Genomic DNA, 1,059,084 nt, shown 5'->3' on the forward strand with positions numbered 1-1,059,084 from the left:
CATCAGCAGGAATTTCATTACCTGGCATATAGGACACCATTACGAGTCCCTTCTGAACACATTCCCTAGCATGTTGCAGTTTCAATTGCAAGTGCTTCGTGCTTTGCTTACAACCTTCAGAATTCAGCAAAGCCAAACATGCTTTGTTGTCCTGGAAAACTTGGATTGGACATTTGTCTTTGCACAATTGTAACAACCATTCACAATCCTTAAGTGAATAAGACAGTGCATTCAGTTCAGCTTCACAAGAACTTAAGCTTACTGTAGTTTGCTTCTTGCATGACCAATCAAATAGACCCTGTTTGTACATATAGCAAACTCCAGACGTACTTTTCCTGTCCTTAACAGTAGGATTGTTGACTTGTCTGCTAGCAAATTACAGCTAACAGCAATGTCAGGTCTTGAACATCTGGCAATGAAGTTTAGTTTGCCTAGCACACTTCTGTACAGTGTAGTGTCAGAAAATGCTTCTTCAGTGTCATCTACCTGATAACCTGTTGTCATCGGTGTGTCTACAGGGTTAGCATCCATCAGGTTTAGTTTGGTTAACACATCAGCAATTTTCCGCGACTGGTGTAGTAGAATATTACCATCTTGAGCTCTCTCTATTTCCAGAGATAGGTAGTTGGTTACCTCACCAAGATCTTTCATGTCAAAGTGCTCTTTCAGTTGAGCTAGGGCGTTATTGTACATTGTGACATCTTTCCAAAAGAACAGAATATCATCAACATAAAACAAGCAATACAGCTTCTTTTGCCCTTCCTCTTTGACAAATACACAAGGATCAGCTTTCCCTTGTTGAAAACCTAGAGAAAACAATACTTCAGTGAGTTTAGTGTGCCAGCACCGTGCACTTTCTTTGAGACCATAAAGGGACTTCTTCAGAGAACAAACAAATCCCTGTTTTACCTGTACGCCATCAGGTGGAAGCATATAAAGTGATTCACCTAGAGATCCGTACAAAAATGCTGTATTCACGTCATGGTGTGAAACGTGAAGATTCTCCTCTGCAGCAAGCTTGAGCATAAGCCTAATGCTCTCATACCTCACTGTGGGTGAGTAGGTCTCGTGATAGTCTTCACCTGGTACCTGAGAAAAACCTCTGGCTACCAATCTGGCTTTGTGTCTGACTACCTTGCCATTTTGATCTGTCTTCGCTTTGAAGACCCATTTGCTTCCAAGCAGTTTCATTCCTGGAACTACTGGAACTAGCTCCCATGTTTTGTTCCTCTCTAAGGAATCAAGCTCAGCCTTTATGGCATTTAACCATGGCTCAGCCTTCTTTGAATCCATATCCTGGATTTCTTGGAAACTTGAAGGTTCAAATACCTTCTTGGAGCTTTTAACAGCTGCTACTACTGTTTTAGCAAACTCATCAGCAAATCTCTTTGGAGGTCTGCCTTTAGTGGCTCTTTGTGACCTGCGAATTATCCGTAGGTCTTCAATACTTTCCTCTTCTTTCTTAGGAGAAAAGTGGCTTATAGTAAACAATGGTTCCTCCAATTCTTGATCAGAGCCTTCAGAGGGTCGCATAGAGGCTTTTGCACTCTTGAAATCCTCTGAATCATCTGATTCAGTCTCAGACTCAGGATCAGGACCTTCATCAGTGGGTGTGGGTTGTTGCGGCAGCTGTGGCTGTTGCTGCTGCTGTTGCTGTTGCCTATCCTCAATCTCATCACTGTCATCAGGATAACATTGGAAAATTCCCACATTCTCCCCCCACTTGGCATTGTACTCAACACTTCTTGTGAACCTAATTGTCTTAGAGTCAGTCATCATTATTCTGTAAGAACCTTTCTGGTAACCTAGAAAGATACCATGCAATCCACGCTTGCCTAACTTGGAGCTTTGTGGTGTGTGAACCCACATGTCAGAACCAAAAATTCTCATGTGTTTGATGTATGGTTTCTTGCCAAACATCTTTTCATAGGGGGTACAACCAATCGATGGTGATAATCTGTGATTATAACTGTAAACAAAACAGGCGAGAGATTCGGCACAATAACTCTCTGGAAGATTGGCATCATGCAGCAAGGTTTTCAGACCTTGAAGCAATGTCTGATTTGCTCTCTCAAAAAGTCCGTTCTGCCATGGCGAACAAGGACTTGACAAATCGTGTTGAATTCCTTTCTCAGTCAGAAAAGCTTCGAACTGCTGACAAGTGAATTCCCTCCGGCGATCAGTGAAAAGAGTTTATATCTTCTTACCATGCACATGTTCCAACCAAGCACAGAATTCCTTGAACCTTTGAAATGCCTCTGATTTCTGCTTGAGATTGTACACATAAATATACATGGAAAATGCATCAATGAGGACCATGAAGTACCTGGCTCCACCCAAAGAGGGTGTTAGTGGACCAATGAGATCAGCATGAACAATCTGGTATGGTTCTGTAGCTTGTCTACTAGACACCTTACCTTTCGCAGCCATTTTCACCTTGTTTGCTGCACATGCCTTACACTTCATGTGTTACCTGCAGGGTTTAATAGCCATACCTTCAACCAAGGCAGGCATTTTTGATACTGCCTCAAAATGTAAATGACCAAATTTCCTGTGAAAATCATGAATACATCCTGCATGCAAACTTTTGTTAGAACCTGCAATGCAACAAGTTTCATCTTGCACATCATCATAATACAAAACAAACAAACGATCAACATATTCAGCATACAATACATAATCGTTTTTCTTTGTGATGGTGCACTTCTTGTTCTTGAAGGAAACGATAATGTTTCGTTCATTCAGCTGCGCAACGCTGAGTAGATTGTGTGCAGCATCTGGAACATAGAGAACATCTTGTATCGACAAGTCCAAACTGTGAAGAACAACAGTTCCGTAGCCTTGACTGGAGATTGTGTGGTCATCCGCCTGGTGAATCACACCTTCCTGCGGTGTAAAAGACACAAACAGTCGCTTGTCGTTGCATATGTGGCGCGTGGCTCCTGAATCAATTATGAAGAACGATCTAGACGTCTTCTGGACCTTTGCAACCTTTGGAGTGAAGCGTGAGACCATTGCCTTGTGCTGCATTGTCCTGGACATCGGACCTTTGCCTTTGCTTTTGCCTTTTCCACGCATTGAGCTTTTGCTGCGCTGCTCTGTCTTGGCCCTGGGACATTTGCATTCCCTCTTCATATGGCCTAGACGTCCACACGAGCAGCATTTCACTGCCTTCAAAGCTTTGGCGCCATCTGGTGGTTCCACTGCATTCTGGGATGACGTCTGTGAAGACTCCCCCTTACCGATGCAGCTAGCACCTCGGCGGTCAGCTTCATTCTGAATCACAGCAGTAACATGGGCTACCGTGAGCTGAGCAGTTGGCAGAACAGCAATCTGAGTGGCAACGGACTCCCAACTTGAACCCAAAGAATGTAGTATCATGAAGGAATACACAGCCTCTGGAAAGGTGAGTCCTCTCTAATGCAGCTCATGTCTCAGATTCTGCATCTCCATCAGATGCGTACGCACATCTGCACCTTCAGCAAGTGCCATATCATGCAGCTTGGCATAGTAGAACAAAGAAGCACCAGCTTCTGTCCTCAAATGTGCATCTCTCAAAGTGCCCCAAATCTCTCTGGCTGAGGTCTTATCACGCAATAGGCATAACTCTTCTGGGGATACTATCAACGTAAGAGTTCCCCTTGCTTTGGTATCCTCAGCTGCCCATTCATCTGTCATGGGAGCTGGGGGGGTGTCTGTAATAACATTAAACAGACCCTCTTTTCACAGAAGAGCCTCTGCGTACAACACCCATTCTGCGTAATTCTTTTTATCGAGCTTTGGAATCCCAAAAGCATCCCGAAGAGCCGCCATGACTCTGGCATTAGCCTTCTGCGTCATTAATCAAGCTGCGTCTGTGTTTACAGCAGCTTCATTCCAAAAGCACTTTCTTTTCTCAAGCCTCTGCCGAGCCTCTGCCGGAGCAGGCTTTAAAAGTCCAAAGTCCAGCCTTAAAGCCATTAATTAGGAACTGGCAGGCTGCCCATTGCAAGAGCACATGCCTCTCCTCAATCTTCCTGACACGCAGAGCAGATAACACCGATCCGTCCCTCTGTTCCTCTGCCAGCATTCTGATTCCGATCCTCTGGGCCCATAGCCAAAAATGTGAGATTTTGATCAGCTTCTGCCTATCTGGAGCTGATACAGGCTCGTCTTATCTTGAGCCCAAGCAGAGCGTAGTCACACAACGAAAGGATAAGCAGTATGTGCTACATGCTAAAGTTTATTTACAAGCTATGCTGAGAGCATACAAACATGCATCCTGCCTCTGTGAGAGCAGAGACGCAACTCCTCTCTACACAAAGAGAACTGAGAGAACAGTGAAAAACAGGAAACCAGTGTATGTCACATCCAGTCTCCCATTCCCGTGGGAACCCAACAGTAACACTGACTGTGGAATGTAAACAATTGTCTTGTGACAAGCATTTTGCTGCTCAGTGAGGGAAATAGAAACCAACACGGGCTGCATTTGGCCTATAGGCCTGAGGTTCCTCACCTCTGTTCTACACTGACTAGCAGTAGCTGCCTGGAAATGCTGGGGATTGAATTTGCATGCAGGGCAGATGGTCTGCCACTAACTACTACTATATGCCTCTGAAGCTGTCTCTCTTGACGGAAAAGGCATGCATGGCTTCATGTGACAAAAACCACGCATGCTTGCATCTTTTTGCAACATCCCAGGGAGCTTCTAGCCTATGATAGGGACAGACAGCTGCAACAGAGATGTCCTTCCTCTTTGTTTCTGCTTGATTCACCTGCCCTACTTTCTGAACTATAAGAACTGAAGAAAGCCCACTATCATTTCTCCATTGCATGAAATTTGATTAGCAGCATCTTTCCACTCAAATAAAGATTTAGAGCCAGTATTCACACCTGGACCTCAGTATATGTCCCACACCCTATATTTGGGGAAGGAATGTAGTTCAGTGGCAGATAACCTACTTTCCATGTAGAAGGTCCAAGATCTCCAGGTAGGGCTGTGAATGTCTTCTGTTTGAAATTCTGGAGAGCCACTGCCAGTTAGTGTAGTATTACTGCACTCAATGGACGTGTAGGTGTGTGTGTGTGTGTGTGTGTGTGTGTGTGAGAGAGAGAGAGAGAGAGAGAGAGAGAGAGAGAGAGAGAGAGTCAGAGTCAGAGTCAGAGTCAGAGTCAGAGTCAGAGTCAGAATATGACAGGTTCCCACATTCTTATGAAATGCTCTTAAAGTAGCTTAATGGAAGAGCACTTACTTTGATGCAGAAGTTCCCAGGTTCAATCTCTAGAATCTCCAGTTAGGACTGCGGGGGACCTCTGCCTGAAACCCTCAAGAGCCATTGCCAGTCAGTGTAGATAGTGGACACACACTGAAATAGCAAAAATCAGCTTATGATTTTCATAAATCAGGCCCATCATGCCTCCTTCCTTTTTTACTGAACACCACTGCTCCATTAGTTTTTTCCTTTGGATTAGGGTAGCTGCCTTAGGCTCTTATGAAAATGAGCATAGAGATATCCATGAGTACTGTTTTGAGGCTTTTGGGTTCTCTTAATATTGCTGTTTTCTATTTGATGCTGCCTCTTTGCCAACCTCCTCTCCTTGCATCACCTAACAGCTGCCATTTTTTGAAGGGTCTAGTCTCTCCTTCTGCCCAGCTGCATGTCTGTGGATTGGAAGTTAGCCCTCATCATGTCCCACCAACTACAGCACAGCCAAGAAGGGCAGGCTGAATAATTGAGGCCTCTTACACTCTGGGTTAAACCACTGAGCCTAGGGCTTGCCGATCCGAAGGTCGGTGGTTTGAATCCCCACGACGGGGTGAGCTCCCATTGTTTGGTCCCAGCTCCTGCCAACCTAGCAGTTCGAAAGCACGTCAAAGTGCAAGTAGATAAATAGGTACAGCTCCAGCGGGAAGGTAAACGGCGTTTCCGTGCACTGCTCTGGTTCGCCAGAAGCGGCTTAGTCATGCTGGCCACATGACCCGGAAGCTGTCAGAAGAATAACCAAGTGTACAGGAACATACCAGGGGCCAGGAAGACCCTTTTGCTTAAGCTATGCTTACCTGGAAGAAGAAGTCCTCTTCTACTTTTTCATGTCTATGAGAATCCAGTTGCCAGCCTGTGGGGTGAAGTTAATTCAGGGCACTGAAGGTCCAGTATTTCACCACAAAGAGGAGCTTACAATTCCAGCAGCCCATGACACCTCTTCATGTATGGTCATTATATAGTTCAGTCACTAGGTGGCACTGGATTAAAGTGTATAGTCATACCTTGTTGTCAAACGCCTTGGTACTCAGACATTTTGGCTCCCAAACGCCACAAACTGAGAAGTGAGTGTTCTGGTTTGCAAACATTTTTCAGAAGCTGAACGTCTGAGGCAACTTCCAATTGAGTGCAGGAAGCTCCTGCAGCCAATCAGAAGCTGCGGCTTGGTTTTTGAACTGTTTCGGGAGTTGAACGAACTCCTGGAATTGATTAAGTTCAACAACCAAGGTACGACTGTATCTGGGTGGAGTCAGGAGTTCGCAGCCATTGTGATGTCCTTGTTTAAGTGAGCTAATAATGGTCTTGTCTAGCTTCATGATAGCATACCCCTCAATTGTCCTGATTTAATTGGGACATCCCGTTTTGGGGGTCTGTGATCCCGCTTGAGATCGTGGCCCCAAAAGATGCACGTTTTGTTGGTGTTTTGCAACTTTGACCTGTTGCAGGACCTTAGCAGAGCATACACAGAGTTCATGAAATCAGTCAGCTGCAGGCAGGATGGACGAAGCAGGAACCAGTAACTTGTTACTTATAGGTGTATTTATTATTTAAAACAGAACTGACTTCAAGTTACTATTTACAGGAACAGAGCAGACACACGGATCTTAACTAACTCTCTCTCACCACACGACTCTTAGACTCCACAGTGACCAACAAACACATTCCAATCAGTAGGTCATAAATCATTATGCCTGTATGAGATCTTGACCAATGGTAGAGCTGTTTCCAGGCTCCTATATCTCCAGGCAGAAATTCTCCTTTCTGCTCAGTCATCGTTGGCTGTCTGCCAACTCTTAATTGACTCTGTGTGAAGCTGCACAGAATTGCACGTAGTCAAATTCCCAACACCCCCTCACAGCTCACACAGTGCAATTAACTTCTGAGCACATACAAAGTATTTCAACCAACTTTGTTCTGCAAACCCAAGCATTGACACATTTGCCTGTTTTTTTACAAAGGACAACGGTTTAGTCAATATGTCAGCAACATTTTGAGCACTCTGAACATATTCCCATGCAATGACATTTCTCTGCACATTACACAAAACATTTTGGTATTTTACTGGAACATGGTCAGATCACTTCCTGGTGCAACTGGACTTCTCCGCGACCCTTCCCCTCTGCAGGGAGGTGGGACCAATTCGGATGGTCCACCCCCGCCACTTAATGGATCCAAATGGTTTCCAGAGAGTGGCAGGGGATGCTTTATCCCATGTTGATGGCCTTTCAGCTGATTCCCTGGTGGCCCACTGGAATGCGGAGTTAACCAGGGTTATCGACTGTCTGGCTCCGAAGCGCCCTCTCCGACTGCATGGAGCCCGGACAGCCCCATGGTTTTCTTTGGACCTGAGGGCGATGAAACAATCGTTGAGACAGCTAGAGCGTTGGTGGCAGAAAACTCACTCCGAATCTGACCGCTGGAATGCGGAGTTAACCAGGGCTATTAACTGTCTGGCTCCGAAGCGCCCTCTCTGATTGCATGGAGCCCGGACAGCCCCGTGGTTTTCCCTGGAGCTGAGGGTGATAAAACAATCATTGAGACGGCTAGAGCGCTGGTGGCGGAAAACTCATTCTGAATCAGGCCGGACATGGGCTAGAGCTCAACGTCGAGCCTACCAAGTCGCGATAGCGACGAAGAAAAAGACTTTCTAAACCGCCTCTATTGCATCTGCAGAAAATAGTAGCAGGAGACTCATTCAGGTGGTCCGCAATTTAACGGAACCACCTTTACCACTGGGGCCTTGTAAAGACCCCAAGATCTCCTGCAACGATTTTGCAAAGTTTTTTGAAGATAAAATCACTCATATTCAGAAGGAGCTAGAAACCACCGTGGGAGCAGGGCTGGGGCGGGAGAGTGCTAGAGCCCTGTCTGGTCAAGTTGCATGGAATCAGTTTCAATCCGTTACCCCCGAGGATGTGGACAGGCTGCTTGGACAAGTGAAACCAACCACCCGTCTCCTTGATCCTTGCCCATCCTGGCAAGCCGGGAAGGGCTGGGCGATGGGCTCTGCGGGGTGGTGAATGCTTTCCTCTGTGAGGGAACATTCCCAGATCCGCTGAAAGAGGCGGTCATTAAACCGCTTCTTAAAAAACCATCTTTAGACCCGGCCAGTATGGCCAACTATCGCCCAGTCTCAAATCTTCCATTCTTGGGCAAGGTGATTGAGCGCGTGGTTGCTGATCAACCCCAGGCACGCCTGGAAGATGCGGACCATTAGGATCCCTTCCAATCGGGATTCAGGCCTCATCATGGGACTGAAACTGCCTTGGTCGCACTGGTTGATGATCTCCGGCGAGCTAGGGACAAAGGTGAGAGTTGTTTCCTAGTTCTGCTGGATCTCTCAGCGGCCTTTGATACAATCGACCATAACATCCTTCTGGACCGTCTAGAGGGGCTGGGAGCTGGGGGCACTGTTATACAGTGGTTTCACTCCTTTCTCCTGGGCCGTGTTCAGAAAGTGGTGGTGGGGGATGAGTGTTCAGACCCCTGGGCCCTCACTTGTAGGGTGCCTCAGGGTTCCATCCTCTCCCCCATGCTTTTTAACATCTATATGAAGCCGCTGGGAGAGATCATCAGGGGGTTTGGACTGGGTGTCCATCAATATGCAGATGATACCCAGCTCTACCTCTCTTTCAAATCAGAACCAGTGAAGGCGGTGAAGGTCCTGTGTGAGTGCCTGGAGGCGGTTGGAGGATGGATGGCGGCTAATGGATTGAAGCTAAATCCTGACAAGACAGAAGTACTGTTTTTGGGGGAAAGGGGGCGGGCTGGTGTGGAGGACTCCCTGGTCCTGAATAGGGTAACTGTGCCCCTGAAGGACCAGGTGCGCAGCCTGGGAGTCATTTTGGACTCACAGCTGTCCATGGAGGCGCAGGTCAATTCTGTGTCCAGGGCAGCTGTCTACCAACTCCACCTGGTACGCAGGCTGAGACCCTACCTGCCCGTGGACTGTCTTGCCAGAGTGGTGCATGCTCTAGTTATCTCCCGCTTGGACTACTGCAATGCGCTCTATGTGGGGCTACCTTTGAAGGTGACCCGGAAACTGCAATTAATCCAGAATGCAGCAGCTAGACTGGTGACGACTGCCGAGACCACATAACACCGGTCTTGAAAGACCTACATTGGCTCCCAGTATGTTTCAGATCATCAACCAGTGCGACCAAGGCATTTTTAGTCCCATGGTGAGGCCTGAATCCTGATTAGAAGGGATCCAAATGGTCCGCTTCTTCCAGGCGTGCTTGGAGTTGTTCGGCAACCACCCGCTCAATCACCTTGCCCAAGAATGGTAGATTTGAGACTGGGCGATAGTTGGCCAAATTGGCCGGGTCTAAAGATGTTTTTTAAAGAAGCGGTTTAATGGACGCCTCTTTCAGTGGGTCTGGGAACGCTCCCTCACAGAGCCCATCGCCCAGCCCTTCCCAGCTTGCTTTTATCAGCCAGGATGGGCAAGGATCAAGGCGACAGGTGGTCGGTTTCACTTGTCCAAGCAGCCTGTCCACATCCTCAGAGGTAACAGTTTGGAATTGATCCCATCCCACCTTCTGATTGGCAAGACCTACACCCCACTATTTTAGCTCCTTTCGGTGGTGGTGGGGGTGTAAACACTTCATGCTCAACCAGAGAATCCATTTCCTCCTGCATGGCACTTTTCCAGAGCAAAATTTGGTCCTCTGGTAACACCAGCACCTCCTTGTAGCTTTGAGGTTCAACAGCTACATGAAAAACATTAGCAGTACCAGGTTTAAAATGATCTGGGGGTACACCTTTATTCTCCCTCTGAGACCTTTTGGGAGTAAAACTGTCTTCGCTTTTACTGTCACCCCCCTCAGATTCTCGCCCCCCTTGAGGAGAGTGGAATTCCTCCTGTGGTGAAAACTGACTGCCATTCTCATTTGCCTCAACAGAAGAATCCTCTTCTGTGTCTGTGTCTGGTTTTCTTTTAGCACTCAAAGATTCCCGCTTTGATATCTGAAACCAAACCTCAGAATTGGCATGCAGCTTCTCCCAGCCGCTATGCTCACAGAACGTGGCATTCCACCAGCCCATTTTTACCAACAGCAAACCTGTAACCTTTGCCCAAATCTTGGTAACCTACAAAAATAAGCTGTTGTGCTTTGGGATCACCTTTTTTATGCTGTGCTCAAGGCACATGAACCCATGCCTTTACACCAAAAGTACGTACATGATCAACTTTGGGCTTCTTGTTGAACAATTTGAAATAAGGTGTTGTTCCAATTGATTTATGATATAGGCAATTCTGCAAATAACAAGCCAAAAGATAAGCTTCAGTCCAAAAAGCTTTTGATAGACCAGCACTGAGTACATCATCTCTTGAAGAGATCTGTTTTTCCTCTCTGCCAACCCGTTTTCTTCCGGAGAATAGGGGTTCGTTTTTCTATGACCTATGCCCTTTGTCTGTAACCAATAGTGAAAAGGTCCAGACAAAAATTTGCCTCCGCGATCAGACTGCAGCTTTTTTACTTTGAAAGAAAACTGCCTTTCAACATAAGTCACCCAGCCTTTGAACTTGGTAAACACCTTAGTGCTTCATAGGGTAGACCCAACGATCTATGATCGTTAGCACAAAACAGGAATTACCCCTGCTGAGTGCGAAAGGACCCACCACATCAGCATGCACAAGTTGAAATGTTTTTTTTTTTCCCCTCACCCTCTCACTTCTGGAATAAGACCCTTCGTGGCTCTTGACTTTTTTACAAATATTACAGTCAAGATACTTGTCACAACGCTGTAACTCACACCCGTCACTTAATTCTGGCATTTTGGTTACACTGTGCCAGTGGGCATGACCTAATCTTCTGTTCCATAGAATCATAGAGTTGGAAGAGACCACAAGGGCCATCGAGTCCAACCCCCTGCCAAGCAGGAAACACCATCAGAGCACTCCTGACATATGGTTGTCAAGCCTCTGCTTAAAGACCTCCAAAGTAGGAGACTCCACCACACTCCTTGGCAGCAAATTCCACTGTCGAACAGCTCTTACTGTCAGGAAGTTCTTCCTAATGTTTAGGTGGAATCTTCTTTCTTGTAGTTTGGATCCATTGCTCCGTGTCCGCTTCTCTGGAGCAGCAGAAAACAACCTTTCTCCCTCCTCTATACGACATCCTTTTATATATTTGAGCATGGCTATCATATCACCCCTTAACCTCCTCTTCTCCAGGCTAAACATGCCCAGCTCCCTTAGCCGTTCCTCATAAGGCATCGTTTCCAGGCCTTTGACCATTTTGGTTGCCCTCCTCTGGACACGTTCCAGTTTGTCAGTGTCCTTCTTGAACTGTGGTGCCCAGAACTGGACACAGTACTCCAGGTGAGGTCTGACCAGAGCAGAATACAGTGGCACTATTACTTCCCTTGATCTAGATGCTATACTCCTATTGATGCAGCCCAGAATTGCATTGGCTTTTTTAGCTGCCGCGTCACACTGTTGGCTCATGTCAAGTTTGTGGTCAACCAAGACTCCTAGATCCTTTTCACATGTACTGCTCTCAAGCCAGGTGTCACCCAGCTTGTATTTGTGCCTCTCATTTTTTTTGCCCAAGTGCAATACTTTACATTTCTCCCTGTTAAAGTTCATCTTGTTTGTTTTGGCCCAGTTCTCTAATCTGTCAAGGTCGTTTTGAAGTGTGATCCTGTCCTCTGGGGTGTTAGCCACCCCTCCCAGTTTGGTGTTATAATGGGTATGGGGTTGCTCGTGCTGAAGTTGCCGCCTCTCCTGGTTATGTTGCCTTGTTAAACCTTTCTGTCTGGACAGCCCTTCAATTTGTGGCTGCCTCAGTCGCTAGCAGAATCCGTCAGTGGGCGTTTCTTAAATCTTTTCCAACATAAAAGTTGTTTGACACCCAGTCTCCTCCTACTCTCTCTGCGTGGAAGTCTTCTACGCAGGGTGGGCGTGGTTAGCGGAGGACCCGTGCTCTCTCCGCTGGTGTCCGGTGAAGAGTCCTGGAGCCCTCTCGCCGATTCCCCCATCAGCCCCTCTATATCCCTGGTGTTGCGCTGATTTGCTTCCCCATCTGCGGAGCTGCCTCACTCCCTGCTGGGCCCTTCTCCAGCATCATTTGAGAGCCTTCCCTCCGCCTCTAGCTCCGATGTCAGTTCCCTGACAGGTGTCATCTGCAAATTTGATCAGGATGCCCTTGAGTCCATCATCCAAGTCGTTGATAAAGATGTTGAATAAGACCGGGCCCAAGACAGAACCCTGTGGCACCCCACTAGCCACTCTTCTCCAGGATGAAGAGGAACCCTTTGGGTTCGGTCAGTCAGCCAGTTACAAATCCACTGAGTGGTAGCATAGTCAAGACCGGATTTTACCAGCTTCTTTAAAAGAATATCATGGGGCACCTTGTCAAATGCCTTGCTGAAATCAAGGTAGGCTACATCCACTGCGTTCCCTTCATCTACCAGGCTTGTAATTCTGTCAAAAAACGAGATCAGGTTAGTCTGACATGACTTATTTTTCAGAAATCCATGCTGACTATTGGTGATCACAGCATTCCTTTCTAGGTGCTCACAGACTGTTTGCTTAATGATCTGCTCCAGAATCTTCCCTGGTATTGATGTCAGACTGACTGGGCGATAATTATTTGGGTCCTCTCTTTCCCCGTTTTTGAAAATAGGGACAACATTTGCCCTCCTCCAGTCTGCCGGGACTTCGCCTGTTCTCCAGGAATTCTCAAAGATGACTGCCAGTGGTTCTGAGATCACATCTGCCAGTTCTTTTAATACTCTTGGATGCAGTTCATCTGGCCCTGGAGACTTGAATACATCTAAACTAGCCAAGTATTATTCTTCAGGTCGAGCATTCTTTTCTTTATCGGAGAAGACTGAGGCAAAGGAGGCATTGAGGAGTTCAGCCCTTTCTGTGTCCCCTGTTTGCATTTCACCATCCTCTCCTCTGAGTGACCCCACTGTTTCTTTGTTCTTCCTTTTGCTACGGACATACCCATAAAAGCCTTTTTTGTTGCTTTTAACCTCTCTAGCAAGCCCGAGTTCATTCTGTGCTTTAGCTTTTCTGACTTTGTGTCTACATGTGCTGGCTATTTGTTTGAATTCCTCTTTGGTGGTTTCCCCCCTTTTCCATTTTTTGTACACATCCTTTTTTAATCTTAACTCAGTTAAAAGTTCTTTAGATAGCCACCCTGGCTTCTTTAGGCACCTTCCATGTTTCCGTCTCATTGGTATTGCCTGAAGTTGTGCTTTTACTATCGCCCTCTTAACAAACTCCCAGCCATCATGAACTCCCTTTCCTTTTAGTATTACTGTCCATGGGATCTCACCCAGCACTTCCCTAAGTTTTATGAAGTCGGCTTTCTTAAAGTCAAGAAACTGAGTCCTAGTATGCTTGGCTGCTCCTTTCCGCTGTATAGTAAACTTCAGAAGAGCATGATCACTCGCGCCTAATGATCCTTCCACTTCTACCCCACTAACCAGGTCATCAACATTGGTTAGGACCAGATCTAAAATGGCTGTTCCTCTTGTTGCTTCTCCCACTTTCTGGACAATGAAGTTGTCTGCAAGACCAGTGAGGAATCTGTTTGATCTTATGCTCTTGGCTGAGTTTGACATCCAACAAATATCCGGGTAATTGAAGTCCCCCATTACTACTATCTCCCTTCCTTTTGCATGCTTGGCCATCTGTTCCAGGAAGGCATCATCTATGTCCTCCGTTTGGCTTGGGGATCTATAGTAAACTCCCACAATGAGGTCTCTGTTATTCTTCTCTCCCTTAATTTTGACCCAAATGCTCTCACTTTGGCTTTGAGGTTCTAAATCTTGGATCTCTTCACAGGTATACACATCCCTGACATATAACGCCACTCCTCCTCCTTCTCTGAAATAGATTGTATCCCTCCATTATTACATTCCAATCGTGGGACTTATCCCACCAGGTTTCAGTGATGCCTATTATGTCATATTTAGTTTGCTGTACCAAGAGCTCAAGCTCATCTTGTTTATTTCCCATGCTTTGCGCATTAGTGTACAGACATTGAAGTCCATTAACCATTCCCCCATGTCTCTTATTTAAGGATTTTTTCCTTCCACCACTAGGTCTGCGTGCTGTTTGCTCCATTTGGTCTATGACATTTGGATGATCATCTTCATCAATTGATAGACTCCTACCTTCAGGAGCACTGTCTCCCTCCCCCACATTAGTCAGTTTAAAGCCCTCCTGATGAGGTTTCTGAGATTTTTGGCAAAAACATTCCTCCCAACCGTTGTGAGGTGCAGCCCATCGCTTGCCAGAAGTCCATCTTCAAGAAACTGCAGTCCGTGATCTAAGAATCCAAACCGTTCCTGTTTACACCATTTGTGAAGCCAGCTGTTCACTTCCACTATTTTTCCTTCTCTCCCTGGGCCACGTCGTTCAACTGGGAGGACAGATGAGATGACAATTTGTGCATTTAATTGCTTCAATTTCCTGCCGAGAGCCTCGTAGTCTCTTTTGATCTTCTGGAGGCTATTGCTTGCAGTGTCATTGGTTCCCACATGAACCAAGAGGAAGGGGTATTTGTCAGTGGGTTTTATGATTCCTTGCAGTCGTTCAGTTACATCTTGGATCTTAGCCCCGGGGAGACAGCACACCGCCCGAGACATCTTGTCAGGCCCACAGATCACTACTTCTGTTCCCCTCAGTAGGGAATCCCCTATCACCACTACACGCCTCCTCTTAGGTTTGGTCGGGGTTCATCCGTGAGCTGTCCATTCCAAGGTCGCCTGCACATTCCCTGAGGACTGACTTTGCTGCTCATCTTCATATACCTGATCGACTGTAATGAGGGAGAGATCCTCAAATGGAGTCTGTTCTTCGTCTTCCATGCTAGGGGAGAGGACTTCAAAGCGATTGTGTATTTCTAAACAGTCAGAGCGAACCCTGGGCCTCCTACTTCTTTGAGTCACGTTTCTCCATATATCTGGCTCCTGTGTTGGTGAACTAGCCCCCTTCTCAGGGGTGTCCCCTGTCTCCTCCTTGGTGGAGACGGTGTTCCCTGTTGCTTCCAAGAAGATCTCCAGCTCTCTAATTCTTTGGAGCGTAGCTACATGTTCCTCCAGTTGCTGGACTTTGTCTTCTAAGGGGGCAATCAACATACAATTGCTGCAGGTAAAGCTGCCTGCAACCTTTGGCAAGATGGCAAACATTGCGCAGGAACCGCAGGCGACTGCAGCTGTTCCCTCACCCTCCATCTTGAAAACGTGTCCTTGGGGGTGGCTACAGTGGCCCTCCATCTTAAAAAGCACGAAGAAGGGACAAATAACCCCCCCAAAAAAACCTAGGTCTCCCCCAACAAACGTTTGAGACTAGCTCCCCTAAATCTAAAAGATGCATCAAACTGCGCGCGCCGCCACAAACACAAGGAAACTCTTTTGCTCCTTCTTCAGCTGCTGCCCTGCAAGCTCTGATAAGCTCCTCCCACAGCTAATCACCTGACTCAACAGAAACCCTGCCCCCTCTGACCTTTGCACAGGGAGAGCAGCTAATCAGCCACAAAGAAACACACACACAAGAAAACCCTTTTGCTCCTCCTTCAGCTGCTGCCCTGCAAGCTCTGATGCAGACATTTTTAATGAAAAGCTTCATTTTTACATACAGGTTGTGTATCATTGCTAGGTAGTACAGACTCTTGAACACAGTCTTTTAGCACAAAGAAACTATTTTCTGCCAGAGCCCTCCCCAATGTCTCTCCGCCTTTCTGGATCTCATAGTAACTGTCCTGGAAAAGCACTACCAACCCAGCTTTCAGCAGATAGGAGACGGACATCAGATTGCTCCTCAGTGAAGGAACACACAGAACTTTGTCCAGATGCATGCGTAGACAGGAGACAAAAACAGAACCACCCAACTCCACGTCAGATTTCCTCCCGTCAGCCAACGCCACCTGGCTCCGTGGTATAGAAACCTCCTTGGCAAAAAACGCCTCTGAAACAACAATGTGCTGGGAATTCCCTGAATCAATAATCCAGGTGTTTCGCCGACCACGGCCGTCACAAGTTGCGCTGTCGGCTTCTTCTTTGCAAACTTCTTCTGCTGTTTCCGCTGCTTTTGACCCTCAGATACGGCCTCCTCCGGATACTGCTTCCTCAGATGCCGAGTAGAACCGCACCAGTAACAACAACGAACAGCAAACACAGATGTTTCACCAGCCATAGCTCAGGTACGCTGTTTTGGCTGCTCCTCCTCAGAAATGCTGCCTGCATTCCTCACAAGCCAATCGCTTGTTGAAGCACTCGAAGCCGACAACTGCTTGCTGTCATGCCTCTCCCATTCCTCCAGCAGCCGGCCAGTAACATAATCCAAGGTCAAATCTTGTTCATGCATAGCTTCCAGTGTGAGAACAAGATTGTCCCAGCTATCAGGCAGAGAACTTAGGATAATGCAGACCTTTTCCTCCTCAGGAAAGCCACTTCCACGATAAAGAGGAGGTGGGGTTGCGGGCTTCACGCCCTTTCCCCACACTCGCGGGGGCTGGCTCCCACACTCGCGGGGGGGAGTCCTCGCCGCATCATACCCCGGGCCAGCCAATCGGCTGGCTCCGGGGATGGGGCCTCGGCTATTTAGATCTGCTGCAGCCGAGGCTCCTCCTCTTTCCCTCGCTGCAGCTGACCCGGTTTGTATGTGCTTGGTATTTTTGATTCTGTAGCTTGGTTCCTTGGTCTTTGCTTGGTTTCTTTTCCTTCCTTTTTTAGGTTTACCCTTTCTGCAGCGTGTTCGAAGAGCAGGAACAGAGGTTTCTCGTGGCGTGTCCTTTGCTCTACAGCCTGCCTCTGCATGCGAATCAGGCCGCCAATCAGCTGTTCCCCAGACCGCCGATCAGCTGTTTCCTCGGCAGCGGCTTTCTTGCGGCCCAGCAGGGATCAATCTTCTGGTTTTTTGAAGCCCTCATTCAAAGGCTCACAGGGTTTTTGAGCCCTCACCCGGAGGCTCCCAGCGCGACGCAGGGCGACCGTTGGTCCGCCTCGGTTACCGTTCCGGTTCGCGGGCGCCAAGCAGCATAACCCTACTTGTGGATTATACAGTGTCTTCGGTAACGCGGGTTGCTGCAGCCACCGTGTGAGGTTGGTGACTGGGGTTTAAACATTAACTGGGTCGTTTATTTAAAATTTCCTTGCATGAGTGAAAGGGGAGGCAGCTTGTAAAAGGGGGCCAGGGTTTAAAAGTGTAGGCAGCTCGTTTAGTGCACGCGCGACCGAGGGGCCGCTCTAGCCCTGCTTTCTAAAAGAATTGTTTGCTGGTTGCCGTGGTCACCGCTGCTATACGGCGCCATTTTAGCCCGACCACGTGGCAAGGAGGCGGCCGCCATCTTAGGAGAGGCAATTGCCCTCCGCTGCTTAGGTCTACTTAAATAGAACTGCCTTATTCAAGTTTTTACCCGGACCTCTCTGTACCGGTTGCTGTAACTTTGTTTTCAGCAGCACGGCTGACTGTTGCAAATCGCCTGCACAATAAACCGGCACTATAGCTTGTGTTAGTACATCGGGGCTTTGCAAGGGGAATCACTACTGTTGCAAACTGCTGGCAGCAAGTTCCTAGGGTGTGTGATTTTTTTCAGGGAAAATACATCTGTAGTTGGTAAAGTGCTGTGTGCTGTTTCTAAAGTGCTGTCAGCTTGCAAAATTAATTGGTGCAATTAGTAAATAGCAAAATAATTAGCAAACGCTGCAGCTTGTATGTTATGTAGCGCTGCTCTTAAAACCTAAACTCATAAAGGCAATTAAGACTTTCCTGCACTGGGAGTTGCATCTGGTAATTTAAGGACTGCCTCATTAAGCCTTTATTCATAAAAGCAATTAAAGGGCTTATTATTAAAACTGTCTTGGAGCATAGTCTTCTCAGATAATACAATTCATCCTATTTAACGGGATTCACTGCTCAAATTATCACATTTAATAAATAAATTAAACAAATAATTAAATAAAAGATTAAATAAGATAAGATAAAATAAAATATAAAATAAAATAGATAAATAGTTATATATACATACATATATGTGTGTGTGTGTGTGTGTGTATTATAATAATAATAAAACATAAATAAATAAATAAAGAGAATAGAATAAATTAAGATAAAATAAAACAGAATTTGGGTTAGCTGGGACACGGCTGCGTAGTACTTGCCAGATCGGATTTCTTAAATAGGTGCTGGTACGCCTTTTCCGGCATGGCTCCCGGGAGGAACCAACAAGCACCTTCCCGCAAAGGGAAGTCAACCAAAACGATTCGCTTATGCCTGTTATGCCGTGCAACCCGCAAGCATTTGTTAAGTTTTTCGCGGCATTTGAAACCTTTTATAGGCAGTGTTGCCCAGGAGCCATAGCACTCCCAGCGCCACCGCCAGCCTCCCATGATTACATTCCTGACACACTACCCAGTAACCAGGAGTGCCTGAGTACCTCTGCCTCTGGTCCGGGCATAGCCCCACCGGGACCCACCGCTGTGTCACCCCCTATAACTCGCTCTCAGTCCGCTTGCTCCCACGGGTCTAACTCAGGTTCCTTCGGTGGCAGGACGCCTCCCGGGAGATCCAACAATACTCTCATCAGGACATAGGTGTACCCAGTTTCTTTCAGGAACCATCACAGCAGCTCACGACCGCGGAAGGGGATTCCGGATCAGGAAAAAGCACCAAGGCAAAAGCCAGCTCCAGATAGCTGGAATGCAAAACAGGATGCTGTGGTTTCTCACTGTACTGTTGGAGAAAAGGTGGAGCCTATTCTCTGTACTGAGCACCGGATGTTAGCTCAGTGTGTCATCTGACCTGTGCTGGAAGTACAGGGGTGGAGTGTGACTCTTCTGATGGAGTCTGAAGGGAACAGGTGCATTTCTGTGTGCTGTTGAGTGACAGGAATAAAACATGTAAAAAGGACTCCTGTCTGTCTCATTTCTCCTCCCTGGGAGAATGCAGGGAGGGAGAGAGAAGCAGAGTAGCGGAGGGTGTGTTCTTCACGTCTGATTGATGAGGAGAATCGCCGGAGTTATGACCTAGCCTGCCGGGAGACGCAGCGGAGAGGTCATCAAGTATCCAGCTTAATTGCCTCGGGGGAGGCCAGGTACCTCTGACTGAAGCTGAGATACTAACATATGGTAGCTTTCGGATGGTTTCGATCCATCGACCTCTGCATGAGAAGCTGGTGGAATGTCCTCCTCTGCTCCAAGGGAGAAGGCAAGCGTCTGACAGAAGCCAGAGGCTGAACAGACCCAGAGGAAGGTGTTTTCCAAGCAACGGAGATCAAGGTATGCTGCTGCATTTTTGGGCGAAAAGTGTGAACGCAGGTTGATTAATTCCCTGGTTCACGGGGGAGCTGCGTTGGAAAAATACAGCTCCGGGAGACAGGCCTGCAGCTTGGAAGCTGAAGCCTGCATTCCACAGATTCTTGTGGTTTTAAGATAAGAGGTCCTGAATGCACTCTTGAGTGGAAAGTTACTGGCTACGCAGCTGCATTGTGAGGCTGGGAAAGCGAAACTAAGCCATGGAGTGTTTTGGCTACAAGCTTTACGTGCTCTTGGAAAGGGACTTTCCGTAGCAGCCAGCGTTTTGCTGCCAGGTGCAAAGAGCATAAACAACTTGCAGTTTGCCTACAAAGAGAAAGAAAAAAACAACTGTTGGATTTTACAGCTTGTTTGAGTGTGAGCAAGAGGCTTGGCTTCAAGATGGATGCCAAGAAAGCAGGAGGTTTGCCTTGCCCACCTCCCTTAGACAATGACAATTATTCATCTTGGTCTGTAAAGATGAAGGCCCTGCTGCAGAATCAGAGGCTTTTTGATGTAATTGAAAACCCCATCCCTGCAGCACCAACCAGAGGTTGGGAGTCACAGAACGTGAGGGCCAGGACTGCTATAATTCTGTGTGTCTCAGATCAGCAGCTTGTGCATATTCAGCATTTAGAAAATGCGAAAGAGGTTTGGGACACGCTGCGAACAACGCATCAGAGAGATGCTGGTTCTTCAGCGTTGCTGTATTTTGAGAAGTTGACCAATCTGAGACTTGCGCCTGATGGAGATGTTCAAGCGCACCTGACAGAAATGAAGTTTCTGCGTCAACAGATGGTGGAGCGCAATTTCCGTCTTCAGGAGGAAGTGTTTTGCTTCATGATGATAAACAGCCTTAATCGCACCTACAAGGTTGTTGCCAGTCAGCTTGGTTCCCTACCTGCCGCGCAGCTAACCGCGGAAAGGGTGTGTGCCGTCGTCCTGAACGAACACGACAGACTTGCTGCACTGGAAGTGAAGGACAGGGGAGGGTAGAACAGAGTTCGAATCTTCCCACTGGTGGTGCTACTGGAGAGCATGGAGTAGCATTGAGTGCTGTCCGATGCCACAATTGTGGTCAGACTGGGCATCTACAGCGAAACTGTAAAAAGCCACGACAGTCAAAAGGAGCAAAGAGCAGCTCTACGAAGCCTGAGGCGTCAGGCAAAAGCCGTACCAAGTGCCAGGTGAAACCTGCAAAGGCTATGATGGCGAAAGGAACCACGCCAGATGTTGGGAACGCCTTTATAATCGACACGGGATGTACAAAACACTTATGCCCGCACAGAGAACTATTTTCGACGTTGAAGAAGCAAAGCTTCACTGTGAAACAAGCCAACGGTCAAGAGTTGGAAGCAACCGGAATTGGGACTGTGTATCTTGAAAGTCTGAACTTGACTATAAGCGATGTTTACCTGGTTCCAGAACTGAAATTTAATCTGCTGAGCGTGTCGCAGATTGCAAAGAAAGGACTGAAACTGTCCTATGATGCTAAAAGCTGCAAGATCTACAAAGATGGAGAACTGTTTCTTACTGCCAAAGAGAAAGATGGACTGTATTTGTTGACTTTTGATCAAAGTGATTACATGAAATGTAATTCTTCTGATTCTAACGAAATCTCTTTTGCAGGTGTGACCAAGAGCGCCCGGAAGGTGCCGAAGGTCGACAGAGCATTTCAGCGGGTGTATGCTGATGTGATTGGTCCTCTAGAACCATCTAGGGGCAATGCAAAATATTACCTATTGTGTGTGGATTGTTTCACTAATTATTCTTGGGTTTTTATGATGGAGAAACCGCAAGAAACTTTAGAAAAGTTTCAGGAGTTTTGTGACAAGGTTAAAAATATGCATGATGCTAACATTGATTGTCTTTTCACAGATGACAAACAAGTTTTTCTGTTGCAGAAGTTTCAGAAGTTCCTGGATGGAAAAGGGATAGACCACAAAGTTGCTCTCTCGCCAGAAGCGTGGAACAGGGGGGTCTGTGTTAGGGTGAACAAAGAATTGCAAAAAGGGATGAATGCGCAATTGCTGAGTTCACATTTGTCACAAGAATATTGGGCCGAATCGCTAGCGTCCTATCTTCATGTGTGGCTGAGAAAAGTCTCAACAGAGTTGGGATGTTCTCCTTTTGAGAAGCTGTTCAATAGAAAACCTTCTGTTGCCTATTTTAAGGTTTTCGGGTCTCATGTGAGAACAGAAGCTCCAGATGGAGTAAAGAATGCCAGAGGCATTTTTGTGGGTTATGAAAAGGGTCTCTACAGAGTAATTTTGTCTGAATCTGGTCAGGTGATTCTCACAAAGTTCCTAGAGAGTGCTCCAGAGCAAGAACGGGTAGTAGAACAAACATTTCCCACAGGAAACGATTCAGATGATGATGATTTTTCTGATGTCACAGATTACAGTGGTGATGATGACACTGATAGCTCAGAGAGTTCAGTTGTAACAGTCATTGAGAGGAGATCTCACACAATGGATAGACCTTCACAGGTGAAGGAAGAACCACTGATTGCTACTGGTTCTCAACAGAGTCCAGAGGTTGAGCCAGTGGGCACAGAGGATCAGAACCTCATACGCAGGTCTGAGAGAGTCACAAAGGGTGTACCACCAAAGAGGTACTCAAAAGAGTTTGCTAACTTAGCTGTTGCATGTGTTGCTATTGTTAACAACTCAAAGCAGGTTAAAGCAGTGTCTAAGTCAGAGACAAAGACACAACAGAGAGTAGCTAGCCAAGGTAATGCAGAAGCACTCATTCCTTGGAAGCCAGACAACCAGAGAGGTACACTGGTGAAACCAGTGGTGGGGAGTTCCAAGGGTGGAACTGAAACAACAGGGGACTGTTATGTGTATAACAACTGTTTGTTCTCTTCTCTGGATCATGTTTTGCCAATTGATGCTTTTGGGGGAGGTTGTCAGGAAAAAGCACCAAGGCAAAAGCCAGCTCCAGATAGCTGGAATGCAAAACAGGATGCTGTGGTTTCTCACAGTACTGTTGGAGAAAAGGTGGAGCCTATTCTCTGTACTGAGCACCGGATGTTAGCTCAGTGTGTCATCTGACCTGTGCTGGAAGTACAGGGGTGGAGTGTGACTCTTCTGATGGAGTCTGAAGGGAACAGACGCATTTCTGTGTGCTGTTGAGTGACAGGAATAAAACATGTAAAAAGGACTCCTGTCTGTCTCATTTCTCCTCCCTGGGAGAATGCAGGGAGGGAGAGAGAAGCAGAGTAGCGGAGGGTGTGTTCTTCACGTCTGATTGATGAGGAGAATCACCGGAGTTATGACCTAGCCTGCCGGGAGACGCAGCGGAGAGGTCATCAAGTATCCAGCTTAATTGCCTCGGGGGAGGCCAGGTACCTCTGACTGAAGCTGAGATACTAACAAGTACCTCTGCCTCTGGTCCGGGCATAGCCCCACCGGGACCCACCGCTGTGTCACCCCCTATAACTCGCTCTCAGTCCGCTTGCTCCCACGGGTCTAACTCAGGTTCCTTCGGTGGCAGGGCGCCTCCCGGGAGATCCAACAATACTCTCATCAGGACATAGGTGTACCCAGTTTCTTTCAGGAACCATCACAGCAGCTCACGACCGCGGAAGGGGATTCCGGATCATCTTACAAGGAGGCGCAACAGGGAAGCCTAGACACCCCAGCGGCTGCCCAGACTGCGGCTGACGCTGAGCAACAGGGTGGAAAAAGGAAATCCAAGAGGAAGCACACCGTGAAAAAAGGCAAGAGGAGCAGGAAGTCGGGCGGACTTCCGGGGTGGCGCCATCAGTAATGGCGGACTCCCTCTGATCCGGAGGGACCAGCTCTACGGGAATCAGGTCTGTTCCGCTGCGGCGAAGCAGGGACCCTTGAAAAAATCACAGGCGGGTGAAGCCTGTGACCGTGGGACTTGGCGGGCACCTTCTGCGCCCCCCCCAATTTGCAAAGGAGCCAGGTTACGGGTTCTGGAGTGGAGCGGGGAAGCGGCGCGGTGCTGTGAGTCAACTGCTTCTTCCATGGAGCGAAGCCGCACAGCCGTTACCGGAGAGCGCTGCCTTTTTCCTGTGACAATTTGGCTACAAAACAACTATCCGTGAGTAGGCTAATTTGGGAAACAAAGGAGAATAAAGAAGTAATTTGATACCGAAGCGGAGAGGCATAAACAGGAAGTCTGCCTTCCGTTCTTTGTAAATAGAGTAAAGCAATGAACTTGTAAGCTAAAACCTTGAAAGACGTTTGAAAAGGACTATAATTCTAACATCAAACAAGAGATTTCCCCCCTTGTTTGCAGGAGAGGAGGGGGGAAAGGTCCGAACTGTATTTCCCTGCAAAAAGAGAGAAAAGGAAGCTAAAATCCACCGCTTAAAACCTGGGATCGGGTTACCAGTGAACAATAAGAATGCTGTACTGTGAATGCGCTGTTGGTGAGAATACTTTTTGACAGCTAACTCTGTAAGTGAGATACAAGTGAGATACAATATTTCTGGCTTGCTTCTCCTGGTTCTAAAGTAACTGGAAAATAACTGAAATTGAAACTGTCGTCTTTTTACTGGGGGATTAAAAGGAAAAAGGTTAATTATTTTAAGGCAACAACTTCTGACTGCTACTGTGTCCCCCTAGAGGAAGTTTGAAATTGTTACAATAACAGCTGGGCCAGGGGAATTTTCCACTTCAAAACAAATTCCGGTCGTGGGATTGACCTTGGGTCTTATCTAGAGTGTTATGGCAGATGGAAAAGAGAAAATAGATTCGCTTCAGGAAAAAACAACGAGGTCTGGTAGATCATTTCGCCCAGACGTTGGGCTGCAGTGAAGAGCATCAACATCTGGTCCTGCTGGTTTATCAACAGGGGCTGCATTGGTACAATCCAAACCCAAAGGAATGGCATCCGAAGATGTTTTGGCTCAGGCACTAGGCAAAATTAATGAATCTTTGGAAAAAAAATAAGTAAACAAGTAGCTGAAGCATCAGTTAAAATTGATCAAAATACTACAAGTATTAACAATTTGGGACAGAAGGTAAATACTAACACAGAAACTACTGAGAAATTGCTACAGGAATCTACTTCGACCCGAAAGACAGCTGAAGAAGCAAAGGAAATAGCAGTTGCTCTAGAAGAGAAGATACCACCGATACACAAGCAACTTGAAGACCACAGGTCAATATTGTCTATGATTGAATTGAAGGAGAAGCAAACGAATTTGAGGATCAGGGCTGTACCTGAACTTGAGAAAGACAACCTGACTGACTTTCTTACGCAGGAACTTGTAGACTTTTGGAACCCAGATTTGGAGAAGGAAAACTTTAAGATAGTGAGTGCTTTTAGGCTTGGAAGAGGAGGGAAGAAGAACAGGGTGAGAGACCCTCCGAACAAAAGAGGAGAGAGATAAAATCTTGAGTCTGCACTTCCAGAAGACTTTGGAAATACACCAGTCAAAAGTGGAGATATTTAAGGACATTCCGAAATATCTTTTGGACCTTAGGTCCAATTATAAAGATTTGGTCGCCCTGTTGAGAAGCAACGGAATCATCTTTAGGTGGGAATTCCCCCAAGGCCTGTCCTTCAGCTACAAAGGGAGAAAGATAAAAATAAGATCAGTGGACGACAAAGAAAGGTTTTTGAGGGACCACGGAGAAGACCTGCAGAAAGAAGCTGGAGAAGAGTTAAGAGCACTAGAAAGAGGAATTTTAGACATACCAAGAATGCCTTTTGAATTAAAAGACCGCCTGGAGAAGGTGATACCACCGACAGAGCAGGAACAGGCACTATGGGGCCAAGATGGCGTCCGGCACTCTTCTTAGCTGCGCCACTGTGCTGTCTGTGCCGGTCGAAACGTCCTCCAGCCTCTTTGGCCCTTTAGCAGAGTGTACACAGCGGTAAAAGCTGCTGCACTGTGTGGGTAATAAATCAAACTGCACGCAGGCTTCCTTGCTTATCTCCAATAGCCTTTAATCTTGTAGAGCAACATCGTAAATTCAGCTTCAAACACCCGGCGACAACGCGCACATCTCTCGTCTCTCGATCAGAACAGAAAGAGAACTCACATACCTAGTAAGATTCCCGTATGTGAAACATAGCCACGCCTCATGATGTGAGACGTCACTCAGAACTGTTAACCCTGTAAGTTCTGATTCTCTTCACAGGCACTTGGTGCAGTTGGAGGAGAAGTAAAGTAACTACATCATGGCTCTGCAACTATTAAGTTGGAATTGTAATGGTCTCAACTCCCCTCAGAAAAGGAAAATTGTGTTTCATGTATTAAAAAAGGAACAATTGGACTTGATTTGTTTACAGGAAACACATGTTACAAGGCTACACAGCAAAGTATTGATTAATAAAAGATTGGGCCAGGAGTTTATTTCTTCGGATAAAGTTAAAAAAGAGGAGTTGTGATTTATGCAAAGGAGAGACTATTACCGAAATTTATCTTCAAAGATGAATAAGGAAGGTTTGTGGCAATTGAAATTCAAATACAAGGAGAGAAATTCTTAATAGTAGGAGTTTATGCACCAAATGAGGGGAAATCTGAATTCTTTAAAAAGTTGCATGAGACCTTGATGGACTATTTGGACTATAATGTGATTTTGATGGGAGACATGAACGGAGTGGTATCTACACATATGGACAAGGCACAAAGACAGGTAGTCACTAAGGACGGCAGACTACCGAAAACCTTTTTTGAGATGACAGACAACTTGGACTTAGTTGATATTTGGAGAACAAAGAATCCCTTGGCTAGAGAGGGAACCTTCTTTTCTGAAGCCAAACTGACATGGACAAGAATTGACCAAATATGGGTAACTAGAGGAATGGCACCAAAGACAAGAAAAGTGGAAATTTGCCCAAAAACCTGCTCCGACCACAATGCTGTGAAGATGTAGATGAAACTAACACCAACTGCTTCCTTCAGAGGAAGGATGAATGACACCTTATTTAGAGACGAAGAAGTGATTAAGAAGGCCCAAAAAACCTTGAGAGACTATTTTGAGATAAACATGAACACCAATGTTGAAAAAAGAGTAATCTGGGACGCAAGCAAAGCCGTTATGAGAGGGTTCTTGATACAACAGAATGCATTAAAGAAGAGAATCCAAAATGAGAAGAAGGATAAAATACTGGAGAAAATAAAAGAAAATGAAAAGAAATTGAGAGCAAAACCAAAGTCGCAAGAGATTTTGAGAGAAATAAAGTTACATCAAGTGCAATATATGAAAATGATGAATCAGGAGATAGAATGGAAAATCAAACAAATGAGACAAAAGACATTTGAGTCGGCTAATAAATGTGGGAAATTGTTGGCTTGGCAAATGAAAAAAAGACAAAAACTAAATACGGTTATAAATTTAGAAGTGGAAGGAAGGAATATACAGAACCCAGCTGAGATTAGAAATTGTTTCCAGAGGTACTTTAAACAACTATATACACAAGGGCCAGAGAAAGAAATTGATGTAGACCGATTTTTGAAAACAAATGGATTACAAAAAATCTCTCAAGAAAATAAATTAATGCTGAACTATAAAATAACTGAACAGGAGGTAGAAGGTGCCATTCAGAACATGCAACTAGGTAAATCTCCAGGACCGGATGGACTGACTTCTAGATACTACAGATCCTTAAAAGAATGGTTAGTACAACCTTTAAAGGAAGTCTGTAACAAAATAATGGGTGGGAAAAGGGCACCAGAGTCGTGGAAAGAAGCGTATATTACACTTGTACTGAAAACAGAGACTGAAAAGACGCAGCTTAAGAACTACCGCCCCATATCCTTGCTTAATGTGGATTATAATTTTTTTGCAGACATTTTGGCTAAGCTAAAAGACTAAAAAAAGTGTTAATGGAAGAGATTCATAAAGACCAAGCGGGCTTTCTCCCGGGTAGACATTTGTCTGATAATGTGAGAAACATAATCAATATTTTGGAAAAATTACAAGTGAACATAAATACTAAGGCAGTTTTGATATTTGTGGACGCGGAGAAAGCTTTTGACAACATTTCTTGGAGTTTTATGAAGAAGAACCTACAGGGGATGGGGGTAGGCCAAGGCTTTGAAAACAGTATAAGTGCAATTTATTCAGAACAAAAGGCTAAATTAATTGTAAATAACGTGGTGATGGAGGAATTTAAGATAGAAAAAGGGACACGACAAGGTTGCCCAATCTCCCCATTGCTTTTTATATCGGTCCTGGAGGTTCTGCTGAATATGATTAGAAGGGACCAATTGGTTAAAGGTGTACAAGTCGGAGCTAAACAGTACAAATTGAGAGCATTTGCAGATGACTTAGTATTGACATTACAGGAGCCAGAATTTGGTCAGGTTGCAGGATTTAAACTGAATAAGTTAAAAACAAAGGTCTTAGAGAAAGTCTATTCAAAGACAATTATGAAAAATGCTGGGCTGAAGTGAAAAAAGATTTAGAAATTTGGTCAAATTTGAAGCTTTCACTGCTAGGCCGTATTGCTGCGATAAAAATGAATGTATTGCCTAGAATGTTGTTTCTGTTTCAAACATTGCAAATTTTGGACAAAATGGATTGCTTCAAGAAGTGGCAGAGAGATATCTCTAGATTTGTCTGGCAGGGCAAGAAGCCTAGAATAAAATTTAAAATACTAACAGATGCAAAGGAAAGAGGTGGATTTGCCCTGCCAGACCTTAAACTTTATTATGAATCAGCAGCTTTTTGCTGGTTGAAAGAATGGCTGCTTCTTGAAAACACAGACATTTTGGATTTAGAGGGTTTTAATAATGTATTTGGATGGCATGCATACTTGTGGTATGATAAGGTCAAAGCACATAAAGCATTTAAAAACCATATTGTCAGGAAAGCATTGTTTAATGTTTGGATAAGATATAAGGACCTACTGGAAAACAAAACCCCAAGTTGGCTGTCACCGATGGAAGCGAAAGCTCAGAAAAAGCTCAATATGGAGGTCAAATGGCCGAAATTTTGGGAAATTTTGGAACAAGAGGGAGATAAACTGAAACTACAGAGTTTTGAGAAACTAAAAAATAAAGTGCGAGACTGGCTTCATTATTATCAGATAATGGAGGCATACAATTTGGACAAGAAAATTGGCTTCCAGGTGGAAAAATCAAAATTAGAAACAGAACTGCTAGAACCCAAAACTAAGAATTTGTCAAAGATGTATAACTTGCTGTTGAAATGGAATACTCAGGATGAAACGGTGAAATCTGTTATGATTAAATGGGCACAAGATGTTGGACATAACATAATGATGGCTGACTGGGAACAGTTATGGACCACAGGTATGAAATTTACGGCATGTAATGCCTTAAGAGAGAATATTATGAAAATGATATACAGGTGGTACATGACTCATGGAACTTTGAAGTGTCAGGCATAGCTCTAATGGCTTTAGCCCAAACGTAGCAGAGTTTTCCTGCACAGCGAAGAAGCTAGTCGAGGTGGAAATGACTAGTCAGCTAGACTCAGAATAACTATTTACAGGATTTATTAAAAGGAAAAATAAAACCAGCAGAGTTTCTGCATACAAAACAAAGCAAAATAAATCCTTTCTTTCTCTCTCTCTCTCTCAACCATACACAGCACTTCTACTCCTTCAACACACCTAACACCAAACTGTGCTAGCATTTCTAGATAACAGAGTTGAGTGCTGGTCGTTAACCAATCAGAGTAAGTAGTTTCTAGGTCAAGCAGACCTTGGCTTTCTGCCAAGAGTAAATTGACACTGCCTTGAGTTAATTGTGTGAAGCCAGAATCTGTAAGTTCCCATGAGAATCAATTAACAGAAACTGAACAATGACACCAGTCAAGCTTGCAAAAATCTATCATTTGCCCGATAATAAATGTTGGAAATGTAAAGAAACTGAAGGTACATTCTTTCACCTTTGGTGGACATGCCCAAAGATTAAGGCTTTCTGGGAGATGATGTATAATGAAATGAAAAAGGTATATAAATATACCTTCCCGAAGAAACCAGAGGCCTTTCTCCTGGGCATGGTCGGCCAACTGGTGCCAAAGAAGGACAGAACTTTTTTTATGTATGCCACAACAGCAGCAAGAATACTTTTTGCAAAGTATTGGAAGACACAAGATTTACCCACTCTGGAAGAATGGCAGATGAAGGTGATGGACTATATGGAATTGGCGGAAATGACTGGCAGAATCCGAGACCAGGGAGAAGAGTCGGTGGAAGAAGATTGGAAGAAATTTAAAGACTATTTACAGAAATATTGCAAAATTAATGAATGTTAGAATGATGTCTGAATGAAGTTAAGTGGTTTTAGCAGCAATGTTATTAAGGTGTATGTAAAAATGGATTGTTAACAGATGAAAATTCAAAGTTATAATTTATTAAGTTAAAGGATTAAGATAAAAACAAAGAGGGAAAGGAATTGCTGAATTAATTAATAGAACTGGAATACAAAAAAGGGAGGTGTGAGGAGGTCAGGGAAGTAAGGAAATGAAATGTAAGGTACGGAAAGATTGATGTGTTTTTTAAAAAAATGTTTATTATCTTTTTTCTGTATTTTGTATTTTTATTTTTATTTTTTATTTTTCTCTTATTTTTATTTTTCTCTTTTTCTCTTTTTATTTATGTAATCTTTTCTTTGAAACTTTAATAAATATCATATCAAAAAATAAATAAATATTTTTGTTTTTGCGTTGCCACAAAAAAAAAAAAAAAGGAAGTCGGACTCCAAGGACGAGTCAGGTACCTCTTTTTCCAATTCGGATAGCGATGTCCCCATGGAGGATTATTGGGGCCTGGGCGAGGATATTTCCGGGCTTCCTTTTTGGATACATGAAAGGAGGGCTAATTCCCACCGTAAGTCCTTCAATGGGTCCCTGGAATGGAAAGGGGGGTCATTGGTGGAAGACGTAAAAACATCCACCAATGTGTCCACTGATTTCATATTGGGAAATCACTTATCACAAAAGAAGAGGACCAAAATACTCAATGGGGATTACATTGATATATTTACTTTCCTTCCCCCAACTAAAATGACAGGTAAAGGGGAGAAAAAATGGGCTTATGGGAAGCAGAGATACAGGACCCCCCGGGTGGAACGCACTTTTGAAAATTGGTTAGATGGCTACCAGGTCTTTTTGGGGCAGCAGGGGGTACTCACACCAAGGCCCTAGGGGTACCTCCGGACACCCACAGGGGACTACAGGAACCGCCAGCAATGTGGCCCTCAGGCTAGCTCTCACACCTATCAAATTACACCCGTTAAAAGCCCTACTAGATCTATAGCCCAATAAAACACCGGCGAGATACCTCTAGGAAGAGTTTTCCTCAGGCTTTATAATCCCGGTGTCCTTCCCACCCAACCCGGTTGATCCTCCCAACCAAAAATCAGTGAGGGGAATGCCAGAGATAGCCAGAAAGAAAATTCAAAAGGAAATTGCAGCTGGGAGGGTGGCCGGTCCCTTCAGCCAACCCCCTATTGAAGGGTTACACATTTTCCCCCTAGGCATAGTTCCCAAAAAAGCCCCTGGGGAGTTCCATATGATCCATAATCTCTCATACCCAAGGGGTGGTTCCGTCAATGATGCCATACCTCAGGAGCTTTGCTCAGTGAAATATGCGTCATTTGACCAAGCAGTTAAACTGATTCGTAAATTTGGAAAGGGGGCGCTGCTAGCAAAATGTGATATAGAATCAGCCTTTTGCCTCCTCCCAGTGCACCCTGAGGATTTTTGTTAGTTAGGCTTTAGATTTGAAGGGTCTTACTTTGTCGACAAAGCTATGCCTATGGGCTGTTCAGTGGCTTGTGCAGCCTTCGAAGCTTTTAGTACATTCCTGGATTGGGCGCTTCAATTTAAAACAGGTTCCATTGTGGTCTCGCATTGCCTCGATGACTTTATTCTTGTTGCAAATGCAGAACCCCAGTGCACCAATTTGCTGACGGCATTTTTCTCTTTAGCTGAGGAACTCGGAGTCCCGTTGACGGCGGACAAAACTGAGGGCCCTGCCACCAGAATGGTGTACCTAGGCATTAAATTGGACACAATTGTGCAGTCTTCTAGGTTGCCAAAAGAAAACTTAGTCGCCCTTAGGGAATTGATTCAACAGCTTCTTCCATTGAAAAAGGTTACCCTCAGACAAATCCAGTCTCTATTAGGTCACCTAAATTTCGCCTGCTGGGTGGTATCTCCGGGGCGCCCCTTTTGTGCCCGCCTAGCTAGATTGTCAGCGGGCCTGCACGCTCCTCAACACAAGGCAGTTAAATCCGACTTGGAAGTATGGCTTCATTTTCTGGACAATTACAATGGTATATCTCTGTGGCAAGACACCATGCTGCTTCACGCTGATTTTCAGGTGCAGTCCGATGCGGCAGGTTCGCTAGGATTCGGGGTTTACTTCAAGGGTCAGTGGTGCGCTCAACTCTGGCCCCCCGATTGGCAGGGAAAACCCATCACGAGGGACCTTACTTTCTTAGAATTCTTTCCCATCGTAGTAGCAGTTCATTTATGGGGGGAGGTATTTAGTAACCACAGGGTGTGGTTTTGGACAATCAGACGGTAGTAATCCTCACGCTCCCCAAGGGTGGGAAGCCTCCTACGTTCCTTTGTCCTGCTATGTCTTCAGCATAACATCTATTTTTCTGCCAAGTTCATGCCGGGCGTTAATAATAATAATAATAATAATAATAATAATAATAATAATAAATTTTATATATATCCCACCCTCCCCAGCCGAAGCCGGGCTCAGGGCGGCTAACAACAATCAAATAATCAAACAATCAAATAGTCACACAATCTAAAAATATTTCATTATAAAAATTAATTAAATCAAATTGATGGCAACCAATTAAGCAAAATTCTGTACAGGTTGCCAGAGGAGGGAGTCAGGCTGCGCCCTGACCAAAGCCCTGGCGGAACAATTCTGTCTTGCAGGCCCTGCGGAAAGATGTCAGGTCCCGCAGGGCCCTAGTCTCTTGTGACAGAGCATTCCACCAGATTGGAGCCGCAGCCGAGAAGGCCCTGGCTCTAGTTGAGGCCAGCCTAACCTCTCTGAGGCCTGGGACCTTGTGGATGTTATTATTTGCAGACCATAGGTTTCTCTGTGGGGCATACCAGGAGAGGCGGTCCCGTAGGTACGAGGGTCCTAGGCCGTATAGGGCTTTAAAGGTTAAAACCAGCACCTTAAACCTGATCCTGTACTCCACCGGGAGCCAGTGCAGCTGGTATAGTACCGGATGAATGTGATCTCGCAGCGAAGACCCCATAAGGAGTCTCGCTGCGGCATTCTGCACCCGCTGGAGTTTCTGGGTCAGTCTCAAGGGCAGCCCCACGTAGAGCGAGTTACAATAATCCAGTCTGGAGGTGACCGTCGCATGGATCACAGTGGCTAGGTCAGGGCGAGAGAGATAAGGGGCCAACTGCTTAGCTTGGAGGAGATGAAAAAATGCCGCCTTTGTTATAGCTGTAATCTGCGCCTCCATAGAGAGGGAGGTATCGAAGATTACACCCAAACTCTTAACAGACGGTGCTGGCACTAATTGCACCCCCGCAAGAGATGGGAGTTGCCCCCTCGATCCCATATCGTCCCGCCCCAGCCAGAGGACCTCTGTCTTCGAAGGATTTAACTTCAACCAGCTCCCATGTAACCATCCAGCCACAGCTTCCAGACATCTGGTCAGTGTGTCTGGGGCCGAGTCAGGATGGCCATCCATCAACAGATAGAGTTGGGTGTCATCCGCATACTGATGGCAACCCAGCCCAAAACTCCGGACAAGCTGGGCGAGGGGGCGCATAAAGATGTTAAAAAGCATCGGGGAGAGAATCGCACCCTGAGGCACTCCACACACCAAGGAGTGGCGCGATGACAATTCCCCCCCAAGCGCCACCCTCTGTCCCCGACCAGAGAGAAACGAGCGCAGCCATTGAAGGACTGTGCCCTGGATCCCCACGTCGGCAAGGCGGTGGTCCAGGAGTTCGTGATCGACCATGTCAAAGGCTGCTGACAGATCTAGAAGAATCAGCAGCCCCGACCCGCCTCAATCCAGCTGCCTGCGGAGATCATCTGTTAGGGCGACCAGAGCCGTCTCAGTCCCATGACCAGTGCGGAAGCCGGACTGGAATGGATCCCAAGCAGATGTTTCATCCAGAAACCTACCAAGCTGTTCAGCAACTGCTCTCTCAATCACCTTACCCAGGAATGGAAGATTCGAGACCGGATGACATCGCGGATGCTCTGTCTCATTTCCAGATGGATTGCTTCCGCTCGTTAGCGCCAGAGGCGCAACAATTGCCGCAGCCTTTCCCGGAGCACCTTTGGAGCCTTGGGAACACGAAATTATGAAGGGAGTATTGGCCGCATTGGCGCCATCCACTCTGAGATCATACACAAAGGCGTGGGCGGACTTCCTAAAGTTCCGTAACAGAGCAGGCAACTCGAACACCGCATCCCACCCCCTCAAAAGTTGAAGTCCTAAAATACTTATTACACCTAAAACCTTAGGCAGAGCATCAAAGACCTTAAATATTCAGTCGGCTGCTATATCCTTCTTTTCTAAAGCGGCTTACTCCACGGACCCCTGCGCAGACTTCGTAGTGCGCAAAGCACTTGAAGGTTGGCGCAGGCTACAGCCCCCCAGCAAGGACAAAAGAAAACCCATTACTTTCGATATCCTTAGCCAAATTCATAGAAAATTAAGAACCATATGTTGGTCAAAATTCGAAGCCCGGCTATTCTCAGCAGCCTATTCCATTGCATTTTTTGCAGCGCTCCGGATAGGGGAGGTGGTATGTGAAGGAGGCCAGGATAATGCTCAACGGGATATATTGTTGAATGACCTGACCCTTTCGCGCTCAGACTTGATTTTACAAGTGTGCAGTTCTAAGACCGACCAGCAAGGAAAAGGGGCCCTCATTAGATTACTACCAACTAGGAAGGAGGGGCCTTGCCCGGTGAAAGATACCAGACGTTTCCTATACTTGAGACCTAAGTTGCCCGGCCCCCTATTAATTCATATTGATGGTGCTCCCCTGACTAGGCACCAATTTACACGGGTGATGTGGATGGCGATCACGGCTTGCGGCCTCAATCCAGCAGAGTTTGCAGCTCATTCCTTTAGGATCAGGTTACTACTGCTGTACATCTGGGCCTCTCAGTAGAAAGAATTAAGGACATGGGGCGCTGGAAATCTGAGGCTTACAAGACCTATGTTAGAAAGACCCAATGACCACTGCTGCACTCCTGATCTGTCCTTGTCATTTCATTCCCCTTCTAGAAGACACAAGAATTCGGATATGGATCGTGGGCCACAGTATTGTGCATTGGGCTGCAAAGCGGGCTGCCATGGTGAGCCTGGGGCCAAGACTGGGTTTACCGCCCAACACAGATGTGATATGGATGGCTAGGAGAGGGATGCGATGGGCCGAGTTCATGCCGATCGTCAGGAACAGAGCTGCGATCGAGGGCCCTCCTGACGCCTTAGTGATGCAGCTTGGTGAAAATGATCTAGCTTACCGTAACGCCATTTATTTGCAATGGAATATTTTCGGAGACTTTGAGGAGCTACTCACCTCTTACCCCAGCATTAGCATTCTGTGGTCATCCTTGCTAGAAAGGCGCATGTGGAGAGATTGTCGCTCCCCTGCTGCAGTGAATAGAGCCCAAAAGATCTTGCAACGCACTGTGGCACGTAGAGTGGCAGCTCTGGGGGGACGAGTCATTGACCATCCTGAGATCCAGTATGCCAAGGTGGCCCTCTACAGAGATGATGCCGTACATCTTTCTGATGCGGGGAATGATGTTTGGTTGAGTGATATTATATCAGGGATTAGGGATTGGTTACAGGTTTGAGGGTATTGGCGGCGAGCCTGGGATCGAGTGGCGGTTAGGCATTGGTGGGGGTACCGTTCTATTGTTGTGCAAATGAAGGGGGGAAGGAGCGCCACCACCTTCCCCCAAACAAGGGATAGTCCGGTAAAGGATTCCAGGGGGCGTGACCTTGTCCTAAACCTAATGTCAGCAGCTTTGAGTTGTGAGCGCTCAGTGGAGATAAAGGTCCAGGAACTCAGCCATATTTTACAAGCTTTATTTTATTTTATTTCATTTCATTTTTTAACAATTTTTTAAGTTTTCCATCATAATAACACAAACCACAAAGCAAAATGATACACAAAAACAAAAACAAAAAGGGGGGAGGAAAAAAAAGAAAAGGGGGGAACAATAAACAAACATTCAATAAAAACAAACTTAATTCTTCCCAAATCCAACTTTTAAAACATCTTAATTGACTTCCTCAAGTCCCTCCCTTCTGAGTTTCCTTGTAATTTAAAAGTAACAGCTTTCCAATATCCTTATTAAACTAAAACAATTTCCAATTATAGTCATCTTATTCACTTTTCTTAACATTCTAAATCCCATTTATTTAATTATAACTTAACTTATCCTAGGCCTATTTGTTTCTTTCAAGTAATTTCTAATTTTTTATATTACAATATTTGTTCAAATAGTCCTTAAATTTCCTCCAATCCTCTTGAAACTCCTTTTCTTTCTGGTCACGGATTCTTCCAGTCAGGTCAGCTAGCTCCGAAAAGTCCATCATCTTCATCTGCCAATCTTCCACTGTTGGCAGTTCTTGTGTTTTCCAATTTTTAGCAAGTAATATTCGGGCGGCCGTTGTGGCATACAAAAATAATTTAACATCTTTCTTGGGCAATTCTAAACCTGTTATTCCAAGGAGAAAGGCCTCTGGTTTCTTAATAAATGTATATGTCAACATTTTTTTCAGTTCATTATAAATCTTCTCCCAGAAGTCTTTCACCTTGAGACAAGTCCACCACATATGGAAAAAAGTACCTTCTTTTTCTTTACATTTCCAACAAAGGTTATCACTTTTGTGATAAATCTTTGCTAGTTTTACAGGGGTCAAGTATCATCTATACATCATCTTCATAATGTTTTCCTTTAACATCGTACATGCAGTGAACTTAACCCCTTTCCTCCATAGCCTCTCCCAATCCTCCATCATTATGTTATGTCTCACATCCCTTGCCCAATCAATCATAACCGATTTAACTTGTTCATCCTTTGTGTGCCACTCCAAGAATAAACTGCACATTTTAGACATATTCTTATCATTAGTATCTAACAACTCCATTTCCAATCTGTTTTTTTCTGTTGCAAAACCATTTCTCTTATCCATCTTATATAATTCGTTAAAGTGAATTGGTTGCAATATTATCAAATTATCTTTAATTTGTTCAAATGGTTTTAATTTAAAACCTTCCTGATTCTCTAACAACAAATCTGAATACCTCAACCATTTGTGTCAGGGGTTCAGGAGCTGAGGCACAGGAAAGGGAGGAAACAGAGAGCGAGGGGGAGGAATACGAAGGAAGCATGAGCGATGACGGCGGCCCGAGATCTCCGAGTCTTTCCAGTGAGTTGGAAGATTCACAGAAAGGAGCGCCAGTGGTCAGAGCAAGGGGGGGCTTAGGGAGACACCCCAGGAAGAAGGGACCAGAGGGGGCTCAGAGAGCAGCAGTTGGAAATCGGGGCCAGCTTCCCCAACAGGGCGCAGTAGGGAGGAAGGGGGCCAGATATCGGGATCCGGCGACTCGCCACAGGCGGGAGGGCTTGAGTCAGGATTGGCCACACCTCCGTCGGGGAGTGAGGAAACGGTCAAGAGGAAGGTGAAAAGTTGGGCGCGCGCGCCAAGTTCAAATGCGCAGGAAGGCGGCACAGTAAGCAGCCCGGAAAGGGAGCCAGGTCCTAAAGCCCACCGCAAAGAGGGAGAAGGGTCCGGGGGGTCGGCGTCGGAAGAGTCCAGGAAGGAAGAGACCACGGGGGGCAGAGGGACCCAGGGAAGGAAGGAAAGGCGGAAGAGGTGGAGTAAGGCTAGAGTATTAAGTTGGTGTACAGGAGGCGGGGACTCAGACGGAGCTTCGCCGGTCTAGCTTCTAAGACGTAGAGCTGCACGCTGCGGCTTGGAAATGGAAACTGTAACTCAATAAAGTCTTTTATAAAGTGAAAGCTGGCTAGCGTGATCCTCTGTGAGCTGGGATCTGGAAGCAGCTCTGATAGTAAGCTCCGTCATCAGTTTTGGCACCAAAAGCCTCGCAGCGTGAGCAGGCGCAGCGAGGGGTGAAGATTGGTGTCTCTTCGCGAGCTCACAAAAGTCAGAAGAGATGACTACCGAACAGCAGATTACAGCCCTGCAAAATGCAGTGACACAACTAAACGCAGAGATACTCGCATCCAGGAAGAGGGAGGAGGACGCAGCTGCCGCCTACAAGGATCTCCAGATCAGGTTGGAAGTGCTTACAAAGCAGGGGCAACCGGGACCCAAATCGGAGGGAATTGGGCTGGGGAGAAGAGGAGGCAGTCTTGTATCTCATTTCGATGGGAATTTACAGCAGTACCCCAACTTCCGAGCAGATGTGCAGTGTGCGCTACAACTGCTGGACAGAGACTTTAGAGATGAGCAAGAGAAAGTGGGGTTTATCTTATCCCATTTGCATGGAGACGCCAAAGCATGGCTGCGTAATCTGTGGAGAGATAAGGATCCGGCGCTCCAAAACGCGGATGCCTTCATTAAAGCGATGGATGCGTGCTTTTTATCAAGTATAGACGTTGATATCGCCAGAAAAGAGATACATGGGCTGAAGCAGGGGAGGGCCACTGTACGGCAGTATCATTCCCGCTTTTTTGCACTGGTCAGTGCCCTGGAATGGGACAGAGATTCAGCTCCAGTCAGAGACCTTTTCTGGGAAGGATTGAATGGGGCGGTGAAAGACGAAATTGCGAGGGGGGAGAGGCCCCGGAGCACTCAGGAGATCGTTCAGAGGGCGCTGTCGATTGGGGTGCGTCTAGAAGAACGTCCATGGAGCAAGGACGAAGGGCGTGGAGGACGGGAGTGTGGGAGTCGGAACTTAAGAGGTTAAGTTGTTCCCATGATGCCTCAACATTCTGACGTCAGCTTTGGAAGCTGGGAGGAGTTTTCTGTCTGTTCCTCTCGGTCTTTGAGAGAGAAAGACGCAGTTTGTCATGGCTGCGAGAAGTCCTGGAGTTTTCTGAGAAATGATGCAATAAAGAGCTGTAAATGGACAATCTGGTGCTCTGTGTATTTGTCGGAAGCAACGTGACAGCTTTGCCGCTGTGTTTTACTCTGCTAGGCGTGACGGAACGGAGCAGATTGCGCAGCTGAGTGAGAAGCGTGCCGGACCGCTGTAAATAGCTAAGTTGGATCGTAAACCAATTAGCAGGTCACGCCCTAATAAATCTACAGGTTATGGAGCCGTAATTACCGCTTGTAAAGCTGTCGCTGGAGGCTGCCGGAATGCTTTGAAGTCTGCGTTCGGAGGCAGTGGAGCTGACCGGAAGCGGAGGCCTGTCTCTGAGGCAAGCAGCTAGCTGAAAGACGCAAAAGTTTGCCTGTGCTGAATGCAGCAGTGCCGAGAGCAGCAAGAAATCGTTTCTCCACGGACAGGAGCCGGAAGAGCTGGTGATCTGTGAGTACAGCTTGGGGCGCCTGGGGAGAACGGAAGACCATGCACAGAAAGCCAGCTTGGAGTCCTGCCTGAAGTTTGTGAGAGGCAGACGATCTCAGCTGGAGGAGCCGATCTGCTAGATGTGAGTACGCTGGGCCCCGGGGGAAAGATGGCAGATGACCTAGAGGTGCTTGAAGTTCCGCTTGAGAAGCTTGAAGAGCTCACCACCCAGTCGTGGGAAACCTGGGTCAGGAGGGTGAGAGCCTGGTTTTGGGCAACTGGCCTGTGGGAAGTAAGCAAGAAACAGCCGTCCCCAGGCGAACCGGCTGCTGCTGAAATTGCGGGGCTGGTGGTCAGAGATGCAGGAAAGCTGCAGTCTGCTTTTCTGGAGGAGAAGATGCAGAGAGAGAAAGCTGAGAGAGCTGAGATCTGCATGTTGAGAGCAAGCGTACACGCTAAGCTGTTGCCGTATTTGGAAGGCATTGAGTCGGCCTGTGAAGCCTGGAATGTGCTGGGGGGTTTGTGTCAAAGCTCAGCAGGAGGCCAGGGGCAGGATAACGCCGAGTGCTCAGCCAGAAGCCCTGATTGTACAGCCTCACGGAGTGCTGTTGGAAGTGTCGGGGGGGCAGAGAAGCCCAAAAGCCAGTATGGAAAAGTTTCCACTGTGTATGCCGAGGGGAAGTGCCGTTTCAGAGGGGGCGGAGCTGGTGTCCCGGAAGCTTTGCTAGCTGAGAACTCACCCCAGTGTTTTTCCATTCGTCGGTGCTATGTTTGCAACTCTACGGAACATCTGCGTCGAAATTGCCCCCACCGGAGCAAGGAGGCAAGGCAGGATGTTGTCAAGGTCAACTCCCATGGGAACCAGTCGGGTTTCCATGGCAACCAGCCTGGGAGAGCAGCCAGGCATGGGACTGAGTCAGGTGGACGTGACAAACACCAGGAGGAGACTTATCAAATAACAGCCAGTCTGGCATTGTTTGAGAACAGCTGTGAGAAAGGCTCAGAGTTTTGTTTTGTGATAGACTCTGCAGCTAATCGCAACTTGATTCCAGAGACCCCTGCTGTCGAGATGTGGAATTGCACAGCAGTTCCGGCCGGAAAAACTGTACTTTTCGCAAATGGACAGAAACGAAATGTGACTAACGTTGCAACTGTTTTTGTTTCTATTTTGCAGGAGCAGTTGGAGTGCTGTATTGTCCCAGGGATACACCACTGTCTTTTGTCTGTGCCTTATTTGTTAAAAAAGGGGTTTAAGGTTTGTTTCGAAGATGATGTCTGCACAATCTCCAAAGGAGGGAGGATACTTGCCAAGGTTAAAAAGGGGCAGAATGATGTCTTCATTCTTAAAACGCCTCTGGAGGGTGAGGGGAAGGGCAAGAAAGCACAAGCCCTGTGTGCTACAGTTACCGCTCATGTGTCATGTGCCCATGTTTGGCATGCTAGGACAGCTCATGGTTCTTTAGAAGAACTACAGACGCTGCCTGAGGTCGCCAAAGGTTGTCACATTGTAGAATGTGGATGTGTGATAAAATGTGAAGCATGCAGACAGGCAAAAGTAAAAGGGTGCAGTTACCCAAAGGTGGAGAGGGTAACCACAAAACCCTTTGAACTGGTTCACATAGATCTGTTGGGTCCCGTAAAGGAACCAAGTCTGAGAGGGTCAAGGTTTCTGCTGACGATGCAGGATAGCTTTACGCAGAACACCTGGACTCTTGGGCTCAAATCCAAGGAAGATGCAGCTCAGCTGATCAAAGGTTGGATTGAGGAGGTGGAAATAAGGTTCTCCACCAAAGTGCTAGCAGTCACCAGTGACAGAGGTGCTGAGTTTACAGGATCTGCTTTGCAGAAGTTCTTTCGCAAGAAAAGGATACGTCACACAGTGACTTCACCCAATCAGAGGGGGGTGGCAGAGCTCCGATGTGAGGCTCTGGTCGAGGCTGCAAAGGTGTTGCTGACAGATTCTGGGTTGCCACCAAAGTTTTGGCTGGAGGCAATCAGGTATGTGGGCTTCACCTGGAATCGTACCTACAATTCAATGATAGGTGACACACCCTTTGGTTTGTTGCATGGCAGGAAACTGTAGAAATGAAAAATCACGGGAGACGAGAGAGGCAGGTGTAGCTAGGCGTCTGTCAGGGCGGACCCTGAGAGCCTATTTTATTGAATATTGCAAGCATTGCCACAGGTGGGCCTGTGGCTGATTGGTTGATACATACACACAGAAACTTGTAATTGGTTAACATAAGTACTAAGGCGGGAATTACATCTGAAAGGTGGGGATTACATGTTGTCAGAGTTGCTCCCCGATCCTAGCTCACAGAGGATCACGCTAGCCAGCGATCATTTAGTAAAAGTCTTTATTGAGTTACAGTTCCCATTCTCAAGCTGCTGCGTGCAACTCTACGTCTTATGGTTAGATCGGCGAAGCTCTGTCTGGGTCCCCGCCTCCTGTACACCAACTTAATATCCTAGCCTTACTCCACCTTTTCCGCCTGACTGTTCTTCTCTGGGTCCCTCTGCCCCCCGGGGTCTCTTCCTTCCGGGACTCTTCTGACGCTGACCCCCCGGACCCTTCTGTCTCCTTGCGCCGGGCTTTAGGACCTGGCTCCCTTTCCGGGCTGCTTACTGCGCCACCTTCCTGTGCATTTGAACTTGGCGCGCGCGCCCAACCTTCCACTTTCCGTCTGACCGTTTCTTCGCTCCCTGATGGAGGTGTGGCCACTCCTGACTCGTGCCCTCCCTCCTGTTGTGAGCTGCCAGCGCTTGATACCTGACTCCCTTCCTCTCCCCTGCTCTCTGTTGGTGACGCTGGTCCCGATTTCCAACTGCTCCCCTCTGAGCTCCCTCTGGCCCTTTCCTCCTGGGGTGTCCCCCTAGGCTCCCCCCTTGCCCTGGCCACTGGTGCTCCTTTCTGTGAATCTTCCGATTCACTGGAAAGACTCGGAGATCTCGGGTCGTCGTCATCACTCATCCTTTCTTCTGCCTCCTCCCCCTCGCTCTCTGTTTCCTCCCTTGCCCTTGCCTCTGCTCCTGAACCCCTGACATCCATCCCCCCTCGAAGCCCCCTCTTCCCCCCTCCCCTCCTTCCGGTGCGGGAGCTGGGTGCTGCCGTGTCATGGGGACGAATGTCGGATACAGTTCGCTTCCCGTGGCGGGCCTGCAGCTGAAGTCTTCCGGTTCTTCCTCCCTGCTCTCGTCGACGACGGTCACTTCCGCTTCCATCTCTGTGCCGCCGTGCTCGAAACCCGGGTCGTCCCCGAATACGTCCATGTCCGTCTCTCCCTCGCTTCCTCCTGGGGGCGTTGCTCGGCCTGGACCCTCCAGCCACTTCCTGCGCCACTGCTCCTCTGGTCTATCGTCCCACCAATACGAAGGTTCTGAGGCAGATCCCGAGGGTGACCCCTCCGGGGAACGTGCGTCGCGTGTCGGTTCCTCGTCCGAGTTGAACCCCCGGAACGCGCTGGCTGAAAGCGTGGGCGTGAAAAGCCAGTCGTCGAAAAAGTCTGCTGGCATGGGCCTGTGTGGGAAGAGGGCATGAAACTCTTCTTTGAGCAGAGGTTCGTCTAGAGCGTAGCCTGGCACCCAGCTGTTGGCACTGGCCGGGGTGCCCTCCTTGGCGAGAAAGTATTCTACCCCCTCTTCCCCCCATCTAGAGTCCAAAATCTCTGTGACTTCGTTGATGCGCTCCTCCTGTGCCACTCCCCCTTGCTCGGTTCTCTCTCGGAGTGGACTTGGTGCCGTGCCTGGTTCCTGAAATCTGTGAGGTGCCTTGTAGGGAGTGAGCACCGATCTGTGGAACACCGGATGCATCCTGGAACCCTCCGGAAGCGCCAGCCTGAAAGCCACCGGGTTGACCTGCTCTTCGACTTGGTAGGGCCCCAGTTGCTTATGCCCTAGTTTCTTCTTCGCCAACGACCTGGCCGGCACTGCGTGGGCTGCTAACCAGACCCAGTCTCCCACATGGATCTCTTCGCCAACCCTTCTGTGTTTGTCCGCTTGTACCTTGTATGCGTGTTTGGCCAGCTCCAGGTGCCGCCGCAGCTGATCGTGGACCTCCTGCAACTCTGACGCGAACGCATCTGCTGTCTGCGGCTCCCCCTCCCCCATTCTTTCCAGTCCCGGGAAGGTTCTGGGGTGCCTCCCGTTGTTGGCGAAGAACGGCGTGACCCCCGTGGACACGTGCTTCGTGTTGTTGTAGGCGAACTCGGCGAGAGGCAGGTAATCCACCCACGTCGCAGGCTGTTGATTCGCATAACATCTCAGGTACTGCTGCATGATGGCATTGACCCGCTCCGCTTGCCCGTTGGTCTGCGGGTGTCTAGCCGACGCCAGGTTGATCTTGACGTTCAGGAAGCCCATCAGCTTCTGCCAGAAATTCGAGATAATAATAATAATAATAATAATAATAAATTTTTATTTATATCCCGCCCTCCCCAGCCGAAGCCGGGCTCAGGGCGGCTAACAACACTAAAAAGTGCAACAATATAAAAACATCATAAGAATTAATTAAAATCAAAATTAATGGCAACCATAAACTAAAGTATTGTAAAGATTGCTGAAGGAGGGAGTCAGGCTGTGCCCTAACCAAAGGCCTGGTGGAACAGCTCTGTCTTGCAGGCCCTGCGGAAAGATGTCAAGTCCTGCAGGGCCCTTGTCTCTTGTGACAGAGCGTTCCACCAGGTTGGAGCCGCAGCCGAAAAAGCCCTGGCTCTAGTTGAGGCCAGCCTAACCTCTCTGTGGCCTGGGACCTTCAAGATGTTTTTATTAGAGGACCGTAAGTTCCTCTGTGGGGCATACCAGGAGAGGCGGTCCCGTAGATACGAGGGTCCTAGGCCGTATCTACGTATCTGCCCTCGGTCGGACAGAATAGACCGCGGCAGACCGTGAACCTTGAACACGTGGTCTATGAACAGTTTGGCGGTTTGTTCCGCCGTGGCCACCTTAGCACACGGAATGAAATGTGCCATCTTGGAGAACAAGTCCACCACCACCAGCACGGCCGTCTTGCCCCTCGAGCTGGGCAGATCCGTGACAAAGTCCAGGGCCACTCTCCCCCATGGTTCGAACGGAGTTTGCAGCGGTTCCAACAGTCCGGCCGGCGGTCTGTGCACTGGTTTGGCCCTCTGGCAGGTGTCACACCTCGCCACATAGTCCGCGACTTCCCCTCTCATTCCGGGCCACCAGAAGTCCCTGGCGACTAATTCCATCGTCTTCTCCTTGCCAAAGTGCCCGGCAGTGGGCGCGTCGTGCAGCTGCTGCAGTACCTTGGCGCGAAGTTCGTCTCCCGGCACGTAGATGGCCCCTTTACGGATGAGCAATCCATCTCGCAGCTGGAACTCGTCGGTCGCTGCCGTGCCCCTGTGCACCTCTGCCATCTTTGCTTGCGCGAAGGAGTCATCCTGCAACGCTCGTCGCACCGCCTCCAGGTCAACTGTTGCCGCAGCGCACGCCCACACTGTTGGTGCGAAGATGTGCATGGCGGCCGCTGGCGTTGCCTCCTCCAGATACTGCGGCTTACGGGAGAGAGCATCCGCCATGATGTTGGTGTCCCCTGGGACATACTCTATTCGGAAGTCGAAGTTCGCAAAGAACTCAGCCCAACGTATCTGCCTCTGGTTCAGGAACTGTGCCGTGCGCCAGTGCTCCAGATTCTTGTGGTCCGTGCAGACCTGCACCGTGTGCTTGGCGCCGATCAGGAAGTGCCTCCACGCTTTGAACGCTGCATGAATGGCCAGCAACTCCCTGTCCCAGATGGTGTAGTTCTGTTCGGACTTGCTGAGCTTCCTGGAGTAAAACGCTCCCGGCCTCCAAGCCCCCTGCGGGTCTTTCTGCAGCAGGACTGCTCCCACGGCTCTGTCCGAGGCGTCTGTCTCCACCCTCATCGGCCTGCTGGGGTTGACATGAAGCAGCTGCTCTTCCGACGCGAAGAGCCGCTTGAGTGCCTGAAAGGACTGCTCCGCCTGCTCTGTCCAGATGAACTTCTTTTTCTTGGAGCTGAGCGTGTCCGTGATGGCCGCCGTCTGCATAGCAAAGCCTTTGATAAACTTGCGATAGAAGTTCGCGAAGCCGACAAACCGTTGGACCTCCTTCCGGTTGCGTGGGCTTTTCCAATCCAACACTGCTCGAACCTTGGCGCTGTCCATGGCGAGCCCCTTGTCAGACAACTTGTAGCCCAGGAAATCCACCTCCGTCACGTCGAACTGGCACTTCTCCAGCTTGGCGTAAAGCCTATGCTGCTGTAGCCTGCTCAGCACTTCCTTGACGTGTCTGTCATGCTCCTGCTGCGATTCCGAAAAGATCAGGATGTCATCCAAGAAACAGACGTACGTCTTGTAGAGGAGCCCCGCCAACACGTGATGCATGAACGCTTGAAACACGTGGGAGCCATTTTGCAATCCAAAAGGCATAACTCTATATTCGTAGGTACCCAGGGGCGTGAACATGGCTGTCTTCCACTCATCTCCTTCCCGCATGCGAATGAGGTTGTACGCCCCTCGCAGGTCCAACTTGGTGAACACGCTGCCCTTCCGTACCTTTGCGAGGAGGTCGTCGATTCGGGGCATGGGGAAGTCCGATGGCTTGGTCACACTGTTTAAGATGCGATAGTCCACGACCAGCCTTTTTTGGGGCGTGTCCCGCTTCTTAACGAAGAATACAGGACTGCCCCCCGCTGCCTTGGACTCTCGGATGAAACCGCGCTCCAAATTATGATCTATGAACTCTTTGAGTTCCTGCAGTTCGTCCTCAGACATGGAATACAGCTTCCCTTTGGGCAGCGCCGCCCCCGGCAGCAGGTCAATTGTGCAGTCATATGGTCTGTGGGGGGGTAGCCTGTCTGCCTCCTTCTCGCAGAAAACCTCCAAAAATTCTGCGTACTTGTGGGGAACCGCTTGCAGCGTGCCTAGCTGCAGCTGTGACTCCTCTTCCTCTCCTTCCTGCCGGGGCACGATGCAGTGTTCAGCACAAAAGGAAGAGCCGAAGGTCAGCTGCCTCTGGTACCAAGCCAGCGTCGGGCTGTGCTTGTCCAGCCAACTCATGCCCAATACAATGGGCGTGTCCGATAGTTGAGTGACGTTGAAGCTGATGATTTCCCTGTGATTCCCAAGTCGCATCACCATTGGTGGCGTCTGCTTCACCACTTGCCCCCCTAGCAGCTCCCTGCCATCCACCGTGACAACCTGCAGGGGCAGCGTGGCAGGCAGCAACTGTATGGCGTGCCGGTCGACAAAGTCCTGCCCTATAAAGTCCGCATTGCTTCCTGAGTCGATGGTAATTGGCACGTCCATGGTGATTCCATTGGGCAGCTGGAGCGATGCGGTGAGCCTCACTACTGGCTTGGGCGGGAGGGGGTCCATGGGCTGTAAAATCTCTGGGGACTGCTTCACTGACACGTCTGGCTGGGCCCCAGTGCCTCTTCCTCCAGCCAGACTGCGTCGTTTCCCTGCTGTGGTTCTCCTTGGTGCGTTGCTGCAGTTACCATTGCTGAGGCTGCAGTGTGCTTGTGGAGCCTCCGGGGACACTCTTTCGCCATATGCTGTGGATCATCGCAGATATAACACTTCCTGTTCCCTCTAGGAGGCTTCGCTTTCACTGCTCCCGGTGCTAGGGCTCTGGCTGCTGACTGAGCCCTTGCACCTCCAACCTCCATAGGTTCCGCTCCTCCTCCTGGCGGAGGCGTGGATTGCGCACGCGCTGCTTCTCTGGGAAGGAAGGAGGAGCCCCTGGCTGGTTCGCGCCCTCCACGCCCTTCGTCCCTGCTCCACGGACGTTCTTCCAGCCGCACCCCCACCGCCAGCGCCCTCTGAACGATCTCCTGCGTGGTCCGGGGTCTCTCCCCCCTCGCAATTTCATCTTTAACCGAGTTGTGCAAGCCCTCCCAAAAAAGGTCTCTGACAGGAGCCGAATCTCTGTCCCATTCCAGGGCACTGACCAAAGCGAAAAAGCGGGCATGGTACTGCCTTACGCTGGCCCTCCCTTGCTTCAGTCCATGTATCTGCTGCCGAGCAAGATCCACGTCAATGCTTAATAAAAAGCACCCATCCATCGCTTTAAAAAAGGCATCCGCATTTTGGAGCGCCGGATCCTTATCCCTCCACAAATTGCGCAGCCATGCTTTAGCATCTCCATGCAAATGGGACATGATGAACCCCACTTTCTCTTGCTCATCTCTAAAGTCTTTGTTCAGCAGTTGCAGTGCACACATTACATCTGCTCTAAAGTTGGGGTACTGTTACAGATTCCCATCGAAGTGAGAGACCAGACCGCCTGTTCTTCTTCCCAATCCAATCCCCTCCCGTCTGGGTGTCAGTTCCCCTTGCTTCTTAAGCACTTCCAACCTGACCTGGAGATCCCTGTAGGCGGCAGCTGCGTCCTCCTCTCTCTTCCTGGATGCAAGTGCCTCGGCATTCAGTCGTGTCACTGCTTCTCTGAGTTCCGCTATCTGCTGTTCAGCCGTCATGTTGTCTGCCGTTCGTGAGCTCGCTAGTAGGCACCCGCTTTCTCTCCTCTCCGTGAGGCCGTAGATGCCCACAATTTAAGAGACAGAGCTTACTGTCAGAGTTGCTCCCCGATCCTAGCTCACAGAGGATCATGCTAGCCAGCGATCATTTAGTAAAAGTCTTTATTGAGTTACAGTTCCCATTCTCAAGCTGCTGCGTGCAACTCTACGTCTTATGGTTAGATCGGCGAAGCTCTGTCTGGGTCCCTGCCTCCTGTACACCAACTTAATATCCTAGCCTTACTCCACCTTTTCCGCCTGACTGTTCTTCTCTGGGTCCCGCTGCCCCCCGGGGTCTCTTCCTTCCGGGACTCTTCTGACGCTGACCCCCCGGACCCTTCTGTCTCCTTGCGCCGGGCTTTAGGACCTGGCTCCCTTTCCGGGCTGCTTACTGCGCCACCTTCCTGTGCATTTGAACTTGGCGCGCGCGCCCAACCTTCCACTTTCCGTCTGACCGTTTCTTCGCTCCCTGATGGAGGTGTGGCCACTCCTGACTCGTGCCCTCCCTCCTGTTGTGAGCTGCCAGCGCTTGATCCCTGGCGCTCTTCCTCTTTCCTACTCTCTGGCGGTGACGCTGGTCCCGATTTCCAACTGCTCCCCTCTGAGCTCCCTCTGGCCCTTTCCTCCTGGGGTGTCCCCCTAGGCTCCCCCCTTGCCCTGGCCACTGGTGCTCCTTTCTGTGAATCTTCCGATTCACTGGAAAGACTCGGAGATCTCGGGTCGTCGTCATCACTCATCCTTTCTTCTGCCTCCTCCCCCTCGCTCTCTGTTTCCTCCCTTGCCCTTGCCTCTGCTCCTGAACCCCTGACACATGTGATCATTTATCATTGATGGAGAGAAGGCTGAGAATCGGAGCTAGAACTAGACAGGCATGAAGCCTCCTAATTGAATTGTAACTAGGGATTAATTGGCACAAACAATATAACAATCGGGTTCTGTATATGCGGTCAGCTAGGCATGGAGAGCAGGTACAGTTTGTTTTCCATGAGCTTGGGATGTCTGTTACTTAATGATTGATCATAGCATGAGACAATGTAATAATCAAGTTCTGTGAATGTGGTCAGCTAGGCGTGAAGAGCAGGTTCGTAGAGTGTGTGCAAAAGCAGGGAAAAACCTATGAGCAAGACTTCTTTAGCAAGCAAGAGAAAAGAGGAGCAAAACTTCCCCAAAATGGAGCAGTTTTGTGCAGAAAGAGACTAACAGTTATGTGTAGAAAGAAGTCTTCCCTTTATCTCCCCCTTTCTTTTCTTGTTTGCGAGGCATTCTGGGTAGATAAGGCAAAAATATTTCAGGATTAGTGGTGTGCCAACAAATGCCCAAAATAAGTTCGCCAGGGTCGATGGGACAAAAAATATTTCGGGATACGTGGTTTGCCAACGCATGCCCAAAATAAATCCGTCCAGGATCGATGGGACAAGAATACTTCGGGATACGTGGTTTGCCAACGCATGCCCAAAGTAAATCCGTCCACATCTCACCTTAGGTTTACTGTTGGTGTTGCCATTTCGCAAAGTAGGCAGCAAGGAGTTTATTAGGTGGTTGAGGGGGAGAGAGAAGCCGAGAGAAAAGACTTATGAGGCCAGGAACGCATTGAAGGAAGCAACATAACAAAATTAAGATGCATATAATGACAAGGGCATATTGAAAGAGATTACGAAGCCAAGTAAGATTAGGTAGTAAGCCACTGGGTGAAAGAATCCCAGAGGCCAGAAAATGTGTAATGTGGTGTGTAAGATTTTGCAATCCATAATGATTCACATCCATAATGATGAAGCATCAGCAAATAGTGATAGCAGAACGATTTTGTAAAAGTCCATAGTGAAATTCACTCTGTTCTTTATTCAAAAGGTGAGAAGCTTGTGAAGTAAAATTCAGGGCCTTTTCTGCAGAATAAGCTGAAGAATTAATGTTCACATGATTCCGTACAGCCAATCCAGGGACTCCTAAGGGAGAAACAACTAAAGAGATATATTCAGACCTACTGAAAAAGGAGACAAAAGCATCACAATCGTTAGTCAATTTCACAGAGCGGCGATATCAAGAGTGGGATAAAGGATCCAGAATACCAGGAATAACCTGGATTCCTTCTTTGGTCGCAGAAAATTTGGGTAAAATTAAGCCTGCGACTTTAGGAGGTAATTGGGTGGTCATAAGCACAATTTCACCAGGTAAAACAGTGTCTTTGGTTTTTTGATTAATTAAGTCGATGGTAAAATCAGAGCGTGTATCCTTTGAGATGGTTTTAATAGTGGAGACTAACGGCGGAGGGGGGGGGCTCCCTATTTGTCCTGGCCCGGGAGTGGGGCCCCTAAGGAGTTTCCCAAACTCCTGCACTGATTTGCCCAATGATAGCCTTTACCGCACTTTGGGCATTTCTTGGAAGGTTTAGCCTTATTGGCATCACCATTCCTGTGCGCCCCACCGCCAGGTGCTCTGCATTCTTTTGCAAAATGACCTGGGCGATTGCAGTTGAAGCAGTTGCTATTCCATCCAGCATTCCTGTCACATAAGTGGATTTGAGACCAGAATCAACAATGGCCCTTCTTAATTCTCGCATTGCAGAATAGGGAAGGGTTTCGTACAACACCTGTTGCTGCGCAGTGCCTGGGTTTGTGTAGGAAATGGGGAAAGCTGATGGGGTTGAGCTGGAGACAGGGAAAACTGATGGGGTTAAGCTGGAGACAGGGAAAACTGATGGGGTTAAGCTGGAGACAGGGAAAGCTGATGGCATTTCACCAGCCCACTCAGATTCTTCCTCTAAGGAAAGGAGACCTTTCTGCCTTGCCTGGGAAAGTGCAACACAGACAGCTCCCGTGAAACAGGCAGGAGCTGAGGCAGGCAAGGGAGGGGTGGAAGGAGGGAGGGAAGAAAGTGGGGGGGAAGAAAGAGGGGGGAAGTGGATATTGGCTGAGACACAGCTTCTGAAGAAGCGGATGCAGGCAAAGGAAACACAGGAGGGAGGGAAGGGGGGATGGGGGTGGGCTGAGGCATAGCTCCTGTATGAGCAGATGCAGGAGGGGGGGAAGGGGGAATGGGTGTGGGCTGAGGCATAGGTCCTGTATGAGCAGATGCAGGAGGGGGGGAAGGGGGGGTGGATGGGTTGGAAGCAGGCAAAGGAGGGAGGGATTGGCAGGATTGTGCAGGAGGCAAAAGCTTAGGATAAGGAGGGGGGTTGTCTCTAACAGACAGAGATGCAGGGGCCGAGGGAGACGCCTGGGACGCCTGAGGTCCAAATTTTGCCACGGCATCTGCACACCTCTGCCAAGTTAGCAGACACTGGATAGGAGCCCTGGGTTCTTCAAAAAAGGTTTTTCCAATCTTTTGCCAGGCCTCTACCCCCAAGGAACCTGCCTCAGGGTACCAGGGGCATTGGAATGCAATCTCACATAGCAAACGTTCGATTTCCTTTAAAGAAACATGAGCACCTGCACCTCTCTGTCTGACTAAATGAAGCAGTTCAGTAGCATGCACTTTCTGGGACCCCCCATACTCACGGTGTAGCCGGCTAAGACTTCTCCAGTCGAGTGAAGTATGAGGCTGGCTGACTGCTTCGGCTGCGCAAGGGATCTGGCACGTCGGGGTCACCAGATGTAGAAATGAAAAATCACGGGAGACGAGAGAGGCAGGTGTAGCTAGGCGTCTGTCAGGGCGGACCCTGAGAGCCTATTTTATTGAATATTGCAAGCATTGCCACAGGTGGGCCTGTGGCTGATTGGTTGATACATACACACAGAAACTTGTAATTGGTTAACATAAGTACTAAGGCGGGAATTACATCTGAAAGGTGGGGATTACATGTGATCATTTATCATTGATGGAGAGAAGGCTGAGAATCGGAGCTAGAACTAGACAGGCATGAAGCCTCCTAATTGAATTGTAACTAGGGATTAATTGGCACAAACAATATAACAATCGGGTTCTGTATATGCGGTCAGCTAGGCATGGAGAGCAGGTACAGTTTGTTTTCCATGAGCTTGGGATGTCTGTTACTTAATGATTGATCATAGCATGAGACAATGTAATAATCAAGTTCTGTGAATGTGGTCAGCTAGGCGTGAAGAGCAGGTTCGTAGAGTGTGTGCAAAAGCAGGGAAAAACCTATGAGCAAGACTTCTTTAGCAAGCAAGAGAAAAGAGGAGCAAAATTTCCCCAAAATGGAGCAGTTTTGTGCAGAAAGAGACTAACAGTTATGTGTAGAAAGAAGACTTCCCTTTAGGAAACCCCAGATTCATTTTCTGCGCAAGTTTGGTTCGGATGCATCTGTGCCAGTGCCTAAAGCTTTGCAGGGGCCAGATGGATCCAAGTTCCGGAAAATGATCTTCTGTGGGTATGAGCCAGCAGCGCGTGCATGGAGATTTGCGTTCCCATCAGGTGATCAGAGTAAAGTGCTGATCAGCAAACACGCTGAGTTCTACGAACAGGATGAAAGGTCTAAGACTCCTGTCAAGCGTGATGTTCTATCAGAATGTCTTTCTGATTCAGAGCAGGAAGGTTCTGAGGAGGAGGAAGGAGAGACTGAGTCTGCTGATGACGATCAGGTCACTGACCAAGGTCTGGAGCAGGGTGGGGCATCTCCACAAGTTGTTAAAAGAGAGGCCAAGAGTGAGCCTAGTTCTCCAGTGAGTGTGATGGAGAGGATTCGAAGACGTGTTAAGTCAGAGGGGGAATCCCGTGATGCTGAGGACACACCTGCTGGTGATGGTGTGTCAGGGGAAGCATCTGAATTTGTGCCCAGACGGTCAAGTCGCACAACGAAGGGTATTCCACCTGAAAGGTATCAGGCCACAGGTGCGTGGGTAAGTTTCGCACTGTGTGAATCTGAGAGTTATGTGGATGTTCCACAGGTCTTGTCAGAAGTTGCGGCAAGAGGGGGTGTGGGAGTCGGAACTTAAGAGGTTAAGTTGTTCCCATGATGCCTCAACATTCTGACGTCAGCTTTGGAAGCTGGGAGGAGTTTTCTGTCTGTTCCTCTCGGTCTTTGAGAGAGAAAGACGCAGTTTGTCATGGCTGCGAGAAGTCCTGGAGTTTTCTGAGAAATGATGCAATAAAGAGCTGTAAATGGACAATCTGGTGCTCTGTGTATTTGTCGGAAGCAACGTGACAGCTTTGCCGCTGTGTTTTACTCTGCTAGGCGTGACGGAACGGAGCAGATTGCGCAGCTGAGTGAGAAGCGTGCCGGACCGCTGTAAATAGCTAAGTTGGATCGTAAACCAATTAGCAGGTCACGCCCTAATAAATCTACAGGGAGTTGGCGAGAGGGTTCCCCTTCTTTCCCAAAGATGCTGCGTGTGCGCAATCCATGCCTCCGCCAGGAGGGGGAGCGGAACCTATGGAGGTTGGAGGTGTCAGGGCTCAGTCAGCAAACAGAGCCCTAGCGCCGGGAGCAGTCAAACCGAAGCCTCCTAGAGGGAACCGGAAGTGCTACCTCTGTGACAGTCCTCAGCACATGGCGAAAGAGTGTCCCCAGAGGCTCCACAAGCACACTGCAGCCTCCGCAACGGTGACAGAAGCAGCTCAGCACAGGGAACCACAGCAGGGAAACGACGGAGTCTGGCTGGAGACAGAGGCACTGGGGCCCAGCCAGACGAGTCAGTGAAACAGTCCCCAGAGATTTTGCAGCCCACAGACCCCCTCCCGCCCAAACCAGTAGTGCAGCTTACCGCATCGCTCCAACTACCCAATGGACTCGCGATAGACGTGCCAATTACGATTGACTCAGGAAGCAACGCGGACTTTATAGGGCAGGAGTTTATCGAGCGGCACGATATAAAAGTACTGCCTGCCACGCTGCCCCTGCAGGTCGTCACGGTGAATGGCAGAGAACTACTAGGGGGGAAAGTGGTGAAGCAAACGCCACCGATGGTGATGCGAATTGCAAATCACAGGGAAGTCATCAGTTTTAATGTCACACAACTGTCGGACACGCCTATTGTATTGGGCATGAGTTGGCTGGACAGGCACAGCCCGACGCTGGCTTGGTACCAGCGACAGCTGATCTTCGGCTCCTCTTATTGTGCAGAACACTGCATCCTGCCCAGACAGGAGGGGGAGGAAGAGGAGTCACAGCTGCAAGTGAGCACGCTGCAAACGGTCCCCCACAAATACGCAGAATTTTTGGAGGTTTTCTGCGAGAATGAGGCGGACAAGCTACCCCCCCCCCCACAGACCATATGACTGCAAGATTGACCTCCTGCCAGGGGCGACGCTGCCGAAAGGGAAGCTCTATTCCATGTCTGAAGACGAAGTACAGGAACTCAAAGAGTTCATAGATCATAATTTGGAGCGCGGTTTCATCCGAGAGTCCAAGGCAGTGGGGGGCAGTCCTGTATTCTTTGTAAAGAAGAAAGACACGCCCCAAAAAAGACTTGTAGTGGACTATCGCACCTTAAACGCGATGACCAAGCCCTCGGATTTCCCCATGCCCAGGATCGACGATCTCCTCACGACAGTGCGCAAAGGACGCGTGTTCACCAAGTTGGACCTGCGAGGGGCGTACAACCTTATTCGCATGCGGGAAGGCGATGAGTGGAAGACAGCCATGTTCACGCCCCTGGGCACCTACGAATACAGAGTTATGCCGTTTGGACTGCAAAATGGCTCCCACTGTTTTCAAGCTTTCATGCATCACGTGTTAGCGGGGCTCCTCTACAAGAAGTGTGTCTGCTTCCTGGATGACATCCTGATATTTTCTGAATCGCAGCAGGTCCACGACAGGGACGTCAAGGAAGTGCTGAGAAGACTACAGGAGCATAGACTGTACGCCAAGCTGGAAAAGTGCCAGTTCGACATGTCGGAGGTGGATTTCCTGGGATACAAATTGTCGGACAAGGGGCTCGCCATGGACAGCACCAAGGTTCGCGCGGTGTTGGACTGGAAAAGCCCGCGCAACCGGAAGGAGGTCCAGCGGTTTGTCGGCTTTGCGAACTTCTATCGCAAGTTTATCAAGGGGTTCGCGATGCAGACGGCGGCCATTACAGACACGCTCAGCTCCAAGAAGAAGAAGTTCATCTGGACGGAGCAGGCGGAGCAGTCCTTTCAGACACTCAAGCGTCTCTTCGCGTCGGAAGAGCAGCTTCTGCATATCAACCCCAGCAGACCGATGCGGGTTGAAACGGACGCTTCAGACAGAGCCGTGGGAGCAGTCCTGTTGCAGCAAGACCCGCAGGGGGCTTGGAGGCCGGGAGCTTTCTACTCCAGGAAGCTCAGCAAGTCGGAGCAGAACTACACCATCTGGGACAGGGAGTTGCTTGCCATTCATGCAGCATTCAAGGCGTGGAGGCACTTCCTGATCGGAGCCAAGCACACAGTGCAGGTCCGCACGGACCATAAGAATCTGGAGTACTGGCGCACGGCGAGGTTCCTCAACCAGAGGCACATACGTTGGGCAGAGTTCTTTGCGGACTTCGACTTCCGGATAGAGTACGTCCCAGGCGACACCAACGTCATGGCGGATGCGCTGTCCCGAAAACCGCAATACCTCGAGGAGGCGACGCCAGCGGCGGCCAAGCACATCTTCGCACCGACAGCGTGGGCGTGCGCTTCGGCGACTGTTGACCTGGATGCTGTACGGCACGCGTTGCAGGACGACTCCTTCGCGCAAGCAAAGATGGCAGAGGTGCACAGGGGCACGGCGAAGAGCGACGAGTTCCAAGTGCGCGACGGCTTGCTCATCCGCAAAGGGGCCATCTACGTGCCGGGAGACGAACTTCGCGCTAAGGTACTGCAGCAGTTGCATGACGCACCCACAGCCGGGCACTTTGGCACGGAGAAGACGGTGGAATTAATCGCTAGAGACTTCTGGTGGCCCAGAATGCGAGGGGAAGTCGCGGATTACGTGGCGAGGTGCGACACCTGCCAGAGGGCTAAGCCGGTGCACAAACCGCCGGCGGGACTGCTGGAACCGCTGCAAACCCCGTTCGAACCATGGGAGAGGGTGGCCCTGGACTTTGTCACGGATCTACCCAGCTCGAGGGGCAAGACAGCAGTGCTAGTGGTAGTGGACTTGTTCACCAAGATGGCACATTTCATTCCGTGTGCGAAGGTGGCCACGGCGGAACAGACCGCCAAACTGTTCATAGATCACGTGTTCAAAGTGCACGTTCTGCCGCGGTCCATACTGTCCGACCGGGGGCGGCATTTCATCTCGAACTTCTGGCAGAAGCTGATGGGTTTCCTGAACGTCAAGATCAACCTAGCGTCGGCGAGACACCCGCAGACCAACGGACAAGCAGAGCGGGTCAATGCCATCATGCAGCAGTACCTGAGATGTTACGCAAATCAACAGCCTGCAACGTGGGTGGATTACCTGCCACTCGCCGAGTTCGCCTACAACAACACGAAGCACGTTTCCACGCGGGTGACACCGTTCTTCGCCAACAATGGAAGGCACCCCAGAACCTTCCCGGGACTGGAAAGAATGGGGGAAGGGGAGCCGCAGGCCGCGGACGCTTTCGCGTCAGAGTTGCAGGAGGTCCACGACCAGCTTCGGAGGCAACTGGAGCTAGCTAAGCACGCATACAAGGTGCAAGCTGACAGACACAGGAGGGTTGGCGAAAGAATACAAGTGGGAGACTGGGTCTGGTTGGCAGCCCACGCAGTGCCGGCCAGATCGTTAGCTAAGAAGAAGCTAGGGCATAAGCAGCTAGGGCCCTACCTAGTCGAGGCACAGGTCAATCCGGTGGCTTTCCGGCTGACACTTCCGGAAGGATCCAGAATGCATCCGGTGTTCCACAGATCGGTGCTCACTCCCTACAAGGCACCTCACAGATTTCAGGAGCCAGGAACGGCACCGAGTCCACTCCGGGAAAGGACTGCACAAAGGGGGTTGCCGCAGGAGGAGCCTATCAACGAGGTCACAGAGATTTTAGACTCTAGATGGGGGGAAGAGGGGGTAGAATACCTTCTCGCCAGAGAGGGCACCCCGGCCAGTGCCAACTGCTGGGTGCACGGCTACGCTTTGGAGGACCCTCTGCTCAAAGACAAATTTCATGCCCTCTTCCCGCACAGGCCCATGCCAGCCGACTTTTTCGACGACTGGCTGTTCACACCCACGCTTTCATCCAGCACGTTCCAGGGGTTTGACTCGGACGGGGAACCCTCACTGGGCACACGCTCCCCGGAAGAATCACCCTCGGGATCGGCCTCGGAACCCTCGTATTGGTGGGACGATCGACCAGAGGAACAGTGGCGCAGGAAGTGGCTGAAGGGTCCAGGGCGAGCGACGGACCCAGGAGAGACCGAGGCAGAGACGGACTTGGACGCGTTCGGGGAGGATTTTGGGTTCGAGCACGGCGGCACAGAGATGGAAGCAGAGGTGATCGACGTCGACGAGCGCAAGGAGGAAGAGCCAGACTTATCCAGTTGGATGCACGCCACGGGAGACGAACTGTATCCGGCATTCACCCCCATGACGATGGAGCACCCAGCACCCACACCTGAAGGAGGGGAGGGGGGAAGGGGGGGCTTCGAGGGGGGATGGATGTCAGGGGTTCAGGAGCTGAGGCACAGGAAAGGGAGGAAACAGAGAGCGAGGGGGAGGAATACGAAGGAAGCATGAGCGATGACGGTGGCCCGAGATCTCCGAGTCTTTCCAGTGAGTCGGAAGATTCACAGAAAGGAGCGCCAGTGGTCAGAGCAAGGGGGGGCTTAGGGAGACACCCCAGGAAGAAGGGACCAGAGGGGGCTCAGAGAGCAGCAGTTGGAAATCGGGGCCAGCTTCCCCAACAGGGCGCAGTAGGGAGGAAGGGGGCCAGATATCGGGATCCGGCGACTCGCCACAGGCGGGAGGGCTTGAGTCAGGATTGGCCACACCTCCGTCGGGGAGTGAGGAAATGGTCAAGAGGAAGGTGAAAAGTTGGGCACGCGCGCCAAGTTCAAATGCGCAGGAATGTAAGCAGCCCGGAAAGGGAGCCAGGTCCTAAAGCCCGCCGCAAAGAGGGAGAAGGGTCCGGGGGGTCGGCGTCGGAAGAGTCCAGGAAGGAAGAGACCACGGGGGGCAGAGGGACCCAGGGAAGGAAGGAAAGGCGGAAGAGGTGGAGTAAGGCTAGAGTATTAAGTTGGTGTACAGGAGGCGGGGACTCAGACGGAGCTTCGCCGGTCTAGCTTCTAAGACGTAGAGCTGCACGCTGCGGCTTGGAAATGGAAACTGTAACTCAATAAAGTCTTTTATAAAGTGAAAGCTGGCTAGCGTGATCCTCTGTGAGCTGGGATCTGGAAGCAGCTCTGACAATTTGTTTTCCATATTTAACTTTTTTGGGGCCTGTGCTTCCATTGGTGAAATCCATTTTGGTGTTTTTCCTACTAAGAGATCTTTGTATCTAATCCATACATTGTATAATGCCTTTTGTCACGGGAATTGGGGTTGCTTGTGTGTAAACCTCTAGCTGTTCCAAACTGCTTAGGGGCGGTTGTGTCTTTCCCTGACTGAGCAGCCTGGGTGCTGCTGCTGCTCTGTCGCTCGGCGAATCCGTGAGTGGGCGTCTCCTAAATTTCCTCCAGCATAAGAGCTCTGTGATGGCCTGGGATTCCGATTCGGAGGATGAAACAGAGGAATCCCAGCCTGCACAGGAGTCCCCGCCTCCAGGGCCGGCTGAACTGGGGCAAGGCCTAGATGCTGAGGAGCCTGCACCTGTGGCAGTGCATCAGGAGCTGGCCCCAGGTGAAGCCCTTCTGGCCCCAGAGGGGCTTGATGACTCAGTGGCCACAGGTGAGCCTCCTCCAGGGCCCAGTAACCCTTCGGCCTCTCCTGATCTGCAGAGGCTTAGGGCAGAGAGGCGAAGGGAACTGGTTGCCCCCAGGAGGAGTGCTCGCCTTAAGGCCAGAGGAGGCGGGGCTCCTGGGGGTCGGGACCGCCCCTGACCTTAGAAGAGGATAAAAGCCCAGTCAGGCCGGCCCCAGGTTGCGGCAGCAACGTCGTTGTTGGCTACGGACCTTCCTGTGTTCTTGATCCCTGCTCGGCCTCCTGTTCCTGACTATCCGGTACGCCTGTCCCCTGCTCGGCTTCCTGTTCCTGACTATCCAGTACTCCTGTTCCCTGCTCGGTCTCCTGTTCCCGACCATCCGGCGTTCCTGTTACCTGCTCAGCCTTCTGTTCCAGCGTTCCTGTTCCCCGCCCGGCTCTCTGCATCGGACCTCGCCCCTCTTCGTGTGGACTCTGCTACACTCACGGTACCTTACCCCCGGGACCAGCACAAGCTCCTTGACGGACAACCCTCGCCTCTCTGCGTGTAACCCTTCTGCGCAGAGTGGGCGTGCCTAGTGGTGCCCCTCCACCCTCCTCACTAATTTCACTGCCAGTGTCTCGGAGCCTTTCCTCCGAGATGCTTTCTCCCTCTCCCTTCTTCCTGGTGTCACCTGGACATTCTTCCCCAGATGACATTCTCTCTCTACCCTTACTTGTTCCCTCTTCTGCAGAGTCAGGAAGCACCGCCTTCCCCCTCTGCTCCGATGTCAGTTCCCTGACATCCACCTCCCTCCCAGGGCCCTCCCCTCCCCCCATCCTTCCCTCTGACGGTGACGCAGGAAACCCTTGGAAAGAACTCTCCTCTCCATCTGACGATTCAAACACCCCTCTCCATTTGCTGCTGTCTCTCCCCTCTTCCCAATCTTCCCAGTCGGGTTCTTCTTCAGGCCAACCCCCTCCCTCCTCTTCGGAGGCGGGAAAACCCGCAAACGCTTCCTCCTCATCGGTGGTGCGAAATTGCTCCCTCCAGAATCTCTCTGGTGGTTTGGGCTTTCTCGGGTACCTGCTATGAAACTCCTCCTGCAGGTACTCATCCCTCATTTCTTCTGCTGGGACCCATGCGTTTTCCTCAGCTGGCTCCCCCTCCCATGCCACCAAATACTCCACCCTTCCCCCTTTCCACCTGGAATCGAGAATTTCAGCTGCATGGCCACTGAGTTCCCTTTCCTCCATCTGTGGATGCAAGGGTGTTTCATTTTGCTGACCCAGAAATTTCCTCCCTTCCCTGAACGGTGAGAGTAAGGACCTGTGAAACATGGGGTGCAGTTTCATGTGAGATGGCAATTTGAGCCTAAAGGCCACCGGATTAACTTGCTGTGCTACTTCGAAAGGTCCCAGCCTCTTTGGCCGTAGCTTCTTGCACCTTCCTTTGAACGGTAACCCTTTGGTGGACAACCACACCTGGTCCCCCACTCTTATGTTTTCTCCCTCCCTGCGGTGCCGGTCTGCCTGCCTCTTGTACACTTCTTTGGCTCTCTCCAGGTTTAACTTAAGCTGTTGGTGTAAAGCCTCCATCTCTTCCACAAACTTTTCCGCTGCGGGAACACTCCAACTTCCCTCCCCTTCCCCTGGGAAAGCCCTGGGGTGACACCCGTAATTTGCCATAAACGGGCTCATCCCTGTGGACACATGTTCTGCGTTATTGTATGCAAACTCAGCCAGCGCTAATTTGTCCACCCAATCCTTCTCCCTCTCATTGATGTAGCAGCGTAGATATTGTTGCAGCACGCTGTTCGCCCTCTCTGCCTGTCCGTTGGTCTCTGGATGCCTGGCCGTTGAGAAAACCACCTCCATGTCCAGCAGACTCATAAGCTTCCTCCAGAATCGGGACGTGAATTGCCGGCCTCTGTCGGATAAAATCTTCAAGGGGGCGCCATGCAACCTGAAAACATGCTCTACAAACAATTTGGCCGTTTCTTCTGCAGTCACCGCATGCGAGCACGCAATAAAATGGCAATTTTCGTCATCAAATCAACTACCACCATGACTGCCGTTTTCCCCCTGGCTTTGGGTAAATCCGTCATAAAGTCAATTGATACCATTGATACCAATTGATTTCCCATCAGATACAATGTTTGTAATAGTAGTTTGCTTCTGTCTCTTTTTTAATTGCCAAGCCAACAATTTCCCACATTTATTCGCAGATTCAAAATTTCTCTGTTTCATCATTTTAATTTTCCAATCTATTTCCTGGTTAATAATTTGAGAAAATTGAATCTGCAATGCTTTAATTTCTTTTGGAATCTGTTGACTCTTTGGCATTAATCTTAAACTCTTCTCTTTGTCTTTTATTTGAGACACAATTTTCTCTTTTTTCTCATTCTGTATCTTTTTTCTTATCGAGTTCTGTTGTATGAGGAAACCTCTCATTACTGCCTTACTTGCATCCCAAATGACTCTTGTTTCAACCTCTGTGTTCATATTTAGTTCAAAATAATCTTTTAGAGTCTTTTGGGCCTTACTAATCATCTGTTCATTCCTCAACAACTCATCATTCATCCTCCATCTAAAGGAACCCTGCAGGTATAATTTCATCTCCAAAAACACTGCATTATGATCTGAGCAAGTCTTAGGGCAAATTTCTGTTTTAGTAACCTTAGGAACCAAATCTCTGGATATCCATAAATAGTCGATTCTCGAGAAAGATTGATTTGAATTTGAGAAAAAAGTGAAATCTCTCTCCATTGGATTTTGTAGCCTCCATATGTCCGACAAATCATATTTATCAGTCATATCAAAGAAAATCTTTGGTAGTCTGCCGGAACTTGGATTTTTCTGACCCTGTCTTTTATCCATTAATGTTGATGCTACTCCATTCAGGTTTCCCATTAAAATCAATTTGTAATCCATATAATCCATGAGTTTTAAGTCCAGATTCTTAAAAAATTCCACTTTGTCATCATTTGGTGCATGAATTCCCAGCAAAAGAAATTTATCGCCTTGTGACGTAATTTCAACTGCAATGTACCTCCCTTCCTCATCTTTAAACAACAATTTGGGGTTCCATTTTTCTTTAACATAAAAAACCACACCTCTTTTTTCACTTTGTCGGATGAAATAAATTCCTGCTCAAGTTTCTTATTTTGGAGAATTTTCCTATGAAGTCTTGTAACGTGTTTCTTGTAGACAAATTATGCCCAAATTCTGTCTTGCCAATACGTGATAAACTTGATTCCTCTTAAATCGCGAATTTAGACCATTCACATTCCAGGAGTAGATTTTCAAAGACATCCTGATTTGTTAGGGGCCCACTGCTCCTGCCCCTAATGAAGGAGAACTTTCCAGTCCAAGCTCTTTTGCGTTTTTCTCCAAACATCTTTCTTTCTCTCTGACAGTTGTTATTCTTTGTTTCCTTCATTGAAATTTAAAAGATAATCCTTCTGGGAACTCCCACCTGAAGAAAATGTTCTTTCTTCTTAGGGCACTGGCCAAATCCATATAATTATTTCTCAGGGCCAAAAAGTATGTCGAAATGTCTTTAAACAGAATTATTCCCTTCTCATCTATCTTTAAACTTTTTTTGTAATGGTGACCTAAAATAATATCTCTCTGCTCTCTGGTTTTAAAAATCACCATACAGTCATGTGTGATCTTAGTATCTTTTTTAGGTCAAATCTATAGGCCTTATCAATCCAGGAATTTAATTCTTCTTTTGAGAGGCCCCAATACGCTGCAAATCCTTCAATTAACCAATCCTTCAAATTATCCTGCTCTTTCTGGGGTACGCCCCTCAATCTCAGATTACATTTCCTCTGTTTTAGCTGGAGAGACGCAATTGAAATTTGAGATTGTCGCTGAATTGCCTCTAAATCAGCAATTCTCAGTTTCCAAATGCGCCAGTCTTGGCTCATGTGCTGATACATCTGAATTAACTTGTGTCAAATCTTGTCTTAATTGAGCAAAGTCACTTTTTAATTCCTGTATAGACTTTTGATTTCCTCTTACTTCTGTTTTAATTTCCTGAAGCAATTGCAACACAGACTCCTCAAAAGTTGGTGACTTAGAGTCCCTTCTTGGTTTAGTTTTTGCTTTCTCTGTCCTCTCTCCTTTCTCTCCCCCATCCATAACTTGCAATTCTTTTGTTCAAGGTCAGTCTCAAACAAAGGGAAGATAAGGAGACAGACAGTTTCTCTTCTCAAGCCTCTCCACCAGTCTTAATATAAAAGTCAACAGTCTCTCTAACTTGTAATCCTTTCTTAATTCCCCAGAAGTTAATAACACAGTCCCAATTTACAATTTAAATTTGGGGGTAGGGGTACTGTTTAAAAGAGAAAGGGAAAAGAAAAACCTTTGAGTTCGGGCAGCTGCAGTTACTTTTTTTCCCCCAAGTAGGAAAACGAAAGTTGAAAGTGTCCTTTTCTTTACAACGTCACAATGGAGTCTAGTCTTCCCGACCGAGTAGTCCGCTTCCACAAAGAAAGTACCTTGTAAATCCAAACTGTCTGCAAGGATTAAAAGAGTCTGAAAAGTAACTTCCCCCCTCTCCCTGCTAGTAGCAGGGATACAGAGATTAACTTGAAAGTCTTTAGAAAGTCATAAATTTTAGATTGTGGCTTCGGCTAATGTAGCTGTTTTGTCTCTTAATCAGAGGAAGGGACTGACCTCCGTTGTTGTTTTTTAAGCCCCTGTCCTTTCCAAATAAATGTCCAAATTTTTAATTTATTACTCACTCTTTTCCAATCAAAGTTGCTTGGAGAAATTGGCCGCTCACGATCGCCGGACTCGGAGCTTCATGCGATGAAGGAAGCGAGTCTATTCCCAAGTGCCTCAGTCTCCAACCCCACCCGCTCTCGGAGCCCTTATCAAGAGCTTACCGGGGTGTGAGGGAGTCGCTCCAGGCACCCGCAGGAACACCAAGTCCTCGGAATGCTCAATCAGAGGTTTTTAAGGGGTACCGCTCTAGCGGTTTCCCCAACCTTCAAAGTGAAAGAGCTCACCCTTCCAGCAGAACGGGCAGCCAACACGAAATTGTGTCCCCCTGTCCGAAATGACCCTTGAAGGGACCCCATGCAACCTAAACACGTGTTCTACAAACAACTTGGCTGTCTCCTCTGCCGTCACTGCATGTGAACACGCCACAAAATGGCACATCTTGGTTAGGAGATCCACCACCACCACCAGCACTGCTGTTTCCCCCTTGGATCTGGGCAGGTCAGTGATGAAATCCACCGATACCACCTCCCATGGCCTCCCTGGTGTAGGCAAAGGTTCCAATAACCCTGCCGGAGCTGCCCTCTGTTGGGAAATTCAAGCCTTATCAGGAGAAACTGGCCACTCTCCAGGCACCCGGCTTGAATCCCGGTTGACCTCCCTGTCTGCATTCCCGAGCAGGATTCAGGCTAGGTCACGATCGGCGATCCTCCTCAAGCGTGAGAAGGACACACCACTCTTCCCTGCTCCCTGCTCCCCCCAGGGAGGGGAAAGAGATAGACAGAAATGTATTTACATGCCTTTATTTCTGTCTTAGCAGCATTACAGAGAAACGTGTCTGCTCTCTTCAAACTCCAACAGCAGAGAGAGAAACTCCACCTCCTGTACTTCCTGTACAGGTCAAATTACACTCTGAGCTAAATCCGGTGCTCAGCACTGTGAATAGACTGTCCCTTTGTTCCCACGGTACAGTCCCCACCATTCCCATCATGTTTTGCTTTCCAGCCAGCTGCAGCTCGCTGCCGCATTGCTCCTTTTCCGTAACACCCTCTCCCCTTTGGCCCTCTGACATGTCTCACACCCTTGCACGTATTCCCTTACATCTTCCCGCACCTTGGGCCACCAAAATTCCCTAGTCACCAACAACATGGGTTTGTGTTGCCCAAAATGTCCTGCTGTGGAGCTGTCATGAAGTTGCTGGAGGATTCTGGCTCTTAGAGTTTCACCTGGTACATACAAAGCCCCCCCATAAAACAGAAGCCCCCCTTTTTCCTCGAAACCTCCCTCAGCCCCACTCCTTTGTCCAAGCTCATCTAGCTTCCATCTAGCGAAAGCATCGTCCCGTATCAATCGTCTTAGTTCATTGTCCTTCACCAATGTTGCCCCACAAGTCCACCTCTGCTCGGGGAACATGAACCTGGCTACCGGAGGCCCTGTACTCTGGTTTGCGTGATAGCGCGTCCGCTCTCACATTCTGCTCCCCTGGCACGTACAGAATCCTAAAGTTGAAGTTGGCAAAGAACTCAGCCCAGCGTATCTGCCTTTGGCACAGCACCCGTGCCGTACGCTAGTACTCCAGGTTCTTGTGATCCGTGCACACCTGTATCTGATGCTTCACACCAATCAGAAAATAGCGCCATTGTTTGAACGCCGCCACAATCGCAAGCAATTCTTTGTCATAGATACTATAGTTCACCTCCAATTTATTCAGCTTCCGGGAGAAAAAGGCACACGGCCGCCACTCCCCCTCTCCATCCTGCTGCATGAGGACCGCCCCATGGCTCAATCCAACGCATCTGTCTCCACCCGCAGGGGTAGTTCAGGGTTGACATGCAGTAGCTGCTCCTCGGATGCAAAGACCCTTTTCAGGCTCTCAAATGCCCTCTGCGCTGCTTCCGTCCATGCAAATTTCTTCTTTCCACTGAGGCAATCCGTTATGGGCATCGCCAACTGCGCAAAGTTCTTGATGAACTTCCTGTAGAAGTTGCTGAAGACCAGGAACCATTGGACATCCTTCCTGGTCTTGGGGCTTTTCCATTCCACCACAGCTTTGACCTTCTCCGGGTCCATTGACAGACCCTTATCCAAAAACCTGTAGCCCAGGAACTCGACCACCTTCGTGTGGAACTGACACTTCTCCAGTTTCACCAACAGGCGATGCTCCTTGAGCCTACTCAGAACTTCCCGCACGTCCTTCACATGCTGTTCCTTGTCGGGAGAGAAGATAAGAATATCATCTAAAAAGGCCGCACAGTTTCGATACAGCAGCGGCCCCAACACGTGGTGCATGAAGGCTTGGAAGCCCGGGCTACCACACTGCAAACTGAAAGGCATCACGAGATATTAAAACGCTCCTAACGGTGTGAACATGGTGGTCTTCCACTCATCACCCTCTCGCACCCTGATGAGATTGTCCGCCCCTCGCAGGTCCAGCTTCGTAAAAATCTTCCCCTTTCTCACTCGTGCCAAAACGCCATCGATTCTGGGCATGGGGAAGGCCATGGGGACCGTCTGGGCGTTGATCCGCCTGAAATCAACTACGAGCCTCTTCTCACTCATCGATTTCTTGTCCACAAAGAACACCCGGCTCCCGCCCACCGCTCTGGACTCCCGGATGAAGCCTCTCTTTAAGTTCTTGTCAATAAAGTCTCTCAACTCCTGCATTTCTTGATCAGACATGGAGTACAGCTTTCCTGCCGGTAACTTGGCCCCCGGGACCAAATTAATCTGGCAATCGTACGGCCGGTGCGGCGGTAGCGTGTCAGCCTCTCTTTTGCTGAACACTTCCTCCAAGTCACGGTACTCTGGAGGGATGCCGCCCTTCTCTCCCGTGCGCGTTGCTTCCACCCTGCCACCCCCGACTTGCGGCTCCCTTGCTCCCAAGCAGTTCTCCAAGCAATGAGCCGATCCAAATGTCAGGTTACGCTGGTGCCAGGAAACCACCGGATTATGCAAGGCCAACCAACTCATGCCCAGAATGATGGGCAAACCTGCCAGTGTGGCCACATGGAAAGCAATAGTCTCAGAATGTGTAGAAATCCTCATCCTCATGGGAGGAGTCTGATGGGTCACATCCCCTCCCAAGAGTTCCCGTCCATCAATGGTGGTCACTTGCAGAGGAAAGTCCAAAGGCCGTAAATGCAACTGGTGCTGTGCAGCGAAGTCTCTGCTGAAGAAGTTCGCACTCACACCTGAGTCCAACAGGGCGTGGACCTCCATCGCATGGCCATTGGGGAGATCCAGCAACACCCTCACAACTATGCCTGGTTGGGGGTGTCCTGGTCGGGGCTCTTGGTTGCTGGCGCTACTGCCTGGCTGCTGCCCCGTTCCATTCCCAGCCAGGCCCGGGCGTTTCCCTGCATCCCCTGTTCCCTGGGGAGAAGCCCCCACCATTCCCTGCCAGTTGCGACGTTCTGGACACACTCTGGCAAAGTGCCCTGGCTTCTGGCATAAAAAACATCTCTTGGCAGCCTGCCCGTCCTTTGCCGCCTTCTGGCTCAGCCGTTGGGCTTTTGAACTTTCCCCCGCGCGGGCAGAGTCAATTTCCATCGACTCCAGCCGAGACTGACCTTGATCATCTTCCCTCGGCATCTCAAGAATGCGATCAGCATGGAAACGCCGGCCCTTGCTCTCTGCTTTCTCCAGCTGCCGCAGCTCCTGCCTGCTGCCAATCGCTAGAGCAGCCTTAACTAGCGAATCCATATCTTTGGGATGTGGTCCCCTGGCAAGCTCATCTTTCACATCAGAATTAAGTCCAGCTTTAAATAAGGCTTGCACTGGCTCTGAGCTCAAACTCCAACTCAGCTTGTGGACTAGCATTGCAAACTGGGACCAGTAACCACGCACAGTCAAGTTCCCTTGCTTAAGATCCAAGAGCTGCTGCTGGGTGACTTCCTCCTCACTTTAATGGGAAAACATTACATCCATAGCCTCCCAAAATTGCTTCACGTCCCGGAGTGCATCATTATTAGCTGCAATCAGTGGATGAACCCAATCTCTAGCCGGTCCAGATAAGTGACTAATGAGATAGCCAACCCGCTCAGCATCGCCAGCAAAGGCAGTCCCTTGCAGCTCCAAAGCATACTGCATCTCAGTTTTAAATCCAAGATGTTGCTGAGGATCCCCATTAAATTTGCTTACCAGCACCGGCAAAGTCCTTGTCAGGGGACCTCCTGTCGCTCCTGCTGACCTTGCTCTGCTTTCCTCCAAACAAATTCTCAATTCCTCGGTTTTGGCCAGTAATTCGGCTTTATCTTTTTCCAATTGCTGCACCCGCTGCTCCATTTTTTCCTTCCTTTTCAATTTCCCCTCCCTAGCACTCATCAACTGTGGAGACCGGACAAACTGTCAGCAGCTTTGAGTTGTGAACGCTCAGTGGAGATAAAGGTCCGGGAACTCAGCCATATTTTACAAGTTTTAATTGCTTCTTGGCATATTTACAAGCAGTTCAAAAAAACCGATCCGATCATTTTGGGAAGTTGTACTCTCTGGCTTCCTTCCGGTGTGGGGGCCAGCATAGCCACCGCCTCTGCCCTACCCCCTCCTTCCTCTGTGACGAGAGCTACTTGCCCTCCCATATCCAATTTCACCCCTCCCATATCCAAGAATCTCCTGAGGAGTCTGCTGATTCTCCAGAGAGGAGGAGGCGTGTTCTGCTCTCTACTTATTCTGCGCCAGCACCACATCAAAGAGTCAGTCAGTCAGTGTCAGAGAGAGAGAGAGACTGAGTATTAGAGATCGTGTGTAGAGATAAGGTTGCTGCTAAGAGCAGCTGCAGGCACTCAGTGCGGTTCAGCATTCATTTATGCTTAGACCTATTAAGCTCTGTATATAGATGTGTATTATAGTTGTAGATAGAATAAAAGTAGTTATTCTACAGAGCTGCTCTCCGAGTTGTTTATATACTCTGCTAGACTCTGCTGTACTCTGCTGTGCGACAACTGTCTTCTTGTGGGAGTGAATCCGGTGCTCACAACTCTAAGCTGTGAGTCCACAGCACTTTGACCTGTTCCTGTGCAGAAGGTGGTCTCTGGAAGTGCTACCCAGCTCACCTATCCCAGTCGGGGCTGAAGTGGATGAGTCCAGTTAGTGGCACTGGCTCAAGGGTGATGCTGACATCGGTTATGGGCCCAGTCGTCTGACCAGTCGTTGTTCCCGTCGTCCCAGTCGTCCCAGTCGTCCCAGTCGTCCCAGTCACCAGAGGTTTCTGTTGCTGATTGCCGGACGGCAGAACAGACGCTGCATGCTGGATTGATTTGTGGTGCCCAGAAGCAGAGCTGTTTTGGAGCAGAGTGTTCAAGCTGCCGCTGTTGCTGTTGCTGTTGCTTGATTTATGGAGGTATGTTGCTGACTGCCAAAGAAAGAAGATAGCATCCCTGTTTGCCTGTTAATTGCGCTCTGAGTGGGAGAGAGAGTGGCTGAAGGAGTCCAAGGCTTTATCTGTGTTGCACGAGGGAAGTGTCTTGCTTTAAGTGATAGCAGACATGGCCTGTGCACATTCTGGCCAGATGGCTCTGTCCTTTCCTCTCCTCACGCCTGAGACCTATGCAGTTTGGCAGGTCAAGATGAAAGCGCTTTTACAGAGGGAAAAGCTGTTTCACACGATAGAAGATGACCCTCCCGATAAGGATGATGATGAATGGCCTGAGTGGCATGCTGCAGACATGAGAGCCTGGGGGACAATTGTTTTGAGTGTTTCAGACCACTTGTTGGTGAACTTAGAGGGTCAAGAGACTGCAAGAGCTGTTTGGCATAAGCTAAGAGATATGCATTTGTGATTTTCTTCAAGAAGCTGTGCAGGTTGCAGATGGAGAAAGGTGGTGATTTGCCTAGCCATCTATCTCAATTAAAGTGTCTCAGACAGAACCTTGTTCAGCGAGACCTGGCTATTTCAGAGGCTGTGTTTGCAATGCTGATGATAAATAGCCTAGGCGATTCTTACGATGGAGTAGCTGCCCAGATTTCTACCCTGCCTTCTGACCGGCTAACGGAAGATTGTGTGTCTAGCATGCTCCTGAATGAGTGGGATCGCAGACAGGCTGTTAGAGAAAGCTGGGAAAATGGTGCTGTTAAAAATGTGCTTGAAAATGTGCCTAAGTCTCCAGCAGGGGAAAGTGAAAGTGAAACTGCTGCTGTTAAAGCACTAAAGTTGAAGCGGTGCTTTTCGTGTGGAACACAAGGCCATTTGAGTTTTCAGTGCAGCAAGAAAACTTCAAAGAAGAAGGGAAACTTCAGAGGCAGAGGGGGAGGAGGACGAAATCCCCAAGCACCTGCTACTTCAAAGGCTTTGATCTCTCGCTGCTCCAATCAACGTGGGCGGAGTTTCTTTGTGATCGACTCTGGCTGTTCAAACCACGTGGCCAAAGATAAGGATCTCTTTGTTCAGCTTGAGAAACAAGAAAAAGCAATTCATCAAGCAGATGGGACTGTTCTCACGAGTTTGGCTCGGGGAACTGTGTTTTTAAAGAGCCTGAATGTAACAATTAAGAATGTCCTGTATGCGCCTGATATTCAGGACAATTTGTTGAGTGTTTCCCAGCTTGATCATCAGGGGTTTAAGGTGGTGTTCGCTAAATCTCGCTGTGAAATTCGTCGAGATGGGAAGCTCATTTTATATGCAAAATGTGTTAATGGTTTGTACCAATTGCCTTTTGTTTCAGGTACAGGTACTGCAGAAGCAACTGAGAAAGAGTGTTGCAATTTGTCTGTTGATAAGAATGAGAAGTTGCATGACCAATGTATTCATTATTACCACAGTGTTTATGGTCATTTGAATTTCCAGGCTGTGGTAAAAATGCCTGATATGGTTCAGGGTATGAAGTTGAAAGAATGTCCCTACCACATGAAACGTGTTTCTTGTGCTGACAGTAAGGCAAGGCAAGCTCCCAAAGGTACAGAGTCTGCGAGAGAGGCCAAGAAACCATACAAATTCATTCATGCAGACTTAGTGGGGCCTCTAGCGCTCTCTAGAGGCAATTCAAGGTTTTTCATGGTTTTGATAGACTCCTATTCAAGATATGTATGGGTCTATATGTTGCAGAAAAAGTCTGAAGCCTTTACCAAGTTTCGCCAGTTTTGTAAATGGCTCAAGAATGTACATAATGAGAATGTACGTTGTCTTTTCACTGACAGGGGAGGTGAGTTTTGTTCAGAGGAGTTTGAGAGTTTTCTTTCTGAACAGGGCATTGAGCATAGGACTGCCACGCCCAGATCACCCTGGCAGAATGGTTTATGTGAGAGAATAAACCAGACCCTGCAGCAAGGAATCAGAACACTGTTACATGATTCGGGGCTGCCCAATCCCTATTGGGCCGAAGCTCTTTCGTTTTTTTGTCACGTGTATAACAGGAGGTACCAGTCTGCTGTAAATTGCACCCCATATGAGATGCTTCATGGAAGGAAGCCATGTGTAAAGCATTTTAAAATTTTTGGGTCGGAGGTTTGGGTGCACACCTCGCAGGGTGACTGAGCAAGCGTGGAGAACATGGTGTTTTCCTAGGATATGAGAAAGGGTCTTATCGTGTCCTGATCACAGACACGAAAACCGTCAGGCTGACCAGGAGTATTGAGAACAATCCAAAATGGGACAGGATTGGTGTTTTTCAGTATTATCCCATTTGTGATGGTGGTGCAAAAGGGGCAAAGACAGTTAAGAGGGAGGCAAGTTCTGATGTGATTGATAATCCTGATGCCGATGTAGATTCGGATGGTGGCACAGATTATCAGAGCGCAAAAGCCTCAGGAGAGTCTGACGCAGAATCAGACTTAGCAGCTTCATATACTTTAGCTCCCCATTCTCCGGGGTGGCGCCACTTCCGGGGTGGCACCATCGAAAATGGCTGCTTCCCTCTGATTCGGAGGGAACCAGCTCCACGGAAAATGGGTCTATACCGCTACGGCGCAGCGGGGACCCCTCAAAAATCACAGGCGGGTGAAGCCTGTGAACCTGGGACTCAGCGGGCACCTTTTGCGCCCCCCCCCATTGCAAAAGGAGCTCAGTAACGGGCTCCGGAGCGGTGCGGGGGTGGTGTGGGGCTGTGAGTCAATTGCTTCTTCCGTGGAGCGAAGCCACAAAGCTGTTACCGGAGAGCGCTGCCTTTTTCCTGGGACAATTGGGCTTTGAAAACAACTACCCGTGAGTAGGATTGAACTGGACTAAAAAAAAAGACGTTTAATTTGGCACTGAGCGGGAAGGTACAACCAGGAAGTCTGCTTTCCCTGCGTTGTAAATAGATCAAAGCAAAGAGACTCTAAAGCGGAAATATAGAAAGTTGCCTGGAAAAAAAAGAGCTAATCCTAACATCTGAAAGTGGTTCCCCCTCCGGATTGCAGGAGAGGAGGGGGGAAAAGACTGAGCTGAATTTACCTGCAAAAAAGAGGGGAAAAGGAAGCAATAATTCATTGTTTAAAACCTGGAACGGACTGCCTTGAGATAAGGGTCGTATAGCAGAAAGGTTATTTTGACAGCTAACTCTGCAAAAAGGGATACAGTGTTTCTGGACTTCTCCTGGCTTGAAAGTAACTGTTTAAGTGTACTGAGACTGTTGTCTTTAAAGTGAATTGGGAGCTTATAAAGATTATTTTTGTTCTTAAAAGTTGCAAGTTCCGGCTGTTACTGTGTCCCCCTAGAGGAAGTTGGACATTGTTACAATAACAACTGGCTTAGAGGAAAATTCCATTCTACACCAAAACAACTGCTGTACTGTGGGAGTGACCTTGAATTTCTATGAGACTGTTATGGCAGATGGGAAAGGGAAGATAGAGTTGTCGCAGGAAAAACCCAGTACTAGGTCTGGCAGATATTATCGGGCAGATACTGCGCAGCAGCGAAGGGGTTCAACATCTGGTGCATCTGGAACATCAGGGGCCACACTCCCACAGGTTAAACCAAAAGTTATGTCGCCAGAAGAAGTTTTGGCACAGGCACTTGCAAAAATCAATGAATCTTTGGAAAGTTTAAATAAACAGGTAGCTGAGACAAACAGACAAGTAGCTGAGACAAATAAACAAGTTGTGGAAGCATCAAGTAAAATTGATATAAATACTGCAAGCATTAATAACTTGGGGCAGAAGGTGAATACAAATACAGAGACCATCAAAAAATTACTACAGGAATCTGCATCAATTCGAAAGACAGCTGAGGAGGCAAAAGATATTGCAACTGCTACCCAAGAGAAGATTCCACCAGTATATAAGAAACTGGAGGATCACGATGTGACATTTTCTATGACTGAATTGAAAGACAGACAAAGAAATTTAAGAATTAGAGCCGTACCAGAACGGGAGCAAGATAAACTGGCTGAATTTCTCACATAGGAATTCACAGACTTTGGGCAACTGGATCCGGGGAAGGAAGAATTTAAGATAGTGAATGCATTTAGACTTGGAAGAAGACAAAGCAAGAATAAGGTGAGAGACTGTTTGATTACCTTTCGAACAAAAGAAGAGAGAGATAAAATTCTGAATTTGCATTATCAAAAGACTTTGGAAATTGACGAATCAAGTGTGGTGATATTCAAGGACATTCCAAAACATCTGTTGGACTTAAGGTCCAAATACGGAGATCTAGTGGACCTGCTGAAAAGAAATAGAATTCTTTTCAGGTGGGAATTCCCTCAAGGCCTGTCCTTTAGATATAAAGGAAGAAAGATAAAAATAAAATCAGTTGATGAAAAAGACAGGTTCTTGAAAGACCACGAGGAAGATCTACAGAAAGAAGTGGAAGCTGAAGAAGAGCCAAAAGGCATACTAGACATATCAAATCTATCTTTTGGATTGCACGGCCCAGAAAAAGCGACACTACCCACAGAACAAGAACAGACACTCGGAGCAGTTGGAGGTAAAGTTAAGTAGCCCCATCATGGCTCAGCAACTACTAAGTTGGAATTGTAACGGTTTGAACTCCCCTCGAAGGAGAAAAAGTGTGTTTCATTTACTAAAAAAAGAACAATTGGACTTGATTTGTTTACAAGAAACACATATAACAAGGGCACACAGGAAGTTACTGATTAACAAAAGATTGGGACAGGAGTTTGTTTCATCTGATAAAGTTAAAAAAAGAGGAGTTGTGATATATGCAAAGGAGAAACTATTACCGAAATTCATTTTTAAAGACGACCAAGGAAGATTTTTGGCAATTGAAATTCAAGTACAAGGAGAGAAATTTCTGATTGTAGGAATTTATGCACCGAATGAGGGGAAATTGGAATTTTATAAAAAGTTGCATGAGACATTATTGGACTACTTGGATTACAATTTGATCTTGTTGGGGGACATGAATGGTGTAGTATCTACAAATATGGACAAGGCACAAAGACAGGTAGTTACCAAGGATGGTAGATTACCGAAAACATTCTTTGAGATGACAGACAATATGGACTTAGTGGACATCTGGAGAGTAAAGAACCCCCTGGGAAGAGAGGGAACCTTCTTTTCTGAAGCCAAGATGACATGGACTAGAATTGACCAAATATGGATAACTAGAGGAATGGCACCAAAGATAAAGAAAACAGAAATTTGCCCAAAAACCTGCTCCGACCATAACGCTGTAAGGATGGAGATGAAACAAATAACAACCGGATCCTTCAGATGGAGGATGAATGACACCTTATTTAGAGATGAAGAAGTGTACAAAAAGGCCCAAAAAACCTTGAGAGACTATTTCGAAATAAATATGAACACCAAAGTAGAAAAAAGAGTAATCTGGGACGCAAGCAAAGCTGTTATGAGAGGGTTCCTGATACAACAGAATGCTATAAAGAAGAGAAGTCAAAATGAGAAGAAGGATAAAATTTTGGAGAAAATAAAAGATAGTGAGAAGAAATTGAGAGGAAAACCAAAGTCCCAGGAGATTTTGAGAGAAATAAAATTATATCAAGTACAATATATGGAAATAATGAATCAAGAAATAGAATGGAAATGTGATGGGATGATGAGCTGCTTGTGCGTAAAATCGTAGTCCCTCAGAGTTTGCTCAAGTCCACAAACCTCTGTCTGTGACGGAGCCCCTCAGACATGGCTCCTCTAGTCACTGGCAGTTTCCGACAGTGGCTGCTTTCGGAATCGCTTCCAACATAAAAGCTCCTTAACGGAAACACGTCTTCTGGACTCACGGCGTGACAGTTTCCGGCGAGGAGTGGGTCTCCCTATGGGAGGTCCAGAAACCTCCCCACTGTTCTCGCTGGAAGTGTCCCTGAGCCTTCCCTCCTGCTCGCTTTCCCTCAGAGACCCACCTCTCCCCCTGCTGGTTCCTGCTTCAGCTGCTGGGTCTCTCCCAACCTCCGTGAGCCCTTCCACCACCTGTCCCTCCGATGGCAGTTCCCTGACATCCACCTCCCCTCCAGGGCCCCCGTCACCCCCTCCCGTTCCCTCTCCTCTGGGCGGTGAGGAGGTAAAACCCCGAAAAGAATCCTCTTCATCTTCAGACGTCTCGAACATTTCCCTCCATCGGTTGCAGTTCCGGGTCTCTGAATCCTCCTCCTCCCCGGAGTCTGTGAACCCCTCCAACGCCTCTTCGTCGTCTGTGGTTGCAAAGTATTCCCTCCGGAACCTCGCTACAAGCTGAGGTTTCCGTGGGAACCTCTGATGAAAAGTTTCTATTAAGACCTCGTCATTGACATCCTCTGCCATGACCCAGGTGTTTTCCGACTCCGGTTCCCCTTCCCACATTACCAAATACTCCACTTGATCTCCCTTCCACCTGGAATCAAGGATCTCCGCCAAATGGCTGCTGTGTTCCCTTTCCTCCATTTCTGGTCCCTGGGTGAACCTCCCTTCTCTGTCCCCTTTATACGGTGACAGTAATGACCTGTGGAAAACTGGGTGCAGCTTCATGTGGTTCGGTAACCGGAGTCTGAAAGCCACTGGGTTGACCTGTTGCGTGACTTCAAATGGGCCCAATCTTTTGGGTCTTAACTTCTTACAACCCCCTTTGAATGGTAACCCTTGGGTTGACAGCCACACATGGTCCCCCACCCTAATGGTTTCACCTTCCCTTCGGTTTCTGTCTGCCTGCCTCTTATACTCCTCCTTGGCCCTGTCTAAGTTGAGTTGGAGCTGACGATGGATCGCTTCCATTTCTTCTACGAACTGTTCGGCAGCCGGGACGCTCCATCTCTCCCCTTCCCCCCCTGGGAAAGCCCGGGGATGGCACCCGTAATTAGCCAAAAAGGGGCTCATCCCTGTGGACACGTTCTCCGCATTGTTGTAGGCAAATTCCGCCAACGCCAGCTTCTCCACCCAATCATTCTCTCTGTCATTGACATAACACCTCAGATATTGCTGGAGGACGCCATTGGCTCTTTCCGCCTGCCCGTTGGTTTCAGGATGCCGGGCAGTCGAAAAATTGACCTCTACATGCAGTAAGCTCATGAGCTTCCTCCAGAACCTGGAAGTAAATTGTTTCCCTCGGTCTGAAACCACCCTCAAAGGGGCGCCATGCAACCTAAAAACATTTTCTACAAACAATTTCACTGTTTCTTCTGCCGTGACTGCATGTGAGCAGGCTATAAAGTGACCCATTTTGGTTAACAGGTCTACCACAACCATGATGGCTGTTTTCCCTCTGGGCTTCGGCAGATCAGTCATAAAATCTATTGACACTGCTTCCCATGGTCTTTCAGGTGTGGGTAGCGGTTCTAATAACCTCGCCGGCGCCCACCTCTCCCCTTTGGCTCACTGGCATTGGTCACAACCTCTCACATACTCCCGTACATCTTCCCTGACCTTGGGCCACCAAAATTCCCTGGTAACCAACCACATGGTTTTGTGTTGCCCAAAATGCCCCGCTGTGGGGCTATCGTGCAGCTGCTTGAGTACCTTCCCCCTCAACTCTCCTTCAGGTATATACAGTGCTCCCTTGTAGTACAATGTCCCGTTTCTCTCCTCAAAACCTCCGGGTTTGTCTCCCTCCCTCCTGAGACCCCTGAGTTTGTCCTGGGCGTATTCATCATTCTCCATTCCCTCCACCAGTTCTCTTTGCCCCACCAATGCCGCCCCACACACCCAACGGTCCTCTGGAATGACATGTCTCTCTTCGGGTGCCCCCTCCCCTTCCAAATATTCGGGTTTGCGTGAGAGAGCATCCGCCCTAATGTTCTCCGGGCCTGGCACGTAACAAATCTCAAAGTTAAATTTGGAGAACTCCTGGGCCCATCTCACTTGCCGTTGGTTGAGTACTCGTGCCGTTCTCCAATACTCTAGGTTCTTGTGGTCAGTGCACACTTGCACCTTATGTTGTGCGCCAATTAGCAGGTGCCTCCATCTCCGGAACGCTTCATGAATAGCGAGTAGTTCTCGGTCATACACCGTGTAGTTCCTCTCGGATTTGTTCAGCTTTCGCGAAAAAAAGGCACACGGTCTCCACTCTGAATCCTCCTTCCCTGGCTGCAGAAGCACCGCCCCGATCGCTCTGTCTGATGCGTCCGTTTCCACTCTCATCGGTTTTTGTAAATCCACATGCAGGAGATGTTCTTCAGAGGCGAAGGCCCTTTTTAGTTCCTCAAATGCTCGCTCCGCCTCCTCAGTCCAAACTAATTTCTTCTTACTGCTGAGACAGTCCGTAATGGGCGCCGTCAGGTGGGCAAAGTTTCGGATGAACTTACGATAGAAGTTCCCAAACCCTAGGAACCTCTGCACATCCTTCTTTGTTTTGGGTGTTTTCCATTCCAGCACCGCCTGGACCTTGCCGGGATCCATGGCCAATCCCTTGTCTGACAGGCGATACCCCAGGAATTCCACCTCCTTGGTATGAAACTGACACTTCTCCAGTTTCACCCACAGCTGGTTCGCTTGCAGCCTGCTCAACACTTCTCTGACGTCTCTCACATGCTGCTCCTCATTCTCTGAATACACCAACACGTCGTCTAAGAAGGCTACGCAATTCTTGTAAAGCAAAGGCCCCAGGACGTGGTTCATGAACGCTTGAAAACATGCTGAGCCTGCTTGTAGCCCGAAGGGCATAATGAGATATTCAAATGCTCCCAATGGGGTGAACATGGTGGTTTTCCATTCATCCCCCTTCCTTATACGTATCAGGTTGCACGCCCCCCTTAGGTCCAGCTTTGTAAAAATCTTTCCCTTCCGCACCCTTGTCAAAATGTCGTCAATCCTGGGCATAGGGAAGGCCACTGGTTCTGACACGGCGTTCAAGGCCCTGAAGTCACACACAAGCCTCGGCTTGTCCGTGTTTTTTTTATCCACAAAAAACACTGGGCTGCCTCCCACCGCTCTGGACTCTCTGATGAAACCTCTCTTCAGATTTTTGTCAATGAATTCCCTTAGTTCCAACATCTCCCTGTCTGACATGGCATACAGCTTGCCTACTGGGAGCTGTGCCCCAGGGAGTAAATTGATTTGACAGTCAAAGGGTCTATGCGGGGGTAGTTGGTCAGCTTCCCTTTCGCTGAAGACGTCGCGGAGATCTGCGTATTGTCGTGGTACCTTCTCTTTCTCCGTTACGTCAGTCCCTGCTAGGGTGGCTCGGGCCCCTGCCGAACCATTTCCCTCTTTGCAGTGTTCTAGGCAATGTGCTGACCCAAAGGAAACCACTCTCTGATGCCAGCCCACCAGCGGATCATGTAACGCTAGCCAGCTCATCCCCAAAATAATGGGAGCTCCTCCCAAGGTGGCCACATTAAACGCTATCAGCTCGGTGTGTCTTGCCACCTTCATTATCATTGGCACGGTCTGCAAGCTGACTTCTCCTCCCAACAGCTCCCTGCCATCGATCGTGGTCACCTGCAGGGGGTTGCTTAAAGGGATCGTCTGTATCTGGTGTTCAGCTGCAAACTCTTTGCTCATGAAATTGCAGGAGCTGCCTGAGTCCAACAGCGCCTTTATCTTTAGAGGGTGTCCATTTGGCAGCTCTAGCGACACTTCTATCACTAGGGCGGGTTTAGGAGGTTCCGGCGTGGGCACTTTCACTGCTCTTTGGCCTGGCTGCTGTGCCCCGACAGTGGCAGCCAGGCGTTGGCTTTTACTTGCTCCGGTACTTCTTCCTCTCTCCCCTCAACAGCTCCCGCCATCCCTTGCCATTCCTTCCTCTGGGGGCAGACTCTGGCAAAGTGACCTGGCTGTTGGCAGAGATAGCATTTCCGGGCGCCTTTTCCCTCCTCCTTTCCCCCCTCACTGGGCTTTGAAACTGCGTGCGCGCGCGCTGTTCCGATTTCCATCGGCTCTGCCGGCGGGAAAGTTGGCTCTGGAATGTCTGGAATGCGGAACTCCTTCCAACGTTCCCCCTTCCCTTCCCGCCTCTCCAAGGCTCTCGCCTCCTGGCACGCTCCTATGGTCAGCGCAGATTTGGTCAGCTGGTCCATAGAATCCGCCCTGGGGCCCCGGGAAAGTTCGTCTTTCACAGCCGAAGCAAGCCCTTCTTCAAACAGCATTTGAATGGGTTCCGCCGATAAGTGCCACCCCAATCTGTGGACCAACATGGTGAACTCAGTCCAGTACTCACAGACAGATCGGCTCCCCTGTTTGCAAGCCATTAACTGTCTGCGCACCACTCCCTGCTCAATATCGCTGGAAAACATCAGATCCATGGCACGAAAGAACTTCATTGTGTCCTTTAGGACGTCATGCCCAATCACAAAAGCCACTCGCGATTCCTCGTCAGGGAATTCATCAAACTGCACATTGAGGGCATATTGCATCTCTGTCCGAAAGGCATGATAGTCCTTGGGCTCCCCCCCAAACTTCTGCACCAATCCTGGTACCTTTCTGGCGAGCTGGGTGGCTTTCCCCTTTTTGTCTGCATCCTGAGCCCTCCTCTCCTCGAGCCTCGCCGTCTGCAGCGCTAGCTGGACCTCCAACACCCGGTACCTTTCTTCCAGGCTTGGACTCGCTCCCGCTCCTGCTTCTCCGGTTCCGGCTGGGTTGCTCATGATGCCTTCTCCTGCACAAGCTGCTTTCAAAGACTGTCGGAATGCTGTGATGGGATGATGAGCTGCTTGTGCGTAAAATCGTAGTCCCTCAGAGTTTGCTCAAGTCCACAAACCTCTGTCTGTGACGGAGCCCCTCAGACATGGCTCCTCTAGTCACTGGCAGTTTCCGACAGTGGCTGCTTTCGGAATCGCTTCCAACATAAAAGCTCCTTAACGGAAACACGTCTTCTGGACTCACAGCGTGACAGTTTCCGGCGAGGAGTGGGTCTCCCTATGGGAGGTCCAGAAACCTCCCCACTGTTCTCGCTGGAAGTGTCCCTGAGCCTTCCCTCCTGCTCGCTTTCCCTCAGAGACCCACCTCTCCCCCTGCTGGTTCCTGCTTCAGCTGCTGGGTCTCTCCCAACCTCCGTGAGCCCTTCCACCACCTGTCCCTCCGATGGCAGTTCCCTGACAGGAAAATTAAACAAATGAGACAAAAAACATTTGAATCAGCTAATAAATGTGGGAAACTGTTGGCCTGGCAAATGAAAAAAAGACAAAAACTAAATACTATTACAAATTTAGAAGTGGAAGGAAAGAATATACATAACCCAATTGAGATCAAAAATTGTTTTCAGAAGTACTTTAAACAATTATATACGCAAGGGCCACAGAAAGAAATGGACATAGACCAATTTCTGAGGACAAATGGATTACAAAAAATCTCTCAAGAAAGCAAGTTAATGCTGAACTATAAAATATCTGAACAGGAGGTAGAAGGTGCCATTCGAAACATGCAATGGGCAAATCTCCAGGACCGGGTGGGCTGACTTCTAGATATTATAGATCTTTGAAAGAGTGGTTATTGCAACCATTGAAAGAACTCTGCACTGAAATACTAGAAGGGAAAAGGGCACCAGAGTCATGGAAAGAGGCGTACATTACACTTATACCGAAAACAGAGACTGAAAAGACTCAGCTTAAGAACTACCGCCCTATATCGTTACTTAATGTGGATTACAAAATTTTTGCAGACATTTTGGCCAAGAGATTGAAAAAAGTATTGATGGAAGAGATCCATAAAGACCAAGCGGGCTTTCTCCCAGGAAGACACTTGTCCGATAATTTGAGGAATATAATAGCTATTTTGGAAAAAACTAGAAGTGAATATAAACACTAAAGCAGTTTTGATATTTGTGGATGCGGAGGAAGCTTTTGACAACATCTCTTGGAGTTTTATGAAGAAGAACCTACATGGGATGGGGGTAGGCCAAGGCTTTGAAAATGGTATAGGTGCAATATACTCTGAACAAAAGGCTAAACTAATTGTAAATAATGTGGTTACAGAAGAATTTAAAATAGAAGAAGGGACACGACAGGGGTGCCCAATCTCCCCACTGCTTTTTATATCGGTCCTGGAGGTTCCGCTAAACATGATTAGAAGGGACCGGTTGGTTAAAGGTATACAGGTCGGAGCTAAACAGTACAAATTGAGAGCATTTGCAGATGACTTAGTATTGACGTTACAGGAGCCAGAATCTAGTACTAAAAGGGTTTTAGAATTAATTCAAGAATTTGGTCAAGTGGCAGGCTTTAAACTGAATAAGCTAAAAACTAAGGTTTTAGAGAAAAAATTAACACCAATTGAAAGAGATAGGTTTCAGAATGAGACAGGATTGACTGTGGCAAAGAAAGTGAAATACCTGGGGATTAATATGACAGCCAAAAATGGGAACTTATTTAAAGATAATTATGAAAAATGTTGGACGGAAGTGAAAAAAGATTTAGAAATTTGGTCAAATTTGAAGCTTTCACTGTTGGGCCGAATTGCTGTGATAAAAATGTATGTATTGCCGAGAATGTTGTTTTTATTAGAGGCACTGCAAATCGTGGACAAGATGGACTGTTTTAAGAAGTGGCAGAGAGATATTTCTAGATTTGTCTGGCAGGGCAAGAAGCCCAGAATAAAATTTAAGATACTAACAGATGCAAAGGAAAGGGGTGGATTTGCCCTGCCAGACCTTAAACTTTACTATGAATCAGCAGCCTTTTGCTGGTTGAAAGAATGGCTACTTCTTGAAAACACAGACATTCTGGATTTAGAAGGTTTTAATAATGTATTTGGATGGCATGCATACTTATGGTATGATAAGGTCAAAGCTCATAAAGCATTTAAAAATCATATTGTTAGGAAAGCATTGTTTAATGTCTGGATAAGATATAAAGACTTGTTGGAAAATAAAACCCCAAGGTGGCTGTCACCAATGGAAGCAAAAGCTTTGAAAAGGCTCAATATGGAGGCCAAATGGCCGACATACAGTGAAATTTTGGAACAAGAAGGAGACAAACTGAAATTGCAGAGTTTTGAAAAATTAAAAAACAAAGTGAGAGATTGGCTTCATTATTATCAGATAATGGAGACATATAATTTGGATAAGAAAATTGGCTTCCAGGTGGAAAAGTCAAAATTAGAAACGGAACTGTTAGAACCCAAAACTAAGAACTTGTCCAGAATGTGTAATTTGCTGTTGAAATGGAATACTCAGGATGAAACGTTGAAATCTGTTATGATTAAATGGGCACAGGATGTTGGTGTTGAAATTGCAGAGTCCTTTGCACAACGGAATGATGAACAGTACGTGCCACATGCTTAATGTTGCTTTATTTTCAGTTCAAAGTGGAGAAATTACAAACATGCATCTTGCCTCTGCGGGAGCAGAGAAGCAACCGTCCTCCTCGGAAACGAAGAACTCAGAGAGAACAGTGAAAAACAGGAAGCCAGTGTACGTCACATCCAGCCTCCCATTCCCGTGGGAAAACCCAACAGTACTCTGACTGTGGAATGTAAACATTGTCTTGTGACAAGCACTTCGCTGCACAGTGAAGGAAGCAGAAACCAACATCCTCCCCCTTTCTGTGAACATCACTGGGCAGCGTGTTCGTACAATATCAGTACAAACCCAACTTCTGTACATAGGTACAGTGTTGATCCCTTGATACAATCTTGGACAATACATCAGCAGGAATTTCATTACCTGGCATATAGGACACCGTTACGAGTCCCTTCTGAATATGTTCCCTAGCATGTTGCAACTTCAATTGCAAGTGCTTCGTGCTTTGCTTACAACCTTCCGAATTCAGCAAAGCCAAACATGCTTTGTTGTCCTGGTAAACCTGGATTGGACATTTGACAGGAATTTTCATGTCTTTGCACGATTGTAACAACCATTCACAATCCTTAAGTGAATAAGACAGTGCATTCAGTTCAGCTTCACAAGTACTTAAGCTAATTGTTGTTTGCTTCTTGCATGACCAATCAAATAGACCCTGATTGTACACGTAGCAAACTCCAGACGTACTTTTCCTGTCTGTAGTGTCACTTCCAAAACTTGCATCTGCAAAAATCTCAAGACCACCAGACTTTTGATTGTTAAATCTCAGTCTGTAATGCATAGTGCCTTTCAAATAGCGTGCTATGCGTTTCAGAGCTTTCCAATCCTTAACAGTAGGATTGTTGACTTGTCTGCTTAGCAAATTACAGCTAACAGCAATGTCAGGTCTTGAACATCTGGCAATGAAGTTTAGCTTACCTAGCACACTTCTGTACAGTGTAGTGTCAGAAAATGCTTCTTCAGTGTCTTCTACCTGATAACCTGTTGTCATCGGTGTGTCTACAGGGTTAGCATCCATCAGGTTTAGTTTGTTTAACACATCAGCAATTTTCCGTGACTGGTGTACTAGAATGTTACCACTTTGATCTTTCTCTATTTCCAGAGATAGGTAGTTGTTTACCTCACCAAGATCTTTCATGTCAAAGTGCTCTTTCAGTTGAGCTAGGGCGTTATTGTACATCGTGACATCTTTCCAAAAGAATAAAATATCATCAACATAAAACAAACAATACAGCTTCTTTTGCCCCTCCTCTTTGACAAACACACATGGATCAGCTTTCCCTTGCTGAAAACCTAGAGAAAACAATGCTTCAGTGAGTTTTGTGTGCCAGCACCGTGCACTTTGTTTGAGACCATAAAGGGACTTCTTTAGAGCACAAACAAATCCCTGTTTTACCTGTACGCCATCAGGTGGAAGCATATAAAGTGATTCACCTAGAGATCCGTACAAAAACGCTGTATTCACATCATGGTGACTAATGTGTAGATTCTCCTCTGCAGCTAGCTTGAGCATGAGCCTAATGCTCTCATATCTCACAGTGGGTGAGTAGGTCTCGTGATAGTCTTCACCTGGTACCTGTGCAAAACCTCTGGCTACCAATCTGGCTTTGTGTCTGACTATCTTGCCATTTTGATCAGTCTTCGCTTTGAAGACCCATTTGCTTCCAAGCAGTTTCATTCCTGGAACTACTGGAACTAGCTCCCAAGTTTTGTTCTTTTCTAAGGAATCAAGCTCAGCCTTCATGGCATTTAACCATGGCTCAGCTTCCTTAGAATCCAAACCCTGGATTTCTTGGAAACTTGAAGGTTCAAATACCTTCTTGGAGCTTTTAACAACTGCTACTGCTGTCTTAGCAAATTCATCAGCAAATCTCTTTGGAGGTCTGCCTTTTGTGGCTCTTTGTGACCTACGAATTAGCCTTTGGTCTTCAACACTCTCCTCTTCCTTCTTAGGAGAAAAGTGGCCTATTGTGAACAATGGTTCTTCCAATTCTTGATCAGAGCTTTCAGAGGGTCGCATAGAGGCTTTCGCACTCTTGAAATCCTCTGAATTATCCGATTCAGTTTCAGACTCAGAATCAGAACCTTCACCAGTGGGTGTGGGTTGTTGTTGCTTATCCTTAGTCTCATCACTGTCATCAGGATAACATTGAAAAATTCCCACATTCTCCCCCCACTTGGCATTGTACTCAGCACTTCTTGTGAGCTTAATTGTCTTAGAGTCAGTCATCATTATTCTGTAAGAACCTTTCTGATAACCTAGAAAGATACCATGCAATCCACGTTTGCCTAACTTGGAGCTTTGTGGTGAGTGAATCCACATGTCAGAACCAAAAATTTTCATGTGTTTGATGTATGGTTTCTTGCCAAACATCTTTTCATACGGGGTACAACCAATCGCTGAAGATAACCTGCGATTGTAACTGTAAATAAAACATGAGAGAGCTTCGGCCCAATAACTCTCTGGAAGATTTGCATCATGCAGCAAGGTTTTTAACCCTTGAAGCAATGTCTGATTTGCCCTTTCGCAAAGCCCATTCTGCCATGGCGAGCGAGGACTGGACAAATCGTGCTGAATTCCTTTCTCAGTCAGAAAAGCTTCAAACTGCTGAGAAGTGAATTCTCCCCCGCGATCAGTGAAAAGAATCTTTATCTTCTTACCATGCACATTTTCCAACCAAGCACAGAATTCCTTGAACCTTGGAAAAGCCTCTGATTTCTGCTTGAGATTGTACACGTAAATATACCTGGAAAATGCATCAATGAGAACCATGAAGAACCTATTACCACCCAAAGAGGGCGATAGTGGACCAACCAAATCAGCATGAACAATCTGGTATGGTTCTGTAGCTTGCCTACTAGACACCTTACCTTTCGCAGCCATTTTCACCTTGTTTGCTGCGCATGCTTTGCACTTCATGTGGTACCTGCAGGGTTTAATAGTCATACCTTCAACCAAGGCAGGCATTTTAGATACTGCCTCAAAATGCAAATGACCAAATTTCCTGTGAAAATCATGAATGTATCCTGCATGCAAACCTTTGTTAGAACCTGCAATGCAACAAGTATCATTCTGCACAACATCATCATAATACAAAACAAACAAACGATCAACACATTCAGCATGCAATACATAATCGTCTTTCTTTGTGATGGTGCATTTCTTGTTCTTGAAGGAAACGTCAATGTTGCGTTCATTCAGCTGCACCACACTTAGAAGATTGTGTGTGGCATCTGGAACATAAAGTACATCCTGTATCTCTAAGTCCAAACTGTGAAGAACAACAGTTCCGTAGCCTTGACTGGGGATCGTGTGGTCATCCGCCTGGTGAATCGCACCTTCCTGCGGTGTAAAAGACACGAACAGTCTCTTATCGTTGCACATGTGGTGGGTAGCTGCTGAATCAACAACGAAGAAAGATCTAGACGTCTTCTGGACCTTTGCAACCTTTGGAGTGAAGCGTGAGACCATTGCCTTGTGCTGCGTTGTCCTGGACACCGGACCTTTGCCTTTGCTTTGGCCTTTTCCACGCGATGAACTTCCGCTGCGCTGCTCTGTCTTGGCCCTGGGATATCTGCATTCCCTCTTCATATGGCCTAGACGTCCACACGAGTAGCATTTCACTGCCTTCAAAGCTTTGGCACCCTCTGGTGGTTCCACTGCACTCTGGGATGACGTCTGTGAAGACTCCCCCTTACCCATGCAGCTAGCACCCCGGCGATCTGCTTCATTCTGGATCACGGCAGTAACATAGGCTACTGTGAGCTGAGCAGTTGGTTGAACAGCAATCTGAGTGGCAACGGACTCCCAACTTGGTCCCAAAGAATGTAGTATCATAAAGGAATACACAGTCTCTGGAAAGTTGAGTCCTCTCTGTTGCAGCTCATGTCTCAGATTCTGCATCTCCATCAGGTGTTTACGCACATCTCCACCTTCAGCAAGAGCCATGCCATGCAGCTTGGCATAATAGTACATTGAGGAACCAGCTTCTGTCCTCAAGTGAGCCTCTCTTAAAGTGTCCCAAATTTCTCTGGCTGTGGTCTTTCCACGCAACAGACAGAGCTCTTCTGGGGATACTATCAACGTAAGCGTTCCCCTTGCTTTGGAATCCTTAGCAGTCCATTCAGCTGTAATTGGAGCTGGGGGGTTGTCTGTAATAACATTAAACAGACCTTGTTTCCGCAGAACAGCCTCTGCATAAAGTACCCACTCCGTGTAATTTTTCTTATTGAGCCTAGGAATCCCAAAAGCTTCAACCAGCTTTTCATTAGCCATCTCTGCTGCTTTAATCAAGCTGCGTCACTGTATAGCAGCTTCCAAAAGCACTTGTGAGAAGTACTTTCGCTTTCACAGCCATCCAAGCCTGTGAGCTTGTGCCTTAGCCTGTATCGCGGCAAAACGGCTTTAAAAGTACAAAGTCCAGCCATAAAGCCATAAATTATAAGCTGGCAGGCTGCCCGGAGCATGAGCACATACCTTCATCAATCAAACTTGACACGCAGAGCAGATAATGCGATCCGTTTCTCTGTACCTCTGCCGGCATTCCGACTCGACTGCTGGAGTCTTTAATCCTCAGTTTGATTTACGTCTTTCTGGGCCCGGAACCAAAATGTTGTGATTGTAGAGTCCTTTGCACAACGGAATGATGAACAGTACGTGCCACATGCTTAATGTTGCTTTATTTTCAGTTCAAAGTGGAGAAATTACAAACATGCATCTTGCCTCTGCGGGAGCAGAGAAGCAACCGTCCTTCTCCTCGGAAACGAAGAACTCAGAGAGAACAGTGAAAAACAGGAAACCAGTGTACGTCACATCCAGCCTCCCATTCCCGTGGGAAAACCCAACAGTACTCTGACTGTGGAATGTAAACATTGTCTTGTGACAAGCACTTCGCTGCACAGTGAAGGAAGCAGAAACCAACAGTTGGACATAATATTATGTTTGCTGACTGGGAACAGTTATGGACCACAGGTATGAAGTTTATGGCATGTAATGCCTTAAGAGAGAATATTATGAAAATGATATACAGGTGGTACATGACCCCAGTCAAGCTTGCAAAAATCTATCATTTGCCCGATAATAAATGTTGGAAATGTAATGAAACTGAAGGTACATTCTTTCACCTTTGGTGGACGTGCCCAAAGATTAAGGCCTTCTGGGAAATGATATATAATGAATTGAAAAAGGTATTTAAATATACCTTCCTGAAGAAACCAGAGGCCTTTCTCCTGGGCATTGTCGGCCAATTGGTGCCAAAGAAGGACAGAACTTTCTTTATGTATGCAACAACAGCAGCAAGAATACTCATTGCAAAGTACTGGAAGACACAAGAACTACCCACCCTGGAAGAATGGCAGATGAAGGTGATTGACTACATGGAATTGGCAGAAATGACTGGCAGAATCCGAGATCAGGGAGAAAAGTCGGTGAAAGAAGACTGGAAGAAATTTAAAGGCTATTTACAGAAATATTGTAAAATTAATGAATGTTAGAAGGATGTTGGAAAGAAACTAAGCGGTTTCCAGCTGTAATGCTTTAAGAGTTATGAAAAAAAGGGTTCTACAAATGGGTAAAAGTTTAATGGTAAGTGTCAGGGGTTCAGGAGCAGAGGCAAGGGCAAGGGAGGAAACAGAGAGCGAGGAGGAGGAGGCAGAAGAAAAGATGAGTGATGACGACGACCCGAGATCTCCGAGTCTTTCCAGTGAATCAGAAGATTCACAGAAAGGAGCACCAGTGGCCAGGGCAAGGGGGGAGCCTAGGGGGACACCCCAGGAAGATAGAACCAGAGGGGACTCAGAGGGGAGCAGTTGGAGATCGGGACCAGCGTCACCGCCAGAGAGCAGGGAAGAGGAAGGGCGCCAGGGATCAAGCGCTGGCAGCTCACAACAGGAGGGAGGGCACGAGTCAGGAGTGGCCACACCTCCATCAGGGAGCGAAGAAACGGTCAGACGGAAAGTGGAAGGTTGGGCGCGCGCGCCAAGTTCAAATGCACAGGGAAGTGACGCAGTAGGCAGCCCGGAGAGGGAGCCAGGTCCTAAAGCCCGGCGCAAGGAGACAGAAGGGTCCGGGGGGTCGGCGTCGGAGGAGTCCCGGAGGGAGGAGACCCCGGGGGGCAGAGGGACCCAGAGGAGAACAGTCAGGCGGAAAAGGTGGAGCAGGGCTAGGATATTAAGTTGGTGTACAGGAGGCGGGGACCCAGACAGAGCTTCGCCGATCTAACCATAAGACGTAGAGTTGCACGCAGCAGCTTGAGAATGGGAACTGTAACTCAATAAAGACTTTTACTTAATGATCGCTGGCTAGCGTGATCCTTTGTGAGCTAGGATCGGGGAGCAACTCTGACAGTAAGGATTTGCTGAACTGACTGCTTGAACTGGAATACAAAGAAGGGAGGTAAGAGGAGGTCTGGGAAAATAAGTGTAAGGAAGTTATGTTATGGAAAATTAATGTGTTTTTAACTATTTTTATTTTGTATGGGTTTTTTTTTCTTTTCACTTTTTTGTTATACCTTAAAAACTCTTAATAAATATCTTCTTTAAATATATATATATGTTGCAGAAAAAGTCTGAAGCCTTTACCAAGTTTCGCCAGTTTTGTAAATGGCTCAAGAATGTACATAATGAGAATGTACGTTGTCTTTTCACTGACAGGGGAGGTGAGTTTTGTTCAGAGGAGTTTGAGAGTTTTCTTTCTGAGCATAGGACTGCCACGCCCAGATCACCCTGGCAGAATGGTTTATGTGAGAGAATAAACCAGACCCTGCAGCAAGGAATCAGAACACTGTTACATGATTCGGGGCTGCCCAATCCCTATTGTGCCGAAGCTCTTTCGTTTTTTTTGTCACGTGTATAACAGGAGGTACCAGTCTGCTGTAAATTGCACCCCATATGAGATGCTTCATGGAAGGAAGCCATGTGTAAAGCATTTTAAAATTTTTGGGTCGGAGGTTTGGGTGCACACCTCGCAGGGTGACTGAGCAAGCGTGGAGAACATGGTGTTTTCCTAGGATATGAGAAAGGGTCTTATCGTGTCCTGATCACAGACACGAAAACCATCAGGCTGACCAGGAGTATTGAGGACAATCCAAAATGGGACAGGATTGGTGTTTTTCAGTATCATCCCATTTGTGATGGTGGTGCAAAAGGGGCAAAGACAGTTAAGAGGGAGGCAAGTTCTGATGTGATTGATAATCCTGATGCCGATGTAGATTCGGATGGTGGCACAGATTATCAAAGCCCAAAAGCCTCAGGAGAGTCTGACGCAGATTCAGTCTTAGCAGCTTCATATACTTTAGCTCCCCATTCTCCCAAAGAGGAGGAAGCACCAAAACAAGAGGATCAGAGAGTTTTGCACAGATCCGAGAGAACAACCAAGGGTGTACCACCAAAAAGGTTTTCTGAAGAGTTCGCCAAGACTGCGGTCACATGCAACTCTGGTGCGGTTTTTAAACCAGGTATGAAGTGTGCTGAGTGTAATAGTACAAAACGCTTTATTTATTTCCTTACCTGACCTAAAGTGGTTCATGTATAATATGTTTAAAGGATCAGGATTGAAGGAGCAAGTGTGTTTGAGTACAAAAAGTGTTTTGTTTAAATCTGCCTAAATGAGCAATGTTAATTTGCATGTGAGAAAGAGAAATGTGTATGAAGATTTTTCTAGAAGCTGCTTATTCATTTGAGTATTCACAATGTGTATTTTGTGTGAACTACAGATTGAGGTTTATGTTTTAATTCTTTCCTAATAGACACAGAGTGATTGTAGTAACTGTTTAATGATGTGTTAAAGTGTCTTAGATAAAGGGGGAGAGTAAAAGGTAAAGGTAAAGGTACCCCTGCCCGAACGGGCCAGTCTTGACAGACTCTGGGGTTTGTGCGCCCATCTCACATCTATTGGCCGGGGGCCAGCGCTGTCCGGAGACACTTCCGGGTCACGTGGCCAGCGTGACAAAGCTGCATCTGGCGAGCCAGAGCCGCACACGGAACGCCGTTTACCTTCCCGCTGGTAAGCGGTACCTATTTATCTACTTGCACCCGGTGGTGCTTTCGAACTGCTAGGTGGGCAGGCGCTGGGACCGAGCAGCGGGAGCGCACCCCGCCGCGGGGATTCGAACTGCCGACCTTACGATCGGCAAGCCCTAGGCGCTGAGGCTTTAGCCCACAGCGCCACCCGCGTCCCTAAAGGGGGAGAGAGGTACCTGCAAATGTATTAACCAAAGTTGTAAGCAGAGAACAACTTTTGGAGTGTATGTGTAAATTGCAGTTATGTTAACGATTCTTAAAATAGTCGGATGAAATGGGGGAGGATGAGGAGATTTCACCCCTCCAATATCCAAGAATCTCCTGAGGAGTCTGCTGATTCTCCAGAGAGGAGGAGGCATGTTCTGCTCTCTACTTATTCTGCGCCAGCACCACATCAAAAAGTCAGTCAGTCAGTGTCAGAGAGAGAGAGAGAGACTGAGTATTAGAGATCGTGCGTAGAGATAAGGTTGCTGCTAAGAGCAGCTGCAGGCACTCAGTGCGGTTGAGCATTCATTTATGCTTAGACCTATTAAGCTCTGTATATAGTTGTGTATTATAGTTGTAGATAGAATAAAAGTAGTTATTCTACAGAGCTGCTCTCTGAGTTGTTTATATACTCTGCTAGACTCTGCTGTACTCTGCTGTGCGACGACTGTCTTCTTGTGGGAGTGAATCCGGTGCTCACAACTCTAAGCTGTGAGTCCACAGCACTTTGACCTGTTCCTGTGCAGAAGGTGGTCTCTGGAAGTGCTACCCAGCTCGCCTATCCCAGTCGGGGCTGAAGTGGATGAGTCCAGTTAGTGGCACTGGCTCAAGGGTGATGCTGACAGGAAGTACCTCCTCCCTCTCAGATCCACTCCCCTCTGATCCCCCTTCGTCTTCTCCTTCCTCTGAAGATGAATAGCTGCTGATCAAAGGGGCTGTCTCCCGGTAACTTCTCCTTTCCTCCTCCCTCACTGTCTCCAGTTCCCTGACACCTAAGGAAGTGTGGGCCCACGGCACGCCCCCATGCAGTGACACTGTGGGGAGGCCCTAGTTGATGTGCCTCAGCAGGACTCCTCCCACTGGTGATTAACCCTTCTGGCCTTCAAGCCAGTTAGTAGTTAGGACCAATGCCTAAGCCAATACCGCTCACTTCCTGTAATCAATAAAGTTGTGGCCTAATTTGACCCATTAACCTGAATTCTTGTGTCCTGTGTCTTTATTTCCTTGGGGGGAGGCGGGAACTCTCCACGCAAGATTATAGCCTCTCTCCTGAAGTGCCACAAACCTCAGCTGCGAATCGTGGAAATGGTCTTGCATTGTAACTCCTGGTTTTAGCTCAGACTTGTACAGAGCCTTCTGGATAGGCAGCTTCGAACTAGACATCTCCCAAATGTGGAGATTTCTCAGCGCCAACCACACTTCTCGTGCAGAATCGAGCCCACACACATGCGGCAGCTGCAAATCATCCAGTCCCAGGATTAATGTGGCTTTTGCCCTTTGCCCGTTGTCTCTGTCTTCAGCATCAGGCTTCAAAGGCGGTCTGTTCACTGACTCACAGAGAAAGTCTCTCTGCAACGTAGCCTGCATGCGCTGAAACCATAGCAAATAGTTGTGGTTGTTGAGCCATTCAAATGGCAACGCAAACAAATAAGCCAGTGTTCCACTACAAACAGGAACCAGCTACTCACAGCTTACAACTCCAGAGAGCGATCAGCAACATCCAGCTTCCAAACACTCCAGCTAGTATCTGTCTTTAGCAGCTCCAGACTGTTGAATGGTCACTTTAAAATGTGAAGGTTCATTATTGCTTCACAAGTTGTGTATGTCTTTAAGAGCCAGAGCAAGTAACGAGACCCAGTCTTACAGCTGTGAAACATAGCAGGTGCTGCTGAGTTGTGTTAATCAAGCTGTGTCAGCAATTGGGCATAGTATATAAAGAGCAGCACCTAGCTCTCCCATTTCCCTGGGGGATGGGTTGGTGGTTGGGTCTGGTTTGTTGTTGATGTATTTAGTGTATAAGGAGGGGTTTTTTGTTATTAAAACCTTGTAAAAGTATTTTTGAGTCCCTTCTTAATGCATGGTCTCCCCAGCAAGCTCTCTGCAGTGCTACTAAACTGCAAATAGCCAACATCTTTGGTTATGGGTCCAGCTGCTGAGTGGATGACTGCATATTTTTGGACTCTGAGAAAGATTTCAAAACTCCTTTTCCTGTTGGTGTAGTTCTGTGTGTCTGGAAGAGTTCCAGAATGGTTGACCGGGTTCCAGAAGCTGAGAAGTCTCTGGTCTTCCCACAGCTGACAGATGAAAACTATAGTTTATGGCCTTTTCGGGTGGAGGTAACTGATGACCCTCCTGACCCTGTAACTAATGCTTGGTCAAAAGGAGATGCAAAAGGCAGGGCGATAATTAATTTGGCAGTCAGCGACCAGTTGCAGCCTGGTGGTGATTTGGCAGCACACTTGAGACGTCTGGAGTCGATACAAGGCGAATTAATTTGAAGGGACATGGAGATACCTGATATTCAGTATGTCTTTATCATTCTATGTTCCCTTAATGAGGACTTTGATGGTGTAGCTAGCCAGATATCTGCCGTTCCGCCAGCACAATTAACTGTGGAAGGGGTAACGGCAAGATTATTGGGCGAGTTGGATAGAAGGGAGGCTTGTGTGATAAGCACTCCTGTTTCCAGAAATAATGAGGAACACCATATGCAAGCTTGTGGTGATACGACTACATTTAAAGCTGCCAAGCATTGTTGGTTCTGCAATAAGCAAGGACATTTTGCAAAGGACTGCAGATCCAAAAGAAAGCAAAGTACTCCCAAGTCTGTTTCTGTTCGTCAATCACAGTCGTCAGCCCAGCAGCCGACAACATATTGTATGCTTTTCACGCTCGGACAACAGATTGTAAAAGAATTAAAGGTGCCAAGTGGAATTCTTTTATTGTGGACTCTGGAGCATCCCAGCACATTTGCAACAATCAAAGCTTGTTTATTTCTTTCGAAGAGGAAATTAGTAATATACATTTAGCCAATTCACAAGTCTTGCAGTCGCTTGGCAGGGGTACTGTTAAACTTGACTCTTTAAACATTACGATAGCGAACTGCATTTACTGCCCGTCAGTGGACAATTTATTGTCAGTAAAGTGCTTTGCTCATCAAGGCATAACTGTACGTTTCTTAAAGTCAATGTGTGAGTTTTTTGATGGGACCAAACATCTATTGTATGCCCAGGACTCTGATGGTTTATACAGACTGTATGTTCGCACCTACTCACAATCACCTATAAATTGCAGAGCAGCACAGTCAAGCCGGGGGTTGAGGAATGTAAGACCACATTCCGGGTGTGTCCATGAGGCACACCGACTTCTAGGACATCTGAATTTTGCTGACGTAATTAAGACAAAGAATATTGTTAATGACCTCAACTTAAAATCATGTAAATTCTTTATGCGATGTCTATCCTGTTGCAAGAATAAGATTAAGGTTGCACGCAAGGGTAGGTGCTCAGATAGGAAAGTAACTGAGCCATTTGAGCGTGTACACTGTGATTTAGTTGGGCCACTCCCATCATCATTAGCAGGTTCTAAGTACTGGCTTACCCTGATAGACCAGTATAGTAGATATTGTTGGACTTATGCAATAGCTGAGAAGTCCCAAGCATTTGAGAAGTACAAAGTTTTTTGCAACTGGGTAAAAACGCATTTTAACAAACTTATTATGAACCTGTTTTCTGACCGGGGCAGGGAATTTGTTTCTGAGGATTTTGAGAAATTCCTGGAAGCGCAGGGGACTACTCATGAGTTATCCTGCCCCCGAAGTCCCTGGCAAAATGGGCTTGTTGAAGTTGTGCAGCGTGACCTACAGGCAGGGGTTAAAACATATCTGCACGATGCTAATTTGCCCAAAGATTTTTGGGCTGAAACTTTCAATGCTTTTTGCTTTGTTAAAAATTGCAGTTATCATTCTGGTTTAGATGTCACTCCCTATGAGAAGCTGTTTAAAAAAACACCCTAATCTGAAATACCTACGTATTTGGGGTTCAGATGTAATTATGCATTATCCCGCTAAGCAGAAATTGGGTGAGCGTAGTGTTCAGGGAAAACTAATGGGCTACCAGCAGGGGGTGTACAGAATTTACATACCAGCAACTGGCAAATTTCATATTACCAGAAGCATGATACAAACTGTAAATTGGAATGGACTTGCTGTTTTCCAAGATACTGATGGTATAAATGATACTGAGGAAGAAGAGGAAGAAGCAGCAGCAGCAGGGAATGGTGCTTCTGAATTAATGGAAAAAGACGAAAAGCCTGTTGAACCTGATAATTTGCTTGATGATTTAAAGTCACAGGCACCCGAGGGGAGGTTAGATTCTCTTGAGTTTTCTGACCGTGAGCTTAGCCCACAGGCATCTCTTCGGCCTGACAATGATGATTTACAACATGAAACTAGTAATTTACCTAGTCCCATTAAGTCTGAGGAGTCTGACTCTCCTTCTGGACTGAGACGTTCAGATAGAAAGAGACAGAAGCCACAACGTTTTGCAGATGAACATTTTAATACTGTGTATGACAATAAGGCGGTTTTTGAGCCAAAAAGCTACAATGATGTTCAGAATTTACCTAAGCACCAAGCTGTAAATTGGTATAAAGCTATGAACTCTGAGATAGCTTCTTTAAAAGAGCATAACACTTGGTCTCTTGTACCACAAACCCCAGATATGAGACTTATTGATTCAAAATGGGTTTATAGAGTTAAAATGAATGACAAAAATGAAGTTGTAAGGTACAAGGCTAGATTAGTTGCTAGCGGTTTTCAACAAATTCCAGGCGAAGATTATGATTTCTGTTATTCACCAAGTGTAAAATATGAAACAGTTAAGCTTCTGTTAAAAGATGCACCACAACGAGGACATTCTGTTTATCACCTAGATATAAAAACTGCATATTTGTTTGCAGATTTAAAAGAACAAATTTTTATGCATGTTCCTGAAGGCATAGACGCCGCTGAAGGTTTGGTATGCAAATTAAATAATTCCCTTTATGGTCTGCACCAAAGTGGAAGGAATTGGCACCAAACTTCAGCAAAAGAATTGCTGGATATTGGTTTTTCACAAGTAAAGGCAGACAATTGTGTGTTCATAAAAGGGCAAACTCTGTAACGAAAATACGTGTGTATGTAAATGACGTGTTAATTTCTACCAAAACTAAACAGGAATATGAACAGGTAGTACCACAGTTACAGAAGAAATTTGATGTGGTGGAATTAGGCATAGCTAAAAATTAGTTATCCATGCAAATTGAGAAAGGCAAAAATGGATCTTTTCTGGTTCATCAAACTGCAAAAATTGATGATCTTGTTGAAATGCTATGTTTAGAAAATGCAAATGGGAAGGAAACGCCTATGGTGTGTGGTTTCACCTTTACAGGTGAAGATAAGCCATTTCCTAACAAAACTTTGTATCATTAATAATAATAATAATAATTTATTATTTATACCCCGCCCATCTGGCTGGGTTTCCCCAGCCACTCTGGGCGGCTTCCAAAATAATATTAAAATACTATGATACATCGAACATTAAAAGCTTCCCTAAACAGGGCTGCCTTCAGATGTCTTCTAAAAGTCTGGTAGTTGTTGTTCTCTTTGACATCTGGTGGGAGGGCGTTCCACAGGGAGGGCGCCACTACCGAGAAGGCCCTCTGCCTGGTTCCCTGTAACTTGGCTTCTCGCAGTGAGGGAACCGCCAGAAGGCCCTCGGTGCTGGACCTCAGTGTCCGGGTAGAACGATGGAGGTGGAGACGCTCCTTCAGGTATACTGGACCGAGGCCGTTTAGGGCTTTAAAGGTCAGCACCAACACTTTGAATTGTGCTCGGAAACGTACTGGGAGCCAATGTAGGTCTTTCAAGACCGGTGTTATATGGTCTCGGCGGCCGTTCCCAGTCACCAGTCTGGCTGCTGTATTCTGGATTAGTTGTAGTTTCCGGGTCACCTTCAAAGGTAGCCCCACGTAGAGCGCATTGCAGTAGTCCAAGTGGGAGATAACCAGATCATGCACCACTCTGGCGAGGCAGTCCGCGGGCAGATAGGGTCTCAGCCTACGTACCAGATGGAGCTGGTACACAGCTGCCCTGGACACGGATTTAACCTGTGCCTCCATGGACAGCTGTGAGTCCAAAAGGACTCCCAGGCTGCGCACCTGGTCCTTCAGGGGCACGGTTACCCCATTCAGGACCAGGGAATCCCCCACACCTGCCCGCCTCCTGTCCCCCAGAAACAGTACTTCTGTCTTGTCAGGATTCAATCTCAATCTGTTTGCCGCCATCCATCCTCCAACCGCCTCCAGACACTCACACAGGACTGTCACCGCCTTCACTGGTTCTGATTTGAAAGAAAGGTAGAGCTGGGTATCATCTGCATACTGATGAACACCCAGCCCAAATCCCCTGATGATCTCTCCCAGCGGCTTCATGTAGATGTTGAAAAGCATGGGGGAGAGGACAGAACCCTGAGGCACCCCACAAGTGAGAGCCCAGGGGTCTGAACACTCACCCCCCACCACCACTTTCTGGACACGGCCCAGGAGGAAGGAGCGGAACCACTGTATGACAGTGCCCCCAGCTCCCAGCCCCTCAAGACGGTCCAGAAGGATGTTATGGTCGATGGTATCAAACGCCACTGAGAGATCCAGCAGAACTAGGAAACAGCTCTCACCTTTGTCCCTAGCCCGCCGGAGATCATCAACCAGTGCGACCAAGGCAGTTTCAGTCCCATGATGAGGCCTGAATCCCAATTGGAAGGGATCCAAATGGTCCGCTTCTTCCAGGCGTGCCTGGAGTTGTTCAGCAACCACTCGCTCAATCACCTTGCCCAAGAATGGAAGATTTGAGACTGGGCGATAGTTGGCCATTGTGGCCGCATCTAAAGATGGTTTTTTAAGAAGCGGTTTAATAACCGCCTCTTTCAGCGGGTCTGGGAAGGCTCCCTCACGGAGGGAAGCATTCACCACCCCACGAAGCCCATCGCCCAGCCCTTCCCGGCTAGCTTTTATAAGCCAGGATGGGCAAGGATCAAGGAGACAGGTGGTTGGTTTCACTCGTCCAAGCAGCCTGTCCACATCCTCGGAGGTAACAGATTGGAATTGATCCCACACAATTTGACTAGACAGGACTCTAGCACTCTCCCGCCCCGGCCCTGCTCCCATGGTGGCGTCTACCTCTTCCCGAATCTGAGCGACTTTATCTGCAAAAAACTTTGCAAAATCATTGCAGGAGATCATGTGGCCCGTACTGGGCCCCGATGTAGCAGGTGGTTCCGCTAAATTGCGGACCACCTGAAAAAGTCTCCTGCTGCTGTTTTCTGCTATAGGCAAGCTAAATTTCATTCAAAGAATCTCAAGACCAGATATAACTTATGCTTTTCACTTTCTGGCAAAATTTGTGGAAAAGCCCACTGCGCAATGTTTCTCTGCTCTTAAGAGAGTGGTAATGTACCTTAAACATACCAAACATTATAGGTTGCAGTTTACATCAAGTATTGACAAAGGTTTTGAAATTTTCTGCGATGCATCTCATGCAGTGGAACAAAATAATTGCAGGGGTGTGTTGGGTTGAAATAAACGACAGACGAATGACTAGTGTCATATGGGAGGCATCTCTTGAGCATGTGTCAGGGAGTCCCTTTTATTGAATATCACAGCATTGCCACATATGTGCTTGTTGCTGATTGGTTAACACAAATACAATGCAAGGGTTGCATATAGGCATTAATCATCAATAGATTAAAGGTTGGGAAAGGGAACACAAAGTTGGACAGGTGTGAAAGCTTCCTTATTAAACAATTACTAATGATTGATATAGCAAGACTTAAAAGAACATAACTATCACATTCCATAGATGTGGTCAACCATGCATTAAGAACAGGTCAGGTTACAATGTTCCATGAACTCAATGTGAACTAAACATTCTAGGAAGGAATGTTTCAGCTTAGAGTGGTTTGCCAGACTCATGTGCAGAAGGAAAACTTCCCATCAGGGGTGTGTCTGGTATGGTGTTTTGTTATAACAGTTGTCCATTTGAATGGAAGTCCCAGACACAAACCATTATTTGTCTCTCCACAACAGAGAGTGAATTATGTGCATGCGTTCAGGCCACCCGTGATGTAGAATGGTATCTGCAAGTATTTGCAGACCTACAGATGCAAGTAACACTACCAGTAAAAGTTTACCTTGATTCCCAGAGTGGACTCGCTATCCTATGTTCAGAAACCAATACGCAGCGCACTAGAGTCTTAAGATTACGTTTACAGTTTGTAAAGAAACTAATTGCTGACGAAATGATTGTATTTCAATATGTTCCAGGTGACAATCAAATTGCAGACATTTTTACTAAAGCTCTTCCAAAGGTTACACATGAAAGACATGTACAAAATATGCTATGTTTTTGTTCCACAATAATGAACCGCAGGGGAAATGTTGAATGGTCACTTTATTATTATTATTATTATTTATAAGATATTTATTAAGATTTTCAAGAAATTACAAAAAGAAAAATACAAAATACAAAATAAAAATAGTTAAAAAACAATTCAGTCTTTCCATCACATATTTTTCATTTGCTTATTTCCTGGACCTCCTCACGCCTTCCTTTTCTGTATTCCAGTTCAAATTGTTAATTCAGCAAATCCCTCCCCTCTTCATTCATCTTAATCTTCAATTTTTAAATATTATAACATTGAATTTTTACCTGTTAATAACCATTTTCTCATATTCCCTTATAGCATTACAGCAAAAGACCACTTAGTTGAATGGTCACTTTAAAATGTGAAGGTTCATTATTGCTTCACAAGTTGTGTATGCCTTTAAGGGCCAGGGCAAGTAACGAGACCCAGTCTTACAGCTGTGAAACATAGCAGGTGCTGCTGAGTTGCGTTAATCAAGCTGTGTCAGCAATTGGGCATAGTATATGTTGCCTTCAGGTAGAAGCCTTCCTGAAGTAGTATATGTTGCCTTCTAAAAGCAAGTGAATTGCTTCTAGAATAGTAAGAAGCTGCCTGGACTTGATTTATGACTCCCTTTTCTCACACGGACTAAGCTGCGTACCTGCTAATTGCTTTACTCCCGGGGATATGCTTAACAGAGCTGGCAGACGGAGCGTAACTGGACGGAGACAGCAATAAATCAATTCTTCTTTTTTATGATATTTATTGAATTTTTTTTAGAATTACAAAAGAAAACAAGGTAGAAAAAGAGAAAGGGGGGGGGGGAAACCAAGAAAAAACAAACCACATCAAACAATACAGATTAATAAAAATAAAAATCAAAAAATAACACAACACAATCAAAAGACAAAAATATACCACAAACATTTAAAAACAAATCCAATATTCTCAAAACCTTAACTGTCATTACCTTCTTTCTTTGAACTCCTCCTCCTCCCTTTTTTTGTATCCTAGTTGTTAATTGTTGCAGCAAATCCTTTCCATATTTCATAATATTCTGTCATTACATTACCTTAATCTATTTTAATCTTATCTTACTATAAAAAACCTTAAAGCTTAAAACTTAAGTCTTTTACCAATTTCTCATAACCATAATATTCTTACATAATTCTTTAAATATTTTTACTAAAGCCAAATAATTTTGTTCCTACATTTTTCTAACATTCATCAATTTTGTAAAACAATCCTAATAGAAAAAAAGAAAAAAAAACCAATCTTCATCCAGCGTCTCTTCCTCCTGGTACCGGGTTTTGTCAGTCCTTTCTATCCCATCAGTCTAGCGCATTAACCTGGTAATCTTATATCCGAGGCCCTTAAGTCCCTTCCATGTCTCTTCCGCGGCTCTTCTTCATATTTATAGCTATATTTTCCTTTGTCTCCTGCTCCTTTCGCTCGTGGGAACTCCAGCTTAACAATGTTTTTGACCCTTCTCGACAAATCAGCCCCTTTTCCATAGTCCACACTGAACTCCATGTGGTATTTAAGAACCTGTTTCAAAGTCCCTCCAAAATTAAGAGCCCCCACAACCCCAAACATCTCACGGCCCATTACCAGACTTGAAAAGTCCAAACATCCCTGCATAGGGGGGGGGGTCTATCCAACCCCCAATTTCCAAGCCAAACCAAACTTTATCTTTCCAAATCTGGCTTTTTCCAAGCTCATTTGTCAAATCCAAAAACTCATGTTCCTGCTGGGCCGCAGCTCCCTCCATCTCTGGCGCCCAAGATTCAGCAACATCCTCTTCCCTCATCTGTTCTGTCAGGGCACACTCCTGATTTGATTCCTGGGTGGGCTCCATATAATTTCCCCCTGCCTGTTCAAAATTTCTGATCGCATCAGTCATCAAGTCCGTCTTCTCATGTAGCTGTTCCAATAGGGCACTTGTTTTACAGAGAGCACACAACAGAGCTTCTGAATACATTGTCCTGCAAGGTCAGAAGTCTATTCCCACGATCGTAATCTGTAGCAGCTGCAAGCTCCCCGATTCAGAATTGTTTACAGTTTCACAGGCTCCCTCTAGGGGAAAAACTTCTATTTGTTCTTTTCTTTTAAATGCAGATCTAACAACAAAGTTTCCTTTTTCAGTTATTTTGTCAATATTTGTTCCTTTAAAATGTGAAAGGGAACAATGGAATCACTATGTTTCTCTTCTTTTAGCTATCTGTCAAAAACGTTTGTCTCTGGTCAATGAGCTTCAAAAAACGTCAGTCCTGACACCCCGCTCCAGGATCAAGATGGTGGAAAGTTACTTTGCTTTACACTCACTTCTGCAGGTTTAAACAGTCCAGAAAAAATCCCCCCACTTCTCCTGCTTCTGAAGGGGGTTCAACAATCTTAAATGGTGAAAGTTAATCCTTTGCAAGCGATTTTCTGAACTCTAGTTTGCCATGTCTTTGCTTTAATCTATCTACAAAGAAACGGAAGGCTGACTTCCTGTTTAGACCTTCCTGTTTCAGTGCCAAATTAAAATAAACTTTTAAGTCCAATTTTCCTTTCTACTCGCAAGTCCTTATTTAGAGTCCAATTGTTCAAAATTTAAATATTCACGGTGATTGTTTTAAAAGCCAAATTGTCCCAGGAAAAAGGCAGTGCTCTCCGGCAACGGCTGTGCGGCTTCGCTCCACGGAAGAAGCAGTTGACTCTCAGCACCGCGCCACTTCCCCCTCTTCGCTCCGGAGCCCGTTAGTGGGTTCCTTTGCGGGTTCCATGGTCTGAGGTCTGACTTTTAAAATATTTCCCTTCTCTTTTTTGCAGATAAATTGTGACCTCCCTAAAAGAGGGCACGTGTTGCGGTGAGACCTGGAGACTGACCTCCTGGTTGTGGGTGGGTCTATTGGATAGCCACAACACTCGATTGGTAGGCCCCTCGTTGCTGGGTGCAATCTGGCCAATGGGGTGCAGTCTAAACAGATCAAGGGACCTATATAAACCCATGCACGTGTCTCAGAGCTTCCTCTTTCGGCTCGTGCATCGGAACACCTGCCCACCTCTCCCTAATTTTAGGGAATTTTGTGACTGACCTTGCTATGCCGTCGTGTGTCATCTGTCGTTGGAACAGGGGCACGGCAGGAATTTTCCCCACTTGGCTGATTGGCTGTAGCCATTTGGGTTTTGCCCGCCGCGTAGCAAATTGTCACAACTTGTAAGGTTGCAGATAGGCTCTGGTTCAGGTGATGGGGATGGGAGAATGCTCTCACCATCCCTATGTGAAGGGTATTCCGTTAAAGGAATTAAGGAACTCAACATGGTTTGGTCAACCCCCAAGAGAGGGTGTGCCCGTGCCTGAGTCCAGGGGAGCATCTGAGTAGTGAACAGAGTCTGTTCCTGGGCTTTTCACCTACCTCAGGTGTTCACCCTTGGCTGACCTATGCTGGTGCCCTGGGTCAGCGCTACCTGCAAGGGTGCAGGGAGCTAGTCGAGCCAGAGCCTACAGGTGAAACTCGGAAAATTAGAATATCGTGGAAAAGTTCATTTATTTCAGTAATTGAACTTAAAAGGTGAAACTAATATATGAGATAGACTCATGACATGCAAAGCGAGATATGTCAAGCTTTTATTTGTTATAATTGTGATGATTATGGCGTACAGCTGATGAAAACTCCAAATTAACAATCTCAGAAAATTAGAATATTAAATGAAATCAGCAAAACAAGGATTGCAAATAGAGCAATATTGGTCTTCTGAGAAGTAGAAGCATGCATATGTACTCAGTACTTGGTTTGGGCCCCTTCTGCATCAATTACTGCCTCAATGCGGCGTGGCATGGATGCTATCAGCCTGTGGTACTGCTGAGGTGTTATGGAAGACCAGGATGCTTCAGTAGCACCCTTCAGCTCTTCTGCATTGCTCGGTCTCATGTCTCTCATCTTTCTCTTGGCAATGCCCCATAGATTCTCTGTGGGGTTCAGGTCAGGCGAGTTTGCTGGCCAATCAAGCACAGTAATCCCATGGGCACTGAACCAGGTTTTGGTACTTTTGGCAGTGTGGGCAGGTGCCAAAGTCCTGCTGGAAAATGAAGTCAGCATCCCCATAAAGCTTGTCTGCAGAAGGAAGCATGAAGTGCTCCAAAATCTCCTGGTAGACAGCTGCGTTGACCCTGGACTTAATGAAGCACAGTGGACGAACACCAGCTGATGACATGGCTCCCCAAATCTCTTTTCTGATGAGAGCAGCTTTTGCATCTCATTTGGAAACCAAGGACCCAGAGTCTGGTGGAAGAATGGGGAGGCACACAATGCCAGATGCTTGAAGTCCAGTGTGAAGTTTCCACAGTCTGTGTTGATTCGGGGAGCCATGTCATCAGCTGGTATTGGTCCACTGTGCCTGTGGACTTTCCAATCCGAGATCCTTGACATTTTTTTCCAAAAACCTTGTTTTTTCTTTGACGGTCCTAATTCTTTGTATCCTTCCTTGAAATTTGAAGGAGAGGCCCTCTGGAAACTCCCACCTGAAAAAGATGTTATTCCTTCTCAGAGCTCCAACCAAATCTGCGTAATTATTCCTTAAGTTCAGAAAATGTTTTGGAATCTCCTTGAACAAAACAATTGGCTTTTCTTTAATCTTCAGGCTTTTTTTATAATGTAGACCCAAAATATTGTCCCTCTGTTCCTTTGTCTTGAAAACCGCTATACAGTCATGTACAATTTTTTCTTAGTACAAGTCTTTCTTAGGCCCAAACCTGTAGGCCCTCTCAATCCAAGAATTTAGCTCATCTTTTTCCAGATCCCAACACGCTGCAAACTCCTCAATTAGCCAGTCCTTAAGATTATCTTGTTCCAATTGGGGCACGCCTCTCACTCTCAGTTGATTTTCCCGTTCCTTCATCTGTAAGAAAGCAGTTGCGTTAAGGGCATCCTGTTGGGTCCTCTCCACATCAGGCACTCTCACTGTTTCCAATTCTGTCAATCTTGTTACGTGACTGGCAACCTCTTCCTTGACCTCTTGAATGCCTTTTTTTCAAATCTACAAATTCTTGTTTAAAGAATTTGTAGATTTGAAAAAAGAATGATTTTTAAAAAAGAATTTGTAGATTTGAAAAAAGAATGATTTTAAATCGGATGAGGAACGGGTGGCATTCATAATTGTGCATTTAGAAGGAAGCGCAAAAGAATGGGTTGTGCCGCTGATAGCGGCTAACCACACAGCCTTATCGAATGTGCAGCAATTTATAGACATGATGGACACGGTGTTCTTCAGTTCACTGCACACTAAAGTTACTTCGCAACAGCTGCTGCGTTTGAAGCAGGGGAACAGATTGGTGAGAGCTTCCTGGACAGAATTTGCCATGCTAGTCCACAAGCTCCAGTGGAGAATGGACTCCAAGCCGGTGGAAGCCATTTTCTGGCAAGGGTTGTCTGGGGAGGTGCAGGACGAGCTCACACGAATGCCAGAGCCGGCCTCCTTCGACGAATTGGTCAGGATCTGCCTGCAAATCGGGTTATGTCAGGAGAATCGAATGGCAGAGAGGAGGGACGTAACCTGGCGGCGCTGGTGGGAAGCTCGCATTCCAGACATTCCAGAACGTAAGACTGGCAGCGGGCCCAGACAGGAGGAGGAGGAAGAGATGGAGATCGGTGTGGTGCATGCCAAATCTGCCTTTTCAAATGTTGCTTCCACTGGAGGCGGGGCAGAGAAGTCATGGAAGAAAACCAGGAAATGTTTTGTGTACAACAGGCCAGGGCATCTGGCCAGGCAGTGTCTGCACTGCAAGGCCTGGGAGTCACCGTCTGGCACAGAGGTGGGGGCCAGCCACATGGCGAAGGAGCAAGAGCAGCAAAACAAGAGCGCCTGGCAGAAATCGGGGGTCGACAGCCAGGGAGCAGTAGAAGGGCCCCAAGCTGACGCACCGGTTCCGAGAATCACCATGACGGTGAAACTACAACTCCCAAACGGGCGGCGACTGGAAGTTAAAGCTCTGGTGGACTCAGGAGCATCAGCAGATTTCTTTGACATAGATTTGGCGCAGGAGTACCAGCTAGCCTTATGCCCCTTGGATTTCCCTCTGAGAGTCAAAACAATCGATGGGCAGCCACTGACGGTGGGAGATGTGGCATACGAGACCCCGTCCATGAGGATGGAGGTGTCATGCCATGCAGAGACGATGTCCTTCCATGTGACTAAGCTGGCGGGACACCCAGTGGTGCTGGGAATGAGTTGGCTGGCCAAACATGACCCAGTGATAGTTTGGCATCAACGGTCACTCACCTTTGCCTCTTCGCATTGTATCCAGTATTGTTTGGGAGGTGGGGGGTGCAGGCAAGTGGAGGCAAATCAAGCTGAAGTAGAAGGGGGAGGGGGAACAGGGATGGATTTGACCATCCCCCCCCCCACTACGCGGCCTACAGTGATGTTTTCAGCAAAGAGGAAGCTGACAAGCTGCCCCCCCCCCCAGGCCATACGATTGTAAGATAGATCTAATCCTGGAGGCCCAACTACCGCCTGGGAAACTATATTCTATGTCTGAAGCAGAAACACAAGCTCTGAAAGAGTTGATTGAGAATTTTTTTTAAAGGGGGGTTATCAGGGAATCCCATGCAGCAGGCAGTTCCCCAGGTTTTTTTGTAAACAAGGGACATACCAACAAAAAAAGCCTCGTTTGTGACTTTAGGGCCGTGAACAGCCAAACACACCCCAAGAGGTACCCCTTGCCATGTACATGGGATTTGCTGGAGAGGGTGAATACCAGAAAAATCTTCACCAAGTTAAATCTAAGGGAGGCTTACAACCTGATAAGAATACGCGAAGGGGATGAGCGGAAAACCACCTTTTACTCCATTTTTGGTTCATTTGAGTTCTTGGTTATGCCTTTTGGGCTACAATCAGGCACAGCGACCTTCCAGGCATTCATTCAGCATGTGCTGGAGCTGGTACTTTTAAAAAACTGTGTCTGTTATTTGGATGACCTTCTTATTTTCTCAAACACGGAGGAGGAGCATGTGCAGCATGTCACAGAGGTCCTGAAGAGGTTGAGGGAGCACAAGTTGTACGCCAAGTTAGAGAAGTGCCAGTTCCACATTAAGCAGGTAGAGTTCTTGGGCTACTGCGTCTCTGCACAGGGAATTCACATGGACAAGAAAAAGGTGCAGGCCATTCTGGAGTGGCAGCAGCCCAAGACAAAGAAGGATTTGCAGAGATTTCTGGGATTTAGCAATTATTAGTGTAAATTTGTGCCGAATTACTCACAAATCACTGCACCCATTACAGATCGCTTACGAGGCAAGAAATGTTTCATTTGGACCTCAGAGGTGCAAGCGGCCTTTGAAAGGTTGAAAAAGGTTTTTCCCTCAGAAGAGTACCTGATATATGTGGAACCGCAAAAGACCATGCGAATAGAAACCGATGTACCAGATTGGGCCATAGGGGCGGTGTTACTGCAGGAGGATAGGCAAGGAAACTAGAGGCCATGTGCCTTTCACGCTAGGAAGTTAAACTGCTCTGAACAGAATTACACGATTTGGGACCACAAACTCTTAGCAATATTGGAAGCGTTCAAATCTTAGAAGCATTTTTTGGCAGGCGCACAATAGCAGATAAAGGTTCACACAGACCATAAGAACATGGAATACTGGAAGACAGCTCAGCAGTTAAACCAAAGGCAGATCAGGTGGGCAGAAATCTTTGCTGGGTTCAATTTTAAGATATAGTATGTGCCAGGGGAGCAAAATGCTCAAGCAGACACTCTGTTGAGAAAGCCGGAGTATTTGGAGGAGCAGTCGCCTCCGACAGTAAGGCACCTGTTCGATTCGGAGCAGTGGCAGTGTGCAGCAACGGTAGTGAATGATAGGGAGCTACAGATGTTAACTGCTGATGATAGTATGCAAGTGACAGTGAGAATTCGGAGGAGGAAGTGACAGAAGAGGCGGAGCAGGGGCTCGGGGATGCTGTGGAGCCCTTCCACCGCCCAGGGACAGAGGAAGCGGAAGAGTGGGCAGAGATTAGCCACGAGAAGGAAGGGCTCAGGGATGTTGCAGAGCCCTTCCACCGCCCAGAGGCCCGGGAAGGGAGCTCAGACTCTGGAAGGGAGGGGGCTTTCAAATCAGCACAGACCAGGAGGGAAATGAAACGTAAGGGTCAAAGACGTCTCGCGCAATTTCCCTGCCTCCTTTGTTGGCGGGGGAATCGAAGGAAGTCACTCCCCAAATCTGACTCAACAGGTTCAGACACATAATCCTGAACTGTAGCTGTTTCTTGTACATATGTAATAAAAACTGTAAATATCAAGCCAACTGTGCCAGGGTGTTAATGTGAAGGGGAGACACCACTTTTACAGCAAGGAAGAAGTTAGCTGAATTGAGCCAAGGGAGAAGTAGGGATGGAGGTTTTGAAGAGAGAGGAGGCTTGCTGTATTACAAGGGGGCGCTGTACATACTGGGAGATGAGCTACGGGCCAAAGTCCTCAGGCAGCATCACGATAGCCCCACTGCTGGGCATTTTGGTCACAGTATGACCATATATCTAGTCACTAGGGAATTCTGGTGGCCCAAGATTAAGGAGGACACCACAGAATATGTGAGGGGGTGCGAAGTCTGTCAGAGAGCCAAAGGGCAAAGGAAAGCCCCAGCCGGGCTGTTACAACCGTTACCCACCCCAAGTAAACCATAGAAAGTGGTACCCATGGATTTTATCACCAACCTGCCAGTGTCACAAAACCCCCCGGTTATTTGGCTGGTGGTAGATGTGCTGACAAAGATGGCACATTTTGTACCTTTCTCTAAGATACCTTCCGCACAAGGAGACAGCAGGGTTGTTCTTGGATCACGTGTTTAAGTTGCACGGTATGCCATCAAGGCTAATCACGGATCGCAGAAGTCAGTTTACTTCGCATTTCTGGAGGAAGTTGATGCAGTTGTTAGGGGTGGAGGTTAGCTTAACTTCAGCTAGGAACCCACAGACAAACGGAGAGTCAGAGAGGACTGATACCACCTTGCAAAATACTGGAGGTTCTATACATGCTACCAAGACAACTGGGTAGAGAAGTTGAGCCTGACTGAGTTTGCGTACAATAATGCAGTGCATACATCCACAGGCATGGCACCTTTCGTGGCAAACTATGGTGTGCATCCCAGGGACTTTCTGGGTAGGGAAGAGGTGCTGGCAGAACCAGCAGCTGAGGAGTTTGTGGAAGAAATGGAGTACTTGCATGAGATATTGAATGAAAACCTGGAAGCCAATCTCTCTGGTGTAAAATACCACCTATGGTGAATTTTCAGGTAGTTTTTTCTTATTAAATAACATGCTGTAAAATTAATATTTTTTGTCCACAGTTTTTTCCACTCTTTATATTCAATTACATAACATAAGTCCTGCTCCCATCTTATTTTGACCTTTTCCTTTTTCTATTTGAGCATTCTGTAACAGCTTGTACATTTTTTAAAAAAATAATTTTTATTAAACACTTTCAACACACCAAATGATCAATCCAAATAATCAATTACATTATTCCCCCCCTTTCCCTGCCCCATCCCTCCCTCTCCCCCCCACCAAGGACTTCGCTCAGCACCCCTCTCTGATTTCTTCATACATATTGTTCTCTGCATGTTATTAATTGTTCATATCATTGCCTTATCTATCATATGTTCTACTAATAAATTTGTGGATGTTTATTCAAAACCTGCCAAGGAGTCCAAGTCATTTTGTTGTCTTTTTAAATAATTTGTAAAAAGTTTCCATTCTTCCTTGAAGTCACAATTGTCCTTGTCACGCAGCTTATATGTCAATTTAGCCAGTTCTGCATAGCTCATCAGTTTTTCTTGCCACTGTTCTTTTGTTGGGGTTTCCTCATTCTTCCATCCTTGTGCTAACAAGACTCTTGCCGCTGTTGGAGCATACAAAAATAAGTTCTTTATTTTTCTTGGCAGGTCTTGTCCTACAATCCCTAATAAAAATGCTTCTGATTTTTTTACAAATGTAATTTTACACATTTTTTTTCAATTCATTATATATCATTTCCCAAATTTTTTTAACTTCTCTACATTCCCACCACATATGATAAAAAGTACCTTCTTTTTCTTTACATTTCCAGCATATATTTGACCCAGTTTTATACATTTTTGCTATTTGTACTGCTGTGATTATACCATCTGTACATCATTTTCTGTACATCGTTTTCTTTTAAAAGAGAACAATCTGTAAATTTCAAATCTACTTTCCACAATTTTTCCCAGTCCTCAAATTGTATATTATGTCCTATATCTTGTGCCCATTTGATCATGACTGATTTGACCTCTTCATCTTTTGTTTCCCATTCTAGCAGCTTCACTTCTTCTTCTATATCTTCCTTTTGAAATCTGGAAGTTGTGTAGCTAAACCCTTTCTTATTATCTTCCTTATACATCTCATATAATTGTCTGTAGTGTAACCAACCCTGAAAATGGTCTTTAATTTCCTCATAAACTTTTAATTTCCATTTCCCTTCTTGATCTCTCAATTAATCTCTATATGTAGGCTGCTTCCCCTTTTTGCCAAGCGGTTTGAGTAAAGAAGCTTCAATTGGTGGTAACCACCAGGGTGTTTTTGTTCTATTAAATCTTTACACTGCTCCCACACCCTCATTAGTGATCTCCTAATTATATGATTGTAGAATCCTTTATGCACTTTCCCTTTCCAATACCATAAGCATGCATGCCATCCAAATCTATTATCATGACCTTCCAAATCTAATGCTTCTTCCTTTTCCAGTTTTATCCAGTCCCTAATCCACACCAAACATGCAGCCTCATAGTACAATTTAAGGTCTGGGAGAGCAAAGCCACCTCTTTCTTTTGTATCTGTAAGTATCTTATGTTTAATCCTTGGCCTCCCCCCCCCCCCCCCGACAAACTTGGAAATATCCTTTTGCCATCTTTTGAGGCAATCGTCTTTAACCATTACTGGGACTGTCTGAAAAAGGAAGAGCATTTTTGGCAATACATTCATTTTTAAAGCTGCTATTTTTCATAACAGAGAGAGGTTCATTCTACTCCATATTTCTAAATTCCTTTTTATCTCAGACCACACTTTTTCATTATTGTCTTTGTACACATTTATATTTTTTGTTGTTAACCATATCCCTAAATATATTTTTAATGAATTTCTATCTCAATACTTTGCATCAACTCTTTTTTCTCTTCTTCCTTCAGATTTTGAACTAATAACTTAGTTTTATTTCTCTTTAATTTAAATCCTGCCACTTCCCCAAATTCTTGAATCTTTTCTATAACTCTAGGGAGAGAGTTTTTTGGATCCTCCACCGTAATCACTAAATCATCAGCATAAGCTTTCAATTTAAATTCATTTTTTCCAGTTTTTATCCCTGTCATCTCTTTATCTGCTCCTATATTTCTTGCAAGTACTTCCAGGACCAGAATAAACAACAGCGGTGATAGCGGGCATCTTTGTCTGGTTCCTTTTTGTATCTTACATTCATTCGTTATCACCTGGTTTACAATTATCTTAGATCTTTGTTCTGAATATATTGCTTGTATTCCTTTTTAAATTTAAATCCACAATTAATTTATTCAAGCAATTTTTTTCATAAAATCCCAAGAAACGTTGTCAAAGGCTTTTTCAGCATCTATAAACATCATTGCTGTTTTCCCCCCTTCATTTTTTACCTCCAGATATTCTATTACATTCAGAATATTTCTTATATTCTCTTTCATTTCTCTACCTGGGAGGAATCCTACCTGATCTTGATTCACCGTATTTTTCGCCCTATAGGACGCACTTTCCCCCCTCCAAAAATGAAGGGGAAATCTGTGTGCGTCCTATGGGGCGAATACAGGCTTTCGCTGAAGCTTGGAGAGCAAGAGGGGTCGGTGTGCACTGACCCCTCTCGCTCTCCAGGCTTCAGGAAGCTATCAGCAAGCCTGGGGAGCCCGCGGGAGCCTGCCGCCCGGCGCACGGGGAGCCCTGAAGCACCACCGGGCAGACATCCGCAGCCTGGGGAGCCCTGCGGGAGTTCCCGAGGCTGTGGATAGCAGCTGTCGCCCGGTGCGCGAGGCGCCCTGAAGCACAGCGCCCCGCGTGCCGGGCAGACACCCACAGCCTGGGGAGCCCTGCGGGAGTTCCGGAGGGCTCCCGAGGCTGCGGATAGCAGCCTGCCGCCCAGCGCGTGCAGCAGACATCCACAGCCTGGGGATAGCAGCCTGCTGTCCGGCGCTCAGGCACCCCGAAGCAGAGCGCCCCGCTCGCCGGGCAGACATCCGCAGCCTGGGGAGCCCTGCAGGAGTTCCCGCAGGGCTCCCTAGGCTGCAGATAGCAGCCTGTTGCATGGAGCGCGGGGCACGCTGAAGCAGAGCGCCCCGCGCTTCGGGCAGACATCGGCCAGCCCCACAAGCTCGGGGGACAGCGGGGAGGCGGAGCGCCACCATACCGCTGTTCCCCGACCTGGTTTGGTTTCCCTGACCTGGTTTCCCCCCCAAAAAAACTAGGTGCGTCCTATGGGACTGAGCGTCCTATGGGATGAAAAATACGGTATATACTCACCTAATATTTTTTTTCAATCTGATAGCTAATATATTTGCAAATAATTTGTAATCATTATTTAATAAAGAAATAGGCCTACAATTTTTTATTTGCAATAAATCTGAATCTTGTTTTGGAATTACTGTAATATAGGCTTCTTTCCATGTTTTTGGGATTTCACCTGTTTTTAAAATCTCATTCATCACATCTTTCAATGGGTTTACCAATTGTTCACTTAACTTTTTATAATATTTTGCCGTTAATCCATCTGGTCCTGGAGACTTGCCGCTAATACTTCTTGAGCTGTTATCTAAGTGTTTAAAATCAGCTTTTGTTCCTCTTTTATTTTTGGCAGATTACTATTTTTTATATATTCCTCTATTTTATAGATTTTTTTCCTTTCCTTTCTTATACAGTTCTGAGAAATATTTTACAAATGCTGCTCTTATTTCCTTCGTCTTATCCGCAATCTTCCATTTATATTAATTTTATTTATGGAATTTCTTTGTACATTTTGGAGAGAGACTTTTGGTTGTTCTGTAAAACCTCCTTCTCTAAAATTGATGCTTTATTATCAAACCCTTTTAACATCATCATCATCATCATCATAGACAGCGAGTTTTAATACAACAAATACATTATGTGCAGAGTTTTAATACAACAAATACATTATGCACAATGTATTTTTTTAATCAATAAAAAAGGCTTTATTCACCTGTTTTTGCTTCTTTTTCTGCTTTAAAACCTCTACTAAAGAGAGAACCCACTAACCTGAATTAGAACTAGGACATGAAATTAAAGCTGAATAAACATGAATTCTGTTTGAACACTTTTTGGATGTTGTTATAAATTATTTTAATTAATTTGATACAAATCATCTGAAATCCTTAAAAAGCTAAGTAGAAAGGGGAGAATTATTTTAAAGAATTATATAAAATCCCTGACTCTACCTAATTACTATTAACAGCTTCCACTGTATTCAGGAGGTAAGGAGTGTTTTATGTATTGTCAGATACAAAAGATTACAGGGCACCTGTATCTTTAATACTTGTGTACAAGAGGGAGAAGCTACACCCTTAATCCCTGACCTCCTTTGCATCTGGCCATCCATCATCATCAATCATTTTGTTCGACCGTCAGTCAGTAAATTTTTTTTTAAAAAAAAATACATTTGTCAGTACACAGTTAAAAACTCCAGGAAGATTTTAGAACTTAGTCAACACTAAAATGGGCTAAACAGATAGCCCCATATCAATACAGTCAATTTTAGTCTTGCGACGCTTAAAACCTAAAAAAAGAAACTTGGCCACCAAGGAAGGTATAGCTCTAGTGACGTTATTCAGCAAGTGTAAAACCTGGTTTTCTCCGGGTAGGAAGCTAGATTGACATAGGAGTGGGTCTATAAAATTATGTCTAAGCTCTGCATAAGAAGGGCAAGTCAAGAGAATGTGTTCAGTGGACTCAACCACACCCATGGCGCAATGACAGGTTCTCTGGGCGTATGGTACTCCTCTGTACCTTCCCCACAATATTGCAGAGTCAAGGACATTTAATCTAGCCGCTGTAAGAAGTCTACGGTATTCCACATAGTGAATTTCTGCAAAGTAGGGGGCTGGTATGGTCCGATAAATCTGGTCCCCTAGGAACATCCCTGGTTTTACCTGGGCTATGTCCTCTTGTCTGGCTATGTCTCTCAGTCTCCGGGAGATCACAGCTCTAGCTTGATTGTACGTCATAGACTCAAGGTAAAGGTGAGACAATCCGCAGGATTGAACCTCGTTAGTGACCTCCCTTTCCCACGATGATTGGAAGTCGTCCCTCAGTATCAAGGGGGCAATACCCACTGGTTTAAAACAAAGCTTGAGCCATAGCCAAAGCTTCGTCTTCAAGGCCACAAACCGTAGAGCTTGCCAGCTGACCTCTAGTCTCATAACCACACCCGCTACCGAAGGGGGAATCCTAAGGATGGCTCTAAGGAATCGCGTTTGGATAGAATCCAGTTTCAAAAAATCCCTACGGGAGCCTAAAGAAATGCCCACCAAAAGAAGGGGGAGGATTTTCATTTGAAAGAGTCTCAAGTCTATCTTCACTGATTGAGCCTGATTCTTAGCATATAGGGATCTAATCTGGATGGCTGCTTTAGATGCGTTGGTTGTTATATAGTCTCTATGAGCCAGAAAAGACCTATTTGCCCGTATTACTTGTCCCAGATATTTAAAGCAGTTAACCTGCTCTAAGGGGATCCCGTTCATCGACCATCGATGGAGTCTCAGTCGGGCAGAGAAGACCATGATCTTGGTCTTAGCATAGTTGGGTTGGAGCTCATGCTGATCACAGTATTCATGTAGAGCTTGCAACATTCTCCTCAGTCCAATAGGGGATCTGGCAAGAAGTGCGGCATCGTCCGCATACAGAAGAACATTCAGAGATCGGCCTGCTAATTTGGGGGGGTGGAAAGCATCATTGGCCATGTGGGTCACCAGTGAGTTAATGTACAAATTAAACAATGCTGGGGCCAATAGACAACCCTGTCTTACCCCTCTAGTGGTGGTAACAGGGTTTTAACATCTTATCTTTTTCAAAGGCCGCCCTAAGCTGGTAATATTCTAGTCAATTTACCCCTAGTTTGAGTTCTTCAAACCTTTTCAGTTTGGGACAATAATTTATCTCATCCACCAAGTCTCTGTAAGTTGGCCAGTTATTGTTCATGTTATTATTATGAATGGCAGTTGACTCTGTAGGTGATATCCACCAAGGGTTTTTTGTTATAACTTTGGATTTATTCCTCTCCCTTCCTCATCAGGTGGTTTGTGAAGCCTTTATGTGCTTTTATTTTATTGTGGTATAAGTAGCCATGCCACCCGAAAACCTTGTCCCAGCCCTCTAAATCCAAGACTTCGGTATTCCTAAGCAACATCCGGTTGAAAAAATGCAGCCTCAAAGTACATTCTGAGGTCTGGGACTGCGAACCCTCCTCTTTCTCTGGGTTCCGTCAACAATTTAAATTTCATTATTGCTTTTTTGCCCTGTCAAATAAAATTGGCCAGGTCCCTCTGCCAATCTTTAAAACATTTTTTCCCAATAATTATTGGAATTTTCTGAAAGGGAAAGAGGATTTTGGGAAGTACTGTCATTTTAATCATTGATATTCTGCCCCATAATGACAGCTTCAATTTACTCCAATTTTTAAAATTTCCTTTAATTTCCTTCCATTTTATATATAATTTAGATATAATTGTCTCTAAATAAATTAGTATTCTTATTTGTTTTTTTTAAAAAAATAATTTTTATTGATTTTTCCATGTACAGATGAAGCTCATAAAATTAGAATATCATGGAAAAGTTCATTTATTTCAGTAATTCAACTTAAAAGATGAAACTAATATATGAGATAGACTCATGACATGCAAAGCGAGATATGTCAAGCCTTTATTTGTTATAATTGTGATATTATGGTACACAGCTGATGAAAACCCCAAATTAACAATCTCAGAAAATTAGAATATTAAATCAAATCAGCAAAACAAGGACTGCAAATAGAGCAATATTGGACCTATGAGAAGTAGAAGCATGCATATGTACTCAGTACTTGGTTTGGGCCCCTTTTGCATCAATTACTGCCTCAATGCGGCGTGGCATGGATGCGATCAGCCTGTGGCACAGCTGAGGTGTTATGGAAGACCAGGATGCTTCAAAAGCAGCCTTCAGCTCTTCTGCATTGCTCGGTTTCATGTCTCTCATCTTTCTCTTGGCAATGCCCCATAGATTCTCTATGGGGTTCAGGTCAGGTGAGTTTGCTGGCCAATCAAGCACAGTAATCCCATGGGCACTGAACCAGGTTTTGGTACTTTTGGCAGTGTGGGCAGGTGCCAATTCCTGCTGGAAAATGAAGTCAGCATCCCCATAAAGCTCGTCTGCAGAAGGAAGCATGAAGTTCTTCAAAATCCCCTGGTAGACGGCTGCGTTGACCTTGGACTTAATGAAGCACAGTGGACCAACACCAGCTGATGGCATGGATCCCCAAATCTTCACTTCACACTGGACTTCAAGCATCTGGCATTGTGTGCCTCCCCATTCTTCCTCCAGACTCTGGGTCCTTGGTTTCCAAATGAGATGCAAAAGTTGCTCTCATCAGGAAAGAGGACTTGGGACCACAGAGCAACAGCCCAGTTCTTTTTTCTTTTTTTCTTTAGCCCAGGCAAGATGCTTCTGATGTCGTTTCTTGTTCAGGAGCAGCTTGACAAGAGGAATACGACATTTGAAGGCCATCTCCAGGATCCGTCTGTGTGTGGTAGCTCTTGATGCACTAACTCCAGCCTCAGTCCACTCCTTGTGAAAGTCCCCAACATGTTTGAATGGTCTTTTCCTGACAATCCTCTCCAGGCTGTGGTCACCCCTGCTGCTTGTGCACCTTTTTCTTCCACACTTTCCCCTTCTGCATAACTTTCCATTAATGTGCTTTGATACAGCACTTTGGGAACATCCAACTTCTTCTGCAATTACCGTTTGAGGCTTTCCCTCCTTATGGAGGGTCTCAATGATGGCTTTCTGCACAACTGTCAGGTCAGCAGCCTTCCCCATGATTGTGCTTCCTACTGAACCCATTGCAGGTGTTATGGATTGAATAGCTACCGCACCTTTTCACAATATTCTAATTTTCTGAGATTGTTAATTTGGGGTTTGGTTTTTATCAGCTGTACCCCATAATCGTCCCAATTATAACAAATAAAGGCTTGACATATCTCGCTTTGTATGTCATGAGTCTATCTCATATATTAGTTTCACCTTTTAAGTTGAATTACTGAAATAAATGAACTTTTCCACGATATTCTAATTTTTCGAGTTTCACCTGTATACTTCTTCTAACAATATAGCTTTAACAATTTTTCATATTTCGACCCTCCTCCCCTGGACGTCCCCCATACTCCCTGTCAGGGAACTGCCATCGGCTCAGGGGGGGGGGAGAGGGGAAAAGCCAGATGGATTACAGAGAGCCCCCAAAGGTCGTGGAAAGCAGCTCCTCCTCGGCGGGGGGAGAGTAACCACACCTCCAGTGGAGAGGAGCTGTAGGGCTTGGAGGAAGCGAGGAGGTGCCAGGACACCTTGCCTGGGCAAAGCGGGGAGGGGAGAGGTCCACCGCTACCCACGCCCTACTTGCGCAGTAAGGTTCCACACAGAGGGGAGGCGCAGACTGGGCGGGGGGGGGGAGGCAGGTCCCCCTTTGCCAATGCCCTCCCTGCGCAGTCGGTTTACGCGCAGGGAGAGGAGGAGAAGGATTGGGGTCAAAAGACTGTTATGCTGGGGAAAGTTTAAGGACCGCCCACTCCCAGATTCTGTTAGCGACTGAGCAGACATGGACTTGAGACGCTCTGCACTGTAAATGTTTTTGTACAGATAATAAAGCCTGGAAAAGACCGGTTGGAGTCTTGCCTCTTCGCTCTCGAGCAACCACGCCGGCACCTAACACATATAGTCTTATTTTTTTGTTGTATACAGTTGTGATTGTTTACTCAAACCCTGCCAATGAGCCCATTTCATTATGTCGTCTCTTCATATATGTTGTAAATAGTTCCCATTCTCTTTTAAACTCTTTGTTGTCCTTTTCATGTATTTTTTCTGTTAGTTTTGCCAGTTCTGCATATTCCATAAGTTTCCCTTGCAATTGATCTTTTGTTGATATTTCTTCTGTCTTCCAAGTTTGTGCTTATATAATTCTTGCTGCTGTTGTTGCATACATAAATAATTTCCAAATTTCTCTTTTTACATCTTGATTTAAAATTCCTAGAAGGAATGCTTCTGGCATGTGTGACAGAGACCTGGTTGGATGAAGCAGATGGGCCTGTCCTTGCTGCTGCTTGCCCACCAGGTTTCTCTTATGCACAGCAACCCAGGTCATGTGGGCGGGGAGGGGGGGTTGCAGTGATTTTTAGGAAGTCATTAGTCTGCACCAGGCGTCCTGTTGGGAAGACCCAGTTTTCTGAGTGCATGTTCTGGAAGTTGGGCAATAGGGGCAGTACAGGATTCCTACTGGTGTAACGACCTCCCCGCTGCACCAAGGATTCCCTGCCCGAGCTGCTTCAGGTCGTGGCAGATATGCTCCTGGAGACACCTAGCTTGGTTGTCCTGGGGGATTTTAACATCCATGCCGACACGACCTTACAAGGGGCCGCTCGGGACTTCGTGGAAAGCATGGCCTCCATGGGACTGTCCCTGAATAAGTTTGGCCCAACTCATAGCCGTGGACATGCCTTAGACTTGGTGTTCACCTCTATGGATGTTGGTGATCTGACACTAACTAAAAGCGAAACAAAAGAAGTGCCATGGTCAGATCACTTCCTGGTGCAACTCAACTTCTCCGCAACCCTTCCCCTCTGCAGGGAGGTGGGACCGATTCGGATGGTCCGCCCCCGCCACTTAATGGATCCAATTGGCTTCCAGAGAGTGGTAGGGGATGCTTTATCCCAAGTTGATGGCCTTTCAGCTGATTCCCTGGTGGCACACTGGAATGCGGAGTTAACCAGGGCTATTGACTGTCTGGCTCCGAAGCGCCCTCTCCGATTGCATGGAACCCGGACAGCCCCGTGGTTTTCCCCGGAGCTGAGGGTGAAGAAACAATCGTTGAGACGGCTAGAGCGCCGGTGGCGGAAAACTCATTCTGAATCAGACCGGGCACGGGCTAGAGCTCAACATCAAGCCTACCAAGTGGCAATGGCGACGGCGAAGAGGGCCTTCTTCGCCGCCTCCATTGCATTTGCAGAAAACAGCAGCAGGAGACTTTTTCAGGTGGTTTGCAATCTATCGGAACCACCTGTACCACCGGGGCCTGGTAGGGACCCCAAGATCTCCTGCAATGCTTTTGCAAAGTTTTTTGCAGATAAAATCACTCAGATTCAGAAGGAGGTAGACTCCACTGTGGGAGCAGGGCCAGGGCGGGAGAGTGCTAGAGTTCTGTCTGGTCCTGTTACATGGGATCAATTCCAATCTGTTACCTCCGAGGATGTGGACAGGCTGCTTGGACAAGTGAAACCGACCACCTGTCTCCTTGATCCTTGTCCATCCTGGCTGATAAAAGCGAGCCGGGAAGGGCTGGGCGATGGGTTCTGCGGGGTGGTGAATGCTTCCCTCTGTGAGAGAGCCTTCCCAGACCTGCTGAAAGAGGCGGTCATTAAACCGCTTCTTAAAAAAACATCTTTAGACCTGGCCAATTTGGCCAACTATCGCCCAGTCTCAAATCTGCCATTCTTGGGCAAGGTGATTGAGCGGGTGGTTGCTGAACAACTCCAAGCACGCCTGGAGGAAACGGACCATTTGGATCACTTCCAATCGGGATTCAGGCCTCACCATGGGACTGAAACTGCCTTGGTCGTGCTGGTTGATGATCTCCGGTGGGCTAGGGACAAAGGTGAGAGCTGTTTCCTAGTTCTGCTGGATCTCTCTGCGGCCTTTGACACCATAACATCCTTCTGGACCGTCTAGAGGGGCTGGGAGCTGGGGGCACTGTCATACAGTGGTTCCGCTCCTTCCTCCTGGGCCGTGTCCAGAAAGTGGTGGTGGGGGATGAGTGTTCAGACCCCTGGGCTCTCACTTGTGGGGTGCCTCAGGGTTCTGTCCTCTCCCCCATGCTTTTTAATATCTATATGAAGCCGCTGGGAGAGATCATCAGGGGGTTTGGACTGGGTGTTCATCAGTATGCAGATGACACCCAGCTCTATCTCTCCTTTAAATCAGAACCAGTGAAGGTGGTGAAGGTCCTGTGTGAGTGCCTGGAGGCGGTTGGAGGATGGATGGCGGCTAACAGATTGAGGCTGAATCCTGACAAGACAGAAGTACTGTTTTTGGGGGACAGGGAGCGGGTTGGTGTGGGGGATTCCCTGGTCTTGAATGGGGTAACTGTGCCCCTGAAGGACCAAGTGCGCAGCCTGGGAGTCATTTTGGACTCACAGCTGTCCATGGAGGCACAGGTTAACTCTGTGTCCAGGGCAGGTGTCTACCAGCTCCACCTGGTACGCAGGCTAAGTCCCTACTTGCCCGCGAACTGTCTTGCCAGAGTGGTGCATGCTCTAGTTATCTCACGCTTGGACTACTGCAACGCGCGCTACGTGGGGCTACCTTTGAAGGTGACCCGGAAACTGCAATTAATCCAGAATGCGGCAGCTAGACTGGTGACTGGGAGTGGCCGCCGGGACCACATAACACCAGTTCTGAGAGATCTGCATTGGCTCCCAGTACGTTTCCGAGCACGATTCAAAGTGTTGGTGCTGACCTTTAAAGCCCTAAACGGCCTCGGTCCTGTATACCTGAAGGAGCGTCTCCACCCCTATCGTTCAGCCCGGACACTGAGATCCAGCGCCGAGGGCCTTCTGGTGGTTCCCTCATTGCGAGAAGTGAGGCTACAGGGAACCAGACAGAGGGCCTTCTCGGTAGTGGCACCCGCCCTGTGGAACGCCCTCCCATCAGATGTCAAAGAGATAAATAATTACCTGACATTCAGAAGACATCTTAAGGCAGCCCTGTTCAGGGAAGTTTTTAATATGTAACACTGTACTGTTTTTAACACTGATTGGGAGCCGCCCAGAGTGGCTGGGGAAACTCAGCCAGATGGGCGGGGTATAAATAAATAACAACAACAACAACAACAACAATAATAATTCTTAACAAAGGTATTTTTAAACATTTTTTTCCAATTCATTATATATCATTTCCCAATAATTTTTAATCTTTTTGCATTCCTGCCACATATGATAGAATGCCCCATCTTTTTCTTTACATTTCCAAAAAGTTTTTGATCCCTTTTTATACATTTTGACCATTTTCTCTGGTGTTATAAATCATCTATACATCATTTTCATATAATTCTCTTCAAATAAGATAGAATCTGTAAATTTTAGGTTCACCTTCCACATCTTTCCCCAATCTTCAAGTTGTATATTATGACCTAAATCCTGAGCCCACTTTATTTGTGCTGACTTTACAATTTCATCTAACGTTTCCCCATAAAGTAGGAGATTGTATGTTTTTTAAAGTAATTTCGTGTCACTCTCAACTATCTCTATTTGAAAGTTTGAAACTGTATAACTAAAACCTTTCTAATTGTCTTCCTTAAACTGTTCATTTAATTGTCTATGATGTAACCAACTTTGTAAAAAGGCCTTCAGTTCCTCATATCCTTTCAGCCTTAACCCTTTCCCCGCCTCTATTAATAATTCTCTATATGTCAGCCAATTTCCTCCCTTACTAAGTGGTTTTAATGCTAATGCTTCCACCGGTGAGAGCCACCATGGGGTTTTGGGTTCTAGAAAATCTTTCTATTTATTCCAAACTTTTATAAGTGTTTTTCTTCTTATATGATTATGAAAGCCTTTATGTTTTTTATCTTTCCCGTACCATAAATAGGAATGCCAACCAAATCTATTATCATGTCCTTCCAAGTCCAGTATTTCATCTCTTTCTAATTTTATCCAATCCTGAATCCACGTGATGCAAGCTGCTTCATAGTATAATTTCAAGTCTGGAAGGGAGAAGCCTACTCTATCTTTTGTATCTATAAGTATTTTATATATTATTCTAGGTTTTTCCCCATTCCAGACAAACTTAGAAATATCTTTTTGCCAGTTCCTGAAGCAGAAAAGATTGCTTATTATCAGTATTGACTGGAATAAAAATAACATCTTTGGTAGTGCATTCATCTTTAATGCTGCTATCCTTCCCATCAAGGAGAGATTCCAAATTTCCAAATTTCCAAATCTTTCTTAATCTCATTCCAAACTTTCCTCATAATTGTCTTTATATAAATATAAATTTAAATTTTTATTAGTAAGCCAAATTCCTAAATATTTGACGTTTTAATGAATTTCTATTTTTGTAGTCTCCTGCAATTCCTTTTTCTCCAATTCTGTCATATTTTTGTTAATATTTTTGTCTTTCCTTTATTTAATTTAAATCCTGCCACTCGCACAAACTCTTGTATTTTTTCTAAAGCCTTAGGGAGACATAGTTTTGGTTCCTCGATTGTAATTACCAAGTCATCTGCAAATGCTTTCAACTTAAATTCATTTCCCCCTGTTTTTATTTCCACAATCTGCTTGTCTGCTCTTAATGTTTCTTTTCAAAACCTCAAGGACCAGAATGAATAATAAAGGTGATAACAGACATCCTTGTCTCATTTCTTTTTCTGTTTTAAATTGGTTTGTTATCACCTGATTAATAATTAATTTTGCACTCTGTTCTGTATATACAGCTTGTATCCCTTTTATAATTTTTTCTCCATATTCCATTTCATCCATCACTTTCTTTATAAAATTCCAAGATATATTATCAAATGCTTTTTCCGCATCTATAAACATCATTGCTGCTTTTTTCTCCTTTCTTACTTCTAAATACTCTATTACGTTTAAGATATTTCTTATATTATCTTTCATCTGCCTACCTGGAAGAAATTCCGCTTGGTCTGGATATATATAAACATTTAAGGCCTTTTTCAATCTATTAGCTAAAATATTAGCAAATATCTTATAATCATTGTTCAATAATGAAATAGGTCTATAGTTTTTGACCAAGGTCAAATATGTATCTTGTTTTGGAATCAAAGTAATATAAGCTTCCTTCCATGTTTCTGGAATTTCCCCTTCTGTTATTATATCTCCATTCATTCCCCTTCATTCATTATATCTTTCATTGGATTTACAAGCTGTTCTTTAATTTTTTTATAGTACTTTGCTGACAATCCATCTGGTCCTGGTGATTTGCCCACCTTGATTTGACTTATTGCAACGGAGATTTCTTGATCTGTTATTTGTGTATTTAAGAATACCATCTCTTCTTGTTTTATTTTTGGCAGATGACTCTTTTTTATATATTCCTGTATGTTGATTGCCTTTTCATTTCCTCTTTTGTATAAATTCTGAAAATATTTTTAAAAGACTTCCCTTATTTCTTTTGCTTTATGTAAAACTTTCCCATTGGAGTTAATTTTACCTATATGATTCATCTGTTAATTTCTCCTTAATTGCCATGCTAACAATTTTCCAGGTTTGTTTGCATGTTCAAAGAATTTCTGTTTCATTTTTTAACTTTCCATGCTATTTCTTCATTGATTATCATTGAATACTATGATTATAATTTTATTGTCTGTTTTATTGATTGTTTATTTGGTTTTTCCCCTAATTCATTTTCTTTCTTTGATATAGCATCCAAAATTTCTTTTTTCCTTGCTTCCCTGGCTCTCCCCCCCCCCCTCCAGCATTTTTTTTTGTATAAAAAGACCTCTCATGACTGCTTTACCAGTATCCCATACAGTTTGGATTTTTGTTTCCTTGTTTTAGTTCAGTTTAAAATATTCTTCTATTATTTTTTTTAATATTGTCTACTAATTGTTGATCATCCAATAAATCATTATTAAGGCTCCATCTAAAAGTTGACGAAAACCCCAAAGTAACAATCTCAGAAAATTATAATATTAAATGAAATCAGCAAAACAAGTACTGCAAATAGAGCAATAGTGAACCTCTGAGAAGTAGAAGCACGCAGTACTTGGTTTGGGCCCCTTTTGCATCAATCACTGCCTCAATGCGGTGTTGCATGGATGCTATCAGCCAGTGGCACTGCTGAGGTCTCTTTTCTGATGAGAGCAGCTTTTGCATCTCATTTGGAAACCAAGGACCCAGAGTCTGGAGGAATAATGGGGAGGCACACAATGCCAGATGCTTGAAGTCCAGTGTGAGGTTTCCACAGTCTGTGTTGATTTGGGGAGCCATGTCATCAGCTGGTGTTGGTCCACTGTGCTTCATTAAGTTCAGGGTCAACGCAGCTGTCTACCAGGAGATTTTGGAGCACTTCATGCTTCCTTCTGCAGACGAGCTTTATGGGGATGCTGACTTCATTTTCCAGCAGGACTTTGGCACCTGCCCACACTGCCAAAACTACCAAAACCTGGTTCAGTGCCCATGGGATTACTGTGCTTGATTGGCCAGCAAACTCGCCTGACCTGAACCCCATAGAGAATCTATGGGGCATTACCAAGAGAAAAATGAAAGACATGAGACCAAGCAATGCAGAAGAGCTGAAGGGTGCTTTTGAAGCATCCTGGTCTTTCATAACACCTCAGCAGTGCCACAGGCTGATAGCATTCAGGCAACGCCGCATTGAGGCAGTAACTGAGGCAGTCCATACCTAATTTTTTGTTAATTAAAACCCTTTTGAGTTTTTTTGCAATATGTGTCTCTTGAAAACAAATTATATCTAATTTCTGTTTTGCTATTACATGCTCAATCTTGTGGCATTTGGCTTTACCATTTAAACCATTCACATTCCACCTCAGTATTTTAAGATTGCCCATTATCAGAGTCGGTTACATTATCTGTTTTTTTCTGCTGTTGCTCCTTCCAGTGATAGCCGCTCCAAGGCAGCTCTTTGTTCTGCTACTGGGTTCCCCCTGTCATGTCTTGGATCTAGTTCTCTCCTGTGTTTTTCAAAGAATTCTCTCGCCTGATGTTCTGATGTCAATCTATATCTCTTTCTCATGAATATAAAGGATATACCCTCTGGGTATTTGTTAAGTGGTCCGACAGACTTCCCTGCAGTACTATTTGCTTCTGGACTCAGCAGAGTGTGTACAACGCGGCTGTTGCAGAAGAGAGAGTCCACACGCTGTTGTTCTAAACTACCGTAGTTTTCGCTCCATAACACACATTTTTTTCTTCCTAGAAAGTAAGGGAAAATGTCTGTGCATGTTACGGAGCGAATGCTTCCCTCCTCTGTGGCTCGCTTTGAAACAGCAAAGCGGGAGAAGAGCCGCTGAGTGGGGAGGAGAGAGGGACAGAGAGCCTGCTTCTTTAAAGGAGCAAAGGAGAGGAGAGGACCTGCTTACACGAGTGTAAGCGGCTCCTGTCTGGTTGGCTCCTTTAAAGCAAGCAGGCTCTCTGTCCCTCCCTCCTCCCCACTCAGCTCGCTAAATAGCAGGAAAGATTTTCAGCTTGCTAAGCCTGGGGGGGGGAGGGAGAGAAGCAGAGCCTGCTTGCTTTAAAGGAGCAAAGCGGGAGAGGAGAGGAGCCGCTTACACGAGTGTAAGCGGCTCCTGTCCGGTTGGCTCCTTTAAAGCAAGCAGGCTCTCTGTCCCTCCTCCCCACTCAGCTCGCTAAATAGCAGCAAAGTTTTTCAGCTCGCTAAGCTGGGGGGGTGAGCCGGGGAGGAGGGAGAGAAGCAGAGCCTGCTTGCTTTAAAGGAGCAAAGCGGGAGAGGAGAGGAGCCTTCTCCCCTTATACCCCTCCTCTGCATTATTAGCAGCATCCTTCTCCACCCACCCCACGCGTGCTCCTTGTCCCTTGAGTGCTTTTCCTTCCCTCCCCACTTAAAACGTGGTTACAAAGCACAGATCCACATGGATCCTCAGGATTTTTGCACTGGGTCACCCCAAATTCACCATCAGATCACATAGCATGTCCATGGCTACAGTTTGCACCAAAAAAATCACGCACCCACTGTTGCCTGGGGCCGCAGTGGTGCAAAAACGTGGTTACAAACATGGATCCACATGGATCCTCAGGATTTTTGCATTGGGCTACCCCAAACTCACCGTCAGATCACATGTCTGTGGCCACAGCATGAACCACAAAAATCATACATCCACTGTTTCGTTGTTTTCCTCCTCTAAAAACTATGTGTGTGTTATGGTCGGGTGCGTGTTATAGAGCGAAAATACGGTAACAGCTTTATTTACAGCAGAACAGTAAAATAACAAACAGACCATCCGAGACAGCAGGCATGGTGTCTCGGCTTCTCGGCAGAAAACGAAAGTAACTCACAGACAAAGAAACAGCTTTCCCGGATATAGGATCTCTCCACCCCTCAGAGGCAGGACGAATGGAATTGAGCTGTTTAACCCTGTAAGCTCGTCCTGCACTGCTGGAGGCATGTAAGTTTCACCACTTACCCCAAACACAGACCTTCACAGAACTCCCCATGACGCTGGAAGCTCAAAGGTTTAGTGAACCCATCTGCCAACTTCTTATGACTGGGACAGTACTGCAGTCGCACTAATCCCAACTGAATACTCTGACACACATTCTGCAAACAGATGTCTAGATGTTTGGTTCTGGCCTTAAACTGCCCAGACTCAGCCAACGTCAGAGGATTGATTGTCCTCCCACACCGTGACAGGCAAGCAACACTCTCCACAGATCTCTTGAACCAAACAAACATAGAACTCCAATTCCCAAAAAATTTCAGACCGCGCACTGAACTCATCCTCAGTAGAGGAGAGCACTATGAGACTTGGCTTTCGGGACTTCCACCAAAGAGTCCCCAAACTTCACTACCATACCAGAGACGGACTTCCTGTCCTCCAGATTCACCCAATCACTGTCAGATTCGCCCAGCACATCAGTTTTACGTCGCCCTTGGCTGACAGCTTGAGATGGAAGTCTTTCGTATCTTGCAGGTAACGCAGTACCTGCTTAATATCATTTCAGGCCTGTACACTTGTGTTTGTAGCTTCCTGGCTAAGCAGATTGTTAGCAAACGCTATGTCAGGTCTGCTCCACTGGGACAGATACAACAGACTACCCAGAGCTGACTGAAAGAGCTCAGCATTTTCAAACTCAGCGGGTTCTACTTGCGGACTGTCTTTCACGTAGCTTGTCTCCATAGGTGTCCTGACCCCTGCACATTCAGACATTCTGAACTTCTCAAGCAACTGCTCAATCTTGCCTTTCTGACTGAGCAAGAAGCTACCGTCTTCAGACCTCTCTATCTGCACCCCTAGGTAAACTTTCACGGAACCTAAGTTCTTGAGTTCGAAACGCTTTCCAAGCTCTTTGATAAACTTCTGCACCTGTTTGTCTGACTGTGAAACATGAATTATGTCGTCAACAAAGACAAAGATTTCTTGTGACTCTTCTGACCCTTTCAGGTACAGGCAGCTGTCAGCAAGACTCCTCATGAAACCTAACTTCTCTAAGGCTTCATTCAGGCACAAGTTCCAATTCCTGGCTGGTTGTTTCAGCCCGTAAATGGATTTGTGCAGTTTCCACACAGCATTTGACCCATTGCCCTCAAACCCTGGAGGAGGAAGCATGTTCAGATCCTCCTGGAGGTCTGAGTTCAAGTAGGCTACATCCACATCAAAATGATGCACCAGAAAACCTCTTTGTGCAATGGCTAAGAGCATGTGCAGGGTTTCACTTCAGGAAGTAGGAGCATACATCTCGGTGTACTGCAACCCCTTTCGCTGCGTGAACCCTCTGGCTAGGGACCCCAAGATGCTTTTGCAATTTTTTTTGCAGATAAAGCTGCTCAGATTCGGAAGGAGGTAGATGTGAGGAGAACCTGAGCTTACAGGGTTAAACAGCTCAGTGTACGCCCTGCCTATTGTTGGGAGGGGGGAGGTTCGTCATTTCCGAGAGCCGAGAGCCTTTGTTTTTTCTCTACTTCCGCTTTTGAGGAGAGAGGACGTGTTTTCACGAGGCTGTTCGCTGTGATAGATAATGGATAGTCTGCTGTAAATAAAACTGCATTTAGATGCTAAGATCCTGAGTGGACTTTATTTAAGCACACTGAAGCATGCACTGGAGTTTTGCAGCAGCTTTCTCTTACCGCTGTTGATCTCTGCTTTTGCTCAGAGCATCGGAATGTGGAGTTTGGAATGCAGAGGCCTGGCCGGTAGCTGCGCAGCGAAAGCGGGCCGGACGCCAGGCTTATCTGAGCAATAAATCTGTCCTTCAGAGGTTATGGACGACAGTTACTGCAATTAGAGGAAGCTGCTTTGAAGCCTGAAGTGCTGTGTGCTTAAAAAGGCTGAGAAAATTGACAAAGCCACTTCCGGCTTGCCCAGGAGGTGGGGTTGCGGGCTTCACGCCCACCCCACGTGAACGGGGGCTGGTTGCAGCCCCCACGAGAGCAGGGGAATCCCGGCCGGGCCTTCCCCCCTCAGCCAGCCAACCAGCTGGCTGGGGGGGGGGCGAGGCCTGTCCTATTTAGGGTCGGTGCTGAGGGGGCTCGCCCTCTTTTCGCCGGCTAGCCCTCACGTTTTGCCCTCCTGTTTGTTTCCCGCATATCAGCTGTTTCTGTTTGTCGGAGATCTTATCTGCGTTGCCTGGAGCGTTCCTGCCTTGCTTCTTTGTTGCCTTTTGTTCTTGAGCTGCAGGGCACCTCGTGGAATATGCTGTAGCTTCACAGAAATAGCTCCCTTTTACAGAGAATTTCCAGCATTCGCTGCTGGTGTTGCTTTATTTCTAAATTGCTTGATGTTCAGTTGTTATCTTTAGTTTTGGAGCTGAAACCAGTTTGGGGCTTTTCTCCTTCTGGGGGTTTAAATCACTGTGTGTGTGTTTGTGTGCTTTCCTTCCAGCATCTCTTTCACGTCTACAGTTTTACAGGGAGCTCTGTGTGTTTCGGTGCAAGTTCCCTGCCCTCAGGAGCTTGCCGTGCCTGCTGCTGCATGCCCCCTTCAGAGGAATTTATTCAGCTTTGTGGAGCTTTTTCTGCTGATCCGTTGCTTGCCCTCGGCTGCTGACTGCCCGTTCTGCAAGGAGCTCAAGGAAGAACGTTTGGCTCCTCGGACGCAGCGCACCCATCCAATCAGGTTTTGCTGTTGGGGCTTCAGGTTTTAGCTGGGGGTTTGTGCAGGGGAGCGTGGTGTAATTAGGCGGAACGGCAGCTGCGGGAGGAGAGCGGGCTGCGTTTTGTGCCGGTTGTGTTTCATTTTCTTGCCGGGGTGAGGGGCAGAATTTCTTGTTAAATAATCATTTCAGCAGCATTCTTGAGGGGTTGAGTGGGTTCCACAGAGCATCGCTTCCTCTACAGGCTGTTTTATTTTCGCGCGGAAGTTTAGACTTGGAAAACCTCGGAAGCAGCTGCGCCGTTGCTGGGCAACCAGCGCGCCCCGGCCGCCATTTCATCCGCCCACTGCCCTTCCGGGCGGCCGCCATTTTACTATAGGCATCCCACGTGGGAAGTAATTTTACAAACCCTCCCTTTTAAGCTTAACCGGCGAGAAAACCAGGGGAATAATTATCGTTCATAAGGGGTACGTGGGGAATGCCTGCAGGTTTTGCTCTTGAGGCTGCAGAATTTTTCAGTATTAAAGGGCTAGCGTTAAGTGTTTTCGCACGTGTTCATTGTCGCTAGGCAACGGGAACGCATTACGGCTGCCATTTTGATTGCCCACATGGCCTTGCGGCGGCAGCCATTTTAGGAGAGGCAAAACTACGTGGGAGCTATCTCCTTTTCGAGTGCCCCTCACTTTCTCGTTGGTTTTAAATTCAAAAGCAATATAAACAAAGGAAATAAACATAAGCAATATAAACAAAGGATGATAGCACAATTATTAAAAGATCCTAGCTTAAATAAGAGCACACAAGGGGCTGCAGGGAGCCCCTCCTCTTGGTGCATAAGCATGTATAGAGCTGGCTACAGCGTCTCTGGCTAGGCCGATCTTAGAATTGATATCCTCTAATTAATTTGACTGCTTTTGTTTATACTTACACTTGAGAATTTCATTCTGGGAATTAACGAAACGCATTTAAATTAAACTGAAGCATTAGTGCACAGTATATTGGAATTCAAATTATTTCATTCAGCTTGTGGTGCTCTGAGGAGCTGTATCATTTACTCTCTGCCTAGGCATTAAGTTTTATAATTTGGTATAGACAATTGATAGTTATAAGGAAAATATCATTTGATTTATTAAAGGGCTCCTTCGCCTGCAAAATAATCTTTGCATACAGGTTTATAGGGAATCTAAAGTAAATAGCTCATGCCTCTTCTGCATTCATCTCTTTCTGGTATTTCATCTGTTAGTCTATAAGTATATATTTAATCTGGCAATTTAATTCATTTGGTTGATTTTGATAATAGTGCTTAAGGGCTCTTGGGAGCTTTGCTTTGCTTTTAGGTTTGTTGCATAAGTCAATTTATCATTTTTTCACTGCTGTATTGCTGGGTTACAATTTATAATTCTACCTCTAGCTTGCTGCATAGCTGCTTGCATTATCAAAGGTTCTCTTCTGTTTATTATAAATTCAGTATTCCTCTAAATACATTGCTTTGAGGTGTGGGCTGGTATTTTGGACTGTTATCCAGTGCAGATAATACCGAGCTACGGTGATACTGTTTGCAGCTAATTACAATTTGTTGGAGATTAGTTAGGCATCTTTGGGTACTTTAAACTTACCTGTGCAGACAATACTGAACTACCGTGATATTGCTCGCAGCTCACGCATATAATCCAAGCTAGTTGGCGTTGAATTTACAGAACCAGGCTAATTAAGGGTATCAAACTATGTCTGCTCAAGAGAACCAGCAAAATGCCGCTATATCTGGGGTGGCACAAGGGAACCAGGAGGGGTCCCAGGCCTTCATAGTGCCTAGTAACCCACAGGCTTTGGCACAGTTGTTCAATGCTTTTTAGACATTTTATAGGCAATATAGGCCTGCAGACGTGGTGCCAGCGGTACCTCTGGTGCTCACCCAAGAATGCATCCCAGATACGCCACCTAACGTTGTGGACCGCCCCGGCACCTCCGCGGCCACCGCGGCAGTGCTGAGAGCAGCCAATGATTCAACAGTGGGTCCTGTGTCCAAGATGGGTCAGGGTAGCCTCCTGTGCCCTGCAACCCACAGGCCTAGTCAGTGTTTCCTCTGATTTTGAAATCTTTTACCAACAATTCAGGCCCATGGTCACTGCGGCCTCTTCCCAAGTAGTGAGTACTTCCGTCCAGCAATGAGTTGCTCCTTATTTAGGGTTCCACATTCGGGTAGCAATCCATTTATGCATCCTCACACATAATTTACAATCTAAGGGTCCCGAGTTTCCAATGACAGATCCTCGGGAGGTAGGGCTCATGCTTACAATTATAACCTTTCTGCCTCTCAGTATACCCCAGACTTTCCCAGTATTCTACAGCATTCACAACCTCAGTCTTTACCGCGGAAGGGGGATCCGAAACATCATCGGAGGAAGAGACGCAGGGGCAACAGGAAGTGGCAGCGGCTGCAGAATAGCACCAGTCTCCAATGATGGCAAGGGATAAAAGTCTAAGTAAGAAAATCATTAGGCCAAGAGGAGCAAAAGTAAGCCTTCTGATGCCAAGGACGATTCAGAAAAGCTTCCTGCTGCCCACCACCTGCTGGGTTCCGAGCACCCAGAATTACTGGATGGAGCATATGGGTCCCTATGTGGAAAAAGGAAAGTTGGAAAATTTGAAGCTAAGCGAGTCCCTCACCATGAGGTTTGCTGGGAGTACAACACGGGTGTGTGCCAGGGGCCAAATTGTAAGTATGCGCATGAATTTGAGAAGTGCCTAGGTAACCACCCAGTGTCTCCATGTTTTAAAGGTAAACAGCCTTTCCGGGCAGCAGGGGGCATTTCCACCAGGGGTCTCAAAAAGCTCACAGACCTGCCAAAAAGAACAGCCACAAAGTGGTATGAATTTGGCCCTTGACTGTGATGTTCTCTTCTGTTAAGCTCTCACCTCTTAGAACCCTTCTTGATAAATACCCTAAAATAGAGGCAGCAAAGTACCCTGGGAAAGAGTTTCTCTTATGGCTTCAAGATCCTCGTTTCATTACCCCCTAACTCAGGGAACCCCCCCCCCCAAACCAAAGAATCAGTTTGGGAAATGCCAGCTATTGCAAAAAAGAAATTAAAGAAATTTCTGGCCGGGAGGGTGGCCGGCCCCTTCAGGGAGCCACCTATAGCGGGGTTTACTCGTTGCACCTTTAGGCATTGTCCCCCCATAGACTCCAGGAGAGTATCCTATGATCCACAACCTACCCTGCCCTAGAGGTGGCTCAGTCAATGATGCAATACCACAGAAGCCTTGTTCTGTGAAGTATGCCTCTTTGATCAGGCTATAAAGCGTATGCGCAGGTTCAGCAGGGGCGCGCTCTTTGCTAAGTGCGACATTGAGTCGACTTTCCGTCTCCTGCCAATTCACCCTGAGGAATTTCTATGGCTAGGTTTTAGATTTGAGGGGGCTTATTCCATAGACAAATCTATGCCGATAGGGTGCTCAGTAGCTTGTGCAGCCTTTGAGTCATTTAGTGCAATTTTGGACTGGGCTCTTCGCTTTAGAACTGGTTCTGAAGGGGTGACCCATTACCTCGATAACTCTTCCCCGCCCCCATCATTAGTAATAGCCCTGATTGCGCTTCTCCTTTAGAGGCTTTCACCTCCCTGGCTGAGGAGCTTGGGGTACCTTTGGTGGCAGACAAAACATAGGGTCCAGTTTTGACCATAACCTATTTTGGGTATTGAATTGGACACAATTGCACAGACATCCCGTCTACCAAGGGAGAGGCTAGCATTATTTCTGCAACTTTTTCCCCTCAAGAAGATCACCCTTGGCCAGAGTCAATTCACGCTTCGGTGACCTCAACTTTGCGTGCTGGGTAGTGTCCCCTGGCCGCCCCTTTCATGGGCGATTGGCTAAGCTGTCAGTGGGACTGCGTGCTCCGCAACACTGGGCGCGCCTCTCTAAAGTGGTCAAGTCAGACTTGAAGGTTGGGTTGAAGTTCCTGGAAAAGTACAATGGCATTTGCGTGCTGACGAGTCCAGGAATAGCCAGGTATGCGTTGGACCGACAATCAAACGGTTGTCAGTGTCCTGTCAAAGCAATTATCGCACTCTCCTAGATCTGCCCCGGACCTTTGCCCTTTTGTGCTTAGAATTAAACATCTATTTCTCTACCAAATTTACCCCTAGGGTTGACAATGACATCACAGATGCTAAGGCGCAGCAAATTGCCACAGCCATTCCGGGAGCACCTTTGGAGCCTTGGGAACGTGATGTCCTGAAGGGAGTATTAGCTTCAGTAGCCCCGTCCACGCTTAGATCTTATAAAAAGGCTTGTTTGGACTTTACTAAGTTCCAAGGCAAATTTATAAATAAAGAAAGAAAGAAAGAAACAATAATCATAAATAAATGAATAATATATAATAAATGAATGAATGCTAGGCTTGACACACCTCAAGGCAAATTAGAAAATCCTAGGCTTGACACACCTACCAAGGCTGAAGCTCTGCAATACTTTGCACATTGGAGGGTGCTGGGTCGTGCAGCAAAGACTCTTAAACATCCAGTAGGCCGCAATCTCCCTTTTTCTGTAAGGTTGTTTAATCCATAGACCCTGGTGTGGACTTCTTAGCGTGAAGGGCACTGCAGGGCTGCTGTTCAGGGAAGTTTTTTAATGTGTGATATTTTAGTGTATTTTTGGTTTCTATGGAAGCCGCCCAGAGTGGCTGGGGAAACACAGCCGGATGGGCGGGGTACGAATAATAAATTGTTGTTGTTGTTGTTGTTGTTGTTGTTGTTGTAGGGCTGGCGCAGGCTGCAGCCTCCTAAAAGTGATGGTAGAAGACCCTTATGACATTTTATGCCAATTCCAAAATAAATAATTAAATAAAATTAAAATAATAATAATAAAATAAGAAGTATCTGTTGGTCCGAGGACAAGGCCCGGTTATTTTCAGCTGCATACTCCATTGCCTTTGGCGCTATGCGCATGGGCAAAGTGGTTTGTAAGGGCCAACCAGAATGCGCATGGGTGAAGTGGTTTGTAAGGGCCAACCAGAATCCGCTGCCCGGGGTTAGTTTGAGAGACCTGACCTTGTTCAGATCCAATTTAGTCCTGCATGTCCAATGTTCCAGAATCGATCAGCAGTAAAGGACACTAAACATTTCATGTACGTGAGACCAACCGTCTCAAGTCCATCCCTTATACACTTGGATGGCTCCTGCCTTGCACGGCATCAGTCCACGCGCATTATGCGAAGGGAGATTGCTGCCTGCAGTTTATCCTCAGCTGAATTCGCAGCTAACTCCTTTAGGATTGGGGCCGCCACCACAGCACTGCATTTGGGACTCTCAGCTGAAAGGATGAAGGACTTGGGGGCAGTGAAAGTCTGATGCATTTAAGGGATATATTCGTAAGACCTTGTGATTGTTCACAGTATACTTGACCTGGCTTCGTTACCTTCTTTTGCTTTCAGGTGACGTTGTGGTGCACATTTGGATTATAGGCCCTGCACTGTCCACTGGGATAGAAACCATGCCGTTAACGGGGACCCTAGGGTGCAGGAGCTATGAGGGCGTGCATCTGGATAATCGGGCACAGCATTGTGCATTGGGCCAGGGTCCGCACCATCAATCCCGGTCTCGGGCTGCACCTTAACTACATCAATATGTCTTGGATCTCTCCGAGGGGAATGCGCTGGGCCGGAATGTTGCCCGCAATTAGGGCCAGAGCGGCAGCGGTGGGCCCCCCAGATGCTTTAGTTATCCAATTTGGCGAAAAGGATTTAGCTTACAGAAAGGCAGTCGACTTGATGTGGCATCTCTTTAGTGACTTTGAGGAACTTAAGGCCTCTTATCCAAACATCACCATTCTTTGGGCCTTGTTGATGGAAAGCCGGGTTTGGAGAGAGAGCAGGTGCCCAATAGCCACAAATAGGGCTAGGAAAGCCTTGGATCGGGCGGTGGTGCGTAGAGCGGCAGCCCTGGGTGGGTGGGTCATTGACCACCCGAGCAACGGTGAGGCCCTCTACCAGCTTGATGGCGTGCATCTTGCGGATGCGGGAAATATTTGGCTTGATGGCGTGCATCTTTCAGATGCGGGAAATGACATGTGGCTGACTGATATAGCAAAGGGGGTAAAGGGTTGGTTTCAGGCATGAGAGTATTGGCGGCGAACAATTGCTTGTGTGGCGGTAGGCATTGGTAAGAAGGGGTTAAGAGGATGTGTGTGGGGGGGAGGAACGCCATCACCTCCCCCCAGTGAGCGAAGGGTGGTCCGTTAAAGGACTCCGGGGGGCGTGGCCCTGTCCGAAGCCTATGGAGGTGAGGGCCAAAGGCACGCCCCAGAGCGGTGACCTGGGGGAGCTCCTAGTCGACGTGCCTCGGCGGGAGACTCCCCCAATATAGTGTTAACCCTTCCCCGTGTCTCCAGCAAATGGGCTGGAGCCGGATAGTCGTTAGGACCAATGCCTAAGCCAATGCCTCTCATTCCTGAATTCAATAAAGTTGTGGCCTAATTCGCCCAATTAACCTTATATTATGGTGTCTCGTGTCTTTATTTATCCTGGTGGGGGGCAGGAACTCGCCACGCAAGCTGCTGTTTTTGCTGCCGGAAGAAAAGGTCCTGCTTTGAGGCTTTGCTTGGGAGAAAGCAGGGAGACTGGCTGAAATGCTGTGTGCTGCAAAGAGCCACTGGAGGCCTCTTCTTTGAAGTCTGGTACGCGTGAGTACTTCAAAGCCCCAATGGGAGCACCTGGGGAGCAGATGGCTGAGCTCCAGGACTTTTATGATGTCCCGTTTGAAAAGCTCACAACCCAGTCCTGGGATATCTGGGTTAGAAGAGTAAGGGGGTGGTTTTTGGCCACAGGGCTCTGGAGTATAGTCCAGAAGGAGCCGGCCCCACCCATGCCAGTTGCTGCTGAAGATGGCGGAGCAGACCTGGAGGCTGTTTTGCTGGAAGATAGAGAGCAGAGTATGCAAAGAGAGCTCTGCATGTTGAGAGCAAGCGTGGACGCTATACTGTTGCCCCACCTGGAGGAAGTTGAGTCGGCTCAGGCCGCCTGGCAGGTGCTGAAGAGTCTGTGTGAAAGCTCAGCAGGAGCCCAGGGCCGGGAGAAAGCCGAGAGCAGGGAGGAAGCTGAGAGCCCAGAGGGGGCTGATTCGTGTGCTCACCTCTGGCACCGACGCATGGCACACGTGTCCTGGGGGTCAGTGAAAAAGATCCCAGAGTGTACGTAAGGTTGTAAAATGAAATCATGTGCTAGGTTTCTAGATTGCAGAGCGTGCAAGTCCGCAAAGGTGAAAACGTGCACATACCCAAGGTCTGAGAGGGTGACCACTAGGGCTTTTCAATTAATTCATGCAGATTTGTGTGGTCCGATGTCTGTGACCAGTATGGGCGGAGCCAAATTTGTGCTGGTTCTGATTGATGACCATACACGCAACTCCTGGACCTTCACGATCCAACACAAAAATGAAGCTGCGCCACTAATCAAAGACTGGATTGCGGCTGTGGAACTGCAGTTTTCCACACGGGTGCAAAGCTTTCAGAGCGATCGTGGTGGGGAGTTCACCGGGTCTGCACTGCAAAGTTTCTTCCGCAAAAAGGGGGTTCAACACAGGTTGACTTCTCCACACAGTCCCCAACAGAATGGGATCGCGGAACGCAGAAACAGGACTCTAGGGGAGATGTCCGCAGCGCTTTTGTTTGATGCCGGGCTCCCACAGCGCTTTTGGGGGGAGGCTTGGCGAACGGCCAACTTTATTCTGAACAGGTCGTTCAATTAAGTGGTAGGTGACACACCGTACTTTTTGCTGCATGGAAAGAAACCGAAAGTACACTACTTTCGTATATTCGGATGTGAGGCGTGGGTTTTCATACCAAAAGCCAAACGCAAGAAAGGTGAACCCAAGTCCCAAAAGATGATTTTTTGTGGGTATGAGCCAGGGACCAAGGGGTGGAGGTTTGCATATCCGTCAGGGAATCAGTCCAGGATTCTGTTCAGCAACAGTGCTGAATTCTGTGAGCAGAGTGGCTGGGCAAGGATACATGGGAACCCTGACATCCTGTCAGAGAGTCTGCTTGACTCTGCTGATGAAGGAGAGGAAGAGGTTGAACCTGCTACTGAGGCTCAGAGTCCAGACCCAGTGCAGGCAGAGGGGAGAACTTCTCCCAAGGCTATGAAGATTGAGCAACGCAGTGCTCCATCTTCCCCCACAGGTTCGGCTGAGAAGTCCAGAAGGCGCAGTAAGTCAGAGGGGGAGCTCTCTGATGCCAAGGACGTTCTGGCTGGCCCTAGTGGGTCAGAGGGGGTTCCTGAAGTAGTGCTGCGTCGATCAGCTTGGACGACTAAGGGGAACCCTCCTGAAAGGTTTGCCGTCACTAGCGTGTGGGTCGGAATGGCACAGTGTGAACCCGAGAGTTTTGAGGATGTTCAGAAACTGCCTCAGGAAGCCAGAAAATGGCATGAGGCGATGCAGAAGGAGATGAACTCAATGGAGTCGCTAGGTGTGTTCTCCCTCACGAAGTTGCCAGTGGGCGAACAGGCCGTGGGTAGCCGCTGGGTTTACCGTCTTAAGCCCACAGCGACAGGAGAACCGCAGTATAAGGCCAGATTAGTGGCGAGAGGATTCACGCAGTGCAGGGGGTTGCATTATACGGAGGTTTATACTCCCACCTCTAGGAGTGAATCTCTACGCTTGGTCTTGGCCGTTGCTGCACAAAGAGGTTTGCTGGTGCATCATTTTGATGTGGATGTTGCTTACTTGAGCTCAGACCTTCAGGAGGATTTGTACATGCTTCCTCCTCCAGGGTTTGAGGGCAATGAGCAAGGTACTGTGTGGAAGCTTCACAAGTCAATTTACGGCCTTAAGCAATCGGCCAGGAATTGGAACTTGTGCCTGAGTGAAGCTTTGGAGAATCTAGGGTTCAGGAAGAGTCTGTCGCGTATTCCACGCGGCGTTTTCAGCAAAACACTAAGAGTTCCAGGTTTTTCAGTGCAGTCCTTCTTAATGTGAGCTATTTACAGGCATTTACAAAAGAAACAGTCCATACAGAGTACTTACAAACGAATACTCAGCACCACCACACTACAGCACAACCACCACACCCCCGTTAAACAGGCTTTCCTTTTTAAAACAGGTGATAGCCAATTACACTAATCACATTCCTGCTGAGTCACTCTGACCCAGCAGAGTATTGCATCATCCTGTTGAAGCCTGTAGACTTATCCAGTATCCTGTGAATCCCAACAGAGTCTTGCTGACAGTTGCCTGTTCCTTAGAGGATCAGGAGACTCACAGGAACTGGTGTTATTTTACGTTGATGACATCATCCATGTTGGAAAGGCAGACAAACAGGTGCAGAAGTTTGCCAAAGAGCTTGGGAAACGGTTTCAGCTCAAGAACCTGGGTGCAGTAAAGATCTACCTAGGTGTCCAGATAGCGAGAACTGAGGATGGTAACTTCTTGCTCAGTCAGAAAGGCAAGATTGAGCAGTTGCTTGAGAAGTTCAGAATGTCCGATTGTGCAGGAGTTCGGACACCCATGGAGACGAACTTCGTGAAAGAGAGCCAGCAAGCAGAAAGTGCAGAGTTCGAGAATGCTGATCTCTTTCAGTCAGCTCTAGGTAGTCTGTTGTATCTATCCCAATGGAGCAGACCAGACATTGCCTTTGCTACCAACCTGCTAAGTAGGGAAGCGTCAAAGCCCAGTGTGAGTGCTTGGCACGGTATCAAGCGGGTACTGCACTACCTGCAGCATACCAAAGACTTCTGTCTTAAGCTGCCAGCTGAAGGTGAGGCGAAGCTCACATGCTATGCGGACAGTGACTGGGCGAATTTGCAGGACCGCAAGTCTGTGTCTGGGTTGGTGGTAAAGTTTGGGAAGTCACTAGTTGGGTGGAAGTCCCGGAAGTCCAAAAGGTGTGTCAGAGTGTTCAGTCAGGTTTGATACGGCTGAAGTACTGTGCCAGTCACAGTAACTTGGCCGATGGATTTACCAAACCTTTAAGCTTCCAGCGTCATGGGGAGTTTTGTGGTGGTTTGGAGTTGGGGGTAAGTTCTGTACATACTTTCCCCACAGTAGCGTAGGGCGAGAGGGGGTGTGAGGAGAACCTGAGCTTACAGGGTTAAACAGCTCAGAGTGTACGCCCTGCCTACTGTTGGGAGGGGGGAGGTTCGTCATTTCTGAGAGCCGAGAGCCTTTGTTTTTTCTCTACTTTCGCTTTTGAGGAGAGAGGACGTGTTTTCACGATGCTGTTTGCTGTGATAGATAATGGATAGTCTGCTGTAAATAAAACTGCTTTTAGCTGCTAAGATCCTGAGTGGACTTTATTTGAGCACACTGAAGCAAGCACTGGAGTTTTGCAGCAGCTTTCTCTTACCGCTGTTTGATCCCTGCTTTTGCTCAGAGCATCGGAATGTGGAGTTTGGAATGCAGAGGCCTGGCCGGTAGCTGTGCAGCGAAAGCGGGCCGGACGCCAGGCTTATCTGAGCAACAAATCTGTCCTTCAGAGTAGATTCCACCGGGGGAGCAGGGCCAGGGCGGGAGAGTGCTAGAGTTCTGTCTAGTCATGTTGCGTGGCAAGTCCCCTCCCCCATGTGAAATAAAGACACTGGACACAGTATTTAAGGTTAATGGGCATAAAAAGGCCACAACTTTATTGATTACAGAATTGGAAGGTATTGGCCTTAGGCATTGGCTCCTATCGACTACCCGGCATGGGGACCGGGAAGGGTTGTCCACAAGCCGTGGGAGTCCTGTTGAAGTACTCTAACTAGGATCCCACGGGTGTCACCGCTCTGGGGCGTGCCGGAGGCCCTTACCTCCCTAGGTTTCGAACAAGGCCACGCCCCCGGAGTCCTCTACCGGACTACCCTTTCTTTTGGGGAAGGTGATGGCGCTTACTTCCCCCTTCATTTGCATAACAATGGACCCCTGCCAATGCCTAACCGCCACTCGAGCAAAGCTCGCCGCCAATACCTTCAAGCCTGTAACCAATTCCTAATCCCTGCTATGATGTCCCCCAACCAAATATCGTTCCCATCGTCTGACAGATGCACGCCATCCCATCTGTAGAGGGCCTCGTTGCTGTACTGGATGCTTGGGTGGCCGATGACGCCCCCGCCCAGAGCTGCCACTCTACGCTCCACGACCCGGTGCAAGACCTTTCTTGCTTTATTGATTCCAGCCAGGCTCACACAATCCCTCCATGTCCTCCTCTCAAGCAACGAGGACCACAGGATAGTAATGTTTGGGTAAACCGCCATCAGGCCAGCAAAATCGTCAAAGATGTTCCACCTCAAATCAATAGCTTTGCGGTACGCTAGGTCATTTTCCCCCAACTGGATGATCAAGGCATCCGGTGGGCCCTCAGAGGTGGCTCTCGCCATCACAGTTGGCTTAAATTCGCACCAGCGCATCCCTCTTCAAGCTATTAGCGGGTAAGTTCAAGTTTTGCCCCAGCCCGGTACTCATGGCACGATTCCTGGCCCAGTGCACAATGCTGTGGCCCACCAACCAAATGCGAACCTTACGGAATTCTGAAAAGCAAATAGACAAAGAAACCGAGGTCAGAGACGTGCCCACTAGTCATAGGTTCTTTCTTACATAAGCTCTGTATGCATTAGATTTCCACCGGCCCAGATCCTTTATCCTCTCCGTGGAAAGCCCGAGGTGCACGGCAGTGGTTGCAGCACCGATCCGAAAGGAGTGAGCTGCAAATTCGGCCGCGGGCTGCCCACATGTGGCCAAGGCCCTGCGCATCACCCGTGTAAACTGGTGCCTAGCGAAAGGCGATCCATCAGCATGAATTAACAAGGGGCCTGGGCTACTGGGTCTTAGGTAGAGGAAACGCCTTGTATCCCTAACCGGGCAGGGGCCACTACCTTCTAAAGTCTTACGCACTATAAATTTAGCACACGGGTCGGTGGCGAAAAAGGATTTACAAAAATATGAAATCCCTGCGGAATGAATATTGAGGGTCTTAGGTGCCCTGCCCAGCTCCTTCAGGTGGGCTAAACAGTGGAGGACCTCCCTCGTTGAGGGAACAGATTTCCGTTTCATGCTGGGAAATTTATTGCGGAACTTTAGGAAGTCGGCCCACGCTTTCTTGTAAGATCTCATTGTGGAAGGGGCGACTGCACCGAATACTCCCTTCATCACTTCTTCCTCCCAAGACTACAGAGATGCTCCGGGAAAGGCATCGATGATTGTTCCGCATCCGGCGCTAATGAGCGGAATCGCTCCATCTGAAAGCGAGACAGAGCATCCGCGATGTCGTTATTGATACCAGGAACGAATTTAGCTGAGAAATATATATTGTTCTCGAGACACAGGAGGACGAAGGACCGCAACAAGTCTCCCACCATAGGGGTGCGCGCGGACTGTCTGGAAAGAACTGCTACCACTGCCTGGTTATCCGTGTTGAAACAGACCCTGTGATTGCGAAACTGCTCCGCCCAGAGATGTACTGCCACTAAAATAGGGAAAAAGTCAAAAAATGTAAGGTCCCGAGAAATGGGCTGGCCCTCCCAATCTTCCGGCCATTTTTTTTGCACACCACTGACCCCTGAAATAAACTCCGAAACCCAAGGACCCTGCTGCATCTGACTGAACTTGGAAGTCAGCACTGAGTGACATGGAGTCCTGCCACAGGGATATGCCATTGTATTTATCAAGGAATTGTAGCCAGACTTCCAAATCTGCCTTGACTTCCTTAGAAAGGCGGACCCTATGACAGCCTGGCCAGACGGCCACAAAAAGGTCGGCCCGGTGCCACTACCCTACAAGCGAAATTTAAGTGACCTAGCAGGGATTGAATTTGCCTTAGAGTAACCTTCTTTAGAGGCAGTAGCTGTTGTATCAATTCCCTAAGGGCTGTCAGTTTTTCCCGAGGCAGTCTGGACGTTTGGGCCACGGTGTCTAACTCGATGCCTAAATAGACCAATGAAGTAGTCTATTCTCCGCGGCCAGTGGCACCCCCAGCTCACCTGCCAGGGCCATGAAAGCCTCCAGAAGGGAGGAGCATCGTTGTCTGTTATCTGCTACCAAAATAAAATCATTGAGGTAATTCAATACGCCCGACGATCCTGTCCTGAGGCCTAGGGCCCAGTCCAAAAAGGTACTAAAGGACTCAAAAGCCGAGCAAGCCACGGAGCAGCCCATAGGCATTGCTTTGTCAATGAAATACGCCCCCTCAAATCTAAAGCCCAGCCAACGGAAGTCTGCTGGGTGGACGAAACGCTGACTCGATGTCACACTTGGCACCCAAATTTGTGGATCATTTTTACTGCTTGGTCAAAAGAGGCATATTTCACCGTACAAAGCTCCTGAGGGATCGCGTCATTGACTGAGCCTCCCCTTGGGTAAGAGAGGTTGTGGATCATGCGGAATTCCCCTGGGGTCTTTTTTGGTACAATACCTAACGGGGATAGATGAAGTCCTTCTACTGGGGGCTCGGCAAAGGGACCTGCTACCCTACCTGCTCTGATTTCCTTCTCTATCTTTTTTCTGACTATCTCTGGCCTTTCTCTGACTGATTTTTGGTTTTGTGGGTCCCCAGTATTAGGGGGAAAAGACACCGGGATTCTGAAACCCGTGGAGAAGCCCTCCCAAAGGTACTGTGCGGCTTTCCGATCGGGGTATTGATCCAGCAGGGTTCTGAGGGGCTGGAGACGGATGGGGGAGAAGGCCAAGCCAAGATGCAAGTTACTGGCGGCTACCGGGCCCTTGGTGGGAGGATCCGGGGGCGCCCCTGTTATTGTTGTGGAAGAACCCCCTGCCCCCACGAAAGGGCTGCTGTTTGTTCTTGAAGCATGCCGAGGCAGGATGGTTGCCCCAGCACCGCTCACATTCATGAAGGTACTTACAGGAGGGTCGCGAGCATACACCCCTGTTGTACTCTCAGCAGTGTCGGCGCCGTTTCACCTTGGTCTTACCCTCCTTGGCTGAATCCTGGTTTTTCTTTTCGATGTAAGGATTGACGTCCTCGCCCCAGTAATTAGGATCCGTTAGATCCCATCGGGTAGAAGGCAGGAGAGAAGCGTTTCTACGGAAATTCTCGTCATAAGTTAAGGCGGCATTTTCTCCAGCTAGCGTGTGTGCCCTCCTCACGTGAGCCATATAGGCGACCAGATCCATGGAGCGCCGCGGATAATCCGCGCAAACGACTCCCATGAAAACCTGGAACCCATCCAGTCAATTCTCAAAGGTGCGCTCCACTCTAGGGGTCCTATACCTCCGCTTCCCGAAGGAGCACCTCTTCTCACCCTTACCTGTTAGCTTAGTCAGGGGGAGGAGGCTGAACATGTCCACGTAGTCCCCATTGAGGATTTTATTCCTCTTCTTCTGGGACAAATGGTTCCCCAATATAAAGTCGGTGGACTGTTTGGTGGCAACTTTTACATCCTCCACTAAAGCCCCATCTTTCCAGTCCAGCACACCGTTAAAGGTCTTACGATGGGAATTGGCCCTCCTTTCGTGCGCCCAAAGTGGGATCCCATGATTCGCTTCACCCAGACCCCAGTAGCTATCCATGGGGCCCTCGCTATCCGAATCCGAGGATAACGTACCTGAGTCGTCCTCCGTCTCGGACTGCTTACTTCTTTTCTTCTTTGAAGAGGTGTGTTTTTTCTTGGACTTTCTTTTCCCTCCTTGCGCCTTGACGTTGGTTGGGTTCACACTGGCGGCTGCCTGGGCAACTTGAGGTTGCACGTGGTCCTCCTCCAAGGCGGAGCCCGCACTGTCATCGGTAGAGCTGTGCTGGGGCTGCTGCTGAAACACACTAGGAATATCTACAACGTGTGAAACAGCGCTGCCACTGGCACACGTGGCCGTAGCCCTCCCCTTCCCGGTACCTTTTGCAGGCGCCTTTCCTTTACCACTGCTTTGGTTGGTTTTCCTAGCGATGGCTGCCTGGGCACGGGTATTAGGGCGGCTTACGATTGCCGCTTCCGACTGGTTGCTAACCCCTGCCACGACTGGGATGCCCTGCTGACCCTGACCGCAAGGCGGAGTATCGGGTATCACGTCTTGTGATGGTTCCAGGGCTGGAAGGGCAAACCCCCCCCCCCCTAGGCCTACACTGTCTGTAAAAGGTTTCGAAAGCCATAAAAAATTGAGCGAAGGCTTGGGGGTCGCATGGCATGGCTGGCATCTGAGCGCCCCCACTGCCTGTAGGCGGTGCCATCTGATTACTAGAAGTGGATGGCTGCTGGTCCCCACCTGACACCATTACTTCGCAAAACCGACAGAAATTATTTGCCTAACTATAAGGAGTCGCCTACCAAGATGGTCTGTGTACTCCCCACTAGCACAATACAACCTAAGCTAGCTTAGATGCCACTACCAGCCACTGCCAGCGATCAGAAACACAGCCTAAAGCTGCACCTAGCTCAGTATTGTCTACACCGGCTTGGCACAACGTTGACTCTGGGAGGGCTGGTTGCCCTAGCTCAGTATTATCAACCCTGACCAGCTGTGGAACTGGCAACCCAGTTCAGTATTATCCAGACTGGCTAAGGTTCCACTTAGAATTATAAATGCTAGCTGCGACAAACTTCAATAACCTCAACCCTGCCTTGACTTAGCTGTGACTTAACTCTTTAGAAGTTAGCAGCACCTATTCAAATATCACCTATGCCAGTGCAGCTGTAGCTCCAAACAAAATAAAAGCTAGTTAGAACCACTAGCCCAATAAAGTAAAAGAATTAATTTTTTTACCTAAATATATGAATATGCTATTATTAGGCTTCTAACTATATAACTAATTGTTTTTTCTATCCAATAAGCTCAAATAAAAATTTCCCTAAAACAATCGGTTCAAGCCAAAACCAAATCCCAGTGAAAGAGGACGCTTTATTTGTTGAGGGCTGTTAAATCAACTTCTAAACTGAAGGAGAGGGTTTAAGTAACCACTGCAAAATAGTCTCCACTATACCAGGCACAGTGCCCCCACAGCAAAATCAACTTAAAATTATGTACCGCACTCGCCTTAAAGGAAAATATTATGAAAATGATTTATAGGTGGTACACGACTCCAGTCAAGCTTGCAAAAATTTACCACTTGTCTGATAATAAATGTTGGAAATGTAAAGAAACTGAAGGTACTTTTTTTACCTTTGGTGGACATGCCCAAAGATTAAGGCTTTCTGGGAAATGATATATAATGAAATGAAAAAGGTATTTAAATATACCTTCCTTAAGAAACCAGAGGCCTTTCTCCTGGGCATTGTCGGCCAATTGGTGCCAAAGAAAGACAGAACATTCTTTATGTATGCTACAACAGCAGCAAGAATACTCATCGCAAAGTATTGGAAGACACAAGATCTACCCACCTTGGAAGAATGGCAGATGAAGGTGATAGACTATATGGGATTGGCAGAAATGACTGGCAGAATCCGAGACCACAGAAAAGAGACGGCGGAAGAAGATTGGAAAAAAATTAAGAACTATCTTAAGAAACATTGTAAAATTAATGAGTGTTAAAATGATGCGGCTTTAGAAAGTAAGTGTAAAGATTAAGTTAAAAGAAAAGAAAGGTTAACAATTAGATAAAATTAAGGGTGAGGATTTGCTGAACTAAATATTTGAAATTGGAACGCAGAAAGGGGAGGTATGAGGAGGTCGGTGAAGTAAGTTTTAAGAAAATAAGGATTTGAAATTATACTTGTTTTTTCTTGTTTGTGTTTGTTTGTATTGTGTTTGATTATATAATTTGTGAAACTTTAATAAATATCTTATTAAAAAAATGTACCGCACTCAGCGCTGTAGGCCCAAATAATCTCCAATAAACCAGGCACTGAGCCCCAACGGAAAAGATTCAACTTAAAATATCACCAGCACTCAGCACTTTAGCCCCCCCCCCCAGACGAATAAAACCAATAAATCCAAACGATTAACACCAAGAGCCACCTGACTCGCTGCCCAAATCGAAGCGCAATTAATACCCTCAAAGGGAAGTTATTAATCGGCAAATATAAAAACCATGAAGGCAAGGTCTGCCTGAGCTGCGCAAAAACCTTGCTTGCCTGATCGCAGCTTGCTTGCGCTGTTACCCTCGCTTTCAAAGAATACTATGCTAGGGCTCGCAATATCTTCCTACCGGCGCGCGCCACAACTAAGATGGCCGCCCGGGCCTCTACCAGTGCCCCTTCCCAAGATGGCGACCGTGGTCTTCCCCCCACCTCAACAAAGATGGCCACCGACACTACAACCACGTGCGCCCACAAAGATGGCGCCGGTACTCCGCCCTTAACAAAGCCCTAAACAGAAATGGAAGCCGCAACTTCAAAACCCCCGCTTAGGATGCGAGCGGTTACTGTAGCAACGAGGCAAACCCAATCCGGCACGAAAATGTAAACAAAGTTGGAGAGGAAACACGGGGACAAAATGCGCTGCAAACCAGGAGGCTGAATAACACCGGGGGGGGGGATTTAGAATAGGGAAGAACCGACACCCTATCTACAAGCCTGGCGCTGCGGGGGATACAAGCCGGGGGACAGCAAAGCGAAGCAACTCGCCGGAAACCTGAGGACGTGAAAACTGAAGGGGGAAAAGCCAGGAAACCCGTGAGGAAAGCAGGGGAGACAATAAAACACAACCGCCGGCAAGCAAACCTACTACCCGAGCAAGAAGGGAGGGAGCGGAAGGTGGCAGCGGACCGGGGCGCTCCGCTCCGCGTACTTTACCCAACCTGCTCTCCGATTTCAACTGCGACACTCCCTGCGTTGCCTGTATTCAGTCCCGATCCTCCGACGGCTCTCAAACTGACTAGGTAAGCTCCGAACGCAATCCAATCCAATGGAAAGTTCCCACGGAGCCGCCCGTGCCTCCCAACCTTCTTTCTGCCGGCAAGCACCCCAGCAACAGTGATTTCAGCTCAGGAGGAGCCCGTGGTCTCCCTAGTGAATTATCTCAGTAGGGTGAGGGCAAGCCGGAGGCAGAAGGTGAGGCTCACAACGACCCCTGAAACAGCGACAACCGCTCCACAACAGCGAACAAACCGCTCAGCTGGAAAGGGGCAAAGAGGGCGGTCCCCAGGCGTGCCTAGTCTTAAATAGGCTAGGCCACGCCTCCCCAGCCCGCTGATTGGCGGGCCGGGTCGTCGACACGCCCGGGAATTCCCTGATCACGCGGGGGCAAGAACCAGCCCCCGCGTGTGAGATGTGGGAGGGATTTCTGCCCGCAACCCCCTCTCCTCCCAGGTCGGAAATGGCTTTGTATGGGATCAATTTCAATCTGTTACCTCTGAGGATGTGGACAGGCTGCTTGGACAAGTGAAACCAACTTCCTGTCTTCTTGATCCTTGCCCATACTGGCTCATAAAAGCAAGCTGGGAAGGGCTGGGTGATGGGCTCCGTGAGGTGGTGAATGCTTCCCTCTGTGAGGGAGCCTTCCCAGACCCGCTGAAAGAGGCGGTCATTAATCCGCTTCTTAAAAAAACATCCTTAGACCCGGCCATTATGGCCAACTATTGCCCAGTCTCAAATCTTCCATTCTTGGGCAAGGTGACTGAGCGGGTGGTTGCTGAACAACTCCAAGCACGCCTGGAGGATGCGGACCATTTGGATCCCTTCCAATCAGGATTCAGGCCTCATCATGGGACTGAAACTGCCTTGGTCGCGCTGATCAGTGATCTCCAGCGGGCTAGGGACAAAGGTAAGAGCTGTTTCCTAGTTCTGCTGGATCTCTCTGGGCCTTTGACACCATCGACCATAACATCCTTCTGGACCGTCTAAAGGGGCTGGGAGCTGGGGGCACTGTTATACAGTGGTTCTGCTCCTTTCTCCTGAGCCATGTCCAGAAAGTGGTGTTGGGGGATGAGTGTTCAGACCCCTGGGCTCTCACTTGTGGGGTGCCTCAGGGTTCCGTCCTCTCCCCCATGCTTTTTAATATCTATATGAAGCCGCTGGGAGAGATCATCAGGGGGTTTGGGCTGGGTGTTCATCAGTATGCAGATGATACCCAGCTCTACCTCTCTTTTAAATCAGAACCAGTGAAGGCGGTGACGGTCCTGTGTGAGTGCATGGAGGCGGTTGGAGGATGGATGGCGGCTAACAGATTGAGGTTGAATCCTGACAAGACTGAAGTACTGTTTTTGGGGGACAGGGGGCGGGCGGGTGTGGGGGACTCCCTGGTCCTGAATGGGGTAACTGTGCCCCTGAAGGACCAGGTGCAGAGCCTGGGAGTCATTTTGGACTCACAGCTGTCCATGGAGGCGCAGGTTAATTCTGTGTCCAGGGCAGCTGTCTACCAGCTCCATCTGGTATGCAGGCTGAGACCCTACCTGCCTGCAGACTGTCTTGCCAGAGTGGTGCATGCTCTAGTTATCTCCCGCTTGGACTACTGCAACGCGCTCTACGTGGGGCTACCTTTGAAGGTGAACCGGAAACTGCAATTAATCCAGAATGCGGCAGCTAGACTGGTGACTGGGTGTGGCCGCCGGGACCACATAACACTGGTCCTGAGAGATCTGCATTGGCTCCCAGTACGTTTCCGAGCACAATTCAAAGTGTTGGTGCTGACCTTTAAAGCCCTAAACGGCCTCGGTCCTGTATACCTGGAGGAGCGTCTCCACCCCCATCATTCAGCCCGGACACTGATATCCAGCACCAAGGGCCTTCTGGCGGTTCCCTCATTGCGAGAAGTGAGGCTACAGGGAACCAGACACAGGGCCTTCTTGGTAGTGGCGCCCGCCCTGTGGAACACCCTCCCTTCAGATGTGAAGGAAATAAGCAGCTATCTTCTTTTTAAAAGACATCTGAAGGCAGCCCTGTTTAGGGAAGTTTTTAATATTTAATGCTGTACTGTTTTTAACACTTGATTGGAAGCCGCCCAGAGTGGCTGGGGAAACTCAGCCAGATGGGCGGGGTATAAATAATAAACTATTATTATTATTATTACATGAGACCGAGCAAAGTAGAAGAGCTGAAGGCTGCTATTGAAGCATCCTGGTCTTCCATAACACCTCAGCAGTGCCACAGGCTGATAGCATCCATGCCACATTGAGGCAGTAATTGATGCAAAAGGGGCCCAAACCAAGAACTGAGTACATATGCATGCTTCTACGTCTCAGAGGTCCAATATTGCTCTATTTGCAATCCTCGTTTTGCTGATTTCATTTACTATTCTAATTTTCTGAGATTGTTCATTTGGGGTTTTCATCAGCTGTACGCCATAATCATCACAATTATAACAAATAAAGGCTTGACATATCTCGCTTTGCATGTCATGAGTCTATCTCATATACAGTGGTACCTCGGGTTACATACGCTTCAGGTTACATACGCTTCAGGTTACATACGCTTCAGGTTACACACTCCGCTAACCCAGAAATAGTGCTTCAGGTTAAGAACTTTGCTTCAGGATAAGAACAAAAATCGGGCTCCGGCGGCGCGGCAGCAGCAGGAGGCCCCATTAGCTAAAGTGGTGCTGCAGGTTAAGAACAGTTTCAGGTTAAGAACGGACCTCCGGAACGAATTAAGTACTTAACCCGAGTTACCACTGTATTAGTTTCACCTTTTAAGTTGAATTACTGAAATAAATGAACTTTTCCACGATATTCTAATTTTCTGAGTTTCACCTGTATCTGGGGGGAAATAAAGTGGTATGCTGAGAGACATTGTTACGGTGGAGAGCAAATCTGTTTTCAACACTCCTAACATCCAGAGAGAAACCAGATGGCAGCTTTTTTTTACTGTGTCCACAGAACTCAATGAAAGCCAACCAATTTTTTTGGGTCAGGTTAAGTGGAAGCATGTTGAAATCTGCAGATGGCACAAAGTTCAGCGGCAGTAAATCAGAAAGAGGAGCAGTCCTTAAACAGCTGAAGAGAATGGGATAAACTTCAACTGAGCATCCAAGTATTAACATCCTTACAGTAAGGACCTTACCCAACCCTAGTCACATGTAAACACCATTTTAAAGTATAGCTTGATGAGCTAAAAGATGAATAGGAGTACACATTCAAAAACACATCATATTGGAAACAATGCAGTTCAGTACTAACACTCAGATATGCACCAGCTTTATTCCCAATTCGTGATCCAGCAGGAGACAAACATACTGGAGCTGATTTACATGTATTTTTCTTCTTTTCTGGATTGGGGCATAAGCACTGAGCTCTATCTTTGTTCTTACCTTTATTCAAACGGTTCAAGGCTTCTTCAATGGAATGTCTGTCATCTTCTGTCTCTTCTGGTTTGTTTACTACCAGTAGCCAGCAAAGCTTGTTCTGGCACCTTAGAATTCTTGTGTCTCTTCATTTTTTTCTTATTCCAGGAAAGAAACACAAGACAAGGTCAGCTTTTGTTTTTTTTTTTTAATAATTTTTTTTTTATTGCTTTTTTTTCCAAGGTCAGAATACATCGTCAATAACACAACAAAAGCGATTTTACAGAAAAAAAGAAGAAATTATAGAAGAAAATTCACTTTTTCAAATCTATTTTCATAATCAACTGGACTTCCCCACGTCCTCCATCCCCTGCTTTCTTTACAATAAAAATAAACAGCAAATTGATACCTTATTTTATATGTTTTTGTGTTTTCATTTAGTTATATAATCTGTAATTTATACTTTTCAAAATCATAACTTAATTTCCATCATTTACCAATCTCAATACTGAAGCATGTTTTTCCCAAAAGCTTAGCAAATTCTCAACATTCATATAACTTATAGTGTTTTTGTAGATAGTCCTTAAATTTTTTCCAGTCCTCTTCCACTGCCTCTTCTCCCAGATCTCGGATTCTGCCGGTCATTTCGGCTAATTCCATGTAGTCCATCAGCTGTGAATGCCATTCTTCCAGCGTGGGTAACTCCTGTGCCTTCCAATATTTGGCTATAAGAATTCTTGCTGCTGTAGTTGCATATAAAAAGAAAGTTCTATCTTTTTTTGACACTCTCTAGCCTACAATGCCCAGGAGGAAGGCCTCTGGTTTCTTATGAAAGGTGTACTTAAACACCTTTTTCAACTCATTGTAAATCATTTCCCAAAAAGCCTTCACCCTCGGGCATGTCCACCAGAGGTGAAAGAATGTTCCTTCAGCCTCCTTACATTTCCAACATTTATTGTCAGACAAATGGTATATCTTTGCAAGTTTGACTGGGGTCATGTACCACCTGTATACCATTTTCATAATGTTTTCTTTTAAGGCACTACATGCCGTGAATTTCATACCGGTGGTCCATAACCTTTCCCAGTCTTCAGACATAATGTTGTACCCAATGTCTTGTGCCCATTTTATCATAGCTGATTTAACTGTCTCATCTTGAGTATTCCATTTAAGCAACAAGTTATACATTCTTGAAAGCACTTTCGTCTTAGGTTCAAGTAATTCTGTCTCTAGTTTTGATTTTTCCACCTGGAAACCAATTTTTTTGTCCTTTTTAAAGATCTCTAAAATTTGGGCATAATGAAACCAGTCTCGCACCTTTCCTTTCAATTTTTCAAAACTCTGCAACCTCCAGGTATCACCATCTCTTTCTATTATCTCACAGTATTTTACCCAGCCACTCTCCATATTACGTAGTTTTATGGCCTTAGCCTCCGTCGGTGATAACCACCTCGGGGTCTTACTTTCGAGTAAGTCCTTATATTTAGTCCAGACAATGAATAGAGCTTTCCTGACAATATGGTTTTTAAACAATTTATGAAACTTTGTCTTGTCGTACCACAGGTATGCATGCCACCCAAAAGCATTGTTAAACCCTTCCAGATCTAGGACATCAGTGCTTTCTAGCAAAAACCAATCCTTCATCCAGCAGAAGGATGCAGCTTCATAATACAATCTTAAGTCCGGCAGGGCAAACCCCCCTCTTTCCTTTGCATCTGTTAGTATCTTAAATTTTATTCGGGGCTTTTTGCCCTGCCAGACAAACTTCGTGATGTCCCTCTGCCACTTTCCAAAACATTCCACTCTGTCCACGATCTGAAGGGTTTGAAACAGAAACAACATTCTTGGCAATACATTCATCTTAACTGCTGCAATTCTTCCCAACAAGGAAAGTTTCAATCTTGACCAAGTTTCTAAGTCCTTTTTAATTTCCGACCAGCATTTTTCATAATTATCCTTGAATAAATTCAAATTTCTCCCAGTCAAATTAACCCCCAGGTATTTCACTTTTGTAACCACATTTAATTCTGTTTCCTTCTGAAACCCATCTATTTCTGAAGGTGTCAAGTTTTTTGCCAAAACCTTAGTTTTTTGTTTGTTCAACTTGAATCCCGCCACCCGACCAAACTCAGAAATTAGTTCTAAAGCTCTTTTTGTGCTGGTTTCTGGCTCCTGTAATGTCAAAACCAAATCATCTGCAAAGGCCTTCAGTTTATATTGTTTTTCTCCGACCTGTATTCCTTCCACCAGCTGGTCCTTCCTAATCAAGTTCAGCAACACCTCCAGGACAGAAATAAATAGCAGGGGTGATAGGGGGCACCCCTGTCGTGTCCCTTTTTCAATTTTAAACTCCTCTGTCACCACACTGTTTACTATCAATTTAGCCTTTTGTTCTGAATAAATTGCTTCGATACCATTTTGAAACGCCCTTCCCACTCCCATCCCTTCCAAATTTTTCTTCATAAATTTCCAAGATATATTGTCAAAGGCCTTCTCCGCGTCTATGAAAATCAAGGCTGCTTTCGTTTTCATATTTGTCTGTAGTAACTCCAAAACATCAATAATATTCCTAGTGTTATCAGACAAATGCCTACCAGGGAGAAAGCCTGCTTGGTCCTTATGAATTACTTCATTCAAAACTTTTTTCAGTCTGTTTGCTAAGATATCAGCAAAAATTTTGTAATCCACATTTAGGAGTGAGATGGGACGATAATTCTTAAGTTGAGTCTTTTCAGATTCCAATTTTGGTATCAAAGTAATGAATGCCTCTTTCCACGATTCTGGTGCCCCCTTCCCTTCCATAATCTGATTGCATACCTCCATTAATGGCTGTGTCAGGTATTCCTTCAATGTCTTATAATATTTGGAGGTAAGTCCGTCTGGGCCTGGGGATTTGCCTGTTTGCATGTTCTGAATGGCACTTTCAATTTCCTGTTGTGTTATTTTATAATTCAGGGCTGTTTGTTTATCTTGTGTTAACTTTTGCAGGCCATAACTTTTTAAGAAGCTGTTTATTTCAATCTCTGCTTGGGGTCCTTGGGTATACAATTTTTTAAAATATCTCTGGAAACACTTTCTAATTTCTTCTGGTTTCTGAATACATTCTCCTTCGACCTCCAGATTGGTAACAAAGTTCAATTTTTGTCTCTTTTTCAGCTGCCATGCCAGCAGCTTCCCACATTTATTTGCCGATTCAAATGATCTTTGTTTCATCTGTTTAATTTTCCATTCAATTTCTTGGTTTATCAATTTCGTATATTGTGCTTGATAGAATTTTATTTCTCTTAAAACTTCTTTTGATTTTGGGTTTAGTCTCAGCTTTTTCTCTCCATCTCTTATTTTGTCCAAAATCTTGTCCTTTTTACCATTCCAGAGTTTCTTCTTAATAGTGTTCTGTTGTATCAGAAACCCTCTCATAACAGCTTTGCTCGCGTCCCAGATTATTTTCTTTTCCACCGAAGTATTCAAATTTATTTCAAAATAGTCTTTCAACGTTTTTTGGGCCTTCTTCACGATCTCCTGATCTCTAAACAAGTAGTCATTCATTCTCCATCTGAAGGATCCAGCTGGTGTAAGTCTCAAGTCTATTTTCAAGGCGTTATGGTCGGAGCAAGTTTTAGGGCAGATCTCTATTTTTTTTGTCTTAGGTGCCAGTCCTCTAGATGTCCAGATTTGGTCGATTCTTGTCCAAGATAGGTGGGCCTCAGAAAAGAATGTTCCCTCCTTACCTAGAGGGTTCTTTGTCCTCCAGATATCAATCAGATCCATATTGTCTGTAAGTTCAAAAAAAGTCTTTGGAAGTCTGCCGTCCTTGTTCAAATTTTGATTTTGTGACTTATCCATGTAGGTGGAGACTACCCCATTCATATCTCCCATCAGAATGATGTTGGTATAGTCAATATGGTCCAGCATTATCTCATGCAGCCTCTTATAGAATTCCGATTTCCCATCGTTTGGTGCATATACAATGGTGCCTCGCAAGACGAAATTAATTGGTTCCGCAAGTTTTTTCTTCTTGCGAGTTTTTCGTCTTGCGAAGCACGGTTTCCCATAGGAATGCATTAAAAATCAATTAATGCGTTCCTAGGGAAACCGCTTGCCAGGCTGGCGGTGCGGAGAAGGGCTTTTCTCCGCACCGCAAGCCTTCAGGACAGGTACGGGAACAGAGGGGAAGGCGCGCAGCGCTTTCCCTCTGTTCCCGGGGCTTGCGTGGGAGGAGGGTTTTTCCTCCCCACCACCAACATTCAGAACAGCATTCTGAATGTTGGCGGTGGGAAGGAAAACCCTCCTCCCACCCCAAGTCTTCAGGAAAGCCATCCGATGCCGGGTGGCGGGAGAAGGTGTCCCCCCCGGCATCGGAGCTTTGTTCCGATGCCGGGTGGCGGGAGAAGGTGTCCCCCCCCGGCATCGGAGCTTTGTTCCGATGCCGCGCGGCGGGAGGAGGCGTTCCCCCCCCCCGCCGCCCGGCATCGGAGCTTCGTTCCGGTGCCGCGCGGCGGGAGGAGGCGTTCCCCCTCCCCCGCCCGGCATCGGTGCTTCGTTCCGGTGCCGCGCGGCTGGAGGAGGCGTTTCCCCCCCCCGCCGCCCGGCATCGGAGCTTCGTTCCGGTGCCGCGCGGCGGGAGGAGGCGTTCCCCCTCCCCCGCCCGGCATCGGTGCTTCATTCCGGTGCCGCGCGGCTGGAGGAGGCGTTCCCCCCCCCCGCCGCCTGGCATCGGAGCTTCGTTCCGAAGCCGGCAGCGGGAGGAGGTCCGAGGACAGTGGGGAAGACGCGCTGCGCTTCCCCGCTGTCCCTGAGATTTCCCTATGGGCTGTCGTCTTGCGAAGCAAGCCCATAGGGAAATTCGTTTTGCGAAGCGCCTCCGAAACGGAAAACCCTTTCGTCTAGCGGGTTTTCCGTCTTGCGAGGCGTTCGTCTTGCGGGGTACCACTGTATTCCAACTATCAAAAATTTTTCTCCTTGTGATTGTATTTCAATCGCCAAAATTCTTCCTTGTTCATCTTTAAACACCAATTTTGGTGCTAGGCTCTCCTTTGCATAGATCACTACTCCTCTTTTTTTTACCTTGTCTGATGAAATAAATTCTTGGCCTAGTCTCTTGTTAATTAACACTCTCCTGTGGAGCCTAGTCACATGTGTTTCTTGAAGGCAAATGACGTCCAATTGTTCTTTTCTCAATATATGAAAAATCTTTTTCCTTTTTTCGGGAGAATTTGCACCATGGATGTTCCAACTAAGAAGCTGCAGAGACATCCTGGATCAATTTATTTGTCAGTGGGGGTGTCTCCTTTGTCTTCTTTATCTGGAGGTGGAACCGGGTTGAGGCCAAACGAAGAAGGTGGCCAGGCTCCTGCTACTCCTTTCCGAAGGTCCTCCCCGTGGTCGTTTAGGAACTTTTCTTCCTCCTCTGCTGTTCTGATTCTTAGATTCTTAGAACTTGGATATTTCTGTTGTCAAAAAGCCAATCAAGTCCTCATTTTCTGATTCTGGGATGTTTCTAAGCCTGAGATTGCTTTCCCTGTTTTTCAGTTCTGCCAGGGACAGGTACGCTTGCTGTTCAGTAACCTGTCTACTCAGTGGTCTTACCTCCCCTCTTAATTCCTCTATCCTCTTTTTATTTTCGTCTGCTTTTGTGTTTACTTCCTCGACTAGTTTTCGATTTTCTGTTGTAGTCTTTTCGATATTACCTATTGCCTGTGTATTTTTAGTGACTTGGTCTGTCAATTTATTAATTGAAGCTGTCACCTGGTCAAATTTAGCAGATTGTTCATCAAATCTAGCTGCTTGTTCATCAGCTTTCTTATTCAGTGCTGCCAGCTGGTCCAATATTTCTTTAGAGACAGGATCTAACCCTCCAGCAGCCATCTCCCCAAGAGCTGGCTGTATGGATTGTCCTTCTTGCAGACCTGTCACAATTGGAACAGACGATCTGCGTAGCTGCACAGGCAAAGTTGATTGCAAGAGTTCAGTTTGTTTTGCTTTCTTTCCAGCCCTTGTTTTTGCTGCACCACTCATTCCACAGCTGTCCATGAGTCAAGGTCAAATTGTAAATCCCATGGGAAACAATCCAAAAGAAAGTAAACATCCAGACATAAAAAATTCCAAATCAACCAGCAGTTCTCAGAGACTAATAATTCTACAATCCAGCAGGGGGAGCTCCCAAAAAATTAGGGAGAAGGATGGAAAATTTCCACCATTAAGTTCCCACAAAAAAAGTTAAATAAAGTCCAGAACAGGGGGGAGCCCTCCACATTCAGTTTTAACTGCAGAGAATAAAGGTTCTTTACAAAGGTGCATGCAACAGTTCCTTTTTTAAAAAAAACTACAAAGTAGCCCAATGTGACTTTATATTTTTATATACAGTTACCGCAGTCCGATGTTACTTGTATCCAGGCAGACCGAGAGCAGGGTTTCATAACTTTGTAATCCACGGGAAACTAGAAAGAGGGACCACAGTCTTTGTCCACTTATAAAACTGTTATAACTTTTCTTTAGCTTTTAGACAGTCAAAACCGAATTTGCAAAGTAGATTCCAACTTCTTTTAAACTCCTTTCAATGCTTCCGCTTTAAAGAGTCTTTGCTCGATACTTTAAACAGAGCCGGAAGACTGACTTCCTTTTTAGCGTCTCCCGCTTTCAGCCAAAATTCGCCAAATTAGGTTCAAATAAAGCCTCAGGTTTCTTACTCACGAGTAAGTTGTTTCAATTCAGTTGTTCAAGGAAGAAAGGTCAACGCTGATCAGCAGCAGCCGCGCGGCTTCGCTTCCGCGGAAAGAGCGATGGATTCACAGCACCGCTACCCCCTCCACGTTCCGATACCCCTTACGGGGTCTCTTCTGCGTTTCCGAGGTCGCTTCTGGTGCCCGCCGAACCCCACGGCCACGGGCTCACTCTACCCGTGGTTTCTCTAAGTGGGTCGTCGCTGTGCCGCAGCGCACGACCCTTTTCCGCGGAGCCCCTCTTCAGCAACTGAAGAGGACCGCCATTGCTGAACGCGCCGCCTCCGGAAGTCTCGGATAGTAAATTGTTTTTATATGCAACAACGGCAGCAAGAGTATTATTGGCACAGAAATGGAAACAAGAAGAACTACTGACAAAAGAAGAATGGCAGATGAAATTAATGGACTGTGCAGAATTAGATGACAGGAAGGATTTGAAACCTGCAGGACCAGAGATTCTCAGAGGACTGGAGTAAATATTTGAACTATTTGAAAAGCAATTGTAATAAACAGATTACGCTAGTAGGACTGCAAGAAGTTTTGTAAGGAGGACTATGCAAAATATTGCAGACAAGATTATGAAGAGAATTGTTAGTTAAGGATTATTAAAAGTAATAAGGAAATTAATGAAATGTAGATTAAGTGGTAAAGATTGAAAAACCTTCAGATGCGGTTGATGGACATCCAAAACATTGTATAAGATAAGAAAATATGTTATATGATTTTTGGGAATGATACGTAAAAAATCAATAATAATAATAATAATAATAATAATAATAATAATAATAATAATAAATTCCGCATCTCGCCCAGTGGCTTGAAGTTTGGATAGGCAGGCCTCAAATTGTGTTGAATGGTCTCTTTAAATTTGAAGGTTCATTATTGAAGGTGAGCCAGTGTGGTGTAGTGGTTAAGAGCAGTAGTCACGTAATCTGGGAAACCGGGTTCGTGTCTCCGCTCCTCCACATGCAGCTGCTGGGTGACCTTGGGCCAGTCACACTTCTGTGAAGTCTCTCAGCCCCACTCACCTCACAGAGTGTTTGTTGTGGGGGAGGAAGGGAAAGGAGAATGTTAGCCGCTTTGAGACTCCTGAAGGGGAGTGAAAGGCGGGATATCAAATCCGAACTCTTCTTCTTCTTCTTCTTCTTGTTCCACAAGATGTGTATGTCTTTAAGGGCCAGAGAAAATAACGAGACCCAGTTTTACAGCTGTGAAACAGTATAGGAGGTGCTGCTAAGTTGTGTTAATTAAGCTGTGTCAGCAATTGGGTATAGTATATAAAGAGCAGCACCTAGCTCTCTTAGTACCCTGGGGAATGGGTCATGCTTGTTGATATATTTAGTGTAAAAGAAGTTTTTGTTATTAAAACCTTGATAAAGTTTTTTTTGAGTTCCTTGTAATGCGTGGTCTCCACAGCAAGCTTTCTGCAGTGCAACTAAACTGCAAATAGCCAACAAATTGTTGTACCTTCTCTTCCAGCTGTACCTTCTATTCCAGACAGGCAACCAGCTCGCACTTGTTGCAGGTATAGTTTTTCACATTCTCAGGCAGGAAGACTCAGGTATTGCAGGTGACTGCAGCAGCTCCCTCACCCTCTGTGTCTCTTGGTCCTACATGCATCGTGAGAGAGCACTCTAGACCATGGGTAGTCAAACTAAGGCCCGGGGGCCGGATCCAGTCCAATCGCCTTCTAAATCCAGCCCATGGACGGTCCAGGAATCAGCATGTTTTTACAGTTGGGATATGAGTACTCACCAGCTGCGTGCTAGCAGCACATTGTTTACATCATGTGATATTTCTGATGTTACTGAGCGTGAGACAGGATGTCCTACGCTGTTCTCAGGGTTGTGTTCTCAGTGTAACTTGAGACCTTCCTGTTGTTGCTGCAAAGGAAGCAGTGTGTTGTACGGAGGCTGCTGAGAGAGCAGACATGTTTGTACTAGCTCCGTGTACAGTGTACAGTCTGTGAATAAAGTAGAATGCTAGGCTACTTTCAGACTGTTTCTTCTGCTGAGATGCAAGGGGAAAGTGAGTGTGCATCTCTCAAAAGGGAGGTGTCACTTATCACCGGTCTCTCTGGACTGAGCAAAGACCAGCCAGAGGCAGACCACCGGAGAGAGGCCCCTTTGCCTGGGAAGAGGAGTCAGCCTTTCCCGAGGGGGCAGATCGCCAATGAGTAGAATGTGTGCTTTTATTTTAAATGCATCTCTGGGTTATTTGTGGGGCATCGGAATTCGTTCATCTCCCCCCCCCCCAAAAAAAAATAGTCTGGCCCCCCAAAGGGTCTGAGGGATAGTGGGCTGTCCCCCTGCTGAAAAAGTTTGCTGACCCCTGCTCTAGACCTCCTACTCAAACTCTACCACTAAATGCCCTTGCAAAACCCCCTGTTTATGAGCTCCTCGTAGGGAGCTCCCAGAAGCTGCAATCAGCTAAGTATTACTGCTGCTGGCTGCTAACTTCTCCTTCAACTCACTTCCTCATTCAGCCTGGCTTCCTCTCAGCAGTATCCCCTCCCCCGCAGACCATGTCCTCTAGCAGAACACACAACCACACAGTGTTTTGGAGTATGCTGTTAGCAATATGCTGATGATACGCAGCTCTACTTCTTTACATTTGCAGGTGAGGCAGTGAAAGTGCTGAACCGGTGTCTTGCCTCGTAATGGACTGAATGAGAGCCAACAAACTGAAGCTCAATCCAGAAAAGACTGAGTCAATGTTAGTGGGTTGTCAGGGAACTGGGGGCTGAGAAGGGGGAAAGAATGGGGACATAGAGATAAGCCTCCGATCTTAGTAGTTGCACTTCCTCGGAGGAGGAGGGTGACGAAGGGTTGTCAGGAAGCAATGAATCAGAGGGGGGGAGCAGTTTCCGGGGCTTAGCTCTTCACGTAACAGAGGAAGTAAAAGGGGAGGGCTCCGGAAGTGGCTATGCTGGAGGAAAAGAAAGGAACAGGTAGTCTCTGCAACTGATACCGAATGATGCAGATGTGCTCTGAGAGCTCTGTGTAAATAGGAGAATGGAACTAATAAATACTGTAAATCTGGCCGGTTTCCCGGACTCTTATCTCTTCTAGCACCCACCAATCATCCCCTGACATGGGTGGTTCCCTAGATCGGATGGATGGGAGGTTACCTGCTCTTGATGGAGTGGGTACGTAGCTTAGGGGTAGTTCTGTGTCATTTGTTGTCACTTGAGGCTCAGGTGGCCTCAGTGGTGTGGAGTGCCTTCCATCAACTTCAACTGGTGGTCCAGCTGCACCACAATCTGGACAGGGATAGCCTAACTATCATATATGCTCTGGTAACTCCTAGGTTAGATTACTGCAATATGTTATACGTAAGTCTACCTCTGAAGACAGTTTGGAAACTTCAGCTACTGCAGAATTTGGTGCACAGGTTGCTCACTGGGGCAAGACAGTTTGAGCATATTACACTGATTCTGGTCCAGCTGCACCGGCTGCCAATTAGTTTTCAGTCCCTATTAAAACTACAGTGGCACCTCAGGTTACAAATGCTTTGGGTTACAAACACTTTGGGTTACAAACTCCTCTAACCCAGAAGTAGTACCTTGGGTTGAGAACTTTGCCCCAGGATCAGAATGGAAATTGTGCGCCGGTGGTGCGGTGGCAGCGGTAGGCCCCATTAGTGAAAGCGCACCTCAGGTTAAGAACAGACCTCCGGAACGAATTAAGTTTGTAATCCGAGGTACCACTGTACTGGTTTTGACCCATAAAGCCCAAAGCGGCTTGTGACTGCAGTACTTCAAGGACTGCTTTTCCCCCATATAAACTGTCCCAGACCCTGCAATCACCACCAGTGGCCCTTCTTTGTGTGCTTCCTCCACAAGAGTTCTAGGGGGTGGCAACATGAGAATGGGCCTTTTCTGCTGTGTCTCCCCGTTTGTGGGATGCTCTCCCTAGGGAAGCTCGCCTGGCACCTTCATTGCATATATTTAGGTGCCAGGCAAAAATGTTTCTCTTTGGCTAATTAGCAGTCTATGACTTTTAAAATGTGTTTCTGGGAGTGGGTTTACGGTTTTGTTTTGTTATGTTATGTATTTTGTAATGTTATTTTGTGTTTCTCTGTTGTGAACCACCCTGAGATCTTCAGATGAAGTATACAAATTATTAATGTTAATTGATGATGATGATGATACCAGTTGCTGAAAATTGCAGGAGGGGAGAGTGCCCTTGTGCTCAAATCCTGCTTGCCGGTTTTTGCACAGGCATTTGGTTGGCTACTGTGAGAGCAGGATGCTGGACTCAATGAACCATTGGCCAGATCAAGCAGGCTGGACTTATGTTCTTATGCATCAATAAGGAGGAGGGCAGCCAAGACGAAGCCTACAGGTACTACAGAAGAGGCTTATACACAGGATGGTTTCTCCCTCCCCTTCATAGCTGTCAACTTTTCCCTTTTCTTGTGAGGAATCCTATTCGGAATAAGGGAATTCCCCTTTAAAAAAAGGGAAACGTTGACAGCTATGCTCCCCATTGGTATCGTCCAGAATCTTTCGGTGTACGTCACTGCCCACTCTTAAGTGTGATCACTTTCAGCTTCTCTCTAGTGGTATTGCCCTGATTTGGCTCAATCTAGCGCAGCCTCTTGTACATTACCAAAGACCCCTCCCTCGCAACGGCAGTGGTGCGGTCTGGAACTGCCCAGCAGCCTCCGCCATTGTTAAGACGCGTTGTTTGATCGCCCTGCCGTCAGCCCCGCGCCTTTGTTGAAGTGTTAGAAGGTGTTACAGCTCAGGGAGCCTCTCGGAACCTGCCACTGCCTTTTGTGCCTCGCGCCCCACCTTCCCTGGGGGCTGGTGTGTATGAGTGTTTTAACATCGCGAGCTCGCGATGTCCACGCCCGCCCGGAGGCGCCTCATGCGGGACTTCAAAAGGTAAGCGCTGAATCGGGACCCCCCTTCCCAGAGGCTAACGAGGAAAGCAAGTAAGGAAGAGGTGAGGTGATCCAACATGGCGCTAATAAAGGTAGCGTAGTGACAGAGTTGTGTTACTTGCACAAGGCAGGCAGTGGCGCCCATGGATGGAGAGTTACGTCGTTTGCCCTGATTGGGTGGACGGTGCCACTGAATTGGGTGTCTCTTTTTTCCCGTCCCTCCCTCCCAAAACAGGCTTCAGGAGGACCCTCCAGCCGGAGTCAGTGGGGCTCCCTCGGAGAACAACATAATGGTGTGGAACGCGGTCATATTTGGGTGAGTAGGCAGGCCTGGATCGCCTGTTCTTCCTTTTCCAAATAAATCCGAAAAAAAGAGGTTTAAAACTCTGTAATCTCATTGTCCAGATCTCCGTTTCTCTCAGAATAATAATCAGCAATCCTTATCGCGCATCTTGAGGGGGGGGGGTGTCTGCCAGTGTGTGCTCTTCTTACTATTATTATTATTTCACGTATATCATGCTGTTCCTTCTAGGAGCACAAAATGAAAATGCCTGTTCCCATTCAGTGTTTTTCATAAAGTTATGTATATATGTATTTTTCTATGCTTTCCAGGAGTGCAGAATGATATGTCTTCGATACATGTATTTATTATAGTAATATTATAACAGTAGAAAACTGCTTGTATTTTGGGAAGAAAAAGAAAGACACAAGTGTAATAATTATAATTGTAGCTGCATCTTGCTCCTCTCCTGTTTCTAAGATGTTCATAGTAGGGTCTATGTGCTATTAAAATTATTGCTTTAATGATTATAATTAGTTTTGCTCATCCTCTGAGGTCATGTAGTTTTGCAGGGATGACTGTTTGTAACAGCTATTGTTCTTAATTGTATTTTCCTCTTTGTCCAGTGATGGCGGAAGGTCTTTTTTTTAAATAAAAGAAAAATCTCAACAGTGTTATAAAGTCATATATCCAGGCAGAGAGGGTTGTGTTTCTGTGTGAGTTTACAAAAACTAGAGCTGGTGCTGGACAAAATTTATTTTAATTCCAATAAGCAGCCTCTGGTGTGTTGTACATTTTTAAAAAAATCTCTTGCTGTAAGGCAGGAATCGCCAACCTTTTTGGGCCTATGGACACATGTGCAAACAGGTGAAACTGCTGTGGGCACCACACACCCATCATGACCTATTCTGTTGAGTACAACAGAATGCTTTTTTCCAAGTCTAATTTTAGCTGCAAAGAGAGGACCATGTGGGCTCCAGGAAAGGCTTCTGCAGGCATATACTGTATTTTTCGCACCATAGGACGCACCTTGTTTTAGAGGGGGGAGAACAAGAAAAAAAAATTCTCCCCCTCTTTGCCCAGCGCCCCTTCAGCGAAGCGGCAGGAGGCGCTGCGCAGAGAGGGGGAGAATTTCCCCCCTCTTGTTTCCCCCCTCTAAAACAAGCTGCCGTTTAAGGTGTGCTCAGTCGCCTTCAGACGGCTACCTTGGAAGCCTGGAGAGTGAGAGGGGTCGGTGCGCACCGACCCCTCTCGCTCTCCAGGCTTCAGGTTCCTTTCGACCTGCTCTTTGGGGCTGGCGGGGGGAAGCCCACCACCAGCCCCAAAGAGCAGGTCGGGGAGCAGCGGAAAGGCGCGCAGCGGAGAGGCTGCTGCCATAGTCGCGTGTCACCTCTCCTGCCAGGAGAGGGTTGTGGGGCTATGGCTTCTTTAGCCCCGCGCGCACTCTCCCGGCTGGAGAGGTGCCGCGCGTCACCTCTCCAGCCGGGAGAGGGTCGCGGGGCTATGGGGGAAAAGTGTGTCCTATAGAGCGAAAAATACGGTATGTGTGCTTGTTGTGGGCACCATGTTGCAACCCCTGGTGTAAGGAGTTTGAGAAGGTACATATGGCAGTCATTCCACTTCTCCCCCAATTATCCTTGCAACAGACATGTAAGTAGATTAGCCAGTGAAGGTGTGCAAACATTGTTACTGGTGGTGACCAGGATTTTTAATTTTGTTGACCAGTAAAAAAAACCATCCAGTATACTCCATTAGGAGTAACAGACTTCTTTAAAAAAGCTGATAGCAATGCAGGGGCACATTACTCCAGGCTTCATCTTTACATTGGAACATTGGTTTTCAACCAGTGTGCCGTGACACCCTGGGGTGACTTGAGGAACATCCTTTCATTAACTTGCAGCCCATATCTTCCTGCATTATCTCTCTCTCTCTCTCTGTCTCTGAGGAACATTCAAGGGAGCCGGCAGCTTTAAGTTGCAGCACGTTATCTTCCCGAAATAAAACAACAGCAAAAAAGTGAGGAAGCACTTCTTAAAATCTTCCTTCCCACAAAAAAAAATCCTCCCCAGCTTCAGTAACTAACAATGCCTTAGTTTTACACAGAGGGCATGAGAAATGCAAGAGACTAGCAAAATAGCTTGCTGGTGTGTGTGCCTGGATGTATGTGTGCTCTATAAGGAGGGGTATAAAAACAACCCTGAAAATGAGTGTATTCTGTGTTTCTCTCTCCTCCTACCCCCAGCATCCCTTTCCCCTCTTCTGCTCTACCTTGTTCCCCAGGCAACCTCCCTCCTCCTTATCAGTCACCCAGCTTTATGGGGTGACTGATCTTTTGCTGCAGTGGTGGCTGTCAGACCAACAGACTGCAGTCAGTCAGGGGTAGATGCTAGGCACAAATGGTGCCCCTGGACATCTCCATCCACTTGCAAAAGTGGATGCTTGGCAGTCACATTTCGCGACTAGCTCAAGGATAATTTTGAACCCTGATCAAGCATTAGCTTCAGAGTGGTCTGCAAATGTGGCAAAAAACCAGAATCCACTGAATATTACGTCCTGTTAGACAGGGGAGGAAGTTTATTTATGTATATATCAATTTTTATTTGATTTTCCAAAATAGAGGAAAGAAGAAGAAAAAGAGAAAGAAAGAAAAGGAATAGGAATAAGCTTACATCAAAAGATCATACAAATTCCACATATCAAGATTACTCTGAATCTCCTGACTTCCCCCCATCCCATCCATGGGTCCTCTTAATTCTATTTTCAACTGCATATCAATACTTCTTGTCTTGTCTTCTTGGTTTCTTAGCCTTGTTTCTTGTCTTCTTGGTTTCTTAGCTTCCCAGTTACCGTATTTTTCGCCCCATAGGACGCACCGGCCCATAGGACGCACCTAGTTTTTTGGGGGGGGGGAAATAAAGGGAAAAAATTTATTTCCCCTCCAGGTGCGCTGTGCTAATACCGAAGCTTGGGGCGTGCGGAGCTCAGCGCGCCCCAAGCTTCTGGGTGCCGGCAAGGTCTCCGCTAGCCGTGGCAGAGCCGCGCGGCTCTCCCACGGCTAGCGGACCGCTGCGCTAATCCTGTAGCTTGGGGCGTGCGGAGCTCAGCGCGCCCCAAGCTTCTGGGTGCAGGCAAGCTCTCCGCTAGCCCTGGGAGAGCTGGGTCTCCCACGGCTAGCGGATAGCTTCCTGAACCCTGGAGAGCGAGAGGGGTCGGTGCGCACCGACCCCCCTCGCTCTCCAGGCTTCAGCGAAAGCCTGCATTCGCCCCATAGGACGCGCACACATTTCCCCTTCATTTTTGGAGGGGAAAAAGTGCGTCTTATAGGGCGAAAAATACGGTAATTTTGCCATTTCGGCATAGTTCATCAACTTGATTTGCCATTCTTCTTTGGTCAGGGTTGTCTCTTCCTTCCATCTCTGGGCTAGCAAGATCTGAGCTAGCAAGATCTAGCAAGATGTTGTAGCATACATGAACAGTTTCCTCTGATCTTTGGGGATCTCGGTACCTATAATTCCTAGTAAAAAAGCTTCTGGCTTTTTAGGGAAAGTTATTTTAAACATTTTTTCATTTCATTATATATCATTTCCCAGAATTTTTTGATTACATTACAGTTCCACCACATATGATAAAAGTTACCTTCTATTTCTTTACATTTCCAGCATATATTGGTACTTGTTCTATACATTTTTGCTAATTTTACTGGGGTTAAGTACCACCAATACATCATTTTCATATAGTTTTTTTTCAGTGAGGAACACGCCATAAATTCAGATGTGTTTTCCACAGCCTCTCCCAATCTGTCATTTTTATATTATGTCCCACATCCTTCGCCCATTGTATCATCACAGATTTGACCTGTTCATCCTTTGTGTTCCCTTCCAGGAGCAAATTATACATTTTTGACAATAATTTAAAGTTATTTTCTAAGATCTCTCTTTGAAATCTTGATCATTCATAACTAAAACCATTCTTTTTATCCATTAAAAAAACATTTAATTGTTGGTATTGTAACCAGTCTATTACCAGTTCTCTCACCTCATCAAAATCTTTTAATTTTACCTGGTAGGTTTTCTACCTCTGTTAACAGCTCTCTATATGTTGGCTAGTTAGTCCTCATACTCATTTTCTTCACAGATATTGCTTCTAACGGGGAAAGCCACCACAGTGTTTTTTGTTCTAATAGATCTTTATACTACTTTATACTTTTATACTTTAAAAATTTATTTTCTTAGTATATGATTCTGAAATCTTTTATGTACTTTTACTTTATCATACCATAAATATGCATGCCATCCAAATCTATTATGTCCTTCTAGATCTAACACATATCTGTTTTTCAATATTATCCATTCCCGGATCCAGCAGATGCAAGGTGCCTCCTAGTATAATCTCAAATCCGGCAGGGCAAAACCACCTCTCTCTCTCTCATATCTGATAATAATTTATATTTTATTCTTGGTTTCTTCCCTTGCCAGATGAATCTAGAAATATATATTTGCCATTCTTTGAAGCATCCAGTACTGCTTATCACCGGGATTGATTGAAATAACATTCTTGACAATACATTCATTTTAATCATTGAAATTCTCCCCCATAACGGTAAATTCATTCTCCCCAAATTCTAAATTCCTTTTTATTTCTTTCCATTTTTTCATAATTATATTTTAATATATAAATATTTTTAGCTGTCAACCATACCCCCAGATATTTTACTTTTTAATGTATATTTAAATCCATTATTTGTTGTAACTCCTTTTTGTATTGCTCCATCACATTTTTCAATAAAACCTTAGTCTTATTTTATTCAGTTTGAAACCTGACACCTGTCCAAAGTCCTGAATTTTTTCCAATACCTTTGGTAATGAGTTTTTTGGGTCCTCTACCGTAATCACAAAGTCATCAGCAAATGCTTTTAATTCATATGCTTTATTTCCAACAGTTATTACTCTAATTGTTTCATCTGTGCTTATCTTCCTCACCAGGACCTCTAGCACTAAAATAAATAATAATGGTGACAGGGAACAGCCTTGTCTTGTCCCCTTTAATATCTTACATTTTTCTGTTGTAGCATTATTCACAATTAACATTGCTTGTTGATCGGAGTATATTGCATCAATACCTCTCCCAAAGGTCTCATCAAAATTCATCTTTTATATTACCATCTCATTTCTAACTTCCAGGTGTGCTCTATAAAATCAATTATATTCCTTATATTATCCTTCATCTGGTGTCCTGGTAGGAAACCAGCTTGATCATGATGGATTATTTCTGTCAAGACTCCTTTCAATCTATTGGCCAAGATGTTTGCAAATAATTTATAATCGTCGTTTAATAGAGAGATCAGTCTATAGCTTTTAACCCAAAGTAAGTCTGCGTCTTAGGACGCGGGTGGCGCTGTGGGTAAAACCTCAGTGCCTAGGACTTGCCGATCGTATGTATGGTTGGCAGTTCGAATCCCCGCGGCGGGGTGAGCTCCCGTCTTTCGGTCCGAGCTCCTGCCCACCTAGCAGTTCGAAAGCACCCCTAAGTGCAAGTAGATAAATAGGTACCGCTTTATAGTGGGAAGGTAAACGGCGTTTCCATGTGCTGCGCTGGTGCTGGCTCGCCAGAGCAGCTTCGTCACGCTGGCCACGTGACCCGGAAGTGTCTCCAGACAGCGCTGGCCCCCGGCCTCTTAAGTGAGATGGGCGCACAACCCTAGAGTCGGACACGACTGGCCCATACGGGCAGGGGTACCTACCTTTAAGTCTGTGTCTTGCTTTGGGATTAAGGTAATGAATGCCTCTTCCCAGGCCTCTGGTACTTTACCGTTCTTTAAAAATTCATTCATAACATCTGTCAGGGGTTCAGGAGCAGAGGCAAGGGGAGCAGAGAGCGAGGGGGAGGAGGCAGAAGAAAGGATGAGTGATGACGACGACCCGAGATCTCCGAGTCTTTCCAGTGAATCGGAAGATTCACAGAAAGGAGCACCAGTGGCCAGGGCAAGGGGGGAGCCTAGGGGGACACCCCAGGAGGAAAGGGCCAGAGGGAGCTCAGAGGGGAGCAGTTGGAAATCGGGACCAGCGTCACCAACAGAGAGCAGGGGAGAGGAAGGGAGTCAGGTATCAAGCGCTGGCAGCTCACAACAGGAGGGAGGGCACGAGTCAGGAGTGGCCACACCTCCATCAGGGAGCGAAGAAACGGTCAGACGGAAAGTGGAAGGTTGGGCGCGCGCGCCAAGTTCAAATGCACAGGAAGGTGGCGCAGTAAGCAGCCTGGAAAGGGAGCCAGGTCCTAAAGCCCGGCGCAAGGAGACAGAAGGGTCCGGGGGGTCAGCGTCAGAAGAGTCCCGGAAGGAAGAGACCCCGGGGGGCAGAGGGACCCAGAGAAGAACAGTCAGGCGGAAAAGGTGGAGTAAGGCTAGGATATTAAGTTGATGTACAGGAGGCGGGGACCCAGACAGAGCTTCGCCGATCTAACCATAAGAAGTAGAGTTGCACGCAGCAGCTTGAGAATGGGAACTGTAACTCAATAAAGACTTTTACTTAATGATCGCTGGCTAGCGTGATCCTCTGTAAGCTAGGATCGGGGAGCAACTCTGACAACATCTTTCAATGGCTGCACCAGAGAGTTCTGGAGTTGTTTTTTTAATATTTAGCTGTCAGGCCATTGGGTCCTGGTGCTTCAGGGGAGGAAGTTTCTTAGTTGAGTATATGTCCAGTCACCTGTGAACGATGATGGCTGTCTTCAAATATCTGAAGGGGTGTCACATTGAAGAGGGAGCAAGCTCGTTTTCTGCCGCTCCAGAGGCTAGGACCCAAACCAATGCATTAAAATGCAAAGAAATGAGATTCTGACTAAACGTCACGAAGAACTTTCTGGTGGTAAGAGCTGTTCGACAGTGAAACGGTCTCCCTCAGAAGGTGGTGAACTCTCCTTCACTAGAAATTTTAAAGCAATTTTAAAGCAAAGGTTGGATAGCCGTATGTCAGGAATGCTTTAGTTGAGATTCCTGTGTTGCCGGGGGTTGGATTAAATGACCCTTGGGGGGGTACCTTTCTGTGTGACAAATTGGTTGCCATCAGACCAGAGCCATGCAGCACCATCATGCTGCTGCCCTTATTTTTAAAATAGCAGCAAAACTGGGGCGGTGAGCAGTGTGCAGTTTCCTTAGCACTGCTGTTTTAATTACACAATGCTATGGAGTATTTGGGGGTGGTATCCCCACCATTTGACCCAGATGGCATCTGGGTTGAGAGCAGGATTAGAGGTGGCAGCAGCACAGGAGCAGGTGACTGCTTGGTAGAAGTTATTTACATAAGTAAAACTACCCACATGTAGAAATTGTGAAATTGCTAAAACTTTTGGTTTTTTTCTCCCGAAACTCTTTAAGCTTGCTCACTCTGACCCCCATTTCTGTGCTGGGCATGGGTCAAAATTCAACTATACAGTGGAACCTTGCCTGTCAAATGCTTTGGAAGTAAAATGTTTCGGCTTTCGAATGCCGACAACCCGGAAATGAATGCTTCCATTTTCGAACGTGCCTCGGAAATCGAACAGCTTCTGAGGCACGTTTCTCCATTTTTTCCCCATGGATTTTACCGACCACCCATTGCGCCTCGATCGTTGAACGTTTTGGAAGTAGAACGGTCTTTCAGAATGGATTACGTTCGGCAACTGAGGTACCACTGTATGTCATTCTGTAAAGGCTGACTGCCAGTTCAACAGTAAACTAACTGGCAAACAACATGTGAGGTGCTGATATGCTTTCTCCTCTTTCAGGCCTGAGGGAACCCCATTTGAAGATGGTAAGTATTAAAACAAAACTAAAAAATGTTTTCAGTGAACAGAAGGTGGATGTAATCCATATATTAACGACTCCCAGGATTCCATGGATCAGCTGTCCTTGCTCTCTCTTGGCTAAAACACAGCCAGCTGCGGTTAAGCATTTTGCCTTGTAAGTGGTGACTAGGCTTACTGTGTAAATAGTGCCCTTTATTTAAGAACTTATTTGAATTTCTTCTTATAAACGAAGTCTGCTTAAGGTAACAGTGTATCATACGTGTTCAGAGGCAATATACCTTTGATCACCGGTTATCAAGGATGGCTATCTCCATAAATAGTGTTTCAAATACATGGTCCCTTTTCTCTTTCCTCTGGATAAAAACACTGGTTCATTCCCTCCCATTTTGACAATTGTAGTCTTCTCCTCAATCCCCTTTCTAGCACTTTGCTGTCAACTTCATTCACCTCCCTGGTTGTTCTGATCATGTCTGTCTATACATTGTTCAAAACCAGTTTGAAGCCCACATCGCAATAACAGTTTCATTATATTTGACCCAGCAATATATTGTGAACAGCCTTCAAAACTCCAGGTAGCAGTACAATTGCAAGCAATTTGAGAAGTCCTGTCCCTGTGTATGGTGATTACTGGTTGCTGCTTTCCAAATACTGTTTTGCCTCCCCCAAGTGAGATGGGCTGGCTGCTTCCTTCCAAGCAGCAGGAAGGTCAGGTGTAGGACTGGGTGATAACTAGTTTTCAGTATTGTGGTATATCACTGGCAACTGCTACTACTTAAGGTTCTGAAACGGATAAATGATGATATTATCAATCACCCTAATGGTCACTTTCAGCAGCAGGCAAGCCAAAATGCATCCAAATGAGACACTTGGGTTTGGGCTTCACTACCAAATGGTGGGACGCGGGTGGCGCTGTGGGTAAAAGCCTCAGCGCCTAGGGCTTGCCGATCGAAAGGTTGGCGGTTCGAATCCCCGCGGCGGGGTGCGCTCCCGTTGTTCGGTCCCAGCGCCTGCCAACCTAGCAGTTCGAAAGCACCCTCGGGTGCAAGTAGATAAATAGGGACCGCTTACTAGCGGGAAGGTAAACGGCGTTTCCGTGTGCGGCTCTGGCTCGCCAGAGCAGCGATGTCACGCTGGCCACGTGACCCGGAAGTGTCTCCGGACAGCGCTGGCCCCCAGCCTCTTGAGTGAGATGGGCGCACAACCCCAGAGTCTGTCAAGACTGGCCCGTACGGGCAGGGGTACCTTTACCTTTACCTTACCAAATGGTGGTATTCAGGACAATCCAAAGTACGGTGATGAGTCATAGTGAATACAAATAATCTGGGACTGCCAGCAGGCCTGCTAGGCAGCAGAAGCGACAGCCGCCTGGCAGCAGTGGCACAATAATCAGCAGCCTATGAAGCCTTGCCACGGCAGTGGGCGGTGGTAGCAGAAGCCTGCGAGGCCTTGTGGTGGCCTGCAAGGCCTTGCGGCAGTGGCAAAAGCTACGGCGGCCTGCAAGGCCTTGTAATTGTGGTGGCAGTGGCAGCGGCCTGTGAGCTTCCTAGAGGCATCTGGCTGGCCCACTGTTGTCAGTGGAATAGCAGGCTACGTAATAATTGAATCTCCTATACCTAGGTAATTCCGTGAAACTGCTGGAGCATCTGCACAACAGGTACAGGGGAAGTTTCAATCTGTGAACAAGATAATTAGGCCTTGCCTTTCAATTGCAGGAACTTTCAAGCTTACCATAGAATTCACAGAAGAATATCCAAACAAGCCACCTACTGTTAGATTTGTTTCTAAGATGTTTCATCCAAATGGTATGTACCATCTAAAATGGAGTGGTTTGTGTCTTTAACTACAGCAATAGTCATGGAAATGGACTGGATACTGATGATTTAAGGGAATTGCAGTCATATAAATATATGCTAAATGTTGCTGAGAATCCATTCTACATGGCCTTTTAAATTTCTAGCAGAATAGGGTGATTTCCTCAGTGACTCCCCTGATCACTGAGGTGTAGAATCCTTTAATTTTAAAGGCAAGAGGAAAACTTCTAAATGAAACCAAATCTACTTAGTGGCAGTACTAGTTCGTTGTTTGGGTTCTTATAATCCTAGATCTTGTCTGCTTCTGATATTTTGGTTGTATGACTTCTGATGGAACCCTATAGTAAACAAACTTTTCTTGTCACTTGCCAAGTGTAACCAATTAGATTTCTAGCACTCCTATAGATGCTAATGCTTTTGTATATGAGTTTTTAATAGTTTTATTTTCAGTGGATTTTCTCATCCTACATTTATATCCTCTCCTCTCCCCACTTTATGAAGAATTCTAAAGCCTATATTGCAAAGTTCACATTAGACTTGCATTAGACTTGCATAGATCTTAGAAAGGAAATGTGTTCCTGGTGCTTAATCCTTGCTTGAAATACCATGCTGTGAACATCTTCATAAACATAGTTATGAGGTCAGAAAGGAGGATGTGTTGGTGGAGCAAGGTGCAGTTTACAGATTCAGTTCACCAGGGGCCTGTTTCATAACTTGTGGAAATCAGATGAGGAACAAGCTTCAGACACTTACTCTGTGCGTGACTTTAGTTAGTTATTCAATAAATGCTGACAATGAGCTGTGAGTGAGAACCTGGCAAGAGAAACTTGCAGGGCACTGGCTCTTGTTATGAAACCCATTAATTTCCTTTTGTAGTCTATGCAGATGGTAGTATATGTCTGGATATTCTTCAGAACCGTTGGAGTCCTACCTATGATGTATCATCCATCTTAACATCCATACAGGTAACATCAGGGATTTAGTTTCTGTAATAACCATGAAAGCAGAAACACAACTATCTGGTGAACTATCTGCCATGTGATTCCATCATCATTATTTAAGACCCATCCTTTTATTTCTGTTAATTATAAAATGCAATAGTATAACTACAGGGGGTTGGACTAGATGATCCTCATGGTCCCTTCCAACTCTACAATTCTATGATTATGATTCTATAAATGTACATACAATGTGGGTAAAATACAAAATAACTGAAACACTACTGACTAAACAACTGGGAAGGGCCTAAAGTGTTAAAAGCACTTCAAAGAAGACTCCCCCCCCCAATTGAATTAGTGATACATTGCATCCCCACTCTGTGACTTGCCCAAAAAGATTAACAAAATGGCTTCACAAACTGAAGCAGCTATACATTTCAGAAGCACTGCATCACTACATTTTTCTAGTGGTGATGATTACCTTTTGCGTATTTGGTGTAGCAGAAGCATATTCTTACAGTCTTGGGAGTGTGCTTTCTCCTCCCCTTCCTTTTTGCACTTTTGAAAATGTTCAGAAGTCATCCACCTTCAAACTGTCGCTTGAAGCCCATGCAAGATGTCTGCTGGTAGGGTGTTCACAAGGCCAAAAGCCTTGGACGGTTCTCTAATGGACTGTTCTCCCATCAGAACTGATTCTGAGCATAGTTATGTAGGCTTAAAGGAGTGGCTCATTGCACACATTAAGCTTTGCTGTTGGAACAAAGATAATTGTTAATTGTGTAACTTGTACATGTGGAGAGTGCATGTCATTGTGTTAAAAACAATGGGATAGGTGCAGGCTAAGCAGGGGACCTGAAATATCCAAGAAACGTTCCTAATATACATGGTACATCTGTCAAGTTTTGATATGTTGAATTAGCCATTTTGCTTGCTTTGTTTGAAACCTCATTATGAAGCCTGATCCATCTTTTTCTTCTCAAAACAGTCTTTACTGGATGAGCCTAATCCAAACAGTCCTGCAAACAGCCAGGCAGCTCAGCTATACCAAGAGAATAAGCGGGAATATGAAAAACGTGTTTCTGCAATAGTAGAGCAGAGTTGGCGTGACTGTTGACCCTGGATGATGCGTATGTATGAAGTGTCTGAGTTGTTTTCCTAGCATCACTGCATTTACTTTAAAAAGCAAATAGCTGTTGTGCTGTTGCCACTCAACCTTACTGAAGCTTCTTTCTCCTTGGACAACAGAAAGCAACCCCTCCCCCATGAGGTCAAATGTACTGTACTTGGGTTACTTGTAAAAGACTTAATAAGGCTGAATTCCACTTTCTGTGATCTACCACCTCATATTAGGGCAGTATTGTGCATTTCTCTAGTACAGGGACATCCAACTCCCAATAGACTGCAATCTGCTCACATTATAAAAAATCTGTCAGTGATCTACTCATTGTCGTAAAAAGACTAGCAGTTATCTACCCATAATTGTTGAACTTTTTTCAGGAAGCCAAAGTTGTGGTTGTTGGTTTTTTTGCTTTTTTTGCTTCTTTTTAAGGAGATCGCTGAGGGGCCAGAGATCTGCCAGGAACACCCCACCATCTACCTGTTGGACATGCCTGCTCTATTCTACACTAATATTTAATTGTAATTGTGTTATACACAATGTAGCTAGATTTTTTAAAAAGAATGTTTATCTACAATATACATTTTTAACTGTGACTCAAGTGCTGATCTGTCTAGGCTGGTCATTTAACTGCTTGTATCAACTTCAATGCATCTGTAAGTACTGTGTGAAGAACTAACTTTTCTCATTCTTCCTTTTTTCTGTTCAGCAATGTGATGAAAGCATTTCAAATTGCAAAATGGGCTATTTTAAGCTCATCAGAGGTGAGGGAAGGAGGTTACAGTTTGCTCTGTGGGTCATGTGCAAAGTGATTTATCATTGTAGTGTGGTAACATATCTAAGGAAGTGCTAGGTATCCTTTCTTTTAAGAATATCCAAACTGCTTAGTAGTTTTCAAGGCTTTTTGAAGATTGCTATGGGACAGGGGTTGACAATAACTTTGTGGCGCGCAAAGAATGAGAGAAAAATCAAAGTGCTTGTTTCCCTTTCTACAGGTGAAACTCGGAAAATATAATATCAGTAATCCAACTTAAAAGGTGAAACTAATACAGTGGTACCTCGGGTTACATACGCTTCAGGTTACAGACTCTGCTAACCCTGAAATAGTACCTCAGGTTAAGAACTTTGCTTCAGGATGAGAACAGAAATCGTGCGACGGCAGCATGGCAGCAGTGGGAGGCCCCATTAGCTAAAGTGATGCTTCAGGTTAAGAACAGTTTCAGTTTAAGAACAGACCTCCGGAATGAATTAAGTATGTAACCAGTATGTAACCAGAGGTACCACAGAGAAAGATGAGAGACATGAGACCTAGCAATGCAGAAGAGCTGAAGGCTGCTATTGAAGCATCCTGGTCTTCCATAACACCTCAGCAGTGCCACAGGCTGATAGCATCCATGCCACGCCGCATTGAGGCAGTAATTGATGCAAAAGGGGCCCAAACCAAGTATTGAGTACATATGCATGCTTCTACTTCTCAGACGTCCAATATTGCTCTATTTGCAATCCTTGTTTTGCTGATTTCATTTAATAATCTAATTTTCTGAGATGGTTAATTTGAGGTTTTCATCAGCTGTACGCCATAATGTCACAATTATAACAAATAAAGGCTTGACATATCTCACTTTGCATGTCATGAGTCTATCTCATATATTAGTTTCACCTTTTAAGTTGAATTACTGAAATAAAAGAACTTTTCCACGATATTATAATTTTCCGAGTTTCACCTGTATAACTAATCCTTCTGTCTCTTACTAGAGAAAATAAGATGCTACTGCTTTGCTTTCTGTTTTAAAAAAAACACAGTAAGGAGGTCACAAGTGCTATTACTGCATTTTTCAATCTCTCACCTCCCTTATCAAGTTGTACAACCTTTGGAAAAGCAGTTTTGTAAGCTCAGTTTCTACATTTTAGATACTTTAAGCAGCGGTGTCGGAGGAGACTGATCAATGTGTTTGTCTGCTCTTCCAGTGTCTTCTGTGTATATATTAATTCAACTTCACACAATTAACCCACGTACAAAACATTTTACAATTACTTGTAAATAAATGTATAATCTTAAAGTGCTTATTGTTGAAGGCGGCAAAATACCTATCACTATTTTTATTCTGGTAAATGTTCTGGAAATAATAATGCTGCTGCTAGTTGCCCTTCTTCAAGCTGGCTTCACCTGCTTGGGGAGCTTATATTATAGAAACAGTCTGAAGCAGCTTACCTTCCATATGCAATTGAAATTATTCAACCCCCATTGCAAATCAGGTTTATTTGCAAACAGCTGAAAGTCTGTAAATTTTGATATGAGCAAATCAAACAAAAGCAATTGAAGTAGCTCAACACAACGGATGCTTCAAGTGGTTTCCTCAAATTCAGCTGAAATTGCAACTTATATGGCAGGCATAGGCAAACTCGGCCCTCCAGATGTTTTGGGACTACAACTCCCATCATCCCTAGCTAACAGGACCAGTGGTCAGGGATGATGAGAATTGTAGTCCCAAAACATCTGGAGGGCTGAATTTGCCTATGCCTGTTATATGGGCTTCTCCAGCCTCACTATTATTGAATCCCCTAAATAGAATCCCTCACAACAGCACGAATACAACAGGTGTTGTCTCAAGCACACCTGATGCAACTAATTAAGGGCTTTATTAGTTGCACCAGGTGTGCTTGAGCTGCAACACATGAAATACCAGAGCTGGCTAGGGGGTTGTGGAGTGTCAAATTTGGCTGCAAGTTAGAAATATGGCCATAGCTGTCAACTTTTCCCTTTTCTTGTGAGGAATTCTATTCGGAATAAGGGAATTTCCCTTTAAAAAAGGGAAACATTGCCAGCTATGAATATGGTTAAGTCAAGAGAATGGTCCAAGAAGGTCAGAGAAGAGATCATTGACCTTCACAAACAAAGAGCAGGATACAAAACGATAGTGAAGGTGCTGAATGTTCCTAGAGACACTGTTGGAAGCATAGTTTGGAGGTTCAAATTTAAAGGAACAGTGGTCACACTACTTGGATGGGGCAGAAAAAGGAAGCTATCTGCGACAGCAACCAGATTTCTGAGATGGTAGGCTGGAAAAAAGCCTCAGTGACTGCAAAAGAGCTGCAGCAAGACTTGGTGGCAGCAGGCACTGAGGTTTCAGTGAGCACAGTAAAGCTCATAGTAAATGCAGGACTCCCAAGATGTACACAATACTGACCAAAAAGCACAAGAAAGGTTGGCTCCAATATGTTCAAAATCATATACATAAGCCACTAAAGTTTTAGGATTCTATTCTGTGGAGCAACGAAACAAAATTGGAACTTTTTGTCCCCATGGATCAGCACTATGTCTGGAGGAAGAGGAATGAAGCATACGCTGAAAAGAACACTCTGCCTACAGTGAAGCATGGTGGTGACTCGATGATGCTCTGGGGCTGCTTTCCATCCTCTGGCACTGGAAACTTGCAGCGTGTGGAAGACAGGATGGATTCACTGAAGTATCGGAATAGCCTAGGAGGAAACGGGTGTGTGTGTGATCCATTGGAGCAGTCAAATACAACATTCCTTGTTTCCCTAGAGTGGACACAGACAGGGGGTGTTTTTCCAGCCAAGGTAGAATTTCTTGTTACACCTGGTCTGGAATATCCTTCCACCTGCATGTGACCAGGTAGGTGGATGTGACCCTTGCAGACTCTACAAAGGGGCCAGTCATGCAGCCATCCATCCTCTCTTTTGCCACTCTCTTCCATTTTGGCCACTGCTCCTGATGCTGTCTGCTGGCTCTGTGCCAGCAGCACATCGGCCCATCCTTACAAGGATGTAAGCCACACTGTATCTGTAACTACAAGCTAAAGGCTGCCTTCAGGGATCATACTGTGAACTGAACGTGAGTAAACTTCATTACTCATAAGGAAAAGATTTGTGTCTTTTATTTCTTTTTAAGAGGGAACAAAGGGGTCTTACCAGGAATATACTCCAATCTGGGCATGCCAAATTGGATTGCTTAACTAGATTCAAATGAATCTGCAAACTAGCTTTCTGCCGTGTGAAGGCGAATGAGCTCTGAGATATCTATCTATCTATCTCTATCTCACTCACTAGCATGATTGAGGAAGGATAATATTTAATCAATATATCCTCTCCTACTGTCCACAACATTCCCACAGAAACGTCATGCCATCTGTGAGTAAGCTGAAGTTTAGGCGTCTTTGGATTTTCCAACAAGACAGTGTTCCCAAGCATACCTCAAATTTCACCAAGGGTGGGTTGCAGAAGTAGTCCTGGAAGGTTCTATAGTGGCCATCACAGTCACCTGACTTGAACCCCATAGAAAAAATCTGGTGGGATCTGAAGAAGGTGGTTGCAGCACACAAACCCAAGAATAGAGATCCAACAGGATCTCTGCCTTACATGGTATCTTACGAGCGAAATTCATGACACTCCTCTCACAAGTGGTGCCCTGCATGCTACTGAGCAAACAAAAGTGAAAAATCCAATGAGCTCTATAAGGCTTTAGTAAGTGTCTCTTGCTTCTTAACCAGATACAAGGTTAAGTAGGGTGGTTGTCCCCTGTTGCAGTTCATTAATGGTCACTGGAGTACTCCTTCCATGCACCTGGTTCTTAATTGCTGAACGCATTCTATGCCACCTTCAGCAGTTCCTTAGGGCTGTACATTTCCCAGCTTCCTCTGTAAATGCTGCAGTAACTTTTTACATTGGCAACTGACAAGCAAAACTGTGTATGCATGTGTGCAGTGGGAACTAGATTTTGGACTAGATGACCCAGGGGGTCCCTTCGAACTCTACAATTCTATGTTTGAAATGGTTCTTCTGACTAAATTGGGCAGTAGATTTAATCTCTTGGTACAAATATCAGAAAAGGCGTTCCACTTTCCCTCAACTATCATTGGGGGTGGGATGGATGCCTCTTCTTGGATAGCACCTGCAGTGATCTTTGTGCATAAGCTAAAATTATTTTTATGCATATACAAAAGTTATGCGGGCTTATTAGTAAACCAGCTTATTGTTCCTGGCTATGGAAGTTAGTAGGACCAGTAGTCTGGGATGACAGGAATTGTAGTCCAAAAGCAGCTGGAGACCCAAGTTTGGGAAACCCTGGGATAGAGGGTTGGAAGAGGTAGTAGTTTCTTAGATCCTTAACAAGCCTACATGTTCCTTAAGGGCTTGTGCTGCTGGAAGGGAAGGGCCTTTTCCACAAAGCCTAGTTTTGGAGTGAGAAAAAAGGGAAATTAAAATTTCTCACACGCACATACACACCACATGCTGCTGTAGCAAGGAAGAACCTTTTACTTGTTGCTCTCCACATGATATACAAGCACATGTACACAAAAGATGCAGAAGAAGAAAATGAGTATTGGGAGGCTACATATAAGAAACAAGAGAATCAGCCCCCAGAGGTGTTTTTTTTTTAGTACTTCACTGATCAATAGCAGTAGAAGAAAACCACTCCTCTGGATTTCATGTTAGTGTCAAAAGGTGATGGAAAATGCCTTAATTTATTCAATGACTTCATCAGTTTTGGAAAGCAGAAACCTAACCACTTCAAGGTAAAACCCAAAATCCTGCAAGTTCTGCAACACACACACACACACAAATAAATTCCATGCCAAAGAATTACAGATCCTAGATCTTATGACGGTAGAGAACCTGTGGCTTTGCATCTGATGTTGCAGGTCTACAACTCTCATCACCTGTTAAACATGCTGGCTAGAACTCATGGGAACTGAAGTTCAACAACATCTGGAGGACACTGGGCTTCCTGTCCTCTAGAATATGAAATACAAAAATTAAAACAAGCTTGTCTATCTTTGCATAATCCTGATAATACAGAGGTGTGACATACTCCCTCAACCCCCTCCCACAAAAATGTGGCATCAGAGCTATCTTTATAGACTTGTAGGTTAAAAATCACAGCTGTTGTGGCACAGTTGAACATATTTAAGGCCCACTGATTTCAGTGGGCGCATTATGTCAGTGCTATAGCTCTTTTAAAATTAATAGGACTCTGGCACACTCCTCCACTCCTGCCCAAGTGGAGAATTTTGGATTATGCCTTTGAATATTTTTTTTTAAAGAAAAATCTGACTCTGGCTTTGCTGATTTCACCTCCCATTCCAGCTTCTTCAGGGCTTATATCAGGGATGGAGAACCTGTGGGCCTCCAAATGATGATGGATTCCCAATTCCCATCAGCCCAATATGACCAATGGCCAGGGGACTACATCTGGAGGATCACAGCTTCCTCATCTCTGGTTTTTAGGGCACAAATGCAGAACACACAACCTTGGGTAAACCAATCACCAAACACTAGTTACTTTGACAATGATCTGAAAAGGTCCCCCACCCTGTTCTTTCCACAATATAACCCAACATTTTAAATACAAAACATGTCATTCTGTACATGCCCACAAATAAATAAATGTATTATGAATAGCAACTTTACATATAGGTTTCTTCATACTGCCACCTTTCAGTTTTTCAACTTTATTTTTTTTAAGGCAAAATAAAGAGGGGAATCATGCTTTTGTTTTTTTGTTTTTTATTCACTTTAACACACCTACAAAAAGACAAATATCCATATGCATCAACACAAAGCAAAAAGATATATATATATATATATATGCAGGTTTTGGTGTCTTCGGGTGTCTTCCCGTGTAAGAGTCGGGGTGTCTGTGCGACGTTTCGACGAGGTCTCACTCGTCATCTTCAGGCTGGTGCTTTCGGCTTCTTGTTACTGGAACAGAGCAGAGTCTGCTGTTTGAGTTCCTATAAATACTGTTGAGGGGTGTGGTGTATAGCCTCCAACGTTCTGGGCAGAGAGGAAGTTCCTAGATTAGTGTGCCTTTTCTTCTTTTGTTCCTTAATTACTTGAGGGATATCTTGGGTGATTTCATGAGTGATATTCTGAATACCACTGGGTGGGTCACTTAATGACCCACCCAGTGGTATTCAGAATATCACTCATGAAATCACCCAAGATATCCCTCAAGTAATTAAGGAACAAAAGAAGAAAAGGCACACTAATCTAGGAACTTCCTCTCTGCCCAGAACGTTGGAGGCTATACACCACACCCCTCAACAGTATTTATAGGAACTCAAACACCAGACTCTGCTCTGTTCCAGTAACAAGAAGCCGAAAGCACCAGCCTGAAGATGACGAGTGAGACCTCGTCGAAACGTCGCACAGACACCCCGACTCTTACACGGGAAGACACCCGAAGACACCAAAACCTGCATTCCTGTACCCGTGAAAATCTACGAAAGCATATATATATATATATATATATATATATATATATATATATATATATATCAAATAATAGTCTCAAAACAGTAAAATAAAAATGGTCTTTTTCTACAGTCCACTCCTTACTTCAGTTACTCACCATTGGCTTGCTGCCGAAACAGAACAAGATATTATTAAAATTTATTAAATTTTAATCTATCTTAGGTCATACATCATACTTGAAACTGCTACTGATATTATTCAAATGCTGTGACAGAGTTTAAACTACAATAATTATTTTTCAAATAGATTTTAAAGACTTCCTATTTTGAAACAAATACCTTGTTTGGTTTGGTTTGTATTTTATCAAACAAGCTATCTAATTCCACAAATTCAGCCAGTTTCTAAATCCATTCAAACCTTGAAGGAAATTTATCACTCTTCCAGTTTGCCGCAATAAGAACTCTTGCTGTGACCGTGGCATATAGAAAAGCCCTCTTACCTTTTTGGGAATGTCCAAATCTGTAATTCCCAAAAGGCTGGCTTCTGGTTTTTTATTAAAGGATATTTTAAACATTTTTTTCCAATTCTAAATGGATATCCTCCCAAAACACCTTAATTTCCTTGCACTGCCACCACATATGAAACAAGAGTACCTGACTTTTCTTTACACCTCCAGCAGTTGCTTGGGACACTTTTATACATCTTGGAATGTTTCCAAGGGGTTAAATACCATCGGTGTTTCATTTTTAGGAAATTCTCTCTCAAAGAGTAGTAAGCTGTGAATTTCCAATTTGTTTTTCACAAATTTTCCCATTGGGTCATGATTATTGTGTACCCAAAGTCTTGCGATAACCATAGCCACTGTGACCTCCTCCTCAACTTCCCAGTCAAGGAGGAGTTGGTATACTTTCAAAAGTGTTTTAATTTTGGAATTCACCAAATCAGATTCAAATCTGGAAATCTCTGTGGCAAAACCCTTCAGTTTACCGGTTTTAAATGTCTCAAATAATTGGTGGTATTGAAACCAATCAGATATGTATTCCCTTATTTCCTCGAAATGTTTTAGCTTCAATTGGTTATCTTCTTCCTTTATGAGTACTTTATATGTTGGCCAAGCTCCCTGGGTATTTTTTCTCTTCACTGCACACACCTCTATTAGTGAGATCCACCAGGGGACTTTGGGCTCTAACAAGTTCTTATATTTCTCCCAGACAGTAAATAACGATTTCCTGTCAATATGATTCGATTTTTAAAAAAATGAACTTTAGCTTTCCCATACGCCAAGTATGCCATCCCCATCAATTATCAAAACCCTCCAGGTCTAAGAGGTCCAGGTCTTGCAACGTACACCACTCCTTTAACCAGGTAAAGCAGGCTGCTACATAATATAATTTCAGGTCGAGCAGGGAGAAGCCTCCTCTGTCTTTTATATCAATTAGAATTAAATGTTTAATTCTGGGTCTTTTCCCTTGCCATAAAAATTTAGAAATCTGTTTTTGCCAATTCTTGAGACAGTCTGCTCCACCCAGTATCAGAATCATTTGGAATAAAAATATTAGTTTGGGGTGCACATTCATCTTTATAACGGAAATCCTACCCAGAAATGAAAGTTTCAACCTGCTCCAAATCTCAAGATTCCTTTTGATCTCTGACCAAGTTTTCATATAATTGTCCTGGAATAAATTTATATTTTTGGGGGCAATCCAAATACCTAAATACTTTGCTTTATTGCATATCTTCAGGCCCAATGTTTTTTCTAAGTCTTCTTTTTCCTGTGTTTGTACATTTTTAACCAACAGTTTTGTTTTAATGGTATTCAATTTAAATCCTGCCACTTGTCTGAAATTCTTAATCAGTTCTAACACTCTTGTCAAGCTTTCTTTAGGATTTTCAGTCATAATAAGTAGGTTGTCAGCAAAAGCCTTTAGTTTGTATGCTTTATTCCCCAGTGTAATACCTTTAACAAGCTGCTCTTCTCGTATCGGAATATTCAGAACCTCCATCACTAGGATAAATATCAGTGGTGACAATGGACATCCTTGCAGAGTTCCCTTACTTATTTTACACTCGTCCGTGATTTTACCATTGATCATTATTTTAGCCAATGGTTCCAAATAAATTACATTTATAAATGACATTTATTCCTTTGCTGCCAAGTTCGATTTCTTGTATTAAATTTTTCATAAACTTCCAAGAAACATAGTCAAATGCCTTTTTGGCATCGACCAGCATAATAGCAGCAGGTTTATCAATTTTATAAACAAGGTACTGTATTCTAAAGCATTGATCACACATCTGAGATTGGTTTGCATATAACGTCCTGGAAGGAACCCAGTTTGATCTTTGTGTATTATTTCTTTCAGAACTGTTTTTAGCCTGTTTGCAATGATGTCAGCAAAAATCTTATAATCATTATTTAACAAGGCATTAGGTCTATAATTTGAGGGATCAGTTCCTTGTTTGTGGATGAGGATGATAAAACTTTCTTTCCACGAGTTCGGTAGCATTCCGTTTATGAAAATATCATTCATTATGTCTTTCATAGGTAAGAATAGTGATTCCTCTAATTTTTTTAATAATAGATAGTTGATCTTTGGATTGCTTGCTGCACCTCCAGAGCAGTTATTGGGGAATTCAATGTAGAGATTTTCTTCTTGGGGATTATGGGTAATTTGCTTTTATTCAAATAATAGGTCATTTTTTCAATTTTCTCTGGTCCTTTATATAACTTTTTTTATAAAAATTGGCAAAGTGCCTACTAATTTCCTTCGGGTCTTGGATCCACATCTCATCAATTTTAATTTTATTAATAATTCTTTCGTCCTGTTTCTTTTTTAATTGCCAGGCCAAAAGTCTGCCTGGATTATTCGCAAATTCAAAATTTCTTTTTTCCTTCTAATCATTTTTATTAAGTTTCCATTTTATATAAATATAACATACTCAAACCTGTCAGGGAACTGCCGTCTGTGCCGGAGGGAGAGAGAGAGCGCCAGAGGGATCCCAGAGAGCGTCTCGGGATTGGGAGAGGCAGCCCATCTTCTGGAGAAGGGAATCAGCTCAGATCCAGTGGAGAAGAGGGGCAGATGGGGGAATCTGAGAGGGAGTCACATGACTCCTTGCCGGGGACCAGCGGGGGGAGGAAGGGTCCTCCGCTGCCTACGCCTTCCTTGCGCAGAAGGCTTCCGCGCAGGGAGAGTAGGAGGAGACTGGGCGTGAAAGAACTTCTTTGCTGGAAGAAGTTTAAGAAACGCCCACTGACGGATTCTGCCAGCGATTGAGACAGCCACGGGTGAGTGGCTGTCCGGACAGAAAAGGTTCACTTAGGCAACCCAGCCAGGTGTTGGCACCGGCTTACGCACGAGCAACCCCTTGAACCATTACAGCAATCCGTCAGTCCTTGACGTTGCTTGTTCGCAGTACCAGAGAGGCAGCACGATGAGCCAAACAGAGCCGGCTGGAGGAACAGAGCAAGAAGCCTTGATGCGAGGTCTGGTAGAGAGGAACCGAGACCTGGAGGCGCATGTTGCTACCCTGACGGCACGGCTGCTCAGGATGCACAGGTCAGAGCCACCCCAATAGGGAGGAAGGTTCAGGGGCTGGTACACAAATTTGGTGGAAAGCCCCAGGACTACAGTGCATTCCGAACGGAAATCCAGTACGCTTTGGAACTGCAGAAAGGTGACTTTGCCAATGACGGGGAGAGGGTGGCTTACATTGTGGGATATCTGCAGGATGGGGCGCATGAATGAATCAGGCTGCTAATGGCGACGCAGAATGATGCATTGAAAGATCTCAAGAAATTCTATCAGGCGATGGACGCGATGTACTCCAGCGAGGTTGAGCAAAGCGTGACACGCCGGGAGCTGATGGGGTGCAAGCAGGGGAGCCTGTCCGTCAGAAACTACTGGTCGCGATTCGCGATGTTAGTCCACAAGCTCGGGTGGGATCTCGGCTCTGAACCTATGCAAATGTTGTTCGAGGGGGGGTTGTCCCCTGAAGTGAAGGATGAATTGTCCTGAGCGCCCCGCCTGCGGTCGATGGATGAACTCACAAAGACTGTGCTTGCGATCGAGGTACGCCAGGAAGCGCGGGCTCAGGAGAAGCGGGAGATAAGGACAGAACGTTTCCATGACAACCGCATTCCTGAAATGCCGAGGGAGCCTTCCCAGGCGGCAGAGCCGATGGAAATTGATGCAGCGCGCGCGCGCGCGAAGTTTCAAACGCCGGTGAAGGGCGGAAAAGGGAGGGGAAGGAGTGGAAAACTACCAAGAAGTGTTTCCTCTGTCAGCGACCGGGACATTTTGCAAAGGTCTGCCCTCAACAAAAGGCCTGGCAAGGCATGATGGGGGCTGCAGGCCACGACGAGAAGGGGGAGGAGGGGCAGTCGCAGGGAAACGCCAACGCCTGGCTGCCAAGCAGCGGGGCCAGCAGCCAGGTCAGCAACCAATAGAAGTGCCCCAGCCTGACCCCCCCCCAAGGCAGCGGTAGCCATAGAGGTGGTGCTAGAACTCCCAAACGGGCACCGTGGAGTCAAGGTGGAGGGACTAGATTCTGGCAGCTCGTGTAATTTCTTCAGCAGAGACTTCGCTCTGGAGCACCAACTCCACCTGTTGCCACTAGATTTTCCCTTGCAGGTGACCACCATCGATGGCAGGGAGCTCCTGGGAGGGGAAGTGACACACCAGACACCGCCAATGCGAATGAGGGTTGCTAGGCACACGGAAACCATTGCCTTTCACGTGGCCACGCTGGCAGGACCCCCAATAATACTGGGAATGAGCTGGCTGGCACTACATGACCCGGTGGTGTCGTGGCATCAGCGGTCGGTCACTTGTGGGTCAGCTTACTGCTCAGAACACTGTCTGGGAGGGAAGGAACAAAGGATGACTGTAGCCAGGGTGGCGGGGTTGGCCCTGGAGCAAAAAGGGCAGGTGCCACCACAATATGCTGATTTGAAGGAGGTCTTCAGTGAAAGGGAGGCAGACAAACTACCCCCCCACAGGCCCTTTGACTGCCAAATCAACCTGCTTCCAGGGGCTCAGTTACCAGTGGGTAAGCTGTATGCCATGTCCGACCGGGAGATGCAGGAGCTGCGGCAGTTTATTGACAAGAACCTGAAGAGAGGTTTCATAAGGGAATCTAAGGCAGTGGGGGCAGTCCAGTGTTCTTTGTGGACAAGAAAGAGACTAATCAGCCCAGATTAGTCGTGGATTACAGGGCCCTGAATCTGGTATCAGAACCCGTGACTTTCCCAATGCCCAGGATTGACGATATTTTGACACGTGTGAGGCAGGGAAAGATTTTTACCAAGCTGGACTTCAGGGGGGCATACAATCTGATCAGGATAAGGGAGGGGGACGAATGGAAAACGACCATGTTCACCCCCCTGGGGACTTTTGAGTACTTAGTGATGCCATTTGGATTACAATCGGGCTCGGCCTGCTTTCAAGCCTTCATGCACCATGTGTTGGGGCCCCTGCTGTACAAGAATTGCGTAGCCTTTTTGGATGACGTCTTAATCTATTCGGATGATGAAAGGCAACACGTCAGAGACGTCAGGGAGCTGCTACAGAGATTGAAGAAGCATCAGTTGTGGGTCAAGCTGGAAAAATGCCAATTCCACGCCAGGGAGGTCGAGTTCCTGGGATACAGGCTGTCAGACAAGGGGCTAGACATGGATCCGGGCAAGGTAAAGGCAGTGCTGGAATGGAAGGCCCCCCAAAACAGAAAGGATGTGCAAAGGTTCCTAGGCTTCAGCAACTTCTATAGGAAGTTCATAAGGAACTTCGCTCACTTGACAGCGCCCATAACAGATTGTCTTAGTAGCAAAAAGAAGTTTGCGTGGACAGAGGGAGCGCAGCAATCCTTTGAAAAACTGAAGAGGGCGTTTGCCTCGGAAGAACAGCTCCTGCACGTGGATCCGGAGAAGCCCATGAGGCTGGAGACAGACGTGTCCGACCGCGCCATTGGAGCGGTTCTTTTGCAGCCCGGGGACAAGCAGAACTGGATGCCGTGTGCCTTTTTCTCAAGGAAGCTGAGCAAGTCAAAACAAAACTACACAGTGTATGACTGCGAACTGCTTGCCATCTATGCGGCATTTCGGCAATGGAGACATCTGTTGATAGGGGCGCGGCACAAGATCCAGGTCAGAACTGACCACAAGAACTTGGAATACTGGCGGACCGTGCGAGTGCTCAACCAGAGACAGATCAGATGGTCCCAGGAGTTCACCAAGTTTTTCTTCGAGATCCGATATGTGTCAGGAGAGGAAAACGTAAGGGCAGATGCTCTCTCCCGGAAACCGGAGTACATGGAAGGAGAGGGCCCCTCAGAGACCAGGCACGTGTTCCCCGAGGATCGGTGGGTGTGTGGGGGAGCGTTGTTTGGGAAGCGGGAACTGGCAGGGCTCACCAGGCACGATGAGTTTGCTCAGGCGAAAATCAGGGAACTCAGGGACGGAAGGGAAGTCAATGGAGGTGTCCGAGGGAGAAGAATCAGACTGGGAAGTTCAACCACTGGGAAGAGATCCCAGCGGATGGGAGGCTGGTTTTGAATCCTCAGAAGAGGATGATAGCTCTTTCAGGGGGTTCCCTGCATCGTTGGCCAAGGAGAGAGAGGAGGTTGTGTCGGAAAATGGTGCCGGGGGTGGGAGGGGTCCTGAGGAGGAGGTGGATGTCAGGGAACTGCCATCTTTGCCGGAGGGAGAGAGAGAGCTCCAGAGGGATCCCAGAGAGCGTCCCGGGATTGGGAGAGGCAGCCCATCTTCTGGAGAAGGGAATCAGCTCAGCTCCAGTGGAGAAGGGGGGCAGATGGGGGAATCAGAGAGGCAGTCACATGACTCCTTGCCGGGGACCAGCGGGGGGAGGAAGGGTCCTCCGCTGCCTACGCCTTCCTTGCGCAGAAGGCTTCCGCGCAGGGAAAGTAGGAGGAGACTGGGCGTGAAAGAACTTCTTTGCTGGAAGAAGCTTAAGAAACGCCCACTGACGGATTCTGCCAGCGATTGAGACAGCCACGGGTGAGTGGCTGTCCGGACAGGAAAGGTTCACTCAGGCAACCCAGCCAGGTGTGGGCACCGGCTTATGCACGAGCAACCCCTTGAACCATTAAAAAACCTAACCATTCTGAAGGAAATCAGCCCTGAGTGCTCACTGGAAGGACAGATCATGAAGCTGAGGCTCCAATACTTTGGCCACCTCATGAGAAGAGAGGACTCCCTGGAAAAGACCCTGATGTTGGGAAAGATGGAGGGCACAAGGAGAAGGGGACGACAGAGGACAAGATGGTTGGACACTGTTCTCGAAGCTACCAGCATGAGTTTGACCAAACTGCAGGAGGCAGCGAAAGACAGGAGTGCCTGGCGTGCTCTGGTCCAGGGGGTCATGAAGAGTCGGACATGACTAAACAACGACGATGAACATACTCAAATTTTTCACATTATATTCCGCTCTCACTAACACACGACTCCCCTCCCTCCCAGTCCATGATTACCTTAAATTATCTTTTTACATTGCTGTAGTGGAAAAGCGGAAAACAATTGTATTTTGAGGAGTTAGGTGGCATGTCCCTTTCCCTTTAACACATGCAGTCCGAACTAGATACCCTGCTGCAATGGACTGGGAGGAACAGATGCCCCCATGACAAACAATTGATGAAGCAGTAGAGCAGTTGCAAGGGATGGTTATGCAGACTGGACTTTACTTGCAAGGGTTTGCAGGGCCGGATGTTCAGCATTTTACCGCAGGAATGAGAGCACGTGTAATGAAGGGTGCCCCTCCCCACATGCGAGGTCCCGTTAGCACTGCTTGGACCGGCACAGGGGGTAGCAGTGGGGGAGGTAGTTGTGTTGTTAAGTCAACTAGGAGAGATCCACAGGGAAAGTGTCACCAAGCCCCAGGCACATGCGGCAAGAGAGGGGGAGAAGTTTCAACAAGTCAAGAGTAGGCAAGCCAAGAAGCCGGCTAGTAAGATAACATGGGGGCAAATGTTCATGGAGCTTCTCAAGGCAGGGGTGCCTAAAGTAGACATTGATGGTATTGCAACAACGAAGATATATAAGATGTGGAAGCAGAGGTATGCTGATGGTCACAGGGAGATAGACAGCAATCCTCAAGTAAGGGGAGCCGCCCCACCAGAGGAGGCATTTTATCCCTCTTGGAAGGAGGCCCAGGGGTGGGAGATACCACAGCCCATGGATTAGGGGGGTGGCAAAACTCCGCAGGTAAGGATAATAAAGACAGCTATCCCTGGAGATCAGCGCCCTCATATACCTCTGACCATATATTGGTCTTGAACAAATGTGCAGCATGTAATGGCCCTCATGGATACTGGGGCCGAGGTAACCCTGATACATGGCTGGCAACCCCGATAAGCATCAGGGGGCCACAGTTTATATCAATGCTTATGGGGATGGGGAAGAGCGTACCACTCAGGTGGCCGTATGTCTAGCTTTGGGAAAGTCTAGACCCTTTTGGGCAAATGTGTTAGTCTCTCATGTACCTGAATATATCATTGGAATAGATTTATTGAAAGGGAGAGAATTTCAAACCCCATGGGGTCAGTTCTCTTTTGGGATTCGGGCCATAATGCTGGGAAGGGCAAAGTGGACCCCATTAAAAGTACCACCACCTTGCAAAGTGGTATATGTAAAGCAATATCGACTGTCGGGGGGGGGGGGCATAGAGATATCGCAAACCATTCAGGGATTGCTGCAAGTGGGAGTTCTAAGACCAGTGGTCTCACCTTTTAATTCTCCAGTACGGCCACTGAAGAAGCCAGATGGCACGTGGAGAATGACAGTTGATTATCGGCAATTGAATAAGCATGCCCCGCCACTGGCTGTAGCTGTGCCAGACATAGTGACCTTATTGGAACAAATAGAGAAAAATGCTGGTGCTTTGAGCCAGGGGGCCACCAGGTGGCGCATTGGAAGATGGCCGACAATAACATCTCTCCGACCCACACGAGGTAATTAAGAGGCTGCTATGGGAAGTATGCAGTCTTCCCAACCCCCCAAGGAGATGGGGGGACTGCCTTGCCATAATGCACCCCTGGAATCGAAAGAAGGGGGTGCCGGACACTTGGCACGAGCCCTCGGTGAAGTCGGCTCTTCCTGACACTGTCTCCAATTAGCGTGTGCTGGTTCGCTTTAGCTCGGAAATATAATTGGAAACATATAATTGGAAAGAAGCTAAAGCACATACATCAAGCAAAGTTCGGGAGATAAGACTGCTGATTAATGGATCTCTGTGATCGGAGCGACGGACGGGACAAATAAATCAAGTGATGAACCACCATTAAGAGATTGGTATGTTTGGAGTGAAACGGAGGGGGGTGGAGGAAAAAACTTTATTTTCTTTGCCTTATGTGAGTATTAATAACCCTCCACCCCAGAAAGAAGATTGTTGCATGTTATTAATCACAAGCAGGAATTTAAGAACTGTGTGGAGTGAATTGTTGATTAAAAGAGAGGATCGGTAAACATCGGAGTACGGAGAAAATTTTTATGACGCAGCTCTAAATGGCGTCTCGCTAAAACAGGCTTGTCTAAGAAAGATGGGGGGAGGAGGACCAGGATCATCGGAATGCGAATGATGATTGGAATGTGATCTAACCTGGCAGAGCCCTCTCTGATATATTTAGCAAGCCTGGGAAAATTAAAGGACAGACCGAGGATAAATTCTTTACGGAAGTGTGGAATGGCGTCTGTCCCTATGTGATATGATTTTTGGAAGTGTAAAGCCCACACAGAGGATGTTTGTTTCCAACCTGCTTGTGAAGATTATCAGAGATTGCAAAGAAAGGAATATATGATAACAACAAGAAGATGAAGAAAGTAATAAAGAGACTATCTGGACAGAACTGGATAGAACTGTCTAATTAAAGCAGCAATATAAGAGATGCTTGGACCCGTTCGGAGCTTGAAGTATGGGTACCCCCAACAAAATTTTAAAATCTGGCTGTATAATTTGGAATTAATGTGATTTGGAAATAATGTGATTTGATTGACCTGTTAATAAAAATTATTAAAGATAGAAAAATGCTGGCACCTGGCATGCCGTAATTGATCTGGCTAATGCATTCTTCTCAATAGCAATTGCCCCTGAGTCCCAGGATCAATTTGCATTCACCTGGGAAGGCAGGCAGTACACCTTCCAGGTTTTACCACAAGGGTACGTACACAGTCCCACGCTATGCCATGGGGTGGTGGCTAGAGACTTAAAGGAAGTTATACTGAACTCTACCTTAGAATCATAGAATCATAGAGTTGGAAGAGACCACAAGGGCCATCGAGTCCAACCCCCTGCCAAGCAGGAAACACCATCAGAGCACTCCTGACATATGGTTGTCAAGCCTCTGCTTAAAGACCTCCAAATAAGGAGACTCCACCACACTCCTTGGCAGCAAATTCCACTGTCGAACAGCTCTTACTGTCAGGAAGTTCTTCCTAATGTTTAGGTGGAATCTTCTTTCTTGTAGTTTGGATCCATTGCTCCGTGTCCGCTTCTCCGGAGCAGCAGAAAACAACCTTTCTCCCTCCTCTATGTGACATCCTTTTATATATTTGAACATGGCTATCATATCACCCCTTAACCTCCTCTTCTCCAGGCTAAACATGCCCAGCTCCCTTAGCCGTTCCTCATAAGGCATCGTTTCCAGGCCTTTGACCATTTTGGTTGCCCTCCTCTGGACACGTTCCAGTTTGTCAGTGTCCTTCTTGAATTGTGGTGCCCAGAACTGGACACAGTACTCCAGGTGTGGTCTGACCAGAGCAGAATACAGTGGCACTATTACTTCCCTTGATCTAGATGCTATACTCCTATTGATGCATCCCAGAATTGCATTGGCTTTTTTAGCTGCCGCGTCACACTGTTGGCTCATGTCAAGTTTGTGGTCAACCAAGACTCCTAGATCCTTTTCACATGTACTGCTCTCAAGCCAGGTGTCACCCATCTTGTATTTGTGCCTCTCATTTTTTTGCCCAAATGCAATACTTTACATTTCTCCCTGTTAAAATTCATCTTGTTTGTTTTGGCCCAGTTCTCTAATCTGTCAAGGTCGTTTTGAAGTGTGATCCTGTCCTCTGGGGTGTTAGCCACCCCTCCCAGTTTGGTGTCATCTGCAAATTTGATCAGGATGCCCTTGAGTCCATCATCCAAGTCGTTGATAAAGATGTTGAATAAGACCGGGCCCAAGACAGAACCCTGTGGCACCCCACTAGTCACTCTTCTCCAGGATGAAGAGGAACCATTGATGAGCACCCTTTGGGTTCGGTCAGTCAGCCAGTTACAAATCCACTGAGTGGTAGCTTGTTTATGGCCCATTACATTGATGATATTATGCTATCAGGACCTACAGAAGAGGAGGTTCAGCAGGGCCTAGCCATTTTAAGTGACCACATGAAAGCCCGAGGGTGGGAAATTAATCCCAGAAAGATCCAGGGACCAGCACGACAGGTGCAGTTCATAGGAGTGATCTGGGCAGGACCTATGCGTCATATTCCTGAGAAAACCCTCAATGTAATTGCCACTTTGCAGGCTCCACGCTCCAAAGAGGAGGCTCAATGGCTGGTGGGGTTTTTGGAGGCAGCATATTCCCCATTTGGCACAGATATTGGGGCCAATTTACAATATGACAAGGAAAAAGGCCCAATTTGAATGGGGGGAGCTGCAAGGGAAAGCCTTAGCTGAAGCCAAAGCCGCAGTAGCGACTGCCATGCCATTCGGACCCTATGAAAAAGGGCAACCTTTTGAATTGCAAGTGTCAGCAGATAAGGAAATTGCTGTCTGGAGTTTATGGCAAAGGGGCCAGAAAGGGAAGTGGATTCCTCTATGGTTCTGGTCAAGGAAATTGCCCACTGCATCATACACTCCATTTGAAAAACAGCTTCTTGCCTGTTACTGGGCCTTGGTAGACACTGAGCGCTTAACTGGGCAAGACCCAGTAATGTTAAGACCTGCCATTCCAATCATGGCATGGGTTCAGGATGAATCTGTTAGTCCGAGAGTAGGACGGGCTCAGCAGTCCTCAATTGTTAAGTGAAAGTGGTACATTGCCGACAGAGCAAGGGTAGGGCCTCAGGGAGTCAGTGCACTGCAGGAGCAGGTGCTAGCACTGATACCTACAGGGGAGGAGGTGCAAGAGAATTCTGTGGTCAAACTGGATAAAGTCCATTTCACAGATGGGTCGGCTGGATACCAAGGAAATGAGAGAGTGTGGTGCGCTGCAGCCATCAATCCTAAGAGAATCCCCAGCGATGGAGGCGCCCCCATAAAAATTAAGCAGCTAACACCTACCCACACGTTAAAGGCGTGGGGGAAGGTATTTGAGCAAGCTGAATTTGAACAGTCGTCCTCTGTGTGCTGGACTTTGCAGCGAATGAGCTCACAAGGAGTATTCTTACCAGTAACCCACCTCAAGGTATGGAAGGTTCAGCCATACGGTAAGCTACCCCTCCGGGCAATGCCTGATAGTGCAGGAGCAGATCTCATCACGCCTGAGGAAGTAGTGGTACCAGCTGGAGGGCAGGTAACAGTATCCTTAGGCATAGGGATTGCAGTGCCTCCTGGTACGTATGGGCGAATTGCACCGCGGTTGGAGCTGGCCCTCAAGGGCATCCAGATACTAGGAGGGGTGGTGGATACTGGTTACCAAGATGAAATAAAAGTACTACTGCATAATATTGGTGTGCAAGATGTGATTCTCCCCACAGGACAGCGAATAGCTCAACTTATCTGTGAAAAATAAGGATACCAACTATCCAGGGAGTAGCCGGTCCAAACCAGCCTACAAACAAAGGTAGCAAAGAGTCTGAATCAACAGATTCAGATTTCATGGCAGGACAAAAAGTATGGGTGGTGTATCCCAACCGGTCCGACCAACCAGGGGAAATAATTGGTAGGGGCCCGAGGGCCACCTATTGGGTGCTGCTATCCCAAGCCAGTGCTCCAATTTTTTTGGATTATGCTAAACTGAAGCAAAGAGAATGATAAAACTCATTTTCAGAGTTACCTTAAATGTTTATTAGTTGGTATTAATTTTGTTTCTTTCATTTAGGATCTCTTAAGTATCCCACAAGAACATGCACAAGCCTGCCTTTAATGATGAACAACCGATCTTCTCCCAAAGACAATGGCTCCCAGGCACCCAGGACAAGCGCATGAACAGAACTGGGCAAGGGATAAGAACGATGTCCAGAAGAAGTGGAACACTGTCACCCAAATGAAACCAAGGATGTAAAGGAAATGGAACATGCCACGGGGTGGAATGTAGTGGAAATGCGGAAGACAACTGTATTTTTAGGGGTTAGGTGGCATGTCCCTTTCCCTTTAAAACCCCAGTTGGATTCTTGTGTTTCACACACCTGTCAGGAGTTTATTGGGTTCTTCTGTGTTGCAAGTGCTGGCTGGATGCCGGCTGCAAGTAGTAGGAGACTCTCAGCCGCTCTGTATTAATCATGAGTAATGCCAGGTGCACTTGATTACATCAAGGCAGACTATAAAAGCCATACGTGGTGGTGGGGGGGGGTGAGCTTCTGCCCAGATCAAAGGACCTGATGCTGGGAGACCGACAGTTGGGGTCTTTCTCCTGCTGCTCTACCTGGGGGCTCCGGGCAGCTGAAGAGGAAATTGGGTGGCCCCTGTCGGGTATGTTTTATGTTATGCTTTGTATGTTTGTTTGTTTGTTAATAAAACTGTGTTGGTTCCCCTTCCACCTCCTCATTCCTTTTGTCCTGATATTCTTTGAAGGAACTGCCGCATTTGGCAGCACAATTGCTTTTCATATTTCCCCTCTTTACTCTCTATTCAATTCTGATAATCACAAAATGTTTATTGTAAATCGGTGCTTTCTATAAACTATAGTCCTATCAGTGTTGTTAGATGTTCACAATTATCTTTCAAATGCTCTACGAACTTACTGCAGTCTTTGTGAAACGTTTTGTCCCACTGGTTTCAGATTTTCCCAGTCAATTTCGCCAACTCAGCATATTCCAACATCTTTGTCTACCAGTCCTGGATCGTTGGTAAGTCCTGTTGTTTCCATCTCTGCGCTATTAAAACGCTTGCTGCAACAGTTGCATACCTAAACAGTTTTTGGTCTTTCTTGGGTATTTCCTCACCTATTATTCCTAATAAAAATGCTTCTGGTTTCCTTACAAATGTAACCTTTAACATTTTCTTCAGTTCATTATATATCATATCCCAAAAGATTTTGACTTTATTACAAGTCCACCACATGTGGAAAAAGTTGCCTTCCTTGACTTTGCATTTCCAGCATTCCTTATTTTTACATTTTTGCATTTTAGATAACTTAGTTGGTGTTATATACCATCTATACATCATTTTCATCACATTTTCTTTCAATGCAGTACAGTGGTGCCTCGCAAGACGAAATTAATCCATTCCGTGAGTCTCTTCGTCTTGCGGTTTTTTCGTCTTGCGAAGCACGTTTATTAACGGCTTAGCGGCTATTAACGGCTTAGCGGCTTTAAGAAAAAGGAAACAAACTCGCAAGAACTCGCAAGACGTTTCGTCTTGCGAAGCAAGCCCGTAGGGAAATTCGTCTTGCGGAACTCAAAAAACGGAAAACTCTTTCGTCTAGCGAGTTTTTCGTCTTGCGAGGCATTTGTCTTGCGGGGCACCACTGTACATGCTGTAAAGCTAAGTCCCTCTTTCCATAAATTTTCCCAGTCTTCTAGATGAATATTATAGCCAAAATATTTTGCCCATTTAATCATAACCACTTTAACTTCATCATCTTTGGTGTGCCATTCTAATAGTAATTTATACATTTTTGATAATTTCTTCTTATCATCCAGCAATTCTGTCTCTAGCTTTGATCTCATCTTTTCAAAGCCATTACCTATCTTGTCCTCACTGAATACTTTATTTACCTGGTGGTGTTGCAACCAGTCTATCATCAGATCTTTAACCTCCTCATAAGGTCTTAGCTTTGATTTATTATCTACTTCCATCAATAGATCTCTGTATGTTGCCCAGTCTCCTTTCATATTTACTTAAGTGCTATCGCTTCTAATGGTGAAAGCCACCATGGTGTTTTTCTTTCCAGCAAACTCTTATATCTGTTCCATACCTCATAGATAAGACTTTCTTATTACGTGGTTTAAAAAACCTCTATCAACTTTGACTTTATCATACCACAAATATGTGTGCCAACCAAATCTATTGTTGTGACCTTCTAAATCTAGAAGATCTGTATTTTTTAACAAAATCCAATCCCGTAACCAGCAAAGGCATGCTGCTTCATAATATATTTTTAAATCTGGCAGTGAAAATCCACCTCTCTCCTTAAGATCTGTAAGTAATTTATATTTAATTCTAGGCTTTTTCCCTTGCCAGATAAACTTTGAAAGCACTTTCTGTCAATCTTTAAATTGTCTCAGTCCGCTGGTCACTGGGATTGTTTGAAACAAAAATAGCATCTTGGGTACAACATTCATCTTGATTGCGGATATTCTGCCCCAAAGGGACAGTTTCATCCTTGCCCACACCTCTAAGTCTCTCTTCATCTCATTCCATGTTGGTATGTAATTATCCTTATATAAATTAACAGCTTCTGCTGACATCCAAATTCCTAAATACTTCACCTTCTTTACAATTGTTATTCCTGTCTTACTTTGCAGTTCTACAGTCTTTATCCAAATTCTTAACTATCATTTTCGTTTTGGCTTTATTCAATTTGAAGCCTGCTAACTGTCCAAATTCATCAATCATTTCTAAAACTTCTAGTGGTTCCTCTACTGTCAGTACCAAGTCATCTGCAAAGGCTTTAAGTTTGTATTCCTTAGTTCCAACTCTTATACCTGTTATTTTTCCACACATTTTTATCCTCTTTGTTAGGATCTCTAGGACTGTAGTAAACAATAAAGGTGACAACGGACACCCCTGCCTAGTTCCATTGGTTGTGTAAATATTATCTGTCAAGACATTATTCACTATTAGTCTTGCTCTTTGCTCAGTGTAAATAGCTTGTATGCCTTTAAGGAAGGAGTCGCCCATATTCATCGATTCCAAATTTTTTATAATAAATATCCAAGAAATATTATCAAATGCTTTTTTCTGCATCGATAAATACTAACCCAGCTTGTTCATCATTCCTGGCCTCAAGATATTCCAGAATATCTATTATATTTCTTACATTGTCCTTCATCTGCCGGCAAGGTTACTAGTAAAAAGTATGTAATCATTGTTTAATAAGGATATTGGTCTGTAATTTTTGACTTCTCAATGATCTGTGTCTTGTTTTGGAATCAGTATGATATATGCCTCCTTCCAGGATTCAGGAACTTTACCATTTATCAATATATTATTCATTACTTCCTTTAAAGGGGTTGTCAGTTCTGTTAAAGCTTTATAATATTTTGCTGTAAATCTGTCAGGTCCCAGAGCTTTTCCAATTTTCAGTTGCTTTATAGCCATCTGTACTTCTGCATTGGTTACCAAGCAATTCAACTGTTCTTTCTTTTCTTTCAGAATCTTCTGCAGTCCATTTCTCCCAAGGTACTCTATTTTCTCTTTACTAAATTTCTCTGCTTTATATAAATTTTTATATTTTTTTGGAAATTCTTCCTGATCTCTCTGATTTTCTATTAATTTCTCCTCAATTTAGTTATTGTATTTTGCTTTGCTCTTTTTTTAATTGCCACGCTAGTAGTTTACCAGGTTTATTGGCAAATTCAAAATTCCTTTGTTTTAGAAATTTTATCTTCCATTCAACTTCTTGATTTATCATTATTGAAAATTGGGCTTGCAACATTTTTATATTCTGCTTAACTTTATTCCCAGTTCTTTTTTGCTAACTACTTTCCACTTTCCATAATTTGTTTTAAAATCTCCTTTCTTCTCTCTTATATACCTTTTAAAAACATTTTGTTCGTATTAGGAAGCTTCTCATAGCCGCTTTACACAGTATTCAAGTCCGTGCCGTTACTTAAATTTATCTCAAAGTAATCTGCAAGTGCTTTCAGGGCCTTCTTTGTAACCTCCTGATCATCTAGGAAGCCGTCATTCATTCTGCACCTGAAGGAAGTTTCCTCAATAGCTTTCAACTCCCAAATTATTGAATTATGAGCTGAGAGAGTTCTTGGAAGAACTTCAACTTTCATAACTCTTGGTGTCAAGTCCTTGGAAGTCCACATATAATTAATTCTTCCTGAACTTTAATTTGGTTCTGTAAAGTGAGTGAATTGCTTTTCTAATGGGTGCTTTAACCTCCATATATCAATCAAATCATAATTTTCTGCTAACATAAAGAATGAGTTGGGTAATCTCCCTTGATTTGTATCCCTTTTCATTTCCGTCCTGTCCATTTCCATTGAGACCACCCCGTTAAAATCACCCATCAATATAATTTTTTGGTCCATATGTTCAAATAAATTCTCCTCTAATGATTTATAAAATTATGATTTCCCTTCATTAGGTGCATAGATTCCTACTACAATCAACTTCTCATCTTGCAATGTGACCTGTACTGCAATTATCCTCCCGTCCTCATTCTTGAAGATTTGCTGCGGATCATAATTCTCCCTTATATACAAAACTACACCTCTACTTTTATTAACATCTGATGAAATAAATTCTTTACCCAATCTCTTATTTGTCAGAATTCTTCTATGTTTCCTTGTTCAGTTTTATTTCTTTTCACTTTATTTAGTCCATTCACATTCCATGTTAAAATTTTCAGCCCCATTGTGATGTTGCTTAAATTTAAAATAATAATTTTTAATTTTTATGATTCTTCTTTTTCTTCATCCAAATCTTTTTCTTCTTCCTCTCCCAGTGCCAGTGTTTCGTTCTGCTTTTCCCCAAGCTCCTTTGCATACTTCCTCCAAAATTTTGCAATGTCCTGTGGGTTTTTCATTTTGAATTTCTTGTCTTTATAAAAGGAGATCCCCTCCGGGAACTCCCACTTATGCATAATTTTGTTCTTCCTTAGAACATCAACCAAGTCCTTGTAAGCTTGGTGTTTATTCCTAAATCTTTGGGGGACTTCTTTATAAATTATGATAATCTTTTCATCTATGCAGAGTTTTTTCTCTTGATTTGTCCTTAGAATTAAATCTTCCATTTCTCTAGAATTGGAAAAAAAAAATAGACAGTCTCCTGAGATTCCCCCCCCTTTAGTCGATTTCATTTTAATTCTAAATATTTTATCAATTGTAAATGCCACATTTTCGTTTTTTACCATTTTGCAATTTCAATTATTAATCTGCTTTTACTATCTTCCCCCTCCTGTTCTGGCATGCCTCTGAATCTCAAATTCAATTCCTTTTGCTTCATTTCAAGCATAGCAAGTGTGTCCAAGGTCTTTTCATGAAGTTTTGTCAACTCTGCTACTTCTTGTTTGGTTTTGTCCCTATCCTTGTCTCCTTGATTTCTTTCTGAACTTTTAAAACTGAGTCATCCAAAGACTGTGTCTTGGTCCTCACTTCATTTACTTGTCCTTTTAATTCTGCAATAAAAAGGTAAAGGGACCCCTGACCATTAGGTCCAGTCGTGACCGACTCTGGGGTTTCGGCGCTCATCTTGCTTTATTGGCCGAGGAAGCCGGCGTACAGCTTCCGGGTCATGTGGCCAGCATGACTAAGCCGCTTCTGGCGAACCAGAGCAGCGCACAGAAATGCCGTTTACCTTCCCGCTGGAGGTAATTTATCTACTTGCACTTTGACATGCTTTCAAACTGCTAATACGACTGGACCTAATGGTCAGGGCTACCTTTACCTTTAAGCACTTTGTTGGATAACAAAACCTCTTAAGACCGCTTTACTCACATCCCTAACTGTTTTTATATCCGTTCCTTGATTTAAATTAAATTTAAAATATTCTTCTAAAGTTTGCTTGGCCTTCTGTACTATCTTTTCATTGTTCAGCATGCTCTCATTAAGTTACTACCTTTTAGTTCTTTCCTCCTCTTCTTTAAACTTAGCCCATACTGGGTTGTGATCTGAGATTGTTCTTGGCTGGATTTCAACTTTTATAATATTACACAATAATTCTTTAGAAGCCCAGATTGCGTTTATTCTTCTATCTACTCATTACTCGGATTCCCAGAAATCAAACTCTTTCTCTATTGGATGTTTAAACCTCCAGGTATCATTCAAATTCAGGAGGTCTATTAAATGAAAGGAGGAGGCTCAGAGTTTATCTTGTCTCAATGGTTTTTTTCCTTTGCTGTTCTGTCCATGCCCAGATTGACTACTCCATTGAAGTCACCTAGTAAAATGATTTTGTCCCCAAGGTATTCTACTGCTTTTTCTTCCAGAGAGTGATCAAATTCCGCTTTCCTTTCGTTTGGTGCATATATTCCAATAACAGTTATTTTTTCAGTTTTGATCTTTACCTCAACAATCACTATTCTACCTTCTTCATCGTTATAAAGCAGTTTAGGTTCCAACTGCGGTCTTACATAGATCACCACCCCTCTCTTCCTTATTTGATAAAATATCTTTTATTGATTAATACTCTTTTATGTTTTTTTGCAACATGAGTCTCTTGGAGGCAAATAAAATCATATGTTTGCTTTACCAAAATATGTTCTACCTTATTTTTGTTTGATTTTTCATTTAGGACATTCACGTTCCAAGTAATAATTTTAAGATCCATACTTTATTTCCAACCAATAATACAGCAATTTAAAAAGAAAATATCAACGCAACCCCCCCCCCCCCGAGTTGTCGCTTTCCTCCAAGCTCTCTCTTCTAGTGCTGACAGGCACTTTCTTCGTTTACCTTTGAAGAAAAAGGAGATGCCTTCGGGGTACTACCATCTATAGTCCACTGCCTTTGCTTTCAAGGCCTCAGCTAGAGGTTTATAATTGTCTCTTTTTATCAATCAATTTGGGATAATTTTGTGAATAATGTTGTTTCCTTCAATATTTAGTTTCATCTTGTTACTAGTTTGAAGAACTTTATTTCTAAAGTCCATAGAATTAAAGGAAACTAAATAATCTGCCGGCCAGTTGTTCGCTTTGGCTACACTTGACGCTAAAGGCTTTTTCTATTTTTGGTATTACTTCTGATTCCTCCAGTTCTAACCATGCTGCTAGTTCTTTAGGAAATTTTTGTTCAATTATTTCCTCTGCATTCTCCGGTAAGCCTCTAAATCTCAGTGTATTCTCTCTCCTCTGCATCTGCAGCATTGTTATGGAATCCAAAGTTGTTTCCTGGATTGCCCTCAAGTCTGCTGGTTCTTTATTTTATCACATTCCCTTTTTATCTCAGTTTTCATTCTGTATTTTTTTTGTGTGTGTGAGCTTCATCTAAATTTTGTGTTTTTCCCTTAAGGTCCTGCACTGTTTTGGTTAATTCAGAGGTTTTTTGAATCAAATTTTTCACCTGGGTTGATAGTTTTGTGATTTTCATCAATTTTGACCCCCCATCGAGACAAGGTTTCTTCTGTCATTTTTGCATTCTCATTTACATTGTTTTTTAAATCTTGGCTTCAATATTACCAGATCAATGAACTATTTAAGTTGGACAAGAAAAATTGTTTTGCAAAGGAAAAAAACAAACTGGAAACGCAGTTGTTAGATACTAATGTTAAAAATCTGTCTAAAATGTATAATTTATTGTTGGAGTGGCATACAAAGGATGAACAAGTGAAATCTGTGATGATAGATTGGGCAAGGGTTCTTGGCCATAATATAATGATGGAAGATTAGGAAAAGTTGTGGAAGAAAGGGGTCAAGTTCACTGCATGTACCGTGTTCAAGGAAAATATTATGATGTATAGATGGTACTTAACCCCAGGAAAATTAGCAAAGATTTATCAAATGAGTGATAATCTATGTTGGAAATGTAAAGAAAAAGAAGGTACCTTTTACCATATGTGGTGGACGTGCCCAAAGGTGAAAAACTTCTGGGGAAAGATATATAATGAATTGAAAAAAATGTTGAAATATACATTTAATTAAGAAACCCAGAAGCCTTTCTACTTGGGATAATAGGAATGGAATTGCCAAAAAAAGATGTTAGATTGTTTTTCTATGCCACAACTGCAGCGAGAATTTTAGTAGCCAAAAACTGGAAATCACAAGAAATAACTACGGTGGAAGATTGGCAGATGAAAATGTTGGACTTTCTGGAGCTGGCAGACCTTACTGGAAGAATCCGCGATCAGAGGGAGGAGAAATATCAAGAAGATTGGAAGAAATTTAAGGATTATTTAGCTAAATATAATATTTTATAAGTAGACATATTTGCAAGTATTAAATTGGTTTAGGATTAAGAGATATGGAATTGTATAATATTATGGTTTGAGTGTATGGAAGTGAGAGCTGGACCATAAAGTAGGCTGATCACCGAAGAATTGATGCTTTTGAATTATGGTGCTGGAGGAGACTCTTGAGAGTCCCATGGACTGCAAGAAGATCAAACCTCTCCATTCTGAAGGAATTTAGCCCTGAGTGCTCACTGGAAGGACAGATCGTGAAGCTGAGGCTCCAATACTTTGGCCACCTCATGAGAAGAGAAGACTCCCTGGAAAAGACCCTGATGTTGGGAAAGATTGAGGGCACAAGGAGAAGGGGACGACAGAGGTCGAGATGGTTGGATAGTGTCTTCGAAGCTACAAACATGAGTCTGACCAAACTGCAGGAGGCAGTGGAAGACAGAAGTACCTGGCGTGCTCTGGTCCATGGGGTCAAGAAGAGTCGGACACGACTAAACGACTAAACAACAACATGGTTTGAGAACATGATGAAAAGTAAGGAAGTTAGTAATCTGAACTAGTTAATTATATTAGAAAATGTATATTGGAAAATTGCTAAAATGAGTCTTAATGAAAATCAGTCAGGAAGGCTCTGAGGAAGTCACCTAACAATGGATATTAGGTTAGATTTGGACTGGAAGACATTTTCTATGTTTGTTTGTTTTCTATATGTTTTGCCCTTTTGTGTTATGTTGTATTTGTCAAAAATTTGGAAAATTAAAAAAATTGAAAAAAACACCATTGTTTTTTAAATCTTGAATATCTTAAGCCTAAAATTAATACTAATATCTAGCATCAAGTCCAGATCATTGGCAGAACGTCTCCTAATTTGAGATGCTGAAACTACTGAAGGGCCAGGATGTGAAGGCTTTTTATTCATTACTATTAATTTTCCCTAATGATTCAAAATAGATTACCCCAATTGACTAATTAACCTTAAAAATTGATTACACCCTGGGTTTCAATTGATTTCCACCATTTTTCAAAAAAAAAACCACCATCAACCCTCTCTAATAATTCAAATTAATACCAATCTTACAATCACTGATTCTGTCTTAATTTAAACATTAGTATCAATTCTAGGCTTCGATTAAATACATTTTAGTAACTCCATAAGATGACTTTCATTCAAATATATAGAATAACACGCACTCATTAGGGAACACACACCCTCTCTCTCTCTCTCACACACACACACACACACACACACACACACACACACACGAATAGAAGGAAGAAGAAAAAGAAAGAAAGAAAGAAAGAAAGAAGAGAAGGAGGGGAAAGGGGGGATTATAATAAATAGAATAAGCTGAGAAAGAGGTAATGGAGGCAAGTGGGGAATGTGGTTGAGAGTGAGGAGTATGTAAGGGGTAATAGAGAGACAGCAGAGGAGCACGTTCAGTTTGAAAAAGCACAGTGTAGTACTCTTGAGCAGCCACTGGGTGTCACTCTTCCAATAAGCTCAGTCTTAGATGTCGGTGAGGTGCAGATTTTTGTTCGATAGATGTCGCCCTTGGAAAATCACTCACTTGTCTACGTTTTCAATTTAAGCTTTCAGTGTCTTTTGATCCAGTTCATTTCCGTTTTGCGATGCAAAAAAGATGTCGGACTGCATGAGTCAGCAAATACACAATCAGTCCAGCCTAAACTTCACACCAACAAGAGGAAACTGGGAATAGGGACTTGCCTTGCACAGTAACTCTTGAGAGGGTGGATAGATGTTTGGCAAATTCCGGCTTTATAAGCCGCTCCACCACTCAGCCGTCAGTGTATCTTTGTGCAACCACCACAGGCTGCAAACAGCTTCTTATTTTTTGTTGCCTGGTGGATGGAATCCTGACCTTACTACCTCCTCTTAGTTTCTTTGTCCCCTTTTTTTCCTAGTCAGCTACCGAGGATATATAAAAATGAAACGAAATTATATATGTTCTGTGGAGTCTCTCTGCTTCTTGCTGGTCTCTTTTTTCCCCTTGTTGGGAATGTCTCTTTCTTTATCTCTTTTTGTCTCAGTTTGTTCCTCTCTGCATCTCTGTCGCACCGCTAATATTTATATAAATTCATAAAGTGTTCATAGCATCAGTATAAGGCACAAATAATTTGGGTTTTTTTAATGGAGTAGACGTCCTTCATCTCAAATCATTCCGTTGTAGCTCATTGTCAAATAAAAAAAAAATTCCGGAAAGCCTTAATTTCTTCTAAGCACATTGTACTGCATAAATTCATTTATTAATCACTAGGTGGCAAATTCATTGATTGTGTAGGCTAATCAGTTAGGTGTGCTTCAGTCTGCCGGAAGTAAAGCCTCTTACATACCCGTGTACTTGGGCTTCTCGGCAGCAGAGGATCACTGGATCTAGTGCCCGAGAAGTTCTCCCTTTCCCTGCCGTTCAAGGGTCCTCTTCTCTGCACCACAGCAATTCCATTTCATCTCGGGATCCCCTCCCAAGACTTTGGGGTTCCCGTAGCCTTGGTTCCCCCCTTCTTAGCTCCGCTACCAAACGTGTTCTCCCCCAGTGCGGGAGAGTGGAGGAGATGCATCTGTTCATGAGTAGCGATCAACTGGAAGTCCTCATGCTTTTGTTTTTAAATGGTGTATGAACTTTTCTTCTGACTTGATTTTCTGCCATTACCACAAGCCATTTCCAATAAATTGCATAAAACAGGTAAACTGTACTAAAGTTATCCAGATTGCACTACATATATTTGGAAAGAACGATGATTTTAAAAGTTAAAGTGTTTAAAATAAAGCTTAAAAACTAAATGAGCAAGTAAAATAGTTTATAATCATTTTTCACATAATATGCAGCCTTTGCTGTGTTTAATCGAGAATTCAGCCTCAGTTTGGACATCCTCAGAAGAAACGGATGGCCCTCAGGGCTTATTTCTCCTGTGGCATAATGAGTTCATAATGTCCGACTTGGCCATCTTGCTTTAGCTGGTCTAGCAATTCTTCTTTGCGCCTCTTTCGGCTAACCACCAGGTATCTATCACGACCCTGGCCATGGGATTTGCTCTTAAGACCATATTTTTGGGCTATCTGATGTATCTGTTTGCGTTCATCATTGGTCAATTCTGTCGAGAAAGTCAGATCAATTTTACTGTCTGAGAAGGCATAATTCTGGATGATCTGTTCAATATCTTTCTTTGTGATTTTCAACTCCCTTTCAATGTCCAGCCCAAGCCCTTCCCTTTTGAACTGTTCCTTCACAGCAATTGGCTCCCGGATCCCTTCTCCACTTTTGCCCAAGCCGCCACCCGTCCAGCCCATTTTCCTTAAAATCTGATTCCCAATGTTATCTTCCTTGATCTGCTGCTTCAACGCTTCTTCTGCTGATCGCCCACAGATCTCATTCCTTGAGATTACATCTTCAATAGTGCCTTTTTTCAGGTTGTTGACAACTGTTGGCTGGGTTTTCTTCAGGATTTTGACAGCCTCTTCAGCTGCAACATGCTTGACAGTCTTCTTGACTCCAATTGATTCAGCTATTAATTCATTTTCCAGCAATACCTTGCACTTCCACCGCATCCCTGTCATCCTTTCAAAGACGTACTCCACAGTCATCTTGTTGAACTGAGCTGTGTCATTCAGCGTGCACACAGGGTTCATGGAGTTCTCATATACAACAAGGTCCTTCAGATCCTTCTTCTTGGCAGAATCTCGGGCAGCCTCACCAACTTTCTGAACATGGACTGCTTTGGTGACCCCAGCATTGGACTGGGTCTTCTGGAGAATTTTCAGTGCCTCGTCTGCCGCAGCATGCTTGCTGGTTTTCTTTGTGCCATACCCTTCAGCTAAAAAGTGGTCCTGTAGATAGACACTGCAGTGCCACAAGCGGTTTGGCATCAGGACATATTTGTATTCAATGGTCATTTTGTTAAAGGAAGCTGAATTGTTCAGAATCCCAATGGCATCACTGGCGTTTTCTGTGAGAACAAAGTTAGTCCAATGTTTGGATGAACTGGGACCCTGCTGTGTGTTGGTGGTTGGCTGCCCAGGTGTGCATTCTTTCATGGCAGCAATAAAGTCATCTAGCTGCTTGAGAGCTGGCGGGAATTCAAGGGGAGATGTGCCACTCTCACACAGCACTAAATCCTCTTGGGTGGTGTTCTTGAACTTCCGCTGGGCAACTTTAACCTCCACGGGCTTTTGCAGCAGCATCACTGCTAGTTCCGTTGCTCGGTCCCTAGATCCGTTTTTGCTGCCGGCATACCCTGTGGTCAAATACACATTCTGGCACCTCACCTCACAAGCAAAGCCATCTTTTAGGAGCTTCTTGTTTTTGGGGAAATCCCCAGGGGAAAGATCTTTCAAGGGAGAATAAGTATACTCAGGGTTTGTCTTGCAAGCCTGTATGGACCGTGTCAAGAGGTAAGTGTAGTTAATTTTGTCTGTCCCACTGCTAACATCAAAGCTAGCAAGACTCTTGTGGACTGCCATTACAAGTTTGTTAATGAAACACTGCTTGGCTGTTAGAACTGACTTGGGAAACATTTCAGAGGTGGCCTGGAGAAGAGAAGCCCCCACCGAAACCGCTGCAACACCACTACCAGAAGAGTCTTTGCTTTTAGAAACTACTTTGGCTTGTGTCTGGCTAGCCTGGCTACTTCCATAACCTAAACTCATTGAACTGGAACAATGAGTGCCCCCATCCAGCATGTTGAAGCTGCTGAAAACCCGATCGGCATAGTTTTGTATTTGCTGGGTTGTGATGTTCTCACTGGCCACCTGCACTTGGTTCTCTGAAGGTAGCTCCATTCCTCCATCTTGAGTGTTGCTAGCTACAAAGTGTATGGGTTCAAAACGAGGCCTGACCCAGAATTTCGGAGGCTGCTTTCTCAGAGGTTCAACACCTATGCAATGCAAGAAGTTAAAAGATAATTTTTAATAGAAAAAAATTAAAAACATTGGTGAAATATAGCTTTTCTCTGCAGGCATGAGGACTTGTAACTTTGTTCCCCCCCCCCAATGTTCGTTTCCCCCTTAATAATACTTCTACAATTTAAAGTTGACAGAAGCACATCTTGTTTGTTACTCAAAAGAAAGTGAAGTCAGACACACCATTTATTGATGAGAGGTGGAATAATGTCACCAACGTGACTGGCATCCAAACATCCCACCACTTTCAACCCTACGATGAAAATCATATATTGGTTAGCAAAACAGCAAATGCTGAAGTGCCACAAGTTAGCATCACACTTAACGAGACATCTAGGACTAATGAACATATGTACAGTGACCCTTCTGAAGATGGTAGTTCATCAAATGATGATCCAAGGCCACCAGAACTGCTTCCATTCACACTAAGTTTAAAATAAATGTAATATGTTTAAGATAAATGATTTTGAAATAATAAATTTCCTCACTCGTTAGCTTACATCAGACAATATTTTATGGTTCATATTTTTGTCAGTGTTTAATGCAACTTTTACTCAGTTTTTGTTTAATGATAACTTATCTCTTGTTTTACAATGAATATTGATTGCTTGAGTAATAATAAAAGCTGCAAACTGGTATATTGTTTGTCATATCCGCTACGTAACAGTGCCACATCCGTTATAGAAAACACAAGCATTTTTTTAATTATTAGAAATCATTTCCTTTGCAAACAGTTCACATTGAAAATTTTATCAATCCTGCTGTATGAAAAAAATTACACTTACCTGTACTTACCTGAGATTTTTAATAAAGCATCAACTAAACACCTAAGTGCAAATCATGTCACATCCATTACAAGCATGACTGCAGATAGAAAACTTGTTCATAAAATTGAACAAAAATTTGCAGAAGTGTAAATGAGATACTAAACTCATTTACAGTAAACAGCCTTGGCCCAGTATACCTGAAGGAGTGCCTCCACCCCCATTGTTCAGCCTGGACACTGAGGTCCTCCTCAAAGGGTCTTCTGCTGGTTCCCTCACTGCAAGAAGCAAAGTAACAGGGAACAGGGAACCAGGCAGAGGGCCTTCTCGATAGTGGCACCATCCCTGTGGAACCCTCCTCTTCAGATGTCAAATAAATAAAGAACTACATTAACTTTTAGAAGACCTCTGAAGGCAGCCCTGTATTTGGAAGTTTTTAATGTTTGATGTTTTAGTATGTTTTTATATATGCTGTAATGTATATGTATGTTCCCACCCATTGTGGAGAAGGCACACGAAGAAAAGCCTCAGATTGAAGGGTCCGGGTAGGTTCATATAGGGAGAGGCAGTCCTTGAGATATTGGCGTCCTGAGCCTTTTAAGACTTTATAAGTCAAAACCAGCACTTTAAATGGGTTTGACTGCAGTGTAATGCTTGGTTACACACTGGCTAGGCAGCCAGGCAGCCATTCTGTTTGCTCAGGGCTGCTTGCTGCCTGCCCATAACACTTACTCAGAAGTAAGATCCATTAATGTGAATAGGACTTACTCCAAATTAAGTGGGCTTAGGACAGCAGCAAACAATTGCTGCCTATATTGAGTTCTGAATGTAGTAAAACGTTTTCAGATTTATTTTCTGTACATTTGATTTCTTTTTTTAAATTTTTTTTATTGTTAAAATATTTCATCATTAATACACATATATTACAGATCTACAAGCATACAAACATACATTTCATACAATCCTTAAAAGTGTTAAAACATACTTACACTCAATCCCACCAATAATTCCTTTTCCCACCACCATCCCTTACCCCTCACCCCACCTTTGTGTTAGACTTCCAATCTACTCAATTGCAATTTCTTTCCACTTCTATTACTTTCTTTCACACACCTTTAGCCTAATTTCATACTTCTTTTTCTATTACACATTGTTATCCATCTTATTCAGTATTTCTAACAGAACTTGTTTGTTCTAATAGGAGTTCTGATTTTTCGATATGGTTTTGCAAGTATCTTTTAAACACCTTCCAGTCCCTATCTATCTTCTCTTTTGAGATCCTTCCAATTTCTCCCACTGTTTTGGATATATTGTAGTACTCCAATAATTTGGCAAGCCACTCTATTTTTGTCGGTACAATACCACTTTTCCAGTTTTTCGCAATCAATAGCCTTGCGGGTACTGTTGCGTATAAATATAAGGTCTTGTCTTCTTCCTTTAGGCTTCCTGGTACTATTCCCAATATCATAGTACCTTTTCCAGTGTTGCATCGCCAGCAGACATCGCTACAATTTTTATTCATTTTTGTTATTCTTTCAGGTGTTAAATACCATCTATGTTGTATTTTGAGGTAATTTTCTTTCAGTATATAACATATAGTGAATTTCATATCTTCTTTCCACAATGTTTCCCATTGTTCAAACATAATATTTTTCCCAATATCTTGCGCCCATTTAATCATTGATGCTTTAACCAATTCATCCTTTGTTTCCCACTCTAAGATCAGATTATACAATTTAGATATATATTTTTATTTTTCTTGTATTAAATATTTATCGAATTTTGATATTTCTTTTTCAAATCCTAACTTTTTGTCTTTCGCTAATCTATACTTAATTTGAATATATTGGAACCAATCACTAATATGAGCTTTAATTTCTGTATAATCCTTTAATTCCAATTCTCCGTTTTCTTCCTTTAATACAGTTTTATAGGTAACCCAATTTTCTTTCATATTTATTTTTTTCACTGCGACAATTTCTGCTGGCGATGCCCACCAGGGAGTTTTCGGTTCTAGGAGTCTTTTATGTTTCTCCCATATTTTATATATAGACTTTCTGACTATATGCCCTAGGAAGCCTTTATGTACTTTGACTTTTTCATCTATTAGATAGGCATTGCATCCAAATCTCGTCTCTACTCCCTCTAAATCCAATACATCCGAGTCATCTAATTTGATCCATTCTTTTAGCCAGGTCAGACCCACCGCATCATGATATAACTACATGTCTGGGAGACCAAATCCTCCTCTCTCCTTCTTATCTATCATTATTTTGTGTTTTATTCTTGGCTTTTTCCCTGACCATACGAATTTAGCCAAATCTCTTTTCCAGTTATTAAAACATTTATCTCCTCCTAGTATTGGGATACTTTGAAATAAAAACATCATCCTTGGTAATATGTTCATCTTTATTAACGATATTTTCCCTAGTAAGGAAAGATTTAATTTCCCCCATACTTGCAAGTCATTTTTTATTTCATTCCATGTTTTCCCATAGTTCTCATTACTTAAATCTATAGTGTTTGTTAAATTTATTCCAAGATACCTTATTTTCTTTTTAATTTCCAATCCTGTAATTTCTTGTAATATCACTTTATCTTTTTCTTCCATATTTTTCACTAGTATTTTGGTTTTCCCATAGTTTAATTTGAATCCTGCTAATCTGCCATATTCGTTTATGCATTCCAATATTCTAGGTGTACATTGTAGGGGATTTTCTGTTGTGATCATAACATCATCTGCAAAGGCTCTTGTATCTTTTTTCACCAACTGCTATTCCTCTTATTTGGTTGCCCTGCCTTATTTTCTTTATAATAGTATTAGAGGTTCTATTAAACAACATTGGGGATAGGGGGCATCCTTGTCTTGTACCTTTAAAGATGTTGATTTCTTCTCCAAACTCTCCATTAATTATAATTTTTGCTTTCTGTTGGTCATATATTGCATTTATACCTTTTTGGAATTTTTCACCTAGACACAATTCTTTTAATAGTTTTTTCATAAATTCCCATGAGATTTTATCGAAAGCCTTCTCCGCATGGATTGAAATCAGGGCTGCTTGTTTATCTCTTCTTACTTGTAGATATTCCATTATGTCTATTATATTTCTAATATTATCCTTTATCTGTCTACCTTCCACAAATCCAGCCTGATTTTTATGTACTATTTTTCCTATAATTTTTTTCAACCTGTTAGCCAATAATCCTGCGTAAATTTTATAATCCGAATTTAACAATGAAATGGGTCTATAATTTGAGACAGATTCCAAATCCGTACCTTGTTTTGGCAGGAGCGTTATATACGCTTGAGTCAGAGTCTGGAATATTCCCCTTCTCTACTGCTTCCTCTATTACTTCTTTTAGTGGGTCGATTTAATTCATTTAACATTTCTTTGTAGTATTCTGCTGGTATGCCAACTGGACCTGGGGATTTCCCTATTTTTAATTTTTGAATTGATTCCTTAATTTCTACGGTTGATATTGGTTCATTTAATAATTTGTGGTCTTCTTCTGCTACCTCTATTAATTTATTTTTCTTTATATATTCCTCTTTCTTCTATTGGCACTTCATCTTTTTGATATAATTTTTTGTAATATTTTTCAATTTCTTTTTTAATTTCTGTCATATCCCTTACTGTCCTCTCTTCTACTTTTATTTTATTTATTAATTTTTCATTTCTTTGTTTCTTTAATTGCCAGACAAGGATCTTGCCTGGTTTATTTGCCCATTCAAAATTTTTATATTTCCAAAATTTGATTTGTTGTTCTACCTCCTGTTCTATAATATTATTATATTCTACTCTCAGTAATTTAATTTCTTGATTTAATCTCTCTTTATTTTTGCTTGCATAGGCCAATTTTTCCTTCCTTTTAATTTCTTCTAAAAGCTCCCTTTTCTTTTTTTCTTTATTCTTATATGCTATTGAGTTTTGTTGTATGAAATATCCCCTAACAACTGCCTTCCCAGCATCCCACACTGTTTTAACATCTGTCCCTTTCCTCCAATTGTTTTCAAAATATTCCTTCATCAACTTTCTGGCTCCTTGTATTACTTTTTCATTTTTTAATAAGAAAACATTCATTCTCCACCTTTTTCCCCTTTCTCCTCTTTTCCTTTAAGAGTTAATGATACTGGATTGTGATCTGTAAGTGTTTTTGGTAATATTTTGGCATTCTCTGCTTCAATTGTCATATCCTTAGTAATCCATATACTGTCGATTCGACTATACAAATTTTTTGGTTCTGAGAAATATGTGAACTCCTTTTCGACAGGATAGTTATATCTCCATATATCCACTAAATCAAAAATCTTTACCATTTCCATAAAGCTTTTTGGCAACTTCCCTTCATTTCTCCCTCTCTTCTTCTGTGATCTACCCAATTCTGGTTCCATTACTCCATTTAAATCCCCTAACACAATAATTCTCATATCTATATATTCCATTAATAATGATCTTACTTTAACATAGAATTCTGATTTTCTTTTATTTGATCCATAGATTCCCGCTACCACAATTGGTTCCCCCTCTAGTGATATTTTGACTATTACAATCCTCCCCTCTTTATCTTCATATAACAATTCTGGTTCATATTTGCTTTTAACATACATTCCAACCCCCCCTCTTTTTTCTTACATCAGATTTGATGAATTCTTCCCCTAACTTTGGTTTAACCAATAGACTTTTATGCTTAGTATTGATGTGGGTTTCTTGTAAACAAACAAGGTCCCACTTCTGCCTCTTCCTCCTATTATTTAAACTATTTACGTTCCAAGATAACAATTTAAATTTCATTCTATATTAGTTAAAAAATTATATAGTGGAAAGAGTTTAAATTATCTGCAGTGGTAAAGGAGAAGGGTTTTGTAATAGTTATTGGTCTGATTCTTTACCACTGGCGTAGTTCTTTATCCTTCCACCCTTTGCTGAGCTCTTTCTTCTTCTTCCGCCTCATCCGATAGCTCTCCCTTTCTTCCTTCCTCATTTCTTCCTTCGCTTTTCCCACCTCCTAATTCTCCTCTATACTTCCTCCAAAACATATCTGCTTCCTCAAATGTCTCAAATCGTCTTCTTTTTCCTTTGAAGTTGAAGGAAATCCCCACTGGGTATTCCCATCTGAAGGATATTGATTTGGCCCTTAGTGCTTTTGTTAGAAATTGGAATTGCTGTCTCTTTTTTAACAGCCTAGGTGGGACTTCTCGTAAAATTATTATTTCCTTTCCATCTATGGTTAATTTGTTCTTACTCTTTACTTGGAGGATCTTATCTTTCATCCAATTCGATGTGAATACAATGATGCAGTCTGCCGGCCATTTGTTCATTTTTGCTCTTCTTGAGTTCACTCTGAAGATTTTCTCTGTCTGTTCTATTATGCCTTTTTCCTGTAGATGTAGCCACTTTGCTAAAGTTTCAGTCATCTTCTTCAAAATATCCTCCTTCTCCTCTTCTGGAACATTTCTGAATCTCAAGGTCTTCTCTTTAATCTGCATCCGTATCATTGCTAGCACATCACCAGTAGCTTCCTGGACTGTTTTTTGTTCCTCCGTCTCCTTTTTCAATTTGTCCATTTCTTTTCTTTGTTCCCTTTGTTCTTTGCTAATTTTCTTCACCATCTCATCCATTTGTTGATTCTTATTCTTAATTTCTTGTACTTTCTTATCTGTCTCCTTCATTCCTTCTAAGACTTATGTTAATTTTTCCTTTATTTCCTCATTTTCTTTTTCATTTTTTTCATTGTGTTTTCTAATTTTTCTAATTTCCCATCAATTGTATTGATTTTTTCTTCCAGCTCTTTTCTCAATCCTCCCACGTCCAATTTCAAACTAATAATAAGCTCCCTCAAATCCATTTCTTCAAGGCCTGAGTTTCTTCTTAATTGTTGCTGTTGACTTCCAGTTCCAGTCTGTTTTTTAATTGCATGAGACATTTTGCGTTCTCATTTTCAACCACCAGATGTCCTTCTATTCCTCCAATTTTCCTTTATTACTGCTTTTCCTACTTTGTCCACTGGGTGTCACTGGGTTCTTATTTACTCAACTTGCCAGCTTCTGCCCTCCTTTAATCCTCTCTTTCACTATTTTGTCTTCGTCACTTCCTCCTTCTTCCTCCTTCTTGATTACTCAGCGTCTTCAGACCTTTGACGCCATCTTATCTTATCTGTGAAATTCCCCTCCTTTCCCCCACAGCGTTCCTTATTCCTTTGTCCTTATCGTTCCTTCAAGGACATTCAGTTTCAAAGCAGCTGCTCTACTCCACCCAGCTCCAACAGGCAGCCTGCACCGCTTTGCACTTTGTAGTAAGTCCGTTTCAGATAGTGTGCTTTTCAAATAGTTTAATTGCAATCTGAGTGATTTCTTTACACTCTCTCCATATTTTTTTCCGTTCTTCTGTCTTCCCTTTACTTTTGTGGTAGCATTACTTCTCCTCCGCTATTTTTACTCTTGATCTTGTTTTGGGTTTACTCACTCCGTGAGGGATTTCCCCCCCTGAGTTCCCTTTTCCCCCTTGTCTTATTTCCTTTTAGGTTTTGTTACTGCTGCTACCACTTTACGTTTATTTTTATATAGAAATAGATATTTTACCATCTTGTCGCTGCTTCAGTGATGTGAGGCTTTTCACCGGTCTGTTTGACGTTCTTCTCTGTGCCTGGATTCCCCCCCCACCTCAGCCGTTTTTTCTTCAGCGAGGGGTGCCGGGACTCCAAAGAGACACTGCCGAAGTTCCTTTGACTTGAGCTTCCTTCCAAGCCTTTTCAGGGGTCGTTTAGCCAAACGTTGCCCCTCACAGTACCGGTGTATGCTCCGACCTGCTTACTACAGTCAGAGCTCACACTGTTGCAGCTGTGGTAAAAGCGGAAGTCCCCTCCTGTACATTTGATTCCAAGTAAGTTAACACAATGAGAGGGCAGGAAAAGGAAAACAACTAAGAAAGGGAGAGTAGACTTAGATTCCCAGCGATGGAGACCCTTAGTTAATCTCAATTAAATGAATACTCAGATCCTATGGATGACTACTCAGAAAGTCCATTTATTTTAATGGGACTTGCACACACAGGACTGCAACTTTAACATTTCTGTGTTGATTTGGAATGAAAATCGGTTTTATCAGAGCCAGTGTGGTGTAGTGGTTAAGAGCGGTAGTCTCGTAATCTGGGGAACCGGGTTCGCATCTCCACTCCTCCACATGCAGCTGCTGGGTGACCTTGGGCCAGTCACACTTCTTTGAAGTCTCTCAGCCCCACTCATCTCACAGAGTGTTTGTTGTGGGGGAGGAAGGGAAAGGAGATTGTTAGCTGCTTTGAGACTCCTGAAGGGGAGTGAAAGGCAGGATATCAAATCCAAACTCTTCTTCTTATTATTATTTAGTTTCTTTTTTAAAAGATTTGTAACGTGGCAAGACTTTGAAAACGAAAATAAAAAAATAGCACTTTTTGTTTTGGAACTACAACTACTGCATATTGCAAACCACCCTGTGAATCTCTGATGAAGGGCAGTATAGAAATTTAATTAACAACAACTACTACAACAACTGCAAGACAGGTGATGGAGGACAAAAAGTGCAAGAAGGTAGACATAGAAAAAGGCATCAGCAAGTGACAGAGAAAGGAAGGATGTGGTAAAAATTATGGAAAACAAGAAAGTGGCAAAGTCTTTTTTGGTAACAAAGTACAAACATAATTGGTGATGAAGACTTGCTGTCTTGGTCAGTATCAACCACAGGCTTCACTGAAGAGAGAAAAGCCAGAAATCAGAGAGAGGATATAAGGTTCAAAAGTTTGACCAATGTGTATTAAAAAGAATAGCATGCCTACACCTCAGTGTGCGTTGCGTGGTGAGATGCTAGCATGATTAAGTATAAATCAAAGTGAAAATCTGAGAGTGGGTCCCAGGTTCCTGGTTGGGAGTCAGAGGTGGGTCTTGGGTCTGGACTGGTTGAAGATCACTGTGCTAGTGCAACTGTTGCATTGGATTCCTATGTTGCATAGCATTAAAACTCACCTGTCTGCTAGCACAAGAGGATGCAGAACATTAGATACAACCCTTTATATTTTCATACACGACATTGCCTATTACTGTGACATACAATAATCATCATTAAAGTACCAACTCTGCTGCAAATGAGGGGAAATGGAAGTACTCACTGCAAGATGGAGAGTTGTCCAGCAGGGAATATGGCCTTTTGGTAGCCTTGGCATCAGGCACTAATTCAAATGATGGCATCTTGCCAATGTCAATCCCTTCGGCCATGTGGAGAATTTTCTCCATAACTTTGGGGCCATACCTGCATTTAAGTGAAGGAAGGTTCGAGTAATAAATCATCATTACAAAACTCTCCTTACTGCTCTACTCCGACCTCTGGCTACTTAAGTGGGTGCCCTGTCATACCAAGCGTTGTGTGGGTACAACACCTTCCCACACCTTTTCCCAGTTGGAATGAAATATAATGTGAAATCCAAAAACACAGGAAGCTGCCTTATTCAGAGTCAGCCCACAGGTCCACCTAGCTCAGTACTGTCCATACTTGGGATAGTCAATGTGGTGCCCTCCAGATGCTGTTGGACTCCAGCTGGCTGGGACTCCTGGGAATTGTAGTCCAGCAACATCTGAAGGTTGACCGGCTGGGAAAGTCTGCCCTTGGCAAAAGAAGGGGAGCCATTACACTAAGAAGGGGAACCTTACACTATGATATAAAACTGGCACCTGCTTCCAGTTAAAATGCAAACAACATCCAGAATATCCAGATATGCTGGCATAGGTCCTGCCTTTGGCGCACATGTGTGCCGAAGAAACATGTGTCTGCACTGTCATTAATGCGTTACAGAACAATCCAAACTACAGGAAGCCAACCAGAGTAAATTATGCTGGTGCAAATTTTGGTGTAAATCCAAACTCCATACAGAAGCAGGGCTACTGCCAGCTGAGCTCACTCAAGTCTGGCAGCGGGCAAATGACCCTTTAAAATAATTTGATTGAAGGGGAAAACTTGCTCAGAGTTCCCTAGGACCCAAATCTCCCTGTCACGAGGAAGGGTCAGTCTGGAGAGAGTGGGGTGGCCCCTTTCCTAGGGAGGATCTGTGATTTGGACCTTCCTTGACCAGCCAGTGGGAGGGACAATCCAAGTCTAAGTGACTGCCCTCCAGGATCCCCAGGGAAGTTTGATTCAACACTACCCTTTTTGCCTAGTGTAAGTACCACTGGGTTGTGAGGTCACATAACTGAGCTGAATGGGATTTGGAATAGGGGCAAGTCTCCTGAACCATCCTGCCCCCACCACACCCCCAGAATGCTTCTTTTTGGGGACCTACCTGGGTCATTCCACATCAAGTGATTCAACTTTTATACCTCATGTAATTCAATTTTCTTAATATCGTTCATATGCTAGTTTAACACCTGGACAGCAGGTGGGGATGTGGCAGCATTTGTTTGTTTGTTTTATTGAATTTATATCCCACCCTTCCTCCCAAAACAGCTCAGGACGGCAAACAAGAAGAAACAAAACAATAAAAACAAAAATCTTAAAAACAATCCCAATACAGATGCAAGCTGTGAAAGATCTCAATTTAAAAGGCTTGCTGGAAGTGATAGGTCTTCTGTAGGTACCAAAAAGATAACAGAGAGAGCATCTGTCTAAGATTTAAAAGTTCAAAAGTCCTAATTCTTGTATTGTATGAAACTGACCAGCTCTTTAAGATGGTATCTGCAGGAGGCCCTCACCTTCAAACCACCGTAATTGATGGGGGTGAGACAATCTTTCAGGTGTCCTGGTCCTAAGCTGTGTTGGTGGTAGAGTATGTTGAACCAAAGTTGAACTGTTTCAGAAGCTTTGCTAACGCCATCTTGGTAGTCAAGATCAGAGTTAGAAACTGAGTTATGAAAGCTAGGAGCTAAATGGCACCTAAAACCTAGGTTATGGGCACAACAGAATGTCTAGGCATGCTTTTTTATAACAAGAATACAAAGCTGAAAATGAATGAACTAAAATATCATGCTCATTTTTCATATGGTCTAGTCCTTCCCCTGCCCACTGCCCTAATAGTCTAAAGAGGGTCTCTTCTCCAGTCTTCAGAGAGTAGCTGGAAGTGGGGAGACAGAAAAAGTCCTCCTTTCCTTTGACTCTGCAGGGTTTTTTGTTTGTTTTTTAAAGAAATATTTATAATTTTCATTTATAACAAATAAACATTTCAACTATAATTATCACATTTCAAACCTCGACTTCCCTCCCTCTCTTTATATGGTTCCTTAAATTTATTTACATATTTCCTTGCATATCCCAGTTATCTCTACTTATTCCTTTATTCATCTGTTTTCATATATGTCACAGAATAACAACAACAGCAACAACAACAACAACAACAACAACAACTTATTATTTATACCCCGCCCATCTGGCTAGGTTTCCCAGAAGCTGCAAGTTTTTAACCTCTGCAGTTTTTATCTGAAATCTTAGGCACAGTATTGCGCCCAGAGCTCAGAAACTGCTCACCCTAATGAAATTCCCTGTCAGAAAATGCACCTAGAACAATGGGAGTTTTGAACACTGGTCAAGATAATCCCACAATTAATTGGTAGTTGTTGAAGCAATGAGCTCACATATGCATTATTATTATTATTATTATTATTATTATTATTATTATTATTATACAAAAACACAAGAGTACAAAGAAAGAAAATACAACAAAATGGAAACATATATAAACCAGAACTTAACATTACATACATAACACCCTTCACCCACCCATGACTCCCCTCCACCCCATCCCGATTTCTACTGTATATAATCACTCATTTTACATATCTTCTTTGGAAGGGATTGTTTCACTTTTCCATTTGCTAGCTAATACTGTTCTAGCTGCTGCCGTGGCATATAAAAAAATTACTTTCTTGTCTTGGGGGATATCTTTCCCCAGTAGACCTAGTAGATAGGCCTCAGGTTTCTTTTCTATAAGTGTTCTAAGTATCTTTTTTATTTCCTCATGTATAATGTCCCAAAAGCTTTTTACCTTTTTGCAGCTCCACCAAATGTGAAACATTGTCCCTTCCATTTTTTCACACTTCCAACATAAGTTGGATTTGAGTTTATAAATTTTGGGCAGTTTAGACGGTGTCAAGTATCATCTAAAGAGCATTTTCATCAAGTTCTCTCTAATTGTGTAACAGGCGGTGAACTTTATGTCCACATGCCAGAGTCTTTCCCACTGTTCCAAGTATATTGTATGCCCGATATCCTGGGCCCATCTGACCATGGTTTCCTTCACTTGTTCATCTTTCAAATCCCATTCTAATAGTACATCATAAATTTTGGATAATAGCTTCCTTTTGTTATTTAATAACACCCTTTGTAATTGTGATTCTTCTTCACCAAATCCTTTTTTTAGATCCTGATTAAAGACACTCTTTAACTGGTGGTATTGTAGCCAGCCGGATAGATATTGTTTCATCCCTTCGTATGGTTTTAGCCTCAGTTGTCCTTGATCGCCCCGTAGCAGTTGTTTATAAGTTGTCCAGTTATTATCCATATTTAGTTTTTTCACAGTCATAGAAACTGAGGCCAGAGACTATGGCTGATGTTTAAGACAAATGGAATTCTTGGGCTAGGGATAGGCAACTGAGACCCCAATCTGATCTCCATAGGCTTCCTATGTAAGCTTCAGCATAGCTCTTGATCACAAGGATACCCCTCTTCTTTATCACTGATTTTTCAGAGGTCTGGTGTGTCCATTGCTTTTATCACCTAGAGACCCTCTGAAAAGAGCCTCCTTGCTGAGATGACTCACACACTCCAACTGCAGTGTGTAGCTCAAGTGTGTGTGTGTGTGTGTGTGTGTGTGTGTGTGTGTCGGGGGAGAACTTTGATCCTACAGATGTTACTGAACTACAACTCCCATCAGCCCCAGGAAGCATGGTCAATGGGCTGGCAGAAGCTATTTTTCAGTGACATCTGGAAGGCCAAAGGCTCCCCACGCTAGGGCTGGGTAGTATCTGGTTTTCAACATCATGATGTATCAGCAGCTAAATACCGCAATATGCTGATATATCATGATGTCTGGAATGTATCTCGGCTGCTGCTTCTTCCTCCCCACCTTAGGGGAGGAAGAAGCAGCTGAGATACATTTGAAGTGTAGGTGGGTTCCCACGAGGCAAGACACCATGATAACAGCAAGAATCTTCAATGAACTAACAGAACTGGACAACAGGAGCAAAGCAACTACTTATATACATTTCTGAAGGCCTGGGCCACTCCCACTCCCAACATGATTGGCTGTCTAAACTTCCAAGATGCAAATCATAACACAGAGTTTAAGGTCCAATGACAGAGGCCCAAATCCTGAAATGTTCTGTGATTGGATATCAAGTATTGAATCAGAACACAAGAGCTCAGAATCCTTAGTCCAGACTCAAGCTCAGGCAAACACAGACCACTGAATACATTGTTGCAAATTTTAGGCAGTGGTACCCCCTTCATGGATCACTGCCTTGCCGTGGCGAAGGGGCTTGAAGAACTCAGAGAAGCTATGAACTACGCCGAGCAGGGCACACAAGATGAACAGGTCATAGTGGAGAGTTTTGACCAAACGTGATCCACCTGGAGTAGGAATCGGCAAGCCACTCCAGTATCCCTGCCAAGAAAACTCCATGGACAAAGACAACAGGCATATAAAAGTTATGACACTGGAAGATGAGCCCCTCAGGTCGGAAGGTGTCCAACATGCTACTGGGGAAGAGCGGAGGACAAGTACAAGTAGATCCAGAGCTGATGAAGCGGCTGGGCCAAAGCCGAAAGGACGCTCAGTTGTGGATATGCATGGAAGCGAAAGGAAAGTCCAATGCTGTAAAGAAAAATATTGCATAGGAACCTGGAATGTAAGAACCATGAACCTGGGTAAGTTGGATGTGGTCAAAAATGAGATGGCAAGAATAAATATTGACATCCTGGGCATCAGTGAGCTAAAATGGACGGGAATGGGCGAATTCAGTTCGGATGACTACCATATCTACTACTGTGGGCAAGAAACCCGTAAGAGAAATGGAGTGGCCCTCATAGTCAACAAAAGAGTGGCGAAAGCTGTACTGGGATGCAGTCTCAAAAATGATAGAATGATCTCGATACGAATCCAAGGCAGACCTTTTAACATCACAGTAATCCAAGTTTATGCACCAACTACTGGTGCTGAAGAAACTGAAATTGACCAGTTCTATGAAGACTTACAAAACCTTATCGAAGTGACACCAAAGAAGGATGTTCTGCTCATTATAGGGGATTGGAATGCTAAAGTAGGGAATCAAGAGATAAAAGGAACAACTGGCAAGTTTGGCCTTGGAGATCAAAACGAAGCAGGGCAAAGGCTAATAGAGTTCTGTCAAGAGAACAAGCTGGTCATCACAAACACGCTTTTCCAACAACACAAGAGACGACTCTACACATGGACATCCCCAGATGGGCAACATCGAAATCAGATTGATTATATTCTCTGCAGCCAAAGATGGAGAAGCTCTATACAGTCAGCAAAAACAAGACCTGGAGCTGACTGTGGCTCAGATCATCAGCTCCTTATAGCAAAATTCAAGCTTAAACTGAAGAAAGTAGGAAAAACCACTGGACAGGTAAGATACAATCTAAACCAAATCCCTTATGAATACACAGTGGAAGTGAGGAACAGGTTTAAGGATTTAGATTTGCTGGACAGAGTGCCTGAAGAACTATGGATGGAGGCTCGCAACATTATACAGGAGGCAGCAACTAAAACCATCCCAATGAAAAAGAAATGCAAGAAAGCAAAGTGGCTGTCCAACGAGGCCTTACAAATAGCGGAGGAGAGAAGGCAAGCAAAATGCGAGGGAGATAGTGAAAGATACAGGAAATTGAATGCAGATTTCCAAAGAACAGCAAGGAGAGACAAGAAGGCCTTCTTAAACGAGCAATGCAAAGAAATAGAGGAAAGCAACAGAATGGGAAGAACCAGAGATCTGTTCAAGAAAATCGGAAATATGAAAGGAACATTTCGTACAAAGATTACCATAATAAAGGACAAAAGTGGTAAAGATCTAACTGAAGCAGAAGACATCAAGAAGAGGTGGCAAGAATACACAGAGGAATTATACCAGAAAGATATGGATGTCTCGTACACCCCAGGTAGTGTGGTTGCTGACCTTGAGCCAGACATCCTGGAGAGTGAAGTCAAATGGGCCTTAGAAAGCACTGCAAATAACAAGGCCAGTGGAAGTGATGGTATTCCAGCTGAACTGTTTAAAATTTTAAAAGATGATGCTATTAAGGTGCTACACTCAATATGCCAGCAAGTTTGGAAAACTCAGCAGTGGCCAGAGGATTGGAGAAGATCAGTCTACATTCCAATCCCAAAGAAAGGCAGTGCCAAAGAATGCTCCAACTACCGCACAATTTCACTCATTTCACATGCTAGCAAGGTTATGCTTAAAATTCTACAAGGAAGGCTCAAGCAGTATGTGGACCGAGAACTCCCAGAAGTGCAAGCTGGATTTAGAAGAGGCAGAGGAACCAGAGACCAAATTGCAAACATGCGCTGGATTATGGAGAAAGCCAGAGAGTTCCAGAAAGACATCTACTTCTGCTTCATTGACTATGCAAAAGCCTTTGACTGTGTTGACCACAGCAAACTATGGCAAGTTCTTAAAGAAATGGGAGTGCCTGATCACCTCATCTGTCTCCTGCGAAATCTCTATGTGGGACAAGAAGCTACAGTTAGAACTGGATATGGAACAACTGATTGGTTCCAAATTGGGAAAGGAGTACGGCAAGGCTGTATATTGTCTCCCTGCTTATTTAACTTATATGCAGAATTCATCATGCGAAAGGCTGGGCTGGATGAATCCCAAGCCGGAATTAAGATTGCCGGAAGAAATATCAACAACCTCAGATATGCAGATGACACAACCTTGATGGCAGAAAGTGAAGAGGAATTAAAGAACCTTTTAATGAGGGTGAAAGAGGAGAGCGCAAAATATGGTCTGAAGCTCAACATCAAAAAAACGAAGATCATGGCCACTGGGCCCATCAACTCCTGGCAAATAGATGGGGAAGAAATGGAGGCAGTGAGAGATTTTACTTTCTTGGGCTCCATGATCAGTGCAGATGGTGACAGCAGTCACGAAATTAAAAGACGCCTGCTCCTTGGGAGAAAGGCGATGGCAAACCTAGACAACATCTTAAAAAGCAGAGACATCACCTTGCCAACAAAGGTCCGTATAGTAAAAGCCATGGTTTTCCCAGTAGTGATGTATGGAAGTGAGAGCTGGACCATAAAGAAGGCTGATCGCCGAAGAATTGATGCTTTTGAATTATGGTGCTGGAGGAGACTCTTGAGAGTCCCATGGACTGCAAGAAGATCAAACCTCTCCATTCTGAAGGAAATCAGCCCTGAGTGCTCACTGGAAGGACAGATCGTGAAGCTGAGGCTCCAATACTTTGGCCACCTCATGAGAAGAGAGGACTCCCTGGAAAAGACCCTGATGTTGGGAAAGATGGAGGGCACAAGGAGAAGGGGACGACAGAGAATGAGATGGTTGGATGGTGTTCTTGAAGCTACTAGCATGAGTTTGATCAAACTGCGGGAGGCAGTGGAGGACAGAAGTGCCTGGCGTGCTCTGGTCCATGGGGTCACGAAGAGTCGGACACGACTAAACGACTAAACAACAACAACACCCACTTATGTGGAGACAAAGGATTGACAGACACAGCAATTTGGAGAAAAGAAAGGTGAAGTTTATTGCTGAGCAATAATGGACCCAGTTGGAATCCTTTCCAGAAGACTGGGACCCCAAAGCATTCAAGTTCTGAGGTTAAATACCTGAGTGCAGCATCACAGATCATGAGACAATCATGAGACAATCATGAACGCCAGCAAAACTTAACCAATAAACGCATTCTGTCGGCTCCTGAGCGTGCGCAGAGTACAACTCCCAACTTCTGCTTTGTCTGTACAGTCAAAGTACAGTCTGACCTTTTCCCTAGTTGATGGAACAGGGAATTGAAACTTCAGCTAGGAGGGGATCTCCTGACGATAACTCCCCCGTGCATCTGTTCATGTAGGGGTATTGTGGTTAGCCCTCCCTGTTTCGTGTCCAGAATTTGTCTGGACCAGAGGGGGGAGAGATGTACTAGCATCTTCTGATTTACAGCTTCCCCTTTCTCTAGGGTGCAAGAAAGCACTGGGGGAAAGGTCAAGCCGCTTGCTGTCAGACTAGGCAGAAAGCTTTTTTATGATTCAAATGGATTATAAAAATCACTGTAAAGCCCTGGTTATGTCTGAGCATATGTGAATATATTGATAACTGATAACTGATTATATGAATAACTGATTATATGAAAAGCCTAAGGATAATAATCCTCTAGGGTCCTGTTTCAACATAACACTATCACCTAGCCCTAATGAGCAAGCCCCCATACCACTCTGGCAAATGAAAGCTGGAGGGGCATGGGGGCTTCCTTAAACTGCTTTGTTGGGGGGAGGGAAGCCTCCCCCCCACCCCTCAGCTGAGCCAGCCCTCATACTGCACCAGCTGGTGTGAGCTGAAGAAGCGGGGACAGGGTCTTCCTCAAAGGCTCAGGCAGGCAGGCAGACGGAACCTTCTCAGGCTCCGTCTGCCTGCCTGTGCCTCTGCCATCTGCAGGCAATTTGAGCTGGGAATACATTGAGGTTCCCCAGCCATCATGATGTATTGCCAGCTCAAAATGTCTAAAATCAGTGTTAGAAACTCAAATATATAAGCTGGATGCCAAATTGCCCCTTAAACCAAGGTTATAGTTGCCAAAGTGGAATACCTAGTTGCCATTTTTTTGTAAGACAGATCTAAAGTTTTATTTTTCAAATGATGGTTTGACTGTGATTGATTCTCTGTTAGTTCAGATGACAACCTTGAGCTAGGTTAAGAGATTTGAGAATTTAAAGAGGAGAATGTTCCAAGCTTCCAAGGAAAACAACTGCTTTGCATACAAAATGGCCTCAGTGCAATCTCTGGTGTCTTCAGCAGCAGCAGGTAATGAGAAAATACCCTTTTCTGCCTGAATCCTTGTGAGTCAAAGTAGACAACATTGAGTTAGATGGCCAAATTTGCAAGGCATAAGACTATTTCCTAAATTCCTAAGCCTGGACAACTTCTGACCCAGCAAAGTGAATGGAGCCAGACAAGCAATGGTTATGACCAGCTTTATTCTTAGCAAATGCAACCTCTTCCCTTTCAGCACTCTTTTTTTTTTTTTTAGTGGGGGGGGGGCACAGTTTATGGCTGGTAGCAAAACCAGGGACATTTACACTTAATATTTGAAGGGCTGTGTTCAATGGGTTGTACAGTTGCAATCAAAATTATTCAACCCCCATTGCAAATCAGGTTTATTATCAAAATTTACAAACTTTCAGCTGTTTGCTATCAGCAAATCAAACAAAAGCAATTGAAATAGCTCAGCAGGAAATATTCAAATAAAACAAAATACTAAGATGCTGCAAACACAGTTTTCAATGATTATAAATCAGGAAGTGGAATGGAAAATAAAAATGTTAAGGCAAAGGAATTTTGAATTTGCTAATAAATCTGGGAAACTTTTAGCCTGGCAATTGAAAAAGAAACAGGGTCAAAATACCATAAATAAAATAAGAGTGGAGGACAAGATGATAGAGAACCCGAAGGAAATTTAAAAAAGCTTTCATAAATGTTATAGAGAATTATATAAAGTGGAGAAGGAGAACAAAGGAAGAATAGAGAGCTACTTGGAGAATCACAAATTACAGAAGATTCCAATGGAAAAACAAAATTAACTGAGCTCGTTAATAACGATAACTGAAATACAAACTGCAATAAAACAGTTGAAGTCAGGCAAGGCACCAGGACCTGATGGACTTACAGCTAAATACTATAAGATACTGAGTGAGCAACTGACATACCAGTTAAAAAATGTTATGAATAATATTTTGACAAATGGTTTGATCCCAAAGACATGGAGAGAGGCCTATATCACTTTGATTCCTAAACAAGATACAGATTTATTGAACATACAGACCTATCTCTTTATTAAGTAATGACTATAAACTTTTTGTCTTTGTCCATGGAGTTTTCTTGGCAGGGATACTGGAGTGGCTTGCCGGTTCCTGCTCCAGGTGGATCACGTTTGGTCAAAACTCTCCACTATGAGAGTTATGGTGAATTATGGTGCTGGAGGAGACTCTTGAGAGTCCCATGGACTGCAAGAAGATCAAACCTCTCCATTCTTAAGGAAATCAGCCCTGAGTGCTCACTGGAAGGACAGATCCTGAAGCTGAGGCGCCAATACTTTGGCCCCCTCATGAGAAGAGACGACTCCCTGGAAAAGACCCTGATGTTGGGAAAGATGGAGGGCACAAGGAGAAGGGGATGACAGAGGACGAGATAGTTGGATAGTGTTCTCGAAGCTACCAGCATGAGTTTGACCAAACTGCGGGAGGCAGTGGAAGACAGTGCCTGGCATGCTCTGGTCCATGGGGTCACGAAGAGTCAGACACGACTAAACAACAACATAAGCTTTTTGCTAATATATTAGCAAACAGATTGAAGGAAACCTTGAAGGAACAAATCCATCAAGACCAAGCTGGCTTTCTTCCTGGTCGACAACTGAAAGACAATGTGAGAAATATAATTGACATAATAGAATATTTGGAGACTAGGAACAATAAGCAAGCAGCTTTGATGTTTATTGATGCTGAAAAAGCTTTTGATAATATATCTTGCTATTTTATGAGGAAAAAATTGGAACTGATGGGTGTAGGGGATCTATTCCTCAAAGGTATAGAAGCTGTATATTCAGAACAAAAGGCAAGATTGATAGTTAATAATGTGTTGACTGAAAATTTTGAAATTTCAAAAGGGACGAGACAGGGATGTCCCTTATCACAGTTATTGTTTATAACGGTCCTAGAGGTCCTGACAAGATTGCTAAGATGTCAGACTAACCTGATCTCGTTTTTTGACAGAATTACAAGCCTGGTAGATGAAGGGAACGCAGTGGATGTAGCCTACCTTGATTTCAGCAAGGCATTTGACAAGGTGCCCCATGATATTCTTGTAAAGAAGCTGGTAAAATGCGGTCTTGACTCTGCTACCACTCAGTGGATTTGTAACTGGCTGACTGACCGAACCCAAAGGGTGCTCATCAATGGTTCCTCTTCATCCTGGAGAAGGATGACTAGTGGGGTGCCACAGGGTTCTGTCTTGGGCCCGGTCTTATTCAACATCTTTATCAACGACTTGGATGATGGACTCAAGGGCATCTTGATCAAATTTGCAGATGACACCAAACTGGGAGGGGTGGCTAACACCCAGAGGACAGGATCACACTTCAAAATGACCTTGACAAATTAGAGAACTGGGCCAAAACAAACAAGATGAATTTTAACAGGGAGAAATGTAAAGTATTGCACTTGGGCAAAAAAAATGAGAGGCACAAATACAAGATGGGGGACACCTGGCTTGAGAGCAGTACATGTGAAAAGGATCTAGGAGTCTTGGTTGACCACAAACTTGACATGAGCCAACAGTGTGACGCGGCAGCTAAAAAAGCCAATGCAATTCTGGGATGCATCAATAGGAGTATAGCATCTAGATCAAGGGAAGTAATAGTGCCACTGTATTCTGCTCTGGTCAGACCTCACCTGGAGTACTGTGTCCAGTTCTGGGCACCACAATTCAAGAAGGACACTAACAAACTGGAACGTGTCCAGAGGAGGGCAACCAAAATGGTCAAAGGCCTGGAAACGATGCCTTATGAGGAACGGCTAAGGGAGCTGGGCATGTTTAGCCTGGAGAAGAGGAGGTTAAGGGGTGATATGATAGCCATGTTCAAATATATAAAAGGATGTCACATAGAGGAGGGAGAAAGGTTGTTTTCTGCTGCTCCAGAGAAGTGGACACGGAGCAATGGATCCAAACTACAAGAAAGAAGATTCCACCTAAACATTAGGAAGAACTTCCTGACAGTAAGAGCTGTTCGACAGTGGAATTTGCTGCCAAGGAGTGTGGTAGAGTCTCCTTCTTTGGAGGTCTTTAAGCAGAGGCTTGACAACCATATGTCAGGAGTGCTCTGATGGTGTTTCCTGCTTGGCAGGGAGTTGGACTCGATGGCCCTTGTGGTCTCTTCCAACTCTATGATTCTATGATTCTATGAGAAACACAAACTGTGAAAGGTATAAAGATTGGTGTAAAGGAATATAAATTAAAAGCCTTTGCTGATGACTTGGTTTTACCTTTAGAAGAACCACTGTCCAATCTAAGTGAAGCACTGGGAAAAACTGAAGAATTTGGGAAACTAGCAGGATTTTAGCTTAATAAGGCTTATACAAAAATGATGGTTAAAAATATGACAGAAAGAAATTGACGAAATGCAATTTAAAACAGGAATTATGGTGGTTAAAAAAGTTAAATATTTAGGAATATGGTTAACATAAAAAATATATAAATTTATTTAAAGACATTTTTTTACCTGTATGGAAAGATATTAAAAAAGATTTAGAAGTGTGGGGAATATTGAAACTGTATTTTGTGGGAAGAATTTCAGCTGTGAAGATGAATGTGATACCTAAAATGTTATTTTTATTTCAGACGATCCCTGTGATCAGAGGGGTGGGACAATTCAAAGAGTGAAAGAAAGTTTTATCAAGATTTATCTGGCAAGGGAAAAAACCTAGGATAAAGTATAAACTTCTTACTGATAAAAAAGAGGGGGGGGGGATTTTCCCTGCCAGGTTTGAAATTATACTATGAAGTGTCCTGGCTCTGCTGGTTGAGAGAGTGGATGATGTTGGAGAATACGGATCTATTAGATCTAGAGGTTTATGGCAATAGATTTGGGTGGCACGCATATTTATGGTATGATAAAGTCAAAGTACACAGAGGATTTTTGAACCACACGATAAGGAAATCCATATATGAAGTTAGGGTAAGATATAAAGATTTATTAGAACGAAAAACAACTTGGTGGCTATCTCCAATGGAAGCAATTTCAGTTAAAAGATTAAATATGAAAGGAAAATGGGTCACCTATTGTCACGGGGCTGCCAGCGAATGCCCTGGAGCTGAGGGAGGGGGAAGAACAGGAGCCTTTAGAAAAGACAGGAGAGGGAGAGGAGGACAAGCAAGCGGAAGGAACTCAAGCGGCGAGGACGCTCCCGGATGCTGGAGAGCAGCAACACCACTCGAACAGTTCAGGGACAGGGGGAGATTTGATGCCTGTTCCTTCAGCACAGGACAGGAGGGGGTTAAAACGTAGGGAACAAAGAAGGCATTTGGGGCTTCCCAAGCTCCTCTGCTGGAGGAGGAGGTGAAAGCTCCCACTTCCTGGATCTGCTACCAAGGATTCGGACGCGTGAAGCTATGTTCTGTACCTTGTATATATGTATGTAAATAAAGACTGTAAATATATCTCTGAGTGAGCAGAGGTATTTCTTGCGAAAGGCTTCCAGACCCATCACACCTATAGGGAGATTTTGAAACCATTTGATGAAGTATGTGATGCCTTAACAGGCTGGTTACAATATCATCAAGTACTGTATTTTTTGCTCTATAAGACTCTCTTTTTCCCTCCTAAAAAGTAAAGGGAAATGTGTGTGCGTCTTATGGAGCGAATGCACACTGCGCAGATATCCCAGAAGCTAGAACAGCAAGAGGGATTGCTGCTTTCACTGCGCAGCGATTCCTCTTGCTGTTCTGGCTTCTGGGATTCAGAATATTTTTTTTCTTGTTTTCCTCCTCCAAAAACTAGGTGTGTCTTATGGCCTGGTGCGTCTTATAGAGAGAAAAATACGGTAGATGACATACAGGGGTATTCAACAAAGAAAAAAGGAAAAATGGCTTTGATATTACAAGATCAAAGCTGGAAACCGAATTGTTGGGAGGTAAAAGTAAAATATTATCAAAAATGTACAATTTATTACTAGAATGGCACACAAAAGACGAAGAGGTAAAAGAGGTAATGATAAAATGGGCAAAGGATTTTGGGTATAATATACAATTTGAATCCTGGTCAAAATTATGGAATGAAGGAAATAACTTTACTGCATGTACGGCATTGAAAGAAAATATAATGAAAATGATGTATAGATGGTATCTAACCCCGACTAAATTAGCTAAAATGTATAGAATGAGAAATAAGAATTGCTGGGAATGTAATGTTAAAGTCAAATTATTTTGGGGAAACATCTATAATGAGTTTTAAAAAATGTTTTAGTATACTTTTCCAAAAAAAACCCAGAAGCGTTCTTGTTGGGTATAATAGGAGGGGAAATACCAAAAATAGACCAGAGGCTATTTATGTATGACATTACGGCAGCCAGAACTTTATTACCCCAAAAGTGGAAACAGCAAGAACTACCAGCAGTAGAGGAATGGCAGACAAAGATGATGGACTATGCAGAATTAGCAAAGCTGAAGGGGAAAATCCGAAACCAGAGCGACTAAACGTTCCAGAGAGAATGAAGTAAATTCATTCAATACATAAAAACACTAGCAGGACTGCAATAAATCTTGCAATGTTTATTAGAAGAATTTTTTTTACATTTGATTAAAGTTTAAAAATATATTGGAATAAATGTAGAATTGTGACGATATAAATGTGCAGAAATACGATGTAAGCATGTGAAAACCAGATGACGAGCTGGAGGGAAGTCAAGTGGCTCTGCAGAGCCAAAAATTTTGTAAAAGGGAATAAGATGTTATGTGAATGTTAAAAATGGAAAATCAATAAAATATATATTTAAAAAAAGAAAAGAAAAAGAATTTCTGCAAAGCAAAGGAGGGTGGGAAAGCAATTGAAATAGATCGACACATTTTATTGCAAAACACTCACATCTTAGATCTGGAAGGTCATGATTTTAAATTTGGCTGGCATGCATGTCTTTAGTACGGGAAACCTAAAATATATGAGTTTTTTGAATCATGTTATCAGGAAGAATTTGTATAGAGTCTGGAAGAAACTGTCAGTACGCCTTTCAATCGATGTCAGCGATTGGGCTCAATAACTGGTTCTGTCCCAACTGGGCTAGGCGACTGGAGCACTTTCAGAGACCTTCCAATCCTGGAAAACAGGTCCCAGTGCACTGGACCCACAACTGTGCATTGTGAGCACCAGACTCAGCAGAGTATAAATAATGCAGAAGCTAGCTGTGAAGCATAGCTCCTTAGCTCCTTTTATTTCTAACAGCTACTGCAAACTAAAGAACTACTGGCTTGCATGAGTGTTACTTCTCCCACTCAGCCATCTGGTCACTACATAGATAAGACTCTCTCCACACACAGAGTCAGGCAGGCAGTCAGGAGCGGAAGACGAGAAGAGCAGTTTCCGCCCCCTCCTTTCTCAAAACATCAGATCAGGATATTCTTGCAATGGGTGGGGGTGAAAATATAAACAATCTCTCCCTTTTTATACCAACCACTGCAGAATCTAACACATTTGCAATTTATGTACATATACAGCGAGTTGTTCCCTGTTAACAACTTTGGTTAGTGCATCGGCAGGTATTTCTTTCCCTGGCATATAGAACACTTTCACAATTCCTTTCTGGATGCATTCTCTAGCTCGTTGAAGCTTAATTTGTAGATACTTTGTTCTCCGTTTGCATCCTTCAGAGTGGAGCAAAGCTAAACAAGCTTTATTGTCCTGATAGACCTGAATAGGACAAGTAACTTTCACTTTTACATCCTCATACAGTTGTAATAACTACTCTGTGTCCATGAGGGAAAGAGTTAAAGCATTAAGTTCTGCTTCCCAAGAACTCATGCTTACTGTCGCCTGCTTCCTACAAGATCAATCAAAAAGGCATTGATTATACAAGTAGCACACACCTGAAGTGCTTTTGCCATCAATTGCATCACTGCCAAAACTGGCGTCGGCATAAATTTCAAGACCTCCAGATTTTTGGCTAGTAAGCTTCAACCTGTAATGCACAACGCCTTTTAAGTATCTCGCTATGCGTTTCAGCGCCTTCCAGTCTTAAACTGTGGGTTGGTTTGCATGTCTGCTGAGCAGATTTACACTTACAGCAATATCTGGTCTTGTGCACCTTGCTATAAAACTGAGTGAAAATATCAACAGAAATATAAGAACCTGCTGGAAAGGAAAACACCCCTATGGTTATTGCCAATGGAAGCTATTGCAATCAAGAGAATCAACATGGACAGACAGCGGACAACCTATACAGACTTACTGGACCTCTCAGGGAGGGAATCCAGATTGAAACCAAAGGAAGGAATAAGGAGCCAAGTAACAGACTATTTACAGTACCATCAATTGTATGATATGTTTAAACTAGGTAAGAAAAATGGATTTCTGGACCAAAGCTCACAAGAGATTTATTAGAAAATAATGAAAAACTATTGTCTAAATGTATAAGCTACTATTGGAGTGGGAAACAAAAGATGAGCTGGAAAAAGCTTCAATGACTCACTGGGCAACTGATATAGGGCATAATATAGAACTTGACCTCTGGGATAAATTGTGGAAGAAAGATTTGAAATATGCCACAAGGTACACTTTGAAGGGAAATTATATGAAAATGATTCATAGATAATATTTAACACAGAGTAGATTACGTAGTTAAGATGTATAAATCTGAATCTGATTTTTGTTGGAAATGTAAGGAAACAGAATGAACTTTTTTCATATGTGGTGGGCATGCAAAAAAGTTAAAGAATATTAGGAAATGATATGATGAAATGGAAAAAAAATGTTTTAAAACAACATTCCCAAAAAAGCCAGAGGCATTCCTGTTAGGAATGGTTCTGAAGGAGGTACCCAGGTGCCAGTAAAAAATATGTATGCGACAACAGCAACTTGGATCTTGTTAGCACCAAAAGGGATGGTTCCTAGTTAGGAGAATTGGCAACTTAAGATGATAGAATATGCAGAAGTAGCAGGTCTTACAAGTAGAATAAGAGAAGAACAGGCATTTAAAGAGGAGAGGAAAATTTTTGTTGAGTATGTGGGAAATAATTGTACACAGTTGCAAAAGCAGGCAGTACTAAGGTAAATTCAACCGTATAACATATTTAAAAGGGATGTAAAATGGGGAAAACTGAAATAGATGAGTATACAAGAATATGCAGGAATTATGGGTAAATTAAAAGTACCTTGGAAGGGGAAGGAGGGAAGTTGCTGAATGTATGGGTATAGTGAAAGATGTTAATGTGGTAATGTAAAATCTGAAAACTTTAATAAAAATTATTATTTTAAAAAAATATGAAATAACTAACCACAACGGATGCTTCAAATGGTTTCCCCAAATTCATCTGAAATTGCAACTTATACAGGCTTTTCCAGTCTCACTATTATTCAACCCCCTGAATAGAATCCCTCACAACAGCACAAATACAACAGGTGTTGTCTCAAGCACACCTGGTGCACCAGCTGTAACACATGAAATACCTGAGCTGACTAGGGGGTCACGGAGTGTCAAATTTGGCTGTATGTTAGAAATATGGCTAACTCAAGAGAATGGTCCAAGAAGGTAAGAGATTGTTGGCCTTCACAAACAAGGAGCAGGATACAAAAAGATAGTGAAGGCACTGAATGTTCCTAGAGACACTATTGGAAGCATAGTTTGCAAGTTCAAAGTTAAAGGAACAGTGGTCACACTACTTGGATGGGGCAGAAAAAGGAAGCTATCTGCGGCAGCAACCAGATTTCTGAGAAGGCAGGCTGGGAAAAACCCTTGAGTGCTTGAGTGACTGCAAAAGAGCTGCAGCAAGACTTGGTGGCAGCAGGCACTGAGGTTTCAGTGAGCAAAGTAAAGCACGTAGTAAATGCAGGTGGTTTCCATGCCAGAACTCCAAGACGTACACCACTACTGACCCAAAAACACAAGAAAAGTTGGCTCCAATATGCTCAAAATCATATACATAAGCCACAAAAGTTTTAGGATTCCTGTTTCCAGCGGTGAGAAATGGCTGACTCCCATATGATTGGATCCCAGCCGTGCCGGTAATTCAGAAGAAGAGGAGGAGTTTGGATTTGATATCCCGCCTTTCACTCCCTTTAAGGAGTCTCAAAGCGGCTAACATTCTCCTTTCCCTTCTTCCCCCACAACAAACACTCTGTGAAGTGAGTGGGGCTGAGAGACTTCAAAGAAGTGTGACTGGCCCAAGGTCACCCAGCAGTTGCATGTGGAGGAGCGGAGACTCGAACCCGGTTCCCCAGATTACGAGACTCTTAACCACTACACCACACTGGCTCTCAGGGCTGATATGGGGGTAATTAGCCCTGGCAGACTCCCCAGGGTGGGGGAGGACTGTCTCGTAGACCCGCAGATTGTCTGAGATTGTCAGCTTGCATCAAGGTGCAAGCGGCAGGACACTGGGTCCCAGAGCATGACACGGCTGGCACTCTCCGATGCCATTCTCATAGCCAGAAATATTTGCTTGATAAAATGATTGGATTTGGAGAATAAACAGACATAGTCTGGACTGAAGAAGACTAAGAAAAAACCTGCAGAACTGTACAGTCCCTGGTGTTTAAGCTTGGATTTCAAAGAGATTCTCATCATGGCGTTTGGATTACGGAGGTGTTTGGTATGTCCTTTTTTTCTTCTTAATATCTACAATTGGTTTTCTATGCCAAACCTCATCAAGAAACTTTTTTTAAAAAAATAGAGTACAGATGGACATCTATTTATAATTAAGTATTCAACTGTGCAGCTTTACTCAGACTTGATAAAGATAAAAGAAGAAACAAGATGGCGCTTGTTAATATGACGCAGCACGGAAAAATGAGAATTCCTCCCTTTTTCGAGGGAAGCAGGACATATTTGCTAGCTGACTTTGTAATGACTTGAGATAACAATTTTGGACAACATATAATGCAGCTGTTTGCAGAAGTTTTTCATTATGAGCGAGAGAGAAGGCTGAATGGATGTCTAGCAGCCCCCCTTGTAGGGCCCAAAGGGTGGGATTGTGTGGTCTCCGAGAGGCTGATCGATCGCCAAATGACTTATATCTGTGGAATACAGTTCATTTACACTGCAATATTGCAAACAGTATGCTCAACAATTTACAGTAACAACTTAACAACGTGGAAGCTACTATGTTATTAAATCTCAAACGAAAAGTTTGGACAACAGCCCGGATTGGAATGATTTAACAATTTGGGAGTTGCTGCGTCATTAAACTTCAGACAATAGACTTGGACAACAGCCCGGATTGGAAGATTGGAATGGAGTCAGGGAAAGCTGCGCTGGCAAATAGACAGTTGAAAAAATATATATACACAAATAAAGCTGTATTCGATGGACGAAAGGATATATGATTTTTCACATGACTGAGAATCGCAGAGCCAGGGACGGAGAACTTTAAAGGGTTAAGATCGGCACTTCCGGAGGCGGCGCGAAACAGCAATGGCGGTCCTCTTCGCGCTGTGAAGAGGAGCTCCGCAGAAAAGGGTCGTCCGCTGCGGCAAAGCGGAGACCCATCAAGAAAAACCACAGGCAGAGCGAGCCTGTGGCCGTGGGACTCGGCGGGCGCCAGAAGCCCCCCCAGAAACGAAGAAGGAACCCCGTAAGGGGCTCCAGAACGTGGAAGGGGGAGCGGTGCTGTGAGTTCATCGCTCTTTCTGCGGAAGCGAAGCCGCGCGGCTGCTGCTGATGAGCGCTGACCTTTCTTCTTGGAACATCAGACTCTAAATTACAAACCCGTGAGTAGGGATTTTAAAATTTTCGGGTCTAAAGGGATTAAATCCGGCTGAAAACAGGAGACGCAACCAGGAAGTCCGTCTCCCGACCGTGTTTAAGATCAAAGCAAAGATTTTGACAAGCGGGAAGCACTTTAAAAAGGACTGTAAAAAGTTTGGATTATCGTGTAATAACTGAACTTGTTTCTAAGAAACTAAAAGAGACAATTTTGTTTTATTTCTATTGGACTTTGATTGGACTTTCCCTCTCCCTGGTGGATTTATAAATGATTAAGAAACCCAAAGCCTCGGACTGCCAGGCTAAAAAAGAACTGTCAAATTGCTGAAACTGTATTCGACATTGAAAGTGCTACATGCGAGCGTTACAGTTTGGATACAAACAGGGAAACTGTTTCTTGCACCTCTTTTGAGACTTTGCTTTAACTTGGGGGAAAGCTCTACATGCCAAAAGGAATTTGAAGGTTCTCTTTGAATTTGGTTTTAACTGCTGGGACTTTAATGGCAGAACAACTCTTTCTTTCTTCTGAAGTACAGTTACACTCCCCCTAGAGGACTTTGGATTTACAATTGTCTGGGAACTGCATTTTGTTTTGACTCTTTGTTGCCTTGTTGTTTACTCTCTGGAATTGTCTTTCCCATGGGATTGCACATAGTCTGACCTTGGCACGTAGTCAGGATTGGAATGAGTGGCACAGGGAAAGCAAGATTGGCTAAAACGAAAGCTAAACAATTGGTACAAACAACTTTGACTTCGCAGCCACGCAGATCATCTGTCCCAGCTGTTCTAGGGACACAAGAAGGGGAAGCTGAGCAGACATTACCAGAGGATATGGCTGCAGGAGGTTCTGAAACAGTCTTAAACCAAATTTTGGAACAACTGGCAATTTTAAACAAAAAGGCGGATGAGCATTCATCCAAAATTGACCAAGCCACAGCCACTATTAGCAAACTGACTGATCAAGTTGCTCAACATACACAAGCAATTGGGAATCTTCAGGAAGCAACTGTAGAAAATCGTAAACTGGCTGAGGAAGCCAATCAAAAAGCAGTGGAAGCCAATCAGAAGGCCGAGACAATAAAGGTGGAGGTAAAGCCGTTGTACAAACAGATTAGTGAACAGCAGGCCTACCTGTCTATGGTTGAACTGAGAAATAGGGAAAACAACCTTAGATTGAGAGCTATCCCAGAACTTGAACAGGGAGATTTGATTGGATTTTTGACATCAGAATTTTCAAAGTTCTGGGGTATAGAAGAAGATAAGGACTTTAAAATTGTAAGTGCTTTTAGATTGGGAAGAGTGGTGAGGAAGGACAGATCCAGAGACTGTTTGATCATCTTGAGATCCAAGCAAGAGAGAGATAAAATATTAGGCCTTCACTTCGGAAAATCAATTGATATCCAAGGCAACAGAGTAGAAATTTACAGGGACATTCCGAAACAACTCTTGGATCTTAGAGCTACGTATACAGAATTATCAAGACTATTGAGAGGCAACACAATTCCTTTTAGGTGGGAGTTTCCTCAAGGACTATCCTTCAACTTCAAAGGAAAGAAAGTTAAAATCAAAACAGCAGAAGATCAACAAAAATTCTTGAACGACCACGGAGAGGACCTTCAGAAAGGAGTAGCAGGATCTTGGCCACCACCTCCGCCTGTATCTGTACCGACACCTGCACCCTCAGGACCAGAGGATCAAAAGAAAGAGACGCCACCACAAGACTAACAGATTGATCCAGGATGTCTCTGCAGCTTCTTAGTTGGAACATTAATGGCGGGAATTCCCCGGAAAAAAGAAGAAGAATTTTTCATATATTGAAAAAAGAACAATTGGACATTATTTGCTTGCAGGAAACACATGTGACTAGGCTCCATAGGAAAGTGTTAATTAATAAAAGATTAGGCCAAGAATTTATCTCATCGGACAAAGTCAAAAAAAGAGGAGTGGTGATTTATGCAAAGGAGAGCCTGTCACCAAAATTTCTATTTAAAGATGAGCAAGGAAGAATTTTGGCAATTGAAATACAGGCTCAAGGAGAAAAGTTTTTGATATTAGGAATCTATGCACTGAATGAGGGGAAATCAGAATTTTATAGGAAGCTGCATGAGACAATGCTGGATTACCTGGACTATACTAACATCATCATGATGGGAGATATGAATGGGGTGGTCTCTATAAATATGGACAAGTCACAAAATCAAAATTTAACAAAAGACGGCAGACTACCTAAAACTTTTTTTGAACTAACTGACAATATGGACTTGATTGATATATGGAGGACAAAGAACCCCTTAGGTAAAGAAGGAACTTTCTTTTCTGAAGCCCATCTGTCATGCACAAGAATCGACCAAATATGGATAACTAGAGGGCTGGCACCTAAGACTAGAAAAGTGGAAATCTGCCCAAAAATTTGCTCCGACCATAACGCTATGAAAGTGGAAATGAGACTTACTTCAATCGGTTCCTTCAGATGGAAAATGAATGACACCCTACTAAGAGATCAGGAGATTGTGAAGAAGGCCCAAAAAACTTTAAAAGATTACTTCGAAATAAATTTGAACACTACGGTTGAAAAAAGAACAATCTGGGACGCAAGCAAAGCAGTTATGAGAGGGTTTTTGATACAACAGAACACGATAAAGAAAAGATTTTGGAATGAAAAAAAGGATAAGATCCTAGAGAAGATAAGAGATGGTGAGAAAAAACTGAGATCAAAACCAAAATCACGGGAGGTTCTGAGAGAAATTAAATTTTATCAAGTACAATATGCTAAATTGATAAATCAAGAAGTTGAGTGGAAAATTAAACAGATGAAACAAAGATCATTTGAATCAGCGAACAAGTGTGGGAAACTGCTAGCATGGCAGTTGAAAAAGAGACAAAAATTGAATACGGTTACTAACCTAGAAATTGAAGGGAGAAATATCCAGAAACCCGAGGAAATTAGAAAGTGTTTCCAGAGATATTTCAAAAAAATCTATACGCAAGGGCCGCAGGAAGAGACTGAGATAGATCAATTCTTAAAAATTAATGGACTACCAAAACTATCCCAGGAAAAGAGAACATTCCTGAATTATAAAATAACACAACAAGAAATTGAGGGTGCCATTCAGAATATGCAACTAGGCAAATCTCCAGGACCAGATGGACTTACCTCCAAGTATTATAAGACATTGAAAGAATTTTTGATACAACCATTATTGGAGGTTTGTAATCAGATTATGGAGGGGAAGAAGGCGCCGGAATTGTGGAAAGAAGCTTTCATCACATTGATACCCAAATTGGAATCTGAAAAGACTCAACTTAAGAACTACCGTCCCATCTCACTCCTAAATGTGGATTACAAATTTTTTGCAGATATTTTGGCAAGTAGACTTAAAAAAGTGCTAAATGAAGTAATTCATAAAGACCAGGCAGGCTTTCTCCCAGGTAGACACTTGTTTGATAACACTAGGAATATTATTGACATTTTGGAACTCTTGCAAACTAATATCAATACAAAAGCAGTGTTAATCTTTATAGATGCAGAGAAGGCCTTTGACAATATTTCTTGGAAGTTTATGAAGAAAAATTTGGAAGGGATGGGAGTGGGACGGGGGTTTGAAAATGGTATAGAGGCAATTTATTCAGAGCAAAAAGCTAAATTGATAGTTAACAATGTGGTGACAGAAGAGTTTAAAATTGAAAAAGGAACACGACAAGGGTGCCCCCTATCCCCTCTTTTATTTATTTCAGTCCTGGAGGTGCTCTTGAACATGATTAGGGAGGACCGGTTGGTGCAAGGAATACAGGTCGGAGTGAAACAATATAAACTGAAAGCCTTTGCAGATGACTTGGTTTTAACATTACAGGAGCCAGAATCTAGTACGAAAAGAGTTTTAGAATTGATTTATGAGTTTGGTCGGGTGGCGGGATTTAAGCTGAACAAGCAAAAAACTAAGGTTTTGGGGGAAAATTTGACACCTTTAGAAGCAGAAGGGTTTCAGAAAGAGACAGAGTTAAATGTGGTTAAAAAAGTGAAATACCTAGGGGTTAATTTGTCTGCTAAAAATTTGAACTTATTTAAAGACAATTATGAAAAATGTTGGTTAGAAATCAAAAAAGATCTAGAAACTTGGTCAAGATTGAAACTTTCCTTGTTGGGTCGAATTGCAGCCATAAAAATGAATGTATTGCCAAAGATGTTGTTTTTGTTTCAAACCCTACAGATTGTGGACAGAGTGGAATGTTTTGGAAAGTGGCAGAAAGATATCTCTAAGTTTGTCTGGCAGGGCAAAAAGCCCAGGATAAAATTTAAAATTCTAACTGATGCAAAGGAAAGAGGGGGATTTGCCCTGCCGGACTTAAGGTTATATTATGAAGCTGCAGCTTTCTGCTGGATGAAGGATTGGCTACTCTTAGAGAACACTGACGTCCTAGATCTGGAAGGGTTTAACAATGCTTTTGGATGGCATGCATATCTGTGGTACGACAAGGCAAAGGTTCACAAAATGTTCAAAAACCATATTGTCAGAAAAGCAATATTTACTGTCTGGATAAAATACAAAGACTTATTAGAAAATAAGACCCCGAGATGGTTATCACCAATGGAGGCTAAGGCCCGGAAAAGACTCAATATCGAGGCCGGCTGGCCGAAATATTGGGAGATAATAGAAAAAACTGGAGATAATTGGAGGTTGCAGAGCTTAGAAAAATTAAAGAATAAGGTGCGAGACTGGTTGCATTACGCTCAAATTCAAGAGGTCTTTAAACTGGATAAAAAAATAGGATTCCAGGTGGAAAAATCGAAACTAGAGACAGAATTGCTTGAACCAAAGACTAAGGTACTTTCGAGAATGTATAACTTGCTGCTTAAATGGAACACTCAGGATGAGACAGTCAAATCAGCCATGATAAAATGGGCTCAGGATATTGGGTATAACATCATGTTTGAGGACTGGGAAAGGTTATGGACCACCGGAATGAAATTCACGGCATGTAATGCCCTGAAGGAAAATATTATGAAAATGATATATAGGTGGTACATGACCCCAGTCAAGCTGGCAAAAATATATCACCTGTCTGATAATAAATGTTGGAAATGTAAGGAGGCTGAAGGGACATTCTTTCACCTCTGGTGGACATGTCCAAGAGTGAAGACCTTCTGGGAAATGATTTATAACGAGTTAAAAAAGGTATTTAAATATACCTTTGTTAAGAAACCAGAGGCCTTCCTCTTGGGCATTGTCGGCCAGAAAGTGTTAAAGAAGGACAGAACCTTTTTTATGTATGCTACTACAGCAGCAAGAATACTCATCGCAAAATACTGGAAGACACAAGATTTGCCCACACTGGAAGAGTGGCAGACGCAATTGATGGACTACATGGAACTGGCTGAAATGACTGGCAGAATCCGAGATTTGGGAGAAGAAACAATGGAAGAGGACTGGAAAAAATTTAAGGACTATTTACAAAAACAATATAAGTTGTATGAATGTTGAGAATTTGCACGATTCGGAAACTTTAGCTCCAGCAATTAGATTTTGTGAAACAGGAAATCAAGCTATAAGCAAGAAAAGGTCGAAATTTAAAGTAATATTATGTTTAATTTAAGGTATAAGTATTTGATAAAACAAAGTACTTTAAATCCAGAAGTACAACATCTGAAAAGTATAAAATAAGGTATGAAACAAGGTAATAACTTGCTGATATTTTTATTATAAAGAATGCAGGGTTAGGGAGATGTGAGGAAGTCCATTTAGTTATACAAAAAACGTTTTGAATGGTTGGGTTTTTTTTTCTTTTTTTCTTTCTTTTATCTCTTTTTTATACTTCTTTTCTCTGTGTATACTTCTAACTTGGTATTTGAAAACTTAATAAAATATTTTAAAATAAATAAATAAAGGGTTAAGATAGGGATGTGGAAAACATGAAAACAACAAGAGGCAGGATCGAAGATATTGGAGATACACTTCAAAGGCCCAGACTATGGGGAGCCCCCCCCCCAAAAAAAAATATTATTAATAATTCGGATGGTAATTTGGTCGTTTTTTATGTTAGTTTGTTGTTTTTAATTGGCTTATGATATGAATATGTTAATTGGCTGTTTTTATTGGAAAATCAATAAAAATGATTTGAAAATAATAATAATACAACATTCCTTGTTTCCCTAGAGTGGACACAGACGGGGGGGGGGGTTATTCCAGCCGCCATCCATCCTCTCTTTTGCCACTCTCTTCCATTTTGGCCACTGCTCCTGATGCTGTCTGCTGGCTCTGTGCCAGCAGCACATCGGCCCATCCTTACAAGGATGTAAGCCACACTGTATCTGTAACTACAAGCTAAAGGCTGCCTTCAGGGATCATACTGTGAACTGAATGTGAGTAAACTTCATTACTTATAAGGAAAAAAGAAATAAAAGACACAAGTCTTTAAGGGATCTTACCAGGAATATACTCCAATCTGGGCATGCCAGATTGGATTGCTTAACTAAAGAGATTCAAATTAATCTGCAAACTAGCTTTCTGCTGTGTGAAGGGGAATGAGCTCTGAGATCTATATCTATATCACTCACTAGCATGAGTGAGGAAGGATAATATTTAATCAATATATCCTCTCCTACTGTCCACAACATTCCCACAGAAACGTCATGCCATCTGTGAGTAAGCTGAAGCTTGGGCATCTTTGGATTTTCCAACAAGACAGTGATCCCAAGCATACCTCAAATTTCACCAAGGGTGGGTTGCAGAAGTAGCCCTGGAAGGTTCTATAGCGGCCATCACAGTCACCTAACTTGAACCCCATAGAAAATCTCTAGTGGGATCTGAAGAAGGCGGTTGCAGCACACAAACCCAAGAATATTACTGAACTAGAGGCCATGAGGAATGGGCTGAGATTCCTCGGGAACGCTGCTGGAAGCTGCTGTCTGGCTATGTATCTCATTTGCAGCACATCATAGCAGCAAAAGGCTGCTCTACTAAGTACTAAAGATTTTTGTCATGAAGGGGTTGAATAATAGTGAGACTGGGGAAGCCCGTATAAGTTGCAATTTCAGCTGAATTTGGGAAAACCACTTGAAGCATCCGTTGTGTTGAGCTATTTCAATCGCTTTTGTTTGATTTGCTTATTGCAAACAGCTGAAAGTCTGTAATTTTGACAATAAACCTGATTCGCAATGAGGGTTGAATAATTTTGATTGCAACTGTATGCTATGCTGACTATGTCCAAATCCAGAATATATATTTAAAGCACTATGATACCCCTATTCCCCTCACAGAGCTGCTATTCTCAAAGTGGTTAAATAATCACAGGGAACTCTGGGAATTGTAGCTCTGAGAGTTAAACAGGATTGAAGCAATGACTTTTTAAAGTGGTATAACAATGATTTAAATGTTTGCTGCAGATGTGGCCCCAGTAGCCGATAAAAACCAGGGGCTCCATTCTAAATAGCTCAGTCAGTAGATCATGAGCCCATTTGGGCAAAAGGATTCCTGCATTGCAGGGGGTTGGACTAGATGGCCCTTGTGGTCCCTTCTAACCCTACAATTCTATGATTCTAAGACAACTTACTCATCCTGCCCTCTGACCTGGAAGCACTGGCTTCTAGCTTCCTTGTTTGTGGGTCGGGGAGTGAATAATGGAGGATGAATTATTCTGGAGAGAAGAAATTGGGCCCCAAATGATGCAAAGTTAAGGAAACGTGGGCTGCCTGCAGGTGCAAACCAAAGGCCCATCCATGCCACAACAGTGGACATGGCAGACTATTAAAGAGGTCCACAAGATTTATTGAACCACACAAATATTCAATACCTTAACATAGTCGGGAAAATATTACTTGTGAAGTAGAAGATGATCCAAGGATTGGTTTTGACCAATGACAGTGATACCAAGCCAATAAGCAAATATTCCCCTGAAGAAGACCTGTAGGGTCTTAAAGGTGTTGGGAACTTGGAATCGCTTTGTGGTTCAATGAAGATGGTAAACAGAACATTTAATATTCTGCCTTTCACTGCAGAATATCAGGCTTTGTCGCTGCTCTATAATGGCAATCAGACAGGTGCTAATGGGGTGCTCACAAGAATACAAACTGTGGAATATTCTTCCTGCAGAGATTTGCCCAGCTTCCTCTTTGTTGCCTTTTGAACCCAAAGCAAAAGTGTTTTTATTCAAGCAGTCTTTTCACGGTTAGTTCTGCTACTGTTTTTCCAAAAGGTTTTTCTTTACTATGCTCTTGATGTTTTTAAATGACTGCTTGCTTCAAGTGGATGGTTTTATCACAGGGTACTCTTGTTTATTGCATTGTTACTGGTTTTCTGTCTGTAACCTATTCTTAGTATTTATTGCTACAGCATGATATAAATATTAAATACTAACACTGAAAATCACTGAATGGAAAGGAAAATGAGTTGTGAACAAAGAATAATGAGAAGAGGAGGAAAAGGGAGCTAAGGTCAGTAGCAGAGCATCTGCTTTGTACGGAGGGCCCAGGTTCAATCCTTGGCACCTCCAGGTAAGGCTGGGAGAGAGCCCTGTCAGAAATCCTTGAGAACTACAGGGATGGGAAACCTGTAGCCCTTCAGACCTAATTGGACTCCAACAACTCCTGTCATACCTGACCAATAACAATAATACTGGCCAAGACGAGTGGGGCTGGTGGAATTTGGCCTCCAACAACATTGGAGGGACACAGGTTCCCTGCCACTGTTGCAGACAATACTGAGCTAGAAAGAACAATGGCTGACTCAGGAAAAGGCAGCATTCTATGTCAAAATTATTGAACAGAAAGGGATATAGCTCAGTGATAAAGCATCTGCCTTGTTTACATGAGACCCCAGGTTCAATCTTTGACTCTTTTCCCCAGCCCTCCCAGGAGATGCCTTAGAAATCCAAAGTTGGAAGGGAGCCTGAGGGTCATCTAGTCCAACCCCATGTGATGCAGGAATCACATCTAAAGAATCACTAACAGAGGGCCAGCCAACCTCTGTTCAAAAACCTCCAGTGCAGAAGAGTCCACCACCTCCAGTGGTAGTCTGTTCCACTGTCAAACAGCTCCTACCATCCTAAAATTCTTCTTAATGTTCAGTTGGAATCTTCTTTCTTGTAACTCCAGAGCAGGAGAAAACAAGCTTGCTCCATTTTCCATGTGGCAACCCTTCAGATATTTGAAGATGGCTATCACATCACCTCTCAGTCTTCTCTTCTCAAGGCTAAATATACCCAACTCGCTCAATCATCCATCATAAGGTCTGGTTTCCAGACCCTGTCAAAAATCCTGGCGAGCCCCTACCCCTCAGTACAGACAATATTGAACTACAGTGGTGCCTCGCAAGACGAAATTAATTCGTTCCGCAAGTTTTTTCTTCTTGCGAGTTTTTCGTCTTGCGATGCACGGTTTCCCATAGGAATGCATTGAAAATCAATTAATGCGTTCCTAGGGAAACCGCCTTCAGACCAGGTCCGGGGACAGTCTGTCCCCCGACCTCTTCTGAAGGCTGGGGGGGGGGGGGGACGACAAGGGCTTTTCTTCCCACCGCCAGCCTTCAGAAGGCTGTTCTGAAGGCTGGGGGTGGGAAGAAAAGCCCTTCTCCCCACCTCCCGCCCCGCAAGCTCCGGGGACAGGAGGGCTTTGCTGCCGCCCGCCAGCATTTTAAAAGCCCCCGCTGTCCCGGGGCGATTTTAAAATGCTGGTGGGTGGCAGCGAAAGCTTCGCTGCCGCCCGCCAGCATTTTAAGATCGCCCGGGACAGCAGAGAAGTCTCCGCTGCCCCGGGGGCTTTTAAAATGCTGGGGGTCGGCAGCGAAGGCTTCGCTGCCGCCCGCCAGCATTTTAAGATCGCCCGGGACAGCAGAGAAGTCTCCGCTGGCCCGGGAAGGCAGGCAGGGGGGAGCAAAGACTTTCGCCCCCCGCCAGCCTTCAGAAGAGGTCCAGGACCTCTTCTGAAGGCCGGCGGGGGGCGAAAGTCTTTGCTCCCCCCGCCTGCCTTCAAAAGCCGTCCGCGATAGCGGGAAGCGCTTCCCTGCTATGCCGGACTGCTTTTAAAATGCTGGCGGTGGGGAGCAAAGCCTTTCGGCCCCCGCCGGCCTTCCTGGACCTCTTCTGAAGGCCGGAGGGGGGGAAAGGCTTTGCTCCCCACCACCAGCATTTAAAAGAGGTCCCCGGAGATTTCCCTATGGGCTTTCGTCTTGCGAAGCAAGCCCATAGGGAAATTCGTCTTTCGAAGCGCCTCCAAAACAGAAAACCCTTTCGTCTTGCGGGTTTTCCGTCTTGCGAGGCATTCGTCTTGCGGGGTACCACTGTACACGGACCTGTATAAGACAGCTTCCTGTGTTCCTAAACAAACAAGAGGAAATGCACTGAATGGATGGATGAAGGATATGCATGTGTGTGTGTGTGTGTGTGTGTGTGTGTGCGCGTGTGTTTCCCCCCACCCCACCTCCCTATTAACAATCCGAGCCTCTTCTTTGTTAACAAGGGTCTTTGGCTATATATCACAGTTATTACTTGCGCGACTGAGGACTTCATGTGTGCAGAGATGGGATGGGGAAGTGCATAATAAACGGAAAACGTTCCTCATCTCACCTGCATCCCATGAAGACGTGGTTGGTCCAAGCATGAGACAGTGCCAGAAGCTTCTGGAAGGCGGCAGCGTCCGAGTAGCCCCGCAGGTTGCGGAGGAGGAACTGCCTGCGCAGAACCCAGTACCTGTCGTTCTCCTGCTTCTCGCGCCACTGCTCTAGATCGTGCTCCACAGCGGCGGCTGCAGCATCGGCAGTAGGCTGAGGCGGCGGTGGCTGCTTCGTTTGGGAAGGAGGAGGCGGCGGCTGCGAGGATGGGAAATCCTCACCGGGTCGCGTCCACCCTCCGCTGGCCATGGGCTGGCCTTTTCGGGAGTAATGCCAAACGGACCCGGCTTGTGTGAGTACCGAAGCTTAACGGAGGGTCGTGGTAGGTAGGTAGAGGCAGGAAGGAGCTGCCTGGCAGCCAGATCCGGATTTCCCTTGATCCGGATCCAGAAAGGAGGAAGAGCGGCAGCAGCTACACAAGGGCACAAATTTATCTGTTCACACGTGCAAGCGACTGCTTCCTTTTCTCCCTCAAGCCCCCCCCCCTCGTTTCTTTCTCGTGTATGCGCGCACCTAGTGCTCTTCTTTCATTGCTACAATGTAACTCCCGTCGCACACTCCCCCCTCGCTTGTTACACTCGGCTCACGTGGGTGGAATAAAACGTCCAAGGCCCGCGAGATCTCCGGAGAGACAAAAAAAAAACGCGCGAGAGGGTCAACTGGGCGGCCCAATAAGTAGTAAAGCAGTTCAGCGGCTTAAAAGGGATGCTTCGCTCCTCACAGCGACACCTCGAGACGTGGAGGGCCCCAGGAGCGGAGCTCTCGGATTATGTGAAGGTGGGAAGAGTGCAGATAGTGAGTGGCAGCCATAAGAGTTAAGACTCTAGGGCACCGGTCCAGAGACTCACTGAGCAGAATGAGCCCGAGGGCCCCCCAATCCAGCACAGCTGGCTTGCCACATTTTGAAGTAAAGTTGGCACCTAAAAGGGTTGGAGGAAAGACCATGAAGTCCAAAAACTAAAATTGCTTATTACATTTCTATCCCACCTTTCAAGGTGGCATACATGGGTCTCTCCCCTCTCCGTTTTACCTTCACATTGGTATAAGAAAAAATGGGCTTGACTTTTAAAGTCCAACTTCCCATCAAGGGACCCAGTATCTCAGATCCTCCAAGTGTCCCTATTTCCTAGGGACAGTTCCAGTTTTACAGAAGCCATCCTGGTTTCTGATTTGATCCCGGAATGTCAGGCTTTTCCTTAGGATGCCCCTGTTTTCCTTGGAGAAATGTTAGAGGGTATAGAGTTATGCAACCCCCAAGCATAGGCAACCCTATATGGCAGTCACCCCCAAACTTGGCCCTCCAGCTATTTTGGGACTACAACTCCCATCATCCCTTGCTAACAGGAGCAGTGGTTAGGGATGATGGGAATTGTAGTCCCAAAACAACTGGAGGACCGAGTTTGGGGAAGCCAGCTATATGGGGAAGTTTTTTAATGTTTAATGTTTTATTATATTTTTATATATGTTGGAAGCCGTCCAGCATGGCTGGGGCAACCCAGTCAGATATGTTACCAGAAAATGGGGGGTGCCTTTTAACATCCCCTAAGTTCATTATTTGTCAGAGAATAATGAGCTGAGGCAGGATCCAGCAAAAGCAAGGTACAGTATTGCACTGGCCCGAATATAAACCACACTCCCCCCCCCCATTTCCAATTGTGAAAAGTTAAAGTGCGGCTTATATTCGTGACCTTACGGTATCACTGCTGAAACAGCTGCCCGCGAGGGCCTTCAGGGTGTGTGAGACAACTGCACCCATCCTGACTGCGTCTCCCAAGCTACCGTAAGGAAGGGGGAGAGGCCTCTGGCAAAGCGATGCGGCTCCCCTCCCCCACCAGAAGCAGCCGGGGAGTGTGGGGCAACGGTGCGCAGCCCACCCGCCCGGTGCTCCCCAGCCTCCCCCGGTGTCGGCTTGGGGAGGGAGTACTGGGAGACAGTAGTGCCAGGAGGCGGGCACACAGCACACTTGAAACAAGTGCTGGCTTGGGGAACGGGGCGCCGAGTGCCAGCCACCCCCTGCCCCCTGTTCAGGGCAGTAGTGTCGAGAGGCGGGCCGCACCCACAAATAAACCTTGAATTTTAAAGGTGCAGCTTATTTGCGGGTGCATCTTCTATTCGGGCTAATAAGTATATCTTTATTTCCTGTTGCAACAGAAACCCCCCCCCCTTCCCATTTGCAAGGAGGTCAGGAACCCAGGACAAAGGAGTGCAGACCCTTTTAAAAACTTTTGGCTTTGCCCAACCACTTAGCCAAAGACTACCCAAAAAGCATCATACGCATGTGAAATATACTCAGAGTCGCAAAGTGATTTCATGCTCTTTATTCAGCTCATAGTGGTGAGGAGGAATGAATGAAAGTCCCCTCAAAGTATCTGCTTTATATACATTATTTACACAATGGGCTGCACATGATTGGTTGATTCTGGAATTCTACTGTAAGCCAATCAGGTTGTGGATTCACTTATATCTGGAGCATGATTGGGTGGTTCCTGCCAACCAATCATACTGCTGCATTGTTCTTGGACCAATCAGACTGCTGCATTCTGAATCCTATTGTTCTAGGACCAATCAGACTGCTGCAATTTGGATCCTATTGTTCTAGGACCAATCAGACTGCTGCAGTTTGGATCCTATTCAACTCAGTACATAACACCCCTCCCCTCTAAGTTCCAGTCCTGCCCAGGAGGTCGCATTCATAGTCCTCAAGGTATGCCGGCGGCCTACGTGTGCGTTGCGGCCTGTGGTGTTCCCTGGTCCGGGGTTCAGGTTCTGGCTCGTGTTCCAAGGATGCTGGCTGTGATGGGCCTGTTTGGTCTGGTGCAACCGGCTCGCTCAGTCGTGGTTCTGGTTCCGGTGTCCTTTCGGCCTCGCGGGTCCTCTCTGTATTTACTGATTCTGCCTCTCCTGCTGGCCCCTCCTGGTCTATGGGCCTCACTGCCCCTCTGTTCCCTTGGGACTCCTCTGACCTTTCCTCCTCCTGGTTTTCTCCTGGGAATCGTCGCCGTATCTGGTCGCAGTGACGGCGCCAGCATTGCCCCCCATCCGTTAGCACCTCGTACGACACGGGGCCAGTGACCCTGGTGACTGTGGCGGGTACCCATGCTGGGCCTGCCCCCAAATTCTTTGCGTACACTGGGTCCTGGGCCTCGAAGGTCCGGGGGTTCCTGCCTTCCCCCACCACTACCTCATCCTGAGCTCTATCGGGGTGAAGGCGGTCCAATCTGATTGCAAGGCGCCGACCCAGTAGTAGTTCAGCAGGGCTCCGGCCAGTCGTTGAGCTGGGGGTGCTGTGCTGTGCTAGGAGGAATGTGGCAAGGCGGTACTCCCAATCCCCTTGCGTCATGCGGTGAAGGGTGTCCTTGGTGGTCCGCACCATGCGTTCTGCTTGGCCATTGGTGGCAGGGTGGAATGGCGCCGAACGGATGTGGCGGATGGCGTTCTGCGCTGTGAAGGTTTGGAATTCTCCTGACGTAAATGCAGTCCCGTTGTCTGAGACGAGTGTGTCAGGGAGCCCGTGGGTTGCAAACAGCCTGCGTAGTACCCGGATGGCTGCGGACGTGGAAGTGGACGGTACCCATTCTTGTGCCTGAATGGGGCGGTCGGGAAGCAGTTCCAGGCTCATAACCTCTTGTGCGGGTGCTGGGTCGGGGCCTGTTTCCGGTAGTGGTAGCCTGCTGAGGGCGTCTGCATGGCCCATTGCCTTCCCCAGGCGGTGAATCAGTGCATACTGGTAGCTGGCAAGGAAAATTGACCACCTGAGGACGCGAGGAGACAGCACTTGGGGGGCTGCTTTTCGGGGGCAAACAAGCCAAGCAACGGCTTGTGGTCAGTCACCACGGTGAAGGGCCGCCCGTACAAGAAATCATGGAATTTTTTTACTCCCTTCACGATTGCCAGACCCTCCTTGTCTATTTGCGAGTAGTTCCGCTCGGTTGCGTTGAGTGTCTGGGAAAAGTATGCCACCGGTACCTCTCTTCCATCCGGGAGTTGGTGTCCCAGGACAGCGCCAATGCCATAGGGCGAGGCGTCGCATGCTAGCACCACCGGCAGCCTCTCGTCGAAGTGTGCCAAGACCGAGTTTGAGACAAGCAAGTCCTTGACTGCCAGGAATGCAGCCTCCTGGCGCTGGCCCCACACCCAAGGGGCCCGCTTGTCCAGGAGTCTGTGTAGGGGCTCTGCTACCGCCGCCTTGTGGGGAAGGAAGGAATGGTAAAAGTTCAATAGTCCCAAGAAGGCCTGAAGTTCAGTCTTGCTCTTGGGTGCTGGGGCATCACAGATGGCCCGTACCTTGTCCCCAGTCGGGTGGACCCCTTCTGCGTCCACCATAAATCCCAGAAAGTCCACCTGAGGCACTCCTAGTAGACATTTTTCCCGCTTCACCTTGAGACCCGCCGTCTGGAAACGGTGCAGAACGGTGCGGAGGCGGTCCTCAAACTCCTCTGGTGTGGGCCCGGCAATCAACACATCATCGAAGAAGGGGGTGACGCCAGGAATCCCTTTAAGGAGCGAGTCCATTAGATTCTGGAATATGCCTGGTGCCACACTGACACCGAATTGCAGCCGCTTTACCCTAAACGCTCCTCTGTGCGTCACAATCGTCTGTGCCTCTGCTGTGGCCTCATCTACTGGCAGCTGTTGATATGCTTGGGCCAAGTCCAGCTTGCCAAAAATTTTCGACCCAGCCAGGGTGGCAAGGACATGGCTGACCACTGGCACTGGGTATGCATGGGCCGTGAGGGCCTTGTTTATGGTACATTTGTAGTCTGCGCAGATGCGGACCGAACCATTAGGCTTGACGGGTGTGACGATTGGGGTTTCCCAGGGGGCATTAGGCACCGGCTCCAGCACTCCTTGCTCCACGAGCCGGTCCAATTCCTCGTCTATACGGGGTTTCAGGGCGAACGGGACCCAGCGGGCCTTGAGCCTGACCGGTCGTACTGCGGGGTCAAGCTGTAGAGCAATGGGGGGGCCCGTATACTGTCCCAATTTCCCATCGAAAACCCCTGGAAATTCCTTGCATATGGCGTCCACGTCCACTTGTAAGGTAGTGTGGTTCACCCCGGTGATGGCTAGCCCCAGTGGTCCAAACCATGCCAATCCCAGTAAGCTAATGTAGGGGCCCTTGACCACGAGCAAGTCCAGTTGCCGCGTCCGCCCTCGGTATTGCACCCTGAAGGTCCCCACCCCCATTGTGGGGGCCTTACGTTTCTGGAAGTCCCGGAGGGTGAATGGGGCCGGCCTGAGTTTGGGACCCCCAGTAGGACACAGTTTCCTTAAGGTCCTTGCCGAGATTATGGATAGAGTTGAACCCGTGTCAAGCTCCATGCGGCATGGGGCCCCCTCTATCTGTACCTCTACATAAATTTTCTCTACGTTGGGGTGGGGCAACTGGTATACCTGGAAGTCCGTGAGCTCCGTAGAGTTGCCTTGGTGCGTTGGGCCCCGGGACCTGGGGCTCTTGGATTGGTCATCTGATGCCTGGCGTCGGGTGGGCCGAGCTCGACACACCCGGGCGATGTGTCCCAATTTTCTGCACTGCCTGCACTCTGCGTTGCGGAAACGGCAGGTCCTCCTCTCGTGACTTTCCCTGCAGCTTGCGCAGTTCCCTCCTTCTCGTTGAGGCAGCTGTGGTATGTGGGCTGCTTGAGTGCGCTGCTGTACTCGGTGCACCTCCTCCCTGTCAGATTCTGAGTCGTCGGTGAGGTCTTCATGGTGGACCCTCGGTTGGGGTGGCAGGCTCGGCCGTGCCTCTTGCGCCGACCTCTTGGCAGCTTCCGTTGCCAGGGCCTCCTCCACAGCGACCTGGAACGTTAGGTCCTTCTTGGCGTAGAGGCGTTGTTGCAGCTTCTCATCCTTCAGGCCACCGACGAGGCGGTCACGAAGCATGTTCTCCAGCTCTGAGAAGTTGCAGAACCGGGCAGCTTGGCGGAGAGAGGTCACAAACCCAGTTATGGTTTCCCCAGGGGCTTGTCGCTTTGCGTAGAAGGCATTTCGACGAGCCACCACTGAGGGCTGCGGCGAAAAGTGCCCCTTCAGCTGTTCCATTATTGTTTTGTATGGAACAGTAGCGACGTCTTCAGGTGCAAGGAGAGCCCGGGCGATTTCAAATGTCTCCTCTCCGCAGATGCTGAAGAATATCGCCCTCTTCTTGGCGTCTTCTTCATCGGTGACCCCTTTGGCTTCTAGAAGGAAGGTGAAACGGGAGGCGTATGCTTCCCAGTCTCCAGATGCTGGGTTGAACGGCGAGAAGCTGCTGTCGGTTGCCATTCTGAGTTCCTTGTGTCCCGGAGCTGAAGCCTGGATACACGGTGCGAGGCAGCGGTGCGGCAGGTGGTGGTGCTGCGGTGCTGTGTGTGGCAGTCAGCTCAGCGGGATCCCACCTTCGTCGCCAGTGAAATATACCCAGAGTCGCAAAGTGATTTCATGCTCTTTATTCAGCTCATAGTGGTGAGGAGGAATGAATGAAAGTCCCCTCAAAGTATCTGCTTTATATACATTATTTACACAATGGGCTGCACATGATTGGTTGATTCTGGAATTCTACTGTAAGCCAATCAGGTTGTGGATTCACTTATATCTGGAGCATGATTGGGTGGTTCCTGCCAACCAATCATACTGCTGCATTGTTCTTGGACCAATCAGACTGCTGCATTCTGAATCCTATTGTTCTAGGACCAATCAGACTGCTGCAATTTGGATCCTATTGTTCTAGGACCAATCAGACTGCTGCAGTTTGGATCCTATTCAACTCAGTACATAACAGTATGTCACAGAAGGAGGCAATTTCCCACAAAAATATGAGTCTGTGGCACCATCCATCCTCCAACAGCCTTCAGATACTCGCACAGAACATTCACTGGCTTCACTGGTTCCGATTTAAAGGAGAGGTAGAGCTGGGTATCATATGCATACTGGTGAACACACAGCCCAAACCCCCTGATGACCTCTACCAGTGGCTTCATGTAAAAGAACATGGGGGAGAGGATGGAGCCCTGAGGCACCCACAAGAAAGAGCCCAGGGGTGTGAACACTCATCCCCCAACACCAGAAGGAAGAAGCGGAACTACTGCAAACAGTATCTCCAGCTCCCAACTCCTCTAGACAGACCAGAAGGATACCATGGTCAATGGTATCAAAAGCAGCTGAGAGATCCAGCAGAACCAGGAAACAGCTTTGACCTTTGTCCCTAGCCCTCCGGAGATCATCAACCAGCGCAACCAAGGCAGTTTCAGTCCCATAATGGGGTCTGAATTGATTGGAAGGGATCCAAATGGTCCACATGGGGGTGGGGGGCTGAGGTAAGCGCGCTATTCCTGTCAGCCCTGGAGAGCGTGTGTGCATGTGTGGATGAAGGGAAAAGCCGTTGGCCACACTGTCAGGCGGGCGCCGCTCAAGCAAAAACGTTCTTTTCCCCGCGTGAGGGAAGACGAGGTGGCAATGGCTATTTACCTTTCCATGGCTCGCACTGTGTAGCTAACGAGCGGCCTCCCCAGCAGAGCACAGAACTGCTTCAGAGTGCAGCCACCCAGGCACTCCTCGCTTCCTCTGGAGGGGAGCACTGCCAATACAGACACGGGCGGGCGTCGCTCCCGAGGCGCCTCCAAGCCCCTGCCGCTGCAACTGCCCTTCCTGAGGTCAGTCACCGGCAGCTTCATGATGGAAATCCAAACTGTGGCTCCTTTTCCCTCTTCCCCACCCCGGAAGAAAATATTGCTGCACGTGCAACAGACAGAGAAGGGGCTTGTCTCAAGCAGCCACCCACCTCACTTTTGACCCCCAAGCCTGGCTGAGTCACAAAAACCATCGCGCATGCACACTATGCTGGCTGCCTGGATTCTCGGACCATCCGCAGGCCAGATCTAGAAGGCAATTGGGCCTGATCTGGCCCATGGGCCTTAGTTAGCTGACGCATTCTCTGAGGTAACAGATTGGAATTGAGCCCATACAACTGGACTAAACAAAACTCTAGCACTCTCCTGCCCCATCCCTACTACCTTAGTAAAAGGTACCCCCTCCTATACTTCCTCCTAATAAGAGAAACATTTGAGGTCATTGGGGGAGAGTCAAAATGGCTTCAGGATTGCTCACCTATACCATTTCAGAATGTGGTTTGTGCCTGTGTACCCATCCTGTTCATTTTGAACATTTATCCTATGATCTGACACCTTAGAATTTGGGGGGAGGGGAGCACACACAATGGCCATTCCCCTGGTAACAATTCTCCTTTGGGAGCATGGTTCTTCACAGGATAACCAGTGCCCCCACCACTAATAAACTTTTAGATGTCCCATTCGGTGACATCATACTCCCCTAAGTGCTGTAACTTTATGCCTGTGGGTGCTGATGTCCTGGTGTGTGCATGTGAGCACGAAGAGGGCCTCAAACTGCAGGCTTCTGAGACTATTTGTTGTTGCACATGAGAGATGCCTTCACCTGGGCCTTTCTATGCAATTTTATTTGTATTTGTATTATCTTGGCTCTGGTCTTACACTTAAGGGTGGGTTGTTAGCTCGCTCTCCAAAAAGAATGCAAAAGGCTAAGTTGCACCTTGGGAACATTGTCCAATTTACAGGGGAGATCTAATTGAAATTTTATGTGACCCCATGGGTTTCAAAGTGTTGAAACACCATACTATGGGCCACTGTCCAAATTAGTTATTTTTACTATATAGGGCAAATACAGACTTACATATGTGCATGCATAATTCCCTGCTCAATCACAGCATACATACCTGTTGATCTGTTTTGCAGTGTTCCTGAAGCTTATTCTGGGTAAAAGAGAACATACACACTAGAATGACAAGTGTAGTGACAGGCGAAAACAAATAAATAATAAAATTACTAAGGAACCTTTTTAAACCTTTGGAAGGGATGAAGAGGATGTGGAACTCAATCCCACCCTCATATGTATGCAAGAATAATTGGGTACAAGTCAGTGTCCCCTTAAGTTTCAAGGTTAACTGGATGCTCTCAGGCAGAAACCAAAGATACACATATGGGTGTTCACCATACAACAAACATACAGACAATATATACTAATATATACACAAATAATTAAACAAAAATGAAGAGACATTTGATCACCTCTTTTTGTGGGACTCTCGAACACATTTTAGGAACCTAGTCTATATTTCTAATCGTCCTAATGTGTTTCCCATACTAATAATTTGGGATCCAGTTATTTTGAAGCCATCTGTTGGAGCACTTTGTACTCCTGGTTTGTAGTTCATAGCTTCTGAGTCCTTATTGTCTCAGGTGGTGTCAAAAAGAGGGGGAAATGTCCTTACAATTTGCCCCCTCCCTTTCCCCACCCCTCCGGTTCTTGATGGCAAGAAATTGTTGCAGTTTTTGGTGTCTCCTGGATGACAACAGCATTGCAGGACATGTGGGTTGTGTGTCAAGTGATGTGATTGGGGTGGGCTGTAGATCTTCTCCATCCTTTATGGCCTGCGGAAGGAAAACTGCTTTGGGGTCTAGAACAGTGTTTCCCAACCGGTGTTCCGCGGCACACTAGTGGCGGATTGCAGGAGAAGGGACTGTGAGACTGGCAAGTCTGCACACTACCATCAAAGGTGTACTTTATGTTCCAGGCGCTGCAGACAACTTGCTCAGTGTCCCACAGCTTACTGGGTGTGGTTTTGAGATTTCCTTCAAGAGGAGCGTTTGTGTCATCAGAAAAGGCAAAGAGGACATTTTGCATGCAAAGTTTATGGATGGTTTGTTCTGTATAACTTATGACAACAGTGCTGTTGTGTCTAATGTTGATTCTTGTTGTGTTGCACAAACTAACAAAGTTCTTCATGCAGGATGCATTCACGATGCACACAGAAGGTTTTGTCACCTCTCTTGGAAGGCACTGGCCAAGATGCCAGAGATGGTTGAGGGTTTGACCATCAAACCCTGTAAGTTTCACATGAAATGTGTATCTTGTGCAGAGAACAAGGTGAAGGTTGCTCCAAAAGGCAAGGTGTCTAGCAGGCAGGCTTCCAAACCCTACCAGCTAGTGCACGCAGACCTGGTAGGTCCACTTGCGCCCTCTCTGGGAGGAGCAAGGTACTTCATGGTTCTAATTGATTCTTTTTCCAGGTACATTCATGTGTTTATGCTCGAGCAGAAATCGCAAGCGTTTCCTAAGTTCAAGGCATTCTGTGCTTGGTTGGAGAATGTTCACGGTAAACGCATTGGCTGTCTCTTTACTGATCGGGGCGGGGAGTTCACTTCTCAGCAGTTTGAAGCTTTCCTGACTGAGAAGGGAATCCAGCATAATTTGTCAACGCCAAGATCGCCATGGATGAATGGACTTGCGGAGCGAGCAAATCAAACGTTGCTGCAAGGACTGAAAACCTTGTTGCATGATGCCAATCTCCCTGATAAGTTTTGGGGGGAGGCTCTGTCGAATTTTGTTTACACTTTTAATCGCAGATTGTCATCACCTATTGGTTGTACCCCCTATGAGAAGATGTTTGGTAAGAAACCCAACATCAAGCACATGAGAATCTTTGGTTCTGACATGTGGGTACACACCCCACAAAGCAACAAGCTTGGGTAGCGTGGGGCACATGGTTTGTTCATGGGGTACGAAAAAGGAGCATACAGGGTGTGGGTGACTGACTCTAAGTCCATTAAGTTCACAAGGAGTGTTGAGTACAATCCTAAGTGGGGGGAAAATGTGGGAATTTTCCAGAGTTACCCAGAGGAGGATGAAGGTGATGTGAAGAAAGCAGATAATGTTGAGGAAGCTGAGGAAGCTGAGGATGATGATGATGATGATCAGAGTTCGGATTCTAGTTCAGTGGGCGGCGCTGCTGCTGGTGTCAGTGACAGTGATGACACAGCAGACTACAATAGCGCAAAGGCCTCAGTCAGACCATCTGATGCATCTGACAATGAACTGGAAGAACCACTGTTCACCATTGGTCATTTTTCTCCTAAGAAAGAGGAGATGAGTCAAGAAGACTTGCGTCTGGTATGCAGATCTGAGAGGGCCACAAAGGGCAGACCTCCAAAGAGATTTGCTGATGAGTTTGCTAAGACAGCAACTGCTGTTCTTAGCAGCTCAGAGAAGGTGTGGGAACCTTCAAGCTTCAAAGAGGTTCAGGAGTTAACCTCTAAAGATGCTGAGCCTTGGCTTAATGCCATGAAGGCTGAAGTTGATTCCTTGAACAGGAACCAAACTTGGGAACTGGTACCGGTAGTCCCAGGAATGAGACTGGTTGGCAGCAAATGGGTCTTCAAGGCCAAGACAGACCAGAATGGCAAGGTAGTCAGACACAAAGCCAGATTGGTTGCCAGAGGTTTTTCACAGATACCAGGACAGGATTACCACGAGACCTACTCACCCACCGTCAAATATGAGAGCATTCGGCTGATGCTCAAGATCGCTGCGGAGGAGAAACTGCATGTTTCCCACCATGACATTAATACAGCTTTTTTGTACGGGATTTTGGGGGAGGAGCTGTTTATGCTTCCACCTGACGGGATGCAGATACAGAAGGGAATGGTCTGTAAACTTCGGAAATCCTTATATGGTCTCAAGCAGAGTGCCAGGTGTTGGAACACAAAACTCACTGAGACATTGCTTTCTCTAGGTTTTCACCAGGGCAAAGCTGATCCATGTGTGTTTGTCAAGGAGGAGGGGCAAAACAAACTGTATTGTTTATGTTTTGTTGATGATCTTCTGATGTTTTGGAAGAATCAGGCTTTTTATCAAAGCACCCTAGCTCAGCTGAAGGAGCACTTTGACATGAAGGATCTTGGTGAGGTATCCAACTATCTTTCTCTGCAGGTGGAGAGGGACCAAGCAGGTAATTTTCTGGTACACCAAACACAGAAAATTGCTGATGTATTAACCAGGTTGAATTTGGTTGATGCAAACCCAGCAGACACACCGATGGTGACAGGTTACCAGGTAGACAGTACTGCTGAAGCGTTTTCTGACACAATGCTGTACAGATGCATTCTAGGCAAGTTGAATTTCATTGCTAGATGCTCAAGACCTGACATAGCTGTAAGCTGCAACCTGCTTAGCAGACATGCGAATAATCCTACTGTTCAGGATTGGAAAGCTCTGAAGCGCATATTTGAAAGGGACTATGCACTACAGGCTGAAGTTCACCAGTCAGAAGACTGGAGGTCTTGAAATCTTTGCAGATGCAAGTTTTGGAAGTGACACCACGGATGGTACGAGCACTTCTGGAGTATGCTACATGTACAACCACTGCCTGTTTGACTGGTTGTGCAGGAAGCAGACGACAGTGAGCCTAAGTTCCTGTGAAGCAGAACTCAATGCTTTGTCATTTTCACTCATGGATTGTGAATGGTTGATGCAACTGTTTAAGGACATCAGAGTGTCTGTGAAATGTCCTGTACAAGTGTATCAAGACAAAAGATCGTGTTTGGCTTTGCTGAACTCAGAGAGTTGCAAGCAAAGAACCAAGTACTTGCAGATTAAGCTACATCGTGCAAGAGAGTGTATTCAGAAAGGACTCATTCAGGTGTCCTACATGCCAGGAAATGTAATTCCTGCTGATCTGTTGTCTAAGGTTGTTAACAGAGAACAACTTAAGGTTTATGTACAGAAGTTGCAATTGGGTTGAACCATAGGTACTACAGGTTACACGGAAAGGGGGAGGATGTTAGGATATTTCTGTTCCACCTTAAAAGGGAGCAGGATGTTTGTGTCACAGCCTGCGTATTTCCTGTTCACAGGATGTTTATGTTTGCTATTGCTTTCATTTTCTCTCTCTGTCTGAGACACTGTCGCAGGCAGTCATGTCTTTCTCTGTTCTGTTTGTTGGCAGTATCCCAACAAACAGAATAGGAATTGGAGGTTTTGGAAAAATAAGGAAATTATAGTAACAGAAATGAGAAAGGAAATAGGTGGGGCATGATAGAAATTAGTATGAAATATTAAAAAACCAATTACTCTCAGGGAATAACCAATCGAAGGAAAATTCTAGATAATACAATAAAGACAAAAACAAGGTATAAAAATAAGTTCTTGGAAAGCTTGAACATATGTGGCAAAGATAAAAAGAATCAATAAGGAACTCAAAATGACTACAAAAAAAAAAAAAAATTACAAGCCACAATAGGACTGACATCTGCCTCTGGAACACAAGTTAGAAGAAAATCAATAGCAGAGGTAGACCCAAATGCTGACATTAAAGAATTGATATTAGGAATGCAAAAAGACTTAAGCGACAACATTAAAGCTCTGGATGAAAAATTAGACGCAATGGGGAAGAAAATAGAACAAAACTCCAAACTACTAATAGATCTCTCAGGTCAAATTAAAGACCTGACTGTTAAAAGTAAAGAGTTGGACAAATCTGTGCAGGAGCTTGGAAATGCACCCCCGAGAGATGACATTGCATTTTAGGGGTCTACCAGAACACCAGGAGGAAAATATTGAAGAGAAGATTGTAAAAGATCTGGCAAACTGGTTAGGGCTTCAAGAAGATGACATTGCGCTGGACATAGACAAAGCATTGAGGGTTAAATCAAATCGTGCTAAGGCCAATAAGTGGCCGGGGGACTGTCTGGTATTTTAAAATTCCAGATTACTTAAAGACAAGATTCTGCAAAAAAGCAAAAAACAACAACAACCTGAGAATCTTAGAAAAGAATATTATCATACTGAAAGAAATACCAGCAAGATTGTTGAAGTAAAGAAACAACTATAAAGTACTAGCAGATGTGCTGAGAAACAATTCTATTGTGTATAGATGGGAATGGATGGCGGCTAACAGATTTAGGTTGGATCCTGACAAGACAGAAGTACTGTTTTGGGGGGACAGGAGGCGGGCAGGTGTGGAGGACTCCCTGGTCCTGAATGGGGTAACTGTGCCCCTGAATGACCAGATGTGCAGCCTGGGAGTCATTCTGGACTCACAGCTTTCCATGGAGGAGCAGGTCAATTCAGTGTCCAGGACAGCTGTTTACCAGCACCATCTGGTACGCAGGCTGAGACCCTCTCTGCCCACCAGAGTGGTGCATGCTCTGGTTATCTCTCGCTTTGACTACTGCAATGCACTCTATGTGGGGCTAACTTTGAAGGTGACCCGGAAACTACAACTAATCCAGAATGCGGCAGCTAGACTGGTGACTGGGAGCAGCCGCCGAGACCACATAACACCGGTCTTGAAAACCTATATTGGCTCTCAGTATGTTTCTGAGCACAATTCAAAGTGTTAGTGCTGACCTTTAAAGCCCTAAACGGCCTTGGTCCAGTATACCTGAAGGAGTGTCTCCACCTCCATCGTTCTGTCCAGACACTGGGGTCCAACGCCGAGGGCCTTCTGGCGGTTCCCTCACTGCGAGAAGCCAAGTTACAGAGAACCAGGCAGAGGGCCTTCTCAGTAGTGGCACCCGCCCTGTGGAATGCCCTCCCACCAGATGTCAAAGAGAACAACAACTACCAAACCTTTAGAAGACCTCTGAAGGCAGCCCTGTTTATGGAAGCTTTTAATGTTTGATGGACTACTGTATTTTAATATTTTGTTGGAAGCTGCCCAGAGTGGCTGGGGAAACCCAGCCAGATGGGTGGGGTATAAATAAATTATTAATTATTATTATTATTATTATTATTATTATTATTATTATTATTATTATTATTAATATATAATTCCCTGAGGGGATATCATTCACATTTAAGGAGAGAAGAAAGCGATTTAGGTCAGTGGAGGAGGCGAATAAGTTCTGGAGGAAGTACTGGAAGGCGCTGGGAGGGGAAAGTGTGCTGGAAATAGAGAAATAAAAAGAAGATCCTAGAAGGGATTAGGAAGAAATAGAAAGGAGAAATATAGAAGTGGAATAGAAAGAGATTTTTTTATTGGCGTATTTACATTGTTGTGTATATGTAGAGTTTATAGAAAAAAATAATTATGGATTTAAAACATTTCATGGAATGTAAATGGTTTGAATAATAAGTCAAAAAGAAATAGAATAGAGTACATACTAAGGGAAAAGAAGAAGAAGAAGAAGAAGAAGAAGAAGAAGAGTTTGGATTTGACATCCCGCTTTATCACTACCCTAAGGAGTCTCAAAGCAGCTAACATTCTCCTTTACCTTCCTCCCCCACAACAAACACTCTGTGAGGTGAGTGGGGCTGAGAGACTTCAAAGAAAAAGAAATGGAACATTACCTGTTTAGAAGAAACTCATGTTGCCAGGAAACATAAAAGGGTTCTGATCAATAAAAAATTAGGTACAAACTTTATCTCGTCAGACATATCCAAAAAAAGAGGAATGGTAATCTATGCCGATCCAAAATTAGATCCGAAATTATTATTTAAGGATGAAGAAGGTAGAATTATAGGAGTTCAGATAACATATGAAAGAGAGAAAATGATTATAATAGGAATCTACGCTCCAAATGAAAGAAAGGCAGAATTTTATAAAATATTGAAGGAAAGAATGCTGAACTATAGCAATGAAAAGATAGTACTATTAGGCGACTTTAATGGGGTAACCTCATTAGATTTAAATAGAACAGTTAGAGAGAAAGAATCAAAAGAAATAAGACTACCACTGACCTTCTTTCAACTGGTGGAGAACCTTAACTTACAGGATGTCTGGAGATTTAAACACCCAAATGAGAAAGAATTCATGCACTTCTCAGATACAAAACAATCATCAGGGAGAATAGATGCAGTACGGATGTCAAGTAATTTAATATTGAACACAAAAAAATAGAAATACAACCAAGACTAATCTTGTACCATAATTTTCAGGAACTTGCCTTCTCCAAGTGCCAGCATGCATTCTCCAAGTGCCAGCGAAACCTCAGAGGGAGAAGGGGGGCAGGCTTTCTTTCCACAGGGAGAGTGATGATAGCCCCTCTCGCTCAGGAATGCTAGCTGCAGATTCCCGAGATAACACAAGGCAGACAGAGTCTGAGTCGGCTCAAGAGGAAGAAGGGGAGAGGGAAGCCCTCCCAGAATCCCCTCTCAGCCGACGCATGAGCAGACTCCAGGATTGACGCCAGCCCCGCAGGAGGTGGGGTCAGGGTTGGAAGATATCCTGTTGGAGAAGGAGGGGCCAGCCACTGGGTCTATCCGACTCTTCTGGGGAGGATTGACCGTGGGGACTCGGACTGAGCTACTGTGTAATTACCCAATAAATCCAAGAAGCTATAAACCTGCCGGCTTGCTGTGTTTTGGTGTGAGAGAGGCATCATAAATCCTAATCTAGTTACATTAGAATTGAGAAACAACAGAACAAGATGGAGATGGAGAATGAAGGAAGACATTTCGAATGATGAAAAAGTATTTTAAAAAGCACAAGAGACCTTAAAAGATTTTTCTGAAATAAACACAAATCAGGAAACCTTCATCGGGGGGCCACTAGGGGGCACATCAGAAGATGGCTGACAATAACATCTCTCCGACCCACACGAGGTAATTTGGAGGCTATGATGGGAGTAATTAGCCTCCCTACCCCCCCAGGATGGTGGGGGGGGGCTGCCCTTGCCTGCTGTGCCCTATACCACCCCCGAATTTGTGGGGGTGGGGGCACTAGGCACATAGCCCTCCTGTGGGATTTTGGCGCTCCTGGACGCTGTCCCTGATCCGCGCCACTAGCTGCAAGAACTTCAAAAGAAACAATTTGGATGAAGGAATGCACATATTTCAAGGAACGAGGGGGAGTAAAGACTGCTAACAGAAGAGATCTCTGATAAAACAAGACGAGTCGTAGGAACAAGAATAAATCATGAGAAGATACGCCAAGACTCGGTATGGCAAATGACTGATGGGGGAGGGGGGGAAAACTTTCCTTTCTTTCCTTATGTGATTAAACAAGAATCCCCTCCCCTAACAAGTCAGAAATGTCGTTTTAAGGATTTAAGCTGTGGATTTAAGGCTGTGTGGAGATAAACTTTGGAACCAAAGCATGTTTTAAGAAGAGCGTGGAATGTATAAGGGCTTTGGAATGACACAGTTAAAAATGCCGTTGCCATATTGGGAAGTTCTGTCGGAGGTCTTGAGTCTGGGAGGAGAAATAGAGAAATAGAGCTGTTTTCATATTGTGGGTGAAACTCATCAGAGGGACTTAAGAGCGACAGTTCTGTAATTAATGATGAAAAGAGCGATGTTATCTATGAAGGTGATGATATATGGAAACCATCTCGATTTGAGGATTGGAAGAATGGAAAAATTCACACAGGATTATTATTGATGTTTATCGGCTTAAGGAGACTATCAGAAGAGATCATAAAGAAAAAAGAGAAAATATATGAACAAGATGTGATGTGGAAACAACAAGATAAGACTGGATAGAATTATGAACTCTGTTTCGACTGATTTGGACATTGATGCAGTAGCAAGAAGATGATCAGAATCCCCCTTCGGATCTTGAAATATGGGTCCCCCCAACAAAATTTAAAATTCGGCTTTGTGATTCGGAATTTATGTGATGTGATTTGATTTGATTTGATTGGCCGGTTAATAAAAATTATTTTTTTAAAAAAAAATCAGGAAACCTTCATCAAGGTGATCTGGGATGCCAGCAAGGCTTTTATGCGAGGCTTCTGTATTCAACAAAATGCCATTCAGAAGAAAATTAGAGAAAATAAAATGGAACAAATTAGGAAAGAGGTAAGTATAAATGAAAAAGAACTATCAAAAGCCCCAAAGAAGAAGACTGCAAAGCAAAATATTAAAATGTTGCAAACCCAATTTTCCACATTCTTAAATTATGAAATCAAAAATAAAATAAAATGGTTAAAACAAAAGAGTTTTCAATTTGCTAATAAACTGGGTAGAATGCTGGCTTGGCAACTAAAGAAGAAACAAAAAGAAAAGATAATAGAAAAACTTATAGAAGGGGGGGAAACAATTGATGAATCCGAGGAAAAAAATAAAAGTTTTACAAAATACTTTAAAGAGCTCTACCAATCAGGAAAGGAAGACAATGAGAAAATAGAAAGATATCGAAATCAAAGTAAATTCTCAAAAAACACAAATGATAAAATTGAACATTTAAATTCACCTATAACAGGGGTCTGCAACCTTTAAGACAAAAAGAGCCACTTGGACCCATTTCCGAAAAAACAACAACAACTGGGAGCCGCAAAAACATTGCAACATTTAAAGCAAATATAACACTGCATATATTGTTTCTTGCCTTAATGCTATATATACAGGATCGTGCAGTCAGCTGTCAATCTCAAGAAAAAAGGACAAATTAATAGCTAATTAAAATATTTAATTTACAACCAGGTAACCAGGTTAATGGGACTTTTGCTCCTGAACCTCAGTGCTCAGTGTCTGCACATCAGGGCTGTAAGACGTCACCTTCATTTTCACACAGGCTTGCAAGCTGTCATCTGTGAGGCGTGATCGGTGTTTGTTTTTAATATAGTTCATGTTGGAGAAGACCTGCTCACATACATATGTGGAACCGAAGATCGACAGGACTCCAAATGCATACTTTTTCATGTTTATATAAGTGTTGGGGATGGCATTCCATGTTTCGAATACAAGTTTGTCCTGTTTGGGAAGGTTTTCAATATCACTCCATTTATGATTCTGAGCCAGAATGGCCTTCTGACGGGCAACATCCTCAAGAGTAGCGGTCAAGCATTTGAACTTGGACACCCATATATCTTTGTCGGCTATATCGGCCAGTTCCAGCTCAAGATCAGGTTGACTTACACCTGGAAATGCAGTCATATTCAATAGGGATGGATCGATCGCCAGGGGAGTGACAGGGAAGGATAATGTGTTTTTTTCCTCTCTGAACCCACAGAATCGTTTCCCAAACGAGCTTTGCATTGCGGTGATTGCAGACTTGAAATATTCCAAATTTATCGCATCATGACTTTGTTTGAACTCTCTCAAAGAGGGAAAGTGAGACAGTGTACCTCTCTGCAAATCTTTGACAAACACTGTCAACTTGCGCTCGAATGCCAAAACCTCCTCCAGCATGTGCAGGGCTGTGCCTCCTTTCCCCTGAAGGGTTGTATTTAGCGTGTTTAGATGGGCTGTCATGTCTACCATAAAATGTAATTTTTCCAGCCACTCTGGCTGTTCCAGCTCAGCAAAGGTAAGCTCTTTGCTGGCCAGGAAGGTTTTTACTTCTTCCAAACATGTGACAAAGCGTTTTAGCACCTCGCCTCTGGACAACCACCGGACCTTGTTGTGGAGCAGGAGGTCCGAATATGTGCTTTCCACCTCATCCAATAGCAAACGAAACTGGCGGTGGTTTAAACCCTTTGCCATTATCTTATTAACAATCTGAATGACCACATCCATCACTTTTGTGCATTCAGGGGGAAATGTTTGAGCACACAATGCCTCTTGGTGCAGGATGCAATGAAATGACAGCAGCGTTCTACCCAGTGCCTTCTGCAGTAGAGCCACAAAGCCCTTCTGTGCTCCTCTCATGCTCGGTGCCCCATCAGTAGCCACTGAGACCAGGTGGTTGGTGTTTATTTTTTTAGCACTTAAAAAGTCCAGGACAGCCTTACAGATATCCTCACCCCTTGTTTGGTCTTTTAGTGGTATCAGCTCAATCAGTGAGAGGAGGAGGCGACTGGGAGTCAGACAGCTTCTATGCTGGAAGAGGTTTAAGAAATGGCCACAGACGGATTCTGCTAGCGAATGAGACAGCTACGCGGAGATGGGCTGTGCAGTCAGAACGGTTTAAAAAGGCAATTAAGCCCAGAGAGGCGGCAGTTTACGCACGAGTAACTCATACCCATTACACCCAATAATACACCTCATAGAAATAAACATTAAATTAACAAGTTACCTTTTTTTGAGTGTGTGTTCTTCACTCCCCTTCAAAACAGTGACCAGTGTATATGCCCCCTTTCAATGCAGCCTGCTTACAAAGGCGGGACGACAAAGACCAGCAATAAGCTGTTGCATAACGTTCCCCAAGGAAAGCGTTAGCTATTCATAGAATCATAGAATCAAAGAGTTGGAAGAGACCACAAGGGCCATCGAGTCCAACCCCCTGCCAAGCAGGAAACACCATCAGAGCACTCCTGAGATATGGTTGTCAAGCCTCTGCTTAAAGACCTCCAAAGAAGGAGACTCCACCATACTCCTTGGCAGCAATTCACCAAACTTTCACCAAACTTTCCCCTGCTTAAGTTTAAAAGGGGGCTTCAAGCAACTAAAAAGGGGCTTCCGGCAACTAACTCCACGTGGAATTCCACGCGACCGCGACTTGCTATGCCCAATAATCAATGCCACAAAATGCCATACAAAATTAACCAGGGCCCCAGTGAACCATAAATCATAATCAGTGCCTGATGTAAATAATAATTAATAATGAGGGCCCAATGTCATCCTCGTCATTATAAAAATAATCCCTCTCTTCGCGCCGCCCAGCCTCCCAAGAAAAAAAACCCACTTCAAACGGTCACAAAGCACAAATTCCACGCGACCGCAACTTGCTATGCCCAATAACCAATGCCCCAAAATGCCATAGAAAATTAATCAGGGCCCCAGTGTACCATAAATCATAATCAGTGCCTGATGTAAATAATATATAATAATGAGGCATTCGTCATTATAAAAATACCTTTTTTGACACTTTTTATTATTTCTTTGTTTGACCCCTCAGAATTACTCCTCCTCATAGAAATAAACATTAAATTAACAAGTTACCTTATTTGAGTGTGTGTTCTTCACTCCCCTTCAAAACAGTGACCAGTGTATATGCCCCCTTTCAATGCAGCCTGCTTACAAAGGCGGGACGACAAAGACCAGCAATAAGCTGTTGCATAACGTTAAGGAAAACAATTCACCAAACTTTCCCCTGCTTAAGTTTAAAAAGGGGCTTCAGGCAGCTAAAAAGGGGCTTCAGGCAACCAACTCCCACGTGGAATTTCCTATAGTAAGATGGCGGCCGCCTCAGAAGACCACATGGGCAGATAAGATGGCTGCTGGGACGATCCGGTTACCCAGCAACAGCACAGCTGATTCCGACGCTTTTGAAAGCAGCCGGCAAAGCAAGTGTTGGAGCTCCGAAGCCACCTAAACCCCACAAGGAGAATGCTGCGCATGTGACCAAATAGCGAGGACTTACTTTGCTAGAGACAAGCCCCGACGCTACCACAAGCCTCCCTCTCTTCGCGCCGCCCAGCCTCCCAAGAAAAAAACCCCACCTCAAACAGTCACAAAGCACAAATCAGTAAACATAATAAACATTAAATTAACAAGTTACCTTTTTTTGAGTGTGTGTTCTTCACTCCCCTTCAAAACAGTGACCAGTTTTGAACAGTGGCTTCAGGCAACTAACTCCTCCGCCTCCTCCCCTCGCGCCCTCCCCTCGCGCCTTCCCCTCGCGCCCGCCCCTCGCCCCCGCCCCTCGCCTCCTTCCCTTGCGCCCGCCCCTCGCCCCCGCCCCTCGCCTCCTTCCCTCGCGCCCTCCCCTCGCCCCCGCCCCTCGCCTCCTTCCCTCGCGCCCTCCCCTCGCGCCCTTCCCTCGCCCCCGCCCCCGCCCCTCGCCCCGTCCCCTCGCCTCCTCCCCTCGCCTCCGCCCCGGAGCTGCAGCAAAGGCTTTAAAGAGCCGCATGCGGCTCTGGAGCCGCAGGTTGCTGACCCCCGACCTATAACAATGATGGAGATTCATCAAGCAATAGCAAAGGCGAAGTTAGGAAAATCTCCAGGACTGGATGGACTGTCAGCAATCTACTATAAGGGAACAGACTTAACATCAGTCAAAAATTACAGATCAGTATCACTCCTGAACAATGATTACAAACTATTTGCAGATGTGATGGCAAATAGATTTAAAAAATATTGACTTTATCAATGAAGACCAAGCAGGGTTTTTACCAGGAAGACAGATGAGTAACAACATGAGAATAGTGATCAATATTATAGAATATTTAGAGATGAGACCAGATAAGCAAGCGGCTTTGATGTTCATAGATGCCGAAAAAGTGCTTGATAATGTTTCATGGTAATTTATGGAAAGAACTATAGAAGCAATGGGAGCAGAGGAAATATTTGGAAGGGGAATAAAAGCAATCTATAAGAACAAAGAAGACAGGAGTGCCTGGCGTGCTCTGGTCCATGGGGTCACGAAGAGTCAGACACGACTAAACGACTAAACAACAACAATAAGAACAAAAAAGCCAAATTAATAATAAATAATGAGTTAGAAATCCCCCATCTCTTTCTGATTCATGAGTAGTGACAGATGCAATTTTAGGACACCCTGCGAGATGGGGTGGTCTCTGGCTCACAAGCAGCTCTGTCTTTGCAGAGGAAGTAAAGATTTTTTTTTATGAAAAAGATGCCATTCACCAGGGGACAGCCCAAGTGCATCCCTGCTCATTTCCCTGGGACCAGGTGTCCTTGTTGGGTCTCCTTAAACATGCATAAATCTGTGTTGAGTACAGTTGTGAGTGTCTAATGATGGCTCCAGAACAGGGACTACCAAGCTTTCCCAAAAGGAGATGCTTGAGTTGTTGCTGGCTTCAGGTTTCTTGCTCTTCTTATGCAACACTAGTTAAAGGCAAGTGACTGAAGGAAGCCAAATTGGACACTCATAACAATAACAATAACAATAACAATAACAATAACAACAATTTATTATTTGTACCCCGCCCATCTGGCTGGGTTTCCCCTGCCACTCTGGGCAGCTTCCAACAAAGATTTAAAATACATCAAAGTGTCACACATTAAAAACTTCCCTGAATAGGGCTGCCTTCAGATGTCTTCTAAATGTTAGGTAGTTGTTTATCTCTTTGACATTTGATGGGAGGGCGTTCCACAGGGCGGGTGCCACTACCGAGAAGGCCTTCTGCCTGGTTCCCTGTAACTTGGCTTCTTGCAGTGAGGGAACCACCAGAAGGCCCTTGGCGCTGGACCTCAGTGTCTGGATAGAAAGATGGGGGTGGAGATGCTTCTTCAGGTATACTGGACCGAGGCCGTTTAGGGTTTTAAAGGTCAGCATCAACACTTTGAATTGTGCTCAGAAACGTACTGGGAGCCAATATAGGTCTTTCAAGACCAGTGTTATGTGGTCTCGGTGGCCGCTCCCAGTCACCAGTCTAGCTGCCGCATTCTCCCCCCCCCCCAATTTTTTTATTGGTTTTCCAAATTTGTAATAAACACAAAAGAAAAACAATACAATAGACAAACAAACATAACTGTTAAAATCCCAATTTAGATAACATTGTTAAGTGACTTCCTCAGATCCCCCGTGTGTTTCCATAAAACTCATTTTAGCAGTTTTCCAATATCCACTTTCAAATAAAATTAACTTATTCCATTAACATCTTTCTTTCTTTTCATAATGTTCTCAATCCATAGTGTTATACAATCAATCTATTTTACTCCTAGGCCAATTTGGTACTTACACGTAGTTCTACTTAAATTATGTTTGAATATATAGCCAAATAGTTCTTAAATTTCTTCCATTCTTCTTGTTCCTCCTCCTCCTTCTGATCGCGGATTCTTCCAGTCAGGTCAGCCAGCTCCAAAAAGTCCATCATCTTAATCTGCCATTCCTCCACAGTTGGTATTTCTTGTAGCTTCCAGTTTTTGAATAACAAAATTATTGCTGCAGTTGTGGCATACCAAAAATAATCTATCATCTTTTGGGGGCAGTTCCAAACCTATTATTCCAAGTAGAAAGGCTTCTGGTTTCTTAATAAATGTATATTTCAACATTTTTTTCAGCTCATTATATATCTTTTCCCAGAAGTCTTTCACCTTTGGACACGTCTACCACATATGGTAAAAGGTACCTTCTTTTTCTTTACATTTCCAACATAAATTAGCAATCGTATGGTAGATCTTTGCTAGTTTTACAGGGGCTAAGTACCATCTATACATCATTTTCATAATATTTTCCTTCAGCATCGTACACTTAACCCCTTCCACAACCTTTCCCAACCCCTTTCTTCCACAACCTTTCCCAATCTTCAAACATTATATTGTGTCCAACATTTCTTGCCCAATATATCATGACAGATTTAACTTGTTAATCCTTTGTATGCCACTCCAACAGTAGATTGTACATTTTATATAAGTTTTTGACATTAGTATCTAACAACTCCATTTCCAATTTGTTTCCCCCCCGATGCAAAACCATTTTTCTTATCAAGCTTGTACAATTCATTGATCTGGTAATATTGTAACCAATCTAATTTATCTTTGATTTGGTCAAATGGTCTTAATTTAAATCCTTCATTATCTTCCAACAATAAATCAGAGTATCTCAACCATTTGCTCTCCATATTTAACTTTTTCTGGGCCTTTGCTTCCATTGGCGAAAGCCATCTGGGTGTTTTCCTTTCTAATAAATCTTTATATTTTATCCAGACATTATATAGAGATTTTCTAATTACATGATGTTTAAAACTTTTATGGGCCTTTATCTTATCATACCATAAATAAGCATGCCAGCCAAATACTTTGTCAAACCCCTCCAAATCAAGAACATCAGCGCTGTCTAGTTGGATCTATTCCTTAACACAACAAAGGGCTGCGGCTTCAAAATATATCTTCAAATCCGGCAAGGAAAATCCCCTTTTTGCTTTTGAGTCTGTTAATAATTTATATTTCATTCTGTGTTTTTTTCCCTGCCAGATAAATTTAGACAAAGCTTTCTGCCACTCTTCAATAATCGGTAGGGCTTGGAACAAAAAAAAAACATATTTGGCAATACATTCATCTTGACCACAGATATTCGGCCCATTAATGACAATTTTAAATTTGACCAACTCTCAAGATCTCTCTTGGTTTCATTCCATAATTTCACATAGTTGTCCTTATATAAATTCAAATTTTTCACCAACAAATTTACCCCCAGATATTTAACTTTTTTTCACAAAAACTAGGCCCGTTTTTTCTTGAAGAGTTTTCCTCTCTTTGTTATCCAGATTTTTCTCCAATACTTTGGTTTTGCTCTTGTTTAACTTAAATCCTGTTACCTGCCCGAACTCCTGTATCAATTCCAGTGCTTTTACTGCACTGGAGTCTGGGTCTTGAAGTGTTAACACCAAATCCTCAGCAAAGGCTTTTAATTTATATTGTTTAGATCCTACTGTTATACCTTTAACTTGAGCCTCCTTCCTTAGCATACTTAACAAAACCTCCTGAACCAATATAAATAGCACAGGGGAAAGTGGGCACCCTTGTCTGGTACCCTTCTCAATTCTAATTTCCTCTGACACCACATTATTAATTATGATTTTTGCTTTTTGTTTGTGATAGATCGCATTAATACCATTTAAAAAGTCCTGTCCAACCCCAATACTTTCTAAATTTTGTATCATAAATCTTCAAGACACATTATCAAAGGCTTTCTCTGCATAAATAAACATTAACATTGCTTTACAGTTCTTTCTTACTTCCAACTTTTCCAAAATATCCACAACATTCCTGACATTATCTTTCATATGTCTTCCAGGTAGAAATCCTGCCTGGTCCTTATTCAGACAGATCCTTCTTTAGCCTGTTAGCCAGTATATTCGCAAAAAAATTATCCACATTAAGTAGGGAGATTGGTCTGCAGTTCTTGACATTGGATCTATCTTGATCTTGTTTGGGAATCAGAGTAATATAAGCTTCCTTCCAGGTTTCAGGTGCTCTGCCCCCTCCTAGAATCAAACTGCATACTTCTACCAATGGTTGAATAAGTCAATCTTTCAATGTCTTATAATAATTTGCTGATAAACCATCTGGTCCTGGGGCCTTGCCAAGTTGCATTGCGTTTATTGCATATTCCACTTCTTGTCTTGTAATTATACCCTTTAGTAGGATCTTTTTATCCTCTGGAACTTCTCAGCAGTTTGAGGCTTTCCTGACTGAGAAGGGAATCCAGCATGGCCTCTCAAGTCCCAGATCGCCATGGGAGAATGGACTTTGTGAGCGAGAAAATGAAACTTTGCTGCAAGGCCTAAAAACCTTGTTGCATTATGCCAATCTCCCTGAGAAGTATTAGGCTGAAGCTTTATTGTGTTTCCTTTATTCCTATAACAGGAGACTGTCATCACCTATTGGTTGTACTCCCTATGAGAAGATGTTTGGTAAGAAACCTTATGTCAAGCACATGAGAATCTTTGGTTCTGACATGTGGGTCCACACACCACAGAGCAGCAAGCTTGGGAAGCGTGGGGCACATGGTTTATTCATGGGGTACGAAAAAGATGCATACAGGGTATTCATGACTGACTCCATTAGGTTCACAAAGAGTGTTGAATAGAATCATAAGTGGGGGGGAAATGTGGGAATTTTCCAGAGTCACTCAGAGAAAGATGATGATGATGGTGATGATGAGGTAGAAGAGGAAGCTGAAGATGATGATCAGAGTTCGGATTCCAGCTCAGTGGGCAGCGCTGCTGCTGTTGTCAGCGACAGTGATGACACAGCAGACTACAATATCGCAAAGGCCTCATTCAGACCACCTGATGCGTCTGACACTGAACTGGAAGAACCACTGTTCACCATTGGCCAGTTTTCTCCTAAGAAGGAGGAGATGAGTCCAGAAGACTTGTGTCTAGTACGCAGTTCTGAAAAGGCCACAAAAGGCAAACCTCCAAAGAGATTTGCTGATGAGTTTGTTAAGACAGCAACTGCTGTTCTTAGTAGCTCAGAGAAGGTGTGGGAACCTTCAAGCTTCAAAAAGTTTCAGGAGTTGACCTCTAAAGATGCTGAGCCATGGCTTAATGGCATGAAGGCTGAAGTTGATTCCTTGGATAGGAACCAAACTTGGGAGCTAGTCCCAGTAGTCCCAGGAATGAGACTGGTTGGCAGCAAATGGGTCTTCAAGGCCAAGACAGACGAGACTGGCAAGGTTGTCAGGCACAAAGCCAGATTGGTCGCCAGAGGTTTTTCACCGGTACCAGGACAGGATTACTACGAGACCTACTCGCCCACCATCAAGTATGAGAGCATTAGGCTAATGCTCAAGATTGCTGCAGAGGAGAAACTGCACGTTTCTCATCACGATGTGAACACAGCTTTTTTGTACGGGGTTTTGGGGGAGGAGCTGTATATGCTTCCACCTGATGGAGTGCAGATACAGAAGGGAATGGTCTGTAGTCTACGGAAATCCCTATATGGTCTCAAGCAGAGTGCCAGGTGTTGGAACACAAAACTCACTGAGACATTGCTTTCTCTAGGTTTTCACCAAGGCAAACCTGATCCATGTGTGTTTGTCAAGGGGGGCGGGGCAAAACAATCTCTTTTGTTTATGTTTTGTTGATGATCTTCTTCTGTTTTGGAAGAATCAGGCTTTGTACCAAAGCACCCTAGCTCAGCTGAAGGAGCACTTTGACATGAAGGATCTTGGTGAGGTATCCAACTATTTTTCTGTGCAGGTGGAGAAGGACCAAGCAGGTAATTTTCTGGTACACCAAACACAGAAAATTGCTGATGTGTTAACCAGGCTGAATTTGGTTGATGCAAACCCAGCAGACACATCAATGGTGACAGGTTACCAGGTAGATAGTACTGCTGAAGCATTTTCTGACACCACACTGTACAGATGCATTCTAGGCAAGCTAAATTTCATTGCTAGATGTTCAAGACCTGACATAGCTGTAAGCACTAACCTGCTTAGCAGACATGCCAACAATCCTACTGTTCAGGATTGGAAAGCTCTGAAGTGCATAGCCTGCTATCTGAAGGGGACTTTGCACTACAGGCTGAGGTTCACCAGTCAGAATCATAGAATCATAGAATCATAGAGTTGGAAGAGACCACAAGGGCCATCGAGTCCAACCCCCTGCCAAGCAGGAAACGCCATCAGAGCACTCCTGACATATGGTTGTTAAGCCTCTGCTTAAAGACCTCCAAAGGAGGAGACACCACCACACTCCTTGGCAGCAAATTCCACTGTCGAACAGCTCTTACTGTCAGGAAGTTCTTCCTAATGTTTAGGTGGAATCTTCTTTCTTGTAGTTTGGATCCATTGCTCCGTGTCCGCTTCTCTGGAGCAGCAGAAAACAACCTTTCTCCCTCCTCTATGTGACATCCTTTTATATATTTGAACATGGCTATCATATCACCCCTTAACCTCCTCTTCTCCAGGCTAAACATGCCCAGCTCCCTTAGCCGTTCCTCATAAGGCATCGTTTCCAGGCCTTTGACCATTTTGGTTGCCCTCCTCTGGACACGTTCCAGTTTGTCAGTGTCCTTCTTGAATTGTGGTGCCCAGAACTGGACACAGTACTCTAGGTGAGGTCTGACCAGAGCAGAATACAGTGGCACTATTACTTCCCTTGATCTAGATGCTATACTCCTATTGATGCAGCCCAGAATTGCATTGGCTTTTTTAGCTGCCGCGTCACACTGTTGGCTCATGTCAAGTTTATGGTCAACCAAGACTCCTAGATCCTTTTCACATGTACTGCTCTCAAGCCAGGTGTCACCCATCTTGTATTTGTGCCTCTCATTTTTTTTTGCCCAAGTGCAATACTTTACATTTCTCCCTGTTAAAATTCATCTTGTTTGTTTTTTGCCCAGTTCTCTAATCTGTCAAGGTCGTTTTGAAGTGTGATCCTGTCCTCTGGGGTGTTAGCCACCCCTCCCAGTTTGGTGTCATCCGCAAATTTGATCAGGATGCCCTTGAGTCCATCATCCAAGTCGTTGATAAAGATGTTGAATAAGACCGGGCCCAAGACAGAACCCTGTGGCACCCCACTAGTCACTCTTCTCCAGGATGAAGAGGACTGGAGGTCTTGAAATCTTTGCAGATGCTAGTTTTGGAAATGACACCACGGATGGTACAAGCACTTCTGGAGTGTGCTACATGTACAACCACTGTCTGTTTGGTTGTGCAAAAAGCAGACGACAGTAATCCTAAGTTCCTGTGAAGCAGAACTCAATGCCCTGTCATTTTCACTCATGGATTGTGAATGGTTGATGCAGCTGTTTCAGGACATCAGAGTATCTGTGAAATGTCCTATACAGGTGTATCAAGACAATAGATCCTGTTTGGCTTTGCTGAACTCAGAGTTGCAAGCAAAGAACCAAATACTTGCATACAAAGCTGCTGTTGGGGTATGTGGAGTTTGCAATGTTGATATTGCAGAGTCCTTTGCACAACGGAATGATGAACAGTACGTGCCACATGCTTAATGTTGCTTTATTTTCAGTTCATTGTTGAGAAATTACAAACATGCATCTTGCCTCTGCTGGAGCAGAGAAGCAACCCTCCTTCTCCTCGGAATAACGAACACCGAGAGATCTGTGAAAAACAGGAAACCAGTGTAACGTCACATCCAGCTTCCCATTCCCGTGGGAAAACCCAACAGTACTCTGACTGTGGAATGTAAACATTGTCTTGTGACAAGCACTTCTGCTGCACAGTGAAGAGAGCAGAAACCAACATCCTCCCCCTTTCCGTGAACATCACTGGGCAGCGTGTTCGTACAATATCAGTACAAACCCAACTTCTGTACATAGGTACAGTGTTGATCCCTTGACACAATCTTTGACAATACATCAGCAGGAATTTCATTACCTGGCATATAGGACACCGTTACGAGTCCCTTCTGAATATGTTCCCTAGCATGTTGCACCTTTAACTGCAAGTGCTTCGTGCTTTGCTTACAACCTTCCGAATTCAGCAAAGCCAAACATGCTTTATTGTCCTGGTAAACCTGGATTGGACATTTGACAGGAATTTTCATGTCTTTGCACAATTGTAACAACCATTCACAATCCTTAAGTGAATAAGACAGTGCATTCAGTTCAGCTTCACAAGTACTTAAGCTAATTGTTGTTTGCTTCTTGCATGACCAATCAAAAAGACCCTGATTGTACATGTAGCAAACTCCAGACGTACTTTTCCTGTCTGTGGTGTCACTTCCAAAACTTGCATCTGCAAAAATCTCAAGACCACCAGACTTCTGATTGTTAAATCTCAGTCTGTAATGCATAGTGCCTTTCAAATAGCGTGCTATGCGTTTCAGAGCTTTCCAATCCTTAACAGTAGGATTGTTAACTTGTCTGCTTAGCAAATTACAGCTAACAGCAATGTCAGGTCTTGAACATCTGGCAATGAAGTTTAGCTTGCCTAGCACACTTCTGTACAGTGTAGTGTCAGAAAATGCTTCTTCAGTGTCTTCTACCTGATAACCTGTTGTCATCGGTGTGTCTACAGGGTTAGCATCCATCAGGTTTAGTTTGCTTAACACATCAGCAATTTTCCGTGACTGGTGTACTAGAATGTTACCATCTTGATCTCTCTCTATTTCCAGAGATAGGTAGTTGTTTACCTCACCAAGATCTTTCATGTCAAAGTGCTCTTTCAGTTGAGCTAGGGCGTTATTGTACATTGTGACATCTTTCCAAAAGAATAAAATATCATCAACATAAAACAAACAATACAGCTTCTTTTGCCCCTCCTCTTTGACAAACACACATGGATCAGCTTTCCCTTGCTGAAAACCTAGAGAAAACAATGCTTCAGTGAGTTTTGTGTGCCAGCACCGTGCACTTTGTTTGAGACCATAAAGGGACTTCTTCAGAGCACAAACAAATCCCTGTTTTACCTGTACGCCATCAGGTGGAAGCATATAAAGTGATTCACCTAGAGATCCGTACAAAAATGCTGTATTTACATCGTGGTGACTAATGTGTAGATTCTCCTCTGCAGCTAGCTTGAGCATCAGCCTAATGCTCTCATATCTCACCGTGGGTGAGTAGGTCTCGTGATAGTCTTCACCTGGTACCTGTGCAAAACCTCTGGCTACCAATCTGGCTTTGTGTCTGACTATCTTGCCATTTTGATCAGTCTTCGCTTTGAAGACCCATTTGCTTCCAAGCAGTTTCATTCCTGGAACTACTGGAACTAGCTCCCAAGTTTTGTTTCTTTCCAAGGAATCAAGCTCAGCCTTCATAGCGTTTAACCATGGCTCAGCTTCCTCAGAATCCAAATCCTGGATTTCTTGGAAACTTGAAGGTTCAAAAACCTTCTTGGAGCTTTTAACAGCTGCTACTGCTGTCTTAGCAAATTCATCAGCAAATCTCTTTGGAGGTCTGCCTTTTGTGGCTCTTTGTGACCTGCGAATTAGCCTTTGGTCTTCAACACTCTCCTCTTCCTTCTTAGGAGAAAAGTGACCTATTGTGAACAATGGTTCTTCCAATTCCTGATCAGAGCTTTCAGAGGGTCGCATAGAGGCTTTCGCACTCTTGAAATCCTCTGAAGTATCCGATTCAGTTTCAGACTCAGAATCAGAACCTTCATCAGTGGGTGTGGGTTGCTGTTGTTGCTTATCCTCAGTCTCATCACTGTCATCAGGATAACATTGAAAAATTCCCACATTCTCCCCCCACTTGGCATTGTACTCAACACTTCTTGTGAGCCTAATTGTCTTAGAGTCAGTCATCATTATTCTGTAAGAACCTTTCTGATAACCTAGAAAGATACCATGCAAACCACGTTTGCTTAACTTGGAGCTTTGTGGTGAATGAATCCACATATCAGAACCAAAAATTTTCATGTGTTTGATGTACGGTTTCTTGCCAAACATCTTCTCATACGGGGTACAACCAATCGCTGAAGATAACCTGCGATTGTAACTGTAAACAAAACATGAGAGAGATTCGGCCCAATAACTCTCTGGAAGATTAGCATCATGCAGCAAGGTTTTTAACCCTTGAAGCAATGTCTGATTTGCCCTTTCGCAAAGTCCATTCTGCCATGGCGAGCGAGGACTGGAAAAATCGTGCTGAATTCCTTTCTCAGTCAGAAAAGCTTCAAACTGCTGAGAAGTGAATTCTCCCCCGCGATCTGTGAAAAGAATTTTTATCTTCTTACCATGCACATTTTCCAACCAAGCACAGAATTCCTTGAACCTTGGAAAAGCCTCTGATTTCTGCTTGAGATTGTACACATAAATATACCTGGAAAATGCATCAATGAGAACCATGAAGAACCTATTTTCACCCAAAGAGGGCGATAGTGGACCAACTAAATCAGCATGAACAATCTGGTATGGTTCTGTAGCTTGCCTACTAGACACCTTACCTTTCACAGCCATTTTCACCTTGTTTGCTGCGCATGGCTTGCACTTCATGTGGTACCTGCAGGGTTTAATAGTCATACCTTCAACCAAGGCAGGCATTTTAGATACTGCCTCAAAATGCAAATGACCAAATTTCCTGTGAAAATCATGAATACATCCTGCATGCAAACCTTTGTTAGAACCTGCAATGCAACAAGTCTCATTCTGCACAACATCATCATAATACAAAACAAACAAACGATCAACACATTCAGCATGCAAAACATAATCGTCTTTCTTTGTGATGGTGCATTTCTTGTTCTTGAAGGAAACATCAATGTTGCGTTCATTCAGCTGCATCACACTTAGAAGATTGTGTGTGGCACCTGGAACATAAAGTACATCCTGTATCGATAAGTCCAAACTGTGAAGAACAACAGTTCCGTAGCCTTGACTTGGGATCGTGTGGTCATCCGCCTGGTGAATCGCACCTTCCTGCGGTGTAAAAGACACGAACAGTCTCTTATCGTTGCACATGTGGTGGGTAGCTGCTGAATCAACAACGAAGAAAGATCTAGACGTCTTCTGGACCTTTGCGACGTTTGGAGTGAAGTGTGAGACCATTGCCTTGTGCTGCGTTGTCCTGGACACTGGACCTTTGCCTTTGCTTTGGCCTTTTCCACGCGATGAACTTTCGCTGCGCTGCTCTGTCTTGGCCCTGGGATATTTGCATTCCCTCTTCATATGGCCTAGACGTCCACACGAGTAGCATTTCACTGCCTTCAAAGCTTTGGCGCCCTCTGGTGGTTCCACTGCACTCTGGGATGTCGTCTGTGAAGACTCCCCCTTACCCATGCAGCTAGCACCCCGGCGATCTGCTTCATTCTGGATCACGGCAGTAACATAGGCTACTGTGAGTTGAGCAGTTGGTTGAACAGCAATCTGAGTGGCAACGGACTCCCAACTTGGACCCAAAGAATGTAGTATCATGAAGGAATACACAGCCTCTGGAAAGTTGAGTCCTCTCTGTTGCAGCTCATGTCTCAGATTCTGCATCTCCATCAGGTGTGTACGCACATCTCCACCTTCAGCAAGAGCCATACCATGCAGCTTGGCATAGTAGTACATTGAGGAACCAGCTTCTGTCCTCAAGTGAGCCTCTCTTAAAGAGTCCCAAATTTCTCTGGCTGTGGTCTTTCCACGCAACAGACAGAGCTCTTCTGGGGATACTATCAATGTAAGTGTTCCCCTTGCTTTGGAATCCTTAGCTGTCCATTCAGCTGTAATTGGAGCTGGGGGGTTGTCTGTAATAACATTAAACAGACCTTCTTTCCGCAGAATTGCCTCTGCATACTGCACCCAGTCCGTGTAATTTTTCTTATTGAGCTTAGGAATCCCAAAAGCATCAACCAGCTTTGCTTCAGCCATCATTGCTGCTTTAAACAAGCTGTGTCACAGTACAGCTTCCAAAAGCACTTGTAAAAAGTACTTTCACTTTTCCAGCCATCAAGCCTGTGAGCTTGTGCCTTTATCTGTATCGCGGCAAAACGGCTTTAAAAGTACAAAGTCCAGCCATAAAGCCATAAATTAGAAACTGGCAGGCTGCTCGGAGCATGAGCACATACCTTCATCAATCAAACTTGACGCGCAGAGCAGATAACGCGATCCGTTCCTCTGTTCCTCTGCCGGCATTCTTCAGTTTGATTTACGTCTTTCTGGGCCCGGAACCAAAATGTTGATATTGCAGAGTCCTTTGCACAACGGAATGATGAACAGTACGTGCCACATGCTTAATGTTGCTTTATTTTCAGTTCATTGTTGAGAAATTACAAACATGCATCTTGCCTCTGCTGGAGCAGAGAAGCAACCCTCCTTCTCCTCGGAATAACGAACACCGAGAGATCTGTGAAAAACAGGAAACCAGTGTAACGTCACATCCAGCTTCCCATTCCCGTGGGAAAACCCAACAGTACTCTGACTGTGGAATGTAAACATTGTCTTGTGACAAGCACTTCTGCTGCACAGTGAAGAGAGCAGAAACCAACATGCAACACTGCTAAACGTAAGGGTCTCATGTAATTGGGTAAGTCCACAAATTGCTCTGCAAGGGAGGCATTAAGACCAGCAAGACATGTGTGGTGGTCTTCAGTTATAGGAATGACATCTGAGGGGGCTTTAGCTCCTTTCAACAACTCAAATAGGGGCTGTGACTGCACTGTGGGCAACTTATAATACAGCTGAATCCAGTTAATGTGTCCTAAAATCTGTTGTAAAACTACCAGAGTTAATGACTCGGGAAACTCTAGCTGGGGGCGAATGGGAGCGGCATAGGTGGAGAGAACTTTATGTCCCAGATGGGAATAGGGATGCTGGTGCTGAATCTTTTCAGGGGCTATTAACAATCCTTGCCAACCTAGGATTTGGGAGAGTTCCTCTATCTGGGATTCCATTAGCGCTTTGATGCTATAAGGATATCATCTACATAATGATAAACCTTAAATTCTGGATATCGTTCCGGAAAAGGTTGCAGGGCTTTATCTAAAAAATATTGGCATAAGGTTGGAATATTCAGCATCCCTTGCGGCAACACCTTCCACTGATACTGCTTCACAGGGTGTTCATTATTAAGTACAGGTACCATAAAGGCAAATTTTCCCCTATCAGGGCTGGCTAAAGGTATGGTGAAGAAGCAATCCTTTAGATCTATAATTGTCACAGTCTGGGTTACGGACAGTCGGAGACCTGGCTTGGTATGTCGGGACCAGGGTAGAGGTTGGGAAGCAGGAATCAGCAGTCCAGGTGTGCTGGTCCCGGGGGTAAGGTACCGTGAGTGTAGCAGAGTCCACACGAAGAGGGGCGAGGTCCGATGCAGAGAGCCGGGCGGGGAACAGGAACGCTGGAACAGAAGGCTGAGTAGGTAGCAGGAACACCGGATGGACGGGCACAGGAGGCCGAGCAGGTAGCAGGAACACCGGATGGACGGGAACAGGAGGCCGAGCAGGGAACAGGAGTACTGGATAGTCAGGAACAGGAGGCCGAGCAGAGATCAAGAACACAGGAAGGTCCGAAGCCAACAACGACGTTGCTCCCGCAACCTGGGGCCAGCCTGACTGGGCTTTTATCCTCTTCTAAGGTCAGGGGCGGTCCCGACCCCCAGGAGCCCCGCCTCCTCTGGCCTTAAGGCGAGCACTCCTCCTGGGGGCAACCAGCTCCCTTCGCCTCTCTGCCCTAAGCCTCTGCAGATCAGGAGAGGCCGAAGGGTTACTGGGCCCTGGAGGAGGCTCACCTGTGGCCACTGAGTCATCCAGCACCTCTGGGGCCAGAATGGTTTCACCTGGTGCCTGCTCTTGAGTTTCCTCAGCATCTAGGCCTTGCCCCAGTTCAGCCGGCCCTGGAGGCGGGGACTCCTGTGCCGGCTGGGATTCCTCCGGATCGCTCTCAGACTCGGAATCCCAGGCCATCACACCAGGGATCAGGAAACCGAGAGTCCAAGGGTCAGGAAACCAGGCGTCAGGAAGCCGAGAGTCTGAGGATCAGGAAACCAGGAGTCAGGAAGCCGAAGCACAGCTAGGTGGGTAGCGTGTCGCTGTGGCAAAGAGCTGGTCTCATATACCCCTCCCGGCCCTTGCCACAAGGTGCTACGAGTCTTCTGTCAAGCCTCACCTGTGCGGCCACGCCTTGCCCTTCCAGGCCAAACTCAGGAAGGCCCCAGTCCTGCAAGGCCCTACCAGTCACAGGGCCTGGCTCCTGCACACACTCCTGACAGTACTCCCCCCATAGGAAAACGGGGTTCCACCCCCGGTCAAGGCTCAGGCTTGTCTGGGACCCTCCAGTGAAAGGCCTGAACCTTGACAGGTGCGTGCACGAAGTCGGCCAGTTCCCATGATCTTTCCTCGGGCCCATAGCCCACCCAGTCAATTAGATAGTCGAATTTGCCACCAGGGCTGCTTTGAGTCCAGGACCTGGGCAGCCTGGAACTCCTCATGGCCATCAACCTGGCCCGGGGTTGGGGGCGGGGCGATGCGACCCAGAAAATAGTCCACATGGCAGGGCTTGAGCTGGGATATGTGAAACACCAGGTGGATCTTCAGAGAGGGGGGAAGCTCCAACTTGTAGGCGACTGGATTGATCTGCTGCAGGATGGGGAAAGGTCCCTGGAACTTGTAGTCCAGCTTAGCCGAGGGAGATCTGGTGCGTAGTGCTCCAAGGACAGCCAGACCTTGTCCCCGACCTGGAACGCAGGCCCCTGTTGACGCCGTCGGTCAGCTTATGCCTTATAATTGGCCTTGGCTCTCTATAGGTGCCGTACCAGGTCAGCTTGTGTCTCCTGAATGTGGGAGACCCGGTCATTGGCGGAAGGCACGAGAGATGCCGCTGGTGTGCAGGGGTGGTGGTGTGGGTGGTACCCGATGTTGGCATAGAAAAGGCTCTGTCCCATGGAAGCATGGCAGGCATTGTTGTAGGGAAACTCGGCCAATGGCAGCAGATCCGACCAGTCGTCCTGATGGTAGCTCAGGAATCAGTGAAGATATTGTTCCAGAACTTGATTAACCCTTTCAGTCTGGCCATCTGTTTGTGGGTGACACACGGAGGAAAATCGCCCTTTGATACAAAGTCCCTTGAGAAAGGCCACCCAGAACCGGGACATGAACTGGGGGCCCCTATCTGAGATCACTGCGCTGGGAGCCCATGTAGCCAGAATATGGGTTCCAGAAACAGATGGGCCATCTATTGCATTGTGGGGAGGCTTTGGACTGGGATAAAGTGTGCCATCTTGGTGAGTGAATCCACCATCACCAGAATGACCAACTGTTCCTTGGACACCAGCAGGTCCACAACGAAGTCCATAGAAAGTGTTGACCATGGCCTGTGGGGGGTGGGTAATGGCTGGAGGAGCCCCAGGGGTCTCTGTCACTGCACTTTGGTCCGAGAGTAAATCTCACAGGACCGCACGTATTTCTTAATGTCCGACCAAACCCCTGGCTACCAGAAGGCCCAGGACAGTAGCTGCAGTGTTTTCACATACCCCCCATGTCCAGCAGTTCACGCCGCTCCAGAATGTAGAGCCAGTTGTGATGGTACACACATCCATCCCGGACATCAAGCGGCGCACCCCCCGGTCCCGAAGGAACTGGGATGGTATCTAACCGGTCCTTGGCAAACGGATCCTGGTGCACCGCTAGGCAAACCTGTGCCTGAAAGTCCTGCTCCCAGGTTCCCTGGAGGAAATTGGTCGGGGTCAACATGGGTGCGGGCTCCGAACCGTCATCCTCGGAGCCCAAATCCCTCCAGGAGAGAGCGTTGGCCTTCCCGTTCTGGGCACCGGGATGATAGGTGACCTGGAAGTTAAAGCGCTTGAAGAACAGGGCCCAGCATGCTTGGCATGGCTTGAGGCATTTCATGGCTTGGAAATGTTTGATGTTCCGATGATCCATGAGGACCTGAACTGGGTGCTGGGCCCCTTCCAGCAAGTGACGCCATTCCTCGAATGCCACTTTAATGGAGAGGAGTTCACGGTCCCAAATATCATAATTCCGCTCTCCAGAAGTAAGCTGGTAGGAGAAGAAAGTACAGGGGTGAAGCAACTGCTGTGGGCCCTGTCTTTGAGACAGCACGGCCCCTATCGCCCAGTCCGAGGCATCTGCCTCAAGCACAAAGGGGAGCTGTGAGTCTGGATGGGCCAGGATGGGGGCAGAGGTAAAAGCCTCCTTCAGGAGCTCGAAGGCCTCTTGTGCTGCCAGTGTCCACTGGAAAACGGCATCCTTCCGGACCAGGGTGTAGATGGGGGCAACCACATGTGAAAACCCCTGGATGAAGCAGGGGTAGAAGTTGGCAAACCCGATGAACCGTTGCACCCCTTTTACATCCCGGGGGGGGGGACTCTAGTCCTGCACCTTTCGGGGGTTCATCTGGAGGCCTGCAGGAGAGATGATTTAACCCAGGAACTCCATGCACTCCTGGTGGAATGCACACTTTTCCAGCTTGGCATACAACCGGTGCTGCCTAAGACACTGCAGGACCAGACACACATGCTGCTGATGCTCCTCTGGGGACATTGAATATATCAGTATGTCATCCAAGTACGTGACCACAAACTGGTCCAGTAAGTCATTAAAATCACCGTTTAAAAAGTGCTGGAATGTGGCCGGTGCATTGCACAGTCCAAAGGGCATGACCCGGTACTCAAAATTGCCGTACCAGGTTTGGAACGCTGTTTTCCATTCGTCCCCCTCCCGGATCCGAATCAGGTTGCATAGATCCAACTTGGTAAAAACCTTCGCACCCTGCAGCCTCTCAAACAATTCAGGAATTAACAGCAGGGGGTAGCGATTCTTGATGGTAACCTGGTTCAGCTTTCGGTAGTCCATACATGGACGTAGCCTGCCTTCTTTTTAACAAAGAAGATGGGGGCCCCAGCAGGGGACGTGGAGGGGCGAATGAACCCCCTGGCAAGGTTGTCGGCTAGATACTCTCGAAAGGCCTCTAGCTCAGGAGCTGACAAGGCATAAATGCGGCCGAAGGGAATCTCTGCTCCCGGCTGCAAGTCAATTGGGCAATTGTAAGTGCAATGGGATGGCAACACCTCAGCCCCTTTCTTCTCCAATACGTCTGCCAAATCCTGGTATTGCTCCGGGATTAGGCCAGTGGCCCTGTCCTGTCTGGGGCAGTCCCATGCAAAGTGGAAGAACTGGGGGCAGGTCGGTGGGACTGCGTGGGTTCCAGCTGCAATGGAGGCAACATGGGAGGCTGGGCACAGACGTCGTGGCAAAAAGACGATGAAAAACACAGCATCCGTTGCGCCCAGGAAATGGCGGGGTCATACCGGACCAACCAGAGGCTCCCAAGGACCACCAGAAAATGTGGGGTCTGGACCAGCTCAAATGTTAATAGTTCCTGGTGCCGGGGTGCCACCAACATGGCCAGTGGGCAGGTTTCATGGGTAATGGGTCCCAATGCAAGGGGGTCCTTTCCAGGCCCACCAGTGGAACAGGTGCTGCTTTTACCACAGATGGTACCTGGTACTTCTCAATGAAACTGATGTCCATGAAGACCCCAGAGGCTCCGGAGTCAATCATTGCCTCCAGGAACAGGATAGGCAAGGGTCCAAGAGTCAGGATACCATGAGTCAGGAAGCTGAAGCACAGCTAGGTGGGTAGCATGTTGCTGTGGCAAAGAGCCAAAGGGAACTACTGGTCTTATATACCCCTCCCGGCCCTTGCCACCGGGTGCTATGAGTCTTCTGTCAAGCCACACCTTGCCCTTCCAGGCCAAATTCAGGAAGGCCCCAGTCCTGCAAAGCCTACCAGTCACAGGGCCTGGCTCCTGCATGCACTCCTGACAATAATGCACAAGTAATAGGAACAAGGGATTGAATTTGGATTGGGTAATCCAAATTGCAAAGGGCCCATGGGTTGTATATGTTTATTCACTTCCTGGAGGTCGCGTAATAGCCTCCATTTTCCTGGTTTCTTTTTTATGACAGAATCCGGGGTATTCCATGGGCTGGTAGATGTTGGGAGGCAAGTTGCTCATCAACCAGGGAATGTAAAGCCTTTAACTTCTCCACTGGTGGCGGCCACTGCTCCACCCAGACAGGCTCGTGTGTTAACCATTTTAAAGGCAGTGTTGTGGGAAATTCAGACATTGATTTCAAGGGTAGTGTTCCATTTCTGCAACAAATCTCTAGCCCAAATATTCAAATGCACAGGGAGTATGAATGGGCAGATGGTGGCAACTGTGCGGCCGTCCTGTGCACACACTGTGACCAACGACAAGCTTTGGCGGCCAGATTGTCGTCCTCCTGTGCCACACAGCTCTTTAAGAGTTGCTGTTGGCCAGGTGGAAGGCCACTCCTCTTGGTGTATGACAGTGACGTCTGTACTTGTGACCACCAGTCCTGTGAAAACAAGGCCATTTATGGTCAATTTTAACTGCGGTTTCTTCTGCATGATGGGAACTGTGATGCAACTAGTGGTGAATCAGGGAGGGTAGAGTCAAACCCTCCCTCTCTGTGGTGGGCATTTGCCACGGCTGGAACAGGATACGGGAGTAGAATCAACTGCACTACAGACTGTCCCTTGGGCAGAGACTGCGGGAGATGAGTCCAAACCTGGACCTTGAGAATGCCTTCATAGCCAGCATCGATCATGCCAGGGATTATAAAAAATCCCTGCTTTCTGGCTTGGGATCTAGGGAAAATCAACCCCACTGTTCCACAGGTAAGGGGCCCTTTAACTTGAGTGGGTATGACATGAACCTTTCCTGGCAGATGGAAAGTGGTATCCCCCTGTACAACTAAATCCAGTCCTGCAGTACCTGGGGCAGCAGGTTTTAAGGTTGTCGGCTGTTCTCCTGCATCGACTGTGGCCCTGTTTGAATAGGGAATACCCTCTGTTGGTCCTGGGTCGGAGGGTGACCCGACTGGGGGTTTCCCGAACTCCTGCTTTGATTGGCCCAATGATAACCTTTTTGGCAACGAGAGCACTTTTTGGAGGGGCATGTGTCTGTTCTTTGCAGAGCGGCATTCCCATTGGAAATGTCCAGTTTTGCCACATTTAAAACAAACCTTACTGGTCTTATCTGATTGTCGCACTTTATGAACTTGGGTACCTATATTTTGACAGGCGCGTAACATATCTGATAGTTTCAAGATGTTAGAGGCTTGTATGGCCTGCAATGCTTGTTTGCAATCTTAATTTGCATTCTCTACGGCCATTTTCTTCCTTTTCTTTTTCTTTTTCTTTTTTTTAGATTTTTAAAAATAAATTTTATTTCCGATATACACTCTTTTAAAATCACAAACTTACCAAAAAGAAAAAACACAAAAAATAAACAAATATAAACAGTAAAACATCAAGACGTAAATACATTTCTCCAAAAGTACTAATTATCATATCGTCATTCTGACTTCCCTCCACCACGATTTAAGCTATATCACATTAATAACCTTCTTGCAGTTCCTTCTTTCAACTTTTGTCTTTACTTCGCAGATTCTATAGTTCACCTACTGTTATTTTAATATTACCTAAGTTTTTTTCCATGTATGATATAAATTTATTCCAATCATTAATAAAGCTTTTATTACTCTGGTGCCTAATCTTCTGAGTCATTTTTGTCAACTCAGAGTACTCAAATAGCTTGTTTTGCCATTCACTAATAGTTGGGATTTTAGATGATTTCCAGTTCTGTGCCAACAATATTCTGGCTGCTGCCATTGCATACTGGAACATGGTTTGATCTTCTTTCCTAATCTCCTCACCAACCATTCCCAGAAGAAATGCTTCTGGTTTTTTTGGAAATGTATATTTCATTATCTTTTTCAATTCGTCGTAAATAGAACCCCAGAACCTCTTCACTTCTTCACATGACGACCACATATGATGGAAGTCACCCTCTTTTTTTTTACATTTCCAACATCTTTTGTCTCCAGTCTTGTACATTTTCCCCAGCTTAACAGGAGTAATATGCCAACGATACATCATTTTTTCGATATTTTCTCGGAGGCTAACACATGCTGTAAATTTTATATCCTTAGTCCAAAGTTTCACCCATCTCTCATATTCTAGACTGTATTCTAGACTCTACGGCCATTTTCAACAAGATTTCATTCACAACATCAAGATTCTCTATCTGCTGCATTATGGCTTCTTGCAAGCGATTTGTGAAATCCAAAAAGGACTCAGATGTTCCCTGTCTAATACCGGCAAAACTTTTGGTGGCTTTTCCGGGACCTTTTTAAAGGCATGTAAGGCACATGCAGAAATTATAGGAAAATATTCCCAAGGCAATTGACTCTGCATGCCCACGGTGGCAAAATTTCCTTCACCGGCCAAATAGTCAAAAATTACTCCTCCTGCTGCATGTAAGTTTGCCTTGTTAGAGGGGGATTTTCCACTGGTGGCAGATGACAGACTGGGACACCATGAGACCAGTATAAAACCAAATTAAATAAAGGTTTTATTACAAAACAGCAAAGCTTGTGAGTGTTTTCCCTGCAGGCAGATTCAAACTGCAGCTTTTCTCCTTTTGTAGTCATGGCCAGCTGTACCCAATTTACCCAGAGCTTACAGAAACTGGTCTTAAAGGTACAAAAATCTTTACTGCTTCTGTGCAGAATGTTTCTTTCCCAACATGCCTGGTGTTCTGCAGCCTGCCAGTATTCACTGTACCACATTACATATTGGCCAGGAATTAGGATCATTTTCATCAGGAATCATAAGGAAAAAGGGCATAACCTGATGATACACCTTCTACGAGTCCTCGTACGTAGGTACTCGTCAACCCAAACTCATTATGGCCTTTTTTTACTTCCCTAATTACTGAATATGGCATGCTTTCCCAACGACCAACTTGATTTCCCTGGTCATCTTGTGCCCTTGTGACTGGACAAACCGCAGTGAACTCAGCAAGTTCCTTCGCAGTTAAGTCTGGCGATACTTTTGCCTCTTTTATCATTCTCTGAACTGTAGAGAGGGCTTCTTTTTCCTTATTTTTTGACTCAGGGGGTATCGAGGACTGAAAGGGATTAATGGTAGAAACATTTGGATGGTATAAGGTATCTGGGGCCCCACAAATAATTGCCCCACAAATAATAACCTGGTATGTGGCATCCGTTTACAACATACCAGGTTATTATTTGTGGGGCATTTTTTTTTTAGTAAAAATTATAGCCCCAGAGGGGGGATTGTTATGAGAATTATAAGGTCTAAGATATAAAATAAGGTAACGGTAAAGGGACCCCTGACCGTTAGGTCCAGTCGTGGACTACTCTGGGGTTGTGGCGCTCATCTCGCTTTATTGGCTGAGGGAGCCGGCATACAGCTTCTGGGTCATGTGGCCAGCATGACTAAGACACTTCCGGCGAACCAGAGCAGCGCACGGAAATGTTGCTTACCTCCCCGCTGGAGCGGTACCTATTTATCTACTTGCACTTTGACGTGCTTTTGAACTGCTAGGTTGGCAGGAGCAGGGACTGAGCAACGGGAGCTCACCCCATCGTGGGGATTCAAACCGCTGACCTTCTGATCAGCAAGCCCTAGGCTCTGTGGTTTAGACCACAGCACCACCCGCGTCCCAAGATATAAAATAAATGTTCATAAATGTACCAGTCAAACAAATACATAAATATATAAACCACATGTCTGAACAGTACAGGAAAATAGACCTGAATCCATTTTGACTCTCCCAAATTGACCTCAAATGTTCCTCTGCAAGGAGGAAGGAAATGGGAAAACCTCCCCATTGTCTCTTTGCTCACAAATCCTGTCTTAAGGGCATATCTGTATATGAATAGGGTGAGCCTCTGACCTGGATTCAGGAACTGAGTATTTACCATCACAAAAGAATGCTCCTCTGCTGTTGACCGCCTCCTTCTGTGATGTATATATGATGTTTCAGGAGGTGTCAGCATCGCCCTAGAGCCAGTGCACCAACTGGACTCTTGCACCTCAACCCCGACTGGGCTAGGCGAGCTGGGAAGCACCGCCAGAGACCTCCTTTCTCACAGGAACAGGTCACAGTGCTGTGGACTCACAGCTTAGAGCTGAGAGCACCGGATTCACTGTCTCAATACTACAGTCGTTGCGCAGCAGAGTTTTGCAGAGTCTTGCAGAGTATAAACCACTCGGAGAGCAGCTCTGTAGAATATCTTCCTTTTATTCTATAACTACAACTATGATACAAAGCTATATACAGAGCTGAATATTCTAAGCATAAATCAATGCTACACTGAGAGTCTGCAGCTGCTCTTAGCAGCAACCTTATCTCTAGGATCTCCAACACTCTCACTTTCTCCTATACACTGACTGACTGACTCTCTCTCACACACAGTGATATGTTGCTGGGCAGAATAAGTAGATAGGCAGGACACGCCGCCTCCTCTGTGGAGAGTCAGCAGAGACCATCAGGAGATGATCAGGAGATTCTTGGGTATGGGAGGGGTGAAATCTCCTCAGTCTTGGGCCACAGGGTGGGCAATTTCAAAAGTCTATATAACAGCTTGCACACCAATGTTCGGGATCCCTCCCGCCTCCTGTGTGTGGTTGTGAGCATCCTGTTGCAACAGTTAATAAAGATCAGGCTTACTATCTGCTTTGCTTCTCAATATTCTCTGGTGGGCCTCTGTTATTTTCTCTGTCCGATAGGGAACCTACATAAGGACTCATACAACATTCCTTGAGTGGACATGAAAGGGGGTGTTTGCTCCAGTCAGTAGAAAACTTCCTGTTTCCTCCTGAGCTGGGACACACTTCCTCTGCATGTGACTAGAGGTGGGCGTGACCTTACCTGTCCAGGTGACAAAAGGACCAGGCACGCAGCCCCCCCCCCCTGACTCCATTCGTCTTAGAAGCAACATATTTTTAGCTAGAGATGCTCTGTTGGCTTTCTGCTTTCAGCCAACAGAGGACAAAGAGACTATCTCTATATGGGATAGACTCAGATGTATATACTTTGTAACTAAGTCTGCCTTCAGGGATCCATCTGTGAACTGAATGTGTGAGTAAACTTCTTTTATATACTTTTCACAAGATTGTGTCGTGTCTATTCTTTTTAAGGGGGAGAAAAGGGGATTACCAGGAATTCTAATATTGAGAAGCTTAAACAAACTTGCAGCAAGCTAGCCGCTGTGTGTTTAAAAGGGGAATGCACTCTGCTAAGTAAAGGGACTTGCTAACGCAAGTTAGGAAGGATATTATTGAACAATATATCCTCTCCTGCCTCCCTGAACATTCCCACAACAATTCTATGATTTTATCAGTAGGTGAGGAGGAGGTCTGTGTGGACTGGTCTGTGCCTCAGTGAGTTTAAAGACTAAACAACCAGTGTCTAGTTAAGGGCACCTTTTACTAAATTGCAAAATAGAATATAGTAGAGCGTAAGTAATTATTATTATTTTTTAAATCACATAACAACAACAACAACATTAATGCATAAACAGCATAATAAAAATAAAGATTGATGGCTAAGACATAGTCAATGCTTTGGGTATTTCTCAAGCCCCCCCCCCTTTTAAACTGTAGTCTGCTGTAAATAAACCAGAGGAAGTAAATTCCCCACCAACAACAACATGTCTAACCCCCTCCCTTCAGCCCCCCTCAAGCTTATACATGGCATTCATTACAGGTATTTTGAATCAATTCCTCTTCAAAACATAGACAGAATCCCAAGATCCCTCAGGGGGCCCATTGCACAGGTCAGCAGACGTTGCCCTGTAGTCTTCAATGCTAGCCAATGTACACTTCTGCAAAGCAAGTCTTGCACAAATTGAGTTATAGCAACAAAAGAATCAGAGGGGAACAGAAAGTTCACTGTGCCCACTTCTGTAGGTGAGAGGCTACCACACCTGGTGTCTGAAATTGTCCACCATATACCTCTGAGATATATCCATTTCCACTTCCCACAACCTGGGGGACTCTCAGCCACCTTTGAAGGAAATGGAGCTGTTCTCTGGCATGTAATCTTGCTCTACACATCTGTATGCCCAGAAGACCGTTCCAAAAGACTTGAACCCACAGAAGGAGAAAAGTACTGCAAAGCTTAAAATAGTTACTTATGGTACTACAGTATAGCTACTTATGTGTTCTTAATGTGCATAATTTCAACCAAAGCTGGCTTGCTGAAATTGCCTTGCACGTGTTTAATTTGCACAAAGAGCTCAAAAGCTATTTTTGTGCAGGATTTTCATGGCAAAGAGGTTTTAAGCTCTCAGGCTTGCTTACTGGACTCTGAGAGGCTCTTGCACAGTGTGGTAAGAATTCAATTCTACACCACCTTGTTTGTTACCCAGGTGAGGGACCACCTTTTAAATAAACTGTGGGACCAAGGAAACTATTTTCAAGTCTAGTATCCAGGAGGGGCCCAACGTTTATTTCTATTGCAATAGGACAGAGCTCAACTCCGAGTGTCAGTTAAGAAGGTCTGCCCCGAGGCACTTCAGAACAAAAGCTTATATAGTAGTTGAAACACAGCAAACCAAGAATCATAAAACATCTAAACATACATCAAGAAAGGTTACAGGTCACGGGATACAAAGCTACATGACTCCACACTGGCATCAACCACCTTGGGGTGTCCCAAAACATTTTGTCTCAACTTATAACTTATCGGATAGTTGTCTAGGCAATCAGACCTTCAGTGAGAAGGGAAGGGCATCATACATTCCTCTCCCATCTCCTCTTCCTGAGTTTTAGATAGCTTCATGGATAGCTGTTTAACACATACCTCTTTGGGCAAAACATTTGCCTCGCTAAGTTCAGATAAGGCAGGAAGTGGTGTGCACAGTGTAGGAGGGTTGGCATGAGGGTTACAAACTGCAGGCACACAAAAATCAAGCCTAATGCATTCTAAAAGGTTAAATGCAATTAAAGTGAAACATTGAAACATTATTAACATCAAAAATATACACCTTTGGTCTCTAATTCTTATATCAACAGGGACTGGAATGCTCTCTCTAGAGATCTTGCATAGCCGGACTGAGACTGAGGTACTGAAACTGGTTCACATGTAGAAATGTGGCCCTGTCAAATCTGAGTCCGTGTGATGGCACCCACCCACCTTTTTTCCCTTTTTGCAATTGTATGATTCCACTACATTCTTTCCTCCATATGATTTTGAGTCCATGGTCGACAGTTCTCCCTTCCTGTCCTCAGATATACTATGAAAATCCTCCTGCATCTTAAGAATGAGGCTAGCAACGCAATGGGGGGAAAGCACATCACACACACAAGATAAGAGTTGATTAAAAAACTGTTTAAAAATAAAAATAAAATCACCCACTTCTCAAAAATGAAGTTCTTCCCCCACTCCCAGGATTTGATTTGAATAACCTGCTTGTCATCTTGGATTCTGGTTTTGTTTAAAAAGAGAGAATAAAGCAGCAATGAAGGGAACACCCAAAACACAATGTGTGTGTGTTGTCAGACTTCCTGTCATGACACAGGGCCACAGAAGCCACTGTGGGAAATGCAGAAGCCCAAGAATGTAAACAAGTGCCGCCTGGCACCACGCCACAACACCAGATTAAAAAAATATAAGAACAGGAAAGAGAAGTTGGTGGGGGGGTTGCACACACAGACACACACATATGCTGGGCCATTTTGAAACAGGCCAAATAAAACTCCCACTCGAAAGGGGAATTCATGGGTGGGGAATCATCAAAACTGAAAGGAATTCCAGCAGGCTAGTTCTGTTTTCATTATTACTGTGTATCTTTGTAGCTTACACAGCATTTCAAGGCACTGCAGTGCAGAAATAACAGGCAGGTGAAGGCTGGACAAGGTCGGTGGCTTCCGGGGCCTCAGCCGCAAAGGGCTCCTCCCTTGCTGTGTCTCCCTCTCTCCATCACTGCATGTGGAAGTAAATGGACTTCACCTGACCAGAGAGGATCTTGGGGACTTGCACCGAGACGATCTCCGCCATCATTTCTGGGTAATCCACGCTGACCATGTGGGACCTGACTAGGAGGTTGAATGTAAACTGGTGCAGCTCTCGGGCGATCTAGGAAACAGGAAAGTGAGGAGGTGATGTTGGTTCATAGTGATGTAGGATGAGGGAAGGGTCAGTATGCATGATGCACCAAGTCCCTTCTAGTTCTTGGGTTCCTGCATCAGAGGTGGGTAGAAGGTACGAGAACAAGCTCACCAAACCAGCCCCTTTGTCTAGGCGATAGCTGTGGCTGAATAGTTAAGCCCCATGATCAGCATCCCAAAAGAATGAGCTGGGCTGCAATAGCTATGACTAAGAGATGGGGCCTTCCAGGCTGATGTAGGGGGCTTTCTTCCACCCCCTCACCTAGAACAAGAGCTGGTGTGGTGTGGTGTGAACTGGGCAGAAAGCAGGCTAAGAGATGGAGACTTGCTTGATTTGTGCAGGATCCAAAACAGTGACTAATGGAGAAGCAAGATCATTTGGAGTGTTAATGCTGTGAGTTGCTCTGTCCTGTGCTCAGGTTGTATATTTGTGTAAATGAAAGCGTATATCCAAAAGACACCACAGTCTCCACTGAACTTCATTCCAAGGAAACCAAACCCTCAGTAAGCACCTGGAACCTCTCACCACTTGGAGATTGGAGTGGCATGTAACAATATTCTACAGCAGTGCCATTTATTGAGTTATAAGGAAATGCGGTGGGAGGGTGCCCTGGTCCCGTATGCTCCTTGATCCTTGCAGCATATCCTTCACTGACAACAAAGAGAAAAGGCTCTGCAGCACAGTATTAAACACACGTACACCAAACTCTGTTTTCCCGCCTGAAAAAAACAAAGCCTGTATTCAGCCAGAAACCAATCTGACAGCTTGAACCTTTAAATTTCAACTGTCCAATCAGAGACTTAGCATCTGACAGCTATCCAATAAATGAGAAAGTTACGGTATATTATGAAACAGTGACCTCTGGTGTTGAGGGAGCGCTATTGGCAGGCAAAAGCAACCATTGCATCTGCAAAAGAACTCAGCTCCATTCTGCAAACTAAGCTCAGGACCCTTGCTGGGTCAAAAAAGGAAGTAGGGAAAGTGCCTAGTGTACAATATTGTCTGATATTGCTCTAATGTTATCCTATGGAGATACTTTAGAAATTCATTAAAAATCAACTGTCTTGGTTCCAATGGGATTTTGGAGCTTGTGGAAGGACAAAGGGAAGTGGTAGGGAGACATCACTGGGATGGTCAGCCATAATCCCTGAGATGTACCATCATATCCATAGGAATCCCTCACAGGAGCCATCCCCAGTTATTCCTGTTCCTACTGAGAGCCAGACAGAGAGCCATCAGTATCACAATGCCCATCCTACTCATAGTGGAATGGAACTTCAACTAGACAATGGACTGCGTCTGCCATTCCTGATAACTGGGAAAATGCAAATGCTTCCCTTTGAAGTGTGATAGAGAGAGTGTGAAAAACGGATTTTTTTCTTACCATGAATTTCAGTTTATGACTCCCCCTACTGGAGACAGGCAGGGCCTTCAACTTACAACATCCTCTCCAGAGGGGAGGAGTCATCCTGTCTCTCCAGACTGAGTAGCACCTCAACCCTTAAATAATAATGTCAGAGCTGCCTGAGGTCCCAGCTCACAAAGGACCAACGCTGGTTCGTTGTTATATACAAAAGTCTTTATTGAAGTTCAGTTTTGCTTTCACAGCCGCAGCGCGCAGCTCTACGTCTTAACCTCTAGACCGCTGAAGCTCCGTCTGAGTCTCCTCCCCCCAGACACCAGTTTAAGACCCTAGCCTTGCTCCACCTCTTCCTCTGCTCTTTCCTCCTCTGGGTCCGCCTGTCAGCTGGGGTCTCGCCCTTCCTAGACTCTTCTGACGCTGAGTCCCCTGAGTCTTCCCCCTGCCTCCGGCGGGCTTTAGGACCTGGTTCCCGATCCGGGCTTTCTGCTGTTCCGTGCGCCTGTACATTTGAACTTGGCGCGCGCGCCCAGCCGGCCACCTTCCTCCTGACCGTTACACTGCTCCTGTCACTGCTTCCCACTTCGGGGAGGCTAGCTGTACTTGACCTCCCCTCCGTTCCCCCTCTCTCCGATGGAGGTGTGGTCAGTCTCGACTCATCTTCTCTCCCTGCTGGAGGAGACGCTGGCCCTGACACCTGGGACTCCTCCCCCCCACTACGCTCTGGTGGGGAAGCTGGCCCCGATCTCCACCTGCTGCTTTGGGAGTCCCCGCTGGCCCCCCTTACCCTGACCATCGGTGCCTCCTTCTGGGAATCTTCTGATTCGCTGGAGAAGCTCATGGAATCTCTCGGGTCACTGCCATACTCCCCTACGCTGCCCTCAGATCCTTCCCCTTCGCTCTCCATCTCCTCTTTCCCCTGTGCCTCTGTTCCTGAGCCCCTGACAAATAATAATATAATAATTTATTATTTGTACACCGCCCATCTAGCTGGGTTTCCCCAGCCACTCTGGGCGCCTTCCATAGAAACCAAAAATACACTAAAATATCACACATTAAAAACTTCCCGGAACAGGGCTGCCTTAAGATGTCTTCTGAATGTCAGGTAGTTGTTTATCGCTTTGACATCTGATGGGAGGGCGTTCCACAGGGCGGGCACCACTACCGAGAAGGCCCTCTGCCTGGTTCCCTGTAGCTTTGCTTCTCGCAATGAGGGAACCGCCAGAAGGCCCTCGGCGCTGGACCTCAGCGTCCGGGCAGAACGATGGGGGTGGAGACGCTCCTTCAGGTATACTGGGCTGAGGCCATTTAGGGCTTTAAAGGTAAACACCAGCACTTTGAATTGTGCTCGGAAACAGGTGCCTGTATGCCAGCCAAATCACGGGGGCAGAGTCCTAGAAAAAAAGGACACTCATACACAAAGCATGTTGTTAGACAGCAATGCACATCAATCTATAAACTGTTAGATTTCTGTTATGCCACTGTGCAGTTTTTGGAGTCACAAGACTCTTTTGACATTCCAGACATTCCAGACTGCTGGAAGTCTCACAGGAGACGGATGTTGGTGTTACTGGTTTCCTGTTTCTTTGTTCCTGTTGTTTCTCTGACTCTCACAGAGAGTAGATGTATATTCTTTTCTCTCCTGCATAGTTAGAAATAAACATAGCAATGTAGTACATATTTCTGTCTCTTCTGCTGTTTGGATACTCAGCGTAATGGAGGAGCGTGCCTGAAGCCTCATCAAAGGCTTAGGTCATTAATCATTGTCGGAGGAGAGCCTAGATGGATTCCGAAGATACGACGAGGAGGAGAGCCATTTCAGCTCGGTCGTATGGAACTTCCAACATTTTTGGTTATGGGCACCAGACCGGAATGCAGCTTATCTTCCCTGCGTGTCAAGAAGATTGATGAGAGGTATGTGCTCGTTGCCCCAGGAAGCCAGCCAGTCCCTAATTAAGTGGCAATAAGGGTGGACTTTTAACTTCTAGCCAAAAGCACTGATCGGCCAGCGGCAGAAGGTCAGAAGCAGCAAAAGTCTCATGCAGTGTGCTTTTTTTGAAACGCAGCTCCTCGTAAACAGACTCAGTCTGCTTTATAGACACAAAATGGCTAATGCTAAAGTAATGGAAGCCCTTCAAACCGCAATGGGTGTACCGAAGCTCTCAAAGGGGAACTACCAGGAATGGGTGCAGTATGCAGAAGCCCTGCTACGCAAAGAGGGTCTGTTTAATGTGATAACAGATGCACCCCCCAGCTCCGATGACCCCAGAGTGGGAGGCTAAGGATTCCAAAGCAAGGGGAACTCTGACGCTTATTGTGTCCCCTGAAGAGCTATGTCTTTTGCGCGACAAGGCCTCAGCCAAACAGATGTGGGACAGTCTTAAAGATTCACATTTAAGAATGGAGGTAGGAGCCTCTTTGTTCTTTTATGCCAAGTTGCATGATATGGCACTTGCTGAAGGAGCAGATGTGCGTGCTCACCTCATGGAAATGCAGAATCTCAGGCATGAGTTGCAACAGCGTGGAATCACCTTTCCAGAGGCTGTGTATTCCTTCATGATGTTACATTCTTTGGGTTCGAGTTGGGAAGTGATTGCCAGCCAGCTTGCTGTTTTGCCTACTGCTCAGCTAATGGCAGCACATGTTACTGCTGTGGTGTTAAATGAAGCGGATCAGCACAGTGCTAGCTGCATAACTAAGGGGGAGTCCTCACAGACGTCATCCCAGAATGCAGTGCAACCACTAGATGGCGCCAAAGCTTTGAAGGCAGTGAAATGCTACTCGTGTGGACGTCTAGGCCATATGAAAAGGGATTGTAAACATCCCAAGGCAACAGAGCAGTGCAGCGAAAGCTCAATGAATGGAAAAGGCAAAGGTCAGAAGTCCAGGACAATGCAACATACAGCTATGGTCTCATGCTACACTCCAAAGGTCCAGAAGACGTCTAGATCTTTCTTCATCATCGACTCGGGAGTCACTTGGCATGTCTGCAAACACCTTTTCGTGTCCTTTACTCAACAGGAAGGTGCGATTCACCAAGCGGATGACCGCACGATCTCCAGTCAAGGCTATGGAACAGTTGTGCTTCACAGCTTGGATGCATCAACACACAATGTTCTTTTTGTTCCAGATGCTGCACACAACCTATTGAGCATCTCACAGCTGACTGAACAGGACATAGACGTTTCCTTCAAGAAGAGGAAGTGCACCATCACCAAGAAAGATGACTTTGTATTGCATGCTGATTATATTGATCATTTATTTGTATTGCATTATGATGATTCTGTTGATGTTGTGCAGGAGGAAACTTGTTGTATTGCAGATACTAACAATGTTTTGCATGCAGGATGTATTCATGATTATCACAGGAAATTTGGTCATTTAAACTTTGAGGAAGTTTCCAAAATGCCTGCCTTAGTTGAAGGTATGACTATTAAACCCTGCAGGTACCACATGAAGTGTAAGGCATGTGCAGCAAACAAGGTCAAAATGGCTGCTAAAGGTAAGGTGTCTAGTAGACAAGCTACAGAACCATATCAGGTAGTGCATGCTGATCTCGTTGGTCCACTAGCACCCTCTTTGGGTGGAGTCAGGTACATAATAATAATAATAATAATAATAATAATAATAATAATTTATTATTTACACCCCGCCCATCTGGCTGGGCCTCCCCAGCCACTCTGGGCGGCTTCCATAAAAAACAAAAATACAATAAAATATCACACGTTAAAAACGTCCCTGAACAGGGCTGGCTTAAGATGTCTTCTGAATGTCAGGTAATTGTTTATCGCTTTGACATCTGCTGGAAGGGCGTTCCACAGGGCGGGCGCCACTACCGAGAAGGTTCCCTGTAGCTTTGTTTTTCGCAGTGAGGGAACCGCCAGAAGGCCCTCGGCGCTGGACCTCAGCGTCCGGGCAAAATGATGGGGGTGGAGACGCTCCTTCAGGTATACTGGACCGAGGCCGTTTAGGGCTTTAAAGGTCAGCACCAACACTTTGAATTGTGCTCGGAAACGTACTGGGAGCCAATGTAGGTCTTTCAAGACCGGTGTTATATGGTCTCGGCGGCCGCCCCCAGTCACCAGTCTAGCTGCCGCATTCTGGATTAGTTGTAGTTTCCGAGTCACCTTCAAAGGTAGCCCCACGTAGAGTGCATTGCAGTAGTCCAAGCGGGAGATAACCAGAGCATGCACCACTCTGGCGAGACAGTCCGCAGGCAGATAGGGTCTCAGCCTACGTACCAGATGGAGCTGGTAAACAGCTGCCCTGGACACAGATTTGACCTGTGCCTCCATGGACAGCTGTGAGTCCAAAATGACTCCCAGGCTGTGCACATGGTCCTTCAGGGGCACAGTTACCCCATTCAGGACCAGGGAATCCTCCACACCTGCCCGCCTCCTGTCCCCCCAAAACAGTACTTCTGTCTTGTTAGGATTCAACCTCAATCTGTTAGCCGCCATCCATCCTCCAACCGCCTCCAGACACTCACACAGGACCTTCACCGCCTTCACTGGTTCTGATTTAAAAGAGAGGTAGAGCTGGGTATCATCTGCATACTGATGAACACCCAGCCCAAACCTCCTGATGATCTCTCCCAGCGGCTGCATGTAAATGTTGAAAAGCATGGGGGAGAGGACAGAACCCTGAGGCACCCCACAAGTGAGAGCCCAGGGGTCTGAACACTCATCCCCCACCACCACTTTCTGAACACGGCCCAGGAGGAAGGAGCGGAACCACTGTATAACAGTGCCCCCAGCTCCCAGCCCCTCAAGACGGTCCAGAAGGATGCTATGGTCGATGGTATCAAACGCCGCTGAGAGATCCAGCAGAACCAGGAAACAGCTCTCACCTTTGTCCCTAGCCCGCCGGAGATCATCAACCAGTGCGACCAAGGCAGTTTCAGTCCCATGATGAGGCCTGAATCCCGACTGGAAGGGATCCAAATGGTCCGCTTCTTCCAGGCGTGCCTGGAGTTGTTCAGCAACCGCTCGCTCAATCACCTTGCCCAGGAATGGAAGATTTGAGACTGGGCGATAGTTGGCCATCATGGCCGCATCTAAAGATGGTTTTTTAAGAAGCGGTTTAATAACCGCCTCTTTCAGCGGGTCTGGGAAGGCTCCCTCACGGAGGGAAGCATTCACCACCCCACGAAGCCCATCGCCCAGTCCTTCCCGGCTAGCTTTTATAAGCCAGGATGGGCAAGGATCCAGGAGACAGATGGTTGGTTTCACTCGTCCAAGCAGCCTGTCCACATCCTCGGAGGTAACAGATTGGAACTGATCCCATTCAACTTGACTAGACAGAACTCTAGCACTCTCCCGCCCCGGCCCTGCTCCCACGGTGGAGTCTACTTCTTCCCGAATCTGAGCGATTTTATCTGCAAAAAACTTTGCAAAATCATTGCAGGAGAACATGTGGCCCGTACTGGGCCCCGATGTTGCAGGTGGTTCCGCTAAATTGTGAACCACCTGAAAAAGTCTCCTGCTGCTGTTTTCTGCAGATGCAATAGAGGCGGTGAAGAAATTCTTCCTCGCCGTCGCTATCGCCACTTGGTAGGCTCGACGTTGAGCTCTAACCTGTGTCCGGTCAGATTCGGAATGAGTTATCCGCCACCGGCGCTCTAGCCGTCTCAACGATGGTTTCATTGCCCTCAGATCCGTGGAAAACCACGGGACTGTCCGGGCTCCATGCAATCAGAGAGGGCACTTCGGGGCCAAACAGTCAATAGCCCTGGTTAACTCCACATTCCAGCGGGCCACCAGGGAATCAGCTGAAAGGCCATCAGCATGGGATAAAGCATCCCCTACCACTCTCTGGAAACCATTTGGATCCATTAAGTGGTGGGGGCGGACCATCCGAATTGGTCCCACCTCCCTGCAGAGGGGATGGGTCGCAGAGAAGTCCAGTTGCACCAGGAAGTGATCTGACCATGGCAGTTCTTTCGTTTCGCTTTTACTTAGTGTCAGATCACCAACATCCATAGAGGTAAACACCAGGTCCAAGGCATGTCCACGGCTATGGGTTGGGCCAGACTTATTCAGGGACAGCCCCATGGAGGCCATGCTTTCCACGAAGTCCCGAGCGGCCCCTTGTAAGGTCGTGTCAGCATGGATGTTAAAATCCCCTAGGACGGCCAAGCTAGGTGTCTCCAGGAGAACATCCGCCACGACCTGAAGCAGCTCGGGCAGGGAATCCTTGGTGCAGCGGGGAGGTCGGTACACCAAAAGGAATCCTGTACTGCCCCTATTGCCCAACTTCCAGAACATGCACTCAGAAAACTGGGTCTTCCCAATAGGACGCCTGGTGCAAACTAATGACTTCCTAAAAATCACTGCAACCCCCCCTCCCCGCCCACATGACCTGGGTTGCTGTGCGTAAGAGAAACCTGGTGGACAAGCAGCGGCAAGCACAGGCCCATCTGCTTCATCCAACTTTATGGTTCTCATTGATTCATTTTCCAGGTATATTCATGTGTTCAATCTCAAGCAGAAATCAGAAGTGTTTCCTAGGTTCATGGAATTCTATGCTTGGTTGAAAAATGTGCACGATAGAAAAGTGAGATGTTTATTTACAAATCGCGGGGGAGAATTCACTTCTCAGCAGTTTGAAGCTTTTCTGACTGAGAAAGGAATTCAACATGATTTGTCTAGTCCACGGTCTCCTTGGATGAATGGACTTTGTGAAAGGGCAAGCCAAACATTGCTTCAAGGCTTGAAAACCTTGCTGCATGATGCCAATCTTCCAGAGAGTTATTGGGCAGAAGCACTCGGCTGTTTTGTTTATTCTTTTAATCGCAGATTGTCATCACCAATTGGTTGTACCCCCTATGAAAAGATGTTTGGCAAGAAATCATACATCAAGCACATGAGAATTTTTGGTTCTGACATGTGGGTTCACACACCACAAAGCTCCAAGTTAGGCAAACGTGGTTTGCATGGTATCTTTCTAGGGTATCAGAAAGGTTCTTACAGAGTAATGATGACTGACACTAATGCAGTTAGGCTCACTAGAAGTGTTAAGTACAATGCCAAGTGGGGGGAGAATGTGGGAATTTTCCAATGTTATCCTGATGACAGTGAAGAGTCTGAGGGTAAACAGCAGCAAAACCCCACACCCACTGATGAAGGTTCTGATTCTGAATATGAATCAGATGATTCAGAGGATTTCAAGAGTGCTAAAGCCTCTATGCGACCCTCTGAAGGCTCTGATCGAGAATTGGAGCAACCACTGTTCACTATAGGCCACTTTTCTCCTAAGAAAGAAGAGGAAAGCGCTGAAGACTTACGTCTGATTTGCAGGTCTGAAAGAGCCACAAAAGGAAGACCTCCAAAGAGATTTGCTGATGAATTTGCTAAAGCAGCTAAAGCTGTAGCTGCTGTTAATAGCTCCAGGAAGGTATTTGAACCTTCAAACTTCCAAGAGATCCAGGCTTTGGACTTTGGATGCTGAGCCATGGTTAACTGCCATGAAGGCTAAGCTTGATTCCTTAGAGAGGAACAAAACATGGGAGCTAGTTCCGAGAGTTCCAGGGATGAAACTGCTTGACAGCAAATGGGTATTCAAAGTAAAGACAGACCAAAATGGCAAGATAGTCAGACACAAAGCCAGATTGGTAGCCAGAGGTTTTTCACAGGTACCAGGAGAAGACTATCACGAGACCTACTCACCCACCGTGAGATATGAGAGCATTAGGCTTATGCTCAAACTTGCTGCAGAAGAGAAGCTACACGTTTCTCATCACAATGTGAATACAGCATTTTTGTACGGAACCTTAGGTGAATCACTTTATATGCTTCCACCTGATGGCGTACAGGTAAAACAGGGATTTGTTTGTTCTCTGAAGAAGTCCCTATACAGTCTCAAGCAAAGTGCACGATACTGGCACTCCAAACTCACTGAAGTGTTGTTTTCTCTAGGTTTTCAGCAAGGTAAAGCTGATCCATGTGTATTTGTCAAAGAGGAAGGGCAAAAGAAGCTGTATTGGTTATTTTATGTTAATGATATTCTTTTCTTTCGGAAGGATGTCAAAATGTACAATAACACCCTAGCTCAACTGAAGGAGCACTTTGACATGAAAGATCTTGGTGAGGTAACCAACTACCTATCTCTGGAAATAGAGAGAGACCAAGATGGTAATAATTTAGTACACCAGTCACAGAAAATTGCTGAACCTGATGGATGCTAACCAGTCACCAGTCACAGACCCAAACTGAACCTGATGGATGCTAACCTTGTAGACACACCAATGAAAACAGGTTATCAGGTAGATGATACTGAAGAAGCATTTTCTGACACTACACTGTACAGAAGTGTGCTAGGCAAACTAAACTTCATTGCCAGATGTTCAAGACCGGACATTGCAGTTAGCACGAATTTGCTAAGCAGACATGTCAACAATCCTACTGTTAGGGATTGGAAAGCTCTGAAACGCATAGAACGCTATATGAAAGGCACTATGCACTACAGACTGAGATTTAACAATCAGAAGTCTGGCGGTCTTGAGATATTTGCTGATGCAAGTTTTGGAAATGACACTACAGACAGGAAAAGCACGTCTGGAGTTTGCTACATGTACAACCAGGGTCTATTTGATTGGTCGTGCAAGAAGCAAACTATAGGAAGCTTAAGTTCTTGTGAAGCTGAACTGAATGCACTGTCTTATTCACTTGTGGATTGTGAATGGTTGTTACAATTGTGTAAAGACATGAGAATTCCTGTAAAGTGTCCAATCCAGGTTTATCAGGACAACAAAGCATGTTTGGCTTTGCTGACTTCTGAAAGTTGTAAGCAAAGCACGAAGCACTTGCAATTGAAGCTGCAACATGCTAGAGAATGTGTTCAGAAAGGACTCGTAACGGTGTCCTACATGCCAGGTAATGAAATTCCTGCTGATTTATTGTCCAAGGTTGTTCCGAAGTATCAACACTGTACCTATGTACAGAAATTGGGTTTGTACTGAGATTGTACTGACACACTGCCCAGTGGTGTGCACAGAAAGGGGGAGGATGTTGGTTTCTGTTTGTGCCACTGTGCAGTTGCTTGGAGTCACAAGACTCTGTTTACATTCCAGGGATTCCAGACTGTTGGAAGTCTCACGGAAGACAGGAGACGGATGTGATGTTACTGGTTTCCTGTTGCTTTGTGTTCCAGTTGATCTCTGTCTTTCACAGAGAGAGGATGATTTCTTTTCTGTCTGCGTAGCTAGCAATAAAACTCTTTGCAATGTAGCTCATAAATCTCGTCACTTCTGCTGCTTTGAAACTCTGCTGAATGGGCAACGTGCCTGGAGGCTTATCAAAGGCTCAGGTCATTAATTATCGTCGGAGGCGATTCCGCAGGACTCGACCGGAGGAGTAGCTTGGTAGAGCGGAGATTCCAACAATTTGTGGCAAGAGACTGCCTGATATAACAAGGAAGTGAGGGATGAGCTCCACACCTGAGAGACATCCTGAAAGACTGCATGTCAAGTATCACCTTGATGGACAGGGAGGGAATCAACAGCTTTCCTCACTGTTCACAACAAACCCAAGCCAAGCCAAGACGTAAGATCCATGGCCTGATGACAGAGATCCTGAGAGGGAGCCCTCACCAGGATATCGTCCAGTTGAGGGTGGAGACAGATTCCCTTTGCTCTGAAGAATACCACAAGAGCCACCAGTACCTTGGTACCTACTTTCAGGGAGAGGTGGTGAGCCTTCCTGATTGGTATATAAATATCATACAATCTGCCTTCTTGAGAGCCAAGACAATGGCTTGAAGGGTTTCCATTTGAAGAGTTTTTTCAGGAAACAAGACTGAATAAACCCCTGACTTGCTCTGTGAGTGGCCCGCTGGTTCAATTGCCCTATTATCAAGAAATGACCTATTGCCAGTAGGAATATCTGATTTTTCTCTTGATGCCTTAAGTGAGAAGTGGGGATGAAGATGTCTCATGGATGAGAAGCAAATTCAAGAGCATAACCCTTCAATACTATCTCCAGCTCCCACTTGTCCATGGTCACTTTCCTCCACAGGTGAACAAAGGCTGGTAGCCTTGTACCCACTGGGGAAGCAGATGGACTAGAGGCCAAGTTGGGGGGGGGGCTTGAGGGTGCAGAGGAAGACTCTCCTGATCTGAAAGAGGAGGGGCAAGTAGCACCCCTATCCTGCCTACCCCTCTGTTTCAAATGGAAGAGAAGGGTTGAGACTTGAGGAATTGTTGAAAAAACTGAGTCTGGCACCACTTTTTCTCAGACTTGTTGGACGAAGGTAGGGCCTTCTTCTTATTCCTAGTCTCCACCAGGTGAGGTTCCAGAGATTGCCCAAAGAGCTTGGACCCCCCCCCCCAAAAAAAGGTAATGAAATCACACAGGATTGTGACACGGTGTCAACATGCCACTGTCGGAACCAGATAGTCCTGCAGGCTATTGTGGAAGTAGCTAAGGACCATGCATTAATTGCAGAGTGTCCATGGAAGAGTATGCAGCCAATGCCAAAGCACAGGCCATATTTTTCAAGGTATCCTTAATAAACATGGGAATGTCTGCATGTGATCCCATCTCTACAGCTCACATAAACACAGCTCTTGAGAACATAGAGAAGGTGGCAGAAGCCTAAAAGGTGAAAGCATTGGCCTTGAACACAGGCTTCAGGGCTATTTCCAACCGTTTCTCACATACATATACCTGGGACCCCTTCACCTTCTGAAGGGAGCTCCAAGGCTGTCATAGTGGATCAATCACTGCAGTGGTGTGCAGTCCATGGACTAGTGAGACTAGCCTATTCCCCTTAATCTTCCCAGCAGGTACTTCCCATGCACCTGCTTAGCCAGTGTCTCCAGGCTCTGTGCATGCCTCTCCCTCCCCCCCCTCTCTCTCATTACCTCCATAAAGGCTGCAAAACTGCACCAACCTGCAGAGCAATACACATGCATGAGCAGGAAGTGGCAGCTTGAAGCAGAACTGCAGCCTCTTCTGCTTTGTTTTTTAAGGAAGAACAGTTGGAAAGCCTGAAGTGCTTATGGGGTGGGGGTGGGGGACAAGATTCCTGCAACCTTAATATTTCACTTCTTCCCTCCTCTCCTTCAGCCACTGTGTGTGTGTGCGCGTTTTGAAAACATGGTGTTTTAATAAAATAAATTCCCAGCCACCATCTGCCAGAACCTGAAGGATCAGCAGCAACATGCAACAACCAAGAACAACACAATCATAGAAAGGAAGATGAGGAAGAAAGGGTGTGCGTGTTAAAAATGGTTTTTTTAATGGGGGGGAATCCACCCTTCTGCCTGGGGTTGTCTTTTTCTTATTATAAAAAAGCCAAACTTTTCTTCTCTCTCTCTCTCTCTCTCTCCCCCCCCCCCAAGCTGCTAGGAACTGGCAAATTGAATGGCTGGGGAATGAACTTCCTTGGGAGGCTGTGGACTCTCCTTCACTGAAGGTTTTAAGGCATGTGCCAGGGGTGCTTGAGTGGAGATTCCTGCCTTGCAGGCTATTGGACTAGATGACCCTTGGTGTTCCCAACTCTACATACAGCCCTAACTATTCCCCTACAAAAAATTTCACCGCACACCACTAAATCACTGGACGTTTGAGGTGATTCCTAAACTTATCTGGAAAGATACAATATAATGTTTCTTTCCCCATTTGCAAGGAGCCTAAGCTCTTTTGGGGGTTCCCCATTCCACATCGCAAGGTTCCTCAAAGACCTAGGGGAAGGAAACAGAGGCAGGTTTGCCATCGCAGCAGAAAGAGCTTTGGTTGTTTTCAAGGGCCCTGCAGGAGAATCAGGAGGGGCTATCTCTTCCTCTGACAATTGCAGCACCCAAGAATCCTTTTTAATAAAGGCAGAAAAACCTCAGCAGAAAACACCCTGGGTTGGGTCTTAACCTCAGTCACTCCCTCTTCTGAGAGCTCCCTCTCTTTCTTGTCTGGGTTGGACTGGGAGGACCCCAATTCAGCCAGCTCCCCAGAGGCCACCCCACAAGCTCCTGCCCCTATCACCTCTGTGGGCTCCTCCTGTGCCTGCCCAGCAGTCAGGGCAGAATCCAGCTGCCACCTATACTCTTCCCTTCCCCAGACAATAGTGGGGAGGGGAGAAACAGGAAGAGAATGAAATAGAAATGAAGAAGCTGGGGGGAGGGAGCCAACAGGAAAACTCAGTGAAAAAGCTCACTCAGAAAGATGATCTAGCAAACTGGATGGAGAGGACTAGACAAAGGGAAAATCCACACAAAACAAGCACTCAAGCAAGTGTTTCTCTCTCACACAGAGAGAGACACAAAGACCCAACCATCCCTTGCAGCAGGCAGGTTCAGACTGGAGAGACAGGATAACGGGAGAAGGGGGGGCACTTTAACGAGTCAGCAGTGGGCTGGGTAAACTGCTCAGCTGAGGGGAGTGGCAACTGCGCACCCCTCAGGAGCATTTTCACGGAGTCCCCACCCCACCACTGGCTCGTGCGAGCTGTTGGTGGAGCGGGGGCTATGTAAAACTGGTTAGCTGAGGCAAGGGCAGCCATGCGCTCCTCAGCCAAGCAGTTTTAAAAAGTGGAGGGAGGAAGAAGCTGTATAAGCGCCTCACCGATGCAGCTTGTTTCTCCCTCTGCGCTGGTACAGAGTGGTATGGCGGCTTCACTCAGGAGTGTTTTTCTGGTGAAACTGCTGCCACTCCTGAGTCCCCCTGCTACCAGCACCAGCTGGAGGAAGTCAAGGGTGACAGCGATTCCACTCACAATATAATAATAATAATAATAATAATAATAATAATAATAATAATAACAACAACAACAACAAATTTTATTTATGCCCCGCCCTCCCTGGCCAGAGCTGGGCTAAGGGCGGCTAACACCAATAAAATTGCAGTGAAAACATAATGGGGGGGGGGACAATTTAAAATACTGGTTAAAATGCTGCCGAGTGAAGCCACCATCACGGTCTGCCCCTCATACCAGTCCTGGGCAATGTATCAATACATCGCCCAGACCTATTTAGTGCAAAAGGCAGCCTGTGTGAATTTTTTCTTTCTTGTTTTCTGTGGGAAGCTATGTGGCTACATTTTGGGGTGGGAGGAAACAGATCTACAGTAGAATCCTAATAAATTCAAAAGTTGGTTGTTCCTATTGGGTAATCAGCAAGAATAAAAACCTCACTCCATTCAGAACACTTGCATATAGAGCACTTGCAAGTTAGGGACGCAATTGCTTTTTTTATTCAGTTGTACTGGAGCAATGGAGAGAAGCTTTTCCTACTGTCTGGGGATAGGCAATTTGTGGTAATATCACAAATTTTATGGTCTGGTTTTTTTAGTATACCCAAAATTCTTTGCTTATTAGGGGCCACCCCACATTTTCTTCAAAAAATTGCTTTGCACAGGTAACTACCATAGAGTTATCAAAATTTTCAAAAGTAGGGGGTTCGTGGCTTTGCTTTTGAAAAATAGGGGGTCCTCAGTTGAGGGAGTTGGGTATGTTTAGCCTGGAAAAGAGGAGACTGAGAGAAGAAAGGATAGCCACCTTCAAATATCTCAAGGGCTGTCACATGGATGGTGCAGCAAGCTGGGTTTCTGCTGCTGCAGAGGGGAGAACCCAAACCAATGGGTTCAAGTTAGAACAAAGGAGATTCCGACCAAACATCAGGAAGAACTTTCTGACAGTAAGAGCAGTTCAACAGTGGAATGGGCTTCCCAAGAAAAGTGGTGGACTCTCCTTCCTTGGAGATTTTTAAGCAGAGTGGAGGAGACTGTAAGTCAGGGATTCTTCAGATGACCCCTGGGGGACCCTTCCAACTCTACAATTCTATGATTCTTGGTTCTCTGAACTCTTATTTCTCCTGCCTTTTTCTAACCTGTGGCAGTCAACATATACTTCAATGGCATTGGCAGTCTTGGGGTTAAGGAATGTTTCCCTGGAGGCATCCTGGATCCAAAAGCCTCCCAGCCTCCCACAAGCATTCATCTCTTTGACAGCACAGTTCCCTCTTGGAGGAAAGGGCTGTGATGTCACAGTGATCTGCTTCCAGCGCTCATTTTTACAAGTTTTCTGGTGTTCATTCCCCCTCCCCCCTCCCAAGTTCAGTACAGTCAAACCTCTACTTATGTCCGCCTCCGCTTGCGTCCATTTCGCCGAACGTCCGTGGCAAACCCAGAAGTAACCGGCGGGTTTGCTGTGGTCTGCACATGCGCAGGAGCAGCGATTACCATTCACGCATGCACAGAAGCGGGTGATCACTGCCTGCGCAGAAGCGGCACCACTACATGCGACCAGCTTCAGGGTAGGGACGGACCTCCGGAACGGATTAAGTTTGTTCCAAGAGGTTCCACTGTAGCAGATTCTGTAGAGTTTAGGTGAAAAGATTAACAACCCTCTTGCCATGTGTGTGGCTGAAACGGAAAAATCTGGGTGCGTGGTTGCACTGCCACCCAGCTCGTCGGACAGAGTCCGCGGGTCCTTGCGGAGAAGAAAGGAGCTCAGCCGGACACAGGAGCAAACTACGAAGATCCGAGTTTATTGCACAACAGGTTCAAAATGGCATTGAACCCCGAGAATGGGGCGACATAGACTTTTAAAAGTTCCCCCCATAACCCAGAATACAGTGCAGGAAACGTCATGAATACATTATGGGAAGGTCGGGTTTCGCGAGTTACATCATGAATATATTTCACATGTCATGAATAGATTAAGGAAAGGTGGGATTACATTCATTAACATTTGAGATGAGGGAGGGGGGAATATGCAGAGCGAGAAATATACATAGATAAACATTTATTGAGTACCGGTGGTGGCAAGACAATGGGCCAGAGATATGCATCGTCTGCCACTTAATATTGCCTGGAGGAAGGGTTTGGCGAAACGATCTGACAGGATTAGGAAGTTCCTGTGTACGTGACCTGCCGCTTTGGGGATTATGGAAGTAGAGGTAGCATCATGGAGTCCAAGGGGAACTGAGCTGAATGACACCAAGAGCGAAGAAATCGGAGTTACGGTTGATTTTATATCAATTTCCAAAGATTTCAATGATTTCCAGCCTATTCCGTGCTGTAGATCAAAAGCGGAAACAGAATGGATACATAGTGGATACATTGTAGCAAGACTTTGACAGTTTTACGAGGCCCCTGGTTTCGGATCCATTGTTCTCGCAGTGGGGGGCCGTCAGCAGCTTGTCAGGAGTGAAATGAGGCGTGCAGGAGCTTCCTGAGCTAGCTTCTGCAGGACGAATGCATGGCTGTGATTGGCTAAAGCGCGGCCATAGGGATAAGCGGGGATTCAGGAACACCCGGTCTACTCGTTATAAGTATAGAGCGCAAATAGGCATACCAAGAGATAGGGGAATATATACATGTATTAGAGCTTATTTCGCTCGTGGAAGAAAGAGGAAAGGGGGGTCTGGGAAAAGTGTGGTGCTTATGCAACGGTGAGGGGGAGGCTGAGGGTAAGTGTATGGTGGGCACCCTCGAGGTCATCGCCTCGGACGTTCCAAAGGCAGGGGGGGAGGAGGCACCCCCCCGGTCCGTATCAGTGGCCAACCCTCTTTCTCTTCCCTTCTCCTCCTCTTACTTACAGGCTGCACAGAGTCTAGGAGCTTGGTGAGCTGGTAGAAACGCCGGGAGCAGGAGGTAGGGTTCTTCCTCTTGCAAGCAATGATGCGATCAAGTTCCTTGATGTAGCTCACCCGAAGTTCATCAAAAAACATCTGATTCTTCAACCCATCCACTGGAACTGGTGCATGGAGAAAGAGAGGAATAACAATCAGTGTACAGTGTGACCGTGTCTTGTGTGTTGGTCACTTTCCAGGATGGCACCTATATGCAAAAACATGTCCACTTGAAACACCCTCTTGGAACTGTCCCAGTGAGAACATCCTTACCTTTCTGGAGTTGTGCACCAAGTGTGCCTTGTGACCCACCCACCCCAGCAAGGTGGAGAGCTTTTAGATTCTCCACTTTGCTTACAGAGTTCTGGGAGGCTCTCGTAAAATCTCTCAGGGCTGTCCAAATTCCAGCAAGATCTTGTGAGAGCATCCCAGAGCCCAGTAAGTAAGTCTTGAGAGCTTAAAATCGCTTTCCGTGCTGGGAAAACCTGATGCAAAAGGAGCTTTTAAGCTCTCTAAGTTCTCCACCTTGTGTGCATTTAATTTGCAGGATTTCAACCACCCAGTTTTCAAAACTGCACAAGGTTGAAATTGTGTAAGTTAATCATGTGCAAGATGGGATGCAACTGTAGGTGCAAAGGAGGAAAAAGAGAGAGAAAGCAAGAAGAGAAAAAGTGAACAGATGCACATGAACACACACATGTACCATGGCCCTCTCCCTTCAGTGGGAGAAAGAGCATCATCTTCAGACTCCTACGCTAAGGTCAGACATGATTCTTGTGACTGCAGAGCTCCTCACTTTGGGATGATCATAATGGTGGTGGCAATAACAGTAGTGGTAGCAGTAGTTAGAGCAAGGGTAATGTGGTGGCTAGAGTCCCAGACTAGGAGCTGGGAGAAAGTTTAAATCCCTGCTTGTCCATGAAGCTCACTGGGTGGTGTTGGGGGCCAGTAACTACCTCTCAGCGTAGCCTACCTCACTGGGTTGTTGTGGGGATTAAATGAGGAGGAGAGCCACATACACCACCATGAACTCCTTGGAGAAGAATAATTGCAATATATAAATATCAATTAATATAATAATAATTTACTAAAATACTCTGTGCATGTCTAAGATGCAGTTCTTTAAGAAAGGCAAGCCATGCCCAACCATCAGTACAGCAAACTTCTGCTATGTATCTCTGGCCATCTGTCAGGGATTCTTTAGTTATGATTCCTGCACTGCAAGGGGTAGGACTAGATGACCCTTGGGAGGTACCTACAACTCTCTGATTCTTTTTTGAAAGAAAGAGAGAAGGAAATAAAAAGGCACCTATGAAAAAATGTGTCTTACTAATACTGAAGAGGAGCAGAACTTTCATGCAGAGGAATTCTTGGAGAGTGATTTGAAGCCGTCCAAACTCTTGGGAGAGATGCCGCATCTTGACGCACTGGCTGTACATTCTGGATTTGTGCATCCGGTACCTGGGAGGAGGAGGAGATAATTAGCAAATGCCAGCAGGAAAGTGAAAAGAGAATCAGTGAACAATTAGGCAAATTGATCTTTCTCTCTTGTTTTAAGCTTCAGGATGGATAAAAGAAAGGACTTCTTCACGTAGCACATAGTTAAACTGTGGAACTTGCTCCCACATTAGGCAGTGATAGCCACCAGCTTGGATGGCTTCAAAAGAGGATTAGGGAAATTCATGGAGGAGGAGAGGGCTATCAATGGCTACTAGCCAGAATGGCTGCACTCTGCCTTTACAGAGGCAGTACTGCTTCTGAATCCCAGTTGCTGGAAACTGCAGGAGGGGAGAGTGCCCTCATGCTCAAATCCTGCTTGGTAGTTTCCCACAATGGGCATCTGGTTGTCCACTGTAAGAACAGGGTGCTGGACTAGACTGGCCACTGGCCTGATCCAGCAGGATCTTCTTAAAATAAATATCTGCTGCAATCTTAAGGTCAACCTGTCCTGGAATCAAGGAAGGAGAACGCTGCAAAACAGGAGGATGGAGGGAAGTTATTCTAAAGTGCTCATTACCTTCTTGATGCCTTGGAGAAAACATCACTCCCGAGAATATGCAATTATTAAAAAATGCAATACAATTATTTGGTGTGCAAGACAGGACACATTTCTAGATTACTTCCATCAGCACAAACCCATGATCCCTACTGAATGACCCCAGAAGACCTGCAAAGCCCTGTCTGGGTCTGCCTTTTGGTTGTTGCCTTCATGGGTTTCTACTTGTGCTGATGGAACAATCAGAGGACCAGGGTGTCCAATTCCTCCCACATTGTTTCAATTATTATTATTAATTTATAAAAGCATTTATGAACCGTTATATCATAAAAATATATAACTGCAGTTTACAACAATGTAAAAGCATAAAATCATAAAGTAAAATAATAAAAAGCTAAAAATAAGTTAAAACCAAAACAAGTCTCAACAATCCATTGTGTGAGATGTACTTTTAATTGCCTGCTTAGGCCTGGCAGGATAGATTTTTTTCCAGCAGGGATTTAAAAGTTGAAAACAGAAGGTGTCTGGTGAATCTTTAACAGCAGAGTATAACACTTGGAAACGACCAAAGATGCTCCTGCAATGATCTCACTGATTGAGCTGGGATATTGCAAGGATTCATGTGGTCCCTAAGGTTCCCTGGACATAAGTTGTTCAGAGCTTTGTAAATCAACACAAGGACCTTGAACCTGGCTTGGTAGCAGATGGGCAGCCAGTGCACCTGTTTTAAAAATGGTGTCATGTGCTTTCAGCCAGAAGCTCCTGTCAGCAATCTGGCTGCAGCATTCTTTCCCAGCTGGGACTTCCAATCCAGGCCCAAGGGAAGCCCCACATAAAATGTATTGCAGTAGTCCAGCCTCAAGGTTACCAACGCATGTACTACAGTGGTCAGACTGTCCCTGTGCACAAGAAGCTATAGTTTGTAAACCAGCTGAAGCTGGTAAAAGGCCCTCCCAGTCATAATAATAATAATAATAAAATTTTATTTATATCCCACCCTCCCCAGCTGAAGCCGGGCTCAGAGCAGCTAACAACAGTAAAAGTAACACAATTTACATAAAATCACAATCAATTAATTGAAATACATTCTAAAATTAATTCATTCTAAAATCAATTCAGAATCAAATTAATGGCAACTGTGATGGGATGATGAGCTGCTTGTGCGTAAAATCGTAGTCCCTCAGAGTTTGTGCAACTCCACAAACCTCTGTCTGTGACAGAGCTCCTCAGACATGTCTGCTCTAGTCACTTGCAGATTCCGACAGTGGTTGTTTTCGGAAGCGCTTCCAGCATAAAAGCTCCTTAACGGAAACACGTCTTCGGGACTCGCGGCGTGACAGCTTCCGGCGAGGAATGGGTCTCCCTATGGGAGCTTCAGACACCTCCCCACTGTTCTCGCTGGACGTGTCCCTGAGCCCTCCCTCTTGCTCGCTTTCCCTCAGAGATCCTCCTCTCACCCTGCTAGTTTCTGCTTTAGCTGCTGCGTCTCTCTCAGCCTCCGTGAGACTTTCCTCCAGAGACCCACCTCTCCCCCTGCTGGTCCCTGCTTCAGCTGTTGAGTCCCTCCCAGCCTCCGTGAGCCCTTTCCCCACCTGTTCCTCCGATGGCAGTTCCCTGACATCCACCTCCCCTCCAGGACCCCCTCCACCCCCGCCCGTTCCCTCTCCTCTGGGCGGTGAGGAGGTAAAACCCCGAAAAGAATCCTCTTCATCTTCAGACGTCTCGAACATTTCCCTCCATCGGTCGCCGTTTCGGCTCGCTGAATCCTCCTCCTCCTCGGAATCTGTGAACCCCTCCAACTCTTCTTCTTCGTCGGTGGTGGCAAAGTATTCCCTCCGGAACCTCGCCACAGGCTGAGGTTTACGTGGGAACCTCTGATGAAAAGTTTCTATTAAAACCTCGTCATTGACATCCTCTGCCATGACCCAGGTGTTTTCCGACTCCGGTTCCCCTTCCCACGTTACCAAATACTCTACTTGATCTCCCTTCCACCTGGAATCGAGGATCTCCGCTACATGGTAGCTGTGTTCCCTTTCCTCCATTGCTGGTCCCTGAGTGACCCTCCCTTCTCTGTCCCCTTTATACGGTGACAGCAACGACCTGTGGAAAACTGGGTGCAGCTTCATGTGGTTCGGTAACCGGAGTCTGAAAGCCACTGGGTTGACCTGTTGCATGACTTCAAATGGGCCCAATCTTTTGGGTCTTAACTTCTTACAACCCCCTTTGAATGGTAACCCTTGGGTTGACAGCCACACCTGGTCCCCCACCCTAATGGTTTCACCTTCTCTTCTGTTTTTGTCTGCCTGCCTCTTATATTCCTCCTTGGCCCTGTTTAAGTTAAGTTGGAGCTGGCGATGGATCGCTTCCATTTCTTCTACGAACTGTTCGGCAGCTGGAACGCTCCAGTTCTCCCCCTCCCCCCCTGGGAAAGCCCGGGGATGACACCCGTAATTAGCCAAAAAGGTGCTCATCCCCGTGGACACGTTCTCCGCATTGTTGTAGGCAAATTCCGCCAACGCCAGCTTCTCCACCCAGTCATTCTCTCTGTCATTGACATAACACCTCAAATATTGCTGGAGGATGCCATTGGCTCTTTCCGCCTGCCTGTTGGTTTCAGGATGCCGGGCAGTCGAGAAATTGACCTCTACATGCAGTAAGCTCATGAGCTTCCTCCAGAACCTGGAAGTAAATTGTTTCCCTCGGTCTGAAACCACCCTCAAGGGGGCGCCATGCAACCTAAACACATTTTCTACAAACAATTTAGCGGTTTCTTCTGCCGTGACAGCATGTGAGCAGGCTATAAAGTGGGCCATTTTGGTTAACAGATCTACCACAACCATGATGGCTGTTTTCCCTCTGGACTTTGGCAGATCAGTCATGAAATCTATTGCCACTGCTTCCCATGGTCTTTCAGGTGTGGGTAGCGGTTCTAATAACCCTGCCGGTGCCCGCCTCTCCCCCTTGGCTCGCTGGCATTGGTCACACCCTCTCACATACTCCCGCACATCTTCCCTGACCTTGGGCCACCAAAATTCCCTGGTAACCAGCCACATGGTTTTGTGTTGGCCAAAATGCCCTGCTGTGGGGCTATCGTGCAGTTGCTTGAGTACCTTCTCCCTCAAATCACCTTCAGGTATATATAACGCTCCCTTGTAATACAACGCCCCGTTTCTCTCCTCAAAACCCCCGGGTTTATCTCCCTCCCTCCTGAGACCCCTGAGTTTGTCCTGGGCGTATTCATCATTCAGCGTTCCCTCTACCAGTTCCCTTTGCCCCACCAATGCCGCCCCACACACCCAGCGGTCCTCTGGAATGACATGTCTTTCTTCGGGTGCTCCCTCCCCCTCCAAATATTCAGGTTTGCGTGAGAGAGCGTCCGCCCTAACGTTCTCTGGGCCTGGCACGTAACAAATCTCAAAGTTAAATTTGGAGAACTCCTGGGCCCATCTCAACTGCCGTTGGTTGAGCACTCGTGCCGTTCTCCAATACTCTAGGTTCTTGTGGTCAGTGCACACTTGCACCTTATGTTGTGCGCCAATTAGCAGGTGCCTCCATCTCCGGAAAGCCTCATGAATAGCAAGAAGTTCTCGGTCGTACACCGTGTAGTTCCTCTCGGATTTGTTCAGCTTTCGCGAAAAAAAGGCACACGGTCTCCACTCTGACTCCTCCTTCCCTGGCTGCAGAAGAAGCACCGCCCCTATGGCTCTGTCTGATGCGTCTGTTTCGACTCTCATCTTTTTTTGTAAGTCCACATGCAGAAGTTGTTCTTCAGAGGCAAAGGCCCTTTTCAGTTCCTCAAAAGCTCGCTCCGCCTCCTCAGTCCAAACAAATTTCTTCTTACTGCTGAGACAGTCCGTAATGGGCGCCGTCAGGTGGGCAAAGTTTCGGATGAACTTACGATAAAAGTTCCCAAACCCTAGGAACCTCTGCACATCCTTCTTGGTTTTGGGTGTTTTCCATTCCAGCACTGCCTGGACCTTGCCGGGATCCATGGCCAATCCCTTGTCTGACAGGCGGTACCCCAGGAACTCCACCTCCTTGGTATGAAACTGACACTTCTCCAGTTTCACCCACAGCCGGTTGGCTTGCAGCCTGCTCAACACTTCTCTGACGTCTCTCACATGCTGCTCCTCATTCTCAGAATACACCAACACGTCATCTAGGAAGGCCACACAATTCTTGTAAAGCAAAGGCCCCAGTACGTGGTTCATAAACGATTGGAAGCACGCCGAGCCTGCTTGTAAGCCAAATGGCATAACGAGATATTCAAATGCCCCCAAAGGGGTGAACATGGTGGTTTTCCATTCATCCCCTTTCCTTATACGTATCAGGTTGTACGCCCCCCTTAGGTCCAGCTTTGTAAAAATCTTTCCCTTCCGCACCCTGGTCAAAATGTCGTCAATCCTGGGCATAGGGAAAGCTAAGGGTTCTGACACTGCGTTTAACCCCCTAAAGTCACACACAAGTCTCGGCTTGTCCGTGTTTTTTTTATCCACAAAAAACACTGGGCTACCTCCCACTGCTCTGGACTCTCTGATGAAGCCTCTCTTCAGGTTCTTGTCAATGAACTGTCTTAGCTCCTGCATTTCTCTGTCTGACATGGCATACAACTTGCCTACAGGAAGCTGTGCCCCAGGGAGTAAATTGATTTGACAGTCAAAGGGTCTATGCGGGGGTAGTTGGTCAGCTTCCTTCTCGCTGAACACGTCGCTGAGATCTGCGTATTGTGGTGGTACCTTCACTTTCTCCATTACTTCCGTCCCTGCTAGGGTGGCTTGGGCTCCCGCTGAACCCTTTCCCCCTTTGCAGTGTTCTAAGCAATGTGCTGAACCAAAGGAAACCACTCTCTGATGCCAGCCCACCAGCGGATCATGTAACGCTAGCCAGCTCATCCCCAGAATAATACGAGCTCCTCCCAAGGTGGCCACATTAAACGCTATCAGTTCTGTGTGCCTTGCCACCTTCATTATCATTGGGACGGTCTGCAAGCTGACTTCTCCTCCCAACAACTCCCTGCCATCGATCGTGGTCACCTGCAGGGGGTTGCTTAAAGGGATAGTCTGTATCTGGTGTTCAGCTGCAAACTCTTTGCTCATGAAATTGCAGGAGCTGCCTGAGTCCAACAGCGCCTTTATCTTTAGGGGGTGTCCATTTTGCAGCTCTAGCGACACTTCTATCACTAGGGCAGGTTTAGGAGGTTCTGGCGTGGGCACTTTCACTGCTCTTTGGCCTGGCTGCTGTGCCCCGACATTGGCAACCAGGCGTTGGCTTTTACTTGCTCCGGTTTTTCCTCCTCTCTTCCCTCAACAGCTCCCACCATCCCTTGCCATTCCTTCCTCTGGGGGCAGACTCTGGCAAAGTGACCTGGCTGTTGGCAGAGATAGCATTTCCGGGCGCCTTTTCCCTCCTTCTTTCCCCCCTCACTGGGCTTTGAAACTGTGTGTGCGCGCGCTGTTCCGATTTCCATTGGCTCTGCCGGCGGGAAAGTTGTCTCTGGAATGTCTGGAATGCGGAACTCCTTCCAACGTTCCCCCTTCCCTTCCCGCCTCTCCAAAGCTCTCGCCTCCTGGTGCGCTCCTATGGTCAGCGCAGATTTGGTCAGCTGATCCATAGAATCCGCCCTAGGACCCCGGGAAAGTTCGTCTTTCACAGCCGAAGCAAGGCCTTCTTCAAATAGCATTTGAATGGGTGCCGCCGATAAGTCCCACCCCAATCTGTGAACCAGCATGGTGAACTCAGTCCAGTACTCACGGACAGATCGGCTTCCCTGCTTGCAAGCCATTAGCTGTCTGCGCACCACTCCTTGCTCAATATCGCTGGAAAACATGAGATCCATTGCACGAAAGAACTTCATGGTGTCCTTCAGGATGTCATAATGCGTTGCCATCAGGGGTCTAACCCAGTCCCTTGCCCCCCTTTCAAGATGCCCAATCACAAAAGCCACTCGCGATTCCTCGTCAGGGAATTCATCAAACTGCACATTGAGGGCATATTGCATCTCTGTTCTAAAGGCATGGTAGTCCTTGGGGTCCCCCCCAAACTTCTGCACCAATCCTGGTACCTTTCTGGTGAACTGGGTGGCTCTCCCCTTCTTGTCTGCATCCTGAGCCCTTCTCTCCTCAAGCCTCGCCGTCTGCAGCGCCAGTTGGATTTCCAACGCTCGGTACCTTTCTTCCAAGCTTGGACCCGCTCCAACTCCTGCTTCTCCGGTTCCGGCTGGGTCGCTCATGATGCCTTCTCCTGCACAGGCAGCTTACAGAGACTGTCGGAATGCTGTGATGGGATGATGAGCTGCTTGTGCGTAAAATCGTAGTCCCTCAGAGTTTGTGCAACTCCACAAACCTCTGTCTGTGACAGAGCTCCTCAGACATGTCTGCTCTAGTCACTTGCAGATTCCGACAGTGGTTGTTTTCGGAAGCGCTTCCAGCATAAAAGCTCCTTAACGGAAACACGTCTTCGGGACTCGCGGCGTGACAGCTTCCGGCGAGGAATGGGTCTCCCTATGGGAGCTTCAGACACCTCCCCACTGTTCTCACTGGACGTGTCCCTGAGCCCTCCCTCTTGCTCGCTTTCCCTCAGAGATCCTCCTCTCACCCTGCTAGTTTCTGCTTTAGCTGCTGCGTCTCTCTCAGCCTCCGTGAGACTTTCCTCCAGAGACCCACCTCTCCCCCTGCTGGTCCCTGCTTCAGCTGTTGAGTCCCTCCCAGCCTCCGTGAGCCCTTTCCCCACCTGTTCCTCCGATGGCAGTTCCCTGACAGCAACCATTGGGCTACAGTTCTATGAGGATTACCGAAGGAGGGGGGGTCAGACTGTGCCTTGGCCAAAGGCCTGGTAGAACAGCTCTGTCTTGCAGGCCCTGTGGAAAGATGCCAAGTCCCGTAGGGCCCTTGTCTCTTGTGACAGAGCCTTCCACCAGATCGGGGCCACAGCCAAAAAAGCCCTGGCTCTGGTCGAGGCCAGCCTAACCTCCCTGTGGCCCAGGATCTCCAAGATGTTTTTATTTGAAGACCGTAAGGTCCTCCATGGGACATACCAGGAGAAGCAGTCCCACAGGTACGAGGGTCCTCGGCCATATAGGGCTTTAAAGGTTAAAACCAGCACCTTAAACCTGATCCTGTACTCCACCGGGAGCCAGTGCAGCTGGTATAGCACTGGGTGAATGTGATACCGCGGCGAGTACCCCGTAAGGAGTCTCGCCGCGGCATTCTGCACCCACTGGAGTTTCTGGGTCAGTCTAAAGGGCAGTCCCACATAGAGTGAGTTACAATAATCAAGTCTGGAGGTGACCGTCGCGTGGGTCACAGTGGCTAGGTCAGGGCAAGAGAGGTAAGGAGGACATAGAGGACAACGGGGGCTCTAGTGACTGAGATGTATGCAGGAGTACCCCAAAACTTGCTCCTTCAGAGGGAGGGGAACCCCACACTTAGAAGTCTACTGGGATGGGGTATTGTTTAGGGGATGTTGTTGGGGGAGGGGTTCGCCTTTATTGATTTTTTGGCACCGTATTTTTCGCCCTATAGGACGCACTTTTTCCCCTCCAAAAATGAAGGAGAAATCTGTGTGCGTCCTATGGGGCGAATGCAGGCTTTCGCTGAAGCTTGGAGAGCGAGAGGGGACGGTGCGCACCGACCCCTCTCGCTCTCCAGGCTTCAGGAAGCTATCAGCAAGCCTGGGGAGCCGCGGCTGGGGGGGGGGGGATAATTTTTTTTTCCTTTATCCCCCCCCCAAAAAAAACTAGGTGCGTCCTATGGGCCAGTGCGTCCTATAGGGTGAAAAATACGGTATCTTTATTTCAGATGTTATGGTTTATGTGGGAATTGTTTCAATTTGTATTCTTTTTTACTTTGTTATTATTTATGACTACTTTTGTTACGCTCGTAATTATGTGTTTTTCATGTTGTAAGCTGCACCGAGCAAGGTTTTAATTGTGGAAAGGTGGCATAAAAATAAAATTATGTATGCAGGTATGTATCACTAATCCAAATAGAGAATCTTGGATTTCAGAGAAGGCAGCAGAAGCCAACTTCTGGGAAAAGCACCCACCACTCTCAGTGTTTGGTTGCGGGGAGAGGCAAGATTTACAGCCTTCCAAATCAATTGCTCGGGCATTATTCACACAGGACTGGTGCCACAGTCAACTGCACTGTTTATATGATGCAACCCACTTTTATGAGTGACTTTGCACAAGTCTCACTCTCTTTCTCTCTCAAAAGATTCTATGTACTGCCCCAGGACTGCTCATGAGATGACAGATGGAGGGACATTGTCTGCTGGAAGATTCCACAAGGGAATATTCCGAGCATGCAGATCCCAAAGATGTGCATAAAGGAAACAAGAGACAGAGAGAGAGAGAGAGAGAGAGAGAGAGAGAGAGAGAGAGAGAGAGAGAGAGAGAGAGAGAGAGAAGACAGCGGCAGAGGCAAGTGAGCACAAGAGATGGAGCTGCAAAAATCACAGAATTGTAGCGTTGAAGGGACCTAAAGGGTCTAGTCCAATCACTTGCAATGCAGGAATTGCAACTAAAGCATCCCTGACAGATGGCCACCTGATCTCTGCTTAAAAACCTCCAATTAAGGAATTAATGTCATGTAGCAGAGTACTGCTCAGAAACATCCCTGGAGACCCAGAACAGGGTTGCTCCAGTGGCATAGCATGAGTTGCCAGTGCCTGGGGCAAGATATGTATAGCACCCCCTAACCCAACTGCAAGTCGCCTGCATGTCTCCCAAGTGACTGTCCCACCAAGATGATGAATGTGGGAAGGAGGGCAGAGAGAGCTCCCACTCCAATAGCATGACGTTGGTTTCCTTTTGGGTCTTAGCATTGAGAGAGATCAGGGTAGATTCAAGGGTCGGACCATATTGATCCCAGGGGAAGATAGCAGCTGAGGGGACACAGAGCAATAAATAGCTGGCCCTTGGGATTGTTCACACGGTCTTAGGCTGGTGCATCCCAGGTGAGTTTAATGGTTCACTTTGAAAGGTAAAAACAAATCAATTTTTTTTTTCAACGTCCCTTCCTCCTGGTTCCGGGTTTTGTCAGTCCTTATTCTCATCAGACTAGCCCATTAACCTGGTAGCCTTATGTCCGAGGCCCTCAAGTCACTTCCATGGCCCTTCCGCGGCTCTTCTTCATATTTGTAGCTGTAATTTCCCTTATCTCCTGCTCATGGTAACTCCAGCTTGACAATGTCTCTTGCTCGTGGTTGACAATGTTTTTAACCCTTCTCAACAGATCAGACCCTTTTCCGTATTCGTCGCTGCATTCCATGTAGACTTTAAAAGCATGTTTCAAGGGGCCTCCAAAATTGAGAGCCCCCATAGTCCCAAACATTTCGCAGCCCATTACCATATTTAAAAAGTCCAGACATCCCAACATAGGGGGAGATCTCACTCGCATTTTGCTTGCCTTCTCTCCCCCGCTATTTGTAAGGCCTTGTTGGACAGCCACTTTGCTTTCTTGCATTTCCTTTTCATTGGGTTGGTTTTCGTTGCTGCCTCCTGTATAATGTTGCGAGCCTCCATCCATAGTTCTTCAGGCACTCTGTCCACCAAATCTAAATCCTTAAACCTGTTCCTCACTTCCACTGTGTATTCATAAGGGATTTGATTTAGATTGTATCTTACCGGCCCAGTGGTTTTTCCTACTTTCTTCAGTTTAAGCTTGAATTTTGCTTTAAGAAGCTGATGATCTGAGCCACAGTCAGCTCCAGGTCTTGTTTTTGCTGACTGTATAGAGCTTCTCCATCTTTGGCTGCAGAGAATATAATCAATCTGATTTCGGTGCTGCCCATCTGGTGATGTCCATGTGTAGAGTCGTCTCTTGTGTTGATGGAAAAGAGTATTTGTGATGACCAGCTTGTTCTCTTGACAGAACTCTATTAGCCTTTGCCCTGCTTTGTTTTGTGTTTTTTTTTATATAAATATTTTATTCAATTTTCAAACATAAAACAAAAAGCACACAATAAACACACAAATTGCCTTCCCCAAGAAAATAACAAACCAAGAAAGAAAACAGATACAGTTACACCCACAAACAATATAGAAGAAGGAAAGAAAAGAAAAAAGAAAAAAACACAACTATTCATAACATTTTTTATATAACTAACTGGACTTCCTCACATCTCCCTTACCCTGCATTCTCTATAATAAAAGTATCAGCAAATTGTTACCATATTTGATTCCTTATTTTGTACTTCTCAAATGTTGTCTTTCTAAGCTTAAAGCAATTTTTGTCAATTACTTATAACTTGAAATAAACATAATATTACTTTAAGTTTCGATTCTTTCTTGCATATCACTTGGGTTTGAATATCACACAATCAAGTTACTGGAACCATGTTTTTTTAAATCGTGCAATTTCTTAGCATTCATACAATTTATACTGTTTTTGTAAATAGTCCTTAAACTTTTTCCAATCCTCTTCCGTTGTTTCTTCTCCCAAATCTCGGATTCTGCCAGTCATTTCAGCCAGTTCCATGTAGTCCATCAATTGCGTCTGCCACTCTTCCAGTGTGGGCAAATCTTGTGTCTTCCAATATTTTGCAATAAGTATTCTTGCTGCTGTAGTCGCATACATAAAAAAGGTTCTGTCCTTCTTTAACACCTTCTGGCCGACAATGCCCAAGAGGAAGGCCTCTGGTTTCTTAGTAAAGGTATATTTAAATACCTTTTTAAACTCATTGTAGATCATTTCCCAGAAGGCCTTCACTCTTGGACAAGTCCACCAGAGGTGAAAGAATGACCCTTCAGCCTCCTTACATTTCCAACATTTATTATCAGACAGGTGATATATTTTTGCAAGCTTGACTGGGGTCATGTACCACCTATATATCATTTTCATAATATTTTCCTTCAAGGCATTACATGCCGTGAATTTCATTCCGGTGGTCCATAACCTTTCCCAGTCCTCAAACATGATGTTATATCCAATATCCTGAGCCCATTTTATCATGGCTGATTTGACTGTCTCATCCTGAGTGTTCCATTCAAGCAGCAAGTTATACATTCTAGAAAGCACCTTAGTCTTTGGTTCTAACAATTCTGTTTCTAATTTCGATTTTTCCACCTGGAATCCTTTCTTTCTGTCTAAATTAAAAATCTCTTTAATTTGAGCGTAATGTAACCAATCTCGCACCTTATTCTTTAATTTCTCCAAGCTCTGCAACCTCCAATTGTCTCCAATTTTTTCTATTATTTCCCAATATTTCGGCCAGCCGGCCTCCATATTGAGTCTTTTCCGGGCCTTAGCCTCCATTGGTGATAACCACCTTGGGGTCTTATTTTCTAATAAGTCTTTATACTTTGTCCAGACAATAAATATTGCTTTCCTGACAATATGGTTTTTAAACCCTTTATGAACTTTTACCTTGTCGTACCACAAATATCCCCTTCATGGATCACTGCCTTGCCGTGGCGAAGGGGCTTGAAGAACTCAGAGAAGCTATGAACTACGCCGAGCAGGGCACACAAGATGAACAGGTCATAGTGGAGAGTTTTGACCAAACGTGATCCACCTGGAGTAGGAATCGGCAAGCCACTCCAGTATCCCTGCCAAGAAAACTCCATGGACAAAGACAACAGGCATATAAAAGTTATGACACTGGAAGATGAGCCCCTCAGGTCGGAAGGTGTCCAACATGCTACTGGGGAAGAGCGGAGGACAAGTACAAGTAGATCCAGAGCTGATGAAGCGGCTGGGCCAAAGCCGAAAGGACGCTCAGTTGTGGATATGCATGGAAGCGAAAGGAAAGTCCAATGCTGTAAAGAAAAATATTGCATAGGAACCTGGAATGTAAGAACCATGAACCTGGGTAAGTTGGATGTGGTCAAAAATGAGATGGCAAGAATAAATATTGACATCCTGGGCATCAGTGAGCTAAAATGGACGGGAATGGGCGAATTCAGTTCGGATGACTACCATATCTACTACTGTGGGCAAGAAACCCGTAAGAGAAATGGAGTGGCCCTCATAGTCAACAAAAGAGTGGCGAAAGCTGTACTGGGATGCAGTCTCAAAAATGATAGAATGATCTCGATACGAATCCAAGGCAGACCTTTTAACATCACAGTAATCCAAGTTTATGCACCAACTACTGGTGCTGAAGAAACTGAAATTGACCAGTTCTATGAAGACTTACAAAACCTTATCGAAGTGACACCAAAGAAGGATGTTCTGCTCATTATAGGGGATTGGAATGCTAAAGTAGGGAATCAAGAGATAAAAGGAACAACTGGCAAGTTTGGCCTTGGAGATCAAAACGAAGCAGGGCAAAGGCTAATAGAGTTCTGTCAAGAGAACAAGCTGGTCATCACAAACACGCTTTTCCAACAACACAAGAGACGACTCTACACATGGACATCCCCAGATGGGCAACATCGAAATCAGATTGATTATATTCTCTGCAGCCAAAGATGGAGAAGCTCTATACAGTCAGCAAAAACAAGACCTGGAGCTGACTGTGGCTCAGATCATCAGCTCCTTATAGCAAAATTCAAGCTTAAACTGAAGAAAGTAGGAAAAACCACTGGACAGGTAAGATACAATCTAAACCAAATCCCTTATGAATACACAGTGGAAGTGAGGAACAGGTTTAAGGATTTAGATTTGCTGGACAGAGTGCCTGAAGAACTATGGATGGAGGCTCGCAACATTATACAGGAGGCAGCAACTAAAACCATCCCAATGAAAAAGAAATGCAAGAAAGCAAAGTGGCTGTCCAACGAGGCCTTACAAATAGCGGAGGAGAGAAGGCAAGCAAAATGCGAGGGAGATAGTGAAAGATACAGGAAATTGAATGCAGATTTCCAAAGAACAGCAAGGAGAGACAAGAAGGCCTTCTTAAACGAGCAATGCAAAGAAATAGAGGAAAACAACAGAATGGGAAGAACCAGAGATCTGTTCAAGAAAATCGGAAATATGAAAGGAACATTTCGTACAAAGATTACCATAATAAAGGACAAAAGTGGTAAAGATCTAACTGAAGCAGAAGACATCAAGAAGAGGTGGCAAGAATACACAGAGGAATTATACCAGAAAGATATGGATGTCTCGTACACCCCAGGTAGTGTGGTTGCTGACCTTGAGCCAGACATCCTGGAGAGTGAAGTCAAATGGGCCTTAGAAAGCACTGCAAATAACAAGGCCAGTGGAAGTGATGGTATTCCAGCTGAACTGTTTAAAATTTTAAAAGATGATGCTATTAAGGTGCTACACTCAATATGCCAGCAAGTTTGGAAAACTCAGCAGTGGCCAGAGGATTGGAGAAGATCAGTCTACATTCCAATCCCAAAGAAAGGCAGTGCCAAAGAATGCTCCAACTACCGCACAATTTCACTCATTTCACATGCTAGCAAGGTTATGCTTAAAATTCTACAAGGAAGGCTCAAGCAGTATGTGGACCGAGAACTCCCAGAAGTGCAAACTGGATTTAGAAGAGGCAGAGGAACCAGAGACCAAATTGCAAACATGCGCTGGATTATGGAGAAAGCCAGAGAGTTCCAGAAAGACACCTACTTCTGCTTCATTGACTATGCAAAAGCCTTTGACTGTGTTGACCACAGCAAACTATGGCAAGTTCTTAAAGAAATGGGAGTGCCTGATCACCTCATCTGTCTCCTGCGAAATCTCTATGTGGGACAAGAAGCTACAGTTAGAACTGGATATGGAACAACTGATTGGTTCCAAATTGGGAAAGGAGTACGGCAAGGCTGTATATTGTCTCCCTGCTTATTTAACTTATATGCAGAATTCATCATGCGAAAGGCTGGGCTGGATGAATCCCAAGCCGGAATTAAGATTGGCGGAAGAAATATCAACAACCTCAGATATGCAGATGACACAACCTTGATGGCAGAAAGTGAAGAGGAATTAAAGAACCTTTTAATGAGGGTGAAAGAGGAGAGCGCAAAATATGGTCTGAAGCTCAACATAAAAAAAACGAAGATCATGGCCACTGGGCCCATCACCTCCTGGCAAATAGATGGGGAAGAAATGGAGGCAGTGAGAGATTTTACTTTCTTGGGCTCCATGATCAGTGCAGATGGTGACAGCAGTCACGAAATTAAAAGACGCCTGCTCCTTGGGAGAAAGGCGATGGCAAACCTAGACAACATCTTAAAAAGCAGAGACATCACCTTGCCAACAAAGGTCCGTATAGTAAAAGCCATGGTTTTCCCAGTAGTGATGTATGGAAGTGAGAGCTGGACCATAAAGAAGGCTGATCGCCGAAGAATTGATGCTTTTGAATTATGGTGCTGGAGGAGACTCTTGAGAGTCCCATGGACTGCAAGAAGATCAAACCTCTCCATTCTGAAGGAAATCAGCCCTGAGTGCTCACTGGAAGGACAGATCGTGAAGCTGAGGCTCCAATACTTTGGACACCTCATGAGAAGAGAGGACTCCCTGGAAAAGACCCTGATGTTGGGAAAGATGGAGGGCACAAGGAGAAGGGGACGACAGAGAATGAGATGGTTGGATGGTGTTCTTGAAGCTACTAGCATGAGTTTGATCAAACTGCGGGAGGCAGTGGAGGACAGAAGTGCCTGGCGTGCTCTGGTCCATGGGGTCACGAAGAGTCGGACACGACTAAACGACTAAACAACAACACCACAAATATGCATGCCAACCAAAAGCATTATTAAACCCTTCCAGATCTAGGACATCAGTATTTTCTAAGAGCAACCAATCTTTCATCCAGCAGAAAGCTGCAGCTTCATAATATAACCTTAAGTCCGGCAGGGCAAATCCCCCTCTTTCCTTTGCATCAGTTAGAATTTTAAATTTTATTCTGGGTTTTCTGCCCTGCCAGACAAACTTAGAAATATCTTTCTGCCACTTTCCAAAACATTCCACTCTGTCCACAATCTGTAGGGTTTGAAATAAAAACAACATCTTTGGCAATACATTCATCTTTATAGCTGCAATTCGACCCAACAAGGAAAGTTTCAATCTTGACCAAGTTTCTAGATCCTTCTTGATTTCTGACCAACATTTTTCATAATTATCTTTAAATAAGTTCAAATTTTTTGCAGTCAAATTAACCCCTAGGTATTTCACTTTTTTGACCACATTTAACTCAGTCTCTTTCTGAAACCTTTCTGACTCCAAAGGTGTCAAATTTTTCTCCAAAACCTTAGTTTTTTGCTTGTTCAATTTAAATCCCGCCACCTGACCAAACTCATTAATCAATTCTAAAACTCTTTTCGTACTAGATTCTGGCTCCTGTAATGTTAAAACCAAGTTATCTGCAAAAGCTTTAAGTTTGTACTGTTTCACTCCGACCTGTATTCCTTGCACCAACCGGTCCTCCCTAATCCTATTCAGAAGCACCTCCAGGACTGAAATAAATAACAAAGGGGATATGGGGCACCCTTGTCATGTTCCTTTTTCAATTTTGAACTCTTCTGTCACCACATTGTTAACTATCAATTTAGCTTTTTGTTCTGAATAAATTGCCTCTATTCCATTTTCAAACCCCCGTCCCACTCCCATCCCTTCAAGGTTTTTCTTCATAAAATTCCAAGAGATGTTGTCAAATGCCTTCTCCGCATCAATAAAAATTAACACTGCTTTTGTATTGATATTAGTTTGCAGAAGTTCCAAGATGTCAATAATATTTCTAGTATTATCAGACAAATGTCTGCCTGGGAGAAAGCCTGCCTGATCTTTATGAATTACTTCATTTAACACTTTTTTAAGTCTACTTGCCAAAATATCTGCAAAGATTTTGTAATCCACATTTAGGAGTGAGATGGGACGGTAGTTCTTAAGTTGAGTCTTTTCAGTTTCCAATTTAGGTATCAATGTGATGAAAGCTTCTTTCCACGATTCCGGTACCTTCTTCCTCTCCATAATCTGATTACACACCTCCATTAGTGGTTGAATCAAGAGATCTTTCAATGTCTTATAATACTTGGAGGTGAGTCCATCTGGTCCTGGAGACTTGCCTAGTTGCATATTCTGAATGGCACCTTCAATTTCTTGTTGTGTTATTTTATAGTTCAGAGCTGTTCTCTTTTCCTGAGATAATTTTGGTAATCCATTTATTTTTAAAAATTGGTCTATCTCAGTCTCTTTCTGCGGCCCTTGCGTGTAGAGTTGTTTAAAGTATCTCTGGAAGCACTTTCTAATTTCCTCAGGTTTCTGGATATTTCTCCCTTCAATCTCTAGGTTTGTAACCGTGTTCAATTTTTGTCTCTTTTTCAACTGCCATGCTAGCAGTTTCCCACACTTATTTGCTGATTCAAATGATCTTTGTTTCATTAGTTTAATTTTCCACTCAACTTCTTGATTTATCAATTTGGCATATTGTGCTTGGTGGAATTTAATTTCTCTCAGAATCTCCTGAGATTTGGGTTTTGATCTTAATTTTTTCTCACCATCTCTTATCTTCTCTAAAATCTTGTCCTTTTTTTCATTCCAAAGTCTTTTCTTTATCGTGTTCTGTTGTATCAAAAACCCTCTCATAACAGCTTTACTTGAATCCCAGATTACTCTTTTTTCCACTGTGGTGTTCAGATTTATTTCAAAATAGTCTTTTAATGTCTTCTGGGCCTTCTTCACAACCTCCTGATCTCTTAACAAGGTGTCATTCATTTTCCATCTGAAGGAACCGATTGGGGTTAGTCTAATTTCCATTTTCATAGCGTTATGGTCGGAGCAGGTTTTTGGGCAGATTTCCACTTTTCTAGTCTTAGGTGCCAGTCCTCTAGTTATCCATATTTGGTCGATTCTTGTCCATGTCAGATGGGCTTCAGAAAAAAATGTTCCTTCTTTTCCTAGGGGGTTCTTTGTCCTCCAGATGTCAATCAGGTCCATGTTGTCAGTTAGCTCAAAGAAAGATTTAGGTAGTCTGCCGTCTTTTGTCAAGTTTTGATTTTGTGACTTATCCATGTTTGTAGAGACCACCCCATTCATATCTCCCATCATAATGATGTTGCTATAGTCCAGATAATCCAGCATAGTCTCGTGCAGCTTCTTGTAAAATTCTGATTTCCCCTCATTCGGTGCATATATTCCTAATATCAAAAACTTTTCTCCTTGAGTCTGAATCTCAATTGCCAAAATTCTTCCTTGTTCATCTTTAAATAAAAACTTTGGTGATAGGCTCTCCTTTGCATAAATCACCACTCCTCTTTTTTTGACTCTGTCCGATGATATAAATTCTTGGCCTAGTCTTTTGTTAATTAGCACTTTTCTGTGGAGCCTAGTCACATGGGTTTCCTGCAAGCAAATAATGTCCAATTGTTCTTTCTTCAATATGTGAAATATTCTTGTCCTTTTTTCCGGGGAATTCCCGCCATTAATATTCCAGCTGAGGAGCTGCAGAGACATCCTGGATCAATCCGCTATTCCTTTGGTGGTGATGTCTCTTCCTTTTGATCCTCTGATCCCAAAGGTGCAGGTACAGGTGCTGTGGCATCTGAATATAGACTGCATTTTTAATCAAGGCATATATTGGCTTATATCTTGATCAGGTTCCTAAATTAAATGGGCTTAGATTTTCAAAAGTTTCATGCCAGGCAGATCAGCTGCTTAGAGGATCTTGGCAATGTTTTCCTCCTAGACAAAGGGGCCCCTTGATTTATAGCAGAAAACAATTCTCAAAGTCGTAAAAAGGGAATTACAGGTTAAGAACAAGGTTACATAGACCAAACATAATTAGGAATGGGTAAATAGTAAAATAAAACCGTTAAACTTGAGCCACAGGACAAAAGGCCAAGAGCACATGGAAAACAAAGCAACTGGCTGGAGAAGGGGGGGAGTGTAAACAGGGGAAGAGGCTTTTTTCCTATTTTATTTTGAGGCTGTAAACTGTTTCTTCCTTTTTACTTTGAGGAAGTTTATCCTTCTAAAAAGCTATCTATGATAATGTATGAAATATGCTGGCTTAAATGTAATTATTAAGAAATGCTAGATTCTTATTTCATATAGTTGTAAGAGTTGTATTTATCCTGAAATTAAGTCAGCCACCAGCCTAGCCCCCCTGTCAGACAGGAGACGCCAATCGAGCACTCATGACAAATGGCTGTCAGGCCTTTGTTTAAAGACCTCCAAAAGGAGATATTTCATTGATGATGCATGAGAATATGAACCCAAGGTCTCTGACATCTGTTCAAGATAAAATTTTAAAATTATTAACCATCTGTTTTGGAGGGCAAGGAAGGCAAGAGGTGAGCTGGTAATTAAGATTCCTTGTTGAGACACATGTAAGATATATTACTACTTATTTGTCATTTATAGATGTAACAATATATAGCTCTTTGTGTTCCATATAAGGACAGGAGGATATGGGTGTATCTTTTAGAATTGGTTATAGCAATCAGCCAATAGGAAATTCAACCAGGCTGATTGAACAGAGGCAGCCACAGGAGGAGCAAAGGGGGCTGGATTAAGGGAATATAAGTGCTGGCCATAATGGCAGGAGGCAGGCCAGAGCTTGGTAACCATATACCACTGTGCCTCTCATTTATTTGTCTGACAAATAAATTATTATTTTAATTTCTCTGTTGCTGCGTTGAATATTTCATTCCAGCTAAGCGTTAACCACAAGCAGGGTGCTACAGTGCTGGTACTGGCGGAGGTGGTGGCCAAGACCCAGGTCCTACTGCTCCTTTCTGAAGGTCCTCTCCGTGGTCGTCCAAAAATTTTTGTTGGTCTTCTGCTGATTTAATTTTGACTTTCTTTCCTTTGAAGTTAAAGGATAATCCTTGAGGAAATTCCCACCTAAAGGGAATTGAGTTGCTTCTCAACAATCTTGTTAATTCTGTATATGTAGATCTAAGGTCCAAAAGTTGTTTCGGGATATCTTTGTAGATTTCTGCCTTGTTGCCTTGAATAACAAGTGATTTTTCGAAATGAAGGCCTAATATTTTGTCTCTCTCTTGCTTGGATCTCAAAATGATCAAACAGTCTCTGGATCTGTCCTTCCTCACCACTCTTCCCAGTCTAAAAGCACTTACGATTTTGAAGTCCTTATCTTCTTCAATGGCCCAGAACTTTGAAAATTCTGATGACAGATAACCAATCAAATCCCCCTGTTCAAGTTCCGGGATGGCTCTCAATCTGAGATTATTTTCCCTATTTCTTAATTCAATCATAGACAGGTAGGCCTGCTGTTCGTTGATCTGTTTGTGCAAAGGTTTTACCTCCACCTGTATTGCTTCAACTTTCTGATTGGCTTCCACAGCTTTTTGATTAGCTTCCTCAGCCAATTTGCGATTTTCTACAGTTGCTTCCTGTAGATTCCCGATTGCTTGTGTATGTTGAGCAACTTGTTCAGTCAGTTTATTAATGCTGGCTGTGGCTTGGTCAATTTTTGTCGAGTGCTCGTCTGCCTTTTTATTTAAACTTTCCAAATGTCCCAAAATTTGTTCTAAAAGTGCAGAAGATCCTCCTGTAGCCATATCCTCTAATGATGTCTGCTCAGCTTCTCCTTCTTGTATCCCTAAAGCAGCTGGGACAGATGATCTGCGTGGCTGAGAAGTCAGAGTTGTTTGCACTAATTGTTTAGCTTTCGTTTTAGCCAATCTTGTTTTCCCCGTGCAACTCATTCCAATCCTGTCTACGTGCCAAGGTCAAGCTATGTGCAGTCCCATGGGAAAGTCAGTTCCAGAGAGTAAACAGCAAGGCAGCAGAAAATCAAAACAGAAGGCAAATCCCAGACAATTGTAAATCCACAGTCCTCTAGGGGGAGTGCAACAATGTCTCAAAGGAAAGAATAGAGTTGTTCCGCCATTAAAATCCCAGCAGTTTAAAACACATTGAAAGGATCCTTCAGCTCCCTTTTACGATGCAGAACTTCCCAAAGTTAAAACAAAGTCTCTAAATAGGTGCGAGAAATAAATTCCCCATTTGTATCCAAATTGTAACGCTCCAGTGTAACACTTTCGACAGTTAGACAGTTTCAGCAGTTCGACAGTTCTTTTTTCCTTTAGCCTGACAGCCCGTGAATTGGGCTTCTTTTAAACAATCCACAAAGGAAGGGGAAGGTAACCAACAAAAGTAAAACGAAATTGTCTCTCTTAATCTCTTAAGAGTCTCTTAAAAGCAAATTCAGTTGTTGCACAATAATCCACACTTTTTTTAAAAAAAAGCGATTCCAGCTTGTCCAAATCTTTACTTTAGTTCTTTAAGCAGAGCCGGGAGACGGAGTTCCTGGTTGCATCTCCCGCTTTCAGCCAAATTCAATCTCCTTAGTCCCAATATTTCTTAATTTTCCCCTACTTACGGGTTTGTAGTTTTAAATCAATTGTTCCAGGAAAAAAGGTCAGCGCTCATCGGTAGCAGCCGCGCGGCTTCACTTCCGCAGAAAGAGCGATCAACTCACAGCACCTTCCACGTTCCACGGGGTTCCTTCTTCGTTTCGGGGGGCGCTTCTGGTGCCCGCCGAGTCCCACGGCCACAGGCTCACTCTGCCTGTGGTTTATCTTTATGGGTCTCCGCTGTGCCGTAGCGGACGACCCGTTTCTGCGGAGCTCCCCTTCACAGCGCGAAGAGGACCGCCATTACCGTTTCGCGCCGCCTCCGGAAGTCTGCCCTGCTTTGTTTTGAACTCCAAGGCCAAACTTTCCAGTTGTTCCTTTTATGTCTTGACTCCCTACTTTAGCATTCCAATCCCCTATAATAAGAAGAACATCCTTCTTTGGTGTCATTTCTAGAAGGTGTTGTAAGTCTTCATAGAATTGGTCAATTTCAGTTTCTTCAGAAACAAGAGGGCCTTCTTAAACGAGCAATGCAAAGAAATAGAGGAAAACAATAGAATGGGAAAAACCAGAGATCTGTTCAATAAAATTGGAGATGTGAAAAGAACATTTTGTACAAAGATTACCATAATAAAGGACAAAAGCGGTAAGGACCTAACAGAAGCAGAAGACATCAAGAAGAGGTGGCAAGAATACACAGAGGAATTATACCAGAAAGATATGGATGTCTCGTACACCCCAGGCAGTGTGGTTGCTGACCTTGGGACAGACATCCTGGAGAGTGAAGTCAAATGGGCCTTAGAAAGCACTGCTAATAACAAGGCCAGTGGAAGTGATGATATTCCAGCTGAACTATTTAAAATTTTAAACGATGATGCTGTTAAGGTGCTACACTCAATATGCCAGCAAGTTTGGAAAACTCAGCAGTGGCCAGAGGATTGGAGAAGATCAGTCTACATCCCAGTCCCAAAGAAGGGCAGTGCCAAAGAATGCTCCAACTACCGCACAATTTCACTCATTTCACACGCTAGCAAGGTTATGCTTAAAATTCTACAAGGCAGGCTTAAGCAGTATGTGGACCAAGAACTCCCAGAAGTACAAGCTGGATTTCGAAGGGGCAGAGGAACCAGAGACCAAATTGCAAACATGCGCTGGATTATGGAGAAAGCTAGAGAGTTCCAGAAAAACATCTACTTCTGCTTCATGGACTATGCAAAAGCCTTTGACTGTGTCGACCACAGCAAACTATGACAAGTTCTTAAAGAAATGGGAGTGCCTGATCACCTGATCTGTCTCCTGAGAAATCTCTATGTAGGACAAGAAGCTGGATATGGAACAACTGATTGGTTCAAAATTGGGAAAGGAGTACGATAAGGCTGTTTATTGTTTCCCTGTTTATTTAACTTATATGCAGAATTCATCATGCGAAAGGCTGAGCTGGATGAATCCCAAGCCGAAATTAAGATTGCCGGAAGAAATATAAACAACCCCAGATATGCAGATGACACGACCTTGATGGCAGAAAGTGAGGAGGAATTAAAGAATCTTTTAATGAGGGTGAAAGAGCAGAGCGCAAAATATGGTCTGAAGCTCAACATCAAAAAAACGAAGATCATGGCCACTGGTCCCATCACCTCCTGGCAAATAGAAGGGGAAGAAATGGAGGCAGTGAGAGATTTTACTTTCTTGGGCTCCATGATCACTGCAGATGGTGACAGCAGTCACGAAATTAAAAGACGTCTGCTTCTTGGGAGAAAAGCAAAGAGAAACCTAGACAGCATCTTAAAAAGCAGAGGCATCACCTTGCCGACAAAGGTCCGTATAGTTAAAGCTATGGTTTTCCCAGTAGTGATGTACGGAAGTGAGAGCTGGACCATAAAGAAGGCTGGTCGCCAAAGAATTGATGCTTTTGAATTATGGTGCTGGAGGAGACTCTTGAGAGTCCCATGGACTGCAAGAATATCAAACCTATCCATTCTTAAGGAAATCAGCCCTGAGTGCTCACTGGAAGGACAGATCCTGAAGTTGAGGCTCCAGTACTTTGGCCACCTCATGAGAAGAGAAGAAGAGGACGAGATGGTTGGACAGTGTTCTCGAAGCTACGAACATAAGTTTGACCAAGCTGTGGGAGGCAGTGGAAAACAGGAGTGCCTGGCGTGCTCTGGTTCATGGGGTCACGAAGAGTCGGACACGACTAAACAACTAAACAACAACAGCAGGTTAGATCTGGTGATATTGAACAGTTGTGCTGAAGGTGATAAGGATGGGCAATTTACTTTTATATCAAGCTTAGGAGCATCAACTATTGACTATATTGTAGTGTCATAATCTTTTGAATAGGGTGCTAGAGTGTAAAGTGGAGGATCACATAGAAGTGAGCACTTACCATGATGTCTATTCCTCGATGTAGAAAATGATATAATTTGCAACGCTGAACACGAATTTCCCTTAACTACTGACACAGAACTGGGATTTTCTAGTGGTCTGGACAATTGGATGAAGAAATTTCCAGGAAGGTGCACTCAGACAAATGCTTATCCATGTGAGACACCCTATTAAATACCTCCTCTCCTGAAACAAGAATAGTTTTGTTCCAGGATATGGTCTCTTACCTCCAGATACGTCTGAGTCAAATAAAGGTATTACGATGGTCTTCACAACCCAGAAAATCTAAATCCTGGTTTGATCAGGAATGTATTGCTATGAAATACACTCTGTTGGAAAAATACAAGATTTACTAATCTGCCTACACGTCTGACAGAGTGGTTCAAACTTAAGAAGAAATACAAATCTCTGATTAAAAAGAAGAAGAAGAAGAATCAGGCCCAAAAGGAAGCATGGCAATGCTTAATAAAACCCCATTGAGGTTTTATTAATATCCAGCCACCTTTTGGAGAGTAGTTGCAAAAGGCTGGCAAAGCACCCCATCTGAAGCGGAATATGCCATCCCAGCTGGGATCTGAGAAACACATTTTCAAACTCTATATGCAAGCAAACAACCATCCCGGTCACCTTTTCTGCCCTTGAGCAGAGCTGGCCCAGAATGGCCCAGTTACTATAGAGGACATGCATCGGTTTATTTTAAATCTCAAACAAATTAAAGCCCATGGGGTAGATAATATTCCTCCTGAGCTACTTAAAGCCAACATTGAATGGTGGGCCCCAGTGCTAGCAGCCTTGTTTACTAGCATTGATCAATTGGCAATTATCCTTGAAGATTGGGGATTAGCAATTATCATACCATTATATAAGAAAGGGAATAGATCTGAACCATCAAATTATAGATCGATTAGTCTTTTAAGTATAATTAGTAAACTATACACTGCCCATCTCCGTAATAAATTAGAGGATTGGATGGATCAGGAACACATTTTGACAGAAGTACAAGCAGGATTTAGGGTGGAATGGTCAGCCATAGATCAAGGACTTGTGCTCCAACATCTTGTGGAAAAGTATGTCTCATAAAAGAAAGATCTCTTTATGTGGCTTTTATAGATTTTAAGTCCACCTCCGATCTTATACCCCAAGGCTATGGGAAAAACTAAGCTGCACAAACATAGACAGACACCTTTTTTTAATAATAATTTTTTATTGCTTTTTTTTCCAAGGTCAGAATACATCGTCAATAACACAACAAAAGTGATTTTACAGAAAAAAGAAGAAATTAAATAAAAGAAAATTCACTTTTCCAGATCTTTTTTCGTAATCAACTGGACTTCCCCACATCTTCCATCCCCTGCTTTCTTTACAATAAAAATAAACAGCAAATTGATACCTTATTTCATGTGTTTTTGTACTTTCATTTAGTTATATAATCTATAATTTAAACCTTTCAAAGTCATAACTTAATTTCCATCATTTTCACGTCTCAATACTGAAGCATGTTTTTCCCAGAACTTAGCAAATTCTCAACATTCATATAACTTATAGTGTTTTTGTAGATAGTCCTTAAATTTTTTCCAGTCCTCTTCCACTGCCTCTTCTCCCCGGTCTCGGATTCTGCCGGTCATTTCGGCTAATTCCATGTAGTCCATCAGTTGCGAATGCCACTCTTCCAGCGTGGGTAACTCCTGTGCCTTCCAGTATTTGGCTATAAGGATTCTTGCTGCTGTAGTTGCGTATAAAAAGAAAGTTCTATCTTTCTTTGACACTCTCTGGCCCACAATGCCCAGGAGGAAGGCCTCTGGTTTCTTATGAAAGGTATACTTAAATACCTTTTTCAACTCATTGTAAATCATTTCCCAAAAAGCCTTCACCCTCGGGCATGTCCACCAGAGGTGAAAGAATGTTCCTTCAGCCTCCTTACATTTCCAACATTTATTGTCAGACAGATGATATATCTTTGCAAGTTTGACTGGGGTCATGTACCATCTGTATATCATTTTCATAATGTTTTCTTTTAAAGCACTACATGCCGTGAATTTCATACCGGTGGTCCATAACCTTTCCCAGTCTTCAAACATAATGTTGTACCCAATGTCTTGTGCCCATTTTATCGTAGCTGATTTAACTGTCTCATCTTGAGTGTTCCATTTAAGCAACAAGTTATACATTCTTGAAAGCACTTCCGTCTTAGGTTCAAGTAGTTCTGTCTCTAATTTTGATTTTTCCACCTGGAAACCAATTTTTTTGTCCTTTTTAAAGATCTCTAAAATTTGGGCATAGTGAAACCAGTCTCGCACCTTTCCTTTCAATTTTTCAAAACTCTGCAACCTCCAGGTATCACCAACTCTTTCTATTATCTCACAGTATTTTACCCAGCCACTCTCCATGTTAAGTAGTTTTATGGCCTTAGCCTCCGTCGGTGATAACCACCTCGGGGTCTTACTTTCAAGTAAGTCCTTATATTTAGTCCAGACAATGAATAGAGCTTTCCTGACAATATGGTTTTTAAACAATTTATGAAACTTTATCTTGTCGTACCATAGATATGCATGCCACCCAAAAGCATTGTTGAACCCTTCCAGATCTAGGACATCAGTGTTTTCTAACAAAAACCAGTCCTTCATCCAGCATAGACAGACACCTTTTTATTCTTATTCGTAGGTTGTATGAAAACACAAGGCTCTGGATTAGATGTGATCGGCAGGGACACTTAACTAAGAAGATCCAGACCCATAAAGGAGTAATAATAATAATGGTAATGATGATAATTTATTATTTATACCCCGCCCATCTGGCTGAATTTCCCCAGCCATGGGGAGCAAGGATGTGACCATCTGCCAAAATTGGCAAATATGTCCCTTCTGGTCCTTCTATATGCTGATGATGCAGTTCTACTTTCTCTCTCCTGTGTGAGATTAAGACGACTATTAAGAACCTTAGCAGCCTATTGCAAAACTGAGCAAGTAATAATTAATTATACTAAGTCTAAAGTAATGGTGTTTTCCAAGAAAAGAAGAGGGACATAGATGACAGATTGACAGCCAACCCATTGAACAGGTAACGTTCTTTAAATATCTGGGCATAATCTTTCATGAAAGTAGCCCATGGCACAATCAAATTAAAAATGCAACTGTAAATGCCCCAAAGACTATCAAAGCAATCACAAGGTTCTTTTATGGGAAATGAGGTCAATTATGTCAGAGACCATGCTGAGGAGGGCTGCACCGAGGAGAAATGGTGAGAGCTTCCCCCTCCCCCTGCTCCTGTTCAGGATCCTGAATCTTCCCAGGAGCAGGAGGACAGTATAGATTTGGAACAGTGGTCTACAGAGGGACATAGTTCAGAAGGCAGAAGCTGGGAAGTACTACGTGGGGAACAGCTAGGAGGAGAAGAACTGCGAGAGAGAGAGAGAGAGAGTTAACAGACCCACTGTTGCTGGAAAGCGTTAATCCGCTCAGCCAAAGGTCAAGGACAGCAGATAAGGAAAGCAGCACAGAAAGCACAGTGGTTGCGAGATCAGGTTGCAGGACACGGTAGTGACGTGGGTGATTAGGGAGGAAGTGAGTGGAACCCTTAATTGGGAGCACCTTCATTACTAGGAATGGATTCTTTGTTCTCTCGCTGTGATCATTAAAATTCCTAACTGGTATGAGACTCCTTTCTCTTTCTTCTGCTTATCTACTGCCAAAGGGATGGGTGGGTGGGAAGCCGAGTCCCTGAAGCCTGACAATATATCCCCGCAGCCACCCAGGTATTTACTGCAAATGTTATATCACAACTGATATATGGCTCCCAGGTGTCCAAAGATAAAAACACTGCTCCTATTGAAATTCTACAAACTAACTGCTGGGGATTCCATCCTTTGTGCCCAATGTAGCAGTTTGCCTGGAGATTAAATCCCAGATATGGATTTTGAAAATCTATTATTGGTTAAAATTGATTTCCTTCCCAGTAGGCTTGGCATCCCTAACTTTAATAGATACATGTCAAACAAAATGGAAACCCTATTTCCTAGTTCTGCTGGATCTCTCAGCGGCCTTTGACACCATCGACCATAACATCCTTCTGGACCGTCTAGAGGGGCTGGGAGCTGGGGACACTGTCATACAGTGGTTCCGCTCCTTCCTCCTGGGCCGTGTCCAGAAAGTGGTGGTGGGGGATGAGTGTTCAGACCCCTGGGCTCTCACTTGTGGGGTGCCTCAGGGTTTTGTCCTTTCCCCCATGCTTTTTAATATCTATATGAAGCCGCTGGGAGAGATCATCAGGGGGTTTGGACTGGGTGTTCATCAGTATGCAGATGACACCCAGCTCTACCTCTCCTTTAAATCAGAACCAGTGAAGGCGGTGAAGGTCCTGTGTGAGTGCCTGGAGGCGGTTGGAGGATGGATGGCGGCTAACAGATTGAGGTTGAATCCTGACAAGACAGAAGTACTGTTTTGGGGGGACAGGGAGCGGGTTGGTGTGGGGGATTCCCTGGTCTTGAATGGGGTAACTGTGCCCCTGAAGGACCAGGTGCGCAGCCTGGGAGTCATTTTGGACTCACAGCTGTCCATGGAGGCGCAGGTTAACTCTGTGTCCAAGGCAGCTGTCTACCAGCTCCACCTGGTACGCAGGCTAAGACCCTACCTGCCCGCGAACTGTCTCGCCAGAGTGGTGCATGCTCTAGTTATCTCACGCTTGGACTACTGCAACGCGCTCTACTTAGGGCTACCTTTGAAGGTGACCCGGAAACTGCAATTAATCCAGAATGCGGCAGCTAGACTGGTGACTGGGAGTGGCCGCCGGGACCACATAACACCGGTTCTGAGAGATCTGCATTGGCTCCCAGTACGTTTCTGAGCACGATTCAAAGTGTTGGTGCTGACCTTTAAAGCCCTAAACGGCCTCGTCCCTGTATACCTGAAGGAGCGTCTCCACCCCCATCGTTCAGCCCGGACACTGAGATCCAGCGCCGAGGGCCTTCTGGCGGTTCCCTCATTGCGAGAAGTGAGGCTACAGGGAACCAGACAGAGGGCCTTCTCGGTAGTGGTGCCCACCCTGTGGAACGCCCTCCCATCAGATGTCAAAGAGATAAATAATTACCTGACATTCAGAAGACATCTTAAGGCAGCCCTGTTCAGGGAAGTTTTTAATATGTAATGCTGTACTGTTTTTAACACTGATTGGGAGCCGCCCAGAGTGGCTGGGGAAACTCAGCCAGATGGGCGGGGTATAAATAATAAATTATTATTATTATTATTATTATTATTATTATTATTATTATTATTATTATTATTATTATTATTACTGCAAGAGAAACTGAGAAGCCTAGGGTTCAAACCTCAGGCTCTGATAACCTGCGGATATGAGAAAGCCAAATCCACAATTAAGCACCGAATCTGGGATGTTGAGCTGCAATGCCATGTGAGTGAAATGACGAGGTACCTAGAAATTAAAGATAATGGGAGTAAGAGCACAATCTGGGCTCCGTAACCCATCACAGGACATTCTTCAGCCGTAGTCCTGTGAAACACTGTGACCCACATCCGTAGATGAGAGCACACTTAGCAGAGTTCAGCAAAACACACGGTTATGTCGGAAATGTAGCATCAGAGTCTTTATTTACAGCAAAATAAACAAAAGCATCATGATGAGCTGTAAGCTGTGTCTTCTCACACAGTCTCTCAGAAGAGAGTGAGAGAACAAAGAGTGGAAGTTCTCACAGACTTACTTCTGTTCCCATACTCACAACAGTACAGAAAAGTAAACACAGGATCATATGATCCAGCAGTAGAGAATGAAATTACTAACATCCTCCCCCATTTCATGACATCATTGCTGCAGACTGAGCACATTTGCAGCTTATGTACAAATACATCCAGTTGTTCTTTGCTAACAACCTTTGACAACAAATCAGCAGAAATTTCTTTTCCTGGCATATAGGACACATTTATGAGTCCTCTCTGGATACAATCCTTTGCATGACACAGCTTGATCTGCAAGTATTTGGTTATTTGCTTACACCCTTCAGAATTAAGCAAAGCTATGCATGATTTGTTGTCTTGATAAACCTGTATAGAACACGATACAATCACCCTCATGTCCTTACACAATTGCAATAACCATTCAACATCCATGAGTGCATATATCAGAGCATTAAGTTCAGCTTCACATGAACTTAAACTCACAGTAGTTTGCTTCTTGCATGACCAGTCAAACAAACAGTTGTTATACATATAACACACACCAGAAGTGCTTTTACCATCTATGGGGTCACTTCCGAAACTAGCATCAGCATATATTTATTTTCTTTTTTGAAAATATTTTTATTAAACAATTTCAACATAACATATCAGTCCAAATAATTAATTACATTATTTCCCCCCTTTTCCCCCCATCCCTCCCTCTCCCCCCCACCAAAGAACTTCCCTCAGCTCTCCTCTTTGATTTCTTTGCACACATTGTTCTCTGCATGTTATAAAATTGTACATATCTGTTATGTACTGAGTTGAATAGGATCCAAAATGCAGCAGTCTGATTGGTCCTAGAACAATGCAGCAGTATGACTGGTCCGCAGGAGCCACCCAATCCAGCTCCAGGTGGAAGTGAATCCGATTGGCCTACAGGAGAATCCCAGAATTAGCCAATCACGTGCGGCCCATTGTGCAAATTATGTATATAAAGCAGATATTTTGGGGGAACTTTCATTCCTCCTCACCTCTATGAGCTGAATAAAGAGCATGGAATCCACTCTTGACTCAGAGTATATTTCAATATCCTTGCCTTCTCTATCATGTGTTCAACTAATAAATTTGTGGATGTTTATTCAAAACCTGCCAAGGAGTCCAAGTCATTTTGTTGTCTTTTTAAATAATTTGTAAAAAGTTTCCATTCTTCCTTGAAGTCACAATTGTCCTTATTACGTAGTTTGTATGTCAATTTGGCCAATTTCGTATAGCTCATCAATTTTTCTTGCCACTGTTCTTTCGTTGGGATTTCCTCATTCTTCCAGCCTTGTGCTAACAGGACTCTTGCCACTGTTGTAGCATACATCAATAAGTTCTTTATTTTTCTTGGCAGGTCTTGTCCTACAATCCCTAACAAAAATGCTTCTGGGGTTTTTTTTACAAATGTCATTTTAAACATTTTTTTCCAATTCATTATATATCATTTCCCTTTTTTCCCCCTCTACATTCCCACCACATATGATAAAAGTACCTTCTTTTTCTTTACATTTCCAACGTATGTTTGACCCAGTTTTGTACATTTTTGCTATTTATACTGGTGTGATATACCATCTGTACATCATTTTCATATAGTTTTCTTTCATAGAATCATAGAATCATAGAATCATAGAGTTGGAAGAGACCACAAGGGCCATCGAGTCCAACCCCCTGCCAAGCAGGAAACACCATCAGAGCACTCCTGACATATGGTTGTCAAGCCTCTGCTTAAAGACCTCCAAAGTAGGAGACTCCACCACACTCCTTGGCAGCAAATTCCACTGTCGAACAGCTCTTACTGTCAGGAAGTTCTTCCTAATGTTTAGGTGGAATCTTCTTTCTTGTAGTTTGGATCCATTGCTCCGTGTCCGCTTCTCTGGAGCAGTAGAAAACAACCTTTCTCCCTCCTCTATGTGACATCCTTTTATATATTTGAACATGGCTATCATATCACCCCTTAACCTCCTCTTCTCCAGGCTAAACATGCCCAGCTCCCTTAGCCGTTCCTCATAAGGCATCGTTTCCAGGCCTTTGACCATTTTGGTTGCCCTCTTCTGGACACGTTCCAGTTTGTCAGTGTCCTTCTTGAATTGTGGTGCCCAGAACTGGACACAGTACTCCAGGTGTGGTCTGACCAGAGCAGAATACAGTGGCACTATTACTTCCCTTGATCTAGATGCTATACTCCTATTGATGCAGCCCAGAATTGCATTGGCTTTTTTAGCTGCCGCGTCACACTGTTGGCTCATGTCAAGTTTGTGGTCAACCAAGACTCCTAGATCCTTTTCACATGTACTGCTCTCAAGCCAGGTGTCACCCATCTTGTATTTGTGCCTCTCATTTTTTTTGCCCAAGTGCAATACTTTACATTTCTCCCTGTTAAAATTCATCTTGTTTGTTTTGGCCCAGTTCTCTAATCTGTCAAGGTCGTTTTGAAGTGTGATCCTGTCCTCTGGGGTGTTAGCCACCCCTCCCAGTTTGGTGTCATCTGCAAATTTGATCAGGATGCCCTTGAGTCCATCATCCAAGTCGTTGATAAAGATGTTGAATAAGACCGGGCCCAAGACAGAACCCTGTGGCACCCCACTAGTCACTCTTCTCCAGGATGAAGAGGAACCATTGATGAGCACCCTTTGGGTTCGGTCAGTCAGCCAGTTACAAATCCACTGAGTGGTAGCATAGTCAAGACCGCATTTTACCAGCTTCTTTACAAGAATATCATGGGGCACCTTGTCAAATGCTTTGCTGAAATCAAGGTAGGCTACATCCACTGCGTTCCCTTCATCTACCAGGCTTGTAATTCTGTCAAAAAACGAGATCAGGTTAGTCTGACATGACTTATTTTTCAGAAATCCATGCTGACTATTGGTGATCACAGCATTCCTTTCTAGGTGCTCACAGACTGTTTGCTTAATGATCTGCTCCAGAATCTTCCCTGCTATTGATGTCAGACTGACTGGGCGGTAATTATTTGGGTCCTCTCTTTTCCCCTTTTTGAAAATAGGAACAACATTTGCCCTCCTCCAGTCTGCCGGGACTTCACCTGTTCTCCAGGAATTCTCAAAGATGACTGCCAGTGGTTCTGAGATCACATCTGCCAGTTCTTTTAATACTCTTGGATGCAGTTCATCTGGCCCTGGAGACTTGAATACATCTAATCTAGCCAAATATTCTTGTACTATCTCCTTAGTTATTCTGGGCTGTGTTTCCTTTGCTGAATCATTTGCTTCAAATTGTTCAGGTCGGGCATTGTCTTCTTTATCGGAGAAGACTGAGGCAAAGAAGGCATTGAGGAGTTTCAAAAGAGAACATTCTGTAAATTTCAAATCCACAACTTTTCCCAATCCTCAAATTGTATATTATGCCCTATATCTTGTGCCCATTTGATCATGACTGATTTGACCTCCTCATCTTGTGTTTCCCATTCTAGCAGAATAATATATGCTTTCTTCAGCAGCTTCACTTCTTCTATAACTTCCTTTTGAAATTTGGAAGATGTATAACCGAACCCTTTCTTAATATCTTCCTTATACATCTCATGTAATTGTCTGTAGCGTAACCAACTCTGAAAATGATCTTTAATTTCCTCATAATCTTTTAATTTCCATTTCCCTTCTTGATCCCTCAGCAAATCTCTATATGTAGGCCACTTCCCCTTTTTGCCAAGCAGTTTGAGTAACGAAGCTTCAATTGGTGATAACCACCAGGATGTTTTTTGTTCTATTAAATCTTTATACCTCTCCCACACCCTCATTAATGATCTCCTGATTATATGATTATAAAATCCTTTGTGCATTTTCCTTTCCCATACCATAAGTATGCATGCCAGCCAAATCTGTTGTCGTAACCTTCCAAATCTAACGCTTCTTCCCTTTCCAGTTTTATCCAGTCCCTAATCCACACCAAACATGCAGCCTCATAGTACAATTTAAGATCTGGGAGAGCAAAGCCGCCTCTTTCTTTTGTATCTGTAAGTATCTTATGTTTAATCCTTGGCCTTTTGCCCCCCCCCCAACAAACTTGGAAATATCCTTTTGCCATCTCCCCCCTCCCAATAATCTTTATTAGTTTTTCAATTAGATACTCCACATACACATATTGTATTACATTTTACATTTATACTTGCTCTTCAGAGCTGACTTCCCTCCTTCCTCCTTCTGGTTTTTTATGTCACATATAATCTTATCGCATTATTTTCTTCCATTTTGTATATTGTTATTCATTTTCCATATTTGTCCATAGCGTATCCATAAATAAATCCTCATGTTTATACAATTCTTGTTGTCTGTCTGTATTCATTTACAACTACTGTTAGTTATATTAGTTTCTTATACATTTGCTTCTTATTATTTTCATTATCCATCACTTTTCTTAATCTTTCCCATTATGAGTTTTATTTCCAATTCTACTGGTTACACTATTTCATCTTATCTTTCCTATATACAACATAAATTTTTTCCATTCTTTTTGAAATGTTTCCTCGCCCTGTTGTCAAATTTTCCCTGTTAATTTGGCTATTTCTGCATATTCCATTACCTTCTGTCGCCATTCTTCTACTGTTGGTAATTGATGCTGTTTCTAAACCTGGGCTAGCAGTAACCTCGCCGCAGTTTCTGGTAGTTCTTAACTATATCTTCTCCTACCATTCCTAACAAGAATGCCTCTGGCTTTTTCAAAAACATATATCTAAAGATCTTCTTTAGCTCATTGTATATATTTTCCCAGTACGTTTTTACCTTATCACATGACCACCACATGTGAAAGAAATTGCCTTCTTTCACCTCACATTTCCAGCAATTCTTGTTTCCTGTTTTGTACATCCTTAACAGTTTAGTTAGAGTGAGGTACCACCTGTACATCATTTTAAACAGATTTTCTTTTAACAAAGTACATGCTGTGAATTGTAGCCCAGTGTTCCATAGTTTTATCCACTTCTCATATTCAATGTTATGGCCGACATACATTGCCCATTTAATCATGACACTCTTGATTTCTTCGTCTTTTGTGTGCCATTCTAATAAAAACTCATAGACCTTTGACAAAAATTTTGTGTTGTTTTGTAATACTGCAGTTTCTAATATTGATTTGGTTTGTTCAAAACCTCTTGCTTTTTTATCTTTTGAGAAAATGTCATTCATTTGGCGATACTCCATCCAACTTGATAATTTATCTTTTAGTTCCTCGTAAGGCCTGATCTTTATTACATTATTTTCTTCTATCAATATGTCTCTGTACATTAGCCATTCTCCTTTCACATTTAATTTTTTCACTGAGAAGGCTTCTTGGGGTGACAGCCACCATGGTGTTTTCCTTTCAAACCACTCTTTATATCTCTTCCAAACTTCATACAATGATCTTTTTATAATATGATTTAGAAAGACTCTGTGTATTCTAACCTTGTCATACCAAAGGTACGTGTGCCACCTGTATCTATTTCCAAACCCCTCTAGATCTAATATGCCTGTGTTCTTCAAACTAAGCCATTCTTTTAACCATGTTATACAAGCGGCTTCATAATATATTTTAAGATCCGGTAAGAAGAAGCCTCCTCTTTCCTTTTTATCCGTCAGAAGTTTAAACTTTATTCTAGGTTTCTTCCCCTGCCATACAAACCTAGAAATCGTTTTTTGCCACTTATTGAATTGACCTAATCCAGTAACAATAGGGATAGTTTGGAATAAAAAAAGTATCTTAGGTAAGATACTCATCTTGATAGCTGCTATCCTTCCCCAGAAGGACAGTTTCAATCTGTCCCATATTTCCAAATTTGTCTTTATTTCTTTCCATGTTGTTTTATAATTGTCCTTGAATAGGTTTGTGTTTTCCGGGGAGAGACAGACCCCCAAATATTTTATTTTCTTTACCACTGTTATTTCCGTTTTACTTTGCAGCTGATCTGTTTGTTCCACATTCATATTTTTTACCATCATTTTTGTTTTACCCTTATTAATTTTCAATCCTGCCAACATTCCAAATTCTTCAATTACTTTTAATGCTTCTGCTGTCAAAGTTAAAGGTTCCTGTACTGTAAAGACTATATTGTTGGCGAAGGCTTTAACCTTATATTCGTTTTCGCCACGCTTTATCCCTGTAATTCTTTCTGTCTCTCTTATATTTTTAAGTAATACTTCCAGCATTGATATAAATAACAGAGGTGACAAAGGGCAACCCTGTCTTGTACCCTTTGTGATTTGAAAGCTCTCTGTTAATCCACTGTTTATTATAAGTTTTGCAGTTTGTTCTTTGTAAATTGCCTCTATACTCTTGAGAAAATTTGTGTCCAGGCCCATTATTTCTAGATTCTTTTTCATAAAGGACTAAGACACATTGTTGAACGCCTTTTCTGCATCTATAAAAATTAAGGCAGCTTGTTTATTTATTTTAGTTTCTAAATATTCAATTATATTTACTATATTTCGTATGTTATCTTTTAAGTGCCGTCCTGGTAAAAAACCCGCCTGGCCTGGATGTATTTGTGACTCCATGATCTTTTTTAGCCTTTGCGTTAATATGTTTGCATACAATTTATAGTTGTTATTAAGCAGTGATATTGGTCTAAATTTTTTTACATTTGTGAGATCTGTTCCTTGTTTAGGTATTAACGTAATGAACGGTTCTTCCCATGACTTTGGGATCTGCCCTTTTTTCGTTATATTATTCATTACTTCCTTTAATATAGGAGCTATTTGTTGGCTTAGTTTCTTATAATATTTAATTGGTATGCCATCAGGCCCTGGAGCCTTTCCATTTTTTCCTTGTATGATTGCATCTAAAATTTCTTCCTCTGAAATAGGTTTTTCTAATTGTTCTCTTTTTTCTTGCGAAATTTCCTTTAGTTTATGTTCCTCTAAATAAGTTCTTATTTTCTCCTCATTTTCCTTGGGTGCTTTATATAATTCTTTGTAAAATTTGTAAAAAAACTTTCCTTATTTCTTTGGGGTTATCTAGTATTTTGTTATTGTATTTCATTGTATTTATAATGTTCTGTCTTTGTTGTTTGTTTGTTATTTAGTTGCCAGGCCAACCACTTTCCTGTTTTATTTGCTGATTCAAAATTTTGTTGCTTTAGTAATTTAATTTTCCATTCCACTTCCTGGTTTATAATCATTAATAATTGCATTTGCAACAATTTAAGTACTTGTTTTGATTTTAAGTCCTCTGGCTTCCTGACCAACTGTTTTTCTATATCTTTTATTTTATTTAGTATTTCTTCTTTATTCTTTCCCTTTTCCCTTTTAAGAATACAGTTCTGTTACAGGAAGAATCCTCGCACAACAGCCTTGCTTGCGTCCCACACCACATTGATGTCAGTACTTTTATTTAAGTTTAATTCAAAATATGAATTTATATGTTTTTTAGTTCTTTCTAATATCTCTGTATTGTCTAGCAGGCTGTCATTCATTCTCCACCTTCCTATTGTTAAATCTTTACTCCATTCCATTACAGTGGCATTATGGTCAGACAGCGTCTTTGGTAATAGTTCTGCTTTTACCACTCTTGTGGTTAGTTCTTTTGATATCCAGATTTGGTCTATCCAACTCCAGCTTTAGTTTGGTTCTGAATAGTATGTGAATTGTTTTGTTACTGGATTTTTCAGCCTCAATATATCTACTAATTCATTGTTCTCTGTTAATGATAAGAAAGAGTTTGGTAGTTTTCCCTGATCTGTTTTAATTTTGCTTATTGATCTATCAATCTCTATGGAGATTACCCCATTGAGGTCCCCCATCAATATGATCTTATAATCCATATAATCTATCAATATTTCCTCTAATTTTTTGTAAAAATCTGCTTTCCTTTTGTTTGGTCATATACCCCCATCATAATTATTTTTTCTCCTTCTATTTGTACTTGTACTCCTATTATTCTTCCTTCAACATCTGGGGCCATTGTCTGGGACCATCAGCTGTGGTGAGGACTGCAGGGCCTGCTCCCTTCCAAGGCCTTTTCCAACTGGCCCAGGCCCTCACAATCCAGGCTACATAAGGACTCCTGTTGCAGTGAGGCCTTGGACCATCGGCTGTGATGAGGACTGCAGGGCCTGCTCCCTTCCAAGGCCTTTTCCAACTGGCCCAGGTCCTCACACTCCCAGTTACAAAAGGATTCCTGTGGCAGTGCCTAGAGAGTGGGGCTGGACTCATTTGGAACAAACTCTTGGGCCAGTGTGGGGTTGTTCTGCTATTGCCTCCCTGTTCCTGGTATCTAATGTGTTTTAAAATGTCCTTAAGCAGCTGGTGGCATTTTAAGTTTTTCTTTTTTTCCCCTTTTTGCTTTGTTGGGGGGTGGGTGGGTGGGATGGATATCTGGTTGGGGATTAATTTTAGTATAACTATTCTGTTTTTGTTTTTTGTTGTTTTATTGTATAGTTTGCATTTTGTTTTTAAGGGGCGGGATCAGGGCTGCCTGGGAGTGGGCCCCAGCTAATAGAATGGCTGGGGCAAGTTCCACAAGGGGGGGTGCACGGGACATCCGATCTCAGTGATCATAGGCAGGAGGAGGAGTTATGCTAAGACCAGACCATGTCATTATCGAGGAAGCAGGCTTAGTCGTTGTTTGAAGACTATCCCTGCCTCCAAGTCTGGTCTTGATTGGATGGATACTGGAATCAACAAGGGAAACCCACATGACTGGAAGGAGTTGCTGTGTAATGCTAGGTCAATGATTAATAAGACCACTGCCATCCATGACTTGATCACGGATGGAGGACTTGACCTGGCATGTGTAACAGAGACTTGGTTGGATGAAGCAGATGGGCCTGTCATTGCCACTGCTTGTCCACCAGGTTTCTCTTACGCACAGCGACCCAGGTCATGTGGGTGGGGAGGGGGGTTGCAGTGATTTTTAGGAAGTCACTAGCTTGCATCAGGCATCCTACTGGGAAGACCCAGTTCTCTGATTGCATGTTCTGGAAGCTGGGCAATAGGGGCAGTACAGAATTCCTTTTGGTGTACCAACCTCCCTGATACACCAAGGATTCCCTGCCCGAGCTGCTTCAGGTCGTGGCAGATGTTCTCCTGGAGACACCTAGTTTGGTTGTCCTAGGGGATTTTAACATCCATGCCGACACGACCTTACAAGGGGCTGCTTGGGACTTCGTGGAAAGCATGGCCTCCATGGGGCTGACCCTGAATAAGTTTGGCCCAACTCATAGTCACGGACATGCCTTAGACCTGGTGTTCACCGCTAGTGATGTGGGTGATCTGACACTAAGTAAAAGTGAAACAAAAGAAGTGCCATGGTCAGATCACTTCCTGGTGCAACTGGACTTCTCCGCAACCCATTCCCTCTGCAGGGAGGTGGGACCAATTCGGATGGTCCGCCCCCGCCACTTAATGGATCCAAATGGTTTCCAGAGAATGGTAGGGGATGCTTTATCCCATGTTGATGGCATTTCAACTGATTCCCTGGTGGCCCGCTGGAATACGGAGTTAACCAGAGCTATCGACTGTCTGGCTCCGAAGCGCCCTCTCCGATTGCATGGAGCCCAGACAGCCCCATGGTTTTCTTCGGAGCTGAGGGCAAGGAAACAATCGCTGAGATGGCTAGAGCATCGGTGGCAGAAAACTCATTCTGAATCAGACCGGAGACGGGTTAGAGCTCAACATTGAGCCTACCCAGCGGTGATAGCCTCTACTGACTGCCTCTATTGCATCTGCAGAAAAAAGTAGCAGGAGACTTTTTCAGGTGGTTCACAATTTAACGGAACCACCTTTACCACCGGGGCCTTATAAAGACCCCAAGATCTCCTGCAACGATTTTGCAAAGTTTTTTGCAGATAAAATCGCTCATATTCGGAAGGAGGTAGACACCACTGTGAGAGCAGGGCCGGGCCGGGAGAGTGCTGGAGCCCTGTCTGGTCAAGTTGCATGGAATCAATTTCAATCCGTTACCCCCCGAGGATGTGGACAGGCTGCTTGGACGCGTGAAACCAACCACCTGTCTCCTTGATCCTTTCCCATCCAGGCTAATAAAAGCAAACCGGGAAGGGCTGGGCGATGGGCTCTGCGGGGTGGTGAATGCTTCCCTCTGTGAGGGAGCCTTCCCAGACCCGCTGAAAGAGGCGGTCATTAAACCGCTTCTTTAAAAGACACCTTTAGACCCGGCCAGTATGACCAACTATCGCCCAGTCTCAAATCTTCCATTCTTGGGCAAGGTGATTGAGCGTGTGGTTGCTGAACACCTCCAGGAACGGCTGGTGGATGCGGACCATTTGGATCCCTAATCATGGGACTGAAACTGCCTTGGTCGCGCTGGTTGATGATCTCCGGCAGGCTAGGGACAAAGATGAGAGCTGTTTGTGGGGCCAGTGTTTGTGGAGTCTCCTTCTTTGGAGGTCTTTAAGCAGAGGCTTGACAACCATATGCCAGGAGTGCTCTGATGGTGTTTCCTGCTTGGCAGGGAGTTGGACTCGATGGCCCTTGTGGTCTATTCCAACTCTATGATTCTATGATTCAGTGTGGTGTAGTGGTTAAGAGTGGTAGTCTCGTAATCTGGGGAACCGAGTTCATGTCTCCGCTCCTCCACATGCAGCTGCTGGGTGACCTTGGGCCAGTCACACTTCTTTGAAGTCTCTCAGCACCACTCACCTCACAGAGTGATTGTTGTGGGGGAGGAAGGGAAAGGAGAATGCTAGCCGCTTTGAGACTCCTTAAAAGGGAGTGAAAGGCGGGATATCAAATCCAAACTCTTCTACTCTTCTTCTTCTTGTTTCCTAGTTCAGCTGGATCTCTCAGCGGCCTTTGATACAATTGACCATAACATCCTTCTGGACCGTCTAGAGGAGCTGGGGGCACTGTTATACAGTGGTTCCGCTCCTTCCTCCTAGGCCGTGTCCAGAAAGTGGTGTTGGGGGATTAGTGTTCAGACCCCTGGGCTCTCACTTGTGGGGTGCCTCAGGGTTTTGTCCTCTCCCCCATGCTTTTTAACATCTATATGAAGCCGCTGGGAGAGATCATCAGGGGGTTTGGACTGGGTGTCCATCAATATGTAGATGATACCCAGCTCTACCTCTCTTTCAAATCAGAACCAGTGAAGGCGGTGAACGTCCTGTGTGAGTGCCTGGAGGCGGTTGGAGGATGGATGGCGGCTAATGGATTGAGGTTGAATCCTGACAAGACAGAAGTACTGTTTTGGGGGGACAGGGGGCGGGCTGGTGTGGAGGACTCCCTGGTCCTCAGTGGGGTAACTGTGCCCCTGAAGGACCAGGTGCACAGCCTGGGAGTCATTTTCGACTCACAGCTGTCCATGGAGGCGCAGGTCAATTCTGTATCCAGGGCAGCTGTCTACCAGCTCCACCTGGTACGCAGGCTAAAACCCTACCTGCTCGCAGACTGTCTTGCCAGAGTGGTGCATGCTCTAGTTATCTCCCGCTTGGACTACTGCAATGCACTCTATCCGAGGCTACCTTTGAAGGTGACCCGGAAACTACAACTAATCCAGAATGCGGCAGCTAGACTGGTGACTGGGGGCGGCTGCCGAGACCACATAACACCGGTCTTGAAAGACCTACGTTGGCTCCCAGTACGTTTCCGAGCACAATTCAAAGTGTTGGTGTTGACCTTTAAAGCCCTAAACAGCCTCGGCCCAGTATACCTGAAGGAGCGTCTCCACCCCAATCGTTCTGCCTGGACGCTGAGGTCCTTCTGGCGGTTCCCTCATTGCAAGAAGCAAAGCTACAGGGAACCAGGCAGAGGGCCTTCTCAGTAGTGGTGCCTGCCCTGTGGATCGCCCTCCAATCAAATGTCAAAGAGATAAATAACAACCTAACATTTAGAAGACATCTGAAGACATCTGTTCAGGGAAGTTTTTAATGTGTGACATTCTAATGTATTTTTAATCTTTGTTGGAAGCTGCCCAGAGTGGCTGGGGAAACCCAGCCAAATGGGCAGGGTACAAATAATAAATTATTATTATTATTATTATTATTATTATTATTATTATTATTATTAGAATATTTGTTGTGCACTATATTTATTTTTAACATATATAACCACTCCCTTTTTTGCACATCCGAAGATATGAATTCATCCCCCATTTTTTTATTCCTAAGACTCTATTATGTTTCCGTGTTACATGCGTTTCTTGCAAACAAATTATGTCTGCATTTCTTTTGTTAACTCATGTCCAATTTTATTCCTTTTGCCTTTATTGTTCATGCCATTAACATTCCATGATATTGCTTTAATTGTCATTTTGATTTATTTAATTAAATATATTTTTATTTTGTTATTTATGTTTAAATATCTCCCTCTCCTCCCTCTTGTTCTTTCTAGTCCTCTTCACTTTCCTGTTCACCTCCCTCTATCTTCCCCAACTCCTTATATCTTCTCCCAAATTTCTGCATTTCTTCAACTGCCTTAATTTTGAATTTCTTATCTTTGTAGTAGAATGACACACCTTCTGGGTATTCCCATCTAAACCTTATTTTGTTAGCATTTAAATTTTTGGTTAGCTCTTTATAAACACTTCTCTTGCGCAAGAAACGGTTCAGAATGTCCTTAAACACCACAACTGTTTTCCCATCTGTAATCAGTTGTTTTTCTCGACTTTTCCTCAAAATAGTATTCCTTACCTCTGTTGAGCTAAAAATTGCTAAACAATCTCCTGGTTATTTTTTTTGTTTTGCTTGTAACGAGGTGACTTTTATTCTGAATGCATTTGTCACCATATAGTCTAAGTCCTCCTCCTTCATTTCTAACAGTTTCGCAATTTCTGAAATTAGCCTCTCTCACACATTCTCCCCCTCCATTTGTGGAAGGCCTCGGAATTTCGAATTCAGCGCTTTTTGGTTCATTTCCAGGAATGCTAGATTGTCTAATGTGTTCTCCTGAACTTTCGAAAGTTCTTCTATTTGCCTTTTCATTTTCTCTCCTTTTTTATTTTCTCTCATTTCTTTCTGCATTTCTTTTGATTGTTCTTCCATTGTTTGAATTTTAACTTTCAGTTCTTTCATTTGTTCCGATAAAACTGTTGCCACTTCCTCTAGCTTCTCCCCTATGTTCTTTTCGCTATCTTTTACTTCCCTCCTAATCTCTCTTATTTCTGCTAATATTTTTGCAAGGTCACCTTCCCCTTCTATTTTAGCTTTAGATGTCCTTCTCTCTCCTGGTGTTGTTATTTTTGCTGTCTTACTCATGTTTCTTTAAGATATTATTTTATTCTAGGGTGCACTTTCTTAGATCTCCACGGGGGGGGGGGTATTTTAACCAATTTATTTTCCCTGCTGTTCCCCCTTCCACTAGAAGGTGTCTCTTTCTCCTTTACTTTTTTTTTTTTGGTCAACAATGGCTATCTTGTTTTCCCTCTCCTGAGAGATATGTTCAGATCAAATATACAATCAGATACCCAACATATACACAATGTCCATCAATCCACAATCCCACAATCCCATCAACCCCTCACGCTCCCCCTGTTTCCCCACCTATACCCGCCAAAGCAGTTTTTCTTCTCCTTTTTTGCTTATTTGAAGTAAGTTGTTAAAAGTCTCTTCCTCTGTGTTCCTTTTGTTTCCTCAATTCTCCCCCTCTTATTCAGTTCTCAGCAGAACCCATCATTAACACAGCAGACAATAGAGAGAAGGGTGTGACCTCTGAGGTTCTTCAGCGTGGAGAGTAGCATAGAGGAGTGTTGAAATAATTCAATTTCATGTTACTTTGCAGACACTAACAAGAGAGTGAGAGGAAAGAAAGCAGCACTAACAATATCTTAAAAGACTTCCTCTCTGCCCTCGATCTTGTCCATAGTTAAAAGCCTTCTTGATAGCTCAAAGCCTTCATTAGCGTCTTTGTAGTGTTTTCAACAGTCATATACAGTGGTACCTCACAAGACGAATGCCTCGCAAGACGAAAAACGCGCAAGACGAAAGAGTTTTCCGTTTTTTGAGTCGTTCCGCAAGACGAATTTCCCTATGGGCTTGCTTCGCAAGACGAAACGTCTTGCGAGTTCTTGCGAGTTTGTTTCCTTTTTCTTAAAGCCGCTAAGCTGTTAATAGCCGCTAAGCCGCTAATAGCCGCTAAGCCGCTAATAGCCGCTAAGCCACTAATAGCCGGTAAGCCGCTAATAGCCGTGCTTCGCAAGACGAAAAAACCGCAAGACGAAGAGACTCGCGGAACGGATTAATTTCGTCTTGCGAGGCACCACTATAGATACAAAAAGTCCTTCCACTTGATACTGTTTCCCAAATGGTATTCCAAAGGTGTCTCAGTAATAGATATAAAGTTCCGACTTTCTCTTGAGTGTACTAAATTCCACGGGCATTTGAAACATTGTCTTATCTTATTGTTTTTTCTACCTTTTATATATGTCTCTTTTGAGGAGCAGAGACTTCTTCCCGTTCTTATTTACTCAGTAGATTCTCTAATATGCTGATTCACTCCTAACGCTTTTATCCTGCGCCATTTTCTCCACCAGCGGCAGGTAGGATTTCCTTAACTTCTGCCAGGTGCGGGACATATAGCACTTTCTTTATGGTCGTATTGAGGCTTTTAAGGAAAATTGTTCCTTGTCCCTTGCTCTTCAAAAGACCACCATCAGCTTGATGAATCATGCCCTCTTGCTCCTTGAGCTCAATAAACAGGCTTCTATCTTTGGACAGGTGCCGGGTGGCTCCTGAATCGATGACAAAAGATGACTGCACACGCTGACTTGAACAACATGTGATCAAAGCCTTGGGTTGGGGGGTCCCTGGGACTTGCCTCCCCCTCCTCCTCTGGAGCTGCACTTGGCCTTAGGGCGCTTTTTGCAAAACTTCTGCAAATGTCCCACTTCTCTGACCACCACAGAGCCAGTGTGGTGTAGTGGTTAAGAGCGGTAGTCTTGTAATCTGGGGAACCGGGTTCGCGTCTCCGCTCCTCCACATTGCATTGGCAATTGTCAACACCAACATTTTGAATTGTGCTCGGAAATGTACTGGAGGCCAATGTAGGTCTTTCAGGACCAACGTTATATGGTCTCAGCGGCCACTCCCAGTCACCAGTCTAGCTGCCTATCAGGCAGCAGAGGAACCAACCCCCAGAGCAGGTTGCCAGGAACAAATAAGACAAGGACATGTTTCTTACCGTCTGCTTTTTATTCAATATTCACAGAGAGAGGCTTGGGAATGCAGCCTCTTGGAATAATGGTGTTGCCCCGAGTGACTCTCCACCCCCTTTTCTCCCACTTCCTCATTCATCACCTTCTCCCCTACGTGTGGTGCTGAGGGCCCTTTGCTCTACTACTTTCAAGGCTCGCCGGGTTCTGGGAGAGGTGGGGTCTGGAATGCTTTCTAAAGACACTGTCAGTCAGGTGTTGCCCTCCTGGTGCTTCCTCTTTCTGTTCCTCCTCTCCCATTATTTCCCAGCTTTTCCCCTCATCTGCCTCTGAGCTGTGATCTCCCACAAATCCCTTTTGTAATTTTGTGTCTTCTTCTTCTCTCTGGGCAGGGCGGGTGGCGCTGTGGGTAAAACCTCAGCGCCTAGGACTTGCCGATCGCATGGTCGGCGGTTCGAATCCCCGCGGTGGGGTGCGCTCCCATCGTTCGGTCCCAGCGCCTGCCAACCTAGCAGTTCGAAAGCACCTCCGGGTGCAAGTAGATAAATAGGGACCACTTACCAGCGGGAAGGTCAACGACGTTCCGTCTGCTGCGCTGGCTCGCCAGATGCAGCTTGTCACGCTGGCCACGTGACCCAGAAGTGTCTGTGGACAGCGCTGGCTCCCGGCCTATAGAGTGAGATGAGCGCACAACCCTAGAGTCTGGCAAGACTGGCCCGAACGGGCAGGGGTACCTTTACCTTTACTTCTTCTCTCTATTTTCATCAGAGAAATGTTGGAGGATATGAACACACTGACCTTCTCTTCAACCTTTTAAGGCACTGTTTTAATTATGGTTCATGCTCAGAGGTCGCATTATTGTTATTATGATTATGGAATAGGACATCCCTATTTTCATTGGAGAAATGTTGGAGGGTATGCTATGGCTTGCTTGTGGTCGAAGCCAAGTTTTCAGCAAGGAACATGACACCCCTCCCCCCCGGCTACGTTTGCACATTTATGAAAGTATCAAGGAACGAGAATTTATTTTGAGGTGCGACACAGCCTCAAACCCTTCCTGCAACTAGCAGCGCTTAGAAGTTTTCATTGACTTCTCCTCAGTCTTTGATTTAATAGGCAGGGAACAGCTGTGGAACAAACTGGCCCGATCAAACATCAACAAAAGGATTATCTGGCTTATCCAACAATTACACCGTGATAGCTACTGTACATGCAAGTGAGACTGGGCCTACAAGGCACCCTCTTACGGGCAATCCCGATTAAAAGAGGTCTTAAGCAAGGTTGCATAGTGGCAGCTTTCCTATTTAACTTTTGTATCAACAACCTCATCCCTGAGATGGCACCCCCTTCCTTCTTCTATCCCTCTCTTGGCAATCGTAAAGTGTCCATTTTGCTTTGTGCTGATGACCTAGTTATAATAATAATAATTTCCCCAGCCACTCTGGGCGGCTTCCAACTGAATATTAAAAACAGTACAGCATCAGACATTAAAAACTTCCCTAAAGAGAGCTGCCTTCAGTTGTCTTTTAAAAATAAAATAGTTGTTTATTGCCTTGACATCTGCTGGGAGGGCGTTCCACAGGGCAGGCACCACTACCGAGAAGGCCCTCTGTCTGGTTCCCTGTAGCCTCGCTTCTCGCAATGAGGGAACCACCAGAAGGCCCTCGGCGCTGGATCTCAGTGTCCGGGCTGAACGATGGGGGTGGAGACGCTCCTTCAGGTATACAGGACCGAGGCCGTTTAGGGCTTTAAAGGTCAGCACCAACACTTTGAATTGTGCTCGGAAACGTACTGGGAGCCAATGCAGATCTCTCAGAACCGGTGTTATGTGGTCCCGGCGGGCACTCCCAGTCACCAGTCTAGCTGCCGCATTCTGTATTAATTGCAGTTTCCGGGTCACCTTCAAAGGTAGCCCCAAGTAGAGCGCGTTGCAGTAGTCCAAACGGGAGATAACTAGAGAATGCACCACTATGGCAAGACAATCTGTGGGCAGGTAGAGTCTTAGCCTGCGTTGTTAGAGGACATTCGGCACAGAAACATGTGTGTATACCTTTAAGAAGTTTCTGGGATTAATTGGCTGCAGGTGACCGTTGCTATAAAGGAAAAAAGCTGAGTTTTGTTTCTCGCCTGCAGGAATAACATCCACCAGAGTTTGTGTTTATTTGCTTAGTAATAAAGCTTTCGTTTTTGTTTGGGTTTTTACACCTATGTCTCTTGGAGTCCATCTGTCCTCTGCCACCTGCTGAAATTCCCCTCCAACAGGTTATGGGCCCAGTCCCCAGTCCTGAGTGGGCAGAGACAGAGCGTGAAAAGAACCCAGAGACTGGAAGCAACTTGGCGTTTCTCAAGCAGCTGGCTGTGTGAAGGCATCGGCAGGGAGTGTCTGTTTGGGACCAGGAGCCGAACGTTTTTCTTCAAGCCACGTGTGAGTAAGAACTGAGTGGAAAGCTGAAAGCTGGGTGGTGCCATGGCTGGACTTGGAGCTGGAGCTCAAGGGGGAGCTTCCTATTTTCCAGTAGAGAAACTGGGAGAGTCCAATTATATGTCATGGAGTTTACAGATGCAGGCGTTTTTAAAGAAAGAACAATGTTGGACTGTTATTGTTAACCCTCCTGTAAAAGAGGAGGATGAAGAAGTAGATGAAGCAGACCAAAGGCTGGAGGACAAAGCCTATGCCAATTTAATTTTGAGTTTAGAGAACTCTCAGTTATCTCATGTGCGAGACCTTGAAACAGCAAGTGAGATTTGGCAAGCACTGAGAGCGATACATATTAGAGACACTGCTGGCAGCAAAATTACTCTAATGAGAGCTCTGTACCGAGCCAGACTAAGTGAGGGTGAATGTGTTTCAACACACCTTCAAAGAATGCGTGATTTGTTTTCACAGTTAAATGAACTTGGGGAACATTTTTCTGAACAGAGAAAAGTTTATATTGTGCTGTCTTCACTTCCTGAGTCATGGGACAATTTAGTGATGACTCTGGAAGCAATCCCAGAAAGCCAATTAACAATGCATTTCTTAACTGGCCGTTTGCTTGATGAGGAGGAAAGACGCCATGAGAGGAAGGCCACAACCCCTCACCGTAACTCCAGAAATGGGAGGCAGTCCAGTAAAAGATATGCAACTGATGAGGAGCGGCATCCTAAAGAGGTTGTAGACCGCAGAGAGGAAGCAGCGTTCACAGTTAGAAGATGCTATCGTTGTGGGTCAACTAAGCATTTAGTACGACAGTGCACTGTGTCTGTGGGAGAAAATACAAGACAAAGGCGGCCTGCGTTTGCTGGGAAGCGAGGAGACAGGAACAATCGAATCCAGTATGCTTCTGCAGCAGTTCGAGGCACCAGTCACGACGTTGGACAAGACTGGATTTTAGACTCAGCAGCGACAAACATTTTTGTCAAGTCTGCACAAACCCTTGTAGAAAAGCAGAAGCAGCCTTGTAAATCTGTAAATGTAGTACTAGCTGATGGAACAGTGCATGAGTCAGCTGGAAAGGGTAGCGTGAATATCAACTGTTTAAGTACCAAGTTTACCAATGTTTTATGTGTACCAAGTTTAGAAAATAATTTGCTTTCAGTTACAAGTCTTGTTAAGCAGGGATTTAAAGTAACCTTTTCTGGTTCAGGCTGTAGAATAGAGAAAGCTGGAAAAGTGGTTACAGCGTCGCTACAAAATGGTTTGTTTGTTTTGAAAGACCAGCTAGTAAGTGAGTCTGGGGCATGTGTTAAAGCCTATAATAGAGCCTTGCATGATGAGTGTCAGCATCTGTGGCATCGTCGTTTGGGGCATGCCAATTTCCGCAGTATTGCGAAAATGCCAGAATTAAGCAAGGGAATTAAAATGAAAAAATGTTCAGTTTTTCTAGACTGCAATACCTGCAAGGAGTCTAAAAGTAAGCGAGAGTCTTATCCTGAAAGTACTAGAATAAACAAGAGGCCATTTGCTTTAGTACATTCAGACCTTTGTGGGCCATTTGCAGAGTCTGAAGGAGGAGCAAAGTTTTTTTTGATTCTTGTGGGTGATTATAGCCGATATACTTGGGTATATCTGTTAAAATATAAAAGTGAAACTGGTCAACTGATTAAGAATTGGGTCAACTATATAGAAAGGCAGTTTCCCTACAAAATTACCCAGTTGCAAAGTGACCGTGGAGGCGAGTTCATGTCTGAAGCCCTCCAAGTTTGGTTGAAAAAGCGTGGTATTAGTCACCGTACATCGTGTCCTTTTTCGCCTGAAGAAAATTCAGTTGCAGAACGCAAGATAAGATCTTTACAAACAATGCTAGATTCAATGCTATGTGATTCTGGCCTATCCAGGAAGTATTGGGGGGAAGGAATTCTGTGTGCTAACTACATACAGAACAGATTGTTTCATTCTACCATTAACAACACCCCTCATTTACTTTATGGAAAAAAACCCTTTTTGGACCATGTTAAAACTTTTGGTTGCTGGGCTTGGGTTCACATCCCAAAAGGACAGAGAAGGAAAGGAGAGCCCAAGGCAAAGAAACTTAGGTTTGTTGGCTATCAAACTTGGTCAAAGGGGCATCGTTTTGCACTAGGGCGTGGCAGAGTTGTAATATCAAGACATGCAGAGTTTTGTGAGCAAGATGGTTGGGTTCGTTTACATGGAAATTCGGAAGTTGTGTTATCTTCTGATGATACAGATAAATTTGTGAAATCTGAGGAAGAAAAGCCACAAATTAAAGAAAGTTCTGAAAGTGACAGTGATGAGGATTCAGGGGATGAGGATCCCAGTACACAATCTCCTAAAGCTGAACCAATTTCTCCTGAGCAGGATGAATCAGAAGGGGAAGGTAGTTCAGAGGGGGAGAGTGTTCAAGTTAGAAGGTCACAAAGAAGCAATAAGGGGGTACCTCCAGAAAGGTTTACTATACAAAAGGTTAAAACTGTTGATGTGAAAAAGGAACCTCGTGATTATGAGGAAGTTTTAAAGTTACCACATCAGGAAATAGTAAGGTGGAAAAATGCAATGAAAGCAGAAATGAAATCTTTAGCAGAACACAATGTCTTTACCATTGAGCCATTGCCAGAAGGAAAAAAGGCAGTGGGCTGTAGATGGGTGTATAAAATAAAACACTTGGCAGATGGTGATGTTAAGTACAAAGCCAGACTGGTAGCACAAGGCTTTACTCAAAGAAAAGGTGAAAGCTTTGATGAAACTTTTTCTCCTACTGCAAGGAGTGAAAGTGTACGTTTATTACTAGCTCTTGCAGCACAACGTGGGTTTAAGGTAAACCATTTTGATATTGAAACAGCTTATCTTAACGCAAATCTGCAAGAAGAGATTTTTATGAATCAAGCACCAGGTTTTGAGGCAGGAGAACAGAATTCTATATATAGGCTGAACAAAGCAATTTATGGGCTCAAACAGTCAGCTAGAAATTGGAACGAGTGTCTTGATAATGCTTTAAAAAATCTTGGTTTTAAAAGAAGCTTAGCTGATAACTGCTTGTACACTAAAGGAAAGGGTGATAAACAAGAATTGTGTTTGTGTTATGTTGATGATTTGCTTTACTCTACAAAAGGTGACAAGCAAGTGGAAAAATTTGCAGAACAACTAAAAAAGGCATTTAAAGTAAGAGATTTGGGGCCAGTAAAAAATTATCTCGGTTTAGAAATTCAAAGAACAAACGATGGAAGTTTTTTGTTGAGTCAAAAAGACAAAATAATGGAGTTACTTGAAAGAAACAATATGCATAACTGCAAGGGAGTAAAAACCCCAATGGAAATAGGTTTTTTCAAAAATGAAGGAGAATGCACAGAACCTGTCAATCCTGAAATGTACCATTCAATAATTGGAAGTTTATTATACATTTCATTGTGGAGCAGACCAGATTTGAGTTATGCAGTTGGAATACTAAGCAGACTAGTAAGCTGTCCTACAGAAAATGCCTGGAAGGGTTTAAAACGCATTTTCCGGTATCTAAAGCAAACACTTGATTATTGTTTAAGATTACCATCTTCAGGTTCTACAAAATTGCAGTGTTACGTTGACAGCGATTGGGCCAGCCTGCCTGATAAAAAATCAATTTCTGGAATGGTTTTTCAATTTGGAGATTCTTTAATAGGTTGGAAATCCAAAAAACAAAGTATAGTGGCCACATCATCAACTGAGGCCGAATACTGTGCATTGTCGGAATTATGTAATGAAGTTAAATTTTATGTTCAGATCCTCAAGGATATAAACATACAGTGTAATTATCCTATTCAAGTTATGGAAGATAATCAAGCCGTAATAACCTTGTCTGGATCTGACCAGTTTAGAAACAAATCAAAGCATTTGGAAATTAAATATCAAAATGTAGCTGAAAATGTAAAACAGAACCAGATAATGCTGAAGTATTGTGAAAGTGCACAAAATGTGGCGGATGTATTCACAAAAGCGTTAACCTTTGAAAAACATACACGACTGGTAGCAAAGTTGGGAGTTGCTGTGTGTGATATGTAAATATGTTCTGTTCTGTTCTGTTTAAAATACTATTTGTTTCTGTTTCTGTTTGAACGAGAGGGGGTGTTAGAGGACATTCGGCACAGAAACATGTGTGTATACCTTTAAGAAGTTTCTGGGATTAATTGGCTGCAGGTGACCGTTGCTATAAAGGAAAAAAGCTGAGTTTTGTTTCTCGCCTGCAGGAATAACATCCACCAGAGTTTGTGTTTATTTGCTTAGTAATAAAGCTTTCGTTTTTGTTTGGGTTTTTACACCTATGTCTCTTGGAGTCCATCTGTCCTCTGCCACCGGCTGAAATTCCCCTCCAACATGCGTACCAGGTGGAGCTGGTAGACAGCTGCCCTGGACACAGAATTAACCTGTGCCTCCATACACAGCTGTGAGTCCAAAATGACTCCCAGGCTGCGCACCTGGTCCTTCAGGGGCACAGTTACCCCATTGAGGACCAGGGAATCCCCCACAACCGCCCACCCCCTGTCCCCCAAAAACAGTACTTCTGTCTTGTCAGGATTCAACCTCAATCTGTTAACCGCCATCCATCCTCCAACCGCCTCCAGGCACTCACACAGGACCTTCACCGCCTTCACTGGTTCTGATTTAAAAGAGAGGTAGAGCTGGGTATCATCTGCATACTGATGAACACCCAGCCCAAACCCCCTGATGATCTCTCCCAGCGGCTTCATATAGATATTAAAAAGCATGGGGAGAGGACAGAACCCTGCGGCACCCCACAAGTGAGAGCCCAGGGGTCTGAACACTAATCCCCCAACACCACTTTCTGGACACGGCCCAGGAGGAAGGAGCGGAACCACTGTATGACAGTGCCCTCAGCTCCCAGCCCCTCTAGACGGTCCAGAAGGATGTTATGGTCGATGGTGTCAAAGGCCGCTGAGAGATCCAGCAGAACTAGGAAACAGCTCTCACCTTTGTCCCTAGCCCGCCGGAGATCATCAACCAGCGCGACCAAGGCAGTTTCAGTCCCATGGTGAGGCCCGAATCCCAATTGGAAGGGATCCAAATGGTCCACATCCTCCAGGCCTGCTTGGAGTTGTTTGGCAACCACCCGCTCAATCACCTTGCTCTCCCTGAACAAAACTGCACTTAGAAGGATGCTGGTCAAATTTGGCCAACTGTGTAAAAAATAACAGCTAAAAGTTAATTATGCCAAAACTAAGGTTGCCGTATTCAGTAAGAGGGTTACCAAGTCCAAGTGGACATTAGATGGTCAACCCTCAAGCAAGTACATAGATTTAAATACCTAGGATTACTTATGGATGTAAAGCTTTCATGGAAACCCCATCTGGATGCAACCAAGTTATTATCTGCCCCCTCTACTGGACAGCTATACAGGTTCTTCCATTCAAAGGGAAGGAAGTTAATCAATCCAGCTATCAAGATCTATATTGTGTCAAAGTTCATTGCACAAATGCTTTATGGGGTTGAGATCTGGGGAAGTGGAATCAAATCTGAAATAGATGTCCAACAAAACAAATTCGTGAGGCAGATATTGGGGCTTCCACCGGGGACAGCAGCAGCTCACCTCAGAGCCAAGTTGGGTCTCCCCTCAATTACAGCCAGAATCGATCTAGCCTATCTCAGATACTGGTGCAGACTAAATGCCATTGAGGACCATATCCTTACCAAGGTCTTTTGATTAGAGCAACTAAGGACAGGTGGCTGGGTGCAAAAGTGTCAGGATAAGATTAGGGCTTACAATCTCCAAATGGAGAAATATTTGGCCCTTAGTTCATGTGACCTCAGAAATTGGATCTTTGACCAGCATGCCAACCAAGACAAAGCATCCATTACAGCTGCCTCTGAGACTAGAGACGGGTTTCATAAAAGTGGAGGGTAGATTGTGGGTGACCATACTCAACTACTGGCTCAGACTATCTTTATTTCCCCTTGGCCTTGCCCCACTAACTATGAATGATGATTTTCAATCCACATTGTCGTCGTCGTCTTCTTCTTTGGTAATCAAAGATTGTCTTCCATAAACACTGTTTTAACAATGAGTCCATAAGTGACTGTGGAGGCCAATTCTGGATCCACACGTCCTTCTTCAGTGGGGACATTGGTTTCTGGGTGTGGATTTTCCAAGTGTGTCTTCCTCTTAGCACGTTTCTCCACTGCGTCCTGAGTTCAAGTGTCTTCAAAGTCCATGACACCTTTGGTAAAGGCTGTTCTCCAATTGGAGCGCTCACAGCCAAGTATTTCCCAATTGTAGGTGTTTATACTACATTTTTAAAATTTTGCCTTGAGACAGTCTTTATATCTCTTTTGTTGACCACCAGCATTACACTTACCAAAATCTGGGAGAGAGAAGAGATCCCAGCAGACTTTAGGGATGCCAAAATTATCAATCTCTTTTAAAAAGGTGCCAGAACTGATTGCGGAAATTATCGAGGCAACTCTCTATTAGCTGTGGCTGGCAAAATTATTGCAATTCACATGGAAACAGGCAGTGGCAACTAAAATCTCATCCCTGGGCTTCTCTCCAGGTCTTCTACTCAGCATGGGATATGAACAGGCCAAAGCTCCCATAAAACAACATGTTGCAGAAACTGAGCACCAATTGGGACTAGCCAGGACCCCAACTTTCATTGCCAATGAATCCATCAGGTACTCTGCCTCCACCATGGCATATCTAACTAATCTCAGTGTCTCTAAGCATCAGAGGGCCTTTACCCTGGCAAAATGTCACGTCCTCCCCTCGGCTGCCATTGAAGGTTGATATAGGAAGATTGCTTACTCGGAGAGACAATGCCCCTGTGATTCTGGACAAATAGAAACAATAGAGCATGTGATTCTCCAGTACCTATATCAGTGGTGGCGAACCTTGGCACTCCAGATGTTTTGGAACTACAACTCCCATCATCCCTAGCTAACAGGACCAGTGGTCAGGGATGATGGGAGTTGTAGTTCCAAAACATCTGGAGTGCCAAGGTTCACAACCACTGGCCTATATTATAGAGACATTCATATTAGCCTCATCTCCCTCCTACTCCATAAGTACCCAGGGCGCACAGGACAATTATTATTATTATTATTTATTAAATATTTTCTTGTTTTACAGAAGTAAGTGTAATGTCTCTCATATTTTTTCCATGTAACATTTTTACAAATCCGTTTCATTTGTTGAGACATTAGGGGGAGAAGAAAAAAAAAAGGGGTGGAGGGAGGGAAGATGGGTGGGGGTGGGGTCGGGTGGCGATGTTTCTGTTATGTATGTAGGGTTTGGTGTTGTAGGGTTTGGTGTCAGAGTTGCTTGTGCTGTTCACTTGTGTTCCTTTGGTGGTGAGAGAGGTTGGGGTTGGCCTAGGGTGTGGTTGTTTGTTTGTGATTGGCTGTGGTGATCTTTGTTTTCGCGTGTGAGTGGGGTGGGTGGGTGTTTTGGATCAGGTTAGCCATATTGATTTATATGCTGTTGGTGGATTATTGTCGTTGTCTTGTTGGGTTGTGTATGTGATAAAGGGGAGCCATACTGGGGTAAAGGCGTCTTCTTCTGTTTGTCCCCGTGTCAGTTTCAGTTTATTGGTTAATTTTTCTAGTAGGGCTGTTTCCCATACTATTTGGTACCATTGGTGGCTGTTTTCCAGAATAGTTGGATTTTGGGGCACTCCCACCACATGTGGAGGTATGTGCCTGTGGAGGTGCACCCTCTCCAGCATTTTGGTGAGGTTCCTGGGTGTATTAGTGCTAGTTTTCTTGGTGTTAGGTACCACCTGTAGGTGAGTTTCAAAGTGAGTTCTTTTCTTTTCGTTGATATGGATTTAAAGGGGGGTTTAGACCACATTCTGGTCCATTGAGTGGGGTTAATCTCATAGCCTATGTCATTCTCCCATAGTTTTTTGATTGGGTCTAGGGGGTTTGTGGGATTTTGGAGTAGTATTTTGTATATTGTGGATACTGTCCCTTTACCGTTTCCCTTTGTTGTTAGGAGGAGGTTTTCGAAGGTTGTCGGGGGCCTAGTTGCTGCTGATTTTACTGTTGGGTCGTTTAAGAGGGCATGTAGTTGGTGTTGTGTTAACCAGGGCATTTGGGTGTCTTCTAGTTTGTCTTGTATTTCTTGTGTTGACAAAGGTTTGTTATTTTTATAAAAGTCTATTAGGCGATATAAGCCTTTGGTTCGCCAGGTTTTTATCTGGAGGTTTTGTGCTGCATGGTGGAATAATGGGTGGTACGCCAGGGGGATTAGTGGGGATGGGGTTGGGGATAGTTTGCCTATTTCTGTTTTCCATGCTTTGAGCATGGTCTGTGTACCTGTTAAGTGTTGTGGGAATTTTCTTTAGTTTGTTTGGGAGGAGTGGGCATGCTGTAGTGCAGGTGTTTTCAATTGTGTCCCTCTCTAGGTGTACCCATTGTTTTGTCTCATCTTCGAGTATATATGGGATTATATGGCGTATTTGGTTGGCAATGTAATATGCTTCTATGTTGGGGATTCCCCATCCTCCTTCTGAGGTGGGTAGGTGCAGGTATTTGGAGCTTATTCTTGGTTTTTTATGTGAGAAGATAAAAGCGTGTAGTTTTCTCTGCCAACTGCGGAGTTGGGTTGAGGGGATCCAGATTGGGAGGGTTTGGAATAGGTAGGTTAGTTTTGGGAGGGTGATCATTTTGATCATGGCTATTTTGTCTGAAAGAGTGAAATTCATGTTATTCCATCTCTTTAGGTCTTTGTTAATTTGTCGCCACAGGGGCTTGTAGTTGTGGAGGTACAATTTATTGAGGTTTCTGATTATTTGTACCCCTAGGTATCTGAACTTGGTGTGGCAAAGTTTTATTTTGGTGATCTTAGTGAGTTCTTTTTGGATGTGAGGAGGGGTGTTGAAGCACATAGCTTCTGACTTTGTAAAATTGACCTGTAGGCCCGACTGTTGGGATTCACAGGATACTGGATAAGTCTGCAGGCTTCAACAGGATGATGCAATACTCTGCTGGGTCAGAGTGACTCAGCAGGAGTGTGATTAGTGTAATTGGCTATCACCTGTTTTAAGAAGGAAAGCCTGTTTAACCGGGGGTGTGGTGGTTGTGCTGTAGTGTGGTGGTGTTGTGGTGGAGAGTATTCGTTTGTAAGTACTCTGTATGGACTGTTTCTTTTGTAAATGCCTATATATAGCTCACATTAAAAAGGACTGCACTGAAAAACCTGGAACTCTTAGTGTTTTGCTGAAAACGCCGCGTGGAATACGCGACAGGGTTATGGGCCCAGCACGCTTCCGCTGCGCAAGAGTACAGGTGGCAGTTATCTAGCCGTGGGTGCTGGAGGTGAGCTGCAGGGATGGAGCAGTCCAGAACTGGCGTGTTGCTGGAGAAGCTGACAGCCACGAACTACAGCACCTGGTCGGTCCGCATGCAACACTTCCTCAAGCGTGAGGGCCTGTGGAAAGTGGTGGAAGAGCCACCGCAGCCCCCTGAGGAGGATGAAAAGGATGAGAAAGCTTTGGCTACGATCATCCTTGGAGTGGACGATAGCCAGCTAGTCTACGTAGCTGATAAGGTGACGGCAAGTGAGGCGTGGAATGCGCTCAAGGCTGTCCACGTGAGAGAGGCAGCTGGCTCACTGATAACACTGACCAGGAGACTGTACCGGTGTCGGAAGAAACCGGGGGACTCCCTGGTAAACCACCTAAAATTCCTAACAGGCTGTTTCCAGGAGCTAGCCTTAAGAGGGAGGCCTGTGGGAGAAGAGGACAAAGTATTTATAGTCCTGCGTTCCCTTGATGACAGCTATGATATGCTGGTCAACTCCCTCGAGTCTGTAGAGACTGATAAGCTGACTCTGGAATACGTGACCGGACGGTTGTATGCAGAGGAGGACAGGCGTGCAGAGCAAAAGATGACCTCAGCCCAGCTGTTGGAGCATCCCAGAGGGAACAACAGCCGGGAAGAGCAGAGGTGTCGGGAGCCGGAGAAACAGCCAGGAAGAGCTGCTGCAGACCAGCCAGTGGTCAACAAAGTAAAAAGATGTTTTTGCTGCAAGTCCAGTGGACATCTGCTGCGGGACTGCCCAAGAAAACAACAAAAACAGCGGAAGCACAAGTGGCAGCAGAGGGAGTCTACCGCTTGGGTGTCTGCAGATGGTCAAGAAAATGAGGAGCTGTGGGTTCTGGACAGTGGAGCTTCTCAAACCTTTTGTAAAAGAAAAGGACTGCTAACTGATGCTAGGGCTTCAAACAAAAAACATGTAAGTCTTGCTACGGGCCAGAAAGTTAATGTGGTTTGTGAGGGGGAGGTTGTGTTCCCACAGCTGGGACACACATTCAGGAATGTGTTGTGTGTGCCTAGTTTGCAAAACAATCTCCTGAGCATTCCTGATTTGGCAAAAGCAGGCTTTGAAGTAAATTTTGTGGGAGATCAGCGCCAGATAAAGCAAAATGGGGCAGTGTTGGCAAATGCTAGCCTTAGAACTAATATGTATGTACCGCAGTGTGAATCTAAGGTTGCGAATGTGCAAAATGTCCTGACCCATGATATGTGTATTCATCTCCTGCACAGGCGTCTGGCTCATGCTAGCTATAAGGTGCTAAACAAAACGTTGGAGTTGTGTGGGGGGATGAAAAACATAAAAAGTTGTGATAATTACTTAGACTGCAATATCTGCAAGGAGGTTAAAAACAGGGCTTGCCCAGTAGCAAGAGCAAGCCAGAGAGAAACCAATAAACCACTGGAGTTGATTCATGCTGATGTAACTGGTCCTTTTCCACCTAGTGTCTCCCACAACAAGTATTGTTTAATCCTAGTGGATGATTTTTCTAGATTTGGCTGGGTCTATCCATTAAAGCAAAAGTCTGACGTTGCCCAAACTTTGAAGTTCTGGGTAAGAAGGGTAGAAAGGCAACTTGGTGAAAAGGTGTCCTCTATTCAATCAGACAGGGGAGGGGAGTTTATGGCAAGCTCCCTAAGAAACTGGTTGTGTTCCCAAGGGATTAAACATAGGCTTACCAATGTGGCCACGCCTCAGGAGAACGGAGTAGCAGAGCGTAGGGGAGGTGTCTTGCAGACACAAATGAAAGCATTGTTAGCAGATGCAAATCTTCCAATTAAGTACTGGGCTGAAAATATTAAGACCACGAATTATATTGGGAATCGCTTGTGGTCAAGGGTACTAGATGACATACCCTATAAAATTCTCTATAACAAAAGTCCCAGTTTGCAACATTTAAGAATCTTTGGGACAAAGGCATGGGTTGACATACCTGTGAAAAACCGAAGAAAAGGTGGGAAAAGGGCACAGCAGTTGCTATTTCTTGGGTATGAAAGTGGTACGAAAGCCTACAGGTTTGAAGATGATAAAAACCTTTTGAGTTAGTCGATCAGCCAGCTTTAATGAGCAAAGAAATTGGCCCAAGATACATGCAAACCTGCTGCCAGAAAAAGTTTTACTGCCGAGCATACCTGATAAGGCAGCTGAAACAAAGCTAAGAATTGGCAGCTCTCCCAGAGAAACTGAAAGGGAGGAAGTAAAGGTTGAGCATTTTTCTCCAGCTGCTAGCATGGAGCAGGGGAGAGAAGAAAGTGCAACAGGGACAGGAGGAGGTAGATTTCCAGAGTCAATCCACCCCAAAAGCAGTCCTGAAGGTAGCCCAGGGGGTGAGATTAATGAACCAAGGAGGTCTGCAAGAAGTAATAAAGGTCAACCTCCAGACCGTTATGGGTTCCCAGCCACCATAAACCAGGTTTGTGTAACTGAGCCAGAAAACTTTGAAGTGGTGCAAGAGTTACCTACTCTAGAGAAAGAGGTGTGGTTAAAGGCAATGCAGGCAGAGTATAACTCTCTGCTAAACAACAATGTGTTTGTACCTACAGAATTGCCTGAAGGTAAAAAGCCCATAAGCTGCAAGTGGGTTTTTAAAGTGAAAAAGCTGGCTGATGGTAGTTGTCAGAGGAAAGCCAGGTTGGTTGCACGGGGCTTTACACAGAGGAAAATGATACATTATGATGAAGTGTTTGCCCCAACAGCAAAGGCTGAAACAGTAAAATCAGTTTTAGCAATGGCAAGTCTGAGAGGGTTAAAAGTTAGTCATTTTGATGTTGCCTCAGCATATTTAAATGCTCCTATTGATGCCGAGGTGTATTTACAGCAAATACCAGGTTATGAGCTAGAAAAAGACAGTATGGTGTTAAAACTGCAAAGGGCACTATACGGTTTACACCAAAGTGCACGTCTATGGCATGAATGCATAGACACAACTTTGAAAAAGATGGGATTCAAACAAAGCCTGGCTGATTCCTGTTTATATTCAGCAATGGTGCAAGGAAGTGTTTGTTATTTACTTTTGTATGTTGATGATATCTGTCTAATAACAACTGCACAAAAGCAAGTGTCTTGGTTTATAAACAGCCTAGGTAACAAATACAAACTGAAGTATTTGGGAGAGATTCAGAATTACTTAGGAGTAGAGGTTCAGAGAAATGAAGAGGGCGTTTACTCTCTGAGTCAGAAGGAAAAAAAATTACTGAAGACATATGGAATGGAGAGGGCAAATGAGGTTGACACTCCCATAACTACCCAGTACAAAAATGAACCAGAAGGGCAAAAATGTGAGAATGCAACAGCGTTTCATTCTCTATTGGGTTCTCTGTTATATTTAAGTTGTTGGACAAGACCCGACATAACATTGGCAGTGCACATGTTAAGCCAAAGAAGTGCAGACCCGGCTCAGAGAGATTGGGTAGCACTTAAAAGAATCCTAAGGTATCTGAAAGGCACAAAAGATTACAAACTGGTGCTGCATACAGGATATGATCAGCAAGTGTATGCATACGCTGATGCCAGCTGGGGAGACAGAGAAAATGGAAAGTCTACCACTGGCTATGCCATATATATTGGAAATGCCCTGGTTCAGTGGAAATCCCAGAAACAAACATTTGTTGCCACAAGTACTTGTGAAGCAGAGTACTCAGCCATAAGTGAATGTGTATCACAAATAGAGTGGTTTGCTTGCCTAACAAAAGAGCTTGGAATACCTTCTGAAATGCCAATCACTGTGCTAAGTGACAACATGGCTGCACAACAGCTTGCTAACCAACAGAACTTTAAAAGCAAAAGTAAACATATTGCTATAAGATACGGAAATGTGAAAAATGCTTTGGAAAGAAATGTGTTAAAGGTACAGCACTGTAACACAAAATGTAATGTGGCAGATTTGTATACAAAATGTTTGGATGCTCCTAAATTTCGAGACTTAAGAGAATTATTGGGTCTCAAGCCTTTGACTTAAGGAGGAGTGTTGGGATTCGCAGGATACTGGATAAGTCTGCAGGCTTCAACAGGATGATGCAATACTCTGCTGGGTCAGAGTGACTCAGCAGGAGTGTGATTAGTGTAATTGGCTATCACCTGTTTTAAAAAGGAAAGCCTGTTTAACTGGGGGTGTGGTGGTTGTGCTGTAGTGTGGTGGTGTTGTGGTGGAGAGTATTCGTTTGTAAGTACTCTGTATGGACTGTTTCTTTTGTAAATGCCTGTATATAAAGGTAAAGGTAAAGGTACCCCTGCCCGAACGGGCCAGTCTTGACAGACTCTGGGGTTTGTGCGCCCATCTCACATCTATAGGCCGGGGGCCAGCGCTGTCCGGAGACACTTCCGGGTCACGTGGCCAGCGTGACATCGCTGCTCTGGCGAGCCAGAGCCGCACACGGAACGCCGTTTACCTTCCCGCTGGTAAGCGGTACCTATTTATCTACTTGCCCCCGGGGGTGCTTTCGAACTGCTAGGTGGGCAGGCACTGGGACCAAGCAGCGGGAGCGCACCCCGCCGCGGGGATTCGAACCGCCGACCTTTCGATCGGCAAGCCCTAGGCGCTGAGGCTTTAGCCCACAGCGCCACCCGCGTCCCTGCCTGTATATAGCTCACATTAAAAAGGACTGCACTGAAAAACCTGGAACTCTTAGTGTTTTGCTGAAAACGCCGCGTGGAATACGCGACACCGACACCTTTGCAAATATGTTGAGTTCTCTGATTAGGGAGGCTGCTGTGCTTATGGGGTCTGGTGTTGTGACCATTAGGTCGTCTGCAAAGAGCCCTAATTTATAGGTTCTGTCTTTTATTTCCACTCCCTTGATGTCTGTGGCTGCTCGGATGCAGATTGCTAAGGGTTCCAGAGCCAGGATAAATAAGAAGGGAGACAGTGGGCACCCTTGTTTCGTGCCTCTTTCGATAGCTATAGTATTAGAATCCATATTGTTAGTTCTGCATTTTGCTGGGGCTTGGGAGTATATTTGTTTGAGGATTTGTAGGAAGTTGGCGCCAAATTTCATGTTAGTTAGTACTGCTAATATGTATTTCCACTCTAAGCAATCAAAGGCTTTGAGGATGTCTAGGGACATAATTGTCAATGGGAGTTTAGTTGCTTTGCTGTGTTCAATCAGGTTCAGTAGTTTCCTGATGGGGTCTGTTATATAGAGGCCAGGGACAAAGCCAGTCTGGTCTGGGGCTATTAACTTGTGTAGGAAGATTTTTAGGCGGTTGGCCAAGATTGATGTGAATATCTTGTAGTCTTGGTTTATTAATGAGATTGGGCGGTATGATTCTACTTTGAGGCTGTCTTTTAGTGGTTTGGGGATGGAGACTATTTTGGAGTGGGTCCAGGTTTTTGGGATGGGCCCCCCTTTTATGATGTCGTTGAATAGGCAGGTCATGTAGGGCATCAAGGGGTCTTTGAATTTCCTATAGAATTCTGCTGTGAAGCCGTCTGGGCCTGGGGCTTTGTGTGATTTCAGGTTTTTGAGGACCGTATCTATTTCCTCTGGGGTGATGGGACTGTCCTTGAATTCCTGTTCCTCATCAGTTAGGGTAGGTATGGTCAGTTCTGCTAGAAATTTTCTGATTTCCTTCTCTGGTGGGTTATGGGAGGTGTATAGGTTGGAGTAGAATTCTGTAAATTCTGAGGTTATTTCTTTGGGGAATAATGTTATGTTGCCATCTTTTTTGGTGATGCAGTGTATTCTTTGAGTGCTTTCTTCCTACATCTATTTGCTAGTAATCTGGAGTTTTTCCTTCCATATTCATGTTAGTTTCTGTTTCTCACTGAGCAGCTGCTTGCAAGTCACAGGACTGTGTTTACATTCCACAGTCCAGATACTATTGGAGTTCTCACGGGAAAGGGAGACGGGATGTGACGTTACTGGTTTCCTGTTTCCTTTGTTCTGTCGTTTCCTTAGTTCAGTTGCTCTCTGCTTCTCACAGAGAGGAGATGTGTTTTTCTTTGCACTCTGTATAGCTTAGTAATAAAGTATAGCAATGTAGCATCATACCTATCTCATCCTTCCGTTGTGGACTTTGTTGTTTTAATGCTCTGCTGGGCTCAAAGGAAGATGAGCCATATCAGCTCGGACGACCGGAGCTGAAATTTCTAATATTTTTGGTTATGGACTCCAGAAGGACGGAATTCAGAATGACGGACGACAGAGGAAGGAATGAAGTTTATCTTCTCTGCGTGTCAAGAGGATGGATGAGAGGTATGTGCTCTTGCCCCGGGAAGCCTGTCAGTCCCTAATTAATGGCAATAAGGGGTGGACTTTGAACTCTTTGCCAAGCACTAACCGGCAGCGGCAGAAAGAGAAGGCCTTAAGAAGTGTGCTCTTTGGAATGCAGCTCTTGGTAAACAGACAGAGCTTGCTTTAAAGACACAAGATGGCCAGTCCAAGAGTATCAGAGGCTCTTGAGAATGCTTTTGGAATTCCAAAGCTCAATAAATCTAATTATCAAAACTGGGTTCAATATGCAGAGGCTCTGCTAAGAAAAGAGGGTCTGTTTAATGTGATAACAGACACCCCCCCCAGCTCCTGTAACTGATGAATGGAAAGCTAAGGATTCGAAAGCAAGGGGAACTCTGATGCTGATTGTGTCCTCTGAAGAGCTATGTCTTTTGCGTGACAAGGCCTCAGCCAAAGAAATGTGGGACAGTTTGAAAGAGTCACATTTAAGAACAGAGGCTGGTGCTTCTTTGTTCTTTTATGCCAAGTTGCATGATATGGCACTTGTTGAAGGAGCAGATGTGCGTGCTCACCTCATGGAAATGCAGAATCTCAGGCATGAGTTGCAACAGCGTGGAATCACCTTTCCAGAGGCTTTTTTTCATGATGCTACATTCTTTGGGTTCGAGTTGGGAAGTGATTGCCAGCCAGCTTGCTGTTTTGCCTACTGCTCAGCTAACGGTAGCGCATGTTACTGCTGTGGTGTTGAATGAAGCGGATCGCCGTAGTGCTAGCTGCATCACTAAGGGGGAGTCCTCACAGACGTCATCCCAGAATGCAGTGGAACCACTAGGTGGCGCCAAAGCTTTGAAGGCAGTGAAATGCTACTCGTGTGGATGTCTAGGCCACGTGAAAAGGGAATGCAAACATCCAAAGTCCAAGGCAACAGAGCAGCGCAGCGAAAGCTCAACGCACGGAAAAGGCAAAGGTCCGAAGTCTAGGACAACGCAAAACAAGGCAATGGTCTCACGCTTCACTCCAAAGGTCCAGAAGACGTCTAGATCTTTCTTCATCGTTGACTCGGGAGCGATCAGACACATTTGTCGGGAGAAACATCTCTTCGTGTCCTTTACTCCGCAGGAAGGTGCGATTCACCAGGTGGATGACCACACGATCTCCAGTCAAGGCTAATGAACGGTTGTTCTTCACAGCTTGGATGCATCGATACGCAATGTTCTTTTTGTTCCAGATGCTGCACACAATCTACTGAGTGTTTCGCAGCTGACTGAACAGGACATAGACGTTTCCTTCAAGAAGAGGAAGTGCACCATCACCAAGAAAGATGACTTTGTACTGCATGCTGATTATATTGATCATTTGTTTGTATTGCATTATGATGATTCTGTTGATGTTGTGCAGGATGAAACTTGTTGTATTGCAAGTACTAACAAGGTTTTGCATGCAGGATGTATTCATGATTATCACCGGAAATTTGGTCATTTACACTTCGAGGCAGTTTCCAAAATGCCTGCCTTAGTTGAAGGTATGACTATTAAACCCTGCAGGTACCACATGAAGTGTAAGGCATGCGCAGCAAACAAGGTCAAAATGGCTGCTAAAGGTAAGGTGTCTAGTAGACAAGCTACAGAACCACACCAGGTAGTGCATGCTGATCTCGTTGGTCCATTATTACCCTTTTTGTGTGGAGCCAGGTACTTCATGGTCCTCATTGATTCATTTTCCAGGTATATTCATGTGTTCAATCTCAAGCAGAAATCAGAAGTGTTTCCGAGGTTCAAGGAATTCTGTGCTTGGTTGGAAAATGTGCATGGTAAACAGGTGAAGTGTCTTTTTACAGATCGCGGGGGAGAATTCACTTCTCAGCAGTTTGAAGCTTTTCTGACTGAGAAAGGAATTCAACATGATTTGTCTAGTCCTCGTTCTCCATGGATGAATGGACTTTGTGAGAGGGCAAGCCAAACATTGCTTCAAGGCTTGAAAACCTTGCTGCATGATGCCAATCTTCCAGAGAGTTATTGGGCAGAAGCACTCAGCTGTTTTGTTTACACTTATAATGGCAGATTATCCTCACCGATTGGTTGTACCCCCTATGAAAAGATGTTTGGCAAGAAACCATACATCAAGCACATGAGAATTTTTGGTTCTGTCATGTGGGTTCACACACCACAAAGCTCCAAGTTAGGCAAACGTGGATTGCATGGTATCTTTCTAGGGTATCAGAAAGGTTCTTACAGAGTAATGATGACTGACTCTAAGACAATTAGGCTTACTAGAAGTGTTGAGTACAATGCCAAGTGGGGGGAGAATGTGGGAATTTTCCAGTGTTATCCTGATGAGAGTGAAGAGTCTGAGGATAAACAACAGCAAACCCCACACCCACTGATGAAGGTTCTGATTCTGAATCTGAAACTGAATCGGATGATTCAGAGGATTTCAAGAGTGCAAAAGCCTCTATGCGACCCTCTGAAGGCTTTGACCGAGAATTGGAGGAACCATTGTTCACTATAGGCCACTTTTCTCCTAAGAAGGAAGAGGAAAGCGTTGAAGACTTACGACTAATTCGCAGGATTGAAAGAGCCACAAAAGGCAGATCTCCAAAGAGATTTACTGATGAATTTGCTAAGACAGCAAAAGCTGTAACTGCTGTTAATAGCTCCAAGAAGGTATTTGAACCTTCAAGCTTCCAAGAGATCCAGGCTTTGGATTCAAAGGATGCTGAGCCATGGTTAACTGCCATGAAGGCTGAGCTTGATTCCTTAGAGAGGAACAAAACATGGGAGCTAGTTCCAGCAGTTCCAGGGATGAAACTGCTTGACAGCAAATGGGTCTTCAAAGCGAAGACAGATCAAAATGGCAAGATAGTCAGACACAAAGCCAGATTGGTAGCCAGAGGTTTTTCACAGGTACCAGGGAGAAGACTATCACGAGACCTACTCACCCACCATGAGATATGAGAGCATTAGGCTTATGTACGGGACCTTAGGTGAATCACTTTATATGTTTCCACCTGATGGCGTACAGGTAAAACAGGGATTTGTTTGTTCTCTGAAGAAGTCCCTATATGGTCTCAAGCAAAGTGCACGGTGCTGGCACTCTAAACTCACCGAAGTGTTGTTTTCTCTACGTTTTCAGCAAGGTAAAGCTGATCCATGTGTAGTTGTCAAAGAGGAAGGGCAAAAGAAGCTGTATTGCTTGTTTTATGTTGATATTCTTTCCTTTTGGAAGGATGTCAAAATGTACAATAGGGCCCTAGCTCAACTGAAAGAGCAATTTGACACGAAAGATCTTGGTGAGGTATCCAACTACCTATCTCTGGAAATAGAGAGAGACCAAGGTGGTAATATTCTAGTACACCAGTCACGGAAAATTGCTGATGTGTTAAGCAAACTAAACCTGATGGATGCTAACCCTGTAGACACACCAATGACAACAGGTTATCAGGTAGATGACACTGAAGAAGCATTTTCTGACACTACACTGTACAGAGGTGTGCTAGGCAAACTAAACTTCATTGCCAGGTGTTCAAGACCTGACATTGCTGTTAGCTGTAATTTGCTAAGCAGACAAGTCAACAATCCTACTGTTAAGGATTGGAAAGCTCTGAAACGCATAGCACACTATTTGAAAGGCACTATGCATTACAGACTGAAATTTAACAATCAGAAGTCTGGTGGTCTTGAAATATTTGCAGATGCAAGTTTTGGAAGTGACACTACAGACAGGAAAAGCACGTCTGGAGTTTGCTACATGTACAATCAGGGTCTATTTGATTGGTCGTGCAAGAAGCAAACTACAGGAAGCTTAGGTTCTTGTGAAGCTGAACTGAATGCACTGTCTTATTCACTTGTGGATTGTGAATGGTTGTTACAGTTGTGCAAAGACATGAGAATTCCTGTTAAATGTCCAATCCAGGTTTATCAGGACAACAAAGCATGTTTGGCTCTGCTGACTTCTGAAGGTTGTAAGCAAAGCACGAAGCACTTGCAATTGAAGCTGCAACATGCTAGAGAATGTGTTCAGAAAGGACTTGTAACGGTGTCCTACATGCCACATCCTGCTGATTTATTGTCCAAGGTTGTTCCAAGGGATCAACACTGTACCTATGTACAGAAATTGGTTTTGTACTGAGATTGTACTGACACACTGCCCAGTGGTGTTCACAGAAAGGGGGAGGATGTTAGTTTCTGTTTCTCACTGAGCAGCTGCTTGCAAGTCACAGGACTGTGTTTACATTCCACAGTCCAGATACTATTGGAGTTCTCATGGGAAAGGGAGACGGGATGTAAAGTTACTGGTTTCCCGTTTCCTTTGTTTTGTCGTTTCCTTAGTTCAGTTGCTCTCTGCTTCTCACAGAGAGGAGATGTGTTTTTCTTTGCTCTCTGTATAGCTTAGTAATAAAGTATAGCAATGTAGCATCATACCTATTTCATCCTTCCGTTGTGGACTTTGTTGTTTTAATGCTCTGCTGGGCTCCAAGGAAGATGAGCCATATCAGCTCGGACGACCGAAACTGAAATTTCTAATAATTCATAGAAACATTGTTTAGAGTATAGAATGCTGATCATTGTTTTGTTGATTTCTAGGGAGTCTAGTTCTTTCCTTTTTTTATTCTATAAGTTTGAGGAGTTTTTTAGATCCTGTTTGTTTGTAGTGTGATGAGAGGGCTGTGATGTCTTGCTCTATTTTGCTAATTTTTGAGGAGGTTTGTTTTTTAAGGAATGCTTTCTCTTTTATGCAAGCTCCTCTGGTGACTGCTTTCATTGCGTCCCTTAGGAGAGGAGTTGTTATATTGTCTACATCGTTTTCCCTGAAGTAGTTTTGGAGAGTTTTTGTGAGACTCTCTCTAATTTGTTTGTTTGTAGTTAGGATGGGACTGAAGGACCATGATGGGGTGGTTTGTGTTCCTTCTCCTATTTTAACGGTGACTTCTACTGGGGCATGATCTCGCACAGGACAATTCTATACCTCCCTGCTGCTTTCAGATACCAACCCTGCTACAACATTAAACGTTGCCAGGTTCTGCATAGCAGCGTTCAAAATTCATTGAATGATGACCTGTGCCACAAACTAGATTTAATGAACACTCATATCAGAGTGTTTTGTAAATTGATAGCCATAGCCTTTTATATACTAACCTTTCATGCTCATCCACATCTGTTTAATGCTCCTAACCCTTCTTTTTTATTCTTTTAGCTTCTTAGTCTTTTATACATACCTTCTGTTTTAATAATCTTAGCTTTCCAAAACGTTTTAGATTTTAAATGATTGTTCTCCATCCTAGTTATGCTGGTCTATGACCATAATAAAGATTTGACTGATTATGGGGGGCCACTAGGGGCGCATTGGAAGATGGCCGACAATACCATCTCTCTGACCCACACGGGGTAATTAAGAGGCTGTTATGGGAGTAGGCAGCTTCCCTTGTTGCCCCAAAGAAATGGGGAACACTGCCCTTGCGTGCTGTGCCCATAAATCACCCCCTAATTCGAAAGAAGGGGGTGAGGGCCCTAGGCAGAATGCCCCCATGTGGACCTCGGCTCTCCTGGACGCTGTCTCTCATCGCGCACTAGCTGCAGCAATTTGGAATAATTAATTACAAAAGAAGCAAATGCACATATTTCAAGTGAAGAAGGGGAGTGAAGTCTGCTAATTTAAGTGACCTCTGCCAAAGAAGATGACTGGTTGGAGCAACAGGAATATTTTACGATGAAGATACACCAAAGGCTGGGTATGTTGACAACGGGACTGAATGGGGAGGGGAAACCTTTTTTACTTTCCTTCTATGTGATTTACAAGAACCCCTCCTCATTAGAATCGTCGGTTGAACTGACCCAAGCAGGATGATTAAGGTCTGTGTGGAGATAAACTTTAACCAAAAGTATGCTTTATGGAGATCAAGAAGCAATAAGAGCTTTTGGAATGGCGCAGCAATTAATTCGGAGTCGCCATCTTGCCAAAGGATTTATAGCCGGGAGGAGGAACGGACCTGTTTTCAGACTGCATTCCTGGTGAATCTCCTCAGAGGTTTTGAGAAAGGAGGCAGATTGGTGAAGATTAATGATGCTAAGACTGTTTTGATGTATGGAAGTGATGTTATATGGAAAACGTCTGGATATGGTTACTGGATAAAAAAAAAATATCCACGCAGGATTACAAACTGTTCTAACCAGCTTGTGGAGACTATCAGAGGTCACAAAGAGAAAGGGAAAATATATGAAAATAACAACAAGAGATGTGGAAAAACAATAAGAAAGGACTGGATAGTATTGTGAACATCATAAGGTTAGATTTGTGGACATTAAAACAGCAGTAAGAAGCAAGAAGTTGATTGGATCCCCTTCGGAACTTGAAATATGGGTACCCCCAACAAAAATTTAAAATTCGGCTGTGTAATTTGGAATTTATGCAATTTGGTTTGATTTGATGTGATTGGTTGCTTAATAAAAAATTATTCTTAAAAAAGAGAGATCTGACTGATTATAGCTGCCCCTTACTCTACTTGGTACCCCCAAATTAAGATCAACCATTCAAGACACCATGACCTTGAGACACAGACTTTCCCACAACTGCGTAGGGCACTTGTTGAACTAAGGTTCCAACAGATGCCCTCAGAGAATTTTGGAGGGGGAGATACCTGGGAATTCCCCATATGGAAAGCAAATGCATTTATGGATGCAATCAGGTCGAGGATATCATACAGTATTTGCTGATTTGCCTCCTATAGTCAGTGCCCAGATATTATTTTTTATCATCTATTCTTGACTGTCTCTCAGGCCAATCCTCCCAGAAGGTGACAGTCGAGCTCCTAGCTGATAAACCTCTCCAGATTACACATCTGGTAGCCAAGTTTGTTCTGGCAGCTAACAAGCTCCGTTCTAGAAATGTTAATGCTTCCTAATTTTAAAACCTCGTGCTGTAAATTTTTATGTTTTAACTTTCATAAGTCATGTTGTGTGATTTCAGCCTTGTTTTAATCCCCTGTTGCACATTGTAAATGCCTTTGGCTATATACAATAAGTTGATTGACTCATTTGTTGGAGCATGAAATTATGCATGACTTGATGAAAGTGGCTAGAGAAAAGTTTTTCTCATTGTCTCATAGCACTTACTCATTGAAGACCAAGTCTGGAGCGAAGTAGAGCATCTGAGAGTTCACATTGGTGAATGATCTCCATCCCATTGCAAAAATCATCAGGCCCATCCAGGAGTACTGAATGACTGACATTTGGTCATCAACATTAAAGTTGAGGAACGCTGTGGAAGAAAAGAGGCACACCCGAGAAATGCAAAGTCAGGCTGGATGCAAAGCTTGCTGCTATTCTTTCCTAAGAAAGCACCATCAGCATCTCCCAATGGGAACAACTTGTCAATACTGCCAATAATTTAAACTTCAGCAGCCTTTTTGTAAGGGCTGACTCATGACATTTTGGCACCTGAGGAAAACCACAAAATGGTGCCCCTCCCTGCCAGGGAAAAAAGGGATCAGTGAAGATGTGCAGAGTGCCCACCCCAATGTGTGCAAAAGACCAGTTAAATGCCAAACACTTCTAAGAAGAGTCAGTTGCTTTACTGGCAGTAATGCAGATCTATGTATGTACATACATACACCATACAGACTAAACTCCAGTAAAGGGCAAACTTGCCACAAACACAGCAGCATTTATACTGTAGATTGTGCTGAGTCATTGTCACGATTGCTGACTCATTTCCACATGTTTAACTAGCTACAGGTGCAGACAAACACACCCACATTATACAGCACTCCAAAAGTAACCCTTTCTTGCCCTTTTCCTCTGCATGCATAAACATACATTAACACTACATTGGGAACACGGGGGTGGGGATCAAATCAACCATACTCAATGGTTGAAGTGGTAATCAAAGCGCAGAGCCAAAAAGACCTTAGAGGGCAGCCCCCACCATTTCTTCCTTAGGGTGGGAGGAGACTAGCAGTGCCTCCTATTCACCAAGAGGCAGCTGTAGAGGCAGCATGGGGGGGGGGTGTCCTTGAATTGCAGCGGTAACAGCTCTTCCTCTCCTGTTAGGGATCCCAATACTTCCACCCCCCTAGCAGCTGCTACTATTGGGCCCTCAATACCTAGGCAATGAAGCTGGCAATAAGCTGAGGCAAAAGTTATGGACTGCTGCCTCCACGCTATCACTGGATTGGATAACCACGTCATCCCCAACACAAGAGGGTAGGTGGTTAATTTTGTGATATGGAATGTGATTTGTTCCTTGTGGTCAGGCAGTTCCAAAATCAGTGGTACAGTTGCATGTGAAACTCTCCCTGATACGAGAGGCCTCCCATCTATGGTTTGCACCTCAAGTGGCGCTGCCAGTCCCTGTGTGGGCAGGCCATATTCCTTCACAAAGTCCTGATCCACAAAACATGTAGAAGCCCCTAAATCTATGAGGGCTCTTAACTGTGTCCGGCCTCCATCTGGAAACTGTAGCACAGCAAGCAAGGTGAGTCCTGGAATCACTGGACCTTGGTGAGGCCTTTCAGATTACCTTACTCCCAGTCCTGGGCCTCCTAGTGGGACTGGGACCTTTCATTTCCCACTAACTTCTCATTTGGGTCGGGCCTCTCCCCCACGCTTTCCCCTGAAAGCGAACCCACTGCTTCTTTGCTAGGGTATTGCCTCACGATGTGATTTGCTTTTCCACAGATGAAGCACAGTCTCTCCTCCTCCTTTCTCTTTCTGCCGGAGCTATCTGAGACCTGTCGCCCACTGAGTCAAGCTGCATCACTTCCTCCCCCTCCGTGTTCTCCCTTGGCGTACTGCCAAGCCTTCATACAGGAATGTCAGGAATGTCGGCCATCTTTAATGCCTGCCTGCCCAGCCCCCTCTTCTCTGCTCTGCGTTCAATCGTGTGTTGATCCAGTTGCAGTGACGTCTGCACCAAACCCTCCAAGGAAGAGAGGGGAGCATTCTGGCTAGCTCATCCAGTAACTCCCTGTTCAACCTAGCCCGATACAATGCTGTGAGGGCCTTCTTCTCCCATCCTAGCTGTTGAGCCAACATATTAAATTCCATTGTGTATTGCACCACTGTTTTACTCCCCTGCTTTAAGCTCAGTAATTGTCAGGAAGTGGCTGCCTCCCGCTGGGGGTCCTGGAACATTGTATCCATTAGTTTCAGGAAAGAGTCCAGATCTGACAAGCCCCGATGTCCATTAACAAGGAGGGGAGTTACCCACCGCTTGGCTTCCCCTTCCAGCAAGCTGACCACGAAAAACACCCTCTCACTTTTGCTCCAGAAATCTCGCTCTTCAGTTCAAAAACCCACACTCGATCTGTCTGTGACTGCATTCCCTCATCTCCAGAGTCAGACTCTGGTTCCCTCTGTAACAGCATTCTTTCATCCCCAGAGTCAGACTCTTCCCAGGCATTTGATCCAGCTACGTCCTTGACAATACATTAGTTCCACATGAATTAAATTCAACATTAAAGTTCGCAGGATTCATGAAATTACATGCAGCTGTGTTTGTGGACTTTCCACTGCCATGTCTTTAAATTTGTGAGCCCTACCCATGTTTCCTATGGAGGTTTAACAAACTGAAGGACATTGTCCTCTTTTATGCTCCTCCTGATGGAAACATGCAGATAGGGACAGGTAAGTTTCTATAGAGATTCTTTGTATTAGTGGGAATGGGGGCATTAACTGTGTATGTGCGAATAGACTAGTTATTGTCTCACCTTTATTCTTTCAGATATACACCTGCTTTAAGTTGTTTACATACTGTCTTCTCTTGTATATTATTTACTACGAAGGTATGTCTTCTCCGCGACCCTTCCCCTCTGCAGGGAGGTGGGACCAATTCGGATGGTCCGCCCCCCGCCACTTAATGGATCCAAATGGTTTCCAGAGAGTGGTAGGGGATGCTTTATCCCATGTTGATGGCCTTTCAGCTGATTCCCTGGTGGCCCGCTGGAATGCGGAGTTAACCAGGGCTATCGACTGTCTGGCTCCGAAGCGCCCTCTTCGATTGCATGGAGCCCGGACAGCCCCATGGTTTTCTTCAGAGCTGAGGGCAAGGAAACAATCGCTGAGACGGCTAGAGCGTCGGTGGCAGAAAACTCACTCCGAAACTGACCAGACACAGGTTAGAGCTCAACGTCGAGCCTACCAAGTGGCGATAGCGACGGCGAAGAAGACTTTCTTCACCGCCTCTATTGCATCTGCAGAAAATAGTAGCAGGGGACTCTTTCAGGTGGTCCGCAATTTAACGGAACCACCTTCACCACCGGGGCCTTGTAAAGACTGAAAGAGCACTTTGACATGAAAGATCTTGTTGAGGTAAACAACTACCTATCTCTGGAAATAGAGAGAGATCAAGACGTGCTTTTCCTGTCTGTAGTGTCACTTCCAAAACTTGCATCTGCAAATATTTCAAGACCACCAGACTTCTGATTGTTAAATTTCAGTCTGTAATGCATAGTGCCTTTCAAATAGTGTGCTATGCGTTTCAGAGCTTTCCAATCCTTAACAGTAGGATTGTTGACTTGTCTGCTTAGCAAATTACAGCTAACAGCAATGTCAGGTCTTGAACACCTGGCAATGAAGTTTAGTTTGCCTAGCACACCTCTGTACAGTGTAGTGTCAGAAAATGCTTCTTCAGTGTCATCTACCTGATAACCTGTTGTCATTGGTGTGTCTACAGGGTTAGCATCCATCAGGTTTAGTTTGCTTAACACATCAGCAATTTTCCGTGACTGGTGTACTAGAATATTACCACCTTGGTCTCTCTCTATTTCCAGAGATAGGTAGTTGGATACCTCACCAAGATCTTTCGTGTCAAATTGCTCTTTCAGTTGAGCTAGGGCCCTATTGTACATTTTGACATCCTTCCAAAAGGAAAGAATATCAACATAAAACAAGCAATACAGCTTCTTTTGCCCTTCCTCTTTGACAACTACACATGGATCAGCTTTACCTTGCTGAAAACGTAGAGAAAACAACACTTCGGTGAGTTTAGTGTGCCAGCACCGTGAACTTTGTTTGAGACCATAAAGGGACTTCTTCAGAGCACAAACAAATCCCTGTTTTACCTGTAAACCATCAGGTGGAAGCATATAAAGAGATTCACCTAGAGATCCGTACAAAAATGCTGTATTCACATCGTGGTGACTAACGTGAAGATTCTCTTCTGCAGCAAGCTTGAGGATAAGCCTAATGCTCTCATACCTCACGGTGGGTGAGTAGGTCTCGTGATAGTCTTCACCTGGTACCTGTGAAAAACCTCTGGCTACCAATCTGGCTTTGTGTCTGACTATCTTGCCATTTTGATCAGTCTTCGCTTTGAAGACCCATTTGCTTCCAAGTAGTTTCATTCCTGGAACTACTGGAACTAGCTCCCATGTTTTGTTCTTCTCTAAGGAATCAAGCTCAGCCTTCATGGCATTTAACCATGGCTCAGCATCCTTTGAATCCAAATCCTGGATTTCTTTGAAACTTGAAGGTTCAAATACCTTCTTAGAGCTTTTAACAGCTGCTACTGCTGTCTTAGCAAACTCATCAGCAAATCTCTTTGGAGGTCTGCCTTTTGTGGCTCTCTGAGACCTGCGAATTAGCCTTAAGTCTGCAACACTCTCCTCTTCCTTCTTAGGAGAAAAGTGACCTATTGTGAACAAAGGTTCCTCCAACTCTTGATCAGAGCTTTCAGAGGGTCGCATAGAGGCTTTCGCACTCTTGAAATCCTCTGAAGCATCTGATTCAGTCTCAGATTCAGAATCAGGACCTTCATCAGTGGGTGTGGGTTGTTGTGGCAGCTGTGGCTGTTGCTGCTGCTGTTGCTGTGGCTGTTGCTGTGGCTGTTGCCTATCCTCAGTCTCATCACTGTCATCAGGATAACATTGGAAAATTCCCACATTCTCCCCCCACTTGGCATTGTACTCAACACTTCTTGTGAGCCTAATTGTCTTAGAGTCAGTCATCATTCTTCTGTAAGAACCTTTCTGAGGGCGTTCCACAGGGCAGGCGCCACTACCGAGAAGGCCCTCTGTCTGGTTCCCTGTAGCCTCACTTCTCGCAATGAGGGAACCTCCAGAAGGCCCTCGGCGCTGGATCTCAGTGTCCGGGCTGAACTATTGGGGGTGGAGACGCTCCTTCAGGTATACAGGACCGAGGCCGTTTAGGGCTTTAAAGGTCAGCACCAACACTTTGAATCGTGCTCGGAAACGTACTGGGAGCCAATGCAGATCTCTCAGAACCAGTGTTATGTGGTCCCGGCGGCCACTCCCAGTCACCAGTCTAGCTGCCGCATTCTGGATTAATTGCAGTTTCCGGGTCACCTTCAAAGGTAGCCCCACGTAGAGCGCATTGCAGTAGTCCAAGCGGGAGATTACTAGAGCATGCACCACTCTGGCGAGACAGTCCGCGGGCAGGTAGGGTCATAGCCTGCGTACCAGGTGGAGCTGGTAGACAGCTGCCCTGGACACAGAGTTAACCTGCGCCTCCATGGACAGCTGTGAGTCCAAAATGACTCCCAGGCTGCGCACCTGGTCCTTCAGGGGCACAGTTACCCCATTCAGGACCAGGGAATCCCCCACACCCGCCTGCTCCCTGTCCCCCCAAAACAGTACTTCTGTCTTGTCAGGATTCAACATCAATCTGTTAGTCGCCATCCATCCTCCAACCGCCTCCAGACACTCACACAGGACCTTCACCGCCTTCACTGTTTCTGATTTAAAGAAGAGGTAGAGCTGGGTGTCATCTGCAGACTGATGAACACCCAGCCCAAACCCCCTGATGATCTCTCCCAGCGGCTTCATATAGATGTAGGTGTAGGTGTAGGTGTAGGTGTAGGTATAGGTATAAAGAAGACCTGCTGTTGAAAGTTAACCAGTGCACAGTTATAATTTTTCTGTAGTTAACTCAATAACTAATATGTAACAGGTTTTGTGTATAAATGTATACTTTACTAGAACAAAGTAATTGATGTACCAATGTTATGTGGGATGTGAAGGGTGTAATAACAGGTTAGTAAATGTTTATTTGCATTAGATATGTAATGCTGATTGATCAGGAGAATAACTAGGTTAAGTTATCCCTCCTGAGTCAGTCTTCTTAAGGGGGGAGGTATGTAGTGTTTGCCCTCCTAGGTGGGTCATAAGGAAAGGGTTAAGTGAGTGTGAAGTGATTGGCCAGTGGGAACCCAAGGGGAGGAGTTAGAGTTGGAGTTGTTGGGAAGTCAGTTGGGAGTTGGAGAAGGAAGAGGGAGGATACGTTTGTGGGTTGGTCTAGTTTTGATGTGAGAGAGTGAGAGGAACTGTTAGGAGGAGTCAGATAGACAGTTGGGATAATCAGTTAGAAGTTATTAGGAAGGTATAGGTCGGTAAAGAAACTAAGATTAAGAAACTGACAAGAAAAATTATCTGAAACCATAACCTTGCTAATGCTTATAAAAAACAAACTTGCTTATTTGATTTAATGTTAACAACTGTCTGAACTCTGTGTGTACCCATAAGAAACGGGTTGGTGACAGCGGGGAAGCAATCACAGTGGTGGCACAGGGATCAATAGACCGTCAAATGTCCGGGGACCCTGTGTGATCGCCACAGGGGGGTAAAATTTTCAAACAAGCAGAAATCACGGGGGGGGGGGAGGCAATAGTAGGGAGGAGAGGGGAATTTGTAACCTGCAGCGACACACTCTTTTTGTTTATTTAATAGTAATAATAATAATAATAATAATAATAATAATAATAATAATAATAATATATTATTTGTACCCCGCCCATCTGGCTGGGTTTTCCCAGCCACTCTGGGCGGCTTCCACAGAAACCAAAAATACAGTAAAATCACACATTAAAAGCTTCCCTGAACAGGGCTATTTATTTAAACCACTGCCGCTCAATGAACAAATAACAAAGCTGGGGTCAACAGAGCAGGGGTCACCTGCTACACTGGACCCGGCTAAGCCCCAGAGCAGAAAGAGGCGGGGGGGGGGAACAGGGGCCAGGAGACCAGACAGGCAATTGTTTCAGTGGAAAGAATATGGGGGGGGGGGAAATCAGCTGTAAATTGCTTGCATTCCCAGTTCTGGGACCCCCACGCATTCTCCTCCCAAACACTGCCACAACACACACGAAAAACACCCCCAATTGAGGAGGCAGCAAGCGCCAACGCAACACAAAAGACCGCTACAGACACACTGCTCACCACTTCCACACTACACACAGGCACACCAATACTGTATCCCTGCAACGTCCCCCAATGAATCAAGCACGCGTGCGCCAAGCTAAGGAGAGCCAGTGAGCTGTAAAAGCCTCTGAAGGAAGGAAAATTGGCTTCCAGGTGGAAAAATCAAAACTAGAAACTGAACTACTAGAACCCAATACTAAGATTTTATCTAGAATGTATAACTTGTTGCTGAAATGGAATACACAGGACGAAACAGTTAAATCGGTTATGATCAAGTGGGCACAGGACGTTGGGCACAATATTATGTCAGCTGACTGGGAATGGTTATGGAACACTGGTATTAAATTCACGGCATGTAATGCCTTAAAGGAAAATATTATGAAAATGGTTTACAGGTGGTACATGACTCCAGTCAAGCTGGCAAAAATTTACCATTTGCCCGATAATAAATGTTGGAAATGTAGAGAGACTGAAGATACCTTTTATCACCTCTGGTGGACGTGCCCGAAGATTAAGGCTTTCTGGGAAATGATCTATAATGAAATGAAAAAGGTACTTAAATGTACTTTTCCTAAAAAGCCAGAGGCCTTTCTCTTGGGCATTGTCGGCCAATTGGTGTCAAAAGGGGATAGAACTTTTTTTATGTATGCTACAACAGCAGCAAGAATACTTATCGCGAAGTATTGGAAGACACAAGATCTACCCACGCTGGAAGAATGGCAGATGAAAGTGATGGACTATATGACATTGGCTGAGATGACAGGCAGAATCCGTGACCAACGAAAGGAGACGGTGGAAGAAGATTGGAGAAAATTTAAAAGCTACCTTAAGGACTATTATAAACTTAATGAATGTTAAAGTGTTGTGGTTTTCAGAGACAAAGGGATACAGTGATATAAGGCCAGAAAATAGAGAAGACTAAGATGACAGAGGTTGGAAGTAACAATTGGGAGTTGCTAAAAATTATGGACATTGGGATGCAGAAAGGGGGGGGGAGGGGAAGTCCAAGAAAAGAGGTTTATGAAAATATGGTATGAAACTATACGTGTATGTTTGTCTTTTTAAGTGTTTGTTTGTTATCTAAAAACTTTGTAAAACCAATAAAAATTTTATATATAAAAAAAAAAGTAAAAGCCTCTGAAGGAGCCTCTGAAATCCCTCCAGCCAGCTGTTCAGCGGATAATGAAACAGCGCATGGAACGGCAGCGCGAGCCTGAGAATATCACAACAGGAGCATGGCAGGCCACGTGGGAACATCTACAACACTTAAAATATAAATTCAGGGACATCAAATGAAATCTGGGGACATTCTGGGGACGGATTTTGTCCGGGGACAGATTTGTAAATCCGGGGACGTCTGGTAACCGTAGTATAAGCCCCCTATGCTCAACAGACGGTAACACACTTCTAAAAGATAAAGAAGCTATTGCATTGTGCTGGAAAGAACATTACCAGCAACTCCTTAACTGCAACTCCCATCTCACAAATCACACAAAAACAAATTAGAGATGAGCTTGCAGCATCTCCAAATCTGGGAGAGTTGTTGTCAGAGCTGCCACCCAGTCCCAGCTCACATAGGACTAAGTCCGCCAGCGTTCACTTTGTAAGAGTCTTTATTAAGTTACAGGTTTCATTTCCGAACTGCAGCGTGCAGCTCTACACCTTCTGCCCTAGGTCGGCGAAGACCCGTCTGAGTCCCCGCCTCTTGCACACCAGCTTAATACCCTAGCCTTGCTCCACCTCCTTCGCCTCTCCCTACGTCTCTGGGTCCTTCTGCCCCCCTGGGCCTCCTCCCTTCTACTCTCCTCTGACGCTGACCCCCCTGATCCTTCTGCCTCCTTGCGGCGGGCTTTAGGACCTGGCTCACTCTCCGGGCTGCTTACTGCTCCCGCTTCCGCTGCATTTGAACTTGGCGCGCGCGCCCAACTCTCTACTTTCCTCTTAACCGTTGCCTCGCTCTCTGAGGAGGGCGTGACCACCCCTGACTCGTGCCCTCCCTCCTGCTGACAGCCTCCGGAACCCGATGCCTGGCTACCTTCCTCCCTGCTGCTCTCAGTCTTGAGCGTGGGTCCCGACTTCCAGCTGCTACTCTCTGAATCTCCTCTGTTCCCTTCCTCCTGGGGTGTCCCCCCGGATCCCCCCCTTGCTCTGCTCACTGGGGCTCCCTTTTGGGAGTCCTCTGACTCACTGCTTAGGCTTGGAGATCTCGGGTCGTCATCATCACTCATTTTCCCTTCGGATTCCTCCCCCTCGCTCTCTGCTTCCTCCCTTCTCTGCGTCTCTGCTCCTGAACCCCTGACAGTTGTGTACAGCTATTAATCAATTGAAAGCCAGCGGATCTGATGGGATACCTGCTGAAGTGTCAGGAATGTCCCTTCCCAGAGCGACAGTGAGGATTCCGAAGAGGAGGGGTGGCAGGCTGGGGAAAACAAAGTCTTGCTTCCTTCCCATACTGAGGGTGATGCAAGCCCCTCCTGTCCTGGAATGCAGACTGTAAATTCCTAATATAGCATAGGTCAGACAGAAGCAGGTTCAGAGGGACTGCAGCCTTTAGACATCGTTCCAAGTATGGAGGAGATGGCTCCAGAGGGGGCTGGACAAACTGCCCCTGAGTCCCCATGGACACGGCGAAGGAATAGGGTCTAGGCTTGGTGTCAGTCAAACAGGAGAAGGGGCAGCCGATGGAGGATATCCTGTTGGAGGAGGACCCACCCTTTAGTGAGCTTAACATCGTCTTCGGCAGATGATTGAGTTGTGAGCTCGGACTTAAACTACTGTGTAAGGTAAAGGTAAAGGGACCCCTGACCATTAGGTCCAGTCGTGGCCGACTCTGGGGTTGCAGCACTCATCTCACTTTATTCACCGAGGAAGCTGGCGTACAGCTTCCGGGTCATGTGGCCAGCATGACTAAGCCGCTTCTGGCGAACCAGAGCAGCGCATGGAAACGCCGTTTACCTTCCCGCTGGAGCAGTACCTATTTATCTACTTGAACTTGACATGCTTTCAAACTGCTAGGTTGGCAGGAGCAGGGACCGAGCAACAGGAGCTCACCCCGTTGTGGGGATTCGAACCGCCGACCTTCTGATCGGCAAGTCCTAGGCTCAGTGGTTTAACCCACAGCGCCACCCGCATCCCCAAACTACTGTGTAAATACTAATAAATCTAAGTGCAATTAAACCGCCAGCTTGCTGCATTCTTGGTGTGAGAAGGACATCTGTAATCCTGACAAGAAGTCTTCAGAGTGGGCAGAATTGAACTTACACAGCAACTTCACAAGCTCATTGAAAATATCTGGGAGAGAGAGGATATCCCAGCAGACTCCAGAGATGGCAAAATCATTAATTATTTTTTTTAAAGGTGATATAAAGGACTGTGGAAATTATTGAAGCATCTTGTCTCTCCGCTGCAGAAAAAGCTCCTTTTAAGGGGTAAAAGAGCAGCAAGATCAAGACGCCGGCGCGGGACGCCATTTTTTACCCCCGAGAAGCGCAGCCTCAAGCTTGTCCGACATAGCGGTAGACTCCAAAAGAATAAGAAATCCGGATTTAATTGGCGATACAAAGCAAGAAAAAAAGTTTACTAACGATTCAGAAGCAGCAGGGTGCTAAAAAGGAGGTCAGCCCTGTCTGGAATCTTATTTATATGCAAGAAGTACCCACAGAACAGAATGCAGGAAGGGGTGAAAGCCCTTACTAAGGGATTTTTTCTTTGTCTTCTTGGTGAATTTCTGGGACTGCGGGAAGAGAATCTTCCCTGTAACTTTTACTTTCGATTTTAATGAACTGCGTAGTCAATTGTTAAGCCTCTTTGATGTACTGTTTATTTCTTTTTATTTTTGTACATGCCAAAGCAGCGTTGTGGAGAACTACCAAGCCCAAACTGAATGACCAATTTTTTATTTTTTGTTGATTTCTCTAATTTTTCCTTTTGAAGAAAGCTGAGTGGGGTGAAGAAATTATTTACCCACTCCCCCCCCCCCCCCGCTTCTGACTTTGACGACGTGGAGGCTGAAATGTTTAGACTGATCATTTCCATACTTTGTGGTGCCAGAATGTGTTTTTAAAGACAAACTAGGCTGGATTATTATATTTATTTTATTTTATTTTATTTTATTTTTTCTTCCTTTTTTAAAGAAAAATCCTTCTCAGGTTCTGTTGCTTTGGTGAAGAAAAAGTTGACTGTGATTATTTACTCCCCCGTCTCCCCTTTATTACCATTTTTATTTTCTCTTTGATACTTAATTTTCTGTGCTTGATTTCTCCCTTTTCTCCCCTCCCCCACTTCTCTTTCTTTCTTTTTCCCCCTTTGTTCCTTTCTATGTTTTTTGTTTTGCCTTTCTGTCTGTCCTTTTCTCTACTCCTTTTTCCCCCTTTTCTTTTTTATGATTTTTTTTTGCTTTTCTTGCTTTTTACTGCCAATTTTGGTATTTTTTATCTTTCTTTTTATTTTTTATTTTTATCGGACTGTTGGAATCTCAATTAAAAAATTGGATTGGCCAGACAAGTGGCGGAAGAGTTTTCTTCTTTTTAATATTTTAAGCAGCAGGACCAGTAGGATCGGAAGAAGAAGAGAGGGACAGTAAAGAAGAGGAAGAAGAAAAAGAAAAAGAAAAAGAAGAAGGACAAGTTTAAGACTTTTATATTTTTGTTGGTAAAAAGAAACACAAAATGGCACTGAAATTATGGACCTGGAATGTTAATGGAATGAATGACAAAAAGAAACGCCATAAAATTGAACATTTTTTGAAGAAAAAGAATTTGGACATTATTTGTTTACAAGAAACTCATGTGGCGAGAAGACATAGAAAGGTACTGATTAATTAAAAAATGGGGAATGAATTCATAACATCTGACAGAAGCAGGAAGAGAGGAGTGGTTATGTATATAAAAAATAAACTCGAGGCTCAGCAGCTTTTTAAAGATGAAGAAGGAAGAGTAATTGCAGTACAAGTCACACGGCAGGGCGAAAAACTGATAATAGTTGGGGTATACACACCGAATGGAAATAAAACTGGATTTTATAAAGACTTAGAGGGAAAAAAAATTGAATATGTGGATCAGAAAATTATAATAATGGGTGACATGAATGGTGTAGTTTCAATGGAAATGGATAGGTTGAGAACAAATGGAAAATCAAAGGAAGGAAAATTACCTAAGACTTTTTTTCTATGACTGAGAATTGTAATCTGATAGATGTTTGGAGATTAAGACACCCATTAGATAAACAATTTACTTATTTCTCAGAACCAAACCAATCAATGTCAATAATAGCTTATGTTTGGCTTTCCAGTGAATTAACACTAAGATTGTTAAAAATAAAAATACAACTGTCAGGGGTTCAGGAGCAGAGACGCAGAGAAGGGAGGAAGCAGAGAGCGAGGGGGAGGAATCCGAAGGGAAAATGAGTGATGATGACGACCCGAGATCTCCAAGCCTAAGCAGTGAGTCAGAGGACTCCCAAAAGGGAGCCCCAGTGAGCAGAGCAAGGGGGGGATCCGGGGGGACACCCCAGGAGGAAGGGAACAGAGGAGATTCAGAGAGTAGCAGCTGGAAGTCGGGACCCACGCTCATAACTGAGGGCGGCAGCAGCTGGAAGTCGGGACCCACGCTCAAGACTGAGAGCAGCAGGGAGGAAGGTAGCCAGGCATCGGGTTCCGGAGGCTGTCAGCAGGAGGGAGGGCACGAGTCAGGGGTGGTCACGCCCTCCTCAGAGAGCGAGGCAACGGTTAAGAGGAAAGTAGAGAGTTGGGCGCGCGCGCCAAGTTCAAATGCAGCGGAAGCTGGAGCAGTAAGCAGCCCGGAGAGTGAGCCAGGTCCTAAAGCCCGCCGCAAGGAGGCAGAAGGATCAGGGGGGTCAGCGTCAGAGGAGAGTAGAAGGGAGGAGGCCCAGGGGGGCAGAAGGACCCAGAGACGTAGGGAGAGGCGAAGGAGGTGGAGCAAGGCTAGGGTATTAAGCTGGTGTGCAAGAGGCGGGGACTCAGACGGGTCTGCGCCGACCTAGGGCAGAAGGTGTAGAGCTGCACGCTGCAGTTCGGAAATGAAACCTGTAACTTAATAAAGACTCTTATAAAGTGAACGCTGGCGGACTTGGTCCTATGTGAGCTGGGACTGGGTGGCAGCTCTGACAGTAAGACCCGTCTCACAAAAGCTTCGGACACCTGATATCTCGCAGCGGAGAGAGAGGCAGCTGGAGGAGGGGATCGGTGTTTGGGAGCAAGCTCACGACGGTTAGCAGAGATGACGGAAGCAGAGACAGTTGCAGCGCTGCAACAGGCAGTTACCCAATTGAACGCGGAGGTACTGGCATCCAAGAAGAGGGAGGAGGATGCGGCAGCCGCCTACAGAGATCTCCACGCCAGGTTTGAAGCATGGGTTAAACACGGGCAGCCAGGACCCAGACCGGAGGGGGTTGGGTTGGCACGGAGAGCAGGAGGGCTTGTGGCTCACTTCGATGGGAATTTACAACAGTACCCCAATTTTCGAGCAGACGTAATGTGCGCACTGCAACTGCTGGCAAAAGACTTTAGAGATGAGGAAGAGAAAGTGGGGTTCATACTATCCCATTTGCATGGGGATGCTAAAGCGTGGCTACGCAATTTGTGGAGGGATAAAGATCCGGCGCTTCAGAATGCAGATGCCTTTATCAAAGCGATGGATGCGTGTTTTTTGTCTACTATTGATGTGGATCTTGCCCGACGGGAGATTCATGGACTAAAACAAGGGAGGGCAAGCGTCCGGCAGTACCACGCCCGCTTTTTTGCGCTGGTCAGTGCCTTAGAGTGGGACCGGGATTCGCCCCCTGTCAGAGACCTGTTCTGGGAGGGTCTAAGCTCTGCGGTCAAGGATGAAATTGCAAGGGGGGAGAGGCCCCGAAGCACGCAGGAGGTGGTCCAAAGGGCGCTGACTGTGGGGGTGAGGCTGGAAGAACGTCCATGGTGCAGAGATGAAGGACGTGGAGGGCGCGAAGCAGCGAGAAGTTTCTCTTTCGTTCCAAGAGAAGCAGCGCGTGCGCAATCCACACCTCCGCCTGGAGGGGGAGGGGAACCGATGGAGGTTGGAGGTGCAAGGGCTCAGTCAGCAGCCAGAGCCCAAGCACCGACAGCAGTGAAAGCGAAGCCTCCTAGAGGGAACAGGAAGTGTTACATCTGCGAGGATCCAGGCCATTTGGCGAAAGAGTGTCCCCGGAGGCTCCACAAGCACACTGCAGCCTCAGCAATGGTGACTGCAGCAACGCAGCAAGGAGAACCACAGCAGGGAAACGACGATGTCTGGCTGGAGACAGAGGCACTGGGGCCCAGCCAGACGCATCAGTGAAGCAGTCCCCAGCGATCTTGCAACCCACGGACCCCCTCCCACCCAAACCAGTAGTGCAGCTCACAGCATCTCTCCAGCTACCCGATGGCGTCACTATCGAAGTGCCGCTTTCTGTGGATTCTGGAAGCAACGCAGACTTTATAGCGCAGGATTTTGTGGAGCAGCACGCTATACAGCTACTGCCTGCCACTCTGCCCCTGCAAGTCGTCACAGTGGATGGCAGAGAGTTGCTAGGGGGGCAGGTGGTGAAGCAAACGCCACCGATGGTGATGCGCCTTGGCAACCACAGGGAAGTCATCAGTTTTAATGTCACCCAACTGTCGGACACGCCCATTGTGTTGGGCATGAGTTGGCTGGACAGGCACAGTCCGACACTGGCTTGGTACCAGAGACAGCTGATCTTCGGCTCCTCTTATTGCGCAGAACACTGCATCCTGCCCAGACAGGAGGGAGAGGAGGAGGAATCACAACTGCAGTTGGGAACGTTGCAAGCAGTCCCCCACAAATACGCAGACTTTCTGGAGGTCTTCTGCGAGAAAGAGGCTGACAAGCTACCACCGCACAGGCAATATGACTGCAAGATTGACCTCCTACCAGGGGCGACGCTGCCGAAAGGGAAGCTGTATTCCATGTCTGAGGACGAATTACAGGAACTCAAACAGTTCATAGATCACAATTTGCAGCGCGGTTTCATCCGGGAGTCCAGGGCAGTAGGGGGCAGTCCTGTTTTCTTCGTGAAGAAGAAAGACACGCCCCAAAAAAGACTGGTGGTGGATTTTCGCCTCTTAAACAAGATGACCAAGCCTTCTGATTTCCCCATGCCCAGGATTGACGACCTACTAGCGACGGTGCGCAAGGGACGCGTGTTCACCAAGTTGGACCTGCGAGGTGCGTACAATCTCATCCGCATGAGGGAGGGCGATGAGTGGAAGACGGCCATGTTCACGCCTCTGGGCACCTACGAATACAGAGTGATGCCGTTTGGATTGCAAAACGGTTCTCACTGTTTCCAAGCTTTCATGCATCATGTGTTGGCGGGACTCCTTTACAAGAAGTGCGTCTGCTTTCTGGATGACATCCTGATATTCTCCGAATCGCAGCAAGCCCATGACCAAGATGTTCGGGAGGTGCTGAAGAGGCTGCAGCAGCATAGACTGTACGCCAAACTGGAGAAGTGCCAGTTCGACACGACGGAGGTGGATTTCTTGGGTTACAAGTTGTCGGACAAGGGGCTAGCCATGGACAGCGCCAAGGTTCGTGCGGTGTTGGATTGGAAGAGCCCGCGCAACCGGAAGGAGGTCCAGCGGTTTGTCGGCTTCGCCAACTTCTATCGCAAGTTTATCAAGGGGTTCGCGATGCAGACGGCGGCCATTACGGACACGCTAAGCTCCAAGAAAAAGAAATTCATCTGGACGGAGCAGGCGGAGCAGTCCTTTCAGGCACTCAAGCGTCTCTTCGCGTCGGAAGAGCAACTGCTGCATATCGACCCCAGCAGACCGATGCGGGTAGAGACAGACGCGTCCGATAGAGCAGTGGGAGCTGTCCTGCTGCAAAGGGACCCACAGGGGGTCTGGAGGCCGGGAGCGTTCTACTCCAGAAAGCTCAGCAAGTCGGAGCAGAACTACACCATCTGGGACAGGGAGTTGCTGGCCATTCATGCAGCTTTCAAGGCGTGGAGGCACTTCCTGATCGGCGCCAAGCACACGGTGCAGGTCTGCACGGATCACAAGAATCTGGAGCACTGGCGCACGGCTCAGTTCCTGAACCAGAGGCAGATACGTTGGGCGGAGTTCTTTGCTGACTTCAATTTCCGAATAGAGTACGTCCCAGGCGACACCAACGTCATGGCGGATGCACTGTCCCGCAAACCGCAATACCTCGAAGAGGCGACGCCAGCGGCAGCCATGCACATCTTCGCGCCAACAGCGTGGGCGTGCGCTTCAGCCACAGTAGACCTGGATGCGGTGCGGCGGGCGTTGCAGGACGACTCCTTCGCGCAGGCGAAGATGGCAGAGGTGCACAAGGGCACGGCGAAGGGCGACGAGTTCCAGATACGAGACGGCTTGCTCTTACGTAAAGGGGCCATCTACGTGCCGGGAGACGAACTTCGCGCCAGGGTACTGCAGCAGCTGCACGACGCACCCACGGCCGGGCACTTTGGCACGGAAAAAACGGTGGAATTAGTCGCAAGGGACTTTTGGTGGCCCAGACTGAGAGGGGAAGTCGCGGACTACGTTGCGAGGTGCGACACCTGCCAGAGGGCCAAACCGGTGCACAAACCACCGGCGGGACTGCTGGAACCGCTGCAAACGCCGTTTGAACCGTGGGAGAGAGTGGCCCTGGACTTTGTTACGGATCTACCCAGCTCGAGAGGCAAGACAGCTGTACTAGTGGTGGTGGACTTGTTCACCAAGATGGCACATTTCATTCCGTGTGCGAAGGTGGCCACGGCGGAACAAACCGCCAAACTGTTCATAGATCACGTGTTCAAAGTGCATGGTCTGCCGCGGTCTATCCTGTCCGACCGCGGGCGCCAGTTCGTCTCGAATTTCTGGCAGAAGCTGATGAGTTTTCTAAATGTCAAGGTCGATCTGGCATCAGCAAGACACCCGCAGACCAACGGGCAAGCAGAGAGGGTCAATGCCATCATGCAGCAGTACCTGAGATGCTATGCCAATCAACAACCTGCGACCTGGGTGGATTACCTGCCGCTCGCCGAGTTCGCTTACAACAACACGAAGCACGTGTCCACAGGGGTGACGCCGTTCTTCGCCAACAATGGGAGGAATCCCAGAACCTTCCCGGGACGGGAGAGAGTGGGGGACGGAGAACCACAGACGGCGGACGCGTTCGCGTCAGAGTTGCAGGCGGTACACGATCAACTCAGACGGCAGCTGGAGCTAGCTAAGCACGCCTACAAGGTGCAAGCTGACAAGCACAGGCGGGTTGGCGAAGAGATCCAAGTGGGAGACTGGGTCTGGTTGGCAGCCCACGCAGTGCCGACCAGGTCACTAGCCAAGAAGAAGTTGGGGCACAAGCAAATTGGTCCGTACCAAGTCGAAGCACAGATCAACCCGGTAGCCTTCCGACTGGCGCTGCCGGAGGGTTCCAGAATGCATCCGGTGTTCCACAGGTCGGTGCTCACTCCCTACAAGGCACCTCACAGATTCCAGGAGCCAGGGACGGCACCGAGTCCGTTCCGGGAGCGGACGGAGACGCGAGGGGTGACGCAGCAAGACCCCATCAACGAGGTCACGGAGATTTTGGACTCCAGATGGGGGGAAGAGGGAGTCGAATACCTCCTAGCCAGAGAGGGCACCCGGGCCAGCGCCAATAGCTGGGTGCCAGACTACGCTTTGGAGGAACCCCTGCTCAAGGACGAGTTTCATGCCCTTTTCCCACACAGACCCATGCCAGCGAGCTTCTTCGACGACTGGCTGTTCACGCCCACACTTTCTTCCAGCACGTTCCATGGATTCGACTCGGACGGGGAACCCGCACTGAGCACCCGTTCCCCAGAAGGATCGCCGGCGGGTTCGGCGTCAGACACCTCGTATTGGTGGGACGATCGACCGGAGGAGCAATGGCGCCGGAAGTGGCTGGAGATGCCAGGTCGAGCGACCGACGCAGAGACTGACATGGACGTGTTCGGGGAGGACCTTGGGTTCGAGCACGGCGGTACAGAGATGGAAGCGGAACAGGTCAACGTCGGCGACCGCGAGGAGGAAGACTCGGAGGTCTTCAGTTGGCGGCCAACCACGGGGAGCGAACTGTATCCGGCATTCCCTCCCGTGATGATGGAGCACCCAGCACCCACACCTGAAAGCGGGGAGGGGGGAAGGGGGGGCTTCGAGGGGGGGATGGATGTCAGGGGTTCAGGAGCAGAGACGCAGAGAAGGGAGGAAGCAGAGAGCGAGGGGGAGGAATCCGAAGGGAAAATGAGTGATGATGACGACCCGAGATCTCCAAGCCTAAGCAGTGAGTCAGAGGACTCCCAAAAGGGAGCCCCAGTGAGCAGAGCAAGGGGGGGATCCGGGGGGACACCCCAGGAGGAAGGGAACAGAGGAGATTCAGAGAGTAGCAGCTGGAAGTCGGGACCCACGCTCATAACTGAGGGCGGCAGCAGCTGGAAGTCGGGACCCACGCTCAAGACTGAGAGCAGCAGGGAGGAAGGTAGCCAGGCATCGGGTTCCGGAGGCTGTCAGCAGGAGGGAGGGCACGAGTCAGGGGTGGTCACGCCCTCCTCAGAGAGCGAGGCAACGGTTAAGAGGAAAGTAGAGAGTTGGGCGCGCGCGCCAAGTTCAAATGCAGCGGAAGCTGGAGCAGTAAGCAGCCCGGAGAGTGAGCCAGGTCCTAAAGCCCGCCGCAAGGAGGCAGAAGGATCAGGGGGGTCAGCGTCAGAGGAGAGTAGAAGGGAGGAGGCCCAGGGGGGCAGAAGGACCCAGAGACGTAGGGAGAGGCGAAGGAGGTGGAGCAAGGCTAGGGTATTAAGCTGGTGTGCAAGAGGCGGGGACTCAGACGGGTCTGCGCCGACCTAGGGCAGAAGGTGTAGAGCTGCACGCTGCAGTTCGGAAATGAAACCTGTAACTTAATAAAGACTCTTATAAAGTGAACGCTGGCGGACTTGGTCCTATGTGAGCTGGGACTGGGTGGCAGCTCTGACAACAACCAAAGATACTTTCGGATCACAATGCAATAAAGTGTGTAATAAAAGGAATAGAGGAGAAATCCTTTTGATGGAGAGTAAATGAGAGCTTATTTGATGATCAAAAAATAATTGAGAAAGCACAGAAGAATTTAGCAGACTACTTTGTAAATAACTGTAATAAAGGTACAAAAATGAACACAGTATGGGATGCCAGCAAAGCAATAATGCGAGGGTTTTTTATACAGCAGAATACCATCAAAAATAAATTTAGGGGAAAGGGGAGAAAAGAAATACTAAAACAAATAATGGAAAATGATAAGTAATTAATTAATAGTCCAAACAGTGTGAAAATAAAACAGAATATTAAAATATTACAAACCCAATTTGCAATGATAATAAATAAAGAAGTAGAATGGAATATTAAAAGAATGAGACAAAAGAACTTTGAACATGCTAATAAATCTGGAAAGTGGCTGGCATGGCAGATTAAAAGGAGAAAGGAACAGAATACAATTAATAAGATTATACTAGAAGGTGTCAGGGAAAGGGAGAATCAAGGCCCTGCCCCAGTTCAGCCGGCCCTGGAGGCGGGGACTCCTGTGCAGGCTGGGATCCCTCCGGTTCAGCCTCTGAATCGGATTCCCAGGCCATCACACCATCCCCCCTCCCAGCCCCCCCCCAATTGAGGGTCTGGACCCGGTTTGCTGGGGTACGCCGCATGGAAATCTCAGAGGCAAGCAGGCACGTGGACGTTGGCTGCTGCTTCCCAGGAACAGTCCTCAGGTCCATACCCCTTCCAGTCTACGAGATACTGCAGCTTTCCCCTGCGGTATCGGGAGTCCAGAATGCGTTCCACCTCGTACTCAGGCTCCCCCTGAACCAAAACTGCCTGCGGTCGTGGACGGTTCGGGTGAAACTCGTCGGGCGGGGCCACCGGACTCAGAAGGGACCTGTGGAATACCGGGTGAACCTTCAGGGTTGCGGGCAACCGGAGACGGAATGCCACAGGCGAGACCTGGTCCACGATGGGAAACAAGCCTTCAACCCCTGAAATGCCTCCTCCGCCTCCTTGTCCCAGGAAAATGGCGTCTTGGGGCCCAGTAGCCGGGTCAACGGGGTGGTACGATGAGCATAATCTGCAATGAAGGTCCGGTAATAGTTGGCGAACCCCAGGAATCGCTGTAGGTCCTTGCGGTTCTGCACCCCATCTGGAGAGAGTTGGTGACCAAGGAAGTCCACTGACCGCTGATGGAACTCACACTTGCTGAGATTCGCATACAGGCGGTGCTCCCACAAGCGCTGCAGCACGGTCCGGACATGACCCTCGTGGCGAGCCGGGTCACGGGAGAAAACCAGAATGTCATCCAAGTACACCACCACGTACTTGTCCAGCTAGTCCTGGAACACGTGGTTGATGTACCGTTGGAACACAGTGGGCATGTTGCACAATCCGAAAGGCATAACCAGGTATTCGAACTGCCCATACCAGGTCCCGAATGCTGTCTTCCACTCATCCCCGGCTCGGATCCGAATTAAATTGTAGGCCCCCCGGAGGTCTAGTTTGGTGAACATCTGCGCCCCTTGCACCCGCTCCAGCAACTCCGAAATAAGGGGCAAGGGGTACCGTTCTGGGATGGTAATTTTGTTCAGGGCCCGGTAATCATGGCAAGGACGAAGCTCCCCACACTTCTTCTTAACAAAGAGCACTGGCGCAGCGGTGGGCGAGGTAGAAGGCCTAATGAAACCATGCTCCAGGTTCTTGTGCAGGAAGTCCTACAGAGCTTCACGCTCTGGCTCCGTAAGAGAGTATAAGCGACTCACCGGCAGGGGCGCTCCAGGCTGGAGGTCTATTCCGCAGTCAAAAGACCGATGCGGCGGCAGCTGGTCTGCCCCCCATTCCTCGAACACGTCTTGGTAGTCCCGGTACTCAGCAGGGAGCGTTGATGCAGCCTCCTCAGTGGGCGCGGCAGCTAGCATCTCGGACTGAGCATGGGGACATGGGTCTGGGAAGTGCACAGTCCGATTGACCCAGTCAATCTGTACATTGTGAGCCTCCAGCCAGTCCATCCTGAGCACCAGGGGGAACCGGGGCATGGAGGCACTGTCCAAAGTTCGCACTTCTTGGTGCTGCTGGAGGCACAGGACCAAGGGCTGGGTCTCCCGAGTGACGGCACCCGAACGCAGGAGCCATCCATCAATTGCCTCCACCTGTACCAGTTCTAGCTTGTTCTGAAGTGGTACCTGATGATGAGTGGCAAAGGCAGCATCCATATAGGAGCGGGTTGCCCCTGAATCTACCAGAGCATGGGTAAGAATCCAGGGCCCACCTGGAGGGTAGAGACGCACCGGAACCATGAGATGTCGCAATTCCACTGGTGAGGGCCCCTCTTGCATTGTTTGGGACCCCAGGTTGCCAGGCCCTTCGGCTACCGAGGTTGGCAGTTTTCCTGCGGCTGGCATCTTCTCGGGACAGGATCGGGCGTAATGTCCACTCCCACCGCAGTAAAGACACAGGTTCCCCTCCCGACGCCGCGTCTTCTCCGAGGGGGAGAGGCAAGGTTGCGCAGCCCCGAGCTGCGTTAGCTCGTCCGGCAACTCGGCTGTGGCCGTGGACCTGCTGGGAAGGACTTGAGCCAGGAGCCGGGAGTGCTGGCGGTCCCGGGCCTGGCGACCGTCCTCCAACCGATCGTCTATCTGCAGGCTCCGCTGAATGAGGGCGTCCAGAGTGGTGGGATGATCCATCGTGGCAAACTGGTCCAGTATCTCATCTGACAGTCGCTCCAGATACTGTTCCCTAAGTGCAGAGTCATTCCAAGACAAGTCTTGCGCCAACAGCCGAAATTCTGTGGCGTAGGCGGCGGCTGTGGACTTGTCCTGTCTCAACTGACGAATCGCCCGATTGGCTTGGCTCTCCTTCAGAGGGTTGCCAAACGCAGTCTCTAAGTGGTTACAAGACCCCACATAGTCTGTTAGCAAAGGAGAGTCGTGCCGGAGCAGTGGCAAAGCCCACTTGGCCGCCTGGTCCTTTAACAAACTGATCAAAAAGTGCACCTTGGTGCAGTCGTCAGGGAAGTTCCGGGCTCGCCCCTGAATATACAACTTGGCCTGCGCGAGGAACATGGGAAAGCTGGCCAGGGCCCCATCAAATTTCTCTGGCAAGGCCACTGGGTACTTGCCAGGCGCTGGGGCGTTGGCCCCAGGAGCTGGTAGGGCGTCCAACCGCTGCTGAAGCGCCGTAACCGCATCGCTTAGCTGCTGAACGGTGTGGGTCAAGGCCTGGTTCTCCTGGGCCAATGCCACCAGCGCAGCTCCCTGGTCAGCCATGGCCTCTGGCTCTTCCCGAGCGCACCCCAATGAAGGAGGAGTGTGGGTGTGGTGGGAGCAAACTGTGCTGGTCCCGGGGGGAGGTTACCGTGGGGCGAGGTCCAGGACCTGAGTCGAGGGTTGGCAGACAGTCCTCCACGGGCGAAGCGGGGTCCAAAGCGAGGAGCCAGGCAAGGACAGGAACTCTGGGGGAACAGGACTGGGTGCTGGCCGAAACAGCTCTTCAACGACATTGCTCCCGCAACCTGGGACCGGGCTGACTGGCCTTTATCTTCTCTGAGGCCAGGGGCGGTCCCGGCCCCCAGGAGACCCGCCTCTCCTGGCCTTAAGGCGAGCACTCCTCCTGGGAGAAACCAGTTCCCTCCTCCTCTCTGCCCTGAGCCTCTGCAGCACAGGAGAGGCTGGAGGATTACTGGACCCAGGGGGAGACTCACCTTCCCCTGACAGGGCTGGGAGAGGCGCACCTGTAGGCACTGTGTCCTCAACCCCCTCGAGAGCCAGGGTGGATTCACCTGGTGCCTGCTCCTGAGGATCCGGCACAGGTGCAGGCGCTTCAGAATCAAGGCCCTGCCCCAGTTCAGCCAGCCCTGGAGGCGGGGACTCCTGTGCAGGCTGGGATTCCTCCGGTTCAGCCTCTGCATCGTATTCCCAGGCCATCACATGGCCAGACGGTGGAGGAATTAGCATTAGTGGTTTCGGGTGCGTCTACGTTGTTTTTTAACAAGGAGTTTGCAGCGCGGCACAAACTGAACCTGAGGCCTTTGGATTTTCCATTGCAAGTCACTACCATTGATGGGAGAGAACTGTTGGGAGGCGAAGTGACTCATCGAACGCCTCCCATGAGGATGCGGGTGTCTACCCATTCTGAGGTCATCGCCTATCACATGGCCACTTTGGCGGGTCCGCCTATCATATTGGGCATGAGTTGGTTGGCCTTGCACGATCTGGTGGTTTCCTGGCACGAGCGGTCCCTTACCTTTGGTTTGACGCACTGCATGGAGAACTGCCTGGGCCTAGAGCAACACCGGCTGACAGAGGCCAGGATGGCAGCAGCATGCAGAGCAGAAACGACTGAAATCCCTTCGTGCTACAGGGACCTACAGGAGGTGTTCAGTGAAAAGGAGGCTGACACTTTGCCACCGCATCAAGCATATGATTGTCAGATCAACCTGAAACCGGGGACCACGCTGCCAGTGGGAAAGACCTATGCTATGTTGGAAGGAGAGATCAAGGACCTAACGGACTTTATAGAGAAAAATCTGAGAAGGGGATTCATCAGAGAATCCAAGGCGGCAGGTGGGAGCCCTGTGTCCTTCGTGGACAAGAAATCAACGAACGAGAAAAGATTAGTCATGGATTACAGGGTCTTAAACTCCCTGACGGAACCTGTGGCCTTCCCAATGCCCCGGATCGACGACGTTCTAGCCAGGGTGCGGAAGGGGAAAGTTTTCAACAAGTTGGACCTCCGGGGGGCGTACACTCTCATCCAAGTGCAAGAGGGCGATGAGTGGAAAACCACCATGTTCACCCCGCTGGGGGCATTTGAGTATCATGCATCACGTGCTAGGGCCTCTGCTGTACCGGAACTGTGTTTGTTTTTTGGACGACGTGTTAGTGTACTCTGACAACGAGGAACAGCATGTAAAGGACGTATGTCAGGTCCTGAGCAAACTTATGGAGCATCGGCTGTGGGTGAAGCTGGAGAAGTGTCAGTTCCACGCGAAAGAGGTCGAGTTTCTGGGCTACAGGCTGTCGGACAAGGGTTTGGCCATGGATCTGGAGAAGGTGAAGGCGGTGGTGGAATGGGAGAGCCCTAAGACCAGGAAGGATGTTCAGCGTTTCCTGGGCTTCAGCAATTTCTACAGGAAATTCATCAAGGGTTTCGCAAAACTGACGGCGCCCATAACGGACTGCCTTAGTGCTAAAAAAAAGTTTTGTTGGATGGAGGCGGCACAAGAGGGGTTTGAGAAGTTTAAGAGGGTCTTTGCATCGGAGGAGCAACTACTCCACGTCAACCCTGATCAACCACTGTGAGTTGAGACGGATGCCTCTGATCGGGCGATTGGGGCGGTGTTGCTGCAGCCAGATCAAGAAGGGGAGTGGCGGCCGTGTGCGTTCTTTTCGCGGAAACTGAATAAATCGGAGCAGAACTACACTATCTACGATAAGGAATTGCTCGCGATCGTCGCTGCGTTCAAACAATGGCGACATTTCCTGATTGGTGCGAGGCACCAAATTTTGGTGTGCCCCAACCACAAGAACTTGGAGTACTGGCGGGTGGCGAGGCTGTTGTGCCAGAGACAGATAAGATGGGCGGAGTTCTTTGCCAACTTTAACTTTAAGATCCAGTATGTGCCAGGAGAGCAGAACGCGAGGGCGGATGCATTGTCACGAAAACCGGAGTATATGGCGGAAGAAGGGCCTCTGGTGGCTCGACTGATGTTCCCTGAGAGCAAGTGGATGTGGGGGGGGGGCGTTGGTCAAAGATGAGGAACTGATGGGGCTGTCAGAGAGGATGACTTTGCCAGGCAAAAGAGAGGGGGAGTTAAGGCAAAGGGGAGGTACCGAGGGTGGTTTTGAGGTGAAAGGGGGGCTCCTATACTACAGGGGGGCGTTGTATGTCCCAGGTGAAAACCTCAGGGACAGGGTGCTCAAGCAGCTCCACGATAGTTGCACGGCGGGGCATTTTGGGCAGCACAAAACCATGTTACTTGTCACCAGGGAATTTTGGTGGCCAAAGGTGAGGGCGGCGTCCGCAGGTTTACTGGAACCTTTGCCCACACCGGGAAGGCCATGGGAGGTGGTGGCAGTGGACTTCATCACTGATCAGCCCAGGTCTAAGGGAAAAACAGCAGTCATGGTGGTGGTGGACCTCCTCACCAAAATGTGCCATTTTGTGGCTTGCTCACATGCCTTGACGGCAGAAGAAACAGCCAAGCTGTTCGTTGAGCACGTATTTAGATTACATGGGCTTCCCACGCGGGTGGTCTCAGATCGGGGAACTCAGTTCACTTCACGTTTCTGGCGCAAACTCATGAGTTTGTTGCAGGTGGAGGTGTGTTTTACCACAGCAAGGCATCCCGAGACAAATGGGCAGGCGGAGAGAACAAATGCTGTTTTGCAACAGTATTTGCGGTGTTATGTTAGTCAGAGACAAAGAGATTGGGTGGACAAACTTGCTGTAGCCGAGTTTGCCTACAACAACGCGGAGAACGTTTCCACAGGAATGACTCCGTTCTTTGCTAACCACGGGCGTCACCCAAGGGCATTCCCAGGAAGGGGGGAGGAGACGTGGAGTGTGCCGGCAGCAGAACACTTCGCGGAGGAAATGGAGGCGCTCCACCTACAACTTCAGTTAAATTTGGAAATTGCCAAGGAGATTTACAAGAGGGAGGCTGACAAGCGTCGACGACCAGGGGAAGTGATCTGGGTTGGGGACAAGGTGTGGTTGTCCACGCAAGGGCTGCCCTGGAAGGGAGGTTGCAGGAAGCTCAGACCTAGGAGGGTGCGATCATTTGAGGTAATCCAGCGAATCAACCCGGTGGCTTTTAAACTGAGGTTGCCAGAGAGCATGAGAATCCATCTGGTGTTTCACAGGTCACTGCTGTCCCCCTACAGGGAAGGGGGTAGGAGGCTGGGTAGTGGGGATGGGGAACTCCCACTACCCGAAATGGAGGAACGGGAGCAGTGCAACGAGGTGACGGAAATACTGGATTCTCGCTGGCATGGGGAACAGTTACAGTATCTGGTGGCGTGGGAAGGGGCCCCAAGCTCAGAGAACACCTGGGTCCCAGAAAGCTGTATCACTGAAGAGGGCCTAGTGGAGGAGTTCCACAATTTTTTCCCTGACAAGCCCAAACCCCGAGGTAGGTTTTTTCAACAGGTGTTCGAGACAACGGACGATGAAGATGAGTTTGAGGGATTCCCACCATCTGACGAGGAGGAGGAAGAAGAAGAAGAGGGCGTCTATTGGGGAACACGAGGAACTGGGGGTTTGAGGGAGGTTTTTGAAGATACAGATGAGGTTTCAAGGTTTTCCACCCGCCACCCCGGAGAAGAGAGAAATGGAGACAGTCGAGCCTCCCGAACAGGAGGGGGCCTTTGAAGAGGGGGTGGATGTCAGGGAAAGGGAGGCAGCTAGAGAGAGGAGGGGGGATGGAGGCACTTACCGAGAGCCGAAAGAGCTCTTTAGTAGCCTGTCTTCCGACTCGGAAGGAGAAATAGGGAGGGGTCAACCAGTCCCCGGCACTAGCTATTCACAGAACAAAGGAACTAGGAGGTGTGCCTTGCCTCGATGGGCATGCTGGTCAAAAAGACGTCACAAGGATTCAGAAGAGACAACTGATTGATTAGCATGGACGCGTTTGTTTGAACTCCTGTATTTGCTTTTGAACTTTTAGTAATAAATCTACCAGACAGAAATGGCTTGGTGCCTGGAACGTTATCTTTACTAGCTGGCAGCAAACACACCCGTTACAGAAGGAAAAGAAATAGATAATCCGAAAGAAATTAGGAAAGGATTTGTGGATTTTTACAGACATTTATATAAAAAAACTGGAAAAAGTAATGTTAAAAAAATAGAAGATTTCTTGAGACAGAAAGAGGTGCAGAAAATCCTGACGGATAAAAAAGACAGACTGAACGACCCGATTGAAATAGAAGAAATCAAAGATGCTATAAAAGAACTGAAAAGTGGAAAGACACCGGGACCGAATGGATTCACAGCAAGATATTATAAAGAAATGAAATACACCCTACTTGTGCCAATGAAAGAAGTCATGAATAATATATTAAAGAAGGGGGAATTGCCAGAAACATGGAAAGAAGCATATATTACACTTATTCCAAAGCAAGATTCGGATTTAACACAAGTAAAGAATTACAGACCGATCTCTTTGTTAAATAATGATTATAAATTATTTGCAAGCATATTGGCAAAGAGAATGAAAAAAATATTAAATGAAATTATTCATAAGGATCAAGCAGGCTTTCTACCTGGCACGCAGATGAAAGATAATATAAGAAACATAATCAACATAATTGAATATCTGACTGCCAGGAATAAAAAGAAAGCAATGTTAATTTTTGTGGACGCGGAAAAGGCTTTTGATAAAATATCTTGGGAATTTATGCTAAAAAAGCTGGAATTAATGGATACGGGTCAATTCTTCCTAAATGTAATAAAAGCGATATATTCGGAACAGAGAGCAAAATTGATTGTGAATAATATAGTAACAGAAAATATTAAAATTACTAAAGGCATAAGACAAGAGTGTCCTTTATCACCATTACTACTACTACTACTACTACTACTACTAATAATAATAATAATAATAATTAATTTATTTATACCCCCGCCCATCTGGCTGAGTTTCCCCAGCCACTCTGGGCGGCTCCCAACCAAGTATTAAAAACAATACAGCGTTAAATATTAAAAACCTCCCTGAACAGGGCTGCCTTCAGATGTCTTTTAAAGATAGGATAGCTACTTATTTCCTTCACATCTGAAGGGAGGGTGTTCTACACGGTGGGCGCCACTACCAAGAAGGCCCGCTGTCTGGTTCCCTGTAGCTGCCTGTACCTGAATGGGTCAGGGGAGTCACAAGAACTGGTCTTGATTTTTGTGGACGATATAATTTACATGGCAAGAACAGAGAAGCAGGTTCAAGGCTTTGCCACAAAGCTTGGGAAAAAGTTCCAATTCAAGAACCTAGGTTCAATGAAATTTTACCTAGGGGTGCAGATAGGGAGGTCTGAAGACGGGAGCTTCTTGCTCAGTCAGAAAGGCAAGATTGAGCAGTTGCTTGAGAAGTTCAGAATATCTGAATGTGCAGGGGTCAGGACACCCATGGAGACAAGCTACGTGAAAAACAGTCAGCAAGTAGAACAAGTTTGAAAATGCTGAGCTTTTTCAGTCAGCTCTGGGTAGTCTGTTGTATCTGTCCCTGTGGAGCAGACCTGACATAGCTTTTGCTACCAATCTGCTCAGCAGGGAAGCTACAAACCCGAGTGTGAGTGCCTGGAATGGTATCAAGAGGGTGTTGAGTTACCTATAGGATACCAAGGATTTCTGTCTCAAGCTGTCAGCTAAGGGTGACATCAAGCTGACGTGCTGGACAGGCAGTGATTGGGCAAATCTGGATGACAGGAAGTCCGTGTCTGGGATGGTAATTAAGTTTGGGGACTCTCTGGTTGGGTGGAAGTCCCAGAAGCAAAGTCTTGTTGCGTTTTCCTCTACTGAAGCTGAATTCAGTGCGCTGTCTGAGCTTTGTCAGGAATTGGAGTTCTATGTTTGTTTGGTTCAGGAAATCTGCAAGGATTGTTGTTTGCCCGTCACGGGGTGGGAGGACAATCAACCCTGTCTGAAGTTGGCAGAGTCTGGACAGTTTAAGGCCAGAACCAAACACCTAGACATCCGTTTCCAGAATGTGTGTCAGAGTATCCAGTTAGGCTTGGTGAAGTTGCAGTACTGTCCAAGCCAGAAGAACCTGGCAGATGGGTTCAAGAAACCTTTGAGCTTCCAGCGTCATGGGGAGTTCTGTAAAGGTCTGTGTTTGGGGTAAGTGATGAAACATATGAGCCCCCAGCAGTGCAGGATGAGAGGGGGTGTGATGGGGAATCAGAGCTTACAGGGTTAACAGCTCAGAATCCATCGCCCTGCCTGCTGGGTGGAACTATCTCCACTTCCGGGAAAATGTTTCTTTGTCTATCTGACTTTCGCTTTGCTGCCGAGCAAGCAAGTCACGATGTCTGCTGTGTCGGATGGTCTGTTTATTTTTGCTGTTTCGCTGTAAATACAATAAAGCTGTTAGTTTAGAACAACAGCGTGTGGACTCTGTTTTCTGCAAGCTTACGCACCAAACGGCTAGCGCTGTGCACGTTCTGCTACAAGTCCAGAAAGCTGAATGGAACACAGGGAAGTGTGCCAGACACAACATATACCATGTATAACACCAACCCACCACCACCAACTATAAGACGACTCCTATTTTGGGGGACTCAAAATTGAGGAAATGGAGGGAAATTGCCCAGAGTTGTTAAGCCTTTTTTAAGGGGCATTGCCTCATCTTATACATGGAAAAATATGGTAATACATTATTATTTTTTCTTTTTTTGTCTAGCTTCTTGTTCCATCTGTTTTATTATGAATCGTACTTATTTTAATTTTTGTAACCTACCTATATAATATTCATATTGTAATGTAATATTTATGATCAGTTGTATTGGATTGTGGTAATTTTTCATGTCCTGAGCTCAGTAGATATGATACTGAGCAAATAGGCTGAAAAAGACCACCGATCTGCATCACTGTTAAGGTGTAGCAGCAGTGCTTTTTTTCTGAGGGTACTCAAGGGTATGCAGTGCTGGCACCTTTCCCCCAAAATGTTAAAAGTGTAGCACTTACTGTAACAAATTCATGGTGAATACTGGCACCTTTTAAATTTTTATTTTATAATACTACTACTACTACTACTACTACTACTACTAATAATTTATTATTTATACCCCGCCCATCTGGCTGAGTTTCCCCAGCCACTCTGGGCGGCTCCCAACCAAGTGTTAAAAACAATACAGCGTTACATATTAAAAACTTCCCTGATATCTTCTGAATGTCAGGTAGTTGTTTATGTATTTGACATCTGATGGGAGGGTGTTCCACAGGGCGGGCGCCACTACCGAGAAGGCCCTCTGTCTGGTTCCCTGTAGCCTCACTTCTCGCAATGAGGGAACCGCCAGAAGGCCCTTGGCACTGGATCTCAGTGTCCGGGCTGAACAATGGGGGTGGAGACGCTCCTTCAGGTATACAGGACCGAGGCCGTTTAGGGCTTTAAAGGTCAGCACCAACACTTTGAATCGTGCTCGGAAACATACTGGGAGCCAATGCAGATCTCTCAGAACCGGTGTTATGTGGTCCCGGTGGCCACTCCCAGTCACCAGTCTAGCTGCCGCATTCTGGATTAATTGCAGTTTCCGGGTCACCTTCAAAGGTAGCCCCACGTAGAGCGCGTTGCAGTAGTCCAAGCGGGAGATAACTAGAGCATGCACCACTCTGGCGAGACAGTCTGCAGGCAAGTAGGGTCTTAGCCTGCGTACCAGGTGGAGCTGGTAGGCAGCTGCCCTGGACACAGAGTTAACCTGCGCCTCCATGGACAGCTGTGAGTCCAAAATGACTCCCAGGCTCTGCACCTGGTCCTTCAGGGGCACAGTTACCCCATTCAGGACCAGGGAATCCCCCACACCCACCCGCTCCCTGTCCCCCCAAAACAGTACTTCTGTCTTGTCAGGATTCAACCTCAAACTGTTAGCCGCCATCCATCCTCCAACCGCCTCCAGACACTCACACAGGACCTTCACCGCCTTCACTGGTTCTGATTTAAAGGAGAGGTAGAGCTGGGTGTCATCTGCAGACTGATGAATACCCAGTCCAAACCGCCTGATGATCTCTCCCAGCGGCTTCATATAGATATTAAAAAGCATCGGGGAGAGGATGGAACCCTGAGGCACCCCACAAGTGAGAGCCCAGGGGTCTGAACACTCATCACCTGTCAGGGCTGCCTCAGGTCTCAGCTCACAAAAGACCAACGCCAGGCTCTTCTTATATACAAGGATGTTTATTGCAGTTCATTATCGGTTCCACAACCGGAGCGCGCAGCCCCGCGTCTCTTAGGCTAGACGTTTGAAGTCCCCTCTGAATCAGTCCCGCCCCTACACCAGCTTAAGAGGCTTGTGCTAGTCCACCTCTTCCTGTCTTTCCTTTTCCGCAGGGTCTTTCTGCCCCCCTGGGTTCCTTCCCTCCTGCTCTCTCCTGAAGCGGATTCCTCAGATGCCTGTTCCCCCCTCCTTCGTGCTTTGGGGCCAGGCTCCTCCTCCGGGCTCTCTCCATTTCCGCGCGCCTCCACATTTGAACTTGGCACGCGTTCGCTACCCCTGACCTTCCTCTTGACACTTACACTACTCCCTGTACTACTCTCCGCTTCTTCCGGCAGGACGTCCTGCCCCGATCTCCTTCCCCTGTCTCCATCCTGCTCCGCTCCGTGTGTCACACTGGGAACTCCACTCTCTTCACTTCGTTCCTGCTGGGAAGCCGGCCCCGATCTCCCACTCCTACTCGGGGTTTCCCTGCTGCTTCCCTGTTCCTGGCAGGTCCCCCCTGTGACCCCCCTTGGCCTGACTAGGGGCGCCCCCTTCTGGGAATCCTCCGATTCACTTGAGAGACTCATGGAAGACCTCAAGTCATTGTCATCCTCTTCCTCACTGTCCTGGGATTCTTCCCCATCGCTCTCCGTCTCCCCCCTCACCTGTGCCTCTGTCTCTGAACCCCTGACATCACCCAACACCACTTTCTAGACACGGCCCAGGAGAAAGGAGCGGCACCACCATATAACAGTGCCCCCAGCTCCCAGCCCCTCTAGACGGTCCAGAAGGATGTTATGGTCGATGGTGTCAAAGGCCGCTGAGAGATCCAGCAGAACTAGGAAACAGCTCTCACCTTTGTCCCTAGCCCGCCGGAGATCATCAACCAGTGCGACCAAGGCAGTTTCAGTCCCATGGTGAGGCCTGAATCCTGATTGGAAGGGATCCAAATGGTCTGCATCCTCCAGGCGTGCTTGGAGTTGTTCAGCAACCACCCGCTCAATCACCTTGCCCAAGAATGGTAAATTTGAGACTGGGCGATAGTTGGCCAAATTGGCTGGGTCTAAAGATGTTTTTTTAAGAAGCGATTTAATGACCGCCTCTTTCAGCGGGTCTGGGAAGGCTCCTTCACAGAGGGAAGCATTCACCACCCCACAGAGCCCATCGCCCAGCCCTTCCCTGCTTTTATCAGCCAGGATGGGCAAGGATCAAGGAGACAGGTGGTTGGTTTCACTTGTCCAAGCAGCCTGTCCACATCCTCAGAGGTAACAGATTGGAATTGATCCTATGTAACAGTACTAGACAGAACTCTAGCACTCTCCCGCCCTGGCCCTGCTCCCACGGCGGACTCTACCTCTTTCTGAATCTGAGCGACTTTATCTGCAAAAAACTTTGCAAAAGCATTGCAGGAGATCTTGGGGTCCCTACCAGGCCCCGGTGGTGCAGGTGGTTCCGATAGATTGCGAACCACCTGAAAAAGTCTCCTGCTGCTGTTTTCTGCAGATGCAGTGGAGGCAGCGAAGAAGGCCCTCTTCGCCGTCGCCATTGCCACTTGGTAGGCTCGATGTTGAGCTCTAGCCCGTGTCCGGTCTGATTCAGAGTGAGTTTTCCGCCATGGGCGCTCTAGCTGTCTCAATTATTGTTTCATCGCCCTCAGCTCCGGGGAAAACCACGGGGCTGTCCGGGCTCCATGCAATTGGAGAGGGCGCTTCAGAGCCAGACAGTCGATAGCCCTGGTTAACTCCGCATTCCAGCGGGCCACCAGGGAATCAGCTGAAAGGCCATCAACATGGGATAAAGCATCCCCTACCATTCTCTGGAAACCAGTTGGATCCATTAAGTAGCGGGGGCGGACCATCCGAATCTGTCCCACCTCCCTGCAGAGGGGAAGGGTCGCGGAGAAGTCCAGTCGCACCAGGAAGTGATCTGACCATGGCAATTCTTTCGTTTCGCTTTTAGTTAGTGTCAGATCACCAACATCCGTAGAGGTAAACACCAAGTCTTGGGCCAAACTTATTCAGGGAGAGCCCAATGGAGGCCATGCTTTCCACTAAGTCCCGAGGCGTCCCTTGTAAGGTCGTGTCGGCATGGATGTTAAAATCCCCCAGGACAACCAAGCTAGGCGTCTCCAGGAGCATATCCGCCACGACCTGAAGCAGCTCGGGCAGGGAATCCTTGGTGCTGCGGGGAGGTCGGTACACCAATAGGAATCCTGTACTGCCCCTTTTGCCCAACGTCCAGAACATGCACTCAGAGAACTGGGTTTTCCCAATAGGACGCCTGGTGCAAACTAATGACTTCCTAAAAATCACTGCGACCCCCCTCCCCGCCCACATGACCTGGGTTTCTGTGCATAAGTGAAACCTGGTGGGCAAGCAGCGGCAAGGACAGGCCCATCTGCTTCATCCAACCAGGTCTCTGTCACACATGCCAGGTCAAATCCTCCATCCACAATCAGGTTGTGGATGGCAGTAGTTTTATTCATCATTGACCTGGCATTGCACAGCAACACTTTCAGGTAATGTGGGTTTCCCTTGCTGATTCCAGTATTCTTCCGGTCAGGACCAGACCTGGAGGAAGGGATAGTCCTCAAACGACTAACCCTGTCTCCTCGGTAATGACATATTCATATCGGTATTGGAAGTCTTCTTAAGATCAATAAAGAAGAATGAGTTAATAAAGGGAATTTCAGTTGGTCGAAATGAGTACAAAGTGAAAGCCTTTGCCGATGACTTGGTATTAACAGTTGAAGAGCCAATCACAAGTGTTAAAGAAGTATTAGAGGAGATAGAACAGTTTGGGCAGATGGCAGTTTTTAAATTGAACAAAAAGAAAACTAAGATACTAGTTAAAAACATGAAACAGGACCTGGCAGAAATATTGCAGCAACAAATAGGTATAGAAGTTGTTAAAAGAGTTAAGTATTTGCAAATTTGGTTAACTCCTAAAAATATTGATCTTTTCCAAAATAATTATACACTGGTGTGGAATAGGGTTAAAAGAGATCTAGAAATATGGGGAAGGATGAAGTTACCATTTTGGGGAAGGATTTCAGCTATAAAGATGAATGTGCTACCAAAGATGTTATTTTTGTTTCAGACAATTCAAATAATCAAAGGGGCAGTAATATTTATAGAGTGGCAAAAAACAATTTCAAGGTATATCTGTCAGGGAAAGAAGCCGAGAATTCAGTTTAAGTTATTAACAGACGCTAAAGAAAGAGGAGGCTTCGCTCTGCCAGATTTGAAATTGTATTATGAAGCATCGTGCCTCTGTTGGTTGAAGGAATGGATGAAAATAGAAAATACGGAATTGTTGGATTTAGAAGGTTATGATAATTAATTTTGGGTGGCACACATATTTATGGTATAATAAGACAAAAGTCCACAAAGGATTTGGAAGCCATATATTTCGAAGATCTCTAGTAGAAATTTGGGATAGGTATAAAAACCTATTGGAACGAAAAAACACCACATTGGTTATTCCCATTAGAAGCGATGAGTGTGAAAAAGGTCAATATGAGTGGGAAATGGATAACATATGGGAAATTAATATATATGGAAGGAAGTAAATGGAAAATGAAACCATATGAAGAAATTAAAGAATATGTTAATGATTGGTTACATTATCGCCAGGTCAATGAAATGTTTAAACAGGACTCTAAAGAAAAAGGATTTGATGAAAGTGGATCAAAGTTTGAATTAGACGACTTCCAGTTTCCGGTGGTGGAAAATGGCGGATCCCACACGATCGGACTTCAGCTGTTCCGATAATTCAGGGCTGATATGGGGGTAATTAGCCCTGGCAGCCTCCCCAGGGTAGGGGAGGACTGTCTCGATGACTCGCGGTTTGCCCCAGATTGCCGATGTGGCAGACGGCAGGGGCACTGGGTCACGGAGCAAGGGATGTACTGACACTCCTGCGATGCCACCCCATAGCCGGACGCATCTGTTTGGGAAAATATAAAGATTTGGAAAACAAACAGATACGCTCTGAACTGATGAAGCTGGGGAAAAACCTGCAGAATGTACAGTCTCTGGTGCAAAGGATCGAACTTCAAAGAGATCCTCATCATGATGTTTGGAATCTGGAGGGGCTTGGTATGTTTTTTCTTTTCCCTCTAACATTAACAATCCGTATGGTATGCCAAGCCTCATTAAGAACCTAAATTGCTCTTCAAAAAGTGAGTACAGATGGACTTTCATATATAATTGGGACCTATCCGCAGCCGCTTTTCTTCTAAGATTTGAAATGCCTGTTAAAAACGAGAACAAAGAACAAAAGAAGACTTCCGGTGGAGCGCGGAACCCGTCGCAGGCGAGGGTTTTTTTCCGGTGGGAAAGCCCTGGCTTTTTTGGCCGAAAAAGGGGGTTTTTAGGGCAAAAAAACCTCTTGTTGAACCTCTGGAGGGTGTCTAGAGGTCCAGGTTCCCGGCGGTGCCTGAAAGCTGTTCGTCCGGCCGCCAGGTAGCCTCCAAAAAAGAGGCGAAGAGTGCGGCGGAACGAGCAGCGGGCAATCGGGCAGCCATTGCAGCGGCTAACTAGCGAAGCCCTGAGCCTGCAGGGAATAGCGCTCCGCTCTCGAAATAAAGAAACTCGGATTCGTAACATCTAAATTTGCAAGAATTCGTGAGTGATAACAATAAGGAAGTCTCCGATTAAAAAAGAGAAGAGCTCGAGTTCAGCGGTCGTCTGGCATCATTAAAAAGTTGCAGAGCCTAAAGCGAAAATAAGTTGCCGCTAGCGGTTACTGTTTCCGTCTCCCCTGTAACTATTTGGAACTACGGTGAAGTACGTTAAAAAGAAACTTTTTCACAGAAAGAAGAGAAGGGAGGATATTAAGGGGGAGCAGAGGAGTTCCGTGATAGAAGAGAGATCCCAGCTGTAATTGAGGCAACAGAAAGACAGAGAGAACTATCTGGTAATATCCCTGTGAATTTACTGCCACGTTAAGAAGAACCTCCGACGCCATATTAACCCTAGGTTAAGAAGGACCTCCGACGCCATATTAAGTGACTTTAAAAGACATTTTGACAGAGAAGATAAAATATCTTAGCATCTGTGTGGCTGGTTTTTTGGGGTTCTTGTTTACTACCTTTTTTTCTCTACTTTTGTTTTGGAACCCTAAAATAGTGAAAACTGGAAAACTAAAGTGAACAGCTGAAGGTGGGCAGTTGAAAAATCATCTAAGAACTTTTCTCCTAAATTTGGTAGGGTTTGATTCCCCCCAGCGGTCTAAGTTAACATTACAATTCAACATTGAAAACCTCTGTTGAGGTATTTTAGGATTTGTGAAATAGTTGAGAAATAACTGTTCCTGAGAGACTTCTCCCTCCCCTAGTGGACTGATTTTCTTCGAACTGCTCAGCACTAAATCATTTTTGTAAGGGATAAATAAAATAAGCACAGACAATTATAGACAATTTGGAACTTAAAAATTTGGAACATATTGGAAATCATAATTTGATTTTTTTTAATTATTATTATTTTTCTATTATCTTTTGGACTATATTTGGAACTTTAATTTAGAGTATAGCCTAATTATTGCTCTGGCAGGATCAGCCTTAATGGGGGCAAGAAGAACACAGACAGAGTCGACAGACAACTAACTCCCCTCAAATTTCAGTGGGGGATGAGATAACAATCAACGATACGACTTTGAGGGTGAAGTGCTAAAGAAGCTGTAACCTGTAATCTTTTCTTTTAGTTTGTATCCCCTGCCTCTGGTGGTTATTCTAATAATATTTATTTGTAATTGCAATTGTAATTATTTAGGAACTACACAGTATAAATATTTGATATTTCGATATTTAAGAAAATGTCGCATACACAGAAAAAAGGGGCAGGGGGGGGGGGACTCCAACAGATAGGAGAGCTTCAAAGCAGGAAACAGAATTCAGAACAGAAATATTGAAGATGTTTGCAGAAATAAAACAAAGCGAAAAAAACTTGGAGACAAAGTTAGAACAGGTAGACAATAAAATTGGGAAAATGGACAAAAAGATTGAGGAGACAGTTAGTGAATTGAAAGGACAGATTAAAGAGGTTTCAAAGAGAATGGATGAGGGATTAAAGAAGACAAAACAGGAAATGAAAGAGATGAAGTGGGAAGAAGAGAAGATGAAAAATGAGATTGCAGACTTAAACAAAATAAAGGAAGAAATAAAAGACTCTTTCGCAATGAACGAATTGAAACAGAGAGAAGTGAATTTGAGACTGAGGCAAGTACCGGAAATACAAAATGAGAATATAAAAGGAAGACTGATAAAGGAAATTGCGCAGTGGATGGAGCTATCGGAGGAAGAATTAAATAGTGGTAAGAAGAATGACGCTAAAATTATGGAATTGGAATATTAATGGGATGAACGATAAGAAAAAACGGAACAGAATTGAACATATTCTAAAAAAGAAGAATTTGGACATCATATGCTTACAAGAAACGCACGTGGCCAAAAAACATAGGAAAATTCTGATTAACAAAAGGTTAGGGAATGAATTTATATCCTTGGATAAAGAGAAAAAAGAGGTGTTGTATTATATATCAAGGGGACGCGGGTGGCGCTGTGGGCTAAAGCCTCAACGCCTAGGGCTTGCCGATCGAAAGGTCGGCGGTTCGAATCCCCGCGGCGGGGTGCGCTCCCGCTGTTCGGTCCCAGCGCCTGCCCACCTAGCAGTTCGAAAGCACCTCCGGGTGCAAGTAGATAAATAGGTACCGCTTACCAGCGGGAAGGTAAACGGCGTTCCGTGTGCGGCTCTGGCTCGCCAGAGCAGCGATGTCACGCTGGCCACGTGACCCGGAAGTGTCCCCGGACAGCACTGGCCCCCGGCCAATAAATGTGAGATGGGCGCACAAACCCCACAGTCTGTCAAGACTGGCCCGTTCGGGCAGGGGTACCTTTACCTTTATTATATATCAAAAACAAAATTGAATCTCACAAATTATTTAAGGATGAAGAAGGGAGAATTATTGCGGCTCAAATTAATTGGCAAGGTGAAAAATTGATAATTGTCGGGATCTACGCACCAAATGGGAACAAGACAGAATTTTTTAGACTATTGGAGAGGAAATTATTTGAATACATGGATCAAAAAATCATAATAATGGGAGACATGAACGGTGTGGTCTCAATAGAAATGGACAGATTAAAAAAAGTGAAGAACAAAGAAGGGAAGTTACCTAAGACATTTTTCATGATGACTAAAAACTGTAACTTAATTGATATCTGGAGACTCAGGCACCCATTGGAGAAGAAATTCACATACCACTCAGAACCGAATCAATCAATGTCAAGAATAGACCAAATATGGGTATCGAACGAGTTAACCCCAAGAATCCAAAAAATCGAAATACAGGCTAAAGTGATCTCAGACCACAATCCAATAGAAATGGAGCTAAAAGGCTTTGAAGAACGAACTTTTAGATGGAGGTTGAATGATAATTTATGGGACGATCAAAAGTTCGTTGAAAAAACACAAAAAAATTATCTGAATATTTTATGGACAATATGGACAAAGGGACAAAAATAAGTGTGGTGTGGGACGCAAGCAAGGCAGTAATGAGGGGCCTTTTTATCCAGCAGAACGTGTTGGAAAAAAAATAATAAAGAAAAAAAGACAAAAGAGATTTTAAGACAGATTATGAATAACGAAGAAAAATTGATTAAAAAACCCAATAACAAGAAGATAAAGCAGGAAATAAAGATTCTCCAAACCCAATTCACAATGTTAATAAATAAAGAGGTTGAATGGAATATTAAAAGGTTAAAACAGAAAAATTTTGAGTTTGCTACTAAATCAGGAAAATGGCTCGCCTGGCAGGTTAAGAGGAGAAAAGAACAAAATACAATCAACAAAATTGAGGTAAATGGAGAAGAAACAACAGACCCGAAAGAAATTAGGAAAGGATTCGTGGACTTTTATAAGCAATTATATAGGAGTAAAGAAAGGAATAACAAGAAGAAAATAGAAAGATATTTAAAAGAGAAGATGGTGAGGAAGATCCCAACAGACCAAAAAGAACAGCTGAATGCCCCAATATACAAAGAAGAAGTAGAAGAAGTGATAAAAGAACTGAAAAGAGGAAAGGCACCGGGTCCGGATGGGTTTACATCTAGTTATTATAAAGAAATGAAAGATACGTTGATGGCCCCGCTGATCGAAGTAATGAACAACATCTTAAAAGAAAGGGACATTCCAGGAACATGGAAAGAGGCATTCATTACAATAATTCCAAAACAAGATTCGGACCTAACCCAAGTTAAGAACTACAGGCCCATCTCGTTACTAAATACAGACTATAAGATCTTTGCAGGAATTCTAGCTAAGAGATTAAAAAAGATATTAATAAAAATTATACACAAAGACCAAGCGGGTTTCCTACCGGGCAGACAAATAAGAAATAACACAAGAAACATAGTTAATGTTATCGAATATCTGTCCGATAGGTGTGATAAACCAGCAAGCTTAATATTCGTGGACGCGGAGAAAGCTTTCGATAATGTAATTTGGGAATTTATGTTGAAAAATTTGGAGGTTATGGAGGTGGGCCAAGAATTCTTTAATGGTATAAAGGCAATTTATACAGAACAGAAAGCAAGACTGATAGTTAATAACGTCATTACTGAAGATATAAAAATATCTAAAGGAACAAGGCAGGGATGCCCGCTTTCGCCATTATTATTTATAGTGGCCTGGAAGTCTTATTAAATGCAATCAGACAAATTAAGCAAATTAAAGGGGTAACATTAGGTCTAAATGAGTATAAAGTCAAAGCCTTCGCAGATGATGTGGTTTTGACTGTGGAAGAACCTATAGAAAGTACAAAGGAGATTCTGGATGAGATGGAACAATTTGGAAAGATCGCAGGATTCAGATTGAATAAGAGAAAGACCAAAATGAATGTTAAAAACATGGATCAAGATAAGATTGAATTATTACAGCAACGAACGGAGATTGAGGTGGTAAAAAAGGTTAAATATTTGGGAATTTGGCTCTCTAACAAGAACATTGACTTATACCAAAACAATTACATCCCAGTTTGGAAAGGAATAAAGAAAGATCTGGAGGTCTGGGCCAGAATGAAATTATCATTCTGGGGAAGAATATCTATGGTAAAAATGATGGTGCTTCCTAAGTTGTTATTCTTATTTCAAACTATACCCATAATAAAAGGTACAAAAATCTTTAAAGAATGGCAAAAGGTGATCTCAAGATATGTCTGGGAAGGGAAGAAGCCTAGAATTAAATTTAAGTTACTAACAGACGTAAAAGAAAGAGGCGGCTTCGCCCTACCAGACATGAGACTGTATTACGAGGCAGCATGCTTGTGCTGGTTAAAAGAATGGGTAAAGTTAGAAAACAAGGAACTATTAGATCTGGAAGGGTTCAATAACAAATTTGGGTGGCACGCGTATCTATGGTGTGATAAAAAGAGGGTGCATAAGGGATTTGGTAATCACATCTTCAGAGGTTCACTAATAGAGGTTTGGGATAGATATAAAAACATACTGGAACCAAAAGTCCCGCACTGGCTTGTGCAGTTTGTTTGATCTGGCGCGACCCCCGCTAATTGATTTACGATCCTCAATTAGCTCTTTACTGCCCGGCACACTTCTCCTGCCGCACGCTCTGCTCCGATCTCTCAGTCACGCCGTAGCAGAGATTACACAGCGGTGTAAAACTGTCATGTAGCTTGGCTTCCAGACAAACACACACAGTCCAGGTTTGTCTATTTACAGCTTTTATTCCAACATTTCTCAGGAATTTCCAGGACTATTTGCAGCCATGACAAAACTGCATCCTTTCCCCACAAAGTACCGAGTGGGACTGGCATACTCTTCCCAAGCTCCTCCCAAGCTTCCAAAATTGACGTCAGAATGGTGTGGCATCATGGGAAGAACTTAACCCGTTAAGTTCCAACCTCAACACCCCCCCTTGCTGCACCTTCTGACAAGACCTTTTTGAGCTCAACACCTTACCCTTTGCCTTGTGCTCCTTCCCAGCATCTTTCCCAGGCACCTGTTGAACCCTTTCAACACTCCCAGAATCACACTGTGCGAATCTCGCCCACGCACATGTTGCCTGGTATCTTTCAGGTGGAATGCCCTTTGTTGTGCGACTAGACCTTCTGGGCATAAACTCAGATGTTACCTCTGACTCACTGCCACCAGGAAATGTGTCCTCAGCATCACGGGATTCCCCCTCTGACTTAAAACGTTTTCGAATCCTCTCCATTACACTCACAGGGGAACTAGGCTCGCTTTTGGGTGTTCTCCTTACATCTTGTGGAGAAACTACCGATACCTCCTCCTGTTCCTGACTTTGGTCAGTTACCTGATCGTCATCATCAGACTCAGCTTCTTCTTCCTCCCCCTCATAATTTTCCTGTTCTGAATCAGAGAGACACTCTGAAAGAACATCACGCTTGACAGCAGCTTGTGTCTTTTTATCCTGCTCATAGAACTCAGCGTGTTTACTGATCAGTAACTTACTCTGATCACCTGATGGAAATGCAAACCTCCATGCACTCGCTGTTGGCTCATACCCACAGAAGATCATTTTTCGGAACTTGGATCCGTCTGGCCCCTGCAAAGCAGCAGGTACCGGCACAGACGCACGTGACCCGAACATACGCAAAAAATGAATCTGGGGTTTCTTGCCATGCAACAGCCCAAATGGTGTGTCCCCTACCATGGAATTGTAGGTGCGATTCCAGGTGAAGCTTACATACTTGATTGCCTCCAGCCAAAACCTTGGAGGTAACTCAGAGTCTTCCAGCAACACCTGTGCGGTTTTAACCAGAGCCTGACACTTCCGCTCTGCCACTCCCCCCTGATTGGGTGAAGTCACTGTGTGACGTATCCCTTTCTTGTGAAAGTACTTCTGCAAAGCAGAACCTGTAAACTCAGCTCCTCTGTCACTTGTGACAGCTTGCACTTTGGTGGAAAACCTTTGTTCCACCCCCTCAATCCACCCTTTGATCAGCTGTGCTGCATCATCCTTGGATTTGAGGCCATGTATCCAGGAATTCTGAGTAAAATCCTCCTGCATCGAGAGCAGAAACCTTGACCCTCCCAGACTTGGTTCCTTTACAGGACCCCACAAATCTATGTGAACCAGTTCAAAAGGCCTAGTGGTTATCCTTTCAACCTTTGGATAACTGCATCCTTTTACCTTTGCCAGTTTGCAAGTTTCACAATTTACAGCATGTCCACATTCTGAGATCTTACAACCATTGGAAACTTCTGGCAGCACCTGTAGTTCTTCAAGAGAACTATGAGCTGTTCGTGTATGCCAAGCATGTACGCATGAATCATGATTGGGAATTGTAGCACGCAGTGCTTGTGCTTTCTCAACCTTCCCACCATCCTCCAGAGACGTTTTAAGAATGAAGAGATCATTCTGCCCCTTTTTAACCTTGGCAAGCATCCTCCCTCCTTTGGAGATTGTGCACACATCACCCTGAAAACAAACCGTAAATCCCTTTTTCAGTAAATAAGGCACAGATAAAAGACAGTGTTGCATCCCAGGAACAGTACAACACTCCAACGTTTCCTGTAAAATACAAAAATGCAAATTTACAGCATTAGTCATATTTCTTTTCTGTCCATTTGCAAACAGTACAGTTTTCCCGGCAGGAATTGCCGTGCAGTTCCACCTCTCGACAGCAGGTGTCTCTGGAATCAAATTGCGATTAGCTGCAGAGTCAATAACAAAACTTAGCTCTTGGCTTGTCCCACGGCTGTCTTCAGCCAACGCCAGACTAGCCGTGATTTGATAAGTCTCCTGACGTTGTTTTCCTCGTCCTTCTCTTGCGTTCCCACGCTGACCTCCCCTTCCAGACTGGTTCCCATGGAAACCCGACTGATTTCCATGGAAGGTGTCCTTGAAGCCTTCCTGTGCAGCTGCTCTCTGTGGGCAGTCTCTTTTGAAATGACCGTGGGATCCACACACGTAGCACCGACGAGTGGCAAAAGCCTGAACAAAGCTCTCATCTGGCCTTGCCCCCCCCTTTTTCCCGGTGGGGTTGCCTGCGCCAGACTTGCTCTCCCTTAGACGTCTCTCCTGTTCGTCAGCCAAGCGTCCTGTGACGTAAGCCAGAGTCAGATCCTGTGGACTCATAGACTCCAAAGTTAGACATAAATTGTCATAACTTTTGTCTAGAGAGCTTAGCAAAATATAAACCTTCAATTCATCTGTAAAGTTCACCTGCAATAGCCGCAGTTCATTAAACACAGAGAGCATCTCTGTAACATGCTGTCTTATGTCCCCACCTGGACGCAGCTTCATCTCAAACAACCGCCTGGTGGTGTGGATTTTTGCACCAGCCGTGGTTCTGTGGTGCACTCTTTCAAGAGCAGCATAAGCTTCATGCGCAGTTTCCAACCCCTCCACATGGGGCAACTGTGAACCCTCCAAACTGAGCACTATAGCTCCCAGGGCTTTCTGATTTTTCCTCCGTGAAGCATGCGCATCTGCAATTACTGCTGCTGCAGCTCCGGCGGCTGGTTGAGGCAGTGGAGGCCCTAAGACCGCCTCCCAAAGACCCTTAGCTACCAGCCAGGCCTTTAGCTTTCTGCTCCATTCCGCCCAATTTTGGCCGTTTAACTTTTCGAAAGGCACGGAGAATGACTCATGGCCGTCCGCCATCTTCTCCTGTTCTCCCAAGTGGGCCCCAAGCTGTACTTACAAAAGCACCAGCTCTTCTGGCGTGGAGAAACGTTTCCTTGCTGCTCTCAGCTCACAGCTCCACAGCATTCAGCAACAGCGTCTTTCAGCTTGCTTGCTTGCTTGCTCCCGAGCTCCTCTGCTAGACACCGCAGATTTCTCAGCTCCCGGCAGCTCTTCCGTGACAGTTTTACGATAGGTGATTTAGGGTATCCATAACCTGTGCAGTTTGTTTGATCTGGCGCGACCCCCGCTAATTGATTTACGATCCTCAATTAGCTCTTTACTGCCCGGCACACTTCTCCTGCCGCACGCTCTGCTCCGATCTCTCAGTCACGCCGTAGCAGAGATTACACAGCGGTGTAAAACTGTCATGTAGCTTGGCTTCCAGACAAACACACACAGTCCAGGTTTGTCTATTTACAGCTTTTATTCCAACATTTCTCAGGAATTTCCAGGACTATTTGCAGCCATGACAAAACTGCATCCTTTCCCCACAAAGTACCGAGTGGGACTGGCATACTCTTCCCAAGCTCCTCCCAAGCTTCCAAAATTGACGTCAGAATGGTGTGGCATCATGGGAAGAACTTAACCCGTTAAGTTCCAACCTCAACATGGCTATCCCCGCTAGAGATAATGTGTGTTAAGAAAATTAATATGAGAAGAAAGTGGGGAAAATATGGAGAAATGGTTACCAACGAAGGAGGGAAGTGGAAAGTAAAACCATATGACCAAGTTAAAGTGTTCACATATGATTGGCTGCACTACTTTCAGATAAATGAAATGTTTAAAAAAGAGTTGAAGGAAAGGGGTTATGAGGAAAAAGAATCAATTTTCCAAAAAGATATAATAAATAATGAACATAAAAATCTGTCAAAAATGTATAAAATACTGTTGGAGTGGTATACGAAGGACGAGGAAGTGAAATCGGTGATGGTACAGTGGGCAAGGGATTTTGGATACAATGTTCAACTTGAGGATTGGGAAAGGTTGTGGAGAGAGAATATAAAATTTACGGCATGTACGTTATTGAAGGAAAATATGATGAAAATGCTCTACAGATGGTACATGACACCCGTAAAATTGGCAAAGATGTACAAGGTTGATAACAAATGCTGGAAATGTAAACATAAAGAAGGGACATTTTTTCATCAGTGGTGGGAGTGCAAAGAAAGTTAAAAGCTTTTGGGAAGAGATTTACAATGAAATGAAAAAGATGTTAAGATATACTTTTGTGAAAAAACCAGAAGCCTTTTTATTAGGTATTGTAGGAAAGGACATCAGAAGAAAGGACTGCAAACTTTTCCAGTACGCCGTAACGGCAGCCAGAATCGTGTTGGCCCAGAAGTGGAAGCAGAAGGAAATTCCAACGGTAGAAGAGTGGAGAGTAAAATTGGCAGAATATGCAGAACTGGACAAATTAACAGGGAAAATCAGATATACTAAAGATCAAAAGTTTATTGAGGACTGGGGGAAATTTGTGGGTTATCTGGAAAATAACTGTGGTGTAAATACAACGCTAGTGGGGTTTAAAGAGGCACTGTAAAGAATTAACAAGTATTGTTTATTAGAAATAATGAAGGAAGGGAGGAACAAATGGCAATATGAAAGAATGAAATGTGTACTAAAGTTACAACTACGAATGACGGTCAGTGACGTTGAAGGAAGTCTAAAATGGACATGATTTGTTGTATTATGGATAAAATGTATAACTAGTTGGAAATTAATAAAATTTAAAAAAAATAAAAAAGAGAACAAAGAACAAAAATGGCGTCTACCCACCACGCACTTATGGAATATCTGAAATACTTCCCTGATTAAGAGAAACAGGAGCTAACTGATGGTTGGTTATAAAGACTGGAAACAATATTATATATACAACTGTTTGCAAAAAGAAGTTTTTTACTATGAGCGAGAGAGAGGGCTAAATGGGTGTCTGGCAGCCCCCCTCTAGGGCCCGAAGGGGGGATTGGGTGGATTCCAAAGGCCAATTGTTAACTGTCTGATATATGGCTACATTGCAAACAGTCTGCTTAAGAATAAATCAACAAGGAGTTTCAAAAGGAGGTTTCTCTCTGTTTCTTTGATAACACCTGGACGGGAAAGATTAACTATTTGGGAGCTGCCAAAATAACAATTCTCAAAGAGCCGGACAGAACTCTGAATTTGGATGCAATTAAATGAAGCAGTGCGATGAAAAAACTAAAACAGCTGAAAGAGTACAATATACGGACAAATCTGCACTCCATAGGGGGGGAGGAAGTATCTGTTTTCTGACATGAATGAGGATCACATAACAAGAGTCAAAACGTGGAGGAAAAAATTGGATATGGAATTATGAAAAACATTGATGATGATGAGAGGCAGGACTATGATGTTGAAAGCACTTCGGAATTCAGACCGTGGGAAGTAAAAAAAAAAAACCTATTACAATTTGGAAGACAATTGGACTTTTTTATTTTAGTTTTTTAATTTTTATTGGATTTGATTTGATATGTTAATTAGATGTTTTTATTGGAAAATTAATAAACACTTTTTTAAAAAAACAACAAAGTTTGAATTAGAGATATTAAGTAATGATTCTAAAATTTTGTCTAAAATGTATAAATTGCTGCTTGAATGGCATTTGAAGGACGAGGAGCTTAAGTCGGTTATGATTCACTGGGCCAAAGATTTTGGGTATAATATACAGCTGAGTGACTGGGTAAAATTATGGAAAGAAGGTTTAAAATTTACTGCATGCAATGCCCTAAAAGAAAATGTGATGAAAATGATGTATAGATGGTATATTACACCTGTTAAGTTAGCAAAAATGTATAAAGTCAGTAATAAATGTTGGAAATGTAAAGAAAAAGAGGGAACATTTTATCACATGTGGTGGGAATGCAAAAAGGTGAAATGCTTCTGGGAGATGATATATAATGAGTTGAAAAAAATGTTGAAATATACATTTATAAAGAAACGAGAAGCATTTTTACTGGGTATTGTTGGGAGTGATATAAATAGAAAAGAATGTAAGCTCTTTTTATATGCAATAACAGCAGTAAGAATATTATTAGCCCAAAAATGGAAGCAAGAAGAACTACCGACGATTGAAGAATGGAGGATGAAGTTAATGGACTATGCAGAATTAGATAAATTAACAGGAAGAATTCGAAACCGGCGGGACCAGAAATTCACGGAAGACTGGAGTAAATTTACGGACTATTTGAAAAGTATTTGTGAAGACCAGATGACATTTGTAGGTTTGCAAGAAGTTCTGTGAGGAGTAATATTGGAAATATTGCAAAAATAGATAAGGGAAAGGATAATTTGTTAAGAGACTTAAAGGCAATATAAAGTTAAGAAATGTATAAGAAGTGGACAAAACGGTGGATTATCAGAGGTGCTGATGGAAGTCTAAAAAGATTGTATAAGTGATAAGTTTCGTGGTGCATTTTATAATTTATATGTTAAAATCAGTAAAAATTATTATAAAAAAAGGAAATTATTGAAGCATTTTTTTATTAGCTGCAGCCGGCAAAATTCTTGCAAGGATCTTAGCAAACCATCTCCTAACTATATCAGAGGATACTCTTCCTGAATCCCAAAATTGTTTTCAACCTTCTAGAGCAGCCATGACCAAACTTGGCCCTCCATATGTTTTGAGACTACAATTCCCATCATCCCTGACCACTGATCCTGTTAGCTAGGGATGATGGGTGTTGTAGTCCCAAAACAGCTGGAGGGCCAAGTTTGGCCATGCCTGTTCTAGAGGGACAGTGGATATGATTTTCACTGCTCAACAGCTTCAAGAAAAATGCAGAGAACAAAACCAACCCCTGTACATGCCATTTATTGACCAGACGAAGGTCTTTGATGTCAGGGAGAGGCAAATGGGAAAAGATGAAAGGACAGAAACCAGCAGTTATAGAGAGCCTAAAGAGATCATCATCAGCTTGTCGTCTGACAGTCAGTCTGACGTAGAGGGGGAGGAGGATGAGCCTGGGACAAGTCATGCTGTACACAGAGGAAGTAAGGGGAGGAGTTTTCGCAGAATTGCATGCTGGATGTGGAAAAGGAGGAAGTAACTTTAGAGGGAGCAACTGCGCTCAAGGGGAAGGAGGTTAATGGAAACGCTGGAGATGTACGTTTGAACTTTGTCAAATAAATCAATTGTTTGGAACTGGCTGGGAGCCTGGAGCCTTATCTATGGCCAGCTGGACAGCACTACGCCTCTGACATTTGACACTCTAAATTGCCCTGCCCTGTGGACTGTCCTTTTGAAAATTGGCTGCCGAGATAAATTTGTGAACATCCTTTGGCTCCTCCATGATAATATGATGGGAACAATTGTGGATAACAATGATTCTCAAAGTGAACCATTCACATTGGGATCAGGTGTTAAACAGGGTTGTGTTATTGTCCCATCTCTATTTATTATCTTCATTGCCATGATCCTACACATTGTCGAAGGGAAACTCCCCACTGGGGTAGAAATCATATATCAAACAGATGGAAAGCTCTTTAATCTGAGTAGGCTGAAAGCAAAGAGTAAGGTTACCATAACTTCCATCACAGAGCTTCAATATGCTGATGACAACATATAGTGTGTGCACACACAGAGGATGACCTCCAGACCATCCTAAATATCTTCACATAAGCTTTCCAAAAACATTGGCCTATCACTCAATATCCAAAAAACCAAAGTGCTGCACCAACAAGCACAAAACAACCCTTCCACAGTGCCACCAATCCAACTTAATGGTGTAACGTTGGAAAATGTCACTTTTCCTACCTGGAGAGGACATTGATGCTGAAATCCAGCATTGCCTGAGCTCTGCGAGCGCAGCTTTCTCCTGATTGAAGCACAGAGTGTTTGAGGACCGAGACATTCACAGGGAAATCAAAATGCTCATTTACAAAACTACCAACTTTACTGTATGCTTGTGAAACATGAACCACTTAAAAATGTCATCTCCAACTCCCTGAAAGATTTCATAAACAGTGTCTCTGAAAAAAATTACATATCATTTGATAAGACTGGCAAACTAATGCCAGTGTATTGGAAGAAGCAAAGATCACCAGAGTCAAAGCAATCAACATCAACTTCGTTGGACTGGTCATGTTGTTCAGATGCCTGATTATCGTCTTCCAAAGCAACTACTCTATTCCCAACTTAAGAATGGAAAGCGAAATACCAGTGGACAACAGAAGAGGTTTGAAGATGTTCTCAATGCAAATCTTTAAAAAATGTAGTAGAAGCACTGATAACTGGGAAACACTGGCCTGTGAGTACTCCAACCGGAGAACAGCCTTTACCAAAGGTGTTGTGGACTTTGAAGAAGCACAAACTCAGGACAAAATGGAGAAATGAGCTAAGAGGAAGGCATGTTTGGCAAACCCTCACCATGATCAACTCCTGCCTGCTTGTGGGGTTTCCCATTTGGTCATCTGGTCAGCGACCATGAGAAGAGGATGTTTGACTAGATGGGCCATTTGGCCTGATCCAGCAGGTTCTTCTTATGTTCCTAAACTGTTGTTTTAGTTGTTATTCCCAAACTGCAGATTTTGGACTTCTCTTTCCCCTAGTAACGTATGGAACCAAATATATGTTTCTGGAATCTGAAGGTCTGTGGACTATTAGCATTTTTGTTTATTTACAAAGTTCATTACTTGCTCTTCACTGTGACAACAATACCACAGTGGGTTATGTAAAAAAGACCTGAACTGCAATGCATATAACAGAACAGTAGGAATATATCATATCACTCTCAACAACCAGAAAATCTAAAACAGGTACAAGAAACATCCAGAAACAAATCATCCAGCTCAGAACTGACTTCAAACACCTGTTCAGGGCTTCCCAAGCTACACCTGGATAATGCAAGAAATAGAGCAGATGTCATGGCCTGGCTGGAGGCCGAGGAGTGGTGGGAAGCAGCAGCTGGGGAACCCTCAAGGGAAGAAGGCTCAGAGCTCAGGGAGTGGTGGTGGGACAACAATGTGTGGTCAGAGGGAGAAGAGGGAGCAGACTGGGAGGAGGAGGTGTTGGAAGCTGAAGAGGTAACAGGGTTTAGTGAGTAGGAGGAGACTGCTGCAGAGAGCAGTCCAGAATCAGAGGCAGAAGTGGAGCCAGGAGCAGACGGGGGCCAAGAGGCAGAGATCAGGCAAGGCTGCTGAAGAAGCCAGGAAGTCTCTCCCTCCTGCTGTGACCAACTCCCCACCCCCCATTCTCCCAGAACATGCAGAGAAGTGAAAAAGCAGAGGAGAGATTGGTTGCAAACAGACGAAGGCTCAAATTGCCTGAAAAAAAAAACCCTAGAGAGGAGGGGACTTAGGCAGCTGTGGGAAGGCGGGGACCTTCAGACCTCGCAACTACCTTGTTGGGGCAAGACCTAGTGGGAAGAGTTGATGTGATCACTAGGCCTGCACTGTTTTGGTTTCTTTGAATAAAGAGTTAACTTCACTGACACCAGGTGTTTTATTACTGACGTACTGACTCGGGCTCATGACATCAGGATGCCCCTCCACAACCTTCACAACTCCAGATCCCTGGATTATCTCTTCCAGAAGTTTTGTGCAGATAGAAAATATTGTGGAGGATAGAACAAAACCTCATGCTGTGGAGCTGGCCACTATTTTCCTAACAGCACCTTCTGAAATCTGCCTGTCAGATAGGAGTGGATTCACTAAAATGTGTTTTCTGTAACTGCCCTCCCGGACAGGTGACCCAGAAGGGTACCACGGCTGGTTGGGGTCACCAGGGTAGCCGAAACACCTAATGAAGGCTTACCTTGGCCCATTCAGCTTATGTTGCTACAGTAGATCCAGGGCCAGCCCAATATTATGTCTGTGTACAGTAGAGAAAAAATGGCCCAGCTTGGATGTGATGCTCAGCATGAATGACCAAGCATGAATGAATGAACTTGCTGCACAAATGAACAAATGTGCCAGTACTCGAGAGCAAAAATCATGCCCACTTCACTCTTCCTCTGTTATTGCTGCTTACAAGCTGCCCAGGCCTAAGGCATGGTCTGGCTTGTCATTGTTTCTGAATAGGCTCATGGTTTGTCTCCCCTCCAGACGAACAAATAAAATAACATGTTATTTTTATATGAAACATGCCTTCAAAAGGCATTTGACACATTGCCTCACCAGAGGTTCCTGAGCAACATTAGATGGTTGTTGTCAGGGAAAGGGAGGCAGCTAGAGAGGGGAGGGGGCATGGAAGCACTTACCGAGAGCCTAAAAAGCCTTTTTCTAGTTTGTCTTCCGACTCGGAGGGAGAAATAGGGAGGGGCCAGTCAGTCCCCGGAACTAGCTATTCACAGAACAAAGGAAGTAAGAGGCGTGCCCTGCCTCGATGGGCATGCTGGTCGAAAAAACGTCACAAAGATTCAGAAGAGTCAACTGACTGAGAAAGCAAGGACGCGTTTGTTTGAATTCCTGTATTTGCTTTTGAACTTCTAGTAATAAATCTACCAGACAGAAATGGCTCAGTGCCTGGAACTTTATCTTTAACTAGCTTGGCAGCAAACACATCCATCACAGCTTGACTCTTCTCAACTGCTGCAGGAAGCTAGTGACGGAAAGCAGATAGCCCACGATGGAGAAGGAACTTTCTGAACTGAGAAAAAAAAATGCGGGGCTTGAGGCTCGTGCTTCGGACTTGCAATCTCGTCTTCTGGAAGCCAGGGCTGCGCAGCAAGGAGCCGCAGGTGGGCAACTGGCAGGGGGCAGGTCTGCGTGGGTGGAAAATTTTTGTGGAGATCCTGGGGCTAATTTGGATTTTAAAACTGAGATGCGTTATTTTTTGGAGCTGCAAGGGACTCAGTTTGCCGATGATGCCCAGAAAGTTGCTCACATAATTAGTCACCTGTCGGGCGCGGCTAAGAGCTGGGTCAGGCCGTTAATTGCCTCTGGTAATGAAGCGCTCCAAAGTCTGCCCAAGTTTTGGCAAGCTATGGATTTTATCTACTCAGATGAAAGTTTAATAGACAAGACGCAGGAGGAGCTTTTGGCTTTGAAGCAAGGCAAATCCACGGTGCATGATTACTGGTCCGAGTTCGCTATGCTTGTACACAAACTGGGATGGGACTTGGAGTCAGAGCCTGTGCAAGTGTTATTTAAGGCGGGACTGAACTCTGAAGTTAAGGATGAACTTGCCAGGACCCCCCGTCCCAAGGATATGGATGGGTTAACGAAGGCTGCGCTTGCGGTGGGTTTGAGGCAGGAAGCCAGACAGCGGGAAAGAAGACAAGGCAAGGAAAAGGGTTACCATGGTAACCGCATTCCTGAAATGCCGGCAGCTGCCTCAGAGGGTCAACAAATGCCAGAGCCGATGGAAATAGACGCTGCCCGCACGCGGGGAAGTTTGAAGACTCAACGGCCGGGTGGGAAAGAGAAAAAAGACTGGCAAGCTGCCAAGAGATGTTTTGTCTGTCAGAAAACAGGGCACTTTGCCAGAGTGTGTCCGGAGCCTCATAACTGGCAGGGAATGGTTGGGGCCACTCAACAGACTGAGGCAGAGGCACCTAAGATTTCGGGAAACGAGGAGGCCTGGCTGGTGGTGAACCAGGGCAACAGCCAGGCGGAAGCGACAGCAAAAGTCCCCGGCTTGGACACCCCAAAGCAAGCATAGTGTTGAAAGTGGTCCTAGAGCTTCCCAATGGCGAGACGGTGGAGGAATTAGCTTTAGTGGATTCAGGTGCTTCTGCGACGGTTTTTAGAAAGGAGTTTGCAGCCCGGCACCAACTGAACCTGAGGCCTTTGGATTTTCCGTTGCAAGTCACCACCATTGATGGGAGAGAACTGTTGGGAGGTGAAGTGACTCATCGAACGCCTCCCATGAGGATGTGGGTGTCTACCCATTCTGAGGTCATCGCCTTTCACGTGGCCACTTTGGCGGGTCCGCCTATCATATTGGGCATGAGTTGGTTGGCCTTGCACGATCCGGTGGTTTCCTGGCACCAACGGTCTCTTACCTTTGGTTCGACACACTGCATGGAGCCTGGGCCTAGAGCAACACCGGCTGACAGAGGCCAGGATGGCAGCAGCATGCAGAGCAGGAACGACTGAAATCCCTTCGTGCTACAGGGACCTACAGGAGGTGTTCAGTGAAGAGGCTGACACGTTGCCACCTCATCGACCATAAGATTGTCAGATCAACCTGAAGCCGGGGACCACGCTGCCTGTGGGAAGGATCTACGCCATGTTGGAAGGAGAGATCAAGGACCTAAAGGACTTTATTGAGAAAACTATGAGAAGGGGATTCATCAGAGAATCCAAGGCGGCTGGTGGGAGCCCCGTGTTCTTCGTGGACAAGAAATCATCGAACGAGCGGAGATTGGTCGTAGATTTTAGAATCCTAAACAGCCTGACGGAACCTGTGGCCTTCCCAATGCCCCGGATTGACGACGTTCTAGCCAGGGTGCGAAAAGGGAAAATTTTCACCAAGTTGGACCTCCGGGGGCGTACAATCTCATCAGAGTGCGGGAGGGCGATGAGTGGAAAACCACCATGTTCAGCCCACTGGGGGCGTTTGAGTATCTCGTCAACTTTATCTTTAATTAGCTTGGCAGCAAACACATTCATCACAGTTGTGGGCAGAGGTTTTCAACCTTTTTAGTTCACAGTTCCTTTGACCAACTATATTCTTTCTGTGGCACCAATGTGGGGCTCAGGGACCCAGTTATGTCACCCCTTGCTTGCAGAGCTGGCAGCCTCTCACCCTTTTTCAAACACCCTCCCTTGTGGAGTGTTCCCTCAGCCTCTTCTCTTCTCCCCTCTCCTTGACAGTCCTCTGGGCATCTGCAGCTGCCGCCCCAGGCTCTGAGCTGCCCCCTCCCAAGAGAGGTGCCTCCTCATGCTGCCCCACAGGGCACCATTCACCTGTAGAGCTTGTAGTCAGGGCTGCTGCAACAAACAGTTGTGCGAGCCTTTGGGAGGCAGAGACACAAGAGGGCATCAGAGGAGGGAGGGAAGGAAAGAGGGACAGAGTTCAGTGTTGCCCACGGCACCCCTGACTATCATTCAGGCCACCCCAGTGTGCCATGGCACACTGGTTGAGGGGGATAAACGACAGAAAGCAGAGAGTAGAATTAAATGAGGCAGTTTTCATAAAAGAGGGATATAAGAAGTAGGGTCTCCCATTCTTCCTAATTGGGACTGGCATACTTTAATGTTTTCACAAATAATCTACAGCAGCCTTTCCAAACCCAATGCCTTCCAGTTTTGCCTCAGGGCTAAACTCCCAGCATCCCTGACTATTGGTCATGCTAGATTGAGTTGATGGGAATTGTCTGGGGAAGGTTCCAACTGACTGCAAAGCGGTCCAAAAGCCTCTCTCACTGACATTAGAAATAAAAGAAGAGAGGAAAATTAGAAGATGGAGAATAAATGAAGCAATTCTGAATGATAACAAAGTTCTGGAAAAGGCCAAATCAACGTTAAAAAAATATTTCGATAATAACTTAAATAAAGAGACAGATATAAATATAGTATGGGACGCTAGTAAGGTGGTAAAAAGAGGCTTTTTCATTCAGCAAAATATAATTCAAAGGAAAGAAAAGCAAAAATACTTAGAGAAACTTTTAAGGGAAATAAGGGAAAATGAGAAAGATTTGGCCAAAAACCCAAGAAATGAAGCACCAAAAAACAACATCAACACATGGCAGACGCAACTCTCCATGATCCTGAATTATGAAGTGGAACAAAGAATTAAGAGGATAAGACAAAAATTTTTTGAATTTGCCAATAAACCAGGTAGGCTGCTAGCATGGAAGCTGAAGAAGAGACAGAAGGAAAGACTAATAGAAAAAATAATGGAGGACGGGAAAATAATAGAAGACCTGAAGGAAATCAAAGCAAAATTTATAAAGTACTTTAGTACTATAAAGTACTATAGTAACTTATATAAAGAAATGAAAAGGGAATCAAGATGATATGGAAGAATACCCAATAAAATCCAGACAATAGGAGCAGATAAAAGGGAACAATTAAATCAGCCAATTACAACACTGGAGGTGCACCAAGCAATTATGAAAGCAAAAGTAGGAAAAGCACCTGGAACAGATGGTTTGACAGCAGCATATTATAAAAAATTAGAGGAATTCTTAACACCAATGAAATTGGTAATGAACAGAATTTTAAAATGTGGAATAATACCGGGATCATGGGAAGATGCTTTTGTTGTGTTGATATCAAAACAAGGACAAGACTAGATGCTAATTAAAAACTATAGGCCCATATCACTGCTGAACAGTGATTACAAAATATTCGCTGACAACAGTTTGAAAAAATTATTAAACAAAACTATACACAAAAATCAAACTGGCTTTCTGCCAGGTAGATACATACACAACAACATGAGGAATGTAATAGATTTACCTAGAGGAAAGATCAGACAAAAAGGCTGCTTTAATATCAATAGATGCGGAAAAGGCATTTGACCAGGTGTCATGGGACTTCAGGAAAAGGGTCATAAAGGAAATGAAACTGGGGGAAGATTATACTAAAGCTATAGAGGCAATATACAGGAAACGAAAAGCCAAACTTATTCTTAATAATGAAATAACCGAAGAATTTTGTATAGAGAGGGGGACAAGACAAGGTTGCCCCTTGTCACCACTACTATTTATTACTATTTATTATGGTACTGGAATTATTGATGAATGCCATAAGAAATGATAATAAAATAAAAGGTATCTCATTAGGGAAAAAGAAATATAAGCTCAAAGCATTTGCGGATGACCTGATTCTGACTGTTGAAAACCACAAAGTATAATACAGATAACTGAAAAAATATTAGAATTTGGGAAAGTAGCTGGATTTAAGATAAACAAGAATAAAACTAACATAGTAAAAAATATGACCAAGCAAGAAAAGGAAGAACTACAGGAGATATCAGGATTAACAATTGTAAATAAGACCAAGTATTTAGGAATTTGGCTGACCAATAATAATAGTAATCTATTCAAAGATAATTACACAAAAACCTGGAAAGGAATCAAAAGAGAAATCTGGAATAAGTTAAGATTATCGCTTGTTGGCAGAATATCGGTGGTTAAAATGAATGTATTGTTGAAAATGATGTATCAATTCCAAATGATAATTGGAAGGTGTGGGAAGTCTTAGTTTATGGCAAAAAGAGATATCCAAATTCATATGGCAGTATAAAAAAACCAAGAATTAAACACAAACTTCTAATAGATAAAAAACATAGAGGTGAACTGGCGCTACCTGACCTAGATTTATATTACGACGCTGTCTGTTTAAATTGGATAAAAAAGTGGGTTGTATTAAAAAATAGTGATTTCTGAGATCTAGAAGGATTTAACAAGCGTTATGGTTGGCATGCGTATTTAGCTTATGAAAAAGGGAAAGTACACAGGGGATTTATGAACCATGTCATTAGGAAATCATTATATAAAACATGGACAAAATATAAGGATCTCCTAGAACCGAAAACACCATGGTGGGCATCACCTCTAGAAGCAATTACAATAGAAAAGAAAAATATGGAATTAGAATGGGCCACATATAAAGATCTGATTAAGGAAAAAGATAATAAATTGGTAATTAAAGATTATGAGGAAATTAAACAACACCTTACGGGTTGGATCCAATACCATCAATTGCATGAAGTGTTCAGGACAGATAAGAAAAAAGGTTTCTCAAATGAACCTTCATTATTAGAAAAAGTGTTATTATAAAACAAAACTAAGGTAATATCAAAATTGTATGATACATTATTGGAGTGGGAGGTCAAAGACGAACAGGTCAAGGAGGTAATGATCAAGTGGGCTTTAGATATTGGGAAAACCATTAACTTAACAGCATGGGAAGAACTATGGAGAAAGAACTGGAAATTTACAGCCTGTGAAGTATTGAGGGAAAATCTAATCAAGATGTTTTATAGATGGTACTTAACACCTACCAAAATAGCTAAAATGTATAAGACGAAAACAAATCTGTGCTAGAGGTGTGATAAAACAGAGGGGACACTTATACATGTTTGGTGGACCTGTGAAAAAATCAAAAGCTTCTGGAACATAGTATATGATGAGCTTAAAAAAATGTTTAAATATTACTTTATAAAAAATACAGAAGCTTTTCTACTAGGAATAACAGACACAGGTATAGCAAGAGAAGATCAGACACTATTCCTCTATGCCACAGGGGAAGCAAGGATCCTAACTGCTAAAAATTGGAAAAAAGAAATTGTCCCAACAAAAAAGGAATGGCAAGACAAACTGTCAGAGTCTATTGAACTGGCTAGATTAACAGAGGCAATTAGAGATCACACTAGACAAGAATTTCAAAAAGCATGGGGAAAATGCAGAGAATACTTCACAAAACAGTGCCCTAAAATGCATACCTGGACTTGTTTCAATTAATGTCTGCAGGAGACTTTGTGGATATTTAAGTTAGAATTAGAAAAATCTTAATAATTATTCATAAAGGAAACAGTTTATAAGAAGTAAATAAGGAGGCCAGATACAGGATAAAGGAAGTCTTTTCTTTGGTTGTTTGTATTGTTGTATGTTATGCTCACTGTATGTTATGTTCACGTTTAATGAGGGTGGATTGTGTATTCGGGGGGGGGTTATGTTATGTTGTAAATAAAATTCCAATAAAATTATTAAAAAATAAAAAGTAAAATACAATGTGTAAATGTTAATTTACTAAATTACACAAAAACAAATCAGGGTAACAGAAGGCTGTGCATTAAACAATACAAGTACAATGAGAAGAATTGGAAGTATTTTATTTAGAATAGAATCATAGAATCATAGAGTTGGAAGAGACCACAAGGGCCATCGAGTCCAACCCCCTGCCAAGCAGGAAACACCATCAGAGCACTCCTGACATATGGTTGTCAAGCCTCTGCTTAAAGACCTCCAAAGTAGGAGACTCCACCACACTCCTTGGCAGCAAATTCCACTGTCGAACAGCTCTTACTGTCAGGAAGTTCTTCCTAATGTTTAGGTGGAATCTTCTTTCTTGTAGTTTGGATCCATTGCTCCGTGTCCGCTTCTCTGGAGCAGCAGAAAACAACCTTTCTCCCTCCTCTATGTGACATCCTTTTATATATTTGAACATGGCTATCATATCACCCCTTAACCTGCTCTTCTCCAAGCTAAACATGCCCAGCTCCCTTAACCGTTCCTCATAAGGCATCGTTTCCAGGCCTTTGACCATTTTGGTTGCCCTCCTCTGGACACGTTCCAGTTTGTCAGTGTCCTTCTTGAATTGTGGTGCCCAGAACGGGACACAGTACTCCAGGTGAGGTCTGACCAGAGCAGAATACAGTGGCATTATTACTTCCCTTGATCTAGATGCTATACTCCTATTGATGCAGCCCAGAATTGCATTGGCTTTTTTAGCTGCCGCGTCACACTGTTGGCTCATGTCAAGTTTGTGGTCAACCAAGACTCCTAGATCCTTTTCACATGTACTGCTCTCAAGCCAGGTGTCCCCCATCTTGTATTTGTGCCTCTCATTTTTTTTTTTGCCCAAGTGCAATACTTTACATTTCTCCCTGTTAAAATTCATCTTGTTTGTTTTGGCCCAGTTCTCTAATCTGTCAAGGTCGTTTTGAAGTGTGATCCTGTCCTCTGGGGTGTTAGCCACCCCTCCCAGTTTGGTGTCATCTGCAAATTTGATCAGGATGCCCTTGAGTCCATCATCCAAGTCGTTGATAAAGATGTTGAATAAGACTGGGCCCAAGACAGAACCCTGTGGCACCCCACTAGTCACTCTTCTCCAGGATGAAGAGGAACCATTGATGAGCACCCTTTGGGTTCGGTCAGTCAGCCAGTTACAAATCCACTGAGTGGTAGCATAGTCAAGACCGCATTTTACCAGTTTCTTTACAAGAATATCATGGGGCACCTTGTCAAATGCCTTGCTGAAATCAAGGTAGGCTACATCCACTGCGTTCCCTTCATCTACCAGGCTTGTAATTCTGTCAAAAAACGAGATCAGGTTAGTCTGACATGACTTATTTTTCAGAAATCCATGCTGACTATTGGTGATCACAGCATTCCTTTCTAGGTGCGCACAGACTGTTTGCTTAATGATCTGCTCCAAAATCTTCCCTGGTATTGATGTCAGACTGACTGGGCGGTAATTATTTGGGTCCTCTCTTTCCCCCCTTTTGAAAATAGGGACAACATTTGCCCTCCTCCAGTCTGCCGGGACTTCGCCTGTTCTCCAGGAATTCTCAAAGATGACTGCCAGTGGTTCTGAGATCACATCTGCCAGTTCTTTTAATACTCTTGGATGCAATTCATCTGGCCCTGGAGACTTGAATACATCTAAACTGGCCAAGTATTCTTGTACTATCTCCTTAGTTATTCTGGGCTGTGTTTCCTTTGCTGAATCATTTGCTCCAAATTCTTTAGGTCGGGCATTGTTTTCCTTATCGGAGAAGACTGAGGCAAAGAAGGCATTGAGGAGTTCAGCCCTTTCTGTGTCCCCTGTTTGCATTTCACCATCATCTCCTCTGAGTGACCCCACTGTTTCTTTGTTCTTCCTTTTGCTACGAACATACCCATAGAAGCCTTTTTTGTTGCTTTTAACCTCTCTAGCAAGCCTGAGTTCATTCTGTGCTTTAGCTTTTCTGACTTTGTGTCTACACGTGCTGGCTATTTGTTTGAATTCCTCTTTGGTGGTTTCCCCCCTTTTCCATTTTTTGTACACATCCTTTTTTAATCTTAACTCAGTTAAAGGTTCTTTAGATAGCCACCCTGGCTTCTTTAGGCACCTTCCATGTTTCCGTCTCATTGGTATTGCCTGACGTTGTGCTTTTAGTATCTCCCTCTTAACAAACTCCCAGCCATCATGAACTCCCTTTCCTTTTAGTATTACTGTCCATGGGATCCCACCCAGCACTTCCCTAAATTTTATGAAGTCGTCTTTCTTAAAGTCAAGAAATTGAGTCCTAGTATGCTTGGCTGCTCCTTTCCGCTGTATAGTAAACTTCAGAAGAGCATGATCACTCGCGCCTAATGATCCTTCCACTTCTACCCCACTAACCAGATCATCAACATTGGTTAGGACCAGATCTAAAATGGCTGTTCCTCTTGTTGCTTCTCCCACTTTCTGGACAATGAAGTTGTCTGCAAGGCCAGTGAGGAATCTGTTTGACCTTATGCTCTTGGCTGAGTTTGACATCCAACAAATATCCGGGTAATTGAAGTCCCCCATTACTACTATCTCCCTTCCTTTTGCATGCTTGGCCATCTGTTCCAGGAAGGCATCATCTATGTCCTCCGTTTGGCTTGGGGATCTAGAGTAAACTCCCACAATGAGGTCCCTGTTATTCTTCTCTCCCTTAATTTTGACCCAAATGCTCTCACTTTGGCTTTGAGGTTCTGAATCTTGGATCTCTTCACAAGTATACACATCCCTGACATATAATGCCACTCCTCCTCCTTTCTTGTCTGGTCTGTTTCTCTGAAATAGATTGTATCCCCCCATTAGTACATTCCAATCGTGGGACTTATCCCACCAGGTTTCAGTGATGCCTATTATGTCATATTTAGTTTGCTGTACCAAGAGCTCAAGCTCATCTTGTTTATTTCCCATGCTTTGCGCATTAGTGTACAGACACTGAAGTCCATTAATCATTCCCCCGTGTCTCTTATTTAAGGATTTTTTCCTCCCACCACTAGGTCTGCGTGCTGTTTGCTCCATTTTTTTTTTTTGCTTTTATTGAATTCCATCTCATTATACATTTTATCCATTATACAACAAATCATATCCCTTTTAGACTTCCTTCAACGACACTGACATTCTTTCATAGTTATCCCTTTAGTACACATTCCATTCTTCCATATTGCCATTTACACCTCCCTTCCCCTCTTATTTCTATTAAACAATATTCATAAATTCCTTACAGAGCCTCTTTAAACCCCGCCAGCGTTATATTTACATCATAGTTATTTTCCAGATAACACACAAATTTCTCCCAGTCCTTTATAAATTTTTGGTCTTTAGTGTATCTAATTTTACCTGTTAATTTGTCCAATTCTGCATATTCTATTAATTTTGCTCTCCACTCTTCTACTCTTGGGATTTCCTCCTGCTTCCACTTCTGAGCCAATACAATTCTGGCAGCTGTTACAGCGTACTGGAAAAGTTTACAATCTTTTCTTCTAATATCCTTCCCTACAATACCTAATAAAAAAGCCTCTGGCCTTTTCACAAAAGTATACCTTAGTATCTTTTTCATCTCATTATAGATCTCATCCCAGAAGCTTTTAACTTTCTTACATTCCCACCACTGGTGGAAGAATGTCCCTTCTTTATGTTTACATTTCCAGCATTTATTGTCTACCTTGTACATCTTTGCCAATTTTACGGGTGACAGGTACCATCTGTAGAGCATTTTCATCATATTTTCCTTCAATAGCGTACAGGCCGTAAATTTTATATTCTCTTTCCACAACCTTTCCCAATCCTCCAATTGGATACTGTATCCTAAGTCCCTTGCCCATTGTACCATCACTGACTTCACCTCCTCGTCCTTCGTATACCACTCTAACATTATTTTATACATCTTTGATAGGTTTTTAAGTTCACTGTTTATTATCTCCTTTTGAAAGATTGATTCTTTTTCTACGTATCCCCTTTCCTTCAACTCTTTTTTAAACATTTCGTTTATTTGAAAATAGTGTAACCAATCATATGTTAATGCTTTAACTTGATCGTATGATTTCATTTTCCACTTCCCTCCTTCATTGGTAACCATTTCTCCGTATGTTCCCCACTTTCCTCTCATGTTAATTGGCTTAACACACATTATCTCTAATGGGGATAACCAATGTGGGACTTTGGGTTCTAATATATTTTTGTATCTATCCCAAACCTCTATTAATGCTCCTCTAAAAATATGATTTCCGAATCCCTTGTGAACCCTCTTTTTATCACACCATAAGTACGCGTGCCACCCAAATTTGTTGTTGAACCCTTCCAAATCTAATAATTCTTTGTTTTCCAATTTTACCCATTCTTTTAACCAGCACAGGCATGCTGCCTCGTAGTACAGTCTCATGTCTGGTAGGGCGAAGCCTCCTCTCTCCTTTGCATCTGTTAATAACTTAAATTTAATTCTGGGCTTCTTTCCTTCCCAGACATATCTTGATATTGCCTTTTGCCATTCCCCGAAAATTTTTGTACCTTTTAATATGGGTAAAGTCTGAAATAAAAATAACAACCTAGGAAGCACCATCATTTTTACCATTGATATCCTTCCCCATAGTGATAATTTCAATCTATCCCAAACCTCCAAGTCCTTCTTTATTCCTTTCCACATTGGGATGTAATTATATTGGTATAAATCTATATTTTTATCCGAAAGCCAAATTCCCAAATACTTAATCTTTTTAACTACCTCCATCTCCGTTTGTTGTTTTAATAGTTCAATTTTGTCTTGGTCCATATTTTTAACTATCATTTTAGTTTTCTTCTTATTCAATCTGAATCCTGATAGTTTCCCAAATTGTTCCATCTCATCTAAAATTTCTTTTGTACTTTCTATAGGTTCTTCCAGAGTCACCACCACATCATCCACGAAGGCCTTAACTTTATATTCATTTACACCTAATGTCACCCCTTTAATTTGCTTATTTTGTCTTATTGCATTTAGTAGAACCCCTAGGACCACTATAAATAGTAGTGGCGAAAGCGGACAACCTTGCCTTGTTCCTTTAGATATTTTTATATCTTCCGTAATGATGTTATTTATAATCAACCTTGCCTTCTGTTCTGTGTAGATTGCTTCAATACCATTGAAGAAATCATGACCCACTTCCATAACTTCTAGATTTTTCAACATAAATTCCCAAATCACATTATCGAAGGCTTTCTCCGCGTCCACGAATATTAAACTTGCTGGTTTGTCACACCTATCGGACAAGTATTCGATAACATTAACTATATTTCTTATATTGTTTCTTAGTTGTCTGCCCGGTAGGAAACCTTCTTGGTTTTTATGTATTATTTTTACTAATATCTTTTTTAATCTCTTAGCTAAGACTCCCGTAAAAATTTTATAATCTGTGTTCAGCAACGATATGGGTCTGTAATTCTTAATTTGGGTCAAGTCCGAATCTTGTTTTGGTATTATTGTAATGAATGCCTCTTTCCATGTTCCTGGAATGTCCTTTTCTTTTAGGATGTTATTCATTACTTTAATCAGCGGGGTCATCAACGTATCTCTCATTTCTTTGTAATAACTTGAAGTAAACCCGTCCGGGCCCGGTGCCTTCCCTCTTTTTAGTTCTTTTATAACTTCTTCTACTTCTTCTTTACATATTGGGGCATTCAGCTGTTCTTTTTGGTCTATCGGGATCTTCCTCACCATCTTCTCTTTCAAGTACCTTTCTATTTTCTTATTATTATTCCTTTCTTTATTCCTATATAATTCCTTATAAAAATTCACAAATCCTTTCCTAATTTCTTTCGGGTCTGTTGTTTCTTCTCCATTTACCTCAATTTTGCTAATTGTATTTTGTTCTTTTCTTTTCTTAACCTGCCAAGCAAGCCATTTTCCTGATTTATTAGCAAACTCGAAACTTCTTTGTCTTAACCTTTTAATATTCCATTCAACCTCTTTATTTATTAACATCGCAAATTGGGTTTGGAGAATCTTTATTTCCTGCATTATCTTCTCGTTATTAGGTTTTTTGGTCAATTTTTGTTCCCTACTCATAATCTGTTCTAAAATCTCTTTTGTCTTTTTTTCTTTGTTATTTCTTTTCCATGCATTCTGTTGGATAAAGAGGCCCCTCATCACTGCCTTACTTGCATCCCACACCACACTCATTTTTGTTCCTTTGTCCATATTGTCTCTGAAGTAATTAGATAAGTTTTTTTGTGCTTTTTCCATGAATTTTTGGTCATTCCATATGTTATCGTTCAGCCTCCACCTAAACGTTCGCTCTTCGAAGCCTTTTAGCTCCATTTCTATTGGGTTATGGTCTGAAATCACCTTAGCCTGTATTTCAATTTTTTTAATTCTTGGAGTTAACTCATTTGATACCTATATTTGGTCTATTCTTGACATTGATTGGTTCGCTTCTGAGTGGTATGTGAATTGCTTCTCCAAAGGGTGTCTAAGCCTCCAAATATCTACTAAGTTACAGTTCTTCATCATCGAAAAGAATGTTTTAGGTAATTTCCCTTCCTTATTCTTCGTTTTTCTCAATCTGTCCATTTCTAATGAAACCACACCATTCATGTCTCCCATTATTATAATTTTTTGGTCCATATATTCAAATAGTTTCTCCTCCAATAATCTAAAGAATTCCGTCTTATTCCCATTTGGTGAATAAATCCCAACAATTATCAATTTTTCACCTTGCCACTTAATTTGAACCATTATGATTCTACCTTCTTCATCCTTAAATAATTGGTGAGCTTCAATTTTATTTTTGATATATAATACAACACCTCTTTTCTTCTCTTTATCTGAGGATACAAATTCATTCCCCAGCCTTTTATTTATCAAGATTTTCCTATGCTTTTTGATCACATGTGTTTCTTGTAAACATATGATATCTAAATTTTTCTTTTTTAACATATGTTCGATCCTGTTCCATTTTTTCTTATCGTTCATCCCATTCACGTTCCAGTTCCATAGTTTTAACGTCATTCTTCCTGTCACTATTTAAATTTAAGTTTTACCTTATGATCTTTCTGTCTCTTCTCCTACTTCGTCTTCTTCCTCTTCTTCTGATTCTCTCCCAACCTGTTCTTCTTCCTCTCTTAATCCTCCTTCTGCCCCTTTAGCCTCTTCCTCTCCCACTTGGAGCTCTTTATATCTCCTTGTAAATTTTCCTATTTCCTCCGGACTAGTCAATCTTCTTTTTACCCCTTTATAGAAAAACGAGACTCCTTCCGGAAATTCCCATCTAAAATCAATCTTGTTTTTCTTAAGCAATTGTACCAGTGGTTTATAAGTTTCTCTTCGTTTCAGCAGCCTTATTGGAATGTCTTTAAATATAATTATATAATTCCCATCAATATATAACCTCTTCTCCCTATTCCTTTGCAAAATCTGATTTCTCATTTCTCTATCTTTGAATGTTATTAAGCAATCACCTGGGAATTTCTTTACTTTATTTGATCTTACTTTCATTCTAAATGCATTTTGTATTGTTTTTGCCACTTCTTCCTCCGATAACTCCATCCACTGCGCAATTGCTGTTTGCTCCATTTGGTCTATGACATTTGGATGATCATCTTCATCAGTTGATAGGCTCCTACCTTCAGGAGCACTGTCTCCCTCCCCCACATTAGTCAGTTTAAAGCCCTCCTGATGAGGTTTCTGAGATTTTTGGCAAAAACATTTCTCCCAACCGTTGTGAGGTGCAGCCCATCGCTTGCCAGAAGTCCATCTTCAAGAAACTGCAGTCCGTGATCTAAGAATCCAAACCGTTCCTGTTTACACCATCTGCGAAGCCAGCTGTTCACTTCCACTATTTTTCCCTCTCTCCCTGGGCCACGGCGTTCAACTGGGAGGAGAGATGAGATGACAATTTGTGCATTTAGTTGCTTCAATTTCCTGCCGAGAGCCTCGTAGTCTCTTTTGATCTTCTGGAGGCTATTGCTTGCAGTGTCATTGGTTCCCACATGAACCAAGAGGAAGGGGTATTTCTCAGTGGGTTTTATGATTCCTTGCAGTCGTTCAGTTACATCTTGGATCTTAGCCCCGGGGAGACAGCACACTTCCCGAGACATCTTGTCAGGCCCACAAATCACTGCTTCTGTTCCCCTCAGTAGGGAATCCCCTATCACCACTACACGCCTCCTCTTAGGTTTGGTCGGGGTTCTTCCATGAGCTGTCCGTTCCAAGGTCGCCTGCACATTCCCTGAGGACTGACTTTGCTGCTCGTCTTCATTTACCTGATCGACTGAAATGAGGGAAAGATCCTCAAATGGAGTCTGCTCTTCGTCTTCCATGCTAGGGGAGAGGACCTCAAAGCGATTGTGTATTTCTAAACAATCAGAACGAACCCTGGGCCTCCTATTTCTTTGAGTCACGTTTCTCCATATATCTGGCTCCTGTGTTGGTGAACTAGCCTCCTTCTCAGGGGAGTCCCCTGTCTCCTCCTTGGTGGAGACGGTGTGGTCTGTTGCTTCCAAGAAGAGCTCCAGTTCTCTAATTCTTTGGAGCGTAGCTACACGTTCCTCCAGTTGCTGGATTTTGTCTTTTAAGAGGGCAATCAACATGCAATTGCTGCAGGTAAAGCTGCCTGCAACCTTTGGCAAGAAGGCAAACATTGCGCAGGAACCGCAGGCGACAGCAGCTGTTCCCTCCCCCTCCATCTTGAGAATGTGTCGTTGGGGGTGGCTACAGCGGTCCTCCATCATAAAAAGCGTGAAGACAGGACAAATAACTCACCCCACACAAAAAAAACCTAGGTCTCCCCCAACAAACGTTTGAGACTAGCTCCCCTAAATCTAAAAGATGGATCAAACTGCGCGCGCCGCTGCCCTGCAAGCTCTGATAAGCTCCTCCCACAGCTAATCACCTTCCTCAACAGAAACCCTGCCCCCTCTGACCTTTGCACAGGGAGAACAGCTAATCAGCCACAAAGAAACACAAACACACAAGAGAAAACCCTTTTTGCTCCTTCTTCAACTGCTTCCCTGCTAGCTCTGACATATCCCAATAGAAAAAGGAACAAGGCAGGGATGTCCACTTTCCCCTCTATTCTTCATATTAATTATGGAAATACTCAATTCAGACCTGAAGAACGAAGACAGAATCAAACGACATCACTAGGTCAAAAGAGTTTCAAACTGAAAGCCTTCGCTGATTACCTAATTTTAATAGTTGAAGACCCAGAAGAGAGTATTCCCATAACATTGGAAAAAAATAACGGCATTCGGTATGGTTTCTGTTTTAAACTTAATAGGTCAAAAATGAAGCTGATGGTTAAAAACCTACGGGATCAGGAGAAAAAGGAACTACAGGAAAAAACGGGTTTGTCAATAGTGAAAAAGGCAAAATATCTAGGAATTGAAATAACAATGAAAAATGTTAATCTCTTTGATGACAACTACAATAAAATCTGGAGGGAAATTTAAAAGAAATTAAGAAATTTGGTCCAGAAAACAGAATGCTTTGACGAGTGGAGGAGAGACCTGACCAGGTTCATATGGCAGGGTAAGAAACCCCGCATAAAATACAAATTATTGACAGATAAAAAAGAAAGAGGGGGGTTTTCACTCCCAGATTTAAGAACATATTTTGAAGCTTTGTGCTTATGTTGGATTAAAGATTGGATTTTATTAGAGAAAACAGTTATACTTGATCTGGAGAGTTGTAACAACAGGTATGGATGGCATGCCTACCCTGGCTACAGTAAGGTCAAAGTTCACAAAGGGTTCACCAATCACATAGTCAGAAATGCTCTTTACAAAGTGTGGACAAGACATCAACCATTATTAGAACCCCAAACGCCATGGTGGCTGTCCCCATTAGAGGCATTTGCAGTCAAAAAAATTAAATATGGAAAGAAATCGGGCAACCTATAGTCAATTACTAAAAGAAGATCAGGGTCATTTGAAATTGAAGACATCACCAATTGAATGATGTATTCAATTCGGATAAAAAAATTGGCTTTGGGAAAGAGGAGTCTAAATTACAAAAAGTATTATTACAAAATGACAAGAAATTATTATCTAAAACTTATGCCCCTACCGAACTTCAGGAGGGGGGGGGTTGCGGGCTCACGACGACGCCCACACTCCCGCGGGGCTGTCCCCAGCCTCGCGGGAGCCAGGGATTCCCTCAATTTACATCCCCGCCCACCACCAGCCAATCGGCTGGCGGCGGGGGCGGGCCTTCAAGAGGCCACTTAAGGTCAGGGCAGCCCCGGGCTCGCCCCTTTTCTCTCCCTACCCGTCGAGGTTTGCATCCTTCCGCTCGCTGGAATCCTCGGAGCCTCGTGGAGCCTGGAGCTTTCTACCAAGCCTTAGTGGAGCACCAGCAAGCTTAGCCTTTCGGAACGTCCTTTTGCCGCTTGCCTTTTATTTACTTGAGCTGAAATCACTACTGGAGAAATTTTCCTCCTGCGCTTAGCAAGGGTATTGGGCAGAAATCGCTCAGGTTCCTCGGGGGGGCTTATTCTCTTAGGTCGCTTCAGCAGCGTGACTCACCACTGGCTCTTCCATCGCTGGGCAAAACCCCATACAGCAGCGGGAGCTACCAGCGACGCTCTCTCGAGCCAGCTGATCGAGCCCTGCAGCCTCCCTCCCGTGCCTTCCTCCTTTCTTTCAGTTCTACAACCCTCCCCCCGTGGCTTTACTGTGTTTCCTTGAAGCGGAGTCTTCGTATCTTCCAGCAGGTCGTATCTTACTTTATTGCTTGTTAATTTAGCCGGTTTTCCTGTAGTCCCCCTGGTGGTGCAGCAATAAAACTGCTAGCACATTTGCAAAGCTAAGCAGGGTCTGATGTGGTTTCAAATTGGATGGGAGACCGGGTGTTAAAAAGTTCAACATCAGATTATTAGAAAAAGGCGGAATATATCTTGTTTAAAAAAATACTGTCTGCTGCTGCGGGGGCTTTGCTGAGTGTTTTGCAATTTAATATAAACGGGTTTCTTGTGTGTTATCTGCTGCTGCGGGGGCTTTGTTGGGTATTTTGCAATTTAATTTAAACGGGTTACTTGTGTACTATCTGCTGCTGCGGGGGTTTTGCTGGGCATTTTTCCTCTGTGTTTACCCTCACCTGGCCAGGCGACGGCCGCCATTTTAATACAGGCAGTACACGTGGGAGCCTGTGTTGCCACGTTGCTAGGCGACCGGCGCCATTTTAAAGCCACGTGGCTTGCTTAGCGGCCGCCATCTTACTAGAGGAAAACTCCGCGTGACTTTTCCATTCCATTGCAGCTCCGATCCTGCCTTTTGCTGGGGCATAAACACAGGAATAAAACCTCCCCTGTACTTAGCTGCCTCTGTCCTTCTCATTACAGTGTCCTCTCTTTCTAGGATAACATTTAACCTGAAAAGCTAATTAACAGGCACAGCTATTTAGAGTGCTTGACTGGGGGGAAGCAATTTAATTAAAGTGCAAAGCCAGCTCTGCTCCTTGTACTGTATTTTCTAATTAATATTCTAAAATAAGTCTAATTTAGCTCAGAGGTAATTCATTGGTGAATTAAAGATTAATTCCAGCAGTAATCAAGTTTAAAATTCCATAAGTGATTTAATTGCTAGCGATTTTAATTCATAAAGTTCAGCATAAGATAGGATAAGGTTCAGCGGAAGATAAAAGCCTTAGATTATTGCAACTCATTCAAAAATATATATATATATATATAATAAAACAATAATACATAAAGAATATATTATACACAACATAATAAATAACACTATATAATATATATATATATATAATTAAATAAATAAAATAATAAATAAATAAATAAATAAAATAAAATAAAATAAAATAAAATATATAAAGACAAAACAAAACAAATTAAATAAGATTTGAGAGGTCCACAGAGCCTGCAGGACTTGCTGATCAGAGGGTTGGTGGTTCAAATCCCCTCACGTGCTCACACGCGCTCGCTCATACACATACATACGCTTACGCCGATCCTGCCGTAACATGGAAGACAACAGCAATCCACAAGCACCACAGCATGGCAACGCCTTAGTGCCTATGGCGCCTTGTAACCCCCAGGCATTGGCACAGCTTTTTTCCGCGCTGCAATATTTTTACGCGCAATGCAGGGCTCCTATTACCCCTTCACCAAACATAGTAGAAGTGTCCCAGGATTGCATACCTGATACCCCTCCCAGCCAGCAGGGTCAGGCAGGTCCTTCCACAAGCGCAGCTAGCACGGAACAGCAGGCCACCAACAGGCCCCAGACGCGCCTGCAAACTGCGCGCGCGCAAAAATCTAAGGCAGGTCCTCAGAAGGGTAAAGCACCCGCGCAAAAACCTAAGTCTAGTACCAAAAAGGCTGGGCCTTCAGTGGCTGCCCGTGCAGCGCCCCGGCAGGAGGTAATAGATGTTCCTAGTGTTTTTCAGGATAACCCAGCTCAACAAAGTTCTTCGGAAGGGTCAACATCTGATGAGGAGCTGCCTCCTCAACAGGCGGTCTCGGCTGTCGGTGACCCAGCGCCGCGGAACGCCGGTTCACATAGTGGGAAGCGGAAGTCGAAGAAGAAGCACAGGTCCAAGAAGAGCAGGAGACAGGACACATCGGATTCCGACGAGGAGACAGGTACTTCCTCTTCTTCCGAGGAGGATAGTGACGCGCCTTTGTGGACGTACTGGGGGGAGGGAGAAGACACGGGAGTCCCCCTGTGGGTGCACGAAAGGAGGGCCAACTCACATCGGAAGGCCTTCAACGGCACCCTTGATTGGAAAGACGGGGCTTTAGTGGAAGACGTTAAGGTCTCTACTCACTTGGCCACCGACTTTGTCCCGGGGAACCACCTTTCTAAGAGAAAGAGGGACAAGATCCTGAATGGTGATTTCATTGATATGTTTTCCCTGCTACCCCCAGTACAGGTTAAGGGAAAAGGAGAAAAGGAGATGGTAGGAAAAGATATAGGTCACCCAGAGTCGAACGTACATTTGAAAATTGGCTTAACGGCTATCAGGTTTTTATGGCAGTAGTGACAGGTTGTTACCCAAAACGGGGCATGCATCTTGCGTCGTACCTTGCGCATGTCAGGAGGGCGCGGGAGCTGGCAGGAGATGAAGCCGCCATATCGTATGATGAGGACTTCCGGAGGAATGCCTCGCTACTGTCGTCTACACGCTGGGACCAAAGGGACAATAATTGCTGGATGGAGCATGTGGGCCCCAATATCGAGAAGAAACCCCAGGATCAGTCTAAATCTGGTAAGGTGGAGGCAAAACGCCGGAGACATTGCTGGGACTTCAATAAGGGGGCCTGTCAGCGCACCACGTGTACGTATTTGCATGAATGCGATAAGTGCTTGGGCAGCCACCCCGCCATTCACTGTTATAAAGGGAAACAGCAGCCCTTTCGTGGAGGCAGGGGGAACCTCAGCCAGGGGAGTCGGGGTCCCCCCGCCGGACCTTCAGGACCCGCCCAAGGGCCCGCTGGGTCTCGATACTAATCGGTCCTTAGGACTGGCACACTCTCCGATAAAGTTACAGCCGTTGAGAGTGCTGCTGGATCTCTACCCAAATAGACAAGCTGCTCGCATGCTAGATGAAGGGTTTTCCCAGGGCTTTAGGATCCCAGTTGTTTGTACCACCAATGCCGGATGCCCTCCAAACCAGAAATCCGTCCTAGAGAGACCTGACATCGCCCTTAAGAAAATCAAGAAGGAGATTACCGCGGGTAGGGTAGCCGGCCCCTTTGAATCACCCCCCTTCGAGGAGCTGCATATTTCACCGTTGGGCATTGTCCCAAAAAAGGCCCCAGGGGAGTTTCGTATGATACATAACCTTTCTTACCCCAAGGGAGCCTCTGTCAATGACGCCATTCCCCAAGAAATGTGCACGGTGAAATATGCATCATTCGATCAAGCTGTAAAGCTGGTTAGGGGATTTGGTAAGGGCGCCTTTATGGCAAAGTGCGACATCGAGTCTGCATTCCGCCTTCTTCCAGTTCACCCAAACGACTACCGCTGGCTCGGTTTTAAATTCCAGGACGCCTATTTCGTCGACAAGGCGATGCCTATGGGGTGCTCGGTCGCCTGTGCCGCTTTTGAGACCTTCCTAGAATGGGCCTTAAAATTTAGGACAGGCATGCAGGGGGTGGGGCATTATTTGGATGATTTTATTTTGGTGGCAAGTAGCGAGAGCGATTGTGGCACATTGCTCCAGGCCTTTGAGTCCCTAGCAAACGAACTGGGGGTCCCTTTAGCAAACGAGAAGACAGAGGGCCCTGTGACCACCATGACCTACCTGGGTATCGAACTGGACACCCGTGCCCAAACCTCACGCCTACCGGCCGAGAAGTTGTCCGCCCTTAGAGAGCTTATTGAGCAGATGTTGCCGTTAAAAAAGGTAACCCTGAGGCAAATCCAATCACTCCTGGGGCACCTTAACTTTGCCTGCCGCGTGGTCTCCCCCGGTCGCCCCTTTTGCGGCCGGCTAGCAAAGCTGTCCGCGGGGCTACGGTCCCCACACCACAGGGTATGCCTCTCTCAGGCAGTGAAGTCAGACCTGCAGGTCTGGTTGCAATTTCTTGACGGTTACAATGGCATTTCATTATGGCAGGACTGCATGGCCTTGCGGTTGGATTTTCAGGTGCATTCGGATGCGGCGGGCTCTCTAGGGTTTGGTGTTTATTTCAGAGGGCAGTGGTGCGCCCAGCAATGCCCCCCCTCCTGGCAAGGAAAGCCGATCCTGCGCGATTTGACATTCCTGGAATTCTTCCCCATTGTAGTAGCAATCCATATTTGGGCCGACCAGTTTAAGAATCGTAGGGTATGCTTCTGGACGGACAACCAAGCAGTGGTGTCAGTTCTCAATAAGCAGTCAGCGCATTCTCCCAGAGTAGCGTCTCTCTTGCGCTATTTTGTCCTTTCCTGTCTCCAGCTAAATCTTCACGCCTCTGCCAAGTTTGTCCCTGGCATCGATAACAACATAGCGGACGCTCTATCTCGTTTCCAGATGGAGCGCTTTCGCTCATTGGCGCCGGATGCTCAGCTGCGGCCGCAACCGTTTCCGGAACACCTTTGGAGTATTGGCAGCGAGAAGCAATAAAGGGAGTATTGTCGGCCTTGGCACCCTCAACCCTAAGATCTTACAATAAGGCTTGGTTAGATTTCACAGCTTTTCGCAGGAAAAAGGAACGATTCAAGCCTGGCAGAGCCCCCTCTAAGTCTGAGGTCATAGAGTATATGGTCCACCTTCGCGACCTTGGCCGGGCCCCTAAAACTCTTAATATCCATTCGGCAGCGATTTCCTTCTTCTCAAAAGCCCTATTCTCCATTGATCCCTGTGCACACTTCGTGGTGCGGAAAAAGTTGGAGGGCTGGCGCAGGTCACGGCCGCCAGGCCCTGATGCGAGAAGGCCCATAACTCTCGGCATTCTCACACAAATCCACATGAAGCTTAGGACCATCTGTTGGTCAAAATACGAAGCCAGGTTATTCTCTGCGGCATTTTCCTTTGCGTTTTATGGCGCCTTGCGCATCGGAGAGGTGGTCTGCGAGGACCGCCCAACCGGTTCAAATAGAGGGCTATTGATGGGGGACGTATCGATAGCCAGCTCCCACGTGATTTTGAAAATCCGTAGCTCTAAGACCGACCAGCTCAGCAAGGGGGCTATGATTCGCCTTCAGGCAACTCAGAAGCCTGGTCCTTGCCCGGTAAAAGATGGCGCAAAATATCTGCATGTCAGGCCTAATTCCGATGGCCCCTTTTTCTTACATGCGGACGGTTCCCTCCTATCTAAACACCAGTTCACGAGGGTCTTGCGCAAAGCGATCGCAGCCATTGGTCTTCCTCAGGAGGAGTACGCTGCACATTCCTTTCGCATTGGGGCAGCGACCACCGCTGTCCACATGGGTTTGCCGGCCGAAAGGATTATGGATATGGGGCGTTGGAAATATAATGCGTACAAGGGTTACATCCGGTAGCTTCTCTAATCCCCCCCGGCCTTCTTCCCTAACCCTATGCCGCACTTCCCCCTGACTTGTCACTAGAAGTCTAACGCTGGAAGTCTAACGCATACAAGGGGTACATCCGGTAGCACCCCCAATTCTCCCCTGTCTTCCCCCCAGACCCCACGGTGAACTTCCCCTGACGTGCCACTAATATTTTCCACTCCTTCTGATCTGGCTCTCTTATCCTCTCATTCCAGGTATCGGTGTGGTGCGATTGTGGTTTATCGGCCACAGCATAGTATACTGGGCCAAGCGGCGTGCAGAGAACAGGCGTTGGGATGCGGAGCTGCGGTTACCTAGCAATGTCAAAGTGTCGTGGATCACCAGGCGTGGCATGCGCTGGGAAGAGTTCTTCCCGGCGGTAGCTGAAAAAATCGCCTTGGTCATTCAACTGGGCGAGAACGACCTGGCATACAGGAAAGGGGTGGACCTAATGTGGAACATTATCAATGACCTTGAGGGGTTGAGGGCCACCCATGATAACATTACAATAATTTGGTCATCGTTGCTGCAGAGGAGATGCTGGCGGAACGCGGTGAATCCCGTGGCCGTGAATAAAGCCAGGAGGATCGTGGAGCGCTCAGTGGTGCGTAGAGTGGCTGCGTTGGGTGGACGGGTCATTGGGCACCCCGGCATCCAGTATGACAACTTACCACTCTACCGCGGGGATGGCGTGCATCTATCTGATGCTGGCAATGATATCTGGTTAGCAGACATTTTTCAGGGAATTAGGGATTGGTTACAGGCTGAGGGTATTGGCGGCGAGCCGGTGTGATGCGGCTCGTGTGGCGGTAGGCATTGGCCGGGGTATTGTCATGCAAATGAGATCGGGGGGAGGAATCGCCATCACCTCCCCCAAGGCTTGGAGGGTAGTTCGTTAAAGGACTCCGGGGGGCGTCGCCTCGTCCGAAACCTACGGAGGCTAGGGCCTAAAGCGCGCCCCCGAGCGGTAACCCCTCGGGGAGCGCCTAGGGATATGCATCTCGGGTGGCTCCCCCTGTTGGTGCTTAACCCTCACCGGTTAGACCGGTTAGTCTGGTAGGGCCAATGCCTAAAGCCAATACCACTCTTGCCTGTAATCAATAAAGTTGTGGCCATTTTCGCCCATTAACCTAAAATGCTGGTGTCCTGTGTCTTCATTTATGCCATCTGTGGAGGGGGAGGGAATAGCCACGCAATGATCTGCTATTGGAATGGGATCTCAAAGACAAGAAGTAAAGGACGTAATGATTAAATGGGCCCAGGACATCGGTCATACAATACAAATGGATCAGTGGGAGAGACTTTGGAGGCTAGATATCAGATTTACTGCCTCTTATACTATTAAGGAAAACTTAATGAAAATGTTATACAGGTGGTATATGACACCTTCCAAATTAGCCGAGATATACAAACTTAAATCCAACCAGTGTTGGAAATGCAATAATGCGGGGGGCCACTGGGGCGCATTGGAAGATGGCCGACAATACCATCTCTCCGACCCACACGGGGTAATTAAGAGGCTGTTATGGGAGTAGGCAGCCTCCCTTGTTGCCCCAAGGAAATGGGGAACACTGCCCTTGCCTGCTGTGCAAGAGAGTTTGTGTACTGGTCCAGTAAACGCTTCCGCTGCGCCACCAGCAACAGCTCTCTTTGCAGAGCATTAATTAAGTCCAGTGCAGAGATTCTTGTTGCAGTACAGGCTTCAGAGTCTCAGCAGCAAAGAAATAACGACACAGGGAAGCCTGTCCTTCCAAAGACAGGTTTATTGCAGAAAGATAACAGAAACACCTCCGGAGCTTTCAGACATTTTTGCTTCACGCCCCACACACAGAGAAACAAACACTCTTTATATACTGAGCAACTTAACAACTTAACGAGCTTGGCTACTTAAAGTTACATGACATTGCTAACTTGCCAGCGTCTTAGGTTTCAAACCCTAACACCCCCTCTCGCTGGCAATACAAAAAACAAAATTACTTCAGACCCATTTCTTCACAAAAGTTTTCATGCCGCTGAAACCCAAGTGGTTTTGTAAAACCATCAGCTTGATTTTCATGACTGGGACAGTAATTTAATTTAACAATTCCCGCTTTTACCGTTTGACAAACATTTTGAAAGCGGATATCCAAATGTTTTGTACGACCTTTAAACTGCCCATTTTGTGCTAACTTAAGACACGGTTGATTATCACCCCATACAGTGATTGGAGTGATGGCCTTTTCATACATCTCTTGTGCCAAGCATTTGTAAAATTCTAGATCTCTACATAACTCAGATAAGGCACAGAACTCAGCTTCTGTTGACGACAAAGCAATCAGGTTCTGTTTCTTGGATCTCCACCCAATCAGAGAGTTACCAAATTTTATTACACAGCCAGACACTGATTTTCTATCCTTTAAATTTGCCCAATCACTATCTGCCCAACAAGTAATCTGTGCTTGTCCTTCCGAAGATAATTCAAGGCAAAAATCTTTGGTGTATTGTAAATATCTTAACACTCTCTGAATTCCTTTCCATGCATTTACACTAGGTTTCGAAGCTTCTCTGCTGAGTAAGTTAACAGCATAAGCAATATCTGGTCTACTCCATTGCGAAAGATGAAGTAAGCTTCCCAGTGCTGACTGAAAGATTTCAGCATGCTTGAATTCAGCACTATCCTTGAACTCATTGTCTTTTACAAAACCCATTTCCATTGGTGTTCTAACACCTGCACACTCCGTCATGTTAATTTTTTTCAACATTTGCAATATCTTGCCTTTTTGATTCAGTAGAAAACTGCCATTTTTGGTCCTATCTATCTGAACACCAAGATAGACCTTCGCATCACCAAGATTCTTAACTTTGAAGTGTTTATTTAACTCTTTGGCTAGTTTTCTTACTTGTTCTTGTGTCTTTGAAGTATAAATCAGGTCATCTACATAAACAAGCAAAGATTCTTGAGCATCTCCTGAACCTCTGAAATATAAGCAATTGTCAGCCTTGCTCCTGCTAAAACCAATGCCTACCAAAACGTCATTCAAACACTCATTCCAATTATGAGCAGATTGCTTGAGTCCATAAATAGATTTATGTAGTTTCCACACCTGATTTGATTTACCAACTTTCAATCCTGGCGGTAGCTCCATATAGAGCTCTTCAGCCAAGTCTGAATGAAGATAAGCTGTAGAGACATCAAATTGATTCACTTTGAACCCTTTCTGAGCAGCAACTGCTAATAGTGCCCGTAGGGTTTCACTCCTTGAAGTGGGTGCATAGACTTCGGAATAATGTAACCCCTTTCTTTGCGTAAAACCTCGAGCTACAAGTCTTGCTTTGTACTCTGGTTTCCCCATCGCTGTTGTCTTTATCCTGTACACCCACCTACAACTTACTGCCTTGGCACCTTCTGGCAGTTTGGTGATGGAAAACACACCCAGTTCTTTCATAGAATTCAACTCCTTTTGCATGGCCTCACGCCATCTACTGGCCTCCTCCTGGGGTAATTGCTCAACTTCCTCAAAACTTTCAGGTTCGCAATTTGCCAAACCAGCCCAAACACTAATAGCTTGGTACCTTTCAGGAGGTTTACCTTTGTTGGTACGCTTAGAACGCCTTAGCAGTTCCTGCGATGTTCCTTCAGTTTCCCCCTCTGACCCAGAATCGCTAGTCGTCACCTGTTTGTCACTAGTAGTTGAAGAACTTTCTGATTCTGACTTTACACGTCTCTCTTGCTGTACAGGTGAACTTTTAGAGCTAGAAGATTCTGACTTTACAGACTTGGGTGAACTAGACGATTTCTCACCCTCGTCCTCAGACTTAAATTCCTTAGTCTGTTCTGGAACTAATACCTGCCCTGGGGCCTGAGTTTCATTGCTACTGTTCACCACATCAAATAGTATGTCAGGATTTCCATGAATTTTATTCCAACCATCCTGTTCACAAAATTCCGCACTTCTGCTGATTGTGACTTTTGTTTGATTGCCTTCTACATTCACAAATCTCCAACCTTTTGTGTTTGCTTGATAACCACAGAAAATCATTTCTTTAGACCTAGGATCGCCTTTCCTACGTTGTGCCCTAGGCACCAGCACATAAGCACGACATCCAAAAACTCTTAGATGATCAATTTTTGGTTTTTTCCCAAATAGCATGAAGTAAGGAGTGTTGCCTACTGTGCTATTGTACACTCTGTTAAAAGTATAATTCGCATACAGTGCAGCCTCAGCCCAAAAACGCTGTGGAAGACCAGAATCAAACAGCAAAGCAGCAATGGCTTCCTGTAATGTTCGAAATTTTCTTTCGGCAACTGCATTCTCCTGTGGTGAATAGGGATTGGTAAGTCTATGAACTATACCTTTCCTTTTTAACCACGTCTCCAGCGTGTGGTTCACATATTCCCCACCACGATCTGATTGTATTTTACGTACCCTGGTGTCAAATTTACATTCGACTTCTTCAATCCAATCCATCAGGATGGAAGCTGCTTGTGATTTTTCTTTCAGAAAGAAAACCCAACTAGCCCTTGAAAAGTCATCCACCAAAATTTGCATAAATCTCGCACCTCCAAGCGATTTGACTGGCATAGGGCCACACACGTCTGTGTGCACAAGTTCAAAGGGTTTCTTGCTTACTCTATCAGATCTAGGATAGTTACATGTCTTAACCTTAGCATGTTTACAAGCACAACAATCCAGAAAATTTGGACAGGGTTTAATGTTACACTCCTCAGCTAAATCTGGCATCTTGCTTACATACTTAAAGCATATATGAGCTAACCTTCTGTGTAGTAGATGTGCACAACCTGTATGAGGAGCCTTATTTACACACTTAGCTTGCGCTTCACCTGTTGAACATCTACCTGCTGCTAACTGCTCTTCAACCAAAACAAAAAGCCCATCCTCACAGGGAATTTTAACTAGCTCCTTCCCCTGTTTCGAAATGGTGCACACATCATTTTCAAACTCAACCTTAAAACCACTTTTTACCAGGCATGACACACTCAAAAGTCCATTCTTCATTCCTGGAAGAACAAAAACAGGAAGGTTAGTTTGCAAACAGTTAACATAAATTGTGCCTTTAAGGTTCATTTCTCGTTTACTATTGTCTGCTATAGTCACGGTTTTTGCAACTGGCAATGTCTTGCAGTTCATCAAGCGGCCACTAGATGTCGCTGGAACTAAACTGTGACTTGCTCCACTGTCAATTATCCACTTCAAGGTTTGTTGGCTCCTTTTAGGACTCTGTTGTGCTGCCATTGCAGATAGTCCCTTATCAGCACCTGCTCCCCCTCTGGATCGTTGATTCTTGTAGTTCGCACGTCGTCTTCCCCTGTAACTCCGGAAACTGGCCTTGGACTGTTGAAATTCCTGTTGCTTTTCTGGACACTTTGCTATCAAATGAAACCTGCTGCCACATCGAAAACATGACTTGCTGGCCATAGCAGACACTTGTGAGGCTTCCTTACAGCTCTTCCTGCTAGTTTCCCCACGCTGGGAATTATCTGAACATCCAGCCCTTGGGGTATTTGAATTATCAATACGTTTTCGATGATGTTGATATTCTTGCTCACACAATCTACCAGTCACATAATTCATATTCAGCTGGTCCTCTGGCAAAACTTGTAAAGTTAGTACTAAGTTTTCAAACCCTGAATGCAGGCTGCTAAGCAGAGTATAAACTTTAATATTTTCAGGAAAATTCACACCTAAAGATGACAGTTGGTTGAAATACTCAGTCATCTGTGACGTGTGTTCAACCACACTATCCCCTGGCTTCAGTTTCAACTCATACAAAGCACGCATAATGTTCACCTTCTCTCCGGGCGTGGCTCTATGGTGAATTCGCCTAAGAGCTTCCCAAATTTCAAATGCAGACCTTAAATTTTCCACATGAGGTAATTGGGAATCGTCTATCGATACCATCAACATGCATCTAGCTTTAGTGTCCATTTTATCATGTTCCCTGTTCTGAGCATGTGCAGCAGCCTGTTGCTCTGCTGTGGCATCTGCTGCAACAGCCACAAACGGCTTTCGCCTCTGGACATAGTCAGCCCACACTTCTTTGGCTTCCAACCAGACTTGAGCCCTCTTAGACCACTGCACGTAATTAGCAGAGTTCAACTTTGTAAAGGGAACCTGGAAATTTTCCACTGCCATTCTTGGGGTCTGCTGCTACTCCCTCTTTGTGCCCTTTCTTCTCTTTCCCCTTGGGATTTGTCTTACTCACTTTTCAGACGCCTCCAGCCTCCCAGTTCCTTTAAGAGCTGGATTTATGACCAAGCCGGTCTTCTCTCATTCGAAAGCTGCTTTCACTTTCTCTGCACACAATACAGCTGTAGAAACGTAGAAGGATCCATAACCTAAGAGAGTTTGTGTACTGGTCCAGTAAACGCTTCCGCTGCGCCACCAGCAACAGCTCTCTTTGCAGAGCATTAATTAAGTCCAGTGCAGAGATTCTTGTTGCAGTACAGGCTTCAGAGTCTCAGCAGCAAAGAAATAACAACACAGGGAAGCCTGTCCTTCCAAAGACAGGTTTATTGCAGAAAGATAACAGAAACACCTCCGGAGCTTTCAGACATTTTTGCTTCACGCCCCACACACAGAGAAACAAACACTCTTTATATACTGAGCAACTTAACAACTTAACGAGCTTGGCTACTTAAAGTTACATGACATTGCTAACTTGCCAGCGTCTTAGGTTTCAAACCCTAACATAAATCACCCCCAAATTCGAAAGAAGGGGGTGAGGGCACTAGGCAGAATGCCCCCGTGTGGACCTCGGCTCTCCTGGACGCTGTCTCTGATCGCGCACTAGCTGCAGCAATTTGGAATAATTAATTACAAAAGAAGCAAATGCACATATTTCAAGTGATGAAGGGGAGTGAAGACTGCTAATTTAAGGGACCTCTGCGAAGGAAGATGACGGGTTGGAGCAACAGGAATATTTTATGATGAAGATACACCAAAGGCTGGGTATGTTGGCAACGGGACTGAATGGGGGGGGACGGACCTTTTTTACTTTCCTTCTATGTGATTTACTAAGAACCCCTCCTCATTAGAACCATCGGTTTAACTGACCCAAGCAGGATGATTAAGGTCTGTGTGGAGATAAACTTTAACCAAAAGTATGCTTTATGGAGATCGAGAAGCAATAAGAGCTTTTGGAATGGCACAGCAATTAATTCAGAGTCGCCATCTTGCCAAAGGATTTATAGCCGGGAGGAGGAACGGACTTGTTTTCAGACTGCATTCCTGGTGAATCTCCTCAGAGGTTTGAGAAAGGAGGCAGATTGGTAAAGATTAATGACGCTAAGACTGTTTTGATGTATGGAAGTGATGTTATATGGAAAACGTCTGGATATGGCTACTGGATAAAAAAATAAATATCCATGCAGGATTACAAACTGTTTTAACCAGCTTGTGGAGACTATCAGAGGTCACAAAGAGAAAGGAAAAATATATGAAAATAACAACAAGAGATGTGGAAAAACAATAAGAAAGGACTGGATAGTACTGTGAACATCATATGGTTAGATTTGTGGACATTAAAACAGCAGCAAGACGCAAGAAGTTGATTGGATCCCCTTCGGAACTTGAAATATGGGTACCCCCAACCAAAATTAAATATTCGGCTGTGTAATTTGGATTTTATGTAATATGGTTTGATTTGATGTGATTGAATCATAGAATCATAGAATCATAGAGTTGGAAGAGACCACAAGGGCCATCGAGTCCAACCCCCTGCCAAGCAGGAAACACCATCAGAGCACTCCTGACATATGGTTGTCAAGCCTCTGCTTAAAGACCTCCAAAGAAGGAGACTCCACCACACTCCTTGGCAGCAAATTCCACTGTCGAACAGCTCTTACTATCAGGAAGTTCTTCCTAATGTTTAGGTGGAATCTTCTTTCTTGTAGTTTGGAACCATTGCTCCGTGTCCGCTTCTCTGGAGCAGCAGAAAACAACCTTTCTCCCTCCTCTATGTGACATCCTTTTATATATTTGAACATGGCTATCATATCACCCCTTAACCTCCTCTTCTCCAGGCTAAACATGCCCGGCTCCCTTAGCCGTTCCTCATAAGGCATCGTTTCCAGGCCTTTGACCATTTTGGTTGCCCTCCTCTGGACATGTTCCAGTTTGTCAGTGTCCTTCTTGAATTGTGGTGCCCAGAACTGGACACAGTACTCCAGGTGAGGTCTGACCAGAGCAGAATACAGTGGCACTATTACTTCCCTTGATCTAGATGCTATACTCCTATTGATGCAGCCCAGAATTGCATTGGCTTTTTTAGCTGCCGCGTCACACTGTTGGCTCATGTCAAGTTTGTGGTCAACCAAGACTCCTAGATCCTTTTCACATGTACTGCTCTCAAGCCAGGTGTCCCCCATCTTGTATTTGTGCCTCTCATTTTTTTTTGCCCAAGTGCAATACTTTACATTTCTCCCTGTTAAAATTCATCTTGTTTGTTTTGGCCCAGTTCTCTAATCTGTCAAGGTCGTTTTGAAGTGTGATCCTGTCCTCTGGGGTGTTAGCCACCCCTCCCAGTTTGGTGTCATCTGCAAATTTGATCAGGGTGCCCTTGAGTCCATCATCCAAGTCGTTGATAAAGATGTTGAATAAGACCGGGCCCAAGACAGAACCCTGTGGCACCCCACTAGTCACTCTTCTCCAGGATGAAGAGGAACCATTGATGAGCACCCTTTGGGTTCGGTCAGTCAGCCAGTTACAAATCCACTGAGTGGTAGCAGAGTCAAGACCGCATTTTACCAGCTTCTTTACAAGAATATCATGGGGCACCTTGTCAAATGCCTTGCTGAAATCAAGGTAGGCTACATCCACTGCGTTCCCTTCATCTACCAGGCTTGTAATTCTGTCAAAAAAACGAGATCAGGTTAGTCTGACATGACTTATTTTTCAGAAATCCATGCTGACTATTGGTAATCACAGCATTCCTTTCTAGGTGCTCACAGACTGTTTGCTTGATGATCTGCTCCAGAATCTTCCCTGGTATTGATGTCAGACTGACTGGGTGGTAATTATTTGGGTCCTCTCTTTTCCCCTTTTTGAAAATAGGGACAACATTTGCCCTCCTCCAGTCTCCCGGGACTTCGCCTGTTCTCCAGGAATTCTCAAAGATGACTGCCAGTGGTTCTGAGATCACATCTGCCAGTTCTTTTAATACTCTTGGATGCAGTTCATCTGGCCCTGGAGACTTGAATACATCTAAACTAGCCAAGTGTTCTTGTACTATCTCCTTAGTTATTCTGGGCTGTTTCTCCTTTGCTGAATCATTTGCTCCAAATTCTTCAGGTCGGGCATTGTTTTCTTTATCGGAGAAGACTGAGGCAAAGAAGGCATTGAGGAGTTCAGCCCTTTCTGTGTCCCCTGTTTGCATTTCACCATTAAAGGGAAGTTTTCCTTCTGCCCATACTTGCTGCATTTTGGGGAAGCCTTGCACCTTTTCTCTTGCATTCTAGAAAGTCTTGCTTATAATCTTTTCCCTGCTTTTGCATACACTGTACAGTTCTGTTCTAAACACCAAGACATTCTCTCCTTGCTCAGCTCACCCCAAGTTCATAATGACTTGTTCTTTATGCCTAGCTGACCACATCTACAGAACTTGATTGTTATATTGTTTCGTGCCATATTAATCTCTAGTTACAATTTAATTAGGAGGCTTCATGCCTGTCTAGTTCCAGCTTCGATTCCCAGCCTTTACTCCATCGATGATAAATGATCACACGTAATCCCCACCTCTCACATGTAATTCCCACCTTATGCTTATGTATCAACCAATCAGCGACAAGCACACCTGTGGCAATGCTTGTAATATTCAATAAAAGAGGCTCTCAGGGGTCCGCCCGGACAGACGCCTCATGTTACACCTGCCTCTCGTCTCCTGTGATTTTTCATTCCTACATCTGGTGACCCCGACGTGCCAGATCCCTTGCGCAGCCGAGCAGCCAGCCAGCCCTCATACTTCACTTCGACTGGAGAAGTCTTAGCGCGCTATTTCGTGAGTATGGGAGGGGAATTGAGCAAGCTTCAAAAATTGCATGCTAGGGAATTACTGCAGCTGGTTAGGCAAAGAGGGGTGGGTGTACATATTTCTTTAAAAGAGATTGAACAATTGCTAGGTGAGATCGCATTCCAATGTCCCTGGTACCCTGAGGCAGGCTCCTTGGGGGTAGAGGCTTGGCAAAAGATTGGAAAAACTTTTTTGCAGAACCCAGGGCTCCTATTCATTGTCTGCTAACTTGGCAGAAATGTGCAGATGCCGTGACAAAATCAGGACCTCAGGCGTCCCAGGCGTCTCCCTCGGCCCCTGCATTTCTGTCTGTTGGAGACAACCCCCCTCCTTATCCTAAGCTTCTGCCTCCCTCACAACCCTGCCTGCCCCCCCTCTTGCCTGTGTCTGCATCTCCAGGACCTGTGCCTAAGCCCACATCCCCCCCAACACCCCCCTTCCCTCTCTCCTGTGTTTCCTTTGCCTGCATCCGCTTCTTCAGAAGCTGTGTCTCAGCCAACATCCACTTCCCCGCCTCTTTCTCCCCCCCCCCACTTTCTTCCCTCCCTTCTTCCACCCCTCCCTTGCCTGCCTCAGCTCCTGCCTGTTTCACGGGAGCTGTCCGTGTTGCACTTTCTCAAGCTAGGCAGAAAGGTCTCCTATCCTTAGAGGAAGAGTCTGAGTGGGCTGGGGTGTTGCCATCTGCTTTCCCTATTTCTTATGCAAACCCAGGCACAGCACAACAACAGGTGCTATATGAAACCCTTTCTTATTCTGTAATGCGAGAATTAAGAAGGGCCATTGTTGATTCTGGTTTAAAATCCTCCTATGTAACAGGAATGCTGGAGGGAATAGCGAATGGTTATACAATGCTTCCTCAGGACTGGAAGGATCTGATGCGCATGCTTTTGTCCCCTGCTCAGTATGTAGTTTTTGACAGTGAATTTAAACATAACGCCTCGACCCTGTCTGATCCACAGCATACAGCCAACGAACTTTATGGTGCTGGTCCGTTTGATAATATAGCAGCCCAGGCGACGCTGACACCTGCACATTTTAGTCGCACCCACAGAGCTCCTTTGTCAATATTAAGCAACAGCATTCGGAGCCTTACCATCAATTTATAGATAGATTAAAAGAAGCAGTTACTTGGCAGATTGATAACACCACGGCTCAGAATGAGTTGATGAAAAAATTGGCTTTTGAGAATTCTAACACAGATTGCAAAAAAGCTTTACAGTCCGTCATCCAACGTGTTAAATATGACCTGGCGGATATGATAAAAGCATGTGCGGATGTTGGAAGCCAGAGTCATGCGATGTCCTTGCTTGCCGGTGCCATCCAGGCTGGCAATAAGCCAACTGGTAACTGTTTTAACTGCAAGCGCCCAGGACATTTTGCAAAAGAATGCAGAGCACCTGGCGGTGGGGCGCACAGGAATGGTGATGCCAACAAGGCTAAACCTTCAAAAAATGCCCGAAATGCGGTAAAGGCTATCATTGGGCTAATCAATGCAGGAGTCCGGGAAACTCCATTGCGGCCCCACTCTCGGGCCAGGACAATTAGAGAGTTTTCCGCCTTTAGTGTCCGCTGCTGAAAAACTTTCTAAACATACACCTTCTGAATTTGCCATTGATTTGATAAATCAAGAGAACAAAGACACTGTTTTACCTGGTGAAATTGTGCTCATGCCTTCCCAATTGGCAGGTCCACTACCTCCTAAAGTCGCAGGTTTAATTTTACCAAAATTTTCTGCGGCGAAAGAAGGGATCCAGGTTATTCCTGGTGTTCTGGATCCTGACTATGTAGGCACAATAATGGTTCAATTTTGGAGCCATATGCCCATACAGTTAAAAAAGGGTGAGTCTTGGGCACATTTGGTGGTGCTCCCTTCTCATCCTACTGCTTCTATTATGGATAGTAATTTGCAAGAGCTCTCTTCTTTCCCCCCACAGCTGTTAGCTGTTATCCAGCGGATTGGTCATCAGAAACTTCTTCGTAAGTATAAAATCAATGGAAAAGTTCTGGAAGGCTTGATTGACACAGGCGCAGACATTTCTGTAATTTCCAGTGATTGCTGGGACCCCACGTGGCCCCTTGAGTCTGCCTCTGCAGTCTTGGGTGTGGGTGGCCCACAAAATTCTTCCAAGAGCGTACAGTGGCTGCCTGTTTCTCTGCCTGATAGCTCTGAAACCATTGCATACATCCAGCCCTGTGTGCTGAAAATCCACCTCAATCTGTGGGGAAGAGACTTACTGCAACAATTACAAGCTACCATTCAATTTAATGAGTAAGCTTGCGCTTCCCCTCAGCTGGAAATCTACTAGTCCTGTATGGGTAGAACAATGGCCCATTTCAGGAGAAAAATTACTTGCCTTAAAACAACTGGTGAATGAGCAATTATTGGCAGACCATATAGAGCCTTCAGTCAGCCCCTATAATACCCCTGTTTTTGTCATAAAAAAGAAGAGTGGCAAATGGAGATTTCTCCAAGATCTGAGGAAAATTAACCAGATCCTTGAACCCATGGGGCCTTTACAGTGTGGTATGCCTAATCCAAATATGATTCCACATTCATATCAATTGGCTATAATAGACTTGCAGGATTGTTTCTTCTCCATTCCCCTACAGGAGAAGGATCTCAAATTCTTTGCTTTTACTGTTCCTGTACTAAATAATTGTCAGCCCAGGGAACGATATCAATGGAAGGTTTTACCACAAGGAATGTTGAATTCCCCTACCATGTGCCAATATTATGTGAATCAAGCCCTTCAGCCCTTCCGTTTGCAGTATCCACACCTCTTGATTTTCCATTACACAGATGACGTGCTTATTAGTGGACCACGCCTCCCCCCCCCCACTGGAAACGTGATTTGACAAATTGTTTGTCACTTTATGGTTTGAAAATTGCTCCAGAAAAGATCCAGGAATCTTCTCCCTTTCATTATTTGGGACATAAAACGATAGCTAGCTATTCCATTCCCGTTGTCCCTGAACTTCATGTTCCTAAAACAATGAAATATGTCCAGTTGCAGCAATTGCTGGGTAATATCAACTGGATAAGACCCTATTTTAAGATCCCACTCGAAGTTTTACGGCCGCTTTTTTCAGCCTTAAAAGGCCATCACTCACCTGGCGCAAAAATCACCTTGACCCTTTCTCAACAGCAGACTGTTGCCCAGTTAAAGGAAATCATGCGTCTCCACTGGGTTGATCGAGCAATCCTTAATGTTTTGCCCGATGTAGTCATAATGACAGATTCTGTCCAACCTTTTGCGGCCGTTATTCAGTCAGGCCCATCGAAAGTTCATATAATTGAATGGCTGTATTTACATCATACGCCAAAGAACACGGTAACTCCTTTAGTGGATCTCCTTGCTCAGCTCATCAGCAAGGGACGCCGTCGCTGTAAAAGCCTTTTTGGCGTTGATTGCCATCAAATTATTGTGCCCATGCCCTTAGAACAATGGGAAACTGCTCTCTCCACTAGCATGGATTTGCAGTGCGCTTTAGCCGGCTTTGTTGGCCAAGTGGGTTGCCATATTCCAGCCGACCCTCGCCTGCAAATGAGCAAGCAAATCTCCCTGTCCTTTTCTTCCATATTATCCCCTGTCCCTTTGGATGCCCTTACTGTCTTTACTGACGGTGCCCCCTCTAGAGGGGTGGTTGCCTGGCAACAAAATGAAGAATGGCACAGCCTTTACACACTTCCACAATAGTCTGCCCAGTGTTCTGAGTTAGCAGCTGCTGTCAAAGCTTTGCATCACTTTTCCAAACAACCTTTTAATTCGATTGTGGACAGCCTTTATGTCGCAAATGTCATAACTCGCCTACAGGGCAGTTATGTGAGTCCTTTATTGGATGACAACTTGTTGAGCCTTTTCCTTTCCTTACAATTGCTTCTTTCAAGTCACTCCCACCCTTTATTTGTGGTGCACATTCGCTCTCACCAACCCTTTCCAGGCTTTATCACTGATGGCAATGCAAAAGCAGATTCCTTGCTTAGAGCTTTGCCTGTTTCTCTTTTTTAAAAAAATATTTTTATTGCTTTTTTCCAGATACAGATGTAAAGTCAGATATACAACGAGATAACAAAGGAAGAAAAAAGAAAAGAAGAATAAAAAAATCCAAGTTTCCAATACATTTTTTCATAACCAACTGGACTTCCCCACGTCTCCCTCACCCTGCTTTCTTTACAATAAAAATGTCAGCAAATTAATACCTTGTTTCATGTGTTATTAATACTTTCAAATAATTCTCTTTTAGGTTCAAAATACTTATTATCAATTTACTTTTGCCCTGAAATAAATACAATGTTATTTTAAACATTGATCCTTTCATGGTTATGACTTAATTTCCAATATACCAAATCTTATTGCTGGAGCTAGATTTTCTAAATCATGCAAATTCTTAACATTCATATAACTTATAATGTTTTTGTAAGTAATCCTTGAATTTTTTCCAGTCCTTCTCCATCGTCTCTTCTCCCCAATCTCGGATTCTGCCAGTCATTTCGGCCAGTTCCATATATTCCATCAATTGCATATGCCATTCTTCCAGTGTGGGTAAATCTTGTGTCTTCCAGTACTTTGCGATGAGTATTCTTGCTGCTGTTGTTGCATGCATAAAAAACGTTCTATCCTTCTTTAACACTTTCTGGCCGACAATGCCCAAAAGGAAGGCCTCTGGTTTCTTGGGAAAGGTATACTTAAATAACTTTTTTAATTCGTTGTAGATCATTTCCCAGAAGGCCCTCACTTTTGGACAGGTCCACCAGAGGTGAAAGAATGTCCCTTCAGCCTCCTTACATTTCCAACATTTATTATCAGACAAATGGTATATTTTAGCAAGCTTGACTGGGGTCATGTACCACCTGCATATCATTTTCATAATATTTTCTTTCAAGGCACTACATGCCGTGAATTTCATACCAGTGGTCCATAACCTTTCCCAGTCTTCAAACATAATGTTGTACCCAATGTCTTGGGCCCATTTTATCATGGCTGATTTGACAGTCTCATCCTGAGTGTTCCATTTAAGCAGCAAGTTATACATTCTCGAAAGTACCTTAGTCTTTGGTTCTAACAGTTCTGTCTCTAGTTTCGATTTTTCCACCTGGAATCCTGTTTTTTTATCCAACTTAAAAACCTCATGAATTTGAGCATAATGAAACCAGTCTTGCAACTTATACTTTAATTTTTCATAGCTCTGTAACCTCCAATTGTCTCCACTTTTTTCTATTATTTCCCAATATTTCGGCCAGCCGGCCTCCATATTGGGTTTTTTTTCGGGCTTTGGCCTCCACTGGTGATAACCACCTCGGGGTCTTAGCTTCTAATAAGTCTTTGTATTTTGTCCAGACCATAAATATTGCTTTTCTGACAATATGGCTTTTGAACATTTTATGAGTCTTTACCTTGTCGTACCACAAATATGCATGCCATCCTAAAGAGTTATTAAACCCTTCCAGATCCAGGACATCGGTGTTCTCTAAAAGTAACCAATCTTTCATCCAGCAGAAGGCTGCAGCTTCGTAATATAACCTTAAGTCTGGCAGGGCAAACCCCCCTCTTTCTTTTGCATCAGTTAGTATTTTAAATTTTATTCGGGGCTTTTTGCCCTGCCAAACAAACTTCGAAATATCCTTCTGCCATTTGCCAAAGCATTCCACTCTGTCCACAATCTGTAGGGTTTGAAACAGAAACAACATCTTTGGCAATACATTCATTTTTACCGTTGCAATTCTACCCAACAAGGAAAGTTTCAATCTTGACCAAATTTCTAAATCCTTTTTAATTTCTAACCAACATTTTTCATAAAGGTAAAGGTAAAGGTACCCCTGCCCTTACGGGCCAGTCTTGACAGACTCTGGGGTTTGTGCGCCCATCTCACATTTATTGGCCGGGGGCCAGCGCTGTCCGGAGACACTTCCGGGTCACGTGGCCAGCGTGACAACGCTGCTCTGGCGAGCCAGAGCCGCACACGGAACGCCGTTTACCTTCCCGCTGGTAAGCGGTACCTATTTATCTACTTGCCCCCGGGGGTGCTTTCGAACTGCTAGGTTGGCAGGCGCTGGGACCGAGCAGCGGGAGCGCACCCCGCCGCGGGGATTCGAACTGCCGACCTTTCGATCGGCAAGCCCTAGGCGCTGAGGCTTTAGCCCACAGCGCCACCCGCGCCCCTACATTTTTCATAGTTGTCCTTAAATAAGTTCAAATTTTTGGAGGACAAGTTGACCCCCAGGTATTTCACTTTTTTAGCCACAGTTGATTCTGTTTCCCTCTGAAACTCATCTGTTTCTAAAGGTGTCAAATTTTTACCCAAAACCTTGGTTTTTTTGCTTGTTCAACTTGAATCCCGCCACCCGACCAAACTCATGAATCAGTTCTAAAACTCTTTTTGTACTAGATTCTGGCTCCTGTAATGTTAAAACCAAATCATCTGCAAAAGCTTTCAATTTATATTGTTTCACTCCGACCTGTATCCCTTGTACCAACCGGTCCTCCCTAATCATGTTCAAAAGCACCTCCAGGACTGAGATAAATAAATGAGGGGATAAAGGACACCCCTGTCGTGTTCCTTTTTCAATTTTAAACTCTTCTGTCACCACATTGTTCACTATCAATTTAGCTTTTTGTTCTGAATAGATTGCTTCTATGCCATTTTCGAACCCCCGTCCCACTCCCATCCCTTCCAGATTTTTCTTCATAAACTTCCAAGAAATGTTGTCAAAGGCCTTCTCCGCATCAATGAAAATTAACACTGCTTTAGTGTTAATGTTGGTTTGCAAAAGTTCCAAAATGTCAATAATGTTCCTAGTGTTGTCAAACAAATGTCTGCCTGGGAGAAAGCCTGCCTGGTCCTTATGAATTACTTCATTTAACACTTTTTTAAGCCTACTTGCCATAATGTCTGCAAATATTTTGTAATCCACATTAAGGAGTGAGATGGGACGGTAGTTCTTTAATTGAGTCTTTTCAGTCTCCAGTTTAGGAATCAATGTGATGAAAGCTTCTTTCCACGTTTCCGGTGCCTTCCTCCCTTCCATGATCTGGTTACAAACCTCCATTAATGGTTGTATCAAATAGTCTTTTAAAGTCTTATAGTACTTGGAGGTACGTCCATCTGGGCCTGGAGATTTGCCGAGTTGCATATTCTGAATGGCACTCTTGATTTCCTGTTGTGTTATTCTGTAATTCAAGATTGTTTTCTTTTCTTGGGATAATTTTGGCAGTCCGTTAACTTTTAAAAATTGGTCTATCTCAGTCACTTCCTGAGGCCCTTGCGTGTAAAGTTTTTTGAAATATTTCTGGAAACACTTTCTTATTTCTTCCGGTTTCTGTATATTTTCCCCTTCAACCTCCAGATTGGTAATAAAGTTCAATTTTTGTCTCTTTTTCAACTGCCATGCTAGCAGTTTCCCACATTTATTCGCTGATTCAAATGATCTTTGTTTCATTTGTTTAATTTTCCATTCCACTTCTTGATTTATTAATTTCGCATATTGTGCTTGATAAAACTTGATTTCTCTCAGAATCTCTTTGGATTTTGGTTTTAGTCTCAATTTTTTCTCTCCATCTCTTATCTTCTCTAATATCTTATCCTTTTTTCCATTCCAGAGTTTTTTCTTGATCGTGTTCTGTTGTATCAGAAACCCTCTCATTACTGCTTTGCTTGCGTCCCAGATTGTTCTCTTTTCCACCGAAGTGTTCAAATTTATTTCAAAATAATCTTTTAAGGTTTTTTGGGCCTTTTTCACAATCTCCTGATCTCTTAATAGAGTGTCATTCATTCTCCATCTAAAGGAACCGGCTGGAGTAAGTTCTCAATTCCACTTTCAGTGCGTTATGGTCGGAACAGGTTTTTGGGCAGATTTCCACTTTTATAGTCTTAGGTGCCAGCCCTCTAGATATCCATATTTGGTCGATTCTTGTCCATGACAAGTGAGCCTCAGAAAAGAATGTTCCTTCTTTACCTAAGGGGTTCTTTGTCCTCCAGATGTCAATCAAATCCATACTGTCAGTCAGTTCAAAAAAAGTTTTAGGTAGTCTGCCATCTTTGGTTAAATTTTGGTTTTGTGACTTATCCATGTAAGTAGAGACCACCCCATTCATATCTCCCATCATAATGATGTTGGAATAGTCCAGATAGTCCAGCAATATCTCATGCAGCTTCTTGTAGAATTCCGACTTCCCTTCATTTGGTGCATAGATTCCTACTATCAGAAACTTTTCTCCTTGTGTTTGTATCTCAACTGCCAAAATTCTTCCTTGCTCATCTTTAAACAAAAATTTCGGTGACAGGTTCTCCTTTGCGTAAATCACTACGCCTCTTTTCTTAACTTTGTCTGATGAAATAAATTCTTGGCCTAGTCTTTTATTGATTAACACTTTCCTATGGAGCCTGGTCACATGGGTTTCCTGCAAGCAGATAATGTCCAATTTTTCTTTTTTCAATATGTGAAAGATCCTTCTTTTTTCCGGGGAATTCCCACCATGTATATTCCAACTAAAAAGCCGCAGAGACATCCTGGATCAATCTAAGAGTCCTGTAGGGATGTGTCTTCCTTTTCGTCCAGACCCTGAGGTGGGACAGGCAAAGGTGGTGGCCAGGCTCCTGCTACTCCTTTCCGAAGGTCCTCTCCGTGGTCGTTCAAGAATTTTAGTTGGTCTTCTGCTGTTTTGATTTTAACTTTTTTTCCTTTGAAATTGAAAGATAATCCTTGGGGAAACTCCCACCTGTAGGGAATTGTGTTGTTTCTCAGTAGTCCTGCTAAGTCCTTATATATAGTTCTTAAGTCCAAAAGTTGTTTCGGGATATCTCTGTAGATTTCTGCTTTTTTACCCTGAATCACCAATGCTTTTTTAAAATGTAGGCCTAATATTTTGTCACTTTCTTGCCTAGATCTCAAAATGATCAGGCAATCTCTAGCTCTATCCTTCCTCACCACTCTTCCCAATCTAAAAGCGGTGACAATTTTAAAGTCCTTATCTTCTTCTATGGCCCAGAACTTTGATAATTCTGATGTCAAAAAACCAATCAAATCGTCTTGTTCAAGTTCTGGTATTGCTCGTAATCTAAGATTATTTTCCCGATTTTTCAGTTCCACCATAGACAGATAGGCCTGCTGTTCACTAATTTGCCTGCACAATGGCCTTACTTCCCTTCTCACTTCCTCGGCCTTCTTGTTGGCTTCTTCTGCTTTTTGATTTGCTTCTACAGCCAATTTCCAATTTTCTATAGTTGTTGTTTGAAGGTTCCCAATTACTTGTGTATTTTGAGAGACTTGTTCAGTCAGCTTGTTGATAGTAGTTGTGACTTGATCAAACTTTGTATTTAAAGCTGCCAGCTGGTCCAAAATTTGTTTAGAAACTGGGTCAACCCCCCCTGAAGCCATATCTTTTAAGGCTGGCTCTTGGGCTGGCTGAACAACTTCTCCTTCTTTCAGTGTTAAAATAGTAGGAACAGAAGATCTACGTGGCTGTACAGTCAATGTTGTTTGTAGCAGTTGTTGAGCAGATTGCTCTGCTTTCGTTTTGGCTGCCCTTGTTTTCCTTGTACCACTCATTCCACAGCTGTCTATGCGTCAAGGTCAAATTGTAAGTCCCATGGGAAAAATAATCCAGAATGTAAACAACCACCCAGAAGATAGTCCAAATAAAGTGCAGTTCCCAGAGATTTGTTAGTCCTAAATCCACTAGAGGGAGCTCCCCTGTAATTCAGTGGGAAAAGAAACTTTTTCCACCATTAAACAGCAGCCCAAAAAAGAAAAAAGATTAAAGAGGTACCTTCAATGTCCCTTTAAGCTTACAGAGCTTTCCCAAAGTACAACAAAGTTTCAGTATTGGTGCAAGTAACAGTCTCTTATTTGTATCCAATAACGCTCAACAGTAGCACATCCAGAATTAGTTACAGTTTCTGCAGTTTGACAGCTCTTATTGTCCTGGCAGCCCAACGATTTGGTTATTTAGCTTTTGTAATCCACTTAATAAAGGAGAGGAAAAGTTTCAGTTCAAATCAGTTCACTCACCAACAACTTAGTCCTTTTCCCTTTCAAATAAACAAGTTCCAATTTGCGCAATTATGACAGCTTCCTTTTATAATCCTTTTCAAAGCGCTCCCCGCTTGCAAAGGTTTTTGCTTTGATCTTAGCAGAATCGGAAGGCGGACTTCCTGTTTTCACCTCCCGTTTTCAGCCGAATTTTTTGAAAAAAATGTCTCAAATAAGTTCTTGTAAATCCTTACTCACGAGTGTAGAGTTTTGAAGCCTGATGTTCCAGGAAGAAAGGACAGCGCTCATCAGCAGCAGCCGCGCGGCTTCACTTCCGCAGAAAGAGCGATGAACTCACAGCACCGCTCCCCCTTCCACGTTCCAGAGCCCCTTACGAGGCTCCTTCACCGTTTCTGGGGTCGCTCCCGGTGCCCGCCGAGTCCCACGGCCACGAGCTCACTCTGCCCGTGGTTTTTCTTAATGGGTCGTTGCTGCACGACCCTTTTCCGCGGAGCCCCTCTTCAGAGACCGAAGAGGACCGCCATTGCTGTTTCGCGCCGCCTCCGGAAGTCTGCCTGTTTCTCCTATTGAAAGTCATGCCTTTCATCATCAAAATGCAAAAGCCCTTAGCCGCCAGTTCCAAATCCCGTTGGAAGCGGCACGTGAAATCATCCAGCAATGCCCTCAATGCTCTAATCAGACTGGCCACCCCAGCCCTGGTGTTAATCCCCGTGGACTGGAAGCCAACCAATTGTGGCAAATGGATGTAACTCACTTTGCCCCCTTTTCACCTTGGAAGTTCATACATGTTTGCATTGATACATTTTCAGGTTTTATTTGGGCCATCCCTCAAAGGGGTGAGCAAGTTAAGCATGTTTGCAATCATCTTGTTCGCACCATGTCAGTCATGGGCAAGCCCCATTCTTTAAAAACTGACAATGCCCCAGCGTACTGCGCAAAATCCTTTGCTCAGTTCTGTGAAACTTGGAATATTCGTCATTTATTTGGCATCCCGTTAAAGCCTCAGCGCCTAGGGCTTGCCGATCGAAAGGTCGGCGGTTCGAATCCCCGCGGTGGGGTGCGCTCCCGCTGCTCGGTCCCAGCGCCTGCCAACCTAGCAGTTCGAAAGCACCCCCGGGTGCAAGTAGATAAATAGGGACCGCTTACCAGCGGGAAGGTAAACGGCGTTCCGTGTGCTGCGCTGGCTCGCCAGATGCAGCTTGTCACGCTGGCCACGTGACCCGGAAGTGTCTGCGGACAGCGCTGGCCCCCGGCCTATAGATGTGAGATGGGCGCACAAACCCCAGAGTCTGTCAAGACTGGCCCATTCGGGCAGGGGTACCTTTACCTTTACCTTTACAATTCACAAGGCCAAGCGATCGTTGAACGTGCCAATCGCACCTTAAAAACAGCCTTAATTCAACAGGAAAAGAAGGCCGGAGTCCCAGCCTCGCTCTCCGAAAAGGAAGGCTGGTTGGCCAGTGTTCTCTTTACTCTCAACCATTTGAATCTCTCCATACAGGATCATCAATCTTATACTCGCCTGCAGAAGCATTTTCAACAAACAGAGATACTCCCAGCCCCACTGGTCCGCTATAAGATATTGCCCTCCAACGAATGGAGTGAACCTGTAAAACTGATCACCTGGGGAAAGGGTTACGCTGCAGTTTCTACTCCACAGGGTGCTCGCTGGGTTCCTGCACGCTGCATTCGTCTGCACCATGACGTGGCGACAGACCCTTCCGGATCCAATACCGCAGTTCGATCGCAAACTACAGATTGCCCAGGATGTGACGTCCAGCCCCCCCAGGATTCGCAAGCGGGGAAATCGTAATGGACCTGTGACATGGGGCCAAATAAAGTCGCTCTCATTTCAGGCTGAACAGCTTAGAAAGGAAAAGCAGCTTGAAGCCACACCTGAGAATTTGCTTATGTGCATTATTTCTTGCCTTAACATTAACTCAATGGTAGTGATCGTTCTCAGCATTTTTTTTTGCCCCTTTCCGCTGCCGCTCCTAAGAACGGTGGTTCCACACCGATGAATGTGTGGGAGTCTTTTGCAAAGACCCTCAATGTTTCTTCCTTTTGTCTAACCCAACAGGTATCTATAGGGGAAATCCTTGGCTCCTGCCTTATCCCTGTTTGCCATGACCCCTTAGAACTGCAAAAGGATACCTGGTTTTATTCATCTCTACCCCAAAATGATTCTCTCCGCACCCTTGGTTATTCCGGTTACCATAACTGGGGTAACCAAGTACGCCAACGCCCACCTTTGGCCATTGATTTATTGACCCCATACGTGGCTTCCTTTAATGTTACTTGTGCCCGTATGGTGAATTGCACAAAAACCAACTGTGTGAAAATGGGCAAGGATAATTTTAATTGCTCTGATTATGTAAATATTTCTTATGTATATAAATACACAGAGCTGCCTGAAGGCTGGTTCTGGTCGTGTCCAGGCTATACATTTAATTACATTCCTGCGAACATTAGCCATGGCACACCTTGCTGTATAAGCCGCTTGTCTATCATATTACCCAAAAAACATCATTTGTCTCGCACTAGATATCGCCGCTCTGTTGAATTAACTAACGATTGTGACGATTCAATTTCTCTTCCCAGTAGGTCTGAATATATCTCTTTAGCTGTTTCTCTCCTAGGAGTCCCTGGATTGGCTGTACGCAACAGTAGAAACATTAATTCTTTAGCTTGTTCTGCAGCAAAAGCACTGAATTACACTTCTCAAGCCCTTCACCTTCTGAATAAAGAGCAAAGTGAGCTCCAGCATGGGCTTTTACAGAATAGGGCCGCTATAGATTATTTGCTGATGCTTCATCATTATGGCTGTGAAAAAGTGGACAACATGTGCTGTTTTAATATTACTGATAATTCCAAAGCCATCCAAAAGCAGATCTCTCATTTGCAAAATCTTACACATCACATTAAACAGGACGTTGGTTTTTCTGGCCTCTGGGATTCTTTCACCCAGTGGCTTACTGCTTGGCTACCTAATCTTACTTGGCTTCGTAATCTCTTTCAATATGCCCTTGTCATTATATGCATCTTAATTTTGTTATGTTGCTTCCTTCAATGCGTTCCTGGCCTCATAAGTCTTTTCTCTCGGCTTCTCTCTCCCCCTCAACCACCTAATAAACTCCTTGCTGCCTACTTTGTGAAATGGCAACACCAACAGTAAACCTATGGTGAGATGTGGACGGATTTATTTTGGGCATACGCTGGCAGACCACGTATCCCGAAGTATTCTTGTCCCATCGATCCTGGACGGATTTATTTTGGGCATGCGTTGGCAAACCACGTATCCCGAAATAATTTTGTCCCATCGACCCTGGCAAACTTATTTTGGGCATTTGTTGGCACACCACTAATCCTGAAATATTTTTGCCTTATTTACCCAGAATGCCTTGCAAACAAGAAAAGAAAGGGGGAGATAAAGGGAAGTTTTCCTTCTGCCCATACTTGCTGCATTTTGGGGAAGCCTTGCACCTTTTCTCTTGCATTCTAGAAAGTCTTGCTTATAATCTTTTCCCTGCTTTTGCACACACTGTACAGTTCTGTTCTAAACACCAAGACATTCTCTCCTTGCTCAGCTCACCCCAAGTTCATGATGACTTGTTCTTTATGCCTAGCTGACCACATCTACAGAACTTGATTGTTATATTGTTTCGTGCCATATTAATCTCTAGTTACAATTTAATTAGGAGGCTTCATGCCTGTCTAGTTCCAGCTTCGATTCCCAGCCTTTACTCCATCAATGATAAATGATCACACGTAATCCCCACCTCTCACATGTAATTCCCACCTTATGCTTATGTATCAACCAATCAGTGACAAGCACACCTGTGGCAATGCTTGTAATATTCAATAAAAGAGGCTCTCAGGGGTCCGCCCGGACAGACGCCTCATGTTACCCCTGCCTCTCGTCTCCTGTGATTTTTCATTCCTACACACCATCTTCTCCTCTGAGTGACCCCACTGTTTCTTTGTTCTTCCTTTTGCTACGAACATACCCATAAAAGCCTTTTTTGTTGCTTTTAACCTCTCTAGCAAGCCTGAGTTCATTCTGTGCTTTAGCTTTTCTGACTTTGTGTCTACACGTGCTGGCTATTTGTTTGAATTCCTCTTTGGTGGTTTCCCCCCTTTTCCATTTTTTGTACACATCCTTTTTTTAATCTTAACTCAGTTAAAAGTTCTTTAGATAGCCACCCTGGCTTCTTTAGGCACCTTCCATGTTTCCGTCTCATTGGTATTGCCTGACGTTGTGCTTTTACTATCTCCCTCTTAACAAACTCCCAGCCATCATGAACTCCCTTTCCTTTTAGTATTACTGTCCATGGGATCTCACCCAGCACTTCCCTAAGTTTTATGAAGTCAGCTTTCTTAAAGTCAAGAAATTGAGTCCAGCAGGCGGAACTTCCGGTTAGCGCCATCGTCTAATGGCGGATTTCCCTCGGTGCTCCTGAGGGAGATCTGCTTCGCGGGTTCGGGTCTCGCAGCTACGGCGAAGCGGGGACCCTTAAGAATTACAGGCACGAAGCCTGTGAACCGGAGACTCGGTGGGCACCTTTGCGCCCCCCCCCGAAGTTGCGAAAGAGCCTTTTTAAAGGCTCCGAAACGGCTGCGGGTGTGTGGCGCGGTGCTGAGAGTCGCTCGTACCCAGCCTGCGAAGTGAAGCCGCGTCGCCATTGACGGAGAGTGCTGACTTCTTCCTTCAATTTGGAACCAAAAGAGACTACTTCCTGTGAGTAGGAGAAGGACAATATAATTTGAATCTATAACTAAATAATTGAATTCGGACACTGAGACGGGAAAGGATCAAAAGGAAGTCTGCCTTCTCGCTCTGCAGCAAGATCAAAGCAGAGGACTGGTAAGCTTTAACTTTGAAGTTCCTTTTTGGAATAAGAGATTCATCGTGTAAGAGACTGAGACCTTCCCCCCGCGGGCAGGAGTGGGGGGAAAGAAAGACATTGAGTTGGAATCCTGCCTGTTTTTTAGAAGCTATTGACAATATATTGCTGTATCTTGACTCCGGAACTGACTGCCGGAGAAAGAAAGCCGGTTGTGGACTGTTGCAACAAAGTAATGATGTGTTTCAAATTGAGAGATATACTTTAAGTACGAAGATACACTTTCCCTGGAATTGTGAGGATTAAGTGGACTTTGTTTCAATTTGGTGAAACTAACATTGTGGTCCTTTGCAAAGATTTGGAAACTTGTGGGACTTTTTTATTTAAAAGAACATCCTCCATATTTAGAACTGTACGGACAGTAACAGATATTTTCGCCCCCTGGAGGAGATTTGGTTGGTTTCAGCAACAAGTGAAGTTTAGTCTGCTGAATTACAGGGAAAGAGAATTTGGACTGTGGGAATGACCTTGACTGCAAGATAGTGGTATGGCAAATGATCAAGACAAAGGAGAGCCACAGGAGAAAACTCTGAGATCTGGCAGACAATACAAAATAGACACATTTATGAAAAGAAGGGCTTCTGCATCTGGCCCATCTGGAGCAAGTGCTAACCCACAGGAAAAGACAAAAGTCATGTCTGAGGAGGCACTTTCGAAAGCACTGAGTAAAATCAATGAATCTTTGGATCAGCTAAAAAGGCAAGGAGCGGAAACAAGTAAACAAGTTGCTGAAACAAATAAGACTGTTGCTGAGATATCAGGGGAAATTGACTTAAATACTAAAAGTATAATTGATTTGGGAAACAAAGTTAACACCAACACAGAATCAATTGGGAAACTACTTGAGGAAGCATCAACCACTCGAAAGATTGCTGAAGAGGCGAAAGAAATCGCAACGGCTACTGACGAAAAATTTTCCCCGGTTTTTAGGAAATTGGGAGAACATGATCTGGCATTGTCCATGATTGAAATGCAGAGGAAGGAGAGGAATCTTAGGATCCGGGCAATACCTGAGAGTGAAGGAGACAATTTGGTGGATTTTCTAACAAAAGAGTTCTCCGATTTCTGGAAACAGGAACTGGAACAAGAAGAATTTAAGATAGAGAGTGCATTTAGATTGGGTGCAAGACAAAGAAAGAACAAGGTTAGAGACTGTTTGGTAACACTAAGATCCAGAGAAGAGAGAGATAAAATTTTGAATCTGCACTACCAAAGAACTCTGCGAATTGAAGATTCCTTTGTGGAAATTTTTAACGATATCCCTAAACATATTTTGGATGCAAGAAGTCAGTACAAAGATTTAGTGATACTACTGAAAAAGAACAGCGTGCCCTTCAGGTGGGAATACCCTCAAGGCCTCTCCTTTAAGTACAAAGGGGAAAAAAGAAAAATAAAGACTGTGGAGGAGAAAGACAAATTTTTAGAGCAACACGAAGAGGATCTCCATAAAGGGGTGGAATCAGGACAAGACTACCCAGGAGGAGGAATCTTGGATAAAGGCAAGCCACTGTTGAGAGGGACACCACCGACAGAGGAAGAAGAGCGACTCGGAGCAGTAGGAGGAGAAGATAAATAATCCCATCATGGCTTTGAGACTGTTAAGCTGGAATTGTAACGGTTTGAACATTCCCCGAAAAAGAAAAAGTGTCTTTCATATTTTGAAAAAAGAACAATTGGATTTGATATGTCTACAGGAGACACATGTGACGAGGTCACACAGGAAATTACTTACAAATAAAAGACTGGGCCAAGAATTTATCTCCTCAGATAAGGTAAAGAAGAGAGGAGTGGTGATTTACGTGAAGGAAAAATGGCAACCCAAATTAATCTTTAAAGATGACCATGGAAGATATATAGCTGTTGAAATTCAAGTTCAAGGAGAAAAATTTTTGATTGTGGGAATTTATGCGCCAAACGAGGGGAAAGTGGAATTTTATAAGAAACTTCATGAGGCTTTGATGGACTTTATGGACATAAATTTAATTTTGATGGGAGATTTGAATGGTGTTGTTTCAACCAATATGGACAAATCTCAAAGACAGATAGTCACTAAAGAGGGAAGACTACCAAAAATCTTTTTTGAAATGACTGACAATATGGATTTAGTGGACATTTGGAGGATAAAACACCCACTTGAAAGAGAGGGAACCTTCTTTTCTGAAGCTAAAATGACTTGGACACGAATTGACCAAATTTGGATAACTAGAGGAACGGCGCCAAGGATAAAAAAAGTGGAAATCTGCCCAAAAACTTGCTCCGACCATAATGCGGTAAAGATGGTAATGAACTTAACAACAACTGGTACCTTCAGATGGAGAATGAATGACACCTTGTTTAGGGATGAGGAATTCTGTAAGAAGGCTATGAAAACTTTGAAAGACTATTTTGAAATTAACATGAGGACCAATGTAGAAAAAAGAATAATCTGGGACGCAAGTAAAGCAGTTATGAGAGGATTTTTGATACAACAAAACGTAATTAAAAAGAAACGCCAGAATGAGAAGAAAGAAAGAATTCTGGAAAAAATAAGAGATGGAGAAAAGAAATTAAGATCAAAACCAAAATCACAGGACATTTTGAAAGAAATTAAATTATATCAGACACAATATATGGAGCTGACAAACCAAGAAATAGAATGGAAAATTAAGCAAATGAGACAAAAGACTTTTGAATCAGCAGATAAATGCGGGAAACTGCTGGCTTGGCAAATAAAGAAGAGACAAAAATTAAATACAGTTACACACCTAGAAGTGGAAGGAAGGAATATCTACAAACCGACAGAAATTAGAGATTGCTTCCAGAGATATTTTAGTCAACTGTATAAACAAGGTCCTCAGAGTGATGCAGAAATAGAGCTGTTTTTGGAAAAAAATGGTTTGAGAAAGATTTCAAAGGAAAACAAAGAAATTTTGAATCAGAGAATAACAGAACAAGAAATAGAAGGTGCCATTCAAAATATGACATTGGGTAAATCTCCAGGACCGGACGGGCTTACTTCCAGATATTATAAGACTTTGAAGGAGGGACTAATACAGCCTTTGATGGAAGTTTGTAATGGGATTTTGGAGGGAAAAAAGGCACCTGACACGTGGAAAGAGGCATATATTACACTTATACCAAAGACAGAGATGGAAAAGACTCAACTCAAAAACTACCGCCCTATTTCCTTACTAAATGTGGATTACAAAATGTTTGCAGACATTTTAGCAAAAAGGTTGAAAATAGTTTTGATGGAGGAGATTCATAGAGATCAGGCAGGCTTTCTACCGAGAAGACACTTATCAGATAATGTAAGGAATATAGTAGATATCTTGGAAATGCTAGAACTGAACATTAATACTAAAGCAGTCCTGATATTTGTGGATGCCGAGAAAGCCTTTGATAACATATCTTGGGATTTTATGATGAAGAACCTCCGGGGGATGGGGGTAGGCCAAGGGTTTCAAAATGGTATAGGTGCGATACATTCTGAACAAAAAGCAAAACTTATTGTAAATAACGTGGTTACAGATGAACTAAAGATAGAAAAAGGGACACGCCAGGGGTGCCCAATCTCTCCATTGCTTTTTATATCGGTCCTGGAGGTGCTGTTGAACATGATTAGGAAGGACCAGTTGGTTAAAGGTGTACAGGTCGGAGCGAAACATTATAAACTGAAAGCATTTGCAGATGACCTAGTACTCACTTTGCAAGAGCCTGAATCTAGTACAAAAAGAGTTTTAGAGTTAATTCAAGACTTTGGTCAGGTTGCAGGATTTAAGTTGAATAAATCAAAAACGAAAGTATTGGGGGAAAATCTAACATCATCGGAAAAAGAGAGGTTTCAGAATGAGACAGGGTTAACTGTGGTTAAGAAAGTGAAATATTTGGGTGTCAACATGACTTCAAGAAATTTGAATCTGTTTAAAGATAATTATGAGAAATGTTGGAATGAAGTCAAAAAAGACTTAGAAATTTGGTCAAATATGAAGCTTTCCTTGTTGGGTCGAATAGCAGTTATAAAGATGAATGTGTTGCCTAGAATGTTGTTTTTGTTTCAAACTTTGCAAATATTGGACAAGATGGATTGTTTCAAGAAGTGGCAGAAAGATATTGCTAGATTTGTCTGGCAGGGCAAAAAGCCAAGAATAAAATTCAAGATACTAACTGATATAAAAGAAAGGGGCGGATTTGCCCTGCCAGACTTAAAACTTTACTATGAATCAGCAGCTCTTTGCTGGTTGAAAGAATGGCTGCTTCTTGAGAACACTGACATTTTGGATTTGGAAGGGTACAACAATATGTTTGGGTGGCATGCATATCTTTGGTACGACAAGGTTAAAGTTCATAAAGGGTTTAAAAACCACATTGTCAGGAAAGCACTATATAATGTTTGGACTAGATATAAAGATTTGTTGGAAAGTAAAACTCCAAGGTGGCTGTCACCGGTGGAGGCAAAGGCCATTAAAAAACTAAATATGGAGGCCAAATGGCCAAGATATGGAGAAATTTTGGAACAAGAAGGGGATAGATGGAAACTGCAAAGTTTTGAAAAACTAAAAGGGAAAGTGAGAGACTGGTTTCATTATTGTCAAATAATGGAAGTGTTTAAAACAGATAGAAAAATTGGCTTCCAGGTGGAAAAATCAAAATTAGAGACTGATTTGTTAGAATCCAGCACTAAGAATTTGTCAAGAATGTATAGCTTGCTGTTGGAATGGAATACACAAGATGAAGTGGTTAAGTCTGCAATGATTAAGTGGGCACAGGATATTGGTCATAACATTTTGTTTGCTGACTGGGAAAGGTTGTGGACCACAGGTATGAAATTTACGGCGTGTAATGCCTTAAGAGAGAATATTATGAAAATGATATACAGGTGGTACATGACCCCAGTCAAGCTCGCAAAAATCTATCACTTGCCCGACAATAAATGTTGGAAATGTAAAGAAATTGAAGGAACATTCTTTCACCTTTGGTGGACGTGCCCAAAGATCAAGGCTTTCTGGGAAACGATCTATAATGAATTGAAAAAGGTACTTAGGTACACTTTCCCTAAGAAACCAGAGGCCTTCCTCCTGGGCATTGTCGGCCAATTGGGGTTAAAGAAGGACAGAACATTTTTTATGTATGCTACAACAGCAGCAAGAATACTCATCGCAAAGTACTGGAAGACGCAAGAATTACCCACCGTGGAAGAATGGCAACTGAAGGTGATAGACTATATGGGACTGGCGGAAATGACGAGCAGAATCCGTGACCAGGGAAGAGATACGGCGCAGGAAGATTGGAAGAAATTTAAAGAGTATTTAAAGAAATATTGTAAAATTAATGGTTAGAAAAATGCTGGATTGGGTATTAAGGGGTTAAAAGCGGTAAGGGATGATTAGAAGAATATATATATATTAAAAAAAATAAGTTAAAAGTAGGGTAAGGATTTGCTGACAATTGAATTTGAAATTGGAATACAGAAAGGGAAGGTATGAGGAAGTCGTGAAAGTAAGCTAAAAGAAAGTAAAAACTGGAGTTATACGTGTGTGTTTTTTTTGTGTGTGTTTGTTAGTATGTTATTGTTATGGTGTTGTTATGGTATTGTGGTGATTTGTTAAAACTTCAATAAAAATTTAATTAAAAAAAAAGAAGAAATTGAGTCCTAGTATGCTTGGCTGCTCCTTTCCGCTGTATAGTAAACTTCAGAAGAGCATGATCACTCGCGCCTAATGATCCTTCCACTTCTACCCCACTAACCAGGTCATCAACATTGGTTAGGACCAGATCTAAAATGGCTGTTCCTCTTGTTGCTTCTCCCACTTTCTGGACAATGAAGTTGTCTGCAAGGCCAGTGAGGAATTGGTCGGTTAATAAAAAATTATTCTTAAATAGGAAATGCAATAATGCAGAAGGAACAATGATACATGTATGGTGAGGTTGTGAGAAAATCAATAAATTCTAGGGGTGTATTCACAAAGAGCTAAAAAAAAAAATGCTTAAAGCTCCTTTAGAAAAAAAGCCAGAGGCATACTTCCAGAAACACTGCATTATGATCAGAGCAAGTCTTAGGACAAATTTGAGTTTTACAAACCCTGGGAACCAAATCTCTAGTAATCCATAAATAATTGATTCTCGAAAATGTTTGACTTAAATTTGAGAAAAAAGTATAATCTCTTTCCATAGGGTTCCGTAGCCTCCATGTATCTGACAAATCGTATTTATCCATCATATCAAAAAAGAACTTTGGTAATCTGCCAGAATTTTGGGATTTTTGTCCTTGTGACTTATCCATAAATGTTGAGGCTACCCCATTCAAGTCGCCCATTAAAATCAATTTGTAATCCAGATAATCCGTAAATTTTAAATCCAAATTCTTAAAAAATCCCACTTTGCCATCATTTGGTGCATAGATTCCCAATAAAAGAAGTTTATCACCTTGTGCTATAATTTCAACAGCTATGTATCTCCCTTCCTCATTCTTGGGATTCCATTTTTCTTTAACATAGAAAACCACGCCTCTTTTTTTTAACTTTGTCTGATGAAATAAATTCCTGTCCAAGTTTCTTATTCTGTAAAATCTTTCTGTGAAGTCTAATAACATGTGTTTCTTGTAAACAAATTATATCCAGATTCTGTCTTGCCAAGACATGGTAAACTTGGTTCCTTTTTCGACGTGAGTTCAAACCATTCACGTTCCAGGAGTAAATTTTTAGGGACATCCTAATTTTTTAGGGGCCCACTGCCCTGGCCCCCAGTAAAGAAGGACTTTCCAAGCCAAGCTCTTTTGCATTTTTCTCCAGAAATCTCTCTTTCTCCCCCACATTTATAATTCTTTGTTTTCTCCCTTGAAATTTGAAAGAGAGACCTTCTGGGAACTCCCACCTGAAAAAAATGCTCTTTCTTCTTAAAGCAGTCGCCAAATCTATATAATTATTTCTCAGGGCCAAGAAGTGTCTTGGGAACTCTTTAAATAAAATTATCCCTTTCCCTTCTATCTTTAAGCTTTTTTTATAGTGATGGCCTAGAATAATAGCTCTTTGTTCTTTTGTTTTAAAAATCACCATACAATCGTGTGTGATCTTAGTATCCTTTTTTTGGTCCAAATCTATAGGCCTTGTCAATCCAGGAATTTAATTCTTCTTTTGAGAGATCCCAGTGAGCTGCAAATTCATCAATAAGCCAGTCCTTTAAATTATCCTGCTCCTTCTGGGGTACTCCTCTCAATCTCAAATGGGTCTCCCTCTCTTTCAATTGAAGAAATGCGATTGAATTCTAGGCTTCCATTCTTGCTTCATGTGCAGATACATCTGTCTTAACCGCTTTCAAATTTTGCTTTAATTCAACAAAGTCATTTTTTAGGTCCTGTTTGGAATTTTGATTTCCTCTTACTTCTTCTTTGATTTCCTGGAGCAATTGCATCACAGACTCTTCAAAAGTTGGTGACCTAGAGTCCCTCCTTGCTTTAGGTTTAACTTTCCCTGGCCTTTCTCCCTTCTCTTCTTTCTCTCCCCCATCCATATCTTTGTGCTTTTTTGTCCAAGGTCAACCTCAATCACAAGGGGGAGATAAGAGAGCAAGCAGGTTCTCTTCCAAGCCTCTCCACTAGTCCTACTGCAAAGGACAGCAGTCTCTCCTTTCCCCAACTTATAAACCCTTTTTTTTGTTTACTCCTTTAACTGGATTCCCAAGAGGTTAATTTCAGAGTAGCAATTTGTATCGGGGGACAGAGATACTGTTAATAGTAATTTTAGAGTTCTGGCAGCTGCAGTTACTTTGTTTTTCCCAAAGAGGAAAACAAAAGTTGAAAGTATCTGATTCCTTTGTGACGTCACAATAGAGTCTAGCCTCCCCCACCGGGTGGTCCACATCCACAAAGAAGATACAACAGTCCAAGAAATCTTCTGCAGGGAAATTAATTTTAAAGTTTGTCTTTTTACCCCCTCCCCCCTGCTAGAAGGGGGGGGGGATCAACATTTACTTGAAAGTTTTCAGAGAAAAACAAGTTTTAAATCGTGGCTTTGGTTGCGTTAGCTGCTTTCTCCTTTATTCAGCAGAAGGGATCAACCTCCGTTTTTAAATCCCTTTCCTTCCAAATTAGATGATCAAATCTGTATCCTTATACTCACGATTTTCAGGTCAATTTTTCTTTGAAGGAATTGACCGCTCACGATCGCCGGACTCAGAGCTTTGTGCAATGAAGGAAGCAAGTCTATTCCCAAGTGCCATCGTCTCTGACCCCACTCGCACTCGGTGCTCTTTTGGGAGCTTATCAGGGAGTGGGGGAGTCGTTCCAGGCACCCGCAGGAACACCAGGTCCTCGGAACGCTCGATCCGAGGTTTTTTCAGGATATCACAGCGCTCTAGCAGTTCTCCCCAGCCTTCAATGCACCGGTGCCCTTTCGGCGAAAGAGCTCCTGTCCGCCATAACGGGTGACCAACCGGAAGTCCAGAGGCATACTTGTTGGGCATTTTAGGAAAGGACATCCCACAGGATAAGAAAAGGTTATTTTTATATGCCAGATTATATGCCAGATTATTACTTACTAAAAACTGGAAAGGGAACATCATCTCAACAAAAGAAGACTGGATAAGTAAATTATGTGACTTTATAGAAATGGCTAAATTAACGGCAGCCATAAAACACCAGTCAAACCAGAAATTAAGGAAGGAATGGCAATGTTTTGAGAATTATATGAAAAAAACACTGCTCCAAAGAAAATTTGTTGATATGCATTAAGTATGTAAAATTTAATTGGGTCTAGACAAAACTAACTGTCAGGGAACTGACATCGGAGCTAGAGGCGGAGGGAAGGCTCTCAAATGATGCTGGAGAAGGGCCCAGCAGGGAGAGAGGCAGCTCCGCAGATGGGGAAGCAAATCAGCGCAACACCAGGGATATAGAGGGGCTGATGGGGGAATCGGCGAGAGGGCTCCAGGACTCTTCACCGGACACCAGCGGGGAGAGCACGGGTCCTCCGCTACCCACGCCCACCCTGCGCAGAGAGAGTAGGAGGAGACTGGGTGTCAAACAACTTTTATGTTGGAAAAGATTTAAGAAACGCCCACTGACGGATTCTGCTAGCGACTGAGGCAGCCACGAATTGAAGGGCTGTCCAGACAGAAAGGTTTAACAAGGCAACATAACCAGGAGAGGCGGCAACTTACGGACGAGCAACCCCATACCCATTACACTAACTATAGGGGAAGGTTGAACAATGTAAAAACACAATGTAAATAAGACTATAGATTATTAAAAGATGTCGCGTTGGTGTGAAGGAAAGTCACAGTGGTGGAATTTTTGTTTTATGTTTTTGTAAAGAATGTTATATTGAATGTACATATACTTTTAAAAATAAACTTTATTCAAAAGGGGGGGAAAGCCCTGCGGGATTATTAACCAGGAGAGGCGGCAACTTACACACGAGCAACCCCATACCCATTACAGCAATCCGTCAGTCCTTGACGTTGCTTGTGCACAGCGGCAGGCAGCATCATGAGTAAAACCGGAGAAGCTGGCGCCACAGAGGGAGCAGCTGAAGTGCAAAATCTGGTGGAGAGGAACCGAGATTTGGAGCAGCATGTGGCTCTTCTGACTGCGCAGCTGGACGAAAGGCGGGCTCAAGATGCACAGGTCAGACCCACCCCCGTAGCAAGGAAGGTACCGGGACTGGTACACAAATTTGGAGGGAAGCCTCAGGACTATAGTGCGTTCTGAACGGAAATAGAGTACGCTTTGAAACTGCAGCAGAAAGATTTTGCAGACGACGGGGAGCGGGTTGCTTATATTGTTGGCCATCTGCAGGATGGGGCCCGGGAATGGATCAGGCCCCTAATGGCAACGCAGAATGCCGCCTTGAAGGACCTGGGAAAAATTTTTCAGGCGATGGACGCAATGTACTCCAGTGATGTACAGCAAAGTGTGACTAGGCGGGAACGTCTGAACTGTAAACAGGGCCACCAGTCAGTTAGAGACTACTGGTCACGCTTTGCCATGTTAGTCCACCGGCTCGGGTGGAATTTGGACTCGGAACCCATTCAAATGCTGTTCAAGGAGGGGTTGTCCCCAACGGTGAAGGACGAGCTTTCCCGTGCACCCCGCCCGCAGTCGATGGATCAGCTGACCAAGGCAGTGCTTGCGATTGGTGTAAGGCAGGAAGCGCGGGCCCAGGAGAAGCGGGAAGGGAGAGAACAACGTTACCATGACTACCGCATTCCTGAAATACCAGGGCAGCCTTCCCCGCCCGCGGAGACCATGGAAATGGATGGGGCACGTGTGCGGGAGATTTCAAACTCCAGTGAAGGTCGCAAGAGAGAGGGAAAGGATGGGAAAACCACCAAGAAGTGTTTTCTCTGCCAGCGGCCAGGACATTTTGCCAAGGTCTGCCCACAAAGAAAAGCCTGGCAAGGGATGGTGGGAGCTGCAGGGGGTGAGGAGGAGATGGTAAAGGAGCAGGGAAACGCCAAAGCTTGGCTGCCACTCAACGGGCACAGCAGCCAGGCCAGCAACCAATAAAAGTGCCCAAACCAGACCCCCCCCCCAGGGCGGCTATAGCCATAGAAGTGGTGCTAGAATTCCCAAATGGGCACCCAGTCAAGGTGAAAGGGCTGTTGGATTCAGGCAGTTCCTGCAATTTCTTCAGCAAGGACTTTGCACTAGAGCACCAGCTCCACCTGCTGCCCCTCGATTTCCCCTTGCAAGTGACCACCATTGATGGCAGGGAGCTTCTGGGAGGGGAAGTGACGCACCAGACCCCACCAATGAGAATGAGGGTTTCCAGGCACACGGAGACCATCGCCTTTCATGTAGCCTCACTGGCAGGGCCCCCAATAATATTAGGGATGAGTTGGCTAGCACAACATGATCCAGTGGTGGCATGGCATCAGAGAACGGTCACCTTTGGGTCAGCTTACTGCTTGGAACACTGTCTAGGGGGGGAATCCCCAAGAATGACCATGGCCAGGGTGGCTGGGATAGCTGTGGAGCCGAAAGGGGAGGTGCCACCACAATATGCTGACCTGCAGGGGGTCTTCAGCGAGAAGGAGGCAGATAGACTACCCCCTCATAGGCCCTTTGACTGCCAAATCAACTTGCTCCCTGGGGCGCAGCTACCGGTGGGTAAACTGTATGCCATGTCGGACAGGGAGATGAAGGAGTTGCGGGAGTTCATTGACAAGAACCTGAAAAGAGGCTTCATAAGAGAATCAAAAGCGGTGGGGGGCAGTCCGGTGTTCTTTGTGGACAAAAAGGACACTAATCAACCCAGGCTCGTTGTGGACTATAGGGCCGTCAATTTGGTATCGGAACCAGTGACCTTCCCAATGCCCAGGATTGACGACATTTTAACACGGGTGAGGCAGGGGAAATTTTTTACCAAGCTTGATCTCAGGGGGGCATACAACTTGATTAGGATGAGGGAGGGGGATGAATGGAAGACCACAATGTTCACCCCCCTGGGGGCCTTCGAGTACTTACTTATGCCATTTGGATTACAGCCAGGCTCCGCCTGTTTTCAAGCTTTCATGCACCACGTGTTGGGGTCCCTGCTGTACAAGAACTGCATAGCCTTCCTGGACGACGTCTTAATCTATTCGGACAATGAGAAGCAACATGTCAGAGACGTCAGGGAAGTGCTGAAGAGACTGCAGAAGCACCAGTTGTGGGTCAAGCTGGAGAAATGTCAGTTTCACGCCAGAGAAGTCGAGTTTTTGGGGTACAAGTTGTCAGACAAAGGCTTAGCGATGGACCCAAGCAAGGTGCAGGCAGTGCTGGAGTGGAAGGCTCCCAAAACCCGGAAGGACGTGCAGAGGTTCCTAGGGTTCAGCAACTTCTACAGGAAGTTCATCAAGAACTTCGCCCACTTGACAGCACCCATCACAGACTGTCTCAGTAGCAAAAGGAAGTTCGCCTGGACAGAGGAGGCCCAACAATCCTTTGAAAAACTGAAGAAGGCGTTCACATCGGAAGAGCAGCTCCTGCACGTGGATCTGGAGAAACCCATGAGGCTAGAGACCGACGCGTCCGACAGAGCCATTGGGGTGGTTCTTTTGCAGCCAGGGAGGAGCAAGCAGGAATGGAGACCGTGTGCCTTCTTCTCAAGAAAGCTGAACAAGTCGGAGCAAAACTATACGGTGTATGACCGCGAACTGCTTGCGATCTATGCGGCGTTTTGTCGATGGTGACATCTACTCATAGGGGCGCAGCACAAGATCCAGGTTTGTACAGATCACAAGAACTTGGAATACTGGAGGACCGCACGAGTGCTCAACCAGAGACAGATTCGATGGGCACAGGAGTTCTCCAAATTTTCCTTCGAAATCCGATACGTGCCAGGAGAGGAAATGTGAGAGCAGATGCTCTCTCCCGGAAACCGGAGTATTTGGAAGGAGAGGGGCCACCGGAGATACAACATGTGATCACCGAGGACCGATGGGTGTGTGGGGGAACTTTGGTGGGGCGACGAGAACTGGCTGGATTTACTAGAAACGACGTGTTCGCACAAACTAAAATCCGGGAACTCCGAGACGGAAGAGAGACCCAAGGAGGGTTTGAGGAGAAGGAAGGGGTGCTGTACTATAAGGGGGCGCTGTATGTACCGGGGGAGACCCTATGGGGGAAGGTACTCAAACAACTCCACGACAACCCCACAGCGGGGCACTTTGGACAGCACAAAACCATGATGCTCGTCACCAGGCAGTTCTGGTGGCCCAGGGTGAGGGAGGATGTACGGGAATATGTACGGGGTTGCGACCGCTGCCAAAGGGCAAAGGGGGAGCGGACCGCCCCAGCAGGATTACTGGAAACCTTTTTTTTTTTTGCAGATAAATTTTTATTGATATTATACATATATACAAATAAACTTATACAAAATCCAATATTTAGATTGCACAAAATATAGTCATTCCATTAGTCGTAAATACATTCATTTTAGGCTCTGCCGAGCCTTAGACTTCCTTCTACTGCTTTGGTAAGTATCAGATAGACTTTATATTCACGTATTTTATTTCTTTCACATAATAGCCATTTACTGTTAGAGTTGTTACCAATCCCGCTAGTGTCATTTAAAATTTGGTTCCAGTATACGTCCAATACTTAACCCAGTTATCTTGGAGTTTCTGTTCATCTTGATCTCTTATTCTCACAGTTATTCTAGCAAGCTCGGCATAATTTGTTAATTTAATCTGCCAATCATATATATTGGGTATGACATCCATTTTCCAATTTTGTGCTAACATGATTCTTGTGGCTGTTGTGGCATATAGAAATAGTACCTTATCTTCCTTTATAATTTCTTTGCCTGTCATTCCTAGCAGGAAAGCTTCGGGTTTTTTGGGAAACGTATACTTGGAAAAAAAATTAAGCTCATTATAGATTGATTCCCAAAAACCTTTTACTTTGCTGCATGACCACCACATGTGGTAAAAGTCACCATCTGCCTCTCCACATTTCCAACATCTTTTGTTTTTTAACCTATATATCTTAGCCAATTTCACTGGTGTAAGGTACCACCTATATATCATCTTCCATATATTTTCCCTTATAATAATAATAGTAATAATAATTTATTATTTATACCCCGCCCATCTGGCTGGGTTTCCCCAGCCACTCTGGGCGGCTTCCAAAAGAATATTAAAATACTATGATACATCAAACATTAAAAGCTTCCCTAAACAGGGCTGCCTTCAGATGTCTTCTAAAAGTCTGGTAGTTGTTCTCTCTGACATCTGGTGGGAGGGCGTTCCACAGGGAGGGCGCCACTACCGAGAAGGCCCTCTGCCTGGTTCCCTGTAACTTGGCTTCTCGCAGTGAGGGAACCGCCAGAAGGCCCTCGGTGCTGGACCTCAGTGTCCGGGTAGAACGATGGAGGTGGAGACGCTCCTTCAGGTATACTGGACCGAGGCCGTTTAGGGCTTTAAAGGTCAGCACCAACACTTTGAATTGTGCTCGGAAACGTAGTGGGAGCCAATGTAGGTCTTTCAAGACCGGTGTTATATGGTCTCGGCGGCCGTTCCCAGTCACCAGTCTGGCTGCTGCATTCTGGATTAGTTGTAGTTTCCGGGTCACCTTCAAAGGTAGCCCCACGTAGAGCGCATTGCAGTAGTCCAAGCGGGAGATAACCAGAGCATGCACCACTCTGGCGAGGCAGTCCGCGGGCAGATAGGGTCTCAGCCTACGTACCAGATGGAGCTGGTACACAGCTGCCCTGGACACGGATTTAACCTGTGCCTCCATGGACAGCTGTGAGTCCAAAATGACTCCCAGGCTGCGCACCTGGTCCTTCAGGGGCACGGTTACCCCATTCAGGACCAGGGAATCCCCCACACCTGCCTGCCTCCTGTCCCCCAGAAACAGTACTTCTGTCTTGTCAGGATTCAATCTCAATCTGTTTGCCGCCATCCATCCTCCATCCGCCTCCAGACACTCACACAGGACCTTCACCGCCTTCACTGGTTCTGATTTGAAAGAAAGGTAGAGCTGGGTATCATCTGCATACTGATGAACACCCAGCCCAAACCCCCTGATGATCTCTCCCAGCGGCTGCATGTAGATGTTGAAAAGCATGGGGGAGAGGACAGAACCCTGAGGCACCCCACAAGTGAGAGCCCAGGGGTCTGAACACTCATCCCCCACCACCACTTTCTGAACACGGCCCAGGAGGAAGGAGCGGAACCACTGTATGACAGTGCCCCCAGCTCCCAGCCCCTCAAGACGGTCCAGAAGGATGCTATGGTCGATGGTATCAAACGCCGCTGAGAGATCCAGCAGAACTAGGAAACAGCTCTCACCTTTGTCCCTAGCCTGCCGGAGATCATCAACCAGTGCGACCAAGGCAGTTTCCGTCCCGTGATGAGGCCTGAATCCCGATTGGAAGGGATCCAAATGGTCCGCTTCTTCCAGGCGTGCCTGGAGTTGTTCAGCAACCACTCGCTCAATCACCTTGCCCAAGAATGGAAGATTTGAGACTGGGCGATAGTTGGCCATCGTGGCCGCATCTAAAGATGGTTTTTTAAGAAGCGGTTTAATAACCGCCTCTTTCAGCGGGTCTGGGAAGGCTCCCTCATGGAGGGAAGCCTTCACCACCCCACGAAGCCCATCGCCCAGCCCTTCCCGGCTAGCTTTTATAAGCCAGGGCAAGGATCAAGTAGACAGGTGGTTGGTTTCACTCGTCCAAGCAGCCTGTCCACATCCTCAGAGGTAACAGATTGGAATTGATCCCACGCAATTTGACTAGACAGGACTCTAGCACTCTCCCGCCCCGGCCCTGCTCCCACGGTGGCATCTACCTCTTCCCGAATCTGAGCGACTTTATCTGCAAAAAACTTTGCAAAATCATTGCAGGAGATCATGTGGCCCGTACTGGGCCCCGATGTTGCAGGTGGTTCCGCTAAATTGCGGACCACCTGAAAAAGTCTCCTGCTGCTGTTTTCTGCAGATGCAATAGAGGCGGCGAAGAAAGCCTTCTTCGCCGCCGCTACCGCCACTTGGTAGGCTCGACACTGAGCTCTAACCTGTGTCCGGTCAGCTTCAGAATAGGTCATCCGCCACCGGCGCTCTAGCCGTCTCAACGATTGTTTCATTGCCCTCAGATCCGTGGAAAACCACAGGGCTGTCCGGGCTCCATGCAATCGGAGAGGGCGCTTCGGAGCCAAACAGTCAATAGCCCTGGTTAACTCCACATTCCAGCGGGCCACCAGGGAATCAGCTGAAAGGCCATCAACATGGGATAAAGCATCCCCTACCACTCTCTGGAAACCATTTGGATCCATTAAGTGGCGGGGGCGGACCATCCGAATCGGTCCCACCTCCCTGCAGAGGGGAAGGGTCGCAGAGAAGTCCAGTTGCACCAGGAAGTGATCTGACCATGGCACTTCTTTTGTTTCGCTTTTTCTTAGTGTCAGAACACCAACATCCATGGAGGTAAACACCAGGTCCAAGGCATTTCTGCGGCTATGGGTTGGGCCAAACTTATTAAGGGACAGCCCCATGGAGGCCATGCTTTCCACGAAGTCCCGAGCGGCCCCTTGTAAGGTCGTGTCAGCATGGATGTTAAAATCCCCTAGGACGGCCAAGCTAGGTGTCTCCAGGAGAACATCCGCCACGACCTGAAGCAGCTCGGGCAGGGAATCCTTGGTGCAGCGGGGAGGTCGGTACACCAAAAGGAACCCTGTACTGCCCCTATTGCCCAACTTCCAGAACATGCACTCAGAAAACTGGGTCTTCCCAATAGGACGCCTGGTGCAAACTAATGACTTCCTAAAAATCACTGCAACCCCCCCTCCCCGCCCACGTGACCTGGGTTGCTGTGTGTAAGAGAAACCTGGTGGACAAGCAGCGGCAAGGACAGGCCCATCTGCTTCACCCAACCAAGTCTCTGTTACACAAGCCAGGTCAAATCCTCCATCCATGATCAAGTCATGGATGGCAGTGGTCTTACGAATCATTGACCTGGCATTGCACAGCAGCACCTTCAGGCTATGTGGGTATCCCTTGCTGATTCTAGTATCCGTCCGGACAGGACCAGACCCGGAGGCAGGGATAGTCCTCAGACAACGACTAAACCTGCCTCCTCTGTAATGACATGGTCTGGTCTTAGCGTAACTCCTCCTCCTACCCGTGATCACTGAGATCGGTTGTCCCAGCGCATCCCCCTTTGTGGAACATACCCCAGCCATTTTGTTGGCTGGGACCCACTCCCCGGCAGCCCTGACCCTTCCACTTAAGAACAAAATAAGACCTTAAAACAATAAAAAAACCCAGAAAACAAAAAATAATACAAATGAAAAACTATAAAAATTACAAATCCATTAAAATCAAACAAATTCCCAAATAAACATCCATCCCACCCCCATCCCCGTCCCCGCCTATACAGAAAATAAAAGGAAAAGGAAAAGGAACATTTTAAAACATTTTATTTATTTATTTTTTATAATAATTTTTATTGCATTTTTCCAAATTACAAAAAGAACAAAAGAATGAACAGAATAGAAAAAAAAGAAAGAAAAAAAAGAACAGAAAATCACAACCATTTCAGGAACTTATTTCAAATTTCCATTGGACTTCCCCTCATCTCCCACATAATGCATTCTTGATAATAAAGTTATCAGCAAATTATACCCTTATTTCGTGTGTTTCTTTATATTTTCAGTTGCAATTTAAGTTTAAATCTCTTATTCTCCATTTACTCTAAAAATATAACATAATGTCGTTTTTACCCATTTAAACTTTGATTCTTTCATAAATGTTGTCCAATTTCATAAATAATTAAATTTCGTTGCTGGGGCTAACGTTCCAAATCATACGGCATCTTATGATTCATACAACTTATAGTACTTTTGCAGATAGTCTTTAAATTTTTTCCAGTCCTCCTCCATTGCCTCTTCTCCCAGGTCTCGGATCCTTGCAGTCATCTCGGCTAATTCCATGTAGTTCATCAATTGCGTCTGCCAATCCTCCAGTGTGGGCAAATCTTGGGTCTTCCAATGCTTGGCGATAAGAATTCTTGCTGCTGTTGTAGCATACATAAAAAAAGTTCTATCCTTTTTTAACACCTTCTGGCCGACAATGCCCAGAAGGAAGGCCTCTGGTTTCTTGGGAAAGGTGTACTTGAACACCTTTTTTAACTCGTTATAGATCATTTCCCAGAAGGCCTTCAATCTTGGACAAGTCCACCAGAGGTGAAAGAATGTCCCCTCAGCTTCCTTACATTTCCAACATTTATTATCGGACAAATGGTATATCTTAGCCAGTTTGACCGGGGTCATGTACCACCTGTATACCATTTTCATAATATTTTCTTTCAGAGCATTACATGCAGTAAATTTCATACCGGTGGTCCATAACCTCTCCCAATCTTCAGACATGATATTATAACCAATGTCCTGAGCCCATTTTATCATTGCTGATTTAACTATCTCATCCTGGGTGTTCCATTTAAGCAGCAAGTTGTACATTCTCGATAATAACTTGGTCTTTGGTTCTAGCAACTCTGTCTCAAGTTTCGATTTTTCCACCTGGAATCCTGTTTTTTTATCTAGCTTAAAAACCTCATTAATTTGGGCATAGTGTAGCCAATTTTGCACCTTATCCTTTAATTTTTCAAAGCTCTGCAACCTCCAATTACCTCCAATATTTTCTATTATTTCCCAATATTTCGGCCAGTATGCCTCCATATTGGGTGTTTTCCGAGCTTTGGCCTCTATTGGTGAAATCCACCTCGGAGTTTTGCTTTCCAATAAGTCTTTATATTTTTTCCAGACCATATATATTGCTTTTCTGACAATATGGTTTTTAAACATTCCATGTGTTTTCCCCTTGTCATACCACAAATACGCATGCCAACCTAACGAATTATTGAAGCCTTCCAGATCTAGGACATCAGTGTTTTCCAATAAAATCCAATCTTTCATCCAGCAGAAGGCCGCAGCTTCATAATATAACCTTAAGTCTGGCAGGGCAAACCCCCCTCTCTCCTTTGCATCAGTTAGTATTTTAAACTTTATTCGGGGCTTTTTGCCCTGCCAGACAAACCTAGAAATATCCTTCTGCCACTTTCCAAAACATTCCACTCTGTCCACAACCTGCAAGGCTTGAAACAAAAACAACATCTTTGGCAAAACGTTCATTTTTATAGCTGCAATTCGGCCTAACAAGGATAGTTTCAATCTTGACCAAATTTCTAAATCTTTTTTAACTTCTGACCAACATTTCTCATAATTATCTTTAAATAGATTCAAATTCTTAGAAGACAGATTGACCCCCAGATATTTCACTTTTTTAACAATGTTTAGTTCTGTTTCCTTCTGAAACCCCTCTGTTTCAGTAACTGTCAAATTTTTCCCTAACACCTTAGTTTTTTGTTTGTTCAACTTAAAACCCGCCACCCGACCAAATTTCTGAATCAATTCCAAAACTCTTTTTGTACTAGGTTCTGGCTCCTGTAATGTTAAAACCAAGTCATCTGCAAATGCTTTCAGTTTATATTGTTTCGCTCCGACCCGTATTCCTTGTACCTGCCGATCCTCCCTTATCATATTCAGCAAAACCTCCAGAACTGATATAAACAATAAAGGGGATAGGGGGCACCCCTGGCGTGTTCCTTTTTCAATATGAAGTTCTTCTGTCACCACATTGTTCACTATCAACTTAGCTTTTTGTTCTGAATAGATTGCTTCTATTCCATTCTCAAACCCCCTTCCCACTCCCATCCCTTCCAAGTTTTTCTTCATAAATTTCCAAGAGATGTTGTCGAAGGCCTTCTCCGCATCAATAAAAATTAACACTGCTTTAGTGTTAATATTTGTTTGTAAAAGTTCCAGAATATCGATAATGTTCCTGGTGTTATCAAACAAATGTCTGCCTGGGAGAAAGCCTGCTTGGTCCTTATGGATTACTTCGTTTAATACTTTTTTAAATCTGTTAGCCAAAATATCCGCCAATATTTTGTAATCCACATTTAGGAGTGAGATGGGACGGTAGTTCTTAAGTTGAGTCTTTTCAGTTTCCACTTTGGGTATCAGTGTGATGAATGCTTCTTTCCACGTGTCTGGTGCCCTCCCTCCCCCCATAATCTGGTTGCAAACCTCCATTAATGGTTGTATCAAATAGTCTTTTAACATCCTGTAGTACTTGGAGGTGAGTCCATCAGGGCCTGGAGATTTGCCTAGTTGCATATTCTGGATGGCATCCTCGATTTCCTGTTGTGTTATTTTGCAGTTCAAGATTGATCTTTTCTCTTGAGATAGTTTTGGTAGGCCATTGTCTTTCAAAAATTGTTCTATCTCTGTTGCTTCCTCGGACCCTTGTGTATACAGTTTTTTAAAATATTTCTGGAAACACTTTCTAATTTCTCCCGGTTTCTGAATGTTTTTCCCTTCAACTTCTAAGTTGGTAACATAATTTAATTTTTGTCTCTTTTTCAACTGCCAAGCTAGCAGTTTCCCACATTTATTCGCAGATTCAAAAGATCTTTGTTTCATTTGTTTGATTTTCCATTCCACTTCTTGGTTAATCAATTTCGCATATTGTGACTGGTGAAATTTGATTTCTCTTAAAGTCTCTTTTGATTTTGGATTCAATCTTAATTTTTTCTCTCCATCTCTTATCTTCTCCAATATCTTGTCTTTTTTACCATTCCAAAAATTTTTCTTGATCGTATTCTGTTGTATCAGAAACCCTCTCATGACAGCTTTGCTTGCGTCCCAGATTATTCTTTTTTCCACCGAGGTATTCAAGTTAATTTCAAAATAGTCCTTTAAAGCTTTTTGGGCCTTCTTTACAATCTCTTGATCTCTTAACAGGTTGTCATTCATTTTCCATCTGAAGGAGTCGGCAGTAGTAAATCTCATTTCCATTTTCAAAGCGTTATGGTCGGAGCAAGTCTTTGGGCAGATTTCTATTTTTGTAGTCTTAGGTGCCAGCCCTCTAGTTGCCCAGATTTGGTTGATTCTTGTCCATGACAGGTGGGCCTCAGAAAAGAAAGTTCCTTCTTTACCTAGGGGGTTTCTCGTCCTCCATAAATCAATTAGGTCCATATTGTCAGTTAGTTCAAAGAAAGTTTTTGGTAGTCTTCCATCTTTGGTCAGATTCTGATTCTGTGACTTATCCATAAAAGTAGAGACGACCCCATTCATATCTCCCATCATAATGATGTTGGAATAGTCCAGATAGTCCAGTAGTGTCTCATGCAGCTTCTTATAAAATTCTGATTTCCCCTCATTTGGTGCATAAATTCCTAATATCAAAACTTTCTCTCCTTGAGTCGAAATTTCAATAGCCAGGATTCTTCCTTGTTCATCTTTGAACAAAAATTTTGGTGATAAATTCTCCTTGGCGTAGATCACCACGCCTCTCTTCTTAACTCTATCTGATGAGATGAATTCTTGGCCTAATCTTTTATTTATTAACACCTTCCTGTGTAACCTGGTCACATGGGTTTCTTGCAAGCAAATTATGTCCAAATTCTCTTTCTTTAGAATATGAAAGATCCTTTTGCGTTTTTCTGGGGAATTCGCGCCATTAATGTTCCAACTATACAGCTGCAGAGACATCCTGTATCAATCTGTTGTTACTCTTATTGGGCGTCTTCTTTTTTGTCCAAATCCGAGGGTGGTAACTCTTTTCCAGACTCTGGTGGTGGCCAAATAGCTGCCACTCCTTTCTGCAAGTCTTCTCCGTGGTCGTGTAGGAACTTCTGGCTGTCCTCTTTCGTTTTGATTTTTATCTTCTTTCCTTTGTATTTGAATGAGAGGCCTTGTGGAAACTCCCACCTGTATGGTATTCCGTTACCTCTCAAAAGTCCAGCTAGGTCAGTGTAGTTAGATCTGAGATCCAGTAATTGTTTAGGAATATCCTTGTAGATTTGTGCTCTTCTGTCCTGGATCTCAAGTGCTTTGTTAAAATGTAGGTCAAGTAGCTTGTCTCTCTCCTGCTTAGTCCTTAAGATAATCAAACAGTCTCTAGGTCTGTCCTTCCCAACAGCCCTTCCCAATCTGAATGCAGTTGTTATTTTAAAGTCTGTATCTTCGTTTATACCCCAGAATTTAGAAAATTCTGCTGTTAAGAAGCCAATCAAGTCCTCTTTCTCAATCTCTGGGATAGAGCGTAATCTCAAATTATTTTCCCTGTTTCGCAGTTCCACCAAAGACAGATAGGCCTGCTGGTCAGTAATATGTTTATGGAGCGGCCTTACCTCTCCTTTCAATTCCTCCACTTCTTTAGTTGCTGCTTCTGCTTTTTCATTCGCAGCCTCGGCCAATTTTCGATTTTCAGATACAACGTCCTTTAGATTTCCAATATCTTGTGAATGCTTAGCCACCTGTTCAGAGAGTTTGGTAATTGAAGATGTGGCTAAGTCAATTTTTGCAGTTTGATCATCCACTTTTTTGTTCAAAATTGCAAATTGTTGTAACATTTCCTCTAGGAGAGTGTTAGATCCCCCAGCTGCCATATCTTCACTTGTTAACTGTTCAGGTTCTTCAGCTGGGGTTGTTGGTGATGGTACAGCCTGTAGAACCGCAGGGACTGAAGATCTGCGAGCCTGGGAAACCAGAGTTGTTTGTACCAATTTGCCTTTCCCTGCTTTCGACGCAGCTCTTGTTTTTACTCGGTCGCTCATTCCACACCTGTCTTTGGATTCAAGGTCAAACTGTCAAAAGTTCCATGGGAAAGACAGGCCTCAGAGTGAATAACCAGACCACAGAGAGACAAAACAAAGTTGGTTCTCAGGAAATTGTAAATCCCAAACTCCACTAGAGGGAGTATTGTTCAGTTCATGAAAGAAGAAACAAAGTTTCAGTCGCCATTAAAGTTCCTGCAGTTAAATAAATTAACCATAGTCTTTAGAGAAGACCTTTTCCCTCTGGCAGAGCCCTCTCAATTTTGCCACAATAGTTTCTTAAAAGGTGCAAAATACAGTTGCTTAATTGTATCCACCAGTAATGCCTCTAAGTATCCGTTTCAGCTTTGTAAGTGTATCCGCAAAACAACCTTTTGCCCACTGCAAGTCCGGGACTAGGGGTTTTCAAGTCTTTAAAGTTTTTTAAAAGTCTAACAGAGGAGAAAAACCCCAAACAGAGTAAACACAATAGCAGGAAAATAAAGATAACTTGCCTTTCCCTTCAGTTTCCAACTTCTCCAGACGTATGCTGTCTCTCATTTAAAAACCCTTTTGTACTGCTTCCAGCTTGTCAGTTCCTTTGCCTTTGATCACTAAGCACCACCGGGAGACGGACTTCCTTTTTCTCGTCTCCCGCTTTCAGCCGAATTCACGAATTTGTAATCCAATCTCAAATAAATCTTACTCACGAGTAGTTAATTTGTAATCCAATGTAAAGGAAGAAAGGTCGGCGCTCATCCGTAACAGCCGCGCGGCTTCACTCCCGCAGAAAGAGCGATGAATCCACAGCACCGCTTCCCCTCCGCGCTTCCGGAGCCCCTTACGGGGTCCCTTCTTCGTTTTGGGGGTCGCTCTGGGTGCCCGCCGGATCCCACGGCCACGAGCTCACTCTGCTCGTGGTTTAACTTAATGGGTCGTCGCTTTGCCGTAGCGAACGACCCTTTTCTGCGGAGCCCCTCTTCGCTGCGCAAAGAGGACCGCCATTACTCGTTTCGCGCCGCCTCCGGAAGTCCATTTTAAAACATTTTAAAAAGAACTCTGCGCCCCTCCGGATCCCCCTGGGCCGCAGCAGCAGTGATAACAACCGTCCCTGTGAGGCCTGTCAGGCCCTGCCCTGGGCCAGGTGGTGAGTGGCAGGAAGGAGCAGGGCCCTCAGACACTCACACAGGAGAGTCCTCCTGGGCAGCAGAGCGCAGCAGTCCTTATGAGGCTTCAGGCCCCGCCCCGGGCCAGATGGTGAGTGGCAGGAAGGAGCAGGGCCCTCAGACACTCACACAGGAGGGTCCTCCTGGGCAGCAGAGCGCAGCAGTCCCTGTGAGTCCTTCAGGCCCCGCCGTGGGCCAGATGGTGAGTGGCAGGAAGGAGCAGGGCCCTCAGACACCCACACAGGAGAGTCCTCCTGGGCAGCAGAATGCAGCAGTCCCTGTGAGTCCTTCAGGCCCCGCCCCGGGCCAGATGGTGAGTGGCAGGAAGGAGCAGGGCCCTCAGACACCCACACAGGAGAGTCCTCCTGGGCAGCAGAGCGCAGCAGTCCCTGTGAGTCCTTCAGGCCCCGCCCTGGGCCAGATGGAGAGTGGCAGGAAGGAGCAGGGCCCTCAGACACCCACACAGGAGAGTCCTCCTGGGCAGCAGAGCGCAGCAGTCCCTGTGAGTCCTTCAGGCCCCGCCCTGGGCCAGATGGTGAGTGGCAGGAAGGAGCAGGGCCCTCAGACACCCACACAGGAGAGTCCTCCTGGGATGCCGTACATGCCGTAAATTTCATGTTAGTATTCCATAATTCTAGCCATCTCTCAAAATCAATATTGTAGCCGAAATCTATTGCCCACTTAATCATGGCCTCCTTGACCTCTTCGTCTTTTGTATACCACTCCAATAATATATCATATGTTCTGGACAGTACTTTGGTCTTTCCTTCAACCACTTCCACATTGAATTTAGATTTTTTGTCCTCAAATCCTATTTTCTTTTTATCTTCTTTTAGCAAATCATTTACTTGATGGTATTGCAACCACCCAGTAAACGAGTTTTTAATCTCTTCATATGGTTTAAGTTTTATACCTTGATCCGTTTTTCTTGTAAGTTCTTCATAGGTGGGATTCTTCCCTTCCATATTAACTTTTTTGACCGTTAACACCTCTATTGGTAAAATCCACCAGGGTGTCTTCCTTTCCAATAGGTTTTTATTTCTTTCCCATACTTGGAGTAATGGTCCTCTAAAGATATGATTCCGAAAGCCTCTGTGTACTTTCACCTTTTCGTACCACAGGTACGCATGCCATCCGTACCTGTTGTCAAAGCCTTCAAGATCTAACATATCTCTATTTTCTAGCATTATCCAGTCTTTCAACCACGTTAAACACGCCGCCTCATAGTATAAACATAAATCCGGAAGAGAGAAACCCCCTCTTTCTTTTCTGTCTACCAATATTTTCATTTTTATTCGCGGTCTTTTTTTCTGCCAGATAAATCTCGCTAAGGCTTTTTGCCATTCTTTACATTGCCTTAGGCCTTTGAGTACTGGGATGGTTTGAAATAGGAATAGCATTCTGGGCAGAACATTCATTTTAATAACCGCAATCCTCCCCAAAAAAGATAGTCTCATTCTTTCCCAAATTTCTAAATGTTTCTTAATATTCTTCCAGGTGACCTCATAATTATCTTTGTATAGATTAATGTTCTTAGCCGTAATCCAAACTCCAAGGTATTTCACCTTCTTTGCTGTCATAATTCCAGTCTTTTGTTCTAAATCTGCTATATCTTACTTAGATAAATTTTTAGTCAGTATTTTAGTCTTATTCTTATTAACCTTGAATCCTGCTACCGCTCCAAACTCTTCATTTTTTTGTAAGGCTTCTTTTACGCTATGTATTGGATTTTCTAATGTTAGAACAATGTCGTCCGCAAAGGCTTTGATTTTATGTTCCTTAATTCCTACCCTGATTCCTTTAATCTCTGATGTTTCCCTCAACCTCTTAGTAAGTACTTCCAATACTAAAATAAAAAGTAGGGGAGACAAGGGACAACCTTGTCTAGTCCCTTCCGAAATATCAAAAAATTCTGATGTAGAATTATTTATTATAAGTTTTGCCTTTTCCTCATAATAAATGGCCTCTATGCCCTTTCTAAATCTTTCTCCCATCCCCATCCTCTTCAGGTTTTCCATCATAAAGCGCCAAGAGACATTGTCAAATGCCTTCTCCGCATCAATGAATACCAAGGCTGCCTGTTTGTCTATTCTAGTTTCCAGATATTCCATGATGTCTATCACATTTCTTACATTGTCTTTTAGTTGTCTTCCTGGTAGGAAGCCCGTTTGGTCTTTATGGATTCTATTTTTTAATACCCTTTTTAATCTTTCTGCCATTATATCCTCAAACAGTTTATAATCGTTATTTAATAACGAAATCGGCCTATAGTTCTTCACCTCTAAGGCGTCCACATCTTTTTTAGGTATTAAAGTAATATATGCTTCCTTCCAGGTATTCGGAATTCTTCCATCTTTTAAGATATTATTCATCACTTCACGTAAAATTGGACATAATTGTTCACTTAGTATTTTATAATATTTAGCTGGTAACCCATCCGGCCCCGGCGCTTTCCCTATTTTCATCTTTTTTATTGCCTTCTTTATCTCATCTTCTGTAATCATCTGATCTAATAGCTCTTTCTCTTCTTTGGTAATCTGTTGTAGGTGGTGTTCATCCAGATATCTGTCTATTTCATATTCTGTTTCATTTCCTCTTTTATATAATTCCTTATAATACTTCTGAAATATCCTTTTTATTTCTTTTGACTCTTCCACTAACTTTTCTCCATCCCTTATCTTACAAATCGTATTTTGTTTTTTCCTTTCTCTTATCTGCCACGCCAAAAGTTTTCCTACTTTGTTAGCTGATTCAAAGCTCTTTTGTTTCAGCATTTTAATTTTCCACTCAATTTCCTGGTTAACTATCATAGAAAATTGGGCTTGTAATATTTTTATGTTTTGTTTTATTGTCTCCTCGTCTGGTTTAATAGCTAATTGTCTTTCGTTCTCCATAAGCTGCATTAGAATCTCTTCTTTCTTTTTCTCTTTTTCTTTTCTTAGATGACTATTTTTCTGAATCAGAAAGCCCCTCATAACGGCTTTTCCAGCATCCCAAACCATTTCTGTAGCTGTTTCTTTATGTAAATTCCACTTTAAATATTCTTCAATTGTTTCTTTCGCCTCACTTACTATCTTTTGGTTATTAAATATACCTTCATTCATTCTCCATCTAACTGCTCTGTTATCCTTTCCCTTTATCTCCATAAATACTGGGTTATGGTCAGATATAGTTTGTGGGAGAATTTCAGATTTAACTAAGTTTTGTATCAACTCTTTCGAGATCCAGATGTTGTCTATTTTCCCCCAACTCTGGTTTGGATTTGAGAAAAAGGTATATTGTTTTATAGTAGGGTTTTTAAATCTCCAGGCGTCAATTAATCCAATATTATCCACCAGGTCAAAGAACGTTCGCGGTAGTTTGCCCTCTTTTGTCTCTTGCTTTTTTGTTGACCTATCTAAATTTGGTGACACCACTCCGTTAAAGTCACCCATTAATATCATTTTTTGGTCAATCCATTCTAATAACTTATTACCTAATTCTAAGAAGAAAGCCGATTTTTTATCGTTAGGGGCGTATATTCCGACAATAATTATTTTAATTCCTTGAAATACAATCTGTACTACTATCGTTCTCCCCTGCTCATCTTTGTACAGTAATTTTGGGTCAAGTTTTTCCTTTATATATAGTACCACACCTCTTTTTTTGACCTTATCTGATGTCACAAAATCCACCCCCAGTTTCTTATTGTTAAGAATTCTCTTATGTTTCGTTGTTACATGAGGCTCTTGTAGACAGATTATGTCCAGGTTCTTTTTTAATAATACATGTGTAATCTGATTCCTTTTATTTTTATTGTTCAATCCGTTCACATTCCAAGATAGTGTTTTTAAAGCCATCAAGTATTTAAAATTGGTAAATTATCCAAACTAGATTAAACTACTGTTCTTTGTCTTCTTTCTCTTCCCCTTCCCTTGCTTCTGTTATGTTTGTCTCTCTCTCTTTCTCTTCACTTTCCTCGCCCCCGCCCCTCCCCCCTCCGTTCCCTCCTCCCCCCCGCCATCCTTCCAAGCTCCTTCTTGTATCTTCTTGCAAATTTTTCAAGTTCTGAAGAGCTAGACAGTTTGAATCTTTTGTCCTTGAAATAGAAAGAAATTCCTTCCGGAAACTCCCATCTATATAAGATCCCATTTTTCTTCAGTTGGTTGGTTAATTTTTTATACACATCCCTCCTTCGAAGAAATCTCGAAGGAATCTCTTTAAATACAATAATTGGAATTCCTTCAATATATAGCCTTTTGCTATAGTTCTGTTTCAATACTTCGTTCCTCACCTCCAACGAATTAAACATGGCTATTACATCTCCTGGTAATTTTTTTTTTAAATAAAATTTTTTATTGGTTTTACAAAATTTTTAAAACAAACAAACACATAAAAAGACATACAAACACGTATTGTTTCATAACATTTTTTCCATAAACCTCTCTTCTCGGACTCCCCCATACCTCCCCTTTCTGCATCCCAATGTCCATAGTTTTTTAACAACTTCTAAATATTTCTTTCCAACCTCTGTCGTCTTAATCTTTTCTTTAATCTAATCTTATATCACTGTAACCCTTTCTTTCTGAAAACCTCGACATTCTAGCATTCATCAAGTTTATAGTAGTACTTAAGATAAATTTTAAATTTCTTCCATTCTTCTTCCGCCGTCTCCTTTCCCTGATCACGGATTCTGCCAGTCATCTCAGCCAATGTCATGTAGTCCATCACTTTGATCTGCCATTCTTCCAGGGTGGGTAGATCTTGTGTCTTCCAATACTTTGCGATAAGTATTCTTGCTGCTGTTGTAGCATACATAAAGAAAGTTCTATCTTTCTTTGACACCAGTTGGCCGACAATGCCCAAGAGAAAGGCCTCTGGTTTCTTAGGGAAAGTACATTTAAGTACCTTTTTCATTTCATTATATATCATTTCCCAGAAAGCCTTAATCTTCGGGCATGTCCACCAAAGATGATAGAAAGTACCTTCAGTTTCTTTACATTTCCAACACTTATTATCAGGCAAATGGTAAATTTTTGCTAGCTTGACTGGGGTCATGTACCACCTGTAAATCATTTTCATAATATTTTCCTTTAAGGCATTACATGCCGTGAATTTAATACCGGTGTTCCACAACCATTCCCAGTCAGCAGACATGATGTTATGGCCAATGTCCTGTGCCCACTTAATCATAGCTGATTTAACTGTTTCATCTTGTGTATTCCATTTCAGCAGCAAATTATACATTCTTGACAAAATCTTAGTATTGGGTTCTAACAGTTCGGTCTCTAATTTTGATTTTTCCACCTGGAAGCCAATTTTCTGGTAATTTTTTCACCCTATCTCTAGCTGATTTTGATTTTATCCGAAATATATTTGCTAGGGAAGAATTTATCTTTTCCTCCTTCCTACCTAACCAAATTGCCAATTCCTTCACCATTTTAAATCTTATGTTCTCATTTGGCTCCTCTGGAATTCCTCTAAATTTCAAGTTTGGCTGGTTCTGTCTCAACTGAGTCATAGCTATACTGTCCAACAATTCCTCCTGTACCTTACCTATCTCCTTGACTTCTATTTTAATTCTATCCAAGTCCTTCTTACTATCTTTCGTATCCTTTTGGACCCTTTTCACAGAGTCTTCAAGTACTTTGGTTCTTACCGATAAATCTTTAACTTTTCCTGTCAATTCACCCACCACCCCCTCCAATCTCTTATCCAGTGTGTCTTGCACTTCCAATAGCTTTTTCTCTATATATTGCTCATTTTTATTTTTTTTTAAAAAAGGATTACTGGAAACCTTACCCACGCCAGGGAAACCTTGGGAGGTGGTATCCATTGATTTTATGACCGATTTGCCCAAGTCCCGGGGGAAGACAGCGGTCATGGTAGTGGTCGATCTACTAACAAAAATGTGCCATTTTATAGCTAATAATAATAATAATAATAATAATAATAATTTATTTATACCCCGCCCATCTGGCTGGGCCTCCCCAGCCACTCTGGGCGGCTTCCATAAAAACCAAAAATACAATAAAATATAACTCGGATCCGTGTTAGATGCGACCGTTATGGGAACCTATCAAAGGAAATCCAAAGTTCCCATGGTGTCAAGCAAGGCTGTGTTCTTGCCCCTATTCTTTTTAACTTCTATATAAACTCCTCAGTCGGAAAGATGGAGGAAGCAAGTACTCATTCCCCAAATTTAAATAATACACCAATTCCGGTCCTTTTGTACGCGGATGATGCGGCACTTATTTCCTTCTCTTGTGTGGGTCTAAGAAAACTTTTACGAGCTCTTACAGAGTATTGCGAAGCTGAACACCTAATAATAAACTACACCAAATCAAAAATTATGGTGTTCTCCAAGAGAAAACTCCGACATAAATGGAAAATTAATAACCAACCTATTGAGCAAGTAACATCTTTTAGATATCTTGGAATAATTTTTGATGAGAAGGGATCTTGGTGCCATCAGATTAAGAATTCCATTGTAAATGCGCAAAGATCTTCCAGAGCTATCATAAGATTCTTTTACAGAAAAGGAGGTCAATATGTTCCTGCTGCCTCCCAGGTCTTTGTTGCAAAAATACTTCCACAATTGACGTATGGCACTCAGATATTTAATTGTCAAAAACTCAAGTCCCTGGAATCTGTACAAACTAAATTTTATCGTTCTCTACTAGGGTTACCTACCTGTGTCTCTAACACTGCCGTTAGGCTGGAGGTTGGCCAACTCCCTATTAATGCCAGGATATGGATCCTGAAGATTCACTTCTGGCTAAAACTCATATTTTTCCCAGTGGGAGTGGCTCCATTGACTCTACTAGACCCGTTCCAGTCTAAATGGAGATTGTCGCTTTATGAAAAATTGAGGGGCCTGGGGCTTTCCTCACAAGAACTCATAGCCTCAGGCTTTGAAAAGGCTAAAATGATGGTGACCCAGCGAATAGGAGATGTAGAGCTTCAGGACCATATGAGCAAGATAGATAAATATCCAGCTATCCAAGATTATGGAAAAGGGTTTAATCAAACCCCATATCTGATGGACCTACAAATTGCAAAATATAGGCGGGCGGACCCCTCCCCCTAAAAACAAAATAACACCTTAAACAAACAAACAAAACCAATAAAACAATACAAACAAAAAATGTAAGAATAAAAAATAATAATAATAAATAAAAAATAATAATTCCCCAAGCCCAACCAAACATCCATCCCCCCCCACCCCCCACATACAAAAAATCCAAAGAATTTTTTTTTAAAAAAAAACATTTTAAAAACACTCTGTGCCTCTCCGGCAGTAACAACTGTCCTAGTGAGGCCTGTCAGGCCCCGCCCTGGGCCAGGTGGTAAGTGGCAGGGAGTAGCAGGGCCCTCAGGCACTCACTCAGGGTAGTCTTCCTGGGCAGCAGGCAGCAAGCAGCACGCAGTCCTTATGAGGCTTCAGGCCCCGCCCCAGGCCAGATGGTAAGTGGCAAGAGCAGGGCCCTCAAGCACTCACTCAGGGGAGTCCTCCTGGGCAGCAGGCAGCAAGCCGCACACAGTCCTTATGAGGCCCCAGGCCCTGCCCCAGGCCAGATGGTAAGTGGCAAGAGCAGGGCCCTCAGGCACTCACTCAGGGGAGTCCTCCTGGGCAGCAGGCAGCAAGCCGCACGCAGTCCTTATGAGGCTTCAGGCCCCGCCCCAGGCCAGATGGTAAGTGGCAAGAGCAGGGCCCTCAGGCACTCACTCAGGGGAGTCCTCCTGGGCAGCAGGCAGCAAGCAGCACGCAGTCCTTATGAGGCTTCAGGCCCCGCCCCAGGCCAGATGGTAAGTGGCAAGAGCAGGGCCCTCAAGCACTCACTCAGGGGAGTCCTCCTAGGCAGCAGGCAGCAAGCAGCACGCAGTCCTTATGAGGCCCCAGGCCCCGCCCCAGGCCAGATGGTAAGTGGCAAGAGCAGGGCCCTCAAGCACTCACTCAGGGGAGTCCTCCTGGGCAGCAGGCAGCAAGCCGCACGCAGTCCTTATGAGGCCCCAGGCCCCGCCCCAGGCCAGATGGTAAGTGGCAAGAGCAGGGCCCTCAGGCACTCACTCAGGGGAGTCCTCCTGGGCAGCAGGCAGCAAGCCGCACGCAGTCCTTATGAGGCTTCAGGCCCCGCCCCAGGCCAGATGGTAAGTGGCAAGAGCAGGGCCCTCAAGCACTCACTCAGGGGAGTCCTCCTGGGCAGCAGGCAGCAAGCCGCACGCAGTCCTTATGAGGCCCCAGGCCCCGCCCCAGGCCAGATGGTAAGTGGCAAGAAGGAGCAGGGCCCTCAGGCACTCACTCAGGGGAGTCCTCCTGGGCAGCAGGCAGCAAGCCGCACGCAGTCCTTATGAGGCTTCAGGCCCCGCCCCAGGCCAGATGGTAAGTGGCAAGAGCAGGGCCCTCAGGCACTCACTCAGGGGAGTCCTCCTGGGCATGAGCTTGCTCACATGCGGTCACGGCAGAGGAAACAGCCAGGTTGTTTGTAGATCACATCTTCCGTTTGCATGGGGCTCCTTCGAAGGTCACCTCCGACCGCGGGAAACAATTTACTTCCCGTTTCTGGAGGAAGCTCATAAGCTTGCTGCAGGTCGAAGTGGGCTTCTCAACGGCGAGACACCCGGAAACCAATGGGCAAGCAGAAAGAGCGAACATTATTCTCCAGCAATACCTACGCTGCTACGTCAGTGAGAGGCAGAACGATTGGGTAGAAAAACTAGCGCTGGCTGAATTTGCGTAGAATAACGCTGAACATGTGTCAATGGGAATGAGCCCGTTCATGGCCAATTATGGGTGTCACCCCAGGGCCTTCCCGGGGAGTGGGGAGGAAGGTTGGAGTGTACCGGCAGCAGAGCAGTTTGTGGAAGAAATGGAAGCCTTGAACCAGAAACTTAAGATGAACTTGGAGCGGGCCAAGGAAATTTACAAGAGGCAAGCAGACAAGCGCCGTAGGGAAGGGGAGACCATACGGGTGGGAGATTGGGTGTGGTTGTCAACCCAAGGGTTACCTTTTAAGGGGGGGGGTGCAAAAAGTTGCAACCCAGGCGGCTGGGACCGTTTGAGGTAACACAGCAGGTGGACCCCGTGGCATTCAAGCTCAAATTGCCAGACAGCATGAAGATACACCCGGTGTTCCATAGGTCCCTACTCTCGCTGTACAGGGAAGGAAGGGGATTCCTGGGGCGAGAGGGAGAAGTCACCACACACCCGCAGGTAGAAGAGAGGGAGCACCACAACTTGGCCACAGAAATACTCGATTCAAGGTGGCGAGGACGCCAGGTGGAGTACTTGGTGACTTGGGAGGGAGAACCCGGGTCGGAAAACACGTGGGTTCCCGCGGAGGCAATCACTGACGGGTATCTGGTGGAGGAATTCCACCACCTGTTCCTGGACAAACCCAAACCACTAGCGAGATTCTGGGAGGAGCAATTTGGAACCACAGACGATGAGGAGGATTTTGTGGGATTTTCTGTCTCCGAAGGGGAGGGAGAAGAGGTTTCGGAGGAAGAAGAATCAGACTGGGAGGCCCACCCCGAGGGAAGGGATCAGAGCAGGTGGGAAGCGGGTTTTGAATCCTCAGAGGATGGCGACAGCTCCTTCCGTGGGTTCCCCGCATCGTCGGCCGAAGAAAGGGACGAAGTTGGGTCAACAGGTCAGGCCGGGGGTGGAGGGGGTCCTGGGGGGGAGGTGGATGTCAGGGAACTGACATCGGAGCTATCAAATCAAATCAAATTTTATTAAACGGTCACAGACCAGATTAACTCGTACAACTAGTCAGCGAAGCATAGCACCGGAAAAAACAAAGGACAATTTCAATACAGATTAGGCCAAAACAGCAATTTAAAATTAGACAACATACATACAATTAAGTATTTGCCTTCGCCTACATATTGACATTGGAAAGCTCTTGTTTCCTACGCCTAATAGCGGCTACACAAAATTTGGCCACATTGATCGTAATTTCAGGAACCTTATCTTCTATCAGGGCTCTCATACGTTGGAGTTCTGGTTCATTTTTACGCTTTTGTAGAACTGGGGCAATAAAGGTCAGGCGTAGATCCTCGTAGTAACTACAGTGTAGCAATACATGCATACTTGTTTCCACTTCCGATGAGCCACAAGGGCAAACATGTGACGCATATGGTTTGCCCTCATATCTGCCTAGCAACAGGGCAGAGGGCAAAACGTTAAATCTGGCCAGGGTAAAGGAGTGTCTGTACTTAGATATTTGTAAATCAGCCAGATAATTTGCGGGTGAGAACCCTCTCCCAAAGTCTCTAATTGTGGCATATTTATCCATTTTGCCCATGTGACATTGCAGCTCTATGTCCCTAATGCATTGGAGCACTTGACTTCTGGCTCTCTCATATCCTGCCGCTATCAAGATCTGCGGGGAGAATCCCAAGCTTCTTATCTTTTCAAACAGGGAAGCTTTCCAGGTGGAGTGAAAGGTGTCTAAGAGTGTTAAAGGAGCCAGACCGGCCGGGAAAAAAATAAGTTTTAGCCAGTAGTGTATCTTTAGAATCCACAACCGCGCGTTAACGGGTGGTTGTCCAACTTCTAAGTGGACAGCTATACACAGGGGGGGGGGGGATCCCCAATAAACACCGATAGAATTTTGTTTGAAATGCCTCCATAGGCGCAAAATTTTTGAAACTGCAAACCTGGGATCCATAAGTGAGTTGTGGGAGTATTTTTGCAGCAAAAACCTGGGAGGCCGCCGGAACGTATTTACCCCCTTTCCCGTGAAAAAATCTTGTAAGGGCTTTATTGGCCCTTCCTGCATTGGCAATGGCGTTTTCCATCTGTTGGTGCCACGAGACCCTTTCCTGAAAAGATATTCCCAGATATTTGAAAGTTGCTACCTGGTCAATAGGTTGACCATTAATTCTCCATTTGTGTTTCCTTCTTTTTTTTGAAAACACCATAATTTTAGATTTGCTATAATTTATTGCTAGTTGTTCCGCTTGACAATAGTCAGCAAGTGATCTCAGAAGCTTCCTCAAACCAACGCAGGAAAAGGAGAGTAGGACTGCGTCGTTCGCATACAGAAGCACTGGGATGGGAATACCAGCCAGTTTGGGAGGGTGGGCATTTTCTTTCACCATATTTACTGCTAGAGAGTTGATATAAAAATTAAATAGCGTTGGCGCGAGGACACAGCCTTGTTTAACCCCATAGTGCGTTTGAATTTCTTTACAGATAGGTAGCCGTGTTGGTCTGCCATAGTCAAAATAAAAAAAATTCCTTCCAGTAGCACCTTGAAGACCAACTAAGTTAGTTCTTGGTATGAGCTTTCGTGTGCATGCACACTTCTTCGTGTATCTGAAGAAGTGTGCATGCACACGAAAGCTCATACCGAAAACTAACTTAGTTGGTCTTTAAGGTGCTACTGGAAGGAATTTTTTTTATTTTGAATTTCTTTAGTTAGATGGCCTGACCGATCGCATCTTACCCTCACCCTGGTGTTTTCGTATAGTCCACGGATAAGGCGTAATAAGCGTTTATCTATGTTTGTAGCGCCAAGCTTTTCCCAGAGTCTATCCCTTGGTATTAGATCAAAAGCCGATTTAAAATCCACAAATGCTGCATATAAAGACCCCCCTTTTCTGGAGTATTTGTCTGCCAGGTGTTGGAGGATAAGAGCCTGGTCTATAGTTGAGCGCTTTGCTCTAAAACCAGCTTGAGCTTCTGATAGAATATGCTCTCTTTCCATCCACTCCGCTAATTTATCACATAAATGAGCAGCGTACAGTTTGCTAGTAATACTTAATAGACTGATTGGTCTATAGTTAGCTGGCTCAGTTCTGTTTCCTTTCTTGAATATTGGAATGATGATGGCTAAACCCCAATCCTCGGGGATAATAGCCGCTTGATTTATACTAGTGAACAAGGCGGCTAGCACAGGGGCCCACCATTCAACATTTGCCTTAAGAATTTCTGGTGGGATATTATCAGCACCCGGGGCTTTCCCTGATTTAAGAGATTGAATAAGGCCAGTAATTTCTTCTGTGGTTACAGGGGGCCATTCCTTGCCAAATTCACTTGAAGCAGGAAGCAGAACTGGGGCCAGTTGATTTGATGAATATAATGAAAGGAAATAGGCCTCCCATGCCTGACATCGGAGCTAGAGGCGGAGGGAAGGCTCTCAAATGATGCTGGAGAAGGGCCCAGCAGGGAGAGAGGCAGCTCCGCAGATGGGGAAGCAAATCAGCGCAACACCAGGGATATAGAGGGGCTGATGGGGGAATCGGCGAGAGGGCTCCAGGACTCTTCACCGGACACCAGCGGGGAGAGCACGGGTCCTCCGCTACCCACGCCCACCCTGCACAGAAGACTTCCGCGCAGAGAGAGTAGGAGGAGACTGGGTGTCAAACAACTTTTATGTTGGAAAAGATTTAAGAAACGCCCACTGACGGATTCTGCTAGCGACTGAGGAAGCCACGAATTGAAGGGCTGTCCAGACAGAAAGGTTTAACAAGGCAACATAACCAGGAGAGGCGGCAACTTACGCACGAGCAACCCCATACCCATTACACTAACTATAGGGGAAGGTTGAACAATGTAAAAACACAATGTAAATAAGACTATAGATTATTAAAAGATGTCGCGTTGGTGTGAAGGAAAGTCACAGTGGTGGAATTTTTGTTTTATGTTTTTGTAAAGAATGTTATATTGAATGTACATATACTTTAAAAAATAAACTTTATTCAAAAGGGGGGGGGGAAAGCCCTGCGGGATTATTTTGAATTAAATTTAAATCAAGAAACAGGTAAAAAAGTGGTTTGGGATGCCAGTAAAGTGGTAATGAGAGGGTTTTTTTATTCAGCAAAATGCTTATCAGAAGAAAATTATGAGAAGGAAAAAAGAAAGAAGTGATGGAAGAATTGATTAAAAAAGAAAAAGAGTTGGTTAAAAAACTGGGGAATGAGATAATAAAACAAACAATAAAGATGTTACAAACACAATATTCAATTATAATAAATCAGGAAATAGAATGGAAAATAAAAAGGATGAAACAGAAAAACTTTGAATATGGTAATAAACCAGGTAAATTGCTGGCATGGCAGTTAAGGAGAAAACAGGGCATAAATTGAATAAATAAGCTAAATGTTGTCAGAGACGTGGCTGAGTCAGATGCCTGGGAAGAGTCTGACTCGGGAAATGAGAGAATGCAGTCACAGTCAGAGCAAGAATGGGTTAGTTTGGCCCCCCTTCCTCCAGAGTTCCCAGCCACAGATAGAGAAGTAACCTCAGAAGGCTCGCAGTTGGGAGGGGAGGGAACATATGGACTTGAGGAGGTTGCTATGAAACCAGACGGGAGGCAACCTTTAGAAGACTCCTCGTTTGAGAGTGGAGGGCAATTCCATCTCCCCTCCTCTCACTCCAGGAGGGCTGAATGGGTTAAAATGCAACGAAAGTACAAAGGAGGGAGGACGGGACATTGGCGTGCTCTGTGTTGCAGAAGGGGTGGAGATTCAGACTGAGCAACTCGTAACCATGGGCAGATGGCTCGGTGCCACACTCTGTGTGTATATTGTAAATAAATGTACCATAAACCTGCCAGAGGCTCATTAGTTCTTATCGTAGCTTGCTTGTGTCTGCCTGAGATCCTGACAAATGTAGAGGTGAAAGTAACAGATAATCCGAAAGATATATAAAGCTAATTTGTAAGATATTATACAGAACTGTACTGAGCGGGTTCTGAAAACAAAGAGAAAATGGAAGAATATTGAAAACAAAATTAACTACCAAAAATTCCAAAAGAAAAAAATGGTTTTGCTAAATGCACCAATATTGATGCAGGAGGTGCAAAAGGCAATTAAACAAGCTAAAATAGGTAAATGCCAGGGCCAGATGGATTATCAGCAAAGTCTTATAAAAAATTACAGTACTGTCAGAGCTGCCACCCAGTCCCAGCTCACATAGGACCAAGTCCGCCAGCGTTCACTTTATAAGAGTCTTTATTAAGTTACAGGTTTCATTTCCGAACTGCAGCGTGCAGCTCTACACCTTCTGCCCTAGGTCGGCGAAGACCCGTCTGAGTCCCCGCCTCTTGCACACCAGCTTAATACCCTAGCCTTGCTCCACCTCCTTCGCCTCTCCCTACGTCTCTGGGTCCTTCTGCCCCCCTGGGCCTCCTCCCTTCTACTCTCCTCTGACGCTGACCCCCCTGATCCTTCTGCCTCCTTGCGGCGGGCTTTGGGACCTGGCTCACTCTCCGGGCTGCTTACTGCTCCAGCTTCCGCTGCATTTGAACTTGGCGCGCGCGCCCAACTCTCTACTTTCCTCTTAACCGTTGCCTCGCTCTCTGAGGAGGGCGTGACCACCCCTGACTCGTGCCCTCCCTCCTGCTGACAGCCTCCGGAACCCGATGCCTGGCTACCTTCCTCCCTGCTGCTCTCAGTCTTGAGCGTGGGTCCCGACTTCCAGCTGCTGCCGCCCTCAGTTATGAGCGTGGGTCCCGACTTCCAGCTGCTACTCTCTGAATCTCCTCTGTTCCCTTCCTCCTGGGGTGTCCCCCCGGATCCCCCCCTTGCTCTGCTCACTGGGGCTCCCTTTTGGGAGTCCTCTGACTCACTGCTTAGGCTTGGAGATCTCGGGTCGTCATCATCACTCATTTTCCCTTCGGATTCCTCCCCCTCGCTCTCTGCTTCCTCCCTTCTCTGCGTCTCTGCTCCTGAACCCCTGACATCCATCCCCCCCTCGAAGCCCCCCCTTCCCCCCTCCCCGCTTTCAGGTGTGGGTGCTGGGTGCTCCATCATCACGGGAGGGAATGCCGGATACAGTTCGCTCCCCGTGGTTGGCCGCCAACTGAAGACCTCCGAGTCTTCCTCCTCGCGGTCGCCGACGTTGACCTGTTCCGCTTCCATCTCTGTACCGCCGTGCTCGAACCCAAGGTCCTCCCCGAACACGTCCATGTCAGTCTCTGCGTCGGTCGCTCGACCTGGCATCTCCAGCCACTTCCGGCGCCATTGCTCCTCCGGTCGATCGTCCCACCAATACGAGGTGTCTGACGCCGAACCCGCCGGCGATCCTTCTGGGGAACGGGTGCTCAGTGCGGGTTCCCCGTCCGAGTCGAATCCATGGAACGTGCTGGAAGAAAGTGTGGGCGTGAACAGCCAGTCGTCGAAGAAGCTCGCTGGCATGGGTCTGTGTGGGAAAAGGGCATGAAACTCGTCCTTGAGCAGGGGTTCCTCCAAAGCGTAGTCTGGCACCCAGCTATTGGCGCTGGCCCGGGTGCCCTCTCTGGCTAGGAGGTATTCGACTCCCTCTTCCCCCCATCTGGAGTCCAAAATCTCCGTGACCTCGTTGATGGGGTCTTGCTGCGTCACCCCTCGCGTCTCCGTCCGCTCCCGGAACGGACTCGGTGCCGTCCCTGGCTCCTGGAATCTGTGAGGTGCCTTGTAGGGAGTGAGCACCGACCTGTGGAACACCGGATGCATTCTGGAACCCTCCGGCAGCACCAGTCGGAAGGCTACCGGGTTGATCTGTGCTTCGACTTGGTACGGACCAATTTGCTTGTGCCCCAACTTCTTCTTGGCTAGTGACCTGGTCGGCACTGCGTGGGCTGCCAACCAGACCCAGTCTCCCACTTGGATCTCTTCGCCAACCCGCCTGTGCTTGTCAGCTTGCACCTTGTAGGCGTGCTTAGCTAGCTCCAGCTGCCGTCTGAGTTGATCGTGTACCGCCTGCAACTCTGACGCGAACGCGTCCGCCGTCTGTGGTTCTCCGTCCCCCACTCTCTCCCGTCCCGGGAAGGTTCTGGGATTCCTCCCATTGTTGGCGAAGAACGGCGTCACCCCTGTGGACACGTGCTTCGTGTTGTTGTAAGCGAACTCGGCGAGCGGCAGGTAATCCACCCAGGTCGCAGGTTGTTGATTGGCATAGCATCTCAGGTACTGCTGCATGATGGCATTGACCCTCTCTGCTTGCCCGTTGGTCTGCGGGTGTCTTGCTGATGCCAGATCGACCTTGACATTTAGAAAACTCATCAGCTTCTGCCAGAAATTCGAGACGAACTGGCGCCCGCGGTCGGACAGGATAGACCGCGGCAGACCATGCACTTTGAACACGTGATCTATGAACAGTTTGGCGGTTTGTTCCGCCGTGGCCACCTTCGCACACGGAATGAAATGTGCCATCTTGGTGAACAAGTCCACCACCACTAGTACAGCTGTCTTGCCTCTCGAGCTGGGTAGATCCGTAACAAAGTCCAGGGCCACCCTCTCCCACGGTTCAAACGGCGTTTGCAGCGGTTCCAGCAGTCCCGCCGGTGGTTTGTGCACCGGTTTGGCCCTCTGGCAGGTGTCGCACCTCGCAACGTAGTCCGCGACTTCCCCTCTCAGTCTGGGCCACCAAAAGTCCCTTGCGACTAATTCCACCGTTTTTTCCGTGCCAAAGTGCCCGGCCGTGGGTGCGTCGTGCAGCTGCTGCAGTACCCTGGCGCGAAGTTCGTCTCCCGGCACGTAGATGGCCCCTTTACGTAAGAGCAAGCCGTCTCGTATCTGGAACTCGTCGCCCTTCGCCGTGCCCTTGTGCACCTCTGCCATCTTCGCCTGCGCGAAGGAGTCGTCCTGCAACGCCCGCCGCACCGCATCCAGGTCTACTGTGGCTGAAGCGCACGCCCACGCTGTTGGCGCGAAGATGTGCATGGCTGCCGCTGGCGTCGCCTCTTCGAGGTATTGCGGTTTGCGGGACAGTGCATCCGCCATGACGTTGGTGTCGCCTGGGACGTACTCTATTCGGAAATTGAAGTCAGCAAAGAACTCCGCCCAACGTATCTGCCTCTGGTTCAGGAACTGAGCCGTGCGCCAGTGCTCCAGATTCTTGTGATCCGTGCAGACCTGCACCGTGTGCTTGGCGCCGATCAGGAAGTGCCTCCACGCCTTGAAAGCTGCATGAATGGCCAGCAACTCCCTGTCCCAGATGGTGTAGTTCTGCTCCGACTTGCTGAGCTTTCTGGAGTAGAACGCTCCCGGCCTCCAGACCCCCTGTGGGTCCCTTTGCAGCAGGACAGCTCCCACTGCTCTATCGGACGCGTCTGTCTCTACCCGCATCGGTCTGCTGGGGTCGATATGCAGCAGTTGCTCTTCCGACGCGAAGAGACGCTTGAGTGCTTGAAAGGACTGCTCCGCCTGCTCCGTCCAGATGAATTTCTTTTTCTTGGAGCTTAGCGTGTCCGTAATGGCCGCCGTCTGCATCGCGAACCCCTTGATAAACTTGCGATAGAAGTTGGCGAAGCCGACAAACCGCTGGACCTCCTTCCGGTTGCGCGGGCTCTTCCAATCCAACACCGCACGAACCTTGGCGCTGTCCATGGCTAGCCCCTTGTCCGACAACTTGTAACCCAAGAAATCCACCTCCGTCGTGTCGAACTGGCACTTCTCCAGTTTGGCGTACAGTCTATGCTGCTGCAGCCTCTTCAGCACCTCCCGAACATCTTGGTCATGGGCTTGCTGCGATTCGGAGAATATCAGGATGTCATCCAGAAAGCAGACGCACTTCTTGTAAAGGAGTCCCGCCAACACATGATGCATGAAAGCTTGGAAACAGTGAGAACCGTTTTGCAATCCAAACGGCATCACTCTGTATTCGTAGGTGCCCAGAGGCGTGAACATGGCTGTCTTCCACTCATCGCCCTCCCTCATGCGGATGAGATTGTACGCACCTCGCAGGTCCAACTTGGTGAACACGCGTCCCTTGCGCACCGTCGCTAGTAGGTCGTCAATCCTGGGCATGGGGAAATCAGAAGGCTTGGTCATCTTGTTTAAGAGGCGAAAATCCACCACCAGTCTTTTTTGGGGCGTGTCTTTCTTCTTCACGAAGAAAACAGGACTGCCCCCTACTGCCCTGGACTCCCGGATGAAACCGCGCTGCAAAGTGTGATCTATGAACTGTTTGAGTTCCTGTAATTCGTCCTCAGACATGGAATACAGCTTCCCTTTCGGCAGCGTCGCCCCTGGTAGGAGGTCAATCTTGCAGTCATATTGCCTGTGCGGTGGTAGCTTGTCAGCCTCTTTCTCGCAGAAGACCTCCAGAAAGTCTGCGTATTTGTGGGGGACTGCTTGCAACGTTCCCAACTGCAGTTGTGATTCCTCCTCCTCTCCCTCCTGTCTGGGCAGGATGCAGTGTTCTGCGCAATAAGAGGAGCCGAAGATCAGCTGTCTCTGGTACCAAGCCAGTGTCGGACTGTGCCTGTCCAGCCAACTCATGCCCAACACAATGGGCGTGTCCGACAGTTGGGTGACATTAAAACTGATGACTTCCCTGTGGTCGCCAAGGCGCATCACCATCGGTGGCGTTTGCTTCACCACCTGCCCCCCTAGCAACTCTCTGCCATCCACTGTGACGACTTGCAGGGGCAGAGTGGCAGGCAGTAGCTGTATAGCGTGCTGCTCCACAAAATCCTGCGCTATAAAGTCTGCGTTGCTTCCAGAATCCACAGAAAGCGGCACTTCGATAGTGACGCCATCGGGTAGCTGGAGAGATGCTGTGAGCTGCACTACTGGTTTGGGTGGGAGGGGGTCCGTGGGTTGCAAGATCGCTGGGGACTGCTTCACTGATGCGTCTGGCTGGGCCCCAGTGCCTCTGTCTCCAGCCAGACATCGTCGTTTCCCTGCTGTGGTTCTCCTTGCTGCGTTGCTGCAGTCACCATTGCTGAGGCTGCAGTGTGCTTGTGGAGCCTCCGGGGACACTCTTTCGCCAAATGGCCTGGATCCTCGCAGATGTAACACTTCCTGTTCCCTCTAGGAGGCTTCGCTTTCACTGCTGTCGGTGCTTGGGCTCTGGCTGCTGACTGAGCCCTTGCACCTCCAACCTCCATCGGTTCCCCTCCCCCTCCAGGCGGAGGTGTGGATTGCGCACGCGCTGCTTCTCTTGGAATGAAAGAGAAACTTCTCGCTGCTTCGCGCCCTCCACGTCCTTCATCTCTGCACCATGGACGTTCTTCCAGCCTCACCCCCACAGTCAGCGCCCTTTGGACCACCTCCTGCGTGCTTCGGGGCCTCTCCCCCCTTGCAATCTCATCCTTGACCGCAGAGCTTAGACCCTCCCAGAACAGGTCTCTGACAGGGGGCGAATCCCGGTCCCACTCTAAGGCACTGACCAGCGCAAAAAAGCGGGCGTGGTACTGCCGGACGCTTGCCCTCCCTTGTTTTAGTCCATGAATCTCCCGTCGGGCAAGATCCACATCAATAGTAGACAAAAAACACGCATCCATCGCTTTGATAAAGGCATCTGCATTCTGAAGCGCCGGATCTTTATCCCTCCACAAATTGCGTAGCCACGCTTTAGCATCCCCATGCAAATGGGATAGTATGAACCCCACTTTCTCTTCCTCATCTCTAAAGTCTTTTGCCAGCAGTTGCAGTGCGCACATTACGTCTGCTCGAAAATTGGGGTACTGTTGTAAATTCCCATCGAAGTGAGCCACAAGCCCTCCTGCTCTCCGTGCCAACCCAACCCCCTCCGGTCTGGGTCCTGGCTGCCCGTGTTTAACCCATGCTTCAAACCTGGCGTGGAGATCTCTGTAGGCGGCTGCCGCATCCTCCTCCCTCTTCTTGGATGCCAGTACCTCCGCGTTCAATTGGGTAACTGCCTGTTGCAGCGCTGCAACTGTCTCTGCTTCCGTCATCTCTGCTAACCGTCGTGAGCTTGCTCCCAAACACCGATCCCCTCCTCCAGCTGCCTCTCTCTCCGCTGCGAGATATCAGGTGTCCGAAGCTTTTCAGAGACGGGTCTTACTGTCAGAGCTGCCACCCAGTCCCAGCTCACATAGGACCAAGTCCGCCAGCGTTCACTTTATAAGAGTCTTTATTAAGTTACAGGTTTCATTTCCGAACTGCAGCGTGCAGCTCTACACCTTCTGCCCTAGGTCGGCGAAGACCCGTCTGAGTCCCCACCTCTTGCACACCAGCTTAATACCCTAGCCTTGCTCCACCTCCTTCGCCTCTCCCTACGTCTCTGGGTCCTTCTGCCCCCCTGGGCCTCCTCCCTTCTACTCTCCTCTGACGCTGACCCCCCTGATCCTTCTGCCTCCTTGCGGCGGGCTTTGGGACCTGGCTCACTCTCCGGGCTGCTTACTGCTCCAGCTTCCGCTGCATTTGAACTTGGCGCGCGCGCCCAACTCTCTACTTTCCTCTTAACCGTTGCCTCGCTCTCTGAGGAGGGCGTGACCACCCCTGACTCGTGCCCTCCCTCCTGCTGACAGCCTCCGGAACCCGATGCCTGGCTACCTTCCTCCCTGCTGCTCTCAGTCTTGAGCGTGGGTCCCGACTTCCAGCTGCTGCCGCCCTCAGTTATGAGCGTGGGTCCCGACTTCCAGCTGCTACTCTCTGAATCTCCTCTGTTCCCTTCCTCCTGGGGTGTCCCCCCGGATCCCCCCCTTGCTCTGCTCACTGGGGCTCCCTTTTGGGAGTCCTCTGACTCACTGCTTAGGCTTGGAGATCTCGGGTCGTCATCATCACTCATTTTCCCTTCGGATTCCTCCCCCTCGCTCTCTGCTTCCTCCCTTCTCTGCGTCTCTGCTCCTGAACCCCTGACAAGTACGTTCTGGTACAACCACTTAAAGAGCTAATGTATGAGATACTAGTGAATGGGGAAGTACCAGAGTCCTGGAAAGAGGCCTATATTACATTGATTCTGAAGCAGAATGCCGACCCACTTTTAGTTAAAAATCACAGACCAATTTCTTTATTAAATAATTTGCCGGTATACTTGCTAACCGAATGAAGAGGGTTTTAGTCAATCTAATTCATCAAGATCAGGGAAGTTTCTTGTCAGGCCACCAGATGAAGGATAATATAAGAAATATAATTGACATGATTGAATATCTGGAGGTCAGGAATGAGAAACAAGCAGCTTTAACGTTTATAGATGCAGAAAAGGCCTTTCATGGGCCTTCTTGAAAAAGATGATTGAAATGATGAACTTCGGGGAGGCTTTTGGTAGAGGTATTGAGGCAATTTATTCAGATCAAAAAGCTATGCTGATTGTGAATAATGGAATTATGGGAAAATGTAAAATAATGAAGGGGACAAGACAGGGGTGTCCCCTGTCACCGTTATTATTTATTTTGGTATTAGAGACCCTGGAGAGAAAAATTCATGCAATTAAAGGAATAACAGTAGAAAATAAAGCATATAAATTGAAAGCTTTTGCAGATGACCTTGTGTTTACTGTAGAGAAGATCCTAAGAACAGTTTACCAAAGGTTCTGGAGAGGATCCAAGAATTTGGACAGGTAGCAGGTTTAAAATTAAATAAAAATAAAACTAAGACCATGGTGAATAATATGACAGAACAATATAAAAAGGACTTACAACAACATACAGATTTAAGTATACATAATAAAGTTAAATACCTGGGGGTATGGTGGTTGAAATTAAGTTTCATCCCCTAAAATGACATGTCCTAGTATGGTGGACCGAGAACTCCCAGAAGTGCAAGCTGGATTTTGAAGGGGCAGAGGAACCAGAGACCAAATTGCAAACATGCGCTGGATTATGGAGAAAGCTAGAGAGTTCCAGAAAGACATCTACTTCTGCTTCATTGACTATGCAAAAGCCTTTGACTGTGTCGACCACAGCAAACTATGGCAAGTTCTTAAAGAAATGGGAGTGCCTGATCACCTCATCTGTCTCCTGAGAAATCTCTATGTGGGACAAGAAGCTACAGTTAGAACTGGATATGGAACAACTGACTGGTTCAAAATTGGGAAAGGAGTACGGCAAGGCTGTATATTGTCTCCCTGCTTATTTAACTTATATGCAGAATTCATAATGCGAAAGGCAGGGCTGGATGAATCCCAAGCCGGAATTAAAATCGCCGGAAGAAATATCAACAACCTCAGATATGCAGATGACACAACCTTGATGGCAGAAAGTGAGGAGGAATTAAAGAACCTTTTAATGAGGGTGAAAGAGGAGAGCGCAAAATATGGTCTGAAGCTCAACATCAAAAAAACGAAGATCATGGCCACTGGGCCCATCACCTCCTGGCAAATAGAAGGGGAAGAAATGGAGGCAGTGAGAGATTTTACTTTCTTGGGCTCCATGATCACTGCAGATGGTGACAGCAGTCACGAAATTAAAAGACGCCTGCTCCTTGGGAGAAAGGCGATGGCAAAACTAGACAGCATCTTAAAAAGCAGAGACATCACCTTGCCAACAAAGGTCCGTATAGTTAAAGCCATGGTTTCCCCAGTAGTGATGTATGGAAGTGAGAGCTGGACCATAAGGAAGGCTGATCGCCGAAGAATTGATGCTTTTGAATTATGGTGCTGGAGGAGACTCTTGAGAGTCCCATGGACTGCAAGAAGATCAAACACATCCATTCTTAAGGAAATTAGCCCTGAGTGCTCACTGGAAGGACAGATCGTGAAGCTGAGGCTCCAATACTTTGGCCACCTCATGAGAAGAGAAGACTCCCTGGAAAAGACCCTGATGTTGGGAAAGATTGAGGGCACAAGGAGAAGGGGACGACAGAGGTCGAGATGGTTGGACAGTGTTCTCGAAGCTACAAACATGAGTCTGACCAAACTGCGGGAGGCAGTGGAAGACAGGAGTGCCTGGTGTGCCCTGGTCCATGGGGTCACGAAGAGTTGGACACGACTAAACGACTAAACAACAACAACAAAGTATGGTGGTCAAGTTGCTAAGGGTGAGCTTGGATAAAACCTATAACTCCAAAAGCAAGATAATGCACACGGGAAGCAGCAGTGAGGGTTTCAAGTTGTGTGTGTAAGGGATGGGCTGTGCCTTTGAGCCCAAAGACTGACAGCAAATTGCTAACTTACTGGCTTGCTTGTCTGCTGCAGCCCTAAGATGCTGTCAGTGTCTCTGGAGAGAGGGAGGGTGAGTGAGTGGGAACAGATGGCAGGAGTGGCATTCCTGAATTGCATGGAATTGGAATAGATGACCCTTTGGATTCCTTCCCACTCTGCAATTCCATGAGATGAGGCTCCAGGCAAGTGGCTGTAGCAGTTGCTGGAAATGCCACCTGCTACAATCCCCTGGACACTTTATCACATGGAAAGTCAATCACAGTCTTCAAAAAGCTAAAATGCAGGGTGTTTTGTTAAAACAATCTTCCAAGTCCCATCAGCATAGGAAGTTGCAGTTTGAAAGCACGTCAAAGTGCAAGTGGATAAATAGGTACCGCTCCGCCGGGAAGGTAAACGGCATTTCTGTGCGCTGCTCTGGTTCGCCAGAAGTGGCTTAGTCATGCTGGCCACATGACCCAGAAGCTGTACGCCAACTCCCTCAGCCAATAAAACAAGATGAGCGCCGCAACCCCAGAGTCGGCCACGACTGGACCTAATGGTCAGGGGTCCCTTTACCTTTACCTTACTTACAGAAAGGACTGCCTTTTGCTTCTTCCCCTGGACAGGGGAAGGAGGAGGGGTAATGTTTTGTGCTCAGTTCCCATCCCATCCATGGAAAAGAGCTAATTATTCAACTGCTTTGTTCTACTGCAAGAAGCTGAAATCTGATACTCTTGCAGCCCAGGCTGTTTGCCGACTGCTCTTGAAGACAGCAGAGTGAAAATCAGCCTGTGTCTATAAGGGCTGAAAAGCCCAGAAACAGAATTGTGATTGGTAAAACCTGGAACTATAAATGTTTTGATCAAGGGGAAAGGAAGGAGGTATCCAGCTTTCAGTTTAGCAAAACCTCCTCCATTTGTTTGGATTAATTTTAAACAAAGGAAGAGATTTCAAGGGTCCAATGCCTTATTACATTTCCTTTCCAATTGCAAAATATAACAAATTGTTTAAATTGTTTAAATTGATGTCTATGTATTTAATACAACTGATAAGCTGTGTGCCAACAAGCTGCTGATTGCTTTACTTAAATGTGAAGTGTAACTTTTAAAAGTAGATATTTAAAGGGCAAACAGCAACAACCATTGCCATCACCTGTGGTTTATATTTGGAATTGGAGTACGGTAAATAAATTTCAGGAAGTATTGAAAAGTGGGTGAACCGATTATATTGATCCTTCACCAGAAATTAATAAGTGATGGTCCTTGCAGGGCCGTCTTAAGCCTATCCGGCGCCATGGTGCAAAGATCCTTCCGGCTCCCTCTGGGAGTTGTTGACCTTTTTTTGGGGGGGGAACCCCAAAGTTGTTGACTTTTTTTTTAGGGCGTTGACACCACATTATCTCTAACAAGCCCTTAGAACAAAATAAAATGAAAATGCAGAAAAAAATCTAATGAAGTCCTCAATTCCAAAGCAAGACTCAGCAGTTCTTCTAATTCATCATGATTCAAATCGCCACATATCAAAAAGTTTAAAGTAATCAGCATGGTGTTCTTTAAATAAATTGATAAAGACACAGAGAATGAAGTTCCCAGCCAATTTGCATTTAAGTACAAAGCTGACGTTTTCAAATATTGTGGGGTGGGTGGGTGGTGGGGTGGGGTGGGGGTGAGTGTAAAGCAGTGACATTCTGAACCTAAAAAGGACCCAAAACCTGGGTCACAAAGGCTGCAGCCCTAACTGCACTTACCTGAGAGTAAGCCCCGCTGAATCTAATAGGACCTTAAAACCCGCCCCTGTCTTTAAAAGAGTTTTTGTTGGTGTTTGTTTGTTTTTAACCACTAACTGCAAGGAGAGCAGGGAGGCTTGCTGCACGGAACAGGATTTCCGCGGAACAGGAGTGCACATGCAAGCTGACAGGGGTGCACAAGCTGCCAGGTGGGTGAGTGCCACAGCGCAGAACCACCCGGTGGGGATTTTGACACCAACCCTGAGGGATGATACCAGGGCCACCCACCTTGCCCCTGTCTTTTAATACATTTACCATTGCTCTAAAGAGCTCAGGGTGGCATGCATAGTTTACCCCTTCCCCATTTATCCGCACAACAACACTGTGAGGTAGGTTAGGCTTGCAGACAGTGAGTGGCCCAAGGTCACCCAATGGGCTTCCCAGATTGCACTTGGATAGAATGGCCTTACAAATAGTGGACACCTCCAAATGGATCAGAGGACGGCAAAACAGAACGCACGCACACAACTCGCCTGCCAAAAAGGGGTTGGGTGGGTCAACCTAACATGGGTCACACCAGGGCAGAAGCAGTGCTTTCTTTTGGATTTAGCTCTTTGTATTAAAAAAAGGTACTCTGGGAAGGGGAGCAAGAGAGTCCTATTTGAATAAAGAGTCCCACACCTCTCTCACACACAGCTTGAGTGCATTTACAGGGTGGGGTGGCAGATGCAACAGCGCCCTCCAAATACCCAGTGTTTTATTTTTGTGTGTGTGTGTGTGTGTGTGTTTATTTTAAAGACAGAAAAAGCAAAAAGTTTCAGGGCGAGGAAATTGAAAAGCAGAAGGAGAAGGAGAGAGAAATGCAGAAAGAGGAAAGTAGGATGTCCAGCAAACAAAGTATAGCATAATAATAATAATAATAATAATAATAATAATAATAATAATAATTTATTTGTACCCCGCCCATCTGGCTGGGTTTCCCCAGCCACTCTGGGCGGCTTCCATAGAAACCAAAAAACACTAAAATATCATACATTAAAAACTTCCCTGAACAGGGCTGCCTTAAGATGTCTTCTGAATGTCAGGTAGTTGTTTATCGTTTTGACATCTGATGGGAGGGCGTTCCACAGGGCGGGCGCCACTACCGAGAAGGCCCTCTGCCTGGTTCCCTGTAGCTTTGCTTCTCGCAATGAGGGAACCGCCAGAAGGCCTTCGGCGCTGGACCTCAGCGTCCGGGCAGAACGATGGGGGCGGAGACGCTCCTTCAGGTATACTGGACCGAGGCCGTTTAGGGCTTTAAAGGTCAGCACCAACACTTTGAATTGTGCTCGGAAACGTACTGGGAGCCAATGTAGGTCTTTCAAGACCGGTGTTATGTGGTCTTGGCTGCCGCCCCCAGTCACCAGTCTAGCTGCCGCATTCTGGATTAGCTGTAGTTTCCGAGTCACCTTCAAAGGTAGCCCCACATAGAGCGCATTGCAGTAGTCCAAGCGGGAGATAACTAGAGCATGTACTACTCTGGCGAGACAGTCCGCGGGCAGGTAGGGTCTCAGCCTGCGTACCAGGTGGAGTTGGTAGACAGCTGCCCTGGATACAGAATTGACCTGCGCCTCCATGGACAGCTGTGAGTCCAAAATGACTCCCAGGCTGCGCACCTGGTCCTTCAGGGGCACAGTTACCCTATTCAGGACCAGGGAGTCCTCCACACCAGCCCGCCCCCTGTCCCCCAAAAACAGTACTTTTGTCTTGTCAGGATTCAACCTCAATCCATTAGCCGCCATCCATCCTCCAACCGCCTCCAGGCACTCACACAGGACCTTCACCGCCTTCACTGGTTCTGATTTGAAAGAGAGGTAGAGCTGGGTATCATCTGCATATTGATGGACACCCAGTCCAAACCCCCTGATGATCTCTCCCAGCGGCTTCATATAGATGTTAAAAAGCATGGGGGAGAGGACGGAACCCTGAGGCACCCCACAAGTGAGGGCCCAAGGGTCTGAACACTCATCCCCCACCACCACTTTCTGAACACGGCCCAGGAGGAAGGAGCGAAACCACTGTATAACAGTGCCCCCAGCTCCCAACCCCTCTAGACGGTCCAGAAGGATGTTATGGTCGATTATATCAAAGGCCGCTGAGAGATCCAGCAGAACTAGGAAACAACTCTCACCTTTGTCCCTAGCTCGCCGGAGATCATCAACCAGTGCGACCAAGGCAGTTTCAGTCCCATGATGAGGCCTGAACCCTGATTGGAAGGGATCCAAATGGTCCGCATCCTCCAGGCGTGCCTGGAGTTGTTCGGCAACCACACGCTCAATCACCTTGCCCAAGAATGGAAGATTTGAGACTGGGCGATAGTTGGCCATACTGGTCGGGTCTAAAGATGGTTTTTTAAGAAGCGGTTTAATGACCGCCTCTTTCAGTGGATCCGGGAATGTGCCCTCACAGAGGGAAGCATTCACCACCCCACAGAGCCCATCGCCCAGCCCTTCCCGGCTTGCTTTTATTAGCCAGGATGGGCAAGGATCAAGGAGAAAGGTGGTTGGTTTCACTCGTCCAAGCAGCCTGTCCACATCCTTGGGGGTAATGGATTGAAATTGATTCCATGCAACTTGACCAGACAGGGCTCTAGCACTCTCCCGCCCCAGCCCTGCTCCCACGGTGATGTCTAGCTCCTTCCGAATATGAGTGATTTTATCTGCAAAAAACTTTGCAAAATCGTTGCAGGAGATCTTGGGGTCTTTACAAGGCCCCGGTGGTAAAGGTGGTTCCGTTAAATTGCGGACCACCTGAAAGAGTCTCCTTCTACTATTTTCTGCAGATGCAATAGAGGCGGTGAAGAAAGTATTCTTCGCCCCCGCTATCGCCACTTGGTAGGCTCGACGTTGAGCTCTAACCTGTGTCCGGTCAGATTTGGAGTGAGTTTTCTGCCACCGATGCTCTAGCCGTCTCAGCGATTGTTTCCTTGCCCTCAGCTCTGAAGAAAACCATGGGGCTGTCCGGGCTCCATGCAATCGGAGAGGGCGCTTCGGAGCCAGACAGTCGATAGCCCTGGTTAACTCCGCATTCCAGCGGGCCACCAGGGAATCAGCTGAAAGGCCATCAACATGGGATAGAGCATCCCCTACCACTCTTTGGAAACCATTTGGATCCATTAAGTGGCGGGGGCGGACCATCCGAATTGGTTCCACCTCCCTGCAGAGGGGAAGGGGCACGGAGAAGTCCAGTTGCACCAGGAAGTGATCTGATCATGGCACTTCTTTTGTTTCACTTTTACTTAGTGTCAGATCACCCACGTCACTAGAGGTGAATACCAGGTCTAAGGCATGTCCTTGACTATGAGTTGGGCCCAACTTATTTAGGGACAGCCCCATGGAGGCCATGCTTTCCACGAAGTCCCGAGCGGCCCCTTGTAAGGTCGTGTCTGCGCGGATGTTAAAATCCCCTAGGACAACCAAACTAGGTGTCTCCAGGAGAACATCCGCCACGACCTGAAGCAGCTCGGACAGGGAATCCTTGGTGCAGCAGGGAGGTCGGTACACCAAAAGGAATCCTGTACTGCCCCTATTGCCCAACTTCCAGAACATGCACTCAGAAAACTGGGTCTTCCCAGTAGGACGCCTGATGCAAACTAATGACTTCATAAAAATCACTGCAACCCCACCTCCCCGCCAACATGACCTGGGTTGCTGTGCGTAAGAGAAACCTGGTGGGCAAGCGGCAGCAAGGACAGGCCCATCTGCTTCCTCCAACCAGGTCTCTGTCACACATGCCAGGTCAAATCCTCCATCCACAATCAGGTCGTGGATGGCAGTGGTTTTATTCATCATTGACCTGGCATTACACAGCAACTCCTTCAGGTCATGTGGGTTTCCCCTGTTGATTCCAGTATCCATCCGGTCAAGGCCAGACCCGGAGGCAGGGATAGTCTTCAAACAACGACTAAACCTGTGAAATATACTCAGAGTCGCAAAGTGATTTCATGCTCTTTATTCAGCTCATAGTGGTGAGGAGGAATGAATGAAAGTCCCCTCAAAGTATCTGCTTTGTATACATTATTTACACAATGGGCTGCACATGATTGGTTAATTCTGGAATTCTACTGTAAGCCAATCAGGTTGTGAATTCACTTATATCTGGAGCATGATTGGGTGGTTCCTGCCAACCAATCATACTGCTGCATTGTTCTTGGACCAATCAGACTGCTGCATTCTGAATACTATTGTTCTAGGACCAATCAGACTGCTGCAATTTGGATCCTATTCAACTCAGTACATAACAACCTGCCTCCTCGCTAATGACATGGTCTGGTCTTAGCGTAACTCCTCCTCCTGCCCATGATCACCGAGATCGGATGTCCCAGTGCTTCCCCCCCTGTCGAACTTGTCCCAGCCATTGTGTTGGCTGGGGCCCCACTCCCAGGCAGCCCTGATCCCGCCCCTTAAAAACAAAACACAAACTATACAGAACCAATAAAACAACAGAAAACAAAAACAGAACAATTATACTAAAATTAATCCCCAGCCAAATATCCAACAAAGGAAAAAAGGAAAAAAAGAAATACAAATTTAAATTGCCACCGACTGCTTGAGGACATTTTAAAACACATTAACCACTTGGAACAGGGAAGCAATTGCAGAACACTTCCCAGCTTCCCCAAAAGTTTGTTCCAAATAAGGGCCTGGGCCACGCCCCCTGGGCCAGTTGGAAAAGGCCCTGGAAGGGAGCAGGCCCTGCAGTCCTCCCCACAGCCGATGGTCTGATTAGAAGAGGATTAGAGGATTAGAGGATTAGAAACCGATTAGAAGAGGATACAGTGGGGAAGTACATTTGGGGTTGAAGCCCCTTCCAAAGCACCATGCACATCTCTACTGTTGCCACCAAGAGTCCCGGGAACTGTAGTTTACCCCGCACAAAGTTGCTACCACCATCAGCATCCTGATCTAACTACAGTTCCCATGATTCTCATTCCACCTGTGTGTGAATGTGCTCTATGTATATGCACCAATGGATACCATCCAAGAGGCTGGTGGCTGGGTCAGGCCCTGCCGGAGATCTGAAGGCTGGAGGAAGTGGCTGCTGGCAAGGCGTAGTAGGCGATTCGTGTACAGCAGCTTGGATCCCACTGCGTGATCTTCCTGCTGGGTTTGCACCCACGGGGTGCATAGCGTGCAATGTGCATGTCCAAATGGCGAGAAGGGGTGTGTGCGCGGGGGGGGGGGAGGAATACTTCTGGAGCCGTTCCTCTCCTGGCCTCCCTGCAACTCTCACGCGGAACCCTCCAAGCTCCTCCCCGCCTTGCCTGTCGCTTCTCAGTTGCAGCGGCAGTGGAGAGGAGAGATGGATTTCCCCCCACCCCCCCTGGTTGCTGGCCAAAGGCTCAGCCTGACTGCCTGGCCACAGTGCCCGGCTGAGGGAGGGAGGCTGCCAAGGCAGCCAGCGACAGAGGCGCTGCTCTCATTTGCTCTCTCCGGCCAGTCAGCCGAGCCCGACGCGCCAAGCACAAGGGAGGCGCAGCAGAGTGTGCAATCGGGATCCCAGAAGGTTATGGATTTGCCGGGTCCTGTGCCTCCTCATATACATAGCCAAGATCCCGATTGCACGCTTTGCTGCGCCACCCTTGTGTTTGTGCACCAGGTTCAGCTGGCTGGCTGCATGGGGGCGTGGCGCGCGTCCCGGGAGAGCGCGGGGCACGCGGGGGGGGGCAGCCGCAATGGCACCCTTTCCCAAAATTCTGCCCGGGGTGGTGCGCCCACATCGCATCCCCGTTGCTACGCCCCTGAGTCCCGGACTCCCACTGCTGGACGCCCCGATGGGCGTGCGCCATGGTGCAGGGCACCACTAACCCTAATGGTTAAAGTTACAGATGGGTAGCCGTGTTGGTCTGCCATAGTCAAAATAAAAAAATTTCTTCCTGTAGCACCTTAAAGACCAACTAAGTTAGTTCTTGGTATAAGCTTTCGTGTGCATGCACACTTCTTCAGATACACTGAAACAGAAGTTGCCAGATCCTTCTATATAGTGAGAAGGTGGGGAGGGGTATTACTCAGAAGGGTGGTGGGAATCGGAGATTGGCAGATAGCTGAGATGAGCCTGATGAGCCTGTTGACGACTCTTAACGACTGTAGTAGGTCTTACAGGAAAAGGCAAGGGGTGAGAAGGTGAGAAGTGGCTTAGTCATGTATAATGAGATAAGAATCCAATGTCTCTGTTCAGACCAGGTGTCTCCATTGTTTTAAGTTTGGTAATGAGTTGCAATTCAGCAGCTTCTCTTTCCAGTCTGTTTCTGAAATTCCTTTGTAGTAAAACAGCTACTTTGAGATCTTGTATAGAATGTCCTGGGAGATTGAAGTGTTCTCCTACTGGTTTCTCTGTTTTGTGATTCTTGATGTCAGATTTATGTCCGTTTATTCTTTGGCGTAAGGTTTGGCCTGTTTGTCCAATATAGAGAGCTGAAGGACACTGTTGGCATTTGATGGCATACACAATGTTAGACGATGAGCAATTAAATAGTCCCGAGATGGTATGTGTGATGTTGTTGGGGCCAGTAATGGTGTTGTCCGGGTGTATGTGGCAGCAAAGTTGGCATCTGGGTTTATTGCAGGCTCTGGTGCCAGTGTCCGTGTTAAGTCTGGTTGTAGTATTATTGTGGGTTAGGAGTTGTTTAAGATTGGGTGGCTGTCTGTAGGCAATGAAAGGTCTTCCTCCCAGAGCTTGAGAAAGAGAACTGTCATTGTCCAGGAGAGGTTGTAGATCTCTGATGATGCGTTGAACTGTTTTAACTTGGGAGCTGTATGTGATGACTAGTGGTGTTCTGTTATTTTCTTTTTTGGGTCTGTCTTGCAGCAAGTTCTCTCTGGGTATCAGTCTGGCTCTGTTGATCTGTTGTCTAACTTCATCTGCTGGGTATTTTAGTTCTGAAAAGGTTTGCTGTAGATCTCTTAGGTGAGAGTCTCTGTCTGTAGAATTGGAACAGATGCGGCTGTAACGTAGTGCCTGGCTATATACAATGGACTGTTTGGTATGTTTGGGATGGTAGCTAGAGGCATGTAGATATGTTTGTCGGTCAGTTGGTTTACGGTATAAGGTGGTGTCTATGCGTCCATCCTGTATTTTTATAGTAGTGTCCAAAAAATGTATTTCTTGCATAGATTGATTCATTGTAAGGTTGATTGTGGGGTGAAAATCATTAAATTTCTGGTGAAAGGTGTCCAGGGTCTGTTGACCATGTGTCCAGATGATAAAAATATCGTCAATGTATCGCAGGTACAAGAGAGGTTTGAGTGGGTAGGAGTTTAGGAAACGTTGTTCTAAATCTGCCATGAAGATGTTGGCATACTGTGGGGCCATGCGGGTGCCCATTGCTGTGCCGCTGATCTGAAGGAACAGGTCATCACCGAATTTGAAGTTGTTGTGGGTAAGGACAAATTGGCAGAGTTTGGTGGCAAGGTCCGCTGTGGTTTTATCTGAAATGGTGTTCCTTATAGCTTGTAAACCATCGTTGTGTGGGATGTTGGTATACAGAGATTCCACGTCCATAGTAGCTAGTATAGTATTGTTGGGAAGGTTATTTAAAGATTGTATTTTCCTCAGAAAATCTGTGGTGTCACGTACATAGCTGGGAGCACTGATGGCATATGGTTTCAGAACAGAGTCCATATAACCGGAGACACCCACTGTAATAGTGCCAATACCTGAAATGATGGGGCGTCCTGGATTTCCTGGTTTGTGTATTTTAGGTAGAAGATAGAAAGTTCCTGGTCGAGGTTCTGTTGGTGTGTTGGTGAGGATCTGTTCCTGGATGTGTGGGGGTAGCTCCTTAACAATCTTGTTCAGTTCTTTCTTGTATTCTTGTGTGGGGTCTGAGTCCAATTTTGTGTAAAAGGCGGTGTTGGAAAGTTGTCTGTGAGCCTCCTGTATGTAGTCAGTTTTGTTCATGATGACGACAGCTCCCCCTTTGTCTGCCATTTGTCTGTCATTGCCTACAGACAGCCACCCAATCTTAAACAACTCCTAACCCACAATAATACTACAACCAGACTTAACACGGACACTGGCGCCAGAGCCTGCAATAAACCCAGATGCCAACTTTGCTGCCACATACACCCGGACAACACCATTACTGGCCCCAACAACATCACACATACCATCTCGGGACTATTTAATTGCTCATCGTCTAACATTGTGTATGCCATCAAATGCCAACAGTGTCCTTCAGCTCTCTATATTGGACAAACAGGCCAAACCTTACGCCAAAGAATAAACGGACATAAATCTGACATCAAGAATCACAAAACAGAGAAACCAGTAGGAGAACACTTCAATCTCCCAGGACATTCTATACAAGATCTCAAAGTAGCTGTTTTACTACAAAGGAATTTCAGAAACAGACTGGAAAGAGAAGCTGCTGAATTGCAACTCATTACCAAACTTAAAACAATGGAGACACCTGGTCTGAACAGAGACATTGGATTCTTATCTCATTATACATGACTAAGCCACTTCTCACCTTCTCACCCCTTGCCTTTTCCTGTAAGACCTACTACAGTCGTTAAGAGTCGTCAACAGGCTCATCAGGCTCATCTCAGCTATCTGCCAATCTCCGATTCCCACCACCCTTCTGAGTAATACCCCTCCCCACCTTCTCACTATATAGAAGGATCTGGCAACTTCTGTTTCAGTGTATCTGAAGAAGTGTGCATGCACACGAAAGCTTATACCAAGAACTAACTTAGTTGGTCTTTAAGGTGCTACAGGAAGAATTTTTTTTATTTTGCCTAATGGTTAAGATGCACCTGGGTCCTTGCTATTCACTTGCACATTCACTGTCCCAAAGTTAAGATTGAAAGGTCTAACTCTCCTCTGCAGATGCTATGCTGGAAGCCACCTTGCTGGAGCAAGGGATAGGTATGAGGAGTATAGTGGTGAGCTGGGACCAAATGGCCCCAGGCTGGAGGGGTGGAGAGACACCTTTGCCAAGCTGGAATCCATCTGTGTGCCTAGCCCTGGCAGAGGAAACTCCTCCATCTGAGTCTATGAAATATCTGAAGGTCCAGAGGGCAAAGCCGTATTACCCTGAACAGTGTAGTTGCCAGAACCTGTCACTATTGAGACCTGCGGCATAGCTGGATGACTCCATGTGAATGGAAGCACTTTAGTTAATGCATTGAAGATGCAGACTGTGGGAAGTTTTCATTGTTTAATTTTCTAAGCTATCATAGTAGTATTTCTCCTGGATGTGCTTATAGAGGGTTCGGTGTGTATCGCTGTATCTCTGTATCTGTCATTTACCTATATTGCTGCTAGAAATGCAAGGAACAGTTAATATATATCAATTATTTTAATGTGATATCAATGTATTTGTACTCCAAAATGTAAAGCCCACCTAACTTGAGAAGTTTATGTAAACAATAATTTTCTGATTAATGTGTTGTGATCTAACCCATGAAATCATTTGTAGTTTAAATTGGCTATACAACATATTTGTAAGGACAATAAATATTCTGTGCCTGTTACGTTATGTTTCTGTGCCTATTGCTTGTTTATATGAAATGTAACCAATTATAATTTCAACGTTTGTTGTAGCTTTAAATCTTTATATAGTTATCCATATAATGAGGGCCTCGTCATAGAGCCAACTTATGAGGAATTGGAGGAATTAAAACTAAATATCTATATGATAAGAACTTGGAGCTCACTTCGTTACTTAATGAGAATTTGGCCAACTGCCAGACACTGCCCTAGTTTGACAAGTTACCATGCCCAAGACATGAACTGTACTTGACTCATCCCGAAGGACAGCTGATGTCATGCACCTTAATTGACCAGAGATAAGGCTGGCTGTGCATCCACTCCCAGACCACATCAAAGAATGGGAATGGAATTATCTCATGGGAACGCCTACTGATCCTGGCACGACTATAGCCTTAGAAAAGTATAAAAGAACTGTGTTTGGTGCAGACCAACGGGATCTCGTCTTGGGAGAAGATGGCAGTACTCTGGACCTGATTTCTGGACCCAGTTACCGGCTTGTTGCTTTAGAGATCCCCAGCAGCGGTGGGATGTGTTGTGCCTTATCAGGGAGCTGCATCGGCCAGCTGTTCATTAAAAGCCGAAGGGGTGAACTACTGAGCTTCGTTCCATAAATTCTAACTATTTTGTTTATTTTAACTGTTATTCTGCTGATTACATGTTACTTAGTATTAAGTCTTTGCTTATTTATTATTATTTACTTATTGTAAGTCTTTATATTGCAGAGCTTTATAATGTATTACCGTATTTTTCGCCCCATTGGACGCACCGGCCCATAGGACGCATCAAGTTTTTTGGGGGGGAAATAAAGGGGAAAAAAATTATTTTCCCCCCAGGCGCTTGTGGGGCAGGCAGCGGGGAGAAGCGCTCTTCTCCCCGTCTCCCACCTTCAGATCAGGTCCGGGGACAGCCTGGAGACGCGCTGCGTCTCCCTGCTGTCCCCGGAGTGGTGGGGCAGGCAGCGGGGAGAAGCGCTCTTCTCCCCGCCGCCCGCCTTGAGATCAGGTCCGGGGACAGCCTGGAGACGCGCTGCGTCTCCCTGCTGTCCCCGGAGTGGTGGGGCAGGCAGCGGGGAGAAGCGCTCTTCTCCCCGCCGCCCACCTTGAGATCAGGTCCGGGGACAGCCTGGAGACACGCTGCGTCTCCCTGCTGTCCCCGGAGTGGTGGGGCAGGCAGCGGGGAGAAGCGCTCTTCTCCCCGCCGTCAGCCTCCAAACCACTTCAGGAGACAGCGGGATGGCGGCGTTCCGCCTCCCTCTGTCCCCCGACCTTGTGGGGCTGGCGCTGGGGCTCTCCTGAAGCCTGGAGAGCGAGAGGGGTCCGTGCGCAACAACCCCTCTCGCTCTCCAGGCTTCAGAGAAAGCCTGCATTCGCCCCATAGGACGCACCCACATTTCCCCTTCATTTTTGGAGGGGGAAAAGTGCGCCCTATAGAGCGAAAAATACGGTAATATTTCTCAATTAATAAACTGCTTTCCTCTTTACCTGGTGATCTGTTGGTTCTACATCTGCCGTGATCCAAAAAAACCTATTCTCTGCCCCTGGCTCTAACCAGTAGACAGGCTGGCAATACAAGTGTTCCTAGTCTTCAGATGTGATCAGGATTCAACTTCTTCTTTTCCCTCTATTTCCCTGCTATACCTCCCAAATAGCCCATTGACTGTCACTGGAAATCAAACTTGTTTCAAGTTGGGGTGGGAGGAGAGCAGGCTAGATCAGGGTGGCCCAAATTTTCATACCAAGAGGGTTGTAAGAGTACTTTGACACAGAACCCACAGGCTGCACACTGCCTTGGTATGTGGGGGAGGGGGAGAGTGAGGCCATAATTTGACACATGCCCTCCCACCACCGTCTCAAAGCCAGCTAAGCGAGATGCTAGGCTTTGGGAAGGAGGCACAAGGCTCTGACAATGTCTTACAGCCCTCCCACCTTCTTCCCAAAGCTGGGAAAAACACTAACTAGGCTTGGGGAATGACCTTGCCAGAGCCCTCATGTCTCCTTTCCAAAGTCTTGGCGCCTCAGTTACCCACCTTTGGGAAGGTAGCACAAGGGCTGGGGGTGGGGTTGCATCAAATGTTGCTGAGGGCCGCCAAAAAAAAAAAAAAAACGGCATTGAGGGCTGCATGTTGGACCACCCTAGTCTGGGGGGGGGGAGGGAGGAGGGGGGGTATGTGAGCTAAGCTGGAAGTGGAGAGACAAAGATCTGCTTGCTCTGTGCTGGATCCAAAGCTGTGACTAATGGGGGTGTTAATGGGGATTTGCTGAGGTGTCGAAGCTGTGAGAAAACCACTGTTGTTTTTGTCCATGGAGTTTTCTTGGCAGGGATACTGGAATGGCTTGCCGGTTCCTGCTCCAGGTGGATTACATTTAGTCAAAACTCTCCACTATGACCTGTCTGTCTTGGGTGGCCCTGCACAGCATAGCTCATAGCTTCTCTGAGTTATTCAAGCCCCTTTGCCACAACAAGGCAGTGATCCATGAAGGACCAAACTGCAGGAGGCAGTGGAAGACAGGAGTGCCTGGCGTGCTCTGCTCCATGGGGTCATGAAGAGTCGGACACGACTAAACAACTAAACACACAAATAAAACCACACATCCTAAAGATACCACAGTCTGCACTGACCTCCAGTCCAAGGAAACTAAACCCTGGTTAAGCACAGGAACCCCTGGAGTTTCTCACTTCTCAGAGACTGGGATGGCATATAACAATATAATTGTTCCTCAGATAGACTTGAGATCTTTGCAGTCTGCTTGAGAGACTGTTGAAGGTCACACAGTACATTTTTAAGGTGCTTTAACTGTACCCCGGAAAATGAAACTGCTTCTTAATGGGTCAGTATTTTATTTTTATATTTTTACTGTTTTCTGAATGGTAGCTAACTAGCTGGGAAATCTCTGGTGATTTCTCTTCAGTGTTAGACATCAGAGGTTTGACAAGGTAACCCCTCCCCCCGCAGTCCCACCAACTAAAGGGAGAATGAGGTTGGACTAGGCAACACTTTGGGTCCATTCCAACTCTACAATTGTACGATTTTATGAAGCTGATGTAAAGGGAGGAACATTAGGAATACTGTGTGCAGTTCTGGTCACCACACCTCATAAAGGACATTGTACAGCTGGAAAAGGTTCAGAAAAAGGCAACCAAAATGAACATGGAGTGGAATGACTCCCCTATGAGGAACAATTACAACATTGGGGGTGGGGGTAGCTTAGAAAAAAAGTTGAACATTTGTTACAAGCTGTGAGGGCTGTTAGAGTTAGGCATTGGAAAGATCTCTCCAGTGTCAAATTGGCATCAAGTGGTATGGGATACAGTGTTACTAGAAAAAACAAATTAACAAACAAGCTGAGCTCAGACGAAGAAAGAGAACTTTACTGCGGTGTGGTCTGATTTTATATTTACTAATATTAATATTGGTATAAAATAAGGTTTGGTTGACGTAGGCTTTCCTTTTCACATGATATATAACAAATGATGCTTGAATTGTTATGTTTAAATTTTTAAATTTATTTTGAAATCACCCATTCTGAGAGAAGTGAGTAACAAACTTACCTGACCAGTGGATATTTTGGCACGGTATACACTGTGGTGGTGGAGTTTCATTTGTTTTATAAAATATAATAGTAACAACAACAACAACAACAGCAACAACAACAACTTACTTTTGTTTTACATTGACCCCTTCTTTAACCCGTTTATCAGCTGCCAACCTTTTGCAAAGTCAGTTTGTTCCTTTAAAGTGTATAATAATGTTTTGACAGCTGCAGTATTTTTTCTTTTCATTTCTTATAATTTAATAGATTTTTTTTAAAAAGAGAGAGAGAAAAGTTGAGTAACAAGGACATAATAGGTGTTTATAAAATTATGCATGGCCTAGAGCAGGGATGTCCAACAGGTCGATCGTGCCCTACTGGTAGACCCCCTGGGAGGTTTTGGTAGATCACTGTCGATTGCTGGGTCCCTTTTCTTACTGTTGGTAAAATAGAATCTGCCCCGCCCCCTTGCCCCACCCTCCATTGTTGCACTATCTGCAGAACAAACAACAGACAGAGTACACTCATCGATCTATTGGTGAGTGGCTGTATCCCTTGAACTTCCTTCCTAAAAAAAGCTCAACAACTTTGACCTGAACCAGTTAACTTTGTCTAGTTCACTGCCAGTTTTTAATTCTGTGAGTAGATCACAGTCTCTTTGGAGTTGGTCACCCCTGGCCTAGAGGAAGTGGACACAGAAAAGCTTTTCCCGCTTTTTTCTAACACTGGAAGCCATAGACATCCAGTGAAACTGCTGAATGTTGGAAGGTTCAGGACAGATAAAAGGAATTCCTTCTTCACACAGTGCACTGTTAAACCATGGAACTCTCTCTCTTGCAGGAGGCAGTGATGGCCACCAACCTGGATGGCCTTGAAAAGAGATTAGACAAATGCATGGAGGAAAGGGCTATTAGTGGCTACTAAAGAAATGGGAGTGCCTGATCACCTCATCTGTCTCCTGAGAAATCTCTATGTGGGACAAGAAGCTACAGTTAGAACTGGATATGGAACAACTGATTGGTTCCAAATTGGGAAAGGAGTACGGCAAGGCTGTATATTGTCTCCCTGCTTATTTAACTTATATGCAGAATTCATCATGCGAAAGGCTGGGCTGGATGAATCCCAAACCGGAATTAAGATTGCCGGAAGAAATATCAACAACCTCAGATATGCAGATGACACAACCTTGATGGCAGAAAGTGAAGAGGATTTAAAGAACCTTTTAATGAGGGTGAAAGAGGAGAGCGCAAAATATGGTCTGAAGCTCAACATCAAAAAAACGAAGATCATGGCCACTGGGCCTATCACCTCCTGGCAAATAGAAGGGGAAGAAATGGAGGCAGTGAGAGATTTTACCTTCTTGGGCTCCATGATCAGTGCAGATGGTGACAGCAGTCACGAAATTAAAAGACGCCTGATCCTTGGGAGAAAGGCGATGGCAAACCTAGACAACATCTTAAAAAGCAGAGACATCACCTTGCCAACAAAGGTCCGTATAGTAAAAGCCATGGTTTTCCCAGTAGTGATGTATGGAAGTGAGAGCTGGACCATAAAGAAGGCTGATCGCCGAAGAATTGATGCTTTTGAATTATGGTGCTGGAGGAGACTCTTGAGAGTCCCATGGACTGCAAGAAGATCAAATCTATCCATTCTGAAGGAAATCAGCCCTGAGCGCTCACTGGAAGGACAGATCGTGAAGCTGAGGCTCCAATACTTTGGCCACCTCATGAGAAGAGAAGACTCCCTGGAAAAGACCCTGATGTTGGGAAAGATGGAGGGCACAAGGAGAAGGGGACGACAGAGAATGAGATGGTTGGATGGTGTTCTTGAAGCTACCAGCATGAGTTTGATCAAACTGCGGGAGGCAGTGGAGGACAGAAGTGCCTGGCGTGCTCTGATCCATGGGGTCACGAAGAGTCGGACACGACTAAACGACTAAACAACAACAACAAGTCACAATGGCTATGCTCTGCCTCTGCTGTCAGAAGGAGTAATGATTCAGAATGCCAGGTGTTGGACACTGCAGGAGGGGAAAGGGCTCTTATGATTGAATCCTGCTTGTGGGTTTCCCCAGTTGGACCACTGTGAGGACGGGATGCTGGGCTAGGTGGGTCTTTGATCCAGTAGGGCTTCTTACATATTTGTGAAAGGACAAAAGAAACAGTTTGTGGACAGACAAGAAGATAGAGAGAGGAGGAGAGGGGGGGAGAGTTGGCTGATGAGTCACCTCATCCTGGGGTGCTGGGCATTTCTCTCTAGAGATCTGATGTGAGGGTACCTATCCGTTGTCTGGGTGAAGCACACCCAACACTATATTTGGAGATTTGCAAAACAAATTACAAGGGAAGCCAAACGTGGGCAACTTCTTGCTGCTTGAGGCAGAGCACCTGACAGGGCTGTCTTAAGCATATGCAGCGCCGGGGTGCAAAGATCCGCCCAGCGCCCTCCCCCCCAGTTGCCCAGAGTTGTTGACCTTTTTTTAAGGAGCTGACGCCACGTTTATCTCTGCTAAGGAAAAGAAAACAGGAAACAGGTGCCTGGGACTGTAAAGAGGAAGGAAACGGAACCATGTGGGAAGCGGGATTTAAATCCGCACTCACACGCTTAAAAAAGAGAGAAATCCCCCTGTAAACGCTGCTAATAGAATCCCCTAGCATTGCAGTGGGTTGGACTAGATAAACCTTGGGACCCCTTCCAACTCTACACTTCTATGATCGAAGTCGGACTTCTATGATTCTATGCTTCCTCTGCTGCTGCTTCAAAGTTTTAAAAAAAGAATTAACGTCGGGAGATCCCATCGTGCCTATTCCGGTCTGCTTTCCCGGCTGCCTTCGCCTCCTCCCGCTGCGAGAAAGGGGCCACTTATTCTCCAGGAACCCTCCCTCCCCCAGCAAGTGGAGGCAACGTGTTTTGGCGCGTCCCTCGTCCTCCTCCTCTCTCTCTCTCTCTCTCTCTCCCCCCCACCTCCGCCTCGCCTTCCGGGTTCCCTCGCTCCCTCTCCCGGCCGTTTCTGCGGTGGGTGCTGGTGGGCTTTCCGCCATTCCTTGGAAGAGCGATCACCCCACGGCGAGGGAGAGGGGCGGTGGGAGCAGCGGCGTAGCGTGAGTTCTCAGCACCCGGGGCAACGCAAGTAATTTGCGCCCCCTAACCCGGGGCAAGGCAAGTAATTTGCGCCCCCCCTAACCCGCGAGTTGCCGCTGGCGCTGCCGCCCAAACGACGCCGCTTGCCCGGAGGAGGAGGGGGGCAGAGAGGCGAGGAAAATGCAACTGCCCAGCAGCTGCAGCAGCACCGGCGGAGGCGGGGCTGTGAAGAGGGGCTGCCTGGCGCGTCCTCCGCGGCCCTGACGCGCGGGGACTGCGGCGAGCGCTGAGAGCTGCTGCCTGCCGGACGCCTTCAGCCCGGACGCGCGCACAGCTCGGCGGTTCCGAGAGACATGCGGCTCCGCTACAGCCTGCGCCCGAGGCTCTTCGGCGACTCCGGAGGCAGCGAGCGCGCCCCCCCCCCAGATGTTGCGCCCGGTGCGGCCGGCACCCCTGGCACCCCCCACGCTACGCCACTGGGTGGGAGCGCTCGTATACGTCATCGTCAGGCGGAAGGGAAGCAGTCTCACCACCTTTAAATGGCATTGCTTGTTATCTGAACATGCTCCTGTGTGGGCAGGCGAGGGGTATATATATATCGGCGGGGAGCGCGGGGAGATCCAGCCAGGCACGGAAGCAGGTACGCAGCTTCCCTCCCAAGCCTCCTTGGGAGGAGAGCGATCCCCACAGAGGCTTGGGAGGGAAGCTGTGCGCCCGTCAGCCATATGGTTGGCCTAATCTAATCTAACCAGTACACCGTACCGGCTCCCCCTGTCAAACAGACACTTGAAGACAAACTCAGCCTTGCTTCCACTTAACGTTAACCGCCAATGTAGTCAACCCATGTCTCTCAGCAATCTATCCCTGCCTAGTATAGGAAACAGATGCTTGGCCACTTCAGTGTACCCGCTCCCTCCAAGTGTGACCCACGTTCTTACAGACATACTATGAGAACACAACCACACACAGCTTACTGAACTTGAGCAAAGAATGGCAGAGGTGTGACATCCCTGGACAACCAAGTTCCTGTTGCTAGTCCCCTAAGGCGGCAGCCAGAAGGCAACTCACACAGTGTGCTGGAGGCAGAGAGCAGAAGTGCTGGTGAAAAGTGCCTGTAGATCAAGCAGCATCAACTTTCTACACCAAATTTGAAGAGAGGTGCTCCTGAAAGTAGGTGCCCCTCGCTTCTTTTGGAATAGATTCTGGAAAGTGAATGTTTTTCTAGATTGTTCAATTTCAGAATTCTTAATAAACGTTGTTCTCCCACTCTTTACCTAAAAAGTTCAGGCAAGCTTCCCCGAGCATCTAGGAGCATTTTCGCTCATTTTTAAAATACTGAGGCATTTCTTAATATATGTGATTTTTGCATTCTGTTATCTTCCTGACACTCATTTTAACTGCAGATAATGAAAGACAACATCTTTTTAATTGCCAATAATGGAATGCAGATCTCGAAAGAGGTGCAAATTGCATGCTATGAAAATATTTGCCATCTACTTATTCTGAATAATCAATAGTACAGTGGTACCTTGGGTTACATACGCTTCAGGTTACAGACTCCACTAACCCAGAAATATTACCTCGGGTTAAGAACTTTGCTTCAGGATGAGAACAGAAATCGTGCAGTGGCGGCGCAACGGCAGCAGGAGGCCCCATTAGCTAAAGTGGTGCTTCAGGTTAAGAACAGTTTCAGGTTAACAACAGACCTCCAGAACGAATTAATTTCTTAACCCGAGGTACCACTGTAGTCAACTTCATTGTTGTTTTGAGAGAAAGAGGTTCAGAACAAAACCTGTCCCATTTGTAAGCCTTAAATAAGAGACCCCAGCAGGAAGGACCTTTCATGGAAGTGTCGGATTCTCAGGCCTCAGTCAGAGGTAACTGGCCACTCTCCAGGCACTCGGCTTGAGATCCTTGTTGACCTCCCCGTCTGCATCTCCCGGCAGGATACAGGCTAGGTCACTATCGGCGATCCCACTCAGCGTGAGAGGGACACACCATTCCTCCCTCCTCCCTGCTTCCCTCAGGGAGGGGAAAGAGACAGACAGAAATCTATTTACATGTCTTTATTTCTGTCATTGCAGCAGTACAGAGAAACACGTCTGCACTCTCCAGACTCCAACAGTAGAGAGAGATAAACTCCACCCCTGTACTTCCAGTACAGGTCAGATGACACTCTGAGCTAACATCCGGTGCTCAGTACAGAGAATAGACTGCCCCTTTGTTCCCATAGTACAGTCCCAAACATCAACATCCTGTTTTGCATTCCAGCAACTTGCAGCTCGCTCCCGCATTGCTGCTTTTTCCTGACATCCTCCCCCAAAAGTATCAATGTGCGTTGCGAGCAAAGTGTGATCCAGAGAAGAATACAAACAGTTGTTATACATACAACAATTCCCTGTTGTTTCAGTTCCACCCTTGGAACTCCCCGCCACTGGTTTCTCCAGTGTACCTCTCTGGTTGTCTGGCTTCCAAGGAATGAGTGCATCTGCATTACCTTGGCTTGCACTTCTTTGTTGTGTCTTTGTCTCTGACTTTGACACAGCTTCAACCTGTCTTGAGTTGTTAACAATAGCAACACATGCAACAGCTAAGTTAGCAAACTCTTTTGAATACCTCTTGGGTGGTACACCCTTTGTAACTATCTCAGACCTGCGTATGAGGTGCTGATCCTCTCTGCTCACTGGTTCAGCCTCTGGACTCTTAGGAGAACCAGATCCAATAGTAAACAGTGGTTCTTCCTTCATCTGTGAAGGCCTATCCATTGTGTAAGACTTCCTCTCAATGACTATGTCAACTGAGCTCTGTGAGCTATCACTGTCATCATCACCACTGTAATCAGTAAAATCATCATCATCTGAATTGTCCTCAGTGGGAAATGTGTGAACAATTACTCTCTCCTCTTCAGGAGCACTCTCTAGAAATTTTGTGAGAATCACCTGACCAGATTCAGACAAAATTACTCTGTAGAGACCCTTTTCATATCCCACAAAAATGCCTCTGGCATTCTTTACTCCACCTGGAGCTTCTGTTCTCACATGAGACCCAAAAACCTTAAAATAGGCAACAGAAGGTTTTCTATGGAACAGCTTCTCAAAAGGAGAACTTCCCAACTCTTTTGAGACCTTTCTCAACCACGCGTGACAATAAGACATTAATGACTCCGCCCAATACTCATGTGGCAAATGTGAACTAAGCAATTGCGTATTCATCCCCTTTTGCAATTCTTTGTTCACCCTTACACAGACACCCCTGTTCCACGCTTCCGCTGAAACAGCAACCTGGTGGTTAATCCCTTTCTCATCCAGGAACTTCTGAAAATCCTGTAACAGAAAAATTGGCTTCTCATCTGTGAAGAGACAATCAATGTTAGCATCATTGGGGGCACTGTTATACAGTGGTTTCGCTCCTTCCTCCTGGGCCGCGTTCAGAAAGTGGTGGGGGGGATGAGTGTTCAGACCCTTGGGCCCTCACTTGTGGGGTGCCTCAGGGTTCCGTCCTCTCCCCCATGCTTTTTAACATCTATATGAAGCCGCTGGGAGAGATCATCAGGGGGTTTGGACTGGGTGTCCATCAATATGCAGATGATACCCAGCTCTACCTCTCTTTCAAATCAGAACCAGTGAAGGCGGTGAAGGTCCTGTGTGAGTGCCTGGAGGCGGTTGGAGGATGGATGGCGGCTAATGGATTGAAGTTGAATCCTGACAAGACAGAAGTACTGTTTTTGGGGGACAAGGGGCGGGCTGGTGTGGGGGACTCCCTGGTCCTGAATAGGGTAACTGTGCCCCTAAAGGACCAGGTGCGTAGCCTGGGAATCATTTTGGACTCACAGCTGTCCATGGAGGCGCAGGTCAATTCTGTATCCAGGGCAGCTGTCTACCAACTCCACCTGGTACGCAGGCTGAGACCCTACCTGCCCGCGGACTGTCTGGCCAGAGTGGTGCATGCTCTAGTTATCTCCCGCTTGGACTACTGCAATGCGCTCTACGTGGGGCTACCTTTGAAGGTGACTCTGAAACTACAGCTAATCCAGAATGCGGCAGCTAGACTGGTGACTGGGGGCGGCCGCCGAGACCACATAACACCGGTCTTGAAAGACCTACATTGGCTCCCAGTACGTTTCCGAGCACAATTCAAAGTGCTGGTGTTGACCTTTAAAGCCCTAAACGGCTTCGGCCCAGTATACCTGAAGGAGCGTCTCCACCCCCATCGTTCTGCCCGGACACTGAGGTCCAGCGCCGAGGGCCTTCTGGCAGTTCCCTCATTACGAGAAGCGAAGCTACAGGGAACCAGGCAGAGGGCCTTTTTGGGGGTGGCGCCCGCCCTGTGGAATGCCCTCCCATTGGATGTCAAGGTGATGGACAACTACCTGACATTCAGAAGACATCTCAAGGCGGCCCTATTCAGGGAAGCTTTTAATGTATGATATTTTAGTGTTTTTTGGTTTCTGTGGAAGCCGCCCAGAGTGGCTGGGGAAACCCTGCCAGATGGGCGGGGTACAAATAATAAATTATTATTATTATTATTATTATCATGCACATTCTTTACCTTGTCACAAAACTCCTTAAACCTTTCTAATGCTTCTTTTGGTTTCTCTAATATATATACCCACACATAATGAGAGAAACAATCCACACACACAAGATAATATCTTGCATTGCCTCTAGATGGTGCTAGAGGACCAATCACATCAGCATACACCCGCTGAAATGCCCTGTCGACCCTGGTCACCTTCCAGGCGCTCTTGGTCACACCTGCAAGAGATATTTCGTTAGTATCAAATGCATTACATTTCATGTAATCACTGTGATCAAATGTTAACACAGTCCATCTTTCTCTCTGGCAGAAAGATACAGCTCTCCATCTTTGAAGATCTTGCAGCTTTCACTATCATAGGACAGTTTCAGTCCTTTCTTTGCAATCTGCGACACACTCAGCAGATTGAACTTCAACTCAGGAACCAGGTACACATTGTCTATAGTCAAGTTCAGACTCTCAAGATACACAGTTCCAACCCCGGTCGCTTCCAGCTCCTGACCATTGGCCTGCTTCACAGTGAAGCTTTGCTTCTTAAACGTCGAAAACAGACCTCTGTGTGGGGTCATGTGTTTCGTGGCTCCAGTGTCAATTACAAACGCGTTCTCCACCTCTGGTGTGGTTCCTTTCGACATTAAAGCCTTTGCAGGTTTCACCTGGGACTTGGTAGGACTTTTGCCTGATGCCTCAGGCCTTGCAGAGCTCCCCTTGGCTCCTTTCTGCTGACGTGGCTTCTTACAGTTCCGCTGAAGATGCCCAGTCTGTCCACAATTGTAACATCGGACAGCGCTCAAAGCTACAGCATGCTCCTCAGTAGCAACAGCAGTGGGGGAATCAGAACTCCATGCCTCTCTCCCCCTGTCCTTCACATCCAGTGCAGCAAGGCGATCATGTTCATTCAGAACAACGGCACACACCCTCTCCGAAGTGAGATCCTGGGCCGGTAGGGAACCAAGCTGACTGGCAACCGTTTTGTAAGTCTGATTAAGGCTGTTGATAATCATGAAGCAAAAGACCTCCTCTTGTAGACGGAAATTGCGCTCCGCCATCTGCTGAAGCAGGAACTTCATCTCAGTCAAATGCGCTTGTACATCTCCATCAGGCGCAAGCCTCAGATTGGTCAGCTTTTCAAAATACAGCAACGCTGAAGAACCAGCATCCCTTTGATGTGTTCTACGCAGCGTTTCCCAAATCTCTCGTGCGTTCACTAAATCCCGGATATGCACGAGTTGCTCATCTGAGACGCACAGAATTATAGCCGTCCTGGCTTTCACATTCTGTGAATTCCAACCTGGCGTTGGTGCTGCTGGAATGGGGTTCTCAATCACCCCAAAAATCCTCTGATTCTGTAGCAGAGCTTTCATCTTTATAGACCAAGATGAGTAATTGTCATTAGTCAGGGGAGGTGGGTAAGGTAAGCCTCCCCCCTTCTTGGCATCCATTTTGACTCCAAGCCGCAGCTTTCACTCTTGAGCCTGTAAAATCCAACAGTCTCTTCGGTTGTTTACTGCCTTCTCCTCACTTGGCAGATAAACCGCAAGCTGCATGAAATGTCCTTGCACAGAACAGGGAGATAGTCAAAATACTCTCCGTGTTCCAGCCCCTGTAGCCAGTAAGTTTCCACTCTACTGACTTCCAGTTGCTTAGCAACAGTGCATTCCAGCGTTATCTAGGAATGCAAGGTATTCGGCTGTTTTCCTGTGCTGGCTTTTGCCTAACGCAGACACACAGCGAACCGAAGATTTTTTTCTTTACGCGTTCACTTCACACAGCCATAAATTCTCCATACCTTGGGGCTCCGTTGCTTGGCTTTCACTTCGTCTCGATGCCCAGCCGTCTGTCCAGCTTCCAGCTGCACGCAGACTTTATCTTCCCTCCCTTTGTGCAGAGGATGAAGAACGATCCATCAACCTCTCATGCAGATTTTCATGGATCAAAACCACCGGCAATGCTACCAGATGTCGGATTCTCAGGCCTCAGTCAGAGGTAACTGGCCACTCTCCAGGCACTCGGCTTGAGATCCTTGTTGACCTCCCCGTCTGCATCTCCCGGCAGGATACAGGTTAGGTCACTATCGGCGATCCCACTCAGCGTGAGAGGGACACACCATTCCTCCCTCCTCCCTGCTTCCCTCAGGGAGGGGAAAGAGACAGACAGAAATCTATTTACATGTCTTTATTTCTGTCATTGCAGCAGTACAGAGAAACACGTCTGCACTCTCCAGACTCCAACAGTAGAGAGAGATAAACTCCACCCCTGTACTTCCAGTACAGGTCAGATGACACTCTGAGCTAACATCCGGTGCTCAGTACAGTGAATAGACTGCCCCTTTGTTCCCATAGTACAGTCCCAAACATCAACATCCTGTTTTGCATTCCAGCAACTTGCAGCTCGCTCCCGCATTGCTGCTTTTTCCTGACAGGAAGAAGCCAGACAACCCCAATTTTCTCTGGCTGAGAGTGATGCAAGTCAGCAGAAGGAGATCCATAGCTGATGCAGTATGAATACACTGACAATCACCGTATCATGCTTAGAGAGGCCCAACCCAAATAAGCAAGGGCAACCGCAGCAGAAAACAGATTTGCACCATAACATGAAAGGAGATGGGGTTTTTTGCACTCTTTTCTGTGATGTGTGATCCTTCAGATAAGGAGTAAAGTGTGTGTGAGAGAGGGGGAATGCAAGAACTGTTCCTTACCTGGCAAGGCTTTTGCCCATTTCACGACATGCACCAGCTGCCTCTCACCTAGCTCATTCAAGCTGGTCAAGAGGGCAGCAAAGGTGTCAGGCTGGGTGTTGTCATGGCCAGCGCACACCACCCCTGGCTCGATAGCCTCCAGGACATAAAGGAAGATGGGCTGGCACTCCAGGCTCTCAATGCACATCATGGACATCTTTGGGGCTTGCTCCTCCATGGGGCTGGAGGGGCCAGCTGCCTCCTCCTTCTCTTGCATCTTCAGGTTTCCCAGCTTCTTCAACTTGTGGGCTGCAGCAAGTAACAAGAACATAAGAACATGAAAACAGAAGAACAGCCTGGTTGGATCAGACCAGTGACCCATCTAATCCAGAATCCTGTTCTCACAATGGTGAAATACCCCAAAGAACCTCGAAATCTAGATATACTGCTCCTGGACCTGGAGGTTCCATAAGAATGTCAAAAGAGCCTCGCTGCTGGAAGAGTGCCCGCCCTGAGCAGCGTTTCCATATGCTCCACCACTGTTGCCTAGTGGCCATCAATAGCCCTCTCCTCCTCCATTAAAGCCATCTTAGTTGGTGGCTATCACTGCCTCCTGTGGGAGCGAGTTCCATAGTTCAATTATGTACTTTGTAAAGAAGTTTAGTCAGAAAACATTGCACTGTGGGTTAGGGTTACGATACAAAATCTTTATTGTCATTGTCCCATACAGAACAACGAAATTGAAAATCTACACAAAACATTTAAAACCCAACAAGCCTCCTATCCCAGCTATCCCAACCTGGTTAGCCCCCTAAAAACTCTGATACCCATTTTTAAATACAATATACTCCCATACAGACTCCTTACAATGCGTTTAAACCGTTAGAGTTAGGGTTATGAAATGCCATCAATTCCCAGATTCATTTATATCCTGAGAGGACTTCCAGTTTTTATATCTAGATCATATTTTCAAAAGATAAACTCATTGTTTAGGAAATGACTTTGGGGCTCAGCGACACCAAGAATATACTTGCAGAGAATGCAGCTACAAATTAAAGAAGGCGGTTTCAGAATCCCAAATTTTGAATTATATCACTATGCTTACCTACTGTCAAGTACTAAATATTGGAATCCCACTGTTGGCCCTAATTTTCCAATGTGGGCAATCCTAGAATATATGTACATAACACCTTTGGTTGGTTGAACAATGCTAGGATCAAAATATTTGAAATCTCAGGTGACACTGTAAACAATTAACTCACTTAGAAGAATATGGAATATATTGACTAATAAACACAAATTTGATCCATTTTCACATGCTAAACTTATTCTGTGGGGGAGCCCCACAATAAGAATTGCAAAAAAGATGGTGATCTGGAAAAATTGGATGGAAGTAGGTATATTGACATTGGACGAACTGATAGGTGAAGAAGATTAATTTTATACTTTTGCTGTTTTAAGACAAAAGTCTCATCTATCAGATGCAGCCCAATGGCAATATCTTCAACTACAACATCTCCTAACATGTGTGTTTGGGCAGTCAGCCCTTTCAGCTTCTGAGATACCTGAGATACTAGACTAGAGCAATTGGACAACATATTCAAAAATTAAAAAGCCAGCAATTACTTTTTATAGATATCTATTAACAATACACACAAAATTAATATGTAGAGTGTAAGAAATGATTGGAATAAAGAATTGGAACTTTTAAAACTTTTTGGGGGTTTTTGGATTTTGGGTTGGGGTGTTTGGAATTCAAGGACTTGGTTCTGGGTTTGAATTTCTGTGTGGTGGGTGGCTGGGTGCTTTTGAATTTTTTGGATGTGAAGCACTGATTTTTTTTTGGGGGGGGGGGTTGCGAAGGTAGGAGCTGTGCTGCCATGGGACCCAAGAAGACTGCTGCTGCAGAGGCCAGTGAGGGGAAGAAGGCGAAGGTTACGCTGGAAATGAAGGAGATCATCCGGAAGCACGACGGTGGAATGCGTGTGACAGACCTCGCCAGGGAGTACGGGAGGAATCCATCGACCATCGGGACCATCCTGAAGATGAGGGAGAAGATCCTTGCGACTGATGCAGCCAAGGGAGTCACCAGGATCGTGAAGAACCGTCCAGCTGTTCTGGAGGAGGTGGAGAAGTTGCTGCTCATCTGGTTAGAAGAGAAGCAGCGTGCAGGGGACACAGTGACTGAGGCCGTCATTTGTGAGAAGGCCAAGGCCTTGCACGCAGACCTCGTCCGGGAACAGCCAGGAACCTCAGGCGAGCCAGAAGTCTTCAAGGCAAGCAGAGGCTGGTTTGACCGGTTCAAGACAAGATCTGGAATCCACAGCGTGGTCAGGCATGGAGAGGCTGCCAGTTCTGAAGTTTCTGCGGCTGAAGACTTTGCAGCGGAGTTCCTGGAGGTTGTGAAGACGGAGGGCTACGTTCCACAGCAGGTCTTCAACTGCGACGAGACCGGGCTGTTTTGGAAGAGGATGCCCAAAAGGACTTTCATCACACAGGAGGAGGCCAAGTTGCCTGGCCACAAGCCCATGAAGGACCGTCTGACCCTGCTCTTCTGTGCCAACGCAAGCGGCGACCTGAAGGTCAAGCCCCTGCTGGTGTACCACTCGGAGAACCCACGGGCCTTCAAGAAACACAAGGTCGACAAGGAGCAGCTGAGTGTCATGTGGTGAGCCAACAGTAAGGCTTGGGTCACACGTGTGCTGTTTGTGGACTGGGTCAATCTTGCTTTTGGCCCTGCTGTCAAACAGTACCTGCTGGACAACGACCTGCCGCTGAAGGTTTTGCTTCTGATGGACAATGCTCCTGCTCATCCTAAAGGCCTTGAGGAGGACTTGTTGGAGGAGTTCAGCTTCATCAGCATCATGTTCCTGCCGCCTAACACCACGCCACTGCTCCAGCCAATGGATCAGCAGGTCATCACCAATTTCAAAAAACTACACCAAGGAGCTTTTCAGGCGATGCTTCGAGGTGACTGATTGCACCACCATCACCCTGCGGGAATTCTGGAAGGACCACTTCGACATCGTCACCTGCTTGAAGATGATCACCATGGCCTGGAACGGGATCAGCCAGAGAAATTTGAATTGCGCTTGGCGCAGCCTGTGGCCGGACTGTGTGGCACCAAGTGACTCTGATGCACCAGAGTCAACAGTGGTGCAGGACATTGTTGCCTTGGGGAGGACCATGGGCCTGGAGGTCACAGAGAAGGACATCAGCGAGCTGGTGGAGGAGCACAACCACGAGCTGACCACCCAGGAGCTGGTTGAACTGCAGGCAGAGGCTGCGCAGGAGCAGGCCTCGCTGGAAGAGGAGGAAGCAACTGAGGAACGGCTGTCCTCCAAAGAACTGAGGGACATTTGCCTGAAGTGGAAGGATGTGCAGGCTTTTGCACAGCGGCACCACCCTGACAAGCACGTGGCACATGACCTTGTGAACAGTTTTGATACGAGGGTCATGTCGCCTTTCAGGGAGGTGCTGAAAAGGCGGATGAAGCAGCAGACCATGGACAGGTTCTTCAGCAAGAAGCAAAGAGTGGAAGAGGAACCTTCTTCGAGTTGTCCCCCAGAGTCTTAGAAAAAGTACTGTACACTTTGTTGATTTTTAAATGTTTTTCTGTCATGTTTCGAAACTTAATTTATTGTTTCTTCAGTTTTTGAAATGCTCTTTACAGTATGTGTGACTTTAAAGAGCACTTAATATACTCTTGTTGTACCAAATTTGGCTTTGTTTGGACTTTTTTTGACCATAGGAACGCATTAATTGAATTTCAATGCATTCCTATGGGATTTCGTGCTTCGCAAGACGAAAAATTCGCTAGACGAAAAAACTTGTGGAACGAATTAATTTTGTCTTGCGAGGCACCACTGTACAATCAGCCTGCAATACTTTCTATGGAGGTGTTGGGTCAGAATGACTCAGCAGTAATATGCTGTCAGTTGATTGGCTGTCATCGGTTTAAAAGGGAAATCTGTCCAGCAGTAAGGTGGTGGTGTAGAGGAGTGTGGTCAGAGAGAGAGAGAGTGTGTTAGAGGTCTTCCTATTTGCCTTAAGGTGCAGCCAGGTACTCTGTTTGACTGTATGAACTACTTGTGTATTATAGCCTGTAGATATTTGTGTGTGTGTGTGTGTATATATCACAATAAATATACTGCACTGATGAACCTGGAACTCTGAGCATTTCTGCTAAAGCGCTGCGGAGAATTCGCGACAGGATTATGGGCCCAGCACGCTTCTGCTGCACAAGAGTACAGGTAGCAGTTATCTATCCGTGGGTGCTGGAGGTGAGCTGCAGGTATGGAGCAGTCCAGAGCTGGCATATTGCTGGAGAAGCTGACGGCCACGAACTACAGCATCTGGTCGGTCCGCATGCAACACTTCCTCAAGCTTGAGGGCCTGTGGAAAGTGGTGGAAGATCCACCGCAGCCCCCTGAGGAGGAGGAGGACGACGGTGAAAAGCTGGCACAAACAGAGGCCCAGCTAGAAAAGGATGAGAAAGCCTTGGCTACGATCATCCTTGAAGTGGATGACAGCCAGCTAGTCTACGTAGCAGATAAGGTGACAGCAAGTGAGGCGTGGAATGCACTCAGGGCTGTCCATGTGTGAGAGACAGCTGGCTTGCTGATAACACTGACCAGGAGAATGTACTGGTGTTGGATAAAACTGGGTGACTCCCTGGTAAACCACCTAAAGTTCCTAACAGGCTGTTTCCAGGAGCTAGCCTTAAGAGGGAGGCCTGTGGAGGAAGAGGACAAAGTCTTTATAGTCCTGAGTTCCCTTGATGACAGCTATGATATGCTGGTGAATTCTCTCGAGTCGGTAGAGACTGATAAGCTGACTCTGGAATACGTCACCGGACGGTTGTATGCAGAGGAGGACAGGCATGCAAAGCGAAAGACGACCTCAGCCCAGCTGTTGGAGCATTCCAGAGGGAACAACAGCCGGGATGAGCAGAGGTGTCTGGAGCTAGAGAAACAGCCAGGAGGAGCTGCTGCAGACCAGCTGGTGGTCAACAAAGTAAAAAAGTGGTTTTGCTGCAAGTCCAGTGGACATCTGCTTCGAGACTGCTTGAGAAAACAACAAAAACAGCAGAAGTGCAGAGGCAGCAGAGAGAGTCTACCACCTGGGTGTCTGCAGATGGCCAAGAAAATGAAGAGCTGTGGGTTCTGGACAGCGGAGCTTCTCAAACTTTTTGTAAAAGAAAAGCATTGCTGACTGATGCTAGGGCTTCAAACAAAAAGCATGTAAGTCTTGCTACAGGCCAGAAAGCTAATGTGATCTGTGAGGGGGAGATTGTGTTCCCACAGCTGGGACACACATTCAGGAATGTGTTGTGTGTGCCTAGTTTGCAAAACAATCTCCTGAGTATTCCTGACTTGGCAACAGCAGGCTTTGATATAAACAGTACGAGATCAGTGCCAGATAAAGCAAAATGGGGCAGTGTTGGCAAATGCTAACCTTAGAACTAATATGTATGTACTATGGTGTGAGTCTAAGGTTGTGAATGTGCAAAATGTCCCAACCCACGATATGTGTATTCATTTCCTGCACAGGCGTCTGACTCATGCTAGCTTTAAGGTGCTGAACAAAACCTTGGAGTTGTGTGGGGGGATGAAAAACATTAAAAGTTGTGATAATTACTTAGATTGCAATATTTGCAAGGAGGTTAAAAGCAGGGCTTTCCCAGTAGCAAGAGCAAGCCAGAGAGAAACCAAAAAACCACTGGAGTTGATTCATGCTGATGTAACTGGTCCTTTTCCACCAAGTGTCTCCCATAACAAGTATTGTTTAATCCTAGGTAAAGGTAAAGGTACCCCTGCCCGAACGGGCCAGTCTTGACAGACTCTGGGGTTTGTGCGCCCATCTCACTCTATAGGCCGGGGGCCAGCGCTGTCCGGAGACACTTCCGGGTCACGTGGCCAGCGTGACAAAGCTGCATCTGGCGAGCCAGCGCAGCACACGGAACGCCGTTTACCTTCCCGCTGGTAAGCGGTACCTATTTATCTACTTGCACCCGGGGGTGCTTTCGAACTGCTAGGTTGGCAGGCGCTGGGACCGCGCAGCGGGAGCGCACCCCGCCGCGGGGATTCAAACCGCCGACCTTTCGATCGGCAAGCCCTAGGCGCTGAGGCTTTTACCCACAGCGCCACCCGCGTCCCCTATTGTTTAATCCTAGTGGATGACTATTCTAGGTTCAGCTGGGTCTACCCACTAAAGCAAAAGTCTGAAGTTGCCCAAACTTTGAAGTTCTGCATAAGAAGGGTAGAAAGGCAGCTTGGCCAAAAGGTGTGCTCTATTCAGACAGACAGGGGAGGAGAATTTATGGCAAGCTCTCTAAGAAACTGGTTGCGATCCCAAGGGATTAAACATAGGACTACCAACGTAGCAACTCCTCAGGAGAATGGAGTAGCAGAGCGTAGGGGAGGTGTCTTGCAGACACAAATGAAAGCATTGTTAGCAGATGCAAATCTTCCAAAATATTGGGCTGAGAGTATTAAGACAGCCAGTTATATTGGAAATCGTTTGTGGTCAAGGGTATTAGACAACATACCATACAAGATTCTCTATAACAAAAGTCCCAGTTTGCAACATTTAAGAATTTTTGGGACAAAGGCATGGGTTGACATACCTGTAAAAAAACGAAGAAAAGGTGGGAAAAGGGCACAGCAGTTGCTATTTCTTGGATATGAAAGTGGAACGAAATCTTACAAGTTTGAAGATGATAAAAATCTTTTGAGTTATAGTCAGTCAGCCAGCTTTAATGAACAAAGAAATTGGCCCAAGATACATGCAAACCAACTGCCAGAAAAGGTTTTACTGCTGAGCGTACCTGATAAGGCAGTTGAAACAAAGCTAAGAATTGGCAGCACTCCCAGGGAAATTGAAAGGGAGGGGGTAAAGACTGAGCAATTTTCTCCAGCTGCTTGCATGGAGCGGGGGGGGGGAGAGAAAGTGCAACCGGGACAGGAGGAGGTAAATCTCCAGAGTCACTCCACCCCAAAAGCAGTCCTGAAGGTAGCCCAGGGGGTGAGATTAATGAACCAAGGAGGTCTGAAAGAAGTAATAAAGGTCAACCTCCAGTCCATTATGGGTTCCCAGTCACCATAAACCAGGTTTGTGTAACTGAGCCAGAAAACTTTGAAGAAGTGCAAGAGTTACCTACTCTAGAGAAAGAGGTGTGGTTAAAGGCAATGCAGGCAGATTATAACTCTCTGCTAAACAACAATGTGTTTGTACCTACCGAATTGCCTGAAGGTAAAAAGCCCATAAGCTGTAAGTGGGTTTTTAAAGTGAAAAAGCTGGCTGATGGTGGTTGTCAAAGGAAAACAGTCCTTCAATGGCTGTGCTCGTTCCTCTCTGGTGAGGGACAGACGGTGGCGCTGGGGGGGGGAGTTGTCGTTGTGCTACTCCTTTGTGTGTGGAGTGTTAGGATATCGACGTTCCGTTCCACCTTAAGAACAGGCGTGTGGAGTTGTTGTATGTCACATGTCTGTTTACTTCCAGTACGGCCTGCAGGGAACTTCCATTGTGTATAGCTTTTGCTTATTGTCAGAGCTGCCCGAGGTCCCAGCTCACAAAGGACCAACGCTGGTTCGTTGTTATATACAAATGTCTTTATTGAAGTTCAGTTTTGCTTTCACAGCCGCGGCGTGCAGCTCTACGTCTTAAACTCTAGACCGCTGAAGCTCCGTCTGAATCTCCTCCCCCCAGACACCAGTTTAAGACTCTAGCCTTGCTCCACCTCTTCCTCTGCTCTCTCCTCCTCTGGGTCCGCCTGTCAGCAGGGGTCTCGCCCTTCCTAGACTCTTCTGACGCTGAGTCCCCTGAGTCTTCCCCCTGCCTCCGGCGGGCTTTAGGACCTGGTTCCCAATCCGGGTTTTCTGCTGTCCCACGCGCCTGTACATTTGAACTTGGCGTGCGCGCCCAGCCGGCAACCTTCCTCCTGACCGTTACACTGTTCCTGTCACTGCTTCCCCCTTCGGGGGGGCTAGCTGGACCTGACCTCCCCTCCGTTCCCACACTCTCCGACAGAGGCGTGGTCAGCCCTGACTCATCTTCTTTCCCTGCTGGAGGAGACGCTGGCCCTGACACATGGGACTCTTCCCCCCCACTACGCTCTGGTGGGGAAGCCGGTCCTGATCGCCCGCTGCTGCTTTGGGAGTCCCCGCTGGCCCCTAGTTTCTGGTGTGTCTCCCCTGGGACCCCCCTTGCCCTGACCATTGGCGCCTCCTTCTGGGAATCTTCCGATTCGCTGGAGAAGCTCATGGAATCTCTCGGGCCACTGTCATACTCCCCTACGCTGCTCTCAGATTCTTCCCCTTCACTCTCCATTTCCTCTCTCCCCTGTACCTCTGTTCCTGAGCCCGTGACACTTATGCTTCCTGCTCCCTTTGACACATCCCAATATGGAGTACGACTGGGCACAATTCTCTCCCCAACGCTTTTTAACATCTATATGTGCCCCCTCGACCAGCTTGTCCGGAATTTTGGTTTGGGCTGTCATCAGTATGCTGATGACACCCAGCTGTATCTGTTGATGGACAGCCACCCTGACTCGGCCCCAGACACAATGTTCAGATGTTTGGAAGCTGTGGCTGGAAGCTACATGGGAGCCAGATGAAGTTAAATCCTTTGAAGACAGAGGTCCTTTGGCTGGGTTGACATTATATGGGGTTGGGGGGCCAACTCCCATCCCTTGTGGGGGCACAACTAGTGCCAGCGCCTTCCGTCAAGAGTCTGGGTATAAACTTCGACGCCTCCCTTTCTATGGAGGTGCAGGTTACAGCTATAACAAAGGTGGCATTTTTCATCTCCGCCAGGCTAAGCAGTTGGTCCCTTACCTCTCTCGCCTTGACCTCGGCACTGTGATCCATGCGACGGTCACCTCCAGGCTTGATTATTGTAACTCTCTACATGGGGTTGCCCTTGAAACTGACCCAGAAACTCCAGCAGGTGCAAAATGCCGTGGTGAGACTCTTTATGGGGTCTTCGCCATGGGATCACATTCACCCAATGCTATACCTGCTGCACTGGCTCCCGATGGAGTACAGGATCAGGTTTAAGATGCTGGTTTTAACCTTTAAAGCCCTATATGGCCTAGGACCGCCTCTCCTGGTATGTCCCACGGAGGACCTTATGGTCTGCAAATAACAACACCCTGAAGATTCCGGGCCCCAGGGAGATTAGACTGGCCTCAACCAGAGCCAGGGCCTTTTCGGCTGTGGCCCCAGCCTGGTGGAACGCTCTCTCACAAGAAACCAGGGCCCTGTGAGATTTGACATCCTTCCGCAGGGCCTGCAAGACGGAGTTGTTCCGCCAGGCTTTTGGTCAGGGTTCAGTCTGACTCATTTTCTCTTTGTATATAACAAGCACGAAGGAGGTTTCCCAGCCCGCTCACAGGTCCTTACAATATCAGTGGAAACAGTTGGTCCTGGCAAGTATTAACCCTTTCAATTTTAACCTGAGGATTGTCATTTGTCCAGTTTTAATTTTAATTTTAATTTATTTGAATTAATTTGGGGGTGCATTTCAATTGATTGATTGATTGTTTTTATGCATATTGTATTATTTATATGATGTTAACTGCTCTGAGCCCAGCTCTGACCAGGGAGGGTGGGGTACAAATAAATTATTATTATTATTATTATTATTATTATTATTATTATTATTATTATTATTATTATTATTATTATTGGTGTCATTAGATTTAAAGTTAAGACTAATACAACAGAAAATAATACTTAGAGTTTATTGGACTCCTTTAAAAAGGTAAAGGTAAAGGGTCCCCTGACCATTAGGTCAAGTCGTGACCGACTCTGGGGTTGCGGCGCTCATCTCGCTTTACTGGCCGAGGGAGCCGGCATACAGCTTCCGGGTCATGTGGCCAGCATGACTAAGCCGCTTCTGGTGAACCAGAGCAGCACAAGGAAACACCATTTACCTTTCCGCCGGGGATTCGAACTGCCAACCTTCTGATCGGCAAGTCCTAGGCTCTGTGGTTTAACCCACAGTGCCACCCACGTCCCTATTGGACTCCTTTACGGTTGTATAAAAAAGGGTTAGCTAAGATAGCTCAGTGTTGGAGATGTGGCAAGGACAATGCCTCCCTGAAACATATGTTTGTACAGTGTTCCATACTTAACAAGTTTTCGGAGAAAGTGCTGGACTGTGTAACTAAGATTGTGCAGAAAAAGTTAAATCTTTCAGCAGAGAATATTTTATTGAACTATATACCTGCAGTATGGAAATTATCAACGGGACAATGGAAATGGAATTTCCGTGCTCTAATGGTGTCCAAGAGATTGATATTGAGGAATTGGAAAAATAAAGGTACGATACCCTTCAATCAATGGACTGACAATATGATATCACTCGCAATTTATGAACAGACTGCTTACAGGCATGAGTTTATAGAAAATGTACTAGGCTATTAACATTTACATAAGCACTAGGACAATAACACTATACCAACGTATTGTCAGACTTCGGGGAATTGGCTTCCTCCTCCATGGCAATAAACAAAAGATCAAACGAAAGGAGCATCTTATCAATTAGAATCTTTAATAATCACAGTGAGAGAACAAAGAACACGTCTCCTAGAAATGGTGGCATTCCCAATTAAGGATCACTCCCCCCCCCCCCGTCCCTATTAATCTACGTCACTCCTACGTCTTGTAAACTGAGTTTGTAGCCTCTGTGCTTTCTGTTCTGACACTTTCTGAGCGTTTCATGTCCTTGGAGAAGTGGGGTGAACGCTGTCCAGAGACTGTGAATCTGTTAACTCTCTCTCTCCCAGTTATTCTCCTCTTAGCTGTTCCCCACCCAGTACTTCCCAGCTTCTGCCTTCTGAGCTATGTCCCTCTGTAAACCACTGTTCCAAATCTATACTGTCCTCCTGCTCATGGGAAGATTCAAGATCCTGATCAGGAGCAGGAGGAGAGGGTGGCTCCCACCATTCCTCCTCAGTGTAGCCCTCCTCAGCACAGTCCCTGACATGTATACAATAATGTATGGGAATATTGTATATTGCGCTCTCGCTCTCTCTCTTTTAATTTTGCATATTTTCGCTTTTATATGTATCTTTGTTGTTGTTTTTCTCCCTCTCCCTTTTCCTTCTTTTTTCTGTATCACTTTATTTCTTTCAATTGAAATCACCTTAATAAAATGTAAGTATTACCCTGGGGGGGGGAGCACACATGACAGCCCCCCTCCAATGTTGGGCTCAACTCGGCACATCTGAACTAGACAAATTCATGAAGGAGAGGGCTATCAATGGCTACTAGGCACAATGGCTATGCTCTGCCCCCACAGTTGGAGGCAGCCATGCTTCCGAATACCAGTGGTTGGAAGCCACAGGAGGGGAGAGGGCTCTTGCACTCAGGTCCTGCTTGTGGGTTTCCCACTGAAGCATTTTGTTGGCCACTGTGAGAACAGGATGTTGGACCAGATGGGCCAATGCCCTGATCCAGCAGGCTCTTATGTTTTTAAGCCCAGTTGGTGGGGGGAAATGAATAATTTTTAAATGACTGGGGGCATCTCCAAAGAAGACAGAACTAGTGGAGGAAGCACCATGAAGCACTTCCTCCAACCCGCTGAGTCTCCACTGAAACCTGCCCTACATATTTCCTAATGATCCCCATCCTGTGTCTTCTGCATCATGCGGGGGGCGGGGGCATTTTCAGGGGAGAATCAGCAGGTGAATGCTGATTGACGTTACTGACCCATGTTTAACATTTTAATGTATATGGTCTATGATTCAAACTCCAAAAATCCACAGGTGGGTAGTACCTTTGTTAGGACCAACCAACCAGTCACAAAAATGAAGCAAGCTTGTGAGTTCACTAGAACTCTTCATCACAACACTTCATGGTGTTACACAAAATGGGGCGGTTGGGAAGAGGTGGGTTAGAAAGTACAAAAATTAAGCTGGATGCTATAATGTCAGGATTAAGGAAGCCTCTGAGCCCAAGCAGCTGCCAGTGTTGGAAGACGGCCCAGAGCAGGGGGGCGGGGTTGTCATGGAAACACTCTCTGAGAATGTAGGGGAAAGTCCACATTCTACAGATAGTCTCTCAGACATGGCGTGCCAGCCTTTGAGCATTCAAGAGCGGAGGAAAGGAGGGGTGCAGGAAAGGGGACGCGCTATGTCCCAGCTTATGAAGAGAAGGTTGCTCCCACGTTGCTTCCGTAGAAGGAAACGCGACACTGAGAACTTAGTTGAGTCATCATTGTAATGGCGACCAGCTCGTGGGAGAGGAGCTCCTGGTAATCTGTTCTTTTCTTGGAATAAACACAACCTTATAAATGAACTGCACTCGTATGTGTCTCACTGCTGTTCACATAAAACAAGCCATGAGGTCAGCTTGAAGATTCAGTACTGAGCTCAGGATTGCAGGAAGAATGAGGGTGCATTCAGATGTGTGGAATATTGTGTTAGTTTTCCTGATTACAATGCTAGTATTTCTCTTCTGTCCCATTTTCTTTCTTTTTAAAAAATATAAGCTTAACTATAAAAGAAAAAAGAAAATATGGTACCAAGTGCTCAAGTGGTTGTCAGTCATCCCAGTACCTTTGCACTCATTGGTCAGAAGAATGGAAAGTGAGATAAAGTTTACTAGGTACGGGGGCCACTAGGGGCGCATTGGAAGATGGCCGACAATACCATCTCTCCGACCCACACGGGGTAATTAAGAGGCTGTTATGGGAGTAGGCAGCCTCCCTTGATGCCCCAAGGGAATGGGGAACACTGCCCTTGCCTGCTGTGCCCATAAATCACCCCCAAATTCGAAAGAAGGGGGTGAGGGCACTAGGCAGAATGCCCCCATGTGGACCTCGGCTCTCCTGGACGCTGTCTCTGATCGCGCACTAGCTGCAGCAATTTGGAATAATTAATTACAAAAGAAGCAAATGCACATATTTCAAGTGATGAAGGGGAGTGAAGACTGCTAATTTAAGGGACCTCTGCGAAAGAAGATGACGGGTTGGAGCAACAGGAATATTTTACGATGAAGATACACCAAAGGCTGGGTATGTCGGCAACGGGACTGAATGGGGGGACGGGGACCTTTTTTACTTTCCTTCTATGTGATTTACTAAGAACCCCTCCTCATTAGAACCGTCGGTTTAACTGACCCAAGCAGGATGATTAAGGTCTGTGTGGAGATAAACTTTAACCAAAAGTATGCTTTATGGAGATCGAGAAGCAATAAGAGTTTTTGGAATGGCGCAGCAATTAATTCAGAGTCGCCATCTTGCCAAAGGATTTATAGCCGGGAGGAGGAACGGACTTGTTTTCAGACTGCATTCCTGGTGAATCTCCCCAGAGGTTTGAGAAAGGAGGCAGATTGGTGAAGATTAATGACGCTAAGACTGTTTTGATGTATGGAAGTGATGTTATATGGAAAACGTCTGGATATGGCTACTGGATAAAAAAAATAATATCCACGCAGGATTGCAAACTGTTTTAACCAGCTTGTGGAGACTATCAGAGGTCACAAAGAGAAAGGAAAAATATATGAAAATAACAACAAGAGATGTGGAAAAACAATAAGAAAGGACTGGATAGTACTGTGAACATCATATGGTTAGATTTGTGGACATTAAAACAGCAGCAAGAAGCAAGAAGTAGATTGGATCCCCTTCGGAACTTGAAATATGAGTACCCCCAACAAAAATTTAAAATTCGGCTGTGTAATTTGGAATTTATGTAATTTGGTTTGATTTGATGTGATTGGTCGGTTAATAAAAAATTATTCTTAAAAAAAAAAGTTTACTAGGTACTGGGCAACTGGCTAGAGTACTAGTTGCACACTTTCACTTATAAATACTTATGAAAATTTTCAATTTTATTTCAATTTTATTTCTTAAAAATGGAAGCAGAAGATTCAGGGGAGGTGCTTTGTGTAAGAGCTAGTTCTGGTATTACTGGTATGTACACACTAGAGAGCTCCACAGATCTTAATTGACTTTTAATTTATTTTAACTTGTTTTAAACCAAGTATTTTATCAACTGTTCTTTTAACTTGGAAGCTGGAGAGCAGAAGAATGCAGAGCTGTGAGATAAGCAATAATTAACAAGCCGGAGCTTGTCTTGTATTGTCAGCATCCCTTTTATTGAGTGGAAGTGTGGAAGGCAGTTGAATCTGACACTGTAACGACTGAGATTTTAATTTGGGCCCTTCTTGCTCAGCCCCTTGAACCTAAAATGTCATCCAGAGGCAAGAAAAGAATCTGGGCCAGTCCCAGTAATGATACTGGGGCTCATAAACCCAGTAAAGAAGAAACAGCTGAGGATGGACTCCTATCTCCCCACCGCAAAAACAGCGCCAAGTGTGAGTAATGGATTAATAGCTTCAGGATCCCCTTTAACCTCAAAGAATATGATTCTACAGAAGGCAGCTACAAGTCAAGCTTCTTCTCCGACCCTACAAAGTTTTAGCCTAATTCACTCTCCAGAGGAGGAGGGTTGCAGAGATAATCTCCCGGACCAAGTCTCCTGCACCCCCTGCAACTATATCACCCAACCTCTCCATGAGGTTTGCTTTTTGTCTGCAGAAACTTTGATCCTCACACTGCAACAGCTAAATAACATTGCAAATAAAGTGAACTATTTCCAACAAAGCCTTGACCGGCAAAGCCTGTATGGCAATCAGGGGATTAAAGCTGCAGTAGAGCAGCCGGCACTTCTAACTACCACTATGTGCTACAGAAAAAACAACTCCTCTTAGAAATTCATCAGAATGCCCATAGATGGAACAGCCATAAGGCTATTGTGACGTCCCTATCTCAGCTCCTAAATTGTCAAAATAAAACAATTGATCTGGATGATTTTCACTACTTACCTAGCATAAGATATGCTAAACACATCCTGCTGACTTTCAATCAACCATCTCTCCCTGAAAGACTCACACAAATGAGAAAAATCCTATGGCAATCTCATTACATTCAAACTGTTAAAGTCTTTAGGGAAGCGTCAGTCCATGACCTCATCACTGGGAAAGTGACAATTGGTCGTGACCCTACAGATAAGAACCAAAAAACCTTACATTCCAAATGTTGTAAATCTGCCAGCCATGCCAGGAACCAAGAGCCAAAGCATGCTCCTAGGGAGGAAACTACAAACACAGAACTCGTTAATCTGAGGGGGAAATTAGCTAACATCAAAGTAACAACTCTGACATGCCATCCTGGTGCTAGTAGTGACATAGATGTCTAAAGACAACCCATCCCATTGAGCTGCCCACCTATTAAACCACCCTTTGACTCGGACATGTAGGAAGATGTCAGCACACCATTCTGACTTCTTTACTAATAATAGTGGAAGTGATGCAGAGAGTAACTCTTCTGGAAGCTCCGTACCAGTAGTATATAAGGAATCTTTACAACCTCAAGTAACTGATTCCCAAAAGAATCTGCCCTGCAAGCAAAAGAAACCTCTGACAAGCACTGCAGAAGCCCAACCTGAAGATATATCCTCATGTGCTTCCCCATTTCAGAAGCCCCGCCTGGCCCTGAGGGAACCTGATTCACAGGAGAAACAGTTCCCCTCTCCTCTCCTTGGACAAGTTAAAGGATCTCTCCCCTGCTAAAGAGATGACATCCCTGCTTGCCTGGGATCCACATTTTGCTGCCCATGCTGCGAATTGGTAGAGCACCTTCCTCCTCGTCACAGAGTGTGATGGCCTGGGACTTGGGCTCAGACTCAGAACCAGAGGGGTCTCAGTCTGCACCGGATCCTTTGCCTCAGGCATCATCTGAACCAAGTCTGGGGCCTGATCCTGAAGAGTCCCAGTCTGCACAGGCATCATCTGAACCAAGTCTGGGGCCTGATCCTGAAGAGTCCCAGTCTGCACAGGTTCCCCTGCAACAAGCACCAGCTGGGCCAAGTCAGGGGCCTGAGCCTGCCCTGGCTCCAGATGCGGGGATTACCTCGTTGCCTTCAGCTGGGCCATCACTTACAGCTGCTCCACTACCAGTTTGGTCAGGGAAGGCTGAGGCGGCCCCTGGGTCTAGTAACCCACCGATATTTCCCGAGCTGCAGAGACTAAGGTCTGAGAGAAGGAGAGACCTGACTACTCACAGGAGGAGTGCTCGCCTCCAGGAGAAACAGGGAGGTGAGTCACCGGGGGATCAGGACCGGCCATTACCTGACAAAGATAAAAGGCTGTTGGACCCCGCCCCAGGTTGCAGGAGCAATATTGCTGTATGCCTGATTCTACCAGAGATCCTGTACCTGTCCTTGCCTGGTTTCCTGCCTCGTGTCCTGCCTTGGCCCCGTTGGACTGACTCCTAGCAGAAACTTTGGATTCTGGACCGGTCCTGGACCGCGTTTCTCGGGTTACCCCCGGGCCAACGCACAGAGGGAGACACAGTGTAGTGGAAATGGGGAAGACAGTTGTATTTTGAGGAGTTAGGTGGCTTATCCCTTTCCCTTTAACATCCCCAGTTTGAGGGCTGCTGGATTCTTGTGAAGGCGGTGAAGGTCCTGTGTGAGTGCCTGAAGGCGGTTGGAGGATGGATGGCGGCTAACAGATTGAGGTTGAATCCTGACAAGACAGAAGTACTGTTTTTGGGGGACAGGAGGCGGGCAGGTGTGGAGGATTCCCTGGTCTTGAATGGGGTAACGGTGCCCCTGAAGGACCAGGTGCGCAGCCTGGGAGTCATTTTGGACTCACAGCTGTCCATGGAGGCACAGGTTAACTCTGTGTCCAGGGCAGCTGTCTACCAGCTCCACCTGGTACGCAGGCTAACACCCTACCTGCCCGCGAACTGTCTCGCCAGAGTGGTGCATGCTCTAGTTATCTCACGCTTGGACTACTGCAATGCGCTCTACGTGGGGCTACCTTTGAAGGACCCGGAAACTGCAATTAATCCAGAATCCGGCAGCTAGACTGGTGACTGGGAGTGGCCGCCGGGACCACATAACACCGGTTCTGAGAGATCTGCATTGGCTCCCAGTACATTTCCGAGCACGATTCAAAGTGTTGGTGCTGACCTTTAAAGCCCTAAACGGCCTCGGTCCTGTATACCTGAAGGAGCGTCTCCACCCCCATCGTTCTGCCTGGACACTGAGATCCAGCACCGAGGGCCTTCTGGCGGTTCCCTCATTGCGAGAAGTGAGGCTACAGGGAACCAGACAGAGGGCCTTCTCGGTAGTGGCGCCTGCCCTGTGGAACGCCCTCCCATCAGATGTCAAAGAGATAAATAATTACCCGACATTCAGAAGACATCTTAAGGCAGCCCTGTTCAGGGAAGTTTTTAATATGTAACGCTGTACTGTTTTTAACACTGATTGGGAGCCGCCCACAGTGGCTGGGGAAACTCAGCCAGATGGGCGGGGTATAAATAATAAATTATTATTATTGTGTTTCACATACCTGTCGGGAGTTTATTGGGTTCTTCTGTGATGCAGGTGCTGGCTGGATGGCGGCTGCAGGTAGTGGGAGACTCTCAGCCGCTCTGTATTAATCATGAGTAATGCCAGGTGCACTTGATTACATCAAGGCAGGCTATAAAAGCCATAGGTGGAAGGGGCCCAGTGAGCTTCTGCCCAGATCAAAGGACCTGATGCTGGGAGACCAACAGCCGGGGTCTTTCTCCTGCTGCTCTACCTGGGGCTTCAGGCAGCTGAAGAGGAGATTGGGTGGCCCCTGTCGGGTATGTTTTGTGTTGTGCTTTGTTTGTTTTTAAAAAATATTTTGGTTCCCCTTCCTCCACCTCCTTCCTTTTGTCCTGGAAACTGTTGCATTTGGCAGCACACACAGTTACAACTATCTCAACCATCACCCAATGCGCAGCTATTGCTCCTGCAAAAATTGCCCACCCAGCCTCTGGTTCACAATGCAACTGCTTGACAATCAAGTGACCAGCATAAGGTCACCCTTTTATCCTGGAATGTGGCCGGGTGGTTTGCTTCTGTCAAGTTGATTGATTACGCGTGACCCCGCTAATTGGATTTACGATCCCCAATTAGCTCTTTATGGCAGATCCGGCAGGTCCGGCACACTTCCTCTGAGCGCCTCTGCTCCTTCTGCTGCTCCAGTCACGCCGTAGCAGAATTTACACAGCGGGAAAGCTATCACTGTCAGCATCGCCCTAGAGCCAGTGCACCAACTGGACTCTTGCACCTCAACCCCGACTGGGCTAGGCGAGCTGGGTAGCACCACCAGAGACCTCCTTCCCACAAGAAACGGTCACAGTGCTGTGGACTCACAGCTCAGAGCTGAGAGCACCGGATTCACTGTCTCAATACTTCAGTCGTTGCGCAGCAGAGTTCCGCAGAGTCTTGAAGAGTATAAACCACTCGGAGAGCAGCTCTGTAGAATATCTTCCTTTTATTCTGTAACTACAACTATGATACAAAACTATATACAGAGCTGAATATTCTAAGCATAAAGCAATGCTACACTGAGAGTCTGCAGCTGCTCTTAGCAGCAATATTATCTCTAGGATCTCTAACACTCTCACTCTCTCCGATACACTGACTGACTGGCTCTCTCTCTCACACACAGATATGTTGCTGGGCAGAATAAGTAAATAGGCAGGACACGCCTCCTCTTCTCTGTGGAGTCAGCAGAGATCATCAGGAGATGGTCAGGAGATTCTTGGGTATGGGAGGGGTGAAATCTCCTCATCCTCCCCCATTTCATCCGACCATTTCAAGAATCTTTAACATAACTGCAATTTACACACACACTCCAAAAGTTGTTCTCTGCTTACAACCTTGGTTAACATATCTGCAGGTATCTCTCTTCCCAGCATATAACACACTTTTACAATACCATTGAATAAGCAGCTTCTAGAAAAATCTTCATACACATTTCTTCCTTTTAAATACAAATTGACATTTCTAATTAGGCAGATTTGAACAAACCATTTTCAGAACTCAAATACACGCTTTCCTTCAAATATCAGGTAAGGAAATAAATAAAGCGTTTTGTGCTACCACTCTCAGCACACTTCATGCTAGGTTTGAAAACTCCACCAGAGTTGCTTGTGACCGCAGTCTTTGCAAACTCTTCAGAAAACCTTTTCGGTGGTACACCCTTGGTTGTTCTCTCGGATCTGCGCAGAACTCTTTGATCCTCTTGTTCTGGTGCTTCCTCCTCTTTAGGAGAATGGGGAGCTAAAGTATATGAAGCTGCTAAGTCTGAGTCAGCATCAGACTCACCTGAGGCTTTTGGGCTCTGATAATCTGTGCCATCATCTGGAACTACATTGGCATCAGGATTATCACCACCAACAACACTTGCCTCTCTCTTAACTTTCTTTGCCCCTTTTGCACCATCATCACAAATGGGATGATACTGAAAAACGCCAACTTTGTCCCATTGTGGATTGTCATCAATACTCCTGGTCAGCCTTATGGTTTTCGTGTCTGTGATCAGAACACGATAAGACCCTTTCTCATATCCTAGGAAAATACCATGTTCTCCACGCTTGCTCAGTTTGTCACCCTGCGAGGTGTGCACCCAAACCTCCGAACCAAAAATTTTAAAATGCTTTACACATGGCTTTCTTCCATGAAGCATCTCATATGGGGTGCAATTTATACTAGACTGGTACCTCCTGTTATACACGTGACAGAAAAATGAAAGAGCTTCAGCCCAAAAGGGATTGGGCAGCCCCGAATCATGTAACAGTGTTCTGATTCCTTGCTGCAGGGTCTGGTTTACTCTCTCACATAAACCATTCTGCCAGGGTGATCTGGGCGTGGCGGTCCTATGCTCAATGCCCTGTTCAGAAAGAAAACTCTCAAACTCTTCTGAACAAAACTCTCCACCCTTATCTGTGAAAAGAAAACGTACATTCTCATTATGTACATTTCTGAGCCATTTACAAAACTGGCGAAACTTGGTAAAGGCTTCAGACTTTTTCTGCAGCATATAGACCCAAACATATTTTGAATAGGAGTCTATCAGAACCATAAAAAACCTTGAATTGCCTCTAGAGAGCGCTAGAGGCCCCACTAAGTCTGCATGAATGACTTCATATGGTTTCTTGGCCTCTCTCCCAGACTCTGTACCTTTGGGAGCTTGCCTTGCCTTACTCTCAGCACAAGAAACACATTTCATGTGGTAGGGACATTCTTTCAACTTCATACCCTGAACCATATCAGGCATTTTTGCCACAGCCTGGAAATTCAGATGAGCATAAATGCGATGGTAATAATGAATACATTGGTCATGCAACTTCTCATTCTTATCTACAGACAAATTGCAACACTCTTTCTCAGTTGCTTCTGCAGTGCCTGTACCTGAAACAAAAGGCAATTGGTACAATCCATTTACACATTTTGCATACAGAATGAGCTTGCCATCTCTAAGAATTTCACAGCGAGATTTAGCAAACACCACCTTAAACCCTTGACGATCAAGCTGGGAAACACTCAACAAATTGTCCTGAATATCAGGCGCATACAGGACATTCTTAATAGTTGCATTCAGGCTCTTTAAGAACACAGTTCCCTGAGCCACACTCGTGAGAACTGTCCCATCTGCTTGATGAATTTCTTTCTCTTGCTTCTCAAGCTGAACAAAGAGATTCTTATCTTTGGCCATGTGGTTTGAACAGCCAGAGTCGACCACGAAGAAACTCCGCCCACGTTGACTGGAACAGCGAGAGATCAAGGCCTTTGAAGTAGCAGGTGCTTGGGGATTTCTTCCTCCTCCCCCTCTGCCTCTGAAGTTTCCCTTCTTCTTTGAAGACTTCTTACACTGGAAACTCAACTGGCCTTGTGCTCCACACGAAAAGCACCGCTTCAATTTCAAAGCTTTAACAGCAGCAGTTTCACTTTCACTTTCCCCTGCTGAAGACTCAGGCACATTTTCAAGCAGATTTTTAACAGCACAGTTTTCCCGGCTTTCTCTAACAGCCTGTCTGCGATCCCACTCATTCAGAAGCACGCTAGACACATAATCTTCTGTTAGCCGGTCAGAAGGCATTGTGGAAATCTGGGCAGCCACTCCATCATAAGACTCATCTAGGCTATTGATCATTAGCATTGCAAATACAGCCTCTGAAATAGCCAGGTCTCGCTGAACAAGGTCCTGTCTGAGACGCTTTAATTGAGATAGATGGCTAGGCAAATCACCACCTTTCTCCAACTGCAGCCTGCACAGCTTCTTAAAGAAAATCACACTGGAACCAGCATTTTGTCTCAGATGCATATCTCTCAACTTATGCCAAACAGCTTGTGCAGTCTCTTGACCCTCTAAGTTCACCAGCAAGTGGTCTAAAACACTCAAAATAATTGTCCCTCGGGCTTTCATGTCTGCAGCATGCCATTCAGCCCAATCATCATCATCCTTATCGGGAGGGTCATCTTCTATCGTGTGAAATAGCTTTTCCCTCTGTAAAAGCGCTTTCATCTTTACTTGCCAAACTCCATAGGTTTCAGGCGTGAGGAGAGGAAAGGACAGAGCCATCTGGCCAGAATGTGCACAGGCCATGTCTGCTATTACTTAGAGCAAGACACTTCCCTCGTGCAACACAGATAAAGCCTTGACTCCTTCAGCCACTCTCTCTCCCACTCAGAGCGCAATTAACAGGCAAACAGGGATGCTATCTTCTTCCTTTGGCAGTCAGCAACATACCTCCATAAATCAAGCAGCAGCAACAGCAACAGCGGCAGCTTGAATACTCTGCTCCAAAACAGCTCTGCTTCTGGGCACCACAAATCAGTCCAGCATGCAGCGTCCGTTCCACCGTCCAGCAATCAGCAACAGAAACCTCTGGCGACTGGGACAACTGGGACGCCTGGGATGACTGGAACAACGCCAGGTCAGACGACTGGAACAACGACTGGGCCCGTAACCGATGTCAGCATCGCCCTAGAGCCAGTGCACCAACTGGACTCTTGCACCTCAACCCCGACTGGGCTAGGCGAGCTGGGTAGCACCGCCAGAGACCTCCTTCCCGCAGGAAATGGTCACAGTGCTGTGGACTCACAGCTCAGAGCTGAGAGCACCGGATTCACTGTCTCAATACTTCAGTCGTTGCGCAGCAGAGTTCCGCAGAGTCTTGAAGAGTATAAACCACTCGGAGAGCAGCTCTGTAGAATATCTTCCTTTTATTCTGTAACTACAACTATGATACAAAACTATATACAGAGCTGAATATTCTAAGCATAAAGCAATGCTACACTGAGAGTCTGCAGCTGCTCTTAGCAGCAATATTATCTCTAGGATCTCTAACACTCTCACTCTCTCCGATACACTGACTGACTGGCTCTCTCTCTCACACACAGATATGTTGCTGGGCAGAATAAGTAAATAGGCAGGACACGCCTCCTCTTCTCTGTGGAGTCAGCAGAGATCATCAGGAGATGGTCAGGAGATTCTTGGGTATGGGAGGGGTGAAATATCCTCAATCACGTCCTTTGACAAACACACAGAGTACAGGTTTGTCTATTTACAGTTGTTTATTCCAACAATTCTCCGGAAAATCCAGGACTACTTGCAGCCATGACAAACTGTGTCCTTTCCCCTCACAGCACAGAGAGGAACAGAGCAAACTCCTCCCAAACTCCTCCCAGCTTCGAAAGCTGACGTCAGAATGCTGAGGCATCATGGGAACAACTTAACCTGTTAAGTTCCGACTCCCATACCCCCTCTGCATCACATTCTGACAATACCTGTGGAACATCCACATACCTCTCAGACTCACACTGTGCGAAACTTACCCACGCACCTGTGGCCTGATATCTTTCAGGTGGAATGCCCTTTGTTGTGCGACTAGACCTTCTGGGCACAAATTCAGATGTTACCTCTGACTCTCCGCCACCAGAAAATGAGTCCTCAGCATCACGGGATTCCCCCTCTGACTTAAAGCGTTTTCGAATCCTCTCCATTACACTCACAGGAGAACTGGGCTCGCTTTTGGGTGCTCTCTTAACATCTTGTGGAGAAGCTACAGATACTTCCTCCTGTTCCTGACTTTGGTCAGTGACCTGATCGTCATCATCGGATTCTGAACCCTGATCTTGGACTTGGTCCTCATCACCGGGATCAGCCTCTGCCTCCCTTTCCTCCTCAGAATCAGATAGGCATTCTGAGAGCACATCACGCATGACAGCAGTTTTTGACCTTTTATCCTGCTCATAGAACTCAGCGTGTTTACTGATCAGCACCTTACTCTGATCACCTGATGGATATGCAAACCTCCATGCACGTGCTTCTGGCTCATACCCACAGAAGATCATTTTCCGGAACTTGGATCCATCTGGCCCCTGCAAAGCTGTAGGCACTGGCACAGATGCATGCGAACCGAACCTGCACAGAAAATGAACCTGGGGTTTCCTGCCATGCAACAAACCAAACGGTGTGTCACCTACCATTGAACTATAGGTACGATTCCAGGTGAAGCTCACATACTTGATTGCCTCCAGCCAAAACCTTGGAGGTAACCCAGAATCCGCCAGCATCACCTGTGCAGCCTTAACCAGAGCCTCACTTCTCAGCCCTGCCACCCCCCTCTGATTGGGTGAAGTCACTGTGTGACGTATCCCTTTCTTGTGAAAGAACTTCTGCAAAGCAGATCCTGTAAACTCAGCACCTCTGTCACTTTTGACTGCTTGCACTCTGGTGGAGAACCTTAGTTCCACCTCCTCAATCCAACCTTTGATCAGCTGTGCTGCATCATCCTTGGATTTAAGACCATGTATCCAGGTATTCTGCGTAAAATTATCCTGCACCGTCAGCAGAAACCTTGCACCTCCCAGACTCGCTTCCCTTACAGGACCCCACAAATCTATGTGGACCAGTTCAAAAGGTTTTGTGGTTACCCTCTCCACCTTTGGATAACTGCATCCTTTTACCTTTGCCAGTCTGCATGTTTCACAATTTACAGCACATCCACATTCTGTAATTTCACAACCTTTGGAAACCTCAGGCAGCACCTGTAGATCTTCTAGAGAACCATGAGCTGTTTTTGCATGCCACACATGTGCACATGTCACACGATTGCTCATTTTAGCACATAGAGCCTGTGCTTTCCCAACCTTCCCCTCACCCTCCAGAGGTGATTTAAGAATAAAGAGATCATTCTGCCCCTTTTTAACCTTGGCAAATATCCTCCCTCCTTTGGAGATTGTGCAGACATCATTTTCAAAACAAACCTTAAACCCCTTTTTTAACAAATAAGGCACAGATAAAAGACAGTGGTGCATCCCAGGAACGGTACAAAACTCCAACGTCTCCTGTAAAACAGAAATATGCACATGTACAGAATTAGTTACATTCTTTTTCTGCCCATTTGCAAAGAGTACAGTTTTCCCAGCCGAAATTGCCTTGCAATTCCACATCTCGACAGCAGGGGTCTCTGGAATCAAATTGCAGTTCGCTGCAGAGTCTATTACAAAACAAAGCTCTGAGCCTGTCCCACAGCTGTCCTCAAACAAAGCCAGACTGGCCGTGAGTTGATACGTCTCCTCACGTTGTTTTCCACGTCCTTCTCTTGCGTTCCCACGCTGGCCTCCTCTCCCAGACTGGTTACCATGGAAACCCGACTGATTCCCATGGAAGATGTCCTTGAAGCCTTCCTGTGCAGCTGCCCTCGCTCTCTGTGGGCAGTCTCTTTTGAAATGACTGTTGGATCCACACACATAGCACCGACGAGTGGAAAAAGCCTGAACAGAGCTCTCATCTGGCCTACCCCCCCTTGCTTCCGGTGGAGCTGCCTGCGCCAGACTTGCTCTCCCTGAGGCGTCTCTCCTGTTCGTCAGTCAAGCGTCCCATGACGTACAACAGAGTCAAATCCTGCGGACTCATAGACTCCAAAGTTAGACATAAATTGTCATAACTTTTGTCCAGAGAGCTGAGTAAAATATAAACCTTCAGCTCATCTGTGAAGTTAACCTGCAACAGCCGCAGCTCATTAAACACAGAGAGCATCTCTGTAACATGCTGTCTTATGTTCCCACCTGGACGCAGCTTCATCTCAAACAAACGCCTGGTGGTGTGGATTTTTGCACCAGCCGTGGTCCTGTGGTGCACTCTTTCCAAAGCAGTATAAGCTTCATGCGCAGTGTCCAAACCCTCCACAAGGGGCAACTGTGAGCCCTCCAAACTGAGCACTATAGCTCCCAGGGCTTTCTGATTTTTTCTCTGCGAAGCATGCGCATTTGCAATGTCTACAGCTGAAGCTCCGGCGGCTGGTGGAGGCAGTGGAGGCCCTAAGACCGCCTCCCACAGACCCTTGGCTACCAGCCAGGCCTTCAACTTTCGACTCCATTCCGCCCAATTCTGGCCGTTTAACTTTTCGAAAGGCACGGAGAATGAATCATGGCCTTCCGCCATCTTCTTCCGTTCTCCCAAGGGGCCCCAAGCTGTACTCACAAAGCTCCTCTGGCTCCTGTCCGTGGAGAAACGATTCCTTGCTGCTCTCAGCTCTCTTAGCAACAGGCAAAAATCTCACCACCTCCTGCCGCAGCTCCTTTGCTCTGAACCGCAAACTTGAAAGCGTCCCGGCAGTCTCCAGTGATAGCTTTACGATCGGTGATTAAGGTTTCCCATAACCTGTCAAGTTGATTGATTACGCGTGACCCCGCTAATTGGATTTATGATCCCCAATTAGCTCTTTATGGCAGATCCGGCAGGTCCGGCACACTTCCTCTGAGCGCCTCTGCTCCTTCTGCTGCTCCAGTCACGCCGTAGCAGAATTTACACAGCGGGAAAACTATCACGTCCTTTGACAAACACACAGAGTACAGGTTTGTCTATTTACAGTTGTTTATTCCAACAATTCTCTGGAAAATCCAGGACTACTTGCAGCCATGACAAACTGCGTCCTTTCCCCTCACAGCACAGAGAGGAACAGAGCAAACTCCTCCCAAACTCCTCCCAGCTTCGAAAGCTGACGTCAGAATGCTGAGGCATCATGGGAACAACTTAACCTGTTAAGTTCCGACTCCCATAGCTTCCACCAGAGATCCTTGTTTTAAAGACTTTCTCTCCCATCATTACATCATAATGATCCAGGAAACATGGACAGCGGATGAACTGTTACTCAATGGATTTCATTCATTCTCAGTTGGGGCAGATCTAGGGGTAAAGCGTGGAAGAGCAAAAGCGGGCCTGGGGATCCTAGTCTTCACTACTCTGTGCCATATCGAGCCCTCTCTCCTCATTCAAGTCATATGTCATGGCAGTAATAAACGCTTATTTGCTCCCAATGAGGCAGAAATCTCAGAAATCTCACCTTGTGGTTTGAACTGGAAATTTATACCACTGACCTTATTTTGTTTAACCCAAAATGCATCTGTAGTTTTGGGAGGGGATCTCAATGCCAGATTGGGCCCTAATGATAATGCCCTTTATGCACAGCGCAAATGTCCTCCTCCCAACCTTGAAGCAAATGGAATCCTCCTCGCCCGTTGCTCAAAAGATCAGAAATCAAATTTCACAGGCCTCTGTTTGGCATTTTAAATGGTGCCCTTGAAAGCGACCACCCAGCTGAATTCACCTACCTATCTGGCTCTAGAATGAGTGCTATAGATTATATAACTGTCTCTAGGGACCTCCTCCCTTATGCTATGACCCTAGAAGTCATGCCTAAATTTGACAGTGATCACTTCCCAATCCAGCTACAGTTAAGCCTTCACCCAAGAGACACATACTGAGGACTGTTACCAACCCTTCCTAATGCCAGAAGGAAGAACTTACCACAGAGCAAAGTGGAGCCCTAAACTTAAACCAAATGTTAACTGATCTATTGGCCTCAGATCACCTACAGTATCTTCGGTCTGCTCTGATATCTGTAAGAAAAGGGAAGCCATGAAGAATACCTGGACACGACTTAGTCAGGCAATCAAATCCAATGATTCGGCCACATTCTGGCATATCACATCTAGCCCACAAGGCAATGGCCCAACCATGGTGGACTGTCACATCCCCCCAGTGACCTGGGAGGCACATTTTCAGGAACTTTACTCAAATACCTCTGCTGAAAATGGAAGATATAGCCAAACTATAGAAAATCTGCCTATGTGGGCTCCAGTGACAGTGAAAGAGATTAAGAATTTGGTAGCTCAGCTAAGATTGGGGAAGGCCCCAGGAGAAGACCTAATCCCACCAGAGGTCATTAAAAACCATTTGGACTTCTGGGCCCCCACTCTGGCTTCACTCTTCACCTGCATTGACATCCATGGTCATGTCCCTAAGGACTGGGGGCTTGCAATCATTGCCCCTTTATATAAAAAGGGGGGGGGGAGGATGAACCTGCTAACTACAGACCGATTAGTCTCCTCAACGTAATTAGTAAACTCTACACAAGACACCTACTGTACAGTGGAAACTTCTTGACTGGATGGAACAAGAAAATATACTTGCAGAGGAGCAAGTTGACTTTTGGGATGGTCTACTAATGATCAGTGCCTAGTACTTCAGCATCTTATTGAAAAGTACTCCTCCAGCAGCACAATCTCCCTTTATGCTGCTTTCATAGACTTCAAAGCAGCATTTGATTCCATATCCAGAGTTAAACTCTGGGAGAAACTGGATGTCGCCTCAATAGACTGATGACTGCTTCATCTAATATGTATGTTACATGAAGGGACCTCACTCAAAGTAAGATGTAACCCCCGGGGCCATCTTACTGAGAAACTGAGAAAGGTGTCAAGCCAGGCTGCATACTGGCCCCCCTCTTATTTAATTTTTACATTAATTCCATTGTGGGCCATCTCCACAACATAAACTCCCCCCCCCCAAAGCATGCTGGAAGACACATCTCTGTCCTGCTCTATGCAGACGATGCAGCAATACTTTTAAGAACACCTATTGGCCTGAAAAGAACACTGAGAACATTAACACAATACTGTGGAGTTTGGAACTGACAGGGTTAAAACTCCGTGGTGTCCTGTATCTGGGAGGAGCCTGACGCAGGGAAGTGCGTCACAGGCTTTGTCTGTGAGAGTTGCTTTCACTTCTGACTGAGACAGAGAGCAACAAGCAGCTTGGCACAGAAGCTGCACGGGTGTGCTTTTGGAGCACCGAAAGATGTCAGAAAGCTCTGCTGGAATGTGACTGATTTATGGCTTGTAAATAAACGCTTCTAGAGATAAGAACCGATCTGTCTTTGGACTTGATTTATCCCTCATCTCACACGAAGCAGGACCGCTGCTGCTCTGCTCCCTGCCTGAGTCAGCTTCAAGCTTCCGAGCCGAGCTGCGCAGGGGAAGCGCTGGCTGGACGGCAGGGTCATTTTCCCAAGAGGTTATGGACGGTCCGTGTTTCCTGACACGTGTGAGAAGGGAGGAAGGCTGCCAGCTGTGAGTTGCTTTGAGCTCCTGCCAGAAAGGGCAGTGGGAGACGCTGGTGGAATGCTGGAGAGCGGAGCCAAGAGCCAAGGGAGGCTGCTGCTTCGGAGGTCCAGCTTGCTGGCAACTTGTGAGTACGCTTGAAGCCCCGGGGGGAGGAGATGACTGTTGCTCAGGCACAGCAAGGCCATAAGAGCTACCCCGGTGAAAGGCTGTTGCCAAAGCTCCAAGGGAGGAAGCCCTGGGTCGCGTGGCAGGCACTGAAGATGGCATGTCAAGCCTCAGTGGGAGCCACACCAGAGGGGGCTGAGAGTTGCCCAGAGAAAGCCCTATGTCCAGAGGGGGCTGGAGCTGTTTTGGGAAGCTGTGTCCATGCTTCGACACGTCTGTGTGATGGTGCTGGAGAGCGGCTGAGAGCTGGGAAGAGGAATGCAGTTGCAGGCTGTTCCTCAGACAGCAGAGCACCCACGAGAGGGGGTGCAGGCCAGGCAAGCCGTTCCAAGAGCTCTGCGAAAGCCAAAGTCTCCAAGAGTTGTTTGTGCTTTGAGGCGACGTCCAACAGCGCTGGGAAGCATCCGCTAGAAGCCCAGGCTGCCAAGGACACCAGCTGGCGTGGAATGTCAACAAAGCAGGTTCCCAGAGCCAGTTCTCACCAGAGGCGTGGGAAAGCAGCAGGCCAGGAGGAAGACAAGGCGTCTTATCACCTCACAGCTGCGTTGGTATCTCTGGGAAAAGACAAGAGTCCCGGTCGAGGGGAGGCTGCGGCCATGGCAACCAGGAAGGACACTAGCACCAGTGGGGGTGCAAGCAACGCCATGGCATCTTTGGAAGACTGCCAAAGAGACACTTTTTCTTTTGTTATTGACAGTGGAGCTTCGCATTGTTTAGTGACATCTAGAGAGCTCCTGAGGAACTGCAAGACAGTGAAAACTGGACGCTATGTTACGTTAGCTGATGGGTCTCAAAGACCTCTGACTGAATCTGGGTCTTTGTTTTGCTCTTTTCTAGGTTGTGAAGTGCAAGCTTTTGTGGTCCCAGAACTTGCCCATTCTCTTTTGAATGTGTCAGTATTAATGGCTATTGGATTCGATGTTTTGTTCTCTAACAATTTGTGCTCTTTTTACAGGGATGGGAAGAAGATCTACAGTGTTGAGAGGAAAGACAGGCTCTTTCTGGTGGAGATGCCCATTGAAAATGGGGCTGGTGGGAAAATGGGGCTGGTGGAAAATGGGGCTAGTGGAGAGTCCATTGAAGATGCCCAAGTGCAGTGTGCTAATGTCCCACCACACCATGATTGTATACACTTATGGCACAGGAAATTTGGACACGCTGGGTGGTCACTTGTGCGGAAAGCAGCAATGAACACAATTGGGTGTAGGTTTAAGGCATATGACAGATACCTAGATTGTCAAGCCTGTAAGTAATCAAAGGTCACAACATGCACATACCCCAGGTCAGAGAGGAGGACCAGTAAACCTTTTGAACTTGTGCATGCAGATTTGTCAGGACCCATGCCAACACCTTCTTTAGCTGGGTCTAAATGGATTCTGATTCTGATTGATGATTTTTCGAAACACTTCTGGTTGTTTACGCTTAGATGCAAGTCAGAAGCAGCTGCACTGATCAGGGATTGGATCACAGCGGTAGAGCTGCGTTTCTCTACCAGGGTGGTTTCCTTTCAATCTGATTGCGGGGGGGGGGAGTTCAAAGGTTCTGCGCTGCAATCGTTTTTCAGGCAGAAAGGTATCAGTCATCGTTTGACTGCCCCCTATAGCGAATGCTATGTTGGCAGACTCGGGTTTGCCACAGCGCTTTTGGGCTGAAAGTTATAAGACAGCATGCTTTGTGCAGAACAGGGTGTTCAATTCAAGTGTAGGTGACACACCGTACTTTCTGCTTCGTGGGAAGAAACCGAAGGTGGACTTTCTGCACGTTTTTGGCTCTGAGGCTTGGGTTCTCATTCCAAAGGCCATGCGCAGAAAGGGTGAGCCAAGGTCTAGGAAGATGATCTTTGTAGGCTATGAGCCGAGTTCAAAGGCGTGGCGTTTCGCATACCCTACTGGCAACCAGTCTAAGCTGCTTATTAGCGGCAGTGCTGAGTTTTGCGAGCAGAGTGGGTGGAAACGTCTTCACGGGAACCCGGGTGTTCTGTTAGACTCAGGTGATGAGGAGGAGGAGGACAAGGCTGAACCTGTTGCTGAGGTGCACGGTCAACAGCCACAGAGTCCAGAGCAGGGATCTCCAAGGCAGAGGCTCCCAACCTCTCCAAAGGGGAGTCCCAAGACCCCTCCACAGGTCTCTGTCAAGTCTGAGCCGAGGAGTGAACCATCCTCGCCAGCAGAACCAGCTGTACGCCCAAAACAGCGCAGCAGGTCAGAGGGGGAGGTTTCTGACACAGGAGATGGTAGGGTTGATCCAGGTGAATCAGGCGCAGTTCCAGAATTCACGCTGAGGAGGTCAGCAAGGTCAACCAAGGGTAAGCCTCCTGAAAGGTATGAAGCCACTAGTGTCTGGGTTGGTGTGGCTAGATGTGAGCCTGAATCCTTTGAGGATGTTCAGAAGTTGCCTCAGGAAGAAGCTAGCAAATGGCGTGAGGCAATGCAGAAGGAGATGAACTCAATGAAGTCTCTTGGTGTGTTCTCACTCACTCAGCTGCCGGCTAACCAGCGAGCTGTTAGTTGCAGGTGGGTTTACTGCTTAAAACCCACAGAAACAGGAGAACCACAGTGCAAAGTGAGATTAGTGGCACGTGGATTCACACAGAAAAAGGGTGTCCACTTCACAGAGGTCTATTCGCCGACCTCAAGAGCGGAGACTTTGAGAATGCTTTTGGCGATAGCAGCACAGAGAGGTTGGAAGGTGAATCATTTTGATGTAGATGTTGCCTACCTGAATTCAGATCTCCAGGAGGAGTTGTACATGCTTCCTCCTCCAGGGTTTGAAGTCAGTGAGCAAGGCATCGTGTGGCGGTTGCACAAATCCATCTATGGATTACGCCAATCTGCCAGGAATTGGAATATGTGTCTACATGAAGCCTTAGAAGAGCTAGGTTTTAAGAGGTCTCTTGCAGACAGTTGCCTGTACCTGAAGGGGTCAGGAGAGACACAGCAAGTGGTTCTTGTATTTGTTGATGATATCTTAATGATGGCACAGACTAGTGAACAGGTGAAGAAATTTGCTAGGGAGCTTGGAAAGCGGTTCAAGATCAAGCAGCTTGGGGATGTCAAATCCTACTTAGGTGTCCAGATAGCGAAGACTGAGGATGGTAGCTTTTTGCTTTGCCAGAAAGGTAAGATTGAACAGTTGCTTGAGAAGTTCAGGATGTCTGATTGTGCAGGTGCCAGGTCACCCATGGAGGCTGGATACGTGAAAGAATGTCAGCAAGCAGAACGCGTTGTGTTCGAAAATACTGAAGTGTTTCAGTCAGCCCTAGGGAGTTTGTTGTACTTGTCCCAGTGGAGCAGACCTGACATTGCGTTTGCTGTCAATCTGCTCAGCAGGGAAGCATCAAACCCTAGTGTGCAAGCCTGGAATGGCATCAAGAGAGTTCTGAGGTATTTGCAGGAAACCAAAGACTTTTGTCTTAGATTGCCAGCTCAAGGAGAAGTGAAGCTGACTTGCTTTGTGGACTCGGATTGGGCTAACTCTGAAGACCGCAAATCAGTGTCAGGCCTAGTGGTGAAGTTTGGGGACTCAGTAGTTGGGTGGAGGTCCCGGAAGCAAAGTCTCATAGCGCTTTCATCTACTGAAGCGGAGTTCAGTGCGCTATCAGAGGTTTGCAGAGAGCTGGAGTTCTATGTGTGTTTGGTCAAGGAAATCTGTGGAGAGAATTGTCTGCCTGTTGTGGTGCATGAAGACAATCAACCTTGCCTCAAATTGGCTGAGACGGGGCAGTTCAAGGCGAGGACCAAACATTTGGACATACGTTTCCGGAATGTATGTCAGAGCGTTCATGAGGGGCTAGTTGCTCTGAAATACTGTCCCTCAACAAAGAACCTCGCTGATGGTTTCACAAAACCATTGACCTTCCAGAAGCACGAGGAGTTCTGTGAGGGCCTGTGTATGGGGAAGACATTGTTGGCTATGGTCCCCAGATGCAGGACAAGAGGGGGTGTGGAGTTTGGAACTGACAGGGTTAAAACTCTGTGGTGTCCTGTATCTGGGAGGAGCCTGACGCAGGGAAGTGCGTCACAGGCTTTGTCTGTGAGAGTTGCTTTCACTTCTGACTGAGACAGAGAGCAACAAGCAGCTTGGCACAGAAGCTGCACGGGTGTGCTTTTGGAGCACCGAAAGATGCCGGAAAGCTCTGCTGGAATGTGACTGATTTATGGCTTGTAAATAAACGCTTCTAGAGATAAAAACCGATCTGTCTTTGGACTTGATTTATCCCTCATCTCACACGAAGCAGGACCGCTGCTGCTCTGCTCCCTGCCTGGGTCAGCTTCAAGCTTCCGAGCCGAGCTGCGCAGGGGAAGCGCTGGCTGGATGGCAGGGTCATTTTCCCAAGAAATACTGCAAGGAGGACCAGCTAGAACTCAACTATCAAAAAACTAAGATCATGGCATTTGCCAAAAGGCCTATGAGCCGCTCTTGGAGCATAGATGGCCACAAGATTGAGCAGGCCTCTTGTTTCAAATACCTGGGGGTAGTTTTTCACTCTACCGGCAGTAGAAAAGCCCATGGGGAACATGTTGCTGAAACTGCACAGAGAAGCTCATCTGCAATCCTTAAAGGTGGCCACTATATACCTGCAGCACTCAAATTATTTGAAGTCAAACCAATAGCACAACTTCCGGGTTAGCGCCATCGGCTGATGGCGGATTCTCTCCGGGTTCCGGAGGGAATCGGCTCCGCAGGATTTGGGTCTTGCCGCTGCGGTGACGCGGGGACCCTTAAAAATCACAGGCGGTGAGGTACTTCCGGTCAGCGCCAGCGATTAATGGCGGATTCCCCTCCGAGCTCCGGAGGGAGTCTGCTCCACGAGTTCGGGTCCTGCCACTACGGCGAAGCAGGGACCCCTAAAAATCACAGGCGCGGAAGCCTGTGAACAAGGAGACTTGGCGGGCACCTTTGCGCCCCCCCAAAACCGCGAATAAGCCTTTTTAAAGGCTCCGAAACGGTAGCGGGTGTGTGGCACGGTGCTGAGAGTCGTCATTCAAGCCCGTGGAGTGAAGCCGCGTTGCCATTGTCGGAGAGCGCTGATTCCTTCCTGAAATTCGGATTGAAAATAACTACCTGTGAGTAGGACTTAAAGATCTATTGGGATTTACAAATTATTTAAAGACAAATTGGCCGGAAATGGGAAAGGTATAAAATAAGGAAGTCTGCCTTTCCGGACTGCAGAAAGTTTAAAGCAAAGGAAGTGTAAAGCTGTAATTTGAGAAGATTATTTGGGAACGAGCAAACTTGACATTGAAATTGAAATCCCCCTCTTGCAGGCAGGAGCAGAGGGGGAAGAAGGTGGACTTTTGAGTACCTGTATGAAAGGAACTATTGAGAAATTTTGTCAGCTGTCTTAAAACCCTGGGAACGGACTGCCTGGATAGTGAAAACAGAGCTGTCACTTTGTTAAAAGAAACTCCTTTGGTTGGATACTTAATTTGACTTTGTGAAAGTTACAAATCCCTGGACTGTTAAGTGAAACAAATTTGGAAACTGTTATAGTAAATTCTTTCTTTTGATGATGTTGGGACTTTATTAAAGGGACAGTTTGTTGCAAGAGCCTTGGAGACTTCTCCCTCTAGAGGAGGCTATTGAAACAGTTGCCACGTGGACTATAATAACTAAGTACTGGAAATTTCCACTGGAAAACAATCTACAAGTGTGGGAACGACCTTGGCTGGATGTGAGAGTGTTATGGCTACTACTAGATCTGGTAAACAATATACGACTAGCACTTCACACCAGCGAAGGGCTTCGGTTTCAGGCACAGTAACAGTTGCAGCTGGACAGACAAAAGCAAAAATAATGTCATCTGACCCTGTGGCACAAGCTCTATGTAAGATAAATGAATCTTTGGAATTCCTGACAAAACAAGGTGCGGAAAATAGTAGACAATTGGCAGAGGTCTCAGCAAAGCTTGATTTGAATACGCAAAGTGTTAATGAACTGGGGAAGAGGGTGACCTCAAATACAGAGACTATTAAAAAACTTTTAGAGGACTCTGCCACAACTCGAAAGATTGCAGAAGAAGCTAAGGCTACTGCAGATGCTACTCAGGAAAAGATAATACCAGTCTGTAAAAAGTTAGAAGATCATGAGTTGGCTTTGTCTATGCTCGAATTGCAAAGAAAGGAGAGAAATTTGAGATTAAAAGCAGTGCCCAAAAGTGAGAAAGATAACTTGGTGGACTTCTTTACAAAAGAATTTTTGGATTTTTGGCAGCAGGAGTTAGAGAAGGAAGAATTTAAGATAGTGGCTGCTTTTAGACTGGGCAGAAGACAAAATAGAAAAAAGCCAAGGGACTGTTTGATAGCTTTAAGATCCAAAGAAGAAAGAGACAAAATATTGAATTTGCACTTTCAAAGAACCTTGGAAATTGAAAATTCCTATGTGGAGATTTTTAAGGACATACCTAAGCATATTTTGGATGCAAGAACTTACTACAAGGACCTGGTTGATCTGAGAAAGAACAGAATACTCTTCAGGTGGGAATTTCCTCAAGGCCTATCTTTCAAATATAAGGGAAGAAAAATAAAAATAAGATCTGTGCAAGACAAAGAGCAATTCTTACGAGATAACGAGGAAGATCTCCTGAAAGAGGTGGTCGAAGTGGAAACAACCCTAGCAGTAAAGGAAGTAACAGACATCCTAAATTTAACATTTGGACTGAAATCATCGACGGAAGACGAACAACTATTTGGAGCAGTTGGAGGGGAAAGTAAATAACGGCAGGATGGCTCTGCAACTTCTAAGCTGGAATTGTAATGGTTTGAACCTTCCCCGAAAAAGGAGAAATGTTTTTCATATATTGAAAAAAGAGCAATTGGACTTGATTTGTTTACAAGAAACACATGTGACAAGGTTGCATAGGAAACTACTCATCAATAAAAGATTAGGACAGGAATTTATTTCATCTGACAAAGTTAAGAAAAGAGGAGTGGTAATCTATGCAAAGGAAAAATTATCTCCGAAATTGAGGAAGATTTTTGGCAATTGAAATTCAAGTTCAAGGAGAAAATTTTTTGATATTAGGAATTTACGCACCAAATGAAGGGAAGTCGGAATTCTTTAAGAAGTTTCATGAGATCTTACTGGACTATTTGGATTACAATTTAATCTTGATGGGAGACATGAATGGAGTAGTATCTACAAATATGGACAAAGCACAAAGACAGGTAGTTTCCAAAGATGGGAGACTACCAAAGACTTTCTTTGAAATGACTGAAAACATGGACTTGATTGACATCTGGAGAACAAAGAACCCTCTCGAGAGAGAGGGAACTTTCTTTTCTGAAGCTATGATGACATGGACTAGAATTGACCAAATATGGGTTACTAGTGGGATGTGTGATGGCCTGGGATTCCGATTCGGAGGATGAAACAGAGGAATCCCAGCCTGCACAGGAGTCCCCGCCTCCAGGGCCGGCTGAACTGGGGCAAGGCCTAGATGCTGAGGAGCCTGCACCTGTGGCAGTGCATCAGGAGCTGGCCCCAGGTGAAGCCCTTCTGGCCCCAGAGGGGCTTGATGACTCAGTGGCCACAGGTGAGCCTCCTCCAGGGCCCAGTAACCCTTCGGCCTCTCCTGATCTGCAGAGGCTTAGGGCAGAGAGGCGAAGGGAACTGGTTGCCCCCAGGAGGAGTGCTCGCCTTAAGGCCAGAGGAGGCGGGGCTCCTGGGGGTCGGGACCGCCCCTGACCTTGGAAGAGGATAAAAGCCCAGTCAGGCCGGCCCCAGGTTGCGGGAGCAACGTCGTTGTTGGCTACGGACCTTCCTGTGTTCTTGATCCCTGCTCGGCCTCCTGTTCCTGACTATCCGGTACGCCTGTCCCCTGCTCGGCTTCCTGTTCCTGACTATCCAGTACTCCTGTTCCCTGCTCGGCCTCCTGTTCCCGACCATCCGGCGTTCCTGTTACCTGCTCAGCCTTCTGTTCCAGCGTTCCTGTTCCCCGCCCGGCTCTCTGCATCGGACCTCGCCCCTCTTCGTGTGGACTCTGCTACACTCACGGTACCTTACCCCCGGGACCAGCACAGGATGGCTCCAAAGATAAAGAAAGTGGAAATCTGCCCAAAAACCTACTCCGACCACAATGCCGTAAAGATGGAGATGAAGTTAACAACAGCTGGCTCCTTCATATGGAGGATGAATGACACCTTATTTAGAGATGAAGAGGTCTACAAAAAGGCCCAAAAAACTTTGAGAGACTATTTTGAAATAAATTTAAAAACGGATGTGGAAAAAAGAGTAATCTGGGACGCAAGTAAAGCTGTTATGCGAGGATTTCTAATACAACAAAATTCAATAAAGAAGAGAAACCAAAAAGAGAAGAAGGATAAGATTTTGGAAAAGATAAAAGAAGGAGAAAAGAAATTGAGATCCAAACCAAAGTCCCAGGAGATTTTGAGAGAAATTAAGTTATATCAGACACAATATATGGAATTGATGAATCAAGAAATAGAATGGAAGATTAAACAAATGAGACAAAGGACATTTGAATCTGCAGATAAATGTGGTAAACATCTGGCTTGGCAATTGAAGAAAAGACAAAAATTAAATACGGTCACAAGCCTAGAGGTTGAAGGAAAGAACATTTATAAGCCAAATGAGATCAGAAACTGCTTCCAAAGTTATTTCAAAAAACTATATTCACAAGGGCCGGAGAATGAAGGGGACATAGATGAGTTTCTTAAGAAATATGGATTACAAAAAATCTCTCAGGAAAGTAAAATAGATCTGAATCAGAAAATAACTGAACAAGAGATAGAAGGTGCCATTCAAAACATGCAACTGGGCAAATCTCCAGGACCAGATGGGTTGACTTCTAGATACTATAAAGCTTTGAAGGAGTGGCTTTTACAACCTTTGAAAGAAGTCTGTAATGAAATTTTAGAGGGGAAAAAGGCGCCAGAATTGTGGAAAGAAGCTTATATTACACTCATACCGAAAACAGAGACTGAAAAGACTCAGCTCAAGAACTACCGCCCTATATCATTACTCAATGTGGATTACAAAATTTTTGCAGACATTTTGGCAAAAAGATTGAAAAAAGTATTGGTGGAAGAGATTCATAAGGACCAAGCAGGCTTTCTCCCAGGAAGACATTTGTCAGACAATGTGAGGAATATAATAGACATTATGGAATTACTAGAAGTGAACATAAACACTAAAGCAGTATTGATATTTGTGGATGCAGAGAAAGCTTTTGACAACATTTCTTGGAGTTTTATGAAGAAGAATCTACATGGGATGGGGGTAGGCCAAGGATTTGAGAATGGTATGGGTGCAATATATTCTGAACAAAAGGCTAAGTTAATTGTAAATAATGTGGTTACGGAAGAATTTAAGATAGAAAAAGGGACACGACAGGGGTGCCCAATTTCCCCATTACTTTTTATATTAGTCCTGGAGGTTTTGCTAAATATGATTAGAAGGGACCAGCTGCTTAAAGGGGTACAGGTCGGAGCTAAACAGTACAAACTGAGGGCCTTTGCAGATGACTTGGTACTTACTTTACAAGAGCCAGACACTAGTACGAAAAGGGTTTTAGAACTAATTCAAGCATTTGGTCAAGTTGCAGGATTTAAGTTGAACAAACAAAAAACTAAGGTATTGGAGAAAAACTTAACAGCTACTGAAAGGGAGAGGTTCCACAATGAAACAGGATTAACTGTGGCAAAGAAGGTGAAATACTTGGGGATTAATATGACATCTAAGAATGTGAATCTATTTAAAGATAATTATGAGAAATGCTGGACAGAAGTAAAAAAAGATCTAGAAATATGGTCAAATTTGAAGCTTTTCTTGTTAGGCTGAATTGCTGTTATTAAGATGAATGTTTTGCCTAGAATGTTGTTTTTATTCCAAACATTGCAAATTGTGGATAAGATGGATTGTTTCAAGAGGTGGCAGAAAGATATTTCGAAGTTTGTCTGGCAGGGCAAAAAACCCAGAATAAAATTTAAGATTTTAACTGATGTAAAGGAAAGAGGGGGATATGCCCTGCCGGACTTAAAACTGTACTATGAATCAGCAGCTTTCTGCTGGTTGAAAGACTGGCTACTTCTTGAGAACACAGATATTTTAGATTTGGAAGGGTTTAACAATGTTTTCGGATGGCCCCCTCCACTTAATGGATCCAAATGGTTTCCAGAGAGCGGTAGGGGATGTTTTATCCCATGTTGATGGCCTTTCAGCTGATTCCCTGGTGGCCCGCTGGAATGTGGAGTTAACCAGGGCTATTGACTGTTTGGCTCCAAAGCGCCCTCTCCGATTGCATGGAGCCCGGACAGCCCCGTGGTTTTCCACGGATCTGAGGGCAATGAAACAATCGTTGAGACGGCTAGAGCACCGGTGGCGGATAACCCATTCTGAATCTGACCCGACACGGGTTAGAGCTCAATGTCGAGGCTACCAAGTGGCGATAGCGACGGCGAAGAAGACTTTCTTCACCGCCTCTATTGCATCTGCGGAAAACAGCAGCAGGAGACTCTTTCAGGTGGTTCGTAATTTAGCGGAACCACCTGCTCCATCAGGGCCCAGTAGGGGCAACATGATCTCCTGCAATGATTTTGCAAAGTTTTTTGCAGATAAAGTCGCCCAGATTCGAGAAGAGGTAGACTCCACCGTGGGAGCAGGGCCAGGGCAGTCCTGTCTAGTCAAGTTGTGTGGGATCAATTCCAATCTGTTACCCCCGAGGATGTGGACAGGCTGCTTGGACGAGTGAAACCAACCACTTGTCTCCTTGATCCTTGCCCATCCTGGCTTATAAAAGCTAGCCGGGAAGGACTGGGCGATGGGCTTCGTGGGGTGGTGAATGCTTCCCTCCGTGAGGGAGCCTTCCCAGACTCGCTGAAAGAGGCGGTTATTAAACCGCTTCTTAAAAAAAACATCTTTAGATGCGGCCACGATAGCCAACTATCGCCCAGTCTCAAATCTTCCATTCTTGGGCAAGGTGATTGAGCGAGTGGTTGCTGAACAACTCCAGGCACGCCTGGAAGAAGCGGACCATTTGGATCCCTTCCAGTCGGGATTCAGGCCTCATCATGGGACTGAAACTGCCTTGGTCGCACTGGTTGATGATCTCCGGCGGGCTACGGACAAAGGTGAGAGCTGTTTCCTAGTTCTGCTGGATCTCTCAGCGGCGTTTGATACCATCGACCATAACATCCTTCTGGACCGTCTTGAGGGGCTGGGAGCTGGGGGCACTGTTATACAGTGGTTCCGCTCCTTCCTCCTGGGCCGTGTTCAGAAAGTGGTGGGGGGGATGAGTGTTCAGACCCCTGGGCCCTCACTTGTGGGGTGCCTCAGGGTTCTGTACTCTCCCCCATGCTTTTCAACATCTACATGAAGCCGCTGGGAGAGATCATCAGGGGATTTGGGCTGGGTGTTCATCAGTATGCGGATGATACCCAGCTCTACCTCTCTTTCAAATCAGAACCAGTGAAGGCAGTGAAGGTCCTGTGTGAGTGTCTGGAGGCAGTTGGAGGTTGGATGGTGGCTAACAGATTGAGGTTGAATCCTGACAAGACAGAAGTACTGTTTTTGGGGGACAGGAGGTGGGCAGGTGTGGAGGATTCCCTGGTCCTGAATGGGGTAACTGTGCCCCTGAAGGACCAGGTGTGCAGCCTGGGAGTCATTTTGGACTCACAGCTGTCCATGGAGGCACAGGTCAAATCTGTATCCAGGGCAGCTGTGTACCAGCTCCATCTGGTACGCAGGCTGAGACCCTATCTGCCTGTGGACTGCCTCGCCAGAGTGGTGCATGCTCTGGTTATCTCCCGCTTGGATTACTGCAATGCGCTCTACGTGGGGCTACCTTTGAAGGTGACCCGGAAACTACAACTAATCCAGAACGCGGCAGCTAGACTGGTGACTGGGAGCGGCCGCAGAGACCACATAACACCGGTCTTGAAAGACCTACATTGGCTCCCAGTACGTTTCCGAGCACAATTCAAAGTGTTGGTGCTGACCTTTAAAGCCCTAAACGGCCTTGGTCCAGTATATCTGAAGGAGCGTCTCCACCCCCATCGTTCTACCCGGACACTGAGGTCCAGCACCGAGGGCCTTCTGGCGGTTCCCTCACTGCGAGAAGCCAAGTTACAGGGAACCAGGCAGAGGGCCTTCTCGGTAGTGGCGCCCTCCCTGTGGAACGCCCTCCCACCAGATGTCAAAGAGAACAACAACTACCAGGCTTTTAGAAGACATCTGAAGGCAGCCCTGTTTCGGGAAGCTTTTAATGTTTGATGTATTATAGTATTTTAATATTCTTTTAGAAGCCGCCCAGAGTGCCTGGGGAATTATTATTATTTATTATTATTATATGGTATGACAAGGTGAAAGCTCATAAAGCTTTTAAAAATCACATTGTTAGGAAAGCATTATATAATGTTTGGATTAGATATAAAGATTTGTTGGAAAATAAAACCCCAAGGTGGTTGTCGCCAATGGAGGCTAAAGCCCTGAAAAAGCTTAACATGGAGGCCAAATGGCCAAAATATTGGGAAATTTTGGAACAAGAAACTGAAATTACAGAGTTATGAGAAATTGAAGCCTAAAGTACGAGATTGGCTCCATTATTATCAAATAATGGAGGTCTGTAAACAGGACAGGAAAATTGGCTTCCAGGTGGAGAAATCAAAATTAGAAACAGAACTGTTAGAACCCAATACTAAGAATTTGTCAAGAATGTATAACTTGTTGCTGAAATGGAATACACAAGATGAAACAGTTAAATCAGCCATTATTAAGTGGGCACAAGACATTGGTCATAATATTATGTTTGCTGACTGGGAACAGTTGTGGACCACCGGTATAAAATTTACGGCATGTAATGCCTTAAGAGAGAATATTATGAAAATGATTTACAGGTGGTACATGACCCCAGTCAAGCTAGCAAAAATCTACCATTTCCCTGATAATAAGTGTTGGAAATGTAAAGAAACTGAAGGTACTTTTTATCACCTTTGGCGGACGTGCCCGAAGATTAAGGCTTTCTGGGAAATGATATATAATGAAATGAAAAAGGTACTTAAATGTATTTTTCCAAAGAAACCAGAAGCCTTTCTCTTGGGCATTGTCGGCCAATTGGTGCCAAAGAAAGACAGGACTTTTTTTATGTATGCTACTACAGCAGCAAGAATTCTCATTGCAAAGTATTGGAAGACGCAGGATCTACCCACTCTGGAAGAATGGCAGATGAAGGTGATAGACTATATGGAGATGGCGGAAATGGCTGGCAGAATCCGAGACCAGGGGAAAGAGACGGCGGAAGAAGATTGGAAGAAATTCAAAATTTATCTTAAGAAATATTGTAAAATTAATGAGTGCTAAAATGTTGAGGTTATAGAAAAAAAGGGACTACAGCTGTAAAAGATTAAGTAAAAGAAAAGAACAAGGGAAAATTAGATAAACTTAAGGGGGAAGATTTGCTGAAACAAATTTGGAAATTGGGATGCAGAAAGGGGAGGTACGGGGAAGTCGGTGAAGGAAGGTTTAAGAAAAAAGGATTTGAAATTATACATGTTTGTTTATGTGTTTGTTTGTTTGTATTGTGTATTGTTTGTGTTTATATAAATTGTGAAAAACCAATAATTTTTTTTATAAAAAAAATAAAAATAAAAATAAAAATCACAGGCGGTGAAGCCTGTGAACCTGGTGACTCGGCGGGCACCATTTGCGCCCCCCGACCCGTGAAGGAGCCTTTTTAAAGGCTTCGGAACGGGAGACGGGGTGAGCGGCGCGGTGCTGTGAGTCGACTGCTTCTCCTGCGGAGTGAAGCCACATGCCATGGTCGGAGAGCGCTGACTTCTTCTTGTGAACAATTGGATTTTAAAGCAGCAACCCGTGAGTAGTACGGAAATTGGATTTCTAAAGGAAACTTTTTTTTTTAATTAGGCACGATCAGGGAAGGCGTAAACAGGAAGTCCGTCTCCCCGTCCTATAAATAATCTAAAGCAAGGACTAACTAACTAAGGTCGAGAGGATTTTTTCCTTCTTATTGGGCAAAAGATATTAATTTCACGATTTGGCAGTTTAAGTAATTTTTACTGGAGGATATGGTTGTCGCCTTTGGAGGCTAAAGCTGTGAAAAAACTCAATATGGAGGCCAAATGGCCAAAGTATTGGGAAATTTTGGAACAAGAGGGTGACAAATTGAAACTACAGAGCCACGAGAAACTGAAAACTAAAGTACGAGATTGGCTCCATTATTATCAAATAATGGAGGTTTATAAACAAGACAGGAAAATTGGCTTCCAGGTGGAGAAATCAAAATTAGAAACAGAACTGTTAGAACCCAATGCTAAGAATTTGTCAAGAATGTATAACTTGTTGCTGAAATGGAATACACAAGATGAAACAGTTAAATCTGCTATGATTAAGTGGGCACAGGATATTGGTCATAATATTATGTTTGCTGACTGGGAACAGTTGTGGACCACCGGTTTAAAATTTACGGCATGTAATGCCTTGAAAGAAAATATTATGAAAATGATATAAAGGTGGTACATGACCCCAGTCAAGCTTGCAAAAATATATCATCTGCCTGACAATAAGTGTTGGAAGTGTAAAGAAATTGAAGGTACTTTCTATCACCTTTGGTGGACGTGCCCGAAGATTAAGGTTTTCTGGGAAATGATATATAATGAAATGAAAAAGGTACTTAAATGTACTTTCCCTAAGAAACCAGAGGCCTTTCTCTTGGGCATTGTCGGCCAATTGGTGTCAAAGAAAGACAGAACTTTTTTTATGTATGCTACTACAGCAGCAAGAATACTCATCGCAAAGCACTGGAAGACTCAAGATCTACCCACTCTGGAAGAATGGCAGATGAAGGTTATAGACTATATGGGACTGGCAGAAATGACCGGCAGAATCCGTGATCAGGGGAAAGAGACGGCGGATGAAGATTGGGAAAAATTTAAAATTTATCTTAAGAAATATTATAAAATTGATGAATGCTAAAATGTTGAGGTTTTAGAAAAAAGGGGATTACAGTGGCAAAAGATTAAGTAAAAGAAAATAATAAATAAGGGATAAATTTGATAAAAATAAGTCTTAGGACTTGCTGAAATAATTTTGGAAATTGGGATGTAGAAAGGGGAGGTTCGGGGGAGTCGGAGAAGTGAGGTTTATGAAAAAAGGATATGAAATTATACATGTTTGTTTGTTTCTTTATTTGTTTGTATTGTCTATAATTTTTTTTGTAAAACCAATACAATTTTTTTTAAAAAAAAATACTGGAGGATAAGAGCTAATTTTTGGAGCTGAAGTGTTACCCCCCCCCCCGGACCCGGGAGTGATCCGCGAGAAAGCCTGTTGGAGAGATATCGAAGAGCTTGACAGCTGTTAAATTAGCTGTCAAGACGGAAAAAGCGAACTTTGTTTTCTATTGTCTCTGCTGGTTATATTTGTTACAATTTGGTTATACTTTGTTGAAAATAAGGAAGAACTGACACAAACTAACTTGATTTTTGGATTTGAGCTGGAAGGAATACTAAGTAACCAAAATCCCTCTAGAGGGGGTTTTGGGACATTACAAGAATGGCTGAAGGAGGGAAAACTCAAGCTAAATTGGACAGAGTGTTTTTTCTCTTGGGAAAGTTACAAGGCCAAATTGATGTTTTGGCTACTAACGTTGCAACCCTGGACTTAACAGTAAACAAGTGCATTGAATTTGATAAGGATTTGATCCAGGAAGTTCATGCAGCTGGACAAGAGGAGAAATTTGAGAACTTTGAGAGTGTGGATACATGTTGTTTCTGAGGAAAAAGAAGGAGGAGATGTGGTGTTGCAGATGACAAAGGAGAGCCAGAGTCCTGACATGATGGCTACAAAGGAAAACAAGAATTGGATGATGAAAATCTGGTCTAAATTGGAGACTGAAGAATGGAGAGATCTCTATATGTGGAGATCTGAAGACCTAAGGATTACAAATTTGATTAAGGTGAAAGCTGGAGCTTTGGGGACATTTGGACTTGAAAGGAGCAAGAAACAAGATTTGGGCTCCACTTTTAAGTATGGTGGTCTGGCCGGAGGAAAGATTGTCCCCATCGGGTCAGAGCATCTCCGAGATCTGGTGTTTAATATTAAGGACTATCAAAAAAACCGGCAGAGAGGAACTGAGAGACAATTAAGGGCCTCAGACATGAGATCTCCAGGCTGATAGCAGATTAAGACTGATGGACATTTGTTGGGGATTGAAACCGGGAAAGGGGATGGCGTGGGGTTTGGGGATCCAAAGGGTGTATAATTATAATTTGTCTTTTTCTTTTTATTCTGTTTTGTTATCAGTATGAAAAGTGGGGAATTCGTGGAAGGGAATTTGGGTCGACATTAGAAAAAAGGATTTAAGAATGAGTATTGAGATACATATTTTGAGGCTTATAAGGTAAAATTGGTTTTGTTAAAATGAATTAAGTATAAAAAGGTTAAAAATTGGGGATAAGAACTTGTTGAATTTACAATTTGAATTGGAATATAAGAAGGGGAGGTGCGGGGAAGTCAGGGAAATATGTTAAGAAAATAAGGACTCTAAACTGTATATGTTTTTTAATTATTATTTTTTTGTTTTTTGTTTTTGGCTTTTTAAAATGGAAAATTCTTAATAAATATTTATTTTTTAAAAAAATTAGGGGTGGTCAACGAGGGACACTGTTGAATTGATACATTAAGAGAGGTTGACATCAGCACCGCCAGCCCCCCACTAGGCCTTCCATACTTTACAGTTTTAAGAGCTGGTTGAGTGTAACTTGTAAAACCCTGTAATTCAACCATAGTGCCCTCTTCTGCCCAGGTTTCTTGAAGAAAGATGATATCATGTGTTTATAGATAAGAACAGAAATCACTGTCTTGGATCTTGTTCGTCCACCCTGTTACATTCCATGAGAGAAGTTTAATTGTTTTACAATGATTTACTCTTAGTCAATTGTTGGCCAATGTACTCTCAGAGTTTACCAGTTTTTGAGGCAACAGAATATTGCTAATGCTGGTGGAATAATCCAGATGTTCGATTATTTCAGTCGTCATACATAAAGTACTCACATTTGTAATCACTGGGCCTTTTCTTTGCAAATTGCTCACCAGCAGGGTTTCCTTGGGCATAGTTCCTGACTCCTCCTCATCTAAGTTTTTCATCTTTGTCCAGTACTCCGGTGGTTCTATAGTTATCATTCTGTTGTGGCCATTGGGTCTATTATCAGTCTCTGCCTCCAGTTCTTTAATCTCTTTCAATGTCTGGCTCATAAGATCAAGCCTCTTGATAACTGTTTGTTGCTCTTCCTGAGGGAGATTCCTAAAGGAGCTGAGAAAATCCTCTTCCAAAGGATTTACAGAGTGCTCAGATTCCTGAAGATAATTGTCTAGAGGAATCGGCTGTTCCTTTTGGCTCACCTGGTTATTTTGATGTTGGGCATGATTCTGCGAATTCCACTCAGGCATGTCTGTTTCCTCCCTACCTGTCAAGTATTTTTGCGATGTCATTACTTCCATTGGGGATCCAGGCTTTGGTTTTGTGGGCCCCTCTGCAGCACCAGTCCTCATTTTACATAAGGGTGCAACAACAGAATTGCAAAATACCCAGGTTGGAAAAACTCCTCTGCTTGACAATCTGAATTTCAGCTTGTGAATCAGTGAGGGCAATCTAGTAGAGGAAAAAGTTAACATAATTTTTTGGATTTGGTTTGTGGTATTCAAGGGGTCAGTCCCAACTAAGTCGATCTCTGTAAGTCCAATGCCAAGGAAGTCTGATAAATGTTGTTTGGAACGCTGGGCACCTTTCCAATTAGGAGTTTGATCTGGCCTTCCACAAATTGCCATGCAGATCTTTTTTGGTTGGAAGATTAAATAAGAAGAGTTTGTTTTAAGAGCCTCTGTGCGTTCTATGTCGAGCTTAGGGGTCTGCTCTTGTCACCATTTCACTTCGGTATTTTGGTGTTCTGTTAGTGCCTGCTTGTTATTAGCTGATGAACTGTGAACCTCTTTGGATAATTGGGATAATCTCCCCCAGAGGATTTACTAGCACCATAGATTATATCCTAACATCTAATAATGTGCCAATTAACCGAGATACCTTCAGGATAATTCCCAGAGATGAAAATGACCACTTTCCACTTGAGCTATCTCTGACATCATTCGTTTCTTCTGCCTTTCCTAAATTATTGGATGAAATGGAATACCTGATACGTGGAAAGAGAAGGTTAAAATGGAATGCACAGGTCCAAGAAAAAATTATTCAGATCCTGGATTCCCATGAATTTGCTTTATTAAAGGGGAAAATGTTGTTGGAAACAGGAAATGTAATCAGACTTTATGAGAACATAATCAACCAAATGCGCCCACTGATGACCACAGCTAGTGTGATAAAAAACAAAAAGTTTAAAAGACAGACTTGGTTTGATCAGGAATGTCAGAATAGCAAAAAATGCCTATCTAGGAAATTAGAAAATTGAAGTTAAAACATGATAAGCACAATCTTGCTCTACAAGCTGAGGTAGCCCAATTATAATACAATTATAAATTATTACTTAAAAGCAAGAAACAAATATATTATGAGCAACAGTGGAAAGCGCATTGGGAGACGCAGCACTTCAAAAGGACTCACGAAAATTTTGGCATCTGGTTGCCCAAGGTGCAAATGGGTTGGGCTACTCGTTAGAAGCATCTGTCTAAGGAAAGGATTGGGTGACATATTTTAAAGGAATAGATGGCCCCCGTTCTGACTCACCCTCACAAGTTTACTACACTCAGTTATTAGAACTGCCAGAATGGCCAGATGTCACGCCCAATCAGATTAACAGGCTAATCGTAAGCCAACTAGCCAATAAAGCTCCAGGAGAAGACATGATCCCAATGGAGATTTATAAGATAAGATCTGATTTCTGGTCACCCATTTTTGCAAAACTGTTTTCATACATTAACAGCTCAGGTCACATACCAGAAGGGTGGAAGCTGAGTATAATTGCCCCAATATATAAAAAGGGTGATAAGAAAAATCCTGCCAATTATAAACCCATTAGTTTGTTAGATGTAGCCTCTAAACTATATGCCAGGCTCCTTCTTGGGAGACTAGAAGAATGGGCAGATACAAATAAGGTGATATCTGAACTCCAGCCAGGTTTCCAAAGAGGGAAACCCATACTGGACCAGTGCTTTCTGATGAACTTTCTGCTATGTAAACACACCCATAATTTGAAGAAAAAACTATGTCGCTTTTATCGATCTAAAGTCAGCTTTCGATACGGTCCCAAGACACGCATTGTGGCAAAAATTGGAAAAGACAAATATAGATCACCGTCTATTACTTCTCATCAAAACATTATATACTGACACATTGATACAAGTAAAGGTGGATCTGGCTGGCCATCTTACTACTAGATTTTTTAATTATTTTTAATTTTTTTTTTAAATTCAAAATTATAACAAGACATATTAACCAAAAACATATCATCCTTGTTTGTTCCCCCATTTCCCCCCACCCCCTCCCACACAAAACCCACCCAACTTCCCTCAGTTCCAGTCTTTGGTTTCTCTAAGAATGCTGTTTTCTGCATGTTACAAAGTTGTATAGATCCTCAAAATATTTAGCTCATTATTATCAATAAAAAGTTTGTGAATGTTTATTCAAAACCTGCCAAGGAGTCCAGTTTGCTTTGTTGCGTCTTCAGATACTTTGTAAAGGGTTCCCATTCATCCTTAGTCACAGTTATCCTTGTCCCGTAGCTTATATTTCAGTTTTGCCAGTTCTGCATAGTCCATCAAGTTTTCTTGCCATGATTCTTTAGTTGGGGTTTCTTCAGTCTTCCATCCTTGTGCTACCAGACCTCTCACGGCCGTTGTCGCATAAATGAAGATGTTTTTCAACTTTTTTTGCAGGTCTTTCCCTACAATCTCCAAGAAAATGCCTCAGGTTTTTTAACAAATGATACATTTTCTTCAATTTGTTGTATATCATTTCCCCTTTTTTTAATAAAGCATTTATTAATTTTCCAATAAGAACATCTAATTAACATAACAAATCAAATCCAATAAAAATAAACTAAAAAAAATTAATCCAATTGTCTTCCAAATTGTAATAATTTTTGTTTTGGCTTCCCATGGTCTGAATTCTGAAGCGCTTTCAACATCATAGTCCTGCCTCTCATCATCATCAATGTTTTTCATAATTCCATATAGAGATTTTTTCCTCCACGTTTTGACTCTGGTGCTGTGATCCTCATTCATGTCAGAAAACAGATACTTTTTTTCCCTATGGAGTGCAGATTTGTTCGTATATTGTACTCTTTCAGCTGTTTTTGTTTTTCATCGCACCACTTCATTTAATTGCATCCAATTCCAGAGTTCTGTCCAGCTCTTTGAGAATTGTTATTTTGGCAGCTCCCAAATCGTTAATCTTTCCCGTCCAGGTGTTATCAAAGAAACAGAGAGAAACCTTCTAAAACTTGTTGATTTATTCTTAAGCAGACTGTTTGCAATGTAGCCATATATCAGACAGTTAACAATCATTTGGCCTTTGGAATCCACCCAATCCCCCCTCCGGGCCCTAGAGGGGGGCTGCCAGACATCCATTTAGCCCTCTCTCTCGCTCATAGTAAAAAACTTCTTTTTGCAAACAGTTATATATATAATATTGTTTCCAGTCTTTATGACCAGCCATCAGTTAGCTCCTGTTTCTCTTAATCAGGGAAGTATTTCAGATATTCCATAAGTGTGTGGTGGGTAGACGCCATTTTTGTTCTTTGTTCTTTGTTTTCGTCTTTAACAGGCATTTCAAAACTTAGAAGAAAAGCGGCTGAGAATAGGCCCCAATTATATATGAAAGTCCATCTGTACTCACTTTTTGAAGAGCAATTTAGGTTCTTAATGAGGCTTGGCATGCAATACAGATTGTTAATGTTAGAGGAAGAAGAAAAAACATTACAAGCCCCTCCAGATTCCAAACATCATGATGAGGATCTCTTTGAAGTTTGATCCTTTGCACCAGAGACTGTACATTCTGCAGGTTTCCCCCCAGCTTCGTCAGTTCAGAGCGTGTCTGTTTGTTTTTCAAATCTTTATACTTTCCCAAACAGATGCGTCTGGCTATGGGGTGGCATCGCAGGAGTGTCGGTCTGTCCCTTGCTCCGTGACCCAGTGCCCCTGCCGTCTGCCACATCTGCAGTCTGGGGCAAAACGGGGGTCGTCGAGACAGTCCTCCCCTGGCCTGGGGAGGCTGCCAGGGCTAATTACCCCCATATCAGCCCTGAATTATTGGAACGGCTGAAGTCCGATTGTGTGGGATCCGCCATTTTCCACCGCCAGAAACAGGAAGGGCATTTCCCAAATTATTTTAATTACCTTACAATCCCACCACATATGATAAAATGTCCCCTCCTTTTCCTTACACTTCCAACATATATTTGAACTAGTTTTGTACATTTTCCCTAACTGCACTGGTGTTGTGTACCATCTGTACATCATCTTCATGTAATTCTCCTTCAATAGGAAACAATCTGTAAATTTTAAGTCAGTTTTCCATATTTTTTCCCAATCTTCCATCATAATGTTGTGACCTACATCTTGTGCCCATTTAATAACTGATTTTACCTCTTCATCTTTCGTCTCCTATTCTAATAGTATGCTGTATGCGGCCTTCAGTAGTTTCACTTTCCCTTCAATCACTTCCGTTTGAAACCTAGATCTAGTATACCTAATTCCTTTCTTGCTGTCTTCCTTGTGTTTCATATAGTTGCCGATAATGCAACCAACTCTGAAAGTGGTATTTGATCTCATCATAATCTCTTAATTTCCATTTTCCGTCATGTGAGCCATTTTCCTTTCTTTCCAAGTGGTTTGAGCAGTAATGCTTCATGTGGTGAAAGCCACCATGGGGTCTTTTGTTCCAGTAACTCTTTGTATCTCTCCCATACTCTCATTAGTGATTTCCTGATTATATGGTTGTAAAAACTTCTATGAACCTTTCCTTTCCCGTACCATAAGTATGCGTGCCCTACTTACTACTAGAATTAAGACCATTACTGGAGTCAAACAGGGATGCATTTTGGCGCCTTTCCTGTTTAATGTTTATATTAAAGACATGGTTAAAGAACTGGAGGACCTACAGTTTGCCCCTGTCACAATTCTCAACCAAAAACTCTCAGTCTTAATGTATGCTGATGACCTAGTACTTGTATCTAGAACTCAGGTGGGCCTGAGACGGCTGCTTGTGAAATTAAGTTCATATTGCACAAGGAATGCTTTATCTATTAACTATGATAAGACACAGGTCATTGTATTTGGGAAGTGCCCTAAAAAGCATGTTTGGCACCTGGATGAACACATCATAAACCAAGTAAATACGTTTAAATATTTGGGATTGGTTTATTCAGAAACGGCATCCTGGAATATACAGCTATCCAATTTTAAATTGCAAGCGTTTAAATCAGCAAAAGCTATTTTGAAATTCACTGCTTGTAAAGGTGGAAATCTGGTTAACCTAGCTCTGTCTGTGTACAAAGCAAAAACAATGGCCCAGATTTTATATGGTGCAGAGGTTTGGGGTACCTCAAAGGTCTCTGGTTTGGAACCCTCACAGAATTATTTTTTAAGATTCCTTTTAGGTTTACCCAATGACGTGCAATCTGCCATGCTCAGGTTGGAAACTCCCATGTTGAGCATGGTTGTTGCTGTTGTTGTTTAGTCGTGTCCGACTCTTCATGACCCCATGGACCAGAGCACGCCAGGCACTCCTGTTTTCCACTGCCTCCCGCAGTTTGGTCAAACTCATGCTGGTAGCTTTGAGAACACTATCCAACCATCTCGTCCTCTGTCATCCCCTTCTCCTTGTGCCCTCCATCTTTCCCAGCATAAGGGTCTTTCTTTTCCAGGGAGTCTTCTCTTTTCATGAGGTGGCCAAAGTATTGGAGCCTCAGTCCTTCCAGTGAGCACTCAGGGCTGATTTCCTTCAGAATGGGGAGGTTTGATCTTCTTGCAGTCCATGGGACTCTCAAGAGTCTCCTCCAGCACCATAATTCAAAAGCATCAATTCTTTGGCGATCAGCCTTCTTTATGGTCCAGCTCTCACTTCCATACATCACTACTGGAAAAACCATAGCTTTAACTATACTGACCTTTGTTGGCAAGGTGATGTCTATGTTGAGCATAGAGAGCCAAATAGATAAAAGAATTCTCTGCTACTGGTTTAGAATTCAACAGATGGACAACACTAGGCTACCAAAAAAAAAAAAAAAAAAAAAAGCCTGATTGAGCTCTCGAATGGATTACTGCTTAAAAACTGGGTACATCATGCTGCCCAACTGATGGGCAAATATGACCTCTCAGTGACCGAGATCAAAGAACTTCCCTTATATTCCCAGAAAAATATTTTTAAACGAACCATAAGAGCAGTGGCAACTAAAAATGACCTAAACTCTATGTACACATCCACATGCGCCCTATTATATTTTAAACTTAGAGAGGCCTATGAACATACACCTTATTTCAATGAATTGACTTTTGTACAACTTCAGAAAGCTTTTACAGAGTTATGATTAAATACAATAAACTCTGCTTATAGAGATGGGAGACACAGAGGCATACCAACAAACGAACATGTTTGAATTAGGGGATGTCCTGAAGCAGAGGACCTTATGCATTGCATCTTGCGCTGCCCCTTATATAAAGAAGCAAGAGAAAGATTTTTAGCACCTATAATGACAAGGTCCCCTGGCCAGAACCCCTCTGACATGATTTTATATCTCCTCGCAGACACAGATAAGTATGTGACCTGGCGTGTAGCACTCTTTGCAACTGCCGCTAGGAAAATTAGAACAAATTATATAGCCAAGGTAGCCTCCAACTGTAAAGAAGATGAATTTATTTGACCCTATCTACATCAAGCTATATTCTATCTTTATCATCAAACTCTGAATATAACTGCACATTGTGTTAACATTATTTTTTAATATATTAGTGGCCATGTGGTGATTTTAGCCTATAAATTTTATTGTTTAATGTCTTAACCTGTATATTAAGGTGCTTTTATAGCTCTGTTTAGAGTAGGTAATGACTTGACAATATAAATGTTTTAAGTTTTTTGTATTAATCCAGCATATTTTCTTTTAATTGTTGAAGGATTCTGTGTACACTGCGGCAGCCTTTGGCTATGTGCAATAAAACTGACTTGACACTCTTATTCTAAATATTTTTTCAATGTCCAGTATCAAGTCCTCCTAGCCAATCTGCTATGGCTTTTGTCAATTTCGTAGTTATTTCTTCATCTTGACTCTCTTTGATATAGCGCAGGCGGAGAATCGTCTCTCTTTGTTTCATCTCCAAGACAGTCAAAGCATCCCAGGTGTCTTCTTGTGTTTTCCTCAATTCATCAATTTCCTCTTTGTTCTTTTCTTGATACCTTTCTTGATACCTTTTCATTTCTTTTTGATCTGATTGGGTTTTTTCAGTTTCCTCTTGTTTCTGCACCTTTACTTTGACCTCCTGGACTGTTGTATCTAGATCTATATGTTTGGCTGTCAACTGATTTACTTGGTTAGAGAAATCCATTATTAAACTAGATTTTTTTTTCAATTTTGGATCCCATACTTTCCATCTTACCGTCTAGTATTATGTTCCCGTCTAGTATTGTTATCTTTTCACCTAATTTTTTCCCCATTCTTTCCATCGCCGCTAAGAGAATTTTCATGTCCATGTTGTTCTCACTTTCTACAACTGATACTCTCCGTGAGCGATTGTGAGATGAAGTAAGGCCACTCACTGCTGAGGCTTTCTTTGATCCCATCAGGCTATTACACCGTCTGCTCTTCCTTTTTATTTTCTTTTTATTTTTTGTATATAATTTTTATTAATTTTCCAATAAAAACAAATTTATAACACAATTAAACATTAGGAATTCGTCACACGTCTTTTTTCTTTTAGACTTCCATCAACATGTCTGATAATTTTCCGCAGTTATTACATATCTTCACATTTCTTCATTTATATTGCACTATGTATATCTTATCTTACCATGTTATTTAAACAATATTTCTACCAAACCTTCTTACAGAGCTTCTTGGAAACTTACAAACGTTATATCATTATCATAAATATTTTTAATATATTCTGTAAATTTATTCCAGTCCTCAGTGAGTCTTTGGTCCCGTCGGTTGTGAATCCTCCCTGTTAATCTGTCCAGTTCTGCATAATCCATTAATTTCGTTCTCCATTCTTCAATCGTGGGCATTTCTTCTTGTTTCCATTTCTGGGCCACAAGAGTTCTAGCTGCTGTTACTGCATACAAAAATATTTTCTGATCCTTCCTTTTTATCTCACCACCTAAAATTCCTAATAGGAATGCTTCTGGTTTTTTAAGAAATGTATATTTCAATATTTTCTTTATCTCATTATATATCATTTCCCAGAAGCATTTCATTTTTTTACATTCCCACCACATATGACAAAATGTCCCTTCTTTCTCCTTACATTTCCAACATTTATTACTCACCTTATACATCTTACTTAATTTGACTGGTGTTATATACCATCGATATATCATTTTCATAACATTTTCTTTAATTGTGGTGCATGCTGTAAATCTCATCCCTTCCTTCCATAATTTTATCCAATCATCAAATTGAATGTTATGTCCAAAATCTTTGGCCCATTGAATCATAACTGATTTAACCTCTTCATCCTTCAAATGCCATTCTAATAGTAATTTATACATCATAGATAAATTTTTAACTTCATTATTCAATACTTCTCGTTGAAACCTAGATTCTTTTTCAAAATAGCCTCTTTCTGCAACCTCTTTCCTAAACATTTCATTAATCTGAAAGTAATGCAGCCAATCATTTACATGTTCTTTCACTTCTTCATATGGTTTTATTTTCCACTTACTTCCTTCTTTCTCGATTAAACTCCCATATGTTATCCACCTCCTAGTCATATTGATCTTTTTAACACTCATCACCTCTAATGGTGATAGCCAATGTGGGATTTTTGGTTCCAGTAGGTTTTTATACCTACCCCATACCTCAATCAGAGATCCTCTAATAATATGATTTTCAAAACCTTTATACCCTCTGTCAGGGAACTGACATCGGAGGAAAGGGAAGTGGTAAGGCTCCCAGAGACTGGGAGAGAGTCAACAGCCAAAGCAGGGACCAGCAGGGGGAGTGCGGGGTCTCTGGAGGAGGATCTCAGTAATCCTGAGAGAGACGCAGCAGCCCAGGCAGGAAGCAGCAGGGGAGAGAAAGGGGTGAGAGACACTTCGAGCGAAAATAGCGGGGAGGTGTCAGAAGCAATTGCCGGGAGACCCATGCTTCGCCGGAAGCTGCCACGTCGTGAGTCCAGGAGACGCGTTTCCGTTAAGGAACTTCTTTGCTGGAAGCGCTTCCGCAGACAGCCACTGTCAGACACTACTAGTGACTAGAGCAGACATGTCTGAGGAGCTCTGTCACACACAGAGGTTTGTGGGGTCGCACAAACTCTGAAGGGGCACTATTTTAAGCACAAGCAGCTAACCATCCCCTGATAGCAGTCTGACAGTCTCTGTACGCTGCCTGTGCAGGAGAAAGCATCATGAGCAACCCAGTCGGAACCGGAGACGCAGGGGTTGGAGCTGGTCCAAGCTTGGAAGAAAGGTATCAAGCTCTGGAGGTCCAACTTGCGCTGCAGACGGCGAGGCTCGAGGAGAGAAGGGCTCAGGATGCTGACAAAAAGGGGAGAACCACTCAGTTCCCCAGAAAGGTACCAGGATTGGTGCAGAAGTTTGGGGGGGACCCCAAGGATTACCATGCCTTTAGGACTGAGATGCAATATGCTCTGAATGTGCAGTTTGATGAGTTCCCTGATGAGGAATCGCGAGTTGCGTTCGTAATTGGGCATCTTGAGAAGGGGGCGCGAGATTGGGTTCGACCCCTGATGGCAACGCACAACGATATCCTAAAGGACACTATGAAATTCTTTCGTGCAATGGATATCATGTTTTCCAGCGATATTGAGGAAGGGGTGGTGCGCAGACAGCTAATGGCTTGCAAGCAGGGAAGCAGATCTGTCCGTGAGTACTGGACTGAATTTACCATGCTGATTCACAGATTGGGGTGGGATTTATCGGCAGCACCCATTCAGATGCTATTTGAAGAAGGTCTTTCTTCAGCTGTGAAAGACGAGCTGGCCAGGAGCCCCAGGGCGGTGTCTATGGATCAGCTGACCAAATCTGCGCTGACCATTGGAGCGCGCCAGGAGGCAAGAGCCTTGGAGAGGCGGGAAGGGAGAGGGGAACGTTGGAAGGAGTTACGAATTCCAGACATTCCTGAGCCAGCTTTCCCGCCTGCAGAGCCGATGGAAATCGGAACAGCCCGCGCGCGCGCAGTTTCAAAGCCCAGTGAGGGGGCGAAGAAGGAGGGAAAGGGAGCCCGGAAATGCTATCTCTGCCAACAGCCAGGCCACTTTGCCAGAGTCTGCCCCCAGAGGAAGGAATGGCAAGGGATGGTGGGAGCTGTTGAGGGGGAAGAGCAGGGAGAAACGGAGCAGGTAAAAGCCAACGCCTGGTTGCCAGCAGGGCACTGCAGCCAGGCCAAAGAGCAGTGAAAGTGCCCCTTCCCCAAGTGCCAGTGCCAGAAGCCCCTAGACCTGCTCTAGTGATTGAAGTGTCGCTAGAGCTGCAAAATGGACACCCCCTAAAATTAAAGGCGCTGTTGGACTCAGGCAGCTCCTGCAATTTCATGAGCAAGGAGTTTGCTGCTGAGCACCAGATACAGACTATCCCTTTAAGCAACCCCCTGCAGGTGACCACGATCGATGGCAGGGAACTGTTGGGAGGAGGCGTCAGCTTGCAGACCGTCCCAATGATAATGAGGGTGGCAAGACACACAGAACTGATAGCGTTTAATGTGGCCACCTTGGGAGGCGCTCCCATTATTTTGGGAATGAGCTGGCTAGCCCTACATGATCCGCTGGTGGGCTGGCATCAAAGAGTGGTTTCCTTCGGTTCCGCACACTGCTTAGAACACTGCAGGGCGGAAAAGGGGTCAGCAGGGGCCCAAGCCACCCTAGCAGGGACGGAAGTAATGGAGAAGGGGAAGGTGCCACCACAGTATGCTGATTTCAGCGACGTGTTCAGCGAGAAGGAAGCGGACCAACTACCCCCGCATAGGCCCTTTGATTGCCAGATCAATTTACTCCCTGGAGCACAGCTTCCTGTAGGCAGGTTGTATGCCATGTCAGACAGGGAGATGCAGGAGTTGCGAGCGTTCATTGACAAGAACCTGAAGAGAGGCTTCATCAGAGAGTCCAAGGCAGCGGGGGGTAGCCCAGTGTTTTTTGTGGATAAAAAAAACACGGACAAGCCGAGGCTGGTATGTGACTTTCGGGCCCTAAATGCAGTGACAGAGCCGGCGGCTTTTCCTATGCCCAGGATTGATGATATTTTGACCAGGGTGCGAAAAGGAAAGATTTTTACAAAGCTGGACCTAAGGGGGGCGTACAACCTGATACGTATAAGGAAAGGGGATGAATGGAAGACCACCATGTTCACCCCTTTGGGGGCATTTGAATACCTCGTTATGCCTTTTGGATTACAAACAGGCTCCGCGTGTTTTCAAGCCTTTATGAACCATGTACTGGGGCCTTTGCTCTACAAGAATTGCGTGGCCTTCTTAGATGACGTGTTGGTGTATTCGGAGAATGAGGAGCAACATGTGAGAGACGTCAGAGAAGTGTTGAGCAGGCTGCAAGCCAACAGGCTGTGGGTGAAACTGGAGAAGTGTCAGTTTCATACCAAGGAGGTGGAATTCCTGGGGTACCGCTTGTCAGACAAGGGGTTGGCCATGGACCCCGGCAAGGTTCAAGCGGTGCTGGAATGGAAAACACCCAAGACCAAGAAGGATGTGCAGAGGTTCCTAGGGTTTGGAAACTTTTATCGTAAGTTCATCCGAAACTTCGCCCACCTGACGGCGCCCATCACGGACTGTCTCAGCAGCAAAAAGAAGTTTGTTTGGACGGGGGAGGCGGAGCGAGCGTTTGAGGAACTGAAAAGGGCCTTCGCCTCTGATGAACAACTTCTACATGTGGATTTACAAAAAAAGCTGAGGGTCGAAACAGACGCTTCTGACAGAGCCATAGGGGCGGTGCTTCTTCTGCAGCCGGGGAAGGAGGGGTCAGAGTGGCGACCGTGTGCCTTCTTTTCGCGAAAGCTGAACAAATCTGAGAGAAACTACACGGTGTACGACCGGGAACTTCTTGCGATTTATGAGGCCTTCCGGAGATGGAGGCACCTACTAATTGGTGCACAACAGAAGGTGCAAGTGTGCACGGACCATAAGAATCTAGAGTATTGGAGAACTGCGCGAGTGCTCAACCAAAGGCAGTTGAGATGGGCCCAGGAGTTCTCCAAATTTAACTTTGAGATTTGTTACGTACCAGGCCCGGAGAACGTTAGGGCGGACGCTCTCTCACGCAAACCTGAATATTTGGAGGGAGAGGGTGCACCCGAAGAGACCCATGTCATTCCCGAGGACCGCTGGGTGTGTGGGGCGGCTTTGGTGGGGCAAAGGGAACTGGTAGAGGGAACGGTGCAGGATGAATACGCCCAGGACAAACTCAGGGGTCTCAGGAGGGAGGGAGACAAACCCGGGGGGTTTTGAGGAGAGAAACGGGGCGTTGTACTACAAGGGAGCGTTATACATACCTGAAGGGGAATTGAGGGAAAAGGTACTCAAGCAACTGCACGATAGCCCCACCGCAGGGCATTTTGGGCAACACAAAACCATGTGGCTGGTTACCAGGGAATTCTGGTGGCCCAAGGTCAGGGAAGATGTGCGTGAATATGTGAGAGGGTGTGACCGATGTCAACGAGCCAAGGGGGAGAGGCGGGCACCGGCAGGTTTATTAGAACCACTACCCACGCCGGAAAGACCATGGGAGGCAGTGGCAATAGATTTCATGACTGATCTGCCCAGGTCCAAAGGGAAGACAGCCATTATGGTTGTGGTAGACCTGTTAACCAAGATGGCCCACTTTATAGCCTGCTCACATGCGGTCACAGCAGAAGAAACCGCTAAATTGTTTGTGGAAAATGTGTTTCGGTTGCATGGTGCCCCCTTGAGGGTGGTTTCGGACCGAGGGAAACAATTTACTTCCAGGTTCTGGAGGAAGCTCATGAGCTTATTGCATGTAGAGGTGAATTTTTCCACTGCCCGTCATCCAGAAACCAATGGGCAGGCGGAAAGAGCTAATGGTGTCCTCCAGCAATATTTGAGGTGTTATGTGAATGACAGAGAGAATGATTGGGTGGAGAAGCTGGCGTTGGCGGAATTTGCCTATAACAATGCAGAGAACGTGTCCACGGGGATGAGCCCTTTTTTGGCCAATCACGGGTGTCATCCCCGAGCCTTCCCAGGGGGGGAGGGGGAGAACTGGAGCGTTCCTGCCGCAGAACAGTTCGTTGAAGAAATGGAAGCGATCCATCGCCAGCTCCAACTTAATTTAAACAGGGCGAAGGAGGAATATAAGAGGCAGGCAGACAAAACCAGAAGGGAAGGGGAAAGCATTAGGGTGGGGGACCAGGTGTGGCTGTCCACCCAAGGGTTACCATTTAAAGGAGGTTGTAAGAAGTTAAGACCCAAAAGACTGGGCCCATTTGAAGTCACGCAACAGGTCAACCCAGTGGCTTTCAGACTCCGGTTACCGAACCACATGAAGTTGCACCCAGTGTTCCACAGATCATTGCTGTCACCGTATATAGGGGACAGAGAGGGGAGGGTCAATAGGGGACCAGCTATGGAGGAAAAAGAACACAGCTACCATGTAGCGGAGATTCTCGATTCCAGGTGGAGGGGAGAGCAAGTAGAGTATTTGGTAATGTGGGAAGGGGAGCCGGAGTCGGAAAACACCTGGGTCAGGGCAGAGGATGTAGATGACGAGGTTTTGATTGAAACTTTTCATCAGAGATTCCCTAGAAAACCCCAGCCAGTGGCGAGGTTCCGGAGGGAATACTTCGCCACCACCGACGACGAAGAAGAGTTGGAGGGGTTCGCTGATTCCGAGGTGGAGGAGGATTCAGCGAGTCGGAACGAAGACCGATGGAGGGAATTGTTCGAGACGTCTGAAGATGAAGAGGATTCTTTTAGGGGTTTCAGCTCCTCACCGCCCAGAGGAGAGAGTAGGGGCGGGGGTGAGGGGGGCCCTGGAGGGGAGGTGGATGTCAGGGAACTGACATCGGAGGAAAGGGAAGTGGTAAGGCTCCCAGAGACTGGGAGAGAGTCAACAGCCAAAGCAGGGACCAGCAGGGGGAGTGCGGGGTCTCTGGAGGAGGATCTCAGTAATCCTGAGAGAGACGCAGCAGCCCAGGCAGGAAGCAGCAGGGGAGAGAAAGGGGTGAGAGACACTTCGAGCGAAAATAGCGGGGAGGTGTCAGAAGCAATTGCCGGGAGACCCATGCTTCGCCGGAAGCTGCCACGTCGTGAGTCCAGGAGACGCGTTTCCGTTAAGGAACTTCTTTGCTGGAAGCGCTTCCGCAGACAGCCACTGTCAGACACTACTAGTGACTAGAGCAGACATGTCTGAGGAGCTCTGTCACACACAGAGGTTTGTGGGGTCGCACAAACTCTGAAGGGGCACTATTTTAAGCACAAGCAGCTAATCATCCCCTGATACCCTCGTTTCTTTTCGTCCTTTAATTATTGGAATTGCTTGGAACAGAAACAACATTTTCGGTAACACACTCATCTTTATTGTTGCAATTCTTCCCCAAAATGATAATTTCATTCTACCCCACACCTCTAAATCTCATTTAACTTTATTCCATACTGGTACATAGTTATTTTGAAACAAATCAATATTCCTGGAAGTCAATACAATCCCTAAATATTTCACTTTCTTTACCACCTCAATCTCTGTCTGTTGCTGTATTATTTCACTAATTTCTTGGTCTATGTTTCTCACCATTATTTTGGTTTGTTTTTTTTTCTTATTCAATTTAAACCCTGCCACCTGTCCAAATTCTTCCATTTCTTTTAGTACTTCTTTAGTACTCTTTATAGGATCTTCTATCATTATAACAAGGGACGCGGGTGGCGCTGTGGGTAAAACCTCAGCGCCTAGGACTTGCCGATCGTATGGTCGGCGGTTTGAATCCCCGCGGCGAGGTGAGCTCCCGTCGTTCGGTCCCAGCTCCTGCCCACCTAGCAGTACAAAAGCACTCTTAAGTGCAAGTAGATAAATAGGTACCGCTTTATAGCGGGAAGGTAAATGGCGTTTCCGTGTGCTGTGCTGGTGCAGGCTCGCCAGAGCAGCTACGTCACGCTGGCCACGTGACCCGGAAGTGTCTCCGGACAGCGCTGGCCCCGGCCTCTTAAGCGAGATGGTCGCGCAACCCCAGAGTTGGTCACGACTGGCCCGTACGGGCAGAGGTACCTTTACCTTTACCTATCATTATAACCAAGTCATCAGCATACGCCTTTACTTTATATTGATTACGGCCAACTGATACCCCTTTTATCTGTTCATTGTTTCTTATTGAACTTAATAAGATTTCCAGGACCGATATGAATAGCAACGGTGATAGAGGACACCCTTGTCTTGTACCCTTGGTTATTGCAATATTTTCCGTTATTATATTATTGACAATTAGTTTTGCTCTTTGTTCGGAGTATATTGCTTTTATACCATTTAGAAAAGATTGGCCCATATCCATCGCTTCTAAGTTTTTTAACATAAATTCCCAAGAAATATTATCAAAGGCTTTCTCCGCATCCACAAAAATTAACATTGCTTGTTTATCCTTCCTGTTAGTCAGATATTCCATTATATCAATTATATTTCTTATGTTGTCTTTCATCTGTCTACCAGGAAGGAAACCTGCTTGATCCTTCTGTATCATTTCCTTTAAAATTCCTTTCATCCTATTTGCCAAAATGTTTGCGAACATTTTGTAATCATTATTTAATAATGAGATCGGCCTGTAATTCTTCACTTGGGTCAGATCTGAGTCCTGTTTGGGAATAAAAGTTATATAGGCTTCTTTCCAAGTTTCTGGTATTTCCTCCTTTTTTAAAATGTTATTCATCACTTCTTTTAATGGTACAGACAGGGTGTGTTTCATTTCTTTATAGTACCTTGCACTAAATCCATCCGGTCCCGGTGTCTTCCCACTTTTCAGTTCTCTTATTGCATTTTTAATTTCATCCATTTCGACTGGCTCATTCAGTTTATTTTTATTGCAATTCGATATTTTCTGCACCTCTTTCTTCTTTAAATAGTCTTCTATTTCTTTTGTATTACCTCTCCCCTTTCTTTTATACAATTCTCTATAAAAATCTACAAATCCTTTCCTAATTCCTTTCGGATTTTCAATATCTTGATCTTCCACTTTTATTTTGTTTATTGTATTTTGCTCTTTCCTTTTTTTAATTTGCCAAGCCAGCCATTTTCCAGACTTATTTGCAAATTCAAAATTCCTCTGCTTCATTTTTTTAATATTCCATTCCACTTCCTTATTAATTATCATCGCAAATTGAGTTTGAAGCACTTTTATATTTTGTTTCACTTTTTCATCCTTGGGCCTAGTAGTTAATTTTTTCTCATTTTCCATAATTTGTTTTAGGATTTCCTTTTCCCCTTTTCCTCTCATTTTGTTTTTAATTGCATTTTGCTGGATAAAGAAACCCCTCATCACCGCTTTACTAGTGTCCCACACCGTACACATTCTTGTGCCTTTATTCACATTATTTACAAAGTAGTCCGTTAGGCATTTCTGTGCCCTTTCTGATCGTCCAGCAGGTTTTCATTTATTCTCCATCTGAAAGATTTTTCTTCATATCCTTTTAGAATACATTTAATTGCATTATGATCTGAGAAGACTTTTGGTTGTATTTCAATCTTTAAGGTTCTCGATGTTAGTTCATTGGATATCCATATCTGATCAATTCTTGACATTGATTGATTTGCATCTGAAATAAATGTGAATTGTTTTTCTAATGGGTGTCTTAGTCTCCAAATGTCCGTCAAGTTACAGGTCTCTGCCATTTCAAAGAATGATTTTGGAAGTTTCCCTTCTTTTGTTTTCCCAGATGCCCGTAGTCTATCCATTTCCATCGAAACTACACCATTCATATCACCCATTATTATGATCTTTTGATCCAAATATTCAAATAATCTTTCCTCCAAATCCTTAAAGAATTCCATTTTATTTCCATTTCGGTGCATAAACTCCAATGATTATCAGTTTTTCACCTTGCCAATTGACTTGGACTGCTATAATTCTCCCTTCTTCATCCTTAAATATTTGTTGCGCCTCCAGTTTATTTTTTATGTACAATACCACTCCTCTCTTTTTACTTTTATCAGATGAAACAAACTCATTTCCTAATTTTTTATTTATCAGAATTTTTCTGTGCGTCTTTTTAACATGCGTCTCTTGTAGGCATATATAATATCCAAATTCTTTTGTTTTAAATATTGTTCAATTTTATTTCGTTTTTTATTGTTCATTCCATTAACATTCCATGTCCATAATTTTAATGCCATATTGTATTCCAATTAATATTTCAATATTACAAAAGTTTTTACTTTTATAATTTCTTTTCTTCTTTTTCCCCTTCTTCTTCTTCCTCCTGTTCATCTTCTCCTTTTCCTCTTTTATCCTTTTTGTCTCTCCCTTCTTCTTCCACTAATCCCAGAAATTCTGCTCCACTGGCACCTGCTCCCATCCTTTCTACTTCTTCTTCTTCTGTCATCAGCTCCTTGTATCTTCTAAAAAAATTGTCTACTTCATCTGGTCTTGTAAGTCTGTGCCTTTTCCCTTTGTATGTAAATGCCACTCCTTCTGGAAATTCCCATTTAAACTCAACTTGATTTTTCTTCAGAGACTGTACCAAATGTCTATAACAATCTTGTTTTTTTCAAAAGACGAAGTGGTGCGTCTTTAAAAATAATTATATAATTCCCATCAATATTTAATCTTCTTTCTCTATTTTTTTTGTAAAATTAAATTTCTCATCTCTATATCTTTGAAAATAATCAAACAATCTCCTGGGAATTTCTTCGCTCTAGTTGTCCTTGTCCTTATTCGAAAGGCATTTTGTATTGTTTTAGCCACATCATCCACTTGCAGGTCTAACCATTGGGCAATCTCTGCCGTCAATTTTTCTTTAATCTGCTCTCCCTGCACTTCAGGCACAGACCTCAGTCTCAGATTTGTCTGTCTTTGTCTTAGTTCATTCATTGCAACCGCATCCCACAACTCTTCCTGTGTCTTGTTAACTTCAGATACTTCCGCTCTAGTTTTTTCCTCTTCTGTTTTCATGTCTTTCAATTCTAATTTAGTCCTTTTCAATCCTTCTTCTAGATTTTGTGTTCTCTTATAAATCTCCTTCATTTGTCCTTTTAGTTCATTGACAGTTACATCTATTTTTTGTCCACTTTCTCTAATTTATTCTCCATCTGCCCTAATTTAGACTCTATGTTCTTCTCACTGTTTTTAATGTCCATCTTTAATTCTGCAAACATCTTTACTATCTCTCCTTTCCATTCTGGTTCTTGCCTCGACGTCCTCCTCTCTCCCGGGGTTGCACCCTCACTCTTTTTTTGCGCATGCGTCATTCTCCAAAATTATTTCTTACCCCCTGTGCAGATTTCCAATTCAATTAGAGAGGAATTTATTTAATATAGTAGTCCACTGTTTCCCTTTCCCTTTATTTATTATTTCCAAATCCAATAGCAAATTTTAGAAGTTTTAAAATTTTTAAATTGAAACATATAATTCAAACACCCAAACTTCACCACTTCTTTGTATTTTAAATCCAAGGGGGATAGAAAGATGCAGCGCCTCTAAATCAAAATCCAAATCAGGCAGAACACACTCTACAACTGATATAATCCATCAACCAAAGTATCCAAAGAGAAGAGAAATAAAAACAAAAAGTAGAACAAAATCAGGATCAATCTTCTTGCCACTGGTATGGCTAATTCCAATTAGCAGAATACAAAGTCAAAATCTTCTTGCCACATACCTGGCTATCTCCACTTTGCCGGTTGCAAATTCAAAAAAACAAATCCAACAGCCACGGAGCCTCCTAAAACATTACAGCGGTCGCAACGTTGAAAACAAGTCCTTTTTATTATCTTGACGTTTTATATCTTTCGGGGAATTCCCTTAGTTAAAATATTTATATGTCCATTTCTTTCTAGGTTGTATGATATTTTCCTCCCAAATTACTGATTAAAAAGAAAAAGAAAACAGAATTTTTGACAAAAAGAGCAATAGAGTCCTTCTTTCAGAGTTACCTATTCTTCACTTATTTTTTTTTTAATTATTTTATTTATTTCTGTATTTTTATTTTTGTCCAGTAGGTGCCACTGTTACCTCAGCGTGTATTTTTTCGGGTCTGTGTCTATTCCTATATTGGCCACATGTGTCGCTGTTTTCCCCTTTGATTCTTTTCCCTCCTCTGCTCCTCTCGCTTTCAAAGTTTGCTTTTTGGCGTCTTTTTCCTGTTTGTGCTCTTTATGGCTTCCGTCAATGGTGGTGCCTCCACGCTGTCTCATCTGCTCCCCACTTGGACACAGGTATGCTAGTTTTATTCACAGTTGTGTATTAAATTAAGCAGTCTTATTTTAATCATTTTTACTTTAAAGTGATTCCAGTCCTCCTTTAACTTTTGGGTTTGCCTTTACTTTTTCAACTGTAATGTCTTAATTTCTCAAGACTTTGGTGCGTTAAATCACACTCTTTTAAGACTCCTTGTGAAGTATTTTAACAGGGGTTGTCTGTACCGTGTTGCGGTCCCCTTCTCTGCTTCAAATCGAGCTCTGTGTTTGTTTTTTTAAAAACTGACCTCTCGTCTCTCCCTTTCCTCCCCACTTTCGCTTGTGAGGGTTATTGGTAAAATTAGTTTTACCCGATTTTTAGGGGAGAGACGTCCTGTTTTTAACAGTCTCCTCTTGTCGGGGTTTGGGGGCATTTGCGCCGGAGAGTGGATTGGCCCGTTTGCACAGAGATCCTCCCTGCGTCCTTTTTATACACTTTTGTCTTTAGTTTTGGGAGACCCCTTTTTGCGCTGCCTTAGGTTCAACCCTCAGGATCCCCCCCCCCCCCGAGGTCAGGGTGACTTACACCTCGCCCCTGTTTCTCTCTCCGTCGGGTCTGCCTCGAGATGGCAGGAGCGCAGATCCCCACCCGTTTCGTCGGTGCGCTGTTCCGGAAGTCAACGAAAGCACTTGTCATTTACCAATAGGCTCATCAGAAAACTGAGATTGGCTACAGCTCCCTGCAGATTGTCTGCACAATAGTAACTTGGGTTTCTTGTTGTGTAATGTGTGAAAATGACCAGAGAATTTTAAGTTGTGTCTGCATTGTGTAGCTGTGCAGCCTTTTATATCTGTGCAACAGATATGGACCTTCAGCAACTGTCTCTGTTCCTGTTTAAGGCTAATTGTGTACTATACTTTTTGGTTAATAGCTCCTGTTATTCCTATGTCTCAGTTCAGGGGCAGGAAAGCTATCCTGTAGAGGAAAGCATGCATTTGATTTGAGGGTTGCTCTTGATATGATGTTAGAAGGGGAGAATGTTTCCTTCACATTCCTGAAGCACCTGTAGCATTATAATCTTGCTGGCATGTGGTGCTAAATTTCAGTCACACCAGTTGGGCATGGTGTGGCACAATAAAAAATTTAATTGGACAACATCACTTCTCTCCCCCCTTTCTGTGCATGCGTGCTTCTATTCCCACATGAAAACGACAGGGAAGAGCTATATTCCAGTGTATCTCCCTGAGTCTTATCACTTTTCTCCCACATTTTTTCCTGAAAGCAATTAACACAGAACTAGTTGCTGCACTTCCATTGTATTCCACTAGATATACTGCCCCAAATCCTGTCACTTTTCTCCCACAATTTTCTGAGTCAGTGGAGTACCAAATGGATTTTTCTTGGAAGCAATTAATACAAAAATGAGTGCTGAACTGCCACCATATTTCACTAGATTTCTGGAAGTGGTTTGAAAGCTCAAGCATAATGGAGATATTAACAGCTAGGGAAATAGTGAGGAAATGGAATTAACTGCTGTGTTAATGCACTCAGATGGCTTATCCACACCTACCTTTCCTCTGCTCTTTCCAAGCAAGGTCTGCGCTTTAAAGTTCTGAACTGCTAAGCTGGGGGGGGGGAGCCTCCCGCCCTCTCCCCTAGCTGAGTGAACCCCACTGCTTCCACTGAGCAGTTTAAAGAAGCTGCCCCCAGCTTCGGGTCATGCGAACTAAAGGTGGGGTGGGGGCTTTGTTAAACTGCTCCTGAGGAAAGAATAAGCTGCATTGGCCCCAGGCCTCGCCAATGCAGCTTGTTCCTGCCACTGCAGTTTGAGGGCCAGAGTGCGATGGCACCTTCACCCAGTGGTATATCGTGTGTTTGTAACCCAGTCCAATCCCACACCTTAAACTACACACCAGCTTTGCTCACAACAGCCAAATGTGGATACAATAAATGAATGTACAGGAAAATGGTATCAGAAGGATAACGACAAGCTGGAAGGTGTGCAGAGGAAGGTGGCCAAGATTATGAAGGGTCTGGAAGCCAAGCCTTATTTGGAATGGTTGAGGGAGTTGGGCCTGTTTAGCCTGGAAAAGAGGAGACTGAGAGGAGATATGACAGTCATCTTCAAATATCTCAAGGGCTATCACATGGAAGAGGAAGCAAGCTTATTTTCTCCTGCTCTGGAGGGTAGGACCTGAAGCAATGAATTCAAATGACAAGAAGGGAGATTCCGACTCAATATCAGGAAGAGCTGTTTGACGGTAAGAGCTGTTTGATAGTGGAATGGAATCCCTGGGAAGGTGGTGGACTCTCCTTTATTGGAGGCTTTTAAGCAGAGGTTGGAGGGCCATATGTCAGGGATTCTTTAGCTGCAATTCCTTCAATGCAGGGGGTTAGACAAGATGACTCATGGTTCCCTTCCAACTCTATAATTCTGTGGTACGAAGAAGAAGGGGAAGGAGAATATATTTTTTGCTTTATGTTCTCAAGAGTGAGAGCATTAAAAAGTGATAGTGGAACAACGTTGCCTCCCAGCCAAACTCCTGTCAGCATTCTAAAGAGCAGCTCTTGGATTTATTATAACATAACAAACCATTAATTGCTTTTAAAAGCAGCCTTTGGGATTTCTTTCTGGATGAGGAAGGAGTTGGAGGGGCCCTTAGGCTGGCTTAGTCAAGAAGGCACAGTTCAAAGGATGCCTAACATCTGCTTGGCTTCCTGGCTGGGAAAACTACAACCTCTGTAGGAATGGGGAGGTTTTTGAGAGAAAGAGTTCAGATCCCCACCATTCACTTAAAACACCCTTTAACCACTTCTAACAGCCGTGGAGAATCATAGGAACTGTAGGCCTGCGAGGATGGCACCCATAGCAAACTGTCAGGAAAAAGCAGCAATGCGAAAGCCAGCTGCAGGTGTTTGGAATGCAAAACAGGATGCTGATGTCTGGGACTGTACTATTGGAACAAAGGGGCAGTCTATTCACTGTACTGAGCACCGGATGTTAGCTCAGAGTGTCATCTGACCTGTACTGGAAGTACAGGGGTGGAGTTTATCACACTACTGTTGGAGACTGGAGAGTGTAGACACGTTTCTCTGTACTGTTGGAAAGACAGAAATAAAGCAATGTAAATAGATTTCTGTCTGTCTCTTTTCCCCTCCCTGAGGGAAGCAGGGAAGAGGGAGGAGTTGGTGTGTCCCTCTCACGCTGAGTGGGATCGCCGGAAAGACCTTGCCTGTATCCTGCCGGGAGACGCAGACGGGGAGGTCAGCCAGGATCTCAGCCGAATGCCTGGAGAAAGGCCAGTTACCTCTGACCAAGGCCAAGAATCTGACACAAACTGCAGTTCCAGGATTCTTTGGGGGAAGCCATGTGACTGCTAAAGTGGCACCACAGTGCTTTAAATGCCTGGTGTGGTTGTGACCAGAGGGTGTGTGTGTCTGGTTTGCTAACGATGGGAAGAAGAAAGGGGGTGAACCCCAAGTTTTGGGCTCTGTCTTTAGGGGCAAACGAAGACCCATGAAAAGGGTCAGCCTGCAGGGAAGCAAAAGAGTTGCATGACTTCCATATCAGTCCCCAACATCACCCTCCCACCAGGGTCGCTCCGATGGCATAGGCAGCTTCCCTACTCGGTGCCAGCAACTCACGCTACGCCACTGGAGCTATCAGCAGGTACTAACCACAATGGCTATGCTCTTCCTCCACATTTGGAGACAGTAATGCTTCTGAATATCAGTTGCTGGAAACTATAAGAGAGAAGAGGTCTTTTGTGCTTTTATCCTGCTTGCTGATTTCCCACAGGCAACTGTTAGGCAGCTGTGAGAAGAGGATACTGGACTAAATGTGCCATTGGCCTGATCCAGCAGGTTCATCTTATGTTCCTCTGTGCTGGGCACCAGACAGGACAGATTGTGAGCTCCTGCTCTGAGAACTCTTTTAAGGTGGTCATGAAAATGCCAGCAACAACAACTTTCTTACCACAAATCTGCTGCCCAGGGCACTGCCTAGGACCGTCTTTCTCTCTGATGTCTCACAGACAGCACCTTCTGCTAATAACCTTCATTGCCTCTTCTGCTCTCAGCTTGTGAGAAGTAGATGCCTGCCATATTGTTCCAACCTCCTAATTGACACTTTTTATTTTTGATTAGGGTAGCCTAATTTTAGGTAATAAATAAATGATTATGCATTTATTGGTGGTAGCCAGAATGACTCTTGTGGATTTCTGGAAAGATTTATATTATAGATTTGGGATGGTGTCCTCCTAGAAAAAAATAACATACAAATTGAGAATCGCCAGGGGCCTAAGTAAATAGAAGAACTTTGTACCACATTTAGTCTGACTTTATCTCCTTTGTAGGTAAAGAGGAACATGGCCAAGAACCTCCTCCAGGTTATGAACAAATTTGCTTAATACATTAAGTTAGAATGTAAGATGAATGTTGTGATTTTTTTTTATTGACATGGTAGAGTATCTGATTTGGTTACAGTGATACCTCGCGTAAAGAACTTAATTTGTTCTGGAGGTCTGTTCTTAACCTGAAACTGTTCTTAACCTGAAGCACCACTTTAGCTGCTGCCGTGCCGCCGGAGCACGATTTCTGTTCTCATCCCGAAGCAAAGTTCTTAACCTGAGGTAATATTTCTGGGTTAGCAGAGTCTGTAACCTGAAGCGTATGTAACCCGAGGTACCACTGTATTATTTATGATTATTGAATTCAGAGTACGTGCCCATTTTAGAGCTCTAAGCACAATTTCTCAATATATCCTACTGCTCTGGTTTGTTTAACATGTGGTATTTGAAGATTTCATTATTATATGTGTTGCAGTTTGGTTTGTTAATGCAATGACTCCTTGCTTGCTTGTAACTAAACTTTTTGTAGATTTGAAAACTAATAAACATTTAATTAAAAAAGAAAATAAATGCCTGCCTTGATTGTGGGAATCACAGAGGTTAATCTCTTGAGGATCTGACCTCAGAGAACAGGTTGAGGTTTTGTTTTGGCTGGAGGCCCCTGCCTGACTCAGCAAGGAATGGGGTGCTTGCCAAAACCTCAGTGAAGAAGGGCACTAATCTAATCTATCAGTGCCAGGCTGCGTATCTCCCTCCAGCCTCATTTAGATACATGACACAAAGCAAACAAATCAGGTATGCTAAAATTAATGATGATGATGATGATGATGATAATAATAATAATAATAATAATAATAATAATAATAATAATAAAATTTTTTATTTATATCCCGCCCTCCCCAGCCGAAGCCAGGCTCAGGGCGGCTAACAACACTAAAATAGTGCAACATTATAAAAACATCATAAGAATTAATTAAAATCAAAATTGATGGCAACCATAAACTAAAGTATTGTAAAGATTGCCAAAGGAGGGAGTCAGGCTGCGCCCTGACCAAAGGCCTGGTGGAACAGCTCTGTCTTGCAGGCCCTGCGGAAAGATGTCAAGTCCTGCAGGGCCCTTGTCTCTTGTGACAGAGCGTTCCACCAGGTTGGAGCCGCAGCCGAAAAAGCCCTGGCTCTAGTTGAGGCCAGCCTAACCTCTCTGTGGCCTGGGACCTTCAAGATGTTTTTATTTGAGGACCGTAAGTTCCTCTGTGGGGCATACCAGGAGAGGCGGTCCCGTAGATACGAGGGTCCTAGGCCGTATAGGGCTTTGAAGGTTAAAACCAGCACCTTAAACCTGATCCTGTACTCCACCGGGAGCCAGTGCAGCTGGTATAGCACCGGATGAATGTGATCCCGCAGCGAAGACCCCGTAAGGAGTCTCGCTGCGGCATTCTGCACCCGCTGGAGTTTCTGGGTCAGTCTCAGGGGCAGCCCCACGTAGAGCGAGTTACAATAATCCAGTCTGGAGGTGACCGTCGCGTGGATCACAGTGGCTAGGTCAGGGCGAGAGAGGTAAGGAGCCAACTGCTTAGCTTGGCGGAGATGAAAAAATGCCGCCTTTGTTCTAGCTGCAATCTGCACCTCCATGGAGAGGGAGGTATCGAAGATTACACCCAAACTCTTAACGGACGGTGCTGGCACTAATTGCACCCCCGCAAGAGATGGGAGTTGCCCCCTCAATCCCATATCGTCCCGTCCCAGCCAGAGGACCTCTGTCTTCGAAGGATTTAACTTCAACCGGCTCCCACGTAAACATCCAGCCACAGCTTCCAAGCATCTGATCAGTGTGTCTGGGGCCGAGTCAGGGTGGCCATCCATCAACAGATAGAGTTGGGTGTCATCAGCATACTGATGGCAGCCCAGCCCAAAACTCCGGACAAGCTGGGCGAGGGGGCGCATAAAGATGATGATGATGATTATAATAATAATAATTTATACCCCACCCATCTGGCTGGGTTTTCCCCGCCACTCTGGGTGGCTATTATACTACTCCACCCATCTGGGCGCCTTACAGCATATATAAAATATAGTAAAATGCAAAGAATCAAAGGTTCATAAACAGAAGTTGGATTACCTCCAAGAGTCATCCCAGCCTCATAACATTTCCGAAGGCGGCAGGAAGGGCAGTTTTTTCTCCGGAACCTGTCGATGGTGCAGTCATTTCGGCTGGCACAGAGGTACTTCTGTTTACCTAAAAGAAGCAAGAGGGCATATCTTGAATACAAAATGGCAATTCTCCCCTTGGTAGAGAGAAGGAGCATCAAATGCTCAAAGTGACAAGCTGGAATCATAGTATTGCAGGGTTTCAGAGGTCCCCCAAGGTCCATCTAGTCCAACCACCTGCAATGCAGGAATCACAGCTAAAGAATCCCTGAGTGGTGGCCACCCAAGCTTTGGCGAAATGTTCTTTTGCCAGGGCAAAATATTAACTATTATTTATGCAAGGCCAGCTCAAAAGCTTAGAATGCTGAAGCAAAACTATAAATGTAGTGTAATAAAATAACAACACAAACCAATGTTCACTTTACACATTTCCAGCTGATGACTAAAATAAATACATTTTTAAAAACTTAACACACAAAAACCAGCAATGGTTTAGGTTTAAAACAACTAAATCACGTTATTAATTTGTAAAGGCCTGCGGGTATTTAATACAGTCTTCAGCCTGTGCCAGATATGACTATAAAGGAAAAAGGGATAGGGAGGGTGAAGGAGAAAAGCAAGCTCAGACATGAGTTCTTGCAAGTTAACTGTTCCTATTAGCACCAGCTGGGATAGAAATGGTTCATGTAGCAACCAGGCCAAGTTCAAGGTGTTACTTTTAGTATATAAAGACCTAAATGATTTGGGACCAGTTTGCTGCTGAGTTTCTTACTCCATATGCACCCACTTCCATCTGCAGAACTGGCACTGTTACAGGTGCCACATAAAACCTTTTCCACATTTGCAAGAACTCAGTCGTTTGATGTGGCAGCACCTACACTTTGGAACTCCTTGCCTCTTGACTGATATAAAGCATGCACCTTTGCTGTACTCTTTTTGGTTATGCGCTAAAAACATTCTTGTTTGGACAAGGCTGTCCAGACATAGAAAATTGGTGTGTGTGTATTTTTTATTAAATTTTCTGTTTAACGCTTTAAACTACTGTGTTATCACGGTGGAAAATCTAATAAAAATTTATTTAAAAACACACACTTTAAACTACTCATTTTACATCCTTATGATATCAATGACTTCCCTTCTTCTCTTTCCATGGTTCATTTTACATCTCATAAATCCCTGCATATTTTACAAAAACTATACCATTCAGTATTCCATTATTGTCGGGAGTCCAGTCCCCGGCTTGATAACACAGTGAGCGTAGTTAATTAAAAAGGATGATTTATTGTAAAAACAAACCGATAACTCCAGACGGCATTAACATAGCCTCCACCATCATGAATTAAGATGACCCTTCTAAGGATCCCTCCCGTTTACTAAAACAGAAAGTGAACTTATGAAGCTTACGTCTTTTTTGCTTCCTGTCTAGCAAGCCCCCCATACGCCGGCTCCGGGGAGAGATTGGATCAGTTCCAACATCTTCCGAGTCACTACTTCTGTCTCTGTTCCCACCTCATGAACTGCTTCCTTCTCTATTCGGGGTATTTTGCACTTCTCGAGAGCATTGGCAGGGCTCCAGCTCACCCTCGTCATTCTCTTATCAACTGGCATTCCTAAGGGCGGGGGAGTTGGCACTAGGCTATGCTCATCTTGGCTGGCGGTTAACCCTCTCTCTTCCTGGTTACTTCCTTCACTGGGAGCTGGCTGGGCTGGCTCATTTGTGACATCACACACCCCTAAGGTCCTCCTCCACCTCTCCCAGCTCCCCCTCCTCACGAGGGGCACTGCTGAAACCTCCCCACCATTCATCCTCACTCTCTTCCCAGTACCCTCCCCCTTGCGGGTTTTCCTCTACTTCCAATCCCCAATCTGCCTCACTCTCTTCATCTTCTTCCCACGTCTCACATTCCTCCTGCCACCCTCTTAGTTTGGGTTTGTTGGGGTGCCTACGGTGAAACTCCACCTGCAACCTAGGGGAGTGTACATTCCCAGAGTCCTCCCATGAATTTTCCTCATGCCCATACCCCTTCCAAGACACTAGATACGGTAATCTCCTACTCCTCCAGGGAGAGTTCCGCAGTTGCGACACCTCATATTCAGGTTCCCCCTCTACTATTATAGAAGGGGGTGGCGACTTATAATGGGTTGGGAGTTACTCGTGCGTAATCCTGCTCCGTTTGAGCATTAGATTGCCTGGTTAAACCCTCCGGACTGCACAGCCCATCTCAGCGTGGCTGACCTTAGTCACTCGTAGAATCTGTCTGTGGGCGTTTCTTAAAGCGTTGCTAACATAAGAGTTGTTTGACGCCCAATCGTTTCCGCCTCTCACTGCGCGGGAGTCTCCTGCGCAGTGTGGGCGTGGGCAGCGGGGTGCTTGGGCTCTCCTCGCTAACTTCCAACGAAGAGTCCTGGAGCCCCTGCACCTCCCTGTCCCGTTGCTCTCCTGGATCCCTGGTGTTACACGCATTCTCTTCCCCTTCTTCCCGGCTGAGTCTCCCTCTAGCGCTTGGACCTTCCCCTGCAGAATCAGAGACCCTCTCCTTCTCCTGTGCCTCTGATGGCAGTTCCCTGACATCCACCTCCCTCCCAGGGCCCCCTTCACTCCCCCTGCGACCCGGGGGCTCTATTGCAGCCTCTTCTCTGGTCGGCGAGCCAAGGAAACCCCGGAATGAGCTGTCCTCCTCATCTGTGGGTGTGAACACCACTTCCCACCTGCTAAGGTTCCCACCCAAGGAATGACTCTCCCAATCCGATTCTTCTTCAGATTCTGAAAACCCTTCGAAACTCTCTTCCTCCTCTGTGGTGCTGAACTGTTCCTCCCAGAATCGCTCTAAGGGCTTGGGTTTATCTGGGAACCGTCGGTGGAACACTTCCACCATATGCTCGTCGCCAACTGCCTCTGCTGGCACCCACGTGTTTTCCGGCCAGGGCTCTCCTTCCCACGCCACCAAGTACTCCACTTGCCGCCCTCGCCACCCTGAATCCACTATCTCTGCGGCCGAGCTCTGGTGTTCCCTCTCTTCTACCTGTGGTTGTGGCAAGACTTCTACCTCCCGCCCCTCGAATTCCCGCCCCTCTCTGTGTGGTGAGAGCAAGGACCTGTGGAACACGGGATGTATTTTCATGTTGTTGGGCAACCTGAGCTTGAACGCCACAGGGTTTATCTGTTGTATAACTTCAAACGGCCCCAGTCGTCTGGGCTGCAACTTCTTGCACCCTCCCTTAAAGGGTAACCCTTGAGTGGACAACCACACGCGATCCCCCACCCTAATGGTTTCCCCTTCCCTTCGGTGTTTATCTGCTTGCTTCTTGTAATTGGCCTTGGCCCTTTCTAGGTTCATCTTGAGTTGTTGATGTAACGCTTCCATTTCTTCCACAAACTGTTCAGCTGCAGGCACACTCCAGCTCTGTTTCTCATTACCCAGGAATGCCCTGGGATGACACCCATAATTGGCTAAGAAGGGGCTCATACCGGTGGACACATGTTCAGCATTATTGTACGCAAATTCTGCTAGCGCTAGTTTCTCTACCCAATCATTCTGCCTCTCGCTAACGTAGCAGCATAAGTATTGCTGGAGTACACTGTTTGCCCTTTCCGCCTGCCCATTGGTTTCTGGGTGTCTCGCTGTCGAGAAGCTGACCTCGACTTGCAGTAGGCTCATGAGCTTCCTCCAGAACCGGGAAGTAAATTGTTTTCCGCGGTCAGATAAAACCCTCAAGGGGGCGCCATGCAGCCTGAAAATGTGATCTACAAACAACCGTGCCGTTTCTTCCGCCGTCACCGCATGTGAGCAGGCGATAAAATGGCACATTTTGGTTAGCAAGTCGACTACTACCATCACTGCTGTTTTCCCCCTCGATTTGGGCAAATCCATCATGAAATCAATTGACACCACCTCCCAGGGTTTGTTTGGCGTGGGTAAGGGTTCCAGCAAACCTGCTGGCACCGTGCGTTCCCCTTTGGCCCTCTGGCAGCGGTCACACCCTCTTACATATTCGCGTACATCCTCCCTCACCCGTGGCCACCAAAATTGTCGGGTCACCAGCATCATGGTTTTGTGTTGCCCAAAGTGCCCCGCTGTGGGGGTGTCATGTAGTTGTTTGAGTACCCTTCTTCTTAAAGCCTCCCCCGGTACGTACATTGCCCCCCTGTAGTACAACACCCCTTCCTTCTCCTCGAACCCCTCTGGTGCTCCCCTGTCAGGAAAAAGCAGCAATGCAAAAGCCAGCTGCAGGTGGCTGGAAAGCAAAACAGGATGTTGATGTCTGCAACTGTACTAGTGGAGAAAGGGGGCAGTCCATTCTCCGTACTGAGCACCGGATGTTAGCTCAGAGTGTCATCTGACCTGTACTGGAAGTGCAGGGGTGGAGCAGTGACTCTACTGCCGGAGTCTGGTGGGTACAGACACGTTTTCTCTGTACTGCTGAATGACAGGAATAAAACATGTAAATAGGACTCCTGTCTGTCTCTTTTCCCCTCCCTGGGGAATGCAGGGAGGGAGAGAGGAGGAGGGTGTGTTCTTCTCACGTTTGAGGAGGATCGCCGATTTATGGCCTTGCCTGTGCCCTGCCGGGAGACGCATTGGCGAAGGTCAACAAGGATCTCAGCCGATTGCCTGGAGTGTGAAGCCAGTTACCTCTGACTGCGGCCGAGATTCATGACATCCCCGCCCATCTTGGAGTTCCCTGATTTTTGTTCGTGCGAATTCATCGTCCCTAGTGAGTCCTGCCAGTTCTCTTGTGCCCACTAGAGTTCCCCCACACACCCATCGGTCCTCAGGTATGACGTGGCGGGTCTCCGGCGGCCCCTCTCCTTCGAAGTACTCCGGTTTACGCGAGAGAGCGTCTGCTCTCACGTTTAGCTCGCCGGGCACATACTGGATTTCGAAGGAAAACTTGGAAAACTCCTGCGCCCAGCGAATCTGTCTCTGGTTGAGCACCCGTGCTGTCCGCCAGTATTCCAAGTTCTTATGATCTGTACAGACCTGGATCTTGCGCTGCGCCCCTATCAAAAAATGGCGCCACCGACGAAAGGCGGCGTAAATCGCTAGCAGCTCTCGGTCGTACACGGTGTAGTTTTGTTCCGACTTGCTCAGCTTCCTCGAGAAAAAGGCACACGGTTTCCATTCTTGCTTGCTCAGTCCCGGCTGCAACAGAACCGCCCCAATAGCTCTGTCTGACGCGTCCGTCTCCAACCGCAGTGGTTTCACCAAATCCACATGTAGTAATTGTTCTTCCGACGCGAACGCCTTCTTCAAGCTTTCAAAGGATCGCTGGGCTTCCTCCGTCCACACAAACTTCTTTTTACTACTGAGACAGTCCGTGATTGGGGCTGTCAAGTGTGCAAAGTTCTTGATGAACTTCCTGTAGAAATTGCCAAAACCTAGGAACCTCTGCACATCCTTTCGTGTCTTAGGGGTTTTCCACTCCAATACGGCTTGCACCTTGCTTGGGTCCATGGCTAAGCCTTTGTCAGATAACTTGTACCCCAGGAACTCCACCTCTCGGGCATGAAACTGACATTTCTCTAGCTTGACCCACAACTGGTGTTTCTGCAATCGTTGTAGCACTTCCCTGACATCTCTCACATGTTGCTCCTCATTTTCTGAATATATTAAGACGTCGTCCAGGAATGCTACACAGTTCTTGTAAAGCAGAGACCCCAACACGTGGTGCATGAACGCTTGAAAACAGGCGGAGCCTGACTGTAATCTGAAAGGCATAACGAGATATTCAAAGGCCCCCAGGGGTGTGAACATGATGGTCTTCCATTCATCTCCCTCTCTCATTCGGATTAAGTTGTAAGCCCCCCTCAGGTCCAGCTTGGTGAAAATCTTTCCCTTCCTCACTCTCGTCAGAATGTCGTCGATTCTGGGCATAGGGAAAGTCACAGGTTCTGACACCAAATTTACCCTTCTGAAGTCAACTACAAGCCTCGGTTTATCAGTGCCCTTTTTGTCCACAAAAAATACGGGACTACCCCCCACTGCCTTTGACTCTCTTATGAACCCTCTCTTTAGGTTCTTGTCGATAAAGTCCCGTAACTCCTTCATCTCCCTGTCTGACATGGCATACAGCTTACCCACAGGCAGCTGCGCCCCAGGGAGCAAATTGATCAGGCAATCGAACGGCCTGTGGGGTGGCAGTTTATCTGCCTCCTTCTCACTGAAAACCTCCTTCAGATCAGCATATTGTGGTGGCACCTCCCCTTTACCCTCCACTGCAGTGCTAGCCACTCTGGCTACGCTCATCCTTGGCGTTTCCCCTCCGAAGCAGTGCTGCAGGCAGTAGTCAGACCCAAAGCTGACGGTCCTCTGATGCCACGCCGCCACCGGATCATGTTGCGCTAGCCAGCTCATCCCTAATATTATTGGGGGACCCGCTAAGGAGGCAACATGGAAGGCAATTGTCTCTGAGTGCCTAGACACTCTCATTCTCATAGGTGGGGTCTGGTGTGTAACTTCCCCCCCCAATCAGTTCCCTCCCATCAATGGTGGTGACTTGCAGAGGTGCATCCAAAGGTAGCAGGTGAAGCTGATGCTCTAAGGCAAAGTCCCTGCTAAAAAAATTGCATGAGCTTCCTGAGTCCAGCATACCCTGAACCTTCACTGGGTGCCCATTAGGGAGTTCTAGTACCACCTCAATGGCAATTGCGGCTCTTGGAGAATCCGGTTTGGGCACATTCATTGGTTGTTGGCTCGGCTGCTGTGCCCGCTGATCGGCAGCCAAGCGTTTCCGTTTCCCTGCTCCGGACTCTGGGGTTCCTCCTCCTCGCCTCCCACGGCCCCCACCATTCCTTGCCAGGCCTTTCTTTGTGGGCAGACTCTGGCAAAATGTCCTGGCCGTTGGCAAAGGAAACATTTCTTGGTCGTTTTTACATCCTTTCCCTCCTTTCTGCGACTCTCGCTGGAGTTTGAAACTTCCTGGGCGCGCGCACCGCCTATTTCCATTGGCTCCGCCGGCGGGGAAGGCTGCCTAGGTATTCTAGGAATGTGGTAGTCATGACAACGCTGCTCTCTCCCTTCCCGCCTCTCTTGAGCCCGCGCTTCCTGTCTTACGCCAATCACAAGGACTGCCTTGGTTAGCTGATCCATAGACTCTGGGCGGGGTGCGTGCGAAAGCTCATCTTTGACCGTTGGTGACAACCCCTCCTCAAATAGCATTTGTATGGGCTCCGAGTCCAGCTGCCACCCCAGGCGATGAACTATCATGGCAAAACGTGACCAATAGTCTCTAACTGACCCTTCTCCCTGCTTACAGTTCAGCAGTTCCCGTTTGGTCACACTCTGTTGCAAATCGCTACTGAACATCGCGTCCATCGCCTGAAGGAATTTCGGTAGATCCTCCATGGCGTCATTCTGCGTTGCCATAAGCGATCGAATCCACTCCCTCGCCCAGTCCTGCAAGTGCCCCACAATGTAAGCAACTTTGCCTGCATCATTTTCAAAATTGTTTTGCTGCAGCTTCAGGGCATATTCTATTTCTGTTCTAAACGCCCCATACTCTTGAGGCTTTCCCCCAAACTTGTGCACCAGTCCTTCCTTGCTATGGGGGTGGGTTTCCCCTGAGCATCCTGAGACCGTCGTTCGTCCAGCCTCGCCGTCAGGATGGCTATGTGCTCTTCCAGATCGCGGTTTCTCTCCTCCAGCGATTGGCCGCCAGCCGCCCCTCTCGTGGCTCCGACTTCCTCGGTCTTACTCATGATGCCCTCCTTCTGCTTGTTGCGCACGAGCAACTTTCAGTGACAGACATAAGAGTTGTTTGACGCCCAATCGTTTCCGCCTCTCACTGCGCGGGAGTCTCCTGCGCAGGGTGGGCGTGGGCAGCGGGGTGCTTGGGCTCTCCTCGCTAACTTCCAACGAAGAGTCCTGGAGCCCCTGCACCTCCCTGTCCCGTTGCTCTCCTGGATCCCTGGTGTTACACTCATTCTCTTCCCCTTCTTCCCGGCTGGGTCTCCCTCTAGCGCTTGGACCTTCCCCTGCAGAATCAGAGACCCTCTCCTTCTCCCGTGCCTCTGATGGCAGTTCCCTGACACGACTCTTTTGGCGGTTGATACTGATGCGCAGGCATCACGGGAGACAACAAGGACCTATGAAAGACAGAGTGTATCTTCATGGCCGCAGGTAGTCGAAGCTTGAACAACACAGGGTTAATTGGCTCTACCACTTCAAACGGCCCTACCCTCTGAGGGTCCAGCTTACAACACCGCCCCTTACTTGGCAAGTCTTTGGTAGACAACCACACCTGGTCTCCCACCCTTAACTCCCTGCCTAACTGTCTGTGCTTATCCACCTTCCTCTTGTATTGCTCCTTCACTCTCTCTAGGTGATTCTGAAGTAAGCTATGCATAGTTGCCAGTTCCTCTGCAAACTGTACCGCGGCTGGCACCACCAGGTTGTCTTCCTCCCCTGGAAGGACACATGGGTGTTGTCCCAGGCAGGCAAAGAAGGGAGTCTGTTGCATAGACGAATACACCGTGTTGTATGCAAACTCAGCAAGGGCCAACTTATCGATCCAATCATCTTGTTGGTAACTCACGTAGCAACGCAGGTACTGTTGCAAAGTGGCATTCATCCTCTCCGTCTCTCCATTTGTCTAGCTGATGAGAAGCAGACTTCTACCTTCAGCAGTTGCATCAGTTTCCCCCAAAACTGGGAGGTAAATTGCATCCTTCTGTTTGATATGATCCTCTGAGGCAATCCATGCAGTTTAAACACATGTTCCACAAATAGTTATGCTGTCTCCTGCACCAATGGCAACTTTCTACAGGGTGCCATCTTGGATGTGCCATCTTGGATAACAGATCCACTCCACCCTCTATATAACCAACTGTTTCTGCGACTCCGGTAGGTCAGTGATAAAGTCCATTGCTATCGCCTCCCATGGCCCTTGGGGGGTAGGGAACGGTTGGAGCAGTGTGGTGTAGTGGTTAAGAGCGGTGGACTCGTAATCTGGTGAACCGGGTTCGCGTCCCCGCTCCTCCACATGCAGCTGCTGGGTGACCTTGAGCTAATCACACTTCTCTGAAGTCTCTCAGCCTCACTCACCTCACAGAGTGTTTGTTGTGGGGGAGGAAGGGAAAGGAGAATGTTAGCCGCTTTGAGACTGTTAGGATATTTCCGTTCCACCTTAAGAAGGGAGCAGGTTGTTGTGTCACAGCCTGCGTATTTCCTGTTCACAGGAAGTTTATGTTTTGTACATTGCTTTCGTTTTCTCTCTGTGCCTGGACACTTGAAGCAGGCAGTCATGTTTTTTCTTTGTTCTGATCAACACTGGATAAAGTTGTAAATAATGCTCTCCTGAGTGCATCTTTCGCTGTACGAACTCTGCTGATAGAGCGTGCACCAAGGCTTGGAATGTGAAAAGTTATTTCTGAGGCTTTGTGTCGCTAATTGACTGATACTGCATTTCTACCAGAGATCGATGGATCGCACCGGAGGCAACGTGGGGGCATGATGGCTTTTGTCTCCCTGGCAGTATCCCAACAGAGACACCTTCGGGTAGTGATAAAGCAGGATATCAAATCCAAACTCTTCTCATCTTCTGCTGGCACTTCACGGGGCCTCTTGGCCTGCTGACAAATCTCACACACCTTTACATACTCCTTGGTTTCCTCCTTCACCTTCGGCAACCAAAACTGTCGTGTCACTTGGCATAAAGTTTTGTATCGTCCAAAATGTCCCACCGTGGGGCTGTCATGGCACTGCCTCAGAACCTTGGCATGGAGCTTGCCCTCTGGGACATACATACATACATACAGTGTACAATGTACACAGGTTGTACATTGACTATAAAGGTATTATTATTATTATTCTACAGCAATCCTCCTCGCTCCACAAAACCTTTAGCATCGCTAGCCCCTTGCTGTATCACCTCTTTCTTCTTCTTGGCAAAGTCATCCTCTGCAGTTTGCTTCAGGAATTCAGGCATCTCAGCTACGGAAACTGCTGCTAGTTGTATCTATTCCGGCCTGAGGATGTGCCTCTGTACCAGGACGGCTTCCTTTCCTTGATACTCCTGCTTCTGCTCTTTGGTTCTGTGAGCCTGACACATACTGAACTCTAAAGTTAAATCTGGCGAAGAATTGCACCCACCTTATCTGCCTCTGGTTAAGGTGTCTAGCCATCTGCCAGCATTCAAGGTTCTTGTGGTCAGTTCACACTTCCACCTGGTGCTGTGCCCCCTCTAGGAAGTGTCACCACATCTGCAGAGCATCCTGAATAGCAAGCAATTCTCGTTCCCAAATAGTGTAGTTCTGCTCCGACGGGTTTACCTTGCGCGAATGGAATGCACACAGTCTCAGTTCCCCATTTACATCCTCTTGCAACAACACCACTCCCAGAGCCCTATCAGACACGTAGGTTTCTACTGTCATTGGCTTGTGCGGGTCAGGGTGTGCTAAATACTCCTTTGAAGCAAACATGGCCTTGAGCCTTTTGAAAGCTCTCTGAGCCTCTTCTGTCCACCAGAAAGGTCTCTTACCCCTCAAAAAATCAGTGAGCGGGGCCGTTAGCCCCGAGTATCTGGATATAAACTTATGGTAATACAGTGGTACCTCAGGTTAAGAACTTAATTCGTTCCAGAGGTCCGTTCTTAACCTGAAACTGTTCTTAACCTGACGTACCACTTTAGCTAATGGGGCCTCCCACTGCCACCATGCCGCCGCTGCATGATTTCTGTTCTCATCCTGAAGCAAAGTTCTTACCCCGAGGTACTATTTCTGGGTTAGCAGAGTCTGTAACCTGAAGCTTCTGTAACCTGAAGCATCTGTAACCCGGGGTACCACTGTAGTTTGCGAAGCCCAGGAACCTTTGCAACCTTTCTTGATCCTGGGTTCCTGCCATGCCACCACAGCCTGCACCTTGGCGGGATCCATGTGTACTCCCCTCAGGGGTGATGTGGTAGCCCAAGAACTCCACCTCAGTCATGTGAAACTGACACTTCTCCAACTTGGCATACAACTGATTCTCCATAAGCCGCTGCAACACTTCCTTCACATGTTTTACGTGTTCTTCCGGGGTGTCTGAGTATATCAAAAGATCATCAAGATAACACAACACTGTAGAGTCCAGCAGACACCCCCCCCCCATCACATGATTGATGAAGGCCTGGAATGTCGCGGTGCCAGGATTTTAGCTCAAACAGCATCACTAGGTACTCGAAACTGCCGTATCTGGTACAAAAGGTGGTCTTCCACTCATCCCCCTCTATCACCCGTATCAGGTTGTATGCCCCCCTCAAGTCGAGCTTAGTGAAGATCTTTGCCAACCTCAACCTCTCCAGCAGATCCCCGATGCGTGGCAGGGGATAGCGGTTAGGCACTGTCACCTTGTTCAGGAGCCTGTAATCATTACAGAGTCTCAACTCTGAGGAGTTGCGCTTCTTCACAAATAGCACAGGGGCGCCCCCTGGAGCCTTAGACAAACAGATGAAGCCAAAGGCCAGATTTTCCCCCAGAAATTCCCTTAGCGCAGCTAACTCTACCTCAGACAGGGAGTACTGCTGGCTGGTGGGTAGCTGGGCCTCCAGCAGCAAGTCAATTTTGCAGTCATACAGTCTATGGGGGGGGCAACCTGTCTGGTTCCTTCTCGCAAAAAACATCTCTGTAGGCCTTATACTGTGGGGGTAATTGTCTCTCTGTGGCCCTGCAACTCTAGGCCTAAGGGCATTGTGGCCTCTGCGACGTACCCAGACAACAAGGGCAGTCAATTGATGGTTCGCATTTCGGGGGGGGGGGGTCCTAACGTCTGTGTGGCTAACCCCAGCCTCTCCACTAAGTTCACATCCATAAAGTCTGTCAATGCTCCAGAGTCTATGAGTGCCCACACTTGCTCGCTGCTCCCCCCGGGAGTCGTAGCATGGCCCACACTGTAATTTCCAGAATTCTCAGGATCTTGCACTCAGCAGAAGCCACGTGACATTTTCGACATCCGAGGCATGTTTGAAAACCGAAGCATTTACTTCCAGGTTTTAAGGTGTTCAGAAACAAAAATGTTCAACAATAGAGACGTTCGAAAACCGAGGTACCACTGTATATATGAAGCTACACAGTCTGAGCAGACAAGACCCTCTCAGTCAGCAGCGGGCACCAAGCTGGAACGATATTTATATACTTAAATATGCCTCCAGTCCGGGGGGGGGGCAGGGAATCAGGGGTTGCTGATAAAAAGTTGATGTGAGTTTTAACCTGTTAAAGCATTTGAATATTTTTGTATATTTAAGACCAGTGGTTCTTAAAGGGTGTGACTGTTGGCTTTTTGCAGTATAGTAACGCTGCAGAGAGCTTGCTGGGGAGATCATGCATTAAAAAGAAAGGACTCAAAAAGTACTTAAAGGTTTTAATAAGAAAAACAAAAACTCCATTTACACTAAATACATCAACAAACCAAACCAGACCCAACCACCAACTCATCCCCCAGGGTAATGGGAGTGCTAGGTGCTGCTCCTTATATACTCTACCCAAATGCTGACACACCTTAATCAAATACAACTCAGCAGCACCTGCTATGTTTCACAGCTGTAAAGCTGGGTCTCGTTATCTTGCTCTGGCCCTTGCTCCGGCCCCTTAAAGACATACACATGGAGTGGAACAATGATGAACCTTTACATTTAAAGAAACCATTCAACATTTCCCCTGCGGTTCATCATTGTGGAACAAAAACATAAAGCATACTTTGTACATGTTTTTCATGTGTAACCTTTGGAAGTGCTTTAGTAAAAATGTCTGCAATTTGATTGTCACCTGGAACATATTTAAATATTACCATTTCATCAGCAATTAGTTTCTTTACAAATTCTAAACGTAACCTTAAGACTCTGGTGCGCTGCGTATTGGTCTCTGAACACAGGATAGCAAGTCCACTCTGGGAATCAAGGTAAACTTTTACTGGTAGTGTTACTTGCATCTGTAGGTCTGCAAATACTTGCAGATACCATTCTACATCACGAGTGGCTTGAACGCATGCACATAATTCACTCTCTGTTGTGGAGAGACAAATAATGGTTTGTGTCTGGGACTTCCATTCAAATGGACAACCGTTGTAACAAAACACCATACCAGACACACCCCTGCAATTATTTTGCTCCACTGCATGAGATGCATCACAGAAAATTTCAAAACCTTTGTCAATACTTGATGTAAACTGCAACCTATAATGTTTGGTATGTTTAAGGTACATCACCACTCTCTTAAGAGCAGAGAAACATTGTGTAGTGGGCTTTTCCACAAATTTTGCCAGAAAGTGAAAAGCATAAGTTATATCTGGTCTTGAGATTCTTTGAATGAAATTTAGCTTGCCTATAGCAGAACGATACAAAGTTTTGTTAGGAAATGGCTTATCTTCACCTGTAAAGGTGAAACCACACACCATAGGCGTTTCCTTCCCATTTGCATTTTCTAAACATAGCATTTCAACTAGATCATCAATTTTTGCAGTTTGATGAACCAGAAAAGATCCATTTTTGCCTTTCTCAATTTGCATGGATAAGTAATTTTTAGCTATGCCTAATTCCACCACATCAAATTTCTTCTGTAACTGTGAAACTACCTGTTCATATTCCTGTTTAGTTTTTGTAGAAATTAACACGTCATCTACATACACACATTTTTGTTACAGAGTTTGCCCTTTCCTTTATAAACACACAATTGTCTGCCTTTCCTTGTGAAAAACCAATATCTAGCAATTCTTTTGCTAAAGTTTGGTGCCAATTCCTTCCACTTTGGTGCAGACCATAAAGGGATTTATTTAATTTGCATACCAAACCTTCAGCAGCGTCTATGCCTTCAGGGACACGCATAAAAATTTGTTCTTTTAAATCTGCAAACAAATATGCAGTTTTTATGTCTAGGTGATAAACAGAATGTCCACGTTGTGATGCATCTTTTAACAAAAGCTTAACTGTTTCATATTTTACACTTGGTGAATAACACAAATCATAATCTTCGCCTGGAATTTGTTGAAAGCCCCTAGCAACTAGTCTTGCCTTGTACCTTACAACTTCATTTTTATCATTCATTTTAACTCTATAAACCCATTTTGAATCAATAAGTCTCATATCTGGGGTTTGTGGTACAAGAGACCAAGTGTTGTGCTCTTTTAAAGAAGCTATCTCAGAGTTCATAGCTTTATACCAATTTACAGCTTGGTGCTTAGGTAAATTCTGAACATCATTGTAGCTTTTTGGCTCAAAAACTGCCTTATTGGCATACACAGTATTAAAGTGTTCATCTGCAAAACGTTGTGGCTTCTGCCTCTTTCTATCTGAACGTCTCAGTCCGGAAGGAGAGTCAGACTCCTCAGACTTAATGGGACTAAGTGAACTACTAGTTTCAGGTTGTAAATCATCACTGTCAGACTGAAGAGATGCCTGTAGGCTAAGCTCACGGTCAGAAAACTCAAGAGGATCTAACCTCCCCTCAGGTGCCTGTGACTTTAAATCATCAAACAAATTATCAGATTCAACAGGCTTTTTGTCTTTTCCCATTAATTCAGAAGCACCACTTCCTGCTGCTGCTGCTTCTACCTCTTCTTCTTCAGTATCATTTATACCATCAGTATCTTGGAAAACAGCAAGTCCATTCCAATTTACAGTTTGTATCATGCTTCTGGTAATATGAAATTTGCCAGTTGCTGGTATGTAAATTCTGTACGCCCCCTGCTGGTAGCCCATTAATTTTCCCTGAACACTACGTTCACCCAATTTCTGCTTAGCAGGATAATGCATAATTACATCAGAACCCCAAATACGTAGGTATTTCAGATTAGGGCGTTTTTTAAACAACTTCTCATAGGGGGTGACATCTAAACCAGAATGATAACTGCGATTTCTAACATAACAAAAGGCATTGAGTGCTTCAGCCCAAAACGCTTTGGGCAGATTAGCATCGTGCAGATAAGTTTTAACCCCTGCCTGCAAGTCACGCTGCACAACTTCAACAAGCCCATTTTGCCAGGGACTTCGGGGGCAAGATAACTCATGAGTGGTCCCCTGCGCTTCCAGGAATTTCTCAAAATCCTCAGAAACAAATTCCCCGCCCCGGTCAGAAAACAGGTTCTTAATAGGTTTGTTAAAGTGCGTTTTTACCCAGTTGCAAAAAACCTTGTACTTCTCAAATGTTTGGGACTTCTCAGCTATTGCATAAGTCCAACAATATCTACTATACTGGTCTATCAGGGTAAGCCAGTACTTAGAACCTCCTAATGATGGTGGGAGTGGCCCAACTAAATCACAATGTACACGCTCAAATGGCTCAGTTACTTTCCTATCTGAGCACCTACCCTTGCGTGCAACCTTAATCTTATTCTTGCAACAGGATAGACACTGCATAAAGAATTTACATGGTTTTAAATTGAGGCCATTGACAATATTCTGTGTCTTAATTACATCAGCAAAATTCAGGTGTCCCAGAATTCTGTGCGCCATGTGGACACACCCAGAATGTGGTCTTACATTTCTCAACCCCTGGCTTGACTGTGCTGCTCTGCAATTTATAGGCGATTGGGAGTAGGTGCGAAAATACAGTCTATATAAACCATCAGATTCCCGGGCATACAGTAGACGTTTGTTCCCCTCGAAAAACTCACACATTGAATTTAAGAAACGCACAGTTATTCCTTGACGAGCAAAACACCTTACTGACAATAAATTGTCCACTGATGGGCAGTAAATGCAGTTCGCTATTGTAATGTTTAAAGAGTCAAGTTTAACAGTACCCCTGCCAAGCGACTGCAGGACTTGTGAATTGGCTAAATGTACATTACCAATTTCCTCTTCGAAAGAAATAAACAAGCTTCGATCATTGCAGACGTGCTGAGATGCACCTGAGTCGATAACAAAAGACTTCCACTTGGCACCTTTAGGTCTTTTACGATCTTTAGTCCGAGCGTGAAAAGCTCGCGGCTCGTTTCTGTCTCTACGGTACGATGCCGGCTGCTGGGCTGACGACCGTGATTGACGAACAGAAACAGGCTTGGGAGTACTTTGCTTTCTTTTGGCGCTGCAGTCCTTTGCAAAATGTCCTTGCTTATTGCAGAACCAACAACGCTTTGCAGCTTTAAATGCAGTTGTATCACCACAGGTTTGCATATGGTGTTCCTCATTCTTTCTGGAAACAGGAGTGCTTATGGCACAAGCCTCCCTTCTATCCAACTCGCCCATTAATCTTGCCGTTACCCCTTCCACAGTTAATTGTGCTGGTGGAACGGCAGATATCTGGCTAGCTATACCATCAAAGTCCTCATTAAGGGAACACAGGATGATAAAAACATACTGAATATCAGGTACCTCCATGTCCCTTCGAATTAATTCGCCGCGTATCGCCTCCAGACGTCTTAAGTGTGCTGCCAAATCACCACCAGGCTGCAACTTCGTCTGGTACAACTGCTTGAAAAACGTCAATGCAGACGCTGACTCTTTTCTAACATGCACTGCTGCAAGACTGTCCCACATTTCTTTGGCAGTTTTCTTATCTTTTATATAGACTACTTGCTGGTCGCTGACTGCCAAATTAATCATCGCCCTGGCTTTTGCATCTCCTTTCGACCAAGCATTAGTTACAGGGTCGGGAGGGTCGTCAGTTACATAGGTCCATACTTCTCTAGAGGTCAAAAGCGCCTCCACCCGAAAAGACCATAAACTATAGTTCTCATCTGTTAGCTGTGGGAAGACCAGAGCCTTCTCAGCTTCAGGAACCCGGTCAACCATTCTGGAACTCTTCCAGACCCACAAAAACTACGCTAACAGGAGAAGGAGTTTTCAAACCTTTCTCAGAGTCCAAAAATATGCAGTCATCCACTCAGCAGCTGGGCCCATAACCAAAGATGTTGACTTTTTGCAGTATAGTAACGCTGCAGAGAGCTTGCTGGGGAGATCATGCATTAAAAAGAAAGGACTCAAAAAGTACTTAAAGGTTTTAATAAGAAAAACAAAAACTCCATTTACACTAAATACATCAACAAACCAAACCAGACCCAACCACCAACTCATCCCCCAGGGTAATGGGAGTGCTAGGTGCTGCTCCTTATATACTCTACCCAAATGCTGACACACCTTAATCAAATACAACTCAGCAGCACCTGCTATGTTTCACAGCTGTAAAGCTGGGTCTCGTTATCTTGCTCTGGCCCTTGCTCCGGCCCCTTAAAGACATACACATGGAGTGGAACAATGATGAACCTTTACATTTAAAGAAACCATTCAACAGTGACATGCCACATTGGTGTGGCAGGAGAAGATGGCAAGTATGGCAGGACGATTCAGGGACATTATTATATTTTGGGAATGATTCATGTTCTTATTGTGAGGGAAGTGCGCCTGGATCTCTCTGCACACAGAAGTCTCGACAATCCGACAGTTTTATAACCTTTAGTTTATTACTATTTGCACAAGCCTTCCGAGAACCCACGTAAATCAGTCCTCCCCGGAACTCTCAGTTGGCGCTACTGATCGCCACTTCCATCGAAAACACAGAAATCAAGGTGCTTTTACGACCTTCTTATGACGTTCCATTAATCTCTCGAGACGTCTTGCGCGCGGAGACTCATGTATCTGCTCCACCTCCAAGCCTGAACATAACCCTTTCAGTTGTTTTGACTATGCCTGTTCTGCTCCCTGTCCTCCCTCCTCCTGCACTCTTTCCCAGACAAGGTCCTCTCCCCCCTCTGTGGGCTGAGAATGCAAACCTCACCTTTCCTCTTCCTTTCCTCCTTCCTCTGCAGAGCCTTTGTCTTCACTCTCAGCCTCCAGCCTTTTCTCCAGCTCTGCATTGCTGGTGGGGCTCATGGCAGGGAGCTCAGAGTACTCCAAGGGCTCCCTGACACTTATGTAGCTGCATTGTTTTATATTTTCTGGATGTCCCATGATCATATAAAGTAGCTGTGTTCTGTGTTATAAATCAAACACTGCTAGAAGTTGTTTCTCTTTTCAGTAAGTGATGTTCAACCTTGGAAGGCAGTGGTGGTAGACTCTCCTTTCTTGGAGGTTTTTAAGCAAAGGTTGGATGGCCCTTTGTCAGGAATTCTTGTGCTGTGATTCCTGCACTGCAGGGGATTGAGCAAGATAACCCTGAGGGGGTCCCTTCCAACTCTATAAATGTATGATTCTTTGGGGGGTGGGGTGGCCAAAGATGACATGCCATTCTTCCTGAATGTCATGATGCTAAACCCCACCTGTCAGGTGTAGGTCAGCAATAAAAAACACTGGTGTCAGTGAAGTTAACTCTTTCTTCAAAGGAACCAAAACAGTGCAGACCTAGTGATCACAGCAACTCTTCCCAGTAGGTCTTGCACAAGGTAGTTGTGAGGTCTGAAACTACAAATACATCGTCAGGGTTTTGAGGGAAAATGATATAAAGTACGGATGGGAATTCCCAGAAGGGATCTCCTTCTATTAGGACAAAAAAATTAAGATAAAGAGTCCTCAGGAAAAGCAATTTTTTTGGAGAAAATATGCAAAAGAATTAGGGAAGGGAGAAGAGGAAGCACCAGAACTTGGGGGTGAGGAAGAAGAAAAAATGGAAGAAGATGGAAAGACCTAAAGGGGTTAAAATAATAATATTTTAATTTAAAACCAAAATGGGGCTGAAATTACTGACATGGAATGTAAAAGGACTAAACAATAAAGTTAAACGAAATAAAATTGAACATATACTAATTAAGCAAAATTTGGATATAATTTGCTTACAGGAGACTCATGTTGCAAGGAAACACAAAGTAATTTTGATAAACAAAAGACTGGGTAAAGAATTTATATCATCGGATGTAAATCAAAAGAGAGGAGTGGTTTTGTATATAAAGGAAAAACACGAATCACAGATCTTCAAGGAGGGGAGGATCATAGCAGTACAAGTACAAAAGTAATTGTGGTAGGAATCTACGCTCCAAATGAAAGGAAATCAGATTTTTACAAAGAAATTGAGGAGAAAATATTTGAGTATATGGATCAAAGAGTTATTGTGATGGGGGACTTTAATGGAGTGGTCTCACTAGACATGGACAGGACAATGACGAAAAAAGACGCCAATGACGGGAGACTTCCAAAAACTTTTTTCACACTAGTAGAAAATCATGACTTAATTGATATTTGGAGACTTAAGCACCCATTAGAAAGACAATTCACGTTCTTCTCAGAACGAAATCAAAGTGCCAGAAGAATAGATTACATTTGGATTTCCAAGGATCTGGCTCCAAGGACGGTAAAAACAGAGATTCTTCCAAGGACTCTGTCAGATCATACTTCAATAATAATGGAATTGAAAGGAAAAGAGGAACCACCATTCAGATGGAGAATGAATGATGGCTTATTAGATTATCAGGATACAGAGGAACCTCGGGTTGCGAATGTGTTCCATGTAGGAGGCACGTTCGCAACCCGCAGCATTCGCAACCCACAGCGCCGCGTCTGCGCATGTGTGGGTCACAATTTGGTACTTCTGTGCATGTGCAAAGCGCAATTTAGCGCTTCTGCACAAGCACTGAAACCCAGAAGTAACCAGTTCCGGTACTTCCAGGTTCAGCGCGGTGCACAACCCGAATCGCATAACCTGAAGCGTCTGTAACCCGAGGTACCACTGTATGGTAAAAAGGCACAAAAGACTGTAATAGAATATTTTGATATGAACTTGAATAAAGGAACAGAAATAGATGTGGTGTGGGATGCAAGCAAAGCAGTAATGAGCGGTTTCCTAATACAACAGAATACCTTACAGAAAAGATTAAGAGAAAAGAAAAAGGAGGAAATCCTAAAACATATTATAGAAAACGAAAAACAATTGATAAGGAAACCATGAAAGGACACTGTTGGCATTCAGCTCTCTATATTGGACAAACAGGCCAAACCTTACGCCAAAGAATAAACGGACATAAATCTGACATCAAGAATCACAAAACAGAGAAACCAGTAGGAGAACACTTCAATATCCCAGGACATTCTATACAAGATCTCAAAGTAGCTGTTTTACTACAAAGGAATTTCAGAAATAGACTGGAAAGAGAAGCTGCTGAATTGCAACTCATTACCAAACTTAAAACCATGGAGAGACCGGGTCTGAACAGGGACATTGGATTCTTGTCTCATTATACATGACTAGGCCATTTCTCACCTTCTCACCCCTTGTCTTTTCCTGTAAGACCTATTACAGTCGTTAAGAGTCGTCAACAGGCTCATCTCAGCTATCTGCCAATCTCCCATTCCCACCACCCTTCTGAGTAATACCCCTCCCCACCTTCTCACTATATAGAAGGATCTGGCAACTTCTGTTTCAGTGTATCTGAAGAAGTGTGCATGCACACGAAAGCTCATACCAAGAACTAACTTAGTTGGTCTTTAAGGTGCTACTGGAAGGAATTTTTTTATTTTGACTATGGCAGACCAACACGGCTACCTATCTGTAACTAGTATTTCTGCAGATAGTCTTTAAATTTCTTCCAATCTTCTTCCACCATTTCTTCTCCCTGGTCTTGGATTCTGCCAGTCATTTCTGCCAATTCCATATAATCCATCATCTTCATTTGCCATTCTTCCAGAGTGGGTAAATCTTGTGTCTTCCAATACTTTGCAATAAGTAATCTTGCTGCTGTTGTAGCATACATTAAAAAAGTTCTATCCTTCTTTGGCACCAATTGGCCGACAATGCCTAGAAGAAAGGCCTCTGGTTTCTTCAGGAAAGTATATTTAAATACCTTTTTCATTTCATTATAGATCATTTCCCAGAAAGCCTTAATCCTTGGGCACGTCCACCAAAGGTGAAAGAATGTACCTTCAGTTTCTTTACATTTCCATCATTTATTATCGGGCAAATGATAGATTTTTGCAAGCTTGACTGGGGTCATGTACCACCTGTAAATCATTTTCATAATATTCTCTCTCAAGGCATTACATGCCGTAAACTTCATACCTGTGGTCCACAACTGTTCCCAGTCAGCAAACATAATGTTATGTCCAACATCTTGTGCCCATTTAATCATAGCAGATTTAACCGTTTCGTCCTGAGTGTTCCATTTTAACAGCAAGTTATACATTCTTGAAAGTTTCTTTGTTTTAGGATCTAACAATTCTGTTTCCAACTTTGATTTTTCCACCTGGAAGCCAATTTTTTTGTCTAAATTATAGGCCTCTCTTATTTGGTAGTAGTGAAGCCAGTCTCACACTTTATCTTTTAGTTTCTCAAAACTCTGCAATTTCAGATTATCTCCTTCCTGCTCCAAAATTTCCCAATATTTCGGCCACTTGGCCTCCATATTGAGCTTTTTCTGGGCCTTTGCCTCCATCGGTGACAACCACCTTGGGGTTTTATTTTCAAGTAAGTCTTTATATCTTGTCCAGACATTAAACAATGCTTTCCTGACAATATGGTTTTTAAATGCTTTATGTGCTTTGACCTTGTCGTACCACAAGTATGCATGCCACCCAAAAACATTGTTAAAACCTTCTAAACCCAAAATGTCTGTGTTCTCAAGAAGCAGCCAATCTTTCAATCAGCAGAATGCTGCTGATTCATAGTAAAGTTTAAAGTCTGGTAGGGCAAATCCACCTCTGTCCTTTGCATCAGTTAATATTTTAAATTTTATCCTGGGCTTCTTGCCCTGCCAGACAAATCTAGAAATGTCTCTCTGCCACTTCTTGAAACAGTCCATTTTGTCTAAGATTTGTAGTGACTGAAACAAAAACAGCATTCTTGGCAATACATTCATCTTTATAGCAGCAATTCAACCCAACAAGGAAAGCTTCAGATTTGACCATATTTCTAAATCCTTTTTAACATCCGACCAATATTTTTCATAATTGTCTTTAAATAAATTCCCATTTTTGGCTGTCATATTAATCCCCAAGTATTTCACCTTCTTAACCACTGTTAAACCTGTCTCATTCTGAAACCTCTCTTTCTCATTCGTTGTTAAGTTTTTCTCAAGGACTTTGGTTTTTAACTTATTCAACTTAAATCCTGCCACATGACCAAATTCTTGGATCAGTTCTAATACTCTTTTAGTACTAGGTTCTGGCTCCTGTAATGTCAATACTAAGTCATCTGCAAAGGCTTTCAATTTATATTGTTTAGCTCCGACCTTTATACCCTTAATCAGATGGTCCCTTCTGATCATATTTAACAAAGAGCTAGCAGGGCAGCAGTTGAAGAAGGAGCAAAAAGGGTTTTCTTGTGTGTTTCTTTGTGGCTGATTAGCTGTTCTCCCTGTGCAAAGGTCAGAGGGGGCAGGGTTTCTGTTGAGGCAGGTGATTAGCTGTGGGAGGAGCTTATCAGAGCTAGCAGGGCAGCGGCACAGTTTGATCCATCTTTTAGATTTAGGGGAGCTAGTCTCAAACGTTTGTTGGGGGAGACCTAGGTTTTTTTGTGGGGGGAATTATTTGTCCTGTCTTCACGCTTTTTATGATTGAGGACCGCTGTAGCCACCCCCAACGACACGTTCTCAAGATGGAGGGGGAGGGAACAGCTGCAGTCGCCTGCGGTTTCTGCGCAATGTTTGCCATCTTGCCAAAGGTTGCAGGCAGCTTTACCTGCAGCAATTGCATGTTGATTACCCTCTTAAAAGACAAAGTCCAGCAACTGGAGGAACGTGTAGCTACGCTCCAAAGAATTAGAGAGCACACCGTCTCCACCAAGGAGGAGACAGGGGACTCCCCTGAGAAGGAGGCTAGTTCACCAACACAGGAGCCAGATATATGGAGAAACGTGACTCAAAGAAGTAGGAGGCCCAGGGTTCATTCTGATTGTTTAGAAATACACAATCGCTTTGAGGTCCTCTCCCCTAGCATGGAAGACGAAGAGCAGACTCCATTTGAGGATCTCTCCCTCATTACAGTCAATCAGGTATATGAAGACGAGCAGCAAAGTCAGTCCTCAGGGAATGTGCAGGCGACCTTGGAACGGACAGCTCATGGAAGAACCCTGACCAAACCTAAGAGGAGGCGTGTAGTGGTGATAGGGGATTCCCTACTGAGGGGAACAGAAGCAGTGATCTGTGGGCCTGACAAGATGTCTCGGGAAGTGTGCTGTCTCCCCGGGGCTAAGATCCAAGATGTAACTGAACGACTGCAAGGAATCATAAAACCCACTGACAAATACCTCTTCCTCTTGGTTCATGTGGGAACCAATGACACTGCAAGCAATAGCTTCCAGAAGATCAAAAGAGACTACGAGGCCCTCGGCAGGAAATTGAAGCAACTAAATGCACAAATTGTCATCTCATCTGTCCTCCCAGTTGAATGACGTGGCCCAGGGAGAGAGGGAAAAATAGTGGAAGTGAACAGCTGGCTTCGCAAATGGTGTAAACAGGAACGGTTTGGATTCTTAGATCACGGACTGCAGTTTCTTGAAGATGGATTTCTGGCAAGCGATGGGCTGCACCTCACAACGGTTGGGAGAAATGTTTTTGCCAAAAATCTCAGAAACCTCATCAGGAGGGCTTTAAACTGACTAATGTGGGGGAGGGAGACAGTGCTCCTGAAGGTAGGAGTCTATCAATTGATGAAGATGATCATCCAAATGTCATAGACCAAATGGAGCAAACAGCACGCAGACCTAGTGGTGGGAGGAAAAAATCCTTAAATAAGAGACACGGGGGAATGATTAATGGACTTCAATGTCTGTACACTAATGCGCAAAGCATGGGAAATAAACAAGATGAGCTTGAGCTCTTGGTACAGCAAACTAAATATGACATAATAGGCATCACTGAAACCTGGTGGGATAAGTCCCATGATTGGAATGTAATAATGGGGGGATACAATCTATTTCAGAGAAACAGACCAGACAAGAAAGGAGGAGTGGCGTTATATGTCAGGGATGTGTATACCTGTGAAGAGATCCAAGATTTAGAACCTCAAAGCCAAAGTGAGAGCATTTGGGTCAAAATTAAGGGAGAGAAGAATAACAGTGACCTCATTGTGGGAGTTTACTCTAGATCCCCAAGCCAAACGGAGGACATAGATGATGCCTTCCTGGAACAGATGGCCAAGCATGCAAAAGGAAGGGAGATAGTAGTGATGGGGGACTTCAATTACCCGGATATTTATTGGATGTCAAACTCAGGCAAGAGCATAAGGTCCAACAGATTCCTCCCTGGCCTTGCAGACAACTTCATTGTCCAGAAAGTGGGAGAAGCAACAAGAGGAACAGCCATTTTAGATCTGGTCCTAACCAATGTTGATGACCTGGTTAGTGGGGTAGAAGTGGAAGGATCATTAGGCGCGAGTGATCATGCTCTTCTGAAGTTTACTATACAGCGGAAAGGAGCAGCCAAGCATACTAGGACTCAATTTCTTGACTTTAAGAAAGCCGACTTCATAAAATTTAGGGAAGTGCTGGGTGGGATCCCATGGACAGTAATACTAAAAGGAAAGGGAGTTCATGATGGCTGGGAGTTTGTTAAGAGGGAGATACTAAAAGCACAACGTCAGGCAATACCAATGAGACGGAAACATGGAAGGTGCCTAAAGAAGCCAGGGTGGCTATCTAAAGAACTTTTAACTGAGTTAAGATTAAAAAAGGATGTGTACAAAAAATGGAAAAGGGGGGAAACCACCAAAGAGGAATTCACACAAATAGCCAGCACGTGTAGACACAAAGTCAGAAAAGCTAAAGCACAGAATGAACTCAGGCTTGCTAGAGAGGTTAAAAGCAACAAAAAAGGCTTCTATGGGTATGTTCGTAGCAAAAGGAAGAACAAAGAAACAGTGGGGTCACTCAGAGGAGATGATGGTGAAATGCAAACAGGGGACACAGAAAGGGCTGAACTCCTCAATGCCTTCTTTGCCTCAGTCTTCTCCGATAAAGAAAACAATGCCCGACATGAAGAATTTGGAGCAAATGATTCAGCAAAGGAAACACAGCCCAGAATAACTAAGGAGATAGTACAAGAATACTTGGCTAGTTTAGATGTATTCAAGTCTCCAGGGCCAGATGAACTGCACCCAAGAGTATTAAAAGAACTGGCATATGTGATCTCAGAACCACTGGCAGTCATCTTGGAGAATTCCTGGAGAACAGGCGAAGTCCCGGGAGACTGGAGGAGGGCAAATGTTGTCCCTATTTTCAAAAAGGGGAAAAGAGAGGACCCAAATGATTACCGCCCAGTCAGTCTGACATCAATACCAGGGAAGATTCTGGAGCGGATAATTAAGCAAACAGTCTGTGCGCACCTAGAAAGGAATGCTGTGATCACCAATAGTCAGCATGGATTTCTGAAAAATAAGTCATGTCAGACTAACCTGATCTCATTTTTTGACAGAATTACAAGCCTGGTAGATGAAGGGAACGCAGTGGATGTAGCCTACCTTGATTTCAGCAAGGCATTTGACAAGGTGCCCCATGATATTCTTGTAAAGAAACTGGTAAAATGCGGTCTTGACTATGCTACCACTCAGTGGATTTGTAACTGGCTGACTGACCGAACCCCAAGGGTGCTCATCAATGGTTCCTCTTCATCCTGGAGAAGAGTGACTAGTGGGGTGCCACAGGGTTCTGTCTTGGGCCCGGTCTTATTCAACATCTTTATCAACGACTTGGATGATGGACTCAAGGGCATCCTGATCAAATTTGCAGATGACACCAAACTGGGAGGGGTGGCTAACACCCCAGAGGACAGGATCACACTTCAAAACGACTGTGACAGATTAGAGAACTGGGCAAAAACAAACAAGATGAATTTTAACAGGGAGAAATTTTGCACTTGGGCAAAAAAAAAATGAGAGGCACAAATACAAGATGGGTGACACCTGGCTTGAGAGCAGTACATGTGAAAAGGATCTAGGAGTCTTGGTTGACCACAAACTTGACATGAGCCAACAGTGTGACGCGGCAGCTAAAAAAGCCAATGGAATTCTGGGCTGCATCAATAGGAGTATAGCATCTAGATCAAGGGAAGTAATAGTGCCACTGTATTCTGCTCTGGTCAGACCTCACCTGGAGTACTGTGTCCAGTTCTGGGCACCACAGTTCAAGAAGGACACTGACAAACTGGAACGTGTCCAGAGGAGGGCAACCAAAATGGTCAAAGGCCTGGAAACGATGCCTTATGAGGAACGGCTAAGGGAGCTGGGCATGTTTAGCCTGGAGAAGAGGAGGTTAAGGGGTGATATGATAGCCATGTTCAAATATATCAAAGGATGTCACATAGAGGAGGGAGAAAGGTTGTTTTCTGCTGCTCCAGAGAAGCGGACACGGAGCAATGGATCCAAACTACAAGAAAGAAGATTCCACCTAAACATTAGGAAGAACTTCCTGACAGTAAGAGCTGTTCGACAGTGGAATTTGCTGCCAAGGAGTGTGGTGGAGTCTCCTACTTTGGAGGTCTTTAAGCAGAGGCTTGACAACCATATGTCAGGAGTGCTCTGATGGTGTTTCCTGCTTGGCAGGGGGTTGGACTCGATGGCCCTTGTGGTCTCTTCCAACTCTATGATTCTATTATTCTATGATCTGTGAGAAACTGTGTATACCTGTCATCCAAGAGAGGGCAGGTCCTGGTAAGCATACAACCAGAGGTGACAAAGGTTTGGTTTTTTTTTTTTAAAAAAAATGATATTTATTAGAAGTTTAAAAATTACAGAAAAAAGAAGAAAAGAAAACAACAAAAAAATTAACAGAACATACATTACAATATATAAAAAGAAAAAACATAAAAAACAATACAACAATACAGCAAAAAAGAACAATAACATTAAAACACAGATCCAATATTCCATATCATTATCTTTCATTTACTTGTTTCATCGACCTCCTCACACCTCCCTTTTTGTATTCTAGTTTAATTAATTGTTCCAGCAAATTCTTTCCATCTTTCTCAATTTTTGTTGTATAACGGTCTAACCTATTAATTAACTCAGCAAATCCTTTCCATCTTTCACTATATTCTGTCATTAAATTTACCTTAATTTATTTTAACCTTATCTTACCATAAAAAGCCTTAAAACTTAATACTTATTTGTACATAACTCCTTATATCATTTCTACTAAAGCCAAATAGTTTCATTCCAACATTTTTCCTAACACTCATTAATTTTACACTAATTCTCTAAATAAATTTTTAAAAACTTTCTTCCAATCTTCATCCAACGTCTCTTCTTCCTGGTCTCAGGTTATGTCAGTCCTTTCTTTCTATCCATTCCATCTAGTCCATCAACCTGGTGATCTTGTGTCCGAGGCTCTTAAGTCTTTTCCATGTCCCTTCTGCAGATCGTCTTCTTGTTTATACCTGCACTTTACTTTTTTTGTTGTTGATCTTTTTCTTAATTTCTTTCCTTTCTCATTGAGGAGTAGGTCTCGGGGAGACTCCAACCCAGCAATATCTCCGTCCCCCCTTGACAGGTCAGCCCATTCTTCACAGTCAGCACTGTAACCCAGAAAGTATTTAAAAGCATATTTCAAAGTCCCTCCAAAGTTAAGAGCCCCCACAACTCCAGACCCCCCCCGGCCCAAAACCAAATCCCAAAAGCCAAAACGTCCCTGCCTAGGGGGATCCAACCAACTTCCCATCTCCAAGCCAAACAATACTCCCTCTCTCCAAATCTGACTTTCTCCAGGTTCAGTCTTCAAAAACAGCAGCTTATGCTCCTGCAAGGCCTCGGGTCTCTCCATTTGTGTTACTTGAGGTTCAACAACAACCTCCTCCATTATCTTCTGCACTTGCACTTGCCCTGTCAAAACAGATTCCTGGGTTGGTTCCTGAATGGTTTCTATGTGAGTATTCACTGTTTGTCCAAAATTATTGACTGCAACAGTCATCAAATCCATCTTCTCATGCAGCTGCTCCAACAAAGCGCTTGTCCTGCAAAGAGCAAGCACCAAAACTTCTTCTAAACACATTCTTATCCAAGGTCAGAGTCTGGTCTCACGATCCTTAATCTCCACAGCTGTGAAATTCCCCAGATCGACACCAGCAACAGTTTAACAAGCTCCCTCTAGAGGAGACAATTTCAATTTGTATCCATCTTTTGAAAGCAGGTCCAATAAAAGAAAATTACTTTCATTTTTCAAATATTTTGTTTCTTTTGGATGCAAAAGGCAACATTGGGATCAATATGTTTCTCTTTTTTAACTATCTGTCAAAAGACGTTCCATTCACAGTCAATGAACTTCCCCAAAAATTTCTGTCTCTGACACCCCGTTCCCAGGTTTGAGACGGTGGAAATTTATCTTTCTTTACTCTCTCTCCTGCAGGCTTAAACAATCGAAGATTCCCCCCCCCCTCTTCTCCTGCTTCCAAGAGGGGTTTTGGTGGTTTTAACTGAAGGAAATTTAGTCCTTTATATACAACTTTCCAGACTTTAGCTTGCAAAATTTTTGCTTCAATCTATTTACAAAAGCGGAAGGCGGACTTCCTGTTTAGAACCTTCCCGCTTCGGTGCCAAATTAAAATGTTTCGTACTCCAATTTTCCGTACTACTCACGGGTACTTGTTTAGAGTCCAATTGTCCACAGGAAAAAGTCAGTGCTCTCCGGCAACGGCTGTGCGGCTTCACTCCGTAAAAGTAGCGGTCGATTCAAAACACTGTGCCACTCACCCCACTTCGCTTCGGATCCCCGAAAAAGTGTTTCCCTGCGAGTAGGGGAGGCGCTCTTGGTGTCAGCCGAATCCCACGTTCCCAGGCTTCCTCCGCCTGGGATTTTTGAGGGGTCTCCGCCTTCACCGCGGCGGCAAGACCCGATTTTCGCGGAGCGGGTTCCTCTCGGTCAGAGGAACTCCGCCATTGCTGATGGCGCTAACCCGGAAGTCTCCGACAAAGGTTTTGTGTCCTCAGATTGTGAGTTAATTCCTGGACAAAAGTGTCTGGAGGCTGTTGGAGGATGGATGGCGGCTAACAGATTGAGGTTGAATCCTGACAAGACAGAAGTACTGTTTTTGGGGGACAGGATGCAGGCAAGTGTGGAGGACTCCCTGGTCCTCAGTGGGGTAACTGTGCCCCTGAAGGACCAGGTGCCCAGCCTGGGAGTCATTTTGGATTCGCAACTGTCCATGGAGGCACAGGTCAATTCTGTGTCCAGGGCAGCTGTTTATCAGCTCCATCTGGTACGCAGGCTGAGACCCTATCTGCCCGCAGACTGCCTTACCAGAGTAGTGCATGCTCTGGTTGTCTCCCGCTTGGACTACTGCAATGCACTCTACGTGGTGCTACCTTTGAAGGTGACCCCGAAACTACAACTAATCCAAAATGCAGCAGCTAGACTGGTGACTGGGAGCGGCCGCTGAGAGCACATAACACTGGTTTTGAAAGACCTACATTGGCTCCCAGTATGTTTCTGAGCACAGTTCAAAGTGTTGGTGCTGACCTTTAAAGCCCTAAATGGCCTCAGTCCAGTATATCTAAAGGAGCGTCTCCACCCCCATCATTCTACCCGGACACTGAGGTCCAGCGCCGAGGGCCTTCTGGCGGTTCCCTCACTGCAAGAAGCAAAGTTACAGGGAACCAGGCAGAAGGCCTTCTTGGTAGTGGCGCCCGCTTTGTGGAACATCCCACCAGATGTCAAAGAGAACAACAACTACCAAACTTTTAGAAGACATCTGAAGGCAGCCCTGTTTAGGGAAGTTTTTAATCTTTGATGTATTACTGTATTTTAATATTTTGTTGGAAGCCGCCCAGAGTGGCTGGGGAAGCCCAGCCATATGGGCGGGGTATAAATTATAAATAATAAATCATCATCATCATCATCATCATCATCATCCTGACAGGCCTGGTGAGGTGGTGAGCAGAGAACCAGGTACTGGGTGATTAATAGCTAACATAGACTCTCCAGTCTGTTTAGTTGCAGCCAAAATACAGAGAAGAGAAAACTGAACTATGGTATTGCGCTTGTATTTGATATCTCTTATTTGTTTTGTTTCATGTCAGCCTAAGAAGGGGGGAAACATGGACCAGTGGATGCTGATGTCAATGTTGCTGCTGATGACGTTATGGGCGCCCTGCCAACCAGCTGTCGACAAACACAACAGAACAACTTTGTATCTGTGTGAACAGCCAGTTCTGTCTCAAAAACAGTGGCTCCCAAGTCTGATGGGGAATGTGCAGGGCAATTGTATGAATATAACGGTGGTGGGGGAATGGATCCTGTTTTGGAAAAGACTGTATTTCTCTATTCCCTGGCATCAGCAGAATTTTATGCTAAACTGGTCTGAAGCATGGAATGTTACTTTCCAATATTTGTCTAATCAAAGGTGGATATCAAATATCATGAGACACGCTATCACGGAATGGAATCAGTCTCCTGAGGGACAACTGAAGGGTCAGCATATAGACAATGATACATACAGTTTATTTTATATTAATCTGATGAGGGCTCACCACCCATTATATGCACCTCCTTCGACTATTATTTTGCTAAGAGACCAGCCACATTCAGCGATGGAGGCTTCACAGAGGCGTGTTTGTCACGTTACAATAAACACGGCTGCTTACAGTATCTCACTCAGCGAACCCCAATGTGTCCCCTGGGCTGTTTCCATGTACAATTAATGGATACGCACACACCACACAAAGTCCTTCACTGAGACCCTCTTGGGAGGAATAGGGGCAGGAGCTGGAGTTATCAATGCTATGGATTTAGAAGCTTTGGATAACAAATTGGCATTTTTAGGTAATCATATTAGTATTATGAATCGAATTACTGAAAAACAAATATTGCAGGAAGCTGATGTGCTTCATCAAGATGCAGACATAACTGGACAAGAGCAGCAGATATTAATGACCAGATGTACCTTATTGCAAATAGGTACTCTACTGAGATTGGAACATTATTTAAATTGGGAATGGCTCAAAGTATTTGGTATTGTGTTTTTGCTTATATTTGTGTGTAGGGTTTTTTTATTACTCAGAGTGGGAAGGAGGACCAAATTATTAAAAAGACCTGGAAGTAGTGAGACCATGTAGATCAAGGGGTGGAGTGTATGGGATATTGTAGAAGAATATTGTAATCTCAAGGAGATAATGATCTGACATGGTCAACCCTTCCGTCTCTGGTCTCTTCCTAATTCTCCTATCTGTATTTTATTACTTTCAGTATCCCTTGTGAAAAGGTCCTTGGTGTGTTGATGACACTGGTCAGCAAAGCCTGTGATGTATAGCCTGGCATTTTTGTCTTCTGATGTAGAATAGCTCTGGTTGAGCCTGTATAGGACACAGGTTTATAAAATATCTGGTTTGGGGGCATGTCAGGCAGAAGCTCCGCATCGATTGTGGCCACAGTGCTATGCATGGGGGTTCGCTTCGCCACTTCTCCTGGGCTTCTCAGTGGCAGATTGAAGTGCTGCTTGGTAATGTATATTTTGCTTGCTGCTCAGAATAAATCTTTAACCTTCTCACCCACTTGTGTTTGTAATTGCTTCTGAATCTAATTTTAAAAGAACCATCTTGCATTTGGCAGGACAAGGTACTGATGAAAAAAATAAAATCAACAGAAAGTGTCAAAGGAATTGGAGTTTGTTCTAAAGAACATAAGTTAAAAGCCTTTGCTGAGGACTTAGTCTTAACAATAGAGGAACCCTTATCCAGTGCATCTGAAGCTCTGGAAAGGATGGAAGAATTTGGGCAATTAGCTGGTTTAAAACTTCGTTGTTGTTGTTTGTTGTTGTTTAGACATTTAGTCGTGTCCGACTCTTCATGACCCCATGGACCAGAGCACGCCAGGCACTACTGTCTTCCACTGCCTCCCGCAGCTTGGTCAAACTCATGTTCGATGACACTTTGAGAATGCTGTCCAACCATCTCGTCCTCTGTCGTCCCCTTCTCCTTGTGCCCTCAATCTTTCCCAGCATCAGGGTCTTTTCCAGGGAGTCTTCTCTTCTCATGAGGTGGCCAAAGTATTGGAGCCTCAGCTTCATGATCTGTCCTTCCAGTGAGCACTCAGGGCTGATTTACTTCAGAATGGATAGATTTGATCTTCTTGCAGTCCATGGGACTCTCAAGAGTCTCCTCCAGCACCATAATTCAAAAGCATCCATTCTTTGGTTATCAGCCTTCTTTATGGTCCAGCTTTCACTTCCATACATCACTACTGGGAAAACCATAGCTTTAACTGTATGGACCTTGTCGGCAAGGTGATGCCTCTGCTTTTTAAGATGCTGTCTAGGTTTCTCATTGCTTTTCTCCCAAGAAGCAGGCGTCTTTTAATTTCGTGACTGCTGTCACCATCTGCAGTGATCATGGAGCCCAAGAAAGTAAAATCTCTCACTGCCTCCATTTCTTCCCCTTCTATTTGCCAGGAAGTGATGGGACCAGTGGCCATGATCTTCATTTTTTTGATGTTGAGCTTCAGACCATATTTTGCGCTCTCCTCTTTCACCCTCATTAAAATATTGTTTAATTCCTCCTCACTTTCTGCCATCAAGGTTGTGTCATCTGCATATCTGAGGTTGTTGATATTTCTTCCGGCAATCTTAATTCATTCAGCTTGGGATTCATTCAGCCCAGCCTTTCGCATGATGAATTCTGAATATATGGTAAGTTAAATAAACAGGGAGACAATAAACAGCCTTGTCGTACTCCGTTCCCAATTTTGAACCAATCAGTTGTTCCATATCCAGTTCTAACTGTAGCTTCTTGTCCCACATAGAGATTTCTCAGGAGACAGATGAGGTGATCAGGCACTCCCATTTCTTTGAGAACTTGCCATAGTTTGCTGTGGTCGACACAGTCAAAGGCTTTTGCATAGTCCATGAAGCAGAAGTAGATGTCTTTCTGGAACTCTCTAGCTTTCTCCATAATCCAGCGCATGTTTGCAATTTGGTCTCTGGTTCCTCTGCCCCTTCGAAATCCAGCTTGTACTTCTGGGACTTCTTGGTCCACATACTGCTTAAGCCTGCCTTGTAGAATTTTAAGCATAACCTTGCTAGCGTGTGAAATGAGTGCAATTGTGCGGTAGTTAGAGCATTCTTTGGCACTGCCCTTCTTTGGGATTGGGATGTAGACTGATCTTCTCCAATCCTCTGGCCACTGCTGAGTTTTCCAAACTTGCTGGCATATTGAGTGTAGCACCTTAACAGCATCATCTTTTAAAATTTTAAATAGTTCAGCTGGAATGTCATCACTTCCACTGGCCTTGTTATTAGCACTGCTTTCTAAGGCCCATTTGACTTCACTCTCCAGGATGTCTGGCCCAAGGTCAGCAACCACACTGCCTGGGGTGTACAAGACATCCATATCTTTCTGGTACAATTCCTCTGTGTGTTCTTGCCACCTCTTCTTGATGTCTTCTGCTTCTGTTAGGTCCTTACCACTTTTGTCGTTTATTATGGTAATCTTTGTACAAAATGTTCCTTTCATATTTCCAATTTTCTTGAACAGATCTCTGGTTTTTCCCATTCTATTGTTTTCCTCTATTTCTTTGCATTGTTCGTTTAAGAAGGCCCTCTTGTCTCTCCTTGCTTTTTTTTTGGAAATCTGCATTCAATTTCCTGTATCTTTCACTATCTCCCTCGCATTTTGCTTGCCTTCTCTCTCCCGCTATTTGTAAGGCCTCATTGGACAGCCACTTTGCTTTCTTGCATTTCCTTTTCATTCGGATGGTTTTCATTGCTGCCTCCTGTATGTTACGAGCCTCCATCCATAGTTCTTCAGGCACTCTGTCCACCAAATCTAAATCCTTAAACCTGTTCCTCACTTCCACTGTGTATTCGTAAGGGATTTGATTTAGATTGTATCTTACTGGCCCAGTGGTTTTTCCTACTTTCTTCAGTTTAAACTTGAATTTTGCTATAAGAAGCTGGTGATCTGAGCCACAGTCAGCTCCACGTCTTGTTTTTGCTGACTGTATAGAGCTTCTTCATCTTTGGCTGCAGAGAATATAATCAATCTGATTTCGATGCTGCCCATCTGGTGATGTCCATGTATAGAGTCGTCTCTTGTGTTGATGGAAAAGATTGTTTGTGATGACCAGCTTGTTCTCTTGACAGAACTCTATTAGCCTTTGCCCTGCTTTGTTTTGAACTCCAAGGCCAAACTTGCCAGTTGTTCCTTTTATCTCTTGACTCCCTACTTCAGCATTCCAATCCCCTATAATGAGAGAAACAGCCTTCTTTGGTGTCATTTCTAGAAGGTGTTGTAAGTCTTCATAGAATTGGTCAATTTCAGTTTCTTCAGCACTGGTAGTTGGTGCATAAACTTGGATTACTGTGATCTTAAAAGGTCTGCCTTGGATTCATATCGAGATCATTCTAGCATTTTTGAGATTGCATCCCAGTACAGCTTTCACCACTCTTTTGTTGACTATGAGGGCCACGCCATTTCTTTTACGGGATTCTTGCCCACAGTAGTAGATATGATGGTCATCCGAACTGAATTCGCCCAGTCCCGTCCATTTTAGTTCACTGATGCCCAGGATGTCAATATTTATTCTTGCCATCTCATTTTTGATCACATGCAGCTTATCAAGGTTCATGGTTCTTACATTCCAGGTTCCTATGCAATATTTTTTTTTACAGCATTGGACTTTCCTTTCGCTTCCAGGCATATCCGCAACTGAGCGACCTTTCAACTTTGGCCCAGCCACTTCATCAGCTCTGAATCTAGTTGGACTTGTCCTCCGCTCTTCCTCAGTAGCATGTTGGACGCCTTCCGACCTGAGGGGCTCATCTTCCAGCATCATAACTTTTATATGCCTGTTGTCTTTGTCCATGGAGTTTTCTTGGCAGGGATACTGGAGTGGCTTGCCGGTTCCTGCTCCAGGTGGATCACATTTGGTCAAAACTCTCCACTATGACCTGTCCATCTTGGGTGGCCCTGCACGGCATAGCTCATAGCTACTCTGAGTTATTCAAGGCCCTTCGGAATGGCAAGGCAGTGATCCATGAAGGAGTTTTAAACATATCAAAGTTTTAAACTTAACAAAGCCAAAACAAAAATGTTAGTTAAAGATATGGACAGAGACAAGATAGAACAGTTGCAGCACAAGACAGGAATAATGATTGTCAAAAAGACGAAATATCTGGGAATTTGGATAACGGCAAAAAATATTAATTTATTTAAAGATAATTACATACCTGTATGGAATAAGGTGAAGAGAGACTTAGAAGTGTGGAGAAGGATGAAACTATCTTTCTGGGGAAGAATATCTGCTGTAAAGAAGAATGTGCTACCTAAAATGCTATTTTTATTTCAAACAATCCCAGTGATCAGCAGGGTGGGACAATTTGGAGAGTGGCAAAAAGTAACATCAAAGTTTATCTGGTAAGGGAAAAAACCAAGAATTAAATATAAACTTCTTACAGACACAAAAGGAAGAGGTGGATTCTCGTTGCCAGATTTGAAAAATTATCATGAAGCGTCCTGCCTTTCCTCATTACAAAATTGGATTTTACTAGAGAATACGGACTTGTTAGATTTAGAAGGTTATGATAACAGATTTGGTTGGCATGCGTATTTATGGTATGATAAAGGTAAAGTTCATAGAGGATTCCTGAACCACACAATAAGGAAATCAATTTGCGTGGCTATTCCCTCCCCCACCACATGAGGATAAATGAAGACACAGGACACCAGAATTTAGGTTAATTGGGCGAAAATGGCCACAACTTTATTGATTACAGGCAAGAGAGGTATTGGCTTTAGGCATTGGCCCTACCAGACTAACCGGTCTAACCGGTGAGGGTTAAGCACCAACAGGGGGAGCCACCCGAGATGCATATCCCTAGGCGCTCCCCGAGGGGTTACCGCTCGGGGGCGCGCTTTAGGCCCTAGCCTCCGTAGGTTTCGGACGAGGCGTCGCCCCTCGGAGTCCTTTAACGAACTACCCTCCAAGCCTTGGGGGGAGGTGATGGCGCTCCTCCCCCCCCCCGATCTCATCTGCATGACAATACCCCAGCCAATGCCTACCGCCACACGGGCCGCCTCAAAGCGGCTCGCCGCCAATACCCTCCGCCTGTAACCAATCCCTAATGCCCTGAAAAATGTCGGCTAACCAGACATCATTACCAGCATCAGAAAGATGCACGCCATCCCCGCGATAGAGTGGTAAGTTGTCAAACCGGATGCACGGGTGCCCAATGACCCGACCCCCTAATGCGACCACTCTACGTGCCACCGAGCGCTCAACGATTCTCCTGGCTTTATTCACGGCCACGGGATTCGCCGCGTCACGCCAGCATCTCCTTTGCAGCAAGGAAGACCAGAATATAGTGATGTTATTATGGGACGCCTTCAACCCTTCAAGGTCATTGATGATATTCCACATTAGGTCTACACCTTTTCTGTAAGCCAGGTCGTTCTCGCCCAGTTGAATGACCATAGCGTCGGGAGCGCCTTCAGCTGCGATTTTCTTTGCAACTGCCGGGAGAAATTCCTCCCAACGCATACCGCGCCTAGAAATCCATGACACCTTGACGCTGCTGGGTAACCGCAGCTCAGCATCCCAGCCCCTGTTCACTGCACGCTGCCTGGCCCAGTATACTATGCTGTGGCCGATGAACCACAACCGAATCACACCGATACCTGGAATGAAAGAATAAGAGGGCGACGTAAGGGGAATGTAGATTCCTAGTGCCAAGTCAGGGGGGGGTGTGGAGTGGGGTTAGGGAAGAAGGCCGGGGGGGTGTTTAGGAGAATGCAACTACCGGATGTAACCCTTGTAGGCGTTAGATTTCCAACGCCCCATGTCCATTATCCTTTCAGCCGGTAGGCCCATGTGGACGGCAGTGGTCGCTGCCCCAATGCGAAAGGAGTGTGCAGCGTACTCCTCATGCGGAAGACCGATGGTTGCGATCCCTTTGCGCAAGACCCTCGTGAATTGGTGTTTTGATAGGGGGGAACCGTCCGCATGTAAGAAAAAGGGGCCATCGGAATTAGGCCTCACGCGCAGATATTTCGAGCCATCTTTTACTGGGCAAGGACCAGGCTTCTGAGTTGCCTGGAGGCGGATCAAAGCCCCCCTGCCGAGCTGGTCGGTCTTGGAGCTACGGATTTTTAAAATCACGTGGGAGCTGGCTATCGATACGTCCCCAATCAAAAGCCCTCTATTAGAGCTGGTTGGGCGGTCCTCGCAGACCACCTCACCGATGCGCAAGGCACCATAAAATGCAAAGGAAAATGCTGCAGAGAACAACCTGGCTTCGTATTTTGACCAACAAATGGACCTAAGCTTCAGGCGGATTTGTGTGAGAATGTCAAGAGTTATGGGCCTTCTCGCATCAGGGCCTGGCGGCCGTGTCCTGCACCAGCCCTCCAACATTTTCCGCACCACGAAGTGAGCACAGGGATCAATGGAAAATAGAGCTTTAGAGAAGAAGGATATCGCCGCCGAATGGATATTAAGAGTTTTTGGGGCCCGGCCAAGGTCGCGAAGGTGGACCATATACTCTATGACCTCAGACTTAGAGGGAGCTCTGCCTGGCTTGAACCGCCCCTTTTTCCTGCGAAAAGCTGTGAAATCTAACCAAGCCTTATTGTAAGACCTTAGGGTCGAGGGTGCCAAAGCTGACAATACTCCCTTTATTGCTTCTCGCTGCCAATACTCCAAAGGTGTTCCGGAAACGGTTGCGGCCGCAGCTGTGCATCCGGCGCCAATGAGCGAAAGCGCTCCATCTGGAAACGAGATAGAGCGTCCGCGATGTTGTTATCGATGCCAGGGACAAACTTGGCAGCGGCGTGGAGATTTAGCTGGAGACAGGAAAGGACAAAATAGCGCAAGAGGGACGCTACTCTGGGAGAATGCGCTGACTGCTTGTTGATAACTGACACAACTGATTGGTTGTCCGTCCAGAAGCACACCCTACGATTCTTAAACTGGTCGGCCCAAATATGGATTGCTACTACAATGGGGAAGAATTCCAGGAATGTCAAATCACGCAGGATCGGTTTCCCTTGCCAAGCAGGGGGCCAATGCTGGGCGCACCACTGCCCCCTGAAATAAACACCAAACCCTAGGGATCCCGCCGCGTCCGAATGCACCTGGAAATCTGACCGCAAGGCCATGCAGTCCTGCCACAACGAGATGCCATTATAACCGTCGAGGAATCGCAGCCAGACCTGTAGGTCTGACTTCACCGCCTTAGAGAGGCGTACCCTGTGGTGTGGAGACCGTAGCCCCGCGGACAGCTTTGCTAGCCGGCCGCAAAAGGGGCGACCAGGGGAGACCACGCGGCAGGCAAAGTTAAGGTGCCCCAGGAGTGATTGAATTTGCCTTAGGGTTACCTTTTTTAACGGCAACATCTGCTCGATAAGCTCTCTAAGGGCGGACAACTTCTCGGCCGGTAGGCGCGAGGTTTGGGCCAAGGTGTCCAGTTCAATATCCAGATAGGTCATGATGGTCACAGGGCCCTCTGTCTTCTCCTTTGCTAAGGGGACCCCCAGATCGTTTGCTAGGGACTCGAAGGCCTGGAGCAAGGTGCCACAATCGTTTTCGCTACCTGCCACCAAAATAAAATCATCCAGGTAATGCCCCACCCCCTGCATGCCTGTCCTAAATTTCAAGGCCCATTCTAGGAAGGTGCTAAAGGTCTCGAAAGCGGCACAGGCAATCGAGCACCCCATAGGCATCGCCTTGTCAATGAAGTAGTCGCCCTGGAATTTAAAACCCAGCCAGCGATAGTCCTTTGGGTGAACTGGAAGAAGGCGAAATGCAGACTCGATGTCGCACTTTGCCATGAAGGCACCCTTGCCAAATCCCCTAACCAGCTTTACAGCTTGATCGAATGATGCATATTTCACCGTGCACATTTCCTGGGGGATGGCGTCATTAACAGAGGCTCCCTTGGGGTAGGAAAGGTTATGTATCATACGAAACTCCCCTGGGGCCTTTTTTGGGACAATGCCCAACGGTGATTTATGCAGCTCCTCGATGGGGGGTGATTTGAAGGGGCCGGCAACCCTCCCCGCGGAAATCTCTTTCCTGATTTTTTTAAGGGCGATGTCAGGTCTCTCTAGAACGGATTTCTGGTTTGGGGGGCATCCGGCATTGGGGGTACAAACAACTGGGATCCTAAAGCCCTGGGAAAACCCTTCATCTAGCATACGGGCAGCTTGTCTATTTGGGTAAAGATCCAGTAGCACTCTCAACGGCTGTAACTTTATCGGAGAGTGTGCCAGACCTAAGGACCGATTAGTATCTAGACCCAGCAGGCCCTTGGGCGGGTCCTGAGGGTCCGGCTGGGGGACCCCGACTCCCCTGGTTGAGGTTCCCCCTGCCGCCACGAAAGGGCTGCTGTTTCCCTTTATAACAGTGAATGGCGGGGTGGCTGCCCAAGCACTTGTCGCATTCATGCAAATACTTACACGTGGTGCGTTGACAGGCCCCCCTATTGAAGTCCCAGCAATGCATCCGGCGTTTTGCCTCCACCTTACCGGATTTAGACTGATCCTGGGGTTTCTTCTCGATATTGGGGCCCACATGCTCCATCCAGCAATTATTATCCTTTTGATCCCAGCGTGTGGACGACAGAAGCGAGGCATTCCTCCGGAAGTCCTCATCATACGATATGGCGGCTTCATCTCCCGCCAGCTCCCGCGCTCTCCTGACATGCGCTAAGTACGCCGCAAGATGCATGCCACGTTTTGGGTAACAACCTGCCACTACTGCCATAAAAACCTGATAGCCGTTAAGCCAATTCTCAAATGTACGTTCGACCCTGGGTGACCTATATCTTTTCCTACCATAGTATCTCCTTTTCTCCCCCTTTCCTTTGACCTGTACTGGAGGTAGCAAGGAAAACATATCAACGTAATCACCATTCAGGATCTTGTCCCTCTTTCTCTTAGTAAGGTGGTTCCCCGAGACAAAGTCGGTGGCCAAGTGAGTAGAGACTTTAACGTCTCCCACTAAAGCCCCGTCCTTCCAATCGAGGGTGCCATTGAAAGCCTTCCGATGCGAATTGGCCCGCCTTTCATGCACCCACTGGGGGAATCCCGTGTCTTCCCCCTCCCCCCAGTACGTCCCCAGAGGCGCGTCACTATCCTCCTCCTCAGAAGAAGAAGTACCTGTCTCCTCCTCAGAATCCGATGTGTCCTGTTTCCTGCTCTTCTTGGACTTGTGCTTCTTCTTCGACTTCCGCTTCCCTCCACGTGAACCGGCGTTCCTTGGCGCTGGTTCAACGACGGCTGGGACTGCCTGTTGCGGGGGAATCTCCTCCTCCGATGTTGACCCGTCCGAAGAACTTTGTTGAGCTGGGTTATCCTGAAAGACACTGGGGACATCTATTACCTCTGGGCGGGACGCAGCGCGGGCAGGCGCTGAAGGCCTAGCCTTTTTTGCACCAGTTTTAGATTTTTTCGCGGGCGCCTTCCCCTTCTGAGGGCCTGCCTTAGAATTAAGCGCACGCGCTGTCTGCTGGCGTGTCTGGGGCCTGCCCGCAGCCTGTTGTTCCGTGCCGGCTGTGCTTGTGGAAGGACCATCCTGACCTTGATGGCTGGGAGGAGTGTCGGGTATGCAGTCCTGGGACACTTCCACTATGTTTGGCGAAGGGGTAATTGGGGTCCTGCATTGCGCGTAAAATGCTTGCAGCGCTGACAAAAGCTGCGCCATAGCCTGGGGGTTACATGGCGCCGTAGGCACTAATGCGTTGCCAAGTTGTGGCGCTTGGGGGTTGCTGTTGCCATCCATGTTAGAGCAGGCTCAGTATGAGCGTATGTGTGTGTGAATGAGCAAGAGCTAGAGCGCACGTGAAGGAATCTGCACCACCAAGCCTCAGATCAGTAAGCCCAGGCTCTGCGGTTTAACCCACGGCACCAACCGCCACCTATTGGATTCCTGCTTTATTTAGTTTTATTTTCTTCACTTTAGCTTATTTATAATTTGTTATTTATTTATTTATAATTTGTTATTTATTTATTTATTTATTATGTATTTATGTATTTATGTATTTATTTATTGATAGATTGATTGATTGTATGTATAGAGCACCTTATGAACTAAGGACCTTAGTGATTAAAGCAATCATGCAATATGCAGCCCAGGATCTATGAGATTAATCCTGCTTACAAGGATGAAGGCTCAACAGACTCACTAATGGATTACCTCCGCTGAATTAACTTGATTCGGAATATTGATTGAAAAGGCCCGCAGCTGACTCAGAATTTTAAGGAGTTATTCCCACTAAATCTAGCGCTTGAAAATGCACAGCTGGTAAATTAAATCTGCTAATGATCAGGGAAGCAAGGACAAAGTACCAAAAGGACGAAAGCTGAACAAAGTAACAAAGAACAAAGGCTGCAATCAATGCAAGCCAGCACAAGGCAGATAAAGGCAAATAAAGGTGATAGTAAAAGGCCGCCACGGAGGGGGATGTACCCACGGGGTCTGCCTGTAGCAAGATGGCGGCCACAAGGCCAGCCACGTGGCTCTCAAAATGGCGCCGGTCGCCAAGCAACGGAAGGATAGGGAACGCTGGCAACCAGCCTCAACCGCGTGCCGCCCGAAGCAAAACCAGCCGCTGAGGCTCGAAGGAGGGGAAAAGGAAAAGATAACCAGGCTCACGCGAAGGCACACAAACTATTCAGAAAAGCCCCCAGAAGTAAACAACGGATGTGGGACCCCGGGAAAGCCCGACCCCAGACCAGCCCACAGCCCCGCCAAGTTACCCGCGGTACAACCTGGATAAGGAGAAGCCTCGCGTCGCGCTGACCAGCAGGGTGAGGAGGACGCAGGCTCCAACGGCAGCAGACGGTTGCGGGGGGAGGCTGCGGCGCGAAATCAGCTATCCGGCAGGATCAGCTGGCTGGCGGGACGATCAGATGGCTGGCGGGAAGATCAGCTGGCTGGCGGGAAGATCAGCTGGGCGGCGGGAAGCTCAGCTGGCTTGCGGCAAGATCGGCTTGCCGGCGGGGAGTTCAGCAGGCCGGCGGGGAGTTCGGCTGGCCGGCGGGGAGTTCTGCTGGCTGGCGGGAAGATCAGCTGGCCGGCGGGAAATCCCTCGCTGCTATCGCGAAGCCGCTGGAGGATCGCTCAGCTGAAGCGACTTCGGCTTCCTGCCCAGGACACGAAGGCTTCCGAAGGAATAGGAGGCTTCCGGCAACAAGAGGCTCCGCAAACTCCCGCAAAAGAAGTCAAAACGCGACGGCGAATGTAGAAGGATGCAATGTAGAACCGCGTGGGAAAGCCGGAGAAAGGGGCGAGCCGAGGGCTGCCCCGACCTTAAATGGCCCTAAAAGATCCTCCCCCGCCGCCAGCCGATAGGCTGGCAGGCGTGGGTATGCTAATGAAGGGAATCCCCGGCTCCCGCGAGGCTGGGGCCAGCCTCGCGGGAGTGTGGGCGGGGTCGTGAGCCCGCAACCCCACCCCCTCCTGAATTTCGGTAGTGGCATTATGAGGTATGGAATAGATATAAAAGCTTGCTAGAATGGAAAACTCCCTGGTGGCTCTCTCCATTAGAAGCAATAGTTGTTAAAAGATTAAATATGAAAGGAAAGTGGGTCACATATAGAGAATTATTGATGGAAGTAGATAACAAGCTTAAACTAAAAACATTTGATGAAATAAGAGAAATAATGATGGATTGGATGCAATATCACCAGTTAAGTGATGTATTTAACAAATAAAGGCTTTGAAACTACAAGATCCAAATTGGAGACAGAGCTGTTAGATGATAAGATTTTTTTAAAAAAATCAAAAACGTATAAGTTACTGTTAGAATGGCAGACTAAGGATGAAGAGGTTAAAGTGGTTATGATTAAATGGGCTAAAGATTTTGGTTATAATATTCAGCTAGAAGCATGAGAAAGGTTATGAAGGACTCATAAGAACTGTTTGCTGCCCAGGAGGACTCCCCTGCATGAGTGCCTGAGGGCCCCGCTCCTGCCACTCACCACCTGGCCAAGGGTGGGGCCTGACAGGCCTCATAAGGGCGGTTGCTGCTGCTGCTGTTGCTGGCCAGGAGGACTCGGAGAGGCGCAGTGTTCTTTTAAAAATGTTTTTAAATTCTCTTTTTTCCTTTTTCAATTTTTTTTTGGGGGGTGGGGGTGGGATGGATGTTTGGTTGGGAATTTGTTTTGATTTTGATGTGTTTGTAATTTTTACAGTTTTTTGTTTGTATTTTTTTATTGTGATTTTTTTTTAAGGGTTTATTTTGTTCTTAAGGGGAGGGGTCAGGGCTGCCGGGGAGTGGGGCCCAGCCAACAGAATGGCTGGGGCAGGTTCCACTGGGGGGGATGCACTGGGATAACCGATCTCAGTGATCACGGGTAGGAGGAGGAGTTACGCTAAGACCAGACCATGTCATTACAGAGGAGGCAGGTTTAGTCGTTGTCTGAGGACTATTCCTGCCTCCGGGTCTGGTCCTGACCGGACGGATACTAGAATCAGCAAGGGATACCCATGTGACCTGAAGGTGCTGCTGTGCAATGCCAGGTCGATGATTCATAAGACCACTGCCATCCATGACTTGATCATGGATGGAGGACTTGACCTGGCATGTGTAACAGAGACTTGGTTGGATGAAGCAGATGGGCCTGTCCTTGCCGCTGCTTGTCCACCAGGTTTCTCTTACACACAGCAACCCAGGCCTTGTGGGCGGGAAGGGGGGGTTGCAGTGATTTTTAGGAAGTCACTAGTTTGCATCAGGCGTCCTACTGGGAAGGCCCAGTTCTCTGAGTGCATGGTCTGGAAGCTGGGCAATAGGGGCAGTACAGGATTCCTTTTGGTGTACCGACCTCTCCGCTGCACCAAGGATACCCTGCCCGAGCTGCTTCAGGTCGTGGCGGATGTTCTCCTGGAGACACCTACTGTATTTTTCGCCCTATAAGACGCACTTTTCCCCCTCCAAAAATGAAGGGGAAATGTGTGTGTGTCTTATGGGGCGAATGCAGACTCCTTGGCTTCAGCGATAGGCTTTGCGTTGCTTCCGCTGAAGCCAGGAGAGTCTGCTCTTTGAGGCTGGCGGTGGGGGAAAGCAGTGCTTCCCCCATCGCCAGCCCCAGAGGATGGGGGGCAGCGGGAAGGCGCGTGACGCCTTGCCGCTACTCTCCAACCCGGCTTCGAGGCTGGCAGTGGGGAAAGCAGTGCTTCCCCCATCGCCAGCCCCAGAGGATGGGGGGCAGCGGGAAGGCGCGTGACGCCTTGCCGCTACTCTCCAACCCGGCTTCGAGGCTGGCAGTGGGGAAAGCAGTGCTTCCCCCATCGCCAGCCCCAGAGGATGGGGGGCAGCGGGAAGGCGCGTGAAGCCTTGCCGCTACTCTCCAACCCGGCTTCGAGGCTGGCGGTGGGGAAAGCAGCGCTTCCCCCATCGCCAGCCCCAGAGGATGGGGGGCAGCGGGAAGGCGCGTGACGCCTTGCCGCTACTCTCCAACCCGGCTTCGAGGCTGGCGGTGGGGAAAGCAGCGCTTCCCCCATCGCCAGCCCCAGAGGATGGGGGGCAGCAGGAAGGTGCGTGACGCCTTCCCGCTACTCTCCAACCCTCCTTTGGGCTTTTGCGGGAGATTTCCCCCACCTCCTGCAAAAGCAGGCAAAAGCCGTGCGCTCTTTAAAGGGGCTCCGCGGCTTCTGCTGGCTTTTCTAGGAGGTGGGGGAATTCACCCCCTCGTAGAAAAGCCAGCAGGAGCCGCGCACCCTTTAAAGAGCGCGCCGCTCTTGGGGGCTTTTCCCCGAGGAGGGAGAAGGGACTGACTGGCCGTTTCAGTCCCTTCTCCCTACAGGTCGAAAAGCCTGCAGGAGTCACGCGGGCTCCTGTGGGCTTTTGCGGGAGGTGGGGGAATTCCGCCACCTCCCGCAAAAGCAGGGAGAAGGTCTTGGAGTAGTGCACAGGCTGTGTGCAGCCTGTCCGCTGCTCCCAGAGCTGCGGGGGGGGGGGTCATATTTTTTTCCTTGATTTCCCCCCCTGAAAACTAGGTGCGTCCTATGGGCCGGTGCGTCCTATAGGGCAAAAAATATGGTAGTTTGGTTGTCCTAGGGAATTTTAACATCCATGCCGACACGACCTTACAAGGGGCTGCTCGGGACTTCGTGGAAAGCATGGGGCTGTCCCTGAATAAGTCTGGCCATAGCCGCGGACATGCCTTGGACCTGGTGTTCACCTCTATGGATGTTGGTGATCTGACACTACGTAAAAGTGAAATGAAGGAAGTGCCATGGTCAGATCACTTCCTGGTACAACTGGACTTCTCCGCGCCCCTTCCCCTCTGCAATGAGGTGGGACTGATTCGGATGGTCCGCCCCTGCCACTTAATGGATCCAAATGGTTTCCAGAGAATGGTAGGGGATGCTTTTTCCCATGTTGATGGCCTTTCAGCTGATTCCCTGGTGGCCCGCTGGAATGTGGAGTTAACCAGGGCTATTTACTGTTTGGCTCCGAAGTGCCCTCTCTGATTGCATGGAGCCCGGACAGCCCTGTGGTTTTCCACGGATCTGAGGGCAATGAAACAATCGCTGAGACGGCTAGAGCGCTGGTGGCGGATAACTCATTCTGAAGCTGACTGGACAGGGGTTAGAGCTCAATGTCGAGCCTACCAAGTGGCGGTAGCGACAGCGAAGAAGACTTTCTTCACCGCCTCTATTGCATCTGCAGAAAACAGCAGCAGGAGACTTTTTGAGGTGGTTCGCAATTTAGCGGAACCACCTGCTACATCGGGGCCCAGTACGGGCCACATGATCTCCTGTAATGATTTTGCTGCGAGAAGCCAAGTTACATGGAACCAGGCAGAGGGCCTTCTCGGTAGTGGCACCCGCCCTGTGGAACACCCTCCCACCAGATGTCAAAGAGAAAAATAACTACCAAACTTTTAGAAGACATCTGAAGGCAGCCCTGTTCAGGGAAGCTTTTAATGTTTAATAGGTTATTGTATTTTGGTGTTTTATTGGAAGCCGCCCAGAGTGGCTGGGGAAACCCAGCCAGATGGGTGGGGTATAAATAATAAATTATTATTATTATTATTATTATTATTATTATTGAATGGATGAATTAAATTTATCGCCTGTAGTGCATTAAAAGAAAACATTATGAAAATGATGTATAGATGGTATTTAACACCAACTAAACTTGCTAAAATGTATAAAACAAAAAATAAGGAATCTTGGAAATATAAAGAAAAGGAGGAAAATTTCTATCATATGTGGTGGACTTGAAGTAAAGTGAAAGCTTGCTGAGAAATGATATATAATGAGTTAAAAGAAATTGTACAAGAGTACATTTGTCAAAAAACCAGAAGCGTTCCTATTGGTTATAGTTGGTGAAGAAATCCCAAAGAGAGATCAAATACTGTTTATGTATGCAACTACGGCAACAAGGACTCTTTTAGCCCCAAAATGGAAACAACAGGAATTAGCAACGATTGAAGAGTGGCAGATGAAGATGATGGAATATGCAGAATTGGCGAAGCTGACCGAGAAAATCCAAAACCAGCGTGATAAAGCTTTCCAAAAGGACTGGGGTAAATTTGTACAATATTTGAAGGACAATTGCAAACAATTAACAACACTAGCAGGACTGATCTAAAGACTTGTAATGATTATGATTCACACCTTCTTATATTTATTTTAAAATGTGACAATTTAAATGATGAAAGATCAGTAGGAAAAAATACAAATGCTATGACATAGAAAGGAAATTTTCAGAGAGTCTTGGAAACAACGAGCGTGGTTAATTAGAAAAAGATTTATTGCAAAAAAAAAAAAACCCTAACCAAGTTCACGGAACGGTGAAACTGCCTTCCATCCATCAGCAATGATGTTCCCACTAAGGAGGCTTCTTCCGTCAAAACCAAATGCAGCCTAGCCGCCTCTTGTTACGTGCTCTATCCTGAAGAAAGCCTATTCGAGGAGAGCGGGGGCTAAGGGGGTCAGCTCCCTCCCCTTCCGCATCCCCATAAAAGGGAACTTCCTTGTTCATTCCCGCTCTCTGAACTGCGGCTGCTTTGTGTCTGTAATTTGAACACCCCAGTTGGTTGGCAAACGACTGGCTGTCTGCCATCTGGGCTGTTTCCAGTTGACATTCCTGAGGGTTGGGGAGAGGACTCCTGATTGTACTCTAGTCTTGCGTTTAACCCCCCTCTCTTCCTGTCTGCCTTCTCCCTCTGCCTGTAATTCTCCCCTGGGAGCCAGTGTATTAATGACAGAAATATGGTAACCATGAGGCGGGAGGGTGGGAAGTCGAACAGCTCACAAGAGCAAAAATTTACTGTGGAAAATAAGGATGTATTTAAATGTTACAAAATGGAAAATTAATAAATATTATAAAAAAGTTGTGAGGTCTGAAGGTCCCTGCCTTCCCACAGCTGCCTAAGTCCCCTCATCTGCAATGTTTCCCCCCCAAGCATTTGGAGCCTTTGTTTGCATGCAACCAATCTCTCCTCTGCTCTTTTCATTTCTCTGCATGTTCTGCGAGAATGGGGGGTGGGGGCTGGTCACAGCAGGAGGGGGAGACTCCCTGGCTTCTTCAGCAGCCTGCCTGATCTCTGCCTCTTGGCCCCTGTCTGCTCCTGCCTCCAATTCTGGACTGCTCTCTGCAACAGCCTCCTCCTGCTCACTAAACCCTGTTACCTCTTCAGCTTCCAACACCTCCTCCTCTCAGTCTGCTCCCTCTGTCAGTATTACAGTGTTTCATTCTCTCATTGCATAGTGTGACATGGTGCCTTTAATTGCCTAATTACCTAATATATTGCATGTGAGAACGGGAGCTATTTAAATGTCTCCTCCCTCTTCACCCTCCTGCTCCCCTGCCTTCTTCCCTTTTGGAGATTGCCTCTGGCTTTACGGGTGCGTGAGTCAGCCCATCACTATGTTGATTTCCTATTTTCCTTTGTAAATAAATCCTGATGCTGCATTTCAACCACAGTCTGCTTCTGCTGTACTCTGCTACTAAGGGCTATGTCCCTGACCCCCAGGGCAGAGGGGGAGGGAGTCGGCCCACACCCTCTTCTCCCCCTGACCACACATCGTTTTCCTACCACCACTCCCTGAGCTGAGCCTTCTTCCCTTGAGGGTTGCCCAGATGGTGAGTCCCACCACTCCTCAACCTCCAACCAGTCCATGAAACCACCATAGTACCCAGACGGCATTCCTCAGGAGGAGGATGCTGTCCCAGGGGACTGTCCTCAGCTGAATCCACAGTTCTACAGCAGGCCATTTCTTGCTCTGAGGCCAGCCATGTCCTATTGCAGCGGTCCCCATTTTCAGGAAGAGCTTCCTCTCAGACACTTACTGTCAGGGATTGGGCAGAGGAGGTATGGTGGAGACTGCCTCCCCCTCTTGAAACTTCCAGGGAGGAGGAAGAGGAAGAGGAAGACAGTATAGGTTTTCAACAGGGGTTTGAGGGAGGTTGCAGCTCAGAGGCAGATGAGGGGGAAAGTTGGAAAATCATAGGAGAGCCAGAACAACACCTGGCTGACACGTTGTCATTAGAAAGCATTCCAGACACCCCTCTCCCAGAACCTGGCAAGCCTTGAAAGTAGGAGAGCAAAGAGTTCAAAGACAGAGGGCACGTAGCAGCACCCATAGAAGTGACGAATGAGGAAATAGGATAGACGGGGGTGGAGATTCATTCAGGACTATGCCATTATCCAAGAGGCTGGGTTTTATAGCCTCTCTCTGAAAATACTAATAAAAAAAGGATCGTAGGAAATCTTCACTTGTCTTTATACTTTTCTTTTTTTTTTTTAATAATTTTTATTAGAGTTTCAAAAAAAAAGAAAATATCATATACAGAAAAAAAAGAGAAAATAACAATAAAAGTAAAACCATATGTACAACAAATCATTTTCCTTTTGGACTTCCATCAGCGTTGCTGACATCGTTCATTGTTAACCTTTTAATACACATTCCATCTTTTTTGTTCCTATTGCCAGTTAATCCCTCCTTCCTCATAATCTCTACTAAACAATATTTATTGATATTTTACAAAGCCTCTTTAAATCCCACTAGCGTTATTTTTGCCCCATGATTATTTTCCAAATAACACACAAATTTCTCCCAGTCCTTTATAAATTTCTGGTCCTTAGTATATCTGATTTTCCCTGTCAATTTATCCAATTCAGCATATTCTATCAGTTTTGTTCTCCACTCTTCCACCGTTGGAACTCCTTCCTGCTTCCACTTCTGGGCTAACACAATTCTGGCAGCTGTCACCGCGTACTGGAAAAGTCTACAGTCCTTTCTTTTGACATCCTTCCCTACGATACCTAATAGAAATGCTTCTGGTTTTTTCACGAAAGTATATTTTAGCATCTTTTTCATCTCGTTATATATCTCTTCCCAAAAGCTTTTAACTTTCTTACACTCCCACCACTGATGGAAGAAAGTCCCTTCTTTATGTCTACATTTCCAGCACTTGTTGTCCACCTTATAGATCTTTGCCAATTTGGCAGGTGACAGGTACCATCTGTAGAACATTTTCATCATGTTTTCCCTCAGTGAAATGCAAGCCGTAAATTTAATGTTCTCTTTCCACAACCTTTCCCAATCCTCTAGTTGAATGTTATAGCCTAGGTCCCTTGCCCATTGTACCATCACCGCTTTCACTTCCTCATCCTTCATATGCCACTCCAGTAGTATTTTATACATTTTTGACAGGATTTTATGTTCGTTATCTATTATCTCTTTTTGGTAAGTTGACTCTTTTTCTACGTAATTTCTTTCCTTCAACTCCTTTTTAAACATTTCGTTTATCTGAAAGTAATGCAGCCAATCGTGTGTTAACTCCTTAACTTGATCATAGGGTTTTAATTTCCACTTCCCTCCTTCCTTGGTAACCATTTCTCCATAGTTTCCCCATTTCCCTCTCATATTAACTTTTTTTACAGACATCATTTCTAACGGGGATAACCAGTGCGGGATTTTTGGTTCCAATATGTTTTTATATCTGTTCCATACCTCTATTAGAGCACCTCTAAAAATATGATTCATAAATCCTTTATCTGCCTTCTTTTTGTCACTCCACAAATACATATGCCACCCGGCTTTGTTGTTGAACCCTTCAAGATCTAATAATTCCTTATTCTCCAACTTTACCCATTCTTTAATCCAGCACAGACATGCTGCCTCATAGTAAAGTTTCATGTCTGGTAGGGCGAAGCCACCTCTTTCTTTTGTGTCTGTTAATAATTTAAATTTAATCCTGGGCTTCTTCCCTTCCCATACATATCTTGAAATCGCCTTTTGCCACTCTTTAAATATTTTTGTGTCTTTAATTATGGGTATAGTTTGGAATAGGAATAGCAACTTAGGAAGAACCATCATTTTTACCATCGATATTCTTCCCCAGAATGATAATTTCATTCTGGCCCAACTCTCTAAATCTCTTTTTATGCCTTTCCATACTGGGATATAGTTAAGTTGATATAAATCTATGTTCCTATCGGAAAGCCATATTCCTAAGTATTTAATCTTTTTCACAACCTCAATTTCCGTTCTTTGTTGTAATAATTTGATCTTATCGCCGTCCATATTTTTTACTATCATTTTAGTCTTTTTCTTATTCAGCCTAAATCCTGCCATTTTTCCGAATTGTTCCATCTCCTCTAATATCTCTTTTATACTTTCTATAGGTTCTTCCACCGTCAAAACCACGTCATCCGCGAAGGCCTTGATTTTGTATTCATTTACTCCTAATGTCACCCCTTTAATTTGGCTATTTTGTCTAATTGCATTTAGAAGGACTTCCAAAACTACAATGAATAGTAGAGGCGAAAGTGGGCAGCCCTGCCTTGTACCTTTACATATCTTTATTTCTTCTGTGATAGAGTTGTTTACTATCAATCTTGCTTTCTGGTCCGTATATATTGCTTCAATGCCGTTAAAAAAGTCTTGACCCACCTCCATAAGCTCCAAGTTCTTCAACATAAATTCCCAAACCACATTATCGAAGGCTTTCTCCGCATCTACGAATATTAGGCTTGCTGGTTTGTCGCATCTATCAGATAGATATTCAATAATGTTCACTATGCTTCTTATATTATTTCTTATTTGTCTGCCGGGTAGAAAGCCTTCTTGATCTTTATGTATAATCTTTACTAGTATCTTTTTTAATCTCTTAGCTAGAATTCCTGCGAAAATCTTATAGTCTATATTTAATAACGAGATGGGTCTATAGTTCTTGACTTGTGTGAGGTCCGAATCTTGTTTTGGTATTATTGTAATAAATGCGTCTTTCCATGTTCCAGGGATATCTTTTTCTTTTAAGATGTTGTTCATTACTTTAATCAACGGAACCATTAATATGTCTTTCATTTCTTTGTAGTAGCTGCAAGTGAATCCGTCCGGTCCTGGTGCTTTCCCTCTTTTTAACTCTTTTATAACTTCTTCTACCTCTTCCTTGCATATTGGTGCATTCAGCTGTTCTTTTTGATCTACCGGGATCTTCCTTACCATTTTTTCTTTCAAGTATCTTTCTATTTTTCTTTTGTTATTTCTATCTTTATTTCTGTATAGTTGCTTGTAAAAGTCCGTAAACGCTCTCCTAATTTCCTTCGGTTCTGATGTTTCTTCTCCATTCAACTCAATTTTATGAATTGTGTTTTGTTCTTTTTTTTTCTTAACCTGCCAGGCGAGCCATTTTCCTGATTTATTGGCGAACTCGAAGTTTATCTGTCTTAATCTTTTCACGTTCCATTCAACCTCTTTATTAACTAACATTGCAAATTGGGTTTGGAGAATCTTTATTTCCTGTTTTATCTTCACGTTGTTGGGTTTTTTAATCAACTTTTGTTCATTGTTCATAATCTGTCTCAGAATCTCTTTTGTCGCTCTTTCTTTGTTGTTCCTTTTCCATACATTCTGCTGGATGCAGAGGCCCCTCATCACTGCCTTACTCGCGTCCCACACCACACTCGTTTTTGTCCCTTTATCCATATTATTCATGAAGAATTCAATTAGGTTTCTTTGTACTTTTTCAACAAACTTTTGGTCATTCCATAAATTGTCGTTTAGTCTCCACCTAAAAGATCGTTCTTCCAAACTTTTTAACTCCATTACTATTGGATTGTGATCGGAGATCACCCTCGCTTGTATTTCAATTCTTTGTATTCTTGGGGTTAACTCGCTCGAGACCCATATTTGATCTATTCTTGAGAAAGATTGATTTGGTTCTGAGTGATGGGTAAACTGCTTCTCCAATGGGTGTCTGAGCCTCCACATATCTACCAGGTTACAGTTCTTCGTCATCGTAAAGAAAGTTTTGGGTAGTTTCCCTTCTTTATTCATCGTTTTTCTTAATCTGTCCATTTCTATTGAAGTCACCCCGTTCATATCTCCCATTAGTATAATTTTTTGGTCCATATACTCAAATAACTTCTCTTCGAGCGATCTAAAAAATTCTGTCTTGTTCCCATTTGGTGCGTAGATCCCAACAATTATTAGTTTTTCCCCTTGCCAATTAATTTGGACCGCAATGATTCTCCCTTCTTCATCTTTAAATAATTGGTGTGATTCGATTTTGTTTTGAATATATAGAACAACGCCTCTTTTTTTCTCTTTATCCGAGGATATAAATTCATTCCCTAATCTTTTATTGATCAGAATTTTCCTATGCTTTCTTGCCACGTGCGTTTCTTGCAAGCATATGATGTCCAACTTTTTCTTTTTCAAGATATGTTCAATTCTGTTCCGTTTCTTCTTATCGTTCATTCCATTGATGTTCCAGTTCCATAGTTTTAGCGTCATTCTTTTAGCTGTTTGGATTTGAGTTTACTTTAAAGTTTTTCTGTCCTTTCTCCTTCTTCCTCTTCCTCCTCTTCTTCTGATTCTCTCCCGGTCAATTCTTCTTCTCCTTCTGATGTAGAGTCTTCCTTCCTTCTTGCTCCTCCTTCTGCTCCTTTTACCTCTTCTTCTCCTTGTTGTAGTTCTTTATATCTTCTTGTAAATTTTCCTATTTCCTCCGGACTTACTAATCTTCTTTTTACACCTTTATAGAAGAACGAAATTCCTTCAGGGAATTCCCATCTAAAGTCGATCTTGTTTTTCTTAAGTAATTGCACCAGCGGTTTGTAAGCTTCTCTTCGTTTCAACAGTCTTATTGGTATGTCTTTGAATAAAATTATGTAATTCCCGTCTATGTATAATCTTCTCTCTCTATTCCTTTGGAGTACCAAATTTCTCATTTCTCTATCTTTAAAGATTATTAAACAATCACCCGGGAATTTCTTTAACTTATTTGTTTTGATTTTCATTCTAAATGCATTTTGTATTCTCTTTGCAACTTCTTCCTCCGGTAAGTCCATCCACTGCGCAATTTCCTTTGTCAATCTTTCTTTTATATTTTCGTTTTGTATTTCCGGTATGTGTCTCAATCTTAAATTCACTTCTCTCTGTTTTAGTTCATTCATTGCAATAGAGTCTTTCATTTCTTCCTGTGTTTTAATTAAGTCTGCAATCTCATTTTTCATCTTCTCTTCTTCCCGTTTCAACTCTTTCATTTCCTGCTTTGATTTCTTAAATCCTTCATCCACTCTCTTTGAAACCTCTTTGATCTGTCCCTTCAGTTCACTAACTGTCTCCTCAATCTTTTTGTCCATCTTCCCGATTTTATTATCTACCTGTTCTAATTTCGTCTCTAAATTTTTCTCGCTTTGTTTTATTTCTGCAAACATCTTCAATATTTCTGTTCTAAATTCTGTTTCTTGCTTTGAGGGTCTCCTTTCTGTTGGAGTCCCCCCCTCGCCTCCTTTTTTTTGTGTATGTGACATTTTCTTGGGTATTGAGATATCAGGTATTCACACCACTTGCTTACTATACCTTTGCCACCCAATTCTAATTAATTATTAATGAAATACCAACCAGAAGCCAACAGTATAACAGATTCAGCCTAAAGAAGAAGAAGAAAAATCAATATAACAGATGCAATTTCTGCTTCTTTAACTTATCACACCCAGAAACTTTCCATTAAGTATTTCTACCCCCCCCCCCGGGGAAGGGGAGATAGAGCAAAAAAGAAGTTAAAAAAAAAGAAAAAAAAATTGTTAATTTATCGCCTCTGTCTGTATCTTTCTGTTTTCTTCTTGCCCCTAGTTGGGCTAATCCATCCGTGGCATTGGTTGATCAATACACTGATTTGTCAGACCAAAGTCTAATTTCTAAAGTCAGGTAAGATTCAGGTGTAGTTCAGTTATAATCCAGAGGAGGGCGTCGAAGTAGAGAAAGAAGTCAGACCAGGTTCTAATTTATAAGCTCCAAAATCTAGTCAATATACTTTATACTGAGCAGTTCATAAAGTGTGAGCTGTTAGGAGAAGGAGTTTCTCTAAAGCAGATTCTAATCAGCTGAGTTCACAAACTTTATACGGTTTCCATTAGAGGTTTCAGCATTGGAGTGTAGTAATTAGTTCAAGCCACAAGATGGGGCCAGAGAGCCAAGTTTAGGGGGAAAGTTTTAAATGGTTATTTCCCCTATTCTTCCAGCTCTGCCCCTTAATTTTAATAGTCTTATTCAAAGGGGAGAAGTGAACCCTCAAAAGACGGCCAAAAGAAACATCTAAGTACTCTTATCTTCTCAGCCACACTGTCTTTTAAGTCTCTTAGTCTAGCGTCAGAGTCGGAGATTCTTCTTAGCCCCGGGTTAATATGGCGCCGGAGCTTCCTCCTTGTGAAATAGTTAATTGCAGATACAGCAACAGGTGGTCCCTCTATATTCAATTTACAATAACTCAGTGTTCACTGAGATTTCAATTCTGTCCCAAAGTTTCGCTACTCCCCTTCTCATTCCTTTAGAAGGAAACTTAATGTCAAAAATTACAGGGGAGGCGGCAACTGTAACCGCTAGCGGCAACTTACTTTCGCTTTCAGCTCTGTTGGTAACGCTGCGTCTTTCTTTTGTGATACCAGACAGCCGCTGAGCTCGGATTCTTCTCTTTGTTTTCGGAGACTTCCTTGCTGTTTTAAAGCCTCAGGTCTTACGAACTTATTGTTGGAATCCGAATTTCTTTGTGTTGAGAGCAGAGCGCTATTCCCTGCAGGCTCGGGGCTTCGCTATTTGGCCGCTGCAATGGCTGCCCGATTGCCCGCTGCGCGTTCCGTCACACTCTTCACCTAGGGCTACCTGGCGACCGAACGATCAGCTTTTGGCTCCGCCAGGAACTTGGACCTCCAGACCCCCTCCGGAAGGTCAACGGGGGGTTTTCCGCCCTCAAACCCCCTTTTTACGGCCAAAAATAGCTAGGGCTTTCTCTCCCGAAAAAACCCTCGCCTGCCTCGGGTCCGCGCTCTACCGGAAGTCCGATTTCTGTTCTGTTCTCCTCCTGAAGCACCCCCCCCCAATATTCCAGGAAGCGCAGTGTGTTAATGGTGCTGTGTGTTAATGGTACTTTTCTGGGCAACTGCCAGGAGTCGCTAACAACATCCTGATACTTACTAGCCAGCCATATCCCAGGCAACTGTGTAGCCCCCAGCAAGAACTCTTGCCCACCCTCCTCTGTGCATTACACAACTGCATACTCCTGTCTGACACGGTTGACCTCCATGGGCAAAAAGCACATCAACAACCCTGTAATCAAGGCCCCTGCATAAGAAGTAATTTTAAAAATTCAGAAAAATTCCCTAATGGTCTGAGAAAGAAAATAAAAATCTTAGCTCTCTTTTAAATATATATATATATATATACATTTATATATATATACACACACACACACACACACACACACACACATATATATCATTAATAACATTCTAATTAATAGCAAATCAAATCTTGCCACATCATAACACAAATAATAAAACCAATTATGCATTCCAAATTAATTTAAAGGGACTTTCCATGTTCTGGCTAGTAGATCTTTTATTCTTGTTCCTGCATTTTTCTCTGTTGTTTATTCCCAATATCATAGTTCCGATCTTAACCCTTTATCATCATCGCAGTCACTGGTATGCAACTTTCAATCATATTTAACAAATCCATATGTATGTTAGCATGCAAGAGAAATTTTATTCTTTCTGTTGTTATTCGTCAATTGTTTTCAGTGCTGTTCCCCCTCAGAGGGCCCCTTTTTCATTCCACGCTCTTATCTCTAAGACTCTGGGCTGTCTTCCAGCTTTCCTTTGCTTAATGAAATTTAAAGTGCAGCAGTCTTTCAAGTCCCTTAATGAGCTGATGTTTCCCGAGTCCAAATAAAGGTCTTCCCTAGAAGGCAATGCCATTGAGTATATTCCACAGTTAATAATTGTTTGGTTCCTCTAGAATCCAAGCTTGCTCCCCCGGGCCCTAGGGGAAGCTTGCAAAGATCAAAGATTCACCTTCACTTTAATATTAATCCATATACGACAAAAATCCATGCGAGCAGATACAGTTTTTTGTGTGGAATATTCCCCAGTTGTAATCTATCGGCTGTCTTCCGCCCCCTTAGGAAGGCTCCTTTCTTTTTCGGCTACACCACAGTTTATGCCATTTTATCGTCCCAAGCTGAAAGCACTCTGATCTTCTTTTTGCCAGTTCTAATTAGAGCCCCCCCACAGAGGACCGCGCCATAAAGCATCACATTCTTAAGTTTTTATATGGTTCCTCCTGCATTCCGTTTAGTTAATTAACTCTTTCTTAGTGAGGCTTGCCAAATCATGGAGTTGCAAGTATAGAAAAGAAACAGTTGCTCACCTCACATAAACCGTAGCAAAACGCCGAAAGTCCTTTTCAGATCAAAACTTTGGCACTCAGTGACTGAATTATTTAGCAGGTCCTTTTTTATCTCCTTTCCAGAACATGCCTGTATCCAAGTCCAAATTCAAATATCTTTTGAAGAACAGGGATCCTCCTGCTCATGGCAATGGCTTTGGAGCGTTTCCAATTCATGCAATGCTCAGCACCCAGCGTCCCTGCCCCCACATTCTGTAGCAAGCGGCAGTTATCGGACGACCCACGGGTCCCCCCTTACCCTGGGGGGGGGTTGGCAGGGATAATTACCCCCATATTATCCCTGATTAATTGCACGATTGGAGTCTGGTGCCATGGGAAAGCAGCCAAACGCCATGATGATCAGACCAGATCTTAGCTCTCAAATTAGCACAAAACAGAACACATTTAAAAGCAAATACACTTTAGACACATTTTATTCATTTATTCTTTATTTCTGAGCTATATACTTCTAAAAATCAAGACGACCAAAGAACTGAGGAATGTGTCACAGAACATGAAGTTTAAAAAGTAAATTTGGGTCACTTTAACTACTTAACTAGGGCAATTGCTTCTGAGGAAATTGTTCATGCAATTAAAAAACTAAAACCCTGTTAAGCCACCAGGTGTGAAGTCATTCGGTTGCTTTTTATATACAAAAAATATAAGATCTACTTGCCTATTTTAAAGAAACTTACTAATTCTGTACAATTTTACACATCTTATTAGAGATTTTTTTAAAAAATCCTTTGATACAAGATGCCCACAAACAAGTTCTTGGCTTGACAATGAGAGAATGGAGCCTCTAGTACAAAAATCAAAAGGTATCCCTTATGTTACCTGCCTATATAAAACTTTGGAATCAATAACCAACCATTTTCTCATAAATTATTCATTGGCTTAGGATTCCTGCCGCAAGAAATTTTTCGCTCCATAAGACGCACCTGAGCACAAGTCGCACCTAGTTTTTAGAGGACGGAAACAAAAAAATAATAATTCTGAACTAAACAGTGGGTGCATGGTTTTTTTGGTGCAGGCTGTAGCCATGGACATGCTATGTGGTCTGATGGTGAATTTGGGGTGACCCAGTGCAAAAATCCCGAGGATCCATGTGCTTTTACCTCCCCCCTCCCAGGCAGCCTCCTTTATTGCTAGAGTCCCTTATCTCCCCTCCCAATCGCTTGCTGATCAGCTGCTCAGCGGCTTTGTTTCAACACCCCCTTCCCTCTTTCTAAAAAAAAAAGCATGATCTGCTTTTTGCCCCTGGGCAAATCGGCTCCAGGGACCACGCATTCACTCCATAAGACGCACAGACATTTCCCCTTACTTTTTAGGAGGAAAAAAGTGTGTCTTATGGAGCGAAAAATACGGTAATTCCTCCTATGTCTCCGTAATAATAATAATAATAATAATAATAATAATAATAATAATAAATTTATTATTTATACCCCGCCCATCTGGCTGGGTTTCCCCAGCCACTCTGGGCGGCTTCCAAAAGAATATTAAAATACTGTGATACATCAAACATTAAAAGCTTCCCTAAAAAGGGCTGCCTTCAGATGTCTTCTAAAAGTCTGGTAGTTGTTGTTCTCTTTGACATCTGGTGGGAGGGCATTACATCATTACTTTGTCACTCATTATTCTGCTAACCTAACAAATTTTCACAATTCACAGATTGGGAAGTTCCTGGCTTGTGTCATGTTAAAGACTATTGGGGATTTGACATTATTGGGGCTCCTCCCAAAATATCTATAAAATTGAAATCACAATTCAAAGATTTCAGTTTCCTGATTTCAACTTCATCAAGTGTTACATGCCACAGTGATTCCAGTAACAACATGCCAAGTTACCCTTACAACCTTTAAAACCTGTTAACTGGACTGGAAGCAGTGGTCTGGGGTGTGGGAACATTTCAACTTTGCATAATATTTTGCTGGCTTAAACTCCGGGATCCCATGTTAGTAGTAAAATTCAATGGGAACATGACCTTGAACTAAAAATAAACTGGGATTCTTGGTATGCCATATGGAACCAGCCTCAGTTCAAATCCATCTCTGACATGCTAAGGAGAGATACTACAAAAATAATTTGTCACTGATACTTTTCTCCCCATACCCTCGTCAGGATTTTTTAAAAAAGATTACTCTCCCCGATGTTCTGGAGAGGTTATTTTGTTTTCATATGTAGTGATTGTGCTCATATATTGCTACATTTTGGAATGTTGTATTGCAAGAAATGAATACTATTACAATTTCAGAAGGATATTGACAAGCTGCAAGGTGTGCAAGATGATCAAGAGTCAGGCAATCAAGCCTTATGAGGAATGATTTGGATAAATTACGAAACTTGCTCCCACATAAGGTAGTTCTGTCATGACTCAACTGCATGCCATTGGTCCTGAGGGTGGGCTGATGCAATTTGACACAATATGTCACAATCAGGAGTTTGAAATACAGCATTGCAAATTGCGTACTCAATGCAGACTGGGTCGTTTATACATGACCATCTTTGTATCTCCTAAACAGAAGTCAATTGACAAATTTTATTGTCATTTTCATGGTCAGCACCTCAAAATTAGTAAAGTTTGGCTATTTTCATTTCAGATGCATCTTGTGCATTGTGCGGTGAGATGGTTTGGTAACTTTAGCTGATGCATAATTTAGCAGCCAGGGACGTGGGTGGCACTGTGGGTTAAACCACAGAGCCTAGGACTTGCCGATCAGAAGGTCGGCAGTTCGAATCCCTGAGATGGGGTGAGCTCCCGCTGCTTGGTCCCAGCTCCTGCCAACTTAGCAGTTTGAAAGCACGTCAAAGTGCAAGTAGATAAATAGGTACCGCTCCGGCGGGAAGGTAAACGGTGTTTCTGTGCGCTGCTCTGGTTTGCCAGAAGCGGCTTAGTCATGCTGGCCACATGACCCGGATGTTGTACACCAGCTCCCTTGACCAAGAAAGCGAAATGAGCGCCGCAACCCCAGAGTCGGTCACGACTGGACCAAATGGTCAGGGGTCCCTTTACATTTACCTTTAATAAAGGTAAAATACCAATCCTGGCCTGACTGTACTGGCTGCTAATTAGGCCCAATTTAAAGTGCTGGTTTGGAACTGTGAAGCCTTAAATGGCTCAGGGCAACAATGCCTCAAGGACCACCTCTCTCCAAATGAACCTACCAGGACCCTGAGATAATCATCTGGGCACTTTTTTGTGTGGTTTCTCCACGAGAGGTTCGGAGGGTGGCAACACGAGAACGGGTCTTTTCTGTGGTGGCTCCCCGTTTGTGGGATGCTCTTCCCAAGGGAGGCTCACCTGGTGTCTTCATTGCATATCTTTAGGCATCAAGCAGCTGAAACCACCAAGTGTATTTCATAGAATAGAATCAGAGAATTGTAGAGTTGGAAGGGACCCAAGGGTCATCTAGTCCAACTCCCTGCCATGCTAAAGCATCCATGACAAATGGCCATCCAACCACTGCTTTAAAATCTCAAAGGAAGGATAGTCCACAACCACCTGAGGGAGACTGTTCCACTTTCAAACAGCTCTTGTGGTCAGAAAGGTTTGCCACATGTTTAGTCGGAATCTCCTTTCTTGTAACTTGAAGCCATTGCCTCGAGTCCTACCCTCCAGAGCAGGAGATAACAAGATTTTTTCCCTCTTACATGGGACAGCCCATGAGATATTTGAAGATGGCTATCATTTCTCCTCTCAGTCTCCTCTTTCCCAGGCTAAACATACCCAGCTCCTTCAAGCACTCCTTGTAAGGCTTGGTTTCCAGACCCTTGATCATCTTGGTTGCCCTCCTCTGCGCACGTTCCAGCTTGTCTACATCCTTCTTAAATTGTTGGTTATGGGTTTTCAGAACTCACAGGGTTAAGAGAGTTCTGAGTGACGTCTCTTTCCTGAGGCGTGGTTACAAACACGGGAGTGGTTTGGCTCTGAGTGTTTCAGTCTGTCTGTGTACGATGGAGAGAATGGGCGAGCTTTCGCCAGGTCTGATTTATGATGTTATACTACTTGATTAAAGGCTAAGAAGATAAGGAATGCTTTGTGTCTGTTCTGAATTTATTACCCACACGCTGCAATTGCTTCTAACTGCTGTGATCGCTCTGCTACCGGCCAAAGAGGCAGAGGACTTTTGGATCAGCACGGACAGGTTGCAAGCTGCGCAACGGGAAGCGTGCTGGACTCCATGTTTGGCCTTTCTTGGCACTCATGGCACTTTTGGCCTCTTGGCGCATAGGTTATGGGTGTTTGCCAACGCTTTGAAGCCTTTGCAGGAACGTCCCACGTGTGGGGGAAGCCAGCAAGCCGGCTGAAAGGTTGCTGGGGCCAGCTGGAGCTCTGGAGCTGTTTCTTTGAGGCTGGAAGGAGCTCGCTGGGGAGGAGCGGTCTGCCGGAGCCGGGAGGCGGAGGAAGCTACTGCCGAGACGTGAGTACGCTTAGCCCCCGGGGGAGGAGATGGCAGACGATCGTGAATCATTTTCCGTACCCTTTGGAAAATTAAATGGACAAAATTGGGCCGAATGGAGCCGGAAGCTAAAGGCCTGGCTGGTAGCCAAGGGGCTGTGGGAGGCGACCCAGGGGCCCCCTCTACCACCAGCTGCAGCAGGCGCAGCGGTGGCGGACGTAGCAGCTGCTCACGCGCCGCAGAGAAAAAATCAGAAAGCCCTGGGAGCTATAGTGCTCAGTTTGGAGGGTTCCCAGCTACCCTTGGTTGAAGGGCTTGAAACTGCTCAGGAGGCCTACCAAGCTCTTGAGAGGGTGCACCACAGAACCACGGCTGGTGCAAAGATCCACACCACCAGGCGCTTGTTTGAGATGAAGCTGCGTCCCGGTGGGAACATCAGACAGCATGTTACTGAGATGCTCTCTGTTTTCAATGAGTTGAGGCTGTTGCACGTCAACTTCTCAGAGGAGCTGAAGGTTTATATTTTGCTCAGCTCTCTGGACAAGAGTTATGACAATTTGTGTCTGTCTCTGGAATCCATGAGTCCACAGGATTTGACTCTCCCGTACGTGACAGGGCGTCTTTCGGACGAACAGGAAAGGCGTGTCAGAGAGGGCAGGTCTGGCGCAGGCAGCTCCACCGGTTGCAGAGGGGGGGCCAAGCCAGATGAGAGCTCTGTTCAGGCTTTTTCCACTCGTCGATGTTATGTCTGTGGGTCTAACAGCCACCTTAAACGGGCTTGTCCGCAGAGGAGCAGAGAGGCCGGGCAGGATGTCTCCAAGGTCGTTTCCCATGGGAACCAGTCTCGGAGAGGAGGCCAGCGTGGGAACGCGAAGGAAGGACGTGACTCAGAGAAGGGAGACTGTTATCATCTCACGGCTTCTCTGGCAACTTTGAAAAACAATTCCAGCAGGGACACAGCTGTGAAATGGGTGGTGGATTTGGGTGCCAGTCATCACCTCATTGGAACGACACCTGCTGGGGAGCTGCGGAATTGCAAGGTTGTTTCAGCTGGAACGACTGTTACGTTCGCTGATGGGACACAAAAGCCAGTTTCTACTGTTGCTAATATTTATGTTTCCTTTTTGCATGCGGAGCTAGAGGTCTACGTTGTGCCGGAAATGCATTGTTGCCTGTTATCTGTACCTGCTCTTGTGAAGCAGGGGCACAAAATTTGCTTTGAAAATGATGCCTGTTCCATTTTCAGAGGGGGGAAACAACTTGTGAACATGGAAAGCAAGAACAATCTCTTTGTTCTGGAAACACCTCTGGAGGGTGGGGGGAATGCCGGAAAAGCACAGGCGCAGTGTGCTAGTGTTCCCAGCCATGATTCATGTGTTCATATATGGCACAAGAGAATGTCTCATGCTTGTCTGGAAGATGTTAAGAGGTTGCCCAGCTGCACCAAAGGTTGTAAAATCACACCATGTGAGGGATCCCTAGAGTGCAGGGCATGCAGAAAGGTTCAAAGGTGCAGTTATCCCGGGGTAATGAGGGTAACCACAAAACCTTTTGAGCTGGTTCACACAGACCTTGCAGGACCCATGAAGTGTGAGAGTCTGAGTGGGGCCAGGTTTCTGCTGACGGTGACAGATGATTTTTCTCAGAATTTATGGTGTTTCTCTCTCAAATCGCAGGGGGAGGCGGCGCAACTGATCCAGGATTGGGTTGCGGAGGTGGGACTAAGGTTCTCCACCAAAGTGCAAGGGTTCAGGAGCGACCGTGGGTCACAGTTCACTGGGTCTGCTCTGAAGGAGTTTTTCAAGCAAAAGGGAATTCGTCACCAGGTGACGGGTGCAAAGTCTCCTCAAGAGAGAGGCGTGGCAGAGCAAAGGAGTGAAGCACTGGCTAAAGCTGTCAGGGTTTTACTGTGTGACTCTGGGCTGCCTCAGAGCTTTTGGAGTGAAGCTTGGAAATTTGCCAGCTTTGTTTTTAACAGGTCCTACAATCACGATGTAGGTGACACACCGTTTTTTCTGTTGCACAAGAGGAAGCCACAGGTGCATTTCTTCCATGCGTTTGGTTCCAAGGCTTCAGTGCCAATACCAACAGCGCAACGGAAGGAGGGTGGTCCAAGGTGCCAGGACATGATCTTCTGTGGGTATGATCCTGCAACAAATGGGTGGAAGTTTGCATATCCAGAGGGTGATCAGACCAAGCTGCTGGTCAGCAAGCATGCTGAGTTCTTTGAGCAGGGTGGTTGGTCACGGCCTAGGGTTGGTTCTGATTTTCTCTCAGAATGTTTGTCCGATTCTGAGGGGGAGGAAGGAGAGACAGAGGCGGAGCCTGTTGCTGAAGACCAGGTTGCTGATGATGGTCAAGCACAGGGGTGGGTTTTTCCACAGGTTAAGAGAGAACCCAAGAGCGAGCCTTCATCTCCTGTTAGCCAAGTGCAGAAGGCCCGAAGACGCAGCAAATCAGAGGGGGAGTCTTCTGTGCTAGGAGACACACTTGCTGATCCCAGTGGGTCAGGAGGAGCACCCGAGGTTGTGCTCAGGCGGTCAACTCGCATCACAAAGGGGATTCCACCTGAGAGGTTTGAGGTCACCAGTGCGTGGGTTGGTTTCGCACAGTGTGATTCTGGGAGTGTGGAAGGGATTCAACAATTGCCTGGGATAGATGCCAGTGGGAGGCAAAAGGCAATGGGAGGTGAGTTGATCTCAAAGAGGTCTGTAAATAGGTGCCCTCAGTTTCCCTCAGGATGCAAGACGAGAGGGGGTGTTATGGGTTTTCAGAACTCACAGGGTAAAGAGAGTTCTGAGTGACGTCTCTTTCCTGAGGCGTGGTTACAAACACTTACGGGAGTGGTTTGACTCTGAGTGTTTCAGTCTGTCTGTGTACGAGGGAGAGAATGGGCGAGCTTTCGCCAGGTCTGATTTATGATGTTATACTACTTGATTAAAGGCTAAGAAGATAAGGAATGCCTTGTGTCTGTTCTGAATTTATTACCCACACGCTGCAATTGCTTCTAACTGCTGTGATCGCTCTGCTACCGGCCAAAGAGGCAGAGGACTTTTGGATCGGCACGGACAGGTTGCAAGCTGCGCAACGGGAAGCGTGCTGGACTCCATGTTTGGCCTTTCTTGGCACTCATGGCACTTTTGGCCTCTTGGCGCATATCTTACATGGGACAGCCCATGAGATATTTGAAGATGGCTATCATTTCTCCTCTCAGTCTCCTCTTTCCCAGGCTAAACATACCCAGCTCCTTCAAGCACTCCTTGTAAGGCTTGGTTTCCAGACCCTTGATCATCTTGGTTGCCCTCCTCTGCGCACGTTCCAGCTTGTCTACATCCTTCTTAAATTGTGGTGCCCAGAACTGGACACAGTATTCTAGGTTGTGTCTGACTAAGACAGAACAGAGTGGTACTATTACTTCCCTTGATCTGGACTCTGTACTTCTGTTGATGCAGCCTAGAATAGCATTAGCTTTTTTGCTACTGCATCACACTGTTGACTCATGTTAAGCTTGTGGTCCACCACGACCCCTAGATCCTTTTCGCATGTACTGCTTGTAAGCCAGGGGTTCCCCATCACATATTTGTGCATCTGGTTCTTCCTGCCTAAGTGCAAAACCTTACATTTGTCCCTGTTGAAATTCATTTTGTTAGCTTGGGCCCAGGTCTCCAATCTATAAAGCTCATTTTGAATTCTGATTTTGTCTTCTACAGCAGTGGTTTTCAATTAACTAATTACTGAGGACCCCCTATTTTTCAAAAGCCAAGCTACAGACCCCCGACTTTTGAAAATGTTGATAACTCTATGGCAGTTACCTGTTCAAATCAATTTTTTAAAGAAAATGTGGGGTAGCCTGTAATAAGTAAAGGATTTTAGGTATACTGTACTAAAAAACAGACCAAAAAATTCATTATATTACCATGCAAAAATTTAGTTGGAAGGGAGACAAATTTAATGTTATTAACGTACAGTACAAGTGAACAAATTATGACGTCTAGCAGCTACTAAACCTTGATAACACATATTATTTTGTTGGGTGGCTCCCAACAAAATGTTAAAAACATTAAGCCTAAATGTTATGGGAGAAATCATGCTTCTTTTTGTTGGGATATGAGTACAACGCAGCTGCAAACTAGCAGCACGATGTTTACATCACATGGTGAATTCACAGGGCTTTGTTCTTTGTGTAATATGAGACCTTCCTGTTGTTCTTGTGAAGGAAGTCTTTTGCAGTTGCTCAGAGAGAAGTCTGAGTGAACGAACATGTTTTCTACAGTTGTACAGTCAGAAATAAACCATAGATGAAACAGACTTTCTGACCTTCTTCTTTCTCCTGCTGGTATGCAGGAGGAAGGGGGTGTGCATCTTCCACGCAGGGAGATGTCGCCTATTGTCAGGGAACTGACATCAGAGGAAAGGGAGTTGGTAGGGCTCCCAGAGACTGGGAGAGAGTCAGCAGCCAAAGCAGGGACCAGCAGGGGGAGCGAGGGGTCTCTGGAGGAGGATCTCAGTAATGCTGAGAGAGACGCAGCAGCCCAGGCAGGAAACAGCAGGGGAGAGAAAGGGGTGAGAGACACGTCCAGCGAAAATAGCGGGGAGGTGTCAGAAGCAACTGCAGGGAGACCCATTCTTCGCCGGAAGCTGCCACGTCGTGAGTCCAGGAGACGCGTTTCCGTTAAGGAGCTTCTTTGCTGGAAACGCTTCCGCAGGCAGCCACTGTCAGACTCTACTAGTGACTAGAGCAGACATGTCTGAGGAGCTCTGTCACACACAGAGGTTTGTGGAGCCGCACAAACTCTGAGGGGGCACAATTTTAAGCACAAGCAGCTAATCATCCCCTGACAGCAGTCTGACAGTCTCTGTACGCTGCCTGTGCAGGAGAAAGCATCATGAGCAACCCAGCCGGAACCGGAGAGGCAGGGGTTGGAGCTGGTCCAAGCTTGGAAGAAAGGTATCAAGCTCTGGAGGTCCAACTTGCGCTGCAGACGGCGAGGCTCGAGGAGAGAAGGGCTCAGGATGCAGACAAAAAGGGGAGAACCACTCAGTTCCCCAGAAAGGTACCAGGATTGGTGCAGAAGTTTGGGGGGGACCCCAAGGATTACCATGCCTTTAGGACAGAGATGCAATATGCCCTTAATGTGCAGTTTGATGAGTTCCCTGATGAGGAATCGCGAGTTGCTTTCGTAATTGGGCATCTTGAGAAGGGGGCGCGAGACTGGGTTCGACCCCTGATGGCAACGCACAATGATATCCTAAAGGACACTATGAAGTTCTTTCGTGCAATGGATATCATGTTTTCCAGCGATATTGAGGAAGGGGTGGTGCGCAGACAGCTAATGGCTTGCAAGCAGGGAAGCAGATCTGTCCGTGAGTACTGGACTGAATTTACCATGCTGATTCACAGATTGGGGTGGGATTTATCGGCGGCACCCATTCAGATGCTATTTGAAGAAGGTCTTTCTTCGGCTGTGAAAGACGAGCTGTCCCGGAGCCCCAGGGCGGTGTCTATGGATCAGCTGACCAAATCTGCGCTGAACATTGGAGCGCGCCAGGAGGCAAGAGCCTTGGAGAGGCGGGAAGGGAGAGGGGAACGTTGGAAGGAGTTCCGCATTCCAGACATTCCTGAGCCAGCTTTCCTGCCGGCAGAGCCGATGGAAATCGGAACAGCCCGCGCGCGCGCAGTTTCAAAGCCCAGTGAGGGGGCTAAGAAGGAGGGAAAAGGAGCCCGGAAATGCTATCTCTGCCAACAGCCAGGCCACTTTGCCAGAGTCTGCCCCCAGAGGAAGGAATGGCAAGGGATGGTGGGAGCTGTTGAGGGGGGAGAGCAGGGAGAAACGGAGCATGTAAAAGCCAACGCCTGGTTGCCACCGTCAGGGCACTGCAGCCAGGCCAAAGAGCAGTGAAAGTGCCCGTGCCAGAAGCTCCTCGACCTGCTCTAGTGATTGAAGTGTCGCTAGAGCTGCAAAATGAACACCCCCTAAAAATAAAGGCGCTGTTGGACTCAGGCAGCTCCTGCAATTTTATGAGCAAGGAGTTTGCTGCTGAACACCAGATACAGACGATCCCTTTAAGCAACCCCCTGCAGGTGACCACGATCGATGGCAGGGAGCTGTTGGGAGGAGGAGTCAGCTTGCAGACTGTCCCAATGATAATGAGGGTGGCAAGGCACACAGAACGGATAGCGTTTAATGTGGCCACCTTGGGAGGCGCTCCCATTATTTTGGGAATGAGCTGGCTAGCCCTACATGATCCGCTGGTGGGCTGGCATCAAAGAGTGGTTTCCTTCGGTTCAGCACATTGCTTAGAACACTGCAGGGGGGGGGAAGGGGTCAGCAGGGGCCCAAGCCACCCTGGCAGGGACTGAAGTAATGGAGAAGGGGAAGGTGCCACCACAGTATGCTGATCTCAGCGACGTGTTCAGCGAGAAGGAAGCTGATCAACTACCCCCGCATAGGCCCTTTGATTGCCAGATCAATTTACTCCCTGGAGCACAGCTTCCTGTAGGCAAGTTGTATGCCATGTCAGACAGGGAAATGCAGCAGTTGCGAGAGTTCATTGACAAGAACCTGAAGAGAGGCTTCATCAGAGAGTCCAAGGCAGCGGGGGGTAGCCCAGTGTTTTTTGTGGATAAAAAGCACACGGACAAGCCGAGACTTGTATGTGATTTCCGGCAGTTAAATGCAGTGACAGAGCCGGCGGCTTTTCCTATGCCCAGGATTGATGATATTTTGACCAGGGTGCGGAAAGGAAAGAGCTAATGGTGTCCTCCAGCAATATTTGAGGTGTTATGTGAATGACAGAGAGAATGATTGGGTGGAGAAGCTGGCGTTGGCAGAATTTGCCTACAACAATGCAGAGAACGTGTCCACGGGGATGAGCCCCTTTTTGGCTAATCACGGGTGTCATCCCCGAGCCTTCCCAGGGGGGGAAGGGGAGAACTGGAGCGTTCCAGCTGCAGAACAGTTCGTTGAAGAAATGGAAGCGATCCATCGCCAGCTCCAACTTAATTTAAACAGGGCGAAGGAGGAATATAAGAGGCAGGCAGACAAAACCAGAAGGGAAGGGGAAAGCATTAGGGTGGGGGACCAGGTGTGGCTGTCCACCCAAGGGTTACCATTCAAAGGGGGTTGTAAGAAGTTAAGACCCAAAAGGCTGGGCCCATTTGAAGTCATGCAGCAGGTCAACCCAGTGGCTTTCAGACTCCGGTTACCGAACCACATGAAGCTGCACCCAGTGTTCCACAGGTCGTTGCTGTCACCGTATAAAGGGGACAGAGAAGGGAGGGTCAATAGGGGACCAGCTATGGAGGAAAAAGAACACAGCTACCATGTAGCGGAGATTCTCGATTCCAGGTGGAAGGGAGATCAAGTAGAGTATTTGGTAATGTGGGAAGGGGAGCCGGAGTCGGAAAACACCTGGGTCATGGCAGAGGATGTAGATGACGAGGTTTTGATAGAAACTTTTCATCAGAGATTCCCTCGTAAACCTCAGCCAGTGGCGAGGTTCCGGAGGGAATACTTCGCCACCACCGACGAAGAAGAAGAGTTGGAGGGGTTCTCTGATTCCGAGGCGGAGGAGGATTCAGCGAGCCGGAACGAAAACCGATGGAGGGAAATGTTCGAGACGTCTGAAGATGAAGAGGATTCTTTTCGGGGTTTCAGCTCCTCACCGCCCAGAGGAGAGAGTAGGGGCGGGGGGGGAAGGGGGCCCTGGAGGGGAGGTGGATGTCAGGGAACTGACATCAGAGGAAAGGGAGTTGGTAGGGCTCCCAGAGACTGGGAGAGAGTCAGCAGCCAAAGCAGGGACCAGCAGGGGGAGCGAGGGGTCTCTGGAGGAGGATCTCAGTAATGCTGAGAGAGACGCAGCAGCCCAGGCAGGAAACAGCAGGGGAGAGAAAGGGGTGAGAGACACGTCCAGCGAAAATAGCGGGGAGGTGTCAGAAGCAACTGCAGGGAGACCCATTCTTCGCCGGAAGCTGCCACGTCGTGAGTCCAGGAGACGCGTTTCCGTTAAGGAGCTTCTTTGCTGGAAACGCTTCCGCAGGCAGCCACTGTCAGACTCTACTAGTGACTAGAGCAGACATGTCTGAGGAGCTCTGTCACACACAGAGGTTTGTGGAGCCGCACAAACTCTGAGGGGGCACAATTTTAAGCACAAGCAGCTAATCATCCCCTGACAGCAGTCTGACAGTCTCTGTACGCTGCCTGTGCAGGAGAAAGCATCATGAGCAACCCAGCCGGAACCGGAGAGGCAGGGGTTGGAGCTGGTCCAAGCTTGGAAGAAAGGTATCAAGCTCTGGAGGTCCAACTTGCGCTGCAGACGGCGAGGCTCGAGGAGAGAAGGGCTCAGGATGCAGACAAAAAGGGGAGAACCACTCAGTTCCCCAGAAAGGTACCAGGATTGGTGCAGAAGTTTGGGGGGGACCCCAAGGATTACCATGCCTTTAGGACAGAGATGCAATATGCCCTTAATGTGCAGTTTGATGAGTTCCCTGATGAGGAATCGCGAGTTGCTTTCGTAATTGGGCATCTTGAGAAGGGGGCGCGAGACTGGGTTCGACCCCTGATGGCAACGCACAATGATATCCTAAAGGACACTATGAAGTTCTTTCGTGCAATGGATATCATGTTTTCCAGCGATATTGAGGAAGGGGTGGTGCGCAGACAGCTAATGGCTTGCAAGCAGGGAAGCAGATCTGTCCGTGAGTACTGGACTGAATTTACCATGCTGATTCACAGATTGGGGTGGGATTTATCGGCGGCACCCATTCAGATGCTATTTGAAGAAGGTCTTTCTTCGGCTGTGAAAGACGAGCTGTCCCGGAGCCCCAGGGCGGTGTCTATGGATCAGCTGACCAAATCTGCGCTGAACATTGGAGCGCGCCAGGAGGCAAGAGCCTTGGAGAGGCGGGAAGGGAGAGGGGAACGTTGGAAGGAGTTCCGCATTCCAGACATTCCTGAGCCAGCTTTCCTGCCGGCAGAGCCGATGGAAATCGGAACAGCCCGCGCGCGCGCAGTTTCAAAGCCCAGTGAGGGGGCTAAGAAGGAGGGAAAAGGAGCCCGGAAATGCTATCTCTGCCAACAGCCAGGCCACTTTGCCAGAGTCTGCCCCCAGAGGAAGGAATGGCAAGGGATGGTGGGAGCTGTTGAGGGGGGAGAGCAGGGAGAAACGGAGCATGTAAAAGCCAACGCCTGGTTGCCACCGTCAGGGCACTGCAGCCAGGCCAAAGAGCAGTGAAAGTGCCCGTGCCAGAAGCTCCTCGACCTGCTCTAGTGATTGAAGTGTCGCTAGAGCTGCAAAATGAACACCCCCTAAAAATAAAGGCGCTGTTGGACTCAGGCAGCTCCTGCAATTTTATGAGCAAGGAGTTTGCTGCTGAACACCAGATACAGACGATCCCTTTAAGCAACCCCCTGCAGGTGACCACGATCGATGGCAGGGAGCTGTTGGGAGGAGGAGTCAGCTTGCAGACTGTCCCAATGATAATGAGGGTGGCAAGGCACACAGAACGGATAGCGTTTAATGTGGCCACCTTGGGAGGCGCTCCCATTATTTTGGGAATGAGCTGGCTAGCCCTACATGATCCGCTGGTGGGCTGGCATCAAAGAGTGGTTTCCTTCGGTTCAGCACATTGCTTAGAACACTGCAGGGGGGGGAAGGGGTCAGCAGGGGCCCAAGCCACCCTGGCAGGGACTGAAGTAATGGAGAAGGGGAAGGTGCCACCACAGTATGCTGATCTCAGCGACGTGTTCAGCGAGAAGGAAGCTGATCAACTACCCCCGCATAGGCCCTTTGATTGCCAGATCAATTTACTCCCTGGAGCACAGCTTCCTGTAGGCAAGTTGTATGCCATGTCAGACAGGGAAATGCAGCAGTTGCGAGAGTTCATTGACAAGAACCTGAAGAGAGGCTTCATCAGAGAGTCCAAGGCAGCGGGGGGTAGCCCAGTGTTTTTTGTGGATAAAAAGCACACGGACAAGCCGAGACTTGTATGTGATTTCCGGCAGTTAAATGCAGTGACAGAGCCGGCGGCTTTTCCTATGCCCAGGATTGATGATATTTTGACCAGGGTGCGGAAAGGAAAGAGCTAATGGTGTCCTCCAGCAATATTTGAGGTGTTATGTGAATGACAGAGAGAATGATTGGGTGGAGAAGCTGGCGTTGGCAGAATTTGCCTACAACAATGCAGAGAACGTGTCCACGGGGATGAGCCCCTTTTTGGCTAATCACGGGTGTCATCCCCGAGCCTTCCCAGGGGGGGAAGGGGAGAACTGGAGCGTTCCAGCTGCAGAACAGTTCGTTGAAGAAATGGAAGCGATCCATCGCCAGCTCCAACTTAATTTAAACAGGGCGAAGGAGGAATATAAGAGGCAGGCAGACAAAACCAGAAGGGAAGGGGAAAGCATTAGGGTGGGGGACCAGGTGTGGCTGTCCACCCAAGGGTTACCATTCAAAGGGGGTTGTAAGAAGTTAAGACCCAAAAGGCTGGGCCCATTTGAAGTCATGCAGCAGGTCAACCCAGTGGCTTTCAGACTCCGGTTACCGAACCACATGAAGCTGCACCCAGTGTTCCACAGGTCGTTGCTGTCACCGTATAAAGGGGACAGAGAAGGGAGGGTCAATAGGGGACCAGCTATGGAGGAAAAAGAACACAGCTACCATGTAGCGGAGATTCTCGATTCCAGGTGGAAGGGAGATCAAGTAGAGTATTTGGTAATGTGGGAAGGGGAGCCGGAGTCGGAAAACACCTGGGTCATGGCAGAGGATGTAGATGACGAGGTTTTGATAGAAACTTTTCATCAGAGATTCCCTCGTAAACCTCAGCCAGTGGCGAGGTTCCGGAGGGAATACTTCGCCACCACCGACGAAGAAGAAGAGTTGGAGGGGTTCTCTGATTCCGAGGCGGAGGAGGATTCAGCGAGCCGGAACGAAAACCGATGGAGGGAAATGTTCGAGACGTCTGAAGATGTAGAGGATTCTTTTCGGGGTTTCAGCTCCTCACCGCCCAGAGGAGAGAGTAGGGGCGGGGGGGAAGGGGGCCCTGGAGGGGAGGTGGATGTCAGGGAACTGACATCAGAGGAAAGGGAGTTGGTAGGGCTCCCAGAGACTGGGAGAGAGTCAGCAGCCAAAGCAGGGACCAGCAGGGGGAGCGAGGGGTCTCTGGAGGAGGATCTCAGTAATGCTGAGAGAGACGCAGCAGCCCAGGCAGGAAACAGCAGGGGAGAGAAAGGGGTGAGAGACACGTCCAGCGAAAATAGCGGGGAGGTGTCAGAAGCAACTGCAGGGAGACCCATTCTTCGCCGGAAGCTGCCACGTCGTGAGTCCAGGAGACGCGTTTCCGTTAAGGAGCTTCTTTGCTGGAAACGCTTCCGCAGGCAGCCACTGTCAGACTCTACTAGTGACTAGAGCAGACATGTCTGAGGAGCTCTGTCACACACAGAGGTTTGTGGAGCCGCACAAACTCTGAGGGGGCACAATTTTAAGCACAAGCAGCTAATCATCCCCTGACACCTATCAAGATCTTCCTGGACTGCGGGGAAGCCAGCCAGGGTAGATCACCGGCAAACAAGCCCCAGGAACCGGGGAGAGGGGCCAGCCTCTCCCGAGGGGGCAGGTTTTCCGACAGTTTTTGTCCTGAACAATCCCTTCCATATCCGGTTCAATATTTCCTACTTTTATTCTCAAATCTGGTTCAACATCAAGCCATTTTCTATGCTTGTTCTTCATATAACAAAATGCTGAAAATGTTCAACATTCAAAAGGATTCCTTATCCATGAGTTTTCAGGATTTGGTGCAGGGCAGAAATCTCTGAAGCTAGTTGCTTAGCAATGTAATGTTTTACTTCTGGTATCAATTCTTCGTCCATAATCATAATTTAATCACTGCCTCAATCTTATTTTCAACGTAAAAAATAATGACATCACTACCTTGAAGGTTTGTGCTGAGGGTGTTCAAGCATGTGAAAACGTCTGCTAAGTAGGCTACAGTACACAACCACGCATAGTTCAACTGATTACATGGAGATTTTGAATCTGTCAGATAAAGTCCTACTTCATCACGTAATTCAAAGAATCATTTCAGTATTTACCCCCTTGACAGACAACACACTTTGTATGTAAAGGTAACTACATTTCTTCACATAATTTTGAGAAGACCCCACCATTCAAAGCTCGAGATTTGATAAAATTAATAATCTGGACAACTTCATCAAGTACCTTTTTTAATGAGTCTGGCATCTTCTTTGTGGCCAAAGCTTCTCAGTGAATGCAGCAGTGGGGCCATTTCATTAAAGGTGCTACAATCTTCACCCGAGCAACCACTCCACTGATTTTCTCTGACATAGCACAAGCGCCATCTGGCAGTAGCTCTCCAGGATTTCAGATAAGGATTTCTGCCAGTCCTACCTGGAGGTGCCAGGGGTTGAACCAAGAACTTCCTGCGTGCAAAGCAGATGCTCTACCACTGAGCTATTGACAGTAGGAAAAGCCTCTCTCCATTGCTCCACTACAACTGATTTTTTTTAAAAAAGCAATTGTGTCCCTAGCTGGCAAGTGTTCTATATGCAGAAGGCTTTTTATATGAGAAAGTATTCAAACATACTGTCAGGGAACTGCCATCAGCTCAGGGGCGAGAGGGGAAAAGGCAGATGGATTACAGAGAGCCTCCAAGGCCCGTGGGAAGCAGCACCTCCTCAGCGGAGGAGAGTAGCCACGCCTCTAGTGGAGAGGAGCTGTAGGGCTCGGAGGAGGCGAGGCGGTGCCAGGACACTTTGTCTGAGCAAAGCAGGGAGGAGAGAGGTCCCCCATTACCCAAACCTTCCTTGCGCAGTAGGCTTTCGTGCAGAGGGGGAGGCACAGACTGGGGGTCAAGAAACTACTCTACTGGGGAAGATTTAAGGACCGCCCACTCTCAGATTCTGCCAGTGAATGAGCAAGACATGGAATAGAGGCGCTCTGCATTCTAAATGTTTTCTTAGCACCAATAAGAAAACTTTAGAACAGACTAGTGAGGCATAATGCCTGATTGCTCTCCAGCGACCACCCGATACCCTTAACAGCAATCTGAGAGTCCCTGACGTTGCTTGAGGGTAGCCACTTGAAGGCAGCATGATGAGCCAGACCGGAGCAGCCGTGGAGACGTTTGAGTATCTCGGCATGCCATTTGGACTACTATCGGGCTCCGCTTGCTTTCAAGCCTTTATGCACCACGTGTTGGGCCCCCTGCTGTACAAGAATTGTGTGGCCTTTTTGGATGATGTTTTAATCTTCTCTGAAAATGAAGCACAGCACGTAAAAGACGTCAGGCAGGTGCTAGAAAGATTGAAGAAGCATCAGTTGTGGGTCAAGCTGGAGAAATGCCAGTTCCATGCGTGGGAGGTCGAGTTCCTGGGGTACCGACTGTCAGACAAGGGGCTGGCCATGGACCCGGAGAATGTGAAAGCAGTGCTGGAATGGAAGAGCCCCAAGACAAAGAAGGATGTTGTCAGGGGCTCAGGGACAGAGGCACAGGGGAGAGAGGAGATGGAGAGCGAAGGGGAAGGATCTGAGGGCAGCATAGGGGAGTATGACAGTGACCCGAGAGATTCCATGAGCTTCTCCAGCGAATCAGAAGATTCCCAGAAGGAGGCGCCGATGGTCAGGGCGAGGGGGGTCCCAGGGGGGACACACCAAAGACAGGGGGCCAGCGGGGACTCCCAAAGCAGCAGCTGGAAATCAGGACCAGCTTCCCCACCAGAGCAGAGTGGGGGGGAAGAGTCCCAGGTGTCAGGTCCAGCTAGCCACCCCAAAGGGGGAAGCAGTGACAGGAGCAGTGAAACGGTCAGAAGGAAGGTTACCGGCTGGGCGCGCGCACCAAGTTCAAATGTACAGGCGCGCGGGACAGCAGAAAGCCCAGATCGGGAACCAGGTCCTAAAGCCCGCCGGAGGCAGGGGGAGGACTCAGGGGATTCAGCGTCAGAAGAGTCTAGAAAGGGAGAAAACCCAGCTGACAGGCGGACCCAGCGGAAGAAAGAGCAAAGGAAGAGGTGGAGCAAGGCTAGGGTCTTAAACTGGTGTATTGGGGGAGGAGACTCAGACGAAGCTTCAGCGGTCTAGAGTCTAAGACGTAGAGCTGTGCGCTGCGGCTGTGAAAGCAGAACTGAACTTCAATAAAGACTTTTGTATATGCCAAGAACCAGCGTTGGTCCTTTGTGAGCTGGGACCTAGGGCAGCTCTGACAGATGTGCAGCGGTTCCTGGGTTTCAGCAACTTCTACCGGAAGTTCAAGAACTTTGCACACTTGACAGCGCCCATAACTGATTGTCTCAGGGGCAAGAAGTTTGTGTGGACTAAGGAAGCGCAGCAGTCCTTTGACTGTTGAAGGGGACTTTGTAGGTTTCCCTTCCTCAGGGGAGGAGGAAGGCCGCAGGGACGAGGTTGGGGAAGTGTCGGAGGGAGAAGAATCAGACTGGGACGTCCGACCAGTGGGGAGGGACCCGAGAGAATGGGAAGCAGCTTTTGAATCCACGGAGGATGATGACTGTTTTTTTCTGGGGTTTTCCTCCATCGCCTGCCGACGCTCAAGAGGAGGAGACGGTTAAAGACCTCACCAATGGGGAGGGGGGTCTTGAGGAGGGGGTGGATGTCAGGGAACTGCCATCGGCTCAGGGGCGAGAGGGGAAAAGGCGGATGGATTACAGACAGCCCCCAAAGATCGTGGGAAGCAGCACTTCCTCAGCGGAGGAAGGAAGCCATGCATCTAGTGGGGAGGAGATGCAGGGCTCGGAGGATGCAAGGCGGTGCCAGGACACCTTGCCTGAGCAAAGGTGGGAGGAGGGAGGTCCCCCGTTACCCAAACCTTCCTTGCGCAGTAGGCTTTCGTGCAGAGAGGGGAGGCACAGACTGGGGGTCAAGAAACTACTCTGCTGTGGAAGATTTAAGGACCACCCACTCTCAGATTCTGCCAGTGAATGAGCAAGACATGGAATAGAGGCGCTGTGCATTCTAAATGTTTTCTTAGCACCAATAAGAAAGCTTTAGAACAGACTAGTGAGGCATACTGCCTGATTGCTCTCGAGCTACCACCCGATACCCTTAACACATACAGTGGTGCCTCGCAAGACGAAATTAATCCGTTCCACGAGTCTCTTCGTCTTGCGGTTTTTTCGTCTTGCGAAGCACGGCTATTAGCGGCTTAGCGGCTTAGCGGCTTTTAACGGCTTAGTGGCTTTAAGAAAAAGGAAACAAACTCGCAAGAACTCGCAAGACGTTTCGTCTTGCGAAGCAAGCCCATAGGGAAATTCGTCTTGCGGAACGACTCAAAAAACGGAAAACTCTTTCGTCTTGCGCGTTTTTCGTCTTGCGAGGCATTTGTCTTGCGAGGTATCACTGTACTATTCCTTACTTGTAATCTGAGGTGGCACAATTAACAAGATTAGTGAGTCCCCCAACAACGGATGGTGTACAGATCCCTTGGGTGCATTTCACGGGCCCCCAGGGGTCCCCGGACCCCTAATTGAGAACCACTGTTCTACGGCATTAGCTACTTGTCCCACTTTCATGTCATCTACAGATTTGATGAGCATCCCCTCAATTCCTTCATCCAAGTTGTTTATAAAGACCTTGAAGAAAAATGGGCTCAGGACACAACCCTGCGGCACCCCACTTGTCACTTTTTTCCAGGATGACGAGGAACCATTAATGAGTACTCTTTGGGTTAGGCCAGTGAGTCAGCTACAAATCCACCTAACAGTTATCTCGTTCAACCCACATTTTACCAGCTTCCTCACAAGAATATCATGGGGGATTTTGGACTCAGCTACATTCAGGCAATTATATCGTTATAACTGCGTTATAAACATGTGACATCAGATGGCGCTGTAGAGTTTAATCCTTCGGCAATGTGATTTTCCATTATGAGCTTAGAACGCATTTTCCTGTAACACTTTTTTGGTTCATCTAGATCCAGCCTCTGTTAAAAGTCTTACTGAAATCAATATACACAATGTCCACAGCATTCCCCTGATCCACCAAGCTTGTTACTCCATCAAAAAAATAAATGAGGTCCGTCTGACATGACTTATTTTTGAGAAACCCATGCTGGGTCTTAGTAATCACAGCATCCTTTTCTAAATGCTCACAGACCGACTGTTGAATTATCTGTTGTAGGATGTCAAGCTCACCGGAGGGTAGTTTCCTGGGTACTCCTTTTTGAAGATGAGGAGAACATTAGCCCTTCTCCAGTCTGTAGGGACCTCACCTGTTCTCCAAGAATTCTCAACGATCATAGACAAAGGCTCTGAAATTACATCCACAAGCTCCTTTAATATATATGGATGCAGCTCATCAGGCCCTGGAGATTTGAATTCATTTAAAGTAGCTAGGTGTTCCCTTACTACATTTCCCCCTATCTTGTCCCTCCTTACATCATTTATTCTGTTATCACCAAGTTGGGCATCACTTTACTTTTGGGTGAAGACAGAGGCAAAGTAGGTGTTGAGTACTGTACTGTAGAGGTGTACTTGGCAATCAGCAAGTCACACAAAGATTGTTTCGGTTTCCTCATAAAAACCCACGCCAGCTCTCCGGGGCCCTCGGACAGTTGGCAGGCACCCAGAGTTCACCGCCACTCTTTTCTCAAACTGTAATATTCCATGCAAGTAAATGCATCCTCTGTAAAGTACACCCCTTTTGCAATTCCAATAAAAAAAATATCTCCAATCTCCCCCCATTGAAGGAGGCTTTTTCTGATCGTATCCTTTCTCTTACTGCGTCAGAGCTTTTATCATCGCCATCTTCCTCCTTAGCCTGAGCTGTTCTGATCATATCTGATCTTGCTCTGCCAATTTTGATCAGGGCTCTCCGCCAAGGACTGTGATGAGTCAATAAGTCAAATTATTTTACTCCTCCTGGGTTTCCTTTGGGTAATTAATTCTTTCTTGGTGGGGTTTGTCAAATCATGAAATAGCAAAGATAACAAATACAAAAGTACGGCAGCCGCTCACCTCATTCAGCAAAACAACAAGAAAGGAGTCTTTCTGAAGTCCGAAATGTGGGCTGCAACAACTGTGTAGTTTAGCAGATTTTTCTTTTAACTCTTTCCATCCAGAACATGCCTGGTTTTTTTTGCCAAATCTCTTAATTTTAGGAAACGGACTCCCAGCTGACGAGACTGACTTTGGAGAGTTGCCAAATTCATGCCTTGGACATCACCCAGCACCCCTGCCTCTGCATCTTGTTGCAGAGTGCAGATAACAGACGGTCTGCGGGTGGCACAGCCCCCCCTTCCCTGGGGGGGGGTCAGGGTTAATTACCCTCATTTAAACCTGAATTACTGGCACAACTGGCTGTCCGATCTCTTGGGAGGCCGCCATATCTCATTGCTGGAAGCTGGAAGTACACCAAATGCTTTTCTTTTTTTTCCTTTTTTTTCAGATGATCTTTATTGAATTTTTAGTTACATACTGCACATACAGATACATTATATTTCACGTTTGTTCTTGCTCTCCCGAGCTGACTTCCCTCCTTCCTTCTTCTGGCTTTTTTGTGTCCTCTTTGACTTTTTGCATTGTCTTTGTCCATTTTCCACAAGATTGTTCTTCTTCATTTTTTCCATTAAATGTCCGTAAACAAATAAATCTTTCTATATATACAAATTCTTGCTGTCTGTCTATATTCATTTACAAATATTGTTCAATAATAATCCTAATATACATTTTTAATTCATTTTGAAATTATTCACTGGGCTACAATTTTTTACTTTTTGAATGTTGTCTAGATTTCTACAACTGGTTTAGGGTATTTTTGCACTGCTGAATCAGGAAATGGCATCCGTTTCTCTCCATCAGGTCAGGTTTACTGTAAACTGAATGGTGGGCATTGATAAAGGTAAGTACACGTAAACTGCATGTTGCTTCACCATTTTTCAAACTTCAGGGCTTGAACTTCCGTTTCTTGGAACTCCTGGAATGCTCAGCGGCAGGGAGGTCTCTCTTCAGAGTCCAACAGTAGTCAGCCATCATGACTGCGTCCCAGCGACCCTGATACCTGGTCTCCATCTCTTTCATGTCCTGATGGAATCTCTCCCCCTGCTCGTCACTCATTGAACCCAGGTTCTCAGGAAACTGGTCCAGATGTGAAAATAGGTAGTGCATCTTGACGCTCATGTTGCAGCCCAGGTTTCTGAAAGCAGTCAGCATGTTGTTGACAAGTTCTGCGTAGTTTCTGGCCTTAATGTTGCCAAGAAAGTTCTTCACTACCAGAACAAATGCCTTCAACGCTTCCAGTTCCACTTCGTTCATTGAGTTTCCAAACTCTGGATCTCTGATGAGCTGACGGATCTGAGGACCGTCAAAGATGCCAGCTTTCAACTAATCCATGGTCAATCCTGGAAAAGCCTGGCACAAGTGAAGCAGTCACCATCCTTGTCCAGAGCCTTGGTGAACTGCTTGATTAAGCCGAGCTTGATGTGCAGCGGTGGGAAGAGTATTCTTTCTCTGTCCACCAGAGGGTCGTTGATGGCATTCCTTTTTCTGCAAGGCACCAATTCCTCCCGCACAGGCCAGTCCTCCTTCGTGTAATGCTGAGCACGGTCCCTACTATCCCACATGCACAGAAAACATGGGTACTTGGTGAAGCCAGACTGTTGTCCCAACAAAAAGTTCACCATCTTCAGGTCAACACAAATAGACCACTTATGCTGATCATAACCAATTTTCTCCAGCACATACTTCACCGCTTCATAGTTCTCCTTCAGTGTAGTCGAGTGAGCCAGGGGTATAGAGGCAAACTGGTTGTCGTTGTGTAGCAGAACACATTTCAGTGATTGCTTGCTGCTGTCAGTGAACAGTCTCCAATCTTTGGGTTCGTACTGTGGCACTCCAAGCTTGAGCCGAAGCTGCACAATATCTGCACGGTACACCAAGTCCTTCTCTTCCAAGAAAAAACAGAGGTACTCTTGATGCCTGTTGCGGAAGAAGCTGATGCGAGCACTGTCAGAGAGGAGGTTTTTTTCCTTCAATCTGGATGCCAACAGTTCGGCAGAGTCCTTTGACAAGCTGAGGTCACGAACTAGATCATTCAACTCCTTTTGGGAAAATGGATGTGGAGCATCATCTTCAAGAACCACTTCTTCTTCTTCATGTCCTTCAACACTGGAGGCATCTTTGTCACTAATGTCAGGAAGTTCTCCGAAGATAGGCACTGGAATTTCATCACAATGAGCTACAGGATGACGTGCTGATTGAAGATCAGGATACTTGAGGCTGCTCCGGTTCTTTCTGTTGATCCCAGGCGCATCAATTTATGGAAGATTTCGAGGTTTTATGACTTCAAACTGATCCCTTTTTGACATAATCACCCAGAACTATCGGACCTGAATACTTCTTGTCATTAAAATAATCATTTCCAATCAAAACAATTATTCAACATGGCATTTTACCTCCACCTACTTCTTCTATAATGCTCCACACAAGCGTACATGTGAACAAAAACATAAAAAACCGACATGTGGCCATAGCTTAAAAACTTGATCTGATTGAGCAAAACCAATGTGATTTTTGGATTCAGCGCATCAGATTCGTCCTAAATCAACTGAAAAAACGCAGACAACAAATTTGTTGTTGACCAGTGATCCAGTAAATTTCTTGTATTTTCCCGTTATGAGATATTATTTTAATTCTACTGGTTTCCCTATTTCACATCATCTCTATATATAACATAATTTTCCCCCATTCTTTTTGATATGTTTCATCCCCCTGACGTCGAATTTTTGCTGTTAATTTGGGTATTTCTGCATACTCCATAACCTTGTACTGCCATTCTTCTATTGTAGGCAATTTTTGCTGTTTCCATACCTGAGCCAGCAATAACCTCGCCGCCGTTGTTGTGTATAAGAACAATTTCTGGTCATTCTTGTCAATGTCTTCTCCCACCATTCCCAACAGGAATGACTCTGGTTTTTTCAAAAACGTATACTTAAAATTTTTCTTTAATTCGTTATATATATTTTCCCAATACATTTTCACTATGTCACACGTCCACCACATGTGGAAGAAACTGCCTTCTTTCACCCCACACTTCCAACAATTTTTATTTCCTGTTTTATACATTTTTGACAATTTAATTGGCGTGAGGTACCATCTGTACATCATTTTTAACAGATTTTCTTTTAACAATGTACATGCTGTAAATTTTAAGCCGGTATTCCATAATTTTATCCACTTTTCATACTCAATGTTGTGGCCTACATCTATTGCCCACTTAATCATGACACTTTGGATTTCTTCATCTTTTGTGTGCCATTCTAATAAATACTCATAGACCTTAGACAGTGCTTTTTTGTTATTTTGTAGTACTGCAGTTTCTAATATTGATTTTGTTTGTTCAAACCCTCTTGTTTTCTTATCCTTTGAGAAGATATCACCCATTTGATGGTACTCCATCCAACTTTGCAGTTTATCTTTCAATTCCTCATATGGTATGATCTTAATTACATTTTTCTCTTCCAATAACATGTCTCTATAGGTCAACCATTTTCCTTTCATATTTAGTCTTTTCAGTGAAAAGGCCTCTTGGGGTGACAGCCACCATGGCGTCTTTCTTTCGAACCACTCTTTCTTTATATCTTTTCCAGACTTCAAATAGTGGTCTTTTTATGATGTGATTTAAAAAGTCCCGATGTACTCTGACCTTGTCATACCAAAGGTATGCGTGCCACCCATATCTGTTCCCGAAACCTTCCAGATCTAATATATCCGTGTTTTCCAAGCTAAACCACTCTTTTAACCATATTATAGATGCAGCTTCGTAATATATTTTGAGGTCCGGTAGTGAAAAGCCTCCTCTTTCTTTTTTGTCCGTTAAAAGTTTGAATTTTATTCTGGGCTTTTTCCCTTGCCATACAAACTTGGAGATCACTTTTTGCCACTCATTGAATTGGCCTTGTCCTGTTATAATTGGAATGGTCTGAAATAAAAAGAGCATTTTTGGTAGGACATTCATTTTAATAGCTGCTATCCTTCCACAGATTTCGTACAAAGATTACCATAATAAAGGACAAAAGTGGTAAAGATCTAACTGAAGCAGAAGACATCAAGAAGAGGTGGCAAGAATACACAGAGGAATTATACCAGAAAGATATGGATGTCTCGTACACCCCAGGTAGTGTGGTTGCTGACCTTGAGCCAGACATCCTGGAGAGTGAAGTCAAATGGGCCTTAGAAAGCACTGCAAATAACAAGGCCAGTGGAAGTGATGGTATTCCAGCTGAACTGTTTAAAATTTTAAAAGATGATGCTGTTAAGGTGCTACACTCAATATGCCAGCAAGTTTGGAAAACTCAGCAGTGGCCAGAGGATTGGAGAAGATCAGTCTACATTCCAATCCCAAAGAAAGGCAGTGCCAAAGAATGCTCCAACTACCGCACAATTTCACTCATTTCACATGCTAGCAAGGTTATGCTTAAAATTCTACAAGGAAGGCTCAAGCAGTATGTGGACCGAGAACTCCCAGAAGTGCAAGCTGGATTTAGAAGAGGCAGAGGAACCAGAGACCAAATTGCAAACATGCGCTGGATTATGGAGAAAGCCAGAGAGTTCCAGAAAGACATCTACTTCTGCTTCATTGACTATGCAAAAGCCTTTGACTGTGTTGACCACAGCAAACTATGGCAAGTTCTTAAAGAAATGGGAGTGCCTGATCACCTCATCTGTCTCCTGCGAAATCTCTATGTGGGACAAGAAGCTACAGTTAGAACTGGATATGGAACAACTGATTGGTTCCAAATTGGGAAAGGAGTACGGCAAGGCTGTATATTGTCTCCCTGCTTATTTAACTTATATGCAGAATTCATCATGCGAAAGGCTGGGCTGGATGAATCCCAAGCCGGAATTAAGATTGCCGGAAGAAATATCAACAACCTCAGATATGCAGATGACACAACCTTGATGGCAGAAAGTGAAGAGGAATTAAAGAACCTTTTAATGAGGGTGAAAGAGGAGAGCGCAAAATATGGTCTGAAGCTCAACATCAAAAAAACGAAGATCATGGCCACTGGGCCCATCACCTCCTGGCAAATAGATGGGGAAGAAATGGAGGCAGTGAGAGATTTTACTTTCTTGGGCTCCATGATCACTGCAGATGGTGACAGCAGTTACGAAATTAAAAGACGCCTGCTCCTTGGGAGAAAGGCGATGGCAAACCTAGACAACATCTTAAAAAGCAGAGACATCACCTTGCCAACAAAGGTCCGTATAGTAAAAGCCATGGTTTTCCCAGTAGTGATGTATGGAAGTGAGAGCTGGACCATAAAGAAGGCTGATCGCCGAAGAATTGATGCTTTTGAATTATGGTGCTGGAGGAGACTCTTGAGAGTCCCATGGACTGCAAGAAGATCAAACCTATCCATTCTGAAGGAAATCAGCCCTGAGTGCTCACTGGAAGGACAGATCGTGAAGCTGAGGCTCCAATACTTTGGCCACCTCATGAGAAGAGAGGACTCCCTGGAAAAGACCCTGATGTTGGGAAAGATGGAGGGCACAAGGAGAAGGGGACGACAGAGAATGAGATGGTTGGATGGTGTTCTTGAAGCTACTAGCATGAGTTTGATCAAACTGCGGGAGGCAGTGGAGGACAGAAGTGCCTGGCGTGCTCTGGTCCATGGGGTCACGAAGAGTCGGACACGACTAAACGACTAAACAACAACAACAACAATCCTTCCACAGAAGGATAGCTTCAATCTGTTCCATATTTCCAATTTCGTTTTTACATCTTTCCGTGTTGTTTTATAATTATCCTTGAATAGGTTTGTATTTTTCGGGGAGAGCCAGACACCCAAATATTTTATTTTCTTTACCCTTGTTATTTCTGTTTTGCTTTGTAGTTGGTCTAGTTGTTCCTCATTCATATTCTTTACCATCATTTTTGTTTTACTTTTGTTAATTTTAAATCCTGCCATCGCTCCAAATTCTTCTATTACTTTTAATGCTTCTACTATCAAAATTTGAGGTTCTTGTAATGTCAGGACTATGTCATCGGCGAAAGCCTTAACTTTGTATTCCTTTTCTCCACATTTTATTCTTGTAATTTCCCCTGTTTCTCTTATGTTTTGAAGTAATACTTCCAGTATTGAAATGAATAATAGGGGTGACAATGGGCAACCCTGTCTTGTGCCCTTTGTAATATGGAAGTTCTCTGTTACTCCGTTGTTTATTATAAGTTTTGCATTCTGATCTTTATAAATTGCTTCTATGCTTCTTAAAAACTTTGTTCCTAAACCCATCATTTCTAAATTGTATTTCATAAAAAAACAAGACACGTTATCAAATGCCTTTTCTGCGTCTATGAAAATTAATGCAGCCTGCTTGTTTATTTTTGTTTCCAAATATTCAATTATATTTACTATATTTCTTAAGTTGTCTTTCAGCTGCCGCCCTGGTAAAAAGCCTGCCTGATCTGAGTGTATATGTGAAGTCATAATGTTTTTTAATCTCTGTGCTAGTATATTTGCGAACAGTTTATAATCATTATTAAGCAATGATATCGGTCTAAAGTTTTTTACGTTTGTGAGATCTGTTCCTTGTTTTGGTATTAGGGAAATAAATGCTTCTTCCCATGTCTTGGGAATCTGCCCTTTTTCCATTATATTATTCATTACTTCCTTTAATGTGGAGACTACTTGTTGACTTAATTTCTTATAACACTTAACTGGTATGCCATCCGGCCCAGGGGCCTTCCCATTCTTTCCTTGTTTAATTGCATCTATAATCTCTTCTTCTGATATTGATTTTTCTAATTGTTCTCTTCTTTCTTGGGAAATTGCCCTCAATTTATGTTTTCCTATATAAGTTCTTATCTTCTTCCCATTTTCTTTGGGTGCTTTATATAATTCTTTATAAAATTTAAGGAATACTTTCCTTATTTCTTTGGGATTATCTATTATTTCATTATTGTCTTTTATTGTATTTATAATCTTCTGTCCTTGTTTTTTCTTTAATTGCCAAGCTAACCATTTCCCTGTTTTGTTTGCTGATTCAAAATTTTGCTGTTTTAGTAGTTTAATTTTCCATTCCACCTCTTGATTTATAATCATGGATAGTTTCGTTTGCAACAATTTACTTGTTTTTTAAATTTTGGGTCCTCTGGTTTCCTAACCAACTGTTTTTCTATATCTTTTATTTTATTTAATATTTCTACTTTATCCTTTTCCCTTTCCCTCTTTTGAATACAGTTCTGTTGCAGGAAGAATCCTCGCATAACTGCTTTGCTTGCATCCCAGACTACATTTATGTCTGTGCCTTTATTAGGTTTAGTTCAAAGTAAGTACTTAAATGTTTTTTAGTTCTTTCTAATATTTCTGTATTGTTTAACAAATTGTCGTTCATTCTCCACCTCCTAACTGTTGGGTCTTTAGTCTTCCATTTCATTGTAATGGCATTATGATCTGATAACGTCTTTGGTAAAATTTCAGCTTTCACCACTCTTGTGGTTAATTCTTCAGTCCCTCCCTCCTATTCAGTTCACAACCCGCTCCGTCGTTCTCCTTCGTTCTCCACAACTTCACGAGTCACAAACAATGGGGGAGAGGTGGTAGCAGTTCTAATTCCCCCTCTGTTGCCAAAAAAAAGTCTCAAATCGCCCAGTTCCAGTACTTATAAACGTAGAGAAGAGAGCTGCAAACAATGACTCTAAGCTCTCTATAGTCCCGAACCTTCAGTAACTTCCAGCAGCTAGGTTGTTACAATTTTGTTACAATATATCAATGGGTCTTATGTTCAATGGTGTTTCCAACCTACTATTCCCAAAAGCACCTTAACAATATGTACAAAGTTCTAAAATCCTCACAGAAATACTAAGTTTTGCGGGTATTTGAAACATTGTCTTATATCCCCCAATTAATTTTACTTGTTTACTTTACTTTACTTTACTTTACTTGTTTACTGTCTCTTAGCCCTTCCAAGAGCAGAGACTCTTTTCCTTCTTGTTACTCAGCAGAGTTTCTTTTTAAAACGCTGACTCACTCATACCAATTTTTCCTTGTGTTGCTTTATCCACCAGCGTCAGGAAGGATTTCCTTTACTCCCAAATTGTTATAACACTCCCCTGTACCTCCTTATTCTTTTGCTTCTGTTCCGCTTTTCCTTTTATTTGAGGTGCGGGGGTTTAGTCTTGAGCCTCGGAATGCTTTACCGCTTCACCTTTCGGAGCCTGTGGCATCGCTTTGCGGGTCAGAATGGATCCTAGCATTCACGTCCTCAATCATGCCTCCTTGCCGAACCTCGACAGGTTCGGTGTGCACACAGGAGAGACGCCTTTGAACGCAGCCAGACCCCCAGCCCCGAGGATTTACCTCCTCGAGTTACGAGGTTTGCTTTTGCCCTAGCGTACCTCCTTTTGCCTCGCAAAGCTCAGGACCTCTCCAGAGAGTTCATCCTGCACTCCTTCAATGGTGGCGGTAAAACAGGAAGTCCACCATCCAGCACCCCTGCCTCCGCATCTTCTTGCGGAGCGCAGATAACGGACGGTCTGCGGGTGGCACAGCCCCCCCTTCCCTGGGGGGGGTGGTCAGGGTTAATTACCCTCATTTAACCCTGAATTACTGGCACAACTAGCTGTCCAATCTCTTGGGAGGCCACCATATCTCATTGCTGGAAGCCGGAAGTACACCAAATGCTTTTCAAGAGCATTTGTTGCACATAACGTTCCATTTTTTGTCAAAGTGTAAGTGCACCCAGTTGCAGTCCTTGGTTCAACCATTGTTAGAACTTCTGCTTGCCCTACTTAAAGTACATCCCGATTAGATGGGTAAACAAATGTTGATGCTGGGCCTGGCAGGTGTAAGGAGGTCACAGTTGCTTCTTCATTGTCATAGTCCAACGACAGCACATAGAAGAAGAAGAAGAGTTTGGATTTGATATCCCGCCTTTCACTCCCTTTAAGGAGTCTCAAAGCGGCTAACATTCTCCTTTCCCTTCCTCCCCCACAACAAACACTCTGTGAGGTGAGTGGGGCTGAGAGACTTCAAAGAAGTGTGACTGGCCCAAGGTCACCCAGCAGCTGCATGTGGAGGAGCGGAGACGAGAACCCGGTTCCCCAGATTACAAGACTACTGCTCTCAACCACTACACCACACTGGCTCTCCAACATAGGACACCAACATGTTTTATTGTATTCACAGGTCACATACCCAGTTATCTCAGGCATATCCAGAGATTTTGTACCTCCTTCAATGTCAAACGTCTCATTCTCATTGGTAAAGGAGTACACCTTGGTCACAATTTCTGTTGGACTGGATGTAGATGGAACAAAGCAATGAAATCCTTGTGTTCCCTTGATCACTTTCACTCTTTCAAAGCATGCTTTTATGAACATTTCTGTACACCTCGTTTGTCGAAAATAAGAACTGGATAGAAGGGATGTTATTGTAATGATCTCAGGCAAGCAAGCAAGTCTTGATAAGAGTGAATGACTCTCTGGCAGTTTTATGGTACATTTATTTACAGATTACATCCAGCATGCGACTTCCAGCCTGCCACTCTTGAAAACAAGTTGGTCAGTCTGAGTCTCCACCCTGGTCATAGCAGGAAGGACGGCAAGGCCCCGCCTTGCCCCTCTTGCCCTTCCGTTGCATTCTGACCTTTTCAGCTCTCCAAGAAAGGGGGCTAGGAGGGTGAAAATCCTCCCCACTCTCAAAGGAAGAAGTCTCTGGTGGTTACATGGCAACCCTCTCACTGTCGTCAATCTCTCTCCCCCTTCTTGTAAGCTGTCTGTTCTACTTGAGTCAGGGAACTCTTTGTGAAGGGGGGGGGGGTCGAGCCCACTTCCTCCTGCTCTGTCTGCGATCTTTCGTCTCCAGAGTTGGACTCAGGAGATGAATAGAGAGAGACAGAGTCTGGATCTTGAGGTCAATTCAGCCACGTCACTTACAGTTATAGTGGCACCAGTTAAACAGTTCCAGCAGTGTCATAATTTTTTTAAGATGTATTTTGTTGTAATGTTCATGAAATGAAGTACTAACAATAATTCTTTCAAAGCGTTAATTCTATTATGCAACAGTAAGCTATCACTCTGCTTTAAAGCACGTTGCTTTAAAAAAAGCCTGACTAGCTTTTCAGATACCATTTAATTCAAAAACTTTCTAAAGAAATGCCTGGTCACTGATATTATAGTTTGAAGTCTTGTTTCTTCTGTTATATTTTACTCCAAAAAGACCCATTTATCCTAAACAGAACCCAATAAGGCAGACATGTACATACAAAACATTTTTTTAAAAAAGTGATCCCATTGAGATCCCAAGATGAAATTTTGCAGGTAACTTTAAGAAATATTAAGTAATCAATACCTTTTTTTGAAAATGTTAATCATATTAATTTTTTTATCACTTATTTAAAATTTAAATTTTGTAACTTAAATTTGAAATTAAAAGTAAGTCCATCATGTGACATATCATATTAAAACCCATAAAGTTCTGAAGAGATTGGTGTTTTTGGTTTTGATGTATCACAATTCTGAGCTGAGCTTTTAAGGTTTTTGTGTAGTCCAGCAAGGCCAAAATTGTCATTTTTTAAAAAAATCAAACCCTCATAACTCACAAATGGGATGAGATAAAAAAATAAAACTTTAGATTTGATCATTTAACAAGTGTACAAAATATTAAGAAAATTGGTTGACATGAGGTAAAAAAGTTGGATCACTTGATATGGAATGGCCCTTTATGCCACGCCATAAAACAAAGGCTAACCACTTCCCCAAGAAAACAGCAAATAAAACTTTAAAACAGACTAAAATCTTGTTTAGTTAACTCAGCAGCATTTATTTAAGACAGAAGTTTATAAAATTATGCAAGGCATGGAGAAAGTGGATAAGGAAAATTTATCTCCCTCTCTGTCACGGAGCCAGCAGGGAAGGCTCCGGAGTTGGAGGAAGGGGAGAGCGGGGAGCCGGTAGAAGAGGCAGAACTGAGAGAGAGTGTGGAGCGAAAGGGGAAGCCACTCAGGCGGAGGCAAGGCTCCCTGATGTTAAGAGAGCAGCAGCACCCCTCTACCAGCTCAGGCACGGAGGGAGAGGGAACACCAGTTCCGTCAGCCCAGGACAGGAGGGGGTTTAAACGCAGAGAACAACATAGACGTTTGGGATTGCCCAAGCTGCTTTGCTGGAGGAGGAGCAGGAAGTTCCCACTCCCAGGATCTGCTACGGATGATTCGGACGCTTGAAGCGATGCTCTGTACCTTGTCAATAATGCACAATAAAAAACTGTAAATACAACTCTGATTGAGCAGAGGGATTTATTGCGAAGGGCTCACCAAACCCATCACACTCTCTCACGGGAATTTGTGGTTGTCCAACAAAGCTAAATGTTGGAAGATAAAGGATAGAAAAAAGGAAGTCACTTGAAAATATATATATATTTAAATTTTTCCATTACAATACTTCACATTTCATTGAACATAACCATACACTCAATCATTGATTTATCCCCCCCCTTCCAGGGGTCCATTTATTTATCTATTAAAACTGCATACTATAATTTCCCCATATATTCATATTTTGCCCTTTCCCCTGTGTCAATCAAATATTACAAGAGTCAACAACTGGCTCCTCCATTAAAGGAAGTAATGAATAACATAATGAAGAAAGGGCAGATTCCCAAGACATGGGAAGAAGCGTTTATTACGTTAATACCTAAACAAGGAACGGATCTTACAAATGTAAAAAAATTCAGACCGATATCATTGCTTAATAACAACTATAAATTATTCGCAAATGTATTAGATTCTGGCTCTACAAATGCACCCAGATCAGGCAGGCTTTTTACCAGGACGGCATCTAAAAGATAACATACGACATATAGTAAATATAATTGAATATTTAGAAACTAAAATAAATAAACAAGCTGCACTAATTTTTATAGACACGGAAAAGGCATTTGATAATGTGTCTTGGTCCTTTATGAAAAAGAATCTAGAAATAATGGGCCTAGGCACAATTTTTTTATGGAGTATAGAGGCAATTTATGAAGAACAAAATGTGAAACTCATAATAAGCAACGGTTTGACAGAGAGTTTTCAAATTACGAAAGGCACAAGACAGGGTTGCCCACTGTCACCTCTACTATTTATATCAATATTGGAAGTACTGCTTCAAAATATGAGAGACAGAAAGAATTACAGGAATAAAATGTGGAGGAAAGGAATATAAGGTTAAAGACTTCGCTGATGATATTGTGTTGACTTTACAGGAACCACAAATTTCGACAGCGGAAGCATTAAAAGTAACTGAAGAATTTGGATCGGTGGCTGGACTCAAAATTAACAAAAGCAAAACAAAAATGATAGTAAAAAATATGAATGTGGATGTGGAACAATTAGATCAGTTACAAAGTAAAACGGAAATAACAGTGGTAAAAAAAAAATATTTGGGTGTCTGGCTCTCCCTGAAAAATACAAACCTATTCAAAGACAATTACAAAACAACATGGAAAGAAGTAAAAACAAATCTGGAAATATGGGACAGATTGAAACTACCCTTCTGAGGAAACATAGAAGCCATTAAGATGAGTGTCCTACCTAAGATGCTTTTTTTATTCCAAACTATTCCAATTATTACTGGATTAGGTCAATTTAATGAGTGGCAAAAAACAATTTCAAGGTTTGTATAGCAGGGGAAGAAACCTAGACTAAAATTTAAATTCATAACGGACAAAAAGGAAAGAGGAGGATTCCCACTACTGGATCTAAAAATATATTATGAAGTTGCATGTATAACATGGCTAAAAGAATGGTTCAGCTTGAAGAACACAGATATATTAGATCTGGAGGGGTTTGGAAATAGATACGGGTGGCATGCATACCTTTGGTATGACAAGGTCAGAGTACATCGAGACTTTTTAAACCATATTATAAAAAGATCACTATTTGGCGGAGGTATAAAGAGTGGTTTGAAAGAAAAACACCATGGTGGCTGTCACCCCAAGAAGCCTTCTCAGTGAAAAAATTAAATATGAAAGGAGAATGGCTAACGTACAGAGACATGCTGCAGGAAGAAAATAACGTAATTAAGATCAGGCCGTATGAGGAACTAAAAGATAAATTATCAAGTTGGATGGAGTACCACCAAATGAATGACATCTTCTCAAAAGATAAAAAGGCAAGAGGTTTTGAACAAACAAGATCAATATTAGAAACTGCAGTAATACAAAATAACACCAAAATATTGTCTAAGGTTTATGAGTTTCTATTAGAATGGCACACAAAAGATGAAGAAATCAAGAGTGTTATGATTAAATGGGCAATGGATGTCGGCCATAACACTGAGTATGAAAAGTGGTCAAAATTATAGAACACTGGGCTAAAATTTACAGGATGTACATTGTTGAAAGAAAATCTGTTAAAAATGATGTATACCGTATTTTTCGCTTCATAGGACGCACTTTTCCCCTCTTAAAAACAAAGGGGGAAAGTGTGTGCATCCTATGGAGTGAATGCAGGGGGGAGGCAGGCAGGAAAAGCCCCCAAGAGGGGCCGCGTCAGTCCCTTCTCCCTCCTCATAGAAAAGCCCGCAGGAGCCGTGTACTCCTTAAAGGGTGCATGGCTCCTGTGGGCTTTTGCAGGAGGTGGGGGAATTGCCGGGAGAGACTGCACAAGGCTAAAGAAGTCAAGGCAGCGAGTGGGATGGATCACGCTCACTGCCTTGGCTTCCTCTTTAGGAGAGGTTTAGCTCCCGGCTGGAGAGGTTGTTCTTTGCTCTTTGGGGCTGGGGGGGGGGGAGAATAATTTTTTCTCTCTTGATTTCCCCCTCTAAAAACTAGGTGCGTCTTGTGGTCTGGTGCGTCCTATAGAGCGAAAAATACGGTAGATGGTACCTCACTCCGATTAAACTGACAAGGATGTATAAATCAGGAAACAAGAATTGCTGGAAATGTAGGGTGAAAGAAGGTAATTTCTTTCACATGTGGTGGTCATGCGACAAGGTGAAAACCTCCTGGGAAAACATATACAACGAACTAAAGAAGATCTTTAGATATACGTTTTTGAAAAAGCCAGAGGCATTCTAGTTGGGAATGGTAGGAGAAGATATTGTTAAGAATGATCAGAAACTATTCTTATACGCAACAACAGCGGCAAGGTTATTATTAGCCCAGGTCTGGAAACAACAGCAATTACCAACAGTAGAACAATGGTGACAGAAGGTAATGGAATATGCAGAATTACCTAAATTAACGGTGAAAATTAGACAACAGGGCGATGAAATATTTCAAAAAGAATGGGAAAAATTTATGTTGTATATAGGAAAGATAAGGTGAAATAATGAAACCAGTAGAACTGAAATAAAACTCATAATGTGAAATGCAAAGAAATTTACCAGATAATAAAAATAATAGGAAGCAAAATGTATAACATGACTAATGTAACTAATAGTAGTTGCAAATGAATATAGACAACAAGAATTGTGTAAATAGAAGGATTGATTTGTGTACAAATACTCTATGGATAAATATGGACAAATATGGAAGAAGAACTGTCAGGGGTTCAGGAGCAGAGACGCAGAGAAGGGAGGAGACAGAGAGCGAGGGGGAGGAATACGAAGGAAGGATGAGTGGGGATGACGACCCGAGATCACCGAGCCTGTCCAGTGAGTCCGAGGATTCCCAGAAGGGAGCGCCAGCGGTCAGAGCAAGGGGGGAAAGCAGGGGGACACCCCAGGAAGAAGGGTCCAGAGAGGGATCAGAGAGCAGCAGTTGGAGATCGGGACCCACGTGCCCAGCCGGGAGCAGTGGGGAGAAAGGGGACCAGACATCGGGTTCCGGAGGCTTTCAGCAGGAGGGAGGGCATGAGTCAGGAGTAGTCACGCCCACCTCGGGGAGCGACGAAACGATCAAGAGGAAGGTAGAGAGTTGGGCACGCGCGCCAAGTTCAAATGCAGCGGAAGCTGGCGCAGTAAGCAGCCCGGAGAGTGAGCCAGGTCCCAAAGCCCGCCGCAAGGAGGCGGAAGGGTCAGGGGGGGTCCGCGTCAGAAGAGAGTAGGAAAGAAGAGACCCCGGGGGGCAGAAGGACCCAGAGACGGAAGGAAAGGCGCAGGAGGTGGAGCAAGGCTAGGGTATTAAGCTGGTGTGCTAGAAGCGGAGACTCAGACGGGTCTTCGCCGGTCTGACATAGAAGACGTAGGGCTGCACATTGCAGTTTGGAAATGGAACCTGTAACCCAATAAAGACTCTTTTAACGTGAACGCTGGCTAACGTGGTCCTATGTGAGCTGGGACTGGGTAGCAGCCCTGACAGTAAGACCCGTCTCAAACATAGCTTCGGACACCTGATACCTCGCAGCGGAGGCAGAAGCAGCGAGAGGAGGAAATTGGTGTTTGGGAGCAAGCTCACAAAGGTTGGCAGAGATGACGGAAGCAGAAAAAATTTCAGCGCTGCAACAGGCAGTGACCCAATTGAACGCAGAGGTACTGGCATCCAAGAAAAGGGAGCAGGATGCTGCGGCCGCCTACAGAGATCTCCACGCCAGGTTTGAAGCGTTGGTTAAGCAAGGGCAACCGGGACCCAGACCGGAGGGGGTTGGGTTGGCACGGAGAGCAGGAGGGCTTGTGGCTCACTTCGATGGGAATTTGCAACAGTACCCCAATTTTCGAGCAGACGTAATGTGCGCACTGCAACTGCTGGCGAAAGACTTTAGAGATGAGGAAGAGAAAGTGGGGTTTATACTATCCCATTTGCATGGGGATGCTAAAGCGTGGCTGCGCAATTTGTGGAGGGATAAAGATCCGGCGCTTCAGAGTGCAGATGCCTTTATCAAAGCGATGGATGCGTGCTTTTTATCTACCATTGACGTGGATCTTGCCCGACGGGAGATACATGGACTGAGACAAGGGAGGGCGAGCGTACGGCAGTATCACGCCCGCTTTTTTGCGCTGGTCAGTGCCTTGGAATGGGACCGGGATTCACCTCCAGTCAGAGACCTGTTCTGGGAGGGTCTGAGCAGTGCTGTTAAAGACAAAATTGCGAGGGGGGAGAGGCCCCGGAGCACGCAGGAGGTGGTCCAAAGGGCGCTGACTGTGGGGGTGAGGCTGGAAGAACGTCCATGGTGCAGAGACGAAGGACGTGGAGGGCGCGAAGCAGCGAGAAGTTTCTCTTTCGTTCCCAGGGAAGCTGCGCGCGCGCAATCCACACCTCCGCCAGGAGGGGGAGTGGAACCTATGGAGGTGGGAGGCGCCAGGGCTCAGTCAGCTACCAGAGCCCCTGCACCGGGAGCAGTCAAGACTAAGCCTCCTAGAGGGACCTGGAAGTGTTACATATGCGACAGCCCTCAACACTTGGCGAGAGAGTGTCCCCAGAGGAACTCCAAGCACACTGCAGCCTCCGCAACGGTGATAGCAGCCACGCAGCACAGCGAACCCCAGCAGGGAAACGACGATGTCTGGCTGGAGGCAGAGGCACTGGGGCCCAGCCAGACGAATCAGTGAAGCAGTCCCCAGCGATCTTGCAACCCACAGACCCCCTCCCACCCAAACCAGTAGTGCAGCTCACCGCATCTCTCCAGCTACCCGATGGCATCACTATAGACGTGCCACTTTCTGTGGATTCTGGAAGCAACGCAGACTTTATAGCGCAGGATTTTGTGGAGCAGCACGCTATACAGCTACTACCTGCCACTCTGCCCCTGCAAGTCGTCACAGTGGATGGCAGAGAGTTGCTGGGGGGGCAGGTGGTGAAGCAGACGCCGCCAATGGTGATGCGACTTGGTAACCACAGGGAAGTCATCAGTTTTAATGTCACCCGACTGTCGGACACACCCATTGTGTTGGGCATGAGTTGGCTGGACAGGCACAGTCCGACACTGGCTTGGTACCAGCGACAGCTGATCTTCGGCTCTTCTTATTGTGCCGAGCACTGCATCCTGCCTAGACAGGAGGGAGAGGAGGAGGAATCACAGCTGCAGTTAGGAACGTTGCAAGCAGTCCCCCACAAATACGCAGACTTTCTGGAGGTCTTCTGCGAGAAGGAGGCAGACAAGCTACCCCCTCACAGGCAGTATGACTGCAAGATTGACCTCCTACCAGGGGCGACGCTGCCGAAAGGGAAGCTGTATTCCATGTCTGAGGACGAACTACAGGAACTCAAACAGTTCATAGATCACAATTTGGAGCGCGGTTTCATCCGGGAGTCCAAGGCAGTAGGGGGCAGTCCTGTTTTCTTCGTGAAGAAGAAAGACACGCCCCAAAAAAGACTTGTAGTTGATTTTCGCCTCTTGAACAAGATGACCAAGCCCTCTGATTTCCCCATGCCCAGGATTGACGACCTCCTAGCGACGGTGCGCAAGGGACGCGTGTTCACCAAGTTGGACCTGCGAGGGGCGTACAATCTCATCCGCATGAGGGAAGGCGATGAGTGGAAGACAGCCATGTTCACGCCTCTGGGCACCTACGAATACAGAGTGATGCCGTTTGGATTGCAAAACGGTTCTCACTGTTTTCAAGCTTTCATGCATCATGTGTTGGCGGGACTCCTCTACAAGAAGTGCGTCTGCTTCCTGGATGACATCCTGATATTCTCCGAATCGCAGCAAGCACATGACCAAGACGTTCGGGAGGTGCTGAAGAGGCTGCAGCAGCATAGACTGTACGCCAAACTGGAGAAGTGCCAGTTCGACACGACGGAGGTGGATTTCTTGGGCTACAAGTTGTCGGACAAGGGGCTAGCCATGGACAGCGCCAAGGTTCGCGCGGTGTTGGATTGGAAGAGCCCGCGCAACCGGAAGGAGGTCCAGCGGTTTGTGGGCTTCGCCAACTTCTATCGCAAGTTTATCAAGGGGTTCGCGATGCAGACGGCGGCTATTACGGACACGCTAAGCTCCAAGACAAAGAAATTCATCTGGACGGAGTAGGCGGAGCAGTCCTTTCAGGCACTCAAGCGTCTCTTCGCGTCGGAAGAGCAACTGCTGCATATCGACCCCAGCAGACCGATGCGGGTAGAGACAGACGCGTCCGATAGAGCCGTGGGAGCTGTCCTGCTGCAGAGAGACCCGCAGGGGGTCTGGAGGCCGGGAGCGTTCTACTCCAGAAAGCTCAGCAAGTCGGAGCAGAACTACACCATCTGGGACAGGGAGTTGCTGGCCATTCATGCAGCGTTCAAAGCGTGGAGGCATTTCCTGATCGGCGCCAAGCACACAGTGCAAGTCTGCACGGACCACAAGAATCTGGAGCACTGGCGCACGGCGCAGTTCCTGAACCAGAGGCAGATACGTTGGGCAGAGTTCTTTGCTGACTTCGATTTCCGAATAGAGTACGTCCCAGGCGACACCAACATCATGGCGGATGCACTGTCCCGAAAACCGCAATACCTCGAAGAGGCGACGCCAGCGGCAGCCATGCACATCTTCGCGCCAACAGCGTGGGCGTGCGCTTCAGCCACAGTAGACCTGGATGCGGTGCGGCGGGCGTTGCAGGACGACTCATTCGCGCAGGCGAAGATGGCCGAGGTGCACAAGGGCACGGCGAAGAGCGACGAGTTCCAGATACGAGACGGCTTGCTCTTACGTAAAGGGGCCATCTACGTGCCGGGAGACGAACTTCGCGCCAAGGTACTGCAACAGTTGCACGACGCACCCACGGCCGGACACTTTGGCACAGAAAAAACGGTGGAATTAGTCGCAAGGGACTTTTGGTGGCCCAGACTGAGAGGGGAAGTCGCGGACTACGTCGCGAGGAGCGACACCTGCCAGAGGGCCAAGCCGGTGCACAAACCACCGGCGGGACTGCTGGAACCGCTGCAAACGCCGTTTGAACCGTGGGAGAGGGTGGCCCTGGACTTTGTCACGGATCTACCCAGCTCGAGAGGCAAGACAGCTGTACTAGTGGTGGTGGACTTGTTCACCAAGATGGCACATTTCATACCGTGTGCGAAGGTGGCCACGGCGGAACAAACAGCCAAACTGTTCATAGATCACGTGTTCAAAGTGCACGGGCTGCCGCGGTCTATACTGTCCGACCGCGGACGCCAGTTCATCTCGAATTTCTGGCAGAAGCTGATGGGCTTCCTGAACGTCAAGATCAACCTGACATCAGCGAGACACCCGCAGACCAACGGGCAAGCGGAGAGGGTCAATGCCATCATGCAGCAGTACCTGAGATGCTATGCCAATCAACAGCCTGCGACGTGGGTGGATTACCTGCCGCTCGCCGAGTTCGCCTACAACAACACGAAGCACGTGTCCACAGGGGTGACGCCGTTCTTCGCCAACAATGGGAGGAATCCCAGAACCTTCCCGGGACTGGAGAGAGTGGGGGAAGGGGAACCGCAGACGGCGGACGCTTTCGCGTCTGAGTTGCAGGAGGTCCACGATCAACTCCGACGGCAGCTGGAGCTAGCGAAGCACGCATACAAGGTGCTAGCTGACAAGCACAGGCGGGTTGGCGAAGAGATCCGAGTGGGAGACTGGGTCTGGTTGGCAGCCCACGCAGTGCCGACCAGATCGTTAGCCAAGAAGAAGTTGGGGCACAAGCAACTCGGTCCATACCAAGTTGAAGCACAGATCAACCCAGTAGCTTTCCGGCTGGTGCTGCCGGAGGGTTCTAGGATGCATCCGGTGTTCCACAGGTCGGTGCTCACTCCCTACAAGGCACCTCACAGATTCCAGGAACCAGGAACGGCACCGAGTCCGTCTCAGGAGCGGACGGAGGCGGGGAGATTGCCACAGCAGGACCCCATCAACGAAGTCACGGAGATTTTGGACTCCAGATGGGGGGAAGAGGGAGTAGAATACCTCCTAGCCAGAGAGGGCACCCGGGCCAGTGCTAATAGCTGGGTGCCAGACTACGCTTTGGAGGAACCCCTGCTCAAGGACGAGTTTCATGCCCTTTTCCCACACAGACCCATGCCAGCAGGCTTCTTCGACGACTGGTTGTTCACGCCCACACTTTCCTCCAGCACGTTCCATGGATTCGACTCGGACGGGGAGCCCGCACCGGGCACCCGTTCCCCAGAGGGGTCACCGGAGGGTTCGGCGTCAGACACCTCGTATTGGTGGGACGATCGACCAGAGGAGCAGTGGCGCCGGAGGTGGCTGGAGATGCCAGGTCGAGCGACCGACGCAGAGACTGACATGGACGTGTTCGGGGAGGATCTTGGGTTCGAGCACGGCGGCACTGAAATGGAGGCGGAGCAGATCAACGTTGACGAACGCGAGGAGGAAGACTCGGAGGTCTTCAGTTGGCGGCCAGCGACGGGGAGCGAACTGTATCCGGCATTCACTCCCGTGATGATGGAGCACCCAGCACCCACACCTGAAAGCGGGGAGGGGGGAAGGGGGGGCTTCGAGGGGGGGATGGATGTCAGGGGTTCAGGAGCAGAGACGCAGAGAAGGGAGGAGACAGAGAGCGAGGGGGAGGAATACGAAGGAAGGATGAGTGGGGATGACGACCCGAGATCACCGAGCCTGTCCAGTGAGTCCGAGGATTCCCAGAAGGGAGCGCCAGCGGTCAGAGCAAGGGGGGAAAGCAGGGGGACACCCCAGGAAGAAGGGTCCAGAGAGGGATCAGAGAGCAGCAGTTGGAGATCGGGACCCACGTGCCCAGCCGGGAGCAGCGGGGAGAAAGGGGACCAGACATCGGGTTCCGGAGGCTTTCAGCAGGAGGGAGGGCATGAGTCAGGAGTAGTCACGCCCACCTCGGGGAGCGACGAAACGATCAAGAGGAAGGTAGAGAGTTGGGCGCGCGCGCCAAGTTCAAATGCAGCGGAAGCTGGCGCAGTAAGCAGCCCGGAGAGTGAGCCAGGTCCCAAAGCCCGCCGCAAGGAGGCGGAAGGGTCAGGGGGGGTCCGCGTCAGAAGAGAGTAGGAAAGAAGAGACCCCGGGGGGCAGAAGGACCCAGAGACGGAAGGAAAGGCGCAGGAGGTGGAGCAAGGCTAGGGTATTAAGCTGGTGTGCTAGAAGCGGAGACTCAGACGGGTCTTCGCCGGTCTGACATAGAAGACGTAGGGCTGCACATTGCAGTTTGGAAATGGAACCTGTAACCCAATAAAGACTCTTTTAACGTGAACGCTGGCTAACGTGGTCCTATGTGAGCTGGGACTGGGTAGCAGCCCTGACAGTAAGACCCGTCTCAAACATAGCTTCGGACACCTGATACCTCGCAGCGGAGGCAGAAGCAGCGAGAGGAGGAAATTGGTGTTTGGGAGCAAGCTCACAAAGGTTGGCAGAGATGACGGAAGCAGAAAAAATTTCAGCGCTGCAACAGGCAGTGACCCAATTGAACGCAGAGGTACTGGCATCCAAGAAAAGGGAGCAGGATGCTGCGGCCGCCTACAGAGATCTCCACGCCAGGTTTGAAGCGTTGGTTAAGCAAGGGCAACCGGGACCCAGACCGGAGGGGGTTGGGTTGGCACGGAGAGCAGGAGGGCTTGTGGCTCACTTCGATGGGAATTTGCAACAGTACCCCAATTTTCGAGCAGACGTAATGTGCGCACTGCAACTGCTGGCGAAAGACTTTAGAGATGAGGAAGAGAAAGTGGGGTTTATACTATCCCATTTGCATGGGGATGCTAAAGCGTGGCTGCGCAATTTGTGGAGGGATAAAGATCCGGCGCTTCAGAGTGCAGATGCCTTTATCAAAGCGATGGATGCGTGCTTTTTATCTACCATTGACGTGGATCTTGCCCGACGGGAGATACATGGACTGAGACAAGGGAGGGCGAGCGTACGGCAGTATCACGCCCGCTTTTTTGCGCTGGTCAGTGCCTTGGAATGGGACCGGGATTCACCTCCAGTCAGAGACCTGTTCTGGGAGGGTCTGAGCAGTGCTGTTAAAGACAAAATTGCGAGGGGGGAGAGGCCCCGGAGCACGCAGGAGGTGGTCCAAAGGGCGCTGACTGTGGGGGTGAGGCTGGAAGAACGTCCATGGTGCAGAGACGAAGGACGTGGAGGGCGCGAAGCAGCGAGAAGTTTCTCTTTCGTTCCCAGGGAAGCTGCGCGCGCGCAATCCACACCTCCGCCAGGAGGGGGAGTGGAACCTATGGAGGTGGGAGGCGCCAGGGCTCAGTCAGCTACCAGAGCCCCTGCACCGGGAGCAGTCAAGACTAAGCCTCCTAGAGGGACCTGGAAGTGTTACATATGCGACAGCCCTCAACACTTGGCGAGAGAGTGTCCCCAGAGGAACTCCAAGCACACTGCAGCCTCCGCAACGGTGATAGCAGCCACGCAGCACAGCGAACCCCAGCAGGGAAACGACGATGTCTGGCTGGAGGCAGAGGCACTGGGGCCCAGCCAGACGAATCAGTGAAGCAGTCCCCAGCGATCTTGCAACCCACAGACCCCCTCCCACCCAAACCAGTAGTGCAGCTCACCGCATCTCTCCAGCTACCCGATGGCATCACTATAGACGTGCCACTTTCTGTGGATTCTGGAAGCAACGCAGACTTTATAGCGCAGGATTTTGTGGAGCAGCACGCTATACAGCTACTACCTGCCACTCTGCCCCTGCAAGTCGTCACAGTGGATGGCAGAGAGTTGCTGGGGGGGCAGGTGGTGAAGCAGACGCCGCCAATGGTGATGCGACTTGGTAACCACAGGGAAGTCATCAGTTTTAATGTCACCCGACTGTCGGACACACCCATTGTGTTGGGCATGAGTTGGCTGGACAGGCACAGTCCGACACTGGCTTGGTACCAGCGACAGCTGATCTTCGGCTCTTCTTATTGTGCCGAGCACTGCATCCTGCCTAGACAGGAGGGAGAGGAGGAGGAATCACAGCTGCAGTTAGGAACGTTGCAAGCAGTCCCCCACAAATACGCAGACTTTCTGGAGGTCTTCTGCGAGAAGGAGGCAGACAAGCTACCCCCTCACAGGCAGTATGACTGCAAGATTGACCTCCTACCAGGGGCGACGCTGCCGAAAGGGAAGCTGTATTCCATGTCTGAGGACGAACTACAGGAACTCAAACAGTTCATAGATCACAATTTGGAGCGCGGTTTCATCCGGGAGTCCAAGGCAGTAGGGGGCAGTCCTGTTTTCTTCGTGAAGAAGAAAGACACGCCCCAAAAAAGACTTGTAGTTGATTTTCGCCTCTTGAACAAGATGACCAAGCCCTCTGATTTCCCCATGCCCAGGATTGACGACCTCCTAGCGACGGTGCGCAAGGGACGCGTGTTCACCAAGTTGGACCTGCGAGGGGCGTACAATCTCATCCGCATGAGGGAAGGCGATGAGTGGAAGACAGCCATGTTCACGCCTCTGGGCACCTACGAATACAGAGTGATGCCGTTTGGATTGCAAAACGGTTCTCACTGTTTTCAAGCTTTCATGCATCATGTGTTGGCGGGACTCCTCTACAAGAAGTGCGTCTGCTTCCTGGATGACATCCTGATATTCTCCGAATCGCAGCAAGCACATGACCAAGACGTTCGGGAGGTGCTGAAGAGGCTGCAGCAGCATAGACTGTACGCCAAACTGGAGAAGTGCCAGTTCGACACGACGGAGGTGGATTTCTTGGGCTACAAGTTGTCGGACAAGGGGCTAGCCATGGACAGCGCCAAGGTTCGCGCGGTGTTGGATTGGAAGAGCCCGCGCAACCGGAAGGAGGTCCAGCGGTTTGTGGGCTTCGCCAACTTCTATCGCAAGTTTATCAAGGGGTTCGCGATGCAGACGGCGGCTATTACGGACACGCTAAGCTCCAAGACAAAGAAATTCATCTGGACGGAGCAGGCGGAGCAGTCCTTTCAGGCACTCAAGCGTCTCTTCGCGTCGGAAGAGCAACTGCTGCATATCGACCCCAGCAGACCGATGCGGGTAGAGACAGACGCGTCCGATAGAGCCGTGGGAGCTGTCCTGCTGCAGAGAGACCCGCAGGGGGTCTGGAGGCCGGGAGCGTTCTACTCCAGAAAGCTCAGCAAGTCGGAGCAGAACTACACCATCTGGGACAGGGAGTTGCTGGCCATTCATGCAGCGTTCAAAGCGTGGAGGCATTTCCTGATCGGCGCCAAGCACACAGTGCAAGTCTGCACGGACCACAAGAATCTGGAGCACTGGCGCACGGCGCAGTTCCTGAACCAGAGGCAGATACGTTGGGCAGAGTTCTTTGCTGACTTCGATTTCCGAATAGAGTACGTCCCAGGCGACACCAACATCATGGCGGATGCACTGTCCCGAAAACCGCAATACCTCGAAGAGGCGACGCCAGCGGCAGCCATGCACATCTTCGCGCCAACAGCGTGGGCGTGCGCTTCAGCCACAGTAGACCTGGATGCGGTGCGGCGGGCGTTGCAGGACGACTCATTCGCGCAGGCGAAGATGGCCGAGGTGCACAAGGGCACGGCGAAGAGCGACGAGTTCCAGATACGAGACGGCTTGCTCTTACGTAAAGGGGCCATCTACGTGCCGGGAGACGAACTTCGCGCCAAGGTACTGCAACAGTTGCACGACGCACCCACGGCCGGACACTTTGGCACAGAAAAAACGGTGGAATTAGTCGCAAGGGACTTTTGGTGGCCCAGACTGAGAGGGGAAGTCGCGGACTACGTCGCGAGGAGCGACACCTGCCAGAGGGCCAAGCCGGTGCACAAACCACCGGCGGGACTGCTGGAACCGCTGCAAACGCCGTTTGAACCGTGGGAGAGGGTGGCCCTGGACTTTGTCACGGATCTACCCAGCTCGAGAGGCAAGACAGCTGTACTAGTGGTGGTGGACTTGTTCACCAAGATGGCACATTTCATACCGTGTGCGAAGGTGGCCACGGCGGAACAAACAGCCAAACTGTTCATAGATCACGTGTTCAAAGTGCACGGGCTGCCGCGGTCTATACTGTCCGACCGCGGACGCCAGTTCATCTCGAATTTCTGGCAGAAGCTGATGGGCTTCCTGAACGTCAAGATCAACCTGACATCAGCGAGACACCCGCAGACCAACGGGCAAGCGGAGAGGGTCAATGCCATCATGCAGCAGTACCTGAGATGCTATGCCAATCAACAGCCTGCGACGTGGGTGGATTACCTGCCGCTCGCCGAGTTCGCCTACAACAACACGAAGCACGTGTCCACAGGGGTGACGCCGTTCTTCGCCAACAATGGGAGGAATCCCAGAACCTTCCCGGGACTGGAGAGAGTGGGGGAAGGGGAACCGCAGACGGCGGACGCTTTCGCGTCTGAGTTGCAGGAGGTCCACGATCAACTCCGACGGCAGCTGGAGCTAGCGAAGCACGCATACAAGGTGCTAGCTGACAAGCACAGGCGGGTTGGCGAAGAGATCCGAGTGGGAGACTGGGTCTGGTTGGCAGCCCACGCAGTGCCGACCAGATCGTTAGCCAAGAAGAAGTTGGGGCACAAGCAACTCGGTCCATACCAAGTTGAAGCACAGATCAACCCAGTAGCTTTCCGGCTGGTGCTGCCGGAGGGTTCTAGGATGCATCCGGTGTTCCACAGGTCGGTGCTCACTCCCTACAAGGCACCTCACAGATTCCAGGAACCAGGAACGGCACCGAGTCCGTCTCAGGAGCGGACGGAGGCGGGGAGATTGCCACAGCAGGACCCCATCAACGAAGTCACGGAGATTTTGGACTCCAGATGGGGGGAAGAGGGAGTAGAATACCTCCTAGCCAGAGAGGGCACCCGGGCCAGTGCTAATAGCTGGGTGCCAGACTACGCTTTGGAGGAACCCCTGCTCAAGGACGAGTTTCATGCCCTTTTCCCACACAGACCCATGCCAGCAGGCTTCTTCGACGACTGGTTGTTCACGCCCACACTTTCCTCCAGCACGTTCCATGGATTCGACTCGGACGGGGAGCCCGCACCGGGCACCCGTTCCCCAGAGGGGTCACCGGAGGGTTCGGCGTCAGACACCTCGTATTGGTGGGACGATCGACCAGAGGAGCAGTGGCGCCGGAGGTGGCTGGAGATGCCAGGTCGAGCGACCGACGCAGAGACTGACATGGACGTGTTCGGGGAGGATCTTGGGTTCGAGCACGGCGGCACTGAAATGGAGGCGGAGCAGATCAACGTTGACGAACGCGAGGAGGAAGACTCGGAGGTCTTCAGTTGGCGGCCAGCGACGGGGAGCGAACTGTATCCGGCATTCACTCCCGTGATGATGGAGCACCCAGCACCCACACCTGAAAGCGGGGAGGGGGGAAGGGGGGGCTTCGAGGGGGGGATGGATGTCAGGGGTTCAGGAGCAGAGACGCAGAGAAGGGAGGAGACAGAGAGCGAGGGGGAGGAATACGAAGGAAGGATGAGTGGGGATGACGACCCGAGATCACCGAGCCTGTCCAGTGAGTCCGAGGATTCCCAGAAGGGAGCGCCAGCGGTCAGAGCAAGGGGGGAAAGCAGGGGGACACCCCAGGAAGAAGGGTCCAGAGAGGGATCAGAGAGCAGCAGTTGGAGATCGGGACCCACGTGCCCAGCCGGGAGCAGCGGGGAGAAAGGGGACCAGACATCGGGTTCCGGAGGCTTTCAGCAGGAGGGAGGGCATGAGTCAGGAGTAGTCACGCCCACCTCGGGGAGCGACGAAACGATCAAGAGGAAGGTAGAGAGTTGGGCGCGCGCGCCAAGTTCAAATGCAGCGGAAGCTGGCGCAGTAAGCAGCCCGGAGAGTGAGCCAGGTCCCAAAGCCCGCCGCAAGGAGGCGGAAGGGTCAGGGGGGTCCGCGTCAGAAGAGAGTAGGAAAGAAGAGACCCCGGGGGGCAGAAGGACCCAGAGACGGAAGGAAAGGCGCAGGAGGTGGAGCAAGGCTAGGGTATTAAGCTGGTGTGCTAGAAGCGGAGACTCAGACGGGTCTTCGCCGGTCTGACATAGAAGACGTAGGGCTGCACATTGCAGTTTGGAAATGGAACCTGTAACCCAATAAAGACTCTTTTAACGTGAACGCTGGCTAACGTGGTCCTATGTGAGCTGGGACTGGGTAGCAGCCCTGACAAGAACAATATGCAAAATGGATAAAGACAATGTGAAAAAGTCAGATGCGATACAAAAAAGCCAGAAGAAGAAAGGACGGAAGTCAGCTCTCAAGAGCAAGTACAGTGGTACCTTGGGTTAAGTACTTAATTCGTTCCGGAGGTCCGTTCTTAACCTGAAACTGTTCTTAACCTGAAACTGTTCTTAACCTGAAGCACCACTTTAGCTAATGGGGCCTCCTGCTGCTGCCGCGCCGCCGGAGCACGATTTCTGTTCTCATCCTGAAGCAAAGTTCTTAACCCGAGGTACTATTTCTGGGTTAGTGGAGTCTGTAACCTGAAGCGTATGTGACCTGAGGTACCACTGTATAAATGTAAAATGTAATACAATATGTGTATGTGGAGTATGTAACTTAAAAACCAATTAAGATTTTTTTTTATTGTACTATGAATCTGTCTGTTTGTGTTGGTTAAAGAAGTGGATAACGCTGAATAAAGCACATATTTCATATCTTGAAGGTCATAATATCAAGTTTGCTTGGCATGTGTGTTTATGGTATGGTAAACCTAAAACAGTTTTTCGAACCATGTAGTCAGGAATAATTTGATAGAGTATGGGTGTCAGGGACTGGGCAGAGGAGGAATGGTGGAGACCGCCTCCCCATCCTGACCCTTCCAGGGAGGAAGAAGAGGAAGACAGTATAGGTTTTCAACAGGGGTTTGAGGGAGGGCGCAGCTCAAAGGGAGATGATGATGATGATAATATTTTATTTATACCCTGCCCTTCCCAGCCAAGACCGGGCTCAGGGCGGCTAACAACCAATAATAAAAACAAGTTGTTTAAAATACAACTTAAAAAACAAGATTAAACTACAACATTAAAACGTTAAAATACAGCCTCACCACAGGAGGAGAAAGGAAAAAAGAAAGAGGGGGATGGAATCAAACTGATTCTAAGCCAAAGGCCAGGCAGAACAACTCTGTCTTACAGGCCCTGCGGAAAGAAATCAGATCCCGCAGGGCCCTGGTCTCATGAGACAGAGCGTTCCACCAGGCCAGAGCCAGTATTGAAAAGGCCCTGGCTCTGGTTGAGGCTAATCTAACTTCCTTAGGGCCTGGGATCTCTAGGGTGTTGCTATTTATGGACCTTAAGGTCCTCCGTGGGGCATACCGGGAAAGGCGGTCCCGTAGGTACGAGGGTCCTAGGCCGTGAAGGGCTTTAAAGGTCAAAACCACCAGCACCTTAAATCTGACCCTGTACTCCACCGGGAGCCAGTGCAGCTGGAAAAGCACTGGGTGAATATGCTCCCATGGCAGAGACCCCATGAGGAGCCTTGCTGCAGCATTCTGCACCTGCTGGAGTTTCTGGGACAGCTTCAAGGGCAACCCCGTGTAGAGCGAATTACAGTAGTCAAGCCTGGAGGTGACTGTCGCATGGATCACTGTGGCCAGATCAGGGCAGGAAAGATAAGGGACCAACTGCTTGATCCGGCGAAGGTGGAAAAATGTCACCTTGGCTGTTGCTGTAACCTGCATCTCCATGGAAAGGGAGGTGTCAAGGATTACACCCAAACTCTTAATGGAAGGCAATGGCACTAATTGGGCCCCCACAAGAGAAGAGAGTTGGTCCCTCATCCCCACACCATCCCGACCCAGCCAGAGGACCTCTGTCTTCGAAGGATTTAATTTCAATCGGCTCCCATGAAACCATCCAGCCACAGCTTCCAAGCAACTGGTCAGTGTGTCTGGGGCCGAGTCAGTATGGCCATCCATCAGCAGATAGAGCTGAGTGTCATCACCATATTGGTGACAACCCAGCCCAAAGCTCCGGACAATCTGGGCAAGGGGGCACATAAAGATGTTAAAGAGCATCGGGGAGAGGATTGCGCCCTGCGGCACTCCACACACCAAGGAGTGGCACGATGACATCTCCCTCCCTAGCGCCACCCTCTGTCCCTGACCACAGATAAAAGAGCACAGGCATTTACGGGCTATGGCCTGTATCCCCACGTCGGCGAGGGAGTGGTCCAGATCATGATCGACCATGTCGAAGGCTGCTGACAAATTTAAGAGAATCAGCAGTCCCGACCCACCTCGATCCAGTTGTCTACGGAGATCATCTGTTAGGGCGACCAGAGCCGTCTTGGTCCCGAAACCAGGATGGAACCCGGACTGAAATGGATCTAAAGTCAATGTTCCCTCCAGAAACCTACCAAGCTGTTCAGCAACTGCTCTCTCAATTACCTTACCCAGATATGGAAGATTTGAAACTGGGTGTAATTGGATAGATCTAAAGGATCTAGTGAAGTTTTCTTTAAGAGCGGACACACCACTGCTTCCTTCAGCTCCCCTGGGAATGTCCCCGTGCCAAGGGACAAATTGATAATTTCAACCGGGGTGTCCGCACGACATCTGGGCACGCCCTAATCAGCCAAGACGGAAACGGATCGAGGAGGCAGGTGGTGGGCCTACCAGCTTGGAGGAATCTATCCACATCAGCAGGGAGTATCCGATCGAAATGGTCCAACACTGGGCCCAAAGACAGTCAAGGGGGCCTCCAGTTCTGTCACTGTATCTAAATTGGCAGGGAGGCCACAGCAGAGCAACAGGACTTTCTCTGCAAAAAAGCTCGCAAATGCCTCATTGATGGCCACCAAGAGCCGGTTATTCCAGTCCTCGACAAGGTCATCTAATGAGTCGCCAGGAGGAGCAGGGTCCCGCAAGGCCTGACGGAATCTATCAGGAGAGCTCTGAAAGAGAAATCCTCCCGGATTAACGCTACTCCTCCCCCCGACCCACAGAGGACAGAGAAACCTGGAGGTGTTATCTCATGTAGGGAGACTACTTCGCCTTCTCCATCACACAAGCTAGGTCAATCCCTTGCGAGACAAATAAGTTATGCATGGTGGCGGTTTTATTGCCTATGGACCTGGCATTGCACAACACCAATGATGGAGGTGGCTAATCCTTGCTCGCCCTACCCTCGTCCCTTGGGATGAAGCGTAGATTGGAAGGGGTTCGAGCATCATTACATCTCAAAACCCTTCGCTGATAGTGATATCTAGTCCCACCGCCATTCTTCCCTAGCCCTTCAATAGTGGGAATCCCAGATCCCATATAGCCTCCCCAATAGAGGGGTAACATCCCCTCACTAACAAGTCATCCCTGGGCCAGGACTCCTGGGTCAAAATGGTATGGGGAAGAGGTGAAAGTTCGAAAGGGTAAGTATCCCTAGAAGATAAAACCCAACCAACCACACCCCAAGTGGGGAGGGCGGTCCCACAGTGTTTAGTTAGCTGTCAATCCCTCTCTCCCTCCTGGGTTGATTGGAGGACTGTTGATTCTATCTGTGGCTGTGGGAGTATTAATGAGGCATGTGCTATAAAATGGGGATCGCGGGCCAACAAAGAGCCAGCTTTGAATTCGGAAGCTCTGTCCATCCTGTCTCGCCAGGAGTACAGTAGAGAAGGTTGATCATTCTCATAAATTTTTGGAACATTAGGCAAAGGTCCAGCTATAGATTGGGTGCTGGATTTCTCCAGATTGTCAGCAACATAGAGTTCTTTAGGTGTTGTTGCCATAGAAATGTCAGAGGCGCCATAGAAATGTCAGATGAGGGGAAAGTTGGGAAATCATGGGAGAGCCAGAACAACACCTGGCTAACACATTGTCATTAGAAAGCATTCCAGACCCTCCATCTCCCAGAACTCGGCGAGCCTTAAAAGTAGGAGAGCAAAAAGCTCAAAGACAGAGGGCACATAGCAGCACCCGTAGAGGAGATGATGAGAATGACGAACGAGGAAGTGGGAGAGACGGATGTGGAGATTCACTCTGGACAATGCCATTATCCAAGAGGCTGGGTTCTATAGCCTCCCTCTGTAAAGATTGAAATAAGAAAGAACTGTAATAAACTTTTCCTTGTCTTTATAATTTCCTGGGCAACCAACTAGGAGCCACTGACAGCATCCTGACAACGGGATAAATATAAAAACCTGCTTGAAAAGAAAAAAAACACTTTGGCTCTCACCCGTGGATGCAGTAGCCTTGAGGAGACGGAACATGGACTGTCAATGGACAACATATAGAGACTTATTGGTCTGCTCCGGTCAAGCGATAAGACTGAAGAAGCTAGAAGGTGTTAGATATGCGGTGACGGACTGGTTACAATATCATCAAGTAAATGGCATGTTTAAACTAGATAATAATAATGGGTTTATGATCAAAAGTTCACAATTTGAAAGGGAACTGTAATGAATATAGGGGTTGCTCGTGCGTAAGTTGCCGCCACTCTTGGCTATGTTGCCTTGTTAAACCTTTTCTGTCTGGACAGCCCTTCACTTCGTGGCTGCCTCAGTCGCTAGCAGAATCCGTCAGTGGGCGTTTCTTAAACCTTTTCCAGCATAAAAGCTGTTTGACCCCAAGTCTCCTCCTACTCTCCCTGCGCGGAAGTCTTCTGCGCAGGGAGGGTGTGGGTAGTGGAGGACCCATGCTCTCCCCGCTGGTCTCCGGCGAGGAGTCTTGGAGCCCCCTCGCCGATTCCCCCATCTGCCCCCCTTTATCCCTGGTGTTACGCTGATTTCCTTCCCCAGCTGATGAGCTACCTCTCTCCCTGCTGGGCCCTTCTCCAGCATCGCTTGAGAGCCTTCCCTCCGCCTCTGGCTCCGATGTCAGTTCCCTGACATCCACCTCCCCCCCAGGACCCCCTCCACCCCCGGCCCGACCTTTCGATCCAACTTCGTCCCTTTCCTCGGCCGACGATGCGGGGAATCCCTGGAAGGAGCTGTCGCCATCCTCTGTGGATTCAAAACCCACTTCCCACCCGCTCCAATCTCTCCCCGCTGGGTGGTCTTCCCATTCTGATTCTTCTTCCTCCGAAGCCTCTCCTCCCTCCTCTTCGGAGGCAGAAAACCCCACAAAATCCTCTTCCTCGTCTGTGGTTCCAAATTCCTCCTCCCAGAATCTCGCTAGTGGTTTGGGTTTGTCCGGGAACAGGCTGTGGAATTCCTCCACCAGATACCCGTCATTGATGGCCTCCGCGGGAACCCACGTGTTTTCCGACCTGCCTACCAAGTACTCCACCTGGCGCCCTCGTCACCTTGAATCGAGTATTTCCGTGGCCCGGTTGTGGTGTTCCCTCTCCTCTATCCGTGGGTGTGTGGTGACTTCGCCCTCTCGCCCCAGGAATTCCCGCCCCTCCCTGTACGGTGAGAGTAGGGACCTATGGAACACCGGGTGTATCTTCATGCTGTCAGGCAACTTGAGCTTGAACGCCACGGGGTTCACCTGCTGTGTTACCTCAAACGGCCCCAGCCGCCTTGGCTGCAACTTCTTGCACCCCCCCCTTAAAGGGTAACCCTTGGGTTGACAACCACACCCGGTCCCCCACCCGTATGGTCTCCCCTTCCCTACGGTGCCTGTCTGCCTGTCTCTTGTAAATTTCCTTGGCCCGTTCTAAGTTCATCTTAAGTTGCTGGTGCAGGGCCTCCATTTCTTCCACAAACTGCTCTACCGCAGGTACGCTCCACCCTTCCTCCCCACTCCCCGGGAAGGCCCTGGGGTGACACCCATAATTGGCCATGAACGGGCTCATCCCTGTGGACACATGTTCAGCGTTATTGTACGCAAATTCAGCCAGCGCTAGTTTCTCTACCCAATCGTTCTGCCTCTCGCTGACGTAGCAGCGGAGGTATTGCTGGAGTATACTGTTCACTCTTTCTGCTTGCCCGTTGGTTTCTGGATGTCTTGCCGTCGAGAAGCTCACCTCTACCTGCAGCAAGCTCATGAGCTTCCTCCAGAACCGGGAAGTAAATTGTTTCCCGCGATCCGAAATTACCCTCGAGGGAGCCCCATGCAACCTGAAGATGTGATCCACAAACAACTTGGCTGTCTCCTCAGCGGTCACCACATGTGAGCAAGCTATGAAATGGCACATCTTTGTCAGTAGATCGACTACTACCATGACCGCTGTCTTCCCCCGGGACTTGGGCAAATCTGTCATAAAATCAATGGACACCACCTCCCAGGGTTTTCCCGGCGTGGGTAAGGGTTCCAGTAATCCTGCGGGGGCAGCCCGCTCCCCCTTTGCCCTTTGGCAGCGGTCACACCCCCGTACATATTCCCATACATCCTCCCTCACCTTTGGCCCCCAGAACTGCCTGGTGATGAGCATCATGGTTTTGTGCTGTCCAAAGTGCCCAGCTGTGGGGTTGTCGTGGAGTTATTTGAGTACCTTCCCCCTCAGGGTCTCCCCCGGTACATACAGCACCCCCTTATAGTACAGCACCCCTTCCTTTTCCTCAACCCCCCCTTGGTTTTCTCTTCCGTCTCGGAGTTCCCGGATTTTAGTTTGTGCGAACACGTCGTTTCTAGTAAGCCCGGCCAGTTCTCGTTTCCCCACCAAGGTCCCCACACACACCCATCAGTCCTCTGGGATCACGTGTCGTATCTCCGGCGGTCCCTCTCCTTCCATGTGCTTCCGGGAGAGAGCATCTGCTCTTACGTTTTCCTCTCCTGGCATGTATCGGATTTCGAAGGAAAACTTGGAGAACTCCTGTGCCCATCGAATCTGTCTCTGGTTGAGTACTCGTGCGGTCCTCCAGTATTCCAAGTTCTTGTGATCTGTACAAACCTGGATCTTGTGCTGTGCCCCTATTAGCAGATGTCGCCATCGACGAAACGCTGCATAGATTGCAAGCAGTTCGCGGTCATACACAGTATAGTTTTGCTTCGACTTGCTTAGCTTTCTCGAGAAAAAGGCACATGGTTTCCATTCCTACTTGCTCCTCCCTGGCTGCAAAAGAACCGCCCCAATGGCTCTGTCGGACGCGTCGGTCTCTAGCCTCATGGGTTTCTCCAGATCAACGTGCAGGAGCTGCTCTTCCGAAGCGAAAGCCTTCTTCAGTCTTTCAAAGGATTGCTGGGCCCCCTCTGTCCAGACGAACTTCCTTTTGCTACTGAAACAATCTGTGATGGGCGCTGTCAAGTGGGCGAAGTTCTTGATGAACTTCTTGTAGAAGTTGCTGAACCCTAGGAACCTCTGCACGTCCTTCCTGGTTTTGGGGGCCTTCCATTCCAGCACTGCCTGCACCTTGCTTGGGTCCATTGCTAGGCCTTTGTTTGACAACTTGTACCCCAGAAACTCGACTTCTCTGGCGTGAAACTGACATTTTTCCAGCTTGACCCACAACTGGTGCTTCTGCAATCTCCTTATTACTTCCCTGACATCTCTGACATGTTGCTCCTCATTGTCCGAATAGATTAAGACGTCGTCCAAGAAGGCTACGCAGTTCTTGTACAGCAGGGACCCCAACACATGGTGCATGAAAGCTTGAAAACAGGCGGAGCCCGGCTGTAATCCAAAAGGCATAACTAGGTACTCAAAGGCCCCCAGGGGTGTGAACATTGTGGTCTTCCATTCGTCCCCCTCCCTCACCCTAATCAAGTTGTATGCTCCCCTGAGGTCTAGCTTGGTAAAAATTTTCCCCTGCCTCACCCGTGTTAAAATGTCGTCAATCCTGGGCATTGGGAAGGTCACGGGTTCCGACACCAAATTGACGGCCCTGTAGTCCACAACGAGCCTGGGTTGATTAGTGTCTTTTTTGTCCACAAAGAACACCGGACTGCCCCCAACCGCCTTTGATTCTCTTATGAAACCTCTTTTCAGGTTCTTGTCAATAAATTCCCGCAACTCCTTCATCTCCCTGTCCGACATGGCATACAGTTTACCCACCGGCAGCTGCGCCCCTGGGAGCAAGTTGATTTGGCAGTCAAAGGGCCTATGAGGGGGTAGTCTATCCGCCTCCTTCTCGCTGAAGACCTCCTGCAGGTCAGCATATTGTGGTGGCACCTCCCCTCCCGGCTCCACAGCTATCCCAGCCACCCTGGCCACCGTCATTCTTGGGGTTTCCCCCCCTATACAGTGTTCCAAGCAGTAAGCTGACCCAAAGGTGACCGTTCTCTGATGCCATGCCACCACCGGATCATGTTGTGCTAGCCAGCTCATCCCTAATATTATTGGGGGTCCTGCCAGTGAGGCTACGTGAAAGGCGATAGTCTCCGTGTGCCTGGAGACCCTCATTCTCATTGGTGGGGTCTGGTGCGTCACTTCCCCTCCCAGAAGCTCCCTGCCATCAATGGTGGTCACTTGCACGGGAAAATCCAGGGGCAGCAGGTGGAGCTGGTGCTCTAGTGCGAAGTCCTTGCTGAAGAAATTGCAGGAACTGCCTGAATCCAACAGCCCCTTCACCTTGACTGGGTGCCCATTCGGGAGTTCTAGCACCACTTCTATGGCTATAGCCACCCTGGGGGGGTCTGGTTGGGGCACTTCTATTGGTTGCTGGCCTGGCTGCTGCGCCCACTGAGTGGCAGGCAAGCGTTGGCGTTTCCCTGCTCCTGCCCCTTTTCCACCTCCTCCTCACCTCCTGCAGCTCCCACCATCCCTTGCCAGGCCTTTCTTTGAGGGCAGACCCTCGCAAAATGTCCTGGCCGCTGGCAGAGGAAACACTTCTTGGTGGTTTTCCAATCCTTTCCCTCCCTCTTGCGACCTTCACTGGAGTTTGAAACCTCCCCCGCGCGCGCACCATCTATTTCCATTGGCTCCGCCGGCGGGGAAGGCTGCCTGTTATTTCAGGAATTTGGTAGTCATGGTAACGTTCCCCTCTCCCTTCGCGCTTCTCCTGAGACCGCGCTTCCTGTCTTACGCCAATTGCAAGCACAGCCTTGGTCAGCTGATCCATCGACTGCGGGCGGGGCGCGCGGGAAAGCTCGTCCTTCACCGTTGGGGACAACCCCTCCTCGAACAACATCTGAATGGGTTCAGAGTCCAATTCCCACCCGAGCCGGTGGACTAACATTGCAAAGCGTGACCAGTAGTCTCTAACAGACTGGTTCCCCTGTTTACAGCCCATCAGTTCCCGCCGAGTCACACTTTGCTGTACATCACTGGAATAGATCGCATCCATCGCCTGGAAGAATTTCCTCAGGTCTTTCAAGGCGGCATTCTGCATTGCCATTAGGGGCCTGATCCATTCCCTGGCCCCATCCTGCAGATGTCCGACAATATAGGCCACCCTCTCCCCATCGTCCGCAAAATCCTTATGCTGCAATTCCAAAGCGTACTCTATTTCCGTTCGGAACGCGTTGTAGTCCTGGGGCTTCCCCCCAAACTTGTGTACCAGTCCCGGTACTTTCCTTGCTACGGGGGTGGGTCTGACCTGTGCATCGTGAGCCCGCCTTTCTTCCCGCCGCGCCGTCAGAAGAGCCACATGCTGTTCCAAATCTCGGTTCCTCTCCACCAGATTTTGCACTCCAGCTGCTCCCTCCGTAGCGCCGGCTTCTCCGGTTTGGCTCATGATGCTGCCTGCCTGTCGCTGCGCACAAGCAACGCCAGAGACTGACGGATTGCTGTAATGAATATAGGGGTTGCTCGTGCGTAAGTTGCCGCCACTCCTGGCTATGTTGCCTTGTTAAACCTTTTCTGTCTGGACAGCCCTTCACTTCGTGGCTGCCTCAGTCACTAGCAGAATCCGTCAGTGGGCGTTTCTTAAACCTTTTCTAGCATAAAAGCTGCTTGACCCCAAGTCTCCTCCTACTCTCCCTGCGCGGAAGTCTTCTGCGCAGGGAGGGTGTGGGTAGTGGAGGACCCGTGCTCTCCCTGCTGGTCTCTGGCGAGGAGTCTTGGAGCCCCCTCGCCGATTCCCCCATCTGCCCCCCTTTATCCCTGGTGTTATGCTGATTTCCTTCCCCAGCTGATGAGCTGCCTCTCTCCCTGCTGGGCCCTTCTCCAGCATCGCTTGAGAGCCTTGCCTCCGCCTCTGGCTCCGATGTCAGTTCCCTGACAGGAACTTATAGAATCATCAGGAAAATTTATTTCTAGAAAGTATAAACTATTGTTGGAGTGGCAGACAAAGGACGAGATGGTCAAGTCTGCTATGATACATTGGGCAAGAGATATAGGGCATAACATAGAATTGAGGGGGGGGAATTGTGGAAAAGAGATTTAAAATTTACAGCTTGTTATATAGTGAAAGAAAATTTTATGAAGATTGTCAGGGAACTGACATCAGAGGAAAGGGAGTTGGTAGGGCTCCCAGAGACTGGGAGAGAGTCAGCAGCTAAAGCAGGGACAAGGAGGGGGAGCGAGGGGTCTCTGGAGGAGGATCTCAGTAATGCTGAGAGAGACGCAGCAGCCCAGGCAGGAAACAGCAGGGGAGAGAAAGGGGTGAGAGACACATCCAGCGAAAATAGCGGGGAGGTGTCAGAAGCAACTGCAGGGAGACCCATGCTTCGCCGGAAGCTGCCACGTCGTGAGTCCAGGAGACGCGTTTCCGTTAAGGAACTTCTTTGCTGGAAGCGCTTCCGCAGGCAGCCACTGTCAGACTCTACTAGTGACTAGAGCAGACATGTCTGAGGAGCTCTGTCACACACAGAGGTTTGTGGGGCCGCACAAACTCTGAAGGGGCACAATTTTAAGCACAAGCAGCTAATCATCCCCTGACAGCAGTCTGACAGTCTTTGTACGCTGCCTGTGCAGGAGAAAGCATCATGAGCAACCCAGCCGGAACCGGAGAGGCAGGGGTTGGAGCTGGTCCAAGCTTGGAAGAAAGGTATCAAGCTCTGGAGGTCCAACTTGCGCTGCAGACGGCGAGGCTCGAGGAGAGAAGGGCTCAGGATGCTGACAAAAAGGGGAGAACCACTCAGTTCCCCAGAAAGGTACCAGGATTGGTGCAGAAGTTTGGGGGGGACCCCAAGGATTACCATGCCTTTAGGACCGAGATGCAATATGCCCTGAATGTGCAGTTTGATGAGTTCCCTGATGAGGAATCGCGAGTTGCTTTCGTAATTGGGCATCTTGAGAAGGGGGCGCGGGACTGGGTTCGACCCCTGATGGCAACGCACAACGATATCCTAAAGGACACTATGAAATTCTTTCGTGCAATGGATATCATGTTTTCCAGCGATATTGAGGAAGGGGTGGTGCGCAGACAGCTAATGGCTTGCAAGCAGGGAAGCAGATCTGTCCGTGAGTACTGGACGGAATTTACCATGCTGATTCACAGATTGGGGTGGGATTTATCGGCAGCACCCATTCAGATGCTATTTGAAGAAGGTCTTTCTTCGGCTGTGAAAGACGAGCTGTCCAGGAGCCCCAGGGCGGTGTCTATGGATCAGCTGACCAAATCTGCGCTGACCATTGGAGCGCGCCAGGAGGCAAGAGCCTTGGAGAGGCGGGAAGGGAGAGGGGAACGTTGGAAGGAGTTACGCATTCCAGACATTCCTGAGCCAGCTTTCCCGCCGGCAGAGCCGATGGAAATCGGAACAGCCCGCGCGCGCGCGCAGTTTCAAAGCCCAGTGAGGGGGCGAAGAAGGAGGGAAAGGGAGCCCGGAAATGCTATCTCTGCCAACAGCCAGGCCACTTTGCCAGAGTCTGCCCCCAGAGGAAGGAATGGCAAGGGATGGTGGGAGCAGTTGAGGGGGGAGAGCAGGGAGAAACGGAGCAGGTAAAAGCCAACGCCTGGTTGCCAACGTCAGGGCACTGCAGCCAGGCCAAAGAGCAGTGAAAGTGCCCGTGCCAGAAGCTCCTCGACCTGCTCTAGTGATTGAAGTGTCGCTAGAGCTGCAAAATGGACACCCCCTAAAAATAAAGGCGCTGTTGGACTCAGGCAGCTCCTGCAATTTTATGAGCAAGGAGTTTGCTGCTGAACATCAGATACAGACTATCCCTTTAAGCAACCCCCTGCAGGTGACCACGATCGATGGCAGGGAACTGTTGGGAGGAGGAGTTAGCTTGCAGACCGTCCCAATGATAATGAGGGTGGCAAGGCACACAGAACTGATAGCGTTTAATGTGGCCACCTTGGGAGGCGCTCCCATTATTTTGGGAATGAGCTGGCTAGCCTTACATGATCCGCTGGTGGGCTGGCATCAAAGAGTGGTTTCCTTCGGTTCAGCACATTGCTTAGAACACTGCAGGGGGGAAAAGGGGTCAGCAGGGGCCCAAGCCACCCTGGCAGGGACTGAAGTAATGGGGAAGGGGAAGGTGCCACCACAGTATGCTGATCTCAGCGACGTGTTCAGCGAGAAGGAAGCTGACCAACTACCCCCGCATAGGCCCTTTGATTGCCAGATCAATTTACTCCCTGGAGCACAGCTTCCTGTAGGCAAGTTGTATGCCATGTCAGACAGGGAAATGCAGGAGTTGCGAGCGTTCATTGACAAGAACCTGAAGAGAGGCTTCATCAGAGAGTCCAAGGCAGCGGGGGGTAGCCCAGTGTTTTTTGTGGATAAAAAAAACACGGACAAGCCGAGGCTGGTATGTGACTTTCGGCGGTTAAATGCAGTGACAGAGCCGGCGGCTTTTCCTATGCCCAGGATTGATGATATTTTGACCAGGGTGTGAAAAGGAAAGATTTTTACAAAGCTGGACCTAAGGGGGGCGTACAACCTGATACGTATAAGGAAAGGGGATGAATGGAAGACCACCATGTTCACCCCTTTGGGGGCATTTGAATACCTCGTTATGCCTTTTGGATTACAAACAGGCTCCGCGTGTTTTCAAGCCTTCATGAACCACGTACTGGGGCCTTTGCTCTACAAGAATTGCGTGGCCTTCTTAGATGACATGTTGGTGTATTCGGAGAATGAGGAGCAACATGTGAGAGACGTCAGAGAAGTGTTGAGCAGGCTGCAAGCCAACAGACTGTGGGTGAAACTGGAGAAGTGTCAGTTTCATACCAAGGAGGTGGAATTCCTGGGGTACCGCTTGTCAGACAAGGGGTTGGCCATGGACCCCGGCAAGGTTCAAGCGGTGCTGGAATGGAAAACACCCAAGACCAAGAAGGATGTGCAGAGGTTCCTAGGGTTTGGAAACTTTTATCGTAAGTTCATCCGAAACTTCGCCCACCTGACGGCGCCCATCACGGACTGTCTCAGCAGTAAAAAGAAGTTTGTTTGGACGGGGGAGGCGGAGCGAGCGTTTGAGGAACTGAAAAGGGCCTTCGCCTCTGATGAACAACTTCTACATGTGGATTTACAAAAAAAGCTGAGGGTCGAAACAGACGCTTCTGACAGAGCCATAGGGGCGGTGCTTCTTCTGCAGCCGGGGAAGGAGGGGTCAGAGTGGCGACCGTGTGCCTTCTTTTCGCGAAAGCTGAACAAATCTGAGAGGAACTACACGGTGTACGACCGGGAACTTCTTGCGATTCATGAGGCCTTCCGGAGATGGAGGCACCTGCTAATTGGTGCACAACAGAAGGTGCAAGTGTGCACGGACCATAAGAATCTAGAGTATTGGAGAACTGCGCGAGTGCTCAACCAACGGCAGTTGAGATGGGCCCAGGAGTTCTCCAAATTTAACTTTGAGATTTGTTACGTACCAGGCCCGGAGAACGTTAGGGCGGACGCTCTCTCACGCAAACCTGAATATTTGGAGGGAGAGGGTGCACCCGAAGAGACCCATGTCATTCCCGAGGACCGCTGGGTGTGTGGGGCGGCATTGGTGGGGCAAAGGGAACTGGTAGAGGGAACGGTGCAGGATGAATACGCCCAGGACAAACTCAGGGGTCTCAGGAGGGAGGGAGACAAACCCGGGGGTTTTGAGGAGAGAAACGGGGCGTTGTACTACAAGGGAGCGTTATACATACCTGAAGGGGAATTGAGGGAAAAGGTACTCAAGCAACTGCACGATAGCCCCACAGCAGGGCATTTTGGGCAACACAAAACCATGTGGCTGGTTACCAGGGAATTCTGGTGGCCCAAGGTCAGGGAAGATGTGCGGGAATATGTGAGAGGGTGTGACCAATGCCAACGAGCCAAGGGGGAGAGGCGGGCACCGGCAGGTTTATTAGAACCACTACCCACGCCGGAAAGGCCATGGGAGGCAGTGGCAATAGATTTCATGACTGATCTGCCCAGGTCCAAAGGGAAAACAGCCATCATGGTTGTGGTAGACCTGTTAACCAAGATGGCCCACTTTATAGCCTGCTCACATGCGGTCACAGCGGAAGAAACCGCTAAATTGTTTGTGGAAAATGTGTTTAGGCTGCATGGCGCCCCCTTGAGGGTGGTTTCTGACCGAGGGAAACAATTTACTTCCAGGTTCTGGAGGAAGCTCATGAGCTTATTGCATGTAGAGGTGAATTTCTCTACTGCCCGTCATCCAGAAACCAACGGGCAGGCGGAAAGAGCTAATGGTGTCCTCCAGCAATATTTGAGGTGTTATGTGAATGACAGAGAGAATGATTGGGTGGAGAAGCTGGCGTTGGCAGAATTTGCCTACAACAATGCAGAGAACGTGTCCACGGGGATGAGCCCTTTTTTGGCTAATCACGGGTCTCATCCCCGAGCCTTCCCAGGGGGGGAAGGGGAGAACTGGAGCGTTCCAGCCGCAGAACAGTTCGTTGAAGAAATGGAAGCGATCCATCGCCAGCTCCAACTTAATTTAAACAGGGCGAAGGAGGAATATAAGAGGCAGGCAGACAAAACCAGAAGGGAAGGGGAAAGCATTAGGGTGGGGGACCAGGTGTGGCTGTCCACCCAAGGGTTACCATTCAAAGGAGGTTGTAAGAAGTTAAGACCCAAAAGGCTGGGCCCATTTGAAGTCACGCAACAGGTCAACCCAGTGGCTTTCAGACTCCGGTTACCGAACCACATGAAGTTGCACCCAGTGTTCCACAGGTCGTTGCTGTCACCGTATATAGGGGACAGAGAGGGGAGGGTCAATAGGGGACCAGCTATGGAGGAAAAAGAACACAGCTACCATGTAGCGGAGATTCTCGATTCCAGGTGGAAGGGAGAGCAAGTAGAGTATTTGGTAATGTGGGAAGGGGAGCCGGAGTCGGAAAACACCTGGGTCAGGGCAGAGGATGTAGATGACGAGGTTTTGATTGAAACTTTTCATCAGAGATTCCCTCGTAAACCCCAGCCAGTGGCGAGGTTCCGGAGGGAATACTTCGCCACCACCGACGAAGAAGAAGAGTTGGAGGGGTTCTCTGATTCCGAGGTGGAGGAGGATTCAGCGAGTCGGAACGAAGACCGATGGAGGGAAATGTTCGAGACGTCTGAAGATGAAGAGGATTCTTTTCGGGGTTTCAGCTCCTCACCGCCCAGAGGAGAGAGTAGGGGCGGGGGAGAAGGGGGCCCTGGAGGGGAGGTGGATGTCAGGGAACTGACATCAGAGGAAAGGGAGTTGGTAGGGCTCCCAGAGACTGGGAGAGAGTCAGCAGCTAAAGCAGGGACAAGGAGGGGGAGCGAGGGGTCTCTGGAGGAGGATCTCAGTAATGCTGAGAGAGACGCAGCAGCCCAGGCAGGAAACAGCAGGGGAGAGAAAGGGGTGAGAGACACATCCAGCGAAAATAGCGGGGAGGTGTCAGAAGCAACTGCAGGGAGACCCATGCTTCGCCGGAAGCTGCCACGTCGTGAGTCCAGGAGACGCGTTTCCGTTAAGGAACTTCTTTGCTGGAAGCGCTTCCGCAGGCAGCCACTGTCAGACTCTACTAGTGACTAGAGCAGACATGTCTGAGGAGCTCTGTCACACACAGAGGTTTGTGGGGCCGCACAAACTCTGAAGGGGCACAATTTTAAGCACAAGCAGCTAATCATCCCCTGACAAAGATGATATATAGATGGTACCTAACACCACGTAAATTAGCAAAAATGTATAAATCAGAGACAGATACCTGTTTGGAAGTGTCAAGAAATGGAGGGTACTTTTTACCATATGTGGTGGAAATGTAAATTTGCGAAGGATTTATGGGAGATGATATACAAGGAAAGGGGAAAAAATGTTTAAGATGACTTTTATAAAAAGGCCAACAAGCTTCCTATTAGGAATACAGTGGTACCCCGCAAGACGAATGCCTCGCAAGACGGAAAACCCGCAAGACGAAAGGGTTTTCTGTTTTGGAGGCGCTTCGCAAGACGAATTTCCCTATGGGCTTGCTTCGCAAGACGAAAGCCCATAGGGAAATCTCCGGGGACCTCTTTTAAATGCTGGTGGTGGGGAGCAAAGCCTTTTCCCCCCTCCGGCCTTCAGAAGAGGTCCAGGAAGGCCGGCGGGGGCCGAAAGGCTTTGCTCCCCACTGCCAGCATTTTAAAAGCAGTCCGGGATAGCAGGGAAGCGCTTCCCGCTATCCCAGACGGCTTTTGAAGGCAGGCGGGGGGGGGGGAAAGACTTTCGCCCCCCGCCCGCCTTCAGAAGAGGTCCAGGCAGCGCCTTTCTCCGCTGTCCCGGACGGCTTTTGAAGGCAGGCGGGGGGGAGAGACTTTCGCCCCCCGCCCGCCTTCAGAAGAGGTCCAGGACCTCTTCTGAAGGCGGGCGGGGGGCGAAAGTCTTTGTCCCCCCTGCCTGCCTTCCCAGGGGCTTTTACATCACCCCGGACAGCGGAGAAGTCCTCCGCTGTCCCGGGCGATTTTAAAATGCCGCCCGCCAGCATTTTAAGATCGCCCCGGACAGCGGAGAAGTCCTCCGCTGTCCCGGGGTTTTTTTAAATGCTGGGGGTGGGAAGAAAAGCCCTTGTCCCCCCCCCCCAGCCTTCAGAAGAGGTCGGGGGACAGACTGTCCCCGGACCTGGTCTGAAGGCGGTTTCCATAGGAACGCATTAATTGATTTTCAGTGCATTCCTATGGGAAACCGTGCATCGCAAGACGAAAAACTCGCAAGAAGAAAAAACTTGCGGAACGAATTAATTTCGTCTTGCCAGGCACCACTGTATTAGGAACTGAGTTTCCCACAGATCAAAAGAAATTATTTCTCTACACAATTATGGGAGCCCAAATTGTATATGCTCAGAAATGGAAAGAGAACAATACCAACAAAGGAGGAGTTGCAGATGGAATTGATGGGATGTGTAGAATTAGCAAATTTTACTAATAGAGTAAGCTATCAGGAAAATGGAATATTTAAGGAAGAGTGGAAAATGTTTGCAGTCTAGCTCGAGCTTTGATTTGGTACTGAATAATATGTGAATTGTTTTGTTAATGGAGTTTTCAACCTCCATATATCTACTAGTTCATTATTCTCTGTTACAGATAAAAAAGAGTTCGGGAGTTTTCCTTGGTCTGTTTTGGTTCTTCTTATTGATCTATCCATTTCTATGGAGATTACCCCATTGAAGTCCCCCAACAATATGGTTTTATAATCTATATAGTCTGTCAATATTTCCTCTAGTTTTTTGTAAAAGTTTGCTTTCCTTTCGTTTGGTGCATATACCCCCACTAAAATTAAATTTTCTCCTTCTGTTTGTACCTGTACTCCTATTATTCTTTCTTTGTTCTCTTTAAATATTTGTTGTGCATTGTATTTATTTTTAACATATACAACCACTCCTCTGTTTTTTTGCACATCAGAAGCGATAAATTCATTCCTCTGTTTTTTATTCCTTAAAACTCTATTATGTTTCCGTGTTATGTGTGTTTCTTGCAAACAGATTATGTCTACATTCTTTTTTATTAATTCATGTCTAATTTTATTCCTTTTGGCTTTATTATTCATGCCATTAACATTCCATGATATTACTTTAATTGTCATTTTGATTTATTTGATTAAATATATTTTTATTTTTATTATTTGAATTTAAATATCTCCCTCTCCTCCCTCTTGTTCTTGTTTGTCCTCTTCACTTTCCTGTTCACCTCCTTCTATCTTTTCCAGCTCCTTATATCTTCTCCCAAACTTCTGCATTTCTTGTACTGTCTTAATTTTAAAATTCTTGTCTTTATAATAAAATGACACACCTTCTGGATATTCCCATCAAAACCTTATTTTGTTGGCATTTATTTTTTTAGTCAATTCCTTATACGCATTTTGCTTGTGCAATGTAAAAGGGATAGGTTGGTTGCTCGAGAGCAATCTGGCAATATGCTTCAATAGTCTGTTTTAAAGCTTTCTTATCGGTGATAAAAACCTTTGGGATGCAGAGCACCTCTATTCCATGTCTTGCTCATTCACTGGCAGAATCTGAGAGTGGGCGGTCCTTAAACCTTCCCCAGTAGAGTAGTTTATTGACGCCCAGTCTGCGCCTCCCCTCTCTGCACGGAAGTCTACTGCGCAAGGAAGGCGTGGGTAACGGAAGACCTCTCTCCTCCCCGCTTTGCTCAGGCAAGGTGACCTGGCACCACCTCGCCTCGCCCGAGCCCTGCAGCTCCTCTCCGCTGGAGGCGTGGCTACTCTCCTCCGCTGAGGAGGTGCTGCTTCCCACAGGCCTTGGAGGCTCTCTGTAATCCATCCGGCTTTTCCCCTCTCGCCCCTGAGCCGATGGCAGTTCCCTGACATACAAGAAACGATTTGGGATGTCCTTAAACACCACAATTGTTTTCCCATCTATAATCAGTTGTTTTTCTCAAAATAGTATTTCTCATTTCTGTTGGACTGAAAATTGCTAAACAGTCTCCTGGATATTTTTTGTCTTGCTTGTAAGGAGGTGACTTTTATTCTAAATATATTAGTCACCATATAGTCTAAGTCCTCCTCCTTCATTTCTAACAATTTCACAATTCCTGTAATTAACCTATCTCTCACGTTCTCTCCCTCCATCTCTGGAAGGCCTCAAAATTTCAAATTCTGTGCTTTTTTATTCATTTCATGGAAAGGCTAGATTGTCTAATGCATTCTCTTGTACTTTTAAGTTCTTCTATTTGCCCTTTCATTTTCTCTCCTTTTTTATTTTCCCTTATTTCTTTCTGCATTCATTTCAATTGTTCTTCCACTGTTTGTATTTTTACTTTCTTTTTTTTTATAATTTTTATTACATTTTTTCCAATTACAGAAAAGACAGAAAAAAGAAAGAACATAGAAAATAGAAAAGAAAAAAGAAAAACAGAGAATCAAAACCATTTCAACAACTTATATCAAATTTCTATCGGACTTCCTCGCATCTCCCGCATAATGCGTTCCTAACAATAAAATTATCAACAAGTTATACCCTTGTTTCATGTATTTCTTTGTACTTTCAATTGCAATTTAAGTTTAAATCCCTTATTTTCCATTTACTCTAAAAATATAGCATATTATCATTTTTACCCATTTAAACTTTAATTCTTTCATAAATATTATCCAATTTCATATATAATCCACTCTCGTTGCTGGGGCTAACCTTCCAAATCATACGGCATCTTAAAGTTCATATAACTTATAATACTTTTGCAAATAGTCCTTAAATTTTTTCCAATCCTCCTCCATTGCTTCTTCTCCCAAATCTCGGATCCTGGCAGTCATCTCGGCTATTTCCATGTAGTTCATCAGTTGCGTCTGCCAGTCCTCCAGTGTGGGCAAATCTTGAGTCTTCCAATGCTTAGCAATAAGAATTCTTGCTGCTGTGGTAGCATACATAAAAAAAGTTCGATCCTTCTTTAACACCTTCTGGCCGACAATGCCCAGAAGGAAGGCCTCCGGTTTCTTAGGGAATGTGTACTTAAACACCTTTTTTAACTCGTTATAAATCATTTCCCAGAAGGCCTTCACTTTTGGACAAGTCCACCAAAGATGAAAGAATGTCCCCTCAGCCTCCTTACACTTCCAACATTTATTGTCGGACAAATGGTATATCTTAGCCAGCTTGACCGGGGTCATGTACCACCTGTATACCATTTTCATGATATTTTCTTTCAAAGCATTACATGCAGTAAACTTCATACCGGTGGTCCATAACCTCTCCCAGTCTCCAGACATGATATTATAACCAATGTCCTGAGCCCATTTTATCATGGCTGATTTAACTGTCTCATCCTGAGTATTCCATTTAAGCAGCAAGTTATACATTCTCGATAATAGCTTGGTCTTTGGTTCTAACAACTCTGTCTCAAGTTTCGATTTTTCCACCTGGAATCCTGTTTTTTTGTCTAACTTGAAAACTTCATTAATTTGGGCATAATGAAGCCAATCTTGCACCTTACCCTTTAGTTTTTCAAAGCTCTGCAACCTCCAATTGTCTCCAATGTTTTCTATTATTTCCCAATATTTCGGCCAGCCGGCCTCCATATTGGGTTTTTTCCGAGCCTTGGCCTCTATTGGTGATACCCACCTCGGAGTTTTGCTTTCCAATAAGTCTTTGTATTTTTTCCAGACTGTCAGGGGTTCAGAGACAGAGGCACAGGTGAGGGAGGAGACGGAGAGCGACGAGGAAGAATCCCAGGACAGTGAGGAAGAGGATGACAATGACTCGAGATCTTCCATGAGTCTCTCAAGTGAATCGGAGGATTCTCAGGAGGGGGCGCCCCTAGTCAGGACAAGGGGGGTCACAGGGGGGACCTGCCAGGAGCAGGGAAGCAGCAGGGAAACCCCGAGCGGGAGTGGGAGATCGGGGCCGGCTTCCCAGCAGGAACGAAGGGAAGAGAGGGGGGTTCCCAGTGTGACACACGGAGCGGAGCAGGAAAGAGACAGGGGAAGGAGATCTGGGGAGAACGTCCTGCCGGAAGAGGCGGAGAGTAGTACAGGGAGTAGTGTAAGTGTCAAAAGGAAGGTCAGGGGTAGCGAGCGCGCGCCAAGTTCAAATGTGGAGGCGCGCGGAAATGGAGAAAGCCCGGAGGAGGAGCCCAGCCCCAAAGCACGAAGGAGGGGGGAACAGGCATCTCAGGAATCCGCTTCAGGAGAGAGCAGGAGGGAAGGGACCCAGGGGGGCAGAAAGACCCTGCGGAAAAGGAAAGACAGGAAGCGGTGGTCTAGCACAAGCCTCTTAAGTTGGTGCAGGGGCGGGACTGATTCAGAGGGGACTTCAAATGTCTGACGTTACAGACTAGGGGCTGCGCGCCTCGGTTGTGGAACCAATAATGAACTGCAATAAACATCCTTGTATATAAGAAGAGCTCGGCGTTGGTCTTTTGTGAGCTGAGACCTGAGGCAGCCTCAGACAGTAAGTCCCCTCTCTAAACTACGCAAAAATATTTTTTTTTTGCAAAGCTCACGAAGTTTGGCAGCCATGAGTATGGAGCAGCAGATAGCTGAGCTACGCAACGCAGTCTCCCGGCTTACCACTGAGGTAGTGGTCTCCCAGAAGAAGGGGGAAGAGGCGGAAAAGCGGTGCCAAGATCTGCAAGCCAGGTGGGATCATGCATGCCAAGTGGGGTTCCCGGGGAGCAAAGCTGCTGGAGTAGCACTGGGCAGAAGAGGGGGCAACTTGGTAGCCCACTTCGATGGGAACCTGCAGCTATACCCCAGTTTTAAAGCAGACGTAGAATATGCGTTGCACTTGCTTCGCGACGACTTTAAAGATGAGGAAGAGAAAGTGGGGTTCATTGTGTCCCACTTGCATGGGGAAGCGAGGGCTTGGCTGCGCAATCTGTGGCGTGAGGATTGCCCTGCTCGAAGGGACTCTGATGAATTTATCAAATGCATGGACGCTTGCTTCCAGTCTAGCGTGGATGTGGATGTGGCACGCCATCAGATCCATGGTTTAAGGCAAGGCAAGGCTTCAGTACGTCAGTACCATGCTCGCTTTTTCGCCTTGCTGAATGTGCTGCGATGGGAGAAAGATTCTCTGGCTGTCAGAGACTTATTTTGGGAGGGGCTTTCTGGCCCGGTGAAGGACGAGCTGGCTAGGGGGGACAGACCTAAAACCCTGGCAGACGTGGTGCAGCGTGCGCTTGCCATTGGAGTGCGCCAGGAAGAACGCCCTTGGCGCAATGAGGGGGGTAGCCAGCTTCACGCACCGTCTAGAGCGCCTCCTTTGTTTCCCAGAGATCCAGGACGTCCGCGTCTCTCCCCTCAGCTGCAGCCAGGGGAGGAGCCTATGGAACTGGGGAGTGCAAAGGCTCAGTCAGTGGCCGGAGCCCCAGCGTCCGGAACAGTCAAGAAGAAGCCTCCTAGAGGGAACAGGAAGTGTTACATCTGTGACAGTGGGACGCACATGGCGAAAGAGTGTCCCCAGAGGCTGCGGCAGCACACTGCAGCCTTGGCAACAGTAAATGCAGCAGCACAGCATGAAGAGCTGTTTCAGGGAAACGACAATGCCTGGCTGGAATCAGCAATGTTGGGGCACAGCCAGGCAAGTCAATAGAGCAGTCCCCAGCGCCTTTGCAGCCTACAGACCCCCTGCCACCCAAACCTGTAGTGCAGCTCACTGCAACCCTCCAGCTACCTAATGGACGCACCCTGGAGGTCCCCATCACAATTGACAGTGGGAGCAACGCAGACTTCGTGGGGGTGCAGTTCGTCAAGCAGCATCGCATAGAGCTTCTGCCAGCCACGCTGCCATTGAACGTCGTCACAGTGGATGGCAGGAAACTGCTGGGGGGGGCAAGTGGTACAACAGACGCCGCCCATGGTGATGCAGATTGGCAGTCACCGAGAAGTCATCAGTTTCAACGTCACCCGCCTGTCAGACACGCCTATAGTGTTAGGCATGAGTTGGCTGGATAGGCACAGCCCAACCATGGCGTGGTACCAGCGGCAGCTCACCTTCGGCTCGTCCTATTGCGTGCAGCATTGCATCCAGACCGGTCAGGAGGAGGAGGGCCAAGAGGAGGGGCAGCAGCTACGTCTCAGCATGGCGCAAGCAGTACCCCTCAAGTACAAGGGGTTTTTGGAGGTTTTCTGCGAAAAGGAGGCTGACCAATTGCCACCTCACCGGCCCTACGATTGCGCTATTGACCTCGTGCCAGGGACAAGGCTGCCGCCTGTGAAGCTGTATTCCATGTCCGAGGAGGAGCTGCAGGAGCTCCGGGAATTCATAGACCACAATCTGCAGCGGGGATTCATCCGAGAATCGAAGGCTGTAGGGGGCAGTCCTGTGTTTTTTGTGAAGAAGAAGGACACGCCCCAAAAGAGGCTCATCGTAGACTTCAGATTCATCAACTCAAAAACAAAGCCCGCGGCCTTTCCCATGCCCAAGATCGACGACCTGCTCGCGACGGTGCGGAAAGGGAAGATCTTCACCAAGTTGGATCTCCGCGGAGCTTACAATCTCATACGCGTGCGAGAGGGTGATGAGTGGAAGACGGCCATGTTCACGCCGTTGGGCACCTACGAATACAGAGTTATGCCGTTTGGTCTCCAAAATGGCTCCCACTTTTTCCAAGCTTTTATGCATCATGTGCTAGCGGGACTCCTCTACAAGAAGTGCGTATGTTTCCTCGACGACATTCTGATCTTCTCAGAATCGCCGGAGGCTCACGAGAGCGACGTGAAGGAGGTCCTGCAGAAGCTACGGGAGCACAGGCTCTACGCCAAGCTGGAGAAGTGCCAATTCGACGTGACGGAGGTGGATTTTCTGGGCTATAGGCTGTCCGACAGAGGACTAGCCATGGACAGCGCCAAGGTCCGTGCGGTGTTGGACTGGAAGAGCCCGCAAAACCGAAAAGAGGTCCAGAGGTTCGTCGGCTTCGCCAACTTTTACCGCAAGTTCATCAGGGGTTTCGCCAAGGAGACGGCAGCTATCACGGACACTCTCAGCTCCAAGAAGAAGAAGTTCACCTGGACGGACCAGGCGGAGCAGTCCTTCAGGAGACTTAAGAGTCTCTTCGCGTCCGAAGAACAGCTGCTACACGTGAATCCTGGCAGGCCCATGAGGGTAGAGACTGACGCATCTGACAGAGCGGTGGGGGCCGTCCTCTTACAGGAAGACCCGCAGGGAAACTGGAGGCCCTGTGCTTTCTACTCCCGAAAGCTCAGCAAGTCGGAGCAGAACTACACCATTTGGGACAGGGAGTTGCTGGCCATCCACGCAGCTTTCAAGGCGTGGAGGCACTTTCTCATCGGAGCCAAGCACACCGTGCAGGTCCGCACGGACCACAAGAACCTAGAGTACTGGTGCACGGCGAAGCTACAGAGCCAGAGGCACATACGCTGGGCGGAGTTCTTTGCGGATTTCGATTTCAGGATAGAGTACATCCCTGGCGACAACAATGTCATAGCAGATGCGCTCTCCAGGAAACCGCAGTATCTCGAGGCAGCGGCACCGGTGGCAGCCAAGCACATTTTTGCACCGCAGGCGTGGGCGTGCGCTTCAGCCGGCGTGGACCTGGAGGCGGTGCGTCGCGCGTTGCAGGCGGATCCGTTCGCACAGTCCAAGATGGAAGAGGTGCGGAGGGGCACAGCGAAGGACGACGAGTTCCAGATACGCGACGGCCTGCTGACCCGTAAAGGTGCTCTCTACGTTCCGGGAGACGATCTCCGCGCGAAGGTTCTGCAGCAGTTGCACGACGCACCCAGCGCTGGCCACTTCGGCAAGGAAAAGACGACGGAATTAGTGGCCAGAGACTTTTGGTGGCCCCAGATGCGAGGGGAGGTCGCGGAGTACGTCGCCAGGTGTGACACGTGCCAAAGGTCCAAGCCAGTGCACCAGAAGCCAGCGGGACTGCTGGAACCGCTGGAAACACCACTGCAACCGTGGGAGAGGGTGGCGCTGGACTTTGTCACTGATCTGCCCAGTTTGCGAGGCAAGACGGCGGTGCTTGTGGTTGTAGACCTGTTCACCAAGATGGCACATTTCATTCCTTGCGCGAAGGTGGCGACAGCGGAGCAGACAGCCAAACTGTTCATCGACCACGTGTTCAAGGTGCATGGGTTGCCACAGTCCATTCTGTCCGACAGGGGGCGCCAGTTTGTGTCCAGTTTCTGGCGGAAGCTCCTAGGGATCCTGCACGTCAAAATCAACCTGTCGTCGGCGAGACATCCGCAGACCAACGGCCAAGCAGAGAGGGTCAACGCGATCATGCAGCAGTACCTGAGATGTTACGCCAATCAGCGACCCGCGGCTTGGGTGGATTACCTGCCGATGGCTGAGTTTGCCTACAACAACACGAAGCACGCGTCTACGGGGGTGACGCCGTTCTTCGCTAACAATGGAAGGCATCCCAGAACCTTCCCGGGGCTCGTAACGACGGGGGAGGGGGCGCCACAGGAAGCCGACCATTTCGCAGCAGAATTGCAAGAGGTGCACGACGAGCTGCGGAGACATTTAGAGCTAGCTAAACAAGCCTATAAGGTGCAGGCGGACAAACACAGGAGGGAGGGGGAAGACATCCAGGTGGGAGACTGGGTATGGTTAGCGGCCCAAGCGGTGCCGGCCAAGTCGTTAGCTAAAAAGAAGCTAGGACACAGGCAACTAGGGCCGTACCAAGTTGAGGCCAGGATCAATCCCGTAGCGTTTCGATTGGCCCTCCCCGAGGGTTCCAGAATGCACCCGGTCTTTCATAGGTCGATGCTCACCCCCTACAAGGCCCCACACAGATTTCAGGAGTCAGGGACGGCACCAGAACCAAGCAGGGAGTCACCCAAGAGGGGGAGGTCACCTAAGGACGAACCAGTCAACGAGGTCACAGAGATTCTGGACTCGAGATGGGGGGGAAGAGGGAGTGGAATATTTTCTCGCCAGGGAGGGCGCCCCGGCCAGCACCAACAGTTGGGTGCCGGACTACGCTTTGGACGAACCCCTCCTCAAGGACGAGTTCCATGCCCTTTTCCCACACAGGCCCATGCCAGCACAGTTTTTCGACGATTGGCTTTTTACGCCCACACTTTCCGCCAGCACCTTCCGAGGGTTCTCCTCCGCAGAGGAGACGACGCCAGAGTCGAGCCCGCCAAGGGGATCGTGTTCGGGGGTGGACACCGACCCTTCTTACTGGTGGGACGACCAACCAGAAGAGGACTGGCGCATGAGGTGGCGGGTGGGTCCTTGGCAAGCAGACCCCACCCAGGCAACAGGGGGAGGGGAGGACGTGAACATGTTGGGAGAGGATAATGGGTTTGAGTACACAAACAATGAACTGGAAGCAGAGGAGATCGACGTCGACGACCTGTGTCCGGCAGCGACCTCCGCAACGACGGAGCCCCCGGAACCTGCGCCCGAGCAGCGGGAGGGGGGAAGGGGGGGCTTCGAGGGGGGGATGGATGTCAGGGGTTCAGAGACAGAGGCACAGGTGAGGGAGGAGACGGAGAGCGACGAGGAAGAATCCCAGGACAGTGAGGAAGAGGATGACAATGACTCGAGATCTTCCATGAGTCTCTCAAGTGAATCGGAGGATTCTCAGGAGGGGGCGCCCCTAGTCAGGACAAGGGGGGTCACAGGGGGGACCTGCCAGGAGCAGGGAAGCAGCAGGGAAACCCCGAGCGGGAGTGGGAGATCGGGGCCGGCTTCCCAGCAGGAACGAAGGGAAGAGAGGGGGGTTCCCAGTGTGAAACACGGAGCGGAGCAGGAAAGAGACAGGGGAAGGAGATCTGGGGAGAACGTCCTGCCGGAAGAGGCGGAGAGTAGTACAGGGAGTAGTGTAAGTGTCAAAAGGAAGGTCAGGGGTAGCGAGCGCGCGCCAAGTTCAAATGTGGAGGCGCGCGGAAATGGAGAAAGCCCGGAGGAGGAGCCCAGCCCCAAAGCACGAAGGAGGGGGGAACAGGCATCTCAGGAATCCGCTTCAGGAGAGAGCAGGAGGGAAGGGACCCAGGGGGGCAGAAAGACAGGAAAAGGAAAGACAGGAAGCGGTGGTCTAGCACAAGTCTCTTAAGTTGGTGCAGGGGCGGGACTGATTCAGAGGGGACTTCAAATGTCTGACGTTACAGACTAGGGGCTGCGAGCCTCGGTTGTGGAACCAATAATGAACTGCAATAAACATCCTTGTATATAAGAAGAGCTCGGCGTTGGTCTTTTGTGAGCTGAGACCTGAGGCAGCCTCTGACACAGACCATAAATATTGCTTTTCTGACAATATGGTTTTTAAACATTCCATGTGTTTTTCCCTTGTCATACCACAAATACGCATGCCAACCTAGCGAATTATTAAAGCCTTCCAGATCTAGGACATCAGTGTTTTCTAACAGAATCCAATCTTTCATCCAGCAGAAGGCCGCAGCTTCATAGTATAACCTTAAGTCTGGCAGGGCAAACCCCCCTCTCTCCTTTGCATCAGTTAGTATTTTAAACTTTATTCGGGGCTTTTTGCCCTGCCAGACAAATTTAGAGATATCCTTCTGCCACTTTCCAAAACATTCCACTCTGTCCACAATCTGCAAGGCTTGAAACAAAAACAACATTTTTGGCAAAACGTTCATTTTTATAGCTGCAATTCGGTCTAACAAAGATAGGTTTAGTCTTGACCAGATTTCTAGATCTTTTTTAACTTCTGACCAACATTTCCCATAATTATCTTTAAATAAATTCAAGTTCTTGGAAGACAGATTGACCCCCAGGTATTTCACTTTTTTAACAATATTTAGTTCTGTTTCCTTCTGAAACCCCTCTGTTTCAGTAGCTGTCAAGTTTTTCCCTAACACCTTGGTTTTTTGTTTGTTCAGCTTAAAACCCGCCACCCGACCAAATTTCTGAATCAATTCCAAAACTCTTTTTGTACTAGATTCTGGCTCCTGTAGTGTTAAAACCAAGTCATCTGCAAATGCTTTCAGTTTGTATTGTTTCGCTCCGACCCGTATTCCTTGTACCTGCCGATCCTTCCTTATCATGTTCAGCAACACCTCCAGGACTGAAATAAACAATAAAGGGGAAAGGGGGCACCCCTGACGTGTTCCTTTTTCAATATGGAGTTCTTCTGTCACTACATTGTTCACTATCAACTTAGCTTTTTGTTCTGAATAGATTGCTTCTATTCCATTCTCAAACCCCCTTCCCACTCCCATCCCTTCCAAGTTTTTCTTCATAAATTTCCAAAAAATGTTGTCAAAGGCCTTCTCCGCATCAATAAAAATTAACACTGCTTTAGTGTTAATATTTGTTTGTAAAAGTTCCAGAATATCGATAATATTCCTGGTGTTATCAAACAAATGTCTACCTGGGAGAAAGCCTGCTTGGTCCTTATGAATTACTTCATTTAGTACTTTTTTAAATCTATTTGCCAAAATATCTGCAAATATTTTGTAATCCACATTTAGGAGTGAGATGGGACGGTAGTTCTTAAGTTGAGTCTTTTCAGTTTCCACTTTAGGTATCAGTGTGATAAATGCTTCTTTCCACGTTTCTGGTGCCCTCCCTCCCCCCATAATCTGGTTGCAAACCTCCATTAATGGTTGTATCAAGTAGTCTTTTAACATCCTGTAATACTTGGAGGTAAGTCCATCAGGGCCTGGAGATTTGCCTAGCTGCATATTCTGAATGGCATCCTCGATTTCCTGTTGTGTTATTTTACAATTCAAGATTGATCTCTTCTCTTGAGATAGTTCTGGTAGGCCATTGTCTTTCTGTTTGTATTTTTACTTTCAATTCCTTCATTTGCCCCGATAAATCTGTTGCCACTTCCTCTATCTTATCCCCAATATTCTTTTCACTTTCCTTTACTTCTCTCCTGATCTCTCTTATCTCTGCTAGTATTTTTGCAAAGTCTCCCTCCACTTCTATTTCAGCTTTAGATGTCCTTCTCTCTCCTGGTGTTGTTATTTTTGCTGCCTTACTCACGTTTCTTTAAGATAATTATTCATTTTAAGGTGCTATTTGTAAATCTCTTGGGGGTCTTATACCCTGTTTGCCAATAACCTTCAGTAAATTTATATTCTCTGCTGTTCCCCCTTCCACCAGAGGGTGTCTCTGTCTCCCTTACTTTCTTTCTTATCGTCTATACTGATTATCTTAAATTTCCTTTCTTGAGGGATAATTACACTTATTCAAGTCAGATATATAATCAAATACCCAGTATATACTCAATGCCTATCAAATTACAGTCCAATTATATCCACCCCTTACGTTCCCCCAGTTTTCTCATCTAAACCCCATAAAGTTCTTCTTTTTTCCTTAATTGTAATAAGATGGTGGACGCCTCCTTCTCTATGCTCTTCTTTGTTTCCTCTGTCCTCCACCTCCCATTCAGAAACCCAATTGAAGCAGGGACCCCAAAAAATCACAGGCAGTGAAGCCTGTGAGCGAGGAGACTCGGCGGGCACCTTTGCGCCCCCCCAAAACCGGGAGGAAGCCTTTTTAAAGGCTTCGGAACGGCAGCGGGTGAGTAGCGCGGTGCTGAGAGTCGTCACCCAGTCCGTGGAGTGAAGCCGCATTGCCATTATCGGAGAGCGCTGATTTCTTCCTGAAAATTGGATCTAAAAGCAACTGGCTTCCTCTTCCGGTATGATGGCGGACAGCACTCTACTAATGTGAGCCCGTTGATTTTATCTTTTTATTTTCTCTTACTCCTTTTAAAGACTATTTTAATGAATATTGAGCTCAGATAAATTTAAGCACCTCACCCCATTCTATCCCACGTTTCGCTTTCCTGACTCTTCTTGGAGCTTTAAAGCCGCATTGACTATCTTATCACATTGCGAAGAGCTTACAGGAAGATTCATGGGCTGTTCCCACCACAAGTCTGGAGGCACAGACGGAGCATAATTTAGTGTTATGCCAATAACCTTTGGCACACTACTCCTCCTTGAATAGGATACTTTCAAGGAAAATACTCCCTCGACTCTTTGAAAAATTTAGGGAAGATAAAAGAGCGAGGCAAAGGGAGAGATGACTCAGCAATTAGACAGCCCTGCTGATGCGAGGAGGGGGGTTGGTAAACGCTGCAGAGAATCTGAGGACTTAGAGGAAATGGCATGTTTGCCCCTTACCAAGCAAACCAAAATCAGCGAATTCTTCTATGGAAAAACAAAGGACACTTTTAATATTCCGACCTCGAACAGCTTCTCACCATTAGCAGAGATAATAGATAAGGAAATTACACCGAAGGAACCACCCACTAAACAACCCATTAACTCCTTAAACAACACCATCACGAGACCAAAAGGTCCCCCAAAAGTTCCAACTATGCCCATTCAGGCGGAAGATTGCATCGGAGAACAAGCAAACCATCTCTCTGAATTACTACTTGAACACTCTACCACGTTAGACCTAGTGGCTAAAACCGTGGACTGTATCTTTAAATACATAAGAGACATCAAAGGCTCCTTAGAGAAGATTACATCCTTTGTATCCCCAAAAGTTAATGTCAGCCCTGTAGACGTTTCACCGGAGGATAGGGCCGAACCAACACCCAGAGTACCTGCCCTATTGCGCTCAACCCCGCAGACTGGCTGCAAATCTGAAAACGAACAATCTATGGAAGATTTACACACCATATCTTCCTATAATCTTTCGTTACAAGCCACTAGACTTTGTTTAATTATCCTCCTCTTCAAAGGTCAGGTTGTTAACTGGTCGTCTACACATGTCGCAAGAAGGCATCTAGCCGAGCTTTTGGGCGTAGATCCTCTTTCCATCGATCTGAAATCCACTGTCCACATTTACAGCAAGCCACACATGCAGAGGATACTGCTCACCTTTGATTCTAAAAAGCTTCCAACTTATATGATGTCCCTACGAAGCTACCTGACTAATTATGGAATTTTTATTACAAGAGTTTTTATCAACACTAAGATTTGCCCTCTTATTCCCTACTCTCCAGTTAAAAGGAAAGCAATTAAAAATGAGGGCATTCCATCTACTACGAGCTCTACCTCTCCACCCTCAGACTTAATTAGTTGGACAGAGACCCCCATGCCCCTCCTATCAAAGGCTACTCATCTTGAGAATTCGATGGAGCAGGAATTACTTGTCGCCTTCTCCCATCTGCCAAAAGCCGAACAAACAGAGATAACGGACAGACTAGATGAGTTATTACTCTATCTCCGCAACTTTGAAGATCTAGCGCCCACAAAAGAGGCTAATATTCCACCTAACTTGGAGCGAAAAATGGGTCATGAATCTCCTCAGGTCACGGCAGAACACACACCCCTACTCTGCCCAACTGAAATCCACGCCGAAATCTCTGTGGCACCCCTAATCACATTATCGGAGACTCAACCATCCAATGGTTGCATCTTCCACGACCCCGGGAAAGCCCTAGATGCTATTGAAGAGACAAAATGACTCTCACCCCTACTACTATCCTGGAATGTTGCTGGATGGCAATCGAAAACAAGGGACAAAGACGTTTTAACCTACGTATCACAGTTCAAGATCATCCTGCTCCAAGAAACCTGGATGCAAAATCCTTTTGAACTACACAATTACTTTGCTTTCCATTCCCCTGCCTCAATCGGCCCAAAAGGCGGAAGACCGGCGGGAGGTTTGAGCACCTTCGTATCGACAGATCTAGGAGCCTCCCCTATCCAATTGAAAATCGATAAAAAATGGATTTTGGCCGTTAAAATATTCTCCACCCATTTTAAGATCATATGCATCAATGTTTCTATTCACCCACTTATGAAACAAACTGATCTTAAAAACATCTGGAACGAACTGGAAGACTGCATTCTCCTTGTCTCAAATAAGTTTCCCTCTGCCTCCTTAATTATTGGTGGGGATTTTAATGCAAGGCTAGGCCACTCAGACGAACAGTTAATCAAGGAAAGTGGAATGGGTCCCCTAAATGCTAATGATGAACATTGGCCCCTATTCAGGCGTCACTCACTTGACCCAGTTACCAATTTTGCTGGTACATGTCTTTTTTTAATGGCACTTAGATTAAACCTTGTTATTTTAAATGGCCTCTCCTCGGGAGACTGCCCTGGCCAATTTACTTACTGGTCAGGCTTAAGGCATTCTGTTATTGACTACATCCTTGTCTCCCAAGAACTCTTCGATGAATATATTGAATTTACTGTAGATATAAGAACCGAAAGTGACCATTTACCCCTAAATCTTAAAAGGACTGAATTTTGGGAACCCTCTAGATGTGGGCTTGCCCCGCAGACTCCTGATCCTAGTGCTTTACAACAAATAGGCAGATCCAGAATTAAATGGTCCCCTTATGTTAATAACAATTTTGGTATTTGGACACAATCAATGGAAGGTCAACTCCTCTGGGCTGATCTGACTTCCAACGACACTGAAGAGACCTCCCCAACTGACCATTATAACACATTAATCCGAAAACTCCAACCGTTATTGTCAAGACCCAGAAGATCTAACCAAAATGACTCCCCTACCAACAAAAAATGGTTTGACCACGAATGCATTCAGGCAAAACTTATACTCAGGGAATGCTTTAAGGTCTTCCAGCACAATCCTAACCCTATCACTAAATTAGAGTTACAACTTAAAAAAAAGAACTACAAAGAGTTATTAAAAACCAAAAAAAGAACCGCAGACTCTCTCATCTGGCAGGCCCTCATAAAAGCGTCAATAGAAAAAGACAATTCCAACTTCTGGAAAATTATCTCCAGTCAAACCAAAGCTCCTAATGAGGGCACAATAATCCCTGCAAATTCATGGGAAGAGCACTATAAAGTGCTGTTTAGGGAACATCGTCCTTCTGCGCCGCTTAACATCCCCTTAGATAATGATACACCATGGCCCCCAACATCTGAAACTGAAATCACTTCGCTAATTCTACAAATGAAATCTGGCAAAGCCCCAGGAAGTGATTTCATTGTCGCTGAACTTCTGAAAGCGCAAATAAACTGGTGGGCCCCGGTCCTTGCAAATCTATTTTCATATATAGATAAGGCAACTGAAATCCCTAAAGATTGGGGACTAGCTATAATTGTTCCCATATTTAAAAAGGGCAACCCCTCTGATCCATCTAATTATAGACCAATTAGTCTCCTGAATGTGATCTGTAAACTTTATACAAAACATCTATGCCTAAAATTATGTGAATGGTTAGATCATAATAACTTGCTAGAAATTGAACAAGCAGGGTTTACATCCGGACGTTCCACCATTGATCACTGCTTAGTGTTAGATTACTTTGTCTACAAGTATGTGAAACATTGGAAAAAGTCATTATATGCGGCCTTTGCGGACCTAAAGGCAGCATTTGATTCTGTATCCAGGAGTAGGCTCTGGGCCAAATTGGCCAATATGGGTATTAACAGAAGGTTATTACTTCTGATGATTAAGCTTCATGAGAACAATACCCTCCAGATAAGACTTGCACAGGACGGCAGACTCTCTAGAGAAATCCCAGTCCAAAGAGGAGTTAGACAAGGATGCCTATTAGCCCCATTCCTATTTAACATCTATGTTAACTCCCTGGTCACATGCTGCCGTGAAATTGAAACCCACCCCCCTGTGTTCTCTAACGGCAGAAAAGTACCAGTTTTAATGTATGCGGATGACGCTGTTCTTCTCTCTCAAACCAAAGTGGGTCTGAAACGTGCCTTAGGAAAGCTTAGTGACCAATGTAACACTGAACTGTTAACAATTAACTTTGCCAAAACCAAAATTGTAAAGGGAAACGCCATTGAACAGACTAAGACCTTCCAATACTTAGGCATTACTTTCTCTTATAATGCCAAATTGTCAACACACTTGACCACATCAGCTATATCAGCAGAAAGAAGTGCAAATGCTATCCTTAGATTATTCAGAAGGAAAGGAGCTGGCTTCCTCCCGATGGCCCTAACAGTCTTTCAGGCAAAATCTTTAGCCCAACTTCTATATGGCTCTCAAATTAGCCCCTCTGCCAACCTTAAGACCCTTGAAACAGTACAATCTAAATTCTTAAGATCATTATTTGCTACCCCTAAGTGTACACCTAATGCAGTCTTAAGGCAAGAGGCAGGACTGCCCAGAGTGGAATTAAAAGTCTGGGAACAAGCAATATCCCTCTGGCTGAAAATCCATTACAATCCTAAGGGTCTATTACCTTGCTTCCTGGCCGCAGTTCCCTATCCTCCTTGGCTTATGCAAATAACTAACAAGATCAAACAAATTGACCTAAACCCTGAAAATCTTTTTATTGGAACTCTGAACAAGGCAAAAGCTACTATCACTCGGAGACTTTAAGATATCGAATTACAACAAGAAGGCACCCTACTCCCGGAGACGTATAGATGTTTAAAAGCTTGGCCTAATTTTGCAGCTGCCCCTTACTTAACTAACATCACTAACGAAGCCTATAGATGGGCTTTCTCTAGAGCCCGCTTTGGGACAATGCCCTCAGCAGTGCTGTACGGCAAATTCACGCGGGTCCCAATGCATGCGCGTCTCTGCCCTTGTATGTCTAATAAGGTAGAATCTGTCACACACATTCTTCTATCTTGCGAATTTTATAGTGAAGAACGAGTTCAACTTATTTTACCGCTTCTATCAAAATTTATACCCCTTCAATATTATTTGGAATCCTCCCCTGAAATTCTTCAAAAATACCTCCTGGAAGATTCCTCAAGCTCAATATCATATGAGGTGGCTAAATTTTGCACTTTAGTAATTAGGAAGCGTAAATCTCTTCTGTTGAATGGCACACTGCGAAGTTCCCTTGTGTAACCTTTTTTCTTTTCTGAGGTTGTTGCTGATTTCTTGTTGTCTGATCTTGTGGTGTTTAGTGTCACTGGCTTTGGCCGCAATAAAACTTGAAACTTGAAACTTGAAAAGCAACTACCCGTGAGTAGGTTGTAAAGACTTATCTGGATTCGGAATAAATTTTAAAGAAATTCGGCACTGAGACGGGAAATGTATAAAAAGGAAGTCTGCCTTTCCGGTCTGCAGACAGATCAAAGCAAAGAGACTGCAAAGCTGTAACTTAAGAAGGACTAAATTTTGAAAATGAGCAAATCCCGCATTAAAAAAAAAAAAAAAGCAACCCCCCTCTTGCATGCAGGAGCTGAGGGGGAGAAAGAGGTACTTTATATACCTGCTTGAAAAGGAAAGAGTGAAAATTTATCTGCCGTTTTAAACCCTGGGAACGGACTGCCTGACAAGGAAGCTGACTGGAGGGCTGCCAATTTGCTGAGGGAAAAACTTTAAAACTGACGTTTGAGGTAACTCTGTGAAAATATACAGTATTGCTGGACTGCCTTTAGCTTGGAATAATTTTGAAATTGAAACTGTGGCTTTTTTTCTGAGACATTGGGGACTTTTAAAGGAGACATTTTGTTGCTAAAATTGTAAAGTGAAGTTGGAAGTACCCCCCCCTAGAGGAGATTCTGTTGTAACAGTAACAGTTAAGATACTAGCAGCTAAGCCACTGGAAATTTCCTTTTGAAAACAAATCCACAGGCGTGGGACTGACCTTGGCTGTGTGTGAGAGTGTTATGGCAGATGATAGAATCACTAGGTCTGGAAGACAATACAAGACTAACACGCAACACCAGCGAAGGGCCTCAGTATCTGGGGGCATAGGAGCAGCTGCAGCTGTGCAAACAAAATCAAAAGCTATGTCATCGGACGCAGTGGCACAAGCACTTTGCAAAATTAATGAATCTTTGGAATTTTTGACGAAACAGGGGGCTGAAACAATTAAACAAGGCCTAGAAACTAATAAACAAGTGGCTGAAACCAATAAACAAGTGGCTGAGATCTCTGCAAAAATTGATTTGAACACTACAAGCATTAATGAATTGGGAAAGAAGGTGAGCTCTAATACACAATCTATTGAAAAACTTTTAGAGGAATCGGCTACAACTCGAAAGATCGCAGAGGAAGCCAAAGGTATTGCAGAGGAAGCTAAAGGCATTGCATCTGCTATCCAGGAGAAGATACCACCAGTCCATAAGAAATTAGAGGACCATGACCTGACTTTATCTATGATTGAACTGCAAAGAAAAGAGAGAAATTTAAGAATTAGAGCAGTACCTGAAAAAGAGAAGGACAACCTGGCGGACTTCGTTACAAAGGAATTCTTGGATTTTTGGCAACAGGATTTGGAGAAGGAAGAATTTAAGATAGTGACTGCATTTAGACTTGGTTCAAGACAAAGTAGCAAGAAGGCAAGAGACTGTTTGATAACTTTAAGATCAAAAGAAGAAAGAGACAAGATTTTGAATTTACATTACCAAAGAACTCTGGAAATTGAAGACTCCTTCGTGGAAATTTTTAAGGATATACCGAAGCATATCTTGGACGTAAGAACCCACTATAAAGACCTGGTTGTGCTACTGAGAAGAAACAAAATACTCTTCAGGTGGGAATTTCCCCAAGGCCTTTCCTTTAAATATAAAGGAAGGAAAATAAGAATAAAGACAGTGAGTGATAAAGACAAGTTCTTGGGAGATCACGAAGAAGACCTTCAGAAAGAAGTGGAATCTGGAGAGAAGCCAAACCCACCAGGAAAAGGAACATTAGACATAGCAAACTTGTCATTTGGACTGAAATTACCGACAGAAGAAGAACGTTCACTCGGAGCGGAAGGAGGAGGAAGTAAATAGTCTCATCATGGCTCTGCAACTTTTAAGCTGGAATTGTAACGGTTTGAACCTTCCTCAAAAGAGGAAAAATGTTTTTCATATATTGAAAAAAGAACAACTGGACTTGATTTGTTTACAAGAAACACATGTGATGAGGCTACATAGAAAATTACTTATCAACAAAAGATTAGGACAAGAATTTATCTCATCTGATAAAGTTAAAAAAAGAGGAGTGGTGATTTACGCAAAGGAAAAACTGTTACCGAAATTGATATTTAAAGATGAACAAGGAAGATTTTTAGCAATTGAAATTCAAGTCCAAGGAGAAAAATTTCTGATTGTGGGAATTTATGCACCAAATGAGGGGAAATCTGAATTCTTTAAGAAGTTGCATGAGATTTTATTGGACTATTTGGATTACAACTTAATTCTGATGGGAGACATGAATGGAGTGGTATCTACAAATATGGACAAAGCACAAAGACAGGTAGTCTCTAAAGATGGAAGATTACCAAAGACTTTCTTTGAAATGACTGAAAACATGGACTTGATTGACATTTGGAGAACAAAGAACCCTCTCGAGAGAGAGGGAACTTTCTTTTCTGAAGCTAAGATGACATGGACTAGAATTGACCAAATATGGGTTACTAGTGGGATGGCACCAAAGATAAAGAAAGTGGAAATCTGCCCAAAAACGTGCTCCGACCATAATGCTGTAAAGATGGAGATGAAGTTAACAACAGCTGGTTCCTTCAGATGGAGGATGAATGACACCTTATTTAGAGATGAAGAGGTATACAAAAAGGCCCAAAAAACTTTGAGAGACTATTTTGAAATAAATTTAAAGACCAATGTTGAAAAAAGAGTAATCTGGGACGCAAGTAAAGCGGTTATGCGAGGATTCTTGATACAACAAAATGCAATAAAGAAGAGAACCCAAAGTGAGAAAAAGGATAAGATTTTGTAAAAGATAAAAGAAGGGGAAAAGAAACTAAGATCTAAGCCAAAGTCCCAAGAAATTTTGAGAGAAATTAAGTTATACCAGACACAATATATGGAATAATGAATCAAGAAATAGAATGGAAAATTAAACAAATGAGACAAAAGACATTTGAATCAGCAGACAAATGTGGTAAATTATTGGCCTGGCAAATCAAGAAAAGACAAAAATTAAATACGGTTACAAATTTAGAAGTGGAAGGAAAGAACATTTATAATTCAAATGAAATTAGAAACTGCTTCCAGAGATATTTTGGACAATTATATTCACAAGGACCGCAGAAAGAAAAGGACATAGACGATTTCCTTAAAAAACATGAATTACAAAAAATCTCTCATCAAAGTAAAACAGTTTTGAACCAGAAAATAACTGAACAGGAGATAGAAGGTGCCATCCAAAACATGCAACTGGGCAAATGTCCGGGACCGGATGGGCTGACTTCCAGATACTATAAGGCTTTGAAGGAGTGGCTTTTACAACCTTTGAAGGAAGTCTGCAATGAAATTCTAGAGGGGGAAAAGGCACCAGAATCGTGGAAAGAAGCTTATATTACACTCATACCGAAAACAGAGACTGAAAAGACTCAGCTCAAGAACTACCGCCCTATATCGTTACTTAGTGTGGATTACAAAATTTTTGCTGACATTTTGGCTAAAAGGTTGAAGAAAGTATTGATGGAAGAGATTCATAAGGACCAAGCAGGCTTTCTCCCAGGAAGACATTTGTCAGACAATGTGAGAAATATAATAGATATTTTGGAAAAGCTAGAAGTGAATATAAACACTAAAGCAGTATTGATATTTGTGGACGCGGAGAAAGCTTTTGACAATATTTCTTGGAGTTTTATGAAGAAGAATCTACATGGGATGGGGGTAGGCCAAGGATTTGAGAATGGTATGGGTGCAATATATTCTGAACAAAAGGCTAAGTTAATTGTAAATAATGTGGTTACGGAAGAATTTAAAATAGAAAAAGGGACACGACAGGGGTGCCCAATCTCCCCATTGCTTTTTATTTCGGTCCTAGAGGTTTTGCTGAACATGATCAGAAGGGACCAGCTGGTTAAAGGGGTACAGGTCGGAGTTAAACAGTACAAACTGAGAGCATTTGCAGATGACTTGGTACTTACACTACAAGAGCCAGACACTAGTACCAAAAGAGTCTTAGAATTAATTCAAGAGTTTGGTCAAGTTGCAGGATTTAAATTGAATAAATTAAAGACTAAGGTATTAGAGAAAAACTTAACAGCTACTGAAAGGGAGAGGTTCCAGAGTGAAACAGGTTTAACTGTGGTTAAGAAAGTGAAATACTTGGGGATTAACATGACAGCTAAAAATGTGAACTTATTTAAAGACAATTATGAGAAATGCTGGACGGAAGTAAAAAAGGATTTAGAAATATGGTCAAATTTGAAGCTTTCACTGTTAGGCCGTATTGCTGTGATCAAAATGAATGTATTGCCCAGAATGTTGTTTTTATTTCAAACATTGCAAATTGTGGACAAGATGGATTGTTTCAAGAAGTGGCAGAAAGATATTTCGAAATTTGTCTGGCAGGGCAAGAAACCCAGAATAAAATTTAAGATTTTAACTGATGCAAAAGAAAGAGGGGGATTTGCCCTGCCAGACTTTAAACTTTACTATGAATCAGCAGGAAGGATTGGCTGCTTCTTGAGAACAGAGACATTTTGGATCTGGAAGGCTTTAACAATATTTTTGGGTGGCATGCATATTTATGGTATGACAAGGTTAAGGCTCATAAAGCTTTCAAAAATCATATTGTCAGGAAAGCATTATATAATGTCTGGATTAGATATAAAGACCTGTTGGAAAATAGAACCCCAAGGTGGTTGTCGCCAATGGAACTAAAGGCTGTGAAAAAACTCAATATGGAGGCCAAATGGCCGAAATATTGGGAAATTTTGGAACAAGAGGGGGATATATTGAAACTGCAGAGTTTTGAAAAATTAAAAGACAGAGTGCGAGACTGGTTCCATTATTATCAAATAATGGAGGTTTATAAGTTAGACAGGAAAATTGGCTTCCAGGTGGAAAAATCAAAATTAGAAACAGAACTGTTAGAATCCAATACTAAGAACTTGTCAAGAATGTATAACTTGCTGTTGAAATGGAATACACAAGATGAAACAGTGAAATCAGCTATGATAAAGTGGGCACAAGATATTGGTCATAACATCATGTTTGCTGACTGGGAACAGTTGTGGACCACCGGTATGAAATTTACGGCATGTAATGCCTTAAAGGAGAATATTATGAAAATGATTTATAGGTGGTACATGACCCCAGTCAAGCTTGCAAAAATTTACCACTTGCCTGATAATAAATGTTGGAAATGTAAAGAAACTGAAGGTACTTTTTTCACCTTTGGTGGACGTGCCCAAAGATTAAGGCTTTCTGGGAAATGATATATAACGAAATGAAAAAGGTATTTAAATATACCTTCCTTAAGAAACCAGAGGCCTTTCTCCTGGGCATTGTCGGCCAATTGGTGCCAAAGAAAGACAGAACATTCTTTATGTACGCTACAACAGCAGCAAGAATACTCATTGCAAAGTATTGGAAGACACAAGATCTACCTACCTTGGAAGAATGGCAGATGAAGGTGATAGACTACATGGGATTGGCAGAAATGACTGGCAAAATCTGAGACCAGGGAAAAGAGACGGCGGAAGAAGATTGGAAGAAATTTAAGAACTATCTTAAGAAGCATTGCAAAATTAATGAGTGCTAGAACGATGTGGCTTTAGAAATCAGATGGAGTACAGCTGTAAAGATTAAGTTAAAAGAAAAGAAAGGTTGACAATTAGATAAAATTAAGGGTGAGGATTTGCTGAACTAAATATTTGAAATGGGAATGCAGAAAGGGGAGGTATGAGGAGGTCGGTGAAGTAAGCTTTAAGAAAATAAGGTTCTGAAATTATACTTGTTCTTTTTTTGTTTGTGTTTGTGTGTATTGTTTTGTTTGATATAACTTGTAAAACTTCAATAAATATCTTTTTTTAAAAAAAACAACAACAGAAACCCAATTGGACCCGTCGCCAACAGCAACAGCCGGTAAGAGGAGGGGTACAACACTTCTAGCTCCTCGACCGCAACTGCAAAAAGTATCGTGGGGAGGGGTTGGAATAATTGCAAACTCAATTTCAGATTGAGTCCATTGTAGGCGTTGACAAGGAGAGTGCAAACAATATTTCAAGCGTTTTCCTCTTTGTCCTCTCAACAGTTCAAAGCTTTCAACATTGTCTCTGTAGTATTTCCAACAGTCATACAAACACAATGAATCCTTGCACAAAACAGTGTTTCCTAAATAATGCTCCAATGGCACCTCAACAATGAATACAAAGTTCCAAATTTTTTTCGAGTGTACTGAGTTCCGTGGGCATTTGAAACATTGTCTTATATCCCAGAGATAAGTTTGTTTTATCTGCCTTTTGTCTGTGTCTCTTTTCCCTCTAGAGGTGATGAGACTCTTTCCCCTTTTTACTTACTCAGTATATTCTCTGACTCGCTGGTTCACTCATAACGCTTTTATCCTGCGCCATTTTCTCCGCCAGCGTCTGGTAGGATTTCCTTAACCCCAAAATCCTTAAAACGTTTCCGGAACCTCCTTGTTCTTCTGCTTCTATTCCAATTTCCTTTAAAAAAAAAAAAAAAAGAAGAAGTCCAGGATTAACCTTATGCCTCAGAATGCTTCACCGCTTCGCCTTCCGGAGCCTGTGGCATTGCTTTGCGGGTCTAGAATGGATCCTAGCGTTCACATCTTCAATCCTGCTTCTTCCCTGAGCCCTGACAGGTCTGGTATGCACACAGGAGAGTCGCCTGAAATGCAGCCAGATCCCCCAGCCCCGAGGATTTACCTCCTCAGGTTTCGAGGTTCGTGGAGCCCTAGCATAACCTCTTTTTGCCTCGCAAAGCTCAGGACCTCTCTGGAGAGTTGATCCTGCGCTCCTTCAAATGGCAGCGATAAAACCGGAAGTGACATAGTACAAATGTAAGTCAGGCAAGGGGAATCCACCTCTTTCTTTAACATCTATCAAAATTTTATATTTAATCCTCAGCTTCTTCCCCTACTATACAAATCTCGAAATGTCTTTTTGTCATTCTTTAAAGCAGTGCACATTGTTGATCAATGGAGTGGTTTGAAATAGAAATAATACATTAGTTAGGATATTCATTTTGATAACGGACATTCCTCCCATCAACGATTACAGCCAAACTTCCAAGATAAACCACCGGCAAACACGGACTTACTCTAACAGCAAAATCTGTACAACAAGCCTGATTGGGACTATAATACCGCAAAAGGGGCTTGGTACATCAAAATCTTCAAAAAGGTAATCCTAGAAAAAGTAAAAGCTGCTGGGCAACGCACCATAAATTGCACTAAAGTCCAGACCGTCCGACAAGGACCAAATGAACACCCATCAGACTACTACACCAGACTTACATCAGCCATAAAAACCGGGGGAGGGGGAGGAAGATAGATCCAGAAAATCCCCAGCATGAAGCAATCATAAAGGGATTCTTTAAAGACCACGCCACCCCAGATATCAGAAAGGCTTTGAACCTCCATATCGGCTATGATGGAAAAAGCATAAGCGAAATCCTGTCAATAGCCAAGCTCCCACTTTGATAGCTGCTTCGGTTGCCAGCTCACTCACTACCATGGAACTCTCTCTCCACCTTGATCTCCTTCTTGCCCTTTATATGCGACCAGTGGACCATCAGCTGTGGTGAGGACTGCAGGGCCTGCTCCCTTCCAAGGCCTTTTCCAGCTGGCCCAGGCCCTCACAATCCAGGCTACATAAGGACTCCTGTTGCAGTGAGGCCTTGGACCATCGGCTGTGATGAGGACTGCAGGGCCTGCTCCCTTCCAAGGCCTTTTCCAACTGGCCCTCACAATCCCAGTTACAAAAGGACTCCTGTGGCAGGGCCTAGAGAATGGGGCTGGACTCATTTGGAACAAACTCTTGGGGAAGTGCGGGGTTGTTCTGCTATTGCCTCCCTGTCCCTGGTGTGGGCAAGTTCCACGGGGGGGGGGGGATGCATTGGGACATCCAATCTCAGTGATCACGGGTAGGAGGAGGAGTTACGCTAAGACCAGACCACGTCATTACCGAGGAGGCAGGTTTAGTCATTGTTTGAAGACTATCCCTGCCTCCAAGTCTGGTCTTGACCGGGTGGATACTGGAATCAACAAGGGAAACCCACATGACCGGAAGGTGTTGCTGTGTAATGCTAGGTCAATGATTAATAAGACCACTGCCATCCATGACTTGATCGTGGATAGAGGACTTGACCTGGCATGTGAATGAATGAATGAATTTATTAATACGGTCACAGACCAGCATCAACACACACAATATACAATATCACACAATATCACACAATATCATAAAAAATATCAAAAATACATAGGACAATATGAATATAACAAGGATTTAAATATAAAAAATTAAAATTAATTATTAGCGTGCCACCTGTAATTAACATTTAGGGGTTTGGTCATTATGGGATACCACTTGCTTCCTGCGATTAATTGCAGACGCACAGAATTTGGCTACATTTAATGTAGTCTTGGGATTCTTGTCCTCTAGCAGTAGTTTTAAACTATGGTGTTCCGATTCTTTCCTGGACTTTTGCAAAACAGGTGTAATAAAAGTCAAACGTATATCCTCATAAAGACGGCAACGTAATAGTACGTGAAGAGCAGTTTCAACTTCCAACGAGCCACAAGGGCAGACCCGTGCTGTATATGGTTTACCCTCAAATCTGCCCTGAAGTAAGGCAGAAGGGAGAACGTTGAATCTGACGAGGGTAAAAGACCGTCTGTATTTGGGTACCTGAAGACCTGACAGATAGTTAGCTGGAGAGAAACCTCTCCCATGGTCCCTTATTGCTGGATGTTTAATCATTTCGCTCATGTGGCATTGTAATTCTACATCCCAGATACGCTGGTGAATTATAGTCCTAGCTTTCTCGAAGCCTGTCGCTATCAGGGTCTGCTGTGGGATCCCCAAGCCTTTAAGCTTTTCCAGCAGTGTAGCTTTCCATTTGGATTGGTAGGTATCCAATAAGGTTAAAGGTGCCAGCCCAACCGGGAAGAAAATAAGCTTTAGCCAATAATGGATCTTCAATATCCATATCCGAGTACTGATAGGAATTTGCCCAACCTCCAAACGGACCGCCATGTTGGATACGCAAGAGGGGATCCCCAGCAGGCAGCGGAAAAACTTAGTTTGGAATGCCTCTAAGGGAGTAAGGTTTTTAAAGCTGCAGATCTGGGATCCATATAACAATTGTGATAGTATTTTGGCAGCAAAGACCGGTATGTGTTGGCCCCCTTTCCCATAGAAGAATCTTATTAACGCTTTGGTAGATCTTTCTGCATTTGCAATAGTATTATTAATCTGAAAGCGCCAGGAGCCCCTTTCCTGGAAGGTTACACCCAGGTATTTAAAGGTTGCTACCTGTTCTATTAAGCGATTGTCTATTCTCCATTTGTGCCTCCTCCTTTTTTTAGAGAACACCATGACTTTGGATTTGTTATAGTTAATTGTTAGTTGTTCGATGCTGCAGTATTTGGTAAGAGATCTCAAAAGTTTTCTTAATCCAACACAATAAAAGGAAATTAAAACTGTGTCATCCGCATATAAAAGGACTGGGAGGGGCGTACCAGCCAATTTGGGGGGATGGGCATTTTCTTTCTCCATATTTCCTACTAGCGAGTTGATATAGAAGTTAAATAAAGTAGGCGCAAGGACACACCCTTGCCTGACCCCCTGATGGATTTGGATTTCCTTGGATAGGTGGCCCTGTCGGTCACACCTTACCCGGATCCGTGTATTTTCATATAGACTATGGATGAGATACAGTAGGCGAGAGGCCTCTAATAAACGTTGCCACTCCCCCCTTTGGGCCTGAAGCTTTTTCTTTTTAATCAGATCTTTATATTTACGTTCGAACGTATATGGCTTCGAACCATTCCGCGGGAAGCAAGGGTAAGTTCGCTGATTTGTAATTCCTGTACTTATCCAGCAAAGAACGCTTTGTAGCAATACATTCCTGATCAAACCAGGGTTTGGATTTGTTGGGGAATAAAGGTTGGCGCGATGTCTTTTTTTGAATCAGGTGGGGTTGCAAAAGTGAGATCAGATCCTGGAACAAGATTATTCTAGATTCAGAACATGGTGAGTTTAAGAGATTATCTCTTCTCATGAGGAATATGTCCGAGTATAGCCTTTCAGATGTTTCGGCATTCAGCTTTTCGGACCATCTAATACGTGAGAGAGAGGGGATCAGTCTGGCAATGGAGATGGCTCAGTCTCCCAATCTAGTGCTACCGACACTCTCGTAGAACATGATCAAGAACGAAATTTGAAACGCCTGGAAGTCACATTAGATGGATCAGTCAATGCAGCCAGCCCCAGTGAAAAGGCTAGGATGGAATCCTCAAGTGCGAAGAGAACAGAGGAAAATCCAAGTCAGCTAAAAGGAGCCTGCTGGGACACAGATAGCATTATCTGTATCCTGATCGGGCTTTTCAATGAAATGATGAAAGAATGCCAAATGCACATAAGTAAAGAATTGGGACCAATTAGGAACTTTCTTACGGAATGCGTGGGTTTGCTAGTAAGCCTGACAGAGCTCACCAGGAAGGGAGCAATCTTACACCACCACCCCCACTCCAGCGGCTGAAATTCCAACAGAGCCCAGTATCTCAGAGAAGGTCCCAAAGAGAGCCACTCCCATGTCTACCAACAGTCGAGTCACACACCCCTCACTTAAAAAGAAGCATCGCCACCAAAGAATACACCCACTTCACAAGAAGAAGTCTAAAAACATAAAAGTGGGAAGGCGGACTAAGAGTCATACACGAACTAAGAAATTGAATTTTTCTAAGTTATTCAAGCTCCTGGAGAATCCCACAATAAAGGAATCAAATACAAAGAATACTAAACCCCTGACCCCAAAACAGAGCATTATCCAGCAACCTAAAGTGACAAGTGCATCACAATCCCCTAACCCTCAATCAACGAAAGATCGGAACGAACAACTAGATAAAGACCGGCAAGCCTCCTCTGCTACTGTGGAGACTAACACCCCCATTCGCAATAAGATAACTCAGAACAATCAAACGCTGATCCTCAACAGAAGCAGATTGGTTATTTGCCCTATGTACAACCGTACAGAATTACGTTCACTGGACCAACAAAGAACGTATATACTTAAAAAAATTGACTTAGTACTCAGAGGCCTCCTTTTACAAGGTAACTTTATCAATGTAGATTTTCTCCCAAATGACAATAAGTATAATCGAGTGATGCTGACATTTAAAGATGACTCGACCGCAAAACAAATACTAATTAATAAGGAAAAGCTGCAAAGGGTGGGCCTGATAGTGACTCGCCTATTCGAAGTGCCCGGCCCCCCCTCGCATCTCATCAAATCAAATAAGAAAGACATCTACTCAAATTGGTGGAAAACAATAAAGCTGAATATCAGAATAACTACCAGTCGCCTCACGATCTGGGTACCTCCACACACAACTTCTCCTCTGAAGAAAATACCTTAATTAGTCAATTCTGGACATTCCCACCTTTAATACAAGCTGAAATCCTAGAAAGATTAGAAACGCTAAGAAATAAGCTGGCCGGGAAAGACTTATATAAGGAAACTAAGGTGGACGTCCAAAGAAAGAGCAAGAGCCCTCCCAAAATGTTCATCTCACAAGAATTCGATTCAGCGGCTCGTCGACCACGTAACCTTCAGGTAAAGGCAGAGATTAATCTACCTGCAATCAAGAAAGTACAACTTACAAAGGAGAACAATGCATCGCTCCCTATAAGGAAAAACATGCCTAAGGAAACCTCACCAGGCTTCTGGTCCAAAATGAGATACTTAGATGAAGTGGAATTAGGCTATAACCAGGTAGAATACCCCCAGGAGGAGGCCTTGTATAGCAAAGGCCCAGTGTCTGCTAATGTGAGCACTCTATATTTACCATCTGACACCATAGAACACCTGGGCAGCTCTCCATGTAAAGATGATAGTCGGCTGCCACGTAGAATGGTAAACTCCAACAGTACCTTGGAAGATAATTGACAAGGAGTGGATCTTGGTAAAGCCAACCTTAGCTTTTTATCATGGAATATCGCAGGATGGCAAAAAAAGGCAGCTGACCCATCCTTTGCTAAATTTATCCAAGGTTACGATATAGTATTTTTACAGGAGACATGGCTCACAGGGGACCTAGAAGTTAACAGCTTTTCCTCAATGTCCCTCACAGGATCCCCAAGCACTAAAGGGGGGAGAGTCAAGGGTGGCTTAGGCATTTTAATATCTACAAGGTTGAGGGCGTCCTTAGTAAAGTTAGAGACACTGAAATACCTGGCTATGGCCTTACTAGTGAAAAGTAGATTCTTCACCCTGCTACTGATTAATGTATATCTCCCCCCCCCCCCAAAGAGGCAAGCAGCTGATTAAAAACACCTGGCATGGGCTGGAAACATACATTGGTGGTTTGATGACTCAAACCCCTGCAGCTTCAGTGCTAGTGGCTGGTGAATTTAATGCCAGAATTGGCCAGTCTGGACACTTCCGGTTGGCGCCAGCGTTAATGGCGGTCCTCTTTCCGAGCTCCGGAGGAGGACTGCTCTGTGAGTTCGGGTCTGACCCGCTACAGCAAGCGGGGGACCCCTAAAATCACAGGCGCAGAAGCCTGTGAACAAGGAGACTCGGTGGGCACCAGAAGCGCCCCCCTTTACTGCGAAAGAGCCTTTTTAAAGGCTCCGGAACGGCATCGGGAGAGCGCAGTGCTGAGGGTCGCTACCCAGCCCGCAGAGTGAAGCCGCGTCACCATGAACAGAGAGCGCCGATTCCTTCCTGTAAATTTTGGACTGAAAAACCTGTGAGTAAGATTGAACGTCTATTTGGAACTAAAAAAAAAACTTAAATCCGAAATTTGGCTGAAAACGGGGAAGGTGAAAATTAAGGAAGTCTGCCTTCCCCCGACTGCATGACAGTTAAAGCAACGGAACTTTAAAGCTGCATCCGTAAGAAGTATTTGAGGACTGTTTAAGCCTGGCATTGGATATAGACTTCCCCTCTAGCAAGCAGGGCAGAGGGGAGGAAAAAGGGACATTAGGAACCTGCACGATTCACCTAAGAGAAAAAAGCCTTCCGCTGTCTTAGCCCCCTGAAACGGACTGCCAAAAAAGATATCAGGGTACTGAACTGTCTTTAGGAACTTGTGGGAAAGTTACATGGTTGAAGTTGTGTTGATACAAAGTTTTGGGACTTTGCTGCTACAGTATATTGGAGTGTGTTGAAAGAGTATCTACCGGAAAAAAGTGTTGCAGCATATATATTCAAGCCTTCTGGTATACTTGTTTTTAACTTCTTTGTTTCCCACACTTGGACATTTTGTTTTGCTCCCCCTAGAGGGCTGAAAGTAACAGTTGCAACGGTTTAAGACAGTGGGATTTTCCATCAGGGAATTGTTTTTGTGGGAACGTCCTTGGGACATGAGTGGCCCAGCAGAAGAGATAACTACCAGAGCTAATGCTAAACAGCAACAACAGCAACAACAAAAGAAAAGAGGCTCAATTTCAAGTCTGACTCCTACAGGAGCAGCTGGGCAAGAAAAAGTGACAGCTGCCTCCATGGAGTCAGTGACACAGGCGTTACTCAAGATAAATCAATCTTTGGAAACTTTGACAAAGCAGAGTACAGAAAACTCACAAAAATTAACAGAATTAACAGCGAGACTGGACTTGAACACGAAAAGTGTGACATGCAATACAGAATCTATAAATAAGCTGATTGAAGAAAACACTGCAACACGTAAAATCGCAGAGGACGCCAGAAACATTGCTGGAGAGACACAGGAGAAGCTAGAACCGATTGCTAAAAAGGTTTATGAACATGATGTGACCCTGTCTTTGATGGAATTACAGAGAAAGGAGAGAAACCTGAAATTAAGATTAATTCCCGAAAGTGAAGGGGACAGCCTAGTGGAGTTCCTAACACAAGGGTTTGCTGACTTTTGGCAGGAAGATTTGGAGGAGGAAGAATTTAAGGTAATAACAGCATTCAGACTGGGCAGGAGACAGAACAGAAAGACCCCGAGGGATTGCCTGATTACCCTCAGATCCAAGGAAGAAAGAGACAAAATACTAAAACTACATTACCAAAAGGCCTTGGAAATTGAGAATTCACCTATACAAATTTTTAAAGACATCCCTAAGTACATCTTGGAGGTGAGAACCTTCTATAAGGATCTGGTCTACCTGCTGAAGAAGAACAACATCCTCTTTAGGTGGGAGTTTCCACAAGGACTGTCCTTTAACTACAAGGGAAAGAAGGTGAAAATAAAGACAATCCAAGATAAAGAGAAGTTCTTGGAGAGAAACCACGAGGATTTACAGAAGGGAACGGTGGATCCAATTTCAGAACAAAGGAGAGCAGTAGATATTCTGAACCTATCGTTTGGACTTATACCACCACCATCAGAGGAAGAGCAACAACTTGGAGCGGTAGGAGGAGCAACTGAGAAATAACAAGATGGCCCTGCAATTCCTTAGTTGGAATTGCAATGGGCTGAACATGCCTTTGAAGAGACGCCAAGTGTTTCATATTTTGAAAAGAGAACAATTGGATTTGATTTGCCTACAAGAAACTCATGTAACCAGGGTACACAGGAAATTACTTATAAATAAAAGACTAGGACAAGAATTTATCTCATCGGACAAAGTCAAGAAAAGAGGAGTTGTGATTTATGTAAAAGAGAAATGGGCCCCAAAAATGATGTTTAAAGATGAACAAGGAAGATACCTGGCAGTTGAAATTCAAGCACAAGGAGAAAAAATTTTAATAGTTGGAGTTTATGCACCAAATGAAGGCAAGGCGGAATTCTTTAAGAAGCTCCATGAAACTCTGATGGACTATTTGGATTACAATGTAATAATTATCGCTGCTGCCGCTTTGCCGGTGAGTTTTGGGGAGGACCGCTCCCCCTGCAAGCCCACTCTCCACCTTGGGCCTGGGGGCGGGCCCCATACTCCACCTCAGCATATAAGGCTCCAAGGAGGCCTCGGGACATCGCTGCTGTTGTTCTGCCAGTGAGTCTTGGGGAGGACCGCTCCCCCTGCAAGCCCATTTTCCACCTTGGGCCTGGGGACGGGCCCCATACTCCACCTCAGCATATAAGGCTCCAAGGAGGCCTTGGGACATCGCTGCTGTTGTTCTGCCAGTGAGTCTTGGGGAGGACCGCTCCCCCTGCAAGCCCATTTTCCACCTTGGGCCTGGGGGCGGGCCCCATACTCCACCTCAGCGTATAAGGCTCCAAGGAGGCCTCGGGACATCGCTGCTGTTGTTCTGCCAGTGAGTCTTGGGGAGGACCGCTCCCCCTGCAAGCCCATTCTCCACCTTGGGCCTGGGGGCGGGCCCCATACTCCACCTCAGCATATAAGGCTCCAAGGAGGCCTCGGGACATCGCTGCTGCCGCTTTGCCGGTGAGTCTTGGGGAGGACCACTCGCCCTGCAAGCCCACTCTCCACCTTGGGCCTGGGGGCGGGCCCCATACTCCACCTCAGCATATAAGGCTCCAAGGAGGCCTCGGGACATCGCTGCTGCCGCTTTGCCAGTGAGTCTTGGGGAGGACCACTCGCCCTGCAAGCCCACTCTCCACCTTGGGCCTGGGGGCGGGCCCCATACTCCACCTCAGCATATAAGGCTCCAAGGAGGCCTCGGGACATCGCTGCTGCCGCTTTGCCGGTGAGTCTTGGGGAGGACCACTCGCCCTGCAAGCCCACTCTCCACCTTGGGCCTGGGGGCGGGCCCCATACTCCACCTCAGCATATAAGGCTCCAAGGAGGCCTCGGGACATCGCTGCTGCCACTCTGCCGGTGAGTCTTGGGGAGGACCACTCGCCCTGCAAGCCCACTCTCCACCTTGGGCCTGGGGGCGGGCCCCATACTCCACCTCAGCATATAAGGCTCCAAGGAGGCCTCGGGACATCGCTGCTGCCGCTTTGCCGGTGAGTCTTGGGGAGGACCACTCGCCCTGCAAGCCCACTCTCCACCTTGGGCCTGGGGGCGGGCCCCATACTCCACCTCAGCATATAAGGCTCCAAGGAGGCCTCGGGACATCGCTGCTGTTGTTCTGCCAGTGAGTCTTGGGGAGGACCGCTCCCCCTGCAAGCCCATTCTCCACCTTGGGCCTGGGGGCGGCCCCCATACTCACCACCGCCACAACTCTAAGGACACTTCTGCTGTGGCAGCAAATGTTTAAGCGTGTTATATATTTAAAAGTGTTTTAAAAGTGTTTTTACTTTTTACTTTGTTGTACCACCAGAAACGGTGGTCTTTTATCCATGTATTTTTATTTTGTTTTGTTTTATTTTGGGTTGGGGTGGGATGGTTTGTTGAGTGGGGTGGGGATTGGTTTTGTTTTGGTGTAATTGTTTTTGTTTGTTTGTTTGCTTGCTTTTATATTTTGTAAATGGAGGCGAGCATGAGGCTTGGGATTCCTACTGTGGAGGGGCGAGGGAGGTATGGCGGTGGGGGCAGATGGCATAGGCGAAGGGGATCGAGATACGGATATGCTCGTACCCCTTCCAATCTGCGCCCCATCCCGAGAGACGAGGGTAGGGTGAGCAAGGATTACTCACCTCCGTCACTGGTGTTGTGCAATGCCAGGTCTATAGGCAACAAAACCGCCACCCTGCGAGATTTCATCATCTCGCAGGGGGTCGACCTGGCTTGTGTGACGGAGACCTGGGTGCGCGAAGGGGATACTGTTACCTTACGAGAGATGGCGCCCCCGGGGTTTTCCGTCCTCCACCAGTCACGGACTGTGGGCCGGGGGGGAGGGGTGGCATTATTAATCTGGGAAGATTGTTCTTTCAGGGCTCTACCACCGCCATCGATCCCCGGCATTGAATGTGTTGGCCTAGTGTGGGGCTCCGAGGTGAGCCTGGCTGTCTGGCTGGTGTACCGGCCACCTAGCGCACCAGCAGCCACCCTGTCAGGCCTGCTGGAGGCGGTGGCCGGCTGGGCTTTGGAGTTCCCTAACCTATTGGTATTGGGGGACTTCAACATCCATGCCGATGCCACTCCCTCCTCACAGGCTCTGGACCTGGTGTCTTCCATGGCGACACTAGGGCTCTCCCAGTTTGTTTCGGGCCCCACACATCAAGCAGGCCACACGCTGGATCTGATCTTTGGCGTCGGTATAGATGTGATCATGTTTCCTTCGATGAAGGTGCCATGGTCTGATCACTATGCTATGAAAGCCAGGATTGATGTTCCACCCCCACCCTGCTTAGGTGGTGAGCCGATTTGGGCTCGCCCGCGGAGGCTGATGGACCCTGATAGATTCCGTCAAGCCTTGCGGGACCTTTCTCCCCCTGGCGACTCATTGACTGAGCTTGTTGAGGGCTGGAATACCCAGCTCCTGGCAGCCATCAATGAGATCGCACCTAAGCGCCCTCTGCGACCCCGCAGAAACCGGGTTCCCTGGTTTACTGAGGAGCTCCGGAAAATGAAGCGGGACCTCAGACGGCTAGAGCGAGTATGGCGGGGTGCCCGTGACAGAGCCTCAAGAACATCTTATAGGGTTTTTATGAAAACCTATGAGATGGCAGTGAAGGCTGCTAAGAAGTCCTACTTCTCGGCCTCCATTGCATCCGCTAGCTCTCGCCCGGCACAATTATTTAGTATAATTCGGTCTTTAACGTCCCTCGAAGGACAGCCAAATTTAAATAACAATTCGACACACAGCTGTGAGGCATTTGCGAGCTTTTTTGCGGAGAAGGTCCTGTTGCTCCGCCATGACCTCCCTGCCAATTTGGATACAATAAAGGAACTGGAGGCCCCTCGACTGTCCTCGGGTCCAGTATTGGACCACTTTGACCGGATATCCCCAGCCGATGTGGACAGACTCCTCCGAGCTGGAAAGCCCACCACTTGTCCTCTCGACCCGTGCCCGTCTTGGCTGATTAGAGCATGTCCAGACGAGGTGCGGGCCCCCCTGGGGGATATCATCAATTTGTCCCTTGGCACCGGGACATTCCCAGGGGAACTGAAGGAGGCAGTGGTGCGTCCGCTCTTAAAGAAAACATCATTAGATCCCTTAGATCTATCCAATTACCGCCCAGTTTCGAATCTTCCATTCCTGGGTAAGGTGATTGAGAGAGCGGTTGCTGAACAGCTTGGTAGGTTTCTGGATGAAACATCGGCTCTGGATCCATTCCAGTCCGGCTTCCGCGCTGGTCATGGGACCGAGACGGCTCTGGTCGCCCTAACAGATGATCTTCGTAGACAGCTGGATCGAGGCGGGTCGGGGCTGCTGATTCTTCTAGATCTGTCAGCAGCTTTTGACATGGTCGATCACGAACTTCTGGACCACCGCCTCGCCGGCGTGGGGATCCAGGGCACAGTCCTTCAATGGCTGCGCTCGTTTCTCTCTGGTCGGGGACAGAGGGTGGCGCTTGGGGGGGAACTGTCATCCCGCCACTCCTTGGTGTGTGGAGTGCCTCAGGGTGCGATTCTCTCCCCAATGCTTTTTAACATCTTTATGCGCCCCCTCGCCCAGCTTGTCCGGAGTTTTGGGCTGGGCTGCCATCAGTATGCTGATGACACCCAACTCTATCTGTTGATGGATGGCCATCCTGACTCGGCCCCAGACACACTGATCAGATGCTTGGAAGCTGTGGCTGGATGGTTACGTGGGAGCCGGTTGAAGTTAAATCCTTCGAAGACAGAGGTCCTCTGGCTGGGACGGGACGATATGGGATTGAGGGGGCAACTCCCATCTCTTGCGGGGGTGCAATTAGTGCCAGCACCGTCCGTTAAGAGTTTGGGTGTAATCTTCGATACCTCCCTCTCCATGGAGGCGCAGATTGCAGCTATAACAAAGGCGGCATTTTTTCATCTCCGCCAAGCTAAGCAGTTGGCCCCTTACCTCTCTCGCCCTGACCTAGCCACTGTGATCCACGCGACGGTCACCTCCAGACTGGATTATTGTAACTCGCTCTACGTGGGGCTGCCCTTGAGACTGACCCAGAAACTCCAGCGGGTGCAGAATGCCGCAGCGAGACTCCTTACGGGGTCTTCGCTGCGGGATCACATTCATCCGGTGCTATACCAGCTGCACTGGCTCCCGGTGGAGTACAGGATCAGGTTTAAGGTGCTGGTTTTAACCTTCAAAGCCCTATACGGCCTAGGACCCTCGTATCTACGGGACCGCCTCTCCTGGTATGCCCCACAGAGGAACTTACGGTCCTCAAATAAAAACATCTTGAAGGTCCCAGGCCACAGAGAGGTTAGGCTGGCCTCAACTAGAGCCAGGGCTTTTTCGGCTGCGGCTCCAACCTGGTGGAACGCTCTGTCACAAGAGACAAGGGCCCTGCAGGACTTGACATCTTTCCGCAGGGCCTGCAAGACAGAGCTGTTCCACCAGGCCTTTGGTTAGGGCACAGCCTGACTCCCTCCTTTGGCAATCTTTACAATACTTTAGTTTATGGTTGCCATCAATTTTGATTTTAATTAATTCTTATGATGTTTTATAATGTTGCACCATTTTAGTGTTGTTAGCCGCCCTGAGCCCGGCTTCGGCTGGGGAGGGCGGGATATAAATAAAATTTATTATTATTATTATAATAATTATATGAATGGTGTGGTTTCTACAAATATGGACAAGGCACAAAGACTGACAATCTCTAAGGAAGGGAGACTTCCGAAGACCTTCTTTGAAATGACTGAAAATATGGACTTAATAGACATATGGAGAATAAGGAACCCTCTTGAGAGAGAGGGAACTTTTTTCTCTCAAGCAATGATGACCTGGACCAGAATCGACCAAATTTGGATCACTAGTGGGATGGCTCCAAAGATTAAGAAAATAGAAATCTGCCCAAAGACTTGCTCCGACCATAACGCCGTGAAGATGGAAATGAAACTTACAACAACTGGTCAACTTAGATGGAGGATGAACGACACCCTGTTTCGGGATGAGGAGATCCACAGGAAGGCCCAAAAAACTTTAAAGGACTATTTTGAAATAAACTTAAAGGCCGACGTGGAAAAAAGAGTGATCTGGGATGCAAGTAAAGCTGTGATGCGAGGATTTTTGATCCAACAAAATTCAATAAAAAAGAGAAAGCAGAATGAGAAGAAGGAAAAGATCTTGGAAAAGATAAAAGAAGGAGAGAAAAAATTAAGATCAAAACCAAAGTCCCAGGAAATTTTGAGAGAGATTAAGTTATACCAAACACAATATATGGAATTGATGAATCAAGAGATCGAGTGGAAGATAAAGCAAATGAGACAAAAGACATTTGAATCTGCAGACAAATGTGGTAAACTTCTGGCTTGGCAATTGAAGAAAAGACAGAAACTAAATACAGTTACAAATCTAGAAGTGGATGGAAAGAATATAACTAAACCCAACGAGATTAGAAACTGTTTCCTGAGTTATTTTAAAAAACTATACTCACAAGGATCACAGAATGAAAAAGACATAGATGAATTCCTTGAAAAATATGGATTACAAAAAATCTCTCATCAAAGTAAGGTGGATCTAAACCAGAGAATAACAGAACAGGAGATAGAGGGTGCCATTCAGAGCATGCAACTGGGCAAATCTCCAGGACCAGACGGATTAACTTCCAGATACTATAAAGTTTTAAAGGAGTGGCTGATACAACCATTAAAGGAAGTTTGTAACGAAATTTTAGAGGGGAAAAAGGCACCAGAGTCGTGGAAAGAGGCGTATATTACACTCATACCAAAGACAGAGACTGAAAAGACTCAACTTAAGAACTACCGCCCAATATCACTACTTAATGTGGATTACAAAACTTTTGCAGACATTTTGGCAAAAAGATTGAAAAGAGTTTTGATGGAAAAGATTCATAAGGACCAAGCAGGCTTTCTCCCAAAAAGGCATTTGTCAGATAATGTGAGGAATATAACTGACATTTTGGAATTGCTGGAGGTGAATATAAACACTAAAGCAGTTTTGATTTTTGTGGACGCGGAGAAAGCCTTTGACAATATTTCTTGGAGTTTTATGAAAAAGAATCTTCATGGGATGGGGGTAGGCCAAGGATTTGAGAATGGTATGGGTGCGATATATTCTGAACAAAAAGCCAAGCTGATTGTAAATAATGTAGTAACTGAAGAATTTAAGATAGAAAAAGGGACACGACAAGGATGCCCAATCTCCCCATTGCTCTTTATATCAGTCCTGGAGGTTTTGCTAAATATGATTAGAGATGACCAGCAAGCTAAAGGTGTACAGGTCGGAGCTAAACATTACAAGTTAAGGGCCTTCGCAGATGACTTAGTTTTGACCTTACAAGAGCCAGACACTAGTACGAAAAGGGTGTTGGAGATAATCCAACAATTTGGCCAGGTAGCCGGATTTAAACTGAACAAACAAAAGACTAAAGTTCTGGAAAAAAACTTAACAGTTATGGAGAGGGAGAAATTTCAGGATGAGACAGGTTTGACAGTGGTTAAGAAGGTGAAATACCTAGGGGTTCATCTGACATCTAAAAATTTGAATTTGTATAAAGACAATTATGAAAAATGCTGGTCAGAAATCAAAAAAGATCTAGAAATATGGTCAAATTTGAAATTGTCAATGTTAGGCCGTATTGCAGTTATTAAGATGAATGTATTGCCTAGAATGTTATTTTTGTTTCAAACTTTGCAGATTTTGGACAAGATGGACTGTTTCAAGAGGTGGCAGAAAGACATTTCGGAATTTGTCTGGCAGGGCAAAAAGCCCAGAATAAAATTTAAAGTACTTACAGATGCAAAAGAAAGAGGGGGATTTGCCCTGCCGGACTTAAAATTGTACTATGAAGCAGCAGCGTTTTGCTGGCTGAAAGAGTGGATGCTCCTCGAGAATACAGATATCTTGGATTTAGAAGGTTTCAATAATACATTTGGTTGGCATGCATATCTATGGTATGATAAAATCAAAGTGCATAGGGCCTTTAAAAATCATATTGTCAGAAAAGCATTATACAATGTTTGGATAAGATACAAAGACTTGTTGGAAAATAAAACCCCTAGATGGTTGTCACCCTTGGAGGCTAAGGCATTGAAAAAGCTCAATATGGAGGCCGAATGGCCAAAGTATTGGGAAATCTTGGAACAAGATGGAGATAAATTGAAACTACAGAGTCATGAGAAATTGAAACCTAAAGTACGAGATTGGCTCCATTATTATCAAATAATGGAGGTCTATCAACAAGATAGGAAAATTGGCTTCCAGGTGGAGAAATCAAAATTAGAAACTGAACTGTTAGAACCCAATACCAAGAATTTGTCAAGAATGTATAATTTGCTGCTGAAACGGAATACACAGGATGAAACAGTTAAATCAGCTATGATTAAATGGGCACAGGATATTGGTCATAACATTATGTTTGCTGACTGGGAATGGTTGTGGAACACCGGGATAAAATTTACGGCATGTAATGCCTTAAAGGAAAATATTATGAAAATGATCTATAGGTGGTACATGACCCCAGTCAAGCTAGCAAAGATTTACCATTTACCTGATAACAAGTGTTGGAAATGTAAAGAATCTGAAGGTACCTTTTACCACCTCTGGTGGACGTGCCCAAAGATTAAGGCCTTCTGGGAAATGATATATAATGAAATGAAAAAGGTACTTAAATGTACTTTTCCCAAGAAACCAGAGGCCTTTCTCTTGGGCATTGTCGGCCAATTGGTGTTAAAGAAAGATAGAAACTTTTTTATGTACGCCACTACAGCAGCAAGACTACTCATCGCAAAGTATTGGAAGACACACTCTGGAAGAATGGCAGATGAAAGTGCTGGACTACATGACACTGGCTGAGATGACTGGCAGAATCCGCGACCAGGGGAAAGAGACGGCGGAAGAAGAATGGAAGAAATTTAAAATCTATCTTAAGAACTATTATAAAGTTGATGAATGCTAAAATGCCGAGGTTTTGAGAAAGAAAGGGAGATTACAGCGATATAAGATTAGATTGAAGGAAAGATTAGGAAGACATATGTTTGATAGAATTATTTAGAAGTTGCTGAAATAATTTTGGACATTGGGATGCAGAAAGGGGAGGTATGGGGGAGTCTGAGAAATGAGGTTTATGTAAAAAAGGTTATGAAATTATACATGTTTGTATGTCTCTTTATATGTTTGTTTTGTTTAAATTTTTTTTGTAAAATCAATAAAAAATTTATATATATAAAAAAAACAGAATTGGCCAGTCTGACGAAGCACTATATGCACACTTCCACGACTCGCCACCCATCGTGGAAGAAAATCATCTTATACCCACCAGACTCTCAAAAGACAAGGGATGTAATTATGCAGGTCTGTGCCTATTGCGTCTTTCTAACAAGCTGGACCTGGTCATACTAAATGGGCGCAAGAATGGGGAGACTTGTGGGGAATTTACTTTTATATCAAATGCAGGAGCTTCCACTATCGACTATGTTATGGTATCATTTAATCTCCTAAATAGAGCCCTTGAGTGCAAAGTGGAGGAGAGGGTTGATAGTGATCACTTACCGCTCTGCCTCCTCCTGGATGCAAGAAAAGACTTATTCTGTAACGATAAACTTGAAGCCCCCAGGTCCTCCAACATGGAGTTGAGATACTCACGTATTAGATGGTCCGAAAAGCTGAATGCCGAAACATCTGAAAGGCTATACTCGGACATATTCCTCATGAGAAGAGATAATCTCTTAAACTCACCATGTTCTGAATCTAGAATAATCTTGTTCCAGGATCTGATCTCACTTTTGCAACCCCACCTGATTCAAAAAAAGACATCGCGCCAACCTTTATTCCCCAACAAATCCAAACCCTGGTTTGTTCAGGAATGTATTGCTACAAAGCGTTCTTTGCTGGATAAGTACAGGAATTACAAATCAGCGAACTTACCCTTGCTTCCCGCGGAATGGTTCGAAGCCAAACGTAAATATAAAGATCTGATTAAAAAGAAAAAGCTTCAGGCCCAAAGGGGGGAGTGGCAACGTTTATTAGAGGCCTCTCGAAGGAAAGACTCAGCCACCTTTTGGAAAATAGTCGCAAAAAATTGGCAAGAATCCCCGATTGAAATTGATTATACTATACCAGTTGGGATTTGGGAGGCTTACTTTCTATCTTTATATACATCAAATCAACATCTGCAGGCCCTGCCCCCAGCTTCGAGTGATATTGGCGCCGAATGGCCCCCAGTAGCAACTGAAGAGATCTATAGGCTCATCCAATCCCTTAAACCTGGAAAAGCACCCGGCGTAGACAACATTACACCGGAACTCCTTAAGGCTAATGTTGAATGGTGGGCCCCTGTGCTAGCTGCCCTATTTACCAGCATAGATCAATTGGCCACTATCCCTGAGGACTGGGGATTAGCAATCATCATCCCTTTATTCAAGAAAGGGAGCCGATTAGATCCGGCTAATTACAGGCCAATCAGCCTCCTAAGTATCATTAGCAAATTGTACGCTGCCCACCTATGCGACAAATTAGTGGACTGGTTGGAACAAGACCATATTCTTTCAGAAGCACAGGCTGGTTTTAGGGCAAATCGGTCAACCTTAGACCAGGGCCTTGTTCTCCAACATCTTGCGGAGAAATATACATCAAGAAAAGGAGGTTCCCTATACGTGGCCTTTATAGATTTCAAATCTGCTTTTGATGTAATACCGAGGGACAGGCTTTGGGGAAAGCTAAGCGCCGCAAATATAAACAAACGCCTACTGTATCTCATCCATAGTCTATATGAAAATACACGGATCCGGGTAAGGTGTGACCGACAGGGCCACCTATCCAAGGAAATCCAAATCCATCAGGGGGTCAGGCAAGGGTGTGTCCTTGCGCCTACTTTATTTAACTTCTATATCAACTCGCTAGTAGGAAATATGGAGAAAGAAAATGCCCATCCCCCCAAATTGGCTGGTACGCCCCTCCCGGTCCTTTTATATGCGGATGACACAGTTTTAATTTCCTTTTATTGTGTTGGATTAAGAAAACTTTTGAGATCTCTTACCAAATACTGCAGCATCGAACAACTAACAATTAACTATAACAAATCCAAAGTCATGGTGTTCTCTAAAAAAAGGAGGAGGCACAAATGGAGAATAGACAATCGCTTAATAGAACAGGTAGCAACCTTTAAATACCTGGGTATAACCTTCCAGGAAAGGGCTATCATGTCAGCTCTCCACCTTCTCTTCTCCAGGATAAACATTCCTAACTCCCTTGACTGTTCCTCTTTGGGCTTGGTTTCCAGGTCCTTGATCATACTGATCACCCTCCTCTGCACACATCCTAGCTTGCCAATATACTGCACTTCTTAAACTGTGCTGATGATAACTGAATTCAGGACTCCCAGCAAGGTCTGACTAAGGCAGAATAGGGTGGGACCATTATTTCCCTTGATTTCTGCTGATGCAGCAGAGAATAGCATTAGCTTTTTTGCTGCTTCATCACACCATTGGCTCATATTGTTGTTCTGCTTTCAAGCCAGGGGTACGCCATTCTATATTTGTGCATTGGGAATAAAATCTACAGTCATCTTCTGATTTGCATTCAATCACACACACCATAAACACACAAAAAGATGATTTACCTTCAGCTGCCCTCTTGAAAAAGACTTTGCAGCTCCTGCAGGTGAGTGCTCCATAATGGCACCCAGAAGCTTTGTCCCCACAGATCAAGCATGTCTTCTGTGGTGGGAAGTAATAGTCAATGGGCAGAACATGGTCTCTTGCAGACTGCAACCTTTGGAAACAAAAGAGAGAGAAGGGCAAAGCATCAGATGTTGGCAAATGCATAAGAACTACTGGATATTAAAGAATATTCCAAAAAATGTTTATTAGCGTGAGCCTGAAAGAGAAATATCTTAAGACAATATTCTACTGGTACTTAACTCCATGTAGAATTAGTAACACTTTTGGCCAAAACATACATTGTTGGAGGTGTAACAGAATTAAGGCAGGGGGTGGACTAGATGAGTCTAGGGATTTATTTATTTTTTAAAGAATGCCTTTCTGGACAGAAATACTGAATTTTATGTACAGGCTATGATCTTCCAAGAAACCCTAAAATAGCTCTCCTTTCGGTACTTCATTCTGAAGTCATTGATACCGATTACTGTACTGCTAACAACTGGAAACAGTGCATTGCACAAAAAATGGGGAAATAAAGGACCCTGCCCCAATAAATGATTGGTTAAGAAAACCTCTGCAAACTGTCTTAATGAGAAAGCTTACATATGAGAGAAACACAGTACTTAATAATCAAGAAAATAAATGTATTGAGAGGTTGGCCTTATTTTTACCTTTGTGGAATGGCAGCGTAAATGACAATATTTTTCATATTGATCACTCTCCTCTGCACACATTCCAGCTTGTCAATATCCTCCTTAAACTTTGGCACTCAGAACTGGACACAGGACTCCAGGTGGGGCCTGACCAAAGCAGAATAAAAGTGATACTATGACTTCCCTTGATCTGGACACTTGACTTCTGTTGATGCAGCCTTAAATTGCATCAGCTTTTATTCATGCTGCGTCGCCCGATTGGCTCACATTAAGCTTCTGGACCCTCAGTTTATCATTTCCTTTTTGGTATTTATATACTTTTGGAATGGACTAATACAGTGGTTCTCAAAGTGGGTGGTACTACCCAGAGGGGCAGTGGTGTCAGCAGAGGGATGCTGGAAGTGTCCAGAGTGGCTGGGTCAACCCAGTCAGATGGGTGGCATATAAATAATAAAATTATTATTATTATTATTAACCATCAGACTATACACTTCCGGGTCAACCGCGAACATGAAAGCAGCTTCACCAAGACAAGGAAGATTTGAATGGAGTAAAAAGGGGTAGCGAAGGCAATGCAGCCCCCTGTAACTCCCAGATTGCAAGGGATGATGAAGATAACCCATTCACTGTGAGGTTTGGAGCTTACAGGGTTAACAGCTTTTTGTGTGACCTGCATCTGGGGAGGAGCTTTTCCCTACATTCGGAGAAAGCTGAGTTCTTTGTCTGTGAGTTACTTTTTCTGCCAAGAGGCAGAGACACCATGCCTGCCGTCTCGGATGGTCTGTTTGTTATTTTATCATTCTGAAGGAAAGCATTGCTTCTGCACATAACTGTGGCATGATGGGAAGTCTTGCTTCTAAGCTTTGTTTTGCACACGCTGCACAAACCGTGCTGATGCTAAGACATTCCATCATCACCCTGGTAAGTCCTGTTCACCTTGAGTTCACACCACATCAATCTGTACTTACCCCTCCTTGTACATTCCTTTTTCGTACCACTCTGGTACGGGCAGTCCGAAACCATGACTGTGTAAACTCCGCGTTCCTTTTCCCAACTTTTAACCTGTCTATGATTAATGTCTTATATGCAATAATTAATGTCTTATATGCAACCCTAGCTTTGTACTTATGTTAACCAATCAGCAACAAGCACACGTGGCAAACGCAGTAATATTCAATAAAAGGGAGTCTCCGAGGCTTGCTCGAGAGACGCCTCCCGTATGACACCTACCTACTCGTCTGTTGTTCATTTCAACCCAACATCACTCTGATGTAAATAAAACTGTTAGAGGAACAACAGTGTGTGGACTCTCTCTCTTCTGCAAGCTCACTCACACAAGAAGCATGCGCTGTGCCGCTCTGCTGCAAGTCCAGGAATTCTGTTGCTGTGGAAACGTACCGAACCCGAACATGCATGTTGTACTCTGCTGCTCCCTGCCTCTGACAGAGTCAGAGGATCCCATTTTAGACAGGTCCAAGTGGCACAGTGCAGGCAGACATCACAGCTGGCTCCATATTGAGAAGCCTCGGACAGCAGAAACGTAAGCAGCTGACCTCCTATTGTTGTTGTTGTTGTTTAGTTGTTTAGTCGTGTCCGACTCTTCGTGACCCCATGGACCAGAGCACGCCAGGCACTCCTGTCTTCCACCGCCTCCCGCAGTTTGGTCAGGCTCATGTTTGTAGCTTCGAGAACACTGTCCAACCATCTTGTCCTCTGCCGTCCCCTTCTCCTTGTGCCCTCAATCTTTCCCAACATCAGGGTCTTTTTCAGGGAGTCTTCTCTTCTCATGAGGTGGCCAAAGTATTGGAGCCTCAACTTCACGATCTGTCCTTTCAGTGAGCACTCAGGGCTGATTTCCTTAAGAATGGATAGGTTTGATCTTCTTGCAGTCCATGGGACTCTCAAGAGTCTCCTCCAGCACCATAATTCAAAAGCATCAATTCTTCGGCGATCAGCCTTCCTTATGGTCCAGCTCTCACTTCCATACATCACTACTGGGAAAACCATGGCTTTAACTATATGGATCTTTGTTGGCAAGGTGATGTCTCTGCTTTTTAAGATGCTGTCTAGGTTTCTCATTGCTTTTCTCCCAAGGAGCAGGCGTCTTTTAATTTTGTGACTGCTGTCACCATCTGCAGTGATCATGGAGCCCAAGAAAGTAAAATCTCTCACTGCCTCCATTTCTTCCCCTTCTATTTGCCAGGAGGTGATGGGACCAGTGGCCATGATCTTCGTTTTTTTGATGTTGAGCTTCAGACCATATTTTGCGCTCTCCTCTTTCACCCTCATTAAAAGGTTCTTTAATTCCTCCTCACTTTCTGCCATCAAGGTTGTGTCATCTGCATATCTAAGGTTGTTGATATTTCTTCCGGCGATCTTAATTCCAGCTTGGAATTCATCTAGTCCAGCCTTTCACATGATGAATTCTGCATATAAGTTAAATAACCAGGGAGGCAATATACAGCCTTGCTGTACTCCTTTCCCAATTTTGAACCAATCAGTTGTTCCATATCCAGTTCTAACTGTAGCTTCTTGTCCCACATAGAGATTTCTCAGGAGATAGATGAGGTGATCAGGCACTCCCATTTCTTTAAGAACTTGCCATAGTTTGCTGTGGTCGACACAGTCAAAGGCTTTTGCATAGTCCATGAAGCAGAAGTAGATGTCTTTCTGGAACTCTCTAGCTTTCTCCATAATCCAGCACATGTTTGCAATTTGGTCTCTGGTTCCTCTGCCCCTTCGAAATCCAGCTTGCACTTCTGGGAGTTCTCGGTCCACATAATGCTTAAGCCTGCCTTGTAGAATTTTAAGCATAACCTTGCTAGCATGTGAAATGAGTGCAATTGTGCGGTAGTTGGAGCATTCTTTGGCACTGCCCTTCTTTGGGATTGGGATGTCGACTGATCTTCTCCAATCCTCTGGCCACTGCTGAGTTTTCAAAATTTGCTGGCATATTGAGTGTAGCACCTTGACAGCATCATCGTTTAAAATTTTAAATAGTTCAGCTGGAATATCATCACTTCCACTGGCCTTGTTATTAGCAGTGCTTTCTAAAGCCCATTTGACTTCACTCTCCAGGATGTCTGGCTCAAGGTCAGCAGCCACACTACCTGGGGTGTACGAGACATCCATTTCTTTCTGGTATAATTCCTCTGTGTATTTTTGCCACCTCTTCTTGATGTCTTCTGCTTCTGTTAGGTCCTTTCCACTTTTGTCTTTTATTATGGTAATCTTTGTACAAAATGTTCCTTTCATATCTCCAATTTTCTTGAACAGATCTCTGGTTTTTCCCATTCTATTGTTTTCCTCTATTTCTTTGCATTGCTCGTTTAAGAAGGCCTTCTTGTCTCTCCTTGCTATTTTTTGGAAATCTGCATTCAATTTCCTGTATCTTTCACTATCTCCCTCGCATTTTGCTTGCCTTCTCCCCCCCCCCCCCACTATTTGTAAGGCCTCGTTGGACAGCCACTTTGCTTTGTTGCATTTCCTTTTCATTGGGATGGTTTTAGTTGCTGCCTCTTGTATAATGTTACGAGCCTCCATCCATAGTTCTTCAGGCACTCTGTCCACCAAATCTAAATCCTTAAACCTGTTCCTCACTTCTACTGTGTATTCATAAGGGATTTGACTTAGATTGTATCTTACCGGCCCAGTGGTTTTTCCTACTTTCTTCAGTTTAAGCTTGAATTTTGCTATAAGAAGCTGATGATCTGAGCCACAGAAAAAAGGGAGCAAGTGCATAAAGAGCAGCTGGCAGACCAGATGCCCATGCTGGAAATGAGACAGAAGGAATCCTTTTTGAGATTTTGTGGAGTTGTGGAAAAAGGATGAAAATATTAAAGAGCGACTGCCTATAGGATTAGTGGAACTCTTGAGGAAGAAAAAAGAAGAGATGCTGGAGGCTATTGACAGAGCTTTTGAGTTAGATCTGCATTTGCCAGAATGAAGAAGCTACCAGGGGATTGCCTGGTGGAATTTTCCTCCAGAGGAATCAGAGACAAAATTCTCAAAAGACAATGTGGTAAGAATTCACCTCTACACCACCTCCGTTTGTTACTTGGGTTAGGGACCACCTTTTCAATAAACCACAGAACAAAGGAAACAATTTCAAGTCCAGCATCCAGATTAAGGGACCCAGCATTTTTATTTATTTTATCTATTGCAATAGGACAGCCCTCAACCCAACGTGCCAGTTGAGAAGGTCTGCCCCAAGGCACTTCGGTACTAAAGCTTATGTGGTAGTTCAAACACAGCAAAAAAGAGCCATAAAACATCTCCACATACGTCAGGAAAGGTTACAGGTCATAGAAAACATGTATGGTGTCTTCCTGCTCTCTATTTCCCCGGCTATCACCTTGGTGTAGGGCTGGGCGATATCTAGTTTTCAATAGCATGATATATCATCAGCTAAACATCACGATATCTCAATATATCACCGGTCCTGAAAGACCTACATTGGCTCCCAGTACGTTTCTGGGCACAATTCAAAGTGTTGGTGCTGACCTTTAAAGCCCTTAACGGCTTTGGTCCAGTATACCTGAAGGAGCGTCTCCACCCCCATCGTTCTGCCCAGACACTGAGGTCCAGTGCCGAGGGCCTTTCGGCGGTTCCCTCACTACGAGAAGCCAAGTTACAGGGAAGTAGGCAGAGGGCCTTCTCGGTAGTGGCACCCGCCCTGTGGAACGCCCTCCCACCAGATGTCAAAGAGAAAAGTAACTACCAAACTTTTAGAAGACATCTGAAGGCTGTTCAGGGAAGTTTTTAACGTGTGACATTTTAATGTATTTTTAATCTTTGTTGGAAGCCGCCCAGAGTGGCTGGGGAAACCCAGCCAGATGGACGGGGCACAAATTATTTATTTATTTATTTATTTTATTGTTATTATATATGTGAGAAGCGAAGTTACAGGGAACCAGGTAGAGAGCCTTCTCGATAGCAGCGCCCGCCCTGTGGAATGCCCTCCCTTCAGATGTCAAGGAAATAAACAACTATCTGACTTTTAGAAGGCATCTGAAGGCAGCCCTGTTTAAGGAATCTTTTAATATTTGACAAATTATTGTATTTTAGTATTTTACTGGAAACCATCCAGAGTGGCTGGGGAAACCCAGCCAGATGGGTGGGGTATAAATAAAAAATTAATAATAATAATAATAATAATAATAATAATAATAATAATAATAATAATAATTAATATATCCTCGGCGGTGGAGGGCCCTACCGGGCTTCCCTGCAACAATGAAGGGCCCTGCTGTGCCTCCCCACAAAAGCAGAAGGCTTCACCAGGCATCCCTGCGGGAGGAGCGCCTCACCACACCTATCCGCAATGGAGGGCCTAGCCAGGAACCCTCGTGGAGGAGAAGGCCCCCACCGTGCCTCCCCACAGTGGTGGAGGGCCTCACCGCACCTCTCTGCAACAGCTAATGCCCTTGCCGCGCCTATCCACTACGGCAAAGGGCCTCATTGGTTCTCCCCACGGCAGAGGAGGTCCTTGCCGTGCAGCCCCGTGACGGAGTAGGGCCACACCACGACTATCCCTGGCAGCAGAGGGCCTGGCCACGCCTTTCTACAGTGACGGAGGGTGCGCTTCCCTGGGGCGGCAGAGAGCTTTACCGCACCTCCCCACGATGGTAGAGGGCCTTGCTGCGCCTCCCCATGGCAGTTGAGGGATTTAAAATGTAAAGTAGTAGATTTCATAAAACATATTAAATAAACTTCCATATAATATATTTAACATATTTTAAACTAATTTAAGAATAGTTCAAGTCATTTACTAGTCAAGTTGCATCTGCTTCCCCACTCAGAGGTCTAAGTACAATCTATGCATGCATAAACCCCACTGAGTTCAACTAAACTTACTTCTACTTTCCTGGGAGTAAGCCCCATTGAATTCAGTAGGGCTTGCTTGTGAGTAGACACATGTTTGCTTGTACCCTCCCTATCATTCTTTTTTAATTTTATTTTTATTTCATTTTAATACACCACATACAAAAAAGAAATATGAAAATAAATATCCATCATCTCCTAGCAACTAAGAAAAAGAAAGAAAAATAAAACACTCACCCTCCCCATCATTATCACACAGTACCCAACCTCCCATTTCAGCAGAAGGCAGCCAGTTAAATCTTCTCCCATTTCCCCCTGACACAGAACCCACTCCCCCCCAAAAAAAAACTCACCCCACCAATCTCTCCCTTTTTATCAAAGGGGAGGGCAAGCAAGCAAAGACTTAATCTCATTTAAAGAAATAAATAAAGAACCTTCCTTTTTAATATGGAGGAAAGCTATTTAGGAAGAAAATAAAAATAAAAGCACTTGCTCCCTTTTTTTCAATCCAATCCAATCAATCCTTTATTAGGCACAGCAAACCACACATTATAAAACAAACACCGTATACAGATTGTGGAAAATACGAATTCGGCATAACTATTTGCATAAATAATACAGTATAACACTACCACATCACCAACCAATCAAGAACCACTAAATCTCTCTATAATGGCCCAGCCTTTCCTCATGGACAGCACTCAAAAATTTAGCCACTATTAGAGTAATTTGATCATTCCTGTCCAAGTGCAGGTCCTGAACCGTTGGCGGCATAGAACCGAGCCTGTTAAATTGTAAGGCCTCTAACAATTGTCTTCTGGAATAAATGCCAAACTCACAAGAAAAGAAAATATGCTCCAACGTATCAGGTTCCTGCCTACCACATTTGCAGAGACACTCTGCTTCTGGGAGAACTAAATATCTTCCTCTAACTATCATCGAGAGAAACATATTAAATCTGGCTGACATAAACAGCCTGCACAGTTCATAATTCTTCAGATTTGTCATGTATCCCTTTTGAAAATCTCTACACAAAGGGAGATTTAAATACAGAGGAGAGCAAGTGCTGTGCTTTGCAACCTCGAGAGTGGAGAGAACACTTTTTCCTGTAAAATTCTTCCTGATAATTTCCCAAGTATCGTTGGGGTCAGAATTTTCAAAGTCAACTAGATGAAGCCCTATTGAGTTCAATTTTCTCCTACAAATTAATGATAAATTGTAAATTGTATTATCACTTAAGAGGTCGTAAAGGAGAGAGTTAGGAGTTAGGGTTCTATAATGCAGGAAGATCCAATATTTCAAGGTTCTCAGCCATACTCTTACTGATAAAGGAAGTATTCCCAACTCACAACATATTGATTCATATTGAACAGAATTTGCAAGTCCTAATAATGACCTCAGAAGGGATGCGTGAAATTTATCCAACCACTTAAGGTCACCTGAAATCCACACCGGGGTGCCATATAAACGTTGGGCACAAAGTTTCATATCAGTCACTTGCAATACAGCTGGAATATATCTATTTCCTACAGGAGGGGGGGGGGAGATTTAATATGGTGAGCTGTCACTTTAGCCTTAGCTATTGCAGCACAGATATGTGTGTTCCAATTCATGTTATTTTTAAATACAATTCCCAGATAATTGATATGCTTAACTTCTTGTATTAGATGTCCATTGATTATCCAAGTTTTTGGGTTCCCTCTCTTTGTAAATTGCAATTTTTTTGTCTTATCATAGTTAATTTTGAGGTTATAAAGTAATAAAAAACTGGGATATTATTTAAATAAGGAATATGAGCGGTTACATTTTGAAGAAATAATGAAAGGTTAGATAAAAAGAGATTAAATAGGGTAGGGGCCAAGATACAGCCTTGCCTAACACCTCGGTTATTCAGAATTGGGCCTACAAGTTTACCATCTTTTGGAACTTTAACATATATTTGGTTATTGGAGTGTAAACTTTGAATCAATGTAAGCAGGTATGGGTCAATACCGAGGTGTTCTAATTTGGTCCACAATTTATTACAATCGACCGAATCAAAGGCACTTTTTAAATCTACAAATGCAACCAAAAGTCTTCGTTTGTTTCTCAAGACATATTTGTCCACAAGATGACTTAACACTAGACACTGGTCAAGAGTTGAAGAACCTGCCTTGAAACTAGCTTGTTCCTTACCAGGTAGACCTTTTGTAAGCATCCATTCTTCCAGTTTAATAAGCAGGAATTTGGCATAGATTTTACTTATGCATGGTAACAAACTAATAGGCTTGTAATTCTCTTGGCAGTTCCTATCACCTTTTTTAAAAATCAGCACCACTGTTGAGTTATTCCACGATTTAGGTACAAGGCCTAAGTGATTAATAGAGTTAAAGAGCGGGACAAGATTAATGGCCCACCATTCCACATTTAATCTCAGCAGATCTACTGAGATGCCGTCCACACCATGGGATTTTCCTTGCTTAAACGAAAGAATTATCTTTTTCATCTCAACAGTAATTTGAAATTGTGTGGTTATTGCTGAAGAAGGTTTAAAATTTGCCATCTTAAAAACTTGGGAATCATAAAAAACAGCGGTAAAATGTGTAATCCAAGCTTCATCACTTATATTAGGAAAATCAGTGGTAGCTTTTATTGAAAGGAGTGACCAAAAGGTTTTAGTATCTTTAATTTCTAATGCAGGAACAATTTTGGACCATTTGGCTTGTGAAAACACAGGTTTTTTTCCCAGGAGCATGTTCTTAAAACCGTTTTTCATTTCAAAATAGGTCTTCCAGAGACCTTGGGAGTTAGTGATAGAGGCTTCTTTTAGACAGGTTCTGAGTTCTTTCTTATAGTTGATACATTCTTTATCAAACCAATTATACTTATTTGAAGGTTTGTTGCTGAACTGGAGATTTAAAAAGGAAGAAAATAATTCGTGAATAGTATAATAATAATAATAATCAATGTCTGCTAAAGGCATCAGATTTTGGTTAGCCAAAGGTTCGAGAATAACTGGGTTATTTTCAAATACTGCTAATAGATCCTCCCTATTTTTATCACTTATATACATTCTTTTGGCATAACTAGTCTTATCGGTACTAATAGGAGGACAGGGGTCATTATTTCTAGAGCTTCTGTACAACTCTAAAACAATTGGAAAGTGGTCACTCTCAGAGCGGGGTACCACTGTAAAAGAGGCAACTTCATCTATCATAAGGAAACTAAGGAATACTCAATTACACTCCTGCCCCTTTTGGAGCAGAAGGTAAAATCTCCTGGAATATCAGGCCGTATTGAGCCATTCAAAAATGCAAGATTAAATTTTTTTTTTTTTTTTTAAAAAAATATTAACAGGCCAATCAAATCACATTAATTCCAAATCACATTAATTCCAAATTATACAGCCAAATTTTTCAATTTTATTTTTTTTTAATAAAATTTTTATTGGGTTTTCACATTTTACATTGACATCACAAACACACAAAGACAAAGACAAACATGCATAATTTCAAATCCTTACTTTCTTAACCACATTCTCTGACTTCCCCGCGCCACCCCTTCATACATCCTAATTCCAATAGTTGGCCCAGCAAGTTCTTACTTTCATCTTCAAAATATTATTATAGTCTATTTTTTACTTAGTTCTTCTTAATTAACCAGTTTTAACTTATACATCAGTTATAATCTTAACATCCTTTTCTAAGGTCGACCCAAGTTCCCTTTCACAAATTTCCCAGTTTTAAGTATCAGTTACTAAACACACTGTCAGGGGTTCAGGAGCAGAGGCAAGGGCAAGGGAGGAAACAGAGAGCGAGGGGGAGGAGGCAGAAGAAAGGATGAGTGATGACGACGACCCGAGATCTCCGAGTCTTTCCAGTGAATCAGAAGATTCACAGAAAGGAGCACCAGTGGCCAGGGCAAGGGGGGAGCCTAGGGGGACACCCCAGGAGGAAAGGGCCAGAGGGGGCTCAGAGGGGAGCAGTTGGAAATCGGGACCAGCGTCACCAACAGAGAGCAGGGGAGAGGAAGGGCGTCAGGTATCAAGCGCTGGCAGCTCACAACAGGAGGGAGGGCACGAGTCAGGAGTGGCCACACCTCCATCGGGGAGCGAAGAAACGGTCAGACGGAAAGTGGAAGGTTGGGTGCGCGCGCCAAGTTCAAATGCACAGGAAGGTGGCGCAGTAAGCAGCCCGGAAAGGGAGCCAGGTCCTAAAGCCCGGCGCAAGGAGACAGGAGGGTCCGGGGGGTCGGCGTCTGCAGAATCCAGGAAGGAAGAGACCCAGGGGGGCAGAGGGACCCAGAGAAGAACAGTCAGGCGGAAAAGGTGGAGTAAGGCTAGGATATTAAGTTGGTGTACAAGGGGCGGAGACTCAGACGGAGCTTCGCCGGTCTAACCCATAAGACGTAGAGTTGCACGCAGCAGCTGGAGAATGGAAACTGTAACTCAATAAAGACTTTTACAAAGTGATTGCTGGCTAGCGTGATCCTCTGTGAGCTAGGATCTGGAAGCAGCTCTGACACACACTAAAATTAAATATCATAAAAATTCTCCTCCTTTTGGATTCAAAAACTCTCACCCCCCCCCCTCTTTCCCGGTTTCGATCCCCAAAAGATGTCCACAATATCAGTTTAAATTTTTCAATTTTTTGTTGGGGGTACCCATACTTCAAGCTCCGAAAGGGGTCCAAACATCACTCTTGCTGCTGCTTTGATTAAACAGTTCTATCCAGTTCTGTCCAGATAGTCTTTTTGTTATTTTCTTCATCTTCTTGTTATTATCATATATTCCTTTCTTTGTGATCTCTGATAATCTTCACAAGCGGGTGAAAGACAAACATCTCCTGTGAGGGTTTTACACTCTCCAAAAATCATATCACATAAAGGACAGATGCCATTTCCACACCTCCGTTAAAAACATTCGAACAGTCCATCCGTTGATTTACAGGCTTGCCAATCTATATCTCAGAGGGCCCTGCCAGGTCAAGATAATGTTCCGAAAACCATACATTCACATTCCAATGACCCTGGTCCTCCTCCCCCTTGTCCTCCTTAGGCAAGCCTGTCTTCACGAAATTCCATTTTTAGCTGCGTCATAAAACTTTCCTTCCATTCCCCGCTGTTTCCACCCACCAGTTCTCTCTTTAATCAGTAATCCATTCCCACACAGTTCTTAGTCTCTGCTTGTGATTAATAATCACAACGATTCTTCTCTCTGGAGGGGAGGGTTATTGGTACTCACATAAGGCAAAAAAAGAAAAGTTTTTTCCTCCCCCCCCTTTCCGTTTCACTCCGACATACCAGTCTTTTAATGATGATTCTTCACTTGATTTATTTATCCAGCCCTTCGCTCCACTCCCAGAGATACCATTAATCAGCAGTCTTTACTCCTGATCTTCACTTGATGTATGTGCATTAGCTTCTTTCCAATTATATATTTCCAATTATATATTTCGAGCTAATGCGAACCAGTGCACTGATTGGAGACAGCATCAGGGAGAGCGGATCTCACACGAGGGCTTCGTGCCAAGTGTCCGCACCCCCTTCTTTCGAATCCGGGGGTGAATTATGGACACAGCTGGCAAGGCAGTCCCCCCCATCTGTTGGGGGGGGGGCAAGGGAGGCTATGTACTCCCATCACAGCCTCTTAATTACCTTGTGTGGGTCGGAGAGATGTTATTGTCGGCCATCTTCCAATGCGCCCCCTGGTGGCCCCCACAAGATTAAATTCTAAAACCAATTGTAAGTGTTTTCCTTCCGCTTTATTAATAGTAATGTCCCTTGAATTCCTCCCTATTCTCAACGGAAGTGGAGCATCTTCGGCTAGAGTTGATACATAGCGTTTATAGATAACTGTATAATCTGATCCAATTCGCGCATTGGTGTCCCCCATTACAATCAGGGGGATATTTGGAAATTTACTGCATATTAAATACAACTCTTCAGAGACTATATTCCAACAATAATCTGGTCTGGCTTCCGACTCTATGGGAGGGAAATATATATTTAAAAGAAGAATTTCCTTGTGAACATTGGAAAATGATAACAAATGTGCATACTGTCCAATATTTCTAATGTAATTAATTTTAAGGTTAGAAGACTGTTTAATACCACAGATCAAACCGGCTTTGGGATGTCCTTTTCTTGACATTTTAGTGGCAGGTAAATTATAAGTAGTAAAATTAGGAATATCTAAAAGTTTAAGAGACCAAGTTTCCTGCAAAAGGATTATATCATAAGAATCAAGAAAATTTATAAAATCTGGGTCAGCTAATTTAAAAGTCCAGCAACATTCCAGGACATAATAGAAAGAGTTTGCAGAGATTTATGATTTACCGATACTAATGGTCAATCCGATAGGGGGAGCATACTTCCACTAAATTTATTTACATTACCAGAAGGATTAATATCAGGAGAGCATTCCAGTTCAGGCAAAGAAGACCATGTCATTACAAGAAGTTCATCAACCTTCTGGGTCTTTAACAGCTGAGGATTGTCATCTGTTTTTGGCAACTTGATGTTATCGTCAGCTGATGTCCCTTTAGTCATTTGCGTTAGAGAAGAATGAAAATCAATCAGAGAGCCAGGGTTGGAATGCTGGGCTGGAAAGTCTCTCCGTGTATTATCTGTTGGCAATCATTCTGGCAGAACACGCTCCTGTGCTGCACTCTCCAACTCAAGTCTAGAAGCCTCGGCACTCTTTACGGGAGTAATAAGAGGTCTGATGTTACTGTCTTTAAAATGTCTTTTAAAAGTGATGTCAGAGCTGCCACCCAGTCCCAGCTCACATAGGACCAAGTCCGCCAGCGTTCACTTTATAAGAGTCTTTATTAAGTTACAGGTTTCATTTCCGAACTGCAGCGTGCAGCTCTACACCTTCTGCCCTAGGTCGGCGAAGACCCGTCTGAGTCCCCGCCTCTTGCACACCAGCTTAATACCCTAGCCTTGCTCCACCTCCTTCGCCTCTCCCTACGTCTCTGGGTCCTTCTGCCCCCCTGGGCCTCCTCCCTCCTACTCTCCTCTGACGCTGACCCCCCTGATCCTTCTGCCTCCTTGCGGCGGGCTTTGGGACCTGGCTCACTCTCCGGGCTGCTTACTGCTCCAGCTTCCGCTGCATTTGAACTTGGCGCGCGCGCCCAACTCTCTACTTTCCTCTTAACCGTTGCCTCGCTCTCTGAGGAGGGCGTGACCACCCCTGACTCGTGCCCTCCCTCCTGCTGACAGCCTCCGGAACCCGATGCCTGGCTACCTTCCTCCCTGCTGCTCTCAGTCTTGAGCGTGGGTCCCGACTTCCAGCTGCTGCCGCCCTCAGTTATGAGCGTGGGTCCCGACTTCCAGCTGCTACTCTCTGAATCTCCTCTGTTCCCTTCCTCCTGGGGTGTCCCCCCGGATCCCCCCCTTGCTCTGCTCACTGGGGCTCCCTTTTGGGAGTCCTCTGACTCACTGCTTAGGCTTGGAGATCTCGGGTCGTCATCATCACTCATTTTCCCTTCGGATTCCTCCCCCTCGCTCTCTGCTTCCTCCCTTCTCTGCGTCTCTGCTCCTGAACCCCTGACATCCATCCCCCCCTCGAAGCCCCCCCTTCCCCCCTCCCCGCTTTCAGGTGTGGGTGCTGGGTGCTCCATCATCACGGGAGGGAATGCCGGATACAGTTCGCTCCCCGTGGTTGGCCGCCAACTGAAGACCTCCGAGTCTTCCTCCTCGCGGTCGCCGACGTTGACCTGTTCCGCTTCCATCTCTGTACCGCCGTGCTCGAACCCAAGGTCCTCCCCGAACACGTCCATGTCAGTCTCTGCGTCGGTCGCTCGACCTGGCATCTCCAGCCACTTCCGGCGCCATTGCTCCTCCGGTCGATCGTCCCACCAATACGAGGTGTCTGACGCCGAACCCGCCGGCGATCCTTCTGGGGAACGGGTGCTAAGTGCGGGTTCCCCGTCCGAGTCGAATCCATGGAACGTGCTGGAAGAAAGTGTGGGCGTGAACAGCCAGTCGTCGAAGAAGCTCGCTGGCATGGGTCTGTGTGGGAAAAGGGCATGAAACTCGTCCTTGAGCAGGGGTTCCTCCAAAGCGTAGTCTGGCACCCAGCTATTGGCGCTGGCCCGGGTGCCCTCTCTGGCTAGGAGGTATTCGACTCCCTCTTCCCCCCATCTGGAGTCCAAAATCTCCGTGACCTCGTTGATGGGGTCTTGCTGCGTCACCCCTCGCGTCTCCGTCCGCTCCCGGAACGGACTCGGTGCCGTCCCTGGCTCCTGGAATCTGTGAGGTGCCTTGTAGGGAGTGAGCACCGACCTGTGGAACACCGGATGCATTCTGGAACCCTCCGGCAGCACCAGTCGGAAGGCTACCGGGTTGATCTGTGCTTCGACTTGGTACGGACCAATTTGCTTGTGCCCCAACTTCTTCTTGGCTAGTGACCTGGTCGGCACTGCGTGGGCTGCCAACCAGACCCAGTCTCCCACTTGGATCTCTTCGCCAACCCGCCTGTGCTTGTCAGCTTGCACCTTGTAGGCGTGCTTAGCTAGCTCCAGCTGCCGTCTGAGTTGATCGTGTACCGCCTGCAACTCTGACGCGAACGCGTCCGCCGTCTGTGGTTCTCCGTCCCCCACTCTCTCCCGTCCCGGGAAGGTTCTGGGATTCCTCCCATTGTTGGCGAAGAACGGCGTCACCCCTGTGGACACGTGCTTCGTGTTGTTGTAAGCGAACTCGGCGAGCGGCAGGTAATCCACCCAGGTCGCAGGTTGTTGATTGGCATAGCATCTCAGGTACTGCTGCATGATGGCATTGACCCTCTCTGCTTGCCCGTTGGTCTGCGGGTGTCTTGCTGTCAGAGCTGCCACCCAGTCCCAGCTCACATAGGACCAAGTCCGCCAGCGTTCACTTTATAAGAGTCTTTATTAAGTTACAGGTTTCATTTCCGAACTGCAGCGTGCAGCTCTACACCTTCTGCCCTAGGTCGGCGAAGACCCGTCTGAGTCCCCGCCTCTTGCACACCAGCTTAATACCCTAGCCTTGCTCCACCTCCTTCGCCTCTCCCTACGTCTCTGGGTCCTTCTGCCCCCCTGGGCCTCCTCCCTCCTACTCTCCTCTGACGCTGACCCCCCTGATCCTTCTGCCTCCTTGCGGCGGGCTTTGGGACCTGGCTCACTCTCCGGGCTGCTTACTGCTCCAGCTTCCGCTGCATTTGAACTTGGCGCGCGCGCCCAACTCTCTACTTTCCTCTTAACCGTTGCCTCGCTCTCTGAGGAGGGCGTGACCACCCCTGACTCGTGCCCTCCCTCCTGCTGACAGCCTCCGGAACCCGATGCCTGGCTACCTTCCTCCCTGCTGCTCTCAGTCTTGAGCGTGGGTCCCGACTTCCAGCTGCTGCCGCCCTCAGTTATGAGCGTGGGTCCCGACTTCCAGCTGCTACTCTCTGAATCTCCTCTGTTCCCTTCCTCCTGGGGTGTCCCCCCGGATCCCCCCCTTGCTCTGCTCACTGGGGCTCCCTTTTGGGAGTCCTCTGACTCACTGCTTAGGCTTGGAGATCTCGGGTCGTCATCATCACTCATTTTCCCTTCGGATTCCTCCCCCTCGCTCTCTGCTTCCTCCCTTCTCTGCGTCTCTGCTCCTGAACCCCTGACAAGTGATATTCCATCTTTTCATATAAAAGTTCTTTTGAATTAAAAGCGAGGGAAGAGTAGGGGAGCTGAAGGTAAGAATTATCCTTTTCAAAAAGATGCCCCTTGATAACCAGGTGATTTCTGCCAGTTCAGAGGGTGAAATATTGTTTTGCAGAATTTGTGATAGTGCGTGGATTATTTTCCATTTACTATCCCACCTGTTAACATTGTCCATATTATTTCCAACTAAAACTACCACTTTTCGGTCCTGAAATAAACACAAAATTTTCTTAACAAACAATAAAACATAAGTTGGTCTTAACACTATTAGTATTAGATGGTCTATCAGGAAAAAATAAAGAATAAACCAAAACAGGAATTTGTTTCAAAATGGGAGGTTTTCAAAGAATATTTGAAATATAATTACAGTAGTTTGAACTCTGTTGCAGCATTTGAGGAACTTCAGTAATAGTTGCAAGTTAGACATAAGAGTTAAGATATATTAAGAAGTTAAATTATAAGTAATATGAAATTGAAATAAGGAATAGATGGGAGGTCGGGTCTATAGTGTTAAGAAGGGCCTTCATTGATCATCAGCAACCTCCCAACTGGTACAGATGTTGACACATCTTGCGAAAAATGTCTTCACCCTTTGCCATCCTCTGGGAGTTTTTATCTTCCCTTGATCTGCACTCAGGGGTAAATCAGGCACCCCTAAACTCAGCCCTCCAGATATTTTAGGACTACAAGTCCCATCATCCCTGACCACTGGTCCTGTTACGTAGGGATGATGGGAGTTGTAGTCCCAAAACCTCTGGAGGGCCGAGTTTGGGGATGCCTGGGGTAAATCGTTTTCTCACCTTCCAAAGAGACAAAAATAGGCTAATTGCACCTTGGGTTCACTTGTCTAATCCAAAAGTTAAATCCAATTATAGTTTTATATAGTCCCAAGTACAGAAACCAATTCCAGTAGGGGCATTTTTCCAAATTAACTGCTTTGACTCTATAAAGCACATACAGGCTTCCTCACATGTGTGCTGTGATCCCTGCTTAATCAAAGCATATATTTTTCTGTGTTTGTGTTAACCTGTTTCACATGGTGCTTCTCCTGAAACCATTGTATCAATAGGGAAGATTGGCACATGTGCAGGGACAAAGAAATATGGTAATCAATTAACCTATTTTGAATGTTGGATTACACAAAAGTAGAATCTATTCAAAGACATGAAACACATGGGGAAACCTTCATACCCACATTACATAATTTGGTAAAATTTCAGCAATCATAAGTCTCAGCGATTGCTCTTTGCCGATGAGCCAAGGCTACATATAGTTATTCTCAATATATCAAACATGCGAAGAATTGAATTGTGTTGTAATTCTCATAAAGGACAAATGTTTCAGAACAATTCCCAAATGGTCGTAGGTTAGAAGTACATGCCCTGGTGGATTCAGGAGTATCAGCTAATTTTATGACCCCTGGCATTTCCTTTATCTGGAATGACTATCAACGGGAGGCCGCTGCTGGCAGGTAAGGGCCTACGAGACACCGTCGATGCAGATGGAGGTGGCACACCATGCAGAGACGATGGCCTTTCATATGACTAAACTGGCAGGACACCCGCTGGTTCTGGGGATGAGTTGGCTAACATGACATGATCCGGTGATAGGGTTGTGGGGAAAGGGGATGTCTGGACCAGCCAGTCGGATCTTCCTGTTTCCTCCTGGGCTGGGACAAACTTCCTCTACATGTGACCAGAGGTGGGTGTGACCTCACCTGTGCAGGTAACAAAATAGCTCAGGGGAGGCAGCCATCTCTCTCTCTGACTCCATTCCTCGAAGAAGCAACATCTCCTTAGCCTGAGATGCTTTCTTGACTTCCAGCCAAGAGAGGACAAAGGAACTATCTCCTTATGGGATAGATTCCATGTGTATATATTTTGTAACCTAAGTTTGCCTTCTGGGATCCATTTGTGAACAGAATGTGTGAGTAAACTCTTTTATACTTTTATACAAGACTGTGTCATGTCTATTCTTTTTAAGAGGGAATAAAGGGGAATTACCAGGAAACTTATTTTAGAGGTTTATACAAGTCTGGCAAACCTATCCGCTGTGAAAGTATAAAGGGGACTATTACTCTGCTAAATTGTAGAACTTGTTAACACAAGTTGGGAAGGATATAATTAAACAATATATCCTCTCTTGCCTCCCTGAACATTCCCACAAGGGTGGGGGCAACGTTCGCTAACCTTTGGGTCCTCTTATTGTCAGAAGCACTGCTTGGGAATAGGTGAGCCTATTGAAGTGGGAGCAAGGGGGCGGAAGTACAGGGAAAACTCACTGGTGATGAAAACTTGATACTCCCACAGTACGTAGCTTATAGAGATGTGTTTTGTGAAAAGGAAGCTGATAAGCTGCCCCCCCATAGGCCTTATGATTGCAAAATAGATCTGGTTCCGGGGGTCAAACTACCTACTGGTAAGTTATATTCCATGTCTGAGGCAGTTACAGGCCCTGAAAGAGTTTCTCCAAAAGAATTTGGATAGAGGTTTCATTAGGGAATTTACTGCCCTGGGGGGGGGGGTTCTCTAGTTGTCTTTGTGAAGAAGAAAGACACAGAAGACAGGAGGCTTGTATGTGATTATAGGATTCTAAACTGCCAGGTAAAGCCAAGGGTGTACCCTCTGCCACGCATAAGTGATTTGCTAGAGAGGGTGAGGTCGACTAAAATTTTTACCAAGCTAGATCTCCAAGGGGCATATAGTCTGATAAGGATCTGCAAAGGAGATGAGTGGAAAACCACATTTTTTACAAGATTTGGGGACTACTTAGTGATGCCATTTGGGCTGCAGTCAGGGACTGCCACCTTTCAGGCATTTATTAATCATGTTTTGGGAGGGATCCAGAACAACTTTTGCTTGTTGTACTTGGATGACGTGTTGATTTATTCAGAAAGCCTAGAGGAACATGTAGAACATGTCACAAAGGTACCGAGAAGGTTGAGGGCACACAGGTTATATGCTAAGTTGGAAAAATGACAGTTCCACGGGCTATTGCATTTCACCACAAGGAATGCACATGGAGAAGGAAAAGGTGCAGGCAGTGCTGGAATGGCAACAGCCCAAAACCAAGAAAGACAAGCAGGGGTTCCTAGGATTTGTGAATTATTACCGTAAGTTTGTGCCCAATTACTCACACATCACAACACTGCTCACAGATTGCTTAAGAGGTAAGAAAGTGTTCCAATGGACCAAGGAGGCTCAAGTGGCCTTTGAAAGGCTAAAGGGGATGTTTGCTTCAGAAAAATATCTGGTGCATGTAGATCCCTACAAACCTATGATGGTAGAAACAGATGCCTTGGACAGGGCGATAGGAGCTGTGTTGCTTCAGAAAGACGAGAAAGGGGATTGGAGGCCATGTGCTTTCCACTCAAGGAAATTAAACCTGTATGAGCAAAACTACATGATCTGGGATAAGGAATTACTGGCTATACACGATTCCTTTAAGGTTTGGAGACATTTTTTTTTTAGAAGGTAAACTGCACCAAGCGGAGGTACGCACAGACCACAAGAACTTAGAGTATTGGCACAGTGCGGCACTTAAATCAGAGGCAAATTAGGTGGGCAGTTTTTTGCTAGATCTAATTTTAAGATAGTGTATGTACCGGGGCCTCAAAACGCCCGGGCCCGAAAACCTTGCCCCGAAAACCTGAATATAGGATGAAAAAGGCAGCACCAGTGATGAGAGAAATTTTGAAGCTGGAACAGTGGCAGTGTGCTGCAGCAATGATGAGTGGTAGAGAGTTCTGGGAACAGCGGAGAAAGCTTTTGACAACATTTCTTGGAGTTTTATGAAGAAGAATCTACATGGGATGGGGGGTAGGCCAAGGATTTGAGAATGGTATGGGTGCAATATATTCTGAACAAAAGGCAAAGTTAATTGTAAATAATGTGGTTACGGAAGAATTTAAAATAGAAAAAGGGACACGACAGGGGTGCCCAATTTCCCCATTACTTTTTATATCAGTCCTGGAGGTTTTGCTAAATATGATTAGAAGGGACCAGCTGGTTAAAGGGGTACAGGTCGGAGCTAAACAGTACAAATTGAGGGCCTTTGCAGATGACTTGGTACTTACTTTACAAGAGCCAGACACTAGTACGAAAAGGGTTTTAGAATTAATTCAAGCATTTGGTCAAGTTGCAGGATTTAAGCTGAACAAACAAAAAACTAAGGTATTGGAGAAAAACTTAACAGTTACTGAAAGGGAGCGGTTCCAGAATGAAACAGGATTAACTGTGGCAAAGAAGGTGAAATACTTGGGGATTAATATGACAGCTAAGAATGTGAATTTGTTTAAAGATAATTATGAGAAATGCTGGACAGAAGTAAAAAAAGATCTAGAAATATGGTCAAATCTGAAGCTTTCCTTGTTAGGTCGAATTGCTGTTATTAAGATGAATGTTTTGCCTAGAATGTTGTTTTTATTCCAAACATTGCAAATTGTGGACAAGATGGATTGTTTCAAGAGGTGGCAGAAAGATATTTCAAAGTTTGTCTGGCAGGGCAAAAAACCCAGAATAAAATTTAAGATTTTAACTGATGCAAAGGAAAGAGGGGGATTTGCCCTGCCGGACTTAAAACTGTACTATGAATCAGCAGCTTTCTGCTGGTTGAAAGACTGGCTACTTCTTGAGAACACAGATATCTTAGATTTGGAAGGGTTTAATAATGTTTTCGGATGGCATGCATATATATGGTATGACAAGGTGAAAGCTCATAAAGTTTTCAAAAATCACATTGTTAGGAAAGCATTATATAATGTCTGGACTAGATATAAAGGTCTGTTGGAAAATAAAACCCCAAGGTGGTTGTCGCCAATGGAGGCTAAAGCCGTGAAAAAGCTTAACATGGAGGCCAAATGGCCAAAATACTGGGAAATTTTGGAACAAGAGGGTGATAAACTGAAATTACAGAGTTATGAGAAATTGAAGCCTAAAGTACGAGATTGGCTCCATTATTATCAAACAATGGAGGTGTGTAAACAGGACAGGAAAAATGGCTTCCAGGTGGAGAAATCAAAACTAGAAACAGAACTGTTAGAACCCAATACTAAGAATTTGTCAAGAATGTATAACTTGTTGCTGAAATGGAATACACAAGATGAAACTGTTAAATCAGCTATGATTAAGTGGGCACAGGACATTGGTCATAATATTATGTTTGCTGACTGGGAACAGTTGTGGACCACTGGTATAAAATTTACGGCATGTAATGCCATAAGAGAGAATATTATGAAAATGATTTACAGGTGGTACATGACCCCAGTCAAGCTCGCAAAGATCTACCATTTGCCCGATAATAAATGCTGGAAATGTAAAGAAACTGAAGGTACTTTTTACCACCTTTGGTGGACGTGCCCGAAGATTAAGGCTTTCTGGGAAATGATATATAATGAAATGAAAAAGGTACTTAAATGTACTTTCCCCAAGAAACCAGAGGCCTTTCTCTTGGGCATTGTCGGCCAATTGGTGTTAAAGAAAGATAGGACTTTTTTATGTATGCTACTACAGCAGCAAGAATTCTCATCGCAAAGTATTGGAAGACACAGGATCTACCCACCCTGGAAGAATGGCAGACGAAGGTGATAGACTATATGGGACTGGCTGAAATGACTGGCAGAATCCGCGACCAAGGGAAAGAGACGGTGGAAGAAGATTGGAAGAAATTCAAAATTTATCTTAAGAAATATTGCAAAATCAATGAATGCTGAAATGTTGAGGGTATAGAAAAAAGGGGATTACAGCTGTAAAAGGTTAAGTAAAAGAAAAGAACAAGGGAAAATTAGATAAACTTAAGGGGGAGGATTTGCTGAAACTAATTTGGAAACTGGGATGCAGAAAGGGGAGGTATGGGGAAGTCGGTGAAGTAAGGTTTAAGAAATAAGGATTTGAAATTATACATGTTTGTTTATGTGTTTGTCCGTTTGTATTGTGTATTGTTTGTGTTTATATAAATTGTGGAAAACCAATAATAAAAAAAAGAGTTCTGGGAACAGACAGCTACATTCGCACAGAAGAAGTTAGCCGAGTTAGCCCAGGGGAGGGGAAAGGAAGAAGGTTTTGAGAAGAAAGAGGGTTTGTTGTATAAGAAAGGAGCTATGTATGTTTCAGAAGGGAATTTAAGAGCTACGGCAACACCATGATAATCCTACCGCAGGCCATTTTGGTTTTAACAAGACAATGTATCAATTCATGAGGCATTTTTGGTGGCTTAAGGTGAGAGAAGACGTGGAGGGTTATGTAAGGGTGTGCAAGGTGTGTCAAAGAGCAAAGGGATCGAGAGAAGTACCAGCAGGGTTATTGAATCCCTTGGACACGCCCAACAAGGCTTGGGAGGTGGTCTCTATGGATTTCATAACCGACTTGCCAGTGTCACAGAAGCAAACTGTAATTTGGGTGGTGGTAGACTTGTTGACTAAGATGGCACACTTTATACTGTGTCAAAGGGTGCCTTCCGCCCAACAGACTGCAAGTATGTTCATAGACCACTTGTTTAAGCTACATGGGCTGCCACCAAGAATAATTTCTGTCTGGGGAGTACAGTTTACCTCGCAGTTTGGAAGAAATTGATGGAGCTGCTAGATATTTGAGATGTTACACTAATTACCAACAGGATGATTGGGTAGGGAAGTTACCGTAAGTTTGGCAGCATTCGCGTATAACATAAGGTTACCACATTTTTTTCAATGAATCTGGGGACACTCTTCAACTTCAATGGACTTTGTATAGGGACTGATTTGTAATTCCGGGGACTGTCCCCAGGAAACGGGGATGTCTGGTAACCTTAGTATAACAATGTGGTACATGCATCTACTGAGCAAACACCTTTTGTGGCTAATTATGGTTTACACCCCAGGGCCTTTCCGGGTCAAAAAGAGTTGCTGTCAGTGACAGAGGCTGAACAGCTCGTGGGGAAGAGGGGGTGTTTCCATGAAATGTTAAAAGAGACCTTGGAAGCAGCCAAGGCAGTGTACAAGCAAACAGTAGATGCTCATAGACAAGAGGGTAGGGACATTAGAGTAGGAGATAGTGTCTGGTTGTCTTCAAAAGGTCTGCTGCTCAAGGGGAGGTGTCAAAAATTAGAACAAAGAAGGTTGGGACCTTTCGAAGTAATGGAGCAAATTAATCCAGTATCGTTCAGACTCAAATTGCCGGGTACCATGAGAATACATCCGGTGTTTCATAGATCCTTATTGTCACCATTCATTCCAGCACATAGGTATCAAGAGGCTAAGGCAGCGCCTCCTCCGCCTGTAATTCTGGATGGTGAGGAAGAGTTTGAAGTAGAGCAAATTTTGGATTCCAGATGGTGTAGGAGAAGGTTGCAGTATTTAGTGGCCTGGAAAGGTAACGATTCATCCGAGAATTCTTAGGAACTGGTGAGCAATATTCATGCTCCAGAGTTTCATAAACAGTACTGAGACTGAGAGGGCGGTCAGAAGGGGTAGTAAGCAGTGAGAGCGAATGAGAGGAGAATCAGTTTGAAAGAATCAGCACCCCCCCCCCCCGTGGCTAGCGAGGAAGAAGAGGAGTGGGAGGGGCTTAGAGAAGAGGGTGATGTCAGGGCGCATTTGGATCATTCTGCGTCTCCTGACATGGAGCAACAGAGTAGGGAAGATAACATCTGGCAGGAGCCAGACGGGGTAGAGAATAGCGGGTTCAGTGACGAAGATGAAGCAGGGACCAGTAGGGAAGGGTTAATTCCTCCACAGGTAGAGGAGCAGAAGACTGAAACAGGAAAGCTGACTGACCTCCAAACTCCAAAAGGGTTAAGCTCTGACTCGGAGGGAGGGGAGGGAATTATGTCAGCACGTTTCAGGCACACAGAGAAACAGCTGAGGAGTAAGAGGAGGGTCATAAAACTCCCACAATTTAGGTGTTGGAAAAGAAGCCGTAAATAATTGATGGCAACTGACTGAGACAATTCAGACTGATTTACTGTGAGCTCTTGTTGACTTGTACATAATGTAAAATAAAGACCATAAAAATCATCGAGCCGTAGTCACTTCTGCTTGCAGAGGAGAGAGCACGTACTGACCTGACATATGGGGTGGAAGGTTTGCAGGCTATGAAGGACTTACTCACAAATTTATTGACAGCTGCACGTATTATTATGCTAGGAAGTGGAAGGGGCGAGCAGAATATAAAATGGAAGAACAGTATAAAGAGGTGTGGGATATAGCTATTAACAATAAATTGACGTATGCCATTAAGATAAGACGGGGAATATGAAGGAAATGATTTTGAGGAAATATAGAGGGTGTTTCTATAATTTGTGCTGTTGAAGGGGAAAGGGGTCAAACCATCACAAGAGGTGTTGAAAGTTTGGGAGGTTGGATAGTAACAATGGAATGGTCTCGGTGGTGGGGTGCACTTTTTTATTCTTATTTATTTATGATTATGACTTTTTAAAAAAGAGATGCTGTTTGAAAAATATGATGGGAGACTTCTGGGTCTGCCACGGGCAGTGGTGGATGGCAGATGCACCTTCTCTATAAAAGCCTGAAGGATTATTTCGGGTCCCAGAGGGTCTAACAGTGTCAGTGGACACTCTCACAGCGTTCCCAAAGATCCCGAGGGAGCTGTGGTACCGCCGTGATTGAGCACAGACACACGCCGCAGTTGAGACCCCGCAGCAAGAGGCCTCAAGAACCATCACCAAAGCGGCAACCTCTCTGAAATAAATGGATTTGGAACCAATTTGGAGAAGGTAAAAGGACTTAAATTATTGATCAGGAACTAACTGGATCCACACCAGGGAGGAAAAAAGGAGGTGCTCCCCTGTACATGGGTATCAAACTGCATGGAGAAAATCTGCAGGGCTAAATAAAAGAAAAGATACGAGGGTCGCTCATTAAAAATTTCTCCTGACCCACTTCCGGTTATTGTAGGAGGATGAAATTGCACACGTATAATGATACATCTCTCCATAGGTAACGTGGTAATTTGTAGCTCTGAACTCCTAAAAGTTTATTTGCTACCAGTGCTAACGTGGAGTAACGTCTGATAATGGAACCAGTTGAATGTAGAGCGGTCATAAGGCTCCTGTACTTGAAAGGGCGCACACCACGGGAGACATTTGATGAGATGAAAGGGACTTATGGGGAGGATGCCCCATAGTATGATGTAGTCAAGCACTGGCATCGTCAGTTCAAATGTGGTCAGACTTTGGTGGAAATGGCTCCCATTCCTGGGCAACCACAGTCCGCCTTTGATTAAGACACCATCCGGCAAGTGGAGGCAGCCATTTTGGAGGATCGCTGCATAACCGTTCGCTAACTAGCTGCAGACATCAAGATCAGTGTGGGCTCTGTTGAAAAAATAATTCATGACCATTTGCACATGGGAAAGGTGTCCACACAGTGGGTTCCCCGGCTGCTGACACCTTTCCAGAAGCAAGAATGAGTCCCATGCTCACAGGCTCTTTTGACCATGTGTCACGAAAACCATGATGACTTCTTCGCCAGACTAATTACTCAGGACAAAACATGGGTCCATCATTATGACCCAGAGACTAAATCCCAGTCCAAACAATAGAAGCACTCTGCCTCACCACCTCCAAAGTAGGCACGTGTCCAACCGTCAGTGGACAAGTCATGCTCACTGTCTTTTGGAACCAGCATGGAGTAGTGATGATGGATTTCCTGGCAAAGGGTACCACAATTACCAGGACATACTACGCTACACTGCTGCAGAAATTACAGAAAGCCATCAAAATCAAGAGGTGTGGTATGCTGCTCAAAGGTGTCTGTCTCCTGCAGGATAACACCCCGGTTCACAACTCGCATCTTGCTCAGATGGAAGCATGGTCCTGTGGCTATGAAATCCTTCCTCACCCCCTTATTCTCCTGACTTCATACCAACAGACTTCCACCTCTTTTCAACCATGAAGTTATTTTTGAAGGGCAAGCTTTTTCCAGATGATGAAATGCTGATTTCTGAGGTCAAGTTGTGGCTTCTGACGCAACCTGACAACTTCTACAGATGAGGTCTCCATAGCTGCATAAAGCGATGGAAGAAGTGTGTGACTCTTGAGGGTAGCTATGTAGAGGAGAACTAATAACTTGCCCAGTTTCGTTTGTCTCAGTCTATGGGAAGTACATCAGGGGAAAACATTAATAAGCGCCCCTCATATCTACCCACTAATGAATTTATATATAAGCATACCAGTATAAGAACTGAGCTAAGACTGTGAAGTTGAGAAGAGTACTGGATGAACTATTTTAAATTGTGTGTGTGTGTGTGTGTGTGTGTGTGTGTGTGTGATTATATTCTGGTAAGATTGCCAAACTGTAAAAGGACTTAGATTAAATCTGAACAATGGGAAGGAGAAAGAAAGTGGAACCTGGGCTTTGTGATCTATATAATTGATATCAAAGAATATTTTTTCTTTTTCTTCTTAAGCCAAAAGACCTAGACATCACAAGACTGGAATTATATAACTTAATATTGGGAATTGCTTGGGATTATATTTAGAATCTTGAAAATAAACTGCTTTTGGGGGACTGACATCAAGCAGAGAAAGCTTTTGAAGCTGTGATTTTTTTGTGGATATATTTTATTGTATTCTTTCCTCTCTTTGGATTTTGTACTGGTGTGGATTATATGGCTTTGTGAATTATCACTAAAATATCGATTAATTGGAGGGCTTTTTGAAGAGGCTGAAGGAGAAAATGGAGACTTTGTTGGTTAAAGGTATTTAAAATTTCCTTAAATTGGATAACGGGGGAGCTTTGCAAGTGGCTGAAGAAAAGAAAGGAAAAAACATTGTGGATTTATATGGTTTAACACCTGTCTTTCTAACTGTATTACAACTTTCTATTTGAGTAAAAGGCTGAACTTGATAGAACTTTCTGGGATCCTGTACAAAGCTCATGACTGTGTTTGGGTGAAGGAGGAAAAACTGGAAACAGGAAAGATAAACAATAGAAAAAAGTGATAGTGGTAGAAGGGACAAAAGATAGAAAGACAGTGTCACAGTGTGGTGGGAAAAATAATTACAGAGGAATTTTATTTTATTTTTTATTACCTCCCTTTCCATGAAAGGGGCGATAGCACCTGTAAGGAGTTTATGCTGCCAAAGCTAGCAGAGATAACACTCCCGGCACGCAGCCATTTCTGTATTGAAGATTTATTGCCAAAAAGTTCAAAGCAGTTACAAGAGTTCAAAAGGCACATCCATCCCAGGCTCAGTCAGATGAATCGACTGGCGATCTTTTTCTCCTCCTCCCCCAGCAGGACCATCTGTGCAATGCACGCCTCCTACTTCCTCTGTTGTGTGAGTAGCTAGTTCCGGGCACTGGCTCCCCCCTCCCTATTTTCTCCTCTGAGTCGGATGAGACACTGCTGATGAGCGTTTTAGGCTCTCTGTAATTGCCTCTCTCCCCCCTCGGCTCTTTAGCCGTCTCCAATTCCCTGACAGCACCATCTGCTGACATTTCAAGGAAATGACAAGTATTGATTTTTGTTTTATGAAACAGGGAATTTAAAAGTATAAAACCTTTTTAAAAAAAACTTTTAACTTTATTTGCAACATTATGGTAAACACAGCAAAAAAGCACCTTCAGGACCACCAACAACTCCGGGTCAGAGAAAAGGTTCAGTCTCAGAAGGGGAAGCAGTCAGATTTGACAGTAATTTTATTAGAAATGAGGAAAGAAATGAAAGAAAGTATTCAGAGGCTGGGGGGGGGGACAGTTAAAAATACTATATTAGTAGCAAATTTGACAACAGAAATAAAAGAATTGTCACATAAAACATTATATTGGGGGGGGGGAGAGACAGTGCAAGAACTAAAGGCCAAAACTTCAAATTTGGAGGAATCTTCAAAGAAAGTACAGGCAGAGATAAAATAGACAAAGAGGGAGCAAGAGAGGATGAAAGAATATACAAAGGCAGTGAAACTACTTCAGGAACAGGGATTAGATGTGATGGTGATGCTTGAATTAAATCAAAAGGACTTGACTCTTCGATAAAGAGGTGTACTGGAGGATTCGACGGATGAAAGAAGAGAAAAAATAATAAAAGGATTAGCTAATTTAATAGAACTACAAAAAGAAGAGGTTAATGCCACAATTCATAAAGTGTTTTGAGTAAAATCTAGATTTGCAAAAGCAAAACAATTGCTGGGAAACTGTTTGGTTATCTTTAATCCGAAGAGAATTAAAGAAAGAGTAATACAAATGCACTATCAAAAGAATATTCAGATTGATGACAAAAAATAATAATTTTGAAAGAAATCCTGATGAGAAACAGACATTGTACAAAAGAGGTAAAAGTTCTAACAAACTATTTTGAGGTAGATAAGGGGCTGCTGGGAAAGCTGTAATGAGATTTTTTTAAAAAATACAAAAGGGATCTATTCAAAAAAAGTTAAAAGAAAAGGAAACAAGAATTATTAAAGGAAATCACTCTATCAGAGAAAAGGTTGGTTGAAAAACCAGGAGATACAAGGATAATACAAGGTATTAAAATGTTGCAAGCTCAACTCTCAATGTTAGTTCTCCAAGAGATGGAGCGGAAACTAAAGTATATGAAGAAGAAACATTTTGAATTTGCAAATAAACCAGGTAGACTACTTGCATGGAAAATAAAAAAAGGAATAACATACAATGAAAAAGCAGTAAGACAGGGATTTTTTGGATTTTATTCCATACTGTACCAAGGCAATAAGGTGGACATGGATGAAATAGAAAGATATCTGAAGGGGAGAAATCTACCAAAATTAGCAAAAGACCAAGTTACTACACTGAATGCTCCAATCTTGGACAACGCAACACAAGGCTATGGTCTCATGCTACACTCCAAAGGCCCAGAAGATGTCTGGATCTTTCTTCATCGTCGATTCAGGAGCGACTCGGCATGTCTGCAAAAACAAACACCTGTTTGTGTCCTTTACTCCACAGAAGGTGCAATTCACCAAGCGGATGACCACACAATCTCCAGTCAAGGCTATGTGTGATGGCCTGGGATTCCGAGTCTGAGAGCGATCCGGAGGAATCCCAGCCGGCACAGGAGTCCCCGCCTCCAGGGCCGGCTGAACTGGGGCAAGGCCTAGATGCTGAGGAAACTCAAGAGCAGGCACCAGGTGAAACCATTCTGGCCCCAGAGGTGCTGGATGACTCAGTGGCCACAGGTGAGCCTCCTCCAGGGCCCAGTAACCCTTCGGCCTCTCCTGATCTGCAGAGGCTTAGGGCAGAGAGGCGAAGGGAGCTGGTTGCCCCCAGGAGGAGTGCTCGCCTTAAGGCCAGAGGAGGCGGGGCTCCTGGGGGTCGGGACCGCCCCTGACCTTAGAAGAGGATAAAAGCCCAGTCAGGCCGGCCCCAGGTTGCGGGAGCAACGTCGTTGTTGGCTTCGGACCTTCCTGTGTTCTTGATCTCTGCTCGGCCTCCTGTTCCTGACTATCCAGTACTCCTGTTCCCTGCTCGGCCTCCTGTTCCCGTCCATCCGGTGTTCCTGCTACCTACTCAGCCTTCTGTTCCAGCGTTCCTGTTCCCCGCCCGGCTCTCTGCATCGGACCTCGCCCCTCTTCGTGTGGACTCTGCTACACTCACGGTACCTTACCCCCGGGACCAGCACAGTTTGCTCCCGCCACACCCGCACTCCCCCTTCGTAGGGGTGCGTTCGGGAAGAGTCAGAGGCCATGGCCGACCAAGCGGCTACACTGTTGGCAATAGCCCAGGAGAACCAGGCTTTGAGGCACACCGTGCAGCAGCTCAGTAACGCGATTACGGCACTGCAGCAGCGTTTGGACGCCCTACCGGCTCCTGGGGCCGACGCCCCGGCTTCTGGCAAGTACCCAGTGGCCTTGCCTGAGAAATTTGATGGGGCCCCGGCCAGCTTTCCCATGTTCCTTGCCCAGGCCAAGCTGTATATTCAGGGGCGCACCCGGAACTTCCCTGACGACCGCACCAAGGTGCATTTCTTGATTAGTTTGTTAAAGGACCAGGCGGCCAAGTGGGCGTTGCCGCTGCTCAGGCAAGACTCCCCCTTGCTGGCAGACTACGGGGGGTTTTGCAATCTGTTGGAGGCCGCGTTCGGCAACCCCCAGAAGGGAAGTCAAGCCAACCGGGCGATTCGGCGGTTGAGGCAGGGCAAGACCACGGTGGCCGCATACACCACAGAATTCCGGCTGCTGGCACAGGACTTGACCTGGAATGACTCGGCTCTCCGGGACCAGTATCTCGAGCGGCTTTCAGATGAGATACTGGACCAGCTGGCCACAATGGAACGCCCCACCACGCTGGACACCCTTATTCAATGGAGCCTACAGATTGACGATCGGCTAGAGGACCGGCGTCAGGCTCGGGACCGCCGGCACCTCCAGTTCTTGGCTCCAGTGTCTACCAGCAGTCCCACGGGCCCAGCTAAGTCATTGGAGGAACCTAAGCAGCTTGGGGCAGTGCGGCCACGCCTCTCCCCCGCAGAGAAGTCGCGGCGTCGGGAGGGGAATCTATGTCTCTATTGTGGCGGAAGCGGACACTATGCAAGGGCCTGTCCTGAGAAACGCCAGCCGCAGGGAAACCACCAAACCCCAGTAGCTGATGGCCCTGGCTACCTGGGGTCCCAAACAGCACAGAAAGGGGCCGCACCAATTGAATTACAACACCTTATGGTTCCGGTACATCTATACCCTCCAGGAGGGCCATGGATTCTTACCCATGCGCTGGTGGATTCGGGCGCAACCCGCTCTTATATGGACGCTGCTTTTGCTGCCCAGCATCGGGTGCCACTTCGGAACAAGCCAGAACCGGTGCAGGTGGAGGCAATCGACGGACGGCCCCTGCGTTCGGGTGCCGTCACTCAGGAGACCCAGCCCCTGGTCCTGTGCCTCCAGCAGCACCGTGAGATGCGAACTCTGGATATTGCTTCCATGCCCCGGTTCCCCCTGGTGCTTGGGATGGACTGGCTGGAGGCTCACAATGTGCGGATTGACTGGGTCAAAAGGACTGTACACTTCCCAGACCCCAGTTCTCCTGCTGAGACTGAGATGCTAGCAGCTGCGCCCACTGAGGAGGTTGCTGCAACGCTCCCCGCTGAATACCGGGAATATCACAACGTGTTTGAGGAACGGGGGGCAGACCAGCTGCCGCCGCATCGGTCCTTTGACTGTGGCATAGACCTCCAGCCCGGAGCGCCTCTACCGGTGAGTCGCTTATACTCGTTAACAGAGCCAGAGCGCGAGGCTTTACAGGACTTCTTGCGCAAGAACCTGGAGCGTGGGTTCATTAGGCCTTCTACCTCGCCCACTGCTGCGCCGGTGCTCTTTGTTAAAAAGAAATGTGGGGAGCTCCGCCTTTGCCATGATTACCGGGCCCTGAACAAAATTACCATCCCGGACCGGTACCCCTTGCCCCTTATTTCGGAGTTACTGGAGCGGGTGCAAGGGGCGCAGGTGTTCACCAAACTAGACCTCCGGGGTGCCTACAATTTGATTCGGATCCGCGCCGGGGATGAGTGGAAGACCGCATTTGGGACCCGGTACGGACAGTTCGAATACCTGGTTATGCCCTTTGGTTTGTGCAACGTGCCTGCTGTGTTCCAACGGTACATCAACCACGTGTTCCAGGACTTGCTAGACAAGTACGTGGTGGTGTACTTGGATGACATTCTGGTTTACTCCCGTGACCCGGCGTGCCACGAAGGCCATGTCCGGACCGTGCTGCAGCGCTTGCGTGAGCATCGTCTGTATGCAAAGCTCAGCAAGTGCGAGTTTCATCAGCGGTCAGTGGACTTCCTGGGTCACCGACTCTCACCAGGTGGGGTGCAGATGGATCCTGGGAAGGTGGCAGCGGTTCGAGAATGGGCGGCACCTCGGAACCGCAAGGACCTACAGCGTTTCCTGGGGTTCGCCAACTATTACCGGACCTTCATTGCGGACTATGCTCACCGCACCACCCCGTTGACCCGACTACTGCGCCCCAAGACGCCGTTTTCCTGGGACAAGGAGGCGGAGGAGGCGTTTCAAGGGTTGAAGGCCTGTTTCCAGAGAGCGCCAATCTTGCAACATCCGGATCCTTCTCGACCCTTTGTGGTAGAGACTGACGCCTCCAGTACGGCTCTCGGTGCCGTCTTGTCTCAGCAGCACGGACCGGAAGCGCCACTTTTACCCTGCGCCTTCTATTCCCGCCAGCTCCTCCCAGCGGAGCGTAACTATACCGTGTGGGAGCGGGAACTACTGGCCATCAAGGTGGCCTTTGAGGTTTGGCGCCATCATCTTGAAGGAGCACGACACCCGGTGGAGGTGAGAACCGACCACCGGAACCTGGAATACCTCCAGACCACCCGCAAGCTGAACCAAAGGCAGATCTGGTGGGCGCTGTTCTTTTCCCAGTTCCAGTTCCGGATCCGCTACATCCCTAGCTCCCAAAACCAGAAGGCGGATGCCCTGTCCCGGAAACCCGAAGACAACGTAGACACGGTTCAGCAAGCAGCACCCACCACGATCCTACCACCAGCTGCATTCCTGGCCACCCAGGAGGTTGAGCCACTGCAGGCTCGGGTGCGGGAACAGCAGCGGGTCGACGCTTGGGCCCAGGAACGACTCCGGGAACTGGCCGAAGGATCATGCCCTCAGTATCCAGGGCTGGTCTCGCATCAGGGTCTTCTGCTGCACCACGGGCGCCTGTACATCCCATCAGGGCCGCTGCGGACTGAGATTCTCCGGATGACCCATGATGCGCCAGCGGCGGGGCACTTTGGGCGGTATCGGACCACCCATCTGGTAAGCCGTGAGTTTTGGTGGCCCCGTTTGAAGGCCGACGTGGCTCGCTACGTCGCTGGTTGTGACGTCTGCAGGCGGGCCAAGGGGCCTACCGGGCGACCCCCCGGCCTCCTTCAGCCGTTGCCGGTTCCACCACGTCCTTGGCACACAGTCTCTTTGGACTTTGTAGTGGAGTTACCCCCGTCTCGTGGCTGCACCTGCCTTCTAGTTTTCTCCGACCACTTCACGAAGATGGTGCACTGTGCCCCCTGCCCATCCGTACCCTCAGCTAAGGAAACCGCGCAGCTGTACCTTCAGCATGTCTTCCGCCTGCATGGCCTACCTGAGCGTGTAGTGTCCGACCGTGGCGTTCAGTTCACGTCCCGGTTTTGGCGTGCTTTGCACCAGGCCCTCGGGACAGAGGTCTGTCTCTCATCTGCTTACCACCCACAGACTGATGGCCAGACGGAACGGGCGAACGCGGTGCTGGAACAGTACCTCCGGTGTTACTGCAGCTACCAGCAGGACGACTGGGTCGACCACCTAGCATTGGCGGAGTTCGCTTATAACAACGCGGTAAATGCGTCCACCCAGCAGACCCCGTTCCAAGCCAGTTATGGTTTTCATCCACGGTTGTTTCCGGATGTGCTGCCGGCATCTGCGGTCCCTGTGGTGACGGAGTGGCTTCAGGAGCTCCAGTCCCAGCAACAGCTGTTGATGGAGCAGCTGCGCCAGGCCAAGGAGGCGTACAAGGTCCAGGCCGACCGCCACCGCCAGGTGGGGCCGGAACTTCACGTCGGTGACCTGGTGTGGCTTTCCACTCGCCACCTCCACCCTTCTCGACCTTCGCGGAAGCTGGACGCCCGGTTCACCAGCCCGTTCCCTATCGTGAACCAGGTCTCGCCTGTGGCATTCCGTCTCCGGTTGCCAACACACCTGAAGGTTCACCCGGTATTCCACAGGTCCCTTCTGAGTCCGGTGGCCCCACCCGACGAGTTCCACCCGAACCGTCCCCGACCGCAGCCAGTTTTGGTGCAGGGAGAGCCTGAGTACGAGGTGGAACGCATTCTGGACTCCCGATACCGCAGGGGAAGGCTGCAGTATCTCATTGACTGGAAGGGGTATGGGCCAGAGGACCGTTCCTGGGAACCAGCGGCCAACGTCCACGCGCCTGCCTGCATCCGAGAGTTTCATGCGGCGTACCCCAGCAAACCGGGTCCGGACCCTCAAGTGAGGGGGGGGCCTGGGAGGGGGGATGGTGTGATGGCCTGGGATTCCGAGTCTGAGAGCGATCCGGAGGAATCCCAGCCGGCACAGGAGTCCCCGCCTCCAGGGCCGGCTGAACTGGGGCAAGGCCTAGATGCTGAGGAAACTCAAGAGCAGGCACCAGGTGAAACCATTCTGGCCCCAGAGGTGCTGGATGACTCAGTGGCCACAGGTGAGCCTCCTCCAGGGCCCAGTAACCCTTCGGCCTCTCCTGATCTGCAGAGGCTTAGGGCAGAGAGGCGAAGGGAGCTGGTTGCCCCCAGGAGGAGTGCTCGCCTTAAGGCCAGAGGAGGCGGGGCTCCTGGGGGTCGGGACCGCCCCTGACCTTAGAAGAGGATAAAAGCCCAGTCAGGCCGGCCCCAGGTTGCGGGAGCAACGTCGTTGTTGGCTTCGGACCTTCCTGTGTTCTTGATCTCTGCTCGGCCTCCTGTTCCTGACTATCCAGTACTCCTGTTCCCTGCTCGGCCTCCTGTTCCCGTCCATCCGGTGTTCCTGCTACCTACTCAGCCTTCTGTTCCAGCGTTCCTGTTCCCCGCCCGGCTCTCTGCATCGGACCTCGCCCCTCTTCGTGTGGACTCTGCTACACTCACGGTACCTTACCCCTGGGACCAGCACACCAATGCTCAAACGGGGCAGGATTACGCACGAGTAACTCCCAACCACTACAGCAATCTGTCTGTCACTGAAAGTTGCTCGTGCGCAACAAGCAGAAAAGGGGCATCATGAGTAAGACCGGAGAAGTCGGAGCCACGAGAGGGGTGGCTGGAGGCAAATCGCTGGAGGAGAGAAACCGCGACTTGGAAGAGCACATAGCCATCCTGACGGTGAGGCTGGACGAACGACGGTCTCTGGATGCTCAGGGGAAACCCACCCCCATAGCGAGGAAGGTACCGGGACTAGTGCATAAGTTTGGGGGAAAGCCTCAGGAGTATGGGGCGTTTAGAACAGAAATAGAATATGCCTTGAAGCTGCAGCAAAACGATTTTGAAAATGACGCAGCCAAAGTTGCTTATATTGTGGGGCACTTGCAGGACGGGGCGAGGGAGTGGATTCGACCGCTTATGGCGATGCAGAATGACGCCATGGAGGATCTACCGAAATTCTTCGAGGCGATGGACGCGATGTTCAGTAGCGATGTGCAACAGAGTGTGATCAAACGGGAACTGCTGAGCTGTAAGCAGGGAGAAGGGTCAGTTAGAGACTATTGGTCACATTTTGCCATGATCGTTCATCGCCTGGGGTGGCAGCTGGACTCGGGACCTATACAAATGCTATTTGAGGAGGGGTTGTCACCAACGGTCAAAGATGAGCTTTCGCGCGCATCCCGCCCACAGTCTATGGATCAGCTGACCAAGGCAGTCCTTGCGATTAGCGTAAGACAGGAAGCGCGGGCTCAAGAGAGGCGGGAAGGGAGAGAGCAGCGTTGTCATGACTACCGCATTCCTAGAATACCTAGGCAGCCTTCCCCGCCGGTGGAGCCAATGGAAATAGGCAGTGCGCGCGCCCAGGAAGTTTCAAACTCCAGCGAGAGTCGCAAAAAGGAGGGAAAGGATCACCCTGGCAGAATGGTTTATGTGAGAGAGTGAACCAGACCCTGCAGCAAGGAATCAGAATGCTGTTACATGATTCGGGGCTACCCAATCCTTTTTGGGCCGAAGCTCTTTTGTTTTTCTGTCATGTGTATAACAGGAGATACCAGTCTAGTGTAAATTGCACCCCATATGAGATGCTTCACGGAAGAAAGCCATGTGTAAAGCATTTTAAAATTTTTGGTTCAGAGGTTTGGGTGCACACCTTGCAGGGTGACAAACTGAGCAAGCATGGAGAACATGGTATTTTCCTAGGATATGAGAAAGGGTCTTATCGTGTTCTGATCACAGACACGAAAACCATAAGGCTGACCAGGAGTATTGATGGCAATCCACAATGGGACAGAGTTGGCGTTTTTCAGTACCATCCCATTTGTGATGATGGTGCAAAGGGGACAAAGAAAGTTAAGAGAGAGGCAAGTGTTGTTGGTGGTGATAATCCTGACGCCAGTGTAATTCCAGATGATGGCACAGATTATCAGAGCCCAAAAGCCTCAGGTGAGTCTGACGCTGACTCAGACTTAGCAGCTTCATATACTTTAGCTCCCCATTCTCCCAAAGAGGAGGAAGCACCAGAACAAGAGGATCAGAGAGTTTTGCGCAGATCCGAGAGAACAACCAAGGGTGTACCACCGAAAAGGTTTTCTGAAGAGTTTGCAAAGACTGCGGTCACGAGCAACTCTGGTAGGGTTTTTAAACCAGGCATGAAGTGTGCTGAGAGGAATAGCACAGAGCGCTGCATTTATTTCCTTACCTGATATTTGAAGGAAAGCGTGTATTTGAGTTCTGAAAAGTGGTTCATTCAAATCTGCCTAATTAGAGATGTCAATTTGCATTTGAGAGGAAGAAATGTGTGTGAAGATTTTTCCAGAAGCTGCTTATTCATTTGTATTGTCACAGTGTGTTATATGCCGGGAAAAGAGATACCTGCAGATATGTTAGCCAAGGTTGTAAGCAGAGAACATCTTTTGGAGTGTATGTGTAAATTGCAGTTATGTTAAAGATTCTTGAAATGGTCGGATGAAATGGGGGAGGATGAGGAGATTTCACCCCTCCCATACCCAAGAATCTCCTGATGATCTCCTGATGGTCTCTGCTGACTCTCCAGAGAGGAGGAGGCGTGTCCTGCCTATCTACTTATTCTGCCCAGCAACATCTCTCTCTGTGTGAGAGAGAGTCAGTCAGTCAGTGTATCGGAGAAAGTGAGTGTGTTGGAGATCCTAAAGATAAGATTGCTGCTAAGTGCAGCTGCAGACTCTCAGTGTAGCATTGATTTATGCTTAGAATATTCAGCTCTGTATATAGTTTTGTATCATAGTTGTAGTTATAGAATAAAAGGAAGATATTCTACAGAGCTGCTCTCCGAGTGGTTTATACTCTGCAAGACTCTGCAAAACTCTGCTGCGCAATGACTGTATTATTGAGACAGTGAATCCGGTGCTCTCAGCTCTAAGCTGTGAGTCCACAGCACCGTGACCTGTTCCTGTGGGAAAGGAGGTCTCTGGCTGGCGGTGCTACCCAGCTCGCCTAGCCCAGTCGGGGTTGAGGTGCATGAGTCCAGTTGGTGCACTGGCTCTAGGGCGATGCTGACAAGAAATGTTTCCTTTGCCAACGGCCAGGACATTTTGCCAGAGTCTGCCCACAAAGAAAGGCCTGGCAAGGAATGGTGGGGGCCGTGGGAGGCGAGGAGGAGGAACCCCAGACTCCGGAGCAGGGAAACGGAAATGCTTGGCTGCCAATCAGCGGGCACAGCAGCCAAGCCAACAACCAATGAATGTGCCCAAACCAGATTCTCCAAGAGCCGCAATTGCCATTGAGGTGGTGCTTGAACTCCCAAATGGGCACCCAATTAAGGTCCAGGGTATGCTGGACTCAGGAAGCTCATGCAACTTTTTTAGCAGGGACTTTGCCTTAGAGCATCAGCTTCACCTGCTACCTTTGGATGCACCTCTGCAAGTCACCACCATTGATGGGAAGGAACTGATTGGGGGGGAAGTTACACACCAGACCCCACCGATGAGAATGAGAGTGTCTAGGCACTCAGAGACAATTGCCTTCCACGTTGCCTCATTAGCGGGACCCCCAATCATATTAGGGATGAGCTGGCTAGCGCAACATGATCCGGTGGTGGCGTGGCATCAGAGGACCGTCAGCTTTGGGTCGTACTACTGCCTGCAGCACTGCTTAGGCGGGGAAACGCCAAGGATGAGCATAGCCAGAGTGGCTAGCACTGCAGTGGAGGGTAAAGGGAAGGTGCCACCACAATATGCTGATCTGAAGGAGGTTTTTAGTGAAAAGGAGGCAGATAGACTGCCACCCCACAGGCTGTTCGATTGCCTGATCAATTTGCTCCCTGGGGCGCAGCTGCCTGTGGGTAAGCTGTATGCCATGTCAGACAGGGAGATGAAGGAGTTACGGGACTTTATCGACAAGAACCTAAAGAGAGGGTTTATAAGAGAGTCAAAGGCAGTGGGGGGCAGTCCAGTATTTTTTGTGGACAAAAAGGACACTGATAAACCGAGACTGGTCGTAGACTTTCGGGGTGTAAATTTGGTGTCAGAACCTGTGACTTTCCCGATGCCCAGAATTGATGACATTCTGACGAGAGTGAGGAAGGGAAAGATTTTCACCAAGCTAGACCTTAGGGGGGCTTACAACTTAATCCGAATGAGAGAGGGAGATGAATGGAAGACCACCATGTTCACACCCCTGGGGGCCTTTGAATATCTCGTTATGCCTTTCGGATTACAGTCGGGCTCCGCCTGTTTTCAAGCGTTCATGCACCACGTGTTGGGGTCTCTGCTTTACAAGAACTGTGTAGCATTCCTGGACGACGTCTTGATATATTCAGAAAATGAGGAGCAACATGTGAGAGATGTCAGGGAAGTGCTACAACGATTGCAGAAACACCAGTTGTGGGTCAAGCTAGAGAAATGTCAGTTTCATGCCCGAGAGGTGGAGTTCCTGGGGTACAAGTTATCTGACAAAGGCTTAGCAATGGACCCAAGCAAGGTGCAAGCAATATTGGAGTGGAAAACCCCTAAGACACGAAAGGATGTGCAGAGGTTCCTAGGTTTTGGCAATTTCTACAGGAAGTTCATCAAGAACTTTGCACACTTGACAGCCCCAATCACGGACTGCCTCAGTAGTAAAAAAAGGTTTGTGTGGACGGAGGAAGCCCAGCAATCCTTTGAAAGATTGAAGAAGGCGTTCGCGTCGGAAGAACAATTACTACATGTGGATTTGGAGAAACCACTGCGGTTGGAGACGGACGCGTCAGACAGAGCCATTGGGGCGGTTCTGTTGCAGCCAGGACTGAACAAGCAAGAATGGAAACCGTGTGCCTTTTTCTCGAGGAAGCTGAGCAAGTTGGAACAAAACTACACCGTGTACGACCGAGAACTGCTAGCGATTTACTCCGCCTTTCGTCGGTGGCGCCATTTTCTGATAGGGGCGCAGTGCAAGATCCAGGTCTGTACAGATCATAAGAACTTGGAATATTGGCGGACAGCACGGGTGCTCAACCAGAGACAGATTCGCTGGGCGCAGGAGTTTTCCAAGTTTTCCTTCGAAATTCAGTATGTGCCAGGCGAGCAAAACGTAAGAGCAGACGCTCTCTCGCGGAAACCAGAGTACTTCGAAGGAGAGGGGTCGCCGGAGACCCGACACGTCATACCTGAGGACCGATGGGTGTGTGGGGGAACTCTAGTGGGCACGAGAGAACTGGCAGGACTCACTAGGTACGATGAATTCGCACGAACAAAAATCAGGGAACTCCAAGATGGGAGGGGAGCACCAGAGGGGTTCGAAGAGAAGGAAGGGGTGTTGTACTACAGGGGGGCGATGTACGTACCGGGGGAGGCTCTAAGAAGAAGGGTACTCAAACAACTACATGACACCCCCACAGCGGGGCACTTTGGGCAACACAAAACCATGATGCTGGTGACCCGACAATTTTGGTGGCCACGGGTGAGGGAAGATGTACGCAAATATGTAAGAGGGTGTGACCGCTGCCAGAGGGCCAAAGGGGAACGCACGGTACCAGCGGGTTTGCTGGAACCCTTACCCACACCAAACAAACCCTGGGAGGTGGTGTCAATTGATTTCATGACGGATTTGCCCAAATCGAGGGGAAAAACAGCAGTGATGGTAGTAGTCGACTTGCTAACCAAAATGTGCCATTTTATCGCCTGCTCACATGCGGTGACGGCGGAAGAAACGGCACGGTTGTTTGTAGAACACATTTTCAGGCTGCATGGCGCCCCCTTGAGGGTTCTCTCAGACCGTGGAAAACAATTTACTTCCCAGTTCTGGAGGAAGCTCATGAGCCTACTGCAAGTTGAGGTCAGCTTCTCGACAGCGAGACACCCAGAAACCAATGGGCAAGCGGAAAGGGCAAACAGCGTACTCCAGCAATACTTACGCTGCTACGTAAGCGAGAGGCAGAATGATTGGGTAGAGAAACTAGCGTTAGCAGAATTTGCGTGCAATAACGCTGAACATGTGTCCACAGGAATGAGTCCATTTTTGGCCAATTATGGGTGTCATCCCAGGGCATTCCCGGGTAATGAGGAACAGAGCTGGAGTGTGCCCGCAGCTGAACAGTTTGTGGAAGAAATGGAAGCATTACATCAACAGTTCAAGATGAACCTAGAAAGGGCCAAGGCCAATTACAAGAAGCAAGCAGATAAACACCGAAGGGAAGGGTAAACCATAAGGGTGGGGGATCGCGTGTGGCTGTCCACTCAAGGGTTACCCTTTAAGGGAGGGTGCAAGAAGTTGCAGCCCAGACGACTGGGGCCATTTGAAGTTATACAACAGATAAACCCCGTGGCGTTCAAGCTCAGGTTGCCCAACAACATGAAAATACATCCCGTGTTCCACAGGTCCTTACTCTCACCACACAGAGAGGGGCGGGAATTCGAGGGGCGGGAGGTAGAAGTCATGCCACAACCACAGGTAGAAGAAAGGGAACACCAGAGTTCGGCCGCAGAGATAGTTGATTCAAGGTGGCGAGGTCGGCAAGTGGAGTACTTGGTGGCGTGGGAAGGAGAGCCCTGGTCGGAAAACACGTGGGTGCCAGCAGAGGCAGTTGGCGACGAGCATATGGTGGAAGTGTTCCACCGACGGTTCCCAGATAAACCCCAGCCCTTAGAGCGATTCTGGGAGGAACAATTCGGTACCACAGAGGAGGACAGCTCATTCCGGGGTTTCCTTGGCTCACCGACCAGAGAAGAGGCTACAATAGAGCCCCCAGGTCGGAGGGGGAGTGAAGGGGGCCCTGGGAGGGAGGTGGATGTCAGGGAACTGACATCAGAGGCACGGGAGAAGGAGAGGGTCTCTGATTCTGCAGGAGAAGGTCCCAGCGCTAGGGGGAGACTCAGCTGGGAAGAAGGGGAAGAGAATGAGTGTAACACCAGGGATCCAGGAGAGCAACGGGACAGGGAGGTGCAGGGGCTCCAGGACTCTTCGTTGGAAGTTAGTGAGGAGAGCCCAAGCACCCCGCTGCCCACGCCCACCCTGCGCAGGAGACTCCCGCGCAGTGAGAGGCGGAGACGATTGGGCGTCAAACAACTCTTATGTTGGCAATGCTTTAAGAAACGCCCACAGACAGATTCTACGAGTGACTAAGGGCAGCCACGCTGAGATGGGCTGTGCAGTCCGGAGGGTTTAACCAGGCAATCCAATGCTCAAACGGGGCAGGATTACGCACGAGTAACTCCCAACCACTACAACTAGCACCCTCTTTGGGTGGAGCCAAATACTTTATGGTTCTCATTGATTCTTATTCCAGATATATTCACGTGTTCATTCTCAATCAGAAGCATTTCCTAGGTTCAAGGAATTCTGTGCTTGGTTGAAAAATGTGCATGGTGAACAGGTGAAGTGTTTATTTACAGATTGCGGAGGAGAGTTCACTTCTCAGCAGTTTGAAGCTTTTCTGACTGAGAAAGGCATTCAACATGACCTTTCAAGTCCACGGTCTCCTTGGATGAATGGACTTTGTGAAAGGGCAAGCCAAGATTGCTTCAAGGCTTGAAAACCTTGTTGCATGATGCCAATCTTCCAGAGAGTTATTGGGCAGAAGCGCTCGGCTGTTTTGTTGATTCTTTTAATTGTAGATTGTCATCACCGATTGGTTGTACCCCCTATGAAAAGATGTTTGGCAAGAAACCATACATCAAGCACATGAAAATTTTTGGATCTGACGTGGGTTCACACACCACAAAGCTCCAAGCTAGGCAAACGTGGTTTGCATGCTATCTTTCTAGGATATCAGAAAGGTTCTTACAGAGTAATGATGACTGACACTGATACAGTTAGACTTACTAGAAGTGTTGAGTACAATGCCAAGTGGGGGGAGAATGTGGGAATTTTCCAATGTTATCCTGATGACAGTGAAGAGTCTGAGGGTAAACAGCAGCAAAACCCCACACCCACTGATGAAGGTTCTGATTCTGAATATGAATCAGATGATTCAGAGGATTTCAAGAGTGCTAAGGCCTCTCTGCGACCCTCTGAAGGCTCTGATCAAGAAAATGGAGGAACCACTGTTCACTATAGGCCATTTTTCTCCTAAGTAAGAAGGGGAGAGCGTTGAAGACTTACGTCTGATTTGCAGGTCTGAAAGAGCCACAAAAGGTAGACCTCCAAAGAGATTTGCTGATGAATTTGCTAAAGTAGCCAAAGCTGTAACTGCTGTTAATAACTCCAAGAAGGTATCTGAACCTTCAAAGTTCCAAGAGATCCAGGCTTTGGACTCAAATGATGCTGAGCCATGGTTAACTGCCATGAAGGCTGAGCTTGATTCCTTAGAGAGGAACAAAACATGAGAGCTAGTTCTGAGAGTTCCAGGGATGAAACTGCTTGACAGTAAATGGGTCTTCAAAGCAAAGACAGACCAAAATGGCAAGGTAGACAGACACAAAGCCAGACTGGTTGCCAGAGGTTTTTCACAGCTGAAGAAGTCCCTATATTGTCTCAAGCAAAGTGCACAATGCTGGCACTCTAAACTCACTGAAATGTTGTTTTCTCTAGGTTTTCAGCAAGGTAAAGCTGATCCATGTGTATTTGTCAAAGAGGAAGGGCAAAAGAAGCTGTATTGCTTATTTTATGTTAATGATATTCTTTTCTTTCGGAAGGATGTCAAAATGTACAATAACGCCCTAGCTCAACTGAAGGAGCACTTTGACATGAAAGATCTTGATAATGAATTGATTTTAGAATGTTGTATTATTTTACTGTTGTTAGCCAGTCTGAGCCCGGCTTCGGCTGGGAAGGGCAGGATATAAATAAATTATTATTATTATTATTATTATTATTATTATTATTATTATTATTATATAAAAAGAAGCTTATATAGTGTGTGGACCTGATATAAAAATCTCCTTGAAAAGAAAGCACCATTGTGGTTATTCCCAATATACTGTAGACATCTGTGCAAAAGAAGTTGAATATGGAAGGATAATGGGTTACATATAGGGATATATTAAGGTTTTTCAGAGATCGTTGTGAATTGAAAAAAAAACATGAAAAAGTCCAGGAGTGGGTGACAGGGTGGCTTCAATACCACCAAGTAAATCAATTATTTAAGAAAGATGGGATATATGGTTTTATAGACCAAAGATCTGAATTTGAATTAAGATTGCTTGAAGTTAAAGAAAAACCACTACAGCCAGAATTCTGTATGCACAGAAATGAAAATAAGAAGTTACAACAAAAGAGGAGTGGACTTTGAAATTATTGGACTATGTGGAAATGGAAAAACTGAACGGCAAAAATAAGAGACCAAAAAAAGAGAAATGTTTGAGGAAGAGTGGAGACCCTTTTCAGATTATGTGATAAAATACTATAGTCAAATAAAATCACACAAAGGACTTGAAATATAAGCAAAGGAATGAGAATGATAAAGAAATGTAATGTAGGATATATGTTATAGGGGGGAAATTGCATTTAAGGCAGTAGATGAACAATTTGAACAGAAACATCATGGAAATAAGGATGGGAAGTCAAAATGTTAAGAGAATATTGTATTGAAACTGAAATGAATTTGCTAAATTGTTTGAAAACCAATAAAAGCTTATGAAAAAAAAATAACCATCAGATTATGAAAAGATGGTAACACTGGATCAAGTTTATCAAATGAATTAAAGTTTTAATTTGGCTTTGAATAAATGTGCAATTCATTGTTACTGTTTTGAATTTTATTGTGTTATTATCTTCTTTAGTGAGTCACGCAAACCACTATTCTGAATGATGCTTTTAAAAGGTAGGGGGCACTTAGGATGAATTTATGAATCCAACAGGGCAGTGGCCCCAAAAAGTTTAGGAATCACTGGGCTGACACTTCCTTTACTTAATGCAGCCTCTGCTAACTGGGCACTCCCCAGATGTTTTGGACAACTCCCATCAGCCCCAGGAGATGTGGGCCAAAACATCTGGAGGGCATCAGGTTGGCATATGATGTTAAATGGTTCTCCAAGTGGTAGTGGTGGGGCTTTCGCCTTTCCCACAAACTCTTAACTCACAGTCCATGCTAGCAATCCAATCTCAACCAATTTAATTCCTTACAATTACAGTGCAGGGAGACCTTCAAAGGGCAGCAATTCTTGGCACTGGGGAGAACTTAGATGAAGCTGCCTTATTCTGAGTCAGACCACTGACTGACCTTGCCCATTACAGCCATCTCTGGATATTGCAACAGCTCTCTGTGGTCTCCAATATGTCCCTCCCCCCTTATATGTTGCCACCTGAAGCTTTCAACTGCAGGAGTAAGGCTTGAACCTGCTCCCTTCTGCTCAACTCCTAAGCTATAGCTCCTCACCACAGTCACTGGTCACCATGCATGAGCAAAACAGAGATGGAAAAGAACAGAGAACATAAGAGCCTGCTGGATCAGGCCAATGGCCCATCTAGTTCAGCATCCTGCTCTCACAGTGGCCAGACAACTACCTGTGGGAAACCCCCAAGCAGGATTCCAGCACAAGAGCACTTTCCCTTCCTGGGGTCACCAGCAACTGATATCTAGAAGTACTGCTGTCTGCAGCCATGGAAGCAGAGCATAGCTATAATGGCTAAAAGGTAAAGGGACCCCTGACCATTAGGTCCAGTCGCAGACGACTCTGGGATTGCGGCACTCATTTTGCTCTATAGGTTGAAGGAGCCAGCGTTTGTCTGCAGACAGCTTCCGGGTCATGTGGCCAGCATGACTAAGCCGCTTCTGGCGAACCAGAGCAGCGCACGGAAACGCCGTTTACCTTCCCGCCGGAGTGGTACCTATTTATCTACTTGCACTTTGACGTGCTTTCAAACTGCTAGGTGGGCAGGAGCAGGGACCAAACAATGGGAGCTCACCCCATTGCGGGGATTCAAATCGCCGACCTTCTGATCGGCAAGCCCTAGGCTCTGTGGTTTAGACCACAGCGCCACCTGTGTCCCTAGCTATAATGGCTAGTAGCCATCAATCTCCAAGAATTTGTCTGATCCTCTTTAAACGCCAAAGAATTCCATCACTGCTTCCAGTAGTGTGCTGTGCCTTTGTACCATAGTCGCCAGGTGTGTGTGGGGGGGGCTGTGGGTGCTCCAGCTCCCACAACAAGGTGTACGTGGTCTGGCCAGGCATGAGAATGCTGCCTAGGCAGCGCTGGACAGTCGAGGACAACACTGCCACGACTCTCCTCCTTCTCTCCGCCTCCGGGGTCAGACCTGATCCAGGAGCAGAGCTGCAGCTGGGAGCAGCCCTGTACAGGAGAAAGGCGTCACCACGGCAACACAGCTGCCATTGCCTCTCCTCTCCGCCCAGTGCAGGCCGAGACTTTCCGCCTAAGCAGAGCTGAGGCTGGGTGTGAGGGAGATGGCTGCTCCCTCTCATGCGCAGCCCAATGCAGGACAGGGGTGGCAACACTGCTGCTGCCGCCACCTCTTCTCCACTCTGTCCCTGGGTCATGTCTGACCCAATAGCGGAGCTGCCGAACGAGGAACGAGGAGCCAGGCTCCAATGAGGCCTGCTCATGACCCCTCTCAAAAATGTGCCTAGGTGTGAGGGGCCAAGCCGGCGGGCCTGCTTTGTACTTTTGTCCTGCCGATCAATGACACTTTATGGTTTAAATTTCTGGTGCTGTGTTTTCTTTCTTTTTGCTATGCTAGAAGAGAAGAGATGTGTCGTGTCGTGCAGTGCAGTGCAGTGCCCCGCCCGGCCCCCTCTCAAAGACAGATTTTGAAGTTGGGCCGACCTAGAAAGGTGCTCAACCTCTCAGGACACCATTTGTAATCTAAATATAATCTCCTCTTTTCCAGGCTAAACATACCCAACTCCCTCAACAGTTCCTTATAAGACTTGGTTTCCAGACCCTTGATCATCTTGGTTGTCCTCCTCTGCACACATTCCAGCTTGTCAAGATCCTTCTTTAATTGTGGTGTCCAGAACTGGACACAGTATTCCAGGTGTGACCAAGGCAGAAGAGAGTGGCACTATTACTTCCCTTGATCTGCACACTAGACTTCTGTTGATGCAGCCTAGAATAGCATTAGCCTTTTTTGCTGCTGCATCACACGGTTGATTCATGTTAAGCTTGTAGGCCACCAAGACCCCTAGATCCTTTTCACGTGTACTGCTAGTAAGCCAGGTCATCCCACTTCTTGTATTTGTGAAGCTGGTTCCTCCTGCCTAAGTGTAGAACCTTACATATGTCCCTATTGAAATTCATTTTGTTAGCTTGCACCCTGTTCTCCAATCTGTTACGGTCATTTTGAATTCTGATTCTGTTTTCTGTAGCGACTCCTCCCAGTTTGGTGTCATCTGTAAATCTGATGAGCATCCCCTCAACTCCTTCATACAAGTCATTTATAAAGACGTTGAACATCAATGGGCCCAGGACAGAACCCTGTGGCACTCCTCAGCTGTTCTCTAAGAATTCTCAAAGATTATAGACAGAGGCTCTGAGATTATATCCGCAAATCTTTTAGAACCCTTGGGTGCAACTCATCGGGCCCTGGAGATTTGATTTCATTTAAAGTAGCTAGGTGTTCCCTGACCACCTCTTTTCCAATACCTGCCCTTCATTCTAAATTAAAACACAATGTTTAAAACATGCCAGACGCATCTCTGTGGTGAGGGAGGTCTACAGCTTAGGGGGTCACCATAGAGAAGGCCCTCTCCCCCTGGGCCACGACCACCCCTAGCCTCTGAGGGTGGAGGAACTACCCAGAGTGCCCCCTTTCCTGATCAGGGTCTGTAGGGAAGTAGGCAGTCTTTCAGTTATTTTTGGCCTGAGTCTTAATCCAACACTCTAAGCACTACACCACACTGCCTCTTGCACTGGGTGACAATTCTCATCAACCCCAGCTAGGATGGCCATATGATGCTGGGGATGATGGGAGTTACAGCCCACCTATCCAGAGGGCAAAATGTTGGGAGACACCTGAGCTGTTGCCCTACATCTGCTGTTGCACTTAAATCACAGCAGTGGGAATAAAAGCTTAGCAAATATTTCTGTTATGTACTAAGCTTGGATCCTAGAACAATAGGCAAGTAGGATCCAACAACTGATTGGCTTGCAGGAAAAGACCAATCAGGCTCCAGGAGGAAGTTAATCAGCCAATTAGGCTGGTAGGATCGTAGAATGCAACAACTGATTGGCTTGCAGGAAAAGACCAATCAGGCTCCAGGAGGGAAGCTGAATCAGCCAATCAGACGGGACTCAGTGTGTAAATAATGTATATAAAAGCCTGAGGTTTGGGGGGCAATTCAATCACTGTTTTACAAGCTGCAATAAAAAGCATGAAATCAGTATAGGACTCGATGAGTATATTTCAATTTCAGTTTATGCACAAACAGAATCCAACCCCCTGATAATCCATAATCAATGTTTGAAAGGTCCCTACAAATATCGACAGAAGTTAAAATACATGCAAACAAACAAGATTTAGCATTTGGGTGTGGGAGGGTCAAAGTGAATTCTTCTCACCAAGTGGCCTCTTTTCAAGCTAAGAGCATTTCAACAGGGCTCTAAACTGCTTGTGTCTTTTTATGCTCCTTATGACTCCAAAGGGGGGGGGGTCCATTCAGCCATGGATTATGCTAGATGGCTTTGTTGCAGAAAATGGTGCGTGATCAGGAGTGGCCTATGAAGCTCAAAAACTGAGCTAATCCAGCCTTCAAATGGGGAAATTACAGAGAAAACACACACAAAATTGGTGGAGGTGTAAGAATTCTAAGGTCTCATGTAAAGAATAAGTATTCATAAATGCACACATATATAAGTATATATAAGTATCTGAAGAAGTGTGCATGCACACCAAAGCTCATACCAATGAGAAACTTAGTTGGTCTCTAAGGTGCTACTGGAAGGAATTTTTTAATTTTGTTTCGACTACGGCAGACCAACACGGCTACCTACCTGTATATAAACCACGTATCTGAAATGGTACAGGAGAGCAATCCTGAAGCCATTTTGACTCTCCCAATGACGTCAAATATTCCTCTTACATTACACCACCAGCAGGCTAAACAACTTACACACTGTTCAATTCCCTAATTACTGTGCATTTAATAAACACCATTTGTTTAGTCATGTCCATGTGGGTGAAAAAGTCAGCCACTGACAGGGGTGCCAACTGGAATAAAATATTGGGGGCAGGGGCAAATTGTCATGAATCTGCCCCATATCAATCCAGAGCAGACCTCAACGTATAGTTAGCAGAGTAAAAACTTAAAACACTTTGCAGAGTTCCCCAAAAATAAACCAGAGGCAATTACCGTATTTTTCGTCCCATAGGACGCTCCGTCCCATAGGACGCACCTAGTTTTTTGGGGGGAAATAAAGGAAAAATATTTTCCCTTTATTTCCCCCCCAGAAGCAGTTCGGGAAACAGAACCAAGTCGAGGAACAGCGGGATGGCGGCGCTGCGCCTCCCTGCTGTCCCCCGAGCTTGTGGGGCTGGCTGATGTCTGCCCCGCGCGAGGGGCGCTCTGCATCAGGGCGCCCCCCCCTGCGGGGCAGCAGGCTGCTATCTGCAGCGTGGGGAGCCCTGCGGGGAACTCCGGCAAGGCTCCCCACACTGCAGATGTCTGCCTGGCGCGGGGGGCGCTCTGCTTCAGGGCACCCCTCGCGCTGGGCAGCAGGCTGCTATCCGCAGCATGGGGAGCCTTGCGGGGATCTCCTGCAAGGCTCCCCACGCTGCGGATGTCTGCCTGGCGTGGGGGGCGCTCTGCTTCAGGGCGCCCCTCGCGCTGGGCGGCAGGCTGCTAACCGCAGCGTGGGGAGCCTTGCGGGGAACTCCTGCAAGGCTCCCCACGCTGCGGATGTCTGCCTGGCGCGGGGGGCGCTCTGCTTCAGGGCGCCCCGCCCGCCGGGCGGCAGGCTGCTATCCGCAGCGTGGGGAGCCTTGCGGGGAACTCCTGCAAGGCTCCCCACGCTGCGGATGTCTGCCTGGCGCGGGGGGAGCTCTGCTTCAGGGCGCCCCTCGCGCTGGGCGGCAGGCTGCTATCCGCAGCGTGGGGAGCCTTGCGGGGAACTCCTGCAAGGCTCCCCACGCTGCGGATGTCTGCCTGGCGCGGGGGGCGCTCTGCTTCAGGGCGCCCCTCGCGCTGGGTGGCAGGCTGCTATCCGCAGTGTGGGGAGCCTTGCGGGGAACTCCGCACGCTGCGGATGTCTGCCTGGCGCGGGGGGCGCTCTGCTTCAGGGCGCCCCTCGCGCCGGGCAGCAGGCTGCTATCCGCAGCGTGGGGAGCCTTGCGGGGAACTCCTGCAAGGCTCTGTCAGGAAAAAGCAGCAATGCGAAAGCCAGCTGCAGGTGTCTGGAATGCAAAACAGGATGTTGATGTTTGGGACTGTTAAGGGTTTCAGAACTTACAGGGTTAAAGAGTTCTGAGTGATGTCTCACAGCTTGAGGGGTGGTTACAGACACATACAGGAGTGGTTTACTCTGAGTGTTTCAGTGTCTCGTACGCCATGCGAGAGGGAAGAATGTGCGAGCTTTCGCCGGGATGATTTATGCTGTTATACTACACGATTAAAGGCTAAGAAGATAAGAGAACGCCTTGTGTGTGTTCTGATTTATTACCCACACTCTGCATCGCTTCTGTCCGCTGTATTCACTCTGCTAAACTGGCCAAAGAGGGCAGAGAGGACGCTTCCGTGATTGCCAGGGAGCAGAGGTGCGCAGTGAAAGCTTGCAGGACTCCATGTTGGCCCTCTTTGCTAACAGGAGATGAAGGCTCACTCTTGGGTTCTCTCTTAACAGCCTGTGGAGAAGCCCACCCCTGTGCTTGACCCTCATCAGAGACCTGGTCCTCAGCAACAGGCTCCGCCTCTGTCTCTCCTTCCTCCTCAGAATCAGATAGACATTCTGAGAGAACGCCAGGACCATCACTAAGTCTTGACCAACCATCCTGTTCACAGAACTCAGCATGTTTACTGACCAGAAGCTTGGTCTGATCACCCCCTGGGTATGCAAACTTCCACCCATTTGTCGCCGGTTCATACCCACAGAAGATCATTTCCTGGTACCTTGGACCATCTTCCTTCCGTTGAGCTGTTGGTATAGGCACCCAAGCCCTGGAACCAAACACACGGAAGAAATGTACCTGTGGCTTCCTCTTGTGCAACAGAAAAAATGGTGTGTCACCTACAGCGTGATTGTAGGACCTGTTAAAAACAAAGCTGGCAAATTTCCAAGCTTCACTCCAAAAGCTCTGAGGCAGCCCAGAGTCACACAGTAAAACCCTGACAGCTTCAGCCAGTGTTTCACTCCTGTGCTCTGCCACGCCTCTCTCTTGAGGAGACTTTGCACCCGTCACCTGGTGACGAATTCCCTTTTGCTTGAAAAACTCCTTCAGAGCAGACCCAGTGAACTGTGACCCACGGTCACTCCTGAACCCTTGCACTTTGGTGGAGAACCTTAGTTCCACCTCCGCAACCCAATCCTGGATCAGTTGCGCCGCCTCCCCCTGCGTTCTGAGAAAGACCATGAATTCTGAGAAAAATCATCTGTCACCGTCAGCACATACCTGGCCCCACCCAGACTCTTACACTCCATGGGACCTACAAGGTCTGTGTGAACAAGTTCAAAAGGTTTTGTGGTTACCCTCTTTACCCCGGGAAAACTGCACCTTTGTACCTTTCTGCATGCCCTGCACTCTAGGGATCTCCCACATGGTGTGATTCTGCAACCCTTGGTGCAGCTGGGCAACCTCTGAACATCTTCCAAACAAGCATGAGACATTCTCTTGTGCCATACATGAATACATGAATCATGGCTGGGAACACTAGCACACTGCGCCTGTGCTTTTCCAGCATTCCCCCCACCCTCCAGAGGTGTTTCCAGAACAAAGAGATTGTTCTTGCATTCCACGTTGACAAGTTGTTTCCCCCCTCTGAAAATGGAACAGACATCATTTTCAAAGCAAACTTTGTACCCTTGCTTTACAAGAGCAGGTACAGATAACAGGCAACAATGCATCTCCGGCACAATGTAGCATTCCAACTCCGCCTGCAAAAAGGAAACATAAACATTTGCAACATTAGAAACTGGCTTTTGTGCTCCATTAGCAAACGTAACAGTTGTCCCAGCTGAAACAGACCTGCAGTTCCGCAGCCCCCCAGCAGGTGGCGTTCCAATCAGGTGATGACTGGCACCTGAATCCACTATCCACTGCAACACTCTGTCCTTGCTGGGGTTGTTCTTTAGCGTTGCCATGGCAACAAACGTCCCGCTGCCCCTGTCCTTGGCAGCTTCCGTAACCGCAACTCCTTCCGTTGCCCTGAAGACTGGACTTATCTCAGCGTTCCCAGACAGCTCTGCAGCCGTTATCTCCCTTTGCAGCAGGTGGCTGGCCTTGAAGCCTCTAGCTCTGTCCGGCTTCCCAGGCTTCTCCTCACGACGCAAACAACTCTTGGCAGCCTTTGGAAAAAGAGGCTTCTCTGAGCTTTTACTGCTCACCGCCCCCCCCCACTTCTCACAGGGCTCCCAGGACGCTTTCCTGCACCCCCTCTGATGGGTAAAGGGCTCCCAGCAGCTTGCCTCTCTCCAAGCTCATCACGCAGACATGTTGCAGCACCCACGCAGCTTTTAGACTCTGCAAAACTGGCAGCAACAGCAGCAGTGGCAATAGTCCCTTCGCCCCCCTCCGGGGCCTCCCAGCTTTTCCCAGCTGTGCACCGGCTTTCACGAAGGTGGTCAGCGCAATCTTGCCTTTCCTGTACTGATGCAGCCATCTCCCGGCCCTTGCTTCCGCCTCCAGCTTCACAAGCTTCCTGGAGCGCTAGCCAAGCGGCCTCTGGCTTCCTTGCACCCAGAACAATAGGCTTCAGATCAGCAACCACGTTCTCAGCCAAAAACGCAAGCACACGCTTCTCAGCTTCACGTTGGCCTGCAACCGCCCCAGCTGTCTTAGATGCCGGCTGAACCATTTCCCAGAGCCTGGCTCCGACTAAAGACAACTCTGCTAGATAGCTCCACTCCAACCACGTTTGGCTGGTCAGCTTCGCACATGGCAGCTTAAGCTCAAAGCCATGTTCCTGGGACTGAGCCATCTCCTCCCCCGGGGCTATGCATACTCACGACTGGCAGCAGCTTCCTCCGGCTCCTGGCAGATCAGCCCCTTCTCCCAGCGAGCTTCTTTCAGCCTCAGAAAGCTCTAGCTGGCCCCAGCGACTTCACAGCTGGCTCTCCCCCACACCTGGGATGTTCCTTCTGCAAAGGCTTCAAAGCGTTACAAAAGCCCCATAACCTGTCCATGATTTGTGGCCGCCAAGAGGGCCGACATGGAGTCCTGCACGCTTCCGCTGTGCAGCCCTGCTCCCTCCAGACACGGCAACGTCCTCTGTGCCCTGCTTGGCTGGCTTAGCAGAGTAATCGCAGCGGCAGAAGCTAAGCAGTGTGTGGGTAATAAAGAGTCAGACTTGACGCAGCTTGTCTTGCTTATCTCCAAGTCTTTATTCGTGCAGTAAAACAGCTCATAAATCTCCTGGTGAGAGAGCGGACATTTCTCTCGCCTTCCCTCCGAGCAAAAAACACAGACTGAAAACACTCAGAGCAAAACCACTCCCCCAAATGTGTCTGTGACCACGCCTCAGGAATGTGAGACGTCATTTCAGAACGTCACTCAGAACTCCTTAACCCTGTAAGTTCTGAATCCCTTAACAAAGGCAAATGAGCTTAGCGGTCACAAATTCAATCCATAGGAAATCCAGTTGTAGTAAAAAACTTTAACTTAGCTTAAACTTACAATAAGACTAAAACCTTAACACTCAGCATACTGTGTACAAAACACCACACCAGAAGGAAAGAGAGACAGAAAGTGAAACCCAGGCTCCTTCTGGTCTATTATGATAGGGCACCATGACCTTGAGAGAAAGAAATAACAGAACCAGTTTGAACCAGCTGTTCAGCTTCTCTGAAGGAATAAGCCAAACATCAGGAACATTCTGTTTGTTTCTAGGCACAACAGAAAACTCACTTGTTAGCTAGAAACTTCCAGCTTGTATCACACAGGGCTCCCAGTTACTGCCACTGTAGTTAACAGCACTCAAATTCCCACACTGCAATATTTGCATGAATAAACAACAAAGTTGAAGGGAAATTCTGCTTCTGCACAAAACTGTGGCATTATGGGAAGTCTTGCTTCTTTTCTCTGGCATTCTGGGAAGTCTCGCTTATAAGCTTTTCTCTGCTTCTGTACACATTGTACAACCTGTTTCAAAGACCAAGACATCCCCTCATTTCCCTAGGCTGCTCAGTTCATCTTAAGTTCATGAAAAACACTATGACCTGTTCTTAATGCATAGCTGACCACATCTACGGAATTCAATTATTATATTCTTTCATGTTATGATCAGTCATTAGTAATTGTTTTAGTCATGCTATATAAATCTTTAGTTTCATTCCAACACAAAGTGTCTGTGAGAGTTTAACAACTGTTTTTGTTATGGCATGAACTTTTGCGCGCGCGCACGCACACACACACACACACACACTACATATACCGGTAATAGAAATGAGTTTTAAGTAACTGATTTTACAACAATTATAAACCATCATCTTATTGGTATTCTTTTTAGTCTAACTGGAGTCCTGTACTATCCTGATATTATTTGAAGTTAAGCTCTTGTGTTTCTGAGGTTTATGACTTTAAGATCTGTAACTGAATGCCCAAGAATTTGAGTTTCCTATGGCTGCATTCACACATGGGTTTTATTCCATTATTGTCACGGATTATAAAGTTAGCACTTTTGTTGCATTTTCTAATAATTTTTTCTTGCACTTTCAAATTGAATTCAACCTCTTATCCCACATGAACACACATTTCAAGAAATAATTTAAGAGAAGATGATGGGAGTTTGCATGGATGCCTAAAAAACAATAGCTCTGGAGGCAACCACACAACGTTGGATTTGAAGAGACCAGAAAGGCCACATGCTGAGTAAGTCACAGTTTTCAGGATGCTGCAAAACCATTGCAGAATTTTAGCACTGGTCTGAAGTGAATCAGACAATGTTGGGTTTTTTGTAAATACTCCTTACAAAAAATAAATAAATGAAAAAAGCATGTTTAAGCTGGCCATTCTTGTTTTGAAGGATAAGCAGCCCAGTCTGGTTTTTTGCCAAAATTTCCCCTCCCCACTACAATTTGCTCTTGAAGTTGCTGTTAGTCAACTGCATCTGGGGGAGCAGATAGCAACCCCAGCCAATATTTTCCGAGGGGAAACTGGTATGACATCCTGGAACAAAATGTATGTGGAGGGAGGCTTTTCAGCTGTTTCTCTTGCAAAATAAAGATGTCCAGAGAAAGTGTGCTTAAAACAACAACCACCAGTGTTTAACTTTAACATGCAGCTTTTAATTATTGATTCAGCATTTTGCATATCCTTCATCTGACCTTAATTTCTAAGGCAGCTTTCAAATGCACAGGAAAAAACAGGATATAGCAAAGCTGGGGCTGTGATTTCAAGCAGGGGGGTGGGTGAGACTGACCCTTTATCCACTGGCAGCTTTTCAACTAAAAAACAACTCCCTCCCTGGCAAGCTGCTTTTCTGCCACAGAGGGTTCTGTCGTCACTGTGTTCCAAGTGATTGTCTAAAATTTTGCAACTAGAACCCTGCAGGGTAAATACAATGTGGCAGGGGGTACATGTGTTGTTGACACACAGAGAGAAACAAGCTCACGGTCACTCACCACTCCTCTGCTGAAAAGCATTCAAAGGCTGTTTTCAATTTACATTAAATTTTATCCTTACAACAGCCCTGTGAGGGAGGTCAGGTTGAGTGACTGTAGCTCACCCAATGAGCTTCATGTCCTAATGGGAACGTGTCCATTGGTCTCTTTAGTCCTAACCCAGCACTCTAACCACTATAGCACACTGTCTCCAACTCTTAAGTATTTGTAAATACAAATGAACAGTGATACTGGGAACCAGATTAAAGAGCTTTGTAGAAATGGGCAAAAATGTTTCATCGATATTATAACCAACACTCAAGTTGGCAGGGCAGAGTTAAAACTATGGAACTTCCTCCTGCAGGAGGCAGGACCTAGATGGCTTTAAAAGAGGATTAGGCAAATTCATGGAAGAGGAAAAGGCTGTCAATGGCTAGTAGCCACAATGGCCATGCTCTGGCTCCACAGTTGGAGGCAGTAATGCCTCTGAATGCCAGTTGCTGGGAGCCACAGGAGGGGAGAAGGCCCTTGTGCTCAGGTCATACTTGCAGGTTTCCTGCTGGGGCATCTGGTCAGCCACTGTGAGAACAGGACTCTGGGCTAGATTCAGCAGGTTCTTCTGATGTTCTTAATATCTGCATTTGCGGCAATGGCATTACCCTCTGCTTTGAGGTTTTTTTTAAAAAAAAGGATAATTGTCCTCTGAGGCTTCGAACTTGTTATTTTTGCTGACAGCCTCACAATACCAATTGAACTGCAGAACAGAAGATCCCTAATTACTGTCAACAAAACAGCTGTCCATACTCTCAGGGCTCACCCAGACTTCCTTTCGTGCCATGTTTCTAAGCACAGGTCCGAGCTTAAAGCACCATGTCTGAGAACATCCCCCCCCCACTTTCCCTATGAAAACCTGAAGGGCAATTGGCAGAAAACCTTAATTGCCATTTGTTCCAGTTCAGCGCCTAAAGTGCAGGTCTTTGCAGGGAAAGTGGCAGGGCAAGAAAAGATGGCTCTAAAAGAGGATTAGAGAAAGTCATGGAGAAGGCTATCAATGGCTACTTGTCACAGCAGCAATGCTCTGCCTTCACACTCAGAGGTAGTAATGCTTCTGAATACCAGTTGCTGGGAACCACATGCAGGGAGGGTTGTTCTTGTGCTTGGATCCTACTTGCAGGTTTTCCAGAGGCATTTGGTTGGCCACTGTAAGAACAGGATACTGGCCTAATCAAGCAGGGATCTTGTTACATTCTTACAAGTTTTACACCAATATTTACAGACATGCTAGTAATATGTGCTCAAAACCAGTGGCGTAGCGTGGGTTGTCAGCACCCGGGGCAAGGCAAGTAATTTGCGCCCCCTAGCCCGTGGATTTGTGCCCCCTAACCCGTGGATTTGCGCACTCTAACCTAACCCCCAGATGTTGTGCCCGGTGCGGCCGGCCCCCCCTGCACCCCCCACGCTACGCCACTGCTCAAAACAGTCACTACTTCTGACCGGTTTTCCATGCACACATTTGAAACCTCCTCCCCCCTTCTTTTTGCAGGCAGTGAGGAGAGAGATTTCTCCAGCACAACCTGAAAAATGCAATCTGAGTGTCGTAGCAAACCCAGAAAAGGAAGTTAAGGCAGGGCAAAGCAGACAAAGGGTGTGGAGGAAAGAAAGAAAGAAAGAAAGAAAGAAAGAAAGAAAGAAAGAAAGAAAGAAAGAAAGAAAGAAAGAAAGAAAGAAAGAAAGAAAGAAAGAAAGAAAGAAAGAAAGAAAGAAAGAAAGAAAGAAAGAAAGAAAGAAAGAAAGAAAGAAAGAAAGAAAGAAAGAAAGAAAGAAAGAAAGACTTTTTCCTCACTTCTGCATGGTATGAGAAGGGAGGGTGTGATTAGGCTGCTCTCTAGGGAGATGAAAGCCCTGTGCAAAATATAGCCATTGTTGCAACAGCCAAGAACCATTTCCCGCTGACTAGGTAATCACCATCTGCGTGCCAATAGTTCACTTCAGCAATCAGCCCAGCTTTCATTGCTCATTCAGTGGGCCACTGACACTAACTCCAGGGGGCCCTGGGTGCCTGGGCACACACAAAATTTTCACTGTGGGTGCCCAGCCTCTGCCGCAGCCCGCTGCCTCCACAGTCAGAGACATAAAGCTTATGAAGTACCAGTTACTACCATTGCACTGTGGAGAGCGTACTAACTTATGGTCTGTGTGTGTGGTTTGGGAGCTGCACAGCCAGGGGAAAAACAATGCTATCCAGGGTCGTAAAGACTGCAGAGAGAATTATTGGGTGCACTCTTCCCACCTTAGATCAAATCTATGCTGCCAGGTGCCATAAGAAAGCGGCAGAGATAGCACATGACAGTACGCACCCCGGAAATGATCTCTTTCAGCTTCTGCCTTCTAGAAGAAGGTATAGGGTTATAAAGGCCAGGACTAGCCGCCTGAGAAACAGTTTCTACGCTAATGCAATTCTGGCTCTAAACGCAGCATAAGGGGTCTCTGTAGTATAGTGTATTTTAAAATGGGGTTTTAGAGTTTTTAGGGGTTTTTGAATGTTTTATGTAGTTTTGTAGTAGTTTTATGCAGTTTTTATGTAGTTTTATGTAGTTTTGTGGTAGTTTTATGTAGTTTTAATGTAGTTTTTCAATTTCATTGTTCCGCAAGGGACAATGACAATAAAGATATCGTAATCGTACTCTTGTGCTTGAATCCTGCTTGAGAACCTTCCATTGGGGCATCTGGTTGGCTCCTGTGAGACCAGTGTGCTGGACTGGAAGGGTCATTGGCCTCATCCAGCAACCTCTTCATATGTTAACGACATATCAGAAAATAATAAAAATCCGAAGCACCGAACCCATTTCCCCTTAAGTTCATGCTAACAAGGTTTCAGGTGGCCAAGCATGCAGGTGCAACATAATTCCTGAATAATGGTCCACAAAAGGTAACAGGTATGTAGGATGCTATTGTGCTAAATTAGAGGTAGCTAGGGCCCTCCAGGGCTGAAGGAATTTGATCTGCCCCCTGGAATTGTTGCCAAACATTCATTTAGTTACAGTAAAAGAATTCCCTGTGCTCATGGATTAATTTCTAACTAACAAGGGAAAGGTGTTTACAAGTTATATGAAACAGAAATATTATAAATGTTGTGACATTCAGAATCACATTGAAAGTGCTGGTGGTTTACTACAAAGCCTTAAAGAGCTTGGAGCCTGGATAACCAAAGAAGGAACTTTTGGAAGAGCTCTGCTACTGGATAAGGCGAAAGGTCCATTGAGCCAAGCATCCTGTTCTCACAGCAGCAAAACAGGTGCTCCAAAGGGAAGCACACATAATAACCAGTGTATAGTGTAGTGGTTAGAGCACCAGACTAGGGACCAGTGAAGGACCAGGGTTCAAATCCCCATTCAGCCATGAAACTCATTGGGTGACATTCAGCCGATCATTGCTTCTCAGCATAGCCCAACTCACAGGATTGCTGTGAGGATAAAATGGGGAGGAAGAGAACTTTGAAGAGCTCCTTGGAAGAATAGTGGGATATAAACACAATAAAACAAACAAACAAATAAACAAACAAGTTATCCAGTGTCCTCATTACATTGGAAGTGATCAAGGAGAAGGCCTCTGGGTACGGTGCCCCATTTACAGAATAAATTCCCCAAGGCCAAGTTCAATATCAAGTTCATCCTGTGGCAACACTAATAACATACTGCCCAGACCTTTCCATATTTATTGATAAAAATATATATGGACTGCTGTTATCATAAAAAAATCAAAGAAGTTTACAGCAATAAAAGCATAAAACCATAAAAAGTTAAAAACATACTCTACATTAACTACATATTTATACGGGAACCTACTGAGAAGATCCATTTAAAAAGCAACTGTACCCAAAGAAACTATTGTGAAAATAAGAAATATTTTTTTTTTGGGGGGGGGGTGCCAAATTGTGTCTTCGTTCAGGGCATCATATTACCAGTGTCTGCCCCTGCTGTGTATGGTGACCTGCCACAAGGCTAATGTGGCACATCAAGGCTCACAGATAGCTTGATTTAGGGAATAGTAAGAAAAATGTGTGTGTGGTTGTGTTAGGGATGCAAACAAAGAGGCCATAAAGATCCAAGCAGCCTGCATCATCCTTCCATGCGGTGCAGAAGATTTTCACACATGCCAGCTATAAATGTATGGCAATATGTGATTTGCTGTGATTCTGCCTTGCAGGGGATTGTACTGCATTCATTCATCCAGCCTTTATTGGCATAATTTAGACAATAGTAATCAGAAAAGAAAAAACCATCCATAGTACATTAGTAATTCAGAAGTATTAAACCCATAAAATAGGGTTGCCATACGTCCGTTTTTTTCTGGATATGTCCTCTTTTCCAGGGGTAAAATGCCTGCCTTGGGCGAGTTTTAAAATTTGCCAAAATGTCGGGGGGGTGTGTGTGTTTCTTTGCTACCCTCGCTCCCACTTTAGGTACGGCTCTATTGGGCGCACCTCCTGTCATTCAGCAGCGCTGCAAAGCTCATTGTGTCAAGGCATTCTCTTACCTACCTACATCCCGCCCTCCGCCACCATTGGATCTGGCATCTCCTGCCTGCTGACTTGATTCGCTTCGGGGCCTGCTTTTCAAGTGGCTTTGCAAGCCTGGTTGGGTGACAGCAGCATCCATCAGCCCTCCCTTCAAATTAATTGGGTGAAAACGACGTCTCTCCAGTCAGCATCCTGCCCCATCAGAGGGGGCTGTGATCAACAGCAGGTATAGGCAAACTCAGCCCTCCAGATGTTTTGGGACTACAACTCCCATCATCCCTAGCTAACAGGACCAGTGGTCAGGGATGATGGGAGTTGCAGTCCCAAAACATCTGGAGGGCCGAGATTGCCTATGCCTGATCAACAGCTTTGCAGGAAAAGGCCAGAGAAGCAACTTGGCTGCTGTGTGGTGGGATTTCCTGTTCTGGAGAGGTCATCTGTTCCCAACCCCTCTTTTTCTCACTCCCACCCTTTTCTGTCTCATTCCCTCTTTTTCCCCCTTCCTACCACCCTTTCTCCCTCCCCTGCCTCATCTCCACAGTGCCAGGGCTTCACCTCGGTCTGTGTCTCTCTCTCCCTGCCCCCCTCACCCGCACCCTCTCCCCCTTTTCTCTGGCAACTTGGTGGTGTCTCTTGGACTCTTTGGGATTTTATACCTAGTGATGTGTAGCTTACAGGATGGCCAGTAGCGGTGGCGCTTCCTGCTTTGCAAAGATTTTCTGGCTATTTAATTCACATCCTCTTGCCGGGAAGAAAAAAAGGGGGGAGTGATGTATGTTTTTGAGTGAGCAACATACTGGGGAGTGCAAAATGCTTTTCGCTGCAATTAGCCACCCCAAATCAAGCCTCTTGTTTTTATTTGGGCAAATTCAGCTCACCTGCCTTGTCCCTCCCGGATTGGACTCCTGATTTCCCCCTCCTGCTCCCTCCTTCCTTCTCTGCCGGGGAGAAAAATCTTTCCTGTACGGATGGTAGGATGAGAAATTGCCTCTTGGGTCCAATGTATCGTGGGCAATATAGTAAATAGTGCAAGATGTCTTCCACCTGCGGTTGCCCACATGTACAGAGTCTGTCTTCGTATGGCACCCTGTTATATCGTCTGTCTAGGATAGCAGAGGGTATAGCTTGAAAACAAAGTTCAGTAAAAGCGAATAAAGTTGCCTCATCTAAAGCTGACATTTGTTCTGTTGCCAAAGAAGGTCACAGTCAATGGGAAGAATTACTACCAGGAACTGCAGAGATTAAGCAGAGAAAGCTCAAGAGGTCTAATCAATCTACCAGAGTATCAAATAAAAATTATGCTCCAGATTTAGCAGTTTGGACTGTCCCAGAAGAAGAGGATTTGCTGAGTAATTTTATTAACCTACCAGATAAAGAACAAAGTAACATTCTCATCAAACTAGGAAAGTTAAAGTCCAGGTTGATCCTAATACAACAGCATAGACAACAAAATGCTGGTGAAATAATTGTCAACCAAGCCTTTCACCCATAACCTGTCTCTCCAAAATGTCTCTCTTTGACAGCTATACCCTCAATGATGAAGCAGAAGACATCAAGCTGAAGCAGAAGACATCAAGAAGAGGTGGCAAGAATACACAGAGGAATTATACCAGAAAGATATGGATGTCTCGTACACCCCAGGTAGTGTGGTTGCTGACCTTGAGCCAGACATCCTGGAGAGTGAAGTCAAATGGGCCTTAGAAAGCACTGCAAATAACAAGGCCAGTGGAAGTGATGGTATTCCAGCTGAACTGTTTAAAATTTTAAAAGATGATGCTGTTAAGGTGCTACACTCAATATGCCAGCAAGTTTGGAAAACTCAGCAGTGGCCAGAGGATTGGAGAAGATCAGTTTACATCCCAATCCCAAAGAAAGGCAGTGCCAAAGAATGCTCCAACTACCGCACAATTTCACTCATTTCACATGCTAGCAAGGTTATGCTTAAAATTCTACAAGGAAGGCTCAAGCAGTATGTGGACCGAGAACTCCCAGAAGTGCAAGCTGGATTTAGAAGAGGCAGAGGAACCAGAGACCAAATTGCAAACATGCGCTGGATTATGGAGAAAGCTAGAGAGTTCCAGAAAGACATCTACTTCTGCTTCATTGACTATGCAAAAGCCTTTGACTGTGTTGACCACAGCAAACTATGGCAAGTTCTTAAAGAAATGGGAGTGCCTGATCACCTCATCTGTCTCCTGCGAAATCTCTATGTGGGACAAGAAGCTACAGTTAGAACTGGATATGGAACAACTGATTGGTTCCAAATTGGGAAAGGAGTACGGCAAGGCTGTATATTGTCTCCCTGCTTATTTAACTTATATGCAGAATTCATCATGCGAAAGGCTGGGCTGGATGAATCCCAAGCCGGAATTAAGATTGCCGGAAGAAATATCAACAACCTCAGATATGCAGATGACACAACCTTGATGGCAGAAAGTGAAGAGGAATTAAAGAACCTTTTAATGAGGGTGAAAGGGGAGAGCGCAAAATATGGTCTGAAGCTCAACATCAAAAAAACGAAGATCATGGCCACTGGGCCCATCACCTCCTGGCAAATAGATGGGGAAGAACTGGAGGCAGTGAGAGATTTTACTTTCTTGGGCTCCATGATCAGTGCAGATGGTGACAGCAGTCACGAAATTAAAAGACGCCTGCTCCTTGGGAGAAAAGCAATGAGAAACCTAGACAGCATCTTAAAAAGCAGAGACATCACCTTGCCAACAAAGGTCCGTATAGTAAAAGCCATGGTTTTCCCAGTAGTGATGTATGGAAGTGAGAGTTGGACCATAAAGAAGGCTGATCGCCGAAGAATTGATGCTTTTGAATTATGGTGCTGGAGGAGACTCTTGAGAGTCCCATGGACTGCAAGAAGATCAAACCTCTCCATTCTGAAGGAAATCAGCCCTGAGTGCTCACTGGAAGGACAGATCGTGAAGCTGAGGCTCCAATACTTTGGCCACCTCATGAGAAGAGAGGACTCCCTGGAAAAGACCCTGATGTTGGGAAAGATGGAGGGCACAAGGAGAAGGGGACGACAGAGAATGAGATGGTTGGATGGTGTTCTTGAAGCTACTAGCATGAGTTTGATCAAACTGCGGGAGGCAGTGGAGGACAGAAGTGCCTGGCGTGCTCTGGTCCATGGGGTCACGAAGAGTCGGACACGACTAAACGACTAAACAACAACAACAACAACCCTCAATGAAAGGTGGTAGAGCCATTGGAGGTCTAGTGTGCTTCATCTCCACAAAGTTGAATGCAACTACAACAGCCATGACTCCATGTAACCCATTTGCAACTGCTACTGTGGTTATAGTCTTGAAAGTATGCTTAATGCTGTTTAATTTCTACAATACCACCTTGTAAAAACAAAAACAAAACACCACTACTGTAAATACTATCTGAACAGAACTAGGGACTTATATAGAATCTCTGGAATCACTATAACCTGCTGCAGTGTTTATCATTTCAGGGGGTACGCATGGGAGCCAATGATGCAAATTTGTACACCCATTACAATCAGATTCCGGAACCAGATATTCACTTAGCTGGTGGTACTTCCCGTTTCTCTAAAGATCATAGGTGTAATTATTCAAGGCTCTGCTTAGCCCAAGGTTCACCTCCTTCATACGGATGATTTAAAAGCTATTCATACTGCAACTCAGCTACCTCTGTATCTCAGGATACTGCCAAAAAGAACAGGTGGCTGTGAATTACAATAAAACCAAATAAATTAAATAAAAATTGTCCAGTAGCACCTTAGTTTGTTCTGGGTATAAGCTTTCATGTGCATGTATACTTCTTCAGATACACTGAAACAGAAGTCACCAGACCCTTATATAGAGAGGGAGGGTGGGGTGGGGTTTTTCTCAGAAGGGTAGTAGGAGATGGGTGATTGACTCAATGGGTATGGTAAACCTGTTGACGACTGTTAACAACTGCAATTTGTCCTACAGGAAAAAGCAAGGAATAGTATGCAGATGACCAAAAATATCTTTAGCATATGTAATGAGACAAGAATCCAACGTCTCTATTCAGACCAGGTCTCTCCATAGTTTTCAGTTTAGTAATAAGTTGTAATTCAGCAACTTCTCTTTCAAGTCTACTTCTGAAATTCTTTTGTAATAAGACAGCTGCTTTGAGATCCTGTATTGAATGTCCTGGGAGATTGAAGTGTTCTCCTACTGGCTTCTCTGTCTTGTGATTCCTGATGTCAGATTTATGTCCATTTATCCTTTGGCGTAGGGTTTGGCCTGTTTGTCCAATATAGAGAGCTGAAGGGCACTGCTGGCATTTGATGGCATACACAGTGTTAGAAGATGAGCAATTAAATAGGCCTGAGATGGTATGTTTGATGTTGCTGGGTCCAGTAATGGTGTTGTCTGGGTGTATGTGGCAGCAAAGTTGGCACTGGGGTTTATTGCAGGCTCTGGTACCAGTGTCCATGTTAAGTCTGGTTGCTGTATTATTGTGGGTGAGGAGTTGTTTAAGACTGGGTGGCTGTCTGTGGGCAATGAAAGGTCTTCCTCCCAGAGCTTGAGAAAGAGAACTTGGGAGCTGTATGTGATTACTAGTGGTGTTCTGTTATTTTCTCTTTTGGGTCCGTCCTGCAGCAAGTTCTCTCTGGGTATCAGTCTGGCTTTGTTGATCTGTTGTTTAACTTCATCAGGCGGATATTTTAGTTCCAAAAGGGTTTGCTGCAGATCTCTTAGGTGAGAATCCCTGTCTGTAGAGTTGGAACAGATGAGGCTATAACATACAGCCTGACTATATACAATTGATTGTTTGGGATGGTAGGTGGAAACATGTACAGTGGTGCCTCGGGTTACATATGCTTCAGGTTACAGACTCCGCTAACCCAGAAATATTACCTCGGGTTAAGAACTTTGCTTCAGGATGAGAACAGAAATCGAGCAGCAGCAGCGCGGTGGCACCGGGAGGCCCCATTAGCTAAAGTGGTGCTTCAGGTTAAGAACAGTTTCAGGTTAAGAACGGACCTCTGGAAGAAATTAAGTTCTTAACCCGAGGTACCACTGTAGATATGTTTGTCGGTCAGTTGGTTTTTGGTATAAGGTGGTGTCTATGCGCCCATCCTGTATTTTTATACTAGTGTCCAGAAAATGTATTTCTTGCATAGATTGGTTCATTGTTAGGTTGATGGTGGGGTGAAAGTCATTGGATGTCTGGTGGAAGGTGTCCATGGTCTGCTGACCATGTGTCCAGAGAATAAAAATATCGTCAATGTATTGCAGGTACAAGAGAGGTTTGAGTGGGTAAGAGTTTAGGAAGCGTTGTTCCAAATCTGCCGTGGAGATGTTGGCATACTGTGGGGCCATGCGGGTGCCCATTGCTGTGCCGCTGATCTGGAGGAACAGGTCATTTCCAAATCTGAAGTGGTTGTGGGTGAGGACAAAATGGCAGAGTTTGGTAGCAAAGTCCACTGTGATTTTATCTGAAATCGTGTTCCTTATAGCTTGTAATCCATCGTTGTGTGGGATGTTGATGTACAGGGATTCCACATCCATAGTGGCTAGCATAGTATTGGTAGGTAGATTGTTCAAATAAAGCCAAAGTCATGGTGTTCTCAAGAAACTATAGGGCCCACAGATGGAATATGGATAACCAGTCAATCAAACAAGTTAATAATAATAATAATTATTATTATTATTATTATTATTATTATTATTATTATTATTATTATTATTATTTATTATTTATACCCCGCTCATCTGGCTGGGTTTCCCCAGCCACTCTGGGCGGCTTCCAAACAATATTAAAATACTATGATACATCAAACATTAAAAGCTTCCCTAAACAGGGCTGCCTTCAGATGTCTTCTAAAAGTCTGGTAGTTGTTGTTGTATTTGACATCTGGTGGGAAGGCGTTCCACAGGGAGGGTGCCACTACCGAGAAGGCCCTCTGCCTGGTTCCCTGTAACTTGGCTTCTCGCAGTGAGGGAACCGCCAGAAGGCCCTCGGTGCTGGACCTCAGTGTCCGGGTAGAACGATGGAGGTGGAGACACTCCTTCAGGTATACTGGACCGAGGCCGTTTAGGGCTTTAAAGGTCAGCACCAACACTTTGAATTGTGCTCGGAAACGTACTGGGAGCCAATGTAGGTCTTTCAAGACCGGTGTTATATGGTCTCGGCGGCCGCTCCCAGTCACCAGTCTGGCTGCTGCATTCTGGATTAGTTGTAGTTTCCGGGTCACATTCAAAGGTAGCCCCACGTAGAGCGCATTGCAGTAGTCCAAGCGGGAGATAACCAGAGCATGCACCACTCTGGCGATGCAGTCCGCAGGCAGATAGGGTCTTAGCCTACGTACCAGATGGAGCTGGTACACAGCTGCCCTGGACACGGATTTAACCTGTGCCTCCATGGACAGCTGTGAGTCCAAAATGACTCCCAGGCTGCGCACCTGGTCCTTCAGGGGCACGGTTACCCCATTCAGGACCAGGGAATCCCCCACACCTGCCCGCCTCCTGTCCCCCAGAAACAGTACTTCTGTCTTGTCAGGATTCAATCTCAATCTGTTTGCCGCCATCCATCCTCCAACCGCCTCCAGACACTCACACAGGACTGTCACCGCCTTCAATGGATCTGATTTGAAAGAAAGGTAGAGCTGGGTATCATCTGCATACTGATGAACACCCAGCCCAAACCCCCTGATGATCTCTCCCAGTGGCTGCATGTAGATGTTGAAAAGCATGGGGGAGAGGACAGAACCCTGAGGCACTCCACAAGTGAGAGCCCAGGGGTCTGAACACTCATCCCCCCCTACCACTTTCTGAACACGGCCCAGGAGGAAGGAGCGGAACCACTGTATGACAGTGCCCCCAGCTCCCAGCCCCTCAAGACGGTCCAGAAGGATGTTATGGTCGATGGTATCAAACGCCGCTGAGAGATCCAGCAGAACTAGAAAACAGCTCTCACCTTTGTCCCTAGCCCGCCGGAGATCATCAACCAGTGCGACCAAGGCAGTTTCCGTCCCGTGATGAGGCCTGAATCCCGATTGGGAGGGATCCAAATGGTCCGCTTCTTCCAGGCGTACCTGGAGTTGTTCAGCAACCACTCGCTCAATCACCTTGCCCAAGAATGGAAGATTTGAGACTGGGCGATAGTTGGCCATCGTGGCCACATCTAAAGATGGTTTTTTAAGAAGCGGTTTAATAACCGCCTCTTTCAACGCGTCTGGGAAGGCTCCCTCACAGAGGAAAGCATTCACCACCCCACGAAGCCCATCGCCCAGCCCTTCCCGGCTAGCTTTTATAAGCCAGGATGGGCAAGGATCAAGGAGACAGGTGGTTGGTTTCACTCGTCCAAGCAACCTGTCCACATCCTCGGAGGTAACAGATTGGAATTGATCCCACGCAATTTGACTAGACAGGACTCTAGCACTCTCCCGCCCCGGCCCTGCTCCCACGGTGGCGTCTACCTCTTCCCGAATCTGAGCGACTTTATCTGCAAAAAACTTTGCAAAATCATTGCAGGAGATCATGTGGCCCGTACTGGGCCCCGATGTAGCAGGTGGTTCCGCTAAATTGCGGACCACCTGAAAAAGTCTCCTGCTGCTGTTTTCTGCAGATGCAATAGAGGCGGCGAAGAAAGCCTTCTTCGCCGTCGCTACCGCCACTTGGTAGGCTCGACACTGAGCTCTAACCTGTGTCCGGTCAGCTTCAGAATGGGTCATCCGCCACCGGCGCTCTAGCCGTCTCAACGATTTTTTCATTGCCCTCAGATCCGTGGAAAACCACGGGGCTGTCCGGGCTCCATGCAATCGGAGAGGGCGCTTCGGAGCCAAACAGTCAATAGCCCTGGTTAACTCCACATTCCAGCGGGCCACCAGGGAATCAGCTGAAAGCCCATCAACATGGGATAAAGCATCCCCTACCGCTCTCTGGAAACCATTTGGATCCATTAAGTGGCGGGGGCGGACCATCCGAATCGGTCCCACCTCCCTGCAGAGGGGAAGGGTCGCGGAGAAGTCAAGTTGCACTAGGAAGTAGTCTGACCATGGCACTTCTTTTGTTTCGCTTTTACTTAGTGTCAGAACACCAACATCCATGGAGGTAAACACCAGGTCCAAGGCATGTCCGTGGCTATGGGTTGGGCCAAACTTATTCAGGGACAGCCCCATGGAGGCCATGCTTTCCACGAAGTCCCGAGCGGCCCCTTGTAAGGTCGTGTCGGCATGGATATTAAAATCCCCTAGGACAACCAAACTAGGTGTCTCCAGGAGAACATCCGCCACGACCTGAAGCAGCTCGGGCAGGGAATCCTTGGTGCAGCGGGGAGGTCAGTACACCAAAAGGAATCCTGTACTGCCCCTATTGCCCAACTTCCAGAACATGCACTCAGAGAACTGGGTCTTCCCAATAGGACGCCTGGTGCAAACTAATGACTTCCTAAAAATCACTGCAACCCCCCCTCCCCGCCCACAAGGCCTGGGTTGCTGTGCGTAAGAGAAACCTGGTGGACAAGCAGCGGCAAGAACAGGCCCATCTGCTTCACCCAACCAAGTCTCTGTTACACAAGCCAGGTCAAATCCTCCATCCATGATCAAGTCATGGATGGCAGTGGTCTTATGAATCATTGACCTGGCATTGCACAGCAGCACCTTCAGGCTATGTGGGTATCCCTTGCTGATTCTAGTACCCGTCCGGACAGGACCAGACCCGGAGGCAGGGATAGTCCTCAGACAACGACTAAACCTGCCTCCTCTGTAATGACATGGTCTGGTCTTAGCGTAACTCCTCCTCCTACCCATGATCACTGAGATCGGTTGTCCCAGTGTATCCCCCCCCTGTGGAACATACCCCAGCCATTTTGTTGGCTGGGACCCACTCCCCGGCAGCCCTGACCCTTCCCCTTAAGAACAAAATAAGACCTTAAAACAATAAAAAAACCCCAGAAAACAAAAAACAATACAAATGAAAAACTATAAAAATTACAAATCCATTAAAATCAAACAAATTCCCAACTAAACATCCATCCTATCCCCATCCCAGTCCCCGCATATACAAAAAATAAAAGGAAAAGGAAAAGGAACATTTTAAAACATTTTAAAAAGAACTCTGCGCCCCTCCGGATCCCCATGGGCCGCAGCAGCAGTGATAGCAACCGTCCCTGTGAGGCTTGTCAGGCCCTGCCCTGGGCCAGGTGGTGAGTGGCAGGAAGGAGCAGGGCCCTCAGACACTCACACAGGAGAATCCTCCTGGGCAGCAGAACGCAGCAGTCCCTGTGAGTCCTTCAGGCCCCGCCCTGGGCCAGATGGTGAGTGGCAGGAAGGAGCAGGGCCCTCAGACACTCACACAGGAGAGTCCTCCTGGGCAGCAGAACGCAGCAGTCCCTGTGAGTCCTTCAGGCCCCGCCCTGGGCCAGATGGTGAGTGGCAGGAAGGAGCAGGGCCCTCAGACACTCACGCAGGAGAGTTAAACTCTTTAAATATCTTGGTCTTGTTTTTCAGTCAACAGAGTCTTGGACAGCACGCCAGAAATACGCAGAGGAAAAAGTGTTTCAAAGTGACAAAATTCTGACATGCTTCTTCCACACAAAAGGTGGAAATCACATACTTTCACCACTTGAAGTGTTTAAAGCTAAACCCCTAGCACAGTTATTATACAGGGCTCAGATGGACCGGTGCTCACCTTGGACCTACAGAAGCCGTTCAGTCCAAGTTCCTAAGGCAAATTTTCTCTGTCCCATCCTGTGTTTCAATTGCTTCACTGTGCTTGGAGGCTAATCTTCCCTCTGTTGAATTACAGATTTGGCATAGGTAGGACATTTAATTTTTGGCTTCGGCTGAATTTAACCCCACCGGTCTACTACCCATAGTATTGCAAGACCGTCATGAGAGCACCTGGACTAAAATTGCCATCTAAAAGCTTTATTCCTCTGTTTTATCACCACCACAACAATTATTAACATTGGACTTCTGCAAAGTAAAGAATTTAATTAGACAGCACCTATATGACATTGAACAACAGAATAATTTGGCCACTATAAGGAAATTTTGTCCATGGTATGATTATTTCTCACCTAGTCATTTTGACACATCGACACCCTATTTGCAAAATTTAACAGTTCCAAAATACAGACGTGCTTTCACTTAGGCAAGATTGAACATACTGCCTTCAGCTGTACAGTGGTGCCTCGCAAGACGAAATTAATTCGTTCCGCAAGTTTTTTCTTCTTGCGAGTTTTTCGTCTTGCGAAGCATGGTTTCCCATAGGAATGCATTGAAAATCAATTAATGCGTTCCTAGGGAAACCGCCTTCAGACCAGGTCCGGGGACAGTCTGTCCCCCGACCTCTTCTGAAGGCTGGGGGGGGGGGGGAAACAAGGGCTTTTCTTCCCACTGCCAGCCTTCAGAAGGCTGTTCTGAAGGCTGGCGGTGGGAAGAAAAGCCCTTCTTCCCACCTCCCGCCCCGCAAGCTCCGGGGACAGGAGGGCTTTGCTGCCGACCGCCAGCATTTTAAAAGCCCCTGCTGTCCCGGGGCGATTTTAAAATGCTGGCGGGCGGGAGCAAAGCCTCCGCTGTCCCGGGGAGATTTTAAAATGCTGGGGGTCGGCAGCGAACGCTTCGCTCCCGCCCGCCAGCATTTTAAGATCGCCCGGGACAGCAGAGAAGTCTCCGCTGTCCCGGGAAGGCAGGCGGGGGGGGGGAGCAAAGACCTTTGCCCCCCGCCGGCCTTCAGAAGAGGTCCAGGACCTCTTCTGAAGGCCGGCTGTGGGCGAAAGTCTTTGCTCCCGACCGCCAGCAATTTAAAACAGGTCCCCGGAGATTTCCCTATGGGCTTTCGTCTTGCGAAGTGGCCCACCGAAAACAAGATCTGCAAAAACGAAAGCAAGGCAAACTCAACTTGTGCAAACAACCTTGACTGCTCAGCCACGCAGATCATCTGTCCCAGCTGTATTGGGAGTACAAGAAAAGGAAGCTGAACAGCCAGCAACAGAGGATATGGCTGCAGGAGGATCTGATACCTTATTAAAAGAAATGTTGGAACAATTTGCAATTTTAAACAAGAAGGTGGATGACCAAACGGCAAAAATTGACCTAGCCACATCCTCTATCACAAAACTGACTGAACAAGTTGCACAACATACACAAGCAATTGGGAACCTTAAAGAAGCAACTGCTGAGAATCGGAAACTGGCTGAGGCAGCCAATTTAAAGGCAGATCAAGCAAATCAGAAAGTTGAGGCCATAAAAGGGGAGGTAAGGCCACTTCATAAGCACATCAGTGACCAACAGGCCTACCTGTCTATGGTGGAATTGAGAAATCGGGAAAATAATTTGAGATTAAGATCTATCCCAGAGCTTGAGAAAGAAGATTTGATTAGCTACCTGACAGTAGAATTCTCTAAGTTCTGGGGTATAGAAGTAGACAAAGATTTTAAAATAACAACTGCGTTCAGACTGGGAAGAGCTGCAAGGAGGGACAGGCCCAGAGACTGTTTGATCATTCTGAGAACTAAACAGGAGAGAGACAAAATACTGGACTTCCATTTCAAGAAACCATTGGATATTCAAGATAAAAGGGCGGAAATCTACAAAGATATACCAAAACAACTTTTGGACCTTAGAACCGTATATACTGATCTAGCAAGACTACTGAGAGGCAACGGGATCCTTTACAGGTGGGAGTTTCCCCAAGGATTATCTTTCAACTATAAAGGAAAGAAAGTTAAAATCAAAACAACAGAGGACAACCAGAAGTTCCTGCACGACCACGGAGAGGATCTGCAGAAGGGAGTAGCAGCTCCTTGGCCACAGGCACAGTTTGGAATAGAACCAATACCTACACCCTCGGGTCCGGACGAAAAGAAGTACACCCCATAAAGAGGAACAACAGATTGATTCAGGATGTCTCTGCAGCTGTATAGTTGGAACATTCATGGAGCAAATTCCTCAGAAAAAAGAAGAAGGATCTTTCATATTTTGAAAAAAGAACAACTGGACATTATTTGTCTGCAGGAAACACATGTGACTAGACTCCATAGGAAAGTGTTAATTAATAAAAGATTGGGCCAAGAATTTATTTCATCAGATAGAGTTAAAAAGAGAGGCGTGGTGATCTATGCAAAGGAGAACTTGTCACAGAAATTTCTGTTTAAAGATTAGCAAGGAAGAATTTTGGCAATTGAAATACAAACTCAAGGAGAAAAATTTTTGATATTAGGAATCTATGCACCAAATGAGGGGAAATCGGAATTTTATAAGAAGCTGCATGAGACATTGCTGGACTATCTGGATTATTCCAACATCATTATGATGGGAGATATAAATGGGGTGGTCTCTACTTACATGGATAAGTCACAAAATCAAAATCTAACTTAAGATGGAAGACTACCAAAAACTTTTTTTGAACTAATCGACAATATAGATTTGATTGACATTTGGAGGACAAGAAACCCCCTAGGTAAAGAAGGAACATTCTTTTCCGAGGCCCACCTGTCATGGACAAGAATCGACCAAATATGGACAACTAGAGGGCTGGCACCTAAGACCAGAAGAGTGGAAATCTGCCCAAAGACTTGCTCCGACCATAACGCGTTGAAAATGGAACTGAGACTTACTCCAGCCGGTTCCTTCAGATGGAAAATGAATGACACTCTACTAAGAGATCAAGAGATTGTAAAGAAGGCCCAAAAAACTTTAAAGGATTACTTTGAAATTAATTTGAATACCTCGGTGGAAAAGAGAATAATCTGGGACGCAAGTAAAGCTGTGATGAGAAGGTTTCTGATACAACAGAATACGATCAAGAAAAAAATCTGGAATGGAAAAAAGGACAAGATATTAGAGAAGATAAGAGATGGAGAGAAAAAATTGAGATTAAAACCAAAATCAAAAGAGATTTTAAGAGAAATCAAATTTCACCAAACACAATACATGAAATTGATAAACCAAGAAGTGGAATGGAAAATCAAACAAATGAAACAAAGATCATTCGAATCGGCAAATAAATGTGGAAAACTGCTAGCATGGCAGTTGAAAAAGAGACAAAAACTGAACTTTGTTACTAACTTAGAGGTTGAAGGGAGAAATATTCAGAAACCAGATGAAATTAGAAAGTGTTTCCAGAAATATTTCAAAAAACTGTATACGCAAGGGCCCGAGGAAGTATTAGAGATGGACCAATTCTTGAAACTTAATGGCTTACCAAAATTATCTCAAGAGAAGAGATCAATCTTGAATTTCAGAATAACACAACAGGAAATCGAGGGTGCCATCCAGAATATGCAATTAGGCAAATCTCCAGGCCCAGATGGACTTACCTCCAAGTACTATAAGATATTGAAAGACTATTTGACACAACCACTAATGGAGGTCTGCAATCAGATTATGGAGGGAGGGAGGGCACCGGAAACGTGGAAAGAAGCTTTTATCACATTGATACCCAAATCGGAAACTGAAAAGACCCAGCTTAAGAACTACCGTCCCATCTCACTCCTGAATGTGGATTACAATTTTTTTGCGGACATTTTGGCAAATAGACTTTAAAAGGTATTAAATGAAGTAATTCATAAGGACCAGGCAGGCTTTCTCCCAGGCAGACACTTGTTTGACAATACCAGGAACATTATTGATATTCTGGAACTGTTGCAAACCAATATTAACACTAAAGCAGTGTTAATCTTTATTGATGCGGAGAAGGCCTTTGACAATATCTCATGGAAGTTTATGAAGAAAAACTTAGAAGGGATGGGAGTGGGACGGGGGTTTGAAAATGGCATAGAAGCAATTTACTCAGAACAAAAAGCTAAGTTGATAGTGAACAATGTGGTGACAGAAGAGTTTAAAATTGAAAAAGGAACACGACAGGGGTGCCCTCTTTCCCCCTTACTATTTATCTCAGTCCTGGAGGTGCTTTTGAATATGATTAGGGAGGACCGGCTGGTTCAAGGAGTACGGGTCGGAGTAAAACAATATAAATTGAAAGCTTTTGCAGATGACTTGGTTTTAACACTACAGGAGCCAGAATCTAGTACAAAAAGAGTTTTAGAACTGATTCATGATTTTGGTCGGGTGGCGGGATTTAAGTTGAATAAACAAAAAACTAAAGTTTTGGGGAAAAACTTGACACCTTTAGAAACAGATGGGTTTCAGAAGGAAACAGAGTTAAATGTGGTTAAAAAAGTGAAATACCTGGGGGTCAACTTGTCTTCAAAAAATTTGAACTTATTTAAAGATAACTATGAAAAATGTTGGTCAGAAGTTAAAAAGGATTTAGAAACTTGGTCAAGATTGAAACTTTCCTTGTTGGGTCGAATAGCAGCTATAAAAATGAATGTTTTGCCAAAGATGTTGTTCTTGTTTCAAACCCTACAGGTCGTGGACAGAGTGGAATGCTTTGGAAAGTGGCAGAAGGATATTTCAAAGTTTGTTTGGCAGGGCAAAAAGCCCCGAATAAAGTTTAAAATATTAACTGATGCAAAAGAAAGAGGGGGGTTTGCCCTGCCAGGCTTAAGGTTATATTATGAAGCTGCAGCCTTCTGCTGGATGAAAGATTGGTTGCTTTTAGAGAACACGGATGTTCTAGATCTGGAAGGGTTTAATAACTCGTTAGGATGGCATGCATATTTGTGGTATGACAAGGTAAAGACTCACAAAATGTTTAAAAACCATATTGTCAGAAAAGCAATATATATGGTCTGGACAAAATATAAAGACTTACTAGAAAGTAGGACCCTGAGGTGGTTATCACCAGTGGAGGCTAAGGCTCGGAAAAAACCCAATATGGAGGCCGCTTGGCCGAAATATGGGGAAATAGGGAAATAGTAGAAAAAATTGGAGATAATTGGAGGTTACAGAGCTATGAAAGACTAAAGAATAAGGTGCAGGATTGGTTTCATTATGCTCAAATTCAAGAGGTGTTTAAGTTGGATAAAAAAACAGGATTCTAGGTGGAAAAATCGAAACTTCAGACAGAACTGTTAGAACCAAAGACTAAGTTATTATCAAGAATGTATAACTTGCTGCTTAAATGGAACACTCAGGATGAGACAGTTAAGTCAGCCATGATAAAATGGGCTCAAGACATTGGGTACAACATTATGTTTGAAGACTGGGAAAGGTTATGGACCACCGGTATGAAATTTACGGCATGTAATGCCTTGAAAGAAAACATTATGAAAATGATATATAGGTGGTACATGACCCCAGTCAAGCTTGCTAAGATATACCATTTGTCTGATAATAAATGTTGGAAATGTAAGGAGGCTGAAGGGACATTCTTTCACCTATGGTGGACCTGTCCAAAAGTGAAGGCCTTTTGGGAAATGATTTACAATGAGTTAAAAAAGGTGTTTAAGTACACCTTTCCTAAGAAACCAGAGGCCTTTCTCTTGGGCATTGTCGGCCAAAAGTTGTTAAAGAAGGATAGAACGTTTTTTTATGTACGCAACTACAGCAGCAAGGATTCTTATTGCAAAACATTGGAAGACTCAAGATTTACCCACACTGGAAGAGCGGCAGACGCAATTGATGGACTATATGGAATTGGCCGAGATGACTGCCAGGATCCGAGATTTGGGAGAAGAAGCAATGGAGGAGGACTGGAAAAAATTTAAGGACTATTTGCAAAAATTTTATAAGTTATATGAACCATAAGAATCCGCATGATTTGGAAAGGTTAGCTCCAGCAAAGAGAGTGGATGATATATGAAACTAAGTTATATCAATGAAAGGATTAATGTTTATTTTATTTTTATAATATTTTTTATTGCATTTTTTCAGATAGAAATAAACAGCTCAGAAGAAATTAACAAGAAAAGAAAAGAAAGAAAAAAAGAACAGACCATTTCCAAATCTTTTTTTCAATCCACCAGCGGACTTCCCCACATCTCCCGCACAGGGCATTCTCAACAATAAATTTGAAAGCAAATTATAACCTTATTTCGTGTGTTTCTTTTGTACCTTCAAATACATTTTAGGTTTAAATTACTTATTATCCAAATTACTCACTAAATTCATATATTATCCTTTTTTAAACCTTTAAACCTTGGTTTTTTCATTATTATTATCTAGTTTCATATATATTCCACTCTCGTTGCTGGGGCTAACCTTCCGGATCGTGCAAACTCCTATAGTTCATATAACTTATAAAATTTTTGCAAATAGTCCTTGAATTTTTTCCAATCCTCCTCCATTGCTTCTTCTCCCAGATCTCGAATCCTGACAGTCATCTCGGCCAATTCCATGTAGTCCATCAATTGCGTTTGCCACTCTTCCAGTGTGGGCAAATCTTGAGTCTTCCAATGTTTAGCGATAAGAATTCTTGCTGCAGTGGTTGCATACATAAAAAACGTTCTGTCCTTCTTTAACACCTTTTGGCCCACAATGCCCAAGAGGAAGGCCTCCGGTTTCTTGGGAAAGGTGTACTTAAACACCTTTTTTAACTCATTATAGATCATTTCCCAGAAGGCCTTCACTCTTGGACAAGTCCACCAAAGGTGAAAGAATGTCCCTTCAGCCTCCTTGCACTTCCAACATTTATTATCAGACAAATGGTATATCTTTGCAAGCTTGACTGGGGTCATGTACCACCTATATATCATTTTCATAATATTTTCTTTCAGGGCATTACATGCCGTAAATTTAATACCAGTGGTACATAACTTTTCCCAGTCTTCAGACATAATGTTGTACCCAATGTCTTGAGCCCACTTTATCATGGCTGACTTAACTGTCTCATCCTGAGTGTTCCATTTAAGCAGCAAGTTATACATTCTCGATAAAACCTTGGTCTTTGGTTCTAACAACTCTGTCTCAAGTTTCGATTTTTCCACCTGGAAACCTATTTTTTTGTCCAGCTTAACCACCTCATTAATTTGGGCATAATGAAACCAATCTTGCACCTTATCCTTTAATTTTTCATAGCTCTGCAACCTCCAATTATCTCCAACTTTTTCTATTATTTCCCAATATTTCGGCCAGCCGGCCTCCATATTGGGTTTTTTCCGAGCCTTGGCCTCTATTGGTGACAGCCACCTCGGGGTCTTACTTTCAAGTAAGTCTTTGTATTTCATCCAGACCATGAAAATTGCTTTCCTGACAATATGGTTTTTGAACATTCCATGTGTTTTTACCTTGCCGTACCACAAATACGCATGCCAACCTAACGAGTTATTAAAACCTTCCAGATCTAGGACATCTGTGTTCTCTAATAAAATCCAATCTTTCATCCAGCAGAAGGCTGCAGCTTCGTAATATAACCTTAAGTCTGGCAGGGCAAACCCCCCTCTTTCTTTTGTATCAGTTAGTATTTTAAACTTAATTCGGGGCTTTTTGCCCTGCCAAACAAACTTTGAAATATCCTTCTGCCACTTTCCAAAACATTCCACTCTGTCCACGATCTGCAAGGTTTGAAATAAAAACAACATCTTTGGCAAAACGTTCATTTTTACAGCTGCAATTCGGCCCAGCAAGGAAAGCTTCAATCGTGACCAAGTTTCTAAATCTTTCTTAATTTCTAGCCAACATTTTTCAAAGTTATCTTTAAACAGATTCAAATTTTTAGACGTCAAGTTTACCCCCAGGTACTTCACTTTTTTAACCACGGTTAGCTCTGTTTCCTTCTGAAACCCCTCTGTTTCTAAAGGTGTCAATTTCCCCCCCAAAACTTTAGTTTTTTGTTTATTCAATTTAAATCCTGCCACCCGACCAAAATCTTGAATCAGTTCTAAAACTCTTTTTGTACTAGATTCTGGCTCCTGTAATGTCAAAACCAAGTCATCTGCGAATGCTTTCAGTTTATATTGTTTCACTCCGACCTGTATCCCTTGTATTTGCCGGTCCCTCCTGATCATATTCAACAGCACCTCCAGGACTGATATAAATAATAGAGGGGATAGGGGGCACCCCTGACGTGTTCCTTTTTCAATGTGGATCTCCTCTGTCACCACATTGTTCACTATCAACTTAGCTTTTTGTTCTGAATAAATTGCTTCTATGCCATTTTCAAACTCCCGTCCCACTCCCATCCCTTCCAGGTTTTTCTTCATAAATTTCCAAGAAATGTTGTCAAAGGCCTTCTCTGTGTCAATAAAAATTAAGACTGCTTTAGTGTTAATATTTGTTTGCAGAAGTTCCAGAATATCTATAATATTCCTAGTGTTGTCAAACAAATGTCTACCAGGGAGAAAGCCTGCTTGGTCCTTATGAATTACTTCATTTAAAACCTTTTTAAATCTACTTGCCAAAATGTCTGCAAATATTTTGTAATCCACATTTAGGAGTGAGATGGGACGGTAGTTTCTTAGTTGAGTCTTTTCAGTTTCCACTTTGGGTATCAATGTGATGAAAGCTTCTTTCCACGTTTCCGGTGCCCTTCCTCCCCCCATAATCTGGTTACACACCTCCATTAATGGTTGTATCAAGTAGTCTTTCAACGTCTTATAATACTTGGAGGTAAGTCCATCTGGACCTGGAGACTTGCCAAGCTGCATATTCTGAATGGCATCCTCAATTTCCTGTTGTGTTATCTTACAATTCAAGATTGATCTCTTCTCCTGAGATAGTTTAGGTAAACCATTAAGTTTCAAGAACTGGTCCATCTCAGACATTTCCTCAGGCCCTTGTGCAAACAACTTTTTAAAATACTTCTGGAAACACCTTCTAATTTCAACTGGTTTCTGGATATTTTTCCCTTCCACCTCTAGATTGGTAACATAGTTCATTTTTTGTCTTTTTTTCAACTGCCATGCCAGCAGTTTCCCACACTTGTTCGCTGACTCAAAAGATCTTTGTTTCATTTGTTTGATTTTCCATTCCACTTCTTGATTTATCAATTTCATATATTGTGACTGGTGGAATTTAATTTCTCGCAGAGTCTCTTTTGATTTTGGGTTGGATCTCAATCTTTTCTCTCCATCTCTTATCTTCTCTAATATTTTATCCTTTTTTCCATTCCAGAGTTTTTTCTTAATCGTGTTTTGTTGTATCAGAAACCCTCTCATTACAGCTTTGCTTGCGTCCCAGATCGTTCTTTTTTCCACCGAGGTGTTCAAATTAATTTCAAAATAGTCCTTTAAAGTTTTTTGGGCCTTCTTTACCAACTCTTGATCTCTAAATAGGCTGTCATTCATTTTCCATCTAAAGGAGCCGGCTGGAGTAAATCTCACTTCCATTTTCAGGGCATTGTGGTCGGAGCAAGTCTTTGGGCAGATTTCCACTCTTATAGTCTTTGGTGCCAGCCCTCTAGTTGTCCAAATTTGGTCGATTCTTGTCCATGACAGGTGGGCCTCAGAAAAGAAAGTTCCTTCTTTACCTAGGGGGTTCCTTGTCCGCCAAATATCAATCAAATCCATATTGTCTGTTAGTTCAAAAAAGGTTTTTGGTAGTCTGCCATCCTTAGTCAAGTTTTGATTTTGTGACTTATCCATAAGGGTAGAAACCACCCCATTCATATCTCCCATCATAATGATGTTCGAGTAGTCCATATAGTCCAGCAAGGTCTCATGCAGCTTTTTGTAAAATTCCGATTTCCCCTCGTTTGGTGCATAAATTCCTAATATCAAAACTTTTTCTCCTTGCGTTTGTATTTCAATTGCCAGGATTCTTCCTTGTTCATCTTTGAACAAAAATTTCGGTGACAAGTTCTCCTTTGCATAGATCACCACGCCTCTCTTTTTGACTCTGTCTGATGAAATAAATTCTTGGCCTAGTCTTTTATTGATTAGCACTTTCCTGTGGAGTCTTGTCACGTGTGTTTCCTGCAAGCAAATTAAGTCCAAATGTTCTTTTTTTAGAATATGAAAGATCCTTTTCCTTTTCTCCGGGGAATTTGCTCCATTAATGTTCCAACTGTATAGCTGCAGAGACATCCTGGATCAATCTGATATTTCTATTCTGGGGTGTCCTTCTTTTCTTCCGAACCCGAGGGTGTAGGTGTTGGTACTATTCCAGGCGGTGCCGGTGGCCAAGAAGCTGCTGCTCCCTTCTGAAGATCTTCTCCGTGGTCGTGCAGGAACTTCTGGTTGTCTTCTGTTGTTTGGATTTTAACTTTCTTTCCTTTGTAGTTAAATGATAAACCTTGTGGAAACTCCCACCTGTATGATATCCCGTTGCTTCTCAAAAGTCTAGCTAGGTCAGTGTAAATAGCTCTGAGATCCAAGAGTTGTTTTGGTATATCCTTGTAGATCTCTGCTCTTCTGTCCTGGATCTCAAGTGCTTTCTTGAAATGGAGGTCAAGTATTTTGTCTCTCTCCTGTTTAGTCCTCAAAATAATCAGGCAATCTCTAGGTCTGTCCCTCTTTGCTACTCTTCCCAGTCTAAACGCAGTTGTGATTTTGAAATCCTTGTCTTCTTCTATACCCCATGTCAGGGGATGATTAGCTGCTTGTGCTTAAAATTGTGCCCCTTCAGAGTTTGTGCGGCCCCACAAACCTCTGTGTGTGACAGAGCTCCTCAGACATGTCTGCTCTAGTCACTAGTAGAGTCTGACAGTGGCTGCCTGCGGAAGCGCTTCCAGCAAAGAAGTTCCTTAACGGAAACGCGTCTCCTGGACTCACGACGTGGCAGCTTCCGGCGAAGCATGGGTCTCCCTGCAGTTGCTTCTGACACCTCCCCGCTATTTTCGCTGGATGTGTCTCTCACCCCTTTCTCTCCCCTGCTGTTTCCTGCCTGGGCTGCTGCGTCTCTCTCAGCATTACTGAGATCCTCCTCCAGAGACCCCTCGCTCCCCCTCCTTGTCCCTGCTTTAGCTGCTGACTCTCTCCCAGTCTCTGGGAGCCCTACCAACTCCCTTTCCTCTGATGTCAGTTCCCTGACATCCACCTCCCCTCCAGGGCCCCCTTCTCCCCCGCCCCTACTCTCTCCTCTGGGCGGTGAGGAGCTGAAACCCCGAAAAGAATCCTCTTCATCTTCAGACGTCTCGAACATTTCCCTCCATCGGTCTTCGTTCCGACTCGCTGAATCCTCCTCCACCTCGGAATCAGAGAACCCCTCCAACTCTTCTTCTTCGTCGGTGGTGGCGAAGTATTCCCTCCGGAACCTCGCCACTGGCTGGGGTTTACGAGGGAATCTCTGATGAAAAGTTTCAATCAAAACCTCGTCATCTACATCCTCTGCCCTGACCCAGGTGTTTTCCGACTCCGGCTCCCCTTCCCACATTACCAAATACTCTACTTGCTCTCCCTTCCACCTGGAATCGAGAATCTCCGCTACATGGTAGCTGTGTTCTTTTTCCTCCATAGCTGGTCCCCTATTGACCCTCCCCTCTCTGTCCCCTATATACGGTGACAGCAACGACCTGTGGAACACTGGGTGCAACTTCATGTGGTTCGGTAACCGGAGTCTGAAAGCCACTGGGTTGACCTGTTGCGTGACTTCAAATGGGCCCAGCCTTTTGGGTCTTAACTTCTTACAACCTCCTTTGAATGGTAACCCTTGGGTGGACAGCCACACCTGGTCCCCCACCCTAATGCCTTCCCCTTCCCTTCTGGTTTTGTCTGCCTGCCTCTTATATTCCTCCTTCGCCCTGTTTAAATTAAGTTGGAGCTGGCGATGGATCGCTTCCATTTCTTCAACGAACTGTTCTGCGGCTGGAACGCTCCAGTTCTCCCCTTCCCCCCCTGGGAAGGCTCGGGGATGACACCCGTGATTAGCCAAAAAAGGGCTCATCCCCGTGGACACGTTCTCTGCATTGTTGTAGGCAAATTCTGCCAACGCCAGCTTCTCCACCCAATCATTCTCTCTGTCATTCACATAACACCTCAAATATTGCTGGAGGACACCATTAGCTCTTTCCGCCTGCCCGTTGGTTTCTGGATGACGGGCAGTAGAGAAATTCACCTCTACATGCAATAAGCTCATGAGCTTCCTCCAGAACCTGGAAGTAAATTGTTTCCCTCGGTCAGAAACCACCCTCAAGGGGGCGCCATGCAGCCTAAACACATTTTCCACAAACAATTTAGCGGTTTCTTCCGCTGTGACCGCATGTGAGCAGGCTATAAAGTGGGCCATCTTGGTTAACAGGTCTACCACAACCATGATGGCTGTTTTCCCTTTGGACCTGGGCAGATCAGTCATGAAATCTATTGCCACTGCCTCCCATGGCCTTTCCGGCGTGGGTAGTGGTTCTAATAAACCTGCCGGTGCCCGCCTCTCCCCCTTGGCTCGTTGGCATTGGTCACACCCTCTCACATATTCCCGCACATCTTCCCTGACCTTGGGCCACCAGAATTCCCTGGTAACCAGCCACATGGTTTTGTGTTGCCCAAAATGCCCTGCTGTGGGGCTATCGTGCAGTTGCTTGAGTACCTTTTCCCTCAATTCCCCTTCAGGTATGTATAACGCTCCCTTGTAGTACAACGCCCCGTTTCTCTCCTCAAAACCCCCGGGTTTGTCTCCCTCCCTCCTGAGACCCCTGAGTTTGTCCTGGGCGTATTCATCCTGCACCGTTCCCTCTACCAGTTCCCTTTGCCCCACCAATGCCGCCCCACACACCCAGCGGTCCTCGGGAATGACATGGGTCTCTTCGGGTGCACCCTCTCCCTCCAAATATTCAGGTTTGCGTGAGAGAGCGTCCGCCCTAACGTTCTCCGGGCCTGGTACGTAACAAATCTCAAAGTTAAATTTGGAGAACTCCTGGGCCCATCTCAACTGCCGTTGGTTGAGCACTCGCGCAGTTCTCCAATACTCTAGATTCTTATGGTCCGTGCACACTTGCACCTTCTGTTGTGCACCAATTAGCAGGTGCCTCCATCTCCGGAAGGCCTCATGAATCGCAAGAAGTTCCCGGTCGTACACCGTGTAGTTCCTCTCAGATTTGTTCAGCTTTCGCGAAAAGAAGGCACACGGTCGCCACTCTGACCCCTCCTTCCCCGGCTGCAGAAGAAGCACCGCCCCTATGGCTCTGTCAGAAGCGTCTGTTTCGACCCTCAGCTTTTTTTGTAAATCCACATGTAGAAGTTGTTCATCAGAGGCGAAGGCCCTTTTCAGTTCCTCAAACGCTCGCTCCGCCTCCCCCGTCCAAACAAACTTCTTTTTACTGCTGAGACAGTCCGTGATGGGCGCCGTCAGGTGGGCGAAGTTTCGGATGAACTTACGATAAAAGTTTCCAAACCCTAGGAACCTCTGCACATCCTTCTTGGTCTTGGGTGTTTTCCATTCCAGCACCGCTTGAACCTTGCCGGGGTCCATGGCCAACCCCTTGTCTGACAAGCGGTACCCCAGGAATTCCACCTCCTTGGTATGAAACTGACACTTCTCCAGTTTCACCCACAGTCTGTTGGCTTGCAGCCTGCTCAACACTTCTCTGACGTCTCTCACATGTTGCTCCTCATTCTCCGAATACACCAACATGTCATCTAAGAAGGCCACGCAATTCTTGTAGAGCAAAGGCCCCAGTACGTGGTTCATGAAGGCTTGAAAACACGCGGAGCCTGTTTGTAATCCAAAAGGCATAACGAGGTATTCAAATGCCCCCAAAGGGGTGAACATGGTGGTCTTCCATTCATCCCCTTTCCTTATACGTATCAGGTTGTACGCCCCCCTTAGGTCCAGCTTTGTAAAAATCTTTCCTTTTCACACCCTGGTCAAAATATCATCAATCCTGGGCATAGGAAAAGCCGCCGGCTCTGTCACTGCATTTAACCGCCGAAAGTCACATACCAGCCTCGGCTTGTCCGTGTTTTTTTTATCCACAAAAAACACTGGGCTACCCCCCGCTGCCTTGGACTCTCTGATGAAGCCTCTCTTCAGGTTCTTGTCAATGAACGCTCGCAACTCCTGCATTTCCCTGTCTGACATGGCATACAACTTGCCTACAGGAAGCTGTGCTCCAGGGAGTAAATTGATCTGGCAATCAAAGGGCCTATGCGGGGGTAGTTGGTCAGCTTCCTTCTCGCTGAACACGTCGCTGAGATCAGCATACTGTGGTGGCACCTTCCCCTTCCCCATTACTTCAGTCCCTGCCAGGGTGGCTTGGGCCCCTGCTGACCCCTTTTCCCCCCTGCAGTGTTCTAAGCAATGTGCTGAACCGAAGGAAACCACTCTTTGATGCCAGCCCACCAGCGGATCATGTAAGGCTAGCCAGCTCATTCCCAAAATAATGGGAGCGCCTCCCAAGGTGGCCACATTAAACGCTATCAGTTCTGTGTGCCTTGCCACCCTCATTATCATTGGGACGGTCTGCAAGCTAACTCCTCCTCCCAACAGTTCCCTGCCATCGATCGTGGTCACCTGCAGGGGGTTGCTTAAAGGGATAGTCTGTATCTGATGTTCAGCAGCAAACTCCTTGCTCATAAAATTGCAGGAGCTGCCTGAGTCCAACAGCGCCTTTATTTTTAGGGGGTGTCCATTTTGCAGCTCTAGCGACACTTCAATCACTAGAGCAGGTCGAGGAGCTTCTGGCACGGGCACTTTCACTGCTCTTTGGCCTGGCTGCAGTGCCCTGACGTTGGCAACCAGGCGTTGGCTTTTACCTGCTCCGTTTCTCCCTGCTCTCCCCCCTCAACTGCTCCCACCATCCCTTGCCATTCCTTCCTCTGGGGGCAGACTCTGGCAAAGTGGCCTGGCTGTTGGCAGAGATAGCATTTCCGGGCTCCCTTTCCCTCCTTCTTCGCCCCCTCACTGGGCTTTGAAACTGCGCGCGCGCGAGCTGTTCCGATTTCCATCGGCTCTGCCGGCGGGAAAGCTGGCTCAGGAATGTCTGGAATGCGTAACTCCTTCCAACGTTCCCCTCTCCCTTCCCGCCTCTCCAAGGCTCTTGCCTCCTGGCGCGCTCCAATGGTCAGCGCAGATTTGGTCAGCTGATCCATAGACACCGCCCTGGGGCTCCTGGACAGCTCGTCTTTCACAGCCGAAGAAAGACCTTCTTCAAATAGCATCTGAATGGGTGCTGCCGATAAATCCCACCCCAATCTGTGAATCAGCATGGTAAATTCAGTCCAGTACTCACGGACAGATCTGCTTCCCTGCTTGCAAGCCATTAGCTGTCTGCGCACCACCCCTTCCTCAATATCGCTGGAAAACATGATATCCATTGCACGAAAGAATTTCATAGTGTCCTTTAGGATATCGTTGTGCGTTGCCATCAGGGGTCGAACCCAGTCCCGCGCCCCCTTCTCAAGATGCCCAAGTACGAAAGCAACTCGCGATTCCTCATCAGGGAACTCATCAAACTGCACATTCAGGGCATATTGCATCTCGGTCCTAAAGGCATGGTAATCCTTGGGGTCCCCCCCAAACTTCTGCACCAATCCTGGTACCTTTCTGGGGAACTGAGTGGTTCTCCCCTTTTTGTCAGCATCCTGAGCCCTTCTCTCCTCTAGCCTCGCCGTCTGCAGCGCAAGTTGGACCTCCAGAGCTTGATACCTTTCTTCCAAGCTTGGACCAGCTCCAACCCCTGCCTCTCCGGTTCCGGCTGGGTTGCTCATGATGCTTTCTCCTGCACAGGCAGCGTACAAAGACTGTCAGACTGCTGTCAGGGGATGATTAGCTGCTTGTGCTTAAAATTGTGCCCCTTCAGAGTTTGTGCGGCCCCACAAACCTCTGTGTGTGACAGAGCTCCTCAGACATGTCTGCTCTAGTCACTAGTAGAGTCTGACAGTGGCTGCCTGCGGAAGCGCTTCCAGCAAAGAAGTTCCTTAACGGAAACGCGTCTCCTGGACTCACGACGTGGCAGCTTCCGGCGAAGCATGGGTCTCCCTGCAGTTGCTTCTGACACCTCCCCGCTATTTTCGCTGGATGTGTCTCTCACCCCTTTCTCTCCCCTGCTGTTTCCTGCCTGGGCTGCTGCGTCTCTCTCAGCATTACTGAGATCCTCCTCCAGAGACCCCTCGCTCCCCCTCCTTGTCCCTGCTTTAGCTGCTGACTCTCTCCCAGTCTCTGGGAGCCCTACCAACTCCCTTTCCTCTGATGTCAGTTCCCTGACACCCCAGAACTTAGCAAATTCTGTTGTCAGATAGCCTGTCAGGTCTTCCTTTTCAAGCTCTGGGATAGATCGTAATCTTAAATTATTTTCCCGATTTCTCAGTTCCGCCAATGACAAGTAGGCCTGCTGGTCACTGATGTGCTTATGTAATGGCTTTACCTCTCCTTTCAATTCGTCCACTTTCTGATTCGCTTGGTCCGCCTTCAAGCTAGCAGCCTCGACCAGTTTCCGGTTCTCAGAAGTGGCGTCTTTTAAATCCGCAATTGCTTGAGAGTGTTGTGCCACTTGTTCAGATAGTTTAGTAATAGAGGAAGTGGCTAAATCAATTTTTGCTGTTTGGTCATCCACCTTCTTGTTTAGAATTGCAAATTGTTGTAGCATTTCCTTTAAAAGGGTATCAGATCCCCCTGCAGCCATATCCTCTGTTGTTGGCTGTTCAGTTTCCTTCAGCACAGCTGTTGTTGAAGATTCAAGGACCGCAGGGACTGATGATCTGCGCGACTGAGAAGTCAATGTTGTTTGCACAAGCTGGCCTTTCCCTGCTTTCGCTTTTGCAGCTCTTGTTTTCGGAGGACCACTCATTCCACACCTGTCAAAGCGCCAAGGTCAACTTGTCTATTGTTCCATGAGAGGGACAGTTCCTCAGATTAGATAACAAAACAGCAGAGAGTCAAAACAAAATTAGTTCCCAGGAATTAATAAATCCCAAGTTCCACTAGAGGGAGTATTGTTGCAATTCAGGAAAGAAAGAAAAGAATTTAGCCGCCATTGAAGTCCCTGCGTCTAAATAATAACTCTGCAATAGTTCTTAAAACTTTTTCCACAAGCTTTTTCCACTTACAGAGCCTTCCAAGTTGCAGTTTATTTGCTTCTCACGAGTGCAAGTTACAGTTACTTAATTATCTCTTCCAGTATCGCCCAAATGTAACAGTGTAGCAAATCCGAATATATACTGTATCCGCAAAGACAGCTCTTTTCCCCTCTGTCAGCCCGAGGTCTGGACTCTTAAGGTTACAAAGTCCGCAGAGGGAGGAAAGTTCTCAGTTTAAGTTATCCCAAAAGCAGAAGAAAAAAGACTTGCCTTTCCTTTCAAATGCCAGCTCTTCTAATGCACGATTTTTCCTTTTTTTTTAAAGTCCCTTCCACTGCCTCCAGCTTGTCAGCTCTTTGCCTTTGATCTGTAAGCCTTGCCGGGAGACGGACTTCCTTTTTCTCGTCTCCCGCTTTCAGCCAAATTCGTAAATTTGTAATCCAATTTAAAATAACTCTTACTCACGAGTAGTTGATTTGTAATCCAATATTAAGGAAGAAAGGTCGGCGCTCAGCAGCAACAGCCGCGCGGCTTCACTCCCGCAGAAAGAGCGATGAACCCACAGCACCGCTTCCCCTCCGCGCTTCCGGAGCCCCTTACGGGGTCCCTTCTTCGTTTTGGGGGTCGAAAGGATTAATGTTTAAATGTTTAAAATAACACCATATTTGTCCTCAGAGTAAATTAGTATTAAGTAATTTAAACTTAAAATGCAATAATTGGAAAGTACAAAAGAAACGCATGAAACAAGGTTATAATTTGCTGATATTTTTATTGTTAATAATGCACGGTGAGGGAGATGTGGGGAAGTCCGGTAGAAGACTGAAAAAAGCTTTGAAATGATATATTTTTCTTTTTCTTTTCTTTTCTTGCTGTTCTTGTTTCTTTGTATATCTGACTGTGTATCTTTATCTGGAAAAAAATGCAATAAAAATATTTTTTTTTAAAAAAAAAATTAAACTGCACCAAAATCCCCATTTCTCCTTAGCTAAAATGCATAAACTTTAGCCGTTGAGCAAATGCAAAACAAGAACACAGCTCTCTCCCTTATCAGTTTGACGGCAAGACTGGCCTTGACTTTACCAGTAGAACAGATACAGACATATCTTATGTTCTGACCACAAATGACGGGGACACCCAAGTCTGGGACTAACGCCAGAGCATGTTCTCGGAAGTAGTGACCTTTTGCTCCAAGATAGGAGTAGGAACAGGAATATCCTTTTATGGTCAGGAGTGCAGGAAGGAAATCCCTTTTATGGTTGAGAGTACCAGAGCAGGAACATATGTGATGTCAACCTGCATACATAGGCTGACGTGGTTGGAAGGAGGGAGAGGGTGCCTGGAGGATATAAATACTGCATGAAACTTGTCATTTCTTTGGACTTGCTGTGGACTAATCACGCAAGTGCCTTCTGCTATCCGGAGAGCAGAATAAACTCTTTCTTTGAACCAACTCGGTGTCATTTTGACTTCCTTCCTCCTGTCCCGGAGCAACGCAGACCCAATCAGTGAACTCCAATAAGGCTACACTACGTCATATGTTCTAATTTCATTTAACTTCAAGCTCCAATTCTATAAACTCCGCTGCTGGCAATGAACAGGGAAAGTGTGTCTGAGAGATCACAAGTAATGAGGAGCTTTGAATCCCGTCTTTCAGTGCCCCAAAGAGGCCCTGCCAGAATGACAGGAGGAGCATTTGCTAAAGATCATTTATCAGGGTGTTACTCTATTTGACGTGAAGCAAAAAAGGATTCTGTTGCTGATGAACAGTACTCTATTATTACAGGAGAGAACAAAGTTACTCCCCCAGCCCCCCATGAAACCATTATGTCTAGCAATATTTACTGAATAAGCCTAGCAGGGGGTTAAAAGGAGCTGTACACAAAAGGCATAGAATCATAGAATTGTAGAGTTGGAAGGGAAACTGAGGGGCATCTAGTCTCTGCAATGCAGGCATCTCAACAAAAGAAACCATGACAGATGACAATCCAGCCTCTGCTTGAACACCTTCAAAGAAGAAGGACAGTCTACAACCTCCCAAGGGAGTCCATTCTTCTGTCAAACAGCTCTCACTGGTAGAAAGTTCTTCCTGATGTTTAGTCAGAATCTCCTTTCTTGGAATTTGAATCTGTTGGTCTCCAGAGCAGGCCAAAACAAGTTTGCGCCATCCTCTATGTGACAGCCCTTTAGTTATTTGAAATTAGCTGTCATATCTCCTCTCTGTCTCCTCTTTTCCAGGCTAAACATACCCAACTCCCTCAACAGTTCCTTATAAGACTTGGTTTCCAGACCCTTGATCATCTTGGTTGTCCTCCTCTGCACACATTCCAGCTTGTCAAGATCCTTCTTTAATTGTGGTGTCCAGAACTGGACACAGTATTCCAGGTGTGACCAAGGCAGAAGAGAGTGGCATTATTACTTCCCTTGATCTGCACACTAGACTTCTGTTGATGCAGCCTAGAATAGCATTAGCCTTTTTTGCTGCTGCATCACACGGTTGATTCATGTTAAGCTTGTAGGCCACCAAGACCCCTAGATCCTTTTCACGTGTACTGCTAGTAAGCCAGGTCATCCCACTTCTTGTATTTGTGAAGCTGGTTCCTCCTGCCTAAGTGTAGAACCTTACATATGTCCCTATTGAAATTCATTTTGTTAGCTTGCACCCTGTTCTCCAATCTGTTACGGTCATTTTGAATTCTGATTCTGTTTTCTGTAGCGACTCCTCCCAGTTTGGTGTCATCTGTAAATCTGATGAGCATCCCCTCAACTCCTTCATACAAGTCATTTATAAAGACGTTGAACATCAATGGGCCCAGGACAGAACCCTGTGGCACTCCTCAGCTGTTCTCTAAGAATTCTCAAAGATTATAGACAGAGGCTCTGAGATTATATCCGCAAATCTTTTAGAACCCTTGGGTGCAACTCATCGGGCCCTGGAGATTTGATTTCATTTAAAGTAGCTAGGTGTTCCCTGACCACCTCTTTTCCAATACCTGCCCTTCATTCTAAATTAAAACACAATGTTTAAAACATGCCAGACGCATCTCTGTGGTGAGGGAGGTCTACAGCTTAGGGGGTCACCATAGAGAAGGCCCTCTCCCCCTGGGCCACGACCACCCCTAGCCTCTGAGGGTGGAGGAACTACCCAGAGTGCCCCCTTTCCTGATCAGGGTCTGTAGGGAAGTAGGCAGTCTTTCAGTTATTTTTGGCCTGAGTCTTAATCCAACACTCTAAGCACTACACCACACTGCCTCTTGCACTGGGTGACAATTCTCATCAACCCCAGCTAGGATGGCCATATGATGCTGGGGATGATGGGAGTTACAGCCCACCTATCCAGAGGGCAAAATGTTGGGAGACACCTGAGCTGTTGCCCTACATCTGCTGTTGCACTTAAATCACAGCAGTGGGAATAAAAGCTTAGCAAATATTTCTGTTATGTACTAAGCTTGGATCCTAGAACAATAGGCAAGTAGGATCCAACAACTGATTGGCTTGCAGGAAAAGACCAATCAGGCTCCAGGAGGAAGTTAATCAGCCAATTAGGCTGGTAGGATCGTAGAATGCAACAACTGATTGGCTTGCAGGAAAAGACCAATCAGGCTCCAGGAGGGAAGCTGAATCAGCCAATCAGACGGGACTCAGTGTGTAAATAATGTATATAAAAGCCTGAGGTTTGGGGGGCAATTCAATCACTGTTTTACAAGCTGCAATAAAAAGCATGAAATCAGTATAGGACTCGATGAGTATATTTCAATTTCAGTTTATGCACAAACAGAATCCAACCCCCTGATAATCCATAATCAATGTTTGAAAGGTCCCTACAAATATCGACAGAAGTTAAAATACATGCAAACAAACAAGATTTAGCATTTGGGTGTGGGAGGGTCAAAGTGAATTCTTCTCACCAAGTGGCCTCTTTTCAAGCTAAGAGCATTTCAACAGGGCTCTAAACTGCTTGTGTCTTTTTATGCTCCTTATGACTCCAAAGGGGGGGGGGGGGTCCATTCAGCCATGGATTATGCTAGATGGCTTTGTTGCAGAAAATGGTGCGTGATCAGGAGTGGCCTATGAAGCTCAAAAACTGAGCTAATCCAGCCTTCAAATGGGGAAATTACAGAGAAAACACACACAAAATTGGTGGAGGTGTAAGAATTCTAAGGTCTCATGTAAAGAATAAGTATTCATAAATGCACACATATATAAGTATATATAAGTATCTGAAGAAGTGTGCATGCACACCAAAGCTCATACCAATGAGAAACTTAGTTGGTCTCTAAGGTGCTACTGGAAGGAATTTTTTAATTTTGTTTCGACTACGGCAGACCAACACGGCTACCTACCTGTATATAAACCACGTATCTGAAATGGTACAGGAGAGCAATCCTGAAGCCATTTTGACTCTCCCAATGACGTCAAATATTCCTCTTACATTACACCACCAGCAGGCTAAACAACTTACACACTGTTCAATTCCCTAATTACTGTGCATTTAATAAACACCATTTGTTTAGTCATGTCCATGTGGGTGAAAAAGTCAGCCACTGACAGGGGTGCCAACTGGAATAAAATATTGGGGGCAGGGGCAAATTGTCATGAATCTGCCCCATATCGATCCAGAGCAGACCTCAACGTATAGTTAGCAGAGTAAAAACTTAAAACACGTTGCAGAGTTCCCCAAACATAAACCAGAGGCAATTAACTTCACCCAGTAGAGTTTTCACTACTGAAGGCAAATGAGCTTAGCGGTCACAAATTCAATTCTTCAGGATCGGCACAATCCATAGGAAATCCAGTTGTAGTAAAAAACTTTAACTTAGCTTAAACTTACAATAAGACTAAAACCTTAACACTCAGCATACTGTGTACAAAACACCACACCAGAAGGAAAGAGAGACAGAAAGTGAAACCCAGGCTCCTTCTGGTCTATTATGATAGGGCACCATGACCTTGAGAGAAAGAAATAACAGAACCAGTTTGAACCAGCTGTTCAGCTTCTCTGAAGGAATAAGCCAAACATCAGGAACATTCTGTTTGTTTCTAGGCACAACAGAAAACTCACTTGTTAGCTAGAAACTTCCAGCTTGTATCACACAGGGCTCCCAGTTACTGCCACTGTAGTTAACAGCACTCAAATTCCCACACTGCAATATTTGCATGAATAAACAACAAAGTTGAAGGGAAATTCTGCTTCTGCACAAAACTGTGGCATTATGGGAAGTCTTGCTTCTTTTCTCTGGCATTCTGGGAAGTCTCGCTTATAAGCTTTTCTCTGCTTCTGTACACATTGTACAACCTGTTTCAAAGACCAAGACATTCCCTCATTTCCCTAGGCTGCTCAGTTCATCTTAAGTTCATGAAAAACACTATGACCTGTTCTTAATGCATAGCTGACCACATCTACGGAATTCAATTATTATATTCTTTCATGTTATGATCAGTCATTAGTAATTGTTTTAGTCATGCTATATAAATCTTTAGTTTCATTCCAACACAAAGTGTCTGTGAGAGTTTAACAACTGTTTTTGTTATGGCATGAACTTTTGCGCGCGTGCGCGCGTGCGCACACACACACACACACACACACTACATATACCGGTAATAGAAATGAGTTTTAAGTAACTGATTTTACAACATTTATAAACCATCATCTTATTGGTATTCTTTTTAGTCTAACTGGAGTCCTGTACTATCCTGATATTATTTGAAGTTAAGCTCTTGTGTTTCTGAGGTTTATGACTTTAAGATCTGTAACTGAATGCCCAAGAATTTGAGTTTCCTATGGCTGCATTCACACATGGGTTTTATTCCATTATTGTCACGGATTATAAAGTTAGCACTTTTGTTGCATTTTCTAATAATTTTTTCTTGCACTTTCAAATTGAATTCAACCTCTTATCCCACATGAACACACATTTCAAGAAATAATTTAAGAGAAGATGATGGGAGTTTGCATGGATGCCTAAAAAACAATAGCTCTGGAGGCAACCACACAACGTTGGATTTGAAGAGACCAGAAAGGCCACATGCTGAGTAAGTCACAGTTTTCAGGATGCTGCAAAACCATTGCAGAATTTTAGCACTGGTCTGAAGTGAATCAGACAATGTTGGGTTTTTGAGTGTATCCCCTGGTTTGAGTATCAATTACAGTGGTACCTTGGTTTACGAACTTAATCCGTTCCGGAAGTGTGTTCTTAAACCAAAGCGTTCTTAAACCAAGGCATGCTTTCCCATAGCAGCGGGGTACTCAATTTACAAATGTAACACACTCAACAGGAAGCGGAACATGTTCTGCTTCCAAGGCAAAGTTCACAAACCAAAACACCTACTTCCAGGTTTGCAGCGTTCTTAATGCAAGTTGTCCATAAACTACAGTAAGCTGTTCTTAAACCAAGCTGCTATTGTACTCCGTTTGTGGGGGTGATGTAAAATGCTGGGTTCACACTGCAAAACAATTGCAAAACTTTGGTACTGCTTTGGAGGGGATCCCAGATTTCAGGGTTTGTAGTTAATGAAGCTAAAGTCAATCTTACAACATGGCATTGTGAGTAACAGTGGATCATTATCTGCACTTGGTCATTTTCATGGCACCTTTGACAGGAGCATGGTGTTTAAGAAGCCTGCAAACTCGCCTCCCCAACCTCTCTCTAGCCTGTCAAGGATTGTGAGATTTATGGGTGCAGAACTTTCTCAATATTTCTCAAATGTTCCTGAATGTTCTGAAAACAACTCGCAGCTGTCATGTATCAAGTTAGTCATGTGAGACTCAAGGTCACTACCCAGTGGAAGATAATGTATCTTCCTGCCTGCTGGGCAGTTTATCAGTCAGTCTTTTCTTTCTTTCTGTTTTTCTGTCTGGTTTTTGCTTCTGTAACTGCACACGCTCCTAAGAGTAGATGATTTTGTACCTTACTAGGGATCCAGTAAGTCCTGTATGCTTTTGAACCTCAGTAAACTATTACTGAAGAATTCTGTTACCTGTGTGTGTTTTACTCTTCTCCTACTCTGCCTTTTCCCTTTCACTGGAGTTGAGGCATGGAAACTGGAGGGGCGTTTGATTTTGCACCATCCCTGTCAAAGCTCACACAACTCACAGAGCAACTTGTCTAGACAACCAAGAGAAGCCTTGACCCCAGATGCCCCCTCTGTGGTTGCCCTATGGCCAGTAGGATCAATGGTCACAAAGGATGGGAGTTGTTGCCCAGCAAAGGAAGGCTGTACACAAGCATATCTGTGGTGTAATGCATCAACATTGATTAAACTTTTTAGTTGCTTGTTACCTAAAAGGTACCCAAGCAACTCAAATTTATAAGCCATTTCTTAAAGAATCATAAGAGCCTGCTGGATCAGGCCAAAGGCCCCTCTAGTCCAACATCTTGCCATCACAGTGGCCACCCAGATGCCCCAGTGGGCAGGCAGGATTCAAGCACAAGAGCATTTTCCCCTCCAGTAGTTTCCAGCAACTGTCATTGCTTCAGAAGCATTACTGCCTCTGACAATGACAGCAGAGCATAGTCTTCATCATTGACTAGTAGTCTTCCTCCTCCATGAATTTGTTCAATTCTCTTTCAAAGCCTCCAAGTTGGTGGCCATCACTGCCTTCTGTGGGAGTGAGTTCCGCAATTTAACTGTGCACCTCATGCACAGTGCACCTCATGCACCTCACGAAGGACTTTTTTTCTCCCTGTCCTGAATCTCCCAATTCAGCTTTGTTGGATGTTCAGGAGTTCCAGGGTTATGAGAGAGAGGGAGGGAGGGAAACTTCTCTATCCACTTTCTCTATCCAGGATGGCATTGTGGCTTTAGGTTTTTAATTGGTTTTTTTTTTATAATAATTTTTATTGCATTTTTTTTCCAAATTGCAGATAAAACAGAAAAGAGAAAGAACATAGAGAATAGAAAGAAAGAAAAAACAAAAAGTCACAACCATTTCAACAACTCATTTCAGATTTCTATCGGACTTCCCCACATCTCCCACATAATGCATTCTTGACAATAAAGTTATCAGCAAATTATAACCTTGTTTCATGTGTTTCTTTGTACTTTCAATTGCAGTTTAAGTTTAAATCTCTTATTTTCCACTTACTCTAAAAATATAACACATTATCATTTTTACCCATTTAAACTTTGATTTTTTCATAAATATTATCCAATTTCATATATACTCCACTTTCGTTGCTGGGGCTAACATTCCAAGTCATACGGCATCTTAAGATTCATATAACTTATAATACTTTTGCAGATAGTCCTTAAATTTTTTCCAATCCTCCTCCATTACTTCTTCTCCCAAATCTCGGATCCTTGCAGTCATCTCGGCTAGTTCCATGTAGTTCATCAATTGCGTCTGCCAGTCCTCCAGTGTGGGCAAATCTTGAGTCTTCCAATGCTTAGCAATAAGAATTCTTGCTGCTGTAGTAGCATACATGAAAATAGTTCTATCCTTCTTTAACACCTTCTGGCCGACAATGCCCAGAAGGAAGGCCTCCGGTTTCTTGGGGAAGGTGTACTTAAACACCTCTTTTAACTCGTTATAGATCATTTCCCAGAAGGCCTTCAATCTTGGACAAGTCCACCAAAGGTGAAAGAATGTCCCCTCAGCTTCCTTACATTTCCAACATTTATTATCGGACAAATGGTATATCTTAGCCAGCTTGACCGGGGTCATGTACCACCTGTATACCATTTTCATAATATTTTCTTTCAGAGCATTGCATGCAGTAAACTTCATACCGGTGGTCCATAACCTCTCCCAGTCTTCAGACATGATATTATAACCAATGTCCTGAGCCCATTTTATCATAGCTGATTTAACTGTCTCATCCTGAGTGTTCCATTTAAGCAGCAAGTTATACATTCTCGATAATAACTTGGTCTTTGGTTCTATCAACTCTGTCTCAAGTTTCGATTTTTCCACCTGGAATCCTGTTTTTTTGTCTAGCTTAAAGACCTCATTAATTTGGGCATAGTGTAACCAATTTTGCACCTTATCTTTTAGTTTTTCAAAGCTCTGCAACCTCCAATTACCTCCAATGTTTTCTATTATTTCCCAATATTTCGGCCAGAAGGCCTCCATATTGGGTTTTTTCCGAGCCTTGGCCTCTATTGGTGATATCCACCTCGGAGTTTTGCTTTCCAATAAGTCTTTGTATTTTTTCCAGACCATATATATTGCTTTTCTGACAATATGGTTTTTAAACATTCCAGGTTTTTAATTGGTTTTAATGTAAGTTGCTTTGAGTTTACCCTGTAAGAAGAGTGATTAACAAATTCAGTAAATGATGATTTACTGGGGGGCAAGAGGATGAGGCAGCCAAGAAGCACTAGTGGGCACTGGGGTGGCACTGACCCAGCCACTTCCTTTGAAAGCTACAGCCAGTTGAAACAAAGAGCAAGAGTCATGCCACCTCTTTGCCTGAAAGGTGGTGGAGGAGGTACTCTTAGGGCTTTACACAAAAGGGGGAGTGTTTAGCATTTTATGCACAGCTGCACACTTGCCATATGTGTAAAGGCACAGCAACACAACTAGGTTCCTCAGCTCTGACAGAGATCCCACACCCCCTCAAAGATGGATTCGCATGGGAGAAAGACCTGCACATATAAACACAGGCAACTCCCAATTTACGCTGAAGGAGCATCTCCACCCCCATCATTCAGCCCGGACACAGTGCCGAGGGCCTTCTGGCGGTTCCCTCATTGAGAGAAGTGAGGTTACAGGGAACCAGACAGAGGGCCTTCTCGGTAGTGGCGTCCACCCTGTGGAATACCCTCCCTTCAGATGTGAAGGAAATAAGCAGCTATCCTATCTTTAAAAGACATCTGAAGGCAGCCCTGTTTAGGGAAGTTTTGAATATTTAATGCTGTATTGTTGTTAACACTCAATTGGGAGCCGCCCAGAGTGGCTGGGGAAACTCAGCCAGATGGGCGGGGTATAAATAATAAATTATTATTCAATTCAATTCAAAATCCTTTATTAGGCATAACACACCACTCATTAACAAACAAACATCATATACAGACTGTATAAAATACGGGCTCAACAAACACAATTTATTTTAGTCCTATTCTTAACTCCAAGAAATGAATCGATGTACAAAGATAATATAATATAATACAACACAGCAACATCACCTACCATTAAAAACCACTAAGTCTCTTTATCATGGCCCATTCTTTCTTCATGGACAGCACTTAAAAATTCAGCCGCTATTAATGTAATTTGATCATCGCTGTCCGCCAGCAGGTCCTGAACAGTTGGTTGTGTAAAAATCTGTCTATTAAATTTTAGGGCCTCAAATAATTGTTTTCTGGCATAACTGCCGAAATCACAGGAAAAGAATATATGCTCTAGAGTATCGGGTTCCTGTTTTCTGCATTTGCAGAGACGCTCTAATTCTGGGATAGCTAAGTATCTTCCTCTCACTACCATCGAGGGAAACATGTTGAATCTGGCCAACATAAACAGCCTACACAATTCATGTTTCTTCAAATTTGTCATGTATCCCTTTTGGAAATCTCTACACAAAGGGAGATTTAAGTGGATAGGAGAGCAAGTGCTGTGCTTTGCAACCTCAAGCATGGCGAGAACACTTTTTTCTGTGAGAGTCTTCCTGATAGTTTCCCATGTTTCTTTGGGATCAGAGATTTCAAAGTCAATTAGAGTGAGCCCTATCGAATCCAGTTTTCTCTTACAAATCAATGATAGATTGTAGATTGCACTATCACTCAAAAGATCGTAAAGTAGAGAATTAGGGGATAGGGCTCTATAATGGAGGAAAATCCAATATTTCAAGGTCCTCAACCATGCTCTTACTGATAAAGGCAATATTCCCAGCTCACAACATATTGTTTCATATTTTACAGAGTTTGCAAGTCCTAGTAATGACCTGAGAAGGGGTGCGTGAAATTTATCCAACCTCTTGAGGTCACCTGAAATCCACACTGGTGTGCCGTATAGAAGTTGGGCACAAAGTTTCATGTCAATCACTTGCAATACAGCTGGAATAAATCTGTTTCCCACTGGAGAAAAAAAGTAATATGGTGGGCTGTCACTTTGGCCTTAACTATTGCAGCACACATATGTGTATTCCAATTCATATTGTTTTTAAATGTGATTCCCAGATAATTGAAGTGCTTAACTTCCTGTATTAAATGTCCATTAATTATACAGCCTTTTGGGTTCCCTCTCTTTCTAAATTGCATAATCTTTGTCTTATCATAATTAATTTTGAGATTATTGAGAGAGCAGTAGTTTGAGAAACTCTTAAATATTTTTTTTTAAACCCAAAACAGAGAGTGAGATAATTACAGCATCATCTGCGTAAAGTAATAAAGAAAGTGGGCTATTGTTTAAATAAAGAGTATGAGTGGTTGCATTTTGAAGAAATAATGGTAGGTCAGATAAAAATAGATTAAATAGGGTAGGGGCCAGGATACAGCCTTGCCTAACTCCTCGATTATTCAGAATAGGTCCTGCAAGTCTACCATCTTTTGATACTTTAACATATATTTGGTTATTATAATGTAAACTTTGAATCAGAGTAAGTAGATATGGGTCGATACCAAGGTGTTCTAGTCTAGTTTAGTCCATAATTTGTTACGGTCGACCGAATCAAAGGCACTTTTTAAAAGGCACTGTGCAGCGAAGTGCTTGTCACAAGACAATGTTTACATTCCACAGTCAGAGTACTGTTGGGTTTTCCCACGGGAATGGGAAGCTGGATGTGACGTACACTAGTTTCCTGTTTTTCACTCTCTCTCTCGGTGTTCTTTGTTATTCCGAGGAGAAGGATGGTTGCTTCTCTGCTCCAGCAGAGGCAAGATGCATGTTTGTAATTTCTCAACTCTGAACTGAAAATAAAGCAACTTTAAGCTTGTGGCACGTACTGTTCATCATTCCGTTGTGCAAAGGACTCTGCATTAACAACATTTTGGTTATGGGCCCAGAAAGACGTAAATCAAACTGAGGATTAAAGACTCCAGCAGCCGAGTCGGAATGCCGGCAGAGGTACAGAGGAACGGATCGCGTTATCTGCTCTGCGCGTCAAGTTTGATTGATGAAGGTATGTGCTCATGCTGCCCGGAGCAGCCTGGCAGCCTGCCAGTTTCTAATTTATGGTTTTATGGCTGGACTTAGAACTTTTAAAGCCGTTTTGCCGCGATACAGGCTTGATGGCTGAGAAAGCGAAAGTACTTTTTAAAAGTGCTTTTGGAAGAAGATGCAGTACTGTGACGCAGATTGTTTAAAGCAGCAATGATGGCTGAAGCAAAGCTGGCTGAAGCTTTTGGAATTCCTAAGCTAAATAAGAAAAATTACACGGACTGGGTGCAGTATGCAGAGGCAATTCTGCGGAAAGAAGGTCTGTTTAATGTTATTACAGACAACCCCCCAGCTCCAATTACAGCTGAATGGGCTGCTAAGGATTCCAAAGCAAGGGGAACACTTACGTTGATAGTATCCCCAGAAGAGCTCTGTCTGTTGCGTGGAAAGACCACAGCCAGAGAAATTTGGGACTCTTTAAGAGAAGCTCACTTGAGGACAGAAGCTGGTTCCTCAATGTACTACTATGCCAAGCTGCATGATATGGCTCTTGCTGAAGGTGGAGATGTGCGTACACATCTGATGGAGATGCAGAATCTGAGACACGAGCTGCAACAGAGAGGACTCAACTTTCCAGAGGCTGTGTATTCCTTCATGATACTACATTCTTTGGGTCCAAGTTGGGAGTCCGTTGCCACTCAGATTGCTGTTCAACCAACTGCTCAGCTCACAGTAGCCTATGTTACTGCCGTGATCCAGAATGAAGCAGATCGCCGGGGTGCTAGCTGCATGGATAAGGGGGAGTCTTCACAGACGTCATCCCAGAGTGCAGTGGAACCACCAGAGGGCGCCAAAGCTTTGAAGGCAGTGAAATGCTACTCGTGTGGACGTCTAGGCCATATGAAGAGGGAATGCAGATATCCCAGGGCCAAGACAGAGCAGCGCAGCGGAAGCTCATCGCGTGGAAAAGGCCAAAGCAAAGGCAAAGGTCCGGTGTCCAGGACAACGCAGCACAAGGCAATGGTCTCACGCTTCACTCCAAAGGTTGCAAAGGTCCAGAAGACGTCTAGATCCTTCTTCGTTGTTGATTCAGCAGCTACCCACCACATGTGCAACGACAAGAGACTGTTCGTGTCTTTTACACCGCAGGAAGGTGCGATTCACCAGGCGGATGACCACACGATTCCCAGTCAAGGCTACGGAACTGTTGTTCTTCACAGTTTGGACTTATCGATACAGGATGTACTTTACGTTCCGGATGCCACACACAATCTTCTAAGTGTGATGCAGCTGAATGAACGGAACATTGACGTTTCCTTCAAGAACAAGAGATGCACCATCACAAAGAAAGACGATTATGTATTGCATGCTGAATGTGTTGATCGTTTGTTTGTTTTGTATTATGATGATGTTGTGCAGAATGAGACTTGTTGCATTGCAGGTTCTAACAAAAGTTTGCATGCAGGATGTATTCATGATTTTCACAGGAAATTTGGTCATTTGCATTTTGAGGCAGTATCTAAAATGCCTACCTTGGTTGAAGGTATGACTATTAAACCCTGCAGGTACCACATGAAGTGCAAAGCATGCGCAGCAAACAAGGTGAAAATGGCTGCAAAAGGTAAGGTGTCTAGTAGGCAAGCTACAGAACCATACCAGGTTGTTCATGCTGATTTAGTTGGTCCACTATCGCCCTCTTTGGGTGCAAATAGGTTCTTCATGGTTCTCATTGATGCATTTTCCAGGTATATTTACGTGTACAATCTCAAGCAGAAATCAGAGGCTTTTCCAAGGTTCAAGGAATTCTGTGCTTGGTTGGAAAATGTGCATGGTAAGAAAATAAAAATTCTTTTCACAGATCGTGGGGGAGAATTCACTTCTCAGCAGTTTGAAGCTTTTCTGACTGAGAAAGGAATTCAACACGATTTGTCCAGTCCTCGCTCGCCATGGCAGAATGGACTTTGCGAAAGGGCAAATCAAACATTGCTTCAAGGGTTAAAAACCTTGCTGCATGATGCCAATCTTCCAGAGAGTTATTGGGCCGAAGCTCTCTCGTGTTTTGTTTACAGTTACAATCGCAGGTTATCTTCAGCGATTGGTTGTACCCCGTATGAGAAGATGTTTGGTAAGAAACCATACATCAAACACATGAAAATTTTTGGTTCTGATATGTGGATTCATTCACCACAAAGCTCCAAATTAGGCAAGCGTGGTTTGCATGGTATCTTTCTAGGTTATCAGAAAGGTTCTTACAGAATAATGATGACTGACTCTAAGACAATTAAGATCACAAGAAGTGTTGAGTACAATGCCAAGTGGGGGGAGAATGTGGGAATTTTTCAATGTTATCCTGATGACAGTGATGAGACTGAGGATAAGCAACAACAACCCACACCCACTGATGAAGGTTCTGATTCTGAGTCTGAAACTGAATCGGGTGATTCAGAGGATTTCAAGAGTGCGAAAGCCTCTATGCGACCCTCTGAAAGCTCTGATCAGGAATTGGAAGAACCATTGTTCACAATAGGTCATTTTTCTCCTAAGAAGGAAGAGGAGAGTGTTGAAGACCAAAGGCTGATTCGTAGATCACAAAGAGCCACAAAAGGCAGACCTCCAAAGAGATTTGCTGATGAATTTGCTAAGACAGCAGTAGCAGCTGTTAAAAGCTCCAAGAAGGTATTTGAACCTTCAAGTTTCCAAGAAATCCAGGATTTGGATTCTAAGGAAGCTGAGCCATGGTTAAATGCCATGAAGGTTGAGCTGGATTCCTTAGAAAGGAACAAAACTTGGGAACTAGTTCCAGTAGTTCCAGGAATGAAACTGCTTGGAAGCAAATGGGTCTTCAAAGCGAAGACTCATCAGAATGGCAAGATAGTCAGACACAAAGCCAGATTGGTAGCCAGAGGTTTTGCACAGGTACCAGGTGAAGACTATCACGAGACCTACTCACCCACGGTGAGATATGAGAGCATTAGGCTTATGCTCAAGAAAGCTGCAGAGGAGAATCTACACATTAGTCACCACGATGTGAATACAGCGTTTTTGTACGGATCTCTAGGTGAATCACTTTATATGCTTCCACCTGATGGCGTACAGGTAAAACAGGGATTTGTTTGTGCTCTGAAGAAGTCCCTTTATGGTCTCAAACAAAGTGCACGGTGTTGGCACACAAAACTCACTGAAGCATTGTTTTCTCTAGGTTTTCAGCAAGGGAAAGCTGATCCATGTGTATTTGTCAAAGAGGAGGGGCAAAAGAAGCTGTATTGTTTATTTTATGTTGATGATATTTTATTCTTTTGGAAAGATGTCACAATGTACAATAACACCCTAGCTCAACTGAAAGAGCACTTTGACATGAAAGATCTTGGTGAGGTAAACAACTACCTATCTCTGGAAATAGAAAGAGATCAAAGTGGTAACATTCTAGTACACCAGTCAAGGAAAATTGCTGATGTGTTAAGCAAACTGAACCTGATGGATGCTAACCCTGTAGACACACCGATGACAACAGGTTATCAGGTAGAAGACACTGAAGAAGCATTTTCTGACACTACACTGTACAGAAGTGTGCTAGGCAAGCTAAACTTCATTGCCAGATGTTCAAGACCTGACATTGCTGTTAGCTGTAATTTGCTAAGCAGACAAGTTAACAATCCTACTGTTAAGGATTGGAAAGCTCTGAAACGCATAGCACGCTATTTGAAAGGCACTATGCATTACAGACTGAGATTTAACAATCAGAAGTCTGGTGGTCTTGAGATTTTTGCAGATGCAAGTTTTGGAAGTGACACTACAGACAGGAAAAGTACGTCTGGAGTTTGCTACATGTACAATCAGGGTCTTTTTGATTGGTCATGCAAGAAGCAAACAACAATTAGCTTAAGTACTTGTGAAGCTGAACTGAATGCACTGTCTTATTCACTTAAGGATTGTGAATGGTTGTTACAATTGTGCAAAGACATGAAAATTCCTGTCAAATGTCCAATCCAGGTTTACCAGGACAACAAAGCATGTTTGGCTTTGCTGAATTCGGAAGGTTGTAAGCAAAGCACGAAGCACTTGCAATTGAAGTTGCAACATGCTAGGGAACATATTCAGAAGGGACTCGTAACGGTGTCCTATATGCCAGGTAATGAAATTCCTGCTGATGTATTGTCCAAGATTGTATCAAGGGATCAACACTGTACCTATGTACAGAAGTTGGGTTTGTACTGATATTGTACGAACACGCTGCCCAGTGATGTTCACAGAAAGGGGGAGGATGTTGGTTTCTGTTCTCTTCACTGTGCAGCGAAGTGCTTGTCACAAGACAATGTTTACATTCCACAGTCAGAGTACTGTTGGGTTTTCCCACGGGAATGGGAAGCTGGATGTGACGTACACTAGTTTCCTGTTTTTCACTCTCTCTCTCTGTGTTCTTTGTTATTCCGAGGAGAAGGATGGTTGCTTCTCTGCTCCAGCAGAGGCAAGATGCATGTTTGTAATTTCTCAACTCTGAACTGAAAATAAAGCAACTTTAAGCTTGTGGCACGTACTGTTCATCATTCCGTTGTGCAAAGGACTCTGCATTAACAACAATTCCCAGATAATTGAAGTGCTTAACTTCCTGTATTAAATGTCCATTAATTATACAGCCTTTTGGGTTCCCTCTCTTTCTAAATTGCATAATCTTTGTCTTATCATAATTAATTTTGAGATTATTGAGAGAGCAGTAGTTTGAGAAACTCTTAAATATTTTTTTTAAAACCCAAAACAGAGAGTGAGATAATTACAGCATCATCTGCGTAAAGTAATAAAGAAAGTGGGCTATTGTTTAAATAAAGAGTATGAGTGGTTGCATTTTGAAGAAATAATGGTAGGTCAGATAAAAATAGATTAAATAGGGTAGGGGCCAGGATACAGCCTTGCCTAACTCCTCGATTATTCAGAATAGGTCCTGCAAGTCTACCATCTTTTGATACTTTAACATATATTTGGTTATTATAATGTAAACTTTGAATCAGAGTAAGTAGATATGGGTCGATACCAAGGTGTTCTAGTTTAGTCCATAATTTGTTACGGTCGACCGAATCAAAGGCACTTTTTAAATCCACAAATGCCACAAAGAGTTTTCGTTTATTTCTCATGACATATTTATCCACAAGATGACTTAACACTAGACACTGGTCAAGAGTTGACGAGCCTGCCTTAAAACCAGCCTGCTCTTTACTGGCTTCCAAGATGGCGTTGTTAGTGGAAGCACTGACTTGAGCTCCGCAGCAGTTGTGCAGTTTATTAGTTTTTATTAGTTTTATCAGTTTTTATTCAGCTCTTATCAGCCTCAGTATTTTATTTACAACATTTGGCAGCTGCTCTTCAATTAATATACTCACAAGGCTTGAGTTAAAAGCTCAAGTTAAAAGCTCAAGTTAAAAGTTTGAGAGAGCAAGAGAGACTCAAAGACAACAAGACAACAAGAATTAGGTCTCTGTTGTGAAAAACAGCGTTGCGAAATTCAATTCCGAGATTAATAGCTGAAGGAACCTTGCTGTGAACTTTTACTGCAGCCGAGTGAGTATAACTCCCTAAAGGAACAGAACGTGATTAGAGAGAAATCTTTGGGAGGAAAGAAAAATTGCTTACCTGATAAGGGCCTGGGGAGGCCTTGGAACCTCTCCCTTTTACCCAAAACTGACTTGCGGAGAGCCCTGTGACAGAGCTAATGATCCTAGTTTAGTTTAATTAAGTTTTTAACTCAAAGTTTTAAGGTACTGAGACCCTGAAAGAAGAAATATATATATTTTATAAAATCCTTTTTAAGCATCTTGATTATTACCGGGGGAGTGCCAGAGCATTTGCGGTAATCATTTTGCAGCAATTGAAGAAGTAAACTCACCCTTGCTTCTCCACCACGTTGTCTTTCTTCACTTTTGCAATTTCCTCTTGTCTATTTATCTCAATCAATGCATTGTAGTGTATTTATTACAACAAAAAGAAATAATTTACAACCTTAAAGAAACAATGGTGACGACCAGGAGTGGCTGCAAAACCTCAGGCTTTTCTCTGAAGGCTGTAAGACCCACCTTTAAAAGAGCCACTCTAAAGAAAGCACAAACAAAAATCACTCGCTTCTACATGAACAGAGTAAAATGTGGGACAAATGAGGAAACGACTGAAATCAATGAGAATAAGAACAAGAAGGGAAGAGAATTTCTACTCTCTCCTACCAACCTCTTGTACAGCCATAGTGAAGGACTGGTTATGCAAAGAAAGGAGTGTACTAAAAGCAGTGATAAAAGCCTGAATATAATGGAAGCAACACAAAATATCCTTGATACAGCCGACGAAGCATCCCCAAAACTGAAAGCCAAATCCCAAGTTCCCCCCGAACCATCGTTAGATCAAAAAATGGAGGAACTAATGTTAAAACAAATTTCGGAATTGGCCTCGGGAAATATTAAACCTTTGAAAGACTCTTATCCTCATCTCCACGAGACAAATGAAGAGGGTCTCTCAATCATCAAATGGCTAGTGCTCCTTACTGAGGACATTGAATCCATAAAGTCCTACTTGGACTCTTGCACAAAAATCCTTACCATCATGGCTGACTCCTGTAAAACTCTCTGGAGAAAACCCAGAATGCCTGCAGAATTGAAAGTAATCAGGGACTCGCCTCCACCCTACGGAGGAGTGGCCCATTAAGGAAGGGTAAGAAAGCATGCAGAACTAATGCTTGTAAAAGGAGATTCACAGCTGTAAAAAATGTTTAAAAAAGTACAAACATAAAAAATCTTAAGACAGTGTATTATAAAAAAATGTTTTTTAAAAAGCTTTTTAACCTACTCGAGAGCACAACAGCCTCTGGGACTAGAGGGAACCCGGTGAAGTCTTTAGCCATGAAGTCAGTCAAACAGGACTTGCCCTCAAACGTCTGTGCTGATAAAGCTCTGGATTGTCTAAAACCTTCAGCGCTTGCTCCACCACCAAGCTCTAAGCAAGATTTATTGCCACAAGATCCATGGGCCTATGTTTTAACCATAGACAACACCAAATCCAATAAGGGGAGCATTCCAACAAATAAGAACTGGAAGCTGGTGTTGCTTCAAAACAAGCTTGTTTTTTCAAGCTAACCTAAGCCCCCAGGATTTTTATCTCAAGAGGATCGCAAAGTCCATCTACTGAACTTCCTTAAGGCATACATGCCAGGTACTTTGAGTAATCCCTCGGAGTTGGTCCAAGTGGAATATCTATATTTTGATGGCTTGCTTGCCAGGGCGGTGGTTACATTCTATGATCGGAGATTGGCAAAACTGATATATAAACACAGAGAACACCTAAGGACAAGTGGTGTAAAAATATCAAGGTACTTTAAAAATGAGGCCTCTCCTATCCCACTAGTCCTCAATTCTGCAATCTCGACTGCAGCACCTCATCAAAAGGCTGAATACCACACTTTAATTCATATAAAAGCCACTGAGGACTCGCCTAATCACCACCCAGAGTTACTTACTAATGATCTTTAAAGACCAAACTCACCCGGGACTTTATATGAGGCGAGCCAAGGTAACAGGTTCGAAAGTTTTGAAAATAACTTAATTTATTCCTACTGCGCTCTCCCCCAAGAAACTCAGAACAAAATACTTTATAGACTGAATAACCTTCGTTCTTGTTTGACAAATCTGACGAAGGACCAAACGGGACTATACAACCAAAACATATCTGATTATGTCCCAGATCAGGCTTCATGCTTCTGTCGTCACGAGCTGGATTTATGGGTCGGGAAACCCTTCGTTCCCCCAGGCCAATTGGTTGCTGCGGAGATGAATCCATCCTCTCAGATCTTGGAGTCGAAACGCCCTTCCTATAAGCCAGCTCACATGCAATCCATCCCAGAGGCAAACCTGGTCACTACATTAGCATGGGATAAAATGAGAGAATTAAATGTGACTGAATTGGGCTCCCCAAATAAAGTGCCCAGCATGGGTGCGCCAGGTTGTAACCCTAGCATTCCACCCTCCTCAAATGTGAGCATACTGAATACATCTTTAAGCATTATTGAATTAGCATCTGAACTATCTGAACCTGCTGAAAGGGCTAATAGTAAGAACCAGAGAACCTTGGTGTGACATCCGGAATGCACCACGCATACTGTACTAACACCCTTAAATCAAAGATCTCTCCAAACTCTTTCTATTATGTCCTGGAATGTAGCTGGACTCTCATGTAAATTAGCTGATTCTGATTTCATAAATTTTCTTGAGTCTTATGATATAATACTTTTGCAGGAAACCTGGTCTCTTAAACCTTTAAATATTCCTAATTTTATTACTTGGTCCATTCTTCGTTCGGCTGTAGAGAGGCATGACTCCCGCTCCTTCTGGCGCTTAGTTAGACCTTTGGCACCATTCAATCCAGCTACCCAGATTTCCGCTGATGAATGGATTGCCTATTATTCAACTAGTTTCGCTTCTCCAAATCTTCTTACAGATCTCCCTCAGTCCCCGTCGGACCTCTGTTCCTGCTCTCTTAGTCCCACTTCCTCAATAAACTTTACCTCAACTCGCATTTTCAACATCATAATGTCAATGCGAAGGAATAAGGCCCCCGGCCCAGACATGGTCCCGTTAGACCTTTTCCTGACTGATCCTCTTTGGTGGAGCGAACAACTGACTCCTGTATTCACCGCTATCTCCTCCGCCCTAGACATCCCCGACTCCTGGAGAGAAGCTATAATAGTTCCGATCTTCAAAGGCGGCCAGCCAAACATCCCTAGGAACTATCGCCCCATCAGTTTATTATCCATCCCGGGGAAAATATTTGCCGCTGTTTTATTGGAGGAACTTCTCTCATGGGTCCAGGAGAGGAACATTCTACCGCTGGAACAGATTGGTTTCCGAAAGTCAGCGTCAACCATGGACCACTGTCTAACTCTCTATCACCTTGCCAGTAAATACACTGCTCCAAGGCAAGGCCACCTATTTGCCGCTTTCATGGACCTGGAGGCCGCCTTTGATTCCATTCCTAGGCAGAGATTATGGTCCAAACTTGCCCATCTGGGAATTGATTCGCACCTCCTCTCCCTAATTATTTCCCTTTATTCAAACACCACAGCTCGCGTCCGAAGTGATCCAAACGGCTCCCTCACTACTCCATTTCCAACGGCCAAGGGTGTCCGACAAGGTTGTCTCTTGGCCCCTTTATTGTTTAATCTCTATCTTCACGATGCAATTTCCACTTTGAAGCTAGCATCTAAGTACCCTCCTCACTTAGCAGGCCACCCCGTTGCTTCCCTTTTCTATGCTGATGATGCCGTCATCTTATCCAGAACAGCTGCGGACCTAGCAAACGCAGTTAACGCATTTACCGCCTATTGTAAGGCGGAAGCTCTTAATATTAATTATAAAAAATCGAAAGTCCTCCACTTCACTCGTTCCCGCAAACTCAAATTGGAGCCGCTTAAGATCACAGGTGGCTACTTAGAAAAGGTAAAAGCCTTTAAATATCTAGGCGTAATATTCACTTATAATCTCTCCTGGGCCACCCATCTACAATCTGCCTTTCTTGCTGCAACCACGACCTCTAACGCCATTGTCCGATTTTACCACCAGAAGGGCGGCAAACACCTTCCAGCAGCAATTCAAATATTTAATGCCAAAGTTGTCCCTAAATTATTATATGGATGCGAAGTATGGACTACAGTAATATCAGGTAACTTGGATCGCCCACTTCATATGTTTCTGAGATCTCTTTCCGGCGTCCCGAGATGTGTCTCAGGTGCAGCCCTACGACTCGAGTTCGCCCAGTCCTCAATTGTTAAACGAGCATGGAGCCGAGCCATTTCCTACAGCTTCCACCTACTAACATCGGATGCTCGAATTAGAGGTGGTTTTTCCAATCTGATCCTAAGAGATATTCATAACTCCCCTTGGAAAACTACAATTAACCTCAAATTCCTCTCTCTTCTCAATTTGAACTGTAAAACTGTCCTTAACTTAGAGTGTTTCAGCCCGGCGGCCCTACCTCTAATTAAAAAGAAACTACAGCAACTTGACTTTTCTAACACAGCTTCCTATGCAAGAGGACCGTGCTCAGGCCTAGCCCTAGCTATTCCACCCCCTGAAGGGATCCCTCTATACTGCTTCACAATTTCTTCGGAGGCTAAGCGTAGGGCCTTTACTTGTGCCCGTCTCAACTGTTTTCCTACAGCAGTTCTGTCGGGTCGTTATTCCAGAGTTCCCATTGCAAATAGAACATGCTCTTGTAATGACACGGCCCTGGAGACTATGGAACATGTAATGCTCTTCTGTCCCAACTGGACAGATGAAAGATCTCGGTTTTTAACTCCCCTCGTGAATAAGCTTCATCTCCCAATCCAGCCTTGGATAGTGTCCCTCTTTCTGCAGGATTCTGATTGTTGGATTACCGAGATGACAGCAAACTTCCTGCTTAGTGTGATGAAGAGGAAAGCGGCACCAACTTCTTCTTTAACACCACAGCTGTAGTCGATACGCCGCACAACCGAACGAAGTTCCAAGTAGTCTTATTGTACAAGGACAATCGAGCTAGGACATATCTGAGGAGCTGAAGGACCCTTAAACGGTCCTCCTCCAGCCTCAGCAGTTTTTTTTTCTTTGTTTAAGTAATCGCCCAGGACGATATCTACCTTTACCTCCCCACCCCTATTTTATGTTGTTATCTCAATGTATATCATGCTATGGCCACACGGCTAATGGAATAAAATAAACTCTCTTACTTATAATTTACCCGCTACTAAAATGTTAACAAAAGGTCGCCCAAAATCTGGTTTGATTTGTGGTATTAAACAGTCTTCTAACCTTAAAATTAATTATATCAGAAATATTGGACAGTATGCACAATTGTTATCATTCTCCATTGCTTACAGGGAAATTCTTCTTTTAAATACAGTGGTACCCCGCAAGACGAATGCCTCGCAAGACGGAAAACCCGCAAGACGAAAGGGTTTTCTGTTTTGGAGGCGCTTCGCAAGACGAATTTCCCTATGGGCTTGCTTCGCAAGACGAAAGCCCATAGGGAAATCTCCGGGGACCTGTTTTAAATTGCTGGCGGTTGGGAGCAAAGACTTTCGCCCACAGCCGGCCTTCAGAAGAGGTCAGAGACTTCTCTGCTGTCCCGGGGAGATTTTAAAATGCTGGGGGTCGGCAGCGAACGCTTCGCTCCCGCCCGCCAGCAATTTAAGATCGCCCCGGGACAGCAGGGGCTTTTAAAATGCTGGCGGTCGGCAGCAAAGCCCTCCTGTCCCCGGAGCTTGCGGGGCGGGAGGTGGGAAGAAGGGCTTTTTTTCCCACCGCCAGCCTTCAGAACAGCCTTCTGAAGGCTGGCAGTGGGAAGAAAAGCCCTTGTCCCCCCCCCCCCCAGCCTTCAGAAGAGGTCGGGGGACAGACTGTCCCCGGACCTGGTCTGAAGGCGGTTTCCCTAGGAACGCATTAATTGATTTTCAATGCATTCCTATGGGAAACTGTGCTTCGCAAGACGAAAAACTTGCAAGAAGAAAAAACTTGCGGAACGAATTAATTTCGTCTTGCGAGGCACCACTGTATATATTTCCCGCCCATAGAGTTGGAAATTAGAGCAGATTATGGTTGGAATATAGTCTCTGAAGAGCTGTATTTAATACGTAGTAAATCTCCAAATATCCCCCTGATTGTAATGGGAGACACCAATGCTCGAATTGGATCAGATAATACAGCTCTCTACAAACGCTATGTCTCAAATCTAGCTGAAGATGCCCCACTCCCATTGAGAATAGGGAGGAATTCAAAGGACATCATTATTAATAAAGCGGGAGGAAAACTTTTACGATTGGTTTTAGAATTTAACCTTTCATTTATGAATGGCTCAATGTGGCCGGATATTCCAGGAAATTTTACCTTCAGCTCCAAAAGGGGTAGGAGCGTAATCGACTATTCTCTAGTTTCCGTTGAAATGTTAAATGAAGTTGCCTCTTTTACAGTTGTACCTCGCTCAGAGAGTGACCATTTCCCAATAGTTTTAGAGATGCACAGGAATCCTAGAAATAATGATATTAGTCCTCTTATCAGTATTGATAAGACTATTTATGCCAAAAGAATTTATATAAGTGATAGAAATAGGGAGGATCTATTAGCAGTATTTGAAAATAACCCAGTTATTCTCGAACCGGTGGCTAACCAAAATTTGATACCCTTGGAGGACAATGATTGTTATTATAAGACTATCCAGGAATTATTCTCTTCTTTTTTAGACCCTCAGTTCAGCAACAAACCTTCAAATAAGTATAACTGGTTTGATAAAGATTGTATTACCTATAAGAAAAAACTGAGAACTTGTCTAAGAGAAGCCTATAGTACCAACTCTCAAGGTCTCTGGATGACTTATTTTGAAATGAAAAATGCTTTTAAGCACATGCTCCTGGAAAAAAAATCGGAGTTTGCACTAGCCAAATGGTCTAAAATTGTCACTGCATTAGAAGTTAAAGATACCAAAACTTTTTGGTCACTTCTCTCAATAAAAGATATCACTGATTTCCCTAATATAAGCGACGAGGCTTGGATTTCACATTTTACTGTTGTATTTTATGATCACCAAGTTTGTAAAAAGGAAAATCTTAATGTTCCTCTGGCAAAAACCACACAATTTCAAATTACTGTTGAGGAGATGAAAAGGATAATTTTTTCGTTTAAGCAAGGGAAATCACCTGGTATGGATGGCATCCCAATAGACCTGCTGAGATTAGATGTAGAATGGTGGGCCATTAAACTTCTGCCGCTTTTTAATTCTATCTATCACTCAGCCCTTGTACCTAAATCATGGAACAACTCAATAGTGGTACCGATCTTTAAAAAAGGTGATAGGAATTGTCAAGAGAATTACAGGCCTATAAGTTTGTTACCGTGCATAAGTAAAATCTACGCCAAATCTCTGCTTATTAAATTGGAAGAATGGATGCTGACAAAAGGTCTACCTGGTAAATAAATTATTATTATTATTATATTATATTACATGGGTGTCACATTCCAAGGCACCGTGCATTTAAGTGTACAGTGGTACCTTGGGTTACATACGCTTCAGGTTACATACGCTTCAGGTTACAGACTCCGCTAACCCAGAAATAGTACCTTGGGTTAAGAACTTTGCTTCAGGATGAGAACAGAAATTGTGCTCCGGCAGCGCGGCAGCAGCAGGAGGCCCCATTAGCTAAAGTGGTGCTTCAGGTTAAGAACAGTTTCAGGTTAAGAACGGACCTCTGGAACGAATTAAGTACTTAACCCGAGGTATCACTGTATATTTAAAACACCATTTAATATAAAAAAATCCTGAAGCGTTTCTGTTAGGGATTATTGGGGCAGAAATCCCCCCCTCAAAAAAATTAAGTTGTTTATGTATGTGAGGAACTGTCAGCTTCTAACCTGCCTCCTATTACAGTGGTGCCTCGCAAGACGAAAAGAATCCGTTCTGTGATTCTCTTCGTCTAGCGGTTTTTTCGTCTTGCGAAGCAAGCCCATTAACGGATTAGCGGATTAGCGCTATTAGCGGCTTTTAGCGGCTTATCTGCTGATCGGATCAGCTGATAAGCGGCTTAGTGGCTTAGAAAAAGGGGGGGAGGGGAAAAAAACCAGCAGGAACTCGCAAGACATTGTCGTCTTGCGAAGCAAGCCCATAGGAAATTCGTTTTGCGAAGCACCTCCAAAACGGAAAACACTTTCCTCTAGTGAGTTTTCCGTCTTGCGAGGCATTCGTCTTGCGGGGCACCACTGTATTCTCATTTGTGATTTCCCTATTTGCCTTTGATATATGTTTTCAGAGCAATCTTACAACTTATAAACTTTCTCTGCTGCTCTGCGGTATTTGCTTTGATCCACCCTCATTAGCATGCTCTAGCCGGTACCTGTCCAGTTCTTATCTTACTAGTCTGTTCACTGCGACCTTGAATGTGCTTTTTGTATTCCTATGTGCACAGCACAAGGGATTGGATATGGCAAGAAATTAGAATTCCCTATTACAGTAGTCTTCTATTAGACAGGCTCTCCACCTTTTCAGGTGCCTTTTGAGGTCCCCAGACAAGTCTTTTAAATGATTTTAATTGTCCTTTTAAAATCATTCTCCAGCTCACGCTGTTTGAAATTCATAAAGCACCTTTAAAATTACAGGCTTTTCATCTGTGGTGATGTCGTTCTTTACACACTTCAGCTTAAGAGGAGCATCTGGAATTCGTTTCATAGCACTAATGAGCTGTCTTGTCCTTAACTGGGAGTTCAAAGAGAATTTGCTAGTCATTTGAACTGGTGTTCAGCAGAGAGAACGCCTTTTACATGCAAGCACTTTTAGTGTTGGTATTTTTAAGCTGCCTTTCTCATTTCTCTAAACAAAGTTCTTTCTATTAAACTTGCTAGGTTTTTATTTACCTAATCCAAATGATTCTGAGCAATGAATATACTTTATTTTATTTTATTTCCTAATGTGCTTGGGAGAAACTCAGATGGTCATTCACTTTCTTTAAAAGGCTGTTTTCGTCTTCAAGCCTAAGAAATCTTCTTAATTAGCAGAGCTTTGACAAGTCCTGGGTTCTTATCTCTTCTCACTTCCCTACTACATTTGCAGGCAAGATTCTCTTACATGCTTCTCTCACATGCGTTCCCAAGGTAACCTGGTTATATCAGTTTGGAGGTCAAGTTTACCTCTGAGTGAACTCGGCTAGCAGCAGAGAAACAGGTTTTCTTTGCTTTGCATTTTGGGCCTTTGCAACCAAATACTTGATTGTTTCCTCTCTAAATTGGTGATTAAAATAAATGCCTTTTAATTGACTACTTCATTGGAATGGAGGGAGCCCCCCCTCCCTCTGCTCAAGGCCAGGATCCTGAAACTCTACAGGAGCAGGAGGATAGTATCAACCTAGAGCAATGGTTTGCAGAGGGACACAGTTCAGAGACTGATAGTTGGGCCGAACTGGGAGAACAACAAGGGGAAGAGGAACAGGAGGAGAGAGAGCTGGTTGACTCCCCCTCACTGGAACATAGCTGTCAACGTTTCCCTTTTTTAAAGGTAAATTCCCTTATTCTGAATAGGATTCCTCGCAAGAAAAGGGAAAAGTTGACAGCTATGCACTAGAAAGCATGCAGCCTATCAGTCCTAGAGCTAGACAATTGGATAGGGTAGCCTCTCAGAAGGCTCAATGTGTTGGGATCGCCGCTCGGCCAAGCTGATAAAACTCATTTTCAGGCCGAGCCTTTGTAATCGCCCTCCCAACGAATAATTAACGACCTGAGCCTCTGATAAGGCCTCAGGCACATTCCATTCAGCAGAGAATCCAAAATAGCACACGGAACTGATGAGATTTATGGCTACATCGCTATGCTTTATTTCTTACTACGCAGACAGCAAAGAAATATACATACTCTTCTCTATGAAAAGCAGAGAGCAACTGAAACAAAGGAACAAAGGAACAGGAAACCACTAACGTCACACCCCGTCTCCTCTCCCATGAGACTTCCAACAGCCTGGAATGTCTCTGGAATGTAAACAGAGTCCTGTGACTCTATGCAGCTGCTCAGTGGCAAACAGAAACTAACACAATGGTGGAGGGATCACGTGGTTAGGAGACGGGAGGACAGAAATAGCTAGAGGGAAGTGGGAGGAACTCAATTGGGAGCACCTGCATGGTGAGAATGGACGCTGGATTTTGTGCTGTGTTTAATAAACCTTTCTGTTGCTGTAAAAGACTGCTTTTGCTTTGTGCTGTTATCTACAGAGATGGGGGCGGGATAAGCCTTGCCTCGCAGGCTGACATAAGCCCTGATAAGGACATCTGTTGATGGGGGAAATTTTCATTGCCTAGCAACTTGTTCAAGGCCATTTACAAGTTTCTTCTAGAATATTCCGACAATCACAATCTTCTCAGAACTGTTGGGAAAAGAGGCACCTTTCTCCACCTATGGTGGGGCTGCCCACAGGGTTTTTGTGGGGATTAAATGAAGAGGGGAAGAACCATGTATGAAACCGTGACCTTCCTGGAGCAAAAATGTGGGCTATAAATGCAAATTAATAACAATACATCTTAAGGTCTTAATAAGTAGACAAATTGTTCTCACGTCCACAGTTTCCCCACACACCCCTAGTTAGTTAAAATACTTTTTAACCCTACCACGGCAGCTAACATGAAAATAGAAAACGGTTATCAAAAAAGCTCAGCAATAAAATCTAGAGGGGGGAAAACAGGACGAATAAGACATTTCAGTGACATTTAGTTCTACTCTGAGTTTCAAGGTTGATCCAAGATGTCGTCCTGGGTTTCCCACATCTTCCCATTTAAACTAATGTGATAATAAATCCAAATTATTTATTGGGTTCCCAGTGTTACTGAACATGGTTACTTGATCCTAGAAGTGGAACAGGGAAGTTCAAAACTCAGCAAGTGTTTCAAGAAGCATAAATAACTGTCCTCCCAGATTGAGTTTTTTACCTCAACGAAGGTAACCTCCGGTTGCGGGCAGGATCCGTTCCAGAGCTCTGGTCGGATCCCAATGTCTCCGCAACTGGAGGGACCACTTCTGCACATGTGCATGCGGCAAAACACTTCTGGGTTTGCTGCTTTCGCAACCCGAAATTTACGTTACCCAAGGGTAACGTGAGCGCAGGTGCCACTGTATTATTATTATTATTATTATTATTATTATTATTATTATTATTATTATTATGTTAATGGGGGTGAGGGAAAGGTCTGCAAGGGTCTTTCACTTGTGTTTGCTCAAACATAAGTGGGAGCCCTGATTGCACAGCGGATCCGACTAGGGTTCAAGCAAATTTGAGCAGGAAACCTTGCAGTGCAGCCTTGCTCAATGCAAGAAGGTCAAGAACTAAGCTGTTGGAGCTGATGCAGGTGGGGATGTCGCTGCTGTGATCCCACCCATGGTTTGAATGTTCATGGGTTCAGCTGAAAGTGTGCACCTGCCTCACGAAGTGTGGCAACCTGGTATACTGGCACTATGTACCACAATCCTGCTTCATGCATTCCGTGTGTGTGTGTGTGTGTGTGTGTGTGTGTGTGTGTGTGTGAGAGAGAGAGAGAGAGAGAGAGAGAGAGAGAGAGAGAGAGAGAGAGAACATGTGAACCTAAGAAAAGCCCTGCTGGATCAGGCCAATGGCCCATCCAGTTCAGCATCCTGTGTTCACAGTGGCCAACCAGATGATCCAAAGGGAACCAGCAAGCAGGATTTGAGCACAAAAGCTCTTCTCCATCCACCTTCTCCAGGCCATGGATAATTTCATAAACGTCTATCATACTGTGTCTTATTCATCTTTCCTCTAAACTAAAAAGTCCCAAATGCTCCAGCCTTTCTTCATAGGGGAATTGCACCATCCCCTTGATAATTTTGGTTGCCCTTTTCTGAACCTTTCCCAGCTCCACAATATCATTTTGGGGGTGAGGTAATCAATTGTTTCTACAAGGGTCTCCTGCAGATGCCACTATATCAGGAAGTCCATTTCATATGTTGTAGGAATCAGGGCTTGAATGTGAAGGCACATACCTTTGGATCTCCCTTCCAGTGGCATAGCGGGGGGGGGGCAGAGAGGCGGTGGCCCTGGGCACAAAATTCTGAGAGGCTGTACCCCACAACAGGCTCCCTTGTGTGGCTGAGCTCCTGCTGCCTTCCGGAACCATAGGGAGGCAAGCTGCACCTGGGCAGGGGCCTTCAGGACAGGAGTGGTGCCTCCTTCTCCTTGTGGCCAGCAAAGGGATGTCTGACCATGCCATGCCCCTGGGCTGGCTGAGCTGGGAGGTGGCAAAACCACCAAGCCAAAAAGGCATGCAGCTGCCACCACCATTAGCAGCAGTGCTGGCAGCCATGTGCCTCGTGGGCTCTGCACATGCCCCCACCCCGGTTGCCCAATCCACCAAGGGGGCGCAACATTTGCCCCACCCTGAGCACCGGCAACCCACATTATGGCATTGCTCCCTCCTGTTACATATCAGGCCTGTGTCATGTTCATTATCCAATTGTTGCCTGCTGAATCCTTGTTTTCAACAGGCTCTTAAAGTGGATTTTTTAAAAAATCCAATCGGTGTCTGTTTCGGATTCGAAATCGTTTTCATACGTATATTGAAGTGTTTTTTATTTATTTTTTGCTGTTAAATTTCTCTGAGAAGTTTCAGAGGAAATGAGTCACAAATGTATTCATGTAATTAATATATTGTGACTAAGGATACTGTGAGCTACAGTAATTATGTCCTGCCTGGAAAAGATGGACTTAGAAAGCTTTTCTGCTTAGTCTGAAGACCACCTCCCTCTAAAATACAAAATCAGCTGATAAACAAGATAAAAGCCCTTGAGGCTGGAGAAGGGGGTGGGGGGAGACACACAAATAACTAAGGACTAAGGTAAAGGACCCCTGGACGGTTAAGTCCAGTCAAAGGTGACTATGGGGTTGCGGCGCTCATCTCGCTTTCAGGCCGAGGGAAACGGCGCTTGTCCACAGACAGCTTTCCAGGTCATGTGGCCAGCAGGACTAAACCACTTCTGGCGCAACGGAACACTGTACAGTGGTACCTCGGGTTACATACGCTTCAGGTTACAGACTCCGTTAACCCAGAAATAGTCTTCAGGTTAAGAACTTTGCTTCAGGATGAGAACAGAAATCATGCTCCGGCAGCGCGGCAGCAGCAGGAGGCCCCATTAGCTAAAGTGGTGCTTCAGGTTAAGAACAGTTTCAGGTTAAGTACGGACCTTCGGAACGAATTAAGTACTTAACCTGAGGTACCACTGTAACAGAAACCAGAGCACATGGAAACGCCGTTTATCTTCCGGCCCAAGCGGTACGTATTTATCTACTTGAACTGGAGTGCTTTTGAACTGCTAGGGCAGGAGCTGGGACAGAGCAACGGGAGCTCACTCCATCGCAGGGATTCAAACCACCAACCTTCTGATTGACCCTCCTCCATGAATATAGCTGTTTACTTGGCCGTTTTCCTATGTCGTGAAGGATGAAACTTCAATTCAGTGGAGCAGGGTCAAGATATTAACTGGTATGCATGAAATTTCAGATATAGCTATATAATCCCTAGTGTAGTAAGATAAGACCTTTGGAGCAGGCATTTTTTTTAAAAAAAAAATTATGAACCACCCTACTAGATAGGCCATTGGCCTGATCCAGCAGTCAGGCTCTTGTGCTTCTCCCTAAACTATAAAGCCCCAAACACTTTGCTTTTCCTCCCATAGTAATAATAATAATAATAATAATAATAATAATAATAATAATAATAATAAATTTTATTTATATCCCGCCCTCCCCAGCCAAAGCCGGGCTCAGGGCAGCTAACAACACTAAAATAGTGCAACATTATAAAAACATCATAAGAATTAATTAAAATCAAAATTGATGGCAACCATAAACTAAAGTATTGTAAAGATTGCCAAAGGAGGGAGTCAGGCTGCGCCCTGACCAAAGGCCTGGTGGAACAGCTCTGTCTTGCAGGCCCTGCGGAAAGATGTCAAGTCCTGCAGGGCCCTTGTCTCTTGTGACAGAGCGTTCCACCAGGTTGGAGCCGCAGCCGAAAAAGCCCTGGCTCTAGTTGAGGCCAGCCTAACCTCTCTGTGGCCTGGGACCTTCAAGATATTTTTATTTGAGGACCGTAAGTTCCTCTGTGGGGCATACCAGGAGAGGCGGTCCCGTAGATACGAGGGTCCTAAGCCGTATAGGGCTTTGAAGGTTAAAACCAGCACCTTAAACCTGATCCTGTACTCCACTGGGAGCCAGTGCAGCTGGTATAGCACCGGATGAATGTGATCCCGCAGCGAAGACCCCGTAAGGAGTCTCGCTGCGGCATTCTGCACCCGCTGGAGTTTCTGGGTCAGTCTCAGGGGCAGCCCCACGTAGAGCGAGTTACAATAATCCAGTCTGGAGGTGACCGTCGCGTGGATCACAGTGGCTAGGTCAGGGCGAGAGAGGTAAGGAGCCAACTGCTTAGCTTGGCGGAGATGAAAAAATGTCGCCTTTGTTATAGCTGCAATCTGCGCCTCCATGGAGAGGGAGGTATCGAAGATTACACCCAAACTCTTAACGGACGGTGCCGGCACTAATTGCACCCCCGCAAGAGATGGGAGTTGCCCCCTCAATCCCATATTGTCCTGTCCCAGCCAGAGGACCTCTGTCTTCGAAGGATTTAACTTCAACCGGCTCCCACGTAACCATCCAGCCACAGCTTCCAAGCATCTGGTCAGTGTGTCTGGGGCCGAGTCAGGATGGCCATCCATCAACAGATAGAGTTGGGTGTCATCAGCATACTGATGGCAGCCCAGCCCAAAACTCCGGACAAGCTGGGCGAGGGGGCGCATAAAGATGTTAAAAAGCATCGGGGAGAGTATCGCACCCTGGGGCACTCCACACACCAAGGAGTGGCGGGATGACAGTTCCCCCCCAAGCACCACCCTCTGTCCCCGACCAGAGAGAAACGAGCGCAGCCATTGAAGGACTGTGCCCTGGATCCCCACGTCGGCAAGGCGGTGGTCCAAGAGTTCGTGATCGACCATGTCGAAGGCTGCTGACAGGTCTAGAAGAATCAGCAGTCCCGACCCGCCTCGATCCAGCTGCCTGCGGAGATCATCTGTTAGGGCGACCAGAGCCGTCTCGGTCCCATGACCAGCGCGGAAGCCGGACTGGAATGGATCCAGAGCCGATGTTTCATCCAGAAACCTACCAAGCTGTTCAGCAACCGCTCTCTCAATCACCTTACCCAGGAATGGAAGATTTGAAACTGGGCGGTAATTGGATAGATCTAAGGGATCTAATGATGTTTTCTTTAAGAGCGGACGCACCACTGCCTCTTTCAGTTCCCCTGGGAATGTCCCGGTGCCAAGGGACAAATTGATGATATCCCCCAGGGGGGCCCGCACCTCGTCTGGACACGCTCTAATCAGCCAAGACGGGCACGGGTCGAGAGGACAAGTGGTGGGCTTTCCAGCTCGGAGGAGTCTGTCCACATCGGCTGGGGATATCCGGTCAAAGTGGTCCAATACTGGACCCGAGGACAGTCGAGGGGCCTCCAGTTCCTTTATTGTATCCAAATTGGCAGGGAGGTCATGGCGGAGCAACAGGACCTTCTCCGCAAAAAAGCTCGCAAATGCCTCACAGCTGTGTGTCGAATTGTTATTTAAATTTGGCTGTCCTTCGAGGGACGTTAAAGACCGAATTATACTAAATAATTGTGCCGGGCGAGAGCTAGCGGATGCAATGGAGGCCGAGAAGTAGGACTTCTTAGCGGCCTTCACTGCCATCTCGTAGGTTTTCATAAAAACCCTATAAGATGTTCTTGAGGCTCCGTCACGGGCACCCCGCCATACTCGCTCTAGCCGTCTGAGGTCCCGCTTCATTTTCCGGAGCTCCTCAGTAAACCAGGGAGCCCGGTTTCTGCGGGGTCGCAGAGGGCGCTTAGGTGCGATCTCATCGATGGCTGCCAGGAGCTGGGTATTCCAGCCCTCAACAAGCTCAGTCAATGAGTCGCCAGGGGGAGAAAGGTCCCGCAAGGCTTGACGGAATCTATCAGGGTCCATCAGCCTCCGCGGGCGAGCCCAAATCGGCTCACCACCTAAGCAGGGTGGGGGTGGAACGTCAATCCTGGCTTTCAGAGCATAGTGATCAGACCATGGCACCTTCATTGAAGGAAACATGATCACATCTATACCGACGCCAAAGATCAAATCCAGCATGTGGCCTGCTTGATGTGTGGGGCCCGAAACAAACTGGGAGAGCCCTAGTGTCGCCATGGAAGACACCAGGTCCAGAGCCTGTGAGGAGGGAGTGGCATCGGCATGGATGTTGAAGTCCCCCAATACCAATAGGTTAGGGAACTCCAAGGCCCAGCCGGCCACCGCCTCCAGCAGGCCTGACAGGGTGGCTGCTGGTGCGCTAGGTGGCCGGTACACCAGCCAGACAGCCAAGCTCACCTCAGAGCCCCACACTAGGCCAACACATTCAATGCCGGGGATCGATGGCGGTGGTAGAGCCCTGAAAGAACAATCTTCCCGGATTAATAATGCCACCCCTCCCCCCCGGCCCACAGTCCGTGACTGGTGGAGGACGGAAAAACCCAGGGGCGCCATCTCTCGTAAGGTAACAGTATCCCCTTCGCGCACCCAGGTCTCCGTCACACAAGCCAGGTCGACCCCCTGCGAGATGATGAAATCTCGCAGGGTGGCGGTTTTGTTGCCTATAGCCCTGGCATTACACAACACCAGTGACGGAGGTGAGTAATCCTTGCTCACCCTACCCTCGTCTCTCGGGATGGGGCGCAGATTGGAAGGGGTACGAGCATATCCGTATCTCGATCCCCTTCGCCTATGACATCTGCCCCCACCGCCATACCTCTCTCGCCCCTCCACAGTAGGAATCCCAAGCCTCATACTCGCCTCCATTTACAAAATATAAAAGCAAACAAGCAAACAAAAAACAATTACACCAAAACAAAACCAATCCCCACCCCAACCCAAAATAAAACAAAACAAAATAAAATAAAAATACATGGATAAAAAACCACCGTTTATGGTGGTACAATAAAGTAAAAAGTAAAAACACTTTTAAAACACTTTAAAATATATAAAACGTTTAAACATTTGCTGCCGCAGCACCAGTGTCCTTAAAGTTGTGGCGGTGGTGAGTATGGGGGCCACCCCCAGGCCCAGGTGGAAAATGGGCTTGCAGGGCGAGTGGTCCTCCCCAAGACTCACCGGCAAAGCGGCAGCAGCAATGTCCCGAGGCCTCCTTGGAGCCTTATATGCTGAGGTGGAGTATGGGGCCCGCCCCCAGGCCCAAGGTGGAGAATGGGCTTGCAGGGCGAGTGGTCCTCCCCAAGACTCACCGGCAGAACAACAGCAGCCTACAATAATAGGAGCTTCTTCAAATGCTTGGGTGGTTTTGGTTGTCATCTTCTGCACACTTCGCAGTTCCTGTTGGGATTCATCTGTCTCAGGAAAAAATGGATGAAAGATGAAGAGAGCAGGTTAGAGTTACAGGAGGGGGGAAAGGGGAGCAAGGAGGCAAAAGGGAAAGCAGCAAGCAAGCAGAGGGAGGGAGGGAGACAAATGGACCAACGGAGGAAGAGGGCTGGAGATGGAGGAGAGCAGACCCAACCCAATGGCCATGGAGGAAGTCACTAGGGGAGCACAAAAGGGAGTGAAAAGCAAACCTTTTGAGTTTCTGGTCCATGGTCTCTCTGGCCTTCAGAAGCGCCAATGCAGCTCCTTACAAAGACTCAAGGGATTGGAGGGGGTGTATGTGCCAATACAGCTCCTTGCCAAGGGCACAAGGGAGTCTAGGTACCCCTATGTTTCCACTGACTTGCAATTACTACTTGTGCTGCCAAGATCATATATGAGACCAGTTCTTTGGACAATATATCTGTTAGTATGTGAGCGCCAACTCTTGGGGTTCCTTTTCTTTGTCTCAGCAGAGTTCCTCAGGCAGCCACACTGACTCACACAGACACTGACGGCCTCACCACACTGCATGCCCTGATAAGGACACCTGTTGCTGGGGAGAATTAGTGTTGCTAAGCAACTGTTCAAGGCTGTGCTTTGAGGCTCGTTACAAGTTCCTTTTGGCAATACACCAACAACAGCTACAATTGTATCATCAAAAATATTCAATAACATTACCGTAGTTTTGGACAACAAACAATAGTTTCTTCAGTAATACAGTATTTATCATTTCTGCCAAAATTAAATACCAATAATCTTGCACCAATTTACATTCCTACCAGAAAACCACCAATCCTTTCTGATATCCATGTTTCAGCTGCTGTGTTTAAAGATGCAGGAGGATGAGACTTGCAGAGGGAGGTCCAGCACCCCACTTGTCACTTTCCCCCCAGGATAACAAGGAACCATTAATGAGCACTCTCTCGGTTCGGTCAGTCAGCCAGCTACAAATCCACCTAACAGTTACTTCGTCTAGCCCACATTTTGTTAACAATTTTAACAATTTCTCTGCAAGAATGTCATGGAGGACAAGCTACACTATGTCCACAGCTTTCCCGATACACCAAGCCTGTAACTCTACCAAAAAAAGAAATGTGATTTGTCTGGCATGACTTGTTTTTGAGACTCCCATGGCGGATCTTAGTAATCACAGCATCCTTTTCTAAGTACTCACAAACAAACTGTTTAATGATCTGTTCTAGATGTCAAGCTGATCGGTTGGTACTAGGTACCTGTCAAATGAGCCTCATCAACTCAGAGAATGACCTGCAATGCTCCTGCAAATGATCTCAAGCTGGGGTGTGAGGGTTCAGTTGAACCCTGAGGTACCCTGGGCCTAAGATGCTCAGGTCTTTGTAACTTAATACAAGGACCTTGAGCCTGTATCGGTAGGAGACGGGAAGCCAGTGCAGCTGTTCTAAAAATGGTGTCCTCAGCCAGAAGTTCCCATCAGCAATCTGGCCACAGCATTCTTACCCCAGCTGGAACTTCCAAACCAGGCCCAAGGGCAGCCCCACATAGAGCTCACTGCAGTAATCCAGCTTTAATGTTACCAACACATGGACTACAGTGGCCAGGCTGTCCCTGCTCAGGAACTGGCCAACCAGTCAAATATGTTAAGTGTTAAATCACTTTTGGAATTGCAGCCCCGGGAGAGGAATGGGGGGGGGTGTTCCCTAACACCTCTCAGGACCCTTAACAAACTACAATCCCCTGGATGTTTTGGAGTAAGCCATGGCTGGTTACAATGGCATGATGACACTTTAAATATATAGTTTAGTTGGGCCACACACACCCAAACCTTCCTGGCTCTGGACATAAAGTGAGGTTGGAGAACTCTCAAAGACACCACAATCAAAGAGATTTGCAACCAAGCTAAATAGCCCCAGGGTCTCATAGCATAGCATTATTGAGCTGGAAGGGACCCAAGGGTCATCTAGTCCAATCCCCTGCAATGCAGGAATCATAGCTAACAAATAATAGACCCATCATGGAATTGTAGGGTCTGCTAAGAGACTACAATTAAACACTTTTAAATTGCATTTTGTTTTAATGGGAAATAATTTCAGCACTTTCTTGATTCACCCATTGAAATGAATGGGACTAAAAAATGGTGGAAAGGTGACTCTAGTCTGTTTTTTATGATAAGTAGGGAGGGGACAAGCTGACAGTCTTCTATCAAATTGCTCAGTAAAAAATAAACCTGTTCCCAATTTGCAGCATTACAGGAAAAGACACAGGGATCATGAATAGCTTATTGAGCAGCTGTCACATAATTTTTAAAAACCTCATTAATGTTGTTTTAAAAATACAGTAACTTCTTATTGTAGTTGCATTTAGTTATTTTGCTTTATTGGGTAGATCTATGTCACTCACCACCACCAAAGTTCTGACTGCAGGCCTTATGACTGGGGTGGAGAGGGAGAGGAGACATCACCATCTGTCCAATGGAGCTGCAGTCCAGTTTCCCGTAAAATGAAAACAAGCTTTTCTATACTTGCCCGTAAGCAATCCATTAGGCCAGCCATCTGCACAAGCAAGATTCAGCTGTTCTGTTTTGAGGCAAGTGGGTTTTACCATCCAACAATAATGTGAGAAATAAATATTATTTAACAGCTCAGACTGTAATGCTTTAAAATTGCAACGGGGCCACGAGTTGCAAATGTAAAGGTCTAATCCAGCTCCGTTGACGTCAATTGGAAGCCTTTCCATTAGATTCCACAGAGGGTTGGATATGGCCCCAAAAAACTATTAGGAAGGGAAAGGGTAGTCAACTACTGTGCTTAGAAAGTATATTATTTAAAATAAAAAATAAAAAACACTTGGGAAGCCTAGCTTAATTCTCATCCCCAATCTATGAAATTTCTATATCTGAAGCTCCCAAAATGTTTCCCATGGGTGTGGGTGTGTGCAAAATTGATACGTTGAATTCAAGGATGAGATTCTGATGGGAATTTAAATACTTTGCTCCCTAAAAGTCCAACCCAAGTCAAAAACAATTTCTTGGGAAGCAACTGAAATGTTACAGTCACAGTTCCAGGTATTAGGCATGCAAAATCTTCCATTCTGACCTATTTCCACTTTGTCCTGGACGGAACCGATTCTTGCTGTGTGTACAAAATGGCCCAAATAGAAGGGTGGTTTAGGCATAATACAGTTGGATTCACACATGAATCAACTTTTGATCCGGGAGACCCAACCCCTTTTCCCCTGACTCTAAAGTTTCTATGGGTCAACACCAATGCATTGCCTAAGATGCTTGCAAGCACCACACAGGTACCATTTGCATTACTCACCAATAGTTTAAGGCTACTTATGGACAGTGACCCTTCCATGAAAATGAGGACTGGGGCAAGGGAGAAGGAGTTGCAGGCCAGAGCACAGGGCAGCATGACAGCTGTGCTTTTATCACTGAGCTGCATTTCTAGAAGGCAGGACAAAATGGTGGGCAGCTGAAGTCTTCAAACCAAAAGCAGCCCAATATGAGATTCATGCCTACACACAAAGGGGTTCTCTCTGTGCCAACGTTTCAAAGTCCTAGGTAGGTTCAGAGTATGGAAATTCTGGCACAAGCACCTTCCCAAACGAGTCATGAGAGAAGCAACGGCAGTGAACTCTACCAGAATGCTACGTTCAGGCAGAGGAATCCAACTGTATTAGGAATCCAAAAAGTCACTATAGCCCATGAAATCAACACTTCAAAAAATTCCCCTGAAATCCTGATGTTCAGAGTCAGTCTAACAAAAGATGCATCATCATCAGGACTGAACAAACTGACAATTTACCCCAATAAAACTGATGTGGGTTTTTTAAAATGTGGTTTTTCTACACCCGATTGACAAGCTCAGCAGGTAGGCTGCAAACCTGATGGTCTATACCTGTCAATAGCTCCAAAGCAGGGTGGGCCTTGAAAGAGCTACCCTTAGATTGAAGCCTTTCTTTGGACCCCTGGCCTGCACCAATTCACACCCAAGCAAATTGCAGGAGATGTGCTCAAGAGTTCATGCAATCCACACACACCCAACCAACCTAAAATAAAACTCAGGCTAAAAAATACTGGTTGCAAGCCTCCCCCTTCTTTTTGAAAGCCTGGGATCTTTCCCCTCCAACTCATCTACAAGAGTTTTGCAAAACCCTACCAGCCTTTGGCGAGGACGGTCTTTGCATGTTAGCCCTTTACCTCATGTCTCCGTAGGCCCCTGTGTAGCTCTCCATCCACGGAGGGAGCTCCGTCTTGATGCAGTCAGCGGCAGGGGCAAAGGGCATCCTGCCCACCCCGGGGTACAACACATTGGATGGTTGGAGCGTGGCACCCTCTTGTTCCAATGGGCCCTGGCTCCTGGCATAGCCAAAATAGGCGGGGGGGCCACCTTCATAGAGTTGCCCTTCCTCGGTGAAGAAGTGGTGCCGTCTCTGGCCGGGAGGGCCAGCATAGTGGAGCGCCAAGGCAGCAGGCACGTCTCCAGCACGCCGACACTGCGGCTCCCAAGCAGCACTGCCGGGTGCGTACTCCAAGGGGCTCTCTAGCTTGATGCACCCCCCATGGGAGGCTAGGGCCAGCTGAAAGTTGTAGTAGTCGCGGTTCGGGAAGGTCCCCAACGGCTCCTCCAGCTCCAGAGAGCACTTGTAGAGGCTTGGGCGGCATGTCCATGGCCAGCACGCCCTCGCCACCACCAGCGCCTCCCTTCTTGGCTTCCACGATCTTGCAGCTGTCCAGTGTCAGGGGCCGAGGGTGCGCGCCAGCGAACATGCTGTCGCCGTGGGTCGCCGCCATTTCGCCGACGCCGGGCGCATCGAGCGCTTCCACCGCCAAGCCCATGGAGGTGGAGACGGCTTTGCGCAGCTCCTTGGCACTCACGCCCAGGTAGTCAGTTTTGTCGGAAGGGGCTTCCTCACTTCTTCCGCGAGGCTCGCCTCCTTCTGCTTTTTGCTGAAGACTGCTGTTGCCCAGAATGTCTTTGAAGTCCCCGGGACGACTCTGGAAAGAGAAGCCTCCCAGCAGGGCCAGAGAATACGGAGCAGACGACGAGGGCGAGGACAAGGACGCCTCCCCCCATCGGGGGACTGCAGCGTTTTGCTCACCTGGGACTGCTCTTCTAGCAGCAGGTAAGAGGGCGAACCCGAGTCTTGCTGGTAGGCGCTGAGCTCTTGCAAGCGGGACCCCGAGGAAGACGACCCTTCCGTCGCGGACGCCGACGCCTGGTGGTTGGGGCCAGCCTCCTCTCGCAGGGATCCGGGGCTCTGAAACACTTCGCGGACATTCTTAAACAGGTTCTGGAAGGCGCTCCGAAAAGCCTTCGCTGGCGGCCGAGGATTGACCCTGCCCAGACTGACGGGCACGTCCATGATCTCTCCTGGATGCTGATGTCGCTGGAGGGCAGGGCGGTGGGGGTCAGCCTGCTGTGCTACTTCTCTTTGGCCCGGGGCAGGTCCTGGAGACTCCTCGACTGGGCGGGATGTCAGCTGAGAGAACCAGGCTCTTCTACTAGCTTCCGACGGAGACCAGTAGCCGCAGGGCCACCCTTGGATCGTGGGGCGCACGCGAGGCGCTCCTAAGTTGGAGCAGGTGTAGTGTCAATGGTATGCGAGAGAAGAGCCGGTCGACCCTGGCCTATCAGATCCGACGTCCCCTGCCTCTGGAAAAGTAGAAGTCAAGGCTCTACTCCGCTGGTGGTGGGGGGTTCTTTTTTGTTTTTTCAACCTTCCCAGCCGGAGCAAAGACGCAGTCGTTGGCAGTTGCTGCTGCTGCTGCTGTTGTAAACTGACGCCTCTTGCAGGGGTGAGCTGAAATTACAATCGGGAGAGAGACAACGGACGGACTGACGCTTTGGAGGCAAGGCAGACGAACCACCCGAAGAAAATGAACTCGAGCGCGCAGGGAGGGCGTAGACAGAGGCGGACGTTGGCGAACCGGAGGGAGGCTTGTGAGTCAGAAGGCCGGGGAGGAGAGGCCAGTGGCGTAGCGTGGGTTGTCAGCACCCGGGGCAAGGCAAGTAATTTGCGCCCCCTAACCCGTGGATTTGCGCCCCCTAACCCTAACCCCCAGATGTTGCGCCCGGTGCGGCCGGCCCCCCCTGCACCCCCCACGCTACGCCACTGGGAGAGGCTAGACTGGCCGCCCAATCGGCTCAGCGGCCGAGGAGATCCCCTGGATCCGAGGCGTAGAGATCGGCAACAAGTCGCGGTTTGTGGGATATGAACAGGAGAAGTGGCTTCCCTGGGCTGGCCACACCGCGCGCGCTCGCGCTCGGCTTCGCTGCAGAGCCGTAGCTACGGGAGCCGGTAAGCGGCGGAAGCCAGCCGGGTTTTTTTGCCCTGGGTTGTTGCAAAAATGTGTCCTTTGTTCGTTCCCTGGATAGGCAGAGCCCAATTTCCTATCAAGGAATAGAGTCAGGAGCAACGAGAGTAGGTAAAACCAGGCTTTATTTCTAAAACATTATCTCAAAAGAATTAAATCTATCTTTTCCCCTTTGTCCATGGTCAAGTGGACACAACTTTTGTGTCAGAGTCCAATTCATTAAATTTGCGCTTGCTGTTCCAAAAACAAAACAAAAACTTTCATTAGTGAAGTCAAGATTTTGAAGATGTGGCTTCTATTTTCACCTTGCACCTGTGATTTTCCACTTAACAAAATCTTCTGAGTTGCCACTTAACAAATATCAGGCTTTTACTGATAAACCCCCAAAATTACTTGCTCTTGGAATACAAGGGAGTCAAAAACTGCATGAAAACGCAAACCATTTCTTTTTGTCCTGGCATAAACTTTGCAGTGTCTTTAACAAGGAGAGCATTAACTGTTGCTCTCGATTGAGGAGTCCAAGATGGCGTCGGCTTGGCAGGCAGGCTTCGGAGCTCCGCTGATAACGGGACTGTAGTTGGCATTGACTGCCACCCAGGGAAGTAGTTTTTTCCCTTTTTACTTCTCTACTTTTTAACTTACTGAGATTCTGGCAGCCCATTCTTGTCAGTGCTGTGGGAGACATCCTGGGCACGTTCTGTGAAGCATCCTGGGCAGGCCGCCAGCTGCTAGCTATTAATCGCCAACTCCCTTCTATACCTTGTTCCTGAAACTCCTGGCAGCCTCCACACAGAGAAGCTCTTAAATTGAACAAACTGAGCACTTTCTATTCTTTTCTCTCTTTTTTGGTTGGGGAAACCTCTCCTTGTTTACTCCCCACGGTGACGCTATGCCTGCTAGTAAATGCCACAGGGACCCAGAGGATGTAGCTCCCTCACCAGTTCCCAAACAATCTAAAATAGAGGACTTTTTTAACAAATCTGCTTTTACAGTCCCGACAAAAAACCGGTTTTCTCCTCTTGAAGATGATTGTGAGTGTGGGGAGAGTATTCAAGGTGAGAGCGTGGAACTGGATCCAGCAATGGGGCAAGCTGATCCTGTGCTCCTCAGAGAGGAAGGAATAACAAGCAGGGAGAGCACCCAATTAACTCTAATTGCAAGAACGGTTGAGCATATCTTCCAGCAAATTAGAGGTATTGCCTCTCAAATAACCCAGTTATCCAAAGAGGTCCACAGTTTATCAGTTAATAACAAGCAGGCATCAACAGAACACCATCGTACCAAAGGAAATTGGCGACAACAAGAGCAGACCCCTAAGCCCAACATAGAACGTGCAGAGGCTCTTAAAACAAACTCTTCTCATTTAATCTTCCAACCAAAAAAGATCTGCATGACAATTTGTGGAAAGCCAGATCAAACTCCTAGCTGGAAAGGTGCCCAGCGTTCCAAACGACACCTATCGGACTTACTTGGCATGGGACTTACAGAGATCGACCTCGTTAAGACTGAACTCTTGAGTACCACAAATCAAAGCCAAAAAATTATGTTAACTTTTTCCTCTACTAGACTGCCCTCACTGATTCACAAGCTGAAATTCAGATTGTCAAGCAGAGGAGTTTTTCCAACCCGGGTATTTCGCAATTCTATTGTTGCACCCTTACGTAAGATGAGGACTGGTGCTTCAGAGGGGCTCACAAAACCAAAGCCTGGATCCCCAATGGAAGTAATGACATCACAAAAAAACTTAGCAGGTGGGGAGGAAACAGACATGCCTGAGTGGAATTCGCAGAATCATGCCCAACATCAAAATAACCAGGTGAGTCAAAAGGAACAGCCGATTCCTCTAGACAATTATCTTCAGGAATATGAGCACTCTGTAAATCCTTTGGAAGAGGATTTTCTCAGCTCCTTTAGGAATCTCCCTCAGGAAGAGCAACAAACAGTTATCAAGAGGCTTGATCTTATGAGCCAGACATTGAAAGAGATTAAAGAACCGGAGGCAGAGATTGATAATAGATCCAATGGCCTCAACAGAATGATAACTCTAGAACCACCGGAGTATTGGACAAAGATGAGATATTTAGAAGAGGAGGAGTCAGGAAATACACCCAAGAAATCCCCATTGGCAAACAATTTGCAAAGAAAAGGCCCAGTGATCACAAATGTGAGCACTTTATGTACGACGACTGAAATAATCGAACATCTGGATTATTCCACTAGCATTAGCAATAACCTGTTGCCTCAAAAACTGGTAAATTCCGAGAGCACATCGGCCAACAATTGACTAAGAGTAAATCATTGTAAAACAATTAAACTTCTCTCATGGAATGTAACAGGGTGGACGAACAAGATCCAAGACAGTGATTTCTGTTCTTATCTACAAACACATGATATCATTTTTCTTCAAGAAACCTGGGCAAAAGAGGGCACTATGGTTGAATTACAGGGTTTTACAAGTTACACTCAACCAGCTCTTAAAACTGTAAAGTATGGAAGGCCTAGTGGGGGGCTGGCGGTGCTGGTGTCAACCTCTCTCAATGTATCAATTCAACAGTGTCCCTCATTGACCACTCCAAATTTTTTAGTGTTGTCCCTTTCTGATAGTCTCCTGAGAAATACTTATTGCATATGCGTGTATATACCTCCAGTAAAGTCTTGTGGGGAACTGAGATCATATTGGGATAAACTTGACCAACTACTCGAAAGTATAGATTCTCTGTCACCTAACCCTCGGCATATCTTGGGAGGTGACTTCAATGCCCGGATCGGCCTTGTTTCCCCACAAAATACAATATTATCTGGTCTAAACTTGGAGGACGAACCTGAAATCTGTCAGAGGGCAGCAATGGACACCATCCCTAATCGCGCTGGGAAACATCTTTGTGAACTTATAATAAAGCATAACCTTTTGTTATGCAATGGGCACGGTCAAAGGGATCAAGAGGGTTATTTTACTTTTATCTCCCCCAGAGGATTTACTAGCACCATAGATTATATCCTAACATCTAATAATGTGCCAGTTAACCGAGATACCTTCAGGATAATTCCCAGAGCTGAAAGTGACCACTTTCCACTTGAGTTATCTCTGACATTATTCTTTTCTCCTGCCTTTCCTAAATTATTGGATGAAACAGAATATCTGATACTTGGTAATAGAAGGTTAAAATGGAATGCACAGGTCCAAGAAAAAATGATTCAGATCCGGGATTCCCATGAATTTGCTCTATTAAAGGGGGAAATGTTGTTAGAAACAGGAAACGTAATTGGACTTTATGAGAACATAATCAAGCGAATGCGCCCACTGATGACCACAGCTAGTGTGATAAAAAACAAAAAGTTTAAGAGACAGACTTGGTTTGATAAGGAATGTCAGAATAATAAAAAATTCCTAGCTAGGGTACTTAGAAAATTGAAGTTAAAACAGGATAAGCACAATCTTGCCCTACAAGCTGAGGTAGCCCAGTTACGAAACAACTATAAATTATTACTTAAAAGCAAGAAACAAATATATTATGAACAACAGTGGAAAGAATTGGGAGATGCAGCACTTCAGAAGGACTCACGGAAATTTTGGCATCTGGTTGCCCAAGGCACCAATGGGCTGGGCTACTCATTAGAAGCATCTGTCCAAGGAAAGGATTGGGTGACATATTTTACAGAAATATATCGCCCCTGCCATGACCTACCCCCACAAGTTTACTATACTCAGTTATCAGAACTGCCAGAATGGCCAGACGTCACGCCCAATCAGATTAAGAGGCTAATCGCAAGCCAACTAGCTAATAAAGCTCCAGGAGAAGACATGATCCCAATGGAGATCTATAAGATAAGACCTGATTTCTGGTCACCCATTTTTGCAAAATTGTTTTCATACATTAACAGCTCAGGTCATATACCTGAAGGGTGGAAGTTGAGTATAATTGCCCCAATATATAAAAAGGGCGATAAGAAAAACCCTGCCAATTATAGACCCATTAGTTTGTTAGATGTAGCCTCCAAACTATATGCCAGGCTCCTTCTTGGGAGACTAGAAGAATGGGCAGATACAAATAAGGTGATATCTGAAGTCCAGGCAGGTTTCCAAAGAGGGAAATCCACATTGGACCAGTGCTTTGTGCTGAACTTTCTGCTATGTAAATATATCCATAATTTGAAGCAAAAATTATATGTTGCTTTTATCGATCTAAAGTCAGCTTTTGATATGGTCCCAAGACACGCATTGTGGCAAAAATTGGAAAAGACAAATATAGACCTCCGTCTATTATTTCTCATCAAAACATTATATACTGACACATCAATACAAGTAAAGGTGGATCTGGCTGGCCATCTCACCACTAGAATTAAGACCATTACTGGAGTCAAACAGGGATGCATTTTGGCACCTTTCCTGTTCAATTTTTATATTAATGACATGGTTAAAGAACTGGAGGGCCTACAGTTTGCCCCTGTCACAATTCTCGACCAAAAACTCTCAGTTTTAATGTATGCTGATGACCTAGTACTTGTATCTAGAACCCAGGTGGGCCTGAGACGGCTGCTTGCAAAATTAAGTTCATATCGCATGAGGAATGCTTTATCTATAAACTATGATAAGACGCAGGTCATTGTATTTGGGAAGCGTTCTAAAAAGCATGTTTGGCACCTGGATGAACACATCATAAACCAAGTAAATACGTTTACATATCTGGGATTGATTTATTCAGAAACGGCATCTTGGAATACACAGCTATCCAACATTAAATTGCAAGCCTTTAAATCAGCAAAAGCCATTCTGAAATTCGCTGCATGTAAAGGTGGAAATCTGGTCAACCCAGCTCTATCTGTGTATAAAGCAAAAACAATGGCCCAGATTTTATATGGTGCAGAGGTTTGGGGTACCTCAAAGGTCTCCGGTCTGGAACCCCCACAGAATTATTTTTTAAGAGTTCTTTTAGGTTTACCCAAAGACGTGCAATCTGCCATGGTCAGGTTGGAAACTCGCATGTTGAGCATAGAGAGCCAAATAGATAAAAGAATTCTCTGTTACTGGTTTAGAGTTCAACAGATGGACAACACTAGGCTACCAAAGAAATGCCTGATTGAGCTCTCAAATGGATTACCCTTTAAAAACTGGGTACATCATGCTGCCCAACTGATGGGCAAATATGACCTCTCAGTGACTGAGATTAAAGAACTCCCCTTATATTCACAGAAAAATATTTTTAAACGAATCATAAGGGCAGTGGCAACTAAAAACGATCTAAACTCTATGTGCACATCTACATGCGCCCCATTGTATTTTAAACTTAGAGAGGTCAATGAAGACATATCTTATTTTAATGAATTGACTTTTGCACAGCTTCGAAAAGCTTTTACAGAGCTACGACTAAATACAATAAGCTCTGCTTATAGAGATGGGAGACATAGAGGCATACCAAAAAACGAACGTGTTCTGAAGTAGAGGACCTTATGCATTATATCTTGCACTGTCCGTTATATAATGATGCAAGAAAAAGATTTTTAGTACCTATAATGACAGGGTCCCCTGGCCAGAACCCCCTTGATATGATGTTATATTTCCTTGCAGACACAGATAAGTATGTGACCTGGCGGGTAGCACTTTTTGCAACTGCTGCTAGGAAAATTAGAGCAAATTATATAGCCAAGGTAGCCATCAACTGTAAAGGAGATGAATTTATTTGATCCCATCTATCTACCTCAGGCTATGCTCTATCTTTGTCACCAAACTCTGAGTATAAATTGCACACTGTATTAATTGATATTGTTTTTAACATTAGTGACCATGTGATGATTTTAGCTTATGAATTTTATCGTTTAATGTTTTTATTTGTACATTGGGGTACTTTTATAGCTTTGTTTAGAGTATGTAATGTTTTAATAATATAAATGTTTTAAGTCTTTTTTTACCAATTCAGTATATTTTCTTTTAATTGTCAAATAATTCTGTGTACATTGCGGCAGCCTTTGGCTATGTGCAATAAAACTGACTGAGACTGAACTGTTGCTCTCAAGCCTTGTGGCCAATCCTTTCAGCTACACAGATCCAACCTTTTCAGTTTCTGGGTCAGAACTCCAGTTGTCTGCCCTTTTCCCTTTTCACGCACACACACACAGTTACAGTTCAAACATCTTCAGGGGATGCCTTCACTGGGAGTACACCTCATGAGCCTTCTAAACACAATCCGTGGCTCCAGAGCCCTACACAAAATGACCCCCCCCCTTGATGCTTCTCATGAAGAGAAACCTAAGGGTACCATAGTCAAAATCCAGATGTGGCAACAAAAAGAGCTAACCATTTCCAAAATCTCACACAGCTGTCTTCCACTGGCTCTTTAATTAAACAGATAGCTTGCTTTCTTCTGTCTGGCATCATAAACTCAGGACTGTAGAGCAGGAAAAGGGACTCCTGAGGGTCATCCAGTCCAAGCCTCTGCAATGCAGAGGATGTCGACCAAAGCATACATAACAAATGTCCATTTCTTGCTCAAAAGCCTTTGCTGAGAGCCTCTTATGAAAAAACCCCCCAATGAAGGAGAGTCCACACTCTTGCTAGGTGTTTCAAGCAAAAGTGGCGAATCCCTTGCTCAGCCTGGTGGTTTCGGCCCATACCATTGATGTTCACTGCCTTTTCAAACTGTAGGATAGAGACTTCAGAGTAACATAAGAGTAACATAAGGAATATAATAGACATAATAGAATATATGGATGCCAGGAATGACAAGCAAACAGCTCTGATGTTTATTGAGGCGGAGAAGGCCTTTGATAACAACTCATGGATTTAAAAATTTTCTCTGGATTTTTTGTATGTGGGGGGTGGGGGTGGGATGGATGTTTGGTTGGGCTTGGGGAATTATTATTTTATTATTTTGATGTTTTTGTAATTTTTATATTTTTTTGTTTGTATTGTTTTATTGGTTTTGTTTGTTTAAGGTGTTATTTTGTTTTTAGGGGGAGGGGTCAGGGCTGCCGGGGAGTGGGCCCCAGCCCACAAAATGGCTGGGGCATGTTCCACAGGGGGGGATGCACTGGGACAACCGATCTCAGTGATCACGGGTAGGAGGAGGAGTTACGCTAAGACCAGACCATGTCATTACAGAGGAGGCAGGTTTAGTCGTTGTCTGAGGACTATTCCTGCCTCCGGGTCTGGTCCTGACCGGATGGATACTAGAATCAGCAAGGGATACCCACATGACCTGAAGGTGTTGCTGTGCAATCCCAGGTCAATGATTCATAAGACCACTGCCATCCATGACTTGATCATGGATGGAGGATTTGACCTGGCATGTGTAACAGAGACTTGGTTGGATGAAGCAGATGGGCCTGTCCTTGCCGCTGCTTGTCCACCAGGTTTCTCTTACGCACAGCAACCCAGGTCACGTGGGCGGGGAGGGGGGGGGTTGCAGTGATTTTTAGGAAGTCATTAGTTTGCACCAGGCGTCCTATTGGGAAGACCCAGTTTTCTGAGTGCATGTTCTGGAAGTTGGGCAATAGGGGCAGTACAGGATTCCTTTTGGTGTACCGACCTCCCCGCTGCACCAAGGATTCCCTGCCCGAGCTGCTTCAAGTCGTGGCGGATGTTCTCCTGGAGACACCTAGCTTGGTCGTCCTAGGGGATTTTAACATCCATGCCGACACGACCTTACAAGGGGCCGCTCGGGACTTGGTGTTTACCTCTATGGATGTTGGTGATCTGACACTAAGTAAAAGCGAAACGAAAGAAGTGCCGTGGTCAGATCACTTCCTGGTGCAACTGGACTTCTCTGCGACCCATCCCCTCTGCAGGGAGGTGGGACCAATTCGGATGGTCCGCCCCCGCCACTTAATGGATCCAAATGGTTTCCAGAGAGTGGTAGGGGATGCTTTACCCCATGTTGATGGCCTTTCAGCTGATTCCCTGGTGGCCTGCTGGAATGTGGAGTTAACCAGGGCTATTGATTGTTTGGCTCCGAAGCGCCCTCTCCGATTGCATGGAGCCCGGACAGCCCCGTGGTTTTCCACGGATCTGAGGGCAATGAAACAATCGTTGAGATGGCTAGAGTGCCGGTGGCGGATAACTCATTCCGAATCTGACCGGACACAGGTTAGAGCTCAACGTCGAGCCTACCAAGTGGCGATAGCGACGGCGAAGAAGAATTTCTTCACCGCCTCTATTTCATCTGCAGAAAACAGCAGCAGGAGACTTTTTCAGGTGGTTCACAATTTAGCGGAACCACCTGCAACATCGGGGCCCAGTACGGGCCACATGTTCTCCTGCAATGATTTTGCAAAGTTTTTTGCAGATAAAATCGCTCAGATTCGGGAAGAAGTAGCCTCCACCGTGGGAGCAGGGCCGGGGCGGGAGAGTGCTAGAGTTCTGTCTAGTCAAGTTGAGTGGCATCAATTCCAATCTGTTACCTCCGAGGATGTGGACAGGCTGCTTGGACGAGTGAAACCAACCACCTGTCTCCTGGATCCTTGCCCATCCTGGCTTATAAAAGCTAGCCGGGAAGGACTGGGCGATGGGCTTCGTGGGGTGGTGAATGCTTCCCTCCGTGAGGGAGCCTTCCCAGACCCGCTGAAAGAGGCGGTTATTAAACCGCTTCTTAAAAAACCATCTTTAGATGCGGCCACAATGGCCAACTATCGCCCAGTCTCAAATCTTCCATTCCTGGGCAAGGTGATTGAGCGAGCGGTTGCCGAACAACTCCAGGCACGCCTGGAAGAAGCGGACCATTTGGATCCCTTCCAGTCGGGATTCAGGCCTCATCATGGGACTGAAACTGCCTTGGTCGCACTGGTTGATGATCTCCGGCGGGCTAGGGACAAAGGTGAGAGCTGTTTCCTAGTTCTGCTGGATCTCTCAGCGGCGTTTGATACCATCGACCATAGCATCCTTCTGGACCGTCTTGAGGGGCTGGGAGCTGGGGGCACTGTTATACAGTGGTTCCGCTCCTTCCTCCTGGGCCGTGTTCAGAAAGTGGTGGTGGGGGATGAGTGTTCAGACCCCTGGGCTCTCACTTGTGGAGTGCCTCAGGGTTCTGTCCTCTCCCCCATGCTTTTCAACATTTACATGCGGCCGCTGGGAGAGATCATCAGGAGGTTTGGGCTGGGTGTTTATCAGTATGCAGATGATACCCAGCTCTACCTCTCTTTTAAATCAGAACCAGTGAAGGCGGTTGTCAGGGGTACAGGGACAGAGGCACAGGGAAGGCAGGAAATGGAGAGCGATGGAGAGGAATCCCAGCACAGCGAGGAAGAGGATGGCAATGACGCAAGGGATTCCATGAGTCTCTCCAGCGAATCAGAGGATTCCCAGAAGGGGGCGCCTGTGGTCAGGGCAAGGGGAGCCCCAGGGGGAAAGTGTCAGGAGCGGGGGGGCCAGCAGGGGACCCCAAAGCGGCAGCTGGGAATCAGGGCCAGCTTCCTCACCAGAGCGCAGCGGAGGGGGGGGGGAGGTTCCAGTGTGTCAGGGGAAACAGCTCCGGCAGCAGAGAAGGAGGAGGGATCATAGCAAGCCATTCTCCCGGAAGGGGAGGAGGGCAGTGAGGGGAGTAGCATAACTGTCAAAAGGAAGGTTAGAGGTTGGGCGCGCGCGCCAAGTTCAAATGAGGAGGCGCGCGGAAGAACAGGGAGCCCGGAGGAGGAGCCAGGTCCCAAAGCCCGCAGGAGGGGGGAAGAGCAGTCTGGTGATTCCGCGTCAGGAGAATCCAGGAGGGGCGGAACACCAGCGGGCAGAAAGACCCTGCGGAAAAGGAAAGAGAGAAAAAGGTGGAGCAGCGTAAGCCTATTAAACTGGTGTAGAGGAGGGACTGATTCAGAGGGGACTTCTACCGTCTAAGGTTAACAGACGCGGGGGCTGCGCGCCTCGGTTGTGGAACTTACTATGAACTGCAATAAACGTCCTTGTATATGAGAAGAACTTGGCGTTGGTCTTTCGTGAGCTGAGACCTGAGGCAGCCCTGACAGCGGTGAAGGTCCTGTGTGAGTGTCTGGAGGCGGTTGGAGGATGGATGGTGGCTAACAGATTGAGGTTGAATCCTGACAAGACAGAAGTACTGTTTTGGGGGGACAGGAGGCGGGCAGGTGTGGAGGATTCCCTGGTCCTGAATGGGGTAACTGTGCCCCTGAAGGACCAGGTGCGCAGCCTGGGAGTCATTTTGGTCCATGGAGGCACAGGTCAAATCTGTGTCCAGGGCAGCTGTTTACCAGCTCCATCTGGTACGTAGGCTGAGACCCTATCTGCCTGCGGACTGTCTCGCCAGAGTGGTGCATGCTCTGGTTATCTCCCGCTTGGACTACTGCAATGTACTCTACGTGGGGCTACCTTTGAAGGTGACTCGGAAACTACAACTAATCCAGAATGCGGCAGCTAGACTGGTGACTGGGAGCGGCCGCCGAGACCATATAACACCGGTCTTGAAAGACCTGCATTGGCTCCCAGTACGTTTCCGAGCACAATTCAAAGTGTTGGTGCTGACCTTTAAAGCCCTAAATGGCCTCGGTCCAGTATACCTGAAGGAGCGTCTCCACCACCATCATTCTGCCCGGACGCTGAGGTCTAGCGCCGAGGGCCTTCTGGCGGTTCCCTCATTGCGAGAAGCAAAGCTACAGGGAACCAGGCAGATGGCCTTCTCGGTAGTGGCGCCCGCCCTGTGGAACGCCCTTCCAGCAGATGTCAAAGCGATAAACAACTACCTGACATTCAGGAGACATCTTAACCAGCCCTGTTCAGGGAAGTTTTTAACGTGTGATATTTTATTGTATTTTTGGTTTTTATGGAAGCCGCCCAGAGTGGCTGGGGAGGCCCAGCCAGATGGGCGGGGTATAAATAATAAATTATTATTATTATTATTATTTAAATTGAAGAATGACAATGGGAGAGTGTGGTAGATCACTGCCAGTTTTTGATATTGAATGGTAGATCTCAGGCTACTTTTGGTTGAACATGCCTTCTCTACATCACAAAAATCTGCTGAGGAACCTGAATCAATGAGGGCTCACAACTGCATCTTGCGCCCATCTGGGAACTGTAGCACCCCAAGCACTGTGAATCCAGGAATAGCCAGTGGCAACTTGCCCCTTTCCCAGTCCTAGGGCCCTCACAGGAACTGGGGGTGGGCGTTTCCCACCTGCTGCTTCGCTGGGCCTGCCCTTCTCTCAGCACTGGCTCCAGAAAGAGTTCACGGGTGTCTTGGCTGGACAATGTCTGGCAAAGTGATTCGGCTTCCCACAGTACAAGCAAAGTCTCTCTCTCCTCTTTTTGTCTTTTTCTCCTCTTGAGACACACGATGGCGCCGATCTGCATAGCCTCACAGGTTCATTCCTCATTTTGCTCCCAGGCCTTCTCCCTGGAATGCGTGGAATTCCAAACAGCTTCACCTGCGGCCTGATAGCAGCTCCTCTGCTCCTTTCTCTCTTGCAAGCACTGGTCAATTCTCAAGGCTGCTGGCATCAACGCCTCCAGGGAACTGGGGGGGGGGGGAGAATCCATTCTTACCAACTCATTCAGCAGGGTTTCACTCAGCCCTGCATGGTAAATAGCCATCAAGGCTTCGTGATACCACACTAGCTCCTGCGACAGCAAACTGAACTGTGTAATGCAGTGTTTCTCAACCTTTTTTGGGCAAAGGCACACTTGTTTCATGAAAAAAATCTCGAGGCACACCACCATGCCAGATGGGAAAAGGTCACTTTTTACTTATGTAAAAAAAAATAAAAAAATAGTAACAGCATAGAAGGTAATGGTTAGGCTAGCATCCCTCTTCCAAATATGCTAGGTTTTTATTTGCAGGGACTGTTCTACATGGGAAAGCATTCAGCACTGTCATTCTCCCATCTGCCATCTGAATTGGTACTATTCTGGGTCAACTTACTCTGCTGCATGTGTAGATGAAAATGGCACCAAGTGTGGGGGAGGGGCAGAACAGGTTTCAGATACAGGATATTAAGCATACACGTACTTCAGATTGAACTGGTTGCTTGCTCTGCAAGTTTTCATTTCCCAAATGACTGCCTTGGCAAGCGCAATACCTACCAGGCTCAACGCCGGTCTCGCGCTGCCGCTTCCCGTGCTCTCAAGGACCCGGGAGGAGGAAGACGTGAAGGCAATCCCGAAGGCGCGAAAACCTCGCGCATGCGCAGGCCTTCCGCCTGCGACAGCCCAGTAGGCCGGCCGAAGCGAGCGGCGATGGGATGTGGGAGCTCGCTCGCTCGCCGCCCCGCGTGTGCCTATGTGGGGCACGTTACAGCCCCGTGACGTCAGCGCCACGCAGGCAGCCAGGCAGGCAGATGGCGAGAGCCCCGCGCTGGGCGGCCTCTCCTCGCCGCCGCCGCCCCGCCTCTCGCCGCCCGACTCGCCCGCCTCGCCCGCCTCCCTCCCACGGCACACCAGGCAACGTCTCGCGGCACACTAGTGTGCCGCGGAACACCGGTTGGGAAACACTGGTGTAATGTACTCCATTACTGAGTTAGACCCCTGCTTCAGCTTCATTAGCTTTTGTGTATTTGCAGGTTTCCACTGTGGGTCCTGGAACATGGACTCGAGATGAGTCATAAAACTGTCTGATGTCAATAAACAAGGGTGTTGATTAATTAGTAAAGGAGTCACTCAGCGTCTGGCGGCTCCTTCCAGAAGATTAATTACAATAAACACACATTCTTTATCTGACATCTTGCCTCACCTTCAAAAACATTTCTACTTTCACTTTAAACCCAAGCAACTCAGAGGTCTGTCCACTGAACTTTGATGGGGGAATTGGGGGTGGGGGTGGGTCTTACTGACTGTCTCTGCGTTTCTGCCATCATTCTGACCATTTCCGCATTTTGAGATTGAACGGCACTCATCAAATGTTCTACATGTCCTCTCAGCATTAAATTCTGTTGTAAAAGCCATTGAAATGGCTCCTTTCAGTTATCAGTGTTGGCAGGCTGCCCGCCGGCAGCTCCTGCACCGTCTGTCATGATTTATGACTTAACCAGCAATTTAAGAGGACTTGGGACAATCTGTCAGGATGTTGTCAGCGGCTACTGGTTGGTTGCCCAGGAAATTATAAAGAGAAGGAAAAGTTTCTTACAGTTCTTTTTTATTTCAAACTTTACAAAGAGAGACTATAGAACTTAGCCTCTTGGATAATGACATTGTCCTGAGTGAATCTCCACCCCCTGTCACTCCCACTTCCTCATTCATCATCATCATCACCTCCTGTACAGGTGCTGCTAAGTGCCCTCTGTCTTCAAGCTCTTTGCTCTCCTACTTTTAAGGCTCGCCGGATTCTAGGAGATGGTGGGTCTGGAATGCTTTCTAGTGACAACTTGTCAGCCAGCTGCTGCTCTGGCTCTGCCTGCTCCTACTCACCCATTATTTCCCAACTTTCCCCCTCATCTTCCTCTGAGCTGTGACCTCCCGCAAACCACTGTTTCAAATCTTTACTGTTTTCCTCTTCCTCCTCCCTGGAAGGGTCAGGATGAGGAGGCGGTCTCCACCACTCCTTCTCCTCTGCCCAGCCCTTGACAGTGAAACATGGCGGTTTTTGCCACCAAACGTTGCAAAGGGCCTTTTGCTGGTGTTTGGTGCCACTTTGGAGTGAATTGGACAACATCGGTTTTTCGGCAAAATTGTGACCCCGCGGGTTAGGGTGCCAAAGGCTCACTTTATGGAACACAGTGAAACATGGGGTTTTCACTGCCAAGCGTTACAGGGGGCATTTTGCTAGTCTTTGGCGCTGCTTCTGAATGAATCTGATGATGTCAGGTTTTTGGCGAAATCATGACCACAGGCGTTAGGACCTCAGAGGGTACATTATGTGGGGTGCAGTGAAATGTGGGGTTTTCATTGCCAATCATTGTAGGGGGGCTGTTTTTAGTGTTTGGCACCGCTTTAAAGTGAATCGGTCAACATTAGGTGTCAGGGGTTCAGAGACAGAGGCACAGGTGAGGGAGGAGACGGAGAGCGACGAGGAAGAATCCCAGGACAGTGAGGAAGAGGATGACAATGACTTGAGATCTTCCATGAGTCTCTCAAGTGAATCGGAGGATTCTCAGGAGGGGGCGCCCCTAGTCAGGACAAGGGGGGTCACAGGGGGGACCTGCCAGGAGCAGGGAAGCAGCAGGGAAACCCCGAGCGGGAGTGGGAGATCGGGGCCGGCTTCCCAGCAGGAACGAAAGGAAGAGAGGGGGGTTCCCAGTGTGACACACGGTGCGGAGCAGGAAAGAGACAGGGGAAGGAGATCGGGGGAGAACGTCCTGCCGGAAGAGGCGGAGAGTAGTACAGGGAGTAGTGTAAGTGTCAAAAGGAAGGTCAGGGGTAGCGAGCACGCGCCAAGTTCAAATGTGGAGGCGCGCGGAAATGGAGAGAGCCTGGAGGAGGAGCCCAGCCCCAAAGCACGAAGGAGGGGGGAACAGGCATCTGAGGAATCCGCTTCAGGAGAGAGCAGGAGGGAAGGAACCCAGGGGGGCAGAAAGACCCTGCGGAAAAGGAAAGACAGGAAGAGGTGGTCTAGCACAAGCCTCTTAAGTTGGTGTAGAGGCGGGACCGATTCAGAGGGGACTTCAAATGTCTGACGTTAGAGACCAGGGGCTGCGCGCCTCGGTTGTGGAACCAATAATGAACTGCAATAAACATCCTTGTATATAAGAAGAGCTTGGCGTTGGTCTTTTGTGAGCTGAGACCTGAGGCAGCCGCTGACAGTAAGTCCCCTCCAAAACTACGCAAATTTTTTTTTTGCAAAGCTCACGAAGTTTGGCAGCCATGAGTATGGAGCAGCAGATAGCTGAGCTACGCAACGCAGTCTCCCGGCTTACCACTGAGGTAGTGGTCTCCCAGAAGAAGGGGGAAGAGGCGGAGAAGCGGTGCCAAGATCTGCAAGCCAGGTGGGATCATGCATGCCAAGTGGGGTTCCCGGGGACCAAAGCTGCTGGAGTAGCACTGGGCAGAAGAGGGGGCAACTTGGTAGCCCACTTCGATGGGAACCTGCAGCAATACCCCAGTTTTAAAGCAGACGTAGAATATGCGTTGCACTTGCTTCGCGACGACTTTAAAGATGAGGAGGAGAAGGTGGGTTTCATTGTGTCCCACTTGCATGGGGAAGCGAGGGCTTGGCTGCGCAATCTGTGGCGCGAGGATTGCCCTGCTCGAAGGGACTCTGATGAATTTATCAAATGCATGGACGCTTGCTTTCAGTCTAGCGTGGATGTGGATGTGGCATGCCAGCAGATCCATGGTTTAAGGCAAGGCAAGGCTTCAGTACGTCAGTACCATGCTCACTTTTTCGCCTTGCTGAATGTGCTGCGATGGGAGAAAGATTCTCTGGCTGTCAGAGACTTATTTTGGGAGGGGCTTTCTGGCCCGGTGAAGGACGAACTGGCTAGGGGGGACAGACCTAAAACCCTGGCAGACGTGGTGCAGCGTGCGCTTGCCATTGGAGTGCGCCAGGAAGAACGCCCTTGGCGCAATGAGGGGGGTAGCCAGCTTCACGCACCGTCTAGAGCGCCTCCTTTGTTTCCCAGAGATCCAGGACGTCCGCGTCTCTCCCCTCAGCTGCAGCCAGGGGAGGAGCCTATGGAACTGGGGAGTGCAAAGGCTCAGTCAGTGGCCGGAGCCCCAGCGTCCGGAACAGTCAAGAAGAAGCCTCCTAGAGGGAACAGGAAGTGTTACATCTGTGACAGTGCAACGCACATGGCGAAAGAGTGTCCCCAGAGGCTCCGGCAGCACACTGCAGCCTTGGCAACAGTAAATGCAGCAGCACAGCATGAAGAGCTGTTTCAGGGAAACGACAATGCCTGGCTGGAATCAGCAATGTTGGGGCACAGCCAGGCAAATCAGTAGAGCAGTCCCCAGCGCTTTTGCAGCCTACAGACCCCCTGCCACCCAAACCTGTAGTGCAGCTCACTGCAACCCTCCAGCTACCTAATGGACGCACCCTGGAGGTCCCCATCACAATTGACAGTGGGAGCAACGCAGACTTCGTGGGGGTGCAGTTCGTCAAGCAGCATCGCATAGAGCTTCTGCCAGCCACGCTGCCATTGAACGTCGTCACAGTGGATGGCAGGAAACTGCTGGGGGGGCAAGTGGTACAACAGACGCCGCCCATGGTGATGCAGATTGGCAATCACCGAGAAGTCATCAGTTTCAACGTCACCCGCCTGTCAGACACGCCTATAGTGTTAGGCATGAGTTGGCTGGATAGGCACAGCCCGACCATGGCGTGGTACCAGCGGCAGCTCACCTTCGGCTCGTCCTATTGCGCGCAGCATTGCATCCAGACCGGTCAGGAGGTGGAGGGCCAAGAGGAGGGGCAGCAGCTACGTCTCAGCATGGCGCAAGCAGTACCTCTCAAGTACAAGGGGTTTTTGGAGGTTTTCTGCGAAAAGGAGGCTGACCAGTTGCCACCTCACCGGCCCTACGATTGCGCTATTGACCTCTTGCCAGGGACAACGCTGCCGCCTGTGAAGCTGTATTCCATGTCCGAGGAGGAGCTGCAGGAGCTCCGGGAATTCATAGATCACAATCTGCAGCGGGGATTCATCCGAGAATCGAAGGCTGTAGGGGGCAGTCCTGTGTTTTTTGTGAAGAAGAAAGACACGCCCCAAAAGAGGCTGATCGTAGACTTCAGATTCATAAACTCAAAGACAAAGCCCGCGGCCTTTCCCATGCCCAAGATCGACGACCTGCTCGCGACGGTGCGGAAAGGGAAGATCTTCACCAAGTTGGATCTCCGCGGAGCTTACAATCTCATACGCGTGCGAGAGGGTGATGAGTGGAAGACGGCCATGTTCACGCCGTTGGGCACCTACGAATACAGAGTTATGCCGTTTGGTCTCCAAAATGGCTCCCACTTTTTCCAAGCTTTTATGCACCATGTGCTAGCGGGACTCCTCTACAAGAAGTGCGTATGTTTCCTCGACAACATTCTGATCTTCTCAGAATCGCCGGAGGCTCACGAGAGCGACGTGAAGGAGGTCCTGCAGAGGCTACGGGAGCACAGGCTCTACGCCAAGCTGGAGAAGTGCCAATTCGACGTGACGGAGGTGGATTTTCTGGGCTATAGGCTGTCCGACAGAGGACTAGCCATGGACAGCGCCAAGGTCCGCGCGGTGTTGGACTGGAAGAGCCCGCGAAATCGAAAAGAGGTCCAGAGGTTCGTCGGCTTCGCCAACTTTTACCGCAAGTTCATCAGGGGTTTCGCCAAGGAGACGGCAGCTATCACGGACACTCTCAGCTCCAAGAAGAAGAAGTTCACCTGGACGGACCAGGCGGAGCAGTCCTTCAGGAGACTTAAGAGTCTCTTCGCGTCCGAAGAACAGCTGCTACACGTGAATCCTGGCAGGCCCATGAGGGTGGAGACTGACGCATCTGACAGAGCGGTGGGGGCCGTCCTCTTACAGGAAGACCCGCAGGGAAACTGGAGGCCCTGTGCTTTCTACTCCCGAAAGCTCAGCAAGTCGGAGCAGAACTACACCATTTGGGACAGGGAGTTGCTGGCCATCCACGCAGCTTTCAAGGCGTGGAGGCACTTTCTCATCGGAGCCAAGCACACCGTGCAGGTCCGCACGGACCACAAGAACCTAGAGTACTGGCGCACGGCGAAGCTGCAGAGCCAGAGGCACATACGCTGGGTGGAGTTCTTTGCGGATTTCGATTTCAGGATAGAGTACATCCCAGGCGACAACAATGTCATAGCAGATGCGCTCTCCAGGAAACCGCAGTATCTCGAGGCAGCGGCACCGGTGGCAGCCAAGCACATTTTTGCACCGCAGGCGTGGGCGTGCGCTTAAGCCGCCGTGGACCTGGAGGCGGTGCGTCGCGCGTTGCAGGCGGATCCGTTCGCACAGTCCAAGATGGAAGAGGTGCGGAGGGGCACAGCGAAGGACGACGAGTTCCAGATACGCGACGGCCTGCTGACCCGTAAAGGTGCTCTCTACGTTCCGGGAGACGATCTCCGCGCGAAGGTTCTGCAGCAGTTGCACGACGCACCCAGCGCTGGCCACTTTGGCAAGGAAAAGACGACGGAATTAGTGGCCAGAGACTTTTGGTGGCCCCAGATGCGAGGGGAGGTCGCGGAGTACGTCGCCAGGTGTGACACGTGCCAAAGGTCCAAGCCACTGCACCAGAAGCCAGCGGGACTGCTGGAACCGCTGGAAACGCCACTGCAACCGTGGGAGAGGGTGGCGCTGGACTTTGTCACTGATCTGCCCAGTTCGCGAGGCAAGACGGCGGTGCTTGTGGTTGTAGACCTATTCACCAAGATGGCGCATTTCATTCCTTGCGCGAAGGTGGCGACAGCGGAGCAGACAGCCAAACTGTTCATCGACCACGTGTTCAAGGTGCATGGGTTGCCACGGTCCATTCTGTCCGACAGGGGGCGCCAGTTTGTGTCCAGTTTCTGGCGGAAGCTCCTAGGGATCCTGCACGTCAAAATCAACCTGTCGTCGGCGAGACATCCGCAGACCAACGGCCAAGCAGAGAGGGTCAACGCGATCATGCAGCAGTACCTGAGATGTTACGCCAATCAGCGACCCGCAGCTTGGGTGGATTACCTGCCGATGGCTGAGTTTGCCTACAACAACACGAAGCACGCGTCTACGGGGGTGACGCCGTTCTTCGCTAACAATGGAAGGCATCCCAGAACCTTCCCGGGGCTCGTAACGACGAGGGAGGGGGCGCCACAGGAAGCCGACCATTTCGCAGCAGAATTGCAAGAGGTGCACGACGAGCTACGGAGACATTTAGAGCTAGCTAAACAAGCCTATAAGGTGCAGGCGGACAAACACAGGAGGGAGGGGGAAGACATCCAGGTGGGAGACTGGGTATGGTTAGCGGCCCAAGCGGTGCCGGCCAAGTCGTTAGCTAAAAAGAAGCTAGGACACAGGCAACTAGGGCCGTACCAAGTTGAGGCCAGGATCAATCCCGTAGCGTTTCGATTGGCCCTCCCCGAGGGTTCCAGAATGCACCCGGTCTTTCATAGGTCGATGCTCACCCCCTACAAGGCCCCACACAGATTTCAGGAGTCAGGGACGGCACCAGAACCAAGCAGGGAGTCGCCCAAGAGGGGGAGGTCACCTAAGGACGAACCAGTCAATGAGGTCACAGAGATTCTGGACTCGAGATGGGGGGAAGAGGGAGTAGAATATTTTCTCGCCAGGGAGGGCGCCCCGGCCAGCACCAACAGTTGGGTGCCGGACTACGCTTTGGACGAACCTCTCCTCAAGGACGAGTTCCATGCCCTTTTCCCACACAGGCCCCTGCCAGCACAGTTTTTCGACGATTGGCTTTTTACGCCCACACTTTCTGCCAGCACCTTCCGAGGGTTCTCCTCCGCAGAGGAGACGACGCCAGAGTCGAGCCCTCCAAGGGGATCATGTTCGGGGGTGGACACCGACCCTTCTTACTGGTGGGACGACCAACCAGAAGAGGACTGGCGCATGAGGTGGCGGGTGGGTCCTTGGCAAGCAGACCCCACCCAGGCAACAGGGGGAGGGGAGGACGTGAACATGTTGGGAGAGGACAATGGGTTCGAGTACACAAACAATGAACTGGAAGCAGAGGAGATCGACGTCGACAACCTGTGTCCGGCAGCGACCTCCGCAACGACGGAGCCCCCGGAACCTGCGCCCGAGCAGCGGGAGGGGGGAAGGGGGGGCTTCGAGGGGGGGATGGATGTCAGGGGTTCAGAGACAGAGGCACAGGTGAGGGAGGAGACGGAGAGCGACGAGGAAGAATCCCAGGACAGTGAGGAAGAGGATGACAATGACTTGAGATCTTCCATGAGTCTCTCAAGTGAATTGGAGGATTCTCAGGAGGGGGCGCCCCTAGTCAGGACAAGGGGGGTCACAGGGGGAACCTGCCAGGAGCAGGGAAGCAGCAGGGAAACCCCGAGCGGGAGTGGGAGATCGGGGCCGGCTTCCCAGCAGGAACGAAAGGAAGAGAGGGGGGTTCCCAGTGTGACACACGGTGCGGAGCAGGAAAGAGACAGGGGAAGGAGATCGGGGGAGAACGTCCTGCCGGAAGAGGCGGAGAGTAGTACAGGGAGTAGTGTAAGTGTCAAAAGGAAGGTCAGGGGTAGCGAGCGCGCGCCAAGTTCAAATGTGGAGGCGCGCGGAAATGGAGAGAGCCCGGAGGAGGAGCCCAGCCCCAAAGCACGAAGGAGGGGGGAACAGGCATCTGAGGAATCCGCTTCAGGAGAGAGCAGGAGGGAAGGAACCCAGGGGGGCAGAAAGACCCTGCGGAAAAGGAAAGACAGGAAGAGGTGGTCTAGCACAAGCCTCTTAAGTTGGTGTAGAGGCGGGACCGATTCAGAGGGGACTTCAAATGTCTGACGTTAGAGACCAGGGGCTGCGCGCCTCGGTTGTGGAACCAATAATGAACTGCAATAAACATCCTTGTATATAAGAAGAGCTTGGCGTTGGTCTTTTGTGAGCTGAGACCTGAGGCAGCCGCTGACATTAGGTTTTCGGCGAAACTGAGACTCTGCGTCCTGGCCAGGCCTGCATCTGTTGAACTTTTCTGGCTTTGCTTGGAGATAGAAGGCCTTGTTCCCGTCCCTAACAAACAACTTTCACATATTTCACTATTCAGGTCAACTTTACAAAGTTCAATTTCCATTCCTCTCACCAAACCTTTATTTGACAGGTCTGCTATAATCCTGAAGTCTCTATGTCCAAGCCTTTTTTGCCACAGATGAACACAGGTTGCACTTGAATTCTTCTTGACCATATTCACTCTCTCTTGACTTGTATCTAGCACAAAGACTCCATTGTTTTCAAAACCTTATGCATACAAAACTCCATTTTTGGTAACTGCACATTTGTTGCAATTAAAATTTACATTAAAACCATACATGGTCAGGGTTGGCACAGTCAGCAAACTGTCTGTTAATTCCGGCAAGTAAACTACATCACTCACTTCATTACAAACAGTTTTTCTACCTGCAACACACTTGAGCAAACCTGCTCCTTTTCCTTGCACATATATGTTGTTACCATTTGCAACTATAACTGTAACTGATGAATTTTCACTTAACTCTCTGAAAAAGATTAACATCACACGTCATGTGCATGGAAGCTGCCAAATCAATTTACCAACTAGAAGAGTTACTGTTAATAGGATCAGTTTTCCTATAACTTGATATTGCTAGATAGTTCTGATGAACTGCAAAAGCATTTTTAGTTTGCAGCACCCTCATGTGTGCCTTCTTTCATGCCCCCATCTCTGCCAGAGAAACGGTGCCAGTGTAGGTGCTGATTTCCTGCAAGATCTTGCGAGATCTCATTAAGATGTTAAGGAGAGCAAAATATCTCATGAGATTTGGATGAGATCTTGCAAGCTCTTACAGGGAATCGGCTCCAAAGCCAGCACTGCAGTGCTGGTACAGCAGCCCCTCCAAGTGTCCCTATTTTCCAGGGACGTCCGTGATTTAGAGATGTCCCAGTTTCTGATTTCATTCCGGAATGTTCTGCTTTTCCTTAGGATGTCCCTATTTTCATTGGATAAATGTTGGAGGGTATGAAGTTATCAGATCCCCGGAGCCGTCTGAAGGCAATTTTGTATAGGGAAGTTTTTTAATGTTTAATGTTTAATTATGTTTTATATATGTTGGAAGCTGTTCAGAGTGTTGGGGCAACCCAATAGGATGTGTGGGTATAAAAAGCAAAATTATAATTATGGAATGGGACTTCCCTATTTTCATCAGAGAAATGTTGGAGGATGTAGTGGTTGGGAGTTACTCGTGCGTAATCCTGCTCCGTTTGAGCATCGGATTGCCTGGTTAAACCCTCCGGACTACGCAGCCCATATTAGCGTGGCTGCCCTTAGTCACTTGTAGAATCTGTCTGTGGGCGTTTCTTAAAGCGTTGCCAACATAAGAGTTGTTTGACGCCCAATCGTTTCCGCCTCTCACTGCGCGGGAGTCTACTGCGCAGGGTGGATGTGGGCAGCGGGGTGCTGGGGCTCTCCTCGCTAACCTCCAACAAAGAGTCCTGGAGCCCCTGCACCTCCCTGTCCCGTTGCTCTCCTGGATCCCTGGTGTTACACTCATTCTCTTCCCCTTCCTCCCGGCTGTGTCTCCCTCTAGCGCTTGGACCTTCCCCTGCAGAATCAGAGACCCTCTCCTTCTCCCGTGCCTCTGATGGCAGTTCCCTGACATCCACCTCCCTCCCAAGGCCCCCTTCACTCCCCCTCTGACCAGGGGGCTCTATTGCAGCCTCTTCTCTGGTCGGTGAGCCAAGGAAACCCCTGAAGGAGCTGTCCTCCTCATCTGTGGGTGTGAACACCTCTTCCCACCTGCTACGGTTCCCACCCAAGGAATGACTCTCCCAATCCGATTCGTCTTCGGAGTCTGCAAATCCTTCGAAACTCTCTTCCTCCTCTGTGGTGCCGAACTGTTCTTCCCAGAATCGCCCTAAGGGCTTGGGTTTATCTGGGAACCGTCGGTGGAACACTTCCACTATATGCTCGTCGTCAACTGCCTCTGCTGGCACCCACGTGTTTTCCGACCAGGGCTCTCCTTCCCACGCCACCAAGTACTGCACCTGCCGCCCTCGCCACCTTGAATCCACTATCTCTGCGGCTGAGCTCTGGTGTTCCCTCTCTTCTACCTGTGGCTGTGGCAAGACTTCTACCTCCCGCGCCTCGGATTCCCGCCCCCCTCTGTGTGGTGAGAGCAAGGACCTGCGGAATACGGGATGTATTTTCATGTTGTTGGGCAACCTGAGCTTGAACGCCACTGGGTTTATCTGTTGTATAACTTCAAACGGACCCAGTCTTCTGGGCTGCAACTTCTTGCACCCTCCCTTAAAGGGTAACCCTTGAGTGGACAACCACACGCGATCCCCCACCCTAATGGTTTCCCCTTCCCTCCGGTGTTTATCTGCTTGCTTCTTGTAACTGGCCTTTGCCCTTTCTAGGTTCATCTTGAGCTGTTGATGTAACGCTTCCATTTCTTCCACAAACTGTTCAGCTGCAGGCACACTCCAGCTCTGTTCCTCATTGCCCGGGAATGCCCTGGGATGACACCCATAATTGGCCAAGAAGGGGCTCATACCGGTGGACACATGTTCAGCATTATTGTACGCAAATTCTGCTAGTGCTAGTTTCTCTACCCAATCATTCTGCCTTTCGCTAACGTAACAGCGTAAGTATTGCTGGAGTACACTGTTTGCCCTTTCCGCCTGCCCATTGGTTTCTGGGTGTCTCGCTGTCGAGAAGCTGACTTCGACTTGCAGTAGGCTCATGAGCTTCCTCCAGAACCGGGAAGTAAATTGTTTTCCGCGGTCAGATAAAACCCTCAAGGGGGCGCCATGCAGCCTAAAAATGTGTTCTACAAACAACCGTGCCGTTTCTTCCGCCGTCACCGCATGGGAGCAGGCGATAAAGTGGCACATTTTGTTTACCAAGTCGACTACTACCATCACTGCTGTTTTCCCCCTCGATTTGGGCAAATCCGTCATGAAAGCAATTGACACCACCTCCCAGGGTTTGTTTGGCGTGGGTAAGGGTTCCAGCAAACCTGCTGGCATCGTGCATTCCCCTTTGGCCCTCTGGCAGTGGTCACACCCTCTTACATATTCGCGTACATCCTCCCTCACCCGTGGCCACCAAAATTGCCGGGTCACCAGCATAATGGTTTTGTGTTGCCCAAAATGCCCCGCTGTGGGGGTGTCATGTAGTTGTTTGAGTACCCTTCTTCTTAGAGCCTCCCCCGGTACGTACATCGCCCCCCTGTAGTACAACACCCCTTCCTTCTCTTCAAACCCCTCTGGTCTTCCCCTCCCCTCTTGGAGTTCCCTGATTTTGGTCCGGGCGAATTCATCGCCCCTAGTAAGTCCTGCCAGTTCTCTCGTGCCCACTAAAGTACCCCCCCACACCCATCGGTCGTCAGGTATGACGTGGCGGGTCTCCGGCGGCTCCTCTCCTTCGAAGTACTCTGGTTTCCACGAGAGAGCGTCTGCTCTCACGTTTTGCTCGCCGGGCACATACTGGATTTCGAAGGAGAACTTGGAAAACTCTTGCGCCCAGCGAATCTGTCTCTGGTTGAGCACCCGTGCTGTCCGCCAATATTCCAAGTTCTTGTGATCTGTGCAGACCTGGATCTTATGCTGCGCCCCTATCAGCAGATGGCGCCACCGACGAAAGGCTGCGTAAATTGCTAGCAGTTCTCGGTCGTACACGGTGTAGTTTTGTTCCGACTTGCTCAGCTTCCTCGAGAAAAAGGCGCACGGTTTCCATTCTTGCTGGTTCAGTCCTGGCTGCAACAGAACCGCCCCGATGGCTTGGTCTGACGCGTCCGTCTCTACCCTCATTGGTTTCTCCAAATCCACATGTAGTAATTGTTCCTCCGACGCGAATGCCTTCTTCAATCTTTCAAAGGATTGCTGGGCTTCCTCCGTCCACACAAACTTTCTTTTACTACTGAGACAGTCCGTGATTGGGGCCGTCAAGTGTGCGAAGTTCTTGATGAACTTCCGGTAGAAATTGCCAAAACCTAGGAACCTCTGCACATCCTTCCGTGGTTTTGGGGTCTTCCACTCCAATACTGCTTGCACCTTGCTTGGGTCCATCGCTAAGCCTTTGTCAGATAACTTGTACCCCAGGAACTCCACCTCTCGGGCATGAAACTGACATTTCTCTAGCTTGACCCACAGCTGGTGTTTCTGCAAACGTTGTAGCACTTCCCTGACATCTCTCACATGTTGCTCCTCATTTTCTGAATAAATCAAGACGTCGTCCAGGAATGCTACACAGTTCTTGTAAAGCAGAGACCCCAACACGTGGTGCATGAACGCTTGAAAACAGGCGGAGCCTGACTGTAATCCGAAAGGCATAACGAGATATTCAAAGGCCCCCAGGGGTGTGAACATGGTGGTCTTCCATTCATCCCCCTCTCTCATCCGGATTAAGTTATAAGCCCCCCTCAGATCTAGCTTGGTGAAAATCTTTCCCTTCCTCACTCTCGTCAGAATGTCATCAATTCTGGGCATTGGGAAAGTCACAGGTTCTGACACCAAATTTACCCCCCGAAAGTCCACGACCAGTCTCGGTTTATCAGTGTCCTTTTTGTCCACAAAAAATACTGGACTGCCCCCCACTGCCTTTGACTCTCTTATAAACCCTCTCTTTAGGTTCTTGTCGATAAAGTCCCGTAACTCCTTCATCTCTCTGTCTGACATGGCATACAACTTACCCACCGGCAGCTGCGCCCCAGGGAGCAAATTGATCTGGCAATCGAACGGCCTGTGGGGTGGCAGTCTATCTGCCTCCTTTTCACTAAAAACCTCCTTCAGATCAGCATATTGCGGTGGCACCTTCCCTTTACCCTCCACTGCAGTGCTTGCCACTCTGGCTACGCTCATCCTTGGCGTTTCCCCTCCTAGGCAGTGCTGCAGGCAGTAGTCAGACCCAAAGCTGACAGTCCTCTGATGCCACGCCACCACTGGATCATGTTGTGCTAACCAGCTCATCCCTAATATTATTGGGGGACCCGCTAATGAGGCAACGTGGAAGGCGATGGTCTCTGAGTGCCTAGACACTCTCATTCTCATCGGTGGGGTCTGGTGGGTAACTTCCCCCCCAATCAGTTCCCTCCCATCAATGGTGGTGACTTGCAGAGGTGCATCCAGTGGTAGCAGGTGAAGCTGATGCTCTAAGGCAAAGTTCCTGCTAAAGAAATTGCATGAGCTTCCTGAGTCCAGCATACCTTGCACCTTCACTGGATGTCCATTTGGGAGTTCAAGCACCACCTCAATGGCAATTGCTGCTCTTGGAGAATCTGGTTTGGGCACATTCATTGGTTGTTGGCTCGGCTGCTGTGCCCGCTGATTGGCAGCCAAGCGTTTCCGTTTCCCTGCTCCGGAGTCTGGGGTTCCTCCTCCTCGCCCCCCACGGCCCCCACCATTCCTTGCCAGGCCTTTCTTTGTGGGCAGACTCTGGCAAAATGTCCTGGTCTTTGGCAAAGGAAACATTTCTTGGTCGTTTTTACATCCTTTCCCTCCTTTTTGCGACTCTCGCTGGCGTTTGAAACTTCCTGGGCGCGCGCACCGCCTATTTCCATTGGCTCCGCCGGCGGGGAAGGCTGCCTAGGAATTCTAGGAATGCGGTAGTCATGACAACGCTGCTCTCTCCCTTCCCGCCTCTCTTGAGCCCGCGCTTCCTGTCTTACTCCAATCGCAAGGGCTGCCTTGGTCAGCTGGTCCATAGACTGTGGGCGGGGTGCGCGCGAAAGCTCATCTTTGACCGTTGGTGACAACCCCTCCTCAAATAGCATTTGTATGGGTTCCGAGTCCAGCTGCCACCCCAAACGATGAACAATCATGGCAAAACGTAACCAATAGTCTCTAACTGACCCTTCTCCCTGCTTACAGCTTAGCAGTTCCCGTTTGGTCACACTCTGTTGCACATCGCTACTGAACATAGCGTCCATCGCCTGAAAGAATTTCGATAGATCCTCCATGGTGTCATTCTGCGTCGCCATAAGCGGTCGAATCCACTCTCTCGCCCCGTCCTGCAATTGCCCCACAATATAAGCAACTTTGGCTGCGTCATTTTCAAAATCATTTTTCTGCAGCTTCAAGGCATATTCTATTTCTGTTCTAAATGCCCCATACTCTTGAGGCTTTCCCCCAAACTTGTGCACCAGTCCCGGTACCTTCCTCGCTATGGGGTGGGTTTCCCCTGAGCATCCAGCGACCGTCGTTCGTCCAGCCTCGCTGTCAGGATGGCTATGTGCTCTTCCAAATCGCGGTTTCTCTCCTCCAGCGATTGGCCTCCAGCCGCCCCTCCCGTGGCTCCTGCTCCTCCGGTCTGACTCATGATGCCCCCTTCTGCTTGTTGCGCACGAGCAACCTTCAGGGACAGACAGATTGCTGTAGTGGTTGGGAGTTACTCGTGCGTAATCCTGCTCCGTTTGAGCATCGGATTGCCTGGTTAAACCCTCCGGACTACGCAGCCCATATTAGCGTGGCTGCCGTTAGTCACTTGTAGAATCTGTCTGTGGGCGTTTCTTAAAGCGTTGTCAACATAAGAGTTGTTTGACGCCCAATCGTTTCTGCCTCTCAGTGCGCGGGAGTCTCCTGCGCAGGGTGGGCGTGGGCAGCGGGGTGCTGGGGCTCTACTCGCTAACCTCCAACGAAGAGTCCTGGAGCCCCTGCACCTCCCTGTCCCGTTGCTCTCCTGGATCCCTGGTGTTACACTCATTCTCTTCCCCTTCCTCCCGGCTGTGTCTCCCTCTAGCGCTTGGACCTTCCCCTGCAGAATCAGAGACCCTCTCCTTCTCCCGTGCCTCTGATGGCAGTTCCCTGACAGAGGATATGGTACAGCTGCAGTGCCACTGGCAGATGGCGCAGTGGTGGTGAGTATCCCATGGATGGTGGTGGTGTGGCAGAGCAGGGTGGCACTTCCTGATTTGCCTCAAATGGCGAAATGGGACGTATCACCCCTGACCTCAGGATTCCAGAATTTACAGTTGTCAGTTTTGAGGGAAGGTAGGTAAGCACCCACAGCCCAGTAAAGAATTCAATTATCCTAATAAAAGATAAAATGGGTAATATTCACACTTTGATAAAAGATAAGTTGAGAGTATTTCATGAGTTTTACCAAGAGTTATATTCAGCAGGTCACAATTCTATGGGGAAGGTGAAAGAATATATCAAGACACTGGAAGATAAAGCTAGAAAGTAGGGATAAAGAGGTTATGGAACAACCAATTTCAGGAAAAAAAATAGAGGAGGTTATAGGGAAACTAAAAGGGGGGAAAGCCCCAGGAGCAGATGGATCGGGAATGGAATATTATAAAGTATTTTAAAATATATTGGCTCCTAAATTAAAAGTATTATATAATTCAGTAATCAAGGGTGAGAGGATCCCTTCCATCATGGGAACAATAAATAATTATCTTAATTCCAAAACCAGGAAAAGATTTGAAGGACCCAGGATCGTACAGGCCAATTTCCCTAATAAAGCAAGATGCTAAAATATTGACCGGAATAATGGCAGAAAGGATGAATAATTTCATATATAAATAAAAACCAATGTGTCTTTGTAGCAGGAAGACAGATGTCTAGTTTAATAGGATGAGTGTTGAATAAAATAGATATAATAAGAAGAAATAAATTGAAAGCTGGTATAGTAGCATTGGATATTTTCAAGACTTTTGACTGTGTAGAATGGCTGGCTTTAAAAATGATTATACAAATCTTAGGATTTGAAGAACGATTTAAGGGATTAATAGATTCAATTATATTTGAGGAACAAGGCATATGTCGTAGTGAACGATGGTATAACAGAACAAATAACACTAGCCTGGGGCACAAGACAAGAATGCCCCCTTTCCCCAATTTTATTTGTATTGGTCGTTGAAACTCAGGCCAATGTAATTAGAGAAGATGGAAATATAAGAGGAATAAGCAATAACAGAAAAGAGAAAATAAGCTTATTTGCAGATGACAGCTTGTTAACAATCAAAAATACGTTGGAAAATATGCAGGTAATAGGGGCACATTTGAAAAAAAAATTAGAGAAACAGTAGGGTTGCAAATTGGTCCAAATCAGAGATTATGACATTTAACTATGATGAAGATGAAAAATGATTTTATTGAAGGATATAAAATAAATATAAAATTAAGAAAGTTAATAAATTACTTGGGAATAAATATAACAAGAAATTTAGAAAAATTTAGAACAAGTGAATTTTAATAAATTTAAGAAATAAATAAGGAAAATATGACAACCCCCTGGCAGGGAGCCGTCTGGCAAGCAGTAAGAAGTCTATGTCAGTTCAAGATAGCCGGAGCTGGAGCCAGAGTTCCTGGTGTTTTTTGAAAAAACAAATTGAAATAATGGGACTCGGAGAAAGATTTGAAAAGGGGATAGAGGCGATTTATCATAATCAAAACGCAAGGTTGATAATAAACGGAAATCTCACAGAAAACATCAAGATTGCTAAGGGTATGAGACAGGGGTGTCTCTTATCTCCATTGCTGTTCATTTTGGTTTTGGAAACGCTCATGCAAATTTTGAGAAAAGGGGAAAAATAAAAGGAGTTGTAATACGTGAAAAATCATACAAAGTAAGATCCTATGTGGACGATCTAATAGTAACAACAGAGAACCCAAAACAAAGTATTCCAGCTGCTATAGACGTGATTAACAAATATGGAAGACTGGCAGGTTTTAAGATGAACTACCCAAAAACTAAATTACTAACTAAAAATATGAGGGCTGAGGAAGGATTTGCAAGAAACTACGGGTCTGGAGATCAAAAGTAAAGTAAAATACCTGGGAATTTGGATATCGACAAAATGTATTAATTTATATGAGGATAACTATGTCAAAACGTGGAAGGATATAAAGAAGAACATGGAAATTTGGAACAGACTCCACCTCTCTCTCTGGGGCAGAATCTCAGTAGTTAAAATGAATATCCTTCCAAAAATGATTTTCCTATTTCAAACAATTCCAATTCTGGGAGGAATGAAATGCTTCCAGGAATGGAGGAGAGATATCGCGAGATTTATATGGAATGGAAAAAAGCCGAGAATTAAACATCAGCTACTTATAGACCAGAGGGAGAGAGAAGGCTTTGGACTTCCTGATTTAGAACTCTATCATGCAGCTGCTGGGCTGGTATGGATCAAGGACTGGATAACATTAAAGGATATGGATGTGCTAGATCTTGAGGGATTGGATAATCAATACGGCTGGCACACGTATCTGATTTATGAAAAGGTGAAGGTGCACAAGGTTTTTTTTAATCATATTATAAGAAAATCGCTTTATAAGATTTGGGATAAATATAAAGGATTAGTGGAACCAAAGAGCCCCTTGTGGACCTCTCCAAATGAAGCCTTGGCTGTTAAAAGAAAAAATATGAATGGAGATTGGGCCACATACAGATTATTGTTAGAAGAAGATTATGATAAACCAAATTTAAATAAATTAGAAGAAATTAAAAAACATGACAGATTGGCTGCAATATTTTCAAGTAAATGAAAGACTAAGTCTGGACAGAAAGGAAGGTCTTGCAAAGGAAACATCTAAATTCGAAAAAGAATTCAGTATGAAGGAAAAGACATCTCACAAATGTACAATGTGCTACTAGAATGGGAGGTGAAGGAAGAACAAGTGAAGGCAGTGATGGTGAGATGGGCACAAGATATTGGTTATAACATATACATGGATCAATGGGGAAAGCTATGGAGGGAGGATATTAAGTTTATGGTATGCTATAATCTTAGAGAAAACATTATGAAAATGCAATATAGATGGCACCCCACCCTACCAAAGCTTGCTAAGATGTACAAAAATAGACCACCAATTTGCTGGCAGTTCAAAAAAAAGGCATAGGGTCCTATTTGCATATGTGGTGGGAATGCACAATCATTTGAGAGTTTTGGAACAACATTTATATTGAATTTGAAAAATTATTTAAATTCTTGTTTAAGAAAAAACCAGAAGCCTTCCTCCTAGGTATAATGTCATCAGAAACAATGTCTGACCTCTTTTCATGTATGCGACAACTGCAGCCAGAATTTTGGTGGCAAGGAATTGGAAAAGCAAAATCATTCCTACAATAACTGAATGGCAGGTCCAAATGATAGAGTACTTACAGTTGGCTACAATGACAGGGAGAGTCAGAGGTTATTCGAAACAGAAGGTACATAAAGAATGGAAAATATTTAAAGAATATTTGAAAATTTATTGTAATAACAAAAATCTCTTCGGAAAACTTGAATGATTCTTGTAAAATAAATATTGTAAATAATAATTTTCCTTTCATAAGAATTAAGAGAATATTACATAAGATGATACTGTGTGTTAAACAACACAATAAGCAATAGTACAAAGAGAGTATTTGGAAGTCATTCTCAATCTTTTTTCTTTTTTTTCTTGTTTCTTGTTTTCTTTTCTTTTCTTTTTCTTTTTGTGTGTGGTGTTTTTTAAATAGCTTTTTATCATGTAAAGTATATATGGATAAATGTTCCAAATGGTAAAATATGTGTTGCAATGTTGTGAAGCATATTATAAGATTAAGGAGAGCAAATTGTAATATATGGTGGTATGTTGTGGATGTTATTGTTGTTTGTCAAATACAGTTTATTATAAAGAAAAGAAAAGAAAAGAAAGCAAAAGCAAAAGCACTTGAGGCAGTGTCGGAGCCTGTAACAGAGAAACAGCTGAAAACAGCCAAAGCCTGAGACACAGGCAGAGCCTAAAACAAGGCCAGGGCCAGAGCCTGAAACAGGACCGGAGCCTGAAACATAGGCAGAGGCAGAGCCTGAAACAGGGCTTGATACAGTGTTGGAGCCTGAAACAGATAAACAGTGTAAAACAGAGCCAAAGCCTGAGACACAGGCAGAGCCTGAAATAGAGCCAGAACCAGTGCCAGAGCCAAAGGCTGAAATAGAGCCTGAAACAGAGCCTAAAAAAGAGCCGAAGGCAGAGCCTGGAACATAGCCAGAGTCTGAAACAGTGCTTCATACAGGGCCGGAGCCTGAAACAGAGACACAGCCTGAAACAGAGATACAGTCTGAGGCAGAGCCTGAGCCCAAGCCCAAGCCCAAGCCTGAAACAGAGCCAGAGCCAAAGCCAGAGCTGGAGCCAGAGCCAGAGTCTGAAACAGTGCTTGATACACGGCTGGAGCCTGAATCAGAGAAACAGTTGGAAACAGAGCCAAAACCTGAAACACAGGCAGAGGCAGAGCCTGAAACAGAGCCAGACCTTGAATCAGAGCCTGAGCTACTAACGGCATCAATTAGAGGCTGCTCTAATCAAAAAACTTACAAAGAATGGGAATTTATACAGGAATATATGATAAGATTTTGGTTCAGAGCTTAAATTTAACATGCAATAGCCTGAAGTATGCAAGGATACAAGAGAATATTACAATACAAATGGAAAAAACAACTTTAATAGCTGTCAACAAAACAATAAATAACAGTATGAAGAGAAGATCGCACATGGGTGAAGGGAAGTAATTGATAAAGGGGGAGGGAGGCATAAGGCAGTAACTGGAAAATTGTAGAGCACAAATATGCGATTTAGGAGGTTAAGAACAAGGAATTAAAAGAAGAAGATTCAAGTTAAAGAATAGTAAAATAAGAAAATCTGAGAAGAATTTAGTACAAATGAAAACATGTGAGTTATGTTATTGCTTCTATCTTGGTTTATTTTGGTTTTAAAGTCTTCTGTTGTAAAGGTTTGTTTTGGTTGTAAAGTTCTCTGTTGTAAAGATTGTACATAAAATCAATAAAACAATATTTAAATAACAACAACAACAACAATTTATTATTTGTACCCCGCCCATCTGGCTGCGCTTCCCCAGCCATTCTGCTCAGCTTCCAACAGAGATTAAAAATACATTAAAACAAAAAGCTTCCCTATACAAGGATGCTTTCAGGTGTTTCCTAAATGTTATATAATTACTCATCTCTTTAACATCAAATGGGAGGGTGTTCCACAGGGTGGGCACCACTACTGAGAAGTCCCTCTGACTGGTTCCCTGTAACTTCACATCTCGCAGTGAGGGAACCACCAGAAGGCCCTCGGTGCTGGATCTCAATGTCCGAATAGAACGATGGGGGTGGAGATGCTCCATCAACACTCTGAATTGTGCTCAGAAACATACACAATTCTGTGTTCTGTGAAGTGGGACTATTGTCCTTTGTTTTTTTTCTTTGCTGTCTGATGCTAGAGAGAGAGGGAGCCATGTTGCAGTGCTCCGTGTGTGTTTATATGGAAATAAAGTAGATTAGCCAAAATGCTGAGTTGCTGAGTTCTTTTACGCAAACTGCGAAAACTCTGTGGATCGCTAAGTCTGTTGGCATCGGTCACTGTGATGTTCGGGCTGAAGACAGCTTTTGAAGCTCCCGAACGATCGACCAGGAGGGAGAGAACATGCCAGTCGGGCATGAGTCTCTACCAGGGTCCTACTCGAGTGTAGGATGAGCTCCTGACAACAGTCATGGGCCCAGGGATTGGGGGCCACAGACCCAGTGCCAGCAGAGGAACAACCAGGGGCTGTTTTGTCCTGGTTGGAGTCTCCTGGAACCGGCAGCATGAGGCAAGCCTCTTCAGAGACGGAAGGAAAAAATATGTGAGGAGACAAACACTGTGAGTAAGAAGCTGCCTAAAAGTGAAAGTAAACAAAGGCAGGCTGGACTGTTTTGTGACAAAGCCAGTGGCACAGAAGAAGGCTTGATTCATAGCCGTCTGATAAGGACACTAAAAGGTTGTTCCAGCTTGCACTAAGCTGCGGAATGGACCTTTTGAAGGGGTAGGATCCCAAGTCCCTGAGTTACATAGAGGGAATGCTTGATGCGGCAGGTCTTTGCCGAGAATGTAGCCTTGATTTATGTGCTACAGAAGGGAGGACATACTCTGATGCTTATGAAGCTGGATTTGCGCAGCAGCAAGGTTTGCCAGGACAATAGCTGGATGTGAAACATCAGCTATGGGGGAGGGAGCAATTTCCCCCGATGCTGAGTTGAAGTAGCAGGCATGAACTTTAAGAAGATAGGAATCTTCTGATTCATTCCCTGTGAGTTTGGGCATGTGAGGGAGCAGTGATTTTGTTCCTGAAACTGCAAAAGGCAGTTTGAGACACAGTCTATGCCTGATATTAGACAGAGTGTGTGTTTGGCAGGAATTTCATCTGTGACACACTTGGACATTCCAAGATGGCGACGAGCTATCTAGGATGCCAAAGAAGTTCGGAGGGCTGGACTTTGCTGTCTCCGATGCCCACATGCCCTGGGAGGGAATGGCTCAGCAGACTGCCAAAAGTCACACCCCAGGGGAAAGCTGATACAGTATCCCAGGTGATCGTGCAGAGCTCTGGTGGTGTCATGGATGAGAAGACGCAGAGCTGTTTTCCAGAGTGCACAGGAGGGGTGTTTCCTGTTGAGGGGGAGAAATCTCCAAAGCAGGAGGAAGAAGGGGTACTGACTGTGACATCATCCCAACCATCACTGCAACCAGCAGGTGGCGCTGCTGAGGTTGAAGCAGTGGAAAGTTTGTCCTGTGAGAAGTTTGGACAGGATCCAAATGTCAGGAAGGTTTGCAGCATTTCCAACAGGCAACATGAAGCAAGGCCAGAGATGCAGAGCTTCAGTGCAGATTTGGTGACCAGCTGTTTCAGGACAGACGTGCAAGAATCTTTTGTACTAGATTCTGATGTGAAGGCACACCTTTGTGGAAGATGGAACTGGTTCACCACGTGTACGCCACAGAAGGATTTGATCCACCAGTCGAGTGGAGGTTCCTTGGGGGTGCATAGCACCTGGACCGTGGAACTAAAAAGCTGTAACGTTGTGATGTCTAACGTGTTTTTCATTCCAGGTCGAGAAGCCCAGCTGATGCAGCATGGCTATTCTATTTATGGCAACAAACAGAACGCAACCATCCAGAAGAACCAAAGCGATCTTTTACATTGTGATGTTTATTGTGTAAATGGCTTGTTCTTGCTATGTTATAATGTAAACATAGGGGATGGTGGAATGGTTCAAGAGACATGTAATGTTTTGTCTGTTAACCATGTTTTTCATGCAGGTTGTAAGCATGAAGCTCCCAGATTGCTGGTATCTAACATGAAGATGGGCAGGTGTTCCTGTCAGGAGCTCATCCTACATTTGAGTAGGACCCTGGTAGAGACACATGCCTAACTGGCATGTTCTCTCCCTCCTGGTTGATTGTTCGGGAGCTTCAAAAGCTTTCTTTAGCCCAAACATCACAGCGACTGATGTCGACAGACTCTGGCACACTTACGGATCCACAGAGTCTTCACAGCTTGCGTAACAGAACTCAGCAACTCAACTGTCAGGTGCTGGTGTGGTTGCTCAACAGTAAACAGCCAAGACTCCGACCTGTCTTTCCAAGCATTATTCTTGGTGCAAACTATTTACAGTGAAGAGCATCGTAAGTTCATGTCTGGCTCAATCGCTAGCAGAATCTGGGAGTGGTCGGTCTTTGTACCTCCCCCAGCATAAAAATTGTGTCACCCCCAGCCTTTTCAGCCCCTCCCTGCACCGAAGCCTACTGCACAGAATGGGCGCTGGCAAAGGGGGACTTCCCTCCTCTCCGGTTTGCTCAGGCTTGGTGTTGAGGCTCTCCCTAACATCCCCTGGTCCCTGCACCTCCTCTCCACTGGAGGTGGGGCTTTCCTCCTCGCCGGAGGAGGAACTGCTTCGCAAGATTTTGGGAGGCTCCCTATAACACAACTGCCCTTTCACTTCTCGCCTCCGAGCTGATGGCAGTTCCATCATCCACCCCCCCTCAAGACCGCCCTCGCCGATGGTGGAGTCTCTAGCAGCATCCCCCTCCTGGGCATTGGTAGGAGAGGGGGGAACCCCGGAAAGAATAGTCGTCTTCCTCTGTGGATTCAAAAACTGCTTCTCATTCCCCCGTCTTCCCCCTCTCCGGCGGGAAGCCCCAGTCAGGTTCTCCCCCATGAGACAGCTCAGTGACTTCGTCCCGGAGTCCCCCCCCCCCCGATGTAAATCCTACGAATTCCCCCTCGTCCTCCATGGGTCCAAACACTTCCTGCAACAACCTCCCCTGGGGTTTTGGCTTGCGTGGGAAAAGAGCATGGAACACCTCCACAAGATACTCCTCCGTGACGGATTCTGCGGGAACTCATGCATTTTCTGAACTGGGCTCCCCCTCCCAGGCAACCAAGTACTCTAGCTGATGCCCTTTCCACCTGGAGTCAAGTATTTCCGTCACTTCATTACAGAGTTCCCTCTCCTCTATGCTGGGATGGGCGGACATCCCTTCCTGGGATGCTGTGCCCCTCCCTGTAAGGTGAAAGCAAGGATCTATGAAACACGGGATGAATTCTCATGCTGTCTGGCAATTTTAGCCTGAATGGCACTGGGTTGATTTGATGGATCACCTCAAAGGGCCCCAGTCGTCTGGGCTGCAGTTTCTTGCACCCCCCTCTTAAGGGCAACCCCTGACATGACAACCACACTTTGTCCCCCACCCGTATGACCTCCCCTGGCATGCGATGCTTGTCTGCCTCCCTTTTATACATTTCTTTGGCCCTCTCCGGGTTCAATTGGAGCTGCTGGTGCAAAGCCTCCATCTCTTCTGCAAACTGCTCTGCAGCCGGAACACTCCATTCCTCCTCCCCCCATTCTGGGAAGGCCCTGGGGTGACACCTGTAGTTGGCCATAAAGGGACTCATCCCCGTGGACACATGTTCAGCATTATTGTATGCAAACTCAGCCAGTGCTAAGTTCTCCACCCAACCATTCTGCCTCTGACTGACGTAGCAGTGTAAGTATTGCTGTAATATGGCATTAGCTCTCTCGGCCTGCCCGTTGGTTTCTGGGTGTCTTGCTGTCGAGAAGCTCACCTCTACCTGTAACAAACACATGAGTTTGCGACAGAACCGCGAGGTGAACTGCCTTCCATGGTCTGAGATCACCCTTGATGGTGTCCCATGCAGCCGAAAAACGTGATCCACAAACAGCTTGGCAGTCTCCTCGACTGTCACTGCATGGAAGCATGCCATGAAGTGACACATTTTGGTCAGCAGATCGACCACCACCATCACCGCTGTCTTACCTCGTGACCTGGGCAGATCAGTCATGAAGTCTATGGACACTACCTCCCAGGGTCTCCCCGGTGTTGGTAAGGGTTCCAGTAACCCCGCCGGTGCTGCTCTTTCTCCTTTGACCCTCTGACACCTGTCGCACCCTCGGACATATTCCCGTACACCTTCCCTTACCTTGGGCCACCAGAACTGCCTGGTGACTAGCAACATGGTCTTATGTTGCCCAAAATGCCCAGCTGTGGGGTTGTCATGGAGCTGTTTGAGGATTTTGGCTCTCAATGGCTCTCCCGGTACATATAGTGCCCCTTTGTAGAACAACAGCCCCCCTTTCTCCTCAAAACCCCCATTTGCTCCCTGACCATCCTTAAGTTCCCTAATTTTAGTTTGAGCAAATTCATTGTGTCTGGTGAGCCCAACCAGTTCCGCCTCCCCTGTCAGTGCTCCCCCACACGACCACTTGTCCTCTTGGAACATTTGTCTCGGCACGGGTGGCCCTTCCTCTTCCATGTACTCTGGCTTCCTGGAAAGTGCGTCCACCCTCATGTTTTGCTCCCCAGGGACGTATTGTATCTTAAAGATAAAATGAGCAAAATGCTCCGCCCATCTGATCTGTCTTTGGTTGAGTACACGCGCTGTTCACCAATATTCCAGGTTCTTGTGGTCTGTTCGCACCTGGATCTGGTGCTGTGCCCCGATCAAAAAGTGTCTCCACTGCTTTAAAGCCGCATAAATGGCTAGCAATTCCTTGTCATAAATAGTGTAATTTTGCTCCGATTTGTTCAGTTTCCTGGAGAAAAAGGCACAAGGCCTCCAATCCTCCCTTGGACCTTGCTGCAGTGTGGTGTAGTGGTTAAGAGCGGTAGTCTCGTAATCTGGGGAACCGGGTTCGTGTCTCTGCTCCTCCACATGCAGCTGCTGAGTGACCTTGGGCCAGTCACACTTCTCTGAAGTCTCTCAGCCCCACTCACCTCACAGAGTGTTTGTTGTGGGGGAGGAAGGGAAAGGAGAATGTTAGCCGCTTTGAGACTCCTTAAAAGGGAGTGAAAGGCGGGATATCAAATCCAAACTACTACTACTACTACTACTACTACTACTACTACTACTACTACTACTCTTCTTCTTCTTCTTCTTCTTCTTCTTCTTCTTCTTCTTCTTCTTCTTCTTCAACAGCACTGCTCCTATGGCTCGGTCTGAAGCGTCAGTTTCCACCCTCGAAGGCTTCCCTGGATCAACGTGCAGGAGCTGCTCCTCTGATGCAAAGACCTTCTTTAAACTTCCAAAGGCCTGCTGCGCTTCCCTTGTTCACGAAAACTTCTTCCCACTGAGACAATCAGTTATAGGCGCTGTCAAGTGTGCAAAGTTCTTGATAAACTTTCTGTAGAAGTTGCTGAATCCTAGGAACTGCTGCACATCTTTTTTTGTCTTGTGGCTCTTCCAGTCCAGCACTGTCTTCACCTTCTCCGGATCCATGGCTAGCCCTTTATCCGATAACCGGTACCCCAGGAACTCGACCTCCCAAGCATGGAATTGGCATTTCTCCAGCTTGACCCACAACTGATGCTCCTTCAATCTCTCCAACACTTGCCTGCCGTCTCTCACGTGCTGTGCCTCGTTCTCCAAAAAGATTAAGACGTCATCCAAAAAGGCAACACAATTCCTGTACAGCAGGGAGCCCAACACGTGGTGCATGAACGCCTGGAAGCAGGCGCTGCCCCCTTGTAATCCAAATGGTGAGCGGTGCGCACCAAAACTGTGTCAACTGTTGGCACCATGATCAAGGGGCAGGAGAAGGGCTGGAAGGACACCAGGAAGTGTTTCATATGCAACCAGCCTGGGCACATTGCTAAGTGATGCCCACGACGTAGAACATGGGAGTCGCTGTCAGGAACAGAGGTGAAAGAAAGCGACGGAGCCCAAGGACAGGAGCAGGGAAACGGGAATGCCTGGCTGGAAGTGGGGGCCAACAGCCAGGGACAGAATAAGTGAGAGGGCCCCAAGCTGACACACCGGTCCCAGGGATCACGCTGACAGTGAAACTACAACTCCCAAATGGGTGCTACCGGGAAGTTCATGCCTTGGTTGACTCAGGTGCCTCAGCAAATTTCCTGGACCTGCCGCTTGAACAACAGCTGGCGCTACTCCCTCTAGGTTTTCCCTTACAGGTCAAGGCAATTGATGGACGACCGCTGATGGCAGAAGAGGTATCACACCCGACCCCACCCATGAGGATGGAGGTGTCTTGTCACGCAGAGACGCTGGCTTTCCATGTAACCAAGCTGTGCGGACACCCTGTGGTGCTAGGAATGAGTTGGTTGGCGAAACATGACCCAGCGATAGCTTGGCACCAGAAATCACTCACATTTGCTTCTGCGCATTGCGTCCAACATTGGGAGGAGGGTGGGGCAAACAGGTGGGAGTTAGGGAGGCAGACGTGGAAAGAGAAGGGGGAACCAAAGCGGAGGTAAGCATCCCCCACCAATATGCAGCCTACAGTGACGTTTTTAGTGAACAGGAGGCCGATAAGCTGCCCACCCCCACAGATCTTATGACTGCAAAATAGATCTAGTCCCGGGGGCCAAATTGCCCCCAGGAAAGCTCTATTCCATGTCTGAGGCAGAGACACAAGCGCTGAAGGAGTTAATTGACAAGAACTTTAAAAAAGGTTTTATTAGGGAATCCACTGCAGCAGGGGGTTCCCCAGTTTTCTTTGTAGATAAGAAAAACAAGGAACAGAAAAGGCTTATTTGTGATTACAGGCGACTCAACTCAATGACTGTACCAATAGCCTATCCTTTACCAAGGACAGATGATTTGCTGGAAAGGGTGAAGACTGGTAAGATTTTCACCAAATTGGATTTAACGGGGGTTTACAATCTGATTAGAATTCGGGAGGGAGATGAATGGAAAACAACTTTTTTTACCCTTTTTGGATCATACGAATTCCTAGTTATACCATTTGGCTTGCAAGGGGGCAGCGTGACTTTCCAATCATTTATACAGTACATGTTTGGGCCAGTCTTATACAAAAATTGTGTGTGCTTTTTTTGGATGACATGCTGATTTACTCAGAAACAGAAGCAGAGTATGTAAAGCACGTGAAGGAGGTCCTGGAGAGGTTGAGAAAGCATAAGTTGTATGCCAAGTTAGAGAAATGTCAATTCCATGTCAAGTAGATAGAATTTCTGGGTTACTGCCTCTCAGCGCGAGGTATGCACATGGAAAAGGGGAAAGTCAAAAGCGTGCTAGAGTGGCAGCAACCCAAGACTAAGAAAGATGTGCAAAGGTTCTTGGGCTTCAGTAATTATTACAGGAAATTTATACACAATTACTCACAAATCACTACACCCATAACAGATTGCTTGAGGGGAAAGAAGCCTTCTTTTGGACATCAGAGGCACAGGCAGCCTTCAAAGAGTTAAAGAGAGTCTTTGCATCAGAAGAATACCTGATACATGTAGAGCCACAAAACCCTCTGAGAATAGAAACAGATGCATCGGACAGAGCCATAGGGGCGGTTTTGCTGCAACAGAATAGGCAGGGGAACTGGCAGCCCTGTGCCTTCCATTCCAGGAAGTTAAACTGCTCTGAACAGAAATACACGATTTGGGATAAATAACTTTTGGCAATTTATGATGCCTTCAAAGTTTGGAAGCATTTCTTAGCAGGGGCGCAGCACCAGGTGAAGGTATATACCAACCACAAAAACCTAGAATATTGGAGGACAGCTAGGTATCTTAATCAGAGACAGATACGGTGGGCGCAATTTTTTGCAGGATTTAATTTCAAGATAGAGTATGTGCCAGGAGTGCAAAATGCTAGGGCAGACGCGCTGTCTAGAAAGCCGGAATATATGGAGGAACAACCGACTTCAGCGGCGCAGTATGTGTTTGAGCCCGATCAGTGGCAATGCACAGCCACCTTAGTAAGTGACCAGGAGCACTTCCGGGACGCCGCGGCCATGGGAAGGAGCGCGAGGCTGCCCTCCGGGGGGGGGGTCTCAAACAACACGGTGTTCCAGAGGGGTCACGAAGGCTCCGTGAACCCCAAAACCTCAGGAGGATTATTCTGGGGGACAGAGTACCCTGCGACACTGCCTGTGCTCGCCTGTGTTGTCTGCGTTTTATAGGACTGGAGCTGCAGCATGAAGGGGGAAGCAACAGACTCCGTGTTGTGAAGCCTCAGGCTCCGCGTGAAAAGCGGTGAACCTCCGACAACACCAAAAAAGCTGGGAAATAGCCAAAGTAAATAAGCTGATAACAGACAGAAAACTTAACTAAAGAACCCAGCGGAAAAAGAATTGTGTGGGGTGAAGGAGAAGGAGTCTACTACTGGCGGTAAGAACAAAATGGAGTATAGCGGAAGACTGTGAGAGAGAGAAAGCATGAAAAGCTGCCGCTGAGTGGGTGCAGAGGAGAGACCTCAGATACAAAGTATAAAATACATGGAGTCTGAGGCAAGGTAACATTGAAAATATTTTTATGGACTAGAGACTAGAGAGAAGTGAAAGAAATTTGTCTGTTCTATCTGGTCGGAGAGTGTTGTGCCAGCGACCGGCTTGAGATACATCGGGGAGAGTCTGGTTTATATTCAACCCAGTGAAACGATTGAAAATTAGATCGAGAATAGAAGGAGGGGAGACGTGGAGAGGAAGTGTTCTCCCGGCGAGACTTGGGAGAAAGAGTAAAGTAAAAACTTTCTGGGTTTTTACATTGTCATTTTCCTCCCGGTCTTCATCCACTTTAAAGAGATACACTCCAATATTTAAACAAGAGAAGGTTGAACTATTATTGTAGCGGAAAGAGACCGAGACCGAGAGACCGAGATTCTTTGGCAAGAAAAGAAGTTTAATAAGACAATTTGCCAGGACTCTCTGCCATTTACGGAACTCCTTTTCATTGCGGAGTGTCTCCACATCCGGCTCCGCCTTGCTCTCCTAGGTCTGCTCCCAGACCGAGACTCACCTCGTGGTTCTTCCAGAGTTCCAGAGAGTTACTACGTGACTACGTGATCTCATTTACCCGTCTCTGTACCTTTGGCGGTTACTCTTTTCCTGCCCCCTCACCCACCCTTTATTCCCCCTCAACCTTCTCTATTGTTGGTCCCTAGTGTATCCTTTGAGACGTTGGCCTTCCCTATTTATAATTGTTTTGTCTTCCTTTTTGTCCTTCTTTTTTGTTTTTTCTTTCCATTTTGGTTTTTTGCTTCCTTTTTTTCATTGGTTTATCTTTTTCGGCTTCCTTAGCTGCCCTTTCTTTACTCTTTGTAGTTGTTTTAGTACTGGTTGGTGCTTAGCGTGCCTGTTTATTTGGTTCCCCCTAATTGTGCGATTGTTAATACTGCACGAGACTAGCTGTTTGGCTTTGTGTAGAAGGAGACATCCGGTTGATGAACTCTACTGAACTCTATTGAAGAGAAGAGAACTAAGACTGGGAAGGTTAATAAGGCGCCACCGTGCGGGATCAAAGGAAACTGTATTGGAAGAAATCAACAAGGGGAACAGGCCAGCGGCTTACTTCAGTGACTAACGGGGGGAAGAGTTTCTAATAATTTGTTAATTTAAGTTGACATACAAAATGAAAAAGGCGGCGGGAACACCAGCAGAAAGGAGGCCTTCTAGACAAGAAGATGGGAAGGAGGGAAAAGAGATTAAGGATTACGATAGTTTGATGGTTGAAATAAGAAAAGAATTTAAACATAACGAGCAATATATAGAGAAAAAGCTATTGGAAGTGCAGGATACATTAGATAAGAGATTAGAGGGGGTGGTGGGTGAATTGACAGGAAAAGTCAAAGATTTATCGGTAAGAGCCAAAGTACTTGAAGATTCTATGAAAAGGGTGCAAAAGGATACGAAAGACAGTAAGAAGGACATGGACAGGATTAAAATAGAAGTTAAGAAGATAGGCAAGGTACAGGAAGAATTGCTGGACAGTATAGCTATGACTCAGATGAGACAGAATCAACCAAATCTGAAATTTAGAGAGATACCAGAGGATCCAAACGAGAATATAAGATCTAAAATGGTGAAAGAGTTGGCAATTTGGTTAGATAGGAAGGAGGAAGAGATAAGTTTCTCCCTAGCAAATATATTTCGGATAAAAGCAAAATCGGCTAAAGCTAGGGGGGGGGGGGAATTGCCAGGAGATGTAATAGCCATGTTTAACTCGTTGGAGATGAGGAACGAAGTACTGAAGCAGAATTATAGTAAAAGGCTGGATGTCAGGGAACTGACATCAGAGGCACGGGAGAAGGAGAGGGTCTCTGATTCTGCAGGAGAAGGTCCCAGCGCTAGGGGGAGACTCAGCTGGGAAGGAGGGGAAGAGAATGAGTGTAACACCAGGGATCCAGGAGAGCAACGGGACAGGGAGGTGCAGGGGCTCCAGGACTCTTCGTTGGAAGTTAGTGAGGAGAGCCCAAGCACCCTGCTGCCCACGCCCACCCTGCGCAGGAGACTCCCGCGCAGTGAGAGGCGGAGACGCTTAGGCGTCAAACAACTCTTATGTTGGCAGCGCTTTAAGAAACACCCACAGACAGATTCTACGAGTGACTAAGGGCAGCCACACTGAGATGGGCTGTGCAGTCCGGAGGGTTTAACCAGGCAATCCAATGCTCAAACGGGGCAGGATTACGCACGAGTAACTCCCAACCACTACACTATATATTGAAGGAAACCCAATTATTGTATTTAAAGAGAGCCCTTCGAGATTTCTTCGAAGGAGGGACGTCTATAAAAAATTAACCAACCAATTGGGGGGGGGGGAAATGGGATCCTATATAGATGGGAGTTTCCGGAAAGAATTTCATTCTATTTCAAGGACAAACGATTTAAACTGTCTAGCTCTTCAGAACTTGAAAAATTTGCAAGAAGATACGAGAAGGAACTTGGAAGGATGGCGGGGGGAGGGGGGAGCGGGGGGGAGGGGGCGGGGGGGAGGGGAGTGAAGAGGAAGAGAGAGACAAACTTAACAGAAGCAAGGGAAGGGGAAGAGAAAGAAGACAAAGAACAGTAGCTTAATCTAGATTTGATAATTTACTACTTCTATATATTCGATGGCTTTAAAAACACTGTCTTGGAACATGAACGGACTTAACAATAAAAATAAAAGGAATCAGATTACACATATATTATTAAAAAAGAACCTTGACATAATCTGTCTACAAGAGACTCATGTAATAAGAAAACATAAGAGAATTCTCAATAATAAGAAACTAGGGTTGGATTTTGTGGCATCGGATAAAGTTAAGAAAAGAGGTGTGGTACTATATATAAAGGAAAAATTCGACCCAAAATTCCTGTATAAAGATGAGCAAGGGAGAATGATAGTAGTACAGATTGTATTCCAAGGAATAAAAATAATTGTCGTCGGAATATATGCACCTAACGATAAAAAATCGGCTTTCTTCTTAGAATTAGGTAATAAGTTATTAGAATGGATTGATCAAAAAATGATATTGATGGGCGATTTTAACGGAGTGGTGTCACCAAGCTTGGATAGGTCAACAAAAAAGCAATAGACAAAGGAGGGCAAGCTACCTCGAACGTTTTTTGATTTGGTTGATAGTATGGGATTAATTGATGCCTGGAAATTTAAAAACCCTATTATAAAACAATATACCTTTTTCTCAAACCCAAATCAGAGTTGGGGGAGAATAGATAACATTTGGATCTTGAAAGAGTTGATACAGAACTTAGTCAAATCTGAAATACTCCCACAAACCATATCTGACCATAATCCGGTATTTATGGAGATAAAGGGTAAAGATACTAGAGTAGTTAGATGGAGAATGAATGAAGGTATATTTAACAATCAAAAGATAGTAAGTGAGGCGAAAGAAACAATTGAAGAATATCTGAAATGGGATTTACACAAAGAAACAGCTACAGAAATGGTCTGGGATGCCGGAAAAGCCGTTATGAGGGGCTTCCTGATTCAGAAAAACAGCCATTTAAGAAAAGAAAAAGAGAAAACGAAAGAAGAGATTCTAACACAGTTTATGGAGAATGAAAGACAATTAGCTATTAAACCAGGCGAGGAGACAATAAAGCAAAATTAAAAAATATTACAAGCCCAATTTTCTATGATAGTTAACCAGGAAATTGAGTGAAAAATTAAAATGCTGAAACAAAAGAATTTTGAATCAGCTAATAAAGTAGGAAAACTTTTGGCGTGGCAAATAAGAGAAAGGAAAAAACAAATAGACTGATACCTGGAAGAACATCATCTACAACAGATTGCCAGAGAAGAGAAAGAGCTACTAGACCAGATGATTACAGAAGATGAGATAAGGAAGGCAATAAAAAAGATGAAAATCGGGAAAGCGCCGGGGCCGGATGGTTTACCAGCCAAATACTATAAAACATTAAGTGAGCAATTATGCCCAATTTTATGTGAAGTGATGAATAATATCTTAAAAGAGGGAAGAATTCCGAATACCTGGAAGGAAGCATATATCACTTTAATACCTAAAAAAGACGTGGACGCCTTAGAGGTGAAGAACTATAGGCCGATCTCGTTATTAAATAACGATTATAAATTGTTTGAGGATATAATGGCAGAAAGATTAAAAAGGGTATTAAAAAATAGAATTCATAAAGACCAAACGGGCTTCCTACCAGGAAGACAACTAAAGGACAACGTAAGTAATGTGATAGACATCATTGAATATCTGGAAACTAGAATAGACAAACAGGCGGCCTTGATATTTATCGATGCGGAGAAGGCATTCGATAATGTCTCTTGGCGCTTTCTGATGGAAAATTTGAAAAGGATGGGGATTCAGAAAAGGTATAGAGGCTATTTACTATGAGCAAAAGGCAAAACTTATAATAAATAATTCTACATCAGAATTTTTTGATATTTCTAAAGGGACCAGACAAGGCCGCCCTTTGTCTCCCCTACTATTTATCTTAGTACTGGAAGTACTTACTAAGAGGCTGAGGGAAACAGCAGAGGTTAAGGGAGTTAGGGTAGGAACCAAGGAGCACAAAATTAAAGCTTTCTAAACCATATTTTTAGAGGACCAATATTCCAAGCATGGGAAAGAAATAAAAACCTACTGGAAAGGAAGACACCCTGGTGGATCTCAACAATAGAGGTGTTAACGGTCAAAAAAGTTAATATGGAAGGGAAGAATGCCACCTATGAAGAACTTACAAGGAAAACGGATCAAGGTATAAAACCTAGACCATATGAAGAGATTAAAAACTCATTTACTGGGTGGCTGCAATACCACCAAGTAAATGACCTGCTAAAAGAAGTTAAAAAGAAAATAGGATTTGAAGACGAAAAATCTAAATTCAATGTGGAAGTTGTTGAAGGAAAGACCAAAATATTGTCTAGAATATACGATATTTTATTGGAGTGGTATACAAAAGACGAGGAGGTGAAGGAGGTTATGACTAAGTGGGCAATAGACATCGGCTATAATATTGATTTTGAGAGATGGCTAGAATTATGGAATATTAACATGAAGTTTACGGCATGTATGGCACTAAGGGAAAATATATGGAAGATGATATATAGGTGGTACCTTACACCAGTGAAACTGGCTAAGATTTATAAGTTAAAGAACAAAAAATGTTGGAGGGGGAGACTTCCGGTCGGCGCCAGCGCTAATGGCGGTCCTCTTTCCGAGCTCCGGAGGAGGACTGCTCTGCGAGTTCGGGTCTGACCCGCTACGGCAAGCGGGGGACCCCTAAAATCACAGGCGCGGAAGCCTGTGAACAAGGAGATTCGGTGGGCACCAGAAGCACCCCTCTTTACCGCAGAAAGAGCCTTTTTAAAGGCTCCGGAACGACATCGGGGAGCGCGGTGCTGAGAATCGCTACCCAGCCCGCAGGGTGAAGCCGCGTCGCCACTAGCGGAGAGCGCCGATTCCTTCCTGTAAATTCTGGACTGAAAAAACCCGTGAGTAAGATTGAACATCTATCTGAAATTAAATCCTACATTTGAAATTTGGCTGAAAACGGGGAAAGGGAAAATTAAGGAAGTCTGCCTTACCCCGACTGCATGACAACTAAAGCAACGAAACTTTAAAACTGCATCCGCAAGAGACATTGTTTTTGACTATCTAAATCTGACATTTGGACTTTGGACCCCCCTCTTGCTAGCAGGGCAGAGGGGAGGAAAAAGAGACATTAAAAACAGCATGATTTATTTAAAAGAAAAAAGTCTTCTGCTGCCTCAATAACCTGAAACGGACTGCTAAGTAAGACAATAGGGCACTGAACTGATTCTAAACTTCTGTGAAAGTTAACTTCCGGAGGCGGCGCGAAACGAGTAATGGCGGTCCTCTTTGCGCTGCGAAGAGGGGCTCCGCAGAAAAGGGTCGTTCGCTGCGGCAAAGCGACGACCCACTAAGATAAACCACGAGCAGAGCGAGCTCGTGGCCGTGGGATCCGGCGGGCACCTAGAGCGACCCCCAAAACGAAGAAGGAACCCCGTAAGGGGCTCCGGAAGCGCGGAGGGGAAGCGGTGCTGTGGATTCATCGCTCTTTCTGCGGGAGTGAAGCCGCGCGGCTGTTACGGATGAGCGCCGACCTTTCTTCCTTAATATTGGATTACAAATCAACTACTCGTGAGTAAGAGTTACCTGAAATTGGATTACAAATTCATGAATTTGGCTGAAAACGGGAGACGAGAAAAAGGAAGTCCGTCTCCCGGTGGTGCTTAGTGATCAAAGGCAAAGGAACTGACAAGCTGGAAGCAGTACAAAAGGGCTTTAAAACGGGAAACTGCTGTCCTACAGGCTGTACCATCACCAACAACCCCAACTAAAGAAGCCGATCAGTCAACAACTGAGGATATGGCAGCAGGGGGTTCTAGCACTCTTTTAGAGGAAATGTTACAACAATTTGCAATTTTGAATAAAAAAGTGGATGATCAAACTGCAAAAATTGACTTAGCCACATCTTCAATTACTAAACTTTCTGAACAGGTGGCTAAGCATGCACAAGATATTGGGAATCTAAAGGACGCCACATCTGAAAATCGGAAATTGGCCGAGGCTGCGAATGAAAAAGCAGGTGAAGCAATTCAGAAAGTGGACGAATTGAAAGGAGAGGTAAGGCCGCTCCATAAACATATCACCGACCAGCAGGCCTACCTGTCTTTGGTGGAATTGAGAAACAGGGAAAATAATTTAAGATTACGCTCTATCCCAGAGATTGAGAAAGAGGACTTGACTGGCTTCTTGACAGCAGAATTTTCTAAATTCTGGGGTATAGAAGAAGATACAGATTTTAAAATAACAACTGCATTCAGACTGGGAAGAGTCACCAGGAAAGACAGGCCTAGAGACTGTTTGATCATCTTAAGGACTAAGCAGGAGAGAGACAAGCTACTTGACCTACATTTTAACAAAGCACTTGAGATCCAGGACAGAAGAGCACAAATTTACAAGGATATCCCTAAACAACTATTGGATCTCAGATCTAACTATACTGACCTAGCTGGACTTTTGAGAGGTAACGGAATACCTTACAGGTGGGAGTTTCCACAAGGCCTCTCGTTCAACTACAAAGGAAAGAAGATTAAAATCAAAACGAAGGAGGATAGCCAGAAGTTTCTACACGACCACGGAGAAGACTTGCAGAAAGGAGTGGCAGCTCCTTGGCCCCCACCAGAGTCTGGAAAAGAGCTACCACCCTCGGATTTGGACAAAAAAGAAGACACCCCATAAAGAGCAACAACAGATTGATACAGGATGTCTCTTCAGCTGTACAGTTGGAACATTAATGGCGCGAATTCCCCGGAAAAACGCAAAAGGATCTTCCATATTTTAAAGAAAGAAAATTTGGACATAATTTGTTTGCAAGAAACCCACGTGACCAGGCTTCATAGGAAGGTGTTAATAAACAAAAGACTAGGCCAAGAATTTATTTCATCAGATAGAGTTAAAAAGAGAGGCGTGGTGATCTACGCTAAGGAGAATTTATCACCAAAATTTTTGTTCGAACAAGGAAGAATCCTGGCTATTGAAATTCAGACTCAAGGAGAGAAGGTTTTGATATTAGGAATCTATGCACCAAATGAGGGGAAATCAGAATTTTATAAGAAGCTACATGAGACATTACTGGACTATCTGGACTATTCTAACATCATTATGATGGGAGACATGAATGGGGTCGTCTCTACTCTTATGGATAAGTCACAGAACCAGAATTTGACCAAAGATGGAAGACTACCAAAAACTTTCTTCGAGCTAACTGACAATATGGACTTAATTGATTTATGGAGGACGAGAAACCCCCTAGGTAAAGAAGGAACTTTCTTTCCTGAAGCTCACCTGTCATGGACAAGAATCGACCAAATTTGGACAACTAGAGGGCTGGCACCTAAGACTACAAAAGTAGAAATCTGCCCAAAGACTTGCTCCGACCATAACGCTTTGAAAATGGAAATGAGACTTACTACTGCCGATTCCTTCAGATGGAAAATGAATGACAACCTGTTAAGAGATCAAGAGATTGTAAAGAAGGCCCAAAAAGCTTTAAAGGACTATTTTGAAATTAATTTGAATACCTCGGTGGAAAAAAGAATAATCTGGGACGCAAGCAAAGCTGTTATGAGAGGGTTTCTGATACAACAGAATACGATTAAGAAAAAACTCTGGAATGGGAAAAAGGATAAGATATTGGAGAAGATAAGAGAAGGAGAGAAAAAACTAAGATTGAATCCAAAATCAAAAGAGACTCTAAGAGAAATCAAATTCCACCAATCACAATACTTGAAATTGATTAACCAAGAAGTGGAATGGAAAATCAAACAAATGAAACAAAGATCTTTTGAATCTGCGAACAAATGTGGGAAACTGCTAGCTTGGCAGTTGAAAAAGAGACAAAAATTAAACTATGTTACCAATCTAGAAGTTGAAGGGAAAAATATTCAGAAACCGGGAGAAATTAGAAAGTGTTTCCAGAAATATTTTAAAAAACTTTATACACAAGGACCCGAGGAAGCAATTGAGATAGAACAATTTCTGAAAGAAAATGGCCTACCAGAACTATCACAAGAGAAGAGGTCAATCTTGAATTGTAAAATAACACAACAGGAAATTGAGGATGCCATTCAGAATATGCAGCTAGGCAAATCTCCAGGCCCGGATGGACTCACCTCCAAATATTATAGGACGTTAAAAGATTTCTTGATACAACCATTAATGGAGGTTTGTAATCAGATTATGGGGGGAGGGAAGGCACCAGATACGTGGAAAGAAGCATTCATCACATTGATACCCAAAGTGGAGACTGAAAAGACCCAACTTAAGAACTATCGTCCCATCTCACTCCTAAATGTGGATTACAAAATATTTGCAGATATATTGGCCAACAGATTTAAAAAAGTTTTAAACGAAGTAATTCACAAGGACCAAGCTGGCTTTCTCCCAGGTAGACATCTGTTTGACAACACTAGGAATATCATTGATATTCTGGAACTTTTACAAACAAATATTAACACCAGAGCAGTTTTAATTTTTATTGATGCGGAGAAGGCCTTTGATAATATTTCTTGGAAATTCATGAAGAAAAATTTGGAAGGGATGGGAGTGGGAAGGGGGTTTGAGAATGGAATAGAAGCAATCTATTCAGAACAAAAAGCTAAGTTGATAGTGAACAATGTGGTGACGGAAGAAATTCATATTGAAAAAGGAACACGTCAGGGGTGCCCCCTTTCCCCTTTATTGTTTATTTCGGTCCTCGAGGTTTTGCTGAATATGATAAGGAAGGATCGGCTGGTGCAAGGAATCCAGGTCGGAGCGAAACAATATAAACTGAAAGCATTTGCAGATGACTTGGTTTTAACACTACAGGAGCCAGAACCTAGTACAAAAAGAGTTTTGGAATTGATTCAGAAGTTTGGCCGGGTGGCGGGTTTTAAGTTGAATAAACAAAAAACTAAGGTGTTAGGGAAAAACCTGACAGTTAATGAAGCAGAGGAGTTTCAGAAGGAAACAGAACTAAATATTGTTAAAAAGGTGAAATACCTGGGGGTCAATCTCTCTTCCAAGAACTTGAATTTATTTAAAGATAATTATGAGAAATGTTGGTCAGAAGTGAAAAAAGATCTAGAAATCTGGTCAAGATTGAAACTATCCTTGTTAGGCCGAATTGCAGCTATAAAAATGAACGTTTTGCCAAAAATGTTGTTTTTGTTCCAAGCCTTGCAGATTGTGGACAGAGTGGATTGTTTTGGAAAGTGGCAGAAGGACATCTCTAAATTTGTCTGGCAGGGCAAAAAGCCCCGAATAAAGTTTAAAATACTAACTGATGCAAAGGAGAGAGGGGGGTTTGCCCTGCCGGATTTAAGGTTATATTATGAAGCTGCGGCCTTCTGCTGGATGAAAGATTGGATTCTGTTAGAAAACACTGATGTCCTAGATCTGGAAGGCTTTAACAATTCGTTAGGTTGGCATGCGTACCTGTGGTATGACAAGGCAAAAACATTTGGAATGTTTAAAAACCATATTGTCAGAAAAGCAATATTTATGGTCTGGAAAAAATATAAGGACTTATTGGAAAGCAAAACTCCGAGGTGGATATCACCAATAGAGGCCAAGGCTCGGAAAAAACCCAATATGGAGGCCTACTGGCCGAAGTATTGGGAAATAATAGAAAACATTGGAGGTAATTGGAGGTTGCAGAGCTTTGAAAAATTAAAAGGTAAGGTGCAAGATTGGCTACACTATGCCCAAATTAATGAGGTTTTTAAGTTAGACAAAAAAATAGGATTCCAGGTGGAAAAATCGAAACTTGAGACAGAGCTGTTAGAACCAAAGACCAAGTTATTATCGAGAATGTATAACTTGCTGCTTAAATGGAACACTCAGGATGAGACAGTTAAATCAGCCATGATAAAATGGGCTCAGGACATTGGTTATAACATTATGTCTGAGGACTGGGAAAGGTTATGGACCACCGGTATGAAGTTTACGGCATGTAATGCCTTGAAAGAAAATATTATGAAAATGGTATACAGGTGGTACATGACCCCAGTCAAGCTTGCTAAGATTTACCATTTGTCCGATAATAAATGTTGGAAATGTAAGGAGGCTGAAGGGACATTTTTTCATCTTTGGTGGACCTGCCCAAGAGTGAAGGCTTTCTGGGAAATGATCTATAATGAGTTAAAAAAGGTGTTTAAATACACCTTTCCCAAGAAACCGGAGGCCTTTCTTCTGGGCATTGTCGGCCAGAAGGTGTTAAAAAAGGATAGAACCTTTTTTATGTATGCTACAACAGCAGCAAGAATCCTTATCGCCAAGCATTGGAAGACCAAAGATTTGCCCACACTGGAGGACTGGCAGACGCAATTGATGAACTATATGGAATTAGCCGAGATGACTGCAAGGATCCGAGATTTGGGAGAAGAGGCAATGGAGGAGGACTGGAAAAAATTCAAGGACTATTTGCAAAAGTATTATAAGTTATATGAATCCTAAGATGTCGTATGATTTGGAATGTTAGCCTCAGCAACGAAAGTTGATTATATATGAAATTGGATAATATTTATGAAAGAATCAAAGTTTAAATGGGTAAAAATGACAATATGCTATATTTTTAGAGTAAATGGAAAATAAGAGATTTAAACTTAAACTGCAATTGAGAATACAAAGAAACACACGAAACAAGGTTATAACTTGCTGATAACTTTATTGTCAAGAATGCACTATGTGGGAGATGTGGGGAAGTCCGATAGAAATCTGAAATAAGTTGTTGAAATGGTTGTGATTTTTTGTTCTTTTGTTTTCTTCTTTCTTTCTGCTCTTTATGTTCTTTCTTTTTCCTGTTTTATCTGTAATTTGGAAAAAATGTAATAAAAAATTATTATAAAAAAAATAAACTGTGAAAGTTACAAGGTGGAAGTTTTGCTTGTTACAAAGTTCTTGGACTTTTGCTGCTACAGTATATTAGAGTAGGCTGAGACAGTATCTATTGGAAAAGTGTTGAAATACATATTTACAAGCCTCCTGATATACTTTGTTTTAAACTTTCTTTGTCTCCGTACTTGGACATTTTGATTTGCTCCCCCTAGAGGGTAAAGCAAAGGTTGTTACAGCTCAGGACAGTGGAATTTTTCATCAGGAGACTGTTCCCGTGGGAAACGACCTTGGGACATGAGTGCTCCAACAGAAGAGATAACCACAAGAGCTAAGGCTAAACAACAACAACAGCACCAGCAACAGCAACAGCAACAAAAGAAGAGAGGCTCGATTACAGGAGTAACTCCTATAGGAACAACAGGAACAACAGGACAAGAAAAAGTGACAGCCGCTTCCATGGATGCAGTGACACAAGCTCTACTTAAGATAAACCAATCCTTGGAGACTCTAACAAAGCAGAGTTCAGAAAATACACAGAAATTAACAGAATTAACAGCAAGACTGGACTTGAACACACAATCTATAAACAAGCTGGTTCAGGAAAACTCTGCTACACGTAAAATCGCAGAAGAAGCTAGAACCATTGCTGGAGAGACCCAAGAGAATTTAGAACCGATTGCTAAAAAGGTGCATGAACATGATGCAACCCTGGCTTTGTGGGAATTACAGAGAAAAGAGAGAAATTTGAAATTGAGACTAATTCCAGAGAACGAAGGAGACAACCTCGTGGAGTTTTTAACACAAGAGTTCGCTGATTGCTGGGAAGATTTGGAGGAGGACGAATTTAAAATTACAACAGCGTTCAGACTGGGTAAAAGACAGAGTAGAAAGACTCCGAGGGACTGCTTGATTACTCTTAGATCCAAGGAAGAAAGAGATAAAATATTAAGACTACATTTTGAAAAGGCCTTGCAAATTGAAAACTCATCTATACAGATTTTTAAAGATATCCCTAAACATATTTTGGATCTGAGAGCTTTCTATAAGGATTTGGTGTATCTGCTAAAGAGGAACACCATCCTTTTCAGGTGGGAATTCCCACAGGGACTGTCTTTTGACTACAAAGGAAAGAAGGTGAAAATAAAGACGATACAAGATAAAGAGAGATTCTTGGAAAGAAACCGAGAGGACCTACAGAAGGGAACTGTGGACCCAATTGCAGAACAGAGGAGAGCAATAGACATTCTCAATTTATCGTACGGACTTGACTCAGCACCATCAGAGGAAGAGCAAAAACTTGGAGCGGTCGGAGGAGTAACAGAAAAATAACAAGATGGCCCTGCAATTCCTTAGTTGGAATTGTAATGGGCTCAACATGCCTTTGAGGAGACGACAAGTTTTTCATATTTTGAACAGAGAACAACTGGATTTGATATGCTTACAAGAAACTCATATTACCAGAGCCCACAGGAGATTACTTATAAATAAAAGATTAGGACAAGAATTTATTTCATCGGACAAAGTAAAAAAAAGAGGAGTTGTGATCTATGTAAAAGAGAAGTGGGCTCCAAAAATGATGTTTAAAGATGAACAAGGAAGATACCTGGCAGTTGAAATACAAATACAAGGAGAAAAATTTTTAATAGTTGGAATTTATGCACCAAATGAAGGCAAGGCGGAATTCTTTAAGAAGCTCCATGAAACTCTGATGGACTATTTGGATTATAATATGATAATTATGGGTGATATGAACGGTGTGGTTTCTACAAATATGGACAAGGCACAAAGACTGACAATCTCCAAGGAAGGGAGACTTCCGAAGACCTTCTTTGAAATGACGGAAAATATGGACTTAATAGACATATGGAGAACAAGGAACCCTCTTGAGAGAGAGGGAACTTTTTTCTCTCAAGCAATGATGACCTGGACCAGAATTGATCAAATCTGGATCACTAGTGGGATGGCTCCAAAGATTAAGAAGGTAGAAATCTGCCCAAAAACTTGCTCCGACCATAACGCCGTGAAGATGGAAATGAAACTTACAACAACTGGTCAATTTAGATGGAGGATGAATGACACCCTGTTTCGAGACAAGGAGATCCACATGAAGGCCCAAAAAACTTTAAAGGACTATTTTGAGATAAATCTAAAGGCCGATGTGGAAAAAAGAGTGATCTGGGACGCAAGTAAAGCTGTGATGCGAGGATTTTTGATTCAACAAAATTCAATAAAGAAGAGAAAGCAGAATGAGAAGAAGGAAAAGATCTTGGAAAAGATAAAAGAAGGAGAGAAAAAATTAAGATTAAAATCAAAGTCCCAGGAGATTCTGAGAGAGATTAAATTATATCAAACTCAATATATGGAATTGATGAATCAAGAGATTGAATGGAAGATAAAGCAAATGAAACAAAAGACATTTGAATCGGCAAATAAATGCGGTAAACTTCTGGCATGGCAATTGAAGAAAAGGCAGAAATTAAATACAGTTACAAGCCTAGAAGTGGACGGAAAGAATATATCTAAACCTAATGAGATTAGAAATTGCTTTTTGAGTTATTTCAAAAAACTTTATTCTCAAGGATCACAAAACGAAGAGGACATAGATAAATTCCTTAACAAATATGGATTACAAAAAATCTCTCATCAAAGCAAGGTGGATTTAAACCAGAGAATAACAGAACAAGAGATAGAGGGTGCCATTCAGGATATGCAATTGGGCAAATCTCCAGGGCCAGATGGACTGACTTCCAGATATTATAAATCATTGAAGGAGTGGTTGGTTCAACCGTTAAAGGAAGTCTGCAACGAGATCCTAGAGGGAAAGAAGGCACCAGAATCGTGGAAAGAAGCGTATATTTCACTCATACCAAAGACAGAGACTGAAAAGACTCAACTTAAGAACTACCGCCCAATATCATTACTTAATGTGGATTACAAAATTTTTGCAGACATTTTAGCAAAAAGACTTAAAAGAGTGTTGATGGAGAAGATTCATAAGGACCAAGCAGGCTTTCTCCCTAAAAGGCATTTATCAGACAATGTAAGGAATATAATAGACATTCTGGAATTGCTATAGGTGAATATAAACACCAAAGCAGTGTTGATTTTTGTGGATGCAGAGAAAGCCTTTGACAATATTTCTTGGAGTTTTATGAAAAAGAATCTTCATGGGATGGGGGTAGGCCAAGGATTTGAGAATGGTATGGGCGCGATATATTCTGAACAAAAAGCCAAGCTGATTGTAAATAATGTGATAACTGAGGAACTTAAGATAGAAAAAGGAACACGACAGGGGTGCCCAATTTCCCCATTGCTTTTTATTTCGGTTCTGGAGGTGTTGCTGAATATGATTAGAAATGACCAGCAGGTTAAAGGTGTACAGGTCGGAGCTAAACATTACAAGTTAAGGGCATTTGCAGATGACCTAGTACTGACCTTACAAGAGCCAAACACTAGTACCAAAAGGGTGTTGGAGATAATCCAACAATTTGGCCAGGTAGCTGGATTTAAATTGAACAAACAAAAAACTAAAGTTTTAGAAAAAAAACTTAACAGTTATGGAGAAGGAGAGATTTCAAGAAGAGACAGGCTTGACAGTAGTTAAGAAGGTCAAATACCTAGGGGTTCAGTTGACATCTAAAAATTTAAATCTGTATAAAGACAACTATGAAAAATGTTGGTCAGAAATTAAAAAAGATCTAGTAATATGGACAAATTTGAAACTGTCAATGTTAGGCCGAATTGCAGTTATTAAGATGAATGTATTGCCTAGAATGTTATTTTTGTTTCAGACTTTGCAGATTCTTGACAAGATGGACTGTTTCAAGAGGTGGCAGAAAGATATTGCAAAGTTTGTCTGGCAGGGCAAAAAGCCCAGAATAAAATTTAAAGTACTTACAGATGCAAAAGAAAGAGGGGGATTTGCCCTGCCGGACTTAAAACTGTATTATGAAGCAGCAGCGTTTTCCTGGTTGAAAGAATGGATGCTCCTCGAGAACACAGACATTTTGGATCTGGAAGGTTTTAACAATGAATTTGGTTGGCATGCATATTTATGGTATGATAAAATCAAGGTGCAAAGGGCCTTCAAAAACCATATTGTTAGGAAAGCTTTATATAATGTTTGGATAAGATACAAAGATCTGTTGGAAAACAAAACCCCTAGATGGCTGTCACCCTTGGAGGCTAAGGCAGTGAAAAAGCTCAATATGGAGGCCAGATGGCCAAAGTATTGGGAAATTTTGGAACAAGATGGAGATAAATTGAAATTACAGAGTCATGAGAAACTGAAACCTATAGTACGAGATTGGCTCCATTATTATCAAATAATGGAGATTTACAAACAAGACAAGAAAATTAGCTTCCAGGTGGAGAAATCAAAAATAGAAACTGAATTGTTAGAACCCAATACTAAGAACTTGTCAAGAATGTATAATTTGCTGCTGAAATGGAATACACAAGATGAAACAGTTAAATCGGCTATGATTAAGTGGGCACAGGATATTGGTCATGATATCATGTCTGCTGACTGGGAATGGTTGTGGAACACCGGTATTAAATTTACGGCATGTAATGCCTTAAAGGAAAATATTATGAAAATGATTTACAGGTGGTACATGACCCCAGTCAAGCTAGCAAAAAATTACCATTTGCCTGATAATAAGTGTTGGAAATGTAAAGAAACTGAAGGTACTTTCTATCATCTTTGGTGGACATGCCCGAAGATTAAGGCTTTCTGGGAAATGATATATAATGAAATGAAAAAGGTACTTAAATGTACTTTCCCTAAGAAACCAGAGGCCTTTCTCTTGGGCATTGTCGGCCAATTGGTGTCAAAGAAAGATAGAACTTTCTTTATGTATGCTACAACAGCAGCAAGAATACTTATCGCAAAGTATTGGAAGACACAAGATCTACCCACCCTGGAAGAATGGCAGATCAAAGTGATGGACTACATGACATTGGCTGAGATGACTGGCAGAATCCGTGATCAGGGAAAGGAGACGGCGGAAGAAGAATGGAAGAAATTTAAAATTTATCTTAAGGACTACTATAAACTTGATGAATGCTAGAATGTCGAGGTTTTTAAAAGAAAGGGTTACAGTGATATAAGATTAGATTAAAGAAAAGATTAACATGACAGAGGTTGGAAAGAAATATTTAGAAGTTGTTAAAAAAACTATGGACATTGGGATGCAGAAAGGGGAGGTATGGGGAAGTCCGAGAAGAGAGGTTTATGAAAAAATTGTTATGAAACTATACGTGTTTGTATGTCTTTTTATGTGTGTGTTTGTTTTAAAAAAAAAACTTTGTAAAACCAATAAAAATCTTATAAAAAAAAAGGACAAAAAATGTTGGAAATGTGGAGAAGTAGACGGTGACTTCTACCATATGTAGTGGCTATGCAGCAAAGTGAAAGGCTTTTGGGAATCGATTTATAATGAGCTTTAAAAAATCTTTAAATACACGTTTCCCAAAAAACCCGAAGCTTTCCTGCTAGGAATGACAGGTAAAGAAATTAAAAAGGAAGATAAGGTACTATTTTTATATGCCACAACAGCTGCAAGAATCATGTTAGCACAAAATTGGAAAATGGACGCCATACCTAATATAAGTGATTGGCAGATCAAATTAACAAATTATGCCGAGCTCGCTAGAATAACTGGGAGAATAAGAGATCAAGATGAACAGAAACTTCATGACAACTGGATTAAATATTGGATATATATTGGGACCAAACTTTAAATGACACTGGCGGGACTGGAAATAACTCTAACAGTAAAAGGCTATTATGTAAAAGAGATAAAATACGTGAATATAAAGTTTATTTGATACTTACCAAAGGAGTGGAAGGAAGTCCAAGGCTCGGCAGAGCCTAAAATAAATGTATTTATGACTTATGGAATGAATATATTTTGTGCAATTTAAGTACAGTGGTGCCCCGCAAGACGAAATTAATTCGTTCCGCAAGTTTTGTCGTCTAGCGAATTTTTCGTCTTGCGAATCATGAAATCCCATAGGAATGCATTGAAAATCAATTAATGCGTTCCTATGGTCAAAAAAAGTCCAAACAAAGCCAAATTTGGTACAACAACAGTTTATTAACTGCTCTTTAAAGTCACACATACTGTAAAGAGCAGTTCAAAAATTGAAGGGAAAATAAATTAACTTTATAAACAAAACATGTCTTTATTTTTAGACAAAGGAAACAAAGTCGCGAGACGTTTTCGTCTTGCGAAGCAAGCCCATAGGTGAAATCCGTCTTGCGAGGCAAATCGAAAACGGAAAAACCTTTCGTCTAGCGAGTTTTTTGTCTTGCGAGGCATTCGTCTTGCGAGGTACCACTGTATTGGATTTTGTATAAGTTTATATGTATATATGTATAATACCAATAAAAATTTATCAGCAAAAAAAAAAAAAAGGACGTGACCAGGAGCTGCACGCATTAACAGAAGATGATGAGTATGCACAAAGAAGACTGGCAGAAGTAAGGTGAGGAGAGAACAGAGAGAGGTTTTGAGGAAAGAGAGGATTTGCTCTATTACAAGGGGCACTGTATGTGCCAGGGGCGGAACTGAGAGCCAGAATTCTCAGGCAACATCATGACAACCCGACGGCGGGGCACTTTGGATGGAACAAAACCATGTACTTAGTTACCAAGGAATTCTGGTGGCCCAAAATTAAGGCGGAGGTAGCAGAGTACGTCAGGGGTTGTGCAGTTTGCCAAAGGGCAAAAGGGGAAAGGACAGCACCTGCCGGGTTGCTACAACCCTTACCCACCCCGAGCAAACCGTGGGAAGCGATATCCATGGACTTTATCACTGACCTCCCAGTATCACAGAGGAGAACAGTAATTTTAGTGGTAGTGGACATGCTGACCAAAATGGCTCATTTCATACCCTGCACCAAAATACCTTCGGCTCAGGAAACAGCTAAGCTGTTTGTGGACAACATGTTCAGGTTGCACGGCATGCCTTCTAGGGTGGTCACAGATCGTGGAAGTCAATTTACTTCCCATTTCTGGAGGAGGTTTATGGAGTTGCTGCAGGTAAAAGTAAACTTTACTTCAGCTAGACATCCTTAGACAAATGGGCAAGCAGAGAGGGCGAATGCTATCTTGCAACAATACTTGCAATGCTATGTGAATCACCAGCAAAATGGGTAGAGAAGCTGAGCTTGGCTGAATTTGCATACAATAACGCAGTGCACACATGTACAAGTGTGTCGCCATTCATGGCAAACTATGGAGGACATCCAAGGGCTTTCCCTGGGAGAGAAGAGAGACAGATGGTACGTCCCGCTGAAGAGTTAGTGGAAGATATGGAGTTTCTGCATAGGATGCTGAAAGAGAACTTAGAAATGGCTAAGGCAGCTTACAAGCGAGCGTCCGATGCACAAAGATGTGAGGGAGAAAGGATCCAGGTGGGAGATAAGGTTTGGTTATCCTCCAAAGGGTTGCCCTTTATTTATTTATTTTAAATACATTTTTTATTAATTTTAGCATACAAATTATAAAATATACCCCACATATTATAACAAATACACTCTTTTTGGACTTCCATCAGCACCTCCGATGATCTTCCGTCTTAATCACTTTTTATGCATTACTTAATTTTATATTGTCTTTACCTCTCTTAACCTATCCTCTTCCCTTCTCCAATTTTACAATATTTCTAACAATACTCCTCACAGAACTTCTTGCAAACCTACAAACGTCGTTTGTTCATCACAAATACTTTTCATATATATCATAAATTTACTCCAGTCTTCGGTAAATCTGTGGTCCCGTCGGTTTAGGATCCTTCCTGTTAATTTATCAAATTCTGCATAGTCCATCAACTTCATTCTCCATTCTTCAATCGTCGGCAATTCTTCTTGCTTCCATTTCTGTGCTAATAATATTCTAGCTGCTGTTACTGCATATAAAAAAAGTTTACATTCTTTTCTATTTATATCACTTCCCACCATTCCCAGTAGAAATGCTTCTGGTTTCTTTGTAAATGTATATTTCAACATTTTTTTCAACTCATTATATATCATCTCCCAGAAACATCTCACCTTTTTGCATTCCCACCACATATGATAGAATGTTCCCTCTTTTTCTTTACATTTCCAACATTTATTGCTAGTTTTATACATTTTCACTAACTTAACCGGAGTGATATACCATCTATAAAACGCAGTGGATGTAGCCTACCTTGATTTCAGCAAGGCATTTGACAAGGTGCCCCATGATATTCTTGTAAAGAAACTGGTAAAATGCGGTCTTGACTATGCTACCACTCAGTGGATTTGTAACTGGCTGACTGACCGAACCCAAAGGGTGCTCATCAATGGTTCCTCTTCATCCTGGAGAAGAGTGACTAGTGGGGTGCCACAGGGTTCTGTCTTGGGCCCGGTCTTATTCAACATCTTTATCAACGACTTGGATGATGGACTCAAGGGCATCCTGATCAAATTTGCAGATGACACCAAACTGGGAGGGGTGGCTAACACCCCAGAGGACAGGATCACACTTCAAAACGACCTTGACAGATTAGAGAACTGGGCAAAAACAAACAAGATGAATTTTAACAGGGAGAAATGTAAAGTATTGCACTTGGGCAAAAAAAATGAGAGGCACAAATACAAGATGGGTGACACCTGGCTTGAGAGCAGTACATGTGAAAAGGATCTAGGAGTCTTGGTTGACCACAAACTTGACATGAGCCAACAGTGTGACGCGGCAGCTAAAAAAGCCAATGCAATTCTGGGCTGCATCAATAGGAGTATAGCATCTAGATCAAGGGAAGTAATAATGCCACTGTATTCTGCTCTGGTCAGACCACACCTGGAGTACTGTGTCCAGTTCTGGGCACCACAATTCAAGGAGGACACTGACAAACTGGAACGTGTCCAGAAGAGGGCAAACAAAATGGTCAAAGGCCTGGAAACGATGCCTTATGAGGAACGGCTAAGGGAGCTGGGCATGTTTAGCCTGGAGAAGAGGAGGTTAAGGGGTGATATGATAGCCATGTTCAAATATATAAAAGGATGTCACATAGAGGAGGGAGAAAGGTTGTTTTCTGCTGCTCCAGAGAAGCGGACACGGAGCAGTGGATCCAAACTACAAGAAAGAAGATTCCACCTAAACATTAGGAAGAACTTCCTGACAGTAAGAGCTGTTTGACAGTGGAATTTGCTGCCAAGGAGTGTGGTGGAGTCTCCTACTTTGGAGGTCTTTAAGCAGAGGCTTGACAACCATATGTCAGGAGTGCTCTGATGGTGTTTCCTGCTTGGCAGGGGGTTGGACTCGATGGCCCTTGTGGTCTCTTCCAACTCTATGATTCTATGATTCTATACATCATTTTCATCACATTTTCTTTCAATGCATTACATGCAGTAAACTTTAAACCATCTTTCCACAAAGGGTTGCCCTTTAAGGGTAGGTGTAGGAAGCGGGAACCACAGAAGTTACGACCATTTGAAGTAGTAGAGCAAATTAACCCAGTATCTTTTAGACTCCGCCTACCAGAGACCATGAAGATACACCCCATGTTCCATAGGTCCTTGCTGTCACCATACAACCCAGCACATAGGTATCAAGTTGGTGCCAGAGAACCTCCCCCACCTCCCACATTGGTGGAAAGAGAGCAGGGGGGTGAGGTGGAGGAGATTCTAGATTCCAGATGGCATAGGAACAAGCTGCAATACCTAGTAGCGTGGGAGGGTGATCCTGCAACTGAGAACTCTTGGGAACCGGCAGAGAACATCTAGGCGCCTGAGTAACAAGAGGAATTTCATGTACGCTACCCCCACAAACCCAAACCCCACAACTGTCAACTTAAATAAATATTTGCACAAACCGATGAGGAAGAGGAAGACATTATGGGGTTTCAATCCTCAGAGGACAGCGAGAGTGACACAGATGGGGGGGTCTTAGAAGGGGGGGGTGATGTCACGGGACTGCCAAGCAATGCCTTGGAGTCGGGGAGAGGAGAAGAGTCAGAGCGGGAACAGTCAGAAGGAAATGGTCCGGAGATGACGGAAGGGGAAGAGGGGGAGAGCCAGGAGGAGGCAAGGCTCTCCGATGCTGAAGCAGAGCCCCAGCACCGCACAGGAAGCTCAGGTACAGACGGGGAGCCTATTCCTGTGCCTTCATCACAGGAAATGAGACGGTTAAAGTGCAGGGATCAGAGACGTCCCATGAAGCTTCCCTGCCTCTTCTGTTGGAGGAGAATCAGGAGAAGACCACTCTCCGAATCTGAACCAGACGATTCGGATGCATGATTGTACTGTGCTGCTTGTACATATGCAAAATAAAGAACTGAGTGAGCAGAGGGTGCTTATTGCGAAGAGCATACACAAACCATCACAATCACCTTGCCCAAGAATGAAAGATTTGAGACTGGGCAATAGCTGGCCATATTGGCCGGGTCTAAAGATTTTTTTTAAGAAGCGGTTTAATGACCGCCTCTTTCAAGGGTCTGGGAAGGCTCCCTCACAGAGGGAGAGCCCCGCAGAGCCCATTGCCCAGCCCTTCCCAGCTCGCTTTTATTAGCCAGATTGGAATCGATTCCTTGCAATTTGACCAGACAAGACTATAGCACTCTCCCACCCCGGCCCTGCTCTCACAGTGGTGTCTGTCAGTGTTTGTAAAAAGCAAAAAACAGAAGGAAAGGGTTCTGACCTCCCTTTGTCTCCTCAGCCTGGTCCTCGGACCCTTGTCGGCACAAAAGAGTCCACGAGGATATCCTTGCAGAGTTTTATTCTTAAAAGTCCTTGTGCAAAACACGACTGAATAACTATACACACCAGCACCAACCAACCCAAACACCAGCCACAGCCCAAACTAACATTTCTCACTTATATATACAACCTGCTGCAGGCTGCTGAGTCATGCTGACCCAGCTTTATTCGCATTAAAAGAAACAGTGGCCATTTTAGCCGTGACACCCCTTCTGTTTCTTAAATGCGAAAAACCCCAACAGAAACAATACATTACAATAATACAACAATACATTATATACATAAACCCAGTTTTGTCATCAATTCATTATGTCATGTTGCTGGCAAAGGCTTGGTAAACAAATCAGCAATATTATCTTGTGATTGACAGTACTCCAGTTTGATTACCCCATTCTGTACACAATCTCTCACATTCGCATGACGGATAGCAATATGTTTTGATGCGGATTTCATTATTTCCGAGCCCGCTAATGCAATGCACGATTGGCTATCTTCATACACTTGGATAGGCAAATCAACTTTACAATCTAGATCTTTTAGTATCTGTATAAACCACATGATTTCATTGCATGCTAGCGATAGGCTCCCATATTCTGCCTCACAGGATGAGGTTGCAACAAATCCTTGTTTCTTTGACCTCCATCCAATTATGGAATTGGCAAACATCATGACCATTCCACTTGTAGATTTTCTGGTAGCTACACAGCTTCCCCAATCCGCATCAACAAATACTTCTAGTTTTTCATCTTGTGCACTAGATATCTTTAAACATACATTTAACGTCCCCTTTAGATATCTGATAAGCCTTTTCAAAGCACACCAATCGGCAGTACTGGGTTTAGATACACGTTGGCTCAGAACATTTGTAGCACATGCAATGTCTGGCCTTGACCACTGGCTTAAATACAACAGTGATCCTATTTTTGAGTGATACAACTCAGGCTGATCAAATTCATCATCACACAGTGTCTTTGGGAAATCTGGTGTCATGGGAGTCTGAACTGGCTTGCAGTTTTCCATGCCAAACTGCTCTATTAAATGAAGAATTTTCTCTTTCTGACTCAATAAGAAGCTTCCATCAGCTTCCTGCCTAACTTCTACTCCCAAGTAATTGCTTACAGGTCCTAAGGCTTTAAGCTTAAACCTCTTTTCTAGTTGACTTGTGAGCTTCTGGATCTCATCTGTGGAACTCCCTGCTAAAAGCAAATCATCAACAAAGACTAAGAGCATTAGATATTTGTTGCCTGTCCCCTTGGTGTACAGGCATGGATCAGCCACACTCCTTTTAAAACCAAGTTTTACAAGGGCTTCATTTAAACACTGGTTCCAATACCTTCCACTTTGTTTGAGACCGTAAACAGCCTTTCTCAAACGCCAGACTGCACCATTCCCCTCTTCAAACCCAGGGGGTTGTCTCATTAACACTTCATGGTCTAAATTTGCATGCAGATATGCAGCATCAACATCAAAATGGTGCACTACTAGTTGTCTTACAGCAGCAATGGGAAGCATTAAACGAAAAGTTTCACTCTTTACAGTGGGAGAAAACACTTCATCATAACTCTCCCCTTTAATCTGAGTGAACCCTCTGGCTACTAATCTGGCTCGAAAACGTGGTTCCCCAGATGCAAGTGTTTTCCTTTTGTAAACCCACTTGCATGACACCACTCTGCCACCAGGTGGCGGCATTATGACCTCAAACACTTTGTTACGTTTAAAAGAGTCCATTTCTTCTTTCATGGCTTATTCCCACAAAGCACATTCCCCAGGGGGTAAGTCTAAGACTTCATTATAACTTTGTGGTTCCACACAACTCACATTGCATACTCTCACTCCTCCTAGGGTCAAACGTTGAGGAGGTACACCCTTGTTTGAACGCTGGGAGCGTCTAGGCACAACTACTTCTTCTGCCCCCCTTATCTCTGGCTCTTCTTCCTCTTCCTCTAGAGAAGTATTATTATCTATTGCCTCATCTTTTGGGGAAATACGTGCCTCCTCCTCATTCTGCTCCTGTGTTGCCAATGGCTGAGAAGAAGCCTCTTCTCTTACTTGCAGGGGCAGTAGGCAGTCTGGGTTGGCATGGATCGCAGTCCATCTGTCCTGGTCAGCGAAGTCTGCACTTCGTGACAGAACCACGCGTCCTGGGCGTAGATTGAAACACCACCCTTTGCCATAGGACTGATATCCCACAAACCACAGTTTCTGTGCTCTAGCGCCCCCTTTCTGGCGCTGAGCTTTGGGAATGTTTACATGTGCCCAAGAACCCCAATTATGGAGCATTGTCCACTCTGGTTCTTTCCCAAACAACACACGATAAGGAATATCTTTTATAGAGCTAGACCAGGTTCTATTAATCAAAAAGTTCGCTGTCAGAAAAGCCTCGCCCCACAGCCTATGGTTGTGGCCCAATCCTGCATCCACTAGCAGGCAGTCCTTTACTGACTGTATTACAGCCCCACGTCTTTCACAGACCATTTTCAGCAGGGCTATAAGGGTTAGTCAAACGGTGAGTGATCCCCTTATGTCGCAACCATGCCCCAAATTGTTTGTTCAGAAATTCTCCGCCCCTATCTGTTTGCAGCTGCACAACAGGCCGAGCGAAGAGCTTTTCAGCTTGGGCAACCCATTCTCTGAATGTGGGGAAACACTCAGATTTCTGCTTTAACAAAAACAGCCAACTAAAACGCGATTTATCATCTATTACCAGAAAAGCATATCTGGCGCCCCCTTCAGTCTTTTGTGGAAAAGGGCCTATCACGTCACAATGGACAAGTTCTAAAACCTCTTTAGATACTCTGTCACTTTTAGAAGCCACAGGCTTCCTCTTAGATTTGGCCATTTTACATACATTGCAATCTAGGAAACAGTTACAGCTATTTACTTTTAGGTTCTTGCACACCTTTTGCATCTCTGAAAGCACATGGAAATTGGTGTGACCCAGTTTTCTGTGCAGTTCATGTACACACCCCTTATGAACTGGCAAATTATCCTGAACCACCTGGGCTGCTTTAACAGGCTTGTCCTGCATTACATATAACCCATTTTCCAACTTTGCATGGCCAGATACCTGAGTTCCATTCTTTATCAGACAGCCATCCTGTGTGAAGTTAACACTATACCCTGCATTAATCAAACAGCTTACAGACAGCAATCAATAGTCCAAACTGCTGACAAACAGAGTCTCTGGTAGAGTAGTGTTCAAGTTCTTGCTTCTACGACCATCAGCAAGATAGATTGAGTCTTTTCCATCGGCTGGCTTCTCCAGGGTCTTAAAGTCCTCCCGACTGTTGCAGATAATCCTGCTGCTCCCAGAGTCCAGCAACCATGTTCCTCGAGGTATCTTCCTCTCCTCTCGAGAAAATGCAGACACAAACTGAGCAGAACACGTGTTCTTCTTCCCTGAAGAGAACACCTTCTGCTTACATTTCTGCGTTGATTGCTGTCTCTGCTCCACGTCGTCTCCTGGAAGTCTTGCCCTGCATTGACGTTGGAGATGCCCGGGTTGGTTGCATCTATAGCATCTCCTCACCACCATGGCCAAGTCCAAACCTTGGCGTTGCTCCATTGGCAGATTCTGCTGCTGGCCCCCTTTGCTGTAACTCCTCCGCTCTTGGAGTTCAGCCTGTCTATCTGACCTTCTTTCTGCTTCTTCAGTCAATCTTCCAACCACATACTCAAGGGTCAGATCTCGGGGACGCATACTCTCCATGCTGTTAATCACAGGCAACCAGCTTTCAGGCAAATTTGAAAGGATAATGTATGTTTGGTCAGTCTCAACATAACGCTTACCTCTCTGCTGTAGTTGAAGAAACAGAGATTTCAGCGTTTGAAGATGAGTTGCCAAACTCTCACCTTCTTTCATAACATTCCTGAACAGCCTTCTGGTTAGAGAAATTATAGTTCCAGCAGTTTCTCTGACATGCATTGCCCTTAATAAATTCCAGCACTCAAACGCTGTGCTGGCATTTGCTACATGCAATAACTGAGAGTTGCCCAAACACAGCATAATTTGGGCACAAGCCCTTTCATCTAGCCATTTTTTCTCAGCAGAGTCCTGTCTCAAAACCTCAGTTTCAACACAGTCCCATAGTCCATCTCTCCTTAACAACTGCTGCATTTTAATTGACCAACTCAGCCAGTTGCTTTCTGAGAGAAGTTCAAAAGGGATGCCTCCCCCAATATTTACAACTTGGGAAGACTGGAAATCTGCCATCTCTGCTGGTGCTTGCTGAGCCCCTTCTGTGGGGCCTCCAGCAATCTCTCCTGACTCTCTCTTTAGAGTCCAACCGGATGGTCCTGGCTGGCACTCACCGGCTTCTAGCTGCTGCCTCTGTTGACCCTCAGGTCCCGCCTGGCTCTGCAACTGGTGTAACCGCTCTGTGAGTCGCCAACTGTGGTTCTCTAGTAGTTCAAACTGTTCCAGTAGCCGACGCTGAGTGCTTTCCTGATCCTCAGATCCTAGCCGCTCCAGCGTCGCTGCAGACAGTTACAGCTTGCCACCAACTGCTCCAACACACAGCCACTGGCTCCATACACCACCAGGACTCACCAGCACCCTGCTCAGATGCTGTCAGTCGTTTTACACTCTGCACATGCTCAGAAACACTGGGCCCATAACCTGTCAGTGTTTGTAAAAAGCAAAAAAAAAAGGAGGAAAAGGTTCTGACCTCCCTTTGTCTCCTCAGCCCGGTCCTCGGACCCTTGTCGGCACAAAAAGAGTCCACAAGAATATCCTTGCTGAGTTTTATTCTTAAAAGTCTTTGTGCAAAACACGACTGAATAACTATACACACCAGCACTAACCAACCCAAACACCAGCCTCAGCACAAACTAACATTTCTCACTTTATATATACAACCTGCTGCAGGCCGCTGAGTTATGCTGACCCAGCTTTATTCGCATTAAAGAAACAGCGGCCATTTTAGCCGTATCTTTCTAGGGTATCAGAAAGGTTATTACAGAGTAATGATGACTGACTCTAAGACAATTAGGCTTACTAGAAGTGTTGAGTATAATGCCAAGTGGGGGGGAGAATGTGGGAATTTTTCAGTGTTATCCTGATGACAGTGAAGAATCTGAGGATAAACAGCAGCAAAACTCCACACCCACTGATGAAGTTTCTGATTCTGAATCTGAAACTGAAACAGATGGTTCAGAGGATTTCAAGAGTGCTAAGGCCTCTATGTGACCCTCTGAAGGCTCTGATCGAGAATTGGAGGAACCACTGTTCACTATAGGCCACTTTTCTCCTAAGAAAGAAGAGGAGAGTGTTGAAGACCTACGTCTGATTCGCAGGTCTGAAAGAGCCACAAAAGGCAGACCTCCAAAGAGATTTGGTGATGAATTTGCTAAAGCAGCAAAAGCTGTAACTGCTGTTAATAGCTCCAAGAAGGTATTTGAACCTTCAAGTTTCCAAGAAATCCAGGCTTTGGACTCGAAGGATGTTGAGCCATGGTTAAATGCCATGAAGGCTGAGCTTGATTCCTTAGAGAGGAACAAAACATGGGAGCTAGTTCCAGTAGTCCCAGGAATGAGGCTGGTTAGCAGCAAATGGGTATTCAAAGCAAAGACAGATCAAAATGGCAAGATAGTCAGACACAAAGCCAGATGGGTAGCCAGAGGTTTTTCACAGGTACCAGGAGAAGACTATCACGAGACCTACTCACCCACTGTGAGGTATGAGAGCATTAGGCTTATGCTCAAATTTGCTGCAGAAGAGAATCTACATGTTTCTCATCACGATGTGAATACAGCATTTTTGTACGGAACCTTAGGTGAATTACTTTATATGCTTCCACCTGATGGCATACAGGTAAAACAGGGATTTGTTTGTTCTCTGAAGAAGTCCATTTATGGTCTCAAACAAAGTGCACGATGCTGGCACTCTAAACTCACTGAAGTGTTATTTTCTCTAGGTTTTCAGCAAGGTAAAGCTGATCCTTATGTAGTTGTCAAAGAGGAAGGGCAAAATAAGCTGCATTGCTTGTTTTATGTTTATGATATTCTTTTCTTTTGGAAGGATGTCAAAATGTACAATAGTGCCCTAGCTCGACTGAAGGAGTACTTTGACATGCAAGATCTTGGTGAGGTAACCAACTACCTATCTCTGGAAATAAAGAGAGACCAAGATGGTAATATTCTAGTACACCAGTCACAGAAAATTGCTGATGTGTTAAGCAAACTAAACCTGATGGATGCTAACCCTGTAGACACAACTGATGACAACAGGTTATCAGCTAGATGACACTGAAGGAGCATTTTCTGACACTACACTGTACAGAAGTGTGCTAGGCAAACTAAACTTCATTGCCAGATGTTCAAGACCTGACATTGCTGTTAGCTGTAATTTGCTAAGCAGACAAGTCAACAATCCTACGGTTAAGGATTGGAAAGCTCTGAAACGCATAGCGCGCTATTTGAAAGGCACTATGCATTACAGACTGAGATTTAACAATCAGAAGTCTGGAGGTCTTGAGATATTTGCTGATGCGAGTTTTGGAAGTGACACTACAGACAGGAAAAGCACGTCTGGAGTTTGCTACATGTACAACCAGGGTCTATTTGATTGGTCGTGCAAGAAGCCAACAACAGTTAGCTTAAGTACTTGTGAAGCTGAACTGAATGCACTGTCTTATTCACTTAATGATTGTGAATGGTTGTTACAGTTGTGCAAAGACATGAGAATTCCTGTCAAATGTCCAATCCAGGTTTATCAGGACAACAAAGCATGTTTGGCTTTGCTGACATCTGAAGGTTGTAAGCAAAGCACGAAGCACTTGCAATTGAAGCTGCAACATGCTAGAGAATGTGTGCAGAAAGGACTCGTAACGGTGTCCTACATGCCAGGTAATGAAATTCCTGCTGATTTATTGTCCAAGGTTGTTCCGAAGGATCAACACTGTACCTATGTACAGAAATTGGGTTTGTACTGAGATTGTACTGACACGCTGCCCAGTGGTGTGCACAGAAAGGGGGAGGATGTTAGTTTCTGTTTCTCACTGTGCAGCTGCTTGGAGTCACAGGACTGTGTTTACATTTCAGGGTTTCCAGACTGTTGGCAGTCTCACAGGAAGGGAGACGGGATGTGACGTTAGTGGTTTCCTGTTTCCTTTGTTCCTTTGTTCAGTTGCTCTCTGCTTTCATAGAGAGAGGATGTCTTTTCTGTTCTGCGTAGTTTAGAAATAAAACTCTTTAAAAATGTAGCTCATACGATCTCATCCTTCCCTGCCGGGAACTCTGCTGATTGAAAAATGTGTTTGGAGCCTTATCAAAGGCTCGAGGTCATTAATTGTTTGTCAGAGGCGGTTTCAAAGGCTCGTTCAAACGGAGCTCCCGACAAGAAATACATTAGAAAACAAAAAGAAAAACCTCCTAGCAATGCTTGATTTGTAACATAGAACGCACTCTCAGGACATTATTCCCAGAATGATCTACATTTTGAGAGGAATTCCAGTTCATTTATCTAGTAAATATTTATGTAAAATGAACTCCTTAATTGATTTTCTTGATCCTCCATTTCTACTAATATTTTATAAATTTCACTGGTTCCCCCTTTTATAACTATTTTCTTCTTTATCTCGTGTGAGAAGGCAAATAAATTTAGGACAAAAATAAAAAGCAAGGGGGGAAAATAATGCTATTATTTTTATTCTACTAAAACACCACCACCATTATATTTATTTATACCTCTCACCTTCCTCCAAAGGAGCCCATTTGGTGCTGCCTGCCTCTGAAATGTTCCTTTTCCAGCTGGTCATTATAAGAATCTCCATGCCCAAGAGCAGTCTACCTCTGAATACCAGCTGTTGGGGGCACAGAAGGGCTGTGGCCCATATGTCCAAGAAAACTTCCCTCACTAGAACGCAATGCTGAATTAGAGGGAACCTTTGTCTAATCCAACAAAGCAAATACGTTTTTATAAGGAACCAGGCACTTTGCATGTGCACAGAGTGTCTTTGCCTTTAGGTCCCTTGAAGAAAAGTTGAATTTCCCAAGGGAAATTTCTCTCTGCAATAATCAACAGTGCTAGTACTTTGGGGAAATTGACATCTTGTCACGGCAAACGCACCTTGAGGTATTGCTTGGCGTGAACTTCCTTCCATCCTTTCCATTCTCCTTCCAGGGACCAAAACATCTTTTTTTACATCCAAATTCCTCCTTACTGACTTCCCTCCTCCCTCCTGAAAAACCTTCCTAGTACTTACTTTCTCCACATTTCTTAAATTTAAATTCACCATATTATTAATTATTTTTTTACAATCTAACAATATTCCTACCTTTTCTCTTCACAGAGCTTCCTTAAAACTTACAAATGTTATCTGATTATCACTTAATTTTTGCATATATTCAGTAAATTTCATCCAATCTTCTGTAAATCTTTGATCACGTTGGTTCCGGATCCTTCCTGTTAGTCTATCGAGTTCCGCATAATCCATCATTTTCATTCTCCATTCTTCAATCGTAGGTAACTCTTCTTGTTTCCACTTCTGGGCCATCAAAGTTCTTGCTGCTGACACTGCATATAAAAATATCTTCCTATCTTTCTTATCTATCTCATTACCTATTATTCCTAGTAAGAACGCTTCTGGTTTCTTTCCAAATGTATATTTCAATACTTTCTTCAATTCATTATAAATCATTTCCCAAAAGTTTTTAACTTTTTTACAGTCCCACCACATATGGTAAAACGTTCCTTCCTTTTCTCTACATTCCCAATCTTTATTACTTATCTTATACATCTTTGCCAGTTTTACAGGTGTCATATACCATCGATACATCATCTTCATTACATTTTCTTTTATAGCAGTGCACGCCGTAAATCTTATTCCATCTTTCCACAATTTTAACCAATCATCTATTTGTATATTAGATCCAAAATCTTTGGCCCAGTCAATCATAACCGATTTCACCTCTTCATCCTTTGTATACCATTCCAACAATAATTTATACATTCTTGCTAAACTTTTGAATTCATTATTCAATATTTCTTTCTGAAATTTAGACTCTTTATCAGCAAAACCTCTTTGTAGCATATCTTTCTTAAACATTTCATTAATTTGAAAACAATGCAGCCAATCATTAACATATTCTTTAACCTCTTCTTATTTTCCATTTACTTCCTTCTCTTTCAATTAACTTCTCATATGTTGCTCATCCCCCCCCCCATGTTAATTTTCTTTACACTCATTGCCTCCAATGGCGATAACCAATATGGAGTTTTTGACTCCAATAAATTTTTATACCTCTCCCAGACTTCTATAAGAGACCTTCGTATTACATGGTTTTCAAAACCTTTATGTACACGTTTCCTGTCACACCACAAATATGCATGCCACCCAAATCTATTATCAAAACCTTCCAAATCTAACAATTCTGTATTTTCTAATTTCATCCATTCCTTCAACCAACAGAGGCATGACGCTTCATAATATAATTTCAAGTCTGGCAGGGCGCAGCCTCCTCTTTCTTTTTCAATAACTTAAACTTTATTCTCGGCTTCTTATCCTGCCAGATATACCTTGAAATTACTCTTTGCCATTCTTTAAAAATTGCTGCCCCTTTGATTATTGGAATTGTTTGAAACAGAAATAGTAATTTCGGTAGCACATTCATCTTAATTTTTGCAATTCTTCCCCAAAATGACAGTTTCATTCTTCCCCACACCTCAATGTCTCTTTTAATCTTGTTCCAAATTAGGGTATAATTATTCTGAAATAAATCAATACTCTTGGGGGTCAACCACACTCCTAAATATTTCACTTTTTTAACTACTTCCATCTCTACTTGTTGCTGCATTTTATCCTTTATTTCTTGGTTCATATTTTTGACAATTATTTTGGTTTTTTTCTTATTCAGTTTGAATCCTGCCACTTGACCAAACTGATCTACCGTATTTTTCGCTCTATAACACGCACCCAACCATAACACGCACATAGTTTTTAGAGGAGGAAAATCCCTAGGCATGCCACCCGTAGGCATTCCCTCCATAGCACGTACAGACATTTCCCCTTACTTTCTAGGAGGAAAAAAGTGAGTGTTATGGTGCAAAAAATATGGTATCTCTTTCAACACTGAATTTATGAATTACTGAATTTATGGGACCCTCCACAGTAATAACCAAGTAATCGGCAAAAGCCTTGACTTTATATTCCTTACATCCCACTGACACAGCTTTTAGAATCATAGAATCATAGAATCATAGAGTTGGAATAGACCACAAGGGCCATCGAGTCCAACCCCCTGCCAAGCAGGAAACACCATCAGAGCACTCCTGACATATGGTTGTCAAGCCTCTGCTTAAAGACCTCCAAAGTAGGAGACTCCACCACACTCCTTGGCAGCAAATTCCACTGTCGAACAGCTCTTACTGTCAGGAAGTTCTTCCTAATGTTTAGGTGGAATCTTCTTTCTTGTAGTTTGGATCCATTGCTCCGTGTCCGCTTCTCTGGAGCAGCAGAAAACAACCTTTCTCCCTCCTCTATATGACATCCTTTTATATATTTGAACATGGCTATCATATCACCCCTTAACCGCCTCTTCTCCAGGCTAAACATGCCCAGCTCCCTTAGCCGTTCCTCATAAGGCATTGTTTCCAGGCCTTTGACCATTTTGGTTGCCCTCCTCTGGACACATTCCAGTTTGTCAGTGTCCTTCTTGAACTGTGGTGCCCAGAACTGGACACAGTACTCCAGGTGAGGTCTGACCAGAGCAGAATACAGTGGCACTATTACTTCCCTTGATCTAGATGCTATACTCCTATTGATGCAGCCCAGAATTGCATTGGCTTTTTTAGCTGCCGCGTCACACTGTTGGCTCATGTCAAGTTTGTGGTCAACCAAGACTCCTAGATCCTTTTCACATGTACTGCTCTCAAGCCAGGTGTCACCCATCTTGTATTTGTGCCTCTCATTTTTTTTGCCCAAGTGCAATACTTTACATTTCTCCCTGTTAAAGTTCATCTTGTTTGTTTTGGCCCAGTTCTCTAATCTGTCAAGGTCGTTTTGAAGTGTGATCCTGTCCTCTGGGGTGTTAGCCACCCCTCCCAGTTTGGTGTCATCTGCAAATTTGATCAGGATGCCCTTGAGTCCATCATCCAAGTCTTGATAAAGATGTTGAATAAGACCGGGCCCAAGACAGAACCCTGTGGCACCCCACTAGTCACTCTTCTCCAGAATGAAGAGGAACCATTGATGAGCACCCTTTGGGTTCGGTCAGTCAGCCAGTTACAAATCCACTGAGTGGTAGCATAGTCAAGACCGCATTTTACCAGCTTCTTTACAATAATATCATGGGGCACCTTGTTGAATGCCTTGCTGAAATCAAGGTAGGCTACATCCACTGCGTTCCCTTCATCTACCAGACTTGTAATTCTGTCAAAAAACGATATCAGGTTAGTCTGACATGACTTATTTTTCAGAAATCCATGCTGACTATTGGTGATCACAGCGTTCCTTTCTAGGTGCTCACAGACTGTTTGCTTAATGATCTGCTCCAGAATCTTCCCTGGTATTGATGTCAGACTGACTGGGCGATAATTATTTGGGTCCTCTCTTTTCCCCTTTTTGAAAATAGGGACAACATTTGCCCTCCTCCAGTCTGCCGGGACTTCGCCTGTTCTCCAGGAATTCTCAAAGATGACTGCCAGTGGCCAGTATTTGTTCATTATTTCTTATCGTCTTAAGTAAAACCTCCAGCACCACAATGAATAACAATGGTGAAAGAGGACATCCCTGTCTTGTACCTTTCGTTATTGCAATATTTTCAGTTGTCACATTGTTAACTATTAATTTTGCTCTTTGCGCCGTATATATTGCCTTAATACCATTTAAAAACGTTTGTCCCATGTCCATCATTTCTAGATTCTTTAACATAAATTCCCATGAAATATTATCAAAAGCCTTTTCCGCATCCACAAATATTAACATTGCTTGTTTATCACTCCTGGCAGTCAGATATTCAATTATATTGATTATGTTTCTTATGTTATCTTTCATCTGTCTGCCTGGAAGAAACCCTGCTTGATCCTTATGTATTAATTCTTTTAAAACCTTTTTCATTCTATTTGCTAGTATACTTGCAAATAGTTTATAATCATTGTTTAAAAGCGAAATAGGCCTATAATTTTTAACTTGGGACAAATCGGAATCTTGTTTAGGAATAAAAGTTATATAAGCTTCCTTCCACGTTTCTGGTATTTCCTTTCTTATTAGTATGTTATTCATTACTTCTTTCAATGGTGCAAGTAGGGTGTTCATTTCTTTATAAAATCTCGTGCTAAAGCCATCCAGTCCTGGTGTTTTTCCACTTTTCAATTCTTTAATTGCACAATTTATTTCCTCTATCTCAATCATCTCGTTTAATTTATTCTTTTTTTCCGTCGGAATTTTCTGCACCCCTTTTTCTTTTAAAAAATCTTCAATTTTTTTGTTATTTACTTTTTCTTTTCTTTTATACAATTGTCTATAGAAATCCACAAATCCTTTTCTAATTCCTTTCGGATCTTCAAACTCTTGATCTTCTACTATAATTTTTTGTATAGTATTTTGCTCTTTCCTCTTTTTAATCTGCCAGGCCAGAAGTTTTCCTGATTTATTTGCATACTTAAAGTTCCTCTGCTTTATTTTTTTGATGTTCCATTCTACTTCCTTACTTATTATCATAGAAAATTGCGATTGTAATGTTTTGATGTTCAATTTCAATTTCTTATCCTGGGGTCTGGTAATTAGCTTTTTCTCATTCTCCATTATTTGTTTTAAGGTTTCTTTTTTCCCTTTTTCTCTAAATTTATTTTTAACTGTATTTTGTTGGATAAAGAAACTTCTCATTACTGCCTTTCCAGCATCCCAGACTGTACTCATTTTTGTTCCTTGGTTCATGTTGTTAATAAAATAATCCTTTGTAATGGTTCTAGGGGTTGCTCGTGCGTAAGCAGGTGTCTATCTCCCTGGCTGGGTGCAAACACCTGGGTGGGTTGCCAAAGTGAACCTTTTCTGTCCGGACAGCCACTCACCCGTGGCTGACTCAATCGCTGGCAGAATCCGTCAGTGGGCGTTTCTTAAACTTCTTCCAGCAAAGAAGCTCTTTGACGCCTAGTCTCCTCCTACTCTCTCTGCGCGAAAGCCTTCTGCGCAAGGAGGGCGTGGGCAACGGAGGACCCCTACTCTCCCCGCTGGTCCCAGGCAAGGAGTCATGAGACCGCCTCGCCGCTTCCCCCATCTACCCCCCTTCTCCACTGGTGCTACGCTGATTCTCTTCCCCAGAAGATGGGCTGCTTCTCCCGATCCCTGGACGCTCTCTGGAATCCCTCTGGCTTTTGCTCTCTCACTCCGGCACTGATGGCAGTTCCCTGACATCCTTCAAACACTTTTGTGCATTTTCTACTATTTCCTGGTCATCAAAAAGATTTTCATTTATTCTCCACCGGAAAGATTTTTCCTCAAATCCTTTTAATATACATTTAATCGCATTCTGGTCCGAAAGTACCTTAGGTTGGATTTCAATCTTTGATATTCTTGGTGTTAATTCATTAGATAACCATATCTGATCAATTCTGGACATTGATTGATTTGCCTCTGAATGGAAGGTGAATTGTTTTTCTAATGGGTGCCTTAGTCTCCAAATGTCAATTAAATTGCAGTTCTCTACCATTGAGAAAAATGTTTTTGGTAACTTCCCTTCCTTTGTTTTTCCTGTTACTCTTAATCTGTCCATTTCCATTGACACTACTGCATTCATATCTCCCATTATTATTATCTTTTGATCCAAATATTCAAATAATTTATCTTCCAATTCTTTGAAAAAGTCCATTTTGTTTTCATTGGGTGCATATACTCCGACTATTATTAATTTTTCAGCTTGCCATTTGACTTGTACTGCCACTATTCTACCTTCTTCATCTTTAAAAATCTGTTGAGCCTCTAATTTATTTTTAGTATATAATACCACCCCTCTCTTTTTGCTTTTGTCAGATGAAATGAATTCATTTCCTAATTTTTTGTTCATTAAAAATTTTCTGTGTCTTCTCATCACGTGTCTCCTGTAAACAAATAATGTCCAAATTCTTTTTAAAAAAATATTGTTGAATTTTATTTCTTTTTTTTTCTATCGTTCATCCCATTGACATTCCAAGTCCATAATTTCAACACCATGATGATTCCGAATTAATTTTAATAATAAATTTTGATTCTATTTCTCCTCTTCCTCTTCTTTCTCTTCTTTATCTTCTTCAGATTATTGTGATCCTCCACCTTCCACCCCTGCTCCCATTGCCTCTGCTGCTGCTTCTCTTTCTAACTCTCTATATCTTCTCAGGAATTTATCCATTTCATCTGGTCTTGTAAACCTGTGTCTTTTTCCTTTAGAAGCAAATGATAGCCCCTCTGGAAATTCCCACTTGAATTCAATTTTGTTTTTCCTCAGTATTTGCACCAGCTGTTGGTAATGGTCGCGTTTCTTCAATAAGCGAAGTGGGACGTCTTTAAAAATAATTATATAATTTCCATCAATATTTAATCTTTTTTCTCTATTCTTTTGCAAGATTAGATTTCTTATTTCTCTATCTTTGAAAATAACTAAGCAGGAAATTTCTTTGCTTTGGTTGTCCTGACTTTAATTCTGAACGCGTTTTGTATTGTCTTTGCAACATCTTCTTCCTGCATCTCTAACCATTGGGCAATCTCTTTAATGAGTTTCTCCTTTATTTCTTCTCCTTGAACCTCTGGTACCAATCTAAATCTCAAATTATTTTCTCTTTGTCTCAGTTCATTCATAGCAATAGCGTCCCACATTTCTTCTTGAGCTCTATTCACCTCTGACACCTCTGCTTTAATTTTTTCTTCCTCCTTCTTAGTTTCCCTAAGATCTAATTTAGTCTTCTTCATCCCTTCTTCCAAATTTTGTGTCCTTTTTGTCATTTCCTTCATCTGTCCCTTTATCTCATTAACTGATTCATCTTTTTTTTCCCAGTCACATCTATTTTTTTATCCATTTGTTCCAATTTTGTTCCAATATTTTTCTCACTTTTCCTTATTTCCGCTTTCAAATCTGATTTAAGTTCTGTAAACATCTTTATTAAATCTCCTTTAATTTCAGATTCTTGCCTAGAACCCTTTCTTTCTACAGGTGTCCCTCCTTCCCCTTTCTTCTGTGTGTGAGACATTCTAATAAGCTGTTCCAAAATAACTCCAATAAAGATATCCACCAGGGGGAGCCAAATTAAAACAATAGTTCCCGGCCACAAGATCAAAAATTGAGTTCAATAAAAGTCCAAAAAAATTCCAAAAATTATTTCACTTCCTTCATGCCACTTGAATGGCCACATCCAATATTTAAGATTGTATTCCAAAAAGCCACCGATGTAAAAGAAATGTAAAACTTTCCAAAGCCAAGTCCTTTAAAAAACTTCAACCAAATCCCTCAGAGAAAGCAGAAGAAAGACAAAAATATAATCCGTATACACCAATTAAGAAGAGCAGAGTTCAATTGAGAGAGGGGAAAAATTAAGTCCACAATCCGCAGTCTTATAAAGGGGAGAAAGTTAAATCCACAGTCCACAGTCTTTTAAAGGGGATCTATTCCGGAAATCAAAATGGCGATTCCCAACAAAAGAGTGGGGGTGCAGTCTCCAGTAAATCCAATCCACTTAAAAAGCACTTTGACTATGTCCCTTAAATACTTAGACTCCAACACAAAAGAAAGGAAAGAAAAATATCAAATTATATCTTCTTCTCTCTGGTAATACAAGGTGGAGAGGGTGAATACAGTTCCAAGAGTTTTAATCAGTCTTACTTGTTGCGTAGTTCCTTTTAAAATCGAAAGTAAATAACCATCCAAAGATCCTTTCCCGACGTTTAATCCATCCACACAAACAAAAAACATTTATCTCATCTCTCCCCTCTGTCTGTTTTACTCCTTACTTGGAGCCTGTTCAAAGTTAGAAATAAAAATCCACGAGAGAGAGAAATCCTATCGCCAAAACAACCCCCATTTGTCTTTACTCACTGTTCCGTTCCATTCTGAGAATAGTCCCTGTGTAGTCTTGGGAATCCAGACAAGGCTGGCCTCCTATTTTCACCTTATCTGTATCGAATTTGGTCCAAATTAATAATTTTTTAGTCCGTTTAAAAGTTTCCAATTCGATTTCTTTTTTTTGGAGAGCCAATCGCTCCAGTGCACAAGCTCGGGGCTTCGCTTCTGGAGGCTAGCAATGGCGTCCCGCTGCCAGCCTTTCTACCCCGTCGCTCTTCTCTCCTCTAAAAAAGAGGATACCTGGCGACCGGGGGAACCGCTCGTCGGCAGCGCCGGGATCCTGGCCCCTGAATCTCCTTTCAGGGGATTGTTGGGGGGGCTACGGTGCCCTTGTAGCACCCCCTTTTGTCTCCTAGAAGCTGGTCTCCCTCTCCGGAGGGTAAACCCGCTTGTTTCCACCTCGCGATCTGACCGGAAGTCCCATCGTCAGGTATTTGAAGGGATGAGGTTTGAAGCCAAAGCCTCTGGACAATAATTGAGAACTGGCGAGTGGTGATCTGCATTTGGAAAGCCCATCTTGCCCAGGAGGTGCCCCCACCCAGCCCTGCAATGGTGCAGGGATTTCAGGGCCCAGACCAGAGACCTTGGGGAGAGAGGAGCAGAGCAGGTCAGGCCCCCAGAGCATCTTTGCAATAATTTGCAGCCAGTACCTGCCAGGCTGATTTGCATGCCAGCAGCATGAATAGTCATGTGTACAGTGTTACCTCGGTTTAAGAACAGTCCTGTTTACGAACAATTCGGTTTACGAACTCCGCAAAACTGGAAATAGTGTCCCGGTTTGAGAACTTTACCTTTGTCTAAGAACGGAATCCAAACGGTGGAAGGGCACCGGCAGCGGGAGGCCTCGTTAAGGAAAGTGCGCCTCAGTTTAAGAACGGTTGCAGTTTAAGAACCGACTTCCGGAATGGATTACCGTAAGTTTGTAAACCGAGGTACCACTGTATATATATATTAATTTGGTGAGAGGATTTAGTTGGCATGATGCCTGAGTCCCCTCAGCAAAGTGAAAATCTAACAGATTTCCATCGTTGAACTAGCCAGGCAAGGTTCTTGTTAACGGTCATAGTTGCCACCTAAGGACCACTTTGATGGTGCCCTCTGGGCAAATAGATGGGCCTTGCCCCCCCCCCCCGAAACTGGTACTTAGAAGGACAAAAGCTGGGGCAGTTGTGTGAGAGCTGAACTGGAAGCAGGCTGCAGGCAGAAGCTAGAGAGACAGAGCCAAGCTTGACTTCTGCTAGATTCCAAGGCTGTGTCAGGGGGCTGTCAGGAAGGCTGGTTCCTCCACAGGTCAGAAGGAAGACACAAGACTAAATGTGAAGTCAGCTTTTTATTCAGAAAAGGGAAAACACAGCAGAGTTCACCTAGGCTCAACGGCCCTAGTTGAAGACGTTGCTGAGACTGGCATCTGCCTCCCCCAGCCCCCTGCCTCTGGACTCCTCCCAAGCAGATGTAAACTATGGTGAGATGGAGGGAACCCCCTCTGGGCTTCTCTGGCCTGTAGCTCAGCAACATGCAAGACTCTTCATGATCTGAGTGACAGCGGAGGCTGGCTAGATGAAGAGGGACTGTCCCACTGCTGTGAAACTGATGCAGCATCTGGCTCTCCACTGTCCCTCATTCCAAGGAAACCAAAACTGGGTAAGCACCAGGGACCCCTGAAATATCTCACTGCTCAGACATTGGGGTGACATGCATCTGTCTGTCTGTCTGTCATCTATCTATCTATCTATCTATCTATCTATCTATCTATCTATCTATCTATCTATCATCTATCATCTATCATCTATCATCTATCATCTATCATCTATCATCTATCATCTATCATCTATCATCTATCATCTATCTATCTATCTATCTATCTATCTATCTATCTATCTATTGTTATGAGTTTGTAGGTGACAGACCTCTATAACCCCTGGATCCAGCATGTGTTAAAATACAAACCTCACTGATAGGGACGTGGGTGGTGCTGTGGTGTAAACCACTGAGCCTCTGGGCTTGCTGATTGGAAGGTCGGCAGTTCAAATCCCCACGATGGGGTGAGCTCCTGTTGCTCGGTCCCTGCTCCTGCCAACCTAGCAGTTCAAAAGCACGTCAAAGTGCAAGTAGATAAATAGGTACCGCTCCAGCAGGAAGGTAAACGGCGTTTCTGTGCGCTGCTCTGGGTCGCCAGAAGCAGCTTAGTCATGCTGACCACATGACCCGGAAGCTGTCTGTGGACAAATGCCGGCTCCCTCGGCCAGTAAAGCGAGATGAGTGCCGCAACCCCAGAGTTGTCCGTGACTGGACTTAACAGTCAGGGCTACCTTTACCTTTACTGATAGGTAGCCGTGTTGGTCTGCCATAGTCAAAATAAAAAAATTCCTTCCAGTAGCACCTTAAAGAGCAACTAAGTTAGTTCTTGGTATGAGCTTTCGTGTGCATGCACACTTCTTCAGATACACTGAAACAGAAGTTGCCAGATCCTTCTATATAGTGAGAAGGTGAGGAGGGGCATTACTCACAAAATTTATCACAAAACAGAGAAACCAGTAGGAGAACACTTCAATCTCCCAGGACATTCTATACAAGATCTCAAAGTAGCTGTTTTACTACAAAGGAATTTCAGAAATAGACTGGAAAGAGAAGCTGCTGAATTGCAACTCATTACCAAACTTAAAACCATGGAGAGACCTGGTCTGAACAAAGACATTGGATTCTTATCTCATTATACATGACTAAGCCATTTTTCACCTTCTCACCCCTTGCCTTTTCCTGTAAGACCTATTGCAGTCGTTAAGAGTCGTCAACAGGCTCATCTCAGCTATCTGCCAATCTCCCATTCCCACCACCCTTCTGAGTAATACCCCTCCCCACCTTCTCACTATATAGAAGGATCTGGCAACTTCTGTTTCAGTGTATCTGAAGAAGTGTGCATGCACACGAAAGCTCATACCAAGAACTAACTTAGTTGGTCTTTAAGGTGCTACTGGAAGGATTTTTTTTTATTTTACCTTTACCTTTACCTTTACCTCCCTGATGGGCCATTAAGAGATCAAAGGAAAGAGGCTTCTGTGCAATATGGCAGATCATAGAGTTGGAAGGGACCCCAAGAGTCACCTAGTCTAACCTGCAATGCAGGAATCGCAACTAAACTTGCAAATAGTGAGAAGGACAAAAGCCAGAATTTGGGAGGGGAGGAGTTATTTGTACTAGAAGCTGGAGGCAGAAGCAGCAGGCTGGGAAGGCAGAGAGAGGGAGAGAGAGAGAGAGAGAGAGAGAGAGAGAGAGAGAGAGAGAGAGACATAGCTGATTTCTGCTGGGGCCCAAGGCTGCGGCTATGGGAGAAACAAGACCTATTTGGGGTGTTGATGCTGTGAACCTAAGCACCCCATAAAAAATGCACCCAGAGCCACAGCCCCACAGCCCCCCCCCATACTACACCTCTGACCAGATAGGCAAACCAGATCCAATTCAGGTTGCTGGAAGAACAGGCCGGAAACAAAAATACATGTTTTCATTTTTTAATATAGTGTTATTAATTTCCAATATATAACAATTACAAAAAAGAGAAAAAATACAAAAACAAAATCCCAACTCTTTCCCCCTCCAGGACGGATCAATCTAGTTAAGTTTGCAGAAGTCAAATTTGTGGTTTTCAAGATTATCAGTGAAGTATTTTATAAAAGGATGCCATAATTCAGCAAAATGTATGCAGTATCTTTGTTAATTTTTCTGATACAGCAACAGACCATACATTCTGCTTCCAACGAGAGATACACACCTTTTCCAATCTTTCAATTCTGTGTCACTAGTTGGCATGTCACTACTAAAAGAAAAGTAATTAGTTCTTTATAACATAGGTCAGATTGCCCTTCTTTAAAAATAGTTAACAATCATAAACTTGGGGTCCATTCCACATGTTGACCTGTAATATAGCTTATTTCTGCAAATTTCCTCTGCTAGAAGGGCCATGTTGCAGGTCAATTTTGCGGCTTCCTAAGAAATTCAGACTTAAAAGTTTCTCACCTTAATGGAAGTCTGTGGACAACACCTGCTTAAAACTGTGGGTACATGACTTGTTGATAAATGACCAAACTTTATACCAAGCTACAAAAATAGCACCACTTCCTGGAATCATAGACTTACAGAGGTAGAAGCGATCCTGAAGGTCAACCCTCTGCAATGTAGGAATCACAGCTAAGGAATCCTTTGCAGATGACCACCCAACCACTGCTTAGAAACCTCCAAGGACAGAGAGTCCAGCACCTTCTGAGAGAGTCTGTTCCATTCTCAAACAGCTCTTGCCATCAGATAGTTCTTTCATTTAGATTCTCCTTTCACAGAATCAGAGAATCAGAGTTGGAAGAGACCAGGAAGGTCATCTAGGGTAGTACATAATAATGAATCACCAGAAGCTCGGCTCTGCCCTCACCGGTCCTGGAAGAATCCTCTTAAAAAGTCCCATATGCTCAGAGACTTTGCGACTGTTCATTGGGGGAGATAGGAAGCCCAGAGCACCTGTTCTTTAGATGTTTATGAAGAGGCATGTAGTGAGACCATTGATTCCCTGCTGGTGAGGCTCGCTGACCTCCCGGAAAAGCAAAAATTTGACCTTCTCCTGTTAAGCAAAGATCATAAGACGACCTGGATGATCGCCAGATTCTGTGTACAGATCTGTAGGCGCAGACCATCCCCCAACCCAAACTAGTTCGTTAAGAAAATCCCCAAACTCGGTTCCATGTGCGACTCTGGGTAAATCTCTTTGTGGTAGCTTATCTTAAAGTTTTAAGTGTCTATACACTTATTGCATTTATAAATGTTAAATTTATTGTTGTACATTGTTTAAAATGTTTGCTTTCCTTCTGGGATTGTACCCCCAAGCTGGTCTCCGGCCGTAAAAAAATTATCTATAGACTATCTATAATAATGAATTGGAAGAGACCAAGGCATCATCCAGACTGACTCCCCCCCAAAAAAAACACACCTCACAACCTCATTAAGGGCCTGAGTTGCAGAAGTTTAATTTATTATAGGAATATGTCTATCATATCTTCTCTCAGTCTCCTCTTTTCCAGGCTAAACAGATGCAGCTCCTTCAACCATTCCTCATAAGGCTTGGTTTCCAGATCCTTGATCATTGAGAGCCAGTGTGGTGTAGTGGTTAAGAGCGGTAGTCTTGTAATCTGGGGAACCGAGTTCGCGTCTCCACTCCTCCACATGCAGCTGCTGGGTGACCTTGGGCCAGTCACACTTCTTTGAAGTCTCTCAGCCCCACTCACCTCACAGAGTGTTTGTTGTGGGGGAGGAAGGGAAAGGAGAATGTTAGCCGCTTTGAGACTCCTTAAAGGGAGTGAAAGGCGGGATATCAAATCCAAACTCTTCTTCTTCATCATCATCTTGGTCTCCCTCCTCTGCACACCTTTCAGCTTGCCAACATCCTTCTTAAATTGTGGTGCCCAGAACTGGACACAGGACTCCAGGTGTGGTCTCACCAATGCAGAATAGACTATTACTTCCCTCAACCTGGACACTAGACTTCTGTGGATGCAGCCTAGTATAGCATTAGGGTTTTCATGCTGCTGCATCTCACTGTTGACTCATGTTAAATGTGTGGTCTATTAAGACCCCTAGATCCTTTTCACATGTCCTACCGGCAAGCCTGGTGTCCCCCATGCTATATTTTTTGCAGCTGGTTATTCCTGGCTAAGCATAGAATCTGACGTTTGTCCCTATTGAAAGTCACTTTGCTAATTTGGGCCCAGTTCTCTGATCCTTTAAGGCAGGCATAGGCAAACTCGGCCCTCCAGCTGTTTTGGGACTACCACTCCCATCATCCCTAGCTAACAGGACCAGTTGTCAGGGATGATGGGAATTGTAGTCTCAAAACATCTGGAGGGCCGAGTTTGCCTATGCCTGCCTTAAGGTCATATTGAATCCCGATACTGTTTTCTGCTACCCTTCCCAATTTGGTGCCACCTACAAATTTGATGAGCATTCCACCAATTCCTCCATCCAAGTCATTTATAAAGACGTTGAACAACAACGGACCCAGGAGAGAATGCTACATCAGCCCACTTGTCACTTTTTTCCAGGATGATGAGAAACCATTTATAAGCCCTCTTTGGGCTCATTCAGTCAGCAAAACTCAGCCAGGAATGTTTCTCTGTGCATCTCCTCAGATGTCAGACCTACTGAGTTCAAGTGTGTGAAGATTATCATTTAATAATGGGATGAAGGGAAAGTGTTTGGGCATTTGCCAAGGTGCAAGACCTATGGAAGCAACAGGAGAATCTTCCATTCTTGGGCAAGGTGATTGAGCGGGTGGTTGCTGAATAACTCCAAGCACGCCTGGAGGATGCGGAGCATTTGGATCCCTTCCAATCAGGATTCAGGCCTCACCATGGGACTGAAATTGCCTTGGTCGTGTTGGTTGATGATCTCCGGCGGGCTAGGGACAAAAGTTATACGGTGGTTCTGCTCCTTTCTCCTGGGCCGTGTCTAGAAAGTGGTGTTGGGTGATGAGTGTTCAGACCCCTGGGCTCTCACTTGTGGGGTGCCTCAGGGTTTTGTCCTGTCCCTCATGCTTTTTAATATCTATATGAAGTGTTGGGATACTGCCAGGGAGATAAAGTGCATAATGGACCCAAGCCGTCTACCGGACGATCCATCAATCTCCCGTAGGCACGCAGTATCATCGATTAGCGACATGAGGTTTCTAGAAAATAGCTTGCCACATTCTAGAGCTCATGCACACTCTGTCAGCAGATAATGCACAGCCAAAAGTCGCACTCAGGAGAGCATTATTTACAAGCTTTATTCAGTGTTGATCAGAACAGAGAAAGACATGACTGCCTGCGTCAGTGTCTCCGACAGAGAGAGAGAAACGAAAGCAATAGGAAACATAAACATCCTGTGAACAGGAAATACGCAGGCTGTGACAAAAACATCCTGCTCCCTTTTAAGGTGGAACGGAAATATCCTAACATCCTCCCCCTTTCCGTGTAACCTGTAGTACCTGTGGTTCAACCCAATTGCAACTTCTGTACATAAACCTTAAGTTGTTCTCTGTTAACAACCTTAGACAACAGATCAGCAGGAATTTCATTTCCTGGCAAGTAGGACACCTGAATGAGTCCTTTCTGAATACACTCTCTTGCACGATGTAGCTTAATCTGCAAGTACTTGGTTCTTTGCTTGCAACTCTCTGAGTTCAGCAAAACTAATCACGATCTATTGTCTTGATACACTTGTACAGGACATTTCACAGACACTCTGATGTCCTTAAACAGTTGCATCAACCATTCACAATCCATGAGTGAAAATGACAGAGTATTGAGTTCTGCTTCACAGGAACTTAGGCTCACTGTCGTCTGCTTCCTGCACAACCAATCAAGCAGGCAGTGGTTGTACATGTAGCATACTCCAGAAGTGCTTGTACCATCCGTGGTGTCACTTCCAAAACTAGCATCTGCAAAGATTTCAAGACCTCCAGTCTTCTGACTGGTGAACCTCAGCCTGTAGTGCAAAGTCTCTTTCAAATAGCGGGCTATGCGCTTCAGAGCTTTCCAATCCTGAACAGTAGGATTGTTAGCATGTCTGCTAAGCAGGTTAGTGCTTACAGCTATGTCAGGTCTTGAGCACCTAGCAATGAAATTCAACTTGCCTAGAATGCATCTGTACAGCGTAGTGTCAGAAAACGCTTCAGCAGTACTGTCTACCTGGTAACCTGTCACCATCGGTGAGTCTGCTGGGTTTGCATCAACCAAATTCAACCTGGTTAATACATCAGCAATTTTCTGTGTTTGGTGTACCAGAAAATTACCTGCTTGGTCCCTCTCCACCTGTAGAGAAAGATAGTTGAATACCTCACCAAGATCCTTCATGTCAAAGTGCTCCTTCAGCTGAGCTAGGGTGCTTTGGTACAAAGCCTGATTCTTCCAAAACATCAGAAGATCATCAACAAAACATAAACAATACAGTTTGTTTTGCCCCTCCTCCTTGACAAACACACACGGATCAGCTTTGCCCTGGTGAAAACCTAGAGAAAGCAACGTCTCAGTGAGTTTCGTGTTCCAACACCTGGCACTCTGCTTGAGACCATATAAGGATTTCCGAAGTTTACAGACCATTCCCTTCTGTATCTGCATTCCATCAGGTGGAAGCATAAACAGCTCCTCCCCCAAAATCCCGTACAAAAAAGCTGTATTAATGTCATGATGGGAAACATGCAGTTTCTCCTCTGCAGCGATCTTGAGCATCAGCCGAATGCTCTCATATTTGACGGTGGGTGAGTAGGTGTCAGGGGTTCAGGAGCAGAGGCACAGGAAAGGGAGGAAACAGAGAGCGAGGGGGAGGAATCCGAAGGAAATATGAGCGATGACAGCGGCCCGAGATCTCTGAGTCTTTCCAGTGAATCGGAAGAGTCACAGAAGGGGGCGCCAGTGGTCAGAGCAAGGGGGCGCCTAGGGGGACACCCCAGGAAGAAGGGACCAGAGGGGACTCAGAGAGCAGCAGTTGGAAATCGGGGCCAGCTTCCCCACCAGAGCACAGTAGGGAGGAGGGGTCCCAGGTATCGGGATCAGACGGCTCGCCGCAAGCGGGAGGGCATGAGTCAGGATTGGCCACACCCCCATCGGGGAGCGAGGAAACGGTCAAGAGGAAAGTTGAAGGTTGGGCGCGCGCGCCAAGTTCAAATCCACAGGAAGGCGGCACAGTAAGCAGCCCGGATAGGGAGCCAGGTCCTAAAGCCCGCCGCAAGGAGGGAGAAGAGTCGGGGGGGTCAGCGTCAGAAGAGTCCAGGAAGGAAGAGACCATGGGGGGCAGAGGGACCCAGAGGAGGAAGGAAAGACGTAAGAGGTGGAGTAAGGCTAGAGTATTAAGTTGGTGTACAGGAGGCGGAGACTCAGACGGAGCTTCGCCGGTCTAGCTTCTAAGACGTGGAGCTGCGCGCTGCGGCTTGAAAAATGGAAATTGTAACTCAATAAAGACTTTTGTACAGTGTTGCCGGCTAGCGTGGTCCTCTGTGAGCTGGGACCTGGAAGCAGCTCTGACAGTAGGTCTCGTGGTAATCCTGTCCTGGTACCTGTGAAAAACCTCTGGCAACCAATCTGGCTTTGTGTCTGACAACCTTGCCATTCTGGTCTGTCTTGGCCTTGAAGACCCATTTGCTACCAACCAGTCTCATTCCTGGGACTACCGGTACCAGTTCCCAAGTTTGGTTCCTATTCAAGCAATCAACTTCAGCCTTCATGGCATTAAGCCAAGGCTCAGCATCTTTCGAGGTTAACTCCTGAACCTCTTTGAAGCTTGAAGGTTCCCACACCTTCTCTGAGCTACTAAGAACAGCAGTTGCCGTCTTAGCAAACTCATCAGCAAATCTCTTTGGAGGTCTGCCCTTCGTGGCCCTCTCAGATCTGCGTACTAGACGCAAGTCTTCTGGACTCATCTCCTCTTTCTTAGGAGAAAAGTGACCAATGGTGAACAGTGGTTCTTCCAGTTCATTGTCAGACGCATCAGATGGTCTGACTGAGGCCTTTGCGCTCTTGTAGTCTGCTGTGTCATCACTGTCACTGACACCAGCAGCAGCGCCGCCCACTGAACTGGAATCCGAACTCTGATCATCATCATCATCATCCTCAGCTTCCTCAGCTTCCTCAGCTTTAGCTGCTTCCTTGACATCACCTTCATCCTCCTCTGGGTAACTCTGGAAAATTCCCACATTTCCCCCCCACTTAGGATTGTACTCAACACTCTTTGTGAACTTTATGGACTTAGAGTCAGTCATCCACACCCTGTATGCTCCTTTTTCATACCCCATGAACAAACCATGTGCCCCACGCATCCCAAGCTTGTTGCTCTGTGGGGTGTGTACCCACATGTCAGAACCAAAGATTCTCATGTGCTTGATGTTGGGTTTCTTACCAAACATCTTCTCATAGGGGGTACAACCAATAGGTGAAGACAATCTGCGATTAAAAGTGTAAACAAAATTCGACAGAGCCTCCCCCCAATACTTACCAGGGAGATTGGCATCATGCAACAAGGTTTTCATTCCTTGCAGCAACGTTTGATTTGCTCGCTTCGCAAGCCCATTCATCCATGGCGATCTAGGCGTTGACAAATCATGCTGGATGCCCTTCTCAGTCAGGAAAGCTTCAAACTGCTGAGAAGTGAACTCCCCGCCTGATCAGTAAAGAGACAACCAATACGTTTACCGTGAACATTCTCCAACCAAGCACAGAATGCCTTGAGCTTAGGAAACGCTTGCGATTTCTGCTCGAGCATAAACACATGAATGTACCTGGAAAAAGAATCAATTAGAACCATGAAGTACCTTGCTCCACCCAAAGAGGGCGCAAGTGGACCAACCAGGTCTGCGTGCACTAACTGGTAGGGTTTGGAAGCCTGCCTGCTAGACTCCTTGCCTTTTGGAGCAACCTTCACCTTGTTCTCTGCACAAGATACACATTTCATGTGAAACTTACAGGGTTTGATGTTCAAACCCTCAACCATCTCTGGCATCTTGGCCAGCGCCTTCCAAGAGAGGTGACAAAACCTTCTGTGTGCATCGTGAATGCATCCTGCATGAAGAACTTTGTTAGTTTGTGCAACACAACAAGAATCAACATTAGACACAACAGCACCAGTGTCATCATAAGTTATACAGAACAATCCATCCATATACTTTGCATGCAAAATGTCCTCTTTGCCTTTTCTGATGACACAAACGCTCCTCTTGAAGGAAATGTCAAAACCACGCCCAGTAAGCTGTGGGACACTGAGCAAGTTGTCTGCAGCGCCTGGAACATATAGTACACCTTTGATGGTAGTGTGCAGACTCGCCAGTCTCATAGTCCCTTCTCCTGCGATTCGCAACGTCTTTCCGTCAGCCAGGTGGATCTCACCTTCTTGAGGTTTGAAGGAGATAAAGAGATGGCGGTCCTTCGCGACATGGCGGGTACTCCCTGAATCAATAACAAACCTGGCTTTGGAGCAGCTTTTCCAGCAAGTAAAACCTTGTTTTCCACCGGCGTGGGCTTTTGCAGCTTGCCCCCCTGCTCCTGGCCACCAGACGTGCCTTTAGCCTTTGGTGAAGCTGTGCCAGCAAACAAAGCCTTGTTTTCCACTGGCGTGGGCTTTTCACCCTCCCTCTGCTTCTGGCCATCTGCAGGCGTCTGCCTCTGTTTACCTTTGCCCTTCCGGCCTCTGCAAAGGCGATGACCTTGGCTCCCATGAGAAACAGAGCTTTCAGCTGTCGACTCCTTGGCTCCCCCTGGAGGCTGGAATGCTGCCTGGGATGATGTGACAGTCAGCTCCCCCTGCAGCTTGCAACCGGTGCCGTCGGCATCCCTGCATCCACTCGCATTCTGGGAAACAGCCAGGACCTCCGATGCAGTCAAACTCTGAGCTGGGATGACTCTGGGCCAGTCAAAGCATTCCACATCTTCCGTGCAGTGACGTTGCCAGCTAACGTTGCAATGTCCTCCAGAGAGACGGACAAGACTATTACGTCTATCGCCCTCAAATTCTGGGCTTTCCATCTATCTGTCAGAGGAACTGGAGGGGCTTCAGACACAGTATGCCACACTCCAAACTGATGCAGCAAACTCTCACACCATTTTGCCTAGGTTTTATAATTGTGCCGATTTAGCTCAGGGCACTCATCAGCTTCAGAAGCTTGGAAAAACTCCATTCCGGCTATTTCTTTGAGCCGTGAGTCTTTCTCACTTCAGAGACTCCTTATCTCAGCAGCCATAAATCTTGAGGCCTGCTGGGCTCGACGCCCAGACCAATTAGGCCTGCCGGACATCAAAAGCATCTTGCCGCGGCTAACAGAAAAGCCTTACTTTCGCCTTTCCTCCACATACCTCTCAACGCAGTCTGTCGCAGTCTTACTCTCCTGTAAGTGCCGTGAATCTGGGCCCGAAACCTGTTTTTGGGATACTGCCAGGGAGATAAACGGAAATATCCTAACATGAAGACACTGGGAGAGATCATCAGGGGGTTTGGGCTGGGTGTTCGTCAGTATGCGGATGATACCCAGCTCTACCTCTCTTTCAAATCGGAAGCAGTGAAGGCGGTGAAGGTTCTGTGCGAGTGCCTGGAGGCAGTTGGAGGGTGGATGGTGGCTAACAGATTGCGGTTGAATCCTGAGAAGACAGAAGTACTCTTTTTGGGGAACAGGGGGCGGGCAGGTGGGGGGGACTCCCTGGTCCTGAATGGAGCAACTGTGCCCCTGAAGGACCAGGTGTGCAGCCTGGGAGTCACTTTGGACTCACAGCTGTCCATGGAGGTGCAGGTGAATTCTGTGTCCAGGGCAGCTGTCTACCAGCTCCATCTGGTATGCAGGCTGAGACCCTACCTGCCCGCAGACTGTCTTGCCAGAGTGGTGCATGCACTAGTTTTCTCCCACTTGGACTACTGCAATGCGATCTAGGCTCCGGGCTCTGGCTCTGGGCTCTGTTTCTTGCTCTGGCTCTGGCTCAAGGTCGCCCTTTTTCAGGCTCTGACTCACTTTCAGGTTCTGGCTCTGGCTCTCGCTTTCCCTGTGGTTCAGGTTTTGGCTCTGTTTCCAACTGTTTCTCTGTTTTAGCTTCCATCGGTGTCTCAAGCGCTGTCTCAGGCTTAAGGCTCTGCTCTTTTTCATCCTCAGGCTTTGTCCGTTTTTCAGGTTTTTGCTCTGTTTCCAATGGTTTCTCTATTTCAGTCTCCAGCCATGTAACTGGCACTGGCACTGGCACTGGCACTGGCACTGGCACTGGCACTGGCACTGGCACTGGCACTGGCTCCGGCTCCGGCTCCGGCTCCGGCTCCGGCTCCGGCTCCGGCTCCGGCTCCGGCTCCGGCTGTTTTCACCTATTTCTCTGTTTCAAGCTCCGACACTGTCTCAAGCACTGTTTTTGGCTCTGGCTGTGTCTCTGTTTCAGGCTCCAACGCTGTATCTGGCTCTGGCTCTGGCTCTGGCTCTGGCTCTGGCTCTGGCTCTGGCTCTGGCTCTGGCTCTGGCTCTGGCTCTGGCTCTGGCTCTGGCTCTGGCTCTGGCTCTGGCTCTGGCTCTGGCTCTGGCTCTGGCTCTGATTCAAGGTCTAGTTCTGGCTCTGTTTCAGGCTCTGGCTCTGCCTGTGTTTTAGGTTTTGGCAATGTTTCCAACTGTTTATCTGTTTTACGGTCTGAAGTTTTCTCAAGTACTGTTTCAGGCTCTGGCTCTGGGTTTGGCCTTGTCTCAGGCTTTGGTTCTGTTTTCAGCTGTGGCTGTGGCTGTGGCTCGGGCTCGGGCTAGGGCTAGGGCTCTGTTTCAGGCTCCGGGACTGTATCAAGTACTGTTGCAGACTCAGGCTGTGGCTCTATGCTGTGGCTGTTGCTGTTGCTCTGGTTCTGGCTCTTGCTCTCTTTCAGGCTCTGGTTCTGAATGAGGGTTTGGTTCTGGTTCTGACTCTGATTCAGGGTCTCGCTCTGGCTTTGGCTGTATCTCTGCTTCAGGCTCCGACGCTGTATCATGCACTGTTGCAGACTCAGGCTGTGGCACTATGCTGTGCCTGTTGCTGTAGCTGTGGCTCTGGTTCTGTTTCAGGCTCTGGAACTGTATCAAGCACTGTTTCAGACTCAGGCTGTGGCTCTAGGCTGTGGCTCTGGCTCTGGCTCTGAATGAGCGTCTGGCTCTGCCTCTGGCTCTGATTCATGGTCTCACTCTGGCTCTGGCTGTGTATCTGTTTCAGGCTCTGACGCTGTATCAAGCAGTGTTTCTGGCTCTGGCTCTGGCTCTGGCTCTGGCTCTGGCTATTTTTCAGGCTCAGGCTCTCTTTCAGGCTGTGTCTCTGTTTCAGGCTCCAGCACTGCATTAAGTAGTGTTTCAGACTCAGGCTGTGGCTGTGGTTCTGTTTCAGGCTCTGACGCAGTATCAAGCAGTGTTTCAGGCTCTGCCTCTGGCTCTGTTTGTTTGTTTATTTATTAAGTTTACAGGACAGTAGACTGTTCAACAGAGTAAAGACAGGAGACATCTTGAGAAGTGGGCAGAGAGGAAACGATGCTTGAGCAGACGTTAACAATAAAGTAATAAAGTATCGTAAAAGGAAAGTCAAGAGAGAGGGGGGAGACAAACTGAGACATTGTTGCTTTGTTACTCTGGGTCAGAAAGGAATAGACGAGAGGAAGACTTTACTAATATTTAACCCCCCTTCCCCATTCTCCCACCCCCCATTGCAAATATAATCTCAAATGTGTCAAGCCACATTCTAAGGGGTTTCCCCAAGCTACGGATGAGTTGCCAAAAAACAGTGGAGTGAGAGGGAGAACCACAGCTCGTTAAGATAATTTTGAGGACTGAAAGAGGAAAAGAGGGACAAACGGTGGAGCTTGGAAGGAGGGGTGGTGAGTGACGGAAGGCCCTAAAGAGGAAAATGGTGAGGGAAAAACTGCTGTCTCATGCTGCTTGAATGACTGTTTGAGAAACGACGCCCAAGAAGGAGGGGGAGGATTGAAGCAAGTATAATAAACGAAGCAAGCTGCCAACAGAAGACAGCGACACCAGCTGGAGAAGGAAGTAACTGCAGGAACATAGAAATAACTGCAGGAACATAAAAAGAAGTTCATGCTTTGATAAAATACGTATCTGCAGTTCTTTCATCCTCCTGCTTTCTTCCCCTACATCATATCCCTCTCTATGTTTCTTGCCCTTGTTTTATGGTTAATGTATTGCAACTGTGATTGAAACTGTATAATTGTGTTTATGATTGAAATTGTATAACTTTACAAGGTATGGAAGAGTGAGGAAAGAACTCACTCAATTTCCCCTCAATAGAATTTTTGCCTCAAATCTGAGAGTCAACCTATTAAACAACTTTATGAGCTCCCTTAAGGAAAACAAAGAAATGGACAAAATTAAGAAAATACAGGCTCACCCAGGGGTGACTCCTATATCATGAGGGACACAAGGAAGAAGAGCCTCAGCGGTAGAGAGAGACCAGGGAGCAGACTTGAAAGAACTTATTTTAGGAATGAAGAAAGAATTGAATGATAAAATGGAGACTCTCTGTGGGAAAATAGACACGATGGGTGCGAGAATGGACCAGAATGCAAATATTATTTTAGATCTAACAGCACTAGTGAATAACCTAGCAGGGAAAAATAGAGTTAGAGAAAGAGGTACAGGAACTTAAATTAAAAAATAACAAACAAGAAGTGGCACTGAAAAAACAAATAACAGAAAGTAAGGAACTTAAGAAATATCAGGAAAGAATGAGACAGGAAATTTTGGATTTAAAGATAGGACAGGGAAGTATTTTGGACACGGTTGCAGTCCAAGAACTAAACCAAAAATATTTATTATTGAGATTTCGAGGAATAAAAGAAAATCACAATGAGACTATCAAAGAAGTGATAATAAAAGCCCTAGCATCCTGGTTGGAAATCCAAGAAGAAGACATCTCTATTTGCATGGACAGAGCATTCCGAATTAGGTCAAGAACTGCCGGACCCAATAGGTGGCCTGGAGGCTGCCTAGTCTTTCTTAACTCACAAATTTTAAAAGATAAAATAATGCAAGCAAATGAGAAGAAAAAACTCAGAATTGAAGAACAAGAAATTATAATCATGTGTGAAATACCAGCTAGGTTGAGGAAGAAAAGAGGAAAATATAAACGCTTAACAGATGCACTCAAAAAGAATAACATCCTCTTCCGCTGGGAATTCCTGGAAGGAATCTCATTCACTTATAAACAGAGCAGGAAGAGGCTGAACTCAGAGGAAGCAAATTTTGGAGGAGATATCATAAAGCATTAGGAGGGGAAAATGGATGGGACAGGAGAGATAGGAGAGAGGAACAAGAAAGTGACAAGGGAGAAACAGAGGAAGATACAAGATGTTAATGACAGAGTAGAAATAAGGAGGAACTTTTAAACCATATACTACATAACATCATACAATTTATAATTGAAATAAAGGAATCGGAATCTGATGAGTTATGGATCCCAAAATTATTTCATGGAACTTCAATGGATTAAACAGCAAACTTAAAAGAAATAAAGTTGAACACCTACTCCAAAGAAACAAATGGGATATAATTTGTCTACAAGAGACACATTGTCAGGGAACTGCCATCGGAAGGACAGGAGGTGGAAGGGCTCACAGAGGTTGGGAGAGACTCAGCAGCTGAAGAGGGAACCAGCAGGGGGAGAGGAGGAGCTCCGAGGGAAAGTGAGCAGGAGGGATGGCTCAGAGACACTCCCAGCGAAAACAGTGGGGAGGTTTCAGGACCTCCTGTAGGGACACCCACTCCTCGCCGGAAACTGTCATGCCGAGAGTCCAGAAGACGCATTTCCGTTAAGGAGCTTTTATGTTGGAAGAGATTCCGAAAGCAACCACTGTCGGAATCTGCCAGCGACTGACGGAGCCATGCTTAAGGGGCTCCGTTACAGACAGAGGTTTGCGGACTTAACCAAACTCTGAGGGACTTGGATTTTACGCACAAGCAGCTCTTCATCCCATCACACACATGTTATAAGAAAACATAGAAGGGTGTTAATTAATAGAAAATTAGGCAAATAATTTATATTCTCAGATGTAATGTAGTTTAAAAAAAGGGGTTAGTATTTATGCGAATCCCAAACTATATCCAGAATTTGTATTTAAAGATGAAAAAGGGAGGATGATAGCAGTTAGGATTAAAACCCAACAAGGAAAGATATTAATGGTAGGAATATATGCACCAAATAATAAGAAAGCTGAATTTTATATTAAAAAAAATTGAACATAAATTGCTAGATCATAGTGATGAAAAACTAAAAATCATGGGTGACCTGAACGGAGTTATATCAACAGAAATGGACAGAACAACACGGGAGAAAGAAAGGAAGGGAAATTACCAATAAGCTTCATGAATCTAATAGAAAACCTAGACCTACATGATGCATGGAGATTTAAACATCTAAGTGAGAAGCAATACACATACCACTCTGAAACCAAAAACTCCTCTGGAAGAATAGATGCAATATGGATTTCAATAATATTATTAACTAAGATAAAGAAAGCAGAAATACAAGTAAAAACAATATCTGACCATAATCCAACGACATTAGAAATAAAGGGAGAAGAGAGGAAAATTAGAAGATGGAGAATAAATGAAGCTATTCTGAATGATAACAAAGTTCTGGACCTTTAAAGGAAGTCTGTAATGAAATATTGGAAGGGAAAAGGGCACCAGAGTCGTGGAAGGAAGCGTACATTACTCTTATACTGAAAACAGAGACTGAAAAGACGCAGCTTAAGAACTACCGCCCCATATCGTTGCTTAATGTGGATTACAAAATTTTTGCAGACATTTTGGCTAAAATATTAAAAAAGGTGTTAGCAGAAGAAATCCATAAAGACCAAGCGGGCTTTCTTCTGGGCAGACACTTGTCTGACAATACGAGGAATATAATTAATATTTTAGAAAAATTACAAGTGAAGATTAATACTAAAGCAGTCTTGATATTTGTGGACGCGGAGAAAGCCTTTGACAACATTTCCTGGAGTTTTATGAAGAAGAATTTATTGGGGATGGGGGTTGGTCAAGGCTTTGGAAACGGTATAGGTGCAATTTACTCAGAACAAAAGGCTAAATTAATTGTGAACAATGTAGTGACGGAAGAATTTAAGACTGAGAAAGGAACACGACAAGGTTGCCCAATCTCTCCATTGCTTTTTATTTCGGTCCTGGAGGTTTTGCTAAATATGATTAGAAGGGACCAATTGGTAAAAGGTATACAAGTGGGAGCCAAACAGTACAAATTGAAAGCATTTGCTGATGACTTGGTATTGACTTTACAGGAGCCAGGATCAAGCACTAAAAGAGTATTAGAATTGATTCAAGAATTTGGTCAAGTAGCAGGATTTAAGTTGAATAAGACGAAAACTAAAGTTCTAGAGAAAAATTTAACTGAGATTGAGAGAGATAAGTTTCAGAAGGAGACTGGATTGTAACTGGTTAAGAAAGTGAAATATTTAGGGGTTAACATGACTGCTAAGAATGTGAATTTATTCAAGGATAACGATGAAAAATGCTGGACTGAAGTGAAAAAGGATTTAGAAATATGGTCAAATTTGAAGCTATCGTTGTTAGGCCGAATTCCTGCGATAAAAATGAACGTATTGCCAAGAATGCTGTTTTTGTTTTAAACATTGCAAATTTTGGATAAAATGGACTGTTTCAAGAAGTGGCAGAGATATATCTCTAGATTTGTCTGGCAGGGCAAGAAACCTTGAATAAAATTTAAGATACTAACAGATGCTAAAGAAAGAGGTGGATTTGCCCTGCCAGACCTTAAACTTTATTATGAATCAGCCGCATTTTGTTGGCTGAGAGAATGGATGCTCTTGAAAACACGGATGTGTTGGATTTGGAAGGTTTCAACAACGTATTTGGTTGGCATGCATACATGTGGTATGATAAGGTTAAAGCACACAGAGTGTTTAAAAACCATATTGTCAGAAAAGCATTGTTTGATGTTTGGATAAGATATAAGGATTTGTTAGAAAACAAAACCCCAAGATGGTTGTCACCAATGGAAGCAAAGGCTCAGAAAAAACTGAATATGGAGGCCAAATGGCCGAAGTATTGGGAAATCTTGGAACAAGAGGGAGACAGATTAAAACTGCAGAGCTTTGAAAAATTAAAAAACAGAGTATGAGATTGGCTCCATTATTATCAAATAATGGAGGCTGTAATGGATTTAGGGGTTGCTCGTGCGTAAGTTGCCGCCACTGCTGGCGAGGTTACCTGGTTAAACCCTTTCTGACTGAACAGCCTCCAGCATCGTGACTGTCTTAGTCGCTGGCAGAATCCGTCAGTGGGCGTTTCTTGAACCTTTTCCAGCATAAAAGATGTTTGACACCAAGTCTCCTCCTACTCTCCCTGCGTGGAAGTCTTCTGTGCAGGGAGGGTGTGGGCAACGGAGTACCCGTACTCTCTCCGCTGGTCTCCGGCGAGGAGTCTTGGAGCCTCCTCTCCGATTCCCCCATCTGCCCCCCTTCTCCACTGGTGTTACGCTGATTTCCTTTTTTAAAAAATAAAATTTTTATTAGGATTTTCTCAATTTTTTTAGACAAACACAAAAACATAGACATACACATCCACACTACACACAAATAACACGTATAATTTTAAAACCTTATTTTCTTAACCACTTTCCCGGACTTCCCCCACCTCCCCTTCTTGCATCCCAATTCCAAAATTTAGCTCAGCAAGTTCTTTATACCCAAATTATCCCTTATTAATATTTTACTTAATTCGTCTTAATTAGCCAATTTTAAACTTCTAAGCCTCATTTTAATACTCGACATTAACTCCTTTTTCTAAGGTCGACCCAAATTCCCTTTCACGAGGTTCCCAATTATTAAAATAATTACAAAACAACCTATCAAATAAAACATATGATTATACCCCTTTGGATTCTAAAGCTTTCCCCCCCTCCCCCAGTTTCGATCCCCAGAAATTGTCCTTCAGTCTATCGGCTCTCAGCCTGGATCTATCACGTCCGAGGCTCTTAAATCTCTCTCAGTCCCTTTCAGCCGGTTTTGTTGACAGTCCTTTATGTTGAACATCAGATCTCGGAGCATCTTTGACCCAATAGGGTCTATATTTTTTCCAACCAGACCACCATATTCGAAGAAAGAGTCCAGGTCCTGCTTCTTACTCTTTCCAAGTCCAAGTGTCCCAAATGTCCCAAACTTTCCAATTTTCGCCTTGATCAAATTTGTAATCCATAGGTCTTCCGGACTCCCCATAGGGAAAAAACCCCAGTCCTCATTTTCCATTTCAAACCAAATTTTCATCATCCAAACCTTGCTTTCCTTGTATTCCAACTTAACAGGCCTCTGGTTGTCCTTTTTCACTTGTAGCGTTTCAGCTCCTCCTTCGCATTCTTCCAAAACAGCACATGTATCTTCCTTTCTAGCTGCAGATTTTTCTTGAGTCAAGTCCTTGACCGCTTCAGCAGATTTGTTTATTTTAAGATTCAAGGTTGTAAGATTTGTAGCCATAACATCACTCTGCTCTTGCAGCTTTCCCAGGAATTCAAACACCCTATCCAATTCTGCCTGTAATTTTCCATCTGCAGCCATTGTAATATCTCAGAACCCCCTCTAGAGGGATTCTGGTTACTAAGTATTCTTTCTCAAACAATCAGGTTATTTTGTTCTTATTTCCTCTCTTTTTTCAAGAACTCACAGTCCAATGTAACAAAAATAACCGGCACAAGTAGCAAGAAATAAAATTTCCTGACTTTGACAGCTCGTTTGACAGCTGTGAAACACTGTAAATATCTTCTGCAGGCTCTCTCGTGGATCGCTCCCGGTTCCGGGGGGGGGGGGGGTTACATTTCAACTCTAACGTTCAATTCTAATCCTCCAGTAATAAATTATATATCCAAATCGTGAAATTAAATTTTTTTATCTCGAAGAGAAGAAGACAGTCTCTCGACCTTAGTTATCTAATTCTTGCTTTAAGTTGTCTGCAAGGGGGGGGTGGGAGGCGGACTTCCTTTTGGCACCTCCCCCGGTCGTACCGAATTCAATTAAAAAATATTTTTAATTCCAATTTCCGTATTACTCACGGGTTGTTACTTTTTGTAGTCCAAATGATCAAGGAAAGAAGTCAGCGCTCTCCAGCCATGGCTTGCGGCTTCACTCCGTGGAAGAAGCGGTCTACTCACAGCACCACGCCGCTCTCCGCCACCCTCTCCGAAGCCTTTAAAAAGGCTTCTTTGCAAGTCGGAGGGGGCGCAAATGGTGCCCGCCGAGTCACCAAGTCCACAGGCATCCGCGCCTGTGGTTTCTGAGGGTCCCCGCGTCGCCGCCGCGGCAGGACCCCTCTTCCACCGAGCCGATTCCCTCCGGAGCTCGGAGGGAATCCGCCATTTGCTGATCGCGCTAACCCGGAAGTGGTGTTACGCTGATTTCCTTCCCCAGCAGATGGGCTGCCTCTCTCCCTACTGGGACCCTCTCCGGCATCCCTCTGGAGCCTTCTCTCCGCCTCTAGCTCCGATGGCAGTTCCCTGACATCCACCTCCCCCCCAGGACCCCCTCCACCCCGGCCCGACCTTCTGATCCAACCTCGTCCCTTTCCTCGGCCGATGATGCGGGGAAGCCCCTGAAGGAGCTGTCGCTATCCTCTGAGGATTCAAAACCCGCTTCCCACCCGCTCCGATATCTTCCCACGGGGTGGGCTTCCCATTCTGATTCTTCTCTCTCTGACACTTCCCCTCCCTCCTCTTCGGGGGCAGGAAAACCCACAAAGTCCTCTTCGTCGTCTGTGGTTCCAAATTCTTCCTCCCAGAATCTCGCTAGTGGTTTCGGTTTATCTGGGAACAGGCTGTGGAATTCTTCCACTAGATACCCGTCATTGATCGCCTCAGTGGGGACCCACGTGTTTTCTGACTCGGGTTCTCCCTCCCAAGCCACCAAGTACTCCACCTGGCGCCCTCGCCACCTTGAATCGAGTATTTCCGTGACTTGGTTGTGGTTTTCCCTCTCCTCTACCCGCGGGTGGGTGGTGACTCCTCCCTCCCACCCCGGAAATTCCGGCCCCTCCCTGTATGGTGAGAGTAGGGACCTATGGAACACCGGATGTATCTTCATGCTGTCAGGCAACTTGAGCTTGAATGCCACAGGGTTCACCTGCTGTGTTACCTCAAAAGGTCCCAGCCGCCTTGGCTGCAACTTCTTGCACCCTCCCTTTAGGGGTAACCCTTGGGTTGACAACCACACTCGGTCTCCCACCCGTATGGCCTTCCCCTCCCGACGGTGCTTGTCTGCCTGCCTCTTGTAAACTTCGTTGGCCCGCTCCAAGTTCATCTTGAGTTGCTGGTGCAAGGCCTCCATTTCTCCCACAAACTGCTCTGCCGCAGGTACACTCCACCCTTCCTCCCCCCTCCCCGGGAAGGCCCTGGGGTGACACCCATAATTGGCCATGAACGGGCTCATCCCCGTGGACACATGTTCAGTGTTATTGTACGCAAATTCAGCCAGTGCTAGTTTCTCTACCCAATCGTTCTGTCTCTCGCTGACGTAGCAGCGTAGGTATTGCTGGAGTATACTGTTTGCTCTTTCTGCTTGCCCGTTGGTTTCTGGGTGTCGCGCCGTCGAGAAGCCCACCTCGACCTGCAGCAAGCTCATGAGCTTCCTCCAGAACGGGGAAGTAAATTGTTTCCCTCGAGGGTGCCCCATGCAACCTGAAGATGTGATCCACAAACAACTTGGCTGTCTCCTCTGCTGTCACCGCATGTGAGCAAGCTATGAAATGGCACATCTTCGTCAGTAGATCGACTACTACCATGACTGCTGTCTTCCCCTTTGACTTGGGCAAATCTGTCATAAAATCAATGGACACCACCTCCCAGGGTTTTCCTGGCGTGGGTAAGGGTTCCAGTAACCCTGCGGGGGCAGCCCTCTCCCCCTTTGCCCTTTGGCAGCGGTCGCACCCCCGTATATATTCCCGTACATCCTCCCTCACCCTTGGCCACCAGAACTGCCTGGTGACGAGCAGCATGGTTTTGTGCTGTCCAAAGTGCCCAGCTGTAGGGTTGTTGTGGAGTTGTTTGAGTACCTTCCCCCTCAAGGTCTCCCCCAGTACATACAGCGCCCCCTTATAGTACAGCACCCCTTCCTTTTCCTCAAACCCTCCATGGTTTTCCCTTCCGTCTCGGAGTTCCCTGATTTTAGTTTGAGCGAACACGTCGTTTCTAGTAAGCCCGGCCAGTTCTCGTTTCCCAACCAAGGCTCCCCCACACACCCATCGGTCCTCGGGGATCACGTGTCGGATCTCCGGCGGTCCCTCTCCTTCCATGTACTCCGGTTTCCGGGAGAGAGCATCTGCTCTTACGTTTTCCTCTTCCGGCACGTATCGGATCTCGAAGGAAAGCTTGGAGAACTCCTGTGCCCATCGAATCTGTCTCTGGTTTAGTACTCGCGCGGTCCTCCAGTATTCCAAGTTCTTGTGATCAGTACAAACCTGGATCTTGTGCTGCGCCCCTATTAACAGATGTCTCCATCGGCGAAACGCTGCATAGATCGCCAGCAGTTCGCGGTCATACACCGTATAGTTTTGCTCCGACTTGCTCAGCTTCCTCGAGAAAAAGGCACACGGCTTCCATTCCTGCTTGCCCCCCCCCCCGGCTGCAAAAGTACCGCCCCAATGGCTCGGTCGGACACGTCGGTCTCTAGCCTCATAGGCTTCTCCAGATTAACGTGCAGGAGCTGCTCTTCCGAAGCGAACACCTTCTTCAGTCTTTCAAAGGATTGCTGGGCACTTTCTGTCCAGGCGAACTTCCTTTTGCTACTGAGACAATCTGTGATGGGCGCTGTCAAGTGGGCAAAGTTCTTGATGAACTACCTGTAGAAGTTGCTGAACCCTAGGAACCTCTGCACATCCTTCCGGGTTTTGGGGGCCTTCCATTCCAGCACCGCCTGCACCTTACTTGGGTCCATAGCTAGTCCCTTGTCTGACAGCTTGTACCCCAGAAACTCGACCTCTCTGGTGTGAAATTGGCATTTTTCCAGCTTGACCCACAACTGGTGCTTCTGCAGCCTCTTTAGTACTTCCCTGATGTCTCTGACATGTTGCTTCTCATTGTCTGAATAGATTAAGACGTCGTCCAAGTAGGCTACGCAGTTCTTGTACAGCAGGGGCCCCAACACGTGGTGCATGAATGCTTGAAAGCAGGCGGAGCCCGATTGTAATCCAAATGGCATGACTAAGTACTCAAAAGCCCCCAGGGGGTGAACATGGTGGTTTTCCATTCGTCCCCCTCCCTTACCCTGATCAAATTGTACGCTCCCCTGAGTTCCAGCTTGGTAAAAATTTTCCCCTGCCTCACCTGTGTTAAAATGTCGTCAATCCTGGGCATTGGGAAGGTCACGGGTTCTGATACCAGGTTTAACGCCCTATAATCTACGACCAGTCTGGGCTGATTAGTCCCTTTTTTGTCCACAAAGAACACCGGACTGCCCCCCCACCGCCTTTGATTCCCTTATGAAACCCCTCTTCAGGTTCTTGTCAATAAACTGCCGTAACTCCTGCATCTCCCGGTCCGACATGGCAGCTGAGCCCCTGGGATTAAATTGATTTGGCAGTCAAAGGGCCTATGGGGGGGGGTAGTCTGTCCGCCTCCTTCTCGCTGAAAACTTCCTTTAGGTCAGCGTATGGTGGTGGCACCTCTCCCTTTGTTTCCACCGCCAGCGCAGCCACCCTGGCCACTGTCATTCTTGGGGTCCCCCCCGACAGTGTTCCAAACAGTAAGCTGACCCAAAGGTGACTGACCGCTGATGCCATGACACTACTGGATCATGCAGTGCCAGCCAGCTCATTCCCAATATTATTGGGGGTCCTGCCAGTGTGGCCACGTGAAAGGCAATGGTCTCCGTGTGCCTGGAAACCCTCATTCGCATTGGCGGGGTCTGGTGTGTCACTTCCCCTCCCAGAAGTTCCCTGCCATCGATGGTGGTCACTTGCAAGGGAAAATCCAGGGCAGCAGGTGTAGTTGGTGCTCCAGAGCGAAGTCCCTGCTGAAGAAATTGCAGGTGCTGCCCGAATCCAGCAGCCCATCAACCTTGACTGGGTGCCCATTTGGGAGCTCTAGCACCACTTCTATGGCTATAGCTGCCCTGGGAGGGTCAGGCTGGGGCACTTCTATTGGTTGCTGGCCTGGCTGCTGGCCCCACTGGTTGGCAGCCAGGCATTGTCGTTTCCCTGCACCTGCCCTTCATCCCCCTTCTCCTCACAGCCAGCAGCCCCCACCATCCCTTGCCAGGCCTTTCTTTGAGGGCAGACCCTGGCAAAATGTCCTGGCCGTTGGCAGAGAAAACACTTCTTGGTGGTTTTCCAATCCTTTCCCTCCCTCTTGCGACCTTCACTGGAGTTTGAAACCTCGCACGCGCGCGCGCCATCTATTTCCATTGGCTCAGCCGCCTGGGAAAGCTGTCTCGGTATTTCAGGAATGCGGTAGTCATGGCAATGTTCCCCTCTCACTTCGTGTTTCTCCTGAGCCCGCGCTTCCTGCCGCACTCCAATCGCAAGCACAGCCTTGGTCAGCGCGGGACAGCTCGTGCTTCACCGTTGGGGACAACCCCTCCTCAAACAACATTTGAATAGGTTCAGAGTCCAGATCCCACCCGAGACGGTGAATCAACATTGCAAAGCGCGACCAGTAGTCTCTAACTGACTGGCTCCCCTGCTTGCACCCCACCAGTTCTCGCCGAATCACACTTTGCTGGACTTCACTGGAATACATCGCATCCATCGCCTGAAAAAATTTCTTAAGGTCCTTCAAGGCATGATTTTGCGTCGCCATAAGGGGCCTGATCCATTCCCTTGCCCCATCCTCCAGATGCCCCACAATGTAGGCTACCCTTTGCTCATCGTTAACAAAGTCATCATGCTGCAGTTCCAAAGCGTACTCTATTTCCATTCGGAACGCATTGTAGTCCTGGGGTTTCTGTTGGGAATCAAGCCTTTATCAGGAGAAACTGGCCACTCTCCAGGCACCCGGCTTGATCTCCGGTTGACCTCCCTGTCTGCATTCCCCAGCAGGATACAGGCTAGGTCGCGACAGGCGATCCTTCCCAGCGTGAGAAGAACACACCACTCTTTCCTGCCCCCCCCCCCAGGCAGGGGAAAGAGATAGACAGAAACGTATTTACATGCCTTTATTTCTGTCTTTGCAGCGTTACAGAAAACACGACTGCTCTCTTCAAACTCCAACAGCCGAGATACAAACTCCTGCTGTACTTCCTGTACAGCTCATATTACACTCTGAGCTAATTCAGGTGCTTCGCATTGTGAATAGACTGTCCCTCTGTTTCCCACGGAACAGTCCCAACATTCCCATTATGTTTTGCTTTCAAGCTACCAGCTCGCGGCCGCATTGCTTCTATATCGTAACATACTCCCCCATATGAATTAATGTGTGCTGCGAGCAAAGCGTGATCCAGAGAAGAAAACAAACAGTTGTTATACATATAACACTCCCCTGTTGTTTCAGTTCCACCCTTGGAACTACCCGCCACTGGTTTCCCCAGTGTACCTCTCTGGTTGTCTGACTACCAAGGAATGAGTGCATCTGCATTACCTTGGCTCGGGAATGTAGTGTTATGCTTAGCAACTCCCTGTTGTGTCTTTGTCTCTGACTTAAACACAGCTTTAACCTGTCTTGAGTTGTCAACAATAGTAACACATGCTACAGCTGAGTTAGTAAACTCTTTTGAATACCTCTTGGGTGGTACACCCTTTGTAACTCTCTCGGACCTACGTATGAGATGTTGATTCTCTCTGCTCACTGGTTCAGTCTCAGGACTCTTTGGAGAACCAGTTCCAATAGTAAACAGTGGTTCATCCTTCATTTGTGAAGGTCTAGCCATTGTGTGAGATTTCCTCTCTATGTCTGTGTCAACTGAGCTCTTTGAGCTATCACTGTCACTCTGAGTACCACTGTAATCAGTAAAATCATCATCATCATCTGAATCGTCCTCAGTGGGAAATTACTCTCTCCTGTTGAGGAGCACTCTCTAGACATTTTGTGAGAATCACCTGACCAGATGCAGACAAAATTATTCTGTAGAGACCCTTTTCATAACCCACAAAAATGCCTCTAGCATTCTTTACTCCACCTGGAGCTTCAGTCTTCACATGAGACCCAAAAACCTTAAAATGGGCAACAGAAGGTTTTCTGTGGAGCAGCTTCTCAAAAGGAGAACTTCCCAAACCTTTTGAAACCTTTCTCAACCAAGAGTAACAATAACACAATATCGACTCCACCCAATACTCATGTGGCAAATGTGAACTCAGCAATTGTGCCTTCATGCCATTTTGCAATTCTTTGTTCACTTGCACACAGATACTTCTTTTCCATGCTTCTGCAGAAACAGCAGTCTTGTGCCTTATCCCGGAAATCCTGAAAATCCTGTAAAAGAAAAACTGGCTTTTCATCTGTGAAAAGACAATCAATGTTAGCATCATGAACATTTTTAACCTTGTCACAAAACTCTTTAAACCTTTCTAAGGCTTCTTGTGGTTTCTGCAATATATATACCCACACATAATGAGAGAAATAATCCACACACACAAGATAATATCTTGCATTGCCTCTAGATGGTGCTAGAGGACCAATCACATCAGCATACACTCGCTGAAAAGCTTTGGTTACTTGCGTCGTCTTCTGGACGTTTTTCGACACACCTGCGAGAGAAATCATGTTAGATTCCGATGCAGTACAATTTATGCAATCACTTTGATCAAAAGTCAACAAATACAGTCCATTGCACGACGTCATGTGTTGCGTCGCTCCAGTGTCCAAAATAAAAGCGTTTTCCACTTCTGGTGTGGCTTTTAGTGACATCAAAGCCATAGCTGGTTCCACTTGGGACTTGGTACGACTTTTGCCTGACGCTTCAGGCTTTGCAGAGCTCCCCTTTGCTCCTTTCTGTTGACGTGGCTTCCTACAATGCCGCTGAAGGTGCCCAGTCTGTCCACAATTGTAACAACGGACAACGTTCAAAGCAACAGCCTGTTCTTCACTTGCAATGGCAGTGGGGGCACTACAACTCCGAGCTTCTCTCCCCCTGTCAGCAACATCCATTGCAGAAAGTACAGGAACAGCAACAGTTCCTTCACTCCCCCTTTTGGGGTCGAAGCTCTCCTCAGCTTTCGATGAGCTTTTAGGAATTTGGCCAGCACCATCTTGGCTCCCCCCTTCTGGGGTAGTACACTTTCAGCTCTTGCTTCTCACTCCAGCTTCACAAGCTTTTCGGAGCTTCTGAGAGAACAAAGCCATCTCAATCTCAAGCCTCAGCTTTCAGCAGTGAGCTTGTAAAATCCAAGAGTCTATTGGCTGTTTACTGCCTCACACTTGGCAGCTAAACACAGGCTGTTTTGAAAGTCCCTCCAAGAGCAGTGAGACTACAGACATAACAAACACTGTTTTCTCAGTGTTTTTCCAGTCTCTCTCAGTGCTCAGCCTTACTACCGTTGTTGGCCAGTAACTTTCCACTTTACTGACGTTTCGTTGCTTAGCAACTGGACATTCCAGGCTTATCAAGACTCAGGAATGCCAAATATGTGGCTCTCTCACGGTGCTGGTTTCATCCAAAAGCAGACACTCAGTGAACCGAAGAATGCTTCAATTCGCGTTCACTCTCACAGCCATAAAATCAGCATACCTTAGGGGTTCCGTTGCTCAGCAAAAACACCTCCTCCGGTGCCGTCCTTGTAGCTTCCATCCGCCCGCTACCATATCTTCCTTATCTCCTTGCAGAGGATGAAGTACGATCCATCAACCTCTCTTGTTGCTTTCATGGATCAAAACCATCGGCTCCTTGCTACCAGATGTTGGGAATCAAGCCTTTATCAGGAGAAACTGGCCACTCTCCAGGCACCCGGCTTGATCTCCGGTTGACCTCCCTGTCTGCATTCCCCGGCAGGATACAGGCTAGGTTGCGATAGGTGATCCTTCCCAGCCTGAGAAGAACACACCACTCTTTCCTGCTCCCCCAGGCAGGGGAAAGAGATAGACAGAAATGTATTTACATGCCTTTATTTCTGTCTTTGCAGCGTTACAGAAAACACGACTGCTCTCTTCAAACTCCAACAGCCGAGAGACAAACTCCTCCTGTACTTCCTGTACAGCTCATACTCGTCTTTCGTCCAGCCGCGTCGTCAGGAGAGCTACATGCTGTTCCAAGTCTCGGTTTCTCTCTACCAGACCTTGCACTGCAGCCGCTTGCTCTGTCTCTCCGGCTCCTCTGGTCTGGCTCATGGTGCTGCCTCTCTAGAGCTGCGCACAAGCAACGTCGGTGACTGACGGATTGCTGTAATGGATTTAGGGGTTGCTCGTGCGTAAGTTGCCGCCACTGCTGGCGAGGTTACCTGGTTAAACCCTTTCTGACTGAACATCCTCCAGCATCGTGACTGTCTCAGTCGCTGGCAGAATCCATCAGTGGGCATTTCTTGAACCTTTTCCAGCATAAAAGTTGTTTGATGCCAAGTCTCCTCCTACTCTCCCTGCGCGGAAGTCTTCTGCGCAGGGAGGGTGTGGGCAACGGAGTACCCGTACTCTCTCCGCTGGTCTCCGGCGAGGAGTCTTGGAGCCTCCTCTCCGATTCCCCCATCTGCCCCCCTTCTCCACTGGTGTTACGTTGATTTCCTTCCCCAGCAGATGGGCTGCCTCTCTCCCTCCTGGACCCTCTCTGGCATCCCTCTGGAGCCTTCCCTCCGCCTCTAGCTCCGATGGCAGTTCCCTGACAGAGGCATATAATTTGGACAAAAAATTAGGCTCCCTAATCGAAATTGGAAACAGAATTGTTAGACCCTAAAGTCAAGAATTTGTCAAGAATGTATAACTTGCTGTTGAAATGGAATACTCGAGATGAAACGGTGAAATCTGCCATGATTAAATGGGCACAAGATGTTGGACATAATATCATGATGGCTGACTGGGAACAGCTATGGACCACTGGTATGAAGTTTACGGCATGTAATGCCTTAAAAGAGAATTTAATGAAAATGAATTACAGGTGGTACATAACACCAGTCAAGCTTTCAAAAATTTACCATTTGCCCGATAACAAATGTTGGAAATGTAATGAAACTGAAGGTACATTCTTTCACCTTTGGTGGACATGCCCAAAGATTAAGGCATTCTGGGAGATGATCTATAATGAAATGAAAAAGGTATTTAAATATACCTTTCTGAAGAAACCAGAGGCCTTTCTCCTGGGCATGGTTGGCCAATTGGTGCCAAAGAAGGATAGAATTTTTTTCATGTATGTTACAACAGCAGCAAGAATACTTATCGCAAAGCACTGGAAGACACAAGATCTACCCACCAGGGAAGAATGGCAGATGAAGCTGATGGATTACATGGAATTTGCGGAAATGACTGGCAGAATCCGAGACCAGGGAGAAGAGTCGGTGGAAGAAGATTGAAAAAAATTTAAAGCATATTTACAAAAATATAGCAAAATTAATGAATGTTAGAAGGAGGCTGGAATGAAGTTACATGGCTTTAGCAGAGAATGGGGACCTACAGAGATACTTAGCAGTTGTACTTCCTCGGAGGAGGAGGGTGACGAAGGGTTGTCAGGAAGCAATGAATCAGAGGGGGGAGGAGCAGCTTCCGGGGCCCAACCACTCTCGTAACAGAAGAAGGAAAGGGGGAGAGCCCCGGAAGTGGTTATGCTGGAAGAAAGTGAAAGCATCATCAGTCTCTGCAACTGACACTCCATGATGCAGATGTACTCTCAGAGCTCTGTGTAAATAGCAGCAAGAAACCAATAAATCTTGTAAATATGGCTGGATTCCTGGACTCTTATCTCTTCTAGCACTCACTAATCATCCCCTGACAAAACCCAAGAAACGAAGCACCAAAAAACAACATCAAGACACTGCAGATGCAACTCTCCATGATCCTGAATTACGAAGTGGAACAAAAAATTAAGAGGATAAGACAAAATTCTTTTGAATTTGCCAATAAACCAGGTAGGCTGCCAGCATGGAAGCTGAAGAAGAGACAGAAGGAAAGAATAATAGAAAAAATAATGGAGGATGGGAAAATAATAGAAGACCCGAAGGAAATCAAAGCAAAATTTATAAAGTACTATAGTAACTTATATAAAGAAATGAAAGAGAATCAGGAGGATATGGAAGAATACCTAATAGAGAATAAAAACCAGACAATAGGAGCAGAGAAAAGGGGACAATTAAATCAGCCAATTACAACACTGGAGGTGCACCAAGCAATTATGAAAGCAAAAGTAGGAAAAGCACCTGGAACAGATGGTTTGACGGCAGCATATTATAAAAAATTAGAGGAATTCTTAATAACACCAATGAAATTGGTAATGAACAGAATTTTAAAATGTGGAATAATACCGGGATCATGGGAAGATGCTTTTGTCATGCTGATACCAAAACAAGGACAAGACCAGACGCTAATTTAAAATTATAGGCCCATATCACTGCTGAACAGTGATTACAAAATCTTCGCTGACATTCTAGCCAACAGATTGAAAAAATTATTAAACGAAACTATACACAAAGATCAAGCTGGCTTTCTGCCAGGTAGATACATACACAGCAACATGAGGAATGTAATAGATTTACTAGAATACCTAGAGGAAAGATCAGACAAAAAGGCTGCTTTAATATCAATAGATGCGGAAAAGGCATTTGACCAGGTGTCATGGGACTTCAGGAAAAGGGTCATAAAGGAAATGAAACTGGGGGAAGATTATATTAAAACTATAGAGGCAATATACAGGAAACGAAAAGCCAAACTTATTCTTAATAATGAAATAACAGAAGAATTTTGTACAGAGAGGGGGAGAAGACAAGGTTGCCCCTTGTCACTACTACTATTTATTATGGTACTGGAATTATTTATGAATGCCATAAGAAATGATCATAAAATAAAAGGTATTCCATTAGGGAAAAAGGAATATAAGATCAAAGCATTTGCGGATGATCTGATTCTGACTGTTGAAAACCCCAAAGAAAGTATAACACAGATAACTGACAAAATATTAGAATTTGGGAAAGTAGCCGGCTTTAAGTTAAAGAAGAATAAAACTAACATAGTGTCAGGGCTACCTCAGGTCCCAGCTCACAAAGGACCAACGCCAGGTTTCCTTTATATACAAAGAAGTTTATTGCAGTTCATTTTCCGCTTCACAGCCGAGGCGCGTAGCCCCACGTCTGTTACGCTTAGACCGTAGAAGTCCCCTCTGAATCAGTCCCTCCCCTGCACCAGTTTAAGATGCTTGCTTTGCTCCACCTCCTCCTGTCTTTCCTTTTCCGCAGGGTCTTTCTGCCCGCTGGAGTTCCGCCCCTCCTGGATTCCTCTGACGCTGAATCTCCCGATGGCTCTCCCTCCCTCCTGCGGGCTTTGGGACCTGGCTCCTCCCCCGGGCTCTCCGTTTCCCCGCGCGCTTGCACATTTGAACTTGGCGCGCCCGCCCAGCTTCCAACCTTTCTCCTGATCGTTACGTCACTCCTCTCACTGCTCCCCTCCCCTTCCGGGAGGATAGCTTGTTCTGACCTCTCCTCCGTTCCAGCCGACGGAGCTGCTTCCCCTGATACACTGGAACTCCCCCCCCCGTTCGCTACGCTCCGGAGGGGAAGCCGGCCCTGATCTCCAGCTGCTGCTTCGGGATTCCCTGTTGGCCTTCTCCCCCTGATGAGTCCCCCCTGGGGCTCCTCTTGCCCTGGCTACAGGCGCCCCCTCCTGGGAATCCCCTGATTCGCTGGAAAAGCTCATGGAGTCCCTTGGGCCACAGTCCTCCTCCTCCTCGCTGTCCTCGGACTCCGCCCAATCGTCCTCCCTCTCCTGCCTCCCATGTGCCTCTGCCCCTGAACCCCTGACATCCATCCCCCCTCGAAGCCCCCCTTCCCCCCTCCCGCTGCTCGGGAGCTGGTTCCGGGTGCTCCATTGCCGTTGGGGGTAATGCTGGAAACAGTTCATCTCCCCCGGTTTGCCGCAGTCCATCTGGCTCTGGCCAGTCCGTAACGACCTCATCGACGTCGATCTCCTCTGCTTCCAGTTCAGTGTATGCGTGCTCGAAACAGGGCTCCTCCCCCAACCCGTCAAAGCCCGCCTCTCCCCCTGGTACTTTGGGCGATGCTGTTTGCCAAGGCCCCCTCAGCCACCTCCTGCCCCACTCCACTTCTGGTTGATCGTCCCACCAGTACGAGTGGTCCGTGTCCACCCCCGAACACGATCCCCTTGGAGGGCTCGATTGCGGTGTCGACTCCTCTGCGGAGGAGAACCCCCGGAACGTGCTGGCTGAAAGTGTGGGTGTAAAAAGCCAGTCGTCGAAATAATCCGCTGGCATGGGTCTGTGTGGGAAGAGTGCATGAAACTCGTCCTTGAGCAGAGGTTCCTCCAAAGCATAGTCCGGCACCCAACAGTTGTCGCTGGCTGGGGTACCTTCCCTGGCGAGGAGGTATTCTACTCCCTCCTCCCCCCATCTCGAGTCCAGAATTTCCGTGACCTCGTTGAGTGTTGTGGCTCTCAGTGACTTTCCCCCCTCTGGTGACTTTCTGCGTGGGTCTGGTGCTGTCCCTGGCTCCTGAAACCTGTGCGGGGCCTTGTAGGGTGTGAGCACCGACCTATGAAAGACCGGGTGCATTCTGGACCCTTCCGGGAGGGTCAACCGAAAGGCTACAGGATTGATCTGGGCTTCTACCTGGTATGGCCCTAGCTGCTTGTGGCCTAGCTTCTTCTTAGCTAGCGATTTGGCCGGCACCGCCTGGGCCGCTAACCACACCCAGTCCCCCACCTGGATGTCTTCCCCTGCTCTCCTGTGCCTGTCTGCCTGCACTTTGTAGGCGTGTTTGGCTAGCTCCAAGTGGCGTCGGAGCTCTTCGTGGACCTCCTGCAATTCGGCGGCCAAGTGCTCAGCTCCCTGCGGCTCCCCCTCCGTCGGCATCTCCAACTCCGGGAAGGTCCTAGGATGCCGCCCATTGTTGGCGAAGAACGGCGTCACCCCCGTCGACGTGTGCTTCGTGTTGTTGTAGGCAAACTCGGCTAGCGGCAAATAGTCCACCCAGGTCGCAGGCTTTTGATTGGCGTAACAGCGCAGGTACTGCTGCATGATGGCGTTGACCCTCTCCGCTTGTCCATTGGTTTGCGGATGTCTCGCCGACGTTAAGTTGATCTTGACGTTCAGGATACCCAGCAGCTTCTGCCAGAAACTGGAAATAAATTGGCGACCCCGGTCGGACAGGATGGACCGTGGCAAGCCGTGAACTCTGAACACATGGTCTATGAACAGCTTGGCGGTCTGTTCCGCTGTGGCCACCTTCGCGCAAGGAATGAAATGCGCCATCTTGGTGAACAGGTCTACAACCACAAGGACCGCCGTTTTGCCTCGCGAACTGGGTAGATCAGTAATAAAGTCCAGCGCCACCTTCTCCCACGGCTCTAGTGGCGTCTGCAGCGGTTCCAGCAGTCCCGCTGGCTTCTGGTGCACTGGTTTGGACCTCTGGCAAGTGTCACACCTGGCGACGTAATCCGCGACCTCTCCTCGCATTTGGGGCCACCAAAAGTCCCTGGCCACTAAGTCTTTTCCTTGCCGAAGTGACCCGCGCTGGGTGCGTCGTGTAACTGCTGCAGGACCTTCGCACGGAGATCGTCCCCCGGCACGTAGAGAGCACCTTTGCGGGTTAGCAGGCCGTCTCGTATCTGGAAATCGGTGTCCTTCGCTGTGCCTCTCCGCAGTTCCTCCATCTTGGATTGTGCGAAGGGATCCGTCTGCAGCGCGCGACACACCGCGTCCAGGTCCACGGCTGCTGAAGCGCATGCCCATGCCTGCGGTGCGAAAATGTGCCTGGCTGCCACTGGCTCCGCTTCCTCGAGATACTGCGGTTTCCTGGAGAGTGCATCTGCGATGACATTGTTGTCTCCCGGGATGTACTCTATCCTGAAGTCGAAATCCGCAAAGAACTCCGCCCAGCGTATGTGCCTCTGGCTCTGGAGCTTCGCCGTGCGCCAATACTCTAGGTTCTTGTGGTCCGTGCGGACCTGCACGGTGTGTTTTGCCCCGATGAGGAAGTGCCTCCACGCCTTGAAAGCCGCGTGAATGGCCAACAACTCCCTGTCCCATATGGTGTAGTTCTGTTCCGACTTGCTGAGCTTCCTGGAATAGAACGTGCAGGGCCTCCAGTTCCCTTGCGGATCTTCCTGCAAGAGGACGGCCCCCACCGCTCTGTCTGACGCGTCAGTCTCAACCCTCAGGGGCCTGCTGGGATTCACGTGTAGCAGCTGTTCTTCGGACGCGAAGAGGCTCTTAAGTTTCCGAAAGGACTGCTCCGCCTGGTCCGTTCAGGCGAACTTCTTCTTCTTGGAACTGAGTGTGTCCGTGATAGCCGCCGTCTCGTGGATCGCGGACGGCGAGGAAGCGCTGAGAGCCTCGGAAAGGGCTTTCTGAGCAGTTCGGAGGCTTGGGGGAGTCGCAAGGGCACTGCACCCCCCAAAAATCCCAGGGGGGAAACCCTGGGGGATAGGCTTCCCGGCAGCGTGGGAGCGGCTTTTGCACAGCTTGGAGTTTTTTCACAACAATGGAAAGACGCCCAGGGTGGAGCTGCGAGCGCAAAACGGGAGAGCACCGACTCCATGCTGCAATGCCTCTAGCTTCTGCCGAGAAGGGCGATAAACCTTCGTCAGATAAGAAAGGAATCTCCAGTGTGGGATGTGCTGAGGTATTTAGAGAAATTGTAAACTAAACTGAGAGAGTCCGGGACAGTTAAGGATTTACAAAAGGAACACACCCGATGGTGAGCGGAAAATGACGCAGACAATTATATCACAGACAGTTTAAAAGGGCAATATCTACAAACGGCCGGACTGAGTGAGTATTGAATGCTGCGGCAATTCTTGACAATTTGAAATAATCATTGGCCAAAAAGCTGGCCTAAAAAGAAGATATAAAGCGACAAAAGAGGGTGCCAGTTGGATGAGAAGCTTGTTGGATGGGTTCTTCCTTTTTAACGTTTTGTAAGTACACTATTTCTTTCTACGGAGGAAAAAGCAGCAGAGGAGACTTAAAAGTTAGGAGAAGGGGACCGAAGGCGGCATAGAGATAAAGGGACAATTAAGGACACTTTAATGGGAGCTCCGTGGGAGAAAGCGTGGAGGAATTAAACAAAGCGAAGAGTGCTAAACGCTAAGGGGACTCCCCCACGTGGGTTCCGCTTCCCTCGCCCATTTCCTCTCTAGTTGGATTTATTGTTTGCTGCTACCCGACGCTCTCGCCCACCCTGCTGGACCTTTCTCCTCCCTTGCTCTGCCCCCCTTGCCCCTCACCTCTATACTCCTCCTCCTACATTTAACCAAGGCAATGGACAGATTGATGGACCCTCCTTTATTTGCTGAGGAAAGAGAAATGGATTATAAAACTTAAAAGTGGCTTTGCCTTTTAGACTGGAAGGGAAATAGGCTTTTAGCGTGACAACAGTGGCGAAATAGCTAATCTAAAACGGTCTCATAGCCTAATTGATTAATGGGCTCTCACCTTAATAGATTTTGGGGAGCTTTCACCCAATATAGTAAGCTTAATAGTCTCATTTGTTGATTATTGGTTTAAGTGGATTAATCTAACAATGGACAATGGACAAAGTACTCCTGTTTGAGAGTTATTACTAAGATTTACAACACCTCCCTTTACACGGATTAGGCCAGCAAGTGGCTGAAGCTTGGAGAAAGAAAATTGGATCGATCAGAAGGAGATAAAAAGTATAGACAAACTTGAGAAGACACTTTAACACCCTAAGTGTTAAAAACCCACATATACGTTAAAGAAGGCTTAGTTTGATTATCTGAAGAGAAGGAGATTGTGAGCCCCTAAGGGGGAGAGATCTAGTGACAACACACATAGTGGAAATAAGTGTATCTGAAGAAGTGTGCATGCACACGAAAGCTCATACCAAGAACTAACTTAGTTGGTCTTTAAGGTGCTACTGGAAGGAATTTTTTTATTTTGACTATGGCAGACCAACACGGCTACCTATCTGTAAGTGGAAATAAGGTTTAAGATGTTGGGGAAAAATGGGAAAAAGGGGGGAGGAACCCCAACGGATAGAAAGACATCTAGACAAGAGGAAATTAAAGACCTTGATATTTTATGGCTTAAAATCAAAGAGGAGTTTAAACAAAATGAAAGCCATCTAGAAAGTAAATTAGAAGAAATGCAGGAGATGATAGATAGGAGGATAGAAGGAGCAGTAGGAGAACTCTCCATAAAAATTCAAGAACTATCTGTCAAATCCAAAGCATTTGAGGAAACCAATAAAAAACTGCAAAAAGACATGAGAGAACAGAAAAAAGAGACTGAAAAAATAAAGGAAGAGATGAGAGTTGTGAATAAAACGCAGGAACAACTTTGGGATAATATTGCTATGACAGAAATGCGACAGAAACAACTACACTTAAATTTAGAGGGGTAGAGGAAGAGACAAATGAGAACATAAAGGAAAAGATGATCAAAGAGTTAGCAAAATGGTTAGATCTGAAAGAGGAGGATGTCGCATACACAATTGAAAACTCTTTCAGAATAAAAATGAGAATATCCCAAAATAGGACAAAAAGACCTCTTGGAGACTGTTTAGTAATATTCAACTCAATTGAGATGAAGAATTTAATACTAAAAACGAGCTATCATAAAAAACTTATAATTGGTGGCAGGCCAATAATTGTGCTGAAGGAAATCCCAGTTAGAATTTTACGCAAAAGGGAGGGATATAGACAAATAGTGGCAGTCCTGAAAAGAAACAGGATAAGATATTGTCAGGGGTTCAGGAGCAGAGACGCAGAGAAGGGAGGAGACAGAGAGCGAGGGGGAGGAATACGAAGGAAGGATGAGTGGGGATGACGACCCGAGATCACCGAGCCTGTCCAGTGAGTCCGAGGATTCCCAGAAGGGAGCGCCAGCGGTCAGAGCAAGGGGGGAAAGCAGGGGGACACCCCAGGAAGAAGGGTCCAGAGAGGGATCAGAGAGCAGCAGTTGGAGATCGGGACCCACGTGCCCAGCCGGGAGCAGCGGGGAGAAAGGGGACCAGACATCGGGTTCCGGAGGCTTTCAGCAGGAGGGAGGGCATGAGTCAGGAGTAGTCACGCCCACCTCGGGGAGCGACGAAACGATCAAGAGGAAGGTAGAGAGTTGGGCGCGCGCGCCAAGTTCAAATGCAGCGGAAGCTGGCGCAGTAAGCAGCCCGGAGAGTGAGCCAGGTCCCAAAGCCCGCCGCAAGGAGGCGGAAGGGTCAGGGGGGTCCGCGTCAGAAGAGAGTAGGAAAGAAGAGACCACGGGGGGCAGAAGGACCCAGAGACGGAAGGAAAGGCGCAGGAGGTGGAGCAAGGCTAGGGTATTAAGCTGGTGTGCTAGAGGCGGAGACTCAGACGGGTCTTCGCCGGTCTGACATAGAAGACGTGGGGCTGCACATTGCAGTTTGGAAATGGAACCTGTAACCCAATAAAGACTCTTTTAACGTGAACGTTGGCTAACGTGGTCCTATGTGAGCTGGGACTGGGTAGCAGCCCTGACAGATATAGATGGGAATTTCCTGAAGGAATTGCTTTCTTTTTTAAGGATAAGAAATTCAAGTTGACAGACCAACAGGAAGTGGAAAAATTTATGAGGAGATATGAGAAAGAACTTGGCAAGGCTGAAGACAATACTAGAGATAGAGAGGGAGGTGGAGGTGGGAGGGGGGAGGGGGGAAGGAGGGAGAGGGCGGGGGGGAGGGGAATGAAGAGGGACTAGAGAGCGGCGAAGAAGCGAAGGAAGCGGAGGAAGAAGGTTAGGAAGAGAAAGAGGAGCAACTAGAATTTAATTTTAGTAATGTCTTTGAAGTTTTTGTCCTGGAATGTAAATGGTGTAAATGAAAAATCCAAAAGGAATAAAATAACGAAAGTTTTGAGGAACAAAAATTATGATGTGATATGCTACCAAGAGACTCATATAGCTAAAAAACATAAACATGTATTGATTAATAAAAAGTTGGGGGTGGAATTTATTAATTCTGATGTCAGTAAAAAAAGAGGACTGACGGTTTATGTTAAAGAGAAATGGGAACCAACATTAATATGTAAGGATGAAGAAGGAAGAATTCTGGGAGTTCAAATTAACCATTTAGAAGAAAAATTTAATGTAATAACGGTCTATGCCCCCAATACAAAAAAAGTAGAATTTTTTAAAAAATTGGAACAAATGTTATTAGAATTAGAGAATCATAAATTAATTCTTTTAGGAGACCTAAATGGAGTCCCTGACCCTGAAATGGATAGGAGTGAAAAAAAGAGAAAGACAAACCAAGGGAAACTCCCAAAATCTTTTAAAGATTTACAGGAAAACTTAGATCTGATTGATATTTGGAGGTACAAAAACCCAACAACAAAACAATTTACACACTTTTCAGACGCACACCAGAGTTGGGGCAGAATCGATCAGATTTGGACTTCAAGAGAGTTATCATTAAGAACAAGGAAATGTGAGATAGAACCTAGAACACTCTCCGACCACAACCCAATTATTTTGGAAATAAAAGGTAGATCACTGGGACAGTACAGGTGGAGAATGAACGAATACCTATTAGAAAACGAAGAGATTATTGAGAAAGCAAAAAACACCCTGAAAGAATATTTTGAATGGAATTTAAACAAAGGAACTAAAATCGACATAGTCTGGGAAGCAAGTAAAGCGGTCCTCAGGGGATTCTTGATTCAGCAGAATAGTTATAGAAGGAAGTTAAGAGAATTAAAAAAGGAAGAAATAGTGAAACAATTGAAAGAATGTGAGGAAAAATTAATAATAAACCCAGAGGATGAAAAGATGAAACAAATATCTAAAGTGCTGCAAACTCAATACTCAACATTATTAGGACAAGAGGTAGAATGGAGGATAAAATCAATGAAACAAAAATACTTTGAATCTGCAAACAAGACGGGGAGATTGTTAGCATGGCAATTAAGGAAAAGGAAAAAAAAAACGGTGATTAATAAGATTAAAATAGAGGAACATATAATAGAAGATCCAAACGAAATAAAGGAAAAGTTTCTTCAGTTTTATGAAACCTTGTACAAAAGAAAGGAAGATGAAGATATAACAGAAATAGAAAGATATTTGGAGAAGAATGGGGGTGAGCGGCTGACAGATGACGAAAAATCCCAACTAAATAAACCAATAATGACGGACGAGGTTAAGGAGGCCATTAAAAAAATGAAACCAGGAAAAGCTCCAGGTCCAGATGGTCTGTCACAAAAATATTATAAAGTCCTGGAGGAATACGTAACACCTGTCTTATGCGACGTATTTAACAACATCTTACAGGGTGGGAGGATACCGGACTCGTGGAGAGAGGCCCATATTACCCTAATACCAAAACCGGAAGCGGATAAACTTGACGTAAAAAACTATAGGCCGATATCACTACTTAATAACGATTATAAAATATTTGCTGAAATAATGGCAAAAAGATTGAAAAAATATTTGATAGAATCAATTCATAAAGACCAAGCCGGTTTTTTGCCAGGCAGACAGCTGAAGGACAACATAAGAAATATAATAAACATCATTGAATATTTAGAGTTTAAAAATGAAATTCCTGCAGCTCTGGTATTTGTCGACGCCGAAAAAGCTTTCGACAATGTATCCTGGTGTTTCCTTGTAAAGTGTATGGAAAAGGTAGGGATAGAGGGGCCCTTCTTGGAGGGTATTAAAGCAATTTATTCGAGCCAAAGAGCGTGATAGCCGCCGTCTCTTTCGCGAAACCCCTGATGAACTTGCGGTAAAAGTTGGCGAAGCCAACGAACCTCTGGACTTCCTTCCGATTGCGCAGGCTCTTCCAGTCCAACACCGCTCGAACCTTGGCGCTGTCCATGGCTAGTCCCTTGTCGGACAGCCGGTAGCCCAGGAAATCCACCTCCGTCACGTCGAACTGGCACTTCTCCAGTTTGGCGTAGAGTCTGTGCTCCCGTAGCCTCTGCAGGACCTCCTTTACGTCTCTGTCGTGAGCCTCCTGCGATTCCGAGAAGATCAGGATGTCGTCGAGGAAGCATGCGCACTTCTTGTAGAGGAGTCCCGCCAGCACGTGGTGCATGAACGCCTGGAAACAGTGGGAGCCATTTTGGAGACCAAACGGCATAACTCTGTACTCATAGGTGCCCAACGGTGTGAACATGGCCGTCTTCCACTCATCACCCTCCCGCATGCGTATGAGATTGTATGCGCCGCGTAGATCCAACTTGGTGAAGATCCTCCCCTTCCTCACCGTCGTGAGCAGGTCGTCAATCTTGGGCATGGGAAAGGCCTTGGGCTTTGTCATCGAGTTCACGGCCCTATAGTCCACAATGAGTCTTTTTTGGGGCGTGTCCTTCTTCTTCACGAAAAACACAGGACTGCCCCCTACTGCCTTGGATTCTCGGATGAATCCCTGCTTCAGGTTGTGATCTATGAACTCCCTGAGTTCCTGCATCTCATCCTCGGACATGGAATACAGCTTTGCAGTCGGCAGCGTTGCCCCTGGCAAGAGGTCAATTGCGCAGTCGTAGGGCCGGTGGGGTGGCAACTGGTCAGCCTCCTTTTCGCAGAAGACCTCCAAAACCCCCTTGTACTTGTGGGGGACCGCCTGACCATGCCTAGGTGCAGCTGCTGCCCTTCTTCCTGACCCTCCTCCTCCTGACCGTGTTGGAGGACATTCGGCACAGAAACATGTGTGTATACCTTTAAGAAGTTTCTGGGATTAATTGGCTGCAGGTGACCGTTGCTATAAAGGAAAAAGCTGAGTTTTGTTCCCCCCTGCAGGAATAACATCCACCAGAGTTTGTGTTTATTTGCTTAGTAATATAGCTTTCGTTTCTGTTTGGGTTTTTACACCTATGTCTCTTGGAGTCCATCTGTCCTCTGCCACCTGCTGAAATTCCCCTCCAACAGGTTATGGGCCAAGTCCCCAGTCCTGAGTGGGCAGAGACAGAGCGAGAAAAGAACCCAGAGACTGGAAGCAACTTGGCGTTTCTCAAGCAGCTGGCTGTGTGAAGGCATCGGCAGGGAGTGTCTGTTTGGGACCAGGAGCCGAATGTTTTTCTTCAAGCCACGTGTGAGTAAGAACTGAGTGGAAAGCTGAAAGCTGGGTGGTGCCATGGCTGGACTTGGAGCTGGAGCTCAAGGGGGAGCTTCCTATTTTCCAGTAGAGAAACTGGGAGAGTCCAATTATATGTCATGGAGTTTACAGATGCAGGCGTTTTTAAAGAAAGAACAATGTTGGACTGTTATTGTTAACCCTCCTGTAAAAGAGGAGGATGAAGAAGTAGATGAAGCAGACCAAAGGCTGGAGGACAAAGCCTATGCCAATTTAATTTTGAGTTTAGAGAAGTCTCAGTTATCTCATGTGCGAGACCTTGAAACAGCAAGTGAGATTTGGCAAGCACTGAGAGCGATACATATTAGAGACACTGCTGGCAGCAAAATTACTCTAATGAGAGCTCTGTACCGAGCCAGACTAAGTGAGGGTGAATGTGTTTCAACACACCTTCAAAGAATGCGTGATTTGTTTTCACAGTTAAATGAACTTGGGGAATATTTTTCTGAACAGAGAAAAGTTTATATTGTGCTGTCTTCACTTCCTGAGTCATGAGACAATTTAGTGATGACTCTGGAAGCAATCCCAGAAAGCCAATTAACAACGCATTTCTTAACTGGCCATTTGCTTGATGAGGAGGAAAGACGCCATGAGAGGAAGGCCACAACCCCTCACCGTAACTCCAGAAATGGGAGGCAGTCCAGTAAAAGATATGCAACTGATGAGGAGCGGCATCCTAAAGAGGTTGTAGACCGCAGAGAGGAAGCAGCGTTCACAGTTAGAAGATGCTATCGTTGTGGGTCAACTAAGCATTTAGTACGACAGTGCACTGTGTCTGTGGGAGAAAATACAAGACAAAGGCGGCCTGCGTTTGCTGGGAAGCGAGGAGACAGGAACAATCGAATCCAGTATGTTTCTGCAGCAGTTCGAGGCACCAGTCACGACGTTGGACAAGACTGGATTTTAGACTCAGCAGCGACAAACATTTTTGTCAAGTCTGCACAAACCCTTGTAGAAAAGCAGAAGCAGCCTTGTAAATCTGTAAATGTAGTACTAGCTGATGGAACAGTGCATGAGTCAGCTGGAAAGGGTAGCGTGAATATCAACTGTTTAAGTACCAAGTTTACCAATGTTTTATGTGTACCAAGTTTAGAAAATAATTTGCTTTCAGTTACAAGTCTTGTTAAGCAGGGATTTAAAGTAACCTTTTCTGGTTCAGGCTGTAGAATAGAGAAAGCTGGAAAAGTGGTTACAGCGTCGCTACAAAATGGTTTGTTTGTTTTGAAAGACCAGCTAGTAAGTGAGTCTGGGGCATGTGTTAAAGCCTATAATAGAGCCTTGCATGATGAGTATCAGCATCTGTGGCATCGTCGTTTGGGGCATGCCAATTTCCGCAGTATTGTGAAAATGCCAGAATTAAGCAAGGGAATTAAAATGAAAAAATGTTCAGTTTTTCTAGACTGCAATACCTGCAAGGAGTCTAAAAGTAAGCGAGAGTCTTATCCTGAAAGTACTAGAATAAGCAAGAGGCCATTTGCTTTAGTACATTCAGACCTTTGTGGGCCATTTGCAGAGTCTGAAGGAGGAGCAAAGTTTTTTTTGATTCTTGTGGGTGATTATAGCCGATATACTTGGGTATATCTGTTAAAATATAAAAGTGAAACTGGTCAACTGATTAAGAATTGGGTCAACTATATAGAAAGGCAGTTTCCCTACAAAATTACCCAGTTGCAAAGTGACCGTGGAGGCGAGTTCATGTCTGAAGCCCTCCAAGTTTGGTTGTAGTCACCGTACATCGTGTCCTTTTTCGCCTGAAGAAAATTCAGTTGCAGAACGCAAGATAAGATCTTTACAAACAATGCTAGATTCAATGCTATGTGATTCTGGCCTATCCAGGAAGTATTGGGGGGAAGGAATTCTGTGTGCTAACTACATACAGAACAGATTGTTTCATTCTACCATTAACAACACCCCTCATTTTTACTTTATGGAAAAAAAACCCTTTTTGGACCATGTTAAAACTTTTGGTTGCTGGGCTTGGGTTCACATCCCAAAAGGACAGAGAAGGAAAGGAGAGCCCAAGGCAAAGAAACTTAGGTTTGTTGGCTATCAAACTTGGTCAAAGGGGCATCGTTTTGCACTAGGGCGTGGCAGAGTTGTAATATCAAGACATGCAGAGTTTTGTGAGCAAGATGGTTGGGTTCGTTTACATGGAAATTCGGAAGTTGTGTTATCTTCTGATGATACAGATAAATTTGTGAAATCTGAGGAAGAAAAGCCACAAATTAAAGAAAGTTCTGAAAGTGACAGTGATGAGGATTCAGGGGATGAGGATCCCAGTACACAATCTCCTAAAGCTGAACCAATTTCTCCTGAGCAGGATGAATCAGAAGGGGAAGGTAGTTCAGAGGGGGAGAGTGTTCAAGTTAGAAGGTCACAAAGAAGCAATAAGGGGGTACCTCCAGAAAGGTTTACTATACAAAAGGTTAAAACTGTTGATGTGAAAAAGGAACCTCGTGATTATGAGGAAGTTTTAAAGTTACCACATCAGGAAATAGTAAGGTGGAAAAATGCAATGAAAGCAGAAATGAAATCTTTAGCAGAACACAATGTCTTTACCATTGAGCCATTGCCAGAAGGAAAAAAGGCACTGGGCTGTAGATGGGTGTATAAAATAAAACACTTGGCAGATGGTGATGTTAAGTACAAAGCCAGACTGGTAGCACAAGGCTTTACTCAAAGAAAAGGTGAAAGCTTTGATGAAACTTTTTCTCCTACTGCAAGGAGTGAAAGTGTACGTTTATTGCTAGCTCTTGCAGCACAACGTGGGTTTAAGGTAAACCATTTTGATATTGAAACAGCTTGTCTTAACGCAAATCTGCAAGAAGAGATTTTTATGAATCAAGCGCCAAGTTTTGAGGCAGGAGAACAGAATTCTGTATATAGGCTGAACAAAGCAATTTATGGGCTCAAACAGTCAGCTAGAAATTGGAACGAGTGTCTTGATAATGCTTTAAAAAATCTTGGTTTTAAAAGCTTAGCTGATAACTGCTTGTACACTAAAGGAAAGGGTGATAAACAAGAATTGTGTTTGTGTTATGTTGATGATTTGCTTTACTCTACAAAAGGTGACAAGCAAGTGGAAAAATTTGCAGAACAACTAAAAAAGGTATTTAAAGTAAGAGATTTGGGGCCAGTAAAAAATTATCTCGGTTTAGAAATTCAAAGAACAAACGATGGAAGTTTTTTGTTGAGTCAAAAAGACAAAATAATGGAGTTACTTGAAAGAAACAATATGCATAACTGCAAGGGAGTAAAAACCCCAATGGAAATAGGTTTTTTCAAAAATGAAGGAGAATGCACAGAACCTGTTAATCCTGAAATGTACCATTCAATAATTGGAAGTTTGTTATACATTTCATTGTGGAGCAGACCAGATTTGAGTTATGCTGTTGGAATACTAAGCAGACTAGTAAGCTGTCCTACAGAAAATGCCTGGAAGGGTTTAAAACGCATTTTTCGGTATCTAAAGCAAACACTTGATTATTGTTTAAGATTACCATCTTCAGGTTCTACAAAATTGCAGTGTTACGTTGACAGCGATTGGGCCAACCTGCCTGATAAAAAGTCAATTTCTGGAATGGTTTTTCAATTTGGAGATTCTTTAATAGGTTGGACATCCAAAAAACAAAGTATAGTGGCCACATCATCAACTGAGGCCGAATACTGTGCATTGTCGGAATTATGTAATGAAGTTAAATTTTATGTTCAGATCCTCAAGGATATAAACGTACAGTGTAATTATCCTATTCAAGTTATGGAAGATAATCAAGCCGTAATAACCTTGTCTGGATCTGACCAGTTTAGAAACAAATCAAAGCATTTGGAAATTAAATATCAAAATGTAGCTGAAAATGTAAAACAGAACCAGATAATGCTGAAGTATTGCGAAAGTGCACAAAATGTGGCGGATGTATTCACAAAAGCGTTAACCTTTGAAAAACATACACGACTGGTAGCAAAGTTGGGAGTTGCTGTGTGTGATATGTAAATATGTTCTGTTCTGTTTAAAATACTATTTGTTTCTGTTTCTGTTTGAATGAGAGGGGGTGTTGGAGGACATTCGGCACAGAAACATGTGTGTATACCTTTAAGAGGTTTCTGGGATTAATTGGCTGCAGGTGACCGTTGCTATAAAGGAAAAAGCTGAGTTTTGTTCCCCCCTGCAGGAATAACATCCACCAGAGTTTGTGTTTATTTGCTTAGTAATAAAGCTTTCGTTTCTGTTTGGGTTTTTACACCTATGTCTCCTGGTACCACGCTAATGATGGGCTGTGTCTATCCAGCCAGCTCATGCCTAACACTATAGGCGTGTCTGACAGGCGTGTGACGTTGAAACTGATGATCTAGCGGTGATTCCCAATCTGCATCATCATGGGTGGCGTCTGTCGCACCACCTGCCCACCCAGCAGCTTCCTGCCATCGACTGTGACTACGTTCAAGGGCAGCGTGGCTGGTAGAAGTGCTATGCGATGCTGCTTGATGAACTGCACCCCCACGAAGTCTGCGTTGCTACCAGAGTCAATTGTAATGGGGACTTCCAGGGTGAGTCCATTGGGTAACTGGAGAGTTTCAGTGAGCTGCACCACAGGCTTGGGTGGCAGGGGGTCTGTAGGCTGCAAAATCGCTGGGGACTGCTTTACTGACTTGCCTGGCTGAGCCCCTTCTGTGCACGCACGCTCCCACCTGGCTTGCAGATCCTGGCATCGCGCTTCTGCTTCTTCTCCTTTCTGCTTGGAGACCACTACTGCAGTGGAAAGCTCTGATACTGCGTTTCGCAGGGCTGTCAGTTGCTCCTCAGTAGTCATGTCTGCCAACGTTCGTGAGCTTGCAAAATTTTTTTTGCATTTTTTGAGAGGGGACTTACTGTCAGGGCTACCTCAGGTCCCAGCTCACAAAGGACCAATGCCAGGTTTCCTTTATATACAAAGAAGTTTATTGCAGTTCATTTTCCGCTTCACAGCCGAGGCGCGTAGCCCCACGTCTGTTACGCTTAGACCGTAGAAGTCCCCTCTGAATCAGTCCCTCCCCTGCACCAGTTTAAGATGCTTGCTTTGCTCCACCACCTCCTGTCTTTCCTTTTCCGCAGGGTCTTTCTGCCCACTGGAGTTCCGCCCCTCCTGGATTCCTCTGACGCTGAATCTCCCAATGGCTCTCCCTCCCTCCTGCGGGCTTTGGGACCTGGCTCCTCCCCCGGGCTCTCCATTTCCCCGCGCGCTTGCACATTTGAACTTGGCGCGCGCGCCCAGCTTCCAACCTTTCTCCTGATCGTTACGTCACTCCTCTCACTGCTATCCTCCCGGAAGGGGAGGATAGCTTGTTCTGACCTCTCCTCCGTTCCAGCCGACGGAGCTGCTTCCCCTGATACACTGGAACTTCCCCCCCTTCGCTACGCTCCGGAGGGGAAGCCGGCCCTGATCTCCAGCTGCTGCTTCGGGATTCCCTGTTGGCCTTCTCCCCCTGATGAGTCCCCCCTGGGGCTCCTCTTGCCCTGGCTACAGGCGCCCCCTCCTGGGAATCCCCCAATTCGCTGGAAAAGCTCCACAGTCCTCCTCCTCCTCGCTGTCCTCGGACTCCGCCCAATCGTCCTCCCTCTCCTGCCTCCCATGTGCCTCTGCCCCTGAACCCCTGACACATAGTAAAAAATATGACCAAGCAAGAAAAGGAAGAACTACAGGAGATATCAGGATTAACAATTGTAAATAAGACCAAGTATTTAGGAATTTGGCTGACCAATAATAATAGTAATCTATTCAAAGATAATTACACAAAAACCTGGTAAGGAATTAAAAGAAATTTAGAAATCTGGAAGAAGTTAATATTATCACTTGTTGGCAGAATATTGGTGGTTAAAATGAACGCATTGCCGAAAATAATGTATCTATTCCAAATGATACCGATAATTGGAGTGGGAAGTCTTAGATTATGGCAAAAAGAGGTATCCAAATTCATATGGCAGTATAAAAAACCAAGAATTAAACACAAACTTCTAATAGATAAAAAACATAGAGGTGGACTGGCGCTACGCGACCTAAATTTATATTACGGCGCTGTCTGTTTAAATTAGCTAAAAGAGTGGATTGTATTAAAAAATAGTGATTTCTTAGATCTAGAAGGATTTAACAAGCATTATGATTGACATGCGTATTTAGCTTATGAAAAAGGGAAAGTACACAGGGGATTTATGAACCATGTCATTAGGAAATCATTATATAAAACATGGACAAAATATAAGGATCTCCTAGACCCAAAAACACCATGGTGGGCATCACCTCCAGAAGCAATTACAATAAAAAAGAAAAATATGGAATTAGAATGGGCCACATATAAAGATCTGATTAAGGAAAAAGATAATAAATTGGTAATTAAAGATTATGAGGAAATTAAACAACACCTTACGGGTTGGATCCAATACCATCAATTGCATGAAGTGTTCAGGATAGATAAGAAAAAAGGTTTCTCAAACGAACCTTCATTATTAGAAAAAGTGTTATTATAAAACAAAACTAAGGTAATATCAAAATTGATTACATTTTCCCTCAATACTTCACAGGCTGTAAATTTCCAGTTCTTTCTCCATAGTTCTTCCCATGCTGTTAAGTTAATGGTTTTCCCAATATCTAAAGCCCACTTGATCATTACCTCCTTGACCTGTTCGTCTTTGACCTCCCATTCATAAAGGAAACAGTTTATAAGAAGTAAATATTCTGGCTCTCTGGCTCTCTGGCTCTCTGGCTCCGGCTGGTGGTCCCGGGCCTGGCGACGGTCCTCCAACCAATCGTCTATCTGCAGGCTCCGCTGAATGAGGGCGTCCAGTGTGGTGGGATGATCCATCGTGGCCAGCTGGTCCAGTATCTCATCCGAAAGCCCCTTGAGATACTGGTCCCGCAGTGCAGAGTCATTCCAGGACAAGTCCTGCACCAACAGCTGAAATTCTGTGGCGTAGGCGGCAGCTGTGGACTTGTCCTGTCTCAACTGACGAATCGCCCGATTGGCTTGGCTCCCCTTCAGAGGGTTGCCAAACGCAGTCTCCAAGTGGTTACAAAACCCCACATAGTCTGTCAGCAAAGGAGAGTCTTGCCGGAGCAATGGCAAAGCCCACTTGGCCGCCTGGTCCTTCAGCAAGCTGATCAAGAACAAGAAGTGCACCTTGGTGTGATCATCAGGAAAATTCCGGGCTCGCCCCTGAATATACAGCTTGGCCTGTGTGAGGAACATGGGAAAACTGGCCAGGGACCCATCAAATTTCTCTGGCAGGGCCACTGGGTACTTGCCAGAAACTGGGGCGCTGGCCCCAGGAGCCGGTAAGGCGTCCAACCGCTGCTGAAGCGTTGTAACCGCATTGCTGAGCTGCTGAACGGTGTGAGTCAAGGCCTGGTTCTCCTGGGCCAGTGCCACCAACGTAGCTGCCTGGTCGGCCATGGCTTCTGGCTCTTCCCGAATGCACCCCAAAGAAGGGGGAGTGCGGGTGTGGCGGGAGCAAACTGTGCTGGACCCGGGGGGGGGGTTACCAAGAGACGTGGTCAGAGTCCGGTCCTGCGTCGAGGGTCTGGAGACTGTCCACCAAGGGCGAAGCAGGGTCCAAAGCAGGAAGCCGGGCGTGGTCAGGAACTCCGGAAGAACAGGGCTGGGTGCTGGCAGAAACAGGTTTCCAACGATGTTGCTCCAGCAACCTGGGACCGGGCTGACTGGCCTTTATCTTCTCTGAGGCCAGGGGCGGTCCCGGCCCACAGGTGATCCGCCTCTCCTGGCCTTAAGGCGAGTACTCCTCCTGATAGAACGTAGTTCCCTCCGCCTCTCTGCCCTGAGCCTCTGCAGCTCAGGAGAGGCTGGGGGGTTACTGAACCCAGGGGCAGCTTCACCTTCCCCTGACAGGGCTGGGAGAGGCGCACCTGCAGGCAATGGGTACTCAACAACCTCCGGAGCCAGAGTGGATTCATCTGGTGTCTGCTCCTGAGGATCCGGCACAGGTGCAGGCGCTTCAGATTCAAGGCCCTGCTCAGCCGGCCCTGGAGGCAGGGACTCCTGTGCAGGCTGGGATTCCTCCGGTTCAGCCTCTGAATCAGATTCCCAGGCCATCACACAGGGTCTCGCTCTGACTTTGATTCAGGGTCTCGCTCTGGCTCTGGCTGTGTCTTGTTGGAGATTCATTCCCCGTGTCTGCAGTCATGGGATTGTTGTCTATCACATGACGGTGTATGTTTTCATTCCACAGTGTGGGAAGTGACAGAGACAGGATGTTTTGTGCTACTGTGTTCCTTGAAGTGGGACTATTGTCCTTTGTTCTTTTCTCTCTTTGCTGTCTGATGAGAAAGAGGCAGGAGCTAAGTCAGAATGTTCCAAATATATTATATGTAAATAAACATAGATTAGCCAAAATGCTGTGCTACTGAGTTTGTTACGCAAACTGCGAAGACTCTGCGGATCCCTAAGTGTGCCGATGTCTCCAAGGCATCAGTCGCTGTGATGTTTGGGTTGGAGAAATCTTTTGAAGCTCACGAACGATCGACCAGGAGGGAGAGAACATGCCAGTTGGGCATGTGTCTCTGCCAGGGTCCTACACAAGAGTAGGATGCTTCTAACAATTGTTATGGGCCCAGGGATCGGGGCCACAGACCCAGTGCCAGCAGAGGAAGGACCAGGGGCTGGTTTTGTCCCGGTTGGGGTCTCCTGGAAATGCCATAGTGAAGTAAGCCTCTTCACAGACGAAAAAGAAAGACGGCTGCAGAAGGAGACAGACTGTGAGTACAGCAAATGCCTAAAAGAGAAAGTAAAAGGCAGGCTCGATTGTTTTCTGCAGGCTCGTGCACAGAAGAAGGCAAGAGGCCTTTGAAGTTTTTGTCAGGCAATTAACACCAGCAGAAGGTGGCTCCTATACTGTATCAAGCAGTGTATCAGGCTCTGTCTCTGCGCTCTGGCTCTAGCTCTAGCTGTGTCTCTGTTTCAGGCTCCGTCGCTGTATCTAGTTGCAAGTCAATTCCATCGGGCCTAGGGGTCGGGGCCCACACTAACCTCTGCAGCTTAAGAGGCTCCAGGGAGGCCTTGGGACACTGCGGCTGCTGTGAGTGTTTGGGAAGACTGTGTTGGAGATTCCACTGCACCACAGGTTACATGGAAAGGGGGAGGATGTTGGAGATTCCATTCCACCTTTTGGTTCAGACATAGAACTGTTGCGTGTCACATGTCTGTTTACATTCCAGCACTGTTTGCTGGCATAAGCAGAACGTCCGCTGTGTTGCTTTTCCTTTTCTCTCTCTCGGCAGGACGGCAAGGAGAGATGACATGTTTCTTTGTCTTGATTTATCTTTAATAAATCCATATTATATCGTATGTCTTCACATGCCTCAAGCCTCTTTCACTGCGCAGTCTGCTCTGCTAAATAAAGTGTGACCTTGTCATCAGACTTGGGTCACTGATTTATGTCGCACCAGGGATCGGAGGATCTTCGCAGCGTGGTGGCTGGAAGGAGATGATGAAGCTGGATTTGCGCAGCGGCAAGCTTTGCCAGGACAATAGCTGGATGTGAAACATCAGCTATGGGGGAGGGAGCAATTTCCCCTGATGCTGCGTTGAAGTAGCAGGCATGAACTTTAAGAAGATAGGAATCTTCTGATTCATTCCCTGTGAGTTTGGGAATGCAGTGATTTTGTTCCCGAAGCTGCAAAAGCAGTTTGATACTGTGTCTTATGTCAACAGCCAGAGTGTGTGTTTGGCAGGAATTTCATCTGTGACACACTTGGACATTCCAAGATGGCGACGGGCTATCTAGGATGCCAGAGAAGTTCGGAGGGCTGGACTTTGCTGTCTCCGATGCCCACATGCAGTGGGAGGCAATGGCTCAGCAGACTGCCAGAATCACGCGCCAGGGGAAAGCTGATACAGTATCCCAGGTGATCGTGCAGAGCTCTGGTGGTGTCATGGATGAGAAGACACAGAGCTGTTTTCCAGAGTGCACAAGAGGGGTGTTTCCTGTTGAGGGGGAGAAATCTCCAAAGCAGGAGGAAGAAGGGGTACTGACTGTGACATCATCCCAACCATCACTGCAACCAGCAGGTGGCACTGCTGAGGTCAAAGCCGTGGAAGGTTTGTCCTGTGAGAAGTTTGGACAGATTCCAAAAGCCAGGAAGGTTTACAGCATTTACGACAGGCAACATCAAGACCCCAAGATCTCCTGCAGTGCTTTTGCAAAGTTTTTGCAGATAAAGTCGCTTAGATTCAGAAAGAGGTAGACACTGTCACGGCTAAAATGGCCACTGTTTCTTTAATGCGAATAAAGCTGGGTCAGCATGACTCAGCAGCCTGCAGCAGGTTGTATATATAAGTGAGAAATGTTAGTTTGGGCTGTGGCTGGTGTTTGGGTTGGTTGGTGCTGGTGTGTATAGTTATTCAGTCGTGTTTTGCACAAGGACTTTTAAGAATAAAACTCTGCAAGGATATCCTCGTGGACTCTTTTGTGCCGACAAGGGTCCGAGGACCAGGCTGAGGAGACAAAGGGAGGTCAGAACCCTTTCCTTCTGTTTTTTTGCTTTTTACAAACACTGACAGGTTATGGGCCCAGTGTTTCTGAGCATGTGCAGAGTGCAAAACGACTAACAGCATTTCAGCAAGGAGCTGGTGAGTCCTGGTGGTGTACGGAGACAGTGGCTGTGCGTTGGAGCAGTTTGTGGCAAGCTGTAACTGTCTGCAGCGACGCTGGAGCGGCTAGGATCTGAGGATCAGGAAAGCACTCAGCGTCGGCTACTGGAACAGTTTGAACTGCTAGAGAACCACAGTAGGCGACTCACAGAGCGGCTACACCAGTTGCAGAGCCAGGCGGGACCTGAGGGTCAACAGAGGCAGCTGCTAGAAGCCGGTGAGTGCCAGCCAGGACCATCTAGTTGGACTCTAAAGAGAGAGTCAGGAGAGGTTGCTGAAGGCCCCACAGAAGGGGCTCAGCAAGTACCAGCAGAGATGGCAGATTTCCAGTCTTCCCAAGTTGTAAATATTGGGGGAGGCATCCCTTTTGAACTTCTCTCAGAGAGCAACTGGCTGAGTTGGTCAGTTAAAATGCAGCAGTTGTTAAGGAGAGATGGACTATGGGACTGTGTTGAAACTGAGGTTTTGAGACGGGACTCTGCTGAGAAAAAACGGCTGGATGAAAGGGGCCGTGCCCAAATTATGCTGTGTTTGAGCAACTCTCAGTTATTGCATGTAGCAAATGCCAGCACAGCGTTTGAGTGCTGGAATTTATTAAGGGCAATGCATGTCAGAGAAACTGCTGGAACTATCATTTCTCTGACCAGAAGGCTGTTCAGGACTGTTATGAAAGAAGGTGAGAGTTTGGCAACTCATCTTCAAACGCTGAAATCTCTGTTTCTTCAACTACAGCAGAGAGGTAAGCGTTATGATGAGACTGACCAAACCTACATTATCCTTTCAAGTTTGCCTGAAAGCTGGTTGCCTGTGATTAACAGCATGGAGAGTATGCGTCCCCGAGATCTGACCCTTGAGTATGTGGTTGGCAGATTGACCGAAGAAGCAGAAAGAAGGTCAGATAGACAGGCTGAACTCCAAGAACAGAGGAGTTACAGCCGAGGGGGCCAGCAGCAGAATCTGCCAATGGAGCAACGCCAAGGTTTGGACTTGGCCATGGCGGTGAGGAGATGCTATAGATGCGACCAACCCGGGCATCTCCAACGTCAATGCAGGGCAAGACTTCCAGGAGACGACATGGAGCAGAGACAGCAATCGACACAGAAACGTAAGCAGAAGGGGTTCTCTTCAGGGAAGAAGAACACGCGTTCTGCTCAGTTTGTGTCTGCATTTTCTCGGGAGGAGAGGAAAATACCTCGAGGAACATGGTTGCTGGACTCTGGGAGCAGCAGGATTATCTGCAACAGTCGGGAAGACTTTAAGACCCTGGGGAAGCCAGCTGATGGAAAAGACTCAATTTATCTTGCTGATGGTCGTAGAAGCAAGATTGATGGCCAGGGAACATGTTTCCTGCAGTGCTTGAACACTACTCTACCAGAGACTCTGTTTGTCAGCAGTTTGGACTATTGTTTACTGTCTGTAAGCTGTTTGATTAATGCAGGGTATAGTGTTAAGTTCACGCAGGATGGCTGTCTGATAAAGAATGGAACTCAGGTATGTGGCCATGCAAAGTTGGAGAATGGGTTATATGTAATGCAGGACAAGCCTGTTAAAGCAGCCCAGGTGGTTCAGGATAATTTGCCAGTTCATAAGGGGTGTGTACATCAACTGCACAGAAAACTGGGTCACGCCAATTTCTGTGTGCTTTCAGAAATGCAAAAGGTGTGCAAGAATCTAAAAGTAAATAGCTGTAACTGTTTCCTAGATTGCAATGTATGTAAAATGGCCAAATCTAAGAGGAAGCCTGTGGCTTCTAAAAGTGACAGAGTATCTAAAGAGGTTTTAGAACTTGTCCATTGTGACGTGATAGGCCCTTTTCCACAAAAGACTGAAGGGGGCGCCAGATATGCTTTTCTGGTAATAGATGATAAATCGCGTTTTAGTTGGCTGTTTTTGTTAAAGCAGAAATCTGAGTGTTTCCCCACATTCAGAGAATGGGTTGCCCAAGCTGAAAAGCTCTTCGCTCGGCCTGTTGTGCAGCTGCAAACAGATAGGGGCGGAGAATTTCTGAACAAACAATTTGGGCCATGGTTGCGATGTAAGGGGATCACTCACCGTTTGACTAACCCTTATAGCCCTGCTGAAAATGGTCTGTGTGAAAGACATGGGGCTGTAATACAGTCAGTAAAGGACTGCCTGCTAGTGGATGCAGGATTGGGCCACAACCATAGGCTGTGGGGCGAGGCTTTTCTGACCGCGAACTTTTTGATTAATAGAACCTGGTCTAGCTCTATAAAAGATATTCCATATCGTGTGTTGTTTGGGAAAGAACCAGAGTGGACAATGCTCCATAATTGGGGTTCTTGGGCACATGTAAACATTCCCAAAGCTCAGCACCAGAAAGGGGGCGCTAGAGCACAGAAACTGCGGTTTGTGGGATACCAGTCCTATGGCAAAGGGTGGCGTTTCAATTTACGCCCAGGACACGTGGTTCTGTCAAGAAGTGCAGACTTCGCTGACCAGGACAGATGGACTGCGATCCATGCCAACCCAGATTGCCTACTACCCCTGCAAGTAAGAGAAGAGGCTTCTTCTCAGCCATTGGCAACACAGGAGCAGAATGAGGAGGAGGCACAGATTTCCCCAAAAGATGTGGCAATAGATAATACTTCTCTAGAGGAGGAGGAAGAAGAGCCAGAGATAAGGGGGGAAGAAGAAGTAGTTGTGCCTAGGCGCTCCCAGCGTTCAAACAAGGGTGTACCTCCTCAGCGTTTGACCCTAGGAGGAGTGAGAGTATGCAATGTGAGTTGTGTGGAACCACAAAGTTATAATGAAGTCTTAGACTTACCCCCTGGGGAACGTGCTTTGTGGGAACAAGCTATGAAAGAAGAAATGGACTCTTTTAAATGTAACAAAGTGTTTGAGGTCATAATGCCGCCACCTGGTGGCAGAGTGGTGTCATGCAAGTGGGTTTACAAAAGGAAAACCCTTGCATCTGGGGAACCACGTTTTCGAGCCAGATTAGTAGCAAGAGGGTTCACTCAGATTAAAGGGGAGAGTTATGATGAAGTGTTTTCTCCCACGGTAAAGAGTGAAACTTTTCGTTTAATGCTTTCCATTGCTGCTGTAAGACAACTAGCAGTGCACCATTTTGATGTTGATGCTGCATATCTGCATGCAAATTTAGACCATGAAGTGTTAATGAGACAACCCCCTGGGTTTGAAGAGGAGAATGGTGCAGTCTGGCGTTTGAGAAAGGCTGTTTATGGTCTCAAACAAAGTAGAAGGTGTTGGAACCAGTGTTTAAATGAAGCCCTTGTAAAAATTGGTTTTAAAAGGAGTGTGGCTGATCCATGCCTGTACACCAAGGGGACAGGCAACAAATATCTAATGCTCTTAGTCTTTGTTGATGACTTGCTTGTGGCAGGGAGTTCCACAGATGAGATCCAGAAGCTCACAAGTCAACTAGAAAAGAGGTTTAAGCTTAAAGCCTTAGGGCCTGTAAGCAATTACTTGGGAGTAGAAGTTAGGCAGGAAGCTGATGGAAGCTTCCTATTGAGCCAGAAAGAGAAAATTCTTCATTTAATAGAGCAGTTTGGCATGGAAAACTGCAAGCCAGTCCAGACTCCCATGACACCAGATTTCCCAAAGACAGTGTGTGATGATAAATTTGATCAGCCTGAGTTGTATTACTCAAAAATAGGATCACTGTTGTATTTAAGCCAGTGGTCAAGGCCAGACATTGCATGTGCTACAAATGTTCTGAGTCAACATGTATCTAAACCCAGTACTGCCGATTGGTGTGCTTTGAAAAGGCTTATCAGATATCTAAAGGGGACATTGAATGTATGTTTGAAGATATCTAGTACACAAGACGAAAAACTAGAAGTATTTGTTGATGCGGACTGGGGAAGCTGTGTAGCTACCAGAAAATCTACAAGTGGAATGGTTATGATGTTTGCCAATTCCATAATTGGGTGGAGGTCAAAGAAACAAGGATTTGTTGCGACCTCATCCTGTGAGGCAGAATATGGGAGCCTGTCGCTAGCATGCAATGAAATCATGTGGTTTATACAGATACTAAAAGATCTAGATTGTAAAGTAGATTTGCCTATCCAAGTGTATGAAGCTAGCCAATCGTGCATTGCATTAGCAGGCTCGGAAATAATGAAATCTGCATCAAAACATATTGCTATCTGTCATGCGAATGTTAGAGATTGTGTACAGAATGGGGTAATCAAACGAGTATTGTCAGTCACAAGATAATATTGCTGATTTGTTTACCAAGCCTTTGCCAGCAACATGCCATAATGAATTAATGACAAAACTGGGTTTATGTATATAATGTATGTATGTATTGTTTCTGTTGGGGTTTTTCGCATTTAAGAAACAGAAGGGGTGTCACGGCTAAAATGGCCGCTGTTTCTTTAATGCGAATAACGCTGGGTCAGCATGAATCAGCGGCCCGCAGCAGGTTGTATATATATAAAGTGAGAAATGTTAGTTTGTGCTGAGGCTGGTGTTTGGGTTGATTGGTTGGTTAGTGCTGGTGTGTATAGTTATTCAGTTGTGTTTTGCACAAAGACTTTTAAGAATAAAACTCTGCAAGGATATTCTCGTGGACTCTTTTTGTGCCGACAAGGGTCCGAGGACCAGGCTGAGGAGACAAAGGGAGGTCAGAACCTTTTCCTCCTTTTTTTTTTTTTGCTTTTTACAAACACTGACATACCATGCAAACCACGTTTGCCTAACTTGGAGCTTTGTGGTGTGAACCCACATGACAGAACCAAAAATTCTCATGTCCTTGATGAATGGTTTCTTGCCAAACATCTTTTCATAGGGGGTACAACCAATCGGTGATGATAATCTGCGATTATAAGGGTAAACAAAACAGCTGAGCGATTCTGCCCAATAACTCTCTGGAAGATTGGCATCATGCAGCAAGGTTTTCAAGCCTTGAAGCAATGTTTGGCTTGCCCTTTCACAAAGTCCATTCATCCAAGGAGACCATGGACTTGACAAATCATGTTGAATTTCTTTCCCAGTCAGAAAAGCTTTAAACTGCTGAGAAGTGAATTCTCCCCCTCGATCTGTAAACAAACATTTCACCTGTTTGTCATACACATTTTTCAACCAAGCACAGAATTCCTTGAACCTAGGAAACACTTCTGATTTCTGCTTGAGATTGAACACATGAATATACCTGGAAAATAAATCAATGAGGACCATGAAGTACCTGGCTCCACCCAAAGAGGGTGTTAGAGGACCAACGAGATCAGCATGGACTACCTGGTATGGTTCTGTAGCTTGTCTACTAGACACCTTACCTTTTGCAGCCATTTTGACCTTGTTTGCTGCGCATGCCTTACACTTCATGTGGTACCTGCAGGGTTCAACTAAGGCAGGCATTTTGGAAACTGCCTCGAAGTGTAAATGACCAAATTTCCTGTGATAATCATTAATACATCCTGCATGCAAAACCTTGTTAGTATCTGCAATACAACAAGTTTCATCCTGCACAACAGCAACAGAATCATCATAATGCAATACAAACAAACGATCAACATAATCAGCATGCAATACAAAGTCATCTTTCTTGGTGATGGTGCACTTCCTCTTCTTGAAGGAAACGTCTATGTCCTGTTCAGTCAGCTTCGAGACACTCAGTAGGTTATGTGCAGCATCTGGAACAAAAAGAACGTTGCGTATCTGTAGAGTTTGGTGATTATAGGGTTAACTTATAGAGTTTGGTGTTTCGTGTCTGAGGGAGGGTTTTTTCTATAAGAAGTCAGCCAGGATGTCACGCCCCAGTTTCTTTGTTCTGTGATTCTAGTTTCGTTTTCAGTTAGAGCTGAGTCGGAGTGTGTTTGAACTATGAGAAGAAAGATGTGTGAAAGCTCGGACGGAACAATTTACTGCTTGTAAATAATAAAGCTTCTAGATTAGAAGATTCTGTCTCTGGACTGTTTCACTCCCTATTCTCCCACGACAGCAACACCGCTGCATCTCTGCTACTACTTCTGCCTCAGCTGAAGTGTTTTCCCAGAAGATTGCACTGAGAGGGAAAGCAGTGTTTTTTGGCGCAGGGAAGCGTACTGGACAGGCAGAAGTCCAAAAGGTTATGGAAAGTTGACGTTTTGGTTGCTAAGCGATGAGAAGGGAGTGCAGAGAGACGTCTGCCAGCTGGATCTCCTGCCGGGAAGCAAAGACAGTTTCTGAGGTTGCTGGTGAAGAGAGGGGAGCAGAGCCTTCTTCGGAAACCCAGTTGGCAGACTAAGTACTCAAGTCACAGAAGGGAGGGAAGATATGGCTCAGCCCCAGATGTGTCATGTTCCCTTTGAGAGCCTAAGTGGGACTAATTGGAGTGAGTGGTCTGTTCGCATGAAGTTCTTCTTGCTGGGGGAACAGCTGTGGCAGTGTGCGCACCCCCCAATGCCTGAAGCTGGTGGGAAGGCTGAGGCAAGGATGGCTGCAGCTCAAGAGGAGGAGCAGCGTGTGCTGGGCATTTTCAAAGCAAGTGTTGAGGCTTGTCTTTTGCCACTTGTGGAGCGTGTCAAAGAGCCAAGAGCTGCTTGGGAATCCCTCCGAAAGGCATGTGAGGCCGGAGTGGAAGGCAAGGGCCAAGAGAGGGCTGAAGTGACACCAGAGGGGGCAAACTCGTGCCCTGAGAGTCCAGTGAGTTCAGTGAGCCTAGTGGGGGCTGGAAAGAGCCCGCAGAGGGCAGTGAGCCTGGAGAGCCCATTGAGCCCAGTGAGGGCAGAAGGGACTGTGTCTGTGCTTGTTCCTGATGGAAGCTGTGGCAATACTTCAATGCATCTGTGTGATGTACTGGGAGAGAGGCCAAGAGTTGTGAGGAAAGCAGTGGCAGGCTGTTTCTCTGGAAGCCCTGCACTCAGCAGAGAGGGTGCAGGCAGAAGTTCTGCTCCCAGCAGTGGGGGGAGGGCAGTCAGCAGTGAAAGCTCTGGAAAGCCTTTGTCTCCAAAAGTCTCTGAGAGTTGTTTTTGCAAAGAGTTGAAGGCAGACCGTGGGAAGCCTTGTTCTGCAAAAAGCTCCAAGGTCGCACAGCTGCAGAAAGAGCTGATAAGAGACGGTTCTCAGCAGCAGAGACGTGGGAAAGCTTCAAAAGGCACAGGAGGTGCAGAGAACAAAGACAAGTCATCGTTCTTTCATCTTGCTGCAGCTACGGTAGCTGTGAAGGACATTGGCAGAGCCCCCAGTCGGGGGGAGAGTGTTGCTGTGGCAACCGTGCAGGACACCTGCAAAGGCCCCAGCCAGGGGGACAATTGAGGGGAGAGCGTTGCTATGGCAATTCTGGAGGAAGCTCAGCGATAAGACACTCTCTCCATTGTGATTGACAGTGGAGTGACGCATTGCCTCGTTCCCTTTTCTGGCCTTCTTCGAAACTTCAAGGAAGTAAAAACTGGTCGCTATGTCTCCCTAGCAGATGGGAGTAAACGGCCGCTCACACAGACTGGAATGCTTTATTGTTCTTTTCTTGATCATGAAGTTCAGGCCTATGTTGTTCCTGAGATAGCAAATTGCCTGTTAAGTGTATCTGCTTTAGTAGCAGATGGCTTCTGTATATCTTTTGCAAATAACGTGTGTTCTTTTTCCAGGGATGGCAAGGAACTGTATACTGTGGAATGCAGGGACAGATTATTTACTGTACAGATGCCAGTTGTTACTGATGATGCCACTGAGGAAGCAAGGGTGCAATGTGTGAATGTAGCGCCACATAGTGGTTGTGCTCATCTCTGGCACAGAAGATTTGGGCATCTGGGTTGGAGTTATGTTAAAAAAGCCCCTGAATTAACAGGAGGGTGTAAATTTAAGGCTTGTGATAAATTCCTGGTTTGTAGAGCCTGCAAACAACCGAAGGTTGTCACATGCTCTTATCCCAAGTCAGAAAGGAAGACCACTAGTCCTTTTGAATTGGTTCATGCAGATTTGTGTGGTCCAATGTCTGTAGAGTCCCTGGGGGGTTCAAAGTTTGTTCTTCTTCTGGTCGATGACTTCTCGAGATCGGCTTGGGTTTTTTCTTTAAAAAACAAGGGAGAGGCTGCTGGGTTGATCAAAGATTGGATCACAGCAGTAGAGGTAACCTTCTCCACCAAGGTGAAAAGTTTTCAAAGTGACAGGGGGGGCGGAGTTCACTGGGTCTGCGTTGCAGAATTTCTTCTGACAGAAGGGAATCAGCCATAGGTTGACCACGCCCCATAGTCCACACAGAATGGGATTGCGGAAAGGAAAAATAGGACTTTGCAGGAAGCGGTGTCCACCATTATTTTTGATGCAGGGCTACCGCAGCATTTTTGGGCCAAAGCCTGGCGTTTTTTCTGTTTTTACACAGAACAGAGTGTACAATTCAAGTGTAGGGAACACACCCTATTTCCTGCTGCACGGTAGGAAGCCCAAGGTGCATTACCTCCATGTGTTTGGTTGTGAGGCCTGAGTCCTCATTCCAAAGGCTCTGCACGGGAAGGGTGAGCCTGTTGGTTTCTGTTTCCTCACTGAGCAGCAAATGCTTGTCACAAGACAAATGTTTACATTCCACAGTCAGAGTTACTGCTGGGTTCCCACGGGAATGGGAGACTGGATATGACGTACACTGGTTTCCTGTTTTTCAGTGTTTCTCTCGGCTTTCTTTGTGTCGAGAGGGAGTTGCTTCTCTGCTCTCACAGAGGCAGGATGCATGTTTGTATTCTCTCAGCATAGAGTGTAAATAAACTTTAGCAATGTAGCACATTTACCTGCTTATCCTTTTGCTGCTGGACTACTCTGCTTGGGCTCAAGATAAGACCAGCCTGTACCAGTTCCAGATGGGCCGGAGCTGGTCAAACTGACAGAGCCAAGGTCTAAGAAAATGATCTTTGTGGGGTATGAGCTGTCGGTTTGCAAGCCCCCTCCACAGAGGCTGGCCCCTCTCACAGTTCTCGGAGCTTGCTTACCGGTAACCTCCTCTGGCTGATATCCAGACAGACCAGGGAGATTTTGATAGGAGACATTTTCCCAAGCGTGGGTAAAATGCACACCCCTCCTCCTGCTTCCGCAGGGGAAAGAAAAGTAGTCAGAAATCTATTTACATGATGTTTATTTCTGACATTACAGCACTATAGAAAAACATGTCCTCTCAGTTCAGTTCTTCCAGCACGTCTGACAAACTTCCTGTACACAAGCAAACGGAAGGTTTCAAATTACACTCTTCACAGAGACTTTTCCAGCCTGTGAACTTCCTGGGAAATTCTTCTTTCCCACAGATAGGCGCATCATGTGATGTCAACAATCTGGCTGTTTGCAGCTGTGATGTTTCCATATACTGACATCCTCCCCCATATGAATCATCGTTAGCTGCGGACAAAGCTTGATCCGGAGAAGAAAACAAACAGTTGTTATACATATAACAATCCCCTGTTGTTTCAGTTCCACCCTTGGAACTACCCGCCACTGGTTTCACTAATGAAATTCTCTGGTTGTCTGTTTTCCAAGGAATGAGTGCATCTGCATTACCTTGGTTAGGAAATGTTGTGTTACGCTTAGCAACTCCCTGTTGTGTCTTTGTCTCTGACTTAGACATACCCTTAACCTGGCTTGAGTTGTCAACAATAGCAATACATGCAACAGCTGAACTAGCAAACTCTTGAGAATACTTCTTGGGTGGTACGCCCTTTGTGATTCTCTCAGACCTGCGTATGAGGTGCTGATCCTCCTTGCTGACTGGTTCAGTCTCAGGACTCTTTGGAGAACCAGTTCCAATAGTAAACAGTGGTTCATCCTTCACTTGTGAAGGTCTAGCTTTTGTGTGTGAACCTTTCTCAATGACTGTGTCAACAGAACTCTGAGCTTTCTGTGTCACTTTCAGTACCACTATAATCAGAAAAATCAAAATCATAATCTGAATTGTCATCAGTGGGAAATGTGTGAAAAATTACTCTCCTGTCCAGGAGCACTTTCTAGAAATTTTGTGAGAATCACCTGACCAGATTCAGACAAAATTACTCTGTAGAGACCCTTTTCATAACCCACAAAAATGCCTCTGGCATTCTCCACCCCATCTGGAGTTTCAGTCCTGATTTGAGACCCAAAAACCTTAAAATGCGTGACAGAAGGTTTTCTTCGGAACAGCCTCTCAAAAGGAGAACATTCCATACCCTCTGAAACCTTTCTCACCCAAGTGTAACAAAAACAAGATAAAGATTCAGCCCAAAACTCATGTGGCAAGTGTGAACTCAGCAATTGTGCCTTCATGCCATTCTGCAACTGTTTGTTCACTTTTACACAAACAGTTTTGTTCCATGCAGCTTCAGAAACAGCAACCTTGTGCTCTATCCCTTGCTTCTCAAGGAAATCCTGAAAATCCTGTGAAAGAAAAATTGGCTTCTCATCTGTGAAAAGAAAATCAATATTAGCATTATGAACACTCTTAACCTTATCACAAAACTCCTTAAACCTTTCTAAGGTTTCTCTGGGATTCTGCAAAATGTATATCCATACATATTGAGAAAAATGATCAACAAATATAAGATAGTATTTTGCATTGCCTCTAGATGGTGCTAAAGGACCAATTACATCAGCATACACTCGCTGAAAAACTCTGTTAATCTTTGTTGCCTTTCCTCTCGAGTCTTCTTTCGAGATACCTGCAAGAGAAAGCATTTTAGATTCACATGCTGTGCACATGCTGTGCACATTTTATAATCATTTTTATCAAAAGTTAACAGATACAGTCCGTCTTTCTCTCTTGCAGAAAGATACAGCTCTCCATCCTTGTAGATTTTGCAACTTTCCTCATCATAGGATAACACCAGTTTCTTCTTAGTGATTTGAGAAACACTCAGCAAATTGTACTTTAAACCAGGAACAAAATAAACATTGTTTATAGTCAAGTTCAGGCTTTCTAGATACACAGTTCCGATCCCGGTTGCTTCCATTTCCTGACAGTTGGCCAGTTTCACAGTGAAGCGTTGCTTCTCAAACGTAGAAAACAGGTCTCGGTGTGATGCCATGTGTTGCGTGCATCCTATGTCGATAACAAAAGTGTTTTCCACTGATTATGTGGCTTTTAGTGACATCAAAGCCATATCTGGTTTTGCCTGGGACTGGGTACGACCTTTGTTTGATGCCTCAGGCTTTACAGAGCTCCCTCTAGCTCCTTTCTCCTGACGTGGTGTCTCCTGACGAACAGCGTTCTGAGCTACAGCTTTCTCCTCTGTAGCAATTGTAGTGGGGGTGCTTGATTTCTGAGCTTCACTCCCCCCATCAGCAACAGCCATTGCAGCAAAAACAGGATAATCAACAGCATCATCAGCAACAGTCCCTTCTCTTCCCTTTTGTGGCTCAAAGCTCCTCCCAGCTTTCAATGAGCTCTCAAGAATTTGGCTAGCTTCATCTTGGCTCTCCCCCTTTGGTGCAACCAATTCTCGGTCCTTGCTTCCCACCCCAGCTTCACAAGCTTTCCGGAGTGACTCCCAAGTGACCCTTGGTTCTTCTGCACCCTTTAGGACTGGCTCAAGATAAGCGTCCACATTTTCTGCCAAAATTCTGATCACACGCTGCTTCAAATCACTTTGAATTGCTGCCTTCTTCCCCTATGCTTGTACAGCAACAGGCTGTGGGGTCTGGACTAAGTCCCATAATTGCTCTCCCACCAGCAAGAATTCCATTTCAAATGACCATTCTAGCCAGTTTTGGCTATTCAGTTTCTGAGAGAACAGAGCCATCTTTAATCCCAAGCTGCAGCTTCAGCTACAAGCTGGAAAATCCAAAAGTCTATATCCTGTTTACTAGCTGCTTTGCACCTGGAATTCAGCCCAGCTGCCTGGAATTTTCCCTTCCGAGAATCTGTAAACAATAAGCCTTCCGCTGCAATCCAACAGCAATCAGCAAGCTGCACTCTACTTGGAAAGTCCCTTTCCAACAGTTTGTTTACAACAAGCGTCGCTGAAAAACCCAGCCTTGCTTTTGCTTTTGAAGCTTCTTTTCTCTCTTTGCTCTTTAAGCTAACCAGCTCATAAATTTTAGCTCAAAAAGTACTCACGAGTCTGTCTCCAAGCAACGGCAGCTCTTATCAGCTCTGGAATGTGAAGTATGTGGCTGCTTCTCCGCTCTGTTTTATCCAAAACAGGAGCCTTTTTCTCAGTGAACCGAAGACTTTTCAATTCGCGTTCACCATCCAGCCATAAATCAGCATTGCAGAGGTACGTGGATCGGTGCTTATCAACAAAAAAAAGTCTCCCACCTGGTGCTTCAGCTTGTTGTGGCAACCATCGGGCTCTGCTACCATTTGTCGGTTTGCAAGCCCCCTCCACAGAGGCTGGCCCCTCTCACAGTTCTCGGAGCTTGCTTACCGGTAACCTCCTCTGGCTGATATCCAGACAGACCAGGGAGATTTTGATAGGCGACATTTTCCCAAGCGTGAGTAAAATGCACACCCCTCCTTCTGCTTCTGCAGGGGAAAGAAAAGTAGTCAGAAATCTATTTACTTGATGTTTATTTCTGACATTACAGCACTACAGAAAAACATGTCCTTTCAGTTCAGTTCTTCCAGCACGTCTGACAAACTTCCTGTACACAAGCAAACGGAAGGTTTCATTTTTTTTAACTGTTATAATATATATATATATATTGAAGTTTCAGAAAAAGGAATTGCATAAAAACAAAAAATACAAGAATAAAATACAAGAATAAAAAAACAAAAATAAAAGTACAAGAAAAATACAGAATAAGTCCACAGATAAAAAAAATAAAAATAAAAGATCAACCTTTCCATATCTTACATTCATATCCTTGTTTCCCTGACCCCCTCATACCTCCCTTTTTTGTATTCCAATTCAATTAATTAATTCAGCAATTTCTTTCCCTCCTTATTATCCTGATCTTTGATCTTAATATATTATAACATTAAATTTTTACCTATTTAAAAATCCAATTTTTCATATTCTTTTATATCATTACAGCTAGAAACCGCTTAACTTCATTCAAACATCATTCAAACATTCATTAATTTTGCAATACTTCTGTAAATAGTCTTTAAATTTCTTCCAATCTTCTTCCACCGACTCTTCTCCCTGGTCTCGGATTCTACCAGTCATTTCCGCCAGTTCCATGTAGTCCATCACTTTCATCTGCCATTCTTCCAGAGTGGGTAAATCTTGTGTCTTCCAATACTTTGCAATAAGTATTCTTGCTGCTGTTGTAGCATACATAAAGAAAATTCTGTCCTCCTTTAACACCGATTGGCCGACTATGCCCAGGAGAAAGGCCTCTGGTTTCTTCAAGAAGGTATATTTAAATACCTTTTTCAATTCATTATATATCATCTCCCAGAAAGCCTTAATCCTTGGGCACGTCCACCAAAGGTGAAAGAATGTACCTTCAGTTTCTTTACATTTCCAACATTTATTATCGGGCAAATGGTAGATTTTTGCAAGCTTGACTGGGGTTATGTACCACCTGTATATCATTTTCATAATATTCTCTCTTAGGGCATTACATGCCGTAAATTTCATATCTGTGGTCCACAACTGTTCCCAGTCAGCAAACACAATGTTATGTCCGACATCCTGTGCCCATTTAATCATAGCAGATTTGACTATTTCATCCTGAGTATTCCATTTTAGCAGCAAGTTATACATCTTTGACAAAGTCTTAGTTTTAGGTTCTAACAGTTCTGTTTCTAATTTTGATTTTTCCACCTGGAAGCCAATTTTCTTGTCCAATTTATATGCCTCCATTATCTGATAATAATGAAACCAATCACACACTTTGTTTTTTAGTTTTTCAAAACTCTGCAGTTTCAATCTATCTCCATCTTGTTCCAATATTTCCCAATATTTCGGCCATTTGACCTCCATATTGAGCCGGAAGGTTTCAAATTACACTCTTCACAGAGACTTTTCCAGCCTGTGAACTTCCTGGGAAATTCTTCTTTCCCACAGATAGGTGCATCATGTGATGTCAACAGTCTGGCTGTTTGCAGCTGCGATGTTTCCATATACTGACATGAGCCTGGCTCAAAGGCTTGGAGGTTTGCATACCCGAGTGGGAACCAGTCCAGACTGGTAATCAGCAACAGTGCTGATGTGATGGCCTGGGAGTCTGATTCAGAAGCTGAACCTGAGGAGTCCCAGCCTGCACAGGAGGCCCTGCCTCCAGGGCCGGCTGAGCTGGGGCAGGGGCTTGAATCTGAAGGGCCTGCACCTGTGCCGGATCCTCAGGAGCAGACACCAGATGTATCCACTCTGGCTCCGGAGGTGATTGAGGGCCCATTGCCTGCAGGTGCGCCTCTCCCAGCCCTGTCAGTGAAGCTGCTCCTGGGTCCAATAACCCTCCAGCCTCTCCTGAGCTGCAGAGGCTCAGGGCAGAGAGGTAGAGGGAACTACGTTCTATCAGGAGGAGTGCTCACCTTAAGGCCAGGAGAGACGGGTCACCTGTGGGCCGGGACCGCCCCTGGCCTCAGAGGAAATAAAGGCCAATCAGCCCAGTCCCAGGTTGCAGGAGCAACGTCGTTGGAAACCTGTTTCTGCCAGCACCCAGACCTGTTCTTCCAGAGTTCCCGACCACGCCCGGCTTCACGCTTTGGACCCCGCTTCACCCTTGGTGGACATTCTCCAGATCCTTGACCCAGAACCGAACTCTGACCACACCACACGGTAACCTCCCCCCGGGACCAGCACAGCTGAGTTCTGTGAACAGGCTGGATGGTCACGTCTGCATGCCAATCCAGACGTGCTTTCACAGCAGTTCTTTGACTCAGATGGTGAGGAGGAGGAAGAGGAACTTGTTGTTGAGGACCAAAGTCCAGAGCAGCAGAATCCGCCACAGGGACGGAGTCCACAACAGGGGCAGTTCAGGATCCCTCAGAGGGGGAGTCCCAAGACACCTCCTCAAACCACTTTCAAGTCTGAGCCAAAGAGTGAGCCTTCCTCACCTGCTGGACCGGCTGTCAGGTTCAAAAGGCGCAGCAGGTCAGAGGGGGAAGTCTTTGACACTGAGGATAGTCTTGCTAGCCCTAGTGGGTCAGAGGAGGCACCAGGGTTCATGCTGAGGAGGTCAGCAAGGCCAACCAAGGGCAAGCCACCTGATAGGTTTGAGGTCACAAGTGTGTGGGTAGGTGTGGCTAGATGTGAACCTGAATCCTTCGAGGATGTTCAAAAGTTGCCTCAGGAAGAAGCCAGCAAATGGCATGAGGCAATGCAGAAAGAGATGAGATCAATGGAGTTGCTTGGTGTATTCTCGCTCACAAAATTGCCGGCTGGCAAGCAAGCTGTGAGTTGCAGATGGGTTTATCGCCTTAAACCCACAGAAGCTGGAGAACCACAATACAAAGTGAGACTTGTTGACAGAGGTTTCACACAGAGAAAAGGGATTCATTACACAGAAGTGTATTCACCTACTTCTTGGAGTGAAACTCTGCGCGTGCTCTTAGCTGTTGCAGCACAGAGAGGCTGGGAGGTAAACCACTTTGATGTGGATGTTGCCTACCTGAACTCAGATCTTCAGGAGGAGTTGTACATGCTCCCTCCTCCAGGTTTTGAGATCAATGGGCAAGGCATTGTGTGGCGGTTACACAAACCCATCTATGGGTTGCGTCAATCTGCCAGAAATTGCAATATGTGTCTAAATGAAGCCTTGGAAGAGCTAGGTTTCAGGAGAAGTGTTGCTGATAGTTGTCTTTACCTGAAGGGGTCAGGTGCGACACAGGAGGCTGTGCAGGTCTTTGTTGACGATCTTTTGTATCTAGGACAGACAGGTGCACAGGTAGAGAAGTTTGCTAAGGAGCTTGGCAAAAGGTTCAAGCTCAAGCAGCTTGGAGCTGTTCGGACTTATCTCGGTGTGGATGTTTTTAGAACACAAGATGGAAGTTTTTTGCTCAGCCAGAGAGGTAAAATTGAGCAACTGCTTCAAAGGTTCAGGTTGAGTGATTGTACAGGTGTCAGGACCCCTTTGGAGGCTGGTTACATGAAAGACAGCCAGCAAGTAGAACGCTCTGCATTCGAAAACGCTGAAATCTTTCAATCAGCTCTAGGAAGTTTGCTTTATTTGTCCCAGTGGAGCAGACCAGATATAGCCTTTGCTATTAATCTGTTCAGCAGAGAAGCTTCAAGTCCTAGTGTGCAAGCCTGGAATGGCATCAAGGGGGCGCTACGGTATCTCCAGGATACCAAAGATTTTTGCCTTAAGTTGTCAGCTCAGGATGAGGTAAAGCTGACCTGTTGGGTAGATTCGGATTGGGCTTACTTGGATGATCACAAGTCCATGTCCGGCCTAGTGGTGAAGTTTGGGAACTCAGTAGTTGGGTGGAGGTCCAGAAAGCAAAGCATTATAGCGCTTTCATCCACTGAGGCTGAGTTCAGTGCTCTTTCTGAAGCGTGCAGAGAGCTAGAGTTCTATGCTTGTTTGGTACAAGAGCTCTGTGGAGTGAATAGTTTGCCCGTCACGGTTTTCGAAGACAACCAACCGTGCCTAAAATTGGCCGAGACGGGGCAATTCAAGGCCAGGACCACACACCTAGACATTCGCTTTCAGAACGTGTGTCAGAGTGTTCACGAGGGATTGGTTGTGCTGAAGTACTGTCCCTCAGCTAAGAACCTCGCTGATGGTTTCACGAAACCACTGACCTTCCAGAGGCATGGAGAGTTCTGCAAAGGTCTGGGTTTGGGTTAACACTGGGTATGTGTTTCCCCTCAGACGCAAAGCAAGAGGGGGTGTAGAGTTTGGTGATTATAGGGTTAACTTATAGAGTTTGGTGCTTCGTGTCTGAGGGAGGGGTTTTTTTTACTGGACAGGCAGAAGTCCAAAAGTATCGATGCATCCAAGCTGTGAAGAACAACCGTTCCGTAGCCTTGACTGGAGATCGTCTGGTCATCCGCTTAGTGAATCGCACCTTCCTGCGGAGTAAAGGACACAAACATTTGTTTGTCTTTGCAGACGTGTCTGGTCGCTCCCGAGTCGACGATGAAGAAAGATCTAGACGTCTTCTGGACCTTTGGAGTGAAGCGTGAGACCATTGC

At 45.7% G+C, this 1,059,084-nt stretch overlaps 3 protein-coding genes and 1 long non-coding RNA gene across 7 annotated transcripts; 2 read left to right on the forward strand and 2 right to left on the reverse strand.

Annotated features, from left to right (window-relative positions):
- Nucleotides 1-101,263: 101,263 nt before the first annotated feature.
- On the forward strand, nt 101,264-173,498 carry LOC309523345. Its single transcript, XR_014215315.1, has 2 exons — nt 101,264-101,333; nt 172,476-173,498. It is a non-coding gene; the product is annotated as an uncharacterized lncRNA (long non-coding RNA).
- On the forward strand, nt 159,137-193,007 carry LOC309523321 (ubiquitin-conjugating enzyme E2 A). 4 transcript variants are annotated; one of them, XM_082207126.1, is made up of 6 exons: nt 159,137-159,511; nt 159,746-159,826; nt 167,552-167,577; nt 169,285-169,374; nt 170,260-170,348; nt 171,307-172,034. In XM_082207126.1, exons 1-6 carry the CDS (start codon nt 159,468-159,470, stop codon nt 171,433-171,435), a joined length of 459 nt encoding a protein of 152 aa, XP_082063252.1. In that variant the 5' UTR covers nt 159,137-159,467; the 3' UTR covers nt 171,436-172,034. The 4 variants fall into 4 exon arrangements, with proteins under 4 accessions (XP_082063252.1, XP_082063253.1, XP_082063251.1 ...); XM_082207127.1 differs by lacking the exon at nt 159,137-159,511 and adding an exon at nt 159,554-159,572; XM_082207125.1 differs by lacking the exon at nt 159,137-159,511 and adding an exon at nt 191,710-193,007 and having other exon boundaries at nt 171,307-171,448.
- LOC309523298 (NF-kappa-B-repressing factor-like) lies at nt 180,813-244,359 on the reverse strand. The gene is made up of 4 exons (XM_082207086.1): nt 243,746-244,359; nt 213,659-213,798; nt 200,048-204,731; nt 180,813-181,602 (listed from the first exon to the last, which is right to left on the reverse strand). The coding sequence occupies exons 1-3, from the start codon at nt 244,036-244,038 to the stop codon at nt 202,759-202,761; spliced, it is 2,406 nt and encodes an 801-aa protein (XP_082063212.1). The 5' UTR covers nt 244,039-244,359; the 3' UTR covers nt 180,813-181,602; nt 200,048-202,758.
- A 44,453-nt stretch (nt 244,360-288,812) lies between these two features.
- Nucleotides 288,813-910,281, reverse strand: LOC309523299 (androgen receptor-like). Its single transcript, XM_082207087.1, is given in 10 exon segments — nt 288,813-291,209; nt 308,135-308,292; nt 309,498-309,628; nt 378,501-378,645; nt 547,693-547,980; nt 619,053-619,169; nt 783,403-783,554; nt 908,655-909,113; nt 909,115-909,527; nt 909,530-910,281. Coding segments are annotated over 10 exon segments (2,310 nt in total). The 5' UTR covers nt 909,821-910,281; the 3' UTR covers nt 288,813-291,053.
- Between the last annotated feature and the right edge of the window lie 148,803 nt (nt 910,282-1,059,084).

This window comes from Podarcis vaucheri (genome assembly GCF_965113315.1).
Source record: "Podarcis vaucheri genome assembly, chromosome: W".
NCBI lineage: Eukaryota > Metazoa > Chordata > Lepidosauria > Squamata > Lacertidae > Podarcis > Podarcis vaucheri.

Coding starts and splice junctions, on each gene's coding strand:
- LOC309523321 (XM_082207126.1), top strand. CDS start 159,468: ATGTCCACGCCCGCCCGGAGGCGCCTCATGCGGGACTTCAAAAG. Junction 159,512..159,745: donor CTCATGCGGGACTTCAAAAG/GTAAGCGCTGAA, acceptor CTCCCAAAACAG/GCTTCAGGAGGACCCTCCAG. Junction 167,578..169,284: donor GGGAACCCCATTTGAAGATG/GTAAGTATTAAA, acceptor TTTCAATTGCAG/GAACTTTCAAGCTTACCATA.
- LOC309523298 (XM_082207086.1), bottom strand. CDS start 244,038: ATGGCCAGCGGAGGGTGGACGCGACCCGGTGAGGATTTCCCATCCTCG. Junction 213,799..243,745: donor CACGTCTTCATGGGATGCAG/GTGAGATGAGGA, acceptor ACTTAAATGCAG/GTATGGCCCCAAAGTTATGG. Junction 204,732..213,658: donor GGACAACTCTCCATCTTGCA/GTGAGTACTTCC, acceptor TGCATTGCATAG/GTGTTGAACCTCTGAGAAAG.